The sequence below is a fragment of the Caretta caretta genome, chromosome 10 (genome assembly GCF_965140235.1).
Source record: "Caretta caretta isolate rCarCar2 chromosome 10, rCarCar1.hap1, whole genome shotgun sequence".
Lineage (NCBI taxonomy): Eukaryota > Metazoa > Chordata > Testudines > Cheloniidae > Caretta > Caretta caretta.
In genome coordinates this window covers 54,983,447-56,008,058 of record NC_134215.1, presented here as the reverse complement: position 1 = coordinate 56,008,058, position 1,024,612 = coordinate 54,983,447, and the positions used below count along the sequence as shown (strand labels likewise).

Below are 1,024,612 nucleotides of genomic sequence, written 5' to 3'. Positions count from 1 at the left end.
GATGCAGTTGTAAAGTCTGCTTTAGTGGTTTCTCACCCCCATTATACCTCCAGGCCTCAATGTACTAGTGGTCTTTTAAAGTGTTAGCTTTCAAATGTACAAAGATCACCACCTTAGAGACACTGAAATGAAAGTGCACAAGTGCAGGAGAACGATACTAAACTGTCAATGAAGGACCTACATACTGGAAATTACAGAAGGGGCATCTCGATGAGTAAACACCAAGAAAGCCAGGCTAATGCGTAAGGAGAACTGTTTCTTTTGAGTTCTTTCCATTGAGTTGATGTATCTGTAAGTGTTCTTTAGTGTGTTTTGTAAAAATGATGGTCCTCTGTGCTATTAGAACTTTGCTAAGAGGCAGGGAGAAGCACAATGTACAAATCATAGCAAGATAACTATGTAAATGTTGCATTGCTGACCCACTCCCTTTGGATCAGTAGTGTCTTCTGCTAGAGGGAGTGGTTCAGCTGCCTTTCTATGTCCATCAGTGGTGTGTCACTGCGGGAACTCTCCTAAGATTAAATCCTTCTCAGCATTAATTAAAATGGAAAGTTTTCTTTTCCTGACTTTCTTCTTCTCAATTCATATTAAGGAGCTGGTAGGAGGGATGCAGAATCTAATTCTCAGTAGTACCATCAGGGTTTCCTTGCTTTACTACTGTTTAATTTAAAAAGTGGGAAACAGTTTGAACAGAATGAGCTGCTGCATCCAATCATTTTGGGACCCAGAAAATAAAAATGATCTTTTGTATATTGTGCATTTAGGTACTTGCTGGCTTTGAGAAGATTAAACAAACTAATAGATAAATCCCATTAAATCCTGAAGACTGTTCTAGTCCAATAGACTGTGGTACGGTTTAGTTTCATCCATGCAAAGTAGTGTCTCTCTAATGATGACTTGTTTAAAGGGAACTGAAATATCTAAGGGACTTTTCTTTGGAAGAAGAATCATAGTGCAAGAGAGAAGAATATGAAATATCAGCCACTTTGTTTACAAATGTGAAAAAAAGAATCTCAAGTTATGGGAGAAAAGTTGAAGCAGGAGCAAATCTGGTCTACTCTGTCACCCTCTAGAGGAAGAAAGACTGTCGACTGAATAGAAGAATGCAGCAGCTGCAAGGATCTTGGAAAAGAAAATTACCCAAACTAGTAGACACAAATTGTATCTATCTAGCATGTATCTATGTTACAGTGGGAGTGAAAATTAAACAGATATAGAGTGAAATTTAATGATGTAGAATTTCACTATGCAGCACTGGAATCAGGGAGCTGCATAATGCTGATGCAAGGATGGTATAACTGGATGTTGAAGATCAGTTTGAAACTCAGAATACAAGAACAGGGACTAAACCTGATTCTTAAAGCATTCTTAATGGGTAGTTTATTAATTATTTAAAGGTGATTTGCTCTTCATGGATAAGAGGATCATTATTGGAGGAGAAGGGTTAAAACATAGGTTCTATCTTGCAGTTCTTCTCCAAGGTATCTTAATGGAAAATTTAATTTTACATTGGCCATTTTTAGGAATTAAATTTATTGGCAGACAGGAGAATAGAAGGCTTTCACTCACTTTTGGCAAATTGCATTAATATGTATTCAGTCTCTGTTCCACTGTTTCTTCTTGTGCCTTTTCCCACACCCATGCCTAATCCCTTACATGATGGATTACCTGTAAGTAAGGCCATGTTTCTGTCATTGCTGACGAGAGTGTCATGGGTTTCATGTTTTAAAATAACATCCATGACTTGACATTTGGGGATTGGTATGTTTAGTTATCTGTGTGTGAGAGCAGTTGCTGAACCAGTTTCACCAAGAACAGTGATGGTTGCAAGTTTAAAACTTTGCTGGTGGTGGAGGGAGGGAGAGAAAATGAACAGGATCTCTCATATAGGCTCGTGGTTTGTCATAGATTCCATAAATGCTACAGTTGCTGCAGTTTTGTCTTATTAAAAAAAAGTCGTGTAGGTTTCATGGCTGGTTTGAGAAGCTTCTGTGCAGTGTGGCTGTTCTTGTTGCCTCTACAGAGGCTGAGAAAGAAAAGCAACATTGCAGAAAAGGCAACAGGGGTTCTCCAATCTCCTGTTGCCACTGGGAGGCTGAACCAGCAAGCACTGAGATACTGGCTTGAAAAGTTTAAGTGATCTTATTTAAATATTATTGAATAGTTCTAAACAGGTTTTGTACAAACTGAAGTGCTATTCTGACATAGCCAATTACTTTTGAAATTTACTGTAAACTCATAACTTGCATTTCCCACCTCCTAAGACGAGGTTGTGACTTTTCATACAAGTTACTTGACAAACCAGTATGTTTGTCCATAAGCAATGGCATTTATTTGACTAATGAATAGCAAGTGGGTGTAACTTTGAGGGAAACATGCCAGGCAAGTGGGAACATACTAATAGAGTTTTTGGCATTTGAGATGGTCAGATATCATTAACAATTTATGTGTGAGGATCTCAAAGCATTAAGCGTCCCATCACTCTTATGTATGTAAGGGTTAAATTGAACAAACCAAGCCAAAAAACCCCCAAAACTTTCCATATATTTTTTAAACTGAGGAGCTATCTAGAAAAGGGCAATAAAAGATGTGATGCAGCTGAATAAATAAAGCAAATTGAGATCTTTGTAGGGAGGAATATAATATTTTTTTCAGATGGTTAATATAGGCACAGAGTTGCTCAGATATTACAGCAAGGAAGGACAGAATATCCCTAGACTGAGCACACCTAATGAAGAACCATGTAAATGCCGTAGGAAAGTAGTATCACACAAGTCAATGGCAGAAACAAACAGGAGTTCTGGCTTCTACTCCTATGCAATATCCAATCCCCCCAGCCCATCATCTCATGAGAGGAGCAAATGCTGTTTAAACATAATGAAAGAAGATGTTGAAATCTCTTACTGGAAAGTTGTCAGCAGACAATTGTAAAACCCCTCAAGAAGCAAGAGAAAATTACTCTAAATATTAGTGTGGGTGAGACTTAAATTGGATTAATACACATGTCCCTCTCCCTTCTGATTTTAAGTATAGCAAACTATGATACACACTGGAGATTATATAGATATAAATATACAAAAACAGGCTTGACTCTCTTCTCACATGCACCACTCTAAAATCAGAACTCCATTGAAGTCAGTGGAGTCAAACTGGTATAAAAAAGCCTAGTAGTTCATCTTCCACACTGTGTATTAATAGAGTGTGAGATAAATATGAATGCCTAACAGCTTCATAAGGGTGTGTTTACAGTGTATGTATTTTTTTTGTTATAGGTATTCTTTAATATATAATAAAAACAAATTAAAAGGAGAGGCTGGCTAGTCTTAGAGCTTGTAATGGATTTCCATTACACTTAGGAATAGCTTTAACAGATGGACAGCAACTGATGATAATGTGTTTCTAATTGGACTGTCATTTGCAAACAAAAAAAATGAAGGCAATCAACTTGCCCCAAGACAACTAGTACATTCTATACATGTTTCTAATTAACCAACCAATAAGAAGTCTCCCCCTTTTGTTATCACCAATGAATGAGAAAAGAAACAGTCAGCTATTTCAAGTAAAAATTTTAGTAATGATTTAGTACACTATAATTCAGACACATTTTAAAATGTATATTTGGGCTTCATCCTGTAAACCAAGGACCGTTCCCATGCAATAAATTTGCACAACTCCAGCAGATTCCTCTATGTAGTGCATAGGGGATGGTAAGGAGTCAGATAATACAATGATTATGTTCAGCTTTAGCCAGTAATACTTAGCCTCCAGCGAACCTTGAAAGTGTCGGTTCGGAAGAGACTCCTTTCAATGGTGAGTGATTAGTCTATTTACAGAATCCTCCAGTAATTATGTAGCCCAGCACTCTTAGTTTTCTGTCTTTTGGAGTCTTAGTTTGAATAACCATATAGCCATTAGGGGTGAGTATGATCTTAAAATAATCAACCATGCCACACTGGTCCAGGGAAGACCTTGTGAAAAGCTATGAATGCATAATAATAATTTCCTAAGGAGCTTAGCTTATTTTCATGCTCTTTCCTTCCAGTTGTTTCAGTGGGGTTGAGAAAATAGAAGCTTCTTGTGTGTTTTTCCTCCCATCTCTAATATGATTTTCATGTAAAAGTTTCTAGGAGAGTTTAATGAACTTCTTTCTATTTTTGGCAGTATATAGTGTGCGGCCTGCCTGATCTTTTCAAACGTAAATGTTGAATGTCAGGTCACTGTATCCGTGCTCCATAAATTGCAGAGAAGGCAAGTAAACTCCAAGGATGAAGAAAAATAGCAGGAAATATACCAAAATATTGGACAAGGGCTTGAATTTAATGTCAACATTCAAACACCCATGAACTTTGATATTTTAAAAATCCAGATTGGGATCTGAATTCTTCTTTGCATTGCAATTGTGCATAGAGGCCCTAATCTGGGGTCATGACCCCATTGTAGTAGGCACCATGCACGTGCGCACACACTGTCTCTGCCTAAAGATTTTATAAACCAAATTATTCTGTGGCTTGCATCCATCTTTACAACTTAGAGGTGTGGGGTTTTTTGTTTTGTTTTTTTAAAGATAGATAGAAATGGCAGAAGACTACAGCTCACCAACCACAGCTTGAAATCTAAACAGCCACTTTTCATGTTGCAAAAATGTAATGCCATAAATAGAACTTCAGGTGAATGACTGTGGCTCTATTGAGAACTGACGTCACGATTGCCAAAAAGATGACACACCTTTGTAAATAATTACTACAAGCATTTTTCTTCTGACCCATTAATAGCTACAGTCTTTAAAAAAAAAAAAAGCTTTCACTTAAATTATAAGATAGCATTAATTATGTCAATCACTTGAACAGCTGAGGTACAGGTTACCCATACCCACTTTCATTTTCAACTGAAATCAGGAGCAAAGAGAAACTTTATTACATTCTTCCCTACAAAGATGTCAATTTTCTTTACCAAGACATCACATCTTTTATTGCCCTTTTCTAGGCAGATATTTAATTAAAAATATATGGGAAGGTTCTTTATTGTGCTTGGTTTGTTCAATTTAACAGGAATATCGTGGTTTGAGTGAAACAAGATTGCTATTTGACACATCAGAGTAGTAAACAACATAAAATCTGTTGAAAGCTCCTGCTGCCACTAGAAAGATCTTTTAGTTCAGCTACAAAGCCTTGGGGAGAGGATGAAATAGGAAGCAAGAGTTCCTTTATACAGGGTAGTGCATTGTGCTGTCTCTCAAACTGTTCCATCTCAATGTAATTCTCTCTTCCTTTGGAATTTGTTTTGGGCTACTACTGGTTCGTTAGGTGCACAGGACTGATTAACTGATCTGTGAACTATCCGACTTGTGCTCTGACACAACAAAATCTACCCAAAAGGAGATTGAGCTATTGCAACTTTTGTAATCTGCACCTAATTTGTTTTCATGTTGGATTTGTAGGAACTGTTAACTCCTCTGAAGAAAACTGGATACAAAGTCTTATAAAGGGATTCAATGTGGCACAAGAAGAATGATTTCCTGAAGTGTATGCTACACTGACTGTATTTTAAATATTTGCTTCAAAATTTGAAACCGCTAAGGCCTGTTAAAAGAATATAAAATCCGCATTTTCTACTTGTGTGTAGGGAAGTTTAATTTATATAAACTGCTATGTGGTCTGTTGTGCAAAAATTGATTTTCTTAAATTTTATTTATTATTTAATACTGTAGTCTGGTTGTCTCAAATTCTAAAATAGGCATGGGGGGGCAGAACAATGTATTTTCTACAGATCTGACCAAAACTGAACACAGAAGATTGACCTTTTAAAAGCTGGGATCCCGTAACAAAATATATAAACTTCATTTTTCTGACTTGCAAAATCAGGACTGCTGCTAAAGTGAAAGATATTTGCTCTTTGACTAGGTTCAGGTTAAAGCATTTTTAGATATTTAGCAGTTTGGATCTTTATAGACAAGTAATCTCAAAACAGCCACCTAAAACATCAGTTAATGACTCTTATTCAATCTAGACTAGACAATGGTATATTATTATGGAGATATAAAAATTAATATAAGGGTTTTGCATTCCCCTCACCTCCACTCCCAATTAACTTTAAGGTTAATTAAATAGATACATTTTGATCTTCTTTTCATTTTTATTGTCTTTGAACTATAAATGATAATATTGCCATCAGCAACAGAAGTTTAGTCTCAGATGTTTTATAAATATCCTCATCTGGGATGTGTATTGTGTTAACACGAAGGAACGGCATCAATTGCACATCTACCACCATCCCTTTGCTGCTTCTCCCCCACACTGCAATATGAGGACAGACTGAATGAATTTAAATTAAAGTAAGGCACCAAAAATTTAATTACAATAAATAACAAGTCTGTTCTGTTAAACTATTTTTTGCACTCTGAACAACATGACACACTAAACTGAAGCCAACCCTCTTAAAAATATAAGGTTTGATTCTGCAAATCCCATGAATAGTCCCACTGAAGTCAGAGTACCTGCCTAAGTAAGGTTTACAGATCCAAATTCATATACCATACTTGTTCAAGGTAACAATCCTCTTCATAACAAAATTCTGCACTTACCAGAATTCTACCACTAAATAAAAAGACTATAGCACTTACCCTAAGATTATGAATTATATATTACCCTTTTCCCTTCTGAAGAAAGTATGTGTGTTAATCAGAAATGCTGGTAAGATTTTTGAAATAGTTTAATTTGTTAATCTTTAATTATAGTGGATTTTATACAGAATTGTGTATTAGTCACATAAGTCAGTAAGAGAATGGATCACAATAATATTATTACAATGTATAATATAATGGTTTTCCACTACCTCCCACTTCTGTAGAAATGCTGCATCATCAGGTTACTAAAAACCATCCTACAAGCTATACCTTTAACTAGAAGAATTACTCAGTTTATCATTTTTCTTTCTTTATTATAGATGGTAACATATTACTTTAAGTGACAGACCATCATTCTCTTGAGTTTCATTTGTAAAATCACTGATTGTTAAGAAGGTGCCATTCATGTGGATGCCATATATATTGTAGACAGTCACCAACTGTAGTGCAATCATTGGGGTTTTTTTGTTTTTTTAAGAACCAAAATTAAACTCCAATAGTTCTGTGAAAACATTTCCATGATGGGGTAAATAATTTTTAAAAACACTTTTTATGCATGAATGTTTCATTGTTTAAAAAGCCCACTATAATACAAGCAAGTCTAAGTCTTTAGAAGGCTAATTCAAAATGCTAAGAAAGCAATGCTACAAATGCACTGTATATTAGCAGTGCTTAGGTGTCCCTTTTACTAATTATTAACTAATGCCAGACACCTGAGAAATGCATGTAATTTGGATTTTATTTAAGCTACTGTGAAACAATATCTGAGAAGTATGAATCCCATACTCAGTAAAACTAGACTATGGAACACAACAGTAAGTCTATTGGCTCCTGGAACAAGCTGATTTCTCAAGAAGAAATCAGAGTGATGGAATACAATTAATAGAGCCCAGGTGAATTTTGCAATGGACATAAATACAATGCCAACTGGCTATAGTTAGAACCAAAGCAAAAAATAAACCTCATGGCAATTGGAGGAAAAGCCTTCTTCACTCAAAACAGTCCAAATCTCATTAGCCAAGTCAAGTATGGATTGGAGTCTTCTCCATAGGGCCAACCCCCTTTATATTTAGTCCAGAGTGAGGCTTTTCATTTTTTCAGAAAGGCATAGAGAACCTCTCCTACTCATCAAGCTGCTGCCAGGCAGAGGGGGAAAAGCCTGCCTGTAGTTCAGCCTGAGCTTTGCCTTTACATCAGAGAAACTGAGCCAGTCTTTCACACTCATCCAACGTTTGCCTGTTGACACAGCCTCTTCTGTCTCACTGCAGTCCTTAGGCTTCGTAAAACCAGCTACTTTTAAGTTTGGAATAGATGCATCTTCTAAGCCAAATTCATCTAATGTATGACCCTAATGGAGTTACGTCAGAGAAGAATTTTGGTCCTTTCTCCATACCTTTATTCCCTATTGTCTCTGGATCATCCACTGTATCTTGAGGGCCATCTCTCCAGACTTAATACTTCAAATAAAGGTTATGGGGGCAGTGCTGATGTCCGTCTCCATCTGCAAAGCAAACCATTAACTCCTTTTCCTGTGTGGATTTGTACGCTCCATCAGAGGGAATCTACTGCAATCTCCACCTTACAGCAAAAGGTACTGATCCCCACCACACACCTATTGTGCATTAGATCAGTTGCGGACCCAGCTCGTATAACTGTTTGGGTTTTGTTTTTCTTACAGCTTCTTAAACAGGCTCTGGGATTTAGACCACGGTTACTGATTACATAAGATATTACAGTCAGAGATCACTACATTTGATAGGAAGGTTATTTTAGATGTACTCTTGTTTTGAACAGCAAAACAGAACAAAACACATAAAAATTTCAGCTAAGCACATTGAGAAATAATCCCAATTACTGTTTTGTAAACAAAAAATTCAATACTCAGTGTAGATAGTCTAAAGTCTTTAATATTCTCAGCAACTTCGTCAAAACAAAAAATGGAACAAGATTTTTGTCTACATGAAATGAAATAATGGAATGTTGCATTATTCATGATCACTGGGCCTAATGTGACCAGAATGTAGAAAAACTGAATCCAATTAAATGCACTTTAGAATGCTAGCAGATTAAGTTGACCAAAGATTTTTAAGAAACATTTACCTTTTAAAAAAGAAGTACTTCTGGCACCTTAGAGACTAACAAATTTATTTGAGCATAAGCTTTCGTGAGCTACAGCTTACTTCATCGGATGCATTCATTGATGTGAGCTGTAGCTCACGAAAGCTTATGCTCAAATAAATCTATTAGTCTCTAAGGTGCCACAAGTACTCCTTTTCTTTTTGTGGATACAGACTAACACAGCTGCTACTCTGAAACCTGTCATTTTCTAACGGATGTGCTGCCATTTACATTGCCAATTCCTATTTCTCGGGAGGCCATAAATGAAGTATTGACAAGAGAAAAACATTTACACCTTACAACGAGGGATTCATGTATTCTGAGACCCAATGGGACTGGATTTCCCAGCAATGGTCATTTAATATCTCCATGAAATCCCTTTTATTTCCATAACTCTCTACCTCCCACTTCTGAAGAAAAGCCCAACAAACTCTACTACTTGTAGTGGGGGGAAAACAGCCATCATCAAAACAGGCATCGACGAATCTTCAACTATGTTTTCCATGGGACTGAACTGCCGTCTTTTGTCCAGGTGGCCTGTCTCTGAACCTCTTCCCCTATACATGTCAGGAAGGGAGAGGCCTTTCAGCCAGTTTCAGCAGCTCATGTCCCTGGTTCCCCACATCTTGGCTGCTCTGCTGTTCTTCAAGCAACCCGGCTCACCACATTTATATATTTTTGGCTCCCTCTTGATCCCTGGTGGCAAGCTGCATTACAGCTCTGGCTCCGTGGAAGAGTGCAGAGTGAACACACTATAATGAAATTAACTCACAATTATGAAAGAATGCTGGAAAACGAGACAGCTTCAGATAGGTCCTAGCAGGGCAGAGAGACAAAACAAAATAGTATGCCTGGCTGCGGCAAAGTTCCAGTTCCTACCATTGAGCAAGCTATACTTAGTTCCCCAAAAATCTAAGGGTAACTGCCAGCCCATTTAACTGTGCCAGAGGTTACAGGCCTACTATACTTAATCATATTTATGTTAACTTGCTTAAGCTAATGTTTTAAAAGATACAGGCCTATAGGATCCTTGCATTTCAGAGGAATATAATAACGGCATGCAGGCAAGCCATCCCTATGGGCTAAAGTGAGAAGAAGAATTCTTGGACTTCCCAGCCTTTACACTAAATACAGTCCATAAATTCACAGGACTAGCTAATATAAGAACCAATCACTCCCCATATCCTCACTCACAAAGCAAACAAAACTGTAAGATGTAGCTGAACTCGGGTAGTAGCATCCATGAATGAGCACAAAATTGAATCAGACAGCCTTCACCTGCTTTGCTACTCCATTTTAACTGCCGTATGTTGGTGGGGAGCAGGCTGAAATACACTGGTTCCCCCTCATTAGATTGTGTCTCACTGTAAGCTGTTCCAACATTTCTGAATTGTTGATGGCAACTCAGTTGAGTCTGCAGTGCATATTAGTAAGATTTTTAGATGTCTACTATGTTTTGTAAGAAAATATATTTAATTCAGTGTTAACTCAGTTCTGGTGACTTTTTCTCTAGTTAGATCAAGTAACCTAGATTGCAAGCTCTTTGGGGGGGCATGGGCAAGGACCGTCTCTGTTATATGTCTGAACAGTCATATGTGGCACAATGGGGCACTGGCTTGTATTTCATAATGCATAAATAAAAAAAATTGCTTCGGAGAGTTTCTACTTTTTTTTTTTTAAAAGCCACATGCAAGTTACTGCATCCAGTGCAAGCTGCTGTTTGAATTTTTCAAACAGATATGACAAGGGCAGATATGGCAGACCCCACTAGAAAACATAAAACAGGGTTAAAAAAAATTCTGTATGCACAACAAATCCCAGTTATTCTACCTGAGTGGTACTAATTAGCCCATTCTGTGTTGCTGTTACTGAAATTTCAGCCATATGGTTTCCTCAATACAAATTACAATATACTGCAAAGAAGTTGATAAGTATGTCGTAGTAGATCAGAGAGAGAGAGAATGTGAGCATACATTTTCCTCTCTATGCTCACAGGAAAGACTTTTCCCTGTACAGTAAGGCTTTTGTACTTTGGCAACTTCAAATAATGCCATTGTAACATATCCATATGCATATCTGATTATCAGGGCTAGAAGCAGAAATGGGGCTCACTGGCAAACTTTATTATAATTGAGTCCACATTTTGAGAGAACATTTGGAAATATTAATCTGCTCAATTCCGCCTCATTTTGACTGACTTTAATATATAGGTGATTGTCTGCCTCACAACAGTGGAAACAAAGAAGCCACGCTACCACATAAGGTGCATTGTGACTGACCGTCCTGCACCTTTAAGCAGGGGGGTGTTTGGCTGGCCTGGCCGAGTGAAGGGAACAGTGCTTTATGGCAGGGGGTGGAGAGGATGAAAGCTGCTGCAAAAGGGGCAGAGTGGTTGCCGACTCATCCCCTGGGAATGCAGGGTTTGAGGGCAGCGCCATACCTGGCGCCTTTCTTTTCACCCGGACCAAGGCTGAATCATAGCAGCTGTGTGGTGCATAGAGGTTTAGGGAACAGGGTTTCTGGTTTTTCCTGCTGTGGGCAGGAGACAGCAGAGGGGTTGAATTTTGCTTCTCCCTCCCAGTTAGTGTTGCTGTGACAGGGAACTGGGGAAGAATCAAACCCTGCATAGGGCAGACGGAGTGCAGTTATTTGGGCCAGGGGTGAGCCAAGGGCAGGATCCTTACAACAGGGGCGAGGGGCTGGGAGAGCTTGGGATAGTGCCTTTGATTACCCAGGGCAGCCTATCAGGCTTGGGCAAGGGTGGGCTCAAGGTGAAGCAAGTGAGCTGGCTGCATCTGATGGTGGGACAATCAGCCAGGATTTGATACAAGTAATCAGGGTTATTGCGTCTGAGGTTGTTTCTACAGCTTTACAGGCCGTACAGGTTTGCCCAGATCTAGGACATTCCACTCAGATGATTGCAGCCACTGAGGGCAGGAGTGAGTTAAATCAACAATCTAACTGTTCCTAATTGCAGGGGTGTTTGGATCTGCTTTGGGGAGAGGTACAGGAGGTGGTCCAGGGTTCCATACAAAATGATGTACAAAAGTGGGGATTGCAGGCAGTAGTGGTTCCTCTGAGGTTTTATGGGGTATCACATGGGCCAGCCAGAAACTGTCTCAGCTTGTCTGCGGGGGGCCCACCCCAGTAAGCAGATGCAGGGTATTGCACGGCTGATACAGGCTAACTTTAAGTTCTTCCAATGTCTGGGGACAGCCACGGGAGAGGTGTCTGGCTAAGGCTGCATTCCTTAGCGATGCTTGTGTTACAGCTGAAGCTTACTCAGAAAGAAGCCTGGCCTTCTTATATATATAATCGGGCAGGCGTGCAATACATTCAAGGGCATACATTTAATTATAGCAGGGGTTTTGCAGCATTTGTACGTTCAGGCATGCATGCAAGACATATTTTGGGTGTCTCAGCACTTTCCTGCCACAATGGTACAGGACACAGGGTAGAACAAATGCCACCTGCAGGTAGGCTCTGTTTGAACGAGGCATGGGTGACAGAATGAAGGCCGGTGCAAGGGGCCAGCTTCAAGCTGTGGAATGAGCTAAGGCCTCCTGTGGGACTACCCCAGCAAAGCCAATGGGTCAAATTTGTGGTCTAGGATTTTAATGGGGTTTCTTATCCCCTTTATGTAAAATAATAATAATTCAAGTCACGGGTGGGGTTTGGCCATGTTGTTAAGACAATAATTCCACAAGAATGAATTCGGGGTACAGTGGCAGGGCCATCCAACCAAGTGCCTGTGCACAACTTGTGTGTTTCACCTCGAGGCTTGGCCCCCGGAAAGTGAAGGGAATTACATTGCTTCATAACCTCTCTAGGGTTGACAATGGCTAAGCACACACCTTGTCTCATTTCCAGGTCCACAGATTTCTGGAGTTGGCACCAGGAACCAGCTGGGAACACAGTCAGATGCCACTAGCGCTAGGGAACCTTGGAGTAGAATGGTTGTCAGTGTGGTGTGGAGATCAGTTGCTCCGCACATGTGGCAGAGCTATGAGAGAAGTTTCAATGATTTCATGTGATTTCAGGATCAGGAAGGCCGGTCAACAATATGGCCCATTACAAAGGAACAGGTGCTGTGGTACATGCTGTTGTTGACAACCTGTCAACTGGCGTCCTCCACAGTCTCGAATAGCTTTTCTGCCATTACATTCATCAATGGTTATCCTGATCCTTGCTGTGGTTTTTTAGTTTGAAGGTTTTTGGGTGGGTGTTCATGTACCGGTGGCCCCAGGGTGGATTCCCGTTGTCCCATCACGGTTTACATACTCAGGGATCTCGTGCAGATCCTTGGTGACATATGTCATAGTGGACAGGAGGTGGCCTTGTTCAGGGCTGTATTCTTGACAGCATCTTTTGGTGCTTTCAGGATCAGTGAGCTAGTACCTGGGTCCAGTAGGGATTCAACAGGAAGGGCTTTGCAACTGTGGGATATACAATGGCTTGATCATTTAGTGATATTACACTTGAGAGGGTCAAAGACAGAGCAGGTCGGCTGGGGTGAATCTGTGATCCTCCGGTAGAGTGGTGAGCCTGGGGTCTGCCCAGTTCAGGCTTTGAAGGCCTATAGGGTTATATGGCCAAAGGGGAAAGGGCCCCCCTTTATGCATGGTGACAGGAGTCCCCTCACAGCATATCAATTTGTTACATGTTGAGACGGGAGCAGATGAGGTCGGGGCTGCCAGCCCATGAATTTGGTTCCTACTCGTTCAGAATCGGGGTGGCAACAGCAGCAGCACAGGTAGGTATGGGATCAGAGGCAATCCTGGCAATCGGGCATTGGCATTTGGATGCATACTGAAGGTATGTAAGACCTCAGGTAATAATTTAGCTTTAATTTGTTGTAATCTCATTACAGATGTTGGACGACCAGCCATGCAGACGGTGGTGTGGATCTGCAGGCACAGTATTGTCTTTTGGGCCCATAGGCATGCATCCAGGTTGCTTGAGGGTTCGCAGCTGGGTTTCGGTGATGAAGTGATACTCAGTTGGCATGCAAAGAGGGGCATGTTATGGGATCAGCTAATACAGATGCTATATGCTGTGTGGGCCTGTCAGCGGCCCCCAGATATAATTGTGATGCATCTTGGGGGAAATAATTTGGGAATGCTTAAAGGGGTGGAACTAATGCTCAGGGCAAGGAAGAACTTTGGGCTGATCCTGGAACTTTTCCCAGGAGTTAACATTATTTGGTCAGACATGCTTCAGCGCAGGGTCTGGTGGGAAGCTGTGAGCAAGGCAAGGAGGTATGTGAACAGGGAGGTGGCCAAATTCTTTGGGACCATAGGAAGGACCGTAATTTCACATCCTGGCATAGTATATGGGGTAGCAGGGTTGTTTCAGGAGGATGCGGTTCACCTGTCTGACTTAGGCGCTGTCATGTTTTTAACTGATATAAAAGATGGCATTAGGAGATGTCTGGGAACCCAACTGGGTGTGGGGAGGAGGCAGTCAAGATAATTGCTAGCACCTCCTTGTGGCAAATGTCCAGTGCAGGTACTCCATAGGAAAGGTATACAGTGACTGGATAAATGGTTTGGAAAAGGATTTAAAAAGAGGTGTTCATTAAAGGAACGAATGGGGGGGCGGTTGGGGACTCCTATGATTGGTACAGCAGGGAGCCAACCCCCCATTCTTAAAGCCCACCTTAACCGTCCTACAAGAAGGGTGGACAGCAAGGTCCCAGCAATGGATTTGTTGGAGGGACCAGTAGGGAAAAAGAGGGGGAACTGATGAAAGCCCCTCACCTCAGGTATGGTAAGGTCCTGACAATGGATTTGCTGGAGGGATCTGGATGGAAAAAAGAGGGGAGCTTTTAAAAGCTGCCTGGGTAATTATGGAATACATTTATAAAATTATGAGGCTACCTGCACTGTACACTTATCTGCTGGGTAGTCAGAGACATTTAATAATAATGTTTTGGCCTGATTAAACCCATGTCAAATGTCTCCTGTCCTTCTTTCACCATAGCCAGACAATCTTGTAGTGCTGAGCAGCCCTTAAGGATGCCTTTGCATTGTTACATTCCCTGTAGCCTGATGTGATATAAGAAAAACCCTCTTGCTATCCCGTACGTTATAATGAAGATACCTGCTGCAGGCTTCGGCAGGGAGCAGCATTGATCCCTATGGTCAAACAGCTTGAACGTTATGCTAGCCTCAGTAAAGATGTTGCCTTGTTTGCAGAACCTGCATGAGTTTCTTACTGTGTGGAACCCTGGAGTCCAACAACACAGGGGATATTAGATTTTATTCTGTCCAAGACAGAACAGCAACAAAAACGTACTACTTCACAGGGGCTCTTTGCTTTGAAAAATCACCAAGGAGAGTTTAAAAATCAGCTAATAAAATAGCTGTTGCCATCATTCCAGCCTACCCTATTGCAAGCTTTAGTTTCTGCTTTCAGAGCTTCTTGTTTGGAAATAGTGTTTTGAGGGAGACTAGTTTAAAAAAAATTCTAGCTCAATCTCTGGATTATTTGGACTGTAAATTGATAGCAGCATTTGGGTTGCTTTTGAGATTAGTTAGGCAATCAGTATTAGCCTGTAATCCCCAACTGCTGCCCTACCTGCACCTTAATCCAGCTGTGCTAAGGCTTTCTGTATTTAACTGATTTGCAGGGATGTTGCTGGTGGCCCCTTCAGGAAAATCTTTTTTCATAATGCTCAGGAAATTTCCACTCTGCTGCACGCTAGATTAGTGTAGTAAAGTTTTTTTGTTTTTTGTTTTTTTACTACTTAGCCTGTTTTAATGACTCATGTCTTCCTTTCTTTCCAGGTAAGCCGCCAACATTTCAGCCCTCCAGGTTTCTTCTGTGCCCAATCTCAAAGGTGTTAAATAAAATATGACACTTGAAGTGCTCTGATATTTGTAGCAGCAGTAATACTTGGCACTGAAGTCTATTAGGCTTCTTCACTTGAATAGTGCTGAAACTACAATAGCATTTTTTCCCCAAATCACTTTGCTTAGTGTCTGCAAGCAGGAAGAGAGCTTTGACAGATTCATGCTTTCATTGGGCAGAAACAAATGACACACTGTGGATCATGCATGTCTTCAGCTGTTCTAGTCTATGTAAATTCAAGGTCAAGGTAATGGTTACGTTTTCAGTGTGTGTGTTACCGTCTCTCTCCACACTTGAACACTTTCTTACAGGCACTGAACTTTCCTTTGCATTACTTTTCACCTCTGACAATAAAAGTTGCTATTCTCATCGCCACACTATGAATTTTAGGGCACTTTTAGAAGTGGAAACTGGCATTGTTTTTCACTAGGTCAGTTACTGAGGGAGGAAAAAAATCCATTTTCCTACTCTTGCTAGAATCTCAAACTAAACTTATGTCTCAAAAAAAGCTTAGTCAGTATTTGTCTCTAGAGAGTACAACAAAAACAGAGCAGTGAATTAAAATAGAATGAAAAACTTCTAAGCAATAAAAATGGATCATGACACAAATACTGGCCTTTTGGGCTGCCAAAAGATTGCCTCTACTAGGCTACATTTCATGAATATTGCATTGCATTCAAATCCCACTGTGCAGCATCTGCAGTCTACAAATTTGATAAAACTGGACATCTACCAGAATCACCTAACAAATAACAGTTCTATCCACTTGAATGTATATGACAGCATTTTTATAAATCTGTCTAGTACAGAACAGTAGTTGAGATACTAGATTAATACCAACTCCATATTTTCTCACTTGTGTGTGACTAATTATACCACCTTAACGTTGAGTCGACATAATTTTGAAAGAAATACTTGATTTCAAGTGACAATTTATAGTAAACTTTATTGACAGACCTTTAAGGAATATATTTAATCTAGAAAATGTCATCCTGAATCAGTTAAACAATCTATCTCCATTTTAACGGTGCTTTTCAAGCATAAGACAGTAACTATCTACCTTTCTACAGTTAATAAGCTATGGCCACTTGTGTACAGCCATCACAGAATAATTTGTTTACTTAAATAGCAAATCTTTCTCAATTTGTAATAGGTTACACTTCATTTTACTGTTCAGACATTAATTTGGGGTGTTACTCAGACAGAGCAAATGCACACCTAGCGATTTGTGTGCACACACTACACACTTACTGTTTGCTGCCCCACAGTAAGTCTCTCTGATCCTGATTCTCCCCTTACTTACAATGGTTTTAATAAAAGTTTAAAAGACAAGTTATGCCTGTTGTGTATTGTTCTAAGGCAGTGGTTCTCAACCAGGGGTACACAGAGATCTTCCGGGGATACATGAACTCATCTAGGATATTTGCCTAGTTTTATAACAGGCTACATAAAAAGCACTAGCAAAGTCAGTACAAACTAAAATTTCATACAGACAATGACGTGTTTATACTGCTCTATATACTATACACTGACATGTAAGTACAATATTTATATTCCAATGGATTTATTTTATAATTACATGGTAAAAATGAGAGAGTAAGCAATTTTTCAATAATAATGTGCTGTGACACTTTTGTATTTTTATGTCTGATTATGTAAGCAAGCAGTTTTTAACGGCTGTGAAATCTGAGGTATGCAAGACAAATCAGACTCCTGAAAGGGGTACAGTAGACTAGAAAGGTTGAGAGCCACTGCTCTAAAGTAAGGTTGCTAACTTTCTAATCACACAAAACCAAACACCCCCAAAGCCCCACCCTACCCCTTACTGTCCTGTTCTGCCCCCTCCCCTGAGTGCGCTGCGCCCTCCCTCTCCCCAGTGCCTCCTGCACACCGCAAAACAGCTGATCACGGGAGGCATGGGGAGGGAGGAGAAGGTGCTGTTCAGTGGGGCCTGCCCGCTGGCAGGAGGCACTAGGGATTAGAGAGGAAGCTGAGAGGGAGGCTGCCGATGGGTGCTAAGTACCCACCATTTTTTCCCTGTGACTTCTCCAGCCCTGGAGCACCCATGGGCTAATTAATACAGCAAGCCACAGCTGAGGGCAATCAGGTGGCTTGTTGCTTCCTAATGGAGTGAGGGAGCCCAATTAAGGAGGAACGATCTGAGCTGAGATGATAAAGATAGGAAATTGGCAGCAGAAGGGACTGCTGGGCAATAGGCTGCAGTCATTGCCTGGGAGAAGTGTTTGGAGGCTGAAGAGACATATCGCCTGCAATTACTCCCTGGGAGGAGGTAGTGGTGAAGCTGGCAAACCCAGAGAAAGGGGAAGTGCTAGATAGTGAGGAAAGGGCTCAAGGAGGGTACAGAGCTTGACTGTTGGCTAGAGGGTCCCTGAGCTAAAACCCAGAGAAGGGGTGGACCTGGGTTCCTCTTCCAGCCACTAGGGGAATGGTACTATGCAGTAGTGAATAGGAAGACTACCCAGGATTGCTGAAGGAAGGCTTTGATATCTCAGAAGGGGAAAACATGTAGGGTGCCCTGGCTGTATGGCTGAGTCATGAAGAGGAGGCTGCAGCTCATGAGTGACAGATGGGTTGTAGACCCAGACAGAGAGGTGGTATGCAACTGGATGAAAAGGGTGTTGACCGCGCAAAGCTAATTGTCAGAGTAAGCAGGTGCACCCCGTCATGCTTCACAAAACAAAAAGACATTGATACCCCCAATCCTACCCTACCATCTCCACAGACTATAACCAAATGCTTACCTTCCCCAAAGCTCTTGCCCTCACATGCAGAGATAATGTTTACGTAGCAGTTCCCATAGAATTAAGGCAATTAGTAGGCAACACCTGTAAATTATTATTCCCTACCCCTTGAGAGCTCTTGCCCCTACAGGAAAGAGAAGTTGTAACTTATCTTAAAAAACCAACAACAAAAACTAAACCCCCTCCACCACCAAAAAAACCCCTCCCCTCCATCAGTTCTAAGGCTATTTTAGCTCATCATAGTCACATCCTCAATAACAAGCCTCACACACAAACACATGGGCCCACCTTCCTTTCCCCCTCAGCTTTATCCCACCCTTTCAACAACAAAACAGCTTTCCCACTGCCCAGGAAAGAATATATTACCACCCTAACGGCTGAGTCCGAATTTATGAAGAACCATAGATCAGGTTTTTGTTAGTTGGCTGGGCCAGGAAGAAGTGGAATGGGAGCTTCCAGCCCCAGGAATGCAAATCAGCTGGCACAGGCCAGCTGTGGGTTTTGAACTGCAGTATAGATGTACTCCTACAGGCTCCTAGGTCCCCTAGTAGGTTCTGGCTAAGGGAGTGGGAGGCTTTTAGGATATAAGGCCCCAGTCATGTAAAATATTTGCCCCTGGGCATAGTGCTTACTGCTGTGAATATTCATATTAAAATCAATGGGATCAGGCCCTATAAGCTATATTTTGTTGGGTCACAAACCTTTATTTTATCAGGTGAGTGGAAGGACTTAAAGCCTGCATTCTATGTCTAACCTTTTCTCGCTAACATAATTTCTCTCCATGTCTCAAATCTTACTATTAAAAGGGACTTAATTAAGCAAAATGCTAGGTGATTTATTGAAATGCCCTATAATAGCTCAGTCTTCCTGTAGCTTCCTACTGAAATTCCAAAAACACATTGTACTAATGTAACTAATGGAAAGCCCATCATTATGTTGCCTGTGTGTTTGTAGTCTGCAAGGCCTATTAAACCTATTTATCATTCAGCTTCTAAAGAACAGAGAAGGAGGAATGAGATTACAGCAATTTTCAGAGAAGAAAATAGTGTTACATCCCCTATTTCATAGCGAATTACTCAAAAGCTACTAGTGATTTTTTTCTTTTTCTATTAAAAAAAAGCCATTTAATTTGATGCACAGATCTTTAATAATATTTACTTGTGGTTGAGACAAAAGTGTATTGATTTAGCATCTCTAACATTTAATTACTTTTAATTGACATAAGACTACCATTGTATGATTTTTTCAAAATATTTAATGCAGAAGGAACGGATTCCATATTTCATAGAAAAGATAAATATGAGACATCTCTGGGTCAATCAAAAGAGATGGTATCTGTAAAAGCCAATATTTTTTTAAATGGCAGCATGTTTGCAGATTTGTCAAAATATCCCCCATCTTTTGTAAGTCCCACAAAAAACAACCACCACCACCCAGATGGGGGATGGGAAGAAAACTGTAGAATGAAGCAGTTAAAGCCATGAGAACACTTTTTAAAAATCCATGCAATTCAGATATGGGAAATGCAGGGACAATTTGATAATTTCAGTTATTCAATCTGTAAATCAAGGGAAGGCCAAAGATGAAAAGTTCAGACCTCAAATTACCCAAACTTTTTCACTGTTTGGAGTCAGGATTTCAATTGGTGTCCATCTCTAGATTAAACAAAAGGGACTAGAATTGCTCAACATTTGGTACATAAAGAAGCTTAAAGATGATCAAACAATGCAGTTATTATATAAGACTGTGGAAAAAGATGCAAAGATACAATGCTGCAGTACACTGTCAGTAGCAAAGATATAAAGTTGGTGTCTTTTGAAATTCCAAGAAAATTAATTTAATTAAGCCAGAGTTAAGGTTGTAAATAACTGTCAGTAATTGGAGGGGGAAATGACTAATCATTAATAGAATATTGTAGTTTGAATTTCCTGACTTTCTGATATTTGGGATCATTCAGAGTTATACTTAAACAGATAGTGCAAAAATATGGAAATTCAAAATTAAGCTACCCCCAAATGATCTAAACTTATTTTCCTGCCCTCATGTGGACTCTCCATATTTGTTAGATACACACAAATGGCAAGAATCACTGCTAGTTCACATATTAAATGCTGTATACTTTAATAGCACAGTACAGATACTAATAAAATCTTATACCACCCTCCCTCCATCAAATAGGCAAGTATTAATATTTTCTAGATGGGGAAATAGTAAATCACTTGCCTGGAGGCTCTGTAGTCTAATGCCTTAGGAATGGAATTGGTAGTCAAGTTTGAATCTGGGCTCTGACATGGACTTGTTCTACCACATTCCACTTAGCTTCCCAATTGTTAAATGTTGGCAGTATTTAGTCATTTACTCATACAAACTCTGTATGAGAGAGAAATAAGCATCACAAAACTATTATTCTGGCCTATTGGTAGAGGCAGTTAGAATTTAGGATTTTTGACTCTTAGCCCAATGTTCATTCCTCTAGTCTAGAATACCACAACCGCTCATGGACTTTAGGAAGTCCACACGAATTAGCTGCATGGCTAAGTGGCTTTGATGAAAGTTTCCTAAGGCATGTACTGAATGCACAGCTTGGGAACCTTATGAGCAGCTAGTATAGACTTTCGAAGACTGGTAAAAGCCAGCATGACAATTTAACACTAAAAAATTAACCTCCAATCCCATCCCAATCAAAGGCACCAATCCTCACAAAGGCTAACAGATTAACACAAATATGGAGTTTCTAGGCCCAAAGGCAGGCCCGCCGATGGGGGGGGGCGGCAAAGGGGACAACTGCCCAGGGGCACAGGGGATTTAAAAGGGCCCGGCTGTTGCCGCAGTAGCGGTGGCAGTGACCGGGAGCCCCGGGCCTTTTTAAATTGCCCAGGCAGGCTGCAGGGCTCCTAGGCATGTGAAACCACTCCAGGCCCTGCCATTTGGGGGACCCCAAAGGCCAGTGCTATTGGCTAGTGCAGGCAGTCCCGGAAGTGACGGATTCATCACTTCCATCCTGGGCCCCTTCCCCTCTAGGGACGGCCCTGGCCCTGGGGTCTGGAATTTCTGACGGTGGGCCTGCCCAAATGTTTCAGATACGTGATGGACCCAAAAAAGTTAACTGCAATACATGAAGCCACTTTATTTTTGAACCCCTTCCACAGATCTCCAAAGTTCCTTGTCTGATTTGCCTCAATTGGGAGAGGGTAAGAGAACTGCCCTGGCATAATTTAATGCTTTTGAAAATAAAGACAGATTACTTTCATCTTGGTAGAAGAAGATGGGGTAAAATCAAGCTTTGAAAGGAAAGTTTGCTTCAACTGTCCTTGACTATGCCATAGGGAACAGGAAAACTAATACTTTCTTACAATCCTTTGCATATTTAGAAAATAATAATTCAAGGGGAATATGAAACTAATGTAGGGGGAAGGAAGGTGCGTGGTGGGGAGTTAAGAAACAAGAGAAAGTTGTTAGAGAAAAACTGATTTTTTCAAAGCTGAGTCTGTTTTAACTAGAATTTCAGGAATGTACATGGGAGAGAACAAAGACTAAAAAACTACTTAAAGAAAAGTTGACAATATTTAAAGATAAGAGAAAGTAAATAGTGAGATGCTTGCAAGAGACAGCAGCAAGACATTAGACCTAGGGTCTTAAAAAAAACAACACAAAAACCCCACTAAATTTGGCAATATTCCCAGTCTTATTTCCTAGTGCCTTACTTGGCAAATAGTCCCATTGACCTAAATGGACCTTCACTTGGGGCTTATCTACACAAATGCTCCGAGTACATTTGAGCTGAGAAGTGTGATTCCCAGCTCACATAAATGTACCCCTGCTAGCTCTGCTTAAGTTAGTGTGCTAAAAATAGCAGCATAACTGGGGTAGCATAGGTGACAGCTCAGGCTAGCCACCTGAGTATGTACCTGCACAGACCCTCTGAGTACCTACTTGGGCAGCTAGTCCAAGCTGCCATCCATGCTGCCCAGCTACACTGCTATTTTTAGTGTGCTAACTTAAGTGAAGCTAGAGCCAGTATGTCTATGTAAGATGAGAATCGCACCTCCCTGCTCAAATGCAGATATACCTTTAGTTTGCAGCAAGCTGGGCTGTAAATCTAGCCCATGCTAGCCTGCCCCACACACACTGTCCGGGGAACCCAGCTGCCAAGTAATAAAAGCTCCTAGTGCACGTTTGTCTACTTCATTTAGAAACAGGAGTAGTTCAAAGCACACTGGGAAACTTTTAGTGCATGCCAGCAGTGCTCACTTGGACACTTAGCATGTAGCAGGCTAGACTGACACTCCAGCTTGCCTCAAACCAATGTTTGTGTACAAGCCCATGGAGTAAAGTACTACACAATGTTAGTAAGGATTTCATAACTGGCTCAAAAACGAGTGAAACTAACTCTGTTTGAGTAGCTCAGGGTGCAAGAGGATTTAAAATATATCTTCTGAAGGATGGAATTATGCACAGTGTATTTGATGATCATAAAAAAATTAGGTGTCTATCATTCCTGGTTCTTTTGCTATTCTTGTGAATAGTCTGCTTTCCCCTGGCTTAGAGCCCCAGCAGTGAAATGCTGTTGCAGAGAACACTGTTCAGTCTAATTTAAATCTGTCCATTGGTAAACAAATGGCAGGGTTGATTTTTTTTTTAACTCTTTTTATTAAGAGTACTGTTCATTTCTTTTGCTGAGTGGAGGAGTTGTGTACCATTAATAGTGGGGGATAACATTCTAGTTTTGGAAGAAAAACCAATATAATTCTTTCAGTCCTTAAACTATGCCCTCCAAAACAATCACAACAGCAAAGAACGGGAGGGTAGTAAAGGAATTAGCATATGGAGAAAAATAACCTTCTAGTCAAACAATCCAATTGCTGATAGAAACAAAAATAGTCAATCTCATAACTTATATGGAGCATTGAACTTTATAGACTTGATTATCCTCACTTGTACCAGAGTAAATCAGAGGTAACTCCCCAAAAGTCAGAGGTGTTCTCGTCCATCCTCCCTGTGGAAGGAAAAGGCCTGGGTAGAGACCGTCGAATTGTGGAAGTCAACTAATGGCTATGCAGGTGGTGTCGGAGAGAAGGCTTTGGATTCTTTGACCATGGGATGGTGTTCCAAGAAGGAGGAGTGCTAGGCAGAGACAGACTCCACCTAATGAAGAGAGGGAAGAGCATCTTCACAAGCAGGCTGGCTAACCTAGTGAGGAGGGCTTTAAACTAGGTTCACCGGGGGAAGGAGACCAAAGCCCTCAGGTAAGTGGGGACGTGGGATACCGGGAGGAAGCACTAGTAGGAGAGCGCAAGAGGGGAAGGCTCCTGCCTCATACTGAGAAAGAGGGACAATCAGCGAGTTATCTCAAGTGCCTCTACAAAAATGCAAGAAGCCTGGGAAACAAACAGGGAGAACTGGAAGTCCTGGCACAGTCAAGGAATTATGATGTGATTGGAATAACAGAGACTTGGTGGGATAACTCACATGACTGGAGTACTGTCATGAATGGATGTTCAGGAAGGACAGGCTGGGCAGAAAAGGTGGGGGAGTTACATTGTATGTAAGAGAGCAGCATGACTACTCAGAGCTCCAGTATGAAACTGCAGAAAAACCTGAGAGTCTCTGGATTAAGTTTAGAAGTGTGAGCAACAAGGGTGATGTTGTGGTGGGAGTCTGCTATAGACCCCAGACCAGGGGGATGAGGTGGACAAGGCTTTCTTCCGGCAACTAACGGAAGTTACTAGATCGCAGGCCCTGGTTCTCATGGGAGACTTCAATCACCCTGATATCTGCTGGGAGAGCAATACAGCGGTGAACAGACAATTCAGGAAGTTTTTGGAAAGTGTAGGGGACAATTTCCTGGTGCAAGTGCTGGAGGAACCAACTAGGGGCAGAGCTCTTCTTGATCTGCTGCTCACAAACTGGGAAGAATTAGTAGGGGAAGCAAAAGTGGATGGGAACCTCGGAGGCAGTGACCATGAGATGGTAGAGTTCAGGATCCTGACACAAGGAAGAAAGGAGAGCAGCAGAATACGGACCCTGGACTTCAGAAAAGCAGACTTTGACTCCCTCAGGGAACTGATGGGCAGGATCCCCTGAGAGAATAACGTGAGGGGGAAAGGAGTCCAGGAGAGCTGGCTGTATTTTAAAGAATCCTTATTGAGGTTACAGGGACAAATCATCACGATGTGTAGAAAGAATAGTAAATATGGCAGGTGACCAGCTTGGCTTAACAGTGAAATCCTTGCTGATCTAAAACACAAAAAAGAAGCTTACAAGAAGTGGAAGATTGGACAAATGACCAGGGAGGAGTATAAAAATATTGCTCAGGCATGCAGGAGTGAAATCAGGAAGGCCAAATCACACTTGGAGTTGCAGCTAGCAAGAGATGTTAAGAGTAACAAGAAGGGTTTCTTCAGGTATTTTAGCAACAAGAAGAAAGTCAAGGAAAGTGTGGGCCCCTTACTGAATGAGGGAGGCAACCTAGTGACAGAGGATGTGGAAAAAGCTAATGTACTCAATGCTTTTTTTGCCTCTGTCTTCACAAACAAGGTCAGCTCCCAGACTACTGCACTGGGCAGCACAGCATGGGGAGGTGATCAGCCCTGTGGAGAAAGAAGTGATTTGGGACTAATTTAGAAAAGCTGGACGAGCACAAGTCCATGGGGCCGGATGCGCTGCACCCGAGAGTGCTAAAGGAGTTGGCAGATGTGATTACAGAGCCATTGGCCATTATTTTTGAAAACTCATGGCAGTCAGGGGAGGTCCCGGATGACTGGAAAAAGGCTAATGTAGTGCCCATCTTTTAAAAAGGGAAGGAGGAGGATCCGGGAAACTACAGGCCAGTCAGCCTCACCTCAGTCCCTGGAAAAATCATGGAGCAGGTCCTCAAGGAATCAGTTCTGAAACACTTAGAGGAGAGGAAAGTGATCAGGAACAGTCGGCATGGATTCACCAAGGGCAAGTCCTACCTGACTAATCTAATTGCCTTCTATGACAAGATAACTGGCTCTGTGGATGAGGGGAAAGCAGTGGACATGTTATTCCTTGACTTTAGCAAAGCTTTTGACACGGTCTCCCACAGTATTCTTGCCAGCAAGTTAAAGAAGTATGGGCTGGATGAATGGACTATAAGGTGGATAGAAAGCTGGCTAGATTGTCAGGCTCAACGGGTAGTGATCAATGGCTCCATGTCTAGTTGGCAGCCGGTATCAAGTGGAGTGCCCCAAGGGTCAGTCCTGGGGCTGGTTTTGTTCAATATCTTCATTAATGATCTGGAGGATGGTGTGGATTGCACCCTCAGCAAGTTTGCAGATGATACTAAACTGGGAGGAGAGGTAGATATGCTGGAGGGTAGGGATAGGATACAGAGGGACCTAGACAAATTAGAGGATTGGGCCAAAATGTGGCAGTTCAATGATGAGACAGAACACAGCTTTATTCAAGAAAGCAGGCTGGTCAGCTGAGATGGGCGTTCTGCCCCCCGCCTTCCACCTTCTCCTTTTATTATATTTCTCCCCCCTAAGCATTACACACGGCTACTGCAAAAAGATACACAAAGGAATGTATGACGTTGATTAATATACTTAGTTGCATCTTTTAGCTACTACAATCCTGGTTCTCAGGCCTTGAGCCCAGGCTAAGAAAGCCTCCCGCAGTTACTGTCCCAACAATCAAGTTTTCATGGTTCATATCTAGCCCTTGTCCTTGGATAGAGCAATGTGTGCATTGCTTCTACAGAACAGTCAAGGTGTGCCCTGCCTGCTTCCAGGTGGAATAGCTAAACATGAACCCTTCATCCCCCCGTTTTTTATTTAATGATAATTGGCCATCTCATTGTAGCCGTCAATTTGTTTTGTCATGCTATTTAACTCCCAGACAGACAAGGACATAACTTGGGGAGCTTTCCAGGGCAAAATTTCACAAAATCTTAACAAGGAAGGAATACATTGTACACAGCAGCAGCAAAAAATAAGCCCAATGATTACAAACACAAAATAACCAAAAAGCTGTCGCAGCCATTCTAGAGAGGGCAGCCAACCTGTAAGCCAATTCCAAAAACCCTCAAACCCCAGATCTTGGCGTATGTGTGTTGTAAGATTGGCCAATACAGCCAGTCTAGTTTCTATGGAGCGACTATTATCAGTTAAATTAAAGCAACACATGTGCTGAAATGTGGAGCAGCCTAGATGGTGTTTTAGGAGCAGAAAATCAATGGCTGCTCTGTTATCCAAAATTGCATCTCTTAATTCGTGTTGTTCTGTGTTAAGTAAGGCAATAGCCTGGGATGTTGTATTAATTGCCTTTGCTGCAAAGCATGCCAGGTTATTTAAAGTTCTGGCTGAATACGTGGCAAGCGCGGGGACCCCAACAATAGAGGCCGCTAAAGCAGTATACTCAGCACGACTAAAAAGCTCAACATCTGCAATACAATCATCTGAAAGGGGTACACTTCTTTTACTACGATTTTGTCCAGCAAAAGGCAATATAAGGGTCATTCTACTAAGACAGCAAAGGGTGCCATCACTTAAATTTGCAGGAATATAATTAAAGGTGCGTGAACCGCAAGTAAAAAACCATCCTGATGGTAGGATGATATGGCCATAATTGTATGAAACATTGACAGCATGGGAACAATTTAAAAGGGGTTGAGAAATTTTTCGACAGCCCAAGGGCACCTTTGTACTAGTGCAGTTAACTATACGCGCACAAGTAACATTGTGAGCCCCGGCCGGGTACGGTGTGTGGAGGGATATAGCCGTGCGAGGCAGAGTATAGTTGGCTGGGCCCCAATTAGCCATGCTAGAGTACTGGGAGGAAAGATTCGCATAAGCAGAGAACAGTGTCTTATTCTCCATCTCCTCAGGGTGATGACATACTGGAATAAGGCATGTGCCTAACAAATCTCCGGCTGCTACAGAATTAGATAGACAAAAGTGGGTAACATTTGCTATTGAAGCCAATCTTTCCCATATGTTATATGTCATTCGGGCTCGTAGCGGGGGAAGCGCGTCCGAGCCAACCCCTACAGGAAATAGCAGGCACAAAAGGCACACAATCATCACAGAATTAGCAGTGATTTGGGCGAGAATCGCCACAAACAAAGTCTCAGGAGTCTCTGGCTGTTGATCTGCTGCCAGCCTTCGTTGGGCCGCGGCGACCAATGCTTTTACTGCTCCCCATGTCACGGGCCGGTTTGGGACACTACGCCTCCTCCGTTTCCGTCCCGTCGTTGTCGACTCGGGGGGCAACGCGGTCTCCTCCAAGGTCAGCTGAAACTCTGGTATGGGATTCGACAGCCCCTGGTGCCATGCCATGTTGTTTAAGTGCCGGTCGCACACACCGAGCTGGAACCCACAACGGTCCTGCAGGGAGAGACACAGCAGCATATCCCCGACCCCAAGTGATTAGAGGTACTGGGCCCAGCCACTGTGGATCGGGCAGCTGACGATAAAAGACACGCGGTCTTTCCAGTACCTCAGATTTGTGAAAATGCCGATCCGCAGGGGTCTGCTGATCTGCATTCAATGTTAAATTATTTAAAGTAAACAAGAGGATATGCATTTGTTGTTGAATGTCTCCTAAGGTTCGGAGACGCAGCTCCCCTTGTTTTAATTGTTTGTCCAGCAAGGTTTTGAGTGTGCGATTGGCACGTTCAACAATGGCTTGGCCCGTGGAATTATAAGGGATGCCGTGTTTAAGACGGACGTCCCAGCGGGCACAAAAGGTGGAGAGGGCTGCAGAGCAGTAGGCTGGGGCATTATCTGTTTTAATTTGGCAGGGGCGACCCATAACAGAAAAGCAGGCCAGCAAATGGTGAATAACTTTGTTAGTGGCTTCCCCACGTTGTGGGGTTGCCCAAAGGAAGCCCGAATAAGTATCAACGGAAACATGTAAAAACGAATAGGGGCGGAATTGTGGCACATGAGTAACATCCATTTGCCACAGCTGATTTGCTGCGGTACCTCGGGGGTTAACGGCATAAGAAAAGGTAGGAGCAGCAGCAGCACAGTGGGGGCAGGAACGAACAATGGAACGTGCATGATCAGCAGGAATGTGAAACTGCCGGGCCAAAACAGAGGCAGACTGATGAAAAAAGGCATGGCTTTCAATGGGGTCAGAAAAAAGGGAATTTACCTGACCACGCAACGCACGATCGGCGCGTGCATTGCCCTCAGTGAGTGGCCCAGGCAGAGGGGTATGACTGCGAATATGAGCAACAAAGTAAGGGAAATGACGAGTGGCAAGAAGATGCTGCAAAGACAAAAACAGGCGAAGGAGGTCTGCATCCACCTGAGGGGTAATGAGGGCAAGGGGTAAATGATCAATTACCTGATAAACATAATGGGTATCCACAATTAAATTAAAGGGACAATCAGCAAAAAGTTGAAAGGCCAAAATAACAGCAGCCAATTCTGAACGCTGTGCAGAACGCTGAGGCAGGGTAAAACGAGAATGCCAACGAGGGGGGTCACCCAACTGATAAGTGACTACACCTCGGTGGGGAGAGCCATCAGTAAAAAGAGTGACAGCGGAAACAATGGGTTGAGAGCGGCTAAGACGATGAACAACTAGGGGCACCTTTTGGGTAATGACCAACCGAGGATCTTTTGGAGGATTGTAAGAAATCTCTCCCACATAATCACAAAGAGCAACCTGCCAGGCCAAGGAGGTGTGGCAAAAGACAAAGACAAAGAGTCAAATTCAGTACGGGACAAGGGGAGCACAATGGCAACTAAATCAGTGCCAGTGAGTTGCACTGCACGGTGGCGGGCTTTACGAACAAGATCAGATAGGGCATCTAAATACGGATAAATATTTCGAGGAGGGGTGGATGAAAGGTATAGCCATTCTATAATAGAGACGGCTGTGTCTGTACGGGGTACAAACAGAGCCGCAGTTGGCGTATGAGGGGTGGCAAGAAGAACCAATCGTAAGGGACGGACCTCTGGGAGTCTGTCCACAAACTGCTGACTCAATGCTGCATTGATTTGTCGAATGCAGGCAGTATGCTTTTCAGTGATGGCAATAACTGCACCCGGTGCCCGGGCTCCACGGAGGAGCTCAAACAACGGCTGCAGCATTGAAGTGGGGAGACGAAAGTAGGGCCGAATCCAATTTAAATGACCCAAGATCTGTTGCAATTTAACAAGGGTTAGGGGTTGAGGTAGAATTAATTCCGGACGAACCGGAGCAGCATAGGTTTGTAAAACCTTATATCCGAGGTAGTGGTAGGGATAAGAGCGTTGGATTTTTTCTGGTGCCACTAACAGGCCATTTTGGCCGAGAATCTGAGATAAAGATTCAAGCTGTTGTGCCGTGACCCGGGGACCACTTAGCAAAATGTCATCCATGTAATGGTAGACCTTTAGCGAAGGGTACCGGGCACGGAAAGGGGCAAGGGCCCGATCCACAAAAAGCTGACACAAGGTTGGACTATTTTGCATTCCCTGGGGCAAGACCTTCCACTGATACCTTTGAGAGGGTTGCTGATTATTATATTGTGGCACCGTAAATGCAAATTTTTCACGATCTTGAGGGCAAAGGGGGATGGTAAAAAAACAATCTTTTAAATCTAACACACAAAGTTGATCGGTTTGAGGAATTAAATTTGGATTTGGTAAGCCAAATTGCAAGGGTCCCATAGGTTGGATGCGTTTATTTATTTCCCTTAAGTCATGTAACAGCCGCCAAGCACCCGATTTTTTCTTAATAACGAACACCGGGGTGTTCCAGGGACTAGTGGAGCTCTCCAGCCGCTGTGCTTGCAAATGCTGTTGCACAAGCAAATGAAGTGCTTTTAGCTTTTCTAGAGGGAGGGGCCACTGGTCAATCCATACGGGCTCTAAGGATTGCCATACCAAGGGTAATGCGGAGGGCACGGTGGGTGAGGGAGGGTTTTGGGCCATCAGATGTTAATATCGAGGGTGGTGTCTAACTTTGTAAGTAAGTCACGGCCCCAAATATTGAGGTGGACAGGGAGCACAAAAGGGCGGATAGTAGCAAGGGTACGGCCTCCCGGTTTAGAGACCGTGACCCAAGACAAACTTTGGCGCCCGGGTTTACTACCCCCGATCCCCCACAATTCTTTAGAAGGAACCGTAGGCCAACTAACCGGCCACTCCAGATCACGAATCACCGTAACGTCAGCTCCAGTGTCCACCAGCCCTGTAAAAGGAACATCATTTAAGAGAAGTGTTAACTGAGGTTTCGAGGGGCGGACTGACATTGTCAGAGCAACAAGTGGAGAAGACGCGCTGTGAGACGGCGAGTGAGACAACGTCGATCCAAAGCCGCCTCCGCCCCGAGTTCGATCCTCGGCAGCTGGCACCTGATAGGGGACTAAAATCAATTGTGCAATTGACCGTCCACGCGGGAGCGACTGTGGAAGATGAGTCCACACCTGAACCCTTACAATGCCAGTGTAATCAGCATCAATGACCCCTGGAATGACAAAAAAGCCCTGTTTTCCAGCATGTGAGCGAGGGAGAACAAGACCTACAAAGCCGGCAGGGAGAGGTCCCATCACCTGTGTAGGTATGGCACAGACCTCCCCTGGCAGCCGAAAGTCAGTGTCCTCCTGCATGATCAAATCAAGCCCTGCACTTCCAGCAGTCGCCGCCCTCATAGAGTCTACGGATTTTAAGGCAGAGGAGCGGTTGTCTGAGTGGGAAACACCCCCGTTTGGCCCTGGGTTCGGGGGGGACCCGTCGCGCGGTTTCCCGACCCGCTACGACACTGATTAGCCCAGTGATAACCTTTCCCACACTTGGGGCACTTCTTTGAGGGTCGGGCTGGTGCCTTAGATGAGCGGCACTCCCGCTGAAAATGACCCTCCTTACCACAGCGGTAACAACGCTTCCCCTCCTTCCCAGTTTTTCTGAGGGCGGCAGCCAGAACTCCAGCCTTGTGGGCTTGTGTGCCAATGTTCTGGCACGCCCGCAGCATGTCTGAGAGCTCTAAAATACCAGAGGCTTGTGCTGCCTGGAGAGCACGGCGGCAATCCTCGTTTGCATTTTCAACTGCCAATTTTAACAGGAGCTCGTGAGCTGCCTCAGTGTTATCCACCTGCCGGAGGATAGCCTCATGCAATCTGTTGGTAAAATCCAAAAAGGACTCTGAGGCACCCTGACGGATACTGACAAAGCTTTTGGTAGGCTTGCCTGAATCTGGGACCTTCTTGAAAGCATGCTGGGCACAGGTGGAAATAATGGGGAAGATGGCCTGAGGGAGTTGAGACTGCATCTGAATAGTAGCAAACGGGCCCTCCCCTGCCAATTGCTCATAAATGATACCGTGCGCTGCATGTACCTGAGCTTGGCGTTCTGCCATCTGCCGATACTCACTAAGCCAAATAACATACTGACTAGGTGATAACATCATGCGCAGCAGCGTTTTCCAATCCTCAGGGACTAGGGAGTACCCAGTACCTATCCCTTCAACGAGACCACGCACAAAGGTGCTAGTCAGGCCAAACTCACGAATTGCTTTCCTCACCTCTCTAACCACCGAGTATGACAAAGTGGTCCAGGTGCCCACGGGGTTACCCTGGTCATCATTCTGCCAGGTCACCGGGCAAACTGAGACCAGATCAGCCAGCTCCTCCGCTGTAAGATCTGATCGAGCTTTCGCCGCGTGAACCATTTGTTGCACCAGCGAAAGCTTCTGAGCAGATGCAGATGACCCTCCGGGGGGCCCCGGAGCATGGGGCCCCACGGAGGGAGGGTGATCACGCACTGGCTCCGGTGGGGAAGGCAAGGGAGGCGGTGGTAATGAAGACACTGGGGGCAAACAGGGAGAGGGGGGCTGTGGGTATGGGAGAGGGTCTTTCCGAAGCGACACGCTGGGTTGTATCAGTAGAAGGGGGGATAGCTGCAACGGGGATGGCTACAGGAGCCGACGGGCGTGGCGAGAGCACCAGCCTCGTGAAAGAGGGCCTATCCGAGGTGACACACAGTATTGCGTCGCGACAGAGGTGCCAGGCATGTAAAGCCTGCACGGGCGCCCGAGGCTCTTCGTGCAATGTCTGGCCCAATCGCTCCCAGTCTGCTAGCTTAAGGCTTCCGGCTTCAGGATACCACGGGCACTGGGCACGCACCTCCTGTAGCAGGAGAGTAAGTGCTCGAGCCGGGCAGTCATGCTGAGCCTTACGCAGCAAATACTGCAGCTCATTGCGGTGTTGCACTTGCAAAGCAGAGAGGGAGCTTCCCATACTTACCACAATGAAAAATACTCACCGGGATCCACGAAGCGGATGAGTGACGCGTCTGAAACCCTTGCCGGGCGAGGTGAGTGCTGAGGGCCCCACGTTTGGGCGCCAGTTGTGGCAGTTCAATGATGAGACAGAACACAGCTTTATGCAAGAAAGCAGGCTGGTCAGCTGAGATGGGCGTTCTGCCCCCCGCCTTCCACCTTCTCCTTTTATTATATTTCTCCCCCCTAAGCATTACACACTGCTACCGCAAAAAGATACACAAAGGAATGTATGACGTTGATTAATATACTTAGTTGCATCTTTTAGCTACTACAATCCTGGTTCTCAGGCCTTGAGCCCAGGCTAAGAAAGCCTCCCGCAGTTACTGTCCCAACAATCAAGTTTTCATGGTTCATATCTAGCCCTTGTCCTTGGATAGAGCAATGTGTGCATTGCTTCTACAGAACAGTCAAGGTGTGCCCTGCCTGCTTCCAGGTGGAATAGCTAAACATGAACCCTTCACCAAAAGAAATCTGATGAGGTTCAACAAGGACAAGTGCAGAGTCCTGCACTTAGGACGGAAGAATCCCATGCACCGCTACAGACTAGGGACCGAAAGGCTAGGCAGCAGTTCTGCAGAAAAGGACCTAGGTGTTACAGTGGATGAGAAGCTGGATACGAGTCAACAGTGTGCCCTTGTTGCCAAGAAGGGTAATGGCATTTTGGGCTGTATAAGTAAGTGCACTGCCAGCAGACCGAGGGATGTGATCGTTCCCCTCTAGTCGACATTGGTGAGGCCTCATCTGGAGTACTGTGTCCAGTTTTGGGCCCCACACTACAAGAAGAATGTGAAAAAATTGGAAAATATCCAGCAGAGGGCAACAAAAATGATTGGGGGACTGGAACACATGACTTATGAGGAGAGGCTGAGGGAACTGGGATTGTTTAGTCTGCGGAAGAGAAGAATGATGGGGGATTTGATAGCGGCTTTCAACTACCTGAAAGGAGGTTCCAAAGAGGAAGGATCTAGACTGTTCTCAGTGGTACCAGATGACAGAACAAGGAGTAATGGTCTCAAGTTGCAGTGGGGTGGTTCAGGTTGGATATTAGGAAAAACTTTTTCACTAGGAGGACGGTGAAGCACTGGAATGCATTACCTAGGGAGGTGGTGGAATCTCCTTCCTTTGAAGTTTTTAAGGTCAGGCTTGACAAAGCCCTGGTTGGGATGATTTAGTTGGGGATTGGTCCTGCTTTGAGCAGGGAGTTGGACTAGATGACCTCCTGAGGTCCCTTCCAACCCTAATATTCTATGATTCTATGAAAAATCTATGGATTTACACAAGTGTAGAACAAGTCCCATATGGATATTGTTTTGGAATTTCCACAACATAAAATCTTGGAAATAAGGAGTTGTATTCTAAGCATTGGCAGAATTTGTATTGTAAGAGTTAAGAGACCAACTAGAATATAAAGTGCATATTATGTTTTCTTGTCTTCTGTTATACGACGTTACTACCAACTGCATATTTGGCTGAACTACCTTGATCTGAACATTGGATGGGACGGATAAGCTACCTGCGTTTCAGTCTGATATACCAAGAACAAAAGGTATTGATAAGCCTCAGCTATCAAGTTTTCATTTGGATTATTTGTTTTGTCAGTGTGTGTCCCCCTGCTATACCGAAAGCAGAGCTGGCAGAAAAAAAAAATATTTTTGGGAGAGAGGGATGGAGTACGGAAAAACAAAAGCAGGTTTGTAACCAAAATGAAAACTTTTATGGAAAACATTTTGTTTTGGTCAATATTTTTAAATGAAAAACGTAAACCAAAAACTTCAGTAAAAACGTTTGTTGTTTGAAAAGAACTTGTGGAAAATTAAAAAATATTTCCCACCATTGTGCCCAACAAAAAAAAATTTAATTTTTTACTAGCTCGAATTGAAAGTGGTGCGTGTGAGGACGTCATTGCAAGAGTTCCCTTGAGAGATTTTTCCCATCATGTACCATTAACAAGGGGGAATGGGTGTAGCTTGCATTTCCATGATATAGACCAGGGGTCAGCAACCTTTCAGAAGTGGTGTGTCAAGTCTTCACTTATTCACTCTAATTTAAGGTTTTGCGTGCCAGTAATACATTTTAATGTTTTTAGAAGGTCTCTTTCTATAAGTCTATAGTATATAACTAAACTATTGTTGTATGTAAAGCTTCCAGGCAATGCAGCTTCAACAGAGACTCTAATTTTTTATTTTTATTTACCAGGATATCACCCATGGTTCTGTGTGCATTACTGTTTGATGAGGGTGTACACCCTAATTTCAGAGTTATTCATAACCTTGACTGACAATAAGAGACCATTATAAAAACATAAAATAGAACACTTAGTTGGTAATATCATTAAGATAAGCAAAGCAAACAAATTAAATAATAAAATCTCATAAAAAGGATGATGCATTGTTCCAATAGCCTTATCTGTGGGGGTAGGAATTTAAGTCTCCTTTAAATAGTTACATAAATCATGCTGGAAGGGTATATAATATTATTTGATAACTGAGCTCAAAAGAACATCTATTTCAATCTTCTGGGACTCAAACAAAATGTTAATCTGCCAGTTTTTCTTTATTCTAATGAGAGAATATCTAAACTGTGATAATGACCTCAAACTATATGTCAGAAAAGACTGAAAGAGAACCTCTGCATCAAAAGGAAAAACTCTTTTCTTGAACCTTATAGATTACTGACTTTTTTGTCACATGTGGTACCTAGGAGTTTGGTTGAACCTGATTACGAATTTTCTTTTTCATCTAGACATGGTAAATCATTTTTATAATGCCCTTATGTCAGAATATTTAAGTATGTGGTTAGTCCTAATGAGAGCACTTGTGTGCCTATGTTTACACACATGCTTCAGTGCTGCTCTGCATCTAGGCCAGTATGCTTAGCACCTTGCAAGACCACGCCAATAGTAATGACTAATTGCAAAACAGGGCAAAGTTATGATTATACTGTACACAGCTTCTCTAAATATAGACCTGATGCAGTCACGTCCCTCTATATACCTCTACTCCAAACTTGGCAGTGACATTTGTGGCAACTGTTTTTTTGTCTTGGAATCATATATTTGGTCCTGTACAAGCCTTCCAGTTTAAGATCTGTGTGTGATGCTGTGTGATTCACATTTATTGTAAGCTAAAGCTGATCCCAACCAAACTCCTAGGTACCACATGTGACACACAAAATCAACTTGTGCTAGTTCTTAATTTTAACAACGTCGCTTCAAGGATGATTGAAGGTATTAGGCTCAGGGAGTTTAAGAGATGGTTCATTTACTAGTCTTCCCTAGTCCCTATATAAGCAGCCAATCAATTTGTTATAAAGATGGGCAGAGTGTGGAAAGAAGCTGATAAGAAGTAATGGCTCTGGAAGCACTGTAAGGTCAATTGGCAGTGGCAACATTTGAAAAATATGTAAGTGGCACAAAACTATTGTGCACACAATATAAATGTATAGTTTCAAAGAGGCAGCATGAATTTATAAAAGAAAGGTCATGCCTACCCATTCCAACTGAACACTGAGAAGAGTCAAGAAGAGGGAGCAGTGGATGAATTTTACTTAGCTTTAGACAGCTTTTGATATAGGGTATGCAGAAGACTGATGTACAAATGCCATAGCAGGTGAGATGCTTAAAACAATACAGAATGGTCTTTCAGTGCATGTGAGCATGCACTTTTGGATGAAGAGAGGGGACATGTGAAATGCCTTTAGGAGCACTAATCTGGAACAATGTGAAGTAGAAATAGGATCACAGATGGGAAAGAGGAGATGTCTACAGAGCACTTATTGTTAAAGATGATTCCCTCCTCCCTCAAACACACACCTCTGCACCTGATCTCCGAAAGGGTGGAAGCTTATAACCTTGGTGGCTGGATCTCCTTCCAGAAACAAAGGCTTAATCCTAGAAGTTGCTAAGAACTTTGGCACTGATACTGCAAAAAGTGCTTAGAAGTTAAGCAAGAGCTTACATTTTTTGCAGCAATATGGTCAGAGTGCTCAGCAGTCCGTAGAATCATACCCTAACAGTGCAAATGTCATTCAGAAACCCAGCAATATGATCAGTATACAAGTTGGCTCACTAGGTATTTTACAAAAAGAAGAGGAGTACTTGTGGCACCTTAGAGACTAACCAATTTATTTGAGCATGAGCTTTCGTGAGCTACAGCTCACTTCATCAGATGTATACCGTGGAAACTGCAGCAGACTTTATATACACACAGAGAATATGAAACAATACCTCCTCCCACCCCACTGTCCTGCTGGTAATAGCTTATCTAAAGTGATCAACAGGTGGGCCATTTCCAGCACAAATCCAGGTTTTCTCACCCTCCACCCCCCCACACAAATTCACTCTCCTGGAGGTATTGTTTCATATTCTCTGTGTGTATATAAAGTCTGCTGCAGTTTCCACGGTATACATCTGATGAAGTGAGCTGTAGCTCACGAAAGCTCATGCTCAAATAAATTGGTTAGTCTCTAAGGTGCCACAAGTACTCCTCTTCTTTTTGCGAATACAGACTAACACGGCTGTTCCTCTGAAACCTGTCATTAGGTATTTTACATAAATAGTCTTTTCACAAGTATCCTAAATGTTATAAAAGATGCACTGGGAGCCTTTTAAATAAATTTGAGAGTCTGGTGAACTGCAAGGACACCCAGAAAATTTGTATTTGGTACACAACTTTTCTGAGAAATTATTCCTTAAACACTGACATGTACTGGAGGAGCCTTAAGAAAGTTACCAGAGTATTTCAGTTTTGTCAGCTTTGAGGGACACTACCAGTGCTATTGCTTAAGCATTAGATCAACATTGAAAGCAGCCTTGACATAGTGCTGTCTGATAGTTGAAGTGGAGAAGTATTTGCTGTGCATAAGTATAGGGCTACGTAGGAGCACTATGGAAAACATTTATGATTGAAATGCCTATGAACAACTTTCAAAAAGCCTTGCTGGCTTCCCTGCAAGCTTTCATCAGCCCCTTTATACAATTTATTAGTCAACATCACACTCAGCCGGTTAAGGTGGTGAGATAAAAGGACTTGCTTGTAGTCCTTAATTGCAGCAAATTTTAAAAATGGGCCACTTAGAACATGTTGTCCTAAAAGATTTATTTATTTAGGTCAGGCACTATGCATTGAGCATCCACAGTAAGGCCAGGGAGAGGAGTACTAGTTTTCTTTTGAATGTGTCTTCTTTCTAATCTGCTATACAGTATTTCATTCCAAAATAAAGAGCAAAAAATTTGTTCAATATCAAAACCACCAACTTCTAGGCACTATGTGTATTAAAGCTTAAACTGCATGTTGCCATTCTGAAAATACAATTGTAAATTAGATATATGATTCTATTTGCAGAGTTGTATGGAATTTTTGCACTTCATGTGAGGAATCAACACAGTCTGGAGTTATGGGCTAGGAGTAAGAGATAACTCTTTTGTTCTACGTTGTACTAAATCCTGACTTGGTATGTAGCCTGGGTAAATTACTCAACCCCTCCATCTTATTTTCTTCATCTCTAACAAGGGGAGAGTATCTGCCCAAGCTTGGGAAAGCATTTTGAGATGCGTTGATAAAATGGTAAAATGAGAAACTTTTATTTAACTGAACTTATGTTCAACAATGCATACATTTAAAGGGGCTCCTGTACTTACCAGCGAGGTCAGAATAAGAGTCCTAATTATGTTAAAAGGTCTGATTCAATTAAAAACTATTTATGAAATACTGATCTTAAATAATAGAAAAATAATCACGAGAATTTATTACAATTTTGATACAATGACTAAGTTGCTAGTTATTAACAATTAAAAATTCCTCAGTATGGCTTTGGTTTAGTCTAATGAAGTGGTTCTTAACCAAGGATCTGGGGCCCCATGGGGGACCATGAGCAGGTTTCAGGGGGTCCACCAAGCAGGGCTGGCATTAGACTTGCTGGGGTCCATGGCAGAAAACCGAAGCCCCACTACCTGGGGCTCAATCTCGGTGCTCCAAGTTCTGCCACCTGGAGCTAAAGCCAAAGCCTGAGCAACTTAGCTTTGCAGGGCCCCCTGTGGTGTGGGGGCCCGAGCAATTGCCCTGCTTGCTGCCCCCTAACCATGGCCCTGACTTTTATGTGCAGAAAAACAGTTGTTGTGGCACAGGTGAGCCGTGGAGTTTTTATAGCATGCTGGGGTGGGGGTTGGGGGGGCTCAAAAAGAAAAAGGTTGAGAACCCCTGGTCTAATGCATTGTCTCAAGAGATCCAACTATGTGTAAATGACAAAGACCTTTTTATGGAAGACAGTGGTTGCAAGCTTTGTTCCAATTAAACACAAAACCAGTCATTTCAATTGCTTAGATAAACTGCAGTCATATACCATTATGGGCTGTGATATTATGCAAAGCAGAGTTAGAGGGGGACTTTCAGGGAAAATTCTAGGTGCAGCAGGAAGTGATGATGATGGTGGCTCTTTTCCCACTGAGGTTCAAATTCAGAAAAGTATTTAAGCATATGCTTAACTCCAGCCCTAATCAGCAAATCACTTAAGGACATACTTAAGCCTCATTAAGTCACACCTTCCTAAGTACTATCGTGAACAGGAGTCTGAGCCAGTAGTGCTAAAGAGCATGATGATTCTAGAAGAGTCACCTTTCTGAGGCAATGCAAAGCCAAGGTTCTAACCATTCATGATCAAAACCTGGATTTGTGCTGGAAATGGCCCAACTTGATTATCATACACATTGTAAGGAGAGTGATCACTTTAGATAAGCTATTACCAGCAGGAGAGTGGGGTGGGAGGAGGTATTTTTTCATGCTTTGTGTGTATATAAAAAGATCTTCTACACTTTCCACGGTATGCATCCGATGAAGTGAGCTGTAGCTCACGAAAGCTTATGCTCAAATAAATTGGTTAGTCTTTAAGGTGCCACAAGTACTCCTTTTCTTTTTGCGAATACAGACTAACACGGCTGTTACTCTGGAAAAAAAAAACTTATGCAAGACTACTGGACAAACGTTTCTGGACAAATGAAATACACAAATGCATTCCGCTTACTATAGTTCTCTTGAAATTTCCAATTACCTGAGTATTTTTCTTTACAGAATGGCCATAAAGCAGTCGTATAGCATTTCTGGTACCATAAATAAAAGTTGCTGAGTTCCACAGTATATTTCCATAGTACAGGATCTCTGTAGTTTGTAGTGCTATATACTTGTGAAAGTTCCTATGTAAATTAATATTAAATAATCTCTGATATTAACAAATTAATGATTTATGGTTAGTGTTGTTTAGAGCATGCGGAGGGTGGAAAGCACTAAGTATTAACAACAGAACAGACTGATTGATTGATTTTTGGCTAGTGATTTACCTATGGTTCCAAAATTTCTTTCCTTTAAAATTCCACCCACATAATGGTGAAATGCATTTTTGGTACTACTAGCACAGCAGCATCCCCATTTAATAGTGCTCTGTGTCTAGCATCTAAGCAACATGCACTGCTCTATGTTTCCTCAGACTTGTACAATTTGCATACAGTAACATTTCCATCACACTCTGAAAATGATCCTCAGAATGTCCTTGACTCCACAATACAGTCAAAGAATATCAGGGTTGGAAGGGACCTCAGGAGGTCATCTAGTCCAACCCCCTGCTCAAAGCAGGACCAATCCCCCATTTTTTGCCCCAGATCCCTAAATGGCCCCCTCAATCCCCCCTCACAACCCTGAGTTTAGCAGGCCAATGCTCAAACCACTGAGCTATCCCTCCCAGGACAATTTTTTTTTAAAAGTACCTTTTCCAGTCAAACCCATTTCCAGCATTATATATCCAACTATGGTATTCTCATTCACAAAGCACATTTATATACAACAGCATTTTCTTGGGCTATATAAATATCTAGAAAAATGAACACCATTCATTTCACTATTTTTACAAGGCCTAAATAAAGGCTCACTGGCTCTAACAAGACCAAGGGACTATATTCTCTTTCTCTGTCCAATTTTATATTGCAGTAGAGTTTTCATACTACAGTAGGAGTCAAGAAGGGTGCAGATGTCCCCCAAAGGTCAGCTGTTGTTACCATCAGTAGACACAGAAGTAAAACCGATCTTTTGTGCTGTCTTTGGAAAATTACCTCACTAAATCGGAGGCTGATAAAGATCCCAATCTGTCTTTCAGGAATGTGATGATTAATTTTCTGAAACACAGGAGGATATTTGATCAGATTTGTATTTTGGCTAGATCCCAAATACTTGGCCACGATGCAGGATGTGAAATTTGTGGCATTAAAATAATGTGTATATTTATACAGTTGAAGTGTGCCCTGCTTGCAACAGACTTCCATTGTAGCAGCATATGGTGATTTTCACAAGACTAGCATTAGTCTAATATTATCAGTGCTGTTTTATGCTTTTATTTTCTTCATGCACTTTTATAAGCCAGTTCTATATTGTCTGTATCAGATAGAGTTGGTAATACTGTGGTTGGTTCACAAGTGAGCTCCTATGCAGAGAATTCACAGCAACTGTCTTATACTGCGGTAGCCTGGATTAAGAAAATAGGTAGAGTATTAAACTAGAAGATGTTTTCTGACAACTTTTTTTGTGTGTGTGTGGTGGAGGTGCATTATTGTGGCATCAAGGACATTATCAGGACATTTGTTAATGCAGTGGAAATGTTACTGTATGCATATTGTATAGTTCTGCGTTATGTATAGAGTTTGTACTATGCAACATACCTGAAGGCACATGTCACGTGTCGGATATTATACTTGGAAAATTATGCATGACTGAAATTTTTTTTCAAAATTAAGAAAATGGCAACAGCTACGTAGAAGCCACCTCCAGAGATAAATCTCTTCCGACACTTCTCATTGATATTGTTTAAACACTGACAGTTTGCCTACTGCTTACACAAAACCCGGTGAAGACGGGTCATTACCCTAAAACTAAAAGTCTAAAGCTCATTCTCCTATAGCAGGGGTGGGCAAACTTTTTGGCCCGAGGGCCACATCTGGGTATAGAAATTGTATAGCTGGCCATGAATGCTCACAAAATTTGGTGTTCGGGTGTGGGAGGGGGTGAGGGCTTTGGTGTGCGGCTGGGGATGAGGGGTTGGGGGTGCAGGAGGGTGCTCCAGGCTGGGACCGAGGGGTACAGGAGGGCAGGAGGGGGATCAGGGCTGGGGCAGGAGGTTGGGGAGCGGAAGGGGGTCAGGGGTGCAGGCTCCGGGCGGCACTTACTTCAAGCAGTTCCTGGAAGCAGCAGCATGTCTCCTCTCCAGCTAGCACGCGGAGGCGCGGCCAGGCAGCTCTGCGCCCTGTCTCTTCTGCAGGCGCTGTCCCTGTAGCTCCCATGGTTCCTGGCCAATGGGAGCTGTGGGGCAGCACTTGGGGGGGGTGGGCACTATGCAGAGCCCCTTGGCTGCCCCTATGCGTAGGAGCTGGAGCGGGGACATGCCACTGCTTCCAGGAGCCAAGCAGAGCCATGGCTCGTGCGGAGTAGGGCAAGCCCCCAACCCTGCGCCCCGGCTGGAGTGCGGGAGCAGGGCAAGCCCTGGACCCCACTCCCTGGTGAGAGCTCGAGGGCCAGATTAAAACATCTGAAGGGCTGGATGAGGCCCCCAGGCCATAATTTGCCCACCCCTGTCCTATAGGATCTGCATAAAAGAATTCTTATGTAGCACTATTGACTTTAGCAGGACTCCTTGGAGGCATCTGCCTGCATGGATCCAGTCCCAGGATCAAGGCCTAAGTAAAAAAGTATTACATGTGCTGACTTACAATAGAGAGTCAAGGCAAGGAGTAGTCTCTCCACTGTGTTTGAATCAGTGGTGGTTAGTACGTTCAGGGAACACTGTGTCTGGTACTAACAACCTCAATCCCATGGACAAGTTCACATGCAAGTCTAAATCACTGACTCAAATCTGACTCGGTTATTGATAGTTGTTACACTTCAATTGTAGTGACCCAAGTTTGGTAGTCTCTTCAGCCATAGAAGACTAAGGTCAACATCAAACAAACAAACAAAAAAATCTCACTTGAGCCATACTCACCTGTTTGCAAGCACTAACCTCACTTTAAAAAGAGAAAACATAGTAGACTACAATAATTCTAAAATTAATGGTTAGAGATTCCCCCCCGCCCACACACACACTCCACTATTCTCTCTCTGAAAATCCACCTCCAAAATTGCTTACAGTGATGGAGTGGGTTGCTACATTTGTTAGGACCTAATCATATATTAAACACACATTTTGCATAAAAGCTTTTTCTAACTATTATCTTAGTCAGTAATTTAGTTGAATTGGATAGTGAGAACACTTTGACATTGTTAAGGTTAATGATCCAGTCATTAACAATGCACATTTGTAGTCAAATGGATTAGAATAATTGTTTCACTGGATAATGTGAACAATTTATACATTGGCCCATAATAACCATTATTACTGGAGTGGTGTCTGTCCTTAAATACTAATGACTTTGATATCTATGCTCCTAAAGTCACTGACACTTTGAAAATTTTTTATTGGTTTCATCATATTAAACACAGCTGAATTTAACACACTATATTCTCCTTACTTGGATATGAAAGCTGGATTTCTACCAAATCTTTAAAGTGTGATCTCATAACAAAGACACTTCTACAACAAGATAACTTTGTACTGCATTATTGGTGCTTTTGTTTTGAAATGACACATTTTATCCTGTTGGTGTACATAGTAATTTTTATTGTTTCTCGTTTGGAACTAATTAATTCTCAACCAAAAAAGCAAGATGCAATTTGCATATTGTTCCATCTTGCAATAATATATAGTTTACAAATAAGATAAACCAATAGTCAAAGCCAGAGGAGGTTTTGCTTTTGTAGCACTCTCTCTGAAGTTCTAATGAACCTATCTGTGGGATTTCCAGTGCCCCAAACTTACTGATAGGTTTTGGTTTTGCAAAAATTCACCCCTCTCCACTTTTGCGCTGTGTACCATTCCATCACTGTTCTCCACTCTAGGGAAGGGTGCATTGCAGTAATCCTGTGTTTACTTCAGTTGTATAATGTGGTGAACAAACTTCACACGGGGCCTGAAGAGGTTAAAGGACAATTCTGGGACCAGGTAGTCAAGCGCCAGCAGAGCCTTCTCCCACTAGAGAGGAAGCATAAAAGGGAACAACTCAGCTCAGAAGGGGGAGGAAAACAGACCTACCCTGAGGTCTCCTGAACAAGCCTCCCCATTAGGAAGAAGACTACCTGCTGAACCCAGTTGGGGCTGAAGGTTTAGTTGTATCATCTTTTCTTTTGCTATCCTCTATTGGATTTTGGAGACGGGGGGTGTGGGGGGGTGGAGATGGATGGTAGGAAGTGACCCAGGGAGGAAGTTCTGAGGGAATTTCAGAGTGCTAGACAAAGCTGGCTCTCATAGGGCCTGGGTCTGAACCTCGTACAATGGGAGGGCCCAGGCTCCCCTACCAACGTTCCCTTGTTGCAAGAGGGGCATAATTCTCATCTCTTCCACCACCCCCACTCCCACCCCGCTGTAGTGAGGAGATGGTAAGGATGTTGAAAACCCTGATGCGAAGATCAGCCACATACAAAAGAGTTTAGAAATGGATGGAAAGCCCTTCCTACTGAGGGGGGCATGAGACAGGAGACTGGGTGTGCTACCACTAGTCCACCTGGCCCTCTGAGGACTATTACAAGTTGAGAACAACTCCAAGTTAATTTTTCTTTTATTATAGCTATAACAACAGGATTTGTGATTATATTCCAACTCTGGACAAATCCGGAGCAGCCCATAGATCTGCTTTTAGATAATTTGTATATGCAACACCTTTTTTCCCCAATGTAATTTGATCCCAATACTGTTAATCTAACTCATTTTGTAAATGTTTCACTAAATTATATTACTTGCGACCAATTTATACAACGCAAGGAGAGAGACTGATGGCCCTTTATGCGTTGTAACTGAGGCTCACAGGAAAATCTCACTGACTTCTCTCTAGATTTAGCTTTCCACATTAACAAACTTGTGCTAGATTTTTTTTGCCAGTGCCCCAAGTATATCCATATAGACCAGAAGTCAACCCAAAAAGTTAACAGGTTAAAAGGCAACTCAGAAGGACACCTGGCACTGCTAGTTTTGCAAACGATCAATGTGTATACAAAAATGCACAGTAGTTGAGGCATTTTACCACTCTCTTTTTTAAGTCACACAGCTAGGAGACTCAAGATCAACAGGACTGAAATTATGCCATTGGAGCTTTCATCTAGTACTTGTTCATAAGATCCAATTCAACATAATAAGGTGGGTAGTAAACTCTGCAAAATAGAGAACTGTTGTACTTTATTGCCATAAAGAGGGCACACTAGAGATGATGGGTACAGGCAAAATACTGCTTTTCTGTAATATCTGTAATTATGATATTATAATTCTGCTTGTAATTAAACATCTCTGAACCAAGAACAGTACTGCAATTTACCAACTAGCAAAACATTGACAATGCATGAAGAATGGTTTGGTTTGCATTACAAATCTCCTTTGCTCTTTCATGGCCTTCTCCTGTTATCTTGCAGATATCGAACACTTTTACTCAGGTTCTTAGTTTTTTCCAGGTTGAAGTGGGTCCAAACCAGACGTCTACTTGGTTGGCAATAGAAAACACTTGGCTGTTATCAACTTGGTATTTGGGGACCTACACTCTGCTTTCTAAGGAGGTAAAATAATAGTACAGATTCTGGCTAATGATGTCCGCAGAAACAACTGCCACAGTGATAGCCCAAATATCTCATTTCAATATAGTACTAGGTCAGAGGGCCTTTCCCCTCTCCTCACATGATGTAAAATGCAAAACCTAATGGCTCCATTGGCCACAGATTACTTCAATATGCATTAGGCCAACAGCAAGAATTCTCCTGTTTGTTTAGTGGCAGTAGTGATTTTTTAAGAAGTTGATATAACTGAAAATGTCCCAGTTCTGAAACTCACATGCAAATGGATCAGTCCACTCATAGTAGAGCAAAGCTATAAAAATATTTAATTATTATAAGCATACGTATACCTATATATGAATGAATAAAGGTGAAATTAATATCTGGGTCAGAGTGAGGAAAGACAGTACTGAAGCAGCTGTACCTTCTCTCTGAAGCTTAGACTATTGAGCAAAGGTTTTACTTGATGCATAAATTGTGATTTTTTTTTTTTGTTAAAAGTTTCACATCATGCAACAGTTTGAAAGAAAAGCACTGAATTAGTGAATCCATATGATGAAGCTTAACACAAAATGGTGCTGACAAGATCAAATGTTGAGAATGAAACATTAGTGTGAACTATGCAGGGAGCATCAGCGATACTTTAGAAGTGCTCAGGATAGGGCAAACTTTTTTTTTTTAAATCTAAGTTGAATACTATCAAGATGCTCAGTCCTTATCTGATTAAAACTCACAATTTCTGTTCAGCCATACAGCACTGTCTCAACCATGTGTGTAGGAAAAGGGTGAGAGCTAAAGCCTCAGTACAAAGCTTGAAATGACTGAATGCAGGTACAGTTTTTAACTAGAATGTAGAAGGATATAAGGAAGCAGATGCAACACCAATCTGCTTAGACAAGAGGACAATATTTCTAAAACAGAAAAACCAAGCATCAGATAATCATACAGTGCACAAAGAAAGGCACCTGCATATGCCAATGTACAGGAATGAGTCATCCTGACATGGAATTCTCTGAATACGGTGTGAAAATTGTCAGTAGCAGACACTGTCTATGTGTCCCTCAGAAAGCTTCCGCCCCCCGCCTGCCCCCGCAACAAACTAAGTAGTGACTTTCAGAATGATGCTTCAAGAGGTTAGGAGATGACCATAAATGTCATGCTGCATTGCTTTTCAGTAATTTTCTGAGTAATAAGTCTCTGAATTGTTTTGTCTTTTCTCAAGATGAACATATTCAGTTGCATAACTGCTACAACGTGCTAGCACGGTTTTAAAGTGATTCAGATTTCCTTATTTGTGTTGTGACTGAACTCGTTATTGAGAAAATCATACTGTCTGCCAGCAGTAGCACTGCAATTTATCAAATTAATCCTGGTGTAGTTAGGGTGGGAAGCTTCGGTATCAAAATCTACATGCTTCTAGTAAATAAATATTTGGATTTTTTCAAACATTGTGGGATAGTTTTACTAAAATATACCGAAGACTTTGGCCATATTCTGTCCTTTAACAAAACACTTACAGTGTTTTTCACCTAAGGATATTAAAGTGCTTTATTATTACTACTTGTTGAGCAGCTTGTTGAGTGTGCTTTATGAAGGCTGGGCAAGAATCGTTAACTACACTTTCAGATCAGAAATTGAGGTACAAGCAAAGTGACTTGTTCAATGTTATACAGTGAAGCCCAGATTCAGCAGAGCACGTGGATTTAACTTTGTCAGCAACAGATTAGCACAGGGATCAGCCGCTTTCCACAGCCCCCATTGGCCTGGAGCGGCAGTGGGAGCCGCAATTGGCTGAACCTGCGGACCCAGCAGATAAACAAACTGGCCCGGCCTGCCAAAGGTTTCGATCTCTGGATTAGCATATAGAGGTATCCCGATTCCCAGTGCCCTATTTAACTACTGGTTCACGTGCTCTGTAGGGACATAATCGCCATAGTGGGTCAGATCGGTGGTCCATCTAGGCCAGGAAGTTCTAGGGGTGATGCCTATCACGTAGGGAATAGTGCACAGGATTTATGGAAAGTGGTGCTTGACTTTTTTTAGTGTGTTGGATTTACTTGAGGCTGCTGGATTCAATGCCTGCTCAGAAGGTAGCAGGCCGCTGATGATTTGATTGTGACCAACTAAACGATATTTGCCATGGAAAAAGCACACAGGAATTGTTCTGGGCCATGAGGTCTGAGTTGAAGACAGCTCTGGGTGACTGCTGAAGCCCCAAGGAGAACAAGAATGGAAGCTGAGTTTCTGCAACTGTGGATATAGTTAGAGAAGCCATAAGAGTTTCTATCGTGATCTTGCCCTTTTCAAGAGCATCTTTTCTTGATAAGGCCTATTTGATAGTACACATCCTCATACAGCCTATGTCATTATATCTGTAGTTGAAAAAGGTTCACAGCAGACCTTCTGCTCAAAAGGACAGTAGCTTAGGAAGAATAGTTTTATTTTTTCCAATTAAAATCCCTTGTTTAGTGTTGGAAGAAAGCAATTGTGACCTTTTACCACTGTCACATGACAGACTGGTTGCCACAAGTTTGAACTTATTAGAATTCTAATATAAATCTTGAACTTAATCTCTGGCAGCTCAGCAGAGCAAAGTCTTAGTAATTTTCACTTTGCTGCCTTCACATAGGCTAGCAAACAAGAGGGTAAATGTAAGAACAGTGTAATGGAGCAGAGGAACCTGAAGAAAAATGAAGCCAGGGTGTTGCTGGCACAGCTTACCCAAATCCTCTTCAAATGCCCGTGTGCTAGTTTTTCATAATGCACAGGATTTTTCAAAGATTTCAGTTACAAGAGTAAACTTCCAAACAACAGTCTGAGTTGGTACAAAATATACTTGAGAATGTTCATTCTCAAAATGTTCATGAAGGGGTTCCTGTTTGTGTCTATCAATTTAAAAGTAGTGTTTTTTGACTGTCTGCAGTAATTAGTGTGGTGATTTGATATAGTTTATTCCAGTCAGAGTGTAAGAGATCAAGTTACACCTCACTTGACAAAGCCCTGGCTGGGATGATTTAATTGGGGATTGGTCCTGCTTTGAGCAGGGGGTTGGACTAGATGACCTCCTGAGGTCCCTTCCAACCCTGATATTCTATGATTCTATGAATCGTACAATAATTTTTTTTTAATCTCTGGAGAACTGGATGCAAAGGAGATTCTAACAACATTCACTTATGAAGAGACATGGAACAGTGTTATCTAGTGCAGTGGTTCTTAACCAGGGGTACGTGTATCCCTGGGGGTATGCAGAGGTCTTCCAGGGGGTACATCAACTCATCTAGATGATTACCTAGTTTTACAACAGGATACATAAAAAGTACTAGTGAAGTCAGTACAAACTAAAATTTCATACAGACAATGACCTGTTTATACTTCTCTGTATACTATACACTGAAATGTAAGTACAATATTTATATTCCAATTGATTTATAATTATATGGTAAAAATGAGAAGGTAAGCAATTTTTCAGTAATAGTGAGCCGAGACACTTTTGTATTTTTATGTCTGATTTTGTAAGCAAGTAGTTTTTAAGACAATAAGAACAGCCATACCGGGTCAGACCACTGGTTGATCTAGCCCAGTATCCTGTCTTCTGACCATGGCCAATGCCAGGTGTTTCAGAGGGAATAAACAGAACAGGTAATCATAAAGTGATCCAGCCCCTGTCGCCCATTCCCAGCATCTGGCAAACAGTGAAGTGAGGTGTAACTTGGGGGTACACAAGGCAAATCAGACTCCTGAAAGGAGTACAGTAGTCTAGAAAGGTTGAGAGCCACTGGTCTAGTCTAATGGATAGAGTACTGAAATGAAAGTGAGACGGTGGGCAAGTCAGTGTAATTTCTCTCAGAGGAACAGCCGTGTTAGTCTGTATTCGCAAAAAGAAAAGGAGTACTTGTGGCACCTTAGAGACTAACCAATTTATTTGAGCATGAGCTTTCGTGAGCTACAGCTCAGTGATGAACATCAGTGATGAAGTGAGCTGTAGCTCATGAAAGCTCATGCTCAAATAAATTGGTTAGTCTCTAAGGTGCCACAAGTACTCCTTTTCTTTTTGTAATTTCTCTGTCTCTCTTCTCTCCCTCTCCCCCTCCCCCACATTCTTTGCCTTGACTATTTAGACTGGGGACAGGGATCATCTCATTATGTATTTGTACCAGTACTTACCACACTGGGTCTCCAATGTAGATTGGGATCTAAATGCTAACGTAATACAAATAAAAAGAAAGCAGAAGCAAAACTCAGAACAGAACACAAGCTGTATCTCCGGGGAGACTACAGTGTTGCATTTCTTCCACCCTGTGGTGCTATATGATGCTGTAAGTGAGCAGAACTTCCACTTACGTGATTCCAAAATGGTTTAATAAGTAATAAATAGTAGTAATAACTAGTAATAAGCAGGTAACTGTTGGCTTTGCCTGTAAATCTGGACTGGAGGAGATTCTCACATTAAGGGGAAGAACTTTCCCTACTCCATTTCTTTGGGGAGTGAGCGGAGTTCTGTAGAAAAGGCATTTATTTTGACATGCATGTGATGTCTGTAACAGTACAGGCTGCACCAAAATAATGAGGTGAATCTCAAAAGGTTAAATGAATATAAGAAGTGTTCGGAATACATCTGATGATACATACACATCTGTACTTTGTTAATTATTTCCCCCCCTTCTGACAAGGCACCATGGTTTATTTAGTGGTGCTTTTGGTCTTTTCCCTGGAAGTGCAGATAAAAATCATGAATGCTATACAGAGATTAGTTGGTTGATTTTTCAGAACAGGAAACTAAAGCTTTTTCTTTCCCCTCACGCATGCTGTTTTTCCACCACTGTTCCCCTAAAGAATCTCTTCTGAAGTATTCATTTCTGTGATGAAACATCTAATCCTGCTTTCCAGGGTAGAACATTTTGAACAAGTTAACATAAGAATCCAGCCTAGCCTTCTGTTTTCTATAATAGGAACTCTGCCTCCATCTTGGGCCAAACTCTCAGTTACAACAGTACAACTCCAAACATGTGCAGGTGCACCAGTGTAACCAAGAGGCAAAATTGGCCACTTTTCTCTTTACTGGTGCCAACAGACAAAGTGCTTATTGCTGCAGGGTCAGACAGAGGCCATTGCATAATGTGGCAAACTGTAAAAAGGGTTTAAGGAAGAAGTATTTTGTTTTTAAATCTATATTTAAGAAATCTGATGTTCAGAATTACACAGCAATGCTAAATGGAAAGAAGTAATCCTAGTTATACCCAAGATGACCTTGTTAATTTTACTCTTTCTTGGGGAAAGAAATATAGTGCCTTATAGGAATTTCTCACTAATTCCTCTATTTCTCTAAATGGGGCAGCAAAACAATCTGCATAACAATTACTGTTGGCATGTAAGACAAACCTATTTTAACAAAATTGCAACAGTAATGAATTCTCTGTTAGAGGAATTGCTTTGTTGACACTCCTCTGTATGTAAATTTTTTGTTACTATTGCTTCTACTACAAACTCTGTTAAGAGTTTTTCCTAGCTCTGCCATTAAATTTTAAGCCCTTGCCTTGCATTTTGTTTATATACATCTTGATAGATTTTCTTGTACCAATTGTTTTAAAGTGCGGTGGCTAACACAAAACTATGCTTAAAAGAAAAAAAGCATAAAGGCACTTACCAAATATCTCAATTTTGACACTGCTGTCTTTTAAAAAGAAGTTAGTGAGTTATTTGTCCAGAGTTTTAGGCTCTCTTAGTAATATATAGCTCTGCACTGCCATGTAGAATAGGAGTTTGACTCCACCTGTCATCTTTTTTCACTCCCCAGGGCTGCTATGGCTGCATGTGTTGCAGGACCAATGTCCTTGGGGTAGGTATCTCATAATTCCACAGCAATTTCTCTAGCCCAACAATGAGATTCTTTTAGGAAGATTCAGATAGCATTCCATTATTGGAAGAGCAGCACCCTATGCCAGCCAACAGAGTCTAGTGTATAAAGCAGGGAAATGTTGAAGGGGGATCTCAGGACCCTGACTGAGGAGTAAAGATCGGTTATATAGAACAGCTCATACAAGATTTTCTTTGAAAACTAGCTCCTGAAAAAACTAGTCATTAGAATTTTTACTAAGCACATTCATTCATGCTTCTGTAACATTTCTGTATAAAGGACAGTTGTGACGTTATGAGTGTAATATCTCATTGAAAGATGACAGGGCCAGAAAGAGTTAATTAACTCACCGACTGATCTGACCCATGGCCGAACTTTAAAGACTGGTTAGGAAAGTATGTAAATGAATAGAGCTTTGAAATGCAGCCTGCATTGTTAGAGATAAAAGGGTAGATGTTTGCTTACATCATAAGACCTGAACAAACAAGTCTTGTCTATTACTATAGCTTTGATTCAAAGATCAAAAAAGAAATATTAACATTTAGGAAGACACTTGAGTGAAATAGTATTATTGTCTATATGTCTCTTTGAAGGTTGTGGTAACCTGTAGCTGAACTGTTTAATGGATAAATTACTCTGTACTAATTGCCATGACATTTAGGAGAAGGAAAATTAAGCCTATTGTTTTTCAGGCCAAAAGGCTGCTGGAAATGTATAAAAACCTTGGGACACGATCCTTCTCCATCTCAGATCTGCTTTGGGTTTCAAGAGGGGGAAACCTTAAGCCATAAGGATTGAGATCCCCAGTCACTGACTGGAGTCACCCTGAATATGAACATTGGACTATAACCTATGGACTATTTCTAAAAGGACTTTTGGCAACTACAAGTTCATCTCTGCTACGTATCTGAACCTCAAGAACTGAATTCAAGTCTGTATGTATATTGATCTTTTAACCAACACACTCTCTCTCCTTTTTTAAATAAATTTTAGTTTAGTTAATAAGAATTGACTATAAGCGTGTATTTGGGGTAAGATCTAAGTTATTATTTGACCTGGGATTGGTCCTTTGGGGTCAGTAGAACCTTTTCTTTTATATGATGAAATAAGATTTTCAGAATTTATCATCATATGTTTGACATGTATGTCTGGATGGAGGCCTGAGGCTGGGTACTTTAAGGGAATTGCATTATTTGGACTTCTGAGTAACCAGTGAGGTACTATCGAAGTTGTTTTGTGCTGGCTTGGTAAATCTAAGTACTAGAATATCCACCAGCATTTGGGGTTTGTTTGCCCTGTTCTGTTTGCAGTTCACCCTGATTTTGAGTGACCTCAGCTGGCTCCCACAGGCAGCAACGTCACAACAGTCCATTAAAAAAAATCCATACTTTGCTCTGAAACTTTGCTACCTACCATTATAAGCATCCTTTAACTCAGCGGGATTACAGGAAAGACACATACCTTTATTATCCCCACCCCCACCTACTCCCAATTTCTACACTGTGAACGACTGACCACTTTTTCTGTTTTACTGTTTCCAGTGTATATAGTCAGTCACTTTGCCCAGTTGGTGTGGGCCTTGACACACAGCATCAGAGGAGAGAAACGTTAAAAAAAAAAAAAAAAGTTGGCATGGGGACATAGACAGGTGCAGTATCTGAAACTTTCTACACTGCTTCCCCCTCCCTCCACAGTATCCATACATAGCAGCAGCCTGCTGTGGCCTTGGAGCTGTGATGGCCAGAACTAGTAAAGAAGCATGGGAACCTCTGTATGGATTGTCCTGGCTTCTTGAGTTTTGCTGTCAGGATCCATGCTGATCCCTGGGATGCTTCAGATTGGGGGCAGAGTCTGTGGCCCTATTCTGTGAGATGGGAAGCAGAGTCCTCTCTCACTCTAGTGAATGGCTGTGGGAGGTCTCCATTATGAGCTCCATTCCCCACCACCACCTCCTGCTGGTTTTTAAATCCAGAAAAGGGATAATCTAGAGAGATACTGCTAACCATTTTTTAAAAAATTGGACTTGATTTAAAGATTTAAGTATTAAAATTATACACTGATTTCATATAATCAGGCTGTGTCTTTTGTGCTAAAATTCCAAACACACTTAGGTTTTTCAAATTTTCTGTTATCTCACATTTGCCACTTTAGGAGAAGTATGTTTGACGTTCCTTGTGCATCTATTGTCCTATCTCTACATTCAGGGATAAAAAACAAACAGCTTTGATGCAACAGGTGAGATAGAAATGCTGAATCTTTGCACTAGAATTTTCTAGTAAAGCTATAACATTTATATCAAACTAGATCTTCAGTGGAAGGGAAGAGATGGGGAGGACAACAGGAATAAAACTGAGCGCTTTTAATTCTGGAGCCAGAAGAAATTTCATCTTTTTCAGGGCAGTATGGGAAAGTTATGGAGACAGATTGACTGGCCTTCATCTTCATTAGCACAACTCAGAGTCTCTGTCCTGATATTCAAAGCCCTGCATGAGACTGACTTCAGTTTCCTGAGAAACTGACTCCTCTGCAGCTGTGATCTCCCATGACAGTGTGTTCCCTGAATTATGAAACTCTGGATCAAGAAGCATAGAACTTTCTCAGAGTTGGTCCTAGACTATGGTACTCACAACTGAATCAGATGAGAATGTTCACAGGTCTGACCAAGTTCAGAACTACCTGTAAGGCTCCTCTTCCTGACCTAACTTTCCTCAAAATACTTGTCTCATATTCATGGGCACACTTACTGGCAGGGAAAGAAGGTCATAAGATTTTGTTCCTAGCTTTTCAGAGGTGCTCAAACTATATCAATAAGGGCCATATAATACACAGGCAACAATATTCACTTAACATGGCCACTTTCATGCCACCATGGGCTATGATGTGGCAGCAATGTCTCACCATGCCATGTTGTTGCTCTCTAGGGTGTGTGTGTGTGTGTGACATCTTTCCAGAGTCGGGACACTTTTGTTTGTGAAAGCTTTCATTCCACCCTCCCCTTCCTCCAAGCCTCCAAGAGTTAAAAGCATTACCACAGTCAAACTTGGACAATTACATTCTGTCCAACACACAACTTATTCTGAGATGTACCAAGCATCTGTAACTTTCATTGAAGGATCTGGCCCACAGTTTGTAATTCATTTTGTAAAGGACTTTGAGATCCCTCAAGATGAAAGGAAGTATAAAAATATAAAATAGTACAATTAAAAACATTGCCAGAAATATTACTGTACAGGAAAGGTAGGTGGCCTCACTTAGTACCTCTTTATGTTTAGGGGATGCCTGTACGTAAGTTGTATAGGAAACTATTGAGTCCAGAGAACTTTTTGTCTTAGTCCATAATAATTCTGTAAATGTATAACTGAGTCTACTGAAATGCATAACTGAGACTACAGAAGCTTTTGCCGTCTCCCTGGAGAAAACCTGCACTTTTGGAAAAAGCAGCGTAAGCCTTCCTGCACCCTGCAGTGAGATTTCCAGTCCAAATCTTTGTTTGTTAAATGTGACAATTTTAAAAGGAAGTCCCAGCTTCAAACTGAGAAACCACAGAGTTATGTTCTAAAATTACCAGAAAACCAAGACTCGCCTGAAAAGTAGTTTGATCTTACCCAAACAAATGGACTTTAAAATCCCAAAATCAATGCTTTTATTGTTCAAGATATTTTGTTGCTAGGCAGTGTACGGGTAATCCTTGAGTAGATTATCTCTAACTGCAGACATAACAGGAAAACATGCATGGGGGCATGCGGCATGTGCTTCATCCTCCTGCCCTCTATGTAGACCATGTATGAGAGAATAACCATTCAAGATTCCTATAAGTCAACTGTCCTGGATCGAGTGTGTACAGACAATATTGGCATTCTGAAAGTACTTAAACAAATGTAGGGTATAATGCTGCCCCTTCTTGCTCACTTCTATAGTGAGAGGCAGAATTTGGCTCTCAACGAGCATTTCTGTATAATACCAAGGGAGCTTGGTCATATTGGGGCTGCCTTTAACTCAAAACTGTATCTTCTTTTGCTAGGCTGTTTAAGATGTCTATACAATCCACTAGACTCCTGTTTATCTCAAAGAAACAGAATTTATTTAAATTGAGTCAAGTAAGAGGTTTTCATAAGGGTAATGCATTTCAGGAGAAGTAACTTCTATTCAGACATGTTTGCTTTTGAACAACAGGATTCTGTTGTACTTAGGAGATCCCTTTCGTTATAGTCAATATGGGAGAAGTGCCCCAGTTATTTAGTTTTATATATACACCAATGTGCAGACACAAAGTGTGAAAAGATTAGTCTATTTGTCCCTTGTTTCCAAAATGAAAGTCCTGAGGGGAGAATATACAGCTAACGTGATGCTAGAAATATCTAACATTCGGGGAAGGTACATTATGAAACCACAGTAATGCTTCCGTTAAATAATAAACAGATTTCTAATCTTAAGCACAACTGGGACCCCTTCACATGTATCCTTGTGATAAATTTTAATCAGAAAAACTTTCTGGAAAAAGTGCAAACATTCAGACCACACAGGATAATTAAAGTTGGCTGTGGAACCTTAGCTACAAGTGTCATGTGTTTCAAATATTTTTTATTATTATAATCAGTTCACTACTTCACCTTTGTCTGAAGATTTATTGCTGAGAATTTGTAATTCTCACACACTCTCATATCATTACAATACATAGCCCTAGACCCAACTGTAGCTCTGCTTTGCAACAATAAGTTGTTATACAGGTTATTGATCTGCGGAAAGAATGGAAATACCGTGTGGCAAGATGATCCACAGGGACTTCTTTACACTTAAACACCAGTACTACTTTGATTGCAACAACTCATTTTCAGTACCAAAAGGTGGAACGCTGAGGACTGGCTCTTTAATGTTTGTTAAAATAACACACACAACTCTAAAAAGTAATTGCAATTAAGATATTCTTACATTGTAGTCATTTATTTATTCTTCTTGAATTAGTTTGCGTGTGTGACAAATTTTGTGTTTATAACTGGTTGCTGATATCACAGCAATAACATTTCATGAGCAGTACACAGCTAGTTATGACTAACAAGTGAGTGGTACTTAGGTCTTATGAGCGGCAATCCAGCTGGAGAAATGTCACTCTAGAAAACTGTCTGGTGATCATATCAAAAACATTTTGACAGCCAAAAAGATTGTAGTTGCAGCACTTGCATACCATCTATGTCACTTTAAGGAAACCCATTTTTTAGATGTATAGGTCACAGTCACACCTGTTAGACTGTACTTTAATTTATGCATGCGGTTATTAGAGCTACAATCTAGTTCCTGACAGTAGCAATGACAAATAGGCAAGAGCTCTTATCCTCAGATGGGCAATTACAGATAAATATAAACTTCTTAATAAACATGCTCATAGTCAGCTAGTATAGTTCTACTCACTCCAGTAGCTGTACATGAGTGTTCCCCAACTAACAATCGGTCCCTTAATTTTAAAGTAGTTCAAGATTTTGTTTTGTCCCCTGCTTAAATTGGCCCATGAGTAGATGTACATGTCTGTTTCCTATTCCATTTACTATTCCATTTTAAATGTAACCTGCAAAGAGGACAAATAAAAGGGCCTATAAGATAATTTTTGAAAAAATTCTCCCCCAATTCACATATCTTCACAAATTCATCTTAGATATTAAACACTTGTCCACCCTGTTTTCCTGGAAAATTTTGGATGGCTGGAGAACAGATAGGATGATAGCACAGGTGCCAAATGTGAAATGAAGGGTGGGTTTTTTTGTTGTTGTTGTTGTTTTTTAAAGAGGCATGGGAAGAGAGATTTTAATTGAGACCGTGTCTAAGACATAATACAGTTGAATCATGGTAACTCCACCACTATACAACTATAGAAGGCAGTAACTGCTCCTCTTCTGTAGGAGACTAGTGGGCTTTCCTAATTTGCCCCATCCTTGTCTTTCACTTAATGCGCATTTGTGGGATTATGGAGAGCAGAGGGACCAGAGACAGACCAAGAGAGGATGAGCCATTCCAGACAAGTCAACAGTTTCAGTAGGGAGACTGTGCCACCATGTGACAGCAGAACAGACTGTCAAGAACAGTCTGTTCTGTGTCCTGCAAGGACATTATGCTCACTGCAGAATATATTTTGGCCTCCCAAGCTTAACTTTCTCCCAATCCCTTTTATTCATAGTATCCTGAATATAAAATTATTTACATAGGGAACCCCTATTGTAAACTCAGTGCATTAGACTCATTAAAAGCCAAAATATATTAAAACCAAACTGAAAATGTATGTAAAAAATTAAGTAAAAGGGGCTACAGCATTCCCTAGTTCATCAAGAATGTCATGCAAATCAGCTAACAGAGATGGTCCCAAGAAGAAAATCTGAATTTAAGGAAAAGCTCATATGCCTTTTGATTCTCAGCCCTCCCCATCTTGAATTTTGGAGTGGTTTGACTTTAATATACTGATATTATGCAAGGTATAGGTCGAATTCATAGAATCATAGAACTGGAAGGGACCTCGAGAGGTCATCTAGTCCAGTCCCCCAAACTCGTATGAAGTTAAGATCCAGATTTCAAAGAAGCATACACCAAAATTTGTTGATTTGTCGTTCCAGTTCAGGTCCATGTCTACTTAATTTACTGATTTTTCTTCATATGGTAAGCTAGAGCCTTAGCTTTTGTTTGTGCTATATTTCTCTGTGAATAGATTACCAACTCTTCATGCGTGCTATTAGTGGTTATTCTTTCTGTGCTTTTGCATATGACTAAAACTTTTGTGCTTGTACTTTAACAGCGACACGCCCAGATTCCCCAGCATCTTCAATCCCATAGAGACAGTAGCAATGGAAACAAATGCTGTTCTTCTAACTTGGCTAGGAGTTACTATGTAGCAACAGTTGTTGTTCATGAGACATACCGGTAGTTATTTTTCATTGTGTAGTATGACTATGTGAATGCCCCACTTATCTGATGGGATTTAGAATCAAAGCAAAGCCAGTACAAACCTATAATTATTACAGTATCAGGACAATGTTAGAATTATGCCAAAGCAACTCTTAGCCTTTCAGAGGCAATTCAGTACAATGTAGTGTCACAAAAGACTAGCAGGTAGAGATTTCTCCAACAGTGACTGGACCTAAAAATTGAGTGACTATCTAGACCAAAGCCCAATAATCTGACAAAATAAAGCAGTTCCAGGTCTGCAGTGAGCTGGTGTCTGATCACATGGTACTAGCTTTACTCCTTGTATCCAGCTGTTAAATTGCTTTACAAGATTATTAAAAAACACTTTCTTTCTGTTAAACGGTAAGCCATTGCTTTAGGTGCCACAGGGATGTGCGGAGATGAAGGAAGAAGAAGACATGCATCAGGGCCCTAATTGTGCCCTGGGTGATCGCTACTTCCCACCACCCAACACAGATGTAATGAGGTTGAGTAGTGCCCGTATAAGAGAAATTAAAACTACTAATTATTCCTCAAAAAAGATTTTTAATGACTTCTGGCTATAAAGGCAATACAGATAAAATAAGAAAAGAAAGATTAAAGACCAGTACTGAATGAGGATTAATCTAAACGGCAAGTTATACTGAAGACAAGTACATGTATTAACTACTTACTACTATTCTTAACACTATAGTATCGATACAAACTTGAGATCAATTCAGCTCGAGCAACCAGACTTCTTTACTCTTACTCTATATCTTTACTCTTACTCTATATCTTACCCTGCATTCGTCCGAAAATACGCTACCCTTCAGTCGGCTGTTTTCCACACTGGCCAGGTACGGACAGTCGAGAAGTGCACGTCCCTTCGGTTCAGGGGGTGTGGGTCAGGTTTCCCAATCAAAGAGGGGTCCCCTTATGACCAAAACACACACCTTTAGTCCTGTGCCTTCGTACTTTTTATCCTTATCTGTCAGCCGTATTTTAAAACGGACCAACCAATCAGGGTGGGCCAAATTCTTAGAGTGGTTGCTTTGATTTTATAAATTATGCACGGGTGCATAACTTATCTCCATGTAACCAATTATCTCAAATGTGGTCAATGTGTGTCGACAATCCATGTACGAGCACATAGATTATCTCAATACATCTGCAGCCCAAAGTGTTATCTGGCTCCAGCTCATCCCGACCACAAGTTTCAGTTTAATTCTGCAAAGTTTGCTTTCTGAAGCTACTGGAAGTTTGAGGCCTAACATTGACAATACCTTTGTCCATTTTTATCTTGACAATACTTTTGTTCATATTAATCACAGGATGTTGTAGATTGCAAATGGGAGGAGAGACGGGCTAGGCAATCACAAGTGGGTTGGCGGTATGTCTATGATACACTAAGCCTATTAAAATGTAGATGATATCATGAAAAAAGTTTGAGAAGTTCTGGAATAAAAATCAGGAAACACTTCTCTCAGGCATGCGAACATCCTAATTGCACAGAGATTTGTGATCAGCGCAGAATTTCTATTGAGGACTGAACTTCTCAGCATAAGACCCTTATTCCTAGTGAGTATCTCCATCTTCTCAACTATGGTAGTGAAAAATGCTGCCCTACATCTGATCTTTCGTGAAGGATTTTACACAGTTTTAAAACTAAAATGATTGCTATCTTTGTACCATATAGTCATCACAATATATATTGCTATACAGTAGGTAATTAATTAGATAGGCAACATGGGCCAGGTTCTGTTTCTCTACTAAACAAGTGCAGAAACAACATAGATTACAAGTGACAAAAACCATGGTAGGACCCAAATGGAGGGAGCTGTGCAGTTGTAGTGACAAGTGGATTGGGAGTCTGCTCTGAAACCTATGACCATGCTCCCTGATCCCCAAGTCCAGCCACATCCCTCTGCATCTTAATGAGCCAGAAGAGTTATAGCTCTCATAGTTTTGAAGGAGCCAGGAACAAGACCGATAATTGCATGTGATATTTTCCCTTTCAGCCCATGTCCTTTTAGATACGTGTACCCCAAAGCCAGAACTTGGTCCCATAAGTATGAGAAAGTTTCTAGAAGATTTCTCCCCAGGAACTTATATTCATCTACATGCAGTACTGATGGAAATTAAATGATCGGTCAAGCTGATTTATTGAAAACAATCCACCGGGGACAGACAGACTAGCTACCCAGCAGAACAAGATTTGAGATTTAATGTTCCCTAGCTAATGTATAACTGCCAAAAATAAATTACAATAGTAAACAAGAAAGTGTTACAAGTGGACCAAAGAAAGGAGCAAAATTTCAATTTACTGTTAACACTGAAACTGTTTTTGTATTACTCTAATACAGGGGTGGGCACACTTTTTGGCCCGAGAGCCACATCTGGGTATGGAAATTGTATGGTGGGCCATGAACGCTCACAAAATTAGGGGTTGGGGTGCGGGAGGTGGTGAGAGCTCCGGCTGGGGGTGCAGGAGGGTGCTCCAGGCTGGGACCATGGGGTTCAGAGGGTGGGAGGGGGATAAGGGCTAGGGCAGAGGGTTGGGGTGCGGAAGGGAGTCAGGGGTGCAGGCTCCAGGCAGCACTTACTTCAAGCAGCTCCTGGAAGCAGCAGCATGTACCCCCTCCAGCTTCTATGCAGTTGGGCGGCTCTGTGCCCTGCACCGTCTGCAGGAACTGCCCCTGCAGCTCCTATTGGCCATGGTTCCCGGCCAATGGGAGCTGCGGGGGCAGCGCTTGGGGCAGGAACACTGTGCGGACGCCCCAACGCTTCGGAGACAGAGGGGGGACATGCCGCTGCTTCTGGGAGCCAAGCCAGAGCCATGGCACGCGTGGAGCGGGGAAAGGCCCCAAGCCCATTCCCAGGCTGGAGTGTGGGAGTAGGGCAAGCTCCAAACCCCACTCCCCGGGGAGAGTTTGAGGGCTGTATTAAAATGTCTGAAGGGCCGGATGCAGCCCCTGGGCCATAGTTTTCCCACCCCTGCTCTAATATAACAAGTAGTTACTAGTCCCCACATAAAAATAATAAACATTATGTAATGAAAGTCACTTTTAATGCTAAACAAAAAATGGCTGTATCAAAGCCAGAAATTGCAACGGTGCTTAAATATATATTTCAACTCTAGGGAACAATTCAAAACATGCACAGTTATCAATATGGTTCTGTGCTCTTCAGAATAGTGGTTATCACAATGAAGTATATATATTTTTCATTGGCCTGGTTCAGTCATCAGGGCTACAAGGAAAGTGAGTCCTACCTAAAATTCCATACAGTGACATGAGAACCTGGAGTGACAATATTTAAATTGATTCTGTTAAGGTTTTTCAGTTCTTCCCTCCCTTAAATGTAATGCAGCAGCTAGTTCTGAGCCTTGTCTGACAGGGCAGGCTGAAATGAGCCCTGAATATTATACTACATTCCACAGAATACAAAATTGTACTGTGAGATGGGAACAGCAGTAACTGCAGGTCTCTTCAGAATATTTTTAAAAGACTCTTTGTTTGAGCATCCTAAGAAATTTTAATAAAAGAGAACTGACCATGCATGTTTTCTCTGTTGTGATTTTCTTCCTTCTTGGGTGACCCTGTTTAGTTCCTTTCTGAAAAGACAACAAAAGGCAAAGTCACTAAGTCCAGTTTAGTTCAAATACTGCTGTAAATACTCCCATTTCAAAAGGGACACTGTTAGCAGGGTACAAGTAACCAAGTTGATCATTTGTTAGAAGGGCAATAAAACATCATTCAGGAAATCTGAGACCATAACTCTTTACTTACTCTGATAAAAAGTCTATTAATAGCCTACAGTGCCTTGTCCTAAACTCAGAGGATAAGAGCTGAGATTTTTAAAGAAAGGCCCCACTTTTACTGACATTACAATAGGCATCAGTTACAATAATCAGTTTATTTTAAAATACATTTACTACAACCTATCAATACTTTCAAATACAATGGGTGAAATGTGGTCCTGTGAGCACAAATCTGTGTTGTGTACGTGGAACAGGGTCCACATTACAGGTAAATTCCAGCATAGTCACTATTCCATAGTATGGGCTCCTGTATGTGCATACCCTATACAGGGATATTTTAGGCCACTCACGTGACTGCATGGGATTTAGAATCAAAGCAAAAGCAGTACAAGCCTATAATGATTATCAAGAGAATGCTACAGTTATACCCAGTCTGACAGGGCAGGCTGAAATGAGCCCTGAAAACAATATTACACGGCTGTGAGGTGGGAACAGAAGTAATTGTGGATTAACTAGGATTTTTTTGAGCATCCTAATGACTGTTGATAACTGACAGGAAAACTGCCAGTAGCTCTAATATACATCAACAACATTCAGAAAACCTGCTGCATGTCCATTCTGGTCTCCTGCTAGGAAGTGTTACCACATATCTCATTTTGATTCATGTGTCTTTCTTTAAAAACTATGTTAGAATTCAGCCATAAGCTATTGCCTATGATGCAACAATTACAGGACCATCTATGGCCTAAATTACTCTGGAGGTCAGACTAAATGATCATAATGGTCTCTTCTGGCCTTAAAAATCTTGTACTCTATAGTACTTCACTGTGGGTTGCATGGGTCCTATGCACACATCATATTCCTTGTGCATATAGGGATGCTCTGAGTGCTCATTGAAACAGATGTTACATAAAACCCAAGAAAAGGCTATAGCCACTGGCTTGCCAATTTCCATTTTCCCTATGATTTAGAAAGGAATCCCTTTAACACTAAATAAATATCATAATCAGAGTTTTAATCAAGGTTACAATAATATAAATATAATCACAATCCCAAAACAGTAGAGCCACAGTCACTGAGGAACTATAATTTAAAAAAGAATTTTTTGAAAAATAGACATTGACTATTGAGAGCCTTTCAGTGTACGAAGAGGAGAGTCTTCCCAAGCATACTGTAGGAAAATAAAGCTTTATTAGGAATTGACTTGCCAAAAATCTTTGGTATAACTGTACTGCTAACCAAGTTAAACTCTTACAAAAGTAAGATTTTTCACAGGACAGAAGACCAGATCCCAAAAGTTAGCATGTTCTCAAACAAAGGGCTTGGTACTTTTGTTTTATCTGGACTGAAATGAGCTTGGCAATAATAAATTTTCATGAAATCTGGGGCTTTGAGAAGAAGTTGCATTAATGTGCAGAAAATATTAATAGCTAATAGTTTACACAGCAGCAAGTTCTACTCTTGAGGAAACATTCTTTAGGATGGATCCTCCAGAAAGAGAGCTTGAATATTAAACATAAAAACAGTAAACACTACTACTTTACAGATCCAAGTAAAGTCTATTCTTGATCTACTCTTTTTTGTATTGCCAACAACGGTTTTGTTTCTCTGAATTCAGCATTTCTTAGTCACACTAAAAGGCACAAATATGGATGGTTCTCCTTGATGATCTGTTAGGAGGTAGGCAGAAGAATTGGAGTCTGTTGGAGACCTCAAATTATTTTCTAGCTCTTCCTCACGTTAAAGCCCTTTGAAAAGCAGAACTGTTATCTGAGCCTCTGAGAATGGATCTACTAACTGCTATTGAAAGCAAAGGGCAATAATGAGTTTCCCTGGTATCTTTTTGCTAGTGCTTAGTTCTGTTGTCTTCTGGTTTCTCTCTTCTTCAAAAACAACAAAACAAAACTATTTTTTGCTACCCTGGTATTAACTGCAAATGAGAAACATAAAGTTCTGATACAAAGAAACTAAACACAATACCAGAAGACATTTAAAAAGGACTTGATGCATATAAACTTAAGTGATCACAAAGCATATAAAGACCTGCTCATATTACTCATTTAGTATTTCCAGAGTTTGTTATGGCTCTTAGTCATGTTGAAAACATTCTATTCTATATTATAAAGAATATAAAGTAAAGAATACACTACATGGGGTACAGAGTCAAGCACATTAGAGCTCAATTCTCTAAGACGTTAATCCCATTCATAGGTACTTAAACATTACCATTGACTTTAGTAGATCAATCTTGCAAGTACTTACTTATTCAGCATTTGAGCACAGTCATGCCTCAGTTTTTCTCTGCTGATACAGCACCGAACTAAGAATTCTCCCTTTACAATAAGCAGTCATTTTCCTTTTGGTTCAGAGTTCACCAGTCCTGTTCTGTAGTCTTCTGGGCCACAGAAACAGCTCCTCTCTAACTAGAGGCCAGGTCACAAGAAATTCCCCTTACCTGCAAAAGCCTCTATCAAAGTCCACAACATATTTCCTTAATGAGATCCAGCTGTCTACTCTTCCCTCCATGAATGATAATTTGCATATAGCCCTCAGGGTGTGCTGAATTTTTTCTCCCTAGCTTTGCAGGGAGCTGGCTAACCCTTTTTCTTCTCCTGTGTCATTGTACCCCTCCCTCTTTCTGACAAGAGCACACACGTTCTCAGAAACATATTCAGTAAAAGCCTTGTTCTCCTCACATTATCAAGACATAAAGAGGCTCCAAAGGAACCTCTCACTGTTCTCCTTGGCTAGACTGAAAATGACTAGAAGGTGGAGTCTCAGGGGAAAGATGGAGGAGAAGTGTAAAATAGATACAAATGAGGGCATGACAAGGATTCTGATATGGATGTAGCGAGCCCATGGAAAGAAAGATAATGCATTATTCAAGAAATGAAGCACGTTGTGAATACATGATTGTGAAACTCCACAGGTAGAGGACTGTTCTTTCCTTGATACACATGACTAATGCTTGCATGCACAGATCAAGGGGAGAACAGAAATCGAATAGACCATTTAAATTTATTAGATACTAGTGACAGTTTTGTACTTCTGTTTTTCCCAAATTTATTCTTGCTTCAGAACACCAGACAGCCTTCCTGAGAGAAGTAGCTAGTTCTCCTATATCTACTCAAAGGAAGATTAATATACCTCATCCATAGACACTGCCCATCGGATGCAGCAGTGTTTGAAGTGTCTATTAGCAGCACAAAGTCATGGCCTGTGATATCAATAAATACAGCATAACAATGATGTGGAGTCATCGTCAGTGGTAGATTCTCAAATCACAATATGATACAGGATTACATTAAAATGTATCATGCATAGTGTAGTACTTACTGACCCAACATGGAAGAATTGCTATTAGCTTAATAAGAAATGCAATGCACCAGGCAATTCCTTTCTATTCACTCTGAATAAGTTCGTTTACAGTATCCTTAAGTCTGGTGCTATTGGAATTTCTGGCACGTGATAGAATTTCTGCACTTTTGACCCAGATTGATGCTGCCAGCTTCATCTTAACAGGTGTTTCTAAATAAGAATGCCCTTATTTCAACATAACTTAAAGGACTTAAGAAAATAATAAACTATTTAAGAATTAAGAAACAGGGCACTCTTACTCCACAGAGAGACACGCACCAAAATAACAAAGTACAAATTACAACCTATTTAGCTATTTTAGTTCCAAATTTTGTGCAGATAAACCCCAAGAGAAATGTCTAGGGCCAGAAGAACCATATTGTTTCCACACAAACAAGGCCGGGACATTTTCATGCCATTACCAGCTACCTAGGAGGTAAAAGCAAGCAGGCGAAGGAGGAACGCCGAGCCACTTTCTCTTCATTGTTATTAGTTACTACAGGAGTGTCACCCACCCAGCGGCACTCAGGGCTAGGCTATGTACTAACACCCAAGGAGAGACCATCCCTGCTGTGAAGAACTTACCGGCAAAGGGGAGGGGGCAGGGATGATAATTATTAGCTCCATTTTAGGGACTGAGGCAGCCAAGCCAAGTGACCTACCCCATGTCACACAGGGAGGCTGCGGCACAGTGTGAGCATATACCCCGAGACTCAGTTCAGTGCTGTCACAAGCCCATCCTGACAAGCCCTGCCAGAGCAGCAGGGGACTCTCTAGGCCCCAGCAGAGCCCTTCAGCCTCTCCTTTCACCCTGGGGACTACCATTTTGCAATTTCTCTCACATCTCCCAGGGGGCACTGGAGTCCCCCAGGGAGACTTACGGCAGGAAGTAGAAACAAGACCTTCTACCCACAAAAACTACTGGTCCCTATTGCTCCAGCTCTATGGTCACTGGCATGAGCAACCTTGCTGTGACCAGGGAAACTAGAAGCGTGTGAGTAGAATGTCTCCCTGCCACTTCCTGTTAGACCTTGGCTTGGAGAGAGCATGCTGAGGCACCCTCCCTTCTTTGTATTTGGGAGGGAGGGGGCTTTCAAAAGGGCAGTTTAGAGTGTAGGGAGAGGGGTAGTGCTGGAGGGACATGGCCAGCCAGCCTCCATGACCCCCGTAGGTGTTGGGGAGCTGGGGCTGAAACAGGCCTTCCTCTCCCAAGAAACAGGTGGTGGAGGTTTGCCAAATTAAAGAAACTTTAACAGAGTGCTTCCAGGATAAGGAGTTTCCCCACACTGAGTCCTGAAGGTCCTCTATATTCCATCACTGTCTACAATAAATATTATTTATTGTTTGTATTATACTAGTGCCTAGAGACCAAATGAAAACAGGTCCCTGCTGCCCTAGTCACTGTACAAATACAGACCAGTAGCCTGTTTCTGCCCTTAAGAGCTTACAATCTAGATAGATAAAGGATGCGGGGGAGGTTATAATATCTAAGAAGTGTGAACAATATGATGGTTTACAAACATTATATTCATTCCATAATTTTTTGTTTAGTATTTTGTAGTGTGGGTTTTTAGGGTGGTGGTGGTATGTGGTAGAGAGTGATTTGGGTAAGCAAAAAGGAAGAGTTGATATTAAAATTGGAGATGAGGCCGGTGGGCTGAGACTGATGTGAAATGACTGTGCAAGCATAAACAGCCAATCAGCAAAGGGGAGAGACTGCTGAGAGTAAAAAGTGAAAAATTAGTCTGATGACACCATCATTGTCTGAATGTCCTTGTTGTAGAGTCTGCTTCTGCTGAGTCTGGCTGGCTGGCTCCTCCCCTTTCCTAAACTGACATGGCTACTGGAGTATGGGGTAGAATTGTTTGGGCCAAAAGGAGGCCACTTTTGGCTTTTAAGAGAGATGGACAAGGATTGACCCTGTCCGGGTTTCATTCCCCCTTCTCTTGGGCAAGTGTACCTGCTGCAGGTGAGACGCTGATATTATGGTAAGAGTTGAGCTGGTTTTGGGGTGGAATCCAATGTCCTATATGTGTAAGGAAAGCCTGTTTATGCCTTATAGGTTAGAGAAATTATTCAGGAGAAAGTATGTGTAAAAATGGGACTCCTGTAATACTGCCAAGGTCAGTGACTGATCTGCTGTATAATTGCTGGCTGTGGAAGTTTAAAGTTGCTCAAGGGCTGTTTTGACTTACAAATGGAAGTTTTCCAAAAATGTGGTGAATCTGTGTAACTTGGTCTTTGCGTTATTTCTTTTTAACTTTTCTTTCTCAGCCCTGTTTGTTTTGGCATATGTGCTTGTTAACCCTTACACAACTGGCAATATTTCCAAAATGTGTGTCATATCACAGTGAAAATATTTCCATCATGTAACTTCAATAAGCGTGTTAAGAGCCACATTCAGGTCCGGATGCATAGAAGTGGCTCCCACTGACATCACTAGTGGCATACAAAGCAGAATTGTGCCTAGTACTCACTTTTGCTCTATACTTATTTATATCTTGTAAATAAAAATCCATGAGAAGACAAGCTCCTGATTCAGATCCATTTGTCTTCTAAGTTAAGGTTACCAGGTCCAACTCTATAGTCAGACATTTAAAAGAATGATTCTGTAAGTAAAATTCAAATATTTCTCTGTTAGTGAACTAAAGTTGCCCTAAAAACCTAAATTTTACTATTCAAACCAAGAGAATCTCTTTCAGGAATAGGGTAGAAAAGGGAGAATGAAAATCCATCATTGGTATGTGTGTGTATGTATATGTGATTTAATTATTTAATTATAGTTGTCTTCACTTGCAATTCAAAAAAAAAATCCAGAAATAGTTTAGTAAATCAGATTATAAAGCAGATGTATTTTCATTATGGATCAGTATGAGTAGTACAGAGAGGTGTGTGTATGTGTATATATGGCTTTCAAACTGACAAGACAGAAATAATCAAAATAAACCTTGCCTTATTCTCACTTCCCATGTTAGTTTCCCATATAAAGAGAGAGCATATTAGTAGACACACTGGTAAAAAAAGAAAAAGAAGAAGTAATTATTGTTACAGAAAAATAGTCAGTCTGCTGTTCATGTCCAAGTCAGGTATTCAATGAGAGAGGCATTTTTTGCAATCAGGTGGAATCAGAAATTTCATTTTGTATTTTCAGTGACATGCCATACAGTGAGATAATTTACCTATTCATTAGGATATTAAGGAACAGAATTTTTTTGTTTCTAATTATAGGCCTAGTTCTGCTCTCACTTATGTTGATGTAAATCAGGAATAACTCAACTAAAGCCAATAAAATTGATGTCAGATGAGCACTAGGCCCATTAGTGCAAAAACATAGAAAGAATAGACAAAAAAGTCATTCTTTTAATACTTCAATAGTCTTCAAGCCACTGACTTAAAATCTACCTCAAGTAACATGCATACCGCAGAAGAGAAGAGACAGATCCCCACTGAGATCCCCACTGACAGATTCAGTTCTGATCACATGCTCTTTATCAGAAAATCCATGATCTCTGCAGGTTACTTAGCGAGTGACTTTTGATTTGCTCTACAAACTCATATGAGGGAGTTTCTAAGAAATTTTATTGTTTGAACCAAAGAGATAAAGTTCCTCTAAGAAGACTGAGACATTAATTATGGTCCATTTGGCAGACAGAAAATTAATAAATGTCTCACATTCTGTTACATCAGAAGCATGATTCTAGCTTCCATTTTTCCTACAGTAAGGGAAAAAATCCTTTCTAATGTTTATAGCAGATTCTTCAATTAAGCCATTAAAATCCAGACATGCTTCTTTATGAAATGTTGACTATAGTGCACCACTACTAATCTAAGATTGGGCATGCTAATTTTTATCCTGGATTTTTGGCTGTTCATCATCCTGTCCTAAGAAAAAGTATCCCAAGTTTATAGTGAAGGCTAATCAGTATAAACCCTGGTTATGTAAGAATCCAAGTATTTTAAAGCAGACAGTGCAAGATATATCTAATTCTTTATTAATGTAACATTTTGGATTTTCAGTATTTTGGGATAGTTAAGAATTTGATCAATTAAGAAAACAGCAGTCCAATTGGTTAGTATACAAAGTAGTACTGTACTTTTAAAATCTTCTAAGGGAGAGGCAGCATAGTCTAGTGCACCAAAGTCAGGAGAGAAGGGTTCTATGCTGGAGCCTGCCACAAATTTCCTGTATGACATTGGAACAATACTTCACCTCTCTGTGCTTCTGTTTTCTCGTCTGTAAAATGGGGATAATGATATTTAACCTTCATTGCAAAATACTTTGAGATCTATGGATGAAAAGTGTTCTATATTTCCCCACCACACACACACACACACACTTTCATCCCAAAGCATCTTTGCAAACATGGGGAGCAGTATAGTGTCACCATTTGTTCTTCTTCATGGCTTGTTCCTCCATTAAGCCCCGCCTGGTCCCTAATTAATATTCTGTCTGTACTATTCAGAGCAGTTGAAGACAGAGCAGGAAGTATCCATAGTCTGAATTAGCAAATTCAGATCTAGAAAGACCTTTTTTTTTTTTTTTTTTTTTTTTGCACTATGGCGAACTGATCTTAAACAACATGTTCCTGAGAAACATTAACATCCATGAACAGACTAATGTTGCAGTCAAGGACCATTAGATATAATTTCCTGTATCTGTCTCTACTACAGTCTCAATACTTTTGTTAGCCCAGATAGGTAGTCAATACTTACAACAGATAAAGAATCTACAGATTAATTTGTTTGAATAGGCAATACCATATGGCATCACAGAGTTATATTAAGTTTTCTTTTCTTTCTCCCACTTGCTGTACAGTGTATACATTTTTTCTCCATCTGGAATGGGAGAAAATTCTGATTTGGAGTGGCTGTTAGTTAAGAGTTCTAGCTCTGCTTCCATAAAATCGCAGCTCAGCCTGCCTTTCAAATACATAATATGTATCCAATTTGATTTTAAAGAGGCCCAAAATGTAGGGTAATTATGTTGATTTCAGCAGTGTCTTTAGCACTCCAGGATGTCCCTCAGGACAGCCATTCACATGGAGGAAGTAATTCCAGTATAGATATTTCTGAAGAAGAGACCCAGACCATGGAAACTGAAGTCTTTGACTTTTACCTGCCACGTTTTCCTTTTAAATACCTCTTGATTTATATATAGAAGTCATTTAAGTGTTTTTACCTGATTTTTAAAAAAAAAGAACACTATTACAAGACAGTATTTTTATATAACCCTGAACTCCCTCTGATTGCCTCTTGTAAAAACAAAAACAAAACAAACAAACAAAAAACCCATGCAACATTGTCAGATGAAATGTACAGCCATTTGGCTGCATTCTTGTGTTCACAATCAGGTCAGGGCAGCATGTCCACTGGCAAGCACAAGATGGGACTATGGGGAAAAAAGTGCAGAGTCAGAGACCCAAATAAGTCCCAACCTTGGACAATTCCCCAAACATACCTATATTGAGAATCTTTGTTCTGTACACTAAGTCCCCTTCAACAATGGCAGCACAACTTAAGATGCATCATTGCTAATGGCTACAAGGCTGGTTCTACACCCTATGACCACAACGCTTATCTAATGGGACTCACAGACCTAAGGGACTAGTTAACCTTGCTTTTCTCTGTTTTCTTCCCTTCTGCACTGTATAGTGAAGGGAAGAACATGAGCCTTAGAAACTTAAAATGTCATTCTTCTAAAAAGTATTCCTTCTGCTGTGAACACACTGGTTTGTTATCACAGGATTGTGAATTAACGATTTATTTATTAAAAGCATTAAAACACTTTAAAAAGTGCAGTGACTTATGCATCATTTTCAAGCATGCAACACAATTTAAATGTCAAACTTTGGATCTACTAATCTCAATATTGTCTTTTTTAAAGTGAACAGTTGAAATTTGTATTTATATAACTCCTTTCAAGCATGCAGAATCACAAAGTGCTTGCAAATTCACTTTACGGACAACAAAGTGTAGCCTTTTAGAGGTGGAACACATCACCGCTTTAAATGCAATGGTGATTATTTTTCTTAGCTAATTTAACTACAGATAGACAGACTAACTCTCCATTCTACTCCTCACACATTTTAAAAGCTAAACTCAAACCAAACATTTCTGGAAGTAATGTTGGAATAACCTTTATTTTTTTTCCACTTTTAATTTCTAGCCAAAGTGAAACCACCAAAGTGCTGTGAAAGAGGCGGTTATTGTGGCATTTCGGGGTGTCCCCAGATTGGCTTGGAAGAAGGTGCAGCAGTAGGCCCACAAAGCTTTCGTCTGAAGATACCAGAAAGGGAAAAAGAGGTCCACCAAGCTGCCATGGAAGACGCTGTAGGGAATTAGCAGTCTGCTATAGCTACCTGCTGCAGAAGACATCATCAGGTAGTGGGATGCTGGAGCAGGGAGGGAGAGTTACGAGAACCTTTCAAAAGGTTCAGATACATCTCAAAAATGTTTAGTAGCTATCTGTATTTGAACTCTTTACCTTTAGAGGTCTGCCTACCATTAATTTATGGGAGGATTTAGCCAGGATAAAATGCATGGTTAAGACTCAGACCTGGGGGTCTATACTAAAAGTTAGGTCAACCCAACTACATCACTCAGAGGTGTGAAAAATCCACAGCCCCTGAGCAATGTAGTTTAAGTTAACTTAACTACCGGTAGACAGTAGAGCTCTTGATTAATCGCTATTAACTCACACGATTAATGCAAAAAAAGTAATTGTGATTAATTGCTGTTTTAATTGCACTGTTAATAGAATACCAATTGAAATTTATTAAATATTTTGGATATTTTTCTACATTTTCATATATATTGTATTCTGTGTTGTAATTGAAATCAACGTGTATATTACTTTTATTACGAACATATGCACTGCAAAAATGATTAAAGAAATAGTATTTTTCATTTCACTTCATACAAGTATCCTAGTGCAATCTCTTTGTCGTGAAAATACAACTTACAAATGTAGATTTTGTTTGTTTGTTACATAACTGCACTCAAAAATAAAACAATGCAAAACTTCAGAGCCTACAAGGCCACTCAGTCCTACTTCTTGTTCAGCCAATCGCTAAGATAAACAAGTGTGTTTACATTTACAGACGATAGTGCTGCCCGCTTCTTATTTACAATGTCACCTCAAAGTAAGAACAGACGTTCACATGGCACTTTTGTAGCTGGCATTACAAGGTATTTATGTGCCAGATATGCTACACATTCATATGCCCCTTCATGCTTTGGCCACCATTCCGGAGGACAGGCTTCCGTGCTGATGATGCTTGTTAAAAAAATAATGCATTAACTAAATTTGTGACTGAACTCCTTGGGGGGGAGGGAGGGAACTGTATGTCCCCTGCTGTTTTACCTGCATTCTGCCATATATTTCATGTTATAGCAGTCTCAGATGATAACCCAGCACATGTTGTTCATTTTAAGAACACTTTCACTGCAGATGTGACAAAATGCAAAGAAGATACCACTGTGAGATTTCTAAAGATAGCTGTAGCATTCGACCCAAAGTTTAAGAATCTAAAGCGTCTTCCAAAATCTGAGAGGGATGAGGTATGGACTTTGCTTTCAGAAGTCTTAAAAGAGCAACACTCCGATGCGGAAGCTACACAACCCGAACCACCAAAAAAGAAAATCAACCTTCTCCTGGTGACATCTGACTCAGATAATGAAAGTGATCATGCGTCAGTCCACACTGCTTTGGATTGTTATCGAGCAGAACCCATTGTCAGCATGTTCCCAGGAATGGTGGTTGAAGCACGAAGGGACATATGAATCTTCAGCGCATCTGCACGTAAATATCTTGCGACGCCGGCTACAACAGTGCCATGAGAACGCCTGTTCTCACTTTCAGGTAACATTGTAAACAAGAAGCAGGCAGCATTAACTCCTGCAAATGTAAACAAACTTGTATGTCTGAGTGATTGGCTGAAAAAGAAGGAGGACTGAGTGGACTTACAGGCTCTAAAATTTTACATTGTTTTATTTTTGAATGCAGGTTTTTTTGTACATAATTCTACATTTGCAAGTTCAACTTTCACGATAAAGAAATTGCACTACAGTATTTGTATTAGGTGAATTGAAAAATACTTTTTCTTTTGTTTTTTTACAGTGCAAATACTTGTAATAAAAATAAATATAAAGTGAACATTGTACACTTTGTATTCTGAGTTGTAACTGAAATCAATCTATTTGAAAATGTAAAAAACATCCAAAAATATTTAAATAAATGGTATTCTATTATTCTATTATTATTCTATTATTGTATAACAGTGCGACTAATCACGATTAATTTTTTTAATCACTTGACAGGCCTGGTAGACAGCTCAAGGTAAATGGAAGAATTCTTTTGTTGACCTAGCTACCACGTGACAAGGAAGTGGATTACCTAGGGGAACTCCTCCTGTTAGTGCCAAAGAGCTACAGCGGTGCAACAGCAGCATTGCAGATGTGCTGCTGTAGCATTTGAAGTGTAGACAAGCCCTTAGATACTAACATCTTCACTCTTTCAAAAGGCACAGTGGGATCTTTAATGTCCACAGAGCAGGAAAGGCCTCGCTTCAACATAGGATGTGTCACAGTGGATCAAGTATTACAGTATCCTGTCTTTGTCTTTGTCAGGGTTGTACCAGATGCTTTGTGAAGGTATAAGAAACTCTGAGGTCAGTGGGTTCTGTGTGGGTACAGGTCTACCTGTCTGGAGCTCAGTTCAGGGTCAAAGCCTCAGTGGAATTACCTATGGAAATAAGTGTTAATCAGGGTGGGTAAGGGTGACAGAATCTAGCACGCTATTATTCTAATATGTTAAAAAATATTAAGGGAATGATTAAAGATCTGTTGTTGTAACTTTGAAAGATTGGTTCAATGATTCTCCACCAACAAACTATTACCTTACATCTTGATATGTACTTTATTCTCAAATTGGTCATCTGCTAACACAAATCAAAATCTAATTCCTCTGATGTCAATGGTTTGCAATGTGTAAAACCAAACAGTTATTTATTATTATAATAAGTAGGTGAAAGACTGCACATTTACAGCTGACCTGTTTTTCTATAGTGTCTTATTGCTCCGATACGAATCTTTTGAAGGCAGGATACCTGTCTTATTTTCAAAAATTGTATTGAATCATTAGGAAGCACAGTGTTCATAAAAGCAATGTCACCTTGTGTTGGACATAAACTATATGGTCTAAGGGGCTTAACTCATCTCGGTGAGCAGTTACCCATGCAGGTAGTCATTTTGGTTTTACTAAAGTCACTTCAGTTCGTTTACTGCAAAGATCATTGTGTTTTGAAAGTCAGAAAAACCTGAAATTCTAAATATGATAAAGCAAGGCATTTTTATGTAAAATTATAGTGATGGTAGTTTCTCTATAGTTTAGACTGCAACTAAATTTCACTATAAGCCCTTTTTCCTCAGAGCAGCTGTGTGGGGGCAGAGTGAAGATAGTTTGGGTGCCTTGTCTTAGAGGTACAATCTTAAGTCTACATTTCCTGGGTTTCCAGTGTTCTTGAACGACAACATGCACTCAAATCTTAAAGTTTATTATGTGGGAATATATTGCAGCTCATTTCTATTACTGATGTAAACTTTTTTGGTTAGGTGATATGTAGGGCTCTACCAAATGCACAGTCCATTTTGGTCAATTTCATGGTCAGAGGATTTTAAAAATTGTACATTTCATGACTTTAGAAATTTAAATCTGAAATTACGTTTTTGTAATTGCAGGGGTCCTGACTCAAAAAGGAGTTGTGGGTGTCACAAGATTATGATAGGGGTGGGGGTGGGTGGGGAGGGGGTTGCGGTACTGGTACCTCTTCTTCTGCACTGCTGCTGGCAGCGGTGCTGCCTTCAGAGCTGAGTAGGTAAAGAGCGGCAGCTGCTGTCCAGGAGTCCAGCTCTGAAGGCAGAGCCACCGCCAGCGGCAGTGCAGAAGTAGGGATGAAAAGTATGGTGTTGCCACCCTTACTTCTGCGCAACGGCCTGCAGAGCAGGACCCTCAGTCAGCAGCTGCCACTCTCTGGCCGCCCAGCACTGAAGGCAGCAGTGCAGAAGTAAGGATGTATGGTATGGTATTGCCAGCCTTACTTCTGAGCTGCTGCTGGTGGGGCGCTGTCCGGCCTACAGCCTCTGAAGGCAGTGCAGAAGCAAGGATGGCAATACCAGTACCCCCCTAAAATAACCTAGTGACATCCCTCCCCCCCCGCAACTCCCTTTTGGATCAGGACCCCCAATTTGAGAAATGCCGGTCTCCCCTGTGAAATCTGTGAAATAGGGTAAAAGCACACAAGACCAGATTTCACTGAGGAAGTCCCGCTTTAATGGTCTGCGATGCGTTTTTCATGGCCATGAATTTGGTAGGGCTCTCACGATAAGGGTCTATAAAGCCAACTTTATAATTTTTTTTAACATAGTGTTAAAAAAGGCTTGCTTATAGTCTGAGAGAGAGTAAGTAGTGGTGCAATACGAGGTATGCTGATAATTCATCAAATGTAGATATGCAAAAGTAATATAGATTTTGAAGATACATATCAACAAATGATATAGCTCATATTAGAACTCGTCCTAACTACTTATTTCTTGATATTTAAAGCTCTTGGATATTATACTTGTGGCACAGACACCAGAAATAGTACCACTACTCTCACTATAAGGTTCTGTATTGTGAATGGCTTTATACTTACCTGGGAAGTTCTAGCTAATAAGGGTGTTTGCAAGAAACAAAAGGTTTTTTCTTTTTGGAAAGAAAATAGGTTTAATTTACTTCTTGTCAACAGTAATACCTCATTTTTGACCAGTTTCTATCGTATCTTTAGGATGCACATCCTCTTTGGTATAACAGATCTCCAATGCTTTTTTCCCCTGAATGCAGAATATGTCTTTTAAGATATATGAAAAGCTGCTTGATATAATTAAATCATGTAAAGTATGCAGTTTTGAAGACACGCTATTGCTCTGCATAAGTGACAGCAGAATAGGGCCCTCAGGCTGATTTCCAATGCCCAAGCCCTACAGGGTGCTTTTTTACTAGCTTCCTTATTAGCCACGATGAAATTAGGTATGAGGTTCAGCTCAGCAATGAATTTATTTCCTTTTTTTAATTAATATCACAATTCCATCACTCTTGCAAAGTTATTTTTGGTTATTGGATTTCAAAGAATTGTTCTGAAACAGAATGTGTAGTATTCAGAAAGAAAAGCTTCCATTTTTCAGTATAGTTATTAGTAAACTACTCATGAAGTTGCTTCTTGAACTGGTTGGGAGCCAGCAAAGAGTGACAGTAATGAGACAATTTCCATAGAAGAGGGATCATTACCATGCTGGAGTCGAAGTTTTGATATTTTCTAACAAGGTCCTATCGGCAGTGCCCTTCTGACTGCCTTCAGAAAATAATCTGGTTGTGAGGGGGGCGGGAATGAGGTTTAGTTTTGTTGCTATATTTAAATTTGGCTACAGCAAACTTTTTTTCAAAACTGTAGTAACCATATTTCCCCCCTTTTGATTATAACCAACTTAGTGGTCATGAAAACTATCATCTGAAACATGCAAAAATAAATAGTTCTTGAATTTCACACCACCTCATAAATATACAGAACTATTGATCATTTTAAAATTGTTGGACAATCCATCAAAGCAAAAACCAGCAATTAAGAATTTTTCACAGGAAAAAGTATAGGGAAAAAAGAAAATATTGAATTCACAGCTAATGCAATGTCAAAGGTTGCTCAAGTCCAGGTCTTGAATAGTCTATAGAAGCTATGGTCTTCAAACCTGTGCTGTCTTGGCTAGCTTGGTAGATGAGAGGCACAATCTCACAGGAAACATGCATTTGATTTTTCCTAGTTTCTCACTCTGGAGATTTACAGGAGTTGGAAATAGGCCTTGAATTATAAATATTCAGCAATGCAAACTCCCTCCTCAGATTCTATCCTCTCCCTATATATTCTGAAATAATGGCCCAATTCTGAGTAGCAAACAAGCTGAATTCAGCACATCCCAGGGAATAAGTTAACTTTTCCACCTCCTTGACTTTGGTGTTGGCCAGAGGCCAGAGCAGCATTCAGCATAAACTAGACCAGCCTCAGAAGTCACCCTAGGTTCTGCTGTGCAGTTACAGCTTGCTATGGATCCATCCAGCAGGCTAGAATATCTAGTGTACAGCATGATCTGGCTACCTTCCACTCTCCCCTCCCTGTTTGTCTCTGCCTCCTGTCCCTGGCACATCAATACACCGAGGTCTTTGAGGGAGAGGGAATATACATCTGGCAGAACAGCTCTGTGCTACCTTTGGTTTAAGCCAGTCTTGTGGCCTCTGTCAATGCCTAGAGAACCATAATACAGGGATATCAGCAAAGGTTAGAATTTGGGCGATACATTTCTTTGAACAAGCATACCTTCAGTTCAAGACCTGATTGGGAGTGCTGAAGAGTCTAATGTTGCTGTAAACCAACTTCTTATTGGGATCACTTTAAAAATTGAATATTTTAACTTAGGGCCAGTTTGTTCTAGAATAAAAAGATCTAATTACAATACAGATAAACGCTGTTCTATCATAGAGTATAGATGGTCCCTAATGTTGCTGGAAGCGTGCTACAGTCTTGTGTAGGGCAGTTCTTCAGCTCAGTTTGAGGATCTGATTAAAACACTGTTGCAGTATAGATGCAATGTACTGCAGAGCTGAATTTTAACTATGTCAAAGGGACAAATGAATTTAACTGGTTCCTCTGACCTAATTGCTTTGTGACATAGATAGGCATTGAGACAAACAGGACTAAAGCCCTTTTCTGTTCTGCATCAATACTGCCTGCAACAAGTATATAAGCAGATTTGTATTTGGCCTTGAAAGGTCACACTGAGACATGGACTTGAAGAACATGCTGACACAAATACGTAAATGATGTGTATAAGAGGCATGAACCCCATTATGAGAAGCTCATTTCCTTGAGCAAGAAAAGCTACATTCTGTAGGACACAGAATTGGGGAAGAAGAGAACAGTAGAGGATAAAAGATATAACCCTCTACACCCATATTTTGTATCAGTACAAGTGTCAGGGCTATGAAGTTGTATCAATAAAGTGCTACAATCCCCTTAACGTGGATGCATGTATACTAGTATAAATGTGCTTATACCATTATACTTATATTTGTATAGAAAGGGGTATAACTGCATCCACACTATGGGTGTTGTACCTCTAAACTATAAGCAGCACAACCCTTGTAGTATAACTGCATCCATACTAGTATAAACTATACCGATATAGTTGAAGTGGTACAACTTTTGTGTGTAGGTATGGTCACAGATGTATGTGCTCTGGTGTTAATGAGGCACTGATTATTGCTACTGCTTTAGACTGAGTGTCACCTACCTCAGCTGAAAACAGGTACAACGGTTATCATCCTCATAGTGCAAAGAACTGTAGTCACATCTCAATGAACAATAAATGCAACACACAGGAGTCATTGGCCAGTAACCTTCTTCCACATCTTGTGGTCTTCATGCAGCTTTGTACAGTGCACCATACTGAATCCCTTCTAGTTAGCCACATTGTCAAACCACACTTGCCACCAGTGCCCCCTGGAACCTGGCACCGGTTCCTGCAAAACTTGCTTCAGCAGTCTTCCTCCACTCATCCAACCCCCATGTCCTGCAAACTCAAATTTTCTTCATCTGATTGTCTTGCTGATATCAGCTATCACTCAAGTTATGATGTAAACTGGGGCAATAACCTGCTCATTAGTGGTATACAAGGTATAGCTAATGTGCAGCAATTGCCTATAGTATTTCAATTCAAAGGCAGAAAGCCTCTTAATGTCTTGTTTCTCCAGTGTCTGTCACACATGCCTATAGCAAAATGCTGAAGAAAAGAGATGGCAGCAATTTCATTTTGCATTTCATGGTAATTCCTTTGCTTCTCCAAATGAGGTTGAGTGTTGCTAGAGCAGCAGTCACACGTCCACTTCTGTGTTGGGTTTCTAAGTGATGTTTAGCATCCCTTATAAACATACTACTCAGGTATTTGAAGTGTTCAATGCACTCCAGTACCTCCTCTGATTTCAGTAGGAATATCTTCACCTTTTCAGTAGACTTGTCACCATTGTCTTTGTCTTTTCGTATGATATCTTTAAACCTAACTTTCCTAGTTCTACCACTTTTTCTAGCAGTTTTTTCATCTCTTCTTGAAAGCTACAATCAAGTCAATATCATCAGCAAAGCAAAGAGGACTATTTTTTTGTCCACGGAGGGGAACACCCTTCTGAAGATTTCTGTAAGATAACTGTTGAAGAGAGTCGCTGATAGCATATAGTTCTGTCTATCCTCACTTATCCTCAAATCAAACCAAATACTTGCTTGCTCCCCACAAACACTGAAGCCATTTGACTTCCATAAAGCTCATTATATTTGCAACAACTCTGACCAACTACAAGATTGCCTAAAGAGGATTGTGCTATGTGCTGTCAAATGTTTTAACAAAATCCACAAAGACATTCTCCAGCACTTTCTTGCATAGCACATGCAGATTGAATATTTGCTCCACTATACCCCTTTTTGGTCTAAAATGAGCTTGTTCTTTAGCCAGAAAGTTCTCTATCTTGGGTACAATCTTCTTCAGGATAATGCACAATGGTGTTTTGGTTGTGTGTGTGTCAATAAGGAGGTTGTGTGGTAATTTCCACATATAGCTCTGCTCCGCTTTTTATGCATAGGAACCATCAGGGATTGTGTTCAAGTCTTGGGCTATCTTTCAGACTTCCAAATCACAGTGACAAGCTTATGTTATATGTCAGCAAGTACTGCTCCACCACCTTTAATCGGTTCTGCTTGGTGATTCTCCACTCCAGGGGCTTTCCTGCTTTTCAGTGTCTGCACCATATCCTCAACTTCTCAGCAGAAAGCAGGTCTAATAGATACTTCAGATGAGATTGGCAGACAGTCTACACTGGGCTCCTAGTGTTGTTAACAACAGTTCGTCTAACTGATCTCATCAACGATGGGAACATTTTCACATATATGCATAAGTGTTGTGGGTGCTGTTGCACTCCCTGTCTTGAAGTGGTTTCCCTAATATACAAGGTTTACAGTTTGGTTCAATGGCTCTGACCCACCCCACTGTACAAATTTTTGCCACACCCCTACAAATATGCCTAGCAGATAGGGTTCATGGAGGTGGCAGCTTTGATAACAATTCATACACCACTATTGCTTTTAGCCACTGCAACCTGAAGCTTAGCGCCATCAATTTAAATCGTAGACAGTTAAGACAATGAGTCCCAATTAGTTTCAGGCACTCTGCCTGCTAGTTTTGTAGGGTTTTGTGTAACTTTTTTTTAAAGTGTTCTCCTCTGTTGCTGTAGGAAAAACCACCGCAGACAACCGCTTAAACAGGCTGGACATAGCGCTGCCAAATGCACAAAGTAAACAAACTGGAGAGAGATTGTCCTCCAATCCGTTTTACTGTAGTTAAAAGAATTTTTGGTGTTACATCTAACAACTGCAGAGAGTGGAGATATATATTTTTTTTAAACTGAGAATTTTTTTTAAGAGGACAGTCTATTTAAAGATACTGCTTGGCAGCTGTCCTAGGTCCCCCCCTGAATCTGAGACTTTTCCCACCTCGTCCCTGGCCTGCTAAGGGAAACCCCAACGAGGGCTTCCATTACGCTCCCCACTTCCAGTAGAGTTTTTTTCCTCTGCACCCGGCCGTTTCCCCGGGGGCGCTCTGTCCTCCCGCAAGGTGGATGGGTGTCATTCCCCCACCCTCCCTCCAGGCCTGTGTCGGTGATGCCTGCAGCAGCTCCATCCCATGTGGCTCCTCTGCCGCACTGTCGCTTTCCCCCGCCTCCTCCGCCCGTGGTGCTGCTGCCTCCCGTTTGTTCGCCTCGCACAATCCGCTCTCCCTCCGGAGCCGGCGGCTGCCGCCGTTCCTCCTGCCGCTGCCTCCACCCGCCATTGGCCGTAAACAACCCCCCCTGTCCCCCATCTTCTCCCCCCGTCGCTGTCAAGCGGGGAGGAGGCAGGGCTCTGCTGCCCCTGTGCGTGCGCCCCTGAGCAACTTGCAGCCGCGGGGCTCCGAACCGGAATCAGCGCGGGTCCTGCATGCACCTGAGCCGGCCGCAGGCGCAGCCGGGGGGCGCGTGTGTGGCAGGATCCGAAGAGAAGGCGGCGGCGGCAGCAGACTGAGCTTGCGGGCGGCTGGGGAGCGCTGCCTGCCTAGCCCGACTCGCATGCGCTGGCTACGCCGGCTGGCTGTGCAGCCTGGCCGGGGCGGGGAGCGCTGATCGCCTCGGCTGCGCCCTGACTCGGCAGCGGCGGAAGAGAGGGAGCCGTGGCCTTTTGCGAGGTATGGGCTGCTGCCCTGCGGCTGGGGGCTCGCGTCTCCTGCGGGCCGCACAGCCCTTGCGCGGAGTCGGCGCCGGCTGCGCCGCGGGGCATGAGCAGGGGCTTGCCTGAGCGTGCAACTTAGCCCGGACTCGGTACTGAGTTGCCTAGCAAAGTGCATCCTCTCCTGGGAGCGCTGCAGAGAGACCGGCCTGGCCGCTGCCTCCGGCCCCTGCTGGGGATGAGTCCTGCGGAGAGCACCGCTGGCCAACGGGCAGCCCCCGAGCACCTGGAGTCGGAGACCCTGTGAACGGGGCCGCTGCCCTCTCGTTGCCTCCGCCTTTGCTGCCTCCTGCTTTCCCCAGCGGCGGCCTCTGGTGCCCTGTGCAGGATGCCGCTTGCCGGGGGCAGCGCGCTGCAGCCCGCTGGAGGGGCTCGCAACCTCAGCCCCGCCGCCCTGTCCCGCAGTTTGTCCCGCCTGCGCGAGTATCGGACCCGCTCCCGGATCATGCTGTCCTTGGGCGTCACCCAGATGGTGCTTGGATGCCTCATCGTGGCCGTCAGCTTCGCTGCCCTGGCTCTCACCACCTCGGCCAGGGTCCGGCACTCTTGTCCCTTCTGGGCCGGCTTCTCGGTAAGTGCCGCCGGCAGAATGTGCTGGGGCAGCCGCTTGGCCTCCCTAGTGTGTCTTTCGAAAAGTTACTTCCCCATCTGCAGCGGAAGAGAGGGATGTGCCCCCCTCCAGGGACAGGGTAGGGGCAAGAGGTGTTATTTTCCTTTCCCTTCCGACATTAGTAATTGAGAGAAATGTACAAAGTTTCTTGTATACCAGTGAGGTATAAACGCCCTGCAAATTAAATGGGAGTGTGTGTTTGTGTTGGTGGGGTGGTGTAGCTGTGTTTTTGTCTCCTTTGGGGATTAATATGGTGCAGGTCTGTGAGTGGGCACCCCACCATTTCCCGCCCTGTGGTACTGCAGCTTGCTCATGATTACCCTCAGACCTGCTTCAGGAGATTCTATTGCCGAGAAGCTAATTTGCCTCTGGGATGCACCAGATTGAACCAAATGGCAAGTACTTGCAGAAAATGTCATGAGGGAAGATACCCCTGTCCATCCACCCATTGGTAAATTAAGTGATTGTGATGCTGAAGACCTGTTTTATATTTTGCACTTATAAAATGCATTATTTGGCCTGAAATTAATTTTATAAAGTATTTGGGGATTGTTTATTTTTTATTTTAAAATATTGGGGGGGTTTTGAAAAAAGTGCTTGGAAAAGAATGGATCTTGCCACTTTAATGGTAAAGTGGATGGATTGACTTTATAATACTCAGTGTCAAAAAGAGATAAAAAAGATAAAATATTCAAACGATAAAAGTGTTACTTTTTACATAAAATCTCAATCCAACTATCTACACCTTTGTGTTTGAGGAGTTGCTGTAAGGGACATGGGATCAGACAAGAACTTAGTCAAGGAAAAGCAGCCTCTTATGGAGCCAGCACTTACTTTATAAGCTAGGTTTTCTGTTCTGATTTGCTGTGATAATTACATTTCCTCTTCTCCCCTTTACTTCCCCTTCCCACTTGTCTTATACTGAACTCATTGGGTTAGATGTGGCATGATGTGGCAGTACTTATCAATGAGACCATTAAAAAAGTCTGATCTTGCTTCTCTTGAAGTCAGTAGTAAAAGAAAAGGATGGGAGCTCTATTAACATTCTGTGTGAAAAATTGATAAATTGTTCTGAACCTTCCTGTAAACACAGGGTTTTTTTTTTGTTGTTGTTTTCGGTATCTCACAGATTCCTAGTTATCACTGTGTTGTTGTTATTGGGTTCAGTTTTTATGTAACTACTCTGGAATAATTTTGACTTCTAACCTGAAGAATTCTGTTTATAGAGCACACTGGACCCACAGTTATGAGCTGATGTCTCTCAAGTTCTTGGCACAGATTTATGCATGAATGAAAATGTAACTACCAGAAACAGGTTGTGTTGGAGGTAATAAAATGAAATTAGAACAGCAGGAACAGATTTTAATGTACACATGTAATACACAAACCCTCACAGTTGCAGAAAGCAACTGCACTGCTCCACTGGGGAATGTAATATATGCCATTGTGTTGCTTTAGCTTGGCTGAATGTGGAGGTTTCACAGAAGTTCACTACAACACATTACTGACTAGCTAGAAGGCTACATAGCTCTCTAGGTAAGGTCAGATCTGGCAAAGTAGTTCATTCACCCTACATATTTAGAATATTTTGTTTAAGTAGGGGTTTAACTGATTCTACTGACTAAGTTTCCTTTTCCCTATTGTTGGTTTTGTCTCCATCATGTTATGTTAGGATGTTTAAAAATTAAAATTGCTGGACATTTTTGATCTGGGCAGCTGGCCTAAATCTGTACTTTGTGTCTGCACTTCTAGTATTTAAAAGTTGGACCATGAAAATTCCTTTCATTAGGAGCAAAACAAGAAACTCAAGTCAGTGGTGTTACCAGGACATTAATATCACTGAGCAGACAGACTCTCAATCTTGCTTCATTTAATTTAATAGGTTGTTGATTCCAAGATGTTTTTAACACTTTTAAATAATGTTTAATAAACCAGAGTATTTGCAGCTTTAAAGTATTTGTCCAGAAAACAAACTGATATTTGGTTCAAACCCAAGTCAACTTCTCTAAATATCTGGCAGAAGTGGCACATTTTCAAAATGGTCATGCTCAAACCAAATTATTTACTTAAAGTGGTTTCTGATTCAGTCTATCTCCTTGCAGGAGAGAAAAAAGCTCTGGATTCTACAGCTTTGTAGAACCTTTTCTTGGATTTTTTCCCCTGCATTATTTGGTAGCTAAGTCTGTAGTTTTGAAAAGAAATGTCATTTTGCAATGGTCACTTGGATTTTATAGTCCTCACACTGCTGTCTTTGAGACTGAGCTTAGGCAAACAGAAGTATTGCAGTCAATGGAGATGTCACAATTCATAATGATGAGGTGTTAATTTCATGTCTTCTGACCACTTAAATAGTAATGTGCTCTTGAGACAAGTCAGCTGTGTCAGGTTTAGAGGGTATGCGACTTGTCTGTGTATTCCAGTACGTAATTGGTGCATCTAACCTTTTATCTAGGTTTAATGAGTTGATTAATGTGATGTTTAGTCAGTCAGTACAAAACAAATAACTTTTTAAAATAAACAGAATTTATTTTATTTTTACAATTTTTTTTTCAGATCTCTTCCTCTTATTTTACAGGACACAAAAGATATGTCTTACTGTTACAATAGTTATGGCCAAGTGTTGGATGACAATCTAGTGTTGTTATATGTATTGACGTATTTGAAATTTCAAGTACATGCGTGTGGTTCTTAAGTCGACCTGTTAATGTATGCGTCTACACTACCCGGTCCTTTACGCCGACCTAAATCGCCTCTAATGTTGACTTCTGTAATCCATCTCTCCGAGAGGTGTAGCACTTAATTTGATTTTCATGAGTCGACTGAGGTAGTGGAGACTTGTGTAATTCGACTTATTTGGCCTCCAGGTGGTGTCCCACAGTTCTCAACTGTGACCACTTTGGAGATCATTCTCATCTCTGCTGCACTGCAGCAGCTACACAGGAAACGGCCCCTCCCCTGCTAAAGCCCCGGAAATTTTTGATTTCCCATTTCCTGTTTGATCAGCGTTGGGAACGTGCCAGCTTGAGCAGAGCTGATCATGGAGATTACACACCCCAAACGCACTCCAGCCTGGTCTGCAGAGGACATGGTGGATCTCATCACTGTGTGGGGAAGAGTCTGTGCAGGCAGAGCTCTGATCCAGCAAAAGTAATGCTGATGTTTGTGCAAAGATTGCTCATGGAATGGGGGAGAAGGGCTAGATGAGGGACACGCAGCAGTGCCATTTGAAAATAAAAGGCAAGGGAGGTGAACAGACGTTCTGGTGCTGCACCGGACACATGCCAGTTCTACAACGAGCTGCATGCGATTCTTGGGGGACCCTACCAGTACCCGCACAAGCAACATGGACACCTCACACGTGTGTGAGTCTAGGGACAACAGGGAGGATGATATGGTGGATGAGGAGGAGGAGAATGGGAGACAGGCGAGTGGTGGATCCATTCTCCCTGAGAACCAGGAAATATTTTTAACCCTGGAACCCTGTGGGTTGCAGGACATCACGGTGGCCAACCATGATGCTGGGGCAGGCACTTCTGGTAAGTATACAGTTACAATCAAAGTCCAGTTAAACTTGAGCAGGCGCACACATTCGGTTGTATTGCATGTTTACTGTGAAGAAAAAGTGAGGTGCTGTGGCTCTCTGCTTACAAGAGGCTGCTCCAGCTACGCAGACGGTGGCCCCTGGAAAAGACTGTTTATGCAATCCTTTGTAGAAGGTTTCTGGGCAGGGCAGTCTTTTTTCTTTCACCAGGGTAGGACACTTTCCCACGCAACTCCTGAATTAATTCTGCTGTCGTCATTGTGGTACACAGCATAGCAGCATAGGGACCAGGTCTATATCCAGATGCTTACAGCATGTCCTTCCTTTCCACTTCTGTTACCCTTAGGATACTGATATCACATAGGGTTGCCTGGGGAAATGGGGGAAGTTCTCATTAAAAGTGCTCTTACAAGAAAAGAAGGAAAAAAAAAAAAAAGCATGTCGATTCCCCCCCCCCCACACATATTCTGGATTGCCAAACCACGTGGGCGCTAATGTGCCTTTACTGTGCTCAACATGAGTCAGCAAGTAGTTTGAGTGGCTGATAGGGGATTGGGGGCCCACGTGTGAGATTTCCCAATTTGGGAATGAAAATGTCCCCCCACCCCACTCATAAACAGCTTCCTGTGGTGCTATGGGGAGGGGCGATTGTTCAACTAGCTAGCTCTGCTCCCAATATGAGTCTGCTGTAAACTTCATTAAAAATGTGATCACCCATGACTCGGGCGGGGGGGGGGTGCGGGGGGGGGTTCCATGGCTGGAACAGCAAAATGGCACAGTGAATGGTTATGGATTCTGATTGTTATGGCTTACACCTAGTGTAATAAGGGTTTTTGTTTGTTTTTGTTTTTTTATGAAAACAGCCTTGCTATGGAAACATTTAATGCATGTACAGTGGTCTCTTTCTTTTTTCCCATGACTAACAGCTGGAAATGTGTCCTTCGGCATGTCATCAAAACCTGAATGCAGACTTTCATTTCTTAGAAGGAGGACATGTTCACAGAGATAATGAACGCCTCTGGGATAGCTGACACAGCTGAGAGCATGGAGGATTTCACTGTCTGAGAAGTTAAACATGGACATGGAGAGCAGACAAGCTTCCCATGAGCATGAGTGTGCGGTGCATGATGAGGTGCTTCGGATTATGACATGTTGAGGCATCTGGTTGAACTGCAGGAACAGAAGCAGGAGGGTCCCACTGCAGACCCTGGTGGACAGCCAGCCAGCATCGCCTGGCTCAGAATCACCCTCCCTGAAGCATTCCATGAGGCTTGGAAGAAAAGTCCATTAACCCTTTCACTTAACTCAGGGGGAATGTACAAGGAACAGAAGGTGCCCATTCACAGACCTTTGATGGTCTAGAATGTGGTGTTATGTTACACAGCTGAAAATGTTTCTCCCGTTCCAACTTTACAACCCCCTTTCCCCCAGGCTAACTTTTTTTTTCTGTTCTCCCTCTTTACATATGTTTGTTAAATAAAGTAAATGCGTTTGACAGATAAATGTTCTTTATTGAGTAGAAGCAGTGGGCTTGGGTGGGGGGTTGGCTTTACAGGGACAGTGATACAAGCCAGGTGAAGCTTTGGGAAAGCACAATGCGGACAAGCAGCTCACATTACTGTGACTCATTATTGAAACGGCTTTTCAAAGCCTCGTGGATAGGCAGCGCCCCTTGCTGTGCTCTTCTTATTTCCCTGGTGTCTGGTTGCTCAAAAATGGCAGCCATGCGGTCTGCCTCAACTGCCCACCCCTGCGGAAAATTTTCCCACTTTTTTTCACAGATGTTATGGAGCACACAGCAGGCAGCTATAACCATGGGGATGTTCTCTTCACTAAGGTCCAACCTTGTTAGTCGACTTCTCCAGCACCTCTCTCCCTTATGAGGAGAGATTAAAGAGGCTAGGACTTTTCAGTTTGGAAAAGAGGAGACATGATAGAGGTATATAAAATCATGAGTGGTGTGGAGAAAGTGAATATGGGAACAAGTAAAAAACTTTTCCTTAATATAAGAACTAGGGGCCACCAAATGAAATTAATGGGCAGCAGGTTTAAAACAAATAGAAAGAAGTTCTTCTTCACTCAGCGCACAGTCAACCTGTGGAACTCCTTGCCCGAGGAGGTTGTGAAGGCTAGGACTATAACAGGGTTTAAAAGAGAACTGGATAAATTCATGGAGGTTAAGTCCATTAATGGCTATTAACGAAGAAAGGAATGGTGTCCCTAGCCTCTGTTTGTCAGAATGTGGAGATGGATGGCAGGAGAGAGATCACTTGACCATTACCTGTTAGGTTCACTCCCTCTGGGGCACTTGGCATTGGCTACTGTCAGTAGGCAGGATACTGGGCTGGATGGACCTTTGGTATGGCCGTTCTTATGTTATGTTCTTGCAAATGACCAAAGGCACATTCAACCACCATTCTGCACTTGCTGAAACTATAGTTGAACCGTTCCTTACTGCTGTCCAGACGACCAGTGTATGGCTTCATGAGCCATGGGAGCAAGAGGTAGGCTGGTTCCCCCTAGATAACTATAGTCATCTCAACGTCATCAATGTTCATTTTGTTGTCTGGAAAGAAAGTCCCAGATTGCAGCTTTTTGAGCAGATCTGAATTCCTAAAGATGCGCATATCATGAACCTTTCCCGACCATCCTACACTGATGTTGGTAAAATGCTCCCTGTGATCCACCAGCACTTGCAACACCATTGAACAGTATACCTTTCAGTTTATGTACTCTTTGGCAAGGTGGTCTGGTGCCAAGATGAGGATATGTGTGCCATCTATCGCCCCACTGCAATTAGGGAGCCCCATCGCAGCAAAACTATTCCTATGTCCTGCACGTTTCCCAGGCTCACTACCCTTCATAGCAGAAGTCGATCAATGGCCCTGCACACTTGGAACACAGCAGCTCCCACGGTTGATTTACCTACTTCAAATTGATTCCCCACTGACCGGTAACTCTCTGGTGTTGCAAGCTTCCAAATAGCGATCAGCACTCGCTTCTCCACTGTCAGAGCAGTTTTGTTTTTATGGTGCTGAACTGCACGGCAGGGGAAAGCTCTGCACAAAGTTCCTGGAAGGTGGTCTTCTGCATTCAAAAGTTCTGCAGCCACTGCTCGATATCCAGCACCTGCAAAATGATGTGGTCCCACCAGTCAGTGCTTGTTTCACGGGACCAGAAACGGCGCTCAACAGAGTGCAGCTGCTCTGTGACTGCCAGCAGCAACTGTGAATTTTTTTTTTCTACAGCTTGCAGCAGGGCTGCTTGCAGGACATCACTATGTTCTGCGTGGTGGACCCTACTTTGGCTCTGGAAATACTGCAGCAGAAGGCATGAGGTGTTTGAGATGCTCACAGCAAGAGTGCATAACTGAGCAGGCTCCCTGCTTCTGGGATTATGGCGTATGTGTGGTGGTTTTAAGGCGCGAAAACCACTGGGTTGTTTGCCGTTGATATGAGGGAGGGAGGACAGTGCATCATTGGATGCCAATGCAATGTTCCCATTCTCCCCTGTGACAATGTTTTGGGCCCATGAGGTATTGCACAAACTTTCCAAAACACACTGCAACAAGCTGTACTTTGGGATAGTTACCCACGATTCACTGCTTTGTGCTTCTAGTGAGGACACACTCCATCGAGACAATGAGCCTGGTGTGGCCACGCACAATTGACTTAATTAATTCGGAGGCTTGAGGTCAAATTAGGTAAAGTTGACTTAATTTTGTATTGTCATAGAATCATAGACTTTAAGGTCAGAAGGGACCATTATGATAGTCTAGTCTGACCTCCTGCACAATGCAGGCCACAGAATCTCACCCACCCCCTCCTGTAACAAACCCCTAACCTATGTCTGAGCTATTGAAGGTCCTCAAATCTTGGTTTAAAGACTTTAAGGTGCAGCGAATCCTCCAGCAAGTTACCCGTGCCCCACGCTGCAGAGGAAGGCAAAACCCCCCCAGGGCCTCTGCCAATCTGCCCTGGAGGAAAATTCCTTCCTGACCCCAAATATGGCGATCAGCTAAACCCTGAGCATGTGGGCAAGACTCACCAGCCAGACACCCAGCAAAGAATTCTCTGTAGTAACTCAGATCCCACCCCCATCTAACATCCCATCACAGGCCATTGGGCATATCTACCGCTAATAGTCAAAGATCATTACCAAGAAAGGTTATCAAATACTAGCAGGGGAGTTAATACTACTTGGAAAGCATCAGACTTGGAGAACTTCTTATGTAGAGTGTCTGTGGAGTTTGTGCAGAGGTGCTTTTGTGGGGTCCTGTGGAACAGGAGCATGCTACAAAGCCACCTCCTCCCACCTCGGTTTTGGGGCCTATTTACCCTTTTTCCTTTACTTTGTTACCCTCCATGCCATGTACCACATGGAAGAAACATGTCTGCTGCTAGTCTGGTTAAACCATACTGTGTATGGGGCCAGCATGATTAATGCTTGCTCACTATATATAATGTACAAGGGAGCATTGATTTTTATGAACCAGTAGAAGACACAAAACATGAGGTAATGTACTGCACAGCTATGATAGTGTTAGGAAAACATTGGCTGTCATAGATATTACAGATGGGTAACATGGGTATTGAATTTAAATTCATCTGCTCCTACAGAATGGGATAAGTATGTTTTGTTTCTTCAATAAAGCTTTTATTTTTTATTTATTGCACTTCTGCTTTACTGAGCAAGTCTCTGGAAGGGATTGAAAATAAACTCAATCATCCTTTTGAAAAAGCTTATCCCTGGATGTTAAATAGTTAACTGTTAATCAAGCAGTTTTCTTATGTGGTTAATTTCAAAGAGTCCCGGGCACTTAAAAATAGCCACATGTACAGCCTCATCCAATATTCTTCCAAGATATTTATAGTATTTTCAGCAGAAGTCAGACATAGCATTGCAACTGTAAAACTACCCTGCCAAAGAGTGAAATTTTTCTGCTTGCCTCTTGAAAATATGAGTAGAGAAGCAGCTGGGTAAAGATGTGTGAGAGAAATAACTTAAATATTCTTTAAAACTTCATTTTCAACCAAAATCAGTCACAAATATAAACTACCAGCAAACAAAAGTTCTCTGCACTAAAACCAAGGTAGTTATTTCTCTAGCCCTTAATAATCCTTCCTTGATTCATAGATTCATAGATATTAAGGCCAGAAGGGACCATTATGATCATCTAGTCTGACCTCCTGCACAATGCAGGCCACAGAATTTCACCCACCACTCCTAAAAAAGACCTCACACCTATATCTGTGCTATTGAAGTCCTCAAATTGTAGTTTGAAGACCTCAAGGAGCAGAGAATCCTCCAGCAAGTGACCTGTGCCCCATGCTACAGAGGAAGGCGAAAAACCTCCAGGGCCTTCCAATCTGCCCTGGAGGAAAATTCCTTCCCGACCCCAAATATGGCGATCAGCTAAACCCTGAGCATATGGGCAAGATTCATCAGCCAGATACTACAGAAAATTCTTTTCCAGGTAACTTGGATCTTACCCCATCTAAAAACCCATCACAGGCCATTGGGCCTATTTACCATGAATATTTAATTACCAAAACCATGTTATCCCATCATACCATCTCCTCCATAAACTTATCGAGTTTAATCTTAAAGCAAGATAGATCTTTTGCCCCCACTACTTCCCTCGGAAGGCTATTCCAAAACTTCACTCCTCTGATGGTTAGAAACCTTCGTCTAATTTCTAATCTAAATTTCCTAGTGGCCAGTTTATATCCATTTGTTCTTGTGTCCACATTGGTACTGAGTTTAAATAATTCCTCTCCCTCTCTGGTATTTATCCCTCTGATATATTTATAGAGAGCAATCATATCTCCCCTCAACCTTCTTTTAGTTAGGCTAAACAAGCCAAGCTCCCTGAGTCTCCTTTCATAAGACAAGTTTTCCATTCCTCGGATCATCCCAGTAGCCCTTCTCTGTACCTGTTCCAGTTTGAATTCATCCTTCTTAAACATGGGAGACCAGAACTGCACACAGTATTCCAGGTGAGGTCTCACCAGTGCCTTATATAACGGTACTAAAACCTCCTTATCCCTACTGGAAATACCTCTCCTGATGCATCCCAAGATGACATTAGCTTTTTTCACAGCCATATCACATTGGCAGCTCATAGTCATCCTATGATCAACCAATACTCCAAGGTCCTTCTCCTCCTCCGTTACTTCTAGTTGATGCGTCCCTAGCTTATAACTAAAATTCTTGTTATTAATCCCTAAATGCATGACCTTACACTTCTCACTATTAAATTTCATCCTATTCCTATTACTCCAGTTTACAAGGTCATCCAGATCCTCCTGTAGGGTATCCCTGTCCTTCTCTAAATTAGCAATACCTCCCAGCTTTGTATCATCTGCAAACTTTATTAGCACACTCCCACTTTTTGTGCCCAGGTCAGTAATAAAAAGATTAAATAAGATTGGTCCCAAAACTGATCCTTGAGGAACTCCACTGGTAACCTCCCTCCAACTTGACAGTTCACCTTTCAGTAAGACCCGTTGTAGTCTCCCCTTTAACCAATTCCCTATCCACCTTTCAATTTTCCTATTGATGCCCATCTTATCCAATTTAACTAATAATTCCCCATGTGGCACAGTATCAAACGCTTTACTAAAATCTAAGTAAATTAGATCCACTGCGTTTCCTTTATCTAAAAAATCTGTTACTCTCTCAAAGAAGGAGATCAGGTTGGTTTGGCACGATCTACCTTTTGTAAAACCATGTTGTATTTTGTCCCATGGCTTGATGGTCAAGCTCCTGTTTTAGAATTCTTATTGGACTACTCTGAATTTACTTGCTCTTTTGGAAGGAAAATACATCAGATATGGGTGTTGATGGAAAGTATCAACAAAAAGTACTCCCTAGAATTCAGTCTCCCTGAATCTTGGGGAATAGTACACTGAGTCTCCTCTGATTGATGTACTCAATCAGAGGAGACTCAGTGTAGGAGCCGATACTCAGATAGGAGCAGTCTAGTATTTTGTACACAAAGATACAGAGTCGTCAGTTTTAAAATAGCTACAGGGCAAGCGGAAGTAGCTTCCATATTTCTTTTTTCCTTAGAAAAACAAGACAATTCATTTTCTCTTTGCTGGATTTGGAGGAACTCTCTGGGAGAGCAAAACTTCAAATGAAATGAGTAGTTGAATACCAAGTTGTATACTAAATCCCTGAGGAATGCAAAATAATACATTTTAAAGGGTTTTTTTTCACTAACTTTTCCTGTTCAAAGATTTAGCGGCACTGTCGATTTGTCATAGGGAAATCACAGACACAAGGTGAGTGAGGTAATATTGGATCAACATTTTTTGGTAGAAGAGACAAACTTTTGAGGTATACATAGCTCTTTTTCAGGTCTGGAAAAGGTATTCAGACTGTCTCAGTTAACTGGCCACTTCACCTTGAATAGTGTCTTACAGTTTGTGTTAGCTACTTATGCTAAACAAACTGTTCCACGTTGTATTTAGCTGGGAATATCTTTCTCAGACCTGAGGAAGAGCACTGAGTATCTCAAAAGCTTTTCTCTTTCCTAGCAGAAGTTGGTCCAATAGAAAATATTACCTCACCCACCTTGTCTCTTTAATATTCTGGGACCAACTCGGCTATAACAACACTACAAAGAATAATAGGGAAATCATGTTAGTTTTAGCCACAAGAAGTGCAGAAGATGACTACCATAGTCCTGTGCTTTGTGATATTGGTTAATGAAGTCCAGAGCTACAAGTAGGATGCAAGAACTTGCTAAGTGTCTTCTGATTGCTTTAGAAAAGCATGCCTTTAATTAATTGGGGCTGTCAAGGTTCCTTCCCCACTCTGAACTCTAGGGTACAGATGTGGGGACCTGCATGAAAGACCCCCTAAGCTTATTCTTACCAGCTTAGGTTAAAAACTTCCTCAAGGTACAAACTTTGCCTTGTCCTTGAACCCTGTGCTGTCACCACCAAGCGTATTAAACAAAGAACAGGGAAACAGCCCACTTGGAGACATCTTCCCCCCAAAATATTCCCCCAAGCCCTACATCCCCTTTCCTGGGGAAGGCTTGATAAAAATCCTCACCAATTTGTACAGGTGATGCATCCAAACTCTTGCATCTTAAGAACAATGAAAAAGCAATCAGATTCTTAAAAGAAGACTTTTAATTAAAGAAAAAAGTAAAAGAATCCCCTCTGTAAAATCAGGATGGTAAATACCTTACAGGATAATCAGATTCAAAACATAGAGAATCCCTCTAGGCAAAACCTTAAGTTACAAAAAGACACAAAACAGGAATATACATTCCATTCAGCACAGCTATTTTACCAGCCATTAAACAAAAGAAATCTAACGCATTTCTAGCTAGATTACTTACTATTTACAGGAGTTCTGAGCTGCATTCCTGATCTGTTCCTGGCAAAAGCATCACACAGACAGATAGAGCCTTTGTTTCCTCCCATCTCCCCCCAGCTTTGAAAGTAACTTGTCTCCTCATTGGTCATTTTGGTCAGGTGCCAGTGAGGTTATCTTAGCTTAACCCATTACAGGTGAAAGGGTTTTGCCTCTGGCCAGGTGGGATTTTATAGTTCTGTATACAGAAAGGTGGTTACCCTTCCCTTTATATTTATGACAGGGGCAAATCACTTCCCGACATTTGGAATGTTTTGTTTGAGAATGAGTAAGAGGCTATAATATATACTTTCTTTTTTGATTCCTGTTCATCAGCTCAGCAGCGAGAAGTGGGTCCGAATGAAGTCTTTCCATCAATTTCTGATGTGTATGAGCTTCAGGGCTTCATTCATCTTTAAACCCTTTTTATTCTTTGTCATTCTTCACTATGTCTATCCAACACATCCTCAGTCTTTCCCTGTTTCCTTGCACTCTGGAATGTATTGCCATGTGTGGTATCCTTTTCAGGTCCATTCTTGCCATGTGTCCCAACGATCGCAGCCATCTTTCTTGAATCCACTGCAACAGCATTATTTTTTGTCTTAGCCATTTTCTTATCACTTCATTTTTCGTTTTTTTCCTTCTTGAAACTCTCAGTATTCCCTTCAGCTAGTTAATTTCTGCAGTCAATATCTTTTGTTCGTTGGCTTTCCTCATACTCCAGTATTCTGACTCGCATAACAGTATTGGCATGACAGTTGTTTTATATACACTGATTTACATTTTTATCAAAATGTCTTTAGCCTTCCAGATCTTGCAGAGTTTTCTGAATGCTGTAGCGGCTAGTCTGGTTCTTCTTTTTATGTCATTTTCACAAATCCCGTTCTTCAGCACTAGTCTTCCACTTTACCTTTTCATTTTCCTCCACAATGGCTCAGTGAATGCTTTTCCTCTGTAGTTCTGACACTCACTCTTATCTCCTTTTTTTATAGATTGGCACTATTATTGCTTTCCCCCATTTGTTCACCACTTGCTTTTTGTTTGTAATCCTTGTTGAATAGCTTGTGAATCAGCTTTACCATGTGTTCCTCACCTGCTTGCAACAGCTCTGCAGTTGTGTTGTCACTTCCTAGTGCCTTTTTTCTTTTTCAAACTTTCTATCAAGTTTTCTTGAGGAATTTAAACCTTATTTCAAGATTATGCCAAATAGTTAAGACGAGGCAGTATAAGTTTAGAAATAGAGTGAGAGGGAGGGGAGGGCACAAGTGTACCTGGACTATATGGGCAAGTAATGACAAAATTTTTATTTAGAAGAAAATTCTTGACGGATCTTCACAAGCTGCAAGTAATGAAAATTCAAGCGGTTTGTTTGAACTGCAGTCTGTTTCATTAACTTCATCTTCATATTTTTGATCTGATAGTGAGATGACTGTTAACAACAGTAAATTGTTTTAGCATTATAGCACAACTAGCAGTAACTTCTATCACTGTTCCAGGGCTCTCAAAACATCTCTGGGTCCACAGCATTGCAAAAATATACATCACAAGTGACTGTATGTGTTTCCACATTTATTAATTGTGTCAGAAAGGCACTATAAGACTGAGCCTCATTAATTCTCTCAGCAGGGAAAAGTGAACACTTTTTTTTAAAAATACAAAGTATATGAACATAAGGTCCTTATTTGTATTTCTGATAACAGGAAGAACCTATCACTGGTTGGATGATGCTCAAGGGGGCTGGTAAGTGAATGTCAAAATTAGGCTACCCCAGTAAACCACTGAAATACTGAAATGTGTCAGAAAATGTCAACATTGAAGTTCTACAAGAGACTCTAGAAGCTTTGGGGTAGCTGATGTTTGAGAAAATATTTATTCTTCACTCTCTGTCCTTCAAAATCCAAAATATTTTGGATGACTGGTTATATATATGATGCAATAAATACAAATGGTGCTTTGTAACTCATAGAATATGTCCAACAAAAAACAGATTGGCTATTAAGCTCTGGATTTCTGGTGATGTACAGTAACTGTAAACGCTGCCTAATTAGATGGTTAAACTAGGCTTATGGCCACTTTGTGTCAATAGAATGTATTTGACCATATTTAGTATATTATTTAATTCCTAATTCCTGAGTATGGTGATAATGACATTTATGGAACTATAGGAGTGGTATCTGCTCTCACAATTGTTTCTTGAAATCATTTAGAAGTGGGCAGTTACAGATATATTCCCTTCCTCTCAGATCCCAGCATCCCCAGAAAATCCCCAGTCTCAAAGATGGGGCTTCTCTATTACTGACAGGGCATGAATGAAACTGCCAAGTAATTAATCAGATTATTGAGATGTGGTCTTTATTTTTTTCCTATTCAGGATGCTCAAGTTATATTTGTAGTTTCAGTATTTCTGGTTAGAAAAGTAAGCAAATTACAAGCTGTAGTTTCTTTCACTTCAGTATACTTATTTGAGTATAACGTTATTGAGAGCCAGCATAGCTCCAGAATTTCTCCTAAAATGTGGTCTCTTCTTTCTGTTTGAATCCTTCCTTAACTCTATTTTTTGCCTTATCCCATTTTGAAAGTAGATATAATATACTCGCTTAAATGCAACCTTGATGTCATGAGAACTTTGAAGATACTATATGTTCAGAGAGTTAAAAGCTGTTTTTATACTGTTCAGAAATAGGTAAAAGGTGTAATAAATTTGTAAGGGAGGTTGTCAAGGTGACTCATGCAAACAGTCCTCCAATGGAAGGTCAGGCAGGATGTACAACACACAGAAAATGTTCTTGTATTGAGGAGACAAGTATATATTGATAAAAACTTGTTGGGTAGATTTCTGGAGCACTCTATATTCTATAATGGCATTATTATAAAATAGATTTGATTCCAACAGCTGATGCATTATTGGAGAGGAGGAATCTCTATGTATGTAGTTTAACTTAAAAAAGCAGAGTCTACTCCATGCTATTCCCAGTCAGTAAACCTTTTTGTCCCTCACATTCAGTAAATTGCTTTAGCACATCTTCATATGTAATCATGGTAGAGTGAATGAAGGATTAAAAGAAATATAAATATAAAAAGAAAATGATAATTATAAGTTGTACTTATTTTCTCTCCATTATTGCAGCAGAATTTTTCCTTCCTTCAGTGACCCTTTTCCTTTCCTTTGGGCCTTTCACTTATTGGTTGGGTAGTCAGTTGAAGTGAAGGAGTTGCTAGGGTGATGGTATTAATAGTTTAGGGGATGGGGTTCTTCTGTTTTGAGCTGGAGAAAAGCTTGCCTGTAACAGGGAGCTGGTTCTTATGTAGGTGAAGGTTGCAGTAATGAAGAGAAATTCAACTAACTGCTACTGTTGAGCAATTTTTTATTTTACTTTGATCTACTGGACTTAGCATGGAATTTTTGCCAAATCTGTGAACAGTCACTTAAGTGTTATTTCTCCTGCGCCTGGTTATCTCATATCTTGAATTTAAATGTTAACTTTGTTACAGGTGAATGTTCTTCTGTGAGTATGTATCATTGTGGAGCCTGTAGTGGGTAACATGCACCTTGTGTTCAAAACTGGATTTTTTATTTATTTATTTTTTTTACTGGAAGTGTCTACCACGGCATGCACCCTGTGACACCTCGATCTCCACACAAGAGCATAAAGACAGTTTTCTCTTATCCCCCATGGCAGCGAGACTGAACATGGCAAATGTCTGACTCACTGAAGATTAGCCTGAGCTAAGAATTAGAGTCTTCTACAACCATATCTGATTGTCTCTTTTAACTTCCATGAACCATCTGGACCAAACTTTTCTGATCAGACCTCTGAGTTTTCTCTAACAGCAGATTCAAAACCTGCGGGCTTCAAGTCCTGTCCATTCCTCATTGGACTAAATATCCCTGAGAGATGGACACCGTAAGTGGCTCTTCTGTCTGGGGGAACCACATATTCCAAGTAGATGCTCAATATGCTTATCCTTCTCTGCAGGGACCCTCCAATCACAAGATACAAGGTTGAAACTCAGTCTTCTGGAACAGTACATGAATGTCTCATTAGACAAGCTCCAGAATCCTATTAAAGGACAATCCAGCATCATCTAGTACCCCACCAAATAGACAGGTGATGCCTAAAACTATTGCAAAGAAGACACTGACATCAGCACCACCATCAGAACACTGATCCTGGCATTGAAGCTGACCTCTGCTTCGACATGAAATCCAGCAACATCACCTCAAGTGTCAAAGTCAAGCCAAAAGAAGCTGCTCTGAGCAATGAGATAAAAGCTTAAGAAGGAGCTCAATATCCTGACACCACTCCAGGCACCCTAACTTTATCAGATGTAGAGGAAGAATGGAAAATGAATAAAAGCACACCAGAGGACAAAGATGCCAAATGTCTTAACTTGTTTGGAATAAAGCCATACTCCTCACTTTGCTGCAAGTGTGTATGGCTAACTACCAGGTCCTGCTGGCCAAGTATGACTTTCTAATGGGCGATGGGGTGAAGCCCTTGTAGGAAAAGCTTCCTTATGATGGCAGAGAGGAGGTTAAGGATATAATTAAGGAAGGCCTCTGAACACCAAGGCACATTCTACCAGGTTCAACAATGCTGTCTGCCTGTTTCAGGAATGTACCAGTCTCTGAGATCTGAAAGGCAGTTATGTGGAGCAACCCACTAACTTTAATTAATCATTATGCACTTGACAGGGCAGCCAGATCAATTGCCAAGTTCCGGACAGTAGTACTTCAGTCTCTGTTTGACTGACTGATACAGCTGAAACTCCTCACTCCTATCGTCCACGGACTGTGGTGCTTGCCAGTCACTATGGTGGGATCCACACTGACAGATACTCAAAGAAGAAAGAACAGATAACTGTGGCATTTTTTAAAGATGGTGTAGTCAGTGAGGATCCCACAAACACATTCTCCGTTCCCACTTTTCAGAGCCCTCAGCAACTTGAGCTTTGAATTGTGAGGGATCTGAGGGAAGGTCATGGCATGAGAAGGCACAGGGTGCATGTGTGGCAGACACTGCTGTCAGACACTGTTGTCAGACACTGCTAGTTAAAAAATAAATCCAGTCTAATGTACATGCTCACCAAGGGAGGGATCCACACAGACTTCAAATCTCAATAAAAAAACAGTTACTTTAGGATGGATAACTGTTCTTCATGTGTCTTGGCATCTTTGGATTTGTGCACCATGACATTACTGTATTACATCTTTTTAAAAAAGAGAGAAAGAAAGACAAGAATCAGCAAACTGGCTTAATGATTTGACTTTTTGCTCTCCATTTATGAAATTTTACTTTGATAATGATCTCAGGAGAGTCTCTGTCTAGATGACAGCCAGGAACTGGAACATCTCACTATCTACATAGGAAAGTTGCACCAGTTTGACTTAAGTCAGTGCAAATCCTTGTGGACACTATTTCAGTTTGAGTGGCTCACTTTAGTTAAGCTTAAACCTGTTCACAGTTAATTTAAGATAACAGGGAATAAAAAAAACAAAACCACTTTTAAACTGAAATAATAATGTTCCTATGGGTTTGCTTTGGTTTAACTAAATCAGATTCAGGATTAATATAGTGCAGTCTTCTCATGTAGACAAGCTATTAACTTGACTGAAAAAAAAATCCTATCTTAATCAGGTTCGATTAGTATGATTAAAGAGCCCCATTTGAGATGCAGATCTGCTCACGTCTTCACATGTATTAGTCTGCATTTTAATGGAACTTGTAAATCACATAAAGCTAACTCAATTTTGCTAATGTGATGGGGGGGGGGAAACATGTTTTTTGTCTGTCAAGACAAGGCCTTAGGTGCATGTGCAGAATATAATTCTGTGTGGCACCCTTAATAGATGTCTTTAAAAAAACAACAACCCAACACACCATCTTCTCTGTTATCTGGTCTCCTGTATGTAGAGTTTATACATTGTATGTAGATTGAAGGGAAGAGAGCCCATGACCTTAAGAAAAGATGAGTTCTGGAATGAAGGGAATGGGTCAATAGTTAGTCAGTCAGTGGAGCAAAGAGAAGCTCACCTATTTTGGTGACCAGAGCAGAATCCTTGGTTTCATGTCCATGGGAAATCAAGAATATTCTGTCCACTTCCTCATAGTCCTAGGTAGTAGGGGGTGCTGGAGGAAAGGATCCCTTGGTAAGTGCTGTGCAAATATGCAGAGAAGGAAGTGGATTTCCATGTTCAAGACTCCCAGTGGGGAATAAGAGAACTATAAAGCTGCTTCTCCTTTCTCTCTAAACTGACTGTCTGGACGGGTGTATAAGGCACATGCAGCATGGAAGCAATAGTGCACTCAGAAGCAGAGGCAAATTAAGATTTATTGGAACCCTGGGTACAAAGTAGTCTCCCCACACCCTGGGGCCCATCCAAATGGGCCAGGCTCCTGGGCACAGGTGTGTTAATCTGTCACTGCTCAGAAGACAGAGCAGAAGGAGAGCAGGGATAACTGTAGCCTCCAAATTATGCAATTTTCCAGATTGAGAGATGTCACTTTCATACTTCTAAAGCACTGTTGCAAATGTAACATCTGCAAAAGATAATTGACAGTGTCTCTTTTAAATTCAATTAACTATAGGCAATAGCAGTGCTCTGTGTATCTGCATGGGGAAGCATGGTGCAAGTGTAACCTTGAGATTTCCTTTCTTCAGGCCACAGAAGACGAAGATTCATGGAAGTCAGTGTAATTTGTTGCAGGTGAGGGAGCTGCTTTTACTGCTCCGGAGTACCTCCTGCAGGCTGATTGTCATGAGGCTCAGAAACACAGGGTCATGCAGGTTGATTTGAAAACCTGCAATAAGGAATGAGAAGAAAAATACTGCACATTGTGGTGCTTGGGGAGTGTGTCTGGAAAGCCCAGTCATAGGAAAAGAGAGCATAAAAATTGCTTGTTTTAGCATCTCAGCAGTATAATAAATGATCTAGTTTTCAAGTTTTGTTGTTTTTCTAGGCAGCCAGACTTGAAATAGTATTACAACTATGTCATGCCATATGAAGCTGTTTGTTTTATTTTTTTTACTTTGATGGCCAATGGAACGTTGGGTGAATGACTCAGACATTTTGACTAAGAATGAAACAGCCTGCCTGAATTTCAATTCCCTTTGCCTTATTGCGTGCTGGAAATGTGTGTGAGCATATTTATCTCAGAAATGCACTGGGCCTCACACCCACAACTAGCTACCTGTAACGTGGTATATTGAAAAACTTGAGAATGGACAAGTTCAAACCAGCATTTTCAAGTTCATTTACTGAGTCATTAGCAGCTCTCTAACTAGTTATATCTTTTTGTTATGAGATATACCAGGCCCTCTGAGGCCCCCTGCTGGAGGTCTTGAGGTCCTACCACACCCCAACTGGGAAAGGAGCAGTGAAGTTGGGTCCTCCAGGCCTGTCTGGAAAGGCTGCAGGGAAGCAGCCAATCAGAGTGCAGCAGGCTTAGATAAAAGGAGCTGCAGGGCCCTGAGTAGGTCAGTCCTTGCTTGGATGAGAAGGTTGAGGAGGGGCTGGAAGACTGTGAAACTCTCCAGCTGAGGAGGAGAGGGAGGGATAGGACAAAGAAACTTTCCAGGCAGGGATGTTTTGGAGAGACCCTGCTCAAGCAGGAAACACATGGAGAGAGCCCAGGGACTATAACCCTAAGGTAAGGGGTGAAGGAGTTGGACCAACTGGGAAGCAGCACAGGGAATTCAGCAGAAACTATTAAGGAAGCAGTACATGGCTGATGTTTACAGGGTCCCTGGGATGAGACCCAGATTAGTGGGTGTGCCTGGATCCCTCCCCAGTGGGGAAGTGGCCTAAGTCTCAAATAGGGGACAAGACTCTGCTAAAAGGCCAAGAAAAGTGGCTAGATTTAAAGGGTCCAAAGAGGGGCTGAAGAGAGAAGGCACCCTGAGGAAGGTAGGACTGAGTCCAGTTTGAGCCAGGGAATTGGAAGACTTGTGTTTGTTTCTGTTTTGGACTTGAGTACCCTGGAAGGGGTTTGTCCATTTTAGACTGTGTGACTTGGCAAGAGGGCTGAGCCCCTGAAGACCTGCCCAGCAAGATCAACAGCCGGTAGGGGGTGCTTGAAGCAGAGAAAGAGTGCAGAATCACACACAACTGACAGGAGGCTCTCAGAAGAGGTGTGTCATCCCCCACCCCCTGCCAATCCCACTTTTATTTTAGTTGTATACTACAGTCTTTTGAAGGAATGAGTTATGAATTACTGTGATAAATTGTCCAATCTTTCACAACTTGTTTTTCTCTCCCTATTCCCTGTCTACTGTATTCAGGAGTTAAGGCAGAAATGGGGTTGCAATCTCCCAATCTGTAACTAGTTCATATATAAATATTTCGGTTAAACCAAAATAGTTATAGTGGTACAACCCTAGTGTGAATGTGGTTTTTCTGGTATAAAAGTGCTTTACACTGGTATAGCTTATAATTATAGCTTCGTGCATGTGAGTGAACACATTTATGCTGGTATAACTGCACCCACATGAGGGGGTTTGTACAGCTTGAACTATACTTGTATAGTTAAAGCAGTACAACATTTGTATGTCGACAAGACCAAAGTTTAAAAAAAAAATTCCACCTCCCATAACAAGGGGTCAAAGTGTAGGTCTGTAACACAACTGCAGTGGTGACCATTATTCGTTGTTGTGTTTAGGGCTTCTGGAGTGCTGGAATCGGATTCTGTTTCTTCCCCTGGCCAAACCCATTGCTATCCTCTAAGATAGTGTGTGGAGCAGTATTGAGGAAATACATTAGGCTTCCCCTAACTGACTGTACTCTGTGGTATATAATGGGGAGACTTTAACTGAAACGTTATTTGTAAGCTTGTTTAGGGTGTTGGTCAGTACTAATACACACAGTTGTTCCTGTGACAGTTGCACTGAAAAGTGTGACATTATCATCTTAAAAAGCATTTAACTTAAGTAGATTTGTTCAGCTGTTACACTGCCAACTTGCCCTTATGAGCTTTGCTCTCCTCTCGAGCTCCGCTAATGAACTTGTGTACTCACATAATTGGAATTTGTTTCCTTTGTAATCAATGAAAAATGTAGTAAATATAACATGTCTGGAAAAACTTCTGTCTTTTCTAAACTGTAATTATTATTTATTGCCTTTTATTTCATTCTTTGAATAGTGGATCTGTGTATATAGACTGATTCTGCAAAAGTAAAGTCCTTGTGAAATGAATAGTATGCACATGTAACGTGTAGTGATCAGCTTTCTAATTCAGGGTGGATTTGATTTAAATCAAATTGATTTTTAAATCACTAGTCAGGAAGACTTGATTTAATCATGGATTTTTACATAAAAGTGCATTCTTGTTGGTTTTTGTAACCTTAATACATATTCTTCACAACTCAGAGATAGATTTAGGTTTCATTTTTAGGAGGTACACACTACACATTTTTTAAGTGATTTATTCTGAAAAGTTTTCAGAGTAGTTTTACAGCTATATCAGAAAAATGAATGAATGTTTGGTTATTTCATTTGCCAGAGGTAACTGAAGTAGATATTTATGAAGTCATTGGGAGGTGAACTATCTCCAATTCAACAGGTTAATCATTAATATTTGGAGGATTTTCTTGTCATGCTGCATTAGGAAGAGAACATCACCAGACATTTAAATTGTTTTATTTAAGTAAAACAATGTTATGTATTCTGGAGTTTTTTCTTCAACAGCAAACATATAATGTTTTAACAAAACAAGCATATGGATTTTTGAATTTAGTTAAACGTTCAAGTTCTGATGTAAAAAGTGATAAGAAAAATGGCATTGTAAGTTTTTACTAATTCTAACTAATATAACATTTGTTAATTTAATAATTTTAAAAAGCCTTTCACACTCATCCTGGGCTCTGAGGGAGAAGATGTGTTCTTTCCTGTTTTTTAAGGCATCATTACCAGTAATGTTCTACAGAACAAACTCTGCTCTCATTTATACCTATGCAATTCCATGGTCTTCAAACCAGGTACTCAGATAAAACACTGGTGTAACTATTTAGTATCCAGTAAAGTTGCATTGGTGGGAGGGCATAATTTGCCCAGGAAATTGTTATTGCTGTGGAAGTGCGGGGAGAGAAAAGAACCTGGCTGTCTTTCAGATCCTAGGTGAGCCTGCAGAACGGGTGGTTATAAAAATATCGCTTTTTAAACTGACAGTATTTGATCTGGAGCCATTGGAGGTTATAAACATGTAACCTGCACAATGTCACTTTTATAATAACTTTTCAGAGAAGAACCTCACTTTAATGTTTTCTTCCAGATGAAAATTATAAATAAAGCTATTCTTTTATGAAGATTAATTTTGGATTTTTTGCCTGCTGCAAAAAGCTGATGAGATACTGTTTCAGTGTTTAGTAAAATAAAGCCAGGGAAAAAGCAAATGGGAATTTAATAATAATTTCCAAATTATTATCTAACTGTAATGCAGTACTGTAATTGTGATTACTGTGAAGTTAAACTGATTAGGTTTATTTCATTATAATTTTTAATAGTGAAAAAGTTTGACCAATTGTATGAAAATAAAGTATCAGAACAGAATTTTTTTTAGTTAATTTTTTGTAATGAGGAAGCTAAATCACGCCTTCTACTTTGCTGGAGTGCAACTGCTAGGAGGGCACAAAGTCTATTTCTCTGTGTATGGAGCAGGCAAGATCTTTCTGTAGCACTCCTGAAAGCACTAGAAGAAATGTCTGACGAATGCACTGGCCCTTTCACCAGGCCTCAGGAGTGTATGATCTGCAGGTAAAGGGCACTAGTTGGTGAGCACATACTGCTACTTCTAAAAGGCCACAATACCTACTGCATGTTATGTTGACTTTCTGCAAAACATCAGGTACAGTGTCTTGGATGGCCTCTGACCTGCTGCTGGTCCCCTCCCCCTCTACAGTTGTTTTCTGAAAGGCAAGGGTTTAGCCCTGGGTAAATTACTGTTTTGGGGAGGGAAGGAAAATAGTGACAAATGCAAGAAAATTGTGTACCAACTAAAATAAGTTGTATATACTCGTTCATAAGCCGAATATTTTTGGTAAAAAAGTGAAATATCAAAGCCGGGGTTGGCTAATCAACGGATCTAGACCAAAATTTGATGATTTTAAGCTCTATGGAATTATTGAATTGAATATCTAATACATCGTTGTTTTTGTTTACCTGGAGCGTCTGTAGGGATGGAGTCCCTCAGCTCCCAATGGCCATGGTTCGCCATTCCCAGCCAATGGGAGCCGCGGGCAGTGGCGGCCTGCATGTCCCTCGGCCTGTGCCACTCCCCACAGCTCCCATTGGCTGGGAACGGCAAACCGGGGCCATTGGGAGCTAAGGGACTCCATGCCTGTGGATGTTCCCAGTAAACAACTGACGGGCCGGGAGCAAAAGTTTGCTGACCCATTTATTGATGTCAATACTGCAGCCTTTTAAAGTTGCAAAGGCTTTGTTTAGTGGGCTAGATTGGCTTGAAATGAATGCTAAAAGAGCAGTGCTGCAGATCTGCATGACATTTGACCCATGCATTTCACAAAATGCTACACAGTACAAGCCAATCAGAAAAATACAATGAACAATAGTACTACAGCACTGGTGTCAGTTTGCTACTGTGTAATTTGATCTCTTTATTCATTTCTACCAATGGATCTCGTAAGTCTTGAGCCAATAGGAAAATATAACTCGCAGAATTGATGGAATCTCTAATAAAATTTAAATAGCCTGTTATGGCAACAGACATGCCAATCTACAGGGCTGCTTTGAAATAAACAAAGGACAATAATAATTAGACAGTGATAAAGTAGGTGACATTCCTATATAAAATCCTACAAAATCTATAACTAGATTATTATATTTTCATACTACTATTTAAAATGAACAGTGAAACCAAAAGAAAACAGTCTGCTTATCACACAGTGTTCAAACTTCAAGTTGCTGAATATGCAGAAGCAAACAATAATTGCGCAACTGCTCGTGAATTCTGTATCAATGAGAAGTAAGTAAGTAAGAATGGTGAAAAAATAAAAGACATGCCAAGAAGCAAGAAAAAATGTCCAACAAGGTGTGCTTCATTTCCTGAGCTGGAGAAAGATCTCAATAATTGGGTTGTTGAATGTCGACAAAATGGGTATGTTGTCACTAGAACTGGAATTCGTCTGCGTGCGCTGCAAATGTCAAAAGATGACAAATACAAGTCGGTAAAGCTATCAATTTTTGACGCATTAGCGGGTTGGTGTACTTGCTTCATGAACTGTCATGGTCTCTGTCAGCGAACAAAGATAGCACAAAAGCTGCCCAGAGATCTGGAAGAAAAATCAAATCTTTGCAAAGGTTTATTGTAAAATATCGAAAGGAATATGCATTTGAGCTGTCACAAATAGGAAATATGGACGAAACACCAATGACATTCGAATTCCCGAGCAACTGAATGGTAACCAGTGTTGATGAAAAAACAATTTTAATTAAAACCACTGGCCATGAAAAAATCCATTTTACTGTGGTTTTATCGTGTTTGGCAAATGAATCAAAGCTCCCTCCTGTTGTTTTTAAAAGGAAAAACCTTGCCTAAAAACATATAATTTCCTGCTGGTGTCATCGTACGTGCACACGAAAAGGGATGGATGGATGGATGAAAGTGGGACTATTGAATGGCTGGAAAAACTGTGGAGTAAGAGACCAGGAGCACTTTTCAAGAAACCTATTATACTCATTTGGGAGGTGTTCAGGGCACACAAGACAGATGAAGTGAAAAATGTAGCCAAAAAAATTAAAACTACTTTGGCTGTAATACCTGGAGGCTTAACTTCAGTTCTACAACTGCTTGATGTCTGCCTGAACAAACCCTTTAAAGACAGGCTACGCAAAATGTGGTCTGAATGGATGTGCTCAGGCATGGCGAAGTTGACAAAAGGCGGGAATCTTATGAAGCTTGAAATCAATCTGGTTGACCAGTGGGTCAAGGACACGTGCGTGTCCATTCCCTCGGAAATGATAGAAAAGTCATTTCAGAAATGCTGTATCAGCAATGCATTCTACGGGTCAGAAGATGATGCCATATTTGATGATGACACAACAGAGGCTGATGATGAGAAGGAATCTGAGTCTGAAGACAACACTACTGACATCTACGATGACAATGTAGGGGCAACTGTGACTGAAGCAGAGTTTCATGAACTGTTTGAATCAGAGACTGATTCGGACTTTGAAGGATTTTAAGACTTTTTAAAATAAGTACGTTAGAACAGTATGAGATTTTAAAATCACTAAATGGATATTAAAACATTGACTGTAATTTTGAAGGTGAATACATATTTGTTCAGTTATAACAGGTTTTTCGTTAGATTACATTAAAATAATGCTAGCAAAACTTTTGAGTGATTCTTGTGATGCCAATTTTTAAAATATAGCTGGGGTCAGAAAACTTTGGCTCCCAGCCCATCAGGTTAAGCCACTTGCGGGTTGGGACGTTTTGTTTACTTGCAGTGTCTGCAGGCACGGAGCCCCTCAGCTCCCAGTCGCTGCGGTTTGCTATTCCCAGCCAATGGGAGCTGCGGGAAGTGGCGCCACTTCCCACAGTTCCCATTGGCTGGGAATGGCAAACCGCAGCCACTGGGAACTGAGGGGCTCCATGCCTGCGAACACTCCAGGTAAACAAAACATCCAGGCCCGCTAGTGGCTTACCCTGATGGGCCAGGAGCCAAAGGTTGCCAACCCCTGTAATATAGAGTCGGGTTATGAAAGGGTCATACAGTTTTTTTGCTATTTTTACCTATCCATGTTGGAGGGTCAGCTTATAAATGAATGGGCTAATGAACTAGTATATATGGTACTCTACTTTCTTACTGTGTAGTTGCCTCAAATGAAAGATAAAATGGCATCAAACATAGACGATCGAGAGACAGGAACGATATGGAAATTTCTGAAAGGAAAATATTAAAGCAGTACTTGTATAGTCACTTTTTAAAATGGATTCTAATAGGAAGAGTCACATTTAGAATAAAATACTAATTCTAATTATACATTTTTATGAGCAAAAGAAAAAGATCAGCAATTTACTAAGAAACTGCTGCTGCAAGAGTATGGTGATAGACATTTTAGATTTTTTGGGAGTAAGGGCTGGGAGAGGGGATGTAATTAAAATTTGACTGATCTGAGTTGATTTAGCTATTTTTAAACGGTCAGTTTTCTTAAAGCAAACAACCACACACACACACACATAGTGGGCCTGATCATACCCTTTAGATCCACATGCAGAAGGGATCTTTTGTATATGCAGTTATCCCCTACATCTGCATGAGGATTGAGATCCAGCCATATTGATGTCACTGTTCCATATCACTCCTGCATAGTCTAGAATCCATGTTGGGAGAGGTGTCAAAGACTGGGTACATGGAGGGGACAGATGGAAGGGAAGTTGTGTTTTCTCTGCCCTTCAGTCCCACATAAATTAGACAAAATGATTCATACAATTGCAGGCCATATTAACTTTTTTGGATTGCCTCTTTGGGGTATGGGTGAGGGTGAATTTGTCCCATGGGTAGCTGCGTTCCAAGAAAGGCCCTGGTACTGCAGTTCCAATGGCATATGCTGCTCTGATGATGTGTGGGGCAGATTTGATGTAGAGGCATAGGGCTTTCATCCATTCCCTATGGGCAAGCCCTGCTGCCTTTCCAGCAGGAAAGCAAGCCCTGATCCTCAATGGGACAACACTGTGAAGGGAATAATTTCCCTAAGGAGTTCTGCAGGGAGATTTCTTCCTTTTTAAACCCCATCTTGAGTTTTTCGCAATAGGGAATAGTCTGGGCCAGTAGAATTTCTTACAGCAGCTGTTAAGTTTCTCATGCCAGTCAAATGCTGAATTGAATTTTCCATCTCTCAGACTGGACTTGAGTTCCTATTGAGATATCAGCACTGTTTATAGCAACTAGCGACAATCCTCAAGCATTTTAAATGTATATATTTATTTAGTAAATATTTTCTTAGCTGTTTAAGGGTATGCCTCTGTAGCTGTAGTGTAGACAAAACAGTGACAGATGGGAATTATCCGTCACTATAGTAAATGCACCCCCCTGAGAGATGGAATAATTAATTCTTCCATCAACCTGGCTGCATCTACACTGGGGGTTAGGTCAACCTAATGACATCACGCAGGGCATTAAATTTTTCAGAACCCTGAGCAATGTAGCTAGGTCAATGTAAGTTTTAAGTGTCGTCCAAGCCTAAAGTAATATAAATAATCACTGCAGTTTTTCCTTTATGATACAAAACAAAACCGAGAACAACACCTCTGATGAGACTGTCCCGTAATCCCTGTTGCAGCAAGTACATTAGGCATTCTAGTATTTGTTCTTTGAGTGAAGAGTTTTCATTGTGAAAGAAATGTTGGCAGTTCAAACAATGAAGAGATCTATAAATGAATTACTAAATCCATCATAAAAATTTTTTCGTTGTCCATTACAGACCTTGTGGTCATCTCTCATAACCTAATTTACTGTGAATGAAGCAACTGAAAACATAAATATCTGAACAGCCATCAGGAAAAAAATTCCCAGTGGATAATGTTTGGTGTGGCAGAATAAGATTGCCTAAGGCATTCAGTCATAATTGTCGTTGGCACCATGGGATGGATAGATAAATGTTAAGTAATTGGAACAAAGATAAAAGGAAACAATAACAGTTACCATTCTGACATTGAAATTGAAACTAAAGTAGAAGTATTATGTACATGCTTGTGAAAGTAGAATTCTGCACTGGAAAACTGAAGGTATCAATCAAGACGTATTCTAGTTAATTTCTTAGTGTTTTTAACATGAGAGTTTGAATTAATTTCTGACTTTTATGATTCATCTTTGCTGTTGCATACATCACTCAAGATGGAAAAATTCAATCTAAAATGAGCAAAAATACTCACATTTTAAAATGTCTGAGTAAATTTAGGGCTTATTTATTTAGAAGGTGAGAAGGAACTCAGGGGTTTGGGTATACTCAGGCATATGATATATTACGAACTGTGTGATATTCTCCAGGCACGGTTTTTAGTAATCAACCTTACTTTGCACCTCTCCTTCCAGAATGAAAATCTAATTGGGCTGTTGCAAACCACATTGTGTTGCCATGTACAAAAATAGATGATACTCTGAGGTCACATAACCAATTTTCCTTAGAGACTTGAGCAAAAACTTGAGCTCGGTTCCCCAGAGATTATAGTTTTGTTCCTTAGTTCATTCAGACCCTGATATATGTACTGATTTTATGCATGGTAGCTTCATATATAATATAGTAACCGCCAGCATACAGAGAGTCTGTGAAACAATGTGAAAGAAAATAGGTGACGCTTCCCCCCTGCTTTTTAAATTATAAATGACAAATGTGTCAAACCAAAACCATCCAAGCTGTCATTAATAACTGTCAAGGTTCCTCCCCCACTCTGAACTCTAGGGTACAGATGTGGGGACCTGCATGAAAAACCTCCTAAGCTTATCTTTACCAGCTTAGGTCAAAACTTCCCCAAGGTACAAAATATTCCACCCTTTGTCCTTGAATTGGCCGCTACCACCACCAAACAAACACTGGTTACTGGGGAAGAGCTGTTTGGAAACGTCTTTCCCCCCAAAATACTTCCCAAAACCTTGCACCCCACTTCCTGGACAAGGTTTGGTAAAAAGCCTCACCAATTTGCCTAGGTGACTACACGCCCAGACCCTTGGATCTTAAGAACAATGAACAATCCTCCCAACACTTGCACCCCCCCCCTTTCCTGGGAAATGTTGGATAAAAAGCCTCACCAATTTGCATAGGTGACTACAGATCCTAACCCTTGGATCTGAGAACAATGAAAAAGCATTCAGTTTTCTTACAAGAAGACTTTTAATAGAAATAGAAGTAAAGAAATCACCTCTGTAAAATCAGGATGGTAGATACCTTACAGGGTAATTAGATTCAAAACATAGAGAACCCCTCTAGGCAAAACCTTAAGTTACAAAAAAGATACACAGACAGAAATAGTTATGATTTCTTTAAATGGCTGAGAAAAGAATTGTGCTGAATAGAATAATCTAACGCATACCTAGCTAGATTACTTACTAAAAGTTCTAAGACTCCATTCCTGTTCTATCCCCGGCAGAAACAGCATATAGACAGACAGAGAGCCTTTATTTCTCTCCCTCCTCCCAGCTTTTGAAAGTATCTTGTCTCCTCATTGGTCATTTTGGTCAGGTACCAGCGAGGTTACCTTTAGCTTCTTAACCCTTTACAGGTGAGAGGAGCTTTCCCCTGGCCAGGAGGGATTTCAAAGGGGTTTACCCTTCCTTTTATATTTATGACAATCACCCTCTTAAAAGAGCAGCCAGAGGTCTGGTTTTGGTCTCATTGATTTCAGTGAGTTTTGCCATTAACTTCAATGGGAACAAGATTCAACACGGAAGCAACACATCTCGAAGAACATCAGTTACGAAAAAAGGTAACTGTCTTATTTATGGCCTTGGAGGTCTTAAGAATTGGATTGGCTGCATTACTCAGAGAGAGTTTCTCCAGAACAAGGCTGTAGTACAGTATTGTGATGGGCCCTAAATGGATAAATAGTCATCAGGATGACCATACATTTCATAAGCTTTACATTCTTTAAATATTTTTTAAAGTGCCATGCATAAAATTCTAAGGACATTACAGATGAATAAGTTAGGCAAACAAGTAAGACCGAGATCTACCTTTCAGTCAGGAGGACTGCACAGGAGATGCATATGATCCATCTTAATCAATAGCCCACCGAATTCAATCTGTCAAAAACAAACAAAGCCTGCTGAGGTAAGAGATCTGGAGTACCTGTAATTTCCATGGAAGTCAAAGGGACTTTCAGATCTTCAGCATCTCTCAGAATCAAGTCCAAAGTCCAGAATCCGCTTAAAAAAAAGAAGTCTCAGAAGTATTGGCAGCTATTAAGGTAGTTGTTCAACCACATATCCAAGCACAACAGGAGACTGATTCTGAATTTTAGAACTTGCGCTGACTTCTTTATGTAGTTTTACAGCAAGAAGCAAAGTTGAAATTGATGCAAATTCTGACTAGCATAGCACATAGTAAACCCCAAAGGTAAAGAGGATATAAAATAATATGGTGCTTGGTGAAGTGTTCTGCTCTCTTAAAGTATAACAATCACTATAATTTTATTTCTATCAGATGCCCAACAAACAAGGAGTAGAATAACGATAATGCACAATAATTATATTAATCAGCAAGTTCTTTTGGATGTAAGTGGTTCTCTGGTGTAAAATATAATAAAGCTTTGGAGAAGTAGGAAGAATAGAATATTTTTTGTAGAAATCAGTTGAAGATGATTTGAGAAAAAATTTCTTGTAACAAGGATTTTAAAATGAACTCATTATCCATATTTTTCTCCCAATTGAACTTTTATGAAATATGTCATCTGGGGACTCTCTTTTCTCATATCTGAAGCACTCACAAAAATGCGATATTCAAGAAAGTAAAATTGTAACTATTGTATGAAATCCTCTTAGTTGGCTTCTCACACAGATACTTACTTTTTGGTAACATTGTTAGTGGAATGCAGTGTTCTGTTGCTAAACTTTACATTTTTAATGTTTCCAAGATGCTCCATTTCTGTTAAAACACATACCGTATCACCTAAGTGGAAGAAATATTGACTCTCCTCATTGGCCTTTTGAAATACCTCAATTGCAGGGAGATGAAAATAAGCAGCTATTAAATTTCCAGATAAATGCTTAAAAGGTAACACTTCACATCTTCCTGTCCCTGCTTTCTTTGGGAGATACAGTGATTATCCCCTCTTTATTTCAAGACCTGAGAAGTAATAGATATTTTTAGAAAATCATAAAATGAAATAATATCAAACATTATACAAATAGGTGAGAACCAGAGTAAATGTATTAGTGACTAATTTTTGTCTTTTACTGTCCCAAGGTTCATGAGCCAGTTCTACCAAAATTATTTTCTTAAATAGCTGTAAAACATAACTACAAAATACCATATCTGCAATGAGTTTGATTATTTCAGTTTAGCTCCTAGTGACCCATAGCAAAGCTCTGGGGATTGTGTGGTAGTTCAGAATTAGTTAGTAATAGCGTTAGAATCGGTCTGTGGTTTTGCAGTTTATAATGCCTGTGGAATTTAAAAAACAAAATATAAACCTTACATTATAAACATAGACATTTATCAGACAGTCCTTAAGTCAAGCTGGCATTTAACAGTGGCAAATGCCAATACTCTTTTTATTAGCCACTATCATTTTCACTTACCCACTTAGGAATTGTCCCATTAGTGATTCAGTCCAAGTAACATGAAACAACAAACAGAAAACATCACCGTGTTAAAGGAAATAAGAAACCCTTCCAAATAATGCTTCTTACAATTTGCCACAGATGTGCTTATGGATATTATGTGATTGTTCAGAGGTCAAAATCATTTTTCTTGTCTCCTGTTGCATCAACTGTCAAAATTAATAGGCTGATTTGCAAGAGGCATTGAATAAGCTCTTGTCAGAATATAACAGAGCAGGAAATACAATCAGATTGTAGGTGTGAAAATACTACCAGTAAATGCTACTGCAGTCTTTGCATGGTAGCAGAGTGGATATTTTAATAATAGAATATTAACATATAACATTGTGTATGTATTGCAACTTAATGTATCTTACACTTTAGGAATATTTTTCAAGTATTACTATGAGTTATTGTAGATACAGTTCATATTATTTAAAGGTGATCTGCAAAAGATTTTTTAATTGTTTGAATTTTTTGCTGCTTTTATGTTGTAGACAGAAGCCAAAAAGGTTGCTTTGTGTTTCTTTTCTTTTTAAAACACCTGTTAACAAACAGTATTTTTTCTTTTCTTTTCCCTCCACTTGTTGCAGTGTGCATTTTTTTTTAAATCACCTCAATATTAGGTTGTTAAAATCTTGGTCTTTTCTGAATTTACTGACATAAGGCATGGAAGTTAGGGGATTTGACCAAGGTCTCTTAGCAAGTCATTGTGGACAAGAGCCCAGAAGTTCGGATACCCAGTACTTTGCTCCAGACAGAAGATGATCCTGTGACTCCTGTGTTTCACAGTAGTTGAAGTCCCATCTTGTGACAGTATGTGATCAATAAAATCATACCAGTTAATACTAGAAATCATTAATAGGGTGACATAGGGCTTGAACCTGAAAGGTGCTAAACTCCTCCTACAGAAGGGTTTCAGCACTTGGCAGGACCAGGCCCTCAACCTTTAATAGGTTTTGTTTTGCAGTTTGCGTATTCTGGCCTTACCAGTTTATAAATAGTGGCCAGTACATTAAGGTGGGTGGCAGCAAAGAAACTGCCTGGCTTTCCTAGTGTGAGAAAAATGCAAAAATAGTAGACCATTAGTAGTGGTAGAAAGAAATAAGAAAATGATGCAATAAATCAGTTGAGGAGAACAAGAAATGTGAATAAAAGCCCACACTCCGGTGTTTGGGGATCTTGCTACCGTCAGTACAGAACACAGAGAAATAATATTCCTGAATCATTGAAACTTAGTGCACGAAAATAATGTGAGAAATTCACATGAGTTGTAGAGTTTACATGTAGTCTGAAGAGTAAACAGACTTATGTAAATAACTTGAGTTTTGGGGGGACAGAAAAGGATCACTCATAGCTAAGGCCATGTTTTAGTTCCAGGTATTTTTAGTAAAAGTCATGGACAGGTCCCGGACAGTAAACAAAAATTCACAGCACATGACCTGTCCATGGCTTGTACTATACTCCTGACTAAATCTTGGGAGTGCCATGGATGCTCATGGGAAGGGGGGGAAGAGAAGCCATGGGTGCTTGGGGAGGGGGTGGCCTGGGGAGTGCCACAGGTGCTTGGGGGTTGGCGGGGCTGACAGGCTCCCTCCCTGGCTTTTTGGAAGTGGTGACATGTCCCTCCTTAAGCTCATAGCTCTGCGCCCTGCCAGCTCTGCAGCTCCCAGTGGCCAGGAACCGTGGCCAATGTGAGCTGCGGCAGTGGTGCCTGTGGAGGCAGCACATGGTGGTAGGAACTGAGGGAGGGACGTGTTGCCACTTCTGGAGAGCACCCGCAATGTAAGCACCCTCCAGAGCCCTCACCCCTCCCATGCCCCAAATGCCTGCTGCTGAGGGTGGAGGCAGTGGCATGAGACTGCCCCAGCAGCAGCCGGTGCGACTGGCCCAGGGGCTGCCTGAGCTTCTCAGGCAGCTCCGGAGCCAGCTGCACAGGCCACTGTAGAAGTCAGAGGTCACGGAAAGTCACAGAATCCGTGACTTCCACGACAAACTCGCAACCTTACTCATAGCCCTAATATCCCCTTAGCAGCACACACTTCAGTGGGAATTGTTTGTGTTCAATTGACAGGATGACCAGAGCCCTGATTTTTGATATAACTTTAATAAAATGTTGGAATGGGAAAATCTTGCAAGAGTCATCAGCCTTGGTGCAGTGATCTGCTGTTTGTTTTGTTTTAGGTTGCGGGTGCAGTGGATTAAAGGTAGGTGAGTGTCATAGACATCTTAATTGGGGGGCGGGAAATGTTTTTCTTGAGTTTACTAACTCAAGTAACTAAAATAGGCTAACATCTTTGTGGTAAGAAGACAATTTGCAGTTTTCACATGAGATGGCAGGTCTGGTCAGAGAGAGAGAGAGCACTGTAAAGAAAATCTAATAGTGAAAAGGATCAGGACCTATTAATAATCAAGAGGTCGTCTCCTCTCTAAACTTAAGATGCACTTTCTTCATTAAAGCCTTATACCAGGACTAGATTATACTACAGAACCAAACTGCAGGCTCAGAGTTTCAGAAAGAGGTCTTTGCTACAGGCAGCTACAAAGTAGGCGTATATAGTGATGAAAGGAATAGGAAATGACTGGTAATATAATCCCATAGAAACAGCCAAAAAACCCTGATGACAATGTATACCAGAAAAAATATCCCATCCCCTATGATCCATTCTCTTTACAAATTTGCAGACATCATGAGAATTCTCCAGCCTCTATCTTTGATAAAAGAATTCAAAACTGGCTTATGACTCCTGTTGAGGCATGTATTTGACAAAGGAGCCTGTACGGTAAGTGTAAAAAATTAAAACAAAAGGACCAGACTGAATTAAAATGGAATCTACATAGTTACATTCATAGCAAAAAAACCAAGCAACCCTAAATTACTACAAAAAGTAAAACTAACATGGAGCCTAAACTAAAATAACAAAGCTCAGTTAGTTTTTCCCATTTTTGACATAATTTGGTCAGCAGGAAGCAGAGTAATAGTACTTTAAATGGGTTTATATTAGTAGGTTTGAGATATATTGGTTAAAAATGCATTTTTAACCAATATAACTCTATGTTCTTTGGACACCACTGGCCTGCATGAATTACCTGATGGTGTATGATTGGGCAACAGCAGGAACTTAGCAACACCAGCTCATATAGCTGCCAGAGAACAGAGTTGGCTTTTGTCATTTTTAAATGCCAACTGGATCCTTTAAACAATTTGTCTATATTTAGAAATTCCTCTAATTTTTTTTAAACTTCCAGAGCCAGGGCTGAATTTTAATGCCAAGTCCATGGCAAAAGAATTATGGAAGTCCAAAGGTATTAATTATAGCCATCTGTCAAGGTATTGGACAGGCATGACCATGTGAATTAGGTTTGAGCTGCATCCTGAAGATAAATGGAGGCCATCGTTGACCATATCTGTCTTGAGCTGTTTGATGTTTCACATTTGGGGCTAGATGTGTCAAGTAGACACTTCTTTGGAAAGCAGGTAATGCAGAGCTGCACTGCCGCAGTGGGAACTCAGATACAACAATCCATCCGTAAATTCCTCTACATGCAGGAGTTTGCAAGGTGTCCCTGCCTCTTCCTTACTCCTTATTCACTCTTATTACACTGAAGATTCAGGGCTGCAAAGCCATACTCAAGAAAGGTAACTGCACACTCCTGTAGGAATGGGAAGGCTCCTGGCTCCCTCTTCCCCTGTGGTCCGGGGTTAATTTGGCTCTTATTAAATATAACATCTCCTTAATAAGTATGTGAATAATATGTCTGATATAAATACACATTTCATAAATTATATTAATGTTAAAGAAATAATATTACAAACATACTTATTTTCATCTGGATTAAACTCGGCATATCAAGAGCACACACATGTATGCAAAATAACATGTAAAAATTCAAGCTCAAACAACAGAGTGCAATAAAACTGATAGCTAAGTACATTAGTGTGTTCAAAATTTTTGTCACTGATTGTTGAACATAACCTCCGTAAATCTACCTAGTTTTAAAAGAATTATGGTAAAAGAGAAACAAATGTTTACCTCCACACACAAACCAAAATGATGGCACCATACACAGAAGACTAGCCATAGTATATTGGAAATTATTAGGGTAATTGATTAATCGCAGTTAACTCACATGATTCATTCAAAAAAATTAATCGTGGTAAAATAAATTAATTGCAGTTTTAATTGCACTGTTAAACAATAGAATACCAATTGAAATGTATGAAATATTTTGGATGTTTTTCTACATTTTCATATATATTCTGCGTTGTAATTGAAATCAAAGTGTATATTTTTTATTACAAATATTTGCACTGTAAAAGTGATAAAAGAAATAGTATTTTTCAATTTGCCTCATACAAGTACTGTAGTACAATTTCTTTGTTGTGAAAAAGCAAGGATGCATGTCCCCTGGATTGGTGATTGAAGCATGAAGGGACATATGAATCTTTAGCACATCAGACACATAAATGCTTTGCAATGCCGGCTACAAAATGCCATGGAAATGCCTGTTCTCATTTTCAGGTAACATTGTAAACAAGAAGCGGGCAGCGTTCTCTCCTGAAAATGTAAACAAGCTTGTTTGTCTGAGCGATTGACTGAACAAGAAGTAGGACTGAATGGATTTGCAGGCTCTAAAATTTTGCATTTTTATTTTTTAATGCAGGTTTTATTGTACATAATTCTACATTTGTAAGTTCAACTTTCATGATAAAGAGGTTGCATTACAGTACTTTTATTAGGTGAATTGGAAAATACTATTTCTTGTTTTTACAGTGTAAATACTTGTAATAAAAAATTAATATAAAATGAACACTGTACACTTTGTATTCTGCGTTGTAATTGAAATCCAATATATCTGAAAATGTAGAAAACATCCGAAATGTTTAAATGGTATTTGATTATTGTTTAACAGTGTGATTAATCACGATTATTTTTTTAATTGGGCAATTAATCGAGATTAATTTTTTTAATCTCTTGACAGCCCTAGAAATTATACATATTTTTAACTCTACGTGAATAAATATTTTGCATTTACTTAGCTGATCTGTTTAACTCGAGCTAGTCTGTGATCATAGCAGAAATTGGACTTAGATCCACAGCTGGTTCAAGTTAACTTCAATGGAGCAATGCTACTTTACATCAACTGGGAATGTGATTTACACACAAAAGGTTATGTTAAAAGAATGTTAAGATTACAAAGTCAAGCACTCAAAATTTAAGAGAATTAATGTAGCTTTTTTACAAAGGGGTTTGGTAATTAACCCGCTTGTGCATTATGATACAGTATTTAATTACATGATCACATACTGGGTTTTTTCAAAAGGATACCTGCCCGGGGCATCTAGTGATGTCAATAGTAGTTTTTATGGGAAAGAAATTACTACCTTAAAATGAGAGTAGCAAAATAAGAGCATGGAAAATGAATATGAGTGGCCCTTTCCCACTTTAGGATTGTTGATGTTCTTAATCAGTTGAATCCTGTCTCACATACTTGTTAAGTGTCTTTTAAAGTACCTGGCACTTGAAGAACACAGCCAAACTTGGATGCCACTCTTGTATTCAGTGGTGAAGATTTAATATTGATGCTCTGTGTGTGAGGAGGTGTTGGGATTGGAGATGAAATTCACTTTATACGCATACAAAGCTCGACTAATTGGGCAAATTGGGGGAAGTGAAGTGATGTTGAGAATTCACCCCATATTTGGGACTTGGGCAGGAGGCTGCAACACAATTCTCTGCAGATGCCAGCTCTATTCTATGAGCTTGGATAGCCCTTTATGCATTTTGTGTGAAAGGTAATATAATAGTGGAGCCTGTGGCTTATTCCTTATCTCCTCCTTTCATGCTAGTCTATATGGAACTGGCACAGACCTCCACAAGAGCATGCAGCCTCTTGCTGGCATACTTGGTCTCCTTGTGAGTAGGCTTATGTGATCCAAATGAGCTCAGAGATCTTTCCTGTCATGCAACTGAAGGAAGACACAAGGCAGAAGATTCTGGAAGTGAACTTCTGGTTAGATAAGTAGTGGAGGGTTTTGGTTTTGTGGAACTTTGGCACAACTTTAATGAGGAGAGGGGCTGTGTACTTAGGCTCCCCTACTGAGATGGAGGTCATCTTATCACCTAGGGGACAGGCTAGCTAGAGTAGTCAGGAAGGCTTTAAACAAATAACAAGGGGAAGTTAAAAAGAGGGAAGATATAAGCTCTCATTTAGCACAAAATTGAAATGTTGAGAACAAAATTAATCAAGAATTAAAGAATATGAAGGGAAGAAACTCTTTAATTGCATATATACTAATACTAGGAGCCTGGGTAACAAACAATCTAGTTGGTATTACTGAAACCTGGTAGGATGATTTGCATGACTGAAATGTTAAAATAAATGGTTTAAACCTATTTAGGAAGGATTGAATGGACAAAAGGTGAGGAGGAGTGGCGTGCTATGTCCATGGCATTTCCTGTTTTGGAGTCATTGACAGTTCAGAAGGAAATTATCTTGAATGCTTTTGCATCAATGGCCTTAACAGATGAAGCTCAAGATGGGGGTGTTAAGCAGTAACTTCTCTAGAGTCAAGAGTTGTTTTGATGTGTGTCTGAGGTGGGGTGAAGATGGACCTCTCTTGATTGAGGAAGTCCTGGACTCTTGAGGAGACGACAGATTATGTGCAAAGAAGCATAGAAATCAGGTCTTCATGAGCCAGTTGCTCAAATAAGGATTGAAAGTGAACATTTTGATGTCCTAAATGAGCAACCTCCATTTTCAGGCATTTGGTAAAACTTGGAGAGAACAATAACCACACCAAACAGGAGCACTGCATTCTAGTAATGGTCAGAAACTGAGATTTCTTGACTAAATGGTAGAAATACCCGTCTCAAAGGTTTAGAGCCCTGAGTCAGTCTTGTCAATACAGGGAAGGTTTGACGGCTGCCAGTGTCATCCTTTGAAACCTGAAGCTTCAATGAACTTGTTCAACCTCCTCAAATATAATATGATAAAGAGGCTGTAATTATTTCTCTGTATAAGCAAATACTGTGATGAGTTAGTTACTTTGTTTAAAAAATGATCAGTGTAGCAACCTCAAGTTTTAGCAGTATCTTGTCAGAGGCATCCCTAAAAGGAATAGGGAATGAGATTTGGGAGGCAGTAAGAAGTGGGATTGAATCATGTAGTCATTTCTTCCATCTCCATAATAATCTGATTTAATGCCATTCCACTCTGCAAAGCAGAACAGAATCATCCTTAACTAGGGAAAGCATAAAAAATCTGAAGGCTGATCTGTGGCAAGACTGAGCTCCTGCCTGCATTGCTGTCTGCTTCCAAATCCTGCTTGAAGGCACTGAGGGAGAGGTTCTTTGTTGTTTCTGGTGAATCCTGTAGTGTTTTCCATCTTGGCAATGCCTGAGAAGACATCTTCGGTACCTTTTGATATTGAAGCTGCTCTGCTAGTGGACACTGCATCTGGTATCTAAAGAGGGAGTTTTCTTCTTGAAAGAAGGCTTGGAAAAATCCAAAAAACTAGCTGTCACTTCGAATCTTAACAGATTCTTTCCCATCTTTCTGCTGAAGAGACCTAATTGTTTAAAAGGTAGGAATGAAACTTTAGTTTGAAATTCCAGGGAGAGGTCAGAAGTCTAAAGACAAGGAGGGCCTCAGTCATTACTGGTGATCTAGCTGCAGTGTCCAAGTAACAACATACAACTCTCAGAGAATGCCTGGATACATTCTGGCTCTCCTGATGGTGGCTTTTACATTAGTTATCTGATTGATGATGCTTCAGAAATGTTCAGTGTCATTTTTAGTTTTAATTTTAAATCTGTTTCCTCATTACAGTATGACAAAGTAGGTGAAGTAATATCTTTTATTGGATCAACTTCTGTTGGTGAGAGAGACAAGTTGTCTCTCTCATCAACTGAAGCTGGTCCAGTAAAAAAAAAAATTACCTCACACACCTTGTCTCTCTAATATCCTGGGATCAACATGGTCACAACAACAATCCTCATTACTGTGTCATTTGCTTATGATACCATGTATTGCAGTTTTATCTACTTTGTTGGCTCTGAAAAATTTGACTAGCGAGACACACCAGCTACAAACAATACTCTATCGTTTTGATGGATGGCTTTCTCTATTAGCAATAATCTTTCTAGATGCAGTATATTATGAATATCTAGCCTTTATTGAAACTCTCCTCTGTCCAGCATAACTATGAAATATTTATTGATTCTTAAATCTTTACTTTTAGTGACTTTCCCTTAAATTGTTGATACCTCTATTGCAAAGAATTAGTTAGTATGTTGAAACTCAGTTAATTTTTCAAATGGCATTTACTGTATTTTGTTAGCTATAATGGTTTATTTTGGAAATGACTTGAGATACAAATAAGAATTTCTCACAGATAAACTTTTCCATGATCGTGAGAACACTTGATTTATTTTCTTGTTAAGGTCACTTGGAGGCAGAGCAGGGCATGGCTTTTAGGGTCACCTGTCTCATCAATCTCTAAGTGTTCTAGGTTTTCTCTCAGTTTCTTAGAATCAGAAGCTGTGCTTTTTCTGTCAAATTCACCCGATTCATTCCAATAAAAGGACACCAGAGAGAAGAACAAGAACACTGCTTCTGCTGATTAGCCTATGTCTAGGCTGCAGCCATTCACATGAATGATCGTTGTGAATTAATTTTCATAGCCTAATAAATCAGATGTTATGTTCTCCATGAATAGATGTATATTTTTAAGTTTGAATAACATGTGGTTTCTTCTACAATGTAAAAATACTGGGCTTCTTAAAAGCTTTTTTCACTTGAGCTTCAATGGGAGACTTTCAATTAAATACATTTATACAGGTTTGTGATCTAGGGGTTGAAGATTTAAATTTCTGGGCACAATTCTCAAATGTATTGACCGATGTGATCCTTCATATTGAAATGTGGGCATTATTTTGCACTGCCTGCAACCAGAAGGCTCTTCTTTCAGAAAATATCACACTATCCTTTTAAATCCCTCTTTATTTGGCATCTATGCCCGGTTGAAACTGGCATATCTCCTGTGAGTGGGCACAGTGCAGTTTTGACAGATGGGGCTGAGTATAGCTGTGTCAGAGAGTGTGGAAATCCAGTTTGGGTATTAGAGCCCTGATTCTATCCAAGAGCACTGAAATTTAAGCCTCTCCAAAGCTTCATTTCTTTGGGTTGTGGAGCAATGTTATCAAAATGACTGGAGTAATAATATATTAACATATCCTGAAGTATTTCAAAATGCTTTGCGGATTGTGTATATTTATATATGAATCCCTTCACTCTCCACTGGAGTACAGCCACCTCTGAACGAACATAGTAGCTCACAGGAATACTACTAAGTGGTTTAGGTCAGGAAGTGCAGGAGAACAATATATTCATTTGTAAACTACAGGGTGGGATTTGTACCATTACCCAAACAAGAATTTGGGAAGGAATCTGAGGCTAACATCCAAACTTCTCATATGTGCTATGGAATCTTTCACAGTTGCAAGTCATTCTGCTTTGATTTTATGTTTAAACTAGGGCTGTCAAGCAATGAAAAAAATTAATCTAAAAATAACTTAGAGGCTTTAAAAGGCAACATTTGGCCTTGAAGGCAATGTCTGTCTTTACCTCCTGTCCAAATCATTTTAGCCATGTGTTGGCATGTGATTTTTTATTCCGATTATTACGTGTAAAATTATGGAGAGGAACATGAAATCAAGATCTCCTTTTAACATGCTTTAATTTCATGAGAATAATTCCCAAAATAAAAGTTTTTAAAAACAGTGTTCATACTGTGTATATTGTGACGTGTTTGGTCACAGAGACCCTATTGGGACTGTCACCTGATGTGCTGAAATTACCTCTGTGCCCATTTTCCCTGCTGGCTTGGTACCCCAGAATCCTGCCTTGTTGAGCCAGACACACTAGTCTGCTGCAACACAGACCCAAGTCTGAACCATGCTCCCAAAGCTGCAGGCTTTAACTGAAAACCACTCAGCAGGTTATCTATCTCCAGCACCCAGACGCCCAGTTCCCAATGGGATCCAAACCCCAGATAAATCCGTTTTACTCTGTATAAAGCTTATACAGGGTAAACTCATGAATTGTCCGCACTCTATAACACTGATAAAGAGAGATGCACAGCTGTTTGCTCCCCCCAGGTATTAATCATTCACTGTGGGTTTGTTAATAAACAAAAGTGTTTTTATTAAGTATAAAAAGTAGGATTCAAATGGTTTCAAATAATAACAGATGGAACAAGGTAAGTTATCAAGCACAATCAACAAAACACGCAAGTCTAAGCATAATACATTAAACTGAATACAGGTAACTCTCACCCTCAAAGATGTTCCAATAAGCTTCTTTCACAGATTAGACTCCTTCCTAGTCTAGGCCCAATCCTTTCCCCTGATACAGACCTTGTTAGTTCCCGCTCAGGTGGTAACTAGGGGATTTCTCATGACTGGCAGCCCCTTTTGTTCTGTTCCGCTCCTTTTTTATAGCTTTGGCACAAGGCGGGAATCTTTTGTCTCTGAGTCCCCACTACTCCTTCTAAATGGAAAAGCACCAGGTTTAAGATGGATTTCAGTAACAGGTAACATGGTCACATGCCCTGTGAGACCAAGCCTCCATTCTTTCTGGCCTGACTCACAGGAACACAGGAAGACTTACAAGTAAACAGAGCCATTTACAACCAATTGTTTTAGTTAATGGGAACTATCAAGATCCTAAGCCACCATTAATGGTCCACTCTTTGCATAATTACAGTAGGACCTCAGAGTAATACTTCATATTTCTAGTTTTAGATACAAGAATGAGATATTCATACAAATAGGATGAACACAATCAGTAGATTATAAGCTTTGTAATGTTACCTTGCAAGAGAACTTTTGCATGAAGCATATTCCAGTTACATCATATTCACATAAAATATATTTTTATTTTGTTCACATATTTCCATAAAACATATGGAGTGTAATGTCCCATATATATTGATGGAGCTAAAGTTGCACCAAAACATCTACAAAACCAAAAATCATAGACAAAATATTATCAAGCATATTGATTGGTATGGGTAATGTGAGCCCAGTTTTTGACTCTAGTGAAACAGGATTTGTATTTCCTGAAGAAGTGATACTGTAATTAAGTCTCTACTTTTTGAGAGGATTTTGACATGTGGTATTTAGCTAAAATGATCCTATTACCTGGTCAACATTCCTATTGAACAACTCAGCTGGATATGTTTCAGAGTAACAGCTGTGTTAGTCTGTATTCGCAAAAAGAAAAGGAGTACTTGTGGCACCCTAGAGACTAACCAATTTATTTGAGTATAAGCTTTTGTGAGCTACAGCTCACTTCATCGGATGCATACTGTGGAAAGTGTAGAAGATTTTATACACACAAAGCATGAAAAAATACCTCCCCCCACCCCACTCTCCTGCTGGTAATAGCTTATCTAAAGTGATCACTCTCCTTACAATGTGTATGATAATCAAGGTGGGCCATTTCCAGCACAAATCCAGGGTTTAACAAGAATGTCTGAGGAGGAAATGGCCCAACTTGATTATCATTCACATTGTAAGGAGTGTGATCACTTTAGATAAGCTATTGCCAGCAGGAGAGTGGGGTGGGGTGAGGTATTTTTTCATGCTTTGTGTGTATAAAAGATCTTCTACACTTTCCACAGTATGCATCCGATGAAGTGAGCTGTAGCTCATGAAAGCTTATGCTCAAATAAATTGGTTAGTCTCTAAGGTGCCACAAGTACTCCTTTTCTTTCAACTGGATATGGAATTCAGAACCATGCTTTCTGGAATGCATCAGACTACATGGAAAAATGTTGTTAAAAGATTGTACTGCATCACACTGAAAATACACTTAGCTATATCCTGGGTCTGCAATGGATAGGGAGCCTGTAATCAGAACATGGCCTTTATTCTTTATTAAAGAATCTTATTTTAAAACTTTGAAGTATGCTAAAAGAATGTCTTAATGTTACCTTTTTTCACATTTTGCTGCAAAGTATTAATGGATATATACCTCTTACAGCATGTGTGTAATATACATTTGTGTGTATATTATCTATAAAACAGATTTCGGCGATAATTCTGCCCTGATCTACACCATCTTCAAGCCCCCTACTCTCAGTGGGATTGCATAGAGTAAATCAGTGCAGAATTAGGCCCACTATTTATATACAAAAACAGGTATTCTGAACATTGTACTTCAACAGATAATCTGAATCCCAGAGGATACAAATCTGTGACAAGAAATAAACAATCCAAATAGTAACTGATGTAGTACATTATAATGCAGTCCATCTCAAGGAGGGTTCTTTAAATCAATACGTCTGTTATTCACCATTTCCATGGATGGTCTTTTTATTTTTTTTTTTCAGTTGGAGAAGAAAAATATTTGTACGTGAATGTTTGTTTTTAACTATTGAAAAGTTATAGTTAAACTAATCTGTGGGTTAACTGGCTTTACATATTTTAGAGTAGCAGCCGTGTTAGTCTGTATCCTCAGAAGTGAGCTGTAGCTTACAAAAGCTTATGCTCAAATAAATTTGTTGGTCTCTAAGGTGAAGGTATCAGGGGAAAGGTTATGATCTGCTGAAAGCTATTTCTCTATCCATATATGTGCATCATTACTGCATATGAAGTTATGAGAATTGTGTTGTATGATGGTCACTAAAGCATGCTGTAAGTTGGGGAACCAGCCAGATACTAGCTTCCCAGAGGCAACAGCAAGGAAAGTAACCAACGTCAGGTCAGGGTGTCAAATAGCCCATCAACAGCCATTGTCTAGCAAGGGAGCTACAATGCAGTGGCTTGCCTGCATGAGGCCCTACCAGGGGAGTTGCTCAACCTTGCTTGAAGAGACTCAGCAATGCCACACAGACGTATTTGGACATGTGTTCTACAAGCACATGGACTGAGAGTATAAAGCAGGCAGAGTGGATACGTACTGGGCCCTTTTCCTGCCCCCACCTATGCGGCAAGCAACCAAGACACTGAGAAGAAGACAAGACTCGAGCACAGGAGATTGGCCCAGGTTTAAGGAACAAACCTGTATACTAAGGACTGCAGTATCCAGTGGGGTGAGGAAAAACTGCTTAATCTAGTTGCTGCCCAGTCTAATAGGGTTGAGAGTTTAGACTGCGTGCTTATATTTTCTTTTCTTTTGGTAACCACTCTGACTTGTTATGCTTAGACTTGTAATCACTTAAAATCTGTTTGTTTATTCTACCTGAAGCAGTGCGTTTGGTTTGAAGTGTGTCAGAGGCTCCCTTTGGGATAACAAGCCTGGTACATATCAATTTCTTTGTTAAATTGATGAACTTATATAAGGTCGCAGCATCCAGCGGGCATAACTGGACGCTGCAAGATGGAGGTTCCTAGGGTTGTGTCTGGGACTGGAGATATTGGCTAGTGTTATTCGCTTGCAGGTAGTTGGGAGCAGCTTACATGCCAGAGGCTGTGTGTGAACAGCCCAGGAGTGGGGGTTCTCACAGCAGTGCAGGGTAAGGCTGGCTCACAGAGTCAAGGATTGGAGTGGCCTAATAGATCACTAGTCCAGATAACACCAGAGGGGAACGTCACAGTATTCAATTCATGGACTCACTGAAAATCCTATGACGGCATATATGAATACTTGGGTAGTTAGAAAAGTTTGAGTAGAAGAATTAACTTGCTGAATTTAGTTTTTTTTCCCCTCTGAACTTTTGTCCAACTCTAGTAATATAAGAAAGAGGAAGAAGGCAACCATTCTGGCATTTTCTGATTTTTGGCAACTTCAACATTCTTTTAACGTAGGGAGGGTTTTGTTTAAAGTGAAAAAATAAAAAGAAAAGAATCATCTCTGTAAAATCAGGATGGTGAATACCTTACAGGGTAATTAGATTCAAAACGTAGAGAATCCCTCTAGGCAAAACCTTAAGTTACAAAAAAGACACACAGACAGAAATAGTCATTCTATTCAGCACAGCTATTTTCTCAGCCATTTAAAGGAATCCTAATCTAACACATACCTAGCTAGATTACTTACTAAATTCTAAGACTCCATTCCTGTTCTGTCCCCGGCAAAAGCATCATACAGACAGACACAGACCCTTTGTTTTTCTCCCTCCTCCCAGCTTTTGAAAGTATCTTGTCTCCTCGTTGGTCATTTTGGTCAGGTGCCAGCGAGGTTACCTTTTAGCTTCTTAACCCTTTACAGGTGAGAGGATTTTTCCTCTGGCCAAGAGGGATTTTTAAGGGGTTTACCCTTCCCTTTATATTTATGACAGTTCCTTAGAGCACTGCTGAGATATCAGTACTCATGCAATTACTACAACTAACAGTTCCTGTAAGAACGTGTGTTCTGTAATTTATGGTTTTATAAATATATTTTTATCCTGATAAATGTAGTATTTAATTTAATTTGTTTTGGGTCTTCAGTAAACAAATGAGGTGAACAACAATAAAATATGCCTAAATTCCAGTTATACATGTCTCTATATACTGTTTGGGGCACTTATTAAAATAATTGGTATTATTAGGTCAGTTCACAAGATTTCTAATCCATTTCTGTTCTGAATACATGGAAATGCTAGTGTGCGTGTTTTTGTAAACGTGGCTCTGGTTGCTGCCCTCTCAATACATCATTTAACAGCATCTTTAATTAGGGTAAACAGATTGCATCGAGCTGCTATAAGTATGTCTTACTGATGGATGCTAGGATTTAAGAACTCGTCTGCCTACATATGCCTCAGTCTTATGATTAAACATTCACAAGGAGTCTGTTGTTAGTTTGATTACTGACTGACTGTGGGCTAATTATAGAATTCATTATCAATGGAATATAAGGTTAAGCCAATAACTCTTTTCTGACACACTGAATCAGCATTTCTCAGTAGTGTGCTGAGAGTGTCTACAAAGGGAAATGTGTTCAAACATACTCTAGTTACCTTACAAGTTAATGGCTTATATCCGAGTTGCATGTGTTGGCCTGGAGTTGCTCTTAGCATAGACATATTATTTAGCTGACTTTTTTTTTTAAACAAGAAGTAACCCAGAATACAATAAAAATCTTCAGATAATAGGGAAAAGGGACAAATACATGCAGAATACATATACTTAAAGATTCTGGATAACAACTAAATCTCCTTCAGTCATTTTACATATAATAGAAACACTTACATTTTAAATACTGGTAGTGCACCTTTATTATGGCCTGATCTTGCACGGTGCTGAGCATCTTCTCCAATTGGCTGTTGAGGGAGCTCCGCACCTCTGAGAGAAACCTAACATGTTGTAGCATCAGCTGCTATCTAAAGATAAGTTTCAGAGTAACAGCCGTGTTAGTCTGTATTCGCAAAAAGAAAAGGAGTACTTGTAGCACCTTAGAGACTAACCAATTTATTTGAGCATGAGCTTTCGTGAGCTACAGCTCACTTCATCAGATGCATACCGTGGAAACTGCAGCAGACTTTATATATACACAGAGAATATGAAACAATACCTCCTCCCACCCCACTGTCCTGCTGGTAATAGCTTATCTAAAGTGATCATCAGGTGGGCCATTTCCAGCACAAATCCAGGTTTTCTCACCCTCCACCCCCCACACACAAATTCACTCTCCTGCTGGTGCTAGCCCATCCAAAGTGACAACTCTTTACATAATCAAGTCGGGCTATTTCCTGCATAAATCCAGGTTTTCTCACATCCCCCCCACCCCCATACACACACAAACTCACTCTCCTGCTGGTAATAGCTCATCTAAACTGACCACTCTCCAAGTTTAAATCCAAGTTAAACCAGAACATCTGGGGTGGGGGGGTTAGGAAAAAACAAGAGGAAACAGGCTACCTTGCATAATGACTTAGCCACTCCCAGTCTCTATTTAAGCCTAAATTAATAGTATCCAATTTGCAAATGAATTCCAATTCAGCAGTTTCTCGCTGGAGTCTGGATTTGAAGTTTTTTTGTTTTAAGATAGCGACCTTCATGTCTGTGATTGCGTGACCAGAGAGATTGAAGTGTTCTCCGACTGATTTATGAATGTTATAATTCTTGACATCTGATTTGTGTCCATTTATTCTTTTACGTAGAGACTGTCCAGTTTGACCAATGTACATGGCAGAGGGGCATTGCTGGCACATGATGGCATATATCACATTGGTGGATGTGCAGGTGAACGAGCCTCTGATAGTGTGGCTGATGTTATTAGGCCCTGTGATGGTGTCCCCTGAATAGATATGTGAGCACAATTGGCAACGGGCTTTGTTGCAAGGATAAGTTCCTGGGTTAGTGGTTCTGTTGTGTGGTATGTGGTTGTTGGTGAGTAAGCAAATACTAGCAAATACTCCCCCTTCTGGGGAGCAGGCACAGCTCCCCATGGCTCCAGCTCTGGCTCGGCTTCCGCCTGCACGGTCCATTGAAAAATGTCTGGTGGTCTCGATTTGACCTGTGGTCCCCCTATTGACCATATTGACCATTCTTGCCTTAAAGGATTCACTCCCCCATCCCTTCGATAATATGCCCAGAGCACTTCTGGTTATGGTTCATGCATTACATTCATACAGAGGAGTATATTAGTACAAAACTCTTTTAGGTTCCTTTCAAGGCAAGAGAATGCTATTTAATTATATAGCCTTAGCAGTAAATCACTTGAATAAATTTCATAAACTGCATTTTATCATCATTCAGCACCAACTCAGGAGTTGCAAACATTGTAAAACCTCACACCCTGGTGGTTGTTTCCAGCTTCCAGAGGAAGCTTTGTATCAGACAAATCTCTGCAGCTTCAATTCAGCAGTGAGCAGGACTCCGTGCTCACAAAGCTTAATCCTCTGTCACCTAAACTTCTAAATAGGAACAGGAATAAACACTACAATCGAGGTATAAGATGTAAGATGATTGGTGCTTTTTTTAAAAAAAAAATTGGGGTTTCAGGATGTCCTGTCAAAACAGACATTCATCTGATCAGATTCCAAAGAGCCACTGTTTTTATGCCTTCATTTGGTAATTGGAGAATGAGATGTACGTAACATTAAAAAATCAGTAAAGGTTATTGTGCAATTCTGGTTTCAGTGAATTTGCAGACTCCAGGTTCAGTTCTGCTCAGTTACCCTGGTGTAAATCTGTGAATGATTCCAGATTTACATGGGGTGTAACTCATTTAGAGCGAAGTTCGAACCTCTTTGTTCTGAGGATGCTGTATGTATAATTTGTCAATGAAATACTGGTTTAGATGACACTTTAAAAGGGAAGTTTTTTAATTCTCTCCTCTTGCGTTGGTGGAGAGTTTTCCCCATCTTGACTCTTAAGGACCAAATACAATACTAACTTCATCTTGTTTCATGGCTCTGAAATGCTTGAGTCTGCACAGGTTTTGCCAATTGAGGGCTATGTCATGCAGAGCTGGCAGCATCTCATTTTTATTGAATCAGTATGCAGGTAATCAATTGACTTCTTATGAAAAAGTGTAATAATCAAACGCATAATTTATTCACAATTGAAAGCAGAAAAACAGATCATCTTGCAATATTTACAAGGATCAATTAAGCTGAATGGGAAGCACTCTTGATGGATGCATAAATGATTCATGGCAATGGTGCAAGATTAAGAAAAAACAAATCCCACCCGAGACTTGTATATCTTTACTATGGTATAAAATTGTCAGCCCCACAACATTTAAAACATCATTATGACTAAACCTAAGGTATCAAATTCTGTTCTCATTTACATCCATATAAACCTGGAATAACTCAGTTGAAGGCAATGGAGGTACTTCAGATACACGCCACTGTAAAATGAGAGAGTAAAATTCGGTCAAAGGGTTTTCAATTATAGGTTTATAATCCAGAGTGTATAGGAAGTGAAACATTTAGGCTTCTGAAGTAAAATTAGGATTTATAGCTCATTGTCACCAAAGATGAAATAAAAGACGCTTTTTACCTTGCTCATTAGATATAGCTCAATATTAATCGTTCAGTGTTCCAGTGTATGCATCTCATTGATGACTTCATTAGCTCTGGCTCTTTTGTAAGACTAGTGTTGTGTTACATAGCCACTGTAGAAATGAGCTAATCTGAATGAAAATTATAAATACTTCAAGAAGTTTCACAGTTCATATGCTTGTAAAGCTTGCAAATTATTTCCTGTAAATGAAAACTTGTATTGATGAATAAAATAGGTGCTAAAGCCTAATTTTCAGTTTAGAAACTATTGCGTTTTTCATTCCGGAGTTTCCATTTGCGCATCTGCTTCATCTGTATTATATTTACTCAATTTAGTATTTATTTATAATTAATTATAAATGTTTAGTCTGTTCACGAGTTTCCTTGGTTCCTTGAAGAAAGCCATTTTAAGATGCTTACAGCAGTTTTGTGCATAAATAGCACTGAGTTCCTGCTACTTATTTGAGGAAAATCAGTGATTTCAGCTTTTAATTTTGATTGTTCATGTATGTTGGTCTTTAAAAGGGGAAGGAATAAATTCTTTAGAAGCAGTGGAAAAAATCAGGCTGTTCTCAATTGAGGATAGTGGCTTATGTTTGGGAAAATATTCATTCTTTAAAAACCTATAAGTGAAAACCTCTACAGATAGATGGAATTAAGGGAATATATTAATTTGCATATATTATGGGGGCCAATCCAGCACCGCTAAAGTCCAATAGGAGTTTTGCCATTTACATCAGTATGAATAGGTGCAGGAGTAGGTTCTGAGGTTTCAATTTGTTTGTTACCTTAACCAATTCGGTAATTCCATTTTTTTGTATCCTCTGATCTCATAGAGCCATTGAGGTTACTAGAAGTAATGGTGATAGTCTGTGGAAGGAAGAGGTTGTACTGTAATGGGAAGAACTCCAGCTGCTGCAGATTTGTGCAGTGTGAGCCTAGGTACTGTATGGCTGAAAAGTTTTGAAGCAGCTGGCTTCAAAGCTGAAGAACCTCTCACATTCAAACTAACTTTACACACTTTTGGTTGGGTTGAGGTGATTAACACAGACCCATAGATCCCTGTAATCCACTCTGCAAGAAAAATATTACATTTAAAAAATGAAGATGCGTGGGTAACTTCTTTTGCTTATCAAGAGGATAATGTTATGGTCTTAATGGAGCTTAATGAAACTTTTTAAAATGTGGACACTTAAGTGAACTTCAGTTGAACTAGACATCTAAATGTGCCATGAATATTGGTGTCTTTGTTGCAGTGTAATTTTTGGCCAGTAGCTCAGGTGAGGGGTAGGTGTATGTGGCACAGACATCTAAGTTGTCAGGCATTGGAGAAAGATGTTAAGGAGTCTCCAGCTTGATGAAAAAGTTATCACAGTTTCTGATATATAGGGACTGCTGGGGATCCCTGTCTTTTGGAATTTGCTCTTCTTGGCAGTTTATTGGATCCTAAGGAGCTTCTAGGGATAATACAAGAATTATCTATGGGACTGATCCAACCATTGCAGTCGATGGGAGTTGGATTAGGCCCTATTTGATTTTAACTTTTGTATGAATTTGTTTTTTGTAATGATTTTATTGAGTACATCTTTTTAATTTACAGCACAAATGAGCATCTGGTAGTTATGGTGACAGGTACTCTATAAATCAGTAAATATCTATTCGTATGTATTGAATATTTTGGAAAGATCATCTTGTTAATGTTCAGTGCCAAAGAGCAATTATTTGGTATATAGCAATGGAGTCTACATAGTAGTTGGGTTCTTTGGAGAAAGAAATAGTTTCCTTATCTTGCCATGTACAGATCTGATGCATTAGCATTAGCAATTGAGAATGTGACAGCATTAGGAGTATCAGAATAAGCAGAATGCTTGCTGGGGTTCCTCTGCAATGTACTATGAGGTCTGCTTGTAGCCAGCCCTCATTTTTGGAGGTGACGGTAGGTTGCTGGACAACTATGTTAAGACACAGAGTCATACATAATTAGCAAATGTGTTTGAATAAAAGAAAGTACTACTTTTAATGTAAAGAATTGTACTCAAGTGTGTGATTCTCCTTCACTCATGTACTTATGCACAGCCTTATGTAGTAGATTCTATGTAGTGAATATTGTGAAGCTTTCAGAACCTCTTGAATGGAAGACAAGTTGAATGGATTAATAGATTAATTGAATGGAAGACAAGTTGAACCCCTGAAATTAAATCTTGTGTATGTGTTATGGCAGTGTTTTATATTTATATTTAGGGGTAGCAGGAAGAAGTTCCAGAATACAGTAAGGTATTAGATTACATTTTCCATTGAATTTATGCTTTAAAATGTATTAGTGATATCTTATCTACATTATTTTTTTCAAATGATTTTTATGCATTTTTTTACTGTGGGTAAATTAATATTCAGCATGGTTTGGTATTGTCATAAATATAAAGGGAAGGGTAACAATCTTTCTGTATACAATGCTATAAAATCCCTCCTGGCCAGAGGCAAAATCCTCTTACCTGTAAAGGGTTAAGAAGCTCAAGTAATCTGACCAATAAGGGGACAAGATACTTTCAAATCTGGGGGGAAGGCTTTGTCGGTCTGTGTGATGCCTCTGCCGGGGACAGATCAAGAAAGCAAGCAATTCAACTCCTATAAAGTTAGTAAGTAATCTAGCTAGAAAATGCGTTAGATTTTCTTTTGTTTTTTGGCTTGTGAAATTCACTGTGCTAGAGGGAATGTGTATTACTGTTTTTGTGTCTTTTTGTAATTTAAGGTTTTGCCTAGAGGGATTCTCTGTTTTGAATTGACTGCCTGTGAGATTATCTTCCATTCTAATTACACAAAGGTGCTTCTTTTACCTTTTTTCTTTCTAATAAAGTTCTGTTTCTTTTAAGAGCCTGACTGATTTCTCTTTGATCCTAAGACCCAGAGGTTTGGGTCTGTGATCACTTTGTAACCAATTGGTTAGGATATTATTCTCAAGCCTCCCCAGGAAAGGGGGTGTAAGGCTTGGGTGGATATTTTGGGGGAATAGGAACTCTAAGTGTTCCTTTCCCCAATTCTTTGCTAATCACTTGGTGGTGGCAGCATACTGAATCCCAGATACAGGGAATTTTGTGTCTTGGGAAAGTTTTAACCTAAGCTGGTAGAAATAAACTTCGGGGGCCTTTCATGCGGGTCCCCACATCTGTACCTCAGAGTTCAGAGTGGGGAAGGAACCTTGACAGGTATATGAAGAAAATTAACTGAAATTTAAAATGTAGTTAAATTTTGAGCTTAGAGAGAGTAATGTATATCCTGAAGGTATGATTGCTTTAATGTATTTTGAACACATGTATTCCTGTTAGGAAGGAAAAATGCCAGGAATGGTGTTTTTTGTCTATCTTGGTTGCTTATCACTTATGATAAAATTAGTGAAAGCCAACAGTTGTATTAGTAGACCACACAGCTTTGTGTGTGGTGCTTATAGATCAATAAAGCATTCCTATGGGACTATGGGCAACAGAGAAACCAGTAGTGAAAAATTGTATTGTGTCAAAAGCTGGATGACATTTATATTCTACACTGAAGCTTAAAAGGATGACATCTTCCCAATTAGTAGGATATCCAGGATTCAAGAGTGCATTTTTCTTTGTCTCTGCATTTCTTGTTTAAAAAAAAAACAAACAAAAAACCCCATACCACTATGTGGAGCCAGTTTTCTGTTTTCAAGTAGAAGATGTCAACATTTTCAGCTGTAGCATAAATTTTTTAAAAGGGACAATATTAAGTATGGGTAGGACACTTGATCTGCTCTTTTGCACTGTACCCTGCCCCACCACATTCCAGATGTGTTTGCAATCTCTCATATTTATGAATTTAAAAAATTGTTTGGGGGGGGGAAAGGCTGTTTGTTGTTGTTTTTTTTTTTTTTTAAAAGGCCAACAACCAGACACTTATGAGCAGCATTGTTATAATAATCTAGTGCCCAGAGAAAAAACCTGAAAGTAAACACGTTTCAATTTAAAAATCTCCTCTGCAGTTATGTAAACACATTTTTACAAATTAAAAACTATGACAAAATCTTAATATAATTTATGACAAAATAGAAAATTGTCATTCTTTATACAGCAAGCATTAAACTTTTATTATAAAAACACAGCTACAGCTCTTAAGATCTACGCACAGAAGAAATAATTAGTTGTGTTTAAACATTTAGGGCCTTGTCCTACATTCTTTGGGCTAGTCGGAGTGCTATTGAAAGAATGCATGACTGGGCTAGTAACATTGGTCTGGAGAAGCTTATATCACTAAATTAAACGTTCTCCTATAATCTTCTACATATGTTTTAGAAGGAACTCAGCAAATTAGTTTTGCATACGCCTGTTCTGAATGAAAGCTGAAGGGCAAGGAGAAAATCATAACACTCTTTCTCAATGTTTGATCAAAATTTTCTTAGTTACTCAATTTTTGTTGATATTGTCTTTATCCTGTTGCTGTTGTATGCAGCTCTGCTAATACAAAATGAAGGGTGAGATTTCATTCCCCAAGAGGCCAAAAATTCAAAATTTCAGTTTCAAATAACTTTCTTCTCCTCACTCTGGTCACTTGTCCATGAACATTACATTAAGACTTTATTCTCAGAACCACATTAAGGACATGGAGTGGAACGAAATACTGCATATGTATTTCCAGGAGAAAAAGTAATCGTGTTCTGTGATCTGACTACTACATCACATTCAACAATATTAGAAGAATTTTTTTTTTAAAAAAAGGCAGCACTGCAGATGAAGATGGCTCTTGCATCATTGTCAAAATATTTAGCAGACCTGCTGCACAGCCCAAAAGTCCAAGACATTAGAAAGGAGAAGAGAGCAAAAGCATTGTTAAAATAGAGCTTCAGGTCTTCTGCTAGTTTGTCAGCCTAACTCTACTTATGTCAATGGAAGCAGGCTGATTTGCTCCAGCTAAGGATCTTGCTCAAAAAGAGAGAAGTTGCCCTTTTTCTTTTCAGTTACAAGTTCTTTTCTTCACACTTACAGATGTTAGTCTCAATCGTCTATATCCAACTCCTCTTTCTTTTTTCAGTTTATCTATAACTTTTTCTACACATCAAATCACACTTTGTTGTAAATCATACTGTAATTAATTGATTCCATTTCTGCAGACCTTTGTGCATATGAGTAACTTTTACTTGAGTTCCTCTGTTGATCTCAATGAGAACCATGTGATTTAAATTGTTTATGCTCATTTTTGCAGGATCAGGCCCTAAGATGTTACAGATTCAAATGTACCTTATGTATTAATGGAAGAAATCTATCCCAAATATGGTAGTGGAAATCACTGAGTTATCAGTGTAACTCCTTCATATACTGAGACACATATGTTATACATTTTTACTTGAGAGTTGGGCAGTCATGCACATATACAAATAATTGACGACTGTAAATTGAAACCCACCTTTAGAAATTAAATGGTACATAAGAACTTAAGAATGGCCATACTGGATCAGACCAAAGGTTCATCTAGTCCAGTATCCTGTCTTCCAACAGTGACCAATGCTCAGGTGCCCCAGAGGGAAGGAACAGAACAGGAAATCAAGTGATCCATCCCCCATCACCCATTCCCAGCTTCTGGCAAACATAGGCTAGGGACACCATCTCCGCCCATCCTGGCTAATAACCATTAATGGACCTATCTTCCATGAATTTATCTAGTTCTTTTTGAACCCTATTATAGTCTTGGCCTTCACAACTTCCTCTGGCAAAGAGCTCCACAGGTTGACAGTGCGTTATGTGAAGAAATACTTCCTTGTTTGTTTTAAATCTACTGCTTATTCATTTAATTTGGTGACCCCTAAAATTAAATATTGAAATTGTTTCTAAAGAAACTAGTAGGAATGTAGTAGGAATACATTGAAATAAAACTATACAGATTGTTCCAAACATAAAGTTAAATCCAAACTATAATAAAACCTTTGTATTGGGGAAGGGAGGAATTTACTGTGTGAGCAATTAGCTACACATCTGGTAGTGATGGACATCTATATAATATTGGTACCCAAACCTTCTACCTCCAGCAACAAGAATTGTTAGACTGCAGCATCCTGTACCTATATTATTTGGTCATAATGATTGTGTAGACTCTTCTGTTTTTCTTGCTTTGAAAGGAAGTCTGAGTGCCAGATAAACAACTATATTTAAGACCAGCTTTTGATCTCTCGTGTGTAAATGTGGAGCCTGCAAATTATTTGTGCATCAGTTGGTTAGCTGAACTGCAGATTACTGCATTTGTACATGTCATTAACACTTGCTATTTAATTTGTAAAATTTGGCTGTAAAATTTGAGACCATGGCTGAAAAATGATGCAGCTAATTTAAACCATTTTCTTCTCCTAAAACATGTCTAAGCATTTATACCCTGCTCATCATCCTACTATCTGAGCATCTTGTAAGCGTAAAACTATACAGGTTAGGAATATCTGTATCTCTTTCTCTAGTCCATAAAGAGCATGTAACTATATTTTCGTGCAAAAGAGTAATTGAATTCCAAAAGATCACCAAATTGTATTATTTTGCAATATTTTTGCATTTGATTTACTTTAAAACATGCTGATTATTTACAAAGATCCATTATGAACATTTTTCAGAAAAAGTAAAAATTCAGTAATCCTTTGCCTAAAATTCCAAAGTAACTCTAAATCAAACTGAGTATCAGAAAAGGGTAGGTAACATACTTTTGTAATTTTGGATGAGAGAAGAATAAAAGTTCAGACCTATTGACCACATCATGAGCTGCTGCTGAGGAACACCTAACAGAGCTCAGGAGATGGAGGTGGAAAAGGTGGCTTTAAACCACCTTGCCAATTCACTGATCCTGGAGCCATTCTGCTTCTCTGTGCAAGTCAGGAACCCAAGCAGCAGTTAGGAATTTCCAGGATTTAAAGGAGCCTTGGGCCCAATCTATGCAGTTGTGGCAGGGTGGGAGTGTTGGTGTACATCTCCACTGCAAATGGGAGTGAGCCACCTCAGGTGGGTAGACAGACTTGTGCTAGCGGGGCTCAAGTTAGCATGCTAAAATAGTCATGTGGATGTTGCAACTCAGGCTGGAGCTTGGACTCTCAAGCCCACCCATCCTCCTGAAGTTGACAGAGCAAGATGCAGCCCTCACCACAATGTTCACACTAACTCACATCTTGTATATTTGCAAATTGAAATTCTTTGTCTAAACAAACATCTCCCACTCCTTCCAGAGAAGTAAATGTCTTCAACATCCTGAGACTGCCTGATATAAATATTTTCATAAGTTGTTTTATAAAAATATTTTATACTTCTACAGTGCCATTTATCCAAGTATTGCAAATGAATTCACACACAATTAATTTTCCACCATGTGAGACAAACAAATCTTACATACTTTTTATTAGAGGGTGAAGGACCGAGTGGAAGGTGTCCTGGTAACCCCACCTACAGCACCTGTGCTCAGATAGCCCTCTCTAGCACTGGAGCACTCCTGCTCCAGATTGACTGCCGTGTGAGTTGTTGTATTAAATATCCTACTTTGCTCATTTCACAGGCTAGATGAAGTTTAAAACCGATCTGTCTATATATTTTTATTCTCCTTTTGAGGATAGCATAGATAAAGCACATATTTAAGTGTGTGTTAAAAATGTAAGTAATATTGGAATAACAGTATGAGAGAGCCAAAGAAAAGTGTGAAGAGGCAACAATTTTGTTACAGTCTGCAGGGACTTTTTGCACTCTCAAGCTATACTTGATTGGGACAGTTTTAAAGATTGCTGTTCAAGGAAGCACAGATGATGTGTTAATATGTTATGGTTTATCCAGTGTATGGTTTTTAAGAAGAGGAATGCTTTGAAAATAACATAAAGGGGTGGGGGGGGGGGGAATTAAACAATGGAAACATAAATATCCCAACAGTGTATTATACTGTTGTTAAGGTAAACTATAATGTATACAATGTATAGCAGTTAGAATTAGTTTCTTTTCATACCAAACAGTTTCTGCTGTCCTTATTGCAAGTGTTCCAAGATAATTTACTATGGAAATATTTACTTGCAAGGTATACATCTTATAAAAAATATGTTTCTGCACTTTTAAATAGGATTTAGAAAAACACAGAATATTGGGAATGTGACACAATGATCACTCCAACACACACACGCACTCGGCAAAGGAAACATAATATATACCTTTATTCTGGCAGTCCCCCACTCAGTTTAGTGCTGCTCAGAAGTCTCTTTAGAGGCCTGTACATAGGACCCATTGCTATGTCAAAGTTGTGTCCACATTGCAAGTGGCCCACATTCCCTGACCATGAGACTCTACCTGGGAGCTCAGTGATTTCTGTGTAAGACACCCTGCAGAACAATCCTACTATGGGTTGTTTGGGGGTGCAGGGGTGGGAAATAAAAACTGATGAGTTTCACCTGGACTCCAAACAGCTAGATGTGGGTTTTCTAGTAGGCATCTATGATCTGCATCTGCAAGAACTTGGTTATTTGTACTTCCTATGCTAATCATAGTTTTTTCATATAGTTAAACAGTAATAACTAAAGACAGGATAAATTTGGTGTTATGTTGTACATTGAAGGGTTTGACTAGCACATGTGTATCTGTCCTGACAAACAAGAAACAGCAGTATATTTGTTTCTTCAGTTCAAGTAGTAAAATATTTTGCATCTTTTTAATGATCAAAATCCAGCTTCTCTCATTGTTTCATGAATTTTGCTCTTAAAGTGAACTGAAAAAGTAAAAAGAAAAGGAGTACTTGTGGCACCTTAGAGACTAACAAATTTATTTGAGCATAAGCTTTCGTGAGCTACAGCTCACTTCATCGGATGCATGCAGTGGAAAATACAGTGGGGAGATTTGTATACACAGAGAGCATGAAACAATGGGTGTAACCATACACACTGTAAAGAGAGTGATCAGGTAAGGTGAGCTATTACCAGTGGGGGGGGGGAGTAAACTTTTCTTGGGACATATTTTTAATAGGATACTGGTAGCGCTGTGTGGAAAATGGAATTGCTTTTCCATGGAGGATTTCACATTTCTGAAATGTTTTTCATTCTGAAATAGAAAGAAAAGTCAGAAATGCAAAATTCTAACATGGAGTTTTTCAGAAATTTCCGGCCATCCCCAGGGAACTAGGCAATCTGCTGACCTGCCAAATATGGAGCCTTGGGAGCCAGCTGTGCTGGTAACCTGACCTCCCAGGAAATGTGGGAGCTGGGCAGTCTGCTTGCCAGGTGGGCAGCCCAAGGAGCTTCCTGCCTGGTGGTCTTCAAAAGTTTTGACAGAATTGACACATGCCTATGAATTGTTCATTGGCATTTTATCCAACAGAAAACTATTCTGTCAGAATATTTTTGATCACCTCTAGCTATACACTGTCCAACACAGTAGCCATTAGGCACAATGCATATTTCTGGAGATGAACTAAATTGCTTCTGCTGCCCAGTAAATTCTGCTATAATGCCCAGACTGCTGTGTGCATCTAAATGTCCTGGATATCAATGAGTAATTCTTCTCTCAGTTCATATCTCTTCATTTGTGTACAGGGAAGAGTACACCCTCTGAGTTAAGTCAGAGGAAAATACTTTAAACTAGGGCTGTCAATTAATCGCACTTAACTCACGCGATTAACTTAAAAAAATTAATCGTGATTAATCGCAGTTTAGTTGCACTGTTAAACAATAGAATACCAATTGAAATGCATTAAATATTTTGGATGCTTTTCTACGTTTGTAAATATATTGATTTCAATTACAACACAGTATACAAAGTTGGCAGTCCTCACTTTATATTATTTTTGATTATAATATATTATAATATTTGCACTGTAAAAATGATAAAAGAAACAGTATTTTTCAGTTCAACTCATACATTACTGAAGTGCATTCTTTTTACTGTGAAAGTGCAACTTACAAATGTAGATTTTGAGTGCAACATAACTGAACTCAAAAACAAAATTTAGAATCCACTCAGTCCTACTTGTTCAGCCACACTAAGAGACACAAGTTTGTTTACATTTACAGGAGATAATGCTGCCCACTTCTTATTTACAATGTCACCAGAAAGTGAGAACAGGCATCTGCATGGCACTTTTGTAGCCCGCATTGCAAGGTATTTACGTGCCAGATATGCTAAACATTCATGTGCCCCCTTCATGCTTTGGCCACCATTCCAGAAGACATGCTTCTATGCTGCTGATGCTTGTTAAAAAAAAATGTGTTAATTAAATTAGTGACTGAACTCCTTGGGGGGGAATTGTATGTCTCCTGCTCTGTTTTAACCACATTCTGCCATATATTTAGTGTTATAGGTGTCTCAGATGATGATCCAGCACATGTTGCTCGTTTTAAGAACACTTTTTCACTTCAGATTTGACAAAACGCAAAGAGAGTACCAATGTGAGATTTCTAAAGATAGCTACAGCACTCAAACCGAGGTTTAAGAATCTGAAGTGCCTTCCAAAATCTGAGAGGGATGAGGTATGGAGCATGCTTTCAGAAGTCTTAAAAGACCAACACAGTGATGCAGAAACTACAGAACCTGAACCACCAAAAACGAAAATCAACCTTGGTGGCATCTGACTGAGATGATGAAAATGAACATGCATCAGTCCGAACTGATTTGGATTGTTATTAAGTAGAACCCATCATCAGCATGGATGCATGTCCTCTGGAATGGTGGTTGAAGCATGAAGGGACATATGAATCTTTAGCGCATCTGGCACTAAATATCTTGCAACACCGGCTATAACAGTGCCATGAGAATGTCTGTTCTCACTTTCAGGTGACATTGTAAACAAGAAGCAGGCAGCATTATCTCATGCAAATGTAAACAAACTTGTTTGTCTGAGCAATTGGCTGAACAAGAAGTACTACTGAGTGGACTTGTAGGCTCTAAAGTTTTACATTGATTTGTTTTTGAATGCAGTTATTTTTTTGTACATCCTACGTTTGTAAGTTCAACTTTCATGATAAAGAGATTGCACTACAGTACTTGTATTAGGTGAATGGAAAATACTATTTCTTTTGTTTATTACAGTACAAATATTTGTAAGAAAAATAAATGTAATGTACACTGTGTATTCTGTGTTGTAATTGAAATCAGTATATTTGGAAATGTAGAAAACATCCAAAATAGTTAAATAAATGGTACTCTATTATTGTTTAACTGTACGATTAATCACAATTAATTTTTTTAATCGCTTGACAGCCCTACTTTAAACATATTAATGTCATAAAAACTAATTTGAAAACTCAAGGTAACTTTAGCAGAACTTAATAAGAGCTGGGGTGTAACTGAGCCCTGCTCAGCCCCACTGGCTAGTAAGGGGGTATAAGCCCCCTCTTCTCTCCCACCCACCTCCCCCCAAAAAATTAATCTAGTTAAGTGGCTGCATAGAGTTTACAAGTCTGGGTCTGGAGTGCAGGGCTGAGTCAGCACAAGGGGAAAAGTAGGCTACAGCCTCGTAAAGAGTGCAGTAAATTACAAGTTGAAGAAGGGTAAGGGAAGCAAGGTCTTTGAGTCAGGATTCCTTCCCAGGACTGCTCCTGGGCAGCTTAGCTATGCACTACCTCATATGTAGCGGGTATATCTAACGTTCAGCCTACTGCTAAGTTAGGGTTTTTTAAAATACACAATTAACATTTGTCACAGAAAGCAAGAGATGTAGATGTTATATAATGGTTTGATGGGAAATGCCTCTGGTCAGGGCTGGCCTTACTACAAGGCGAACTGAGGCAGCCGCCTCAGGTGCCAGACTGTGGGGGGGCACCACTGGGAACCACAGTGTAGAAAATCGTGTCTGCTGCTGGTGCATATGTATTCTCTCTGCTTTAGATGCACAGAGATGGTGCAGTGCTGTGCTGGAGGAAGGAGGGCACAAGAGACACAACAGGCAGGCAGGAGAAAAGGTGAGAGGGAATAACAGAAAGCAGTTGGAGCTGCAGGGAGAGAGAGGAGGAGGAGCCTCTTATGTCCCTCTCTAGCACCCCCAGGAGCCTGGACTGATTAACACCAACTTCTCAGGGAGCTTCCTCCTGCTTCCCTGAACCCACTTGAGGAGAACAGGCAGTCAACTGAAGTAGTAGGAGCCAGTTAGGCCCTTAAGACGCTGATATCTTTCCTCATGCAGGCCCTGCTACTAGCCTGCTTATTTGTCCCCTTCAACTGAGTGTTGAGAACCACTATAGCTGGCACAGAACAGCAGTCATGAGTGAAAGAACAAAACGCCCCTCTGAGGCAGCATTCAGAAAAAGAAAGAAAGCAAAGGAAGCTTTTCTATCTAAGCAGGAAGGAGCTCTCCTGAGATACATAGACACAAATGTTCATGGTGAGCCTTCCGGCCCCAGTGAGAATGTGAGTGGTGAGGAGAGGTCTGATCTTCCAGTTAGTCAGAGTGCAGGTGACCTAGCAGCTACTGCAGCATCCATATCTCCATCTCAAATGGACGTAACCATGCACATTCCTGAAGAAAAGTGTAGATCAGACAAGAGTGTGGTGGAGGCGCAAAAAACAGCTGCTGCGGAGTTTAGTTCCTTAAGTCTAGATGATCCAGGACTGTGGACCCACTTGAGCAGTAGCCTGAGGGTCTTCCTTGTACTGCATGGGCCACAGCAAGTGAAAAACTTCATGTTCCCCAAAGAAAATGAAAATAGAAGTTTCCATCCAACACATTACTGGCCTGAAATCCCCAATAGTGACAAAGTGGAGAGGCCATGGCTTCTGTACGCAAAACCCCAGAATGCTGCATACTGTTTTTGTTGCAAACTCTTCAAGTCTAATGTTCCAGCCACATTGGGTTCTACAGGAACAAAGGACTGGAAAAATCTGGCTAGAAATCTGGCATCCCATGAGAAGGCAGCAAATCACCAGAGAGCATTCCATAGGTGGAAAGAGCTTGAGATCAGACTAAGGTTAAAGGCCACCACAGGTGATCAGCATCAAGAGAAGATTGCATCAGAGTCTCTTTACTGGCAAAATGTTCTGAAAAGCCTCATTGTCATTGTGAGAATGCTTGCTACCTAAAACCTAGCACTGCGTGGCACTTCAGATCAGCTGTATGTGCCAAACAATGGAAACATCCTTAAAATTGTGGAGCTGATGGCTGAGTTTGATGCTGTACTCCAGGAGCATCTAAGAAGAGTCACCACCCAATAAATGTACACACACCACTACCTTGGAAAAACCATTAAAAATGAGATCATATAGTTACTGGCAACAAAAGTCAAACAGAAGATTGTGGCAGATCTGAAGTCAGCAAGATATTATTCTGTTATTCTGGACTGCACACCTGACATCAGCCATATGGAACAAATTACTTTAATGGTGCATTTTGTAACAACAAGAGAACCTAGTGAAAATGTCCCTGCAATGGTGACTGTCAGAGAGCATTTTCTAGAATTTATTGACATTGATGTTACTACAGGAGCTGGTATGACAAATGTGTTTCTTAAAAATCTGGAAGATACGGGAATTGAGATAGCTGACATGAGAGGTCAGGGTTACGATAATGGTGCCAACATGAGAGGAAAGAATAGAAGTGTGCAGCCCTGGATCCGAGAGTTTAAACTTCAAGCTTTTTTTGTCCCGTGCAGTTCTCATTCATTGAACTTGGTAGTCAGTGACGCAGCATCAGCTTCTAGTGAGGCTGCTGAATTTTTTAATGTAATTCAAAGCATCTATGTATTTTTCTCTGCATCAACTAATCAATGGCAAATTTTGAAGCAACATCTGGGAACATCCTCTCTGACACTGAAACCACTGAGTGCCACATGATGGGAAAGTCGAGTGGAAGCAATAAAGCTTATCAAACATCAAATTGAGAAGACAGATGATGCCATAGTTGCCATTATGGAGGATAATGCTATGACAGGAACTGTTCATGGGGGAACAGTGGAAATGGAATCACCAGAAACATACATAACTTCAAATCTCTGTGGGGCTTAGTGTTGTTGCATGACATACTGTTTGAAATAAATGTTGTAAGCAAGAGACTCCAGGGTGTTGACTTTGATATATCTGGAGCAATGGAACAACTGGACAAAGCAAAGTCATACCTACAGTCTTACCGGTCAGATGAGGGATTTCAAAACGTTCTGAAGAGTGCACAGCAATTGGCAGAGGAACTTCACACTGAAGCTATTTTCCCACCCATTCAAGAATACAAGAGTCACCGAAGAAGAAGACATTTTGATTAGGAGGCACGGGATAATCCCATAAGAGACCCCAAACAACAATTCAAAGTTGAATTCTTTAACAGGGTGCTAGATTGTGCAATACAATCAGTTGAAGAACGTTTCATGCAGCTCAAGGAACGCAGCAGTATATTTGGGATGTTGTATGATATTCCAAAACTCCTCACTATACCTGAAGAAGACCTACACCAGCAATGTAGGGCACTAGAGACAGTGTTGACACAGCACGATATTGATGCGAGTGATTTAGGTGATGAACTGAAAGCCCTTTCAAGATACATGTTAGCAGGATCAACTGCAAAGGCTGTTCTGGAATACATGTGCACAAATAAGATGACCACCCTCTTTCCAAATGCTTTTGTTGCTCTGCGCATACTTCGAACGCTTCTTGTAATGGTTGCCAGTGGAGTATGCATCTTCTCCAAACTGAACTTAATAAAAACACATTTATGCTCCACAATGACACAGGAGAGGCTGGTCGGCCTTGCAACCATCTCAATAGAGCATGAGCTGGCCCAAAATGTGGACCTTCATCAGGAAGCAGTTCAAATCTTCGCAACCAAAAAAGCACGGAAAGCACAACTTTGATTATTCAAACAGATAAAAATGCCAGTGTTTACTATGCAGACAAGAAAAGTTACATTTGCTGTTCAGACATTTTGAAAGTTAAGTGTTACTTAAAATTTTTGAACAAGGCATTTTAAGTTGTTTGTTCTCCTTTATTGGGGTAGGTAGCAGAGCAGTACCATGAGAGGAATAGAACAAGAAGAAGGCAGAATTGAGACCTCTCAAAGTTTTGGGCCAAACAAGAGGGTATGAGGGTGTCATTTGAGCTCCCGCCTCAGGTGCCAAAATGTTGTGGACTGGCCCTGCCTCTGGTACTATAGTGCTATAAGGCAAAATGTTTTTAAAAGCACGTCACTCAGTAATGCCTGGCACTAACTGTTTTTATTAACATTTCATAAAAATAGTCTGATTTCTGATTAAACCATTTGGCTTCAAACCATTAACTTGAAGTAACTTTTAAATTCCTCCTTAAAAGAGACTTCTTCCAAAGGGTCTAGTTCTCCCTGCTGAGAATGCCTATTCAGACGCCTGGAAATCATAAACTCAAAACATAAGAAAATAATAACCTCCCCCCAAGCATTCAAATAAAGAATTGTGGAACAAACAAGAAATGTTCTTATCTACCCTCCTCATTTTCACTACTTTGTTGTTGCATCACATCCCCTATTTTTCACTTGCTCACTGTACATGCTTTGCAGGACAAGGAAAATTATAGGGTTGCCAACTTTCTAATCCCTGAAAACAGAACTACCCTTCCCCAATGCCCTGCCCTATTCTGCACCTCTTCTCCCAGTCCCAATTGCTCGCTCGCTCCCCGTCCCTCTGTGATTGCAGAGATAGGGCAGGATTTGTCCCATAAACTTTAAGTGACTGGAGTTCACCTCTTTAATAGAAACACTTCTTGTGGTCTTCAGAGGTTGGCAATATCTCCTCAAACATTTGCATCATCAGCATTTGCCTTTTGGCTTCACATTAGAAGATGTATGTGGCCTCTGAAAAGACCTGCTTATACAAATATTCTTTGTAGATTTGAACTTCTAAGAATTACTAGTCAGAGCTCTTGGAGGGCTGATCTAATTATGCTATGGCTTCCTCAGCATAAGCAGAGTAAAAGAGGTTGACACTGGGTCATATGACATTTTGGGTTCTCTAGGTCTTATACCAGCAAATGACTCTCTTATTCAGTCTTCTATCCCTTTAAGTGTTGTGTTTCCTAAGCCTCAACTTGCCGAGTTAGCAAGGTCTACACCATCATTCAGGAAGGGAATTACAAGAGTCTTCTGTCCAGGCCTTAATCCCCTGCTGCCCTTGGCCCTCTATGGAGAGATGCTGTTCAACTTTTTTTTCCAGTGTGTGCTAGTTTTACATAAGAAATGGTTTCCACCAACTTAATACAATTTTAGACTTTTCCAGTAGACTACCAACTGCCTCGTCTTTAGTCTCTTTGATAAGAAAACTGACATTATTATATTAATGCCCAGTGACACTCTATAGATTAATTAGCTTTGGACAAAGCAAGCATAACTGGGTATATGATCAAAATTAAGATAGTTGCTTGAGAAACTTATGATACACCATTTCATCTGATTTATACAAAAGACAACATGAAATTAGATGACCTTTCACTTCACATGATAAAGACTTTTCCAGTCTCAAGTCAAGGTTCTGTAAGTGAAACAATGAGAAATACCGATTAAAAATGTGAATTGATATTCTAGGACGTTAATTAAACAAAAAGTAAGTGTGGGTGGTTTGCACGGTTTGTGGGTAAAGTACCTTCCTCCATCAAGCTGTTATAAGAAATATTTGCCTGTATTATGTTTGCCCGTATTAAAAAACAAACACATTATTCTTTCTTTTCAGTTGTTGTTTTTGCTGTCTGTCTCTAGAGCTAATACTAGCTCATATACAGCTTTTACATTCGCAGATATAAGTTTTATTCTCCAGAAACTTTCCTTCTAGATCTGACAAGGGACAAGCTTAATCACTAAACACTTCCAAAGGAAATTACAGTTGCAGTTCAGGGGAGCAGGAAAGGGAATAAATATTTGATTAATATTTGTATGTCTGTGGTGGAGAAGGAAACTTCGTAGTCATTAAGCTGGTATTAAATGGCACATCACATCCAGGTTTTTTTTCTTTTTTTTCCAGAGGCACGAGAAAATTCCCCTTACATAAATTATTGAGATTTGTGAGCAGCTGTTTCTTGTTCAGTAGGAGATGTTGAAACTTATTAAAATAAACAGAGCAATGTACCTAAATAACTTTCCATTGATAACTGTAGGTTGGAACTGTATGCTCCCCCTCTCCCACCCAAATATATAGTATGGTCTTAAAAGACCATGCAATAAAGCTACAGTGCATTCCAAAGCTGTTTTCAGGACTCTAATGAAGAAAGATCAGTATGTGTTAATACAGTAAAGTACTTTGTTTTGCATCCCCCACTGTTCAGTGTCTTCTACAGCATAAAATTATTAAAATGTTTCTCACTATATAAATCTGTGGGGTTCTTTTCTTTGCTGCCCTTCTTTCCTCCCTGGAGTTGGAACTCCTTTACTGTAAACTTGTCCAAACAGACATAAAATACTGGCATGTGTCTCTGACAAGTGACATGGCCTTTCAAGTTCCTGACCAAGAAAAGGAATCCAACCCCCCTTCTCTAAGTAGAATCAGTATCAAGACACTTAAAGAAGAATCCATCAAAGCATTCAAAATTAGAAGGTATGAATTGGCTTCTGAAATATTTTAAGTGACTTTAATGAATGCTCTTTATATATGCTCAGTTGATGGTGCTGCAAGACTAAGTCTCCTAGCTGCAAACAAGTGCAGTGCAGACAGCAGCAGCACAAGCTTCCCCATACTGCCTCCTCAAGTACATGTTTGTTCCAGGGGCACTCCTGTACTGATGACCACTCAAAACATATCTAAACCAGATAAGGTGGGTATTGTTCTGCCTATGCCATTATCCACTTGTGAGTGGTGACACTACTTGTACAAAATCTCAGATGCAACATAAGAACACTCTGAATCCCAAATGGTGAACTGTCATAACTTTGAGCAATCTAGATGTTGGGTAAAATACTCAAAAGAATCTATGTGCATGGCAAAATGACATGCTTGTGTAGACCAAAATGGATCATACAGCCATCAATCAAAAGCTCACCTTAGATCAGGGGTTCTCAAACGTCATTGCACCGTGACCCCCTTCTGACAACAAAAATTACTTTATGACCCCCCAAGGGGGAACTGAAGCCTGAGCCCACCTGAGCCCCACTGTCCTGGGTGGGGGAGCCAAATTCTGAGCTCCACCGTTCCAGGCAGGGGGAACAAAGCTGAAGCTCAAGGGCTTCAGTCCCAGGCAGGGAGCCTGCAACCTGGGCCCTGCCACCCAGGGCTGAAGACCTCAGGCTTTGGCTTCGGTCCTGGGCAGGGGGCTTGGGCTTCAGCCCCAGGCCCCAGCAAGTCTAAGCCAGCCCCAGCGACCCCATTCAAAGGGGGTCGTGACCCACAGTTTGAGAACCGCTGCCTTAGATAACAGAAAGGAGGATGACTTCTTCTCTGTGGGATGATGGGGAAATCTTTGCCTGGAATAGTAAAAGAAAGTGTTAACTGGAGAGGCATCAGTGTAAATCATACTGCATGAGTCACAGAACAGTAATGAGGGCCTTGCAGTCTATGTAGGTTGCTTTGGATATAGCTAGATATGGGAATACAAGCAAACAACAAAATAATATTGTTCAGCATGGTAGGCAATGGTCTCTGCACTCCTGGAGCCTAACAGTTGTGAAGTTTTTTGTAAGAATCATGGCAATTCCTACCCTATCTATTATCTCTTATTCACTACTGAACTTTTCATGTTCAGCTGTGATCAGCCCTCCACCATCCGCTTGTTGAATTTTCAAACAAATACCTTTGTGCCTTTTCCCATGCTGCCCCATGAGGTAGCATTATGGATGTTTACAGGGAACAACTCCTAAGCGTGTGGGGCAGCATGGGAAAAAGCACAAAGGTATTTGTATGAAAATTCAACAGGTAGATGGTGGAGGGCTGATCATAGGTGAACATGAAAAGTTCAGTAGTGAATGAGAGATGATAGGTAGGGTAGGAATTGACTATGAAGGGCCTTGAAAGTGTATGCAAGCAGCTTTTTGTTTGATGTGATAGATATGGGAGTGCCTTCCTATCATTGCTGGAAGTTTGACTATTTAAACCAAATAACTATAGTGTGGCTAATTCATTCAAATGTTGTGGGTTTATGTAGTAAACAGTTTAGTCACATTTAGAGTGAAATGATATTGGTCGATAGCAAAGATTTCACAGATTATCACTGAAGATTGTCAGTTGATGTCTATGTTAAAAGCAAAAGATGGTGTCAAACTAATATACAGGGCTGTGTTAAAATTTATCATAAACAACTGGAAAGACATCATCTCCTCTGAGTTGTTAAATCTGTTATCAGAAATATCTAAATATATAAAGGTGTTAAAACACCATCAGGAATGGCCAACTGGCATTGTTCATAGCAATTTTTTAAGAGCATAATGATTGCATTTTTACTTAATGTACTCCTTAAATGTGTTTTTGTTAGGGACTATACATGTGTTAAAAGTATTCTAAAGATATATCTATATTATAAGAATGATTTAAATGTTGGGGATTTTTTCAGTTAGTGTTTCATGCGGGAAGGGAGAGAACAGAACATGGTTCTTCAAAAGCTAGGAAATTTGAGCTTAAAAGTAATATTATTTAAAGGAAAATATTCAAACTAGTAAATTTATACTTAAGTTTCAATAAATGCTAATCACATTTCCCTGCCCATGTCAATTCCTTTCTAGTAACTAGTATCTTATAGTGCCCTTTGCATTCCCTATCAGTAACTGAAATGTAGTGTCTTATTTTTTTAAAAAACTTTTTATTTAAAAAATGATGATATCCTACACCCCGCTCCATGTAGCCAGATCCATCTGTGTCCCCATTGACTTCACAGTGGCTTCTCTTAGTTGCCTGGGTCTGCCTGTGTGGATCCATTTGTAGGATCTGGTGAGTACTGGTGCAGTAAAAAGTCAGTTACAGACAAATCAAATTCACTCCTAATATACTAAAAGGATTAATACAGGGGTGGGCAAACTACGGCCTACAGGCCAGATCCAGCCCACCAGTTGTTTTAAGCCGGCCCTCAAGCTACCGCTGAGGAGTGGGGTCTGGGGCTTGCCCTGCTTTGGCACTCCAGCCATGGAGCAGGGTCGGGGGCTGCTCCACGCAGCTCCCAGTAGCCGCGGCATGGCCCCCTCCGGCTCCTATGTGCTCCAATGGCCCCCTCTGATGCTCTAATGGGAGCTGTAGGGGCGGAGCCTGCGGATGGGGCAGCATGCAGAGCTGTCCGGCCACACCTCCACGTTGGAGCGGGAGAAGGGTCATGCCGCTGCTTCCAGGAGTTACTTGAGGTAAGTGCTGCCCGGGGCCTGCACCCCTGAGCCTCTCCCCACTCCCCAACCCCCTTCCCCAGCCCTGATCCTCTTCCTGCCCTCCAAACCCCTCAATTCCAGCCTGGAGCACCCTTCTGCACACCAAACCCCTCATCCCCATCCCGGAGCCTGCACCCCCAGCAGGAACCTGCACCCCTTCCCACACCCCTGTCCCAGCCCTGATCCCCCTCCCACCCTCCGAACTCCTTGGTTCCAGCCCAGAGCACCCTCCTGCACCCCAGACTCCTCATTCCCACCCCCAGCTGGAGCCCCCTCCCGCCCTTCCCCCCCAGCCTGGAGCCCCCTCCCGCACCCTGAACTTCTCATTTGTGGGCCCACCCCAGATCCCACACCCCCAACCAGAGCCCTCACCCACTCCTGCACCCCAATCCCAATTTTGTGAGCATTCATGGCCTGCCATACAATTTGTATTCCCAGATGTGGCCCTCGGGCCAAAAAGTTTGCCCACCCCTGGATTAAAATGTTGTGTAATCACAAGCAAACTGATATTATTACAGGCGATAATATGAGTCAGCAGAAGATGCAAATATATAGTAATTATATAGTGCTTTAGTATGTGAGGAGTAGTAAAAGGAGAGCATTTGAGAAATAGTTGGATTTTCCAATAACTGTGTAGCTGGGAAGGTGGTTGATGTTATTAGGTTGTCCAGCTCCTAGTAGAATTGTGGATGGGATATTGTGTTCTCTCTGTTGGTGTTCATGGAATGTTCAGGTGAAAATAAGAGACAGGAACTCGTATTTCTCACAATCCAGGGGGCTGTTGAATTGGGTGGAGGGGGTTTTCTTGGCTTAAGTTACGATAAGGTTGTTTTCAGACTCTTAATTCTGAATTTCCTGACCTTAAGAACTGTTACATTCTAATTTGTTTATTTTAAGTAATTATCTTTAACTCATTTTTATTTAGGGATATCCTTTATTTTTTCAGTTTATTTTTACTATCTTTGAATTACAGTGATACATTTTCAATGTGTATATCACCCATTCTTCCTCTTTGCTTCCTGTAGAGATCCTCTGCACTTGCCTGTCTGCTGCTGCTGTTAATTTCCGTGACTCCCAGGTTACTGAAGTGAGGTTGAGAAAAGTGGGGAGGGTTGAGGAAGACTTTCTGTACTCTGTTTTTCACATCTTCAGGGACGTGGAGAGCAGCAGAAGCAGACCTGCTTTGCATGCAGGAGCTGATCTTAGAGATTCATAAAGTCAAAACAAAAAGTCCTTGAATCTGGCTATTTAGGTTCCAGAGTTTAAGCAGTGTGCTGGCTGTGCCTGCAGAGTTAGGCCTAGGAATAGATTATTAGGCTTTGTTAAGACTCCAAAGTTAAACCCATAATTTATCAAAAATACTCACAGGAACTATTATTCCTTGTAAAATAATCTTGGAATTTCTAGAACAAGCTGGTTTTGAGCTATTCCATTAGAAAAGAAAGTGAGAAGACTGTTCAAAAAAGTGAGTTTGTTTTTCAAACCCTCCTCTGCACTGTCCCAAGTGTATTGTTCAGTTAACTTCAAACTTTGCAAGAAAAAAACCCGCTTCTGGCAGGATACCACATAGACAAAATATTGAGTATAAAAGAATTATAAAGTAGAAGGTCAAAATGGATTTATAATGGAAAGAGTTACAACCTTTACTATAGACTCGCTATCATGGCTCTGTAATATAACTGTTTGCTGTGGTGAATACGAATTGGATGTTTGCTGCCAGTTTTTTTTCATTTTATATTCATATGTCATATGTACTTTTATTTGGTTATACTAATAAAAATTTTAAAACAGACACATCAGAATTCTGTTTGCTTAGAATTATACCAAGTAATCTAAAATAAGTGAGCTTGTCAATAAACTATATTGAGAATTTCTTCTTTGCTTCATTCTCATTCAGTACAGTGTGTCTAGCCAAATACATAACAGATGTCAAAACCAGAATATATTTCAAAATGAACCATAATGCAGTATAATTTACAGAAGACACACACTATAGCATGCATTAAAGAAAAGAGTATTACTAATGACAATGACATATAATTAGCTGCAAAACATGATCAGTCCAGTGGCTACTATGCCAGGTCAATGGATTGAGCATGCTGGAAACTCATGTTCAATGACTAGGTCTAGAGAGCAGGAGGAACAGAGATAATTCGGAGGCTGTGTGATCAGCCCCTGACATAAGTGCTGGAACTAGCGGTGTTGCTGTACCCCCTGGCTTGAAGTGGTTTCCATTATATACAGGGTTTACAGTTTGGTTCAATGACTCTCAGCACCCTAGGTTGACCAGACAGCAAGTGTGAAAAATTGGGACAGAGGGTGGGGGTAATAGGAGTCTATATAAGAAAAAGCCTCAAATATCAGGACTGTCCCTATCAAATCAGGACATCTGGTCACCCTATAGCACCCCCACTATAAAAATTGTTCCAGCAACCCTGGCCCCTGAGTGGAAGGGAATGCCTCGCTCAACAGCAGCAAAGGACTATGAGCTAAGGAACAGAACTTTTGAGTTCCAAAGGGAATCTTGTCCAGAGTTGGCCCTCTGAAGGTGAATGTTTAAAGTCAGGGAGGGGGGATGAATCCTTACAGTTCTACCAGAAATATGCATAAGGAGAGTATAAGTACAGTGTTTTGAATAATGGAGATAGTGGGCCTGATTCACTGGCACGAACAGGGAGCTTTGCTTCACCACAAGAGCCAGATATAGCCATAACACCACCTTACTACCTCTGCATTGAGGTGTCCTGTAGTGGTATAATGGCACTTCTTGGCCAATAGTAGAGGGCAAAGAGGGCATGATCAGTATCCCATTGCACCTGCCTGCTCTCAGACAGCTGGAATGGCTCTTTGGGGCTATAGCACAGAGAGTCTCGTCCAAAGTTTCTCATATATATTTTTTTAAAATAATGTTTTGCTTATTGAATTTACTAAAGTTAATTTTAGTTAAAGTAGAATGACTTTAAGTGATGTTGTTTTTTCATCAAATTTATGGGTTTTACTGGCTGATTTTAATGCTGCTGTACTTGTTATTCTTTGCTATAAACTGCAGCTTTGTAGGCTGAGATGGGCAAAGATATAGGAGATAATGAGATTTCTTTTTTCCTTTAGGCTAGCATGGATGCTGAACACCATCTTCTGTGGCATCTTCAGATAACAGAACATGGCAATCCCAGATTGTGGGGAGCCACTTTGGCTCTTGCTGTAAACCCTCCCTGCAAAACTGACAAACTGCAACCATCGGTATTGTCTGTGTCAGAGAAGCATAAAAGCAGCGCCAACCACGCTGAACTATGCCGACAAGTAGATATAAGCATTGGAATATATATTGTTTGATGTAGGGGTTTCCAGAGTTGGAGAACGGTGTTCCTGCTAGATCCATCTCTAAGTGCATTAGATGTCTACTCAAATATATTTTATTTTACTGTGTAGCTGACAGGATTGTTTGAATATTCCCTTATACTGTGTTTCTAACATGTACATGGTTAAGAACACCAGTGCAGACCTGACAACTATTTGCAGATACAGTGGACTTGTTATATAAATCATTCGTAGCCAAAGTGAGTAGCATTTTTGTAAACCTGAATATCCAAACCAGGAGATATTGTATTGTGATTTTTTTCCCCCATTTACTTTATTCTTTCTGCTGGGGTTTAATACAATTGGTTTTATACTTGTGCTTTTTGTAAGTATCTATTAATACTTTGTAACAGTATGCTACTGTAAGATGTTGTGTTTGATTACACTGGTATACCAGTTTTGCTAGTGTCATGGAGAAATCAGTATACTGGTTATAATAGAAATAATATTTTTTATTATAACCATTAAATGCAGTATACAAATTTCCAAATAAAAATAATAGACATAGCTTCCAGAACAATTAGTAATATTTATTTAACAGTGTAACCACTAAAGCCAGTATACAAGTTTCCAAGTATATTCAGTGAAAAATTTACACACATGCACATTAGTTCATTGAATAATTTGGATATTTGCAAAGAAGTTGTTTATGACCAGACACTTCACCTTATGGTCAACATATCCTACCACAACCAGTGGTTGGGGGAGGACAACAAGCTGCACAAAACTGTGTGGCAGGTGGGTGGAGCACATGATTTATGAGGAGAGGCTGAGGGAACTGGGATTATTTAGTCCGCAGAAGAGAAGAATGAGGGGGGATTTGATAGATGCTTTCAAGTACCTGAAAGGGGGTTCCAAAAAGGATGGATCTAGACTGTTCTCAGTGGTAGCAGATGACAGAACAAGGAGTAATGGTCTCAAGTTGCAGTGGGGGAGGTTTAGGTTGGATATTAGGAAAAGCTTTTTCATTAGGAGGGTGGTGAAGCACTGGAATGCGTTACCTAGGGAGGTGGTGGAATCTCCTTCCTTAGAGGTTTTTAAGGTCAGGCTTGACAAAGCCCTGGCTGGGATGGTTTAGTTGGGGATTGGTCCTGCTTTGAGCAGGGGGTTGGACTAGATGACCTCCTGAGGTCCCTTCCAACCCTGATATTCTATTCTAGGTTGGGTAGGTGCTGAAGGGTGTCTGGAGAGTAGTTGGATGCTGGGTGGAAGCTGTCAGGAGTGGAAATCTAGGATTGTGGGGATGTCCAGGGAGGTAGCTGGGTGATAGGGAGCTACCTCTGGGGGGTAAATGTGTGTTTGGGGCAGTGTCAAAGTTGAGAAAGATGGGAAGCAAGCATAGTGATGGAAAGTGGGGGCAACTGGGTTTGCAGGTGTGTCCATAAAAACAGCTGGATGACTGAGGATAGCGGTAGTCCAGATACCCCACCCTGACAGTTTGGGGGAACAGCTGTGGATGAGGGGTTTTTTAGGGGATGTCCAGGGGACACTGGTGGGGGTAGGCTCTGTGAGAACTGAGAGAGTATGGGTGATTGTGATGGGGAGGGCTCCCCATACTGGCCTTAAGAGGATTGAATTAGGCCAGTAAGCCCAATCAACCAATGACATGACAAATGGGGAGAGATTTAGGCTAGGAGGAGGTCACTAAAGGAAGTAAGCTCACTTGTGAGGGGACAGGTGAAGCTAATAGGCTGGCAACAGAAAAAGGCTGCAGGGTGAACAGTGGCAGTCACTAAGAAGGGATAGGAATCCCTGAGACCTAGTAGACCCTAGGAGAGTGGGTTATGACTAGGAAGAGTGGAAGCAAGCTATGAAGTAGTCCAGGGATAATAGCAGTAATGTTAGGGAAGCTGGCGTCCTTGACGGCTTGGTAAAGGACCCTGGACAAGAACCCAGAGTAGAGGGCACCCTCTCTGTGGCCCCGCCCTAGCTCTTACTCTTCCTCCCCCCCTGGTGGCCCCACGCCCTGGCCAGGCCGGAAGCCGGGGCCAGGTTATGGTAAGAGCCACTCAGAATCCCAGGTCACTGTGGGGAGCCCTGGACACTCCATCTGCCATGGGTGGTAGCGAGACAGGTGAGAAGCTGCTCTTAGGCACCCTGGTTCCCTGCCCAGGGCATGTGGAGGGTCCGGGGCTCCCCACAGCAGCTTGGGCTACCTGGGTGGCTCTTACCATGGTCCAACTCTGGCTTCTGGCCTGGCCAAGGGGGACGAGGGCTTCGGGGGTGGGGAGAGGAGGAGCTGGGGGTGAGGTCTCATGGCGAGGAGGGGCCTAAGGCCCACCTCAGTCCCCCCACGTGAAGAGGCTGGCGCCGCAGGAAGGGGTTGCGCTTCACAGCTGGGTGCTGATCACCTCCCTGCCACGAAGGGCAGCTCATGATGGCACTCTGTGCCTGCCTGAGGCTTGCAGTTTCGGGGGCAACATGCCCACTGCCTCCCAAACTATGCCTGTGTTAAAAAATGGGCTAGTATAGCTCTCCCACTTTTAGAAGTGGGCGGGGGGGCATGGCCACATGGATTCTGGCGCCTCTGGCCTGAGTTCCCTACTAACCACTGCCAAGTGGTATTGCCGCGGGCGGTTAACTAGCAGGCTCCCTGAGTCATGTGAGTTTCATGCAAGTGCATGACACTTGTCATGTCTGTATAATAGCAAAACCACTAAAGTTTTCCATAACTCGCTTTGCTCAGAATTATGCGGATGTCTCACATTGGAGCCAGTTACAGGGAATTTGCTGTATTTTGGATTTCCAAGTGTTAGAAAGGAGGGGCTTTTAAAATACGGTGGGAAATATTGCCTTTTCAATATATGGAACATCACTGCTTCCTGAAACGTTTCCTACAGCTTATGGCTCACATTGCAATTTCACCTGGTTTTGGTGGATGGATAAGATGTAACTTGTTTTCTCGCTTTCTGGAATAGTTTGGGAGTGTGTATTTCAATGTTTGTGTTTTGGCATAAAAGGGGGCAGTGGGTGTTATAAATCTTGGCTGTGGAACTCTGCAGCATAAAATAAAAAGGTGAGAACATCGTAATCATTCTTTCTGTCTCTCTGAATTGCTTATGAAAAGAAACAAATATGTTTTAATGCTCAAAACTTTTGGCTTCTTTTTTTAACTCTGCATGATCAGATGTATATGGAAGAGTGCTGCATAAATCAAATAGGCGTCTATACCTCATGACATGCCTGCATTGAATGTATCTGGACTGCACTTTCAATGAACCACAGATGTTTTTATTGGTTAACATACCTGATCATTTGAACCTCCTTTGAGGAGCTCAAAGAAATTTCCAAACAACTTATTTGTACTGTTTATATTTCTTCTGTATTTGTGTTTCATTTCTCACTTTAAGGGCCAAATATTCACAGGTCAGTAGAACCAGAAAATGCACATACACCCATTGTGCACACAGAACCTCAGAGTTGTGAGTGCTTGTGATTGTTGGTGTATATAAGTGGAGTTTATTTGACCTATGTAAAGGATGGTGGTTTGGAGAATGAGCAATTGCCTTGCCATGTGTGCTTGTAAAGGGGATGTTTGTGGTTGGTATGGTCCATGGCCATTTTTGTATGGACCACATGTTGTGCAGGCCTTTGACATGTTGGTTTGGCCTGTAGCCCTCAATATTTGAAGTGTTTAAGCTAGTTGGGCTGATGGCCTTGCAGATAACTATAGCTTGTGTTGTTCAAGGGGAGCTTCTTCAAGGGTATGTCTTCACTGCTGAGTTAACTTGGGTGATTGGCCCTAGGATCTGAGCATCTGGGTTAATCTAATCTGGTTCTACTGGTTCTCAATGAGCAGCCACACAGCAAAGCCCTACCTGAGTTACTGTGTCTTCACTGGGTGTTGCACTCACCCATGTGTGTCTCTAGGACACATATCCCATGGTTCTTTCTGCAGAGTAAGCTGAGCTATTTTATGATTCTTTCCCAGTGAATTTCAGGAGAACTTACATGTCCTCCTGGGCACATGGGGAATTGTGGGAAAATGCTAGAGGACTAACACCATTGAGCAATTTTATCTGTACCCTCACTGCAAAGTGGGTAGATTACCAGCCTGAGTGAAAGCCTCACCTGGGCTCTAGCCTATACCACTGTATTGCTGATGTGCTGCCTATCATGCTGATTAATTTTGTCTTGTACTCTCCTGTACATCTGACTCCAACCCTTAGATTGTAAGCTCTTAACACAGGGGACTGTCTTTTTGTACTGTTTAGGTACAGTGCCTAGTACAATGGGATCCTGGTCCATGACTGGGGCTTTTAGGCACTACAGTAATACAAATAATACTACATAGTGCCCCGGCCAGGCCAGTTAGCCTGGGTTGAAAGCAATCTGAAACTTGGGCGAAAGGATTGTGTGTGGGATGGGATAGGGGCTCAGGGGAACACCTAAGTAGGAGCCTGAATTAAAATGAAGAGATACTCTCACTCTGAAAAGGTGCTCCTTCTTTTAAAAATTACTTTCAGACAAAGTTTGTAAAATGTTTATTGCTAAATGACATGTAGAGCAGTGGATTTCAACCTGTGATCCATGGACCTCTGGGGGTCCAAAGACTATGTCTAAGACTTCCAAAGGGGTCCGCACCTCCATTTGAATGTTTTAGGGGTCCACAAATGAAAATAGGTTTAAACCCACTGATGTAGAGAACTTGGTGTTTGGTAAACTTGAATATGGACAATGGATGATGATACTGACATATTTTTCTCTGACCATTACGTTGTGTAATGATAGATGCACTTTGAACACTTACTTTGTCAGGGTCTTGTATGCCCTCAATCTGTAATGTAATCTATAATACTTTTACACATGGTTCCTTCCATTCCACGATCTCAAAGCACTTTACAAATAGCTTATTAAACTTCACAACACCACTTAGAAGTAGACCCATTTAGCAGTAGGGAAACTGAGGCATTTGAAGGTTATATAACTTCCCCTAGGTAACACAAGAAATCCATGACAGAATCAGGAGTAAAAGAGACCTTCCGATCATTTGTTTCAGCCACAAGACCATAACTTCCTGCTTTTCCTTCTAGTATTTTCTTCCTTCTGTTTGTTTTTTCCATCTGCATTCCGTTAGATGGGGTTTGAATAATCTTTCCAGTCATAAATCAGTGCACTGCTACTATAACCCTATTAGAAAGAATGTATAGCATTATGGTATTAGACGTTTTTGTAAGTGAAGGGCACTGCAAGGTTTCTTCCTTTGTGTCCTTATGCAGAATCTCTGCTGTTCAGAAGTACCTTTAAAATCAGTGAAAAGCAAGTTTTGAAGAAATTATGCACTCTGGAATAAGACGAGGCAGATGAAAGACCCCTTACCTATATGCTGAAATGCAAAAATGGCAGAAAATTTAATTTTAATTTTTTTTTACCCCAGGTGACAAAAATAGTTTCATTTGAAAGTATTCAGAGTAGCAGCCGTGTTAGTCTGTATTCGCAAAAAGAAGAGGAGTACTTGTGGCACCTTAGAGACTAACAAATTTATTTGAGCATAAGCTTTCATGAGCTACAGCTTACGTCATCGGATGCATTCAGTGGAAAATACAGTGGGGAGATTTATATACATAGAGAACATGAAACAATGGGTGTTACCATACACACTGTAACAAGAGAGTGATCGCTTAAGGTGAGTCTCTATGTAAAAGAATAAATGGACACAAATCAGATGTCAAGAATTATAGCTTTCAAAAACCAGTTGGAGAACACTTCAATCTCTTTGGTCACTCGATTACAGACCTAAAAGTAGCAATTCTTCAATAAAAAAACTTCAAAAACAGACTCCAATGAGAGACTGCTGAATTGGAATTAATTTGCAAACTGGACACAATTAACTTAGGCTTGAATAGAGACTGGGAGTGGATGGGTCATTACACAAAGTAAAACTATTTCCCCATGTTTATTCCCCCCCTCCACCCCCCACTGTTCCTCAGACATTCTTGTCAACTGCTGGAAATGGCCCACCTTGAGGAATATCACTACAAAAGGTCCCTCCCCCCCCACTCTCCTGCTGGTAATAGCTCACCTTAAGTGATCACTCTCTTGTTACAGTGTGTATGGTAACACCCATTGTTTCATGTTCTCTGTTTATATAAATCTCCCCACTGTATTTTCCACTGAATGCATCCGATGAAGTAAGCTGTAGCTCACGAAAGCTTATGCTCAGATAAATTTGTTAGTCTCTAAGGTGCCACGAGTACTCCTTTTCTTTCATTTGAAAGTAATAATTGAAATTCTGTACAGGAGTGATTTGTTGAGGTACTATCTAAAACTGAAAAGATTGCCAGTGGGATTTTTTTTTTTTTGCTGAACAACAGTAATAAAGGCTGAATATTGTATATTATTATTTATTGTGCTCAGCGCTCACACCGTTCTTTACTCTTCTGCTTCTCCCTTGCTGCCTGTCTAGGGCACTGTCATTCATTTTCTGAGCCAGAAGCTGTAATTAATTGGTGCTACTTTTATCATTTTAGTTAGGGACCAAATTGTACTTCCATTATAAACCCAGTTTTTCATTTGTTTTTACCATAACATTTCTAATAATCACTGATTTAAAACTTGGTATGCAAGCTTTGTATTAGCAGCATTTTTGCAAATGTATATAAAAAGTTTTGTTTGTTCTTTGTCAGTAAGCCTGCTGTTAGATGATGCAGAAAACCTAATTTTGTATAAAACACAGGCAAAATTATCTAGTTGATTAAGAAATGGCAGATGTGAGGAGAAGAAATGAAAGCTTTGACTAAAAGTGGTATGAACCATCTACCATATAGATTCTTTGTTTTATCATGAAGATAAATAGTACCGCGTCCACGTACGTGAATTATTTGTCAGTTCTACAAAATGCACTTTAGCAAAGTTGAAACACAGGGAGATCAACTTATAAATTTAGAACAATGCATCACATTGATTTAATGAGGATCTTTTGAGTTTCCTGATGTAGGGTATACACATCAAACTTCTAAAGATAAGAAAAAGCTGGAGGTTCCACTAAAAATTGAGAGTTGTCACTGTTCATTCACTCTGCATCAAGATTATTTTCTCTGGGGTTTAAACAATGTACTGCATAAATAGACATAGGTGATGAGAGAAAAAAATCCCATAGCCTGATGATTTTGCAGATATTCAGGTTCTGAGTTGTTACCAACTCCAGTTGTGATGGAATTCATAATGTGTTTTTTAATTGATTCAAGACTTCCATGGTTTCCTTTTGGAAGCAGAAGGGATTATAGGAATGGTGAGAAACAATGTGGCATAACTAGAATGAAAATAGTTTTAGGAGAGATGGCTAGAACTTGATTTTGTAGCTACGGCTGGATGAAACTTCATGGATTATGTTCACAGCTGTTCTGTGTGAACTTGTGTTCATGTTGACTCTTTCATGGGTTTGTATATCATGAATTTTACTTTGTTTCAAGTTCAAACTAAAAATCTCAAAACAAAATTTGAGAGAAACTCACAAGTTTTTCTTGTTTTTGTGTGAAACCTTTGGAAGAAGATTTTTGCCTAGTTTCCACTCAAACTCATAAAATCCGTATTTGTCACTCTGAAACTCCATCGGTCAGTCTAGTTTGGCTGAATTTTTGCAGATGCTAGAAAGCATTTTGGTGATCCAGTCAAAGGTTCTTGAGTGCCATCTGTTTAGGGGTTTTGCACAGCTGGAAATGTAGCACAAGAAGCATTATTCAGGTCATTGCATGCCTTAAAAATGGCCTCTTTTTGTTTAAAAAGAAATAGTGCACGTAGATAAGAATTTATGTTACCGACTGCTGGAGCTGGTGGTGCTTAGGGGAAGAGACTTATGAAAGCTCCTGTCTTTGTCTGCTCAGAATACCAAGTTTCAGAGTAACAGCCGTGTTAGTCTGTATTCGCAAAAAGAAAAGGAGTACTTGTAGCACCTTAGAGACTAACCAATTTATTTGAGCATGAGCTTTCGTGAGCCACAGCTCACTTCATCAGATGTATACCGTGGAAACTGCAGCAGACTTTATATATACACAGAGAATATGAAACAACACCTCCTCCCACGGTGGGAGGAGGTATTGTTTCATATTCTCTGTGTATATATAAAGTCTGCTGCAGTTTCCACGGTATACATCTGATGAAGTGAGCTGTGGCTCACGAAAGCTCATGCTCAAATAAATTGGTTAGTCTCTAAGGTGCTACAAGTACTCCTTTTCTTTTTTCAGAATACCAAATTGCCCTAGAATCCTGTTTAGAGAGAGATTCCTCGTCCACCTCTAAGCCTTGTATAACAGCAAATGAAGCCACCTCCTTCTTTGTAGAACAGCTGAAGTAGTCTCTTTCAGAAGTGACCATAAATTTCTAGACAGAAGGTGTGTGAGGTGATATATTTTATTGGACCACTTTCTGTTGGTGAGAGAGACAAGCTTTGAATCTTACACAGCGTCATCGTCTCTCTCACCAACAGAAGGTCGTGCAATAACAGATATTACGTCACCCACATTGTCTCTCTAATGTCCTGGAACCAAACAATGACTGCACCGCACTTAAAGCGGGGCAAACGTTGGCTGGGCTTGCTGAGGGAAGGCAGCTGTGCTTTATGGCCGGGTGTGTGTGTGTGTGGAGGAGTGAGGTCAGAGACTGCTGCAAAAGGTGAACGGTGGTCAGCTTTGTGGCGTTGACTCACCTCCCCACCCCAGGAATGTGAGGTCTGAAGGCCATAAAGGTGCAACATGCCCCCAAATATATTGTGTGTCCGCCTGATTATGTCCATATACTTAAACAAAGGAGGGCTTCTCTCTGAGTAAGTCTGTAGATAAGGAAAGCAGTCTCCCCACCCTCAGTCCCCTAGTGGAGGCAAATATCAGGTTGGGTTAGGACTACCTGTAGGCATTGTGCTGGTCGCTCTTTTTTAAGGGGGTCTGGGAAGGAATTTTTTCCGTACTACCAGATTGGCTTCAGTGGAGTGAGGTTTTTTTGCCTTCCCTACAGCGGATGTCAGGGATGACCTTTTCTGGTAAGAAGAAAAGGGGGTAGGCTATATGTCGCAACTTATTTTGTAAGTGTGGGGCGGATGTCCAGTGCAGGCACTCCATAGGAAAGGCATCCAGTAACCAGATAAATGGCCTGGTAAAGGACTTTAAAGGAAGTGTTGGATAAAGGAACAGAACGGAAGAGGAGGGTTGGGGACTCCTATGATTGGTACAGCAGGGAACCAACCCCCCGTTCTCATAGCCACCTTACCCCTCCTACGAGGGGCATAGATGGTAAGGTCAAAGCCCTGGGTTGGCTGGGGGGACCTGGTTGAAAAATGAAGGGGTGGAAGCCCTGGGTATGATCTGAATAAACATGGATTTGCCTGCACTGTACACTTTATCTGCAGGGTTGTCCCAGACATCTGTATAATAAAGTTGTGACCTGATTAAAATCCATATCAAGTGTCTCCTGCCATTCTTTCCATATACCCAGACAATGCATATATAAATTTCTATGCAGCTGTGACACACAGCTTAGAATGTCAATGTATTGACATTTTGCAAGAAAATGTAATTTGTAATCGGAAAATGTAAATTTTGGGTTAATTTAAAAAGAAATTTTAGAAAAAAATAAGTAGATGGCAAAGTAGCCAGTTTGGAAAGTATTGTTTCTGAATATTATGTTATACATGAAGAATTTCTAAACCAAAATAAAGTGGCGATTGATAGGTTTTGATCACTTGAAAATCAGAATTGGAGGTTTGGGACTTGTCAGTGTACTGAAGTCAGGTGAAGATGTTAACTGTAGTGTGCAGTGTTGTAGCCATGTTGGAAATCGGTCCAATAAAATATATTACTTCACCCACCTTGCCTCTCTTAAATGTAGTATGTGGTTTTTGGAGATTCTTGGACTTCACCTGAATGATTAACATATTCAATTTCAATTCTGCAAAAATGATCCCTGTTTTTTTCAGAGTGTTACTTCTCTAAATCCTGGAACAGATATTCATGTCTAAAACACTGTCTATGCAATATGATATATTGAATGCCTTGAGATAAAGGATGAAGTTTAATGGACAATGTAGCAGTGCTTTTTTGAATTATATTTACAAACCAAAACAAGAAGAGGGAACAACTTTATGGCTTCACCCATATTCCATAGTTCCTCCTCCAATCTGAGGAGAACATTCATGATCTTTTGAGTTGTACGTCATCACTTAGTTTTCAGGCAATTGTTGGCATTGTCTGTTGATAAATCTGTGAATCACTATTACGGAGGTTTGGTTTAGGGATTTGTTATTCTTCATCCCTTATTTGAAGGGTTTTTTTTGCAACTTCAGATGAAGTATATTGTATTTAGTTTAAAGGAGGCATTATTCCATTGTTTCTTACCTTTCTTTGAAATGTCTCCTAAGAAGTGATTGAAGAAGGAAGAACATAAAGGAGTTGATAAATATTTTATCAGCACTTTCTGGAAATACTGCAGGGGAGAGTAGCAGGAGAAGTTCTCCTGTTTTATTCAGTTCCTCCAGGAACTGTAGGAGAGGCCATCCAAGGTGCAGATCACTTGGCATCTCCACCTGAAGTGTCTTTTAAAAACATAGTATCTCTGTTGTGCTGAGTTTCTGCTTAGACTGAGAGTCTGTATATGTTGCCCCGCAGGTACGCAAAGTGCTGCACTGTAACTACCCTATGTGGATGCTGAGGGTGTGAACTAAGAGGTTCCTAGTTCATGTTAATGTAGTGATGTTAGAAGAGAATTATATTTACGTGAACTAGCAACCTTTTAGTTTGCATCCACATGGAGGGGTTACGGCACATCACTGTGGGTGCTGCTATTCGCACCCTGAAGGTCAAACTGCAGGATAGTGTAGACATAGCCTAATTTGAACAAAACAGGCAGAGATGAATAGGGATAAAATATTTTTTTAAAAGTCTATGAAAGATGTGTAGATGATGTAGAAACCACTCAAATTGACACTTTTTTGGACTCATTTGCCTTTTTAATAGTTTTCTGTGTATCTTTGTTCATGATTTTGTAATAAACAATATTTTGCTTATGGAGGACCCAAATAAGGGACCTGTTTGCCCTCAGATGAAAAGAAAATGCAGCATATATGGCTCCACAGGGGCCCTAGGACATGATTCTCAGGGCGACACTCTACTTCTTCCATGGACAGACTATCTAAACTATGGTTTCCCGATGTTACCACTCCTGCCTGGGGTCTTATGGAAGATTTGACAGGACAAGGTGGGAATCATTCTCATGTCCTCCAACTAGCCCAGACAGTTTTGGTCTCCGAGCCTCCTACACACGTTATTGTCTTAACCACCAATCAACATTCAGCCCTTTTCTGATCTTCTGACCCAGAAGAAGGCCAGAGTCAAACATAGGAACCCCAGTTACTCCATTGCAGGGCATGGTTTTTGGATGGTTGTTGACCTTAGAACAGCCATGTTCTGAAGCTATGCAAAGTGTTCTTACCAATAGCTAAATAACATTTTCCAGGTGAATCCTTTCAACTAAGTGGGGACATTTCTCAAACTCGGCACCGCCAAAGATTTATATCCCCGGAAGCTGTGAGTATTCCTCTTATTTTGGATAATCTTATTTCTCTAAAAACTGCAGGTCTTTCCATCAATTCTTTATGGGTCCACTTCACAGCTATTAGTGTATACTATCCACCTTTACAGGGTTGCTCAATGTTTGCTCATCTACTGACTAACAGATTCTTGAAAGGTCTTGTCAAGGTTCCTCCCCCACTCTGAACTCTAGGGTACAGATGTGGGGACCTGCATGAAAAAACCTCCTAAGCTTATCTTTACCAGCTTAGGTCAAAACTTCCCCAAGGTACAAAATATTCCCCCCGTTGTCCTTGGACTGGCCGCTACCACCACCAAACTAATACTGGTTACTGGGGAAGAGCTGTTTGGACGCGTCTTTCCCCCCAAAATACTTCCCAAAACCCTGCACCCCACTTCCTGGACAAGGTTTGGTAAAAAGCCTCACCAATTTGCCTAGGTGACTACAGACCCAGACCCTTGGATCTTAAGAACAATGAACAATCCTCCCAACACTTGCACCCCCCCTTTCCTGGGAAATGTTGGATAAAAAGCCTCACCAATTTGCATAGGTGACCACAGACCCAAACCCTTGGATCTGAGAACAATGAAAAAGCATTCAGTTTTTTACAAGAAGACTTTTAATAAAAAATAGAAGTAAATAGAAATAAAGAAATCCCCCCTGTAAAATCAGGATGGTAGATATCTTACAGGGTAATTAGATTCAAAAACATAGAGAACCCCTCTAGGCAAAACCTTAAGTTACAAAAAAGATACACAGACAGAAATAGTTATTCTATTCAGCACAATTCTTTTCTCAGCCATTTAAAGAAATCATAATCTAACACATACCTAGCTAGATTACTTACTAAAAGTTCTAAGACTCCATTCCTGGTCTATCCCCGGCCAAGACGACTACAGACAGACACAGACCCTTTGTTTCTCTCCCTCCTCCCAGCTTTTGAAAGTATCTTGTCTCCTCATTGGTCATTTTGGTCAGGTGCCAGCGAGGTTACCTTTAGCTTCTTAACCCTTTACAGGTGAGAGGAGCTTTCCCCTGGCCAGGAGGGATTTCAAAGGGGTTTACCCTTCCCTTTATATTTATGACAGGTCTAATCGGAACTTTTTCTTCCAGTAAAAAAAAAAAAGCGTACTCTTCAACGGGACCTGAACCTTGTTCTTTCTGTGCTCACAAGGCCTCTCATCAAACTGCATTCCTGGTAGCCATCACCTCAGCCAGGAATGTGGGTGAGCTTGGAGCACTGATGGCAGATCCTCCTTCATAGAGACAAGGTTTCATTGTGTTTACATCCTAAGTTCACCCCAGAATAGCTTTGAATTTCACCTGAGCCAGTCTATTTACTTACCTGTGTGCTTGCCAAAACCACACGCATCCTTAGAACAAAGGCGGCTTCGTTTCCTTGACGTATGATGAGCTTTAGTTTTTTATCTACTAAACCAAAAATAAACAGAAACATCTCCCTGTGCTGTTGCCAGAGCAGAAAGAGTTTGGGGTCAAACTGTATTGTCTCAAAGAATCTCAGCATGGGTCTTTGGCTCTCTTTTGTTCTGCTATCTGCTTTCTAATCTTCTTTCCTCTCATGGGGGGAAGAGCACAAGCGACACTACTTTCAAAGTTCTCCGGTTCAGGACACATGGAGCGCATCCACACCCACATCTCAAAGAGCTTCCAGTTATGAAGGTAAGTGACCATGCTCATGTGAAGTCCATGAAGAAGATATTAAGGTGTTAATCTTCTTTATTCCATTTCACATTTTCTTCTAAAAAATGGAAAGGGGTGGGAGGGAGAGGTAAATCTTCAATAATATGCATTTTAAAAATTGTAACAAACCAAGAAACACGAAAGTTAAGGTTTCATTAGTAATGCTGATTCACCCATTTTATACACATACACACACAGTATTTGATATGCTGTTAAACATATATCCTCATATAAAATGAGCTTTAATGTAACTTTTATGGTAGCATTGGGAGCTGAAGAGCATCTATGTAGCATTTTAAGTCCCAGAGGCAATCTGTCTGACTAAATAACCTAATGAATCGCTTATAGCTCTCATTTCTATGTTGTTTCTAAACCTACACTGAAGTGCAGTCAGTGTACTTTTATGGGAACATTCTGTACAATTTAATATAAAATGATAACCATTGTATAGGTGTTTTTAAACCACCCTATAGAAATAAATTATATCCTTGTTTTAAAATTCTGTAGAGTGGTTGTGAGCACTCATTGAAAGTATCAATCTCTATTAAATTTAATTGTTTTTGAAAGTATATTCTATAGAATCCTATCACATTTCTAAAATATTCTGTTTGTTACATACTTAAGTTCTATTGTACTCTTTAGTAAAGGTTGTGGAGAGCCTTTATATATATATAATTTATATTTATTTATTTACCATTATGGGAAGTGAAATTGTTTTATAGTATGTCCTGCTAGGCACTGCAAAGTTCAATGCAATCTATTCACTCTGTATTTGAATTCATTAGTTTTAAAAATGAAAAGTAATGTGTATACTTGAAATAACTGTCATAACTGTAGGAGAGAGAGCTCTGCAACAATACAGTATGGCATCTGCTGTTTGAGGAACTCCTGGACTTAATCTTTACTTTTAAATTTTGGCATTTTTAATTGAAGTGTGTGTTTTTAAACAAACACAACAAAACGAACCCTGTAGAAGGCGTTTCACCACATTTAATGGGTTAACAGAAACATCAATACTTATAAAGTATCCAGAAGTGCTAAAAAGGATTACCGTTCAGGATACTCTGGTCTAACGCTCTTTCCCAGTGCTAAACTTTAAGCAGAGCTATCATTAATTCTTCAGATATTGAATGAAATATCTCAACAAATCTTAATATATGTTTGCTGCTTTTAAACATATACCACTATTGCCTCTGGATGGAAGTCTGTTCAGAGTCTCAACACAGGGTTTATCCCACCCCATTGTTTTATTGATTTCTGCTGGCTCCGATCTTTCCCTACTTTCCTTTGTTTTGAATCTACTGTTAAATATCTCATATGCCTACTGTACAGCTGATCACCATTATTTCTTGTCCTAGTTCATTCAATAGGCATTGTTGAGGAGAGCTGTGGCCATCTGAGGCCAAGCTCATCACCATTGTATGCACCTAATTTCTGCTAGCTCCTCGAATAACAATGCCCATGTATTTCCAGACATTAGGTATCCGTTCTGTAACCACAGCAGGGCACCACCATGCAACCAGACTGGTTAGTATGGCCTTGACTCTTATATATGCTTGTAGAAAAAAGATAAGAGCTGCCCAGTTTTGGTTTAGAAAAAGTGGTTAAATATGGTTGCTGTAGTGTCAGTTCTTAAGTTTCTTGAGAAATGACATTTTGCCTTGAGCTCTGAGGAACAGTAACCATAAGTGAGTTTAAAGTTCAGAATGTGAAGACATTCAGGTTATAGCTCTGTGCCTTTTCCTGGGAATGCTTCTTGACCAGGAAATGTTAGGAAGCTTGAATCAGTTATGCAGAAATAAATATAAATGTTTACAGACTAAAACAGGTATATGAAAACTGTATTTTCTTTCTTTACAGTCTGGCTTTTCCTTCTCTAATAAACCAAAACAGATACGTAATAGACAGTTATAATGGCTGACACTTACAGTTTTTAATCAAAATATAAGCTTTTATTTATTTTAAATATAAAGTTTTGTAATGGTTGTAATGGGAACCTCCCAAATGTGAACTGATGGGAACTAACACTGTGTTGTTTGAAACCTTGATTCTGTAATAAGCTTTGCATGGGTGGACCTATGCGAGCTCCAGTGCTCCCAGGCTCGTGGCTTCACTTCAGCCCACCAGGTGGAATGAAGGGTAGCCCAGAAGCCTTGTGTGCGGACTTCCAGGCTTCTGTCACCTTGACGGACAAGATTCCCAGTGACTATGACCTCCAGGGCAGCCTACCAGATGGACTGCCCATGAACTGGGGCTTCATTCCCCTTTTGTGGAGAATTTCAAAATATTTGGGGTTGGTTCCAATTTGGAATGAAACAAAATTTCAAAATATTGAAATCCTCCATGAACCAGAATTACCTTTCTTGGCACAGCTCTAAATATGACACATTCTTTAATTACATGATCACATACCATTTTTTAATCAGAGGACTCTGCCTCATTCCAGGCATAGGATATATGGTCCTCACTTAATGAGCAGCTATTCAATTGCGTGGAAAATTGCGGCTGATGTGATTAAAGTTTGGCAAAATTATAAGCTACTGAAAACAGGGATGTGTTGGGCAACCTTAATTATAGGTGGCACGACCAGCCTCGCCTATACGTTATGGAATATGTGTATCTACATGTGTGTGTATGTATGTATATATATATATGTGTTGTCTTGTCACAGTTACAGGGAAAGTTGCACCTTCAACCACTCTCTAGTCTCTCCTGCGTGCACCCTTTTCAGACATCAGGCCTGTTGTTTTCACCTCTCCTGGGGTGGAATCTCACAATTTCTCCTACTCTTAGGGTACGTCGACATTGCAGTTCAAACCCTGTGGCTGGCCCATGCCCACTGACTCGGGCTCATGGGGCGGGGGCTAAGGGGCAGTTTAATTGCAATGTGGACAGACATTTGGGCTTGGGCTGGAGCCCAGAGTCTAGGACCCTGCGAGGGGGGAGGGTCCCAGAGCTCTGGCTGCAGTCTGAGCCTGAAAGTCTAATCTGAAGTTAAACAGCCCCTTAGCCCATGTCCTGAAAGCCCAAATCAGCTGGCACAGGCCAGCCCCCGGTGTCTAATTGCAGTGTAGACATGCGGGCCTGTCTTTGTTAGTTTGCTGTCCGTGAACACTTGACAATTCCTTCTTCCTGTTCTTCAAGGTCATCTTATCCATTTCTAAGATCTTTGCTACACTTTCCTGCCTGGAGCTTCCCACTGTTGCCTTGTGCCAAGCCAGAAAGCTGATCCCAGCAGGGAAGGGGTAAATCTTCAAAGGTCTTGACACCTGTACTTTTTGAGTTTTGGTGTTGAGGTTATATAAAGCCATTATCTGATTTCCTGCTGATGTGTAAAACCACACAGCATTGAATTAACCCATTGTAACTCCATAGCAACCATGTAGTATTATAAAATAATACAGGCATCCTTCACACATACATTATCTAGATAGATATAAAGTGAGAGTGTAAGAGAGAGTGAGTGTGTACATCTCCATAGGTATTGGAGACTGGCCAACACCCCAGAGCCTCTTTGAGTTTTGTAGAAGTTCAGATCCAAACTTTGTTGTTTTGGTCTATCCCTAATATATTTTAAATATAAAATAATACCTCAAGCTGGGGTCACTGTGTAGCGGCCAGCATTTGAAAGTGTTTTCAAGGTACAGCTGTGGAAGCTGGTAGAGAAACAAATGTCATGTGTTCATTTTAAAAATTGTTTTTCCCACATGTATGGTGACAGAGTGAGTACTGTACTCTTCATCCATCTTATTAATTTTGTCCATCTTTGTGTATTGTCTCTGCCTCTCTCCTGCTTGTTTTCTTCAATATTCTTACTACTTTTCTTTCTTTGAGAAATAGCACCAACTTTCCTCTAATTTGTTGTCTTTCATATAGAGCCACAGTTCTCCATTCCTTTTGTTCTCTGCCAGGTTATGTTTGTTTTACTACTAATGTAGCTAAAATGTGTATTACAGCTGTTTCCAAATCTTTTGCTAGCAGGGTACCATCTTCTGATATCCACCTAACTAGCAAAGAAAGCTACTGAAATATCTCTCTGTTCATGAACTTAAATTAATCAGCTATATGAGCTGGGAGAATCTTCCCGGATGAAAGTGAAGTGATGAGGGTGATTGTCTTGATTTTAGCTGCCAATTAGTTGTTAAAGTTTAGTTGAGGGCAAAAAGTTCACTCATCGGTGAAACAATGGGATCATTTTAAAGTTTGGTCGTATAAGAATCTGTTTGATATTGCTGAAGAAGCCAGTCATTCTGTATTTAGTGCTTTTGGCATTTAAGGTTGTGTGTCAGGCCAGTCATTGCTGTCAGTCATCTTCATCAACTTGGTGAAAGTGTAGTACACAAAAGAAAGCAGTCGGCTGTATCACAGACATTGGCATTGAGGAAGGGCTGTCTTCCTCATCATCCTGTAGCTAAAATATAATTTGCTTGGTGAAATAGCAGTTCTGGACAGCGAACTAGACTTCTTGTCTAATGGAAGATGCTCACTTCTAAGGAGTGATAAATGTGTTATACGTAAACCCGCTCCAGCATTCCATCACAAAGATTTAACTGCACTAAAACTAGGTATGGAGAGCACCACAGAAATGCAACCATTCCTCTCCCTGACTCCCCATCCCACATATATGCAAAACAGTCATTGTAAAATAAAGGTTGGGGAATATTTTCAAAAGTACCTAAGTGGCTAAGCCACTTTGGACTATGATAGTTAGGCTCATAGTGAACTCTTAAGTGCCTAAAGTCAATGTTTGAAAATTGAATTAGGCTTCTAAATAGCTTGTGCACTTTTGAAAATTTTACTCTTTTGTTCTTCTGAATGTATTCTGCAGTAGAGAACAAATGTTTCTGCACTTGTGAGCTGGGGACATAGCATCTGTTATGAAAATGTATGCATTTCTCTCTTGTTGAGTCTGTGGCCAGTCAGGCTGCAACAATATAAGCAATAGAACTGTGAGAATCTCATTGGGATGGTAACTTCAAAGCTGTCTTCTGAGTTTTTAACAGCAATCAATCATAAGCAAGTAGAACAGGCCAAAAAAGGCTCAGATGATCTCTGAAATTTAATTGTTTGATACACTGCATGTTCACTTACATTCTTTCCAAATAAGTCTGCAAAGTTAGTTAAGATGAGAACACTTTGAAAGTATGCAATGAAGTTACAGAAATGGTCACATTTGAGTTAAAACTGTAATTGACATCTTTTAAAATTATTGGAATCTCTCTGGAAATATCCTCCAGACTCTAGAGAGGTATTTAAAAAATGCATTGCTTAATTGCCAAGATTGCTGGCAGCTCAAAGCATTCATGTGTGACTCTGTTAGCTTCTGCTCCTGTCTTGTTCCAGTCCCATTCCTGCCTTGTTCCAGTCCTGTCCTTCCCTCACTACTGTCTCAGACCCAGCCTTGCTCCTGCTTTCCCAGACTCCAGATAACCTGGTTCTGACCTTCCGTGCAGATTCTTGGCTGTGACTCGGCTCTGGGATTTGACCCCTGATTCTATTCCTGACCTTTGGCTATGACTCTGGTTTGACGCTGGGCTCTGGCGTCCGGCTTTTAACTCTGGTTCTGTCCCTCAGTTCCACTTCTCTGCTCCTGACACCTCCTCTGACCACTAGACCTGACTCATGCTCCAACCACTAGACAAGACTGCCAATGTCCCAGTGTCGAAAGTATCTGAGTTCAGAGAGACAGTACTGGTATGCAAGTAAGAAATTTAGGTTTGGATTCAGTTTTGTGGCCAAGCTAAAGGTACTGCTGGGGTCTGGATTCAATTGTATCAAATCTCTTAAACTGCTGTTGCAAGAGTTCAGCACAAAATGGCAGAAGTCTCCATGGGATCAGATAATTGTGACCTTGGGTCCCTTTGATGCCAACTGGCAGAGGGCACAGGGGGCTTAGGATTTTACAGTGATCCCCCAGTGTCAGATATATGCATAATAGTTCACTGAAAGGTGGCAAGTGAAGTCTCTACTGAGAGCCAGCAACTTACCAGTCATCATAATCATGTATGTATGGATAATATTTAAGGATTAATATTTAATTGTTGTATTTATACTAAAAAATATGTTCTGAAGGTCTTGGAGTTAAGGTATGTCACCAGGAAGTGACATACCTTGAAAATGTAATTGTTCCTTTCATGCAAGAGGTAACAGACACTGTTTTCCTGTCTGGTCATTTGTGTATTGTGTATCATATGCCTCACAATTAACACATGTTTGCCTACTGAAGCACACGCAAAAGAAGAGATTGTGAAATCCACAAGAGAAAATCTACAGAAATAAGCAAACAGCAGGAGGGGGTTATGAATAGGGTCAGAGGATAGTTTTCATATCTCTTGGAGTGCAAAGTGACATACTGGCTCCTTCACCTAGAGGAGACCATTAACATTGCACTTGTTGCATGAAAAGAGGGTCACAGCCAAGCTGGCTGTAAAGCGCTGCTAGGATTTTGGATGAGCAATGCTCTACAAGACATGAGGGTATCTTGTAAATTATGTCTAGGCTCTAGAATTCGTGTCATGGTTTTAATTTATAGGCTACCATTTCTTAACAATCATTTTGCTTGCTACTACTTAAATCTCTCTATGCTTGGTTAAATAAGTGTATGCTCGATTTCTTTATAAATTTATCTGAGTGCTGTGTGTTAAGCACAGCAGTGATCTAAGATGGAACTGGTAAGTTAAGGTGTACTGTTTCTTTGGAGGCAGCAAATCTGAATATTATGAGGTTCTTTCCATCTTGTAAATTACTAACAGCAATAAACCAAAGTGTAAGGGTGGGATAAAATCTAAGTATTTGGATTTAAATCTCCCTCCCAAATTCTGGATTGGAGAAGTTTGGATTTGAGGATCCAACTTGGGCTCATTGCTAGTTCCATATAAAACTGGTTTATACCTGTGCTGCGATGGTCCACCTTGGGGAAAAGCTTGCAAAACAGGCCTCTCTAAAATAAAGTAGACCTGTTGCTATTCTAAATGGGTTAAACAGTATCCCAAGCACCCTTATGCATCAGGAATTATGTGAATTTTTTTGTGATATGCGTGTATGTCTGTTATCTGAATTTCCCTGCCATGTCTTTTTCTAGGATTGCCTTCTTTTTCCACATTTGGGCCTGAACTGCTTCTTGTTTATGCCTTTGGGAGAAGCCCATTACTCTGTTTAGATACCTGTCTACACCCACGTTACAGTATAGCTATAGAATCTAAGCCATTAAGTCCATATGAGCAGGCCATTAAATAACTTGGTGCAAAGGCAACTACTCTGTCAGCTAGGTCATTCCAATAAAGCACAGTCTCTTGTGTGAGCTTGATGGCTTTCATTACAAAGACAAAATGCAAGTGGAAACTCATTTTCTTGTGGTAACATTGTCTGTAGATTTTAACGGATGATTAGACTGTGTTGTTGGAATGATATTGTGTTTCCTTCATTCTAAAGACCTTTCCTTTTGTTTCTTTTATTTTCCAAATAGATTGGAAATAGATTTTAATAGAAATTAGTGGCAGGGGTCAGTCACACAAAAGGGCATATTATTATGCTTTTATGCAGTCTGTTTAAAAGCATCGTGGTTCTGAAAGTTTTCATTACTAATTAATTGCAATTAGCTGCAACTGAAGCTAATTATGAAACTGGCCCTAAAAGTCATGTGAATTGTACTGAATTCTGTAATACAGTTCTTTTTGACTGTATGCAACCATGATTTTAAATTTACAGTTTAGTACAGACAAGATGCAGACCAACATGTTTCTGCATGGTTACCACTGAGAACATGTGTTGGGCCCAATATTATATCCATCTCGTTAACATGAACTGATATGAAATTAATTTCCATATTCCATGAAAATAAATCTTCTGGCTAACAGAGTATAAATCAAAATATCAGTATTGTATGTCATGTGGCACTAAAAAAACCCCAAACCACTTCTTCTGCGGTGTGTTGTTGCAAATATACCCGGATTATCCTGGCAAGTTTACCTCACCTATTTATTTTTCTGCCAATGCAGGGGCCTTCAGCACTGGGGCACCTAAGTCCCTCCTATACTCTGCCTGTGGCGCATAGTAGTGTAGTAACCTGTGGACTAGAATACGATGCTCTAATTTAAATTGTTGGGTTTCATGTTCAAGTGCTGGGTGATGGTGGCCTGTGAAATGCAGGAGGTCAGACTAAATCTGGTGGTCCCTTCTAGCCTTAACCTCTGTGACTCTAACTTGAGTCACTACTGTAATTATTTAGGTGAACCTAAAAAAGACACCACAAATCCATCAGTGTACTTTTTTGAGTTTGGGTCTGAGAGACAGAAAAATAAGGAAACTCACAGGTAAAGGAATATCTCTGTTAGGATAAAGATATTCAGGTCTGTCTGTAAAGGCCTATACTCTAAGAATTTAGGTGTATTCTTATCACTTGGCTAATTATAGAGGTATAAGATGTTAGGGGGCTTATTCCTTCACCCACTTACTTCCCTGGTCCTTCTCGCATGAACAGAGAGCAACAATACCCGAAGTCCAAAGGTGCAAACAATTCGATGTTTATTGGGGTGAACTTCCAGCTAGCATGATTCCAGTTTCCTTCCTTAGTATCCTCCTTCCCAATTCTGACACCACAGAGCCTTACACCTGTGTCCCTGTTCCCATTCCTGCCCTTAGCCAAACATGATTCCAATTTCCTTACTCCCATTCCCTGTTCCCATTTCCCCCTTTAGCAAAACATGATTCCAATTTTCTTACCCCCATTCCCTGCTCCCATTTCCCCCACACACCCACCCACACCCACCCACTTCCTCATTGACTACAGATTATATAGTAAAACTTGAGTTCTGCTTAGCTATACCTTAACCAATCATTTTCCTGAAATTTAACTAATTTTACAGACAGACCTGAATATCTTTATCCTAACAATCTCCAGTACCTCATCATTGGGAATTCAACAATAATTTTAAGGAGGCACCCAACTGTGCCACCTTCGAGATTTTCTTTGCTTTTTATGGATTTGTAACAGAAATGTAATTGAACGCAGGTTTTTGTTGGATTTTTTTAAGACTTAATATGTAGATTTCGGAAATAGTGTAACAAAATATTGGCCCACAGGAAATTTGAGGTGAGCCACTCTTGATATAGCAGCAGAATCTGTACTTCCAACAATTTGGAACTCATACATTCAGGTACAGGTTTTGTAGGATTGTACACAGGTACTGTGCAGATTACTGTTACTTAAATCTAGTTATTTTTTTCTAATATCAAATAGAGGAGTATGGATTACATTCTTGTGAATTTTTTGAACTATGGTATAAAACATGTTAAACTTCAAAACCTCAAATTTCAACAAAGCAGCAGAATTTGTGGGAGGTTTTTTTTGCAAACCCCTCCCCAGATTTCCAGTCATCTCTAGTTACGTGTTACTGTATACATGTTCAATTACTCAGCTGTATGTGATATGACAGTGTTTGTTTGGGTTTGTTAATACTTTCGGCTTCTTGTGAAAGATATGTCCTCTAACATAATGTGTCTCCTGTTGAAGCAGAGGAGAAGAGAAAAATATTATTCCATTTTTATTTGTTTTCAGGGTTTTTTTGGATGTGTGGACACTTGAAAAGTAGGAACTGCACTGAGGTCACAAATTATCTCCTCTTATTTTAATGTGGAATTTTTAGAATAGTAAACTGATGAATCCACATTTAGGCTACCTGTCTCATGTACTACTTCAACTGAATTTGTTATTCATGCAAAAAATGTCAATGTATAAGCATATAAAGGTCATAATTTACACATTTTAGTTATTTTTCAGTATATTTGGTTCTGAACCTTTTTATGCTCAATTCCAAATCGAATTCTGGCAACCTGAGATTTAATCCCTTTCTCCTTTACCTCCAAATACTTGGAGAGGCTTCTAAAAGAGCCACACCAGAATTTTCCTTTAGAAGTGCATTGTGCTATCCTGTTGTGGTATTTGTTAGTATGTAGGACATGATTTACAGAAACTTGTGCAAACTAGAGTTAAGTGGTTAAAGAGCTCAGAATTAGTGTATTTATTTTTTGTGTTGCAATAGTGCCCAAGGCTTAATTGTATTAGACACTATACAAGCACATGCCATACAGTCCCTGCCCTGAAGTTTATAATCCACGTAATTTCATAAACCATCTTTAATGTAGTGTAATGACCCAGTAGGTCAATGTACTAGCCTGCCACCTGTGCAGTGCTTATTTCAAATCTGCCATACTTCAAAAACTTTGGGTGATCTTAACCTATTTCCTGCTGTGACATTAGTTTGCAACACATAATCATCACAGAACTCAGCATGGTGGCCATTGTGTCCTCAGGAAAGGCCCTGAATTAGAATAGTGTTGCAAGGTCAGAACTAAGGTGAATGGGAGAGAGCTGTTTGTGGCAGCATGCAGATTGCCTGTCCATGCTATGTTCAACATAGCTATATTTATCTCTTTCATTATTGGGAACATTAAATTAATCAACTTAAAGAGAAACAAGCTAATTGGGTAAAGCAATTCTATATGGGAATTCACTTAGGATGCTATTTCCTAATTGGAAAAGTCTTTGTAAAGGGTGATTCTCTCACATAAAGAGAAAATTTAGCTCTTTATGAAGCCTTTTCCAGTTAGGAAATAGCATCCTAAGTAGATTTTTTTCAACATTTCATACTTTTCTATATAAATAAAATATGAAGTATGAAATGTTGAAAAATAAACTGAAAAACTCCTACTTTGAAAAATGAAATGAAATCACACAAGGTCAGAGTCAGTATGGATTTTAGAAGACATCTCTGTAAAATTGAAAAAGAAATTCTGCTAAATAGAGGGGGAAATGGGCAGCTTGCAACCTTCAGAATGTTGTGAGGGAGAATCAAATGAAAAAGTATTTAGGTTTTGACCGTGAGCCAATTAATTGGAGGCAAGTGTAAATTTACTACATTTCCTAAAACTAATGAAGAAACTAAAAAAAGACATATAAAACCCTTTAAATACACATTAATCTAGTTATACCCTCAAAAGGACAGAAAGCTTACCATAAACATATTACTTTCAAGTCAGTAGTTGCCTATAAAATAGGATAATGGAGCTTTCAAGTTTAAAATAGCTGGCTTGAATCTGGTCCTTCCTGTTAGTAACAAGAACTAGGTGGTAAACGGGATTTCAAACACTTTACTATTCCACATTGAGACAAAACTCGGATACCTTTTGCATTGTTTTGCAAAAGCCAGAGAGAGACTGACCCATCCCAGAGCTGGCAATAGCTTGGTAGTTAGGGTACTAACGTGGGATGTTGGAGACCCCCATTTAAGTCCCTATTGGCTATTTTCAAGTGGATCTCTTTCTCACCCAGGAGAAACCTTTCCCAATAAAAGTTTTTAGATGAAACTGATACATGTTTGTGAAAAGGTTTTCTTGGTTCATGGAAAAAACATTTTGTTTAAAAATTCTTGACCAGCTCCAGTAGTAACCAGAAGCTGTTAGTGGTGACTGCATTGGCTTATATGAAATGAATTAATGGACTTAGTGCAATTTCAGGAGGACAAATGTCCACATTACAACAGCCAACATCACAGTTGGGACAAATTGGCAACTCTTGTTAGCATTCTCTGCAGAGAATCCAAGGACTAGTTTGGCATAGTGATTTTAACTACCTTCTCCAGGTGAGAACCGAGGCATGTGATGAGGGTATTATAAAGAGGCATATAGAGACTGTGCTGTACCTTCTTTGTGGTTAGAGTGGACTTCGGTCTCCAGAGCTGTCAGTTGGGCAACTTACATAAACACTAAAGTTATTTTTTAAAATGTTGCTATTAGTTGCAAAAATGGTCATGAATTTTGATTGGATATCCCAAAGTATTCATCAGCTAGTATGGCTCCAGAGCGAAATAAAGTAAAATTGTTGCCATTGGCATTTGCTAAATGGCACAACGCTCTCCTGAAAGTGAGAATTTGCCAGTGTTTTGACCTAGCTGTTTGGCTTGTATCCTCCACCTACATGCAGACATATAAAAGACACAGAAGCGGATAGTATTCCAAAAAATAAAGATTTGACCTGGCTCTTGGAAAAGCATTAGCTTTGTGTCTCTAAAGCTTATTACATTGCAACTGATCCACCTGTTATCCTCACAATTTGGCAACACACACTAAAATCAGAGATGTTTTGTTCAGGAGTACCCGCTGAGTGATATGTGGGCCTTAAGTAGGGCTGCCCCAACTGTGCCTCAGTTCCTTCTCACCACCTGTGGCTTTGAGTTGGAGCTTCACTACTTAGCCTCTTAGCACACTGTGTGACCTTCTGTTTTTTGTAAATAATTTGTAATTACATAGGTTAGCAGTAAAATTGTTTACAAGGAGGACTCAGCAGAGACTTGGGCAAGAGATCTTCTAAAAGGGCTCTTGCTGCTACATTTTCTATGATTGTTGAGAAATGCCAGTAATTCTTCTGATTTGAGGAAACCCTTTGGAGACCCAAGTAGAAATTAACACAAGATTCAAAAGGAGAAAAAACATAGATCTCCTTTTCCAGGCCCATCTTTGAGACTTTACAAAATCTTGAGGTAAAGGTAGCTCAAGACTCAGAACAGATTCCCTGAGTGCCCGTTCCATTGTCGGTTTGACTGACTTGACTCTGGGCTCACACTTACCTCAGATATCCCTAGTACAGTGTGAGCAATCGTTGAAACTTGGTAATGAGGATACATGGACAGATCACACACCACTTACCGTGGTACAAATGGCATTGTTACCAAATATTCCAGAATCAACAATGACAGTACCAACATCGATTGCATCTGTGGCTCCAGTGCTGTTGGTGCCAATTTCTCTCCTGCCTTCAACTTCATTATCGATGTATTGTCCCCCTTTTCGGCACTTACAGTGCCTTGCTGCCAGGGATGTGACTAGTGAATCGGTTCTGGATCTCCACTACTACCCTCCATGAAGTTACTGCCATTGGCAGCCCCTTGAGAACTGACCCCTGTCTATCTCAGTGGCACTGGGAAGAGCTCACTTTCTTTAAGTTCCCAGTACTCCAGGAAGACTGATGAGAAGACCAGTGAGACTTTGCACACTCTCAAATACACAACTGCTACCTTTAGATCACTGGGGTATACACTCATAGAATCATAGAATATCAGGGTTGGAAGGGACCTCAGGAGGTCATCTAGTCCAACCCCCTGCTCAAAGCAGGACTGATCCCCAATTAAATCATCCCAGCCAGGCCTTTGTCAAGCCTGGCCTTAAAAACTTCTAAGGAAGGAGATTCCACCACATCCCTAGGTAACGCATTCCAGTGTTTCACCACCCTCCTAGTGAAAAAGTTTTTCCTAATATCCAACCTAAATCTCCGCCACTGCAACTTGAGACCATTACTCCTTGTTCTGTCATCTGTTACCACTGAGAACAGTCTAGATCCATCCTCTTTGGAACCCCCTTTCAGGAACTTGAAAGCAGCTATCAAATCCCCCATCATTCTTCTCTTCTGTAGACTAAACATCCCCAGTTACCTCAGCCTCTCCTCATAACTCATGTGTTCCAGTCCCCCAATCATTTTTGTTGCCCTCCGCTGGACTCTTTCCAATTTTTCCACATCCTCTTCGTAGTGTGGGCCCCAAAACTGGACACAGTACTACAGATGAGGCCTCACCAGTGTCGAAGAGAGGGGAATGATCATGTCCCTCGATCTGCTGGCAATGCCCCTACTTATACAGCCCAAAATGCCATTGGCCTTCTTGGCAACAAGGGCACACTGTTGACTCATATCCAGCTTCTCGTCCACTGTAACCCCTATGTCCTTTTCTGCAGAACTGCTGCCTAGCCATTCGGTCCCTAGTCTGTAGCGGTGCATTGGATTCTTCCGTCCTAAGTGCAGGACTCTGCACTTGTCCTTGTTGAACTTCATCAGATTTCTTTTGGCCCAGTCCTCCAATTTGTCTAGGTCCCTCCATATCCTATCGCTACCCTCCAGCATATCTACCTCTCCTCCCAGTTTAGTGTCATCTGAAAACTTGCTGAGGGTGCAATCCACACCATCCTCCAGATCATTAATGAAGATATTGAACAAAACTGGCCCCAGGACCGACCCTTGGGGCACTCCACTTGATACCGGCTGCCAACTAGACATGGAGCCACTGATCGCTACCCGTTGAGCCCGACAATCTAGCCAGCTTTCTATCCACCTTATAGTCCATTCATCCAGCCCATACTTCTTTAACTTGCTGGCAAGAATACTGTGGGAGACAGTGTCAAAAGCTTTGCTAAAGTCAAGGAACAACACATCCACTGCCTTCCCTTCATCCACAGTCCACACTCCTACTCCCAAACCACTTTGGAGGCCACACACTTACTGCAGACAGCCTGTTTACTTTCAAAACAAATCATCAGGTCTTTCAAGGAAATGGCAAACCTCATCATCAACAACTACTTCATCTCATCCACTTCCATCATTGTTGAGGGAGCAAATTTGACTGCTTGCTCAGAAGCCGCTTAACAGTTACTAAAGATCTCTCTACCCTGTCTCTTTCTTTTTGTTGACTGCCTGTCTTATTTCTACCATTTTTAGATTGCTATTACGACAGATAGGATGTTGTTGGAAATTGTAGAAATGAGGTATGTGATTCAATTTCGGTCCCTCCCGTGCTCTCAGCCACCTTCCCAGTCCCTGTGCGGGGATCCCTCTCATGAGAGCATGTTAGACCAAGAAGTCCAATCACTTCTAGTTTTTGGTGCAAGAGAAGTAGTTCTGGTGCATCTCAAAGGGAAGGAATCTTATTTGAGGAATTTATCCACGATAAGAAAGGAGGACTTCAGCCTGTCCTAGACCTCAGAGTGCTGAACCGTTACAGCAGGAAGATCAAGTTCAGAATGTTGATAACCATCAGACCATACCTAGATCCAAATGACTGGTACACTGCTCTCAACCTTCAGAACACATACTTTACAATCCACCCAGCCTGCAGATGGTGTCTGAGGTTTATTGTTGGGAACTGTCACTACCTATACCAAGTTTTATCATTTGGCCTATTAACAACAGCAAGGGTATTCACAGAGTGCCTAGTTGCTGCAGCAGCCTACCTCAGAAAAATTAGCATCCAGGTATTCTCATGCTGGGACAATTGGTTAGTTTTTAGGAGATTGAAAAAATATTTGGGAACAACATACAGCAGAACCTTCTGTTTTCTTGGCTGGTTCTGTTAATAACGAAAAGCCAGTGCTGACTCCTATGCTGAAAATAGAATTAATCAGAGCCAAATTGGAGCCATATTAAATTCCAGGACTTCTGTCAGAACATGCTTCATACAATTGGGCAAGATGACATCCCGTACCTTTGTGACCCAAAGTGGATATCTTCATCTGTGCTGCTTGCAGAGCTGGATGGGGGTTACTTAATCGACGAGGCAAGCATCACGTGGACATGCTAGTGCAGATCCTGATCAAGGCCTGCCACCAGGCATGGCAGATTACTTGCAATGACCCTGTGCTGGCACTGGCTCCACCATCCCATCATCCTACCAGCGTGGCTCTACTGGAATCGGGCTACCTGAGACTCCCCTGGTTGTGGCTGCTCGAGGGAGAATGCTGTAGTAAAAATAATACAGGTGCAGGCAGTAGAATGTTTTCTGGGGACTCTTCACCACAGCCGTGGAGTTAAAGGGTGCAGATTTGCATCCAGTCTCCAGTCCCTTCCTAAACATAGACCCTTAGCGTCATCCTTTCCCCATCTTCCTCTCATTTCCTGAGCCGTGAGGAGAATTCCTAAGTTAAATAATATACTCCCAGGTTTATAACTTTTCTCTGAGGGCCTCGGAGGAGTCCCTGGTAGTACAGCTCCAATGCAGCCATGGTGCTAGTTGGGTGGATTTATGGTTTATTACAACAATCTGTAACTCACTAACCCCCTCTTTTTGTTCTTTAATTTCAGAGGTGTTAATGCACCACTCTACCACTCACTTCCAACATATATTAACTGCTTACTCTAAACAATCTGTTCCACTTTGCATTTTGCTATAATGCTGGGAGTACCTTTCTCAGACCTGAAGAAGAGCTCTGTGTGGCTCAAAAGCTTGTCTCTCTCATCAACAGAAGTTGGTCCAATAAAAGATATTACCTCACTCACCTTATCTCTCTCCAAGATTTTTCTGGTTATTTTAGCTATTCTGAACACTAATTATTGCAAAGCTTCAAGAAATATTGAAATGAAATGTTTACTCTTTGCTAGGCATTGACCAAAGCAAACATTATCATTCTTGGTGCTTACATCACTTTACAATTCACTGCAGGTTTCTTTCTTTGAAAATTTTTGTCACTAATTGAAAGAGCCATCTCATTTCAGTTATCTAATGGAATCTCAATCCTCATTCTTATAATTATTGGAAGAGTCCAGCAGCAAAAATCTGATTAGAGATTTCCTAACGCTATTGGGAAACAGCATTCCTGGTGTAATTTGTGTACTGAGTCAATGATACAAGTCAAGATTGGTGTGAAAACAGATTAGGAAAATGTCTAAAGGTATTTATCACAGCAACATTTTTCTTTGACACAACAACATGATGAATGTCATAGTTCTTTCTGCCAACTGAAATGTAAAATGAAAATTAATATGAAAGTAAAATCCTCATAGAAGGGTAATGTCTTTGCAATGAAATGGAGATTGTGTATCTTCTACTTTTGTAATGTGGTTTGTTTTCCCTTTTTTATTGTTATTTAAGAACTTTGTTTATAATGTTACTAATGGACTCAATATCTGCCCTTTTGAAGACTCTTTTTCTAATATAAGAAGCTAATGTATTAAATACAAAAGTGATGGTGCAGTACATATTTACATTCATATTGTACTGCACCAAATGTTTCCATGGTCATTTATTTAATTGGAGTTACACCAGAGATGATCTTGATCCACCGTGTATAAAATGACACATGGGTCTGTAATAATACTTGAGTGATAAATTTCTGTTTTCGGGAAGGCTGATCAATTGTCTTAAAATGTATGTAATATTGAGAAGATAGTCTATTAATTAGTGATATCTTCCATTACTCTCCATTTTAACTTGTTTTGGGGATACTGGGTAACAATTTTTGGCAATGAACTAAGTTTTGTCAGTAATTTATTTTTAAAAAGCAACGTACTTTAACCTTCTCAAGGGACATTAATACATCACATCCACGAAGAAGTTTATTATCAGTGATACTAAAGTAACTGGTTACCAGTAAGCGGATTATTTTTTATCCTACTACAGCACAGGTGGGCAAACTATGGCGTGTGGCCTGGATCCACGAGCCATTTTAAGACGGCCTGCAAGCTCCCGCTGGGGAGCAGGGTCTGGGGCTTACACCACGCGGCTCAGCAACACTCCAGTGCTCCAGCTGGGGAGCCAGGTTGGGGACCAGAACCATGTGACTCCAGAAGCAGCTACATGGGCCCGCTCCGGTACTAGAAGGGTCAGGGGCCGCTTCATGTGTAGGAGCTGGAGAAGGGACATGCCACGCCACTGCTTCTGGGAGCCACTTGAGGTAAGTGCAGCTCAGAGCCCACACCCCTGAGCTTTTCCCCACGCCACAACCCCCTGCCCCAGTCCTGCTCTCCAAGCCCCTCAATCCCAGCCCAGAGCACCCTTCTGCACCCCAAACCTCTCATCCCGAGCCCAACCCCAGACCCCGCACTCCCAACCACAGCCCTCACCCCAACCCCACTTTTGTGAGTACTCATGGCCCACCATACGATTTCTATTCCCTGATGTGGGCCTCAGGCCAAAAAGTTTGCCCACCCCTGTACTACAGTGACTTGTAATCCAGTTCATTCAAACTTTTTACAGGATGAAGGGGATTGGACAAATTGGACCACTGAGGGCACTGACATCTTGGTTTTGGAAAAGAATTGTGAAATGCTGCCGAAATCCCCCAAAAGCCCTTCACATGATATTTGCCAGTATCCTGCTATACACCAACCTGTATTGAGTCTCCCAGTTTATAAAATGGTATATATTGAAATGGGTCCCCATTTTAATAATTTTAAACCCAGGCCTGTGGGTTGTATTGGTACTTTGGCTGTCTCAGAGTAAAAATTGGTTGGTAAATGGTAGGATACAAATGTGTAACAAAAACCGTGTCTTTCAATAACAGGTTATATTTTTACAGATTCACATTGAGTGCTGCTGTAGTTAGCATTTCTGATTTGAAGCTAATATTAGAAAGTGTCAATATCTTAAAATTATGAACAGATAGTAAAATGTTGCCTTCCTAAATAAATACTTTTAATGGAGTAACTGAAGTGTATTTGATTGTGAACTCTGCTGCATGTGAGAGACAGGGAGGGATGCTGGGGGCGGGGGGGGGGGGAAGGTCGCTTATTGTATTCTGTTGCGTGGGTAATTCAAAATAAAGAGTTGAAAAACACCAATCAGTTTATTATTTCCTGTTCTCCGCAAAAGAGCTAATAAAGTAAAATTGAAAACACAGGCAAATAGGTTCTGAACTGCTGAATTTTTGTTTTGTTTTAGATACTCTCATGCTCACAACCATGCTAATGACTTTCTGCTTTTGTTAATACTTGGGAGTTGCATACTAGCACTACTTAAATACTGTTGACTGTGTTTGCGTATTTGTTTAATCAAAATTAGATTAGGAATAAGATCGACCATATTATGAATCAGTGATGTATGATGCCATATTTGACATCCTATCTAAATCCCTGCACACTAGTTTTTAATATGATCTTCATATTGCAATAAAATTAACACTAACAGTGAGCCACTCTTTGAAGTATCGAAGTACAAAATCTTATACTGTTCTTCATATTCACAATGGAAAAATACAAATACTTTCAAATAAAATATTTTCATTTATTCATCTTCATTGTTTTCCTTAATATGAGGGCTATTAGTTGGAAAGGAATCTCAGGTTCTAAAATGAAAAGAAAAATATTTGCTCTTTCCTTTCCTCCATGCACTTGTTGCTCTGATGTCTTTTGTAATTTTAGATTTCAGGTAGTATGTTCTGGTGGCAGTAGATTAGTGACATTCGCTTTGTGTTCAGGTTTCCCTCAGTTGCTGTTTTCCTCAGTCTCATTCCCTTGTGGTTTCTTTCCTTTGTATCTTCAGTAGTTATGTTTCAAATAAATATTTTACCTTTTTATACATCAATGCAATTTTTCTTAAATGACAGTGACTTTTAGTTCTCTTGTTGGAAATACTGGGCCAGATTCCCCCTCCTGTGGGGAATTCCCTCATTCCTGATATCTCCCTCCTTCTTAAGCTGTAGCTCCTCAGAACTGTCTTTTTTTTTTGTTTGTTTTTTGAATGTCTGGAAAGTGTGTAGCATATTTTAATAGTAATAACAATTGTGAAGTAGGCCAGAGAGGCAGGAAAACTGCCAGGTTTAGTCCAATGAGTTCTCTGCAAATTGTCCCTCCAGAAAGGGTTTTGAGAAGACTCGTGGGCGCCAGTGCTATTTAGCCTGGCTGATTCCCTGATTTCATTCCTCCTACACCCCAAATTCTATAATGTTTAAGGCCCAGAGGCCTTCCTCAGTCAAAACTCATTTCAAGCTGGTGACTTGTTCTGTCTCAGTAGGATTCAGGCCCTTAATTTGTACTGGGTGATAAGTATTATTGCATGTACATTTTTTTTGTTTAGCCTACCAGTGAATGATCCAAGTTCAAGGCTCATGAGTAACATTTACTGAATGCATAATAAGACGAGGCTGACCCTGCATATTCATAAGAAACATATTATGTATTTTCCCACTTCTGGGAAACATGTTCCTCAAACAAGAAGCTGCATACTTGTTGCACAGCCACAAAACTGTGTGTCCGAGACACTTATCTTCCATAAACACATCATGTTACGGAAAATATTTAATGCTACACTCTAACTTTACAATAGTTGCTGGTCACTTCATAAATAAACTACAGATGTGAAACATGCATTTTCCTGAAGGGCACTGAGCATGTTACACAGAAAAAAGAAAATATAAAGATGGACTTAAAATGAGATCAAAACTGCATGCTGTTAATAAACTCTGGCAGCTGTGTGAATGCGCAGGTAATTGGAATGTCCTGTTCATGAGAGGCGCCAAGGGACTTCATTTCTCTGTTCCTGTTTCCATGGCAATTAGGATTAGATTAGTTGTAAATTCACAGTGGATGAATGAGGGAAACCAAGCAATGATGTGGTGTTTGTTCGGTTGGGACATATTGAGCCTGATGTCTAGAAAATAACTCAGAATTGATGGTTAAATTGTTGCTTCCTTGTTTGCCGTTGTTTGAATTGTTTTTGTCTTGCATTATGCATAGTTTACCCTAGTGGGTAGGCAAAGTTGCGTTGTCAGTGTCTTTTGGATTTCACAAGTCTGGTATGTGCTTTAAATGAGGGAATAGTGCCTGTACATAGGAGCTGGAACGAGAGGTGTTGCACCCACTGGCTTAAAGTAGTAGTAACAACCCAAGTACCTGGTTTTCGCCTTCAGCACCCGCACTATAAAAATTGTTCCAGCACAACTGTGCCTGTACTCTCCTGATTCTTGAGTATAGAAGCCCCATTTCTTGTACCTAAAATGTTAATAAAATTTGTTCTGGTAACTGGTAAATCTCCTAAGAAGAGTCCTAAAACACCGATTCTGTGTATCCTGAACACGTGGTAACATTGAGTGCTATAAGGGTTGTATAGCACACTGCATAGGCTTTCACTAGGAATAACCTACATAATGAAACAATCCCAAAGTCATGCTAAGACATTTGTACTTCAACATCATGTATATATTCTCTTTGTGCACATGCATGTATATATGTATGCTGCTTGGTAGCCATCCTGATAATAACAACTTTTGATTAATAACATTTTGCTGGGAACCAATTCAGTTCCATTGACTATTATGTTAAAGAGATTCTGATACTTGCAACAGGTAGTAGGCTACTTATTAACTTTTTTTTAAGAGACGCTCTGGGGGCAGGCAGGGTTGCAGCAAGGGAAGGCACATCCGAGCGCTTCATACCCTGCAGTCCCGCAAACCTGCCTTTTACTTATTGGCAACTTTTGGGTAATAGCAACTTTTTGCTGGGAACCAAGAGGTGGCTGATAAATGCACTCCACTGTGTGTGTGTATTTTCTCTTCTCTCTGTAAGAGAGGCTTTATTAAAGGATTCTTTCACCCTTGGAAACAAGGGATTCTTTATCATTTTCCCAGGAATTTTCACCCTGGAATGAAGTGTAGCACTTGTGACAGATTCCCTTACCATCAGAGGTTCTTGCTGACCTGACCCCATATTAGCAGTAGTCAGTGACTTCTCTCCTGCAGCCAGGGGCTTAGCTGCCTGTGTTTTGCTGCACAGTAGAAGAGCAGGGGGTTCCGCAAAACAATTTTAGAACCTGACACCAGCCTGCCTCCCCATATCTCTCTATCTTCAAACCTTCCAATGTGCAACACAAGCCATTGATACATATGACAAAAATGGGAAACACCTATTTAGTTGTTCTTTTTTGTCATAATTTACAGATTATTAGGGTTATTTTAACTTTTAAACCTCCTGAGGATGTTTTCTCCATGTATCAATTAAATGAAGCAGAGAATAGAAAAATGCCATCATGTGCAGTCTATTTTAGGACACACATATTTGTGGTTTACCCTAAGCTGAGCTGAAGTCAGTAAACTGGCAGTTAACTCTACTTAAAACCAGATGACAAATTGTAGTTTAGACATCCCCTTAGACTCACGGAAGTGTGTTTGCACTAGCATCTTTCCTCCTTCACTGAGCCTGCCTCCTTCCTGAAATAAAGAAGAGGATGAGTGTTGATGAAATCTTGACTTTCCCCATCTCATTCCTGAAATGATGAATAGGAGCGATTTATACTTGCTCAACTGTGTGTCAATTCATATTATTTGAGAATAATTACTAATGACTGACAGCCTTATTTCCTTTATTTCTAGTTTATAAAGATATTGCCTTTGTTTGACATACATTTAATTCTTGTTTTATCTTAGTTCTTCTGTATAACAGTATCACAAATATACAATTAGGAAATCTGTTAAAACAATCTTTCTCTTCCCAAAAAGCATGTAAAATACTATTTGTGCAGTGTTTATTGTTTTCAAGATAGATTGATATGAATAGTGGAGATTTGGTAATCTTGCATAATCTTTTGATTATTCAAAAGAAATAACTGTCATACAGATGTTACAGCATAAAAGTTCCAACCAAAAGCATATAAATGTTCTTCCTTTTGAGACCCTTTGTATGCATGTGTAGAAAAATTTTACTTATCAAGGACTTCTTTTAAAAGCAAGAGGACAGCTACAGACAAGCTAATTAGTCAAGAGATTTCATTGCTTTTGAGGAAAAGATTGGGGTGTGCAGTCTGTAAATCTTTATAAAACACAGTGAAACTGAGTATCTTGTCCCAGACATAGCTAAATTGATTATGATAGGATTTAAAATATAGTGTATAATAATACTTTGCTCCTGCATCTGATGATTGGTGCAGTAGAGATTTTTAAAAAGCATTTTGCCACTATTTGTATAAAATATATTTAAAACGTGGTTTTAGTCTGAATAGTGAATCTGTAGAGATTCAACAGATTTGTTTCTTTTATGTACTCAGTCATATCTGTTCACTTAATTGACAAAAATAAGGTTTTTTTTACTCCTTTTAACTATGCCAAGTAAACACATCTTAACCTTAGTGAGCGAGATTCTCTTCAGTCTTTAGCATCCTCATCAGAATTGTTTTAGAAATTCCAGTCAGTTTACTCCCTGTGCAAGCCGATTTGAAGACTGTGAGCTTGGAACAGTTTCACTTGGGGAGTAATTGTAAAACGAAGAGGCTGGACAAGTTTAACTAAAGTTCTAATTCTCAGAACTATTATTGCTGTTAGTGATGCACAAGATGGAAAGAACCTAATTTGACTCAGAGTCCTTGTGTTGCAGAGCAATCAGTCAGAAGAAAAAACATCTTGTAAACATAGGCACATTTGATGCAACAATCATTGAGCGATAACAACCATGGACTCCCACAGTGTCTTTTTTTTATGTACCTACTTTTCAAAGTTGAACCATACTTAAAAAAGAGAGAAGAAAAAAATGCTTTCCATGTACACTGGTGATCTTTTTTCCCTAATTTGCTACCAAGGATTTTGAGTGATAAGGTCAGATGATTCATACACGGGTCATACAATGGAAAAACTGATCCTGGAAGCCCTCCATGCTTGAATATCTGCTGACGTCAATGGCAATTGTGTGTGTGGAGGGCTTGCAGGATTTGGCTTGCAATATTGTCTGCATCCTTTTGGCTCCCATTAGTATTCACAGACTTTCTTGCATCTGATTTTTACACTAAAGAGTGCTTTGTTTGAGTTGGTCCAGAAGATTAAAAATGAGAAGCTGAATTGAAACATCTTTAAAAAAATTAAACTTTTTAAGCTGTCAATATTTAACTGATCATGTTTATTATAAAGTAAATTAAGGATATATACAGACAATAAGGAAGGAAATGCAAAATCACCACATGATTTATGTCTAATATACATGCTCTTGGAATGTACTAAAATTAATAGAATTTACAGTGTATTAATTCCATCTTGGGAGATTAGGCCACTATTATGTGTTGGTATTATGTTCGTTTCCATATTATAGTAAATGCTACTGGATAGTAATGTATATTAGAAAGGAATGCATTTTGAACATACATTTCTTGGCATGTACAATATAAATTTATATAACCATGAAATGTGCCCACACTATGTTCTCAAGAGATTTATGAATTTATGTACTCTTTTAGATAGACGCTGTTGACTTTCATGCTTCCTTGTGTTTCTTTTAGTTTTAACAGATTCAACTTTTGGGACTCATGCATTTCAGCTTAATCAAATTTGAGCCTACGTTTTTGAAGTACTTTGTCAGTAAAAGTGTACCCTTCATATGGCATGCTCAAGATAAAAGTGTTGAATCCCCATGGTATCTTGTATGGGAGGTAGCACTGTGCGGAGCTCTGTTGGATTGGGGGGGACAGGAGAGTTTCTTTAGAAGTACACGGGCACTTAGCATTCCTGAGCTGCATGAGTTGGCCACAAGGTTTAGCGGACACTTTGATTAGTACTTTCTAGTTTCAGAATGTTTTTCTCTCCCCATTTAAAGTGTTTGAATTGCTATCATTTTTAGAGAGGTGAGCATAGCAACGATTATACTACTTTGACTTTTTTTGTATAGGAAAACAGAATTATTGTTGCAGAAAATAAATTGAGTGATGATATAATCCAGGATAGAATGACAATATATGTTTGGTAACAAATATTGCAAAAGCAAGCTAGTGTAACTGAAATGCAGCCATATATTTTACCAGAGCTTTCTTGTATTTTTTAGGTTATAATCCTGGAGGATAAATCCAGAGAAGTGAATGAATAAAATGATTATTTGTAAATGCATAGTTTAAGGTATAATTTTTATGAACTATGGCTAATCCTGCAGACACTTGTTTAGTATGGTGCTTCCTACCAAGAGCAGTTTTGCGTAAGTTACCACTGTTAGTCACACTAGTAGTTGCTAGGATCAGTGATGTCTACAGGATCAAGACATACAGTTGGACTAAAATATGCTGATATTTACAAATGAGTAATAAAAGAAGTAATACCGTCTTCCTGCTAAAGATTATGTATAAATAGGTCTCCATAAACTGTTCCCACTCTAGATTGAGATCTTTGTAATAGAATGTTGCTAAGGAATGTTGCTAGGCATTAGGCTGCGCTTGCTTAGGGTTGATTAATCAACTGCATGTAATAGTAACATTTTAAATACATTTTAAAAAACCCTTTCTGTACAAAAAAAAAAAAAGGCAACAGGTGAAAAGCAATTACTTTTCTTTGTATTTGGCTGATAACTCATTTAAGATATTAGAAAAGCCTAAATCTTTCTGAAATGCAAGATATTTTCACCATTTTTAAAATGTTGTTTTTGTTTTGGGTGTTGCTCTCCTCTATTAAACATGAATGGACTGTACTTTTATGATAAAAATATTATTGGATAGTTGGTACTAACAGATATGTGGCTGCAAAAGTGAAAGCTAATTTTAAAGTGATATAATTTCTTGCAAATGTTGAGGGCAGGCTGTTAGATTCTAGATTAGATATTACAGTAAAATCATACAAGTAATGAACAACCACAGCTGCAGTTATTTTATATATGGACACGAACGCAAAGACTTGAATAACTTATACAGCTATAGAAGCCAAATTCTGCCGTCAGATCAGTCATGAATCCAGTTATCTTCTGTGAGAATCGTAGACACACATTTGTTCGTTGAATTTGCCCTTTGTTTTTCTGTGTGTGTGTGTGTGTGTGTGTAATGTCGTTTGCCAAAAAGCTTGTACTTTCACACTGATCATCTGTTACTTAAATACACTTTTTTCAAAATAGTTTGCTGTAGCCTTTTATAAAGAAGTTTTGATTAAATCCTCCTTTAGAGGATAATGTAATGAATATTTATACTGTGGTTAATATTATTGATTGGGCTTTCCTACTCTAGTTTTACAATATTAATGCTCTCATTTTTCCTTTTGATTTACTGAGTTGCTAGGAAGTATAAAAACAATTGGTTGAAAAAATAAAATAAACTGGAGGGAGTCAATCTATTTGGAAAAATATACTAAGCTAGCATCTTTATTTTGAGGGCTCTACAAATTGTTACAATTCTCCTTTTAAAAAGAATAAATAGTTGATTATTGAAAAATAGAGAAAATATTACTATAGTTGATGTTCATGTTATTGATAGTCTTCGTCCCCTAGTCATGATTTTGTGAATTTTATTCTGGTTCCTTGAATAAATATAAAAAGTTCAGTATGCTATTAATGGCATTTGCTTCTCTTCATTTTAACTCCGGGCTAATGTACCTTAACTTTCTTACAAACTGTGTTTTCATTACTGCAATAGTTTGTACTTCTAATTTGAATGTTTGATTTAGCTTTCATTTCAAAGTTGCTTGACTCCTGTAGTCAAGAGTCCACATTTATTTGAAAGTATCAGAATAGTTCAAGATGGACAAGACCTGCTAGGCCAATTAGACCGTTCTCTAGTGGAAAGTGAAGGATATTTCTCATAAGAATGTAGCATGCTATTGAACAAAACTCTAATTTCATTTTTCACAAGAGTTAGAAGGAGTTGTGGCAAGACTATAGCAAGTACATTTAAATGATGGTGATATATTGGATAATTTCTAGGATAGGGTTCATTGCATCATAGTACAGAGACCAACTTTTTTTGGGTTACTTTTGTATAACTGTGAACAAGGAGCTTTCCCCTGCTCCTGATGGAAGGCTAGTTGTCTGCTTTTTTCTTTAGATCATGGGATTGGGTTGATCTTACATGAACATCCTAAGCAATTTTGTAAAAAGAACGGATACCATTGTTATATTTCTGACACTATTTAAACTGTGAAGTCCTGTGGGACTTTATTCTTGGTGCTCTCCTGTTTCTCTGATTTAAGGCATATAATTCTGGTTCCACTCAAAACAATAAAGAGCACCAATGGAATTGTAGAATGTTTTGGCATGTATCAAGGCACTGCTGCATCTCTCTTGAGTGACCTATTTTTTGTTCTGCCTCATAGGGTGAAAACAACAGGAGTGCCTTCTCTCGCTTCTTGCCCTCTAGATTTTTTTTTGTACTTAGCAGGATAATTCTCAACCAGTTCATTTTGTTTGTCCAAAAGATCTTGATTATGGCCAAAAAATTAGATAAAGAGTACAATCTACTAATGTCATGTCTCTGCCTTTCACTGTGAAGGCTCAAAATCATTATCTATAGTAATAGGTTTATAGATCTCAAGCTGCTCAGTGGCTCAGGAGACTAGTGGCTGCCAGTAGCAATGGCCAGTCCAGACTAGTTGCTGTCAGTAGCAATGGTCAGTGCAACTGGTGTTCTCTTCCTTCTCTGTTAGAGATGTTTACTCCCATCTTTGTTACTCTTTGAGGTGTCTTCCATCATTGCCAGGACATATGTGGAGATCCTACTGCACTACAGAGAAACCAGGTCTCAGAGGGGTTAATGAGTTTCCCAAAATAACACAGGAAGTCTGTGGTAGAGCTGGTATCTCTGTTACCAGGATATGCTTTATAGCATCTAGAGTTGCTAGAAATGACATCTGAAAAAGGGAACATATACTCCATTACTTCCCCACAGAGCACTGAACTACCATAGATCAATTTAAGAGGAAGGGAACCAAACCACCAGAGGGCTAATGATATAGAAGTTCAAGAATTTGGATTTAGTGGAAGGCTTGGCAAAAAGATGCATTGTGCCAGGCTGGGTTCAGGTATATTTCTGGAGGGGAGTGAGTTGCAGAAGTGAAAGCCTATTACTACAAACACCATGTTCCCAACAAGTTTCAAATTTTGGACAGATAGGTGAGGCATTCCAGCCCAAAGTAGGTGGTGATATGGTGGGAGATAACTAAAGACAAGACCGTTTGCAGGTTTATTGATAGCAACCAACACTTACATTAGAACAACCAAACAACATAGTACTCTATACTATGATGTAGCCCCCTCTCCTGTTCACTGGCCCAGTATGAGGTTGTTCAAGATAGGGGAAGCCTGACTTATGACTTTTTACCCAACTTTGGGAAACTGGGCCTGAGGCTCCTTTGTGTGCTGTGCTCTGCATTGTGTATCAGTATGTGTTCACCTCAGACCAGACCCACTCAGCCAAGCCACCAGGAACAAGGCTTTATTCTGTATAGAACATAGAACAGGAGGATTACAGTCCAGCAGTCTCCTCTCTGCCTGCCTGCCTGCTATGTGCTCCCAGCTCAGTCAGTGCTGAGACCTCCTGCTGGGGGAGGGGCAGAGGGTACACACTGGCAGGAAACAGGAAGTTGTCCGAACATGCCACAGTTTGTAGTCCACAACTTGTAGTTCACAGGGCTGCTGTTGAAGCACACTGGACCTTGGGCTACACTGAGATAGGCGCATAGGTGTAAAATGTTCTTGGCCCACCCAACTCAAAAGGATGTGAAGACTTTGTGTTCTGGTTCTTAAAAACCATCTGCAAAATCGGACTATCCCTTGCCTCTTGGAAATAATAATTTTCTAGGGCAGCGTTTTGAACCTTTCTCTCAGAGCGGTTAAATTCTGTTTAAGCTGCCTTCAGTGTCCTTGGGTTCTCTTTCCCTTAAAATGCTAACCTGTCAGGAGGTTTCTCTTCAGTTACCATTGTTCCTCTAAGATGAACCAGTTAATGCTGATTCTGTTCTGTCAGCCTCTTAAACAATATTTCACAAAGATAAGAGAGTTTAGATCACAGTCCCTTGATTTGTTTCTAAATGTATTTACTGATTTCCATCTCATCCAAGAGATTGTTCTCCCCTGCTTTTGTTCCTTCCCCCCCAAAGATGTGCAGATAAAGCGTAATTGTTTAGATTTTACAAAGGGTGGCTATGTTGTTTTATCTCAAGAGAACCATGAGTTTTGTATTGGCAAACAGCTATTTACCCAGTTCAAGCCAGAAAAATATTTTGAAGGAATACTGCCAGGTCAAACTTGGCTTCTAATTAAGGTTTCAAGACCAATTTAAAAGAGAGCTTCCAATTATTTTCCAGAGTCCAATATTTTATCCAGAGACTCCTGTAGCATTTTGCAGTGCAAACCCTGTAGTATAGTGAAATTGACTAGACGCTGATTAATCTATTTTCATTGGTGGACAGTGAAAGAAATGCTCAAAGTGACAAACAACACAGTGACAAATAAATTAAACATTTATAATCCCTTCAGTTTTAAGCAACTAAAGTGGTCTTAGTGAGAAAAGAGAAGAAATTTGTTTTGTTTGTTGTTAAATAATATTTTTAACCTGACAGTGCCTCTAAAAAAACCACCTTGCTTTCTGAAGAAAACATACCAAAGAAAATGATATATTTTAAAGATTTATACCTGTATAATAAGACTCCAAAATTAAGACAGCAAAATTAAGACCTGTAATTCACAACTGATTGTAGTAAAGTGGAGATTATAATTTAGACAGTACTCTGGCATTTTTATCTGTATATATCCTGTAATCAAGCTATAAGCATTTACGGTGCTTTTCTTAATGTAAGCTTATAAAGGTTTAAATGCTCTCCCAGGCACCTGAGATAAAAATCATGGTGGTGTTTTTAATTTGAGGCTGTCTTGTCAGAAGTGCATTTTCAATCTTATTAAAAATTTTTATTGCCATTTTTAGTAATGTTTCTGGCATTCTGTTTTTAGTCAGGATGAGGAGACTTTGGTCCAAACTCGGGATTTCTGCTGGAGTTGGTAGTTGTAACTACTGCTCTTTAATAAGAGGTGTTCCTGTTTCAATAGTTGTTTACATATTTGATTAATCTTAGCAGCAGAAGTTATAATCTGGTCAAAATGGTTCATCATATCGCTTAAAGTCTGGCTAGACAGCGCTGATTGCTGGTTTGTCACTTTGGTAGATTTTACAATTTTTATAGACTTACTATAAGGCATAAAGCAAAGTACTGAACAGAAGTGATTTGCTGGTGCCAAATATTCTTGAGGAATCTTTATGCTCAATTTCAATGGAGACTACTGAAAAATTGTTCTGCTTTGACTTCCTGTTTTGTTGTTGGGCCTTGTACATTAGGCTTTTTGCCTGTTGCATTCTCTATCCATTAATGGATTTAAAGTGCAGAACCCCTTGTAGTTTTTGAATTTCAATTAAGATCCTATATATTTAGTTGTGCTTTCAGTTAGTTGGCTATGTTGCTACCTGTTGTTTTTTATTGCTTTGAAATAAATATTGAAATATTTATAAATATAAATATTTGAAATATTGCTCTGGGTGCATGCACTAATGACATAAGGGTACCTATTGTACTGTAAAATTAAATGATTGATTGTTGCTGCTTCATAAATTATACAGGCCGATGTTTGTCTACTTGGCCATACTTTAAATACCTAAAGTGAGAGGATAGCACAATAGTTTAAATATAATCTCTTTATTTAAAGCCATTTGGTTTTCTATTTTATTTATTGCTAATACTGAGCAAAAGTTTTCCCTATGATCATTGTGCATTTGGGCTTGATTCAACCCTGCATTACTTAGTTGGATTCTTGCAGCAAAAGAATTTGGCCCTCTGAGTATGAGTTCAGAAATTGACAGTCTCTCTCTCAAAACGATGTAGTTTGAAAATATGCATACTCTTATATATTTTGGTTGGAAATAAATGCAGTAATATACAATGTGTCATGCTAGTGATGGTGTTTATATCGCAGGATAAATAGTAATGCTAATTATAAATGTTTATGCTTTACTAAGTATGTTTAAAATCCTAGAATGGGGTGAGTTTCTGCAATTAACTATACTTTAAAACAGTGTATACTGATGATTCTAACGTTAACTGAATCTGTCACATATAGGTTTACTCTCAGGCTTTTAGAAGCTGAGAAATTAGGGAACTGTCAAATGTGCAGAAAAGAAGCAGATCATCTCAGTATATAACGTTGGAAACTAGGGATATGAGTAGGTAGCGGAATCTGTCAAGGGCTTTCTTGTGTATGGGGCTTCTTGTCACTAATATACTGTTTATAACAATCAGATACATGGAATTATCCACACTTGTATCGATATAAATGTTCAATTTGTATACCACACAAGTTCAGCTCATATTATAATTCCAGTAGTTTTAAGACCATACAGTTCTGTAAATTAGTTTGCATAATTATATTTTGATAGCTTTTTCATTGCATTTAATTGAATTAATGTTCTGTATCAACAAGTACATTATTTTTATTATTCAAAGAGGAAATTTACAAAAAAAAAAAGGATCAGAAAATGTGTTCTGTTTAGAATGCATTATGTAGAAAGTTTGGGGGGAAAAAGCTGTCTATTGTCAAATTTGAAACCCTAAATCACCTGATCTGCTCCATATCCTAAACGTAACATTTTGAATTTGTAGAGACCACTTAATTTGATTGACTGCAGAGAACTGCAAATCTTAAAAGGATACTGTCAATGGCCTTTTTAAAAAATAATTTCTCCTTGTGGTTGTTCCCCATTGTCTGCAGTTCCTTGACTTGAAAATAAATTTACCTTCTACTGATTTTGTCTTGCTTCAGTATGCAAGCATTAAAGTAAATTTCTCCTGTCCATGCATGAGCACAACTTGCACTAATGATGATGGGTATTTCATATGCACACTGAGAGGCATTTGTAGTCAGTGTACGTTGCTGTATTTCTAATGCAGAAGAAGCTAGTATGGATGTCGTCTGTTAGTTTTCTGTCTGTGAATCAGCACCATTACTGCAGACCATCATTTCAGTCTGCAGAATGTGCTGCTGGGGGAAGAGTGTTTTGTTAAAGGAAACTCTCAAACTCTGTGTTGATATTTTATATCAAAATAAGAGCTTGAAATTTTTTTGAATGATGGAATAATTGATTTTTTAAAATGTGGAAAATAGAGGGCATTTCCCTCACATTCTTATGGTTTGAAGGCAGGCCTAATGAGTTGCTGGTGTCCCTTTTTTAGTAAATATTCATGGTTTTACATGTTAAATACAACGAGAGAAACAAATATGGAAAATTACTGCAGCGTATATTAGGTGCATTTACAAATTGCTGATTCTTAATAGTTAATGTCTTTATAGTACATAGAGCTCCAGATCATGGTCCCATGTTGGAACCCTGTGGTGGGTGGGAGAGGGGTCGAGTGTGTGTGAGAGAGGGGTGGGGGAGGAATTATGTAAGAGTCAGGAAACAAATCCTCTCAACCCATTTTACAGAACATAGATGAAGCCGGTACTACAATTTATAGGCTCCCTATGTTCCCGTCTGCCAGGATTTTGGCCCACATATCCACATAATGGCATAATAAGCACTTTAGCTTATGGGTCCCACAGGTTTTATCCCTCACCTACTCTACTTTCTGCTGCTGCAGAGACCTGCTATGGAGCACCCTCCCTTTCCATGGTTTGCATGATCTAGACATGAGAACATCAGAGGTTTTCCTGCATTTACATCTTTTCATTCTTCTGGATGGGGAGACAAGACTTGGACAATAATGAGCAGAGCCTTTTCAAATATTCTATAACATGCAATATGAAATAGGGCCATATCTTTATGTAGGCCAAACTCCCATTGACATCAGGATTCAGTTTCCAACCTCTTGTTCAAAATGTATATGAATTTACAGGGAAGGTTTGTGAAGAGCCAAGGGATACTTTGTCTTCAGTATGCTGAGGACACATAACTGTGTCTGAATCTTAACTAGTCCCACTGATGGGGGGAGGGATAGCTCAGTGGTTTGAGCATTGGCCTGCTAAACCCAGGGTTGTGAGTTCAATCCTTGAGGGGGCCATTTAGGTATCTGGGGCAAAAATTGGGGATTGGTCCTGCTTTGAGCAGGGGGTTGGACTAGATGATCTCCTGAGGTCCCTTCCAACCCTGATATTCTATCATTCTGTGATGTGAGGAGTTGGATGACTAGGGGGTCTACTGGTAATTGGAGGCTGGGTGACAGCTATCTGGCTGAAGCTCAATCCAGATAAGACACAGCAGTAAAGTTACTAGTTTGATGAAAATATGCAGGAAGAATTAGCAATTCTGTTTGAAGTAGTATGGCTGCCATTTGTAAAAGAGGCTTGTAATTTGTGGTCTGGTTGGATTGAGGCTTGGTGTTAGGTGACAAAATAGCATCCATGGCTAGAAGCCCCTTTCCAAAGTTTGTTTGGTTAGGCAAACACACTCGTTCCTTATAGGTACAAGGATCTTACTATATTTGTCCATGCCTTTGTCACATGGAGATTAGACTATTGTAGTGGGCTCTAAGTGGGATTGAATATATGTTCCCTGATGTGGGTTTCCTTCCAGGAGGAATTCAAGGTGTTGGTTTTGAGCCCTAGTCTGGCCCCAAAGCACCTATATGAGGATCTGAGCCAACTCACATTGAAGTGAATGGGAACCTGATCTAGTTCTGGTTCTGAGAGACTGCATCTGTCCCTATGCCATACTACCACAGTTGCAATTCGTAGAAGTGATAACACCAGAGTTCTCTTAACTCTGGCATATTTCCTTGCTTTCTCTTGCACCGTTAGCCTTTGAGACATGCTGTAAAGCCTGTTTGTTCTCTAAGGCTTTTGAAGAAAATGGTTGACATTGAAGGGATGGTCATGTGATCATGGAATAATAGAAGTTTAGGACTGGAAGGGACCTTGAGAGTCCCCTGCACTCAAGGCAGCACTAAGTATTATCTAGAGCAGTGCCTCTCAACCTTTACAGACTATTGTACCCCTTTCAGGAGTCTGATTTGTCTCGCATACCCACAAGTTTCCCCTCACTTAAAAACAACCTGCTTACAAAATAAGACGTAAAAATAAAAAAGGGTCACAGGACACTAATACTGAAAAACTGCTTACTTTCTCATTTTTACCATAAAATTATAAAATAAATCAATTGGGATATAAATATTGTACTTACATTTCAGTGGATAGTATATAGAGTAGTATAAACAAGTCATTGTCTCTCTGACATTTTAGTTTGTACTGACTTCACTAGTGCTTTTTATGTAGCCTGTTGTAAAACTGGGCAGATATCTAGATGTCCCTCCTGGGAGACCTCTGCATACCCACAGGGGGACATGTGCTCCTGCTTGAGCATCACTGATAGACCATCCCTGACAGGTGTTTGTCTAACCTGCTCTTAAAAATCTCCAATGACAGAGATACCACCATCTCCCCAGGCAATTTATTCTAGCGTTTAGCTGCCCTGACAGGAAGTTTTTCCTAATGTCCAACCTAAACCTCCCTTGCTGCAATTTAAGCCCGTTGCTTCTTGTCCTATCCTCAGAGGTTGAGAAAAACACATTTTCTCCTTCCTCCTTGTAACAACCTTTTATGTACTTGAAAACTGTTATCGTGTCCCCCCTCAGTCTCCTCTTTTCCAGACTAAACAAACCTAATTTTTTCAATCTTCCCTCATAGGTCATGTTTTCTAAACCTTTCATCATTTTTGTCGCTCTTCTCTGGATTCTCTCCAATTTGTCCACATCCTTCCTGAAATGTGGCACCCAGAACTGAATACAATACTCCAGTTGAGGCCTAATCAGTGCGGAGTAGAGGGGAAGAATTAATTCTCATGTCTTGTTTACAACACTCCTGCTAATACATCCCAGAATCATGTTTGTTTTTTGCAACAGTATTACACTGTTGACTCATATTTAGCTTGTGGTCCACTATGATCCCCAGGTCCTTTTCTGCAGTACTTCTTCCTAGGCAGTCATTTCCCATTTTCTGTGTGTGCAACTGATTGTTCCTTCTTAAGTGGAGTACTTTGCATTTGTCCTTATTGAATATCATCCTATTTACTTCAGACCATTTTTCCAGTTTGTTCAGATCATTTTGAATTTTAATCCTACCCTCTAAAGCAGTGGTTCTCAAAGCTGGTCTGCCGTTTGTTCAGGGAAAGCCCCTGGCAGGCTGGACTGGTTTGTTTATCTGTGGCGCAGGCCAAGGGACGTGCTGGCTGCCCTTCCCGCAGCCCGCATTGGCCTGGAGCAGCGAACCATGGCCTGTGGGAGCTGCGATCGGCCGAACATGTGGACGCAGCAGGTAAACAAACCGGTCCAGCCCGCCAGGGGCTTTCCCTGAACAAGCGGCGGACCGGCTTTGAGAACCACTGCTCTAAAGCACGTGCAACCCCTCAAGCTTGGTATTATCCACAAACTTTATAAGTGTACTCTCTACGCCATTATCTAAATCATTGATAAAGATATTGAACAGAGATGGACCCAGAATTGATCCCTGTGGGACCCTTCCAGTTGGACTGTGAACAACTGATAACTATTGATAACTACTCTCTGGGAATGATTTTCCAGCCAGTTATGCACCAACCTTCTAGAAGCTCAATCTAGGTTGTATTTCCTTAGTTTATTTATGAGAAGGTCAAGCAAGACAGTATTATTAAATAAGACAGGTTTATTAAAGTCAAGATATATCACATCTACCACTTCCTCCCTATTCACAGGGCTTGTTATCCTGTCAAAGAAAGCTGTTGGTTTGACATGATTTGTTCTTGACAAAATAATTTCTTATTATTACTTATTTCCTTACTATGTTCTAAGTGTTTGCAAATTGATTGCTTAATTATTTGCTCAATTATGTTTTCAGGTATTGAAGTTACACTGACTGGTCTGGAATTCCCCAGATTGTCCGTATTCTCTTTTCTATAAATTGGCACTATATTTACCTTTTTCCAGTCCTTTGCACCCTTTGGGACATGCAAGTCTGTTTGTTCTCTAGGGCATTTGAAGAAAATGGGAGACTGCTATGTCTACACTGCGGTTGTGCTCCTGCAGCTACACCATTGTAAGCTGTGTAGCTGCTCTTTTTTCTCTCCCGGTGACAAAATAAAACCACCTCCAATGACGGGTGGTAGCTTCATCACCAGGAGCATGGCTCCCACCAACGAAGTGCTGTTCACACCAGCACTTTTCGTCGCTAAAACTTTTGTCGTTCAGGATGGTTTACACACCCATGAGCAACAAAGGTTTTAACCACAAAAGTGCCATTGTAGACATAGCGGTTGAAAGGATGGTCATGTGAGGTTATCCTCCCTCTTTTGGGGGGGGTGAATTTTAAAGTTTTTTATGGAAAGAGACGTCAATCTGAGATTTTGTAATAATGTTGACTGAATCATGGCATGGCACCCATAGCATAGGATGGTGGTCATTAGCTGTTGAATAAACTGAAATAAATCTTTTTTCAAAGGGAGTCAAGCAGGCCAGAGCAGGGTTAGCTATGGGCATTTTAAAGTGTGATTTGTTGAATTCCTGATCAGGAGTAAAGTGGCTTGTGACTAGCATTAGTTTCGCATTGCAGCATATCAGTACCTCCTGTCCAGCTGTGTGAGAGGAAGAGTTTTCCTGTCCATAAACTGTGTCCCCTGGTTTTAGCCACATCTCTCTTTAATATCTCTCGAAAGGAGGACTGCTAGTAACCCATATATTTAGTTGCCTAACACTTTGAAGAGAGAAAAATTTTGGCAGCTTGCTAATGTCACTGACTGTTCTAGTATCAGGGGGTAGCCGTGTTAGTCTGTATCCACAGAAACAGTGAGGAGTCCGGTGGCACCTTAAAATTAACAGATATTTGGGCATAAGCTTTCGTGGGTAAAAAACCCACTTTTTAAGGTACCTTTAAGGTACCATAGTCTTTAAGGTACCACTGGACTCCTCACTGACTGTTCTTAAAGCCCAGCCTGCACTACCATCAAGTATCAGTAATTTCAGGAGGCATTATGTTGGGAATGCCTGGGAGCTGCCAGAGTAGCTGTAGTGGGAAGAGGTCCCTTGACAACGTGCTTGCCCCCTCCTCAAATCCCAGTTTCTCATTTCTGCCTGGGGACATCAGCTCCCCCATCTCTTGAGAGGGCTGAGAAAGAACCAAGCCAGGCTCCCCCAAAACCCCTCTCCCCAACACACAGCCTTAGTGTCCAATCCTTGTTGGCATAACATGGGCCAGGAGGCCCCCCAACTTCTGGAAGATGACGGTAATCAGGGAGAGAGCCCAGTTAAGGCTTCCACTAAAACCTAATGCACTCAGCTCAAGGTACTGGAACTTCCCACCTCTCATGGTAGGGAAGAGAATGAGCTGGATTGGGCTCCCCCATGACCACCCTTTGTATGCAACAGATGCCACTGCAGTCCTTCTCCCAACTCTGGGATCCATTTTCTCCTGTGCTAGTTAATATAGTTAGTTCTGTAGCTCATGTGTTAGAAATCTGTGCTGTGGTGCTTGAGGTTCAGAGTTCAAACCCTGTTGATGCTGTATGATGAGGGAATTTGTTACAATTGTACAAAATGGAAATTGTTTTGTCCCTTTAAAAATAGCTAGGAAATAACACGCGCAAACTATAAAATTGAACGTTATTTAGGTTATAAAGTCAAGCACTAGAAAATAACAAAATGCTGGAATTATGTTTGTCCACACAACTTTAATTCTCCCCCTTTCTGCAGACGTATGACCTTAATTACATGAGCGCAAACTATTTTTTCCACTTGATCCTTGTCTCATTCAGGGCTCAGGCTAAACTCACATGAAGGATGAATTAAGGTTGCATGAGCAATTGAAAATCACATATTTCCTCACTTTCAAATGCTAGAGTTTTTGTATATATAATATTTAACCTGTTTATTTCTATTTACTTTGTCCAAAATGGATTTGGTATTCATATAACATGAAAATGAAAGAAAATACTAAAGACAGAAGATGCTGAACAGCAGTATTTTACAATGCTTGCTCCTGAAAAACTGGGTGTAAGGAAGAGAGGGGGAAAAATTACTTTCTATTTGAAGTCTGTTACTTCCTTAATGAAATCCAGTGAGTTATCCATAATATGCTCTCTGGAGTCTACTTTTATAACTAAATGGTTATGATCACTATGGCTTAAAGTGCTGATGGCTCTTGCCATTGGAGGTAACTTTTCACATAGTCTCTGTTTACATAGTAAAGAATGCACATAAGTAATGACCCAAATTTACCCTTGATGTTACTTCAGTGAAGTCAGTGATTAAATAGATTTAGAGTTTTGTGGAGTAAAAAAAATGAGAAATAATCTGTAATTATCAGAATTACAGTTGCTGCTTGTGAACTGTACAATGGTAACATTAAAGACTTAGCTCACGAAAGCTCATGCTCAAATAAATTGGTTACCAGCAGGACAGTGGGGTGGGAGGGGGTATTGTTTCATGGTCTCTGTGTGTATATAATGTCTACTGCAGTTTCCACGGTATGCATCCGATGAAGTGAGCTGTAGCTCATGAAAGCTCATGCTCAAATAAATTGGTTAGTCTCTAAGGTGCCACAAGTACTCCTTTTCTTTTTGCAAAGACAGACTAACACAGCTGTTACTCTGAAACCTGTCATTAAAGACATTGTTGTAGCATAAAGTATCGGTGGAGGGGACTTTTTATAACAGGCTAGATTGTGCTTGGCCCTTACGTCGTGCACAAACAGGGAGGGTGGAAGGAAATTCCCATTCAGACATACCTTGCAGGCCTATGTAAAGGCCAGGCACAACTGCAGTTCAGAAAACCAGAAGAACTGCTCCCTTCCTCTTTCTGCAATGCCCTAAATGTGGCAGGTAGGTGCTGACTTGCAGAGTGGGAAGTATATGGTAAATAGAAATAAAGCAGAGAATTGTTGAAGACAATTAAACATTGTACAAATGAATTTCTACTCATAGGAATTACAATATAACAAATCACCTTTTGAAATTACTCACTTGTATTAGGTTTGAGAAATAGTGGTTTTGTGTGTGTGTTTTATACCAATACTTACCTTGTTATTTTTCCTAAGGTTTTTTTTAATTACCTTACTGTTTCAGTCAGCCCATTTGTTTTATTGAGAGCGTGTTGCTGTCTAACCTGAAATTGAATTTGCTAATCCTGTCATTTTACCTTCCTGAGTGCAGTTCTGCATTACAGGATTATCAATCCAGGGACACTTATCATAATAGTAATAATAGGCTATCCTAGCTATGTGAACAAATTTAATTAACTGCAAAAAAAAATTCCTTTTCTCTGCCTTTGCCAACTTTCAGAAAAATGTAGTACTATAGTAAAATTCCAGTAATAAGAGACGTCTAGCATATATGACATGGGAAACATTGTAGAATCCAAGCTACACACAACAATGCTTGATATTATCTGCATATTGGCTTTAGTGTCAGAATCCATAAGCTGATTTCAATTTACTTTTTAGTATGCTTTCATGGGTTTTCCCCTGTGTATGTATTTTCCTCTGATGCTAACACTGAAGTCTCACAATGAAAAATATCTTAAAATTTATGCATTTACAGGTTCTAATGGAAATTCAAAAAAGATGTCTTTTCCAGTGTGCACTTTTCTTGAATACAATTTTCAGCAAACTTAAATGCCATCAAATCTAGTTATTGCTAAAATGTATTGCTCCAGACTATGAAATTAATGTTTTGTATTGTAAAAAACACACTAAAACACCTGACTTCAGTGAGCTCATAGAGCAGATACAAATATTTTTCATGTCATAATTCTGCAGCATTATTTGTTAAGTAGCAAGTCCATCAGCCATACATTTATAGTAGGAGCTTATCTGGTGCTTGTTGATATAAAAATTGGGTTTCAATCACAGATAGGATGAGCAAGTTGTATTATATTTTAATGTATTTATTATAAGTTTTAAACCTAAATTTCTGGACCAAATTTTGTTTTCATATATAAGCATTCAGTTCCCACTGACTAAGTGTTGCTGTATTTGCATGTCTGAGGGTTGAATTTGGACTAAAATAAACTTTAATTTATTTAGATTTCTTGATATGCCTATCTTTATCTCTATATGCTTTATGATAATTGAAAAATGCAATACAAAATTACCATCCACTAATACATATTGAATTGCCTATGTAGTATAACAAAATTAACCAATGTTAATAACTCTGTGTATGGCTACTTATATCTCTCAAACCACTTCTTCCTCAAATGCCTGACAGGGAGAATACTGTATCCTTAGGACACCACTGGAATTAGTCAATTCAGTCCAGATCTCAAGGATTTTATCCCCAAAGTTCTATGTGGAGTAACAGGGAGGAGGCTTATGTGTTGGGAGAAGTGGATATAAATGAGGAGATGTAATGCGGAGAGGAAGAAATCACGGTTTTATGTTGCAAGGGTTGGATGAAACTTTAACTTAGAGTTGTTGTTTTGCTTCTTTGTTTTAGTTTTTATTTCAGGGGTGTGTGTGTAGGGGGGTGTGGGTCGCCTGGTTGTGTGTGTTCAGTTGAGCAATCTTAACTGTTTTTAGTTAGTTGGGTTGGTTTTTTGTTTGTTTGGAGAAATGAATAGAATGAAATCCTAACCCTGTTGAAGTCAATGGAAGTTTTGCCGTTGACTTCAGTGAGGTCAGAATTTCACCCATTATTATATATAATTACATTTTTAAAAAAGTTTAAAAGGACACTTAGTTCACAAGGTCAACCTGTCAAAAGTTAGGAAATGCCAAATGTAGGTTACCCAGGCTGCCTCCTAGTGTGTATGCATTCTGATAGTCTTTAATTATATCGTTTTCTAGCTCTTAATCTTAAACAGTTGAATTCATGAAAAGAACAGGAGTACTAGTGGCACCTTAGAGACTAACAAATTTATTTGAGCATAAGCTTTCGTGGGCTAAAACCCACTTCATTGGATGCATTCAGTGGAAAATACGGTGGCGAGATTTATATACATAGAGAACATGAAACAATGGGTGTTACCATACACACTGTAACGAGAGTGATCACTTAAAGTGAGCTATTACCAGCAGGAGAGCGGGGGAGAGGGGGAATCTTTTGTAGTGATAATCAAGGTGGGCCATTTCCAGCAGTTGACAAGAACGTCTGAGGAACAGCGGGGATGGGGTGGGAAAATAAACATGGGGAAACAGTTTTACTTTGTGTAATGACCCATCCACTCCCAGTCTCTATTCAAGCCTAAGTTAATTGTGTCCAGTTCGCAAATTAATTCCAATTTAGCAGTCTCTCGTTGGAGTCTGTTTTTGAAGTTTTTTTGTTGAAGATGTGTGGATGGGTCATTGCACAAAGTAAAACTATTTCCCCATGTTCTCCCCCCCCCCCCCCACGGTTCCTCAGACGTTCTTGTCAAATGCTGGAAATGGCGCACCTTGATTATCACTACAAAAGGTTCCGCTCCCTCCCCCGCCCCCTGCTCTCCTGCTGGTAATAGCTCACCTTAAGTGATCACTCTGGTTACAGTGGGCATGGTAACACCCATTGTTTCATGTTCTCTATGTATATAAATCTCCCCACTGTATTTTCCACTGAATGCATCCGATGAAGTGAGCTGTAGCTCATGAAAGCTTATATGCTCAAATAAATTTGTTAGTCTCTAAGCTGCCACAAGTACTCCTTTTCTTTTTGCAATTACAGACTAACACGGCTGCTACTCTGAAACCAGTTGAATTCATTGTAATTCTCACCTGTGTCTGAAGCCTGAGGGATATGGAGAGCTAGACCCAATAAAATACTTTAAAACTATTTTAAACAAGTTTTTGGGTTTTATTTTTTTGTTTTTGTAATATGTAGTATTTACATATGCATGATGGTGAGGTGTGACTAATGCAGCTGTCTCAAACTCATGTGAAATCATCATCCTTATACCACATATTCTTTCTCTATCAGCATGCATTACTTTTTGATTACTCCCTTGTCTTTTTCTACCTGTTCCTGTTTGGTTTTTAACTGGTTTTTAATTTGAACCAAATATCTCTCTCTCATTTACACATACATACACACACTCTCTTCTTTCATCTCTCCCTCTCCCCTTGGCCAATTTTTTTATTTAGTCCTCAGCTTCCTTTTACATGGCAGAAGTTATAAAGCATAGCGCAAGTAATCCTAAAGAGTCCAAAGCATATTAATTCTGGTAGTGTCAGTGAACTACTGAATATTACATGATGTCATTGCTCTATATCAGCAGGGTGCTCCAGCTATGTAAGATGTCCCCTTTTGAGGCTCCTGGGGGATTTGCCATCCATGGGAGAATGGTCCTGAGGCAGCTGCCATAAGGGTACTGTGGAGGAGCTAGAAGTCACTGGGCCTTTGTGCACTGTATCAGCCCTCCTGGCTAGATGGTCTTTGGGCATGTCTACACTTACCTCCGGAGCAATTGATCCAGCGAGGGTCAATTTATTGTGTCTAGTGAAGATGCGATAAATCAACTGCCAAGCGCGCTCCCGTTGACTCTGGTACTTCACTGGAGCGAGAAGGGTAGGCGGAGTCGCCAGGGGAGCGTCAGCAGTCGACCTACTGCAATGAAGACACCGCAGTAAGTAGCTCTAAGTATGTCGACTTCAGCTACGCTATTTTCGTAGTTGAAGTTGCGTAACTTAGACCGACTTAGCTTGCCCCCACCCCCTAGTGTAGACCAGGCCTAAGGAGAGGTGAGAGGGCAGAGCATAGAGCATTCAGTGCCTGCTCTCGCCGTGTCTGCTGCTGCTATGCTGTTCCTACCGGGATAGTGACTTCTTTCTGTGTCCCGTTTTTCCCTGCTATAAAAGGATTACAACATTGTAAATGAGAGTATAATTGAGCCTTCACCATTTTTATTACTATAGATTTTGTGTGAGAAGGAAAGCACATGCTTAACTCTCAGAGCCCAGTTTGGTTTGCATGGATGAATCTTGGTGTGGGTACCACACTTCTACTTGGAAACTAAGCAGTCCATATTTGAGTAAAACTCTCAATGATTCAGTTTTGCTGGAGCAAGAGCTGTAAAATTTGGCCCATCTGAGTATTTCCAAATTCTGATGATATGCTCTATAAAACATGTCGCTCAGTTATGTGATGAAGGCTCCCTGCATAACCCTTAGATGGTCACTCATCTGTCATATCACTGCCTAAGATCTGTCAATCGCCTGAATAATTTAGAAGATATCCTGTAGAACACATTTTTTCCTGTTGCAACAAAAGTCTTTCATAATTACAAATAAGTAATGGCATAATATTGCACATTAAGACAAGGGTGTGTGTGTGTGTGTGTGTATTTGAAGTGGTATGGCTGGCTACACATTATGAGCTATTAGACATTTTAGATTGCAGAGATAGAGGTTTTTGACGGGCACTAATGCACATAGCAAATAAATGGTAGGAAAAGTTAGGTTTTATTTTTACAATATGTTTGTGCGAATTTTCACCAACTGTTTATCTATTAAATTGCAATGGAGGACCATGCATAACCATTCTGGTAGTGCAAAAAATCTCTCTGAAAGTTTTCTTTCAGTTAATGTTGTTACAGAAAATATTAACTAAAATAAACCATACAGCACATCAGGTCGTGTGACTTACTAGTGAATGGTGAAAATGGGTCTGAGACTTATTCTGAACTTTTAGAACCATTTTGATCTGGAAATCAGATTGAAATCTCTATAGAAACCTGGGTGGGGTAGGGGGAGAGAGGCTGAGAGATTTACAGTACCATGTGTTTTCATCCATGTTGAAAATAGAATGAGATTTCATAGATTCCAAGGCCAAAAGGGACTATTATGATCATCTAGTCTGACCTCCTGTACAACACAGGCCATAGAACTTCAACCAAAATAATTCTTAGAGCGTATCTTTTAGAAAACATTAAATATTGATTTCAAAATTGTCAGTGATGGCAAATCCACCATTACCCTTGACAAATTGTTCCAAAGGTTAATTACTCTCACTGGTTTAAAAAAATAAAAAAAATTACCTCTTATTTCCAGTCTGAATTTGTCTAGCTTTAACTTCCAGCCACTGCATTGTGTTAAACCGTTTGCTGCTAAGTTGAAGAGCTCATTATTAAATATCTGTTCCCATATAGCTACTTAGAGACTGTAATCAAATAAACCCTTAACCTTCTCTTTGCTAAGCTAAATAGATTGAACTTTTTGAGACTATCACTGTAAGAAATGTTTTCTAATCCTTTAATCATTCTCATGGCTCTTCTCTGAACCCTCTCCAATTTATCAACATCATTCCTGAATTGTTAGCCCCAAAACTGGATACAGTATTCCAGCAGCAGTCACGCCAGTGCCAAATACAGAGATAAAATAACCTCCTACTCGAGATTCCCTTGTCTATGCATCCTAAGATCACATTAGTTCCTTTGGCCATAGCATCCGCCTGGGAGCTCACCTTCAGCTGATTATTCACTATGACCCCCAAATATTTTTCAGAGTCACTGCTTCCCAGTGTAGAGTCCCCATCCTGTAAGTATGGCCTACATTATTTGTTTCAATGGCCTATCTTGTACTATTTACTTTCTAGTCCCAGCACTTTTGGAAACCAATCACTTGTCTTACAGTTTGTTTGTGTATTGTTCTTTTTCTTAAAAGATACTGTTACTTTTTTTAGGTGTTAGTATAAAATCTGTGTCTCTTTGCTGACCCTTTTCACGTGATTTCAGGTGCTGTTGTCAGGATTGATTGGCGTTGTCTCATGGAAAAGGCCTCTCTCACTTGTGGTAAGTGATATTGCTTTCTTAGTCATGTCAGGCAGTTCCTTGACCTGCAATGGATGTTAAACATTTGAAACTAACATACTTAAGAACTGTGTACATCTCATTGCTTTTCTCCTTAGGCATTTGTGTAACTAGTTTCAGTAGCTTTGTGTTGTGGGTTTGAACCCATTGAATTTTCACTTTGAGTTTGGGGTCCAGTTTTGCTCAAATCTCAAAGTAAAACTGAGTCAAAACCTCCACCAGGTTTTTTTACATCAGGCAAGTTGCACATTTCACATTCAATGCAAACCAAAAACCCAATTTAGATTTGCTCAAAATTTTAGTGAAATTTAATTTGCAACTTATCTTGAGCCCAGTAGGCGTCAACTACTTTACAATTTTGTTTTGAACATTCACACAGGTCTCGTGTGGTATCCTCAGAAATTGTTATTTCTGTGTAGAATAATAAATGTTTGGGGCACACAGAGAAATTTTTACATCAGAACATTAATGAACTTGTAACTTTCAAGCTATATCCCCACCAATATCCCCAGAATATTACAAATTCTCGTAGAAGAAGACTTAAAAGGCACACTAAAAAGATACCTTTCAGCTATTTTATTGGTTTGTCTGGTCTAGTTAATGTCCCCAATAAGTAAAATAATGTCTTGCTAGTATTATTTTAAAAGAGGCTTTGTTATACCACATGCTAATTATGAATTGAATGGTTCTCATTACATATATTCATTAAAGAACCAATAAAGAGATGTGGGACTGTTTTCATCTTTAACACATTTACTATAGAATCATGGACTTTAGTAAAAAGGACCATGTTGCATACCTCTCCTTGGTTATGACCTAAAATTACATTAATCATAAAAGTTGCTGTTATTAACTAAAGAAAATAAGTGTTTTGAACATATTCTTTTTGGAAATTTATTTCCATTTAACTGATAAACATTATGTATTATTTGTCATCGTGTTAAAGCATGGTACAGGGAACCAATGAAGCTTTCTCATGTTCAAACAGGATATATCCAACCAATATTGAATAGTATTCATTTTTTATCCTTTAGATAATAATTCAGCAAGCCGAGTTTGCTGATGAGTTTAAAAAACATTTAGTAGTCCTCACTTTAATCCAAAATGGATAGTAGCCTCGGCTGAATAATTTATCATATTTCAACTTGTCAAGCAGACGATTGAGTATGAATGAATATCTAGAATATAGATATTCTCTCAACAAAAAGAGCTACCAAAATGTTTTATGGAGCCTATCCATTAATTGGATATACTTAGGGACATTCACTTAGGAAAAAAGGATTTATTTGCCAAGAGCAAATTAAAGCAAAACCTTGAACACTTTTGACTTTAGGCTACAACACTTTAGACAGAAACCAAATGTGCTTCTAGTCCTGTGTTGTACATTAAAATTTCCTAACATAACATATATAATGTGAATATTGTATTGAAATCCGAGCACTTGAAACAAAGGAGCTGTGTTGGGGGTTCTGTTTGTTTGTGACAGCAAAGGGAAAAAACACGTTTTATTGACAGTAATATAGCCATTAACAAACCTGTGATTTGTTGATAAGTCAGATTATTTTATTACTTTTTCCTTATGCTTGCAAAGGATTGAGATGGTGTTGATATTACTGAATTGAATGATTTTGCTGTTTGTGTTAACTCTTTCTAAATTTGAGCAGCAGTAGAAACCAGACATCTGTGTTGCACCAAAATAACTCTCTATTATTTTGGCTACTTTGTTGCTCTTTCAATATATAGTTAAATTCTTTAAACGTTTCAAAATCAGATTTTCCAAATTGTGCATACATTATTTGTGTGTAATTACCATGGTTATTAATGCAATTGTGTATGCCAAGTTATTGAGTATGCATTTGGCATACAGGGGTTGTACAAACACAATTCTGCAACTGTGAGCTTCTGTTTTCTGTTATCATTTGATGCTCTGGAAGCTTGTAAGAGTATTATTCCTCTCCAAAATATTTATTTAATGCTAAGGGTTAACACTGTATTTTTCTTTGTGTTTTGGTCTAACTCATGGGCTTTTTAAAAAAAGTTTACTCTTGAACAAGCATTTATGTAAGTAGGCTCCACTGCAATAGTTTTTATTGTACTGGGTATTTATTATCTTATTATTATGTAATTAGCACTGCTAGTAGATGTAGAACATGTTTTAAATCTTAATTTAATATTTTTGTGTGCATAATCAGTGCAGATATATACTTTGTTAACTTAGCTTCTTCTTTGAGTAGTGCCCCATGCGTGCTCCACTGTAGGTGTGTCTGCCCTGCGCCTAGGATTGAAGTTCTTTGGTAGCAGTGTGTGTTCGGCTCACACATATGCTCTCCCTCTCTCTTTTTCTGCCTTGAGGCTAATTAACATTGCATGCATGAACCACCCTCAGTTCCTTCTCAGCTGCCCTTGGCCAGATACAGCTAATAGCAATCTGCTTTCTCTTACCTTAACATTCAGTTTTGTTAGCTGCTCTTACAGTTTCCATTCAATGTTCAATGTTTTTCAGTTTTATAAGGTTTCCATTAGTTTCCCCCCTGTTTAAAACAAATAGAAACAAACACACATCTTTCTCACACACACACACACACACACACACACACACACACACACACACACACACACACACACACACACACACCCGCCGAATCCCCCAGGCATGTCTGGCTCTCCTTGGTACCAGCGAGTCAACACCGACAGACCCTGAAGGTACCGATCACCACAGTACCTCAGAAGTTCTGATTTTCCAGCAATCTTATGGTCACCAGGACTCCAGAATCCCTGTTGTGTGGTACCAGGGCCTCAGTACCCAACATGTCTTGATCCCTGGAATCACAGAGGGGCATTCACCTCCAGTCTCCTTATCAGCTCCACCACATTCCAGCCAGGACTCAGATAGTTAGGAACCTTGCGCGGATATCTATGGATATAAATCAGTATCTGCAGAACCGCAGTGGTAAAAGGAACAGAATATGGGGCCTCCACTCCTGGGAGCTAGCGCCTCGCGCCAGCAGCTACTCTGCTGTGGCTGTACCACCCGCAGCTCCGCTCCCAACGCTGCCCCTGTCCCTTCCACACAGCTGTCTGCATCTCCTGTCCGGGGGCATGTGCGCTGCTTGAACGACCAGAGACAGCTGCTGGTGAGCCTGGTGCCCACCCCAGTGAGGGAGGGAAGGGCTGGGGACAGTACAGTCACACCGGAGGAACTGCCAGCTTGGGGCGCTGACTCTTGGGGGGTGGCAGCCCCAAGTTCTGTTCATTTCAGCGCTGTGGTTCCCAGGACAGCCCTGAGGTTCTGTGGATACCAGTTTATGTACGGGTAGTGACCAAGATGATGTCCTTTCACAACCTTTACACGATGGCCCAGCTTTGCACCAATGAAGGCCTTCCCAATCTCACCATCAGTCTGAGCCTTAGCCCTGTGGGTATGACCACCTGTGGATACTGCCACCTGTGCCCTTCCTCCCACCCCAGTGGCCATACTGGGATCTATGGGTGGCATACAGGCACTTAACTTTGCAGGCATCTATTGCCTCCTACCGTGAGTGTCTCCTACAGCCTCTATGTCCAAGCCCCAGAACCTTGAGAGGAAACATTTGAGGAGCAAGAGGCCAGCCTAGGAGAGGAGGCTACCCCATCAACCAGCATCTCCTACTCTTCCTCAGATTAGGCGGAGATGCCTCCACCACCGTCCATAGGGGACAACAATTAGAGGCCCAGGGACACATATATACCTACAGCACCCATAGGAGGAGACATCTCGAAGAACCATCATTGCTGTACAAGGTGGATAACTTCCTCTTTTAAGTTGTTCCAGGATCTCACAAAAAGGGTGGCAGGCACACTACAAATTCACCTTGAGGAGATTAAGATCCACAAGTTGCTGGATATATTGTGCACATCCTATTGATAATAGACCTCCCAGTTAACGAGGTGCTCCTGGATCCTGCTAAGGTCATTTGGCAAACTCCAGCCTCTATCACACCAACATGCAAAAGGGACAATAAAAAGTATTTATGTGCCCTCCAAGGATTCAGAATTCCTCTTCTCACATCCCCCACAGAACTCTATTGTTGTGGATGTGGTGAACTCACGTGGCCAACAACATCATGCTAAGGTCATCCCTTGTGATAGGGATCAGAAAAGGTTAGATCTATTTGGCCAAAAGTCATATTCCTCGGCAACTTCACAATTCCAAATTGTAAATTACCAGGCCTTAATGACAAAATAAGATCACATGAACTATGGCAAACTCCATATATTTATTGACCTTCTGTCAGAAACTCAATGGGAACAGTTTCAGACTAACATACATTAGGGACAGCTAGTGGTGAGAACGGCGCTCCAGACCTCACTGGATGCTTTGGATACTGCAGGCCATTCGGTGTCAGTGATGTTAGTGATTTGTCAGGTATCATGGCTACACCTCTTGGGATTGCCAAAGGAGGTGCAGATGACGGTCAAGGACCCTCCCTTTCAAGAGCTCCAAACTGTTTGCAGATAAGACCAGTGCATCACTCCATACCCTCAAAGCCTCTAGGGCCACACTACGCTCGCTCTGGATCTACACATTGGGACAGAAAAGGAAATCCAGTCCTCCATCATCCCATAGATTCTGACTAGCTTAGTACCCACCACTGCAACACTACTATGAACCGAAGTGAAAGATGCCTAAGATTCAGAGGCATAAACCATCAGCCTCTGAATCCCAACCCTCTATTTCGAAAGATCAGTTTTGATGCTTTGGTCAAGGGCCCAAGACACCTGTCACATCATCAGCTGCAACCTACAGACCTTTCACATTCCTTTGGATGTTGCCTTGCTCTTTTCCTCCAGAATTTGAAGAAAGTGGTTTCTGACAGAGAGGTCTTGGAGATTATCTCCAATGGGTATTCTATCCACTTCACCTCCCTTCTCTCCCACCCTTCTCCCTGTCCCTCTTCAGGGACGAAACTACTAAGACAGGAAACAGATCACCTCCTGTGCCTGGGAGCCTTAGAACCCGTTCCTGTACACCTCAGAGGCAAGGCTTCTATTCTCGATATTTCCTGATTCCCAAGAAAAAAGGAGGGTGGAGACCCATACTAGATGTAAGAGCGCTGAACAAATGTGTGAAGGCACAAATGTTCAAGATGGTCACACTAGCAGCTATTATCCCATCTCTAGAACAGGGAGATTGGTTCTCGGCCCTTGACCTTCCAGATGCCTTCTTTCATATATCGATCCAGCCATCCCACAGGTGATTCCTCAGGTTTACCTTCGGTCAGGACCATTATCAGTACAGAGTACTTCCCTTTGGCCTCTCCACCACACGCAGAGTATTCTCCAAGGTCCTCTCTGTAGTAGCAGCTTACCTATATACCTGGGAATCATGATTTACCTTAATTGGATGACTGGCTTCTCAGAGCCCTCTTGAGACACGCAAAGGACTATATATGTCTTCATGCATTAGGGTGCACAAATCAGTGCCTGAAATCAACCTGACTCCAGTGCAGTGCTTGGAGTTCATAGGTGCCTATATCGACTCATTACAAGTGAGGGCACTGCTTCCACAATACAGGTTTCACACTCTATCCAGTCTCATAGAGACCGTTCAGGCCAGCCTATATACACCATCCAGACATTGCCCCAGTTTCTCTGGCACATGGCAGCATACATGTTTGTGATATGTCATGCCAGACTACACATGCGGTGCCTGCAGGCATGGCTCAGGTCTGTCTATGTACCAAACAGAGACAGACTAGACAAACTTCTGTCAATGCCCTTCAGGGTCAAAGACTACCTGGATTGGTGGAAAGGCCCTATGAATGTATGCATGGGGGGTCCCATTCACACAATCCCACAAATATTGCTTCTAGCCTGGGTGCATCCCTAATAGGCTCGGGAGCCTATCTGAACAACCACAAGGTTCAGGGCAAATGGTCCCCCATGTAGTCGTCCCTTCATATCAAACAGTCTTGATGTACTTCTATACAAATTACCTCAGTATCCTCCTCCCACCCTGTCATGCTAGACTACATACTGGGCCTCAAGAGGGCAGGGCTATCCCTCAGCTCACTCAAAATACATCTTGTGACCATAACAGCCTTCCACCAGCACATTGAGGGTTATTCAGTCTTTACTCACTCAGCAACAAAGATTCCTCAAGGGCATAGGGTACCTCTTCCCTCAATCCAGACACTCCACGCTGACGTGGGACCTGAATCTAGTTCTAAGGAGTCTAGCTAGACCATCTTTTGAACTATGGCCACGTGTTCTCTTGCACATATATTAGTGAAGATAGGAATCTTAGTAGCTATCACCTTGGCTAGGAGGATAGGAGAAATAGCGGCATTAATGGTGCACACGCACCCTTTCACGATTTTCTTTAAAGACAAGATAACTCTCAAACCACACCCAAAATTCGTTCCCTAGGTGACTTCATCTTTTCACATGAACCAACTCATTCATCTTCCCACATTTTACCCAAAGCCTCACTGTGATAACAGGGAAACTATAATACATATGCTTGATGTTAGGAGAGCCTTGGCCTTCTATTTGGATAGGAAGAAGGCCTTTAGGAAATCTCCCAAGCGCTTCCTGTCAATTGTGGAAAGATCAAAAGGCACAGTAATATCTGCTCAGAGACTCTCTAAATGTGTCTTGAATCGTATTAAGCACTTGTGGTGGGGTGGCTGCCCTACCCTATGAGAAAAAGGGCTGGAACAGGCCAGAGAAGCTGCACAGACCAGCAGCCAATCGACAAAGGCCTGTAGAGAGCCAGTCAGGGCTGGGCTGGGTCCTATATAAAGACTGCCTAGCAGAGGAGAGGACAGTCTCTCTCTGGCTAGCAAGGGAGGAGGACTGGCTCCTGAAGTGAGGGAGGTAGCACCTTAGACAGAGCAGTGCTGGGCAGGCTTGGGGAAGCAGAGGAGAGCTCCGGCCCAGTTACCTGCCAGGCTATGGTCTCTGCTAGAAAGGGTCGAGAAGGTGCACTGGGCCAAAGGGGAAGTAGCCCAGGGAAGATAGGCGGTCAAGAGGGGAAAGTAGGAGGGTAGAGAGAGGCTGCTGCTAGAGGGTCCCAGGGTCGGGACCCAGAGTAGCGGGTGGGTCCCCCCTTACACTGCACCTGGCCACAGAGGAGTGTGGCCAAGACAGACTGCAACTTGCCCCTGAGACGAGAGGCTAGACATTGGGATTGTGGTTGGCCACAGAGGCAGGTGCAAGCCGAAGGACAGTCGTTACTACCCCTCCCCCCCCCAGAACGGGGTGAGACTGGAGTAGTGGGCACTGCCGGAGGGCAGTGTCCTGAAGCGGACACCACCGAGCAGGGAGCAAGGCGGTTCCCAAGCAGATGACGGGTGAGTCACCATGCGCAGAGGGTGCTCCACAGCTGACAAGAGCTAATTTCCGGAGCAGCCAGTAGGAGGCGTCAGTGGTGGTGAGTGGAGACCCCATCAGACTGCTGCTATTGTGCTCGTAATTTGGTACCTCCACCTGGAATCCATACACGTTCCACAAAGTCAGTTTCCATCTCGGTCACCTTCATTAAAGATGTTCCCAGTCCAGAAATCTTCAAGGCAGCAACCTGGGCATCTGCTCATACTTTTGCAGAACACTATGCAGAACAAGAGACTCCTCTTCTGATGCCATTGTTGTCTCCACTGTATTGTCGTCCTTAACAGACTCGACTCTGAAGCCCCAACCCTCCATTGGAGATACTGCTCCGGAGTGACCATAGAGGAGAATCCATAGGGACATTACTTGAAGAAGAAGTTACTCACCTTGTGCAGTAATGATGATTCTTCAAGATGTGTGTCTGTATTGGTGCTCCACAACCCACACTCCTCCCCTCTACTTCGGAGTTCTTGTTAGTGACTCTGCGATAGAGAAGGAACTGAGGGTGGTTCACCCATGCAGTGTTAATTTGCCTGGAGCAGAAAGAATGCATGTGTGGGCCAAATGGACACTGCTACCAAAGATCTCTGATCAGAGGCACCGGGCGCAGATACACCTAAAGTGGCGCACCCATAGGGAGACACATCTCGAAGAACCATCATTACTGCACAAGGTGAGTAAGTTCTTTTATATTTGTCACTACATACTACATATCAGTATGTGTTTCATGTATCTTACAGTTACTGAAATGGATTTCCATTCAACAGAATGAAAAGTTAGATTAGCTGGTTTTGGTTTTGGGTTTTTTTTCCTTTTTGTTTTCCTTAGACTGAGCACTGAGTCCATTATTTTTCACTCTGCTCCTCTGTTGAGTACAAATATTCTGGGCATAGTGCAGTCAAAGAAGAATATCAAGGACCTTTTCATAGTTTCATCTGCATTTTCCTGTTTTGTTCTCATTGGTGTCATGTTGATCAGAGTATAATCTAAGAAGCTAATTTAAAAACCATATTTTCTCTACATTAATTTATTTTCATTAGAACAGCTGAGGAAACTATCTAAGCCACTGAGAAATGTCTACAATAATCATCTAACTATGAATTGTTTCAGATATGTTCTGTTCTATTTTATTCTTGTTACTCCCTTCCCCATGGAATAGTACTGTAGATGCCAGTCCCATCTATGTAGCAGCTGTTTTCATAGTTCATCTGTAAGAGCTTTTAACTTCATGTACAATAGTACATTCTCTCTACAGGCAGTAGTTGCAAACTATATGAATTATAATAACCTTTGACATGAATTCTAAAACATCTGTAGGGTTTTCTCTCCAAATCTCAGAAATAGAATCAAATGTAACTTTATGATGTTATCAAAAATCTGTGCAAGTAAAAGGTTAATACAATTTAATGTAAGTGTATTAGTGCTTAAAATTTATTCAGAAAATTCATTATAGATCCACTTTGGGGCTCATTATACTCAAGATCATGACCTTCATCTAAATGAACATACATCTCTTAGCTGATCATATTAAAACTAGGTTCTTCGTTCTTTAAAAACTGACACGGTATGAAATATGTAAAATACTCAAGGTAGGATTCCCTTGTACTAGTAAAATAGTTTGAGTATTTTAAAAAGTGAAAACTAAAACCCTGTTTATTAACTCAGTGTACTATTTCTACTCTAAGTCACCAGTCAGTAAGAAAAAGAGTGTAAATGGAAAACTGACATAAAAGAGCACTTATTAAAATATGCAGCTAGAAACTCAAAGATAAAAAAGAAAATGTCAGGACCCAGTCAAAACCAGAAGCAAATAAGAATGTTGATTTGTAGAATTGTCTTGTCCCTCACAGTGTGAATGTAAGTGTTCCTTGTATGTAACCATTGTGAATGTAAGTGTTCCTAAAAGCACCCCCAGCTTCTAATAGTTTGTACTCCTTTAATTTTGGATATAATCGGTTGTACCAAATTTTTGGCAACAGCAGAGTAGACCTGCTTTTTGGCCCTTAATGTCAACACCACAATCATGGCACAGTAGATTAATTCATTTTACAGATTGTATTCAATAGTTTGGCATTTTATGATGCATCCAAAAGTGAGTCCCAACATTTATACTAGAATAAGGTGCATTTAATAATGGAGTTCAATTAATCAATGCAATTACTGATGTATTTGCATCAATTCTACAACATTCTAAAAAGCCTTTGGAGACAGCCTATCTTGTAGCATTATGTTTATAAATATTACTAAACACTGAGTACAAAAGCTTTTGGGACTTCAAGATCACATTTCATAAGCTGTCTTTGATAATAACATGTCCCTTCTTTATACTTGTAAGACACTACAGCCTTCTTTGTGGGTAAAACAATGTAGTTGTAGACATTGATACTGGCTGTCTGTCTACCATTGCCATCATTGTATCTTCTTTCTTATAAAGTGTATGGATTGATATTTTTACTATAAAATTAATGCAGCATGAAAATATTTTGGCAGATGTGTATTTTTAAAGATAAATACCATATTCACAACAAATAATGTGGATAACTTTTGCATGGCTGGGAATGGTTGGAAATATTCATTTAAAGTATAGCAGATTTTAATCTTGTCAAGTGTGAGTATACTGAATTTATAACTCCATTATTGTCTATTGGATACACATATCTACTGCAGGATTCAGATCAATAGGTACTCTTTAATTACATAAATTGTGTAATGTTAAAAAGAATTGTTGTTAATCAACATTACTACCAGAGTGGTATAATTCTTGTACCGTACTAAGTTACTTCTCTTCATTTTTTTCTATGATTCTAGATAAGCCAAAGACCTTGGTTCAAATTCAGCCCTGTTTTAACATCAGCATCTTAAATAGAGTTACACCAGGGATGAATCTGACATGTTATATGGAAGATTTTTTTAAACTGTATTGCAATGAAGAAGTTTATTTTCCTTACCTGCAAAATATTTTTCTTTCTTTACTAACTTCCTTGTTCTTTCCTCAGGTCTATGTAGTGTGTTAGTTAGGAAAAATCATTAATACATACATGCATATATGTTAGTAAGGAAAAATCATTCATACATATGTTCCTTACTAACACACTATATAGATCTGAGGACAGAATAAGGAAGTTAGTGTGTGTATGTGTATATAAAAATACATGATAGCTGGAATCTAAACAAAGTTTAACCCAAAGATTCATTAAATTCAGAAGCTATTAGATTAAAAAAAGGGGGGCAATTACTATAATAAAGACACAGCTCTAGAAAAAATTACTGCTGAAAAAGTATACGATATATGTGTAACTGTCCGTAGCACAATTAATATTAAATATATTACCAGCAATACAAATTAATAGTATACACAACATGCTGAGTTATATTAATTGAGAATAAACCTCCTAAACAATTTTTGAGCACGTCTTTTACTGTTACCAACAAAAATATTTGGATGGGAGGCTTTGGGATTGTGCTTCTCCTTTTCATAACTCAGATTTCTTTTTTTAAAGGTATAGATGACACATTGTATCTTTGACTAATTTAGGATCATAGATCAATGACTTATAATGCAGAACGGTTTAAAGTGCTTAGGGCCAAGTGCAGGACAGTGTCTTATAACATAGACCATGACTTCCCTCTCACACGAACTGCAAAGTGAGGAAAAAATTGATCAGCTATGTTTTTTCTGGGTATTGTACTCTAATAAGCAATATCTGCTCATCTAGCAAGGAAAATCTACATCCACATATATGACTGTAATTTATTTTTGTAATATTGTTTGTAAGATAATTTAGGAGTGGCTCTCCGCATCCTAGTAAACTGCCAGAACAACCCTGGGTTTCTGAAAATATGGGCATCCCCACTTTAATGAATGCCAGCTATAATTTACTGTTAACCAAATCCTGACCCTTGTGTATCTACAAACTATATTCCCCACCTTTCCCTTGACATGCACCAAAAAAATCTATTCGGTGGCATGGACAGTGGAGCCCACAGTTCTGCTGCCTTTCAGTCCTACAATGGATCTTCTGGAGGAAAATATTGGCTAAAGTAAAAAATGCATCTTTATCATTTGTATAATTTTCTACGCATACGTAGATTATGGGCCAGTACTTGTACAGCAGTGTGTATTGGAGCAACTCCATTGATTTTAATGGAGGTGCTTCCAATTTAGGCTGGTGAACGAATGATAGCCATTGCTGAGGTGCTAGTAGCATCCCTTACAAAGTCTTGATACATCAGAATAGCACAAGAAAGTAAAACAGACTGTAGATGGTCCTGTACATGTAAACAAATGGAGACAGACAAATGGGTTTGGAGCTGGCAGCAATGAACCACAAAAGCTGACACATATCAAAGGGGAATGACAGTAAACAAATGAGGCCAAAATAAGGCCAAACTGAAGCAAATTAGTGAAGCTAATGAATATCTATGAGGCAGTCAATATACCAAAAAAAAAGGGGGCGGGGGAGCTGACAAATGAGTGGATGGAGTACAGGAAAAGACAAATATGGCTAACAAATTATAAACAAACAGTGCTGGCACATCAGAATACCTAGAAAAGTCTGACAAATGATAACTGAACAATTGGTGAATGAAAATAATGGAAAAAGCTGACAAATGCGAAATTAAAAAGAATGCAGCTGATAAATGATGAACGAAAATGAGAAACAGTAAAGGAATGGAAGTGGGTGGTCAGCATATAGGATATATCATGTATCTATTTTTTACTGCAATTTTTGTAGTAATTTTTGCTCCTTTTTCACAGTCTCCTAAGAAAGTTCTGAACCCTTTGATGCTTGACTTGAACAGATCATACCTGTCCTCCATTTTCTATACTGGCTTTTTGTAGAATATAGAGTGAAATTCAAGGTCTTGATCTTTATCTTCACTTGGGCCACAAGATATTAGAAAGGTCACTTAAAGCTCGGAGATGAGCACTGGGACCATGGTCGACAGCTCTGCTAAGTGGGCATGATGTAGCAGCCGACTTCACAGTTATAGCTTATTTGTGCAAGAAACAAAGCATAGTACAGGGATGATGCAAGACTGGAATGAAGTAAGTTCTCCCAAAACTAAGAACCATCTCAAACGTAACCATCTTCTGCTTCAAGGGCAAGATACTTCTTTGGCTTTACTTTAACTAATTATAAGCACATAGGATTTTTTAAAATTATATGTAGATATTGCTATCCAAACAAAACACTACATTGTGCACACAATTTTTCCCCAGGGGAAAGAATGAACCATACATGGTAGAAGTTAGTCACATTGTTTAATGTGCTTAAAGACACTCATACTGTGGTGATGAGGATAGTATAAGAGCCTATGTAGGATAAAATGGATTCAAAACGAGAGTAAAAAAGTTTGCCTACCCCTTTGTTTGCTCAGAAAGAGGGCTCTGAGGAATTACACAGCTCTGAGCAATAATGTTATAGATACATGAACGTGTTCTGATGATAATGTTAACCATAAGAGTGAAGCTGAAGTGTTTCATAAGGTCTTCAGAACCCTGGCATGCATATAGCTTTATTCAGAGACTTTCTGACATGCTATGTGTTTTTGAAACAGAGCACAATACTCTGCGTGAGGACAAAATGTAGTTTTATTATAGTTGCATCTTAAAGGCCATCTTTGAGGTCTGTTGTCAGTAGAATATGCTGCTGTGCAGAAATATGTGTAGTTTTGTTCCCATGAGGGAAGGGAATGCTGCATGTCACTTTTGGAACAACTTCCTCAGGCTGATGTTCAGGACAACATTGACATGTCTTGGGGTATGCCTTCACTGCTGTGTTATCTTGAGTTATTTCTCTGGAGTCAGAGTAGCCACATTGTGAGATAACATTCACTGTATATGCTATACACTGGTGCTGCACTCACTCAAGACTTTTCTGAGAGTTTGTCTTCACTACAGGCTAAATCGGCGCTGCTGCAATTGATGCAGCAGCACTGATTTAGTCGGTCTGGTGAAGACACAGTAAGTCAGCGGGAGAGCGCTCTCGTGTCAACCTGAGTACTCCACCTCAACAAGAGGAGGAAGCTATGTTGGCAGGAGAGCGTCTCCCACTAACCTAGTGTGGTGTAGACACCATATTAAGTCGATTTAAACTACGTCGACTTAAGTTACGTAAGTTATGTAATTTAACTAGCATAACTTACATTGACTTAACCCTCTAATGTAGACAAGGCCAGAGTTTATCCCATGGTTCTTTTCAATTCACTAAGCTGAGCTGAGCTGCTCTATGAATTCTGTGCAAGTTAATTTTGGGGTGAATTAGTCTGTCCTTTCTGGGCATATGAGGGAATTGTGGGAAGAAATTGGAGAACTAGTGGCACTCAAATAGAGCTAGCCTGCTCCAGGCTGCAGAGTGGTCATGTTAACAGCTGATGAGTTGTGCTAACTTAAGTGTTAGTCTGTATCCTAGCCTTTAACTCAAGTAACAGCATTGCCTCTCTCAAGTTAAGCGTGTTTATTATGTGGAAGGGACTTGAGTTAGAGTGAACTCTTGAGTTACAACTCGAGTTAAGTTTGCAGTGAAGACAAGACCTTGGAGGCAACGTTTCCATTTCTGAAATGTTGTTTACTTCAATGTGAGTTTCTTCATACGGGAAATGTGTAAAACAGGGACAAACAGGAAAAGAATCCTAAAATACCACCAAACTTTTTTATATATATATATATATGAAGTCCTTCCTCTATGTGCATTTATTTATGAACTACTTTGATAGAAAAATGTGCTGAAAATGAAATAAAGTGATCTATCTCTCTATCTATAGATATATAGATAGATAGGTATAGATATAAAAATAATAGTTTACTTAGTTTGATTTCAGAATAACGATCTCGTATTGTGATAAGACTGTGACATCAGTAATTTAACATTCATAGTGCAGATGAGAATAATATATGTCACTGATTTTCTGTGTTCCCTGGGGTAAATTGCTTAGCCTTTGTGTTGCAGGTTCACCATCTCTAAAACAGGATTATGCTCACCTACATCACAGAAATTTTGTAAAGATTTGTTAATATTTGTACTGTTCTTTGAAGACAAAAATGTGAATTTCTTCTTGTGTTTGTACAACACATGGTCCACATAAGTGGACCCTGACTCTGATCATAACCCTTGGGCACTACTGTCATATAAAGGTTAAACATGTAATACATATTATTTTGCATACTCCAGGCCCCATTGGATATAATGCTGTGAGAGATGTCCTTGGCTTGTCTCAAATTTTTGAATGAAAGTACAGAACTCAATGCTCATGAAAGTATGTGATGATCAGTACAACTTATTATATCTGGTTGATATTGTGAAACTGTTCTGAAAATTGTTGTAATTGGTCAGTACATACACCAGGGAGGTTGGGTGGAACTGGGAGAAGTCACTTTCCCTAGCTTGTCTGTAGGGGACCAGGGGTTTAGAGCATGCAAAATTACCGGCAGCAAGAAAAAGAACCAAGTGTTGGTAGTGGGACATATAAACTTGAGGGGCTCAGAAAGAGATATAGGAAGCTTTGGGCAGTAAGGGAAGAGCCGGGTATGCTGTCATAGCAGGTGGGGGTAGAGGAGCTAGCTGTGGGACCAACCAAGATCAAAGAACACAATCTACCTTAAATTGGGGAGAGAGGTTCCGTCGTTCAGAAAACTGAAGCAGGGACAGATGTACTGGGTTTATTACATTTGGATTAATCTATTCATTTCTCAAGCTATTAAAGAAAGAAAAATGGTGTTTTAGAATCCTGTGCAAAGGGTGTCTGTCTGTTTGTTGTGTTACACCTATCAAATGCCTTGAGGAGTTAGCCTGTGGATCCACAATACCCACACAGAAGGAGTTCTGGGAGAGGATGTATTTAAGCTATGTCGGGAATCTGAGCTGTCAATATTGGCCCAGAGGTAGGCAGTTGCACTGTGAGATTACAGCTGTTGAAAGATGCTGCTGCGTAGAGAATCTGCACCCTGGGATTGTGTCTGTGGTCCTTCAGCTAGCGGGCAGTGCCTGGACTCAGTTCAGACTCTAGCAGCTTAAAGCACACAGGGTCCAGTGAGTTGGGTCCTCTTACAGCAGTCTGGTGAGTGCCCAAGAAGGGGACGTTTGGGTAGATTTGTGACAGAGTTTCACATTTGTAAGTTCTTACCATTTCTCTCACTATATGGGAATATAATTTTTATGATGACTTTTTATGATGTACTGATGATGAATTTTTATGATGTACTGTGTATGCAAGTGGGACCTCAGTGAAACTTGCTCCAGAAACTACAAACTTCAAATCCAAATGGAAAGTAGGTTTTCAAGCGGAGCATTAGATTCTACTCCTGTACTAGGCCAATGCAGGTTATGTCATGTTGCCACAGGTCAATGGAGGAGGATTCTCTCTCTCTCTCTCTCTCTTCCCAGCATTCAGTGAAGCCCTGAGTCATGGTTAGAGCCTTATGGTGCCTCTTCTGTTCTTAGAGGCTTTTCCCTTTTTCTACTTCAGTAAGCAGGCCACTGTTCCCCTGCAACTCTGTTTCCCATTGTGGGAGTGAAGAGCAACCAATGAAATAAGGTGGCTTCTAGCTGCATCTCCCACACTCTTCCTTTGGAAGGATACAGGGAACGGGAGGGGGACACAGCTGAGGACCAGCCTATTCCCCACACAAAAGGGAAGAGATGTCCATCCTTACTCTACTCCTGTAGCAGTTGCTGGGAGCACTGCAGAAGCAATTGAAGGACAAGAGCACAAAGGAAGATAAAGGCTTCCTTTCTCTGGTGAGGATGTGGCTGTTTCCTCTTCACACCTGTGACATTGGCAGCAGCAAACCTATCTTTGCCCCCTAGAAGTATCAGCATCAGCAAGAAAATCATAGTTCTTGCCAAGTGTTGGGACGTGTGGCAATGGGATGAAGTTTTGCTTCGCCATTGGCCCAAGGATCATAGGCACCAACTCCATGGGTGCTCCGGAGCTGGAGCACCCAGGGGGAAAAATTAGTGGGTGCTCTGCATCCACCAGCCGCCAAGCTCCCCCAAACCGCGCCCCACCTCTTCCTCCTCCACCTCCTCCCCTGAGTGTGCCGCTTCCCCACTCCTCCACCAACCTCCCAGCAGTTGCTGCCACCAAACAGCTGTTTGGTGGCGTAGCGAGCTCTGGGAGGAAGGCGGGAGGAGCGGGAACATGGCGCACTCAGGGGAGGAAGCGGGGAGGGGGCAGGGGGGGATTTGGAGAAGGAGTTGGAATGGGAGCAGGGACGGGTCAGAGTTGGGGCGTGATCTTCGGGGAAAGGGTGGGAGGGGGGCAGGGCAGGGGTGGAATCGGGGCGGGGCCCGGGGCAGAGAGGGGTCGAGCACCCACTGAGCAGAAGTCGGCACCTGTGCCAGGGATAGTGTACAGTTGTTCACACTGGCCCTATTCTGAGCAAGTGGTAATCCAGTAATTTTACCAGTTTGCACTGTGGCTCCTCATCATTAGTGTGGGTTAGTGAGGTGGTAAGTAGAGCTGGTTGGGAATTTTTCAGCAAAAAGCTTTTTAGTTGAAAAATACATATTGGTCAAAATGGAAACTATTTATGAAAAAGGTTTGACTCACCAAAATTGGAAAAAATATTGGAGGGGAAATACAAAATACTCAGAACAGTTAGCTTTGACATTTTCAAAATGAAAAGTTCTGGTTTTACAATTCAAAATAACTTTTCATTTTAAATATTAAGCTAATTAAACTACAAAAGTTTTAAAAGATCTCAACCAAAATGAAATATTTAAAAATTACGGAAATGAATGTTTTGACCCAAACTATTTTTTTTATTTTTCAGTTTTGAATATTTTAAATGTTTTGACTTTTCATCACTCCTTGAGGCTGGAAAAAATGTTGTTCTCTCAAATATTCCAGTGATGGGAAAACATCTCTTGCCTAGCTTGAGTTCTAACAAGTGAAAATGAAGCACTAGAGCTACAGTATATGGATATTGGACTTATGATTTGTTCAGTATTAACACAAAGCAAGTAGAAAATTACCCACCATCATAACATCCTACCTTCTGTGTTTTGCTGAATATTATATAGAATGGAGAATCCATTGAACCTTAGACTAAGGTCATTGCATGTAAATATATCCTAGATAGAATTGGAATAGTCTTACCTACTCACAGCTACTTTGAAAGAAAAAGAAACCTCTCCAAGCAGTGTTACATTCAGTAAGGAAATACAGCAGCATGTGACTGGTACCTAGATCACACCATACTATAAAGCAGTGTAAAGTTTACTCCTTATGTGTTTATCACAGATATTAACAAGTCATAAAAAACAAAATAACTCTGAGTAGACTATTTGTATGTATAACCAACTTAGCCTGAGACCAGTATAATAGTCCAAAGCAGTCAGCTTCTAAGCTGCTGTAAGTTATCCTTTTCACTGAGCTTAAGAGCAGTGGTGTTCACAGTTTGCTAGGTACATCAGTCAATTTTTATGAGACATGGCTTGTTCATTCCCCAGATAGTGGGATGACCCAAAAATTAGTCTTCAGAATGTCCAGGAAAACCATTCCAGTGAAATCTGATTTGGCAGTTGCAGAGGTGACACACGGCGCGGGGCGGAGTGGGGTCACTTGCTCCCCTAGATTTGCTGCTTGGCTTGTACAGCGTATGTTCACATGGCCTGAGCATGCTCAGTAACACTGCTGAAGCCGGCTGCCCTCACTCAGCCTTCCCTCCCTCTTCACTATCGGCTGGCACAGGTTGTCTCTGGGCCATTGTTCAGTATTGCCTATGAAATTAAAGATCTTGCAAAAGGAAGGAAATATTTAAGAAGTAGAATCACTAGTTTTTTTTAAACAGCTCATCTTTTTAAAATAAATTCTAGGTGGAAAGGTTTGTTTTCAAGATGCAAGGTTGATGCTCCTGTATCAAACTGGTTCTGTTCCTTATTTCTGTGTTTGCACTTACTGTATAATAATCAGTTACTGAAAAAAATGTTGCCACTGAATGATTATGCTGTGAAATAGCCAATGCTTATTGATGATTTTCCAAGGCATAGTGTATCTGCTTCGTTATTATTTTTTTCATTGCTGACATTAATGCCTGATAACTCTACTGCCTCATAGTACAAACTTCAGAGTAACAGCCATGTTAGTCTGTATTCGCAAAAAGAAAAGGAGTACTTGTGGCACCTTAGAGACTAACCAATTTATTTGAGCATAAGCTTTCGTGAGCTAAGCTTATGCTCAAATAAATTGGTTAGTCTCTAAGGTGCCACAAGTACTCCTTTTCATAGTACATAGTGCAACTGACATGCTAATGAATTATATTGCCTGGGAATTGCTTGTATGCAAATATTTAAGTATATTGGCAGTAATTTTGTGTCATTTCCTTTCTGCCTTACTTGTGATATCAACATCAACTAGGTTCATTGGTACCAAGCTAGCAAATGTACATTTGTTGTTTATTGTGATGTATTAAAAGATCTGGCATTGAAAGGAAGATACTACACAGAAACATGACTTCAGTCATTTTGTTAATCAGTTTCTTATTCTTTTTTCCTACATTTGGCACATATTTTGTTTTATTATAGATTTGTTCATCCGAGGACAAGAACCAAGTTTATAAGATCAAATATTAAATGGTGCACCTAAGTAATTGTTCTTATTGGAACAAACAGGTTGGTCTGGCCTCTGATTGATACATGGCTAGATTTACCTCGCTGCACCTTCTCTGTGAGTGACTGCAGTGTGACCTAGAGGAATGAGTCCCCTAGACACGGGGGGTGGGGAAGCAAATGAGTACAAAACAAATCTGGTCTATTTCTGGTTTTGATCCACTCCATCTATCTTTTACATCTTTGGCTGGCAGCAGACGGTGCAGAAGGACTGCAAGCCATCCACATCTCATGGCTGCTCGGCAGAAGATGGTACAATAGGCCTGCTAGCCATCCTCATCTCTTGCCTGCCCAGCAGAAGATGGTACAATAGGACTGCTAGCAATCCGTATCGCCTGTCTGCTCACCAAAAGATGGTTCAATAGGACTGACTGCAGGACTAAAGAGAATGACTTGGTTAAGTCACTTCTAATGTAGTCCCTGCACCCATGTCTGCCCAGGCGCTCCTGGCTGATGTGGCCAGGAGCACCTCGGACATGACGATGACGGCTACCAGTCCTATTGTACCGTCTGCTGCCACAAAGCAAGGGGTTGCTACAGCTGTGTAGCAATGCAGTACCACGTCTGCCAGCACCCAGGAGACATACGGTGATGGTTACCTGAGCGGGCTCCATGCTTGCCGTGGTATGGCGTCTGCACAGGTAACTCAAGGAAAAAGGCACGAAACGATTGTCTGCTGCTGCTTTCACGGAGGCAGGGAGGGAGGGAACGGGGCCCTGACGATATGTACCCAGAACCACCCACGACAATGTTTTAGCCCCATCAGGCATTGGGATCTCAACCCAGAATTCCAATGGGCAGCGGAGACTGCGGGAACTGTGGGATAGCTACCCACAGTGCAACACTCCGGAAGTCGACGCTTGCCTCAGTACTGTGGAAGCACTCCGCCGAGTTACTGCACTTAATGCACTTAGAGCATTTTCTGTGGGGACACACACACTTGAATATATAAAAACGATTTCTAAAAAAACGACTTCTATAAATTCGACCTAATTTTGTAGTGTAGACATACCCTAAGACTGAAAATGCTTCATGTGAATCTCTGTTGCTGGAGCTGGGTGAACAATTCATCACAACCAAGTTACAGTGCAAATTTAGCCTTATTTCTTGTTCACAGAATAGGCTGGATTTTTTTATACAAATTTGCCATAGTTCAAATGTTTAGTCTGAACAAATTTTCTGCCTCACTAATAATAGTATTCACAAACTTCTCTGCAGATGTTTATGAATTTGATAGTTACCATTCTATATTCCTATGGTGATAGGTCACTTAAAATCACATCATGGTTGTGACAGAGTCCTTGGTGGTTCCTCCCTCAGGGGAACCTGCCCACACCCAGTTAGCTATATTGGGTGGTCACAACCTGGGCCCCACTTTCCCACTATTGGCATGCAGGTGTTCTGCCCTTGAGCTTCAAGTTTCTCCAGCTGGGGGGTCAAAAATGAAAGCCACAACCTCCCAAGCATTCAGAGATATTCCTTCCCTGCAGTCCCAGCAAAGCGGGGTGGGGTGAATGGCAAGTCTGTAGTGCTGCCAACAACCCAGCCCCAGACACTGGATTTGTGGAAATTGTTCTGGCTGAGTCTCTGAGACCAGCTCAGCTTGTCTTTTACGCGGGGAACCTGTTGCACTCTCTTCAGGGTTGGGGTGAAGGCTTCCTGCCTAAGAGTTCCCTCCACAGCTTCAGGAGTTGCTCCTGCCGTATGCTGCTTAGGGCAGTTCTACACCTTCCCCACCTGCTGGCTGCAGCTTCTCTCCTTTTAAAGGCCTCCCTATCATGCATGATTGACAGGGCTGGACGGTTGGGGCTAGCTCTGGTGCCAGGGCTTCTCTGACCCATTCTTCGTCCATGTGGGACCTACATGCTATCACAATGGTATTTCTGTTCCCTGATAAATTAATATTGTAAAGAGGTTTCTAAGGCTTTACTTCTTCATGAAATAAATTTAATTTCTAATTAAATAAATCTCTGCTGAAACCCCAGAATTCATGTGAATGTTCATATGAGCAAAAGTTCATTTGCACAAATATTTATGCAAATTGAGTAAAAAGAGGTGGTGAACATAGTTGAAAGGCATTTTTAGACACAAGCTAATTAAGTGAATTTTTCTCATTATTTGCAATAATCTAGTCATACTGGTATAGTTTCTCTTTTATTAGCCAGGAGAGCACTGGTCCGCATGCCTTAAGAGAAGGATGGAGGTGCAAGGAGCTGTGAGACAGAAGTAGAGATAAGAAAGTGAGAGGTGTAAGCTATGAGGGGAAGGAAAGGATGTGTAAGCAGGGAGAGGAAAGAGAATTGTTTTAAAAAATGGAGGAAAAGAAATGTAGAAAGAGGACCGTTAAATTGTACAGGAATTGTAGATGTAGAACAAGTGTGTCAGTGAAAGTTTTATTCTGAGTTTGTCAATCTTATTTCTCAATCTCATTTGATCCGCTAATTTGGATTGATAGGTGGTGGTTTACAGCAGCTGAGCTGTATATATAGAAGACCAGATCCTCACATAGTGTAGATTGGCATAGCCCATTGACTTCAATGTCAGTTTATACCAACTGAAGATTTGGGCCAGGATTCCTTGCTCCCACACTGAAAGGGGAGCTGTCGTTGGTTTTTCAGAGACTATTCCACAATCAATTCTGCACTAAATAATAAATTGTGAAATCAATTTGAAAGCCATTGAGGGTAGATTTTACCGGTTGCCTGTGATTGTATTCCCACAAAATTTGGTGGATACTTGTTTTCGATGCATAGTGGGAAGTCTGAGCACTGATCCACGTGTCTGATTTGCACATAAAAATGCATGTCCTTGTGCAATATTTTTGGTGCTAACATTTGTGTGTGCATCTTTACACTGATAGCCTCCAGTTTTAGTCTGCAAGTAACTTTAGGCCAGCTGAAATTATATTCCCCTGGTGGGATCATTAACAGTTTTCATAACTTTAACAATGGTTCTCTGCAAGATAGCTTACAAATGTTCAGGAATTAATTATTTTGCTTTCTAAGCTGGTGGAAGGAACAGAAGAAATACCTTAGTGGTTAGTGGCCTTCACAATACAAGGAGGTTGGGGTGAAAACTGGAGGTAAAAAGCATTATTCCTATCAATTTTCTTTTCAATAAGCTTTTGTTTGGTTATTTTGAACTTTACAACTGCAAGAGGGGAGAGAACAGTGTGAATGACAGTTGAAAAGAAAGCTTGAACTCTTGGTATAGCTTGAGTTTTAACAATTTTAGAAGGGGGATAGGTTATATTAAATGAGTGTAGCTAGGTAATAAGCCTGAACATATTTTCAAATCAACAGATGTCTATCATTGGGCTAGCACATTTCATTTGTCAACACTATATACACTGTATCAGTTAGAAATTTTGTTACATTTGTTAACATTTTTGGAGTTTGCTTTTTCCCAGTGTAAAATCCATTGCTGGCAGTAATAAGTCATCGCACACAAAAAGAAAGAAAGAAAAAGAAATATAACTTGTTCTTATCGTGTATGAAATAATGCAAATGCGGCACATTTTATCACTGCCTGTTTCTAGGTAGTGTCATAAAATGTTCCAGCCAGCCCTAGAAATATTGCTGAAAAAATGTCTATATCACTATACCAGAGTAAAATAGAAGTACATCTCCTTTGTGTTTTGCTCTTTAGTAGTTAAAGTTGTCAGGATAGTTTCACTTCAAGACTTCAATTTAAAGTGTAATGTACGCTTGATGGTAATCAAAATGGATATACAGTTGCAGAACACATCTGTGGACACACAAGATGATGTCACTGCAGTGTGAGATTCCGTTGCTGAAACCAAACTTCTGTTTCAAAAGTGAAAGTCAATTAAAAAATGTTAAAGTAATTGGCTTGTTAAAATAGTGCCAGCCTGAAAAGCAAAGAAACTCTTTGAATTGTGGTACTTCGGTATCGGTATCATGGCTCTTCTTTGTCTAGACATTTTAGCATCTCTGGTCATCTATAAGAGGCAAGGGTGTGCATGTGGGAAGGATATTTGCTCCCCCAGGAGAGTCACTGGCAAAGATTTAAGTGCAACTGAGCCAAGTTATAGGTGTGTCTGCCCATCTCTTTATCATTGAATGAATACTAGCCTATGTATATTTCTCTACATATTTTAATGCAGATCTATTCTTTATTTTTTCTTTTGTCTTTAATTTTCTTTGCATTACTTATGTGTCTGTCATAAGAATTATAATGCCAGTTTAATTTAATATACACGAGTGACATTTTGTAAGCAGTTGATATAAGTGCAATTTGATCACAGTCATGATATGGTGAGGAAATGCATATTAATACACCTCTTTCTGTAGTCATTATGTGTAATATGTCCATCTACAATTATAGCCATGATGATGTTATGATATGAAGAAATGCTAAATGATGTCACTACAAGTTTATACATGCCATTGTACAACATGAGAAAAGGCAAATTGGAGTCATTTCAAGTCTATGAACATAAGGTTCAGATATGAAAAAAGACAAAGAAAGTCCGTTCCAGTTCATGGCTGATGCTTTCACATGAGGAAATGTTAGGGCATATAATTGCAAAGTCAGAGTCTATACATTATATGAGTAAAATCAAAACAATGTCATAAGCCTATGTAGATTATAAAAATGATGTTAAACTGATGGGATATAAGGACAAAGTGATGGCGATACAAGTTTCTGCGGGTATCTGTATTGCAAAGCCTTGGAAGTGTCAATATAAAGTATCATGTTCTGATATGTAGGAAAGCAAAACAGAGTTATTGTAAGTCTGTGGCAATGGCAGCCTTAATCAGACTTTTTCTGTCTACATAGCCGCGTATTATACTGAAAATCACCACCAGCCTAGCTGCGTTGGTTCATATGAAAAAAAAAACGCATCCTGATCAAGGTAGCTATGCTAACATAACCACCAGTGTAGATGCAGCTACGTTCATTGAAGGGTGCTTCCTTCGACAGAGCTAACGTCGTTTGGGACCAGCAAACACCTCAGGTTTATGCTGCCATAGCTATGCCGGTAGTCTCTGAAGTATAGACATAACCTCAGACATTTGGCTCTGCTAAGCAGTAACCCACTCGAGCTTGTGTTTCCAAAAGCGATAAGGAGGTTTTAGTACCGTTATACAAGGCACTGGAATACTGTGTGAAGTTCTGGTCTCCCGTGTTTAAGAAGGATGAATTCAAACTGGAACAGGTACAGAGAAGGGCTACTAGGATGATCTGAGGAATGGAAAACCTGTCTTATGAAAGGAGACTCAAGGAGCTTGGCTTGTTTAGCCTAACCAAAAGAAGGTTGAGGGGAGATATGATTGCTCTCTATAAATATATCAGAGGGATAAATACCGGAGAGGGAGAGGAATTATTTAAGCTCAGTACCAATGTGGACACAAGAACAAATGGATATAAACTGGTCACCAGGAAGTTTAGACTTGAAATTAGACGAAGGTTTCTAACCATCAGAGGAGTGAAGTTTTGGAATAGCCTTCTAGGGAAGCAGTGGGGGCAAAAGACCTATCTGGCTTTAAGATTAAACTCGATAAGTTTATGGAGGAGATGGTATGATGGGATAACATGATTTTGGCAATTAATTGGTCTTTAAATATTCATGGTAAATAGGCCCAATGGCCTGTGATGAGATGTTAGATGGGGTGCGATCTGAGTTACTACAGAGAATTCTTTCCTGGGTATCTGGCTGGTGAATCTTGCCCATATGCTCAGGGTTCAGCTGATCGCCATATTTGGGGTCGGGAAGGAATTTTCCTGCAGGGCAGATTGGAAGAGGCCCTGAGGCTTTTTGTCTTCCTCTGTAGCATGGGGCACAGGTCACTTGCTGGAGGATTCTCTGCACCTTGAAGTCTTTAAACCACGATTTGAGGACTTTTCAATAGCTCAGACATAGGTGAGATGTTTATCGCAGGAGTGGGTGGATGAGATTCTGTGGCCTGCATTGTGCAGGAGGTCAAACTAGATGATCATAATGGTCCCTTCTGACCTTAATATCTATGAATCTGTGAATCTCAGCAGAACTAGTATATTTTGACTTCCTTGAAGCAGAAATCATTTGCCTGCAGGTACCACACAGTTTCCACTGTTATTTTATAGTCTAAATATAGGGAGAAGTGGTGGTATTTTAGATTCTATTGTGTGGTAACTCTTGTTGAGTTCCAACTTTTTAATTGTGATGACTACTACTCTTTTGAAAACTGATCCAACACATTGCAGATACAGAGTATCTCTACACTGCAATTAGATACCTGTGGCTGGCCTGTGCCACCTGACTCAGGCTTGCAGTGCTCAGACTAAAGGGCCGTTTAACTGCGGTGTAAACATTTGGGCTTGGGCTGAGGAGCCTGAGCTCTCGGACCTTCCCACTTGCAGAGTCGTAGAGCCCAGGCTACAGCCCAAGTCCCAACATCTACACTGCAGTTAAACAGCTCTTTAGCCCGAGCTCCACGAGCCAAGTTAGCTGGCACAGGCCAGCCACAGGTGCCTAATTGCAGTATAGGTGTAACCACAGAGGTTGCACATATAATTGTAAACTGAATAGCAAGGAAAATCTGATCTCACTGCAATGAGAATGCTAGTATGCATACTTCTGACTTTTAAAAACCTGCCAATGTATCATACAAGCAATCAAGCTGTGTGATAAATAACTAATATGTTCTTCAGTTATGTTTTGTTCCACATTGTATCATAATCAACACTCATAGATTTGGCATATTCATACAGACTCTGTGTGCCTGAATGGGTACTCCTGATTCTGCTGTGTGAGAGACCTGGGTTCTGTTCTTATCTCTGTCTAAACTGACCTTGTGCAATCTCTCGCTTAACTTATTAGTAAAATAAGAAAGGGGTTTTGTGTATGTATTAGGGTAGGATATGAGACCTTGTTCAATAGTAAGGACTGTGAAGTGCACAGAAATGTGAACAGCAGAGGTAAAAGTGGAACTCCTGGCTCCCAGTTCAGTGTACTATACCCATGCTTCATGATATTGGAAATGGAAAATAAAACTTTTTCTCATATTCAAGGAACGTTGCCTGACGTGGCAGTTGAGTGGAACAGGCCTGAAATGTGGAACGTTTTCTAAATCTAGTACATATGAGAGATCTACTGCTATGAAGATGCCAAATTTTCCTGCCTGGTAGCAGAAGTAAAATGTAGAAGAGAAAGGGTAGTCAAGTTCCTCGTTAGTACAATGGTATTCACGTTTAAACCCATGTCCCCACCTACTTAATTATTTTTTTTAACCTACAGACATATGAATAAGGGAATGAATATACATTAGTCTTTTATCCTACACCAGGATTTGCAGGGTTATGGCATTAGTGTTTTTCCACTCACTCTAACTTACATTCCTGCATAAACAAATAGATCATGGTCTGTTATGTGCATGGGTGCAAGAAATTTGGGGGAATGTAAGATACTCACCTATTCCCTTGCACTTTTGTGACGAACCACCACTTCCTTCTCTTGAGGGGAAGCAAGCTTCTCAGAGCTACTGTATTGCCCTCTCTATAGGTGGGTGGAAGAGTGCCTTGACTCTGCTCTCCCAACTTTCCCAGCACTGTAGCTATGCTTGCACACTGGGGATTGTACACTGACAGGTATAGACCTATCACTGTTTGTCTTCCTATAGAGCAGTGAAAAGACCAGGAGGAAGACTCACTCCCCAAAGTCATAATCTCCTTCCTGGGCTGCAGTTATGGCAGAGCAACAATGCTGTCGGATGCTATGATTAGATTGCATACTTATGATGTAGCCCAAATCACCATCCAAACAGGGTCAAATTCTGAGTCCCTTATTCAGTTTTTACCCAATCCTTATGCCAGCATAGAACTGATTTTAAAAAAAGTAAAAATAATGAAAAATGCAAAAAATCTGTTTTACAGGAATGAAAATGAACCTGTTTTTGTTTTTCTAAAATAAATGAAAATTTGCACAATTTTTATGAAATCTTTTTTGGAAAAATTAGACCTGCTCCAGTCAGTAAAACTTCCATTAACATTGTTGAACACTTTCCCAGAATAAATGATGAGTATACACTTCAGGATTTGGCCTACACAGAAAGCTGAATCTATAAATAGAAGCATGTCTTCATATTAATAATTTAGAATATTATTTTTTATTAATGAGATTTAGTTCAAGTCCACACAAGTCTAAAAGTCTCTTTAATGCTTGAGGAAGAAACAGCACAGGACCAAGCAGTCTATGCTGGAGACAAATTGGCTTCATTACACTGAGAGAGAAAGGGAGGGGTGCAGAATCTATTTGGGAATATATTGGGAGACAGTAATAACTTGGAAGAGTTCTGAAGGGAGAAATAGCTATGCTGGAATCAGAGTGAGAATTTGGAGTGAAAGATGAGTTTCTCAGCAGAGATATGGCCTTAGTGGAAACTGGAGTCAGCAGAGGAGAGAGAACTTTAGCTCAAATGGCTCAGGAGTCTGAAAAGGAAGCCACTAGAGTGGGTGAGCAGTGAGTGGGCAGTAGAGCCCCTGGTGGCATAAATTCCCTGATATGCCATTTTTTGATTTGAATCATTCTGTGGTTTTGAGATTTTATGAAGCATATTACTCTGCTTAACACAACCCCTCTTCACTCTCTGGGGGATAATCTTAACAAATGTAATTTTGTAAATTCATTGATGTGGACATTATCAGGAAATGTTGTCGTTAGGGTAAATAGTCTTTCTGGAGTCTGAAACAATTACTTCATGTTTTTGTTAAGTTGAAAAAGGAGCGAATGTATTTCATATCCTCCTATAATTAAAAAGGCAAAATGTTAAAAAACAACCTCAAGAACAGTTGTACAGTAAATCTATATGTGACTAAACATTAACTTCTGCTTGCTGTCCACATATGTCACTACTACTTTTTTTTTAATTTCCTCTCTGCTTCTTAATTACTCTCTGCTTGAAATTTACCCAGATGGAGGAAAATTAGTCCTTGGGTTCTTATATTTGCTCATTAGAAATCCCCTTCATTTTAATTAATTTTCTTTTGTGTCTTTGGTGAACTGCTGACAAAGCTCTGTAAGAATGACACAAAAAATTGGCTCTCAAAATCTTTTTAGAAGCTTCTTCCTGTGAAGGTCGTGTGTAGAAAATAATCTTTTCTCTTGGATGCTTTGGCAGATTTAAGAGCACTGAGATTTTTGATCCTTGTTGCAATTAGTACTTGTTGAATATCATTTGATACACATTGCAATTCATGCCTACAGAAAACTAATGTATGGATAAGATAAAATTCATGCCTCTGGAACAGCTTGACCAGGTTTTAAAAGAAAATATGCTGTAATTACTTGTAGTTCCATGAAATGCATCTGAAAAGATAAGAGTTCTACTGGTGAGTATCATCAGAAGCAAAATATCTTAGAGGCAGTTCTCAGCAAAACTTGCCCCCAGTTAATGTGTACAACAATGATATACTATCCTTAGTTTCCTAGATAAATGTGCATGCTCAGTTATAAATTTTATGAGCTGCTATTTCAACGTCTACTCACTGGTCAAGGATCATGTTTTTGGAAATTAGATAAATGTGTCATTTCCATTAAATTGCTATGATAGAGTTTTTGTTTTATTGAGATTTCACATTAAGGCAAGTACATACACTATGGATCTGATCAAAAGCCCATTTAAGTAATAATTTCCTAACTATTTTCAGGAGTTATACAGACCATAGTACCAAAACATTAAGAAACCATGCATCCTAAGTCATCCTTATCTGCAAAATTACAAATGCAGTGACCAAAAGGGCAGTGAGCTGTAGCTCACGAAAGTTTATGCTTAAATAAATTGGTTAGTCTCTAAGGTGCCACAAGTACTCTTTTTCTTTTTTTAATAAAAAAGAAGGGAAGGATTCATTTCTGAATCCTGATAACATTCGGTCTAAGTCTGCAGAAAACAAGCAAGAAGGCTGCTGCTGCTACTTGCAAAATAAATCCAACCATGGTTCCCAAAGTAGGATAGTACTTTAAACCATGAGTTATTACCTCATACTTGGACCCATAATGGTTACTATTAAAAAGTTAACATTTGCCAACAATTACAATACAGAGGTTTCTGAAATTATACTTCGAGTAGGAGATAAACCTAAATCAACTATGTGGTAACCACTGGCAAATGTTGATTTTTTTTCTATATAGTATACAAAACTCTCTTTTCATAAATATATTTATTATTAATCAATTTTAAAATTAGTTAAAAATAGTTTAGAGATGCTGACCTTGTTCAGTCTCTCTGACAGCAGGACAAATTCTTGATGCTCTCAAGTCACATCCGTCTCTTTTCCCAAGCTCTGCGTAGCTCAAAATCTTCTCTCTTTCACAAACAGAAGTTAGTCCAATAAGATATTACCTCACTCACCTTGTCTCTTTAGTCTGTTTCTAGGTGTTTCACTGATGTGTGTGTTCTCTGATGAAAGAGACTGGAACTAAGTGGGTAATCTGTAGATTGGCAGGCAAAGCAGCAGAACAAAGCAGAAATCATGAGTGGACAGCAGGAAATTATTTCAACGTTAGAAAGCAGCAATCTAGTATGAAATGATTTTAAGAAGGAACTGTCCCTCAGGACTCAAAGAAGAGTTTTATTGGAAAACACTTAGTGCAAGGGGGAAAAAAAAGAAATGGTTACACTGTAAGTATGGAAAGCTTCAAACCGAAGAACATTTCTCATTCAGAAAACGTATTTGTGTCTCCTGAATAATGTAAGGCTTTATTGCATTCATTTAATTGATGCTTTGACCTCATCAATTTATTTGTTTGAAACTATTTTCATGGGGAAAACATGATTATTATCATCTGAAATTGTTGGTCTGGAATAATATATTGTTTTGTGTTAGAATATTGACAGTCATGCTGTTTTATTAGCTTTTAATTAAAGAATGGCAAACTGACAGAAAATCCCTTCATATAGGGTTGCAAGTGTTTGTATATGTAAAAGAGGGGAATACATCCAACTGGTGTGCATGCAAGCAGTCATTTTGACTTGCATGCCAGGCAAATGGCCCACTCATGGTGATTTATATGCAAAGAATGAATGGGTCAGTGTACACTTTTTTGGTTACATTTAGTTGAACTGTCAAAAGTGGGCCTGCAGAAAAGGAGGCGTGTTTGAATACTGCTGAAAATTTGGTCCATAACGTGCAAATATAATTTAATATAAATTTAGTAGGAACTTTGAGTTGAAGCTCCAAACTTTAGAAGGCTCGGTTTGCATAATTCCTTATAATTTTAAATACCTGTCTGAAGTTAACTGACAACCAAACTGGCAGTTTACTCTCTGAGAATTTGGCTCAAATTTTTTTTAAGGTCTTTGTCCTCACTTGCTTCAGTATGGCCCAGTACTTGGCTTATTTCCTTTCTATTCATAATTGTAACAGATTCTTTTCCATTCCATATTATCATTCTTCTTTAATCACATGATTAGATCCTGATCCTGAAACAACATAAAATACTTAGAAGGAAATCCCGGAAGGAAGTTTACCACCTTTAATGTGGATTTTAAATTACTTTTCCCTAAACAAATAACTGTCCATATATTTACTCCACTCAGTTTATGTGATACTAATAAGTATTTCATCTAGTACTGCAGTTATTATCATTTATGATTTATTTAACCCATACTAGAAAGGTATATGCATTTCTAACTGAAGAGTATTTTTCAAGGTTTTTGGTTTTTATATATAATTCAAGTTGACATTGTAATTGCGGGGAATAGAAAATAACAAATCTGGAATACAGATTTTTTTTTAATGTATATGGAGAATGGGTTAACAATGTTTCATTATAAGGATTAATTTTGATTGTTTTCCAAACTGGGACTGAATAAGATTCTGGAATTCATGGTGCTGGTGATGGGGAGAATTTCAAGACAGTTGTTGACATACCTAATATGGGATTTACTGCATATAAGTATGTATGCATGCATATATTGAGTAGCTACCTGCAGAATTCAGATGGGCAGAATATAGTTTCACCTGTACGTGGTATTTTTCACTCCCAAACCTCAACATCTGTGTCATGTTGGTGTGTGCTGTTAGATTTTTCACCAAAGAGGCGTTTCAGTGGTAGATGAAGTGATTCCAGCATTAAGTTGATAAAGCGCTTTGGGATCCTTGAGACTATTAGGTTACGTGCAGATGCAAGTTGTTATTGTTATAAATAATGTGCTAGTACAGATTCCTTTGGAAAGAACTGCTAAATCTTTTTGTTGTGTGGGAGTTATATAATGTCCCTATTATAGAATTATGTACATCCCATTGCAATTGTCTCAGTGCTGTCAGAATCACTTTGCATGAAATTTAACTGTGAACATGTGCTCTGGTGACTTGATTTTGGATCTAGGAGCTAAATTAATACACAGTGCAATTTCATCCAAATCACATCAAGGACTTTATTCTGATGCGACATACCAGTTGAGGTTTATAGGGTCCAGAACAAAACTTGAAAAGTGGCTCCCCATTCTGAATATTCATCCACTCTTACTTACTGCTGTTTCCTCTGCATCTTCTCACCCACTCCCATCCCACCTCATTTTTACTAGCTTGTTTTTGTTCTAGTTCTCAGACATTCTTCTGGAACCAGTATTTTGTATGTTTTTTTATTTAATGGGGGTGAGGGGCAATGTTCCCTCTAATTTTTGACAGGCTGTGTGCGCAAAAAATTTCTTCTGTGCAAATTTTTGAAGCAGAGTTCAGATTTGTGCGCCATGAGGCAAATGCGCCCAAGCGAATAAAATGCTTATACATTTTAAAAGTTTTAATTTGCAATTTGTGATAATAGTTTTACACCGTGTTATTTTATAAATGTCATTTTTAAATACTTAGAAAAAGGAAATTTAACCTCTTTTCCCTTTCCCCCCCTTGCCAGCTAGTAGAATCTGGCTGTGTTGATAGATGGCAGGTGAACAATATCAAAAGTCGCCCGTAAATGATATTTCGGCCTGGTTCCGATGTCATATTTCATTTTTTGTGCTTGTGGTGTTTCGCCATGTGCGCGGGGTTTAGGATCTGTGTGCGCACGCACACGTGCACAGCTTAGAGGAAACAGTGGTGAGGGGGCTAGCAGCACTGCCTATTTTTATGTTTTTCTGACACTTCACATTATAAGACCATGTTTTCATTTGATTTTGATTTGCCAAACGTTAATCATTTGAGCTTAAATTTTCCATGCTGGATGTCTGCCTCAGGCTGAATTTTATCGGAGAATTTCAGCCAAAATGCTTCCACCATCTCTAAGAATGAAATTAGGAAAAATATGTTGTTTGCCCAAACAAAAATGTCTGTTGACCTTTTTTTGAAATGCTTTGGCACCACCATTCTTTGAACCTGGTGTATAAAATTTTGCAAAGGGGTGGTCTCTATTATCAGGGTTGTGCCTTTTGCTATCAGCCTGAAAATCTCCCCAAATTTTGGCCCAAAATTTCAGTTTGCATATGCTCAATAGAGACTTGCTGGAGCTTAACAGCTAAAATCTGTGAAGATTTTGTCCTAGCTGAGCATGATCCTTGTGCTGACCAGAGTGTACATGCGCTCAGAGTAATTGAGCATGCTTCATCTCCTCATAGTTCCTGTGAGTGACTGGACTGTGTATGCACCATCCCTACAGAGCAACTGAGCATGCTACCTCCAGCCTAGAGATTGAGGCTCAGAAGGACTTTCCCTGTTGTTGTTACTCCTGGCCAGGGTTGGGCTGGGCTGAGCAGTGGAAACCTTTCTCTCTGGACAAAATCTGGACATGGGAGGAGGGAAAGGAGTAGATTGGGACAAGGAGTCTGGTGAGACTGGGATTGGAGGGAGGTGAAATTGGAGATTGAGGGGGGAGACGGACTGGATTAGTAAGGGACTGGGAGGCTGGGGGGAGAGGTGGCCGGGTCTGGTTGGGCAATGAGACTGGGACTGAGAAACCCATGAGAGAAATGTGGGGGACTTTGAATCATTTGGCTGCATATTGGGGAGCATTCAGATTGGACAAGTAGGTTGGTGGAGGGAGAGAGACTGGGACATACTGGAGACTTGGACAGGAAACCATTGGAAGGGATAAGGGAAGAGGGGAGGAGAGACATATCTGCAAAGGTGCTGCAGGGAGAACTAGGTCTGGCTGGGTAAAGAGACTGAAACAAGGAGCCAGGGAGGAGGTGTGTCGGGGGGAAACTTGGTACGGATCTAGGGAGGAAAATTGTGACTGAGAGCCAGTTGGGGCAGGGAGAAAACAGATTGGATGAGGAACTGAGAGGACTAACTGGGAATGGCTGGGCAAAGAGACTGAGAGTTGTGGGGAGACTGGAATTCAGACAGTGATCCCAGAGGGGGAGACTAGGACTGCTTGGGCAAGGTGAGTGGACTAGAATGAGAAGCCTGAGGAATGAAGAATGGGACTGGAACAAGAAGCCCAGGGTGGGGAAGAGACAGGATTGGGATAGGGACAGGTTGGAGGAGAAGAGGGAGAAGGGGTTCAGACTTGGGGAAAACAGGCAGAAGAGCCTGTGCTCAATAGAGCACATTCCGCTCCAGGGCCTAGAATGGAATCCAAGGGTATGGCTACACTGCAGCTGGGAGTGAGTCTCCCAGCCTGCATAGACAGACTCTCATTCATGGGGCTTGAGCTAGCTCTCTAAGACGGACAATGCAGACATTCAGCTCAGGCTCTCAAGTCCATCCAAGCCCCTAAGCTTCAGAGTCAGAGCTGGAATGTCCGTACTATTTCAGCATGCCAGCTCAAGCCCTGGTAGCACAAGTTTGTCTCCTTGAGTTGGGAGGCTTGCTCTCAGCTGCATTGTAGACCTACCCCAAGAGTCACGAGTCTTGCCATTCCTTTACTGTCAGCAAAATGTCCGTGAAACCCACTGGTAAAGTGTGTGTCTCTTCCTGCTGTAGTGCTAGTCTACATAGAGGCACACAACCTGCTATTGCTATTGGTTACTTAGTTCCACAACTTCCCTTGGAAGGGTGTTCAGAGCTTAACGACCCTTAAAGTTAGAAAGTTTTTTCTGATATGTGACCTAAATCTCCCTAACTGCAGATTAAGCCCATTATTTCTTGTCCTACCTTCAGTGAATATGGAGAACACTTGATCCCCATACTCTTTATAACAGCTGTTAACATACTGCAAGACTGTTTTCAGATCCCCTCCCCTGGTCATCTTTTCTTAAGACTAAACTGTGTCCTATTTTTATTTAACCTTTTCTCAGAAGTAACATCCTTCCTAAATTGTGGCACCCAAAATTGGACACAGCACTCCAGCTGAGATCTCATGAGTGCTGACTGGAGTGGGACAATCAACTTCTGTTTTACACCTTCTGTCTTACTCCTGTAAATACACTCCAAAATTTTTGATCCACTATAGCTCCTAGGTCTTTCTCAGCAGTACTACTGCCTAACCAGTTATTCCCCATTTTGTATATATGCATTTAATTTTTTCCTTCCTAAGTTAACTCATCTGTGTTGAATTTCATCTTGTTGATTTCAGACTAGTTCTTCAATTTGTCAGGGTCTTGTTGAATTCTAATCCCATCCTCCAAAGTGCTTGCAATCCTTCCCACTTCAGTGTCATCTGCAGATTTTGTAAGCATATTCTCCAGTTGTATCCAAGTCATTAACAAAAATATTGAATAGTACCAGATCCCAGTACCCCAACCGTCCCAGTTGGACAGCAAACCATTGAAAAACTAGTTTTTGTATACGTTCTTTCAACCACTTGTGCACCCATCTTACAGTAATTTCATCTAGACCCTATTTCCCTGGTTTGCTGCTCGGAGAATGGGATTCTATCCCTGCCTCTGCAACAGAGTTTGTGTGTGATGCTAAGTGAGATACTTAAATCAAACTTTTCACAGGTGGTTACTAATTTGTGGTTCTCATTTTCTAGGGAATTTGACACCTGGGCCTGATTTGCAGAGATTTTGAGTACTCCCAATTGCAACTGATGTCAATGGGAACTGTGCATGAATATATAAATACTATATAATGCAAAGTACTCTTAAAAATCAGGTCCTAGATACCCAGAATTAATGGATTGAGCACCCAGAATTAGGGGATTTTTTTTCTTTACCTTCTTTCTGCCTCAGCTCCCCATCTGTAAAAAAGGGGATAATGCTACCTCCTCACCTCGCAAAGGTTTGTGAAGATAAAGTAATATTTGTGAAGCACTCAAATGCTATAGTGATAAGTACCATATGGAAGCCCATAAGGAAACTAATAATTCTGTCTTTAGAGCAGGGTTTGAATGATCTGGCCTAGGACCACACATTGAACAGTGAGGAGAAAACAAAATATTGAACAGCTGCTCATTAATTGTGCACCATCCGTCATGTGCACTGAATGAAGCAGAGGTTCTATTGAAAAAATAGCATGTGAATATTGTGATACTTCTCGGGCACACCCAGGGTTCTGAGGCATCTCACTTCCATCTGCCCTTAGCATGAGGAAGCAACACAGGCACTGCCTTGCAGGCCTCTGCAGACCCCACGGTCTCTTTACGGGTTAATGATAGGAATACTCCAACCCTAAAGTCCTCCGAACATCCCAGGAGGCTCAACCCCCTGGTCCATTGGACATGCATAAAATTCCAAAATCCTCTGCTCCAAAAAGAACAGTACAGCCCAGCTTACCAGATACACCTTAGATCACAGCTTAGATATGTTTATGGTAAAAACAAGAAGTAATTTATTTAACAAAGAACGGAGATTCAAGTGATGGAATATTGAAATATTGTAAACAAAGACTTACATATAATATAAAATTGTAACATGCATTGTGGAATCTAGATGTACTTAGACACCCTATTGTGCCAAAAAAATTTAGCTCACTCCAAAGTATTTCCAGCATTTTTCAGCCACGCCTGGCTGTGATCCTTTTTTGATGAACCAAAGACAGTCAGCTTACTACTTAGGTGAAGAATTTAGAGTGAGTCCCTGTACCTACAGTTATAGTGCAAAAATCCATTGTCTTCACTTGTAAGATGGACTCCCTCCTGATTTATTTCTTCCTGTAAATTCCTTCTCTTGAAGATTTTACAATCCTCTCGTTAACAATCGGCTGAGACTGTAAATTGTAAACTGCATAATACTCAATTTACATACAGTTACATTCTAACTGCTTACTATGATTCTTTCTGTATTCACAATAAATGTGGTATTTTGCCTTTTCCCCTTTAATAAGATCCTGCTGGTTTTTATTTTATTGGTATAACATAATGACACATCCACTCCCAGTCTTTATTCAAACCTAAGTTAATTCTATCCAGTTTGCAAATTAATTCCAATTCAGCAGTCTCTCCTTGGAGTCTGTTTTTGAAGTTTTTTTTGTTGAAGAATTGCCACTTTTAGGTCTGTAATCGAGTGTCCAAAGAGATTGAAGTGTTCTCCAACTGGTTTTTGAATGTTAAAATTCTTGATGTCTGATTTGTGTCCATTTATTCTTTTACGTAGAGACTGTGCCATTTGGCCAATGTACATGGCAGAGGGGCATTGCTGGCACATGATGGCATCTATGACATTGGTAGATGTGCAGGTGAACGAGCCTCTGATAGTGTGGCTGATGTGATTAGGCCCTATGATGGTGTCCCCTGAATAGATATGTGGACACAGTTGGCAACGGGCTTTGTTGCAAGGATAGGTTCCTGGGTTAGTGTTTTTGTTGTATGGTGTGTGGTTGCTGGTGAGTATTTGCTTCAGGTTGGGGGGCTGTCTGTAAGCAAGGACTGGCCTGTCTCCCAAGATCTGTGAGAGTGATGAGTCGTCCTTCAGGATAGGTTGTAGATCCTTGATGATGCGTTGGAGAGGTTTTAGTTGGGGGCTGAAGGTGATGGCTAGTGGCGTTCTGTTATTTTCTTTGTTGGGCCTGTCCTGTAGTAGGTAACTTCTGGGTACTCTTCTGGCTCTGTCAATCTGTTTCTTCACTTCAGCAGGTGGGTATTGTAGTTGTAAGAACACTTGATAGAGATCTTGTAGGTGTTTGTCTCTGTCTGAGGGGTTGGAGCAAATGTAGTTGTATCGTAGAGCTTGTCTGTAGACAATGGATTGTGTGGTGTGGTCTGGATGAAAGCTGGAGGCATGAACCCCCACTGAGGGTTACCAAAAGAAACTACACCGTCTGCTCAAGAAACTCCCTGAAAAAGCACAAGAACAAATCCGCACAGACACACCCCTAGAACCCCGACCAGGGGTATTCTATCTGCTACCCAAGATCCATAAAACTGGAAATCCTGGATGCCCCATCATCTCAGGCATTGGCACCCTGACAGCAGGATTGTCTGGCTATGTAGACTCCCTCCTCAGGCCCTATGCTACCAGCACTCCCAGCTATCTTCAAGATACCACTGACTTCCTGAGGAAACTACAATCCATTGGTGATCTTCCAGAATACACCATCCTAGCCACTATGGATGTAGAAGCCCTCTACACCAACATTCTACACAAAGATGGACTACAAGCCATCAGGAACAGTATCCCCGATAATGTCATGGCAAACCTGGTGGCTGAACTTTGTGACTTTGTCCTCACCCATAACTATTTCACATTTGGGGACAACATATACCTTCAAATCAGTGGCACTGCTGTGGGTACCCGCGTGGCCCCACAGTATGCCAACATTTTTATGGCTGACTTAGAACAACGCTTCATCAGCTCTCGTCCCTTAATGCCCCTACTCTACTTGTGCTACATTGATGACATCTTCATCATCTGGATGCATGGAAAAGAAGCCCTTGAGGAATTCCACCATGATTTCAACAATTTCCATTCCACCATCAACCTCAGCCTGGACCAGTCCACACAAGAGATCCACTTCCTGGACACTACGGTGCTAATAAGGAATGGTCACATAAACACCACCCTATACCGGAAACCTACTGACCACTATACTTACCTACATGGCTCCAGCTTTCATCCAGACCACACCACACAATCCATTGTCTACAGCCAAGCTCTATGATACAACCACATTTGCTTCAACCCCTCAGACAGAGACAAACACCAACAAGATCTCTATCAAGCATTCTTACAACTACAATACCCACCTGCTGAAGAGAAGAAACAGATTGACAGAGCCAGAAGAGTACCCAGAAGTTACCTACTACAGGACAGGCCCAACAAAGAAAATAACAGAACGCCACTAGCCATCACCTTCAGCCCCCAACTAAAACCTCTCCAACGCATCATCAAGGATCTACAACCTATCCTGAAGGACGACTCATCACTCTCACAGATCTTGGGAGACAGGCCAGTCCTTGCTTACAGACAGCCCCCCAACCTGAAGCAAATACTCACCAGCAACCACATACCACACAACAGAACCACTAACCCAGGAACCTATCCTTGCAACAAAGCCCGTTGCCAACTGTGTCCACATATCTGTTCAGGGGATACTATCATAGGGCCTAATCACATCAGCGACACTGTCAGAGGCTCGTTCACCTGCACATCTACCAATGTGATATATGCCATCATGTGCCAGCAATGCCCCTCTGCCATGTACATTGGCCAAACGGGAAAGTCTCTACATAAAAGAATAAATGGACACAAATCAGACATCAAGAATTTTAACATTCAAAAACCAGTTGGAGAACACTTCAATCTCTTTGGACACTCGATTACAGACCTAAAAGTGGCAATTCTTCAACAAAAAAACTTCAAAAACAGACTCCAAGGAGAGACTGCTGAATTGGAATTAATTTGCAAACTGAATACAATTAACTTAGGCTTGAATAAAGACTAGGAGTGGATGTGTCATTACACAAAGTAAAACTATTTCCCCTTGTTTATTTCCACCCCCCTCACCCCCCGTTCTTGTCAACTGCTGGAAGTGGTCCACCTTGTTTATCACTAGAAACGGTTCCCTCCCCTCCCCCCACTCTCCTGCTGGTAATAGCTCATCTTTCCTGATCCCTCTTGTTAGTCTGTATGGTAACACCCATTGTCTCATGTTCTCTGTGTATATAAAATCTCCCCACTATATTTCCACTGTATGCATCCGATGAAGTGAGCTGTAGCTCACGAAACCTTATGCTCTAATAAATTTGTTAGTCTCTAAGGTGCCACAAGTACTCCTTTTCTTTTTCCTCCCTGTTCCTGTTTCTCTTCTCCAGTTCACTGTATTTTATTGTTCTGTTCTCTGTTTTTCTATTTCCTTCTTAAGGATTTTTGTCTCCTGCTAGCTCTCTCTCTCTCTTTTGTCTCACCCTTTCTTCCAAGGCTATCTGCTCCTCAGCCCAACTGCCACCAATTGTCACCCCATCAGAATCCAGACACCGCAGTGGAGCATCCACATGCTAATTAACTATCTCAGATGGCATGACTTCAAAAGACCAAAACAGCTTTTTCCTGAAGAGCAGACAGAACCTGCTGGGGCATTTTATTGTCCACTTTCTAAACAAGTACACCTTAGTTATCCTTAAACTGACTGTGATACTTCCCCTTTGCTCTCATTGCAACATGTTGCCATGGCAACACTAATACTGGTGCAGCACCACACAACATGGAAATCTATTACAGTTCCAATATCTTTGCTGCTGTTTAAATTAAAGGTCTGATATGGTGTTACATTTGCCTCTCTCCAGTACTTCAGTAATTCTCTTGTTCTCACATACTTTCTAAATATATCTGTAAATGATTCTTCCATCTCATTTACTCCTCCTTTTAGAAATTGGGACTGCATCCCATCTGGTCCTACAGTTTTGGCAGCCTTTACACTTTCTAATTTCCTGAACACTTTCCTGGCATGAGTCTGGTTTCCTTCAGTATTTCTTCTTCCTCCCTGGGAAATTAATGTCTGTTTCTGACATCTGTCTTCCATCCTTTGTGAACAGTAAAGGAAATAAATTTTGTTGAGCGGCATCTCTCTTTCCCCCTTTCAGTAAAATACCTTTTTCCTCGCTCAGAGGCCTACAGCCTCATTCACTGTTCACTTTTTTTCTTTATATGCTAGAAGCATTTCATAATATTTACCTCTTGTGCAGTCTTCCTGTTGTTTTAAGATTATTTATTACATTTGGATTTTTTATTATTTTCCTCCTGTACTTATGATTGTGGGCCTGGGTACAACAAAGTGTACATCTACTAAGTAAAAAGTTTAATAATTTAAAATCCTAATTGAAGTATTGGGACTAGGTCTTTCAGGCAAACATATGATTATTTGAGTGTGTGGATAGGATTAACCATACCAGCACGAGTGGAAAACAGGGTCTTTCAAAAATGGACTCAGAAATAAAAGGTGCATAATGGCGGGGAGCAGTGTCTAATGACTTAGAAAACAGGAAAGAGAAAGTGTGTTAATCAACTGAGAAATTTCCAAATGCTGTATAAAATCACGAAAGGAAGGGACACTTGAAAGACATTACAAATTCTGAGCAGGAGGGAGAGAGAGCAGGCTGTTCGGTGTATTTTTGTAGATTGCTATTGTTTGAAAGTATGGCACATATGCTAGATGTCAAGTGGAGAAAGCTGTCTGGAAAGGGCACTACAGAACCAGATCCCCAGATTGGACTGAATTAGTACACTCTTGTCACCCAAAGCATGCAAAGGCTACTTCAGTGACTGAAACTGTGACAGCCGGCAAAGTATAAGCAATGAACCAGACTCATACTCTTCTATTTTATGAGAGCAATTCAGTCCTGGTGACCAGTGTTCATCAAAGAACCAACAAAAAAAATCAATATGGGACAGCTAGCATATGTGTCCAGGTCTGACCTCACTCCCAGTTGGGGAGCCCGAGTTTTCCTGCACAGCAAGGAAGGGAAATGCAGAATCAGAAATAAAGCGTTTTTCACAAAAATTCCTCTTGTATAGATCTCACACTTTTCCTCTATAGATGCCACATTTAAGTTTTAGAACTTACTGGGTCACCCGTTCCCCAAGCTGCTAAACTGAAATGGAGGGCTCCAACTCACTGCGCTTACTGCTTCTCTTCTCATCAATTTTACACACATTTTTACTCAGTTGACTTCAATATAGTTACTCCTGTTAAAGTTACAGATAAACTTTAAGTGAGAGGAGAATCCTCAAGATAAACATCAAAAGATAGGGCATCAACACCACACACTGGGAGACAGTAGCCCAGGATAGAGATAACTGGCAAAGACTTGTCAGAGAGGGCATGTCCACTTTTGAGGAAAATCACCTTGCCCTGGTTGCAGGAAAAGGCCAGAAAAGAAAGGAAAGACAACTGTCACACAGCAATTGCAGCCCAACTCTGACTTCCAACACCACCTGCAATATCTCGCCAATGAGCCTGTGGCTCAAGGATTGACTCCTCAGTCACCAAAGGACCCATAAAAAAATAAAACCTTGGAAAGAGATCATCATTGACCTTGAGGGATCGCCGATGACTGGAAGGCACTCATACAACAAGGGGGGGAGGGGCATATAAGAACCTATATAGACTAGGAGAAAGGGAAAATTTATTTTGGTGTCCTCCTCAACAGGAATTTAGGGGTATTCCTGAACATCAAATGGTCTCCGAGCCTGTTTCAGGAAGTCCTGCTCTCTAGCTCATACCCTAATGAGAATGGGCACCTTCAGCATTTGGGTGGATATTGGTGGGTGTTCTAAATTTGTATCTGACAAAGTACTCAGAATTTTGGCCATTTTTATTTGTTTTATGGGAGACTGCCAAAAAGGAGGCTAAAACTTTTAAAGTCACCTTTTCAAAGTAGGTTTCAGAGTAGCAGCTGTGTTAGTCTGTATTCGCAAAAAGAAAAGGAGTACTTGTGGCACCTTAGAGACTAACCAATTTATTTGAGCATAAGCTTTCGTGAGCTATAGCTCACTTCATCGGATGCATCCTTTTCTTATTTCAGAGTACATTGTATTTTGGGATGTTTCCCTACGGGGCTGTGGCTTCTTGTAGGAGTGAAATCAGGAAGGCTAAATCACACCTGGAGTTGCAGCTAGCGAGAGATGTTAAGAGTAACAAGAAGGGTTTCTTCAGGTATGCTGGCAACAAGAAGAAAGCCAAGGAAAGTGTGGGCCCCTTACTGAATGAGGGAGGCAACCTAGTGACAGAGGATGTGGAAAAAGCTAATGTACTCAATGCTTTTTTTTTGCCTCTGTCTTCACAAACAAGGTCAGCTCCCAGACTACTGCACTGGGCAGCACAGCATGGGGAGGAGGTGGCCAGCCCTCTGTGAAGAAAGAAATGGTTCGGGACTATTTAGAAAAGTTGGACGTGCACAAGTCCATGGGGCCGGATGCGTTGCATCCGAGAGTGCTAAAGGAATTGGCGGATGTGATTGCAGAGCCATTGGCCATTATCTTTGAAAACTCATGGCGATCAGGGGAAGTCCCAGAAGACTGGAAAAAGGCTAATGTAGTGCCAATCTTTAAAAAAGGGAAGAAGGAGGATCCTGGGAACTACAGGCCAGTCAGCCTCACCTCAGTCCCCGGAAAAATCATGGAGCAGGTCCTCAAGGAATCAATTCTGAAGCACTTAGAGGAGAGGAAAGTGATCAGGAACAGTCAGCATGTATTCACCAAGGGAAAGTCATGCCTGACTAATCTAATTGCCTTCTATGATGAGATAACTGGTTCTGTGGATGAAGGGAAAGCAGTGGACATGTTATTCCTTGACTTTAGCAAAGCTTTTGACACGGTCTCCCACAGTATTCTTGTCAGCAAGTTAAAGTAGTATGGGCTGGATGAATGCACTATAAGGTGAGTAGAAAGTTGGCTAGATTGTCGGGCTCAACGGGTAGTGATCAATGGCTCCATGTCTAGTTGGCAGCCGGTATCAAGTGGAGTGCCCCAGGGGTCGGTCCTGGGGCCGGTTTTGTTCAATATCTTCATTTAATGATCTGGAGGATGGTGTGGATTGCACCCTCAGCAAGTTTGCGGATGACACTAAACTGGGAGGAGTGGTAGATACGCTGGAGGGCAGGGATAGGATACAGAGGGACCTAGACAAATTGGAGGATTGGGCCAAAAGAAATCTGATGAGGTTCAGCAAGGACAAGTGCAGAGTCCTGCACTTAGGACAGAAGAATCCAATGCACCGCTACAGACTAGGGACCGAATGGCTAGGCAGCAGTTCTGCAGAGAAGAACATAGGGGTTACAGTGGACGATAAGCTGGATATGAGTCAATAGTGTGCCCTTGTTGCCAAGAAGGCCAATGGCATTTTGGGATGTATAAGTAGGGGCATTGCCAGCAGATCGAGGAACGTGATCGTTCCCCTCTATTCGACATTGGTGAGGCCTCATCTGGAGTACTGTGTCCAGTTTTGGGTCCCACACTACAAGAAGGATGTGGAAAAATTGGAGAGAGTCCAGCGAAGGGCAACAAAAATGATTAGGGGTCTGGAACACATGAGTTATGAGGAGAGGCTGAGGGAACTGGGATTGTTTAGTCTATGGAAGAGAAGAATGAGGGGGGATTTGATAGCTGCTTTTAACTACCTGAAAGGGGGTTCCAAAGAGGATGGATCTAGACTATTCTCAGTGATAGCAGATGACAGGACAAGGAGTAATGGTGGGGGAGATTTAGGTTGGATATTAGGAAAAACTTTTTCACTAGGAGGGTGGTGAAACACTGGAATGCGTTACCTAGGGAGGTGGTGGAATCCCCTTCCTTAGAAGTTTTTAAGGTCAGGCTTGACAAAGCCCTGGCTGGGATGATTTAGTTGGGGATTGGTCCTGTTCTGGGTAGGGGGTTGGACTAGATGACCTCCAGAGGTCCCTTCTAACTCTGATATTTTATGATTCTATGATTCTTGGCTGGAAAGAGAATTTGTGGATGAAATCAGTAAGGCAGTTGATTGTGTATTATATGGATACAGTTTGGACATTTTGCCTCTGGGGATGTTTGAACACTGTTGGCCAAATACATCAAATCTTTGATGGGTGATACCTACAGCAGCTTGTAGTAGCAGTTTAAGTAAAATGAACTATATGTGCATCCTCCATTTCATTGTCTTAAAGAGATAAGGAAATAAAATTAATATTTTCAAATACTGGGGGAGTTGTGAGAGCCTCAGTTAAGTTAAGTTACCAGTTAAGGTAATATGATATAAAAGATCCAATTTGAATAATGAGCTCGCAAAGTGTCCATCCTGCAGAGGAGGATGAGAACAAACTTTTAAAAAGGATTATCGTTTTATTTTTCATAATTAAAGCTTTGTGCTAGATCTTGTCTGCACATTCCTCTTTGTTACTCTTACTTTGGTTGCAACGTCTAATAACAGAAGTTGCATGCTCGAGTTCTTGCTCATCCCCCCATCAGATCCAGCCAGGGCAACATTTGACATGTGTTGTGACTTAGAAAGCAGCAACAGTTTTGAAAAGTTCCCATTTTGTGGGACTTTTCAGTGTTTTCTTGCTCTTATTTTCCCCATGTACAGGCCCATATCTGCATATGGTATATCTTTCTTTTTGGAGTAAATCTTATTTGTTTTTGTTTAATCACAAAATAGTCCATGGGGGTGAGAATTCAAAATGTTATAACTTTATTTACAATTTGTGAGTGAGTCGATGAAGCTCAGGCCTGGGAGCCAGAGACTTCTGGAACCTTCTGCTGGCTGTACCTCAACTTGCTGTGCACGTTTGGGAGAGTCTCTTCATCTTTGTATTCCTTAATTTTCCCATATGTAAAATTGGAAGGAGAGTTCTTGCCTAACTTCTAGGGATATTATTAATTAGCTAATGTATGTATAACAAACTGAAAAGAGATATGATGCTACTTGTGCTAAGTATAATTCTTTTTTTGGTCTTTGATTTCTTATATGTGAGATCCTTTCTTGGTCTTGCGTATAGATTTGGGGATGCCCTAGCTTAAAACAGTATTTGAAGTCAAGTTTGCACATATGTGATAAATAGATAGTAACAAATTGTACACCAGAATTGCATCTTTAATATAATGAGGCTCTTCATAACATGTTGATGCCTGATTCCACTAATTTTCCAGTTTTGATCTTTTGGTATTAAGTAATAACAGCCATTAAGGCAGTAACACAGTACTGTATTTTCCTTTGGATACCGGAAGAAATAGCAGTTAAACTGTCTTTTCTTTCATAAAATGTGCATTAAGAATTAGGAAAGATTATTTAATATTTGTTGGCATGTGTCTGGAGATCTTAATGCTAGTGTATAGTTTATTGTTACCGTAACTGGTGACATTTTACAATCTTTCTTCACCTTCAATGTTTTAAAGCAATTTCTGCATGAAGATAAAGAAAAAAGTTCTTAAACAATTCATGCATTATATGTAGAATTTCTTCTCTAGATAGATTTTCAAATATGTCACTTAGGGCTTGTCTACACTGGCAAGTTTCTGCGCAGTAAAGCAGCTTTTTGCATTAAGCGGCAGACGTGTACACACCGCCAAGCCACTTTGTGCGGAGAAACTCCTCAGTTGCAGCACTGCAAAAAACCCACCTTGACGAGAGTTGTAAGGCTGTTCGCACAGAGGCACCAATGCTCTATTGCCAGTGTGAACACTTGATTGCTTTCTAGGCTGTAATTGGCCTCCGGAGCTGTCCCATAATGCCTCAAGTGACCGTCTGCTCATTGTTTTGAACTTGGCTGCCCTGGAGACATGCGCCCCTCCCCTTTCAAAGCACCGTTTCTGACAGCCATTGCGTGCTGTGCTGATCTGCCCCGAGACACAAAGCAAACCATTAATGTCGAATGCTCGTGCTGTTGAACACAGAGGCAGGCATGTGTGTGAGAGAGAGTGTGTGCTGTGGATCGCCCAGGGAGGCAGGGGCTGATGTTGAGGTTCCCCCCTCCCCATCCCGCCTCAGGACTGGTTGCTTCCTGCCTCTGTCTGAACGTACAAGACAGCATGCTGACACTCTCTGTCCCCCAAAACACAGTCTCTCTCCCCCCTCCATAAACACACACACTCCCTGTCACACACTCCCCACCACTTCAGCTGAAAAGCAGCTGGCAATGTAGTAGGATGCGCATGGAACAATGGGATTGAGAAACCTGCATCATGTGATGCTGTGCCTTCCCCATAAGGCATTGCAAACCCTTCCCAAAGCACCCTATGGACAGTTGCACAGTGGAATAGCTACCACAATGCACTGCTCTCTTTGCCATTGCAAGAGCTGCTAATGTGGATGCACTCCAGCATCACAAGGAGCACAGTGTGGACACGCAACAGCGGTTTAATTCCAGTGTTTTAATAAAAATGGAATAACTTGTGGCGCAGAAACTTGCCAGTGTAGACATACTCTTAGTTTTCAAAAGTTGAACCTCCAAATCTCATTCAATTCAGATGCATGTGATAAAATTAGTGCATTTGTTTAATATTTATAATTTGGAGTATTTAAAATTCATACTGATGACTTCAAGCGATGCTTCTGAATCTTATTGTAGGTGACGGACTGTTAGGTGTTAGGTTTATGACAGGGCATTAGCTTTTAGTTTTATCCATAACTGTTAAGTGAAGCTTTGACTTTAAAATCTCTTAATTTCCTAAAGAAAAAAAAAAAAGCATCTAGGCATGACTTTTCCTGTTACTACAACTGTAATAGCCTTTGGGGAAGACTTGATTCACTGCAACTTGAATATTTACAGTACATGGAAGTGGCCTATGAACTTGTTTCTTGAAATACAATGAGTAATGGTATATATTACCAGCATCATTGTTTAAAACAAGCACTTGCAAACTCATTAGGAAGACAGATTTGTTTTTATTTGGCCTTTTTAAATGAGACTACAATCAGTCACGTTGATTTAGTGGTATTATTGTTTTAAAGAGACCTGAATCTTTGTGTCTTGTAACAAGGTAATCATTAGTGCTTACATGTTGTCAAGTATATCAAGCCAACATTCCTTAGACTCCAGTATTCCGTAATGGAGTATCCATCAATTTTGTAATATCTGTGTTGTCCAACTCAGAAAGATGTGATAAAATTCAAGTCAATGATAATGAAAAGCAGGAGAAACTAATTCAAACTGTAATGTAACAAAACTTTACCAAAGATAAGAAGATATCCTCTATTTCGTCAGACATCTCACCCAAAGTAGAACTAAAAAACAAAATTGAATATTCAGTTTTACTTCAAGAATGGCACCTGCATTTTACTGCATTGTGGTGCAAATTAAACTATGAAGAACAAGCATGGCAATAAAGGGAGCAAATTCTACACTAATTTCACTGAGATTGCATGGGGTATAAGTCAATACAGGATTTTCCTCCTTTATTATACTCTATATAGCATTAATGTACTTTATTTAGCATGCTAGAATATAAGGGTTTAGAGACATGGGTACAAAACTCACTCACTGGGATTTCACCCATGCACATGAAGACAAAATTTGGGGCCTAAAAGGGTTTCATTACCTTTATTTAAGCAATCTTAAATTAGATATCTTTGCTACCTATCTGAGAGAAATGCTTAGAGGAAAAAAGTTTCAAAAAACATACATGTGGTTACTTTGATGATGTTTTTAAACATCTGTTGGCACACCAAACTGAGCACAGCACTTGCGTTTAATTGGTCATATATTTGCTATTTGCTATTCTCATTTACTATTCATTCTTTGAAATGTTGGGGGATACACAAAACATCACTGAAGGACCCTGTATCTAATTGTTTATGTTGATGGAAGTAGAGAAGCAAATGCCACAATAGAAATTAAGAAGGGAACCTAAAACACATATTAAACGTAAGTCACAACAGCAAGGCATGCATGTATGTGAATAATTTTGTATCTGAAATGCCCAGGAGAATAGCATATAATAATAATACCTAGCTCTTATGTACCACTTGTGTATAGCTGTGTGTATTAGGGAAGTCAAGTGATTTAAAAAAATCACATGATTAATCGTGCTGTTAAAAATAAAGTATCATTTATTTAAATATTTTTGGATGTTTTTTGCATTTTCAAATATATTGATTTCAATTACAACACAGAATGCAAAGTGTACAGTGCCCCTGCATGCTTCAACCACTATTCAAGAGGACATGCGTCCATGCTGATGAAGGGTTCTGCTCGATAATCATCCAAAGCAGAGTGGATCGATGCATGTTCCTTTTCATCATCTGAGTCAGATGCCACCAGCAGAAGGTTGATTTTCTCTTTTGGTGGTTCGGGTTCTGTAGTTTTCGTATCAGAGTGTTGCTCTTTTAAAACTTCTGAAAGCATGCTCCACTCATCCCTCTCAGATTTTGGATGGCACTTCAGATTCTAAAACCTTGGGTCGAGTACTGTAGCTGTTTTTAGAAATCTCACGTTGGTACCTTCTTTGCCTTTTGTCAAATCCGCAGTGAAAGTGTGCTTAAAATGAACATGTGTTGGGTCATCATCTGAGACTGCTATAACGAAATATATGGCAGAATATGGGTAAAACAGAATGGGAAACATACAGTTCTCCCCCAAGGAGTTCAGTCACTAATTTAATTAAAAAGAAAAGAAGTACTTGTGGCACCTTAGAGACTAACCAATTTATTTGAGCATGAGCTGCTCAAGAAAGCTCATGCTCAAATAAATTGGTTAGTCTCTAAGGTGCCACAAGTACTCCTTTTCTTTTTGCGAATACAGACTAACACGGCTGTTATTCTGAAACCTAATTTAATTAATGTATTCTTTTTTAATGAGCATTATCAGCATGGAAGCATGTGCTCTGGAAGGGTGGCCGAAGCATGAAGGGGCATACGAATGTTTAGCATATCTAGCATGTAAATACCTTGCATCACCGGCTACAAAAATGCCATGCAAACAGCTGTTCTCACTTTCAGGTGACATTGTAAATAAGTAGAAAGCAGGGCCTTTGTGGAGGAGGGTATTGCAGCGGCTCAGTGCTCCCTCCAAATGGTCTGGGATGCTGCCAATTCAGTGGCCAGCGTGGTCATCTCGGCAGTGGTCATGAGGCACAGCTCCTGGCTTCAGACTGCCGGCCTATCCCAGGAAATGCAGTCCTCCATATAAGATCTCCCATTAGATGGAGTCAGGCTGTTTTGAGAACAGATGGACGTGAGGCTGCACAGTCTGAAGGACACTTGGGCCACCCTCCACTCCCTGGGGTTGTATACGCCTCAGTCAGTGAGGAAGCAGTTCTGTCTGCCCCCACCACCAAGGCCTTGGCAGCCTTGGCAAGGATCTATGAGGAGAAGGGAGACTGGGTTCACTCACCGCCTACCGTTCACCTGCGCAACCTGGCCCGGCGAAACATCACAGGGGCCAGAAGCGCATTTTGAGGGTGCGTTAGGGAGCTCCAAAACTTTTAAGCTAGTGTTGTGATAAGTGGTGAGATGAAACTGTCATGAATGGATAATAATTTTTCAGGGCATCGCTATTGGTGTATATTCAGTGTTTGGGTTTCTTTTACATTTAGTTTTAACTCGAAATTTCCTGGGGTTTTGTTGCTTGGTATTTCTGATAACTACAACATTCTTATAAGTTGTTTTCCTCATTAAGTTTCCAATATTACTTTCAACTCCATTTTAATTAATTTTTGCCTGTGAATCCTCTTAGTTTAAAAAAAAAGTTGGAAAAGCTTTTGCTCACTGGATCCTGTGCATGAGGAACCATGTTAAGGGTTCACTTCTCTTTCACTTCCCCCTCCCTGGCCCCACCCCAACCCAACTCCCCGGGATTCTCTCCCTAGAGTCAATGTAATATCTGAATGTAGTGAGAGGAGCAGTTCTTCACTCGCCATTAGCCACCCTCCTCCTTCCATCCCAGTTAGCCCTTTTGGGCTCTTCAGCTGAGCAGTAATCCTACTGCAATCCATCAGGAAGTTGTCAGGGGACTGAAGAGCATACTAATGCAGGAGTGGGGTGGGGGGGGGAGTAGAGGAGAGAGTCTTGTGTTTTTATGACTCCCTGCATGAGACCCAGGTAGCAGCAGCGGGGAGAGCAGGGAAGGAAATCTTCTCTCCTTGGAGCTCCTTCCACAGGGGTCTCATGGAGTAAAAGGGGAATGTGGAGGGTTCCTCTCTGTGATTCCTTGCCTTTTCTTCTCTGTCTCTGAATTCTCCCCTGTTGCTGGAATCAGAAGATCAAATGAGACTCTCAGCTTTCTTCTTCTTCTTTTTTTTTTAGACCTTCAGTGTACAGAGTGAGACAAGTGTATTACAAGAAAACAAGAGTGCTTTCTTTGATCATCATTTTTTGTGCATTTATGTTGGTTCTATACATATTCATTATTGAGAGAATGCTGAATTTAAAATTGGGTCCATGGCTTAAGTTGATCTCAAAAGCAGATTTCTTTATTAAGTTTTTAAAAAAAAAAAAATCAAAAACAGATTTTTCATGGTTTACATGTCTGAGAGAGATGCATAGGATGCTTTTACAGCAGAGACCAAATATAGCAAAATTCTTCAGGGGTCTGTAGGCATGCTGCTACTGAGAAATGTTTGCCGTTACTGAGGAAAGTCAGCATAATGTGATGCATAGGCAATAGAGCAAACAGTAGTTTGCTCATTTCTTTTAAATATATAACTGAATTCTGAAATTAAGCATAATAGGTAGGAAGATCCTGCATTGAATTTCAGGATATCTCACATCACTGATCTCCTAGCTAAAGGATGATCATAGAAACATAAGGCTGGAAGGCAGGGGTGAAAGTAACTTGAAGGACGTACCGGTACGCAGGGCAGCTGGGCTCCTGGGCAAGGTGCGGGGGGGGGTGGCTCTGGGCCCCCCGGAAGGAGCGGGACCTTGGGCGGAAGGGGTGGGGCTGGGGCTGGGGCCAGATTCCCACAGCCAGCACTGCCCAGTCTGTGCCGCCTGGGGCTCTGGCAGCGATTTAAAGGGCCCGGGGCTCTGGCTGCTGCCGGGAGCCCTGGGCCCTTTTAAATTGCTGGGCCCCAGGGCAGCTGCCCCTTCACACTCTTCCCCCCCCCCCCCCCCCCCCCCCCCCACACACACACACACACACACACTTCAGCGGCCCTGCCAGTGCGGTGCTTCAGGCTCTGCCATGGCACCACTTTAATGTCGGCTGTGTACTGGCACCGGCGGCCGCTTTCTTACTGGTATGTTGTACTGGCTTACTTTCACCTCTGCTGGAAGGGACCTCGAGAGGTCATGAAGTCCAGTCCCCTGTGCTGAGATGATTTCTTATTCTTTAATTTACAGCATTTAGATAGGAAGTAGGTTTGAATAACCTTCAGAAGTGTGGATGCTTGGCTGAACTGTAACTGAGCCTTGTATGCAGGATACACAATTCCCTATTGCTCCCTGCAGCATTCCTGTTCCAAATCACCACCTCTCTTCACTTCAGTTGTTTTGCCATCCTCCTTCCAAAGGTACATTAAGGGTCTAGTTGATGTATGCTTCAAGCTCTCGTGAACTAATGAAGTATAAAGTTTCAACTGTGCACGTGTGTTAGGGACAGCTGGGATGTTGAAATCAGGCTATAGAGTTGATTTGTGTATGAGTATTGTTCAGAGCTGAGAAACAAAGTCTAGGTTAACTCAAGATTGGTCCAAATCAAAGATAAAGGATAATGATTGGTTTGAGAAGAGAGAGAGCAGCTGTATGGGAAACTGTTTTAGGATCATTAGATCAATTGATAAACAAAATACCATTGTTTGTTTCAGTTTCCAAGGGATTCAAACCAATGATTTTTTTTTCATCTTGTCAGTTCCTTATTCTTAGTATAGATCTTGATGTTTGTGTGTGTCTGAGCAGGTTTTTCCAACTTTAGCAATGATCATTAAGGGCTTGAGGAATTCAATATCCGAGGGAAAAAATAGTTCAGTGCAAGGTGAAGGTAGTGAAATACCTGGAAAGCAGTAAGGATATGTCTACATTGCCACTGGGAGTGTACTTCCGAGCACAGGTAGACAGAGATGTTCTAGCATGCTAAAAATAGCAGTGTGGCCATGGCAGCACAGACAGTGGCTTGGGCCAACCACCCAAGTACGTACTCAGGGCAGGGGCCAGGTGTGATTGTACTTGGATGGCTAGCCCGAACTGCTTTCCATTAGACATACTCTAAGAAAGGATTCATGCACATTTCAGGTCTTGTATGCAAAAAAGATTACATCCTGTATCTGCACCTATTTTTAAATGAAACTAGAATAAATACTTCAAATATTTTACTAGCCTCATGGGTGCTGTCTCAGTGAGCTTGCAGATGAATTACAAAAATGGATCAGACAGACATAGCAGGGAAAGTGTTCCAGGAGTGTACTGCATGACTGCTGGAGATGATGGAGAAAACACTGTATGATTTCCTTAAACTGAAAAAGTGAATTTTATCAGTGATTAGCGGTGGTTTGATTTTATTGTGATTTCTCTCTGGAATGCTGCTTTAGGGGAGCCTTAAGAAGTCTTCTGTATGTATTCATCACCCTTTGTGTATGCCACCAATTTGAGGTTGTGAAAATAGTTTGCATGTGTAGATCAGATAGCTTGACTTGAAACTGCCTAATTTCTATGCACAAATGATTACATGTCCACTTTTCCAGGCATGCTGCAGTTGCATGTATAAAAGTTGGCATACAAACTCAGAGGCCTTGTCTGAAAATGTGGCCCATGACTTGTGATGTGCTTTGGGATACTTAGGTGGTGCAAAATGTTATAGATATATAAAATACTTTTATTAATAAAACAATACATTTTAAAATAGCTGAATAAAAATAGGTTTGTAGATCCTATATGCTGACTCTTGCTTCTTGATCAGTCAAATGTGCTATTTTAATTTGACAGTATTTAAAAAATTGACTGGTGTCCAGGTAATGCCATGAATAGTCTGCAAATATCCATATCCCTTAGTTAAATTCTTTTTTTTCCTTGCTGATGCTGGAAAATTTTGTTTCTGTCTCTTGGGGCTTGACAGAATTGAATCAGTTGATCATTCATCTAAGAGACTGCATTTATGAAGGAGGAATTGGGGCGGCTTATTTTGTAACAAGTGGAAATTTCTACAAAAAGTTTTATAAGTTTAAACTGCAGAAAGATTTTTTACCCATTCTTTCTCTTCTTTGTGTTTAGTCGTGTGTAGTTGCTGTAATCCTTCTCTATAGTATCACTTTGCCTGTATTTGCTAGGCTCACTCACATACCTACAGTCACTTTTTTTACCCGTTAAAATGTCATTAAGGTTTTGGTAAATGGAGTGGGAAACTTACTTACTTATTTGCAAAACAGTAACATGTTATCTTATTTTTTTTTAAAAAAATCCTCATTTCACTCTCAAGGAGGATTGGAGTCAGAAATTGTGGTTTGTCCAAGGTTTGTGTTTTTGGGTTTTTTTTTGTTAAATAATTTTTTCTCTCTTAGGAGTAGAGATGTAAATTTCTTATTTCACTGTCATTTGCAGCTTGAGCTGGATGATGCCTAATGCTCTGGAAGTTGGCAGATGATTGCTTTTGAGTTTTAATAGGGAAGTACAGCATACACAGTAGTGTATACAATGGAGAGTAAAAGGAGAATAAGGAACAATCATATCAGGAAATAAGGCACTTTAAGTCTGTGTACAGGAAGGCTTATATAAAACAGAATTTTACATGAATCTGAAGCCATTGGTGATCCTGTAGGATGGATGGTTTTGTTTATAAGAAATCTCTACTTGACTACAGAAAATTTCATATGTAGATATTTTTTACTGATGGCTATAGAGACAATTATTAAAATACGTTATGAAACTGGGATCTCCTTTCAAAATAAAATAGCTTAGTGCTTGTGACTTTGATTTCCTTCAGTGCTTGTCTCCAATGGTTATAAAAGCCTACTGCCTTCAAACAGATAAAGAAATTCTACTTTACCTTCCTGGCTAGAGAACTATGTTTTTAATGTGGAAGGGCCCAGGTTTGATCCCCACTGGTGACTGTAAATGTCTCTATGCATTTGGCCATGTGGTATCTGGAACGTAGCCAACAGTTGCAGGTTCATTACTCTTAGGTGCCAAATGTTACAGGCAAGCAAAAAGGGAGGTGTAGCCTATCACTTCTTTCCAATTGTAGCAATCTTGAGTTAGCCTCTTAATCAGGCTGATGCTGCCCCTTCTCAGGGAACTGTAACATGTGTTTTACCTCATGTTCAGTGTACTTTGACCAAATCAGAAACCAGAGGGATACAGAGAATTTTGCAGAAAGAAACATTATTTAAGGAGTTTATAGAGGCAACAGAGACTGGAAAGAAAATTAAGATCTACGGGGAAGGGGTGCATTTCTGAAAAAGTTTGCTATTTAAAATGATCTAGGATAAATACTACTTCAGAGAGAGTTATTAATAATGGCTGTAATATAATGAGCACTAGACAAAAGATAGGGCAATGTAATCTGAGCTGGAAGTGGCTCAAGGGAAGGATGATTTATTCACAGGCAGAACAATGTTAGTCAGATTATGAATAGGAATTAAACAAGGTAGCAGGAGGAAAGTGAAAGGAGAGGAGAGATGTGAGCTGAATTTGTAGTGGTTGTACTATTGCACATGTTAAACAATTTTCTTACCAAAGAAAGTTGAAAATTCATCTCATATATAGTGACCAAGAATAGAATAATAGAGGTGAATTTAAATGTCTGAAGGAAGAAATGGAGTGTGCATGAAGAGAGAATTTTACTGGTGCAGCAAATTTTGCATGCCATATTGAGTCTTTATGAAAGGCCAGGTGAGGTTTCATGATCTTATAGTTAGTATTCAGGTCACAGACTTGGCATAGAACTTTAAGAAGTGGGAAGGACCCAAGCAGGCCCTCTGCACTGGGGTAAAATTCACCTTGGATGAGCACTGAGATTAAACCAATTCTTGAGGTGAAAATACAGGTTTTTATTAAATCTGATAACCTTTAAGGGAACATTAGCTGTGAAGATCTAATTCCCCCTATCCTTATTGTACCAATTACGTAGATTAATGGACTTTAATTTCCTGTGGTTATAGTTCAGAAGTTTTTTTTAGGAGCAATTAAATATAAAATTCTGTATTTTAAAAAAATGTGTAGGGGAATTATTATTTTGGAGAAGCATGAAAGAATCCATAAGAGGGAACAAATAAAAGTAGGAAGATTTCAGATTTGTCAGTATAGAAACTAAAATAAATGATAGAGCTGGATCTGTAACAAAATCCTGGATACACACAATCCCAAATTTATAAATTCAAAATCCAGATTGAAATCTCATAGATATATAGACTTTAAGATCAGAAGGAACCATCATGATCATCTAGTCTGACATCCACAGGCCACAGAACCTCACCCACCCACTCCTGTAATAGACTCCTAAGCTCTGGCTGAGTTACTGAAGTCCTCAAATCATGGTTTATAGACTTCAAGTTGCAGAGAATTTAATTCTGCAAGTGACCTGTGCCCCATGTTGCAGAGGAAGGCAAAAAAACTCCAGGTCTCTGCTAATGTGACCCAGGAGAAAATTCCTTTCCAACCCCTAAAATGGTGATCATTTAGACCCTGAGCATATGAGCAAGACCCACTGGCCAGACACCTAGGAAAGAATTCTCTATAGTAACTCAGAGCCCTCTCCATCTAGTTGTCCCATCACCGGCTGTTGGAGATATTTGCTGATAGCCCTCACAGATCAATTCCACGCCATTGTAGGCACTCTCATCATACCATCCTCTTCATAAATTTCTCAAGCTTAGTCTTGAACCCAGCTAGATTTTTTGCTTCTACTGTTCCCTTTGGAAGGCTGTTGCAGAGCTTCACTTCTCTGATGGTTAGAAACCGTCATCTAATTTCAGGGCCTAAACTTGTTGATGGCCAGTTTAAATCCATTTGTTCTTGTGTGCACGTTGGTGCTTAACTTAAATAACTCTTCTCCCTCCCTGATATTTATCCCTCTGATGTGCAGTATTTAAAGAGAGCAATCATATCTCTCCTCAGCCTTCTTTTGGTTAGACTAAACAAGCCAAGCTCTTTGAGTCTCCTCTCATAAGGTAGGTTTTCCATTCCTCAGATCATCCTGGTAGTCCTCCTCTAGACATGTTCCAGTTTGCATTCATCTTTTTTAAACATGGGAGACCAGAATTGAACACAGTATTCCAGATGAGTTCTCTCCAGTGCCTCGTGTAATGGTACTCACACTTCCCTGTCTCTACTGGAAATACCTCGCCTGATGCATCCTAGGACTACAATAACCTTTTTCATGACCTCATCACATTGGCAGCTCATAGTCATCCTGTGATCAGCCAACACACCGTGGTCTTTCTCCTCCTCTGTCACTTCCAACTGATACGTCCCCAGTTTTGTGAATATTCAGATTCATGCCACAACTGTGGAGCCAGTTCTGGAGCCTTGATTGAGGCCAGTCTCTAATAAGAATAGTGTTACAAGAAGAAAGCTCCATCGCAGAAAGAAAACTGCATAAAAAAGGAAAAGATGGATATAGGTGATAGAGATGTTTAAAAGACCGCTAGTTATAAGGGGAGAGAAGAGAGAGGTACTGAGCAAAATAAAAGATTAAGAAGAAAGGGGAGAACTTTACAGTAATTATTGCCTGATACAACAATGGATTTCAGAAAAAAACACATTAATGGAATTAGAAGATTAAAAGTCTACAATAAAAACACGTCTTAATGGTGAACTGCAAAACTTTCAGTGAAAATTCAAGATCCCAAACCTGGAACAAAATATATATGTAGACTTACAGGGTCCCGATAACAGCCTTTTGGCTTTCTTACTTCTACAGTCTCAGCCATTAACAAGCATTCAATAAGGTTTGGAAAGCCTTAGCCATGGAAAAATGTATGCATTAAAAAAACATATAAAAAGAGACATTTTCAAAATATATACAGACATGGGAATTGCACCTTTGTACTATAAAACCTAGTCTGGTTATATCCCTAATAGCCTAAACTTCATCCTGCTTAAAAACAAAACAAATGATATTTTAAGTAGAGTATATGTGGAATGCAGAAATACGCTTAACTTTCCAAACAGATCTGCATAGTTGTCAAAATTTATATAGACCAAATTCAAAAACCCTTAGTTAGGCAAAACTCCTGTGGGTGTTCATGGGAGATCTTTCTGATTAAAGATTTCAGGATTAGTCCCTGTATAGATGTAGATCCTTTTCTAAGTAGGGGGAGAAATGTGGTATGTCTTGCAAACATAAAAATTAAATAAATATAAAGAATTATATTTTAAAACAAAATAATGAAAAGAAGGATAAATATAAAAATGTCAAAGGTAAATCAGGTTTCAGAGTAGCAGCCATGTTAGTCTGTATCCGCAAAAAGAGAAGGAGGACTTGTGGCACCTTAGAGACTAACAAATTTATTTGAGCATAAGCTATCGTGAGCTAAAGCATTTGTCTGATCTACTCCTCAGCTTTCCAGTTTTCAAGTTCCTCAGTTGTGTCACATTTATTTAGTGAATCCAAACCATACAGAGGTTGTCATAAATATAAAGGGAAGGGTAAACCCCTTTAAAATCCCCCCTGGCCAGAGGAAAAATCCTCTCACCTGTAAAGGGTTAAGAAGCTAAAGGTAACCTCGCTGGCACCTGACCAAAATGACCAATGAGGAGACAAGATACTTTCAAAAGCTGGGAGGAGGGAGAAAAACAAAGGGTCTGTGTCTGTCTGTATGCTACTTTTGCCGGGGTCAGAACAAGAATGGAGTCTTAGAACTTTTAGTAAGTAATCTAGCTAGGTATGTGTTAGATTATGATTTCTTTAAAAGGCTGAGAAAAGAGCTGTGCTGAATAGAATGACTATTCTTGTCTGTGTGTCTTTTTTGTAACTTAAGGTTTTGCCTAGAGGGATTCTCTACGTTTTGAATCTAATTACCCTGTAAGGTATCTACCATCCTGATTTTATAGAGGTGATTCCTTTACTTCTATTAAAGTCTTCTTGTAAAAAAACTGAATGTTTTTTTCATTGTTCTAAGATTCAAGGGTTTGGGTCTGTGGTCACCTATGCAAATTGGTGAGGATTTTTACCAAACCTTTCCCAGGAAGTGGGGTGCAAGGTTTGGGAGGATTTTGGGGGGAAAGAAGTGTCCAAACTACGTTTCCCAGTAAACCCAGTTAAAGTTTGGTGGTGGCAGTGGAAATTCCAAGGGCAAAGGGTAAAATTAATTTGTACCTTGGGGAAGTTTTAACCTAAGCTGGTAAAAGTAAGCTTAGGAGGTTTTCATGCAGGTCCCCACATCTGTACCCTAGAGTTCAGCGTGGGGGAGGAACCTTGACAGAGGTCAAAAAGCTCATGTCTGAAAACAGAGACCTATGTACATACGGAAATGAGATTTACTCTCCAGAATAAATATAGGATTTACCACTAGTTTACTTTTGAATAGCTAGCAATTATAACACTTACTGAGCCGGGCATCTTGCTGAAAGCATATACCAGTGATCTGGGATCTTCATTCACTACCTGTTTGTCTCTGGGTTGAGTTCAAGGTGTAGGTTATGACCTATAAAGCCCCATGTCATAAATATAAAGGGAAGGGTAAACCCCTTTGAAATCCCTCCTGGCCAGGGGAAAGCTCCTCTCACCTGTAAAGGGTTAAGAAGCTAAAGGTAACCTCGCTGGCACCTGACCAAAATGACCAATGAGGAGACAAGATACTTTCAAAAGCTGGGAGGAGGGAGAGAAACAAAGGGTCTGTGTGGCTGTCTATAGTCTGTCTATATGCTGGTCTTTGCCGGGGATAGACCAGGAATGGAGTCTTAGAACTTTTAGTAAGTAATCTAGCTAGGTATGTGTTAGATTATGATTTCTTTAAATGGCTGAGAAAAGAATTGTGCTGAATAGAACAACTATTTCTGTCTGTGTATCTTTTTTGTAACTTAAGGTTTTGCCTAGAGGGGTTCTCTATGTTTTTGAATCTAATTACCCTGTAAGATATCTACGATCCTGATTTTACAGGGGGGATTTCTTCATTTCTATTTACTTCTATTTTTATTAAAAGTCTTCTTGTAAGAAACTGAATGCTTTTTCATTGTTCTCAGATCCAAGGGTTTGGGTCTGTGGTCACCTATGCAAATTGGTGAGGCTTTTTATCCAACATTTCCCAGGAAAGGGGGGGTGCAAGTGTTGGGAGGATTGTTCATTGTTCTTAAGATCCAAGGGTCTGGGTCTGTAGTCACCTAGGCAAATTGGTGAGGCTTTTTACCAAACCTTGTCCAGGAAGTGGGGTGCAAGGTTTTGGGAAGTATTTTTGGGGGGAAGGACGCGTCCAAACAGCTCTTCCCCAGTAACCAGTATTAGTTTGGTGGTGGTAGCGGCCAGTCCAAGGACAACGGGTGGAATATTTTGTACCTTGGGGAAGTTTTGACCTAAGCTGGTAAAGATAAGCTTAGGAGGTTTTTCATGCAGGTCCCCACATCTGTACCCTAGAGTTCAGAGTGGGGGAGGAACCTTGACACCCCACATGACCTGGAATCAGCTTACCTGAGGATCTGCCTCTCCCCCCATGTCATACTGCAACAGCTGTGGTCAGCAGGGTAACCAAGCTGGAACGCCCTCACTAGAAATGGGGAGGGGGCCTCTGGTGGAAAATTCTCTCTGTGAGAGCAGACACTCTGGAACTTGCTCCCATCATGGTCAAAAATAGCCTGATGTCCTTCGGGAATTTGATATCCTTTTGATATCCTTTACTGAAAAAAAAACTGTTTTGAGAGGGTTGTTGGAGAGGACTAAATGGTATGCATTTTAAGATGATAAAGGGATTAAAATAAATTTCTGTAGTTATCTGACTGTCTGAGTTCCTGATGGAATTATTATTTCAATGCTCTATAATTATGGAAGGTGTTATGCTTTTGTAGTTTTAAATCTAAATAAATAAAAGTTTAATTTACCAATTTAACCAACAAAAGAGAGATTACAGTCCATGTTTTGTTTAATTTTACACATAATACAAAGAATCATGTAAACATCACCTATAGACGTTCAAATATCTATTCTTTATATGGTCATGAAATAAGAACTCTGAATGTCCATATTTGAAATTCTTAGTATGTACATGCATTTAGAAATTCTTGCCACATATATTCTTCAGTTTTCCCTTGCTCAAACGTCTCTGTGCCTTGGAGCATACATACGCACTGGGTCACATAAAACAGCAGCATAGGAGAAACTGAACATGTATTATTGTCCACAAACCTGTTCTTTAAAATATATCACATCTATCTCCTTCCTTCTGGAACACCAAAAGAATTTTCAAAACAAGATCTTGTCTTCCCCCATAAAAGATGTATTTGTTTAACTGTAGATCTATAAATTATATGATTAGAAATTTTTGTCCCAATTAAGTAAAACCAAATGAGATTTATTCAGGGTAGATTTTCTAGAAAAAGCTTCCAAAAGCTAAAAAAAAATTAAGCACAGGTACAGGGTAAATCATTAGAGGTTTTTGAAGATGCCTCCACTGAAAAGTATAATCCTCTAAAACGAGTATGTATATAAGAGGTGCAAGTTCAGACTGAGTCATTGGCTTATTAAATACTTTCAAATGTCTCTAAAGCATTAAGTATCAGAGGGGTAGCCGTGTTAGTCTGGATCTGTAAAAGTGGCAGGTGCCACAGGACTCTTTGCCGCTTCTAAAGAATTAGTTCTTTTTATCATACACGCATATATACTGTGTGTGTCAGCGTGTACAAGGACACCTTCTTCTTTGAGTGCTGGCCCTGTGGGTGCTCCACTCTAGCACCATTACCTAGAGTGGGGGTGCTCCATGCTAGGTGATGGTGCTAGAGTGGAGCACCCACAGGGACACACATCTCAAAGAACTTCAGTTACTGCAAGGTGACTGAGTAACTTTCTCATTTGTGTCATGCCTTTTTATCTTTTTTGATTCTGGAACACCTATCTGTAAGAATTTACACTCTATTTCCTGTTGAGGTTATTACTGGGGACAAAGGACATAAGCGATGTCTATGGCAAGTGACATGCTGTGTTTCAACAGGAATCCAGATAGGTTTCTATCCAAATGTATCTCCACTTTTATAAAATTGTGATGATTTTAAAATCCTGTGTAACTTTTACCAGATCTGCAATCCTATAAAGGTTCTCTTTTTTCCCCTGTGTTTGCACCTAATTTTCAATTTAAGTAGACCATTTTTCATATTATATGACTAATATTTCTACAGTGTCTTTGAAGAACTACACGCTAGTGTCAGATTTCCAGAATAAAACTCTCTTCCACTCATGAACAAGATGACTCATTAAAATGAAGAGTGTACTCTATATCCTGCCTTTTTTCATTTCTAACTCAAAAGAAATGCTAGTAGCAGAAATGAAAACACTCTCTCTCTCAATATAATTTCATGTATATATGAAAGCTAGAGTCCATCTGTAAAGTTGCAACTGCATAAAAGAAAAGAAAATTTAATTTCCTACACATTTATGTAATTGCAAGATGAATTACATAATTGAATTAGGTAATTTGCTTGCTGGCAAATTTAAACTGAAAAGACAAAGTTGAAGACAAGCTGTAAAGCAGCTTGAGTGATCATACATATTTAAATTGAGCTGTCCACTGAAGTTTGAGAAGTATATCATTTAATATGTGCTTCGGGCCTGGGAAACAATTAATCAACAGGTGTGGGTTCATATGATATTTCCTGAATTTTTTGTCCTAATTCAGTATTTTCTTTAAAAATCAGAAATTCTTTTAATTTACTAAAAGAAGATGAAATGATTGGGGAGTGCATATAATGCCCAAATTTCAGCTGCTTTTTTTGCCCAAAAGTGGAAAATTTTATGTCATAAAATTACAGTAAAATGATTTTAAAAATTACTCTTTGAAATATGAAAATCACACACTATGAAATCATACAAAAATTCAGAAGCACATTTAGATGATGATCCAATTCCCACTGAAGTCAATAGCCCTTTTGTTGACTTTACTGGGAGTTGGCTAAAGCCCAGGAGAGAATCTAGCCCATTTTATAAAATTACATTTGACTGTTCTTAAATACCAATAATTATTTTTGGGGCTAAATGGAATCATATAAATGTAGGTCATCTAGTCCACCACCCTGCACTGAGACAGACCATCGCTGACAGGTGTTTGTCTAACTTGTTCTTTAAAATCTCCAATGCTGAGGATTCCACAACCTCCTTTAGAAACCTATTTCTCATAGTTAAAAGATTTTCCTAACATCTAACCTAAATCTCTCTAGCTACAGACTAAGTCCATTACTTCTTGTCCTGCCTTCAGTGGATATGTAGAACAGTTGATCACCGGTAACTTTATAACATGCCGTAACATATTTGAAGACTGTTAGCTGGTCCCATCCTCAGTCTTCTTTTCTCAAGACTAAACATGCACAGTTTTTTAAACTTTTCCTTATAGACTTTCTGAACCTTTTATTATTGTTGTTTCAATTTCTCTCAGTTTGTCCGTGTCTTAAAGTGTGGTTCACAAAACTGGACACAGTACTCCAACTGAGTCCTCACCAGTGCCAAGTAGAGCAAGGCAATTGCCTCTTTTGTCTTACATTTGACACTCCTGTTAATGCACCCCAGAATATTAACATTTTTTGCAACTGCATTGCATTGTTGCCTCTTATTCAATTTGTGATCCCCTATGACCCCAGATCCTTTTCAGCCGTACTACTGCCTACCCACTTATTCCCCATTTTGTAGTGTGCACTTGTTTTTTTACCTAAGTGTAGTACTTTGCACTTATCTTTACTGAATTTTATCATGTTGATTTTAGACCAATTTTCCAGTTTTTTAAGGTTGTATTAAATTCTAATTCTGTCCTCCAGAGTGCTTGCAACCCCTCCCAGCTTGGTGTCATCTGCAGCTTTTATAAGTATATTCTCCACTCCATTATCCAAACCATTAATGAAAATGTTGAATAGTACTGGACCCAGGACTGACCCCTGCAGGACCACACGAGATATATCCTCTGAGTAGCTGGTGGCAACAGCTAATTTCCTTTGTTTTCTCTCTCAGCTCTTCCCCAGAGGGGGGCGTGAAAGGGCTTGAGGGTACCCCACAGGGAGGAATTCCCAAGTGCTCCTTCCTGAGTCCAAGGGGTTTTTTGCATTTGGGTAGTGGCAGCGTTTACCAAGCCAAGGTCAGAGAAAAGCTGTAACCTTGGGAGTTTAATACAAGCCTGGAGTGGCAAGTATTAATTTTTAGAATCCTTGCAGGCCCCCACCTTCTGCACTCGAAGTGACAGAGTGGGGATTCAGCCTTGATGCCCCCCATTCCACTAGGCGAGTAACCCTGTCAAAGAAGGCAAGTAGGTTGGTTTGGCATTATTTGTTCTTGACAAATTCATGTTGGCTATTACTTATCACCCTGTTATGCTCTGGGTGTTTACAAACTTATTGTTTAATAAGCTGTTCAATATGTTTCCAGGATACAAGTTAGGCTAACTAGTCACTGGTCTATAACTGGGTCCTTTTTTGTTCCTTCTTTTAAAGATAGGTGTACTACTTTTGCCCTTTTCTGTTTGTCTGATACCTCATTACTTCTATGGCTTTTCTAAGATAATTGCTAATGTTTCCAAGATTACTTCAGCTAGTTACTTAAGTATGCTATGTTTAATTTAATCAAGCCCTACTGAGTTGAATATATTTAATTTACCTAAATATTGTTTAAACTATTCTTTCCCTATTCTGGCTTGTGTTCCTTCCCACTTATTGTTAATGTTAATTGTATTAAGCATTTGATCACAATTAACCTTCTCAATTAAGTAGTGCACTTATACTTTCCTTTGTTTTTCTCTTGCTCCTAATGTATTTATAGAACCCCTTCTTATTGTCTCTTATGTCCCATGCTAAATCTATCTTAGACTTTTTTGTACTTTAGACTTTCTGATTTTGTCCCTATATGCTCATGCTATAATTAGCAGTTTATCACTTTACACTTTTGGTAGGATTTCTTTTTGATGTTCAAGTCATTAAAGAGCTTATGATGGAGCCATATTGACCTCTTACTATTATTTGTCCTATCTTTCCTTCACATTGGGATAGTTTGCTGTTGCATCTTTAATATTGTCACTTTGAGAGACTGCCAGCACTCCTGAAGCCCCTTTTCCCTTAGATTTTCTTCCCATGGGACCTTACCAGTTATCTGAATTCAAGGTCTCCTTTTTTAAAGTCCATTGTCTTTATTCTGCTGCTCTCATGGCTTTCTTTCTTTAGAATCATAAAATCTGTCATTTCATGATAACTTTTATCCAGCCTTCAAATTCACAACCAATTCCTCCCTGTTAATCAGAAAAATGGCTTTTTCCCTGCTTATTTCCTCCACCTTCTGAAACAAGAAGTTATCCTCAATACATTCCAAGAATTTATTGGAGATTTTATTTTTTGCCATATTATTTTGTCAACAGATGTCTGGGTAGTTAAAGGTTTCAGAGTAACAGCCGTGTTAGTCTGTATTCGCAAAAAGAAAAGGAGTACTTGTGGCACCTTAGAGACTAACCAATTTATTTGAGCATAAGCTTTCGTGAGCTACAGCTCACTTCATCAGATGCATACTGTGGAAAATACAGAAGATGTTTGTTTTTATATACACAAATCATGAAAAAATGGGTGTTTATCACTACAAAAGGTTTTCTCTCCCCCCACCCCACTCTCCTGTTGGTAATAGCTTATCTAAAGTGATCACTCTCCTTACAATGTGTGTGATAATCAAGGTGGGCCATTTCCAGCACAAATCCAGGTTTTCTCCCCTTCCCCCCCCCCCCCCCCCCCCCCCCGCCATACAAACCCACTCTCCTGTTGGTAATAGCTTATCTAAAGTGATCACTCTCCTTACAATGTGTATGATAATCAAGGTGGGCCATTTCCAGCACAAATCCAGGGTTTAACAAGAACGTCTGAGGAAGGGGGGTGGGGGGAAGGTGAGGAAAACAAGGGGAAATAGGTTACCTTGCATAATGACTTAGCCACTCCCAGTCTCTATTCAAGCCTAAGTTAATTGTATCCAATTTGCAAATGAATTCCAATTCAGCAGTCTCTCGCTGGAGTCTGGTTTTGAAGTTTTTCTGTTGTAATACCGCAACTTTCATGTCTGTAATTGCGTGACCAGAGAGATTGAAGTGTTCTCCGACTGGTTTATGAATGTTATAATTCTTGGCATCTGATTTGTGTCCATTTATTCTTTTATGTAGAGACTGTCCAGTTTGACCAATGTACATGGCAGAGGGGCATTGCTGGCACATGATGGCATATATCACATTGGTAGATGTGCAGGTGAACGAGCCTCTGATAGTGTGGCTGATGTTATTAGGCCCTGTGATGGTGTCCCCTGAATAGATATGTGGGCACAGTTGGCAACGGGCTTTGTTGCAAGTATAGGTTCCTGGGTTAGTGGTTCTGATGTGTGGTATGTGGTTGCTGGTGAGTATTTGCTTCAGGTTGGGGGGCTGTCTGTAGGCAAGGACTGGCCTGTCTCCCAAGATTTGTGAGAGTGTTGGGTCATCCTTCAGGATAGGTTGTAGATCCTTGATAATGCGTTGGAGGGGTTTTAGTTGGAAGGCTGAAGGTGACGGCTAGTGGTGTTCTGTTATTTTCTTTGTTGGTCCTGTCCTGTAGTAGGTGACTTCTGGGAACTCTTCTGGCTCTATCAATCTGTTTCTTCACTTCCGCAGGTGGGTATTGTAGTTGTAAGAATGCTTGATAGAGATCTTGTAGGTGTTTGTCTCTGTCTGAGGGGTTGGAGCAAATGCGGTTGTATCGCAGAGCTTGGCTGTAGACAATGGATCGTGTGGTGTGGTCAGGGTGAAAGCTGGAGGCATGTAGGTAGGAATAGCGGTCAGTAGGTTTCCGGTATTTCTTCTGTATTTTCCACAGTATGCATCCGATGAAGTGAGCTGTAGCTCACGGAAGCTTATGCTCAAATAAATTGGTTAGTCTCTAAGGTGCCACAAGTACTCCTTTTCTTTTTGGGTAGTTAAAGTTGCTCGTTAGTACCAGGTATTGTGTTTGAATGTTTCTGTTGTTTGTTCTAGAAATGACTTCTCCTGATTTGGTGGTCTATAATAGACCCTACCATGACATCAACTCTGTCCACCTCCCCCCCATTTTATATTCAACCAGAGACTTTCAACTGGTGTACCTCTCACCTCCTGCTGGACTTCAGAACAAGTGTGTATATTCCTGATATATAATGCAATACCACTTCCCCTTTTTCCCTGCCTGTCCACCTTGAACAAATTATACCACTCTGTACAAATATTGCAGTTATGGGATTTATGCCACTAAGTCTCAGGGATGCCAGTTAGGTCATTCTTTAGCTTAGGTACTAATACTTTCACTTCCTCATGTTTACTCCCCATCCTCCTAGTATTTAAGGCATTGAACACATTGCTCCACTGTTTCCTCTCTCGTTGCTCCTATGACCCTATTTTAATTTTCCATCATCACCACCCCTCAAATTCTATTCCTCTGTTCAGGTCACTTTTTAAATATTTACCTGTGGGCTTTTGTCACCAGGTCCCTTTGAACCTTGTTTAAAGCTTTCCTCACTAAATTGTGTGTCAGTGTCAAAAGATGCTTTCCCCCTTCTTGGTAATGTGGACCCCATCTTTTCCTAACAGTCCTCCTTCTCAGAATAACATTTTATATAATACGTGATGCAGTAATCTTAGTCATCATTCTCTTGCAAATGCCTGTTGATGTCAGGATTTGACCCTGAATGGGTGTAGCAGGGGGAGGGTTAAAATTTTTAATCACAAAAGATTTATAGTATAGAAATGTATCCTACTAAAATTCACTATGGACAAACCTGAAAGTTAAGATAAACTCCCATTGACTTCAGTGAGCCAGGATTTCTCCTGCAGTGTTTATTAAAAATGCATGTGAAAATATCCAGTTCTCATTTGTCTTCATAGTAAGTATTCCTCATCTCCAAAGCAACTGGAAACACAACAGATCTTTACTCAGACTGGGCTTAGGACCACCCCACAGAAAGAACTCTCCAGAATTCTGTCTGTGAGTGGCACACATGGCAGACTCCTCCTCACCCTTTGTAGCAAAGGTAGGCTTTGAAAAAGATTTTAACTGAATTGCTGTTCCTAGTCAGCACATAAGCTAGGTCTGTGCTGAAATGGTTTAGAAGACTGCAAAATATCTCATTTTCCACTTTTACCTGCGAGGCCTCAGCTGCCATGAAAGGTGCCAGCTCCATTTCTGACTCCAGCTCACTCCTCACTCTGCGCAATCAGTCCCTGCTCAGCCTGGACTTACAGCAGGGAGCATGGAGTAAAGTCATTCAGAACCCTTCCATGGGAGTTGAAGCTATCTCCTGTCCCTTTCCAGCCTCCAAGTGTTCCTCAGAAAGTTATAAAGTGGCTATTCTTTTCCTAAGGAAACATTCAAGGTACATGCCTGTGAACTGTCCTTTCAATCTTCCTGGTAACAGGCTCCCCTGTTTCTCTGAGGCCCAGGGACTGGTAAAAGTTATTGCCCACAACAGCTCTCAAAGGGACAGCAGAAAGTCTCAAAACCACTCATGAGAGTGTGTTTCTTCTGAAGGGTAGGAGAAATCTCTAAAGCTGGGGCTTTGAATGAGATACCTCAGACTGTCAACTAAACTTTCCAGCATTAAGCTTGAGTGAGGGTCTAACTTCATAAGCAGTGTTGCCATAAGTACTGATTAAAAAAAAAGGACTTAAGAATAAGTGCCAAATACATCATTACAAAAGCACTTATAAATGCAAGTATGCTGTGGAAATAGTACTTATGTATTTACTCCCATTTTCCCTGACATTGTCTGGTCAATATATGGACAACTACATAAATAATATGAGCACACAGTGGAAGACAGAGAAAAAAAAGCAACAATGAAATTTTATTCATATGTACAAATAAGCATGAAATAACCATGAAAAAATCTTATAAAAGTATAAATTTCTTTTCCATTATATATATATATACACACACACACACATATGTATATAAACAAGATTATGTAGATAGTGTATGATTTGCCAAACATTAGCACACTTTTCTTAAGATAAAATCTCTAACTCAGCTCCTGCATTAATCATGGATAACTGTGTTAGTCCTGGGTCTCATGTGGGTATCCAGCACAAATCTTGCTTTGCTTCCAGTCAGCAATTGCAAAAATCAGTATATAAAGATCTTGGTCCAGATACAGTACTAGCATCTGTTGGTGAAATCATTTTTAATATTATTTAACCTGCCTGAGGTCAGGTCCATGAGAGAAGCTGGTTATCAGTACCTTGTAGGGGAGACATGTCTGAACTTTCATATCACTGAGGGTTGTGGCCCAAGGAGGAGACATGAAGTATAATCTGTCTCAAGCTATGAACTATTAGGCTCAGTCCTTCATTTCCAACAGATTATTGTTCAGAAACATGGTGTGTCTATAACTGCTAAGAAGGCAGAAAACCTTCAGCACTGCTTTGAGAAATAACCTCGTTCATGTCCTAGGCAGAATCTCTCTATTCCTGAGAGTCCTACATCAAGAAAGTAATCCAGTTGGAAAACCAAAAGGGAACTAAATGAGCATGAGAAACTTGAAAGAAGAGGATGTGGTCTTCTTATCTCAGAAGTGGGCTCCTCCTTATGGCTTTTTTCCAATCAGCCCCTGAGGGTAAAGATGATAAAGAAGATTGTGAAGACTTAGGCCACAGTGATTGTAATCACCTTCTCATTAACCTTCAGAGGTCTGTTCTCAGATCTGGTTTAGATATAATGGAACCTCCTCTCAATCTGCCAACGCATGGACACGCATACACAAAACATAGTGTAACAGAGGCGTATCCTGAACCAATATACAGTGCTGCTTAATCTGCCATCTGGGAAGCTGAGAGGAAGGAACACTACACTCATGTATTTTAAGAAGGTGATAAACATCCTGTCAGTATCTCAGAGAAAATTCACAAATGCTATCTATATATTTCTTGAGTAATGGATGCTGGTGTTTCAAGAAATACATCGAGGCAGTCATCTGATGCAAAGGACACTTGAGATGTTTTATTTTTTAACAAGATTTCCTTCTATATTGTCGAAGGCTAACACTTTTTGGAATGACAAGATAACTTCAGGCCTGTTGTACTATAAGAAACCCATGAGAATCTCTCATTATGGACAAATCATAGATTCTTGAGGATTATTACTCTTATCAGTTTTTTGGCAAAATGTAGATTCCTGTCATGATCTTGGTCTGTGGGTTACAAGTCTTAATAAAAACCACCTTTCAGCTTCACAGATGGTAGATTTCTCTCTGAAGGTAACTTGCCTACTTGCCACCTCTCCATCCAAAGGTGTTTCAGAGCTTGGCGCGTTCTCAGTGAAACCTCAGTTATGTTCTGTGAAACACTGTAGTTCTGTTAACCAGCCATACCTCTATCCCCAAGGTCACCACAATTTTCCTGATACAACAGGAAGTGATATTGTTGCCTTTCTCGTCAAATCCAGACATCCTAAGGACGTAAAAATGCATAGGTTAGATGTAAACATAGCTTACAGAGGAATAAAGCTGTATATAGCTGACATTCAGAGCCTTCAGATATAACTCTTCTCATTACTATGCTGTGATGGGGTATATCAGGCCCTTCCGTGCCACCTGCTGGAGGCCCCTGGACCTACCACACCCAACCCCAGTAAGGAGCAGCAGAGGTGGGTCCTCCAGGCCTGCCTAGAGAGGTTGCATAGAAGCAGTCAATCAGAGCATAGCAGGCTCAGATAAAAGGAGCTGTAGAGAGATCAGTTCTTGGCAAAGAAGAACAACGAGCAAAGAATGGTGCCCTGCTCTAGCTAGAGGAGCTGTACAGGCCCTGGGAATGAGAGGACTAAGAATTGTAATCCTAAAGTAACAAGAAAGCAAATGGACTATGTGGGAAAATGCCCAGGGAATAGCAGCAGTAAACTGGAGGCACCGGTATATGGCTGCTGTGTGTAAAGTCCATGGGTTGGGACACAGAATAGTGGTAGGCCTGGGTCTCCCCAGTACTGCAGTGGCCTAAGCCCTGGAAAGGGGAAATGGCTAGTTTAAAAAGTCCAAGAAAAGGGGCTAGATTTAAAGAGTCAACAGACAAGGCTTAATTCCACTGTGGGAATGGACTGACAGTCCCAGCTGGACTTTACTAAAAGCCTGAGAAAGGAGCTAGACTCAAAGGACCCGGACACCAGGCTGAAGCCCTAGTGATTGACCTTCTTCAGTTGGACCTGTGATACTATAAGCACAGCATTCCCAGCCGCAAAGAAATAAAGAAATTGCCATATCAGCTCAGACCAGAGAGCCATCTAGTCTAGTATCTTGTCTCTGTGGCCATGTTTATGTCGTGCGATAATGTGCTTTAGAGTGGTGTGATTTCGTAGGTTCACTAACATGTTGCACATTGTTTGGTCCATGTAGACCCTGCTGCTGTGCACTAAAAGTTCTCTAGTGTGCTTTAACATAGTACTATTTCAAAAAAAGCACCGAAAATATGTGTGTGCAGGTGAGTGGGCTTCATTACTACAATACATATAAAAGCTGTCATATAACTTTATGGGTCCAATTCTGCTCTCAAATACATGCGCGTAAGTTTCATTAATTTTAATGGGTGTTGCATCTGTGTGTATCTCAACAGAAACTATCCCTGTGAGTCCTTTTTACTACAGCTTTTTCCTCAGTACAGTTGTCTGTGTGAAACAAAAGTTCCACAGAAATATGATTATTTTGGAACTTGCCATATTACAGCCTACGAGACATGTATTTCCCACACAAATCTTCTTGTCTTGAAATGGCTTATGTAATGTAGATTTACTTTTAGAAATAATAGTGCTACTTGCCTAAGAGATGTTTTCTTTCACAGTGACAAAGGTTTCAGTATTTTGATGTTATAGTCTTCTGAGAAATCAAGTAATTACTCATTAATAGGAAGTAATATGCTGGGAAAGACTGATGCAAAATGTCTGCTTATCTGACCTTTCCAGCCTGCCTCTCTCTGCTTAGGCTCCTCTCAGGAGAGTGTGGTGGTGCTGGTCTATTTATATCTTTTGATTCCTTTCTTTGTCAGACGCTACATTAAAGGGGAACTGAGACTGTGTGAACAACAGTGTGCACCTTTATTTTCTCAAGTTATTCTGCTACAGCTGTTGTTGAAGCTTCCTTGAGGCCTCTATTTGTGCTAGAGGAGAATCATTACTGCAATGTGATATTTCAAAAAATTGTGTGTGTGTGACTGGAACAAAAGGGTATAAATTGGCCATTAAGAAGTTTAGGCTTGAAATTAGACAAAGGTTTCTAACCATCAAAGAAGTGAAGTTCTGGGACAGCCTTCCAAGGGGTGCAGCAGGGTCAAAAAACCTAACTGACTTCAAGACTCAGCTTAATAAGTTTATTGAAGGGATGGTATTATGAGACTGCCTCCAATGGCATGTAGCTGATCTGCAACTGCTAGCAGCAAATATCTCCAACAGCCACTCATCTATTAGTGAGAGTGAGAGAAAAAAATGAATCTGTTAACCAGCTACCATGGAAATATGTGTGTGTTCTGCTGTGATTAAGCCTTCTAAAATGATAAACAAGATGTTTCTTTTAATTTGTTTGTTTCTGGTTGCCTGCATTTAGCCTGTTGTTTTCTCTGAAATGTGTATTGTTTCCCTATGTACAAAGCCAATATAAAAACATGTTTTTCAATTGTCATGGAGCCTTGTTGAGACAGTCTTTTCAGTTGGTAATTAAAAAAGTTGTAATAATTTTATTCCTGGGGGAATTCTGCACCACTGCACATGCACAGAATTTGTTCCCCGCAGATGTCTTTGCTTCCTCGCAGAAAAATGACTTTCTGATGGGGAAGCAAAGGGAAGCCACAAGAGCAGTCATGCAACCCTCCCCAGCTGTATGTTTCAGGTGCCCAGGGCAGCCGGTAGAGAGGTAAATCACTATGGGGCAGGACGCGGGACTGGAGAACACCTGGGCTCAGTTGCTAGGCTGAGCTGGGGAGGATGGGACTTCCTCTTCCCCTGCACGACATCCAGGGTCAGGTTAGACCCACCCCCAGATTTCTCCCCCAGCTGCAGGAAGCTCTGCAAACTCCCCCCCTCTCCGCTTCCTGCACCCATCGCTCCTCAGCTGCAGGGGGAGGGATCACTGTACAGGGAGCTGCTCCCCCATATGCCCAATCCCTGTGCATCTAGACCCCCCACACCCACACCCCCCTGCCAAGCTCTGTACCCCCACACCCAGACCCTCCCTCCCGCTGAGCTCCCACCACCTTCACCTGGACTCCCCCTGAAGAGTCCCATTACCATTGCACCCAGACACCCCCCCAAGTCCCTGTACATCCAGATCCCCTCTGCACCCAGATCCCCCACTGAGCTGCCTCCACCCAGGTTGCCCCACACAGAACCCCCTCAACCCATACCTGGATCCCCCCACACTAAGCCCCTCTGCACTTGGATCCTGCCTTACTGAGCCTGCCTGCTCACACCTGGTGCACCTGGCATGGGGGGGCAGGGCCCTTGGGTGTTTCTGGGTCCTTGCATTGTCAGGGTTGGGTGCAGCCTCACCGCTGAGTCCATGTCCTGGGGATGGGGTGGGAGCTGCACAGTGATCTCCCACCTCTGTGCAGCCAGTGGTCTGTCCTCCCCAATGCCATGCTGGAGTCTCCACATTTAATTGTCAAATAAAATTTGCAGAATTTTAAAATGTTGTGCACATAATTTCTATTTTTTTGGCACAGAATTTTTAATTTTTTGGTGCAGAATGCCCTCAGGAGTCTAATTCTTGTGCTTCAGAAAATATATTAAAGGAGAGATTGAGCCATTGTATACTTGCGGCATACTTGCAACTTTTTAGTCTGGATGAAGTTGTCAAAATTCCATTCAGAAAGCAATTCTATTGAAGTGTTTACAGTCACAGAAGATATACATGCTGCTTTTTCCACCAGAATGTAGTACAGTGGTAGAAAGTTCTCAAGGATTTCCCTTCAACCTTGATATAGTTTGCATGGCATTAAAGTAGTTGGTTACTGCTTGCTGTCCATTGTTTTCTATGAAAATTAACTACTCTGCTTTCCATGCTATATATTTTTCCATTTGGGGAAGCTTTGGTGTATAAATTCAAATAAGAATGATGAAGGTAACATGCATAAGGTACTATACCAAACAGAATTCCTTTTTCATCAAAATGGTGACAGTGATTACCCATATGGGTAATCACTATTATCTGATTAATTTGTCCATATAACTAACTGTGTTTTTACTGATACAGACTAACACGGCTACCACTCTGAAACCTGCTAAAAAGAATAAATTGCCTATTCAGTGCTTCCGTGATTTCACAGAAATAGCTGTGCCTCAGGTACTCTCATGTACCTAGCTGTTACATTCTTTTCATAGATATATTTTTATTTGGTAGTATTTTGATTTATTCCCTGTTTTCAAAATACTGTGACGGGGCAAAGCCAGATGGCTATAGAAAAGTAGTGGGAGATAGATATATTAGCTCCAGGCTAAACAAATCCCTGGTACCAGGATAAGTGAAATGGCAGCTGCTCCAGGTCAATTAAGACACCTGGGGCCAATTAAGAACTTTCCAGAAGGCAGGGAGAAGGCTAGGTTGATTGGGACACCTGAAGCCAATCAGGGGCTGGCTGAAACTAGTTAAAAGCCTCCCAGTTAGTCAGGTGGGGGTGCATGTCAGGAGCTGTGGGAGGAAGTTGCGCTGTTGGAGAGGCTGATTAGTACACACCATATCAGGCACAAGGAAGGAGGCCCTGAGTAAGGGTGAAGTGGAGCTTGAGGAAGTGAGGGCTGCTGTGGGGGAAGTAGCCCAGGGAGTTGTACATGTCATGTTTCTAAAAGGTCAGCTACCGTAGCTGATACTATTAGGGTCCCTGGGCTGGAGCCTGAAGTAGAGGGTGTGCCCGGGCTCCCCCCACCACCTTTGCCTCCCTGATTAATCACTGAGACTGGGAGATGACAGAGACTGTGCAAGGAAGGATAACTTCTCCTCACTTCCCTCGCTGGCTTATGATGAAAATGGCTCAGTAGACTGTGACCCTTGTCTCTAGAGAGAGAAGGGTTATGTGCAGGGTCATAGTGATCCTCTGAGGCTAGCGAAATCCACCAGGAAATGTGGGACCCATGGAGGCAAGAACAGAGCTTTGTCACAATACATAGCAGCAAACTTTGTTTTGTTAAAAAATTGCTGTCTGAAATGGCATGTTCTGAATATGATGGATTACTTACATACTTTTACAATGTAGTTTCATCTTCCTGGATTTCATCTTCCTGTAAATTTTCTGTCAAAGGCTGTGAACCTCTTCTGTTTTACACAGTACGTAGAATCTGCTTATGTTGTTTAAAGATCAGTGTAAAATATCCTGTTCACATTAGCAAATCTGAAAGAAAGATGTTAAGTAAGGCACGTTTTTCTATTTTTGAAGGTTTGGGCAATCTAAGCCAAACTCGTCCCAAGGGTAACTCCACTGACTTCGATAGCACCCATTTACTGTTTATTGATTTTGGAGCTCCAGGATCAAAAGCTCATATTTAATTACAATACTCGGCATGTGGATAGCACTTTTCATCTGTAGTTCTTAAACTTAGTGCAAAAGAAGGCCTTTCCCTTCTGATTCCCTTTATAAATTTCATCTAGACTTTGTACACACCTTGCCAAATTTAGGTGGAATCTCATACTCTAATCCCCCTTTCATTGCTATATATATTTTGAATATCTATTCAGCTGTATTATTTCATACTCATTTTTGATGATTTTTAGTAATGGTCAACATATTTTGAAATGCAAGATCTTAAGTATAATTTCTGGTCCTCCATTTTGTAGATGCAGAAGTGGGACATGGGGAAAGAGCAAAGGAACATCTGTGTAAGGTGTAGCCATAATTCCATTGCATGTGCTGTTTGGATGAGATATAAAGTCTATTGAGAATCCTTCTGCTGACTTCAGTGGGGTTTGGAACAGGCTCTGTGTGCAAACGGCAAGAGTTTTAGTGCTACAAGAGACCCTAGGGGGTGAAGGCTGTTGCCCAATTTCCATTCTGCACCATATAGCAAGTTATACACTTCACCATTCTAAAGGGTATCATGTGCTTCCCCGCACTCTTGGAGGAAATCTGTTTCCTGCTCAGGCAGAATTCCTTCAGTCACTGTTGCAGGTGCTAGATGTCCATTATGGCAATGGTAGGGACACAGTACAACTTAAAGAATTTAAAAAAATCTAAAAATGCCTTATTATAAAATTAACTTTTGAATTCTTAGATATAGCTAAACCTATAACTGCTGCTTAGCACACTGCAGGCTGATCTGCCATTTTTTTTGTTTACCCACATTGGAAAAATGCTTAGGGAACTGAACATCCCTGAATTACTGTTAATTCCTTTTGACACATACTTCTGAGAGGTATGTATATAAGGATGCAAGTTAGAATCAACACAACAGAATAGGAGTTTCCAGCCAGCATAAGGGCACATTCTGTGCCATCCTTATAAGGTGCCCATACGTACAAGGGGGATGAAGGAATGTGGGTAGTGTGTTCTTTGGCCAGCTGTTCATGAATGTCAGAAAGACCCATAAGGTTTTGGTGCAGACAGGGCAGAAATTAAGGTACAGGGGTTTGGATGATAGAAATGTACAACTTGAAGGGACCTCCGGCAGTCATCTACTCCAGCCCCCTGCACTGAAGCAGGACCAAGTTTACCTGGAGCATCACTGACAGGTGTTTGTCTACCTGTTTGTTTCTTGACTTTAGCAAAACTTTTGACACGGTCTCCCACAGTATTCTTGTCAGCAAGTTAAGGAAGTATGGGCTGGATGAATGCACTACAAGGTGGGTAGAAAGCTGGCTAGATTGTCGGGCTCAACGGGTAGTGATCAATGGCTCCATATCTAGTTGGCAGCCGGTATCAAGTGGAGTACCCCAAGGGTCGGTCCTGGGGCCGGTTTTGTTCAATATCTTCATAAATGATCTGGAGGATGGTGTGGATTGCACTCTCAGCAAATTTGCGGATGATACTAAACTGGGAGGAGTGGTAGATACGCTGGAGGGGAGGGATAGGATACAGAAAGACCTAGACAAATTGGAGGATTGGGCCAAAAGAAATCTGATGAAGTTCAATAAGGATAAGTGCAGGGTCCTGCACTTAGGACGGAAGAACCCAATGCACAGCTACAGACTAGGGACCGAATGGCTAGGCAGCAGTTCTGCGGAAAAGGACCTAGGGGTGACAGTGGACGAGAAGCTGGATATGAGTCAGCAGTGTGCCCTTGTTGCCAAGAAGGCCAATGGCATTTTGGGATGTATAAGTAGGGGCATAGCGAGCAGATCGAGGGACGTGATCGTTCCCCTCTATTCGACATTGGTGAGGCCTCATCTGGAGTACTGTGTCCAGTTTTGGGCCCCACACTTCAAGAAGGATGTGGATAAATTGGAGAGAGTCCAGCGAAGGGCAACAAAAATGATTAGGGGACTGGAACACATGAGTTATGAGGAGAGGCTGAGGGAGCTGGGATTGTTTAGCCTGCAGAAGAGAAGAATGAGGGGGAATTTGATAGCTGCTTTCAACTACCTGAAAGGGGGTTCCAAAGAGGATGGCTCTAGACTGTTCTCAATGGTAGCAGATGACAGAACGAGGAGTAATGGTCTCAAGTTGCAGTGGGGGAGGTTTAGATTGGATATTAGGAAAAACTTTTTCACTAAGAGGGTGGTGAAACACTGGAATGCGTTACCTAGGGAGGTGGTAGAATCTCCTTCCTTCGAGGTTTTTAAGGTCAGGCTTGACAAAGCCCTGGCTGGGATGATTTAACTGGGAATTGGTCCTGCTTTGAGCAGGGGGTTGGACTAGATGACCTTCTGGGGTCCCTTCCAACCCTGATATTCTATGATTCTATGATTCTATACCCTCGCTGTTTTCAAACTTTTTGAGCTCAGGCCCTCCTTTGAGTTACAATTTTTGGTCATGCCCTCCTCATCCTGACAAAAATAAACACAGTACCTGCCTCTCCGCCATTGGATTTTCAGGGTGAGGGAAGGCACATGCGGTGGTCTCGGGGCAGAGCCAGTGCTGGGCACAGAGGCTGCTGGGAGCGGAAATTGGTTTGGCTGCAGCAGCAGTTGACACTGACCCACAGGCTGGGTGGCCCGCTGAGGTGAGCCGGGGTGGAGCTGGCACTACCCCCCTGAGCCCCCCCGGGGGGCAAGCCCCACAGTTTGGAAACCTCTGATCTAATCTGTTCTTTAGGTAACCCATGCCTGCTTGGTGTGGCACTCTGTCCCCTTCTAGTGGCATATACCCCAAGTAGAGATTGATGAGTCTGCTACAGCCTTAGCAAAAAGTCATGCTTTTAGCTCATGCAATAGAGGCTCGTGCATTTAGCTCTAGAGATCCCAGGTTTGCTCCTGCCCACTGATGACCGGGGTCTGTTAGTGTTCCATTTAAAATCTCCAATAGTGGGGATTCCATAACTCCCTTAGAAACCTGTCGCAGTACTTAACTCCTGTTATGGATAGAAAGATATTCATAACAACTATCCTAAATCTCTCTAGCTGCTGATTAAGCCCGTTAATTCTTCTCCTGTCTTCAGTGGACATGGAAAACAATCACCGTACTCTTTATAACAGTCCCTTTGAATTTTCTCTTTTGTGAAGGCAGCATTTCATTTTAACTGAACGCATATTATTTTGCTAGGAAAGGGTGTTTTATATTCTTCAATGTAAAAAGTTAATGTCTTAACAAGCACTTTCCTAACTCTCTGGCTCTTAAAGACAGTTCTGGCAACTAATTGGCCTCCCAAAAATGCTTAAAACTGATTAGGTGCATGTCACAACCTACTTAAAAGGTTTAGCAATCAAATTTCTAGAAAGTTGATGTACTCATCAACTAGGTTTGTTTAGATAACTTCAGATCACATACACAGGGAAACCCAGAGGCATGGAGGAGTTAAACCACAAAAAAATAAATTAAAAAATAAAATAAAATGATATGTTCATTTTTGTAGGTGTTTTGGAAGAAGTGTAAAAACAACAAGGAGTCCTTGTGTCACCTTAAAGACTAACAAATTTATTTGGGCATAAGCTTTCGTGGGCTAAAACCCTCTTCATCAGATGCATGGAGTAGAAAATACTGTAGAGAGGTATAAATACACAACATATGAAAAGATGGAAATTGCCTTACCAAGTGGGGAGTCTGAAACCTGGAAGAAGTGTGTTTTTTAAGGAAGACATGAGGTGGAGGTTTGGTGAATTGGGATGGAGCATTCCTGGCATCAGTCTGTTGTTGGCACTTATATGGCCCCCATCAGGCCCCCATCACCATAGATTCTGAGCACCTCACCATCTTTAATGTATTTATCTTCACAACATCTCTGAAATAGGAAATGCTATTATCCCCATTTTATCCATGGGGATCGAAGGCACAGAGAGGCTATATGACTTGAAGGTCACAGAGAAAGCTTGTGAGAGAGCAGGAAATTCCAAGTCTCAGGCTAGAGTCTGAACCCCTGGACTAGAGGCATTGTGGTATGATGCAGACAGGGACAGAGTTGGAAAAGGGCTTTAAGCAAAAACTGTAAGTTTAAACTTACTGTGTTCAAGGTGGACATAGTGCAGGGATTTAAAGAGAAGCATGATGTGATTAGATTGCTCACAGAAGATCATTTTGGTGGCTGTCGTTTTGGACAGGCTGCAAGGGAGTGATGTAGGTGTCAATGAGGGAGGAGAAGAGGCTGTGTTGAACAAGTCGAGATTATCCTCTTGGTGGATATTACTTTGTGAGGGATGATGAGAGAGATGTTTCTTGGGCCTTGTAGTATCAGTTTAATATCTGACATGTCATCTGTTAGATGGCATGTCAGATATTAAACTGATCGTGCATTGGCAGGGCTAGCAATTCTGTGCTCTAAAATGACAGGTCTTTTCCATCTCAGTTTTCCATTTCAAAATTTAGAGAAGATTTTGAGCACATTTATTCTTGTCTCTTTCAATTGAGCTAATGAGTTAGAGATATGGAAAACTATTAGATCAGAGGTTTAATAGCACAGAAGCGTCAAATCCAACCTCAATGATTTATATAACAAAAGTAGGAACAACATTGTGATTATATTTGATACTCCTTGGGGTAATGAGAAGTGACCTAATTAATTTACTGAAGGCTTCTCCAAATTGCTACAAATGAATTCTGATAGACCCTTTTCATTTCACTCAGAATGTTTATTGTGACTTGATATGACCCAGGTCCTGAAACCTCAAGCCATTTATCTTAATCACTGAAATTATCACACATCCATTTATTAATTATACAGTAGCTGGTCTCACTGGTCTGTGACACATCCTGCTCACACGCCTGTAATTCCAGCTCTGGTTGTGTCCACCTGACTCCCTACCATGATTAATCTGTTGTCAAAACCATTAATTCTGTTAAGGTTTTTAGCTTCCACACCACAAAAGTGATTAAAAACATAAACAACATTGGGTTTTTCTATGTGTAGGCTACCAAATCCCTCAGCTCTGTGGGCAAGATGACTTACTGCTAGCTAACTATGAGACCAAACTGCATAGAGTGAAAGTTTCTTGCCCCTTGATGTTGGTTATACTGCAGCTTCCCTATAATACCTTAACCAACAGAACAAAACAACATACAGTAACACAAATGTAGAGAATTGGACCTGTGACCAAAACACAGTGCATTAGAGTGTGGATTAATGTGTCCACATACATTACATCCAGGCTTCTTGGTGAATTTATGAGGCTTATGGAATTGTAGGAATGGCCTTCACTGTTGCTTTTCATGTTGATAGTCTTAGTTTGTATGAATTTCCACTATTTAATAGTTACAGCAGGGAGCAAAAGCTTGTTTTGCAGTATTCAGACATATGGTTGCCTCTGATCCAATTTATTCATCAGTTTTGAAGGTTCCTAATTACTTACCATATGGAGGCCTTTATCTTTTTATTGTAATAAATTGCCCTCCCTAGCTCCGGAATGTAGGTGATACTTGGTCTTCCTTATCTCTATGCTCCTTGTATTTGCTCTGTAAGGCCTGCTCTTTGTCTTTTATACTTCCTCTTGCAGTCTTATATACAAGCTGCATAAAGAGCCGTGAACCCCAAAAAGAAATAAAATTAAAGTTTGTGTTGATGGCAGGAGCTGCAAATGTAGAAATGTCACATAGTGGGTATCATTACTTTAGGCTATAATTCATAATTAGTCAGTTTTTAGGCAGTTGCATTAGATATGAATTAATGTCATGTTTTATTGAGTCAACTTCTGTTGATGAGAGAGAGAGAGAGAGAAGCTTTTCAGGTCAGACCTGAAGAAGAATTTTGTTACTCCTGGGGGAAGTTTGCACCTCTGTGCACATACAGAATTCATGTCCTGCACAGATTTCTTTGCTTCCCCACAGAAAAATGACTTTCTGATGAGGAAGCAAAGGGAAGCCACAAGGGCAGTCACATGCTCCTCCTCAGCAGTGCAGGCACGTCATTTCAGGCTCCTGGAGCAGCTTGTGGAGAGGTACATCACCATGGAGGGGCTGGGGACACCCTGGCCATTGCTGAGTCAGACCCATATCCCTTCCAACAATCCCCCATGCATCTGGACCCTCCCTCCCCCACTGAGCCTCACCACCCACACCCAGAAGCTCCCAAACGAGCCTCCTGCACTCGAACCTCTACTCTGCTGAGCCTCACTCCCTGCATCTGGAGCCTCCTTGCCAAGCCTCCCCCAACCCCTCCACAGCCCCATCCCAGCTGGTGGCCCTGGGGCTGGGGGTGGGGGAGGAGCACACTTCCCCTGCAAGTAGCAGCAACGGCCAGGTCAGACCCACCCACAGAAACCTCCCCTGGTTTTGCACCCCCCCCACGTACTTCTTGCCCCCATCACTCCTCAGCCATGGGAGGAGGGGTCACTGTACAATGAGCTGCTTCCCCATTCTCCCAACCCCCGTGCTTCTGAACCTCCCATACCTAGACTCCCCCTCCAAGCCATCTCCTACCCCTGCAACCACCCTCAGACCCGGACTCTTGCCTGAGCTCCCGTCCCCTGCATCTGGACCCCCACGCCTGCACTCAGACCACCCCCACATTTGAACCCCCAACCTAATGAGCCCCATGGGTCCCCGGCACCTGGACCCCCTACCCCACGATCCCCCAGACCTGGACCCCCACCCCACTGAGCCCCAACCAGCTGTAACCAGACCCCGACCCCCTCCGAGCACTATCCCCCCATACCCAGACCCCTTCTTGCTAAGCCTCAACCATCTTCACCTGGACCTCCTGTAGGCAACCAGAATCATCCCCCCCCCATGAATCCTTGTTCCCCCACCCACACCCAGATTGCCCTACACAGAATGCTCTCACCTCACACCTGGATCTCTCCACACTAAGCCCCTCCACACTTGGATCCTGCTAGGCTAAGCATGCCTGCCCACACCTGATGCGGGGCTGCTAACCCTGGTGAGTTGCTGCACCTGCTACTCTTGAAGGAATTCTGTACCAAAAATAAAAATTCTGCACCAGTAAATAAATGAGGAGGCTCCAGCATGGCAGTGGGGAGCACAGGCCACTGGCTGCATGGAGGTGGGAGATCACCATGTAGCCCTCCTCAGACACACGGACTTCTGGGGCAGGCCCACCCCTTGTGTTGTGTCAGGGTCAGGTGCAGCCACACCACCGAGTCCATGTCCTGTGGGGTGGAGAGGTTTCAGAGTGATCTCCCACATCTGTACCAGTTGCCTGTGTTCTCCACTGCCATGTTGGAGCTTCCGTATTTATTTATTGACCAATAAAATTTGCAGAATTTTTTTGTTTGTTTTTTTACGCAGAATTCCCTCAGGAGTACTCTTTTATAAGCTTAAAAGCTTCTCTCTCACCATCAAAAATTGATCCAATAAAAGATATCTTCTCACCCACCTTGCCCCTCTAATATCCTGGGACCAACACAGCTGCAACAACACTGCATATCATACAATAATGCCATATTTTGACATTCCACTCAAAATTAAAATGTAAACTATTCCTCCTGGGAGGATGGCTCATCCTACAAACAGCTTCTTGCTTGAAATCTTTACCTCGTCTACTTTAAGTGGCTTTCTTTACACCAACAGAATGCATTTTAACGGAGTAAACAGACACTTCCCTAGCATTAGATGTGCAAGAATCAGTATGGTGTTATTTGGTGCATTGTTCATGCTAGAAACCTCAAGTGTTACCAAGCTCACAACTTTGGACCCGCAGAAAGTTGGATGAAGAAGAAACTTATATTGGTTTGGGGATTTTTAAAAGTTATATTTTTTTAATTGAAGTCTAATCATAAATAAAGTAAATATTAAGGGCTAAATACCCACTGACTGTTGTGCAGATGCTTCTCACCCTTTGCACACCATGTGGCAGTTCAGCACCAATGTGCACTTTGTGTTCCAGAAGAAGGGTCTGTAAATGTTTCAGACCCAAGGGCTAAATGGGGGAATGGCCAGAGCCCCACAGTTCCTGCACACCTGTTAGAGGGCAGTGGTAGAATATGTAATATACATGCTTTACAAGATGTATCCAAATTTGCTCAAACCCTTAACACTTATTCAGTTTTACAAATAATAGTCTGTCAGACTTGGCAGATTTTAAAACACATTCATTTAAAGAAAAAAGAAAAGGAGGACTTGTGGCACCTTAGAGACTAACCAATTTATTTGAGCATGAGCTTTCGTGAGCTACAGCTCACTTCATCATGAAGTGATGATCAATCAAGTGATGAAAGCTCATGCTCAAATAAATTGGTTAGTCTCTAAGGTGCCACAAGTACTCCTTTTCTTTTTGCGAATACAGACTAACACGGCTGTTACTCTGAAACCATTCATTTAAAGAAAGCCATTTAATCTTAGTCAATTCTTGATGATGAATGATTAGTATGGTGTTATCTGGCACGTAAATATTTATTATTCTAATTTCTTTCCCTGATAAGGTTGATTTTTACGTCTCTCATCACCAGACTCCTTATGTTTAACTTAAATTTTACAAGATACACTTTCAGTCTCACAAATTTTCTTATTCACATGGAAACCCTCGTGTGTGTGATATATTGGTTTTTTTTTATAAAATGTGAACTAAATGAATACCCAATCCATCCTGCACTTGAATCTAACTTCTTTTTTAGGAAGATTATATTTCTTACATAGTAAATCAATATCACACTGTCTGGCTGTTAACAGAGACACTAAGATGCTATTACTTTACATGTAAATATCTAAACAGTTTGCCTAAATAATATCTTGTGGCATAGAGTTCTATAGATTAATTGCATTTAACTTTTATTGTTTTGCTGCTGTTTCTGTATAACCAATAATGGAGAAACATAAGTTATGAATATTAATTTATGAAGTTTGAGGGTTTGCAAGCTTTCTAGTATGCTAGTCATTTGCAATTAGAAGTTTGCTCAGCAGGAACACAATTCAAATATGTAAAGTTTTGATATACTAATAAATGGTAATTCAATTGTGTATATTTTCAAAGGTTGCTAAGCACATAAACATGTAGTAACAACTATTCTTCTTCAGCCCTTATAGAGAAAAATATTTTTTCATTAAATGCATGTCTGCTCAATCAAAATGGAAAATTTTTAGAATGTGCAACATTTCTTTAACTAATTATGGGTTTCATAGAGCAGGTGAGTGTGGATACTGTGAGAAGCAGAGCTTTGAATTTCATGAGTCCTGTGCATATGTAATTTTAACCATAAAGTGCATTAAAGTAGTTTTTTATTTGAATAATTCGTTTTAGTGTGTTGATAACACTGCAAGTCATTAGTATAATGAGGGTGTGAAACACTCTTGATTATCAGGGTTTGTTTGGTGGTAGTAGTGATGTGGTGTTTTTTGTTTTTCTGTCTGCTGAACAAGTCACTAGAGCCATATCAAGTCACACTGAGTTATTGTAGATTTTCACTTACATAATGTCTCTTCCATCTTGGTTTTGCTCTGATGTGCAATTTCAGTGGATTGCTTTTTTTTTTTTAAATCTTTTTTGTAGAATGCTGTATTGGGGCTAAATAAGATGTTAATGTCTGTTACTGGAGGTCAGAAACTGTTACCCATATGTTAGAGCTGATTGGTATCTTCCCATTTTGTATATACTCAGAGAGCAAATAGTGAAAGATGTATGGGGTAAGGATAAAAAGATAGGCTGAGCCAAGTGTTTCATGGATTACGGCTTTCAGTTTTGCAGATAATATATCTTGAATTAAGCTTATGGGAAATGGGATGAAAGGAAAACCAAAGAAGAGGGCAGAAACAAATGAGAATTTGCTAGTGGGAAACTGCAGGAAAAAAGCAATATTAAGAGACCAAGAAGGAAAGAAATGAAAAAATGGATGGAAAAGGTATACCAAGTTTTGTAAATCCTTTTGTTAATTTGGAATCATCAATGAAAATAATGGGCTCTACTTAGGGAAGATCAAAAGACTGATTTGTGGTTCTGTCTACAATTAAAGAATGAAATGTACAAAATAAGGAAAACTTAATTTGTATGCTCCACAAAAATGCTCCTGTTCAGAATACTAGTAATTTTCCCAAAGACACTAAAATCAGCAGATATAATAAATGATTTGATTAAATGTGAGCACTGGACTGGCAAAGTTTTCAGAGAAGATTGGGATATCTATGTGAGTGAGTGCGCACAGTGTGAGTATGTAAAGTTAAGAAAGAGAACTGCATGCTAAAAGCTGATTATTCTCCATGCATCCAGCGAAAACAAGTAATGGATAATTATTCCAAGCAGTTGTAGAAGTAATTCCTAGATGAAAGATGGACTGATAGTTAAGAGTACACCTGACTAATTCTGGGATAAAACACATTATAAGTATCTTGTAATTTCCCCCAAATCAAGCATTATGAACCCAGAAAATTAATAGTTACATTAAAACTTCAGAGAAATGTAGGCATAGTAAGGTATGGAAATAAATACCAAGGACATTTAGACGTCCTGAACTCTGCCTTATCCCAGACTCTGAAAATTTCCCAGATAGTTAGACTTCACTGAAATATGATGCATAGGCTATGTGTGAATATTTTTATTTTTAGGACCAGTGGTCATATTGCCTGTTCTTCATAATTAAGGTTTCTGCTGAAGGAGAAACTTTAACTCTGCACTGTGCAATAGCCACATGATTAAGGCATTTTAGTGTTGCAGAACCCAGATTAGATTAAGGTGATTTTTTAAAATCTATTAGCTTTAAAAAAAAATTCTGCTTATATTTTCACTAAATGGCAGAATTAAGGTTGTTTGGGTGCTCTAACACTGTGTTTCCATATCTTAGGGTGTTTTGCTATCTTTTAAATTTAATCTTAACTATCAATTTTTTGGGTTCATAATGCTGAGTTTAGGGATAATTACATAATCCTTGTAATTTTGCCCTAAAATACTGATATGTACTGTCAACCATAACTCCATCTGAATGTAGTTTTTGTTTGGGATTTTCATATCTGTTATTTGTATTATAGTAGTATCTAGACCTGCCCCCTTGTGCTCTGCATTGTACAAACACACAGCGAGAGGCAGTCCCTAGTCCCTATTTAGGACATTTGTACCAGCAGTAAATGTGGCCCCAAGGTTGTTCAATGTTATTAAATGTGTGTGTATATAGAGAGAAAGATTCCAAGATTCTGCGTGAAATCCTGGCCCCACTGTAGTGAATGGAAGTTTTGATTTCAGTGAGGCCAAGGTTTCATCCTTTAATTACAATAGGTATTATAGCTAGAATTTTCATAAGCCTGTTTGATTGAATTTGATGGCGTATCTTGGGCCCTCAAATATTGAGACCCCTAACATTAATGGGTGCTTTTGAAAAGGTTGACTTGGAACTGAGCAAACTTTGTAGATATTTCCTCAGCAAAGAACTAGGTATTTAATTTGTAGCATAAGGCCCCAACCCTGCAAATATTTACACATGTGTTTAAATTTAAGCATATCAGTAGTCCAAAGTGCTTGCAAGATTGGGCCTTAAATTACAACCACTTATATAATTTTCATGAAGATATATTTTTTGTAATAGGCTTTTTAGTCTTGCTTTCTTCGCCACTCTTGGTTGTTCTTTGGGCATAGGTCAGAGTCCTCTAAGGGAGTGGTTCTCAACCAGGGGTACACGTACTCTTTTGGGTATACAGAGGTCTGCCGGGGATACGTCAACTCATCTAGATATTTGCCTAGTTTTACAACAGGCTACATAACAAACACTAGCAAAATCAGTACAAACTAAAATTTCATAGAGACAATGACTGGTTTATAATGCTCTATATACTATACACTGAAATGTCAGTACAATATTTACCGGTATATTCCAATTTATTTATTTTATAATTATATGGTAAAACTGAGAGAGTAAGCAATTTGTCAGTAATAGTGTGCTGTGACACTTTTGTATTTTTATGTCTGATTTTATAAGCAAATAGTTTTTAGTTGAGGTGAAACTTGGGGATACACAAGACAAATCAGACTCCTGAAAGGGGTACAGTAGTCTGGAAAGGTTGAGAGACACTTCGCTGAGGCAGAGGTTTTCAAACGGTGGGCACTGTCCCTCTAGGAGGGCACAGAGGAATGTTTGCGGGGGAGGGATGAGCAGCGACACTAAGTGCCTCGGGCTGGGAATCACCACATAAAAACAGCTGTCCAAATCTCTGATGGAACAGCAGTTCTCCTTCAGACTCAGTTATGACCATTGCAACCTGTATGCAGGTCCTGAGATGTCTTTCTATCACACTAGTGCCAGTCTTCTTTAGAGATCAAAAGCAACATGACTCCCTCCCCATTTGGTTCTGCACTTCCTTGCAGCAGCTCCCTTCATCTTTCAGGCACTAATCTATGCCCAGTTCCACTATTACTGCCATATATAACCCTATTGGCATTGGGCTGGCACTGCAGGCTCTCTGTCACTGATCATAGTCACACTCCTCTCTTGACGTTGGCCTGTCACTGGATCCTATCTGTTACTCTTTGTGTTTGAACCCCTGTCATTCGTGCATGCACTTGACAAGATGTCACTCCTTACTACTCTTCTCTACTTCTCTGCTGTCTAGAATGTGGAATGGAACAGGGTCTGGTTCCTCACTACTGCTCTCCACTTCACTGTTTTCTAGAATATGATCAAGTATGAGATCCTGCCCCTTGCTATTGGTAGACTTCTCCCTGCCATCTAGGATCTGGTGTGAAATACAATTCAGCTCCTCATTACTGTTCTGCACATCACTGCTGTCTAGAATCTGACCAAACATGAGATCCTCTTCTGACTATTGGCAACCTCCAAAGAGTTCTTTCTGTAGCTTTTTCTAACCCTCCCTATAACCTGGTGCAGGTCAATGACTATTACAATTGTGGAAGAAGTTCCCCAATTGAATTGCTCATTGGTTTTCCAGTGAAGATACTGATGGGGATTCCAAAGGCTGCCTCCACTTGGTTGGTGCTGAACACACTTCCCCCTACTCTTTCTCAGTAAAATTAATCTCTCAGACAGTTCTTGATTGTTTACTCTTTTACATTGTACTCTGTGTGGGCAGTAAGGCCAGTTCCTGTGCACTAGCACACTGCTGTTCTGGGCTTGCAGTTCTGCAGAGGAATAATTAATCTAGAGAAAATGCCAGTAAAAATTCAGGAAAAGCTTCTGTACATATTGGGTCTTAACTGTTCTTTTTATTTCTCAGGATTGCTGTAACTTACACAGGGCTGCCATCATGGCAGTAGGACATATCTAGAGCACAGCAGCATTATGGCCACTCTGCTTCTCTCTACCTATGCCCTCTATCCTGGGGATGAGTGCAGTATAATTTCAGATAATTGTATCAGTTGAAATGGTTAGAAGATGCATGGTTTTTAAATGTCAAGAGTGTACAGGATAACCTGCATTCATAAGGCTGTTACTGAAACTCGATTCCCTGAGTCAAAGGCCAAATGCTATCCACCTGTATCAACAGGTGAGGGAACTTAATGGGTCCAGCGGTGAAAGGGGGACAGTCCCAGCACCAAGGGAGGGAGACACTCATCAAGGGACAATAGGTATTTCCTCCCCCCGGACTCTTTGACACCAATTGGCCACCTGGGAGGGAAGGGGTGCTGATTGGCCAGCATTCCCCAGCTCCCAGGAATTTAACCCAGCACAGGAGCCATGTGGAGTGTTTTTCAGTTGTGTTTCAGCTGGGAGTTCAGTGATGCAGAATGGGGATATCCATTACAATTGGACGGAAGTCTTCAGGGATGAAGGCATACATTTGTCAGATGGGGGTGTTAACGTATGGCTAGAGAACATGATGGCATGGATTGGGCAGGTGTTTTGTCATACCAGGTAGTGTGGCTGGGTGGGGGAGAGACCAATCACTGTGGCCAGTTTCCAGTGCAGTTAAGAATAAAATGACTGGTTCCCAGAAGTAAAAGACCTGGGATTTTGTGATGGGTCTTGGGCTCATGTGATAGGGTGAGACCTTGTGGCTTTCATGGGGTGAGGTCAAACCTTGCAGCCCTCACAGGCCAAGATCCTCACCCTGCTGCAACTTCTATCCTCCTCAGAGAGAGCTGAGTTCTGGGGAGTAGGCTAAGGAGAGCCTAGCTCACGTTATGATTTGTATGTTAAGGAGCCCTGTTGCCTTGGTGCTCGTTACGAGTTATATGGTAAGGAGGCCTGTAACCGCCACACTGGAACCAATTAAATGCCTAGTATGGAAGAGTATGGCTGATGGGTGGGTAGTGCCCTTCTCTTTGTTATAGTTTAATAAAAGTGATGGCCTGCTGCTAATTCCATGCTAGTGTCTGTCCTCATTTTGCTTCATTGTGTCCATATCGATCCTTGCTGTATTTGATTGTACTGAAAGAGAAACAAAAGGAATTTAGGAAGCAGACGAGACAACCTCTGTTTCATGTATGCAAGCATTCCTCAGAACAGTTGTCAATTTGTTTATTTTAAATTAAAAAGCATGGTAGAACTTACTTCTCTCCAATCTTTATAATGTGGAAATTGTGCATAGGGAGGGGTTGCATCCTTTCCCCAGCTAGAACAAGACATCCTCTTCAACAAGACTGCAGAGAAAGTGTAATCCTCCATTTGCCACCAATAAAAAATGTTGTGGCAGATTGTCTTTAAAATTATTTCTACTGCTAAAAGTTACTTGCACTTCCTATCCTAAAGTTATGTTGCTCTCTACATAGAGAAAGGATGCTATTAGACATTAGCATATAAATGGTTCCAGGCATATGTTTGCTACCCTCTCTGCTTCTGTGTTCCTAATCATGGCGGAAAATTGAGATTTACAGATATAGCAAATGTTCTTCTAAGTTACTTGCTACTGTCAATAGTGGCTCCACTCTCTCTGTAGATGCTGCCTCACCGATTTCTTTCCAAGTTAGGGCAATTATATTTTAGTTAATCAAATTCAAGCTCAGGGAAGTTGAAATGTATCAATTTAAAAAGCCAGTTCATTTGTAGATATGAGAACTTACCCATCTCTTTCTGAAAAGAGGGAAATCTGTATTTTTGGACATTTTATTGGACTCCTTAATACACTACTTCTTTCTTGGAAGTGCAACTTAAGCTTTTATTTTTATTTTTTTAAGTTGTGTTTAAAAAACATTTGGTAGAAAATATTTTCTTTAAAAAAAATTACCTCCAAGACTATTATGTTGTTTGTGCAGTTCATACTCAAATGCACTACAGATATTTTCAGGTCTGGTGCTGTCTTTTCTGAATACAAAACTCATTCAGTTTTAATACTTTAATCACATTTATAGATCATCTGTAATGTGTGAGACCTGAAAAAGGAAATGAATAATTCGCTTTTATCATAGTCTTTGATGTGGAACAGTTCACCTCTCTCTCCCTATCTCTCTAGGACCCATTTGTTAATAAAACAGATTATATTAATCAGAGATAAATAGTGCAGAGTGACTTCACAATGAATAGACCTCTGTACAGTGGAAAACGTGCCTATATATAAATGGGGGAGGGGAGAGGAAAGACTGCAGTATGCAATTTTCAACTATTATTCTTAAGGGACAATTGACTTCTTGACTATTAAAATAAAGTCTTGAAAACAGTTCACAGTTCAGTGCTTTAACTTATTGATTTCTATTTTCATATCATTTGAAACAAATTGCTTAAACTCCTTAGACTTTTTTTTAAGCAAGATGCACTTAGAAATAGAGGCATATATTTTTGCATGACACCATACATTCTCACAAATCTAGTACAATATGCAATTTCATATTTTGACATCAGTATTTTCATTCATAGATTGTAACTATGTTAGAATGTATACTAACCTCTGCCATTAAAGGCCTGACTATACGATGCTCTGATCACCTATAACTTCCATTGACATCTCTTTGGTCCCTTAGATGCAGGTCTGGGCCTTTAGAATTGATCTAATACATGAACAGAACTGCTCTGTTTCTCATGTGAAATCCATGGAAACAGAAAAGGTCACTTTTTCCACAAGAAACTCCTGGAGAGATGAGAATATCAAATACTTTAAAGTACGTTCTATATGGAGAGAGTCTCAATGCTTTTTCTTGTAGAATATAATTTGAGTGATAGCCACTTTGACATTGATTTATTCTGAATATTAACATCAAACAAATTTGTTAGTCTTCTTATGATGTAACTCTCCTTCAGTGAACCGCTGGAGACCACCCTAAAATTAATTCTTTCTGCTGTATTCTTCAAGAAAGAATGATTGAAACATGAATTGCAAAACCCTGACAATGATGGGAAAGGTGCCACCGTAATGCATATGAAATGTGAACATTTTATTTTTCTCCAAAATACAGAGTTTTAAAAAAAACTTGGATATGTTCATGAGAATTCTATTTTTACATGCTTAAAAATAGGCATTGGTGAATTTGTTTTTCCTAATTTTGAGCCTACTCCAAAAATCATTGATTTAAAAATTATGCTTGATCTCTTTATCAAGTGTGAGTTCCACTATTAAAAAATCCTGAGAAGTGCAGCACAGAAGGAAAGAATAAAAAAGAGAAACTATTTAAAAAAAGAACAGAGGGAAAATACAATGGTAACAGTATGATATGTTTCATGTTCAATCAGTGGGACATCCTTCCTTAATTCCACGGATTGAAACTCATTTAAATCAAATCTACTCATCACTGGTACACTCTAGGGATGGTACTTCTTAATGAGAAGAGCTAATTCCACTTCAAATTTCTATCTTTAGTTAGAGCCTGTCAAACTACTCAATTTATTCTTTCTTGAGAGAAGCCCCCTTTTTTTGTTGTTGCAGTCCTCTCAAAAATAGCTCAATCATTTTTGTTCAAACTTTAAACAAAACAAAACAAAAAACCCCTCAACAATTCACTCTCCAGCAGAAAATAAACCTGGCAAATTTCAGCCCCAAAGGTGGAAGTTTCAGAAAGTTATGAAAATGGGGTTACATGTTTAATTCTAACTGAAGTCAGTAGGACTAAGCACATGCTTATGTGCTTTCTTGAATGAGGGCAATAATTTGGCATAAGCCACCCACCTTAACTTTTTTGGGGGTGAGGATAAAGAAGTCTTCTATCTCTAATATATAGTAATCTTTGCAGCGAGGTGAGAGAAAGTAACATGTTTAAATGACAGGAAAAAGGTTAGTACACTCAATGTCTAGTTTCTAAGGATTACAAAACCTGGTACCCTAGGACATTTGCATATCCCTACTTAAATGAGATGAGTTGTTACCTTATTAGTTTTGAATAATTCTCTGTGTCTGATTGGTAGTGCTACCATATTAAAGGGTGCATCAACTATAATGTAAAGCTTTATGTTGTTGGATTCATGGTTACTTTCATATGGTTTCTTGTCAAAGAGATTTTGTCCCCCTGGTTATGAATTACTTGACAAAAGAAATTACATACATTTATTCAGCTGTTTGGGCTACTTTTGTTATTGTTTAGAAATTATCAGGTTTTCATTGATATTTTTGCCAGCTTGAAGCATAGAAGCAGCTAATTTTGAAAAATTAGTATTCTGTGCAGTTAGCTTCTAAAATAGGCTAATTCCAAGGGATATTTCAGAAAAAAAAAAGTTTTTTTTCGGTAAAGCTTGAAAATCTTTCCAGACAAATACCAGCCAGAGACTGCTATCTAAAATGGATGAATCTCCTATAATAACTCCAGCCTTCCCCCTTCACAGTTCAGGCTGTTGGGGAAAGGACACTTCTGTTCCCAGCTTTGAGAGTTCCATCTTTTGCAGTGGCATTGACTGGTAAATCTGGATTTGAACCATTTACATGGAGCTAAAAACCTGTTTCCTTCCCTAAGGATCATACTTTTTATTCTATTTTCATCTATTTCTTATTTATTTTCTATCGTAGTGACAACCTCTGAAACGAAATTCGATTCTGACTAATGTTGATTTTATAGAACCTGTAGTAGACTTCCCCATACCTAATGATTTCTGTAAACTTGTAGTCTACATGTATCTTTGTACTTGCAAGTTCTCTATAACAGTGCTTTATATGTATCAGGCAAGTGATTTTTTTTTTGCTTGCTTCACTTCATCAGTCTAATTAATTCTTCATAATGTTAAAAAGTACACACATTTTGCACTAGCAAACTTTTATTGGATTTAAAATTGTTTGGAACAGACTGAATTGCTTTGAGTTTATTTGCTCCATAAGAGTACAGTTATGGTTTATCCCTTTAAACAATATCTTCTTCTTCCATGTTACTGCAGAAATATTACATAAAATAGATTATGAAACACTTTTAAAAAAAAATCCGCAATTTACAAAATAGACGTATAGAAACTTTAATGTTATCCTTTCAGAAACAAGTGGTTTGTGAAGGAAAGGCAAGTGAATGTGAAAGGATGTGGTTGTTGAAGGATTCTCTTTCCATTCTTAGCCATTCCCAACGCTGCTATATTAGTAATATAGCAACTTAAGCAAATGTTTTTGCAATTCCCTAATCAATGGTGCCCAAAATTAAACTGCGTTCTCCTGGGGAGGCAGGATTAAGCCTACTCTATTTAGCATTCTCAGCCTTTTCCTTCGAATGTTCTTGGAAGGTATTTGATACAATACTAAAGCAATACAAATGTTTTAAAAGTGTGTATGCTGCTTTAATCTGATTACCTCCTGTCTCTGAAACTGTATCACTTCATTTTATTATCAGCACAGCAATAGTAACAGAAAAATGTGATGTATTGAGGAAGAATAGATTAAATCCTTCGTATAATAAAATTCCATCAAACTGATAGTGCACATTCAGGTACAGTAAAGATCCATCTGTACTCTTATTTGAGAGAGGGTGGGAACTGTGAGTGAAGACTTGACTTCACTGCTAAAAAGGGTAACTAACACTTGTGAACTATCCCAAGGTAAAACATAGTGGAGACAAGGCACTTTAGTTTTACTGTCAGGTAAAGTGAGTGAGGTCAGCACAATGCCAGTCTCTGATAGACCACACCTAGTTAGCCTCATGGTAGAACTAAAGTGCCTTTTTTCCATTGTGTTTTTACCTTGGGATAGCTCATGCATGTTAGGTAGCCTGAGGTAAAAACATACCTTTTCTTAGCACTGGAGATGTGACCTAAGAGATGAGTTGCTGGTTCTACACATTAAATGTGTGTGGTATAGAGAAGTTTATATTGCATTAAAAAAGAAAATGAATTACCTATGTTCAATAGAAACATGTAATTTCTCCCCCTTCATTAAGTCAACTAACCCTGTACATGTCCTGGAAAACCTGGAGGAAGAACTAAAGGTCTAAATCACTACTGGGACTAAGAATCATTTTCTAGTAAATTTTCCAAGGTTTCTTCTGCCTCATCACATTTCAAACCCCTCTCCACCACACACTCTCAACAGAATAAAAGAATGTAATATTTCCTTTCATAGAAGTTACCTATGGTAGAGGTCCTTTCCTGGTAACCTCTTCTTCAGAGCACTCTTGAAGCTGTACAGGCCCGTCAGGAAACGATTCCCTTTTTCCAGGAACATGGAGTTTCTCAGTCAACAGTAAGTTTCTCGGCCAAAATCCTCCTTATTCTTGCTTCAACAGTAAGTCCCTTCTCAAGTGGTCCCACAGTATTAATTTCAGTATTCATGATCAGTGTTGCTGTCACTCTTTCATTGGCTCCATGCCTTCAGGATTGACTTAACTGACCCCTTCAGCTCCTGAATTCGCAGCCTGCTAATGAATATACAGCATTTCTAATGGTCTTTGTTGTAGTGGTATTGGGAAGATCCCAGATAACTTTTTAAAGGTACAGTTTAACTTTTTCTTTTTATTTAGTTCATTTTCTGAGAAAGTCCTTCAGTTTAATAGAGTTCAACAGGAAATGAAATTCTATTTTCAAAAAGTCCGAACACTCCTATTTTTATGTAAAGTTTTTTGTTCTCAAAACAGTCGTCTTAAATTAAATAACCCTCAAAGTCTTTAGCTGAAATAATTGAAAAATTATTGATTCTTATAACAATTTTTGGAGAGATGATTCTTGTCTTCCTGAGTTGGGCAAGGGATTTGCTTGAGCACTGCCACTATTAATTAATTCTCCATTAATATAAACTATATTTAAATTATTTCTTAAATTAGTAATTATTTGAGTAAGGTCATTAGATTCTGGCACATGCTGGTACATACCATATTTTATCATTTATCTAGCAATGATATTAGGAGTCTTGCACTTAGCTAACATATTTGCAGGCATGCATTTCACAAAGGTGTTTGTCATTTAAGAAATAAACAAAAGCTTTAAAACATTTTCAACTACACATGATTTTCCTAGTAGCTTTCTGACATTTTTGGCCCCTTCAGCCTTCTCCACCACTTTAGTGCACCCCCTCAGGGTATCTGGCACTTCCTTTTGGCCCTTTCTTGACCCCTTGCCCTTCTTCTGGATTGTCTCTTTTTTGTCGTCCCCAATCAGGACTCCGTCCTTCCTTGGGCTACTGTCCTGTCTGTGAGGGCTCTATATCCTTATGTGTCCTGGTTCCCCACAGGTAAAACAAGTGCTCCCCGTTACCTGTTTTCTTCACAGGTTGGACACCTTGGGGCTTTCCTGCTTTCTTTCCCTTGGGGCTAGACTTCTCCTCCCAATAGGGACACTCTCTCCTAAGGTGTCCCCTCTGCCCACAGGTGTAACCTTGCTTTGCTCGGGCTTCTGATCCTTTGGCCTCTTTTCTTGCCCCAGCCTCTCTGGCCTCTGTTCATCTCCTGAAGGATCTTGAGCAAATATCATTGTTCTTCAACTAACTGCATCACATAGTTCTGCAAGTATCTCTGCACCTCCCATAGTTGCTGCTGGTTCTCTAGAATCTGTCTCATTTGGGTCTGTATCCCCATTTGTTGCTCGTCAGCCCCATTCATTGGGAGCAGAAACTCTGTGGTCCAGCCTGGGAGGGTACACCTGCCTTGTGCAAAGAGGGCCTCTGCACACGGCAGTTCCATTGTCTCTTTGCCTCAAGTGTCTCTTCTACAGCCTTTCCTACTCCACTTGTTTTGGGGGAGCGCTCTTACACAGTCTCTCACCCTGCTCCTTGTATCAGGGACAATCACCTGCACCATCTTTCAGACTCCCTTTGTGTCAGCAGCATGCCCGCATTCTCCACCACTTTGTGACAGTGTGCTCCATTCACCGCTAGGATGGCACTTCCTCCTGGTACTCTCTGTGGTATAGCTTGCGAGGTCAACACCTCCTTCTGTGGTTGCACACCATCTCTTTGCCTCTCTCTTCGGGTCTGCAGCCCCTCTCTCACTCCATGAGCTGCAGCCTCTTTGTGACGCAGCCCTTTGGCCAGGTCACTAAATGTGTTTTCCCCTTCCATGGTGTCAAAGTCTTTCTTTAGTAATCTTGGACAGTCTTCCCAGTGACTGCCTTATTGCCACTTCCTCAATCTTCACACTCATTGCTCCATGGTGCCGTGTCCTCAGTAGCTGGTAGGGGAACCACTGCAGGTTTTACAATGTTTTACATTACTATAGAGAAGAAGTGTGTGTAGCCAGGAGTGCATTATATGTTGTGATATTTTTCAAAAAGACATGAATAGAATTCTGATAAACTTTTTAGGCTTCACTATAATCTTTTTCACTTCACATCTTTTTTATAAGTTAATCAAGATATTGGAGCAGAGTAAACAACTTCATTTAATAAAGCTGAAGTGTGCTGTGGGCAGAGTGAACAGCAAATATGTGTGTGATCTGGCAGCTCTCCAGCTTCCTTTATTGCTGCTGCTGAAAACCAGTGTGGTTTTCTTTCATTGAATTGAAAGTGGATCTGCATAAATTTCAGTGTCTGACTATCTGGTCAGTGTCTGAAGGCACATTACTATATGCCTGTGTTTCATATCAACATACAAATTCCCACTTTGCAGTTCTCCACAAACATACTTGTACACATTATACTTGATATTTCCCCTTATTGTAGTGCACCCAGAACCATGCTGTCCGGCTCATTTGAAAAAAAAAAAGGGGTAACAAACAAAGCCCAATACAGTAGTTAGTATTTTGCTCACATTTCTTGTTGTTGTTGTATAACATGTTGTTTCATTAAAGGAGGAAGGAAATGGCTTCTAATTCACGTTTAAAAAGACAAAGATGAGGTCAAGACCCTTCATTAGTAAATAAAACTAAGCACATACAAAGTTACAAGTATAAAGTAGATGTAAGTTTCACAAGCTGTAAATCTGGAAAGTCTTACAGAAGAGAGAAATCACAAGGCACATGAACTTGAAAGTAGATACTACCAATGATAGAAAAAATAGATGCATGCAGTTAACCTAGAACTATAAATTCTATACAGGTAATGGAACAATTATGTTAAATGATTATGAAATACAAGTATTTAGTAAAAATAGATCTGAACAGCCTGACATTTTGGGGAAGTTTAGATCCAGAGCTAAAGTCCAGGCCACTGTCTCTCCAATAGGTTGAACAAAAACTCTGGATCTGAACACTGCCATATTTTGTGAAAGTTGAGAATTGAATTGAAACTCAAGTCCATCTCTATTAAGAACTGAGCTGTGATAGTGTAGCTGAAGCCAGGCCATTGGTTAGTCATCTTGTGTTTTTGTTTACAGATGAAAATGAAGAAGGGTCTAAGGGAGTATGCGGTGTCTGTTTTGCCCTTCTTTTCCATGAGCAGCTGTGAAGAAATGAAAGCATTCACTAGAAATGCACTAAGAAGCACAGGTGCTGGAACTAGGGGTACAGGGGGTGAGACAGCACCCCCAAGTTAATGTGATTTCCATCATATACAGGGTTTACAATTTGGTTCAAAGGCTTTCAGCTCCCCCACTATACAAATTGTTCCAGCACCACTGCAAAGTCATCATCATCATCATCATCACTCCCATAAAAGCATTGGTCCATGGGGCACCATCACTGATGAGCAATCAACCAATTGTCTCCACCCGGAAGATTGTGTGTCAGTACTTGAGTCTCCGAAAAGTCCATTCCTGTCCACTCTTTTATATTGTCAGTCCATCTCTTCTTCTATTGGCCTCTTCTTCTTTTCCCCATACTGTCCCTTGGAGGATGATCTTGGATAGGCCAGATGATCTTGTTACATGGCTGTACCACCTCAGCTTGCGCTTCTTCATGGTCGTCAGGAGGTCTTCATATGACCCAGAGCATTGGGTGATGATGTTGTGGACCACTTCATTAGTGATGTGGTCCAAGTAGGAGATGCTTAGGATTTTACAGAAGTATCCCATCTCTGCTAACTGCATTTTCTGTTCAAGTTCTGCCATAAGGGTCCATGTCTCGCACACATACACAAAAATGTAGATGACCACTGCATGCGGCAGTTTCAATCTGGATTCCAGGGAGATGTTCTTGTTCCTCCAAATTGGCTTTAGCTTTACCCCTGTTGCTGTTGTTTGTGCAGTTCTTGCCAGAATTTCTGCCTTTAATCCTTCATCAGTGATGATTGCCCCCAAATACTTGAACTGTTTCACTGTCTCCAGCTGTTGTCCACTGACAGTGATATGTGAGCTGATCCCATCACATTTGTTTGTCATCAGCTTGGTTTTCTCTACACTGATTTCCATGCCGTATTTTGTGGAGGTTTCATCCAATTGTTTCACAGGGTTGGCGAGTTCATCTTTGCTACCTGCCAGGCCATCAGTGTCATCAGCAAACCAAAGATTTGTTGCTGTGCATATGTGATCATCAGCAAACCAATGATGACTGTGCATATGTGATCTTCTAGGGCATCAGTCATTATGTGCTCCAAGTAGATGTTGAGCGAAAAGAGTATGAGCAAAAGAAGGTAGCCTAGCTGGACTCCAATAGTGGTGTGAAACCACTCTCCTGTTGTGCCGTTGACGAGAACTGCACTGCTGGCCTTGGCATAGAGTTTTTTAATGATAATAATAAGCTTACGACCAGCATTGTACTTCTTCATGGTTGCTCCAAGAGCTTCATGCCATACTCTGTCAAACGCCTTCTTGAAATCAACAAAGGCATGTAGATGTCTTGCTGATGTTGTAAGTACTTCTTGCATATAACATGAAGATTGAAAATCTGTTCTGTTGTTGTTCTTCTAGCAAGAAAGCCTGCCTGTGCTCCGCTTATGGCTTCAATCTGTTCCTCATGACTGTCAACATCATTTTGCTGGGATGGCTAATTAAGCTTATGGTCTGATAATTTTGACACAATTGCAGGTTGCCTTTCTTTGGCAGAGTGATGATTAGTGACTGTGTCCAAGTGGAGGGCCACTCACATGTCTGCCAGATCTGGTTGCAGATCTTTGTGCGTACATATATTACCATTTCTCCTCTGAATTTCATCAGTTCAGCTGGGATGTTGTCAATACCTGTAGCCTTTCCGTTCTTGAGTGATATCACAGCTGTCTCCACTTCTTCATGCAGTATTGGAAAGTCAGCCTCCTCTGTTGAATCTGGGCTGTCTAGGACATTAGGATCTCCATTTGTCTGGTGGTTATATAGATCAGAGCAGTAGTTTGTCCACATATTGATGATGTCCCTTTCTTCTGTAAGACTGTTCCCTTCCTTGTCTTGAATTGCATTAGATTTGGTCCATCTTTCTTTTGTCAAATCTTTTACAATCTAGAAGGCTTGTTTGCTATTTTTATTATTGATACATTCTTCAATTTTAGAGCATTATTGGTTGATCCATATCTCCTTGGCCACCTTCATTGATCTTTCTTGATCTTTCTGCCAGTCACTCTGTATTTATCAAAAAGAAAAGGAGTACTTGTGGCACCTTAGAGACTAACCAATTTATTTGAGCATGAGCTTTCGTGAGCTACAGCTCACTTCATCGGATGCATACCGTGGAAACTGCAGCAGATATTATATACACACAGAGATCATGAAACAATACCTCCTCCCACCCCACTGTCCTGCTGGTAATAGCTTATCTAAAGTGATCATCAAGTTGGGCCATTTCCAGCACAAATCCAGGTTTTCTCACCCTCCACCCCGCTACACACAAACTCACTCTCCTGCTGGTAATAGCCCATCCAAAGTGACAACTCTCTTCACAATGTGCATGATAATCAAGGTGGGCCATTTCCTGCACAAATCCAGGTTCTCTCACCCCCTCACCCCCCTCCAAAAACCACACACACAAACTCACTCTCCTGCTGGTAAAAGCTCATCCAAAGTGACCACTCTCCCTACAATGTGCATGATAATCAAGGTGGGCCATTTCCAGCACAAATCCAGGTTTTCTCACCCCCCCCATCCCCATACACACACAAACTCACTCTCCTGCTGGTAATAGCTCATCCAAAGTGACCACTCTCCCTACAATATGCATGGTAATCAAGGTGGGCCATGTCCAGCACAAATCCAGGCTCTCTCACACCCCCCTTTTTCCACCCCCCCCCCCCCCGGGGGACGGACACACATAAACTCACTCTCCTGCTGGTGGAAAAAGGGGGGGTGAGAGAGCCTGGATTTGTGCTGGACATGGTCCACCTTGATTACCATGCACATTGTAGGGAGAGTGGTCACTTTGGATGAGCTTTTACCAGCAGGAGAGTGAGTTTGTGTGTGTGGTTTTTGGAGGGGGGTGAGGGGGTGAGAGAACCTGGATTTGTGCAGGAAATGGCCCACCTTGATTATCATGCACATTGTGAAGAGAGTTGTCACTTTGGATGGGCTATTACCAGCAGGAGAGTGAGTTTGTGTGTAGCGGGGTGGAGGGTGAGAAAACCTGGATTTGTGCTGGAAATGGCCCAACTTGATGATCACTTTAGATAAGCTATTACCAGCAGGACAGTGGGGTGGGAGGAGGTATTGTTTCATGATCTCTGTGTGTATATAATATCTGCTGCAGTTTCCACGGTATGCATCCGATGAAGTGAGCTGTAGCTCACGAAAGCTCATGCTCAAATAAATTGGTTAGTCTCTAAGGTGCCACAAGTACTCCTTTTCTTTTTGCGAATACAGACTAACACGGCTGTTACTCTGAAATCTGTATTTATCAGCTCCCTCAATGTTGTTCTTGTCTCTCTTGAATTCTCTTCTAATGTCACAAATTTCTGGTATTTCATTTGTGACCAAAGGTTTTGTCATCTTATGGTGTTTCCCAAGAATGTTCATTGCTGCCTTATTCATTACAGCAGTGAACTAGTTGGTCATTGTTTCTATGTCTTCCCCTAGAGCAAGCAGCAGGGCAGACTTTCTGCCAATCATTGTTTGGAATGACTCTGCAATGCTTCGGTCTCTAAGTCTTTCCAAGTCAAACTTGATTCTGGTGAACTTTGGCCTGACAATTTTCCTTAGCTGCAGCCAAGAGTTTAGCATCAGAAGGTCGTGATCACTTTCAGTATCAGCAGCAGGGAGGCTCCTTGTTTTAGCTCTGTTGATCCCAGAATTAAATCGGTTTTGCACCATGATGTAGTTGATCTGACTGATATAGACCATCAGGGGGCATGCCGCATTGATCGTCTGGATGATTTATGTGCTCCTAATGTTTTTTCAAGAACCAGATTGTTATAGCTAGCAAACTCCAAAAGTCTCAGTCCTCTCTAATTGGTTACCACATTACAAAAAGGACCACAATAATCCTGCCAATATGCCTGTGTGTCAGTACCCACTTTAGCATTCCAATCTCCCTGTACAATCAGGATGTCTTTCTTGTGACCTTATCACTGATGTCTTGGAGCTGATCGTAAAAATCTTCAATTTGCTCATTGTCATAGTCTGTTGTAGGGGCGTAGACTTGTACCACTGTTATATTGAATGGTCCTGCTTTTAGACGGATGGAAATAAGCCTACTGGATATTGGGCGGCATCCTAATACTGAATTCTTGATATCTTTATGCACAAGAAATCCTGTGCCATTGACATGTTTGTCCTCTCCACTGTAATAGAGTACATGGCCTTCTTCCATTAGTGCCTCTCCAAAGTTCTTCCATCTGACCTCAGAGATGCCTAGGAGGTGCCAGGTGTATTGTTCCATTTCGTACGTGAGTTCTTTCAACCACCCTATTTGTTTCAGTGTTCTTACATTCCATGTGCCTATGGTGATGTTATCTCTTCCACAGATCCTCTTTGTTGGGGTTACACCAGTAGTATACTTGTTGCGTCCGCCCTGGGAGACGAATAGTGTGGTCATTATTAACCTGCACTGCGACCAATCCAGTATGGACATGGTTGACTTACTCATCGTATGGTGTGTCTTGGGCACATTTCTAACCTGGCGGAGCCCATCCCTCTCCATGCAGCCCCATTTTAGTTGCCTCTTATGACATGCAGGAGGAGTAGTGGGCCTATTGTGTCCCTGGACCTACAGGGGAATTACTTCAAAGTAGTTTTCCTTAAATAGAGGTGATGTCTTTTGCATGATGACTCAAAGGGATAACACCAGACTCTACAATCCTAGCTTTCCAGAGACATGGTGGTTCCCATTCTAAGGTAACTGCCTTGGTGGATGGAGATGTCAAGGAAAATGCAGAAGACCTGGTACCTTTTTCTGATCATGCCAGAGTAAAGGCAAAGGTTACTGTCTATCAGATTTTCATTTTGCCTTTTTTTCCCTTTTAGTAAGCAGTAATTATTTGAAAAAATTTACATCTTTAGTCAGATGTCTGTTACTAAACCTGGGCACCAGGCCAAGTCGTCACAGAGTCTTATACAGTTTGGGGATCTGATTCTTCATTAAATGTTTTTTAATAATTTGCTTATGTTTTATTCACATACAGTGGAAATCATTATGTTTGGGCATTCAAAATTAGATTGGACAGAGCACTGGAAATGTACTGAAGGAAACCATCTGCACTTGCAAGAAGTTAGAACAGCTGATACACTGTAGCCTTTTTCCATCTCTAAGTCTTGACAACTCTTGCAGTTTTTTTTGCCAGTCATAGGAGTTTCTCCAGGGCTGGAGTCAGTATCATGATGACATGAAATTCCACCCCTCTTTTGAATTTCAGCTGTGCCTTGGGGGAAAAACCTCTAATTGGCTGTCTTTCCCATGGCCCCAGCTCCTGCAGAAGAGCAGCCAATCAGAGCTGCCTCAGGAAGCAGGCAGAGCTCTCTCTCCCCCTCCTCAGAAGCAGACACCATTCTCACAAGAGGTGAGGGGAGAGCAGAGAGCTGAAAGAGCCCTGCTGTTCAGGTTGGCTCAGCTGCCTCCTCCCCTCTCTCCTCCTAAGAGCAGTTGGACAGGCCTTCTCTGCTCCTCTCCATCCATGCACCCCTAGGGGAATTAATAGATGGTGTGGGGCTAGAGAGGAGTTAAGAACCCCTGGAGCTGCAGAAGGAGCAGATATGAGGTTGGAGAAGAGGGGGGCTGAATTGATTGGAGGCACAGTTTAGAGTGTGGGGTGTCAGAACAGACATGGAGGCTTGGGACAGAATTGAGGGGGATGCAAGCACAGAACTGATTGTTGGGCAGTAGGATGGGCAGTTGTGGGGTTGCCAAAGAGGCTGAGGTATTGTATAACAATTTTAAAAGGAAATAGTGGCTCTAAAACACCTCCAAAATACAGATCAATTAAATATAAATAGAATCAGAAGTAACTATTAGGCAATTAATTGCCATATCTTTTACAAATGTGAAAATGATGCTCTCTTTGACCTGTGTATCCTCAAGCAGCATTTCAAATGGATGTACTAATACAGTGTGAGACGCATTTCTCTCCTTCATTAATGCCATCTCTTTTGAAACAAGGCTATGTACACATTGCAGCTTAAATCAGTATAAGTTATGTTGCTCAAGGGTGTGAATAACCAACACGCCCATGAGCAATGTAAGTTACACTGACTTAATAGTCGGTGTGTACAGTGTTATGTCGGCGGGAGAGCTTTTCTAGACGACATAGCTACTGCTGTTCTTGGGGGCTGGAGTAATTAAGTCGACTACAGAGGCGCAGTTACATCAGTGCAGCTCCATCATGTAGCCATAGCCTGAGATAGGCAACAGGAAGTAAACTAAAAGACAGAATAAACAGGATGATGATAATACTTTAATAATGTTTATTTCTCATTATAAGTAAGATGACTCTCCCATGTCTCCATATAAACAGGATGAATATGAAGTATAAATTTTTCCAGAATGTCTTTATGTAGCCTTTCATTTTAGTGAAACTCTCCTGATTCTGAATTACTTTAAGGTTTAAAAGAAAGTTACTTGAGTTCTCATGTGCCACATATGTCCATTTATGTCCAGATCTGCAGATCTAGGAAGATAATTAATTATATCAAATGTGCATGTACGTTATTATGTGCCTCTTATAGCACCACCTTTGGTTTTATGACAGACAATTTGAAATAAAGTATTTGCTCAGTTTCCTTAAAATAATGTTTTCCGTTTCACATCATTTATCGTGTGTTAGAAATAATTTGAAAGACTTTGAAAGCAGGCTTTCATCCCAGATAAATACTCCTTTTTGTTGTGTGACATATACAAGACTTAGGAATTTAATGAAGCTGTTCTGGCAAATTAGGAACTTAAACAGCTTCCTGAAACAAAACACTATCATTAAAGTGCTAATGCAGTTACTGCTCCCTTTTTAAAAGTGTTCCAGTAATTTACAAAAAAAAGTTTTTGATCTACGAAGAAAATTGATACACCTGTTTTTCCCCTTCACTTTTTTGTTAGGATTTGTGAGAATAAAATATAAACTCATAAAATATAGAATTTATTATGGCCTCACAGTTAAGTTTGCATAAAAATTTTCTGTTTTACAGGATTTTTATTTCAGTTTCTCACTCTTTTTGGGAACCCTTTTATATAAACATGCCGTGGGGACTTTAAATGAAATTTCAACTACTAATTAATGTCTGTAGAATGCTCTCCAACGTATATATAATGTGTGTGGAATGATCTCCTATGTGTATTTTGTGTTTGTATGCTGCTGGCTGAGCAGTGACATCAGAGACAATCAGCCACTCACCACTCAATCCCTCCAGTTCATTTGTAAACTTGGGGAGAGTCACTATTGCTATGGTTATCATGGCAATAGCTGCCTTTGGTAACTAATTTATCTCAAATGACCATTATGTTATTACAGAGAAAGGTCCTAGGAGGACCTTGTAATGAAAGCAGAGTGGGTTTGGATAAACTCCTGTTCTGCTTGTTTGGGTTTGTACTATAGTAAGTTACACTGTTTCTTTTCAAAGAGTAATTGTTACTTTCCTCAAAAAGAGCCTGTCAAGCTGTCCTAAGGTGATTCAAGAGCATGAGTATCAACCTAAGGGCAGATTGTTACAAACCCCAGATTGCTTGTGAGCTCTATACTTAGATTTCATCAACCAAGTATTAAGTGTAAACTCCTCAGACACTGTAACATGGAGTCCCAGAGCGTCCCCTTGGGTACTCCAGTCTATCTTGTCACCTAGGCAAGCTTACCTTTGTGATAGATGAAACACAGTAATATTCAGGTTACTCCAACTCCAAAGGACCAGTCAGTTACCGCAGGCCAGTTGTACCTTCAATTTCATGCTAAAGACAATGCTGTAGCCAATCTTATTTTACATCTTTAGATAGTTTATTAGAAAGGAAATGAGTTATTTGCAAAGTTAAAGCACATAAATATACATATACACAAATGATTTCCAATCTTAAGTTTTAAAAAGTAATAGAAGCTTCTGTAATAAGCTTCTGTTTAACCCAAGCTAAACACTGGGGAATCTCTTGGTTATGCCTAGAAAAGAGTCAAAAATCCAAGCAGCAAAGAAATATAGTTTCCTCCTTGTTAGGGGTTTATCCCTTCCTCCCTTCTGCTTCAAATTGCACACTTAGCTGGTGGGAGGAATGCATTTGCATGTTTCCTCTTCATTAAGGGGAGAGCAGCAAACAATAAACAGTGTTTTGTCCTCTTTAATGTTCTAAAATAGCTCATCTGGTGTGGGGGCCTTCCTTGTGGGGCAGAACATAACGCTTGCTGTTGGAGGCCAGCATTTCACAGAGGCTTACAATGCAAATGCTCAAATATTATTTTACAATATGGGATACCAGTGTTTACAAGTGAGATTAATATATGCAGCAACTTACAAGCATTCAATAAAGTCTAAACATGTTTTTTAACAATATTAACATACAGGTGAACCTGTCCATTTCCAGCTATGTGTTTGTCAGTATTCATAGGAGGCATGGGGACCTTGACATAAACTGGCACCTAGTTTGCCATCGTCACAGGGTTAAAGTAAAATAAGATACAAAATTACAGATCTCCTTTCCATGTATATTGTTTATCTTCTCTTTACAAATTGGGAGCTATGGCTTTTGAAAATTTATGTTTTTAAAAGGCAGGAAACTACAGTATATACCCTATTCGGTATTCTGTTGTAAACTTTTAAAAAGTCATTTAGAAGTTCCTCTAAAGCTGAAGTTTCATTAATAAAAACCATATTTTGTATGAATACAATTTAATTTAATTAGTTTCGATATATTGGTCAACATGACACTGAGAAGTGAAATATGGAGCTCTACAGAGATAACAAAGGCAACAAAATGTACATTGAAGACAATAAATGTGTAAGTGCTTCATTATTTAAAAAGAACATATATAAAAGATTTTTTTAACTTAAAAAACCTAAGGAAATTTCCAAACAAAAAGCTTTGTATAACAAAAAAGTATCTTTCATCAGTAAACTAACCCATAAAAACTAGGAAATGCAAAGTTAAGAATTAAAAAGTATCAAATGGTTGCATAGTAAGACACTCTCAAGTTAGAAAATGCCAGAATCAGTGCTGTGCACTGTGACCCTAACAGCATCGCAATGCAAGAGAGACCAAGGGGCTCACTGGTATCTGGTAGCGACCAGTGGGAGTTTCATCTGGCCCGACTTGTTCAGTGTAACCCAACTCACTAATGTCATAACCTGTGTCTAAAAGGTGTCAAGTGAGATATCAATAGAAGGCAGATCACATACTGATCATTTATATCATTGTGTGGTGTATGTATGGAGCACAAATCAAGATTACCAACATATTGGTAATTATGTTCTTAAAGTATGTCTGCCAGGCAAGGCTGAAGTTATCCTACCTTACACACAAAGGAATGTGATTCCACCACCTTGAAGGTACTACCAACATACATTGAGACAGTGGGAGTGTATTTACATAAAAGGTAGACAAAACCATAACGCTAACAAGGGGAGGAGATAACCACTCAGAATAGTGGCAGGGGGGAGAGATTGCAGGAACAAATCAATTTGCATGTTAACAAACATTATATGGGAAAGAAACCAACATGGAACCTCCTTCATCACCAGACTCATGTCTTCTTCCTCACATCTTGAATTAACTTTATTTTGTAGGGGGCAGGAGCAACCTGCGGAAGAATCCATTTGAAAGGTTAACTAAACTATGAGAGAGGTAAAGACCCACAAGTTATCTTTCACCTAGGAAGAAAAGGGCTACCCTGTACTTCCATGAAAGATCCTGACTGAGATACAGTCAGCCATGCTGGAGAAAGAGTAATTGGTGAGAGAAACCATATTAAACAAAGTCTGTACCTTGCTAGATTAAGTTTTAGGCTTTTAGATAAGTGTCTTTCACTGTTATTTGCTTGTAACCCTTCTTTCTTTTATTTGGAATCACTTAACGCATGCCCTGTTGTTAATAAACTTGTTTTATTTTAATCTAAATCAATCTAGTGCTGTATTTGAACTGAAGTGATTGTTAACTCCAGTTAATGTGGCAAGCTGCTGGGTATTGGCTTGGAGCAAACAATCCTCTTATTCCTCTGAATGGTCCGGGAGAGGGCTAGACTTTGCAGAGCACACAGTTTTGGAAAAATATGGGAGTTGAGGGTGTTTTGACATCACATAGATGTTAATAACCAAGGCAGGTAGATACCAGTGTGCGGCTGGGGTGTAAAAAGCAGGCTGCTGGAATCAGAGTGCTGAGTCAGAGCTGCTTAACAGACAGACACTACATGCTTGTCTGCTGGCTCTGTGTGTCCAGGGTTACAGGGCACGTGGTAGCACAGCTCCTCACTGGTCTGAATTGCCCCCCAGAATGTGACACCCAAAGTAAAGCTGCATGGTCCATTCAGTGCACAGGACAGATCTGCTCTTGGGATGAATCAGAGTTGTGTAATGAAGGAGTCTGTTGTCTGTATGACCCCTGCCTCGTTAGTTTCGAAGTTGAAATGTGAGTAATGAATGAGGTGGGACTGCAAGAAGAGAAGGGATGGTCTTGTGGTTAGGGATCTGAATGTCAGCCCGGACACTTGGATTCTGTCTCTGCCTATGAGTTGCTATGTGATGTTAGGGAAGTCACTTACACCAAACTTTTCATAGATGGCCACTCCTTCAAGAACAAGGAGACCAAATTAAAGGTTGCATAGGCAATATTCATTCTGACTTTACCTTTCTTGAGAGTGGTTGACTTTGCAACCTTTTAATCCTTTCTAATCCTTAACTTTGCATTTCCTAATTTCTATAGCATCCTTAGCTAACATTAAGTTAAGGCTTTTTGTTCATTAATTTAGATAAATATCAAACTTAGAGCCAGACCTGCAAATCCAACTTAGAGCAAATCGTTGCCTTATATTAACATTAGGGAGGTGGTGGAATATCCTTCTTTAGAGGTTTTTAAGGTCAGGCTTGATAAAGCCCTGGCTGGGATGATTTAGTTGGGGACTGGTCCTGCTTTGAGCAGGGTGTTGGACTAGATGACCTCCTGAGGTCCCTTCCAAACCTGATATTCTATGATTCTATGAACACTATCTGGATTTAATAAACTGGAGTTAAATCACTTTTTTGTTTCTCTATTTGGAAAAGTGCAGGATGTATTTTTGCTGAACTCTCATTTATATAGCCAGTTTGAAGAACTTAAATAATTCTTAGTAGAAGATGAATATGACTTCAGGGAAGTTGACACAATTCTAGTTTACTTCCATATGTAGGGTTTTCAGGAACCATTAGCCATTTGTATACACAATACTTACATGTGCATCCAGAAGAATATACATTGTACAAGAATTTATTGCATTGTCTTTTAATTCAAGGTAATTTGTAGACATGGTTCCTAACTGATTCCTATCAAGAGGTGCTGCTGTTTAACTGGAAGAAATTAGCAATCTTCTCTTAGGGGAAAAAATCAGCCAGCCAAAAATTTGAAAAGAAATACACAAGAGTTATTTATAGCTTTAATAAAAAAGGAATAAAACTCAGAATATATGGTGGAATAATTAAATTGTTACTAGACAGAATGTCTTGCAAAAATTTAATGAAGTGTACAAATGGCTCTTTACATTACTCAGAATTATGACCAGAGAGCTCTGATACTTATTAAGAGACACAAGATCACCATTTATTGGCACAGCATCATACATCAGATCAGTCCCTCCATTCTGTAATTGTTCAGTGTATCTCAGAACTGAACTATGTTTTTCATAAATAGTGCTCTACAGAGTCATAGAAATGTTGGTCTAAAAGAGATCTTGAGAGGTCATCTAGTTCATCTCCCTGCACTGATCCATTCTGGCTCTTTGTCAGAACTGCACACACTTCTTTATTTAATTCAACATGTTAGCAAATTATAGATAGCACAGGGTTTGTGACTTTTACACATATTTGCAATACATTGGATCAACTGTTCAGTTATTTTTGGAGGCCTGAAATGATCCAGCTACTTTGCTCTAATTAGGACACACGTCTGACCCTGTTTTATTGCTTATAGGTAAAGTAATGCTCTAAAGGACTACTGCAGATTTGATTGTCATAATTTATTTCTTCTTACCATTGCTTTTCTCGTTATAGATAAGTTATTCTATAGACTCAAAATTTACCTAATGTAAGTCAGGTTTATTTTTCAGTTTATAAATCTCTGAGAGATGTGAGTTTGGTGAAATTGCATGCAGAGTTACTTAAGTGAGCAGTCTTAGTACAAAACTCTGATTATTCCCTAGGTTTGAGTCTTCAACATATTTATGGTTAATAAATCTTCTGCTAACAATCCACAAAAACTAATGCTGTCAGAGAAGGGGAGCTGCGAGGGAAAATAGTAAAGATGACTTGCCATAAAGCAGTGTGTAATGCCTCTCTCTAATGTCAGCCATCTTGATGGAGCTATGAATGTGTATTATTGGTGTGAAACCTGACATCAGCCATAATGTACCGATAATACAAGATAACCTCCTGGAACAGGCTTATTATAGGACTCTTGCATCCAGTAGCAGATATTTTTCTATGACAACATTTTAACTTGCAGTATAATAATTTATTACTTTTACAAGTTTTGAGGAAGCATTTTTATTGTTCTGTGGTTGAATAGTATCTGCATTTAGTATCCAAACTGAAGAATATTTGTGAACCACAACATGTCAGTACTGTGTATACGCTTATGTAGAATTCCAGAATGCAACATTTTATTAGGAGAGGAACATCCTTTATATTTCGGTTCTTTAGTCATCCGCTTTGCTGTGAATATTTTAAAAGCTGCTATTTGGGTTAGGGCTCTAAGTGTTGTTTCATAGTATAGATGCAGATTAAAGGGAGAGACGGGACTGCTGCCTACCTTTCCACTACAACCATTAGGGTTTGGTGGGAAATTACAGGGGCAACCCTACGTGTTCAAAAATCATAACTCAGCTCCTCAAAAGGCATGAGATTGTCTAAAGACCATGATTTTTTTAAAAAATAAAATAAATTTGGGGTTTTTTTTCTTTTTTGATGGGGGGTGCACTTAGATCATGCTTTCAAGCTTTTTTCCTGTAACCATGAAGCTTAGTAACTGTCTAATTTTAAATGGAATTCTCACATAATCACATGATTCCAGGAGCTGCATCTTTCAGAAAAACACCAAATATCACAAGGCTTGCAATAAATAGCAAAATGTGGCAACATGGCTGCAAATTGCAGCTGCTTCCCTGAAATAGCGGTCCTACTTGCAAAGTGACAGTTTGCTGCATGCAGTGCTGTTTAAGTGGATTCAGTTGGCGCAGCGGGTGAAGGATTCTCTGCTCCCCTTTTACATAATAGAAGGGCAGGACGGAAATACTTCCTCAGTTCCCCCATCTCTAAGAGAAGAGAGAAGAAAACAACTCAACCTTTCCAGCACCCTCTTTACATAGACTGAGTGGAAGGGAAATGGAATGAGAAAAGAGTGTGGGAAACTGGTTGGGATGGAATGGAGACATTAGGGTTAGGATAGAGGATGGGAAAGAGCTTGATATTGTGGCTAGTACAGAGGAACAAGATATAGGGAAATGGAGAGCCAAGAATGAAGACAAAGTAGGGAAAAATGTAGGAAGGTCTTGGATGAGGTGAAGTCATCTGCTAAAAAAGGGTGTCTAAAGGTGTTAAAGAGTTTTGGAGGCTCATACATTTTACTGGACCCTGCTTCTGGTTAGCCTTTATCCATCCCTGCTCTTAAATTACTTCTCTTTTTCTCCTTTAGTGTAGAAATTACACTGTAAACAGCATTTTTACAACTTGCTGTGGTGTGATCTCTTTATTTGCCTATATTATTGATAGGTTCTTGGTTTCACAATTTGAGTGTGGAGAGTTGGAAGGTATGTGTGTGACTGTAGATTAGTACAATAAAGAACATCATGTTTGATTGCTCACAACTGTTCCTGCAAAGATTCGCTAAAATAAGATAAATCTGAATAATAATGAGTATTTTTGGTTTCTGCACCTTTTCACTGAAGTGCCTCCCCTGTGTTGCTCTCTATCAGGATTCAGTTTCTGTCAGTTTCTACTGAATATTTATTATTCTCCAGCTGTACAAAACCACCTTCTTTCCTGATCTCTGCACAGACATAGTTTAGAAACCGTGTCAGACTTTGTTTCTTTCCAGGCTTGTAAATGTTTTTATTACAGTACTTTTTTCCAAGTTATCTGCTTGCCTGAATCCAGAAATTCAGTCGTCCAGTAGAGGATTACAGTAACTTGATTCTTTTGTCCCTCTCCTCTTGTTAACCTTCCTACATTCTGCTTTGTATAGAGGAGTACTTGTAAGATGGAGTCCAGTCTATCAGCTTATGCCATATGCTATCAATAACATTATTGCTAATCAGTGTGCTATATTTCTATAGCCTGCCCAATACATTGCAAGGACTATCAAACTATGCAGTTTCAGATGAAGCTTTTATTATTTTTTTCCTAATTTATACATGCATCCAGTATGCATACTCTTACAAAACTTTTTGAAAGAGGTTTGAGTGATTCACAGACAATAAAGCATTTGATACAATTCCACATCGGAAATTTTTAGTTAAATTGGAGAAGATGGGGATTAGTATGAGAATTGAAAGATGGATAAGGAATTGATTAAAGGGACAACTAAAATGGGTCATACTGAAAGGTGAACTGTCAGACTGGAGGGAGGTTACTTGTGGAGTTCCTCACAGATCGGTCTTGAAACCAATCTTATTTAACATTTTTATTACTATCCTTGGCACAAAAAATGAGTGTGTGCTAATAAAATTTGTGGATGACGCAAAGTTGGGAGGAATAGCCAATTTGGAGGAGGACCGGAATAGCATACAAGATCTGGATGACCTTGTGAACTGGAGTAATGGAAATGGGATGAAATTTAATAGTGCAAAGTGCAAGGTCATGCATTTAGGGGTTAACAACAAGAATTTTTGCTATAAGATGGGGACTTAACAGTTGAGAGTGACAGAGGAGAAGAAAGACCTGGATGTATTGGTTGATCACAGGATGACTATGAGCCATCAATGTGATATGCCTGTGAAAAAGGCTAATGCAATACTAGGATGCATCAGGCTAGATATTTCCAATAGAGACAGCAAACTATTAGTACTATTATACAAGGCACTGTTGTGACATTATCTGGGATATCGTGTGCAATTCCAGTCTCCCATGTTTAAGAAAGGAAGCAGAGAAGGGCTACTAGGATGATCCAAGGAATGGAAAACCTACCTTATTAAGGGAGACTCAATGAGCTTGGCTTGTTTAGCCTAGCCAAAGTAAGGATGAGGGGAAATATCATTGCTCTCTATAAATACATCAGAGGGATAAATACAAGGGAGCGAGAGGAGTTATTTAAGTTAAGCACCAATGTGGACACAAGAATAAATGGCTATAAAGTGCCCATCAACAAGTTTAGACTTGATATTAGGCAAAGGTTTCTAATAATCAGAGGAGTGAAGTTCTGGAACAGCCTTCCTAGGGGAGCATTGGGGGCAAAAAATCTAACTGGCTTCAAGACTGAGCTTGATAACTTTGTGGAGGGGATGGTATGACAGGACTGCCTATAATGGCATGTGGCCCATCGGCAACTGCCTCTAGCAAAAATCCCCAATGTCTGTAGATAGGACATTAGATGGGGAGGGTTCTGATCTACTACAGAGAATTCTTTCCCAGGTATCTGCTTAGCGGGTCTTGCCCACATGCTCAGGGTCTCACTGATCGCCATATTTGGGGTCAAGAAGGAATTTTCCCCCGCATCAGATTGGCAGAGACCCTGTGGTTTTTTTTGTGTTCCCTATAGCATGGGATATGGGTCACTCGCAGGTTTAAACTAGTGTAAATTCTGAATTCTCTGTAACTTGAAGTCTTTAAACCATGATTTCAGGACTTCAGTAACTGAGTCAGAAGTTAGGGGTCTATTTCAGGAGTGGATGAAGTTCTGTGGCCTGCAATGTGCAGGAGGTCAGACTAGATCAGCGATTCTCAATCTGTGGGCCGCATGACGTCCAATTAACACACAGCTGCAACCCAACTTTGTGCTAAAGGATGCCAGGCCATGCAGCAGGATCTGGGTTCCCGGCTGCCCAGCCCAGCGCAGCGGAGGTTTGGGGCTGCCAGCTGGTCCCGCGGGGTTGGGCGTACGCGTGGCCAGGTCAAGGGTCAGATCTGCCACACGGCAGGGTCCAGGGTCGGATCTGCCACACAGTCCAGGGTTCCTGCCACTGGCCCCCCTACCCAGGGCTCCACTCTGTGGAGGGGTCTCTGGGCAGGACTTGCTGGGCATAGGGGAGAGGGGAGGGGAGTGCACTGTGGTTCTCAACCTGCGGCCCACAATGATAAATAGGTTGAGAACCACTGGACTAGATGATCATGATAGCCTCTTCTGACCTTAAAGTCTACGTGTATATGAGAAACAACTCTATATGGCAGTGAAATTCTGGATAGCTTTCCCTTTGCCCTTTGATTTCATGCTGTTACTGTTGTTTTGAAGATTTCTAGGGATACATTAATTAAGAACCAAAATATAAATGCGTACATGTTTTCCAGTATTGTTGCAGGTACCAAAGTCTTTTAATTTTGTTATCCTTTCAAGTCAGAAGTTATGTAAATTGTGAATGACCCTACCCCTTTCTGAATAACAGTCAGAGTAATTGCATAATAAAATAAAGTTATCTATCTATCTAAATGCAAAGGCTTTGTTGTCAATATTACCCCGGAGGAAATCACAGGTTAAAATAATGTTTTTCAGTTAAGCAATTAAAGGCAGTAAAAGCAATTTGTCACATCAGACTGACTGTTGGAAAGGAGCTTGTTTTGCGAGCTCTAGTGAGCGTTTCTACAGGTGCAAGAGTAGTTCAGGTGAGACACAAGGGGGAACTTTATATACCCAATAACAGCTAGAGGGAGAGTGCCAGTAGAGTGTGGATTGACTTCTGCCACTGCAAGGTGGTGAGAAAAGATACTTGGCTCTTTAGTTAGAATGGTTTAAGGAAACTAACTTGCAGACCTACTCTACAAATACTCAGATACAGTGTACATTTTTATGAGCTCATGTCTTTGCTTTGTATCATATCGGGGGACAGTCATTAAAGGAAGGCCTTTAGTTTGGTTTGTCCTTTGTCACTGGAAGGTTTATGCTTCAGTGGTCTTGATGATGGCAGTGTAGCAGATGGAGTGGTTATCTGAGGACAAGAAGTTGACAACAATACAGAACATCAAACTGGTATGAGGAGACATGGTAAACTGGAAGATGTGTTCAACATGACCCCAACCGCAAAATCATGTAACCCTTTGAATACAAGAGGCAGAATCCTGGTACAGGATAACATCTTGAACTGTGACATGTTAATATAATTGTTAAATATAGGCTTCTCATCAAAGTTAATTAGCTTTAGTGGAACCATTTTGGAGCTGTAGTAACTTTTGAGTAGGGTATGCAAATCCCACACTGGGTAAAACTGGGTTACTGAGCTAATGTGGGCTGAGTTGGTCCTGCTCCAGCACACCTGTGAGAGATATCAGACCCTGGTGGGGAGTGTTCTTTGACAACTCCAAAAGGAGTGTATTGCCTGGGTTCGGCCAGAGGGCTGAGCCTCTTAAGCCTGTACTGGTGTGGTCGAACACCTGGATGTTGCAGAACAAAAAAGCCGTGTCAGTGTAAAGGCCCAGCCCAGGGCTCAGGGGACACAATGGGGAAGGAACACAGTGGCAGTACCGGAGTAGCATTCTGTCTACACAGAAAATGGGCATCATTTTGGTCTATTGCTATTAAACCAGCTAAGTGGGAATAGCCATAAATTGGTTGTACTTCCCACTAACTCCTGATTGGTTTTAAGGCTTTTGGAACTGGTAATATCAAAACATTATAGTTACTTCATTAAGTTCTGTAGTATGTTGTAGTAGTATTGTATCCCATGCTGAGCAGTTGGAAAGGTTACTGACTCAGGTGAAAGGGGTAATATTACAGCTATTACTCAGTATTAAGCCGTCGTAGCCCTCTAGTGTAATGCACTAAACCTACCTTTTATTATTTCTTTTTAACTACTGTACAGAGAACTCCACTGCCTGGGCCCAGATGATTCTGATTTCTCTTTATTCACTCTCCTAATAGCCCTTGTGTTGTACCACATTTGCTTATACTTACTTGAACAACCTCCAGGGACTCATTTTCTGGGGTAAATTTTAATGTGGTCCATGGGAAATTAGACACACTCCTATTCACAAAGATGCTGTATAACTAACTCCCTCTGCACTGCACCACTATGAAATTACCTTTCTATGTCTGCATATATCTACACATATAAGTTGAACTTAACCTTAGAAACTCTTGGGCCATTTTTCTATAGACCTATAGGAGTTACCTGAATAAAACTATATTTAGGCGTCAAACATATGAAAATGTTTAGCCTTAAAGCATCTTTGTCTGTTTCCTCATATCTAAAGACTGGACAATGATAGTTGCCTACTTCATGGCATTGTGGGGAAGCTTCCTTCACTGTTTGTTGAACACTTTTGTGGTCATCTGTTAGAAGTACAAAATGATGTGATGGTGATGGTTCCTATTGCTTGTTGAGATATTGTCCTTAACGTCCTTTTTAAATTTCTCTATCCTTAGTTTTCATATCTCTTCAGTAAATAATGGGATGGATGCATTACACACTATGCACATCGCTTTTGATCTTGGGACATCAGCTGTTCTTCTTTGAGTAGATGTAGCCATACATTCCACTGAAGTATATGTGTGCCTAGCACACCAGAGCTGGAAAAATTTGCCTAGCAGTACCTGCAGAGGGGTGGTGCTCAGACCGTGTGGCCATAGCCCCTCCCTGGCTATGTGAAGCAGTGCTGGCCCCACTCTCCCTCCCTTCTTACCACCCAGGGCTGGAATCGGAGCTCTGAGATCTCAACTTCACAACCTGTCAACTAGTTTAGGTTTTTTCTCTTGTTGTATATAGTTAATGGTACACTTTGTGTTAGGGTAGTGTTAGTTGTTGTTTCCCTCAGTGATGCCCTCATTGGAGTTTAAATGTTGTTTGTGTGGGAGAGCGATCCCCAACAGAGATCCTCACACATAGTTCTTGCTCTGTCTCAGCAAGGCCCACGTCAGCGTGCATTGCACGATCTGTAGATGGTTTAAGAAACAGACTCAAGTGGCTTGAGACTGTCGCCTGAAGCAGCACCTGATCGAACAGGCTATGTGGCCTGCTTCAGTACCGAGGCCCTCATCGGGTCAGAGATCATCCTCAGACTCTGAGAGCACTGCCACTTTACGTTCCAGAGCAGGCACCTCTCCAAAGAAACAGGAGCTATTTCCCGTCAACTGCGCCGAGCAAAAGGTTGCATAAGACCAATTGAGACTGCTCCACATATTGGGGTGATTGTTCCTGAGAGAGGTGGAAGTGTGGACTGACATGGAGCTGATGCGTGCTCGTGGGATGGCGCAGGTACTTCTAACCCTTCCCTGGTATCTAGTAGGGAGGTTGGAAACTGTATACTGTTGACTCTGGTTCCGGCCTCTGGGCATATGTTGAGTCCAGCGATGACGAGGAAGATACTGGTACCGTCTGTTTCCATGTGGCAGCATAACAGGCAGCTACAGACCTCTTCTGCCTTTTGGTCCCGACCTCTTCTTTGGTTCACGACTTTGCCTGTGCTGTGTCAACTATAGCCCCTTTGTTTGAATGAGCTGCTGAACCCTTGGGTCTGTCATGTCAGCATCGCACCCCAATGTTGGGGTGGAAGATGGCAGCCTTCACAGGGTCCACTCTGTTCAGTGAGGATTCACAATGAATGCCGTCAACTCGGCGACCGAACATCGCTCAGTGATCTTCCAATCATGAGAGCAGCAACTCAACAACCCCAATGTTCCTGGCACCAGGATTGGTATGGGGGGCCTCAAGGAATCTGCTCAGCACCACTACAGTCAGCACGCAGATGCTTCTGTGGCAACATTCACTGCTCTCAACCTCGGTGCAGTAAGACACCCAGATACCACTGTTCACTTCGGGACCGATACTGCTTCTGGCACCAGCATGTTTAGTCCTAATGGTATTACTTCCATTGGTAGCGCCACTTTCTGCCTCATTCTGGGCGATGGATGAGTCAGACCACCCACTCGCTCTCTTTGGTCTTGCTCCGCTGTTATCTCTGCAATCCTGAGGCTCCTCTGAGTTGGGGTCATCATCCTCCCACTCACCGTCACCTGATCAGCATTGAGGGCTGCTGATGGACTGTTAGGGGTACCAGGATTGGCACATGTCTCATAGTCAGGATGGAGGTCCCTGGCTCGGCACCTAATGGCCACCAATGCTTTATCTATGTCAGTGGCCTCCATGGAATCTGTGGGATGCTCCTCGATAGTGTAGGTCCTGCTCTTTGTCTCACTCAAAGGCAAGATCACTGGCCCGGTCTGCATTGGTGACTGTCAATCTATCGCAGACCCAGGCACTGGCAGTCCTCCTTCCGATGGAGCCTCCAGAGTTGTCCTGTCCAGGTCTGTCGGCCCTGGAACAGGATCTGGCTTTGGCTCAGTTGAGGGCCTCGTCTTCATTTCTGGACAATGTTGTGCTGCCTGGCTCATCCTCCCCTTCAGTACTGGAGGATGCTAAGGCATACAGAGACCTTTTGCGGCATGTAGCTGCTTCCCTTGGTATCTAAGCAGAGTTCTTGAAAGAGAACACCCACAAATTGGTGGACATTCCTCAGTGACATTTCCATATTGGACATTTGCAAGGCTGCTGCATGATCATCAACATATATGTTCATGAACCATTACACCATAACCACATCTTCCAGGGCAGATGCAGGCTTTGGTAGAGGAGTCCTGTAGTCTCTGTTTACATAGACTCTGAGCCTCACCTCCTGGGCTGGGGGATATTGCTTGTGAGTCACATAAGTGAAAAACATGGCTGCATCCACTCAAAGAAGAAGAAACGGATACTTACCGTAACTGTGGTTCTTTGAAATGTGATGCAGGTGTGTCTTCTGCAACCCGCCCTCCATCCCCTCCGTATCAGAGTCTCATGTCCAGGCATTCAGTGTGAAGGAACTGAGGGAGGATCGGGGCGGCACCGCCTCATTAGCCAGGGGAGGGGCTATGGCCAAGAGGCACGAGCGTTGCCCCTCTACAGGTACTGCTAAGCAAATATCTCCAGCTCCAGTGCACTGGGCACACCCCCCCCTAAGTGGAGTACATGTCTGCATAACATCTTGAAGAACCACAGTTACAATCAGTAACCATTTCTTGCATTTGTGCATGATGCAAAGCAGCAGATTATATGAGATGAATGTCAATGGTTGCTGCGTATTAGGGGAACAAGCCCTTAATGGTTTTTTTTAAAAGTTAGATGAGTGAAAACATACCATCCAGCTGAAAAGTGACAGCAGCATCTCTGGGTAAGATCATAAAAATGAAACAAAGAATGAAAACATGGCACCAGTTTGCTTGTAACTTTAAAGACAGCACTTTCTAAAAGTCTACTGACAGATAATTTCAGTGAGGGTCTTCAGTGAAAAATCACATTTCAGTGTCAATTAACAAAAGAGATTTTTCTCACCAGTGTCACTTAGTGTTTCAAATTCTTCTGTCGGTATATATTACTTTTATTTTTATACACACTATAATATTTTAATTTGGTGATTATTGTTTATCTTGCTTATAACGAGCCAGGGATTACATAAAAGGTAGAATGGTATCTAATGTTATACATTAATATGTAACATAAAATCACATATTAACAAATACGCTTCTTTATGTTAGAAATAGCAACTTAGATTACTAACACTAAAATGGATTTGCTTTTCACTATTATTGCTGTTTGTTTATCATCAGTTTAATTTTCAGGGTCTCCATTCTTAATATTTGGGTTGCAAATGGAATTTTGGGGTGAGCTATTAATGGAAGATCAAGTGGAAGGACTTAAAGAATTTAAAGGAAAATAAATGGCAGTCAAGACTAGTGTCGGCATTGCCTTTCTTATGGTATGAAGCCCAGGACCTTGTAAGACTGAAAAATGTTTCATGTTGGTCTTTAAAACATATAAAATGTTGCCATCCATGTGATTATTTGACAAGATGGAAGCACTTCAAAGGCTAAATTAATTTTTCCCCTTTGCCTTTTGCAGTGAATAATCAATGGACTGTTTGGTTGGTTTTTTTTCCAGATAACCTTTTTCATGCTACTGTCTGCAGTGTGTGTAATGTTGAACTTGGCTGGTTCTATTCTCTCATGTCAGAATGCTCAGCTGGTAAACTCCCTGGAAGGCTGTCAGTTGGTGAGTAATGAAAAACAAATATTTTAATAAGGGCAAAGGCTTTTCTTTTTCGGTAATCATAAAATTATCAGTTTAATTCCTGTCATTGCATGTGTCTGTTATTTGATGCTGCCTTTAAGTCTAAAAACATAGAATCATAGAATATCAGGGTTGGAAGGGACCTCAGGAGGTCATCTAGTCCAACCCCATGCTCAAAGCAGGACCAGATTATTATTAAACCATGATTATTTTGTTGGAAGAAACTTTAGAGTAAAAGTGCTATAGTCTTTATAAGATATTGTTTCCTCAAAACATAAGTTGTTACATTAGAAATGTGTGCTTATACTGCAGTAATATAAGGGAGACACCATACACAATGGGTGAAATCTTGGTCTCAGTATAGTCAAAACTGTTGACTTCAGCAGGACCAAACTTGCATCCAATCTCTCCTTCTCTAGCCAATGGTGTTTCATGGGAATGCTGTTAATTATGTTTCAGTATCTGTGCAATAATATTTTAATTACCAACTTTACTACTGCAATCTGATTTTAAAAAAGCTTCCAATGTAAATACATTACCCATGGATCTAGTCTGATAACATAGAGAATCATAAAAATATTAACATATCAAGGCTGTATACTGTGACTTAATAAACTCATATGGTGTGCATGTATACATTAGATTACTGTATGCTAACCCTTCAATGGGGAAAAAAGTATAGATCAACTGTAAGAATATTTGTGACAACACTAATAAGGTATTAAAAAATATATGGAGCTAAATTAATCCCAGAAGTAAACCCACTGATTTAAAGAATTTTAAGAATTTAAAGAAGATGGGGGGAAATAACACAACTTTTGTCATGAATGTGATGGTTCTTGGTGTATCCAGGACTATGTCAGATTATTACCCCGGTCTCTAGAGAGAAGGGGTCTTCCTTGTCGTAGCTGTGTGTCAGCTCCCTAATTCCACCAGCATTTTAGTCACTCAAACACTCTCCTCTGGGCTGTGCCACCACTAACTTCACCTTGCAGGTTAACAATAGGTACACCCCAATCCCCGAGTCCCTGTGGATTGTTCCCCCGTTATGTTTGCCCTGACACTGGCTACTCACAGAAGTTCTAGATCCTTTGCATCCAAAAGTGAAGTGTACCTCAATTTACCAGTTTTACCATAAAACACTGCTCCTCACAGGTCATGTTTTCTAGACTTAATCCTTTTTGTTGCTCTTCTCTTGACTTTCTCCAATTTGTCCACATCTTTCCTGAAATGTGGTGCCCAGAACTGGACACAATACTCCAGTTGAGGCCTAATCAGCACAGAGTAGAACGGGAGAATTACTTCTCGTGTCTTGCTTACAACACTCCTGCTATTACATCCCAGAATGATGTTTGCTTTTTTTGCAACATTGTTGCACTGTTCACTCATATTTAGCTTGTGATCCACTGTGACCACCAGATCCATTTCTGCAGTACTCCTTCCTAGGCAGTCATTTCCCATTTTGTATGTGCGCAACTGATTGTTCCTTCCTAAGTGGAGTACTTTGCATTTGTCCTTGTTGAATTCCATCCTATTTACTTCAGACTATTTCTCGAATTTGTCCAGATCATTTTTAATTTTAAACCTATCCTGCAAAGCACTTGCAACTCCTCCCAGCTTGGTATCATCCACAAACCTTATAAGTGTACTCTCTATGCCATTATTAGAGCCCTGTGTGGATACAAATGTATACCCGCGGATGCAGGTGTCTGCAGATATAAATTGGTGTCTGTGGAACCGCTGGGCTCTCCCGGGAACCACAGCTACAAAAGGAACAGAATGTGGGGCCGCCACTCCCAGGAGCCAGCACCCCGCATTGGCAGCTCCTCCGGCATGGCTATACCGTCCTAGCACCGCCCCCAGTCCTGCCCCACTCCTTTCCATGCGGCTATCTGCGTCTCCTGTCTGGGGGCTTGAACACTAGAGCACGACCAGGGATAGCTGTCGGTGAGCCTGTAGCAAAATCCTTTTAAAGACAATCATGTTGATGACTCCTGTGTTAGTCACCTCAGGGAGGTGTCAAGCATTCCAATAAGCTGCCTTGGTGTGTCCTTGACATCTCTAAGTAGTTACAGTTACATACCCAAAATGTAAGTCACATTATTCAAAATGGTGGTTACAATGTCAGGTGAAGGTCATAATTTGATACGGACTTGTACGCACATATACTATTTTTGGAAGCAAGGGTGAAGTGCAAGGTGGAGGAAAATATTGGAGAGGAGCAACATGGACTTAGGAAAGGAAGGAGTACTATGGATGCAGTATTTGCAATGAGACAGAAGTCTGAAAGATTGATACACGGAAAGAGTAATTGCTTTGTGGATTTATTGATCCTGAGAAAGCATATGACTTGGTTCAACAGGTGTTGGTGTTTGGAGTATTCAGATGAATGAGAGGGTTAAGCATGTAAGTCTTCAGGATCAGGGACTAAAGTGTTGTCTAAGGTAATTGGCAAGGTTTTAAACTACTGTAATGGTGACCTGTAGGTCATTATTTTGGAAATGACAGTTCACTGTAAAGAGTATCTTCTGTCTAGAGAGACTTCTATGTAGACAGCTATGTATTAACCAGTATGTGGTAGTCCATATTTTCAAGTAACAGAATCTTGGCACATCGCTAGAGTAGGACAGTATTTAAGAAAAGGACAGAATGTGGACAACGAAAGGAAAAATAAATAATTTATACCTCTTTTGGTCAGATAAGCTACTCTTCATCTGTTGCCGGTTAACCACCTCTTGAGGTTGCAGTGAAACTTTCTTAAGGGCCCCTGGAGTAGTTAGAAATGTTGTACTGTTTACTATATATAAAATACTGCACAATATAAAATTGTGTTTAAAACTGCTAAATTATTGATGTTTTTCAATTGACCACAGTAATAAATTCATGAACACACACAATAACTGAGGGGTTTGGTAATGCTTCCACCTGAATGACTTGTATGACTTCAAACTTTGTCAGTAGTAACAAACTGTTCTTATAATTTGACAGCTGTTCAGTGACCTATATGAACAGAATTAATGGTATAAGTCCATTCTCTGGTGGAGAGTCTTACTATGAAAACAATGCAGTTGGCACAAAATGTTCACAGTCTTTGCCAAGAGGATTGAATGGGAATGGAAACTGAACAGCTGTCTTACCAAAAAAGGTGGATTCTTGTATGCAATGCTATGTTAAATGTTAATACTTAGCGGGAACGAGTATGGTAGGTTGAAAAAATGAAAAATTAATCATTAACTTTTTTCCCCTTATGGTAAAGTTTAGACAGGTAATGGGTTATCATCATCACTGTGAGCAGATGTTGCACGTAAAAAAAAGTTCTTTGATACGGAGCTAACATTCTGCATATGCCATGAAGAATGTGTGTACCAAAACTTTGAAGTCCTGTTTTCAAAAGTGGCTTAAGCACTTGAAAATTTTACTATCTGGGGGAGGTGGAAAAAAAGATAAACATAGCTATTTTCAGTATTTACTTAAAAAAATTATCTGTGGAAAAAAATAACTGTGTGTTGCTTTTACCCGCTTAACCCTAAACCTGGAAGCCCTTGACATAAGGAATTGCATTTTAGGTCTCTAGCTGACATTTTAGGAATATTATTCCCCTGAAAAAATTATTTCTCTTGTGCTGTAAGGTCTGTTTGAGTTTAGCTTTTCAGTTTTTCTGTATTAATCATTTTAATCTAAAGCTGTTTCTATTTCTGCATTTTCTATTTTCCGTGTATCTGTTTTCCTTTTATTAACTAATGAATTCATTTCCCATTACTTTTACCCCCAAATCCCCAAACTAAGTAAAAGAGTTAGTTTTAAATGAATAGTGTTCACTAGTGCCTTAACTACAATCAGAGGTGCATTTCTTCAACACCTTCCAAAAGGCTGAGTGAATCTTTTTATGTTCTAGCTGTTTAAACCAGACGACAAAACCTTAAATTATTTGCCTCTTTTTGCATTTTAATAAAATGTTCCGTTTTCAGCTGTGGACTTGCAAATATTTTTTAAATGAATTATCAATAAAAAAGACGACTGTCAGAAAATATTAATAGTTTTACAGCTCTAGGGTTGCTTCACCTGAAATATCAACTAAAGTTCAGAGGCACAAAAATATGATACAAATGAAAGCTTGAGAGAAAAACATTATTAGTATCCTTGTAAAGAGTTGGTTTGACCCCATCTGCAGAAGAAAAATCTACCACAGGGGTTTAGGGGAGGAAATCCCCATGAGACTTCCCCCTTGCACTTAATCCCTTTGGAGCACAAACTCTGGGCCCTGCAGATGCGTCACTATCGATAGCTCCATTGGATTCTCTCTGTGCCTAGCGGCCTGTAGAACCATAGGAGATACGTCTCTCCTTAAGTATCTCCTAGGGAGATATTATTTTCCTGGGAATCTGCTTAGCCCTAGCCTGCTACCCATGCTTACAGCATGACCCAAGCACCCACAAAGCACTTCCAAGGTGACTGAATGAGGCTGTGCAGCTGTCAAAATACCCTCTTCCCCACCCCTCTCCCCCAGTTGATTCAGCATATAGGTATACAGGTATATGTTTGTTTACATTTATATATACACATATATATATTGTGTATAAAAATTTCCACAGAAAACAAATTAACTTAGAGTTCACATTGCTTACATATATATATTTCTTCACAACAGCACCAATACTCGCAATCAAGCGAATGATCAATTAAGGTATCTTGCCTGGAAGTTGGCCATTGTTTTGGATATGCGTTAGCTTTCTCAACTGCACAGAGACACTGTTGCCCTTCCTAATACACACACACATTCAATAATATGATCATCAATTTATGAATCACAGAAATGAAAATCACACTACAAGATACAATATTAATTCTGACCTTCCTGTTACATTATTGAATCATTTAATGAGAATTATAATCTTAAAATTACAGAGTCTTATCTCCTCTCCCTACTCCAGTGTAAACTGCATGCATAGATGAGGGTTATCAGGGAGACAGTCTTAACATCTCTGTGTACCGTATACCAGATTGAATACAAAGTTGATTGCACTTAGATATTTCTTACCTTTTACAAGCTTCTACTATATATTTACTTTATGACTTTAAAAAGATTAGATTAGCTATTCAATTACTCCTTCAGTTGCACTGACAGGTCATAAGGTAGTAAGAAGTTAAGGGAGGGGGAACACATCCTCCTAGTTTCCCAGTTGCATTTATAATCCCCATTCGTTCAACAGACTCACTCCAGTTCCGTTTGGCGCCTCCCACCATACTATGTGATTGAGCAATTTTTCTCCCTTAACCATAATATTCAGAATAATAACACAGAAGACAATGCTAATTATTTAACCACCAATTTAAAACACAACTTAGTGCTGATTCTTGATAACTAGATGTGGTTGAAAATTTTCATATTTGGACATTTTTTGACAAAAAGGGGAAAACGGGAAAAAATCCATTTTTTTATCAGTTGTAATTGTCAGGTCTTAGCATCAAGCCATGCCTCATTTAAAGGAAGAAAATCTAATTGGCAGAGACTCTCCTTTCCCCTAAGTACTCTGAGGATTGTTTGATGGCCTTTAATAAAACAGAGCTCAGCTGTTGTTCTGGTGATCCATTCTGGTGCTGTACCTGCCTATAGCTATCTTTCTTTCTGCAGTGACCTCATTTCCTTGCCTGCAAATTACATGACGGTATCATCATACACCTTCAGTGCATACTGAGTCTTGGATGTTATTTGGCATTACGGCTCACACTTCATACACGTTCTTTCACTTTCAACTTAGAAATGCAGTGCTGTCTTTCAGTAGTTGTTGCAGGTGATGAATAGCCATACTCATGATACAGTTGCCAAAGAATGTATAATTCCATATCAGTCGTGTATTTTTCTTGCTATGACTTTGGTATCATTTGCCACTCGTCTCTCTCTCTTTAGCACCAAGTGCATTTGGAGAATGTTATGTATGTACTTTATACACTCAAAACAAAACACAATCCTCTTCACATAGCTTTAATCTAATTCTGTGGCTGACTCGTGATTTTATAACTATATGTAGGTTCTGTACTCTGAGTCAGAATAAAAACGAAGACACAGAATGTGACAAATATGTGAACTGCATTTATTTTAACAAATAATTTGCAGCTAAGCATCATTAGAACCAATCCTCCATACCTTGCATATCTGTTTCTCTGGTTTAACTTTGCTTGGTAAGTATCAGGAATTTGATATCCCAGGCATAGGGACTCATTTTGAAACAACATTGTTTATGCTTTTTAGGAGGGCATATTGTAAATTAGGGTGCTTTGTGCCATGATTGGCATTCTGTATTATGATTCAGGGAGCAAAATTAAATTGAAGCACAGCTGAGTGTTGAGCTCTGAGAGCCTCCAACAGCAAACTAGACAGTCAGCGATCAATTAGATCATATGTACCATTAAAAAGAAATTAAAGCAAATTTGTTTTAAACAAACAGTGATTATTATTAAAATGGGGTAGGCTTGGTGGTAGTGAACTTTGTTAATAATAAATTTAGAACTAAGTTTATGTTTTTTAATTGTAAATATAATCTCAAAGAGAGAGGCAGTTCTCAACCAGCAGTCCGGGGCCCCCTGCAGGTTTCAGGAGATACGCCAAAATAAACCACAGAGGAGGACCAGTGTTAGACTTTCTGGGACCCAGGGCGGAAAGCCCAAGCCCTGCTGCCTAGGGCTGAAAGCCAAAGCCCAAGCAAGTTAGCTTTGCACGACCCCTGTGGTGTGGGGCCCTGGGCAGTTGACCTGCTTGCTACCCTCTTATGCTGGCCCTGGCTTTTAATTTACTGGATATGCAGAGAAACAGTTGTTATGGCACAGGTGGGCTGGGGAATTTTTACAGCATATTGTGGGGGCATCAGAAAGAAAAAGATTGAGAATCCCTGATTTATCCTTCATTGAGGGGAGATGTTCCTTCTTGCCAATGTGACTGTTGTTGGAGATATAACTTATGATACTAAGAGTTTTAATTTGTGTTGCCAGGGCCACTTTTGAAACCTGATTATACCTTTATGACTTGCTCTGCACCTCCTGTGAGGGCCTGTGTGCATTCTCCACTCCCATAGAATTTGGTGGGACTTGAGAGCATTGAGTCCCTTCCATGATCGCCCCTAAGATTTCTGTTTACATTATCACTTAAGGTCACTAGCACACAATGTGTGAAGTTGCATAACTATATAACTTAGACTTTTGTGAAGGCAAGGATCACATCACCCTATACAATGGCTTTTGGATCCGGAGGGCATATAGAGGTGAGCAAAATATCCAACAGGATGTAGCTTCATAACTTGGAAATACACACATTCAGAATTAGTGAGGCTGATGACTTACTAGATAAGTTTATCTAGTAAAGTAAATTGACATCAGCCCCATTTTCTAGTTCTATAAAAAAGAAACTTAGGTTTTATTCACATTTAGAGATGAAATGCTATTTTTTATTTTAATCTAAAATGAGTTTTTATTAAAGATTAATAAGTAGCATCTAGAGTCAGTGTTCCTCTTATGTTTAACTTTTTCAAGAGCAATAAAATTAAGAATCTCTTATCTGTTACCTTCATCAACAGTGATTTCCTTTGTCCATGTTACCTATATTTTAAATAGTAAGTGGCTTATGCAAGCGGTATCATTTTGTTTTGAAAGTGAAATACAAAAATATCAGTCATTCAGTAACTAATGCTTGTGAAATGGTTCAAATTATACCTCTCATTTCCGACTGAACCTGGCAGAAATGAGAAATACAAGTTTTCAGCCTAATGAGTATTTTAAAGGGAGGAAATGGAGGTAGCTCCAAAGTAGAAGCTTGCTTTCCCATCCCAGATTTTTACTTTTAACTTCTAGCATCTTTTCTTTGAATAGCTCTATCTATTAAAATAATTACATTTTAATGTTGCTAACAGTTATTCCTGGTTTTTAGAAACTGGTGCTTTTTGTACTTTTGCAGAATTAGGGCTAAAAAATTAATAGCATTATTTGAGTAAACAATTAAAAGTGTTACAGCATTAGAAAGATTGTGCCTGAATATATCAATAAGAATTCAGTATGATAGAGTGGCAGCAAAATCCAGCAGTACTGACATACTTTATCGATTTTGAGGCTCTCTCTTGGGACTTCATGCCCAGCAGGCAGGTGCTTAAGAGCCTGGAAGGAAAGACATGCTATGTATTATTCTGGCTAGGTCAATAGTACTATTAGCAGGTTCCAAAGGAAGGTATTTCTACCATTCCTTAGCTGGCAGGATTGTTAGTATGACACAAGATCTTTGATGGGGGAAAGAATATAAAGCGCAATAAAGGAATCTTTTGAGATACTATAAGAACTTCCTAAAATCCACTAATGTGGAGGGAAAATCTAAATGATTTGAGAGAACAGAAATTGATGGAAAAGGCATTTCTTTAAATGCTAGTCTTTCTGCAACTACTTGGAATGGCTATTAAAATTCAGAGCCTTTTTGAAGCTCACAGTCTTTAATATGAAACTTAGCTTGGGCTAAACGCTCTGTGACTGAGGACTAAGGAAAATGAGTTACACATAGATCATGAGGGCCAAGAAGTTTTTTTAAAAAAAATTCATGTTGTGTATAACAAAATATTTTGTTAAAAATAATTATTTTCAAATTCTGAGATTAAATTTATTTTAAAATGCCCTTACTTGGCTGCATATTCTCTCCATGGTTTCATCCCAAGTAAAAACAAATGGAAGTGAATGTATCTTGTTTCAGGTTCAGCTGAACTGGGAAGAAAACAGTCTTTTCAATTTTTAAAATACAAGCTGCTAAGCACCCTTGAAAGTTTAAAACTCCTCAGCTAGAGCAGGGAAATAATACAGCTCCTTTCTAATGTCTGCCCCGAGGGCTATGAGCTAACCCTGCACAATACCTAAGGGGGGTGAGGGAGGGAGGGAAGGAGGGTTGTGTTGTGTTGTGTTGTGGCGGAGAGTTGGGGGATGTTTTGTTTTTTGGGTCAAACTAAAATAGGTAGACTGGGAGAAGGATAATATAATAAAATTAGTTATGATGGTGTATGTAATTTAAAACCATTATAATTTCAATTTCCTGTTAAAAATCTGTAATCCAGAAAAAAATACAGCCAAAAAACTATTATTTCCAAATGAGAAAAATACACACAGTAGACTGGATAACTCTGGGCATGTCTACATGGGGATTCTGAAAAAAGTTAAAAAGATGAATTGATTAAAGCTGTGAAGTTAATGTGCATAAATTAAACTGCATTAAATTGTGTGTGGATACTCTCATTCAGAAGTAAAGTGGCTTCAGTTCACTGAAGTTTAATCCTTCTTTGAGTTTAACTTTTCTGGGTGTCCCTGTGTAGACAGACCCTCACTGGATTGAAAATGGGATTCAGAGTCTTGGCCACAGGTTCAAATTCAGATAAGGTGACCAGACAGCAAATGTGAAAAATCGGGACGGGGGTGGAGGGTAATAGGAGCCTATATAAGAAAAAGACCCAAAAATTGGGACTGTCCCTATAAAATCGGGTCATCTGGTCACCCTAAATCCAGACTATGTTAGCAGTGAATGAGTGTTATTGTCAACTGGCAGCCATTGGGTGACCTATTTGAAATGAATAAATCCCAGTGAATCCACAGCACAAAAAAGCACCATCACGATTGTAATTAATTGGCATGTTAGCAGAATCTCTGCAGAGGCCCAAGATTGAAAGTGTACGCCAGGGGTCGGCAGCCTTTCAGAAGTGGTGTGCCAAGTCTTCATTTATTCACAGTAATTTAATGTTTTGTGTGCCAGTAATACATTTTAATGCTTTTAGAAGGTCTCTCTCTATAAGTCTATATTATATAACTAAACTATTATTGTATATAAGTAAATATGGTTTTTAAAATGTTTAAGCTTCATTTAAAATTAAATTAAAATGCAGATTTTATCAGTTTAGTGTGATCCTTGCCCTCGTTTTTCCTTGCTGAGTTTTCCAAGGTCCCTAGGCCAGCAGTGGGCTGAGCGGGGCCAGCGGCCGGGACCCTGGCTGGCAGGGGGCTGGCGGACGGAATCCCAGGCTGGCAGCAGAGTGCCACTGGAAATCAGCTTGCGTGCTGCAGGTTGCCTACCCCTGGTGTACACAGACTTAAATAATTTCTCTACCCTCCAAGTCAAAGTTGAAGCACACTGATAGAGTACCATGGGGCAATTTGCACTGCTCCTGACTGTGTTGTACCTGTTCTGTGGATAAACAGAGGACCTCAGAGTCCAAAGTTGTGAATTTGACACCTTCACAAGCACTAAATTGACTAAGCTCTCTACCTCCTGCCCACCTAAAGGGGAAAAATAATAGGTGAGAAAGGCGGGCATTAAGTGAAAGATTTCAATTTACACTGCAGATTTCTCTTTATGATCGGCTGAATCCAAATACTTCAAATATTCCGATATTCAGGAATGTTTGGATCCAGGGTCTTTGTTAGCCACATTACAGAGCAATGATGTTTAGATCCTGGGGTTCATCTCCACTATGAATGGAGTCTCTGTCATTGTGATTAGGTCATGTCTGGTCTGCAGGGGCCTGTTGAAACATAAAATCTCAATTCCATGGACTAGCTGTGTTTTGCAGTTACATGACATTTCATTTGGAAGTTTCATTGTAAGTTTGGACATTTCTAATTCCTTGATTGTTAGTGTTGCCTGAATATGGACTGAAGGATCAGGCCCTAAGTGAAAAGCTTTTTTCGCTTGATGTCACACTGCCTTGACTGTTCGGGGGCAAAAGATGGTAAATAATAGTCCTGTATTCAGATCTCTGTGCAATATCCAGTGCTTGTAATTTTTTTTCTTTAATGGGAAACATTTATTACAGTGCGACAGGGGACAGATCACTTGATGGTTACCTGTTCTGTTCAAGAGAATGTGGATAAAAATAACAAACAAGTCCATAAGCACATAGACTCTATAAATATTGAAGAAATGTAAATGTAAATAAAGAAAGCTGATGTTGCTCAATCTCAAGAGTAAGTCTGTAAATCTGAATTCTCCTTTGTACAATGCCGTTCCTGCCTGGATGTGATCAGAGCCAGATCTGTATAGTAGGCTATAACCCAATGCACTCCTAAAAAGCGTAACCTCTCCTGCAGGAGAGGCTTCTATAAATAGAGTGCCCTCAATTGGCTGTTCTTCCCACACCGAGAACTGCTCCTGATGAAGAGGTTGTCCAGAAACTGGAAGATTGTAAATCAATAGCAAGAAAAAGGGAATGGGGACTTAAAGACCAAATAGATCCATGAGATAGCAAAGCTACAGCTAGTGTACATCTTATTTTGATACAGATTAACATTGTTTTTCTCATTCATATAGATTCATATCAATTGTGTGTGTGTGTATATATATATATATATATATAAAAAATGAGAGTTGGTCCCTAGTTAGAAAAATATATGTATCCCAAAAATCCACACAGCTGGGAGAAGAAAGGGAGAAATATTTAGTATTTCCAAGTCCCTTTTCCCCATCTATTGCGTGTATATACACTCCAGACCTGGAGATTAAACATGTATCCTATATTTCCTGGACAGCCATATAAGACAGAATGTTTAATACCATATATCCTGATCCTTTAAAAAAGGGTCTGTACCCTACAAAATATGTGAACTGTCCATTGCTAAGCATTAACCCTCAGGTTTAATGCTTGTCAGCACACAAATTAATGTTTTTAACCCCTGGAATTTCAGAATCTTTCTGTTCTAACACGAGAGAAAAAAATTATTCTCCCTTTTTATTATATGATGTAAAATATATAATAAAACAGAAAATATGGACTATTCATAAGAACAGCCCTACTGGGTCAGACCAAAGGTCCATCTAGCCCAGTATCCTGTCTTCTGATAGTGGCCAGTGCCAGGTGCCCCAGAGGGAATGAACAGAACAGGTAACCGTCAAGTGATCTGTCCCCTGTCACTCATTCCTAGCTTCTGGCAAACAGAGGCTAGGGACACCATTCGTGCCCATCCTGGCTAATAGCCATTGATGGACCTATCCTCCATGAATTTGTCTAGTTCTTTTTGAACGCTGTTATGGTCTTGGCCTTCACAACATCCTCTGGCAAGGAGTTCCCCAGATTGACTGTGCATTGTGTGAAGAAGTACAGTACTTCCTTTTATTTGTTTTAAACCTGCTGCCTATTAATTTCATTTGGTGACCGCTAGTTCGTGTGTTATGAGAAGTAGTAAACAACACTTCCTTATCTACTTTCTCTATGCCAGTCATGATTTTATAGACCTCAATGATATCTTCCTTTAGCCATCTCTTTTTCAAGTTGAAAAGTCCCAGTCTTATTAATCTCTCCTCATACAGAAACCGTTCCATAACCCTAATCATTTTTGTTGCCTTTTTCTGAACCTTTTCCAAGTCCAATATATCTTTTTTGAGATGGGATGACCACATCTGCACACAGTATTCAAGATGTGGGCGTACCATGGATTTATACAGAGGAAACATGATATTTTCTGTCCTATTATCTATCCCTTTCTTAATTATTCCCAGCATTCTGTTCACTTTTTGACTGCCGCTGCACATTGATTGGATGTTTTCAGAGAACTATCCACAATGACTCCAAGATCTCTTTCTTGAGTGGTAACAGCTAATTTAGACCCCATCATTTTATATGTATTGTTGGGATTATGCTTTCCAATGTGCATTACTTTGCATTTATCAACGTTAAGTTTCATCTGCCATTTTTTTGCCTCGTCACCCCGTTTTGAGAGATCCTTTTGTAGCTCTTTGCAGTCTCCCTGGGTCTTAACTATCTTTAGTAATTTTGTGTCATCTGCAAATTTTGCCACCTCACTGTTTACCCCTTCCACATCATTTATGAATATATTAAATAGGACTGGTCCCAGAACAGACCCCTGGGGGACACCACTATTTACCTCTCTCTATTCTGAAAACTGACCATTTATACCTACCCTTTGTTTCCTATCTTTTAACCAGTTACCAATCCACGAGAGCACCTTCCCTCTTATCCCATGGCAGCTTACTTTGTGTAAGAGCCTTTGGTGAGGGACCTTGTCAAAGGCTCTCTCAAAATCTAAGTACAATATATCCACTGGATCTCCTTGGTCCACGTGCTTGTTGACTCCCTCAAAGAATCCTAGTAGACTGGTGAGGCATGATTTCCCTTTACTAAAACCATGTTGACTCTTCCTCAACAAACTATGTTCATCTATATGTCTGACAATATTGTTCTTTATTATAATTTCAACCAGTTTGCCCGGTACTAAAGTCAGGCTTACAGGTCTGTAACTGCCAGGATCACTTCTGGAGCCTTTTTTAAAAGTTGGCATCACATTAGCTATCTTTCAGTCATCTGGTACAGAAGCTAGTTCCTTCAGAACTCTTGGGTGAATACCATCTGGTCCTGGGGACTTATTGCTGTTCAATTTATCAATTTGTTCTAAAACCTCCTTGTAGCAGAGTGAAGCCTCACCGGCATGGCACCTCCTGCTGGTTGTCTGGGAATTAGCTCTTTTCCAGCAATTGAAGTACCCTCTGCTGGCCAGTGATTCACCTGCCTCAGGCCCTCATGTCCCTCCTGGACCCCAGTGCCCTTATTTTAGGGTGCTGCCCCACAGCAGTGCCCCCACGCTCTGGGTCTCCCCTCCCAGGGGAACCCCCAACCCTCTATACCCACCTTGCCTCAGTGGCTATGGCCAGTCATCACCTATCCCTCTCTCACTGGGGCAAACTGCAGTCTGTAATGGCCACTCATCATTGGCAGGGGGGTCGGACCAGCTGCCCCTGCCTAGCCCCAGGCTGCACCTCTGCAACCCCAGTACCTTCTTCGGCCTTTAGCAAGGCCCGCAGCCTGGGGATTTGTAGGCTGTAGCTCTCCAGTTCCCTTTGCCCTTCCCCAGAACTGCTCCACTTCAGGTACTTTGCTCCCAGACAGCTAGGCCTTCCCACTCCAGGGCTAGAGTCAGACTCCTCCAGCTCCTGGCCCCCCAGCCCTCTTGTCAGGGCGAGCTGAGCCCTGATTGAGCTTGCCACAACTGTAGTCAGTTACCCCCTCCGCTGCTCTCACTCCTCATCCCAGCCACAGCCCTCTCCAGGGCTGCTTTTAACCCCTGCCTACTGCAGTGGGGGCAGTTTCTCCGCAGTGGCCTTATTGTCCTTGAGTGCTCCTTTAGCACCTCGATCTCCAGTGCCCCACTGGTTGTTTAGCAGGCTTCCTGCTTCTCATATACTTAAAAAAATTGCTATTACTTTTTGAGTCTTTGGCTAACCTCAAATTCTTTTTTGCCCTTCCTAATTGTATTTTTACACTTCATTTGCCAGTGTTTATGCTCCTTTCTATTTTCCTCACTAGGATTTAACTCCCACTTTTTAAAGGATGCCTTTTTGCCTCTCACTGCTTCTTTTCAAATGCTCAAGCTACAATTTTCAAAAAGTTAAAGAAGGATAGTACAAGAGACTAATGTTCCTGTGAATCTGTTAGCAAAAAATATGCACTAAAAATGATCACACAAACAAGTCATTTCTATTTTTTCCTTTCATAGGGCTTGGCCATATTTTTAGTCAGAAAATTAGCATAGATAAAGGCCCTTTTAATTAAAATGTATAGAGTGGGAATTGAGATTGTTCTCTTCAGGTTGGCTATTTATGTATCAGGTCACTACACAAATATGAATGCGAACTCCATGTACATTTTCCAGAGTAACAGCTGTGTTAGTCTGTATTCGCAAAAAGAAAAGGAGTACTTGTGGCATTGAAAACAAAAGCAGAACATTGGGAGGTACGTATGGTGCTCGGAGATAAGGATAAGCTATCACCATTTGCTATCTAAATTATCCTTGAATCATACGCTCATTAAAATTTTCAAGAGCAGATTACTCTTATGGGAGGTGAAGAGAAAAGGTTGTGTGATAGACCCAGGCCAGTTGGGTACAGCAGAGTAGCCTTATTGGGACCCAGGAAGTGCCCACTGCTAAAGGATCCCCCCCCAGCTTAAGGGGGGGATCCACAGGACCTGGGAAACCAAATAATTATGGGGGACAACTAATGAACAACAGGGACGGGAGTGCGGTCAAAGGGTCAAACGACGGGAACCGGACGGGGACACCGAGCAGAGGACCCTGGACAGCAAGCAGAGTAGCAGAAGGCAGATATACTGGCCACTGGATTAACAGTTTTCTGTTCCCTGACTAACCAGAGCAGGGGCTGCTCCAGGCTAATGAGAACACCTGACTCCAATTAACCTGCAACGAGTCAGGGGTGGCCATTAAGCTAATGTGACCACCTGACTCTAATTAAGGCCCCTCTGATACTATAAAAGGGCTCACTCCGTCAGGCAGAAGTCAGCTAGAGAAGAGGAAGTGTGGATGAAGGGCTGGTTAATGAAGACACCCTCAAGTTACTGGTAAGGGAGCCCTAAGGTAAGGGAGAAGCAGGAGAGCTGAGGGGAAGTGGCCCTGGGAAATGTAGCAACTCTGGCAGTGAAAGGTTGGCTGCCAATAGCTGCTACCATTAGGGTCCCTGGGCTGGAACCCAGAGTAGAGGGTGGGCCCGGGTTCCCCCCAACTCACCACTACAGAAACACCACCTGGGAGGGGAAAACAGGCCCCTGTCAGGATGGGAGGCTAAACTGTTTTGGTATGAGGGCATAGGAGCAACAGAGACTGTGAGAGTTCTCTCACCAACCTCCTTGCTGGCTTATGTTGAAAAGGGCTCAGTAGACTGTATCCCTAGCCCTAGAGAGAGAAGGGCTATGTGGAGGGTTGCAGTGAGCCTCTGAAGCTAGCATAAACTGCCTGGAAGCGTGGGACCCACAGGGACAAGGTTGGAGCTCTGCCACAGTTGTGATAGTCAATTGAGTTTCCTTATTATGTAAAAAACAAAAAAACACTAGTCTGTGTCTATGTTGAATGACTATTATTCATCTTTTCTTTATAGCTCATATTTGGAAACCAGGATTTTCACTTCACCTCCACTATCCTTTTTAAGCCGATCTGAGTGACAGGATTGTTTGCTGTGACAGCACTTGGGAGGATTAGAATTCACTAACTTTATTACAGTGATAATTTTCACAAATGTGAAAATGTATTGTGTGTAAAGAGGCTAGATGGAATATTGTATATTCCTGCTTTGAAGGGAAAGGTTGTTCCGCAGTTAGGCTGCGTGATGTGAGTAAGACCAGAATACATAGAGTATTTATAGAAATGAATTGAATGATATTGGGAATGTTTTAATACAGGATACAGTAGAGGAGATTCAGGATTATAGCGTGTGAAGAAAGATTTCACTCTTAAATTTTTACAGCTGCTGATACCTTAGAGAAAATTTAATAATAATTCTGGTGTATGTTGTATGATTTTTATCTGTCATTATTTTGTGCAATGAATAATTGCATGAACATGAGAAGTTTATTTCTCAGTAATTCATTTACCTGTTGCCTAGAGCAGACCTATAAATAAATAAATCATGTTTTATCAGTAAATCAAACATTCTAAATGATGATTTCACAAAAAACCTTTTCGTTATGATGATAGCCTTTATCACTTGTGAAAAATTGATTTTCTTATTCCTTTGTATAAAAATGGCAATAATTGGTACTTTTCACATGAGGATCTCCAAGGTCTTTGTACACCCTAATTAGTATCACCTCACAGTTCCCTTATAAAGTAGACATTATTATCCCCATTTTATAGCTGGAGGTAGGTACAGTCACAGCAAAAACATCTAATTTGCCTAAGGTCACACAGTGGACTGGTGTCAAAGTTAGGACTAGAAACCCATAGGTTTTGATTCCCAGGCCTTTTCCCTAATCACTAGGGCAGGCTGATTTCTGGGTGCACAGACTGCACTAAGCCTGGGACTAAACCTTCTTGAAAAAAACAGTTTTCCATTGGAATTTGGTGATTTGTCAAAATCAAAATGTTCTGCAAAGACAGTTTGATTTTTATGAAATTTTGATGGTTCAGCCGAAACCAGGCAACAGGGGCGGCTCTACCACTTTTGCCGACCCAGCAGTCACTGCTGAATTGCCGCCGCCGCAACAGCAGCAGAGCTGCTGCCAAAAGCCACCGTGGCGGGAGGAAGAGTGGCTGAGCTGCTGCCGAATTGCTGCCATGGGACACAGACTGCTGCCCCATTCTAAATGCTGCCCCAAGCACCTGCTTGCAAAGCTGGTGCCTGGAGCCGGCTCTGCCAGACAAAATGCTGATGGAAATGTGCCTGGCTTCCCTTCAGCCCTCCTGGCAGGCTGCTGAGGATCTGCAGCTCTGGGGCAGCCTGCCAAGTGGACTGGCCTGGGGCTGCGACCCAAAGGCTTCCAGGATTCTGTGGCTGCAGGGCAGCCTACCTCTGGGTTAGAGAGTTCAGGACTACCAGGATGTCTTGCTCTTGGCACACACTGCTCCAGAGCCAGTGTCCCATCCCATTCCATTTTGCAGAGAATCTTGAAATTTTTGTGTTTTTGTTTCAAATCAGAATTAAACCAGATATCAAAACAGCTAACTCCTCTGTGAAATGGAATACCTTTCTCTGATCAGCTGTCATGCTGTCTGGAGTGGCTTCAAGGAGACACCCCAAACTGGTGGTGTGATCTATATTTAGATTTCACCAAACCAGTGACAAATGTGAACTCCTGGATCACTGTAACAATCTTAACATCGAGCCACAGACAATCCCCTTAGATTCTCCAGTCTATCTTAGTGATAAATGGTCACTTACACCAAAAATCACAAGATTCAGGTTGCTTCCAGTCCCAAGAGACCAGTCACTTACCCCAGATCAGTGGGTACCCTAGATCTGACACCAATCCTGTAATAAACTATCTAAAGGTTTATTAACTAGGAAAAAGAATAGTGAGTTTTTTACAGGTTACAGCGAGCAAACGGAAGCACAAATGAGTTGCAGTCTAAATCCTAAGAGTGACAGAACTGTAGTGATCTGTCAAGTCAAAGTGTCTTTCAGGGTGGACCCAGGAAGTAACCCCTGGGGATCTCTGGCTTCAGACTGGTGGCTCTGGCCCTGAGTGAGTTCAAACAGCAAAGAGATGGAAAATTTTCCTGTGACTTCTTTTCTTTCATTCAACTTCCAAGTCCACAGAACAAGCTTCCTTGCATGTGACATTTCCAAGGGCATGATAGGACCATTAATTAATCCTCTGTATTGCAGTGTTCCTTGATGGCCCATCTGATTTTGATGGCCCTTCTGGATGGGTGGCAGGGCAGGGAGTACTGGTGCCTGGATTCATAAGTGCAGAGCAAACATTTTCAAAGATATAAAGCAAAACTTAAATATTTTCTTATAGCATGGAACACCAACATTACAAGTGAGATTAATGCATGCAGCAATTTGCAAACATTTCATAAGGTCTAATCACTAAATACATTCTTATAAGAGCAAAACTGTTATACAGGTGAATGGGTCTGGTCTCCAGCTATGAGTTTGCCAGTTCTTAGCTAATGCCTGCAGCCTGGGTAAGAGTTGGCATCTGGTCTGCCAGCATCACAAACTCTGTCTGGGTCTTAGTAGGGTTCTCAGGCCATGCCTGAAGAAAACCTGAAAAGAATAATCTTGAAAAGTATTGAGTCTTACTGTTCTGGAGGGTCACAGATTGGTGGGGGCTTAATAGTTCTCCCAAGTATCCTTTTGGGTTAATAGCGTACCAAGAATGGAGTTGTATCGTTTCTTCAATACCAAAAGATGTAAACAAACATGCATGTTGTCGTAAATATAAAGGGAAGGGTAACCACCTTTCTATATACAGTGCTATAAAATCCCTTGTGGCCAGAGGCAAAATCCTTTCACCTGTAAATGGTTAAGAAGCTAAGGTAACCTTGCTGGCACCTGACCCAAAATGACCAATGAGGGGACAAGATTCTTTCAAATCTGGACGGCGGGGTGAGGAAATGCTTTTGTTGGTCTGTGTGATACCTTTGCTGGGAACAGATCAAGGATGCAAGCCCTTCAACTCCTGTAAAGCTAGTAAATAATCTAGTTAGAAAATGCATTAGGTTTTCTTTATTTTGGCTTGTAAATTTGCTGTGCTGGAGGGAATGTGTATTCCTGTTTTTGTGTCTTTTTGTAACTTAAGGTTTTGCCTAGGGGGATTCTCTGTTTTGAATCTGACTACCCTGTAAAGTATTTATCATCCTGATTTTACAGAGGTGATTCTTTTACCTTTTCTTTAAATAAAATTCTTCCTTTAAGAACCTGATTGATTTTCATTGTTCTTAAGATCCAAGGGTTTGGGTCTGTGTTCACCTGTACCAATTGGTGAGGATATTATTATCAAGCCTTCCCAGGAAAGGGGGTGTAGGGCTTGGGGGAATAGGACTCCAAATGATCCTTTCCCTGTTCTTTGTCTAAATCACTTGGTGGTGGCAGCATACTGTTCAAGGACAAGCCAAAGTTTGTACCTTGGGGAAGTTTTTAATCTAAGCTGGTAAAAATAAACTTAGGGGGTCTTTCCTTGTGGGTCCCCACATCTGTACCCTAGAGTTCAGTGTGGGGAGGGAACCCTGACACATGTGTAACCCATACACCTTCTGGATGTGATGTTGTGTCCCATCAAGTGGCACTGAGACCACTTAGAGAGAGAAAATGAGTCTGCTCTACAGTCTTAGCTAACAGCCAGTTGACTTTTAGCTCATGTGGTAGAGGCTCATGCACTAAGCTCCAGAGATCTGCAGTTCAATCCTGCCCGCTGATGACTGGGGGTCTGTCGACATTACACATGCACATGTGTGTGATATGTTAGTTTCTGCTTATTAGCAATCCCTCAGTGGGACGTGCAAAGCCTGGGCCCTTAGTGCCAGAGCAGGATACAACACAGTATGCGTATGGAGAGGTACCATGCAGCCCAAGAATATCCTTCCCTGGCTGTAGCCTCACAAACCTGTCTGCAGCTATAGCTTAGCATGTCCCAGAACTTCCTTCTGATGCTGCAGTTCCACAAACCTGCCTTCTGGGGTTGCAGCAAGAGAAGGAGATACTGGGATATGCCAAGCTCTGGCTGTAGGCAGGTTTGCAAGGCTGCAGGGAAGGAAGCACTGAGGCTGCATGGTACCCCTCTCTGCATTCTCCAGGCTGCGTCCTGTCCTGGCACCAGTGGCCTGGGTTAGGCACATCCCAGGATTCCCAGCGCTTGCTTTCCTGGCTGCAGCCCCATAAACCTGCTTGCATCTGGGGCTTTCCATGGGGAGCAAGGACCCAAAGATGTGCCAAACCCTGGTACCAGGATGGGACCCAGTATGGAGAGTGCACAGAGAGGTACTGTACCTGCTTCTTGCGGAAAGTTGTGTCATCCGGTTAGCAGCTAGCCTGCCCATAGCATCCCTGGAGCCCAGGCTTCATACATCCCAGAGCTTCCATTCCTGACTGCAGCCTTGCAAACCTGCCTGCGGCCAGGACTTTCCCCAAAAATATTGTCAAGAGCCAGCATGCCTGTTGACATCTAGACCAATTAACACATCTATTGGACAGTATCTGTTCCTGGCAGAATGTTTCCATTAATAAAAAGGTGTAATTAATGGGGTTGCTATTCAGCAGAATCTAGTGTGTGTGTGTGTGTGTGTGTACACCTATAAACAAAAATTACATTAGAAGACTCTTATTACACTTGTGAAGTGAACCACTAAGAAGTTAGGAGATGCCTGAATTAAGGTTGACAGTGTAATCTTAATTTGACCTCCTTGTGTTTATGCATTATGGTACACCCTTTAATTACATGCTCACATACTGTTGTTTTTAACAGGACCCCTGCCTCATTGAGTGCACAAGATGGACCCTCTATGAGGATGAATAAAGGAGACTATTGTCTGCCTCATTTGTTGCAGAAGTTGGAAACTGTGTAGCAAATTATGAGGGGATTGAGGCATAGGCACTGACTCTGTGGGTGCTCCAGGGCTGGAGCACCCACGAGGAAAAATTAGCAGGTGTTCCACAACCACCGGCAGCCAAGCTTCCCTCCCCCCACTCACCCCTTTCTGCCCCCCCCCCAGCGTGCCGCATCCCCACTCCTCCCTCTCCCTCCCAGTGCACTTAAGTGCCTTTGGAGGCACTAAAGACTTTCCAGGAGGGAGGGGAAGGGGTGGGAACGAGTGGGGACATGGCACGCTCAGGGGAGGAGGCAGAGAAGGGGTAGGGACTTTGGGGAAGGAGTGAAATGGAGACGGGGCCAGGGTGGTGCAGAGGCGGGATGGGGTGGGTCAAGTGCTCACCGGGCAGAGGGGAACTCAGACTAAAACTTGGATTGAGGCAGGAAGAAAAAGGAGAGTCTCATAGTTAAGGCAATTGAATGCTGCCGTGGAGAATTGGATTCTGTTCCTGCCTTTGCCACAGATTTTTTGTGTGATGCTAAGCAAGTCACATAAACCAAACTTTTCACAGGTGGTCCCTAATTGCATGTTCCGTATTTCCTCAGTGCCCACCTTGGGGCTCTGCAGCCTGAATTCTACAGGTGTTGAGTACTCATAACTGCAACTGCAGTCAGTGGGAACTGTGCTTTGAGCATATGAACTCTATATAATGCTAAGTACTCTGAAAAATCAGGCCTTAGGTGTCTCTCATTGGGCTCCCAACATTTGTGGATACTTTTGACTTTAATCTCTCTCTGCTTCAGCTTCCTATTGGTAAAATGGGGATAACACCACCCTCTCAGCTCACAGAGGTTTTGCAAGATACATTAATGTTTGTGAAGTACTCAGACACCGTAGTGATAAGTGCTATAGATGAGCCCATTAAGAAATTAATAATTCTGTCTTTAGAGCAGCATTTGCAGTAATTAATGAAGAAGGCCACACTGAACAATGAGGACAAAAAAATAGACCATTGAATATCTGCTCATTAAGTGAGCACCATTCATCTTACATCCTGAATGAGACAGGGAAAAAATAGTATTTGATCAAGTAATTAAAAACTGTCATAATGCATATGTACAAGGGGGCTGAATTAAGGTGGCACAGGCAACCTTAATTTTAGCATTTCCTAACCTCTGAGTGCTTGATTTTTCAACCTTAATCGTGTTCTTTTATGTAGGTGGGGGTGTACAGATTCCAATTTTCAAATGTAGGTGTCCTTATAGGAAGTTCAAATCCCATATTCTGTACAGAAATCAGTAATAAAGAGGATAAAGGTGCCTAAACAGTTGGGCAACCAAATCTGGAATTTGAATGTCCTAATAAGGTGTCCGTGTTTGAGAATTAGGCTCCCAATGTAAAGTCTATATCATCAGAGGCCATGCATCTGTTTACATGGTGTGATGGCACTCTAACCCAACATACAAAACCAAGACTGCTGGCAAATGCAGAAAGGAGTAGTTATAGCATTGAACCTTCTCTTGTGTATTTTAGGAATAATCTCAGATGGAAACTATCAGCAGTCCTCTGTTCTGTACGCTTCCACTTTGTTTTATGAGACACACAGTGAGGAAAAAGTTATTCCAACTTCATTTTAAATGAGTTCTAGTTTACTTTATGACTTAGGCTGTTTAATCTTCTACTGATCTTTTCCTTTATTCCATATAAAGATGTGTATTCTAGGCAAATTAATACACTAGAACCTCAATGTTACACAAACCTCAGGAATGGAGGTTGTTCATAACTCTGAACAAAATGTTATGGTTTTTCTTTCAAAAGTTAACAACTGAACATTGACTTAATACAGCTTTGGAACTTCATTATGCAGAAGAAAATTGCTACTTTTAACCACCTTAATGTAAATGAAACAAGCACAGAAACAGTTTCCTTATCATGTCAAATCTTTTTTTAAACTTTCCCTTTATTTTTTTAGTAGTTTACGTTTAAAACAGTACTGTACTGTATTTGCTTTTTTCTTTTCTTTTTTTGTTTTTTGGTCTCTGCTGCTGCCTGATTGCAAAACTCCAGTTCTAAATAAGGTGTGTGGTTGACAGGTTATTTTGTAACTCTGGTATTCATAACTCGGAGGTTCTACTGTATTCATATTATCATTCACCTTTCTTGCTTCTTTTGATACAGTAAATTTACAGCTTTTCTTAGGACAAAATGTTTTACCTTAAATTTCCAGAATATCATTGCAATAATAACGAATAAACTTCCCTCTGTTGCCATATATTGATTGCCTTATATTTAATCTTATTTTAGGAAAAATGAGATATTTCACAGCACTTTTTTAATTTAGTCTGAGCCCCGAAATGTTTTAATAATCTTCTATTATGGCTCCATCTCTTTTATTTGACTTTTTATATATTTGTACATTCTGCTGAGTTGAATGTCATGCTGTCATCAAAGAATTGCAGCATGAAAGAGCTTTTTCTAATATTTTTAGGAGAGGTCTGTTTTGTGCAACTGCAATCTTTTAAATTAAATTGAAATATAAAGAAAGAATAACCAAAGGACACTACAGTGCCATGTAAAATATCTCAGTCTGGGGATCGCCATCTCTTGGTCATTATGCCAGTAGAGATATAAGGATGTTACTGCATCTAGAGCAGTGCAAAATGTGGGCCAAAAACCTTAAAGCACACAGTTCACCAGGTTTGGGCTTTTGTTACGGAGCGCAAAACAAAATTTTACCTTTCTAGCAAACCGAGGTGGCTTTATAATTTTGTTTTAAAACTATCTGAATTTTATTTTTAAGTTTCATTGGGAAGCTTGGATTTCCATCTGAGTTTACTTTGACTTTTTGGGTTCTAACCTGAAACTTGAAGCTAAATTTTAGGGGACCCATATTGATGCCATGCACTGCAATTGAAAACTTGCGTAGCCAGAGCTTGAGTTCTAGGAAGATGAAAACTACAGTTAGTGTTTACCTACACTTGAATGCAGATGGGAGTGATAATTGTATGCAGCCAACCTGAGGATGTTAATTTGAGAAGTATAGGGAAAACTTGATGGTGTTCAGATACACCGACTCTGCAACGGAAGGTACTCTTTTCTGTGTTAACAGCTTTAACTTTTAGACATCAAAAAGTGACTGCTGGGAGTTAGGCACGTAGGCACTTTTGCAAATCCCACTAGGCACCTATCTGCATCTTCAGGCATCTAAATAATTTTTAAAATTTGGCCCTAGAATGCAAACTCCAAGCTGTGAGATAAAACAAGGGTATCATTGGACTATTTAAATCTTGCTTAGACCTGATTGTTGGAACTCAAAAGAAAAATTTACAAAGATATTTTCATTGTCCTTTTAGGTTTCAGAGGAACAGCCGTGTTAGTCTGTATTCGCAAAAAGAAAAGGAGTACTTGTGGCACCTTAGAGACTAACCAATTTATTTGAGCATGAGCTTTCGTGAGCTACAGCTCACTTCATCAGATGTTTACCGTGGAAACTGCAGCAGACTTTATATACACACAGAAATCATGAAACAATACCTCCTCCCACCCCACTGTCCTGCTGGTAATAGCTTATCTAAAGTGATCAACAGGTGGGCCATTTCCAGCACAAATCCAGGTTTTCTCACCCTCCACCCCCCCCACACAAATTCCAGCAGGAGAGTGAATTTGTGTGGGGGGGGTGGAGGGTGAGAAAACCTGGATTTGTGCTGGAAATGGCCCACCTGTTGATCACTTTAGATAAGCTATTACCAGCAGGACAGTGGGGTGGGAGGAGGTATTGTTTCATGATTTCTGTGTGTATATAAAGTCTGCTGCAGTTTCCACGGTAAACATCTGATGAAGTGAGCTGTAGCTCACGAAAGCTCATGCTCAAATAAATTGGTTAGTCTCTAAGGTGCCACAAGTACTCCTTTTCTCATTGTCCTTTTAGTAACACAATCCCAGACAAATGAAACCACCCCAATACAATTACTTAATGGCAGTATCAACGAATAGACTGTTTTGTGTTGTGCCTTAGACATCATTTTAAATGTAACCTCTTAGCATGGATTTCCCAGATTCTCTACTCCGCTGCTGCAGAATCTAACAAAACTGGGAAGTGCCATTTCACTAGAGTGTTCCCCATTTTCCAAGTAGAAGCACTTCCCTTGGGTTTCTGTGTGTGTTCTGGCTGTATAGGTTGGGGGAAAGCTGGGTTCTGTCAGATGTCCCCCTACTGCTCTGGAGAAAAAAAATGAAGGAAAAACTAGCATAAGTTACTGCATGCAGATAGGGTTGTCAACTTTCTAATAGTACAAAACTGAACACCCTACCCCACCCTTTCCCTAAGGTCCCGTCCCCTGCTCACTACATTCCCCCTCCCTTGGTGGCTCGCTCTCCCCAACCCTCATTTACTTTCACTGGGCTGGGGGAGGGGCTTGGGGTGCGGGAGGGGGTGAAGGCTCTAACTAGGGATGCGGGCTCCAGGGTGGGGCCAGAAATTAGGGGTTATGGGTGTGAGCTCTGGACTGGGACTGGGAGTTGGGGTGCAGAAGGGGGTGAGGGCTCCGGCTGGGGGGGCGGGCTCTGGGGTGGGGCTGGGGATGAGGGGTTTTGGGTGCAAGAGGGGGCTCCAGGCTCAGGGATGGGACCAGGGGATTCTGAATGTGGGAGGGGCAGTGGGTTGAGGCAGGGGCTTGGGCTATGGGAGGGGCTGGGGGGTGGGGCTGAGGGATTTGGAGTGCAGGATGGGGCTGCAGGTTGAGGCAGGGGGTTGGAGTGCAGGAGGGGGTATGGGTTCTGGGTTGGGGGTTCAGGCTCTGGGGTGAGGCCAGGGATGAGGGGTTCAGGGTATAGGAGGGGGCTCTGGACTAGGGCAGGGGGTTGGGGTGTGGGGGGGTGAGTCTCCAGCTGGGGGTGCAGGCTCTGGGGTGGGGCTAGGGATGAGGTGTTTGGGGTGCAGGAGGGGCCTCCAGGTTTGGGGGAGCTCAGGGCAGGGGCTTGGGATTGGGGCACAGGCTTACCTTGGATGGCTGCTGGTCAGCGGCGCAGCGGGGCTAAGGCAGACTCCCTGGCACAGCACTGCACCCGAGAAGCGGCCAGCAGGTCTGGCTCCTAGGCAGGGGGGCCAGGAGACTTCGCACGCTGCTCTTACCCACAGACACCGCCCCCCCAGCTCCCATTGGCTGTGGTTCCTGGCCAATGGAAGTGCAGAGCCGGTGCTTGGGGTGGGGGCAGCACGGAGAGCCCCGTGCCCCCCCCCCCCGCCTAGGAGACAGATCTGTTGGCAGCGCAGTGCTAGGACAGGTAGGGACTATCCTACCTTAGACCTGCAGCACCACCAACTGGACTTTTAACGGCCCGGTCAGCGGTACTGACTGGAGCTGCCGGAGTCCCTTTTCGACCGGGCTTTCCAGTTGAAAACTGGACACCTGGCAACCCTACATGCAGAGTTTGAGTAGCTTCCTGCTCCCCATTGTGGAGTTACTCTTCAAAGACACCCTAGGGGCAACCAGCAGTCAGGGATTCCCTGACAGCATGGCTGCTAAAGAAGCTGTGGTTCTAAAGGGGCTGCAGAGAGCAGGAAGAGGAATAGAGGCAAGTGTCCTACACATGAATGCTCCATGCCTCTAATAGATCCCCAGAGATTATCTGGTTTAGTAGGTGCAGCTCATGTGACCTCTTCCTAGGAGGAAGGTTAGAGCCCTCTGCCCATATGGAAGAATTTGAAGGGAAGTTTGGTTCCTATAGCAAATCAGTGACAGAGCCAGGAATATAATCTGGGGATCCTAACACCTTTTCTCACTCTTTAACCAATAAACCTTTAAATTGCCAAGAGGATGCACTTAGCTACTAACACCAAAGTATGCAAGAAGGAGAAATTTATCTAAAAAGCCAACCGACTTTTCACTCCTACATCTCCTGTTCAGGCTTCCCTCCAGCATGAGGAACTGTGAAGATGATGGAAGAGGCTGAAATAAAGTTGCTGGTTATCAGTAGCCAGTCTTCATGTCTGAGATGAAGTTCTAATCAGTAGCTTTTCATAGAAGTTGCCCCATTTGTGCTTTATAGAAGTAGGACAAATCATCTTTGCTGTTACTTTCTATTTGCCATATTATAATTATGATGATAATAATAGTTCATGTAACAGACCCTACTTATTTAGTTTTACTTTAATCAGCAAAGTCATATTTCAATTAGGGTATGTGTATACAAACCTTACTTATCGGAGCAGTTCCACTGAAATCAATAGGATTGTTTATGTAATTAAGAGCTGCAGGATTTCATTCCAAATTGGTGAAGTGCAACTCTGTGTAATAGTTTAATAGTGTAGATATAATGCAAACCTGCATCTCCTCACTTTGAGTGCTCATATTAATTAACATAGTGCTTTAGGTCCTTTAACTCTGTCACTTTGGAGGATGACAGCACTTGTAAGCTCTAGACTTACTGTAATAGTGGTATCGGCTAGTTGTGAGGAGCAAAGATCAGTCTTTAAATTGTACTTTTTGTAGGTTTGATTAACAAACATTAATTCCTTTTAAATGATACTCTAACTACAAGATTAAAACACGGTAGTGAACTTTCAAGTGGTAGTCTAGTGCAAATGTCAGGTTCAGAATCACTTATGTATGCAGTTTCTTAAAATAGAATCAATGAGGGAAATAATAAGCTAATGCTCTGAATCACACTCTGGTGTTCACAGGGTGCTGGCAAGTACAGTAGCCTCAATGCACAAGGCAAATAAATGCTCATCTTGACTTGACATATTTCTGTCAGGCTTATTCATTTTTATAGCAAAAGGAGTTCTCGCAGAACAGCTGAGGTGTTGCTGAATTTTTCCACAGGGATCATTGCTGCAAAGCCTTGAATACATATGGGTGGTTTAAAAATAATATAGTAAAGTTTCTTTATGGTGGATTTTAACTATAAAAGAGCTTCTCAGAGAAGGGAATTGTTTTTAAAACAACAACAACTTTCATTTAACTGAGAAATGACAAATGAGGGACTTCCTCAGTGTTTAAGGCAATGCAGTAAGAATTGTAATCTACGTAATATATTTTCACATAAATATGAGAAATTTTACTGTACAACACATGTTAGCATTTTGTATGCATTTTGAGATCATTAGCATCTATGGCTACTTTTTATGTTGTTTGTACTACATGTCAGTAACACAACGCGCTAACAAAACTACCATCATAGATTTTAATGTTGATTACAAAAACTTAATTGGGAGAAAAGTTTCCTGCAGCTGCACTGTTTTTAGAACCTCACTTGAAGTCAGTGGGAGCTCCATGTGCACATAGCAGCTGTATGCTCTATCCCTTCATTAACATGTGTTTGAGAAACGTAATTCCAGTGCTTTTAGAAACTTTCTTTCACACGCACAATGTTAGCTCTGGTAGTAATTTTAAATCAATAGTTGCTGTGGCCCAAGAGTTGATTATTTTAATCCACTTTCCACCACTGCTACATGCTGTATAGCTTTTTGTTGTTGTTGGGCATAACTAACTTACTGATTGGTTTTTTTAACATACTGCCCTAGGTCCTCAATCAAACTTATAGCCGTTCACTATCATCCAGAATCTGGTATTCTCTCGGTGTTGTCAATCTCCCATTGTGGGTTGCCTAATATTTGTATTCTAGTAGTGCCCAGAGACCCCAGCTGAGACTGGCATCCTATCATGCTAGAACAGGGGTTCTCAAACTTCATTGCACTGTGACCCCCTTCTGACAACAAAAATTACTACATGACCTCAGGAGGGGTGACCAAAGCCTGAGCCTACCTGAGCCCCACAACCCCAGGTGGGGGGACCAAAGACAAAGGGCTTCAGCCCCAGGTGGCAGGGCCTGTAGCCTGAGCCCTGCCACCCAGCAAGTCTAATGCCAGCCTAATTAAAATAGGATCGCAACCCACTTTGGGGTCCCGACCCACAGTTTGAGAACCACTGTGCTAGAAGAATATTTAGGTAGGTCAGTTGTATTCAAGTTGGCAGGTTAGGTTGAAATTCATCCTAGGGTACTTAAGGAACTAGCTGAACAATCTCGGAACCATTAGCAATTATCTTTGAGGACTCTGAAAGGACAGATGAGGTCCTATATGACTAGAGAAAGGCAAACATAGAACCTGTCTTTAAAAAGAGGAGCAAAGAGGACCCAGGGAATTATAGACCAGTCAGACTCACGTTAATACCTGGAAAGATACTGGAACAAATTATTAAACAATCAGTTTGTAAGCATCTGGAGGAGAATAGGATTATAAGGAATAACCAGCATGGATTTGTCAAGAACAAATCATGCCAAACAAATGTGATTTCCTTCTTATTGGCCTAATGAATCAAGGGAAGAAGATGATGTGATATATCTTGATTTTCATAAGGCTTTTGACAGTCTTACACAACATTCTCATAAGCAAACTAGGGAAATGTGGTCAGCATGAAATTACTACCAGTGGGTGCACAACTGGTTGAAAGACCACATTGAAAGAGTAGTTATCAACAGTTCAATGTCAACCTGGAAAGGTGTATCTAATGGAATCCCGCAGGGGTCAAATGTGAGTCTGTTACTATTCAATATTTTAATTAATAACTTGGATAATGGAGTGGAGCGTATGCTTATAAAATTTGCAGATGACACCAAGCAGGGAGGGGTTGCAAGCACTTTGGAGGACATGATTAGAATTCAAAACGATCTGGACAAATTGGAGAATTGATCTGAATTCAACAAGATGAAATTCAATAAAGACAAGTTTAAAGTACTTCACTTAGGAAGGAAAAATCAAATACACAACTAAAAAATGTGAAATAATTGGCTAGCCAGTAGTATTGCTGAGAAGGATCTGGCTGGTACTGTGGATCACAAATTGAATATAAGTCAACAATATGATGCAGATGAGAGAAAGTCTCATATTCTGGTGTATTAACAGGGGTGTTACATGTAAGAGATGGGAGGTAATTGTCCCACTCTACTTGGCACTGGTGAGGCATCACCTGGAGTACTGTGGTGCCACGTTTTAATAAGGAGGTGGACACATTGGAGAGTCCAGAGGACAGGAACAAAAATGATAAAAGATTTAGAAAACCTGACCTATGTGGAAAGGTTGGAAAAAACTGGGCAGTCAGAGACTTAAGGTTGCCCTGAAGATGGGATTTCATCCCTGAACCATCTTGATAGTTATTGATGGACCTATCCTCTGTGAACTTATCTAGTTCATTTTTTAACCCAGTTATACTTTTGGCCATCACAACATCCCATGGTAATGAGTTCTATAGGTTAACTGTGTGTTGTGTGAAAAAGTACTTCCTCTTGTTTGTATTAAATCTGCTGCCCAGGCCTGCCTTCTTTATGTGTTATACTACAGTACACATCTGAAGCAGGGCTCCCACTGCGTTTATCTGTGTGTTGTCAACTTTTGAACTTTTGTATTTCATCTTTCAATTTGGTCCTGGAGTTTTTTTATGCTCCCTATTTAAGCATCTGAAGGACAATATAAATATTGACAGCTGTCGCCACAGTGGGTGAGTATTGCAGGAACCCACATCCAGCAGTTCTATAGGAAACAGACTGCTTATGGGATGGGAAAATATCATAAATTGTTGGTGGGATATCACACTCATGAGTTTCAGGATTTGGGGACCGTGCTCAACACTGGCAGCCTCAGTGTATTATTGATTTATAAGAAAATCTATAAAGCATTATCATTAAGATTTGTGACATGGAGAGAAAAACAGTGGAGCAGGGGTTGTTACTTTGTCCCCAACGCACCCTGTTGTGGAAAGGTGTTGGAGTACACATGCTACATACAGTAACAGCAAACTCTTTTCTGAAACTCTTGTAGAGGCTATACTAAAATTTAGTAAATTAGGACAGACAAAAAAATTTGAATGTCCTTGCCTTTGTCAGTTTGTCATAACGTAATTGTACCGTAGATTTTTCTTTTTTTTTGTACATTTAATATGCTTGAAGTTCCCAATGTCCTTTCCTTTCAGAGAAGCCTTTCATCTTTTTCATCCTCTTCTAGCTAAAAGTTACCTGCTGGTTTAAGCGGTCTTGATCAGTTCTGACAGTAACGCCAACCAAGTTTCCTTAAAGATTCAATATATTTAAGGAGCTATAACTACAGCTAAAGCCTATCTAATGCACACTACAGAGTTGCCCCTCAAGGTGAGGTTGCACAGTTGAGCCCAAAGCGTATATATTCTGGGAGTAATTAGAAAAAATCAGTTGTGCTCTGTGAGAGGGGAGGAATAAAATGAGGGTTAGGGGCTGAAATGGGAAATGAACAATGCAGATCACAAAGCCAAAGATGTAGTGCAAGAGCACTGAAGACAAAACGTTCTCAGCCAAAGGGATTTGTCTGTGAAACAAACTTCCAGAGGAGAGTAGATGAATCCAGAATCTAACCATCTTTAGGAAAACGTTCAAAACCTTCCTCTTTGAAAGGCTATTCAGCCTAAGACAGACACACCCTTCTATCCACCCCAAAAAACTCATCCAAGCCCTCACCCTCTCCCAAGCAGAGTTTTGACCCCAAAAAGGTTAGAAGTGCCAGAGACTCCATGAAGTCCACTTGGGAATTCACTACTGCTATCAATTTTATGAGGAAGGTGCTCAGATACTATGATGATTGGCAGTAGTATAAAATCCTAAAATACATAGAAGTTAGCAATGCTGTTTTGGCCTTAAGAAGGTCACTTCATGACAAGGGTGTTGGAGCCTTCCCAAAAGTTGGGGGAGGGCAATGGCCCCCACCCTTCCTCTTCTCCCCCTCCTCCCCCAAAGCCTGCCCATGTTCCTCCTCTTCTCTGGAGGCCCCACCCCCAGCCAAGCCAGAGTGGAGCCTGGGAGCCTGCCCTTCCTGCCCAGGGTGGGGCCAAAAGCAATCCCCTGCCTGTGTCCCCGCCCCCCACATAGAGCCACATGGGCAGCTATGAGGAGCTGGCGCGAAGTCACGCACTCTGCACCTGCCCTGGGCTGGGTGGGGACAGGGGCTGGGGGCTGCTCTCGGCACCCAGGGTCGGTGCAAGGATATTTTGCGCCCTAGGCGAAACTTCCACCTTGCACCCCAGAGAGCTGCAGTAGCAAAGGGAGTGCTCAGAACCACGCAGCGCAGCCTCTCTGCAGAACTTTGCTCCACCAGGGAGCCGGGAGGTGAAGGGGGAGAGGGATTGTGAGGAGAGGCAGTGGTGGTTAGTACTTGTGCTGTTGATTACACATAAATCACCAAATTCAGGTGTCATCGTGGTGAGGAGCCCAGGCAGGCAATCACACACACACACACACATACGCCCCTCCCAGGAAGAATGCAGCCACAACAGCAGCGAGGCTGGGCTGGACACGAAGCGGGATGGAGTGCAGCACCCTGGCAGAGAGAGGGGAAGCCTGCGGTGAGGCACAGGGACCTCAGCAGCTTGCTCACTTTGGAGAGGCTCTTCACCGCATGTTGGGGAGCTCCAGGCAGAAGTGGGGGTGGGACAGAAGCACTGCTGGAATGGAGAGAAGCAGCGTACCAGGGGGAGGAAAGGGCGGGGGACAGAGGCGCACCCTGGAGGGTCAGCCTTGCTTGCTCCACCTCTCCCCTTCTGACCCCACGTTCCCTGTCCCCTGCGTCCTCTCCCCCCTTCCTTCCATCGCTGTGTCGACTTCTCTTCTCCTCCTCTCCAGCGTTTTCCTCCCTTGATCCCTCCCCAGGGACAAGGGAAGTGCCTGGGAAATGCAACGGAGGCAGGTCACCGGAGAGCCAGCCCCGCTTGCCTGTGAGAAGATGCGACCTGCCTTGGGTCCAGGGCACGGGCTTGTGATAAAGTGCGAGCAGCCATGCCTTGCCGTGGCCCTCTCCCCGGCAGAGAGAGGCTGGAAGTTTCCCATGGGGGTGATTCCCAAGCCCTCTGATTCCGGCTCCTTGACTTATTTGCCCCAGGCAGAGGTTTTCCCTGGCAGGAGAACGGAACAAAGATGAACCCTCCTTGTGTGCACGGCTGGGTTGCCATGAGGCAACCTCCGCACAGAATGGGACAGAGCTGCCCAATGCAGTGTGTGGAAGAGACACAGAGTGAGGAAGACCCAGGTACGGGGGAAGGCAGCTTGGGGAAAAGACCGAACTGCGCCCCTTCCCATTTTGGATGAAGCAAAAAACAATTTGGGGCACCGCTTTTTGGCGCCCCCAAATCTTGGCGCCCTAGGCGGCCGCCTAGTTTGCCTAGTGGTTACACCGGCCCTGTCGGCACCCCTGCACCACGGGCAGGTGGAGGGTCCGCACGGCTCCCTCAGCTGCCGGGGCTCCACCAGCTGCTGGCCTGGCCAGGGGGTGGGGCCTCACGGGGAAGAGGGTGGGGTCTGCTGTGATGACAAGTGGATGGGCCAGGCCCGTCCATTTTCAAAAAGTGGGAGTGCGGTGGCCCCAGTTCTGGCATCACTGCTTCATGAACGCTTTTTAAAGGAAAAGGTAAATAGCTGTGCACAATGGGCCAGATTATCAAAGGCTCTCTAGAAATGTGCCTCTGATATTTGTGCCTTTTTTGTACAAGCAAAGCCACCAATTGCACTCTGTTTGCTGCACAAATATTTATATATATATTTGCACATGTAAAAATTACAGATGTATTTTTGGGGGCATCCCTATATGTTGGTGATAACTTAATTTCAACAGTTTTCATTGTGCATTTAAGAAACCTTTTAAAAAATATTTTTAGCAAGATACAAGGACAGGTACTGTGCAATACAAAACAGTTGTAAGATGCATTTTAGAGTGAATAGAGAAGCAGTCACAGGTGGGACTCTTGTTAGGAAGCTTTAGATATTGTTTTTCAGCCTTTGTTTATGTGATATCTGTTCATTACATGGGATAAAAGTAGACCTAGGATCTATTTTTCACATTAGAAGTGTTAAATACATACCATGATGTGTGGGTGACTACCTTTCATTGAACAGACGCAGCATGTATCAGAGAATAAATGATCTTGGTGTGGACAGCTTTGTGTAAAGTGCATTTTCCTTGTTATAGAAACTTTTTACCAGCTGAAGAGCATATTGATTTTGCTGGATGCTCTTTGATAATATAGCAGGTGTGCTGTAGCTTTGTGACTGCTGAATTTGACACAACTCTAAATTCAAAGTGTGAATTTCAAACCTGTTCTGTAGTAGTTATCTAACAGCTAGCACCATTTCCAACATTCCCAGAGGAGTTCAAAGGCAAGACCTCAGATTTAACAACATTTTGTATTTATCATGGGATTGAAGAGTTGAAGGTTGTCTGATCATATACCACAAAGCCACGCACAGATCAGATCTCATTCATTTGTTTAAAAAAAAAAGTATTAGAAACTCACAGGAATTGAAATACCTATCTTAACATGTTTAAAATGTTATGAGGAAAAGCTACACACATAAAATTCTAATCTGATTATAAAAAAAAAAGTTACATAGAAATCAAGGGATCGGTACAAAAGACGCTCACCATTTTAGTTGGCTATTTCTTTGTTTCATTTACAGTATTTATGACTCAGGGCATGACCAGGCTACATAGGGTGCAGCAGAAAGCTGCATCCACTTCTGCTCATGAGTGGCTAGAAAATGGTATAATTTATGTTTTCTGCATTTTTAAAAGCATTCTGACTAATTACACTGGTTAGAGGGCATTCTAGAGGTTCAAGAGTTCAAACCCACTGAGACAGCAATTTGTCTGGAGTATGCCTTTATTCTGATATATGGCATGATGTTAACTTATCAGCCTGTTTACTGAACATTATTTTTTTCAAAATAATAGTCTTGTATTGCTCTCCCAACTACTTATCTGTTCCGCATCACTGAAGCAGAGACACCAAATTACTCTGAGAGATCACACATTTTCTCTTCTCTTTTTTCTGTCTCTGTATCTTTCTTGAACTTGGATGTAAAATATAAATTTTAAAACATCTAGCTACTAAGAAGAGATGAATGATTCAAGCCTTGTATGAAGGCAGAAAAAATAAAGCTAACTAGTAAGAAAGAAATCTGTTTAAATATGCTGCTATACTGCCGACCTCAGATGGGACACTTCAATTTCCTATAAGTGCCAGAGCCCATCTCAGTTTGTTCAGCCAGTCATTCAAGCAGCAGAAGACAATTTGGGAAGAGGCAAAATATTAACCATGATACAAATACAATATGCAATTTAGGTGGCAGTAAAGATCATAGTGCTGTCTCCATGGTACATGGTACACAGCACAGATGGTCACTATACGGTCTCTTCCACACTATTCCAGCTATTGTGCCTCATCCTGACTAATTCAGTCTACATGGCCCATTAAATCCCTGACCTCTGCTCAGACTCCCATTAAAGCTTCTAATTACTGCCAGTTTTGGCACAGTTTTTTCCACTATGAAAATCTGGGAATTGAGACCACTAAGCTCATTTCACATAGGCCATTGAACTGCCATCTGATGGTAATAACTCTTACTCAATAGTGACCCAGGCTGGGTTTGAGCCAGTGACCTAGGGAGATGGCAATATATCGTGCTACCAATCCTTAGAATCTTCTGCACCAGCACAAAATGGCTTCAAATGGGAAAGGAGAAAGCATTTAAATGTTTAAGTGTAATTAAGAAAAATACAAGTGGCTACAGGCTTATATTAGTAAGCGGAGGAAAAATTCATATAGAGTTAAATCTTGGCTGAAAATCATGATAGCAAAGCAATAGAAAAACACAGTCCTGTTTTTATTTTTTTGAACAAAGACATCAAAATGAGGATAATTAATCCAATTCTGCACTTTTTATATGGATAAACCTCCCATTGAGCTGAATGGAAATATTGTAGTTTTAAGCTCACATAAATCATATTTTAAAGAAAGTCATAGTAAAATTAAAATGTTGACTGGGGTTCAGTACATTCAATAAAACACATTTTAATAAAAATCTTAAAAGAACAGATACCAGAAATGCTTAGTGCCTTCTAAAGCCTCAAGATAAAGGGGAGACATAATTAAAGAAAGACAAAAAGAACTTTGTGAAAATTAAAATTTGAGGATGCTGAACGTTTACTGTATTTTTTTAAAAAAAGGGGTTTTCAAAACAAACAGAACTTGAAACAAAAAAGAGAAAGTAAAACTTTTTCAGAGTAAAAATAAATTAAAAGTGAGGTCAGTGTGCACACACTCTCCCTCACACACATATATATCAAATATTGTATGCCTTTCACCTTCCCTTCATGTTCCATTCTCTCCTGTCTCTATTTTCATAATGGTACCTCTCTCTATTCCAGTCATCTTCCTGGTTATTTAAATGTGATTTTATTTCTGATCAAGATTTCTCACAATATTTCCGGCACCTGTTTTATCCCCCATGTTTTTCACACTTACTTACTTAAATCATTTCTCCTGGTTTGATCCGGCTCTGAAGAGTACAGAAACAATTTTCTGCCTCCTAAAAACAACCTTTCTCAACAGCCCACAGAAGGCCTTAAAGATACAGCTACTTTTATCTACCTTACTTGTCTACAATATTTTTCTCTCACCTACTTTCATTTTTGTAGCTTCTGCTGGTCAACAGAAGTCATTCTGCTTCAAGCTGTGTCACTGATTATATGATGAATTGTATATTTCAAATAGAAGAACATTGTTGTCACTCCTTGGTGTCATCTTGTGTTGAAGATAAATGTTGTAACGATGGTTGGAACAAAGGTTTGGCTTTCTCTGATTTCTCTGATTTTTTACTTTTTTTCAGATTAAATTTGACAGTGATGGTGTCTGTGTTTGCTGTGAAATGCAGCATCAAACATCAGGCTGCAGCAACCTTGGAGAAACGCTGAAACTGAACCCGCTGCAGGAGTGTAATGTTGTGAGGCTGACTCTAAAGGTGGGGAGTAAAAAGGATTATCACTTTATTAGAATATAACACAGCAAGTGGATTTTGATAAAGGCATGTAGTGAAAGTTGTTTGTGCACTGTCAACTGCTTACTTATTCATAACAAAGAGACTTAGCAGAAAATGAGAACCTGATCCTGCAAACATGAAATCAATAAAGCTACTCATGTGAGTAAAGTTACATGCTCACTTGTTTGTAGGATTGTTGCCTATATTTGTACAGCATAACCATTTTGTTAAAGGTTGAATATGCCCCAGGGTACACCTACAAAAATCTTATTGTAGGTTGAGGGCTTATAATTGTAATCTTGATGGTGCCATTTTGATTAAATGTTTTTTTAAAATAATCCATATAAGAGAATAATTTAGAAAAAACAGATTATCCAAAACGTTTCTGTAAAAATCCTTCCGGTGTGAATTCCATATTTATTATTTCTGCTGTGTGGCTTTGAGAGCTCTGTATTCCCTGACTGTTCATATTAGAGAAAAATGTCTCACTAGGCACATGAAGAAATTACAGCTAATCAGGCAAACAACTGACAGTGATAACACACACCTTCTATAATTATGATTAGTAATGACTGTGGATTGCTGCAACAAAAAACAGCTGTGGTATGTACTCAGGGCTTTATTCTGCCTTTTGTTTGAAAATAAGCACCCCACTTGAAATAGTACATCTGTAACGGCATGTAGGCTCTCTCTACGCTGCCTTTTTTAAAAAAAAAAAATTATCTTTCCACTATCACCACTTCAGCCCCATTGGTGGTAGCAAAGGTGGGAGCCCTAAAGTGGAAATTTTACCAAAGCTGACTAATCTTGTTCACAACAAGTCTAGAGAGCATAGTAGGAAAAATGTCAGTGACTGCCAAAAACATTTTCCACATTAAAATGTGTGTGTGAGAGTATGTACGCATGCTCATACATGTGTGAATTTGGTTTTGAGTCAGTCTTTGTTTATGGTGCCTTTGATAAATATGGCCAGTGTTTAGTTATTATATATGTTGATTACTTTGGGCCTCTTTTATGTGTTTTTTCCAAACCATATGCCTCATTCTTATTGTCAATCCAGAATAAACTACCCAGCCATTTCAGCTGTGGATATAACACAAAGCAGTAACATATCTACAATTATATGTATTTGAGGAATAAACAGTTCTTCTTCGAGTGCTTGCTCATGTCCATTCCATATTAGGTGTACGTGCTCGCCACACACACCAGTGCTGGAAGTTTTCCCCTCGGTGGTATCCGTAGGGGACCAGCTCTTGCGCCCCCTGGAGCAGCGTGCATATGCTGCAGTATAAGGGGCACCACCAGCTCCCCACACCTTCCGTGTCTTATTGCCACCAGGGACGGTGCTGGAACATCTGCTGCTTTGGCTAGCATTGCGCTTCATTCAGTGTTTCTTTTGAACATTTCCCTGTAAAATAGTTGTACATAGTTAATAGATCCCTTAGAATTAGTTCTAGTATAATTGGTCCCAGAACAGGATGGGGCATGCTCCAGTCCCCAGGCTTTAAGCCCTGCGATCGTTGTAAGCGACCTATGCTGATCAGCGACCCGCATGGTAGTTGTTTAAGGTGTCTAGGAGAAGGACACACAAGCAACAAGCATCACATCTGTGAATCCTTTAAACCCCAAACAAAAAAGGAGAGACATGTCCGTCTCAGGGCACTGCTGATGGAGTCGGCGCTGACCCCAGCACCAGAGCAGAGGTCTGACTTGGCCCCAAGCACCTCAGCATCGGTGCGGAGCGCCCCGCCGGTGCTGTCTACAAGCTGGCACCAATCCCCCTCCCCAGCTCTGGCCAAGAAGTTGAAGAGAACCATGAGGGGAAGATCTCCCACTTTCCGTAAGGGAAAGAAAAGGGCTGGAGAGAGCCAAGACCTGTGCTTGACAGCTCAACACCTCCGTCAGGGACTAAGGCCCCAGCTCAGGCCGAGCAGTCTCGCCCATCCTGTACCATGCCTGCCACACTGGACAGTGAAGAGGGACGACTTCATCTAGAGGTCTCATCAATACCCGAGGCACTGTAGGGAGTGCAGGAGATCCTGACACTACTAGTGCCACCCACACCGGCTCCGGTGGTACCCGGGTCCTGGGGTAAACCCACCTTGGGACCTTCCTGTATGTCCCCACCTCAGCAGCAGCACTCCCCTTCGTGGGGGAGGTCCCGCCAGCACTCACCTGCATGAAGCCGTCATGTCTCAGAAGCAAGGAGGCAGGCTTAGCAAAGTCCTTGTCAGTCTCTGGACCCTGTGCACCGACAGCGGGATTTGAGGCGTGGCTCGGCAGTAACCTGGCGCAGACCTACGGAGGCACGCGCCCCTTGGCAAGAGCATCAAGACCTGCCCTTTCTATCTCCAATGCCTCGGCACCGGTCACGCGACCAATCGTATGAATGGAGCCACTGGTCACCGAACCGCCAGCACCTCTCTCCAAGACACGATTGGAGAGATCCTCCTGCTGACTGGATCGCTCCAGCTCCCGGTCCTGCTTCACGTCCCGGTACTGGTCGAGTAGCATGAGGTGTAGATCTCCAGATTACTGACACTGATCCGCCGAATGCTGATGGTCCCCGAAGTCCCATGCAAGGGACTCATCTCAATCTGACAGGTCGAGGCGCAGCAGTTGGTGCCACAGAGAGAAGGGCTGCTGGTCCACCCGATTATGGTTGCCTGACAGCGACCACTCTACTTCAGGCTGGGGCACTGAGCAGGAGTCCTTGGCAGTGGGACAAGCCCTGGCACCGGCAATATTGTCTACATCATCAGCACCACAACCAATCCAATGGCCCAAGGCCAGTGGCCAACAGCCTGGTACCCCGGAATCCATGGGAGTTTACCCAGCCTTCGCAGACAGTCTGGTCAGTGGCAGGGGCCTTGGATAGACCTTCGGCCTCTCATCGCACCCTCCACCAGAGGTGGAGACCCCAGAAGGGCAGACCCCCCAGGCCCATGAGGACCCAGGAGACCAGCCGGCTGGACCTCCAGGGGACATGGCAGATCCCACGGCACCAGCTTCATCCTCACCATCGCTGGATGAAGTGATTATGGGTCCCGCTTACCCAGTTCCACAAGATGACATGAAGCTGATCAGGAACTATTGAAGGGGGTTGCCTCCAACCTGGGGCTCCAGGCAGAGGAGCTAGAGCAGGGATCTCAAACTCAAATTACCATGAGGGGTCACATGAGTACTAGTACATTGGCCCGAGGGCTGCATCACTGACACCCCCCTGCCTCTGCCCCCCGCCCCCACTCCACCCCTTCCATAAGCCCCCCCGCCTCACTTCTTCCAACTCCTTCCCTAAAGTCCCCAACCCAACTCCGCCCCCTCCCTGCCCCTATTCCAACTCCTTCCTCAAATTCCCGCCCCTGCCCCGCCTCTTCTCTGCCTCGTCCCCAAGTGTGTGGCTCCCCGCTCCTCCCCCCTCCGACCTGGAAAGCGCCTGAAGGTAGGCAGAGGAGCCAGGACACTACGAGCTGGCGGGGGGGCGGGCGGCGGGTGAGGGGAGTTTGGCGGCTGCAGGAATAACTCGGAGGGGATGCGGGGAGCTTGGTGGGCCGCAGCAAAGAACTTGGTGGGGGTGGAGGGTGCACGGGGAGCTTGGTGGGCCGCACCAAATAACTCCGCGGTCTGCGTGTTTGAGACCCCTGAGCTAGAGGAGCCATCGGACTCCCTGTTCGACGTCCTTTGGTCCACAGCATCTGTTAGGGTGGCTTCACCCCTACATGAAGGGATATTGTAAATTACTAATGCCTTATAAAACCCCCTCTTCCTTGCACCCCATTTCGAAAAGGGCTGAACACAAATACTTTGTGCTAGCTAAAGACCATGAGTACCTCTACGCTCACCCGGCGCCAAATTCCTTCGTAGCTGAGGCTGTTAATCAAAGGGAGAGGCATGGGCAACCCAGGGCTATGCCCAAGAATAAAGACTCAAAGAGAGTGGATTTGTTTGGGCAAAAAATGTATTCGTCTTCCAGCCTTCAGTTGAAAGTGGCCAATCACCAAGCCCTCCTCGGCCACTACAACTATAACTATAACGTGGCAGGGCATGGTCAAGTTCGAGGTTTTGCTTCCTGAAGGGTCTAGGAAGGAATTCCTGGTGATCCTCGAGGAGAGTACAGCTGCAGCCAGGCAGCTTCAGACAAGGCGGACTCCACAGCTCCCACCATGGCCTTGGCCATCTCTATGCAGCAGGCATCCTGGCTTCTCCTCTCTGGCTTGTCGACAGAGGCTCAGCAGTCAATGCAAGATCTGCCTTTCAACAACCAGGTCATTTGCAGAACAGACGACAGTCGGCTTCATGGACTAAAAGACTCCTGTACTACCCTGAAAACTCTAAGGCTGTACGTCCCTGGTCCAGCCCGTAAGCAGTTCAAACCACAGCCAGCTCAGGGCCAAGGGAGCCAACCCTAGCAGGAGCCACCCCACAAAAAGGGTAGGGGCTACAAGCGCCACCCGAGCCACGCACCTTCACCCTCTGCCCAATTGGGCTCAACCCGCATTAAGCAGGGGGCCAAGCGAGCGTTTTGAGGATGCACCGAAGGGCGACCTACTGGACTATACCCCGGATCCATCTCCCACTTTTCTCCAACTGCCTTTCTTTTTTCCTCCCGGCATGGACCACTATAACTTCAGACCGTTGGGTCCTCAATACAGTGGCTCCAGGTTATACACTCCAGTTTCTTCCCCGCCCCCATCCCTCTTCAGGGACCCCCCTCACAAGAGTCTCCTCATGTAGGAGGTGGAAGGGTTGCTGCAGTTGGGTGTGGTAGAAGAGGTTCCACACGAGTACAGGAACAAGGGTTTCTATTCCCAGTACTTTTTAATCCCAAGGGCCAAGGGCAGTCCTCAGCCCATCCTGGACCTGCAAGACCTCAACAAATACCTAAAGAAATTGAAGTTCCGCATGGTCTCCCTGGCCTCCATCATCCCCTCCCTGGATCCGGGAGACTGGTATGTTGTCTTCAACTTGAAGTATGCTGTCTTCAACTTGAAGGATTTATACATAGTGAACTTTCAAGGTCACAGACACTTCCTGTGATTCACGGTGGGAACCGACCACTATCGGTTTGCGTTCCTTCCATTCGGCCTTGCAACAGCACCAAGGGTGTTTACCAACCTCAGGTGTTGCAGTATCCAGATTCTTCCGTACCTCAATGACTGGCTCGTCAAAGGCTGCTCTAGGTCCCAAGTCAAAAGGGATGTCATGGTGCCGCAGGCCGTGCGCCAATCCCTGGCCTGCTGGTAAACCACAAAAAGTCAATGTTAGTTCCAGTGCACAGGACAGAGTTCATCGTGGTGGTGCTTGACTCCACCTACGCCAGAGTGTTTCTGCCGCAGGAGAGGTTCCAGGCATTGGTGGACCTCATCATGGGAGTCTCCGTGTTCTCTGTGACCACGTCCAGGGTTTGCCTGCACCTGCTGGGCCACATGGCAGCATGTACGTATGTTGTCCGCCATGCCAGGCTCAGGATGCGGGCCTTACAGAAGTTGCTGGCGACAGTCTATTCCCAGTCCAGAGATCACCTGAAAAAGGTTGTTACCATCCCACCAATGATTCTTACCTTGTTGCAATGGTGGACTGACCCCACAGCTGTCCTGGAATGAGTTCCATTTGACAGCCCTTGTCACTCAATCGAGTTGATATTGGACACCATGGACCTGGGCTGGGAAGTGTGCCACGGCAGCCTCCAGACCCAGGGCACGTGGTCCCTGGAGAAGATGACGTTGCACATAAACATCAAAGAGCTCAGAGCAGTACGTTTGGCCTGCAGGGTCTTTCTGCCGCTCCTGGAGGGCAGGGGGGTGAGCATGTTTACGGACAATATGGCCTCGATGTTCTACATCAACAGATGGGGGGAGCATGCTCATTGGCCCTCTGTTAAGAGCCTCTCCAGTTGTGGGATTTCTGCATCAACCACACAATCCACCTGAAGGTCTGTCACCACCCCGATGTCAGGAATACGCTGGCAGATTGCTTCAGCAGGTCCTTTTTCTAGCACCATGAGTGCTTGCTCCATCTGGAGGTAGCCCGGATGCTCTTCCAGAGGTGGGGAACTCCCCAAGTGGACCTGTTCGCCATCAGACAGAACAGGAAATGTCATCACTTCTGTTCCCTACAGGGTCTGGGTAAAGACTCCGTGTCTGATGCCTTCCTCCTGTCATGGTCGTGGGGACTGATGTACATGTTCCTGCCAATCCCACTCATCAGCAGAGTCCTCTCAAAGGTCAAGAAAGACAAGGCCCAAGTCATCATGGTCGCCGCAGTGTGGCCGCGCCAACATTGTTTCAGTATGCTGATGGACCTGGCAGTGGCCACTCCCTGGCCCCTTCCAGACCAACCGGATCTGCTTTCACAGGATCGTGGGTGTCTCCTACACCCCAACCTCTCCCCTCTCCACCTGGATGCTGTGTGGTTGCACTTGGAGGAGCAAGCCTGCTCTAACGAGGTCCAGCAAATCCTCCTGAAAAGCAGGAAGCCTTCCACTGAGCAACCTACCTGGCCAAATGGACGAGGTTCTCCCACTGGGAGTCTCAGCATAGCATCTCTCCAGCGTGGTGCTCTTTACAATTTACTTAGATTACCTGCTCCATCTTAAGAAGCAAGGGCTGGCCCTCTCTTCCATCAGAGTGCACCTTGCAGCTATCTCTGCTTTTCACCTGCTGATCCAAGGTCAATTCTGTGTGTAACTTGCATGACATGTCGGTCCGATTCCTGAGAGGCCTCGAGAGACTCTTCCTGCTGGCCTGGGCTCCTGTCCCACAGTGGGACCTTAACTTGGTTCTCTCCAGGCTCATGGGTCCACCTTTGAGCCTATGGACTCCTGCTCCCTCTCCCACTTGTCATGGAAAGTCGCGTTCCTTGTGGCGATAACATCTGCGAGACGAGCGTTGGAGCTTAAAGCCCTGACATCTAAGCCGCCGTATACGGTGTTCTACAAGGATAAAGTTCAACTGTGACCCCCATCGGCCTTTCTGCCAATGGTGGTGTCTTCCTTCCATGTTAACCAGGATGTCTTCCTCCCAGTGTTTTGTCCCAAGCTGCACACCACTGAGGAGGAAAGGTTAAATGGTAGGAAAAATTTTGTCACAACATTTTTTACAATAGCCTTAGTACATTTTTAAAAATCATTAATTTTCATCAAGAATTTTAAGAAAGTGGCTAAATTTGCCTTTCATTTTTTTAATGTTTAATGGTTTTTAAAATAGGCATATTTTCATGGGAAATAGTTTTAGAAGTATTTTGCCCACCTCTACTCAGATTTAATATATACCAACTTTATTTTATAGGGTCAAGAAGCATGTGGACCAAGGGTATCCAGTGAATATAGTGTACTTAAATTTTCAGAATGCCTTTGACAAGGTCCCTCACCAAAGGCCCTTACTCAAAGTAAGCTGTCACGGGATAAGAGGGAAGGTGCTATCATGGATTGGTAACTGGTTAAAAGATAGGAAACAAAGGGTAGGTATAAATGGTCAGTTTTCAGAATAGAGAGAGGTAAATAGTGGTGTCCCCCAGGCGTCTGTTCTGGGACCAGTCCTATTCAACGTACTCATAAATGATCTGGGAAAAGGGGTAAACAGCCAGGTGGCAAAATTTGCAGATGATACAAAATTACTAAAGATAGTTAAGATGCGGGAAGACTGCGAAGAGCTACAAAAGGATCTCTCAAAACTGGGTGACTGGGCAACAAAATGGCAGATGAAATTTAATGTTGATAAATGCAAAGTGATGCACATTGGAAAGTATAATCCCAACAATACATATAAAATGATGGGGTCTAAATTAGCTGTTACCACTCAAGAAATAGATCTTGGAGCCGTTGTGGATAGTTCTCTGAAATCATCCACTCAATGTGCAGTGGCAGTCAAAAAAAGCGAACAGAATGCTGGGAATAATTAAGAAAGGGATAGCTAATAGGACAGAAAATATCATGTTGCTGCTATATAAATCCATGGTACGCCCACATCTTGAATACTGTGTGCAGATGTGGTCGCCCCATCTCAAAAAAGATATATTGGACTTGGAAAAGGTTCAGAAAAAGGCAACAAAAATGATTAGGGTTATGGAACGGTTTCTGTATGAGGAGAGATTAATAAGACTGGGACTTTTCAGCTTGGAAAAGAGATGGCTAAAAGATATGATTTGAGGTCTATAAAATCATGACTGGAGTAGAGAAAGTAGATAAGGAAGTGTTGTTTACTACTTCTCATAACACAAGAACTAGGGGTCACCAAATGAAATTAATAGGCAGCATGTTTAAAACAAATAAAAGAAAGTATTTCTTCACACAGCGCACAGTCAACCTGTGGAACTCCTTGCCAGAGGATGTTGTGAAGGCCAAGACCATAACAGGGTTCAAAAAAGAACTAGATAAATTCATGGAGGATAGGTCCATCCATGGCTATTAGCCAGGATGAGCAGAGATGGTGTCCCTAGTCTCTGTTTGCCAGAAGCTGGGAATGAGCGACAGGGGATGGATCACTTGAGGATTACCTGTTCTGTTCATTCCCTCTGGGGCACCTGGCACTGGCCACTGTCAGAATACAGGATACTGGGCTAGATGGACCTTTGGTCTGACCCAGTAGGGCCATTCTCATGTTGAGAGAGAGAGAAAAGGATGGAGCCTACACAAAACATATGATAAAAAATGTGCAAGAGGAGTCTATGAGCTAAAGCATTAAAATATTGCAGAATACATTTTATTTATTTTATTGATTTATGGAGCATCACGTCTTACAATTAATTGACTCTTCTGGAGCTTGACATTAGAAAAATTGAAAGGAACCAACACAAGAAGTCCCTTAGGTACAACATAAAAAGGGCCATTACTTAAATGTCTGAAATACAGTGTTTTTGAAGTAAATAACTCTCCAAATGCTAGAAGAATTAAAGCACGAACTTGTTTTTGTTTAAAAAAGAATTATCACACCAGTGAGATGATCCACATTAGCTCCCTCTTTCTCTTTCCCTCTCCTCCTAACTTTTTTCATCCCTCCTCTCTTCTCCTGCTTTCTCATTTCTCCTCCCTTTCTTCTTTTGTTCTTCTTACTCCTTTTCTCCTTTTCACTTCTCCATCTCGTTCTATATATCCTCTATAGTCGGCAGGACACCAAGCTCACTGTCACAGTTCAGGGCAACTACATTTGTATTTCCTCCTCCATCATCCACCAAGGGCCCTTACTCTAATCTCCTGGTTCCTCAGCTGTCACCTCTCTTGAGTAGAGACCTGCATCTATCTCCCTTCTGACCAGGGGTTTGTTTGTTTGTTTTTAGGCTGCACAATCTCCTGCCTACACTGTGATATTCCCAGCAAGCCAGACTGCCTAAATAAGCCACTGTCTATGCTTTGCTTTCTCTTCAAAGGCTATGAACAACATATTTGCAAGCAGTTATGAGTTACCACACAGTTCTTTCTAAGCAAGCATAGTTATTTTTAAGCTGAAAGCATTAAAGAGAAAACATTTTTAAAAACCATAGAAGAACCTACACACATGCTAATAAGCTTATCAGAGATCACCCCAATCCCAACAAGGGATCTGGTGAGAGTCAGTCCTTCAAACTCCACCAAGCGGTTTTTTCTGTGGTTGCAAGTTCATCACAGCCTCAGCTTAGAACTAGCACCCCCATGAAAAGTTCGGTCTCTCCTGTATACAGCTTGGGCCTTTGATCTTCAGATTCCAGGAACAGGTAATCAGTAGACAATGGTCCCCTTCTCAGGATGTAGCTATAAAACTCTGGGGTTTTGCATAAGTGGAGGTGGGAAACTTGCATTCACCTCCCCCTAAAGATCCCCAAGAAAACCACTTGACCCAAAAGTCCTTCTTGTCTGGACCATTGTTCAGTATAATCCTTTGAGGTTCATAACACTTCCAAGGGTTTACAACCCATCTCCCTCCTAGAAAAGTTACATATGACCTCAGTCCACAATAAAACCTTTGGATTTAACACAGTGAACTCCAAAGACAGTTACACTTAATTTTAAAAGTTTTTTTAAGGTTATTGCAAGAAATTGCACACTCTCTCATATCTGTCACTTTCACACGTTGGGCAAGTCCAACAATGACAATCCAACCAGTAGAAGACAGTGTTTGAGTGGACTGACAAATTTAGCGTAGTAGTAATTGTAATAATAATAAAAATAATTTAGTGGGGCTCAGTAACAACTCCATAGTTAAAGCAACTCTGTCAAACTAACAGTCATACTTTTGCCTGAATATTGTTATCTATGATTGTTACAAGTGACACCTTAGATTACTTTAGCTGAGAGAGATTGGAGAAATAATATTTTATTCTTTTCCCACTCAGTTTTCTTTCTTAGTGTATTTTACAGCCTCTCTTTCCCCAGTGTATCCAGTTAGTTTCCCCTGGGGTTGCATGAGGAATTGTCATTATAAAACCACAAAAATGTTGAAAGTGGACTCGGAGTAAGCTCTAGTACCTGAAACAACATTATAATCACTTCTGTAATTAACTAGACTTCAAGCTAACCATGTCCCTGTAAGGGTGCAAACAGTGGTGTGTTATCTTAAATCCCATCTTCTATTAAGCTTCTGACAGAAATACAAATCATTTGTATGAAAATAGTGCTATAGATGGAACCCAGTAATCATGGAGAGTCTTGAGTCAAGTGAATAGGGTAAATACCGACATGCGGGAAGAACAGGCTTGCTTCAAGAAGTAATAGAATGCAGTTTGTTCTCAGTATATCTTGAGATGACATGGAGCCACAAAACAAAGTTGGAACAGTAAGCTGGATTGAGTCTAATGATACCACCACATATCATGACTAACCCAATAAAACAAGCATTCTTTCATGCTGAGCCTGAGCAACAATATTGAGGGCAATATTAAAGGAAAGTAAATTGCAGAATCATTACAAATTGCACTAACAATTTTCTTCATATTAACTACCATTACAAGAGCAGGTCTAGCAACACAATTATTAAAACATCAGCAGCATTTTATTGATGCTAGTGCTGCCACCGTTATTATCATTGTCAGAGTTGCATCAGCGGTAGTGCAATGCTAGAAAAATTCTAGTGTCAAGAACACCAGAGAGTTTTGTGACTACCAAGGTACAATCCAGCCTAATGAGTAGCTGTGTCATCCTTGCCCTCTAACCTAGGGTGCCCTTTGCTACTGTAGCCTCCAGCCTGGACTGCTCACAAATAGGCTCCAGAATGCAAGTCACTCCCAGCTGTGTCTGTGTGTGTGTTGCAGCCAGCCAGCCACACCTTGGCTCTTACCAGCCTTGGTTATTCTTCAGGGTGACCACAATACACACCCAGTCTTAGATTTCCCCCGAGAAATGAATGTCTTATACTGCCAAGCCCTCTCTGGAACAATACAAGTTTATGTAAAGTCTGTTGTTTCTTTAATAGAAATAATATGCACACAACTTGCCACCCCAAATGGAGTTTCCCCAAACACTTCAATTTAAACACACTGAATTAGAAAATACAATAAAACAAGTTTATTAACTGCAAAGAGAGAGATTTTAAGTGAGTGCAAGTAATGAGGAATAAAGGTCAAAAGTGGTTACAAGAAAAGTCAAGATAAAACGCAATTTTATCTAACTTACAAACCATGTTAAATTCAAAGCAAAGATTTCTCTACTACGTGCTTTCAGCAGTCTTACTGACCAAACTTCGGAGGTCAGGACTCCTTCTCCCAGAATCCAATTAATGGTTCTTTTGTTGCTTTGGGATCCATGAATGCAATGGGCAGGTAAAGAAGAGGTGGGGGTGCCTTGGGGTGTTTGTCCCTCCTTTTATAGTTTCAGTCCCCCTCTTGAAATACATTTCCAGTTGGATTCCAGGAAACAAAAACTCTATGGGGAACGATGTTCCCTGCTGCTTTTTCTTCATCTGTTTGAGCTTCCTTTGTTTTCTTTCCTGCTTGATGACTGTGTTTACTGCTTAAATACAAATTAAGCAGAGCACACATTCCTTTCTCTGCGATGGACCTGTTTGCCAACCTCAGTTTGGAACATGTGTTAATAACACCCTACAGTGGAATTTTATAACTTCACATTATGTTCACAATGTTGCCACACATATTTTATCAGGACAATACTGACCAGCAAATTATGAGTTTTCAAATGATACCTCACAAGGCATACTTTGTACAAAGATTATTACAATAGTGGGTATGGTGTGGACATGGGTACAGTCTGTCACAAGTATAGTTTGTATAGTTGGCCCATCTTTTATTGTAAGTATCAGATAGCCAGCCACTAAGAATAGCAAGATGGCAGAGGAGATCCTTTCCCTCTTATAATGTTATTGCAGAACTAAATCCATTTAGCTCTAGTTAAACAAAAAGCTCTGTGGACTCTTCAGACGGGTCTGGAACAAAAGGTCACATGACTAAGAGTTGTTGATTGAATTTAAGTGTTTTCTATCAAGATTATGCTGCTGCCATTTTTTTGATCTGAGAAAGATTCAGAAAAGGGAAAAGACCATTCCGTTTTGAAGGTAAATCTTCCAAGCCTTGGAAAATAAAGTCCCACATTATTCTGAGGATCATCACATGCTTACTGGAGAAGGAGAAAGGTTGGCTTGTAGTTGTAAAGGTAACTGTTAGCTTTGAGGCTGATAACCCTTAGTTAGGGCAATATCCTTAAAAATGGCTACTTTAACAGAGAGGAATTTAGAACTCAGGCCAGTGCCAGACTGCTGACAAGATCCAACACGTCCAGGGCATTGGACAAACTGTATAATCTACCTCTCTGACCTAGCTTGATTCAAGATATCTATGGCTTAGTGACTGCTCAAAACCACCACCTGTCTACAAACCAGAGTAGGTTCAACAAAACCACAGTGACTCAGGCTGATTCTGATGAGTACAAGATTTGTGATAAAAAACAGAAAAGAGTGCACAACTGCATCACTGGTGAGACCCCCCTGTATTATCAAGACCTTGCTGGATGGTACTGTGAGCTCTGTATTCTTTCAAATTATCCTGCCCAGGCAACTCGGCTCATCACAAGTCTGCAAGCGGCACTGAACTTGCCTTCTCCTCTAACTTCAAATCAAAAAAGTACTTTACATAAGACAATATGAATTCACTTATCTAACAAGAGAAAGTTGTGGTCACAAATAGACCTCCAAAGACTAAAAGATTCAGACCCTGATATATTAGGCAGTAAAATACCCTGCACCAGTTGTCCTAGGTAACTGCAACATTACCTTTGACAAGGCCTCAGATACAACAACTCCCAAACTCATGTACTCGCTTGACTCCATAGGACTTTCACAGGTCATTTCCAGACCAACCAATACACCTGGTAACACATTGCACCTGGTCTAGTCAAGATGTAGAGGACTACAAGCAGTGGTCAGAGCTCTTCTACATCTTAAGCAGCTCAAGAGGTCTTTGATCCTGCTCCTTCTGTGAAGGCTCATAGATCCAACCAAATTCTATTAAATCATCCAAGGTGTCTCCTTGAGAAGAGCTTTATGCAGCGTGAAAGTTTTCACCAATAGAAGTGGGTCCAATAAAAGGTATTACCTCACCCACCTTACCTCTGTAAGGTCTCTCCAAGGCAATAATGTCCTGGACCTAAAATAGGTGGGTTGTTCAGAACACTGCAATGTCTCAGGAACTAATCCAGGACTATGGAACAAACTCCTGTAGGATCTGAGAACCACTGTGAATCTCACTGTATTTTGTGCTGAGTGAATGGCATACATGGGACCTTGCCTTCGCTCATGAAAATACACAAATAAATAAATATATATTTTGATCCACATGCAGTTTTTTTTTCTCCTTGGGAGAGAGAAAGGGATACAACAAAGGGATAGAAAGACACAAATCACATCACTTAATGTACTACTCAAAGTACTCAAATACCATTGTGAAGGGCAGTATAAGAACCTAAAAGGAATAGGATAAAGGAAAATATTGTATGAAAGGACCATGAGGAGACAAATTGCAGTAAAAAGAAGATGAAAACCAAACAATATTGAATTCCAGCAACTGGAAAGAATATGCTGCAGCCTAATTTTGACCTTTTGTGTTACTAGCTTTGTGATAATCAGGCTTGTATTGTACCATGCTACAGAAAAAGCAATGCAGGCATTCTGGATAAAAACATTTATGCATAAAACCTGATCTTGTCACAGAGAAACAACAAGATTAATCAACATAACAAAGCAGGCTTTGCTACTGTTAGAAAATCATATTAAGAAAATTAAATTTATGCTCTCTCTACCATTGCAGCAGCCTATTAAGTTATATTTGACAGAATCATGCTATGCCTAAGAATGTTGGGTCAAATTCTGGGTGGTGTTGTGTGCCTGTAACTTTTCACCTTGGGACAAATTGGATGTTTGTGTAAATCACAGAATCATTGCATAATTCAGCACTATTGATTGCCTCTGCTTAAGGAATTTCCTGGGTTGGAAGAGGCAGATGTATATTAGGAGTAAGGTGCACTGCGAAAGCCATTGATGGACGTTTACTGCTCCTCTCTGTACTATCCGTGATTCTGTCGATTGTTGTTAGACCAAAACTTTGATAAGCAACCACACACACAAGTCAAACAATTATTTTTTCCTTACAAAGATCCTGTCAGTGTACATGGCCATAACATACAAAAACAAATACCGGTATGATTAATGTAAAACATTTGTGTAATAAGTTATTTATCATCTCCTGTGAGAATGAGGGAATGAACTTGCATTTCTGTATTTTATAAACATGGACATAGTAAGGAGGTATGGAATAGAGTGTGTTCAGTGTGCAGATGATGCTTAGCATTAGATCTGTCTCTCTCACTCTCATATCTAGCTCCATGAGTGATGTTGAGCATTTTCCCAGAGCCTGGGTAAGACTGGGGCTTGGATTGGGAAACTGTCTGAAACTCATTCTGGACAAGAAGAGGGTGATTATGATGGATTAGGGGAAGCAACCAGTGGATTTGGCTGAAGTTATATCAGCCATTCAAGTGTGTTACATTCTCAGCTGTTTCTTAAGAATCAAATAGCAGCAGTGACCAAGTTGGCTTTTCCTAATCTGTGTCTGGAAAAGAAGCAGGAAGCGAAATCATTTCTTCTTACATGCCTTTGTCACCTCTGGATTAATATGTGCAAGAATGATTTTCATGTGATATGAACAGGTTCATTCAAAGCTGAGACCATATCAGTGTAAAAGGTTTACAAGCTCAGTTGTAAGTATATAACGTGGTGTTGGGCTTTAATATAAATGTTTCACATGACTCCAGCTATTATGTTTATTTCTGGGCATTTCCTGATGTCCCACAAATTACTTTTTTTTAGAATAGCACACTCCTGAACAATGGATCAAGGAGTTCCTTCTCGGGAGTACATTTGCAAAATAGTGTGGAGTGATTTTGCTTCATGGCTCCCAGTGATTCTAAAGAGAGGAGCAGGGATAAATATCTATATATCACTCTGAAAATATTTCCCATCCCAGACCTTGTAGAGAAGCCCATAGCCAAGTAGTGGTTAGCTGGTGAGGTAAGAGCAAAAGCAGAAAGTTGCTGAATGCTAATAGTTGCTTTCTAGTATAGACGAGGTTGTCTCAAAGATAGGTATATGGAATGAGACTGCATTACTTGTCTGCGCTTTGTGAAAGGGATTTGAGAACAAAAAGTTCTGTGGAGTTTAATAGAAAATGACAGCTTTATATAGGTTCTTTTGAATGATCATACTAAATTACATCCCTGCTATAGAATTCTACAGAATTGTTTGAAAATCCTTTATACAGGATTTCATTCTCTATTAATTTCTATAGCAGCCTACTGGTTTCATGCCTATTCTGTAAGGATAGAAGTGAATCCCTGCAATAGAGATGTGGGGAGCTGAAATAAGAGTGGCAGCTGGATTTCCATGGTATTGATCAATCCAAATATGTTTGTACAAAGAAAGAAGGAAAAGAAAACAGCCAATGCTGACTTTTAAGGAAAATATGACTATACACAAGATGATTTTGGATAATCTTTGCAAGAAGAGGCCAAACTTACGCAAAAGTTTCAACAATAATGGTGGCTATAGTTGTCCCCAGTTAAGGTCTTGACTGCATACTATTACATGTTAGATCTGTTTAATGGCTGTTCAAGTTATGTTGCCTTTCTTTTCCAAAATATCCTTCATTTTTATTCATGAATCCTCATTATTTGCTTGATAATGTCACATCTATTCCTTCTCTGATTTCTTCCCACTATCACCATATGGCTTCAGTCGTATACTGGACAAATTTTCATTTCACACCATGCAGCCATGGATTTTGAAGACTGCTATTTACTTTATATATGAGTGATGACCAATGTGTTTTTTCCTCTGTGACTTCAATGCATATTTTGTAATTAAGACTGTAACTCATTGATGAATAGGACCTATATAGGGTGACCAGATGTCCCCGATATTTAGTATGTATGATCGGGACACCATTTGTCCGGATATTTTGCTTCGGCAGCACTCCAGCTTCCCCCCCCCCTTTCTTTCTTGGGGAGGCAAAAAACCTAGAGCCAGCCCTGGTGGGGGGGGAGGGGGAACCTGTGGCTGCCCCCCCATGTGTCCTGATATTTTGTTCTTGTCATCTGGTCACCCTAGACCTATATTTTCTTTTTCGTCCTGCATGCAAGAATCTTAGCTGTGCTATGAAATGTGCATTAGAATTTGTTTTATTTTTCTGCTAAAGATACACAGACCATGTCTATAATGTGACACTCCATTGGATTACTTTACAAACTAAATTACCAGATCTGCAATGCTAGATAATTGTAGTGTCTTCTAAAAGGCATTTTTAACGCCTTTGCTGTGATAGAGTACTATCTGTGCATAAAGTAAGTGCTTAAGCCTTCATTTTAATAGGCAGGTGAAAGTCATATCTTGTGAATTTAGTTCCCATTTTTGTGCATGCCTCTACAGTGGAATACGACACAGCAAAGCCTAAGGTAGTGCTCTGATATACAAGGCAAGAAGCAGTGCCTACGGATATTTTTTTGTCACATAAAATGCAGACTTAATTTTGTGGTATTTGAGATATAACTTTTAACTTTACAAAATTAGTTTGTAATGATTCGTTCAACCATTCCACTTTCTGTCTTCACTGTTTCTTTGCAGACAAGGTCACAATGATTCTTTGGGGTGCAGGTGTTACTTCATCTTCCTCAATATCTGACCAACATATGTTGTCTTCCTTCAGAATTAACTTGCCATATTAGAGCATATCAAAGATAAAAGCAAATCAATAGAGTCTTATAGAATGGATATTCAAACTGCCATGTTTATTTATGTGTGTTTGAAGCTTCCGAAAATGAATTGTATGAAAATCTTTAAATATATTCTCTAGTTTGGATAGAGTTTTTTTTTAAATTTAGATTGTCCAGAGAAATCATGAAGTGCAGGTATAATAATTTATTCTGTGGGTTGGTATGCTATAAAACAAGTGGATGTCTTCCATGGAGTAGGAACTGTTTGCATATATGTTATATCCTATAACATTAAACACTGAAATAAAATACTTTTCTCCATTCTAAAAGCTTGATTAAAGAAACACAATTTCTTCATCCCTGGCGTAACTAAAAAACAAACATTAAATCAAAATAATTTCCTAAATTGGTTCCAAAACTCCAGATGTTAAACAAATTATTTTATTTAGTCTTACAACATGTCTGTAATGTTAAACGCTTGGAAATTGTCCGAGTCTGAACTAATTCCATACACTAACATTTTGTAAATTACAAATGCACCTCTTGTCCCAAGAAAATCAATGTGCCCTTCCATGTTAATCTGGAAAAAAATTAATTGTTGCAATTTTGGGGTTTCAACTTTTTTAGGAAGTTGGAGTTTTTTAGCCCTGTCCCCTTGTCTTCCATAATCTTTTCCTCAGCCTTTAGTGCTGTTGTTCACTACCTCTTTTTTTATCACTCTGTCCTTACTTGCCTTTCATGGCCCATTATACCTTGCTCTCCTCCTACCTCTCTACTTGCTTTTTCATCATTTCGTTTGGTGGTTATTTGTCATGCTCTGTACTTCTTCATCTTGAACATCCACAGAGAATAGTTCTTGGTCCTCTCCCTCCCCCCCACCCCATCTTATACCTCAGAGACATTATCCATTCACCTTCCTCTGGGTTTCCTTGTCCATCTTTTCTCACCTCTGTTTGTGTTTTTAGACTGCAAAGTTCTCTAAGGAAGGATGGACTTTACTTGTGTTTTTGTAGCTCACAGATAATAAGTCCTTTACAAATAATAATTAATCATTCAAAAATAGTACTCTTGCAAAATGCTGTAGTCTGATTTCACATTTTTATACTTACTTTCCAGTCATTTGTATTGTGTCACAATCAGTTTAATGAAAAACATTAAATTAAGTATATCTCTGATTTACACTAATAAATTACTCCAGAACAGATATCCTAATGTACTCCATCAAGAATCTGTGCAGCTAAACTAACAGCCTTTCTCTTCTTACTCTTCAACCACTCTGTTGTTATCACTTTTGCTTTGGCTATTGTTTTACTTACACGTCAAATACCCACTGAATTATAGTAATTAACTCAAAAGACAAGGTGATAATTTACCATGTCATTGACTTTGCTTCCATTTACATAGCTCTAAAATGCCATTGATGTCAGTTGCGTTATTCCAGATTTACAGTGGCATAAACAGAGAAAAGTTGGCCCATTGTGTTAATGACACAATGGGCCAGATAGTCACCTGGTCTGTTGTGTTAAGCAAAAAATAAAACATATTATGCAAACATTTATCCTTCCTATGTGTGAGCAATTTTTGTATGCAACTGAATTTGTTACTAAACTCTGCTTATATCCCTCTCCCCTTTAATGGCATTTGAACAAAGGGTCAGTTGTCCTATTGCATTTTTGGGAGAAGGCAGCACTTCTAGCTCCACAGACTCCTATATTCCTCCTTCTGGAGTTAGGTGTGAGTCATAAACTGGGTCTCAGTTCAGCATTGATCTTTCGTATGTATAGACAGTATTCCAGGATTTATGGGAACCAATTTCTCTAATTCCTCTGACTCTTCCAGTTGGAGCAACTGAGTTTATAATCTAAGTTAAAAACACTGCTGCCCTTGAATTCATGAGTAAAAGAGGTACATAGAGAGTAATTTCATGGGTGAAAAAGCTTTACTGCTCCTTATCTCTTTTCAGGTTATTCTGATATAAGAAATGAAACACTGTAATTGAAGTCAATCAAGGGTAAAATAAATCATCTTTACAGCACTGCAAAAATGGGGTTTAGACCGTGATCAGTATTGATGTTTATCCCATTGTGTTCAGGTTATTGATTACAGCCATCAGTTTACATGTCTACAAACTTATTTTACTCCCTTTCATTTGTTGATTGTACTTCCAAAAGTTCATGGGAATTAAGAGCCTTCTAGAAAGCGATTAATCTTTTATTTCTCCACAGGAATCCAATCTGTTGTGAAAGCAAATTAGAAGCCTATTGTAGGGTTCAGTAAAGAGTTATCAATTTGGTAATAGTGTGTTTAGGCTAAGACCCTTGAGCTGGACCTTTTTTTCCCCCTTCAACTTTTTTTTAACTAACTTTAACAACATAAATAAAGCACTTTTCCCCCTAAAAATTATTAAAATGAAAAAGAGTATAGAATTGAGAAAGTAAAATTATTAAAATCAAAAGAGTATAGAATTGAGAAAGTAAAATCTGAGGCTCAACATTGGCCTCTGTTATTTCTGGAGTAAAATAATCCTGGGTAGATTGAGATATAATTTCTCAATTCTGTGCATTCAGTGTGGTTGGGCAGCTTTCCATACAATGTTTGACAGAAAGAATAAGTATTTTAGAATAAAAGTGATTCATTTGTAGTGGCATGTTTGTGTTTTGAATGTTAAATTCACTGATTTGCTATTCAGGCATATAGTTTAATTGATGGTACAATTTATGAGGAGGTTAAGGAGTGATTAGGTAGATACAGTAAAGTCTACATTTGTTTGAGTGTTGTAGAGATGTTACGAAAAATCTGTTTTTTGTGTTGTCCCTTTCCCGCATTTTCCTTACCTTTTTGGCACTGTACTCCCATGTGGCATACAAGGGATCGTGGAGCACTAAGAATTGTTTTGGTAATAAGACACACAATTAAGAAAGCCAATCTATACTTTTCCCAAATAAAAGTTACATTGAAATGTGTTCTTTTGTAGGGTTGGTTCCAAAGCCCTTTTGAGTCTTGCATCTTTCTCACACTCACATAGGTGCACAGAGAGGAAAGGCTCAAAGAATGTCTTTCTGTAGTAAGACCCCACACATTCACAGGCTCTGCACTTGTTGAACGGGATGTTTGAAGAGATGGTGACATGCTGTACCATGCTAAATGATGGTGCATCTTACACTTTATGCCTGGGAACTCAGGAGGGATTGAACCTGCTGGGGCACAATCACTCAGGATCCCACCTCTGGTATAGGTTGTTTGTAAATTACATAATCTTTCCCATTTTGATCCTAAAATTGTATTGTTTTTCTGTCAGTGTTGAATGTTCATATTATACCCTTAACTCCAGATGTGATTAGCTAATAAGATGTCCCTACAGCTGTTTCTTGCAGGCACTCAGTATTTAGCAGAGATAAACTTTATTATAATTTTCTATTTACTCTAAGATGAAAGAAAGATTTTGGGTATGAGACAATATTTTACAGCAAATTACCATTCTATTAATAGTGTCTAGATATGATTAGAGGTACCAATTACATTTTGAGGAGTGAATCTTTGAAAAGGTGAATTTACTTAACTTTCTGTATTCTTTGATTACATAGGACCAGATTCTGCTATTATTTCTAATGCTGAACTGGGTCTTATGCCATTTATTTTCTTTGGATTCATTATTACATCATAATTTTTCTTTTGTCCCCACCATGTAATCATATATGTTAGCAGCTGCTGTAAATTACTTTGGCAAATTATTTTTTCTGCAGTTGAATTCTCTGAGTAATAAATTGATCACTCAGGTTTTTTCCCAGTCCAGTTTAATAGTGAAATCATTTTTTTATTAAAGAGGGTGTTGTTCATCAGCTTAATAAAAACAGGCACAATGGGTTTTTTGTGACAAAATTATTTTTAATGTATTGTACTGCATATTTTTATCATATAACATAGTCTCCAGAATATAGCTATTAAATGACTGTTATAGGTATTTTCAGGAACACAATGCCCTGCAAAAGAATGGTTAATTAAATGACACAGGCTTAATAGCTGCCCTCAGCCATGGGGTGGACAGCCATATAGTGTGGTATGGAAGGAAAGTGAGGATGTGGGGAGGGGGCTTCAGGGGATGAAGAAATGTGTTTGCAGGGGTCATTTTGGGAGGGAGCAGGACTGTGCAAGGTTCCTGTGCTGGAGCATGAACTCAGCTCCCCAAGACATTGGTGCTTCATGGGTTCTTCACACTGATGTCTTGCCATCTCTGTACACTGAGCCCAGAGCACCTGGGGGAGCCAGGAGATGTGCAGTAGGGTAAATGGAGATGTGAAGAAGGGTGTGCACAGTTTTTGGGGTCAGAATGGGGGAGATGTGAGGATTGAATTGTGGGAAAGGAGCGCCTCTCAGACAAACCTTCTGTGGTTTGTCAAACTGGTGCACCTTTGTCAAAGCTTGTCAAAGAGGAGATTTTCTCCACTCTACAACTCCCCCAGACTCCTCCTAACTCAAGCCCCACTTGTCCCCATCACCTCACATGTGGGTTAGAATTGGAGATCAGATCTGCCTATAGGTAGGGATGAGGCAAGCAGGTTCATTTGGAATGAGGAACTAGGGGCATTATATTGAGGGGGGACATGGGGAGACTAGAGATGCTGCCATGGGGCACTGGGCTATAGTGTATGTAGCCTGTGATAGGGTGTACCAAGCCCTTTGAGGCCCCCCTGCTGTAGGCCTCAGGTTCCTACCACTTGCAGCTCACCCCATCCCAGAAAGGAGCAGTGGAAGAAAGTCCTCCAAGTGGCCTAGAGAGGCTGCGAGGGATGCAGCCAATCAGAGATGGGCTGTGCTGGCTGTTGGGATTCAACCAGGACAAGACCCTGAGTAAGAATGTGCTGGTGCCGTGGGCTAGTGGCCCAGGGAAATGTAGCAGCGACACAGTTTAGTTAACGGGATGCTGTGGACAGCTGTTATCTATAGGGTCCCGGGGCTGGAACCTAGAGTAGTGGGCAGGCCTGGGTCCCCACCATTAGCCACTGGCGAAGTGGCCCGGACTTTGATGCCCCCTGGAAAGGGAACTGAACTGTTTAGTGGCCTAGCTGGCTTTGTGCTTTTTGGGGAATCCTTCATCATTGAAGCTTTAATTTTATAGAAACCAAAATTAAGAAATGAAAAGTTAATAGGCATCTCTTTGTTTCATATTAGTCATGAGTTTTTCAGAGTGAGTCTGTTCAGTGGTGCAAAGATGCCTTTATTTTACAAGAGCATTTTACTTCCTTTCTTCAGTTTCTTGATATACAGTGTGTAAGTTCTGACAGTGCAGTAGTGTTTAGTTCAGAATAATTGGGTTTTTGGGTTGGTATTTGACTGGTGATATATTTCTATGTGCATTGCATCTTTATTTCTTAACGATGCACAAAAAATTGAATAGTTCTACTACCGTAAATGCCACTATGGATTGTACTTTCAAGTTAGCTGCTAATAAAAAAAGCAGCACATTTGACATTTGAGTTGTCGTAGCTCTCAGGAGCCTTGAAAAGATGTAAAATATACTATTGATACCTGTTTCTCTAATTGTGCAATTTTGTGCCTGTGCTAATCATTTGAATCTAAGAAATATGATAATACAATAAAAATTTGTTCTGATATATGATTAATTGCAAAATTGTTTTAAGTATGTTAAATGGAACAGCTTTTGCTCTCCATGGACTGAAATACCACTAACTGTCTCATCCTAACGTATTTGCAGAGTTAGAGGCAAAAAACGTACAAAGGAAATAAAATGACTCTCATATTAGGTCAAATCAAGTACTTTGTGCTGGGGTTGTGTTTGGGCCATGGTTTGATAAAATCTTCCTCTGGCCATAGGTACTATCTGCAGACTTTGGGCTACAGTTTTGTCTTCAGCCCCAGCCCATTTCCCCTCCATAAGCAAGTGAGTAATTTGGCTACTGAATCTATGTAATCACGGATCTAGTTTCCCAGGCCACTCCCCAAATCCCTTGCACGCATACACATGATGGAGCATTGCTACCAAGTGCGTAAAAAGGGGAAGATTATCCTGTTTGGGTTCTCAATGGCTGTGCATGCTGTGCAACTGAACTATGTTGATTCTGATCTGAAGATGTTTTGAGGCTTTTCACATTTGGCTCAATGGAAGAGATTAATGAACTCTTCTCTTTTTTTTTTCTTTAAATATTGTAGTACTTTCCTTGGATTCTATTTCTCTCCTTTGTTATCTTCTCTACTTTTCTCCCGATTCTTTTTGCTCTGCAATACTCTACTCTGAATGTTAGTGGCAGAGAGATGACAGCACTGTCTTCCACTACAATAACATTTAACATAGTTGTTGACACTCTACAGAAACAGTTCTGTCCATCTGCTGTATACTGAAGGGCAAGGAGGTCTCTACCTACTTCACTATTTACCACAGACATTTGCATAGAAAAGGATAATTTGTTTGTTAGAAATTCAGTAACTTTGCTTTAGGAGACATAAAAATGCCATTAATCATTTAAGAAGTAATGCTATATATTCCAGATAACCTTTATATTCCCTCTTCCATCTTACTCCTTTGTTTTTTCTCCATGATCTTTCTTTCTCCTAAATTTCTTTTTGGGATTCTTGAGTGCGATTTCAGATGGTCTGAGGCCCATCTTCCTAGATTGTGCCCTCAAACTTTACACTTGCATTTTTGCTCCTTGTGATGGGGTGTTCACCCCCACACTAGCCTAGAAGGAGTTAATGAGGCTGAGAAAGAGCCAATTTACCGGATAGGCACTGTTGAATGAAATTAGATGGCCTAAGTAATCCCTGAATGGCAATGGCGCCCCGCTGAGAAGGAATAGACGGGGCTAATATAAAGCCAGGAAGCTGGCAGCAGAAAAGGCTGCAGTGGGAAGCCTGCTTTACTGTCTCGGTGTTAGAGAAGGAAATGAGGAAACTCAAGGGGGAGACTAGAAACCCTGGAGATACAGGCTCTAAAGGAAGGGTTTACCTAGAAGGGTGGTGGAGCAAAAGCCTGAGAGAGGCAGAGTAGAAAAAGGCTCCAGGAAACAGCAGTAAGGTGGGATGCTGGAGACCTTGGCCACTGATTAGCGGGACCTTGAACTGGAACCTGGAGTAGAGGGTGGGCCTGGGTTCCCCTACCAGCTGTTGGGGAAGTGGCACATCGGCGCAGTGGATTTGAAGACTGCCTGGGGAGTTGGGGAGCTTGATACCCTGGAAGGGGAAAAACACATAGTCACCAGGCTGGAGGTCCCAGCCACCAAGAGGGAGTAGACATGTCACAAAGATGGAGCTCCCTGAGATGCACAGAGAGAGAGGTTGTGGGGCACTTGAATGAGTGATAGAAGGGAGCATTGGACCCGGAAGGAGCTAATTCAAAGAGCTGCCAGGAGGAGTGCTCCGTAACACTGAGTGTACCTCTAACTCTCCTGCAAAACGAATTATGGCTAGAAATCTGAGTATTTGGTCCTCGAACTCCCTGTTTGCATTGTTAAACGAAACCTGCCTTTGAAAATGTGCCCTCAAAGTATGAACTTTATATAAACGGTATGTAATTTAGAAAAGATAGATTTCAACTAAGTATTTTGGTTTATGTATTTTTGTCAATTTTGATTGTTCGTTACCTTAAACGTGAGTGCGTGTGTCTACTAATTCCATAGAGAGACAGACTGACTAACTGACCCTAGGCCACATTTCCAGCCTCTAATTTTGTGCCCCCAGTTTTTCCAGCATAATTTATGAAACTTAAATGTCTAAGTACCCTATGGTGTCTGAAAATAGTTATTTAAATATCTCATGTATAAGTAATTGTGGGCATAAACCACTGCTGGTACTATTTTGAGCCCACCCTTGTAGGCACAAAAATGAAAGTCAGGGGCTCTTCCTGATTCTTTTGCTATAGTCAGTGATTATAATAAAAAAACCAAAACCTATATGTCACCATCAGGCAACAGTAACAGTATCAGCTCCAGAGTGGCCACAGCAAGCATGATGTTGGTGAGGCCTCATGACATTGGTGAGGCCTCATCTGGACATTGGTGAGGCCTCATCTGGAGTACTGTGTCCAGTTTTGGGCCCCACACTACAAGAAGGATGTGGATAAATTGGAAAGAGTCCAGCGAAGGGCAACAAAAATAATTAGTGGTCTGGAACACATGACTTATGAGGAGAGGCTGAGGGAACTGGGATTGTTTAGTCTGCAGAAGAGAAGAATGAGGGGGGATTTGATAGCTGCTTTCAACTACCTGAGAGGTGGTTCCAGAGAGGATGGTTCTAGACTATTCTCAGTGGTAGAAGAGGACAGGACAAGGAGTAATGGTCTCAAGTTGCAGTGGGGGAGGTTTAGGTTGGATATTAGGAAAAACTTTTTCACTAGGAGGGTGGTGAAACACTGGAATGCGTTGCCTAGGAGGTGGTGGAATCTCCTTCCTTAGAAGTTTTTAAGGTCAGGCTTGACAAAGCCTTGGCTGGGATGATTTAATTGGGGATTGGTCCTGCTTTTGAGCAGGGGGTTGGACTAGATGACCTCCTGAGGTCCCTTCCAACTCTGATATTCTATGATTCTATGTTCAAGTTTAGTACACTTGCCATTCAAATAGTTTACAGATTGCACCTGAGTCAGAACATGATACTCCAGAGATTCTGCTAAGCAATTTATATCCTCAGCATTGCATAAGATTTTTTAAAATTGGTCCATATTATGTCTGTCAGTCCTTACTTGAGATAAAGGAACTGCCAGTCCTTCAGAGAATAGGGGTCAGTGTTTATTTAGGAGGTGTGACAATTCACAAGATCCACCTGTAGACATGTATAAGTCTGCTGAAGATGATTAGGGCACAGAAAAGGAGAAAACCTATCTTTAAAGGATGAGTTTTGGTGTATTTTATATAAACTTAGCAGAGTTTTTTGAAAATTTGTGAGATAGCATAAGTTTTATTTTTCCATGACTTCTTAGAGAAATGTAGTTAGAGGAATAAAGTGGTGGCAAATTACAGTTATTTTCAAAAATTATAGTTTACGCCATTTACATAAATCAACTAAAGTCTAAAAGCAGTTGCTTCAAAGAAGTAGTAAACATGTTTTGAATGATCAGCCAGCATGTAGAATGTCCAAAAGAGGCATTTAGGTCTCTTTACAGGGCCATGGTTTAGAATTCTGAAAGACTGGCAGTGCAAAACATTAAGCTGTTAGTTTACTGGAGAGAAATTGTTGTTGTGTGATTGGATTTGGAATAACTGATGGCAGCACTTGAGAGAACACAGCAACATAAAATGTGACTTCTGTCTGTTTAAATTGTCAGGGATCCCACAAAGGACTTGAGGATTTTCAAATCATAGCTTGCAGAGCCTCTTCTATGAATCATTTAACCTTTCCAAGTAGCAGCCTAATTTTAGCTTCTTTTGTAGGTATATGCTTGTATGTCATCCGTGCAGAATTCTGTGTGCAAGAACTGCTTCCAGCAGAGGCCGACTTCATAGCTTGGGGTCTCTGCCAGGCTGTGTTTCCATAACTCTGGAAAATGTGTGGAAAAATGAAAGACATAGTAGTACATTTTTAGATGTGTTTGTTCTGCTTGCATAGCCAGCAGTACTTGTTTATATACTGCAGATCAGCTTCAAAACCCTGATCTATGACTGATTTTTATATTTGTAAGCTAAAGCCTCCTCCTGTAAGTGAGCTGTAGGGAGACTAAGGCTCCGTGTGTGACCATCCATGCAACAATGAACAAACAAAATCTATGTTTAGTGACAGTTAAGGTTGTGGATGAACCCATCCAATCCACCTAAAACCATAAAAGCAAGGAAATAAGAAGTCAAGAGAGAAAGCTTGTGAATTCTATCAATAAAATACTCCATACGGCATTCACTTATTGATATCTATTGGAAATGGAAGTAATACATACTACAACTTAATCTGACTTGTACTATAACTTTAAAATTTACATTTGGGAGGGTGAGTAAATGAGATGGAGAAGAAAAAGAGTGACACTTCCACTCCTGTTTTTCACCTACCTCATCATTAATAGTTCTATCGCATAATTACTACAATTTAGACCTGGTGAAAAAAAATCGCACACAAATTCTGCAAAATATTTCAAACAATTTTCACAGCAAATTTTATTTTTCGTGGAATAAATGCCAAATAAAATGAACATTTTGTTTAACTTCAAACTGAATTTTTTGTTTCATTTTGAATTTTTAAAAATTTTAATCAATATTTGTGAAACTTTTTTATTTCAACAAATCTGCATTTATTGACAAAAATTGTTTAAAAAACGTCTACCAACTCTAGACTGTAAACATATGAACATCTATAGCTGATTTTTTTCAGACACTGAAATCTTTCTATTGGCATTTTCTTGGGGTATATGATGCAGCTCCCCCAGAGCAGTCTATTCTATACACAAACAAGGATGATAATATTCACCAACAATAAGGGTCTTACTAGGTAGTGGGTTTCAGGGAGAGACACACACTTTTTGCTGTCTGTGTAAAAATAGCCACCAGATTAGTTGACAACCCCTAGTTTAGCCCCATGGAAAGTTTGTGCAAACTTTTTCTTAGGTTTTGAAGGTCACACAGTGATTTTTTTTCTTTTTCAGTGTTTTGTATTTTATTAGAAACACTTCATACACTCAACAGCTAACCCATATTCGTACCGTGGCAGCATTACTGAACAAGATTTTTGCCATCTGTTTGATACAGCAAATGACTAGTTTTTTATATTTCCCCTCGAGACCTATATCCTGAATTTGATCCCCATCATTGAATGATTCAGCTTGTTTGCTGGCTTTACAACACACTTCATAGAAAACCTACTAGTAGGGACAACAGAGAGCCACTGGGGACACAATGGCACAGACTTACAATAATGCACCATTTAGTTAGCCAAAAATCACACTGTCATCTCAGGGTCACAATCTCCACACATCAATTTGCCGCACCTTCTTATGTGCAATATCCCTTTCTTTTTTGTAAGATCAAGGCAATACTTAACAAGGCGGGTGTATCTCCCCCAACATGGTCTGGCAGAATCAGATCAATAAAAATGGTTATTCTCCTTAGAATTTGGTATTTGCTCCAGATGCTGTCACTTCTTATTGATGAGAGATTAGGATCTTTGAGAGGTTGCCTATATATGGAAACTGTGCTATATAATTCAGGTCATTTTAATAAACTTATCTTTTTTATATCTGAATTTCAAATGAAACAAGGACCTAAGGAATATTTGGCTATTTTGAAACTCTGGGGTAAATCTTGAAGAATATAAAACAATGGGTTAAACTCCAGCTTTTTCCCCCTCCCCCAACTCACCCCTTTTTCCACATAGAAAATATTTTCATCTAGCTCATCTAATATAACTTTCAAAATTAGGTGGATTATGGGAATTGGTTGCCCTGTGAATGTCTTTGCCTGAGGGTCTCTGTTCCTTTGAAGAATTATATTTAACTTTTGATCTTCTCCTATGCAGCCTCTCTGCATATCTCCAACTGTGACATTTTATAGGACCACAAATCAGTGAGACTGACATTTCTTACTCTTTTGAAGCAGTTCTGAACTCTCAAGGATATAGCAGCAGCTTTATTTCAACAATTTACAAACTCCTAATTGTGCCTGGGACTGTAATGGAGGAGAGAGCACAGGAAGGCTTCTGTGAGAAAGAAATCCCTTGGCATTAGCTGTTAATGGTATAAAGGAACTATAGGAAGCAGTCTAAATTTGGGAAACCAATTAAAGGATTATTCATAAAAATAAATATTCTGCTCCTTTCTCTGTAGATCTATTTAGCTCTCAGGCAAGAGGGTGAGTATGTAAGGAGGTGGTAGGATTTGGGAGGACTGCACAAGGTGTGCACATCACTTGTGTTCTGTGAGATTCAGTTCTATGGGCTCCACGTGTGACCACATCAAAGGGGGCCAGTGATGCACACAGAGGGGGCATACCAAAGGCCTTGGGGGCTACTCCTGCCGGATAAACAAAAGCACAGCATAAGGTCTTATCAGCCAGTTTGAGAGTGGTAAACTTGTACCAGTATCAGGCTGTTTACAGCATTGCTTTAGCTGCCTCTTTCTGATCATAAGCCTTATTCCCAACCATTTGCAGAGATCCTCCACACACAGCCAAGATACCTGGACTCTAGGCACTCTAGGGACTGGGCATGCCCCAAAGCATATCTGGCCGCAGCCTCTGTTCTAGGAATCTTACCTCCTGAATGCAAGAAACACTAGGCAGTTTGGACTCCCTGCTCCTGGTATTGTCTACTGCCTTTTCAGAGGTCATTAATTCAAACTGCCTGATTGCAAACCCTTACTGACAATGAGAGATCTCACCACAGTTATGTGTTTAGTAATAATCAGTAAAGTTAAGATTTTATCATGGTTATTTTTAAGACAGGGAAATAAACAAAAATTCACAGAAGCCCACAATCTGTCCCTGACTTTTACTAAAAATAACTGAGACCAAATGGGGGCTATAATGTGGCTATAATAAGATTGCATAGCATGCAGTGGCCATAAGTTTATAGATTTAGGCATTCTCAGGCCAGAAGAGGATCATTGTGATTATCAGGGCTGACATCCAGTAAAGTACTGGCTGTAGGATTTCCTGGAATTAGTTTCTGTTTTATATAGAGCACATCTTTTAGAAAAATTTCCACTGGTGAAGAATCTACCGTAACCCTTAGTAAGCTGTTCCAATGGTTAATTATCTTCACTGTTAAAAATTTTCACCTTGTTTCTAGTCTAAATTTATCTAGCTTCAACTTCTAATAACTGAATCTTGTTTATACCTTTCTTTGCTAAGTGAGGAGCCCTCTACTATCAAATTTCTGTTCCCCCTGTAGGTACTTATAGATTGTGATCAAATCACTCCTTAACCTTCTTTTTGATAAACTAAATAGATTGAGCTCCTTGCGTTTGTGACTATAAGGAATTTTTTTCCAATCCTTTTAATCATTCTTTGGGCTCGTTTCTGAATCCTGTCCAAGTTATTGAATTGGGGACACCAGAACTAGATGCAGTATTCCAGTAGCAGTCACACAATGCCAAATACAAAGATAATATAACCTATTTACTCAATATTCCCGTTTATTCATTCAAGTATCACATTAGTCTTTTTGGCCACTTTGTAGCACGCGGAGCTCATATGGATTAGCCACCATAACCCTCCACTCCTTTTCACAGACACCACTTCCCAGGATAGTCTGCCATCCTGTAGTACGGCCTATGTTGTTTGTTCATAGATGTATGACCACATTTTTAAATCTAATCCTGTGTCCCAACTGGGAACAAAACTGCAGCAATAGCAATTCTCAAAAAGGCCTTCACCTTAGTTATGGGCCTTTTGCATCTGAAAAAGGAATTCTTGGCAAGACGGGCATGCTTGCTCTGTGCCATAATTTCTGCCCCAAACATCTAATTTAACCTTGAAAAGCAATCTGAGCCACATTAAACGAATGCAAAAAAGAGGCAAACCAGAGAGATCATGGGAGTGGAGAAACTGAGAGGGATGTGATTCCTTGTAGAAGCACTTGGCTACTTGGAATCAGCTACTCCTCCAGTGATCAGCATCTGGAGAGCCACCAAAAATTAATGAGGCTATTGTTCTAAAGGAGTTAGATATGAATAAAAATGAAGCACTGGTTTCTGTGAGGTCCAAGAATAATTCCCAAAGAAGACTCAGAAAACTGACAGATCCAGAGTAGACAGCAACTCTTGGGTTATGTGCTGTTCCTGGAGTTTGCAGAGTGGGAGGGAGGAAGAAAGGGAATAATTTTAACCTTTTTCTTCCCTCTCTACATGTGGTAAGGGGTGGGTCATGGTTGAAGCTGACTTATAGAATACTATAAATCAGATGCTTATGATTCATGTAAGATTTGTTCTACTGGTGCTTGACCTTTCTGTATTACCTGTACTTTTAGTGGCACCAGTGCCACTGTTGTTCCATATTTTATACGCATCTCTTTATTCTATAGCCGGAGCTTCTGCTATCTAGCTTTGAAAGTATAAACTATGACAAAATAATGCTTTGTACTGAAAATAGATTTATAGTATTTATAGTGATCATTCTCTCTTTGGAGTGGAGAGAATACAATATTTTACGACTCTGCACTTTGTTATGGGCTTTAGCCATCCATATATTACCCTTTTCTATAGAAAGAATTCCTAAAATCCAGATATAACTGAGCTAATATCCAGTAGATATTTCAATCCATGCTCTATAAGATGCCAGTAGCAGGCAGTTGAATCGTCTAGAACTCTAGATTATTACATAACTCAACAACTATAACAATAAAAAACTATTGTTGAATAAAACATTGAAGTAAAACATTCTAGCGGCCGGAATCCCTAGTGCTTCTGAACTTGCATGCTTTTATAATTTTTGTCATTTGGCACCTTTCTATTTAACACAATCTGTGTTTTTCTTTAGAAGTAGTAATTATACAGGTTCTGTTATGTTTTCTGTGTTTCATTTCTTTTCATACCTGGAATGAACTTTGCTTAACATGAGTTAACCTGAAGTTTGCCGAAAAGTTAACACGTCCATCAATAATCTTCATAAACACAGTGAAGTATTTGTGAGAACAAGATTTATTTGGGGGCTTTCTTTTCCCCTGTTAATAGGAATTTGGGATTTATAGTATGTCTTTCTCTTTATCTGTTAGCAGATAAATAAAACACAGTGTGTGAGCTGCTGTCTGCTTTCGTAATTACTCCTGAGAGCATTCTGTGCAAAAAAAATTAAAAATTCCACACACAGTATTTTAAAATTCTGCAAATTTTATTTGTCAGATAAATGTGGAGGCTGCAGCATGGCTTTGGGAAGCACAGACCACTGGCTGCACAGAGGTGGGAGATCACTGTGCAGCTTTCCCCCAACCCCCTGGGACATGGACTCAGCAGTGAGGCTGTACCCAACCCTGACACAGTGCAAACAGGTGGCCACAGGTTCGAAAGAAGGCCTGGTCAGTCCTTTTACTACCAGGTTTAAATCCCATGTGGGAGTGGAAAGCCAAGTTTGTGGCAAGAGTTTTACTATATCCTTAAGGAACCTTCTGGTAGTTGGATGTCACAGATGGCGGACTGTCTACTGGATGGTGGAAGGCTGTTATAGCCTCTAGGTGGACTCTAAAAGATGTTATAAACAGTCGTGATCTTTTTAGGGTCAGTGTACAGTCTAAGTTGTGTGTAAGAGTCACAGACATCCCAAAAATCTCCCCGACATACACTAAATCCGAAATCTGGACCATTTTTGCAGTTAGGTACATCATGCTGAGGATTTTCTGCTGTGTAATAATACCTCTTTGCTTACTTACCTCTCAGTGAAAACGGCCTTCCTGATAGTGATTACTTTGGCCAGGAGAATAGGAGAAATAGTGTCTCTGAGGGCACATCCCCACTATATGGTATTCTTTCAGGACAAGGTTATGCTAAGACCATATCCAAAATTTGTTCCTAAAGTAACCTTCCCATTTCATATGAACCAGTTGATTCATCTTCCAACTTTCTGTCCTAAGCCTCACCGAGACAACAGAGAGGTTATATCACATACCCTAGATATCAGAAGGGCCATAACCTTCTACCTGGACAGAACAAAGTCCATAAGGAAGTCCCCCACTTTTCATCTCCATTGGGGAAATATCCAAGGGCTCAGCAATATCGGCGCAAAGGCTTTTCAAGTGGGTCTCAAATTGTATCAGACAATGTCACCAAATTAGCAATATGACCCCCTCTGAATACTATTTGTACACACTCCACAGGGTCGATCTCCTCATCCATCGCCTTCTTCAAGAATGTCCCAATCTCAGAGATTTATAGAGCAGTGCATAGGGACACTCCTCAAAGAAGAAAAAGTTACTCACCTTGTGCAGTAATGATGGTTCTTCAAGTTGTGTGTCCGTATGGATGCTCCCTTCTACTTTGGAGTTCTTATCAATGACTCTGCAGTACAGAAGAAACTGAGGGGGGTTAGACCATGCATGCTCATGGTAGGGCACGAGGAGAGACAGCGCATGTGCTGGCCTAATGACACCACTACCAAAATTCTCCGATCAGCAGCACAGGGACACAAGCACACCTACTGTGGAGCACCCATATGGACACTCATCTCAAAGAACCATCGTTACTGCACCAGGTGAGTAACTTCTTTATCTGTTTAGACTTGAAATTAGATGAAGGTTTGTGACCATCAGAGGAGTGAACTTTTGGAATAGCCTTCCAAGGGAAGTAGTGGGGGCAAAAGACCTGTCTGGCTTTAAGATTAAACTCGATAAATTTATGGAGGAGATGGTATGATGGGATAACATGAATTTGGTAATTAATTAATCTTTAAATATTCATGGTAAATAGGCCCAATGGCCTGTGATGGGATGTTAGATGGGGTGGGATCTGAGTTACTACAGAGAATTCTTTCCTGGGTATCTGGCTGGTGAATCTTGCCCATATGCTCAGGGTTTGGCTGATCGCCATATTTGGGGTCGGGAAGGAATTTTCCTCCAGGGCAGATTGGAAGAGGCCTGGAGGTTTTTCGCCTTCCTCTGTAGCATGGGGCACGGGTCACTTGCTGGTGGAGTCTCTGCTCCTTGAAGTCTTTAAGCCACGATTTGAGGACTTCAATAGCTCAGACATAGGTGAGAGGTTTTTCGCAGGAGTGGGTGGGTGAGATTCTGTGGCCTGCGTTGTGCAGGAGGTCAGACTAGATGATCATAATGGTCCCTTCTGACCTTAGTATCTATGACTCTATGAATCTGGTGACCTTTTCAGAGAAGAGGACAGTTTCTTGCAGTCATAGACCCCAGTTGAGCAAAGTACTTAAGCAGGTGCTGAGCTCAGTGGGTGAAATCCTTACCCCACTTCAGTCCCTTTATGCTGTGTTAAGGGCTGGAATGGCCTGATAGGGGCACAGCACTATGGAGATTCTGAGCAGTATTGTGGCCCCTAGAGCAGCCCAAGGAATCTGCTGTAAGTCATACAGGGCTGTCTAAGTTTTGCCGGAGGCTTTTCCAGCCCCTGAAACACCCCAAGATCAGGATGGTGCAAAGATGTCTTAAAATTAAAGCCACCTTACCCTGCCCCTACCCCCTGTCCTGGGCTGCAAGTTCTGTGCTACACCTCAGTTAGAAGAGAGAGCACAGATTTCACCCAGTAAGTTCTTAACACATACTTAGTTATGCATGTGTTTTAAGTGATTTACTGAATCAGGGCCTTGAGGAGTCAGCAAGAGAATTGTCCTGTACGGGATTTATTGTGGCTGCTTCTTCTGCTGCTTTGGTATTCCTGCTTCACCAAATCCTTTAATACAAAGCTCAGGTTTGATTTGGGGGTTTATGGGTGAGCTGTTCAAATCTTGTTTGGTGATTTCTTTCTTTACAGGTGCCTGTATTCTATAGTAGGAACTTTGTGAGGATCCAGGTCATACTGTGTGCTCTGCAAATCTTATTTGTGTTTTTCTATATTTGACTTGACCTGTCATTCATATCTTTACATTGATCTTTTAGACTTGGAACTACTTCAGATTGAGAAGTCATTATTTAACATTCTTCATAGATGCTCCTTGTGCCTCCTTTTTTTCTGAAATGTTGCTTTTGGGAGTGGGACAGACAGGGATTGAAATTTTCCCTCCCTATGCATGTTATATTTTTTGCTCTCTGTTGCAAATTTGTATAGTGTTAAAGGATCAGAATAAGCAAGCAGTTTTGAAACAGCAGACTTTTCCATTTTTACCTGCAGTTGGACAAAGAACAATGTTGTTGTTAGACCTGGTTGGAACTCTTTCAAAGAGATTTCATTTTATCAAAGCTGAAATGTTTCACAAAGATATATCAATTTCAACTAAGTTTTGGGAGGGGTAGGGAGTAGTTAGGATCTTAGCCACTGGTGTGAAATGTGGGAGAGACACAGGTTCAAGTCCCTTCTCTGCCTGATTTAGAGTGATCTGGGATGAAGAACTCTGCTCTCAATAAGGCAGAGTAGGGACTTGACTATGGATCTCCCACATCCCAGGCCAGTGCCTTAGTGACCAAGCTACTCACCCACAGATCCGTTCTTTCTGAATCAAAAAGCTCAGTTAGAGTTTCAGTTGGAAAATTGATATTTTCACATCGTTCCATTTTAGCAAAAACATTCTAAAGGTTTTGGTTTTCTTTCAGTGTGGAATGAAATCAAATTTTGAAATCTCAAAAGTTTCAATGAAACAGAATTGTCCTAGAACACCTCTAATTAATATTAGCTTTGTGACTTTGTGACTTGAGCATAGGAGATATTAATCTGCACATGTGAATTAATAAGACTTTTGGGTTCCACCTGGACTACGGAACACAATAACCATGGAGGCTATCTTGATTCTATCACATCAGTTTTTATTATTACATGTAGAGACTTACAAACCCATATTTTCAAAGTCTGGAGCTACTTTTGGCTCCAGTATGGGCAGTTTTGCACTTGCAATCTTTTATATGTGCAAATGATGGCATTTACTAAGTACTTTGATTTATGGTGTCACTTGGTTGCGAGGAGGTCGACAAGACATCAGTTGCACCTGCAAATTACTGCAGGTACATTATGAAAGTCTGTTGCACACAGATGGTCAAGTTTTGCTCTCATTTTCACCTGTGTAAATCTGAAGTCATTCCATTGGTTGATGGTGGGTCTCTTCTTTGTTGGAGAGCAGATTGCTGTGCGGGTAATGAAAGAGATAGAAATTATTAAACTGAAAGTCAGCAATAGTAAGTTTTTAGAGATGATGATGTCAAATGTAGTATTCCATGAATATCTGTGTATTCTTTGGAGTCTGCTGCGTGTTCTTCCTCACATTCTGAGTTTTTAGTGAGGGATGTGTGGATTTCTGAATCCATGAACTGTACAGTTTATATTTCTGCCTGAGGATACAAACAGCATATTATAATTATTGTAATGTATACTACTTTGGTGAACCTGCTCTAGAATGTTGTTGTTTAGGGGATTTTCACTTGAATATGTTCCTCTGATGGCACCAAGTTTCTTGTTCCTGGTCATTGGCACTCCTCTCCCTTTCAGTCATGTGTCTGTCTCTCTCCTGCTCATCACCTGGGCTCACCTCTGGAGCCCAGAACTTTCACAATCTTTCCTTCTCCTCTTTTTGTGCCACCTGCTTACCAGCTGAATATCTGCAGCGCCTCCCCAGTTTACCCCATTAAAGTATCCTGACACTCTTGATGTTTGTCAGTGCATGCTTTTGCTTGAACTAGTCCTCCTTCACTTCCATATTGTGGGGAGGGGGAGGGAGACTGGCTCTCTTCCTGCCTTTCTGCTGTGGACCCAACTGATCCATTATTCCCATGTGCCAGCCAGCTGCCTGAGAAGCCAGCAAACAGCTGAGCAGAGCAGCAAGAACAGATCCGGCTCAGTGTATCCTGTTAAGTGACTGGAACTTACTGACCTATTTGCTGGATTTCCTGTGCTTCCCAGGGGTTGGCAGATTTCCATTTTCAAATGCTGGTCACTTGGGGAGTATGTAATTAAGATGGCAACGATAAATTTGCATCTGTTGGTACTTTTGTTTCAGACTTGCTTCAGCCAACAAGATAACAGTACATTGGTTTACAGCATGTAAGTTATTTAGCTATTGGAAGGGACAGAAATGTCATAGTTTTTAAGATTAAGACTTAGATTCTCCAGAATGTTCTTTATCCATTGAGTTCTATTGTCCCCTGTTTAATAGGGTTTTTTTCCAAATATCTGCCATGAACCACTTTCACCTCCTGGCCATTCAGTTCTTTACAAGCATCAATGTGCTTGCAGCAATATAACCCAATAGGTATATCAGCTGTGCCGCAGCTGCACAATTTCTAAATATGGAGAAAGTATATTAGCTTATTAAGTTTGTGTTGATATTGTAAATCACAGTTATCTTCCTCCAGTGTTAGACACACTACATGCAAATCAGGTGGCTCTAAGAACTGGATACATTTTAAAAATTACAAATGTATTGAGGAAAATGCTGCTATTTTAATTTCAAGTATTTTTAAATCTGGGCAATATATTATTTAGTTCTGTTTTTTTCTTTTAAGTGCCTGTTGTTATTGTTCTTCAAAAGATATCATGTGCAGTTACTAACTCGACACAACGTAACAGACCTAGATGGATTCCTTTTGTCCTTTGCCGTCTTTCTGGGTTTCCATCATGCTATTCCAGAGGTGCAGACTATCTGGAATAAGAGTGTACCACTCTTTATTTCTCACCATTTTTTCTATTGACATTTTTAAAAGCAAATAAAATTCTAACTTGTATGTTTAAAATACTGAAAGCAATTAAATTGGCCATTGTATTTCTAAAAATTAGAAGTCAGACTCATATTCTCTTTCTGGCAACAGTGTGTTGGATTTTGTACCCAAGAAAAGCTGTAGTAGTTTGTGTAACATCAGTGGAGTGTGGATCCAAAAACATTTTAAAAAACATTTTTAGTGCTCAGCTACTTCTCTGGATAATAGTTTTCTTTTTTGTTTTTAGTGTGTGTGTTTGGGATAAGAGAAAGTTTACATGCTGAGCGAATTGTGCAAAGCTAATTAAGATTATATCAAATAGATAACAATTGACAGCATTTATTTTCAAAACTGCTAAAAATATTTGCAATCCTGTCATGTGTATCACCAAGATAAAGAAGTGACATTGTGCTGTTTGTCTTTTCACAGGATCTATTGTTCAGCGTGTGTGCTCTCAATATCATCTCCACAATTGTCTGTGCTTTGGCAACTGCAATGTGCTGCATGCAGATGGTTTCTTCTGATGTTTTGCAAATGGTGAGTGCATTTTAATGATAGTTATATTCTCTCTGTGAATATATCTGTATGTTATATGCAGATATATTTACATGTATGTATAAATCTCCCCACTGTATTTTCCACTGAATGCATCCGATGAAGTGAGCTGTAGCTCACGAAAGCTTATGCTCAAATAAATTTGTTAGTCTCTAAGGTGCCACAAGTACTCCTTTTCTTTTTGCGAATACAGACTAACACGGCTGCTACTCTGAAACCTGTCATGTATGTATTTGTAATTTATACAAATGTAAAGTCAATGATGGTTGATGGTGGTATAAAAGTTTTGTCTTGAAGAGAGATTTTGAAACTAAGAGGTGACCATTAGCTTTGCAAGTAACAAGGTTCAATTTTCAGCTATCACACTGTCTGTATAAGTAAATTCTGGCAAATCTAGGCAGCTGTCCATTAGTGTCTCAGCTGTAGTAGAGGTCATACACACAAAGCAGCAACAGCTATATGTGCAGTTGTCAAGGTTCCTCCTCCACTCTGAACTCTAGGGTACAGATGTGGGGAGCTGCATGAAAACCTCCTAAACTTACTTTTACCAGCTTAGGTTAAAACTTCCCCAAGGTACAAATTAATTTTATCCTTTGTCCTTGGAATATCCACTGCCACCACCAAACTCTAACTGGGTTTACTGGGAAACATAGTTTGGACACATCTTTCCCCCCAAAATCCTCCCAACCCTTGCACCCCACTTTCTGGGAAAGCTTTGGTAAAAATCCTCACCAATTTGCATAGGTGACCACAGACCCAAACCCTTGGATCTGAGAACAATGAAAAAGCATTCAGTTTTCTTACAAGAAGACTTTTAATAGAAATAGAAGTAAATAGGAGTAAAGGAATCACCCCTGTAAAATCAGGATGGTAGATACCTTACAGGGTAATTAGATTCAAAACATAGAGAATCCCTCTAGGCAAAACCTTAAGTTACAAAAAAGACACACAGACAGAAATAGTCATTCTATTCAGCACAGTTCTTTTCTCAGCCATTTAAAGAAATCATAATCTAACGCATACCAAGCTAGATTACTTACTAAAAGTTCTAAGACTCCATTCCTGTTCTATCCCTGGCAAAAGCAGCGTACGGACAGACACAGACCCTTTGTTTCTCTCCCTCCTCCCAGCTTTTGAAAGTATCTTGTCTCCTCATTGGTCATTTTGGTCAGGTGCCAGTGAGGTTACCTTTAGCTTCTTAACCCTTTACAGGTGAGAGGATTTTTCCTCTGGCCAGGAGGGATTTTAAAGGGGTTTATCCTTCCCTTTATATTTATGACATGTCCCCAAATCTCAGCTAGGGTGAAACACTGGCTGGGATATCTTCCTGGAGCTCTAGGAAAAACAGAGTTAATAAGACACATGCATCTCTAAATATACTACCAAGTACATAAAGACTAACAATATTTTCCACATCTCAAGGATGATTTTAACCAGTTGATTCTGGGAAACTTTCACGGGAGAGTGCATCAGCCACTTTGTTAGAAGCTCCTGAGATGTGTTGGAAGTCGAAATCAAAATCTTGGAGAGCTAAACTCCACCAAAGAAGTTTTTTGTTATTTTCTTTGACGGTGTGAAGCCACTTCAGTGCAGCATGGTCGGTTTGCAAGTGGAAACGCCATCCCCAAACATATGGGCGTAGCTTTTCCAGAGCGTAGACAATGGTGTAACATTCTTTTTCGCTGATTGACGAGTTGCTTTCCCTCTCAGACAGTTTTTTGCTGAGAAACACTACAGGGTGGAATTCTTGATCAGGTCCTTTCTGCATTAAAACTGCTCCCACACCACGCTCGGACGCATCTGTGGTTACTAGGAACAGTTTGTCAAAGTCTGGGGCCCTTAGTACAGGGTCAGACATGAGTGTCGCTTTAAGCTTGTTAAAGGCCTTCTGATACTTTTCGGTCCACTGAACGGCATTTGGCTGTTTCTTTTTGGTTAGGTCTGTCAGTGGGGCAGCGATTTGGCTGTATTGTGGTACAAATCGTCTGTAATAACCAGCCAAGCCTAAGAAGGATTGAACCTGTTTCTTTGACTTTCCACTTTTGGATAACATCCACTTTGGCCTGTAGGGGGCTGATAGTTCCTTGACCCACCTGGTGTCCAAGGTAAGTCACTCTGTTTAGGCTATTTGACACTTCTTAGCCTTAACAGTTAGTCCTGCCTCCCTTATGCACTCAAGGACTTTTTATAGATGTTCCAGGTGGTCTGCCCAGGAATCCGAAAATATGGCCACATCATCAAGGTAGGCGACTGCATATTCTCCTAATCCCGCTAGGAGACCATCTACAAGTCTTTGGAAGGTGGCGGGTGCATTTCGCAGCCCGAAAGGGAGTACATTAAATTCATACAGCCCGAGATGTGTGGTGAAGGCTGACCTTTCCTTGGCAGATTCATCTAGCGGTACCTGCCAGTACCCCTTGGTTAAGTCCAAGGTAGAGATGAACTGGGCCCGTCCCAGTTTCTCTACTAGTTCATCTGTGCGTGGCATTGGATAGTTGCCCGGGCGAGTTACAGCATCTAGCTTACGGTAGTCCATGCAAAAACGTATTTCCCCATCTAGTTTGGGAACTAGAACCACTGGAGATGCCCATGCACTTCCAGAGGGGCGGATTACACCCATCTGTAACATATCCTGGATCTCCCGTTCTATAGCAGTTTTAGCTTGAGGAGACACCCGGTAAGGTTGGACTTTAATTGGGCGAGCATTACCTGTGTCAATGGAGTGGTATGCCCGTTCAGTCAGTCCTGGGGTGGCTGAGAACGTTGGCGCGTAGCTAGTGCACAGCTCCTGGATCTGCTGTCGCTGCATACGCCCAAGGGTCATGGAGAGGTTTACCTCTTCCACACCACCAGCACATTTCCCTTCGTAGTAGACACCTTCAGGCCACTCAGCGTCGTCTCCTCCCTGGGCTGTAAACTGACAAACCTTTAATTCTCTGGAATAAAAGGGCTTTAGAGAATTAATATGGTACACCTTAGGCTTTCGGTTGGAGGTGGGGAATGCTATGGGATAATTAACAGCTCCCAGGTGCTCCTGGACCGTGAATGGCCCTTCCCACAATGCTTCCATTTTATGGGCCTGGAGCGCCTTTAAGACCATGACCTGGTCTCCTACTTTGAAGGAACGCTCTCTGGCATGTTTATCATACCAAGCCTTTTGCTCTTTTTGAGCATCCTGTAAGTTTTCTTTAGCAAGGGCTAAAGAGGTTCAGGGGACGTTTTGTAGGTTGGTTACAAAGTCCAGAATGTTAGTTCCTGGAGAAGGTGTAAATCCCTCCCATTGCTGATTCACCAACTGTAATGGCCCCTTAACCTCACGGCCATATACAAGTTCAAATGGGGAAAACCCTAAACTGGGGTGTGGTACAGCTCTGTAGGCAAAGAGCAACTGCTGCAACACTAGGTCCCAATCATTGGAGTGCTCATTTACGAATTTACGTATCATGGCCCCCAAAGTTCCATTAAACTTCTCCACCATGCCATTTGTTTGATGGTGGTAAGGAGTGGCAACCAAGTGATTTACCCCATGAGCTTCCCAAAGGTTTTCCATAGTTCCTGCCAGGAAATTAGTCCTTGCATCTGTGAGGATGTTGGAGGGCCAACCTACCCTGGCAAAAATGTCTGCTAGTGCCTGGCACACACTTTTAGCCCTGGTGTTGCTTAGGGCTACTGCTTCCAGCCGTCGGGTGGCAAAATCCATGAAAGTCAGAATGTACTGCTTTCCTCTGGGTGTCTTTTTCGGAAAAGGACCCAGAATATCCACAGCTACTCGCTGAAATGGAACTTCAATGATGGGGAGTGGCTGGAGAGGGGCTTTGACCTGGTCTTGGGGTTTTCCCACTCTTTGGCATACTTCACAAGACCGGACATAGGTAGAAACATCCTTGCCCATTCCCTCCCAGTGGAATGACCCCCCCCAAACGGTCTTTGGTCCTGTTCGCCCCAGCATGGCCACTAGGGTGATCATGGACTAAGCTCAAGAGCTTGGCCCGGTATTTAGTTAGAACTACCAACTGTCTCTGAGGATGCCAGTCTTCCTGGTGTCCACCAGAAAGAGTTTCCTTGTATAAAAGTCCTTTTTCTACAACAAACCTGGATCGATTAGAAGAGCTGAGAGGCGGTGGGTTGCTCCGTGCCACCGTCCAAGCTCTCTGGAGGCTTTGATCTGCTTCCTGTTCGGACTGGAACTGTTCCCTTGATGCTGAAGACATCAGTTCCTCATTGGATTGTGGACCTATGCTTGGTCCCTCTGGAAGCGATGGAGGGGATGGGGTTGTTTCCGTTGACTGGAAACTGGGTTTGCTCTCCGCTGGTGCACTATGTTGGGATTCAGGCTCCGGCTAAGCCTCTTGTGTAGGGATATCGGCTGCTGCCGGTTCAGGTTCGGTGGGGCCCTCTGGTGTTGAGGTTGCAAGTACTGGATTCAGTGCTGGCAATGGGTCTGGTGTTGGTTGTTCTGCTGGTTCCGGTTCTGGGACTGGTTCCGTCTGGGTCTCTGAGACTGGATCCGCTACTGCTGTTGCAGACATTGGCCTGGGGTCCGGGTCCATCACCTCTGACTGGGTCCTGATAGAAGTTTTCGGAACAGAGCTAGGCCTCACGGCTTGTTTAGCCTGGCTACGGGTGACCATTCTCACCCTCTTGGCCCGCTTCACATGATTGGCCAAGTCTTCCCCCAACAGCATGGGGATGGGATAATCATCATAGACTGCAAAAGTCCACGTTCCTGACCAGCCTTGGTACTGGACAGGCAACTTGGCTGTAGGCAAATCGAAACAGTTGGACTTGAAGGGTTGAATCGTCACTTGGATCTCTGGGTTGATTAAATTGGGGTCCACTAAGGAAGCATGGATAGCTGACACTTGTGCTCCGGTGTCCCTCCATGCGGTGACCTTCTTCCCGCCCACACTCACAGTTTCCCTCCGCTCCAAGGGTATTTGGGAGGTATCTGGGCCTGCGGACCTCTGGTGTGATTCCGGTGCAATGAACTGTAATCTGTTGGGGTTCTTGGGGCAGTTGGCCTTTACATGCCCCAGCTCGTTACATTTAAAACATCGTCCAGCTGACGGGTCACTGGGGCGAGGTGGGTTGCTGGAGAACGGGGTGGTGGGATGATAAGGTGTCTGGAGGGTTCTTTGGGAGGTAGGTGGGGCTTTGGACAGCCCCCGGTAATAGGGTGTGGTCTGGGGTGGTCCCTTCTGGTCTCCGCTCCAACTGCGACCAGTTTTCTTCTTCTCTGCCACCTCCACCCATCTGGCTCCAATCTCTCCTGCCTCGATTACAGTTTTGGGCTTCCCATCTAGGATGTATCTTTCTATTTCCTCAGGAACCCCCTCTAAGAATTGTTCCATTTGTACTAGGAAGGGCAAATTTACTGGAGATTCAATACTTGCTCCTGATATCCAGGCATCCCAATGTTTCACAATGTGGTAGGCATGTGGGTTAAATGACATGTCTGGTTTCCACCTTAGGGCTCTGAACCTCCGACGAGACTGCTCGGGTGTTATCCCCATTCTGACTCTCGCCTTGGATTTAAACAGTTCATACTTGTTCGTGTGTTCTTTAGGCATTTCAGCTGCCACCTCAGCTAAGGGTCCACTGAGCTGCGGCCTCAGCTCTACCATGTATTGGTCAGTAGAGATGTTGTACCCAAGGCAGGCCCTTTCGAAGTTTTCTAAGAAGGCCTCAGTATCATAGCCTGCCTTGTAGGTGGGGAACTTCCTGGGATAGGGAGTGGTACCTGGAGAAGGATTGCTAGGGTTTGTTGGTATATTCTGCTGAGCATTTACCTTCTCCATCTCCAGTGCGTGCTTCCTCTCTTTTTCCCTCTCCTCCTCCACATGCTCCCTCTCTTTTTCCTTCTCCTCCTTCAGCCACAGGAGTTCTATCTGTCTTTCATGTTTCCTTTGTTTTTCCTCAGCCTGAAATCTGGCTAATTCCAGTTTTTGTTGAGCCGTGGATTTTGTCATCCTAACCTCTCTGTTTTTAACTAACTTTACACCCGAGGTTTAGAAATAAACAAAACTTGGCTGTAAAATTTTGCTGTGCTCGAATAGAATACCTATTCTCTGATAGTGATTGTCAGCCTACAGAAAAAGACAATTCCCTTTGTCTCTGCTCTGGCCCCAAATCAAAGCAAAAAAACTCCAACTACTTGGAAACCTGCTTACCAGCAGCCTAAAGGAAAAAAACTTCCTTTTCAAACCGGTGCTCCTTGTAAAAAAAATCAAAATCCTAAAAAAAAGCCCCTGCCACTTTTGTCTCCAGGCAAATGGGTAGAACACCCCCTCCCTATTTACTTTTAGGGGAAAAAAAACTTCTGGTTTACCAAGACTGTGAATTTCCCTGTAGGAGGTTAAGTACCCTGTCTCCAGGCAAAGAAAACCTGCAATTCACAAAGATAATCCCCTTTTGTCTCTGCTCTGGCCCCAAAGCAGAGAAAAAACAAGCTGCTTTCCAGCAGCTCCAAAGAAAAAAAAAATTCCTTTTTAAAATTGTATTTCTAGTTCAAAAAATCTCAAATTGATCTCAAAATGATTTCAGGTTAATCCCACCACTCTGCCACCATGTCAAGGTTCCTCACCCACTCTGAACTCTAGGATACAGATGTGGGGACCTGCATGAAAACCTCCTAAACTTACTTTTACCAGCTTAGGTTAAAACTTCCCCAAGGTACAAATTAATTTTATCTTTTGTCCTTGGAATATCCACTTGCCACCACCAAACTCTAACTGGGTTTACTGGGAAACGTAGTTTGGACACATCTTTCCCCCCAAAATCCTCCCAACCCTTGCACCCCACTTTCTGGGAAAGGTTTGGTAAAAATCCTCACCAATTTGCATAGGTGACCACAGACCCAAACCCTTGGATCTGAGAACAATGAAAAAGCATTCAGTTTTCTTACAAGAAGACTTTTAATAGAAATAGAAGTAAATAGAAGTAAAGGAATCACCTCTGTAAAATCAGGATGGTAGATACCTTACAGGGTAATTAGATTCAAAACATAGAGAATCCCTCTAGGCAAAACCTTAAGTTACAAAAAAGACACACAGACAGAAATAGTCATTCTATTCAGCACAGTTCTTTTCTCAGCCATTTAAAGAAATCATAATCTAACGCATACCGAGCTAGATTACTTACTAAAAGTTCTAAGACTCCATTCCTGTTCTATCCCTGGCAAAAGCAGCGTACGGACAGACACAGACCCTTTGTTTCTCTCCCTCCTCCTGTTATACCAATAAAATAAAAACCAGCAGGATCTTATTAAAGGGAAAAAGGCAAAATACCACATTTATTGTGAATACAGAAAGAATCATAGTAAGCAGTTAGTTCTAGTTATAACATTCCATTCAATCTCATATTTATTCACACATTCATTCATACAAACACACACACACACACAGGTTCTGCAAGGTTGTTATCATAGTTACCAGCCTTAGAGTTGCTCATGCGAAGCCACTGGCCAGGTGGCCTGGACATGAGGAGGGAGCAGGGCCTTGTCAGATGCTCATCTGATGCTCCTGGAAGTTGGTTTGCAGAATCAGACCCCCCCAAAGTTCTCACTTTTTAGAGTCTATTTTTATAGGAATTTCTTCCTATGCCAGTCTATGGGAATTGCTTCATCATGCTGTTGCTGAATCAATCAGCAGATAGCACATTCCTGACGGCTCCAAGATGTTATCTTGTTCTTTGGTTCTCCCATTCTTGAGGCTGTTGGGTGGATTCCAGTCTGCCCTCCGGGGGGTCCTCTGGTTATTTCCACTTGACGCCTTCTTCAGCCGGTGGACACTGGATTCTTAGGCTGGCACCTCCCTGATCATTCAGTTATTATCCACACCAAGCATCCATCCACATACATCCTCTATCTCTATTTTAATCACAATTGTTAATACAACAAAAGGGTGGGGAGTCTCTGGGTGTTGTTTCTGTTGTTAGAGTATTGCTTTGAGTCTCTCTCTCTGTGAATTGCTTTGAGAACAGACTCTGTCTTAGAAAGTACTAACACAATTAGCAGCTTGCAAGTTTCACACATAGAGGGAGAGAAACAGTACCAAAAACCAAGAGACTTCTTAATTAGTAATACCCTGGAATTTAAACTATGGGGAATCAAACTCATTTGTGATTTTAATACAGAACTTCTTTAATATGATCCAACACTCCCAGCTTTTGAAAGTATCTTGTCTCCTCACTGGTCATTTTGGTCAGGTGCCAGTGAGGTTACCTTTAGCTACTTAACCCTTTACAGGTGAGAGGATTTTTCCTCTGGCCAGGAGGGATTTTAAAGGGGTTTACCCTTCCCTTTATATATATGACAGCAGTCATACACTGTGGTATGCTGCACAGAGTTAGAAGGAAGGACTGGCACAGCTAGTTACACAGGCATAGTTTAAAAGTCCCGTATAAGCTGGAAAAAATAACTGAGTTTGAACTGGTTACAGAAAGACAACCATGTGCCAGTGTAGGCCACTGGCTGGTGCAAAATACTGTTAGCTGCCATTTTTACTGCATTTTAATCATGTGATATATGGATACAAAACACCTTTACAGTCAAATGTGCCAGCAACTGGTTACAAACTTGATCAAAAGTTTTTGTGTGTGTGGAGCCATAGGTAAATGGTGGGGGAGAGTGAAGTGGTGGTGGTGGGATATATTTATTAGTAGGTGCAGTGCAGTCATGGCTCCAAACGTGCACAATAAATGCAGTTTTTCATTGGTGCATAACATAAGTTGTGCATATATGTATGTGTGTGTTTATAAATGGACATGCAGTGCTTGTTCCATAATCCTTCTTTCATGTCATAAACAGCATTGAGAAAGAGTTCTCTCATTTCAGCACATGAGACAATGTGTGTAAAATATTAATCATGAGAAGACTTTTATTATATGGTGTATTTTGTACAGAACCATCGGTCTGTTTTTTTCCTTCACTGATCTCAGCTGCAAGATGCCTGATAACTAAAGGTCCTGATCACAAAGGAGTTTTCTCACCTTTCAATAATGAACGGGAGAATAACTGATGCTCAGACCTGATAAGATCAGTCTGTCTAGCATAACAATAATGTCATGCACCCAGGAATGTAGTCATGAATATTCAGAGAAGTTTAACTCATGATTGTTTTATGTCATTTAGCAGCACATTTCTCTGGAACAAACACATACAGATGACAATGTTCCCACTGGAATATTAAAGTGCTTGATTGCTCTTCTTTTCCCGATGGCCATGATGAGCCTGAAGATTATTCATTTCCCTAGTCTCTGAACCACAATCAATACTTTTTCTTTCTGATCCCCTTTTCTGAAACGCATGTACAAAAAAGATAGGAACCTGAGTAGGAAATAAAATGAGTTAGCCTTGGAAATGTATATATTTTTCTCTCCCTTTTCCCACTTTCCTTTTCTCTTTTTCTTTGTTCTCTCTCTGATTCTCCATTTTGAGTCTCTTTTACTCATCTTCTGTTCTGCACCTTTTTTCTGTTTTGTCTCTTCCCTTATATTTATCTTCCAATTCTACATGCTTTCTAGCTGTCCCATATTTCTTCCTTCTCGTGGCCTTAGATATCCTTCTTCTATTTTTCTTGCTTTCAGAGACAAGAGGTCCTGAAGAGCCTATCTTTCCTCTCCTCAAGGTATCCATATTTTTTCCTATTTAATCCTGATATTTTTCCCTCTCTTCCTTTCCTTCAGCTTTCTGGGGCCAGATCCTCAGCTAATGTAAACCAGCCTAGTTACGCTGAAGTTACACTTTCTTACATTAGCTGCACATCTGGCCCAGAGGTTTTCTTTGCTTTTCACTGTCCTAACCCCACAAAAACTGGGTCTTATTCACACAAAAACTTTTAACCAAGTTTGTTTCTCTTCTTTCCTCGGTAGGCTCCCCAGTCTGATTCACTTCCTTGCTTACAAGTTAATGTTCCCTGTTTCTGCTGCTTCTTCCTCCTCACTAAAGCACAACACATCTCTGTTGCCATCTTGTGACAGGAGGGTTTCACCTTGGCAGTGTTAAGATAGTAACATGGGGAAATGCTTGCAGTTGTAGATTAAAATGATTTAAATATTATAACATATTTCACTCAGTGCTCTGTTATTACTCAGTAGAATAGATAGATCCTCCTCCTGTGCCAATAAAATATACTACTTCATTACCATCCATAATCAGGCTGCAGGGAACAATCCTGCACTGATATAAACTATACATAATAAACTATGGGTTTCAGAGGAACAGCCGTTTTAGTCTGTATTCGCAAAAAGAAAAGGAGTACTTGTGGCACCTTAGTTAGTCTCTAAGGTGCCACAAGTACTCCTTTTCTTTTTATAATAAACTATATGGTCCAATCTGTCTCTTCTGTGATTTTCTATTCTGCATTAGTGTGTTCCTTGCCCCAAAAGTTAGCCAGATGGAAAGAACTTATTATTTGTTATCAGGATTCCATAGTGGGCTTTGGATAATAGCTGTTGATAATGATGGTAGCTTTTTAAATCACATTATATAATTCTGTTGTAGTATCCAATTTTCCCTGTGGATGATGTAATTCCCATATGCTATAGGTGTTCTCTTGCTTAGCAACACAGAGCTTAACAAATCTGCAGCTATGCTTCATTAATCTTCTTCTTTCTTTATGGCTTGTGCATACAATAGTTATCCAGATGAACATGTTGAAACTCACTGTATTTTATTGCATTTAGACATTTATATTATGTACATTTGATGAACTGATCTTGGATGAGTTGTCCAGAAATGCTACATATTTGTACCAACTTTTAGGGTAAATTTGCCTGTGAATTTGAAGATCCTTAGTTGTTAAAAAAACCAAACCTGTACTTTCAAGCCTTAAGGAAAACCTATTAGTTCTAGTTTTCTGCTAACAGCTCCCTCCTTGGAATCACAAGTTTAAAACCCATAGATTTTTGAATCACAATAAACAATTCTGCCATCTATACCTAAAGGTATAAAACTGAACTGGCAGCTCCACAGGAGTTCATCAATATGAGCATAAATAAATGTTTCCAGTTGTCCTCACAGAGACTTCTTCTTTTTTTTTTAACTGTCTAGGCAAGGAAACTGATCACAAATAATCCTAAACTCAATTAACTTCTTTGACCATAAAGTTTAAGCTTTTCATTTGTTCCCATATGTATAGCAAGAATAAGCATGTGAAGTCAAAGACCTTGACGAAATGCATGGTGATTACACTTGCCTCTGTTATTCATTGCTTGGAGTCTAACAGTACCACCTTCTTGATATTTTTTTTCTAATCTGGTATTGCTTATCGCAAACTAGGGTCTCCTTGCTTTTTATATGTGCTCTTTTCAAATGTCACTTTTTTCATTTAATTTTACATTTGCTTATGATAGTCTCATAATTGATTTTGGGTGATGTTCAAACACCACCTGTCTGTTCAGTGCTGTTACTTACTTGTAAGCAATGTTTAAACTGTATATTTTAAATTACATTTAGAGCTCTGTTTTTTGCATTATCCCCCAACTATTTTAAAATAATCCTCTCTCCAAATTCAAATTTCTTAGGGACAGATTTTGATTCTCTTTGTCATCTAAAGTAGTACCTTGCTCTGCAGGAAGCTGCATATAAACCTTTAGGGCAGAGATCATCCTTCCATTACTTGTGATACAGAGGCTAACAGCATGAGGCCCAGTTCTTGATTGGGGCCTCTTGATGCTAGCAAAATTCATATAGTAAATAATAATAATCAAGGAATAAATGTACCAGAACCTTGGCCTTTGATTAGGATTAACCCCTTTTTTAAAACAATTCTAAAATTCTGCACATGGCTACCTTCAGCATGACCTTGTCTGTTTGATGCTGTATCACTGACTCAGTTTTCAATGCTATGTGTTGGATTCCAAACAAAAAGGCTTTCAACTGCATCAATAGGCCCAGTATTTTTAACCCAAGAAATCCTGTATATTTCTGTTATTTCACTTGATTTTTTGAACCTAATAAAACCTAAAAATAAGTTTGCCTAATTATAGTATATTGTGTTGCTTGATTTATTATCAGCTTAATTAAAATAAATGCACTAGAACAATACCTAACCCTTACATTTTCAAAGCAGTTTACAAGGATTTACCTCCACAGCTCCTGTTAAAGTCCGTAGACACATGTAGTTAACATCCTCCACAACAGTATGTATGTATGTACAGCATATGTTCTGTAATGCTTTATATCTCAAATATACACATGGAGCGGGGGGGTGTCTCACGCTTCACAGTTTCTGTAGGCCAGGTTTGTTACACCAGTGGCTCCTTGCATTCATTCATCATCCCCACTAGCTCCCATTCCTGTCTTGTTAGTCTGTATTCGCAAAAAGAAAAGGAGTACTTGTGGCACCTTAGAGACTAAACAGTTTATTTGAGAATAAGCTTTCGTGAGCTACAGCTCACTTCATCGGATGCATACTGTCTGTTTCAACAACTCCCTGCAACTCCCCCTGCCAGGTATTCTGAGAGTCTCCCAGTCCAGAGTCCCCTTTCTCCCCCACCATGGCAGAGTTTGTGTGTCCCCATTCCCCGATTTTCATCTACGCCGCCATTCCCCTAGTCTGCCCACATGACAGGGCTTTGTGTACCCTCTTGCCCTTTTCCCCCACACCAGGGTCCTCAATCTCCTGCCACTAGGGGTTCTGTATGCCTCCCATTACTCATGTTCCCCATTCTACCCTCATTGCTAGGGGCTCCGTCTGCCCCCATTCCCCACTTTCCCACCTTCCCCCCCTCCATGGGAGGGGCTCTCTGTTCACGCCCATTCCTCCCAACCCAGGGTTCCCCAATTTCGCCCCAATAGGGATTCTTTGTGTGTCCCCCTCTTCCCCTCATACTAGAGTCCCCCATTCTCCCTTAAGCCAGAGGCTATCTGTTCCCCCATTCCCTTCTCCCCCGTGACAGTTCTCAGGGGACCCGGGACAGTGAGTTGCCTTGTTACTGCCTGCTTTCAGAGTGAGGGATTCTTGCATTTGCCTGGCAGATTATCAACTCCCTGACACCACCAGCCTTTCAGCCGCTCAAGGCTATGCCAACCCTAACTTCTCCTTGCAGGTTAACAATAGAGGCACCCCAATCCCTGAGTCCCTTTGAATCATTCCCCTGTGATATCCAGCCCCAGAAACTGGCTACTCACAGAAATCCCAGATCCTCTGCTCCCGAAGGGGCAGTGTACCCCAGTTTACTACCTTTACCTTAAACCACACAGCACTTGTGTGCACTTCAAAATACATTTATTTAAGAAAAAATAAAGATTTAACTAGAAACGAGAGAGAATGGTGGGAACAAATGTCTGTAATACAAAACAAAATCACAAAATGTGAACCTGGGTCAACTGTTTTTAATAGTTATCATACTTATTAAATGGAGTAGGGTTTCCTCACAAAGTTCGGCCTGTTGCAGAGTTGGCTGGTTTCCCAAGAATGAGGTCCAAACATTCATGAAAACATCCTTGCTCCACAAAGGTTTTCCCCAGTGAATGGATCCAGAATACATCTCTCTCCTCTGTCTTATACTGAAAACAGCGTTTTGTTTCCTTTTTTAAACCTCCTTGTGGTTTTGATTGTTTGCAGTTGCTTTTGGTGGTTTCCCATTCAAAGTCTTGGTATTGCACGAGGCTAAACAATTGGACCTTCCATCACCTGCTAAACAAGGCAGGGTGACAACTCCCCATTATCTGAGTATGCCACATCTTATTATCATGTTATCCAGGTGTGCTTGGTGTCACATCTTCACAGCAGGGCCACCCATGCTACCTATTAGGCCAGGATTCTGTTTCTCCCCATTCCTGTTCGCCATATCCTCCCCACCAGACCAGGGGCTCTGTTCTCCTGATTGCATTCTCCTCCCCCATGCCAAGGGTTCTATGTCTCCTTTCCCCAAATGTACCTTTCTTCCCCCTGGATTGGATGGGAGGAATGAACAGCTGGTTTCCTCTCTCTCCCACCATGGAACAGGCTTTGAGGAGGCAGGACATTAGGAGGGAGAAAGGAAGCCTGCTTTTCTCCCCTTCTGGATGAGCATCCACCCCATGGCTCCCAGAGGGAGTGCAATTATTTCTACTCTGTGTGTTGGAGAGATAAGGCATTTAGGGGGTCAACATATTAAACTCTATTAGGAGGATGAGCAGGGTTATCGTTCTTCTGATAGCCGAAAATGGGTGCTATCGACAAATGAAAATGACTTTGTTTGTCCCTCATTTCCCTACTTGCAATGCCCTGATTTTCCCCCAAAATCAATAGTCCATTCATTTCTAGAACATTCCCTTAAATTTTGAAATTGATCAGATGTGACATTCCGTCATTATTGCATTACATAAATACAGACAAATAGATTAATACCATTGAGTTCTGTGTAAGGCCTCACAAGCTCAGCCAATTGGATGTAATAGGTTATGATTTTATGCTTATTTAAATGTAAATTTTATGTTTAATTAAGGCATTTCAGGATACAGTTTACAGGGTATTTATTCACTTGTTACTTGGCTAAATTCTAACACACTTCTGAAAAATTACCCCTTAAAATGTTGCCATATATTCTTGTATGAGTGTCTTCAAAGATTCACTAACGTATCTTTCTGTTGGGATAATATTAAAGAACAACTTTGATTAATCAAATCTCATGATGGACATTTGGTAATCTAGGGAATTTTCAATATAATAAATAGACATCAGAGGACATGACCCTATTGTACACCAGAGAACTCAAGATAAATGAAGTTTAAATATTCAAGATTGAATTGTATACATTATTTGCTGTTGTCATGATTGTCACACTCCACATTAATAAGTTAACATTGTAGAAGTTTTTTAAAACCTCCCAAATCTCTCTCAGCGTCATTGCCTGGCAGGTGTTCCACTCAGAACTTGCACCCATCAGTCTCTTATCACTTATTAGCTATGATTTTGTAAAAATAATTGATGTTTGTGTAACTAATAAAGGAATAATAGCACTATTAAGAACCAGCAATAGAACAAACAGACCTTTGGTGAGAGTGCCACACACAACTCTGCTAATGGTATTAATTTCTCACCCGCAGATTTGTTGGGAAGATTGGCTAGTATTTTTAGTATGTTGTAATTTTATATTCCGCTTTTCTTTACTTTTGTACTGGCATAACAGTAATCTTGGGTTTTGGATTTTGTTGCCAAGGACCAGGTTTTGCTTACTGTATACCATCAAACAAACAAAAAAAAGCATTTCCTAATTGCAAACTAAATTAAAAGAAAATATGTTAACTTTCTCTGTAGCTGTGACGCTCTGTTTCCCAGACCTGAAGAAAAGCTCTGTGTAAGCTTGAAAGCTTGGTTCTCTCACCAACAGTCGTTGGTCCAATAAGGATATTACCTTACCCACCTTGTCTCTCTAACTTTTTGTTTAATAATTGCCCTGATTTTCTGTTCTCTAGTATATTTATATAGAGTCTTTTAAAGGGATAAGGCCTTGTGGAGAGTCTCTCAACAGGCACTTCTGGAGGGAAAAAATAGTGAGCCAATTTTAGGTGGTGGTTCTTGGATTGTGCTGTTAAAATTCAATTCTGTTTAACAAGAGAAATGCTCGCAAAAGGAGAGAGACAAGAATAGCAAAAAATAAGAAAGTGCAGCTTTTGTTTCTGATGTTTGCAGTTCAGGAACAGGCACAGCATATGGCACAAGATCAAATTAGCCACTCTGGAACTCCAGTTTTACTCTCTGGGCTTGGAAGAATATTTTTCTAGGTTGCTCCTGTTTCAGTGTAGTCAGTTTGGATACTGGCACATTCCCCCCTCTCTCCTCTTTCTATTCCTGGGGGAATTCTGCACCAAAACATTAAACATTCTGTGCACAATATTTTAAAATGTTTCATATTTTATTTCTCAAAATAACAAAATATAATCCAGTTTCAATTATTTTGGTAATTTATTTCAAAATACCTGTCAGTAAATATGTTTGTAATAATACAGACAACAAAAAAGATTCAGGAAATAGATTGCTTACTAGGCATATGAATGCAAAACTTTGAGTAATAACTCATTTAAACTACAATACAGAGACATATTTCCCACACCCTTCAGAAGCAGTGCAAAGGCTTGTGGGAGTGAGAGGTAATGGAGGAGTTGAGGGAGAGGGAAGTAATTGCTGGGAAGAAGCCCGGGAGTGAACCTGGAGGGTTGTTGGGTGTGGGTGGAAGAAGTATGGAATAGGGTTTTTTGTGGGAGGAGGGATTGTTAGGGAGTTGGGGAACCTCCTTCATGCAGACTCCAACTGACCGCTTGCCTCTCTCATTTAGTCAGGCATATCTGCCCTGTCCCCATGTGTCTGTGCACTCCCCACAGTGGGATTTTTACACATGAAAGCTTATGCCCAAATAAACTTGTTAGTCTTTAAGGTGCCACAGGACTCCTCATTGTTTTTGACTTGAAAACGTTTGAGTCTGTTGTTAAAACACTTGTCACCTCACTAGAAATTGTAAAAAAAACCCTACTCAACAGTTCTTTGGGTTCAAGACAAACTCATTTGAAAGTATTCCTTAGATTCTGTGTGTCCTTTCAACAGCAATTTTACGTAACATGGTTATAGGTTAAAATTACATTTTTCCACCACTTTCACCACTGTGGCCAATTTAAGACTGTATCCTGGGCTAGGGGTCATCACAGAAGCTAATGCTTTCCTATGTAAAAGCACCTTTTGCACAGAAATGCTAATCAAGTCAAATGATGTGAAAATTCTGTAATTTGAAGATATGTCCATTAATGACCAGGCTGTCAGTACGAAAGAGATTTTATTTGTATCTTAAGGCAGCTTTAAATTTACATCTTGATTAATGAATGGCTACTGCATTATAGGCAAAATAACATTGGAAATTGATTGTAACCATGCTAAAGTGTTAATTGCATCTACTCCAGACTTTCTTCAACTCCTAGAACATTGATATATTATCACTCATAAAACCAATGTTATCATCATTGTGTATTCACCCTTTATCACCATCACCGTTATTAACAGTTCATCGTGTAACTTATATGGTATCTGAAACAATCCCTTATTGTGTAAGGGAAATAAGTTAATGATGATTCACAAACTGTAGCATTTAATTACTGTTGTCATCAGCCATTATAATTCAGTGTGTGTGTCTTGTGAGGTTAACTGAACAAACTCTTTGCATTACCTAATTGAATATAGCAAATTGCATAACAAATTTTTATCATGCACTTGCATTCAACTTTTATGTAGTACAGTCATACCACTCTAGGCTGTGATCTTGAACATGCTGCTGCAGTCAATAGCATAGAACACTTTAATTTCAGTTGGTGCAAGATACAGTGCTTGGTTAGTGCATAAATAAATAGTCTTGTGAGTCAGTTAAGGTTGTTGAAATGAAAACATGCATTTTCTTCTCTCCCTTGTTGGGAAACTTCATGAACAATTAGGGTCACAGAATATATAAATTACCTCAGTTCAAAATGTCATAGTTTTAACTGTTTTTTTAATTGTAATGTACTTGTCTGTTTTATATGAGGGTTCTATTGTTTAATATGAGCTTTACAGTAAACTAATTTTGTGTGTGTGTGTGTGTTTGAGAAATATATAGGGCCACTTTCTGATTTCAATTACAGTGGTGAAAAATCCAGATTAGTTCCTTCAGTGGGCTTCTTTAGATTTACACCACTGTAAAAGAAAGCAGAATTTTCCTCCCTAAGGAGAAACTAGAACTGAAATTGGTTTGGAATAGACAATTTAAAGTACCAAACAAAGAAAGCTTTCTATTCTGAGACCTCTTTACTAATTTGTATTTTCAATGGCATGTGTTTCCTATTCGTGTTCATGGAAAATTTTATTAATTGGATGTATAAAGTTTTCTATGGTGCAAGATTTCTAGGCATATGGTGCATAGAAAGCTGTAAGTGTTGGCTGTTAAAAGTGGGATAACTAGTGACCTCTTCTGAAGAGATCTAACACCGAGAAATCAGTCCACATAGAAATAAAGTTCATTGATAGTGTGGTGGGATGAAAGTCACGTTCCTTTTGTCCACACGTTCCTTTTGTCCACACCAAATCTGTCGTCTTGATTATTAGAAACTGTACAGTATGCCCTTAATGCTGTTAGTCAGTTCAATGCCTAGGCTTTTAACCCCACTGTCCTGGCCAAATTCTAATTTCAGTAACTACATTATACTTACCTAAATTTCCAGTCTCCTTTTATTGAATGAAGTGTTCTTTCTCACTGGACTGCTGTGTAGTGTTGCTAGAGGTTGTTAAACGTTACTGTATTTTGCCTCATAGGTGGCAGTGCTGAGGCAGTGGGCAAAGTAATTCCTCTATACAGCACATATAGGTTGCATAATTATTTAGAGACTTTTGTAAAGTAGTTTGGCATCTGTTGGATGAATGATCCCTGTTGTTTACTCTTAGAAACACAAGGAAAATCAGAGTTCTCTTTTGGGAAGAACAAAAACAGGTCAGAAAGAAATTAGAATTTTCTTTTTGTAGTCTTTTACTTTTAAAGCCCAAAATAAACTCAATTTTCATTTCACTATATAAAAAGAATAATTTTGCCACTGTAAAAATACTATTCTATTTTAGTGTCATCTCTTTCTTTAGCTAGTGCTGCTATTATTTCATTTAAGCACCTGCTGTGGTCCTATAGTGTATTTTAGTGCCACATTACATTATATTACATTACGAAGATTAAGAAAATATTCCACTTTAATTGTATGTACTGCACAAACCTTCTCTCGTAGTATAAATCCACTAAAGCTGTCACGGCAGTTACTAACCTTTTGTAGAGGTTACAGCTTTCAGAAAGGTATCTAATTAAACATTTATGGAACAGCAATGAACTTGTGACTTTGTGCATTGAGGCCTAATGCTAGTCAATTTCTTAAGCGTGTATGATAAAGGAAAGGTTAACTACTGTATGGACAAGTATTTACAATGCTGGGTTTCCACACTGTAACCATAAATTGTAAATACTAAGCCAATAGAGTTTTTAAATGTCAAAATTTTGCATTCTGATATAGGAAGAAAGAGGTGTCTAAGCAAAGAGGGCATTGTTACTTTGTGCATCAGAAGGCTATACTATAGTATTTTTTGTAGTTCTTTGGTCTGTTGTATTGCGTGAAAGTATCTTCAACGTGATAGTCTTGTAATTATGCAAGTCTTTAAATATTTCTGAGTCCTACTCCACAATAACTATTATTATATCTTTAAAGCACCACAGGAAAGCAATGTTTCATTATGACTGAACCAGTGTGTTGTTTTGACTGATTAGCAGTTTTCCATTATTGTTATGGAAAGACAGTCATCTGTTCATTAAGGTGTCTTAATGTCACCAGTCAGGGTTGGTTATAAGATCAATTTCAAACCCTTCCCTCAATTAGGGCAGAGTAAAATTGCCAGCTGAAAACTGAAGCCGTTACCTTTAGGATTAGAGTGTCCTCCATCGATGTCAGGTAATTCCATTAAATAGTTATGAATTTGAAGTTAGTTAAAAATTAGTCCCTTTGCAGATTTGAAAATAGTTTTGGTTACTTCAAAATAGAAAGGTTTATACATTTAAGCCCAGATCTTGCAAACACCTATTTCATGCATAACTATACTCACTTGAGCAGCCCCATTAACTTCACTTAAATAATTTACTTGTACATGCATAAGTGTTTGCAGGAACAAGGCCCTTAATATTTGTAAAAATTTGTAAATATGTAAACTGCACAGAAATACCTGTGCATAATGGGGCTTGCGGGTTTTTTTTTTTGTTTGTTTTTATTATGAGTATCTCTTGTTCTCTTCTGTGGAGTTTCTTTAGCAGGGATTGAGTCTGTCCCTTGTATATAGACTCTTGTACCGAAAGTAGTATTTGACTCCTGTAATATGCCTTGGGAAGAAATGCTTATTTGTAATTTTTTTCGAAGACTTAATACAAATAAATATTAAATCTTATTCAGTATAACTAACATCTCATATATCCCCATCACAGCTGCTGTCGCAATTATCCTGGCTCAGTGGTTCTCAACCTGCAGGCCACTTGGGGCCCAATTAGCACACAGCTGCCTCCCAGCTGTGTGCTACAAAAAGTTTGCCGCATCTCATTCCTGGTCCCAGCAGGAACAAGGCCAGCTGAGGAGAAGTGTCATGGAGCCCTGCTGGAGCGCCCCTTGCCAGCAGGGCAGGGGAGGAGCTCAGCTAGCCGTTAGCTGCTTCCTCCCTCTCCGTGCTGCACGGACACATAGAGTTGCCAGATGTCTGGTTTTCGACTGGAAAGCCTGGTCGAAAAGGCAACCTGACAGCGTCCATCAGATCTACTGACTGGATGCCAAAAGTTTGGTTGCCACAGGCAGGGGGATGCGCAGGGTCATCAACCACACAAGGCATGGGCATACTGTGGGGGACATTGCGTCCCCCACGCCATCCCTCTCCTGGTTTTTGCGAGCTCCGAGGCTGCCCTGTAAGTCCCATCTCTGCGGGGAGAGCTGGTGCAGGGTGGAAACTTATCCTATAGGTGGCTTCCCAACTACTGTCCCCCACCCCAGGGATCAACCTGGCCCCTGACTGTCTGGGAGCAGGCATGGAGGGACATGTGCCCAACTGGGCAGCTACAGCAGGCAGGGTGGGGGGGAGCCCTCACACACACACCCCATGCAATCTCTGCTGCAGGGCCCTAATGCCATCCTCAGCAGTGACCCTCTCTGGCCGGGACAGTGCCCCAGTGTTGAGCCCCACGTAGGGCTGAGTGCATGCTCCTGGTACCCCCTGCACTGAGTGGGGCCCTGAGCAGCCCCCTCGAGCCCAGCTGCATCACCTCTATAGTCACTTTCACCAGACAGAGGTCAGTGTCCACTCACTCACGCACAGAGACAGCAACTGGGCAGCCTCCAGTTTCTAGTCTAGTACCCTATCCATTACAGGGCTCTGTCCTCGCCTCAGACGAGGTGAGAGGCACCCAGGGCACAGAGCTGCTGTGTGCCACACGCCATGTACGCTGCCCCCTGCATTACAGAACAGCAGCTCAGATGAAGACACACTGCTGACGCTGCAGCTGTTTGTGGGCCCAGCTCAGGCAAGGCTTAAAGTGTGCAGAGTCACAAGGGGTCACAGTCCTGGCAAAAAAGAATTAAAAATGGAGTCGGGTCACTGAGGGGTGCCCTGAGAGTGCTGCCCTCCAAGTGCATGAACATTTATTTCATCTGGGATTATCATAGACCCCTCCCCCAACATACACACATGCTTTTTCCAGTCTACTTTAAGCACTGAGCTCAGGGATTCACAATTATCTTGCAGGGTTCAACAGCCCAGGACAATCCCAGCTATTGTACAGAAACCGGTTTATTCAACCCCCTCCCCCCCCAAGTATTATATATCATGGGTACTGTCTGTCTCCCATAACTCTCACACACTGGTGCGCTCTCGCTCTCTCTCTCTCTCACTCACACACACACACTTCCTGTCCATTTCACACAACTTTCACCTATATACACTCGCTCATTCTCATACACATGCACACCCACTCAGCCACATCTGTATAGTCCAATGTGTTAACAGAAAAAACCCTTTATTTCAATAAATGGCTTGGGCTAGTTTTTAAATGACTTTCAGTGATGTTAAGTGTTGTACAGGTATTATATACAGTATGGATACAGCCCATACAACACATAGAGAGCTGTATATGCTGGCCATAATGGTAAATAGGTTGAGAACCACTGTAGCCTGGCGCATGTGTAATTGATCAAAGTCCTGCTTTTCAAAAATAAGTGCTGAAAATTAGGGTCCTAAATCCATATCCATAAATTAAATCCATTGGGAGGCACTGTGGTGTAATGGATAGGGTACTAGACTAGAAACCAGGGATGAGGGGTTTGGGGTGCAGGAGGGGACTCTGGGCTGAGGCAGGGAGTTAGGGTGTGGGAGTGGGTCAGGGGAGGGGGTGCAGGTTCCGGGGTGGGGTCAGGAATGAGGGGGTCAGAGTGCAGGAGGGGGCTATGGGCTGGGGTGCAGGGGGTGTGAGGGCTCTGGCTTAGGGTGCAGATTCTGGGGTGGGGCTGGGGCTGAGGGGTTTCGGTGAAGGAGGGTGCTCTGTGGCTGAGGGGTTCGGATGGCAGGAGGGGGATCAGAGCTGGGGTGGGGGTTGGGTCACAGTGGGAGATGAGGCCTCTGGCTGGGGGTTTGGGCTCTTGGCTGGCGATGGGGGGCTTGGGTTGCAGGAGGGTGCTTCTGGCTGGGACCAAGGGGTTTGGAGGGCGGAAGGGAGATCAGGGCTGGGTTTGGGGTGCGGGAGGAGGTTCAGGCTCCAGGTGACGCTTACCTCAGGCAGCTCGCAGAAGCAGAGACATGTCTCTCCAGACATGTCTCCCTCTCCCACATGGAAGCTTGTCCAGGCAGCTCTGCGTACCACCCCATCTGCAGTCGCCGCCTCTGCAGCTCCTGTTGTCTGTAGTTCCCGGCCAATGGGAGCTGCAGAGCCAGCGCTTGGGGAGGGGGCAGCATGCAGAGCCCCCTGGCTGCCCCTACACGTAGAAGCCGAAGGTGGGACATGCCGCTGCTTCCAGGAGCCACGGCAGGCAGGGAGCCTGCCTTAACCCTGCTGCGCTACCAACCAGACTTTTAATGGCCCAGTCAGCAGTGCTGACTGGAGCCACCAGGGTCCCTTTGCAAGCAGGCGTTCTGGTCAAAAACCGGACACCTGCAACCCTAACCCTTTGCCTTGTCTGTTTAGATTGCAAGTTTTTTGGGCCAGGGACTATGACCGAATTTTTCAAGATCATATTTAGTCACTTAAGTGTGGGTTTTCAAGAGTGCAAAAATGAATTGGGAGCTTTTGAAAATACCACCTTTGGGTATTTAAACATGGATTTAAGAGTGTAACATTAGAGTCCCATTCTTGAAAATTTTGGTCTGTCTCTTACTGTGTGTTTTGTGTATAGCGCAATGGACCCTGATCCCACTTGTGACCTCCGTGCTACAATAATATAAATAGTAATAATCTTTATGTACCTTCTGACTTCAGAAAATGCTGAGCACTCAGCAGTACCTATTGACCAGTGGGAGTGGTGCCTGAATATGGATTTAGGGTCCAGGATTTAGGATTTGATGGTCCTATTTTAGGAAATCTGGGGCCAGATGTCAGATTACACATCTGGCAATTCACATTCATTGACTATTTTGCACACACATAGTTACTTAGTTTATAAACTCCTTATAGTATGGGCCGTCCTTGAGGGTTTGGAAAGTGCCTAACACATAGTGAGCACTCCCATAAATTAACAAGAAATAATAATAATTTCACGTGCTAGTTAGTAATGCACATTTTTGTGCCACAGTATTGTGCAGCCCTAATTTTGAAAGTGAGGGCCTATAATTTTGGTAGATTCAGCTTTACTTCTGATGTGGATGATCACTTTTCTTATTATTGGCTTGTCAGTATTCCACTCAAGAGGAAAGAATTAAGTATGACAGTATGCTGCTTCTGCCCAAAATGCAGAAACATCTGTTGTAGTTATGAGTGCACGGCTCGTGGCCAAAATGAGGACAGAAATTCATTGTGATTAGCTATGGCATCATTAGCAGATGTCACCAGTTGGGGAATTAGATAAACTAACATTGTAAGTGCTCCCTTTCACCAGCAGGACAGAAGATGTTAAGATTTTCTAAAAGTGCAGATGTGTTCAAAGTCTGTTTGCCATGAAGGATGAGAAATCTACGCTGCCAATGTCCAAGCATTAGAAACCAGCGAAGACCTTTGCAAATTTACAACCCGCGGCAATAGGCATTATGTTGTCATTTTCCAGTGCAGAGCATGACTCTTTGTGGAATTAATGGATACTTTTTACTTTTAATATTCAGTCCTCTAGGACTACAGGGACAATGTTCAGAGAATAACAATGAGGCTGCAAAACTCATTTTCCTTTCAAGTTTATTTCTTATTGTCAATCCTAATCTCTTTATTCTTCCATCAGTTTCTTTCCAAAATTGGTCATTGCAGTGGTAGTGTGGGGGAAGGTGGTACTTACATTTGGCGGACTTTGAGTGGATTCAAAGAAAAAAAGTTCTGCTTCAAATTACATTACAACAATGACAATTTTTGGAGTAAAAGCTGACACAGGAGCAGAAGTTTCATATTCATCAATTCAATAAATTACCAGAACAGAGGCTAAAGCTGTGAATGTTTTACTGTTAAAACAAACATTTCTCTGTTCCTCAGGTGTTTTGATTTCTTTTGTTTTATCTTTTACATAGAATCATAGAATATTAGGGTTGGAAGAGACCTCAGGAGGTCATCTAGTCTAATCCCCTGCGCAAAGCAGGACCAGCACCAACTAAATCATCCCAGCCAAGACTTTGTCAAGCCAGGCCTTAAAAATCTCTAAGGATGGAAATTCCACCATCTCTCTAGGTAACCCATTCCAGTGCTTCACCTCCTAGTGAAATAGTGTTTCCTAATATCCAACCTAAACCTCCCCCACTGCAACTTGAGACCATTACTCCTTGTTCTGTCATATGCCACCACTTAGAACAGCCTAGCTCGATCCTCTTTGGAACCCCCCTTCAGGTAGTTGAAGGCTGCTATCAAATCCCCCCTCACTCTTCTCTTCTGCAGACTAAACAAGCCCAGTTCCCTCAAAGTCATGTGCCCCAGCCCCCTAATCATTTTTGTTGCCCTCCACTGAACTCTCTCCAATTTGTCCACACCCCTTCTGTAGTGGGGGGGACCAAAACTGGACACAATACTCTAGGCTTGGCCTCACCAGTGTCGAATAGAGGGGAATAATCACTTCCCTAGATCTGCTGGCAATGCTTCTACTAATGCAGCCCAATATGCCACGAAGGCACACTGCTGACTCATATCCAGCTTCTCGTCCACTGTAATCCCCAGGTCCTTTTCTGCAGAACTGCTGCTTAGCCAGTTGGTCCCCAGCCTGTAGCAGTGCATGGGATTCCTCCTTCCAAAATGCAGGACTCTGCACTTGTCCTTATTGAACCTCATCAGATTTCTTTTGGCCCAATCCTCCAATTTGTCTAGGTCACTCTAGACCTACCCTCTATCGTATCACCTCTCCCCCCAGTTTAGTGTCATCTGAGAACTTGCTGAGGGTGAAATTAATCCCATCATCCAGATCACTGATAAAGATGTTGAACAAAACTGGCCAAAGGACCGACCACTGGGGGACTCCGCTTGATACCGGCTGCCAACTAGATATCGAGCCGTTGATCATTACCCGTTGAGCCTGACAATCTCGCCAGCTTTCTATCCACCTTGTAGTCCATTCATCCAATCCATACTTTTTTAATTTGCTGGCAAGAATACTGTGGGAGACCATATCAAAAGCTTTGCTAAAGTCAAGATATATCACATCCACATATTCTATGTCTATACCATGTCTACATTGTCTAGAAATGGTAGCTAGGCATGAAAGAAACAACTATGCCTTTGTCTCACATCATCTGTAAACATTTCCATTATCAGACTATACTGTACCCAGCCAGTTTATTAGGATATGCTGTCTCACTCCTCTTCCAAAATTCTGTATTAGTACACCATGCTGTTAGATGGTGTGAGCACAATTATGTGATAGGACACGTCTTTTTTTCTGTGAACTCTGAGATCCATTATGAGGTTGCAAATACTTGACAAATATTCCTGTGCTTTGAGACATTCCATCAAATATTCATAAAGGTACCTTTCATTCCGCACACACTCCTACTGTTTAGATTCTCTTTAAATGAGAGGGTGTGAGATACCATTGAATTAGCAAAATATACTGATTTTCTTTTACTGTTAGATAGCTGGAAAAGGGAGCTATTTTACCCCAAATAAAGGACCAATGATCTCAGAGAATTTCTTTATCTAGAACCTTTTCCCATTTCTTCCTGTAATTACATTGGCCATCCATTTCAAGTATAATAAGTTCACTATGTAGTTTTGAAATTGATTTTGGATCTGCTAGAGTTCATTGTCATTTCTAGAACCTGCCATTTCTTGGGAGGTTTGACATATATCTTAACTGTATTTAATTAAGTATTGGTATCTTAGTTATAATAAAAGTTCCTTGTAATGTCTCTGGGTCTATCATTTTTCCCCTTTAATTAGCTACCCTACTCTTTGCAGGCTCACTTTTCCCCATTTTTTAAGAAGTGGAATCAATGTCTCCTGGAGGAAAGTTCAGATTGTATCTATTTTGTTGTTAGAGGGGAAGAGGCTGGGCTGTTTTTCACTTCTGCTTTGCCCCGAAGTTTTCAGGGAAATCACTAAATGGGAGGTTTTGGGTGTTTTGGAAATGAAAATGTTGACCCAAATGTGATAGCAAGTATTTTCTGCTCTGTGTTCTCCAATATTTATTGCTATACCCATCATACCAAGCTATCAAGGCCCAGCGTTCTGGTGCCCAATAATACCTCCTTAGGTTTGTATCACTAGCCCTCTTTGAAATACTGACCTATATATTTTTTAAATGAGTGCTCTTGTTACTCCAAATAAAATGTAAAATGGGGAAGATTCTCTTCTAATAATTTTGTAGGGATTTCTATTCCAAGTGTTTAAAAAAAGAAGATAATCTTGGAGAGAAGGATTATCCAATTTTATGTATCTTTTTCAAATCTTTTCAACAGAGATGCATAATGTGTATTATATATTTTTCCCGGATGAGAGGTAATATTGGCCTCAAGCTGTCTTGGGGAGTTTTCTGTCCAATGAAATCTAATACTTTGGATTAGGCATAAATTGGGTGAGATTTTCAAAAACATCTAATTGAGTTAGAAGCACAATTCCTGTGGACATTGAAACTTCTGTGAGTTTCATGTCTTTCATAATATGAAGCACAGGGGTAAAGGGGATAAACAAACATCACCAAGGGATTGCCCACATGCGAAACATCTTGGTTCTCTGGGCTGCCTGCATTTATTAGTAAGGTATTGTATTTTCTTCTCTTTTATTGTGTAAAAGTTTTGATCACTATTACAAATAAGAGCAGTGACAGAAGCAGCCATGTCATGTTTCTCTCGAGGCCAATAAATTCAGAGTATGTGCCATTAACATTGACTTCAGCAATAAGATTGTGTAAGATTTTAACCATGCTTGCTGAAAATGGAGCTGATTGCAGTTTGTCTTTGTCTACAACTGTTCATCTTTATCCATTGCTGATACCTGCTCTCAGCATTGGTTCAAACCTCAAAAGGGTTTCTTAGGAAGCTGCTTCAGGGTTTCTGAAATGGTACTGAATGCAGCTTGCCCTGTCTGCACTTGCCACTAAACTGCTGAGTACTGGTTCAGCCACTGTCTGTCACAATAACCAGGCAATCTGTGCTTTGGACCCCTGTTAGTCCCTCTCGAGTGCACCTCTCAGAGGCCTGGCTTCCTGTACCTCTTTCTGGGTGGAACCATGCAGTCCAAACATTCATAGACGGGATCTCTGGAGTGTAGCCCCCATTGTTACCAGCTGTGTTAACTGCATTTGATGCCAGTGAGCTCTTTTACTCTGGGAGCATGTGATGTTGGCTGATTAAAGTGACTCAAACAAGGCTTCTTGAAAACAAAGTATTATTTATTCATTCACCCAAAAGCCTTATGCACTCAGAGTCATGAAGAGAGGCAGCTAGCAGGAGAATTTTGGAGGGAATTTAGAGAGGAAGTGTGAGAGGCTTTCCTTCCAGGTTCAGCTCTATGTTTGATTCCAGATGGACAGCAATGGAACAGTGGTTCTGACCCCCCCACCCCGCCTGAAGCCAGAAGGGACTTCTTATGTATGAAGTACAAGTTGGTAGCTGTGCTGGAAGAAAAGATTATTGGATTGGAAGAGGAAGTAGAGATGCTATTGAGAATTAGAGAACCTGAGGCATACCTAGACAGCCAGGTTCAGGAAACATTCGTACCTTAGGTTTATGGAAGAATGAAACTGGCCACCAAGGAACTGGAGAGAGAGGAACACAGAGAGAAGAGGCTTTCTGCATGGCTGGAGAGAGACTACAATAGGTAGGCTGTGGCCAACAGAGAGAAGAAGACCAGGAGGAATTCCAAATAATTATTTATTATTTATAATTATTTTAATAATATATTCCAATATTTATTTATATGTTATTTGGAATAATTTTTATTTATAATTACATATAATTAAAAATATATTATAAGTAATAGAAGAAGGGGAATAGTGATGAATTGTACAAAATTGATAAGAGAAGCAAAGGGACACACTTTTGCTGACCATAAAGCAGAGGTGGGCAAACTATGGCCTGCGGGACCCTCCTGCACGGCCCCTGAGCTCCTGGCCCGGGAGGCTAGCCCCCAGCCCCTCCCCTACTGTTCCCCCTTCCCGTTAGCCTCAGCTTAATGCTCTGGGTGGCAGGGCTGTGATCTCTTGCCGGGCAGCGCAGCTGCAGAGCCATGGCCTGACCCAATGCTCTGTGCTGTGTGGTGGCGTGGGTGGCTCCAGCCAGGTGGCGCGGCTGCCTGTCCTGGTGCTCTGGACGGCATGGCTGTAGCGCTCCAGGCAGTGCGGTAAGAGGGCAGGGAGCAGGGGAGGGCAGTTGGATAGAGGGCAGGGGAGGTTGGGGTGGTGGTCAGGGGGCGGAGGTGTGGATAGGGGTCGGGGCAGTCAGAGGGCAGGGAACAGGGGGGTTGAATGGGGGCAGGGGTTCCGGGGAGGAAGTCAGGAAGGAGAGGGGGGGGTTGGATGCGGCAGCGGGGGGCTGAGGTTCCAAGGGCAGTCAGGGAGAAGGTGGGGTTGGATGGGGCAGTGGTCCTGGGGGGGGGCTATCAGGGGGTAGGGAACGGGGGGATTCAATGGGGCAGGAGTCCTGGGGGCTGTCAGGGGGTGAGAAGTGGCGGGGGGGGTCAGATGGGGGCAGGGGCCGGGCCATGCCTGGCTGTTTGGAGAGGCACACCCTCCCCTAACCGGCCGTCCATACAATTTCGGAAACCCTCAGGCCAAAAAGTTTGCCCGTCCCTGCCATAAAGAGTTTCCTTAAGGACAACAAGAAGGCAGCTTTTAAAATTGCATAAAAAACAAAGATAATCCTAACAATTGTTTTGGTCCATTACTAGATGGAAATGGTAGAATTATCAATAATAATGCAGACAAGACAGATGTTTTTCAGTAAATATTTTTTTGTTCCCTATTTGGAAAAAAGCCATCTCATGTAGTCATTTCAGATTATGATAATGATGACATGCTTTCCATTCCATTAGTAACTCATGAGGATGTTAAACAGCAGCTACTACGGTTAGACATAGTAAAATCAGCAGTTCCAGAGAACTTGTATCCAAGAGTTTTAAAAGAGCTAACTTAAGAGCTCGCTAGACCATTAATGTTTGTCTTCAATAAGTCTGGAATGCTGGGAAAGTTCCAGAAGACTGGAAGAAAGCTAAGGTTGTGCCAATGTTTAAAAAGGGTAGATAGGATGACCCAGCTAATTTATAGGCCTGTCAGGCTGACATCAATCCAGGGCAAGATAAATGAGCAGCTGATACGGACATGATTAATAAAGAATTAATGACAATCATTAAATAATAAATATAAATAATAATACATTAAATAATAATATGACAATAAAATGGGTTTATGGAAAATAGATTCATAGATCCGGTCAAACTAACTTGATATCTTCTTTTGATGAGATTGATTGCTAAAGGAAATAAGGTTGATGTAATATGCTTAAATTTCTGTAAGGCGTTTGTAATTAAAGAAGGATGTTGATAAATTGTAGCTGTTTCATAGAAGAGCCATGAGAATGATTGAAGAATTGGAAATTATGCCTTATAGTGGTAAACTCAAGGAGCTCAATCTATTTAGTTTAACAAAGAGAAGGTTAAGGGGTGACTTGATCAGTCTATAAGTATCTAAATGAGAAACAAATATTTGATAATGGGATAATAAGATTTGATACACAAATATTTGATAACTAGCAGAAAAAAGTAAGAACAAGATCCAATGGCTGCAGGTTGAAACTAGACAAATTCAGACTGGAAATAAGGAGTAAGTTTTCAAGTCTGGGTAATTAACCATTGGAACAACTTACCAAGGGTTATGGTGGATTTTCAGTCACTGGCAGTTTTAAAATCAAGATTGGATTTTGGTTTAAAGATATTCTCTAGTTGAAAGGGAATTATTTTGGTGGAGTTCTGTGGTCTGTGTTATACAGGAGGTCAGACTAGATGATCACAATGGTCCTTTTGGCCTTGGAATTTATAAATCTATGAATAAGAGCAAACATATAAAACAACAGGGCTAGACGTATATTTCCCCTTACCTACATCTTAATCTTTTCTTGCAAGCTCCTCTCAGCCCAGTTCACCGCATGTCTGTATGAGAGAGACAGATTGTCCTGCTGCAATGTGCTCCCTGTGACACAGTCTCCCTGTACATCTGTCAGAGACTCCACCTAGGTGACTACTGACACGCCACTCAACCCCCCACTTCCTGCCTAGGCTAGCATCTTTAAGATTTTAATATAGCTTTTGTTCCTAGGTTCAACCTGGGAAGAGCTTTGCCAGCCTAGTGTGCGTCAGGCCAGAGGTAGTACGTAGCTATGAGTTTGCTCCTACTGTTCTAGTAGCATCAGTAGAACACACTGACTGAAAGAAGTAGATTGACTGCTGGTAGCAGAATCTGGAGCATGGGAGGCTAATTACTTCGTAGATATCCTGGAAAGTATAACTTGACAGCTAATTAGTAAGCATCTAATTGTTAATTTCCCACAAACAAAGGGAACCTGGCTCCCTGACCCTCCACTGTATTACATCATTGAGACTGTGACCTTTAAGTCATCTTATACATAGAGTGTTTCATGGAACAATGATTACTTTAAGCTTCTAAACACAAGGAGCCAGATTAATTGCTGGTGTAATGTAAAATCAGATTTACGTCTGAGATGAGTTCTTCCCAGAAAGGTACAACCCCTGCCAAGCTAAAAATGAAACCCATTTGCTAGGTCTTCTAAACATAAACATTTTTGTTTTCCTGTTATATGACTGCTTCTTTTATCTGTGTCAGTGGAACTTTTGTAAAAATCATAACAATGCAATGAGACAACAGTACAAATAGATATATTCACTTGTTTCAGTAAAAAAGCAGAAGTGTGCCTTCAGAAAATTTTCTTAGCTCAGTTGTTTCAAAAGGTGAGCTAAAGACCCAATCATCTACCAGTCCTACAAAAATAATATGACAGCAGAGACTCAACAGAAGGTGAAAGAATGCCTCTCTGTGTTGTGATTGGCTATTGATGTGCTTCTCCCCATGCAGAGCATATAAAACAGGGTCACAAAGGCCAAGTTTCATTTGATCTTCAGAACAGTCATTTAAACCTGCTAACAGGCTCATTAGGCTATTGTTTTTCTATATCACTGAGTGTGCTTTTTGATCCTATTGCTGTGTTAGAGCCTGATCAGCTTCAGGCCCTTGATTTGTACTTCTCAGTCATTGTTACTGTTTAGAGTTTGGTACAGTTGTATTTTTTGTTTTTAGTAGGGCTGTCGATTAATCGCAGTTAATTCATGTGATTAATTAAAAAAATTAATTGCGATTTAAAAAAATTAATTGCGATTAATCACAGTTTTAATCGCACTGTTAAAATAGAATGCTAGTTAAAATTTATTAAATATTTTCGATGTTTTTCTACATTTTCATATATATTGTATTCTGTGTTGTAATTGAAATCAGTGTATATTATTTTTATTACAAATATTTGCACTGTAAAAATGATAAAAGAAATAGTATTTTTCAATTAATCTCATACAAGTACTGTAGTGCAATCTTTTTGTCGTGAAAGTGCAACTTACAAATGTCGATTTTTTTTGTTAAATAACTGCTCTCAAAAACAAAACCACTTAAAACCTCATAGCCTACAGGTCCATTCAGTCCTATTTTTTGTTCAGCCAATTGCGTAGACAAACAAGTTTTGTTTACATTTACAGGAGATAATGCTGCCCTCTTCTTATTTACAATGTCACCAGAAAGTGAGAACAGGTATTTTCATAAACAACGAGGAGTCCTTGTGGCACTTAGAGACTGACACATTTTTGGGGGCATAAGTTTTCGTGGGCTAAAACCCACTTCATCGGATGCATGGAGTGAAACATACAGTAAACTGTATATATATCACAGCACATGAAAATATGGGAGTCCCCTTACCAAGTGGGGGGGTCAGTGCTAACGAGGCCCTCCCACTTGATAAGGCAACTCCTATCTGGGAGGAGGGATAGATCAGTGGTTTGAGCATTGGCCTGCTAAACCCAGGGTTGTGAGTTCAATCCTTGAGGGGGCCATTTAGGGATCTGGGGCAAAAATTGGGGATTGGTCCTGCTTTGAGCAGGGGGTTGGACTAGATGATCTCCTGAGGTCCCTTCCAACTCTATGATTCTATGACTTGTATTAGGTGAATTGAAAAATACTATTTCTTTTATTTTTTACAGTGCAAATACTTGTAATAAAAATAAATATAAAGTGAGCACTGTACACTTTGTATTCTGTGTTGTAATTGAAATCAATATATTGGAAAATGTAGAACGCATCCAAAAATATTTCAATAAATGGTATTCTATTATTACCAGTGTGATTAATCATGATTAATATTTTTAATTGCTTGACAGCCCTAGTTTTTAGGTGTGGGAATGTGTGGGCATAGGGGAGCGTCCTTTTTCTTTTCTTTTTATTCACAGGATTACAGTATTTTAAAACTGTATACCATATTAAAACATAACAATTTCTATACCACACCAACTATAAAAATATATTAATATTGAGATCATTTATTTTATAAAATCAAATACAAATTAGGTTGAATTCTCATGTAATGAAACATGGGTTTGTGGGATACTTGTCATTTCTTATTTCTTTTTTAAAAATACATATTTAGCATGTAGCACCTGACTTTTAATATGATGCATTCCAAATTGGCAGTGAGAATGTGCAAATAGTTATTTTAATAGGTATAACCAAGTGTTCATTATTTCTTAACAGGTTATACCATTTAATGCTTTAACAAATTACTTTATAAGATAAACTCCTGTTTTCTGCCACACTGTTCAATCTGAAATGTCTGTGTTCTCCATCCTGGTGGTAGAATATTGTATTTCCCCCAAACTTTATGAAGATTTTTGGTGTCCTCTAAGAGTTTAATGAAATCTTGTTTTACTTCTACCAATTTCCTCATCCTCCTTTTGGGCCAGGTTCTACCGCCCTCACTCATACTGCGTAGTACTCTAGTAGTACTCTATTCCCTGAAGCAGACCAATTGATTGCAGTAATGCTACTTGTGGAATAAGGTACAACCCAATGAGAATAAGGATGGCAGAATCTGTCTTCTTATTTTTGTTATTTCCACCATTACCATCTGAAGAAACCTTACCTTTTTTATTTATTTTCAGTTTCTGCCACAGAGGTCACATTCCACCAACCCGGACTGTATGACTCCCCATGGAACTATTCTGCATCAGACCCTGGACTTCGATGAGTTCATACCTCCAATACCACCACCACCCTACTACCCACCTGAATATACCTGCGCACCTGTAATGGAAGCACAGAGGTAATTCTTTGTCCCTGAACATTAATGTCATTCCTTCATAGCTTTGGGCCACAAATTGACACTACTTCAGGGAAAAATGAATTATACAATACAGACAGCCCCATAGTGTCAATCCTTTATAGTGGATGTCTTTTCCAAAAATATGAACTGTAGTTTCATGCATGTTTCACAAAGTCTCTTAGAACAACATTTTAAAACTAGTGCTGTCAATTAATCGCAGTTAACTCATGTGATTAACTCAAAAAAATTAATTGCAATTAAAAAAATTAATTGCACTGTTAAACAACAGAATACCAATTGAAATTTATTAAATATTCACCCAGCAATATCGTCAATCTGTCCAGCTACATACTCAGCCTGGCAGAAGAGTCTGTCCTATCTCAGGGACTCTCTTTCTGCCCCGCCACTCCCACAAACATGATACAGTTCTGCGGTGATCTGGAAGCCTACTTTTGCCGTCTCCGACCCCAAGAATACTTTTAAGATAACACTGAACAGCACACTGATACACAGATACCCTCTCACCAACAGCACAAGAAGAAGACCTCCACATGGACTCCTCTTGAGGGTCGAAATGACAGTCTGGACCTATACATAGGAGGCTTCCGCTGATGTGCACAGGCAGAAATTGTGGAAGAACAACATTGCTTGCTTCATAACCTAAGTCGTGCAGAATGCAATGCCATCCCCAGCCTCAGAAACAACCCTGACATTATAATCAAAGAGGCTGATAAAGGAGGTGCTGTTGTCATCATGAACAGGTCTGACTACCAAAAGGAGACTGCCAGACAACTCTCCAATACCAAATTCTACAGGCCACTTTCCTCAGATACCACTGAGGAATACACTAAGAAACTGCATCATCTACTCAGGAGACTCCCTGTACTAACACAGGAACAAATCAACATACCCTTAGAGCTATTCTATCTACTACCCAAGATCCACAAACCCAGAAATCCTGGACGCCCCATCATCTTGGGCATTGGCACTGTCTCTGAAGGACTGACCGATATGTGGACTCTCTACTCAGACCCTACACCACCAGCACTCCCAGCTATCTCTGTGACACCACTCATTTTCTGAGAAAACTGCAATGCATTCATGATCTTCCAGAAAACACCATCCTAGCCACCATGGATGTAGAGGCTCTCTACACAAACATCCCACACACAAATGGAATACAAGCTGTCAGGAACAGTATCCCTGATGATGCCACAGCACAACTGGTTGCTGAACTCTGTGACTTTATCCTCACGCACAGTTATTTCAAATTTGGTGACAATATATATCTCCAGACCAGTGGCACCACTGTGGGCACCCGCATGGCCCCACAATATGCCAACATTTTTATGGCTGACCTGGAACAACGCTTCCTCAGCTCTCGTCCACTCACGCCCCTTCTCTACCTACGCTACATTGATGACATCTTCATCATCTGGGACCCATGGGAAGGAAACCCTGGAAGAATTCCACCACAATTTCAGTAGCTTCCACCCCAGCGTCAACCTCAGCCTGGACCAATCTACATGGGAGGTCCACTTCCTAGACAAGTGATGGTCATGTTAACACCACCCTATACCGAAAACCCACTGACCACTATGCCTACTTTCATGTCTCCAGCTTCCATCCTGTACACACCACACGATCCATTGTCTACAGCCAAGCGCTGAGGTACAACCACATTTGTTCCAACCCCTCAGACAGAGACCAACACCTACAAGATCTTCACCAAGCATTCTCAAAACTACGATACCCACACGAGGAAATAAGGAAACAGAGCAGCACAGCCAGATGTGTATCCAGAAGCCTCCTGCTGCAAGACAAGCCTCAGAAGGAAACCAACAGAACTCTACTGGCCATCACATACAGTCTTCAGCTAAAACCTCTCCAACGCATCATCACTGATCTACAACCCATCCTAGACAATGATCCCTCACTTTCACAGGACTTGGGAGGCAGGCCAGTCCTCGCCCACAGACAATCCGCCAATCAGAAGCATATTCTCACCAGCAACTACACACCCCACCATAGTAACTCTAACTCAGGAACCAATCCATGCAACAAACCTCGATGCCAACTCTGCCCACATATCTACACCAGCAACACCATCACAAGACCTAACCAGATCAGCCACACCATCACCAGTTCATTCACTTGCACGTCCACCAATGTAATACGCCATCATGTGCCGGCAATGCCCCTCTCCTATGTCCATCGGCCAAACTGGACAGTCCCTACGTAAAAGGATAAATGGACACAAATCAGATATTAGGAATGGCAATATACAAAAACCTGTAGGGAACACTTCAACCTCCCTGGACACAAAAAAGCAGATTTAAAGGTAGCCATCCTGCAGCAAAAAAACTTCAGGACCAGACTTCAAAGAGAAACTGCGGCGCTTCAGTTCATTTGCAAATTTGACACCATCAGCTCAGGATTAAACAAAGACTGTGAATGGCTCGCCAGCTACAAAAGCAGTTTCTCCTCCCTTGGTGTTCACACCTCAGCTGCTAGGAGAGGGCCTCATCCTCCCTGATTGAACTAACCTCGTTATCCCTAGCCTGATTCTTGCTTGCATATTTATACCTGCCTCTGGAAATTTCCACTACATGCGTCCGACGAAGTGGGTATTCACCCACAAAAGCTTATGCTCCAATATTTCTGTTAGTCTATGAGGTGCCACAGGACTCTTTGCCACTTTTAAAAGAAATAGTATTTTTCAGTTCACCTCACACAAGTACTGTAGTGCAATCTCTTTATTGTGAAAGTGTAACTTACAAACGTAGATTTTTTTGTTACATAACTGCACTCAGAGCAAAACAGTGTAAAACTTTAGACCCTACAAGTGCACTCAGTCCTACTTCTTGTTCAGCCAATTGCTAAGACAAACAAGTTTATTTACATTTATAGAAGATGCTGTTGCCTGCTTCTTATTTAAAATGTCACCTGAAAGTGAGAACAGGCATTCGCATGGCACTTTTGTAGTCAGCGTTGCAAGGTATTTATGTGCCAGAGATGCTAATCGTTCGTATGCCCCTTTATGCTTTGGCCACCATTCCAGATGACATGCTTTCCTGCTAATGATGTTTGTGAAAAAAATAATGCGTTAATTAAATCTGTGACTTACCTGCTTGCAGGAGAATTGTATGTCTCCTGTTCTGTTTTACCTGCATTTCATGTTATAGCAATCTCGGATGATGACCCAGCACATGTTTGTTTTAAGAACACTTTCACAGCAGATTTAACAAAACGCAAAGAAGGTACCAATGTGAGATTTCTAAAAATAGCTACAGCACTCGACCTAAGGTTTAAGAATCTGCGAGGGATGAGGTGTTTAGCATGCTTTCAGCAGTCTTAAAAGAGCAACACTCCTATGTGGAAACTACAGAACCCAAACCAAAAAAGAAAAATCAACCTTCTGCTCGTGGCATCTGACTCAGATGATGAAAATGAACATGAATCGGTCCACTTTGCTTTGGATCATTATTAACCAGAAACCGTCATCAGCATGGACGCCTGTCTCTGGAATGGTGGTGGAAGCATGAAGGGACATATGAATCTTTAGCGCATCTGACATGTAAATATCTTGCGATATTGTGATAAATTTTTTAATCGCTTGACAGCCCTGTTTAAAACACTGATTTGTTTATAATAGTGCTAGTGTATAAAAAAAGACCATGATGGAGAAGTGGATGAATTCAGACAAGACAGGGATAACAATATTTGAACATAAAACAAGGATTCAGATTTACTATTAATTTTACCATAATTGTTAGCATTATACACAGAAGTTAAAAGTGAAAGTTAATCTTTTGAGGAAATTGCCTTTAAGTTAATGTACATTGCTATAGAGTACTGTATGTGCAAGACATTAATGCCTATAGAATACATTGGTAAAAATGGCCAGTATCCAAAAATGAAATACAATTTTTAAACTATCCTTTGAATTTAGGCTTCATTTCACTTGTCTGATGAATCTCTTCAATGGACTGCTTTGTGATGGGTTCAGTCACAAATTCAGAAACATGCATCTGCTAACTACATCAGTGTGGAAGATGACAGTTTTCCAGGTAAATCCAGTTCAGTGAAATGATAAGTCAACATTTATTTTCTTTAACAGAGGTCTCCATTTGGACTTTCCTCGTTCCTCCTTCAGTGCTTTATATGAAGTCACCATTAACAGCCCAGGAATGCTATATCCAACGGAGCTACCCCCTCCTTATGAAGCAGTGATTGGACAGACCCCTGCTAGTCAGGTAAGGAAAGATCAAAGGAAATAGGGATGAATTTTCTTTGGCCATTCTCTTACTTACTAAAGAATTTAGGAGGTAAAAGTACCTGAAGGACACAGTGATAAACGTGTTTGAATTGTGAGCACTTTTGCATTCTTTAAACTGATAATTTCTGGTCCAGTGTCTTTAAATTAAATGGGTGTTTTCCTTTCCCAGTCATAGCTTGTGACCTTCACCTATAAGTCTGCTTCCTCCTAAATTCTGGGTGCATGCTTGGATAAATGTTTATATAAGACATGGCATTTCAGTTGAGGTCATTCATTTTAAAATATCACAAAAATAACCACAGAACATTGGAACATCACTGAAGAAATCCTAGGAGAGATTTGAGCCATTGAAGCAAGGAACCTTTTTTTTAGGTGTCGATGGAGAATGACATTCTGAAGTGAGACTGGGCTGCTTTGGCCCTTTTGGTAAGAAGAATCCTCAAGTAGGAAGCAGTTTTCATTTATTCAAAGTAGTCTACTGCCTACAACAGGGAGATTGCCTTACTTTTCTTTAATGTACTGTGCATAGGTAGGAGATTAGATTTGCTAACCAAGAAGGTAATTTTGTTTGGTACAAAATGTGATGATTCCATCTGTGTGTGTCTTAGAAATACAGCTCATGTGACATATAATTTTAACATGTCCTGTGGTCTGAGCTTAGATTAATACAAATTTCTATATAAAATTCCATTAAGTACCATATTTGAGTTAGGAGAAATTCCTGCAAAAGACTATATATTAACTTAGATCAATTTAAAAAAAGTGCTTTGCAGTTGGAATTGGATCTCAAATTATCTTCTGGAAATGAGCTGGCATAGATTTTCTTATAATGACTTGCCCAAGTCTTGACAGAAAGGCTTACACCCAGTGTCAAAATTTACTCTCTGCCAGTTCTAACATATAGCCTTCCAGGAACAGAAACCAAGCTGGCCCCAAAATACTAGGAACTGACCTGTATCTAGTGATTACATTAAGTGATGAGGAACTACACACAGCTATATAGTGAACTATAAGAAATAGGGACATGTTTCTGTAATAAAGCAATGAGCAGAATCTACGTTTGTTTGTAATTTTGCTGTTGCTCATACTTTTTGATGCTGTTACTTGCAGTAATGGCTGATATATTGTATCAATAACAATGTTCTGTAAGCCCCTTAACTCCATTATGAGCTTCAACAAAAGGTCCAGTATATCTCATTTATATTTTTCAGTTGTATTTTCTGCCTTTATTCCATACCATACGACTCAAAATCCATTTAGACAATCAGTTACAGAATTATGGTGCACATGGGGGACACAGTTAATGCCAAATTAAGCAGTGATATGTGAGGGGTGCTTGGTGATCACGCTGATTAACTGCCACCCTATATAACAGTCTCAATTTCTTTGATTTTCTTCAAATTTCAGTAGAAACTCAAGGAAGTCTGAGGAATTTAACATCCAACTGCTGCTTGTCAGGGTTGAGGTGAACATTTGCAGAGTTATGTGCATATAGCTGGTTAACATTGCATCTATCTATACTATGTGTTACTAGAGTGCTGCACATTCACTCAGACTATACAAGAAATAACTTGTGGTTGCTCTGCCCCAGGGAAAGCAACATATTAAGAAACATTAGATTAAAATATAAATACATGACTCACCTCCACAGAGGGAAAATTGCTGACAATTTAAAAAGTGTCCAAAGAAAGCAGCAATGGTGGATGCTCAAGGGATGTGCAGCTAGGCTTAAATGAGACACATCAGACATTTCAACCTTCTTAACTCACAAAGCAGCTTCTGCTAAGTCTTTGTTTTTCTCGCTTAGTCTACTTATACCTGGTAGAAGGTAGCAACAGGCCAAATATTGTTTGCCTCTGATCTGTGTAAACTCGAAACTTGTCTCTCTAGCCAACAGAAGTTGGTCCAATCAAAGGTATTACTTACCCCCTTGTCTCTTTGATTTATTCTTCAGTCATAGAAATGAGTCAATGAAAATTGCTTCTGAACAGCAAAATTTGAGAATCCCAGTTAGCTCGTTTCTCAAATGTTATTTACTGAAATTCTGCCCTGTTTTCTTTACAGCATTAATTGTAAAGGAATCTGAAAGCCTTAGGGTTTTTTGCAATGTTTTTATATTTGTCTTATCTCTACCTTTAAAAAAAAGGCAAAAGCAATTAAAATCATATCTGGTTTAAAAAAAATTTCAAATGAGAATTTGTATGCGAGAAGGTTATATAAATGGCTATTTATTTATTTATATTTAAATACAAAAATATGCCTGTCCACCGTTCTGCATGCTCTGACTATTAGTCAGGATCACAATTTACACAGAAACAGCCACCCCAGCAGCACGTGGCACTCACAGACAACAAAAATAATTAACTTAACAAGCTAGTAACTTAGAGCAGCAAAATCATCCTCTACCCTATTATGTCAGGCCTCCCCAAAAGAATCCCCTAAGCAGATGCATTGTCCATAAATCTCTGACAGTTGAGTCAGTGTCAATGCACCACCCATTTATCTCTGGGCTCCTGGGTACCAGTGTTGGTTCCGATCTCAAGTGAAAATGGGTGGTGGATTTTTAATTATTATGTGATAATGATTATAAAGCTCTTATTGGGTGTTAATCCACATCACCCCACTGTATGTCTGGCAGGAAAGCTCTAAGAGTAGATTGGCAAGAGGCGTGGAAGGTGAGGAGTGAAGTGCATTGGCAGTGGTAGAGTTTGCAGAACAACTTGTGTTCTTGACACTTTCATTAACATCAAAGGCCCAAACCTACATTCACTGTGGACCAGAAGTCCCAAGGAATTTAAAAACTGAAGAACACAGCCTTAAAATCAGTGACAAATTTAGATCTGCAAGGAATATAGAATGGAGCCTCAAATTCTTACATACATGCTACACACTCTCATATAATATGCACCAGGTTGCAGCACGGTCTGAATTGAATTGACTGGATTTATAAACTCCTCAAAGGCAGACTTTCCAATGGAAATAATGGCAGAGCTTTAGCTACAGAAGTGCTGCTGGGAGCCATTAAGCAATAATAGTTCTTAAGCCTCTTACTGAGCTTCAGGCATATTGTTTTTTGTTTGTTTTTATGGGGCTTAAGGTCTTCAGCATGTTATCAAATTAGACGCGGCTATTTCCTGGATAGGTACAGAAAACGTCAGTGCTAGTAGCAGTGGTTGCTTCTAAATACAATTTGCAGCTGTCATCCATTCTGCAACTTGTTGCTTTTCACGATGCTTTTCCAGGGGTGATATCTGCTAGGGTTTGGCGAAAGACAAGAATAGAAAGACCCAGTCTCTGGATGAATTATTCCAGTGAATGTCTTATAAGCTTTACTAATTTGTAGGCTGTGCAGGGTTGCAGAAAGCATGGTTTAGCTCAGGGCTTAAATTCTCATATAGTATTTCCAAGTAAAATGGAGTCTGAATGTTGAAAAAAATGCTCAATGAGAGAGAGAAAATCTGAGAACTGTAAGTGATTTTTAACTCTCTCTCTCTATAGCTAGGCTTCCTCAAGTGATTAAAAACTTTCCATGCATCTTCCACTTCTTTGGATGCCACTGAGCAGCTGAAGCCTCAGGCAGTCGATATTTTTATGTAGAGATTAAAGATATTGCCATCCTTTCTCTATACAAAGAAGATGCTCATGGTACTCTGGTGGTATTAAGAGAAGGGATGTTGTAAAGTGGAAAAATGCCCTATCTATTCCTCAATATGATTTCCAGTCTGCCAGCAAAGTACCACCACTAGGAAGGCCAAATATTACATTTAAAGAAAGCTATATGCCAATGTAAAGAGTCTGCACATTACAGCCAGAAGCCCAGAGGTTAAGCTGAGAGGTCTTGTCTTTTCATTTATAACAGGAAACTTTTCTTACCAATTTTCAGTGGAAGAGCCCTACGTTTCCAAGCATACTATCTTATTCACTCAGCCCCATTTCTCAGGAATGTGCTAAAGGAGCTCTTGGACCATGTGGTGCTTCTAAGGCTGAGAAAGCAAGTGACTCACTTTGAAGTTGATCTTGTACACCAGAATAAACTCTAAAGGGTTGAGAAAGAATGATGTAATCTTCACCCTTACCCTGGAGAAAGAGTGTTACCTCCAAATTCTCCCTGCATAATCCACTCCCTGGAGGAGGCAGTAGTGTCTCGGTGTTAGCAACTGAGCCATTGCACAGGTGAAAACATTTCACCTTCTTGCCATTACTGAAAAATTCAAGTGTTCTCGGTATGTTCCATACAGACTAAATGCCACAATGTCCAAGATTCGCCTGGCATTACTGGAGGTGAGCATTGGTAGGAAATATCTTACGTCTGATTCAGCAGGCAAGAAGTTAGTTAGCCTGATCTACACTGGAAAATTAAGTTGGCTTAACTACATCACTCAGGGGTGTGAAAAGTCTACACCCCTGAGTGGTGTAGATAAGCAAACCTAACCTCTGATGTAGACAGTGCTAGGTTACTTGAAGAATTCTTCCGTTGAGCTAGATACCACCTCTTGGCAAGGTGGATTAACTACGCTGATGAACCCTCCTGTCAGCAGAGATGGTGTCTACACTGAAGAGCTACAGTGGCACAGGTGTGCAGCTAACATTGCAAAGTTAAATGTGGCCGTACAGGAGCAGATGTGATGTGTTCTGCTAAAGATGACATAACATCTCATGCTATACTGACCTTGTCTTAGGGTATAGTTTGGTACTCTTGTTTTATTTATAATTACCATTTATTCTTTTCCAATAGCAGGTTCCCAAAGAACTGCTAAAAATCTGATGGAGGGGTTAAAAACAAGGTTAGGGACCTGGTCTAAAGCCCATTTGCTTCAGTAGTGTTTGAATCAAGTTCTTAAAGATTTTAAAAATTCTTCCCCTTTAGCATGCTCTCTTTGAGCACTGCTCCCTCTTAGTGATTTTGCGGAGAAATCTCCAACAGGAATTCACATGAATACGGAGTTATGAATGTTGTATCTAATTTTAATCAAGTTGATAGCTTTTTAATGCTAACTGTTTTCCCTTAATGAGTAATAAATCAGGCATTTATCTGTATTTTGTTTTGCAAACTCTCCTCGCTCATACACCCATCTCTGTTTTTTTCAGAAAAAACTATTTTATCATTCCTTATGAGACTTTGTGATTTACAGAAACCCATCAGCTGACTTTTATCATCTATATTTAAAGTGAAATTTGTAACTGCATTTCAATGAGAAAAATACATTAAGATTTTTTAAAATGATGGGGAAAAGGCTTTGAAGAACTTTTCAAAACCACAAACTGTGCTGCATCAGTGAATAATTGGGGGTCGGGGTGGGGGGTAAATCATCCTTGAATTTCCTTTTGGCAGAAGGAACCATTTGCTAATAATAATCCACCCTTGCAAATTGTTGGCAACTGTAATAAGTCCACTTCTATAAATAATAATAATGCCCTACTCTTATAGAGCACCATCCATCTAGAAGAACCCTGTAGCATTTTAGAGATTACTACATTCAATACTTAAATGTAGGTACTTCTGCAAAGTAAACCCAAAAGCTGTTCTGCTCTAGTTTTTCAAGGACCAAAAGTAAAGAATATTATTAATGTTTATTATGGTAGAGCCTAGGGACCAACCAAGAATGGGGCCCCATTGTGCTAGGTTCTGTACAAACTCGGAGTATCAGGCAGTGACTGCCTCAAAGAGCTCACAGTCTAAAAAGACAGATAGAGGTTGGGGAAAAGCAGCATGAACAATGTGAGGACAGCAGATAGCATGATAGTTCCATGATTAGTTAGGCGGGGATAAGGTACATGGAAAGAAAAGTGAAAGGAGTGCATGCTGAAGGGAAGAAGGGTGAGGATGACAGGGCAGGGGAAAAGAGAATATGTGAAGAGGGTGTGACGGGAAGCTGAGGTGAAGAGACTGTGAGGGTGTTGTAGAAGAGGGTTGGAGCAAGCAGCCAATCAGCAGAGGGCAGAGAAAGTCCAGTCAAAACTGCGGAAAGTTCTCTGTGTGCACGTTGGCTGTTTCTGAACCTGCTTCTACTAGCTGTAGTCTCTGCTGGTTCCCCCTGCACTTTTCCCCACTGCAGAAAGACTGTAGGTAATAGGAGCATTGTGGGGCATGGATCAGTTCACATTGCACTCCCCGTCAGTACTGGCCAGGGAAGCTAATGATCCAACCAGCGGATCAAATTCAGTGATGAATCCTGGTCATGTGCCATCTGAGGCATGTTGCACATATGCTAAGAAGATAGGAGCATTAATTTTAAGCACCACAGTCATTATGCTTTGTAATGTTAGCCTGAAGCCCTAAATGCCTCTGAACCCAAGATAATTTATTTTATAGATTCTGGAAAATCTAGCAATTGCTTTAGGCATATTCATTTACTCTGCATCTGCTGCTGATCCAAAAACATAGTAAATTGCTATGTCTGTGAATACCTTTTGATTTGAATAGCAACTTGTAGGATAGCTTTTTCACATTACCAGTCATATCCTTTAGATCCATGACAGTATGTTTCAGCCCTGTATTTGTGGGTAATGCTATCTGTAGGCTAACACACTCTTTATTATATGCTTTCTGTACAGATCACCGGTACAGCTCAGGAAGTGACTGAATCCAGTTTGGGTGAGAGAAACACGACAGCTGGCTTAAGTACACAAGGTGATTTTACTGTCTGTCTATTTTGGGAGCATGCAGTTGTCACTAAGGCCATGTCTGTCCTATGGGTGCTACAGTGGCACAGCGACATTGCTGCAGCTATTCTGCTGTAGTGCCATAGACTGCAGCCTAGACGTAGGGCTTAGAGCGAGAGAAGGAGTTTATCCATCCATGTGTGTAATCCATCTCCCTGAGCAGCGGTAGCTAGGTCGACGGAATTCTTCCCTCAGTCTAGCCGTGTCTACACTGTGGGTTAAGTTGGCTTAACTATGTCATTCAGGAGTCTGAGTTTTTCACACCCTTGAGCACGTAGCTATGTCAACCTAACTTTTAAGTGTAGACCAGGTGTTATAGTGGGCTGTTTCCTCTTGAAGAGGAGGGATTTGGTCCCATCTTGGTCATAATAACTTTTGTCCCAGTCATTCACTACTTTTCTTCTTCACAAACTGATGTTGCTAGAATGGCTAAGTAGGCATAGAAAAAAGCCAGTTTTCTTCTCCAAAGGTGTCTCCAAAGCTCTGTGGAAAGCTTACTTTGGAAGCTTTCTTGAGGCTTTTAGTTGTCTTTAAAGCACCATGCATTCCTGTGGCACTCTATAAATAATATTAATAAGCAACTGTGGCTGCCTTTGGAGTGGTACACTCACATCACTCTTCCCTACTGCTGCTCTGCAGTATGTTAGCTGTGAATTCTCCAGAAGACCAGGAATGAACCTGAGCTCTTTTTTCGAAGGCAGATCTCTTGAATAGGGATGCTGATCATCAGCAGCACAGGGCCAGCTCATTCTTTTAACCACATTTGTCAGGACAGCCTTTCTGCAACAAGTCTGATTGACATTGAGAGGTATTCACCTCTAGGTCACTGTTTTAAATTCAGCTCAATGACCAGAATGTGTTACTACCTGATGGCTGTTCAGTGGTATGTATGAAATGCGGTGATGGTCTCAGTCCAATCCCCAGCAGATAGGTGTCCACATTATAGCCAACATGAACATCCGGTAGGTATTACCTCTTGGCGCCCTTGCTGACAATCTCAGAAGAGAAGTTAAAGTTTTAACAGGTCTGAGGACTGAACTATCCTCTAATATCTTCCAAAACAGTGTCAGAGTATGCTGACAAATCAGTGTTGGAAATCGGATACTTCCCATGATGTGTCTGTTTTGTGGATAACTAGAAGTCTTCGGTCTTCAAAGTCGTCAATCCCTCACTTTTCACGAGCACTAAATATTCTTTAAAAAAAAAATTTGACATCTTTGTGCAGTGAAGTGTGATGTTGACGATTCAAGGTGACCAGTTTTTATTATTAAGGAGGTGCTGTTTTCAAAGAGTTTTCTTATATACTCCTAGCAGATATTTAATTTGTTTTATCAAAACTGAATTTATTGGGTCACTATGGTGAGCAGAATGTCTCCCCTTTCTGCTTTGTATTGAAATAATATGTGATGCTGTAGTTGAGTTAAGAATCAGTGATTCAGTCAAACATTTTGTAACTCTGTGCAAATGTATTTATTATGTAGACATTTTTAAAATGCATACTCTTTCTTTGACACATAATGGGGGGTGTAAAAGTATATGTGCATCTTTTAAAAATGTAACTCTTCATTACATTTTTATTAAATGTTGGTATTACTAACATGATAGAATACATACAGTGAATATAAATCCAACATTTTCATGTATATTCTCATTTCTAAAGAGGTTCTGCCTCCAACCACAAGAATGTATTCCTTTACATACTGAGAAAGAGACAAGGTGGGTGAGGTAATATCTTTTATTGGACCAGCTTCTGTTGGTGAGAAAGACAAGCTTTTGAGCTACACAGGCTTTTCTTTAGGAACTCTGTGTCAGGTTGAAAGCTTTTCTCTCTCACCAAGATAAGTTGGTCCAATAAAAGATATTACCTTAGCCACCTTGTCTCTCTAATATCCTGGGACCAACATGGCCACAACAAAACTGCAAACATTTTGCTTAAGTATATTATACATTAACATGCTATGTCTGTGTCTACGCTAGGTTCCCCCAACGCCCACCCTCACAAAAATACCCCAAAATAACCTTGTCACTGTTGTGAGTGCCACAGTAAAGCAGTCATTGTGCAGCTAGACCTTACCTTACCAACATTGCTATCAACAGCTATTACATGAAAAGGAACAGGAGTACTTGTGGCACCTTAGAGACTAACAAATTTATTTGAGCATAAGCTTTCATTGGCATCTGAGATTGCTGAGCTGAATGGAACAATTTATTTTAAGTGATGTATATTCTGTATATACTAGGGGATGACACCTGGTAACTCCTCATCAATTCTAGTCCACTATAGAAAAGTAATTGGTTGTATTCTGAAGTTAGGCAAAAAAGAACGTATAGGCCAGGATGTAGGTATGGTTCTTTGTTCTCTTTGAAAACCATTTCTGACAAAAAGAGGAGAAAAATACAACTTTACGTAACACACAGACGTTTTCGTTTATAATATAAATGTGTGAGCATCTTGGAAGAAGAGATAAAAATCTCAGCTTCTAATACAAAAGGCTTCCACGGTGATGTATATCTGCAGAGAATGTTGAGCTTTTATCTACCACGGAGAGAAAGAAATCTCTGATACGCTGTACATTTTGTATGCTAGAGAGATGGTACAAGGGTGGACTCTTTTTCGAAAAGGTCCTTGAAGTGTATTTGAGACACATGTGATGCCTAGTTACAAGGTGTTAGACACAAAACTAGCATTGATAATACTGGTAGGTATAAAACTTTGATCAATGAATGAATACTAATAATGATGATATACACGACTGCAATATGCTAATACTCCAAATGCCTTGTTTTGCAGTGTCTGTTGACAGTACCTCTCTTATGGTCTCTGAGGTTGCTGACATCCCAGATCATAGCTACTCTTCAGAGGATCTTTATTCTCTGGAAGTTCAGGGGTCTCTTCATTCCACACACTTTTCTCCATACAGTACAACCCACAAAGGGGCCACAAACAGAAGCTGCACCAGTTTGGATCACAGCATTCGCTCTGGGTTTCACAGGACTAACTCCCAATGTTCCCCTGATGAGGATGGGAGTTCCCACAGCAGAGCTTCTATGGACAGATCTCAAGGCCAGGAATATGAGAACTATGTTCATGGCAGAGCCTCAGACTGCTCTTCAGAGAATTTCAGCCCATCAGAAAGAGAATCCCAGAGCTCTGTTAGAGAAAACAAAGCCACGCCACCCTTGAAACAAATGAAAATCTGTTGTGGGGTCTTTAACCAGCCTGCTGCTGTACACTCTCAGCCCTCTCCCTGTTCTGTGCCTGCAAGTACTTCATCACACTATGGCTGCCCCGAGAGAACTGCCCAGCAGCACTACATTAGAAAATACGGCATTCCAAACATAGTCCGGTCCACTAGTGACCCTGTATCATGTTCATCCAGCACAGAAGGTAAGTGTGGGCCACTAAGGCAATGTAGTATGGAACAAATCAAGCACAGGTGATTTATCTTGCAGCTAGTATTGTTGGAAGTTATATCAAGTTTTGCAGCGTGATTTACATATGTAGAATTTAGCTCCTTGTACATTTCCCATGTTTAAAAGTTATAGGCAGAACGAATGTGGGGAAAAGTGTACACGTGTGAAATTAATAATTGCTGTTCTTAACCTGATGATCACTTTAGATAAGCTATTACCAGCAGGACAGTGGGGTGGGAGGAGGTATTGTTTCATATTCTCTGTGTGTATATAAAGTCTGCTGCAGTTTCCACGGTATGCATCCGATGAAGTGAGCTGTAGCTCACGAAAGCTCATGCTCAAATAAATTGGTTAGTCTCTAAGGTGCCACAAGTACTCCTTTTCTTTTTGTTCTTAATTGTATTGACCTTTCTGCACTGAGTCAAAAAACTACACCTTGGGCAACGTATAAAGAACAGGTGCTTCTCCTAGTATGCCACTGTCACACTGAACACCAAGACTAAAGAGTTGAGTGGAAGCTGGGGTACCACTCAGGAAAGGGGAGTGGCCAAGCAGATATACTTGTAGTGCAGCAGGCCTGGCTTCTGGTTTGCCTCCCTGAAGTGGCACTGTCTGATAGGATCAGCAAGCGATACACTCACAGCATTGTCTCTAGAGGCAGCAGCTGCAGTATGACTGTGTAGTGACAAGACAGCGGGTCAGTTTCAGAAGGATGGTGATGAGAACAAGAAGGTGGTAGTGTCTGGCTCTCCTGCAGCAGTCTCTTCTGCTATAAAACCCCCTCAGCCACAGAGGGAGAGAAAGGGAGAGGTCTTGCTTAGCAGCTGCCAACTCTTCATGAAAAATCAGTTTATTACTGTGAAAGAGAAAGTATTTGTTACAGTAGAATAATTTGGCCAAATGATAGCAGAGATGATACAACAGTCTATAACTATTGAAAAGGGATCGACATCACAAAAAGAAGTAAATTGTTCAGGGATTTTCAAAGGAGTAAAGTGGAGAAATAGATTGAAAGTAAAAGGAAGAAAAGTTCCCCTACCAGTGATAGCAGTTGGCCTGTTGAATAGTTTTCCAAGGGAACTGGTGGAAGAGTCATTGCTTGGCTAATTTAAAGCAGAAGCAGACAAAACATGAAAAGAAAATAGTATGTAGAATAACCCAGCACCAGCAGGATGATGGGCTAGACGATCTACTAGGATTTTTGGATCTTTAATTTCTGTGATTCTGTGAATTTCAGAGACGTTAACACGTAGTTCTGTGAGCTCCCTGGGACAGTGAGTTAATGCACTGGCATTTTAAATCTGGAAACCTGGCTTCAAATTGCCACCCAATAAAAGTGTGTCCTTAATCTAAAAATAGTATATGTTGGATTTCTTATGTGTGAATGTTATTATAATGCTGCATATCTGGTAAGAAGAAGCTGTGTGGGTTAAAACTAGGGATATGGGAACTCATTTTGTTTAATTTACCACCCACTTCATGCATTGAAAAGTTGGACTCAAACATTAGGTTGTTTGTTCTGTTTAAGAGAGACTGTAAATATAGTGGCAGAGAACGATCTAAAGACAACACCAGTATGCCCCTGTGTGTATGTAACATATAGGAAGCTTACTTGTGCTGATCTAGCTTGTGGGAGATTCTTTCATCACCAGATTGTTTGTTCTTTAAAATTAAATCCCTTTGAAGAAATGGATGAGTTTAAGTGAAGGGAAAGAGAACTTTGCAAATTCAAACCATTTTGTAATCTTCAGCAACAGTTTGACAGATTCATAAAATCTCCAACTCCATGAAGTTCCTCAACCCTAGTCATAACAAATGCCTGCTTTCCTCCCTGCTCGGGTGAAGAGTTTGTTGAACATTATTTGGAAATTACATAAATATTACAAGAAGCATATTTCCAAAGACATGTAGCAGCTATTTGTATCAGCCCCTTCAGCTTCATCTTTCCTAAGGTCCTTTCTCTTGTGACACACAGCTGGAGTTGCTTATCTTTGGCTTTCTCTGCCTAAGCATTTGATCTGGATACTTCAGGGGTGGGCTATGAAGCTGTAGAGTGTAACATGGAATGTTTAGATGCTGCAAATTGCAATCTGGTAATTGCTTTAGGCTGTACATTGTTCATTCAGTGGAAAAACTTCTATGCAGCAGTGAAGGCCTGAGGCACAGTGGAATTGGGGTAGTTTCAGCGGAGGAGAGGCAGAAGATCTGCAGCCCATTCAAGGGGGTCCACATTCTTTGGCACACCACCATGCTGGGGTGTGGGAACAAAGTGAGAGTGGCCAGGTAAGGAGTGGGGATGTTCCTTGCAGAATGGGGGAACAGCATTCAGCATAGTTGCTGCAGTATCTGGCACAGAACTCTACTGATGTTCCATGCCTGGGAAGGAGGATTCTGTTTCCCTTCTACCCATGCAACTCCTTTGTGCCAAGTCCACCTAGGTGGGCGTGTTGCAGTGAGGTGGATTCAGCCCAGTACGAAGGGCCCCAATGGCTCTGTATTTGTGTTAGAATTTGTTGGCAGAAGTAGGAAGAAAGCTTTTTGATGTTAAAGCACACACAGGTCCCTGCTTTCCATAGAGGAGAAAAGCAAGGTAAGGGGAAGGAAACATCAGCATCCTGATCACGAGCCAGACCAAACAAATGTTCTCCAGAGGAATACAAACCTACAGAAAATTGACACACCCACTCTCCTTTGTGCTTGTTTCTACTTCCTCGCAGGGAGGGAGTTGTGCCTGAGGGCTTGCACTGGGGGGAGGTGTGACCTTGCAGAAATGGAACTGGGGATCAACAGAGTTGAGGACAAGAGGTGGGATGCTGGGAACTAGCTGGGCTCCACCCAAAACGCAGAGGAAAAGCTAGTCGTTGCCAGTAATTTACAGTTTAGCTTTCTGTCCTTTTATTATCATTTGTGTTACAGTAGCATCTAGAGGCCCCAAATGAGACTAATCCTGCTAGTGCTGTACAAATATATAGTGAAAAGAGAGTCCCTACCCCAAAAAGATTAGTCTAAAAAGACAAAAGAGAAAGTGTGGGGGAGAAATTATTTGCTATCCCCATTGTATAGATGGGGAATTTACGCACAGAAAATAAAGTGCTTACATTGGTAGATTTGTGTGGGGGCGATCTTTCATGGGGGAAGACCAGGTATGTGTCTCATGATGGAGAAGTTGTAGGAAAATGTTAATTTAGAACTCAGTTTCCGCTCCCAGGCGCCACCAATTATCTTCTCTCAGGTGCCTGCCATATTTCCACTATATAAGTACTGATTTTCAGGCATTTATAAATGTAATGCTACATATTGATGTGGAGGGTCTCTGCCAGATTGGATCATGCATGCTACAGCCATTGCACAACTAGCTTCCAGCATAAAATATTTGAGCATAATTATTGCACTTGCGCATTACCTACAGTAACACAACAGCCATTACGCTTAATGTATTAATAATCCAGGAGTTAAAGTGTTTGTTTCCAAGCAGGTTTAAGACTTTATGGAGTTTTGTGTCAATAATTCTCAGATTAATGTGCCCCCATATAAGACTTGACATGATAGACCCATTCTGGTCTCTTTGGTCAATAGTCCATCCACTTACCTCTTGATGTTGGGAGTCAGATTTCTTGTTTGTTTGTTTAAAGCAGGATATCTGCTGTTTCAGATACAAGAACATCAAAAATACCTTTGATGTAATAGACTCTTACGGTCAGTAATCCCTGCACATTGTGACTGTGGTAAATTCACATACAATCTCAGTAAGAAATGGGTTCTCAATTTTAAAATTATTTATAAATGAATTGTTTATAGTTTTTTCATTAAGCTATTACCATAACAAAGGAGGACTAAAACAATTAGTGATACTAGTATAAACTGCATCTATGCTGGGAGGGTTTACCAATATAGCTGTGCACTCTAGTCCAAAGTAAACCCATCCATTGTTGGCATTCTCTATAGTGACTAGTGTGGCAGATAACAATGTCTAGTATTTCATTTTGCTCTATGCCCAGTGTCATGAGTGTGGTAAAGGCTGCCAAGACAAACTCCACTTAAACCCATTGAAATGTTACCTCTTAACTGGAGAGCCATACACCATCATGTATTGCAGTACCTAGGTACATCAAGGCAAATTAAGGACAGAAGCAGCCAGCCTTCTTAATTTCATTATGACTTTGAGTTTGTGAGACTCAGTGTTCTTTTAATATTGTTTTTCCCTGGTTTAATTATACACTTTGCCAGGAAGGATTAGACCAGTTTTTCATTATATGCTTTGCCCTGAAGATGCAGAAGAAAAACATTCTGTAATGTACCTAGAAGTTCAAAATAGTTTTCACTGTTGGAAAGAGTAATAAACAGGCTTACCAAAAATAGGTGGATGTAATCCTTTCTGACTGTCAGAAGCCTGCGGACAAAAAGACTGTGGTGGTAATTACTATGTGGCATCATCACATGATCATTGTGCTGGCCTCACAGGTACCCTTTCAGCAGAGAGCAAAATACCTCTGGAGCTGTTTGCAGATGCTTTGATAGCCCCTCTGCAGTTCATTGATGCTTTGGCAACTGAATGATAGGATGGAGCTCAGGAAAAGTTGGCACAATATTATCCAGAATGCGTATATTAACTAAAATTAGTGGTGCATGACACTTGCTCTGCAACAGAATGAATCTGTAATGGGGCATGGTATTATTAAACAGAACTCCTGCTCCTTTAGACATAGAGGCAAGAGGAATTCATCCTGCTTGTTTCTAGTACATCCTAGATACCTCTATGATTAATTGGGTCTCTTAAGGAATTACAATAGGGCCTGCTCGCAAAAGGAGCTGAGTCCGCACTGCGCATCATTGATGTCAACTGGTTGTCAAGATTAGGCTTATAATATTAAATATGTGCACCTTTGATAAAGATACAACAAAGAGGAAAATGCATCATAACCCTGGAAACATTTCTTAACAAGTGATCATTTGCCTGAGCTCCTACATGTAGCCAACATTAGGAAATAGGAGAGGAGTTGATTTCCTAAAATTGGATTATAGGGGTTTTTTTCCCTATCAATAATTATACCAAGCTACAGACTGAAAAATAAAATCAAGTAATTGGGAATCTTTTCCCCCAAACTCTGTTAATAATAATAGTAATAATAAATTATGCTCCGTATCGGATAATGCCATTTTCCATGCACATGATGCCTAGATCCAGATGTTATCTCTCTTTTCTTTTATTCTAGTGCTTCATTACAGTTTCCCAGTTAAAAGAGATGGTTCCCAAACCATCTCATTTGGGTCACGGGGACTTAGGCACATACACATTTCTCCTGGCTTGGTGCAGAGGGGCAGGGGTGGGTGGAGAGTGAGTCCACCCTATGATCACCCTGCAGCAGTGGCTCCTGTCCTGCACCTGGGGTTGCACCACCACTTAAGTTTGACCCTGCTGCCCCTCCATCACCTATCCACCAAGCCAGTTAGGGTTGCAATGCCAGGGCACAGGATACATATATTTAATGGTGGTTCGCAAAAAAAAGACTCAGTGCAGTTGGTAGGTTGCCTTAGTAAAACGTATTGGAACCACTGAGGTAGGTGTGGGGGCAAAGATTTGTGACAAATTATAATGCAGCACATCCACATATTTTGGGAAGCAGCCTTCAGGAGAAAATCAGGGGAGACCTGGATCTCTTATTTCATCATGGACTTTTGCTCTATTTTTCACAATGTTTTGATGCATTATTCACTTTGGAATAAAATGACTGAAGCCACCGGACCATCTTAAACTTTTCTTAGTCTGACTAGTTCTCCTGGGAACTTTAGTCTACAGCTGTGTTTATAGCATAGGGGGGCAGGGGCTTGTATATAAAGAATGTTTGTCTCAGCCCAGCCTGTAGTGGAAAAATTTCCCCTAACTCAAATAGTATCACTGGCATTCATGATAGCAGTATTAGCAGAAGGGTCAATGAACATGACTATTTTTACCTATCCACTCTTCCATGTGGTCCCTCCTGGTCCTGGGGAGGAATGTTGCCCTGCCACTCTCAGTGCTGTAAATGGAGAACTTTTCCAGGAATGCCAGTGTGAAGAGTTTCACCAGCTTTCAATTCCCTTATTAGAAGTCTTTAAAATCGATATTTTTAAATGACAGGTTTCAGAGTAGCAGCCGTGTTAGTCTGTATTCGCAAAAAGAAAAGGAGTACTTGTGGCACCTTAGAGACTAACAAATTTATTTGAGCATAAGCTTTTGCGAGCTACAGCTCACTTCATCGGATGCATTCAGTGGAAAATACAGTGGGGAGATATATATACACAGAGAACATGAAACAATGAGTGTTACCATACACACTGTAAGGAGTGTGATCACTTAAGGTGAGCTATTACCAGGAGGAGAGCTGGGCAGGAGGGAGATAATAGTTATAATCAAGGTGGGCCATTTCCAGCAGTTGACAAGAACATCTGAGGAACGGTGGGGGAGGGGGAATAAACATGGGGAAATAGTTTTACTTTGTGTAATGACCCATCCACTCCCAGTCTCTATTCAAGCGTAAGTTAATTGTATCCAGTTTGTAAATTAATTCCAATTCAGCAGTCTCTTGGTGGAGTCTGTTTTTGAAGTTTTTTTGTTGAAGAATTGCAACTTTTAGGTCTGTAATCGAGTGACCAAAGAGATTGAAGTGTTCTCCAACGGTTTTTGAATGTTATCCCCACTGTATTTTCCACTGAGTGCATCTGATGAAGTGAGCTGTAGCTCACGAAAGCTTATGCTCAAATAAATTTGTTAGTCTCTAAGGTGCCACAAGTACTCCTTTTTTTTTTTTAATGTTTCCTTTGTTTTATACTGGTGTTGCACTGTGAACCTACTAGGAGTTATAGGCTGTAGGCTGAATGTTATAATACTCCCCTGTGAGGATGTTTGATTTGACACCTTTCTTATTCTAGACTTTTTTAAAAAAATTCATTTTCCCCCCTTTATTTTTAGTTCCCGTTTCTAGTTCTCATGTAGCTGCCTCTGCTTGCCAGGACTCTGTAAGCCGTTTCCCATCCACTGGAAAACAAAGAGACGCAAGGAAACTTGACCTACAGTTAAAGCCAAAGGCCTTCAACACAATCTCCAAAGAGCGACCGCACTCTTTAGTAGACCTTAAGGCCTATAAAGACACAAAAATTTTGGTGGCTAAATTTTTGGAACATTCGAACTGTAATCTCCCTCCAGAAGTGCGTCACGTTGTGAACAGCATAAGATCTGTAATCAAATCTGATGAAAGACACATGGAAGAAGCCATCTTCAGTGCCAACATTATAGACCAGGTAGGATCACTATGGTATTTATAATAAGCAGGAACCTGGTGCTAACATGCTTGTGTCCTGGGTTGGCTTTTGAGTATTAATTTTGTCAAGCAATGACATATTTTGAACTGAACATGACATGATTTTAAAGATGGCCTTTAAACTCCACAGAGCAGGAATTTATACTGATGCTGTCCTTGAAGATTTATAGGGAACTCTCACCTTATTTTTAAGCTTACTCTCTTCTCCCCAACTGTAAGGCGGGGTGGAAAATGTATTTGAGGATATAGGATACAGAGGTTTGGAAACTGACTTGTAGCTTTTGCTTCTTGAACTAGTGAAGCTCAGATGCATTTTGGAGCAGATACATTTGGGTAGATAGACAAGTGGTATTGGCATCTGTTCTGGAGGAGGACAGTGCTCACTCATGCTTCTGGCTAGAAGATGAATGCTGGGTTTGGTTATTTTTTAGGAAGTTGGCAAATTCCAATTCTCTGAATTAAGGAACAGAGGATCCCCCACACCTTTGACTGAGGAGTAAGTTGGGTTCAAGTGCTTGGAAGAGACCATGAAAACACAAAGCATTGAACAATGCATGAAGCTTAAGATGTTTTGTACTCTAAAGCATGATTCAAAATAAACCCTTTTTGGCCATCTAATTTGCTAATGCCTGTTGGCCAAATTTTGAAGTCCTTGATTTCAGTGGGAGTTTTACTTGAATACGACTGCAGGATTGATCTCTTATTCATTTTGTAATGAAAATATCAGCTGTAGAAATGGAGTTCCCTTCTCCCAGTGGTTCGGGAGGCTGTCTGAGAAACACACTTGCCCAAGTTACCTGTAAGCTGTGCAGGCGCTCAGGGAACCTGCTGCGGCTGGGGGAGAGGCGCCGCCCCCCCAACCTAGCCCAGCGCCCAATCAGTCATGGCTGGGGGAGGGGCGGCCTGTGCCCAGGATCTACTGCAGTCGGGGTTGGGGAGCCTATCCCACAATCCCAGTGCTGCCGCGCCTCTCCCTCCAGCCCATTCCGCACATATGTGGGGGAAATTAGAGGGAACACTGATGCTAGCCCACTACCATAAGATTCTGGGTGGAAAATTGAGGATATATAAATGGGAGCAACCCCATAACCTGGAAATCATTGTCTGTATTGCATTTGCCTGCTTGTCCACTCTTTTCCTTAGCAGTATGAAAACTTCCTCTGTCTTTAAATAGCATTGTCAGAGAAACCTAAGTGCTGTACAAAGTGTCCACTATTGACCAAGGCCTGATCCTAAGATAATTTGCATGAGCCTTTTGCTAGCTGGCAAGTAGAACAAAGTGAAATACTAACCTTACTATATCTAGTTACAGCAGTGGAAAAGCAGTAATATCCTGAGATACTTAAGAATTCCACAGTGACTGTATGTCGTTAACATTTTTATTGCTTTGCAGTCATTAAGCTCCCAACGGTTAGAAATCTGAAAACAGTATATTAGGGCTATAATGGAAAGCCATAACGTCTCAAAAAGAAAAAGACCATAGACTGAGTGTTTTAGACAGATAGTAAAAATGGAAACCACTAGTGCAATTTTTATCAGGTGTAGGCTTTTAAGAGCCAAGAAGACACATGGCTGCCTCAGACAAAGGGAGTAATCCTAGCAAAGTTATTTTTCCAGTCAGCAAACATTAACAGTCACTCAAAGTCCAAGCAGCTCCATCAATCTGCTCTTGAAGCTCAGAGCCTTTTCAATAACCATTATGTAATTCAGAGTTAGAGGTGTAAATGGAAGTGACAAGCTACTTCACAAAAGAGTTGCTCTTTAAGTGATGGTAAGAAAGAACACAAATTTTAGTTAATGGACGAGAAAAATCAATCTCTCTTCCCCTCCCCAAAACACTCATGACCATCTCCCCTCAAAGCAAATGGATGGAGTTTCATCGTCCCAAACTTACACCTGAGGACTAAAAGGTAAAGCTGTGTTCTAAGAAAACATCTTCCTCTCTATCTAATTCCCCTCCTTCATGCCTCAGCAGGGGTCACAATTCCATCACTTACTCTCTGATCAGCAGAGGCCAACCACAGCAGTACTCTATCTCCCCTTTATCTCTAAAAAGCGGTCTGAAGCAGCATAAAGATCAAGAGCCTGAGGTCACTCCAGCTTAACTCAGGCTTCCTGTCTAGCTGCACCCAGGTCAGACCATTTGGAAGGCCCCCAGTTACCAGTTTGTTCCCATGTGAGAAGGGGGAACATATTTTCTTTAATTTAAACCAAGATTTTTTTTTGAAAGATAGTGGGTTCTGCTTTCTTTGTCCTGGCAGCAGTTACATGATGCTGCTGCTTCATGGGTTGTCAGTGAGGAATGAAGCTGAGATTTCCAGCAGCAAAAGCACAGCCCCTCCCACTTGAAATAAAGGCCATTGGCCATATTAGGATTTTACCTTCTGTGGGCTACCCAGTATTAAGTAAAATTCAATAAAACAGAGTGAGCAGAAAACTGTTACTGTAACAGAAGTGACTGAACCTTTGCAGTAAAACAAACAGTTCTTATCCTGTCTCCTTTCTTCATCCTCCCTCCATGTTCCCCCTTTATCAGGTAATTACAAGTTCCCAGCAGAATGTGGATACCTCTAGAAAACGACTTCAAGAAGATCTTCACCTTCAGAGCTGTGGTGCTCTAAGTTCTCCAGTTGCCTTCTTACGCAGGTCCCACATAACTCGCAGTTTAGAGCGGGACAGGCCACACAGTTTGATTGGAGTTTGCCGGGAGACCATCCTTTGATAACAGCTTACAGGTATGCAGAAAAGCTGATTCCAGCAACGAGAAGAGTCCAGCACACAGAGAAATGCAAATAATGGATGGCTTAGAAAGGAAAAAAAGTGTCTTCCTTTTGGAATTCCACTTTCTATTTAACAGTAGAAGAACACCACTCTTTTTCTGAATGTAAATTTTTGAGCCCTGCAGTTTGCAAAATGTAAAGGGTTATTATTAAACTGGTAACAAATGTTTTCCCAAACAGACACGCATTGATTTGAAAGTATTGATAGAGATGCTGCTGCCCTGCAGCATTTGTTGAAAACCATCACCAAGAGACCTTTTGTACAACTTACGAGTTGCATTTATTTAATGTACTCAACGGGTTTTAACTAGCATCAGTGTTTTAATAAAAAGTATTTCTGGACTTTCTTCTGCACAAACTGATTTGGTTAGAAATACAAAGAGTCGCTCTTATTATAGGAGCATAGCTGCTTTCGCTGGTCCCTTTCTTTCCATATCTAAGTGTACATAGATTTCATGATGGTAAGCTCATTGTTATCTTCTGCTAGAGCTGTTTTGTTTCTCAAATGCCCCTGGCCCTTTTAATTCTAGTAAAGGCTGCACAGTGATTTATTTTTTGCTTTCTTCTGAATGCTCATGACTTTGATTGTTTGGGAGATGCCGTTATAAATTGAGGTCTAAATTTGCTGCAAATTATGTCCAGCAGGTGCACTATGGATGAAGCCATTGCACTGTTGGAATTGCCTAAAAGCTGACTTCCATAACCTTTCGTGGAGAACCACTGAGCTGAATCCAGACAGAGCTACATGGGGGCAGGGATGGGGGGGGGGGGGCTGCTGAGCCAAGTTTGAGTGAGTGGCATTGCATCATGGGAAGTGACTCCCCCATCCTGGCCAGGCTCAGACCCTATCATTGCCACCCTGTCATCATCATCTGGTGGGTCTGAAGCCACCCAGAGCTAGGAGTAGGGTTGTGGATACCATTCCCACCAGTAGAGGGGCCAGAGCTCCCCTTTCCCTGTGAGGAGGGCAGCCACCCCACTGGCCTGGACCCTTGCTGACCCCCATCCCCATTCCCTCCCATCTTAAACTCTTTCGTCTTCATGGTAATTTTGGAAGGGAGGGGGGCTCAGTTTCAGATTTTGCCCTGGGACCTGAAAAACCTCTTTAAAACCCTTAATCTAGATATATCGTTGTCATCCCATTGGGCCCTCATCTTGCTCTGATTTGGTTTAGTCCATTTGTTAGCATGAAACATTTTATTACTACAATTTTCTTCTAGTAGTTGTTCTACATTAAAAATTGGTGTAAAAATCTCAGCTAATGCCAAATGGTGCCTGCCAAGTCTTTAAGAACAAAGCAATGCAAGCTACAACTCAGCAAAGGGCATGAACAGTGTTCTCATAAGGAATCCAATCTAATGTGCAAAATTATAAACATATCTCTGGGGTTTAATTGCTTGGCTGTTTTCATCTGTGTCACTCTGAACTTGGCAGACAATCTGTGGAAAGGTCACAAGGGTGTGTAACTGGAGATGGGTAGCTTTAGTTCAGAATGTGTATTTGTCAATCATCAATACTGCTGTATTTTAAGTTGATGCTGCTTCAACTACATTCATATGAAGCTACAGTGACATCCAGTGGCAAAAAGGTAGGGTAATTGCAAGCATCCATTCACTATACATTCTGCAGAAATACCACCTACTATTGTTCTGACTTCAAGGCAGCAGATGGATTCCAACTACCTGATTCTTTGCAACTGCACTTAGATGAAGAATTAAATTTCCAGTAAGATTTTTGAATTCTGTAAACTTACTAACAGAATAAACAAGATAAGCAGGTTGTCTTTATTACTCCAGATTTATTAGTGAGACTAGGGTTAATTCTTTCCTAAGGTCAGTTGCATGCAACATCTATGTTACTCCTTGAAATACAGTAATTCTAAAGCTTCAGTTACTGCAGGGTAAGGCTTCTAAAGTCACAGTGTATTTTCTTCAAGGCCTTGTCATCCTGTCTCTCCCTCCCCCCGACCCTAAAATCAAGACAAAGTTACCTTAATGAACAATTTCTCATAATGAATACAACTTTACGACTACTTATTTTATCTATACACAGTCTAATAGTGCGGATGGTGCTAGTTCCTCCTCATTCACCGGAAACAAACATTCAGAACAATGCCTCAGAAATAAGAATGTTTTTATAAAAGACTAAGGACGGCTCTCCCATTTTGAGCAAATGTAAATAAAAGGGTAATAAAAATAGTACACAAACCATGGAACACATTTAAGTATCAGAAAAGTAGTTCTGTTAAACCATGAAAATTAAAAATAAATGTAAATAAATATTTTAATTTTGTGGCATTTATTCTTTATTTAGCATCAGAAACACTTTCCTGTTCTTTTGTTACATTCACACCTTGCCATACTTACCATTATGACAAATGTAACTACACCAAATACTACCACGGTTTTACTTTACATTAGAATCTAATAGCACACATTCCTAATCACTGAAATTTTAAAATGCCATCTGCCCTGGATCAGCTTTCAAATTACGCAGTACGCTGTGGAGGGACCATTACATGGGACTTGGATTTTTTTTTTTCTTGAGGCTGCTGTTCAGTTGCTTATCTTTGCAGTAAATGTTCTGCCGACTCATTATCAAACATGACAGACAGATGTACACCATGCCACATGAAGATTACAAATAAATATGGTTAAAGAGTTTAGAAGATGTTGCAAAATACTATGTCTTACAAAGATTTTGTGTCAGTGATTACTGTCCGTGATAAAGATGGTTATCACTGTTTGGCAAGGGAGAGACGCTTGGCCATTCAGTTTGTGGAATCTTCAGGTCCTGTTTCAAAGCCTTTCATTCACACAAAATACAAAATTCTTGCTGCTTCTGTGTAGACTTCAACTTTGATGGAATCATTTAGTTCTTTTGTTGAGAGAGACAGCCTCATGTGCTAGATGTACAGGGGTGTCTCTTGGCCAGTCAGAAGCCTGAACATTGCAGCGGGCATAGTCTTCATATGAATCTGTCAATTGATTTACATAAAATATAGTAACAGAATTATCAGTTGAGAATCACTAGGGGCCTGATGCATATATCACTAACTGCATTCATTGACTTCAGGGGAGGTATTCCTGGTTTCTGTCTAGAGCTGGGGGTGGGGGGAGGGTCTGTTTTTAAATGACATGATATCAAAATAGCAAAAGCAATTGAAAACCAGCTGCCATTACAGATTTCATCCAACCACCACTGTCCAAGCTAAGGAAATTAGCCAGGAAGAAAATCTCATGTACATGAAAATTCACCCTTCCTACTCAAATATTGACTGGCACTGGATTTTCCTCTGTCTACCCATCCCTTTACACAAACAGTATCTCTAACATGGAATGTGAACCTTTGAACATGCAGTTTAAACTTCACCACCCACTATGTTCTACTGCATTCAAATTTAGGTAAAGCAAGTTCCCTCACCCCCATTCCCACTAAATCAGCAATTTACAAGAAGTATCATTTTCAATCCTGTTAGCAAGGGTGATTGGGCTCTGATAGGAGTAAATAATCAAAGGAAGCATCTGGCAATTACACTGGTAAATACTCAGTAGGAAGAGTGGGAGGTAAGCAGAGATTTCATTAAACATTGTTAAAAGACATGGCATTGCATGAACAAATTATAACAAACTTTTTTGCAGGTATAAGAAACAACAAACCTATCAACTGTAGCAAAATAAGCACAGATGGACCTGCCACTTTGGATTTTACACCAGGAGGCGTATTGCTACAATACAAGCTGCAAGGAACCAAGCGTGATTTTAGACAGCAGTGAACATTTTAAAATAATGATAATCTGCACTTGTCAGACTATTTTAAAAAAATCAGATACTGCACAGTCAGGCCATAGCCTTTTATAAATGTACAATTACTTAGGACAGCTTAAACTCTAGCTGCAGTAGTCCGAAAATCATAAATTACCTGGGCTATGTTTTTAACTGCTATAGCCTTCCATTTAACGATTTTTATATACACAGATTTTTTTCGCATTAAAACTACACAATGAAAAATAAGAAAATAAACAATAAAGGCCCACTACTCTGAGTTAGTGATAATCATTTCACCACTAGAAGTAGGAGCTATGCCAATTCACAAGGGGTGAACTTCTGCCACATACAGCCCTCACCATCCAGTGCTTAAACACTCCTTTAGGGGGTGGGCCTTGGTGGGGAGTAGAGGGAGTTCTCTGTAGTAGCTCACCCTAACCAGAGCGTGGAAGGAGCACTGGCGACTGGCTCTGTAGTAATGTGGATGCAGCAGCCACTATGGCAGTCCACGGGGCTGTGTGGTGTATGAATTCCATCTCACCATCCTTGTGGTGTTCCCTGCACAAATCCAGTTAACTACGGCTTTGTGAAGGGAGAGTTGGGCTAACTTGCTGGTCAGTATTTCCATGGCATAAGCATAGTGATGCTACCTGAAATTCAAAAGGGACTAGAAGGCATGTCACCAACACACATCTCATTTATCAGTCACTAGTTTTGCTAAACATGGTGAGGAACAGAGACATGTTTTACTCTCCTACCCCATTCCCTAATCAGAGTCAGAGAATCTCAGCTAAAATGAAAGGATTAAAATATTAGTCAGTCTTAATCTCTCGCCTCTCTGGCAATCAATTCATTTTATGACTGGAAAATCTAAAACAGAGATTTTTTCATAGCTCTTGGCTATAAAATGCTTGACTGATATTTCTTCACCTACCTGAATGGTTGATGACTGACAGCAGCTTCAAATGTCAGAACCAGTCAGGAAAATCTTTCTTGAAAACTAATGGTAAAATCCAGATAATGTAGCCACAACTGCTTTACTGTTATGGTTTCATTGTGGGGAGGAGGGGTGTTAATACAGTGTTAGCACCAGATTGTTTTCAACAGCAGGAGCCGAAGTATGTAGAGAGAGATTCTCACTCACGTGTTTCAATACTTTGATAAAATATTTTAAATTCAGACAATTCTTACCTCTCCCACTGAGTTAGACAAGGCTTGTACTATCTTCTCGTGAGCAGTGGCCACAACACTTTGCCCGTTGATCTCAATAATGCGATGTCCTACTCGGACCCCTCCCCGTTCAGCTATTCCACCTCGCATCAAGCTGCAAATCTGGCAGGCAAAGTCAGAGTTGAATTAAGTTAACAGTTGTGAAGCTGTAGCAGGTCACTCGCAACCGGGTAGGCGGACAGGTTCGTTCTGCCTAAGCTGGTGCACTAAAGAGAGCCGGGTGGCTGTGGTGGATCTGGCTAGCCTTCTAAGTACGTACCTAAGGGGTTGGGCAGGATTGTGTCCCGGTGCCACTATAGCCACACTATTTTCAACATGTTAGCTCATGTTCATCTACCTGGGCTTAAAATAGCTGCACTATCACCATGGAAATGAAGTTTCAGGCCTGTGCAAAAAATAAATAAATACATAAATAAATAAAAAAGGCAGGGGAGGAATGGAACCTTATGAACAATAGTTCAATAGCTGGTATCTCAAAGCAGACCAAACAGGGAGGGGGGAAAAACAAAATAATATGTTCCTTTCGTCCACACATATGTGCACTCCAAATTAAACCTTAACCCAGATTTTTGTTTATACCACAAATTAATCCTTCCAAAAGTACATGGTATTTAAATGTGTCTATAGAAGCAACTAAGTAATGAATGAGAAACTGCTAACTGCTACAACATCCAAGCAGTATGATAAGCTGAAATGACATTTTGTTGAGTGTGTTTCCTGTGAGAGCCGCAACTATTGCTGAGGTGCCAGTTGTAGCATATAATTAATTCAAGGGTTGCCGTGGGAATTTCTTTAAAACTACCACATGGATATAAAAATAATCCTTGCACCGCATCAGCTCCATCTCCAGTAGGAAGACTCCCTCAATCAACAGTATGTGACTTTATCACAAATCAGACTGCATTATATTTAAAATGTGTTTTTCTCCATGTAGTCCAAGATCATGGAGAGTGATTCAACTTGAATAGAAGGCTCCAGGGAGGCCACCTGGCATCTTTCACAACAGAACAGGTACAGCCAGGGCATAGTCCAGAAAACATACTTTAGGACTGTGCTTTCTACCTTAGTGGTACTGACCCGGGGGGTACGCAGAGGTCTTCCAGGAGGTACAGCAACTCATCTAGATATTTCCCTAGTTTTACAACAGGCTACCTGAAAAGCACTAGTGAAGTCAGAAAAAACTAACATTTTATACAGACAATGACTTGTTTGATTTATTTTAGAATTATATGGTAAAAATGAGAAATGTAAGCAATTTTTCAGTACTAGTGTGCTGGGACACTTTTGTATTTTTATGTCTGATTTTGTAAGCAAGTACTTTTTAAGTGAGGTGAAACTTGGGGGTACACAAGACAAATCAGACTCCTGAAAGGGGTACAGTAGTCTGGAAAGGTTGAGAACCCATGTCCTAGATCACCACTAATGGCAAGAGGATAGCTTGGCATCCTGACAGATTCCATCATTGGACTCCCAAAGGTTGGCAAGTACAGCAGGAATTTTTTGGGTGATGTATATACCTTGCCATAAGAATTGACTTGGGACTATGTTCTCATTTACACAGGCCTCTGATGGAAAAAGAAATGCTGACTATTTTATGGAGTTGGTCAAAGCTTTTCAAGTTTCAAAATTTGAAAAAAGGTAGATTTAAAAAAATACCAAAAAATCTCTCTTCTCAAACTTTACTATTTTTAGATTGAGCTACAACATGGCTGTATTCAGTTATCTTTCTTCCTGCTTCAGAACAAAGAGAGGCAACTTTTAAAAAATCTGTCCTAAGTAACCTGCAAGAAACCTTCATTGGAAATTACTTTGTTAGAAGTACAAGAGCTAGTGACCAAGTGTTATTTCTGTCCACTGCATCTCTTATTTTGGTGACCATTTGATATACTTTTTGATTGCAGTTGTCTACAGCCTTTCCTTGCAGAAGGTTGTAGTGTTTTTTTTTTTTTTTTAATAATGGTGCCATTACTACCTGCAGGACCTTGGCACAGTGCTCTCCTCTTAAAGGGACACTTTGTTCACATTAGATCCAAAATTTAGGATTAGGTAAAAAGCTTTTATAGCAATAGCAACAGAAAAATTACAGTGACTGTTTTTCCCCAACTGGAAACTAACATTACCCCACATTTACAAGACTTTTACTCAATTCTCCTCTGAATTTTACTCTTTTATTCCGTTACCTTCAACAGAGTTACTGTCAATTTATACCAGTATGAGAACAGGATAAAAAGCTATGGTTAGCATGCAAGAACCACCATGTGAATTAGAAGAACCCAAAAGATAAATGAATTAGAAACTTTCTGTAAACAAAGATGAAACTGACCAATCTATGTCCTGTTCCAAAAAAATCAGAGAAATGCAAAAAAGTAATCAGCTAATAGATATTACAATTTAAATGCTGTTTCAAAAATCAATGTGTTATTAGCAATGTATGTGAAGAAGTTTTTGCTTTTAATATGTATTTAACCTGCCAGTATCCCTTTAAGTCTAAAATGAAATCTTTAACCGAAAAACACAGAACAGGTTTAAAAGGTCACAAAAAAGAAATAAACAGAGCACAAGGGTATAATAATTTAAATGCTGCAGTCCTTAATCAGACAACATTTCCATTGCCACAAAAAGATAGAAAGTCACTCAGTGCTGAATGCAGTGAATCTGCTAAAAAGCACCCATAGCAACCATTTGAATGGAGGAGATTTTTGCCAGTATGAGATTCTGGAGGCCCATTGTTTTAGTGGTGAAATGGTGATTGTGGCAGAGTGGGCTGTTCAGGTCTGGGTCCAACTGTGACTCTATTTGTATTGTATCTTCCATTTTGGATTAGCACATCCATTTTGTGTTATGTGCTAAAATCCTGTCTGACCTTGCCCAAAGCAAGGTTACTATGATATATTGCAGTCAGCTACTATGACCAGGAAAGGTGCTCGATGCCTTGGTGAAAGACAATCTCTAAGAGGCCATCAAAGCAATACACTAGGGCCATTTGAGTCAGATTCTCTCTCAACTGCCAGACCATCCCCATGGAACAATGGACTCTACACAGGAGCCTGGAGTGGTACAGGATACAAGCATGCCTATGGAGCAACTGGCAAAAAGGGACAGAGACTGAATTTAAGGAGGGGTGCTTCTCTGAGGGGGGACCATCCATTGCCACAATGAAGACCAAGCTGGAGAGGGAGAAGGCAGGAGGGACTCTGCTTAGCCTGAAATGTTTGCAAGACCTGATTCACAGAAGGGGTAAGATTAAAGGTGGTGGGAGGCTGCGTTTTGGGACTTCTATTATTGTACAAAGGTCTGTAAATCTGTAGTGTTTTGGTTTTTTTTAAACAATGATGTGACTGCGGTTAAGAAATTACTTTGCTAAGGCTGTGTCCCTTGCTTTCCTGTCATGGGTTTAAACTGGTGAAATTCTGGAGAAGCATGTATAAACAACTGAAGTGTTCAGGAGGTTTGAGGCAGTAGTTCCAGGATCTGAGTGAGACAGACTGGAGTTCCATGTCTCAATTTAGGAATGGCTCACACAAGAGATCTGAGCTAGGGCGTGTACCTAGGAGACACAGAGCTATGATTAGTGAGTAGACTCATTCTGACGCACTTGACTTAGAAGCCTGTGGGACCCAGCCTTTGGGTCCAGTTACAACAAGAAGAGGACTGAACCAGGCTATAAAATGGATCATTAATTCAGAGTAGAGATCCCTTATGAAGTATTTTGTGATTGTAAACATACGTAACAAAATCCCTTTCACAGTTTGTTCCGGACTGGGAGTGGGAAGGGGGTATGATACAATAGGGATTAGTAAAAGAGATTGGAAATTGTATGATAGGTGCAGTCCTTCAACAGATTTACATTCAGAGGAACTTTGTTTAACTTTGCTTTTTTTTCCAGCTGTTTGTCTTTGTTAACAATCTTGTGAAAAATACAATACAAAACATGAGAGAGAGAAAAACGGCACATCTGTCAGCTGTCAGAAAATATTTGTTCTGAAATATACTTAAAAGAACAGCTTCCTACTTCATCTCTCTCCCATTTTTATTTTTAGTTTAGATTAGAATGATCACTCATCAAGACGCCCCTGCAGCAAAGGAATTTAAAAGCAACCCTGTACGGACGTTACACCAGCACTGAAGTTTCAAGTTTCATTAAAGTCAAGAAGAAAAGGCATTTTAACATCCCTTATGTGTCTGTTTCAAAAGGAGCAGCTGGCAGTCTGGCAGGGAGGAAAAGGTCACTGGGGAGGTCAGACAAGATAGTCACAGGTTTGTAGTTTACCCTGGACTCAGCTTAGTTCTCAATATAGTTTCCTGAAAAGGACTCAGCATAGGGGAAACTACAGTCATCTGTATCGTGGAATAGACTTTTGTGGAGTGCCTAGATTGACACTGAAGGAGGCACTGGAGGCACTCAGCACAGGATTAGGAACCCTAGTCTAGACTAGGCCTATCCTCCGAAGTCCAGGTGCTCCAATTATCTCTGCTGCATCCTGCAAAGCTTAGACCTCCAGTACTCTCATTTGTGCAACCCATTAATGTTTGCCTGATTTGCTCTAAAATGAATAAAAATCTGATTATATAACACACACTAACAGGTCATTTGTCCTTTATAGCACATCGTATTTTTCCAGGAAGAATTTTGATTTGCACATATTACTTCAGGGGGAAAAAAATCTTAAAAGATGTTGGGGATGGGAAAGGGAAATTGGTTTTTAAATGGCTTTAGCTACACCTTAGAGTCATGAACATGAAACTAACTGACATCAGCCCACTTTTCAGGGAGATGGAGAGAACTGCACGTATGCCACTAGCGTGCTCTTATTCACGCACACACAATAACTGAGCTAAATTACAATTAATAGAACATGGAAGGGATTATGTCATGCACATGCCCCCCAAAAGAGAATACTGACAGTTTTCCAGAATGGGCTATGGTCTAAATATAGAATTCCCCTATTTAAAAACAAATCTGCTTTGAGCACAAAATCAATCAATCTTGTTCTTGGCTTTTGTGCATATGGACCTGCCCCAGCCCTAATTGCCTGTGCACCTCCAGGAAGGACACCTCTCTACCCCAATCATTGCCTTTCACCTGTAAAATAAGTATCCCTTGTGTTTTGTGTCCTGTTCCGTGTGAGTCACATCAGCCCCCTACCAAACCTTAAGAAAAGGAGTACTTGTGGCACCTTAGAGACTAACCAATTTATTTGAGCATGAGCTTTCGTGAGCTACAGCTCACTTCATCGGATGCATATCGTGGAAACTGCAGCATCCGATGAAGTGAGCTGTAGCTCACGAAAGCTCATGCTCAAATAAATTGGTTAGTCTCTAAGGTGCCACAAGTACTCCTTTTCTTTTTGCGAATACAGACTAACACGGCTGTTACTCTGAAACCTACCAAACCTTCACTCCCACATGCTCCACACCACAAATCCAGCTGGCAGTTCTACTTCACAGATCACGCAGGGAATAAGAACAGAGTGGAGGCTGCCCTTCAAAGCAGTAACTCTGCTTCTGTACCAACAGTTCTCTAGTAATAGCTACTATACTTACACTACCCTGGAGCTATTAATTAATTACCCCACGTGTGTTCCATCCGCCCCACACCACTGGAGACTCAGTTAGCTAACACTTTGCTCTCAAGGCAGGCCTGCCCAGAGCTGGAGAATTGTGATCCTAACCCCAAAGTCTAGCTGCATACCAAGAATATTCAGTTCACTCAGATAAAACGAGATTAATCTTGCTTCTAATATGCCCTTTTTCAGATTCATAAATTCCAAAGACATGCAAAATCCGTATGCCCTGCTTGAAATGGAGTGCAATTTTCTATACTGCATAACTATTTTATTTAATCAGGTATACTTACGTTGCATGCATGTGAAGGAAGGCTAAAAATTTGGCCCTTCAGAGTCAAAGAAAAAAATACAATGCATATTTGGAACAGGAACAAAGACGCAGATTTTACATTAAGACAGAAATTCTTAGAGATGGACAGAAAAATATACACATGACAATGGCACCAAGTCAATAGTTTTCCTTTCATGTGTCTGACATATCTCCTTACTCCACTGCTCTAAACAAAGCAGTGCAGAGCAAAGACAGTATCCGTGATCACCACTACAAAAAGGTTTACCAGCAGTTCCCAAACAGGAGTATCTGAGATACCACACTCACCCCCCTCTATTTCTAACAGACAAGTAACAGCAGTATATCAGCTACGGTCGAGTAGGGAGTGTAGTAAATTTTGTCTTTTTTCATAGTCAACACTATGCAGAAGACAGTGCTGGGGTCTATTCTGTCTCCTGGTAAGAGGCAGGAAGGCCACAGCTTGATTTTGTAGATCGGAGGTGCAGTTAGCAGAGCTGAGATTTTAAAAACTGAACGGTTTACCTTTTGCAAACTGAGAACAATAGTAAAATTGTCTTTTGATTTGTAAATTGAGAAAAAAGGTGATCTTAGCTGAGAAAGAATCATAGAATATCTGGGTCGGAAGGGACGTCAGGAGGTCATCTAGTCCAACCCTCTGCTCAAAGCAGGACCAATCCCCAATTTTTGCCCCAGATTCCTAAATGGCCCCCTCAAGGACTGAACTCACAACCCTGGGTTTAGCAGGCCAATGCTCAAACCACTGAGCTATCCCTCCCCCCCAATACTGTATGGAACCCCATGCTGACAATTTTTGCAGTCACTATCCTTATTATAACCACATGGCAAGCATTATTATTATTTATTTGTTGAGCTCTGGGCATTTTGTTCAGTGCTAAATAGAAGCATCATAAAACATGGCATGTGTCCCAAGGACTTTACAGTCTAATTCAGATACAGACACAATACACTGGCAATGGGGCAAGCTGGAAGCAGTGGAAGTGCCTGAGTTGAAAGGCTTTGTGTGGATGAAAAATATCCTCACAATATTGGCAATTTCCTTAGAACCCTCTCTCTTTAAATACAATGCCACAAACAATGGAATCCTTTCCTATTCTGTCAAAGCTCACACAATGTAAGGGAGAGAAAATGCCTCTGTAGTCATTGCTCCTTGTTTGTGAAAACAGCCTCCTTCAGCCTTTGAAAGATATTTTCGTCTGTACTGTAAATAACAGTATGAGCTGTGCCATCGAACGCATAGGCTGTAATTAGATTTCAGGGTTCTGCTGTGGTTCATAAACCACTTCAGCAACCCTTTCATGGTTAAAGGAGCCAGCAGAGCCATCCACAGAATTGCAACCTTGATTTCACTCCCATGGAACATATAATTTTCAGACAGTTTTTACCTTCTCATCACACAGATGACAAAATCTTCCAGACTGCAGTACATCCATTTAGTACAGCTCTCTATCAAAACAATATTTTTCCATAAAATTAGAAGTTTATTACCTGCCACAGGGAATTTGTACATAATAATCACACAGGAAAAAGCCATCATGTGCCCCAAAGAACCCTGTAAATACATTTTCCTCACTATAAAAAACTGCAGACAACAGGTCCACTTCCAGTACATGCTTTGAGAAGCAAACGGAAAGGTGAACTGTCAGCACTGTAGCACAAAGGCAGTGGTATTTCTGTGGCATATTCCATCTGATGCTCTGATAGCGCTTTACAAACATCAGACAATTAAAAACCTTCACAATAGGAAAGCAGTGAGGGAAAACAGTAATATTTTACCCTCATTTTAGAGTCTCATCTAACCAGGGCAAGGATCTAACCAGGATCTTGCACTTGGTGGGTGTCAACAGAACCATAACAATAGGCACAGATCTTTCTATCTCTAGTTCTGTGCTTTAAGCATTGACCTATGCTGCTGCTCCTATATTTGCAAGTGACTGTGATGCAAGGCAGCCTTTTGGACTTCTCAGTCGCTGGCCATCGGAGGCAGGGCCCATTGCAGAGAAGAAGCACTGAGTCTTGGTGGGGGAAAATGCTAAATGCACCACTGTAATGAACACTCTCTGGTAACTAGGAAGTTAAGTGACATTAGTTCCTCAAAGGAGGCCATACAGTGACAATGGGGTGAGCCTGATTGTAGAACTTCAGGAAAATACGGAGAGTGTGAACCTGTGTCTCATGCATTAAAGACAGTGGCAGCATTAGGCATGTGTGTAATAGGGCCCCCACACCACGCAGACAGCTGCTGGTCAGAGGATCACTTAAATTCTTCATTGCATCTAAATCCAGCACCAGTGGGGAGAGAATGAATGGCCTAACTGCCTTACACCGCACACTGCTTAGAAAGTTGTGCTTTGGCCCTACCTCCTGGCTTCCTGATCCAGGCCAGGCTTTGGTCTAGCTGAGGCCGTGCAGCCTCACAAACAGGTGAGTGGGTGAGGGTTTTGGGCAAGTGGCGCGCCATGGGCACATGGAGGTGAGGGGTGACCTATCTATATGTAGGAAGGGAGAAGGGTGGAGAATGACATGCTTCTTCCCAGACAGCCCAGGAAAATCCAGCACTGACTATCACAATGGACTTTGACAGCAACAGGTGCAATTCACCCCTGTGCATAAGGCCAGCACAAAGCCTATGTACCATTTAGGGCCTACACGCACACCAGACAGAACTGAAATCTAAAATTAACCTTCTACTTTAAACAGCTAGTCTTCATTAAGCATCCTGGGCTAAAATATGCTACCCCAAAATCACCCCTCCCTTCCCCAAAAATAGATTCAGATCAATATGACTTTATTAGCTATCTCCAGAATGAATACAACCTAAACCAGAAAATTTATCATTTTTAGCTTGTTAAGCTTCCATCAGAACTCAAGATACATGGCAGCATACCCCTTGTAGTCCATGTGGCCACACTACCAGATTCAATTGGCAAGTTCAGAAAGGGGATACTACCATTAACGAAGTTCAGGCAAAGGTGTACTGAGCCAGGATGTCTATAGTTTGCTGTATTGTTGAACATGGTGACAGCCCTGGAGATGATTAAATAAAGCATGATTCATCTGGATCTAATTCTCGTGAGCAAGAGCCTATATCCTATTTTCGGGGGGTGGGGGGTGGGGTAGCAGAACAAAGATAGAACTAAATCTGTATGGTTTTTTCATCTGTTACAGATTTTCCACTAGTGTTAAGTGACAAGCTGTAATAGGGAAAACCTTAGCACTTACATAAATAACGAGTTTTATTCCAGTTTGCCCACTGTGTAATGAACAGACTGTAATATATTAAGAGTAAAACTCTTCCAGTTAAATTCTTTGCTCTTCAACCATTTATTCAGAGCAAATGGCTAAACCCTGATACATAGTTTATTTTTTCACTGAAATCATTTTGAATGTTAGGTACTGCATGTATTTAAATCCTGTAGCACACATTTTGTTAAGTATATATCTTAAATATAAATGAAAGGGGGGAATTCCCTATATATAAGCGTAAGATGAAGGAAAAAATAAAATATTAATCACTTGCTAAGATACAGCCATTTTACTGCACTTTTAAAACAGAACCCCTCTTTTGAAAAGATCTTTGAGATTACAGATGAAAAGTGATAAATATCAATAGTAAAGATAGGATTGGACACAAACCAACCTGATATAACCCATGAACCACAAACATAATGAAATTAGAGGGGAATTATTACATTTAAATGCCACCATCATTTCTAAGCAAGTGGCTCCGAAGCTTTTGCACAAAAGGTTAACCACATCTTGAGAGACTGTCTCATGTTCACCTCCCTCCCCATTCATGATGGCGCAACATCCCTGTGGCAACTACAGCCACTGCTTCCATCATGTATGCATTTTTAGCTGACTTTGGAGCAAGAACGGTTTGCTTTTGTTCTACACTTTCTACTTCTGCTCCTTTCATCTCCTTCCGTTTGCTCTGGTTCTCTCAGCTGGAAACCAGGGAAGCTAGCACAATCTGACCAGCCAACTGTTCGCAGAGCGCCAGAAAGTGTCTCGCAGAGCACATCTCTGCATTGAGCAAGGAAATGAAATCCTACAGAGATAGGGAAGTGTTGCAGTTGCCTATTTTTCATCTTTCCCACCTGTACATGTCTGCCTAATGTGCTATGGGAACAAAATCCAGCCTAAAAAGCCTTTTTGCCTTAATACATTCAGGTTGTTTACAGACCATTCAGGAATTTAATGGCTTTACATCCTGCACAAAGGAGATATGCAGAATGAAGGCAAATACAGCAAGCCTGTGTTCTGATGAGGCATGTAAATAACTAGCAGATGCATGCATAACAAGATAATGGCACAGAAGTGGAGGATATTTAATTGATAGCCATTCAAGCAAGTTATCCCTTCTCTAAGCTAATGCTGAATCAAGAGGAAAAAGTGCCTGAGTATTTTTTTTTCAGCCCAGTGATCCGTTATAATTACATATCTGGTAATTAGAAAATTCTGCTTTCTAAAATGTGAAGAGTAAATGATAAGAGAGTTGCATTATTACAGTAATATATTTTAAAATATAAATCAAACAGAGTACATGTGTGCCAGTTATTGGCCTGCAAATCCAAACTGTGACTTCTCATAACTGAATTGTGTTGCAGGGCCTTCTTATTCTTCACCGCTTACTATAAATTCTGAGACTTGTTTGGTGAATTTGGTATACTTCATTTTGAGCACTAACGTAAATGTTGAGATGAACTCAAACTGAATTGTGACCATATACTAAACGGTGAACATGGTAAATGTCCACTAGGTGGAGCCAAACCACCATGAACTGAAACAGCTGTGACACTAAAAGTTCACTTAAGGTGGTAAGTGTGTGGAGGTGAAGAAGGTGAGGAAGTGGCAAGGGGAAGAGAAATACAGACTGTGCCTCAGGCTGTATTATCTTTTCTCACTTGAGTTGGGAGAAATAATTCACATGCTCCCACCTGTGCCCATTCCTCCCCACTTCTGCCCAAGCTCACTCCAGAACTGCTTCGGAGGGATTCAGAGGGGAACTATGAAAGCCGACAGGTGTGGAGGAGCAAACAGTTCAGACAGACACATCCCTTAAGGGAAGATTTATTAAACAGGATTCTCTATATCCTAGTAAAGAGGAGAGGATACAAGTTGCTGAAGTACAGGTAGCAATTGAAGAGAAACAGTCCAACGAAAGAGATTCTCATTCAATTACATCACATGAAAGCAGACGACTAAATATTGACAAGTGTTTGTATACAGTTCTAGAAGGCTAAATACTAAGATGGGTGAACTTGAGTTCCTGGTATTAAATGAGGACATTGATATAATAGGCATTACAGAAACTTGGTAGCACAATGATTATCAATGGGACACAGTAATAACAGGGTACAAAACATACAAGAGGTCACACTGGTGTGGGAGTGGCCCTATATGTGAAAAAAGCATAGAGTCAAATTTAATAAAAAAATCTTAAATGAATCGAACAGTAACAAAGAATCTTTATAGACAGAAATCCCATGCTTGACTAGTCAGAGCATAGCAACAGGAATATACTACTGACCACCTGGCCAGGATGGTGACAGTGACTGTGAAATACTCAGAGAGATTAGAAAGGCTACAAAAACAAACAAAAAACAATAATAATGGGGGATTTCAACTATTTCCAGATAGACTGGGTACATTAATGTGTGCTTCTTGAAGCAGCTAATCCTGGACCCACAAGGGGAGAGGTATTTCCTGACTTGATCTTAAATAGATCATATGATCTGCTCCAAGAGGTGAAGACAGCTGAACCACCTAGTACTAGTGACCATAATGTAATTTAAATGTAACATCCCTGTAGGGGAGAAAATACCAAAGAAGCCTACCACAAGTAGCATTTAACTTCAAAAGGGGGAACTACACAAAAATGAGGAGGCTAGTTAAACAGAAATTAAAAAGAACAGTCACAAGAGTCAAATGCCTGCAAGCTGCATGGAAAAACTATTTAAAAACACCATAACAGAGGCTCAAATTAAATGTACACCTTAAATAAAACAAGCCGTTAAGAGGATCAAAAAACCCATCACCATGGCTAAACCACAGAGTAAAAGTGGCAGTTGTAGGCAAAAAGCTATCATACTGGCAGGGTGGATGGAAGATGAGAAGCAGGCATATTCCCAGCTCCCTCTTTTAAATAATGGATGCTCTATTTATTGTGAAACTCCTCTGAAAATTAACCCTTTTCTCCAAAGGCTCCAATGTAAGCAAGTTCCACTGCATGTGCATTGGGCACAATCTCTAAAACTTGCCATTCAATGCTTCTCCTTTTATTTACAATGTGATGAGAATATTCTTTATTCCTAGAATGCGGAAGCACCCCAGACGTTGCAAACAACATTTAAAGTTATATTGCTAATGAAAAGGTTTTACCGGGCATAGCACCACATCGTACATAGAGCTAAGTGAAGGATATGGCATATAGTACATGAGAGGAAGCACAAAGGGGTGGTAGATTTAAGGATGTCGATGAACAGTAGATTTAATAAGAAGATTTGGTAAATCAAGGGATCAAAATGCAAAAATAGAGGCCCTGTGTTTGTGAAATATGGGTACAGATCAGACAAACTGAATTTTCTCAGAAAACAGAGATCCTGATGGCATGATGGTCTTAGTTATTGAGTGATTATGACTCAAGCACACCTACAGGCTCTACACAAATTTTCACTGGCTATGAACAGCCCCTTCTCTTCAAGCCCATCAGCAGCAATGAATACTTCAGGGATGGGACTTATGCTTGTGAATTCAGGTCTCACTGACCTCAACAACTGGCACAGCCTAACTGCACTGCATGCCCCACATCAACAGCCTGTCACGTCCTTGACTGCTGCTTTACTTCTCTCACCCTCCCATCTGTTCCTTCTGCTAGACAGATGCTAGGACATCCAATCTCCTAAAAATCAAACATTTACTTGCATTTGAGTACGTCCTACAACGAACAACATTACATACACACACACACTTATCTCCACAACATACAGATGTAACATTCTGCCTCTGCATATACTGCTTTGCAAGGCTACTTTATAAACCAGAAAGAAAAGGAGTACTTGTGGCACCTTAGAGACTAACCAATTTATTTGAGCATGAGCTTTCGTGAGCTACAGCTCACTTCATCGGATGCATATCGTGGAAACTGCAGCAGACTTTATATATACACAGAGAATATGATACAATACCTCTTCCCACCCCACTGTCCTGCTGGTAATAGCTTATCTAAAGTGATCATCAGGTGGGCCATTTCCAGCACAAATCCAGGTTTTCTCACCCTCCACCCCCCCACACAAATTCACTCTCCTGCTGGTGCTAGCCCATCCAAAGTGACAACTCTTTACATAATCAAGTCGGGCTATTTCCTGCACAAATCCAGGTTTTCTCACATCCCCCCCACCCCCATACACACACAAACTCACTCTCCTGCTGGTAATAGCTCATCCAAACTGACCACTCTCCAAGTTTAAATCCAAGTTAAACCAGAACATCTGGGGGGGGGGGTAGGAAAAAACAAGAGGAAACAGGCTACCTTGCATAATGACTTAGCCACTCCCAGTCTCTATTTAAGCCTAAATTAATATTAGCACTGTAGTGTCCAATAAACAATGGTCACATAAACACCACCCTATACCGGAAACCTACTGACCGCTATTCCTACCTGCATGCCTCCAGCTTTCACCCTGACCACACCACACGATCCATCGTCTACAGCCAAGCTCTGCGATACAACCGCATTTGCTCCAACCCCTCAGACAGAGACAAACACCTACAAGATCTCTGTCAAGCTTTCTTACAACTACAATACCCACCTGCAGAAGTAAAGAAACAGATTGATAGAGCCAGAAGAGTTCCCAGAAGTTACCTACTACAGGACAGGCCTAACAAAGAAAATAACAGAACGCCACTAGCGGTCACCTTCAGCCCCCAACTAAAACCCCTCCAACGCATTATTAAGGATCTACAACCTATCCTAAAGGATGACCCAACACTCTCACAAGTCTTGGGAGACAGGCCAGTCCTTGCCTACAGACAGCCCCGCAACCTGAAGCAAATACTCACCAACAACCACATACCACACAACAGAACCACTAACCCAGGAACTTATCCTTGCAACAAAGCCCGTTGCCAATTGTGCCCACATATCTATTCAGGGGACACCATCACAGGGCCTAATAACATCAGCCACACTATCAGAGGCTCGTTCACCTGCACATCCACCAATGTGATATATGCCATCATGTGCCAGCAATGCCCCTCTGCCATGTACATTGGTCAAACTGGACAGTCTCTACGTAAAAGAATAAATGGACACAAATCAGATGTCAAGAATTACAACATTCATAAACCAGTTGGAGAACACTTCAATCTCTCTGGTCACGCAATCACAGACATGAAGGTCGCTATCTTAAAACAAAAAAACTTCAAATCCAGACTCCAGCGAGAAACTGCTGAATTGGAATTCATTTGCAAATTGGATACTATTAATTTAGGCTTAAATAGAGACTGGGAGTGGCTAAGTCATTATGCAAGGTAGCCTGTTTCCTCTTGTTTTTTTCCTACCCCCCCCCCCCCAGATGTTCTGGTTTAACTTGGATTTAAACTTGGAGAGTGGTCAGTTTAGATGAGCTATTACCAGCAGGAGAGTGAGTTTGTGTGTGTATGGGGGTGGGGGGGATGTGAGAAAACCTGGATCTATGCAGGAAATAGCCCGACTTGATTATGTAAAGAGTTGTCACTTTGGATGGGCTAGCACCAGCAGGAGAGTGAATTTGGGGGGGGGGGGGGTGGAGGGTGAGAAAACCTGGATTTGTGCTGGAAATGGCCCACCTGTTGATCACTTTAGATAAGCTATTACCAGCAGGACAGTGGGGTGGGAGGAGATATTGTTTCATATTCTCTGTGTGTATATAAAGTCTGCTGCAGTTTCCACGGTACACATCTGATGAAGTGAGCTGTAGCTCACGAAAGCTCATGCTCAAATAAATTGGTTAGTCTCTAAGGTGCCACAAGTACTCCTTTTCTTCATGTGCCAGCAATGCCCCTCTGCCATGTACATTGGTCAAACTGGACAGTCACAAGTACTCCTTTCCTTTTTGCGAATACAGACTAACACGGCTGTTACTCTGAAACCTGTCTTTATAAACCAGGAAGCTCAAAAGGTTCAAAGTGCACACAAAGCACACAATTTGTTTTTTTTTTTTAAATACTCCAGTTATTTAGCTTTTTAACATGTTTCCACATAAAAGCCATAACAATTAAAGTACAAACTTACAATTCCATTCTGTACACTGAAGCCCAGCTGGTATTTCAGGTCTGGTCGTTTTATGAGGACGGTTGTAACAGGAGGACAGCTGACAATGTTCAGTTTCACCTGCGTCTGGTTCTTAAGACCCTGAAAAAATCCCAAATGTTAGCATTTTCTGAAGTGGTTCTAAAGTGGTGCTCACTGGAAGTATGTGAAGTAGCTGAGCTTGAAACCCTGTACCCCTCCCCGCTTGCAGCTGCAACTAACATAGGACTGCCCATATGAAGGAACATTCTGCCACTCTAAATTAAAATTATCCTATTGATCCTGAGGAAAGAAGTCAGGGACTCTTTCTGAACTCTTAGTCCAGCTGACCATCCTAAAACCTTACCAACAATAACAATGCACTCTCATATAGATAGCACCTTCAATCCAATGATCTCACAGCCCTTCATAATCGTTAAAGGATGCAGCTTCAATGTGTCTAAGATACTGTAATCTCCATTTTACAAATGGGGTAGTGAGGCCAAGGCCTTCTCTGCTCTAATGAATTATCGCAAATTTTCCAACCATCATTAACGCCAAACCACATCCAACAGCATTAGCAATACTGTGGGCTGTAGTTCTGATTGGCTCCCAATAAAGATGAGTGGAAGCTACAGGATGTTATGGAGAGGGTACCTAAAAGATGTTTCATTTTCATGACATGCCGACTGGTAGGGCCGATGGAAGAGAAGATCCGAAGTTTGGAGACTTCTGGGATGGAGGTTGACTGATTAAAAGAACTTTAAACTAGGAATTCGGGGGAGATCGTTGGGAGATGCTCATGTAATCTTTACACCTGATTTTAACATTAACCGGGAGGAAAATCAAATAAAAGAGAATACAGCAGTGGATAAAGGAACAACAGAGTGTAGGAGAAAGGACAACAAGAGGAAAGGCAGTGCCAACATCACTGACAGTAAGTTAGGTAGGCTTAACTGGCAGTAAAACGACTATACCTAATCAGGCGAAGAATCTGGGTGAAGCTAAGCAAAAACAACTAAGATGTCTGTACAGCAATGCAAGGAGCCTGGGTAACAAAATGAAGGAACTAGAACTACTGGTGCAGGATATAGGGATAACAAAAATACGGTAGAATAGTAGTCATGGCCGGAACACAGGTATTGAAGGTATGTCCTATTCAGGAAAGACAGAAGTAAAGAAAAAGGTGGTGGAACAGCACTGTGCATTAATGACAAGGTAGACTGTAAAGAAATTAGAAGTGATGGAATGGATAAAATGGCATACGTGTGGGTCAAAATCACTTTAGGGAAGAAACATAACAGAGGTTGCACTGGGATAGTGCTTAGAATCTGCTACAAATCCCCTGGATCTGATGTGGATATGGATAGAGATCTTTTCAGTATTTTTAATTAAATACCACTACTGGGAATTTTGTGATCATGGCAGACTAATTACCAACATCATCATGTAATACCAGGCACTCAACTTCACCCATCTCAGTACTTAAGAATTCTAACATTTGTAAACAAGCACTTATACAATTTGTCAATATTTAGTTGTTTACCTTCATGTGATGTAATTGAATGGGACTCTCTTTTGTTGGACTTTTTCTATTAATTTCCTACCTGTACTTTATTAACTTCTCTCTTCTCCTCTTTACTAGGACATAGAGTATCCCCTTTAATAAATCCTCCCCCTAAGAGACGTGTCTGTGCGAACCACGGATTCTCCTACCCCTGTTGGCTTTTCCCCAGCCCTTAATTTAAAAACTCCTCTATGAGCTTTTAAGTATACATGCCAGTAACTGGTTCCATTTTGGTTTAGGTGGAGCCCATCCTCCCTCTATAGGCACCTCCTTTCCCAAAAGGTACCCCAGTTCCTAACAAACCTAAATCCCTCCCCCGAACATCTCATCCACACATTGAGACCCTGCAGTTCTACCCGTCTAACTGGCCCTGCGCATAGCTGGAAGCATTTCAGAGAATGCTACCGTGGAGCTCCTAGACTTTAATCTCTTATGTAGCAGCCTAAATTTGGCTTCCAGGATCTTTCTCTCCTACATTTCCCTATGTCATGCATACCTATGTGTACCATGACCACTGGCTCCTGCCAAGCACTGCACATAAATCTGTCTTGATACCTTGAGAGGACCACAACCTTTGCGCCCGGCAGGCAATTCACCATGCTGTTCTCCCAGTCATTTACTAACCAACTATGTTTCTAATAATTAATTCCCCCATTTGTATTACCTCTCTCTTCATAGTAACAGGGGTCCCCTCCCCCAAAGAGGTATACTCAGTGTGAGAGGGTAGGTACCATGGCATCATCCGGAAGGAGGGTCCCAACTATGGGATTGTTTCCCTCCACTTCAGCTTGATGTTCTTTTTCCCAGACTTTCATCCTCCTCAACAGCACAGAGGCTGTCAGATGGGGGATGGGACCGCTCTATTGTATCCCAGAAAGTCTCTTCTATGTATCTCTCTGTCTCCCTTCGCTCCTCCAGTTCAGCCACTCTGTTCTCAAGAGCCCGTACTCAATCTCTGGGGGCCATGAGCTGCTTGCACCAAATGCACACATACGCCACCTGACCATAAAGCAGGTAATTATACATGCTGCATTCAGTGCAACAAACTGGCTAGCTCCCACTCTGGGGCTGGACTTCTGCCGGCATGATTTTTACTCTTGCAGGGTTGTGTGTGTGTTTTCTTTTCCTTTTTGTGGGGGAGGGGGCCAGGGAAGGGGGTGTTGGCCTAAATTTAGAGAATGTTTATTAGGTGTAACTGGCTGTCATGCTCAGTCTCTAAAGCCCCTCTGAAAACTCCTGTTTCCTGCTCTTGTTCGCTAGCTCCTCTGGTTGCTTATGACAAAGGGATCCGAAAAGGATCAGGGATCAAAGAATGGCAGGCTAGAACCTCATGTGGAAGCTCTCAGCCTTGCAGGCTACTAGGCTCAGCACACATCCCCCCAAATAGACCACACTATAAACTTCAATAAAGCAGGCACACAGCAAGCAAGGAAGCACACAACAACAAAACCACTGGTTTTTTTACAAAAGTCTCCAGAGGTGATCCTGACAATTACAGGCCAGTAAGCCTAACTTAGGTACCGGGCAAATTGGTTGAAATTATAAGTAAAGAACAGAATTATCAGACACACAGATTAACAATATGTTGGGGAAGACTTAACATGGCTTTTGTAAAGGGAAATCATGCCTCACCAATCTATTAGAATTCTCTGAGGGCGTCAACAAGCATGTGGACAAGGGTGATCCGGTGGGTACAGTGTACTGGGACTTTCAAAATGCCTCTGACAAGGTCCCAACCCAAAGGCTCCTAGGCAAAGTAAGCAGTCATGGGATAAGAGGGAAGGTCCTCTCATGGATCAGTAACTGGTTAAAAGATAGGAAAGAAAGGGTAGGAATAAACTGTCAGTTTTCACAGTGAAGAGAGATGAAGAACGGTGTCCCCCAGGGATCTGTACCGAGACTAGTGCTGTTCAACATATTCATAAAAGATCTGGAAAAAGGGGTAAACAGTGAGGTGGCAAAGTTTGCAGACAATAAAAAATGACTTAAGATAGTTAAGTCCAAAGCTGACTGTGAAGAGTTACAAAGGGATCTCACAAAACTGGGTGACTGGGAACAAAATGGCAGATGAAATACAGTGCTGATAAATGCAAAATAAAGCACATCGGAAAACATAATCCCAACTATATATACAAAATGATGGGGTCTAAATTAGCTGTTACCACTCAAGAAAGAGATCTTGGAGTCATTGTGGATAGTTCTCTGAAAACATCTGCTCAATGTGCAGCAGCAGTCAAAAAAGCTAGGACAGTGATAGACAATAAGACAGTAAATATCATACTGCTATGATATAAATCCCTGGTATGCCCATACCTTGAATACTACATGCAGTTCTGGTAGCCCCATTTCAAAATAGATATATTAGAATTGGAAAAAGTACAGAGAAGGGCAACAAAAATTATAAGGGTACAGAACAGCTTTCATATGAGGAGAGATTTAAAAAACTGGGACTGTTCATCTTAGAAAAGAGATGACTAAGGGTCGATTTGATATAGGTCTCTCAAATCATGAATGGTGTGGAGAAAGTGAACAGGAAGTGTTATTTATCCTTTCACTTAACACAAGAACCAGGGGTCACCCAATAACAAACATAAAGAAGTACTTCTTCACACAGTGCACAGCCAACCTGTGGAATTCGTTGCTGGGAATGCTGTGAAGGCCAAAAGTATAACTGGATATAACTGAATTAGATAAGTTCATGGAGGATAAGTCTATCAATGTCAAGTAGCCAAGTGTACAGGGATTCAACCCCATGCTCTGGGTGTCCTTAAACCTTTAACTGCCAGAATCTGGGACTGGATGACAGGTAGTAGATCACTTGATAAATTTCCCTATTCTGTTCAAAACATCTGGCACTGGCCCTTGTCGGAAGACAGGACACTAGGCTATATGGACAACTGATCTGACTGGGCATTCTTATGTTAAATTTCCCGGTTATACATTGGAGGAGAAGTGCTACTAATAATGGTAGGGCCCAGATATTCCTGGATGTGACATCGGACAGATTTCTTCACTAAACAGTCACCGAACCAACAAGAAGTGATGCCATTTTAGATTTAGTGTTGATAAGTAGAAAGGACCTCATAGAAGAACTGGCTGTAGAGGACAGCCTTGGTTTGAGTGATCAGGAGTTAATTCAGTTTAAACTAAATGCAAGGATAAACAAAATTAGGTCTGCAACTAGGGCCCCCGATTTCAAAAGGGCAAACTTGAAAAAAATTGAGAAAATCAGTTAGGGAAGTCAACTGAAGAACTCAAGGATCTGAATGTGGAGGAGGCTTGGAATTACTTTAAGTCAAAGTTGCATAAACTATCTGAAGCCTGCATCCCGAGCAAGAAGAAAAATTCATATGGAAGGTTGCAGACCAAACTGGATGAACAAGCACCTCAAATAGGTTATTAAGAGAAAGCAGAAAGTCTACAAGGAATGGAAGATGGGAGGGGTCAGTGAGGAAAACTAACTCACATAGATCAGAAAGTATAGAAGAAAAGTTAGAACTGCTAAAAGCCAGGCAGAGTTGGACCTTGCAAAGGAAATTAAAGCCAATGTTAAAAAGTTCTTTAGCCATATAAATAAAAAGAAAACAAGGAAAGAAGTGGGACCTCTAAGAACTGATGATGGGGATTAAATGAATATATAAATAAATACTTTGCCTCAGTTTTTAATAAGAGTAATGAGGAGCCTGGGGACTCTACGATGAGATTGCCTACTCCATAAATTTAGCAAGCTCAGTTTTGAAACTATGGAACATAGCCCATCCATAACTGCTATTAGCAAATATCTCCAATGGCCAATGATGGGACACTAGATGGGGAAGGCTCTGAGTTACTACAGAGTATTCTTTCCCAGGTGTCTGGCTGGTGGGTCTCGCCACTTGCTCAGGGTCTAACCCCTGCCCTATTTGGGATCAAGAAGGAATTTTTCCCCAGGTCACACTGGCAGAGGCCCTGCAGTTTTTTTTGCCTTCCTCTTCAGCATTGGGACATGGGTCACTTGCTGATCTGAAGTAGAATAAATGGTGGATTATTAAAATCAAGATTTGAGGATTTCAGTAATTCAGCCAGATTATGGGCAAATTACAGGAGTGGGCGGGTGAAGTTCTGTGGTGAAGGAGGTCAGACTAGATGGTCATGGTGGCCCCTTCTGACCTTAAAGTCTATGAGAGCTTTAAGCACCAGGTCAATTCGACTTGCTCTGATCAGAATTACATGGCACAATGCAAGCTGTCATCAATAGCTGGCAGCTGCTACGAACCCTGGTGGATATGAATCTGTACTAGCAACAGTGGCCAAAAATAATACGACCTTGGATTGCATCTTCTCTGGGGAACCTTCCTGCGGTTACGGGGAAGACAGAGTGCATCCACTTGATTCATCTCACGACCTGCCAACTCCTCCCTCCAGTCCACCACTCCTTCCACTTGCATGGACACTGGACTCCAAATGAAAGTCTTCTGCATAGTTTGTAGGATGGATAGTGTTATGGATACAGCGGAGTTTCCCTCACATTGGTAAGTGTAGAGGTCCACATGTGGTCCTCTCTAGGAGATATGTGCAGCATGGTCTGGCTCTGTTTAGTCTTTGTGAAATAGTCTTGCAGCTCTTCTTCCTTACATAATCTTAACTCACTTGTCCCTACTAAAATCTGCTCAAAGGAAAGGCCTGGAATGTCTGCGTCTATCTTGCACCAGTACAACATGAATGATTGTTATTACACATATAAGTGTCAGACATTTGCAGGGCACTTTACAAAGACACAATCTCAGCTCTGCAGGCTCATACTCTACAAACATGCATGTATACAGATATAAGTGTTGGGTACCTTTATAATTCCTTGGCATGTTGCAAGAGGAAGACCAACTAAACTGGTTCCATTAATAGACATAATCTGGTCTCCAATGCTTAGTTTCCCTGAACGAGCTGCAGGGCCTCCATTCATCATGTTAGCCAGGATAACTGTGGGTAGGATGGATCCCCATCCTGATTCCACAATCACAACCCCGAGAATTTCTCCCTTCTGCTTTTCTAGCTGCAACTGCAATGAAAATATATACAAATCACTGTTTTTGTGTTAATTACATTTCCTCTGAATTTCAAACACTACTATTTCAGTGGTTAATTAATTAAAATTAACCATTTACAAAGAAAACTAAATCAATCACTTTCCTATTAACCACGAGAAGTTACTTCAAAAGAGAGAGTCAATTTAATTTTTTTTTCAAGTGAGTACCTGTCACATATTCCAGTTTCTAGCACCAGTTAAATAGGATGCTCTGATTCTTTTCTAATTCCTTTAAAATAATTTTTATAGAGGATCTTCTGCTCACCTGTTGTAATTCAGACAGGCCTTTATAACAAGGGAGAAACTAAAAACCTACTGACTCTACAGGGGAAACAGTGGAACTGACTAAACATAATGTGCTTCATTAAATAAACAGAAATAATTTTCCTCACTGGAATACAGCTTTCAGGGGAGATCTTAAGAATTGCTGCTAAGGCACTGGAATTTAAGAGTTCTAGGTTCAATTTCCAGCTCTGTCACAGACTTCACGTGTGACCTTCTCCAATTCACTTAATTTCTCTGTGCATCTTACCTGTTTGTACAGCACCTAGCACAATGGGCCCTAATCTCTGTTAGCCCCTCAAGGTTCTACTGTAATACAAATGTCATTATTTTTTCTCAGATATAGTAATCTTGGGGGTTACCTGTGATTACAGGATGTATAATGTTTCTAACCAGAAGTGTGATTTTTAAGTTGAAAGTCTTCTTTAATAAAATACTGGATAAGAACATTTCCCCAAACAAATAATGCGGTGACTGCGCTACATGTACTATGCAAAGCCTATTTAGCACTGAAGGCTCAGTTACATCACTACAGTCAGGTCAGTCTTCTAAATTAAGAAGAGACACAGAAGGGGATTTCTTGTGTGTAAAAACCAGGAAGGCTCACTGGGTACTGCAGAGGTTATCCCTGGATTGATTGAAATCCAGCCAGAGTGCAACAGCTTCAGCATGATCAGACAATCCATCATTACTCGTAAACATGCTCAGTTAGGAGAACTGGGAACCAAGGAGCAATGGGCAGCAGGAAGGGAGGCCACTATTCATTACTCTGAAGCAAGCTTAAGCTCAGAGAAGTGATTATAAAACTGGCATCTTGGAGTTACACATATTTTTTATCTAATCAGTTACGATTACAAGTAAAAACAAGATTTTCTAATTAAGTTTGTTTTCCCTTGTGTGACCAATTTGAAATATTTTCCAGATGTTACATGTACATAAACAATACCTTGTCAAGTCCAACAACTGTACCCATATAAACCACACATCCATTTCTTTACCGTTTCTATTTGTAATGCTATAAATTACAATTTACGTATACCGGGACTGGTTTTCAGTTGAATATGGATTTTCACCTTCACTTCCAGTCACCATGATTCACCCAGAAATGACTGCATTTCCTATGTATAGGTCCAAAATCTGCATCCCTTATTTAGGCAAAACCCCCAGTGAAATCATGTGACCTGTCTCTTGGAAATAACATTTAGCATGTAGCGCTTTCCATCTTCAAAGTGCTTTCTAAACCTCAATTAATGAATCCTCCCAATACCCCTGTGAGGCAGGGAAGTGCTACTACACCTATTATTTCACAGATGAGGAAACTGTGACAGAAAGATTAAGTGATTTGCCCAGGGTCACAAAATGAGACCATTTTACAATGCAGAAGTTGTGCTTTTTGCACTCAGACCATTAGAACACAGGCCAAATATTCATCACACTGAAACCAAGGAGAGTTTTGTCATTACTTCAGTGGGCACAGGATTTGGCCCCATGTGCCTCATTCTGTTTTTGAGGTGCTTAGAGACCTTCCTGGATGAAAGGTCATATTTCAAAGGTAAAATATGAAATGTACACCATTATTATCAGTGTAAGTCATGCTGACATGCCATGCTAAACCTGGTATTGACTTAAGGGAAGTTGTCTCCACTTCATATATTACCAACAATGAAGATTCTGCAATGAGGTTTCAGATGTTAATTTTGCTGCTGTTATTTGTGTAGGGTGGGGAGGAGGCGGGGGGAAAGAAACCAGGCTGATCAATGCCAGCTCTACTGGACCCACTTCATTGGTAGTAGTACAACTTGTCAGACAGAGAGGGAGAAGATGCATCTTTAAAAGTGCTATTTTTATTTTACGTAGTCACCTTTCCGAGCAGAAGTCCCCTTTACCTTTGATAGTCAGTAAAAGCAGCAAAGAGTCCTGTGGCACCTTATAGACTAACAGATGTATTAGAGCATGAACTTTCGTGGGTGAATACCCACTTCGTCGGACGCATGTAGTGGAAATTTCCAGAGGCAGATATAAATATGCAAGCAAGAATCAGGCTAGGGATAACGAGATTAGTTCAATCAGGGAGGATGAGGCCCGCTTCTAGCAGTTGAGATGTGAACACCAAGGGAGGAGAAACTGCTTTTGTAGCTGGCGAGCCAGTCACAGTCTTTGTTTAATCCTGAGCTGATGGTGTCACATTTGCAAATGAACTGAAGCGCCGCAGTTTCTCTTTGAAGTCTGGTCCTGAAGTTTTTTTGCTGCAGGATGGCTACCTTTAAATCTGCTTTTTTGTGTCCAGGGAGGTTGAAGTGTTCCCTACAGGTTTTTGTATATTGCCATTCCTAATATCTGATTTGTGTCCATTTATCCTTTTACGTAGGGACTGTCCAGTTTGACCAATGTACATAGCAGAGGGGCATTGCTGGCACATGATGGCGTATATTACATTGGTGGACGTGCAGGTGAATGAACCAGTGATGGTGTGGCTGATCTGGTTAGGTCCTGTGATGGTGTCACTGGTGTAGATATGTGGGCAGAGTTGGCATCGAGGTTTGTTGCATGGATTGGTTCCTGAGTTAGAGTTACTATGGTGGGGTGTGTAGTTGCTGGTGAGAATATGCTTCCGGTTGGCGGGTTGTCTGTGGGCGAGGACTGGCCTGCCTCCCAAGTCCTGTGAAAGTGAGGGATCGTTGTCCAGGATGGGTTGTAGATCAGTGATGATGCATTGGAGAGGTTTTAGCTGAGGACTGTATGTGATGGCCAGTGGAGTTCTGCTGGTTTCTTTCTTGGGCTTGTCTTGCAGCAGGAGGCTTCTGGGTACACATCTGGCTCTGGTGATCTGTTTCCTTATTTCCTCATGTGGGTATCATAGTTTTGAGAATGCTTGGTGAAGATCTTGTAGGTGCTGGTCTCTGTCTGAGGGATTGGAGCAAATGCGGTTGTACCTCAGCGTTTGGCTGTAGACAATGGATCATGTGGTGTGTCCAGGGTGGCTAGAAGAGGGCCTCATCCTCCCTGATTGAACTAACCTCGTTATCCCTAGCCTGATTCTTGCTTGCATATTTATACCTGCCTCTGAAAATTTCCACTACATGCATCCGATGAAGTGGGTATTCACCCACGAAAGCTCATGCTCCAATACGTCTGTTAGTCTATAAGGTGCCACAGGAATCTTCGCTGCTTTTACAGATCCAGACTAACACGGCTACCCCTCTGAAGTCTGATAGTCAGGAGTGTGTTGAGTATAAGATGAATGGGATTTGAAAGAGCTATGATAATAACAGAAGCATAAGAGCCAGCCATGCTTGTCCCATGCAGAGCCAGAACTCCATAGAACCCTTCTTTCATGGACTAAAATCAATGCTATATTAGGGACAGTCTATGGTATTCAACCACCAAGCAGTACTGGTGATGGACAGAAGCCTCCTAAGCCCTGGAAGAGTTTTGCAATCTCTTCAGGAGACAAAATCCCTTCTCTCCCCTAGCAACTTCCCCATGTGCAGTGGGAGTGCACACATTGCACCTACCCTTTGCCATGATCCCACTTGCTCCTCAGGGAGATAGTATCGTGGGGGTGCCAAAGAGCAGTACCTATTATCCCCAAGCACACAGACTGTAATGGTCCCTATCCCTGCATGGGGAGCAGTGAGATGGCAGACAGCTCACTGTTCCACCCATTGCCCTCAAACACCCACAAAACCTAAGAACAATCTGGCCTTTAAGGTCATATTATCTACGTTTGGATCCTGTCCCGTGATTTTTATCTAACTTGATTAAAAACCATTATTTCTATGTCAGATGAATGCTCCTCCACCCATGGCTTTGCAGGTAATATTTTGGAAGCAGGCCTCTCTTCTATATGCACCTCCAACATTTAAATTAACCAGATATGATTTTATTCTAGAATGGGAATTAAAACACACAGTCTTAATACAGAAAATACACCAAAGATATCTTACTGAGATCAGAAATGTCAGCTCATTTACAGAGACGCTTAGTGCCAAACCGCAGATATAAAATCTATTAAAATGTGAATTTTCAAGGTCATTAAAACCTGACTACCAACTCCCCTATTATATCAACACCTCATTATAACACGCAAGTAACTGACACCTGAAGCATGGTGTAAAGGTATTACTGTTTCCCATTTATATGAAATGTAAATGTAATTATTATTATTATGATGGAAGCAGAAGGGCCTTGAAAGTAAAATGGGTAGGAAAAATATAAAGCTACTAAGGTTGAATACTAATAAAATCATTTATTTCCCATGCAAATGTACTCTTAAAATGCCAATTGAGTGCTCAGAGTGTACATCAATATTAAAAATAAGAAAACAGGATTAACAACATGAAATAAAAATTAAAAAAAAGAATTTACCTCCTTGCAGTTCTCTGAATTGGAGAAGTGTATAAGATCATCATTATACATTTCCTGGGTATTGATTATGTCACTATATTCTTTCTGACTGAGATCCTCTGGATTAATTCCATTGGCTCTCAGAAACTCCTGGTAGGCCACGCTGAAAGCCTGACCAATTGACTGAGCTATCAGCTGTGCCTGTAGAATAAAATAAGATACAGCTGAAAAGGAGGAACACCACTCAGTAGCAATGAATAGAGCTAGCTCGCTTATAAGATTCACCCAAAATAATACAGAATGCAACGATAACATAAATCTCTCTTTGGGAAACTCAATCGGGCAAACTCTTCACCTCTTGATACTTCTGGTCACCCCATCTAAAAAAAGGCATCTTAGAACTGGAAAAGGTACAGAGAAGGGCAACAAAAACGATTAAGGGTATGGAAGAGCTTCCGTATGACGACAGATTAAGAAAACTGGGACTTTTCAGCTTGGAAAAGAGATGACTAAGGGAATATGATGGAGGTAAAAAATCATGACTCGTGTGGAGAAAATGAATAAGCAAGTGCTTTTTACTCCTTCAGATAACACAAGAACTAGGGCTCACCCAATGAAATTAATAGGCAGCAGGTTTAAAACAAACAAAAGAAAGTACTTCTTCACACAAGGTACAGTCAACCTGTAGAATTCATTGCCAGTGGATGCTGTGAATGCCAAAAATATAACAAAGTTCAAAAAAGAATTAAATTAATGGAGAATAGATCCATCAATAGCTATTACCTAAGATGGTCAGGGATGCAACTCCCGGTTCTGGCTGTTCCTAGCCTCTGACTGCCAGAAGCTGGGAGTGGATGACGGATTGGATCACATGATGATTGCCTCCTCTGTTCATTACCTCTGAAGTATCTGGCATTGGCCACTGTCAGAAGACAGGATACTGGCCTAGATGGACCATTGGTCTGACTCACTATGGCCATTCTTATGACCTCCTTTCACCAAGAAGCTGCAGTGGCTAGTAATATGCTGCTTATGCATCTGTTTCTATAAGCACTGAAGAAATATATTCTAGATCAGGAGTTCTCAGACTTTTTCACAGCGTGGACTATACCTTAGGAGAGAGATTGTCACCTGGTCTGGACACTCAGTACTTTCTGACCACAAGTGCAGTCCTCTGTGCAGCAGAGAGGAGGGTCTGTGCTTGCATGTGTGACCAGAATAGAGTTTCCCTGTTTGTGATTATTAAGCCCACCCTCACAAATGGATGCATGATTAGTTTGGCCTGCTCCATCATCAGAATCTTCAATACTCCTGGATATTATACCACTGCATGTGCCACTTCTGCAAATCCATCAGCTCTCACTTTGCGGCCATTGTACCTGTCCCATAGCTTCAGCAAATCCTGTCTCCTCGTCCCCTACCCACTTGCTGATTGCCTTATTTAACCCAGAGCAGTGCCTGAACTGCCTGCCCGCATCAGCAATGTTTAATAATGTGTCTGTGCTTTCTTGCATTGTATGGTTTTGTGACAGTGAATCCTTTTATGATCATGGTGCACACTGGCCAAACACTGCTGGGCATATCCTAGCCACATGATTGTTAAGTCATTCTCCAAGTCTCTGGTGTGTTTCTGGAGACCTCCTCTGACTATGGAGTCTCTGCAATATGAGATGACTACCCATCAAAGTTAACTGTAAGAGAGTTGAATTGCACTGACTAATGTCTGGAAGCCTAGGGCAATAGACACATTAGAAACGAAAAGACAGATAATAATTAATAATACTTAGCACTTTACACATTCAAGGCACTGTACAAATGTTAAATAATTAACTGAGACAGAATCATAGACCTTTGTAGCAGACTTTGCTTTTTAGTTCCACTAGATGTCACTGCAGCAGTGAGAGACAGAGGTAGGAAAAAGCAGGAGGTATTTATGTGCAACATTAGTTTTCTTAACTGAAATTTTTATTTCTCCCATATTGATCCACTGCAGATCACAAGAGAATGATAGGTTAGATTTGGTAGGTCAACATGGTTTCCAGGAGCCCTATTCTTCTTCCACCACAGGATATGAACAACTCCTACTGACTTAAATAGGAGTTGCTTGTATCCTGCAGTGTAGAGTCCCTCAAAATACTAGCAATCAGCTACAAATCACATATCATATATGAGGAAACAGTGTATTCAGTCCAACCACCTGAGTTTTGAAGGTGTTTTTGTTCTGAAAATGCAGTGGTCTTTGTCAGAGAACTGGCACAACCTAAATACAGTAAGGGATACCCACACTATCTCTACACATGGTAGGCAATGTTATAACATCTATAACTCTTTATTCCCAAAATAGGATGTTAAATGGTTTATTTCAAGTATTCAACAGAGGTAACATTCTTGTTTAATTTGTGCTTTACAATAACATGTTGCAATAAACTCCATTGTTTAAAGACAGACAGAGGTCAATATTCTACCATTTGAAAACAGATTTAGAAAATTCTGAGAAATGATTGGCTAAACTAGTCATGTGACATTACTGTATATTCTGGAATTTCTTTTCAACGAGGTGACCCGTCACACTATGAACAACAATACAAATAAATATGCCCAAGACATGTGAATGTCAACCATTGAGAAGTAATCAATAAAGATTTTTATAACCCATCTTATCATGGTTTGTCATCTGTGTCCCCTTCCCGCTACTTAATCTGTCTCCATTGGTATCAGTTTTTGGTGTTCAGTCCATTTCTCTCCCCTCTGCTTTTCAAGTTCACCAACAGATCGGAAAGAGATGCAAGCCAGATGCAGGCTTAGAATCAATTATTGTTTTTAATGATACCTTGTTCTCATTTAGTGCTTTACATCAGTACATCTCAAAGAGCTTTACAAAGGAGGTAAGTATCATTATTCCTATTTTACAGATGGGGAAATGGAGGCACAAGAAGGCAAAGCGACTTTGCCAAGGTCACCCAGCAGGCAGCGGCAGAGCTGGGAACAGAATACAGATCTCATGAGGCCCAGTCAGCTATTCTATCTACCAGGCAACACTGCCTCCCAATTCAAATATTAAACTGAAAGATTTTCTGCCTCGCAAAATATGTGATCTGGAGCTAAAATTGTATCAGACAATGGGCTAGTTTTATTTTGAAAACAACATGTTAAGAAACAGATTTTAAAACTGCCCATTAAACTGGTGGATTTAAATGAACACTTCCCTAGTGGCATTAGTACTTCAAAATATCTTTATAAGTTAGAAACAAAAATTAATACTTTTCCTGCTTTTAATTTTTACTAACTTGACACTTTTTCCTTTAACTTTTCTTTAAAAAAAAACAAAAAAACAAAAATCCACACTTCCCCAGAGGTGAGAGTGTCTCCCCAAGTCCATTCATTCTTTAGCCTTTCTACGATGAGTGCAAATGGCCAGAATTGTGATGTGGTCACTTCCTTTCCTTTTAAATAGTAAAATGCAGAGCTGGAAAGGATCTCGAAAAGCCATCAAGTCCATCCCCCTACACTGTGACAGGATCAATTAAACCAAAACCATCCCTGATAGTGTTTGACCAACTTGTTCTTACAAACCTCCAATGATGAGGATTCCACACACCCCTTGGAAGCCTATTCCAGAGCTTAACTACCCTTATAGTTAGTTTTCTTAATATCTAATCTAAATCTCCTTTGCTGCAAATTAAGCCACTTAATTCTTGTCCTACCTTCAGTGGACATGGAGATCTATTGATTCCTGTCCTCTTTATAACAGCACTTAATATATTTGAAGACTTAACAGGTTTCCCCTTGGTCTCCTTTTCTCAAGACTAAACATGCCCAGTTTTTTTTAAACCTTTCCTAATAGGTCAAATTTTCTAAACCTTTTATGATTTTTGTTGCTCTCCTCTGGACTCTCTCCAGTTGTGACCAGAATTGGACACACTACTCCAACAGAAGCCTCACCAGGGCCAAGCAGAGTGGGACAATTACCTCCTGTGACTTACTCCTATTAATATACTCTGGAATATTAGCCTTTTTCACAGCTGCATCACATTGTTGACTCATTCAATTTGTGATCCACTATAACCCACAGATCCTTTTAGCAGTACTACCACCTAGACAGTTATTCCTCATTTTGTAGTTGTGCATTTGATTTTTCTTTCCCAAATGAAGTGTGTTGCCCTTATCTTTACTGAATTTCATTTTGCTGATTTCAGACCAATTCCCCAATTTGTCACAGTTGTTTTAAATTCTAATTCTGTACTCCAAAGTTCTTGCAACCCCTCCCAGCTTGGTGTCATCTGCAAATTTTATATGCATACTCTCCATTATCCAAATCATTAATGAAAATATTGAATACTATTGGATCCAGGGCTGACCTATGGGACCCCACTAGATACACACTCCCAGTTTGACAGTGAACCATTGATAACTACTCTGAGTATAGTCTTTCAATTAATTGTGCATCCACCAAGACCAATTTCCCTAGTATGCTTATGAGAATAGCATGTGGGACTGTATCAAAAGTCTTACTAAATCAAGATATATAACATCTACTGCTTCCCCCCATTCACTAGGCCAGTAACCCTGTCAAAGAAGGCAATTAAATTGGTTTAACATGATTTTTGTTTGACAAATCCATGCTGGCTATTCCTTATAACCCTATCATCCTCCAGATGCTTACAAAATTTCCTTTGAATCATGAAATCTATCATTTCATGATCACTTTCACCCAAATTGTCTTCCACCTTCAGATTCACTACCAATTCCTCCCTGTTGACCAGAATCAACTCTAAAATGGCTGCCATCTTGGCTACTTTCTGCACAAAAAGTTGTCCCAAATACATTCCAAGAACTTACTGGAAATTTTGTGTTTTTCTGTATTACTTTTCCAACAGATGTCTGGGTAGTAAAAGTCCCCCGTTGTACTGGTCTTGCGTTTTGGGTATTTTTGTTGTTCTAGAAATGCCTCATTCGCCTCCTCTTCCTGATTTGTTGATCTACAGTAGACTACTACCAGGATACCCCTTTTATCATTAACCAGTGACTCCCACCTCCTTCTGGACTTCAGAGCAAGGGTATATATTCTTGATCATTTCTTTTGCCCTGCCTGTCCTTCCTGAACAAAGCTGTAGTCTATACCAATATTGCAATTTGGAACAGAACAGTAATAACTATTATAAAAGTTAGCCTGTAAACCTTTGAAAGGATCAGCCAATCAGAAAAGAAATTCCTGGCAACAAAAATGCATTCATGCGATAGATACCATTAGATTTCTGAGGTCCCCTAAATGACATACTGTATTAAAAAAATAATTTAAGTTTACTTACATCCTCAGATTCAAAGACATGACATATCATTTTGTACTGTTTCTTTCCTTCTTGGGCACCAGGTGTCGTCTCTATACAGTCTTGAGAAGCAGACCTTGGCATCCGGCGTCTTGCCATTAAAACAACAATGTTACCAATATCAGCAATGTATGAGATTGTGCGCAGTGCATGATCCATCATAGTTTCCTTCACAAAGCAAAAGATAAACAAAAATGTTCCACATGCACAGTATTACTCCAGAAATATAACTTTTTCCCTCTCCCATATTGTCTAATTTCTTGAGTGTGACAACAGGCAGCTAAGCTTGCATCTCTTTGTGCAGTCAATATGGGGCCAGATCCTGCAGCCTTTATTCAGCCAATTTCTCAAACAAAACTGTTACTGAAGTCATAGCCAGAGTTACTGAAAACCCCTGGGCTTCAATGGAAATTTTGTCTGAATAACAACTGCAGATATTTGGCACACAGGCCTATTACAAAAACTTTAAAAGCATCAGGCCTCAAGTAAAAGGAAAATATGTTCCAATATTTTAGAAACCATTTCATCATGTTTGAAAATACATGGCTTTTGCAAACAATTAAACTCCAAAATAAAGCAGTGACAGAAGCTGTTTATAACAAGATCATGAACATTACTGCTATGCCAGGACAAGATAAAGAAGGATTCAATAAACCATCATGTAACATTTTCCAAAATACGAAGTTATCATTTTCTTTCCTCACAATGGATTGTAAATGTTGTGTTGCCTTCTCCTCATTATGAGGGGCAAATTTTAACATAGATATTCTTACTCCTTCCTCCTCACCATGTAAGTCACACCAGCGAGGACATAGATATCTGAAAGGGAGGCCAGCCTAGAGTCTGGATTCAGAAAGGTACTCAATGCACCTGTAGTCCACTGAAGTCAATGGCACTATTTGCGTGCTTAAAGTGAGGCACATGCTTTAGTACCTTTGGTAAATTGGGTCCTAGTCTGAGCTCATATCACGTCTTAATTTGACCCATTATGGATGTCTGTTGACAAATGTTGGTTTCCATTTGCAGTATCTATACAGGAGTACTGAAGTTCAGCCACCTGTAAGATGTTGGGGGTAGGCAGGTGGATAACTGGTACACAGTATGTTGCAAAATAGGGGAGACGGGAAAGCTCTGGGCAAATTCTCCTCTCAGCAACACCAGCATAATCAAAGCTAATAAGCCTTCACCAGCATAACTAGTCAAAATCTTCCTCAGCCAAGTCAAATTAGGGTTGTCAGGCTGCCAACTCAGTTACACTAGACAAGTTTTGACCCCTGGATTTAGCTGAGAAAAGCCTTTTGCTCCTTGATTTTAGGAAACAATGGAAACCTGCCCAAATGATGGCCTGAGAAAGGTATCTTATGTAAGAGCGTGCTATTGCTCCAAAACGTGAAAAAATAACTTTGGAGCAGTTTTTAAACACTTTTCAAAAATGTCTACCTCTATCTCACATCTTTCAGTACTGCATCCTCTTGATGGATTACTTCTGCCTTTTAATTTATTTCTCTTTTCAAACTTTGTGGACAAGGAAATCTCAGCTTACCATCTCCAGATGCTTTCTCCCAGGAATGTATCATTATGGAACTAATAAGTTATCCTTGGGCAAACGTGAAGTCAGCGAATGTTTGCAGTCAGGGAAGAATTCTTTTTGTCACCGAGCTTGCTTTATCCCGGATATTACTATGTATTTGTCTTTTGCAATGATCTAAAACTTTGTATTATTGATTTCTAGTTCATACTTCTGTCATTTGTTTGTTCAATCAAAAAGCATTGATCTCGTAGAGGAAGAGCCTTCAAGGTCATTTTTAATCATGGCTCCTTTGCTCCACTGGGTATAAACTTGAAGTTTTATTATTCGTGAACTTGCACTGAATAAGAATAAATGAATGTGGCCCACCAGCTACCTTGTAAGACTCCTCATTTATGAGGTGTGCTGCAGCTAAACAATGCTATTACAGTTCTGAAAGAACTTTAAACATTTAGAATTGTAAAGCCAAATAGTTTTTTGTGCTGATATTCTAGGTAATTGTAAATTTATACAGGTTTTAAGCAGCACTCTTGAAATATTTGATTGTTATTTGGCTTGAAGAGGTAAAAAATCCATCAAATCTTCTGCTTGAACTGGAATACAAACACTTGTTCTTGAATCAGTGCTTTCTGGATCTTCCCCGTGCTGCATGTATTTAGTCTGAAATCAATATATTGTTTTATTGTTTCCCTTTTAAACATTTTGGGCCCTTGTCCAGGAGAGAGGGGGCCTCTGCAGCTTGTGGCCCATGTAAGGTCTACAGCTATCATTCCTGGCTCTGCAGCTGTGGGGTGCTGCTTCCTGTTCCCAAGAGGGTACTTTTCCACTGGCTGTGGTCATGCAGTGTGACATTACATATGTGATGTCAGATTTCATCCAGCCCAATTGAGATATGTAGCAATTGGGCTAATGAGAGCGAAGTGATGGAACAGAGCAGATTGTTGTGAACGGAAACAGCCAAATAACTTTTTCCACCCTACTGCAGTCTGACTTGTCATGTAAAAACATTAACAAACAAATACCCAATGGGTCAGTGCTGACTGAGTGAGGCTATGGAGTCGACCATCTTGAGGGGGCTCCTGTGATTTAGCTTTCCTTCCTGGCCCCTCCTCAGCAACCTAATGCACACAACACATTGGGGCCCTGCCTTGGCCTTGTTCAGCAGGTTGACCTGCATCCTGACCTTCTGCAGAGCCACTACATATGGCTTTCTGGGACCTGTGTGACTCAGAAGCGCATGGAAAACTGTTATAATCAAAAGAGATATTTCAGAGTGGACCCAGACATCAGGAACTCCAGTGCAAAATGTAAAGCCTGCTTTTGTCCTTGCTTTCCCCAAACAGCACCACAATAATAGCACCAGTCCCTTCTGGCTGCAGGAAGCAGAAAGAGATGTTCTTGCATACACTTCAGAATTCTGCAAGGTTTTTACCACCCAGCATGTCAGGGGCCATATTAGAACTTAGATTGATGGATGTTGGATTCACCTAAATCAGAGCTGGGAGCAACAACTGGCCCAGTCAACAATGTTGATGCCCATAGTAAGACACTGCAAAAATCTCAGTTTCTGTTAAAAATATGTTTCCAGTCTTCATGGTTATGGAGAGAATTCTGAGACGTGAAACTCAGTATTCTCTTTTTGAGTCTGCAGGTAGCTTGTCCCTGTGAGGTGTGAACACACCTAGTCTCCATGACTCTCAGTGGGATGTAAACTCAAGGCCAATTATGATACTTTGTATGTCATCTATTATACCATTGCTGACCATTTTTTCAAATGGGGTGGGAGTGAAGTCCAGGGGGTCAAATTGGGAGATACTGCAGGGAAGGAAATGCAGAGGGAAAAAAGGAAGAGACATACAAAAACAGGTGAAACAGAGAAACAGAGAAAGGTGGATAAGTGGGGAAGAAATGAAAGGGTGGAAATAGCAGTGGTCCTACAAGTGAGATTGTTTTCCACTACGTGATGCTGAATGTGACAAATAACTAAAAAAGTTTAGTGACTACATAAAAGCCATATTCTGCCCCTGACCTTTGTGTAATTGTCCCAGTGACAGCAGTGGGAACTCTGCTGTGGATTGAAGGTCATATATAGTGGGAAATGTATGTCCTGGACCACAGCCCATAACTTAAGAAATGCAATTTGATCCACTTCAGAGAATGATTTGACCCTTCCACCCCTTCTCTAACTATTCATTAGCTAATTCTTCTCCTCACAGAGGTAAGGAGCCACATATCTGGGTATTCATCTATCAAATTACAATGCTTCTCTCCCAGGCCAGAGAATAGAAGAGTTTTTCAGGTCAGGAAGAATAATTGTTTTAAGAACCATAATACAATATAACTTGACAGAGCTAAAAAAATACCAACACTGACAGCTTATTGGAACAACTTGGTCTATTGATTAGAAAAATCTCTTTTTTCCACACACTATTCTTAAAATGCTTTTAACAATTCTTTTCAGTCTGAAATAAAACATTGTGTGTTTATCCCTAAATTGTGATAGATGAAATGTGATGATGGCCACAGAAGGGCTTGGGGATTTCTGTGAGAATTTGCAGGGTCCTGCAGCATCTATAAGTGGAGGGGAAAATGTATTATAATGGACATCTCCCAGCAGACGACGGGAACTCTGTAGGGAGAGTTGTTTTTCAGGAGATTGTTCCAAGTATCCGAATAATAAACACAAGGTTCACAAGAAAGAACTGAGGTGGAGAAATAAATACATCTATGCATTTAGAGTTTCTGTCCCCCATGTCCACCACTCACGAGCAGCTCAAAGATTTTTGCCCTGCCAATCCTAAAAGTAGATTCTCTCCTGCTTCCCCCCACACCTTTCCATTGTTTAATACAATTAAATGTGGGACTAAGAATATGCCAAATAAAATGTATTAACCGCACTTGTCCACCTTTCTTTCTCTTCCTCCACATTCTCTCTCTTTTTTTCTCTCTACATCATTGCTCTTTTCTCTGCTCTCAGTATCCTCCCCCTTTGCATTACTTTTCCCCTTCTCTCGTTTTTCTCCCCACCTCCCTATCCTTAAATCCCCCATTTGTCTTCTCTCCCCTAATCCCTCCATCTCTTCCTATCTGGCTCTTTAATCTTTCCCTCTTCCCTATCCAAGGTCTCCCTATCCCAAACCTCTCACCCATATCTCTGTCCTTGGAAAACCAAATATTTCCCCCCCTCCCCAGACTTGTTTCTCCTTCTCCAAAATAGCCATCCAGGTTCCCCTTCATCCAAATCTCCTTGCCTCTATATGTATTGCTCTCCTAGAAGTCCCTGTTGTTACCCCTCATGGTTTTGTTTCCCATATCCTGGTTCCCTGATTTCTTCATTTTCCCTTTCATATGTTCCCTTTTTCCTTCTCCTTTGGTGGCTCCCTCCTCTCCCCTTTTTACCAGGGAAAAAGGGCTGTGGCTACTCTGAGGGTCAGTTGATGAAATCTGAAGAAGATCTCAAAGAAGGGGTGGGGGCGGAGGCGGGGGCAGGGGCAGATGGGCTGCATGTTCTCCCACAGCTCTCCTGGTGGCTGATGGCTGCCTTTACCCGTTCAGCTCCTGTGGCTGCACTGTGGGAGCATGAGTCAGACAACTCAGAGGCCCTCATAGGACCAGTCCCTAGGGTGGTCACTGATTCAGAATACCAGACACTTCGGTACTTCTGGAACTGCGTGGACCAGCCCCCGTCTGCGTGACCCCATGCGCATGGTGTGTGTGAGGTCACGTCAGTGGGGGCAGAGCAGAGCACTCTGCAAAATGGTAACCCATTGAACATCAGCTTTACCAGTGACTGGGTTGTGGAGTCAGGGCATGTAGACTTGTCAGCCTTGCCTCTCCTACACTGTGGAAAAGCTTCACTATCCCAGCTTTTCCACAGTGTGAGTGTGAGAAGCAGGAGACAGTTGCTGTGGCACTTGTGCCAATTTCACTCCCTGATTGCAAGCCCAGCGCACAGAGCAGAGCAGCTAGGGGAAGCTCTGCTCAGATCGGAAGTATGGCATGCTGTCAAAAGCAGGGTTATTTCTAACATGTGAACTGAACAGGTGGTCACACAGGGCTGAAAATATCACGTGAGTGACTCCAGCCTGGTAGTGGCAACCATTTGCTAGTTTGGCCTACGGCAACAAACCCACTAGAGCTATGGGTCCAAGGTGATAATATGCCTTACTGCCACTACTGACCCAGTTCAAACCCCAACATAAATCAAGTTAGATATCTACTTTTTTTAGTGAAATCAGAATTCTTTTAAACCAGTTAGTACCACCAGATGCTTCCATGCATGACATACAATAAAGTTACATAAGGGTTAGAACACTGAATTAATGATAGCAGAAGTGGTTTTATATAATTGACAGATATAAAACTGCAGACTGCCTGTGCCAGCTGCTACACCAGTAGATATAGAGCCACAGTAATGAAGTTAGTCAATAAATCTCTCTAGCACTGGTAAAAACACAGTCAAGCTAAAAATGCAAACACTCATCAACAGTGAGTACTAAAAGACAGGGGAAGCAAAGCCTCCAGCTACTCTGAGACCTGCTGTACACAGAAAAATCAGCCACATTCAAAATAAGCTTTAGTAAAACCCTTTAACATAATCAATTCCAATATCAGATTTTTATTTCTGTTCAATATACAGGGCCAGACTCTGGTACCCTCACTCACAGTGAATAGCTCTTGTGGAATAAGGTAATACTCACCTTGAGTAAGGGTATCAGACTCTGCCTCAGGGTGCTTTTGCTTTTCCTTGTGTGAAAAGCCCCTTCAGCGTAACTGCTCATATTGAAATATTTAAGGAAAGGAGGGAGCAAAGTGCATTGAGGGCAGCCCTCATTAAACCAACTGGAATAACAAACCAATCCATGTATCACCTTCATCCCATACATCTAGCTACTCAATGTGGCTGCTCATTCCCAATAATTGGTTCTTTTCACCCTTGACCTGACTTGATTATCTGCATACAGTAGACATGTTAAATGTATGTCCTAACAATGAAGACAGATTTTGCTATCCAGAATAAGCACTGATAACATGCTCTGCACTGTACAAGACAAAGCATTTTTACCTCCAGGTGGGAAAAAAATATAGGACTGAATCAGTATGGCTACTGCTGGTCAGTGCTGAAGTGCATTGGCAGAGCTGGATAGATTGCAGTATGGCTGCCACGTTACATGGTATATTCTATTCTTCAGTTGTGCAAATATGGAAAGTTTATAGTATGTCCACATTAAAAGAAAAGTGCACTGGCTTCAGCCAGTAGTGTTCATTCCTTACTTTAACAAATACTAGAACTACCCAAAATGTAAGAGATGAAAAATCCTCTCTCAGATTGTACATATAGAATAAGAACAAATCAATACAATTAGGGGGAAAAAATACTTCCAAACCACCTGGTAAATCTACAGCCTCTAAGAGCTCTAGCTATTCATCTACTCCAGATATGTTCTCAAGTATGAGGAAGTTATTCTCAGGATGTATGATTACAGTCAGTCAAGATAAGACAGCCACTCTATATATTCATTAGAGAATAATGGAAGGCATTAAGTCTGTCATCACTGAAAACCTTACGAGGTGGCCTGTAACATAGCTCTAGCTGTTAATTCAGCAGTCGCCACTTCTGCAGTAGTCTTGCTAATGTATCAGGTACAGAACATTCCAGTGCAGGTGGCTTCAAAACCAGGTTTTATAATAATCGTAACGCTGGCTGTAAAAATAAGCACAATAAGCCAACAATTGGGTACGAAAGTTTGTTCTGAGCCCTCTGAATGAAACTATTATAGTACATTCCTTGCTGCTATATGTGCCTTCTAATTTTTGTTGGCAGGGATCTTCCACCCTTTTTCCTGATCTCCCCACAGTGTAAGAGAGTTTTATCCTAATTAAATTTCATTAGATTGTAAGTTCTTCAGGACAAGGACAATCTTTTACTATGTGCAGGTACAACACACATCTAGCACAACAAGGCCCCAATCTCAGTCATAGCCTCTAGATACTACCGTAATATTGTAATAAATAGACCTTGGGGAGGAAGGATGACAGTTCAGATACAGTTTCTTTAAAATCAAGAAGTTATATGGAGAGAAATGAAGGGCTTGGTCAAAGTGGCAAATGACCTTTTTTAGAAAAAAGAGAGTGGAACAAAGAACCAGACCTGAAACTCAGGATAGCTCTTAAGACATAACAAAGCTGAAATGGAGTAGGTGGACAACCACACATGAATCTTGAAAGGCTTCAGGATTTTAACTGCTTTTACACCTTGATAATATGCAGACTTCTTCCTAACACAGAAAATACAGCAAAATAAAATAACAGTAATAATAATAATAATAACGAAAAATCCCCAAGGCCTCAGCATAAAAATAAAATACTGACAAACGGCAACTTTGACAAATATTGACAAATGCCAATATGGTGTATCTTTTCCAGATGCTGGTATCCATTTCAGTGGTGTGTTTAACCACATATTCAGTAAAGACACATTTTTTTCTAAACATGTGAGAAAATGTTATTCTAAAGTGAGAGCCAGTGTGTAAAATCAGCAGTATGTTTTTAAGCATTATGATTAAACACTTACCTGTGTATCTGCATTCAGAACTTTAATCCTCTGTGTGGAGATGAACAGATCCACTTCAGTCAAAGCCTGGGAATCTCCCTCAGAAGTCTAAAAGATAGTTGCATTGTAGCAAAGGGAATTTTAATTTTCCATTTAAAGGGACATCTCCACTGATCACTTCAAGCAAAATGTAATGTTGAATAATTACATTGCTGAGCTACTACAAAGGCATCTATTCAAAGGTGTTTCCATACACATGCAAATTTAGTATTAGAGGACATTTACCACAGAGGAAGAGATATTTATATTTTGTGGGTGAATATGAACTTTCAGAGCTCATGGATGGTGCTGGATTGACAGCCTGGGGACCAAAGTCCTCTATTTATTGACATAACTGGAGAAATGGCATGGGTGCTTTCCCACGCTGTCTCACCTGCATTTCTCATCCCTGTTCTTGAGGCACCACCAACAGACATCAGAGAGTAGTCTATTCTCCATACCTATTCAATCCTTGCAATTGGTACTGGAATTACTAAAAAGGATGCAAACCAGAGCTAATTGTTGTGGTGACTTAGTTTTTTGTGGACACCATTAGTTGAGAACTGAACTGAGACCCAAATTATTTCACATAAGGCCAAATGGCTTTCAGATGATAATGGGAAGTTTCTTACTGTGTACAGTAACTGGAGTTCTTCAAGATATGTTCTCCATATGCACATTCTACTGGTGATGTACAGAAAACTGGATGGAGTCGCCATGTGTTATTGTGTCCAGGGCCCATTGGTCAGTGGTGATGAAGGATCAAGCATGCCTGAAGCAAGCTAGTGGATTTCTAGAATCATTGGAAGTAGAGCACATCTCTCAACCATACCACCAAAATGAGTGTTTCTGGGATTGGGAAGGTTAGTTGATTTGTGACAGAGCAGTGGGTTGTGCCCTCCTCTAGAAAAGCCGTCATTCCCTAGGTAGTTCTGATGATCTTTGTGGTAGAGGGGCTGGGGGATTGGTCTCTGTGAAGAATATGATTGTTTTATGTGTTTCCTCTGGAGAACTGGCATGTAGACTACAAGGGAACACAGGGTGGCTTATGAGTCCTTCAGCAAGTGGAGGGCTTGTTTGTCTAAGAGATGAACAATTCAGCTCCCTCAAAAGGCAGATCTTCCACTGTTGTTTGGACTTCTCTAGGGAACCCCAATCTCACAAGTCACATTGTCCATCACATAACGACCACCATTGCCACTTATCTTGCTGTTGTATCCACCATGTTGAGCGCTGCTTGGAGACTTGTCCTGGCTACAAGTTGGCCATCTTTAACTAGCAGCATGCAGTCCATGCAGACCTCATTGGGCAGGCTATCCACAAAGACAAGCAGTCTCTTGTGTATACAAGTCATACCTGGCCATTATGGCCTGATAATTGTCCAGGCAAAACTGTAAGCTTGTTGAGGAATAGGCTTTCTGGTCAAATAAATCTAGTCTCTTTGGCTCCCGATCCTTTGGTGTGAACCTGAATTGTTTTGCTTTTTTATTTGTCATAGTGACCACAAGGGAGAATGCAGTCGGGGGGTGGTGTAAAGGAATTCCACACCTTTTAGAGGCGCCTGATATTTTTAACTGCCTTGTGAGAGGTGGAAATGGCAGAAGTGCTAAATGACTTTTTTTTTTTCAGTTTTCACCAAAAGGTGTAATAGAGATTGGACATCTAACATAGTGAATGCCAGTGAAAATGAGATAGGATCAGAGGCTAAAATAGGGAAAGAACGATTACAGGAGAGGGTGGGTCAGAAGCAGATCTAATTATTAGGGAAACCTGAAGGTGGGCCTCTGTCCTTCTCTCAGGAGCTGAAAGACTTGCAAATCATACATTTACAGTGATGTGTGATTCTCCCACAATAGCACACAATAGCAGCACTTTGAGCTTCCATCTGAAGCTGGGATAGCTCCCTCACATGAAGGCCTGCATTTGAATACAGGAGAACTGGACAACGCCATACCAGTGACAAAAAGCAATTCTAACAACTAACAGTTGCAACAAGCAACCAAATGATTATAATTAAAAACCATAAAAGCCAACATTATAAACTAAACTGTAAAAACTACTGCTAAGAAGTCTAAGGGAAAGGTTGGCAGTCTCTTGGACAATTAGGTTCCCACCCTAAGCTGTGAGACGTTGAGAGGAACTGAATGGCAGTCTTTGTGCCTCACCCTTATATGCCCTCACAGCGGAGCATGAGGATTGAAGACAGTATGTACACTCTATGGGTACTGCTGGCCACAAAGATTTTGATCTCTAGCACGCACATGAGGTGCATGCACACCATCAGTGCAATGTGCATATCGATAAGCAGTTGAAGGAGAACGTCTGGTCACTTCTGAGTTCTGTTGAATTAGGATCAAAGACCTAGAGGTGAAAGACTCTACATCCCATTACTAATCTAGTTCTCAGTGCAGAAGGGCCCACATCACAATGTCTACCATCACAATGGACACAGAGTAGCACCCTTGTTGGCAGTCTCAGCAGAAACCAAACACTGAATGGAGCCTGAACTACACATCCATCAGAAGAGGTGTTCCCTTCCAGGTGAGGCTTGGCTCACTGATGAAGCAACACATGGAAGCATGCTCTATTGCTGCCTGCACTCTGCCTATATTTGTGGATAAAGAGAGGACTTTGTTCTCCAAAGGGTATCAATCCAGGAACACTCACCAGCGCTGAATTCAGTCAAAAAAATTACAAAACAAAAAAATGCATTATTTTAAAATTATATTCCAGGTGGGTCAGACAACATGCAAAGAGTGAAAGCCACATTACACTTTGACAAAGAACTAACTGCATCACTTACAGTCAAGACTATCACAAATAGTGAGATTCACTCTTATGACAGTTTTGACAATTACATTTAGTCTGACCCTACTGATGTATATTTTGTGTAATTGGGTGAAATATTTCATCAGCAAATTGTGGTAGTTACCATCTTGAGTTGGAAAATTAAACTGTGCGTGTGCTTAAATATCCAGAATAATTTAATTAATACAAACACAATAAGTCACAGTCATATCAAATAGCATCATCAGCGTTAATTGCTTCTCCTGTTAAAACAAGCATAAGCATTAGATTTTTAAAAATTCTCTCTCATCAAATTGGCTGTTTACTGGGACTGAACAAACCACAGGACATTGTGATATTAAACAGAAGAAGAGCAGCAACAGACAGGCACTCCAGCAAGTGGAAGATGAAAGAAATAAACAAGTGTTTCCTGTTCCATCCAGTGGCCGACTATTAAACAAGTAAAACCAAAATTACAACTTTATGAGGATTTGTAATGAAAAACACAACACTCCACAGGGAGCAAGGACAACAAAAGTGTAAACAAACATTAGCATTCAAGAAAAACAGTTTACACACCGCTTTTTTCTTGATTTTAGCCGCCTTTTGCATCCTCTGAGGAGCAGCATAAAAAGAAAGCAGACAGTTGCACACAAAGAAAGAGAAAAGACAGTGCGTGAAGTCAGGGAAACCTTTTGATTATGATTCCAACCTCTTAAAACTCTTATTTGCAACAAACAAACAAACAAACAAACAAACAAAAAAAGGAGGAGTGATTGGTTTACAAGCTATACAGGTTTGAAGCATATTGGCTCTAATGGAATAATGTACATTGTCAAATGGAGTTATGCATACTGTCAACTGATTACAGAAATACTGTAGAGTGTTGTCTGTTAACAATTGCTCATTACATTTTTTCCTGCTGGACACACCACTACCTAAAATTGCATTCCAGGCACTTACATGTGCACTGACAGGATGTCCAAAGCCCATATTTATTCATTCAAAGAGATACAGTTGTACATACAAAAGTCGTATTAGTCCCAGAAGAACTATTAAGGCACTAACACTTCAACATCAGGCTATGTCTATCATATGGTAGCTCCTACAAACTATTTTAAATGAAGAGTTTCATGCACCAAAATAGGAAAGGCGGGGAATTCCCCTTAAATTTAAGGATACAGTTTCCTGAACAAAAGGATTTAAGGAACACTTTGTCTCTCATACCTTTTAGATCAGGACAGTGCTTAATTTGTAATGAAAGAGGTGCTGGGGCTCAAACAATTTTTGTAACTTTCATAAATGATGCGGCAAACCCAGAGACACCAGGACTATGAATTGCCAAGCTTAGAGGTGCCAGGGCTCAGCCCTGGCACAAAATAAGCACTGGATCAGGATCAAGTTTCATTGGAAGCTTTTGAAATGGACATGTGCAGAGATCAGATACAGAACAGAACAATCTGTGGATAGAGCCTGGACAACTCTTCAGAAGAGAGATTGAGAAATGTGTTGAAGGAGAGTCAAACTCCAAAAGACTACTTATTTTACCTGTGTGGTCGTTGCCCTAACAAGCTGCAAAATACCACTCAGTTATGTTCACTGTATAGACGTGCATGTGAATGAAAGGTCCAACTAATTTCTGTATGAGTGTGTTAATATTTGTGGGGAATCAAACATATGAAAGAAATATATGCAGTTTTAATCTGTTTGCAGAGCATGGATGTCCATGGTAACTTAGCATTCCCTTATGAGAGTTAGGGAAGAAGTAGGATCTACAGTGTGATAGTTAACACAAAGGGCAGGAGTGTATGTGACTCAACAATGCACATTACACTTAGGTATGACACTGTGTGTATTCTCTTCTAGACCCTACAAAGAATCCATGCACTTACTCTGTCCATTTGGTAAAAGCCAATGGATTCCAATTCAGTAACCTAGTACACAGCTTTTGCCACCAGTGATATCACACCTCTCTAATGCTGCACACTTTTTAGGGGGGGGGCAATCAAACTCCAAGTGAAGTTAATGGAAAGATGCCCATCAACTTTAATGGGAGTTGGACCTGGCCTCTAATGAGAATATTTGATACAGCCTTGGCAGTTATCCAAGTCCATCTCTAATAGCTTTAACATTATCTGTGTTCAAATTCGCTCTCAGTTAATGACACCTATAGGAATACTCATTTATTGTGGCCCCCAGTCTTCTTAAAGAATGAGCCTTATCATTGCCCTGTGAAGAATGGTGAGGGAACTGTCATCTGTGTACAGAGATTTCCCTGGCCCGTATGGAAGGGTGTGAGAAACCATACAAACTATTCAGGGAATCCACGCAGAAGATGTATTAGCTTTGGCACAGGGAACCTCCATGCTGAGGAATTCCCCTCCCTTAAAAAGCTGAACTGAAGCAGTGTTATTTGAAAGTTGGGGAGGAATCAGGGTCCCGGGAGACTTGAGGATGCACAGGTCCTCCCCACACACAGCTGTGTGGACTGGCAAATATTGACACTGCAGTCACAACTGAGTCCAGACCCCTTTCTTTCTCTGTGGGAATGCAAACCAAAAAAGGCAGAATTTAGAGGAAACACCAGAACAGGAACTCAAAATTATCCTCCCACCAGGGATCCCTTTTACAGATTTTTCCTCTCCCCACCAACCTCCCCACCATATTTTTGGATTTCTCTATTTACATGATGATGAAGCAACTGCAGCTACTTAGCATATCACTATTTAGTGAGCTAAAAGCACCCATTAAAGAGGAATTTCCAGTAAATTAATTCTGAACCAGTACTGCTCTGCCAGAGAGAGCCACCACTTCCATGTCCCATGAGACAAAGTGAGCTTGGAAAAGCAATGCTGAAAAGCGCTATGTGTCTAGTTTTTTGCTCATTGTACAAGAAGTCTATTCCAAAATGACTCTCCTGGTGAAAGGCAGATTTTGAAGTGAGATTATTTCAAAAAGTTTGCAGTGCCTAATTAGCCCTGCCCTCCAAAAGTAAAACAATGATCTGAGAAACATCTTTGAGACCTGCTTGCAGTACAGTAGTTGCACTATCTACAAGTACCAAACATTCAAATAAAACTGATTAGTTTATAAGCTTCGTATGTACTGCCAAAGATTTGACTCAAGCCATTAAAAATGTGCTACAGAGAAATTATAGATAAGAATTCACTGCTGCAGATCTTTAAACCTTTATTAACACTGAAAACCACTTTTTTCTTATAACTGTAGTGTTACTTTCAGCTCTGCCTCAAACTTCAGATACCGCAGGGACATCATTTTTCAAGTACATCTATCAAATACATTAGGCTGAAGTACCTCCAAGTTCATCCACACTGGACTTCTATGCATCCTTTTTGTAACATGCCAAGTTACTTATGCCTCCTATTTCTAGCATGTGGAGACAATACATGATAATGACATCTCTTACTTCAGCTACATTGGGGCTGCTTTGCACTTCACTTCAAGTGCACTTCAAATGTCACTAATGTTTTTACAAAGTATATTTACAAAAGGCACAAAAAGGTTACAATTTTATGAATAATAAAGCCAGCCACTCTTGTAAGTTAGGCCAGGTCTACACTCAAAAATTAAACCAACCTATGCTCAGGGGTGTGAAAAACCCACATCCCTCCACAATGTAGTTAAGCAGACCTAACCTCTGGTATAGACAGTGCTAGGTCGACAGAAAAAACATTTCTGTTGACTTAGCTACTGCCTCTTGGTGAGGTGGATTAACAAGGCTGATGGGAGAATCCCTCCCGTTTCTGTAGTGAGTGGCTACACTGATGGGCTGCTGCAGTTGTGCTGCTGTAGCGCTTCATATGTCACCAAGTCCTCACTTCTCTTTTCTTCTCTGGGTTTTCTATGAAAATTATAGCCACATCAATCATGTGCATACATCAGACTGCTATACAAAATATGAAGCTGAAAGCTTCTACCAGGACTGCCTTACACCTGACAGTTTAGCAGCAGAATTAATTATGTTCCTTGGTGTTAAATCACAGTCAATGCTCATGTGGTGCTTGTGACTTCTCAAGAATCTCATGAGCAGGAATTCCAAGGTTTGGAATGCTCAAGAATCTGTAGCAGCAGAATAACCACCTTCAACGCCTTCCAAGTCTTTCTAAAGTCCAAATCAAGAATCAGTAAAGAGGTGTGTCTTGCTGAGCAGATTATTAGACCCAAACTGGGTATCTCCAAACATATGCCGCTTCTACTGATTAAATTATTTTAAATGAAATATGTATTTTTTTCTGATTAACACTTTAATCTACACATTTCATATCATGTCCTTAACTACATGTAGATTGGATATAATGGTAGAAATCTAAATAAAACAATTCTACAAAGCATAGCTAAAAAAATTCTCCTGCCTGGATTATATATTCAAATAAAATGCATTTATTTTATTGACCACAGAAAGCATAAAATATTTCCATGCAAGTCCATGGTTTTAAGTGACACAAACACAGATCTGGTAATGAACCTTCTTGCCTTAAGAAAATAATATTTTGATGTTTTTGAAATGCTTTCAACTGCTTACATAACCAATTATAGGATCTAACATGGCAACAGGAAGAAATCAGTCATAAACCAGTCTTCTATGCTTTACACTTGGAATTGTTTCTTATTATAGTCTGGATTTTACCTTTAGTACTTATACTGTGCAATTTGGAATAGCTTCTGTAATAATTTATATTTTGTTCTTCAGAGGATTTGTATGTTCTACAAAGCTAGATACTGGAAACAGCGAGGATTTTCACATCAGCAGATATGTATTCACTTGAGTGCACCTCTAAGTAGGTTTGAAGCTTCAGACATTTCAGACTATTCAGAGTTCAGTTATCAAGGGAGTCTATTCTACAGACCATAAAAATCACCTACCTTGACACGGCTCACTGCCTCTTGAGCTTGCATCATTCTTATATTTTTGGAAGGGTTACGTTCTGAGAGCAGCTGTGTAGAACCCAAGTAATTGGCTGCAAAGATGATTCCATCAATGAGATCTTCAGGTTCACAGGGTCCTGGAACTACAGACAGGTATACAATTATTACCTTCCAAAAGGGAGTAAGGCGACAAAAAACTTAATCAAGGGTATTGATACTTGCATGACCTTTCCTAATACATTTCTATACTTACAACAGCCTAATTAAGAGAAGCATTGCAGAGTCCAGCACACATTAAACAGTACACTTATTTCCCATAATTATGACTCAAACACCTAAAAAGCAAAAGTGTAGTATTTAAGAATCTGCATAATGTTTTGATCTTGGAATTGGAGAGTAGTTCATTGTAGCATGCTGCTGTGGGAAAAATACAACAGAGTTCTTCACTATACTAGGCCAAATACTGCTCTCAAATGCATGCACAAGCTTTCTTCCAATTGATATTAATGTAACATTCATAATATGTTACACGTATTGAGATGTTCTTATCTGTGGGCCAAATTCTGTTCTTCTATTTGGGTTTCTTGGTACCCATATTTGTCAATGGGAATGAAAAAAGTGCACAGATCGCCAAAATCTTTGCCAAAATACAGAACCTTGTTAGCTCACACTAATGACTGAGACACCATGGGCAACAACTGCATGTTGTGAATCAGCAAGTAAGGAAACACAAGAACACTTCATGTATCAAATTCTAGGGTTGATACAGGTAGGTGTGATGTAGGGGGTCAAATGTTAGAGCATCACATCCAATGTACAACAACCGGTAGATCTGAGACAGAGTTATTTCTTTGCTGTGGTGGATGATGTTAATGCAAAAATGCACAATCAAAACAGCACTTCATTTCCTACACCCAAGAACTTTAAAAAGGAACAAAAGCTGCGAGGAGACTCTTTGTGTCTGTGCCACTGATTTTTCCATTTTAAAATAATACATTTCTTATGCACGCCATCACTCTCTAAAGTTACAGAAGTAATTCTGTATGCAAAAATACACAAAGAAATTGGGAGGATGGTGATACAAATGAGCATTTAACATCTATTTTACCAATCATCATCTATGTTAACACCCCTCCGAAAGCTCTTACGCTCTTCTTATTGAATTTAGTAAACTGCCTAACATATGGAAAGAAAAACATTTAAACACTAAGTAACACTGCGGCACACCAACAAGCATGTCCTGCTACAGGCATTTGGCAGAGGTAGGAACGACTCAACAGATAGTCTAAGCACACATTTAGCAGAAAAGATCGTGTTTCACAGAGAAGGCTGTCTTCATTGGGCAAAGAAACAGTAAAGAGATCAACAACCCTTTGTAGGGCTGTCAGTCAGGCAAAAACATTGGTCAGAAACAGAAGATTTGGAGGACATTTGTGTACTTTGCTTCAAGAGAGGACCACCACTGAACTTCAAGGCCTGAGGACAATGCTACCCACAACAGAAAAGAAGCTGTCTTTGTGCTCTCTGGCCACATGATGTACCTGAGTTCAGGAACAGATTGAGACAGACACCTTCCAGACTTGTACAGATGGTATAAACTAATAACTGGGGAATAAAGAAGTCCAAATAGCCTGCCAAGGATTAACACTAAGGGTAGAGCTGCACAGCACATCAATCACCCCATCAATCTGAAAGAAGGGAAGATGCCAGATGGCAGCTGAAGAAGAGGAAAAAGTGGACAGATTAAAAAAAAAAACCTGTAGTCAAAAATGAAGAGAAAATAAGGATATGTGGAACTTATTTTTTATGAATATTACTCAAATTTAAGCTCCAATCCAGAAAAGCACATATACACATGTTTAGCGTAACAGATAGACTCACTGACTTCAGTGAGATTTTCAAATTAATTACCATTTTACAAACTGCTTTAGCAACTGCCAGGATAATTTTCCAGGGATGGAAAAAGGAGAGGTGGCGGGACGGAGAGAGAAATAAAGGATGGTATTTATACTGTACTTGTGTTATGCTCATCTCCTTTATTTAATGGTTAAGCCTTATTTTCAGCTTGATTACATCAACACTAAAGAGGCAGTCACTCCACAATTTTGGCACCAATCCCTTGACTGTAAATACTCTGTGTTCCCCAACAGCTCTACAACGGGAACTTGCTATGAGCCATATCAACATGCCAAGCTGCTAAACCATCTCTCCCAAGTAAACAAATTAATTGTGTGAGGGGGAAAAGGGGACATTGAATGGAGATGCTAATTTAATTTAAAAAAAAAACCCAAACCCAACAACAATTTTCTGGTAAAGTGAACTTTCTTACGTATATAACCAACTGAACTTGTCTGGTGCATGCATGGGTAAGCCCTTGAACAGGAAAAATAAATACCATGCTTCAATGTTTAGAGGTAGCTACTCACATCTACTTTAATTCGTGGATACTTCTAATTCCTCGTTGTCCTAAATTCTAATTTTAAAAAAATCATCAAACACAAATTAAGTGTGATTAAACCCTTAAATTTCTTCATCAGAAAATGCTGCTGCCTCTTACACTTCCATACAGACCAAACGTCTGACTGCTATAATGTCAGCCTGCTGCAGAAACAAAACAGTCTTGGTAATTCGGTAATCACAGTACATTTTAAAAAAATCAATACTAACAGCCCCACGGTCTCCAGAGGCCTAACATTAACTAACCAACATTAACACAAAGTGGAGCAATTTGTTCAGTTAGGGAACACTGCAGTTTCAAACTTCCGAAGGATAATTATTTACAACAATAGGCCAGATTTTGCTATAATCTAAACTAATGTAAATCTATTGCTAATCCACTAACCTCAATTGAGTTACTCTGGATCTTGATCAATGTGACTCAAAGCAGAATTTAGCCCAGTGTGCTGGGGAGAGAATTTTTGTTTTAAATAATTGAACATACTTTCACAGTACCCTCTAAAAAATTAGAAGGAACCTCAACCAACTCTGTAGGAGTCTACTCATCAAAGAAACTGCATGACCAGTTCCACAGTGGGTCAAGTCATTTGCCTAGTATCTCAAGAATCAATTACAGTGGGTGCAGTTCTAAACTACTGAATGAGTAAGAACAATCAGAGCAAAAATTCCACAAAGACACCAGATTTTAGATTTGTGATCCCATCTAATGAGCTAATTTCAGCACAGTTTCTCTTTAAGGTATTCTGCTCCCCTCTACCATGCTTCACCAAAAAGGATATATACTTTACAAAGAACTGATGCATCTCTTTGCTGAAATGTATATAATGCCTTTTCAGGCCTAGCTTTTCATCTCATGTATCTTTTTCTCTTCTACAGCACACAACTAAACATATGGGCATAATACTTACAAATCCTTTGCTATACAATCATTGGCAAGTCAAGCAATGACCAGAAGTCTGATCCATAACACTGCAGGATTTGCAACAAAATACTTCAGAAAAGGAAGTGACACTTATCTACAAATATAGGCCCCCTACCCTGTTTTCTTCACACACGCCATCTACTGAATTCAAAGGTGTATAAGGTGCTCATGAAATGCAGGGTTTGGTTTATCCTTGGCAATATCCCATCTTTTGTAAGTCTCTATAGAAATAGATTTTTGTCTCCATTTCTGTTCCAAAGTACTGGGAGACTACTTGAAAGGCACTTTACCTTCACAGACATCAGCATTCAGTTCTGTGTTTCCTCTGCTATATTTAACGACATCACTAACACCTCGAGTGGAGCATGGAGCTATAATCCCTGCCCTACTTTAGGTGTCTATGTATTACTGACTGTTGCAAAAGAAAAAAGGGCCATGAATTCATGTCAAGTGTTCCCAACAGTTTAGGGACAGTGAACATGACTTTCAGCTTGTTTGTTTTAAAAACAGATTTACTATAGAAGTAAATTATTACCTAAAAAAGTCTCAAATAATTTTATTAATGCTTCAGTTGGGGCAGAAAAGCATGTCTTAAAATAGCTTTATTTATAAGGTTTTATTTCAAGGATTTTGATTCACCTTAATGTATCTCCTTCATCTTTTCAAAGAGAAACTTTAGTGGATGATATTGGCAAGATCATTATGCTATCAACAGATGGCGGTTGACTATATTGTTATCACAACCTCAGCAACATTTTTTACATCTTATATACCAAGAGCTTATACAAAGAGGCAGTGGGTAAGGGGAAGCATGCTATGTGGATAAATCTTCCAACAGTTTTCCATCAAGAAGGAAATGGAGATATCCTTCAGATGAGAGAACACATCTGTGCAATTGATGTAGAGAGCATTACTGCAATTTGCAAGGGGTCAAACTGGTTAACCTGAGTGGTCCTTTCTAGATCAATTATAGCTTTGGAAAATGTAACAGTTCACATACATACTTGGCTACAGTCCCAGTTCAGCAAGGCACTTAAGCGTGTCCTTGACACTAAGCAAGTATGTAAGTCTTAGGCCTTCTCTACACCGATAGATAGACTGTGAAGTAACTCCCAAGGTGTACACACTGCCAAGCCACTTAGTACGTAGAAATTCTTCAGTTGCAGCGTTGCAAAACAACCACCTTGACGAGGGTTGTAAGCCTTACAGCACAGAGGGTCCAGCGCTGTATTGGCAGTGTAAACACATTACAGAGCAGAAAACAATTAATTGGCCTCATAATCCCTCAAGTGGTCGCTCTGCTCATTGTTTTGAGCTCGGCTGTCCTGGAGACGTGCCCCTCCCCTTTCAAAGCTCCATTTCTTACAGCCCTTGCATGCTGTGCTGATCTGCTCCGGGACACAAAGCAAACCATTAATGTGGAATGCTCATGCTGTTGAAGACAGAGGCTGGTGTGTGTGTGTGTGTAATGTGGAATGCTCGTGCTGTTGAAGACAGAGGCTGGTGTGTGTGTGTGTGTGTGTGTAGGCAGGGGCTGATGTTGGGGTTTCCCCCTCCCCCAGGACTGGTTGCTTCCTGCTGCTGTCTGAACTTACAAGACAGGGTGCTGACACACGCACTGTCCCGCAAAACACACTGTCTCTCCTCCCCCAATCCATACACACACATACTCCCTGTCACACACTCTGCCCCCGCCCTCCCTTCAGCTGAAAAGCAGCTGGCAATGTAGTAGGATGCCCATGGAACAATGGGATTGGGAAACCTGCATCATGTGATGCTGTGCCTTCCCCATAAGGCATTGCAAACCCTTCCCAAAGCATCCTGCGGCGAGTTGCACAGTGGGATAGCTACCACAATGCACTGCTCTCTCTGCTGTTGCAAGAGCTGCTAATGTGGATGCGCTCCAGCATCACAAGGAGCACAGTGTGGACATGCAACAGCGGTTTAATTCCAGCGCTTTAATAAAAGTGGTATAACTTGTTGCGCAGAAACTTGCCAGTCATAGACATACCCCTACTGACAGCGAAGGCAAGGAATGGGAAAAAAATACACTGCAAAGCTGGAGAAAGACAAATTTAGTTTGAAAATAGGCTTGAATTTTATGCTGCCTCTTGATGTTACTGATAAAACAATTATTTCTTTAAAAATATATATGATTTTAAGTTTAGACAGTATCTCTTTAAAAAGGCATTTGATGTCCTGGGTTTTTATTTTGGTAGTATAACATTTAGCAATACCATTTCTTTGCTGTAGGATGTAAGTGTCCTATAGAATGAGGCTCTTCTAGCAGTAAGCATAAACATATAAAAAAAACAAACCTCAAAACACAACAATACTGCACTTGGGGGCATGAGATATTCCAAGAAAAATCAACTGAATTCAAGAGAAGGAATCTGTTACCAATGCAAATCTAATAACAGCAGGCCAAATATTCAACAGGGTCCCTTAATTGTGCTTGCAAAAAAGTCTGTTTGCACCCGCAGGACAGGTAACTGCATGTGCAGACACTTTGCATATGCAAATGCATACAACTACAAATACTGCTACCCTGGTTAAGGAGTGCTGCTGAAAATGTGTCCTTAAATAGTTAATTGGATGCAGGCTAGTGCACTAATGTGGTACCTCTGTCAGAGTTCACTGCAGAAATAGGAAAATGTTCAGTGGTTAATGGCAGGGACTTTTTCATTATGTGTGGGTACTATGCCCAGCACAATGGGGTCCTGTGCGATGTCTGGGGGCCCCAGTGCAATACAAATGAATAGCAGTAATAAAACACAGGGCATTTTGGCTTTGGATTCAGGGAGAAATCTGATTAGCCAACATGAACTCCTTCTGTACCATGTACTTTTGTGATTGTACCATACCTACATGACAGTGAAAAGCCAATAGACAGTTCATCCTCTCTTGCTATGCTATTGAAGAAAAGAATCAGAGGAAACAAATTTTACTAAAACTTAAAATAGGTGTTTCATGCTATCCTAAAAGCTATATGGATCCTATTTTCAACATGAGAGCAGTGAACTTTTAAAACAGAAAGAAAAAACAAAACATTCACAATACCAAAAAAAAAAATGTTTTTAATTACTTATGGAAGTACTGTAAAGTGTTTAGTTTTCTAGCATCTAATTTCTACAGTCTCTCTGCCCTCCCCTCCTTTACCCTGGTCCACTGCACAATTCTGTTCGTAAAAAGAAAAGGAGTACTTGTGGCACCTTAGAGGCTAAGAAATTTATTTGAGCATAAGCTTTCGTGAGCTTTCATGCATCCGATGAAGTGAGCTGTAGCTCACGAAAGCTTATGCTCAAATAAATTTGTTAGTCTCTAAGGTGCCACAAGTATTCCTTTTCTTTTTGCGGATACAGACTAACACGGCTGCTACTCTGAATTCTGTTAGTGTTTATTTCCAAGTGCCAGCATTCCTTCTTGATTCTTCTGCCTGCAGGGAATGTGTTTAATTTACTTCAATTTAGGGCTTGTTAGCCAGTAAATGCCAAGAGTTTAAATGTAAGTTCCTTCAGCAGTCAATCTGTGTAAAGAGGCATTAGCATGACTCAGGAACCTCTTGATGCCAACTGGCAGAGGGCACAAGGGATGCACAGAGTTTTACTGAGAACCCCTATATCACAATAATATGCACAATATGTTATATGCACAATAATTCACTAACGGGTGGCATGTGAGGGGGTCTCCTGAGAGCCAGTAACATCATCAAAACCATTATGAAATGCATGTAAGGCTCATATTTAAAGGAGTTATGTACCTTTACTGGAAATTATGTTTTTAAGGTCTGTAAGTTGAAGCAGGTCACCAGAAGGTGACAAACATGTTCCTTTCATATTGGCAAGAGAAGGTGATATGTCTGTTGGGTTATATGCAAATTTAGTATTGTTTACTTCACAATGGAAGCTTCGGCTCTAGTAAGATTTTATTTTACAGGTAACACTTTGTTTCCGATATTTCTGCTTGCTATCATTTTTGAATTTGTTCTTTGTTAAATAAATGCATAGGTGCATTCTCTATCAACAAATCTAAGTGCTGCGTGTTAAGTGGCACAGTGGTCCAAGGTGTAACTGGTAAGCTGCAACATACTGTTCCTTTGCAACAGTGGGTCTAATACTTCTGTGAGTGTCCAGAGGATCCGGGGCTGGACATTACAGAAGGACGCTCGGGAGTTACAGTGTGCCTATCACTGACTTGCAGAGGAACAGCAGAGCTTGCATGGGCTGAAGGGATCACTTGTGCTGCCTATTGCTGGGGGTGTCAGGGAGCTGACCTCTAGCAGGCACAGACAAGGCTTCCTCATAGGAACAGCAGGTGCTAGAGAGGTGCCTCACAGCCCTGGATAATCCTGGGAACCATCACAGGTAGCCTTTAAACTTACCATTTGCACTGTCTCTCAAGGAAGCTACTGAAAACAGAAGCTGCTGCTCAAGCCAGTGAGATCAGGAAGCTGGGAAAAGTCTGCCCAAGAAGTATATATTTCTAAATGAAAATACATTGATCTTGAGGAAGGACTGGTCTTAAAAATTGAATTCTTTAAGATCTATGGGGGAGAGAACTGTATGTGTCAGCATAATAGAATTAACAAGTAAAATCCTCACAAATCATGTCTGAGACGATATTTCAGCTATCTGCAGGGAAATTCATCAAACCAACATACAAACCTGAAGAGCTCATCTTTCAGCATTTAAACTGGATACCCAACCTTTTAGGATCAGGCCTTAATATGCATGTTTGTTCTGACAAGTGGGTGTTTTTTCAGTTGAAAACTGTAATTCCCTTTTGTCTTCTGCAAAGGTGAGTATCATATATTTATTACTTCTGTAACTCAAAACTCACGAGAGGATGAGCGTTAGTTGTTGTTTTTTTTCTTTCCAGTAAAAGATAATCTTTTAATAAAGAAATCAAGGTTGCTGGTCTGGAAAAGGTCAGGATAAACAGAAAGGATGCAACTAAGTGAACCTTGTATCCACTGTGATCAAAATATGATTGTTATGCAAGAAAGTGATTGTGTAGATGACATTCATTCTAAGGGAGATTTCTAGCTCAACCAGACGTCATGGGTTGGATGCAGGAATCATCTGACCTTCTGTGTTACACATGAGGTCAGACTAGACTATCATTAGGTCCCTTTTGATTTTAAAGTCTATTAATGTAATTTGCCAGTGTTTAAGCTAGTTATTAAAGTGATACCCAAAAGCCTTCATTCAGCAAAGTGGTTAAGCCTAATATGCCTAACTTTAGGCCTAACTTTGAGTAGTCACACTGAAGTTATGTGCTTAAAGTTAGGCGTATATACAAATATTTTACTGAATCAGGCTAGACATTTTCACTAATTTAATAGGAACAATGTGAATAACGAAGCTAAATTGACCAGCATATTTAAAGATGGCCGCCTAAGAGCCTGCACAGGGATGCAGGGCTCCTCTGTTGAGCCTTCCTCTATCAGCTGTCTGAACGTGCATGGAAGCAGTGTCATTACTTCCAATTCAAACTCTCACATGGATTCAATTAGCTCCAACCAAGCTATGACAGCGGATAGACTCTTTGTTAGGAGCAGAGTGAATTACAGTCTGGGACTGACTTGTTCTGCAGAGAAAATTCAAGGACCAGCCAAGTTTGGGAACAAAGTTTAGGCTGAAATTTACATTATGTTTTTTTACTGATAACTCCGTTAAGCTGAACCTAAAGAAGGGATAGGTTTGAACATTATTCACTGTATATATGCTCTGTTGAGAGCAGGGTGAGAAGCTTTCCAGCTTATACATAAGGTATATGTTGTGCATAAATATATTATGCCTGTTTCTTACTCAAACTTTACAATTGCAAAATCTTGGATTTTTGGTGGGGTTTTTTAGTATATTGTTTTATACTGCTGTAACCTTAGAATACAGTCAAATTTACTTACCATCAACAAAACTTGGAAATGAAGACACTTTCTTTGTCTGTTGGGAAGTAAAAATAATGCACTGTATAACTATCAAAACAGCAAAATCAAGTTCAGATTACAAAGGATAACTTCTATTATATTTAATATAATGAAAGATCCATTTTTACACTGAATTCTTTAAAATTATTTAATTTTCTCTTATAGTTTTACATGGCGGCTATTTAAACAGTATAATGTTTTTAAATACCATTAATTTCATGGGTCTGTAATTAAAAAAATAAAATACTAAAAATACCCTGCAAAACTAGAGTCTTGGTCTATAGTGGAACCCCCTCTGTGTTGGTACAGTGCCTAGCATAATCCCTTATCTTAGTTGGGGGCCCTAGGTGCTACTTTAATACTAATCAATGGAAGTTCAGTTCATAGACTCCCTTACTAACAATGTTATGCCAGTTTGAGCATTAATGTCTCCAATACAGGAGTTAATTTCCCCAATAATGGAAGAGGGCTTTTTGTGTGTGCAAGTCTTCATTTACATTACAGGCTACTACTACCATAACTCCCTTGTGCGCTTTTTAGATAACAGACCCCTCAGATTTTAAGCATCATGTCTGGCCCCAAGCACATCCTCACTCTGCATTCTTAGACTCCTTCTTTGCTCCATTATTCAGTGCCACTAGCCCATCTCTGGTGTCTATCACAACATCTTTTTCACATCTGACTGAGCAGGTGCACAGCTCACCATAGAGGCCACTTGTAAGGCTGTGAATCAGTTGGGCCTTCAGCTGTGAACGATGTGATGTGTGGATCAGTTGGTAGGGATTATTCACAGAGATATTATTCAGGAATTTTAGCAATCCTTTGACTCCAAATGCAGCAATTTCACATAAGAAAGAGGTGGAGAGGAAACCAGGCACATTCTGATGTTGCCTTACTTTCCAGTGGCCCCAGAAACAAGAATTTCTGAAGTCTCCTTATATCACCTGAACAACAAGTAATCTGAAGACGGGGTTTTTTTTACCCATGAAAGCTTATGCCCAAATAAATCTGTTAGTCTTTAAGGTGCCACTGGACTCCTTGTTGTTTTTGTGGATACAGACTAACACGGCTACCCGCTGATACTTATATCACCTGAACATTTTAGGGCTGTGTTTATAAAATGGGCAGTTATAAAAAGTGACTGCTGCTGCTACTGGTTCATGGAAGCTTTGTGAGCTGCAAGAAACATGCAGTCATGGAAGCTGCTGTTGCGAGCGAGCGAGAGATTAGGTCATCCTCCCCATTTAATGAAATATTTGCTGCTCATGATGGGGAGAAATTTTGGGGGAGAAAGGAGAATAGGAGCCTAAGGTGCTTACCTCTGGTGCATTATTGTTGTCAATTGGTCCATTTAGGTCAGAACGTTGTTGTTTCCTTGGCTGTTCTAAACCATTGCACACCTGTAAGGAATCAGAGAAACACTTTCATTCCTTTTTCAACCCACTCCAAAATAAATCACAAAGAAAATAATCATCACGCTAGATGTTTCCTTGAATGTTATTGATTGAAGATATGGTAAGAGAATGACAGCAAAAAAGTGCCCCAAAATGTCATCTGCATTCAAGGAAGACACCCAATCCGTAGTGCCGCCACCATGTGTTTGAAACAAAAGTAGTTCAGATAAACCAAGTCTATATTGTTCTTCTCAAGTCTTCAAAATAGGTCTTAAGGGGACTTAAGGGATGCATAGGCCTCATTATTAGAGCCCTGCGCGGATACAAAAATGTGGATCCACATCTGATCCGCATCCGCCAGGATCAATCCATGATCCAACCAGTGATCCGCTAGCCGTCTTTTACCTGTATCCACATCTGCACCTGCAGAAGCAAGGCGTCTCACAAGCGCTAACGACAGGGGAGGGAGGGGAAGAAAGTGGAGGGTGGGGTCTTGCAGGGAAGAGGCAGCGCGAGGGTGGAGACAGGAGGTAAGGGGCAGCACAGGGGTGGGGTCTTGAGGAGAAGGAGCAGTGCGGAGCGGGAGGACTGGGGGGAAAGGGCATCGCATCATGTGCTGTTCCTGGGGGCTCGTGAGCGATGCCACATGGAAGCAGCAGTGCATGTTGCATCACAGTGGGGTGGAGGGGTGGGGCGCCGGGGCCCCGCCCTCCCCAATACCCATGGCCAGGAGTGGGCCCTGCTGCCCAGGAACCAGCGGCCCGGGGCCGGGACTAGGAGTGCAGCTAGTGCTGCTGAGCCAGGCAAGGGTGGGGACGCTGGTGCTGCCCAAGGGGCCCAAGCTGCTGGACAGGAAGCGGGGCAGCGAGTGGGTGAGTAGAGCCCTGCGTGGTTGTATCTGCATCCAATCCACTATCCACAAAAATGGTCGGTCGATAGCCGCATCAGCTATGAAGCGGATACCTGCAGATTTGCAGGGCTCTACTCATGATGGCCCTATGCACAGTGGTGAATTTCACACAATATGCATAAACGAAAGCTAAAATCCCAGCGCCAGGTCACAAAAGCAGTTTAATTTGAGTGTTATAGTAATAAGAAAGAGGGCTTGATTCTATTTTTCCTATCACCTTATTCTGATTTTGTAGGGCCCTCATCAGCCTGACCCTTGAACATGAAGGTTGTCTCCTACAAGTTGCTGAGTGGCCTCAACACCCTTTGACCACAGTGGGAGTGGGGGGCACTCAATGGCATGCAAAAATCAAGAGAGAGGTGAGGGGCCTCACCGAAATGGATGTTTCAGATCTGAGAAAGGGAACCATAACTCTGACAGATTCCCACCCCTCATCATATCTACAACCTTTTAGGCCACACAAGTCCTAAGGAGAATGCTGGCATAGTGGCAGCAGGGCTTCCAGCCTGCCATGGCAACTCAAAAAGAAAATCTTCAAGCTCCACACCAGGGAAGTGCAAAGCATTTCAGATCATTCCCTTGGTAATCCTATTTTTCTCAGGAGCAGAACCCTTTCCCCACTTCTGATAGAGGCTGTGGAGCCCTGACAGTCTGCTGGTACAAGGGACAACCCTCTTCCTCAGTTGCCAGGAAAGGATTGTTGTAGGGCTACGCAACACGACTCAGATTCAAGTTCAATTCTTAGACACCTAGAAAACTGAGTATTTCTAACTTTGCCACAGATCCTCTGTATAATTTTTGGCAAGTCACTTAACTTCGGTGTCTCGATTTCCCCTACGTATACTTGCATGCCTCAGAGTGGTGTTGTGCGGCTTTATATTAAGGTTTGTAAACTTTTTTGAGATCTTTGGATTTAGAGTGCTATATGTTAATGCAAAATATTGCCAGTTTGTTATTATTTCCAGGTGGCAGTGTGAAAGGTGATTTCTGATCTGCTTAGCCCCTCTCGCTTTCTGACCGCCTCCATGCCAAAATGTAGCTGTAGGCTAGAAGGAATTTGTATATTTGAATCAGAGACAAATTTTTCACTAAAGGGATAACAGTCAGTCAGCAGGGCAAAAACTTGACTCTGTAGTACTACTGTAGGGGACATAAATTCCTCTAAACTCACTCTCATTAGCTTGATTTTCAGATATGGCAACTTGGTAGGGCATAGTCCAAGGCTCCTTCCAAGAAAACACGATAGTCTCAGGAAACAAATGTCTACTGCCCACACTATCAAGAGTTCTGGGGGGAGCTTTATAAAGCTCTATAGCAACTTTGAACTAGATACTGTACATAGCTATGATAGTCAAGAAGCTGACTACATTCTCTTAATGTCTACAACAGCTCTTCTGTTTGAGACAAATCTTATGATGTTGGATGGTTAAACAAATACGGTACAATAGGTGCTGATGTGCAGTGAAATACGTTAATATGGGTGAACAAATATCCACAGTCTCAGAACACCACAATTATCATAGCCAAATCATTTTTAAAATACTGGGATTAGATCAGAAATGCTTTAAGCAGGGGTAATGATATGACCGTACTAAAAATAGATCAATTTGTAAAAAAAAAAAAAAAAATGACAGTAAATATGTTGGCTCAAATATGTGTAAGAGCATTTAAAATTTTTAATTTATTTATTTTAAAAAGACTGTCAGTTCTGATTACTGCATACCTGGCTGAACTGAAAAATGCATCAGCATGTAACAAATGAACTGGGTTAGAACAACACTGAATTGGTTTGGTGAGCATATACTCAGTGTAGTAAATTAGATTTGAGATGGCTATATACTCCAAGAAATAAAGCCTAATATAAAAAGATACAGCTGGACATTAGTCAGTCAGATGCAGTTCTGATACAAAAATCCCCTTTGATGGTAGTTATGCTCAATTTCATATGCAATTCCATACTATCCTAATGTTAGATCTAACTATTTCATCATTTAGATGAGACTCTTTAATTTTTAAATTATTTATAGTAGACATTTCCTGAAATTGCTGTTTTCAGAAAGGACCTTGGGTTCACTTCATTCCTTTAATGTTTGCGGTCACATATTTACTATGTATGTTATATGTTAGTTTGTAGAAGCTATGACTGAGATCAGAATCCCATTATGCAGAATCCATAACCTGTAGAGATCCTTTAACCACCTCTCTATTCAATATATTACCTGCACTCATAAATGTGTCTTTATTTACTTCTTACTTTACTTTAGTTAGCCTCACGAAGTGTAGGAACTCTCTATGGTGACTCTAGGCCCACAGAGCCTTGGCAGCAAGGATGGGGACTTGGGCATGACTGAGTAATGGGATTAATGGTTCCTGCTCCCTTTGCACTGCCTGCTCAGCAAAAAGGAAGGGTAACAGGGCAGACTGTCTGGACCCTTGACCTTTCTCAAATAACATGTTTGGCCCCAGGCGAGAGGGTTGAACAGCACAGCTCTAACATGTCTTGCAGCCCAGCACTGGCTGTGTGATTCACTCAGGAGATGGGGAACACACCTGAGTGGATCCGTTCAGGAAGGTGAGAGAAGAGCAACAGCATCCCAGAGAGGAAACCTGAGGTTCTCAGAGGTGATTTCATTGTGAGTCATTGACACAAACAGGGAAGCAAAGCCCAAAGCCCTTGACACAGCGAAAGGAGGAAACTTGCCAAATTGTCGCAAAAGAGGCAATGTTAACTCCTTCTCTGCCAGTTCTCCCCAACACCTGTTTTGTTGTCTTCACCCATTAATCCTTTCTCTACCTGTCCTCTCCTGCATTCGCTATACTTTCCTTCCCCATTAACCCTTTCGCCACGACCCCATGGCCCATATCTCCCATTCTGCTCTCCCATTAACGTTTTCTCTGCTTTTCCTCCTGCACCGCCACTGAACTCTGCTTGCCTATTATTTTTCCCCCATGCTCATTTGGATGCAAGCCCACTGTGTTACCTTTGCCCATTCGCACGTCCCTTAGTGGTCCCAGTCCTCAAAGATTTCACTGCAAATCACGGACCCTCATGTGGGTAAAAAGGGGTGCCAAGTAATTTTATTTTAAAATTACTAAAACTATTAGGCCAGCTCTAATAATTGTTTCTCTTAAGATTCAGGGGTGCGGATCCCATTACTTTACTTAGCCTCAATGCATGAAGACTACAGTTTATCCAGTGACTCCTTTAAATAATTATGAGTCCCACTCCACAGTTTTATTTACACAGGATGTTGGGTGCAAATGATTCTTCTACCTGCATTGTTTGTTTATCAGTTTGATTAACTGCTGTGTTCCATATCTGATCAATCTTCAGAGTTTGGTCTTACATACAGGTGCAAGGGGGACAGTGAGAACAGGGGGAAGCAATCCAGCTAAAAAACAGAAGACCACTCTATCCTCTCCTTACCTCTTGGCCTAGGGGAGCAGTGCTCTCCCATGCCTCTTCATTGATGAAATGAGGACTCACCAGGCAGAGGAATCTGAAGTGAAAAGAGGAGGAGGAGTTTGAGGAGTTTCTAGGCCTCACGCTCTTCCTGCAAGTAGGGTGAGAGGCAGCAACTAGAGCATTAACACTAAGGGGTGATCTCTATTCTAAAGGTACTCCTCTCCAGGAGGAGTGGGGAAGAAGAGCTGCCACAACTCCAGGACCACCTCCTCCTCAAAGAGGAAAAACACTTAGCCTTTGATTTAGATGTCACAGGACAAGACTGTGTAGAAAGTGCAAACTAGGCTCAGTTGCCCACATATTTCATACACAGCTAGAGCTAGGAAGCAAGTAGTCTTATTTATATGGAAGAAGATAAGGCAGTTGACCAATGCAAAGCAGGTTGAGACTTTGAGCCAACGCAAGCCAGATGTTAAAATAATATTAGAATTTAGATTTTCCAGGAGGACTCCATAGAAGAGTCTAAAAGGCCTTCAATTCCACTACTAACACAGACATTACTGGATACACCTGTTTTCTTAATGTTAATTTACAGAATTTCCAGTTTGCATTGATACTGGAAGTAAGTGACAGACAGCTAAAGCTATAATACTTAGAAAATGAAATTTGAGGAAACTATCTACAACTGAAGATTATTATAAAGCATTATCCACCATTAATGCAACATGACAGGACCAACAGCCAAACTGGAAATCTGGGATCTACAATGATCATAACTCATTTAATAACTGGATTACAATGCTACAGACTTGTCAGAGATAGTCTGATTTAAAGAGAACAAGTTCTACCAAGTAAAGATTGGGGACTTACTCTTCTTGCATAGGTGTCTTAAGATATCTCAATCCCCCATCCAGACACTCAAATCAGGATTTAGGCATGTAAGATGCCCATTCTTGTACCAAAGTGGCAATATGTACAGGCAAAAGCAGGATTTGGATAGCCAGTTCAGATATCCTCATTTAAGAATTGGTCAACATACAACAATCCAGAAGAAGGTTATATGACTATAAATATTTATATTTAAAAGTGATTTAAAGTATAAATGAATTATGAGCTTGTTTATATAGACCTGTCTTAAGCTTTTTTCCCCCCTTCCTGTTCCCCAACCTCAAAGGCATACCTGAAAAGCACTTACCAGAAAGACAGCAAGAATACCCTTTTTCTCCTCCTCAAAACAGAAGACACCAATATACTCTCTTACCACCAGACTGACTATTTTTAGCCCTCCTCTGCTGAACTTGCTACATCTGAAAGTCTATTCAAAACGTTTTTAAAATGACAGCATCATAATAGCGTAGTGCTATGCTGTGCAACATGATTGGTGTGATTAAATAAAAGGTATAAAATACAGGGTTTGTATAGTCATGATGAGCAAGTCTCCTCTATCAGGTAAACTGAGTTTCTCCCACTCTTTAATGAACCTCAGACAGACCAAATATCAAAACACTAACTGCAAGTAGTTAAATGATGGAAGCAGGGTTTTACCTGTAGGTAAATGGGATAATACCAAAGGGGCCACATAGCTAGATCCCCTGCAGGCTGCACTGTCAACCAAAGAGTAGAAGGGAGTTCATTAGAATTAAGATTCCTCACGCCAAAAAAAAAACAAAATAAAACCAGCAGTCGGTTAGGGTTTGCAGAACTGAAGAAACTCCCAACTTCAAGGAAGGCAGTTCTGATAGCTTAAATATTCTTCTTCCTCCCCCCATGATGAGGCGACAGAGCTGTGTCCATCTTTAGGGTAATAATTCATGAAAGGTGTGGTAGACCTACTGAGAATAGGGAATTTATCACATTAACTATCTTCCAACCCTAGCAGTTCAGCAATACCCCTTCTTCACAACAAACCTGCAAACTTTACAGAGCAGCTGACCAGTCTCCAGCACTACCAATCATGCTGTGAAGCCAACATTTGGAACATTTGCAGCCTGATGTAGCCTGGAAAGTGACAGATATTTTCCACTGGATAGAGTCCTTAATATTTAATCAATGTCTTTTGCTACAAACTGATGCTGTTTGTACACACAGGCTAAAAAAAAGCTTTTTTACCCCTTAATCAACTCTTTCTTATTCAGCAGCTGACATAGGCAGAGCATTATTTTTAGAGAATTTCCTATTAACCATACTGTCACATTAATTTGGGAGGATTTTTAAGTAACCAATCATCATTTCTTGTGATCCAAATACTTTTGTGATGAAGGGCTGGGCAATTTCATGCTCTCCACTTCCTCTCCATTAACATATTATGTGGAAAGGGAAAATACTGTATTGTAAAAATGCACACAATTTACAAGCTGGACAGTAGGGCCTTCTCCAGTAGAAGATTTGTTTCCAAGCATCTTCTCTGAGATGGACCACGTGGCCCTCTCATTTTACCACCTAGATAGTTTGTATAAGAACCCCAGATTTGTGCACCAACACGTGCACATGAGGTATGCAATTTCTGCTGAAAGCTGGGCCTGTTTTCAGGTCATCTTTTTAGTCATGGACGCCAGAATTGCAAGCACTGCCACCTGCATTTGTGTATATAAATGAATATTTTGCATGCACAATTGCGTAGCAGGGCAAATAGTGCAAAAAACCTCTGTGGGAAATGTCATTGGCCAGGTTGAAGGGCTCTGAAAATTTTGTCTTAAGTATTCCAATTCCTACCTGCAATTTTTCTCTCCTCTCCCTGCCTCTAGTTCCTCTGCATGTGGAAATGCCTATAGTTATCTTTATCCTAAACATTCAAAATATGCCATGATACTTGTCAGTTAAGTGAGATCTGGCTAATCTTGTTCATGATGGCCTGCAGCCATACCCGAGTAGGCCTTACTCTTTTCCAGCTCTCCCGGTCTATGCAGGATTGTGCCTAACTTCACAGGAGGCATCTGAGGAATTTCCAGAGTACCAAAGGAGGTGGTGTTCGTGGTTACGCCTCTGAGCTAGTAACGAACCAGTGTCCAGCACCGTGTTAGAACACACGCTAGACAGCTGAAGTGCTGTTTTGGGGATAAGAAGTAAAATCAAAGTCCTACCCACTTGTGGTCACTAACGTTCCCATGGCACTTCTTGCAAGAGAGCGTTATCTTAGCCCATATAGAAGTTTGTTCATACAGCTTTCCCTATGGTTACCTAACACAGTATAAAGTTGTTAGCATGGACCATTCACAAAGCTCAACTTTACCATACAACCCTCCCACAGGATCTCAGTTGCAACTTCACTATCCTGAATACCATCCTTGCCCTGCTGAACTCTGTGATGCTCCTCCTATTGAAGAATTAGTTCTAGTGAAACCAGCAGGTCTGGCTGCCTTTCAGAATTTATTTGGGAGAGGAATTTGTTTTGATAGGCAAGTAAAATATGATTAGCCTTCCATTATCACTAATTGTGGTAACAGCCTGACACGGATTGTGCACAAACATACAGATCATACACACCAGGTTCAAAAGCCATAGTCAGGTTTTAAGACACACATCTAAACAATTTGGTTTATAATACACAACTGACAATCTCTTCATGCAGTGCTGTTTAAATATTAGATCAAAGAATTTTTAAAAAATTATATACTTAAAATTTTGAAACCTAAGTTTAGAAAATACCCAGCCTCTTATCTAAACGACACAATAGGACAGAAATAGGCTCTAGTTGGTTCCAGCTAGCACCCTTGCTGGAAGCCCCAGCAAACACAGTAAGACATGAGTGAGCTCATGGATCTAATTAACCTTTCACCCACATGTGTGGTCTGGTGTGAAACTGATAGGCAAGGAAAGTGTAGGCACTATGGCATCTGCCTCACAGACATAGGATTTCAGCTTGCAGTTCTGTCAATCTGGCACCTTCCATAAGCCCTAAAAATGACTTAAGAAAACAATGTTATCCTAGGACTATGGCCTCTTGCTGCTGCCACCATTTAAATGTTAATGCATTTATAGACAAAGAAATGTCAAGGTGCAACTAAAATATTTTATTGCCACTGCGAGCGACATTGATAGTGTAACATTTCATGCCAGCGATATTATTTCTATTAAACCAAGTGACTGATGTAAATGAAATCATTTCCTCTAATGGATGCTGGCGATGTTGAATGAGAACGGCTCAATACACCATTACTGAGATGCTGCATTTAGACTACACTAAGTGACCATTTCAGCCATGTTATGCAACTCAGTCAATCAGACAAATGTAATCTGATCTACCAAGATGCATTTAAACACAGACTTTTGAAGAAGACTGTTTCTGACTGCTGAAGTTTTTTTTATCATGCAATAATGGCCAGCCATCAAGCAACTTCAACTGCTGTCACTGTTTCCATTAGTGATATAGCATTAGTGATATAGCAATTTCTAACAAGTAGCAGCACATTTCAGAAGTGACAGAAAAGAGTGGAAAGAAATATTTCTGTAGTTCCAAAGAGCAGCAACTAAAAGGATGAATTATGGTTTGGAGTAATGGTATTACCTGATGTTACATGCACTTAAGAGTGGAGCTGGTCAGAAAAATTTACATTTAGCATTTTTTCCACCAGATATACCAAAATAGAAACATTCCAAAGGACCATGTCAATTTCAACACAATGCTGCCAAAACACTAGGCAAGGTTCTCCTGATTTCCTGTGAGCTTGCTGGACTCCCAAGGACCCAGGGCTTCCAGCTCCTCAGTAGCCTGATTGCTGGGCCAACCGGGAGCCAGGAAGTTAAAGCTCCCAGGCTTGCAGTTCCTTGGCAGTATGCCGGAACTCAGGTTCTCGAGCTCTCCGACTGGTGCCCTGCTTGGCTTTGTGCAGTTGTTTCACAGAGAATTTCAAAATGTTTTGTTTTCATTCTGAATCAGAATGAAAGCAAATTTCAAAAATCTTGAAATCCTCTGCAGAAAACAGATTTACCATTCTTCACCCAGCTCTGCTTAATAGGAAAGCAGTAACCACCTGAGAAATCCAATTATCCTAAAGACTGAATTTTTGTCCTCCTGTACTCAAATCTGAAACGACTGGTCCTGGTAGAAGTTAAATGAGCTTTTTTGGAGCTGTCAAAGTAACTGTCAGGCTGGATACAAATAGGCATTATGGGTAGCAACTCTGTGCTAAAAAAAAACATGTCAAATGCAGACACACTGCAGTGCATTTACTGCCTCCTACTTTAGACTTCTTGGAAGAGATCCTTTGAATGAATGATCAGGCATAGCTCACTTCAGTCAGTCGTGCATGTTTTTATTAGAACTTGCTTGAATAAACGAGCTACCAGAACAAAGCTTGAGATTATTCCAAAGTATACTCACTGATGGTTTCCTTTATGAAATACAAATACCCAGAGCTGGTTTAGTTTCTGAAATGCTATGGGAGTGCAATGATAGTATTAATCAATTCTAATTATACTGTGCATGTCTACAACAGAGGGGAAACAAACACAAATGATTATACAAAAGCAGCTTATTCTGTTTGATGCCAGTACTGAATGTGCACTCTTCAGCAAACCACAAAATTAAATTTATTCATGAGGCAAATGACAGAGTTGTTTCCCTGCATTCTGGAAACATAGGTTCAAATTTTGATATGGTCAGATGTGGAAGCAAGTCTGTAGTCTTTTCATCTTCCCTTGTGCATATTTGTTGATACCACAAAGCCTCCACAAAACTAGATGGTCTTGGGCAGCAGAGATCCAGGACATGAAAGCAGGAGTGTGACACAGTGTGGAACTGTAATATACTGGCAGAACACTGTGGGGAAGTGGCACGACTGTTCATACGCTATACCTCATTCTAGTAACTGCCTTTTGAAAATGCCGGCCATTCATTTAAAAATTTTAATTTGAAGACAGTGCCCACAACAGTCTAACTCCGGTGCTGTCATAAATGTAAAGGGAAAGGTAAACCCCTTTAAAATCCCTCCTGGCCAGAGGAAAAATCCTCTCACCTGTAAAGGGTTAAGAAGCTAAAGGTAACCTCGCTGGCACCTGACCAAAATGACCAATGAGGAGACAAGATACTTTCAAAAGCTGGGAGGAGGGAGAGAAACAAAGGGTCTGTGTCTGTTGGTATGCTGCTTTGCCGGGGACAGAACAGGAATGGAGTCTTAGAACTTTTAGTAAGTAATCTAGCTAGGTATGCGTTAGATTATGATTTCTTTAAATGGCTGAGAAAAGAATTGTGCTGAATAGAATGACTATTTCTGTCTGTGTGTCTTTTTTGTAACTTAAGGTTTTGCCTAGAGGGATTCTCTATGTTTTGAATCTAATTACCCTGTAAGGTACCTACCATCCTGATTTTACAGGGGTGATTCCTTTACTCCTATTTACTTCTATTTCTATTAAAAGTCTTCTTGTAAGAAAACTGAATGCTTTTTCATTGTTCTCAGATCCAAGGGTTTGGGTCTGTGGTCACCTATGCAAATTGGTGAGGATTTTTACCAAACCTTTCCCAGGAAGTGGGGTGCAAGGGTTGGGAGGATTTTGGGGGGAAATACGTGTCCAAACTACGTTTCCCAGTAAACCCAGTTAGAGTTTGGTGGTGGCAGTGGTTATTCCAAGGACAAAAGATAAAATTAATTTGTACTTTGGGGAAGTTTTAACCTAAGCTGGTAAAAGTAAGCTTAGGAGGTTTTCAAGCAGGTCCCCACATCTGTACCCTAGAGTTCAGAGTGGGGGAGGAACCTTGACAGGTGCCTAAACTGAATATCCCATGAATGGAGTCTCTACCTTGTCCTCAACATAACACACGGACTAGTCAGTCCAAATCCCCTCCATTTCTGGGCTTTGGCTATAGAAACACCACCACAATGTAAACTTCAGCCTTCACTTTCTGACAGAACTGGGCTGATCCTAGCTTTTCCCTCCAGAATACCTTGTCTCAACTCCCTAAATCACCCTAGCCCAAGAGAAGCTCTCCAGTCAGCTTAGGTAGTGTCTTCACTAAGCGCTACAGCAGCACAGCTACATTGGTTCAGCTGCGCTACTGCATGTGTAGACAACCCCAAGAGTGGTCCAATTTTCATCTGTGCCTCCCATTGCAAGATAGGGACCGACATCTCTAAAAATCAAACCTTTTTATCTAGATCCCACAATATAACATTAGACGCCCTAATTGGAAAATGTTGGCCTGTCTTGATATATTCCTTCTCAATTCTTCCTCTTCAGTACAGTGGGGTCTCCCATTTCATTGGACTTGGCCAGCAAGAGGTAGGGGGGCTGGGCAGGGTGAGAGAAGTGTGGGGATGGGGGGAAGAGAACTGGGGTGCCCCTGCCCCCTACAAGTACCAAGCATCCCCCCACACCTCTCACACAAACCCCCTTGCAGACACTCACTGTCCCCAAACCTCCTGCACCCTCCCAGCTACCCACTGCCATTGCTCTCCCCAACATCTCTAAATTTAGCTAGCTGGGCTATCCCTCTCCTATGTTGGGGGTGGGCGTGTGTATGGACTGTGCGTGCACGAGTATGTTTGAGAGAGACCGAGAGGTCCCCTCCCTTTCACAGTCTCTGGACCTCAGTGGCTCAGGGGAGCCCCCACAAGCCCAGGGGCAACCTCTGCCACAAAACAGACAGCAGCTCCACTGTGACACGGTAGACCAGATGCCAGCTCTTGCCAGGGCTATGGCGTCAGCAAAGCACTGACAAATTCATAGCTGGAAACCAAACCAGCTCACCCGTATGTTAGTATTGTTCACAATAGGTGTTAAAATTGTAAATATGAATTTAGACTCTATAACATGCTTGTAAGTTGCTGCATGCATTAGTCTTATTTGTAATGTCTGTATCCCATGCTATAACATAATGTGTAAGTTCTGCTTCATAACTGTAAAAATGCCCGCTCTGAACTTGTGACCCCAGGCAGGAGTGTTCCCCAGCCCATCACAAAGGATTATCAAAACTAAGTGGGCCATTGTGAAACATCATGATGCAAAGACTGGGTTAAATAGCCCCCTCATATCCGTGAAGGTGCTACATGCAAGGAAGCTCATCCCATCAGCATGAATTCTGGAAGAAGGAAATACAGGTAGCTGACATGAAAATTATTCATTTCTTTGGGCTATCTCAGGGCTGGAGCTAGGAAAGAGAAGCAGAGATCCACAGGGTCAACCTGGGTTAGCCCTAAAAGACATTCAATGCTGACCGATTACTACAACTCTGTCACCTTTTGGAATAACAGACTAAGTCATTTGTGTGTATATATTGCCTGCTTTAACCTGTAAATAGCTCATTTAATAAGTCCTTAGTTTACTATAGAATTGGCTACAAGCATTGTCTTTAGTGTGAAATCTGAGGTAGAAACTCACCTGATATAAGTGTCTGGTCTCTTGGGACTAGAAGCTTCTCTGATCTTTGGTATATGTGGCAACCAGCTACAACTCAGTCCAGGTTGCCTGGGTGGCAAAATAGACTGGAGTGCACAAGGGGACTGTCTGTAACTCCATGGTAAGACTATTATAGTGCTTCAGGAGTTCCCATTTGTTACTGGGTTGGTGAAATCTAATTACAGAACATACAACCAACTGGCACTCACGGTCATGAACCACTCCAGACAGCGTGAAACCCACCTCACCCTACAATCTCCTCTTCCTCAACTCCATCCCCCCTCTGCAGGAGGACCCCAAGTCCCCCACTGCCCCGACTCCTGAACCAGAGCCCCCTTCCCACAGCCCCTTGCCAGCATCTCCCACCACAAGTCCCAGGAGAAGGGGATCCTCCAGCTCTGCTGGTCAGTGCTACATCTGCCACCCCTCCACTCCACAATACAGGTTCTGTGGCCTGGGGGGTGGCATGTACGGAAATTTTACCTCAGGTGGTCTTGAAACCCATGCATAACAAAGCTTGTTAACCGAGAATTCATGTAGTTTCACAAAAGATGTCAGGGACTGTTCTCATTTAGGTCAAGTCAGGATTTAAAAATGTGGTAAATCTCTTTGTTAAAGAGACACACAATTCCCTCCTGATATCTAGTAAAACTGAAAGATTTTCTCCCCCAGCAATGCATCTAAGCAGCTGTTTTAGATTGGATCTGAAAACTAAAACCTTGAAAAATCTGCCCACACCAAATAATCTTCTACAGTATATTGCTGCTGACTGTTTAAAGAAAAAAATCCATTCCCAAAGAACACTTGGTTTGAAGCCTCCATCTCTGCAAGTCAGGGAATCTTCACAGATTAAAGAGCCTCCTTTTTCCTGAGAAGAAAAGGATTGTCAGTCAAACAAGGCTCATTAGCACTCCAATGTGCTTCACTGAAGACTGTATATCTGGCTCCTCTCTTGGAAGGCAGAAAGCTTGTGGCCTTCTGATAACTCTGTGGTTCCAACATCTGGACCGGGCAGTTGTTTAAAAATAATTTAACCAATTTTAACGTTGGTTAAATCAAGCCCCATTCCACAGATGATCCAAGAAGTTTCACAGTAGGGTAACTATATGGTTAGAGTGAGATAATCAAGCACATCTTTGCTCCACACTTTATGGAAAGAAGAAACATTGCAAGCCAGATCCAGCTGTCTTTATATTTATTCCTTACTGGCGTCTTTTGGAATTTGGCCGTAAAGATTTAATCCTCTCTCTTCAAACTTATTCCCATTTCCTAATTAAGGATGTGAATGCAAGACATTTGTATATTGTATTGCTTTCTTCCATGTGTGTTTCAAACTTGTTGAGGCACAAGGTGCAGTTTGGAGTATACCTTCAAATCCTAAAATTAGTGAGAATGTGCTATGTGTTTATAAACATTTTAGGTTAATTACAACAAAGTACCAGCTTTATAAATTTTCAATATGCCAAAGATAGGCCAAATAAGAGCCCATACTGAAAGTGAAAAAAAATCTCAAGGATTTCTGTTAGATTACAAGGGTAAAATAGAATTATTTCTCCTGAGATCCCTGGGTACAAAAATGGTTACCAAGTGAGACTATGTTCAGATATCTATGATTAAGCACACCAAGAGACAAAAAACCTGCATGCTTTTCAGATCTAAATTATGCCCTACCCTATGAAAGACTGAAAAATTTGAGGATGGTCTCCCTGTTGAACTTTTCTTTTAAGGAAACATGAAAAATCACTGTGGGGGACAAGCTTCTCAAAACCTGCACGGGTATGGGGTGGCTCTTCTAGTTCTTCAGTGAAGAACAGAAGAGTCTCTGAAGAAATTGGATTTTATACATTTGAGTCAATTAATCTATGGTTATTACAGGCTCATCAATCTCTACTCAGTGGTCACCTACTGGTTGATCACGATCATCTTGTTGATCCTGGAGGATCTCCCAGTTGATCACAATCTCTTGTTGTGGTGCGGGGCTGCCGCTAAGGCAGGCTCCCTGCCTGCCCCGGCCCCACACCGCTCCCGGAAGCGGCCAGTGCAGCCCCATGGGCGGGGGGGGTAGGGGTCTCCCTCCGCATGCTGCTCCTGCCTGTAAGCACCACCCCCGCAGCTCCCATTAGCTGGGAATGGGGAGCTGCGGGGGCACTGCTTGCAGAGAGGGGCAGCGTGTGGAGCCATGTGCCGCCTATCCCCCAGGGGCGCATTGGCGGTTTCCAGAAGTGGCGTGAGGCTGAGGTAGGCAGGGAGCCTGCCTTAGTGGCAGCCACGCTGCACTGCCGACTGGGAGCTCCTGAAGGTTAGTGCTGCCCAGCGGGAGGCCGCACCCCAACCCCCTCCCAGAGCCAGCACCCCAAACTAGCTCTGAGCCCCCTCCTGGAGCCAGCACCCCTTACCCCCTCCTGCACCCCAAACCCCCTCCTACACCCCAAGCCCCAGCCCTGACCCCACTTCCAGAGCCAGCACCCCATACCCCCTCCTGCACCATAACCCCCTTCCCCAGTCCAGAGCTCCCTCCTGAACCCAAACTCCCTCCCAGAGCTTGCACCCCTCACTCCCTCCTGCACCCCAAACCCCTGCCCCAGGCTTAGCCCAGAGTCCCCTCCCACACTGCAAACCCCTCAGCCCCAGCCCAGAGCCTGCACCCCCTCCCAAACCACTTTCCCAGCCCAGTGAAAGAGAGGGTGGGAGAGAGTGAGTGACGGAGAGAGTGGGGTGGGGCTTTGGGGAAGGGGCAGGGCCTCAGGGAAGGGAAGTGGTAGATCCTGGATTGCCCTTAAATTCAAAAAGTGATCTTGGGTGTAAAAGGGGTTGGAGACCACTGCTTTAGCTGGTCTAGCTGCCACTAGAGGGGGACAGAGTGCCACAGCAAGCCGGCATAGGTTACATCCATCTCCAGTGGGGCACAGTGTATGTAAAGGAGGAGAGGGAAAATCCACTCTTGAAAAGGACCCTTTTAAAAATCCACTCATTCGGGAGGAAAGGTAAATGAGAAATCAAAGCTCACAGAGACAAAAAGTACAATGGGATGACTAAATATTTTACATGGCAGGTAGATCTTCCTCTAAGACCTAATGTGTTTGGTTTGTTTTAGAAGAAATTAAAAATTGCTGACTGTCTTTAAAGTCCAAAGGGCTAAAGCTGATAGGAATTTCACTTGTCAGAATGATTTTTAAATGAGAAGGTCAAATCTACCTTTAAAAGTTATCACCCTAGAGTTATGCCAAAATATAAACCTGGATGGAAAGAAAGAATACTTTGACTAAGGAGAATTTGAAAACAATAGCATCATCCCAGGAAATAATCTAAATAAACTTCTGAGAGACACTAAAGATTATCCTGACAATATGTCTGGCAGTCATAAATGGCATAATAAATATCAAACAAAGCCATAGGGCTGATTTAGCATTTAAGATTACATTATAAGATCAATACCTAATCAAAACGATATATTTACGCCTTCTAAACTTTGTCTAGCCCTCACTGTACATTTTTATTTTTGTTTTAACTGGTATGAGCTAAAATCCAGGAGACAGAGTTACGATCTAGATGGGGGTGCGGAGGAAGGATTCATCAAGCTACGGTAACCACTACTACACCGATGAGGAAATCAAAGTGTTAATATGGGGTACTGTAGCCTCTTGTAGAAGGTACTGTTTATCTCTTTATGTGTTCAACTCTGGATGACTCATCAAAAGGCACTTCCACAATAAAAACAGTGGGATGGATGAATTTTGAGCACTGAACATTTCTTCTTTAGTAGAGTATTAAAGGGTCACACTAAGTTTCCTAATGTTTTATGATTTGTTACTCCATTTTGACTTTGACAGACGAGACCTGCCAGCTGAGATCCTCACCTCCCCATTCTGGGCCCTTAATGCCACCCAGAAGGGCTGGAGTGACATAAATGGCCTTAGAAGCTCTGTATCTGTAAAGATAATGATTCCCCCCATGCATAAACGGGGGAAGACAGCTATTATAATCCCTGCTCCATAGACGACTCGTGCCTCTTCATGGGGGGTGGGCGGGGGGCACAATCTAAACTAGAGAACATGTGACCACCCTACATTCCTCCTCTGCCCAGGAATCTCCCTGCCCTGCGCTCAGCCAGGGGCTGCCGCACTCTCCCTGCCCCACCAGAGTTACGTGGGGGGAGGGGCCCTGTCCTTCTCCTGCTGCGCCTCCCCTCTGGCACATTTCTGGCTTGCTCAGCCCCTGACCCCCAGCAGACAGGCCTGGGCAGGGAGTAGAGGGGGTGGCCTGCCGCCCCAGCCAGGCTCTCTCTCAGGCAGCTACTGCGCTGCACAGAACAGTGACCAAAACAGCTGGCATGAAAAGTGGCTGGTCCCACCCCTTCCACTCCCTCCCTGGGCCTGGATGCCAGGGACAGAGGCTGAACATGCCAGGGGTAGGCACAGCAGAAGAAAGAAGCCCCTCCCCTCCCCCACCGGCATGACCCCACAGACCGCCCAACCCCCACATCATCTATGCCCTGCTCTGTCAGAGACCGCACCACAGTACACAGTGCTGTGGAGATTTCAGGCAGCCCTCATGGCCATCTAAGTTCCACCAGGGGATTCTCCTGCCTCCAGAGCAGCCCAAGATTGGGATGGTGCAAAGATCCCACCTTAGCCCCCACTACTCCTGACTATGAGTTCTGTATTACACAGCATAGAATCTCACCTTAGTGTTGCCAATTTTTGTTGGATGTATTCCTGGAGGTTTCATCACAGACATAATTTTTAATTAAAGACTTTAATTCCCATAGACTCCAGGACAACCCTGGAGGGTTGGCAACCCTACCTTTCACGTTTGAAAGAGAAGGGTCGGTGATAACAGGGTCATGCTCAGGACTTACTGTATCATCACTCAGACACCTGTCAAGTATAATTTTCAAGCTCTCAAGCAGAAGAGAGTTACCAAATGGGAAAAATCTGAGAATATAAAGTTAAGGGAAACTAGAATTAAAGTAACAAAAGGCTTCTGGGTTTTAGGAAAAAATATGGACTTTTCTACTCCACTGACTAATGGTTAATTAAGCAACTGTTATGTGTATGCAAATAGTCTCTATTTTAAAATTTAGATGTTAGAAACACTATTTCTAATATTTATGAAAGTTACTGGGATTGGCAAAGTCCTCTTTATTTGCAAGAGAAATATGACACAGGTAGCAGCAGTACAAACCTCTCCCGTCATTCCACCCATGTGGACCATGGAAATTTTTGTACAATTTGAGTAGCTACCATTCTTATTAGCCCTCAGTTAGAGACAGGTACATACACACTCCCTGAAGTATAATTTGTTTACATTTCTGTTAATCTAGTGATGAACGTGATTGCAAAAACCCATCTTTAAGAGTACTGATTTCACTGAAATAGCTCTTTCCTTTCTCTCTCTTTTTCTCTCTCTTTTTGCTTCCTCATTAATTTTGAGTAGTTCCACACCTCTGTCAAATAGTCCTTCTCTAAGCAAATGTCATCTTACTTAAAAAAGAAAACTAACTACCACCATTAATAGTGTGGATTAAATAGGCAGGTTTTGATGTTGTGTCAACAGCTATTTATGACCTCAGTTTTCATAGGTATTTTATTAAGCTGGATAAGACATTGATTTTTCTATTTGCTGTTGTCAGGCAACTCTTACTGAAAAGCCATGACTCAGGCAACATACCCAGAAGTGCTGTTTATAGGCTAGAGTAGGATGAAAATGATGGAAATGTCAAAGAATAGGTATTATTTCATAGAAGTAAACTATTACCTTGGAAATGGGAATACCCAGTCATTCATGATCTTCACAAGAATTGAAAGAATGCTCCCTTTTTTTTTTTTTTAATTTTACCCTACATGTCTGGCCAAAGTAAATTGTAGAATTTACCCAATCCGGACAGAAATCAGAACCTGGACAAGCATTTTGGTTCATTTTTTAAAATATCCTCCGTTTACTCTTGCCCCAGTGTGTTTTTGATTGTGTTCTCATCTAATGGTTCTGTGTTGAGACTCTGAATTGATGGCAAATCAGATTATTGGCATGGTTGGCTTCTAAAATATCCAACTAACATCTGATGGGAGGTAAGCAGAGGTGAAAAATAATGACTTGCACACCCAGGAAGGCTGGAGAGAGTTCACAATTGAAAAAGAAACTTTCAGACTTCCAATTCTGGGTGACACCACTGGCCATATTGTCTGCTGTAGGGAAGCAGTGTGGAATTTACTAAAGCCAAGCAAAGTGAATAAGCAACAGCAAATATTTTATACAGACTAATAAAGACTTCCGATAATATGTGCAGCACAGCAGCGTACTCCTGGTATAAGCACAAAGCTGTGAGAAGATTTGCTGAGATGGAAATGAGAAGGAATTTCACCCCACTGAGGGTTGGTTTTGACAACGGAAGCCTGGGCATAGCATTGTTTTTACAAAAGAACATGGGGTGAGGGATGGGGATATAGTATACTAGAAGAAGTTTTGCCTTTTAATCATGAGGGCTACTGAACCAATGACTGGAGTGAATAGAGCAGTTATATTTTCATTTCTAGATATCGGGAGAGAGAGTAAATTTAATCTGCAGTTTACAAATAACAATGGAAAGAGGTGCGGCAGAGAGAATTACAGAACATACAGCCCTGTCTGGCACTCCAACTGTTACCTTCAGGCCCTCGGCTTTCCAGGCACAACAGTGGGGATGAGAAGTCCAAGATCTGTAACTTACCAGATGCACTTCTGACCCCTTTCAGTCCCTCCCAAGTGCACCCCTCAGGTGACAGGCCTGACTTCCTGCACCTTACTCTGGGTGGAACCAAGTGATCCCACAACTCTTCAGTTGGATCTCTGGGCTGTAGAGTGGGCCTTAGCTCCACAGTGCCTCTGATAGATAACAGGTTTCAGAGTGGATAGATGAGGGATCCTATACCTTGGGAGAAGAGAATCTCCCCATCTTCCCCAAAGCCAAGTTCCCTTCTTCCTACCTGCTGCGAGTAGGCAAGTAGCATTTCCTCCCTTAGCCCTCTCAGAGTCATGTACATTTTGACAGTAGTCTGAGAGTTCCCCTACCCTCTCAGACACTGCTTTCCCTACATCCCTACAAACAGTTGCTTTACACTTATCTGGAGCTTTTCCAACCTTTGAGCAGGTACCATAATTTGGCAGTATTCTTTACTCGATGCCCCTTCTCCCAGGGAGGTTTTGGCTTACAGAGCTTTTCAGCTGTGCCTCAATTTCCCCACTTCCAGACAGAGTTGTGGCCACAACCATGCTCAGCTCTGCCTCTTCCCTAGAGAGGCAGGCAGTGAGCCCCCTTGGTCATGGGATCTGGATTGAATGGGTTTGCTTCTGAGCTTGTTTGGCTCAAACCCATTATATTATTTGCCAACACCACATCAAAAGGAATATCCTCCAAAAACCCCACTGTCAAGATGCCAGGACCTTCTTTGGTGTGCATCAGAACTCAGGCCACTAGCATGCCAGTAGGGTTCACCATAGGGAATCCCACCTTTCACCCACACATTTGTCAGCACTTGCTGAGTCTGAATGGAGTTTGAATAAACTGTTAAATGTGCTAGTGTCCTGTCAGCTCAATGTCTCCCCATTTATTCTCACCTCCCAATTCTATTCGGGATCTGACTGTATGGTGCTCTCCAGGCTACAAGACACATGTACTGTACATTCCCTCTGTATCTGCACTCACGGTTAGCCTGATGCACTGACGGGATAGTGTCATAGCCTCCTTCTGGCTGAGCTTCCAGAAAGTTAATCTGCCATGGTGAAGTGCCAGGTCCTTGATTTATGGTCACTTGACAGCTTATCCACTTGTGCCCCATCCCCTGACAGGTATAACATCTCAGTTGCTTGAGACCTTTCCTTGAGGGTCAGCTTGGAGCTCTAACTCCCCATGGCTTGATTTTGCTCACTTCTCACCCCTGGTGAGCACCCTCATGTCTCTCCATCTGTTCTAACCTGACAAGGTCATACATTGCATCTGTGGCAGTGACTGCCATGCACACTGCCCTATTTGCAGAGGTAATCAGTCGTTCATCTGGTTTGCTGCCTCCATATAAGTTACACCTTTGTGCTTTGGCACCCCAAAAAAAACCTTTCCTATCGGCCTCAGGTCCAATTTAAGGAGCAGAACTGGCTCAAATCACAAGCCTTCTCAAAGGAAGTGAGATCAGGATCACTATAGCCCCTCTCTCTTGAAATCAGGGCAACAATTTAGCATCTATGCCCCTTGTGGAATTGGCATTCCATGTTCCTTTCCTGCTTAATGGGAAATTAAAGTACAAGATGTCCAATTAACAAAGAAGAGGAATAAAAAATATTACTAAAGATAAAGCAAGAGGGAAAGTGGTTTATAACTTTTTTGGGTGGGGGAGCCGGGGGAGAAGAAAAGTACAGGTAAGGAAAATGAGTCACAAACAGCTCCCTAAAAAGCAGTTAGTGGACAAGTGTGGAAAAACAGGATTTTACCCTAAACAGCTTTAAAAAGTCTGAAGGAATTGAGCTGTTGTGATAGGTGCAGGGAGCTAGGTCTTTCCCACAGAGGTGAATGATGCAGTTCAACCACTCTGGGACTGGATCTCTAGGCAACAGGTCCCATTTCCCAATTGTGTTAACACAACAGCTGTGTTTGGCACCCTTTTCCTCCGAGAACCTGTGACATTGGCTGATTAAAGTGACACAAAAACAGCTTCTTCAAAATAAAACATTATTCATTCACCCAATGGTACAAAGGTAAGATGCCTTTTTTGTACACTTCCCCTAACCTACAACCTATCTTTGCAAGCATTTGTAATTTGTAAGTGTTTTATGGTTAATTATTTAACTGAAAATAAATTAACATAAATGATTCCATTAAACACTGTGAACCTGTGGTTCTTCTGGGGAAAAAAAGAGAGAATCTTTAGGTTTAAATATATGCCAATGAAGCAGAACGGCTTTTAATAAAAAACACATTGTTTTCTCATGAGCAAAAGGAGCTTTTAAAAGGGGAGATGTATAATGGTTTGAGATGTCTACAACAGTTTTAAAACCCTTCTTTATGGCTGATATTTTTTCAAAAAGATAGCAGGGTCCAATTGTGCAGCCATATTCATGTTCAGAATATGGCTGCACATAAGTGCTGCTAACCAATATGACTAAGAGTTGCACAATCTGGCCATTTATGAGGGGGAGAATAATTACTGGACAAGATTAAAAATGTCTGATTAGATTATTTTGCAATCAAATGACACAAAATTCATTTCACAGGGCCCACTTCTTACTTAGGCAATTCTTCCATTGCTGGTATTGAGAATTTTGCCTGAGTAAGGACTGCATGATTGGGCCCTATAGTGTTTCAAAGCATGTTGTCAAGAAGAGCTCATGAATAAGAAAACTGTACTGAATTCCTGGTTTGAATATGAGATTGTGAGCCCCATTGTACACCCATTAATCATGTCAGATTATTAACAAGTGGGAGCTTTGGAATGCCAAAAAATTGATATGATAACTGCTTCTGCTGTGAAAATACATAGAGACGGGCTGCCTGTCTGAGCTTTAATTTAGTGCTATTTCTATTCACGATTGGGATCTATGCACTGAAACCTTCCCGTGTAGTAATGGAGATTGCACTGCGGTTATTGATGCCATGTGTCATGTAGCAGTAATACATTGTGGAGTGCTTTTCCAAGTCACTTCTCAGACCAAAGTCGCGTCAAGAGAATGATTTCAGACAGGCACAGGGCACTAACACTCACAGTATTTAATTGATGCTGTACCTTTCTGTTCAAGTATTAGGCTATGTCTACACTACTCAGCTTTTAGCGACAGGACTGTGTCACCACGGCCGTGCCGCTAAAAATCGTGCAGTGTAGCTGCTGTTTGTTGGATCTCCTGCAGACTAAAAACTTAGAGGGAACTAGCTACAGACCACCTGAATGGATCTCTCTGAGGACCACAGTTTGAGAACCTCTGATCTACATGATTAATAGTTTTCTTATTAAAAAATAGAGCCTCATACCTGTTCTTGTGGCCATTTCTGTCTGTCTTCTGGAGTTCTTGACTTTGTTTTAAAACCTCTAGGCATATCTCCAACATGCTTTGAAGAAGGTGGAATATTCAATGATTTTGGCCTCCCTTCATGTCTGTTGGTACTATGACCAGCATCACCTTTTGGACAAGTCTCTTTATAGTCATTTTGCACATTTTCAGTCCCGCCATGATCAGGGCTCATTTCTGTTGTACTGTTAATGCTGCTCATACTCATGCTCATTTTAATCTCAGCTACAATCTGGTCAATGTCTTCTTCCTGCTCCTCCAACTCAGCATCTTCTTTCCTTGAATGGTAGGGCGACATCCCATGAGTGTTTCCATTAGCTTCTGGTGGATAATAATCCTGATAGCTTTCTTCATTTTGACAGTATTGTATGTTTTCTTCTTGGTCTTGAATTTCCAGAGAAGATACTTCATCCTCCAAAATCTGAACACAGTTATCTTGGTAGTCTTGCCCTTCTGTCACTTCACTTTCATCATGGTGTTGGATGTTAGCTTCTGTCCATTCTTCTTCCACAGCTTCTTGACATTCATCAGTTTCAATTTGGTGTTCTTCATGAGGTACATACTCTTCCCCATTGCAGTCCATTCCTTCCAGATAACTGTCATCCTCTGGACAGTACCTAATATAGTATGTGATCCCTTCCTCTTCCTCTGGCAGGCCTTCATCATAGTCCTCCTCTTCAGAGGTATTATTCACATAATCAGAGCTGGAATCGCCATCTCCACTATTATCATTGCACTCGTGTTCCACAGGGGTAGGGCTACCTTCTCTGATAGCTGTTAGCTCTGCCTCCTTTGCTATGTAATCTTCACTAGGCAGGTCATTTTCCTCACTTTCAGGCTCCCTATGGTGAGATAAAGTAGGGCAAGGTATCACCCTGTGATCCAGCATGTTGGTTGTAGTGCTTTGACGTTTCCTGTTTGCCATAGCCGACTTCTTAGGTGACAATCATTTCTGAGCAATTACTGTAAGGAAGAGGGAAAAAAACACATTCAGAAAAAGGTCATCAGCAGGGATCAGAGTGATGCTAATGGGAAAAAATGAAACTGGTACTTTTAATTTGGTATAAAACAACTACTTACAAAAAACACTCTCATAAACTATACCATCAAAACTACACTCAATGTAGTCAAAAGGAAAGTTAATGGAGTTGTGTTGGATGAACCCAGGTGTAACAGTGATCAGAATCTGGCCCATTAGTATATGCATAAACAGTAACAACATAAAATAAGAGAAAACCAGTGATGAAAATAGTTATAGAAGTCACAAAACTCAAAAGGAGGTAACACCTTCACCTAGACAGGTAATTCTGCAACTCTCTATTAGACTTTTCCTGTACAGAATCTTTTCTATGTGGAAGATAATGAGTAATTTCAACACCATTTTTTTCTGGGTGGGGGAGAGTTCTGTGAGAGTATTTATATGTGGTACTCTTGGGGGAATTCTGTAGCACTGCACACGTACAGAATTCATGTCTCCCGCAGAACGTACATTCTGCTGGAGAGATGCTGCAATTATACCTTTCGTCAACTGGGGGCTGCTGTGGCACCAGAAGAGAGAGCAGTTGGCTCACAAGCAGGAGCAGGGAGGGGTCAGAGGCTGCCTTCCTCAAAGGGCTAGGTGTGGAGGCACAGAATATGGGGGGGGATACAGGGCTGCTGGGGCGGTTACACAAACTGGGTTTCAGAAGGGTTAGTGGGAGGAACAGAGTGGGGCATGGACACAGGAGCTAGTGGGTTGACATTGAGCCAAGGGCTGAATGAGAGTGGGGCTGCCGGGCCACGTGGGGACAGGAGGAAGAGGGCTGCAGGGAAACATAGGGACAGACGTGCCTGACTAAGTGAGAGAGGCTAGGGGGCCAGTCAGGGTCTGCATGGGGGAGGCTCCCCAACTCTCTAACAATCCCTCCTCCTGCAAAAAACTCCCACCCACATCCAACAATCCTCCAGGTTCACTCCCAGGCTCCTTCCCTCTCCCTCAGCTCCTCCTTTACCCCTAACTGCCACAAGCCTTTGCACTGCTTCTGAGGGATACAGGAAATAAGTTTCTGTATTGTAGTTTAAATGATTACTCCAAGGTCTGTATTAATATGCCTACTAAGGAATCTATTTGTCAAAAAACATTTCCTGAATCTTTTGTTGTCTGTATTGTTACATGCTGACAGGTATTTTGAAATAAATTACCAAAATAATTCAAACTAGCATGATTATATTGTGTTATTTTGACAAATAAAATATGCAGAGTTTTGCAGAATTTTAAAATATTGTGCACAGAATTTTTAATTTTTTGGCAAGGAATTCCCGCAGGAGTAATGTAGGAAACTGACTTGTATATTTATTGAATTCTATTGTATTTGCAAGAGGAACACACAGGTTTATAGGGTTTTTAAGCTATATTCATATACACATTTGTATTTTTAAAATATTGTTAATATTAGGCAACCAACATTTTAAAAATAATCTCTTGGATACTGAAAGGAAGAGACAAACAGAAAGCCCTACAATTATGTGTTAAATATATTTCAATACTGATGAATATGCTACAGGAATGCTTAAATCAATCTTAAAAATTAATCCCAAGCTTCAAACATGGGGGTTCCCCCCTCAAATCCTTTTCCCAGCAATGAGTCATAGAATGACCCTCAGCAATAAAGCAATTAACATTACCTTCTCAACAGACAAATCAGGCATTCCTTCAATGCATTCCGTATTTACTTAAGATCAGACCGAGCTCCCATTGAAGCTGGGTGGGAAGACTCCATTAATTTGGGAGTGGGATTAGGCATTAATTAAACATTACTCACTGCTTCTTTTTTTCCACAGAAAAAACTAAAGCATCTTCATAAAACCAGAGCAATATCAATAATTTGGTGTTTACTGAGACCCACCACCTGAATTTGTATCAAACAGGATCCAAGTAGTGTTGAAAGACAATTTGTTTTCAAACAATTAAACCTATACACATGGGAAAAAATCACAGACACATTAATTACTTCCACTAGTGCCTATTCACATTTAACTGAATATTTTACTTGTCTAAATACTGATTTCAACAACATACTATAGAATTTGTTTATATAAGCTGCATATCATTTTGATATATCTGGTAAGGGCAAGAGGAAAGTGGATAACACTAGAGGTGTGTGGCACCAGTGTTAAACTATTAGACTTGAAGTTTCTGGCTACGTTACATCATTCTCATCTCTGACTTCTTTCAGCATAAGCATTTCTCTGTTGTTGCCTACCTCACTCCTACTACACACGTCATTGTTGTCTCAAGCTGATGCAGTTGATTAAAACAGGTGAAGTGAACCTTGCTGATCTTCACCTGTTTAGAGTTAATTTAATTTAGATCATCACACCTACTTCTGAAATTATGCCTTTTACCACAGAGATATTTCAGCCACCAACATGATCATGATCATGTCTAGTTAAGTAATCGTATAATCACCTATGTGCATGCACATAGCAACAAGACAACTGCACAGAAACAGCAGCTGCATAAATGGAAAATTCTTACAAAACATAAGAAGTGTCAGAGAAAAAAAATACTGAAGCCAGCTGGCACTATATATCTAAAAACTGATTGTTTAGGTCATGTATAGCATTTACATCTGCAAGCGAGCAGGCAGGATAACTCATTCCTGGCTATTCCTCAACTGAGTTATCAAACGGGTCATAAAAATTCCCAAATCATAGCATATTTTATATTATAGGTACCAAATCCAGAGCCCTGGCACATCCACAGGTTGGAGGCCAGTGGTACTATATAGCCAGCCAAATTCTCCTTGGGGCAAGGATGGTCCAGCTCTAGGACTGGGGAAGATTAGAGACACCAGTGATGGGAAAAGATTTTAAGAAGCCCCAGACATGTGCCGTATTTCCCAAAGTGCTTGCTGCCTGACACCCAAGGAGATTAAATAAGCAATATTAGCCCAAACAGCAATATCATCACTGATAGTTTTAAAAGACAGCTGAGAATCAGGAGTGAACATCCTTAGGCAATTTATTCCAGTGCTTAACTATCCTGATAGTTTTTCCTAATGTCCAACCTAAACTGCCCTTGTTGCAATTTAAGCCCAACGCTTCTTGTCCTAATCTCAGAGATTAAGGAGAACAACTTTTCTCCCTCCTCCTTATAACAACCTTTTATGTACTTGAAAACTGCTATCATGTCCCCCCTCAGTCTTCTCTTCTCCAAACTAAACAAACCCAATTTTTAAATCTTCCCTCAGAGATCATGTTTAATCACCTTTAATCATTTTTGTTGCTCTTCTCTGGACTTTCTCCAATTTGTCCACATCTTTCCTGAAATGTTTTTCCCAGAACAGGATACAATACTCCAGTTGAGGCCTGGGTACAGTGGAAGAATTCTTGTGTCTTGCTTACAACACTCCTGCTAATGCAGGGGTCTCAAACACAAATTACCTTAGGGCCAGTGCCAGTCCTCAAATCCTCCCAGCAGGCCAATAATGTTACTGAAAATGGTGTTCAGAAAAGAAAATGTTTATACTGTATATTTTATTTCTAATTTCTTAGAAATAATAAAACTGTCATACAACTTTATACAATTCTTCACTTGCCAGAGAGTTTTTAGTGTTTGCCAGACACCTGGCAACGCTTCAGTTCTGTCAGTTTGTTTATGCTGGCCTCAGTGACTGAGCAGTTGAAACCTTCAGGATTGCAGCAAGGTGGGCATCAGATAGTTGTGTTCGGTATTCTGACTTGTTTATATTCATTGTGGAAAAAGTGATGCTGCCTCCATGGCTGACTCTGCCCGGCGACTAGTGATGGTATCTCTGTCCCTCTCCCCCAGCCAATGGGAACTGCGGGCGGGGGGAGGGGGCGGGGCAGCACCTGCAGCAGACAGAGCCTACAGCGTGGCTGCATATATCTCTCCTCCGTGGGCCGCAGTGGGGAGGTTCTCAGGCTGATGATGGCCCGCAGGCCAGGACTTTGAGACCCCTGTGCTAATGCATCCCAGAATGATGTTTGCTTTTTTTTTTTTTGTAACAGTGTTACTCTGTTGACTCATATTTAGCTTGTGATCCACATTATAGTAGCTCCATCTAGGTCGTATTTCCCTAGTTTGTTCATGAGAAGGCTATTTGAGACAGTATCAAAAAAGGCCCCATCTACACTGGCAAGTTTTTGCGCAGTAAAGCAGCTTTCTATGCTGTAATTCCCGAGGTGTGCATGCTGTCAAGCCCCTTAGTGCACAGAAACTGCACAGTTGTAGTGCTCCAAACAAACCACCCCAACGAGAGGTGTACAGCTTTCTGTGCTGGGGCTACAGGGCTGTGGTGCCAGTAGACACCGTGGCGATGACAGGGCTGCGATTGGCCTCCGGGAGGTGTCCCACTATGCCTGTTCTCACCTCTCTGGTCATCGGTTTGAACTCTACTGCCCTGCCCTCAGGTGACCAACCGTCAGCCCCACCCCGTACATTCCTTTGCAAATTTGAAAGTCCCCTTCCTGTTTGCGCAGTGATGCGTGCAGTGGTCTCAGCGCATCTTTCCAGGTCGCCATGCCTGCTCCACGCACCAGGTGATCCCCAGCTTGGAGCACTGCCAAGCTGCTGGACCTCATCAGCATTTGGGAAGAGGAGGCTGTGCAGTCCCAGCTGCGCTCCAGCCATAGGAATTATGATACCTATGGATAGATTTCACGACGCATGATAGAAAGGGGACATGACCAGAAGACATTGCAGTGTAGGGTAAAAGTGAAGGAACTGCGGAATGCCTACAAGGCGCAGGAGGCAAACCGCTGCTCCGGTGCTGTGCCCATGCGCTGCCGGTTCTACAAAGAGCTGAACGCGATAGTTGGCGGCAACCCCACTTCCACTGCAAAGGCCCCTGTGGATACTTCATTGGCTCACGTGCCAGCCAAGAATGGACTGAGCCTGGAGGAGGAAATCTTAGACAAAGACGGGGCGGGGGAGGGACCCAGAGGCAGAGAATGGCTCAGAGATCAGAGATGCAGGCAAACAGGAGCTCTTTTCTACCCCAGAGGAGCCTAGCCAGTCACAACGGTCGTATCTTGGTAAAGCGCAAACAGGAGAGGAGGCCCCTGGTAAGTGGATCTGATTTTGGGAATTGATGAAGCAATTTGTTGGGGGCAGGAGGGGTGCAGAAAGCAGGCTTGTCTCCCACTGCATGCCTATTCTGAGCAGCGGAACAGGCTGTTGATTGACTCCCTCACTTCACAGGAATCTCCCTCAGAGATCTCCAGGAAACTCTCATGGAGATACTGGGCAATCCGCTGCTGCAGGTTCCTTGGCAGAGCTGCTTTGTTTCTTGCCCCATTAATGGTAACATTCCCATACCATTGTGCCGTCATGGGCAGTGGGAGACACGACACACCATTCCTGCACACAAGCGAGCTGCAAAGGAGCCAGAGAGGAAGCCGCAGGCTTGGAGAAGACACTCCCTTGATTCCTTCTTCTCCCTCAGCAGCGAGATATATTCCATAATGATCACATCCTGTGGAAAGTGTGGGGACAGGAAAGATTATCAAGCCCCCCTAAAGTGCTGGCTCTCCCCAAGAGCCACATGCCCAGTGTACATCAGGGTTCGGGAAGACTGATTTACCCTGCCCCTGTGGCTACTCACCATTTTGAGGGTCTTGTGGCTCATGTGTGCTTGCCTGGGGTCAGCCAGTTAGTGACAGGTACGTGAGTAAAACACAGCCAGCAAAGCACTGAATCAGTGCTGTCTGTGTTGCAAACAATACTGCTTCTGTAAAATGTTGTTTTTAAACTTCACAGAGATGACCTTGGGAACCCAGCCTCCCTTATCGGTGGCAGAATGGCTGCACAGAATTAGAAAGCGGCAACGAAGATTTAAGGAGGACTTTCTCCATGAGGTTATGATGCACCCTGCTGCTGAGAAACAGAAACTGAAGGAGTGGCGGGATAGAGAGAATGTGGCACACGAGAAAGAAGCCACAAAGCGGCTCTTAAACATTATGGAGCGTCAAGTGAACACACCCTAGGAGATACTAGCTCTTCAAACCGAGCAGCTCCTTGCCCACCCGCCCCTGCAGCCGCTGTCACAAAACTTTATCCCATGTGCCCCCCCCTCCACACACACACACACACCGCCCACACACTGTTCTCAACCTCCTGGCTCAACTCTCTACCCACAGCATTCCACTCCTCCCTCTTCACGGTCCAGCAGCGTGGCCTCCCACTACCCACTGCACTCAACACCCATCCCTCTGCAGTTTGGCCCTGCTGAAGTACAGCACCCGCTGAATTGTACGCCAGAGGAGAAGGTTGGGTATGATCCCTGGACATACACAATTCTGTAGCCGTCCCCAGACCCCTCCTCCTCCTTCCCTTCCCCCATCCCCCTCCCTGCTGATGTATTTTTGTTGTTTGACTCTCTCCTCCAGTTGTTAGCTTTTAATAAAAGAATTGTGTTGGTTAGAAAGCAATCTTTATTATATTAAGTGAAAGCAAAAAGAGCACTGCAAAGCAACATGTAATTATGTTAAACACCCTTATTGCATCATATACACCTGTAACCTCCTAGCATTACAAGCACTGCAATCCCGAGCATAGCAGCAAACATTAGTGGCTTTCGGGTTCAAATTGCTGCCTCAAGGCATCCCTGATCCTTATGGCCCTGTGCTATGCCCTTCTAATAGCCCTGGTCTCTGGCTGTTCAAACTCAGGCTCCAGGTGCTGAGCCTCTGCAGTCCAGCCCTGAGTGAAGCTTTCACCCTTCCTTTCGCAAATATTATGGAGTGTACAGCACGCGACTATAAGCATAGGAGTATTGTAATCGGCTATGTCCAGCTTCCCATACAGGCATCGCTAGCAGGCTTTTAAACAGCCAAATGCACACTCAACAGGCATTCTGCACTTGCTCAGCCTGTTGTTGAACCGCTCCTTGCTGCTGTCAAGTTGCCCCATATATGGCTTCATAAGCCATGGCATTAAGGGGTAGGCAGGGTCTCCCAGGATCACAATGGGCATTTCGACTTCTCCTACAGTGATCTTCTGCTCCAGGAAGAAAGTCCCTGCTTGCAGCTTCTTTAACAGGCCAGTGTTCCGAAAGATGCGTGTGTCATGCACCTTTCCGGACCAGCCTGTGTTAATGTCCATGAAATGCCCACGGTCCACAAGCGCCTGGAGAACCATTGAGAAATACCCCTTGAGATTAATATACTCAGTGGCTAGGTGGTCTGGTGCCAGAATTGGAATGTGCGTGCCATCTATCACCCGTCTGCAGTTAAGGAAGCCCATTTGTGCAAAGCCATCCACAATGTCATGCATGTTGCCCAGAGTCATGGTCTTTCAGAGCAGGATGCGATTAATGGCCCTGCACACTTCCATCAACACAACTCCAACAGTTAACTTTCCCACTTCAAACTGGTTAGCGACCGATCGGTAGCAGTCTGGAGTAGCCAGCTTCCACAGTGCAATTGCCACGCACTTCTCCAGTGACGGGGCAGCTCTCATTCTCGTGTCCTTGCGCCTCAGGGCTGGAGCGAGCTCATCACACAGTCCCATGAATGTGGCTTTCCTTATACAAAAGTTCTGCAGCCACTACTTGTCATCCCAGACGTGCATTGTGATGTGATCCCACCAATCAGTGCTTGTTTCCTGCGCCCAAAAGCAGCGTTCCACTGTGGTCAGCACCTCCATGAATGCCACAAGTGATCTCGTGTTGTAGCTACTTTGCATGGTAAGATCAATGCTGCAATCCTGTTGCCTTTGTAGTTAAAGGAATAACTCCACTGCCACTCGTGATGTGTTGGTCAGAGCGAGAAGCATACTGGTCAGCAGTTCGGGATCCGTTCCTGCAGTCTGAAAGAGGCAGGGTGCGCAGTACACAAACTGTTGAAAGATGGAGCCAAATGCAGACAGAAGCACAGGGATTGGTGAATGCAAAGCAATGCATCATGGGGTATTGGGACTAGACCCAAGATGCCCCATGACCCCCTCCGCCTTCCCACAAGTCTTAGCGGCAAAAGAGAAAGATATTTTGTGGGATAGCTGCTCAGAGTGCACCACTCCAAATAGCGCTGCAAGTGTGAACACTCTATTGCGCAGGCAGCTGTCAGTGTGAACACACAATAACGGTTTCCCTTCAGCACTTTCTGAGTGGTGCTGTAACTGCTGGTGCTGTAACTTTGCCAGTGTAGACGCGCCCTTTCTAAACTGAAGATAAAACACATCTACTGCTCCCCCACCCCCAACTCACAAGGCTTGTTAACGTGTCAAAGAAAGCTATTAGGTTGGTTCGACACAATTTATTCTTGACAAATCCATGGTGTTACTTATCACCTTATTATCTTCTAGGTGTTTGCAAATTAATTGCTTAATTATTTGCCCTATTATCTTTCCAGGTACTCAAGTTAAGCTGACTGGTCTTTAATTCCCCAGGTTGTCCTTATTTCCCTTTTAATAGATGGGCAGGATATTTGTCCCTTTTCAGTCCTCTGGAATCTCTCCCGTCTTCCTTGAGTTTTTGAAGATAATCACTAATGACTCAGATATCTCCTTAGTTAGTTCCTTGAATTTTCTAGGATGTACTTCATCAGTCCCTGCTGACTTGAAGACATCTAACTTATTTAAGTAATTTTTAACTTGTTCTGCCCCATTAAGCCTCAAATCCTACCTCATTTTCACTGGCATTCGCTATATTAGTCATCCAATCGCTGCTAAACTTTTTGATGAAAACTGAAACAAAAAAGTCATTTTGCACTCATGCCATTCCCACATTTTCTATTATTGTTTTTCTCCTCCATCATCGAGTAATGGGCCTACCCTGTCCTTGATCTTCCTCTTCTAATGTATTTGTAGAATGTTTTCTTGTTACCCTTTATGTCTCTAGCTAGTTTAATCTCATTATCATCTGATTTAATTGGCATCATAATTCTATCTAGTCCTCTACAAGGAATGACTCAAATGCTTCTGAGGAAGACTTTCTCTAGTCAATCTGCCACTACTTCTGTCTAGCCATTCACATCATGCCTCCCACTGTTTATTTGTACTCCATGCTATTATTAACTAGGCGTTGCCATCAAATCCTTGTATTAATGTACAGATTTCCTCAGAATTTTTTTAATATTATGCTGCTTGTGATTTGTATTTTTTATTTATATCGCTTGTTTAGGGAAGGAGATATAACTTCCATGCTGTGGCTCATTTCTGTTTACAACCTTCTCAGTTCAGTGGGATCAAATGAATTTTTAGAGCTAAAACAAGGAGCCTTGATTTAATATTATTTCACTCATTAGGAGACAGCAGAGACTCTAAGATGCCCTGGGTACAAGTTACTATTATCAATTGTGGCAAGTTCTATGGCCAACAATGGTTTTTCCATTACCTTTTAGATTACAGCTGATCATGCCCACATTTTAGCTCGGATTTTCTTGTCTATTTCCTTCTCAGTCTGGGAGCATTAAGTTATTTTGTTTGGGATGGACAGCTAGATCAACTGGATGTGGCTCATCTCGTTTCAAAGCAAATCCTGCAGATCAAACAAGTGCCATGGAATACCATGAATGCAGCTGAACTGGTACATGGGCCAAGCAGGAAGGGACAGAATTAGGGGAGCCTATGCAAAAGGTTCACCCTCTGCATGGCAGAACATTCCTTGCATCCTAACGTGCAGTATATTTTAGAGATGGGACACATGTGGAAAGCCCATTAACAAACAGATCTTCAGGCCAAACCCACCTGCCACTAGAATGGATGAAGTATCTCTAAGGCTGCAGCAAAAGCCACAGAGAGTCAGTGGCCTGGGGACAAGAACCTGCATTCCCACTCCCCATTTTTGACTAAATCCTAAGTCACTGACCTAGAAAATAGTAAGTAGCACTTATTGTGGTAATGCCAAACAGCCCCGTTGTGCTACGCACTGTATAAAAGTATAGAAAAACAGCATACACTGCCCTAAAGAACTTACCATGTTAAAGGGAAGCTGTAACAGAGAGATAACACAAAAAAGCAGGTTGGGGTTTTGGAAACAGCATAACAAAAAACAGGATGTGCAAAAGTCTTAGCCGATCAGTAGCAGTGATTGCAGCTCTCCAACTGCCTAGCCATTACCAAATTGAGGTTTACTGTATAAATTATGAGTTTTGAGGAGGGACTTTAAGGAGGATAAGCGACAGCTTTATGGATCCCCAAACACAGAAGATGGCAGGGGAAAAAGCACACAGGTGCTCCACAGAGAAGGCAACGAGACCACAATCAAGGGCACCATCATTGGCAGAGCAAAGGAATGAGTCAACATCTCAGTGAGCTGGTAAATCTGATAGATAAGGCAAGGCTAAATGGCGAAGGGTCTCAAAGGCAAGAGGCCATTTTTTCAAAGGCATTTAGGGACGTAAAGACACAGAAAGGAGCCTCGTGGGGTTTTCAAAAGTACCTAAGCAGGTTAAGCACCTAACTTCCATTGACTTCAGTTGGACTAGGCATCTAACCTGCTTAGGCCCTTTCAAAAATTGCACCAGATACTTAGCTGTAGCTTTTGGCAAATAAATACCGTTGTGTCTGATGTGGAATGGACAGGGAGTGAACCAGTCAGAGCAATGAGCCAGGAAGATAAACCTGGTAGCAGCATTTTGAATGGACTTAAGGAAGCAATGCAGCTGGCAACTAATTATTTGATTTCTAGATTGTCAGATATCTTTCTACCCATCTTGTGTGTATTTTTGTAATTATTTTTGAGAGGATTGGAAGTTAATACCACTCAAACAAGCAGATTCCAATTACAAATGATACCAGTGTGGCTCGTCCTACTGCATATATTTCAGTGCAGGATATACGTCTCAATGGCTATACTATATTCTTCTAGCTAGAATTAGTGGCACACGTAGTGTTAGTACAACAGCCATCTTATGCCACCTTTTAGCTTATGCCAAGCTAAATTAAAAATGCATGAAGTGCAATTAAAATCAGCTTCAGTTTCCTGAACTCTGATTTTAAGAGTTTTTAAAATTGTATAGAACAATTAATAATCCCAAGCCAACTCCAAACTTGAGAAAAAAAAACAGTTCTGAGATGATTAATAGCCACACAGCCACCTCCTTCCCATTAGACTTTCACCTCAATGATTTTTTTTAAAATGCTGAACTTTATATTACAGCAAGGGACACACAAAGAGTTATTTAAGCAATTACATATTATAAAAACAAGTCCTTGAAAATCCATTCAATTTACTACTTCTGTTCTATTTTCTTAAGATTTAAAAACAGTCTGACCCATGTATTTTATTTTTCAGGGAGGTGATTTTTTTTAAATTGAGAGAGACTAAAAAGAGACAGGAACTGCCATAAGTAGGTCAGATTTCTGATCCACAGACTGTCTTGCTTTCAGTAGTGGTCTCTGGCTTTTACTAGAGGTTCAAATCCTGAACCACTCAAATTAGTGGCAAAATTTCTTTGGTTTCTTTGGGAGCAAATGCTTCAGAGGAAAAGATGCCACTCAATTGATTAATTGACTTAATCAATCTAGTCATTTCTGAAATAGTAGGTCAGGTAGGATAGAGGAGGGGCAACAGCAGTGAACAGCAAGATCATCATACATACTGAAGGTAATATCAGTATGTCCTTTATTTTAGGAAACCACAGGGCAGATAAAGTTAGGTATCCCAACCATGTTCCTTCTACTGCTTCAATGGAAAGAGAGTGATTAGGGTGGTAGAAAAGGGAAATACAAGAGGTCTTACACTGGAGACAGAGACAAATCAAGTTACAGTTCAATTCTACTATTTGAATCTTTGGTAAGTGTAGGTACAGTAGGTAAAAGTATCGTATCTGTCTAGAATTGTTCCCTGCATGTATGAGATTCATACATTGCCTTCACTGACGAACAAGTTTTATTGCTGTTAGAACTGCAGAACCAAAACAGCTCAAGCAGAGAGGTCTAGAGTCTAATCTGCTACACATAAGCCAAGTTTTCAGCTAAGCACTGTATGCAGGATCTTAAGTACAGGTGATGATGTAGCAGCAGAATATACACAACTTGACTTTAGAGTTCCAGGCTGAATTTGGAGTGGCAGCAGTTAGGAAAAAAAAATCACATCAGCTCACTTTGATCTGCATGTCTGAGAGAGAATAAATACAAAACCTCACAATGTCATTTCTACAATTATTTGAAAGTATCCACTTCCAAAAAAAGTTAGACTAGTCCTTTGCCATATCAAACCACTACTGTGCTCAGCAACAGAGATATTTGGGTTCAAGAGACACACCGATGTATGATTTTCAAGAAAGAGTATATGTATATGAGTAAGTGTGAATGTGTACAAGACTATATGTGAACTCCTATTAGAATAATTACACCTATTTAAGCTAATGGCACACCTGTACTATTGCAGCCCTGTGATTAGAACATAAAGAATAGTCTGGTTTCCTCCCATTATTCCTTCAAAATATCTTGAAGGTTTCTCATAGATGCATTTAGGTCTAACAGTAGGCATCAATGTAGAAATCTAAAATCTCTAAGCCTATTTTCTCCCAGGTTTTTCTACATTATAGTCTCATTACCTGCTTTCATTAAATCACACAGCAAGGGGCTAGTCCCTGCTGGGATGCTAACAGTAGCATAATGTAATAACCAGTTCGCCAAACCTTCCACTGCTGGATTCTGCAGTCATTTGATTCCCCAAACACCAAGCAGCATTACCTTCGTGCACATTATCCAGTGGGCCTGATTCTATAGGTCATGAGAGATCTTCATGCAGAGTACCTACAGAACTAGGATTAACTGAGAATTGAGCACAGAGGTTATTCTGCTTAGTCTGCTAGGATCAGAAGGTAATGGGCTCATTTTTCCCACAAGAACCCTCTCAACCACATGCCAAGTTTACAAAAGAATAAGTGTGTTGACACTGGCCTAAAAAGGGGATACAGTCAGCAGATAGAGGAATAGAGGGAAAATATAGTAACTGACAAGATAGCTACCTGTCCCAAACAGATGTAGTATGTCTGTTTAACTCTAATCCTCCAAGCAAGCAGCATATTAAAATTTTTTTTTAAAAAGTGACCTGGAAATTAAAGGGAATCCCCAAGATTTAAATTGTTACATTAGGGTCAGACTGTGCAACTCTTCATTTTGACTGGTACCCTACTCCGTCATATTGAAACCCATGGGACTATTTGAGAAGTAATGTACTAAACTTGAGTAAGAGTAGAACAATCTGCCTTATAGTGATATTCTATTCTGTAAATAACAACCTCATTTAATCTGTGCCTTGTTTTATACAGGAATATCAGAAGTGTTTCTGGTCTGCCATTCTTGCCCCATAGTTTAAAATCTGAGTATTACAATATCCATCATCTTCATTGCTTTAATTTTAATGGGAAAATTGTGCCTTTCCCCCTTGCAGTAAAGAACAGTGATGACTGCACTCACATACAGGGGCTTCTATTGAAATCTTTACATTTTCTGCCCCCACAGTTCATACAAGCCAATATCCAGATCCTAGAGCCCATTGGAAGTAACAGGCTGAGTGCTAGGCCCAACTGGACATGCCACATATGAGGAGTAATCCATTGAGGTCACTTTTGTTCACTGGCTGAAGTAGCCAATGCATTTAAGTGGCTCTCTGCAGGATGAGGGAGAATGAGAGAATTCAGAGCAGTGGATCCCCTGCTTCCTATATGCAAGAGGTTCTGAACCATGCAGAAGGTGCTCACACCCTGCACAACTACTGATGTCCAGCCTTCCCCTCGCACAGTGAAACTACATCAGTTCTGCTGGACAGCAGATCTCTGCAGCAAAGAAACTCCACAAATATTGCAAAATGCAGATGGATACTGGCCTGGGAGGCAGGTGACCTAGGTTCTATTACACTGAGCTGTTGGCCAAGTCACTCCACATCTTTGTGACTCAGTTTGCCCTTCCACCCTTTCTCTCTGCCCTAAAGAGCTCTTCTATCTAAGTATGCAAGAAAGACAGTCCTATGATGTGCTTGTACAGTACAGTGCCTAGCACAATGGGGCCCAGATCTTTGTTAGAGCCTCTAGATCAGGGTAGTCAACAGGCAGACTGTGGGCCAAATCGGACTGCCAGACGCTTTTGAATGGACCCCAAAATCTTTTTATTTACTTAATAAAATAGTAATAAATAATAATAATATTATTATTATTTTCTCTAGAGACTGAACCTTGACTATACCTTGAGCAAAAAATCTGGACCTTGACAAAACACACAATTGACAACCCCTGCTCTAGGCAATAAAGAAATATAAATAATAAACTACATTAATTTCTTGTAAATATTTTCATGACAACCATTATATTTGTAAGATTTCAACTATTTGAGAGGATATTTTGGTTTTTACCTGTATCAAATGAAGTTCAAATTTTTTGAACAGCAAATCCAATTGCAATATACATATTTACTAGGTTTCCTTTATCTTTTATTCAGTTTTCTGATAATTTTTCCCCATCGAGTTTTTATTGTTTAACAAATGCTAGAAGCTAAAAATATATATATCTTAAAGCCAAAAAATGATCTCATGTGTAGAGCCCTGCATACATACAAAATTTATATCCATGGATGCAGATGTCCACGGATATAAAGTGGATATCCACAGAGCAGCAAGGCTCTACCAGGAACCGCAGCGGCAAAAGGAGACGCAGACCACTGCATGGAAGGGACTCCTGTCTGGGAGCGTGCGAGCCACTTGCACACACTAGTACAACCAGGGACAGCTGCTGGTAAGCCTAGTGCCCGCCACAGTGGGCAGGGATAGGGGCGGCACAGCCATACCTGAAGAGCTGTCTGCGCAAGTGGCAGACCAACATGCTGCTGCTTTCACCACTGCGGTTCCTGGTAAAGCCCTGCAGCTCCACGGATATCTGCTTTATATCCGTGGATACAAATTTTGTATTCACGCAGGGCTCTAAAAACACAGACTTTTTTAAATCAGGGGGATGGACTTCCAATAAATTCCATCTTGTTCTGTAGCTGTATTCTCTAGAAGTTCTGTTGTCAAGAAAAACTTTTTAGTGAAACCCTCATTTGCTTGGCTCATAACCCTTTGAAAGCCAACTTAAACCAAGCTTATAGTGAATTTGGGATTAATTTTGAGGGAACCCTTTCCTTGACAAATAGTTTTAGGTAGAGTTATTTTCATTTGAAATACTTCATCACCCAGGTCAATTCACCAACTTTTGTCTGGATTTCGGTTAAAGTCACTATGAGTCACCTAGTTTTGGGGTTCATTATGCCCTCCCAAAACTTGGGTGGTGAAAATTCATATGAATTGTAACATGCACAAAGTTACCAACTCTCCTGTGAAATGAAAGTGGCAAACTGAAATATAGTCCCAGCCTGAAAGAGTTTACAGGTCTAGACAGACAAATGGAGAGAGGGGAAACACAGCAAGGCAAGGTCAGTCGCAGACCTGGGAAGAGAACTGATGTTTGACTTCCAGCTTAGTCTCCTGTCCACTAACTGCCTCCCCATGCTGCCTACACTATGCGTGTCTTTACTAGAAGATGTAAGTGGAAGCATCTTTATAAATGTAATGTTAATTACTAAAATGAAAGAATGAAATCCTATGAATGAATGAAAGACTGAAATACAGATGCTACTAGCACAAGAAGTGAACTTGCTCATCTTGGTAAAAAGAACATAGAAGGTAACAACAGCTTCAAAACACTATTGATCAGAAAAGCAATCAGACACCAATCTTGGTAATACTTAAATTATTACTGAACATTACAATTAAATTAAGTAACTACAGCATCAGTTTATGCTGTAATATTGATTTATTACAATAAACATAATTAAAATGGAAAAGATGGTAACTGCTTCTAATGGGTAATACTCGAATTAAAATTATGCTGCTAGTCACTATCATAGATAATGCCCCCCTAAAGCTCTTTTAAATTATCTTTTCTCAGCTGACACATGTAATTTTTGTCCTCCTTTTATTACTATAGGGTCCTTCTATATTTTGCTGGCAATCTGAGGATTCCTCTGTTTCCTCCTCCAATGTTTTTCCCACATCAAGGGTATAATCCATCTGGTCATGAAGTGTATGAGGTTTTCATCAAAAAACCCACAAACGCTGTTTTTAATTGGTCAAAAGGGGCTGATGAAACAAGGCACTTATCTCTCCTCCTGCTTCCAAAGAGAGTGAACTTGTTAAGAAACATTTCATGTTTCCATAGTGATTTTTGTTTCTATGAAGTGTTGAATCTCCACCAAGTCTAGATTCCAAGCATGCAATTTATTAGGGCACTCAGAGATCTCTAAAACTCAAAGGGATTAGAGTCAATTTTGACATAAAAGTCTCATAGTATTCAATTCAAAGCACTTTCTCACATTATTTCTGTATTCTTAAACAGTGTGATGGCACTGTATATCAAATGAGTAGTTTTTCTTACTTTGGAATTTATGTTTTCTTATCAGTGTTGGAAGTAGAGTTTTTCAACTTCACCCAGTCAGAATAAACTTTACTTTGTATTCATTATTACCAGATTTTGATCTAAATTTGGAGAAGAATTTAAAACAAAATATAGACAAGGCTAAAAAAGTTTCACTTTCAACTATGTTTCATTCTAATGTTCAAGGTTTAGGGGTAGGTACCCTCTGTCAAATATAGAGCCAAATTCTCTTGTTCAATCTGGCCCCTTTGCACTTCTCTAATGGCACAGGGCTGCCGTTTCTCCCCAGCTCCCCTGGGGAAAGCCCCAGCTGATACAACCAGCTCATATACCACCATCCCGGGCAGCCCCAGCAGAACAGCAGGCAGGAGTACTACTGCACTGCAGATATATTCTGCTGGCAAGCAGCCCTTAGGCTGCTCTAAAGCATGCTAGAAAAGCCACAAGCTGTTCCCCTGTCCCACTCCATTGCACCCAGCGGATACTGGATACTACAAAGAATATAGCTGGCAAGCTATTTCACAAAGCTGAGTTAGTGGGAACAATTGCAGGTTTTCTGCATTCCTTATAACTGTGTTAATACAAAGTGTAAGAAAATTTTCCAAGAAAGTGGGCATGCTATGCGTTATAAACTGCAGAAGTAGCATTAACATTTAACAGATAATGGACATAACTAGATTGTCAGTAACTGCTTAGTGTTCCGCACAGAGTCTAACATTAGTTGTAGGTCCAATATTCAAAGCTGATTTTTTCAGCTGAAAAATACATGGGTAGGGAAAAAACCTCTAAAAATTGACAGAAGTTCTTTCCTGTTGTTTTGAGATAAAAACAGACTAGATCAAATGTCTTGTGCTTATCAATTGTGTAACTTGCAATGAACAATGAGATACAATCTCAAAAACAGCATGGTTCTAAATCTCTTTGTTTATAAGAAAAGAACTAGAAACAGGCCTGGAATTGGATCAGATGCCAAAGGAGAGCCTGGGAGAAGGAGGGTGATCAACACTTATTCCCACCTACAGTAGAAGGCAAACCACTTTCTACTGAACATACTATAGCTTGAATATTGCTAATTCATGGTTATGACAAGTCTCACAATATTTGGTGTCCTTTTCTTAAAGCAATATCTTCTGGAATCCTGTATTTGGCAAGAATCTTACTTTAAAAAAAAAATTAAGGAAAGCTGTTTCTAGTCCCAGTGGTGGCAGAAAATATGCCTTGAGTGTACCCTAAAGCCTCAAAATACCAAAAGGCAAAGAAAAAAACCACTCACGTGATTTTTGCAGATTTTGGGTTGGCAACACTGGCTCACCCTCAAGAGTGTAGTATATAAGGGAAGATATGGGCACAGCATCAGTAAAAAAATCATACAAAAAATCAGCCAGAGAAAGAAAACTACACCAACTCTCTGAATTTCTGTGGAACATAATTTCATTCCCACAGTTATCATGCAAGTGGGAAGGATAGTTCAGTGGTTTAAGCATTGGCCTGCTAAACCCAGGGTTGTGAGTTCAATCCTTGAGGGGGCCATTTAGGGATCTGGGGCAACTATGGGGGATTGGTCCTGCTTTGAGCAGGGGGTTGGACTAGATGACCTCCTGAGGTCCCTTCCAACCCTGAGATTCTATGATAAGTGCAACCAAAGAATCCACCACATCAACATCTAAACAGAAGAGCCTTCTGCCCCTCTCAGGCAGTGCTGAAGCTCTTTATTCCTATTCCTGAGCATTGCAGAGCTCTTCTTAGTGCCTGACACTCAGCATAGACTCCCAGGACTTTTTCACTGGAGGCCCTTCTTCCTAGAAGACTTCCCCACAAGCTCCTCGCCCCAGGGACTCTGGAAGCCTCTCCCAGGAACTCCTGGCTTCTTACAGCCCTATCTCAGACCCTTCCACGGTAGCGTAATCTGCTCCCCATGGTTCTCTCCAGCCTGCCTACACAGAAAGGGGGGTCTCCCCCTTCACTGAGTTCTCTTCCCTCTCTGTGTCCTTCTTCCAGACCCTTCCACAGCTGGGATCACAAATTGTAATTGAACCCACATCAGGATCAACCGAAAGGGCAGGCTAGCCTCTGACAATTACTAGAACAATAAAGTACCAAAGGTCAATATTTGCAGAGGGAAGAGGAGCAAATTAAATTAAAATAAAACAATAGAAGGGGAGAAAATGAACAAGAGCTAAAGTGACCAGCAAAGTAAACAGGCAAGATTAAAAGAACTATGCACAAAAATATAGTTTAGGAAAACAATGGAGTCAGGAAGTGATCATATGAAGTTATACAGAAAAAAACTCCTAAAATGACACGTGCTGTCATCACCCACCACTGTACTTATTTGCTATATTCATTCCCCCACTCTATTTTTGTCTGTTTCACTAAAAGGTCTTTGAGGCAGGGCTTGTGTTTTTGTATATGCTAGGAACACATTGTGCTAGGCACTGAATAGATTCTGGCCAGAGCTATAGAACTACCACCACAAGTTGTTTGAGATTTCTAAAGCACCAGCCACTCTACCCATGTGGTATGCTTTTTATTTGCCTGAAGGTTAAAAGCACTGCTCACAATGCATATACTTTGTTCACTGAACTTTTGGCTATAACAAAATGAAGCTCTTCAGGAAAGAGTGTATTCACCTCCGTGTCTGCACAAGATCCTGATCCTGACTGCACATACAACAGCAACAACATTTTCCAAAAAATGTCTCTCTCATCTTGGACTTCTATGTTGGCTATGAACAGCACCTTTTATCTAGGGTCTGGAAGTGCTTCCAACTCTTAAATAAGCCTAACACCACCTCTGAGAGCTACATGAGCGACTGCATTATAATTATCCATTTTACAGACCAGCTACATGAGGCACAGAGAATTTAAATAACCTGCCCAAAGACATGCCCTGGCTAAGTAACAGAAACAGGAAACCTGACTCCTAGTGTCTTGCTGCAATCAGTAGACAGCACTGCCTAACAGTCCTCTAACAAAGAAGGAAGTTTAATTAAAGAAAAGGTTGATTAAAGTAAGGGATATTCCTTTTAAGCTAAATATGATTAAAAATAAAACTACCAGGAAAGGGGAAGCCCACTTGACTAGCGTGAGTACTTTACACTATCATAAAGGAGACACAATTTTGATGCCAGACCTTGGTGGCCTGTTTTCCAACCTTGTGATAGGGGAGGGCCTACGCAGCAAATTAAAAAAATGACTAACTCATATTGACTAGTCACATACCTAATACAGGTCCCCAAATACACAAAAGAAAGTAATAGGTAATTTGCAGGGGAATTCCTCACGTTCCTATTAAGCCACATTTAAAAAGAAATATAATGAATGTTTTGCATGACCCCAGCAGAAAATACCTCATCTTTAGCATTATAAAACCACATTTGCTTGAGGGAGACACTAGGGCAGGGGTTCCGGAACGGCGAATCCACAGCCACTGAGAGCTGCGAGCGGCCATACCTGCGGATTCTCAGCTAAACAAAGCGTCTCGTCAGGGGCTTACCCTGAACAAGCCGTGAACCAAGCTGGGAACCCCTGCACTAGGGTGATCAGGTTTGCAACCAGAACACCGGGTTGAAAAGGGACCCTAGCAACGCTGGTCAGCACAGTTGACCAGGCCCTTAAAAATCCGGTCGGCGGTGCTGCCAGGCTAAGGCAGGCTAGTCCCTACCTGTTCTGGCTCCGTGCTGCGGCCCAGAAACGGCCAGCAGGTCTGGCTCCTGGGGACCGGGGGAAGCATGGGGCACCAAGCACTGTTCCCGCCGCGAGCACCAGCTCTATACTCCCACTGGCCGAGAACAAGCCAATGGGAGCTGGGGGAGGTGGTGTCTGCAGGTAAGAACAGCACGCAGAGCTTCCTGACCTCCCAGCCTATGAGCTGGACCTGCTTTCAGGGCACAGCACAGTGCCTGGACAGGCAGGGAGCCTGCCTTAGCCCCCCCATTGCGCCACTCACCGGGAGCCGCCCAAGGTAAGCCCGCACCCCAATCCCGAGTCCCAACCTCCTGCCCCAGCCCCCTCCTGCATCCCCAAACCCCTCATCCCCAGCCCCCCCAGAGCCTGTACCCCCAGCCCAGAGCCCTCACCCCCCTGCACTCCAACCCCCTGCACCAGCCCAGAGCCCCCTCCCACACTCTGAACCCCTCATTTCTGGCCCCACCCCGGAGCCCGCACCCCCAGTTAGAGCCCTCACCCCCTCCCGCACCCCAACCTCCTCCCCCAGCCCAGTGAAAGTGAGTGAGGGTGGGGGACAGCGAGCCACCGAGGGAGGGGAAATGTAGTGAGTGGGGGGTGGAGCCTCAGGGAAGGGGCGGGACTAGGGCATTCGGTTTTGTGTGGTTAGAAAGTTGGCAACCCTAGAAGACACTCCAGCAAAACAGAGATTTGTTCTTTTTTACCATTTACTCAAAGGTATAAGTGAAAGCCTACAAAGACTTAAAGTCCTCCCACAATAAAACCCAAGAAATGTAAGTTTCTTTTTCATATTACAAGATGCAGGTGCATTCTGAACCGCATGTTTTTGGTTGAACGACAATCAATATTTGTCATCTTTGGTTTAATCTAATGAGCATTTAAAATTAGATAATTACCTTTTAAATAATGTTCTAAAAATGCCCTGTAATTGGAATCTGCCAACAGAAATTAAAAAAAAGAAAAAGAACAGGCACAAAACTAAAGCTAGATACCATAAATTCTTTAGGGTCTAATCCTGCAATTCATAGAATCATAGAATATCAGGGTTGGAAGGGACCCCAGAAGGTCATCTAGTCCAACCCCCTGCTCGAAGCAGGACCAATTCCCAGTTAAATCATCCCAGCCAGGGCTTTGTCAAGCCTGACCTTGAAAACCTCTAAGGAAGGAGATTCTACCACCTCCCTAGGTAACGCATTCCAGTGTTTCACCACCCTCTTAGTGAAAAAGTTTTTCCTAATATCCAATCTAAACCTCCCCCACTGCAACTTGAGACCATTACTCCTCGTTCTGTCATCTGCTACCATTGAGAACAGTCTAGAGCCATCCTCTTTGGAACCCCCTTTCAGGTAGTTGAAAGCAGCTATCAAATCCCCCCTCATTCTTCTCTTCTGCAGGCTAAACAATCCCAGCTCCCTCAGCCTCTCCTCATAACTCATGTGTTCCAGACCCCTAATCATTTTTGTTGCCCTTCGCTGGACTCTCTCCAATTTATCCACATCCTTCTTGAAGTGTGGGGCCCAAAACTGGACACAGTACTCCAGATGAGGCCTCACCAATGTCGAATAGAGGGGAACGATCACGTCCCTCGATCTGCTCGCTATGCCCCTACTTATACATCCCAAAATGCCATTGGCCTTCTTGGCAACAAGGGCACACTGCTGACTCATATCCAGCTTCTCGTCCACTGTCACCACTAGGTCCTTTTCCGCAGAACTGCTGCCTAGCCATTCGGTCCCTAGTCTGTAGCTGTGCATTGGGTTCTTCCGTCCTAAGTGCGGGACCCTGCACTTATCCTTATTGAACCTCATCAGATTTCTTTTGGCCCAATCCTCCAATTTGTCTAGGTCCTTCTGTATCCTATCCCTCCCCTCCAGCGTATCTACCACTCCTCCCAAAAAGGAATAATAAATCTACAGGGCCCAATCCTACAATTGCTCAAGTAAACATTGTGGGACCCAGACTAAAATGTTTGGGTACAGTAGTGGACAAAACGTATGCCTGTTTCACAGCACCATGGACAGGCCAAAGGGAAGAGTCTAACTGCTTGGAAGAACCCCAAAACAATACACTGGAACAGGTCAGCCACCTTTCCAGAGCCAGATGAGGAGGAAACAGAAGAAGGTTTTGCCACTAAGGTCTCAATTCTGCAACTTGGACTGTGCAGGGGGCTCTTTCACCTATATGGAAGTCTACTGACTTTAGTGGGGCTCTGCACCAATGACGGGCTACCATGCACTGTTCTAATTGCAGGACTGATGCCTAAAACAGTAACTTCAATCTTGCAGTTAAGGAAAGAATGGAGGGGAAGAAATTCACCAACTGGAAACAAATAAAATCATCCTAGACAGCCAGAAAAGCTGCCACTACCTGCCAAGTACAGGAAAACAACTGAGCAGGGTCAGTCAGCTTGCATCTTTGAGTGCCTCCCCACCAATAGAAAGACAACCCTCTGTCTGAACACATGTTGGAGAACAGCCCAAGGGAATACATCCCCAAAATTAAGGCAAAGAGATCCTATGGACTGGCTTCGGAGCTGAGATAGTTAGATCTAACCTAAGAGAATTCACTTCCAAATAGTCCAGCAGAATTCCTCACATTCTGCCCTCACCCTCACCCAAAAGTACCCTCATTTTTTAAAAAAACATAATAAGAAGAATTGCACAAAGGAGAGTTAACTATTTTAATTTATTTCATATTAAAGATTTTGTTTCTTTTAAGTCACTCAAAGGGAGACTTTCAGAAATACCTTTGGTTCACTGGCTATTAGGGAAAACGGTGTACTCTCCCTTTTACATTGTTACTCGATGATAGTAAAACACATGTTCCAAGTTCCAACCTAAACCAAAATCATTTAAGATAGCCAATGCACTACAAAATTGCATGTTGCAATCATTCAAAGCTCTGATAGAATTTTAAGACTTTTTAGAACTGATTGTTCAATTGTGTCCAATACTTCACAGTGCCTCTCCCTATCGGTTATAGAGATTTCCCAGACTTTTCTGGGTTACCCTCCACCTCCTGCTAATTATCATGCTTTCCATGTTTATCTTTTCCAATTTCCTGAGCAATATTTTATCTCAATAGCAAGGTCACCTTCTGCACTGACTCAGCACAAAATTATCCTTGTGTTTCTCAACTGTGCACATACCTCCTCAAAATTAATTTTCTGTTATGTACACCACAGGGAGTTGTTCTTTTTAAATTAGAAACTTTTATGATGGAGCACTGAATCTTAAGGGACAGACTGTCTGTCCTAAGTGAGTTCATAACGAGAGATGGGAGGTTGGGGGGAAGAATAGGAGCCTCACTCAATATTTTGCTTGAGGGTTCTCAAGATTACCCAAATTCAGTGCTGCCAATATCAACACTAGTCTTCTGAGAGAAAGCAGGAAAAGCCAGGTCACAACCTTGGCACTGTCCCCATCCACACTAACCAGAAGAGCTAGCCCCATGGGTGTAAACTGCACCCATTAAATTGGCAGAGAGGCTGCCAAGCAACCCGGTGCATCTTGAGGCATTATGTCTGATTTAGGCACAATGTCTCTGAAGCTCCCACCAGAGGCGTATACCTCCACACCCCACAATCCAGTGATAACATTTAGAGCTATAGAAAGCCACACTGGTTGAAAAATGGTTGAAATTTAAGCAAGACACGATTACTGTAGAATTTAATTGGGAAAGATATTATCCAAATCCTGACTGACATAGTTGCCCAAGGAGACATACTGAGGTTAGTGGGAAAGTGTGTACAGTGTCAACAGGAATTAGCCTTATGCCATCAAGACAAGACAAAAGATTGCATATCCATTGAGAATATTCTCTTTATTTTAAAATATTCTGATAGTATTTGCCAATTCTTTAAAATGGGAAATAAGAACCAAATACACACTCAAAAGCATGAAATTTCCTTCTCCCAATGGTTTAAAACTTCACTTTCTGATGAATTTTTATATTTTATTATTCCCTGGTAACACAACTCAAAGATTGAATGGCAGCAGTTTGATAATACAGGAGGTATCCTCTTCATTAGTCTTGCCCCCATAAAGGAAGCAATGAATGAAACAAGAACCAGCTTTGTGAAAATGGTACCTTCTTACACAAAAGATCTATCTCCCTTTGGCTTATCCTGAAATACCTTTTTATTCCTTACTCGGGAAAATCCCCAAATGGCATATATGGGTCTTGAGTAAAGGCTGAATTAAAACTTAAGTAAGGATCTCTGGATTTGGTCCCATATATATTCAGATTCTTAGCTTTTTATTTTAGAAACAAAATAATATTTACTTTTTCTTCCGCTAAACCAGGGGTGGGCAATTTTTTTGGCCTGAGGGCCACATCTGGGTATGGAAATTGTATGGCGGGCCACGAATGCCTGGTGGGGGAGGGGGACTCTATGGGGTGTAGCATGGGGGGGCTCTATAAGGGATGTTACCAAGGTGGGGAGAGGGGGAACTCAGGGGTGTGGCACAGGGGTGGGGCTCTTCAAGAGCGGTACTGGGGATCCTCGGGGCCTTGCCAGCAGTGACACCAAGGCGGCCATTCGAGGCACTGCCATGGGCAGAGGCACCCTAACTGGGATGGGTGCAGCCCCTGGGCAGTTTCGAGGCTCTTAAGGGTGGGGACGTAGGAGACCGGGAGGGGATTGGGTGCACTGACATGTGGGGGGGTGCTGCCGCATAGGGATGGGGTTCCAATCCCGGAAACAGCATGGTGAAGTCACACCTGTGCAATGTGGCTCTGCATGCTGGAAGATGGTGCTCATTAAGGGAATTGTGAGTCAGGGGCTGGGGAGCGCCGCCTGAAGCTGGGCAAGCCACCTGACCCCACTCCCCATTGGGAATGCCAGGCGGGTGGAGTGGGCCAAGCCCAGACCCTCCTCCCTGGCGGGAGCTCGGGGGCAGGATAAAAACGTCTGACCAGCCAGAAGCAGCCCGTGGGCCGTAGTTTGCCCACCTCTGCTCTAAACTGATTGTTTATGGGGTTTCATGTGTATTATTTACACATCGGGGGGTGGGAGGTGTAGAGCCAAAAGTACACAACAATGAGATGAAGCTTATTCTGGCTAGAATATAAAAGACAATTATTATTCTGACCAAATGCCATCAGAGCTAAACAGGCACTATTGACCTGAAGACATACAGGAAGGTGAAACATGACTCAGGAAACGCTTCAAGATTGAAGGACTTATGGCCTTGACTATAAACCAAGTTGCAGGACCCCCAGCACTGATGGGAACTAATTAACAGGAAAAATGAAGCATTTGGGGCACACAAAACAGGGTCTCATGTGAAAGACACAAGGAGCTTGCACTCTATTCTCTTTCTGCTGGTAGAGGATAGCACAGTGTCACACCCCAGGGCCCCCCCCAGGGGGTCCCCTGGGGGAGGCAGATCAGCATTGTATATGCATTGTATATTGCGAACGCCGTTGCAAGCATTGCAGGGCAATTTGGGAATGGTCAAAGGTGTGCATGGAAGATTCTTTTGCAGGCTGCAAAAGGCCAAAGGGGGAAGGAGAAAGAGAGCAGAGAATGGGTTAACTCAACACTGCAGCTAGCAAGCTCAGTCTGACGATAAGACGCTGGCCCCAGTCCAAGGTCACGATGCTAGACGAAAAATTATCTCATCCAGCCACAGCCAGCCATGAGAAAAGAAAACGGACACTGAACCAGGGCTGCAGAGATGGAAAACACCGATGAGATGATGATGCGGGGGAGCAGAGTTTCGCATCCCTGGAGCCGTTGTGTTTTGGGAAAGCGGAGAAGACCACAGAAAGCCAGTTTGGACTGGCACAAAGAGCACCAGGAACAGAGGTCGCGGAATGGAACACCCCCAAAGAAGCCCAGGACATAAAACCCTCCTGAGACCTGGAGCAATTCGGAGATTGACAGCGGACCCTGGACAACCTGTGTGCACAGGACAGAACTCCTGTCCACCACTCCCACTCTTCTTCTTATATTACACCCAGGCCTGGCCAGCCTCAGGTAGTGAGTGTGTGAGTATGAAAGTGGGTTAGGGCTTGGGGCACTAACGCTTTCTTCCTTCCTCTGAGTGATGTGGAGAGCACGCATCACTCTCCGCTGTTTATTATTTTATCAAGAAAGCTTTAAAACTCAGTTACGTGGTGTGCTCCGTCATCTCCTCCCTAAAGATCCTGCGGCCTCAGCTTTATCACCTGATGCCCCAGGTAGATTGGTAACATAAATCTGTCACAACAGAACAGACAGTAAGGCTGCTCCTAGCATCACTAATTTTCAGTAGAAATTCCTTTGGTTTAGAAAGAATGCATGCCATGTAGCATAACTAACTACTCTCCAAAACCTGGCCAGCCTGACATGGATCTCCCACAATGAGTCCAGGAGCCCTGACCACATGGAACTGGCTCTGAGGGGCCTCTGAATTCCCAAGTAGGAGGCAACATGTAGCATATGCTCCAGTCAGCCTTCCATCTATTTTTACCTGTATTTGCGCCACTCTGTGCCCTACAGGTAAGAGGAACTTTGTTCCCCATTCCTTTTGTTTCTAGACTAGAGAAAATCCTAGGAACAACAAAAACTCAGAAGACTGAGTAACAGAGGGAACCTATGATACATTAATCGATTCAGTGTGGTCACAGTAGCTGATCACTCTGAACTGAGTCAGACATCTAACTAGGGATGCTAGCCTCTGGTGAAAGTCAGAAAAGGATAAGTGGTGGCATGGAAAAAAGTCAAGAGCTATAAAGATAAAGGAAATGAATGAAGCAAGTACAGGTAAAATGAAGAAAGGGGAAAAGGCTACTGAAGAGTTAGTGTGTGCATACACATCATCTATATAACACCCACAATTATGGTGACGCTTCAAGCCAAGAGAGATTTTGCTTTTGGGGATACTTGGCTGAGAAAAGGTTAAGAAGCACTAATGTAAGGATCTTTCCGGATAACACATAGTCCAAGTGGCATTCAAGAGCTGATGCCATATGTTACAAAAAAAAATTAACATTTTCCAGATCTGAACAAGCTCCCTCTGCTGGTCACTCGCCAGACTGCTCTGAGGAGGATCCAAACACGGACTCCCAAGCACCCCTGGCTTTCTGGGGTGAACAGAATTTAGGCCCTGGTCCTGGTTTTGGGCTTCTGAGCACACACTCCACATGTACCGCTCATGTCTGACAGCTCTCTTGGCAGTGGGAACCTCCCCACCCTTGATCCAATTGCCTAGGCCCTAAAACATGTGCCAGTTCACCCAACCCTCCCCAGCTACTCTTGTACTTTCCCCAAAATCCCACCAAAGAGGAAAGATTTCTGGTTTATACAGTTTAACACTTCAAAGGCACATGACCGTGAAAGCGCACACTTGTACACACACAATTCTAAAACACTATAACTCTTTACTTAGTGGCCTGAGAAATAACACCTATACGCGTTTCCCTGCCTCACTCAGTCCCTCACCACTCTGGAGAGTTCTTTGGGCTATGACACAGCCTTCTGCAGCGTCTCTTCCTTCCCCTACCACTCATGTTTTTTCTTCAGAATTATGGAGCCTTTCTAGGTCAGCTAACTTCCTCTGACTGTGGCATGTCCTGCAGTTAAACTGGACTGCCATCCCTAGTGAAAGCATGCTCGTCTCTCTTCTTCTCTCCTAACCAAACCTTCATATCCCTACCTCAGGTTTCAGAGTAGCAGTCGTGTTAGTCTGTATCCGCAAAAAGCAAAGGAGTACTTGTGGCACCTTAGAGACTAACAAATTTATTTGAGCATAAGCTTTCATGAGCTACAGCTCACTTCATCGGATGCCTAAGTCTCTAAGGTGCCACAAGTACTCCTTTTCTTTTTATCCCTACCTCACTAAGCCCCTCAAGTTTACATGTCCCCATCAACAACACCTGGTTCCTTTGTTCTGCTGCTGGGAATTTTCCACTCTCCCCTTTTTCACTGCAGAGAAACTTGGTTGAACTGGGTTCCTTAGGCTTCAGCCAACCCATTGTCTCAAGGCATTTCCACCTGAATAAGAGATATAACAATCCACCATTTAATCTGGGAAAGACTTGCTTCAGACTTGTCAGAAAATGCTGGATCAGGGGCCCATCACTTTTTACCTGCCATAAGGGCAGGTGAGGGGGGAAGAGGGCGGAGAGGAACAAGTGGGGTCTTGGGGGGAAGAGGCGGTGCGAGAGCTGGGCCTCAGGAGAAGGGCAGGCGTGGGGGACAGGGACATAGTTCAGGCACCAGTGGCCCCCCCATTCTTCGAGAGCTTCCGTCGCTGCTGTGGTAGATTCCACATCCACATAGAGGCATTCCATGACACAACAATTTTTGGTGTTTGTGATATTATCAGCAATTGCAGTGGAAACAGGTTCCACTAGGAAGCAAGGAAAGAAAGTCAGTATTTTAAAGCTATCAGACAAAACTCGAAACTTTGTTGTTCCAGTGTAAATCTAGAGGAACTCCACTGGTTTCAGTGAGTAACACCAGATTTATTTTGATGCAAACAGCAGAATTTGGCCCATCGTGACTTAAAATTATTGGTTATGTTGGGACCTGATTTTCCAACATGCTGAGTGCTACCCCATGGTTCCCAATGACTTCAGGTGGCTGCTCTGCACCTGAGAAGCCCACCCCTTTAAGTCTACCCGTATATTCAGTGGGTATCTAGTGTACATCACAGTGGCTCATAAAAAATTTGCCATCTACCTAAACTAAAATGTGTCTAATAGATATTTTCATATCTTTGCATCATCATCTCACCTTCCCCTCCTCATGTTAAGACACATACTGTAGGTCTACAGAAAGAGGTTGTATTAGAAGGTCTAACTTCACAGGATATTGGGAAGATTACAACATGATGTAAATTCTCATGCTTTTATATTTTTTGCTCAGTACGTTTTTCTTGGAAAAAATATTTCTTTTTAAACTATTAAGTCCCAAAGGCTGCAAACCCCTTACACTACACAATCTGTTTTCTTTCCAAAATGACAGATAAATGACAGATCATAACAATAGAACATTAGCTAATTAACCTCATTTCTTTAAAGAAATATGGAACATATAAATTTCTGTATCTGCAGCACTTTAATATGCATCCAGTTCCAAATGAAACACAAAGACAATGTTTATTTCTGAGGTCTCTCTAACGAGAATATTAAAACAGCTGCTTTTCTAACCACTTTCAGAAAAATATATACATTTTTAAAATTACTTTTTCAGAGACAATGGAAAGCTTGTAAATATAAAATACTGCTACAGTATATTTACAATAAACACTTGGCTTTTAAAAGCCATTAGCAACCAGACATTTATTTTTGTGTAGACAGAATGCGACATCAAAGATTTCACGCATATAACCGAAGGTCTGACATTTTCAAATTAATAAAATATAGCACACTTTCAAATACAATCACAGTTTCATTCCTCCTAATCTTTGGGAAAATGGCTGTGGTTTCATTAGACAATTACTTCTAATTCTCTTCCTGGCTAGATTTTATTTTCAGGGAGGCTCATCAGTTCCTATTTTACTGTTATAAAATTATTTTTCAAGTAATGACCTTTGTTTTCCTCTATCAATTTTCTTCCTTGTGTCACAAAAGTGGTTACCAGTTTCCATGTTTTAGTGCAAATCATACCTCAGTCTATATAGAAAAGTACAGTAGCTTATTATAGCTAAATAAATGAGGATAGGAAGACAAATTAGCCCAGGGCATTATTAACATGTTATATAATTTGATATCAGTGTGTATTTTGCAAAGAAAAAAGAAAACTGAATTCCTAAAGTAAGGTAATTATCAGGAACCTGGTATAGTATCACAGTTCATTTTCCCTCACATACTTGCTTAGTATTTTGTGCAGCAGTTTACAGTTCACTAAAAGAAGAGTCCTTGAATTTTGTCTGTATGATGCATCTATTTCACATTTAACAGAATCGAGGCTAGATAAAACACTGAAATGGTTACAAAAACAATCAATTAATCATTTTAATAAAATTTAGAATCCAGGTTTTCCCCAACTTCATGTACAAAAAAAAGGAATGTTTCTTCAAAAATCTTCAATTCATATCCCAAGGTTGGTAAAAGGCATCTTTGAAATGTTGTATAAATAAAATAGATTTGAATCATAATGTATAATGGGACAGGATGATATGAGAAAACAAAAAAAGAAAAGCATTTAAATGTTTCTGAAGAATAGAGGGCTGCCAAAACATCTCAGACTGTGCTTATTTACCAGCAATGCTATACAAGAGCATTCTGCATCTCACAGCACCAGTACGCATTTAAGGAACATGTATATTGTATTAAAAGTGACAAATTTATCATAGCTATGGTCATAGGTCATTTCATAATTATGATTAGCACAAATCAAGAGGAAGTTACCTTTTTTGTAATCTGCAGTTTAACCAGAATGGAGTTTGCATCTGACCATTCACACACAAAATTGCACACACAGAATTCCAAAGTTATGAGATAACATCACAAATACTGTATTTTAATCAGCATTGACCTTGAAACCCTGCACAGTTGCATGGGCATTCACTTAACCTTATTATAGAGAAAGCAAACTTTTGCCTACCATAGTTAAGGCAAAAGGATTGATTACACCAGTCAAATGCTTTACGCTGAAGAAATTAGATTGCTAAGGATTTATGATCAAAATAAATTCCCTACAAGCAGTGTATACCAAACAGTAACAATTATGTATTGCTCAATCTACAGTAAGGTACCACAAGTAACTCTTTAAAAATTATATAAAAAATTAGTTGGAATAGTTACACCATTTTCTGCTACCAAAAGAATTTGTTGTAGTCAAAACTTTATTGTTGCCTTGATCTTAAGAGAGTAAAATGTTTAATATGAAAACTAATTATTCAGTACATATGGCGTACAGGGGTTAGTATGCATGGGGAAATAGCCCAGAACAGTTACTCCCTTCCACTTCCGAAGTGCATTAAGCTAAGCCACATTCATTTAATGCAGAATAAAAGTGTCCACATGGAGAGTTATTGTGGAATACCCATTACACTTTAAATTCACATCCTAGCATATTTTGCAATAGCTTCCCCACGTAGCCAAACCCTAAGAACATGCTGTCCTATCTGGAAAATGAAACGGAGGTACTGGAATTATTTTAAAAAGTGATTTTACTCAAGCAAGTATCAGTTCCCTCACAACATTTTCCTGTTTTAAAACCCTGACTAAAATACAATTGAGAATATATACACTTCTACTATCATTTGCAATGTAAATTTAGAAGAGTGATCAACAGGCCTGGAACTTACATGAAGTTCTTTTAAGTGCCAGACCTTCCAAAATCTTACAGAAAATACTGGAGCCCATCAAAAATCCATCTGATTAGCATAAAAGGATTATAAAATATTTTTCTGCTGTTAGCACATTGTCTTCCCTAAACAAACAAAAACTCTTAAGCTGCTGGTGGATTATTATACATCAGTCTTAAATAAAAGGTTCAGTTAAAACTAGGCTAGAAAAATATATTAATTCTTTTTGAGCCATAGTTTTCCTTGTGTTTTTTTTATTTGCTTTGTTAAGCAGGATCAGCAAATGGCAAAATTACGTATTAGATATTTCATAAAGTACAGATTGACTAAGACTAGTAAATAACGAAGATAATCAGAGGTTTAGTTAGCAATGAGTTTTATCTTGCTATTTTGAATTTAGGAGCTTCAGTAAAAAAAATTTGTTGCGTTCAGTTGGTTGTCTATTTGGTGCATCATTCCTTGGTGCATAATTTTTTCCACACAAAAAACAAACCTAAACAGATTTTTCCCACTGTCTCTCTGTAAAACCCATATTACGCACCAATAGAATTCTCTCTAATTTATAGCTGGTTAGAAGATAAATGTTACTGTCATTTTAGCAGATATTCAAGATGGCTTGAACACCTCCACCTCAATGTTCCCATCAAATGTCAGCAGCAAATTTTTATACAAATGCTATAGAAATAAGACCCCCCTCCTCCTAAATATGAGTTTTCAATAATACAACAATGAAACATTAATTGATCAGTCTACATTTTATCTAACACTGTTAAAACACAGTAGATTTACAAATACCTGAAATTAGGAGGAACCACCAAAGCGTTCATTACAATGATGTACTCTAAACTATTAGCTGTTTTTTTGTATTACAAATGTACAAAAAAGAGGGCCTGATGCAAGATTGGGGTCCCCCATTTTGCTGGTGTTTATATAAACACATAAGAAACAGCCCCTACCCTAAAGAGTTCACAATCTAAATAGATATTACAGGCAGATTAAGTATTTTTATCCCCACTTATTCTGCAGACGAAGGAATCTGGGCAGAGCAATTTAGGCCTCAATTCAGCAGTGTATTTAAGCATACCTCTAACTTTAAGGATGTGAAGTGATTATGGGTCATGTAACAAGTACACCTCTACCCCAACATAACACGACCCGATATAACACGAATTTGGATATAACGCGGTAAAACAGCGCTTTGGGGGGTGGGGCTGCGCATTCCGGAGGGTCAGCACATCAGCGTGTCTGGCTCCGACACACCGCTCTGAGCGGCGTGTTAAGGGTGCCGGGCCGGGGCTGAGGGGTTGGATAAGGGGAAGAGGGTCTCAGGGGGGCAGTCAGGGGACAGGGAGCAGGGGGGGTTGGAAGGTTCAGAGGTTCTGGGGGTGGGGCGGTCAGGGGACGGGGGCGTTGGATAGGGTGTGGGAGTCCCAGGGGGCTTATCAGGGGCTGGGGGTGTGGATAGGGGTCAGGGCAGTCAGGAGACAAGGGGGTTGGGTAGAGGGTGGGGTCCTGGCAGTGATTAGGGACCAGGGGGCAGTGTCTCTGGAGGGGGCAGTCAGGGGACAAGGAGCAGGAGGGCTTAGATAGGAGGTGGGGTCTCGGGAGGGGGTAGTCAGGGGACAAGGAGCGGGGGGGCTTGGATGGGTCAGGGGTTCTGAGGGGTCAGTCAGGGAGCGGGAAGTGACTGTCAATAACAGAAATTCTTGAGGCCAAAGCAAGTTCGATATCACGCGCTTCACCTATAAAACTCAGTAAGATTTTTTTGGCTCCCGAGGACCGCATTATATCAGGGTAAAGGTGTATATGAAACTGATCCAACGTCTTCTGTTTCTCAATCCCATCCCTTCCTTCTTTTAGTCAACCAGAATGAAAATATACAACTAAATAAAACTAAAAAGCCACTTCGCCAGAATCCTTCTAGTTTCGAAAAAATTTTAAAAAACAAGAGTCAAAAATGGATCTGTCTCGGTTCAATATGACCACACTGAGCTAACTTGTGCCTTTAGGCACGGTCTTGAGCAGAGGGTGGTAAACAAACTGAACCCCAGAAGTAGCTCTGGGAAACAGACTGAGAATCCCCATTTATGTTTTCTTGCCTCTCCCCTTAATCTAGGAGGAGGACTCAGAGTAAAGCCACTCAGCTAGAGAGAAGAGGTGGAGCCAAGGTTTCTCTCTCTCTCCACCGCTCCGTGTCCCCTCCTCCCTGCCCACCTGCACTCAATAGGGGAAAAGAGGAAACAGCAGTAGAGCCTCGCTACCTCTAACCCTCCTGAGCATCTGAGTAAGGACTCAAACAAGCCAGACCGTTTTTACCTGCTACCTAATTTCTTAGCACTCTCAGTTGCAGATGTGAAAAGGCAAAAAGCAATTTCTCTGCAGATGACTAAACACAGACACAACAGTACCACATTGTACAGCTGCTCCACTGCATGCTGAGCTTTATATGCCTCAACATGGCTCATGCAGATTTTATTATTTAAGAAACATAGCAACACCAACATAGGTCAAATAATGTTTGCTAAATGGCATAGGTAAGGTAAGCAGAATTTGGTCCTTTTGGTTCTAGACGTTTTTTTAAAAAGCATTTAATTAAAAATAGATATGCTTCAGCCAATAAAACATTAATTACATGGAGAGAATGATGCAAAGAGTACATGAAATATAAGGCAACACAGGTTGTGTAAAACTTATGGGATAAAGAAAGGCACAGTATTGCATCTAAAGTCAATTTACTGCTTTCTCCAAGTACTCCAGTGTTATTGGACATAGTCACATAATTGCCAGTTAAAATAAACTGATTCCACTAACAATATGATCGATTCACCTCCGCAAGTGCAAATGAACAATAAGCTATCTAAATGGCCATTTGCATAGCACTGCTATGATTGCACACCTAAATGGGATATTTCCATGTGCAAATGAGGCACATCAACAATGTGCCGATACATACACTCCAGTTATTATTTACCATTCTTAATAAATCTGCACTTTATGTAAGGATTAACACTTTAACCTTGCCACTTGCTGACAGTGAATCAGTAATGTTTAATGCATTTAATTCCTACCTTAACTAAAAAACGCCAGCCAACACCTTCTGTGGGGTGAGGTGGGGTAGGAGAGCGAGCAACTAGATCAGTGGTTCTCCAACTTTTGCACTGGTGACCCCTTTCACATAGCAAGCCTTTGAGTGTGACCACCCTTATAAATTAAAAACACTTTTTTATATATTTAACACTATTATAAATGGTGGAAGCAAAGCAGGGTTTGGGGTGTAGGCTGACAGCTCCCGACCCCCCATGTAATAACTTCACTACCGCCTAAGGGATCCCAACCCCCAGTTTGGGAATCCCTAAACTAGATAAACAGAGCTTTGCTCTACTTAACTTAAGTAAGACTAGGTCATGTTGGTGGCAGGAGTAGAGGGAAGAACAGAACAGAATTCCTGACCATTTCCTCTGTTAAAGATACTGCCCATTGATTGTCAGGGAGGTACACAGCCTAGAGCAGTGTTTTTCAAAGTTCAGGTCACGACCTGGTACTGGGTCATGGCATGTAAGGCACTGGGTCGCCTTGCTCAGCACCCAAGGACCCTAGCGGCTCTGGTCAGCACTGCTCTCAGGATGTTAAAGTCCCATCAACGGTGCTGCCCTGCTAAGGCGGGCTAGTGCCTACCTGTTCCAACACCACGCTGCGCCCCGAAACAGCCAGCAGCGGGCCCAGCTTCTAGGCAGGGGGCCACAGGACTCCATGTGCTGTGCCCGCCCCGAGCACCAGCTCCGCACTCCCATTGCCCAGTTCCCGGCCAATGGGAGCTGGGAGGGAGGAGGCAGTGCTGGCATGCCTCCGCCTAGGAGCCGGACCGCGCTGCTGGCTGCTTCTGGGGCACAGCGCAGTCTGTGGTGCCAGGACACGCAGGAAGCCCTCCTCTGCACGCCAGTTGCACCACTGACCAGGAGCCGCCAGAGGTAAGTCCGCGCCACAATCCCCCTGCCCCCTCAATCCAGAACTCCTTCCTGCACCCCAAACCCCTCACCCCCAGCCCCACCTCAGAGCATGCACCCCCAGCCCAGAGCCCTGACCCCCTGCCCCAGCCCTGAGCCCCCCCCAAAACCAGAGCTCCTCCTGTACCCCAAACCCCTCATCCACGGCCCCACCCCAGAGCCTGCACCCCACCTCAGAGTCCTGACTCCCCTCCCACACCTCAAACCCCTCATCCCCAGCTCCCTTGGGTCGTGGGCATCAACAATTTTCTTCCACTGGGTCCCCAGAAAAAAAGTTTGAAAACCATTGGCCTAGAGTGAAACTCAACTCTATCCAATATGTGACTGTCCTGGTTGCAGTAGTGGCTGGAAGCTTCTCTTCTGATCTCTAAGAGGGCTGCAATTGCTCCTCACAATTTAAGACATGGCCTCAGTGATCCATTCCCTTGTAATCTTTTGGCTTATCATAGCGGTGACCACCTGGAGCTGTCAATGGAAACCACACAAACACAGCTAGCTCAAAATACAAAGTCCACCTGCTAAGCAGAGAAAGTAGACAAGAACACATCACACTGCCACACCACATCATTGCACTGACTCCCCATTCGGTATCAGGTGAGCACCAAAGTCCTCAATGAGCAAAGATCTAAGGCTCTAAACCTTTCCATACTACTGTATCCCTTTCAAGAGTCTGATTTGTCTTTTGTACCCCCAAGTTTCACCTCACTTAAAATCTACTTGCTCACAAAAATCAGACATAAAAATACAGAAGTATCACAGCACACTATTACTGACAAATTGCTTATTTACCATATAATTATAAATCAATTGGAATAATAAATAAATAAATAAATAGTGTACTTACACTTCACTGTATAGTATATAGAACGGTATAAAAAAGTTATTGTCTGTATGAAATTTTAGTTTGTACTTGACTTCGCTAGTGCTTTTTATGTAGCTTGTTGTAAAACTAGGCAAATATCTAGATGAGTTGATGTACCCCCTGGAAGACCTACGAATACCCGCAGGGATATACATACCCCTGCCAGAGAACCACTGATCTGAAGAACTGCCTCTTCCTGTCTATCATCTCGGAACAAGTATGATGTAATCAGGATAAAACTTCCTGGAGACAAGACACTCTTCACTGAAGAGGCCCTGGATGTAGAAATATCTGCAGCACATCAGGATATACTCATGCCTTGTCTCCTTTAGAGCACAATACAGGGCTCATTTGTTTGTCCTAGACTTCCCTCAACAGAGGCAGAACACAGTGGACAGCAAACCCCAGAAAGAGAGAATACTGCTACCAAGTACTGCTCCACCAGTATTTTTTTTAAAGCTTCAGAATTAACTTGTACTGTGCTAAAGGTAAAAGTTTCTGTGCCTAGATAGCTTGAGCAGTGCAATATAGACAGATTACAATGATCAATTTCTAGAGCATCATATTAGCATTAAAGTAGTGCAACCTATTCATGCATTCTAAGCATAGAAGACAGAAAACAATGGAGGTTTTTCTTTTGTTTTACACTTCACAGGGTGGATTTGATTTAAATAATGATTTAAATCACTAGTCAGGAAGACTTCCACCAGTTCACTGGTGTGACTTTCTTTAAAACATCATCAGCAAACATATATTTCTTGAATTGGTTCACCCTTAGCTCTGAAGTTTATCATAGTTGGCATTCTTGGATGTCCATGTCATAGCCAACTCCTCTTCTTCAGCAGTTAAGGTTTGACCCTGGTACCAAGTATTGAGAATATCTGCAATAAAATGAGCTGGAGATGGTGCTTGTCCCATTCGTTTCTTAACGCTTGTAATTTAACTCGGTCATTGCATATTTCTCTTTTTAAGGTCTCACTCAGTTCCTTACAAATTTCAACAGCGTCATCAATAAAACAGCTGTTTCCCTGCATTTTGTTCAAGGCTACAGAAATAGGCATCAGGGTACTCAGCATGTGTTTGACATGTCTCTTACACTCAGTGTTGAGACCTTTGGCTGTGACAGTGCCATCTATTTTTTCATGATTTTGTTCACAAACTGTCATCAGATTAGGTCAGCTCTTGATACAGTGCTCAAAACAGTCCACTCCTGAGTTCTGTCACACATCATGTGGGAGAGTTAGCTTGGTTTCTCCCGCTTTTTTCAGAGCAGTTGCTGCAAAGTGGTTGTTACAGAACTATTTTGCAATTTCAACAACATTAGCCTTTATTTCTGGAACACTGAAGTCTTTGGCTAGGAGGTTCTATAGCACTGCAACTGTATGTTATTAGCTTAGGACTCTCTTCACTATCTTCTAAATAATTTCTTCTCATCAAGGATACATTTGCAGCATTGTCTGTGACCAAGCTGCGTACTAGACATTTGAAATTTTTTTCACAGTTTGTTATAGCTTTTACTGCTATTTCTTGTAAGCATTTGGCTGTGTGTGCCTCATGTATCAATTGTTCCTGTAAGGAAGACATTCCCTTCTTCTGTTGTCACACAAGCACATACAACAGGATCATTGTGGACATTGCTTCACCCATCAAGAGTCAAGTTAACCATTTCACCCTCTAGACCTTTTGCACACTGCTCAATTTCTCTTTCATACACTTTATCCAGTATTTTGCCTATGACATCTGTTCTGTTGGGTGGACTGTTTCCTGGTCTTAATGACTGCACCATGTTAATGAAGTGTGGGGTCTCAATCGTTCGGAAAGGAGAGTTTGTTGCATAAACAAACTGGGCAATCTTTCTCATCAATTACCTCTTTTTGTAATCTGCTGGTTCTTATCACAAAGATATCTATGGTTGTTTCTGGATGATATAGATTTTTTTTTCTTTTTGCTACAGGCAAAATACTGTGGCTATGTTACATACATGATGTGACTAAAACTCTTGGCAAATAACTCTGAAACTATAGAAAATGATGGTGATCTTGAAGGTGGATAGTCTTCAGAATCCTGTATGTTGAGGATGGATTCTCCTAAACAAAATAAGTCAATGCAGTTATTTAATTATTATTATTCTACTGCTCATTTAGTATTACTCATTGCATTCCTTGACACTCAGCACTACTTTAAAGGTAAAATTGTAAAAGGAAGATCTGCCTATTTCAGCTCTTTATTTTTTATCACAACATCTAAAATGATAGTACCATAGACTAACAACTATATTTTTTTGCTGAAACATGAGAATTCAAGAATAGTCCAGAAGGAAGACAGGCAGTCCTTAAGAAAGAAGTATGAAATAAAAAAGTTTACCAGCCTGAAGATCCTGCATGTTCACACACGTTCCTTTCATCATCTTCAACGCAGCTTCCTCCTGAGAAGGAACACTTCTCATGATGTTGTTTCATTCGGGAAACCAGGCCTTGCATTTCTTTGTTGCATTGTTTGCATTTTGCACGCATGCCTGTCTTAGCCACAGGTAGGGGAACTTCATTAAAATATTCCCAAACTGAGTCTCTTTTACAGCCTGCTGCTATTATAGGTTTTCCCTTCTAGTGAGAGAATGGTATGGTAGATTTCAAATCAATGAAGGCTACACTCAGAAAGACCTCAAGACATCTGGAATATGCTGCTCAAACAGTTTCACTTTTCTTTCTACGGCCTGTCCCTCCCATCTCACATTTATCACCTGACTTCTTCTCCTTGTCCAGATCTATTCCACCCCCAACAATCTTGTATTCATTGAACTTTTTGAAACTTTGCACTTTTAGAGAGAGGTAAGGGATTGACTCTGTGTACACAAATTTGCAGAAGGACAATAGGGTTGAGGTCTGTTATTTCCTACCTCTATATATTATTTATTTAAAAACATTTTCGCTGTTAACAAGCATGTTATCTCTGGAGACACAAATCCACAATTTGAGAACTGGAAAACTAAGTATCTCTGATGGTATCTTCTAGACTGAGCACTGAGTCCCATTGGGTAGACAGAAAGATTAAGATTGGGTCCCTAATCCATGAACTATTGGAACTCATTTAGAAAACTTTTCTTAAACATTACATGAATATATTGTCTCATACTATAGAATTAGAATTTATAATCCCTAATCCATGATGAGATATCTTTGAGCTATAATGTATCTTAATTAAAACTATCTTTAGATCAGTTTTTTCCTCAAAAAGCATTTTATTAAAAAAATCCGATTTAAATAAACGATTTAAAAAAAATCATTTATTTTTATCCACCCTGACACTTCAGAATAGCTTCCATATAGATTCAAGAAGTTATAATTGTTGCATGAGAGGTGCTAGATATTGCAGAATGTATTTAATACATACCACACACTTTCACTTCTTGACAGCCAGGGCCAGTCACAAAAGAGACCTCTGCATTATTCATGACTTTCACACTGTGACAGCTCCCTATATTTTAAGTACAGGCTACAGCTATAAGCATATTGACAGCTAATGGAGCTCAGAAACTAGAGAAGAATTTATGTATAAAAACAAAAAAAATGGCTGCCATTCCAGTAATTCAGGCAGACAGTGGGTTTCTTTTCATTTCTTACTGATGGCTTCCAACTTTAAAAATCCCACTGTGATTGGCACTTTCATTTATAAAAGCAAATATGCACAGAGAAAAAGATAGAAAGGTTGATCCTGCAAATTGCTGCTCATCTGTCTCAAAGTGCAGAGTACTCTCAACTCCAACTGTAGTCAATGTGGCTGATTCTGGCTTCACTTGCATCAGTCTTGCACTGGTTTAACTCCATTGAGCCCAGTGGAGTAACTGCTGATTTACATCAGTATATGTAGGATCAGGACTAGAGGGTCTGGTTTAACCCTTACCTTCCCCATGTAAAGTTGGGGTTGGGAGTTTAAATTAATATTTTAGTTATTTTTATAAAGACAGACAATGAAAAGTACAAAAAGGCAAATGACTTACAGCATGTATGTGTCTCCAAATATTGCACGCTTCACAGCATCTCCAATAGAATTATGCAATTATACAATTTTGCAACTGGACAAAGCTGCAAGACCAGATAATACAAAAAACAGACAATACCACATAGACATAACATGTCAGGATGCAGGGCTGGCCTTACCATGAGGCGAACTGAGGCGGCCACCTCAGGTGTCAGACTGGGGTGGGGGGCACCACTAGGACCAAGAGTGTAGAAAATTGTGTCTGCTGTTGTATTCTCTCTGCTCTAGATACACAGAGATGGTGGAGTGCTGTACTGGAGGACGGAGGGCACAAGAGACATAAACAGGCGGGCAGGAGAAAAGGTGAGAGGGAATAACAGAAAGCAGCAAGAGCTGCAGGGAGAGAGAGGAGGAGGAGCCTCTTATGTACCTCTCTAGCACCCCCGGGAGCCTGATTAACACCAGCTTCTCAGGGAGCTTCCTGTTTCCTGCTGCTTCTCTGAACCCACTTGAGGAGAACAGGCAGTCAACTGAAGTAGTAGGAGCCAGTTAGGCCCTTAAGACGCTGATATCTTCCCTCACTCAGGCCCTGCTACCAGCCTGTTTATTTGTCCCCTTCAATTAAGTCTTGAGAGCCACTATAGCTGGCACAGAACAGCAGTCATGAGTGAAAGAAGAAAATGCCCTTCTGGGGCAGCATTCAGAAAAAGAAAGCAAGCAAAGGAAGCTTTTCTATCTAAGCAGGAAGGAGCTCTCCTGAGATACATAGACACAAATGTTCACGGTGGGCCTTCCTGCCCCAGTGAGGATGTGAATGGTGAGGAGATGCCTGATCTTCCAGTTAGTCAGAGTGCAGGTGACCTGGCAGCTACTGCAGCATCCATATCACCATCTCAAATGGATGTAACCATGCACATTCCTGAAGAAAAGTGTAGATCAGACAAGAGTGTGGTGGAGGCGCAAGAAAAAGCTGCTGCTGAGTTTAGTTTCTTAAGTCTAGATGGTCCAGGACTGTGGACCCACTTGAGCAGTAGCCTGAGGGACTTCCTTGTACTACATGGGCCACAGCAAGTGAAAAACTTCATGTTCCCCAAAGAAAATTAAAATAGAAGTTTCCATCCAACACATTACTGGCCTGAAATCCTTAATGGTGACAAAGTGGAGAAGCCATGGCTTCCCAGAATGCTGCACACTGTTTTTGTTGCAAACTCTTCCAGTCACATTGTGTTCTACAGGAACAAAGGACTGGAAAAATCTGGCTAGAAATCTGGCATCCCATGAGAAGGCAGCAAATCACCAGAGAGCATTCCATAGGTGGAAAGAGCTTGAGATGAGACTCAGGTTACAGGCCACCATAGATGATCAGCATCAAGAGAAGATTGCGTCAGAGTCTCTTTACTGGCAAAATGTTCTGAAAAGGCTCATTGTCATTGTGAGAATGCTTGCTACCCAAAACCTAGCACTGCGTGGCACTTCAGATCAGCTGTATGGAATGGAAACACCTTAAAATTGTGGAGCTGATGGCTGAGTTTGATGCTGTACTCCAGGAGCATCTAAGAAGAGTCACCACCCAAGAAATGTCCACACACCACTACCTTGGAAAAACAATTCAAAATGAGATGACACAGTTACTGGCAACAAAAGTCAAACAGAAGATTGTGGCAGATCTGAAGTCAGCAAGATATTACTCTGTTATTCTGGACTGCACACCTGACATCAGCCATATGGGACAAATGACTTTAATGGTGTGTTTTGTAACAACAACAGAACCTAGTGAAAATGTCCCTGCAATGGTGACTGTCAGAGAGCATTTTCTAGAATTTATTGACATTGATGATACTACAGGAGCTGGTATGACAAATGTGCTTCTTAAAAAGCTGGAAGATACGGGAATTGAGATAGCTGACATGAGAGGTCAGGGCTACGATAATGGTGCCAACATGAGAGGAAAGAACAGAGGAGTGCAGACACGGATCTGAGAGTTAAACCCTCGAGCTTTTTTTGTCCCATGCAGTTCTCATTCATTGAACTTGGTAGTCAGTGACACAGCATCCGCTTCTGGTGAGGCTGCTGAATTTTTTAATGTAATTCAAAGCATCTATGTATTTTTCTCTGCATCAGCTCAACGATGGCAAATTTTGAAGCAACATCTGGGAACATCCTCTCTGACACTGAAACCACTGAGTGCCACACAATGGAAAAGTCGAGTGAAGGCGATAAAGCCTATCAAACACCAAATTGGGAAGATAGATGATGCCATAATTGCCATTATGGAGGATAATGCTAGGACAGGAACTGTTCGTGGGAGAACAGTGGCAGAGGGCAATGGAACCACCAGGAACATACATAACTTAAAATTTCTGTGTGGCTTAGTGTTGTGGCATGACATACCGTTTGAAATAAATGTTGTAAGCAAGAGACTCCAAGATGTTGACCTTGATATATCTGGAGCAATGGAACAACTGGACAAAACAAAGTCATACCTACAGTCTTACCGGTCAGATGAGGGATTTCAAAACGTTCTGAAGAGTGCACAGAAGTTGGCAGAGGAACTTCACACTGAAGCTATATTCCCACCCATTCAAGAATACAAGAGTCACCGAAGAAGACATTTTGATTACGAGGCACGGGATAATCCCATAAGAGACCCCAAACAACAATTCAAAGTTGAATTCTTTAACCAGGTGCTACATTGTGCAATACAGTCAGTTGAAGAACGTTTCATGCAGCTCAAGGAACACAGCAGTATATTTGGGATGTTGTATGATATTCCAAAACTCCTCACTATACCTGAAGAAGACCTACACCAGCAATGCAGGGCACTAGAGACAGTGTTGACACATGATGACATGCGCGATATTGATGCGAGTAATTTAGGTGATTAATTGAAAGCCTTTTCAAGATACATTTCAGCAGGATCAACTCCAAAAGTTGTTCTGGAATATATGACCACCCTCTTTACAAATGCTTTTGTTGCTCTGCGCATACTTCTGACACTTCCTGTAACAGTTGCCAATAGAGAATGCAGCTTCTCCAAGCTGAACTTAATAAAAACACATTTATGCTCCACAATGACACAGGAGCGGCTGGTCGGCCTTGCAACCGTCTCGGTAGAGCATGAGCTGGCCCAGACTGTGGACCTTCAGGAAGCAGTTCAAATCTTTGCAACCAAGAAGGCACAGAAAGCACCACTTTGATTATTCAAACAGAGAAAAATGCCAGTGTTTACTATGCAGACAAGAGAATACACATTTGCTGTTCAGGCGTTTGAAAGTTAAATGTTACTTAAAATTTTTGAATAAGGCATTTTAAGTTGTTTGTTCTCCTTTATTGGGGTAGGTAGCAGAGCAGTACCATGAGAGGAGGAGAACAGGAAGAAGGCAGAATTGAGACTTTTCAAAGTTTTGGCCCAAGCGAGGGGGCATGGGGGCGTCATTTGAGCTCTCCACCTCAGGTGCCAAAATATTGTAGGCTGGCCCTGTCAGGATGGGGGTTACAGTAATAAAATAGGATAAGGACATACATGAATAGGGAACGGAAGGAAGGAGGGGACTGTGGGGGGCGGAGGGGTTAGGCGGAATGGAGGTCTAGCATTCTTTGAGCCTTCTCCACACTTCTGTATCCAAATGCATCTAGGAACAGGGTCCAACTTCCTTCAAATTCATGTAATTGCTCTCTATGGCAATAAACCATTCTTTGGCTGCTAACTCAAACAGGTCCAAATACCACTGCTCTATTCTGGACACATGCCTACTCTTTCATTTTTGTAAAATCATGCTGTCAGGGTTCCCTCCCCACTCTGAACTCTGGGACACAGATGTGGGGACCCGCATGAAAGACCCTCTAAGCTTATTTCTACCAGCTTAGGTTAAAACTTTCCCAAGGCACAAATCCCTCCTTGTCTTTGGACGGTATTTGCTGCCACCACCAAGTGAGTTAGACAGAGATTCAAGGACAAGAACCATGTGGAGTTCCTGTTCCCCAAAATATTCCCCCCAAGCCCCTTCACCCCCTTTTCTGGGGAGGCTTGAGAATAATATCCTCACCAATTGGTACAGGTGAGCACAGACCAAATCCCTGGGTTTTTAGGACACTAAAACCAATCAGAAAAGGAGTACTTGTGGCACCTTAGAGACGAACAAATTTATTTGAGCATAAGCTTTCGTGAGCTACAGCTCACCCACTGAATTCATACGATGAAGTGAGCTGTAGCTCACGAAAGCTTATGCTCAAATAAATTTGTTCGTCTCTAAGGTGCCACAAGTACTCCGTTTCTTTTTGCGAATACAGACTAATACGGCTGCTACTCTAAAACCAATCAGATTCTTTAAAAAACCCAGAACTTTATTATAAAGAAAAAAAACTAAAAGCATCATCTCTGTAAAATCAGGGTGGAAGGAAATTATACAGGGTAATCAGATTCAAAACAGAGCATTCCCCTCTAGGCAAAACTTTAAAGTTACAAAAAACAGGCATAAACCTCCCTCTAAGAATAGGGAAAATTCCTAAGCTAAAACAAAAGATACTCTAACGCATTTCCTTGCTATTACTTACTATTCCTGTAATTTTAGATGTATCATTCAGTAGGAGCTGGATTACTTGCTTGGTCTCTTTGTCTCGGAGAGAACACACAAGCAGCACACATAAAAAAGCCTTCTACCTCCCGCCCCGATTTGAAAGTATCTTCTTTCCCCATTGGTCCTTCTGGTCAGGTGCCAATTAGGTTAACTGAACTGATTAACCCCTTACAGGTAAGGGGATTCTGTACCTCTGGCCAAGAGGGATTTTATATTACTGCATACATAAAGGTTGTTACCCTTCCCTTTATATTTATGCCACATGTACATGGTGATCATTGTAGCCCTCAAACACCAACATATTGGTGGTAGAGTTAAGCCCATTTTAGCAGGTAAATAACATAGGATATAATTTTCAGCAGATGTTAGGCTGAAGCTGAGTATTTAAATTCTTGTGTCCACCTCTTTCCACAGCTGTCTTGACTCAAGAGCAGTCCCACAGCATAGATGTCAGAGTTCCTTTTCCTTTGTTACAGCTCCAACAAACACCAGAGAATAAGGACTTGATCTTGTGCAACTGCTGTGGTGTCCAATATATTTTAAATAAAATCTTTTGTTGTATCAAGCATAGCCTGAGATCCACAGTGGCATTTTTAACATTATGTTTACCAATATGCTCTGCCCCCTGTTTTTTTTTTCAGACCGGTAATAAATCCCCTTCCCACGCTTTCACACAGAACTCCCCACTAACGGAGTTCCTCTTCATTAACAGAGTATACATAATGGACATGGGGCATTTATGAAGCACTTCTAAGACTTCTAGTAGTTCTGTGGCTTCTGGGAGTTCCAGGGCATCTGGACCAAATGGATAAGTTAACAAGTGTCTTCGTGCAAGTACTGCCGTACCGCTGAAAAGTGGCAGATCATAACATTGATTTAGTGTTAAAGGACAAAGCCCTCATCGTAGACTAACTGGGAAATCCATAAAGTGCCCCTGCTTAGCCAGTTATTCCAGATTATAGATTTGTTCCCAATTTGCACAATGGTGAGGATATAATTATCATCTCTTAGCTAGGCTCGCCTGGACCCTTCATATAGCCACCACTGCAGGCATGAGACAAAAAGAGGAATTGAGAAGACCTGCAGCAGGGGGAACTGGATGCATTAATATACGTTCAATTTCCACCCACATGAGTATAAGGGTATACAAGCACGCTGGGGCCACTTTGAAATCTGTAATATGATAAAAGCATAATAGTAATTTTGTGGTTCTGGGAGCCCAAATACCTCCCCTGCTTAGAGGGAGTTGGAATTTTTTTAAATCAGGGGTTCTCAATTTTTATTTTTTTTTTAAATATTTGGAAAAAAACTGTTACAAAATGGGACTTTATAATTCCTTGCCATGTAAATATGGAAACTTGTTAAAACTTCCTAAACAAACAAAATGGGGCTTTCCAATGTAATCTATTCTACATGGAACTGGTGGCATTAATACACTGATTCCAATAAAGGGGATCCTACTTTAAATAAATCAGTCCCCCTTGATTCTACTAACTGCATATGGTCTAGGAAACCTTTCATAACCACTTACCTTTATATCCACAAAGTTTTCAGTGCAGTATTTCTCAGTTCCAGCATGGAAGAGTACTAGTAGAGTTGCAACCTCCCATGCCAGCTTGCAATGCCACTCACTCAAATTTGGCCCAGCTACATCTTCGGCATGACGTAGCAGCAGCCGGGCCAAATTTGAGTGAGTGGCATTGAGACCTTGTGAGTAAGTGGGGAAGGCTCGCTGCATCCCACCCAGTTGAGAAACCATTTTAAATGATAGTGGACACTGATCAGGGTCCCACAGGAAGGCTCTAATAATGCTGTTAATTTTTCTAAAATAAGATGCAGGGACATATACAGGTAGGAAAGAGGCATATACACAGGCAGGCCATTTAGAACATAGAGGAGCCTTGGTAGAACACTCATTTTTATTGTGTTAACCCTTTCCCACAGGCTCAGGGAGGGAGGATGTCATGTCTGTATCACTATTTGCAAGAGTACAGGATCTAAATGTATCTTTACTGGTTTAATATTTCTTGGTACTTTTATATGTAGGTACTTAAAATGTATTCGTTTGCCTATGGAAATTCCACTGAGAAAATTCCACTACATGACAACAGGGAGATTTCCAATAGCTCTGATTTTTCCCCATTTATTTTGTAACTATATATTAATCCAAATTTTTTAATTAATTATAAGAGGGCTGGAACTGTGGTTTCAGGCTTGGATATATACAAACATGCATCCTGTGCATGTAACATCAATTTATACTCCATGAAACTGAATTGTGTGCCTCAGATATCTGTATGAGCCCACACAGCTACTGCCAAGGGCTCAAGAGCCAAATCAAATATTAATGGAGACAATGGGCACCTTTGAAGAGGCTGAAGGTATTCAGAAGTCAGCAAACAATGTAAGGTTCTATTTGTAAAGTGTTGCTCAATTTAATTCCATTCAGAATAGCAGGTAATGGAGGAAGCAATTGTTTCTACCTATAGATTTCTGAGTTTGTGCGTTACTTTTGGATTCGTTTCCTGAAAAATGTCAAGTCATATCTGAAGGCTTATTGTGATGACAGAAGCAATTAGCAGGTCTCAATCTCTACACATTTTTTTTCCTATTTGCAAAAGCAGCCCCATTACCACAACCACCGAATGTAGTCAAATCTGAAATGCAACTTCCATTCTAACAGTTCTCCACTTTTCAGTTGTTTATAACACAGATACATTGCTTTGGTGGCAGAGCTTCCCTTGCTTGGTGTGTCATTCAAAAGGGGAATGTTTTTTTACAGAGAGCATGAAATAATTTCACCCATTTGAGTTATTCTGCTGTTTTCACACATACTTCCACAATTATATACTCAGATAACTCAAACAGCTGAGGCTAGGAACTTCAAATCTGGTTTGTTTTATAGATATTAGTGAGACAACCTTATCGAACTTTGATTACCACCTCCTCCAGGAATTTACATATACTACTGGTTAAGCCAGAAAAGCCTATAAACTTCAGAGGTTCAAAAGTTCCAAAGCAAGGAATTTACAAGGAAGACTTAATTAAAGGAGAAACAACACAAAATGTATTGCATAGAGCAGGGGTTCTCAAACTGGGGGTCGTGACCCCTCAGGGGGTTGCAAGGTTATTACATGGGGGGTCACAAGCTGTCAGCCTCCACCCCAAACCCCACTTCACCTCCAGCATTCATAATGGTGTTAAATATATAAAAACGTGTTTTTAAATTTATAAGGGGGGGGGTCGCACTCAGAGGCTTTCTGTGTGAAAGGGGTCACCAGCACAAAAGTTTGAGAACCCCTGGGAAGGAGCATTATGGGAGGGGGTGCAAGTAGTGATGCCTATAGTTAAGGTTGCCTAACAATTTCCATTATAAAGACCCTGTGTTTTCAATCGATTATAACTTTGCCAAACTAACTGTTTGAGCTGAATTTTTTCATGAGGTGTGTCTGTCTCACAACTCTGTGTGGTGTTTTGTGTGTGTGTGTGTGTTTTAAATAATTTCAGCAAAATATAATCTCAGAAAGAGGTTAGAAGGATATTTGTTTGGCGGCTGTTAAAAAATTCATAAACTTTTCATTAAAATGCTCTAGAGCCTCTATGTTTTGGAGCAGACACTTGAAATTTGGCAGGAGAGGTCCCCCTGGGGTCAAGATGTGCCTTTTGCTGTCTATGTAAAAATCTGACCAAATCTGGCCAAATTCTGAGCCTCTAATAATCTCAGTTCACACAGTTTGGCAGGTAAATTCTCCCAAGATTTCATTTGTACTAGGCATGCTCCATGCCAGGTTTGCAGGGGATGCCTGGGCAGGACTTTCCCTGCAGTAGTTTCTCTTGGCAGGCTTGGACCACTGTGGTGCCAGGTCCCAGAACTCTGAGCAAAGAGATTGACTCTCTCATTGGCTGCTGGTTCCCAGAGAGTGAGGAGAACAAAGAAACAGCGTTATTGCAATGCAGAGGGGTGAAAGGTCCTGGAGGCGGTAGACTTGGACAATGACAGGCTGGAAGGGCTAAGGGCAGAAGAAGTCAGGATGGAAGTAGGGCAGACAACAATGACCTGACAGAGGCAGAAGTATTTAACCACTGAGAACACCTCCCTACACCCCTGGATTCCTGAGTCTCAATTCTCCCTTGTCAGCAAATAGCTGTGAAATCCACAGGCAAGATGTGTGCCTCATCTCACTCTCCTGGCTGGCCCACAAAAAGAATGACAATTTACTAGTGCTATCATTAATTAACTCAAATGACAGATGTCTGTGCTGTGTATCTAAACGAGTGGTCCCCAAACTGTTGGGAGGGAGCACCATGCAGCCCCACTCTGGCCCCGCCCCATCCCCAGCTGCAGGTCTGGGCCATTGTCCCAACCACAGCCCTGGCCCCACTCCCAACCACAGCCCTGCTCCCAACCCCCGACCAAGGCTCCCAAGGCAGGGGACGGGCATGGAACAGGTGGAGGGGCACTGACAAAAACGTTTAGGGACCACTGATCTAAACAAGCCCTGCTGCACCACTATGTGGCAGTCAATATGGTTAGAACATAAGAATGGCCATACTGGGTCAGAGCAATGTTCCACCTAGCCCAGCACTCTGTCTTCCGATAGTGGCCAATGCCAGATGCTTCAAATGCAATGAACAGAACAGAGCAATTAGCAGTGATCCATCCCCTGTCGTGCAGTCTTAGTCAGAAACTACATGGTTCTATGTGATAGATTTCTATTTTGTCAATTTGCCTTTTTAAAAACCCAGGCAATTTGTTTTTGAAAAAGTAGTATGTAGTCATACAACTAAAGACTGTATCATAATGCATAGGCACAAGGGGACTCAATTGAGGTTGCATAAGAAATCAATTCTGGCATTTCCTAACTGTTAAGGTTGTGATGTCAGGCAATGGAAAATGTTCTTTTAATGTGGGTGGGAGTTTTTAGAAGTAATATTTGACATAGTTCAATATCAGTCCTTGGAACATGTTGATAGCTGATTCCCTGTGTCAAGGTAATTTTATTTTGCACAGCTGCAGAAGGGAACAAAACTGTGTAAGTTCAGGTATTGTTCCAGAGACCATTCAAAAGGAAACTGCACGAAGGTCATTACAAAACAAAATTTAAGAGTGGGGTCTCTTGCCCACTACTCCTGGGGGAATTCTGCACCACTACAGCACAGCAGAAAAATTGCCGCCCGGCAGATTCCCTTCACTTTCCACAGAAAATGGTTTCTGTGGGGAAGCAAAGAGAAGCTGCACCAGTGCTCACTCACCCTCCCTGGTGGCTCAGATGTGTCTGTTCAGGCAGCTGGGGGAGAGGCAAATCACTGGAGTGAGGAGGGTCTGGGGGCCTTACATTAATGCCAATCAACATGGATTCACGGAAAACCGATCCTAACTTGATACACATTTCTCATCAGGTCTTACCAGAAGTTTGGACTACAAATATGGCTGACATGCAGGGGATCATAACTTGCTTTGTTTTCCTTATTCTCCTTGAGAGACTGGCTAGAGTCAGCAAGGTCTCCCTGATCCCTAACCATAAAGGGAAAGAGGGAAATTCTAGCCCCCACTACCATCACCACTCTTTGAATTCTCGCTCCATGCCCCAAAGCTAGAGTCAGCAGAATTAAATTTGTTTATAAACCCAAGAATGCTTCCTCAAGACTATTTCTTCAGCCTCAGTGAAAGCATCCCCAGACCATGGGATAAACCATAGGCAAACCTGGAAAGGGGTGTTACTGACCCAAGGACTGCTCCCTCCACAAGTCTCAAAGTACCTGTAGGCTCCACTACTATCTGGATTAAGAAACCAGAAACTACCCCCAAACTAATTACCTTCTGATTTTATTTTTAAAATACTTTTCTTCCCCTGGTTTCTTTTTTAAAAAATTATATGCTTCCTCAAAATATGAATAAAATGTAACTAAGTGGTGCCCAAAATTAACTCACCCATGTTGTACATGTGGTATGCAGCACATTCTATTCCTCTTTTCCTCATTAAGCGTGAGCTTTAATGTATTCTTGTTAAATTAGCTATGTATACTATTTAAGAAGTTGAGATGTCATCATGGCCCACAACACACTGCAAGTGCAATCATAACTTCTGGAATTTCCTGGACTTCAGTGAGCTAGTTTAAATAGCTAGACCCAAGCAGCCTTTGGCCTACCTCTCCAAGATGATCCCTTTCTTTTTAATTTTCAGCAGTTCCATACCTTAGTCCACTGCTAATAGACTAGAAATGGCAAGAGGAAACCTAGATTTAAAACCTTTTGAAAAGATGAAATACAATAAATAGACAGCATGAAGAGATTATACAAAGAGGATGCAACACCATTTAGCGATTGGCAGAAGAAAGCAGAAACCCTTTTCTGGAAACATAACAGGCAGAGAAATAGTGGGGTATAAAAGATGCTGAGATGCTGTACAAAGAACAATGATTAAATTCTCTGAGTCGAATTCTGTCCTTGGATAAGTCTCACTGACTTTCACGAGAGTTGTGTGGATGTATCTGAGCACATAATTTAGTCTATGTGTCCATTTCTTTTTACACAAATTCAGCAACCTCTACTAGAACTGTTAATAAAGATATGTTAGTCATATAGATTTGAATTATGCTGAAGATCAAATTAAAGTTCTTATGTAGACACGTGTCAGTTTTTTAATATTTAGGTCCAAATCTCTCCCCTCATCTGCACTGCACAGAATCTGATCTTTTATCTGTAGAGATGCATAACTTAGATTAGAGAGGATTTTGCCCACAGAGCTTTAATAATTATCACTAGAAATATTCATTAACATTCAATAAATGAAACGCCAAATATGAACACCATCTCTATAATCATTAGTACATCAGACAAAGTCATTCTACCTCTGGCACCTGATAATCCAGGAGGTCAAATTGTTTGGGAAGAAATTGGAAATTAGAGAGAGAACTAGTAACCCAAAGCTCTTCTGAAATGAAGAGCATGCATGCATTCTGCAAAATGATTTTTCTAAAAGAGGTGAGCAATATTTGCTTCCAGATTCAACCTTCTGAAAGGAAATGCGCTGACATTCAAATTTCCTTACTTTCAGAGCAACTGTGGACTGTCATTTCTCCTATTACAGTGACACCTAACAACAAACAGTTATTTTATGCATCATTACACTTCAGTGGAAGAACAGTGTGGAAGGTATGAAGTTGGTCACCAAGTATTAGCTGACAGCTATAGCTGTTCTCCAGTATTGTTCAGCAGAGCTGAAGACAAGAAAAAATATGGCTGGCCTCACAGTTTAGGATTATGTAAGACTCCCTTAGTAAAAAGAGTGTTCCTTTAGCATGCCTTCGCTCCAAGAAGCATTTAATTCAATCACAGTAAAATGACACTCCTTTAGCTGTACTTCCATAGTTCGGGGCACATTGTCATCTCTTTCTTGACTACGTTTTTCTTAAGAAAAGCAAATTCCCGTTTCTGATTGACTGCATACTACTAAGAAGTTATGTAGGCAGGTGTCATAAATATAAAGGGAAGGGTAAACCCCTTTGAAATCCCTCCTGGCCAGGGGAAAGCTCCTCTCACCTGTAAAGGGTTAAGAAGCTAAAGGTAACCTCGCTGGCACCTGACCAAAATGACCAATGAGGAGACAAGATACTTTCAAAAGCTGGGAGGAGGGAGAGAAACAAAGGGTCTGTGTCTGTCTGTATACTGCTCTTGCCAGGGACAGAACAGGAATGGAGTCTTAGAACTTTTAGTAAATAATCTAGCTAGGTATGTGTTAGATTATGATTTCTTTAAATGGCTGAGAAAAGCATTGTGCTGAGTAGAATAACTATTTCTGTCTGTGTATCTTTTTTGTAACTTAAGGTTTTGCCTAGAGGGGTTCTCTATGTTTTTGAATCTAATTACCCTGTAAGATATCTACCATCCTGATTTTACAGGGGGGATTTCTTTATTTCTATTTACTTCTATTTTTTATTAAAAGTCTTCTTGTAAAAAACTGAATGCTTTTTCATTGTTCTCAGATCCAAGGGTTTGGGTCTGTGGTCACCTATGCAAATTGGTGAGGCTTTTTATCCAACATTTCCCAGGAAAAGGGGGGTGCAAGTGTTGGGAGGATTGTTCATTGTTCTTAAGATCCAAGGGTCTGGGTCTGTAGTCACCTAGGCAAATTGGTGAGGCTTTTTACCAAACCTTGTCCAGGAAGTGGGGTGCAAGGTTTTGGGAAGTATTTTGGGGGGAAGGACGCGTCCAAACAGCTCTTCCCCAGTAACCAGTATTAGTTTGGTGGTGGTAGCGGCCTGTCCAAGGATAACGGGTGTAATATTTTGTACCTTGGGGAAGTTTTGACCTAAGCTGGTAAAGATAAGCTTAGGAGGTTTTTCATGCAGGTCCCCACATCTGTACCCTAGAGTTCAGAGTGGGGGAGGAACCTTGACAGCAGGCTTAATATATTTTTTAAAAGATCCTTCTCAAGATTTATCATCTGAGGACTATTTGGTGGCCTAACTGAAGTCAACTTTGTGGTGTCTGTCAATCTCCCCAGCATGGAAATATCCAGCATCACAGAAGCCATCACGACAGATGGCACTAGTAACCAGGGCCAGCCCTAGACCAAATGGCGCCACAAGGGAGGAGTGTCTTCGGCAACCCCCTCCGTTATTTAAACTTTTGAATACCTTACGAAATTCTACAACATTCCAGAACATTCTAAGAGGTTAGTGAAAAATGAATCCACATATGGAATACCTGAAACATGTTTCTTCAAAACACTATTTTCCTTTTTGTCACTCCCAAGCCTGGCACCCCAGGCAGTCACCTGGGTCAACCTGCCCCTAAATCCGGCTATTCTAGTCAACTGATCTTTGTCAGTCTGTGCAGAAATGCCAAAGACTGAATGTCCATAGCCACCTAAAGGTGAATTCTTAGAATCAATTTTAAGGTACACTGGCAAGGAAAAGTTTGGATTTCAGGTGCCTGTACTATAACTATTTTGTGAATAGTTAGAGGACCTCAGTATTCAGAGGAGCCAATCCAGCACCATTCACAATCACTAAATACTGTAATTCTGTTTTAGGTTAATCTAACATGTCTATTGTTGTGTTATCCCAGCACTAGTTCTCTCACATACCAGTTTCCTTTTTTAAACGCCTTTGATTTTGAGAGAGGAGGAGGGAGCACATGTTCTTTCCCAAAATGGGAAGATAAAATAACAGCGTAGAATGTTTTGTTACATCTATTTTATTCTTTCAATTCCCATCTTTTTAAATGTCCACCTCCCCTTTCATTTACCTTAGCTTTCAAGCCATCAAAAGGCTGTGAACAGATTCACAGTGCATGTATATTAATAACAGTGGTGAAAGTAAGCCGGCATGCCCCGGTACAGTGTACCAGCAAGAGCCGGTGCTCCATACCAGGGTGGATCGGCTTCCCCAGGCGCAATTTAAAGGGCCTGTGGCTCCCAGCAGCAGCTGGAGCCCCTGGCCCTTTAAATTGCTGCCTGAGCCCCACTGCTGGAGCCCTGGGGTAGCGGCCCCGGGGCTGGGGCAGCGATTTAAAGGGCCCGGGGCGATAGCGGCGGCCAAGCCCTGAGCCCTTTAAATCCTCCCCGAAGCCCCGCCACCACTTCCCCAGGACTCCGGCAGGCTCTAGGGATGATTTAAAGGGCCCGGAGTGGTAGTGGCGGCCGGAGCCCCATCCCCGGAGCCCTGCTGGCGGAGCCCTGGGGAAGCGTCGGCGGGGCTCCAGGATGACTTAAAAGACCCAGGGCTCCAGCCGCCGCTACTGCCCAGGGCCCTTTAAACCGCTGCCAGAGGCCCTGGCTGCCGCTGTTACCCCGGGGAAGGGGAAGGAGGCATTTGCCGGTACAGGGTGGGCCGGGTCTGTCTCTGACCTCACCCAGCCCCGCCCCTTCCATCTGAGGCCCCACCCCTTCCGGGGGCCAGAGCTGACCTCAGCCCAGCCCCGTAACAGTAAGTCCCTAGACTTACTTTCACCCCTGATTAATAACCTCATTCAACAGAAAATCAATATGTAGGTATGTGAGCTATAGAGAAACTAGACAACAATTTTTCTTCCTTGAAAATCCTAAACTGCTAACCTGAGTTATGGATCCTTGTCTGCTATGTTTCCCTTTAGATGCCAGACTTTGGTATCTTACTCCACCAAATACCAGCTCTCTCTATTCTTACTGCACTTGCTTCAGCTTCCTTTTCTGCACTGAAAAGTTGCTCCAAGCCTCTGAAGTCATCTTGGTGCCTCAGAATTCAGGAACATTTCAGTGTTTTTAGTATGGCTGATCTCTACATCCTGTTCAATATAGGCATCAAGCAGAGAAGAGCCGGCACTTGGAAAAACAAGGAGGAAGATGAAATTCACATGCTTGGAAAATAAATCTTTGCTGCTACATATGTGAAGTATTTTAGTGCCCCTTTACAATAGTTAGGCAGTGCCCAACATCAACAACTGCTGAAGAAACGGAGGGGAGATTAAAAAGTAGCTGGTATCTATCTCAAATGAGTTTTCCGTATCTATGCTAGATGTAGGACAACCACCCAAGTCTCCCTATCAGCCATAGAAAAGGTTGTGTCCTCCCAAGTCACGTGTCTAAGTACTGAATGGTTTTAGTAGCAACTCCAGGCATAGTATTGTCTCATATTAGTATGTCATTAGTATGGATAAAAAAATTAAAAATGAATAAAAAAGGAAGAGTGCACCTCTGCATGTGGAAAAACAAATATTTATTCACCCCATGCTTAGTTTCCAAGCTGTTGCCGGCACCCAGTGCCGAGAGGCAAAACAACAGCAGAGGGGAGGAGTCCGTTACCCGGTATGCGTTACCTAATAATTATAACGGGGTGGAGAAGCAGAAAAGTTTATTTGCAGCTGCAAAAAGGTACAGGGAGAATAGAATCTCAAATCCTGCACACAGAGCAGGAAGTTACACAGGCTTTTATATATATATATTTTTAGTATACCTATTTAATAGCAAGCTGCCTTAAGTATCCATATAGCCAGCCAATCCAGTTACCAGCTAGTTCCCTTGTTTTTTATATTATTTATTAAACTATATATAAAGCTGCTTTATTTAGCATTGTTCTTTCATATTTGCCCTGTTTGGCCTTGTTTAGTTTTAGGCAGTCTGACTCTGCAACATATTGTTGCAGATCCTCAGCATAACTGCTGTGAGTGCCTCCAGGCGGGTGGGCCAAGGACACTCGGGCCTAGTACGCATAGCTGCTGCGAGTGCCTCCAGGCGGGGGGGCCAAGGACACTTGGGCCTAGTACGCATAGCTGCTGTGAGTGCCTCCAGGTGGGGGGGGGGGGGGGGCAAGGACACCTGGGCCTAGTGCAAGGGGGCTTCATCGACACTCCTGGTCTTTCATCCCCTCGAGTTACCTAGTGGTCATGCCCAGTGTCCCCAACAAAACTAATATCTCAGAAAGACACAGAAGCCAAATCTCCATCCTCCTCCTCTGTCCCGCAACCGCACCCCTCTCTGGGTTGTCCTTAAAAAAGGACTTGTGCTAGAAATACATTACCAACTTCATTTGCTATTTTCGGTTTGTACGTAGGAAAACCCATTTGTTCCATTTTGCTAACTATGGTCCCATCCAGTTGTTCAACTGACTATTCAGCAGGTACACCTAACTTCTGTGGCCCCCCAGCTCTGTGGAGGATACGTGTGTGGCAGGTGAAAAAAGGTAGGAGGAGAAGCTCATAGGTGGAGGTATGGAGAAGAGCTGGTGGATCCATCACAACAGGGGCTCTCAACCTTTCCAGACTTCTGCACCTTTTTCAGGAGTCTGATTTGTCTTGTGAACCCCCAAGTTTCACCTCACTTAAAACTACATGCTTACAAAATCAGACATAAAAATACAAAAGTGTCACAGCATACTATTACTGACCAATTGCTTACTTCCTCATTTTTACCATATAATTATAAAATAAATCAAATTAATATAAATATTGTACATTTCGGCGTGTAGTATATAGAGCAGTATAAATAAGTCACATGAAATTTTAGTTTGTACTGACTTTGCTAGTGCTTTTTATGTAGCCTGTTGTAAAACTAGGCAAATATCTAGATGAGTTGATGTACCCCCTTGTCAGGGTTCCTTCCCTACTCTGAACTCTAGAGTACAAATGTGGGGACCTGCATGAAAGACCCCCTAAGCTTATTCTGACCAGCTTAGGTTAAAAACTTCCCCAAGGTACAAACTTTGCCTTGTCCTTGAACAGTATGCTGCCACCACCAAGCGTTTTAAACAAAGAACAGGGAAAGAGACCACTTTGAGACGTCTTCCCCCAAAATATCCCCCAAGCCCTACACACCCCCTTTCCTGGGGAGGCTTGAGAATAATATCCTAATCAATTGGTTACAAAACCAAAGACCCAAACCCCTGGATCTTGGAACAATGGAAAAATCAGTCAGGTTCTTAAAAGAAGGATTTTATTTTAAAAAAAGAAAGGTAAAAATCATCTGTGTAAAATCAGGATGGAAAATACTTTACAGGGAATTCAGGTTCAAAACACAGAGGATCCTCCTCTGGGCAAAACCTTAAAGTTACAGAAAACAGGAATAAACCTCTCTCTTAACAAAATTCACATAAAACAAAAGATAAACTAAATCCACCTTGCCTGGCTTACCTATACTTGTTGCAATATTGGAGACTTGGATTAGGATGGGTTATAGAAGATGGATTTCTGTCTGGCCTCTCAGTTCCAAGAGAGAGCACAAAACAAAAGCCTTCCTTCCCCCAGATTTGAAAGTATCTTGTCCCCTTATTGGTCCTTTGGGTCAGGTGCCAGCCAGGTTAGCTGAACTTCTTAACCCTTCACAGGTAACAGGATGTTGCCTCTGGCCAGGAGGGATTTTATAGCACAGTATACAGAAAGGTGGTTACCCTTCCCTTTATATTTCTGACACCCCTGGAAGACCTCCAAGTACCCCCAGGAATCCAATATCTTGAGTGATGTTCTACATCTCTGCATTAGTTCAGTTTTAATGTCCTTAATAATTCAATTTACTGATGTGAACATGCAAATAGAAGTGCTTTTAATTTGAATGCTATCTACAAATAAATGAAATTGAATTTTCCCTCAGCCCTAATAGATTAAAAAAAAAAAGCTTTCATAACTTTTTCATCTAATTATTTCACAGATATCAAGAGTAGACGCATTAGCCATTTCTTCAAGTTTATGCAGAACATATGCATAATAAACTATTTAAAAAGCTTCATTACTGATAACTGGTAAGGAATTTAATTGAGTCTTGTTGCTATAAAATCAGGCAAGAGACAGAACACCCTCTGACATTTAGTACGGTAGATTCTTTACTCAAAAGTATATACTGATAGAATTATTTGGACCTTATTTGGTTATAATGTACCTCCTGGATGCTAGCCCACTGACACTAGATTCTTGGCCTTGCATGGATCAAAAGTCTGCAGATACAGAACCAACACCCGCAACCCCTATTTGTGAGAATAGGCCTTCCTTGATTTCAATTACAAGTAGCTGCCCACATGAGGAAGAATTGCAGGATTATGCCCACCTTGGGCTACACTGGATGGAGGGTCAATCGGACCAACTAGGCCTCAATCCTGCAAGTGGCTGAAAACTCTGGCCCCAATCCAGCAAAGCATTTAAGCACATGCTTAACATTAAACATGTGAGTACACCTCAACTTAACGGATCTAAGTTATGACAAGCTTAGACGCTTTGCTGGTTTAGCAACAGAGCGATCACTACCTTTCAAAATCCTGCCCCTAAAATCCAGTACAGATGGGGTTTATTCTCTCATTCATAAGGTCATATATTAAACATATTTGCCTGTCTTTATTCAAGCCTAAGTTAATTGTATCCAGTTTGCAAATTAATTCTAATTCAGCAGTCTCTCCTTGGAGTCTGTTTTGAAGTTTTTGTTGTTGAAGAATTGCCACTTTTAGGTCTGTAATCGAGTGACCAAAGAGATTGAAGTGTTCTCCGACTGGTTTTTGAATGTTATAATTCTTGACGTCTGATTTGTATCCATTTATTCTTTTACGTAGAGACTGTCCGGTTTGCCCAATGTACATGGCAGAGGGGCATTACTGGCACATGATGGCATATATCACATTGGTAGATGTGCACATGAACGAGCCTCTGATAGCTTGGCTGATGTGATTAGGCCTTATGATGGTGTCCCCTGAATAGATATGTGGACACAGTTGGCAAAAGGCTTTGTTGCAAGAATAGGTTCCTGGGTTAGTGGTTTTGTTGTGTGGTGTGTGGTTGCTGGTGAGTATTTGCTTAAGGTGGGGGGGCTGTCTGTAAGCAAGGACTGGCCTGTCTCCCAAGATCTGTGAGAGTGATGGGTCGTCCTTCAGGATAGGTCCTATCCTTGCAACAAAGCCAGTTACCAATGTGATATATGCCATATTTATGGCTACAAAAGGTTTTCTCCCCCAGCTTGGTAATAGCTCACCTTAGAATCACAGAATATCAGGGTTGGAAGGGCCCTCAGGAGGTCATCTAGTCCAACCCCCCACTCAAAGCAGGACCAATCCCTAATTTTTTTCCCCAGATCCCTAAATGGCCCCCTCAAGGACTGAACTCACAACCCTGGGGTTAGCAAGCCAATGCTCAAACCACTGAGCTATCCCTCCCCCCACTCTGATCCCTTACCTGATCACTCTCCTTACAGTGTGTGTGAAAACACCCATTATTTCATGTTCTCTGTGTATATAAATCTCCCCACTGTATTTTCCACTGCATGCATCCAATGAAGTGAGCTGTAGCTCACGAAAGCTTATGCTCAGATAAATTTGTTAGTCTCTAAGGTGCCACAAGTCCTCCTTTTATTTTCTGAACAGGGGTTGAATTTTGAATCAAACAAAACCTGAAACTATGTGAGTTTTTGTGCAGCTTGGAATTTTGTTGCAAATACAAGCACAGCTTTAACAACAGGCCTTGTCCTTCTCCAATTTGTATGACAGCTTTGATATTTTTTTCACTCAGTTTATCTCAACATTTTGAAGCTTGTGTTTAAAACCTCTGCCTGTGCCTAAATTTCTGTAACAAGATAAAGATGGTGAGCCTTCAGATTAGTGGACACAAACTCTCAGAAAGAAACAAGACTTGCTGGTAAGAAATCATACTACTCCTCATGTTTCAATAATGCAGACATCTTCATACCATACACTAGTTAGCAGCAGGAAATGAGCCATGGGAAGCTATATGAGACTTTCTGAGTAGACTTGAAAACAATGGTTTTCGAACATTTTTTCTGGCGACCCAGTTAAAGAAAACTGTTTATGCCTGCGACCCAATGGAGCTGGGGATGAGGGGTTTGGGAGGGGCTCAGAACTGGGAAAGAGGGTTGGGGTGCGGGCGTGAGGGCTGTGGGGTGGGGCCGAGAATGAGGGGTTCAGGGTGTAAGAGGGGGCTCTGGGTTTGGGCAGGGACTTGGGGTGCAGGAGGGGGTCAGGGCTCTGTGCTGGGGGTGCAGGCTCTAGGGTTAGGCCGGAGATGAGGGATTTGGGGTGCAGGAAGGGGCTCTGGGTTTGGGCAGGGGGTTGGGGCACTGGCTTACCGCAGGCGGCTCCCGGTCAGCAGTGCAGCAGGGGTGCTAAGGCAGGCTTCCTGCCGGTCCTGGCACCCCGGAAGCAGCCAGCGGCAGGTCCGGCACCTAGGCAGAGGCGTGCGCAAGCGTTTTTGCATGGCTCTCACCCGCGGGCACCACCCCCTAAGTCCCATTGGCGAGGAATCAGCCAATGGGAGGGCGGAGCTAGTGCTGAGATGGGGGCAGTGCAAGGAGCCCAGTGCCCCGCCCCGCCTTGGAGCTGGACCTGCTGCTGACTACTTCCAGGGCGCACCACAGTGTCAGAACACATAGGCACTAGCCTGCCTTAGCCGGGCAGCACCGTCGAAGGGACTTTTAATGGCCCGGTCAATGGTGCTGACCAGAGCTGCCGCAATCCACTGCCTTATATTCCGCAGTTTGAAAACCACTGCTTTAAAATCAGTCACCCACTGCTATCACTCCCCAATGCATATTCACCTTTTAATTTCGTATAAAGTATGTAGCTACTCACCCGGTTTAATTCTCTGCTCTTAAATGCCTACTCTTTAAACTGCTTCATTTGCAAGTACCTTCAAGTCATTAGGCAGCTAATGGCTGCAATGCAAACACAAAACAATCATGCTTTCAATCTGGCAGCCGCGTGGGCACTACTGAAGGCTGTTTATTGAAAACATAGGCCTGACACTGCGTTCATTTCATTTTAGTTTTCCTGGGTTTTTATTTAGAAAATAGGGGGAGAAACATTGATGACAGTCTAATAAATTCACTTAGCGCCTAAACCAATGCACAATTAAGTTGATAAAAATCCTTCCATTGACTTCAGTGGGCATTTAACACATTTAGATGTTCTCAAGTGTATGAAAGATCACTTCAGATAAATATTCCAATGTGTTAATAATTCAGATAGAGGTATAATCACCTGTGTGTGTGTGTGTGACTATATTCAATGTATGCTTAAATCAGTGAGGAAATTAACGTATAATACTTTAACAAACTTTGTTCAACCATTGGAGAGTATATATTCATTATTAAGAGCTGCATATATGTCAAGTTTCAACTTTTAAAACATATTCATGATTGAGTTAAAAGAGCAACAATTGGACTGAGCAGTTTTTTTTAAAAAGGACTTTAAAACTTATTTTCATGCTCAGATAACCAAACAACAAAAATTAAAAATAGCTGAAAGGATTTTCTTCTACCTTGCCAAAGAAATTGGCCTTTTGGCTAAGAATAAGCACAAAAACTTTTAGCCAGAAGGCTAATTTTCCACACACAAAAAGTGTTAAGTGCCTGAAAAATAAAGGCTTAGAATAAAAGCTCATTCTCAACCCTAACTACAGTGTTGGTTCCACAATACTAAGAGGCTGACATGCCATTGTCTATAAAGCCAGGTTCTACTACTTTCACAATTGTGGGGTATTGAGTTTTATTTGTTTTTAAACAAAAATAAAGCAATGGGCTTAAATTGCAACAAAGGCAGTTTAGGTTGGACATTAGAAAAAACTTCCTGTCAGGATAGTTAAGCACTGGAAGAAATTGCATCTGGTGATTTTGGAATCTCTGTCATTGGAGATTTTTAAGAGCAAGTTAGACAAATACCTGTTAAGGATGGTCTATATAATATTTAGTCCTGCCATCAGTACAGGGAACTATACTAGATGATCTCTCAAGGTCCCTTCCAGTCCTACGATTCTATGATCTCAAAGATAAATTTTGTATTAGAAGAAAAAAAAAAGTTCAAATTCTTTTTCCTGAGAATTCAATGCCCTGAATTGTTTCTTTCTATTCTCATTCTTCAATTTCTTCTCTGAAAGATGAGTGGCCAAATGTGATTTGTGGTGTCATACAATATGGTACACATCCAACTCTTGTCTTTATCTAAGGTATTTACTAAGTGCTTATGAGCATAGTATCTAGAAACAGAGTAGCCTAATAGAGTACACTCCCAGCATACAATGTTCTTATTTGGAGCAAGTATTCTATAGACTTAAAGGATAAAATTCCAAACTAGCATAACTTCACTGATTTCAGTGGAAGTCCACTCACTTTACCTAGATGAATTTGGCCCCATTCATCTTGATATTAAACATAAGAGCTATTACAAAGCACTCTCTTTGTGGGCAAACTAAGCACACCCTCTGATACTCCTAGGAGGTTGTCATGAGGTAGCCTTCATTTAAGTAGAGTTTGAGTACCCCCTTCTGAAGCATGAGATATTGGCCATTGCCAGAGATCAGTTACAGGACCAGGTGGCCTATACGACTGATCTGATGTAACAACTCCTATTATACGTACTTAGACACCATTATTTATTGTTGGTATTATGGTAGGGCCTTGAGGCTCTGTTGTGCATGACGCTGTATAAACACATAGTAAGAGATTTATGATCTAAACAGACAAGAGAGAGGGGATTCAGAAGTGCCCAAAGTTTGTGTGAGTTTGGGCACGTCACTTCACACCTTTTTGTACCTCTATTTCTCCTCTCTTGCCTCAATGTTAAAGCCAAGAATAGAACCCAGCTCTCTATCTCAGTCCAGTGTCCTACCCAGTTTGACCACACTATCTCAAGCTACCAACGTACTTAAAGGAGTACTTCCATTATTAGGGCCTTGGTTCAGGAGTACACTTAAGAGTCTCTTTTACACACACACACACACACACACACTCCCAAGACTTTCTCCATTTATTTTTAAATTTTTTCCCTAAGATCTTGAAATTTAATATAAATATCCAAATTTCTACTCTAAATTTATCAATGAGACCCCAATACACATACAAGTGTTTGCAGGATCAGGGCCTAAAACTGTACATTTTAAATAAATATTGAAGCTTTTCCCCCATACACATCAGTAGTAAACAAAAATCTGATATTTTACCTAAAAGTATGTAAAATTATTCAAATGGAATATTCATAGTTTGTCCAAAAAGAGTAACCTGTTTTAAAATACAGTTTAACTACAACAAATCTATTAAAGATGAACAAAATAAAAATAATTTCCTTCCAAGTTATAGAAATATAACTAAAACAAAAGGCTTTAAAATCTGCATTTTATTTTTCTTTAAAAACATGTATTATAATAAAATGCAATCCTCTTCCACTGAAAAGCTGTTTATTATTGAAAACATGCATTATATCAAGAACTTCAATTTCAGTTGTGAGCAGCTTGCTCTCTGAATTGCGTAGGCAGCATGAGAACATTGCAGAAGCTTCAATGTAGAAGAAACATGAAAGTACTTTAATAATATATTTTTACTGATGTAACTGTGAAATATGTTCTGTTGGCATTTGTAATTAGGGGCAGACCAGATGGGTAAAAGCTTAATAATATGTTAATTAAAATAAATTCCACTGACAATTTCGTTAGTCTATAAAAATTGGGTTGATTATTTCAGTGGGGAGGGGTATTATTATTAGGCTCTGCTTTTAAGTAGTTGTTCCTGTACACATGCTGGAAGGCATTGTTTATTGCAACTGCAGCAAAAAAAATTAATAATAATAAAGAATGTGAAGGTTAGCCACAGTGCGAAGGCAACATTCTGTTGAAAACAAAAAATGTTTTAAGAAAAAAATTCTATTGTTTTTTGTTAAGTTGTCTTATTTTTTCTTAAACCCTGCCCTTCAATACGCTCAGCCAGACCACTGAAAGATCCGTAGTATATCTGATTTTTAAATTAACTTTCAATAGTTCCTTCAAAAGCTTCACATACATGAATGTATGAAAGTGGGTGTTTGTTCCTGTTTCCTTCTTTAAATGATTCACACTGGAAAAAATACGTCTCTTACATATGTGCCAACAAACATCTCGGAAATGTAGCATGTGGGGGTTTGTGTGCATGCATGCATTACTAAAATTTGTTTTATAGAAATGGCTGTTTTATAGTTCATTTTATCACAAGAAAACAAGACAATAAGGACATTTAATTATATTGTGCCCACCATAACCAAATACTCCTATAAATCACAAACACTTAGCTGGCTGAATAGATGGCAGTATCATATCATCTTATGTAGAACACTGAGATTTAAGTTTCACCTCAGGACACATTCAGAGGTCAAACATTTTCTTGGGATAAATATGCAAAGGATGGTCAAGTGGGTAGAGTGCTAGATTTAATTCTCTGCTCCACCACAGACTTCTTGTGTGACCTTGGAGAAATCACTTAATCTCTCCATGCCTTTGTTCCCCATCTGTATGAGGATAGTAGCATTTCTCTTAGTAGTGGCAATTATCTCAAAGGGTAATGCAGTATTAACAGTCAACTCAGGAGAAACTTCATGTCCAATCTAGGACAGAGATTACATTGCTATGAATATGATCTAAGAGTAGTGATGATGAAGAAGTAATCTAAAACCTGTGCTCAATACACGCTGACTGGAGTATAAGGTTGTGTTAGAAACACTGACTGTTTATAGGATATGATGGCCAGAATTGCTACCACTTAACCATTACTTTTCCCACCGAGAGAACTAGTTTTCTGGAAGAGACTATGCTATGCCAAAGTAACAGTTTGTGAAAGACCAGTTATGACATGCAAAAAGAAAAGGAGTACTTGTGGCACCTTAGAGACTAACCAATTTATTTGAGCATGAGCTTTCGTGAGCTACAGCTCACTTCATCGGATGCATACCGTGGAAACTGCAGCAGACTTTATATACACACAGAGAATATGAAACAATACCTCCTCCCACCCCACTGTCCTGCTCTGAAACCAGTTATGACATGGGAATCCACTCAAAGCTTCACAATAGCTTCCTCTCCCCACAATAGTCTTAACTTCCAAAGTATTCCATATGTTCAGCTAATCGTCACAACTAAGCCACATTGTTGAGAGTCTTGCAACCACAAGTCTGCTGCCCAGTAGGGTGACCAGGTGTCCAGTTTGGGACTGGAACACCCAGTCAAAAAGGAATCCTGACAGCTCTGATCAGCACCACTGATCGGGACGCTGAACATCCGGTTTGCAGCGTCTCTGGCAGGCTCTCGTGTTCGGAAGCAATCGGCATGTCTGGTTCCTAGCCTTAGGGGCTGCTGGGGGGGAGGGGGGTTCGCGTGCTGCCTCACCCACAAGCGCAGCTCCCATTGGGTGGGTCAGCTCAGGGCAGGAACTAGTGCCACTTGTGAGCACTCAGCAGGCAGCTGTTGAAGGGTTGCGTGGCACGTGCTACTCCCACTGCTGCCAGGCCCTCTTTTCCTTGCACTCCTCGTGTGGCTGGGCTCAAGCTGCGGCTCAACCTGCTGCAAACCGTGGTCTGTCGCCCCATCACCGGCATCCAGGAGTTGGAGGTACGTGTATCTCCATCTCCGAGTGCTGGGAATGGGGCTGCATCCCTCCCCATCCCAAACCCTCTGCACCCCCATCTCTGCATCCTTCCCCTGTCCCATCCCATTCTGCACCCCACACCTACCAATCCCAGCCCTGTACCCCAAACAGCACTCTCCCACCCATCTTAGGACAGAGAAATTAATAGGTAATAAACACAGCAGTGAAGACTGATACAGTTTGTTGCCTGACTCCAAGCAGCTAGGAAGCCATCTTAAATGTCTATATCCCAGGATTCTCCTGTGCAGTGGAATCTTCAGGTGGCTAGAGCGCTGTAGTGGCTCTTCCCTCCAGTCATCCATGTAGGAGGCATAGCTAGGGGAAAGAACTGTGGCAGAAGAACCACTGTGTGGGGCCCATCGCTGGCTACCATAAGAACCCCTTGGGGTGAGACCATGCGCAGCCAAGCATAATTAGGGCAGCCTGTAGGACTAGCTCCCTGGCAGGCCCTGGAATTGAGAGAGCACAAAGGGGGTGTAAAACCATCTTTGACCCTTCAACCCCTACTCACAGGCCCAAGCAAAGCATAGCAGTCAAATCAGAGAAGCGAGGCCACTGCTTCTACTTAGATTTGTACTATGTAACTTTAAAAAAAATTCAGAATTTTAGTTTTCTTTTAAATTAACTTTTTTAATCCGCTTCTTGTATAAGGAGTGTCTGAAATTGAGGGGTACCTTTTCAAAAAGACATAAATGGGAGTAAATGGACCTAGCTGTCATTTTTCCTTCGAAAATCTTCCTTGATTCATATTCTGTACCCCTTCTCCCACTGCCCTGAGAACTACTGCTCTCCTTGCTTACCAGATGCACTAAAGATTCATATGTCCTTTCCTTAATGCTTCAACCACCATCCCAGAGGACATGCATCCATGCTGATGACAGGTTCTACTCAATAACAATCCAAAGCAATGCGGACCGATGCATGTTCATTTTCATCATCTGAATCAGATGCCACCAGCAGAAGGTTGATTTTCTTTTTTGGTTGTTCGGGTTCTGTAGTTTGCGCATCAGAGTGTTGCTCTTTGAAGACTTCCGAAAGCATGCTCCACACCTCATCCCTCTCAGATTTTGGAAGGCATTTCAGATTCTTAAACCTTGGATCAAGTGCTGTAGCTATCTTTACCAATGTGAGATTTCTATCTTCTTTGCATTTTGTCAAATCTGTAGCGAAAATGTTCTTAAAATAAACATGTGCTGAGTCAACATCTGAGACAACTATAACATGAAATATATGGCAGAATGCAGGTAAAATAGAGCTGGAGACACACAGTTCTCCCCGAAGGAGTTCAGTCACAAATTTAATTAACGCTTTTTTTAAAAAAAAAACAAGCATCATCAGCATAGAAGCATGTCCTCTGGAATGGTGGCCGAAGCATGAAGGGGCATACGAATGTTTAGCATATCTGGCACGTAAATACCTTGCAATGCTGACTACAAAAGTCCCATGTGAACCCCTGTTCTCACTTTCTGGTGACACTGTAAATAAGAAGTGGGCAGCATGATCTCAAACAGCCTGGCCCCTGCCCTCTATCTGCCACCTCTCACTTCCCATCCCCTGACTGCCCCCCTCAGAATCCCCAAACTATCCAACCCCCCCCCGCTCCTTGTCCCCTCACCGCCCCCTCCTGGGACTCTCTGCCCCTAATCGGCCCCCCGGGACCCCACCCCCTATCCAACCCTCCCTGCTCCCTGTCCCCTGACTGCCCTGACCCCTGGGACTCCCACGCCTATCCAACCCTCCCCGTTCCCCATCCCCTGATCCCTCCTCCCCCAGAACCTCCGCCCCATCCAACCACCCCCTGCCCCCTGACCTCCTGCCCCTTATCCAACAACCCCCCACACACTCCTTTCCCCCCTTACTGTGCTACTCAGAGCAGCATGTCTGGCAGCCGCACCGCCTGGCCAGAGCCAGCCAAACCGCCGCACTGCCTGGCAGGAGCTCGCAGCCCCACTGCCCAGAGCGCTGGCAGCACGGAGAGCTGAGGCTGTGGGGGCGGAGGGACAGCAGGGGGAGGGCTGGGAGCTAGCCTTCCCGGCCAGGAGCTCAAGGGCCGGGCAGGACGGTCCCTGCTCTAAAGTTTTGCATTCTTTTGTTTTTGAGTGCAGTTATGTAACAAACAAAAATCTACATTTGTAAGTTTCACTCTCATGAAAAAGAGATGGTACTGCAATACTTGTATGAGGTGAATTGAAAAATACTGCTTCTTTCGTTTGTCATTTTTACTGTGCAAATATCAGTAATCAAAGATAATATAAAGTGAGCAGTGTACACTTTGTATTCCATGTTGTAATAGAAATATATTTTAAAATGTAGAAAAACATCCAAAAATATTTAATAAGTTTCAATTGGTATTCTATTAAACAATGCAATTAAAACTGCGATTAATCGTGATTAATTTTTTGAATTAATCGCGTGAGTTAACGGTGATTAGGGCTGTTGATTAATGTTTATATATTCGAGATATATGATAAAAATACAGAACAAAAGAGTGCTAAAACTAAAGTGATCTGAGAATGTAAAAATGTTAATTTAAAAATATATTATAATTACAACGTTATTTGGAATGACTAATCTTAGATTAAGTAGAAGGAGTTAGCTAAAGGCACACTGTGTATTAATGATTAGCATAACCATTCAAAATGGATTTAATCACTTCAAGAGAATGCAGTTTTAAAACCACAACCACTGAAAGAATTCTGGAAACCATGAAGTTTAATAGATTTTTTGTAATTAGCCTCCAAATATTTTCAGGAGGTATTTATTCCTTTCCACCATTTCTTAAAATAAAGTCACATAGCAGGTTAGCATCAGAGAATATTCTGGACTGATTCAATTTCTGAAATAATGTAATGTAATATTTTTCAAATATTTTGACACTTGTAGAGGAAAACATTGGGCAATTTAATAAGTATTATGTTTTTTTTAAAACTAGTTTTCCTCTGCCAGTAGTGCAAAGAGTAGATTTTTAGAGGTATTGCATAGTGAATTGCTCGAGACACTAGAATAAAAACCTGAAGTTACTCAGATATGTCTAGTAGTACCTACTTCTAACTGCCTGATGACTGAAAAATCTTGTAGTGCCTCCCCAAAGTAAGACTGCATTGTGAATGGCTTTTTGCCAGGAATAACCACAATACAAATAGTAAATTATTTGCAACAAACCACTTATTTGACAATGCAGTATTTCACATACTAAAAAGGGATCAGCTGCATGTTGAAAAAGGAATGGTCCAAAAACAAAACAAAAAAATCCCCCTGCAGAAAACCAACTGATTGCATGATTCTAGGTTTTATATTTGCAGCCGTCTAGTATGGCTCTATCCTCATGATCTACATTAGCCTATATTACATCTATATACATACCTATATGTCACACTGAAAATTAACCATTCAATTCCAATCAATTCAGGCTCGGAAAAGTCTATTGCCTAGCAGCCTGGAATAGCCAGAACTATAACTGGACAAATGAAATTTAATTACTTGCCGCTCTCTACATAAGTTGCTAACCTGCACTTGGGAATCCTGGCATCTCCAACCTGAATCCATGAACAAGAACTGTCCCCTCCCCTCCCCTCCCCTCCCTTTTATGACCATGAAAGAGGCAGAGCAATGGATAATGTGCCCTTATGTTCTGCTACTTTGCTTAGCCCTAATCAGCTAGAGATAGCACACATCTGTTCAGGTGCAGTTCCTAACATGAAGTACTATACTGGGCAAAACTGACATTTAATTAAGTTTACTAGGCAACTTAGACAAATAACCAATTTTCAGTTTCAGGTTGGGCATGTGGGTCAGTCACTGCACTTAGTATTTTTAAGTGAAAGTCAGATCAGCAGCTTTTCCTCAAAGGGAAGTCAGACAATGGCCCGGTCTACATTAGCCCAGTCCGACTACATTGTTGTAGCTGCACTAGCGCAAACCCCTAGTGTAGACACACTACACGGATATAAAGCACAGCTTACAGCAGCACAACTCAGGCACGGTCTAAACTTAAAAGAATTCTTCCGGCAATCTAGCTACTGCAGCTCAAGGAGGTAGACTACCTACAATTGACAGAAAACACCCTTCCTTAGATGTAGGAAGCATTTCTGGTACAGCAGCATAACTACTGCACTGCAGCTATGCTGCTGTGGCACCCATGGTACAGACATGCCCTTACTTACGAGGAACAAGGGCTTGTCTACATAGGGACATTCAGAAAAGTTAATCCAAAGTACTTTTTTAAGTGGGTTTAGTTAAACCATATTAAATCCCTGTGTGGACATTCTCAGTCAGAATTAGTGTCAACAGAGGGATTTAATGTGGTTTAACTAAATCACTTTAAATCTAATTAACGTTATGAATTTCATTTTCTGAGTGTCCCCATATAGACAAACGTCAAGTCACACAGTGAAAGCCTCTCTTATTATTGGTGCAAAATATTTACATCAGAGTTCACTCTGATTTAGCTAGATAGAACAACATAATGTAAGTCTTCAATTACCAACTTACACGTGTCAGAACATAGAATCATAGAATATTAGGGTTGGAAGAGACCTCAGGAGGTCATCTAGTCCAACCCCCTGCTCAAAGCAGGACCAATCCACAACTAAATCATGCCAAATCCTTGACTCCTTTGTGCTGCTTCAACAACAGAAAGGACCATAAAGCCAGTTTAACCAGCTTCCAGGAATTCTTCTCCCTGCAGAGCATAGAATCCTTTGAAAGTCTCACCTGGTTTCATTGATGGTATCATGTAGCAGAGGAACTCCCCAAAGAGGCACTGAGCAGATGAGAAAAGAAGGTCGATGGGAAAGGGAGGAGAAAACAGAGGAAGCAAAGGAGAGTACGGAGCAAAACAATGGAATAATGACAAACAGGGAGGGAGATATAAAAAGACAAACCAAGCGGGTGGGGGGGGGGGAGGAAAGGCAAATCCTCTAATATATGAGGAGAAAAGAGGTAAAGTAAGAAAGAAAGACGACCCACCCAGTGCAGAACATGAGACATGAATTTCACCATCTAGGGATAAGCTGTCGATGCTGTGCATGGGGAGCCAGGAACATTGATCCTTGTACACTTCCATGAAAATGTCAGTCCAACATTTCAGAAAGTTTTAGTAGCAACACCCCCCTACTCCCTGCATTCTCTTACTAACACTCATACCAGCAAAACTCACCATGGTCAGCATTTCGGCCCCCACATGTAAAATATTCTAAATTGTATTCTTTTTATATCTTTACAAAACCTGTTGGCTGCTCATTAAATTCAAGCAGTGACATACTGAAGATTTCCAAGGCTTAAAATACATACAGGTAACCAGTTCTTGACTAATCTCACTCTTGGATGCCAGCGCCATGTTTTGTGGCTGGCAGGCCCAAGGTGTTATAATTTTAAGAGCCACAAATGTACAGTATCTGCTACCAAGGCTTTGGAGCGGAGCCCAGCGCTGGAGCGCGGAGCAGTGGAGCTGCAGGTTTTTGCCTGGAGCTGGAGCAGGAGCAGAGCCGGAGCACAGCCGGAGCACAGAAAATCTTGACTGCTCCAGGTTTTTTTTTTCCATTTTCAATCCAATCCAATATGAATTATATTTAGCAAGAAAGTCCTAAAGGTGCCAAAAAGTTTCAGATTGTATAACAATTGATATTAACATCTACTTTACCACTTTATGTAATATGTCACAGTTATTCTCACTTTGGCTGAAAATCAAGATTTAATATACAAATACAAAATTACAAAGTTTTTTGGAGATATGTTTTATTAAAGAATCAGATAATTATCAGATGTCCGGCAACACTACAGACTGCTCCCACCCTTGTGCCAAGGTTAGGCGAGTACATACTCGCGTAGATTATTAGTTAGATTAGTATGTGTTGATAATTCTTTTGTAAGGGTTGATCAAAACAAGACATGCCGAGTGCTGTGATTACGGAAAAGTGTGACGCAAGACGCAACATTTAAGATATCATAAACAAGTATATTGAAACTGTTTTTGTTTATTGATATATTAAGATATCACAAGAGATATTAACCACTTAAACTCATTTCTCACACAGGCTTCCGTTACCGGTACATTTGTTCATTTGTACACGCTCCCGTATCACTCTGGCGGACTTATTTTATATGTTTTATATATGTTTGGGGGTGAATCCTTAGGTCATTTTAAGAAAAAATGTTTCTGTGAACACGTGTCCTAAAATTCTTCCTAAGGGAGCTACAGTCCCTTGAAGGAGGTGATGAAAAGTTAATTTCTGATTAATATCTCAAAAACACTTTAAAATAAAGTAATGAAATTATGTCTGTGTCTTAGCGTTAGTATGCGCTACCATATTACATTATCCAGAATTGTTTAAACCATAGGCATCCCAAACTAGCAGTTGGTCATTTTTATTTCATATTTCAAGAAAGGCTTGTCGTCAACTGCCCCTGGCTACGAGCGGTAATGTTATGTTCCATAATAAGTTAATAATTTTTGGTTATTTATTATTACGTTTAAAATTTATGGTTCTAAAGTTGAAAAATAAATAAGTAAAATTGTTTGTATCATTCTAAGCATCTAAGCAGATTAAAATTTTTTAAACAGTTTTTTCGGAAACGGTTAATTATACAAAATAAATTAATAGTACCATTTTAATGCATGTTTTAGCATTAAATCATATTCCAGGGTCGTATCTGTTAAATAGTCAAAGATTTAAAAAATATTAAATAAAATTGGCTCAGTCCCCCCAGTTCACGACACCTGTAGTTTAAATAATTGTATTTGAATGATAGAACATTGGAAATAAACTTTAACGGGAAAGCGGATTCAAATTGCAAGCACAATCCTTTTAGTAAAGAGCAAATTTTCAGAAATATGTTTTTCCTTCATCAGGCTGGAAACATTATACAAGATAGTACCTGTTGTTTGCTCTATCTTGTATAATGTTTCCAGCCTGATAAAGGAAAAACATATTTCTGAAAATTTGCTCTCTTTACTAAAAGGACTGTGCTTGCAATTTGAATCCGCTTTCCTGTTAAAGTTTATTTTCAACCTTGTAACGTGTAGCCTTGTTACTTCCCAACAATTAATGTTGTAGAACAGGTTTCAGAGTAACAGCCGTGTTAGTCTGTATTCGCAAAAAGAAAAGGAGTACTTGTGGCACCTTAGAGACTAACCAATTTATCTGAGCATAAGCTTTCGTGAGCTACAGCTCACTTCATCGGATGCATACTGTGGAAACTGCAGAAGACATTATATACACAGAGACCATGAAAAAATACCTCCTCCCACCCCACTCTCCTGCTGGTAATAGCTTATCTAAAGTAATTACTCTCCTTACAATGTGTATGATAATCAAGGTGGGCCATTTCCAGCACATATCCAGGTTTTCTCACCCCACCCCCCTTTTTTCCAAAAACACACACACACAAACTCACTCTCCTGCTGGTAATAGCTTATCCAAAGTGACAACTCTCCCTACAATGTGCATGATAATCAAGGTGGGCCATTTCCAGCACAAATCCAAGTTTAACCAGAACATCGCGGGGGGGGGGGGGGGGGGGGAAACAAGGGGAAATAGGCTACCTTGCATAATGACTTAGCCACTCCCAGTCTCTATTTAAGCCTAAATTAATAGTATCCAATTTGCAAATGAATTCCAATTCAGCAGTTTCTCGCTGGAGTCTGGATTTGAAGTTTTTTTGTTTTAAGATAGCAACCTTCATGTCTGTAATTGCGTGACCAGAGAGACTGAAGTGTTCTCCGACTGGTTTATGAATGTTATAATTCTTGACATCTGATTTGTGTCCATTTATTCTTTTACGTAGAGACTGTCCAGTTTGACCAATGTACATGGCAGAGGGGCATTGCTGGCACATGATGGCATATATCACATTGGTGAATGTGCAGGTGAACGAGCCTCTGATAGTGTGGCTGATGTTATTAGGCCCTGTGATGGTGTCCCCTGAATAGATATGTGGGCACAGTTGGCAACGGGCTTTGTTGCAAGGATAGGTTCCTGGGTTAGTGGTTCTGTTGTGTGGTATGTGGTTGTTGGTGAGTATTTGCTTCAGGTTGGGGGGGCTGTCTGTAGGCAAGGACTGGCCTGTCTCCCAAGATTTGTGAGAGTGTTGGGTCATCCTTCAGGATAGGTTGTAGATCCTTAATAATGCGTTGGAGGGGTTTTAGTTGGGGGCTGAAGGTGACGGCTAGTGGCGTTCTGTTATTTTCTTTGTTAGGCCTGTCCTGTAGTAGGTGACTTCTGGGAACTCTTCTGGCTCTATCAATCTGTATCTTCACTTCCGCAGGTGGGTATTGTAGTTGTAAGAATGCTTGATAGAGATCTTGTAGGTGTTTGTCTCTGTCTGAGGGGTTGGAGCAAATGCGGTTGTATCGCAGAGCTTGGCTGTAGACGATGGATCGTGTAGTGTGGTCAGGGTGAAAGCTGGAGGCATGTAGGTAGGAATAGCGGTCAGTAGGTTTCCGGTATAGGGTGGTGTTTATCTGACCATTGTTTATTAGCACTGTAGTGTCCAGGAAGTGGATCTCTTGTGTGGACTGGACCAGGCTGAGGTTGATGGTGGGATGGAAATTGTTGAAATCATGGTGGAATTCCTCAAGGGCTTCTTTTCCATGGGTCCAGATGATGAAGATGTCATCAATATAGCACAAGTAGAGTAGGGGCTTTAGGGGACGAGAGCTGAGGAAGCGTTGTTCTAATTCAGCCATAAAAATGTTCGCATACTTTGGGGCCATGCGGGTACCCATAGCAGTGCCGCTGATTTGAAGGTATACATTGTCCCCAAATGTAAAATAGTTATGGGTAAGGACAAAGTCACAAAGTTCAGCCACCAGGTTAGCCGTGACGTTATCGGGGATAGTGTTCTTGACGGCTTGTAGTCCATCTTTGTGTGGAATGTTGGTGTAGAGGGCTTCTACATCCATAGTGGCCAGGATGGTGTTATCAGGACGATCACGATGGATTGTAGTTTCTTCAGGAAGTCAGTGGTGTCTCGAAGGTAGCTGGGAGTCCTGGTAGCGTAGGGTCTGAGGAGGGAGTCTACATAGCCAGCCAATCCTGCTGTCAGGGTGCCGATGCCTGAGATGATGGGCGTCCAGGATTTCCAGGTTTATGGATCTTGGGTAGTAGATAGAATATCCCAGGTCGGGGTTCCAGGGGTGTGTCTGTGCGGATTTGATCTTGTGCTTTTTCAGGGAGTTTCTTGAGCAAATGCTGTAGTTGCTTTTGGTAACCCTCAGTGGGATCATAGGGTAATGGCTTGTAGAAAGTGGTGTTGGAGAGCTGCCGAGCAGCCTCTTGTTCATATTCTGACCTATTCATGATGACAACAGCACCTCCTTTGTCAGCCTTTTTGATTATGATGTCAGAGTTGTTTCTGAGGCTGTGGATGGCATTGTGTTCTGCACGGCTGAGGTTATGGGGCAAGTGATGCTGCTTGTCCACAATTTCAGCCCGTGCACGTCGGCGGAAGCACTCTATGTAGAAGTCCAGTCTGCTGTTTCGACCTTCAGGAGGAGTCCACCTAGAATCCTTCTTTTTGTAATGTTGGTTCATTTGCAAATTGGATACTATTAATTTAGGCTTAAATAGAGACTGGGAGTGGCTAAGTCATTATGCAAGGTAGCCTATTTCCCCTTGTTTTTTCCTACCCCCCCCCCCAGACGTTCTGGTTAAACTTGGATTTACGCTGGAAATGGCCCACCTTGATTATCATACACATTGTAAGGAGAGTGGTCACTTTGGATAAGCTATTACCAGCAGGAGAGTGAGTTGTGTGTGTGGTTTTTGGAAAAAAGGGGGGGGGGGTGAGAAAACCTGGATTTGTGCCTGAAATGGCCCACCTTGATTATTATACACATTGTAAAGAGAGTGGTCACTTTGGATGGGCTATTACCAGCAGGAGAGTGAGTTTGTGTGTGGGGAGGCGGAGGGTGAGAAAACCTGGATTTGTGCTGGAAATGGCCCACCTTGATTATCATACACATTGTAAGGAGAGTGATCACTTTAGATAAGCTATTACCAGCAGGAGAGTGGGGTGGGAGGAGGTATTGTTTCATGGTCTCTGTGTATATAATGTCTTCTGCAGTTTCCACAGTATGCATCCGATGAAGTGAGCTGTAGCTCACGAAAGCTTATGCTCAAATAAATTGGTTAGTCTCTAAGGTGCCACAAGTACTCCTTTTCTTTTTGTTGTAGAACAGGGATAGCACATACGAACGCTATGGCACATACCAAATTTCACTGATATATCTATATTGAAGTGGTTTTGAGATATTAATTAAAAACTTGGAAAATATTTCAAATATTTTTACCACAAAATTTCATAAGAAAAACTAACTTGAAATTTATAAATACAAATTTATATTAAATTATGTATATTAAAATACTTCTTACTTCATTAAAACTGCAAGAAACATGTTAAAATAGTAAAATATGCTTTAATAATAATTTTGTGTAAAAAGAAAATGTGATCATTTTTGTCCAGAAAATCCAAAATAAATTCGAAGTACCTTAACTGGTTAAGATATCACAAGCAGGTACATTATAAAAAAAATGTAATCCTTTTGTTCATTGCTTTTCAAAGATCATAACAAGAAACATTTGAATGTAGTAGCAGCACAAGAAGATTTGGCCATGACTTCAACAAAAAAAAATCAAATCTGCCCCCCATGATTGATAGCTGAGTTACGGAAAAGGATCTCAATGACGTCTTTACTTTTGAATTTGAAAAGCCCAAATTTGGGCTTTTGGGAAAAGCAGAGAAATTGGCAACGTGCAAGGTGGAAAAGGAAGTGAATGGCGAGCTCAAACCATGTAGCTTCAAGACAAGTGAAGCAAGTGCCATGAAAAGTTTCAACCTTTGGCGGCATGTAAAATGTAACCATCCTGAAAACTATGCGGCTCTGGTTACAAAAAAGGACCAGGAAGATAAGGCAAAACAGAAAGCTGACGCGCCTAAACGACGTTAATCTGGCTCTTTGAAACCTCCTGGAGAAAAGATTTTTTGTGAAGCTTCATCTGAAAAGAAACCCAAAATTCAGCAAACAAAACTTGACTCATATTTAAGTCCTCAAAGGTTATAGTCACCATGGATGCCAATATTTTCTGTGAAACCTTGGACATAATTGATGCTGAAGGGCGTCACAATTCTTCATATGTGAAAAGTCAAGTAAAAGCTATTTTAGAAAAATTTAGTGAAATGCAAGTGCTGAGCATCTGCGTTGACAATGCAGCAAACATGACGGGTGCCGTCAAAAATGTGAGCAAGGACAATGAAACCATTTCTACCTCTGAGAACAGGGATGTGGACAGAACTGAAGCTATTTTGCCTGATGAAGGAACTAAAGGAATGGATGAAATTGAACTCAACATGGAGGCTGCTGCGCAATGGGTTAATGACCCTAGCCTCATACTTCCAACATGGCTTCATGAGGATGACTCAAAAGTCCAACTGATGAGGTGTGGTATTCACACTCTTCAGTTGGCAATCTGGGATGGACTGAACAAAGAACATGCGAAGAAATTTCTGGCAAAAATTTGACAAGTCGTTGTCAAACTACGAACCCCAAGTATTCAAAAAGTGTTCTGCTTGATCTACATGGGTTAACAATCATTGGATACTGTGACTTGCTGGGGTTCAACAGTTGTGATGATTGATCAGCTTCTCATTTTTCAATCTTACTGTGAACAAGTGGCTGCTGCTGGAACAAGAGAACTCAAGTTAACAAAAGCTGAATGGGACGAAGTGAAGAACCTGCGAGACCTCTTGGCAAAGCCAAACCAAACAACCGTGAATCTTCAAGCTGTCGATGTATCCCCGGGAGTTTTAATGAAGGAATGGCGAAAACTGTCAAAATTCTGGCAAGAAAATGGTGGACAAATTGCAGAAGAAATTCTGTCCTACTTGCAGAAACGCGAAGGGAAGCTTTTTGACAATATTCATTTCCTTGCTGGAGTTTATGTTGACCCACGGTATCGGATTCTTCTTACCTCAAGGGAAATACCAAAGGCAAAGGAACGGCTCCTTGATATTGCTCAAAGACTCGAAAAACAAAATCTATTGCTGCATTTGAACTCAGCCAAAGAGGTTGAAGAAAACGAAACACAACAAAAGGAGTCATCAACAATCGAATCTGCCGTTGCGGAAAGTTCACATCCTTCAGAAATAGCAGGCTGTTCTCAAACTTCTGTCTCCACTCTGAACTTGTTCAAGCATCCATCCCTGAGACGTCTTCAACCATCACAGGGAAATGGAGATAATTCAAGCATCAATTCTTCAGAAGATGACGCCTTTGAAAGGGAACTGGATAAACAAGAAAGACACCGGCAAGTTTCTGCGATTCATAATTGTAATGAAGTATTATTCAAGAGAAACTTTCTGGAAGATTGTGGGGCGATGGAGTCTATTGGTAGGCTAAAAGTTAAGTCTATTTTTGAGGCTATTCACAGCTACCCACACCGCATTGTTTCGAGCATGCCAACAACTCAAGCTAGTGTAGAGTGACTGTTTTCGGCTTTGAAGTTAATTGTAAATGATTTGCTGCAGGCTATGAAAGACGCCTTGATTGCTGCAATAATTTTTTACAGAATGAATTATGAATGATTCTAGTTTGTATCATTTTGATGACATTTAAATTGTTTTAAAGGTCTGAATAAAAATAATGTTTTTTTTTCAAAATTACAGTATGCACTTTTTTATTTAGTTAAAAATTAATTTGAGTCGAAAAGCGAAGCGGAATCGGAGCGGAACTGGAGCAGTCACTATTGGTGCCAGAGAGGAGCTGGAGCGGAGCAATTCAAAAATCTGATTGCTCCAAATCCCTGTCCGCTACTACTCTGATATGCAAAATTACTGCAAAAGACCCACAGACATAAATTAAAGCAACATAGAACTGGAATGAATGACATTCAGTCCAGTCCACCATGCACAAATGACATTGACCCCTAGAGATAAGCTAGAATATTCCATGCTCCCATCTCTGACTCAGAAGCTTTGGGGTCTAATACCAGCAACTGAGTTCATGCTTTATGATGACACCACACTCCAGTATTTAGGATGTACTGCATTGATTTGATGGCAATACTGTGTAGAAGGGGCATGTTTTCTCATCTCTGGATCAGTGATTCTTAACGGATATCTCCCAGATTAATTGGCAGCAAAGCACAGTGTGCAAACAGGAAGATTACACAAGTCCCATGAACAAACACGTCTAATGACATAAGAAAAATTAGGATTCCAGCACAGAGTATTTTTATCCCACACAACTTAAGACTGCAATATTACTAATTTGCATTATAAGCTCTTCTGGAATCTATTACCATTAAGCATAATAAAAGAGAGCTCTCCGTCTACTGCTCACTCACTACATAAGCCTTGTTTTCACTCACAGTAGGTTACTTTGCTATCTGCCCCAGCTTGATTAAAAAACTGTTTTCTATTAAGCTGGGAGAATTACAAAGCTCTCTTTCACATCCACATTCAAAGCAGCTTGACAGTATCGTTCCAGGTGTGGCCATTGTTCCTGCTGTATGAGGGAGATTCAGGATATGTCTACACTGCAATAAAACACCTACAGCTGTCCCCAGTCAACTGACTTGGACTTGCAGGGCTTGGGCTGTGGGACTATAAAACTGCAATGCAGACTTTCAGAGCCAAGCTGGAGCTTGGGTTCTGGGACCCTCCTTCCCATGGGGTCCTGGAGCCTGGGCTCCAGTCCAAGTCTTAAGGTCTACACTGCAATTTTATAGCTCCATGAGCCCAAGTCAGCTGACACAGGACATCCAAGGATGCTTTACTGCAGTGTAGACATAGCCAGTGGCTGCCACTCTATATCTGCGTATTACTTGGGAACAGTCAAGAAAGGGGGAAATTTGTGCTTAATTTTGTTTTGATAGCCAAATCCTGCAGTCCAAACTCAAGTAAAACTCCCAGTTCATAGGAGTTCTGATTAAGGCAGATCTGCAGGATTTGACACCAAGACTGGACCAAAGATGGTCGTGGGTTCCCTATTCCACACTAGTCCTGAAGAAACTGTACACTGATGACTCACTGAAAGAGAGACTGCTCTCCCCTTGATGCAAAGACACAAGTCCCATTGTTCACTACATCAAAGTATGTTAATTTGTTAATCTTCGTAACAGGAAAAGTAGGGATGTATAATTTTTATTTTGCATTTGGAGAAACTGAGTCAGAGAAGCCTATATCTTCAGAAGCTGTCAGTGATTTTGGATGCCTGTTTTTTTGCTTCTCAACTTCAGCCTGATTTTCAGCGATGTTGAGTACCTACATCTCCACTACTGCTTTCAATCAAAATTGTGGCTATTCAGCCCCAAGGTATGTCAGACTGGACACTCAAAAATTGAGGCATCTATTATTAGTGGGTACCAGCCCTACACTCACCCCTACAGACTACCCTAAAAACATATAGTCTATTTTAAAACATTTTAAAAACACAATAAAAAATGAATGAGAAACACCTAGAAAGATCAAACATTTATTTACTGTCATTTTCAAAAATCCCCCCCCAAATCTGAAAGAGTCCACCTTTTCCATCAAAAGTAAACCTAAATCACTGAAACCTGTAATGATATGTGATATGTTTAAGAACCTGAGCCCATCTAAGCTGATTAAACTACATAGGTCTTGAAGTAAGAACCAATAATAAAAAATATAAAATGGATATCCACCCACACTAACAGCACTACCAACTTGTCAAGGGAACATCAGTGATCATGTACCATACTAATCACATATCAGAATTCTATAAGCCATCAAAACAACTCATAATACTGATCAGGCCTCAACTTTTCCTGGATGACAATCATTTGGGTTAGAAACAAAAAAGTATAAACTTTTCCTAAATTGTGAAAATGTCACGCCAGCCCAATCCTCCAAATGCTTCCTCCTGCCAAACATCTCTTCCTTTTTTGCCATGGTTGAGGCAGACAGGTCACTTACATACAGGTTTGTACTTCATCTAGAAACAGGTGAAGTTGTAAAACTTTTTGAAGCTCTGGATTTGATAAAAAGGAAACTTACAGTAGCAGATAAGTTTCCTTTTCAGTTTCTGTATCAGCAGCACACCTATGTTACTGTAGCTCAAAACATATCACCCCTACCATAGCACTAACACTAATACATCGATGAGATCCAGTTGAAAAGACCTTCCCAAGAGGACTAGAAACTGCCCAATTTGACTATTCAGTGGGCCTGAATTTTCAGAGAAATGCCAGGCTGCACACTGCTGCAAGCAAGTAAGCAGTACTCCATGGTCAACAGTTTCCTAGTATCAAAGACTAAAGAAATCAGCATGACCCTCTTTATTTTTGTCTGCTGCCAGTAACAGAATCTCCATCGAGATCCCAGAATTTCACTTACACACTGAAAAGATCTGAAAAGAAGAGAGTTCCAAAAAAGTCTGTTTGCAGCATCACTTTCTTGGTAATGTTCTGTTAAAGAGAGAATGGCAACTGGAACTAAAATTTCAAGCTGTCAATAAAAATATATACTACATGAATGTTGAAAGATAGCAGAGCTAATTAATGATTAATAAAGACCATCTGGCATTTTGCTCTCTACAAGAAAAGTGTTAACAGATAGAAATAATAATCAACAGAGCGCCCAGAGTCTCCCACTGGCCTTACATCAACCACAAAGGACAAGGGTCCCCCTCCCAAGTAGCTAGTTGAAGGATCAAGGGTACATTTTTCATCTCTCAGGGTTCTACTGTTTTCACAGTCTCAAACAGACCACTTCTGATCTGATTGATCCTATCCCCGAAATAAGGCAACAGCTCCTCACAAGTAATAAACATACATTACTCCTATGGTGCCAAGGGCAATGCAAATCTGCTAGGGAGCCAACATGCAATGGTTATGGAGCCAAGGCAAGATTACCCACAACTCAGGAGAGTTCCATCAGTAAAGATTTTGCAGATGCTGTGGATGAGGTGGGAAAAAAAATTCTTCAACTCAACCAGTGCCATTTAAAATACATGATGACTGTGACGCTAAGGAACAAGAGATGGTCTCCTAAAGAGGCAAATAGTGGAAATGGCACTCATATACACTGCCAAACTAAGGATGAAATTCTGTTCATTAAAAGAAACAAGTGGAAAGCTTACCGAATTTCTTTTGGCTACAAGGTTTGTGGAATGCGTGCACTATGATTTTGTGGATCTGTGTTTGTAGATTTGACTGAGGGCTGGTCTGCCAATTCATGCTTGTCAAACATCGTTAGTACTAAATCTATATCTATGCTCATATGTGATCTATAAAGATTTTTTAATCTACCATGATCATTCTTTAATATTGATCTCTCATAAAGAAGTGAAAAACAATCCATCTTTGGTTGAAACTGAAGGTCCAAATAGCTGGGCACAATACATATGCACAAAAAGAAACAACATACAATTTTATCCAAAAGTCTCCTATCTTTTTCATAAATGTTACAATCACAGAAAAATAAATCAAATATAATTTACTTGAAGCAACATGCAAGGAATTTTTGTACAAGCAATTTCCATTGCATTGTTTCCTCTCAAACATGTTTTCATTTTAATATATGCTAGTAATGTTTACTGAATCGTGCTTGGATTTTTTTATTACATTAGATTGATCCCCCATAGTATTACTGTCACCGATGAAAGAACTGCATATAACTTCATTTGTTTAGGGGCCCAAAGTCCTCCCAGTAGCATCAGGAACAGGGTGTTCCCAAGAGCAAGCTTTTGGATCACTGGTTGAGCTGAACAATATTAAAAGCTCAGGTAGCTATAGTAAGATATTAGAATAATTTATGCATTGCTCAGAAGCGTAGCTAAGGTTGGTAGTAATTTAGTCTCATAAAATGAGATCTTGAACAGTTGGTGTGATAAGATAGGATACAAGAGTCTGAGGATTTGGTGTTAAAGCATCTATCTACTTTGGAGCAAGCCACGTTCTTTCTTGGGGACCTACCATTACAGATACTCAAACCATGTGGATCTGGAGGTCTACCCCTTCTGAAGAGCAGCAAGTGAAGCATATGCCATGTTTTAAGTGAGGAGGCTGCTGTCAGGCCCTCAAAAGATGTAACCTGTTCCAGTCTTCAATGTGATCCCGGGGGGGAGAGCGGCGGGAACCAGCTGAGCAGCGGGGAACAGCAGAGCAGCACACAGCAGGAGTTTGCCTGGGATTGGTGAGTATCCGAGTGCGTGTTTGCTGAGTAAGTATCTGAGTGTTTGTTTGCTGGGAGGGCAGTGTGAGAGCCTGAGCGAGTGCCTGATTGGCTGGTAGCCTGCAGGGAGTGAGCATTGGGGCTGTCTGTTTGTTTCAGGGAAGCATGGCTGTTTAAAAATAGCCAGAGCTTCACGAACCAGCTGAGCGGCGGGGAACAGCAGAGCAGCACACAGCAGGAGTTTGCCTGGGAGTTCGCCTGGAGTGAGCCCAGTGAGGCTTACATCTTGCCAACTTCTCTGAGGAAGCTCATAGTAGGAAGGTGATATGGAAGGGGGGGGGGGGGTTCAGCTGTTGTGACCTGCACTGGATGTGCCATGTTTGTCTTTCTTCCACAGGACAGAAGCAACTTTGTCTGTACAAAGTACAAGCTGGTCTCCATATTGGAAGAAAAGATTGAAGGTCTGGAGCAACAGATAACGACCCTGCGTTGCATACGAGAAACTGAGGATTTTCTGGACAAAAGTCAGGATATGCTTCTACGGGCACAAAGCTCTAAAGATTTAGAGCAGGTTGCACAGCGGAGCCAAGAGGCTAGTGAAGAAGCTTGGCAACATGTGACCTCCAGAAGAAGAAGGGGGAATGTCTGGGTTCCAGCAACACAGACACAGGTAACTAACCGCTTTCATGTTCTCTCCACAGGTACCATTGCGGAGAGTGGACCAGATGATATGTCTGGGGGGAGAAAGCAGAAGGAGACTCTGCTGGTTGGAAGGCATGAGATGCACTGTCCTGAGATTGGGGGTTCCACGACCACCACACCCAAGAGAAGGAGGTGGGTGGTGGTGGTCGGGGACTCTCTCCTCCGGGGGACTGAGTCATCTATCTGCCGCCCTGACCGGGAAAACCGAGAAGTCTGCTGCTTGCCAGGGGCTAAGATTCGCGATGTGACGGAGACACTGCCGAGACTCATCAAGCCCTCGGATCGCTATCCCTTCCTGCTTCTCCACGTGGGCACCACTGCCAAGAATGACCTTGAGCGGATCACTGCGGACTATGTGGCTCTGGGAAGAAGGATAAAGGAGTTTGAGGCGCAAGTGGTGTTCTCGTCCATCCTCCCCGTGGAAGGAAAAGGCCTGAGTAGGGACCGTCGAATCGTAGAAGTCAACGAATGGCTACGCAGGTGGTGTTGGAGAGAAGGCTTTGGATTCTTTGACCATGGGATGGTGTTCCATGAGGAAGGAGTGCTGACCAGAGACGGGCTGCATCTTATGAAGAGAGAGAAGAGCATCTGCGAGCAGGCTGGCTAACCTAGTGAGGAGGGCTTTAAACTAGGTTCACCGGGGGAAGGAGACCAAAGCCCTGAGGTAAGTGGGAAAGCAGGATACCGGGAGGAAGCACAGGCAGGAACGTCTGTGAGGGAAGGGCTCCTGCCTCATACTGAGAATGAGGGGCGATCAGCAGTTTATCTCAAGTGCTTATATACGAATGCACAAAGCCTTGGAAACAAGCAGGGAGAACTGGAGGTCCTGGTGATGTCAAGGAATTATGACGTGATTGGAATAACAGAGACTTGGTGGGATAACTCACATGACTGGAGTACTGTCATGGATGGTTATAAACTGTTCAGGAAGGACAGGCAGGGCAGAAAAGGTGGGGGAGTAGCACTGTATGTAAGAGAGCAGTATGACTGCTCAGAGCTCCGATACGAAACTGCAGAAAAACCTGAGTGTCTCTGGATTAAGTTTAGAAGTGTGAGCAACATGAGTGATGTAGTGGTGGGAATCTGCTATAGACCACCAGACCAGGAGGATGAGGTGGATGAGGCTTTCTTCCGGCAACTCGCAGAAGCTACTAGATCGCACGCCCTGGTTCTCATGGGTGACTTTAATTTTCCTGATATCTGCTGGGATAGCAATACAGCGGTGCATAGACAATCCAGGAAGTTTTTGGAAAGCGTAGGGGACAATTTCCTGGTGCAAGTGCTAGAGGAGCCAACTGGGGGGGGGAGCTTTTCTTGACCTGCTGCTCACAAACCGGGAAGAATTAGTGGGGGAAGCAAAAGTGGATGGGAATCTGGGAGGCAGTGACCATGAGTTGGTTGAGTTCAGGACCCTGACACAGGGAAGAAAGGTAAGCAGCAGGATACGGACCCTGGACTTCAGGAAAGCAGACTTCGACTCCCTCAGGGAACGGATGGGTAGGATCCCCTGGGGGACTAACATCAAGGGGAAAGGAGTTCTGGAGAGCTGGCTGTATTTCAAGGAATCCCTGTTGAGGTTACAGGGACAAACCATCCCGATGAGTCGAAAGAATAGTAAATATGGCAGGCGACCAGCTTGGCTTAATGGTGAAATCCTAGCGGATCTAAAACATAAAAAAGAAGCTTACAAGAAGTGGAAAGTTGGACATATGACCAGGGAAGAGTATAAAAATATTGCTCGGGAATGTAGGAATGAAATCAGGAGGGCCAAGTCGCACCTGGAGCTGCAGCTAGCAAGAGATGTCAAGAGTAACAAGAAGGGTTTCTTCAGGTATATTGGCAATAAGAAGAAAGCCAAGGAAAGTGTGGGCCCCTTACTGAATGAGGGAGGCAACCTAGTGACAGAGGATGTGGAAAAAGCTAATGTACTCAATGCTTTTTTTGCCTCTGTTTTCACTAACAAGGTCAGCTCCCAGACTGCTGCGCTGGGCATCACAACATGGGGAGTAGATGGCCAGCCCTCTGTGGAGAAAGAGGTGGTTAGGGACTATTTAGAAAAGCTGGACGTGCACAAGTCCATGGGGCCGGACGAGTTGCATCCGAGAGTGCTAAAGGAACTGGCGGCTGTGATTGCAGAGCCATTGGCTATTATCTTTGAAAACTCGTGGCGAACGGGGGAAGTCCCAGATGACTGGAAAAAGGCTAATGTAGTGCCAATCTTTAAAAAAGGGAAGAAGGAGGATCCTGGGAACTACAGGCCAGTCAGCCTCGCCTCACCTCAGTCCCTGGAAAAATCATGGAGCAGGTCCTCAAAGAATCAATCCTGAAGCACTTACATGAGAGGAAAGTGATCAGGAACAGTCAGCATGGATTCACCAAGGGAAGGTCATGCCTGACTAATCTAATCGCCTTCTATGATGAGATTACTGGCTCTGTGGATGAAGGGAAAGCAGTAAATGTATTGTTTCTTGACTTTAGCAAAGCTTTTGACACGGTCTCCCACAGTATTCTTATCAGCAAGTTAAAGAAGTATGGGCTGGATGAATGCACTATAAGGTGGGTAGAAAGTTGGCTAGATTGTCGGGATCAACGGGTAGTGATCAATGGCTCCATGTCTAGTTGGCAGCCGGTGTCAAGTGGAGTGCCCCAGGGGTCGGTCCTGGGGCCGGTTTTGTTCAATATCTTCATAAATGATATGGAGGATGGTGTGGATTGCACTCTCAGCAGATTTGCGGATGATACTAAACTGGGAGGAGTGGTAGATACGCTGGAGGGCAGGGATAGGATACAGAGGGACCTAGACAAATTGGAGGATTAGGCCAAAAGAAATCTGATGAGGTTCAATAAGGATAAGTGCAGGGTCCTGCACTTAGGACGGAAGAACCCAATGCACAGCTACAGACTAGGGACCGAATGGCTAGGCAGCAGTTCTGCGGAAAAGGACCTAGGGGTGACAGTGGACGAGAAGCTGGATATGAGTCAGCAGTGTGCCCTTGTTGCCAAGAAGGCCAATGGCATTTTGGGATGTATAAGTAGGGGCATAGCGAGCAGATCGAGGGACGTGATCGTCCCCCTCTATTCGACATTGGTGAGGCCTCATCTGGAGTACTGTGTCCAGTTTTGGGCCCGACACTACAAGAAGGATGTGGATAAATTGGAGAGAGTCCAGCGAAGGGCAACAAAAATGATTAGGGGTCTGGAACACATGACTTATGAGGAGAGGCTGAGGGAACTGGGATTGTTTAATCTGCAGAAGAGAAGAATGAGGGGGAATTTGATAGCTGCTTTCAACTACCTGAGAGGTGGTTCCACAGAGGATGGTTCTAGACTATTCTCAGTGGTAGAAGAGGACAGGACAAGGAGTAATGGTCTCAAGTTGCAGTGGGGGAGGTTTAGGTTGGATATTAGGAAAAACTTTTTCACTAAGAGGGTGGTGAAACACTGGAATGCGTTACCTAGGGAGGTGGTAGAATCTCCTTCCTTAGAAGTTTTTAAGGTCAGGCTTGATAAAGCCCTGGCTGGGATGATTTAATTGGGGATTGGTCCTGCTTTGAGCAGGGAGTTGGACTAGATGACCTCCTGAGGTCCCTTCCAACCCTGATATTCTATGATTCTATGATCCCACAATGTGAATGAAAAACAATGTGGAAGGGAAGAACCTTACTCTAGGCACCTCTAACTATCTCATCTGTACTCCTGAAGGACTGATGTTAAGACGGGGAATATGCAACATGCCTCTCACACGGAGCATTGTGGATTCTCTCACGACTTGACTTTTCTAGAGAGTTCATTTCCATCCTTCTAATAAACTGTCAAAAGTAAAAGTAGGATATACTACACATACCAGTGGAGGGTTCTTCACACTAGCTGGAATATACTACTCCTGGGGGAATTCTGCACCATTGCGCAATGCAGAATTTTGCAGAAATTAATGTTGTGAGCACAGAATTTTCTTTCCCCTACAGAAATGGGCTGCAGTGCTGCTGATCACCACTAGGGGCCACTGGACCTGGCAGAGCCCAGCTCATATATAGAAGACCCTGCCAGGGGGAAGGGGAGGGAGCTAGAGGGTTCCCGGCAGCATCACTTCCCCACACGCCCTGAGGGAAGGAAACAGTGGTGCACAGGAAACTCCACGCAAGCCCAGTACCCAACATCAGGCTGTTTCTCCTTCTAGATCCCTGGGCTCGGGGTGGGGGAGAGGTCACATTTGGACTCTGGAGGGCAGAAGGGGGGGTATCTGGGCTCTGAGGGGAGGGGGTGCAGGTATCTGGGCAAGGGGGTGCAGGTATTTGTACCGGAGGAGTGGGGGGATCATGACTGGGCTCTGGGAGGAAGGAGGTTTGGGTGTATTAGGTAGGTAGGCACTCCTGTGGGAATTTTTGTGGGTGTCTGTATTGTTACAGACATACTTGCTGACAGGTATTTTGAAATAAATTACCAAAATAATGGAAACTGGCGTGATTATGTAGTGTTATTTTGACAAATAAAATTTGCAGAATTTTAAAATATTGTGTGCAGAATTTTTAATTTTTTGACGCAGAGTGCCCCCAGGAGTAATACACTCAGGCTACTAAAAATAAGTTAGCCAATAAGGAGAATTCAGGGATGAAATTAGGTTCTCTTACTTGGCACTAAAATAAAGTTTGTGCCTTTGAACTCTCCATACACAACTCCATATTCAGTTAATGTTTATTTGTTTCATTTTTAGACTTGGATTAAGTGCTAGGGTTTGGATGAACTTTGTTTTCCTGGAGTAGAGAGAGATTTTAACTCTTAACTCCAATTTTAGGTTAAATTCCATTTTTAATAAATTTTGTTTGAACAGCATTTTCTACATTAACAGACAGCCAGCACACAACACTTTGGCATTCAATTTCTGTAGAAAAACAGAAGACAAAACCGCTGAGATGGTATCTGGAATTTCTGCAGAAGAAGTTAAACAAGAATATTAAGTAAGGAGCTTCAGAGCAGCAACCGTGTTAGTTTGTATCCGCAAAAAGAAAAGGAGTACTTGTGGCACCTTAGAGACTAACCAATTTATTTGAGCATGAGCTCAATAATAATAAATTGGTTAGTCTCTAAGGTGCCACAAGTACTCCTTTTCTTTTTAAGTAAGGGGCATCACCCCTATAAATGATACTAGGATAATTTTGCAAGATACTTAAGCACACCCTACGGACGTCAATGGGATTCAAACAGATGCTTATGCGCTTAGTTAAGGATGGGACTATTCACATGCTTAAGGCTAAGCATATTAAGTGGTTTGCTGAATCAGTCTTAGATCACAGCTGTGTGTTAGTTGTTAGGCAGAACAGGATTAAGCACTGAGGTGAACCGGCTGCAGTTAGTACCATCTGATCTATAAGACTTGACCTGCAAAGCAAGAGTCCCAAGATAATTTGGCTGTGATGAAAATTCTTTCCAAGGGCAATGAGCTCTACAACAATTTTGTTGCTCTTCTTGACTTCAATTCTGTATTCAAAGTAGCAATATTTTAGCTCAACCTCCAAATGGACAGAAGAACCACCATTCTATAAACTAAATGAATAGGACTGGAGAAGCATGTAGTTAATGGTAAATCCAGAGTGTCTATATACACAAAAAGATGTTCAACAGCTTCACCTTGTATTAAGAATACTACCAATTTGGGAAAATAAAGTTATACCTGTCTGAAAATTCTTTACCATCTATAGTTACATCATCTACGGTTACCATAAATCCAAGAAGTCAGCAAAAAGACATTTTCCATCATGTTTCAATTTGTTTAATTTGTGCATTTGCCAACACTTTTTACAGTCCATTTCTTTCTCACAGATGGGACTTTAATAAACAAGCCGGATAACAGAAGGGGTTTTGTCCATTTCTTTTTTAGATTCAGGACATTCTAAAGAGTGCCCTGTCCAAAACTAGAATTTTTTTAGGTTAACATTCTAATTCACTGTTTTCCTTTAAGATGTCCATCTTTTCATAATAAATGCACCAGAATTATTTGCCCACTTATTGAAAAGGCTGTGAAAAGACATGGAATGAATATGGTACAGCTCTGATGGACAATATCCTGTATACTGATGCTTTCTATTGAAGTGATTTGACAGATCCCTAAGGTCAGACTTAATTGAGCTTGCTTTGATAATCTGGTTCCACGGAATACTAAAACACATTCTCTTCACTTATCAAGATGCATTTGTTGTACAATAGGATTCCAAACTAGGTGATTAATACTATACTATATTGTATAACAACATTACATTATTTTATTGCAATCTGCTTGAAGAAATTAACTCATCTTTAATTATACTGACATCACAGGTCCTTTACACAGTGGGACTGAGGAGTACTAACAAACCTAGTTGCAGTGAGAAACAATCCTGGGGCTCAGTGTCAAAGGGGGCACAGTTAGCTGATGTACCACTGCACCATACTGCAGCAATTTCTGAAGTCTAAGTCACAGAACTATGTATGCACTCTGAATGAATAAACAGCACTCCTAGGTAAGCATATGCTCAAGTGCTGGCAGGTTCCCTGGCAAAACTGACCTGATGGATAACTTTACAGATCCCAGCCAAACCAACCTCAAGAAAGTGTGGTTGTTAAGGTCAAGGAGGAAGCAATACTCCCTTAACTTTTTGGGCACAAAATTAAAAGGGTTGATAGAATCATAGTACTGGAAGGAACCTCAAGAGGTCATCTAGTCCAATCCCCTGCACTCATGGCAGGACTAAGTATTATCTAGACCATTCTTGACAGGTGTTTATCTAACCTGCTCTTAAAAATCTCCAATGATGCTAAAGTGTGCTTTCTCTCCAAAGAAAGCTGCTCATCTTATAGATTCTTAGGCAGAAGGGACCAATACGATCACCTAGTCTGACCTCCTGTACAGCACAGGCCTTAGAACATCCCCAAAATAAACATTCTTGGGGCTCTTCTCTGAACCTTCTCCAATTTATCAACATCCTTCTTGAACTGTGGATGTCCTATTCCAGCAACTTTCACACCAATGTCAAATACAGAGGTAAAATAACCTCTCTACTCCTACTCAAGATACTCCTGTTTATGCAACCCAGGATCACATTAGTTCTTTTGGCCACAGCATCACACTGAGCTCATGTTCAGCCGATTATCCACCTTGACCGCCAAATCTTTGTCAGAGTCATTGCTTCCTGGGCTAGAGTCCCCAATCCTGTAAGTATGGCCTATATTCTTTGTTCCTAGATGGATACATTTAGGCATATTAAAACGCACGTTGTTTGCTTGCGCCCAGTTTATAAAGCAAGCCAAATCGCTCTGAATCAGTGACACAGGGGTGGAGTAGGAGGGAAGAACCTAAATAATGGACTAAAGGTATGGTTACATAGAAAGAAAAGAAAGCAACTATGTCAAAAACTGGACCAGAGGGTTATAACTCTACAAAGAAACTCAGAAACACAAAGCCTAGAGTATATTCTGCAAAATGGCAATGTTAAGAAATGTTTGTTCATAAACCACTCTTTCAATCATGGTTCTAGAGCCAGACAATACGTAGATAAATAGCTAGACTCTACTGTGAATACTGATTTTTTTACAGTTCTTCTTTCTGTTTTTAGGACTGACTAATGAGTTACAGAATGGAAGAGATCTGGTGGGGAGGGGCGGGGGAAGGGAAAATCTACCAACTGCTTTGTTAAAGCTAGAGGAGTCAGAAACAAAACCTTGTTCTAAACTCCTCTGAATTCCAGGAGGCTCTGAGTTTGGAGACATTTCTGGGGCAGACCAATTTTTTCCCCACCCCTCCAATTTTCTTCCAGGTCAGGAAAAGACTCCTTTCTAGATTCAGCTTAAATCTCACAAAAACCAACAGCAGCAACATTTCTCATGAGATTTTGGCCATTCTAAGGCAGCATATGAATTTTATTCAAAAGAATTACCAGCTGAGAATTAACAACATTTCTCAAAGTAGCTCTGCTTGGTGGCACACAAGTTCCGCTGGCCATGCAATGCTAAGTGCCTTCAGTACCCTCATCTCTCATTATCCTGAGGGGAAGATGCTCAGCACCTTGCCAAATAAATTCGCTTTTATGCATAACAACATGCATTAAATTTTGTAAACAGAAGCGTAAGGTAAGCATGATGAAGTGCCGTGTGCAGGCACCCCTTTTTTCCCCCCCAGTTATTCAACATCATGAGATGCTTCATCTTCACTGTGGGTGACCAGATGTCCCGACTTTATAGGGACAGTTCCAATATTTGGGGCTTTGTCTTGTATAGGTGCCTATTACCCCCATCCCGATTTTTCACACTTGCTATCTGGTCAGCCTATCTTCATTCCAAAACTGGATTTCAGCTGTACACCAAAAATGTTTTCCATGTGGAATACACAACATTTTTGGCACTCACTTCCTCCTACTCTAGAAATTTTGCATGAACCATTAAGATATGTTACTTCATCCTCTGTGTAATAACTGGCATGTATGTGAAAAGACCTGCATTAAATCTTCACTAAAACTACAGCTATAAAAAGGATGACAATTAGTTTAATAGCACCAACTTGTATGAGTTTTACCGGACAAAGGGGGAAATATTTTATGGCAGCTTAAATCCAAAGCAATTTTTTCTTAAGGAAAGAGCTCAAGATTTGTAATTACGATCTTAAAACTTTGTGCTATTCAGTCCCTGTACGTAAAACCTCTTGTTCAGTTACTTGTATTCAGGACATGAACAGCTTTCTTCCTGCTTGTGCAAGCAATTCAACATCAATTCATTCCTTTGCTTTCTGAAAGAAGGGTTTGGAGGAACTCAGGATAACAGAGTTGCTTAATCTGTATGCTAATATATGATGATTTCATTTAAAGTACTGTGCCTGGAGATCCCAGGTGCTAAATAAAACAAAGCATCAAAACTTTCATTGTTCAAAATTAGCATGTATTCTTCATTTTCTTCAAAACAACAAAAACACGTCAGTTAAATGCAACATGTTAGATATGTGAAAAGAAGGGCATTGGTTTCCCATTTCGCAACTGTGCTGGAATGATTAATTCACTAATGTCTGTATAGTGTTATGAAGAACCTCTATTACTACTTTATCATCATCACTTATCAAGGGTCAGATGCTTCCATCCATAATGCAGCAAAGGGGGAAGAAACCTATAGTAAGTAAATGCTCAATGGCACAGTATATTTACACAAAACATTTGCAACTTATCAAAAATAGACGCACTTACCCAGAAGCACCATGGGAAGAGTAAACCCCCAAAAGTTATGATCTCTACTCTCCCCCTCGTCCGTCCCTCACAAAAAACTGACAGCAATAAGTAAAGGAGAGAATTAATCACTACTTCTGTTGCAAAAGGCAACAGTGAGTTACTGCATGCAAACCTCTTTGAGGAGTTCTGTTCACACAGCTGATGGTGGAAAGCCAATGACAAGTTGGTAAGACAGATACTGAGGGGGAGGAAGGGTTGGTATGTGCTCCTGAGCAGAAGCACATTAGGCCTATTATACATGGAATTCCCTATCACTTTAGGTCTTCAACAGAGGAGCCTTTCTGTGATTTTTCAGACCATACCCATCATTTTTTCAGACCATATCCATCATTTGGCAGCAACTGGCCTAGCCCAATGACAACACAGAATGGGGCAACTCAGCTTCTGAGCTTCTCCTAGTACGCACTTTTACCACATAAGCACTTGCTTCACATGTGGTTATCCCTGGCAAAGCAGCATACGGTCCTAAAGCGTAGTGTGTGGTTTGCAAAACAGAGAGAGAGACAAGGTGGGTGAGGTAATGTCTTGTATTGGACCAACTTCAGTTGGTGAAAAAGACAAGCTATTGAGCCACTAGAGCTCTTCCTCAGGAAAACAAACATTCTGATCTAAAGAGATGCAAAGTGACATGATTGTAATTAATTTTAACTGCCAAATTATATTTATAAATATAAGCAAATTCAGACAAATAATCTGCTTCATTCCTTTGCTCTTAAAGGAATAAAGCCAGACTCTTATTTTAGTTACACCAAAGTAAGTCCAGAGTAACTAGTGAAATTAATAGTTACTTTAGATTTACACTAATGTGAAATCAGAAACGGGCTCACCAGTAGTCAAAAAGGTGCATGATTTCATTAAGGTCTCAACATAGTTGTTTCCTTTATCCCTTTATATTTCTATAAGGGGCATTTTAAACAGTTATGGTAATATATACTATATGTAATAATCTAAGAAAGGCATGCAGTGCATAGGAAAGTCGAGTTTTCAATATAGTGATACGCAATAATAATGAACAGGAGAAACAAAAAGCAATTTAAAATATTCTGATACTTATTTTGTCCATTACGTTGCATGCTGGCAATGTGGTAAGTTATATGTAATCCACAGTTAAGATACCTACTATACCATTTGACTTGATATTCATTCCGAATTGTAAATTAGCGTAACTTTAACAGTAGTGAAACGCTGATCAAATGCTTAAGTTAAATTCAGATTATGACACTTGGCTATTTAAAATTACAACACAGGTGGGCATGCTAATCAGAATGCTCAGCTCCCTTCCAGCCCCCTCGCTCCCTGAAAAACAAGCTATTTTGATAATGTCCTGTGAGTTATCAGACTGTCATGACTTCATCATAGCACCTTACACCTTTACTTTCTCCCAACCACAAAAATTGTGTTTTTTCGGGTTTTTTTCCCCTTACAAAATACATGAAGGTTCTAAAGATACTGGTGACATAAGAGCAGCAATATGCACCTAAGATATTGCAATAATCCAATTTTCCCCACTTGCATGTGGTCTCAGCTTTCTGGAAATAGACAGAAATTCAAAGCAGCCCAATTCTACTGTTAATCTATAAAAGTTAAGGTTTTTTTTAAACTCTTAGGCATTCACATTACACTTACTTTGGTGTAGAGTGTGGCCTTCAGCTAAAGTTTACAGCAAGAGCTGCCTCAATGCTGGCCCTCAAAAAACCATCACTCCCCCAAGCTCCTTAGTACACAGGGCCCTTGAGACAAAGCAGCTTACTCCCTGGTGCACCCACCAGGCTGGTAGAGAAAAAGGTTGGCCTACCTCTTCCCTGCCTCTTTTGGGGAAATTTGTGTCACCCTCTCTCCCCTGCCACACCAGCTGCATGGTAGGCTGAATATTCAGGGTACAGCTCCCCAGTGGCCTCTGAAATACAAACAGTAATGTACTAAAAATGGCCCTTCATACGAATACGTAGTTGAACTGAAAATGTAATTTTAAAAAATTGACAAAGACTGCTTAGCACTTCTCAGCACCCAGCTACTGTATGGATGATGCTATAGAACTCAAATTGGATATAATAATTGGGGGTGAAAGAGTGGGTGAGAAATGACAGATAATAGCTGTCAAGTGAGCTAAAAAAATAAAAACTAAACAAGAAACACCCACACACATTACCAAACAGTAAGTAAGCATATCCAGACTCTGCATGTTGTGTGAGAGAAATTAAATTGTAAAAATTCAAATGCATGTAATTCTCTATCAGTTTTAAGTAGATCTGAATGCATAATCAATTGTTTTATAGCTTGTTAGGATTACCATGAGATGTCTCTTGAAATCCCTTCAAAAAATATTCCAATTTGTTTCTAATCCAAATTACTTTAGGTCACTGCAGATTTTAAGCAGCTAACCACAGATATTTCAGTTTCATCATTTCGACTTGGAACCATAACGACAGAAGCTATCTATTCTTGTTTTTTTCTCCCCTCTCTATTCTCTTCCAACCACAGCCTAAAAGCATCACTAACCTCTGGAGAAGGAACTCCATTTCCAGTCTAGGGACCAAACATTTTACAGATCAGCACAGGAAGGTTAAAGCATGAGTAGCCTATAAAAATAAAATGTTCTCACTTCATTAATGAAGGGCCTAATCCTAAAAATCCTTCCTTACTCTCATCGGTAGTTCCACTTTACCCATATGAACAATCCATTTGAAGGCAACAGAACTGCTCAAAGGAATATGGACTAGCCACTGAGCCAGTATCAGGCCCAAAGATTTTTAATCCTAAAACGTTTGTTCACATCTTGAGAAAGATTTCCCCTCCATCCAGACACAGGTTTTACAGGTTTTTGCAAGGAAATAGAACAGCTACTGCTTTGCCCACAGAATGACTGACTATCAATAGCAATAGACCTGCAAATAAAACTCTGGCAACAATTTACTAAATTATACCCCCTAGTAAATCCTGTGCAGTGCTGAAATAGGCTTGGCTGTCTTATCACTATTGTGCAGGTCTGCAAATCTGCATCAGATTTGATTGTATTGCATGACAAATGAGAAAGCTATCTCAGGCTGCCCGGCAGCCTGAAAGAATATAGCAATGTGCATACAGCATAACCTGTACCTGTATCCTTCCAAAACTGTAATTTCCTAGAAGTTATCTGGTTTGTTCAGGACAAACATAGTAAAACACAAAAGTTATTTTTCTTCTTTCATTCAAATTTAGCTAAACTTAGGTCTTTTCTCGAAATTCAGTGTCCTGGAATCCTGCCATCATCCAGGGCAATGGGTTAAATGACCCAAAAAGATACTATCCAGCACCAATAATTTTACAATTCTGAGAAATGCAACACAAGCCAGAAACTAAGACAATAAGCATAAGGCAACCATTAAAAAGTGGCAGGAATTAAATAAATTGAAAGTCTACCCACAGGAACAGAGAATCAGCGTTAGCTATGACAGTGAAGATATCTGCAACACATCAACCCAAGAAAGGCAATTTCAGGTATTAGAACAAAATAATGAGTGTTTTAGAAAAAGCAACAAGGGTATGACAAAGGATATGCAAAAATCTTAACAGTCTCATGTGAATACATGGGGGGTAAATGTAAGCAAAACTAAACTTGTAAGTAATATTTTTAAAAGCAGAAAGGTAATCCAAAGTATCAATCTATAGAATTAGTGTTCTGTAAAATAAACAGTCAAAAGAGAAGAAACACAAACACCAACAAGTTTCAGAGTAGCAGCCATGTTAGTCTGTATTCACAAAAAGAAAAGGAGTACTTGTGGTACCTTAGCGACTAACCAATTTATTTGAGCATAAGCTTTCGTGAGCTACAGCTCACTTCATCGGATGCATAAAGTGGAAAATACAGTGAGGATGTTTTATACACACAGACCATGAAAAAATGGGTGTTTATCACTTCAAAAGGTTTTCTCTCCCCCCACCCCACTCTCCTGCTGGTAATAGTTTTTCTAAAGTGATCACTCTCCTTACAATGTGTATGATAATCAAGGTGAGCCATTTCTAGCACAAATCCAGGGTTTAACAAGAAAGTCTGAGAAACAGTGGGGGGGGGGAAGGGGGAGAGGTAGGAAAAAACAAGGGGAAATAGGTTACCTTGCATAATGACTTAGCCAGTCCCAGTCTCTATTCAAGCCTAAGTTAATTGTATCCAATTTGCAAATGAATTGCAATTCAGCAGTCTCTCGCTGGAGTCTGGTTTTGAAGTTTTTCTGTTGTAATACCACAACTTTCATGTCTGTAATCGCGTGACCAGAGAGATTGAAGTGTTCTCCGACTGGTTTATGAATGTTATAATTCTTGACATCGGATTTGTGTCCATTTATTCTTTTACGTAGTGGTGTACAAGTGGTGTAGGCACCTAAATAACTCCTACACTAACAGAGAATATGGACACACATCAAGGCAAAAAAGTAATAATATTTTCAGTACTTTATTGAGACTAGATTATCATAATGGTCCCTTCTTGCCTTAGAATCTATGATTCTATGAAAGGCAGTTCAGTAAAAAAAGGAAGTCTTTCCTTAACCAAATCCTCTTTACACAAACCACTCAGAAGAACAGAAGGCAACAGATTTTAAAAAGCCTGTAGCTCTATCCATTTTCCACATGAAAGATATTTAAGATGTTTCTATTCAGAAGCAATAAAAACAAGTCTCATGGTCTTAGGATAAAAGCGAGAAGGGGGGGACTAACATGGCAGGTTTCCGTAAACCTGCTTTTATTTTGCATGGCTTGTTCCATTTAGAAGTGAGGAGATGACTCGGTATTAACAATACTGGTCCCAATTCAGATTTCACTCTTACACTGGTGAAGCCCAATTGACTTCAGTGATTATGAATCCCAATTTACATAGGTAAGAGAGAGAAGAATCATGCAGCATTATCAAGTAATCTGCTCTTCAAATCAGTACTCGGGGCTAAATCTTGTCCTTTCGGAGGGTATGCTGATGGCTGCCAGGGAGCCTCTGCCCTTCCCTATACACCCATGCAGCATCTGGGGTGGATATCCTGCAAACAAATTATGCAGGCAAGAGACTACGAATGTGTTTGATAGCATGTCTCCACTGGATGAGGGGGCACGTTAGCCTAGATGCATAAAAGTAGTTAGACATTTTGACACTTAGCATCACACACCTAGAAAAATCACTTTCCCCCCACGCTGGATCAGAGAACCCAGACTCCAGGCCAAGCGTCTACACTGCTGTTTTTAGCCCCATAGCCCCCTGCGAATGCCAATCAGTTGATCCAGTCTCATTCACTGCTGCATTGTTGATTTTTGCTGCGTAGACGTACCCTTTGAGCAAGACTCACAAAAGTTCAGCATGATAGACTGGGAGCTTCCTAAGCTAGCCAGCAGGAAAAGCTGATGTTGTGCGCTAAGCACTGCCCCTTGCTCAGAAACAGGCTCCTAAATCCAAGCTGCAAGGAGGTGCCTCAATCTGCTAGTGATTCACAGCTGGGAACTCTTTGGAGTCAGGCCCTACACCATTTTGGCAAGAGAGATAGAAGGAAGACCACCACCCTCATAACTTTTAGCACATGCTTAAAGTATTCACCTTGGGGAGATCCGTATGTCAAGTCCACGCCACAGGAGGAGGATTTGAACTAGCATCTGCCACCTCTCAGGTGAGTACCTTAACCACTGGGCTATGGGATATGCTGATGTGGGGGACCCTCAGTCTCTCTTGGATTACATACTTGAAGAGTCATTTGTACAGGAGGGGGGAGAAAGAGAGCACACGCAAACATGAGAATGACTCTGTGGTCCAGTGATTAGGATATGAGACCCCCCCAGGATCCAGGCCCCCTGCTCCAATGATTTTTTTTAAAATTATTTATGCAGAGTGCATCAGCGTCAACAGGAGAGACTGAGGGAGCCCAAATTCAGCAAAGCCCAGTGGTTGGAGCACTCACCTGAGAGGTGGCAGGTCCCAGTTCAAATCCCTTCTCACACTCAGGCAGAGCAGGCACTTGAGCCAAGATCTTGGGCAACTCCAGACGAGTCCCTAACCATTAGGCTAAGAGTTATGAGGGAGGTCCTCCTCCTCCTCCTCCTCCCCTTCCCCCGCAAGGCTGTTCTGTGTGAACTTGCTTGAAGGACCCGCGGTAGCAGGTGTGCTCTGAGGGTGTCTACAAGATCAGACCCACATGTGACGGAGGTGGCCGAATGCCTATCTTGCCCTGGTTTGTGAATCACTATTCTCTCTGGAGCTTGGGCAGGAGATAGGTGTCCAGATACCTGGAAGGAGGCAGTACTGCACATGCCCAGAGACAGGAACAAGTACTAGGAGAGATACCTGCAAAAACTCAGGAACTGAGTGAGTTTAGGCACATGCAGGGCTCAGCAGGATTTTGTGCCTTGCAGTAGTTCTGGAACTGGCACATGAGCACCTCACTCCTTTGTGCACCCAGGCCTCTGAGGGCTAGTTTTGAATAAGGAAGCTGGTGGTGGAACTATGGAGCACAGGACTCGGTGAGAAGCAGTCAGGTTTTTCCATAGCAGTCTCTATTACCGCAGCCATGTCTGACAGGTAGGTATTTTTTACTAATTAGTTTCCCCCACGTCACCACACACCTCTCCACCACGCTCAAAGCCAGCCTCATCCAGCCACGTCCTTAACACAACTGTTTTGCAACAATGGTAGCACTTATTTTACGAAAGGGACTCCTCTCTATCCTGTGCCAGAGAATTAGGACATGTTTTGAGTCAGGCTGCACCGGGCCTTGTGCTGGTGTGTAGGAGTACACTGGAGAGAACAAGGAGTCTGACAGCTAAGAGGAACACTCTCCGCCCTTTTCTTCAGGGAATACAAGGATGGCTTGAGGGTGGGGCTGAAAGTGGTATCAGATGAGTAAGTGGGTCAGGGAAGAACCACGTTCCTTGCCTCATGCCGCACAATGTCAAAGCTCGTAGCAACAGCTGCTCTGACCTGTGATCCAAGAGAACCACAGGAACTGTCTCCCTCAAGAATTACACCACTGTCCCTGAGAATTAAATTTGAGCCAATAAGATAGCATCAGGCAAAAAGAGGGCAAACAGGCAATGTGGGTAGAAACTGGGTGTAGCCAACAGCAGGCTTCCCTAAGCAGTTTTGGCAAGTCTTGTGATATTATCAAAAAGTCTAGTTGGTGGGTTGGTTTTTAAATCTACAGCTCCTGGAGTGACATGATTACATGAGAATCTCACCTTTCATTAAAAAGGGAACTTGTTAGCTCTCACGGTGCAGAGAAAAGCTTTAAAACAGAGGAACCCTAACGGGTCATAAACTAGAAAACAAATGGAGGGAACCCAAAATTATTTTTAGAAATCTCATCATTTTTTAATGTTTTAGATCGGCAACACTGAAGCCCGTCCTTTGGTGCACAGCAGCTATTCTGTTGGAAAGTATTTAATTCCAGTCCAATTATAGGAGTACCTGGAGAGACGTACCTGAAGCAGCTGGTGGTGAGCAGCATGAGGAGCAGAGTAGCCATTTGCTTAGGTGAGCTCTTTGCCGTGCACACGCACATGCATGCACGCACACACACCCCCTCCTATATTTTTGACTAGTGCATGGCCCGGCCTTAGGAAGCCACACTCTTGTGTTTATTTCTATTTCATCTGATATCAGGATGGTTATTAAAATTTCTGAGCATTTCCCCCAGTATTGTCCTGAAGGCTTTTCCCAAGAGGCAGGAACTAATTATTGGTAGAGATACTTATTTGATACAGTTTCTACATAACCCAGAGAACAGAGTTTAGTTCAATTATAGTATTTACTCATTGGCTGTGGTTACTGTACACTCTTTCCTGTCCTTTATTTAGAAAAACAAAGGAAAGTTTGGCTTGTGTTGTTTTAAATCAGTAGGAATTGGAAATACGGTATTCTAAAATATGACAGATTGCAGCAAAACCAACCCTTGAGAGTTTTTATTTCCCTTTGCCAAACTTTGAAAGGTACATAAAGTAAATATTATCTGTGGCACCCATAAAAGTTTAATTAACTAAATTAAAGTATTGCTACTGTTCAGTGGTGTTAATTTTTTTGCCTATACATGAGTGAATTTTACCAGCACCAAAACACCTTCCAGGTGAAACAGCAAAATGTGGTCAGCAGTGCATTAATGCTGCCACTTCATTATATCTATGAACATGATGTAAGCTTGATTATAATCAAATCAGTCATCTAGCCTCTTGCTTCTCACTGCAAAATGAGATAAATTAACTACCAGCTACAACCATGGATGGAATATTAATGTATACAGTGCCCTGAGGATACCCCTCTATGTAGTACATGACGCCTTATGAAAAAGTTCTAGTTCCAAGCTTTGAGATTGTGAACCAAAACTGAGCAATTCCAGAAAGGGTGAATTCAGTGAGACACCCTACACTAAATCTGAACATATTTCCAGATACCACATTTGGTAGACACCATTAAGATGTACGTAATCTTTACCCCAGACTGCTCTACACCCACACACAAACAAACAGAGATTAGTGACCGGAACCATGTAATTTGCTGGCCCTGCCTCCAGACCTCCCTGCCTCCTTTCATACTGGGAACTTGTGGAGAGCAAAAGGATAGCTCCTTAACATTCCAGGAGTGAAGATCACCTGCACACCTGCTCTCCTCTTCCTGGAACGCCCATGCGTTGTGGCACTCTTCTGGTTCCTCTATGTTCATGGCCTTCCAGATCATGCAAGATAGAGACAGCGTGGCAATGGGACATAGGGGGCAGTACCATAAAATATTTATATTCTAGGGGCATTGCAAATATATAATATCTACATGCTTTGAAACTGCAATATGTTGCAAGTTATAACATACTCTACAGTCCTGGTTTAATAGCAAAGGAAGTGACATTAAGCTTGAAAATGGAAACTGCAGCTTTCATTAGCTCTTCCCAACCTGAAGAAAACTGAGCACAGCATGTGCCCTGACTAAAACCACAGGGCACTGCGGTCTTATAAAAATCAGGATTGTGTGACATTCCTGGGTTGCTTTTTGGTAGACCACAGCATCTGAGCACAGAGTGAGCAACCGAAGACATTTGGTCATTTGATTACAAACTAACTGAATTCTGAGCCTCACAGCAATCTAGAGTAGCTCATGCAGCACTTGAAACACAGCATACTACAGTACTTGCCAAACAGAATAGGACAAAAACACAAGGGAAAAAATGATATTTTCAAATTTCTAAGAAGATATCACTATTAACAAGATCTCTGTCTTAGGCATTTCTATATTTCCCATCACCCTGGAATCTGAGCACTGCAATGGAGTGTAAATAAAATAAATGTAAAGCTTTAACTACAAAGGAATTGGTGGTGTCCTTTTAAAAACAGCATAAAAATTTACATTTCACACAAGAGACTCAAGTTTTGATTTCACCTTCTACTCTTGCATTAATGATTTAAGCATCCTGTATTACAAGGTTCTCACTTACCGCATGGGAAGTCTTGGAGAGCTCCTCTCTGGAACCAGCAATTCCAGCTCCAGTATAATCTGATAGGAAGCAGCTGAGCAGACGAGACCCCTGGCAAAGAAAAAAGGTGTAAACGCCAGCTCTTGCATCTATGACACTGAGAAATATTCTCCTAAGAGAAGTGAAAGAAGTCTCATCATTTGACAGTTAAAACTAGATTACAATGAATAAACCACCAATATATCAGAGTACCCTATAAGGCCTTACACCTACAAACATACTAGCTAAGTATGTTGCATCCTCCTCTAGCAGCTTGTTTGTACAGAGAATAAGACCCCATTACTGCTTCTAACTGCATATTTCAAATAGCTGAGGGCTTTTATGATGAAGGTCCTAAGTCCTATCATTGCTGACAACATGTTAGGGTTTGAGGGCTCATTATACAAAAAGACTAACTAGAAAATATAACAGTACTTTTTTCATTTTTAACTGTTAGAATTCTATGAAGACCAAGCATTTGTCTCTCATTCACCCTTAATTCTACACTCACTACTACAGTACCTAAACTCCAGGCACACTGAAAATCCAAATCCACAAACTGGTCAACAAGGGGAATGAAAGAAGACAGCACTCTTCAATAACTACATCCAAACTCAGGGAGAGGCCCAAGGTCACTCCTTGCCAAGCCACTGGGGTAACTTTAGCTATTCTATTTAAATAGAAAATTGAAAAAAAATTGGGCCTATAATATATAAAATGCATATAATGTTGGTTATACAAACACTGTCACAGTCCATCTGAGATAAAATTCATGGCATTAAGAATATGATAATTGCAGGATGTTTCAAACATTCAGCTCTCTGTGAAAAGCTGAGTGTCTGAAGATGAGGATTTATAAATTGCAAATAAAAGAACCCGTCCCTAGTTATATCAAGCAAATGAGCAGCATGTTGACAGATATTAAATCCTACTGCATACATAATCCCCTTAAACCTGTACCAGTGAAGCCGAACAGTGAATTTACAAATTTATCCATCCCTCATGTTCAATACAAAATCATTTAACTAAAAAAAAAAAACAACAAAGGGTGCGGAACAGGGTGGCCAATAGGTTTCCATCCTAGGGGTCTGCAGACCACAGGTTAAAAACCACAGTTCTGTGTAGATCAAAAAGCAAAATTAAAAGAAATAGTGGATATTGCGTCTCTCAGAAAAAAATTAGGGGCAAATTGTAATGCCACATCTGCTATGACAATGGTAGATTATATTAAAATTGGACAATCTGTGACAATCATTTACAGACAAACATATTACGATAGACAAGACAGACAAATGCTCGGGGAAAGAGGCATACTTAGATTGTAAGTAGGACTCTCGATTAATCGCAGTTAACTCAAAAAAATTAATTGTGATTAAAAAAATTAATCATAATTAATTGCACTTTTAATTGCACTGCTAAATAATAGACTACCAATTGAAATGTATTAAATATTTTTGGATTTTTTCTACATTTTCAAATATATTTATTTCAATTACAATGCAGAACACAAAGTGTACAGTGCTCACCCTTTATATTATAATTTTATTACAAATATTTGCACTGTAAAAATGACAAAGAAAGAGTATTTTTCAGTTCACCTCATACAAGTACTCTAGTGCAATCTCTTTATCGTGAAAGTGCAAATTACAAATGTGGATTTTTTTTGTTACATAACTGTACTCAAAAACAAAACAACTTAAAATTTCAGAGCCTACAAGTCCACTCAGTCCTACTTCTTGTTCAGCCAATCGCTAAGAGAAATAAGTTTGTTTACATTTACAGGAGGTAATGCTGTCCACTTTTTATTTACAATGTCACCTGAAAGCGAGAACAGGTATTCGCATGGCACTTTTGTAGCTGGCATTGCAAGGTATTCACATGCCAGATATGCTATACATTTGTATGCCTCTTCATGCTTCCATCATCATTCCAGAGGACATGCTTCCATGCTGATGCTTGTTAAAAAAATAATGCATTAATTAAATTTATGACTGAACTCCTTTGAGGAGAATTGTATGTTTCCTGCTGTTTTACCTGCATTCTGCCATATATTTCATGTTATAACAGTCTCAGATGATGATCCAGCACATGTTGTTCATTTTAAGAACACTTTCAGTGAAGATCTGACAAAATGCAAAGAAGGTACCAATGTGAAATTTCTAAAGATAGCTACAGCATTCGACCCAAGGTTTAAGAATCTGAAGTGCCTTCCAAAATCTGAGAGGGAGAAAGCTTTCATAAAATTTTCATAAAAGCACAACTCTCTGATGTAGAAACTACAGAACCCGAACAACCAAAAAAGGAAAATTAACATTCTGCTGGTGGCATCTGAGTCAGATGATGAAAATGAACATGTGTCGGTCCACACTGCTTTGGACTGTTATCTAGCAAAACCCACCATCAGCATGGACACATCCTCTGGAATGTTGGTTGAAGCATGAAGGGACATATGAATCTTTAGAATATCTGGGAGGTAAATATCTTCCGACACCAGCTAGAACAGTGATATGTGAATGCCTGTTCTCACTTTAAGATGACATTATAAACAAGAAGCGGGCAGCATTGTCTCCTGAAAATGTAAACAAACTTCTTTCTCTGAGCGATTGGCTGTACAAGAAATAGGACTACGTGGACTTTCTAGGCTCTAAAGTTTTACATTGTTTTATTTTTGAATGCAGTTTTTTGTACATAATTCTACATTTGTAAGTTCAACTTTCACGATAAAGAGATTCAGTACTTTTATTAGGTGAACTGAAAAATACTATTTCTTTGTTTTTTACAATGCAAATATTTGTAATCAAAAATAAATATAAAGTTAACACTGTACACTTTTGTGTTCTGTGTTGTTTTCTAAATTTTCAAATATTGATTTCAATTACATCAAAAAATATTAAAATAAATGGTAGGTTTCAGAGTAGCAGCCGTGTTAGTCTGTATTCGCAAAAAGAAAAGGAGTACTTGTGGCACCTTAGAGACTAACCAATTTATTTGAGCATGAGCTTTCGTGAGCTACAGCTCACTTCATCGGATGCATTCAGTGGAAAATACAGTGGGGAGATTTATATACATAGAGAACATGAAACAATGCGTGTTACCATACACACTGTAAGGAGAGTGATCACTTAAGGTGAGCTATTACCAGCAGGAGAGCGGGGGGGGGGGGGGGGGGGAGGGAACCTTTTGTAGTGATAATCAAGGTGGGCCATTTCCAGCGAACGTCTGAGGAACAGTGTGGGGGGGGGGGAGGTGAAGGGCTGCACCAAGCAATGGAGTCCCAGAATAGCAAAAGAGCTCCAGCATGGACCGAACGGGAGGTACGGGATCTGATCGCTGTATGGGGAGAGGAATCCATGCTATCAGAACTCCGTTCCAGTTTTCGAACTGCCAAAACATTTGTAAAAATCTCTCAGGGCATGAAGGACAGAGGCCATAACAAGGACCCGAAGCAGTGCCGCGTGAAACTTAAGGAGCTAAGGCAAGCCTACCAGAAAACCAGAGAGGCAAATGGCCGCTCCGGGTCAGAGCCCCAAACATGCCGCTTCTGTGATGAGCTGCATGCCATTTTAGGGGGTTCAATCACCACTACCCCAGCCCTGTGCTTTGACTCCGTCAATGGAGTGGGAGGCAACATGGAAGCAGGTTTTGGGGACGAGGAAGATGATGAGAAGGAGGTTGAAGATAGCTCACAGCAAGCAAATAGAGAAACCGGTTTTCCCGACAGCCAGGAACTGTTTCTCACCCTTGACCTGGAGCCAGTACCCCCCAAACCCACCCAAGGCTGCCTCCCGGATCCGCCAGGCAGAGAAGGGATCTCTGGTGAGCGTACCTTTTTAAATTATCTAGCACATGGATCTCAAACTTGCATCACCACGAGGGCCACATGAGGACTAGTACATTGACCCAAGGGCTGCATCACTGACACCTTCTCATATAAAAGGTACAAAAGCCAGCCCCCCCACCGCCCCTCGCCCCAACCCACTCCGCCCCTTCCATGAGGCCCCACCCTACCCAGCCTCTTCCCACCCTTTCCCCCACCCCCATTCCAACCCCTTTCCCAAAGTCCCCACCCCAACTCCACCCCATCCCTGCCCCTATTCCAACCCCTTCCCCAAATCCCCGCCCCTGCCCTGCCTCTTCTCCACCTCCTCTCCTGAGAGCGTGGCTCCCCGCTCCTCCCCCCTCCCACCTGGAAAGCGCTAAGTGCCACCAAACAGCTGTTTGGCTGCGGGAAGCGCCTCAAGGTAGGCAGAGGAGCGGGGACGCAGCGTGCTGGGGGGGAGTGGAGCTTGGCGACTGCAGGAAATAACTCCCAGGGGGCGGGGGGTGCAGGGAGCTCGTGGGCCGCAGAAAATAACCCTGTGGGTCGCATGCAGCCCGCGTGTTTGAGATCCCTGCTCTGGCACATCAGTAAAAAAGAGTTAATGCACCAACATATATATTTCATGCTGAAGTAAAACTGATGCTAAGCTATTCTTCGTCAGAGTAAAATAATCTTAATAGCTTTTTTGGTTCAAATCATTATTTGTAATTAGATCAGCTGTTAGTTGATGGCTCCAATTATGATGTGCAGCATAATAAAACGGGGAACAAATCAATCAAAATACATGCTTTAGAGATCATATCTATTTACAGTAACAGAATTGGTTTAAAAAAAAAAGAGCCAAAAAAAAACCCCACACAACCTATAAACAAAACACACACCCTAAGGTGCGCCTCTTTACACAGATAATGGGAAGAGAACATCACAACACCCACACATTGTTCTTGCTATCTCAGAGGAGATTAGAGTAAGATTTTCTCCTATCACCTCAAGTATAAAAGAATACCTCTTCATTATAAAACAATTGATTTAGATGTATATTGTAGATAGGTGACATATTTTCCTGTATGTTCAGGGCAAGTTTTCTGTGAAGGAACCAAGTAATCAATAGTATCAAGGAACTGAAAGATTCCTGACAACCCTCATGGCATTTGAGTCAGACAAGAGACCAAATGCACTTTTGTGAGGTCACAACTACAACTGGGTTCAATAAAGAATTAGGTAAGTTCATGGAGGATAGGTCCATCAATGGCTACTAGCCAAGATGGTCAAGGGTGGAACCCCATGCTCTGGGTGTCCCTAGCCTCTGACTGCCAGAAGCTGGGAGTGGATGACAGGTGATGGATCACTAGATAATTGCTCTAGTCTGTTCATTCCCTCTGAAGCACATGGCCATTGTCAGAAGACAGGACACTGAACTAGATGGACCATTGGTCTGACCCAATATGGCCATTCTCATGTTCTTCTTTACAATATGTACTAAAAAACGTCCCCCATCTCTATTGTTTGGGCCACTGCAGTAGAATGGGCTGTAAAATCTCCAGTCATCAACAGAATTCTTTCCCTATTTATCATCCAGTATGCCAAAACTCTGATCTCTCAGGCCATAATACGACAAGTAGTTGTGCATAATTAAATCTACACTGATAGACTAACTGTCACAGAGTATCACAGAGATAAGGCAGGTTTAAAAATAATTTTATCTGTAATCCAGAGTTATCTACAGTACAGTTAACAGTGTTTTGAACCAAGAGAATACATTTTCTTTTTAAAAGGCAGAACCACCAGAGCTTCTCCTCCCTTCCACAACCTAGGTTTTACAAGAAGAAAAACACTGTTGTGCTCTGAATCTCCTTTGTAATGCTGTATCAAAATGTATTCACTGACTCTGAAGGATAAGGAGAGGACCATGTACATAGTAAGAAAGCTATGCATTTTCCATCAACGATAGAAGCTGTAATTTGTATTCCTCTCCTATGGTCCTTTTAATACACATGTTTAACTACATGGGCAAATAGAAGCTAGGTTTCCATATTTCCCTTGTTTTATTCACTCCATATTTAAAAGAAGAAACAAATGAATCTGCTGAATCACAGAGGACAACACCACATGAATAGAATAATGGCAAAATTTATAGTTTGTCAGGTATTCTTACAACAATTACATTTTAGAAAGCCTGCAAATATCTTAAGGGTAAATTTAAATATGTAGGCAAGCACTTCTGGTGGAATAGCAACAAACGCATCAAGCTGCATAGTAAAAGTCTGGAAACAAATAACGCTTTTAGTTCTTCCCCATCATGGATCAGTTTATAATGGAAATAATTGTACCCTTGGCTGAACTGTCCTTTAGAACCTACCATACATTAGTACTTGTAACAGCATTTGAAACAGTTTGCACCGAAATAGATGGAAGACGGTTTTGCATCCCCACTCAAGGCAGCAATTAGAAACTGTGCTTGACCCCTGTTAGAGGGTAATAGCAACCCCAGTTTCAGCTAATATGATTGTAACTACTATAGAACAATAAAGTGTTCCAGTGTAGACAGAATTCTTTACAAATAATCATATTTGACTATGATCATAATCATGGATTTTCTTTTCTGTGCATGGGAAATACTTCAAGGAAAGTGCTAGAGTAGCCCACACTTTAAATGTGTACTTCATCTGATTCAAGTGAGCCTTTTCCAAGAAGAGTGCACCTCTGACCATCATCATAGCATGGTAAACATTAATTGTTTTCTTCCCAAGGAAATTACAATATTAACTAGCAGTTTGGAAAAACACCCTTAGAAAGGCAGGTAGGCCAAAAGGTGAAGGAGCATACTAGTAACATTGTCTGCTGCATGTGAAGCAGAGATCTATCCTCTGGGAGGTGCATTTAATAATATGTAGACAAGTGTTCTTTACATCTACTGATAGAAAAAAAGTCCTTTGTAAATTACTGCTATGGAGGAATTTAGGGTCTCCATCCCTGAACTATGGCTTCTGAAGGAATCTGTTCAAGAGCTTGTGGTTGAGTGCACTTCTGTCTTTGGAACGCTTCGGCACTAGGATGGAGTAGAGAGCTAAGCCTTCTTGTTCCCTGGGAGATTGATTGGCATTCTGCAGTCTTCATATTCTGATATTTCAAATCAGTTGGACGAAGAGGAAGAGGTCAATAAAATTGGTTTTGGAATTGCATTTACTTCTAAGGTGTAAGCCAGGCTATATGTCTCTGCCTAAGAGTCACTCTCTTGCTGTAGTACTACGTACTTTCAAAGAAACAACACTTTGAAATTTCCTGCTAATTGCCCTCTGTTTGGGGGATCACCTCACACAGAGTTAGGCTGTAGTCATGCTTCTTTGAAAGAAGGAAATACCCAGATGCCTCTCATGCTACTTGGTGTATTTAATCAGAAAGCTGGACATACCTCCGCTAATTTTAGGCTGGATCAAAGGATTGTCAATACCCATAAATTCTAAAATTTCTTTTTGAGCTGCAAGGCCTCAGATTTTTATTTTTTTTAAATGAGATTCCCATGACACATCTATTTATAGTCACCACAACACCTACCCACTGGGACACTTAAGTTACCAGCTGCCTGGGGTTTGGCTTTCCATGGCATCAGGCAGAGCTGGTATTGTTGTTGAGAGATCGTTACAGCTCTTTGCTCTTACTGTAAATCTCAGGTAGGAGAACAGGAGGTGGGGACGCAATTTCACAACAGAAATCGGACCATGCAGGCCTGGCTCTAGCACAAAACATGGAGACAGCAGAGGTAGGAAGCGCTGCTGAAGTGACCTTGTTTCTATTACTACATTATTCTTTTGACTAACGACTTAGCATGTCTTTAACCAGACATTAGATTGATACTCCCAACAGTTAATGCCAATCAGAACAGGTTTCTTGCAAATGGATTAATTCCCCTTCTCTCTGATGCTTCCTTTTACAGAAGGCCTAGATGAAGGAATACAGAGTCCACATAATACTCCTGAGAATACTTTCAAATTATTCTTCCTCAAAACACTGATTCTGAGATTCTTCTTGGTGAGTTCTAACCCCAGGTCTGTGCTACAGAAATAAGTGGAACACTAGAAATGTTCACCCTTGAGATGATCTCTAGGTGGGCTCCTTAAGTTTTATAGGTGATCCCTAAGTGTGTTTGAGGGAGGGGTGCAGGGAAGTCTTCACATGTGGCAGCTATTTCGACTCACTGAATCCCACCATGAGTCAAGCAGGGTTACATAAAGGTTGATTCACACCTTTTTTAAAGGGTCTGGGGAAATAGTCAGAAATAAACGGTGAGCCAAGAGGCTCCTTATCATCTGCTCATTCCTCCATGTCTGGGACATTTTCCTCTCATCCCTCCAGAGCTAGCTGTATGGAAGGGGTAGAGAAAATGGCGTGACAATGGCCAACCTGCAGCATAAGCAGGGTCCCTTTAGTCCAGCAGGTGTGGCAACAGCCAACCCGTGATGTTTAGCAGAATCCAATTAGCCCAGGCATTTCTGCCAAATTTTCTATCCCTCTGGTTGTCCATGAAGTGCTCCTGCCAGAGAGGCCTGCCCAAACATGTTGTGCTGGAACCTGCTGTCTCAAGAAGGAGGTGTTTGCTGCAGAGCCCAAAGGCTAAGTAGCAACCCAGTAATGCTTAGAATTTAATAAACAAACTAAAGAGGATCCATTCTGGTTGTTTTGTTCTCTTATTGCTCTGAGAACAGCATCTGGTAAAGCCTTCCTGCAGTAACTGGGGTCAATTTACACTAGCTGGATTTCAGAGATGTGATCACTCCCAGCCTGCCTTGACTGGCGGCAGATACCAGACCTGTTAAAGAGCTGCAAGGAATAAGAACCATTGTAATGGATCTGCAGAATTTCCCTATGGTATCATATGTCCACAAGATGTTGCTATTACAACTGCTCCTTAAAATGTAACAAGGAGATCCAAAGTTTGCTACCTCATTATATACTGCTTACAGTTCCTAAGCATTTGCGTCTAGATTTAGAGGGTTGTATTTTTTTAAAAACCATACACACTTAAACTTGCAGGCCAAAAATAGCTTTAATCTTGACATATTACATTAGGATGAAAGACGGACTTTAGAGGGGCTAGTGCAGTGTCTCAGAAATGCATACAGAAGGCTACTGCAGTGTACGGGTAGCCATGTTGGTCCCAGGATATTAGAGAGACAAGGTGGGTGAGGTAATATCTTGTATTGGACCAACTTCTGTTGGAGAGAAAGAGATCAGGTCTGTATGGCTCGAAAGCTTCTCTCTCTCTCAAAGAAGTTGGTCCAATATAAGGTATTACCTCACACACCTTGCTTCTCTCCAAAGGCTAAGTTTATTATGGTATATGCACTGACACGTCTGTAGCTGAGTACCAATCAATGTACAGCACATTTATGCAGGACAAGAAACCTTGTACTCTTTACGGACATAGCAGACTTAGAATCTGGGACAACTGTTAGCTTTATGCAGGGATGAAAAACAGTTTTAGGAGTTTTTGAGACCAAGGCTGAAGAGTCAGATTAGAACTGAATGGCAGGAATTTGGCCTGATTGTGAGATCCTTGGGCAAAAAGACATTATACAGGTTGTCAAATTATGTTCAACTATATATATTGTGACAGGGTCAGGCCAGATGGCTATAGGAGAGTAATAGAAGGCAGATATATTAGCCCCAGGCTAAGTAGGTCCCTTTTCCTGGGGTAAGGTAACAGGGAAGGTTCCAGAACAATCAGGAACCTTCTGGAGACAATTAAGACAGGCTGATTAGAACACCTGCAGCCAATCAAGAAGCTGCTAGAATCAATTAAGGAAGGCTAATCTGGGCACCTGGGTTTTAAAAAGGAGCTCACTTCAGTTTGTGGTGTGCATGTGAGGAGCTGGGAACAAGAGGCACTAGGAGCCAAGAGTGAGAATGCGGACTGTTGGAGGACTGAGGTGTACAAGCATTGTCGGACACCAAGAGGAAGGTCCTATAGTGAGGATAAAGAAGGTGTTGGGAGGAAGCCATGGGGAAGTAGCCCAGGGAGTTGTAGCTGTCGCACAGCTATTCCAGGAAACACTCTAGACAACTCCACAGGGCCCTGGGCTGTAACCCGGAGTAGAGGGCGGGCCCAGGTTCCCCCCAAATCCTCCCAACTCCTGGTCAGACACAGGAGGAGTCAACCTGGACTGTGAATTCAGAAAAACAGCCAAGCTGAGGGCTGCCATGAAGCTCCAAGGCGAGCAAATCCGCCAATAAGCGCAAGACCCACCAAGGTAGAGGAGGAACTTTATATATATATGAATTATGTTCAACTATATTTTTTATTTTTATATATATATATATATATATATATACACACACGACACTCCACGTTGTTGGGCACTGTGTTGGGCACAACCTTGAGCTGGAGTTTGGATTTCAAATAAGAAAGGATTAAACAAAATGTATTTTGAAAGACATTTCTGAATGTTACTATTCAGGTCTCCCAAAGGCAACTTTGAGTTCTTGATGACACCTTTGAGGCAAGAGGTTTATTTGCAGGGTATCTACCGTGTACACTGAAAGGCAAGTCAGGCCAGTGCTCCAAAGTCAGTGATCAAGATCATCACTTAGCTGTCACCTACAACAAACCAAAGCAGAAGCAGCAGAGAGCACAGAAATGCTTTTTATACAATCACAGCAGCAACAATATCTCATTTTAATTTACTTGAGAGAATGGGACCAAACCACCTCTGCCACCCACCCTAAAAAAATGTGTTTTCTTTTCAGACAACCTAATTTGAAGTCTTAAACGCCACTGAGCAAGGGATCAGCATTTCTCTCCCTCCCTGCCTGAACCAATTCCATTTTAGCCAATAACTCTCTGCTTCCCTAAATACCCGTTTGCCATTTCAACTGGACAGTGTTATTATTCTTCCCCACTTCATGCCCTAAAACCTGTTCTAGAAGGCTGCTGTGAGCAGCAGCTGCTTTGTTTCACAGCAGAGGTGACTGCATTTCAGTGTTAGTCAGTGAGCACTACATTTCCTTTGGCCACCTTACAAGTGTGCTGCGGGACACACTTAGTGGGGCCAACCCAACCTCTGTAACAGTCATCCCCAAACTTTTTACCTCATGCCCTCTCCTTACCCATGTCCATGCCTCCCCACCCCAAACCGGGGCTGGGACCAGGGGAGATGTGGACAGGAGTAAGAGGGCTAAAGCTGGGGGTGTGGAGCCAGGAGCGGAGCTAGGGGGCATTCCCTCCCCACCCCCTGTGGGGGATGGCCCAGGCCCTAGCCGTACCTAACCCTCTAGGATTGTCCTGGAGTCTCCAGAAATTAAAAAGATTAATCTTTAATTAAATATTATGTCATGTGATGAAACCTCCAGGAATCCGTCCAACCAAAATTGGCAACCCTAGCTGCACCCCTCCCCGAATGTTCCTCTGTGCCCCCCCCCAAGGGGTGCACCCCACGGTTTGGGGACCTCTGCTCTATAATGAGGCAAGACTCTTGCCTCATTACTGAAAAAATACCATAGGACTGGATCTGGCAAGGCCCGTCTTCCTGTGTGTGGTATTCCATGAGAGAAAGGTTTACAGGGTCAGACTCCTAGTCTGTAGTGACTGCAAGATCCTTGGGCAAAAAGGCGTTTTAAGAGAACAAAGTAGCATTTTATTAGACACAATTGCTCAGGTAGAAAAAGTCTCAATCAAAACTTTAATACACAACATCCAAAATCGATTATGGGAAACTGTAAAGATGAGGGGGAGATTTTCAAAGGCATGATGTGCAGTTAGGCACCTAACTCTCACTGAAAGTCAGTGGCAGATGCACAATGAATGCCCTGTGCCTTTGAGCATGTCCCACAGTACAATATCAGACACCAGAGAGAGCCCATTAAGTTAAATAAATACAATGGGAAAAAAACACACCAATGAGCAATGACTTTTGCTAGATTTGAGACAAGCTGTTAAATGTACAGGTGATAAAACCTTATCTAGGTACCTGTATGGCTCACAATCACTTAACTATCCAAGTTTTTAGTAATAACCTTCTAGACACAAATTACCCTCAAATAGTTGCCAACAGCTCGAAGATGAGTACCTGAGGGACAATTCTCCAGATAAAATGACAGGCTGGGGTGCATTCTGGTGGATGTCAGAGTATTTTCAGAAGTGTTGGTGTTTGGCTAACCATCCAGAAATTTAACTAGATAAACATTCAGAAGAAGTTTATCTGGATATACTGAGACACACAGACAAGGCTACCTGAACCCTATTTTCAAACTCCCCTCTCCATCTTCACATTTGTCCTTAGGGAAAAGTCCTCAGGGGCTGTGAGAAGAAGCTGAATACTAGAGGGTACGCTGTCCCCAAGGCATGAAGAATTTGTAAGATTGCCGCATACGTTCTATTTTGGTTCTTCAACCAAAAGAAAAGCATTTTTGGTCAACAAATATTTTTGAATAATAAAGATAATTGTTGCAACTTGACAGAGAGAGTAGAGTAATATGATTTTTTTAAATGAAAACATAACCTAAACAGGATTTGAACACTGTACCTGAAATATAAGTCCAATTGTATCTACAATAAGATTTTTGCTGAAGTATCGCTGAGAAGCACAAGAATATTATTAATGCAAGAGCTACACATTTCAAACAAAAGTCTCAATCCTACAATCTGGTGAAGGTGAAGTCCAACATAGATCAGATATCATGATGAGGACCAGAGTGTCCCCCCAGTTAATGCATTTATATGTTAATTATATATTTCAGTTGTCTTCAGCTAAAGATGGAAGAGGAAGAAGGAAAACTTTCCTACTTTGAGCTATAAATGCCTCCAAAAGTCAGGCAATTTATCTGTCTACTATGTCATTTGTCTCTCTTGATCCCAGAATAATTTTTTAATGTATCTTAAGCAAGTCCCCATATATATGAAAGGATTATGGGGAAAAATAAGTGTTGCAAAAATTAAGAAACTTTGTGATGTTGGTGTCTCTTGCATAGTAGCATAAACTGCTGGTAGCTGAAAGTTAGGTGCGTGAAGCGTATTAGAACTAACTTTTGATCAACCACAGCTTGGGCATGAACTTTGAGACCTTCCCACTAGGTTTCTTTAGGGAGAGAAGCAAAGCTTAATGTTGCATGTTTCTCCACATAAGCGAATACATATCATGCAGGACCAATCTATCCTTTCATTAGGTTGGCGAAGTTGCCTTTGCTGATGGGAAGATGGGTGGGGAAATCAGCGGCAGTGAGAAACATTCTAGGATATGCTATTTGGGGAGGTTTAACCAAAGCTCTATTCCCTGCAATGAAAAGTTAAAGGCCCGGCCCCTCATCCAGCACAGGGGGTGAAAGTCTATGATATCTGAGCTCCACCTCAGAGGCAGAATGACACAGGAAGACAAATCCTGGCATATTTTTATTCTGTTTTCCAGCTCAAAAAAGTTTGTTGCCTCAAAATTGAGCTCAATTTTGAAGAGTTCCCATCACAGATCTCATTTAACTCCTCTCATCTAGAGCACCGATCCTATACCAGTGCTGCTTCTGGAGGGACCAATTTGAAATGTCAATGGACATATGACCAGAAGACTCAGGTGGCACTGGTGTTTTCTAAACACTTTTAAACGACTTTAAAAGGTATGGGAAAACAAGTGGGGAAGGGGAAAAGGTTATGATTAATTTGGTTTGCCTCTTTTTGACATGAATGAGGTTGCTTCTAGTCAGCAACATTAGTTTAAAAGCAGAAAGAAGAGGGGCTGATATACTAGAAAATGCAAGTTAAAGAAGTCTCAGGAGCCAGAGACTATGAAGAGCAGGTCTGCAAAAGAGAAAGATATCCATAGAGACCAGCAGATGTACTAACACAAAGCATGTCAAGGCAGCTGTTTTTCCCACTTATCCATAGTAATAAGATGAAGTTAAACATAGAAGAAGGAATAGGAGAACATATGTAATTCTCTGCACCTTCCTAAGAAAGGTCTGTGCAACTCAGACATATCGAGACGTGTCAGTTTTCCACGTTAACCCCAGCAAATAAGACAACTCATTTCCAAAATATAGTTTCTCAGTACAGTTGAGTAATATCAGAAAAATCAAGATGTTGAGGAGTATCTGCACATATCATAGCCATAACTCCTGGATGGCTTACAGTCTCACATGGGAAACTAAAAGAATACCAAAATATTTGCAAAAATCCTTTACTACTTTATCACTATATGCCATAATATACTGCACACTACAGATATCCAAGTTAAATTAAGATACTTTTTAGCTGTTATCTTTTTTTATCTATAGTTCCACTGGCTTGCAGAGCTAATAAGATTTGTTCAGCAACAGAGTCAGTAAATGCCTAAAATACCCCTCCTGCAAAAACACCACCATTTCCTGTGATATGCTGTGGCTCTCTTGACAGGCTAGGATGATTGAAAATCATCTAATTACTTAAATTACTACGGCCTGTTTGCAAAGCTAAGATGGTTGGTCTTTTTAAACCATCTCAAGGCAGAGTAAAAAGCAACTATAAAGAATACCTATATAAAGAATATATTACATAGAATTCAGTAAGGTTTCCTTTTTCTTAGTCTCCTTTTATATCCTTGCTCATATATAACCACCAGCACAAGAAAACTAACTTTGTAAATCAAAAAGTACAGACTGCCAGTTGTTAAGGCAAAGCATGTCAATTCTTCCCTACTGAACATTCAGCCTCATACACACTGGACCCCCTCTGGTATACCCCTCCGGCAATACCAAAACCCCCATCATCTGGTCATCGTAAAGCTGGCAAAAGGGGGAGGGCGGAGAAATCATGTTATAATTTGTCACACTGTTTACTCTAAGAAAAATGAAGTGGAGAATTTTTAAATGAGTAGCTTTTCCCTCCAGACCTCATTATGAAGGCGGGGGGGGGGGAGGAAAGTCGATCAAAAGCTCTAATTCAGTTGCTACACTGGAGGCATGATAAACCAGAAACAAATATAAATGCTAAGATGTGTGCATGACATGAAGCCTTCTCTTCTGTGTTTTTCAATCTTAAAACAAATTAACTCTGAATTCTCCAGCACTGTAGATGAGCAATGTGTGGAGATACATACACACACACACTTCAGAGCTGGTACTGACAATGAAATATACATACACACACTATATAAACATCCACACATACAAATACACACATTCCAGACAAGATATTAGATAATGAGGTAATATCAAAATCTGTAAAAGTTACACTCTAAAATATTGCATATATAAATTATCAGGAGAGGGACAGAAGCACAAAATAAAAGAACAGAATACAGCATAGACTGCAGTCAGAGAAAAAGGTGATCCCAGCAGCAGCAACAACTTTCTGGACAGAAATACTTCCCATTTCCAGTTCTCATCTGACTGAAATGAGGCAGCTGCATTAAAGCTTCCCTGCCACCACTATGTTACCACAATAGAAAGAAAGAAAAGCTCTTCTGTACCAGGCAGAGAACATCTTCTGAATCCATCCCTGCACCAGACACTAATATATAAATACCATCATTACCATCACCTTTCCAGACCACAGCAACAGATCGACCAAGCAATGCCCTCTCTCATCAGCTGCTACACATTAAATAAACTATCATATTAGTAAAATTACACTCTTCCTGCTGGAGTCTCTTTCCAATCTGGCTTCCCTTTGCACTGCTGGCAGGGTTGGTTTCCTCCCCCGCAATAGCGAGAGAATGGGGATGAGATTTGGTGGCAGCAAAATTCTCGCTCTGCAAGGGTTGCACTGCAGACAGTTCTCCACCCCACAGACCCCTTTCAAGGAGCTTAATTTCCCCCCACTAGCTAGAGCTAAAATGTGGTTGGTCGATTGGTTTAGGGGGGAAGGAGAGAATACATGCAATATCCTGTTAGGAGCATCCCACCAGGACAAGGAGCTTGGGGTAGAAGACTTGCATGCGGCATCTCCCCCTCCCCCCCAAACACACTGCCAGGAGCAGCATCTACCCCCTCCCCCGACACACACCCCTACAAGGAGCTCAGGGTAGGGGAATGGGACTTCAATGACATATCTGCCCCCCCTCCCCCCGCAAGGAGCTTAGGGTAGGGGAGTGTGAGTTCCATCCAGCATCTGGCCCCTTCCCACATACACTCTGCAAGGAGCTCAGTCAGGGTAGAGGAGGGGGACTTGAATGCAGTATCTGCCACACAAACAGAATGGGACTTGCATGCAGCGTCTGGTCCCCTCCCCCCACACAAACATGCACACTGCACGGAGCTTGGGGTCGGGGAGCGGGACTTGAATGCAGCATCTAACCCCCTCCCCCCACACAAACACACTGCAAGGCACTCGAGGGGCTTCCACACACTATTCCCCCGCCAGCACTGCAGCATCCTACTCCCCGCTCCTGAGGGAGCTCTCAGCGGCGGTGGTGTCTACAGCGGTTCCCTCCTCCCCCCCCTGCCTGGGGCACAAAGGCTCCGACTCGGCCCCTTCCTCTGCTGACCCCGCTCTGGGAGCAAAGCCCTAGCAAGCGCCGGTGCCGGGCTGGCTGCCGGGGCTTTACCTCCTCCCCCCTTACCTGGGCTGGGACTCTGCCGCCCCCTCGCCTCCACTCCTGCTCCTCACAGACCGAGCGGGACCAGCCGCACCAGCTCTATTGTGTGACTGCTTCAGAGCAGAGCCACACACGGAGACTACTAATGAACCCGGGAAGCTGAGTAGCAGCAGATACAGCCTCCTCCCCAGCAGCCCCGGGCTCTGCATGACGCATAACCAAAGGCCTGGAAGCTTTGAGGAAGGGAAGCCCAGTCCGCCTTTGGGGTCTGAGAGGCCTCAGCAAGCTGCCCCCCCCGTCCCCACTCATTAACATTTTACCCTATTCCCTGGCCCTCCCACAGTCAGCAGCAGAGAAAGAATCAGAGCAAACAGGACTTTCCTAATATAACCTTCCCCAGGTTCTCTATGATATTAACTGGAGACGGCCCCAAGCCCCAAAAATCAGAGTTCAGATTATTACCTTTCTGTCCCCTTTCCTCATAAAGTTTGGGAGCGTTTGATCCTGCGGTTTTGGTACAGATGCACCTCTACTATAAAGATATCCCATATCTAGCTGGGAAAAACAAACTACCTTTTTTTTAATAAGAACATAAGAATGGCCATACTGGGTCAGACCAAAAGTCCATCCAGCCCAGTATCCTGTCTACAGACAGTGGCCAATGGCAGGTGCCCCAGAGGGAGTGAACCTAACAGGTAATGATCAAGTGATCTCTCTCCTGCCATCCACCTCCACCTTCTGACAAACAGAGGCTAGGGACACCATTCCTTACCCATCCTGACTAATAGCCATTAATGGACTTAACCTCCATGAATTTAACCAGTTCTCTTTTAAACCCTGTTATAGTCTTAGCCTTCACAACCTGCTCGGGCAAGGAGTTCCACAGGTTGACTGTGCACTGTGTGAAGAAGAACTTCCTTTTATTTGTTTTAAACCTGCTGTCCATTAATTTCCATTGGTGACCCCTAGTTCTTATATTATGGGAACAAATAAATAAATTTTCCTTATTCACTTTCTCCACACCACTCATGATTTTATATACCTCTATCATATCCCCCCTCAGTCTCCTCTTTTCCAAGCTGAGAAGTCTTAGCCTCTTTAATCTCTCCTCATATGGGACCCATTCTAAACCCCTAATCATTTTAGTTGCCCTTTTCTGAACTTTTTCTAATGCCAGTATATCTTTTTTGAGATGAGGGGACCACATCTGTCCGCTGTATTCAAGATGTGGGTGTACCATGGATTTATATAAGGGCAATAAGATATTCTTTGTCTTATTCTCTATCCCTTTTTTAATGATTCCTGACATCCTGTTTGCTTTTTTGACTGCCGCTGCACACTGCATGGACGTCTTCAGAGAACTATCCACGATGACTCCAAGATCTTTCTCCCAATTAGTTGTAGCTACATTAGCCCCCATCATATTGTATGTATAGTTGGGGTTATTTTTTCCAGTGTGCATTACTTCACATTTATCCACATTAAATTTTATTTGCCATTTTGTTGCCCAATCACTTAGTTTTATCAGATCTTTTTGAAGTTCTTCACAGTCTGCTTTGGTCTTAAGCAATTTAGTATCATCTGCAAACTTTGCCACCTCACTGTTTACCCCTTTCTCCAGATCATTTATGAATAAATTAAATAGGATGGCTCCTATTCATATTAATATTTAATATTATGTACAGGTACGCTCCATTGCCAATGGATATGGATATGGATGAAGTATTTGCTCTGTATGGTGGACAAATAGCTAGAAAATGGGTGAAAAGAATCAATTGGATAATTTGCTTTAAAATATTGGGAAGTTAGTCAGATACATTATTCAACAAATTTTGGAATAGCTCTAATCACACACTCCCCTCCTCAGGTTAGGAGGTTCATACCTGCCTACAAATGGTAAAGTCTGAGAGCTTCACCTCAGCTGCCAATAAGTTTTCTCTGCACTGTTTCAAAACAAATCAGACATACAATACATTTTTATATTAAAAAAATTCAGAAGACCACCAACTGGCAACGGAAGGGGTACTCTAAGGCTGGGAGTCAAGTGCTGTCCTTTGGGCCATGTTTGGCTTTTTGAGTCCAGTTCTAGTTTCTGCTGTAGCTCCTTTACAATGGTACGACTTTAGGATTGCAAGGTGTCTGGTTTTCAACGATCAAGTCCGGTCAAAAAGGGGACCTGGCAGTATCTGGTCGGCACTGCTGACTGGACACTAAAAGTCCGGTTACCAGAGTAACCACCATCAGCCTCCCCGCCGAGACAGGAAGATAACAGAGAGCCTCAGCAGCATCTACAGGGGGCCTTTCATAGCCCGAGGAGATGGCTCTGGTTGAGGAGGGGGTTAGCCCAGGGTTGGGGAAGGGAGTGCCTGCAGGTTCACAGTGACAGGCGAGGGGAGGGCAAGCTTCCTGAGCATGGTGGAGAGGCCACGGGAAGGAAGGAGGCAGCCCACTATCTGTGAGGTGCAGATGTCGGGAGAGGAGCCATTTGGAAAGCAGCCCCTGGCCCTGCTCTGCTCACCCCGTCCGGATAGCAGAGGGGCCTGGGCTTGGCGCACCGCACATGCCCACTTCCCCTGAAGGGCCAGCCTGGGCTGCCAGTCCCAGCTCCATGCATGACATGATCACCATCCAGGTAGGAGCCCGGCCACTCCCCTGGCAGTGCTCCCTGGCAACTCGGGCGTCTGCTCACTCCGGGTAGCAGAAGCTGGCAGGCTCTGGTGCTTTGCAAACAGCCCACCCCAGGTGTAGCCAAGGTAGCCAGGATCCAGGGCCCCCAGAGCCTCTCACTGTCATGTGCAGAGGAACGAGGAGTGGAGGCTCATTAAACCCCTCAGAAGAAGTAGGGAGACCCCAGAAATAATATTTCCATGTAAGTTTTCTGGAGCCAGCCAGGGTAAGCAGGTTGTGGCTGCCGAGGAAGCAGGTTGTGGCTGCCATTACAAACAATGGGGCAAGTTCCCCAGATGGTCCAGTTTTCAGTCCCTGCCCCCAGTTCCACAGACCTGGATGGGCAGGGAATGCCTGGGTGTGTTTGGGACCATCCCTTGCCTCAGTGTTGGAGGCCCGGGGGAGCTGGAGTCAGGACTCCTAGGTTCTCTCTCCAGCTCTGGGAGGGGAGTGGAGACTAGTGCTTTGAGCAAGGGGGGCTGGGACTCATGGCTCCTGAGCTCTATCAGCTCAGAGAGGAGAATGGTGTTTTCTGGTTAGAGCAGGGGGGACTGGGAGTCAGGACTCCTGGGTTCCAGTGGCAGATTCACCCCTGGGCCAATGTGGCCCATGCCCAGGGGCTCTGGACAAATGGGGCACCCCCACACCCTGACCCACTCTGTCCACCCAGCGCTCCAGCCAGGGAGCAGGGGAAGCCCCTGTGCCGAACCCTGCTCCCTGGCAGGAGCACCAGGCGCGCGGGACATAGCTCCGCACAAAGGTGGATTTACAGTAAAACACAGGGTGCCCTGGCATGCGGGCTCCAGGGCCAGGCAGCTGTGGAGGTAGAAGCTTGGTCTTGCTGGCTCCTGCTGCAGGATCTGCACCCACCAGCAATCAAGCTCCCCCTCCTCTGACTCTTTGCTGCCTCCTCCTCTGAGTGTGCTGTGTTCCCACCCTTCCCAGTCCCTCCCAGTGCTTCCCCCGCCGCCAAACAGCTGTTTGCCGGTGCTCAGGTCGCTCCAGGAGGGGCGCTCAGGTCGCTCCAGGAGGGGAAGGACAGGGGCCGCAGCATGCTCAGGGAATGAGGCAGAGAAAAGGTAAGGGTTGGGCCTTTGGGAAGGAGGTGGAAGCGGGGTAGGGCGGAGCAAAGGCGGGGCCCCCACACTCCCCCTACACATACCCCACCCCCCACAACCCCTGCAGTGAGCCGCTCAGGGCAGGGGGCTGGGAGCACCCCCACAACCCCAGCCCACACCCCCAGACCCCAGTCCCGACTCCTGCACCTCCCTCACACAGTCCCTGCCCCCTGCACCCCCACACACACATCCTCCCCCCACCCTGAGCACCAAATGGGAACTCCTGCACACATACACCCCACATTCCCACCTGCACCCCTCGCACCAAATGGAAGCTGCCCAAGGTAAGCACCTCACACCCCAACCTCCTGCCCCAACCCTGAGCCCCCTCCTGCATCCTAACTCCTGGCTAGACCCTGCACTCCAACCCACTCCTGCACCCTAACTCCCTCCCAGACCCTGCACCCCCAGCCCTGACTCCTGCACCCCTCTCACACACACCCTGCCCTTCCTGACTCCTGCCCCCCCCCCCAGTCCCCTGCCTACCCTGACTCCTGCACCACCCCACCACATCCCCACCTGGACCCCTCACACCAAATGGGAGCTGCCCCAGGTAAGTGCTCCACACCCCAACCCCCTGACCCAGCCCTGAGCCCCCTCCCGCACCCTAACTCTTGGCCAGACCCTGCACCCCAACCCCCCGCCTGCTCCTGCACCCTAACTCCCTCCCAGACCCTGCACCCCCAGCCCTGAGCCCCCTCCTGCACCATAAGTCCTGGCCAGACCCCGCACCCAAATGCTTTTTTACATTTTTTTTATAAAGCGCTCTTATCCCAAGCACTTCACAATAGTTAGCTAATGGTACAAAAATGAAGCTGAGCACAGGGCCCCACTAACTCTAAATCCACAACTGCTGCACACAGGCAAGCCACATAAGGGCCAGGGCAGAAGCTGCAGTCTTGGAGAAGACCCTCCCTTGATTCTCTACTGACCCTCAGCAGCAAGATATCTTCTATAATGATCACATTCTGTGGAAAATGTGGGGACGGGAATGATTATCAAGCTCCTCCCACAGCGCTGGCTCTCCCCAAGAGCCATGTGCCCAGTGTATAGCAGGGCCCAGGAAAAGCAATTTACCCTGCCCCTGTGGCTACTCGCCATTTTGGGGGTCTTGTGGCTCATATGTGCTTGCCTGGGGTCAGCTAGTTAGTGACATGCGTGGGAGTACTCGCTGTGTTTTAAATCACTGAATCAGTGTTCTGTGTGTTGCAAACAATTCTGCTTCTGTAAAATGGGGTAGGTGGGGTCTCCCAGGATCACAATGGACATTACTACTTCCCCTACAGTGATCTGGTCTGGGAAGAAAGTCCCTGCTTGCAGTTTCCTGAACAGGCCAGTGTTCCGAAAGATGTGTGCATCATGCACCTTTTCAGACCAGCCTGCATTAATGCTGTGAAACGCCCATGGTGATCCACAAGTGCCTAGAGAACCACTGAGAAATACCCCTTGCAATTAATATACTCAGTGGCTAAGTGGTCTGGTGCCAGAATTGGAATATGCATGCCATCTATCGTCTCTCTGCAGTTAGGGAAGCCCATTTGTGCAAAGCCATCCACCATGTCACACACACTGCCCAGAGTCATGGTCTTTTGGAGCAGGACGCGATTAATGGCCCTGCACACTTCCATCAACACGAATCCAACGGTCGACTTTCCCACTCTGAACTGGTTAGCGACCGATCGGTAGCAGTCTGGAGTAGCCAGCTTCCACAGTGCAATCGCCACACACTTCTCCAATGGCAGGGCAGCTCTCATTCTCGTGTCCTTGTGCCGCAGGGCTGGGGTGAGCTCATCACACAGTCCCATGAATTTGGCTTTCCTCATCCGAAAGTTCTGCAGCCACTGCTTGTCATCCCAGATGTGCATCATGATGTGATCCCACCACTCAGTGCTTGTTTCCCGAGCCCAAAAGTGGCATTACACTGTGGTCAGCACCTCCGTGATGCCACAAGCAAGCTCATGTCATAGCTACTATGCATGGCGAGATCAATGTCGTACTCCTCTTGCCTTTGTAGTTTAAGGAATAACTCCACTGCCACTCGTGGTCAGAGCATGCAGCATACTGGTCAACAGTTTGGGATCCACTCCTGCAGCCCAAAGAGGCAGGGAGTGCAATACACAAACCATTGAAGGATGGCACCAAATGTAGACGGAAGTACATGGATTGCTGGGATGTGAAGCAATGCATCACGGGGCACTGGGACAGGACCCAGAATGCCCCATGACCCCCTCCGCCTTCCCACAACTCTTAGCGGCAAAAGAGAAAGAGGTGCTTTGTGGGATAGCTGCCCAGAATGCACCACTCCGAATACCGCTGCAAGTGTGAACATGCTATTGCGCAGGCAGCTGACGGTGTGAACACACAACAGCGATTTCCCTTCTCTGAGCGGTGCTGTAACTCCCGGCGCTGTAACTCTGCCAGTGTAGACATGCCCTAAGACTAGCCCTAAGAAAAAGGGAGTAAAAGAGATTGAACATTAGAGCTGGAGACATGGACACAGCTAAGCATAATCTACAGTAGGGTCATAGACTGATAGTATTAGTACAAGATGGAAGAAACATCTCCCTGGGAGGACTGGATATAGACCCCCATACAAGATATAGGAATCATAAGATGATTCATTTAATATTTGAAGGCTCATCATGGTGTACAGTGCCCTGGGAACATAATTTTTTTTTATGGTGAATGATAAACATACATGATCGCTCAGGCCTTTTCTTAGAAACGATTAGATAATCATTAAACACAGTGGGTGCCTTTAGAAGTATTTTGAATATAAAGGCACATCTGGGAGGCAATTGTGACAGAAGGTAAGCTAGCGTACATACAAATTGCAGATTTCTAGCAACTCCTCAGATTTGAGTGTAAGGGTGAGCATAAATATCTCATGACACCAAGAGTGAAAAGGAATTTTAATTTAGTTGACTTGCATTCCCATCAGCTAGATGTTATGCAGTGTAGTCATTATGTATCCAACCCAGTTAGGCATGTGGTTTATACTTGTGCATTGTGGTCTACTTGTATCTGATCTGCCAAACATCTTTATGCTGTTACTTCATTATATTTTGGTTCTTTCTTTCATATATAACATTTTATGTATAAAATTGTCCACACTGGTGTACACATACATAACTTAAAATTTATTTGCAGCTCTGTGGTTTATGGGGGAATAACGTGTTGTGTGTCATAAACTGAATGAACCGAGTCTTGAAAACTGATTAATTCTATAGAAATAACCCCATTTACATGGAAAGGGCAAACTTCGCTAAAGCAGTTCACCAAAAGTAGAAATCAGGGCTTGATGGGGAGGGAGCACGAGTGGTCTCTCCTTCAAGTGACTTCTCCCTTTAGGACTGTGTTGCTCCAAAAGTGGTGCCCTATTGAAGTTCCCATTAAGTGTTCTTCCTCAGCCTCATATTGCAATTAGTGACTTATCCAGATACTTATTATAGTTTCTCATTAAAATTACATACAAAAGTGAAAGGAAAAAAGGGTGCATATTAACTTGTATATTCATATCCTAATAAGCTAGTTCCATGCTCTTCTGCAAACTCTGCAGAACCCTTTCCACGTAAGTCCCCTGTGGAGACAAAAGCAGCATTCCCCCTTTGGTGCAGGTGAGGAAAGATACACACAAAAACAGCTCTCCTCTCACACAAAAACAGCTCTCCTCTCCCCACTTATGGATCCCGTCAGACAATCTGGATCCTGGTTACTGAAAAATTATTTTATGGTAAGCAAACAATTAAGGCTGTTTATGCATTTTTGTAATTTATTGCAAATCTGAAGTAGATACAAATCAAAACGCACAACTCATTATGAAAGACATAAGATATCATATTGCCTCTATATAAATCCATGGTATGCCCACATCTTGAATAGTGCGTGCAGATGTGGTCGCCCCATCTCAAAAGAGACATATGGGAATTGGAAAAGGTTCAGAAAAGAGCAACAAAAATGATTAGAGGTCTGGAGCGTCTGCCATAATGAGGAGAGATTAATAAGACTGGGACTTTTCGGCTTGGTAAAAAGATGACTAAGAGGGGATATGATAGAGTTCTATAAAATCATAACTGGTGTGGAGAATAAATAAGAAAAAGTGTTATTTACTCCTTCTCATAACACAAGAACTAGGGGTCACCAAATGAAATTAATAGGCAGCAGGTTTAAAACAAACAAAAGAAAGCATTTTTTCACACAACGCACAGTTAACCTGTGGAACTCCTTGCCAGAAGATGTTGTGAAGGCCAAGACTATAATAGGGTTCAAAAAAGAACTAGGTAAATTCATGGAGGATAGGTCCATCCATGGCTATTAGCCTGGATGGGCAGGGATGGTGTCCCTAGCCTCTGTTTGCCAGAAGCTGAGAATGGGCGAGAGGGGATGGATCACCTGATGATTGCCTGTTCTGTTCATTCCCTCTGGGGCACCTGGCATTGGCCACTGTTGGAAGACAGGATACTGGGCTAGATGGACCTTTGATCTGACCCAGTAGGGTGGTTCTTATGTTCTTAACCCATTCTGTGCAAATGGAGTTTAGCTATTCCTTAAATATTATTTACAAAGCATAACAGTTAAAAGGTTACTTTAAAAAGTAGTGTTACAGCTAGAAATCCAATAAGTAATTTTATCCCCTAAAAATATACATAAACAAGTGTGTACATTCTAATGCATACGAAATTACTCCCACTCAACCACGCACAAACTGCCCTACATTCTTTCCAATATTTGGGTTAAAGTGTCTGCAATGCTTTGCATATTAATAATTCTAGACTACAGGTACCAGCATCATTCTGCAGCTATTACAGGAGCATTTCATCCCAGGAGGCAATATCTTTCCCCTCCAGAGTAGGATAAATTCTAGTCTCATAAATATTTAAGCCTGTTGCAAATCACCTCTTAAAGGTATTTTCAAATCCTAGAAGGCTGAAGACCTTTGGTTTAAAATAAAATATGAATGTTAGGTCAATTCATATAGATATATGTCATCTTTATATGAAAATGAACAGGAACTAACAGAATCTTATCACCCACATGACTCTGTTTGAAACCTTAAACAAAGGTTAGTTAGAGCCTACTATATATCATGCTTAGCAGTGTCTACATTACCATTTTAGGATATTTCATCTGTGCAGTAAACAGTTTTTATCACTTGGTTAACATGAATATCATATTAGCAAAACTATCAAATGTGTGCAGAGTGAGTGTTGGTTAATTTTAAATTAATTCTTTCTATTTTACTGTTCATTGAATGAGTGATGTTCTTCTCTCTGGCAAATCAAGGGCCAGATCACTACAGGAGGAAGTTTCAGCAAGGATCCCCTCAAAGAGTTCCTCACCATTGTTCTTTGTGGGGCAAAATTCAACTCCCTTCCCCCCTAAAGAATAACTGAGGGTTTGGCTACACTTGCAAGTTATAGTGCATTAAAAGAGCCCTGGGCTCAGTACCCATCCACACTGGCAAGGCACGTACAGTGCACAGACTCCGCGGCTGGTCCACTCCTGCTACTCCATCTCGGCAAGTGAAATCATGTTTTGTGTGCCCCCGCTGGAGTGCCGCAGCACCAGTGTGGACGCCCTGGTCTGTCAGTGTGCTCTGATCGGCCTCCAGAAGTGTCCCACAATGCCTGTTGTAGCCACTCTGATTATCACTTTGAGCTCTACTGCCCTGCCCTCAGGTGACCAACCGTCAGAACCGCGCTCAAATTCTCTGGGAATTTTGAAAATCCCCTCCTGTTTGCTCAGCCAGGCATGGAGTGCTCTCAGTGAATCTTTCCAGGTGACCATGCCTCCACCCGCCAGGCGATCCACTATGGAACAATGGCGAGGCGCTGGACCTCATCAGTGTTTGCGGGGAGGAAGCTGTCCAATCCCAGCTGCACTCCAGATGTAGGAATTACGATACCTTCGAGCAGATATCAAGGGACATGATGGAAAGGGGCCATGACCAGGACGCATTGCAGTGCAGGATTAAAGTAAAGGAGCTGCGGAATGCCTACCACAAAGCCTGTGAGGCAAACAGCCGCTCTGCTGCTGCCCCTGAGACCTGCCGTTTCTACAAAGAGCTGGACGTGATAGTTGGGGCCAACCCCACCTCCACTCCGAGTACCACCATGGACATTTCAGAGCCCCTTTCAACAAGATGGGAGGAGGAGGAGCAAAGCAGGAGCGAGGGTGCTGAGGCGGAGGAAGACACCCTGGAATCCCTAGATGTATGCAGCCAGCAGCTGTTCTCAAGCCAGGAGGAAGGTAGCCAGTCACGGCAGGCGGTGCTTGGGGAAGGACAAACACCAGAGGAGGTTCCCGGTAAGCGGTTTTATTTTGGGAAGGAAGTTATTCGGTGCAGGCTCTTGGGGTGAGGAGGGTTAGGGCTGCATGCCTCCTAGATGCAGAATAGGGCGTTGATGCGCTCTCTCACATCGTGGTAATTGGCCTCTGTGATCTCTTCAAAGGTCTCATCCAGAACTTGGGCAATGCACTTGCACAGGTTTCTTGGGAAAGCCACTATGTTCCTTGTCCCAGTAAGGATAACTTGTCCGCACCACTGCCGTGAAGGGTGGGGGAACCATTGCTGCACACAGACAAGCTGCATATGGGCCAGGGCAGAAGCCACATTGCAGTAGAAGACCCTCCCTTGCTTCCCAGCAGTGAGATATCTTCCAGGATGAACTCCTGTGGAAAATGTGGGGACAGTGTTCAGTATAGGGGCCCCCTGCCGCTGTTGGCTCTCCCCCAGGCACAGAAACCCAGAGGACAGTACAGCCATGAAAATCAGTCACGCTTGACCCTGTGCTTACTCACCATTTTGGGGCTCCCATGGGTTGTGCACGCTCACTTTGGGATGGGCAAATTATGCTATTATGTAGGCTGTGCTTGCCCTTGAGTATGGGGGAATCATTGCTCTGTCTGGTGTGAACAATGCTGCCTCTGTTAAGTGTTGCGTTTTGCCTTTACAGATGCAACTTTGAGATCTCAGCCGTCCGTGTTATCACTGGCCGAAAGACTCCAAAGAATCAGAAAGGGGCCATGTAGAAGCAAGGAAGACATGTTGCATGAAGTAATGCAGCATTCAAATAATGAAAATGGAAAAGTGCAGAAGTAGCAGGACAGTGAAAGGAGGATCCGCCAGCAGAATGAGGAGCGCCGACACAAAAGCGCATTGCTCCAGCAGCAAAGCATGGATCGGCTGATAAGCATAATGGAGTGCCAGGCGGACTTGATCCAGGAGCTCATAGCCATGCAGGCGGAGCCCAACCTCCCCCTGCCGCCCTTGTCCCAAAACTCTTACCCTTGTGCCCCCATGTCACCTCCAACCCACTCTCCCCAACATCCAGGTTCTTACCGCCACCGGCTGCCTCCAACACCTGTAGCTTCACCACCCAGCCCTGAAAACTACGACCCTTACCCACTGCACTCAACCCCCATCACCATGCAGTATAGCCATCCTGAAGTGCAGCACTCATTGCACAGCACTCCAGACAGGAAGGCTGAGTATGATAACAGGACATATGCAAATCTATGATTGTACCGTTCCCCACCCCACCCCTTTGCCCTGTTTCCCAAGCAGTTGGGTTTCTTTTCAATAAATGGATTTTTTGGCTTTGAAAACATTTTTTATTATTGCATAAAGAAAAAGATACCTTAGCCCAGGAAAGAAACAGGCTCTGCAAGTCAGTGTAGCAAACAGAGATTCCTACTACCATTGGTACCACTGCACTTCACTCCGGTGCAGGGCACCAGACATTACTGGTGGCTTTCAGCCTCAAATTGCTCCCTCAAGGCATCCCTAATCCTTGCAGCCCCATGCTGGGCCCCTCTAATAGCCCTGCTCTCTCACTGTTCAAATTCAGCCTCCAGGTCTTGAACCTCCAAGTTTTATGCCTGAGTGAATTGTTCACCCTTCCCTTCACAAATGTTAGGGGGGGGTACAGCATGCGGATATAACCACGGGGATGCGGTCATCGGCCAGGTCCAGCTTCCCATACAGAGAGCGCCAGCGGCCCTTTAAACAGCCAAAAGCACGCTCCACAATCATTCTGCACTGGCTCAGCCTGTTGTTGAACCGCTCCTTGCTGCTGTCAGCCTACTGCCCTGCCCTGTTCAGGGTTTCATGAGCCACGGCATTAAAGGGTAAGTGGGGTCTCCAAGGATCACAATGGGCATTTTGACCTCCCCTATGGAGATCTTCCGGTCTGGGAAAAAAAGTCCTGGCTTGCAGCTTCCTGAACAGGCCAGTGTTCCGAAAGATACGTGCGTCATGCACATCTCCAGGCCAGCCTGTGTTAATGTCAATGAAACGCCCATGGTGATCCACAAGCGCCTGGAGAACCATAGAGAAATACCCCTTCCAATTAATGTACTCAGAGGCTAGGTGGGCTGGTGCCAGAATTGGAATATGTGTGCCATCTATCGCTTCTCCGCAGTTAGGGAAACCCATTTATGCAAAAGTCATCCACGTCACCTGGAGTCATGGTTCTTCTGACCAGGATGAGATTAATGGCCCTGCAAACTTGCATCAACACGATTCCAGCGGTCGACTTCCCCACTTCAAACTGGTTAGTGACTGATCGGTAGCTGTCTGGAGTTGCCAGCTTCCAGATTGCAATAGCCACCCACTTCTCCACTGTCAGGGCAGCTCTCAATCTCGTGTCCTTGTGCTGCAGGGTGGGGGTGAGCTCCTCACACAGTTCCATGAATGTGGCTTTTCTCATCTGAAAGTTTTGCAGCCACTGCTCGTCATCCCAGACTTGCATGACGATGTGATCCCACCACTCAGTGCTTGTTTCCCGAGCCCAAAAGCATGCCCCTGGTAGTAAGCATGTCCGTGAATGTCACAAGCAAAATCATGTCATATGCGTTACTCGAGTCGATATCACTGTCACTTTGGATCATAAGGAATAACTTGACTGCCAAACGTGACGTGCTGGCTAGACTCGTCAGCATACGCCTCAGCAGTTCAGGCTCCATTCCCGCAGACCAAAAGGGAAGACAGAGCGTGCAGTACAAAAAACGTTGAAAGATGGCACCAAATGTGGATGGAAGTACAGTGATTGCTGGGATGTGAACCAACGCATCACAGGGCTTTGGGACAGGACCCAGAATGCCCCGCACCCCCTGCCCCCTTCCCACAAGCCACAGTACCAGAATGGGAAGAGGTGCTCTGTGGGATAGCTGCCCATAATGCACTACTCCCAATGCCACTGCAAGTGCCGCAAATATGGCTACGCCAGTGCGCTTGTTCCTGTCAGTGTGGACAGACTGCAGCGCTTTCCCTACTGTGCTCTCTGAAGGCAGGTTTAACTCAAAGCCCTCTACATCTGCAAGTGTAGCCATGCCCTGAGAGTCTACTCCCAAACCTACAGAAACCCTGTGAGGACAGGGCCATCTGTGTAGTGGCTCTGACAATATACCCCTGAGTTCACACCCTACACACCATTGTAATAATTTTTGTACAAGGCGTGTCTTGTGAGGTGGCATTTTACAAACTCAATTGACTGATCAATATCATGGCAAAAGGCACATAGCAGCATTATATGTGAAGTTATAAGCTGAAATCACAACTAGAAGTATGTTTTCCAGATAAGTCTTGGGAGCTGCCAAACCAGTTCCTGAGCAACAAAAGGCAAGCTCATGCCTCAGCCAGGTATAAACAAAGCTGATGGACCATTGCCTGCTAAGTGGACATTCTTTGGCAAGAAAGGGGGAAGGGGCTAAAATCTACACTCCAGCAGAGAAACAGCATGGAGTTCCCTTCCACACACACTGCCTGTCACCTGGCTCCCAGCTGGAAATGAGAGACAGGACCATAAAAAGAAGGGAAAGACACCCCCCTCTTTCTTCCTGCCCATCACATTCACTGCATCTGAAGAGTCAAAAGCAGCTGTTGGACTCTGGGGGAGGGGCCCTGACCTAAAGAGTTTGGTCAGTAAGACTGCTGAAAACATGTGGTGAGAAAACTTTGCTTTGAATCTAATATAGTTTGTTAAGTTAGGCACCAGTAAGTGTTTTATCTTTCTTTTCCTTGTAACCATTTCTGACGTTTATGCCTCATTACTGGTAGTCACTTAAAATCTCTCTGTATTTGTTTTACTGTTTTATTTAATCCAGTGTGTTCAAGTTGAAGTGTCTGGGTAACTCCATTTAGAGCAACAAAAGGTGTGCATATTATTCCCTTAAAACAATAAGACTCAGTACACTTGTACTGTCCAGGAGAGCGCTGGGCAGTACAGGACATATGTTGCTGGGGAAAAATCTGAGACTGGGGGTATGTTGGAGTCACCTGTGGTAAATGTTAAGGCTGGTAAGAGCCAAGGTGTGGCTGTCTGGCTACAGCACATCTCTACGTAGTTGGGAGTGTCCCACATGCTGGAGGTTGTTTGAGAACAGTCCATGTTGGAGACTACCGCAGCAAGGCATTGTAAAGGGCATCCTAGGTTGCAGGGCAGGAGTGACACAGCTACTCATTGGTTTGGATTGTACCCTGGTATGTCAGAGTGGCCTAGTCCCTCTGCACCAGCTTTAGGCCTTGTAGCTTCCCCAGACTCCCTGTCAAGGGGGTTTTGTTGAAGACAATGCATAGCTCCAAAGCCATATTCTCTGCTTCAGGGGGGCAGAGGAAGTATGGGATGTGTTCCCTGGCCCACCTACAAGGGCCCCAGGCCACTCATTCACCTTCTTCCATGGAATCCACACATATGGAACACCCTCTATGTTCCAGAGAATGAACCTTCTGTACACAGATCAGGAGAGGACACTCCAGGCCTCATTCAGCACTAATGCTTCTCTGTGTATCCGCCCAAGAATGGGTGCCGAACAAGCAAGAGGAATTCCTCCAAAGCACTGTAACTATACCCTAGTTTGTAGTTTTCCAAGCCTGCTCTTGCACTACTAGGAAATATATAGTTAGCACTGGATCTGAAGGTAGCATTACAGAATAATTTCTACTTAAATAACCTACCAACACATATGATGAAGCATTATATATAATTCACTAATAAAAGCAATTGAATTCAGAGAGTGAAATCTTGAGCAGGGAGCACTTCTCCTCAGGACTGGAATGACTTCATCTGAACTTGGGAGTGGAGTACAAACACGGAAGGACATTCCCTATACAGTGTTTTAGCATATCTGCAAAACTGTAAGGTTGAGTTTTAACAGCAAATGTATAAGAAGTTTTAATGTTTTCCTTTAGTTTAGGACTAGGTATAATTAGAGAAAGATAAAGTTTTCAATAGCAAATTTTATAACATCTTATTCCCTGCCCCCAATAGCATGAGTCTAATCCTACAATTTCTGTGCTGTCTGCTGAAGAGGTGCAGTGATTCCAGAGCTTTACAACTCTCTCTCTTTAAAAATAAGTGCAGCAAGAAATTATTTTTGATTAAATAACCACCTATGGAACTGGATTCAGTTATGTGGCCTTCTATCTGATGATTCTCCAGGTGGACAGGGACTGGAGTTGTGCAGAAGAAAACAGGGAGAAGATCTTTTGCATCAATTGACATTGAACCCTTTGGTTGATAGGGTAACACTGATGGGATGCGAAGGAATTTGTGTCAGCTTCCTTAGCCAGCGTAAAATGGGAACATCCCTAGGCTCTGAGAAGGGAAAAAGAACATCCTGGAAAACTGGAAGTGGGGGAAGAAGAGAACTTGATTTTACTTGCCAAATAACCCAACACACCCAAAATCTCTTGTTCCAGAAACTATTTACGAATGTTGGAACAAATATAACTAAATTTTATACTTATGTGCATACAGTGCTTTGGCTGCATTTTCTTTTTCAAAGATGATCTGCAAAGGTGAAATAAAAATTAAGCTAAGATCACAAAGTTGCTGAATGCCTCAGCTAACCGGACTGTTGCAGGGGAGGGAACATCAGCAGAGAGAAAAGTTTTAATGTACCCGTTTGAAAAGGATACACACACACGCAGTATTATGCATGTATAAAATGCACTTCCATGTTAACTACAAATAAACCATAATGCAACATTCCAGAATGCCATCATTGATAGCGGAAGTCTCATACTCCTCTGGTGTGAACAACATCCCACAATTATGAGATCATCTAGACACATGGGGGAGCATCAGAAAAGAGTACCAAAAGCAAAACACTGAAGGCTGCAAATGAGAAGAGGATGACCTGATTCTTCTCTCTCTCACCTATTTTACACCACTGTCATTCCATTTATTCCATTAACATTACTCCTCATTTACATTATGGTAAGTGAGAACAGAATCAGGCCCAATAAGAACAAAAAAAAGGTCCCAGATACAATTAGAAGGTCCTATGACCTTTGTGACAGCCATTTAATTTAAGGGGACTAGAACGGTTACCATAAGACTAGAGCTCTGCTCCTGCTCCCAATGAAGTCGACAAGAGTTTTGTCACGGGAACAGGTTCACACTCTGTATTCTGCTTGAAAATGAATGAACACAGCAACAGAAGATTAAAATCTTCATCTCTTACAATAATACACAGCATCACTATTTTTTCTTATTTGTTTTATAATAATTGTCACTTTCCATTGTTTTGTAGATATCAGAGTACTATCAAATTATGCTCTGCTGTGCTTTCTAATGAAAGAAAAGGGACCTTTGAAAGAGTCACAGTGCAGCTATAGCCTTTCACCTCAAAAACAAAGTCAATATTCTAAACGTCATTTGCACATTGGAATATTTGCCACCTTTGTTCAAATTTTAATACAAATTGTAAAATACCAAAAGGTGTTTCTAGAATTTTTTTTATTAACTCTGATACAGTACTAAATCTCGCAATGTTTTACCTTTGTTATGAAGCTTTTTTTATTTCATAAATATAAAAAAGATATTGTACTTCAATGAAAAGTAGAACTGTTACTGCAAGTTAGCAGTTCAGAAAATCAGACTTAAATTATGCATCCTACAGCATGTAATATTCCCATGTTTCACACACATTATATTAGATGTATGATAAATTATTCCATTTTGACTAAAGCTAATTTTATAACTGAAATCAAAAGTTACCACAGCCTGACAATGCACTCAGCCAAGTCAGGTAACAGCACTAAAGTAGGTTTGACCAGTTATCAAAACATCACATCCAGCCAAAAAGCATCACAAGGAAAGCTAGTCAATTCTGAGTCTACCAGAAGTACACTGGGTGATTGCAATTCTTCAAACACAAGGTGATTTTTATATTTAAAAAAGTTTACAGGCATTTGTGTACATCTGTTCCATCCTGCTTATTAGATTAGAGGGTGGGGGGAAATCAAACATCAGGACAGAACAGATTTTCCATTAGGTGACCCAAGTGTTCAGAGGCGAGCGCAACAGTATTTTGTGTGTACACATGATGGAAAGTCAGTCCTGCAAGGTGGAAGCCACCTGTGACTCCCACTGACTTTGAAAGAGGAATTTAGAAAGACGAGTGTTTTAAGATTATATAGAAATTTATTCTGTCACCCATGGTAAAGTTTAGAGACAGGGAAGCTTTGGTCAATAGAGCATGCTTCAAACTCCTCCAGGTGAGGGCTGCTGTAGAAAAATATTTGCCATTAGAAAGCATTTGAAATTCATCACAAAGAGGATTCTTTCACCAGTTACTTAATAAATTGCAATAGGTTGGGTGGTCTTTAATATATTCTACTTTTGTATGCACCACAATCTCTTACCTTGTCATTGAGTAAGACAGCAGGCAACTTTCCTCCTCAGTTCTTTCTTCATCCAGAGGAAGAGATAGTCTTTATATTTGTGTTACATTTATTGCTACAGCTAGCTTCTCCTCAGGCTAACAAAAGCCCAAATTGAATTCTTCACCCTGTTCCCCCCTCCTGCTCTGTTTCTGTGCCACAGGCTCTTCACCAAGAGTCTGCACAAGCGGGTGTCCTTTGATGAAATGCAGTGAGGAGTGACTATCTACCAGCACCAGGAACTTCAGCCTTAAGGCCACCCCAAAAAGAAGCATTTAGCCAGACCTCATGCCCTCTATGCTTCACTGCCCTAGGCCACTTCCTGTTCTACTTCCTAGGACTCTTCATCCTTTCCAAGATTATACTCTCACCCCAAAATAAACAAACTTCCCCCTCCCTAGGATAGTTTCTCCAGCCATCCAGTTCTCATTGAGTTTCCTTCCAAGGTAATCCAATTTGTATGGTTATCCCCATCTTATCACTAATCTGAAGAAAGGGAACTCCCTAAACACAATCTGCCCCCTTCCCAGCATGCTTTGCCTCAGAGCCTGCAACTCTTATCAGCCTTTGGAACTACAAATCCCAGTATTCCTCTGAACTGGCACCAGGAACAGGTTAGAAGTTGATCCAAAACCTGATTTAAAGGAGCTAGCATATCCTGTTGTATTTGGGAGTAGTATCCCTTTGGGGAGAAATGAAGGAAGGATCTGGTTTTCTTTTGGTATTTATAGGTAGAGATAGGTGTGAGCCAAATGTCGCATCTGAATATCCGCAAACTTTGGATTTGTACTTCAGGCCCCTTCTTTAGTTAAGGTCTGGCTATTTAAGAAGTTATATATTGCCGTAAAGACCAAAGGTCAGATTTAAAGAACAATATTTCTAGTTTGGCTTTTGGCTGTGGGGACCTTTGAAAGTCTCACTGAAAGAAAGAAAAAGTTACTGTGGAGCATGACTAGGCAAGAGCACAAACAAGCTGATACTGTAAGGTGCTGAGCAGCCCTTGAGAAGTGCTGAAAGTGAGAGCAGGCCTGTCCAATTAGCTCCAATCTAGTAGCAAAAGAGGGCTTGGAGCGTCTCTCCTGAAGGTCATGAGAGTGTCTAAAGTTGGGGAGGGAGTTTAAGCTTATTTTTGAATGTCTGGTTACTCTAAAGAGAGAATAAGTTTTGATGTATATAGTGTGTGCTCTCTTCAGAGTAAGGTGAGAGCCCTATTTTCTACCAAGTGTTTAGTGATTTAAGTTTTTACTCTCAACCCAAAATGAGATAGTAACAGTGAGCAAAGGCAGCAGTTGCCTACACCCCATGGAACCCTCTCTGAAGTCAATTAGTTGAGAACTCGCTGGTAATTGTTGCTGCAAATACTGTGTGACAGAATTTTCTAGTGAGTACCTAGGAAACTGATAAAGAGCCGTATGGGTGCTGTAGGAGACACTGTCTGAAGAAAAACATCTCAGATATAAAAAAAAAGTCCTGTTCACTCAAGACCCTCATCCACTCTTGGTCAGCCTTACCTATTACAGTAATTCCTCACTTAATGGTGTAGTTATGTTCCTGAAAAATGCGACTTTAAGTGAAACGATGTTAAGCGAATTCAGTTTGCCAAAAAGAATGAAGGTAAATGGGGGGCGGGGGGGTTAGGTTCCAGGGAAATTTTTTTTTGCCGTACAGTACAGTACTGTAGTTGGGAGGTACCCGCGCCCTATCCCACACAGGCACAGCCCACCGGCACTGGAGACAATGAGGCAGCAAGGAGGCTGAAGGTGCTGTAGGCTAGGAGAAGCACATTGTGCAGCAGCACCAGCAGCAGCTTCCCCTACTCTGCAAGCATGAGGGGTGGGGGCTCAACCCTCAGCCTGCCCACTCCACCCCTTTCTCCAAGCCCCCACCCTTAACCCACCTCTTCTTTCCCCCCCTCCCTCTCCTGCCCATGGCAATCAGCTGGTTTGCAGCGTTCAGGAGAGAGGGGGAGCCTGCGTGCCAAGCCTCACCCCTCCCGCTCCTTCCTGAACGCCTCAAGCCAGCTGATTGCCACGTGCAGGAGGAGGAGGGGGAAGGCGCTGATCTGCAGGCAAGAGGTGCTGGGTGGGGAGCATAGGGGAGCTGATAGGGAGCCAAATGACATTACAGTGAAGTATTGCACAACTTTAAATGGAGCATGTTCTGTAATTGAGCAGGGATGTAAGAGCGAAACAACGTTAAGCGAGAGGACGTTAAGTGGGGAGTTCCTGGACCAAGTCATGCTAGTCCTCAATCAACATAGGGCATATAACTTTAGATAGGACAAAGGGGGAAGAAAGGAATTTTAACCTGGTAGTCCTTCTACTCCAGTTATTGTGATAGTAGCCCAACCCAACAGTCTCAGGTTCAAAGACAAGTAACCAATAATTTTAGCCAACAAAAAAACCCCTGTAATCTTGACATTTTAATTCTTGATCCATTCTGAAAGGGGGAAAAAAAAGCCTCTTGTTCCTCAAATGCCATCATTGATAGCGGAAGTCTCATACTTCTCTGGTATGAACAACATCCCACAATTATGAGATCATCTAGACACATGGGGGAGCATCAGAAAAGAGTACCAAAAGCAAAACACTGAAGGCTGCAAATGAGAAGAGGATGACCTGATTCTTCTCTCTCTCACCTATTTTACACCACTGTCATTCCATTTATTCCATTAACATTACTCCTCATTTACATTATGGTAAGTGAGAACAGAATCAGGCCCAATAAGTCAGAAGACCACCACACAAGCTTTCAGGATCTTCAAAGTCGTGATTAAATCTGACTTAGGTGACCATCATATATCTGTTTTTATTGTAGCAAACAGGAAATAAAGCACAAATTATTTAACTTCTACACTAGTGCCCAATTATTATGGATTAAAACTGGATAAAAAAAGTAACCTGTTCCTAAAAGGAGGAAACACGTCCTCTAATTGTATCCAAAACTCTAAGAGTGAAATTCAGAAATATGCTTTATCCTATAAAATATAGAATAATCTAATTATTTATAAATCCTTTAAAGAGCTTATTATTTATTTAACATTTAAGGATGTGGCCTTCAAATATGCAATTTCTATTTCTGCTGTAGATGCCCCCCCCCCCCCAAAATGTAAAAAAAGAGATTGGGCCAAATGGTGTTCACGTTACTCATGTGATTAGCTTTATTAAAGTGATGAAGAGCCTTCTCATGAATAAAGTGAACAGGATTTGGCCCCTTATAAACTATGGTCCCAATCTAGCAAACACTCAAACATGAGTAGTCTCACTGACTTCAGCAGAACTACTCCGAGATGTAAAGTTAGTATTTGCAGCACCAGGACCTAGATGGCTTTATTTATCTCTTGGTAAAATAAAAATTCATACACATTTTAATAAGATATCACCTGAAAATGTTTTTGTAAAGGAAAACAAAATATAAATTAAAATATTAGTCATTAGCCTTTTTTTGGTATGTCCCAGATATTTTCCTAATAGTCAGGTTTCAGTTCAGCCACTCAAGATCAATCAGGAAGAAAACAGAATAAATCAGTATGAGCTAAAATTTAAAAATCAAAGATATATCTGCTGACAAAACTAAAACAAAATAAGCATTTGGTAATCACAGTATATTTAAAATAAACCAATTATGCCCCTATAAATCTTGATTTTTTTTTCATATATATGTAATACATAAAGCTACAAAATGGTGATTTAGACACAACAGTTTTCTTGGCAGCAATTGTTATGGTAGAGAACAGTTGCTTAGCAATTGCAGACAACCAAACAATAACACAAGGATCCTATAACTGAATGAACCAATCAATATGGAGCTCAGATAATGCTTATAATGATGGAGACAGAAAATACAATGTTCTCTTGTAGACTTCTTTCTTACAGCAATATCTGAGCCATCTTCTTGTTATCTAGAAGTGGGTAATACAGAGCAAAATGATATAGGGTAACCTAGAAATCTATATATTAAAATTATGCCACAAACTGTATAACAAAAAAAAAAGACTTTATATTGTATATGTACCTCAGCTCATGTTACTATTTAAATTCAAAGTCTAATGGAATCCAAATACATTTAAATGTATTATTTTTGAAGGTCTGAACAAAACAAAAAAGTCATAGCCCCAGATGACTAGGAGGGTTAACAGTGCTTTAGCTTCCTCCTGTATGTAGTGTTATTTCTCCACATTTCACAACTTAAGAGCTGTAATGCGTTTAATCAACAAGAAAGAATTAAGTACAATGACTTTTACACAGTGCAAGGCATAATACAAATTCCAACACCGTCTCATTGGGTTTGCAATTAGTTCATAATTTCATTTTTTAGGATTACAGCTCAGGCTTGCTCAAGTTCTACAAGGACTCCATCACAATCTTTAGGGTGGAGAAAAATCACTGGTTTGCCGTGCGCCCCTATTTTGGGCTCTTCGCTCAATATTCGGATCTTCTTTTCCTTCAGTTCTGCCATAGCCGCTTTTATATCATCAACCTTATAAAAACAAACATGTATACAATGTGGAACATTAAAGTGTATGATTCACAGATTTTACATTAGGAACAATAGTGTAGTGCCATAATAAAAATAAAGCACTACATAATTCTAAAAACCAAAAATGCTACAGAAACATGCAGTTACCTGGAGATTTTAATCAAGAAATGTCAAGAAGATTGTACTATATTTAATAGCTCTGTTTGTTAAGAGATTCTGTAATACATCAACCTTTTAGTTACTTTATAATGCAAAATTAATAAATAATCAAAATCAATAGCTGTAAGCTCCACATTGTTCCTAAATAGTAGATTGTATAGCTTTACAAGATCATTAACCAAGGAATGCTTTCCCATCTAACTGAAGACAGAATCCTGACTCATTAAATGCTGGGGTTATGTACCATTCACTTAGGTTCATCTTGATCTTACCAGTTAGGTTTGGTATAAATGGATCTCCTCAGAGACACCTCGAACTACCAAGAATACTAGAGGATAATACACACCGGACTGTGATCCATTTTCCTCTTGGGCAACTGTACTTCATAGTAAAAGTATCATCACATATATAATTTCAGGGCAACCTAAAAAGAGTATTTAACATGGACTTGTCCTTAAGTTGTGCCAAATGGTTGTTACTTTGGATGTGCTGATATAAAGTGAGACTTTGATTCACCCAGATCTCGAATGCAAGCTTGTTGGAAGAACAAAATTAACATTCAGTTTAGCACAACTACCAGTTAATAAAGTCCCGGCACTAGAACAACAGGAGTGCTGTTTTTCAAGACAGGTGCCTGGACATAGCTAAATGGATAAGCTTAAAAGATGTAATTGTGAAAACATAAACTTTACATAATGCAAATGCAGAGGAAGTAGAATTCAATTAAGTCCTAATCCTTTTCAACTGAGATTTTTTAAAAATCCTGAAGTTGCTGCAGTCATACCCCCATACTGTTACCAGTTTGCTTTTTAGAAAATGCTAATATTAGAGAACCCTTAATTACAAGTGTAATACATTCTGTGATGGGTAGTAACCCCTTGAGGTTCATCCCCTGAGTAGAGAAATCAGCACAGCTGCCTGCACTTCCTGCAGAGATAGCTAGCAAAACCAGCCGGAAGGAGAAACATGGCTGGGCTCAGCTGGAGTGAATTACTGCATCCCAAGGGACAATAATGAGAGTGAGCTGTGAGAGTCTCTGGGTGCATCTCCATTAGGAAAATATCTGCTTGGTGACTGTGTGTATCAAGAACCGGTTCCTCTCCCCTTCCACCAGGTGTCCAATATGCTTTCTGTAACAGGTGTTAAAGTGTTCCGACTATTCTTTGCCAGTAGCAAATTATTTTCAGCCACACTACAATGGGTCATTTTTCTAGGATAGACTAGGGCTCCTCATTGTAATTTGGCCTTACATAGGAATATCAGGCCATCCTAATGGAAGCCCTAGAGCTATAGGAAGCCTTTATTGATGCTTTTATCTGAACTCTTTTGAATTTGTTTAGAGAAATTTTAGCACTAAATCTCTTGCAAAATTCTAGCTGCCACAAGCCCGCACTCATCCATTTAATTTAAACTCTGACTGTTGGATTTTGTGGATCTTGGCTCACTTGACCTGTTACATTTGAAAATATATATCTTTTCAACATAGTATTTTTACATTTCACAGCAAGGAATGACTGAGTGCCACATTTCTTATAATTTTTCAGACTTAACAGTATGCCATCCTTTGACAGTCATCTTTGGTAACTTCTGCACCATGAAAGGTCACAGATCTCTTGCTGAACAGAGCTCTACATGGAACAACATCATGCTTCTTGAAAGGTTTCAGAGTAACAGCCGTGTTAGTCTGTATTCGCAAAAAGAAAAGGAGTACTTGTGGCACCTTAGAGACTAACCAATTTATCTGAGCATAAGCTTTCATGAGCTACAGCTCACTTCATCGGATGCATACTGTGGAAAGTGTAGAAGATCTTTTTATACACACAAAGCATGAAAAAATACCTCCCCCCACCCCACTCTCCTGCTGGTAATAGCTTATCTAAAGTGATCACTCTCCTTATAATGTGTATGATAATCAAGTTGGGCCACAGAGACCTCCCTACCAACACTACAAAAAGAAGGATTCTAGGTGGACTCCTCCTGAAGGTCGAAACAGCAGACGGACTTCCATATAGAGTGCTTCCGCCGATGTTCACGGGCTGAAATTGTGGAAAAGCAGCATCGCTTGCCCCATAACCTCAGCCATGCGGAACACAATGCCATCCACAGCCTCAGAAACAAATCTGACATCATAATCAAAAAGGCTGACAAAGGAGGTGCTGTTGTCATCATGAATAGGACGGAATATGAAGAAGAGGCTGTCGGCAGCTCTCCAACACCACTTTCTACAAGCCATTGCCCTCTGATCCCACTGAGGGTTACCAAAAGAAACTACAGCATTTGCTCAAGAAACTCCCTGAAAAAGCACAAGATCAAATCCGCACAGACACACCCCTGGAACCCTGACCTGGGATATTCTATCTACTATCCAAGATCCATAAATCTGGAAATCCTGGGTGCCCCATCATCTCAGGCATTGGCACCCTGACAGCAGGATTGTCTGGCTATGTAGACTCCCTCCTCAGGCCCTACGCTACCAGCACTCCCAGCTACCTTCGAGACACCACTGACTTCCTGAGGAAACTACAATCCATCGTGATCGTCCTGATAACACCATCCTGGCCACTATGGATGTAGAAGCCCTCTACACCAGCATTCCACACAAAGATGGACTACAAGCCGTCAAGAACACTCTCCCCGGTAATGTCACGGCTAATCTGGTGGCTGAACTTTGTGACTTTGTCCTTACCCATAACTATTTTACATTTGGGGACAATGTATACCTTCAAATCAGCGGCACTGCTATGGGTACCCGCATGGCCCCACAGTATGCCAACATTTTTATGGCTGAATTAGAACAACGCTTCCTCAGCTCTCGTCCCTTAACGCCCCAACTCTACTTGCGCTATATTGATGACATCTTCATCATCTGGACCCATGGAAAAGAAGCCCTTGAGGAATTCCACCATGATTTCAACAATTTCCATCCCACCATCAACCTCAGCCTGGTCCAGTCCGCACAAGAGATCCACTTCCTGGACACTACAGTGCTAATAAACAATGGTCAGATAAACACCACCCTATACCGGAAACCTACTGACCGCTATTCCTACCTACGTGCCTCCAGCTTTCACCCTGACCACACTACACGATCCATTGTCTACAGCCAAGTTCTGCGATACAACTGCATTTGCTCCAACCCCTCAGACAGAGACAAACACTGACAAGATCTCTATCAAGCATTCTTACAACTACAATACCCACCTGCGGAAGTGAAGAAACAGATTGATAGAGCCAGAAGAGTTCCCAGAAGTCACCTACTACAGGACAGGCCTAACAAAGAAAATAACAGAACGCCACTAGCCGTCACCTTCAGCCCCCAACTAAAACCCCTCCAACATATTATTAAGGATCTACAACCTATCCTGAAGGATGACCCAACACTCTCACAAATCTTGGGAGACAGGCCAGTCCTTGCCTACAGACAGCCCCCCCAACCTGAAGCAAATACTCACCAACAACCACATACCACACAACAGAACCACTAACCCAGGAACCTATCCTTGCAACAAAGCCCGTTGCCAACTGTGCCCACATATCTATTCAGGGGACACCATCACAGGGCCTAATAACATCAGCCACACTATCAGAGGCTCGTTCACCTGCACATCCACCAATGTGATATATGCCATCATGTGCCAGCAATGCCCCTCTGCCATGTACATTGGAGAGTCTCTACGTAAAAGAATAAATGGACACAAATCAGATGTCAAGAATTATAACATTCATAAACCAGTCGGAGGACACTTCAATCTCTCTGGTCACGCGATTACAGACATGAAAGTTGCGATATTACAACAAAAAAACCTTCAAATCCAGACTCCAGCGAGAGACTGCTGAATTGGAATTCATTTGGAAATTGGATACAATTAACTTAGGCTTGACTAGAGACTGGGAGTGGCTAAGTCATTATGCAAGGTAACCTATTTCCCCTTGTTTTTTCCTACCCCCCCCCCCCCGACGTTCTTGTTAAACCCTGGATTTGTGCTGGAAATGGCCCACCTTGATTATCATACACATTGTAAGGAGTGGTGTCATTTTAGATAAGCTATTACCATCAGGAGAGTGGGGTGGGGGGGAGGTATTTTTTCATGCTTTGTGTGTATAAAAAGATCTTCTACACTTTCCACAGTATGCATCCGATGAAGTGCGCTGTAGCTCATGAAGTAGCTCATAAAGTACTCCTTTTCTTTATGCTTCTTGAAGAATCTTTGAAACAAACAAACAAACACACACACACTCCAGCTCCTAAAAGATTTAAGTAGATATAGTCATTTTAAATATTCCTAGTGTGTTCCTCTCTTTGTAGCTGTAATTAAGTAGTGTTGCTATTTCTACTACTTAGCAGTTTGGAGTTTTTTTTAAAAACAGCCCTTACCACTTATTATTCCTGTCTTCCCCATCCCCACTTCTTGAGTTCTGCTGTAGTCTTTTACATTCTCCTAACAGCACTGCAAAACAATTCTGCTTAACAGCAATTTGAGCAGATTGAATTAGTCTTTTATTTTAATTTCTTGAACAACTGCAAATAGATACTATACTTACAAGAAATATAAAACATTCTGATCTACTGAATTTGAATGCAATTGCTGAGTCACTAAAACAGAATTTATAAAGTGAACAGTAGCCATCTCCGATTTATTATCCACTATATAGGTGTACTTAAATTTAATTTCAAGGGGACTAGTCACAGTAGTAAACTTAGGCACACTTAAGGGCTTGCCTACATGTAAAACATTGCAGCAACACAGTTGTGCCACTGTAGCGCTACTGTGAAGACACTACTCATGTCCATGGGAGACTTCTCCTGTCAGCATAGGAGCCAGTTCGACAGGAGAATTCACACCCTTGAGTGATGTAGTTATACTGACCAAATTTTCTAGTGTAAGTCAAGCCTTAGGGTTTACAGGATAAGGGCTTAACTGTTCCCCTCCCTCCTCCTCATTGTTTGGGAAATGGAAACAGGGAATAGTCATCCCTCCCCGACATACAGCCATAGGCAGAAATTTACTCCTGTGGGGGAAGTCTACACTTCTTGAAAAGGAATTGCATTTTTGCTGCATTAAATTATGATCTACCATTTCCTGAAAAATACATCTTATTCAAAAGGACGCTCAAAGAAAGAACTGGAAAAGAGAACTAATAAAAGCATGCTTTTTGTCCCATTCTCCCCCCCCCCCCCCATGAATGATACACTATATCATCGCTTGTATTAAAATTCAATATGCTTAAACAGCATTCTGCATAATCATACACTGCCATACATGGGCAAATCACCCTCCTCCCCCCACCTCCACTTTTTGTCTTGTTGGTTCTATTTTTTTTCCTGTGGAAGTCATTAATTAAAAAGATTTATTTAAAGTCATTTATTACTGCAGAAGTAGACTAATATGATTTAATACTTTACCAAGCTCTAAACTATTGAGCCATGCGAATAGAACAAATGCAGTCCAGGAACTCTGTGCTAGCATGAATCACAAAACAGAATCTATAATTGCCAATATAAAACATCCAGCCTCGGAAGAAGTTAAAGCAGGGGACTGGTAGCCAAGACTCTTGTGTTCCATTCCCTCCTTTACCATTGACTTACTATCTAGCCTAGAACAACTAATTCACTATGGTTCATTTAATCTCTTTATAAATGGGAATACCTCAGGATTTTTTATGTTTGTGAAATGTTTTGAGTTCCCTCTGTGAAAGACAGATAGAAGTGCAACTATTAATGAGCAAGATTTTCCTCTAGCCTGTCAACTCAATGCTGACCTACAGTCCTTCTACTATTCCAACAGAGAGTCAAATGTGGGAGTTTGTTTTCCCTGTCTCATAAACAGCCAATTGTAGCCTTTTTTCTATATATGACAAGCTTCTAATTCATATGTAAGAATATCTGAATTAATTAAGGCCTTTTGTTTTAATCTTCCCTTACATCTGTTCCACAGTCAATGACAAATTTCCATAGCAACTGAAATTGGGGAGTTTCCATCTAAGCACTCAATACTATTTTTGAATGTTACTTGTTAATACCAATCCACTACCTTCAAGATTATTTTCTTGTTCAGTGGAGAATATATCCTAAAGTTTTAATATTAAATAATAAATATTCAGGGCAGTTATAATATTTCAGTTGTGATAAAGAAAATAGAAAATTAATACACAAAGTATCAATTTACAGACTTTAACACAGACAAAAGGCTCGAAAAGCATAAAGCATAAATCAAACAGCTTGAGAGTTGTCCTATCCAATTTTTATAATTTTGTATTACACGTCTGAATTTTTATACATTTTCTTTAAGAATAATGCGAGCAGCTCGATTTATGATATCAACTGCTCTGCATGTCATCTGAGCAGTGTTATACGGTGATTGGCCGGTCTATACTGACAGGCTCTATTTTGAAAATATGGAGGCTTAATAATTTAGGGGGAAAACTTGGATATGTTATACATGTGAAGAATTTTCTATTTTTCTTGTAAGTATGTAATTTACGATACTTATAGTTTATGGACACAATCTGGCAATCAATTTAACTTTATTCATGTGAGTAGTCCTACTAAGTTCAACAGGACTACTCACATGATTAAAGATACGCATGTCCCTATATTGTATATGAGGACCATATACAATATGCAAAACAATTAAGTGTATATTGTGATAACTTTTAAATTTTGATTCTATTCTGAAAAGTGATTGTAAAAAAACAAACACACTCCACCTTGCTCAGTAGTTCTACTCCCTGTGAATATGCAGATTCATCTCTGATTACCTAATTTTACTACTCTCATCTCTGAGAACCAACACAGCAGTGAGCGTTTTCCCAGGATTCTTTTCTGACTTGCATATTGAATTTTCAACAAAATATCAAACGCAGGAACTCTGGTAAAACCCCACTGTCTTCAAATTATGCTCTAATTTACACTTGTGCACCCCATTATAAGTGATATATAAAAACTGACACACACAGGTTTTTCCAGTGCATATATTTTGAACATCCCGAAATTGCCACCTTTGCTGGACATTGCTACATTCCATGAGTTTGTCCCCATTTCTTTCAGGCAGGACATTACAATTATTGAATTCAGTTTGGGCAGATTAAAAAGAAAATAAAACTGCTTGTATAATGACAATATGAAATTGGCCTGAATTTCATCACTGCAACTTCACTTTTTATTTGCTGGTCTTTAGTAGAATTACCCAAATGATAATGACTCGGCATAACCAATGTGGGTTTTTATTCAGGTTGAATCTATTAGAAAGTATGAAGCTGTTTAACAAGATAAAGATTTTTTTTTAATATAATAGAAAGTATGTATGTATAATACCTCAATGCAGATATGATGCATTCCACCAGCCTTGTTTTTTTGCAGAAAGCCTGAAATTGGACTTTTTTCTCCCAGAGGGTGCAGCAGTTCCAGCTTTGTGTTTCCCAGCTCCACAAAAACAGTGTAGACGCCATGTTCAGGAAGAGGAACTGTCTCACTCACCTGGGCTCCTAAAACACTCTTGTAAAAAGACTGGGCCTTTTCCAAATCAGGTACCGCAATTGCTACATGATTGAGTCGCCCCAATTTCCACAAAGAGCATGGAACTTTTTGAGTTAAGGAGCGTGACACTGATAAAGTCCGTACCGTGTGTGCTGTAGTTTGCAATCTGGTAAGAAGCCCTGTAAAATTGAATGACATCGTCATAATCCTTTTGAAAAAAAATTAATGCACGTCCTTTCCCCTTTTAATGAAGCCCAAATAACTCCTATGTCCTTACATTTATGGTATGCTAAAGACAGAGATAAGAAGATAGCAGGGAAGCATTTCCTCTTCTTCTGCTATCAGTTCAATGGCTTTTTTTGTTCTGAAACAAATTAATTCAGAGGAGGTAAATGAAGAATTTATAGCATGAATGCTCAGATGTGTCCATTACAAACAACAATAGGGATTTTTTTAAAAAGTTAATTTTAAGCTTCAGTTGAGTTTGGTATGAAAATAAAGATTTTCATAATTATATGCACAAGTTTATAGAATTTAAGGGCCAGTTACACACCACTAACCTGTACATTGTTTTTGTATTATTCAGAGCTTCACATTTAATAAAATAGAAATAAGGATGTAAAAAAAACCTGTCTAAACATAATGAAGAACTAATATATTTATTCCTAAAGCCCAAATACCTATAGAAAGGTGAACAATCTTAGTTGCTTCCCAGTGGAGGGAGATGTGATCAAATGTTAAGTCACAAGAGTGGTAGCCAATAACTCCCAAGTTTTATTCCATCTCTGCTATTCCATCCCTCTGTGATGTTGGGTAGATCATTTTGCCTCTCTTCCTTTCTTAGTTTTCACATTTGTATAATGGACTAATACTTCCTATATCACAGGACTGTTTGAGGATAAAAAGTTAGTGAAATGCTCTACAGCTGGAAAGAATTCTAAGGATTATTCTGTTTAACATACAGCATCCTTCTACAGTTACCAACTTTGTAATATTTACATACCAGATACTCCAGCAGAATTGCCGGAACCTCCCCTGCCCCAGCTCTCCCCGAGGCCCCATCATGCCCTGCCTCTTTCCCGAAGGCCTCACCCCTCCATTTGCTCCTCTTCCTCCTCTCTCCCCTGTTGCTCATTGCTTTTCCCCTCTCCCGCCTCTACTCCCCTCTGCCTGGGTCAGTAGGGTCTTGCCTGCGGAGGCCAGGGCTTGGAGCTGCAGCCGCCCGATGCAGGTAGGAGGCGGCCGTGGCTGAGTACAAGCTGGTGTGGGTGATGACCTGGTGCCTCCCTCACCCACAGTAACCAGACTTTGGGTGTCTGGTCAGTAGCTCTGACTGGACGTTCTGGTCGAAAACCTGACACCTGGCCACCCTATCCCCTTCTTAGCCATTTTAAGGGTATTCCATCTCAAAGCATTTGCTAGGGCCAAATGTTGTTTGCTCTATTAATGCAAACAGTTTCTCTGACTTCAATGTGACTACTTGCATGAGAAACGGAGCAGAGTTTGGTTCAGAATGTACGCATAAGGTCATTAACAATATGGTCACCTGATGGCATAAAGGCAGGGGTCTACATCCAGGCAGAAATGGGTGAATAAGATCTGAGACAATTTAGTCATGGAAAGGCTCACTGGCATGAGAAACAACATGGACCAACAATTATGGCAGCTGAGCTCTTTGTGGATTTCTCTGAGGAGGCCCTTGTTGAACTTTAACCTGCCTCTGTGGACTCCTGTCTACTCATATTGGACTATTGTCAGGGCTGTATATTTGTCAGTAGAATAAGTGATTTTCATTTTATACACACACACACACGTCAGTCCAATACTTAGCATTATGATTTTTTCTTGTGACTGGCTATGAACCAATTCCACTGAGAAATTTGAGAGCTTGGAGTTAAAACCTGGGATGCACGACAGGCTTAGAGAAGGAAGGATCTCATAATTAGGAATAGTGGTTTGCTATAGTGGTTCATGGATTTTGCCATTTCTCTTGGTTGTGGGGTTTTTTTGGGAGTGGGGATAGAGAAGTGCCATGAGTTTGCACAGCTTGTTTAAGAGGCATCTGTACAGCAATGCTGCTCCTGCTGCCTTTGCAGAGGAGGAAGTCTGTAGCAAAGAATAAGAGATATTAAGTATATTTAGAATATAGAGGTGAACTATAAGTATTAATTAATGTTGTAACATAGGTCCTCAGATCTGTGAGATATTCAGCTTAGCCACACAAGGCCTTAGGCCTGAAACTGATGTGCATGACTAGTTGACTGAAAGATAATCCTGTACCAGTGAAGTGTAAAATTGCAGTAAAATACATGTTACTGCATAGTTTCCAGAACATCAGCATTTAATAGACTGGAAACTATGGCACAATGTACCAGTTAATGCCACAAGATGCCCAATAACAACATTTTGGGGAATTCTATAATAACCTCAAGTTGCTATAGTACATAGATATTAATGAGAATAAGGGGTAGTAAGGAGACACCCAGTAAGAGATGGGGCATCCCTAAATTAATGGCATATGGAAGTATGGATAAGGAAAAAGAGATTGGAACCCTTATGCATATCTATGAGCAGCAGTAGGCATAAGCATACCTCAGAATAAAAAGTTGTTGTCCAGCCTGAGTGCTGGGGTGGGTGTGGGAAAACACAGGGGGAAGACACCAGGATGACAAATGGTTGATGAGGACAATGAAGATAATGACTGACACTCCAAGGTCCCCTAGCAGGAGATGTGAGTGATGTCAGTCCTAGGGCTTAACACTGTCTCTCTATCTGCTCTTGTATTTCAGCGTTGGTGGGATTGTTTATCTGCTTAGTGGATTTATCAATAAAGGGACTTGTGATAAATTGCAATTCTTTCTCATGTGCTTCTAAGGTCTCTAATTCTAATGATCCTGATCAATATTCCTGATACTGTAGCCCTCAGGAGACAGAATATTTATTGACCACTGCAGTCTAAGAGATTGAATGATTATTTATTGATTGAAATTGATTAATCTCCAATCCATACTAAGGCTCCAGGTTAGAGAAGAACACTGAAGAACTGTGCAGAGGAAGTGATTCAGTACTGATCTAGGTCTCGATTCTACACTATTGAAGTCTATAGGAGCTTTGACATTGACTTCAGTAGATACAAATTCAGATCTTTGAGGACGAGTACCACCTACTGAGTCACCTATAACAATTAGGTTAGTTTTCTCTTCCAAATACTGGCCATTCCCATTTCTGCTTAGCTTGCTAAAAATGCTTGATTTTTAAGAATATTGCAGTAGAATTGAACTGGCAGGCCCTGGGAGAGGGGTTGTAAATGGTTGAAGCCATTACTTAAATAATTTTGAACAGTTTTCATTGTAAAATAAATATTTTAATTAAAACAGAAACAGGCCATAAGACTTATGAACAGGAAACAACACAAACATATGGTCTGTCTATGTGAATGTCTAGGGCCTCCTCAGCTGACTGCAGAGATAATCAGAGGAAACTACAGCATGAGAAAGAGGGTTTAAATTAGGATTACAAACTCCAGCAAGGGCACCCACCTTCAGGCTTCCGGCTCATCAGCCTTTACCACTCTTGGGCAGAGCCCTGTGTCTCTTTCCCTCCTGACGGGTTTTCCAGGCTGCACAGTTCCCTGACTAAACTATGAAGTCCCCAGCAAGGCAGAGTGCCTAGGCAGGCCTGCTTTGATTTTATCCTCAGAGGCTAACAACAGGGCAATTGCCCACGGTTATGCTTGCTCAGAAAGAGCAGTATGGTATTTATTCTTACAAATAAGACATTAAAAACAGTAAAAACATACACATATGCTAATAAGCTTACCAGAGATCACCCCAACTCCAACAAAAGCTCTGGCAGGTGAACACTCCTTCAAACCCCTCCAAGGGTTTTTCTGTGGTCACAAGTTCGTAACTGCCTTGACTCAAAACAGGCACCCCCATTAATCTGTGAGTCGCTCTTTTATCCAGTTTGGGTCTTTCTGATCTGTCCTCATATAACAAGCACTCAACAGACAAAAGGTCCTCTCCTTCTTACATTTGCATACATAACCCCCTAGAGATTTCCTGAGAAACACACAACTTTCAAGGCAAGTCTACTCTAGAAGCACTACATTGGCACAGCTGCACTGCTGTAGCACGTCTGGTGAAGACGCTCTGTGCCGAAGGGAGAGCGCTCTCTCGTTGGCATAATTACTCCACCTCTGCAAGAGGCAAAAGTTATGTCAGCGGGAGATCGTCTCCCATCAACATAGCGCCAGTATGAACAGTGCTTAGGTCACTGTAACTTGTGTCACTCAGAGGGGGGTGGGGGCATCTTTTCCACAACCCTGAGCAACATAAGTTAGATCAACTTAAGCAGTAATGTAGACCTGCCCTAAAAGTTCATTCCTATCTGCCCCATTGTTTAGAAGAATCTTCTAAAGTTCACAACACTTCCCAGGGTTTCCATAGTCATGTTTCCTAAAGAAGTCCCATACAATCCCACAATAATGTATAAACATTTGCCTTTTAATTACAATTAACTCCTAAAATACTTAAACTTAATTCAGTAAATTTGGTCCATGGTATTGCAGGAAATTGCATATTCTGATATATAAAATGGCTTGCTAAAAAGTTAATCTGTTGACAGTGGGTGCTGGAATTTTCTGGGGGTGGGGAGGGGGAGGAAGGTACGGTGAAGACAGGGGAAGGAGGGCAGGGCAGGGCAGATCTCCCATCACTAGACTACTGCTGCCAGAATGAGATACAAGTATGTATACATGAAACCAGTGGTTACATTTTATGCCAGTTTTTGCTTTAGACCATGTCAAAGCTCCCAATGCCTCAAGGCCAAGCTTGAGTATCAGAAGCCTTTTATGTATTCTCAACTTCTTTACAACCTCAAATGCACAATTCTGCTATGAAATTGTGCCAAGGATGCATTGAGGCTTTGGATGTTTTGTAGAACATACAGAATAGGTTGGTTTACGTATTTTCCAGTTTCTGTATTCTTTGGCTTGGTCTACACTTAAACAACTCAGGTTGACATACTTACGATGCTCAAGGGCGTGAAAAATTCATGCCCTGACCACCATAGCTTGGCCAACCTAAACCCCGGTTTTGATACAGCTATGACGGAAGAATGCTTCTGCCAACCTAGCTACTGTCTCACAGGGAGGTGAAGTTCCCACAGCAACAGAAAAACCTCTTCCATTGCTGTAGCCTGCGTCTACACTACTGGGTTACAGTGGCATAGCTATGGTGCAATAGCTATGCTGCTGTAACACCCACCGCATAAACATGGCCTCTGTAGTGTAAAGCAAGTAAGTTTGCTTTCTTCTGGTGACTGGTTTTGTTGTCTCTGGCATAGATTTTTTAGTCAGACAAATGTCTCTCCATTGACTTTAACTGAATTATTCATGATTTACTCCACTGTATATAAGAGAAGAACCAGGCTCTCTGCTCATTGTGTAGCCCAGACTACTTTGACTGAAGCATTTTTCCTGGTTGAAATTTGCAGATGCTGACCATGTGTAGATAAATTCTTACGTGCAATTTCTTTTTTCTTTCTTCTTCTAATGCAGTCAACATCAATGTCCACGGGGTATTTTGAAGACCTACTTTTTAAATGTACCCATCTCATGTTTCTAGGGATGGTTCAGAGACATTGCCCTTTAAAGAAATATATGAAAACAGGATCCACATAAATTTCTTAGTCATCTTCCCCATTTCACTGAGATTATAGAATGCATGTTATGTCACTTTCTTCAACTATAGTACTTTTAAAAAATCATTCTTAATGATTCTAAGCAGTATCTATTTGGACTACCTATTCAATTCATTATATTGGTGTTCACTGATCACCAGCAGAGTGTTCAGCAGAATTCAGACACACACAAAATAGCTCCCGTCCCAAGGAGCTTGCACTCTAATACAGACAAAACAATTTTAAAAGCTGGGGGGCTGATGCAGCATCCATTATAAAATTAAGTCAGCACATACTTAATTACAACACATTTCAATGGTGCAGCATCAGATATTTTATTTTTTAATCAATGGGAGCTGCACAACCAATGTAATGGTTACATCAAACACATGCGGAGTCCCATTGAACTCAATAATAATACATGTGAGAGAGGTTATACATGAGAGTCACCATTACAGGATAATGCCCTTCGGAACAATTCTCAAGTATGCTGAAGGAAAGCTACCCTAAAATTCCAGAGCAGGAAGGGTCCTCATGTGGCATAGAGCCACTAGTATATCCAACACCACCTCCCAGTCCCTGAGGACAGTGAACATAGGGCATGGGTTAGTTATTCCTAAACACCAGCAATCTCCAAGTGCCATTAACAAGCCAGCACAATTTACACAGCCTTTGGGCTTCTGTAATTTATATTGGGGATTGCTCCAGATGACCCCAGAATCCAGGGAATCAGAAAGTTTGTACTATCCCATAAAATGGACTGAGTATTCTTAGGTATTTTAGCTGCCTGTCTCATACTAATGACCAGACAGCACTCTGCTTCTTCTTTGATAGTCCCCGTTTGAGATCGAGTCCATGGCTAAATTGCACAATAATTTAGTTTTGGTACTGTAATTGAGATCAAACAATCTTTAACTCTTTAGAGAGAAAAGAATCATGTCTCCACATAAGGGAAGGAAGAGAAGTTTGCATGTAACATCCAAGATAAGTATTAAAAAAGTAGGCATTATGCTTCAGGTTTGCCCCATAAGGCTTAACACCCTTTATTTTTCACAAGAAAACAGAAGATTCTAACCAAGACAAAATCCAATTTTAAGAGTTATTCTAACAATCATCTGTACATTCCAAAAAATTCTATTCATAGAGTAAATACATCCACATTTTCTTTCTTATTGTGCTTAGTATTAAAAACAACCAAACTGGTCTAACACTCTTGCACTGAAAACTTGGGTGAGTTCTTTATTTTATTTACAAACAGAAAGTCATCTACATTTAACAATATATCTAACAAAAAACACTGCAAACGTTTAGCAATGTTGAAACTATGTATGAAAATAAGAAAAAATGTGGGTATGTAGCACATTTCGTCTGTGGGAAATCGGGAAGTTTGCTTATAAGATGCATTAATTCTACATATCTAAGAAAAATGACGTCCTGAAGTAATCCTTCAAGAAGCTCCATGTGGATAGCATCCTGCACCTATTAAAGACAAGAGACCTCTATGCAGAGATCTGACCATACAGAGCAACTTAAGGATCAGAATCTAAAACTGCAATACTCCACAACCCAGCAGTCTGAATTATTAGGATCACAAATAAATAAATAAATAATAGAGCATTTAAACTGTACAGAAATACTCCTCACGCACAATTTCATGACTTCTCACAATTAATTAAAATAATAAATTCTCATCTGTCGATATCAATAGCTTTCACAAGGCAAAAACTATTTTACAGAAAGGGAAACTGAGTCACAGAAGCTAAGTGACTTACCAAAGGTCAGACAAGTCTATGGCAGAGTCAAAAAAATACAAGCCAGGATTCTTGACTAAGTCCCATGTCCCATCCACTGAGTCACTACCCAGGAGCCACTCCTCAGCGTGAACAACCACCCATTTGCACTCACCTACTCAGCGTGGGTGATCTGCACCTTCCCCCTAAATATCTTTACCAGGTGCAATTCTCCTTCCATGACCTCCACCGTTGTCTGTACACACTGTTCCTCTAACAGGGGTACTTTGTATATCCTGTTTTTACCCCTATACTTAGCATGTGCAATTCCCCTGTCATGAACTCCCCCACCCCACGACCTATTTAACACGTGTCTCTGGCCGTCCTCGCTTCCCCACCTGCCCCCCTTATTCAGCGCGTTCAGGCTCCCGCTGCACCGCTCAGTATCTACCTGCTGCTACTTTCCCCATGCAGGCTGCCATCTTGTCTCCTGGCTCTTCAAATCTAACTTTATCGAGAGCCTCTTCCCGCGAGCACAGCGGCAAAGGCAGGAGGGGCCGGGCTGGCCGGCCGGCGCAGAGCCAGGCTGTGCTCTCAGCGGGGCAGCCCCTGCTTTTGCCACTGCAGGGAGCTGCCCTCCAAGGCGGGGGGCACAGAGCTGCGGCAAAGCCCAGTTCTGCAAAAGGAAATCATCAGCCTCTGGCTGTGAGCAGCACCACCAGCGACTGGGTGAAGAAGCGATTCCGTTATTTGCTCCAAAATAAAATGTTTAATAGCTTGAAACATGCTGATTTTTCATTTTGTGCAGAAACTTTCTCCTGGCAACAGCGTTGGCGCTAATGAAAATTAATGTTACCAACTCTTGTGATTTTATTGTGAGTTTTGCATTAATGGTTTTTCCTTAAAGGCCCAGCCCCTGGAGTCAGGAATTATGTGTCTCTATGTGAGAGAAGCAGCTGAGACAAAGAAAGAAAGATTAAAGAAGCCCAGAGAAGCAAGAGAAGCCCCAGTAGTATGACCCTCAGAAAAAAATGAGAGAGAGCTTTTGGGTAAAGTGCTGTCAGAAAGAGCCTGGGAACTGTGACCAAATAACCTTCTGTTGTTTGAGTCCTATTGTGTTCATGGAAACCAGATTTTATAATTTATTTTAGATAAACAAGATTGTATCAAAAAGATACCATACCTGACTCCACCACCCATTTCTTCTCCTCGCTGAAACAACCTTCAAGACTCCCAAAACTGGGTAACTGCTTTAATCAAATAGGGATCTGTCTCCCCTCTCCCTCTATGAGAGTGTGGAAGGCTCTGAGTGGAGTTGAAGGAGTGTATGTGGAAAGTACACACCATATACGAACATTCAGTGCACTGTAAAGCTCAGCCTCACGATTGAGGGGGAGTGGGAGCTCCCTTCATCCCAACGCCCAGGGGAGGTTTTAAGAGGTGGACTGTGACAATAGCTGGGATGAGACCAATAAGATCCATTACTATGTGGATCTATCAAAACTCTGCAGAATGGGAAGAACCACACAGGAGACAAGGTTACTGTAACCCCAGAGAATAACAGTTGAGTGGCTTTGCAAATTGCAGCCTGGGAGGTAGGTGGATTCCTCCCTTCCCACAACACTTCCCCAACTGCTGCAGAAGCTCCTGGCCTAGTGCATAGTTTGACCTTCAGTAATAATCTTGAAGGAAATTATCATGTAATGTGTTAGCATGGATTAATGTTTTTCTTTCTAATACATCAGTTCTGTGAATATGTGCCTGGGTGAATTTTGAGTTTAGTGATGCAAAATACCATCAGGCATTTTGTTCTCAATGTCTGCTGAAAATGTATGTTAAAAAAATAGTTGAATCTAGGTCACAGAGACAAAACTGCATAGTAAAATAACTGTACAGTTACTATATTTAGCAAATGTGTTCAGTGCTAATAACCATCCAAATCTAGGGTAGTATTAAAGTCACGCAAGGGGAGAAAACAACAATTATACAACATACCGTTTTAGGGTCTGCTGTTGTAAATCTTTATTCTCACAAGTACTCCCACTTAAATTAATGGGATTATTCATTCGAGCAAACAATTGAGGATCAGAATATATTTTTATATAGTGTCTTCCAAACAAGGTGTATCCCTAAAGCACTTTGCAAAATCCTGCAATTTGTCTCAATCCTGCAATTCCCTTTTTATGGCAAACCCTTGGGTCTGTGCAAATGCTCACTGGATCTACCTATGTGCAGGCAGTATACAGTGTAAAATCCAGGGAATGTTGGTAGAAAGATATTATATGGTAAATAAAAATATTCCATTCAAGAAGTGTAGACTGAGAGGGGGGAAATATTTTGTTTAAAAGAAGGTTTAAAAAGAGGTAAAGATTCAATGACAGAGAGGTATACTTGGACAACTGCTCCAGAAGGTAGGAGCTGCAGAGGAGAAGGCTCTTACACAACTAGTGGTGAGACTATGGGAAAGGACAGAGAGGAGGCGAGTTTTACTTTAGTGCAGGGAGCAGGCAAGGAAATAAACAAGGTATAGTATTAAAATTGTTATAATAGTAACAATGTCCCATACTTTATTTACTATATATTACATAAATATATACAAGTACATTAGTGCCATTACTCTAAAATCCACACTCAAGATTTCTGTCCCCACCGTGTACACTCAGCTTATTAAATGAAACTAGTAAAAAAATAAAAGGTCTGTCTGAATAGAATTAATAAAATTGTCAAAATAATTGGATAAAACCATATGGTTTTCTAGACTGCAAGCAAGTTATAATGCCTCTTCCAAAAGTAACTATAGCTGGCATATTGCTTACTGAGAATTTGTTAATTGCTAACAGACCTTGTGATTTGTCCTTTGGGAATATCTGAGATTGTCTTGCAGGTTCCTAGGGTGTGGGAGGAAAAGAGATCATTGTAGTCTTAGGAAGAACAATTATTTTCTACCTCCAAGTGAAGCAAAAAGGATTTCTGAATCTGTATATAGTGAGTGGGGGGTCAGGGGCTTGTGGAGGAATGGGGAGAGAATTCTATGCAAAGGTGGGTTTTGGGTGAAGAATTCTGGATAAGCATACTTGTATGTGGAAGTGGAGGAGTAGGATTCCTGGGGAGAAGAGTTTGGGGAGGGAGTTGGGGAATTTAAAGAGGGGGTAATTGAAAATACCAAAAGGGAGTGTCTGGGGGTAATTGTAAGCAGGGGGTTGCAATAATGGGAATGGGTATCTAATGGGTATCTATCGAAAGGAGGAAGATCAGAGATGAGTGACAGTGCAAGACATAGGGGAAGGGAGCTTGAAGGATTAGGGGATATAGTGGATGTATAAGAGACTGAGTTAATGCATGGGAGATAGAGGATGTGATTGAGAGAGCTGTCAAAACACTGCCAATCTTTCATCAAATCCTCCCACTCTAACTCTCTCTGCTGGGTGTCCAGTTTCACTCTCAAAAGCAAGTCATAGAATATCAGGGTTGGTAGGGACCACAGGAGGTCATCAAGTCCAACCCCCTGCTCAAAGCAGGAGGGATCCCCAATTTTTGGGCCAGATCCCTAAATGGGCCCCTCAAGGATTTAACTCTCAACGCTGGGTTTAGCAGGTCAATGCTCAAACCACCAAGCTATCCTTCCTCAAAGGGATAGTTATGAAGGGAGAGAGAGTAGACCAGAGAGGAAAGGAGGTGGCACAAAATGGTGGGTCTTGCTCACCTACAGACACAGGACTTATTTGGGCGCACAAGCTATCTTTGCCTATAGAGAAGAACCCGCTACCATTTTCAAAATTAAATGAGAAAAACCTTGTAGCCTCCATGCTAGGTTTTTAATAAAACCAATAGAGACTGCCCAATAACACCATGTCTCGAAGTCTGAACAGCCTCCTTTGGGGGCCTTTCTCGAACTCTCCCCTTCCATAGCATGGCCTCTACCGCTCCGACAGCATCACGCATGCCGGGAGCTTGGAGGTAGCCCCTGGGGGCGGGAGCTGGGCAGGCGTGACACTGGCAGCGCAGTGAAGGGCCTACGCAGCGCGGGGGGCAGAGCAGCCTCCTGGGGCGCGAGAAGGGCGTGTGGGCAGGAGCCGGGCCCGGCCGCGTAACCCATGTGGTGCAGGGGGCAGTGCGATTTCCGTAGCACCCAGAGCCTCTCCTCTGTGATACATTTGAAAGCTGTTTTGGAAGCTACTCCCGTGGGGGCAGGAATTTGCTGGCGTGAACGAGTCCCCGGCCTTGCAATCCCTTCCCCTTCCGGGAGGGTGTCCCTCCCTGCGGCACACGCGGCCGCCCGGCCGGGGACGAAGGAGAATCCCGAGGCGGAACCCTTGCGAGGCGGAACCTTTCTGCCAGTGCCCGCGTTGGGGTCCGGAGCGGGTCGGCGGACTTGTTCGCCGGAGCTCCGGTGTGCCTGAGGCCCCGCCTCCCGACCTCTTCCCATGTGGGTCTGAGACTCCGAGTAGAGGCTGAAGATGGCGGCGCCCAGGCAGCGGCTGGAGACGTGTCTGAAGCTGCTAGGTGCTGCCGCGGCGCAGCCGGAGCGCTTCCTCAGGTGAAGCTCCCTACGGCGCTCCCCCTTCAGGAAGCCCCAGCTCGGGGGCAGGCCGCCGCCGCGACTCCCCTGGCTCGCTCATCCCCTGGCCTGGCCTGGGCTGGGCTGCGCTGTGGGCGCTCCTTCTGATAACCCGTCCTGCTCCCTCCCCTCATCCCAGCGGAGAGCTTCAGACCCCGGGCACACCCCCTGCTTTGCCCCCTCTGTGCCTTCCCTGGGTAACGACGTACTGCAGCCCCATTGCCAGCCCCACTCGTGGGGAGGGTGGGGGATGGTCCTAGCTCCCTGGGGTTTTTGCCAGGCGAGCACCAGGCCTCCTGTTCTGCTATTTGGAGTGACCCAGTTATTTTCTTGATGATTATAATTTTATTGTATTTCTAAAGCACTTTGGGGCCATAGTCATGGATCAGGACCCTATTGTGCTCGGTGCTGTACAAATACCTTCATTAAAAAAAATAAAAGCAAGTCTCTACCACTCATGGTTGAAGGGGAAATCTTGCAAATATGATCTAAATATAATGTAAAAGTTTGGAAACAAGAAAGACTTTTTAAAATCTCATTATTAAGACAATTTCATGATTTTGAGGACTTGATTTGTAATTTTTGAAGACTCAGGACTGGCAGTTCTTTGTTAATTAGCCCACCCAACCTTGTTTTCTGTGTTAGAGAGAACGTGTCTATAAGTTTCACTTGCATGATTAAAACGAACAGTTTTATTTCTATAATTAAACAAACTTTAAATGGGCCTAAATCTGTTTTTTGTCATTTAAGGAAAGATTTAATTTAGGTATATGTTAAAGCTCAGATAATTCTGTGGTCTTCTGTTGATGTGATGATTGAATTAAGCTTAAAAAAGGGACTTTAAATCTCAGTGAAACACAGAGAAAAATCCTTTTTAGCAACAGGGAGATATTTTAAAAACTACTTATACAAGGATTTCCTCATTTACATGTGAGTAAGACTTGGGGCATGTCTGAATTCTACACAGCAACTGCAACTTAGGCCCTGATTCCACAATTGGATGGCACTCTGCATGGATCTGGTTGCAGGATTGGGGACCTTAGGTTTTATCCTGTGAGAATTTCCATTATGATCCCTTTGGGTTTTTTATGTGCTATTTTGAATAGATTACCAAGAATATATTTAGAATTTGAAGAAAATTTACAAACAAATATATTTGGAGAAAAAGATGACAAACTAGTTAATCCCTAAGCAAATTTTTGGTAGGGGAAACTATAGTATAGTTAAGGCAATATCCCCCTTGCTCAGATGCTAGGTGGAGGTGTGAAGGCACCGCCCGCGCAGCTCCCATTGGCCACAGTTCCTGACCAATGGGAGTTACAAAGCCAGTGCGCTGGGTGGAGGCAGTGTGAAGAACTGCCTGGCCATGCCTCTGCCTAGCACAGAGGGGGAAACTTTTTGGCTCAAGGGCCACATTGGGGTTGCGAAACTGTATGGAGGGCTGGGTAGGGAAGGCTGTGCCTCCCCAAACAGTCTGGCCCCCGCCCTGTATCCGCCCCCTGACTGCCCCCTTCAGAACCACTGACCCACCCAACCCTCCACCTCCTTGTTCCCTAACCGCCCCCTCCCAGGACCCCCCCTCACCCCTCAGGACCCCACTCTCTATCCAGTGCTCCCTGTCCCCTGACGGCCCCAACCCCTGTCCACACTCCCTGTCCCCTGACAGGCCTCCTCCTCCCCCCCCCCCCCCCCCCAGGACTGCCAAGCCTATCCAACCCCCCTGTCCCTGACCACCCCCCGAACCTCCGCCCCATCCAACCGCTCCCTGTCCCCTGATCACCCCCTGGGACCCCCTGCTCCTTATCCAACCCCCTCCTCCCCACCCCCTTACCATGCTGCTCAGAGCAGCAGGACTAGTAGATGCGACGCTGTGCTGCATGGCAGGAGCCATCCATGTTGCCAAGAGTGCTGGCGGTGCGGCAAGCTGAGGCTGTGGGGGAAGGGGGACAGCAGGGGAGGAGCCGGGGGCTAGCCTCCCTGGCTGGGAGCTCAGGGGCAGGGTGGTCCCACGAGCCTTAGTTTGCCCACCTCTGGCCTAGCAGCTGAGCGAGGGGGATGTTGCCACTTCTGGGGAGCCCCCCAGATAAGTGTTGCCCAGTGCCTGCCTCGCCCGTCCCATGCCCTAAACCCCTCCCACACTCAAACCGATACTGCTGAGGGCGAGGGGCGGTGGCCCAAGATTGCCCCAGCAGCGGCCGGTGCAACTGGCGCAGTGGCTGCTTTAGCTGCCTCTGAGCCAGGTGCACTAGTCAATGCAGAAGTCACGGAAAGTCACCGAATCCATGACAAACCTGCAGCCTTAACTATGGTCCGTTTTATTTCAGTATCTCTAGGTATGTGTTACATGTTTTAAAGCTTGACCTTAACTATATACTTTAATTTCAAGGAATTTTACTAATAGGACTGCAAATGCCCTGTAATAAACAAAGTAAAGCCTGCAATTGTTGAAGGGCAACCAGGCGTTTGCTGCAAAAACACTGAACAGATGTAAAGGGAGCATCAGAGGAACCATTTGGTAAACCCAATAACTAAACTCCACAAGTATCTGAAAAAGAAACAATCTTAAGACTATACAAGGTTTCCTTTGTAAAAATGCATTTGTCATAACTCAGATCGCTTTCTAATTGACTTTTGAATTTTAACATTTTTTCAGTTTGCTATCGTTATGTGCAGTGATGTTTTTAATTTTGTTTTTATCAGTGTACAAGATGGACTGGCTGCAGACTTCAGTTCATTGACAAAGACTCTTTATGATTTGCATAAAGCACTAGGGACAAAACTAGTGCGTGGGAGTCCTTTAAAAGAACTGGTAATAGAAAACTTTGATGAAGAACAGATCTGGCAACAAATAGAGCTACAGAATAATGCAGTTCTAGACTACTTCAAGAAAGCTGTTGTTAGAGATGTTAAAGACAAAGATCTCTACCTTTTCCCAGCCCAAGAAGAGGATGACTTTGAGGCAGACACTAGCAGTGATAAGCAAATGGAACAAGAAGATAGCACGGAAGCAGAACCTGCCCGTATTGAAGATGAAAGTGTGGGTAAAGAAAAGCAAAGTAAATCCAAAGTAAGGAAAAGGCAGATATGTAGTGATGAGGATTCAGATGTTGACGAGCTAGAGCAACAGGTTCAAAAGTTGAAGAAGAGTACCTGGAAAAAATCAAGAGAAAAGTCCGTGGTGGATGATAAATTTTTCAGCTTGGCTGAGATGGAAGCCTTTTTGGAAGATGTAGAGAAAGAAGAAAGCATGAAGAAGGATGATGAGGAGGATGAGGAGGAGATTGATTATTTTGAAGATATTGTTTCTGATGAGGATGAAGAAGAATCTGAAAAAGATAAAATCAAGGTAAGGATATATGCATCCAGAATTAGAAACACTTTTGTCACAAGCCATTAGAATTTAAATTAGCTTAAAAAACTGACAGGAAATGGAAATTGTAGTTCAAATTGGAAACAAAATGCAGACTTTTAAAAAAAGTGTAATTAACCATTGGAACAATTTAACAAGGTTTTGGTGGGTTCTCATTACTTGAAATCTTAAGATCAAGATCAGATGCCAAAAGAGATACTGTAGTTCAATCACAAATTAATGGGCTGAAAGCAGGAATTACTAGATGAAATTCTATAGCCTGTATTATGCAGGAGATTGGACTAGATGACCATAATGGTCCCTTCTGGACTTAAAAATCTGTGGATCTATTAACATATATTATCATAAATATCTGGGATCAAATAAACAAGTCCCTACCCTGAAGTGTTTACAACCTACATTTGGATGGCTCTTCATGCCTGTGCAGCATCTTTCTGAAGTCACTGGGACTCTTCATGAGCATAGGAGTCTGCCCATGTGGATCAAATAGCAGAAGTAGGGCTCAACTTAAGACAAAACAGGTGAAGCTGATAAACTCTGATAGGTAGAGAGAGGAAAGGACAGGGTCCCATGGTAACTTGGGTGAGTAGTATGCATGTCATAAGGGTAAGGCTGTGAATAAACTTGAGCTGCTGTATTCTGGCTTGAAAATTACTTTCAGACTTTCTTAACTAACGTTGCTTGTGACAATTCTGTTCTTCAGTATCTTATTTGTGATGTAATAAGAGAGAAAAACAAGGTGCTTCTGGAATTAATAAACCAATGCATGTTGGAGCCATGTGTTATGCTGTCAGGGACTTATGAGTTATCCCACACAGCTCAACAAATATGTCAGTTGTTAAAATCCACTGCTTTTCCACTCCTTGGTCTCTGAGCAAATTAAAATAGAATTGACTATTAGTTGATGACATTTAAAATGTCTCACTTGGACTAAGGCCCCTGTCTACCAGACCAATGGTTAATGCTGAAATCCATTGAATTCCCATTGTAGATCTTACACTGTAGGTATATATAACATGGTCCTCGTGGTAACGGGAGATTCTTATTCACTTAGACTTGTCACTTTCACTGGGTAACCTCTTATTTTCTCTTCTCCCCAGCCCATTAAAAGTTCTAGAAATTTGAAATATAAAGATTTCTTTGACCCTATTGATGACAATGGTGACCTAGCTAATGATAGTGAAAATGATCAGAATGATGAAGGTGACACTGAAGAGGAGGAGGATGAAGAAGGCATTTTTGATGAGTATGTACACTTGAACGATTTGTAACTGTTCTATGGGATCTGCCAGTTATTTGAATTGTCACTGACGATGTGACACCATCTCTTAAACAGAAAATAAAATGGAAATTTAGGAATTTATTTGGCAGAGATAATACTATTATATTAAGGAAGGAGTAGCCTTTTAAAAGTTGTAGCAAGTATTTCATTATCTGTTAATGTACTTGTTTTTGTCTTTCTGTAATGTCAGTGTAACGTGTTCACTAATTAACTACTTTTTGACTGAGAAAAGAAGAGTCATTAGACTGTTCTATTGTTGCCCTGTGGGATTTGAGTAAATGACTTTAAATGAATTATGTATTGCTTCAACTGGGGAGGCATATCTCCACTAGACATGAAGCAGGTCACGCAAAAGCCTACTTTTAGGGTTATATTAGGTCTTAAGGAAAGTGCAGTAAAAGTTTTTGGGAATCTCTGAAAATGTATTATATTAGTTGCAATAGTAGGTGGGAAACATCATTATTAAAAAGGGGGAGTTTTTTTACCTGTGGCTTCTATAATATATTAAACAATAAATGTCACAAGCATGTACTATTTCCATTTATATAATGGCATTTTAATGTTTATAGGATTGAGGAAAATAATGAAATGGATGTAATGGAACAGAATGTGAAAACTAAAGAAGTCTCTAAAAAAGTTACTTTTAACTTACCAGAGGACAGTGAAAAAGAAGACGATACAGATATACCAGATGAGAAGAGAACTGATCCCATTGGAATAAAATCTTCTTTTGAGAAAAGGCAGGAAAAGGTAATTAAAATGTTCTAGTACCCCTTCATGAGCAATTGATTTGAAGTTTTCCACTAAAACTTGAGCCAAAGCCATGTATGTTAATAAGTTGATTGTATTTGTAAATATCGTTAAGTTGTCTGAAAGCGTCAGAAAATTTTTAGATGAAATGATCAAATAGTGGCGTATTTACAGAAAGATAAGGCAAAAGGTGTGTAAAGAATCTAGAAATACTGGAGTAATTATTCATATTCTTTACTCTAACTTGATTTCCCTTTGGTTGTTGCTAAACACGTGCATTTAACTTTTTAAAAAAATTTTTAACTTTCAGGAAATTTTATCTTTCAGATGCATGAAAAAATTAAATCTCTCGAAAAGCAGTTGTTGGAGGAAAAACCTTGGCAGCTTACAGGAGAAGTGACTGGACAAAAACGACCTGAAAACAGCCTTTTGGAGGAATCTTTGCTCTTTGACCATGCGGTCAGAATGGGTAAATACAGTTATGCTAAATTTCAGACATTATGCTAGGTTATTTGTTTGTTTTACTGATTAGAGTGGTGCACAACTGCTGTCTGTTTCCCCCCCCCGCATCCTCCCTCCACCATCCTTTTAAACTTGCCAAACATTGCCCAAACAATGACTAAACTTGAATATATATAAGGCCATATTTTCCCCCATAGAAATGTTATTGCCTCACCTGTTTGTTGAACTTTCAGATGTAAACTAAACTTTATCATATGAGAATGACCCATTGTTTGTGTCCACTTATTTATAGGGCAAACACAACTTGGTTATCCTTCTCAAACTTTCATACTATGCAATTTTTCCTGAGGAAATAAACCTACTAGCTTACCTAGTCAATGTTCATTCCAGGCCAACATGCCTCTCTAAAGTACTGTATATATTTTCTAGCATTTTTGTCAGTCTTTTTTGTTTTTATTTATAGAACAAGAGGTACCAGTTAAAATCAATGCAAAAATAATATCTCCAGAACTGTTAATCTCCTTTTCATTTAATGAATGATTTAGTTTCTAAATACTTTAAACTTGCTGGTTTTTTTGCCCTCTTAGCTCCTGTGATCACAGAGGAAACCACCTTTCAGCTTGAGGATATTATCAAACAGAGGATAAAAGATCAGGTTAATAAGATTTGACTTCCTCTTTGTTTTATTTGGAAACTTAAATATTTCAACAAAAACAAACCCTAAACACTGTCTGATACATTCAAATGTACTTGTATTGACTTGGAGTTTTGGGGGCACAGGAATGAATTCCAAGCATGAGTTTAAGGTCCTTAGTTTTTTAGATATCAGTTTGTCTCCTGAGCATTTCCAGAAGAAACGAAATATCTGAATATTGCTTTTGCTTAATGCTGATAGTGTATTCTTAATGATTCCATTCTGTATCCTTTTGGGTGCTATAACTAAGGCTGCATGTCTGTCATAGATTCCGTGACTTCTGCAGCGGCCAGAGCAGATCAGGCAGCTCTGGAGACAGCTGCACTGGCTGCTGCTGGAGCAGTCTCGGGCCACCGTGTGTGTGTGCAGCACCCCACCCCCACCCTGCAGCAGTTTGGATGGGGGCTCAGGGCAGGGGGTTGGGGTGCAGGGCGGTGCTTATCTTGGGGGGGGACTCCCAGGAAGCGGCCAGCACATTCCTGCACCTCCTAGCACCCCCCCCACACACACACCCCCCAGCACCAGCGGCGCCCTGGGGCCACCACTCGCAGAACACCCCCAGCTCAAGTTTTAATTTAATTAATTATATAGTAAAAGTCATGGACAGCTCATGGGCTATGAATTTTTGTTTACTACCTGTGACTTGTCCATGACTTTTTTTTTACTAAAAAATACTCGTGACTAAAACATAGTCATAGCTATAACGTATGTCAATTAGATAGATAATTAAAATTACCCTCACAGTTTACAGATTCAACTATAAAAGGACTACTTTGGAGTTGTGTACACGGAATTTATATAATGGATATGCAATTCTCTATTTAATAATCTCTACTCAGAATATTGACCAAGAATAATATTTTTCAGAATATATTAAACGTATCCTGTAGGTAAATAAATATAGTATAATAGAATTTTTTAATTTTAATTGCACAGAAATCATATTGCTATTTATAATTCATATAAAAGTACTTTCAAAATTTTATCCTTGGTTGTTAATTAGTGTACCATCTTCAGTTGTATCAATACAAAACAAGACTGGCAAGTAGGTGACGGTGTCTATGCTTCAATCTTGTTTGACAGGGTGTGAGCTTTTTTGGACTAAATACAATTCCTTTAAAAGATACTATCTTAATTATAGTGTGGTGTTAACACATTTAGTAATTGCCAAAGTTGTGGCAAAATAAAAGGTAGCTTCCATTGTATAAGAAAAATTGCCCTTTGCTGTTAGGTTCAATGCGATGTTGGAAAATCAAGTTAATGTGCTAGCTGAAACAACAAATGAGATGTCTGATAGAACATGATGTATAAAAATGATCTATTAAAGCTTATTTGATGCAATTGCATCTTAACTATTTTATGGTTTTGTCTTAGGCTTGGGATGATGTAATACGTAAAGAAAAACCAAAAGAAGATGCCTTTGAATACAAGAAGCGTATAACTCTGGATCATGAAAAGAGCAAATTGAGTCTTGCTGAAATCTATGAGCAGGAGTATTTGACACTCAACCAAGTAAGTTATGATAATGGACACAGACACAGTGTCTGTCTGTCTGTCTCTCTCTCTCTCTCTCTCTGAATCTATGAGCAGGAGTATTTGACACTCTACCAAGTAAGTTATGATAATGGAGACACACACACACTGCCATTGCTGTTGGTTGGAAAAATCCAATAGTGACTGCTTGAAAGTTATATTTTTTATTTTTAAACACTGAACTGCCATGAGTATTGGGAAATCCTGATATGTTCAATCAGTACAATCAGGGCAGCTGAACTGATACCAAAAATTCAACATATACTGTTAAATTTGCACAAATATTGACGAGACTGACTCATTGTCTTAAAATGTGGCATAAAAATTATAGAAAGAAGTAACATTCTGGAACAGTGATTGCTTTAAAAAATGTCCATCGGGAGATTAATGTTGGACCATCTTTTGCGTAAATCATATTTGATACAATTGTTCTCCTATTTTGCTTAAGCCACTCCAGTTTGTACCATCAGAATAATTATTTTGCTGAACCCTTTGAGTTCACAGATAATGCAAATCCTTTAAATCAAAAATATTAAGAGTTCGTTAAATCTTAGACTTGATCTTATAAGGCCTTTGTTTTAATCTTCTTTACTACATCTAATGGGAGTGTGAAGCAACACAGAAATTCACATGTGAATTTGGTTTAAATTGAATGAATAGGAGCCTAAGCTTCCCTAGTGTCCCCTTCTCTAGCCAACTTCACATGATATTTGAGCTGCACAACCACTTACCAATGTAAAACATCATCCCAGAATTTAATCCACTGAGACTGTGGGCTCCTCAGAGACTCAGAACGCTCCTCAGAGGTGTTTTTTCCAAACGCACAAGTAAGAGTTAGGTACCTACCTCCCCTTGATTTTCAGTGAAAGTTGGGTGCCTGACTCTCACTTCTCTTTGGAAATCTTCCCCTCAGCTGTTCACATATTGAAGATCATTTGAAGCCTCTGTGGCTCAGTGTACCCATCTATAGTACAAATCTGTGGATATCCACTTTATATCCATGGCCCATGTTTGGGGATCAGATGCAGATACAAATTTTGTATCCGTGCAGGGCTTTACCCATCTGTAAAATGGATATAAACTGTGTATTGCAGCTTTAATGTAAAGTGCTCCAATATCTTTATATGCAAGTTTCTCTATAACTGATTTTGCTATTAACATATTATTTTTATTAACAGCAAAAAACTGAAGAGGAAGAAAATCCTGAACACATAGAAATTCAGAAAATGATGGACTCGCTCTTCCTAAAATTGGATGCTCTTTCCAACTTCCACTTCACACCTAAACCAGTGAGTCCATTAGTTTTCACACTTCATACAATAAAATATGTTTGGGAAATAGGCAGTAAAGTGAGGGATACTTTCAATGCAATTGCTTGTTGAGTATTTCAGAAACATATTATAATCAGCCTTAATATAAATGGAAATGTATTTAATGTGACTTAATTCAGTTAGTAATATATTGCTGTGACATGATATTCATGTACATAAATGACATTTCCTTCTTTCTAGCCTGTGCCAGAGGTTAAAATCATCTCAAATCTTCCAGCTATAATTATGGAGGAAGTAGCACCAGTTAGTGTTAGTGATGCAGCTCTCCTGGCTCCAGAGGAGGTTAAGGTAAGAAATTTAATCAAGAGCTACAGACAGGGTTCCTTTTGTGTCTGCACACTGAGGGTATCCTGCACCCTCAGAACAGAGAACTCATTTTCTGTGACATTCTTCTCTTGGAACCCCCTTCATAGAGATTTAAGGATTTCCAGCACAGTGAAGTCAAAGGAGCTAGCTTGGCTTAACTAGATTTGACTGCTTTCCTCACCACCTGCTGAGCTTCCTTTTCTGCACAGGTTATTCTGTTTTTGAAAACTATCCTACTATGTAGACTGTTTGACTGCCTAATACTCTTTTTATAGTTAAGAAATGTATTGTTTAATCTGTATTACTCTGTCTTTAGCTTTAGACAGTTACTCATCTGTCTTTGTTTTCCCATATGTGTGTGTATGTGTGTGTGTATATATATATATATATATATATATATATATATATATATATAACAACTCAGGCACATTCTCAGCCGCAGGAAGCTGGGTACAGGAGAGAGGAAATAAACACACAGACTGCTTTGCGTGGGAGATGAATAGTGCTACTTCTGCTGGCTAGTCAATGAGATGTATAGCAATGGTAGCCATTCTGTTTGTACTCGTCACTAGCCTAGGTGGCATAATTTTGGATCCAAAAGTGCTGTTATGTCTCTCTAGGAAAAGAGTAAAGCTGGAGATGTGAAAACAGATGCAGAAAAGACTGCCACAGACAAAAAACGAGAACGAAGAAAGAAGAAGCTTCACAGACGTATGAAGCTAAGGGAGAAGAAGCAGCGTCAAAAACTCCTGGAAAAAACAAAACTAGAACAAGGTGCACAACTCAGCAAACAAGCTGTGGCGGCAAAATTAAAAAAGCTCACCAAAGAAGGCAAAACAACTTTGCTCAAGGTAAGACTGTCTTACATAGTCTAGTAGTAAATTTCAAATGTCTATGTAGTAATTTAATTGGAAAGTGCAATTGACAAATGTTTTAGATGTGTTTTTTTTATTTTTTTTGGAAATGTAACTCTCAGTGCTGGGCTGCACACCAGCTGCTTTGTCCCATCCTGTTCCCTGCCCCCACCTCTGGTATAAAGCAACCCTGCATCCAAATAGCATGCACTGTCACAGGAGCTCCTATGCCATCATCTTTCCTCTGCAACCAGCTCCTGGGTTGTGGTTGGGGTCATTCCTGCACCCTGGTAAACTCCAGCTTCTGTATTGATTCCTTAGGATGTTAAGGCTATTTTAACCTGTGCCAGGGACTAGCCCTGTCCAAATCAACTACTAGTATTGGTAGAAGGCAATGGATGCCTTTTTATTCATACCTGGGCTGAGCACTTCTTTGACAGAGAATGTGGCCCAACGTATCAATATTTAATTTCAAAACCAAGAGAAGTCTGACCAGTTATGTTTGTTGATATTTGCAGTGTTTGTGTTATATTTGTGTTATCTGTTCTATAGATTTTTTTGTTTTTTACCTTAAATATGGTGATTTTTAAATGATAGCATCTGTGTAAATATTCCTTTCTTCTGCAATTACTATATTCACATGAGGATATCATAATAATTAAAGGCATCTTGCCCATTCCTTTAGTATGTGCAAATAACTTAATCTGTGGATCCAGCAAAGAAAATATGAACCGTAAAACAGTTATTTTGGAATTAATCTTTAAAGTATACGTGACCCGCATTCTTTATATTCTGTGCTGCTTTATTTCAAAGTTCACAACCTGAGCTGCAGTCTTGGAAAAAAATTGCACAAGTGCTTATTTTTATGCATATGAGTAGTCCCATCAAACTCAATGGAATTACTTGCATGCTTAAGTATTTGGATGATCAGGACCCTAGCTAGTTCCTCCTGAGCTTTAGAGAGATAATTCAGAATACTACTTTTATGTTGTTTTTTGTTTGAATTTAAATGTTACAAGAACAAATACTTGTATGGGACTTCTGTAATACCAAATATTGATCTTGTAACTTGAATGGAGCAAAATATTAAATCTATATAGTTCCTGAGGGGTTTACCATGTAAAAGAGACCATTAATTCCTAATCTTAGAGGTTTTTAAAACAGTGAAAAGAATATGGAAAGTAGTTATCCTTAATACATCTAAAACATTTGTACTTTTGCACTTTATTTTTGTAAAAGCAATATATCTGTATTTCTCTAGAGGGGACTGATAATATCCAAGGATTCACTCCTGGATTTGCATATATACCTCTCAACATTAATAGGTGTTAAGCATGTGCATGAAGAGGGAACACATCCCTTAACTTTTGAAATTACGGTATGACAAAAACCCAGGATGGCATAACAGCTGTCTGCAAATCAGTTATCAATTAGATTATAAGTATGGTATATTTAAAATAAAAAAGGTTGTTTAACTTGTAATTGTGTAGTTACATCAGTCCAGTCTGTTGGAACATTTGCTAGCTTGTTCTGTATTATAATAAACACTTTGTCTATTGACAGGATGAAGGTAAAGACAGGGCTTTGAAATCATCTCGAGCATTCTTTTCTCAATTACAAGATCAAGTAAAAATGCAAATCAAAGGTGCAAAGAAAATACAGAAGACACAGCAAGAAATTTCTGCTCAAAAACTTAAATTATAATACATTTTATACATGCTATACCTTGTATATATTAAAGTAAATGTTTCTAATTTGTTAACATCGCACTTCGAATAATAGATTTTTATTTTATATAATGCTAGAAAATCTTCCGTAAGTTGAAGTTCAGTTGAGTGTCCTGCTGCAAGTGATGAAAATGTGCTAGACCTTTTATGCTCTTTCTTTCAGCCTTCTACTTACTTTTTTTCTGCTGGGAATTCAGTCTCCTTCGTCTTCCTCTAAAAGAAAAGCCTCAAATAATAGGCAGTTAATTAATCACAACGTATCTGTGAAAATTCAGTATTTTTATATACAGTAGAACCTCAGAGTTACAAACGCTTCAGGAATGGAGGTTGTTTGTAACTATGAACAAAAGGTTATGGTTCTTTCAAAAGTTTACAACTGAATATTGACTTAATACAGCTTTGAAACTTTACTATGCAGAAGAAAATTGCTGCTTTTAATCGCCTTAAATGAAACAAGCACAGAAACAGTTTCTTTACCTTGTCAAATTTTTTTTTTTAACTTTCCTTTTTTTAGTAGTTTACATTAACACAGTACTATACTGTGTTTACTTTTTTTGGGCAGGGGGGAGGATCTGTGCTGCTACCTAATTGCATACTTATGGTTCCAAATGAGGTGTGGGGTTGACTGGCCAGTTTGTAACTCTGGTGTTCGTTACTCTGAGGTTCTAGTGTATTTGTCTCCAAATTATTCCCTTCTTACCTCTCCCCATGTACGCAGAAAAGAGTGGGGAAAGGGAGATTTAATAATTGCCTAAATCCAATGTTTTAGTGTATCTGAGAACCTTAGTAGTGGATGGATTTTACTATTCAGCACTTGTCTGTTGTAGCCCCGTCTAAAGATGCTCTTCAGGAAATAAAGGATGAATAGTAACTTACTGAACCATTTAAAAAAGGAGGCCTTGTGGCACCTTCGAGACTAACCAATTTATTTGAGCATAAGCTTTCGTGAGCTACAGCTCACTTCATTGGATCATGCGATGAAGTGAGCTGTAGCTCACGAAAGCTTATGCTCAAATAAATTGGTTAGTCTCGAAGGTGCCACAAGGCCTCCTTTTCTTTGTGTGGATACAGACTATCACGAGTGCTACTCTGAAAAACGAACCATTTAAGTGTCCCTATACTTGATGTCTTAGGTTATTTCTGCCCCATCAAATTTAACCTTTTAGCTGCAGTCACAGTTCTTATAACCTTAGCTTCTGAAGTGTTACAGTATTTAATTTGCTGGTATTCAGAAGAAAGATGATCAAAACTTAGTTCTAGATCAGTGTATGTGTATGTGTGACTCAAAATCATATCACTTGATCTTAAAGCATGAATTCATGAGGCACTCTCAAAGGAAAGGCCCAAAAGTACCTCTTGCTGCCTTGTACTTATTACATAAAATCAGATGTAGGGCTGGAAGGGACCTTGAGAGGGGCCTCCCTGTGCTGAGGGAGGCCCAAGTAAACCTAGACCAGAGGTTCTCAAACTGTGGACCAGAGCTCCATTCAGGTGGTCTGCGGATAGTTCCTTCAAAGGTGCGCGCCTGGGTGGGCGCATGAGAGAATGAAGGGCCACCCACCTAATTAGTGGAGCTGCACAGGCATGGCTCCACTAATTAGGTTCCTGGACCCTGGAGAAGACGCACATGTAAGCTGAGGTGGCTTTGGGGGAATGAGGGGGTAGGTGGGAGGAGGCAGTGGGGTGAGAAGAGGGGGTGGGGCAAATTTGGGATGTGCGGGGCTGCAGTGGCCAGAGAATGAGGCAACTTTCCCCAGCACCAAGGCTGTGGCTGCCAGGGAGAGACCCTCTTCCTTCCCAGCCTCAGCTCTGTGGCTGCTGTGGTGGGGGAGAGACCCCCTTCCTTCCCAGCCCCAGCTCGGGGGCTGCTGCGGCGGGGGAGAGAGGGCAATCCATCGCATTAGAAAAGTAAAACTGCTGATATTAAAATATGACTTGCGTGCTTTTATTTGTAGAACCAAAAAACATTGTTACTTTTTTTTTATATATAGCGCTTTTATCCAAATTGCTTTACAATAGTTAGCTAACGGTACAAACAACATTTGGAAAGATCATTAAGTGGTCCACGAGACCCTCATCAATTTTCAAGTGGTCTGCGAAAAAATAAGTTTGAGAACCACTGACCTAGACTATCCTTGACAGATGTTTGTCTAACTTGCTCTTAACAACCTCCAATGCGGGGGATTCCACACTCTTGGAAGCCTATTCCAGTGCTTAACTATCCTCAGAAATCTTTTCCTAATACATCTAACCTAAGTCTTCTTTACTCCATGAATATGAAATTTTCATTTTTGTTCTTTAGAGTCTAGTAGGTAGCCAGAGTATCCCTTTTAGAATTGAACAATATTGTCCTGTTCTGCTGATCAGCAGAAATCTAAAGGTAGCTTAATATAGACTCCTACTGTTGGGGGAAAAAAGATGGTTCTAAGATTGTGCTCCTTAACAACCTCTGCCCATTGTTAGGATTTCTGACAGTTCAACAGTTTAAATAATCTTGTTGGTACTCAGAGCAAGATTACCCAGGTAATAGAATCTGAACAAAACAAATGAAAGTGTTCTGATGACCGGGAATGTTGGGGCAGAGGCTTTCAATTTTTGTCTTGTATGGCAATGAGCATACACTTCCATATCATCTGACTGCTAGCAAATGGACTAACTACATCCTTTTGGGGAAATATCTTGAAAGCATACAAAGGACCTCCAACCCTGCATCAGATTCAGTGCCTGCCTGTCCCATTTTAATGTCTTCTTTTTGATGTTTGCTAAATTGAGTGGCTTTTCAACACTAGAAGGTTCACCAGTTTAAATTGATTTAGAAATCAATCTGGTTAAACTGGTGTAAACCCCTAATATAAATGCACTGAAACTGGTTTAACCCTTGCTTAATTGATTTAGCTTGTAAAATTGATAAGCCAGGGTTAAACCAGTTTGAGTTCATCAATGTTGATTTCTAAACTGACTTAAATTTAAACGTGCAATTTTCAAGTATATACAAGCCCTAAAGCAGGTTAAATGCTAGGCAATGACAATCCTGAACTTTCATTCTCCTGTTGCATAATGCCCTAATTATCCTTTGACTTCCTAAAGAAATTCTGACTTAGCCTGAATACGTTTCATCAGCTTGAGACACATGTTAACAAATTGATTTTACCAATCACAATATACCATTTTTAAGTACCTGAAGTAAAAAGATTAATTGGTTGTTGGGGATTAAATATTTTTTTCAGTGACTTGTTACGAATTACACCTAGTAGGACACGCATACAACTGCTGCGAATTATACCTTGTAGGACACGCACACAAATGCTACGAATTACACCTGGTAGGACACGCACACCAATGCTGCCAATTATACCTGATAGGTCACACACAGTTCGAATCTAGGCTGAGGCACAGAAACAAAGTCCACAACTGCAGAGTTCCCAAAAGACACTAAGTTTATTACACTCGAGCGTGGTTCCCCCTGCTAGCCGGGGGGGACCCTGAATACAGATTATACAAAGGTTATATACTTTTTAGCAAAGCATGTTGCCCTCGTGCATCGGAAACCTTAGCCAATAAACAAACCCTTATCTACCACCTATCCCTGCTTGGTGCATTCCTCGTGCTATACCAGTATGTTAATTACACAGTATGGTCCTAAAGCCATGCATCAGTAACTTTTATTATCAGAATGGAAGGCCTCACATCAAGGCCAAGAGACAGGGAGTTAGAGACTGACAAAAACCAGATACTGGGAGTCAAGGCAGGCTGGAGACGAGGAGGATTTTCACAGGGATTCACAAAAAGAAAAGGAGTACTTGTGGCACCTTAGAGACTAACCAATTTATTTGAGCATGAGCTTTCGTGAGCTACAGCTCACTTCCGATGAAGTGAGCTGTAGCTCACGAAAGCTCATGCTCAAATAAATTGGTTAGTCTCTAAGGTGCCATAAGTACTCCTTTTCTTTTTGCGAATACAGACTAACACGGCTGTTACTCTGAAACACAGGGATTCAGTATCTAAGGATCACTCCTCCTGGTGTATGATGTGCTGGCATTTAAACAATGGTGGGCCCCAGACCAAAATGGAGTCACATGTGCTAACTTTTCCTTAACAGACTTCAGATAAATCATGTGTATCTGCAAAGGGACGTTTGGAAAATTTGTCACAATTCAAGTCATAGAAGCTGGCATTGCATTAATTCCAAGTCAGGCAAAACCAAGATAGTGCTATTATTGTTAGTAGGCTAGATAAAGGACTTATGTCTGCATCTTAAAAAAAAATTAAAAGAACACACTATATAACAGAGTGATAGGTAGTTCTGGGTAAAAGCCATTACAGCTATGTATCATTTGTGCTTATATGGTTTACCCTGAAACATCCCACTATTTCAGTATTGGCACTTGATCAAGTCGAGTATTTGTTGCATATTAGATATTAGACCTGTAAATGGAACATGCTCTAAAGATAATAGTTCATAATGCAGTAAACTCTGTAGGAAATTGTTGCTGGGACAGTGTGAAGAAGTCTCCTGAGAGAATCAAAATTAAAATTGTAGCTAGCATTCACATTCCCTTTCAGAACTTTCTTCATTTGTTGAAGAGTTTTTAATTTCTGGTTTATTTACAATTGTACCCTGCATATCTTTCAGCAGCTTCAGGAATAGTTCTACTTGTGGCACCTTAGAGACTAACCAATTTATTTGAGCATGAGCTTTCGTGAGCTACAGCTCACTTCATCAGATGTATACCGTGGAAACATACATCTGATGAAGTGAGCTGTAGCTCACGAAAGCTCATGCTCAAATAAATTGGTTAGTCTCTAAGGTGCCACAAGTACTCCTTTTCTTTTTGCGAATACAGACTAACACGGCTGTTCCTCTGAAACCAGGAATAGTTCTGTATCTCGTAATGTAAATCTATGTGGCTTCTTACATTAAGACATTTCTGCAGATTCTTCATTCCATAGCCATGAATCTTCCACTGCTTTGAAGTTGGAAAGGTTTTCTGGTCAAGATATTTTTCCTTATCAGTTTTGTTGATTTGCTTTACTTTAAATTGGTCAGTACTTCAAGGGCCACGCTCCTCTTAAACATCTCTTTAGAGAGAGGGTGCCTGTGCTACAAGCCAATTAGTTCACATGTGGTCTATTTTTTAAAAAAAAATTACCTTTCTTGTTATAACAATGCCTTTTATGAAGTCATAGTGCACTTGAAATCCCTTTCAAATTAATGAACAGCTCTTCCTTTCCCTTATAATGTATGTGATTTAGGAAACCAGTATTGTGAAACAGCTGAAGTGAAGGAACTTATAAGCTTCTAGTTATTAAGGATAAACATTTTTCTGGCTTCAAAGACTTTCTCAATAGAGAGATTTTAAAACTGGGAGTTCTGGAGATCTCTTGGCTTCTCTTTTTGGTTGAATGATAAAGCATCCAACTTGGTATTTATCTTACACTTGCCAGATTCAGCCTCCCCCTGGAGCTTCAAGACCAGCTGTTCATCTTTTAGCATTTGGAGCCTTTTTTCAGTCTCTTTGGAGATACTGTTGTAAGCATTTTTTATCCTTTCAACTCACAAAAGCATTTTCTAAGGGATGCAGCTTTAGGTTTTATTTTTTTTCTTTTCTTTTCTATTACTTTTCTTCCTTTTATCCATATTCCATCCCATACCTAATACCTATTAGAATAGTTTGTGATCTCAGCTTGGCCTTTGTATTATGACTCTGGTTTAATGTTGAATATCTTTACTGAATTTCTCAATGCTAATCATATGCTATATTTGTTTGTTACAAGAGGTAAATAAGATTTTCTGAAATCCAAATATGTAATGATTAGAGAATTACACCTGCATATGATTAAGCATTTTGTAGCTTTTAAAAATGTATTCTCTTTAATCCCTAAAGATATCAAGATATTTTACAAACTGATTTAGGCCCTGATCCTGCAATGAGTGCATGGACAGAGGGACTCAATACAGGCCCAGACAAACCAGGACCCTGACTGCAACTGGATATTAATGGGCAGAACCTCACTGACTTTGCATAGTCTCTGCATAGGCAAGAGAATATGGTATCCATTATTATATCCGTATGTATTGCCTATCTTTAACTTTAGACTGCTCCCATTAAGTAAAAAACATTCTTTCATGTGACATTTTAAATCTCTAATATACTTCTCAGACAATTAACAATAAGGCTGGCCTCTGTATAAAAATAGTTAATCCAACACCTACATGCCTACCTAACACACAACTGCTTAAGACAGGAGTAGAAGAATGCTTTAGTAATTTGAAGTCACACGGGAGACTTTAAGGTAAGCAGAATGTAATTTGGCCAGAACACTAACATTTGCCCTTAAACCACTTTTCAAAAATTGCAGTGTTTTAAACCAGATTTCAGCCTGGCCAGGAGCGCTCCTCTACAGCTGCTAGGCTGCATCATGCATTGCAGATTATGTGCGGAACGATCTACAAAATGGCAGTGGTACCATCTTTGGAAAAAGCAGCTTTCCCCCATTGCTTTATCAAGGAGCTGACAGGCGATGCCCCCCCCCCCCGGCCGTCACCCGCCCTTGCATGTACAAGGCACAATGTACAGCACTGGGTCCACGTTGGTACGGCAACAATAACCCCGTGTCTCGATGCTCGGCCTGCGGCATGTCCGCTCCCGGCCGGGTACGTGGCCTGCCCGAACGGGGGGCTCATTTTCGCTGCTGTTTCCCTCCTCGGGGCTGGAGCTCAGGCAGCGGGGAAGCCAGGTGCGTTGCTCTGGGCAGTCGCTCTCACGCATGGTCCATCTCCCGCGTGCTCCGCTCGCTAGCGCGCTCAGGCTGACCCCGGCAGCCCTCACCGCCCTCGGCACCCGCGGCCAGCAGAGCCGGGCGAATCGATCGCTCCGCGCTCGGCTCATCGTGCCTGTGGCGGAGGGCTGGCTGGCTGGCTGGAGAGCGGTGATGGATGGAGAGTGCCTGGCCCTGAGCGGAGGTGAGTGAGGGAGCGGGAGGCCGCAACGGGGCGCCGCTCCGGCTCCGGCTCCGGCTCCGGCTCCCCTGGGTCGGTTCCTGCCAGCGTTGTGCTTGTGCCCCCCCAGCTGCGCTGGGCAGCGGGGTTGGCACAGGGTCTCCGGCCTGCCAACGCCGCACCCAGAGCGCTGCGCGGTGACGTCACGGCACGAGGGCCTTGTGTCACTCGCGGGCAGACGCCGTTCCTGGGGGCGGGGCAGACGCCGTTCCTGGGGGCGGGGCGGGGCGGGCTTTCGCAGGGGCTGATGCGGCCTCGCTGACTCGTTCGCTGCCCGGGGGTTTCACTGCCCCTTCTGCGCTCGCCCCTAGGGGGCACCGGCGAGTCGCCTCCGCGGCCCTGCCCGGGCTCAGGGGCCAGGAGGGAGCAAAGATTTTCCGGAAACCCGCCGTGGCCTGGCCCCGGGAATGGGACGGAGGCGCTGAGGCCTGGAGGGTCTCGCCGCCCTGCTGGTCTAGTGAGGCCCGGGGCTCGAGTCTGTCCCGCCCTCTCGCTGTGAGAGCGTGGTTAGCGCTTTGGGCACCGTTTAATCCCCACCCCCCGTCAGCCCTTTGCCCCCGTTGTTGTGGGCTTTGCGGTACCAGCAAGGGCCGGGGAGCGGGACGGAAAACGGCCCGGGGTAGCCTCGGAATCTGTTTTAACCCGTTTTTTAAAAAGGGGTTTGGTTTTTAAATGGAAGGCGCTGCCTTTAGGTGATGATTGTACCAAAAAGCGAGCAAGAACCACCAGAAAAGATCAGCTGCGCGTTCTTGCACGAAAGGAAGAGGCGTGCTTGGGGCTGAGAGCAGGCTCAGGAAGGGGGTAGCGTGTAGGACAGTGGAGCCTTGTGGTGCTCACTGCAGGCTGTATTTGAGACTCTGCCAGAGCAGCCGTGTGTATATGTGTAGCTAGGGCTTGCATGTTGTGTAGATTTAGGAAACCTTATTTGGGCCCCACTGTAATTCCTTCATAGTATGTTTGTGTAAAGAGCAAAAGACACAACAGAAGGAATCAGGAGGCCTGGGTTGAACCCTTTGCCCCTGACTCTGTGTGAGTAGGCATGTTATTTAAATGAATGCTGAAATTAAATGTCCCATATTTTCTTTGTATAAAGAAGCTGATGTACAGCTAATAGTCTACATCATTAACACTGCTTCCATAATTAAAACAGTCAAATGCAAACGTTTTTTAACAAGCACTCCCCTACAATGTTTGACTATAAATAAAGTGAAACTAATTGTATTGATATTTGTTGCACAAGCTGATGTGCACACAAGAATCAAGGTCCTGATTCTGCAAACACACATGCATTGAAATCAGTGGAGCTACACAGGGTAATAAAGTTAAGCGTGTGGATAAGTCCTTTCAGGATTGGTGCCTAAGCCTGAATAATGGGTTTTTAAAGTTCTTTCATTTGTAATAACCTGTAGTGCTGTTAATAACAGGTAAAGAATCTTGTTTGCTTACAACATAGGATTTTTTTTAATGTTGACAGTGGCCCTTCCACTGCTTTATGCCTCATTTTCTTCATTTGTCGAGCAGAGATGACACCCATCTTACAAAAGCATTGTGTAATGCCTTACTGATGCTAAAGTTATATTTAGAATGTCGGTCACAACTGCACACAGCTTAGGGGTGAAGGAACTGAAATGTTCAGATTTGGGTGCAGGTCTTCAGAATTTAGAGCCAGGCTGGTTCTACATGAGAGGATGGGAGGGAGCCAGCTTCTCTATGTCAGCCTTATTTTTCACTCCCCTGTTGTTTGTCTCTTCTCAGCTGTGTGAAGATTTCTCAAACACATTGATGCAACTTTGTGGCTTCCCAAAATGGAAAAGTTTGGTGTAGTTGTGCTTGGAAGCCAGGTTGACAAGGTGCACTCCAAGAGCAAAATATAGCTGTTGGTGGAGTCCGTAGGGTGCAGCTATACTCATCCTCTGACAGTTTTTTAGGATATTGGTGAGCACTAATCCCCAAATATATATGTAAATTAAGGGCCAAATCCTCAGAGTTGCTGAGCATTTGCAGCTGAAGTGAGTGGGAGTTAAAGATGCTCATCAGGTGCTTATTGCCTCATGATTTGGGCATACTTGCAGCCTAAAGCTCTTGATGTGTCTGGGTCAGAGTTCAGACACTCCTGTTCAAAGCAGATCTTGAAATGTTAATTGAGGGAAGAGTTCTGTCTAACTACTTGACTGCTCCTGAGTATTATAAAAATGTTTAGTTAGACAGAACTGCATTGCTCAACATGCTAGGTTATGTCCACTGATGGTGCACAGTGAAACATTAATGGGACAGGATTTAGTAATAGCACAGCAGGCTGAGGAGTAAATTGTTCCAGACCTGTACAGTCTTTTTCTTATCTGCACTATTCACATTGGTGATGTTTGGCGGTTAATAGATTTTCTGTTCAGTAGACTCAGAATTGTTCTTAAGCTTCATATATTTTCTTGCAGGTAGGGCAGAAGAGACAGGTAAATAACACGAAGCCAAGAAAACTCCTCTTTTTAATGATTTCAGAATAAGAAAATATCACTGAAATGAAGCAGCCCGTGCAGTGGATGTGCTTTTTAATCCCATGATGTCAGAAGCCACATCTCCAGAAAATAAAAGACCCCGGAGAAGCCTGTCCCTCAGTAAAAACAAGGAAAAGAATGAAAACAAAAAAAAGAATGAAGCAGAAGTTAAAGGAGCACCACCCATACCTTCAACTTCTTCCTCTATCCTTTCATTTTTTAACAACACTCCCCCAGCCAAAGTCACCTGCCCTATGTGCGGGCAGATGGTGCCAAGGTATGGGATCAACAAGCACATAGATGAAATGTGTCAGAAGAACCATGGGGATGGTGAAATGATTCTGGCTGATAGAGGACTTGACTGTTTTTTGAATCGGGGCCCATCAGGTATACCTTTGAACACTAGTTCCAGCCCATACTTTGCAAAGGAAGCTTCGACTCCAGAGAAAAATGAGAGCATCTTTGAAAGCAACTTGTTGAAAATGAGAGGAGGTGCAGGACAGCAGATTAGTCCTTACTTTAAGAAGAATAATGCTCCTGTGTACGATGTTCAGAATGAGCCAAGGGTGCAAATGATTAAAAGTATCTCTTTGGGAAACTTGTCATCTAAACTGTCCAGAAGGCACCGTATCCAGAGTAGACAACTAATAGAAGAAAACAAGAGGAATTCTTCATCTCCAGCTGTTCACAGTGTATGTGACAATGCTGCAGAATGGGGTGATGGAGAGACTTGTGCTGGGGATGGCTCTCAGAAAGAGAATCACTTTGTTCTGGTAGGATTACAAAAGCAACATGTCCCAAAAGACAGTTTAACAAAAGAACTTGAAAGTCAGGGAGAAACACGAGAAAGTGATAAAGAGACTCTTGTGGGTTCTGTTCATGGGTTTGTATCCTCCGTTAGCATTGTTGCCAGGGATCTAGTGTCTGCTGCAGGGAACACTGAGAAACACAGTTGTTCTGAAGGCATGGTGCCTAATCTTGGCAAACATACAACACATCCAGCAAGTTATAATAAAGTAGAGAGATCCGATGGTTCAGAAGCCAAAACTCAGTTCTGTGTTAAGGATATTCCTCCTTCAAGGACACAAGTGATGTGTGAGAGCCATACAGAAAACTGTCTAGTGACAGATAATACAGGAACACTTCCTGTGGAAGTTCATGAAGACTTAAGGAATGAGATGATTTATCATACTTTCTCAGAACCTATGCAAGAGGTGGATTTTCAGAGTCCTGCCAGTGACATTTTAGACAAAATAAGTGGTGCACTTGGTTCTGCGACTGACTCTTTTGGTCACCCATATTATCTCCAGAATTTCCTGATGGTCCTGCAAATGGTCTTGGAGAATCATGATGATCGGAGACTCTTTGATGAGCAAGACACCAGCACTATTGCAAAGTTCTACCAATTGTCAGGTATATTTTACTTTCGTTGATTTATTGTTGTGTTGAGTGTCCACGAGGGACTTTGCTATTGCTACTGATTTTACATGGAAGACGCTCCGTTGCCATGGTGATAGGCAACAGTATAAAACCCTAAGGTAGATAGTGTGAGGGGGAATCCTCTCCTTCCCCCCCTCCCAAAAATCCAAACAAAAAAGAGAAATAGCAATAACAGTGATTAAACCTTGATTAATAATCCTTATATGGGAGAGACAAGGTGGGTGAGGTAAAAGGTCTTATTGAACCAACTTCTTTGTGGTTTCTGTATGGGTGAAACTGGACAGTCAGTATGCTCTCAAATGAGCTCTCGCAGAAAAATGATAAAAGACAAAAACACCACATCATCTGTGGGCAGATACTTCTCATAAAGCAATTACTGCATATCTGACCTATCAGCCTTTGTCCCCAAGGGAAACCTGTACAACACCTTCAAAAGATGAGCCTGGGAACTTAAATTCATAACTCTGCTAGATACTAAAAATCATGAGATGCTGATTTTGTGGCTCATTACAACAATTTGTAACCTACTAACTCTCCTTTGTCCTATGACTGCAGAGATGTTAATTGCCCACTTCATTTTAAGTGGTTTCTTGCAACTTCTGTTAACTTCTTATGCTTAACCATCTGTACGACCTTTTATTTAGTTGTAACACTCTGGTTACCTTTCCCAGACATGAGGAAGAACTGTGTGAAGCTCAAAAGTTTGTCTCTTCCAACAACAGAAGTTGGTCCAATAAAAGATATTACCTCACCCACTTTGCCTTTTTCATATCATAGGACCAGCATGGCTATAACAACATTACAAACAATTTATATGGGAAAGTAATTTTCATTTTGACCCAGTGAAATTTGTATGAAATAAAGATAGATTTAATAATGTATTCTTTCAGAATTCCGTAGCATCGTGTTTAAAACATTGTTTTGAAGTGAAAAGCAATCTTACTCTGGTTTCTGTAAAATATATAAAAGTTTTGCTAGTAACTGATAAGAACATGTTGTTATGATATTTTGTAAACCCTGTAGAAATATTTTGAATTCTGGAGTGTAAAACCCTCCACATTTTGGAAGTTTGGATATGACCTATACTGCAGCATAGTCTCCTCTCTAATCAGCATATGGGGTTGGTGAATATCACAAGCACTGGGATAAAAGGAGAGCATCACCCAGATCAAGGCTATCAACCTTCAATCCTGCACTCCTGAATTATACTGTATATGTAGAACTTTCTTTAGTCTGAGTGGCTGGACAGTATGAGGGCAGCTGAGGTCTACATGGAATTCTCTGGTCTTATGGGATGCTCCATTTTCTGTCCACCTGCAGTGGTCATAATCTCAGTGTCCTCCCACTCTTAGTTGCACTTGTGTTTAGGTCCAAGAAATCTATCAGAATGGTGGCAGTCTGCAGTGAGGGCAATCTACAACAGTTCCATATAATTCGTAAACTACTGGCTTACAGACTGGAGGAAGACATCCTAGCAACTCTTAACCTCCTTGCAAGTAGAGGTAATTAGCATTCTGGTGCCTGTTTAGATGAGAGTAACAACTAACAGTAACAAAGATGTGAGTAGTGGTGATTATTGACATCAGTAGCACCCCTTTTCCTCCAGAAACTTCAGACTGGAATTTATGGTGTTCCCATTGCTCCCCATCTGTTTTTTACTGTTGCAGTTCTCTTCTGAGGACACTGCTAAAAGTGAAGCTGGCACCTGGTCATGTCTACGGATAACTATTGAGGAATACCAAATTTCCAAAGTGCTTAAGTTTTGTTGTATTTTTGCGAGATCCCAGTGTAATGTTTGGCTCCCTCACCATGCACATTAGGTTTGTGTGCATAATAGGTATGTGCTCATGCAACATAGTGTGTGCTTGAGCTGAGTGCACACAAGTGCCAGGCACTTAGTTACATATAGACTTTGTTGAAAATCTGGGCCTGAAAGCATTGAACTGGCTGCACTAATTAATTAATTTTGTTAACTCATTTTGGATTAACTAATGGGCAAAATGCTTCATTATAATTCAGAAGGGGAATATTTCCCCTAATGGAACCTTTGTATGTTCAGTTCTTTTGCATTGAGATCTACAGGTAATTATTCACATTCATTTTCTTTTTGTGCTAGTTTAAAAATCTCTCGTGATTTTTTTTGTTTCACTTTTCAAATTAAAATGGAAGAAAGCTGGCTGAATAAATGTTGTTAATGGACCATGACTCCAAAGCTGTGACTTCTTTGTCCATTTTAATATTTTTCTAAAAGTCCCAAATGATTTTAAACTCTGGTGCATGACACAATAGTAATAAAAAGAAATCTATGCAGATCCAGAATTTTTGGATAGGTATCCTCTGACGTGTCATCACAGAAAGTAGGAAGCTTTCATTGAATAATTTATTAATGCTCATATCTTGGACTGAAGGTTAATATTACACAGTTTTTGTTTCACTTGTTTGACATCACGAAGTGCTTAATACCAAACTGGAGTTGGATGACAGAATATGACAATGTTGGTTCGTGCTTGTTAGGATGAGTAGTCTTGTGGCTGCAGTTCATATACATACCTAGTTTATAAGGTTTGTTTGTTACTTAAAGATCTGAATCTATACATACTGCTATAGACAATGCAGTAATTCAATACAGTTCTTTTTGCCATGAGAGGAAGAGGGCAACATTTTTATAATTAATATGTAAAATTTTAAAGAATCCATAAATGAATGGAGAAGACACATAATGGGAATGTAAGAAGTGAACAACAGATATGGAGATACTTTAGACCACGGATCGGCAACCTTTGGTACGTGGTCACCAGGGAAAGCCCCTGGCGGGCCGGGCTGGTTTGTTTACCTGCCGCATCCACAATTTTGGCTGATCGCAGCTCCCACTGGCACGTCCCTTGGCCCGTGCCGCTTCTCGCAGCCCCCATTGGCCTGGGATGGCGAACCGTGGCCAGTGGGAACCGTGATCAGCCGAACCTATAGACGCGGCAGGTAAACAAACAGGCCTAGCCTTCCAGGGGCTTTCCCTGGCGGGCTGCGTGCCAAAGGTTGCTGATCCCTGCTTTAGACAATTTGCTGTTTGAGAACTCTCTCCTGTCTCATTTAAACGTGTATGTGGTGACAGCTTGAAGATATGGTAAATAAGTACAATATAAACACACACACAAAAAATGGGATTGATGTTCCTATCTGATGTTACAAGTTGTATAAATAAAGTTGTAGGGTGAAAATCAAATTAGTTACTGTAGAAACTCTGGAATCAACCCCCAGAATAGGTCATAGCAGTTCCACTTGATCTTTTATGTAGAGGTAACCTTCTTGTCTTTTGCAGTGTGTGATCTAAACAGTTTTTCCCCAATAGCTCAGGGAACATAGAATAAGTGTTACCGCAAAGCAATGCTGATAAATTATCTGTTGTGCCTCAGCATCATAGTAAAATGTGATCTCCTTTTCTCTAGGAGATGGAGTATGATGACTCACTGAGAAGTGTTGCTGTGAGGAAGTGACTGGATAGCATTAAAACGACAGATTGTACAGAAGCTATTATAAAATTAGCGAGTCTTCAGTTTAATATATTTTGTCCCATATTTGTTAAAAGTTCAGACAAACTCATTGCCTGTTCCCTATTATTAGATCTTGCTGCAAAAGCCTGTGTTATCATTCAAACAAATACAGGGTGGATAAAAATCAATGCTTTTTTTTTAATTGGATTTTTTTAGTTTATATTAAATATATTTTTCTTAAAAAATAAACCTATGTTTCAGCCTTACTATAATCTATTAAAATAATTTAAATTAAATAAAAAAAGTAAGTAGTACCCTTTACTGGTGAAGTTTTAAAGAAAGTTAAACCACTGAACTGCTGGAAGTCACTGGTTATGCATCCAAAACCAGTTTGTTGAAGTGCTAAACCAGCAGTAATCTTTTTGTAGGTGCAGAGAGAATATTTTCTTCATTTCAGTTTATCCAATTAGTTCTGTTCAATGTTAATTCAAAATTGAGAAACTGATTGTGAGTTGAAAATACAGGAAAGCTTGCTTTTCTCTTCCAATCCAACTAGGTATGAGAGGATAAGACTTACTAGTTCTAAACCTTGAAGGACATGGCAGCCAGAAACAATACATTCAATTCGCTAACTAGGGATAATACTACTTTTGTGTATTAAATCAGTTAGTTTTAAATTCAAAACATGTTTTTATAACTTTTTTTTTTCTGGTATATCCAGCACATTTAAGGTATTTTTATTTAAATAATAATAATTTTTTAAAAGCTGGTTTTGTGCCTTTTTAATTGCATTTTGCCACAAATCACAATTTAAAAAAATAATAATCTAGTAAATAAGAAATGCCTCATTCACCATTTTCTGATGTAATAAAAATTTAAAAATTAGGAATCTGAATAAATGTATGTTAATATTATATAATTGCTTATATTATTTATATAATAAATAAAGGTGTATAGATATACATATCCTCTTAGCAAAAAGTACTACTAAATTTAGTGTAAAGACTATATTTTGTAGCAAATCACCATGGTTTTTAGGAAAATAACTTAAAAGTACAAATGGAAAACAAGACTGAATTTATTATTTAGATGAAAGTTTCCTGCTTGCTGATTTTAAATGATAATTAAAATTGGTAATTTACATTGCTTTCATTTAAATCAGTCCACTCTGGTATAAAATCATGCTGCTTCAGTAGAACTTTATATCGGAAAAGACAGTTTTTTTGTTGATATATACACATGTAATGCATTAGTTAAGCTATTTGCATAGTATGTATACTTCACTAATTCATTAGTTTTTGCTAAAATGCATATCTGATTTCTTCAGCTGATGGTTTTTGATATATGGAAGTTTATTAGTACAAGTTGATAGAACGAGTTAGGACAGTATTGCTCCATCTCAGTAATAATTTATTTTTACAGGGTATGGTTGCTATCTGTTCTGCAGTGAGCTTTTTTAGCTGCAGTGATTATTATGCAGGAGAATTAATATATTTTTAAAGGTAAAATTGCTTTTAAAGCAACTTTTCATTCCCCCCTCTTCTGTCCCAGCCTTTACAAAAAAGAAGTGTTTTATGTTGGAAATAGGTTGTTAACTATCCATTTGTTTATGCAAAGGATGCAAAAACTCAAATGTTCTAAAGAAAAGCTCATATATTGGTTAGGTACTTCCTGGTTCTAAATGCTCATCATTAAGCAGTTTTCTGTAGCGTTGTTAGCTTTGCTAAATGTTGAGCAGCTGTGAGTTGTTCTTGAGTTCTAAAATAATGTAGTAGCAGTTAATGTAAAGGTGCGTAAAGTTTAGTTTAAGCCTAAACTCTGTAGGCTTAAAACATGTCTTACTTTGTTTGGAGAATCTTGGCAAGGAATGTTTTCTATATTTTACATAACATTTTTAAAAAATCTGTATCTCTATTGGAAAAATTAAATACCATTTTGGTAACACTCCTTAATGCACTATATGAGCTCCTCATTCTAGTCTGCAGCCAAATGACATGTGCCAGTCCTGGAGTAACACTTGTTCCTACAGACGTCACTGGGTACTAATGCACAGTCAGAGAACTAAACAAAGCAAATATGATTGCCATTTTTGCTTCATTAAAAATGCAGTGGAAATAATCACCATGTAATCACTTTCCTCAGGCTTTTTGCATCTTTTCCCAATCATATTTTCACTTAAAGCAAGGTTGTTAGTTTCAGCTGAAATCTGAAACTGCTTTTCATGTGAGTGAAGCCATTGTATTAACGATATCAATAACAACAGAAAAAACCTACCCCCAAGGTTATGTGCTACAGAATATGAGGCTTGAGTAGAAGTATTAGCACAGGACCTTTGAGATAAAGCCATATTTCCACTACAGTTACTGAATTTCAGGTTTAGTTTTGTCATTTTCCATGGGGGGTAAGAGTGGGTAGGATATTGGTGTGTGAGTCCTCATTCTCTCTCTCTCTGTCTCTGATTTGCAAAGAATCAAAGACACTTCAAAGAAACTGTAATACCACTGGGGAAGTTACAACTTGGGCCTTTGAATATAATTCTCCCAGTGGAATGATCCATCTAATTTATTGAAAGACACATCAGACAAAAAAAAGTCTGGAGGAGAGAAGTAAGTTTACAGCCAAAAGAAAAGTTTAATAAGCATGAATAAGTCAGCTGCCATTTTCTAATTACATCAGAACTGATGGTGTTTAAATTAATATGTCTGCTTTTATTATTGATCGGTTATAGTTGAGCAGGAACAGACAGTGGTAAACAAGTTAGAAGCTCATCAGGAGTCAGAGCACTATGTGCATGCAGAAAGATGCTGAAAGTAAACGCATTTTAAATCCACCAACCAGACAACCTTCTATTAATGAGTTTTTTTTAATATCCACATTAAATTATGAGCAATGTTTTTGTTTAATTTTTGCATATCTTTCATCTTAGTGAAAAATAAATTAATTTCCTGTTTTGGTGTGCCTATATAATCACACTGCTGCACTGTTAGATTCTGCCAACACATATGAGTAACTTTACAGTGTGAAAGCGGCAGAGAGTCCTGTGGCACCTTATAGACTAGCAGACATATTGGAGCATAAGCTTTTGTGGGTGAATACCCACTTCGTCTGATGCTTTTACAGATCCAGATTAACACAGCTACCTCTCTGATACTTTACATGTGTGAGTAGTTCGAAAGTGGGACTGTTTGTATGTAGAGTTACTTCCCTTTTAGTAAGTGTGTGTTAGCATCAAGTTGTTAAAATATAAGATCCTTGCAGCAGGGACCTGGTCTTATATTTGCAAAACACCTTGTACACCTATGGCATATAAATGGATAGTCATTGATCGTATTTCCTTTTGTTTGTTTGGGTCTTTCACACAGCAACAGAGGAAAGAACTTTTGTTAAATAGGAAAATTTGAAATGCTGTGACATTTTTTCTGGCTTTACAATAAAATTTTCAGGCAGCAGGTACTATACCTGAAGCGACTTCTGTTTTTTTTTAATGTGTAGATTTCAAATTGACTATATCTTTCAAGGGCAGGTTAATGCCAGCATTATGTGGTTTAACTTGCATTCTTCAATATCTGTAGAGTCAGGAGCTATTTGGATAAATATGTGATTTTTCCTATTTTTCAGGAAAACCAAAGATCCAAATGCAAAATGTCATAGTTAAAGATGTCAGATGGATTTTTGACACTTCTTGGAAGGCTTTTGTTCTGTGCTAGAGTAAATGGATTCAAATAAGATGTATTTTTACTGGTGACAGATCTAGCTCTGATATTTTTCATGCTGAAAGAAAAGCAAACCCTATTTTATTTGACCAGCCATCTGAAAATTTGAAACATAAGAATTATTTCTCAGTAGGAATAAATGTAAAACCTACTTGAAGATACATTACAAAATTTTTCACGTGTGAATGGAACTTGCACATTAAGCCAAAAATAGGATATTCCTTCTGTAAAGTCTGATCCAAAAAACCTATTGAAGTCAATAGGGATGTTTCCATTAACTTCCGTGGGTTTTGGATAAGGCTACAGTACTAATCCTATACACTAGCCTCATCTTGGTTAAGAAAGTGATTAGAAAACTAGATCAGGCTTGGACAGCCAGAATGAGGCACAATGTAGCCAGAAGTGTGGTTCTACTCTGAAGTGTCTGTAAAAATGGCACATTCTTACTCAAAAGACCTAGTCCCTGGGTATATTTGGAGTCATCTCTGTTTAAATTAGTGGCGGTGGTGCAGATGATGCCCTGAATTAACTCTGAGGGAAAAACTTGGCTCTAAAACAATACTCTATTCTTGCTAGTTGCCCCAGGATCTGAGTATGTGCAAGGTTTGGTTAATTTCCAGCATCAATGTAATTCTGTTTATCCTTGTGCCACACAGTCAAAGAGAGTCTCATCTGTATAATCCTGTTGAAACCATGGGATTTCATGAGTCTAACTGAGGGCATAATTCGCTGTCAGAAGAGCTGCACAGGTGTAATTGGCATAATTTGGCCTCTAAAATGCTAGTGTTGATACATGAGAAGGAAAGAAACAAGTTGGACTTTCTGATTCCAGGTAGAATTTAGCAGAGTTAGCAGTTAAAAATATCTTTTTCCTGATCAGATCAGATTAGCTTTGACCTAGAGTCATTGAGTTGCTAACAGAAAAGGAGTACTTGTGGCACCTTAGAGACTAACCAATTTATTTGAGCAGAAGCTTTCGTGAGCTACAGCTCACTTCATCGGATGCATCCGATGAAGTGAGCTGTAGCTCACGAAAGTTTATGCTCAAATAAATTGGTTAGTCTCTAAGGTGCCACAAGTACTCCTTTTCTTTTTGCGAATACAGACTAACACGGCTGTTACTCTGAAACCTGAGTTGCTATCGTATGACCTTAAAATGGCCTCTTTTCAGACCAGAATTGCAATTTAAGTTGAGACCTCTTAAATATGTATGGCTTAATCAGTGTCTGTGTTTAGCAAAAATAAGGATCTGAAGACCCCATTCAGTGCTGTGACTGTGGTATAAATACATAGATCTGCAACTAGTGATCAGCAAAAAATCAAAAATATACATATTGTTGCCAAAGCACAAAGGTCCATTGAAAATCCTCTGTGTACTCCTTTTCTTCAGAACAAGAGACTATCTTCAGTCTAACATTACTTAATCAGTTTTGAAGAGAAAGAATGTAAGCATCTGGGCTATTTAAGTTTGAATAGCGAAGTTGCCATTTAATTTTTGCCAGAATCATTGTGAGGTTAGCACTACATGTGCACAATATATTTTTAACAACCATTCCATCAGTTTTGCAAGCCCATATACAAAGCTCTCTGCTTGGCATGTTATTTCAAAGGCTAAAATCTGATACTGTTCTTTACTGAATCGACTTGTAAAATATCTTAAAGCTGCCTGTCTTCTTTTAATAGACAAGATGCATCAGAGTGTTAGTTTTGTAGGTATATGTATATAATGCAATTTTTTATGCTTTAATGATTTTTTTTCTCTTTCCCCATTTAAATACAAACTACAGCTCGTGGACAGAAGTTATATGTGAGACTTTTTCAACGCAAGCTGAATTGGATAAAAATTAACAAAATAGAATATGCGGAGATTAGTGCAGATTTGTTGCCAGTAATTGGAGAATTGGTTGAAGCAGGCTTTCTGCAAACAGGTATGGGAAATGACTGCATATTATTAGAATTAAATTCTCTTCTCTTGCTGCTGTCGCCAGTCTGTGGGTTTGTCTACACTAAGAAATTAGGTTGATTTTATAGAAGTTGATTTTTAGAAATTGATTTTATAAAGTCGATTGTGTATGTCCCCACTAAGTGCATTAAGTTGGCGGAGTGTGTCCTCAATACCGTGGCCAGCATCGACTTAAGGAGCAGTGTACTGTGGGTAGCTATCCCACAGTTCCTGCAGTTTCCACTGCCCATTGGAATTCTGGGTTAAGCTCGCAATGCCCGATGGGGCAAAAACATTGTCGAGGGTGGTTTTGAGTACATGTTGGCAGTCGTGTGCTCCCTCGCCCCCCCCCCCCCCCCGAAAGCAACAGCAGACAATCGTTTCGCACCAAGATGAGAGCTGTCCTGCCAGTTGAGAAGCTAGTGGCGATAGCCCTGTGGAAGCTTGCAACGCCAGACAGCTACCGGTCAGTTGGGAATGAATTTGGAGTGGGCAAGTCTACTGTGGGGACTGCTGTGATCCAAGTATCTGATGCAATCATTGACTTTCTGCTATCAAGGGTAGTGACTCTGGGAAATGTGCAGGTTATACTGGATGGTTTTGCCGTAGTGGGGTTCCCTAACTGTAGTGGAGCGATAGACGGAACACATATCCATATCTTGGCACCGGACCACCTTACCAACCAGTACATAAACCGCAAGGAGTACTTCTCAATGGTGCTGCAAGCACTGGTGGATCACAAGGGACATTTCACCGACATCAACATGGGATGGCCGGGAAAGGTTCATAACGCTCGCATCTTTAGGAACTCCGGGCTGTTCGAGCAGTTGCAAGAAGGGACTTACTTCCCAGACCAGAAAATTACCGTTGGGGATGTTGAAATGCCAGTAGTTATCCTTGGGGACTCAACCTACCCCTTGCTCTCATGGCTCATGAAGCCATACACGGGCAGCCTGGACAGTAGTAAGAAGCAGTTCAACTATAGGCTGAGCAAGTGCAGAATGGTGGTAGAATGTGCCTTTGGACATTTAAAAGCTCGCTGGTGCTGTTTGCTGACTAGGTTAGACCGCAGCTCAACCAACATTCCCATTGTTATTGCTGCTTGCTGTGTGCTCCATAATATCTGAGAGAGTAAGGGGGAGACGTTTATGGCGGGGTGGGAGGTTGAGGCAAATCGCCTGGCGTCCAATTTTGAGCAGCCAGGCAGCAGGGCGATTAGAAGAGCACAGCTAGGCATGGTGTGCATCAGAGAGGCTTTGAAAACCAGTTTCATGACTGGCCAGGCTACAGTGCAACAGTTGTGTGTGTTTCTCCTTGCTCCAAACCCGCCCCCTTTGTTGATTTTAATTCCTTGTAAGCCAGCCACCCTCCCCCCTTCAATCACAGCTGGCAAAGAAAATAAAGTAACTATTGTTTTGAAACCATGCATTCTTTCTTTCTTAAAAAAAAAAGTGAGATAACTGACAAGGTAGCCTGGGTGGGGTAGGGTGTGGGAGGAGGGAAGGACAAGGCCACATTGCTTATTGTAGCCACACTACAAATCAAAACTGTTTGGCAGCCTTCTGTTGCTTGGGCCATCCGCTGGAGTGGAGAGGCTGGGTTACCGGAGCCTTCCCCCCCCACCCCCCCATGTTCTTGGGCGTCTGGGTGAGGAGGATATGGAACTTGGGGAGGAGGGCAGGTCGTTATACAATGGATGCAGCAGGGGTCTGTGCTTTTGTTGGCTTTCCTGCAGCTCCAACAGACGTTTCATCATGTCCGTTTGCTCCCCCATTAGCCTCAGCATCGCCTTCTGCCCCTGCTCTTCGCGCTAACTTGATGCTTTCCTGGCCTCTGCCACTGAATGCCTCCATGCATTAAGCTGTGCCCTATCAGTGTGGGAGGACTGCATGAGCTTGGAAAACATGTCATTGCAAGTGCAGTCTTTTTCGCCTTCTAATCTGCGATAACCTCAGGGACGGAGATGATAGGGGGAGCATAGAAACATTTGCACCTGGGGGGAGATAAAAAGGGAGAGTAAAATTAAGATACGTTTCTGAGAACAAAAGGAAGACTCTTTCATAGTGAATCAAGCAATTCACAGCAGGCAGCTCATGTGCTTTAGGTACAGGGTTACATTTTGCCTTTTATATTGGCTGGGCAGAAGAACTCGGTTTCTAGGCAGCCATGGTAAGCCTTTTGGTACACGGGGTTGGCTTCTTACGCCTTCATAATGTGGGAATAGTTTCAAACTGCAGCGCCATCCTTTCCCATAGCAAGCAATGCCGGATGGGTTTCACATTTAAAAGGAGGGGCTGCGGTTTTCGGGTGGATGTGCAGGATACACCTCCCCCCACCCCATCGCGTGGCTATTCTCTGGGATGATCCCTTCAACCCTCCCCCCACTGCTTGGCTGTTCTCTGGGATGATCCTTTTTAGCCAAGCGCAAACGACCCAACATGAACGGAGTCCGTTTACTGTTCCCTTACAAAAATTCCCCTATTTGAACCAGGTGGCCATGAATGATATCACTCTTCTGAGGCTAACACAGAAAGATAAAGACCAAATGTTGCTTGAATGCGACCAAAACCCAGGACCATTCGCTGCCATGCTTTGTGCTGCAATGATTCCAGACTACTTGCTACTGGCTTGGTGTGGTAAAGTGTCCTACCGTGGAGGACAAAATAAGACAACCCTCCCCAGAAACCTTCTGCAAAGGCTTTCAGAGTACCTCCAGGAGAGCTTCATGGAGATGTCCGTGGAGGATTCCCGCTCCAGCCCCAGACATGTTAACAGACTATTCCAGTAGCTGTACTGGCTGTGAATGCATCCCAATTCTTCAGAGCAAATCAAACATTAAACACTATGGCTTTTAAACTCTGTACTGTAGTTAAAAATGTGCACTTACCAGAGCTGCCTTCTCCGGCTTCAGGGTCAGGGATCCCACCTTGGGAGGGTATTGGCTCCAGGGTGATGAAAAGGTCCTGGCTGCCGGGGGGAATGGATTCACTGCTTGCCTGCTGCACGTTCTCCTCCTCCTCCACAAAATCTTTCTCCCTGTTGCGTGAGACTCCCCACTTTCAGGTGTCCACGGACAGTGGTGGGGTAGTGGTAGGGTCCCCCCAGAATGCCATGCAGCTGATCATAGAAGCGGCATGTAAGGGGCTCTGACCTGGAGTGACCTTTTGCCTCCTTTGTCTTTTGGCAGGCTTGCCAGAGCTCCTTAACTTTCATGCGGCACTGCTGTTTGGCTCTGTTGTAGCGTCTCTCGACCATGCCCTGTGCGATTTTTGGCATAATATATTAGCATTTCTTCTTTTTGATTGGAGTTTGGCCTGCACAGATTCTTCTCCCCATACAACAGTCAGATCCAGTGTCTCCCTTTCTGTCCATGCCCGAGCTCGTTTGCGATTCTGGGGGGACTGCCTGGTAACCTATGCTGCTGAGCTCGCCACACTGACCAAACAGGAAATGAAATTCATAATTTCCCAGGGCTTTTCCTGTGTACCTAGTGCATCAGAGTTCAAAGTGCTGCCCAGAGCACATTGGAGCACTCTGAGATAGCTCCTGGAGGCGAATACCGTCAAATTACATCTGCGCTACTCCAAATTCGATCCAGCAAGGTCGATTTTAGCGCTACTCCCCTTGTCGGGGAGGAGTACAGAAATAGATTTTAAGAGCCCTTTAGGTCGACGGAATGGGGTTGGTTGTGTAGACATATTCATTTTAAAATCGACCTAACGCGGCTAAATTCGACCTAACCCTGTAGTGTAGACCAGGGCTGTGTCTTGGGGTGGCCAATTAAGGGAGTCAGGTTGAGGACTATTGGTTGAGCAATTCAGGCAGATTGGCAGCCTGCTCCATTAAGTTAATAATAGAAGTTAGTAGTGCAAATCAGTTGAAGAGGGTGAGGGTTTTTTTGGACGGAGCAGGCTAGATTTCAGTTGTTAGGACAAGAAGATAAAAAGTAATTTATTTGCCTGTACCGTCAGTTTGATTCAGATTTAACTGAACCAGATTTCTGTACACTCATGTTTTGTTTTGAAATTGCTATGGAATTTTCCTGATCATTACACTTTTGTTAATTATTAATTATTAATCTTCATAATAAATTAAAGAAATTTCAAACTATATTTGGAAAGTTAGTTTAAATTACTAGTCCATAGCTATTTCATATGTAGGTAGGACTTTCTACTATCCAGAAACTCTCTGTACTTTAAAGTATCATATGCATTCAAAATATTAAATAAGTATTTTTCTGTGTATCTGCAGAATCTGAATTACAAGACCTTTCTGAGGGGCTGGACTTGCTTTCTGCTCCTGAGCTAAAAACATTAGCAAAGACGTTTCACCTGAAAAACCCAAATGGTCAGAAACAGCAACTGGTGGAGGACTTTCTCAGACTGGCAAAACAACGTTCGATCTTCAGCAAGAATCAGGCTGGTATTGGGGCAGTGATTTTGAAAAGGTACCATTTGGGCTTTTTATGTAAAATCCAATAGTTAATTCTGCAGATGAATATAAATTATTATTGAGAAGACCATGAGTTTTAGATGCATTTTGGAAATGAAAAACATTGTATATGCATTGTGAATTAAAGCATAAAGAAGTGTAGTAGGTAACATCTGAAAAGCATTAAGGTTTTAGTCATAATTTTAGTAACAGTGCTATAACATGGGTCAAATACAAAATTAAAAGGGCAAACAGAGAAGGGTCTTTAGTGCGTCAGCCTTTTTCTTCTCTTTAGACTTGGGCTTGGATGGCTGTGCTTTAGTTTTGGCAAAACCTCAGTCGCTTGATTTTTGCATTTCAAAGGACAAAACCATAGTCTATAGTAGTATGGAGTATTTCCAAGTTTCCCCAGGTCACTTATGACATTATTTTAGCTGAATTTGTTTTCCCTTTGTAAATAATTCTTGCTATGTTGTGGGACTACTTGAGAGTAATAAAATAAAGCTTCTGCAAACTATGGTTCAGCAGCATAAATCTGAGCTATTGCCAGCAGGAGAGTGAGTTTGTGTGTGGCGGGGGGGGGGGGTGAGAAGGCCCACCTTGATTATCATGCACATTGTAGAGAGAGTGGTCGCTTTGGATGAGCTATTACCAGCAGGAGAGTGAGTTTGTGTGTGTGGTTTTTGGAGGGGGGGGGTGAGAAAACCTGGATTTGTGCTGGAAATGGCCCACCTTGATTATCATACACATTTTAAAGAGAGTGGTCACTTTGGATGGGCTATTACCAGCAGGAGAGTGAGTTTGGGGGGGGCGGGGGGTGAGAAAACCTGGATTTGTGCTGGAAATGGCCCAACTTGATGATCACTTTAGATAAGCTATTACCAGCAGGAGAGTGGGGTGGGTGGAGGTATTGTTTCATGGTCTCTGTATATATAATGTCTTCTGCAGTTTCCACAGTATGCATCCGATGAAGTGAGCTGTAGCTCACGAAAGCTCATGCTCAAATAAATTGGTTAGTCTCTAAGGTGCCACAAGTACTCCTTTTCTTTTTACAAATCTGAATGTGTTTACTGGGCCTAATCCTTCTCCTCTTACTGCTGGAACTGCATCTGTGAGATTCCTTGTGTAAGGCAAATACAGTTTGGTCGGTTATAAGAGTATGTTGTTAGCCATCTGCTAGCATTGCCCCAAATATGTATTGGAGCAAGCAGCAAAAGAGCCCCTCAAGTTGTCTAAAATAAGGTTAGACTCATGAAGCAAAACATATTGCAGAATACAGGTAGATGCACAAAATCAACAAGTCCTGAGTCTGCGGGAGCGGCTTTTCCTGGTTCCTGCCTATAAATGATCAGACCAGAGTCACCTGTTTTCGTTTGCTGGCCTGGCTAGAGTGGGGGTGGGTGGGTGGCGAGTAGTAACCACTTTCCTTAAGATGACGGGCCTTGTGGCTTGGGGCAGTAGTACCTTTTTTCGCAGTCTTAAGAAAGAAGATGACGGAAGACCGTCTGCTTACTCCCGCCGATTGTTACTCAGTCCACCTACTCTAAAACTCTGTTCTCCTCTGTCACTAGTCATCCATCATCGTGTCCCTTTCTTTTGTTGTCTTCCCCCTTGTCCCCACCTCCATGTCTCTCCTTTCCCTGAGTTTGGATCATTTTTGGGAGCAAAATCTTCGGGATAGGAGTAGCAGCTCTGATTTGGCTCCCTTTATCCAACCTTTCAGGGGTTAGGTTCAGTTTTAAGGTTTTGGTCTGGTCCTATTTCTACCTTTGCTACTACACAAGGTGCAGATGGTCAGTAGAGATATGGAGGAGAGTATACTGTGGAATGTCACTGTGTAAGATTTCCCATGCTAATGACATTCTTCAGTCCTGTTCCCAGAAATCCTTGCTCTTCTGGCAGAGGCAGAAGTCTGTTTCAAATTTTGTGTAGTTTTGTGCTTTGGACAGATGTTCACATCAAAATAGAGCAATTTTGTCCATCCCACCAATAAAGTTTCTTTCACGTTACCTAAACAGCCCATGGTATTTGTGATGGTTCTTGGGGTGCCCAGGACTGTGAGTCACCTTGGTACGCCCTGCCTTCAGTGAGAGGGTGTGTCAAGGTTCCTCCCCCACTCTGAACTCTAGGGTACAGATGTGGGGACCTGCATGAAAAACCTCCTAAACTTATCTTTACCAGCTTAGGTCAAAACTTCCCCAAGGTACAAAATATTACACCCGTTATCCTTGGACTGGCCGCTACCACCACCAAACTAATACTGGTTACTGGGGAAGAGCTGTTTGGACGCGTCTTTCCCCCCAAAATACTTCCCAAAACCTTGCACCCCACTTCCTGGACAAGGTTTGGTAAAAAGCCTCACCAATTTGCCTAGGTGACTACAGACCCAGACCCTTGGATCTTAAGAACAATGAACAATCCTCCCAACACTTGCACCCCCCCTTTCCTGGGAAATGTTGGATAAAAAGCCTCACCAATTTGCATAGGTGACCACAGACCCAAACCCTTGGATCTGAGAACAATGAAAAAAACATTCAGTTTTTTACAAGAAGACTTTTAATAAAAAATAGAAGTAAATAGAAATAAAGAAATCCCCCCTGTAAAATCAGGATGGTAGATATCTTACAGGGTAATTAGATTCAAAAACATAGAGAACCCCTCTAGGCAAAACCTTAAGTTACAAAAAAGATACACAGACAGAAATAGTTATTCTATTCAGCACAATTCTTTTCTCAGCCATTTAAAGAAATCATAATCTAACACATACCTAGCTAGATTACTTACTAAAAGTTCTAAGACTCCATTCCTGTTCTGTCCCTGGCAAGAGCAGCATACAGACAGACACAGACCCTTTGTTTCTCTCCCTCCTCCCAGCTTTTGAAAGTATCTTGTCTCCTCATTGGTCATTTTGGTCAGGTGCCAGCGAGGTTACCTTTAGCTTCTTAACCCTTTACAGGTGAGAGGAGCTTTCCCCTGGCCAGGAGGGATTTCAAAGGGGTTTACCCTTCCCTTTATATTTATGACAGGGTGACTTCCTGCTGTTTAACTAGGTTTCAGCTCCCTGATGCCATCAGCCTGTTAATCTCCTCTGGGCTATGCCAGGCCTTACTTTTCCTTGCAGGTTAACAATAGGTGCACCCAAGTCCTCAAACCTCTTTGAAGAGTTCTCCTGTAGTATCCTGCCCTTAACCACAGAACATTCACAGAAATGCAAAGTCTGCTGTCCCCAGAGAAACAATATACACACCAGGTTGAATGATTCAACTCAGGATCAGCTTGATTAATACCAGAGCACTGGAATATATTTATAGTGAAAATAATGATAAGCTTCTCAAAGATTTGAGATTCAAAAGAAAGTGAGTACAGATAATGGAAACAAAAGGGTTACATATAAAAGAAAATCATAGCACAATTTCTAGAGACTAAACAGGATAATCTTCTGTCTAAAGAAGTTATCTTACTTATCTTTTGTAGTGTTTCAGCCAAGCCTAGTTGAGATCCCGTTTTCATGAATGTAAACATGCTGTTCATTTACTTCCTAAGTGCAGGATTTTGAGGTGTCTCATTGCCTTCTACTTATATCCCCCAAATTCACTGTCTGTTTTCAGGCACAGTAACCCCCACCCTACCCCCTGTCAGTTGTTTTTTCCTGGGTCCCGCTTCTTCCCTGTGAATTTCACAGCTCCCTGTTGACTTTGTATGTAAATGAAGCTTCCATTGTGCTGGTTTACAATCCTTAATTTACATGCCAACTGAGAGATAGGTGAATCAACATCTCTTGTCTGACAGAAACCTGTTTGTCAACTGTGCCTTGATACAGACTTTGGAACATGTTTTCAGTGTTTATGTATATAAGTCCTTACATAGTATCTGTACAAATATTTCACAGCAATATTAATGACCAGCGTGACCCTGACTTTCATTTAAGACCTCACATTATAATCTTTGGTGAATCAGAAGGTACATGGAGGGATAAGAATATTCTTGTAATTCCCTTACCAGTTGGCACTGAGAGTCAGTCACAGTGCTGAAGAGGAGATTTGGAATTGCCTAGTTATGGAAAGAGGATTATTATCTGAAGCAAAATGTTTTCTTGCCCCCTCTTTGGAGTGGGGAGGAGAAGAAACACAAAGCTGACTCAAGTTAGCTAATATCATACAAAGTTTCACAACCAGGAAGGTTTTGTGGTGGTGTTGTGGTACTTGGGGGAGGGGGGAGCAGGTGCGCACGTGTTAGCTATTTAGAAGCAGATTCAATCATAGTTAGCACTTTACAATATGACATTTTCTGTCCCCACTCCTGTTAAATATATTTTAATGGTAGCAAACAATAGCTAGCTTTTGACTCAGGCAACATTCCACTTCATTTAGCCTGGAGAATAGATGAAAGTGCTACAACCCGAGGTATGGCATTTCATGTCAGTTAAAACATTGGCAACTGCGACTGATTTTGCTAATAAAATAGCTTTGTCTTCAGGAGATGTAGTTGTTTGTCAAGTGTAACCCAGTTTTAAAATACTGCCGTTTGAAAATATTTCCCTCCCATGAGATTTCAGTTTCAGTCTTTGATATTAGATACTTGAACTACATTATCATTTTGAGGAGAGAACTTTTATCTTGGTTGACATTTGCATGCTTACTTGATTTAGGAATATGAAATCCAATAAATACAAAGAGAGGCTAAAAAAATTATTTGTTTTATCAAATGAACTTTTCTCAGTGGTTTGGGTATGCTGGTCCTATTTTATTTTAAAGAAATGTCTTTACACCTTATATTAAGTTCCAATATAATGGAATGTAATAAAGAATTACATTGCCCTCAATACACAGTTTGCCATTCTCCTGCTGTGTCTGGTTAGGCTGTATCTTGCAATGTTTCTAACCTAACTAATGCGGATATCAGTTATAGAATAATATTTTTTAAAGCTTTACAGTAATTTAAGATCAACACTTTGTCTTAAAATTTGCCAAATATTATTTGAATTTTTCACTATATCCCGATTACCTGTCATTTTCATCTTTTTAAATTAACCACTGTTGATGAGAACTTAAAAAAACACCACTCAAAATAGACAGTACTTTGTTCTATCCCAGTAATTTTACTGTGATTCTCCAGAGCTAACAGAGTACATCAACCTGTCTTCTGCTCTCTACACTGAACACTGATTGACTGGCCAAGTGATGTTGCATTGAGTTCAAGATCCGAGTCCTTCTCTTCAAAGTGCTTAATTATGTGGGCTCAGGATACCACAAAGATTGCCTCAAGCTCTGGTATAAGGACTTGGGTCAACGACCCCACTATTCTGGTACAGTGAAATTATCTGCCTCAAGGGCATCGTTTGTCTCTGGAGGAGGCACAGTTTTCTTGGGGCCTGGTCCAAAACTGTGGAGTGAACACCTGCAGGATGTGAGAACCACCTCAAATGTCTTCACATTCCACTTTTTTGGACTACCTTCACTAATAAAAACACACAGCTTTATTAAAAGTGTATTAGAACATGCAGTCTTCCCCTAGGAGAGGAGGAAGAGAGAAGGAAGGACAGAATATCATGTAATAGATGCTAGTCATGTTGCTTAATGCATTACTGCAGGCGGTTTGGTTATAATAGTGGATGATATCAGAAACAGAACAGAATTAATTGAGACGCACAAATTAAGCAACAGTTATTAACAAATGTATTAATTGACTCTAACGAGGTCTAGCGATTAAAAGCAGGGGACTAGTGATTGGGAGACCTTGAATCTGTTCTCAGCTCTGCCATTAAATTAATATCGGAGATGAGGAAAATTGTTTTACTTCAGAGCCCTGATTTCTCATCTGACAAGACATATGGTGATGGTACCTAAGAAAATCAATGAAGCAGAACTGTAAGAATGTGAATCCTCGGCAATGTAGTTAGAAGACACAAAGATGAAGCTAGCAATGCCAGGTTGGTAAACTTGACTTTGCCAAATGTAATGGGTTAACCTGGGGAAGAAAAAAAATCCTGTAAGGCAACCTTGCCTAAGGTAGAATTACTTAGGGCTTGTCTACACTTACATTTTATAGTGCTCTAACTTGCTAGCTCAGGGGTGTGAAAAATCACCCCCCTGAGCGCAGCAAGTCTGAGCACTTTCAAGCGCTAGTGTAGACAGGCTCCAAGTGCTGGGAGCCAATCCCCTCGTGAAGGTGGATTACCAGGAGCACTGGGAGAACTCTCTCCCAGCGCTCGCATGTGACTACACTTGCACTTCAAAACACTGCTGCGGGAGCGCTCTGAAGTTTCCAGTGTAGCCATGCCCTTAGTGACGAGGAAGGCACCCTGGGAAGGGGTTACTTCTTTGTAGTGGGTATTACCACTATATCACAAGATTCAGTGTTAGCTTGGTCTCAAAAAACATGAGGTGGGGTGGGAGGAATCTACACTGTCCAAACAAAAAAGGGCAAAGATAGGCCCTGATAGTGCAAACATTTATGTATGTGAGCAGTGCCATTGAACTTCATAGAACTGCTTCTGTGATTGGCAGGACTGAGCCTGTGTTCAGAAATGTTATTTTGAAGCTTGCAAGAGTAATTACGAATAAGGCGGGGGAGAGTAAAAATATAACAATAAAATTACTAAAATCAGAACTTGAAAGACTCTTTTGAGAGTTGCACTGCATTACATTTTTGGAAACCCTCAGGAGTAAGGAATTGTGGAAACCCGTGTAACTGTGTAATTGTGGCTGATAGCAAAAGAAATTCAATTACAGTAACACTTGTGAGCTGGGTAGGATCTGTTAGCATCTGCTTTAAAAGAATCAGTGTATACATTTATTTTCAATGAGTTTATTTGTGCCTTCTGGACTTGCTCTCATTACTGGGAAAATCTGTAGAATCTTTTTCTGGAAGTCTTGAATCCTGAGAGACAGACTCCTTTAAATAAATACAGGAAATGCCCTAGATTTTTGTCATCTTCTTGCTGTTTCCATTATAGGTTCCACTATTATTTACATGTGTCTTTGCCTTCCTTTTTCTTGATTTTCATATTATTAAGAGAGAAGGCTAAAGCTTCTATATTGCTGGGGGATGGTTGTTCCCATTGAGTTTCCTTACTTCTAAAATAGCCCTTGTAATTCCCTCCTTCTCTTCCCATCTCTCTCTCTCTCCCTATGCCCCCTTTAACATGTTAAGTGATATAATGTGTCTTTGTCCTTTGTATGCTTTTCTTGTCTAAACATTTTTTGGGTGCTGGATATAAAACTATTGAAGTAAGTGGCGGTTTATGAGATAGGTTTGATCCTGTAGGTGAGTAGTCCTGTTAAATTCACATGTCTCATGTAAAGGCTTCAGGATTTTGCCTGTGGCACAGATGTGTACTAGAATGTTGCTTACTACAAAAGACTCCTAACGTTACTTTAGTTGTACATGAAACTGCTACCTTAAAGTTCCACTGATCTGTCTTAAAGCACTTTTTCTTGCATGTACATTTCTGTACAAATTTACTCACCCAACATTGGACTGTCACCACCCATTTATTCAGTATGAGATTTTTACTTCTCCACAGGACCAGGATGTGGATTTAAAATAATAGCATCTTTAGGATTATGGAGTAATTACCATTTCCATAATTGTTTAGATTCTCACATACAGGGAAGTCTGTGATGGTCTAGCAGATAGATATATATTTAGACAATTATTTAAATTCTTTTTATTTGGATTTTTCATCTGTAAACTGTATTAAAAGAAATGTAGCTGTAGACACTCTTGAAGTACCATTGTACTGAAAAGAAATATCAGTGAAATTCACAATAATGGCCAGACTTCTATCCTTGACTGCCCTTTGTATATGTGGAATATACAAGATTGTATACTGTTCAAGGTCCTATGATAGAAGAATTATCCACTACAGCAGGGATAGGGAACCTTTTTTCTATCAGGGACCATTGACCCACAGGGCTGGGGAGGGAGGTTGGGATGCAGGAGGGGTGAGGGCTCTGGGGTGGGGCTGAAGATGAGGAGTTTGGGGTGTGAGAGGGGGCTCTGGGCTGGGGCCAAGGGGCTTGGAGTGCAGGAAGGGGCTCAGGGTTGGGGGTTGGGGTGTGGGAGGAGGTTCGGGTGCGGGCTCTGGGAGGGAGTTTGGGTGTGGGAGGGGGTTCCAACCTGGGAGAAGAGGTTTGGGATGCGGGCTCCGGCTGGGCGGCGCTTACCCTCAGGTTGCTCCTGGTTGGTGGCGCAGCTGGGCTAAGGCAGACTCCTTGCCTGCCCTGGCTCCACACTGCTCCCGGAAGCAGCTGGTGTGTCTGACCCCTAGGCGGAGGGTCCGGGGGGTTCTGTGCACTGCCCGCAGGTGCTGCCCCTGTTCCTGGCCAATGGGAGCTGCAGAGCTGGTGCTGGGGCAGGGGCAGCACATGGAGCTTCCCTGATCGCCCCTGGTCCTAGGAGCCGCAGGGACATGCTGGTCGCTTTCGGCCGGATGAAATGAAGCAGCAGGCTGGATTTGGTCGGCGGGCCATAAGTTCCCCACTACAGTATTTCAGCAAAAATTGCACATTATTGTGGGGACTGCATTTTAAATTTGAGGCTGAATGTCCAGATTTCTGTCAGCTTCACTGAAAACCTGTAATAAGGGTTTAAATATAAATTTGAATGTAGGTTCAATAATGATAATTAATAATGCTTTGCGCTTCTGCTGAATCTTCCATATGAAAATCTCAAAGCATTTGGTTAACATTAAGTCTTGCAAATTCTCAGAGAAATGAAAGGATGTATTTTCAAAAATGGCCTCTGATTTTCAGTGCCTTCAATTTTGAGTGTTCCACTTTAGGACCTGATTTTTATTGACTTGTCCAAAGTTACACAGCAAGTCATTATCAGATAGAGAATCTTACTTTTTGTAGAGCATATATATTGTCAGGTTATTCCACTTCACTTACTGAAATGTTATATTTCCTATGTATTAAGTCCATATATCTGGCTTTTCATGAGAGACCACGTATGCTATGTAGTTTCTCAAGCTCCTTCATACTGTAGGGAAAATCAAGCTGTATAACAATTGGTTTGGAAGTAAATTACATCTGGATAAACATTTTGCTTGGCTTCTAGGGCTAAGGACCTTTCTGGGAAGTCTGTCAGAGTCTGTAAAGGCCCCCGAGCAGTATTTTCTCGAGTTTTACTGCTGTTCTCACTGACTGATTCAATGGAGGATGAGGAAGCAGCTAGTGGTGGCCAAGGCCAGCTTTCCACCGTGCTTATGGTAAACATGGGTCGTACGGTGTTTCCCAGTTACACAGTAAATAGGAAAACAGCAATCTTCCAGGACAGAGAAGATCTCATCAGGTAGGAGGAACTTTGGCTATCTGGAAACTGATTCATGGAGACAACATGTGAAATGCGGCAATGACACCCGTGTGTTTATTTCTAGATAAGCACTATTATTGGCTATACCTTGTCAACTTATCGGTGCTATTGCCATAAATTATAGGGCATATAGAAGACCAGAGGAAAACACACAACAGTATATTTGTGGTTGGTTAATATAGAGTCTGCTAAGAAGCCTCCCAAAATTTGTAATTTTGGTGGCCTTACATTCTGAATCAAAGTAGCTTACCTCATTGCTTCATGGTCATCTGCTGATGAAAGCTGTTCATTAAATTGCAATGCCTGCTGTTAGAATAAATTCATAGAACAATGAGAAGATGATATAAATGTTTTATACTGGAGAAACATTTTAAACTTAATGCACCCTGATGTATAGTCCATTCACTTCAGAAGATTACTCCAGGAATAAAGTTGGCCTTGTGGGTTGGTTTTGTTGTTGTTTTTTTTTTTAATGCCTTGGGAGATGAGGGTGGGAGGGAAATCAGATAACATTGTATAAAGGAAATGAGTTATTTTTAACTATAAACTGTCTCTGTACCTGATATTTATTTTTGTATTTGTGGTTTGGGTTTTTTTGTTTGTTAGATATGCTACAGCTGCTCATTTGTCAAATGATGTAGCCATTGCAATGGCTAATGGGAACTGGACAGAAGCTAAATATCTCTATATGTGTGCAAAAGAAACCTGGCATGAATTGAAAAATCATCCTTCTTTGAGGTACTAAAGCACAAATGCACGCTGAAATTCACATGCAATTAGCAGATACATGATCTCATTTTTGATGCAGCTCCTACTGAAGTAGGCTTGGATTCTTCTAACCCAAGCCTGTAGAATTCAGCAGTTTCACTATTCTTAAATGCTTTGAACTTCCTGGTTTATTTGTTTAGCTTTTAAATGGTTTAAATTGGAGAGACTTTTTTGTAAAAGTGCAGAGTGAATTGGTAGACAAAGATAAAGCACTGAAACAGCTCCATATTCTACATGCCAAAATGAAGGAGAATAAGAATCTATTTTTCACTTGTCTTAGTTTCTCTTTATGGCTGCTAGGCAAACAGCAATCAGTAGATTTTTAAAATTCACAAAGAACAAAGTAATGTTCCAAAGGTTATGGGAAAACATACTCGGTATTCATCTGCTGAAACTTCCAAATGGGTGTTATTCAGGAAGCATTACTAAAGATCTGAGAACTGAACATACATGTATTGTTGTTCAAGTGTCCTTCATTAGTTTCCATTTTAATTATTTGTCTGGTAGCTTGATGATACGTTGAAAATCATAGCCCTGTGGTTGCCATCATATTCACTCTCATGGCAACTGACTTAACCTCATATTCATGGAGGGTCATTTGGGGGCTTGATCTTTCTCCTGTTGAAGACAGTGGCAAAATTTCCCTTCAGTGAGATCATGCCCTTGAATAGTATATGCCATCAAAAAAAGATGGCTAATATCTGTAAGTTAAATACATTTGTTAGGACAGGAAAAGCTATTTCAGCCAGTGACCTTTTGTCCAGCTGTTTGTCTGCTAGCTGACCTTCTGTCTTGGTAGAGAACACCTGTAAGTAAAAAACAAAAAAAGAAAACAAACAAAAAAGATGATGGAACTAAATTTTCTTTTAACTGACCCTATGATCTGTGAATCTTTAGTTTCACTGGTTGTTGAACCAAAGGACGTGGCTGCCAAAATATTAATATTAAACCATTGCACCAGCCACCTTAATTCTGTCACGTGCTAACTTTGGAGTGGTAGACTTTGCAACCTTAATATTCTTTTTACTGCATTTTTAAATATATTTCATGTGTTTTGTTTTTATAAGCACTTGACTATTTGTGTGCTTTGTAAGAAAGAGTCTGAATGATTTGGATAGTCATTCCTATTTTAATGATCTCTGATGTGTTCTTTTTTTTAAGATGCCATAGAGACTTACCTGAGTATCTGCGACATTTTACGGTTGGGTGGATGTATACAAGGATCCTGTCTCGAGGGGTTGAAATACTGCAGAGACTTCATATGTATGAGGTAAAGCAGTGGTGCAAGACTGTGGTTCATTTTTAATTGCTAATCTTTCTGTAATGAAATTACTATAGCTGGCTCTCAGGTATAAAATCCCTACATTTTCCGTGGGTGGCAGTCTTAATACATTATAACTGCACAGTGTCAGACCTCATTAATGATACAGTTCACAGGAATATTGTAGAAGGATTTGACATTGAATAGTCAATGATGTTTTTATCTGTTGTGTAGCTTTAGAGATGATAGGATCTTGTGCAGCTTTGCTTAAAGGTAACCTATGAAGAAAAAAACAGTGTACCATTTTTCTTCCTGCATTAGGAGCTATAAGGCCTGTAAGAGGTTTTTCAACATTTTTTTTCCACTTTTTTTTTTTCTTGCATAGCATTAGGTTTTGACTTCGCTGTTATAGCTGGAAGACTCTGTGGAAGGCTGCAGATCCAATTGGGGATTATTACATGGCAAGAGTCTAACACTGAGGGGTTGTTATTTAGACTGTTTAAAGATACCTCCTTTTCACTGGATTTTGTTAACCCCTTGTAAAGACATACTCTTGAGGGTGAGAGGGAAAGCTGACTCTGAAATGCTCTGCCTCTTCAGTTGAGGACTAAGAATCTCTAGCTTAAGAGTTCCCTACCATGGAACATAAATTTATAATAGAAAGAAAAACACCAGGAAAACCTCTTTAAACAAAAAACAAGCAAGCAATTTTCAGACCTTCTTTGTATATCGTAAAGAAGTAAAATAGGGAAAAAGCATTTTCCTCTTTGCAGTTGACCTGTAAGTCTAAATGACTCTCTCTATGTTCATAGGAGCTGTTATAGAAAGGGATGTTAAGGGTAAAAAGGACTCGAGCTGAGAATTGCTGAGAGTTAAATTAGCCAGTGAGGAGGAGGCAAAACACGTGGAAGGATAATAGTACTGTGTTACTACAGCGCTATGGGCAATGTAACTGGCTTAATTGTATAATGATGCTTCAGCTTGCTTTCCTGTGTCATCTAATAGAAGAGTTTTGCATTGCTGTAGGAGGCCGTGGAAGAGCTGCAGAATCTTTTGTCTCAGGAAGTGTATTGTATAGACAGCAGAGGACGATGGTGGGATCGACTGGCTCTGAATTTACACCAGCACTTGAAACGCACTGAGCAGGTATCCCCTAACTGCATGCTCTACCACTGGAGAACAGTACTAGCTAGGTGTTAAAAAACACTGTGATTGTATTTCATATGAGCAGGAGTGCTGGGAAGGCACTGTAAGAGGCTAAGGCTTGGTCTACACTGCATACTTCTGTATAACTACATTCCTCAGTGTGAAAAATCTAAATCCCTGAGCAGCGTAGTTATACCTTAACCTCCCATGTAGACCATGCCACGTTGGCAGGAGAGCAGAGGTGAAGTTATTAAGGTGTTGGGAGAGCTTTCTCCCATCGGTTTAGATGTCTTCACCAGATTCATTACAGTGGCACAGCTGCATTGGTGGAGCTGAGCTGATGTAAAATTTGTAGTCTACACCTGCCATCAGTGCTTTGTATGGATCTGTTCCCAAGGGTAGTTGATAGGCTTCTCTTGTGCAGTAGGACTTGTTTTTGGGTATGTTTACACTACAGCATAAGCCCGGGCTCAAGTTTAATCCCCCTGGCATCTACACTGCAATTGTGCTAACCCATGGTTTCAGAACCTTGCAGGGTTGGTGGGTCTGAGCTTGAGTTAAGCTGTGACCCAGGGCCCGAATCCTGTTGCTTTGCACTGTAGATGCAGCCCCGCTTGACTCCGGTCCTGGGAGTCAGCCAGAAGTATCCCACAATTTCAGGGGACAGCTTTCTTAATCCTCGCTATCGCAACAATCCGCAATCCACTCAATTGAAGAAGGAAGCACCCCTCTCTCCCCTTGGCAAACTATAGCAGCTCAGGTCAGTGTTAACTCATTCTCTTCTGATCACTGGGCTAGATTGGCGACATTGGGGGGTGGAGGAGCACTAGGTTGGTAGGCTGCTCCACAGAGAGGCAGGGAAAGCCTTTGCAGAGGAGGGGGGTATTCCTGTTAAAATCTCTGCCCCCATGTTGAGGAGAGGCAGCTGGAAAGGAGGCCTCTTTAGCTCCTCCTCAGGCAAGGAGCTATTTTAGCATATATAGTGGGAACTGTTAGATAGACTGTTCCTGATGGGGAGCAGGGGTAACTTTTACCTCAGGGCAGGCTTGGATGCCTTATTTTCTTTCCCTGTAAGTCTGCCAGGCCGCTTATCCATGTGCTTTCACTCGCTAGAGGATTTCTGGTTTTTTGGAGAGGTTGTGGGAGATAAGTGCCGTCATACCAGAGTGACGTGTAGACGGAGCCTGGGCTGTGAAGAAGCATGGCAGAGTCCTGAGGTGCCAAAAGAAGCAATCTCACAAACTGAATTAACACTATTTGGCCTGGTATGTTGCCTAGTCTGCTGCACCACAATAGGGCCTGCACTAGACAACCCAGAGAATAGTGGGCTCAGTGCTCTGAACGTCTAGTAGAAATGGTATAAGAAGAGTGTTACCAATAGATAGTAAACTTACTATTACCTGAAAAATGGCACACCAAAGGGTTAAATTTAGTAAAGCCCAGAGAGAACTGGCCTTGTTACTTGCTGCTCCGTGAGGGGCAGAACTTTTGGCAAGTGGAAGCCGGGGTAACCCAGTGTGGCTCTTTAGCTATATCTACACTATACAGCAGCTGGGTATGTGTCTCCCAACCCAGGGAGACAGACTCCTGCTAGCTTGGCTTGAGCTAGAGCACTAAAAATATCAGTGTAGCTGTTGTGGCACTGGCTGAGGTTCAGGCTAGCTCCCTGAGCTTGGACCGACCTGATCCCTTGGGCCTGAGCACGGTTGGCCTACGAGCCTCTGCTGATGCCACAACCTCCACACAGCTATTTTTAGTGTACTTACTAAAGCTGAGCTTGTGCCAGTCTGTCTACCCAAGGGTGGAAGGCACACTCCCAGCTGCAGGGTAGACATACGCTCTGTGCCCTCTTAGTGGCTAGACTACGAACAGAGGTTTGACTTTGCTACCACTTTTGAGCTAATTGACCTGGTCCATTAGCTCAAGTAGTAGAGATTCCTGCTTTTAGATCTAGGGGTCCCAGAATCACTCCCCACAAACAGCTCGTCCAGGGGCAACATTGCCCGTGCCTTAGCCCTAGAGTTCCCATGCCACGACTCTGAACTACGCCCAAAATCCACGCAGAGAAAAAACAGCCCATCAGTCTCAGATTGAGTGAGAAGTTAGGATCCAGAATAAGGCATTGTAAAGGACATGTGGTGGGCCATATTTATCCCTACTGTGTGGAACTCTGGAGCCTGTATTGGAAGTACATTGGGGAGGGATTTGGTCCACTTTTGCCTGACATCCTTGCCCCTCCATGGGGTGAGTTTCTAAAAGCAAATTAATTGTGCAGTGGGTAAACTTGCCAGTTTCTAGCTGCCTGATACAATTCAGGCTTTCAGAGACACCGTGTCCATGGAGACTAGTGCTTGGGTTTCTAAGTGATTAGTTGGCAGGTGGCCAAGGGAGAGAAATGTAACAGCTTGGGAATGGCATAGCATGTTTGGATGTAATGATTATATAAGACCTTACAGAACTCTCCAGCACTTTTAGGCAGACATTTGCAGCAGACTGTGTTGGAACCAGTGGCACCAATTTGCAGGTCTGGGTCTTCCTTTGACTTCCACCTACTTTCAGTAAGCAGGTGCTGCTATTGGTGCATGAGACATCACTGTGGTAAAGCAGCCAGCAGCAGAAGTCTGTGTGCTCCAAATTTTGTGGCTCAGCACCCTAAGGCTACGTCTACATTTACGGTGGGGTGAAGAATACATGCACGGCACCCTCCCACCCCCAGCAATGATATACATAGCAGTGTAGCTGGTGAGGCACTGCTTTGGCGAGTGAAGACACACCATAACCTTGAGGTATATACACTACATGGCTCTCTGTGTGCAGCAGCAGCGCCGCCTCGCCTATACTGTTTTTAGCAGTTTAGTGTCCTGCTGCCTCCCCACTGATAGGCGTGGGAAAGGCTCTGACAAGGGGAGGCAGTGGAGAAAAGATTTGCAGCTCCCTGCTGTGAGAGCCTTTCCCTGCTGCCCTCCTCCCCCCCCCCGAGATTTTTGCTGATGTGTATAGCTACACATTGCAGCGTGGATGCAGCCTGCTGTTCACTGCAGCTTGGAGCTACACATATCCTCCATGCTGCCACCAGTGTAGACAAAGTCTGAGTGTGACCCAGTTGCCCTTCTCCTACCTCATCTGCATCAGCCCACTCAGAGCTGGTGCAAAATCTCTCTCCCTGGTTTGCAGATGGAGCTGAGACTGGCTGTAGCTGCCTGGCAGCTGATCTGTTGTTGTTTGTGTTATAGTTGCTCCTACAAATCCTGACTTTCATCAGTGTCCAATTTTGCTAGGCACTATATATACACATAGTAAGAGAGAGTCTCTGCCCTGAATAGTTTACAGTTTAAATAATATAATACAAATAGAAGGTGTGAGAAAGGAAGCATTAGTGTTCCCATTTTACATGAGAACTGAGTGAGGCTTGGGGGCTTGCCTACGCTTGCAAGTTAGAGCGCATTAAAGCAGCCCCGGGCACCCTAGTTCGCTACCCGTCCACACTGGCAAGGCACGTAAAGTGCTCTGACTCCACGGCTAGCACGCTCCTGGTGCTCCACCTCGGCAAGAAGATTAACACTTGGTACGCCTTGGCTGAAACACCTGGGCGTCAGTGTGAACGAGGTGTTGCATTACTGCACTCTGATCAGCTTCTGGAAACATCCCATAATCCCCTTAAGTCAAGTGGACACTCTTGTCATTGTTTTGGAATCGCTGCAGGAATGCGGATGTGCTCTTTGAAAGCTCTGTTTGTGACAGCCGGCTGCTTATCTGCTCCGAGACAAAGCAATCATTAGTGTGGAATGCTGTGTGTGAGGGAAGGAGGCAGTGAGCGGGGTCTGCTGCTATCTGAACTTACAAGACAGCATGCTGACATGCTCTCAGCCCCCCAAAAACCCACTCTCTCTCCCCCCCATACACACAACACACTCCCTGTCACACTCCACCCCCACCCCGCATTTGAAAAGCACGTTGCAGCCACTTGCATGCTGGGATATCGACCACAATGCACTGCTCTCTGTGGCTGTTGCAAGAGCTGCTAATGTGGTCATGCCAGTGTGCTTGTAGCTGTCATTGTGGACAGATTGCAGCGCTTTCCCTACTGCACTCTGCGAAGGCTGGTTTAACTCAAAGCGCTCTACATCTGCAAGTGTAGCCATGCCCTTAGAAGTATGAAGTACCTTGCCCACAGTCACACAGAAAGTCTGTGGCAGAGCCAAGTTCTCCTAAAAAGAAAAGGAGTACTTGTAGCACCTTAGAGACTAACCAGTTTATTTGAGCATAAGCTTTCGTGAGCTACAGCTCACTTCATCGGATGCATCAGTTCTCCTAAGTCTCAATTTAGTGCCTTAACCCTCAGACCATCTTTCCATTCGTAAGACTGAAGTAGTGCAGAGGGCCTATGCTGGGCTCAGTTTTACCCTCCATATATTTGCACCATGAGCTAGCATACCTGTTCTTGAATTAAACTGCTGTTAAAATAGCTGGGTCACCTTGTTGAAAAATTGGCCCAGATTAACTGGCTGCTACTACCAGATAGCAATGCTGGGAATCAAGACTTATATGCATTAAATCCTGCGTGTTCAGTGGCACCCTCCTCTTCGTTCCTGCCCGCCACTTACTCTGAATGGATTACTCTGATCCTCTCCAGGTCGTTGTTTGCTTAGCTGGTACATTTAAGTGCATTGCAGTGGTTTAGGGTGGTGGGGGAAAAGCCTGGCCACATTTTTTCTTGGTCAAAAGTATATGGCATGAGCATTTTTAGTTTAGTTTTTGAATTAAGTATTAGACACTTAAAATATTTCATTCTAATTGCATCCATTTACAGAATAGAAGTTATCATTTCCAAGTACCCTTTGGGAAAATTTTAGTTTCGTGTTTCACTTGTGTAAATGGGGAGTAACTCTAGTAACTCTGAAACTGTCTTCTGCTATTTTGCCGGTGCAAAATATCACTTAAAAGGAGTTTCTTCAGTATAATAAGAGTAAGAAAGGAAATAGATTCCCCTTTAACACCATTCTTTATTCTCTGTTGCTTTTCTTCTTTGTGCTCTTTGAATCAGATGTTCCCTAAGGCTCAGTAGAAATAGACTCATATATTCTTCCCAGGTCATTACCTGAAATCATCTTCGTTCCTAGGCTATTGAGTGCATTAGAAAAGGGCTGTCAGATCCATTTGTGCGCACAGGCCATCGACTTTCTCTCTACCAACGTGCACTGCGATTGAGAGACTCACCAAGCTGCAAGAAGTTCAGGAGCCTCTTTCAGGAGCTGCCTGTCATAACTGTGGAAGATGTTACACATGTGAGTAAAACTGGTTCCTGAGAACCTACCAATTCCAGCAGTCTTTTCCTTCTGACTGGGATGGTAATGCTGGAAACTCTGTGTGTGTGTGTGTGTACTTCACTGCATTTGTATTACATACTCTGTAACACAATGGGCCCAGCCCTCAACTGGTATAAATCAGCAGAGCTCCACTGATTTCAGAGAAGCTGTGCTGATTTATACTAACTGTAGATCTGACCCAGCTTACCAGTAAAGCTATAAAACTTTATAGTGTCCAGAAGTTTCCTGGGCTCCCTTCCAGACTGTGCTTCTGACTTACTGAATGACTTTTAATCTCACTGGGCCTCAGTTTTCCATATGTAACATGCGGGTAGATATTACCAACTTCATTGGGGGTTTATTCGCCCTCTTGGAAGGGCTTGTGAGAATGCAGGACTGGTAGAATCAGGTTTGTGGTCCACTGGAGGCAGGAACTTCCACATTAGAATGGATATTATTATGCTTCATTCTCCCCTGCCCTGTGTAGTCATTTACACCTGTTCACAGTGCGTGTAAAGCACACCAAACCATAGTGGTAGGACATCACACCTATTGTACACAGGTGTACATCAGTATTCAGTGGGCAAGGATCAGTCCCCTGGTGTGTTAATATTTGATTTTGGGAAATTTTGCCAAGAAGATGAGCAGGAATTTACTTCTTGATTAACTTCATAGTTAAATGCTTTTTGTGTGTGCAACCTGCTAGATATTATGGGTGAAATCCTGGCCCTGGTGAAATTAGTGGAAGGTTTGTCATTGACTTCACTTGGGACAGGAGTCTACCCTGTATCCTGACTCCTGACATTCCCTTCAACTCAGAAGCTGTGCTAGTGTGGTTCCTTTATGAACATTTGCCATTTCAGTCTGATTTTGTCATCCAAAAATTGACTCCATTAGCAAATGGCTGTCCAGAAAATGGCAGCTTAAACTATGAATTCTTTATTTTTAGCTGACCAATATTTCACTTGTTTTTTGGAAGTTTGTGTCTCTTTGTAAAAGCAGTGCTAGGGAGCTGTGTATCCCTTAGTAGAGGTAAAGATACTTAAATAAGGCTGTTCACCTTTAATATTGGACATTAACTAGCTGTTTTGATGTATTCAGGTTACAATCAAAGGAAAAATGTGTCCCCAGACAGGGGTGGGAAAATCTGTGTTTCTAGTAGAGGACGATGATGATCAAGAGGAAGGAGAAGACTTCACTCTGTCCACAATCATGTGTTCAGTTGAGGAGCTGGCATTAACGCATTACAGACAGAATGGCTTTGATCAGGGTAATAGTAACAATTCTCTTATGCCAATGCAATAATGTTAAGGAATGGAGTATCAGCAACAAAGAGTCTTTTAACCCAGTTTTAGCAGTTAATGCTCCCATTGTTTGAAAGTCAGTGAAACGGTGCTGATTTTTTTTTCCTTCCTAAAAGTAGCTGGAAATTGGACTTTAGAGCCTTTCTCCTGGACTTTGATTCCTTTTCTCCTCCACATCCCAGTTGCCGTTTTGAAATGGAAAAAAAATATTCCTTTATCTTTCTAGATCTCCCAGTGCATTGGAAGTTTCTCATCTTGTCTTTCAGATCAGTAGGCTTTTACTTAAAATAGTGTAATTCACGCATGTGTAGGAGTTTGGGATTCCAAAAGCTGTAACTGTAAGTGACTGAGTGCCAACAGGAGCAAGAGTGCCACTGAGGAAATTGTATAGAAAAGGATTTTATAGACATCCCATTATGATTATCTAGACTAGATGATCATCTCTTCCTAGTCTTCTGGCATTTCAGGGTCACTGCAATTAACAGTAGACATACATACTTCTGTTATAGCAAGAGCATCAGCAACTGCTTTAGTTAATGTCACATAACAGATTCCTTTATTTTGTTTTCAGTTGCTCATAACTTTGTGAAATTTACCATAATCCCCACAGTTTCAGAAGGATTAGGGGACTAGTAATCTTTTTGTTGTTTTATCTGTATCTTGGCACTAAAAATCTGAGTGTAGTACAACAGAGTAGGCAGCCATTAAAAATATTGTGTCTTAGTGGAGAACCAAGAAGTCAGGCTTTGTAACAACTCTCATCATAGCCAGAGATCCAAACAGTGGAGTGGGGAACCAAGTGAAGCATTTGTTGGACCAGTGAATCAGTGAGGAAGTTATAGAGAATGGTGGAGCAGCAAGTGACATCATGCATGCTACATGGTGTATTAGTGGGTGTTGCCAGATTCCCTACTCCTGTCTACACGAAGATAGTGTGTGCTGACAGCCATGAAACTAAACTTTCTTGAAATCCCCTTTAAAATGGAGTGGAGCAGCCAACCTTCGGTGTAGCTTGTTTTGGGTAATAGACAAGATTCTTAAGGCTTTGAAATGTCCAAAATGTAGTTATTTGGTAACCTTCAAAAGGGTCTTGCCTTGATTAAATTTTTTTAGTCCATTATATTGGCATTAAACAAAGACCCTTAGGAAATTGTGAAAGTGATATCAATGCCATTAAAATGCATTTTACTACATTTTGTTTAGTGTTAGTATCTGTTGATGGCGTGTATGTGTAATCCTGAACATGATACTTTGCTCTTGCTGAACATTTTAATCTGTATTTCAGATGAGGTTGCTTTAACGACTCAGAGATTGAAATGTGCATATCTTTGTTTCCATGACTGAAAATCTGAATGTGATTTTTGTCCTTCAGGGATTCATGGAGAAGGGTCCACGTTTAGTACACTCTATAGCCTTCTAATGTGGGACATTATTTTCATGGATGGCATACCAGATGTTTTCAGAAATTCTTATCAGGTATTTGTGAAAGGTATTTTTCTCTATCCAAAGGTTTGTTTAAAAAGAGATAATTATGATAAACATCTATTAAAGTCTGTTCTAGATTCACAGTGTTTTATCTGATGGCAGGTTGTATCCTGTTACTGAAATGTTCTTCATTGCTAGTTGATAGTAGTTTGCCCTGGCAGGCACAGTTAGTGTGCAGCATTCACTTACCGTTGGTAATTGTTCTTGACTAAAATCTGACTAGTACTGAAGACCTTTGATGTTCATCATTTTTCCAGAGTGGAGGCCTCATGCCCTCTAATACATATGTAAGGCCATAGAATGCTTGAAACCTTAGAAATTAATCTTTTGGTGACCTCTGACGGGAAGTCAGCTTTTCTTTGAGTTCAGAGGCACATATGTGAACATACCAAATTTCACGATTCTAACTTAGTGCAAACATACATAGAGTGAGTGAGTGGTCTGTGTGAGTTTCAATCATTTCTGCCAGTGTTCCTTTCCTCTATACTTAGACTCTACTGAAGCTCATCCCTTCATAAATCCATTCCCTTTTATAAACTTAATCTTATTATACACACATCATTCCCAATTAAAAAAAAACAAACTCTCAGAACCTGCTTATAGCCAGGATGTCTCAGGATTTAACCAAACACAGCGCTGTCCGTTTAGCTTTTTTGTACCTGGCCCTTTGTGTAGCGAGTTTCATTTGTTATTGCAGCTTAAAGGTGGCAGGAGACTCATGCCTCAGCAGAGAAGAGGTTGAAAGCTCACCTCTCCCCCTGTCTTTTATTCTTCCTTCCCTGCTTCTGGTTCCTACACTGTGCTCTGAGCTCACATGCAGCGCCAAAGTGAGTAAGATTGAAATCCAGATCTCTGAAGTGCTCTGAAAGTGTGAATCAGAAATCCAAACTTCAGTCATCATCACTATGCAGCGAGCACATGGATGAGAGACTAGATGGGCAACTGATAGGGGGAGGGAACTCTGAGAATATGGGAGTTTTCTGCTTGAAAAACCATCTATTCTGTAGAGCCTTTGTTCTCTCTGCAGACAGAAAAATAGAACCATTGCTCTCTCCCCATCTTATGGACTGGCACGGTGCCATGCAGACTGTAGTGATGTTTGACATTTCAATACACTTTCTGGAAACGCATGTTCCCCAGACTGTCATTTTCTTTGTCACTCATTTCAAGGGGGAATATTTTCTTCTGTGTCTACATTCTTGGTGCAGACTATTACCCTGAACGGTTTAGTAGTACCAACAGGGGCCCCAGGTTCTTAGCTACTCTTGTGGACCTTGAGGTATGTCTGGATAAAAGGGGAGCCTCTTAGGTTAAACATTGCTAAATTAGCAAGATCCTAGAAATACCTCTTCTTTATTAATTAAATGCTGTGGTTCATTAGGCCAGTATGTTAGGCTCTTGAATGTGGCTAGTGTTTGGTGCAGTAATCTTAAATGTGTAAGTGCAAGTGTAATCTATTCCATTAAATCAAGATTTCGATGACTGCTGTGTTTTTTAATTACTTCTCTTAAACCTGCAAGTTAAATTGTAGCCCAACATTCAAAACAGAGCATTGACAATTTCAGAATCTCCATTTCTCCAAGTGCCCTTGAATTGTCAGACTCCAGCTACTGAGGAGTGTGTTTCCATTTTCATACAGGCCTTCCCCCTGGATTTGTATACTGACAGCTTCTATGAGAAGAGGAGGGATGCCATTGAATCTAGACTCCAGCTACTGTACGCAGCTTCCTCAGAGACCCTGAAAGAGATGATTGCCAATGTCTGGAATGCTCAAGAGGGAAAAGCAGCAGCACTAGTTAGTTGGGACCGGTTTACTTCCCTCCAGCAGGCTCAGGTAAAATAGCAAACATCTTATCACACTTAGGCCTAGATTCATTAAGGAACCAGGCCTGGTGACCCCGAGTATGCCCATGCCTAACTTTTAGATACCTAGGTTTCAGAGTAACAGCCGTGTTAGTCTGTATTTGCAAAAAGAAAAGGAGTACTTGTGGCACCTTCGAGACTAACCAATTTATTTGAGCATAAGCTTTCGTGAGCTACAGCTCACTTCATCGGATGCATACTGTGGAAAACACCATCACTGGGATTCACAAAGCCTGAGTTCAGTGCCTAGGCTCTTATACAATGAGTGGGGGCGGAGGAAGGCATCTCAGAATAGGATTCGCAAAAGTCAGCATACTGGGTGGCTTCTCGCATAAGCCAGCCAATGAGGGATGTCAAGGGGAGAGAAGTGTGCTAAGCCCCACTCCTCTTGGAGATAGGTGCCTAAATTTGAGCTGCAGGGAGGCACCTTCCTCTGCTTGGGATTCTCACGGGGGAACCTTCTCAGGGCGTTTAGACCCTGTGCTGTTTTGGCAAAAAGCGGGGCAGTGGGGAGATCCACCTCCCCCATAGCTTTGGTTAGGGTACTCACCTGGGTCAAGTCTCCCTCCCACCTGAGGGCAAGAAGGGATTTCAGTAAGTATCTGTCACCCCTCCAAGTGATGTCACCCCTCCATGCATCCGATGAAGTGAGCTGTAGCTCATGAAAGCTTATGCTCAAATAAATTTGTTAGTCTCTAAGGTGCCACAAGTACTCCTTTTCTTTTTGCGAATATAGACTAACACGGCTGCTACTCAGAAACCCTCCAAGTGAGTGCTCTAACCACTGAACTATGGGATATTCTGATGAGGGGCTCCCTCAGTCTCTCCTGTTGAAACTGTTCCCCTTTGCAATAATAATTTTAAAAAGTCTTGGAGAAGGGCACTGGATCCTGGGTCTCCCACCTCCCAGCTGAGTGTGCTAACCATCAGCCTGTAGTGTCATCCTCATGCTTGCTCTCTCTCAATCTGATCCAATGATTCTTTCATTATTTATCCACAGTGAAACAGCTTCAACACTGGGCCAGAGAGAGATTCCATTTGTGAATCCAGCCCTTAGTGTTAAGTCACAATTCTGTCTAGCCATCTAGGGACTTGGATGGCTCCCATTGCAATAGTATCTGAGCACCTCAATACTTAGTGTTCACCCCAGTAAGTTAGGGAAGTGCTGTTATTTCCATCTGACAAATGGGGATCCGAGGCACTAAGCAACTTGCTCAAAGTCACACTGGAATTCTGTGGCAATCTAGGTCCCCCAAGTCTTAAGCTAGTGCTTAGACCAGTGTTCTGTTTTGGTCCTTAGGGCATGTCTACATGTATGAGATTCGGCTCTGTTGAAATTGATGTAGCGAATGTTGATTTAGCGAGTCTGGTGAAGACACACTAAATCGATGGGAGAGCACTTTCGCATTGATTTGTGTACTCCATCGATGGGGAGGTGCTTTCCTGTCGACACAGTGCAATGTAGCCACTGCAGTAAGTGGATCTAACTATGTCGACTTCAGTTGAGTAACTTAGATTGATTTACCGCAGTAGTGTAACCCTGCCCATAGAAGTACTCTTTGACCCTGTTGCCAGTTTTCCTGTACCAAAGCTGGGAATGTTGGAGGAGGCTAGTTGCAGGGAGTATGTGAGGTGTGTTAAGCAAATGGCAAAGAAGAAATCAGAGAAATGGCATAAAGTTGGCTTACTTTTGCAAGACTGGAAATGGCAAGATAAAGACACTTCTTTATTAATGTACTTGCAGAGTCTAGTGTCTTGCTTTGGGGGACCTTTTCTAAGTGGTGTATGTAGGAGGCTCTCCAAAGATCTGCGCCATTGCAGAGGGGGTCTTCCTGACCTAGTCGTGTGGAGTACGCAAGAGCACTGCTTCAAGGTATGTTCCTGTCTTTGGCATGAAAGCAGCATACTAGGGATATTCCCCTGAACTTAAACTGAAATACTCAGTTGATCCTAAATGGCATGGAAGTAAAAGAAAAGCTTCCATCTGTCATAGCAGGGGTCTTCAAACCTTTTGTGTATTGTGGCCCACAGGCTATTCATAGACCTGTGCACTAGCTTGGCATAACACTGTAGCAATTGCTTATATGGAAAATATTGATGTCGTCTTAGCGTGCCTTTTAATGAAGTTTATTCGTTGGAAGAGAGCCAGCACTAAATGACCAAGTAGGTCTCTGTGGATGAATGCCAAATGGTTCAGAGGCCACACATGATTGCTTTGCAGTAATTTCAATGTAGTAATGTTGAGAGGTCAGGTTGTGCTACACATACTGCTGACTATAGCTCTACTCAGACTGTGGTATGTAATCAAACGCTACTTTACTCCCATCCCACACGCAGGTCTTCAGTGAACACCCAGGCGGACAGAGGAATAAAAACCCGAGAGTGGGTAGAATGTTCATTGCTAGAGTTCTTCCCAGAGACACTGGGTAGCTGAACTTGCCCTGTTTGGCAGGGCATGTATTAAAGGAATGTACTTTACAGTGCAGGACTGTGGTGCTGTTGCTCTGGTTTGTGCACATGCAGGAGAAGTAGGCATTAGTCCTGTTGTGTGGAAATTCATACTACCTCATTATCAAGCATACTGCTCCATGCTGTGGGTACCTAATTGTTTTCTGTCAACACTGCTAATCTAGAATTTTTACTTGTAAAGATATCTGCATACACCAGTCTGGAATTATTGGGTCACCTTTGTATTGAATTTCTGTAGCCCTGAGCTTAAAAAAAAAAAAAGCTATAAAGACAGATGGATTAGTATGGATTTATGAGTTAATTTTAACGATAGCTGAAAAGGTACTGTGGGTAATAAACTCTCCCCCCAAATAATCTGCACTGCAGGTGTATGTATACTAAAGGAAAACCACTCCATCAGCGCTCCAGACTGGTGGCATATGAACAATTATATATATGTAAGTGCTGTAGCTCTGCTACACCACCTGGATTGAGTAAAGGTGACCAGCAGGGAAGTGAACACTTCTCAGTACCCTGTGTCCTCTGAAGCACATTAGCCTGGTAGTAGCTGTCTTGAAATACTTCCAATGAATCTTTCTGTGCAGATGAGTACAGGGCCCCTCTGCCTAACAAGAACTTCTGACCATAAGCTTTATTGCCAGAGTGGCAGAAGCCTTTACTCTTCCTGCTGGGATCCTCCACCAGAACTGTGTACTGAAAAGCCTTAGTTTTGTCCAGATATAACGTTAGAGCCATTTTGACTAGAGAGAGAGAGAGAAAGAGAGACAAGGTAAATGTAATTTTGTCTTGTAAGGAACCTGGTGGCTGGCTAACAGTTGTGAAAAGTAAATTGAGAGGGGGGGAGAGCTTACTGGAGTGGATTGTAAACTTTCCTTTTGCACCAAACTGGTCTTCCCAGAAGTGGTAAGGAAAGCTTTACTTGAACTAGAAGTTACTTGGTATAGTTTTAGGTTCTGTTCAGTTTACTGAGGATAGCATTTACCCACCAGTAGTAGAGCATTGCTATAGAAGATAAACCTAAAAATGCAACTAGGAGAAGCACCCCTGAGGTAGGGTAGGCAGAGGTTGGAGTAGCATAGCTGTAGCAGAAAATGATGTGTTGGGCTGCTAGGGGATAAGTTGCATGGTAACTTTAAACACGCAGATTCACCAGGAAGATTTCTTTTCTTGTAAAGGGCAAGAGAAGAGGTACTAAAAGTGGACACGGGCCAGAACCTGGCTGTGGGAGTCTTTTTTAAGTGTGGAATCACTCCAAAAACCAGCTGTCTGGGACTTTGCATGAACATACGTCTATTTTAAGTTGGTCTTCAGCTAGACGGGCCTTGTTTGTTCTGCTGGAAGCGGTTCCCTAGGAATTGTGGATTATATAAAATACTTTAACTTGGTTGTTCCGGGGACACAGGTCCCAGAGTCTGTTTCTTTGACCAGTAGGATTTTCTAGTGTAACACTTTTACCTTTAGCTATCCAGTTACTAACTGTCCTTTAACAGACAACTTATGTACAGAGGTTGATGATTAAACACTGGAAGTTAATTTTTGTAATTAATGGCCTTCCTTTAACACACATTCAAATTTTGTTTAAAAACTGCAACAGCTTCCTCTTAACAGCCATTCTTACAGTGAAAGGTACAAATGCTCTTATCCAAACAGCTGGTACTATGTGCCTAGTTGATGCTTTCAGTTACTAAACCTAAGCATAAGATTAATGTTTTTTTTTAACATTAACATTTCAGCTGGTGGAAGTTAAGGGTCCCAATGATCGCCTCTCCTACAAACAGATGATTTGGCTGGGTGAACTGAAGAAGCTGGGAGCTGCTGTAGAAGTTTGTCATGTGGCTGCAGTTGGAGCTAAAAGTAAACGCCTCAGTTGAATAGAACTGTCTAGAACATGTTGGAAGAGGAGGGGTGGTTATTTTAAAAAAATAAATAAATAGTATGAATATGTGCTAATGGTTGCCTCCTATTTTAAGCACCTGCCACTAAGGACATTAGATAAGTGTTTTTAATTAGGTCCTGACCAATGGAAATAATAGAGTTCTTAAGATGTGCTTGTTTTGGTAAAGAATGAACAGATTTTATTTACTGTAAATCAGGTCTCCAAAGTGGAAGAAGAATTCATGGTTTTCTTCTAAGTAGAACAGAGGTGACTTCGGGGATCTTAACTAAAAAAGGTAATCTGGCAGCTGTGCCTATATTTCAGCTGTCTGAGTTTCATCAAATGTGCCCCAAACTGCTATAACTCAAAAGCATGTTTTATAGGAAAAACAGGAGGAGAAGCCTTCCATCCCTCACCTCCCGGCAGTCCAACCTGTGCCCCCCCCTTCTTATTTCTGTCTGGCTCGACATACATCTACAATGCTACGTGGATGTGCAATTTCCATCTTGGGCAGATGTGCATGAGCAAATCAGCTCAAGGTCACACCTACATTACTCAGACAGCCACCTTACACCTCCATGGCTGTACTGATATTTTTAGTTTACTAAATCAAAGCTAGCTAGTAATTACACACCCCTAGATGATGTACCATGTGAGATAAATCTTTGAGTAGTAGATTAGTGGGACAATGAGCAGAGCTGAGTTAGGGTTATGATGATGATGCTTCAAGGTAGTAATGGCTCACATTAACCAGTTTTGATTTATAGACAATTACAGACTTGCTTAAAGCTGATGAGCCTGGTCACCAGGTGATAGGAGCATACAGTGAGCCCCTATCTGAGATCTAGAACAATCCCTGATATTTTTGGAAGTGATTAGAGGCACTGTTCACTGCTTATCACCTTACAGCCAGATTAAATTGACTGTAGGGTCTCACTTTGCTCAGCCAATTGAACCATTATAAGTACCAAAGTCTGCTCTTTTGGAGTTAAGTGCCATGAAGTATTCTTGCCCATGAGACCGACACCAACTGTCCTACTTCCATGCATGGAACAGTTTGAGAGTCACTAGCTAATGGGGAGAAGGGCAAGGGAGTGCAAATGTTCAGTTTACTAAGAATTAACTCCCTGAAAGGTGATTATTTCCCCCTAAAGTACCTAATGCTGTAAATAAGGGATAGGTTAAGTGGAGGCTCAGAACAGACATACAATAAGAGAATAAAATTAAGCTTTTAACAGAAGATACACTATTAATATAGAAAGTTTATACAGGGGGCTGTATAGGAGTAAACAAATGGAGATGTAATGAGTGTTGGCTATTTTATGATTGAGGATAGTATTTCTACTTATGCTATATTATTATTCCCTTAAAGAGATAAATGCTGTGGTGCCTGCATACCCAATATTGAACCAAATTTGCAGCTCGTTAGATACCTGCTGTGTGTACTGATATAATATGTAGCTATTTTCTTTAGGAAGCACAGGGAATCCACAACTCCAGAGATTATAGGGGCAAAATGGTAACAGCAAAGAAAGATCTTCCTAACGCCTCAATATTGATGGCAACAAAACAAAGTTACTTCAGACACTGTCTCTTCATCTAACCAAAGTAGGTTATTTGTGTGACCTTTTCAAACTCAAATAATGACACAACAGTCTCAAATGAAGGAAAAAAACACCAAGTGGCAACATGGGTGTGTTTGACAAGCAAAAAAAAAAGTAAGACGCAGTCACTGAGAAAATATCAAATGGGCCACACAGAACAAATGCTGCTTTGTAATCTTTCTGCAGACTCTTCCTCGTCTACTCCTGCACCATTTTTATTAAACCAGTAAAATAAACTGAGAGACAGTGGAAAGGTATGACCTTTTATTAACAGTCTAATTTACTTCACATTCACAACCTCAGTGCCAGGGTTTTGTATTCCTCCTGGCAACTACACTTTTATTCAGTAAGTCATCATTAGGCACATAGGTTTTAGTTTCAATTAAAATGTCAACTCTGTAACCTGCTGCAGCAACACCATTAGCAATCTATCACTCAATGGGATTTAGGAAACCAGTTGTTCAGTCTCTTGTTAGATGCAGATTGACGTTTTAGCCTTTTTCTTAAATAAAAAGATTAGAAATGTTTTGGTTTTAATCTATCCCTCTGAGATTAACAGCCAAAACCTTTGATCCTACTACACACACATCATTAAAAGCACAAAGGTGGTTTAATAGTCGAGTGGTATTTTACCTGCATGTTTAAAAAAATACACACACTCACTTCAGTAGGTTAATAAATTTGTAGGCATTTCTTTGGTAGATGGCAGTAATTCACTTAATGACATTGCACTACCGAGACTTCTGACCTCACCATGACCTGCAATAGCGAAAGGCATTAGAGTTGTTCTTTGACCACATCAACCAGCATATCATATCTCACTAGGTTATGTTCTTAATATTGTTTACAATCTAGCAAAACAATCATGATACAACAGCCTACTATCAACCAAAGCACTGCATGTGGTTAGAAAACAAATGATATAAAAATAAGCTCGTTTATAGTTTTTCTACTCTTACGAAACACTAATGGTATTAATAGTACCTAATTTTAAAATTGCCAACAAGACTTTAAAGAGATGTGAGCTTGTGTGTAGGGAAGATAGCTGTAGATATGTACTCAGTCCGCAGAGCTACTTGCAAGACGTAAGGGCCCTTAGGTAAGTTCAGAGCAGTCGGTATTGTCAGTAAGGCAGCTTTTTACCACGGGAAATGAATCAGTTTACATAGCTGGGCAGGTCCTGAACTATACATTATTAGGAACTGCCTTTCAACAGTACATTAAACTATTAAATATACAGGGTAAAACAAATACATAGGAATGATTAAGTACTCAGAATCAGGCCCTAAGGATGCAACAAAACAGATTTTTAGAGTAACCTGGATACCAGTAACACACCACTTGTGCTTGCTTAGCCCCCAAATTCTGAAAACTGTTCTGTTTGGTAAATAGATATTTAGGCAGTTTTTTTAAAGGCATAATATTTACCAACAAGAATATCTGTAGCATGTAAAATACAGATTATTGTATGAACTGAAAATACAAGCTAGAAATCCTTACACAGGTAGTTCTTGTACTCTTTTTTCAAAGATTAACATCCCATGTATTAACAAACACTGTGTACTTATTAAAGTAATTTACTCCCCAAACTTTGGTAATTCTAAAATGGACTCTTATGAGCATTAACTGTTTTAGGAAATCTATTTTACTGCTCATACCATAAAAACTGTCCAAGTGGTTTATTTATTTTACTTTTTGGTACCAAAAATCAGCACACAGGTTGAGGTCTTGTATACCAAGTATCAGGCCCAGGAAAGCTTTGCCCAAGATAACAGAAAAGCCAACCTGTTGTTCCAACAGACTTCTGAGTAATTTTTCCTTATTCTAGTACCTCTCAGCTATTTTGAGGAAGACTTTGCAGGAACCAGATCTTCTTGGGGGAAAAAAAAAATTTAATACTGTGGCACATTGATTGATCTGCTCAGCTTCAAGTAATGTTTCTTCAACCAAAGAAATGGGAAAATTCCTAACCGGCCCTTTCCTGCTGCAAAACAAGGGTATTTTGAAAAATCTCTTTGATTTCTCATTATCTTTAAAACTGAAAAAACCTTCACAGCAATAATTTAAAAAAAAGAAGGGGGGGGGGGGGTTGTGTGAGGAAGCCAAAAGAATCCATCCCCTAACTCTTTGGTAGTTAGGTCAGTTGTGTCAAGGGAAAAAAACTGGACTTTCCCAGCACAACTTCCACTCCTGTAAATGGACACATAAGAAACAAAGTAGTTCTAGGAGTGGTAGAATAAGATTCTTTATTTTCTGGGACTGACAGGAAATCAGTCTTGTTTTAGGCTAGAGAGAACTTCCCTGCTAATTTGCATATTGTCATTCCACTGTTCAGAAGGCTAAATGAAAATGGCTTTTTGGTGATTTCCAGAGTTTGTTTTATGAATCAGAATATGGAAATTATGTTTACATTAGTGGGCAGGTCATTAACATATTGAAAAAAAATGTTTCATGGTGCATGAGACACATCTTACTAATATTTCATTCCAATTAAAGGCACTTCTAAGGCTACAATAACATTCTCTACAGTGAACATGTTAAGGTTAACAGTGCATATTGTCCTGAAGTCAGTTCCTGTGAACTAAAGGCAAGCTCATGACATTGAACAACAATTTGAATAGTCTCTCTAATGGGTAACTGAAAACAAAAATCAGTACACACTGCACCAGTGCAACATTCACTCAGTAAATCAAGTCACAGCAAGATAGTATGGAAGCATATAAATGTGTCCTTACTAAACCTATTCTGTGACAAAGTAGTTTGTTCCCAGACTTCTACAATGGCCAGTCAATATGTCTACATTAATGCTAAATGTCTTTGATGTTTGTTTTCACCAATCTGATTTGCTAATCTGTGTTGACATAAGATTAGCTTCAGTCAACCGTTGGGAAAACAGACATAGCAAACAAAAAGAAAACCTGATTAGTGACCACACCGAACCTTTGCATTAGTGAGTGAAATCGCTGCATCTTACATAATGAGCCAGACCTAGAAAACACAGAAGAAATTGTCAGAAACCAGACAAGAAGTTTACATGACACCTACTGAAAATAAAATTGTGCGATTTGAAGCATGATTTGCTTTGCTTTTAAATATTTGTGCAAAACTTATGTAATATTTGTAAATAAAATTATTACAGCTTCAGATACCGCAGTTAGCAGTGTTAACTTAAAAGAAGACACAGTGGTCTGCCATTTCCGCCCAAATGTTTAAGCATCACAATATCTTAGTCCTCATTTGCAAGTGTCTCAGTGGACAGCCAGATTTTGGCACCACTTAAAAATTTACTTAATGGTGTTCCCAGAATGCTCCGTCTGCATAGGTTCCCTACTGGAGAAAATGGGAATGAGGAGGAGAGAAAATCTGGGGTCCCAGCAGTGTCATTTAAACCATTTGCTCTGAAGTACATCCTGCTTTGATCCAGTTCTGAACAGTTCACTTGCAAAGAAGAGCTGCTTTTGTACTGCCGAAGACTCTGGTTTAGCATGTTTACCTGGTCTGTCAGCACAGAGATTTTATGGAAGGCAGTAATAAAGCCACCATTATTAATTTGGGCCTCAGGAACCCAGCGGAAGAAGCAAAGTTTCCACAGTTTTATGTGTGTTCCAGAGAGATGGGGTAGAATTACACCATGTAAATCAACAGGCTTTGAGAACCATTCTCTGAAATACTGCTCCATGCTATTGGTCTGGCTATCCATCTGCTGAAGAAAGTCTGGTTTCAGCTTTAGTATCAGTGAATTTCTTCTTGGAAGAAACTCTTGCTCGTTGATGATCCCATTCTTTAACGATGGGGGGATTCCTCTCAGCGTTGAGCTGTAGTTTTTCTGCAGAAAAAGATATGAAATAAACATGGTTAATTTTCCTCAGATTTAATCTGCTACAGCTGGCAGTGTTCATGGATGCCTACAGTTCTCCACTGGGGGACTGAGACTAAGTGAAGCATCCTTTCACAACCGTAGTAAAGTTGCGAGTCTAATCACTGGGGTGGCTTGTATGGCATATAATTCGACAGTTCGTGACCTAATAAAATAGTTGTAAATAAATTTCGACTGAATTTTACAATATTAAACAATGGAAAAAAATCAGTAGTCTATGAAAAAACTCTGAGGATCTATGAAACAATATGGACAATGGTGTTAATCCAAAGCACCTTTATATCACACAATAGCTGCAGTCATGCCATAAGTCTCCCTTGTGTCGGCAGTAAGCCCAAGCATACCAGAGACTGCATTGGAAGCCATATGGCCCAACACTCGAGAGAAATTCATTTTTAATGCCTTATCTATAGGCTGGGACATCAAGCAATAATGGCATTGTAACTAAGCTGCTAAAAGGAGAAGTCCACTGGCAGATGTTTGATTTCAATGTATTTCTGTTATTACCTTTGTTCGTTTAAAACTTTTCACAGACCCATTTTGTACACATGGTGCACTCTTTCCAATATACCAGGGGTTGTGAAAGAGCATGCGATCTCTTGTTGTAAACTGAAGAGACCAGTCCCAAACAGAAGGAAATTTTAGGCCTTTTTCATCACCCAACTGGATGTTTTTGCTTATAGCGAATTCCTGCAAGAAGGAATATTCAGACATATTAAAAACAAACTAATTTAATTACTTACAAATCTAATTATTGAATGCAGCTCAGAGAGCAGGGGGCATGGCTTACAGTGTGCGTGGCTGTAGACCAAATGTCAAAGTATATAGGACACCAAGGTGACCACTGTGGAGGACAGAAACAAATCCTGGTTTTTAAGTGGATGGTAATGCTCGGGCAGAGCTAATATTTAGTTGATGATAACCACATTTCCATAATTTTTAACGTTTACTTGCTTTTAAAAAATGAAACTTCTAATCTTTATTTCTATGAATGTATGTGTTTGAGAAAACAACAGGGGAGGTGGGGGAAATCACCGAGAGAACACTGGTTTAGTATTTACAGTCCTAATTCTAGGTTAAAAGAATTTCGGTTTTGTGTTGGTGTATATTAGAATTTACTTGCACTGTTCTAAGAGTCATTGATTCTTTTAAGCAGAGTCATAATTGTAGAAGAAAAGGAGTACTTGTGGCACCTTAGAGACTAACCAATTTATTTGAGCATAAGCTTTCGTGAGCTAAAGCTCACTTCATCGGATGCATTCAGTGGAAAACACAGTGTGGAGATTTATATACATAGAGAACATGAAACAATGGGTGTGAGCTGTAGCTCACGAAAGCTTATGCTCAAATAAATTGGTTAGTCTCTAAGGTGCCACAAGTACTCCTTTTCTTTTTGCGAATACAGACTAACACAGCTGCTACTCTGAAATTGTAGAAGAGTTGTCCGAGGATATGTCTATACTACCCGGATCGGCAGGCAGCGATCAATCCAGCGGGGGATCGATTTATCGCATCTAGTCTAGACGTGATATATCGACCCCCGAGAGGTCTCCCGTCGACTCTGGTACTCCACCACCACGAGAGGCGCAGGCAGAGTCGACGGGGGAGCATCAGCAGTCGACTCACTGCAGTGAAGACACCGCAGTGAGTAGAGCTAAGTATGTTGACTTCAGCTACGTTACTCATGTAGCTGAAGTTGCATAACTTAGATCGATCCCCCCGCAAATGTAGACCAAGCCTGAGAAACATTTAGGTCTCCTGGTTTTTGTCCTACCCTTGGAGAGGCATGTGACAAACTGTTCTTTACCCTGCATGCAGTGTATACAAGTCACCCATTTCTGTGTGTGCTTCCTCTGAAGGTTGGAATTTTTTTAGATATCCATCATAGGCCCTTTTTAGGTTGAAGCACCGCTGTTCTCTCTTTCTGAATGAATAGTTCTTGATCACTATTACTCAGACTTTTAGCATTCTTTTTGTAAAGCTGTCATTGGGTATTTTTAAATAATTATGTGGCCCTGTCACAAGAGATTTTAAAGTTTGTCTGTAGCTTTAAATACCATCCAAGTCACTGTCTATCATACAGATGAAAGGAAGCTGCACACAAATCCCATTGCAAGTATGCAGCACTCTTATGGGAGTACGAATGAAGGAAATGATGGAGCACTTAATAACAATGCTCTTACAGAAATAAGGTGGGTTTTCCCCCCCACAGACCATTTCCATTTTCAGTATACGCAAAGAGCATTGCAGGGACAATCTGATGAGCGCTCATCTTGCGTTAAATATTTTTGCTCAATGTTTTTCTTAAAAGCTCATGTTGCAATTGTCACATCATTTTGCAAAAATGAATGAATGCCATTTAGTTTAGATTGTGGTTCCCCCTCCCCCAAGACAGACTCAGGCCTAAGATCAATTATTTTAAACGTAAGGGTAACACTTCTGCATACTCACAGTGCTCTGCTTTACTCGCTGGTGAGGACAGTTGAAAAGGAAGGTGCCAAACAATGAGATCCGTGTACTATCATACAATATGGTCAAATATGTTTCAGAAAACTCAAAGGCTGATGGATATTGTTCTAGCAGTTGCCAAATCGAGTCCAAAAACATCAAGAACAAGGGAGACTTAAGAAGAAATGGACAGTAATTAGAAGTAACATAATCTTTGCCAAAACCTTACCAACTTGTTACCCCCAACATCCTCATCAGAGTAGCTAATTTAGTATGCTCCTCATAGGGAAGAGACGGTTGTATCTAAAAAAAATCACAGAATCTATAATACAAATACCCAATACCCACGTTTAGCATTTTCACCCTCATAATAAGAGAATAGATGATTACATAAATCGAATAACTCAGGAAACCGTAGTAATGTAAAATGACAGGACAGGTTGATTTCATGTGCTGCCCAACTAGGTGGTACAAAGGAATTATAGTGTCAACATCATCTCCAGACTTAAATAAATACCAAATTTTGTGAGTGGGGGGGGGGGGGGGAATATTTTGAAGATTACATTTTCTCTGTCTGTGTTCTCATTTAGACGCAGATTTAAACTGTTACTTGTACAATCGGAAACTCTCTCTGTAACAAAACCACAGGAAGACTGTGACCTGTAAATTATAGTACTTGGAAAGGGGAGGCCTCTTTCCAGCCACATTTAGAATCGTGTCTATTTTCATATTTCAGTTGAAATGTAGCTTACAAAACAAATGACCCTTCTTTGCTGAACTATGAAGGAAGAAAAGATGGTTGGTTTCTTTTTAATTTTAGAATGTGCTCTGTAGCCATAAATTAACACTCAGAGCAGCCACTCCAAATCTTTGTAATAATTGTATGGGTTGTGGGGTTGCAGATAAATTAAGATGAGCTTAATGATATCTGGAGTAGCTTAAACTATCTAAAAATCTAACTGAATATTTGGGTTTTTTGCTACTCTACCTTGGTTATGGGCTCAATGCAGGAACCATCTGTAAAATTGCATGGCCTGTGCTATTCAGGAAGTGAATTAAATGATCATAAATGGCCCCTTCTGGCATTAAAATCATTGATTCTGTGAGTCATAAAAAATGTTAGTTTCCATTAAAAACTTTAATGAGGTCAAAATATACTACAGAAAGAAAAAAACTCACAGGCGGAGAGGAAATTCCAATAGGCATTTATATATATTTTTTCAGCTCTAGCAATATTTTTATTAACTTTTTCCTTTCAGATATTTCCTAACTTTTTTTTGCAGAGTGAACCAAGAATCATCTCAAAAGAACATCTCAGTGGATCATAATTACAAAACACGCTTGCTCCAAATACAGCAATCCTATGCATGACAAAGTATTAGGAAAGTAATGAATGTTTTCTGTCTATAGTGCAATGAGTGTCTGGAAAGAAGTTAACTGGGCTGTCTCTTTCTGCTCTTTGTTTTTTCAACCTCTCGCAATCTCATCTGCTCTTCTCTCCCATTTCCCACATTTTCTTGAGGCTGGGTTGTCTTTTTTCCTATTCTTTTGCCTAGCTGCATTATTTCCTTTGCTCCTAGACATGTTCTTTGCTGCTGCTGCATGGCAGCTCTAGTCCTGCTGGTGGCTCCAATCCCTGAGGGTGTTTTATTTTTATTCTCCTTAAGTGCCACCCCAAGAGACACTGTTAGATTGGCTACTCTTTGTTTCCAGCTGCTTTTACAGGCCTCCAGTCTCTTCCTTGCAGTGTAGAGCCTGGAATACTGTTGAAGTGTCTGAAAACCACCAAAGCCAGGTACCATGTCGCCATCCACCAATTCTTGAACCACCACCCAGTGAGCCATAGATTGCAATTTGAAAATTGCGGAACAGACTATGTACTTTGCTTCACATTCTTCTTTATCAGAAGGGTATTGTGATAATTTCAGCAATAACCACACACTGGTCTGGCTTTGTATGTAAAAAAGGGCGTGAGGAAATTAACAGGTGCTCTTGAAAAGAGGCTCCTGAGATCCTTGCTGGGTCAAAGTCTTGGAACCCAATGGTTTAATTATTGTAAAGCATGGGATAAAATAGACTTGAAAAGGCTTACTCTAACATGATTATAATATCAATATCAACAGTGGCATTTGATTTCACCCAGTGTGTTAATGATTTTTACACAACAGTTGAGGATAAAAAGGACATTCATCTAATTAATGATTATTCTTTTTTTATACATTAGTTTCCTGTCTTTAGAAAGTACTGAAAAAATTCACATTAAGATTTTGGACATTAGCTTATGGGGTCAAGTCATTTCATTGCATGCATGTGATCTTGCTATCAATACAACATAGTTACCTCTTTGTCAGCTCTTTTTAAGTGGTTACACCTATCTAGAAACTGATATCCTGCCATGACCCATTCCTTCTGTATCAGGCTCTGAAATCCAACAATTGTCCGAAAATAGGGATCCAGCATTACTTGAATGAGGGAGGCTACGAAACAGCTCAGGTCCCGCCCTTCGTCCTCTGTGGAAAACATTAAGAGCATTTGAATATATATGTATGTATAATTAAAGAAATCAGAGTGCAGAAATTGGTAATTCAGTTTAGTGTTCTCCTTCTAGTGAATTTCAAAATACACTATCTCGAGACTGTTGTGTTTCAATATAGTCAAACTTTATCTCAGTGAGCCTCACACTATAGTTAAGATTCCCAACTATATACACCACTGATATGTGAATAACCCTTACTCAAGAATAACCTGCTAAGTGTTTGTCCAAAAAACCAGATGCCTACCATTTAAGATGGGCTGAAATGGCGGGAGCCCAAATTAATAGAGAGCTTCCAAACTCTCTTTTTGACCTAGAGGTACTCTGAATTGGTATGGAGTACTATTTTAAATACCATTTCTGGCACTACTACCTCCAGGAGGAATTTCAGAGTCAACGAATCAACACTGCCCAACACTGAAATAATTCTTAGAAGTAGCATATGATCTGAGGAATGACCAAGACAACATCACATGCCAAGATAATGTAGCTAGAGTTGATAAACATTCTGATCTACAAACTCACTGGTCTACAGTTTTGATTTGATCACATCAGAGGCGCTTTATCAGAGAAAAAAGAGGGGGGGGGAATATTACCAGGTACTATTGGCTATGTTCCAGTCGAGGTACAGTCAACTACAGAGAGGGAATTTTATTAAATTAAAATATTTTAAATCTGTGCCTTTCAACATATCAGTAAAGTATACAGATCACAAATGTAGTTTACCAAACCATGCTTTAACATTCCAACCTACCAATTATGACAATTACAACATGCTATACAATTATATTACCTTGCAGAACTACTGAGACATGCTTACTGTCCAGCATATATACAAGTTCAGCGGAATGCTTAAGGAATGATCTAGGCAAAAAGAAAAAGTAGTTAAATTTAACAATTAAGACTACAGATATTGCACATTTTCTAAGAAATTAGGACAGGCGTTTCAAAAATACTTAAGGGATTTAGGAGCACAGATGTCATTGACTTTCATTGAGATTTATGCTCCTAAATCACGTTGGCACTTTTGAAAATCTCAACCCAAATCTAATATATACTCAAGTAATATAAAAACCTCAACTGTTTCCGATAAGATTGCAGTACCACAGAAATACCTCTCTGAATTGTACATTTGTCATGGTGCCCATTATCGTCCTAATCCTGCGAAGATTTGTGTGTGCGCTTAGTTTTTAGGATACAAGTTCCACTGAAGTATTTAAAGTTAAGCATTCACTTATGTCTTTGCAGGATTCAGCTGCACACACAGACACAGAATGTTTAAGTGTGTAAACCTTTAGAATCCCTGTGTATTTATCTCATTAACTGTACAATATACAAATTCCATCTGTATTTGTTTTATTGCATATTTACACTGGTGAAAAATTAAGGACACATTATTAATGATTACTGTCTAGTCATAATATTTGTACGTACCTGACATACTCTAGCCAATGAGTATTTTCCAGCGAGGATAACCATTTCTCTTCCGTTTCTTCAAAAGGTTCTGCAGCAAGAAGAGTAGGAATGTCTGGGTACATTTTTAAATAGCCATTTACTTTAGCTAGTTTTGTTAGCAAGTTAAATCAATAGGCTATGCTGCCCATAATTTTCCATTAAATCTGCAGTTGAAGGCACTTGGTACACCATCCCTCAGAAAAGCACACAATTTGATGTGCTTACCTCATGCTTGATTATACCCCACGTCTCAAAGAGGAGTAAGAGAATGTAGATCTACAGAAGCTATATTATAATATACACACATGAACACACTTTGTATAGATTTTCAATTCCAGGTAAGTTAGTTGCTTCCTAACAAAGTTTGACACACTGCTTTCTTGAAACCATATCCGCCAGTGCCTCAAAAAAACCACACCACCAGAAGAATGATGATATTGTGACTTACCATTAACGCATAACTGTTTAAGTTTGATAAACGCAGCCTGGATTTCCTGGATATTGGGCAGGCACTTGTCCAAATCTGATTTGTGAACATCACTTCTCTGTGGATGACTTCGAGTTATTGCATTACAAATCCTAACAAAAAAAAACCCCGAACTGTATTATTGGACATGGCAGAAAGCTTTTCAAATTAAGTTCTTTAGAATATAGATAAGCGTAAGCAACTGAAAGCACTTAAAAATAGGTGCACAGTTTCTTCTTTTTAAAGAAAAGGTTTTCCTTGTAGTTACAAAGGCAACTAGCTTACATAGCAAAGCTATTTGCTCAAACAGCAAAATGGAAGAGCACAAACATCTGATTAGCATTCAGCTATAATGCACGTCATGCATTTTTGGTCATTTGGAATGCTATGTGGAGGCAGAATTGTTAACACACATTTCAGAAACATTCAGTTCCCATTATTGTTGAGACATGAGCTAAATTAATTTGAAAAATTGAAAACAATATCTTGTTAAAGATCTATAAGAAACAGCTATCATAGACAGCAGTACAGAAGTGGTAAGCAACAAAGCCTTTAGGCCAGGGGTCTCAAACACGTGGCCTGTGGAGTTATTTCCTGCAGCCCGCCATAGCTCCCTTCACCCCCGTGCCTCCACCCCCCCAAGCGCACTGCGTCCCCACTCCTCCGCCTAGTTCCCAGCGCTTCCCGCTGCCAAACAGCTGTTTGGTGGCGCTTAGGACTTTCCAGGAGGGAGGGGGGAGGAGCGGGGACATGGTGTGCTCAGGGGAGGAGGCGGAGAAGAAGCAGGGCTGTGGCGGGGATTTGGGGAAGGGGTTGGAATTGGGGCAGGGAGGGGGTGGAGACTTTGGGGAAGGGGTTGGAATGGGGCAGGGAAGGGGTGGGAAGAGGTGGGGCAGGAGCGGGGCCTCATGGAAGGGGTGAAGTGGGGACAGGGCCGGGGGCAGAGGGGGTGGCTTTTGTATCTTTGTATGAAAAGGTGTCAGTGATGCAGCTCGGGCTAATGTACCAGTCCTCATGCAGCCCTCGTGGTAATTTGAGTTTGAGATCCCTGCTTTAGGTGGTATTCAACTAGGTGGTAATTTCTTGTAATATAGTCCAATGTATGTGAGGTGAGACCTGGCCTAGTGATATGTGAATAGGACTGGAAGCCTAAACTCCTCAGTTTAATCCTGGTTCTGACACCAGCTTTCTCTATAGCAGGAGTGGGCAAACTTTTTGGCCCGAGAGCCACACCTGGGTGGGGAAATTGCATGCAGGGCCATGAATGTAGGTCTGGGGCAGGGGATTGGGGTGCAGGGGGGAGTGCGGTGTGCAGGAAGGGGCTCAGGGCAAGGGGTTGAGCAGAGGAGGGGTGCAGGGTGTGACGGGGCTCTGGGCAGGGGGTTGGGGTGTAGAAGGAGTGCAGGGTGCAGCAGGGGGGCAGGGTGCAGGCAGGGGGCTCAGGGCAAGGGGTTGGTGTGTGGGGTGCAGGACGGGTTTGGGGTGCAGGCTCCGGCCCGGTGCAGCTTATCTAGAGTGGCTCCTGGGTGGCAGCAGCGCGCACCAGGGTCAGGGGGCTTTGCGCGCTGCCCTTGCCTTCAGGCACCACCTCCCGCAGCTCCCATTGGCCAGGAACAGGGAACCACCCCCAGTGGGAGCTTGGAGGGAGGTACCCGCAGGGTGAGGGCAGTGCGTGGAGCCTTCTGCCCACCCCTCCCCCAAGGGCCGCAGGGACATGGTGCCGGCCGCTTCCGGGAGCGGCGTAGGGCCCGCAGCGCCTCAGGGGTGGCAATCCCGCGGGCCGAATCCAAAGCCCTGATGGGCCAGATCCGGCCCGCGGGCTGTAGTTTGCCCACCCCTGCTCTATAGCCTTGAGAAAGGTACATAATATAGAACCCTCATTTTACAGTCAGGGAAACTGAAGCAAATAACATAAACATTAGGTAATGTTGCAGATGAAAAGCTATGATTCAAGTATTATGACTATCACTTGACCACCAAAACCCAAACAGTTGAAGTAAAAGTTTGAGGGACATTGTATCTCAGTTACAAAAGCTAAATAACTGATGATCTATATTCAATTTTCAGTGTTCTATAGCTCTCAAAATAGCTATGATACAAAAGCAGCATATAAAAGTGTATGCCAATAGAGATGCTGACTAGAAGCCCAACCTGCTTTTTATTTAAATGTATGGCTTTGTTTTTTCATATATATATTGAGAACAATTTTATAATCAAGTGAAATAAAAATATGCTAACAGTTGCAACAGAAGGTCTACAAAGTCTTCCAACAAATTAAAACACAGAATAAAAAAGATACCAAACAAATGACCTTGCAAGCTGGTGTGAATGTCTCCAAGGTACTAAGGTACGCAGAAAGACTTAGGTGCCTGAATATCACTTCAGGCACCTAAATCCCAGAGTCAGGTCCCACTAGGATTCAAAAAACCCTGCTCAGCTGACTACACTCGCTTGGCCACTAAATTTTTACAGTCAAAGCTATCTTAGCACTTATGTTTCTGCTTCCGAGTGTGGCAATGTAGCCCCATGCCTGATATCTGGACATCTAAGGCCCAGCACGATGCAAAAACTAGGGAAATACAGGCATTCCTCCACCTAACTCCTCTCTGTGGCCTGATCTGGCAAGGGTGCTCACAGCAAACCTACCACACTGGGTGCCTATAGATGAGCTTACTCAAAATGGTGTGGGGGAGAGGAGGAGGAGCTCCCTCAACTTTTAGCTCAATGGTTGGGGTACTCACACGGGATGTGGGAGACCTTCGGTTCAAGTACCCCCTACACCTGAGAGGGAGGACTGGAATCTGCAACTCTTATGTGAATGGGCTACAGGATATTCTGATTTGGGGCTCCCTCATTGCAAGTATGAAGTATAGTATCCCATACAGGCACTTTTTGCCTCATATTATACAGTCTGGTTAAGAAATTATGCTAGGGTATTGTTTACCTTTGATCTATTTTTCTTTGTTGTAATACATCTTTAATGTTGGCCATTCTCACAAGAGCACTCCCATTAGGGTGATTCCAGCACCAAAGCTAACAGAAAGAGATAATTTGTTAGTATTGCCTGACAGCATGAGAATTTCTACAGAGAGTACACAAAACATATTCATTCCTACACATATCACTGTCATGAAGATTGACAGTGATCAGCAACAGAATAAAGTTGACACTTACGGGCATTCGTCTTCCAATAAACGAGTAAGAATAGAGCTTTAGATCTTGATCTGCTAAGGAAGATGGGACTACAAAGTATTCTGGAAGGCTGGGGGAGAAAAATACAACACAGATAAGTCATTTTTCTTTCAGGTGTTTTATCTACTTTTCTGGAAATAAAAAGGATACAATCTAGAAGCTATAACAAGGAGTGTCAGTGCCTAATAACCCATGTCACAGAATGACAATCCAAGTTATACAGGATACATTTTATCACAGTATAGCGATAACAATGCTGACTGCATGTGCCTAGTGAGTCACTCATGATACTAGCACTTCTGGTATTATCGTGGATGGGCCACTCACTCTTAGGTCCCACCACTGCAACTGCTTGGATACTAGGAGGAAAAATAAAACCTACAACCTTTGCACTCTGTCCTTGGCTGCAGCAGTGTATGTGCTGGGGGAAAGGGCAAAGAGGGACATAAATCTCCCCACCTCTAGCCAAAACATCTAAAAGCATGCCAAAAAAATATGGCCTGAACAAGAAGTCAAATCCACAGTACAACTTGCTGCACAGGTAGTTTACCAGTCTTAGTGCTGCAGTGCACCAGCCCCGGATGGAGACCAAAAGCAGGCCACTGAGATAAATGGGTGTACAGAAGCACTTTAGCAGCAACAGTCAGTGCTAGTCAGACTGATCTCATTATTTTACTTGTTTCCTGTTATAAAACTTCAAATCTTGCTAATATTTCTTCTACAGGCATGCACATTTGTGTTAATTTAAACAATAATAATAGTTTGTACCAGAAGGATAAAAACTATAAATACAATAAAAACAAACCTTGGATTTTTTTTCCCTGTCACTTAATTTGATATCAATACATTAGTTAGCCTTGGGATCCACAAGATAGTCAAGTTGCTTTAACTCTGGTGGCATCTCTTCCAGGAGATTGTCTTACAGACACCTTTACAGAAAATTTTGAACCTTTACGAACACTCATCTCTCATCAGAATACAGCTGTTTTTTTCCTAAAAGTATCTGATCTCTCCGAGGGCTACCAGAACACCAAAGTGATGCCAGAGTCAAATTAGCTTGTTTTTCTCATTCTTTGTTCAAACTTACCAAGTAGATATCATGTAACCTTCATTGACTGAACAAACTCTCCATTCTGATGCGCCTGTTCTTTTGATTTCTCTATCCCAATCAGAGTAAGTTTCAAATAAAGGAGTCTGTTGACTGCTGCCCCTGCCCCTGCCTCCTGGGTCTATTCCATTTACTGTTGCTAGGAAAAGGAAAATAATCAATGCAAGATTTTTAAAAACATCCCTTTCAACTCTTCGTCATGCAAATTGCTATAGTGCTATCTCTTCCCACACAAAGGTAGGTGAGTCTCTCTATTAGAAGGGATGTTGCCACTTGCAAGATTAACCAGTAGTGGTGCTGTTTGGTAATATGCAAGAGTGACAAGTATATCTTTACTCCTGTTTCAACAGAGCAAGCAGTGAAAACCTGTACTGTGTCAGTTTCTGCAAAACAGAGGCTAAGGGATAATGGAAATTGGAAACAAAAGTGTCACATTAACTCCTGGGGTCTCCCCTTAAATATGTTAAAACTACACCCATATTACAATATTTAACTGCTACAATATACTACTCTTTTTTTAAAAGAGGGAATTCTATGTTAAAAGTTAGAAGTTAGTTATTCTTGTAGCTCAGTTACCATCCGCCACTAAAAGTAAAGATTCTGAACACAGATTGGCTATTATTGAGTCCTAACCCTTCCAAGTCAGGGCTGCCTTATCGTCCTTTCCACAGTTTCAACAGTTTTTCTTCAGGGGTTGCTTTCTAGGCCAGCTATTTCGTTCAGACAGGAAAGATGTGGAAGAGGCTGTTAATTATTTTTTGGTGTTAACACAAAGACTATGGTAAAAACTGTTTAAGTCTTACTAACCTATCACAATAAATTACTCATCCTGATGGGATATTATGTAGAACAGCCTTAGTTCTACGGCTAGAATGTTTTGGCATGATACTTAGTCAAACTCAGCTGTTCTCTCCTTATATGACAAGAAGGTGGTCAACCATGCTCAGTGGAATTACATTTTGTTTCTTGAAACTGAGAGTTAATTTGATTTTAGTTGTAAATGAATGACACAAATTTAGCCCCAGTTATATAATCTGATCTATATGTGCAGCCTCTTTTGCCTATAATGGGAGTCTGAAGGGCATAAGGATCTGCCCAAGCAGATGGCCATATCATTGCAATGGCCATATCATTGCCCCTGTAAGTCTTTGCCTGCTGTTTATACACCAACAATTTAATCTTTTCAGTGGTACTGAAGCACTCTCTCCTTTTACGCTTTCCAGAAGAAGCCTACGCCAAAAATCAAGATAGAAGTGGTATTAATGCTCCTAACGGGTATTCAATTAGCACCCAGTATACAGTTATTTAAACAGGCCAAAGCTTTAATCCTCTACCAATTCTCTTATTATCTACGTATACACAAATTTCTAGTATGGCAGTCACCATGGTATCTTTTATGTAAAGTAAATAGGTTGGCGGAGGAGGAAATTGGGATTTAACCCCTGAACATATGGCACCTCAAAAGCTAATCTGATGGTTTCTTTTTTGTTGGTTTCCAGATGGCTTAAAGATATTTAAATTAGAATTTAACATGAAAAAAGTTATGTTCAAGAATTCATACTAAAGCAGTCCTTTTAAATTTCTCTCATTGCCATAAAAATAATGCTGATGCCCAGATAATTTGTTTATGCTTTCTCTTTTTATTTCCTAAATGTTTTATAAAATAAATAGGACATGAACAAGTTCTTGTAGATCTGGTCAAAGTTTGAGATTAGGTCATAAATTAAGATTATTTGATAACCTCATCCTATCATCATCTATCACAAAAATCATCACACAGCTTGATACCAGTAGTGACAGTCTCTATCGAGTAGGCCCAAAAGTGGAACAGCAGGAGATGCTACAGGCTGGGCACTGATGTGCACTGACAAAACCCTGCAAGGAAGCTTACCAAAATGTCAGGCCAGTTCTATTAGTCCCATTTTTTAAAAAGCTCCATATTCACCCACACACTAAAGACAAAACATAAAACATTAAGAATCCTGCAAAAGATTTGGAACCAGATTTTCAAAGATAATTAGGTGCCTAGAGATGCAGACAGGCAGTTAGTGGGATTTTCAAAAGCGTCTGAGCAGGTTAGGTACCCAACTCTCAATACATTTAGGAATCTGGCCCTTTGCTCCCAGTATTTTTTTTTGGGAGGGGTGTAAAAGGATTGGGAGGGAATTGGGGCACTTCAACTTTTACTTGAATTCGGAACAGGGAAATATATATACATGCAATAATTCCCACCCACCCGCCCCTTTCATGATTAAAACTCCAGTAGTTTCGGGGAAGGCGAGAAAAAACACTCAACTGTGTGATTTTCGTACTGTCTTTTCATAGTTGGAAATACTAATATTTTTAATACATGTGGTAAAAATGCACTGAGGAGAAAACATAATGCAATATGACCCATATGTTCTTCTGTGCAAAAGCAAAGAGAAGGGAAAGAAATAATGAACAAAGACTGCAGCTTCCATTGTCCCTGGGAACTGGTAGGGGAGCAGAGTGGGTAGAGTGCAGTGCTGGAAAAGGGACAAGAGGACTAGGGAATCCCAGGCATGACCACCACAGAGCATGCCTCACTATATAGTGGGGTTTCCCCCTCTGAAATACTCTTCAGTCCCCCTACTCCAAGCCACTGCCATGCAGCAAAACCACTACCTCTGCTGTCACTGGTTCACTGAAATGCTACAGGGGCAACATTAGCACACTGCTTATTTCACCCACTTTGTGCAGCTCTTCCACTGGCCTTTTCCTTTCCCATGTGGCACATGGATATTTCCTGGAGGAGGTAAAGGTGGCTCTAAGGAGATTGTGGTGGACTCAGCATTTTGTTTATCTGCCTCCCCCTGTCCAGTTCCCAGCTGTGATTTTCTCTAAAAATTTGCTAATTACGGCACTATGCAGCTGGAGGAACGATGTGGACCTTAATTAAGTCCCTTTTTATATAACTGCCCCTTTTCAAGTATCTCCAACTTGCACCCGTAACATATGAAACTCTCCTGGTGTACGCACACTGGGCTTATGCGGGCACATACAGAAATGAGCAAACTCTTCTTTTAAGCATGTTTGAAAATTTGGATCCGTAATTTCATGACATTCATTCAGTTTCTGTAGTAGGTAGATCATTTATTTCTAATGCAAATGGCAGAGTAAATAAAATGTTCAGTGCTACTGAACCACATCTACAGCACTTTCCATATTTGCAGGCTTACTGTGATGGAATTTGTAGCTTTTAGCTGTGTACTGGCTGGGGAACACTAAGCAGTGACCTTGCAGTGTTACACTAAAAAATCAAGTTCCAAAGGCATCTTTTCCAAGCTTACCTAACTGACAAGGTTCAGTTGGAGACTGGCCTTGAGCAGAGAGGGTGTGCTCCAACTCAGCAGGGGTGGTGGAAGATTTGAGTGGGAGGTTATACCTAGTAAGCCTCTAGGAAAGGAGGTATGGAGTCCCAAGTTGCACAAATCCTCCTGCAATACCACCAGAAGAGACACTTATTCCCAAGAGAAGGGCAGGTAAACAAACCTGCCTGAAGGGGGATTATCTAGGTGTCCAGAGTATCAATACAGACACACACTAGAAGGATTTAAGGATGGAATGAGCAATAATGGTACTCATGCTGGTATGGATAGTTTTGTTTTGGATAAAGATAAGATTGTTTTGTTTTTGATAATGAATTACCATCACACTGATTAATTTAAACACAGAAAGTAGGGGGCTCTGGTGCAGTGTTAACTAATTTAAGTGACATTCCAGAGCAAACTTCAAAACACTCTTGCCATTGCTTTTGGCTAAAAGTAGCCAGACCTTCTAATATTAGAACACGTGCACATATTACAGAATAGAAAAAAATATTTAAATGGTTACCTGGATTATGATATTTTTTCCCAACATATTCAAATGCAAAGAGGAGCTGGAGATCTGTCGGCTGGGAATAATGCGCTACTGCAAGGCACACCTAGGAAATCATTTGGTTTTTAGTGTTCAGCATTATTGAATATAAAAGTACTTTAGTGTAAGAATCAAAACTGTATATAAAAAAAGGAGTTATTACCAGGAATTATGGCACTGTAAGAGTATAACAAAAGACTGTATTAAAAAATGGTCTGATGTAATATTGCCAGATTTGACTTGAGAGAAGGACTTATGATATATTTTGATATTTGGTTAAATTGGCTAATATTTGCTGGAGAAGAGTCATAGCAGTCAAGATAGGTGAACTTTTGACCTTACATAAAGAGTGACTTGAAGTTATAGACTGATTTTACTAATATAATTTCTTAGTGCTTTAATAGGACTTCATTTTTAGCAGAAAGGTCAGCCAGCTACAGGAGTCCCTGCCAAAATTCTCAGTATATAGACAGCAACATACAGGCAGGGGATGTGAACTACTAAGCTGACGTGTAGGTATCTATGTACAAACAGGAGGGGAGCAGACAGAGGAAAGAGCACAATGGGGCTCCATTCTTGGTTGGTCCTTAGGCACTACTATAACAATCAAATCAAATCAAGAAGTCTTGCATTTTAGAGCCCAACCCTCACATTATTTCTTGAAACAGCTGCCTCCCATTTCTACCTCTAAGGCCTGCAGGAGTTATGTCAATCCTGCAGCAAAATACATCCCATTCACTGATGCAGGGGACGACAGATGGCTTCAAGACTTTTGGAGTAGAAGTAAAGGGATTATCTAGGAATAAGGAATGGCCAAATTTCCATTATAATACGGGTGCTCTCCTCCCTCTACAGTTACTTCTGCCTTATTTTTCAAAGGGTCTAGCACCCCTAGCTTCCCATCAATTTACAATTTCAACCCCTCTGAAAAAACAAAATATTGTGTTGTTTTGACCAGGCATGAGGATTTACAATTAGTTAGATATATCAGTAAGTCGTGTCTTCTCCATTCCCTGAATGGTCTTGAAAATGCAATGTGAGCCAGACATCAGCCTGATAACTTTGGGTCTTGTCCTTAGAAATGCCGCATCTGACTGGTATTTAGTCAGACAAGGAAACACCTGCTTACCATATAAGAATGCCTGTGAACTCAGCAAGTCCCAACATCTCTGCTAAGAACGATACCGTGATCAGAGTATACCAGGCTGCGCCACTTGCCCTATCCTAAGATGGGCACTGCTTCAGAGCATCAAAACCATAGAACAATTATGTCCCCATCACTGCAGCATAAAAAGTTGTTTCTACAGGATCAGAAATTAATGCAATAGAAGACAGAAGCTCACTCAGTAAAGCTGCACACTATGCAAAAGACAAGGTCAGAATTAGGGCTTGATCCTGCAAACACAAGTATTTGTGTTTGCACATGAATAGCACCAATGAACCCAAGAGGAATTCTCACATGAGTGAAGTTAACAGTGTCCTAAGTATTCCAGGAGCAGGCCCTAAATTTCAATTATAATTAAGCTCTGTCATTCTTTATCTGCAAAATTGGGTACTCACCATAGAAAAACAAATTGTTTCCCTTCTGACCAGAATGGACAGAAGGAAACAGTAAGGGCCAAATCTCAGAAATGGAGCAAAGCCCCCATAAAATTCCAAGCAAGGCTCTTTTCATATCCCAATGCTCCAAGCGGGGGCTCATTTTAAAGGCTTTATGTTTGCCTTCTTCCTCCCCTCCAAATAAATGCTCAAAATTTGCTGTTTTACTAAAATATGCCTCCTTCACCTCCAAAGGAAGTATCTGAGGAAAGTGAAGGTCATTTTACTATATTAAATCTACTCCAAAAGTCTAGGTACAGGAAATTCCACCTGTCAAAGTTATTAAAATCTTACTAGAGATTTATTTATTAAAAACTACTTTGCTCTGCAAGGAGCTGTTGAGACCTGTTACAGAGAGCTTCTTGACATTCAAAGCATTGAAGAATCTTCCTGCCTGGGATCTCTGCTACTGCTGGCCACAGGATAATGAACTGAACATCTTAAAGATGCCTTTGATTTTGCATGTGTATGCAGGATGCCCAGCACTTGTACTGAATGTACACTGAGAAATTTTATCTTATTTGTCTTTTCTTAAGCACATTTATTAATAAGTAAATAGCACTGCATCCAAATGCAATGGGACTAACTAAACCAGGAGTGGGGAACCTATGGCCCCCGGGCCACATCCGGCCTGCTGCTTCATTTCATCCAGCCCGTGGGAAGCCTCCATGCCACGGGCTGGAAGCCCCGAGCCTATACCTGCGGCCCCGAGGTGCAATCAGAAAATCTCCATGCATGGCCACTGCCTCCCCTGGCACCAGCTCCGCAGCTCCCATTGGCTGGGAACCACGGCCAATGGGAGCTGTGGGGGCAGCACCGGCAGGCATGGGCAGCACCCCACAAGCATGGGCGGCATGCACTGCACAGAGCTGCCTGGCCCTTTCGCCTAGGGCTGGACATGCAGCCACTTCTGGGAGCAGCGCAGAGGCACAGCAGGCAGGGAGCCTGCCTTAGCCCCACTGTGCTGCCGACCAGAAGCCGCGTGAGGTAAGCGCCGCCCGGCTAGAGCCCACACTCTGAACCTTCTGCCCCAGGTCGGAACCACCTCCCACACCCCAACTTCCTCCCAGACCCCACACCTCCACCCTCACCCCAACCACCTGCCCCAGCCCTGAGCCCCTTCCCACACCCCCTCCCAGAGCCTGCACCCCAACCCCCTGCCCTGAGCCCCCTCCCGTGCTCCAAACCCCTTGGCCCCATCCCAGAGCCCCCTCCTTCACCTCAAACTCCTCATCCCCTGTCCCACCCCAGAGCCCGCACCCCCAGCTGGAGCCCTCACCCGCTCCCACACCCCAACCCCTGCCCGAGCCTAAATCCCCCTCCCGCACCATGAACCCCTCATTTCTGGCCCCACCCCAGAGCCTAGGGGAAACCCCGAGTCTCTGCGCCGCCCCCCGCCCCCGGCTCTGTGTGGCGTGAGACTGATTTTTCCTGTGGGTTAATGGTTCCTGATAGAAAAAAGGTTCCCCATCCCTGATCTAAACATTAAGATAGTGAGCTAGATTTTGAGAGGCAAAAGTACTTTTTATAAAGAGATACCTTTTTAATTATTTGTGTATTCAAAGTTGTATCAAATTACATATGAAAAGTAATACAATGGGCCAGATTTTCACAGGTACTGGGTGCACTCATATTACTGAATATTGTACTGATATTACTACACTGAAGTTGTAGGTGCTCACCATTTCTGATTTTCAGCCTTGAAGATTGTAAGCAAAAGCTCACGTATGAGAAATGGAACCTAGCTATATACAGTGTGCCTCTTTATATGCCAAACATGCCATAAAATACAGTATCGCCACTTGGACTTGTCAAAAATTATTTTGTTAAAGGCTTTATAATGAGTAAAGTCTTAAACCTATATTAAGACTTACACTAAGCAGTCCTATTCAGTAGCAAAGAGACATCAACAAGTTAATGTAATTTTAAGGGTGAAGATCATAAGTCTGACTATTAGTTCATGTTGCTCAGTTTGGGTTACATTACAGGATGGTGACCCAAATACACAGAATTACAACTGCAGGGATCACACCAGAAAAATCACACCCCACCCTATTGGGTACTCTTTTGTACTTCATTAAATGTTGCCTATTCCTCTTTATTTTGCTACATTTTAACCCCCATACAGCATAGATAGGTACATTTAGGGCACTATTTAAAAACAAACAAACAAACATTCTTTGCTTCCAAGGCATTGAGAAAGTTCTCTCATGTTTTGTTTCACTTGTTATGGGGAAAATTTTCTTATAGTTATACACATGAAAACAAGATTGCTGTGACAGGCCATTAAGGGATTAATACAACTGATGGCACGATGCCTCAGAAAAGTCAGAGAGTACATTCAGGCTTAACTCCGTATGGGGATTACTACAGTATTTCTAGTCCTAAGTATAAAAGGAACTTAAGAGTGGCTATATTTTCATTTTGATTTGACTTTTGATGAGAACATTCTCTATTTGTAGAACCAACTTTTAATGGCTGCATACTAACTGCAAACTATTTTTTGCACACTATAAATGTCACAAAAATCCAAATACAGTCTTAAAGGAACAGTTCCCTATACCTCTTCTCCTATACTACTGTTTTCAGTTCAACAATGAAACTACAGCACAAAACAGGTTGGGTCTGATGTCATTCCAGTTTAAGTAGTCACTGGAAAATTACTTAGCATGGGGCTTTGAAACTGTTTACTTAATTAAGCAGATTCTTGTTTGGGTTTTTTGTTTGTTTCTTTGTTTTTTTACAGGTGGAGGAGGAGGGTTGGTCCATTTCTTTAAAAGTGCTTAAACTCTAGGTGAAACACTGGGTTCATTACAATACTGATTGTATACTCCATTTAGAAAATACTGATTGTATACTCCATTTAGTACAGTTTCCACGGTATGCATCCGATGAAGTGAGCTGTAGCTCACGAAAGCTTATGCTCAAATAAATTGGTTAGTCTCTAAGGTGCCACAAATTTTCTTTTTGCGAATACAGACTAACACGGCTGTTACTCTGAAACCATTTAGAAAACTATTTCAGCTATTTCACAGGGTTCCAAGGGTAGGAAAGGGCCATTAGCCCTCACAAAAAATGGATAACTCCATTTGAATTGCTAGAAGTCATGCATGTGAAATCTCGATATACTTTATGTTTTATCATACAAATCTTAGCTGAAAATCAACATGACTGGCAAAGTAAGTATTCATTTTACTATCAGACTTCTATACTTCAGAAAAAGCTTCTTATACTGTTGCTATTTCCAGCTATGTAATTTCTGTAACATAATGAGCACCTTCTTTTGTCTATTAAAAGGATCACTTTAATCAATCTATTGCACTAAAACAAGAACAGAGGTCTGCAAATGTACAGATGCTGGGCTTAATTCTCTAATTTATTAATCAGTTTTACACTTGTGTAACTCCACTGAACTCAGTGGAGTTACTCCTAATACACATTTCTGGGAGGAGAGTCAAAGCCCCCTAGGTGTAGTAGTTTGATCAAGATTGGAGAGTTGAATTGCAAGCAAAGAAAAGGATATAATTTCAAATCAGAAAATTGAAAAGAGCTAATTTTAAAATCAAATATTTGAAACCTGGCTCCTTCTCCATTTGCCTGACAAGTCTTGAGTTCAGGATTTTGTGATATCATCACAACTACCTGAAACAGCGCCTTCCAGCATTATTTTAGGTGGCAGTGACCTTCACTGCGACAGGGAAATACTAGACTTTGAACCTGAGAAATAAGTGGAAGAGGGGCACCTTTTCAAAATCTTCATTTCAACACAGAATCACAGAAAGAGTAGGAAATGATTTAGGTCACATACATGGTGCAGCTCTCTGTAAGGCTATGTACTGCATTTTTTCTAGTGCTTTGTCTTGTTCGGTTTTAACATATGAACAAATGTTCTTGTAATTTTTGAGTTGAAAACAAAAGCAATTATTTAAGATCCCAAATCACTATGAACACATATGTAAACAATCTTTAAAAATCACTTTTAATTTCCCTCTGGAACACACGCAAAACCTAAGAAAACTGAAATATTTATTAAAATTGGATAAGATTTAATTAGGTTTTCATATACCATGAAGCAAACAACTGGAACACATAAGATAGTAACTGCCAATTCAGGCCCTGATTCTGCATTGTGATCTGAACAGGCCGACTGTTGCATCAATAGAGTCCCTCCAATGAAGTGAATAAAGTATCTCCCAGACGCAGTAGTCCACCTGTGCTGATCATAGTGTAGAGTCATGGCCTCTCTTTCTTCCAGATAAATGCTAACATTTTGTTCTGCTACAATCTTCACTTGGAATTTTAGACCAGTGAAATTAACACAGCCTATCAAACAACAATTTATTTGCTAACAAGAACTAAAGCCCTATTTGTGTTCTATCCATATAGTAGCTTTATTGCCTGGGACTTTAAAGACAAGCAAATTCCATAGTCCTCAGCAGAATGCAGTCAGAAGCTGAAAGCTCAAACTGAAGACAAACATGTTTTACAGGAAGTGTTCTTGTACCAAACTGATAAACGTTCAGCATTTTTCCCAACTGCAATTGTGCAAAACCAAAGATATTCAGAACCATCATTTAAAAAACAGGAGAACAGTTTTCACTTACAGGAGATATTGTTAATTAAAAAGTAAAAATAATGGACTTAATTACCCCTATCAGTGGTCACTGTTGCAAATTACATCTCCCTGTACCAGCAGTGCCCCAAGAGCAATTCCACGTCTTGGAAACGCAGGTGATGTTTGCACTGCAACCCTCCCTCCAATTCCACATCTTGGAAACACAGGTGATGTTTGCACTGCAATCACAGGTGAAAGTAAGCCGGTCCGGTCCAGTCCGGCGTACTGGCAAGAGCCAGTACACAGTGCTGGACCAGACCGGCTTCCCCAGGCTGGTGCTTAAAAGGCCCCAGGGCTCCCAGCCGCAGCCCTGGGGCCTTTAAATCTTGATTTAAAGGGCCTGGCCCCGCCTCTTCCAGTTGAGGCCACGCCCCCTGCTCAGGACTCCGGAGTATGGTAAGTCCTTTTAAGTTACTTTCACCCCTGACTGCAACCCTCCTCACCACATGTAACAAGGACTGAATCAAGTTCCATAATATAGTTTATTCATACTCCATATTTGCAAATCCTCTTTTGGCACAATGAAAAAATAACCCTCTAGACCCCCACCCAACACACAGGCTACATCTACACTAACAGCTAGGGGTGTGATTCCAGCTCACGTAGATGTACTCGTGTTAGCTCTCATGTGAGCTAGCACGGTAACAATAACAAGGTAGCCGAGGTAGCACTGACAATGACAGCAAGTTCTAGAAGCAATGAGCTCATCCAGGGGTTGGGACGGATTTGAACTCAGGATGGCTAGCACAGTGTTGTCACTGCCCATGCTACTGCAGCTGTGCTACTATTTTTAGTGTGCTAGTTCAGATGAGAGCTAACACATGTGTGTCTACGTGACTGGGAATCACACCCCTAGCTCTTAGTGTTGTAGCCTCAGGCAACTGTCCACAGCTCTTATGCCATGCTCAGTCCAATTTCAAATGCTAAGAAAGTTTTCTACCACTTTGTAGTAATTCATAGGATATGTCTACACTGCAATAAGACACCCACATGGGTTCCTGGGGCTCAGGGCTATAAAACTGCAGTGCAAATAGTGGGCTTGGGCTGGAACGTGGGCTCTTGGACCCTACGAGGAGATGTCTACACTGCAATTTTATAGCCCTGCAGCTTGAGCCCCAGTCAGCAGACACAGTTACATCTGTTTTATTGCACTGTAGATATACCCATAAAAGCCAATTAAATGCAGCAGCTATTTGATTTGTGTGTAACAATACAGATAGTGTAGATAATAGGTAAGAGTATAACTATTTCTCCACACTGAAGATTAAGTTGCGATTTTTTCTCATTTCAGAATCTTTGTTTATGCAAGCATGTTACATTATTGAATTGCACAGTATTTTCTACTAGGCCCTAAGAGAAACACTAAAATAGAGATTTTATTTTTTTTTAATTTACTTAACTGAGTTTCATTTTGAGAAATCACTCCAGGAGCCCATGTCTCCAAAGACTCTAAAGACATACATGCCTTGGAGATCCCAACAAAGATCATACCTTTTGTATTCCTGAACCTGACAGATAACTAATTTCGTGATTTGTGCAACAAACAATTAGAGTGTGCTCAGTCACCTTTTGTGTGAGCCAGTGATACAGGCCCACTGACTAGGATTGTCTGATGTACATCAGGTACTCCTAGGGGAATTCTGCACCACCACGCAATGCAAAATTTTGCAGAAATGAATGTTGTGCACGCAGAATTTCCTTTCCCCCACAGAAATGGCCTGCGGTGCTGCTGACCACCACTAGTGGTTGCTGGACCCGGCGGAGCCCAACTCACACATAGAAGACACTGCTGGGGGGAGTGGGAGGGAGCTAGATAGTTTCTGACAGCTGCCGTTCCCAGCATGCCCTGAGGGAAGGAGAGGGCGGTGCACAGGAAACTCTGTGCAAGCCTGGGACTGAGCATCAGGCTGTTTCTCCTTCTGGATCCCTGGGGCTGTAGGGCGTGAGTGTCTGGGCGGGCGGGGGCCCCATGGCTGGGCTCTGGCAGGGGAGGGGGTGTGGGAATCTGGGCCAGGGAGGCCTAGAGCTGGGCTTTGGGTGGGAGGGGTTGTGAGTGCCTGGCTTCCGGCTGCAGTCCGGTAGGGGAAGGGGGCAGAGAAACAGGAAGTTGGTTGTCATAGGGGTTTCTTTAACTCTACTCCTGGGGGAATTTTTGAGAGTGTCTGTATTGTTACAGACATACTTGCTGACAGGTATTTTGAAATAAACTACCAAAATAATTGAAACTGGCGTGATTATGTAGTGTTATTTTGACAAATAAAATTTGCAGAATTTTAGTATATTATGTGTAGAATTTTTATTTTGTCACAGAATTTTTATTTTTTGGCACAGAATGCCCCCAGGAATAATCAGGAGAAGCTATAACAAGCAGCAGAGGATAAAACTGAGGCAGTAAAAAAAAAAGCTGTTTAAAGGCATTTCAAATGAAAAATAAAGAACTGAAAGACAGGATAATGCTGGGGCCTGAGAGGTTAAGAAATGTTGGGTCTCTGCAATACTGTCACTGTGTACAAAAGGTGACAACTAAAAACAAAAAAGAAGTGTCTCATCTCCCCTCCCCTGCTACCCCTAAAAATATTTATGACTTGTGGGGGAAGAGCTGGTTTTGATTGGACAGGAATAAGGATTTGGCCTGGATTACTTTTTCTCCTTTTCCCTGTATAATTATGTGTCTGTGTATATAATGAAAGAAAAGGAGTACGTAGCTCACGAAAGCTTATGCTCAAATAAACTGGTTAGTCTCTAAGGTGCCACAAGTACTCCTTTTCTTTCTGCGAATACAGACTAACACGGTTGCTACTCTGAAACCTGTGTATATAATACAGATCTCATACACCTCACACATTTTAAAAAAGCTTCTCAGAGGAATGGAGATGTGGGTGTTGGAGACTGGAAAGACCAAGAAATTGCAGATATATTTAGGCAGTAGGACACTGCAGGGCATGCGCCACGCTTTTGTACTGCCAAGTCCCACATGCACTGTCAGGCAACATACCAAAGGCAAAATCTTGCAGCCACCAAAGTGATAATATCCCAGAATGACGCATCCCTGGTCAGTCTTATTTGACAGTTCTGAAACTGGTCCATAGTATCATTTAATAACCGTTCAATATTGTTGCACCAAATACTTACGAATTAAAATTAAGTGATATATTATAGTTAAACCTGTGCAATCGGTACAATATCAAACATTTTAAATTGTAGTTTATATAGCCAGCTGCTATAATGGCGAGATAGCAGTCCTTTTTAATTATTACCACATTTAATCGTAACTGAAATTAAATTAAAATTCTTGCTTTTCATTAAATTGTGAAACTAGCCATTACTTCTCTTTTCAAGTTTCCTGGCTTAAGCCTTCCCCCAACCCTCTTACTCCTACTTCCCCTTCCTCCCACACCCATCTGGTTTCTCTTCTTTTGGAGGCTTCTCAGCTTTAATTTGAGGGCAAAACAGCTGAATCAAATTGTAAAATAATGATGGGTCTGGAGATTTCCCCCAGGATTCACTAGCCCAACCTTGTATCTATATTCTTCTGGATATCATGCCCCTTCAAATGGACATGTAACTTAAGAGTGCAAGGGAGCATTTAAGAAGTACATTGGCTGCTGTTTCATAGTTAAGACTGAAGCTAGCTTCTTATTATAATCCTGATTTTCAAACCCCTTCCTAATAGTGTCCTCCAAAATAAATTAATCCTCCTGAAATTTCAAACATTCTGGCATCCTCAGGTAAAAGTTTTCTGAGCAGTTTAGGTATGGGGTGTTTGTGGGGAAAATCAGAAAAAATGAGCTTTTAAAGTTGTATCATTATCATTAACACAGCATATTTGTTTATGGACACAGTCAAATAATCAACTATATGTTCCCTATATTGGCTACAAACTTATTATTTTTCCATTGTAGACACAGATCAGTACTATTAGTTCCTGAATGTCTCATACCTGCTGGAATATTAACAAATCGCTTTGCTACTAGAGCCTATTCTTCCTCCTCCTCCCCCGCAAATATCCCCTAAGCTCACTCTCCTTAGGGACAGACCACATTCTTTGGGCCCAAGCCTTCAAACACTGACACACACAATCTGACTCAGAGAAACAGTCCAATTAATTTCAAGGGACCACTCACATGACTCAAATTACTCTTTTTTACAGGTTTTTACAGTATCAGGCCTCCAGACATCAAATATGTGAAAAGGTTAAGAGGAATTCAAAGCTAGTTTTTAAAATAATTTTATTCAAGTTTTTCTAAATACCTGCTTTTAAAAGTAAGTCACAGTCTCAGTTTGCAGAGTACAACACTTAAGTTGGCCTAGTTTCCAGCAGTGAATACGTTCTTTGATGTTTACTGTGTTTAGATATCTCAAAGTCTTCTACAGACAAAGTGAAAAGGTAAGTGTCTTTGTTTTGCTTCAACAGTGACTTCATTCATAACACAGAGGAACACTGTCCTAAGGGGATCATGCTCAGATCATGCTCACTCTGGGAGCCCAAGGGGAATTCCTCTGCTCTGACTTGCACAGCCAAGTTCAGTTATGCAAATTTTCCAAATTAAATGTCATGTTGGGGATCTGATTTATAAATCATTAAAGTTCAGTCATTACAACTGCTTCATTGGTAGGCTTCTGATTTTAAATGGAGGCTGCCTCAGACAATGAAACAGAATCTGTAACAATGGGTCAGGGTCAGTTCTACTATTTGACTTTTTTTCCCAATTATTTTAAACTGTCAAGAGAGGGAAAAAAATGTTATCTGGGACGACCTTTTTCTGTTATAAATCTCTCACATTTGTCTTCAGTTGAATTAGTCTGGCCAATTCACAGTTCATGACACAACTGCTGAGCTTTACGGTCTCATTACCCAATATTGGAAACAGGCATCCTTTAAATTAAGCTGTCCAATCAACAAGCCCTTGGAAGAATTTATAAATACACAATTCCATGCAGCTCATAGTTTTCATGAATAGTTCATAACCTAGCACAAGAAGCGGCACACAAATTAATTAGGCAAAAAATGATATAGCAGACACATACATATTTTGATTTTTCCCAGGGGAAAAATTGGGATTTCTCTAGAACTTTATGTAGTGTAAAATACACTATGCCACCTTTGAGCCAAAGAAAATTCTATTCTTTTTCCCAATAGAATTCAACAAGGCCCTGATTTTTAAAGATGTGGCCCTCTTTGCACCCACAAATTGTAGGCAGAATTGTAGACATAATTTTGTATCCACAATTAACGTTGCATGGACAGTGCACAAGTAATATTAAAGGAGTACTCAAAATCGTAGGTGTAAAAAGGCTGGCTAGGCCACCCTCACAAAGATTCACCAATAGACAAAATAATGTCTTACACTGCTGAAAAAAAGAAGCAGAGGCCAGACAAAAAAGCATGCCACAACACAGATCTGAAAGATGTAAGCTAAACACCTGGAGACAGAAGCATTTGATCCAAGATATCATAGGTTCCTTCTTCTCTGATTATGCTACATCCTAAAATAATCTAATTAAACAAAATCCTGACTGGACCAAAACTTCAGTTACATATGTAAAGTGTTCTCATCATTCTGCATTAGCCAGAAAGTTGATTTTTTTGTCATTTTGCCGTCCAGTGAGGCAAAGGTGCTTCTAAATGTATTTTGGTCTTCAAAATTATGTAGGAGCTCAGCATTCACATAATTAAAAAGTTAAGATTTTCAGTAACTGTTTATTTTGTTAGTGCCAACTAACTAGGCATATAAAAGTGGTGATGCCAGATAGAATATCCTGCTTGTACAAGTTACATTTAATTTTCCTGGTTAAAAAAGAAAGGTGCAGAGAGCCAGAAAAGAATTCAATGGGAGAGGAAGGAAAGTCTACATCATCAGTATTGGAAGGAAATGTCAACAGTCTAGGTTGCTTGTTTGATGAGTACAAACCAGTTTGCAGGTCAGGAAATTCCCTTTTATTTAAACACTGAAAATAGGAATGCAGCTAATAAACTATCTAATCTGTTTTGGATCTAGGATTTTATAGTTTTTACATTCCCCCCCGAAGGAATCAGACTCCTTTTCTACATCAGTCTTCCCAGAATTTAAAAAGCCCAGCACCAATATATCAGGAAGTGCCAATGAATGGTCTTGTTGTTCAGGCTTTACTGAACTCCAAACATTCACTTGGAATTTTTGACAAATTTGGAACACCAAGCATTTGCCAGAAAATACTTGTCCAGATTCCAGGAGGTATATTTAAATTTCAGCATTCTAACCTTTCGGTAACTTTAGGTTTCAAATTTCCAGTACATACTTGGAAGTACCTAACATTTTCCATTTTCAGCTGTAAAACAATCTCTACAGCGGGATATGTAGCTCAAATATATCATTTGACTGCAGCCTTGGAAGTTTTAAACCAACCTTTAAAATACTGGCTCCCTAAGTCTGCAGTCAGTTTTTAAAGTAGAACAGATTTGATTTCACTAATGCACTGAAAGAGTATTACAAGGGGGGTAGAAATTACACAACAGTAAGCACACAATGCAAGTGCACACTAGAAAACATTTGCACAAATTTCCAGTTTGCGCATGCACATGACTAACAACATACACATTTAGCTATGTGCACGCACAATAGGAGATTTTTGAGTTCACATCTGGAAAGGAACATATAAAGCAGATGTATAAATACACATCTAGGTGAGGCCTAAAAACTAGGCTTTAAGTTTTGATGATGCAGGAGACTGGTAATTGGCCTTTCACCTTTGGGTCACGGGTCTGAATCTGACCTCTCACAATGGCAAAAACAATTAATATCCAAAAGTTGTTTGCATATTTAAAGGAGTTCCATTTTCTAGGGAACAGGTATCCACATCAAAGCACATCACTATTATAATTAGCACACTTGATGACAGCTTCAGTAGAAAGAATGAATGGGAATGGAGACTAAACTACTCACCCTCCACTGAGGGTTTTCCAGAACAAAGTTGGTGTATACTGGGAAAATAAAGTACTTCCTGTACTGCACCTCAAGTGAACATACTTCAGACATGTGACGGGGCAAGGCCAGATGGCTATGGAAAAGTAGTGGGAGATAGATATATTAGCTCCAGGCTAAACAAATCCCTGGTATCAGGATAAGTGAAATGGCAGCTGCACCAGGTCAATTAAGACACCTGGGGCCAATTAAGAACTTTCCAGAAGGCAGGGAGAAGGCTAGGTTGATTGGGACACCTGAAGCCAATCAGGGGCTGGCTGAAACTAGTTAAAAGCCTCCCAGTCAGTCAGGTAGGGGTGCATGTCAGGAGCTGTAGAAGGAAGTTGTGCTGGTGGAGAGACTGAGTAGTACACACCATATCAGGCACAAGGAAGGAGGCCCTGAGGTAAGGGTGAAGTGGAGCTTGAGGAAGTGAGGGCTACTGTGGGGGAAGTAGCCCAGGGAATTGCACATGTCATATTTCTAAAAGATCAGCTAACATAGCTGATACTATTAGGGTCCCTGGGCTGGAGCCTGAAGTAGAGGGTGGGCCTGGGCTCCCCCCGCCCTTTGCCTCCTGATTAATCACTGAGACTGGAAGACAATAGAGATGGTGTAAGGAAGGATAACTTCTCACGTCCCTCGCTGGCTTATGATGAAAATGGCTCAGACTGTAGCCCTTGTCTCTAGAGAGAGAAGGGTTATGTGGAGGGTCACAGTGAGCCTCTGAGGCTAGCGAAATCCGCCAGGAAACGTGGGACTCATGGAGGCAAGGACAGAGCTCTGTCACAAGACACTAGCTCCTTTAATCTAGAACCATTCAAATATCTACATATGTATTTTCTTGATGTATTAGTGAAAATACACTATATAACATCTTCTGTTACATCAATGTTTAGGCATATTTACCTCATCTGTACTAGAAAAGATTCACATTTCATCCTGAGATGATTTTCTGTAACCAAATTATCTTAAAAACACTATTATAGATATAAACCTGCATTTTAGAAAGACTAAATGGTAGTTTTTAATTGGTGAGACTGAATTAGTCTTCTTTAATCTCTATCAAGAGCTTAAAAAAACATGAGAAATTGCATAATACCAGAGATGGCACTGCAGGAACTCCAACACAATAAGGAATTTTAAGGAAAAACTGCATGTTTTTAATACCTTTTTTGCACTTTCAGGACCCGCTTCATCAAAGCGAAATCTGACAATACGGAAATCTTTGCAATAAATAATTAATTCTGTTGGATTAAATTTAAGTTTCTGGTTGGGACCAAGGACCTTCTGTTTCCTCTTTGTGTCATTAACTAAAACAAAAAAACAAACATTGTTAAAGATCAAGTATAGAGTATACACTTAAAGAAAAATACTGTTACATTCAGATGACACCAGTAAGACTGTAAAAACTAATATTGTTTGAGTAGAACAGATGCAGCTCCTTGTGAGTCACATTATGATCAAATGTCTAGCTCTCCAAACAAAACTGACTTATAGCTGTTGTCCTCATTTCCCCTATCACCAAATGACCATTGGTGATGGATAATTATATTCCACGAACAAGGGATTTCACATACAGCACCTCTTAGCAACCCATCTTGCCTCCCATGTTGTTCAGCATGAGTTCTCTCCTAACAAGGTCATTTCTTAATGATTGACTAATGAAGCATCATTACTAGGATGATATACAATTTGATCTCTGCCTATTAAAACCTGCTTGCTCAGTATGTCACTTTTTAAGGCATTTCACTAATAAAACCCTGACTTCTGTGTAAACACACTGATACTAATCTGTCCAAAATTTTGGAAGGGAAATACTGCACCCCTTCTAAACCCACCACAACTTAATTCAGTTAAAAAGGAAAGTGGACAACACAACTCTGCGGATGCCCCTCGGGATAGAAATAGGGTCAAGTAGCTCACCTCTTCACTCCATCCTAATACTATCCACTGTTAGGCTATGGAGGATTAGGAATCTATGCCAACCCTTGCAAATTTCTCCCAGAGATGACCTCTGTTAATGGAATCAAAAGCCAACTTCAAATTGACCGAGACCACCTATTATTTTACTTCCTTGGGACAAATGAGTAACAGCAAAACAATCAATCATGGAGCAGCCATTCCTGAAAGTGGCTTGCTCCCATGCAAACAGATTACAACTCTCCATGCAATCCACTAATCTCCAATATCTGGGATAGATTTTTAAAACCATCGGAGAGATTAATTGCTCAGTAATTCCCAGGATAATTTCTGTCACCTTTTCTATATAGTGAAAAAATAACACCAGTGAACCAACCTGCAAGAAAATATCCTCTATTATTTATATGAATAATACCAATTAATATTATAAATATAATATTTATATTAATTGCTAATACCAAGGCCCACCAAACGATACAGTCTTTATAAACGTCTGCAGAGAGAATATCCTCATCAGGAGCTTTGTTATGGAGGTGTTGGTTTATCAAAATTCTATCTTACCCAGTGGAGAGAGGGGACCATTACAGAAAGAGACATCAGGCAAGGTCCAATGAGATAGGAGTATCAGTATAATGCTCCTCATCCTGTAATTTTGACAATCTTAATAAATACTATGGGAGCTTATGCAGGTCCAAAAGCTGGTCCTCCAAAACTGGATAAAAGTTTCTCTCTAATTTTAAACTTAACTAATAGATTCCACTTAATCTGCTTTAAAAATTTATATCTTCAAAATAAGAAATAAAACACACTTGGGCCATAGTTTCTGGCAGAAGACAGAAATTCACCTGCAGGATGCTGATTAATGTCCTGTTTAAAAGCCACTATAAAGTTAGAGAAACAAGATCACCTTAAAATCAGAACTGCAATATAATGTATTTTGTTGTGTATGGCCCAATTGGCTTGGTGGTGGGAGTACCATCTATAAATAATTGTAATTCTGATAATCATTGGTTATCTTTTTTCAATTTAAAATCTTAAGGTAGAAGAGATGTTCAATTATATGCAAAACAGTTATAAATTAAATGGAAAACCAACAGTTATTAAAAAGGCACTGTTTCTTGAACAATTATGAATTCAGAATTGTAATCTCACATACTTTAAAAAGCACATGGAAACCAAATTTAATGCAAGTCTTGCAAAATTTCTCATTTGAATTTTATCCAGTCTTTAGATTGCTTTTCTGACTTGTACCTAAATTTAAATTAATTTGTAACTTCATAGAAAGACTAATGAAATTCAACCTTACCTGTGCACGATTGTGCCTTAATATAGAAAGCAGCTAATAATTTTAACTGTAACATACAACTCATCTTTTAAGCTTTTCACCATACTTAAATGACTTTTCCATACCTGTGACAACTTGTTCAATGCATGTTAGCGGCACATCATGTTCACCAAGGAGGAGGTTTTTATAATGGAATTTCTGGAACAGAGACAAACTCATGATAAATAACAGGAGCTTTACAGCAGTATTGTTTTTACAACACAATTTAGAGAAAACACTGACAGATATTTCTCAAATAAAAACAATGTGGATTCTATATAAAAAAAGTTAAACAGACAATATTTACTTGGAGTTTTCTAGCCTAGTCATGAATCATTTCAGCATCAAACTGACTGCAATTTAAGATGAAAAACCATTACTGCAACTATGAAAAGAAAAATGCATGTCACCTTCCATGAGCAAAGTCAAAGCTTCCTTTTTATAACACCAGATGTAACAAAATAGATTAAGTGTGGAGGATTGCTCCTCAGAGCAGCTACAGACCCCAGGTTGAAAACTTCAGAAACAGTACACTGAGCCCAAAACATAATTATATATGCTGCAATTAGCCATCTGCTACTATTGTCACATACTATTTTACAATGGTAGGAGCGACAAAGAGTATAAGCATGCAAAGGAGTGTAATTTTTATAGTTTACAAATTTAGTTTAAACTCAGACCACTTGAAGAGAGCAGAGAAATATTATCAGATCACTTCAATCTAAAATACTGTATTGTGCCTTTTTGTAGGAAAGAATGAGAAAAATGACCGCAGAAGAAGAGAGAGGCAAAAAATGCATTTGATAAGGAAACATAATGCTAATTTAACAAATTAATTTAAAAGTAATATGCCTTTGGAGCCTTATATATTACTGGTCTCCAAAACTAAGACACTGAATATCATGGAATAGAATTATATTAAACTTTAAGGCTGTTACAGCTATGATTTCCATGCCACAAAATATGAATACAATAAATTTGCTTTGTCATAAAAGCCATGGCCTTTGTCACCCCACTAGTCACTACTGAGCAAGACTCCTTCATGTATTTTCACTAATGTAGTTAAATACACGTCCAGTCAGGCAACTGAGTACTTTAAAAAAAGTTGTAAATGATTACGAAATTTTTATTGAAAAAAAAGTATAAATGATAACTCAGTTTCAACAACCTTTATTGTATTAAAAATATTCTTTGCCAAGATATTTACAAATTAAACTAAGGTTATGACTTTTGCATGTTTTGCCATGCCCTTTCCCTTTTCTGTTGTTATGAACAACCAGCCTTAATTGTTATATATTGCTGCCTCTATACTAAATATGATCATTTCACTAGTATCTTGTCCTCTCCCTTACTGACTTCAATAGGAGTTGGGCACATATTAAAGACTTTGCTGAATTGGTGCTTATATCTACATAAAGGAATCTTGGAATTCTCAGAATTCAGTAAGGTGTTCCATTATATTTTCCAACGAATAGTAAAGTGTTTGGCTTTTTAACAGCACTTCCCAAAACACCCTCCTGCAAACAGTAGCTCGCTGTACTTCCATCATTAACTGCTTTGATACCATAGTTCAAATGACATGGAAAATAATACTCTGATGTCAAAAACTTACGATCTGTAGATACAATAGGACAAATTAAGGATTGGCATACCAATAATTCAGGATGGATATTTGAACTTCCTTTGTTTTATAAAATGAGGCTAGACCTCTCAATTACTTGAGGAATTTATTGTGGTTTAACCAAATCTATTTTATTAATCCTATTCATCATGAATCATGATGTATCAATTGAGAGAAACAAACCTGAAGTGGCATGGGATCATCCGTAATAAATGAAATCTTGAAGTTACTGCAAACCAATTTCCCCCAGAGATCATACTGACTTGTATCTGTTGCAATACATTTTCTCACAAAATTGACTTCATTTACCACAATTTCACCTAAAACAAAACCAAAAAAAAAAAAAGAGTAAGCTATTTAAATCTCTTTAAAGATAGAAACATTGCAAGTTGGTGATTTCAAGTAAGGTGTTCCCCATAAACTTTATTTTCAAATGGTAGGTCAGAAAGCATACTAACTTGGATTTTAACATGAAAGCTGATCAGTGGAAAACAGAACTGTGACCTTTTCATTGAACCACCACTTATAATAGTACAGAAAGAAAGAGAATTAGGAAATAATTAAAAAAACAAAACAAAACCACACTCCTGAGTCATGAGTCTACAGGTCCATGAAAATTGTGATATGCCACCACTGAAGTGTTTTTGTTTTAAAGCAATGACAGCTTAAAATGGAAAATGATTAAGAATAATTAATTTGTTTAAAAAGCCTCAGCTAAAATGTATGGTATGTATTATATGTCAGTATGTTTCTAAAACCTGTACTGTTTAAATTATATTACAGTTCTTTTGTGAACCTGCAGGATCCCAAATTTCAGAATCAATCATCAGAAAGCCAACTTGATTATCAACCAAATCCTCATTTGCACATCTAATTATCTCTGATTAGTACTTGGATATTTAGACTAATATTCAGAGTAAATCCATGAAAGATGACACACGAGTTGTAAAAAATACACTCAAAAATATCACTCTCCTTTTCAGAGCTTCTACTGACCGGCTGATTCATGAGACTAAAATGTTCCTTTGGTAAAAGAGGCTACTTAAAATGCATATATTTAAATTCATTCAGGATTCTTCCCAGATAGAAGTCTCTCAAGTACAAAGAATAGTCTAGGAGAAACTATGCTTTAAACAAGAGGAACACACAGATGCCAATCATATTGAAAGCTATATTCAAAAAGCCTTCATAGCTCCCCTCCGATAAATCTACCTATTAGTATCTGGAATTGAAGTTCCTGGAAGCTAAATTACAGCCTACATACATCCGATGAAGTGAGCTGTAGCTCACGAAAGCTTATGCTCAAATAAATTTGTTAGTCTCTAAGGTGCCACAAGTACTCCTTTTCTTTTAGCCTACGTACAGCTTCCCCCATTTTCCTTCAGGATGTGCAATCTGTTATTTTCTGAATCTCCACATATAAACAAAGTTCTCTTCCATATCAAAGGAGCCACTTGTATTGTTATAACACTTCTGTTGTTGGCTGCCACAGGTAACAAGAGCATGCATATGGAAATTTAAGTTTATAACAGTTTAAATATTTTGTTATTAAAATATTAAATAGTGCATACGACTGATTGACTAGTGATGAAGACTAACTTGCTCATCTAGGGCTTAATTCTGCAAGGTCATCTCCAATTGCCAGACCTGACGGGGACCTGATGGTGCTCAGCACCTTGGGCTCTGGGTGCCCAGAAGACTTTACCATAATATAATCTGTAATCTGTAATAGATTACAGATAAATGGCAGCAGAAATCATTTACAGAGTCAGACATGCCAAGAGACCTTATTGGGTCACCCACAGTCCAGCTCCCTGGTCAGCACATTTTCCAATATTCTTCCCAATGTACTTATCACTTGGGAACATTATAACATTTCAGTGCTTCCAAGAAACTATTCCACAAGCTAATACATCTTACTGTCAAGATGTTTTTCCTGATATACCATCAACATAATCCCCAAATTGTATACTTTATATTTTCTTGTAAAGTACCACCAAATACCACATTAAAATTCCTTTCCACCGTTGATGCTAACAACCTTTGTATACTTTACGCGATGTTCCCTGCTAAACCCCCTGCCTGTATTAGTCTCTTAACCAAACATTTGTGGGTCTTTCCTCATAAGTGAAACCTTCCAGGGCCTTTATAATTTAGTTGCTCTTCTCTGAAGCTATCCAATGTACCAGTATTTCCCGAACAATGTGGTGCCCAGAACCAAATACACTATTTCCCTTAATACTCAAAGAAACATATCATTCAGAATGGCTGATTAATACATGCTAAAAATTTTCATGTATGGTATTCCTTTACTGTTCTGTCAACTGGATTTTATTTTTTTAAACACAGTGTTCATTCCTTACAGTTGTTCAGGCTTCAGTTTTATAATTTTCTTGTTATACGACTTTGTAAATGTGTCTTTTTATGAAGCAGTTCAATAAGCTGAGAGTCAGCTTATTGTTTCGCTCTTTTATTAATGGACCTTTTTATCGTCATTAGTGCCCCCATGCATTTGTAAAACACCTCTCATTTTACTAATGAGAACCAACCAACATTTGGGATATGCCCACTAGGTAATCTTCATCATATCTAGTCCTCGTTGCTTCCTCCCTCCTCACATTTGTGCAGAGACATTTTAATATTCATCTATTTCAGAAAATTCTTTCTTCTGCCTTACTTTTTATGATGGAAGTACGTCAGACCTTTTGACAGCAGTGAAAGCTCCCCAAACCCTCAAATACCCCCTCCCGCAATTTAAAACCCACTTCGAGTCAAATGAGTTTTGACCTAGGAGTTTGGTTATCTAGCTATTCAAAATACTCAGTATGCAAATGGTCAGGGCTCAGTATGCTGTCAACCATTTTTTAAAAAGTATTTTTAAGTTGTGCGTTTTTTTTTTTAAATCAATGTGAAAGCTTGCAGTGCAGTTAACCTTTAACAGATGGAGTTTTCAAGGGCCTTAGTGCAAGTCTATATTTTTTAATAGTGGGATCCTAAACCTTTACCCTGGCGTTTCATATTAAGACACTTAACCTTTAACACTTGTTATTCAGTGGCTATATTAAATAATATGAAGAAGGGTGCAAAGCATCGAAAGCTCCATAAAATAGAGGAAACTAGCTAAATACAGGGAAAAAATTTATCGGTCTAATACCAGGAAACATTTTGCTTTAGCCAAATCCACATCTTAAGAGATGCTTTTTCTATGTCAGTGTATACGATTAAGCTATTCAGAGCTATTATGCTGCACATTTTTACAATGTAGCTGCTTCTTTTTCCAGTAAACAGTCACAAGCTGTTCCAGACACGGAAAAGCAGTCAACACTTTCATGTGACTTGAACAGTCAAAAAGTTATCCCAGGAAACAAGAGAGCAGTCTGTATAAACCCTGACAGGAAACTAGAACAAATTACAGGGTTACCACCCATTATATATGAAGTGTATTCAAGTAATAAAAATCTACCCAAATTAAATGCATGATTCACAAAGATACTACAAGAGCCCAAAGCTTATTAGTTATTAATCTCTACATTTGAACACATACAATTTTAGAGAATTACAGATTTCTAAGATTCTGGTAAACATTCAAAAAGAAGCGCATATGTTATTGAACTTGACTTCACAGCATCTTGGATGCAACATAAAGCTACTGCTTAAGGGGACCCATGAGAACTTATTTAAGTGACCCATTGTGTTATTACATCACCATCTCCTACATCCCACAACAGTCAAAATCAGAGACTAATAATCAACAAATAAAATCTTATTCAAGCGATACATTTCATGCCGATAATATTTAATTTTTTAGGTAAAGCCAAAGATTGTTCTCTTAACTGTATAGCTGGCAGACATGGACATGCTATGTCTTCCTATCATAAAACTGTTAGATATCTTGATTAGAGCTAAATAAACAAAATGTAATTTGTTAGATAAATGAAAAAGCAATACTGTACTCAACGAAACAAGTCACAAATATTCTATTCCATTTTTCCCTCCTCATACAAAAAAAAAATATTAAGCAGTGCATAGATAGGATTTATGGCATGTACCTTGCCTTCATATTTTTTCTTGTAAGGTGATCACTTATCGGCGAGACCATAGTTGATTATAGGTAAGGGTAAGATTTTGTCACAGTTATTTTTAGTAAAAGTTATGGACATGTCGCGGGCACTAAACAAAAATTCATGGAAGCCTGCATCCAGTCTGGGGAGGAGGCGTGGGGGCGCGAGAGGGGCTGACTGCCGCCACTGGAGATGACAGCTGCATGGCTGAAGCCGAAGAAGTCAGGGAGGGCTGTTAAAATCACAGAATCCGTGACCTAATCACATCCTCACTTATCGGTAATGCTGAAATCAGCTTTGCCTCTCAAGGGGAAATCGATGAGCCTCCTAAGCGTAGCGGTTGGATGGGGAGATGATCTCTGACATGGAAAACAGAGGAAGATTGCAGTTATTCATAATAGCTGCCATCCCAGCCATCTCCTGGGAACCTAGAATCCACCATGACACTACTCGGCCTTCACCGTCCTGATCATGAGAAATATATTGACCAGGCCAGGCCAGAGAGATGGACCCAGATAATACTGCCACAGGCTCTAGCTAAATCCCAAATACCACCTGGGATATTAGACTGTCAGTGACCCTGTCCCACCCTCTTCATGTGTTCTCCTTCCTCACATTATTTCTTCTTTCCTATCTCTCTCCTTTTGCCTTTTACTGAAGGAGCGTCTGGTCAGGCTGGCCAAAAATGCATATTTTGCAACACTGCTGTGAGCCTGTGACCAAAGAGACAGATTATAGCAATGCCCTGAAAAGCCCAATGTTGGTACAAGTTTGCCTGGTCCCAATGTGGCTAATAAAACTGTGTGTCATGTCTGAATTTTTCCGGCAGTTTAAGATGGCACGTGAGAGTTAACACCAGACAGAAGCCACATTTTATATCTTGTTTTCCCTCGCCTTTTTTTTTGTCTTATTTTGTTTTTTAGGAAACAGAACTGGACTTTAAAACAATAGCAATAACCGCTCAAATTTCAACTACTCCCCCCCCCCCCCCAAAAAGAACAATTATTACCATCTAAGCAACTGTCACACAGGGATTTTTCCTTCTAGAAACTCTCCAGCAAAAGGAAAAGGGAACAAGGGACGTTAAAATGAAAGCCTTACTTAATACTTTATATTTCAAATGCCTGAACTATTTTTCCTTGTCTGTATCTTTATTAAAAGGTTACAAAGATTTTTAATGGTGTGTTCGCCATGGTTAAGGTTCACCGAGGCCAGCAGCAGGCTGAGTGGGGCCTGCAAGTGGCCGGCAGCCAGAACCCAAGACCGGCAGCGGGCTGAGCGGGGCTGGCGGCCGGGACCCCAGACCAGCAGTGGGCTGAGCGGCTCAGCCTGCTGCCAGTCTGGGATCCTGGTCCTGCCCACACAGAGTGGGTACCTACCTTCTCCCTGGTTCTAGCCCATTCTCTTCCTCTCTCTCTGCACTGAGCACAGGGTGAAGGATCAGGCTGGGGGTTGGGGTGTAGGGTCTGGCCAGGAGCTAGAATGAGGGAGGGGGCTCAGGATTGAGGCAGGAGGTTTGGGTGTGGAGTGCTTACCAGGGCAGCTCCCATTTGGTGCGAGGGGTGCAGGTGGGAATGTGGAGGGGTGGGGTGCAGGAGCTCCCGTTTGGTGCTCAGGGTGGTGGTGGAAATGTGGGGGGTGCAAGAGTCAGGGCATGGGGTGGGGGGGCTGGGTATGTGTGGGGGGTTCTGGAGCCAGGGCTGGGGTCATGGGGGAGTGCAGGGGTCAGGGCAAGAGGCTGGGGTGTGTGAGGGTGCATGGGTCAGGGCAGAGGTCTGAGAGTGTGTGAGGGGGCTCCAGGGGTCAGGGCAGAGGGCTGGGGTCATGGGGGGTGCAGGGGTCAGGGCAGAGGGCTAGGAGTGTGTGAGGGGGGTGCAGGGGTCAGGGCAGGGGGCTGGGGTGTGTGGGAGGGGCTGCAGGGGTCAGGGCAGGGAGCTAGGGTCATGGGGTGCTCCCAGGCCCCTGTGCAGAGCGGCTCACGGCAGGGGGCTGGAGGGGATATGCCAATTCCACCCCCCTTCCCCAAGACCCTATCCCCACTTCTTCTCCGCCTCCTCCCCAGAGTAGCAAGTGCGCTGCAGTTCCACTTCTCTCCCTCCCCAGCCAGGGCCATCAGCTGACGGGAGGCAGGGAGGGAAAGGAGGCGGGTCAGGAACCCCGCACGCTAGGGGAAGAGGCGGCGGAGGGGGGAGCTCGCCTGCCCTGCAGCAGCAGCCGGCAGGACCAAGCTTCTTCACCCTGCCCCCGCGGGGGGAGGCGGAGAAGAGCGGGTCGGGGCAGGCAGGATTTTTAATGGCACACTGCTGCCTACCGGGGTCCCGGCCTGGGTTCAACAGCGGGCTGAGCGGGGCCAGCGGCTGGGACCTGGCAGGCAGCAGCATGCTATTAAAAATCGGCTCGCGTGCCGTCTTTGGCACACGTGCCATAGGTTGCCGACCCCTGGTCTACTACCTAGCTGAGAAGGAGAACTAATAATGGAGGACATCAAGAAAACTGAGATGTTTAATGCCCGTTTTCCTTCAGTCTTCAATAAAAAGGTTAACTGTGGCCAGAGGCTTAACAACGAGGGGGGAAAGAAACACAAGCCAGAACAGGGAAAGGACAGGTTTAAAGACTATTTAGATAAGTTAGATTAATTCAAGTTGACAGGGCCTGAAAATGTTCAGGTCATGTCAAACCAACCTAATTTCCTTCTTTGAAAGTGTTACTGGCCTAGTGGAGAGGGGAGAAGGGGGGAAGTAGTAGACAGAATCGATCTTTATTCTAGTAAGGCTTTTGACACAATCCCTCATGACATTCTCATAAGCAAAATAGTCAAATGTGGTCTAGAGCAGGGATTCTTGACCTTTTTCTTTCTGAGTCTCCCCTCCCCCCCACTAGAAAAACTCCAGGGTCAAGTGGAGGGCAGCCTCGGGGCTCCGAGCTTCAGACACCGGGGTGGGGGGTGTCCCTCAGGGTTTTAGACTTGCAGGTTGCTGGGGCTCAGGGCTTCTGCCCTGTGGGGCACTGGGCAGGGCCTCCATAGGCATAGTTTGACTTCTATTTCATGGAGTCAGCTATGCACAGTAGGGAGGGAGGGTCGGTCACCTCACCCCCGACTCACCTCAGCAGACCACCCAGTGTGTTGCAGGGGGAGGGAGGGGTGGCTCAGCTCATAAAGTTCAAAAACCGCTCAGGGTTCAGGCAGGAAGTAGCTAGGGATGGTGTGCAAGCCGGGATATAACTCAGGGTGCAGGGAGAGGGGTAGTAGGGGCTGTCTACATGAGCTAGAGGGTGTGTGAGATCAGGGGGCGTAGCTCAGGGCGCAGGGAGTTGCTGCTCCCCAAGGGTTCTACCAGCCAGATCTAGGTCCCCCACCCAGGCAGCTCTTACCAGCGGCACAAACGGTGAAACGGGGCTGGGAGCTGGCTGCAGTCCCAAGCACCAGCAGCAGACAAGACCACTCCCTGGCACCAGCTGCCCCACACTGGCTTCTAGCCTGGGGATGCGACCTGTTCAGGGGGGGCAGGGGAGAGGCAGAAGTGGGAGGGTGGAACTGCCCCTGGGACTGTCCCACTCTGGTTAAGGCAGTGCAGTTGGGGGGGGGGCACATCCTCCGTGCTCCTTCCAACTCTGCCCATGGGCTCAGGACTTCAGCTCTGTAGGGCTCCAGGGCTCGTGGACCCCCTGAAACCATCTCATAGACCCCCCAGGAGGCCGTGAACTCCCAGTTGAGAAGGCTGGCTTAGATGAAATTACTATAAGGGGCGTATACACAACTCTTTGAAAGAATATATTCAAAGAATAGTTATCACTGGTTTGCTGTCAAAGGGTTGGGGGGGGAGGGAGGAGAATATATCCAGTGGGATCACACAGGGGTCTGTGCTGGGTCTGGTACTTTTCAATATTCTCATTAATGACTTGGATAACGGAGGGGAGAGTAATCTTGTAACTTTTGATAAATAGGAGAATGGATCTGAAGTTAACAAGATGAAATTCAATTGAGACAAGTGCAAAGTATTTGGAAAAATCAAATGCACAAAACAGAGAATTACTGGCTAGGCAGTAGTACTGCAGAAAAGGATCTGAGGGTTATAGTAAATCACAAACTGAATACGAGCCAATAATGTGATACAGTTGTGAAAATGGCTAATATAACTCCAGAGTTTAACAGCAGTATCAGATATAAAACAAGGGAGGTATATGTCCAACTTTACTTGGTAGTGGTGAGGCCTCAGCGTGAGTACTGTCTCCAGTTCTGGGTGCCATGCTTTAAGAAAGAGGTAGTTAAATTAGAGAAAGTCTAGAGGAGAGCAACAAAAATGATAAAATGTCAAGAAAACCTGGCCTATGAGGAAACTATGGGGCATGTTTAGACTTGAAAAAAGAAGCCTAAGGGAGGATTTGATAACAGTCTTCCAATAGGTTAAGGGCTGTTATAAAGAAGACAGTGATCAATTGTTCTCCATGTCTACTGAAGATAGAACAAGATGTAATCAGCTTAATCTGCACCGAGGGAGGTTTAGGGTAGATATTACGGAAATCTTTGAAATGCTAAGCAGGGCAGGATTAACTCTCCTGTGGGCCCAGGGCTATTAGATTTTGTGGGGCCCCTGGCGGTTTGCACTGGGAGACTGGGCTCAGGGCTGGGGATTGGAGTGCGGGAGGGGGATGTGGGGTGCAGGCTCCAGCCAGGCGGCACTTACTTCGGGCGGCGGTGCAGCAGGGCTAAGGCAGGATTTCTGCCTGCCACGGCTCTGCGCTGTGCTGCTCTGCTCCCCGAGGTGGCTGGCATGTCTGCATGCCGTCCGCTGTGCATGCCCGCAGGCACCACCACCGCAGCTCCGAATGGCTGCGGTACCTGGCCAATGGGGACAGCACGCAGAGATTCCCTGAACGCCCCTAACCTAGGGGCCGCAAGGGCACATCAGCGAGCCAGCCCTTGCAGCTCCAGGTCCAGGGAGGGGTGTCATGCGACAAGGCTTGGGGACCGGTCTCCGGCCTGCAGCGGGCTGCATGAAAAGAAGCCGCAGGCCGCATCTGGCCCACAAGCCTGCAAGGCCCCCTTTAGCCCCTGCATTAATCTAACCCTGACGCTAAGGATAGTTAAACACTGAAATAAGCTTCCAATGGAGGCTGTGGAATCCTTGTCACTAGACATTTTTAAGAACAGATTAGACGAACACCTGTCAAGGATAGTCTAGGTCAGTGGTGGGCAACCTGCGGCCCATCACGGTAATCCGCTGGCGGGCCGCAAGACAGTTTGTTTACATTTGCATGGCCACCCGCAGGTTTACTGTTCCGCAGCCACTGGGAGCTGCAGGCAGCCGTGAAAATGTAAACAAACTGTCTGGTGGCCTGCCGCAGATTACCCTGATGGGCCGCAGACTGCCCACCAGTGGTCTGGGTATACTTGGTCCTGCCAAAATGCAGGAGGCTAGATTAGATGACCTCTCAAGCCCTACATTTCTATTAAAATGCCAAAATAACTTCTATGGAAGCAAGGAAAGGACTTGAAAAATTCATATTGCAAAATAAATCAAAGACTAATTGGCGTTACTATTTAGCAATTAAAGTATATACGCATCTGTATGCTGGTAGTTCAATAGCATATTTAGAGAGGCATGTTTAACAAGATTTTTAACTAGCATAACAGTTTATATTTGTTCCAAACATAATGGGCAAAATATACATGGATCTGAACACAAACAATTAACTTGAATAATTTCTTAACTAAAAAAAGTGAAGTTAAATTGAAGTCTTCAGGCATCTTCAATCATTTAACTGGCTTTTGCTAGTTGTCCTTGTTGGAGAGTAGAATACTAAAATAGTGTGGGTTTATTAGCATGCGCTAAGCATTTAAATGTAAATTTTCTCTCATCCACTTCTAAATGAATCTTCTGTTCAGCATGCTCAGTAGAGACTTTGAAGTTCAAAAGGAAAAAAATTCTGATGAGATTCTACTTATAAGCTCATGAAATACTTTTTAAAGCTCTTTTTAGAGAATTTTTGTGAGCTCTTACAATGTATTAGCAGTACCACAAAAGCTCAAGAAATAATGGTATGCCTGTTAGATGATACCATCTGTTCTTAAGATTTTATATAGTATCATTTCCCAATGAATTTGTTTATACGTATTCTATGTTCAGCATATTACAGTGATCAGTTTGAAAATACTAATACTCTATTATATGCGTATTACATTTAAGAGTTGATTTTAAAATGTGAAAATGAGACCAGTACCCATATTTTCCAATAGGATAGCCTGATACTGTGGCTACTAGTAATTGGAAAATGAGTTGATTATGTGTTAGTATAGGATGTCATTTAAAAAGATAAAACAGACTCTCTCATTTTCATATGGTAGTCTGTATATCAGTTTTAATAATTTTATATAAAAGTATAGTGCCTGAAGAGTGCTCAGTTTTTAAACAGAAGAGATGAAATTGTTTACAGGTAAATTTTAGAAATATGCTGAGTGAGAACGAACAAAACAAACAAACAAAGTACTGGTGTGGATGGTCTGACCCAACCTTAACTTCCAAAACCAAATTAAACATCTCATTACATTTGACTGATTATATTGGAGGTGTTGCACAGTACATCAATCTGCTTACTTATATTACACAATGAAGATTCCCAAAGTATGATTCTGCATAAACTGAATAATCATCAGAAACTATTGGAGGAGATGGTTATGTTTTTCAGCAGGTTATTTTAAATTATAAAATAATTTAATCTTTTGTAACTTAAGTCATGGATACAAAACAGACATGTTTGATAACAGCAGCAATGGACATATTGAATTATAGTAGTGCAAGTTTTGTCAACTTTTACATCAAACACAAAACTAGATGTTCTCAAGAACTAAGCATATTTTAAAGGACTTCTCTGTAAGGCTGTTTAGTTGCCAGGAGGGGGGAACAAAAGAAGTGGTATAGTAGTTTGTTTAGTAGGCAGTTAAAACTCATATGACATTTTGTTCTCTTTCTAGGCTCTCTAGTGACTTATGGTATGAACAGCATTTGCCACTGGTCAGAAGTCAGTGGGAGGGAAAAATTAACTGGCAGCATAGTGCCCACGTTTTTTGCAGAATATACAAGGAAAAACTAACAGATTTAATTTTAAAGTAGACTCAAGCAAAACCATTTTTATGTCTGGTTTCTATACAGCCATAACTAAACTACATGAAACCGTTCCTAGCTAGAAAAATAATTCAGACAGATGTTCATAAAATACTTAACATATCTGTACAAGTCAGAAACTTAAGATAAAAACAGATCTCAGTATTCTTGACTGTAAATTAAGAACATCAATATGAAATGGTCCACAAATGTAAGTTTGCATCCAGAATCTAAATTCCAGATAATTCATAGAAGTGGACAGAACTCATAAATCAGTCCTTTATAATTCCCAAAACAAATAAATAAGTCAATGCACAGAAACATACCACAAAGTTTACACTGGATCTTAAGATACGATGTGTATGCAGATCTATAATAGCAGCTAGTGTTTATAAACTGTTGCTCTGCTTATGTTTGGAACTAATAAGTGTTTGGTTCATTTTTAAACTTTTTTGTGGTATGAAAGATCAGTTTGCAGAAGTAATACACCAAAAAAATCTGGAAATTAATCAAAAAGAAGTCTCCAATTTATGGAACTAAAGATTGGTAATATTTGCATAAGCTCAAAATATAGTGCAAAAAGAAAAACTTCAGAGAACTTATTCACACACATTTTTTCCAAATAAAATTCCAGTAATTTCTGCAATGGTGAACAGAGCACCACACACATGATGGCACTGACTTCAAAAATGAAGTTAAAACAGTTTCAGGTGCTACATCAATGCCTAACGCCTCCTGCTAGCTTTGGTAGTTTTACAATCTCAAGTTATTTTCCCTTTTTTTTTTAAAAAAAAGGGGGGTGAGTGGAAGGACTAAGATTCTAATCCTGCAGTGTGATCTAATATCTAACTAAAAAGTTAATGAGATGCCAGTTGGCCACAGGGCTTTGTGCTAGTCAATTGCATTGTGAAACATAAACCTATTTAATAGACTATGTCTGTGAAACAGTGAAATTGACTATACACAAAGCAAATCTAAAGCCATTTTTCTTTCAGTTATAGTAATGTTAGCTGTTACTTAAACATGACAAATATATTCAGACAGTGTTACTTTTAAGATCAAATAGCCCCTATTCTGAAGTGCTGAAATCTAACAGACAAAAATACAATACAAAATATGAAAGAAGTGGTTGCGATGTGGTAGAAGAGAACTAAGGAGATCATACTATTTTATTAAACAAGAGTCATGGGTTTTACAGGAGAAATTGAAGGAGAGGGAGGACATTTAACACAGAGAAAGGAGTTTTAGTTTTGGGGTGGCTATTTTTAAGGCTGTATCATGGCAAAATTCAGCCTCTACCACAGTACCCACAACCAAAGTTCAACATCGAACTACCTCTTTTACTTGTTTGAATTCAGGCTGCTAACACAGTCAGAATAAAATTAGGGGGGAAAATTGTAACTGGCCCTTTTAAGAGGAATGGGATCTAGTGCACCTGTGACTCCTCGCTGACTCCTGAGTTTTAAGAGAGGAGACCCTGTCCATACAAATGGGAGAGCCCAACAGACTGAGTAAGAACTATGAATTGCATGTGGTGCATTTCTAATGACACTACTGTGTGTAATAATCCAGGTAGTTACTGGACAAATGTCTGTCAATTTAAGAATGAAAGTGTTAGATCTGACAGTCTGGTCTGAAGTCAAGGGAAATAGCGAAGATAAGAATACTGGAAAAATATACAAGGAATGTTGGGAATTAGATGGACAAAATGCAGCCTGACTCAATATACTTCCTCATGCTCATAGGGTTTAAATGCACGTAAGAGTTAAGTGAAAGAGGACTAGAAAAGAGAAAGTTGTCCCATATGACAGATAAAAGTTTAGGAGTTTATATATGATAAATAGTCATTACCGCTGAATATATACTGACGGATCTAAAGATGAAAAAACAGGAAGATGGGAGCAGCCTTTTGCATCCCTGAGACTGGAGTTGAGAAATCAAAAGAATACTTCATTTTGTAGCCACTATGACAGCTGAATTGGTAGGAATAATGTTAGCATTAAACTGATAAGTTTCAGAGTAACAGCCGTGTTAGTCTGTATTCGCAAAAAGAAAAGGAGTACTTGTGGCACCTTAGACTAACCAATTTATTTGAGCATGAGCTTTCGTGAGCTACAGCTCACTTCATCAGATGCATACCGTGGAAACTGCAGCAGACTTTATATATACACAGAGAATATGAAACAATACCTCCTCCCACCCCACTGTCCTGCTGGTAATAGCTTATCTAAAGTGATCATCAGGTGGGCCATTTCCAGCACAAATCCAGGTTTTCTCACCCTCCACCCCCCCACACAAATTCACTCTCCTGCTGGTGCTAGCCCATCCAAAGTGACAACTCTTTACATAATCAAGTCGGGCTATTTCCTGCACAAATCCAGGTTTTCTCACATCCCCCCCACCCCCATACACACACAAACTCACTCTCCTGCTGGTAATAGCTCATCCAAACTGACCACTCTCCAAGTTTAAATCCAAGTTAAACCAGAACATCGGGGGGGGGGGGGGAGGGTGGTAGGAAAAAACAAGAGGAAACAGGCTACCTTGCATAATGACTTAGCCACTCCCAGTCTCTATTTAAGCCTAAATTAATAGTATCCAATTTGCAAATGAATTCCAATTCAGCAGTTTCTCGCTGGAGTCTGGATTTGAAGTTTTTTTGTTTTAAGATAGCGACCTTCATGTCTGTGATTGCGTGACCAGAGAGATTAAAGTGTTCTCCGACTGGTTTATGAATGTTATAATTCTTGACATCTGATTTGTGTCCATTTATTCTTTTACGTAGAGACTGTCCAGTTTGACCAATGTACATGGCAGAGGGGCATTGCTGGCACATGATGGCATATATCACATTGGTGGATGTGCAGGTGAACGAGCCTCTGATAGTGTGGCTGATGTTATTAGGCCCTGTGATGGTGTCCCCTGAATAGATATGTGGGCACAATTGGCAACGGGCTTTGTTGCAAGGATAAGTTCCTGGGTTAGTGGTTCTGTTGTGTGGTATGTGGTTGTTGGTGAGTATTTGCTTCAGGTTGCGGGGCTGTCTGTAGGCAAGGACTGGCCTGTCTCCCAAGACTTGTGAGAGTGTTGGGTCATCCTTTAGGATAGGTTGTAGATCCTTAATAATGCGTTGGAGGGGTTTTAGTTGGGGGCTGAAGGTGACCGCTAGTGGCGTTCTGTTATTTTCTTTGTTAGGCCTGTCCTGTAGTAGGTAACTTCTGGGAACTCTTCTGGCTCTATCAATCTGTTTCTTTACTTCTGCAGGTGGGTATTGTAGTTGTAAGAAAGCTTGACAGAGATCTTGTAGGTGTTTGTCTCTGTCTGAGGGGTTGGAGCAAATGCGGTTGTATTGCAGAGCTTGGCTGTAGACGATGGATCGTGTGGTGTGGTCAGGGTGAAAGCTGGAGGCATGCAGGTAGGAATAGCGGTCAGTAGGTTTCCAGTATAGGGTGGTGTTTATGTGGCCATTGTTTATTAGCACTGTAGTGTCCAGGAAGTGGATCTCTTGTGTGGACTGGACCAGGCTGAGGTTGGTGGTGGGATGGAAATTGTTGAAATCATGGTGGAATTCCTCAAGGGCTTCTTTTCCATGGGTCCAGATGATGAAGATGTCATCAATATAGCGCAAGTAGAGTAGGGGCTTTAGGGGACGAGAGCTGAGGAAGCGTTGTTCTAAATCAGCCATAAAAATGTTGGCATACTGTATTAAACTGATAAGGCTCACTGCAGATCTGTTACATTTTCAGATTCATTATCAGGTATTCTGGGAATTAAAAAGGGTACCTCACAAAGCAGGAGTGATCTAATAAATGAAATATTGTGTTTGACTGAGTTAATATGCTCAGGCATGACCACAGTACCAGGCTGGATTGCAGCACATGCTGGGACACATGGCAATGAAATAGTTGATAAGGAACTGAAAAATGCTTTTAAAAAAATGGAGAAATTGATATAAAAAAATCCTGAGTAAGCAGGAGTTTAAAAGTTTAGTTTAAAAAGTCAAGAATATTGGACCAAGGAGAAAAGATGAATAAGATTCTATGAAGTATGACCCAAAATAGAGGATAATGCACGACTCCAAAGTTATCAAAGGATTAGTGAAGGACTCTCATTTAGACTGTTAACTGGTCATTGTGGTTTAAAGAATAATTTATATTTATTGAATAGACACAAGGACATGTAACACGTGAAAGATTGAACAAACAGCTGATCACTTGATATGGGAAAGCAATGAGTGTTCCCAGAAAAGAAAGGCTCCTTATGAAGAATTCAGACGCTTTAGGGTGACAGAATATACTATGAGGGATTTAGTGAGAGTATCAGGAAAGTGAGGTGATACTAAAGTTCTATTACCTTTTTTAAGGATATAGAGCAGGGTAGGAGTGCAGTGGCATGAATGTAAGAGGAATATAGTAGGTGGTGGTTATAGATTGAGTCTGCTTTGCCATAAAGCATAAGATGAAGAACACTCAGTCAATCAGTCACAGATCGTTGGAAGATGACTGCTGCCAGAGATCGGGAGACTGGAGGTCTTCGGGGAAAGCTGCAGAGCACAGAAAGCTCTCCACAGGTCCTCCCTGGAAAGGGGGAAGAATTATCAGGAAGCTAGTTGAAAGGCTAGCCTGCGGACCTTCCTGAGGCTCAGAGCCCTGGCTAGAGAAGGCTAGAGGCTCAGAGCTGCAGAGGCTCTCTGAACTGAAGCTGTAGGGCCAGAGAAGGCGAGGCATGGTGAGAGACAACAGAGCTGCACCAGAGTTGAGAATGGTAAAACTCATGGGAGTCACACCAGAGACCTTGCACAAGATGAGAGGTGCCATGGCTGTACTTCATGTGTGATAAACTGCTGGGTCTTGAAGACTGAATGTACAGTTTAGACCAGTGATACTCAGATTGAGGCTCGAGAGCCGCAAGTGGCTCTTTAATATATCTCCTTATGCTCTTTGCAGCTGTCATAAATATAAAGGGAAGGGTAAACCCCTTTGAAATCCCTCCTGGCCAGGGGAAAGCTCCTCTCACCTGTAAAGGGTTAAGAAGCTAAAGGTAACCTCGCTGGCACCTGACCAAAATGAACAATGAGGAGACAAGATACTTTCAAATGCTGGGAGGAGGGGGAGAAACAAAGGGTCTGTGTGTCTGTCTATATGCTGGTTTCTGCCGGGGATAGACCAGGAATGGAGTCTTAGAACTTTTAATAAGTAATCTAGCTAGGTATGTGTTAGATTATGATTTCTTTAAATGGCTGAGAAAAGAACTGTGCTGAATAGAATAACTATTTCTGTCTGTGTATCTTTTTTGTAACTTAAGGTTTTGCCTAGAGGGGTTCTCTATGTTTTGAATCTAATTATCCTGTAAGGTATCTACCATCCTGATTTTACAGGGGGGATTTCTTCATTTCTATTTACTTCTATTTCTATTAAAAGTCTTCTTGTAAGAAAACTGAATGCTTTTTCATTGTTCTCAGATCCAAGGGTTTGGGTCTGTGGTCACCTATGCAAATTGGTGAGGCTTTTTATCCAACATTTCCCAGGAAAGGGGGGGTGCAAGTGTTGGGAGGATTGTTCATTGTTCTTAAGATCCAAGGGTCTGGGTCTGTAGTCACCTAGGCAAATTGGTGAGGCTTTTTACCAAACCTTGTCCAGAAAGTGGGGTGCAAGGTTTTGGGAAGTATTTTGGGGGGAAAGACGTGTCCAAACAGCTCTTCCCCAGTAACCAGTATTTGTTTGGTGGTGGTAGCAGCCAATCCGAGGACAAAGGGTGGAATATTTTGTATCTTGGGGAAGTTTTGACCTAAGCTGGTAAAGAGAAGCTTAGGAGGTTTTTCATGCAGGTCCCCACATCTGTACCCTAGCGTTCAGAGTGGGGGAGGAACCTTGACAGCAGCATACATTAAAACACTGATTTAATTATTAACCAGTCTAAGCTATTTACAAATCAGGACATTGACTGTTATTAACCAATTGTAGTTGATAAAATAGTAATACTTTTTCAGTCATTTTGCTGTGACAGAGGGGAGAGAGACAGAGAGAATATATATGAATGTGTGAATATGTGAATTCATTGTTTCATTTATGATAATACTATATATTCATATTTAAACATTCTGATAGGGGAAATATTTAGGTTTGTGTGTGTAATATTTCCCATCAGACTGTTTAAATATGAATATATAGTATTATCATAAATGAGACAATGAATTCACACAACTGTGGCTCTTTTGGGTACTGCTGATCAGTAATTTGGTTCCTGAACCACTGAGGTCTGACTGGTCTGACTATCACTGGTTTAGACTATGCTGGTGAACTCTGGGTTATGGCTGTGGGACTTCTGTTACTGTTTATGTGCATGGGGGTTTCTTTTGTAACAAGTTAGCTCAGCAAGGGCTATATTCACACGTTTGGAAAGCCTTTGTTGGACTACTTCTGAGAATCACTGAAGGGGAAACTGATGCAGGTGCACCTGTCATGCTGTGACTTGATGCTGAAGACTGCCCCAGGAGGGGCCAACTTGTCACAGCCTGATACTACTGAGAATCTGGGTATAAGAAGCTGCCCCTTTTCATACATTTTCAAGTAATAATCCATTATTTTGAATTTATGGGTGTCCTTCACCTTTATAATAAAAATTGTTTGAAGAGAATTTAAATATACTAACTCAAAGCAAAAAGCCATCCACACATACTTTTAAATATTCATGTTGCATGTCTTCTTTTTGATGTTGTCATTAAATCTCCACAGCTGTCAAATGAGTACTACATTTAAAGAAGTCACCTATCACACACTGCACAAGCCATACTATGTAAATCTGCTCTCTTTCAAGTGACAAAAGGGCAGCCCCTAGTTGAAGATGTACTGTACATTTCAACCAGTGCAATCATAATGTACAAAAGAGGGAGTATGGAAAGACTGTATGAACAAAAGGGTGGGGTATAAAAGGCACTAGCTGAAAGGTTTGAGTGTGCATGTGTATATCTACTTTTCCACAGAGTGCTTTCCAATTGAGAACTGAGAAAAGCTATCAAATAGTTGAGTGATAACATATCTAGGTACAAAGTTAAGCTTACACTAAAACTTCTCTACTTTGCTAAGAAGAGTTATCTGTAGTCTTAGGAGCTGCTTCTGCTGTCACCAGCTTTACACTACCTGAACAATGAAGTGAGTGCAGAAGCAGGCCCTCAGTCTTACAAAATTTTTATTTGCTCTTCATTTACAATAAGAAAACCACATAAGGCCATATCTGAAGGATCTACAGCATACAAGGTTCTCTCTAGACAAAGAATAAAACTATATTATGTGTAACAATGCTCTGGCATGCTCAGCTGACATGGTTATATAGCCAGCATAGTTTAAGCTCATCCACAAAATAGCACATTTCCCAAAATTGTGGGAAACATGATTCAGAACCATTACCTTGCACTACTCTCTGTATGTGTGCAGTGTACTCACAAGTGCATTCAAGAAAATATGGACAAATAACTCTGTGTGTCTTTCACATGTTACTAAACTTTAGGATATCCTCCCATATAAGTGATATAGGAAGTAGGACTGGTTAGCTCACTTAGGGCTGGTCTACACTTACTGGGGGATCGACGAGCGGCGATTGATGCATCGGCAGTCAATTTAGTGGGTCTAGTGAAGACCTGCTAAAATCGACCACAGATTTCTCGATCTGGTGGAGTACAGGAGTCGATGGGAGAGTGGAGTAGGGGGAGCAGGATGGATAAAAATCAATGATTTAATAAATAAATAAATAGGATTTTTTATTTAATCAGTTTTTTTTTATAAAATGCTTTTTGAGGAAAAAGCCTATCTAAAGACAGTTTTAATTAAGATACATTATAGCTCCAAGATATCTCATCATGGAATAGGGATTATAAATTCTAAATCTATAGCAGGGGTAGCCAACCTGAGCCTGAGAAGGAGCTAGAATTTACAAATGTACATTGCCAAAGAGACACAGTAATACATCAGCAGCCCCATCAGCTTCCCCCTGCCACCTCCCAAAGCCTCCCACCTACCGGTAGCCCCACCGATCAGCACCTCTCCCTCCCTCCCCGCACCTCTCAATCAATGGTTTCGTGGCGTACAGGAGGCTCTGGGAGGGAAAGTGAAGGAGCGAGGGCACGGCAGGCTCAGAAGAGGGGGTGGGAAGGGGTGGAGTGGAGACAGGACCTGTGGCAGAGCTAGGGGATTGAGCAGTGAGCACCCTGCGGCACATTGGAAAGTTGACACCTGTAGCTCCAGCCCCAGAGTCGGTGCCTATACGAGGAGCCGCATATTAACTTCTGAAGAGTTGCATGGGGCTCTGAAGCCACAGGTTGGCCACCCCTGTTCTATAGTATGAGACAATATATTCATGTAAAGTTTAAGAAAAGTTTTCTAAATGAGTTTCAATAGTTCATGGATTATGGACCCAATCTTATAGGGATCTAGGGGCTTCTGTATAGATTATTTAGGTTAATCTTTCTATCTACCCAATGAGACTCAGTGCTCAGTCTGGAAGATACCATCAGAGATGCTTAGTTTTGTAGTTCTCGGACTGTGGATTTGTGTCTCCAAAGATAATATGCTTGTTAACAGCAAAAATGTTTTTAAATAAATAAATATATAGAGGTAAGAAATAACAGACCTCAACCCTATTGTCCCTCTGCAAATTTGTGTACACAGAGTCAATCCCTTACCTCTCTCTAAAAGTGCAAAGTTTCAAAAAGTTCAATGAATACAAGATTGCTGGGGCAGAGTAGATCTGGAGAAGGAGAAGAAATCTGGAGACAGATGTGAGAAGGGAGGGACAGGGAGCAGAAAGAAAAGTGAAACTGTTTGAGCGGCATATTCCAGAAGTCTTGAGGTCTTTCTGAGTGTAGCCTTCATTGATTTGAGATCTACCATACCATTCTCTCACTAGAAGGGAAAACTTATAATGGCAGCAGGCTGTAAGAGAGACCCAGTTTGGGAATATTTTAATGAAGTTCCCTTACCTGTGGGTAAGACAGGCATGCATGCAAAATGCAAACAATGCAACAAAGAAATGCAAGGCCTGGTTTCCCGAATGAAACAACATCATGAGAAGTGTTCCTTCTCAGGAGGAAGCTGCGTTGAAGATGATGAAAGGAACATGTCTGAACATGTAGGATCTTCAGGTTGGTAAACATTTTTATTTCATGCTTCTTTCTTAAGGACTGCCTGTTTTCCTTCTGGTCTACTCTTGAATTCTCATGTTTCAGCAAAAAATATAGTTGTTAGTCTATGGTACTATCATTTTAGATACAGTAGTGATAAAAAAATAAATACTTGAAAGAGACAGATCTTCCTTTTACAATTTCACCTTTAAAGTAGTGCTGAGTGTCAGTGAATGCAATGAGTATTACTAAATGAGCAGTAGAGTAATAGTAATAAATAACTGCACTGATTTATTTTGTTTAGAAGAATCCATCCTCAACATACAGGATTCTGAAGACTATCCACCTTCAAGATCACAATCATTTTCCTATAGTTTCAGAGTTATCTGCCAATGATAGTGTTTCAGTCATATCATGTATGTCACATAGCCACAGTATATCACCTGTAGCAAAAAGAAAAAAATAATCTCCATCTAGAAACAACCATAGATAAGTTTGTGATGAGAACCAGCAGATTACAAAAAGGTAATTGATGAAAAAATTGCACCATTTCTTTATGCAACAATCTTTCCTTTCCGAATGATTGAGAACCCACACTTCATTAACATGGCTCAGTCATTAAGACCAGGATACAGTCCACCCAACAGAGCAGATGTTGCAGGCAAATTGCTAGATAAAGTGGATGAAAGAGAAATTGAGCCGTATGCAAAAGGTATAGAGGGTAAAATTGTTAACCTGAGTCTTGATGGGTGGAGCAATGTGCACAATGATCCTGTTGTATGTGCTTATGTGACAACAGAAGAAGGGAATGTCTTCCTTACAGAAACAATTGATACATCAGGAAATGCACACACAGCCTAATACTTACAAGAAGTAGCAGTAAAAGCTATAACAAACTGTGGAAAAAAAAATTCAAATGTCTTGTACGCAGCTAGTATGCAGACAATGCTGCAAATGTATCCAAGATGAGAAGAAATTATTTAGGAGAGAGTCCCAAGCTAATAATATACGGTTGCAGTGCTCATTTGATGCACCTCCTGGCCAAAGAGTGTTCCAGAAATAAAGGCTAATGTTGTTGAAATTGTTGAAATTGAAAAATGCTTCTGTAAAAACCACTTTGCAGCAGCTGCTCTGAAAAAAGTGGGAGGAACCAAGCTAACTCTCCCACAAGACATGCGACGGAACTCAGTAGTGGACTATTTTGAGCACTATATCAAGAACTGGTCTAATCTGATGACAGTTCATGAACAAAATCTCGAAAAAATAGATGGCACTGTCACAGCCAAAGGTCTCAACATTGGTCTTAAGAGAAATGTTGAACACATGCTGAGTACACTGACGCCTATTTCTGTAGCCTTAAACAAAATGCAGAGAAATAGCTATTTTATTGTGGACGCTGTTGAAATTTGGAAGGAACTGAGTGAGATCTTAAAAAGAGAAATATGCAATGACAGTGTTAAATTACAAGCATTAAAAAAAAAACGACAAGCACTATCTCCATCTCATTTTCTTGCAGATATTCTCAATACTCGGTACCAGGGTCAAACCTTAACTGCTGAAGAAGAGGAGCTGGCTATAACATGGACATGCAGCAATCATCCCTCCATAATAACAATTAGAATAAACTTCAGAGCTAACAGTGAACCATTCAAGAAATATATGTTTGCTGATGATGTTTTAAAGAAAGTCAGACCAGTGAACTGGTGGAAATCACTTAAGTACTTGGATTCAGAGACTGTTGAAGTGATAATCTCTCTTTTAACAGCAGTAGCGTCTTCTGCCGGTGTAGAAAGAATATTTTCTTCCTTTGGACTACTCCATTCCAAATTGAGAAATCGTTTGGGACCAGAAAAAGCAGGAAAGCTTGTTTTTCTTTTCCAAATTATGAACAAACAGGAAAATGAAGGTGAAGATGATTCAGCTGGCTGCAGAAGCCAATATTTTAAGTTTCTCATGCTGACCAGGCTGACAGTCTATTTAATTTTTTTAAAAAAAACATTTAACTATTTTAGTTAAACAATTTTAACAAAAACAAACCTGATTTTAAAAAACTTGACTGTTTAACTAAATTCAAAAATTCATATGCTTGTTTTGTTAAAATATTCTATGTTTGCTGTTGAAGAAAAAAATCCAGAATACATAACGTTGTTGTTTTAGTTAAATAAAACAATTTAAATGTCTGTCTGGTAATGTTCTCCTCCTAATATAGCATGGCAAGAAAATCCTCCAAATGTTTATGATTAACCTGTTGAATTGGAGATAGTTCACCTCCAAATGACTTCATGAATATCTATTTCAATTACCTTTGGTAAATGAAATAACCAAACAATCATTCATTTTCTGATATAGCTGTAAACCTAATCTGAAAAATTTGCAAAATAAATCACTTTAAAAATGTATAGTGTGTACCTTCTAAAAATGAAACCTACATCTATATCTTGAGTTGTGAAGAATATGTATTAAGGTTATAACAACCAACAAGAATGCACTTTTATGTAGAAACCCATGATTAAATCAAGTCTTCCTGAATCAAATCCACCCTGATAAATATATCAGAGGGATAAATACCGGAGAGGGAGTGGAATTATTTAAGCTCAGTACCAATGTGGACACAAGAACAAATGGATATAAACTGGTCATTGGGAAGTTTAGACTTGAAATTAGACAAAAGTTTCTAACCATCAGAGGAGTGAAGATTTGGAATAGCCTTCCAAGGGAAGTAGTGGGGGTAAAAGACCTATCTGGCTTTAAGATTAAACTCGATAAGTTTATGGAGGAGATGGTATGATGGGATAATATGATTTTGGCAATTAATTGATCTTTAAATATTTATGGTAAATAGGCCCGATGGCCTGTGATGGGATGTTAAATGGGGTGGGATCTGAGTTACTACAGAGAATTCTTTCCTGGGTATCTGGCTGGTGAATCTTGCCCATATGTTCAGGGTTCAGCTGATCGCCATATTTGGGGTCGGGAAGGAATTTTCCTCCAGGGCAGATTGGAAGAGGCCCTGGAGGTTTTTTGCCTTCCTCTGTAGCATGGGGCACGGGTCACTTGCTGGAGGATTCTCTGCTCCTTGAAGTCTTTAAACCACTATTTGAGGACTTTAACAGCTCAGACGTAGGTGAGAGGTTTCTCGCAGGAGTGGGTGGGTGAGAGATTCTGTGGCCTGCGTTGTGCAGGAGATCAGACTAGATGATCATAATGGTCCCTTCTGACCTTAATATCTGTGAATCTGAGGGGGAGTTGATGAGAGAGTGTCTCCCGTCAAAATCGCCTAGTGTGGACCCTGTGGTAAGTAGATCTAAGCCCTGGTCTACACTATGAGGTTAGGTCGAATTTAGCTGCGTTAGGTTGATTTTATAAGCGATGCGTCTACACACCAACCCCGTTCCGTCAACCTAAAGGGCTCTTAAAATCGACTGCTGTACTCCTACCTGGCAAGGGGAGTAGTGCTAAAATCAACCTTGCTGGGTTGAATTTGGGGTAGTGCAGATGCAATTCGACGATATTGGCCTCCAGGAGTTCTCTAAGAGTGCTCCAATCTGACCACTCTGGACACCACTTTCAACTCCGATGCACTAGCCAGGTTCACAGGAAAAGCCTTGGGGAAATGTTGAATTTCATTTCCTGTTTGGTTAGCGTAGCGAGCTCAGCAGCACAGGTGCCCATGCAGTCCCAGAACCACAAATGAGCTCCAGCATGGACTGAACGGGAGACACTGGATCTGATCGCTGTGTGGGGAGAAGAATCTGTGCAGGCTGAACTCTGATCAAAAAGAAGAAATGCTAATATGCCAAAATCTCACAGGGCATGGTGGAGAGAGGCTACAACAGGGACACACAGCAGTGCCGCGTAAAAGTTAAGGAGCTCAGGCAAGCCTACCAAAAGACAAAGGAGGCAAACGGTCACTCCAGGTCAGAGCCCCAGACATGCTGCTTCTATGATCAGCTGCATGGCATTCTGGGGGGGACCCTACCACTACCCCACCACTGTCCATGGACACCTGCAAGGGGGGAGTCTCACGCAACAGGGAGGAGGATTTTGTGGATGAGGAAGAGGAGGACGACGACGAGAAGAAGAATGCGCAGCAGGCAAGCGAAGAATCCATTCTCCCTGGCAGCCAGGACCTTTTCATCCTGGAGCCAATACCCTCCCAAGGCAGATTCCCAGACTCTGAAGCCAGAGAAGGCACCTCTGATGAGTGCACATTTGTAACTACACTACAGGGTTTAAAAGCAATTGTGTTTAATGTTTGATTTGCCCTGAAGAATCGGGGTGCATTCGCGGCCAGTACAGCTACTGGAAAAGTCTGTTAAGGTGTCTGGGGGTGGAGTGGGAATCCTCCAGTGACATGTCCATGAAGCTCTCCTGGAGGTACTCTGACCAGCCTGACCAGTGGAGCTACTGAAAGTGGTGCCAAGCTAATGTGAATTAACTTCCTGCTGCCCTATACAGTCCCTTACTTGTCCTGCCTTATGCTCACTCCCATTGAAGTTACTATGCTTCTGAGACTTTTCTAAGCTCTGCAAAGCAGATGTGGGTGGGGACAGGAAAACACAAGTCAGAAAATGGTTGCTTGTGGATGGGAATCTTAGAGTAATCCTTGGAGGACTGTATGTTTGCTCACAACCCCTACACCTGCACTGTCCTGGGTGGTGGAGATCTTTAGCCCTGAGCGGCCTGCCTTCCCCCATACAGCAATTTAATTTCAAAATGTCAGCTAGTTCTGGGAGCTGTGGACTTCTTCAATTTCATCAGTTTTCACTTAGATGGTGGAATCCCACCCTAGCTCTGAAGTCAGAAGGCTTTGGTTCACATGACTCCCCAGTGTTCCAGCACTGCCATGATCCTTGATTCAGCATCCAGTAGAGGAATAGAGATCAGAAGCTGTATAGACACAAATAGCAACTGCTGGGCAGAACACTTGTAATCTGCTCTCCTTTTCACAGCAAGAGAGCTTGGTTGAATCAGAAAGGTATTCAGGGTTCCACGCCAAGGAGTAGGATTGGGCTTCAGAAATGTTCCTTAATTTATTGAAACTACAAAGACAAGTCATTCCCTTGAAATGGGAGATTTAAGACTTCCACTGGACAGAGGCATGAAAAAAGCCACACATGTTTTGTGAACTCTCAGATTCCTGTTTCTCCCATTGACGTGCTGTGCGTCTTTGTGCAAGTCACTACTTCTTATCCAGACTTCAATTTTCTCATCTGAAAAGTTGGGAAAACTAATCTTACCCCCTTTTTATAAAGCATTATGAGATGTGCAGATAACAGAGCTATGTAAGCGGTAAGTACATATGTTCACCATTTGGATAGACCATAGTGTTGGGTTTAAGATGTCACTTTACCACTTGTAAAAACAAAAAAGGACCTTGGTTTTCATTAAGTACTCCTCCAGGAAGCACAAATTGGATACTATAATTTCAAAAGTTATTAGGAATGATACGGTCTACAAAAGCTGGATTTTAAATCTTCATCTATACAGTATTTTTAATTTTATTGCTAGGAAGTGGAGTCACAAATGGAAGGTGAACAAATAGCACAGTGATATATATCAGTTTTCCTACATCCTGGCTAAACACTATACCGCGATTTAGACTTTAAACAAAATTCAGAACAGAGTACGTGCGAGCAGAACAAAAGGTCCTGGGTATGAACAACATGAAACAAAACTGTTTTTAAAAACTCCACTGAGGTCTATTGTCAAGTTGCATGTTCTGTTGCACAGCGTGGTTAGCAATTCATCTAAATACAAGACAGCTGGAATATAATTAAGGACACATTCTGTATACTATACAATTTTGAAAATGCTTAGGACAATGTCACAAATGCTATAGAACTTTTTAGTGGAACAGCGACTAGTGTAATCAATTCCCTGAAGACTGTTTGTAAGCAGAAAACTTACACACAAGATTTACTCTAATATACAATTTGTAGAATCTTTAATCATAACTACAACTCCACAGAAGTAAACCAGCTAGTATTCTATTAACTAGGTATGTCACACTGGGGTGGGGTGGGGGTGTATGCCAGACTACTTTGCTTATTAGAAATATGTTTAAAATGTAACCTGTTCAGATCATTAAACTACTATAATAAAACAGAGGAGAAACTATTGCTGAGGCCAGTGTTCCAAACAACTGTGGCAAGCATTCTTGATCAGGAAACAGGACTGGAAGAACATAGAAGAAGGTAAAAGAAAACAGATTTTAATTCTGAATATAATTACATATAAAGAAACTTTCAAACTTAATTTGAGAATGAAAATACTCTGAGGCCATAAAATGATTAGTTTTTCACGGTCTACTATTACAGTCCCAGTACTGACAGCAATTCTGATTTTAAATGCAAGACTTGTGATATTTGCTCTTCTTTTCTTAGCTCCCCACCTCCCTGGAGTCATGCGATTACACTAGATTCTGAGTTTTCATTTAAAAAAACAAAAAAGGTAAGCCTCCTGGTGGCAGAGAAAAAGATTGAAAACATGAACCCTAAAGACTCAATTTATTCTTAATAACATCCCGGGATTTTTGAATGCTTGGGGTTGGCAATACTGTAGTCCAGTCTCAGCACTCCACCTACAGCCTCCACCCCCTTTCAAACACAAAACAAAACTAAGACGACAGCATGATGAGTATTTCACCAAACTTCTAGCTTTGGATTCTAGTTTCTACGAACTCAATTGCTTTCTCAAAAGTACTATATTTTAGGAATTAACAGTTTGAGACACCAGCTATTTGCAGTTGTCAGAATTACTAAAATTAATAATTACCCTAATTTACAGAGTTTCATCTCAAAGGATTATAAAACTATTTAGTAACTATATATCAGCCCCTAAAGTTTAGCTCCACTGGGGTAATATATGGTGGCTTTTTTAACAGCATAGGCAACATTATACAACAATTATTGTCAGGGAATCAAGAATACCATATTCAGTTAATTGCAAGGGGAAGACACGTAAAGCAGAATGTAATTAAATAAATTGGAATTTGGACAGAAACTTGGCTTTATGTCTCATTGAGAAGTCAACACCTATGGCACCACAGTGTGTATGTTTATAGACTTTTCTATGGCATGAACTATCTTCAGACATGCACTTAAGCACATGCTTAGCCTTAACGGAGGTAGTCCCATAGAAGTCATTTAATTTATCCTGTGAAATTCTGAATTACTATCCACCCCACTTTATGGACTGGAACCAGACATACAAAATGAAGCAGTTTGCCCAAGGTTACACAGGAAAATTGTGGAAGAATGGAACTCAGATCTCCCAAGTTCCAGCTTAGTGTCTTAACCACAACACTGCACTTCTGCCCTCATCATGCTGGAGCACTAATTTGAATTAACTCACCTCTCAGACCAATTACAGAACAGCTCTAACTGGTATAAGTGATTTCCTGAACAAATGCTCCTAATGCAGAAGAATGGAGACCTCAGGAACGAATGGCGGTAATGGGAATGAGCGGGCAAAATACTCAACAATTCAGAGTATGCAAAGACCTATCCCCTCTTGGGGAAAAAGAACAACCTGAATTTGTCCTTAAAAAACAAACCAACCCTACATTTTGCTGCTGTAATGTAGCATGTAAAATATTGAACAGCATAAAGACTGTTTAACTGTTTTCTACAGATAAACAACAGTCTTCGCTGTTTGCAAAGTACCTAAGTTTTATAAGCCACAGAACAATATCCCATCCTTTTTTTTTTTAATAAGATGATGCAGTCAATCAATAATTACTCATTCAGGTGAAAATAAAATACTGAACTCTAACCAAAAAGATTCCCCCCCCCACACACTTTCTGCGCACTAAACTTTATCTCAATACGTAACAGGATTGCTGTATTTAATACTGCTTGATGATTAACAACAGTCAAATGCCAGGTAGTAAGTAGTTGAAATAATTAACGTAAACACAGTTACTTATTAATTCTCTTGTTCACTTTGAGGGTTGTAATGTCTAAGTCAACTTAAACAGCTGATTACATAGAACCACAGAAATGAAGGGCTGGAAGAAACCTTGAGAAGTCATCTAATCCAACCCCCTGTGCTATGGCAGGACCAAGTAAATCTAGAACATCCCTGACAGGTGTTTCTCCAACTTGTTTTTAAAAGCTTCCAATGATGAGGACTCCACGACCTACCTTGGAAGCCTATTCCAGAGTTTAACTAGTCTTATAGTTAGAAAGTTTTTTGTAATAATCTAACCTAAATCTCCCTCACTGCAGCTTAAGCCCATCATTTCTTGTCCTACCTTCCCTGGACACAGAGAACAATTGACCACCATCCTCTTTATAACAGCCCTTAACATATTGGAAGACTTATCAGGTCGCCCCTCAATCTTCTTTTCTCAAGACTACATATGGCAACTTTTTGTAACTTTTTCTCATAGGTCAGGTTTTCTAAACCTTTTATAATTTTTGTTGCTCTCCTCTGTATTCCTTCCAATTTATCCACATCCTTCCTAAAATGTGGTGCCCAGAATTGGACACAGTCCTCCAGCTGAGGCCTGATCAGTCCCGAGTTGGGTGGGACAATTACTGCCTGTGTCTTACATACAACACTCCTGTTAATACACCCCAGCTGTCTTTGCAGCTGCATCATGCTGATGACTCATCTTCAGTCATCCTTTTCAGAAGTACTATCACCTAGACAATTATCCCTCATTTTGTAGTTGTGCATTTGATTTTTCCTTCTTAAGTGAAGTACTTTGCACTTCTCTGTTTTGAATTTCATCTTGTTAAATTCAGACCAATTCTCCAATTTGTCAAAGTTATTTTAAATTTTAAAACTGGCTGCCAAAATGCTTGCAAACCCTCCCAGCCCATCTGAAGATTTTATAAGAATACTCTCTACTCCATTATCCAACTCACTAATGGAAATATTGACTAATACTGATCCCAGCACTGACCCCTGCGGGACCCCACTAGATATGCCCTCCCAGCAAACCATGCCTAACTACTCCGAGTATGGTCTTTCAACCAGTTGTGCACCCACCTTATAATAATTTCATCTAGGCCACATTTCCCTAGTTTACTTATGAGACTGTCATGCAGAACTGTATCAAAAGCCTTATTAAAATCAAGATATATCATGACTACTGCTTCCGCACTATCCACTAGGTTGGTAATCCTATCAAAGAAAGAAATTAAATTGGTGTGGCATGATTTTTTCTTTACAAATCCATGTTAACTATTCCTTATAATCCCATTATCCTCCAAGTCCTTACAAACTGACTGTTTAATAATTTGCTCCAGTATCCAGTATTGAAGTCAGGCTGATAGGTCTATAATTCTCTGGGTCCTTCTCCCTCCCCTTTTTAAAGATAGGTACTATGTTTGCCCTTCTGCCATCTTTAGGGAACTCTACTGTCCTCCAGGAGTTCAAAGATAATTACTAATGGCTCCAAGATTGCTTCAGCTAGTTCCTTAAGTACTCTAGGATGAATTTCATCAGGCCCTGCTGACTTGAATACATCTAATTTATCTAATTATTCTTTAACCATGATAACAATGTCCCACTAAAATAAGTGATACTTTAGGTCATCTATTTTTCTTATCTGTATTTAAATATATATGCTTAGATCTGTTCTAGCAAAAATACTTCCACAAAATCCAAGCAACGTTTTCAATCGACCACCATACTTATTGCTCTAATTAGTAAGGAACAGTTTGTGATTCAAATAACATCTCTAGTATATGGAATTTTTAATGTCAGAGCAAAATTTTATACTTTCATGTTTCTCTGAGATAATATAGCTAAATCAGAGGTTTTATTTTCTTAATAAAGAGGTGGTACAAACAGTGGGACATCTTGGATTCTGATATGAACTACTGATTATAAAGAATGATAAAAAGCTACTCCTTCCTTCCATCACACTCTCTTGAAACAGTATTATGCATTAGTATTTCCAACTATTTTACAGATTCAAAAAGCTTAGAACCAGATACTGGATATTCAGTAAGAGAAAAAGAATGAAGGCTTTAACACAGAGCTCCAACCCAGGTCACACAGGCAGGGCTAACCAGAGGCACAAAGGTCTGCCCATGTGGATCCAACTGCAAAATCAGAGCCTAAATCTGGTGATCCAAAGAGAAAAACCCCTAAACACTGTGTCACAAAGGCTATCAAATTACAGTGCTTACCTGTTGCAGATAAGCAATAACAAGGCATGAAATTTACAAAACTGTAACAAAATGAACACCTACCTATGTTTAGTTTCAAGAGTTATCGAAACAAAATTAGAAAATCTCGCACAGACAAGAGTCAGTAGATTTTCTTTGAGTTACAAGCTGCACTCCCTTAATTACTACTTTAAGGGTAAATTAAAAGTTATTAATTACCGGTCAAACAGTAGAGAAAAATAGAGTTACGTGCACGCTATTAATCCTACAAATACTACCAGAGTGAATAGAAGGCACTTAAAAAAACAGCCCGATGTAGACCTCTGACAAATCCTTGATTAATATTTACCTGGCAAAAGTACTGGTTCCAGTTTTTTAATCTTGGGCTCTGGGGTTATTTTGTCTTCAACCTGAAACACAATAGCAACACCACAAAAAAGTAAAATACTTATAAAATTAAAGATGTACATAGATTTTCTGATCTTCTTGGAACCACTTTTTTAGTTTAAAAGTTTTTGAGTCCTAAGGTTCAGGTCCCAATTCTGCAGAGATTTACACACATGTTTATGCTACACACTCCATAGACTTTAATGGAACTACTCATCGTGTGTAAACTTAAGCACATGACTAAATCTAGTCTTTGGGGTTCCAGTAAGAGCCTGTCTGGAGAGGCCCTAAATTGCTGGTCCTGCAAAAAGATCTATGCATGTGCCTGCACAGACTCCCAGTGATTTAAATGAGGTTCTACGCAAGTGTAAGCATCTATCTATAAGATCAAAGCCTAAATTTGATTATTTTTTAAAGGCATCTTATAAACAATTTTATGTTTAAATTCTAGACCTTAAAAAAAAAATACCCAACCCTTATCATTAGTTTAAGCAGGTACAGAAAACCTCAGTTGACACAATGTAACTGTTTACATTTGCCATAGAGATAAGGATGCCCTTCCCAGAAAAAAACAAAACAAAACAAAACCAAAACATTTTTCATTGTCATTTCTACTTTACTGAAAAAATGTGAAAAAATATCCAGTTTTCTATATTTGGCCATGCGTATTAATATGACAGCGCATCCAACTTTTTAACTAGCAAGCCACACCCCATAAATCTAGATTTAAAAGTCACTCCTTGTTTAATGCACTCCAGAAACTCACACTGAAGTTTAGAACCTTTTCATACTAGTTTTACTGAAACATAGCATTTTCTTGTTTTATTGTCAGTTTTTGATTTCAAGTTAGTGACAATAAGTTTAATGAGTACTGCAGCAGCTTAAATATTTGCATATAAGGAACAAGCACTTATGTTCCAACATTTGACTAGTGCCAAAACAAGGTTCTAGCACGTAATCACTGTAGAAAGGAAAGGAAAGTCGTTCACATACAGCTAAAGTTAGTACAAACCATCCAAACTTTTCTTAGGTTGACAAACTTTAATTAGATCATGATTGTGTTTTCGTTAAAAAGTTGTTGCTTGCCTGTAGTCGCAACATAAATGAATCTACATAGAGTTTGTGCCTGATTGGGACGACAGACCTAGACAAAAACCGGCCAATTCCAGGGTTGCTGCTACCTTCGCTCGCGGGGCGCTACCCAAGGAAAGTTTTCCCCGCACAGCCGAAGAGGGGTCCGGCTCAGGCGCAGGTGCTTTTTAAACACCCCTGAGAGCCATTACCGGGCTGATCAGTGTTGCTGAAGAGGAGGGAAGCCCTGTGCGAAGCTCGGGGGAAGGCACCCCGAGGAGACCCGTCCTCTGCCCGCAGCTCTAGCGCCCTACGCCGTGGGGGGAAATGGACAGAAAGGCCAGTTACCTGCGGCAGAAGGTAGGACTTGAAGGTGGGTTTGGCTGGCTTGAGCGAAAACATTGCGCCTGCCCCCGGCAGCCCCCGCAGGAGGCTGCTCCCCGCGTGAGGCAAACAGCGGGGTGAGCCCCCAGTCCTGCCCGAGCCAGGCGGGGTCCGAGCCCTCGAGCCCCCCCCGGCCCAGAGCTGCAGGTTCCCGGCGCTCTGGAGTTACGAGGCGGCAGAAGGCAGCACCACTGCGCCCCCGTTCCCAAGGGAGGAGTCAGCCGGCTGGGCAGGTCCGGCCTGCGGCGGCCCCGGCCCCTCATGGAGCCCGCGTCAACCCCGCTGCTCCCGCCCCTGCGGGCCGGCGTGGGGGCGGGGGCGTGTGAGGGTAGCCTCCCAGCCCTAGCAGCTCCCTGCCCCCGGCAGCAGGAGGCGGCGGCTGCTGCGGCCTTGCTGGGCCCCGGAGGCTGGGGCCTGGGCGGCCATGTTGGAGGCGAGGCTGAGTCTGTACGGCAGCGCGGAGGGGCCAAGCGGCCGCCCCCAGAGGCGTTCCCCTCCCCCAGCCGCTTTCCCAAGCCCCTTCCCCTGCTACGTGTGTGTCCCCAGCCCCGCTCCGCAGGACAGGCGGGGCCGTTCCGGGGCCATCTGCCAAGCAGCAGCCCCGAGCGGGATCTCGGTGATCTCCCCGCTTTCCCCGGGGCTTGGCTCTGCACAGCCTCAGCCTTGCCAGCCCCAGGGAGGGGGGAGCAGCCTCCCTCCCTCGGCTGGCCCCTACGGCTGTGGCTGCTGCTGTGGCTTTCAACTTACAAGCCTGATTTTGCCCCACCTCCCTGGACAAGGTCCTTTCTGCTTCAGCAACCACATAGAGTGGGGGTTTTGTTCATGCACGCACGTTTTGAGGTTAACTAGACAAGCTGCTTTTGAGATATCCGGCCCATGAGTCCCCAGAGCTGGCTTCTGGCCTGAGACGACAGGGTTCTGGAGGGTTTCAGGCCTGCTTTCAAAATCTCAGGCCATTGGGTGTGGCTATGGACCTCATGGCAGCAGCACCGCAGCTGTGATAGTGGCATCCAATAGGCTACAGCAAAGGCAGCTTTTGGCACCTGGAATCCCACTGTTGTCAAAAGTTACTTTGTCAGGAATAGCTTACGTTCAAGATTTCAAACAAACAATAAAATATATATGTAACACCATATGTAATATTTGTTTGACTGGGTAAAACCTGTGTGTGGTACGTGCGTTCGTTCCAGAAGAAAACCTCAGGCTTTTCCATTCCCTGTCATAGGCAGCTATGGGTGTACTTACATCACTTTTGGAAAAACTTTAATGCCCCTCCCCTCCCCCGTCCCCCATCCCCTTCTCATGCAATCTTACTTACCAGGATCAAAGAGAAATCTGAAACAAGAATGTAATAGCTAGCTAGTCTATCCCTTAGTGGGAGAAGAATCAGACTCTATGGCCATATTCTAATTCTGTTCCCATTAGGCATGTTGAATTAAATCCATAGATTCCGTAGCCCTGATTCAAGAAATATACTTAGGCAGGAAGGGTGCTTAAAAAAGTGAAGCCAAGTACATGGGTTTTAGGCATGTACTTAATTTTAAAAAGATATGCATACACTTAAGTGCTTTTTTGAATCGGAACCACTGAATGGTAGTGACAGGTTTCAGAGGAACAGCCGTGTTAGTCTGTATTCGCAAAAAGAAAAGGAGTTCTTGTGGCACCTTAGAGACTAACCAATTTATTTGAGCATGAGCTTTCGTGAGCTACAGCGTAGTGTTATCCCTCAATGAACCCTGACAGCTTATACTTTCCACAAGAGGTTTGATGATGGAAAATTAAGCAAACACTTATGCACATTTTAAAAAAAAACCAAAAAACACCACTTTACTCCTGTGAGAAATTTCATTGAAATTGGCCTGTGAAGTGTGATAGGATTTAGTTGTCATGGGTAATTTTTTAGTTAGTTGTAATCCAAAGGGGATTGAGATCACTAAATCCGCAAGCAGCATTCTGTCTTTAGCTAAAATCATAGGCCAAAAGGAAAAAAAAATGGGCTGCCTGTGATTTTCTGAGGTAGATTTTATGCAATAGTTGAGCTGTATTTCTAATATACAGGACCTTCCTCCACAATGCTGTGGAGTATTTAAATAGTTTTGCAGTAGTACTGTATAACATATAGAATTTGGGCACAGAGGGAGATGAATATAGAACTCATGTATTAACATGTGAGAGCACAAAATATATTTTGCTCAAACAGCTCTGTACTGCAATGTACTGCACATGCTGGCCCTGATCCAGCAAGCATGTGCTTAAACATTAAAATTATGGGCCTGTTCACAGGCTTTAAGCTAAGCATGTGCTTTGTAGGCTCAGGGTTAGAGTGCTGAGAAACTTATAGGCTCAAGTACATTAAGGACTTGTCTATACAGGGAAATTTACTGATATAATTCTATTGGTATAACTTCCCATATGGACACGCTTTTTCCAGTTTAGCTTATGCTACTGCCAAAGCAACACACTAAAGCAGAAAGACATTCTTATTCCAGAGTCAGTGTGTCTACATGGGGATTTATACTGGTATAGTATAAATACACTTGTATAATTATGCCAGTAACTTTCCATGTAGACAAACCGTAAAAATGATTGTGGACTGGGTTGGAATGGCAATTGGGTGTTACGCAGTAAAATGTAACTGGTTGTCATTTGGCTGTAGTCCCCACAGTCACAAAGGGGAAACACAAAGCCCACATTGTGGGGGGAGGAGGGGAGTGAGATCCTGCCTTCTTTACTGTACAGTTAACCCGTTGCTCTTTGTTTTCATGGAGGAATTTACCTTCCTTAGTGCTTAAAGCTAAGGACTAGGAGTTCCTGCTCCTGACTGGACTTGGCCCTTATCCAAAGTCCATTGAAGTCAACTGAATTGATCTTAATGGGGTTAGAATCAGGATCTTTGACCCCAGCCTCAACCTGGCTTTACTTTTTGTGCTTGCAGTTATCTGTGGGAACAATTTACGTTACTGAGCCGTCTTTGTACTTTGTGTACCCACAAATCCAAAAGGTCAAGTGACGTGGAAAAGCGAGGTTAACTTTTTATTTTTAAATTGTCTCGTAATCTCTGTATACCTATACAATAAGAATATATTATTGCCTTTTTTTTTGACCCAACTGCCTAGTCAAAGTTTTGGGCCCTGAAAATGTTTCAGTTGGAAGCAGAAATTGATGACAGCGTCTGTTATTTTCTTTGATGCAGTCTTGTTTATTTACAAGGAATACAGGACAAAGAAAAACGAACAGAGGGCTAGCTTATTTGCTTACAGTCTCAAGACTCTTGGGTAGCACCAGACTCAGAACCTTCCTCAAAGCTTCGCCACGGTCACACTGTGCTTGGCTCTCTTCCTTCCTCTGAGTCTCATTTTTGTCTGCTCTGCCTTCCCCTTTTCCCCCAAAGACCCCCAACCCAGACAGTACAATACTCAGCAAAACCCTGCTGCCCTCTCAATGCAAAACTCCTGGGTAGGTTCACAACCCCTTTTGTCTTAGCTGGTGGGTTTTTGATTAACTTGTCCTGATAGTCATGTTAAATGATGCTAAAGAGGCTTAATGATCCATGCACTCACCACTACCTCTCAGCATAAACATATATGTGCCTTCAGAACTTGGGTGCTGAATGTAGTAATAAAATCTTACAAAGAAGAAACCTAAAATTACAGCTCTGGAAAATATTTTTATTTAATGGACAATTGTATATTTCTGTACATTGTAAAAAGCTACAAACTGCAGATCGTGGTTTTGTGTCTGTTTCTGGTTTGGAGTTTGATTTAATTTGTTCTCATACAGCTCCTATTATGCATGAGTCTTTTGGGAAAATGCATCTTTTCCTGCTTTTTAGCAAGCACTGGCAGACTCCCCTTTTGGTGAAGTCTGTCTCCTCCTTTTTTGCTTTGAACCTTTTGCTGAGATTCATATCTGGGGATGGTGCAAATTGTAAGATATGCAAAGAATAACTTCCAAGGCAGCACAACTTCAGTGAGTTTGGCCATGAGGACTACATTTTGTCTCACCCAGTACAAGCTGTCATGAAGATCCTTGTTCTAGGTTAGGCTGCAGTAACCTACATAATGCAAATAGCTTGAGTCTAACCACCAGATGAAGAACTCTACTGATAAGTTGTGTCAGCCAGATGTTAGAGCAGACTTAGCCAAATGGACAAATAAGGAGCAATGGAAAAAAATGAGAAACAGTTTCTACTCATGTTTTGTCTTTCATCCTTTAAGTGAAAATGCAAAGTATTTAAAGGTTTCACGGTTTGTCACACTCGATTTTGGAAGTGTGGTTTTTTTGTTTTTGTTTTTTACACAAACAAAAACCCACTTCTGATAGTGCCTGTGGTGGTTATCAGGAAAGCCAGAAGCTGAATATTCAGATTGTTTAGCTGGCAAACATGTGGATGTTATGGAAATAATCATGTGATCATCCAGTATATGAACTTGGCATCTGCAGTGGAAAGTCATCCTTTAAAAACTGGAAAGGCTGTGTCTCAGTTGGGGGTTTCTGATGATAGTAAGAGCCAGTCAACCATCAGAAAAGACACAGCAGATAGAGATGAAACTTCCAGGTATTCAGGATGCAGACCTATGACTTATCTGCATAACTCAGCCAATGATAAATGGTGTGTATTCAGTCATTCTGATTGACTGGTTTTTATGGATTTGGATGTATTAGTAAAGGGTCATTATTAACTATTTAAAATAAAACTAATTTCATCACACTATTACATTTATTTTTAATTGTTTGTGCTGTTTGTTTACTCACCCTCCCTCCCCCCCCCGCCCCAATCAAGCTGGAACAGAGATAACATACCAGTCGCTTTCATGTTTTCATTCTTATGCATTATAGTGTAATGTTTGGGTTGCAAACTACACATTCAATTACAAAAATTCATTTAATTTATTATCATAGTTCTAATTTTAGTTTTACTTCTAAGAAAACCTAAATTGGGTGCCTAAAAGTATTCAGATCCACAGGTAATTAGCTGCCAAGCTAATCACTAATATTTGGCAACTGTTTACTTACTTTATGTAAAGTAGGTTAACAATTTTGGCCTGTATACTGCCATTGTTCTGTATCAGAGCTCACGTTTGAATCAGTAACAGGAAAAGCTCTTAAAAAATCATGGTAGTCTTGTGTCATCACAATTACATAAGTATTTTGTTGACTTGTTGGGAAAAGCCCAGATTAAGACACATGATGCACATAGCATCCAGCATTAGTACCATGAGCAAATTATGTTCTTGTTAAACTTAATAGGGCTGCATGGGAATATCTGGGTGTAAAATATGGTCCTAGAAGTTTTTGTGAGTATTAAATAAAGGGTTGAGATTTCAGGGCTTGCCTGATCCAGACAAAACACCCAACTGACATCAATGGAGAACTTTACTTGATCATCATGTTCTGGTGGTGGAGTTGGAAAAAGAAAAAATCCTGTATTTTTAAAATCATATGGTGCGGCTTGTAAAGGGCACTGCAGATTAAATCTTGGCATGCAATTCCCCACATTTCATTCTGTACTTGCTCATTTAAGTTTTTTTTTTATTTGACATTTTAAAGACAATGCTAAGTCATCTCTTGCAGTATTTCTACCCTGCATCTTTTCTGGAATCAACCACTTTCTATTCTAAGAGTACAGTTCTCTGCAAAAACTCTTGCTGTTGTGATACTCTTTTCATGGCAGTTCCAGATAACACCTCTACAAATCTTCTTCTGCTTTTCTACTGGAGACAGGTCCTGTTTTATAAGCTAAAATCCCTTGTGGGTTTGTTACGTGAGAAATGGTGCAGCTTGTCTCATCTTCTGTATTCTGCGCTGAAAGCACCCTATTAACATTCAAAAAGGTCACTGAAGGTAAAGTCAAAGACGAGACAGATTTTTGAGAGTTGCTCTCATGAATGAGTTGACCCAAAAGGACAAAATACTTCAACAATTTGTTGCTACCATCTTTTCTTCATCCTTCAAGATGTTCACAATTTGTTTTCATTTTTTATTTATTTAAAGCAAGAGATCCCCAACACAAACTCTTGGCTTGATTCCCAGTTCGATTAGGGTACTGGTTATGATGAAGTCACATAACATGAACAGAACTTGACAGAGTACATAATTACAAATGTTTGTCTTCTACAGGTGATAAAATATGCTTTTGTAATCTAACATGACAGTTTTGCCCTTATATATGCGAGTCCTGTTTGCGTCCTGTCACTGTGTATCTATATCATGGTGTGTCTGCAATGACTATTGTTTGTCTTGTTTAATTTGAAGCTGTCTCTTAAGGAAAGATACATTGTCATAGCCTTCTCTTTCTAACAGACACCATTAAAGTATTTTTCCTTAAGAGTACAGGGAGAATATTTTGTTGATTATCTACACTGAGCAGACTCATTGAAATCAATTGGATTATTTGAGAAGTTAAGGTATAACTCTGCCTAAGTAAATGTATCATGTTCTAGCCCTTGGAAGCTTGCACTTGAATTTGGTTTCTTTATAAAGATTTTTTTTTCTCCATTGCATGTAAACTGTACATAATGTGTTACTGCATGAGTCCATTAGGTGAGCTAGGCTACTAGCATCTTTTAAAAGTATAAAACGAGGGGAAAAATACAAAACTTTAGCATAAAGCCCTTTCTTCCAACAGCATTGCAGACTTTGCCAAAAAAACAAAACAACAAAAGAACACACACTCAGAAACCAAGCCTGAAATTGCATTTATCAACTTTACCAGTACCTCCATATCTTTAAAAATTACACCTGATTTATAGCACACCAGATCTGCAACAGCATTTTGTTTCAGCATTAGCCCTCTACAGACAAAATTACAAATGTGCAATCTCATTTCTTATGTATAATGGTTCTATGATGTGAACAAACATCCATTAAGGAATAGATTGAAACCAATTTTATAGTGCAGTTCTACTCTTTAAAAAATGACCTGTTCAGCTGAGGATCATGAGGTTTAAAGGCAATGGAAAATGTTTGCACTGGAGAAGTTCTCCACTGGAAAATGCTGATTTGATGGAATCAACATGTTCACTGTGTCAATTCCATCAATATTTTTGACAAAACCAGGCCAGTTTCCAGACAGCCCACCTATCTCTCCATTTGCTTCTGGATCCTCTGCTCCACAGCAGGTTGGCTGGCAAGCTCCCCAACTTTCAAGCTGCCTGCTGGCCTTGCCAGCCCCCCTGCATTTTTCAAAAATAATCCATTTTAATTGTTCTGAAACAGGAGGGGTTTTTTAGATTTCCTTTTGGTGGAAACATTGTTTTGGATTCAAATGAAAACCAAAATTTCCACATTTAGTGAAAAGGAATTCCCATTTTCCAACCAGCTGTAGCCCTTGAGTTTCACTGATTCATGATCAGATTTGATCTATTTAGATCTTAAGTGCCAGTCAAGCTAGATTCCTTATTGCCTGTTCACCATCTCAAGATACAGCCTGACTGAACCAGCATTGCCAACTATCTTGATTTAATTATGAATCTCATAATATTTGGTGTTTCTCTTAAAGCTCCTGGAGTCACAAAACCTGAAATTTTCAGTCACATTTTTAAAAAAGTTTCTAGCCCTCATGGTTGTGGAGGAAAAAAGCTCGAAAACATGAACCAGAAGGCAAATAAAAAGAAGCCAACATTTATTTATATATTCACTAGAATTGCAGGATCAAGGCCTTATAAAGGTATCACTCCACAGAATCCCATCTAAATCAAAATTACTGGCAACCATTAACTGAATTTTTGCTTTAGAAAAGATTTACTTCATGTATTCTGTAAAAAAGAACAGACAGGCTGCAGTGTTTTCAGTATCCTTACAGTGACAAATTTGTTACATTGTATTTATTATTTCATATCTTTTTGGATTGTTCCTAGAGAAGCTAATATAACTGGTTATTTGTACACAAAGAAAATCAATAAGTACAAAGTTTAAAAAGTCATTTAAGAGTTCCATGTTAGTCTAATTCAATGGTTAATTTGAGATAAATTAATGATTTAACATTAGAAAGTGACTCTGGGCAAATAAAGCATGGTTTAACACAATTTATAAAGATGTTCCAACAAGATGCATGCAACACACTGAAATGGATACTGCTCATTTAGCAAAAATGCTGAAAACCTTTGTATCACTTGAGTTTGCTGATGAATCAGTTTCTGGCAAGAGTTTACAGGCAAACAATAAAAGGCATCTGCAAATCAGAACAAATATTTTATCTAATATATAAAATGACCATGAAATTGCATCAAACTGTCATACAGCAGTGTAGAGGTGCAACGATATCAAATGCCATTCCATTTTACAACAGCAAATCTCAAATTCTGAGAAACTGAATAAAAAAGCCCTTATGAAAAAAAAATCCTGTGTTCAGGTACCCATAACCGTGACAAGCATGTGCAGAAACAACAGCAGGGAGAAGGGCCGTACCTAGTGAAGAATGAACTTCTATAACTGTCCGTTTCGTTTAAGTTTGGCGGCACTGTATAGAATAGGAACACATTTTATATGGAGATATTTGAGCCTAATGACAAAAACATGAGTCAGCTGACATCTTACTAGAATCTTGACACACACACCCCACCTTCCTTTCTTTTGCCAATATTGTAGTAGAAGTTTAATTGTAAACACCAGGCCCCATGCTACAGTGGATCTGATGATAGAAGAAAATACATATTAAATTCTACCATTTCAAAATAGTGCATGCAAAAATCCTGGTTACTAACAGCAGGACTTGAATGTAAACCTTTGAACAGCAGTCTGTAAGGAAAATAACTTCGAAAGTCAGTTAGCTTGTTTTCTTTCTTATCTTGTTAAATGGTGCATTTACCCTACAATATGGGGGCTGCCGTGAATATTTTAGAAGAGTAGTTCTGGAAAGTAACAAATAAGAACTATGTAATTAAAATATAACATCAACAAAATTGCCAGAAACAAGTACATTTTAGTACTGCACTTTACAATACCTTTGAATGATGACTCACATTTGAAAGATGTGAGTTGGGAAAATAGTGACTAGAAATTGTGAAATTTAGGCCCCCTTCATGGAAGATGAAAGGGAGGAGCAGAGCTTATTTTATGGAGTTTATTTTGTTTTCCCTATGTACATTGTTTTGTAAATTCAAAGAAAACTATTCAATTTCTACTCTCATTTGGGGAGAGAGAAATTTATATAGATTTTGAGGGAAAACAACCTGATCTTCCTATACAATAAATCTTCACATAAAGACACGGGTGGGATTCACAGTAATAAAACCGAAGTGGCTGTTCAGGTTGTATTTTCACAAGAGAAGGAAAACATAGAAAATATGACCAACAAAAAATTGATCATGGTTTTGAAGCACCTAAAAACAAGCTTCAGGTGTTTTATTGCCTGCCACTTGTGCCCCTATTGTCCATCAAAATGAAATTCCTGAAGGAAGAAAGGTTTGTTGCGTTCGATTTGTCTGGAATAAAGGTGTGTATGTACTTTATCAGTACCTGTCACTCATTTTACAGTTGTACTTATTTATTTAAATAAAGCAAATTCCAATTACTATGAGGCTCCACTGCAACCTCTGGTGATGCAAGCCACTGATGCGGGTCTTGGACTCTTATTTTCCCACTTCAATCCCCACTAAGTGTTTTGAAACAATGATCACTGCCAGTTAAAAATATATGTAGTTCCCAAAACCGAGCCTCCAGAAAGCAGTATTTCCAGTATGATGCTCATCTTAAGGCAATTAGTTTTGACAGACTAATGGAGGGGAGGGGGGTGTTTGCATGAGCGCATGCAGAGAGTTGGCATGCTAAGGAGGATACTCCTCAGAGTAACAGAAAACAAGATGCCATCACCCATGTTCAAAGACAGGTGAAATATTTTGGTACCAGACCAAACTGATGGCTTCCAAGTCCTGTTATCGGAGAAACCTGCATTTTGTGTGTGTTTTAACTCAGTTTGTGTCTATTTTATTAACTGAAAGTCACTTCTGATGTGCATTCCTTGGTAATTTAATGAAGAGCTATTCGTGAAATCAAGGAGATTGCAAAACTTTCCTTTGCATTCAGTACTTTTTTCTTTAAAGACTACATCCATAAGGAAATCAGGTGCACATCTGAAGATAAAGCTAGTCCAAAAAGTTTGAATTTAGCAGTTTTCCAATGAAAAAGGGAGATCATTTTCTCAATTTTTTATGAAAATATTTTCCAGTTTTCAACCAGCTCTAATAAAGACTCAGTCAATAAATGAATGTGGAAACCAACGGACCCCAGAAAGATCTGGCCCACTTGGCATTTTCTTATCATGCCTAGCCTTACATCCACCCCTAAAGTGCATGTCTTCCTTTCACCCAAATCCCAAAGTGTTTGTTTGAGAACAGGGGATTAACATTTCTACAGAATAAAAAATACAGAAAATCAGTAAATGCAAGATTTTTTAGGAATTAAATTTTCAAACATTTCTGTTCAGTGTGGTATATTTGTTAAACTAATCCAAACAAAGTCTTGACCATCACTGCCACATGGAGTGTGAGCCATTTTAGCACTCAGTTTCCGTGGAAATGATTTCTTGCTTAGCTTTTTTCTCTTCTGTTGCACTGCCACAGGCCACCACTAGATTAGTTACACTGCTGGCGTGTCCTGGTCTATTTAATTTGTCCTTAATGGACTTGGCTTTCCGAGAATGGCCGTGTAAACTCTTTGATCGTACAGATGGGAATCTACCAGTCCTGTCTGGCTTCACTGACAGTAAGTTTTCTATCTCAGTCCTGTCAGTGACAGGTGTCGAAATATGAGAGGCACTGACACCTGCTTCGCCAACATCGCCGTCATCTTCTGTATCTGTCAGTAACTGTTTCTGCTCTGCTTGCCTTTCTGCTTCAGACCCACCAGGATATTCTGGACTAGGTTCATTAGAAAGTTTCTGTTCAACCTGGTATTTCCACTCACTAGTCCACTGTTTAACTGTGGAAGGGCACACTTGATCCATTATAGTGTTATAGTCTGTGGTCCAGTTGTTGACCCCTCCAACCAGCTTCCCTCCATGTGCAAATATAAAGCTCCTTGACTTTAGCATGGTTGTTTGACAAGCATTGAACGCTTCAGCAGGGTAATAGCGCATTGCCTTAGACTTGTCCAAGGGATAAGAGATGGTAGCTTCTAACTTGGTCCTTTCTACTGTTAAATGAGTGTTCTGAAAATCGGGTCTTGTGACTGACTGTCTATTCATAACAATATCTGTTTGGTTTATGCTTTGGGGAATTGTTTCATCACTCTTGGAAATCCCTTGCTTGTCATCAGATGAAACACAAATATCTGAATCAGATCGGGGTCTAGTGACATTCTGTGCAATTTCTAATGTAGATTTCTTGTAATCTGTAGTGGCAACTGTATCCGCACTGGAGATATAGCGGAGACTACCCTGACGTTCTGGAACCAGCTGCATCTTTGAGTCTGCACAATCTTTCTCTTCTTTCATTCCAAAATAATAGGCTTTTTTGCGCAATCCCATGGCTGGTGACGTCGGGGTGATGCTATCATCAAATGTTAACTCATCGCCACTGACGTGATATCTGTACATGCTGTAGCCATCAGAGCTGTTGACACTGCTTTGCCTCAGGAGGTAAGCGGCATCACATTCAGAAGAAGCTCGTGAGCGTGTATGCGTCAACTCAGATTTGTCAATACCCACCAGCTTTTCGAGCGCATTCACCATCCGACCAGATAGCTCTTCCAGTTGAGAAAGTCGAAGGTCAACTGTCTGAAGAGAAGCTTTCATAAAATGTTCTCTTTCATTCACTTCTTCTAACCTCATAGACATGTTTTCTACTCTGTGGAGTATAAAAATAAGATTCATTAAATATACCATAGAATGTTTTCAAGTAACACACAATATGCCACTAATTTCTGCTGAGTTGTTAGAGTTGAATTTTGCACCATACATGTTCCTTACTAATAACTATGTCAAAGGTCATAAGTGCTGAATGTGCAGTTTTCACATATGGGGTGAAACTTGCTCCTAAGCAGAGATCCGAAACAAGATTTCTGCAGCCCCTAAGTCCTACTTAACCTTTCAAAACAGAACTTAATCGTGCATAAGTCTTGTGTTGGCCCTCTGAATAATGGAGAATTTTACAATATATACACTATCCATTTATTTTAAGGAACAGTTCACTCTTCTAACGCACAAACTGCTCCCCATTTTGTACAAAAGTTTGTGTAACACACACTACTATATTGTGATTTTCCAACAGTGGAAGTATTGAATATAAATGTAAACTGTTAAAAACCTTGCTTATAGCTACACTACAATGTCACAATATTTGGTATCTTACTGTCTAGTCACTTCTGTTTTCTACCTCATACCCTTTTTGTTTAAGAAAAGATGTGCCATATTTGATTTTTAGGATGAATCATCTTGTTAAACTATTCTGCCATTTAATTATTGTGGAAAGACTTTCAGAACTTCTTGAAAAGAAAGCTGAAAATTTCTCAGTTTACAGCTGGAGGTTGATATCTTTTATTTTAAAAAGGGAAATTATATGAAATTACACAGCATTTAATATTGCAAGTGTGGAACATTAACACCTTTCTTCTAAAATTACATTGTACCAAATTATTTGGTCCCCAAACCTTCAAAAAAAAAAAAATCAAGGATGCAAGATGCTGCAGCTCTTGATAAATCTAATCATAATCATTTACTTTTTGGCATCTTTATTCGCACCAAAGTCAGTAGGGTTTTCTGGGGTGCAAAGAATGCAGAATCCTGCCATAAATGAATGCCAAAATCCTGAAGATAGTTTTGGATAGTCTCTTAATTTGAGCAAGGAGTTTAACATCAGATTCCTTTGCTGTGAACCCCTGTTTCATTTCTTATTGCCTTACCTCAGATCCATCCCACTCCAATAATTTACTGTTCATGAGTATTTGGATGGCCATGGGACATTCATGAAAATATCTGAGAACCCTAGAAGTTTCACAGATTCTAACACCAATTGTTGTTCATCCAAAAATTCATAATGGAAACATATTATATACTATTGCCATTCTTTAGTCTTCTGTTTAAAAACTCTCAGACAGCCAGTCATGAAGCAGAAACAGTACCCACTGTGACCTAGTTGACCAATCACACACCACAATTAACAACGAAAGTGAATAGTATACAAAACTATCCATAGGTTGAAGTCTATTTGCATATGTTATTCAGTGAATACTTATGAATACATTTGCAGAAATTGGATCTAGTTCCCAAAACAATATGAACAAAGAACTTTCCAAAATAATTTTATCAGCTCCATTTGTACACTAAAACAGTTCATTGATCTGATTCTTGTAAACGTTATTGAAAGATTTTGCACTTTCTGTTGAGATATGCTCATTACATTATATAAAATGGAAATTTAAGCTCTCTCTCCTCTTAGTTATTAAGTGTCCAGGCAAGTACAAGTCATGTCAGCCTTGAGGTAAGCATGTTTTTACATTTCTTTCCACACATGCCAACCTCTTCACGTATAATAGTCATTCTTCTCTGTAAGGAACTCCATTAATTATATGGGAAGTATTTTCTAATGACAGATTCAAATGTTGACTTGATATAAGATCGAGGTAATGGTGAGAAACACATTCAGTTGCTGCATGAAAGAATGTACTCTGGAGTTTATGGAGTTGTGCACTACTTTAGCCTTTTATTTCTATTTAGCGTTTGGATGGCTGACCTTGGTTTTGAGTGCCCCTGACATAGAAGTTTTATTGTTGTTATGACTAGAAATGCTTTGCTGATAAGGGATAATGAGCAATTTTGCTGAAGCTAGGAGAATTGGTGACTCACTAAGAGTTATTTGCTTTATTTAAGTTACCTATAAAAGATTAAGTAAAAGAATACACTTTGGAGCAGTTCAAGGAGCTTTTCTTCGAGCAGAGACTGACATCTTTTCCTCCGCAGCTGGACGGAAGAAGGACCCCCGGAAGCCTGGCTGTTGATCATTTGAAACCATCTCAGACTTCGGGTAACTATGTTTGGGGTGCTCTAAAACTATTGCCATGGCATGCGCGCATCTGCTTGAGACTCAATAAAGAAGGAGCTTTGGGTGAAAACATCTTGTTTGTACCAATCATTCATCAGACAGAGGAGTTGTGTCCCCATTGAGTTATTCCTGACACCGCCTGCAGAAAACAGGTTAAGTTACCACAGTTTTGGGTTCTGAAAACTCTGGGTAACAAGGGCACTGATTTGTGAGGATTTCTTAAAAGAAACATATGGATAGAGTGGTCACCATTAAGGTGTTGACATCTACTGTTCTGAGTTAATTAGCATTACTGTGACATAGCAGGTATTCCCTTTACTATCACAGTCACACTGACTATTTGCACATGGTAAATGTTATGACTTGGCTAAATGATGACTGAGAGGATTATTATATTTGGCTATTATTATTCTAAAGGTGTAAAAAACAGCAGGAATAAACCAAGGATGGTCCTTAGCATGAGGCTATAACTAGGGATTAGTGAGTATGCAACAGGGTAAGGAAATATATAGACTGAATATCAGGTATCATTTTCTTAATAGCGAGATTTCTTATTTTGTGGAATAGTCATCCCAAGGGAATGATAGAAGGCCCATCATTTGAGTTATTTTAAAACTGCCACTGGAATAGGTAGAGTATGTGAAAATATTCTGTAGGGAAAAACCCTGCCAGAGCAGGGTTGTTGATTAGACGACCTAGTAATAGGGACATATACTACTACTGGTGAGGTCTTCATATTTACAAATATTACCTAAGCCTCACAACACCCCAGTGAGGTACACATAGGTATGATTGCTATTTACAAATGGGGATAGAGAGGTTAAATGATTTGCCCAAGACCTCAGAGGGAATCCTCATCAAACCTGAGATTAGAATTCAAGAGTTCTGGGTGTCCAGACCCGACGTGCAGACCTCTAGAACATACTTCTCCCTTCCTATCTCACTGCTCTTGTCATTTGATTCCGCTCTAATACAATAGGACAATCTGTTGGAAATCAAGCAAGTCATCATTTGTTAAACTAGGTAGAGAAAATGTCTCTGAACTTTACACAGCTGAGTGGGAGGGAAAGAGGAAGTGTAGAAGTAAAATGTGGGCAAGGCTTTTGCAGTATACCCAGACCACACAGAAGCAAACAGTGCTAGAGATCTCATGAGAAAACCTGCTCTTGTGAGAGATTCAGTTTGAGACAGATTGTTAGGTATGGTTAAAATAAGAATACAAACTTTTGGTGCATGTTTTTGAGGCTACAAACATCACGTAGCTTGACCAATACTAGGTGTTAATGAACAGAAAAAAAAAGTTCTCATGACGAGTAAAATTAGGGTGGTTTCTGTTTTCACTAGTCACCTTTCAGATGTGACTCTGATACGTTCATCATTAGATGATTGTTGTTCATCCTCCTTTTCCTGAAAATATTCCTCAACACATTGCTCTTCAAATTCATACAATTTCTTCAGCTCTTCATCATTCAGAAACAATTCTGCATAAAATTGTAAAATGTATTAGTTGAATTGCCCAAGATTCAGATAATTTTAAATCCAATATAACAGGTGGGTTTTTCTTTTGTAGGGCTTTTCGGATTTTGGGGAGGCGGGGGTGGGGGAGGCGGGGGTGGGGGAGGCAGGGGAAGGGATTGAAGGTTTTGTTCCTGCAATCCTTGCTTGGGCACTTAATAAACAGGCTAGTCTGTAAACAGGCAACCACCACTTAGCCAAAGTCCTGAGTGCAATGTTCTCTTACTCAGTCAGTCAATCTGATTGCTAGTTTAGATGAAAGAAAAGGAGTACTTGTGGCACCTTAGAGACTAACCAATTTATTTGAGCATGAGCTTTCGTGAGCTACAGCTCACTTCATCGGATGCATACTGTGGAAACTGCAGCAGACTTTATATACATACAGAGATCATAAAACAATACCTCCTCCCACCCCACTGTCCTGCTGGGAATAGCTTATCTAAAGTGATCATCAAGTTGGGCCATTTCCAGCACAAATCCAGGTTTTCTCACCCTCCATCCCCCCACACACAAACTCACTCTCCTGCTGGTAATAGCCCATCCAAAGTGACAACTCTCTACACAATAAGAAAAGGAGTACTTGTGGCACACGGCTGTTTCTCTACACAATGTGCATGATAATCAAGGTGGGCCATTTCCTGCACAAATCCAGGTTCTCTCACCCCCTCACCCCCCTCCAAAAAACACACACACAAACTCACTATCCTGCTGGTAATAGCTCATCCAAAGTGACCACTCTCCAAATTTAAATCCAAGTTTAACCAGAACGTCTGGGGGCGGGGGGGGGGGGGGGTAGGAAAAAACAAGGGGAAAGAGGCTACCTTGCATAATGACTTAGCCACTCCCAGTCTCTATTTAAGCCTAAATTAATAGTATCCAATTTGCAAATGAATTCTAATTCAGCAGTTTCTCGCTGGAGTCTGGATTTGAAGTTTTTTTGTTTTAAGATAGCGACCTTCATGTCTGTGATTGCGTGACCAGAGAGATTGAAGTGTTCTCCGACTGGTTTATGAATGTTATAATTCTTGACATCTGATTTGTGTCCATTTATTCTTTTACGTAGAGACTGTCCAGTTTGACCAATGTACATGGCAGAGGGGCATTGCTGGCACATAATGGCATATATCACATTGGTGGATGTGCAGGTGAACGAGCCTCCGATAGTGTGGCTGATGTTATTGGGCCCTGTGATGGTGTCCCCTGAATAGATATGTGGGCACAGTTGGCAACGGGCTTTGTTGCAAGGATAAGTTCCTGGGTTAGTGGTTCTGTTGTGTGGTATGTGGTTGTTGGTGAGTATTTGCTTCAGGTTGCGGGGCTGTCTGTAGGCAAGGACTGGCCTGTCTCCCAAGATTTGTGAGAGTGTTGGGTCATCCTTTAGGATAGGTTGTAGATCCTTAATAATACGTTGGAGGGGTTTTAGTTGGGGGCTGAAGGTGACAGCTAGTGGCGTTCTGTTATTTTCTTTGTTAGGCCTGTCCTGTAGTAGGTAACTTCTGGGAACTCTTCTGGCTCTATCAATCTGTTTCTTCACTTCCGCAGGTGGGTATTGTAGTTGTAAGAAAGCTTGACAGAGATCTTGTAGGTGTTTGTCTCTGTCTGAGGGGTTGGAGCAAATGCGGTTGTATCGCAAAGCTTGGCTGTAGACGATGGATCGTGTGGTGTGGTCAGGGTGAAAGCTGGAGGCATGTAGGTAGGAATAGCGGTCAGTAGGTTTCCGGTATAGTGTGGTGTTTATGTGACCATTGTTTATTAGCACTGTAGTGTCCAGGAAGTGGATCTCTTGTGTGGACTGGACCAGGCTGAGGTTGATGGTGGGATGGAAGTTGTTGAAATCATGGTGGAATTCCTCAAGGGCTTCTTTTCCATGGGTCCAGATGATGAAGATGTCATCAATATAGCGCAAGTAATCTTCATCATCTGGACCCATGGAAAAGAAGCCCTTGAGGAATTCCACCATGATTTCAACAACTTCCATCCCACCATCAACCTCAGAACCACACAACAGAACCTCAGAACCACACAACAGAACCACTAACCCAGGAACTTATCCTTATCCAGGAACAAAGCCCGTTGCCAACTGTGCCCACATATCTATTCAGGGGACACCATCACAGGGCCTAATAACATCAGCCACACTATCGGAGGCTCGTTCACCTGCACATCCACCAATGTGATATATGCCATCATGTGCCAGCAATGCCCCTCTGCCATTTACATTGGTCAAACTGGACAGTCTCTACGTAAAAGAATAAATGGACACAAATCAGATGTCAAGAATTATAACATTCATAAACCAGTCGGAGAACACTTCAATCTCTCTGGTCACGCAATCACAGACATGAAGGTCGCTATCTTAAAACAAAAAAACTTCAAATCCAGACTCCAGCGAGAAACTGCTGAATTGGAATTCATTTGCAAATTGGATACTATTAATTTAGGCTTAAATAGAGACTGGGAGTGGCTAAGTCATTATGCAAGGTAGCCTCTTTCCCCTTGTTTTTTCCTACCTCCGCCCCCAGACGTTCTGGTTAAACTTGGATTTAAATTTGGAGAGTGGTCACTTTGGATGAGCTATTACCAGCAGGATAGTGAGTTTGTGTGTGGGGGGGTGGAGGGTGAGAAAACCTGGATTTGTGCTGGAAATGGCCCAACTTGATGATCACTTTAGATAAGCTATTCCCAGCAGGACAGTGGGGTGGGAGGAGGTATTGTTTTATGATCTCTGTATGTATATAAAGTCTGCTGCAGTTTCCACGGTATGCATCCGATGAAGTGAGCTGTAGCTCACGAAAGCTCATGCTCAAATAAATTGGTTAGTCTCTAAGGTGCCACAAGTACTCCTTTTCTTTTTGCGAATACAGACTAACACGGCTGTTACTCTGAAACTAGTTCAGATGAGTCTTCGTTTTTACCCTATCTCTAAAAAGGATGTTGTCACATTCAGTAGATTACATCTAATGGGTCAGTTTGTTCCACTGACAGACTTTGGGTAAGGACTTTTCAAAAAATTCCTATTTTTTAAAAAAAGGAAAAACAAATGAGAGGAAAAAACCCCTTGGGAATGCTCCATATTATTTTCAGAGGTGCCATATATGCAACTTTTTTGTAGCTGGGCATCTGTAATGAAAATATAATTACCTACAAAATATGTTTCTCATGAAAAACAGAAACAAGGATCGGTAAAAATACTACACGAATGCTAACATCTGTTTGATTAAATCAGTTTTTTTTCTTAATCATCATTATTATCATGTTAAAAGTAACAATTTCAGGGCACTTCCATCTTCAAAGCATTATACAGATAATAATTAATCCTCACAGTGCTCCTGTGAGATAGGTAGGTATTGTTACATGAGGGGAAACTGAGGCACAATATTGTTCTACATGAACTATTAAATGCAAGAGAGAAGTCAATGTGACAGATGAGACTAAAACCCATAATCGCTGTATTCCCTCAATTTCTTTGTGAATGACCTCCATTACCTATTCTTTCCCTCCCACTGCGTGGCCTTCGTTATAATTTGGTAAATCTGGACTAAACAGATGCCAAGACTACAGGGTCAGCCAATTTAAAAAAAAATGCTAAGGAAGATCGGCAGCAGCAGTGCAGCATCATATTCTGTGGGCCCAGGACCCTGGAGACCTCTATGAATTTATTAGTTTGGTGCAAGTGTTGTCACGTACTGACTTTTACTAATACTGCCAATGGCCAAGGTGAAGAAAACGAATGGCAATTAGCACTGGATAAATGGCTGCTTTGTGTTTGAAATGGTATAAAGAGCTCTATTTAAAACACAGAATCCTTCACATACTCAGTCCCCGGTCACGCTCATCCTGGTCCCCTTCTTGTTTCTTCCTACAGCGACAGCAGAGGCGGATGATGATTATGTAGAGGTGGCTGAAGATGATCATAGGTGGAGGTAGGACAGGTCTGTCGTGGAATGTCATGATCAGCTGATATCGCTGGAATTTCCAAACTTGGTTGGATATGGACTTCACTTCAAAGAAGGTATTGCTGCAAGAGAGGTTATTGTATTGTTTTCCATTAGGTTCCGATGATCCTTTGCCATAAACAAGCATAAAATTAAAAATACAAAGGATATTAAATAGCAGTCTGAGTTCAGATACAATAATTTGACATGAATTGCTGAGTTGTGTAGCCAATTATTTCAGCAGTTATTATAAAGCCTAGAGACTCTAGCTGGAAGAGACTGTTAAGACTGCTGATTAAGTTGAACGGATAATTTAGCTATCCTTTTGACTGTGGTAGAACAGCAGCACACTCCTCCCCAGAAGGGTATCCTTTTAGAACAGTGATTCTCAAAAACATATTTGACTGGGCCCCCCTTCTTTGTGTCTGTAGTCGTTTATGTGCTCCCCGTCCCGACACAAATACATATACCACCACCCAGCTCTGAAGGCAGAGCAGAAAGCAGCGGCTGCTGGGTGGACACTCAGCTCTGAATGCAGTGCCATGCCAGCAGCAGCTCAGAAGTAAGGATGGCAATATGAAAGTTGATATTCATCAATATCACTTTTTACAGCAGACTTAGTGCCCCATTGCCACTCTTACTTCTGTCCTGCTGCTGCGCCCCTGGGGCTAAGGGCTGGAGACCCACCTCCTGGTGAGGGATTGGGGCGGGGAGGAAGGCAAGGAGAGCCTGAGCCTGGGGTGCCTGGGGGAGGGGGAAGAGGGACGGGGAGAAGAACTGTCCCCTTTATCCCCGTCTCCCGTGTGTGCATTGTCCTTCCACACAAGACCCAGCTACCCGGGACTGACAGCCAGAGCTCTTTAAAAAAGCACAGAGCTCGCACCTTCCAGGACACATTCCTGCACTTCCATTGGGAAGTCCACCCCATAGTTTGAGAACTGCTATTTTAGAGTATTTTCCCCAGTATATAAAACCTCTCAGCAGTCATGGAGAAAAATAAGCTCTGAAAAAATATATGCATCACAGAACTCCTATTTCGGAGCATAGTTATAAACAAAGTGCTGTTAATAACACATCCCAGTGTTTGATGTTACACAGAGTATTAAACACATGAAAGATATTTTGTATAATAAAACTCAGAAGCTTCACATGGCCTATCCTGATCAGCTTGACCTAAATAGCAGACTTTTTCCTAAAGCAATCACAAAATGTCCTCAGTTCAAACTTCAATTCATACAAACTTCTCCACTTCAGAACACAACACAGATACTTGCAAAGAGCTGTTCTTAGAAGTCAAAGATTTTCATTTTTGCCATCAAAGCCAGCTGTGTTGGTAAAAGAATTTATTTTGGAGTTCAGTAGATTTGGAGGGGTAGAAAAGGGACAGTGCTAGACCCAAAGACTAACAGACTCTCTTTTATCAACTGAAAGCAAGTCATGCAGTTCTGAATGTGATGTGAAACTTTTCAAGCTAGTTTAGTGTCCCCAAATACTAAACCATCAAAGGTTATCTAAACTCCTCCTTTTAAAAAAAAATATTCTATTTCTTTTCTGACTTGCTGTGTCTTAAAATTCTTACATACTGTTTCATGAAAATAATTAAAACATGACTGCAATAAAACATGAATGTCTTTGTTTCTTAAGGCTCGGAATAGGTCCATTTATATTACCATTGATACTGGCCAATTTGGCTTTATTTTACTGTCTTCTCCATTGCAAGAGTTCTCGAGCTGAATATTATCATCTTCCATTATGCTGCTGACAGGAGTTAACAGCATGACCTACTTCCTAAACTGCTGATTCTTTAGTCTTTTCAGTCAATAATAAGTGCCATTGTATGTAAGGGTTTTTTTCCAGCTACGTGACTGGCATTTTAGTTCTTTAAATTTCATGACCTTTTAAGCTACCCAACCTCCTAACTACATACACTTTGTGAAGTACATTTCTGGGCATGACATGTAAACTAGGTATCAGGGCCAGCAAAATGCTATCAACCTATGCCTGCAAGCACTGCAAAGCTGTATATACATGGGGAACACTACTTCATTTGCATCTCCACTTAGGTGGCGCTTTTGAGCGTGACTTATTAGCAACAGTCATTTCTAGTGTTCCCTCCCATATGTCATGATGGGGAAAACATCCAGGGTACCTGTGACTGGGCCAGCCATCTCCCGTGCATCCCCTGCCCATGGCCTAGGGTCACACTACAAGCAGCCTGCCTCAGTTTCCCTTCTTGGACTGTTCAAGAAACTAATAAAACACTTTTGCCCATTCTCATTCCTTCTTAGGTTGTGTCCTATTAAATTAACAAACATTCAAAATAAAAGTTTTCAAGTCCATCCAAAGTCTACCCAAAACAAAGGCTTCTCTTTCTCCTTCCTGCTTTGGCAGCCCACTCCCAGACGCTACCTGGCTGGAATCTCAGTCCTTACTCCCAGGACTCACTACTAGAGCCTGCTCACTCCCAGCAGCCTCTAATCCCTAGGCATTCCCCACCTTCCTTTCAGCATTTTTGCTGCTGAGCTCTCCAGTGTGGCTCACTCTGTAATCAAGGTTGTCTAGCCCCACCCTTCCAGGGTGAGCCACTCTGTTACAGTACCCAACATAAAGAGAAAGTGGTAGAAGTGGATAAAAATTCCCTGGTTTTGCTTTGTGACTATCAATGACAGGAATATAAATGATCAGTTTGATCATTGTGATTATCAGTTTTGCACTCTGGACACCTCTCAGACTAGCCGTAAAACTACACAAGGCTTAGGTAGTTTGTAAGCATCTTTTATCTGGTTTCAACAGGGAAGAGCCCTTTTCTGGGATACATTCTGCTTGTACCAGGTCTCACCTTTTTCTTCTAGTGATCCCTGAATTCCATCCAGGGGACTACTAGTATATTTTGCAAAGTCAGTAGAGCAATTGATATACCTGGGATAGAGCTGTCTTACTTCTGAATAACCTCTGTTTTACATCTGAGTGACAATAACCACTGCAACCTCAGTGCAATTCACTTGTTGAAACATAGTTGGTAGAGGCTGAAGTGGCTGCTAGGAACTAGTGTCACTCAGTATTAGGCATCATGGCACCGTGATTCCTAGCAGTCACTTCAGTTGCTTCAAAACACCATTAGCTCACCAGAGAGTGAAGGTCCTTTAGGTCTACATAGAAGTTGGCAGAGGAGGTGAGACCATAAGTCCCCAAATCCCCAGACAAGATTTTATTTTCATATTTTCTTCTTTCTCTGTGGCTCAGTTAATGTTCTTCATTCTAGTCTGGTAGATAGAGGAGTAGCTAGACTCAGACTGAACTTGTGGGGCTTCGGCCATCCCAATAGTTGGCAGAGGAGCGGGTAGCTAAATGTATTCCAATATTTGGAGCTTCCCACATTTTGGAAACAAGTTCCACCTCTTGCTTTGTATTAAGCTGTATTCATTGTATTGTATGACATGATGTATTCCCCGGCTTCAGAGAGCCAAAGTCTGGTTCCTACACAAGCCCAATTAAATGGGTGGTGCACAAGGACATTATGCACGGTTTTGACCCGAACTCTCCTCCTTAACTCAGAGACAAAACATGGAGCTACAGAGCCCGAGTGCAGAGGATCAGGCCGGTGTATCTGGGAATAGTGGATGTACACCATACTCCCGACCTTCTGATCCTTGTGATGTTGTGATAATTGGGCTGACAAATTTACCTAATTGTGAGCTCAAAGGTAAAAGGGAGTGAAAGTTCATAAAATGTCACAATAGCCTACAACAAATGGTAATAGGAAAAGGTATAAAAAAAGAGAGGCAGACTGCATTAGTCCAAACAAAAAGATCTTGCTGTAACTTAAGGACTGTGTTAAGATCGTGCCTGGTAAACAAGAACAGTCTGCCTCTCTTTTTTTATACCTTTTCCTATTACCATTTGTTGTAGGCTACTGTGACATTTTATGAACTTTCACTCCCTTTTACATTTGAGCTCACAATTAGGTAAATTTGTTGGCCCAATTATCACAACATCCCTGAATCGTTAACTGATTTTCAATTAAAATTCAAATATTTGTCAATCCCATTAACAGAACAATTGGACTTTAGGTGTAGTGCAAATTCACAAACTGCTATCTATTTGAAAAACCATAGTATAATTTGATCCTGCTGATAGACTCTCACCGGCATTTCATCTTAGTATTAAGAAAATAAGAAAGATAAGTTAAGAGTCATACAGTTAAGCACTTACTTGAAGACAGCAATCAGCAGATTTACCAGTAGAATGTTTGCTACCAGAAGGTAACAAGCCATGATAGCAGGAGTGAGCCAGGCCCCAGGTATGCATGGAGGGAGACGTTTACCATCCTCATCATAAAGATTATCCCCACAAGGAGCTGAAGAGACAATTGAAGGTTTACTTTTCAGTGCTTGCCTGATATTGAAAACACTGGTCATATTTATGTAAAGATTAGATCTGCATAAAATTTGCTTGCACAAATATCCATGTTAAGAGTTTATTTCCAATAGAACCAAATGGAGTTTTTGGGCCACATTCAGCTGCCAGTTACACCATGTAAATGCAAAATAACCTCCCCTCATAGTGAATAGTTATTCCAGATTTGTGGTGATGTAACCGAGATTAGAATTTAGTCCACAGGACATTTGGATTTTTTTCCCCCAGTAGCAAAACTGGATCTAGGAAGAGATCTCATCAGTCTAAGCACATGTAAACCTTTTAATACCAGGATAAAAAAAGAACCATTTAAAAGTGGAGAATGAAGCCCATCTGGGGAAATCTGAAGTTGCTGCAAGGTAGGGAAACTAGGGCTATCTACATACTACAACTTAAGTTGGTAGAAGTTACGCCACTCAGGGGTGTGAAAAAATCATTCCCCTGAGCGACGTAAGTTACAGTGGTGCAGACAGTGCTAGGTTAGCAGGAGAGCTTCTCCAACCAACCTGCCGTCCACAGGGGCTGGAGAAATTAAGTCGATGGGGAGAGCTCTCTTCTGTCGGCTTAGAGCATCTACACTAGCAGCGCCACCGTGGTGCAACTGTGTTGGTGCAAGCTCCGTAGTGTAGCCACAGCCTAGATTGTTGAGCTTCCTCCCTCCCAAAACTCCCAGTGAGACTGTAAGTTCTTTGTCAATGGCAAAACTCCTACTGCGTTCAATGGTACAGGATCAGAAGCATTCATCAGTGAGATTTAAAACTGGACAGAGACAAAAAACCTAATATGAGAGGCAAACAAGTGGTAAGACACCTAAAAGGGGCCAGTAGATGGGCACTAAGTTCTGAAAACCAGGGCTGTTTAAGATGTCTCCGGTCAGGCACCCAAAGTCACTAGATACTTTTGAAGATATTGGCCTATGAATCATGTTTGAAAAGTAAGGGCTTGTGTATATGGTAGGGAAAGTGCTATACAGGGGTGTGATTTCTAAAGCACAGTAACATGCTGTGCATTAATTGGTCTGTATAGACCCAGCTAGTGTGCATTAAAGATTTCCCCTAGTGCACTTTTAAGTGCTTGAAACAGTACTAGATTAAAGAGCACCAGCAGGATCTACATGCACCAAAGTGCAATAAGTTAGTGTGCTTTCGAAATCACACCCCGGTAGAGTGCATTACACCCACCATTTAGACAAGCCTTAAGTTTGTTCTTACTTTAAATATAGTTCCAGTTCATTTGGTTTCAAACCCTTCGGGCTGGATCTACAAACACTTACCATTAGGTGAAAAACTAACATTCACAACCTCCTTTTAAGTGATTTGAAATCAGCTTGATCCTGTCTACACTCGCCTGAAAACACATATTTACGTCTGGTTTAGCCAGAACTATATTTAAGGAAAGTTCAAAGTTGGTTTCCAAACATGGCACCAAGTTATACACTAATCCTATCGTTCTGGTTATCATGTGGAAACTGGACATAGAAAGTCAAGTACATCTCAAAAACACGATTGCCCAACTAGCTTTTTAAAATATTAATGTAGACTTTGGATAATCAAAAGAAATTAAATTCTCTGTGTGCAACAGCTCACATAATATAATTAAAAAAGGATAATTGTGGTGGTAACTCAATAGAATGAACAAAAATGTTGGCACTTAATTGCAAATCAATAAAGTAGTACCCAATCAGTTCTTTTTGTAATTAAAAAACTTCCCTGCTTCTTTGAAATCAATACAGTAGAAAAACAAAAATCTGACATCTGAATTTTGTCAGAACACTATAATTAAAATACCAGTATCCAGGGAAGAAAAAGACTAATGAACGCATTTAACTAAATGAGATAATCAGCTCCCCACATAGACTTACGATTGATTTCCATGGCATAGACTACACAGCAATTTGAAAGCAAAAAAGGGAAAGAAAACAACAGAATAATAGAGGGAAAAAGAAAACAAATGACTGACAATACAGTAGTTGTTTTGCTGCCAAGAAAAGATAAGCAACTTAATATTAGTACAGTAGAGACATATGCTTAGAAACAAAGGCTTTGTTAGAGTTACTGTAAATTCTGCAATTTCCTTTTCACTTTGTCTTCCCCAAATGCTACATATGGCAGCAAATTCATAACTGTAAAAATAAATCACAAATGGTGCTGGCAGATGATCATTTAAATATAAAAGATATTATCAGTAAAACACAATTGACAGTCACCACAAACATAAAACAACACAAAGTTACCACACAAACTTAATCTTTCAGCTATTACAGAAACAAACTTCCTCCTGTTTCCAGGAAGCAGAGTCCTGGCATTGACTTTGCTGGCTGCTTCCTTTCCTATTATCATTCTATATTAAAATGATCAATAGCTATGATACAAATATATTGTTATAGTGTCTAATATCATTAAAATCTAATTTGATTATCATTATGGGTACTGGTGTGCCCGTCCTTAGAAAGTCTTAAGCAGGAGCACCACTTCTGCTTATGAATTTGATCCTGCTAAGTACTAAATGCTTCGGATTTCATGCTCATGCGGCTCTTTTACATTGTCGCACTGGAGTAAATTTCATCCTTAGGGCAAAATCCTGGCTTCATTGAAGTCAATGGCAAAACTCCCTTTGACTGCAATGGTGCCAGGGTTTTATCTTTGATGTACAGTTGTGACAAAGGAAAGTAACAAAGCAATGCATTTTACTGAACTACTGAGAGGAGAACATGATATGGTACTTTCCCATAAATCATTTATGTGTGGCAAAAAGACCTCACCATATCTGACATATTGGTTGGATTGCCTACTGTAGTCACATCCAGGTAAATTGTTAAGGGGAGCTAACTTACACTCATAGAAAGATTAGATTGAAACCTATTGTCTTTGAAAGCAGAATGGTCTTTAGAAAGTAGGTGCTTATGGGCCTGTCTACATGGGAAAGTTATAACTGTTTAAGGTAACTGTGAACTTTAAACCAATATAATTTAACAGATATAACTTCCCATGTGGACATTCTTATTTCAGTGTAAGAGTACCTTTTTCCAGTTTTGATTGTGTCACTCTGGAAGCAGTTTAAGCTAAGCTGAATAAAACCACTCTTATTCTGAAATAAGAGTGTTCACATAGAGAGTTATATAAGAATAACTACATTGGTTTAACTATACCAATATAACTATATTAGTATAACTGGAAAAATCTCTTGTGTAGATAAGCCCTGTGTAATCTACCTTTTGTTAGACCCCAAGTGGTCTTTCACCTTGCTGAGGTAGGATTTTCTGAGTCCTTGGCTAATCACATTTTCCCACAATCGGACTTTATGGTGTATAGTCGGGGTACGATTGAAACAAAGATCAGAGCTGGGACAGTGCATGTAAAGCAAGATACAGAGACAGGGAGAGCTATAGGTGCTGAGAACAGTGTATGTTTTAGCTGACTTATGAGAAAAACAGACCTGTCTACATGAGACTTTGCTGTTGCTTTTACCATCTGTGTTCAAGGTGAACAGGAATTTGTGTACATACTGTGAACCACGTGGACTGCAGCAATAGACTCAATCTCTGCCTTAGTCATTTCTCCCAACATGGAATCAACCCATCAGAGACTTATCCAGACCACTTAGAAGCTGGGGCAGCATGTATTACGTAACTGGGTTGATCCAATTATTTCCAAGAATAATTTTATATATTGTAAGTTACAGTAATATTTATGAGAGAAAGGAAGAAGAAAAGATTGTTTCGGTGTCCTATCTAAACAAAACATCACTACAACAGTGTAACTGCAGGACCAGATTAATGGCACAGCCCATATAGCCATTTCCTCCCTCCTATGCGGAAGGGAGTTCTGACCACTAATGATTAGACCATATAACCCTTAGTATAAGGGGGAAAAATGGAAGGTAAACAATTACAAAATACTGTAAAATGTAAGTATCTGATTAAAACACATAATCAAAGGAATCTGGAGTTAAGGCAGAAACTCTATTGCAAATTAAGTTAACTCTGTTGTTATGTTGAGGGTTAGCTAATACCTCCAAAGAGTGGCTGATGTTACTAAAGGCCATGTTTTGTCCTCAGATAGAGGTGCTAGGGGCTCCCAGTGAGTTCAAGGTGGCCAAAGCAAGGCTATGGTTCTATAAAGGTTGAGGATGGAGCTATGATATATTTGGGAATAATTTTCTCTTTTCTCCTTGATTTTATTCCCCACTCCTACTTAACACTCTTCATCATGATTAAAACTAACTGGAATTACTGCTCTAGATTGCACCATTCTTAACTTCAGTGTGTTGCTGAGTCACAAAATCAGAGCAAAGGGCCACTTTGGTAATATTACATTTTGTAAACAGTCCAAATAGGATTTTAAAGCATTACCAATTTTTATTATTAGCCCTGTTTCTTGCCCCTCCATTTCATTTCTTTGTTAACAACAAGCATCTGCATTCCCAGCTGAGGATATCACAGCTTGTCCTCCAGCTGGCAGGGCTCATGTTTTGATAGATACTGGCCTTCCCCCCAGAAATGAAGGGAGCCAGGACCTTTGTGATATATATCCAGACTGTCTGGCAAAAGGATCATATCAAAAGTTACTGATCACCTAAAATACCCTAGGAACATATGTTCTAAACCAGAAATCAGGGGGTTGTGACCACCCTGACCTTCACATATTGCTAAGGGAGGGGGCTCTGTACTGAAAAGGCTGAGAACCCTTGCTCTAAAGCATGTGTGGAGACCTATGGCTCCACAATTAATTCTTATAGGCCTCATTTCAGGAAAGCACATGTTTAAGTCCCACTGAAGTCAATAGGGTTTAAGCATGAATTTAGAAGTTAAGCTTGTACTTAAGTGCTTTCCTGAATCAGAGTCCGGTGATGAACCAGGTTCAACAGTAACGCAAGGATTCTCTCTTCTTGACCCTCTTGACCCACTTCTTGAGGAAGTGGAGCACCTCAGAGGTAATATTCTTAACATCCAAGATTGGCAAGTGTTTCAGACTGCACCACTGTCAAAAGTAATTGAATTAGAACATATGCTGACAGGTAGAGGATTCCCAATGGTACTGTGGTGGGGAGGAGAAAGTGGTGTTTGGAAGTCTGGAATCTGCCACGAAAGCAAACAAAGACAAACACCAATTCCAAATTAAAAACAGTCATTTTCATTAATTTGGATCTGATCATCTGCCTCAGAAACAGGAAACAGAATCTTACTATGAATTCTACTCTTACGGTCTATCTGGTCTGCAAACACCTCTCCATAGATCATCCAGTAGGGCATATAGAAGATGTTGCGGGCTAGTCTCCAAGAGGGCTCCTCATCTGGGTGCAGGATAGCTTGGCGGGCTACTCCGAAACTCATCAGAACCACAAGCATGATGACCACAAAGTACAGCATGTCAATCATCTGGACAGAGGGACCACACAAATATTTTTGTCATAATCAGAAGTTACGTACACGAAAGAACGTGTGTAGGAGAGTGTGTGCAGGAAAACCACCAAGAAAGATTCACGAGAATAAAAAAAATTTCCCCAAACTAGTTGTTTCCCAGATATTATTATGCTGTTACAAATACTGCTCATGAGCCGAAAACATATAAAGTGTAAAAAAATTGCCAAGATCCATTTAAACAGGTAATATGCTTTTCAACTAAAAGGACTATCAGACTATATGGCTTTACAGACCAGATTCCCCCTGCATTAGGGACACTTTACCCTGTCCTGCCAAGCCAAGAGACCTCTCAAATCAGCATAATTTGCCACAGTGTTAACTGCTAGATTAGAAGGCATACTTGTGTCCTGGTAATCTCTTGCTGCTGTAATGGCCCTTGGGCTGAAGTCAGTCAGTTCAAATCAGAGCAGCCTTCAGGGTCCCAGGATCTGGGTTGCACAAAGGTGGCTTAAAGCCACCTTTGCAGCACCTCTCCTGAGTAAGATCGTGTGCTCCTCAGGTGCAGTGGAGGTTCTGGGCCTATGAACTTTCCTATGCCTGGCATGGTATGGTGTACATTTATGGTGCCATGAAACTGTATAACAGCAGCAATGACAATAGCAACAAATAAATAACGTACTTATTTTCGGAAAGAGAAAGCAGAGTGAGCATCTTCATATAAGTGCTTGGGCCAGTGACAAGAGTATATATTTGAACTCTTTCTAGCCATACTTTCCCTGAACACACAGAGGCAGCGACATGTTGGACAGTGGCTCTTGTTAAAATTCTGCCACTGACTTGAAGGGAAGTATACAATGACTTCTCTGCTGCTGGTGGTGCTTTCCCTCTCTGTTTGCTGCTAAGTTACCCCTGCGCGAGAGGCTTACATACGAACACTGCTGTTGTGCAACGTTTTGACTTTGGAATGCACCAAGTGAAAGGTATTTTCATCTCTAAGTGCTAAAAGAACTTCATCTCTTCATCTCTCTCAAGTTGAATACTCCCTCGTATCATAAATATATACTCAATATATATTTTAGGAACAGAGGGCAAAATTTTCAAAGTCACCAAAGTGATCTAGGAGCCTGAAACCCCAAATACATATGTTCCAGAAAAGTTCATCTTAACAGAAGTCTGTGTTGTTTCACCTCCTTTCTTAGTTACAGTTATATTCAATTAAATGGAAAATCAAGCGGACTCCCTAGAGCTGCTCCCCTCCTCCTTATGAGTATGTGTATCCTTGGTATACTGGGTTTATTATACGCTAAGGAGGATAATTTTATGGGAGCCTATTTTTACAATATTGGCAGCACAAAGCTCCAAATATATTAGTTCCATTAACTGGAAGCGGGTTTAATACTATGCTTTGATGGAGGAAAGCCAGTTTGGCTTAGATATTAAGAACCACAAGCTCTGGGCAACCACAACTCTAACTGAAGTCAATGGGAGTCGAAGATCCTAAAAGGGCCTCTGAGAATCAGACTCTAAACTTATACATTTTAAATCCTACTTTTATGAAGGGAAATACCCTAAAATGGTTCACTGAGACTTATACTGAGATTAACTAGACTATTCTGAAGAGACTGCAATAGGACAGAAAAGCAGGGTGTTAAGGATAAAAGGTATTGAAACAATTTGAGAAAAATTATCTCTTGAATTAAGGTTATTATTGGTGTACCCAAAATCTCTGTGGGAGTATGCAATTCATGAGTCAAGATTAAGAGCCCTATTCTGCAGCCCTTATTCACAGATCAAATAGGTGAGCAACAGTTGCAGGATTGGTATCTAGAAGAGGAAATTATCTTACTTTCCCAAATCTGCTTTCTTACATAGTTTAAGATGCATCCTTAAAAGCAAGCCTCTAGCTACAGAGGTACTAACCATTTTTCCAATCATCATGACATAGGGTCCCAAATACTTGTTCACACCAAAGATATCCAGTACTCGAATGTACCAGAAAATGATATCCACACAGTAGATTACTCTTCCATAACCCATGTAAGGCTGGTTCTGTAGGCGAAGAATTGCTCCAATTATAAATACTGAAATAGCCACCATATCAGTGATATTCCAGTATTCCTGCAGCCAGACTTTTACTTTCTGGCTCAGCTTGCCTGGCTCCGACATCAGAATCTAAAAGCAAAGGGAAAAAATCCTGAAGAAAATCTGTGGAGTGCATTTTTAAAATAATGGTGGTGAGACAGAGGGCAGTCTGACTGGGTGTAATGGGTTTCATCAGGACTACTTACGTGGTGAGCAGGATTTGTCTCTGCAGCAGAGCACATCACTGCTTACAGACTCCATTTAATTTTTCTATTTTGACCCAACTTTCATTTAACCGTAGGATTTCATCACAGTCGCTTAATTCACAGGCTGTGGTCCATTAACTTTTTGTCCATATTTATATCCAAATCAAAATTATATGAGATGTTTATTTTAGGAACATGGTGGGTCAAAGGGGATACAGACTGGGAGGGAACTACAGTGGGGTGAATTGATTTGGCAGTGGGTTTTTGTGCTGTGCTACCAATCTGTAAGATCCGAGATTATAATGAATTAAATACTACTACGAATTTACATACAAAACACTTTCCTCCCTCCTCTCTTCATCATACACCATAACTGATCAATGCAACATACATTAATTGTGCATAACAGGAGGCTATTTAGAGATTATATCCTCAGCCCCCCCCCCCCCCCCCCAGGGAAATATACGTAAGAAAGGGGCAGTGAATTCAGGAAACTGCAAAAATTACCTAATGGAATTTTTGACTGATCTTTTGCTCAGGCAGGACAGTTCTGAGAGCCCTGGAGTGGGTAGTAGTTGAAGTCCCCTGCCACTGGTATAGATTTGGAGGAGGTGCAGGGAAGGGAATCTCCTGCCTCATGCAAGGCTTGCCTGTCTACACTACTCCTCCAGCCACCATTCACCATTTATTTATAAATGGCAAGTTCTTCCCCATTATTATGTAAAATAGCAGTTATTGGTGTGATTCACATTACCTCTCTTACTTTCTCTAAAGCCAGAGTCACAATATAGGATATGACAATCCATTCCTGGAGTGAGGGCCAGCGGTCCATCCGCACCAAGATTATATAATTGAACAGCATTAAGTAACCCAGGTATGATATCTGGAAAAAAGAATCCTTTATGTCCATGGACTCTAGGCATTAGTGTGCAGGGCTGTTACACAGTAACTGCTTTGTCCATGGCTGCATAGACAGCATTTAGTTACTTGAGATCCTTCCAAAATTTGTACACAGAGTCATTTGCAGCAAGTTTAAGTGTATAAAGTACAGAACATAAGTGTAAATCAGCAGAAACATACCTAATATTCAGGAACATATTCATAATTGTCCACTAATTTTGGATGTTCAAGTTTCATAGATACCAAGGCCAGAAGGAACCATTGGGAGCATCTAGACTGACCTCCTGTATAACACGGGCCATAGAACTTCCCAAAATAATTCCTAGAACAGATCTTTTAGAAAAGCATCCAATCTTGATTTAAAAACGGCCAGTGATGGAGAGTCCACCACAATCCTTGGTAAATTGTTCCAATGGTTAATTACTCACTGTTAAAAAATTACCTTATTTCCAGTCCAAATTTGTCTAGCTTCAACTTCCAGTCATTGGATCATGTTATACCTTTGTCTGCTAGACTGAAGAGACCATTATTAAATATTTGTTCCCCATGTAGGTACTTATAGACTGCAATCAAATCATCCCTTGGCTTTTTCTTGATGCTAGGGGCTGATTTTCAAACTATACCGAATGCTTACAAACTTAATAAAAGTCAAATGGGGAAATAATGGCCACAGTTGTCACAAGCTGGAAATCCAGAATGAGTGGAGACTTTTGAACTTTTTGGTATTTAAAAAAATTAGATACAATAAAGCAACACAGAAGATGGAAAAACAATTTAAAAGATTTTAACTGTGTCTTCTTACGTTTTAATGGGAGTTAGACCATGTGCGATGTGAATTTTGTTATGTGTTCATGTACGACGATGCTAGAAGCGGTATAAATTCATAAGAGAAACAGATGCCAAGGCCCAAGTGCATTTTGTTTGTACCTGTTCTTTAAACTATATATCAAGATGTTTTCCCATTATTTTGTTTTAAATTAATATAAAGTAACAAATTGTTAATAATCAAAAGTCAAGATGACTTACTCACCGTATAAAACCAGAACTTTACAATAGGTGCATTATAGAATTCATAGATTTTTTTTCCAATAGGAAGGCTCCGTTGCTTTTTGTTTCCATTCTCTTCATCTCCTTTTCGGGAGCCTGTATCAGCATTTGCATCCTGGAAGACAGAAACTGGCAGCTTGTCACCAATACAATATCACCTATGAGAGGTTCTTTCAGTCATGATGCTCAATCATCTGTCAGCTACAGAAAGCTTCCTTCTGAACAATAGGACTCTATTCTCTAATCATCCATTTCCATTGCACTTTGAAAAATACAAGGCGAGGTTCTTAGCTGTTGTAAATTGGCATACCTCCACTGATCTCAATACAGCTACATCAAATTCACACTGGCTGATAATGTGGCCTATATAGTCTCAATACTCTAATATACAAGGATTTTTGTTTCTACACAGACAGGTGACATGGAAAATTTGCAGATTTCAATCTGAAGTGGCCAATGGCATAACTGTAGGCAATTCTGAATATTAAGTATGCTGGCTAAGTTAAGAACATTCTGATAAGGTTTAGTACCAACCACATTTTCCTCCTCTTTTTCTTTGCCATCTTCATTTTCTCTTGATGTCTGATAGGAAAAATCATCAGAAGTGCGAAACTCTAGGAACAGGATGGTTGGCGGGAAGAGAATCCCCATTATAACCTGGGCAAGAAAAGAGGTATCACTTCAATGCATCATTAGATTTTTTTAAAAACAACATTATTTCTTTTGTCGCCATCATTTCTCTGAATCACATTCAACATACAGGAAGCTACTGAAATAATTAGTATTTACAAAGCACAAGTATAACACATAGCACTGTAAAGAGTTTTAAGATAGAACATGGAGCTTGCTCTGGAAGACTTATATCTGTAGATACATTGCAATGAAACACATCAGAAGGTAAAAGTGTTGCAGGACAGAGTTCATCAGCTAAATTCAGAGGAACAAAACACAGCAGGATGGTGAAGGGAGCAGGTTCTTACCAAAGCTTATAAATTAGTCTGATGTGAAACAGGGGGTTCTCAGAAGAGTTTTGAAAGAATAAAAGGGGGAAGCTTAGCAAACAACAACTGGGAAAGCTTTTTAAGCATGAGAGATAGCATGCAAGAAGGCACTTAAAAAGAGTTGGAGGATGAGATAAAAGGAGTAGTTAGGGGAGGGAATGAGAATAGAAGGTTTGGGGGAAATACAGGTGAGGAGGATAGAACTGGAAGGTTAGGGAAGGCTGAATTTTGCATGGAAGAGGAAGGGAGTCAGTGAATAGATTTAACAAGGGAGAGATGTGATCTGAAAGAAGGGAGAGGATCGTGAGATTTGACGCAAGACTTGGAGAGAAGTGCGAAAGTGGAAAGTGAGAGACTTGAAGATGAGACAGGTCAAGGAGAGAGAAAAGCAGAGAATGGATCAGGATGTTGGCAGGAGAAGAAGAAACATAAAGATGGATATTGTAGATGTTATGGTGTGAAAAATCAACTGGATCTGGTGATGACCTGGAAGTGAGAAAATGAGAGATGGGTTGGAGATGACATCAAGGTGACAGGCCTACATGTGGAAGGCAGTTTTAACAATATAGGATAAGAGAAGGATTTCACCTGATTATAGCCCAGAAAATCATATATTATCCTCCTCACAAGCAACACCAAAACATTCTTCACACTGTGTGTATCATGTGTCTCCCCTTTGCCAAACTTAACATTATTCATGTTTAGCAGTTATTCATTCTTTGAACCCACTCTTGAACAATCACCTGAGTCTCATCAATGGAAAGACAGAGAAATCAGCAGAACAAGTGTTCAAGCCCACAAAATAAAGAAAAGATTCTTCCTAAAAAATGTGTTTTTTCCCATCGTTCTACTCTTTGCTATTCTACATTGGTTCTTATACCACCCTTTTCACTGTACTATCTGAGCTCCTTCCAGTATTGCATTAAGAGATGTGACTAGCATTTGTCACATGTGGTTTGTTCTCTCTCTCTCTCATGCTTTATTATGTGGCCTTCACCACAGTAGTAGCTGAGCATGATGAATGTCTTTTGGCTTCTCATGTAATATAACTAATTTTCATGGCTGGGGTATAAACTTAAATGAACAGCTTTTGTCATATATCTGGCTTTGCTTCCAGATTTAAAGCATACTAAGCCTTTTATTGCCTACTACCCCCCTCTGCCATGGGGATGTTGTCACTTAAATATTCTGAGGTAAGGAGCCAGAAAAATTAGCTTCACAAAAGAAATACTTTTAAAGCACCCCTATAATTAGGGGGCTGAATGGTTATATGAATAAATATACTAAATATGATACAATACTATATGCCATAGCTGTATCTTCAACATCAGTGCCAAGGAAATTACTGCAATTGTGTAGAAGAAATACCTTAAGGCCTGGGTTTTTCCGCATGCGTAGCCGCCCCATCCACATGTCTGTTAATAACATCTGGCTGCAGGTGTGAGCTATGAAGTCCCTGTGTTTAGCTGCCACAGCAAGTTTTAGGCAGGTGGAGTTACTCCAGTTTTTCAGTTCATAGGTCAGCAATTTCATGGCAACCTGTTCATCATGTTTATAGGATTGATCTAACAACTCAACAGCCAGCTGGCCAAAATCTCTGAAGAAAAGGAGACATGAATCTGATGAACTTTGCTTAAAAATTTTAGTGTTCCCTTAAATTTGATTGTAAACTCTTTTGGGCTGGTACAGTGTTTTCCCATGTGTTTGTACAGCATCAAGCACAACTGGGCCTCAATCATGATTTGTGCTAGCATGCAAAAGCTCCACACAAAAAAATATAAATGATAATTAACTTTGGTGCTTAAGAAGCTATTGACTAGAAATGTCATTATTGCTTGTGAAATATTTTTGATCCTTTGATTACAGGCACTATAGAAGTTGTAATTGTCATATTGTAAACTTGTAACATTCTAAGGACAATTATAATAAAGCCAATTACATTTGAAAGTTTTGAAGAAATTTGTTTAAAACTAAAAAAGCAATAAGGCACAGAGACTAACAAAACCAAGTAGAGTGCATAGAGTAACACCAGTGCATAGAGTAACACATAATTTTCATTCCCTTTAAACTTATTTTTATTTTTAATCACCTTCAAACATGACAACTTCTGTCACAGCTCTTGTGAGACTGTTTGTGATAAAACTTAGTAGATGAAATTTACCGCTTCAGAGAATTCATGTACACCAGTTAATCCTGACCTAGTGAGGTAAACTAATTTTATTTTATAAAGGAGGAAACAGGCAGAGAGGTTAAGCAATTTTCCTAAGGCCACAGAGGGACTCCAAGATATGATAACTCAAAAGTTCTTGCATCCCAGTCTTGTACTTATATCCTCAAACTTCATAGATGAAAAAGGTTGGTCAGAAAAATGGGCCAAACAATCATCCCTCGTGACCCACCATCTTAAAAATTAATTACAATTGCTCAAAAATAACTTTGAGCAGTCCATATGGCCCCATATATACAAATGAATTATGCACTATGTGCCAATTAACTAACTTTGAGTTGTTGTCCAAATCCTGAGAGATGTCATCCACCAGTTCACTCTCTGAAGACTCATGGGCCATGGATTTGTACAGTTTACATGCCACAAGTGCTTTGGCCATGGTCTCCTCCCCTCGCTGCCAAAGAAAGAGTGCCATCTTCTGCCGTTTCATCAGCACTGCCCATACCATGAGTTCATGAAATGGGTACTGAAAGCGGCTGACTTCTGGGTCATCCACATCAATATCTATCTCTTCCTCCTTTTTCTTTTTCTTCTTCTTCTTCCCTTTGGTTGGAGGCTCATCATCCTAAAGGAAAGCAAAACAAAATTCTTGCCACTGAATTCTGAAAGCTATTTTGACCCCTATTCCATGCATAAAGAACATGTTGAGATGACTACTGGCATTTCCAAAAGAAAATGTGAACTTCCCATTAACAAGAAGCCTATGTTCCTTGAATTACATCATGTTCTGTAATTTAATTTCTGATTTGTTTCTATAAAGAATGCCAAAAACAAAATAATGAAATAATACCTTATCAACAGATCATGCATTGGGATAGCACTCCTGGGTTAACATTTTGGCCACAGAACCATTACTTGCATGCTTCATTATGAGTCACTAATATTCTATGAATATAGTAGAACCCTATTATATTAAAGTTACACAAGCCAGCTAGAGTATAAGTGGAATTGTACTGCATGTGTAATTGCCCTGGTTGCTTTGCGGTAAACTGAAACAACTTAGGACTTTTATTCTATTGAATTGTCAATGGAGCTTCACTATAAGTAGATTACGCTGTAGTCTCTGATTTGATATGGTCTCTCTCTATTCCTGCAGAATAATGCTTCATATCAGGCATCAAAGCAATTTTTAAACCAACATGCAGATGAAGAGAAGGGAAAACAGGCAAAGGGAAAAGGCAGATAGACAGAATCCTTAGGAACAGAGTTAAGATACTAAAGGGAATGTTCACCTTTGAATAAGGAATCTCCTCGTATGTATGCAGTACAAACTGAAGGTATAACTATCCCATTTCCTAAAAGGATAAGGAGGATAGGCCATTACTACAGGAACCAACATGGAAGTAACTGAAGGGAGATACAGACAATGGAGCAGGATCCTAAAGGGAGAAAAGCCATGTTGGGAAAATTAAGGTTTAAACAATGTAGGAAGAATACTACATATATCACTATAGATAGAGCTATTGATAATTTTTAGGGCTCGATTCCGCTATCAGAGATGAAGTGCAAGTAGTGGTGATAAACACTTTATAACATCAATCCTTGTGCATACAAAGTGCACTAGATTCTTATAAGGAAGTATGCAGCAGCATGAGCTATATATCCAAGTTCAGAATTAAGTTTTAGAGCAGGGGTTCTCAAACTGGGGGGTCGGGACCCCTCAGGGGGTCATGAGGTTATTACATGGGGGGTCGTGAGCTGTCATCCTCCATCCCAAACCCCGCTTTGCCTCCAGCATTTATAATGGTATTAAATATATTTAAAAGTGTTTTTAATTGATAAGGGGGGTCGTACTCAGAGGCTTGGTACGTGAAAGGGGTCACCAGTACAAAAGTTGGAGAACCACTCTTTTAGAGCCTGAGATTCCAAGCAGAAGTCTTCACTTTTTCCTTAAATTCATCTCACTTCTTCCTACTTTCCAACAATTTCAGGAAGGGAGAAGTGGTCCTTATAGAAATTGCAGTGGTCATTATTCACATGCATTTAGAAAAAACGTTATCTGTCTTTCAAGGAAAAGGCTGTGCACACACAGCCAAGTGCCATTTCAAATCCGAAGACGAGAACTGCATTTTTTTGGTAGAAAAGAACAAGCGATGATTGCAAAATGCCAAATAATTTATAGTTAATAGTAAAGAAAATAAAAAACTGGAAATGAAGAAAGTTAATATTCCCTCTTCTTTCCACATGATCACAAAAGATTTCTTTGGAATATTTTTTAAAAGTTAATTTTATTTTTCACCATTTCTTTTCTTTTAGATAGACAGAACTGCACCCACTGCACAATGAAGAAAACAGAATTAAACTTCAAAACACTTCAATTTGTTCTGTGTAAAGCATTTGCCACTGAAGAAAAGCATAAAAACATCAAAATATGTTCTTGGAAAATACTGAGTAACCTGCATGTGAATAAGGCCACATATCTCAGAGCTCGACTCTGTGGTATATAAATGAGACCACATCTCTTCAGGTCTTGTTTCCTGCTGTCTGTAACCTGAGCACTTTGCCCTAAAGCTGTTAGAAAATATGAAGTCGATCTGAGAGGAAAATTAAGTTTATTTACACTTTCTTCATACAAGGAAACGCTGCTTATCTGCTTTGGAAAACATAGGCCTTTGTGCATATATATTTTACAACTGACTTTAGCTTCAACATAAAACTCTATTCACTAGGGTTACGAATTTTGGTTGAATGTATTCCTGGAGATTTCATCACATGACATAATCTTTAATAAAAGATTAATCTTTAAATCCTGGAGACTCCAGGGAAATCCTGGAGGGTTGGCAACCTTACTATTCACACAGTGATAATACAAGTTTACTTATATGCTTCATATACAAAAGTCCTTAATCTTTTCAGATACCAAGTATCTAACTGCTATGTTCTAAGGTATCTATTAGAAATGTTTAGCTCTGCCTTCAGATCAGATACTGAGCTTTCCCAAAGTTTGTTGGAATCTGAACCAGGGTTCTGGTTTGGGCCCATGGGAGAGACAGGCCCCAGGTACAACATTTGGATCGAAATCTAAACTTCCCTGAAGTTCTGGGGTGGTTGGGGCAGGGCTCAGACCTGTGGCTGGGATGCAGGTTCGGGTCCCCCTCATCTTTGGGCTGTTTACATCAGAGCGGTGCTGATATGCTCTGAAATAATCAGCTATGTTTTACAATGGAAGAAAATAACGAACATAACACTTAGTTAACTTGACTGAAAAAGCAATTTCCCTCTCTGACCTATCGAAGGCTATGTCTACGCTACATCTACATGTAAGGATGTAAGTACAGATGCAGCCAGTCCAGCTAGCACAGTTATAAATAGTAGTGTAGATGGGAGACATAGCTTAGGTGAGACAAGCAGAGTGCCCTACATGCCTTAACCCCCAGGGTACATCCCTACATGGCTCTCTACATGCCCAAACCATGCCCTCGCACATCTATGCTGCTATCTTTAACACTGTAGCGTTTCGCTGCCTCTCCCCTGTGAGAGCCTTTCCTTCCCACTGCCAGAGCCTTTCGCTGCCGTGCGTAGCTACACACCAAAGTGACAAGTATGGACACAGCCTGCCTTTCACAGCGGTGTGTAACACAAACGTAGTGCCTGTACTCTACGTGCTGCTATAGACAGCCTAAATCTTCCATGCATAAACTGCACTTTAAATATAAAGAGGATTTGACCATAAATTACTCAGCTGCTGTATTCTCTCTCATCACTATGTTCTCTGTGTTCACATCTAAAATTGTTTTATCTACAATATTTTCCAACATGGGAGTCTGTTATTACGTAATACTACTAAAAAAACTGCTTGAGGATTATGTGAGCAAAGCTCTACGCAGAACTCAAGACCTTAAATATAAAGCAGGTTGCTGGTATTTCAAAAGTAATCTGTAAAATAGAAGATCCCAGCCAGAAACAATTTATATTAAATCAGCATAAAACTGAGAAAGCCCAGAATGATGCAGAAAGGTGTTTTTCCTAGTTATATGAAAAAAAAAATCCAACTTACCTCCATTCCTAAAAGTTTAAGAGCTTTTGGCTGCATATTTAAAAGAAAAAAGAAAAAGAAAAGAAATCTAGTTAGATGGAGGGGAAAATGCAAAGGTGTAAGAGTGCCAAAGAAAGTAATTTTTTCATTTGCATAGATAGGAACATTATCTGGCTAGTAGCTGTAACTCTATTTTGGAAGGGAAACCCCCCCACAAGCTTCTTATCTTGCCTCCCCCCAAAATCATCCTTCGACTCTGATACAAAAAGACCACTTCCGAATTAAAAACAAAAAAACAAACCCATTTAATCAGAGGCATCTATGAGAAACAAGCCCGTGGTGAAACCTGTTTGCCTATTTTTTTCCCCTTAGAAATGAGAATCTTTGTTCTATTACATTTTCTTAAAATGACTCCTCTTTATATTCCATTAGCTTCATGGTCAATACAAAATTCTGGCAAGAGAACAGTTTATTTTGGGTAATAAGCCCTAACTCTTGGAAGCAATCTTTTACAAGATATTTGCAAAATTGTTCCTCTTCTGAGGCAGCTCCTTTGGCTTACTTGGATTGGGCCCATGGATTATTACAATTACTTGCTCACTGAGTTGTAGTTTATCCCTGTGTTTATTTTATATCACTATTTTATGCAGTTACAATAACTTTAGAAGGTCATGCTCACAAATTAAAACTAGGAATGGCTAAACATGCATAACACCACAGTTAGAAATATTTGTTAATTACCAAGAAGCGTGGAAAGTGCATACTTGCACATCATATTTAGCACCTATTGGGACCCTGAGTCTTTGTTCTTCAGCTCAGATATTTTGTATTATCCTCATATTAACTCCACAGGCTGTTAAATGAAGATCAAATGGACACACAGTGGTTCACATAAGATTGAAGAAGTGGAGAATTAGTTATTTTGATTATCAGCACTATGGGGAAATATAACATTAACACATTCTTACCCTCTTTGGTCCAAATAAATTATTGTAAAGGGTCCGAAAACTTTTTCGAGTATAGTTGCAGCGATAAGCTCCACCCATGAGGTATTCAAGTACAAGACCAATATCTATCAGGCTGATATGATAATCAGGTGGAAGATTTCCCTACAAAATACAAAGTGTATTTTTAGGATATAAAACAACAATAAAGCATATACAGAGAGTTGCCTTGGCTATATACAACATGACACATTTATATTCATACTTGGGAGACTTTAATATTTTATTCATTATTAACATATCCATCCAGGAAAATTTTTTTACTTGGGGCCAAATTCTCCCATGTCTGTCTATCTAAGGGTAGAATTTCAGCAGTGGCTGTTGGTAACATATATATCAGTACAGAGTTATTTGCAGCAGTTAAATATAATATGTAATGGAACAATAAATGTATGAGGCAAGGGAAGAAGACAAGAGCTTTATAGTTTTTAATATATTTCTGTTAAAATGGATACAATCACATTATTTTTAATAAATAAATGCAGCTGAAGATTTATAAACATTCTGTTGGTTATGTGCTCCATGGACATTTGATGTAATTTCATACGTTTTCATTTTATAGATAACTTGCTTAATTTTAGTGTGGCTATCTCATGGCTGAAAGATTAAAGTGATGACCAATCTTACTAGAGGTACACAGTGCTGAGAATTTAATTTGAAACCATTTTTAATTCAAAAATAAAAATGAAGTGTTTAATAGCCATGAGGCTTGGTTCTGCAGAACCTGACTGATGAAAGTACTCTTCACATGCACGAGTAGTTGCTCTGAAGTCAATGGGACTGCTCATGGGAGACAGGGCTTGCAGGATGGCCCCCAGTGGCTTTGAGTTCTTTGAACTGAATTAATAACATTCCATTCTATATTTGAATGGGATTTCGCTCTGCAAACTAATCTGAACAGCTTTGTCTATTTTAAGGTTTTATTCATGCAAGAATTAATTTTGCTTTTGAGATGGTTTAAAGATGGCTTTTTGTATAATGGAGTGGGTGGGTTTTTTTCCTGTACCCCTTAATAAAAGTCAAAACAAGCATTTTATTACTATAACATTTCTACTAATACGCTACTTGAATACTTATGATCTGTGCAATAATTTAATGAGATATCATTATAGTGCTCATACTCCAAATGTATACATATTATCACGAATAATTTGATACAGTACAAGATTATAAACAATATTAATACATTTGATAAACTATAAATATACTATGCTACTAAGTATATTCAGTTATGGAGAACATTATAGTACTTGCAAACTCTACAGTATACTAGATGCTCAGATACCATAGTGATGAGCATGGTATAAAAACCTGAATATAAACAGAAAACGTCTATATTTAATTTACTCATCCTCAAAATGTGAGTCTCTTGTGTTTTAAAATAAAAGGTGACAATTATAAATTAAAAGGGGATTGCAAATTGTGAGATTCGTCACGGAAATCAAAGAGAAAATTATCCATATTGGACAGTATAATGTGTCCTTAAGATAAATATAATAGTTCAATGGACTTTAGATAAGTCCCCAAACGAAGTCAATGGAAAGACTCCTATTGACTTCAGTAGACTTTGGATCAAGTCTATGATGAGAAATCGAACTACTAAATTATTATTTGTTTTAATTATTCTATTTATTTCAGGATAAGTCAGATTTGTTTATATACCTTGCTTTTAAAAAAGATAGCAATTACCTGTAGGATGCTGATACAAGAGTTTCCTCCTGCTTCTGAAATGTGTCAGTATACACTGTAGCTTTTACTGTATCAATAACATTTTTCCCCACTTCATTATTATCTACAATTCCCAGCCCATCATGTACAGGGAAATTTGGGTTAATCTGCCGTCTAAACTAGGTAAACAAGCAGGTTGTATAACCTGTATTGTCATATTGTTAAAGATTGGACAGTTACATTAAATCTCCCAGAACTGTGACAGAACACTATCTTTCACTGTTCTAACTGTATCCTTTTTTGCACACCACAGCAAGGTTTAGTCTAGAACACCACTTAGCAATAAACTACGATGAAAGCGCTACATTCTAGGGAAACAAATCACCTCAAGGTTAACCCAACCAAATCCCCGAGCTTGTCGCTGAATGAGAGTGAGCCATGGAAATGTGATGACCAGAAGGAGAAAGATGGACAGATAGAAAAAAAAAATACACAGAAGAGAGTTAGTACCATTGGAAAATGTGAATAATGAAAAATTAGATAAGAATTAAACCCTGAGGTGGATCATTATGGATTATACATTGACCCAATCCTGCAAAACTTTCATGAGGAACTCTCACTGAAATCAGTTGAGGTGTTCCCTGCAGCTCACGAAAGCTCATGCTCAAATAAATTGGTTAGTCTCTAAGGTGCCACAAGTACTCCTTTTCTTTTTGAGGATATACTCTGTGTAGCAAAACAGAAGCAAAACCCATCAAATATAGTGAATTTAAGACTAAGCCTTACAGTACATTTATATGCAGTGGATGGTAATGAATAACAGATTTATGACTTCTAACTCTGAAGAGTGGAAGTGACTTTCTCCCAATGAAAGTGATGGAAGTAACATTGCTTGGGAGTCTGAAAAACACACTAGTAAATACACAAAAAGGAACAATCCTGCATTGGCAGGTGGATGGACTGGATAATGGAGTAGATATTTTCTCTCTCTAACTTCTGATTCTGTAATTTTGCAGGGAAATATTTTTCCGCTGTAATGTTGTATGTAAGCTTCTTTTGATATAAAAAGAAATTAAGTATATTTAAATCTGGTCTGAATATCTTACACTACTAGTGATTTAACTTCCCTCTCCTTAAAAACTATAATTTCATTTCAAAGTTTTATTTTCCATCTACATTATGTTCACTTCCCCCATTGATTTGTACCATTAAAATAATCATGAAAATAAATCCCAATATCTGGAAATAATATAAAAACTTACCTTTTTCACATCCCTGACTAGCAAATGCAGTGTATTTGGTGGACCCAATCTCTGAAAGAGAGACCATTCATATTTTGTTAGGTCTTTAATTCTTCCCTTTAATTAAAAAAAAAAGCACAGTTTCTGCAAAGCATTAGAAATTTGGATGTGAATTCCCTGAACTATTATTTGTTCATTATTAGAACAGAACATCAGTATGTACTGTTTTCTTCATGGATAAAAAGATCGGCGGCATAACTGGCCAAAAGTAACAAGTCACTAACAGAGTTTACAGCCACTTTGTGCTGCTAGGAACCCTGTGCAATGGTCCAGTCCTCAGATATACATCATAGGAGCCTTCGGGTTGCCTTAACTTGCACAGGCTGCCAACAGCTACAAGGGGCTGTAATCCCCACCTGGGAATCGCAAGGTGCCAGGATGCCTTGGCACTGACCCTTTACCTTTGGCCACACCTCCCACACTAACATCAGGGAGAGCTGATGTAGGAGTAGTTGATGGCAGCTCTGTGCCTCTGCAGGATCTACTCCGGGGGAATGCCGCATCAAAAATGACATATTCTGTACCCAATATTTTACGATTCTGCAAAATTCTGCACATTTTATTTGTAAAAATAACACAATATAATCATGCTAGTTTCAATTATTTTGTAATTTATTTCAAATACCTGTCAGCAACTATGTCTACAATAATACAGACAACAAAAAAGAGTCAAGAAATGTTTTTTGACAAGTAGATTCCTTAGTAGGTTCCTTAATACAGAACTCTGAGTAATAATTCATTTAAACTACAATATGGAAACGTATTTCCTGCACCCCTCAGAAGCAGTGCAATGGCTTGGGGAAGCCAGGGATAGTGGAGGAGCTGAGGGAGAGGGAAATAACTGCTGAGAAGGAGCCTGGGTGTGAACTCGGAGGGTTGTTGGGTGTGGGTGGGAGAACAATGTAACAGGTTTTTGGGAGGGGGAAGGGTTTGTTAGGGAGCCACCACCATGCAGACTCTGGCTGACCCATAGTCTCTCTCATTTAGTCAGGCACATCTGCCCTGTCCCCATGTGTCCCAGAACCCCCCCTCAGCCCCTTCCCCATCGCCATGTGTCCCTGCACCCCCACTTAGCTACCTCCTATCCCCATGTGTCTCTGCACCCCCACTCCCATTCAGCCCCTGCCCCAGTCTGTCACCCCCACTAGCCCTTCTGAACCCCACTCTGACCCCCCAGGTGCCCCATGCTGTCTGTGTCCCCATATCCCGTGCCTTCTGATCTGCCCCCATGAGCAGGGTGCTATGAGGAAGGCAACTTCTTTCTCTTTCCTAACTGGAGCTGGGGCTGGTCCTGCCCAGGAGCCCCTCCTCTGAGTTCTGGTGCCACAGTGGCTCCTTGTGGGTGAAAGGAGAAACTGCAGCACCTTTCCAGCAGAATGTATTTTTTGTGGAAGAAAATTCTGTGCAGCACATGAATTCTGCACATGCACAGCGGTGCAGAATTCCCCCAGGAGTAAGGACCTACTAGGGTGTTCTGTCTGGGTTTGTGCAAAGGAGACTCTAGTCCCAAGCAGCCTATGTGTTATAAAAGAGGCAGCATGACCTAGTGGATAATGCACTGGACTGGGATTCAGGAGAACTGGGTTTTATTCCTGGTTCTGCCACTGCCCTGCTGGGTGACCTTGGACAAGTCACTTTGCCCCTGTGCCTTGGTTTCCCCATCTGTAAATGGGAATAATGATACTCAGTGCCAGGTGTAAAGTGCTTTGGGATTTATGGATGAGAGTTTCTATATAACATTATTACAACAATAAAGAATAAAGAAATGACAACTAACTGAGGGTCAACAAGATTGTGTCACACATCAGTGAGGAAGTTAAGAATATGCCAGTAAAAAGCCACAGTTATTGGCTGATATTATTGTTTTAATGGCAATACTAGTTATTGAAAATTTCTTAATATGCATTTTAAAAATACTTCACTATATTTACATGATAAACCATAAGACCATCTAAAAGCTGCTCTAGGCTTAGTCAAGATACTCTGTGTATCTTAAAAGTATTATGAAGCCAGGAGTTATTACAGTGACTCCCTCTAGTGATATGCACCTTTCGTAGACTGTCAGTGCACCGAGTTTTTTCCCCCTGCAATTGTTGAAGTATAAAATGAAACCACCAGTTGGACAGTTTCTGTGCCAGTTATTGGGGGGGAAAAGGGAGAAAGGAAAAGGTGTCAACCGTGAGAGATACTGCAGTTTATATCAGCATCACAGCTCACTCACAGTATTATAAAGCTCTTCTAGTCGAGGAATAGTGAGGAAGCGTTGCATGTTCACTCCATTTTCAATCAAGAGTTTCACAAAATCAACTCGATCCAGTACCAGGGCGTCCAGCATAGCCTGCTCCAGGGAATTCACCTGAGAGTTGAGGAGAGAGAACACAATGCAAACCCTGGGCAAGTAACTCAGAGATGTTGTGCTAGCAACTGCAAACTGAAGTTTTTTGGTTGTTTAATAAAAGAATTCACATGTGAATTTCAAGCCATGTTCAGTCATCTACACATCAAACGTAATTTTGAAAAATGAAAATGTCCCTGATAGGTGTTCCATGTATAGTTTAGATGTTGTGGTTTTGTTTTTTGGGGGTTTTTTTGGATGTGTCCTTAATGTTGAAGTAATGAGAGCAGTAAATGAAACCTTTAGGAGAATGATTGTAACTTTCAGTACTTTTTGTTTGGTATCTTACAGCTAAACCAAGTGAAATGACACATTATACGAAGAGGTGGGCTTGCTTGCTATGTGTGATGGGAGCAGGTTAAATTTAAAAAGAATGAACTGCACAAACATAAAGAGTGTTTTGTACCATAACAACCCACATAGGCTGCTTCCATTCAATTGACAAGCTGTTGCCTCAAATAGAGTGAAGTGGCAATATGCACTCTCTCCGATCTTCTGAAAAGAAATCCCCAAGTTGTTGCTGGAAATATTGGTCAGCTTCTCTTAATATGGCCAAACATGGGAACAACCCAACAGAATATTCAACTTAAAAAAAATTAAAATAAACTGGTAGGAAATTCAAAACACAAGAACTGTCTTCCTATAAAATGTAAAGTCTCCCCCACCAATCACTGATGAGCTAGAAACATTCAGAGGAATACTTTTTTGTAATGGAAAAAGTATATATTTTTGCACTCTTTCTGTTCCCAAATATGGTTTATTCACTTTGGTTGAAACCTTCCAAAACAATTCACTCCTGAACTGAAAACAAGCCAGCCAAATTTCAGTCAGGAAGGAAAAAGATTGGAAAACGCGGAAGTATTAATAGCAACAGAAAATTACCACTTAAAATGGAAATGCTTGTGTGACCTTAATTATACATATTTCTATGCAATCTACCTATAATTATGAAGACACTTATAAAATACATAAAAGTAGGGCTGTCGATTAATCAAAGTTAACTCACGTGATTAATTTTTTTGAGTTAATCATGATTTAAAAAATTAATCATGATTAATTGCACTGTTAAACAATAGAATACCAATTGAAATTTATTAAATATTTTTGGATTTTTTCTATGTTTTTCAAATATTTTTATTTCAATTACAACACAGAATACAAAGTGTACAGTGCTCACTTTATATTATTTTTGATTACAAACATTTGCACTATAAAAATGATAAACAAAATAAATAGTATTTTTCAATTCACCTCATACAAGTATTGTAGTGCACTCTCTTTATTGTGAAAGCATAACTTACAAATGTAAATTTTTTGTTACATAACTGCGCTCAAAAACAAAACAATGTAAAACTTTAGAGCCTACAAGTCCACTCAGTCCTACTTCTTGATCAGCCAATTGCTAAGACACAAAAGTTTGTTTACATTTACGGGAAATACTGCTGCCTGATTCTTATTTACAATGTCAACTGAAAGTGAGAACAGATGTTTGCATGGTACTTTTATAGCCAGCATTGGAAGGTATTTATGTGCCAGATATGCTAAACATTCGTATGCCCCTTCATGCTTCGGCCACCATTCCAGAGGACATGCTTCCATGCTGATGATGCTTGCTAAAAAAATAATGTGTTAATTCAATTTGTGACGGAACTCCTTGGGGGAGAATTGTATGTCTCTGTTGGGATATGTAAGGGTTAAATAAAGACATTGAAAACCACTTGTGTGCTGGCATGGTATCAGGCAGTAGGCACAGGCATGCACTATTCCTTTCCTTCATAAATAAAGTCCTGCCCTTTCCCCTCCGTTCTCCTTGTTAAGAATTGATAAGTATTGCAGCTGCATAAAGAATGTGGGGATCTAAAGGATACCTTTTGGGTAAAGAAGTGTTATCTCCTCCTCCCCTCCTTTCCCAGCTCCATAAGCGAGCCCTGGGTCATGGCCCCTTCCTCCTTCCCCTGAAAACTGCAAATTGAGGGAGATTTATGGCAACAGATTGTTGCAAAGAAATGTATTTTCAAGGTAAAAATGCTTGTATGACATATGTAATGCTGCACACAATGGAGAGGGGTGGGCATACTAACCGAATGGGTGTTTCTATTACCTAATAAGGGTTCTTGGGGTGTTGTAATGGATGCAGGCATTTACATATTAACTTAAATAAAAAGGGTGTGATGTAATTAATCCAGTGCTTACTTGACAATTGGGTCAAGGGGAACAAGTATCGCAAAAAAGAAGCCTATACTCATATCCGCCTCTGAGTCAACTGCTCCATTTTTTTTCCTAACATCCTCCGGCTTTGTTTTACCCGCATTCTGCCATATAGTTCATGTTCTAGCAGTCTCAGATGATGACCCAAACTCATGTTCAATTTAAGAACACTTTCACGGCAGATTTGACAAAACACAAAGAAGGTACCACTGTGAGATTTCTAAAGATAGCTACAGGTTTCAGAGTAACAGCCATGTTAGTCTGTATTCGCAAAAAGAAAAGGAGTACTTGTGGCACCTTAGAGACTAACCAATTTATTTGAGCATAAGCTTTCGTGAGCTACAGCTCATTTCATTGGATGCATACTGTGGAAAGTGTAGAAGATCTTTTTATACACACAAAGCATGAAAAAATACCTCCCCCCACCCCACTCTCCTGCTGGTAATAGCTTATCACACTTGATCTGCTACACTTTCCACAGTATGCATCCGATGAAGTGAGCTGTAGCTCACGAAAGCTTATGCTCAAATAAATTGGTTAGTCTCTAAGGTGCCACAAGTACTCCTTTTCTTTTTTAAAGATAGCTACAGCACTCGATCCAAGGTTTAAGAATCTGAAGCGCCATTCAAAATCTGAGAGAGACGAAGTGTGGACCATGCTTTCAGAAGTCTTAATAAAGCACCACTCAGATGCGGAAACAACAGAACCCGAACCACCAAAAAAGAAAATCAACCTTCTGCTGGTGGCATCTGATTCAGATGATGAAAATTAACATGAGTCAGTCCGCTTTGCTTTGGATCGTTATTGAGCAGAACCGGTCATCAGCATGGAAGCATGTCCTCTGGAATGGTGATTGAAGCATAAAGGGACATATGAAGCTTTAGCGCATCTGGCATGTAAATGTCTTGTGATGCCGGCTACAACAGCGCCATGCAAATGCCTGTTCTCATTTCAGATGACATTGTAAACAAGAAGCGAGCAGCATTATCTCCTGCAAATTGTAAACAAACTTGTTTGTCTGAGCAACTGGCTGAAGTAGGACCAAGTGGACTTGTCCTACTAGGCTCTAAAGTTTTACATTGTTTTATTTTTGAATGCAGGGGTTTTTTTGTACATAATTTTACATTTGTAAGTTCATCTTTCATGATAAAGAGATTGCACTACAGTACTTGTATTAGGTGAATTGAAAAATACTTTTTCCTTTTTTTTTATAGTGCAAATATTTGTAATAAAAAATAAATATAAAGTGAGCACTGAACACTTTGTATTCTGTGTCGTAATTTAAATCAATATATTTGAAAATGTGGAAAACATCCAAAAATATTTAAATAAATGGTATTCTATTCTTGTTTAACAGCGCGATTAATTGCACAATTAATCACAGTAAATTTCTTTAATCGTGCGATTAATCACGATTAATTTTTTAATCGCTTGACAGCCCTATATAAAAGGTCTCCCATTCCTCAAAATATTCCAGGCATCAATATGTCCCTCACAAGAAGTGTATTCCTTTCATTTCATGTTGGGTTAATGTGTCTATTTGCATCACTTCTAGGGCCTTGTAGAAGGTAACTCATTCTTTGATTTATCTTTGGGGTAGGCTGGGTGTGTGCACATGTAAACTGAGAAGAACAGATTAGAGGGAGGAGTCAAATGAGATAAAGAACATAGCAGCAACTGGAAGAAAGATGCCACTTTCATCTTACCCAGTTTAGTAGTTCAAGCTTCCGTGGATCTGTTTCTTCTTCTGGCTCTTCTTTCATTTTCCCTCCCTTTTTTTTCCCTTTTCCTTTCCCTCTGGCTGCTTTAATTTGAGCTGCTGGGGATTTCTTTTCCTTCTCAGGTGCTGTGCCATCAGTCACTGTAAGGCTTCCTAAAGGCTACATTTAATAATGCACAAATATTAAGATAATACAGTCAATTGTTTTGGCAATTGGAGGATTGTACATCAATAGAATGTTCTATTGAATCTTAATACTACCAGGTTTCAGAGTAGCAGCCGTGTTAGTCTGTATCTGCAAAAAGGAAAGGAGTACTTGTGTCACCTTAGAGACTAACCAATTTATTTGAGCATAAACTTTTGTGAGCTACAGCTCACTTCATCGGATGCAAGCTCACGAAAACTTATGCTCAAAGAATTTGTTAGTCTCTAAGGTGCCATAAGTACTCCTTTTCTTAATATTACCACTCTCTTTTACAGTGGTGCAGTGGTGCTGTGTGTAACCTACCCTCACTCAGTGTGGCATGCTGTCCCCCTCTAGCAGTGGCTGGGCCACATATAGAGATTGATAAGCCTCATACAGCCTTAGCTAACAGAGCTGGGTCTTTCACCTTAGGCAGCGTAAAGGCTCATGCTTTAAGATCTAAACATCCCAGATTTGATCCCAGCTGATTATGACTTACTCAGGAGCAGAAAGTAACATATAAAGAAGAAAACAGAATAGGCAGAGAATTCCCAGTTGAAAAGGCAACGCCTATTACACAATCTTTATCTGTAGTGGCAAATCTCTCAAAACACCAAGGCCCAAATTGGTACATAATGTGTGAGAAAGATCCAAAATGAGGGACACCACACTCAACAAATTCATGCAGGGATTCATTCCCTGAGTGCAAATAACCTATTCCATAACCATTTGAATGATTCTTTATTCCTGATATGAGCAACAACATTTCAAAGTGGGACAACACCATATATTTGTAGTAAGTAGTTAAGTCTGGGACTCAAGTGGATGTCTCAAAGTAAGGTAAGACTGAGAGGTATGGTAAGATGCTGAGTATGCGCCTTGCACTTTACCTTCTTTTCACCTTTTAAACATATGTAGGGAAATAGTGGAATGTCAAAGGAAAAGCAACAAGCAGATAAGGTACAGAAGGAACCAGTGTTAATAAGAATGCCACATGGCTATCAGCTGACCTCTATATAGTCGTATGGACTAAGGCCAGAGAGGGAAGATTGCACCTAAGTGGTGCATTCACATGCTAAGATCGTGCTTATGTTCATGTCTCCTCAAATGTACCTATTCTCCACTACACCCTTCTCCATCTTAACCTGTGCTCTTGGGAGAAGGGAGGAAGGCACGCTTGAGGCTAGAATTGGGCAAATAGCGAATTTTCAGTGAATCAGCAATTTCAAAACATTGAAAAAAATTCATACCAGATGGAGCAAAACATGTCATTTAGGCTTCGATCATTTAACGTTTTTAAATTTTTAAAAATATTAAAGAAAATTTTGAAACAAAGATAATTTCAAACTCAAAAAATACATTTTTTCAAATTGTTCATTTTTTTTTCTTAAACCAACAATTTGGTGAAACCAACTTGAAATCACAAAATGCTTCAATGTCACCAAATGTGCATTTTTCAATTAAAAAAAAGTTTTGGCTCACAGTTTTTGAGACTACTTCCCCTCAGTTTGGACTGCTGCACCTAGCACTTAACTTGTCCTCATACATAAGTTACACAACATTTATGCTAGACCACAACAAATTGGTTCATTGTGCAGAGAACTGCAGGATCAAGGCCATAAACGTTTGCTTAACAAAGCTTTCTTTTTTGCACAAAGTCCTCTCACACTATCCTGCTATGAAAGCATTTACAAGTCAGGACAGAAATGGATCTGTAAACTCACAGCAAACACTACATCAAGGGCAATCTTCATGAATTTGAAATGACAATGAATTGTAACTGGCTCATGTAATTTCCATAAAGAGTTGAAGAGTACAAAGATGAAACTGAACAAAACAGAGGTAGGTTTTGTTTGCCAGTTGGTATTTTTTAATCTGAACACAATAATGTGGAGATTGGAACATTTCCTCCAAATAAACTGATTTCTAGTAATACTTATATTGTTTAGGATCCCTACATCCTCTTTATAAAAATGTTTTTAATGGACCGTGAATATTGGAAACATCACATTGCTCTCAGGGAAGGAATAAAATACCGTGTACAGGGAGGATTGTTGGTTAAATTTTTAATGACTGAGGTTTCTAAATTAAATAAACCTCAATGAAATACATAGTGTGGATGTAAAGTATTTTACTGACCATTTTATTGTACGCCATTTCAAGGATGACATCTAATTAAAAAAAAAAAAGAACCTTACTTAATTCTTATGGCCTATTTTATTCTGGTTCCTCAGAACACTTTGTAATAATTTGATACCAGATGGTTCATGTAGTAAAGCAAAATGCACCAGCATATTGAGTCACCAAACTGGCTTAAAACAAGGTTTATTTAGTTACATGAATGACTCTAAGGGTGAAATTTTCAAAAGCACTGAAGTGTCTGATCTTCCCCATTGAAATCAATGGGAGCTTTACCATTAACTTCAGTGGGCCCAGTATCACACTTTAAAAATGATTTAGGAGCACAAGACTCATTCCAATGCCTTAGGCACTTCTGAAAATCTCACCCCTAGATTCATTTGGCATCATCTCACACACTAAGGGCCTGATATTCGGCATTGGTCTCTTTGTGGTAATGATTTTGTCCCATTAATTCAAACTGGGATTTTCAAAGGAGTTTCCTGGGTGCCTTTGTAATTTCCAGCCCTACTGTGTAATTTATTAGAGCTAGACATCTAACCACCTGCTTACACTCACCAATTAGGCAGCCTGAGGTCTAAGTAGTATTACTAGAACATTCACTATGGGTGTGATGACTGATTCTGCCGAGGCCTGGTGCTTGGTGTACACTACAGCATTAGGTTGATGGAAGGCAGCTTATGTTGATCTAATTATGTCAGTGTACACAATACAGCCTTGCTCCCGCTGATGGGGGAGGGGGAAGGGGGAAGGAAAACGCTCTAAGTTACACAACTTCAGCTACGTGAATAACGTACCTGAAGTCGACGTACTTAGATCTACTTAACGCGGTGTCTTCACTGTAGTGAGTCGACGGCTGACGCTCCCCCATCGACTCTGCTTCCACTTCTCGCTCGGGTGGAGTACGGGAGTCGATGGGAGAATGCTCGGTGGTCGATTTATCTAGACTAGACGCGATAAATCGACCCCCACTGGATCGATCGCTGCCCGTCAATCCACCGGGTAATGTAGACAAGCCCTGACGTAATAACTCCACCTCCATGAGAGGCATAGGGCTTACACTGGTGTAATGATGTAGTATCTGTGTAGACCCTGAGTTACTTCCATTGGCTGCTGGCTGTCATCTTGTCAATTTCACAACTCCATGCCGAAAGCTGAGCTGTCACCGCTGGGTGGGTGAGGGGCTCCAGCTAGAGTCTCTGGCTTCCCCTCTGGGCTCTTTGCTCCGAGCTAGGCTGCGCTCACCCCGCTTGGAGCCTGGCTGCTGCCTGGAGGCTCCCAGCTCCCAATGGGGAGCCCAGTTGCCATCTGGAGGCTCCTGGCTGCCTGTGCAGAGCCCAGTTGCACTAAGATTCCTGGCTTCCTGCTGAGAGGCCAGGAGCAACCCGGCCTCAGACGCAGAGCTCCCTGCTGGGAGCTGGGGCACTGGGCTCCTGGTGGCAGGGAGCAGGGAGCCGAGAGCTGGGGCGGGGGGGGCAGTGGGGGAGGGGCAGCCGGGCTCCCTGCAGGGAGCTGCACATGGAGCTGAGTGCCCACGTTCTCAGACCCCCACAGTGCCCCTCTTAAGTCGATGGAAGCACTCCTAGTGTGGACACACAGCACCAACAGAAGGATGGCAGTGTGTACATGAACCACGAGAGGTTTAGGACTTATATCAGTGTAGTTAGAGTGATGCCCTAACATAGGTCGATTTAAATTTCCAGTGTAGATATGCACTCAGCATAAATCAGGCCCCATTATTTGAATTTCTTGCCTCAAGAGGAAACATGAATACATTCATTTGCTAATTTTATGCTGCCACTTTTCATTTCCAAAGCGCACGAGTTTTGTCGTTATTAGCTTTTTGGAAAAGGTAGACTAGTGATATTTTATAATTAATTGTCCATATGGAATATCCCAGATCAGGCCATCATGCATACCAAAAGAATTCAACATTACTTGTCATTGCCAAGAAAATCAAAGGCAGGGAAGGGATATTTGCCACTTAATTTAAAATTATTTGCCAAATAATCGGTCTAGGAAAAGCAGCTTTACCGGCCAGTGATGTCCAAAGACAAAGATTTGGCTGCGTGCAATGTCCACACGGTTCCAGGCCAATGCCAAACTCAGCTGATCTGGTGCAGATGCGTTGGTTCCTAAGCAAACAAAAGTATTTGGCATTTCACACTTCATGTAAATGAGTGGACACCCCTGTAATTTAATTCTCTGGGGATTAGATCAGATCTTCAGCTGGTGTAAAGGTGAGCAGTTATGTTGAAATGAATGGCGCTATGATTTTTTTACACCAGTTGAGGATTCAGCCCAATAATCTTTTCAAAATTGGGAGTAGTAACGTTCTCTCTTGTTCCTTGCAGTTCACAGAAATGGACTTTAGTCCCTTAATTATTTTAGCAAGGGTATTGGTCTTGTCTCATTTATCCACATTAGTGACACAATATCATTCTCTGTAAATGTTGTTTAAACAACCTTATGTAATTTGAATGTTAAAGAATAATTGTCAGAATGATAGAATAATCTCAAAAGTTTCAGATTAGCTCACAAACAAAAATCTTCATGATAAGAGCATTATGGCTGAGAGTGTGCTTTGGAATCCAGCTAACAGTCCAAACCAACATTACTTTCTTTACAAAGATTTATTTTAAAAACCACAACAAAAACCAAACTCAAGTGTTAGAATGTCTGGAAATGACTCGGCAGAGGGGAATTGGCTGGATCCCTTAATCCAGCCAGTTGAGTGATCCAGCTCATTCCGCATTGCCATATCATCCTCCGTCCTCATTATCACCCATCTGATTTACACCCCACACCCTAAACCAAACACTTTTGTTAGGATTTATGTAAAGGTACAGATAATTTACTGGGAGATGATGGGAAATGGATCGCTTGAATAGGAAATGGGATTTTATTCATTTGCTATGTTGAATTTTGGGTATATTTTTACAAGTTTTGTGGGGCTAAACTAAGTGTGGGTGGCTAAGCTAAATTTCAGGGGCTACTGCCACTCCATAACAAATCCCCACTCCTTGCTAACAGTTTAGACGTTTATCAGAGCTTAAGCAGCTCCTCTGAAAGGCTTCTTCCTTCTCTAAACCCTGCTGACTTTATCCCTAATACTGCTCCCCTCCCTTCCATAGAGTATAATCAGCAGTTTGGCAGATGCTCTAAACACAGGTCTGGTGATTCCTTAACCCCATGCTTCTCTTTTCCCTATATCTTTCACCTAAAGTCTCTTTTGTAATCAACTTCCAAAGTGCATAAAATTTGATAATAACAGTTGTTCCAACAAAGACAGACTCAGCCACAAAGGTAAGGGGGTTTAGATTGGGGGATGGGGGCGGGGGGTAGAGAGCTTATTGGACAGACAAACCAATTGCATTTAGAAGTGACTACAAAGCCTTACCCCAATCCTTGAACTAAATTTTTTTTTGAGGTTTAAAAAATCTGGTTAACTTCTTCCCTCTCCCCATGGTATTTATCATTTTGCATACACTGGCCAGGACTGGAACCGGATGTATTGAAACACCGTGAGACAGCTCAGAGAGACAGGTTGGAGAGGTAATATCTTTTATTGGATCAACGTCTGTTGGTGAAAGAGACAAGCTTTTGAGGCTACGTCTGCACTGCGCCGCTGCGGCTGTGCCGTTGTAAGGTCAGCAGTGTAGCCGCTCTTTGTCGCCCAGCTCTCTCCCAGCGACAAAATAAAACCGCCTCCAAGAGGAGTGGTAACTTCGTCGATGGGAGGGCAGCTCCCGCCAACCAATCACTCTGCACACTGGCGCTTTTCGTCATTAAAACTTTTGTCGTTTGGGGGACGGGTGTGTTTTTTCACACCCGTGAGCGACAAAAGTTTAATGATGAAAATGCCAGTGTAGATAAAGCCTAAGGCTGCCAGCGGGCCCCGCCGGGTCAGGTGAAAGACAAAAAAGACAAGTGAAAGACAAAGCTTTTGTCATTCAGAAGTGTTAAAAACACACACACACACCCCCAAGAGACAAAAGTTTTGTCAGCGACAAGCGCTGGTGTGAGCAGCACCAGCTCGTTGGGGGTGGAAGTTTTCTGTCAGCAGGAGAGCTCTCTCCTGCCAGCAAACAGCAGCTACACTGTGTGCCTTCAAGCGGCACGGCCGTGTCGCTAAAAGCCGCATAGTGTAGATATAGCCTAAGAGCAGGGCTGGCTCCACAGGTTCTGCCGCCCCAAGCAGTGACAAAAAACTGCCACCGTGGATGGCAAAAGGGAGAAGCTGCCGCCGATTTGCCGCCACGGGCGGAGGAACTGCCGCCCCTTTCTAACTGCTGCCCCAAGCACCTGCTTGGAACGCTGGGGCCTGGAGCCGGCCCTGCCTGAGGGTGCGTCTTCACTACCAACGTTAAAGCGCTGCCCCGGCTCTCCCTAAAGCTCTCCCAGCGCTGTAAAAAACTCACCCCCATGAGAGGGGTAGCTACCAGTGCTGGTGCACTGTGTACACTGCCACTTTACAGCGCTTTTGAAACTTGCTTCAGAGTAACAGCCGTGTTAGTCTGTATTCGCAAAAAGAAAAGGAGTACTTGTGGCACCTTAGAGACTAACCAATTTATCTGAGCATAAGCTTTCGTGAGCTACAGCTCACTTCATCGGATGCATACCGTGGAAACTGCAGCAGATATTATATACACACAGAGATCATGAAACAATACCTCCTCCCACCCCACTGTCCTGCTGGTAATAGCTTATCTAAAGTGATCATCAGGTTGGGCCATTTCCAGCACAAATCCAGGTTTTCTCACCCTCCACCACCCCACACAAATTCACTCTCCTGCTGGTGATAGCCCATCCAAAGTGACAACTCTTTACACAATGTGCATGATAATCAAGTTGGGCCATTTCCTGCACAAATCCAGGTTCTCTCACCCCCTCACCCCCCTCCCAAAAACCACACACACAAACTCACTCTCCTGCTGGTAATAGCTCATCCAAACTGACCACTCTCCAAGTTTAAATCCAAGTTAAACCAGAACATCTGGGGGAGGGGGGGGAGGAAAAAACAAGAGGAAATAGGCTACCTTGCATAATGACTTAGCCACTCCCAGTCTCTATTTAAGCCTAAATTAATAGTATCCAATTTGCAAATGAATTCCAATTCAGCAGTTTCTTGCTGGAGTCTGGATTTGAAGTTTTTTTTGTTTTAAGATAGCGACCTTCATGTCTGTGATTGCGTGACCAGAGAGATTGAAGTGTTCTCCGACTGGTTTATGAATGTTATAATTCTTGACATCTGATTTGTGTCCATTTATTCTTTTACGTAGAGACTGTCCAGTTTGACCAATGTACATGGCAGAGGGGCATTGCTGGCACATGATGGCATATATCACATTGGTGGATGTGCAGGTGAACGAGCCTCTGATAGTGTGGCTGATGTTATTGGGCCCTGTGATGGTGTCCCCTGAATAGATATGTGGGCATAATTGGCAACGGGCTTTGTTGCAAGGATAAGTTCCTTGGTTAGTGGTTCTGTTGTGTGGTATGTGGTTGTTGGTGAGTATTTGCTTCAGGTTGCGGGGCTGTCTGTAGGCAAGGACTGGCCTGTCTCCCAAGATTTGTGAGAGTGTTGGGTCATCCTTTAGGATAGGTTGTAGATCCTTAATAATGCGTTGGAGGGGTTTTAGTTGGGGGCTGAAGGTGACGGCTAGTGGCGTTCTGTTATTTTCTTTGTTAGGCCTGTCCTGTAGTAGGTAACTTCTGGGAACTCTTCTGGCTCTATCAATCTGTTTCTTTACTTCTGCAGGTGGGTACTGTAGTTGTAAGAAAGCTTGACAGAGATCTTGTAGGTGTTTGTCTCTGTCTGAGGGGTTGGAGCAAATGCGGTTGTATCGCAGAGCTTGGCTGTAGACGATGGATCGTGTGGTGTGGTCAGGGTGAAAGCTGGAGGCATGCAGGTAGGAATAGCGGTCAGTAGGTTTCCTCAGCTCTCGTCCCCTAAAGCCCCTACTCTACTTGCGCTATATTGATGACATCTTCATCATCTGGACCCATGGAAAAGAAGCCCCTGAGGAATTCCACCATGATTTCAACAATTTCCATCCCACCACCAACCTCAGCCTGGTCCAGTCCACACAAGAGATCCACTTCCTGGACACTACAGTGCTAATAAACAATGGTTACATAAACACCACCCTATACCGGAAACCTACTGACCGCTATTCCTACCTACATGCCTCCAGCTTTCACCCTGATGTTCTGGTTTAACTTGGATTTAAACTTGGAGAGTGGTCAGTTTGGATGAGCTATTACCAGCAGGAGAGTGAGTCTGTGTGTGTATGGGGGTGGAGGGTGTGTGAGAAAACCTGGATTTGTGCTGGAAATGGCCCATCTTGATTATCATGCACATTGTAGGGAGAGTGGTCACTTTGGATGAGCTATTACCAGCAGGATAGTGAGTTTGTGTGTGTGGTTTTTGGGAGGGGGATGAGGGGGTGAGAGAACCTGGATTTGTGCAGGAAATGGCCCAACTTGATTATCATGCACATTGTGTAAAGAGTTGTCACTTTGGATGGGCTATCACCAGCAGGAGAGTGAATTTGTGTGGGGTGGTGGAGGGTGAGAAAACCTGGATTTGTCCTGGAAATGGCCCAACCTGATGATCACTTTAGATAAGCTATTACCAGCAGGACAGTGGGGTGGGAGGAGGTATTGTTTCATGATCTCTGTGTGTATATAATATCTGCTGCAGTTTCCACGGTATGCATCCGATGAACTGAGCTGTAGCTCACGAAAGCTCATGCTCAAATAAATTGGTTAGTCTCTAAGGTGCCACAAGTACTCCTTTTCTTTTTTGAAACTTGCATTACTCAGGGGGGGTGTTTTTTCACACCCCCAGCACTGGTAGCTACTCCCCTCATGGGGGTGGGTTTTTTTACAGCGCTGGGGAGCTCTCTCCCAGTGCTGGTGCCACGGCAGCTCTTTAACCTTGGTAGTGAAGACATACCCAACAACAGATGCGAAACCTGCAGACATATCTCCACAGCTACAATGATCAACATACCCCACAACACACCTTTCGAGATCCATAAGTCCTACACATGTCTGTCGCAACAGGTGATGTACCTTATTCAGTGCACTAAATGCCCCCAATAACAACTATGTGGATTAAACAGGACAATCACTATGCTCTTGAATGAACTCACACAAAGAAATGATAACACCATACCACCTGCAGGCTTGGATGAACACTTTTCACAAAGCGATCACTGTATCTGGCCTCTCAATCCTCATCCGCAAAGGAAACCTGCACAACACTTTCAAAAGACGAGCCTGGGAGCTTAAATTCATAACTTTGCTAGACACTAAACATCGTGGTCTTAATAAAGACACCAGATTTATGGTTTATGGCTCACGAAAGCTCATGCTCAAATAAATTGGTTAGTCTCTAAGGTGCCACAAGTACTCCTTTTCTTTTTGCGAATACAGACTAACACGGCTGTTCCTCTGAAACCTACAACAATCTGTAACCCACTAACCCCCTTTTTTGTCCTCTGATTGCAGTGGTGTTAATGGGCCACTTCACCTTGAATGGTCCCTTAGAATATGTGTTAACTACTTATGCTAAACAATCTGTTCCACCTTTTATTTAGCTGTGACGCTCAGAGTACCTTTGCAAGACTTGAAGAAGAGCTCTGTGTAGCTTGAAAGCTTGTCTTTTTTCACCAGCAAAAGTTGGTTCAATAAAAGATATTACCTCACCCACCTTGTCTTTCTCATATACTGGGACCATCACGGCTACAACAACACTGCAAACAAAAACGAGAAAGGTTGTTCTTCTGGTATTTCCTGCCCAAGTGGAAGAAGGAAACTGTGGAAACTTCAGGGTAATGCTATGGAAAAGTTCAGACCTAGACCTTATATATTGGGCTCATATCTTATCAGACCTGAACCCAAAACACCAAACGCTTTGAGGTTACTGATCTGAACTGATAGGAACAGAACAGTCAAAAGTTTTGGTATTTAGAATGACCCACACAGAGCAATTGTTTATTTTGGGGTTTTTTTCTTCAAGTGGGTTTGTTCATCCTTATTTGTTGCCTGTGTAAAAACTCACCTTTAAGTAGAGCAGTTAAAATGGACATCTCAATGTCCTGTTGCCCCTCAGAACCCATACGGAACACAGTTATCTATAGGAGAGAGTAAAACCAAACACACAATTAACTCAGGAACGTTACTTAGAACAAATGAAAGAGAGAATAAGGCTATGTCTGCACTACACAGCTTTTAGTGACAAGGCTGTGTCGGTACAGCAGTGCTGCTCAATGTCGGGCAGTATAGCCACTGTTTGTCAGCTCTCCTGCAGAGAAAAAGCTTCCACCCCCAACGAGCAGTGTTTGCATTGTTGGCAGGACAGCACTCCTGCTGACAATGCACTGTTCACACTGGCACTTGTTGCGGCAAAACTTTTGTCTTTCAGGGGTGGAAGGGTTGTTTAACACCTCTGAAAGACAAAAGTTTTGTCGTTCAATTGCCAGTGTAGACATAGCTTAAGTGAAAGAGAGAGAGAAAAGAAGAGAGATAAATTGCATATGTTTCTATATTGTTTGAATTTTTTCAAAATTTGCTATTTCAATTACATTCTTCATTGAAATTTCTAATTTTGACAAATAAAAAGGGGTGAAAACTTTCATATCTTTGTCCTGTTCTTTGACTGACTATACAACTAGTAAAAACAAAAATCAAAATTTTAAATGATGATGAAATTATTTTGGTAACAGATTTTGACATAAAACACGGGACAAAATTGCTGTGCCAATTTTATATAGTTTTCCAACCATCTCTGGGGTGGGAGGAGGTATTGTTTCATATTCTCTGTGTGTATATAAAGTCTGCTGCAGTTTCCACGGTAAACATCTGATGAAGTGAGCTGTAGCTCACGAAAGCTCATGCTCAAATAAATTGGTTAGTCTCTAAGGTGCCACAAGTACTCCTTTTCTTTTTGCGAATACAGACTAACACGGCTGTTCCTCTGAAACCTGTCACTAATACCTGAAATTACCATTATGGAATTTCTTTGACTGAATTTAACATTCACGCAGTTTGAGATGAAAGTTAAGTAATGCATTGGCAAAAAGTACAATCCTAGATAAACCTTGGAGGCAACTCTCTTGTGCACAAAACTGAATATTTATATTGATATTTGGTTCAGTTGCTTATTAGTGCCTAGAAAACTACAAAAATAGTCTGCTTTTAATAAACGATAATTGAAGTAAAGTTCTTCATTAAAAAAAAAGGCAGGAAGAAAAATAATGTAATATGGGATTCAAACACAGGATAATCTGATAATCTAACGGCATCCGACATGTTTAAATTATGGTAATTCCAAATATAACAGACCAAGTGTTGCCAAGCACATCTCCACCCAAAAGCATCCTTTTACTGTATAAACTTGTGTCCACTTTTTGGCATGGCAATTTTTTTCAACTTTCAATAACTTGTATCAATTTTGTACCTATGAAAAAATGTGTTTGGTACAGTGACATTGATTTAGCAGGGGGAAGAGGCATAGGAAAAGTTACATCCATTACAGGAAAATAAGCAAAGTCACCAAAGAATCATTTGAGGTAGAAGCCTTGCTCAGTCAAGCAAATCACCACGCTGCTCTGGACAGTCTTATCTGAAGCCTTGAGACACACTCTGCTTAATGAGTTTACTGTCTGAGTTTTTACTCAGCAGGTAAAGCCTCCTGTGATTTGGCATTTTTTAATTCCAAAAACTTGATTAAGGCAAGGCCCTGTTAAACTCTCTCTACTGAATCAAATCTACTGAGTTGAAAGTGAAAAATAATGCCTTAACAAAGCAAGTTCCTTCAGACATTTTTCTGCAAACCTGCTTTTCCTGTGCCTTGCCCCCCCTCTTTCACCAAGCTGGTAGGTATGGGTGTGACTTGCACATACAGTCAGTGACCTATGTTGGCGGTGGTGGAAAGCTGCAGGAAGCATTTGCCTCTGGCAGCACAATTCCTGCCCAAAGCGTACGAGTGGAGAGTACACCCTTTGGATGGTACCGTTTGCTACCCCACTTCACACCAAGCACACTCTGCTCCCCGGGCCCTCCTCACCTTCTTTGGTGTGCACTGTGCCCTTGCACGCTCACAAAGAGAACACGCGCTGTGTTCCCACAAGCACTGCCAAGGCAGTTGTTCGCAGCCCTTTTTCAAAGGGACAGGTCGCTAAAACAAGAACCAATCTGAACCTTAAACCAGAACCTCATTGAAAAAGTTTGGGGAAAAAAGCCTATTTAATTTTTTGCCGCATTATTTTTCATATTTGCATATTTGTCCTTCTGAGTTCTGATTGGCATTAGAAAAGAAGTGCCAAAGCACTATAAAAAAGGTAAGATTTCTTTTGACTCCATCAGCTTAGTGTCATTAGAAACAGAGGGCTCAAACCTGCCAGATACTGAGCATTCTGGCCTTGATCCAGCCAGGCACTTACGTCCAAGAGTAGTCCACTAAAGTCAGTGGGACTATTTAGATGCTTGAAGTTAAACATGTGCTTAAGTGCTCTGTTGGATCAGGGCCAGAGTGCACAGCATCTTGCAGGGCTGAACCTAGAAAGCACAATGGGATTTACAATATATTTTATTAAACACAGTTACAGTAAAAAAATAAAATAAAAAAGATCGGATACTTACATTCTATGCAAACTTGATCTGGATTTGAAAAAAAAAAGTGTGACAAAGGAACATAGGAACACTGACTTCCTGTATAGTCAGTGCTTCAAGTATTAATAAATGTCCTGCTCAGTTAGAAAATACAACTTCTGTGGCAGAGAACTTGAGAGTAAAATGGACATAAATATCTAGCTTTCAATTAAGGTATCCTACAGTATGTCACTGATTCTGAGACTAGAGTATCTTACACCTGTAAATGTCCTTTACTCTGTATCATTTTTACGTTAACCCAGAATATCTAAAGATGTTTCGCTTTTGAGTACTTGAGTGAGTTTTAATATATGCATATTGGCCTTCTGAAAAGTACTTCTATATGCTGTGAGGAGGATAGGCTATTTATGTTTCTTTATGATTGCCCAATAAAAATAACTAGATTAGAAGAATAATCTGGTAAATAACTTTGGGCATTAGTGATTGTTATGCATTATTAGAATTAGTATTATAATAATTATTAGAATAAGTATTAGAATAGCACCTAGAGGACTCAAACAAGATCGGGGTCCCACTGTTCTAGGTGCTGTACACAAATGTAATAAGAAAAAGTCCCTGTCCCAAGGAGATTGCATCTAAATAGACAAGGCAGACAGCAGGGTGGGAGGAAAGGAAATACTATTGTTCCCATTTTACAGATGGGGATTGAAGCACAGAGAAAGTAAGCAATTCGCCTAACTCAAACAGAGCATCTACTAGACTGTAAGCTCCCTGGGGCAGGGGCCATCTTTCTTCTTATGTGTATGTACAAAGCACAATAGGGTTCTGGTCCTGTAGACTAGGGATGGTTACTACAGGTTAATTAGAGCACCTGTAGCCAATTAAGGCCCTGCCAGGAGCCTAATAAAAAACCCCTGCTCCAGGCAGACAAGGTGGAGTGAGGAAGGAGAGAGGACTGGAATTTGGAGGTGTGTTGCTGAGAATTGAAAGACCAGAGAACCGGAGGAATGGAGATCCTGCCCCAGCAGAGCAGGGAGACTCCCTCCCCCAGTGTCAAGGATTGAGGGTAACCCTACCCAAGGAAGAAGAGGGTAAGAAATCTGCAGGGGTTGAGTGGGGCTGGGGCTCAGAGTGAGGAGCAAACCCCGACCCCTTCTCTGCGTCCCTCCTCTACCACCTTCCTGGGTCACTAGCGGGTCCCTTGGTGCCCCAAGAGCAGGGGTAAGGGGTGGCATCCTAGCCTCCCTGCCAAGAAAAGTGTGGGATCCACCATACCAACATTGGCCATTATGTCACAATCCTTGGAACCTTACTTCAGTTTCTGTTCAGTCCTTTGAGTAAGATTGAGTAAAAATTGCATAAGAATCACGGGACTGGGCCTTTATTTAGGAAACTACGGTCTGAGAACTAAGAAACATAAAAATCTAAGGAATGGAGGTAAATTTGAAATGGCATAATTTTTCCTTGGTGCAAATGCTGAACTCCCCAGAGTACCAATGGGAGTTCAGCACTAGGAATGATGTCACCTTATGATGTACCTCCAAAAGGAAATTATTGGAAGTCAAGGAAAAGAACATTCAGGAAAAACAGGAGGCTACTATGACACTAAACAGGCAGGGAATTACAGACTGGCATTGAAGGACTTAATTCTTATTTTGAAATTTGTGGGAATTGATGTTAGTGCCTCCTGGCCAACAGAGGTAACTATTAGAATGAAGAGCCTGCACCTTGTGCCAAAACCATGGATGTTTAATAACAAATGGCCAAATTCCACAAGAGGTCAGCAGATAAGCACCTCTCCAAAAGCCCCCCCCACACAACATGGTGAATGTGGGTCAGAGGTGTCCATCCTAATACTGTCTCCCCTCCAAACCCACAGCCAGCCTGCCCTGCCTCAGCTGGAGCTAAGAGTGGCTTTGGAGATCAGGGGTGTGGACTGGTTGTTTTTTTGTGCACACCTTGGCTTTTTGACCCAGCCAGGACCCCATCAATTCAGCCCATTGAAGAGATTGTTTGTGCTCTGGGATGCCAGAAGATGGGTTCACATTAACACTGCTGTTACTGAGTGTATACAATATTCAATGGTGTTGTGAACATCATACATTAGCCAAAATTTTTACCTAAAGTTTGGATCTGGAGAAAAATATCAGATATTTAAATACTAATACCCAGCTTATCACAGGACTAGAAAAATAGCTACAGTCTCTAAAATTCATTCTATCTCTATTTTATGATTCCTAGCTCTTTATCAGCTTCTTTTTTATACATTTACAGAGAAGACTATGACAGAAGAAGGGGAAAGAGTTGGGGGCTGCTGAGACTCAGAGTTGATTTGATGGAGAAATTTTGATTAACTGGATTTCTGAATGTTCTGTTTGCTGCTCTTTATCCTCAAAGTGGGACATCAGGATTAATATTTAAGCTGATAAAATTGGTCTCATAACTCCCATTATTTACCCTAATTGCTGAATACTTATTCTGTTACTTACTAAATTTTGTTTTGGCAGCAAAAGGCTGTGAAAAGTCATCCTCTGATTGATGCTTTGACTGCCGGAGTCAGATTTTATAATAAAAGATGATGCCTTCCAGACTAGCATAATATGTGACTTGGGGATTTTGAGAACATTTCCTGATGGAGTCTTCGGATGCTGGTTCATATTAATGGTGTTGGGTGGGGTTCCGTACATTTTACCTGCAATCAGGCCTGAAATTGTGGCCTTATCATGCTAACCATATAACATAGTACAGACTTCAGTTTGAGATGGACAGAAATACATGGCTCATTTACACAGGTGCGGCTCCTGTTGATTACAATGAGGCCAGCATTAGCAGAATTGAGGGAAGAACTGATCCAATGGAATCTTTTACTGGCTTCACACATTCATTGGACCAAATTCAGAAGTCCTTAACTTGGATCTTATTCAGTCAAAACTGTCTTTGAAGTCAGTGGAGTATGCATGAGTAAGGAGCAGGAGCTGGAATCTGCTGCTCTTACACACAAGGAGTAGCACCTCACTCCATGAGTACTCCCTTTATTGCAGTGTAAATGTGGCTGAACTCAGCCTTAAGCGTAAGCTTTAGTATTTAGACTTGGGTTAAACATTTGTTCATTTAATCTGCAAGAATCAGATCCCATTCTGGAAATGCAAACTGCTGCAGATATCACATAACTACCTGGGGAAAAAAACAAACATGAATATCCTTTTCCCCCCCTGACACTTCTCAGTGGACAGTGCCATGTTATGAGGGGGAACTATGGTCCCACTTCTCAAAGGTATTTAAGTGCCTAATTCCCATGGATTTAAATTATTTCGATGGGAGTTAGGCAGAGTTCAGAGGATCCTGGAATAGGGAATCAGGTCCAACATTCCCTTGGCAGACAGGGATTGGCAGACTTAGTCCTAAGAAGCAGGAAGCATTTTGGAAGAAGAAATAGAGGAGAGAAATATAGACACTCTAATCATAAAGGGATAAGGAGTACTTGTGGCACCTTAGAGACTAACCAATTTATTTGAGCATAAGCTTTCGTGAGCTACAGCTCACTTCATCAGATGCATCCGATGAAGTGAGCTGAAGCTCACGAAAGCTTATGCTCACATAAATTGGTTAGTCTCTAAGGTGCCACAAGTACTCCTTTTCTTTTTGCGAATACAGACTAACACGGCTGCTACTCTGAAACCTGTCATAAAGGGATAGGAGATGTTCTCTTCCCTCAAGAGTAGAGCTGCACCTCTTTCCAACTAATGCTCTGCCTAGTTACCTCCTCTCAGTCTACTTCATGGAGATGTGGCATTGCTTCACTAGGGACAAAATCAGGTATAGCAGAGATAAGGCAATTGTCCTAAATTTCATACTAGAAGCGTGGCACACCTGGTTACTGCAGGTAGTTAGGAGAGAGGGGTTTGGTATTTCAGCCCCACTCCCACCTCTAAAAATAACCAGCATTTAGAAAAGAAAAAACAACACTGAAAATGGAAAAAGCTAGACTTAGCCAGTTGAAACTGCTATTAAAAACAAAGCTGTTAAAATGTCATTGTTTGAAAGTTGCTGCTTCAGCTTTGCAATCAAAAAGAATTAACTGGAAATCTACCCCTTGACACAAGGGAGGATATATTCATACGATGAAAATATGAAAAAAATTCCACAGCTGCAATTAACCAAGTGGAAACATTCATTGGTTCATTTTGCATGCTAAAAACAACAGGCTCTAACCCCATGAGTACAAGCACTATTGACGGATGATGGATAAATACAATAATGAATCCAAGACAATTTTCTTTTCCTTACTAGTGAGTTTCTCCCCTGGTGGGACTTGAAGGAGTGTGACTCAATGATGTGGATAATACTGTCATGGCAAGCATGGATCAGGAATTACATTGATGCTTAAGAACACTTAAAACAATTTTTTCCCCCAGGACTTAAAAAAGACAAGTCTATTGTAAAAGACTGCAAGACAAAAGATTAAAATCACTACTTCTGGGAATCCTTCCTCCAATTATCTTTTCACTATCTTCTGCACCTGATCCTCCCATCATGTCTATTTTAGGGCCCAAATCTGCCATTAAGCTGTAACTTGTTTGACATGGGAATTTGGGCATGATCTTGCCTTAGTTTATATTTGTGAATCACTGTATACATTTCTGGCACTCTGTGAATGAAAGATAAATAGTAATAATATGTAAATGGCATTTGAAAGGAAGGGTAGGGTTGTACTGAGGTTAAGGCATTCATGAATGAATGTTATGGCACTTACAAGTTCCTTCTTTTTCATACACTCCATGAGAATGACAAACAGCTGATGGGCTTGGTTCCGGTTGTAGTTGAAGGTTTTTTGAATGGTTACTAGAAGCTGGTCCCTGAGGGATTCACTTATAATCCTAATAGAAAAATAAAAGAAAAAATACCTAAAAATAATATAAATTATACTCCATCATTAAAACAAACAACAAAACTTTTTACATCAGTCCAGTTTCTTTGTTTTGAGAACATATAATTTATCCAGGATCTTCCTATTTTATGATATAAGATTATGGGACTAATGAAAAGAGTTAGCAATAGTCTCATGAGATCCATACCAAAATTGGCTCCCGTATGTCTGAAAATCTTAACACAGGAACCAAAAACTGAATGGCAAGGAGCCTGAACCATCTTTTCATCCACAGAGGTGATAGCCAATGATGCTACATGTTCTGTACCTCCATGTGGGGATCAGCCAAGGAGTTCAGTATCCAGAAATCTCCAGAGGACATTTTACATTAAAATGCTGCAAATGTTTTTCTGTAAAGCTGAAGGAATGAGATTTTGGGGAGAGTGGGATGGGTGTATTGCGTTATGCTACTGAGTGGTACTGTATTTGTAAGTGAGTTCTTGTCAAGGGGAGCCTGGAAGCTCATACAGACTATTTAAAAATATGAAGTCTAAAGAAAAATATATATAAAAAAGTTGAAAATGTTTCAGCAATGTTTAAATGATTTGATTTGGTCTGTGAAAGTAACACGAGATGTAAGCCCTCCAATCTTAACTGGTTTCTTCATAAAACATTTATTTCAAGAAGATGGCAAATATTACCAGCAGGCATTCAGAGCGGCAAAACTGCTGAAGCTACAAAATGTAGATAAATTCAGAGCTCATCAGAAAATTATTTTCTCTAATATGAAAGCAGGGACTCCAAAGATTCTTCTTATCAAGCAACTTCTATAGCCTGAATGCAGTTATCTCATCATCATCTGATAGGAAAATTGGACATAGCATCATGCATACTGCAAGAGACAGCCATGCAGCAGAGAGCGATCAAACAGACTGATTTCTGATAAGTTCTTTCAATTAAATTTGAATACACTCGAGGAGACTAGAAAGATGCTGAAGGAGGGAAAACCGAGAAATGTGTTGGTAAATTAAAAATATTATTATTATTATTATTTATTATTAACCATGTAAAAAACACCCCAACTTAAGTGTGTGAACTTAGGTGCCCAGCAAGATATTTATGCAAATCCTTAACTTTAAGGGACGTCAGCAGGACTACTCATGTGCTTAAAGTTAAGCGCATGCATAAGCATTAAGTATCTAGTTGAATCTTCACTGCAAAATAATTTTAAAAAATGCATCTTTTACATTGAGATCGCTATCTTGATGTAAAATCTTAGTGAAGACACGAGGCTAGTTTTTATCTCAGTTTAACAAGTCAGGCTCAACCTCAGGTTGAGCAGGGTGTACAGGTTTTACTTCAACAAGTTGCATCAAGGTAAAAATAACAGTGACTTGTCTCCACCCGGATTTAATTTCAAGATAGCTATCTCAGACAGATTTTTCTTCAGTGAAGGCGTTCGTGTTGTTTGACACCCCTGGAGAATGAAATTCTCTGTTTATCCATCAAACAGGTGTGACATTCTACAATAGCACAAGCTTCTTATAAAGGCCCTCTGCCAATTTACCTCAGTCCTGATATGGAAGGTCATTCTTTGGCCCCATTTATGGCAGGTCTACACTTTAAATGCTGCATTGGCACAGCTGCATCGATGCAGCTGTGCTACTGTAGTGTTTTAATGAAGATGCTCTAAGCTGACGGAAGAGAGCTTCTCCCATCAGCTGAGTTAATCCACCTCCATGAGAAGCAGTAGCAATGTCAGCAGGAGAAGCTATCCTCCCGACATAGTGTTGTCTACACTGGCACTTAGGTTGGTATAACTCCGTCACTCAGGAATGTGGATTATTGACACTGAAGTAATTCTGTCGTGTAGACCAATGCTTAGTTCATAGCCTCATTGCCAAGGCACCCAATAAATTGTAAATTATAGTGTCATTTGTGGTGAGGGATTGTGTGACAGTGACATTTACGATAGGGATGAGACAGCCAAACTTAGGTCAGTAGGTCCCAAAACAGCCATCAGGTGGTAACAACTTTTAGTCATTGCCACCTGGGCTGGGATCAAACTGGCACCGAGAGCTGGTTGAAAAACAGGACATTTTTGTGAGCATTTTATCCTTTTGTTTTTAAAATTTAATTTTGTAACTTGAATGAAAGCTTGTGTCAAAATTTCAAAATTTTCAACCACCTCTACTGGCAACATAGAAGCAAACTGGGTAGTATCACCCCACCAACGCTCTGCGCCATCCACAGCCTTTGTAATGGTCCCAAAAATCTTACCCCCCTTCTTCAGAATATTTGTGTGCAAAAGACAGAATGTCAGATGCTCGTCCACTGCCATCACAGATCACAACAGGGAGAGGTGGCTCTTCTCGCAGACATTCTAGGACTATAGAGATCACATTGGGACCCCCTTCAACTATGAGCCCAACCACAGGAACACCTTGTCCCAGTCCTGTAAAAGAAACAGGTGTGTCATTAAACACCAGTAACAGTGCTGGGTTTGTTTCAAAGAGGTGGAACGCTGTGAATGTGTATGAATTCTATGTTATGGCTTCCCAGTGAACCAGAGCAACGAGAAAGCGTCAGGAAAAGAAATGGAGGGTGTGCATGATTGGGTGATGGTGTGAAAGATATTGCCTACATTTCTCCACAGCCCCAAAAGAAAGAAAGCAAAATGTCTCCCAGCTGACTTTCTTCGGTCCTGCTACTTACTGTCTATTTATTCACACATGCAGTAGGTGATCTGTTTTGCAGTCTCAGTCGTGTGGGAATCTTGTTAGAATCCATCTGCAGCTAGATCAGCTATACTAACTCTAATACCTTATTACCCCAATTAATATTCTGATGGCTCCAGGCTATTGTCTCCTTGCTACTTTTGACTCGTTTGGTCATCCTCAACATGATATCCACCTATGCTTTCTCTTCAGATAAAAGCATTACTTTGCTCTTTTTATCATTAGGTTGAAATGGCTGGCCGATGTAAGAGATGACAGCTGAGCATCCCTTTGCTGTCCCTGCCTCACTATGATCTCCAGGCATAGGATGACAAAGGGAAGCCCACAGGTCACATGATCACTGGAATCTTGGTCACATGGTCACTTACACCTCAGGAAAATGCAAGGCAAAAAGCATTAGGTGCAAGCTGACTGATTTCACTACCCATGAGCATTTGGATCAAGTGCTTAATTCTGTAAAATGATCAACTTTTCATAAAGAGGTTGTCTGTTTTTTTTTAAAAAGTTAACTGAGAGACTGTGGAAGGTACCACAACAGCAACCCTGTAGATTTAATTCCTCTCTCTGCAGAACAGGCGCAGCATGGACAGCGGTAGGACACTGTCCCACCAATGCGTCCTATATCTGATCTGGAGGGATCCCAGAGATTGGGTTCAGTCTTTATGCCCATTAAATCCTTTCACATCTCTGCTCAGACATCCAACAAGGGTGCCAAATAGTGCCACTTGGGATGCCTTATTTTTTAAATTATGTGGCCACTAGTAACTGGACTGAGGCTTCCCACAGAGCATGTTTTTATCTTCTGTACTTTGTCAGATTCCCAACTTCAGTTTTATAGATGGTGAAATGACCAAACACCAATTAAACAAGAAAGGAAGCAAACCAAACTCCAGAAGTGCACACAACACATGTGCTTTAGCCTTTACCTGACACTCTATTATGTTCTTTGGCTTTTTAAAGACTGTTTAAAAACCCCAATTAGTAGCTGCTATCAGTCCCTATGCCACTGCTATTTTGAATTGATTTCCTCTTATTTAATAAATAACAGCCACTGAAAGCTCCCTAGGATAATCAGCATTACCTGAGGCACTAAAGTATTCAGATTTATTTCAACTATTGGAAAGATTTTATTTTTAATGATTTTTTTTTAAATCATCACTTTTTTTTCAATCTTGAAATTAAAAAGCCCCCTTTACATATACTACTTATTGTTGATTTGAAAAGTAATGGGCCAAATTCTCTTCTCAGTTACACCACTGTAAAAGCACTGCATTGGAACTGAGAGAACAGATTGGCCCACTGGCTGACGCATCCGATGAAGTGAGCTGTAGCTCACGAAAGCTTATGCTCAAATAAATTGGTTAGTCTCTAAGGTGCCACAAGTACTCCTTTTCTTTTTGCGAATACAGACTAACATGGCTGTTACTCTGAAACCTGGCTGAAGTTGAGATTCCTAACAGGTTCAAAAATAAAAATCACATTACTTATGTAAAACCAGATTTTCTGACCCCAAATCTCCATGTTCTCTGAAATTCACATCAAAGCCAAAGTTTATTTTTACAAAACCCTGGTTTTACAAAGATTTCAAATATTTCATAAGACCTTCATGAAATTGGGGGTGTCAGAAAGAGAAAATAATTAGAGTCCTGCAAATCTGTGAATATCCGCTTTATACTCATGGATTGGATGCAGATAAAAATTTTGTATCCGTGCATTGTTCTAAAAAATAATATTATTTCATATTAACTTCTTTCTCTCACCTCCCTCATATCCCCACCCCACACACCAAGCAAGATCACAGACTTTAAAAAGTAGAGTCAATTATTAATGATAGTGTTTTTCCTCCCATTGATTTTTGGGTGAGGGAAAAAAAATCATTGACTATTAATATTTATTAGATAACATGGAGTATTTCCAAGTCTCGTTATTCCTGCCAGAGTTTAGGAATCCATACCTGGTGAATGCCAAATTCTCAAACTCAGGAGATCTAATTAACGTTTTTAAATTGTTATTTTAAAAGTGTGCCCATTTCCAGTTCTCTGATAATAAGCTCAAGAGACTCAAACTTCAATGATATGTCTGAAGAGGCAGCAGAAAATTTTTAAAGCTGACATGTCGATGAATGCAGTTTTCGTTTTGCCCTTGTCTCAGTTGCAGATTCCCAAATTGGCCTCCTGTTTTGAGACATTATTCAATAACTATGCATTATTTAGAATAAAAATAATTACTGCTGGGCAACCACAAGAAAATCAGCCCAGCCATCTCTCTCATTTACCTATCTACTTTTTTATACATTTTTTCGAGATCAGGATGTTACAGAAGGTTCAGTGGAGAAAGAAATCACTAATCAAGCCTTGAGAGAAATCACATAAAATGCATCTGATAAATGATTTAGAAATGGATAATGGGGAAGTAAGCAAGCAGCAGATCTGTATGAAACTTTACATGTGAAACCCTTAAACTAGGTGAGATTGCCTAGGTTAGAGATTCATTAAAAATCCAAATCTCTGGTTACATTCATTAGAAGAGTTGCAGAATTTTGATTGTGAAATTCAAAACGAAACTCAAGGGATACAAACCCAAATAGAGAGAAATAAAAAATGTTAGCACACACTCTTGGAGACAGGAACCACAGAGATTCACAGAATGCTGATTAAAAGGAATTAGATGAAGCATTATTCTCTGGTGTGTATTCAGTGAGGCCTCCGAACATTGGCTAGAAGTACACAAAATATCTATCTTTCTTTTCCTTCATGACTCTCTTTCACTTAAAGTCTTGTGTCATTGAATTCCCTTCTCCCTACTGTTCCTCACCTTCCCCTTCCTCCTTTTCTGACCCTTACTCTTCTTTGTTTCCCTCCTGTTAGATTCAAGCCTTCTGTGTTAGTAATCAGGCAGCACATGTTTTTGTCCCAGTTACACTGATCTGATCAAATTTCAGTCTCTGGTCAACAGCTGGCACAAAAAAACCTAAAGTTCAGTCCAACAAAAATATTTTTTTTTAAAAATCCACTTATTCAAGATATTAATGTTCGCAGTTTGTCTAAAATCTCCCACTGCACTTACGTGTGTTAATTTTCTGAAGGGAGATGTGTTTTTCCAGTTGACGTCGCAACTTAACTTCAGCTCCGTATTTACCAAGTGTGCCGTTGTCCGCTAAGATGAAGTGTGTATGAGAACTGTTGAGCACACAGAGCTTACTTAAAGGGTTTGACATTGTTTGGTAAACTCTTGACACCTGTCAAAAGGATACGTGCATAAAGATTAAAAAAAGGCTTTACTTGCTACTATATACACATGTAACAAACCCACAGCCACAATTTTCAACATAACGACATGCAGCACCAGGAAGAGAATCTAGTAATAGAGGCCTTTATAATCTGAAATAAAGACGAGCCTGTCTTTAGATGTCCAGCCAGTAACTAAAGGGTCTCTCCCTTGCTTCTTTACAAAGGCTAAAAACCTTCTCCATAACAATTGTATTGTGTAATTCCCTCACCCAATTTTACAACATTTTCTTCTGAATAACCTGGAGCCCCGAGTAATTCATATTCAACAACTGAGTGCCAATCTATAATGAATCCCATGTGTTGCACCTGTATGAGCACCCTGGCTGTCTACAAAACTCTCAGCATATGGCATTGGGTTAGAACCCAACACTTTCCAGTATGCAAAAAACAGGCCCCTGCTACTTGCACTAAAGTAGTACTTTTTTAGCAACACACACTCTACTTATTTTGTATTGATATGGCAGCAAGTGAAATGTATACATCGTAAGTATATCTTTGTTGAAAAAGCGTTCTCAAGAGTAATCAGCTTCCTAGAAGGACACAGGCATTGTCTATCTATGATATTATATCTGTAGCTGGGCTGAAAACAGAACACGCTTCATAGCTTGCATGAATTGTCCTTTGTGTCATCAACAGTAGCTGCTGGAGATCAGAGAGCCACGTGCAATATGCTGGAATTCAAGACTAAAATCAATCAACATCTATTAACCCTTAGGACACTGATGACAAATATACCCTCTCTCATGTTTCCATTGAGAGACTAAAGGAAAGTTATCACCTTCAGCTTCTTCCTTTCCTCTTTGTACATGGAGCAGATGCAACATACCTGCCCAGCTACTGTTACCTTCTTCCTCCTTTCCTCAGCAAAACATTTTGAGCATAATCAGATGGAGAATTTGTTACAATAATGTACACTAATTTTAGCTCTAGAAATATTTTGGAAAGAGGGAAAAACACAAATACACAAGAACTGCAAACAGACGAAACATGCATTTTGTTACACAGTTGATATCCCACTACATGAGAGTTTTCTTATAGAAGAGACTTACATCTTTCCCAATCAGATCCTCCTTATTTTCCACAATGCCCCATGGTGCAATTCCTATGGCACAGATTCGTCCTCTGGACTTGGAAGAATGATCTTTCAAGGCATCTCCCACGTGGCGAATTACTCCTATAGGTACAATTCATTTAAATTTATTCTTGACGCTTCAGAGGCTTATGCTGAAGTGCTGATACGTACTTAGCTACTATTTTCAAACTTTACAGCGTAATATACTTGAAAGGCACACACATTTTTTAAAACTGTTTTCAGAAAACTCTAGTTTCTGATAAAGCATCCTTTAAATAATATGCTTTGGAATTTAAAAAAAATCCTTAATTTTTTTATATTAAACAGTTTTCTGCTCCCTTGCTCTGTGTACAAGTGTCTTCACATCAATGGGGAGGAAGCACTATAAAATACTCAAAGGAAACAAACAAAAATAGCAAAAAGTAGTTTTTGGTAAATTTTTTCAATTCTAGCAATCTTAAATGCTACTTGTAACTAAAAGAGAGAGAATTTTTGTTGCAGAGAAATGTGAGTTTCAAGTTGATAGGGTCCATTTAAGTATAAAAAATATAAGATATGAGTGAAAAACGTTGTTATAACACTGCCCCTCATTCTATATTGTCTCTTCATTTTGTTGACACACTTACATTTCTCCTCCCTTGGTGTTCATACCTCAACTACTAGAAGAGGGCCTCATCCTCCCTGATTGAACTAACCTCGTTATCCCTAGCCTGATTCTTGCTTGCGTATTTATACCTGCCTCTGGAAATTTCCACTACATGCATCCGATGAAGTAGGTATTCACCCATGAAAGCTTATGCTCCAACATGTCTGTTAGTCTATAAGTTGCCAGAGGACTCTTTGCCACACTTACAATAGAATAGCCTTCCAAGGGTATTGATGAAAGAACCATTCATTGAATAATTTATAACTGAGGTGGACAAAGTACTGAATAATATAAATGGAAAATAATCCTGCACTGAAAAGGAGATGCGTCTAAATGACCAAATAAGTCTTTACCATTTCTAATAGCTATGATTTATTATACACCAAGAAAACTCAGTCAACTTTACTTTAGCTTGAGGAAATGCAATAATTCAGATATTGCTCGGAAGTCCAGGAAACTAGAAATGGAGTGAAACAGTCAAAACTGAAGCTGAGGCAGGTAACTGCTCCTATGAGTATCTGCACTTAGATTACACTTTGAAGTCGTAGAGCCCAAAGAGAGAAACCATTCTCATTCCAGTTGCCTTCTTAGGCACTGATCTTATATTGTAATGTGTGTGGGTGAACCCTGCATCCTCATGAAGCCCCACTGAAGTCACTTCAACCCCAGTCCTGCAGAGACTCACATTTGGAGCTTAAACTGACACACTGTGTTTAGTACCATTGGCTTCAGTGAGACTATTCATAGTGTGTCAGCTTAAGCACATGCATAAGTCTTGGCAAGACTGGGGTCTTATTGTGTGTGAGATACAGCAGCAAGCTAAATGATAGATATCTAATAAATCAAACATTTCTTTATTTAAAAATTGTTCTCATCAAGAGCAATCACCATCTTATATTTGTGAGGGTCTTAAGAGGACATGTAATATATACCTATGAAACATCTGTCAAAGAGGATCCCATGCAGGCACAGAGATCTGCCTGCATGCTTCATAATGCAGGATCAGGCCCTTTGTTTGCATACATTTTCTATGAAATAACCAATTACAAAGAGATAGTGTAATTAAAAAACCCCACCATATACTAGAAATATGGTCAAAAGAAATTACATCTGAATATGTTGAAGCTCAGTCAGTATCAACACAGCACACATCAAATAGATTAAAAACTGACTGACAGTGATGATTCCCCATTTACCATTACATTTTACAATCTGAGTGTATGCGACTGGTTCCTGGCCCTCTGCTATCTAACATTTTTATCAGTGACCCAGAAGAAACCAAAATCTTGCAGCTGACACACAGATTGGGGAAGTAATGAAGAGTGGGGCAAAAAATCAGTGGGTTCAATGGACGAACATAAGAACGACCATACTGGGTCAGAGCAATGGTCCATCTAGCCCACTATCCTGTCTTCCGACCGTGGCCAATGCCAGGTGCTTTAGAGGGAATGAACAGAGCAAGGCAATCATCAAGTGATCCATTCCCTATTGTCCACTCCCAGTTTCTGGCAAACAGAGGCAAGGGACACTCGGAGCATGGTGTTGCATCCCTGCTCATCCTGGCTAATAGCCATTGATGTACCTATCCTCAATGAACTAATCTAGTTCTTTTTTGAATCCTGTTATAGTTTTGGCCTTCACAACATCCCCTGGCAAAGAGTTCCATAGGTTGTGTGAAGAAGTACTTCCTTTTGTTTATTTTAAACCTGTTGCCTATTAATTTCATTGGGTGACCCCTACTTCGTGTGTTATCTGAAGGAGTAAAGAACATTTCCTTATTCATTTTCTCCACACCAGTCAAGATTTCATAGACCTCTATCATATCCTCCTTCGTCATCTCTTTTCCAAGCTGGAAACTCCCAATCTTTTAAATCTCTCCTCATACAGAAGCTGTTAATTAAAAATGTTAATCATTTTTATTGCCCTTCTCTGTACCTTTTCCAACTCCAATATATCTTTTTTGAGAGGGGGCGACCAGAGCTGTACGCAGATGTACGCAGATTCAAATTGGGGGGCGGGCATACCAGGAATTTATATGCAGGCATTATGATATTTTCGGTCATTCAATAAATTGCCCTGTTCTGTTCACTCCCTCTGAAGCATCTGGCACCAGTTCCTGTCAGAAGACAGAATACTGGGCTAGATGGACCATGGGCCTGACCCACTATGGCCATTCTTATGTCCTTAAGAGGACAGGTGACCGATACAGAGCAAACTGGATCACTTGGTAAACGGAGTGCAAGTCATTTGTGTTTCAATACAGCCAAATATAAGCTCATAACATCCAGGAACAAAGAGTACAGGCCATGTTTACAGGATGGGGAAGCAATGACTTTGAAAAAGACCTGGGGATCATGGTGGATAATCAGCTGAACATGAGCTCCCAATCCAGCGCTATGGCCAAAAAATGTTCATGTGATCTTTGGATATATAAATAGGGGAATCTTAAGAAGAAATAGGACCGGTTAGATGATCTCTGGTTTTGGCACTTGCACGACTACTACTAGTTCTAGTGTTCACAATTCAAGAAGGATGTTGAAAAATTGGAGAGGGTTCAGAGAAGAGCCAGGAGAATGATTCAAGAATTGAAAATCATGCCTTATAGTGAAAGACTCAAAAACCTCAATCTGTTTACTTTGACAAAGAGAATGTTAAAGGGTGATTTGATCATAGTCTGTAAGTACCAACATGGGGAACAGAAAGTTGATAATAGAGGGCTCTACAACCTAGCAGATAAAGACATAACTAGATCCAATGGCTAGGAGTTGAAGCTAGATAAATTCAGACTCGAAATAAGGTGCACATTTTTAACAGGGAGGGTAATAAACCTGTAGGACAAAATTACTAAACATTGTGGATTCGCCATCAGTGGAAAAATTTAAATCAAGATTAGATGTTTTTCTAAAAGATATGCTCTAGTTCAAACAGGAATTAGTTCAGGGAAGACCTATGGCTTGTGTTATGCAAGAGGTCAGATGAGATGGTTGCAGCAATCCCTTCTGGCCTTATGACCTATGAATCTCTTATGCACTTTCATATCATCTACCACTGAGAAAGACCATATGTAGAAACATTTACTCCATAAGTCAAATTCAGAAGATGGTAATTTCTTACCAGTACTAACTCCTCCAGTGAAAATCCAGGCTCCTGTTGTCATGGCAGCCTTGATCAGGCCTTTCCCAAATACTTGTTTCAATTTAGGTTGCAATTCAAAATTCTGGAGGCCCCCATGGACAGAGATTAAAAGCTTGGGAAGTTCCAGTTGCCAGTCTTTCACCATGAGATGAAGCAGAGAATCTGGTTTGGTGTCATACGACACACGTATGTACTGCAAAATAGTTTGTAACAGTGCCTTAATATTATGGTGCTATTTTCTTTGTTATACCTTCCATTGACTGAGAATTGAGGAACCAACAAGTCTAACATGAGCAAGGAAGGATTTTAATGCTTTTTAAATATTATACCACAAAGTTTCTATATTGCTTGTAATGAGAAAAATTAGTAAGCCTGAGTCGCATTGCTCCACTGTTGAGGAGCGGAGAATGTGCTATTCATTACACAGGGAACAAATATTTGATAGTAGTCAATCTAGCAGAGAAAGATCTAATGCATGATCCAATGGCTGGAAGCTGAAGCTAGAAAAATTCAGACTGGAAATAAGGCATACATTTTTAACAGTGAGAGTAATTAACCACTGGAACAATTTACGAAGGATTGTGGTGGTTTCTCCATCACTGGCAATCTTTAAATCATGATTGGATGCTTTGCTAAAAGATATGCTCTTGGAAATTTTTTTTGGGGGGGGAGATCGGGGGTTTCTTTGGCCAATATTATATGGGAGGTCACACTACATGATCACAGTGGTCCCTTCCGGCCTTGGAGTCTAGGACTCTATGAAATCTATGAGTAAAAGAGGTTGCCATTTAAAAAAAAACAGCTTGGGTTGGAAAGGGGAAGTACTAAGTTTTCATTAGGAATTTGAACTAGGGGAAATTACCTCCTTGAAAAAGATCAAGATGTTTTCTTTGGTTCATTGAATCCTGTTTTGACTACCAAATTAGAGTCCTTATCTACATAGCAGAAGTTGGCTTATGCAACATTTTATCCTATTTCATTATTTTGTTAGTTTTTCTACCTCTTGAGCATTGGCTTTTTATATTATATTTACTTCTAAAATCATGACTTTATGGCAATTTTCTTTTTAAACTACTGACATTCTATTAAATGGGAATGGGACAACCATATGTGTTTGTTTTCTGTAACTTTTATTGGTTTTGCAGTATGTTGTTCCCCTTTGCACCCCAGCGTATTTCATTTGGGAGTCTTACAGGGAGGCCAGGGGACAAATTCCAGGAGTGGCTCCTTCTAGAACAGCGATCAGGCACAGAGGAATGCTTGAGTGGAGAAGCTTGGATTGCGGCTATGTATACTATACCTGCTCTGCTGAAAGACACAGGACTCTACTTTCCAACATTGTCAAGCTTGGATCAGGCCCTCAGTGAGCTGGGGATCTAGATGACTGATGTTTGTATAGCATGTGTTCTGTTCCTTACCATGGCCTTATTTGAATGTCCACCTCCCTGGAACTCAAGATTTCCATAGGCATCTGTTGGACATGTTTGGGTGTGTTTACTGATGGACCATTTTTCTGGCTGAGGTTCCAATTGCTTTGTTTCCTCTCCATTTTTGTTAGCTGCTGTACTTGGTGGAATTGGAATATGTTGACTAATAAGCTGGCCACAGCAGCACCTGAAACCAAAGTCAGATTTTGCACCAACGATGAACATATTGTCTCCAATATCTGATAGTGTCACCTTTAAAAAATAAAACAAACTCCCCCAGAAACAAAAAATTAGATTTCAGACACAAAAGATTCTGGCTGACCTACCTATTTTATACCTGGCATATAGGACTTTCTGAGAGTCACTGAAACACCTCCTATGAGCCATACCGAACCCACTTTTCAGAGGTGCCAGCTCACATGTGTTGCTTAGTGCTTAAGGACTAAATAGTTCACTTCTGTAAGAGGATTGGACCCTGAGGGTCTGGTTCCTGTGCCGGGGAAAATAGCAGCTGTGTGGAGCCTGTCTCCCTTTTTCTGCTGCTATCCACTATGTGGGTAATCTGTGCAACAGCAGAAGGGGGCACCTTGAACCCCCTTCCACGTCTGGACGGCCACTCAAGCAGGGCACAATTTAGCCAATTGATAATACAGTAGCAGTAATACTAAGTATTACAGTACAACTACATCCAGAACAATGAGGCCATGCTACTATCTTGCTTCGTGAACCAGGATTATACCATTCCCTTGGCTTCTCATCTATCTCAGAATCCAATGTAAAGTTGGGTTCTGATTTTATGAAATCTCCAAGGATTTGCTACATTCTGCTTCTCCGGCCTTATTGCCATCTTCTTCCCCTAACACTCATTCCACTCCTCCAGCCTGGGTCTCCTCTCTGCTTCTTTTCTTCTGTTCTATGCAGAATGTGCAAGTGTATGAGCTTGTCAACACAGTGGAGTAATGCTTAGGATGTGTGATTTCTAAAGTGCATTAATGTGTTGCACTGTGCAGACCCTGCTGGTCTCAAACAGTACTATATTAAAGCACACTATGGTACTTTTAGTGCACTCCAGCAGTTTCTACATGGACTGTTTGTTTTAGAAATCCCTCCTCCCCCAGCCCAGCGTACACTGCTGCTCTGTGAAGAGAAGCCCTTTGCCCCACTTTCACTTTTGCTCCCTTGGCTTCTTTCCCTCAAGCACAATGAATAAAAATCAGCTCCCAGCTACATCATGTAAATTCAGAACAATTCCATTGACTTCAGTGATAAGAATTGTTTTATTTACTAATGTAAATGCTTAAAAATGGTCACCTGTTAACATCTTTGTTGTTGGCAATTATGCAGATGCATTCTCTTTTTGAAAAGGTCTTCTCTATCCAAGCCTTTTGACCCTGAAATAGGAAAAGGGAAATCAAATATTGATGTATTTGCTGAGTGGCCAATAAAGTAAAATGTCTACCTCTTAGTTTCCTTCCTGAAATATAACTTTGATTGTCAAATGAGATATTTACAATGCACGTTTCAGGAGGATAGACTCCTTAAATTCTAGCATGGTACTCTCACCTACTGAGGAAAGCATGAACTCCTCCACCAAGGCATAGTGAGAGCAGGGAAGGAAGACACTAATTATGAAGATAAATGGGAATTGTGTGGGACCATTTCCCCTGCAAATGCAAACCAGAATTTATCATACCAAGCTCACAATGTTTTTGAAACTGGAATTGTAGATGAGCTAAAACAATGCCACAGGTCTGTGCAGTACAATTAGAAAGTCCATTGCAACAACATAGTTCAATTAGATTTGAAAACAATGAATGGAGAATACAGCTCAGAAACCAAGGTTTCCCAAACTCTGGGCTTGCAATCCCCATTCTCAAAACCTGTAATCTTGACCCTGAGCAGGCCAAAATTTGCCACCATTGTAACACCAAAATGAACAACTAAGTATGAAGATTTGAAAAGGATACTTTTATTTTAAAGAGGTACAAAATGTTAACCACAGTCACAATTCAAGGATATGGATAAGCCTGTCTTCTGGATGAAATTCATATTCTGTCCCTGGAGAGAAGAGTTCACGTCACTAGAGTCCCCAAAGAAGCAAAAGCATGCTACCAAAGAATAATTACTTAAATAACCAGCAAGGAAAGAGAGTTGGTCATTTAGGAAAGCCTGCACTCTTGCTCTTATTTCAAACAGTCAGGTTATCAGTGTACCAGGTAAGAGTTACCTCCCTTCATTTTGATAGGAGTTGCTGGTGAATGGAACCCATGCCATCACAGAGCATTGCAAAAGTCAAGAATTCATTAGACAGCACTTAAGGAAATTCACTACGGCTGCATGAACCACACGGAACAGGTTTTCAGGCATTTTCTTAGCATCAGGAATTTGATGACATCTGAAACAGTGCAGCCTTCAGGGATTAGATACAGTGCTGAGGATCAGTATGGCCTGGACTTATTTCTTTCCAGACATTGCTTTGGCACCATCCGTGTAAATTGCTTTTCGCTGCTCGCACTGAAAATGGAACATTATAAATGAACATTCTCCTTGTATGTGTTTGACACAGCTTTAGAAGACAGCAAGTATTTTGCAGTAGTGCCAGCAGAAATATAGCTCAAATATGCTGGAAGGTTTGTAGCATCAAAGACATTGGATATTCATGAAGCTGAATTGCTGAATAATCACTTTTCCTGAGTTTTGAAATCCGTTCACTCCCTGATTTCTTGAGCCACATGGCTAATACGGCATAGAACAGTGCTATCTGAGAAAATACAGCTGCTTCAGCCTCTGTAACTTTTGAAACCATGTATAACGTGAAGGAAAGCCTAAGATTTCCTGTAATGTTAGATGGCTTTTGCAGTTGCATGATCGCACAGATATCAAATAAGATGATACCTACTGACAATGCCAGTCTGAGTAATCCAGTCTTGTTACATTTTCCAGGCTTCCTTTTCCCCAAATCCACAATCCAATTCAGTGTTCCCTTTTTAAATATTGCAGTAACTTTGAAGACATCGTGCTCTTGGCAGCAGCCAGCATTTTAGAGCACGTTATAACCGGTGGTTTCGAATCAACTGACGTAAAACCCATGTGTCATTGTATGCTGCATTTCCTTTTACTTTTCTGAGCTATCACTGAAACCTGTTGCTGCTTCCTTCATTTTGAAACCGTCAATCTTTCAGAATCAACCCTTGGCCAGAAGTGAGCTCCACAGACAGATAGATGCAATGTGGTTGTGTAAGGCTCAGCAGTGCTGTCATCCAGTTTTCCAGTTCGGGAGCACATTTTGCCATTGTCCATGTGCATGGGTAGTTGTGCTTTGTGGTACACATTAAATAAATTGGACTTGTACCATTTTGCATAAGGTAAATCCAGGCACACCTACAACACCATCCTCCCATAAGAGATTAATCATGTTTCACTCGTCGAGTCTCTAGCAGCATGCTGTGCTAGTCTACACCAAACCCCTAACTGGGGTACTTATATCAATGTAGTGGTTTTAAAGGGGTATGGCATTCCAGGCTTGTGTTTATCCAATTTTTTTGCCATTTTAAATATACTGAATTTTGTGTGTGTGGCCTTTCATAACTCCCCTCTCTGAGTGCTCAGCTACTATAGAAATGGGGACCCTGTAAGTGCCCGGATAGATAGATACATCCTCCCCAGGAACCCCTCAAGGGATCTGTAACCCCCAGTTTTGGAAACCCTAGTGTAAGCATTTCAGGGGAGATAAGTTCAGGATGTGGTTGATAAGCGATGCTGTGCACGTGACTTCTCCACACAGAATACTGAAAAGACAACCTGACAATCATCAAAATAACTGGATTGTACACCGCCAATGCAGGTTGTTATTTCACCCTATTCTTTTTACTCTGCAAAGACAGCCAATTTTTCATTGCTACTTGATCTTCTTCATGGAGAAGTATTAAAGTTAGTTACAATTTGGAGCAACAACCTGAAGTCTAAGGCTCTCTGTTCTGCATTTATGTTTGGAAGGAAAGCTTTTGCAGTTAAGTTTCTCAAGTGAGCTCTAGAGTATATTTGAATTCCCAGCTGTGCATTCATTGTATTATAGGTTTCAGAGTGGTAGCCGTGTTAGTCTGTATGCATTGTATTATCATTATTTTTAATAAAGTCTGTTATCTGCCACTGCACTTAAAAAAGCATTGCACACCCACACCTCAAATGCACCACATACAACTAATACATGACACACTTATTTTTCAGTGCTAATGAGAGGAATGGGAAAGCAGGCATTATAGATCAGTGGAATAAAAACTCACAAAGCACGTTCAGTCAGCCTTTGAAGTTTCACTGCCCTTGTCTGTTTAATCTTCTTACTCAGAGCTTGATTATCCAGTGCAAATACTTAAGCAGACACATCCACTGTCAGAAAATAGGCACCTTATCCACTTACTTGATATGGATTTTGCACAATTCTGAAAAGCTGCTACGATCACTCTGGATGGGAATTTATTTGGTTTCTTGAGAAAAATATAAGCATGCATACTGTCCCTAGTGAGTTTGGAAAAACTAAGTACTTTTTAACAGCCTCTGAACAGAAGAATTTTGAAAGGATTATGACAGATTAACTACAGTTTTCAGGCCAAGTGCCAGTAGGTGTATTTATGCTGAGAGACAAATAGGTATTGCCAGCAAGATCATGCCACTAAAGCTCTCTGCAGGTTTTCTATTGATCTGTAGGAAACACAAAAGTGCTAGACCTAAACTCATTGAGTGTACTGAAGTTCAAAACTGCTTATTATTACAAACACAAAATGCTCTAATCAAAACCGAATCTTGGAAAGACGCATTTCAAATGCTAGTGGCATATTTATTCTCCTTTGTGAAAACTGACAAAGGTCTCTTCAATTAAGGTAAAACAAAACAAAACAAAACAAAACCTTTGCTAATTCTTGGCTTCCAGCCTTGAATCTACTGCTCTGTCTGGAAAGAACTTTAATTAATATTCGGCTTTACTCTCCCACCACAGGGTTTTGAGTAGTTCCCACTGCCACCAATGAGAGGTGCTTGTATCCTGCAGTGAGAATGGAGACCACTGTTGCTTAGTATGTTGACCATGCAGGTTATAAGACTTAGGCTTTCAAAATATGCTCCATAGTTAAAAATCCGAGCAATAATTAATGTTAGAAAAGACAACTGTCCTTTTTGCTGTGCACTGAGAGCCCACAAAGCAGCCTGCTGCTCATACTCAGAGAAAGGCATGTACAGGACCAGAGATGTGCAGCACTACTGAATGAGTAAACAAGTATTTTTCATGTTTGATACGTGGTCTGAGGGGGAAATCCCATTTCACTCCAGCTGGCTGGTAAAATGAAATAAAAATTATTTGGACTGTTTTGGAAAGTCTGATTAAACAATTACAGGGCTTGATCCTCAGTCCTTACTTGGGCAAAGCTTTCACTGAAGTTTGGTGTAAAGACAGCAAGCAGCTGTGGTACCAGAGTTGTGTATGCATTAGCGGAACCTGCAGAGAAAGAGATGTAAGAATCAAGCTACCCATCTGGAAATTTCATACTGCACCTCTTCCCCCCTACTCTCTATTTCGTCGTCAGGTGCTGTGAATTTTCAGTTACTGTATATTTGCATTGAGCAATGGTGACATTTAGTGACCAGCTGTATTAATCATAGTTGAATGGTCATTATAGATAGTGTGAGTTTCCTTGGGCCATGCCTCTCTTGGTTTCAGTGCAGATCCTCAGCTAATGTAAACTGTTACAGCTCCATAAAGGAGCTATGACAAGTGAGGATGGAATCTTCAGAGATTTTAGCTGCTATAATCTAAGTCTCAGCTAAGTATGTGGAAATTGTGGTGTGGCAGATTTTCATGGGGACAGCAAAAGGCACATCCCTGACACACAGACCACCCTCTATCAAATTTAAGTCCCCATTGCAAAGCATGGGGGCACTAGTGTGTTTCAAAGACAAGGTTGCCAGAATTTTTTTGAAATGGGGTAAACGATATTTTCCCTTAGCCTTGTTCTCAGAAAGACTGAACAGGATTGGCTGAAATAAAAAATAAAATAATAATAAAAAATATCAGCCCGAGGCAGACAGCATGGAAAAATTTAGCCTGACTGGTTCAAGTTTGGCAAAATTAAATAACCTAAAAACAGAGTCTTATAATGGGAAGTGTTGAGCAACCTTCATAACAGGCAGAGCAACCAGCCCCACCTATAATAGTGTTGTCACAAAGTGTCCAGTTCTGCAAGGTGGAATCAATGGGAATATAGGGAGTGTGGCCCTTGCAGGATGCGACTCCATAGGGTACAGCAGTAATTTATATTCTGCTGTAAAATCATTAAGTCTCAATTGGGACTAGAAGATGACCACATTAGCTGAAGCTGGAGAGGCTTAGCAAAGGGTTCTATATCATATTAATTAGCAGCCTTTCCTCTAGTAACACACAGTGTCTTTGCTACACACACATTCTGTAACAGGAGGTAAAACTGTCCCAAATGTATATATGATTATTTTCAAAAATGTGTGTTTAATACAGGCTCATATTGAATGGAATATTTAGAGGCTAGATTAGCTGGATAGCAGGTATTAAATGGAAAAATCTATCTTATGCCCCTCCCCAAAATATTGTCCCTTAAATGACAATAAATTATTGATATGTATGAGGTCTCAACTCAGCAAGATATTTAAGTATGTGTGTAACTTTAATAGGATTTCATATACTTAACATTTTGCATATGCTTACATTTCTTGCTGAATTAGGGCCTGAAAACTAAATCAATGGCAGTTATTTACACACACAGTCATAAAAACCAAAGTGACCTCAACTACACAGACACAAAACTGATTTGCAGTGGAGTTTTACCTCCAGTATCAAGGCAGAATTGGGCCCTGCAAAATCAACATCAGAAATATTTGGAATAATCTCCATTAAAAGTCACATTCTAAAAAGGAGATGAAGTTACAGGTCCCAGAAAAAACAGCTACTTGACTTCTGATGAGACAATCAGGAAATACAGATTTGCATTCGGGATCTGATAGTTAATATTCTTTGAGACCTTATTATTATTAATTATTAAGAAGATAGCTGGTATAGCTACTTCCAGCTTTTCATGTTCTCTGTATGTATATATCTATCTATCTATCTTCTTACTATATGTTCCATTCTATGTATCCAATGAAGTGAGCTGTAGCCCACGAAAACTTATGCTCAAATAAATTTGTTAGTCTCTAAGGCGCCACAAGTACCCCTGTTCTTTTTATTATTTCAGATTTCCTTTTTTAAAGGGCATTTTAATCTGTCTTTCTGTGCTACAAAGAAGTGGCTACATTTCCTGAAAGGATGACCTTTCTGGCAGTTTATTATTTTATGCTGACCCACTACATTATAAATTACTTTAAACATGCAACTTTATAAGTCAGGTCTTCAGCTTGTGTAAACTGGCATAGCTCCACTGACAACAATGAAGCTACTCAATTTTCCACTGACGCTTATGGAGCTACGCCAGTTTATACCAGTGAGGATTTGGCCCTATATCTTTTTATATATATATATAATTTTTTTACAGTTGGTCAAGAATTCATACAAAAGATACACCGCTGGTATCAACAAACTGAAATTATTCTGATAGGAATAATATATGCTCCTACGATAGCCTTGTTGAAGTGAATGAATTAATCACATTCTTTCATTTATGTGAAAAGGTATTTTAAAAGAGGACACTATGAACAACGGTGTGTTAGAAAGTAAATCTACCACAGCAAGGGTTTGATGAATTGGAAAAGGTGCTGCTATATCCTAAATCTGAAGTATTATCTTAGCTTGTAACAACTAAAAAAAATGGCAAGAGGTAAATGCAGGACATACTCGTGCATGTACTTCAGAACTAGAAGATACTCATTCTATTTTAATTACCTTTTAATTTTCATACTTTAACACTAAAACACTGGTGCAAGATTTCATGATACATGTTGCTGTACCTCTGTGATTAGAATAGGATGCTTTATTCAACAGGGAACAACAGGCCCAATCCTACACATCCTTATGAACATGGAAGTAGCCTCATTAACTTCAATTGACTATTTGTGAGAGTAAGGATTATTCATATAAGTGTTTGCAAGACTGGGCCCTAAATCACAGATCTAATTAGTACTAGTGGGAGTTGCATAGTGCCTTGAACATGCATTCCTCCTAAGCTATCCTCACTTTGCTATGATCGCAGGATGCACAAACACCAACAATACATGGATGATGACGAGTGGCGAAATTCAATATTTGAATTATTCATTCTTTCAAAGGATTTATAATTACATTTTAAAATGGGGTGGGCTGGAAGAGGAAGGAATACTGGTATATGAATTAATGCTAGGCAGGCTGTAAAATACGAACCCATTTAATAACTGCATAGTAAAATTCCTATTTATAATTAAAATGTATAAAATGTTTAAAAAAACACTTTTTGAGAAGGAGGACTCTTAAAATACAATAACCTTTAATCTCAAGTGACTGTATGACACACAAATTGATGTTTCTTCTGGAAACAAGTTGCACAAACATACATTTCAACCCGCACCTCCTAGTATGTTTACATTCAGGCTATATACTATTTACCCAATTTGGTCCCTTAAGAAATTAACTTTAATTTGCAGCCCATGCTGTACTTTTTTCCTGGGAGCAAGAATCTGCAGGCAAAAGTCTGCTAAATAGTTCTGGTAGTAAAGAATTTGCTACTTGCTGTGGCTAATTTTACACTCAGTAAAGCAATTACTTTACACACACTGGTTGGTACGTAAGCTATAATTGAATATGTCATGGCAGAGTTGGCCGCACTTTGTGCCCTGCTGCCTTCTGTTATTTTGAAAACACAAAGAATTTCCAAATAGTTTAACCCTTAGGCTGCTGTGGTAGCACAGCAACACTCCCCGCATTATTTTAGTAGCCATAATGGAAACACTGGAACTCAATGGTTAAAACTCCATTCTGGAGAGACTAAAAATAAATAACTAAAATAAAAACACTATTATATAAGAAACAATTTTTTGGAAATGCCAACACTATTTGAGAACTTTCTAAAAATTTGAATATTCCAGGATCGAAATCGTCCCAGAAAGTGAAAGCAATAGACAATTTCAAAATTGGTTTTTAAAAAATGTTTGAATAAAGGCAATTTTCAGCATATGCGCTCGACCCTCTATCAGTCCTTACAGAAGTAAAAATTCCACAGCAGTCAATGGAGGTTGATGTCAATAGGAGTTTTGCTTGAGTAAGGAATGACTATGCACAGCAGGCTGGGCCCATTGTGACTAGAATATAGCATGTTCTGGTATGTTAAGGCACACTTTTGTATAGCGTCCAATGAGATGGATATTTTCTGAAGGCAGGAAAAAATATAGCCCTTAACTTCAACAAAAGATAATACAAACTGGTTATAAATAAATGAAACACTTTACTAGTAATGATGCTGACATGTTGTAAGCATTTACTACTGCATCTGTCTAAAAATGACAACTTACCAACATATTCTGCACTAAAAAATTAATTGAAGACACGTATAAATTAAAATAATTACCAGGCAAACTTGATACACAGTGGGGTACATTAATCTTCACTGTCCTCTCAGGAAAGCCCCTTTGATAAAGTCAGGTGTGCTGATACGCATGGCTCTGCCTATGGCCCCGTGGGAGAATACAAGAAAAAGATAATTGCACTGATGGTTGATATTACCTTTTCTGTGGAGCTCCTCCTTGGGCACCTGGGACCCACCATGGTAGGTTTCAGTAGCATGGCTGCATTGGAGTCATGCTGCCAGAGAGCTGACAGATAACAAAAGCTGAACCTGGCCTACCATGGATCCACCAGTTTTGCAAGTTTTGCGGTTGAGCTCCATGGCCATTTCTGGATGTTGTGAGGGAGGATCTCAGTGAGTTGATCCTCATTGAGACTTCTGACCCTCAGAGCCTCCTCCTATGTATTTTATCATGAGAAGGCACCACCTGCTCCATGAGATACAGAAACACCATAACTAGAAAGGATACTGGTGACGTAAATGTTCTTCATCTTTTTGTCAGGGAGAACAGATAGCAATGCAGGCCTGAATCAGAATCATGTTTTGTACTCTTATCAGACTTCCATAATACTCAAGTATCATCAGAATCTGATAAATCCCAGTTAAAGAGAAGAAAGTCTGGTTATCAGAGGGTGAGTATTGAAACAAACACTGAGTTCCAAAACTGAAAGACTACTAATTGATTTTCACTCAGTTTGGGAAAAAAAGAAAACCACCAGCCAAACTAGCATTCCTTTTGTATTTGTCGCAAATATAATGCCAGCTTAGCATTCACACACTTAGGTGGGGAAAAATTTGTTTTATATACTTGTCTATCAGCTACAGAATTTCTCCTTATTATTGTCCAACAGACATTACTTGCTTATTCTGAAACATAGTTTAAAGACAGATTTCCAACTATTTACAAAATTAATTTTGAAAGTTGCCCTGTTCTCCCTTTTCCTTCTTGCAATTCCTATTTCAAGTTACACTTCCTTCACAATAAACAATGAAAAGCTTAGGAAGTAGCCTAATTGTATCACTGTAATTGCACCTTAATTGTAGCATCCAACTTAGCATAATTATTTATGGATCTTTTTAACCTTAATCACAATTATATTTGATCACATTAAAAAAGAACGCAAAATAGAAGATGGTCAAAAATACACAGAAAAGTAGTTTTAAAACAAGTCAAACGTCCTACCTGCTTGTTGCTGGAAAGTTTTGTTTCCGATTTTGGAAATATGATTTACGTGTAATAGAAATAAGTTAAATTTAACTGAGTTTCTGTTCCACCTTTCCTTTTATTGTTAGATTTCTCTCATCTTTCTGCTAGGACTTCCAGCCTCTCTGAAGTCCCTTAGTATCCCCAATGAGATGGGTTTCCACCACTTTAAGAAGAGAATCTCATATGATAACCATGTGAGCAACTTCTTTGTTCAAACCAATCTCATGACTCCTTTGAAGGTAATCCTTTAGAAGTCTCATGACCCATCTCTCTGCCCACAGGGTATTTTCATCTCTTGGTGGAACAAGGCACAACAAATCTACTTTGATAGTGCCCAAATCTCCAATTTGTTAAACCTTCTTTTCTCTCTCAAACAGTGGCTTTACTCACTATAAGAATGCCGGCACTGCAGAAAGGCTAAATGCAGAGCTGAAACTTTTAATTTGAAGTGTCCCCTCCCTTCTGCTAAAATTTCAACTTTATTTGCATAATTGAGACAATTGGACATAATAGCCCTTTCAGGGGTCCTCATTAGACGTACAGCTCTACATTCTTTGAAAATGGGGGGAAAAAGAGGTCATACAGCATTAATTATATCTAATCCTTTTTAGAACAATTTGAAGTTAGGCAAGATGTCTGTATTGAAATAGCCAAAGTAGTAAATAAGCCATCCATTATGGAACTTTATACTTTACATATCACACACATTTTCATCCCCCGTTGCTGCTGCCACTTGAATTAATTCATTTACAATGAAAGTTTCTTCTGTATCTTCCATTACTTGTACATTATTAATGGCAGATGACACAATCTGTGGTTAGCATTTCTTTTTGCTGCTCTAACTTCCTGTGAAATGATAGATCTTACTTGTTCTTTAAGCTACCAACATAGTGAATGACAATAAATACAGGCCACATCTCTGACACACTTAAATATGATCTAATTCACCTCCTTTCTTGCACTGTATCGTAAAAACAGGCAGCCTGTTAGACTCTAGCTTTATTTCAAGGTTCCTTTATCCAGGCACTCAATCCCATCCTCAACATTCTAAGACCACATCAGTTTTGGATTGGCAAAGAAACGTTTTCACAGACAAACTTTCAATGCATCCCCTTCCCTGAAGGCCAGTAAATCCACTTAGGGCTAGACCATGCACTTCTTACTCAGGCAAAACTTCCACTGATTTCACAGTGATAGACTTCAATGTCAGTTTTAGCTGAATGAGAAGGAAGGATTAGACCACCATCTGAGAAATGAGGATGCCAAAGCAATTTTGGACTCAATTTTTGTCTGTCACTTTCTACTAAATCTACCCCCATTTCAAAACAGTTACAAACTGAGAGCACATGTTATAAATACCCATGTAGGTTCAGAGAGAACCCTCCCTTTGCCCACTTACTCAGGGGCATTTCTCATTAAGGGCCTGATCCCAAGTCAATTAAAGTTAATTGTAGACTTTTCATAGATTGAAATTCAGTAGACATTGGATCAGATTCTTAGAGCATATATTGCAACTGTACTCAAAAGCAGTATCAGCTTCTACTTTGTTTCTGGGTGCAGTTCAAGTCACTGGTTCTGAGTTTTGAAGTCACATATTGTTTAAGTCCTGGTTGTATTAGAAACCACCTTGCTCCTTGTATCCAAACAAGAAAGACAAATTGCTGAAGAGCTCTTGATGATGGCTCTTAAAAGGTATGCGTCTGGAAGTTGGAGCTATATGGTGAAATCCTGGTCCCATTGAAGTCAGTGGGAGTTTTGCCATTGACTTCAGTGAGGACACAATTTCACCCATGGTGCCCTTGATGCAGAGTGCTTAGCTCTGGAACTCATTTTTTTTCGGAGAAGTTGACCTTTTGGGCCAACTATGGGTAAATTTTCAAAACTGGCTAGTTATTTAGCCAGGTTTTTGACTGACAGAGTAGGGTAAGTGGGATTATGTTCCTTTTCTGGGGGTTTGTTGAATTCTATTTAGCTGACACTTGTCTATTTTATTGGTGGCTTTACCAGTTATGTCCATGTATCCCTCCTTCCCATGGCACATTTCCTAAATCAACGAACAACAAGAGAAACCTGGACTTACAGCTGCCCCATGTGAAGCCACTGGAAGTTCTGTGCACAGAGTAGAAGCAAAACCAGGCTCAGAGGAAAGAAAATATTTTCCTAAATTAAGTTGTGATTTTTACTGATACCTTTTTTAATGTGAATTTTACAGTGACTTTTTTAATCGACAGAGTTGACAGCCCTGCCAGGGGACCTTGCCCTAGACAGCATAAGAGCACTTACGCTCCATTTTAAGTAACTAGACTGATGAAAGGCAAACAAGCAGTTTCAATCTTCAATGAAAGGACAAGCACAAGGAAAACTGTCCCTGTTTAATCATATTTAATTAAATGCAGTGCTGATTTCAGACAGCTTCTGCACACAGTAATGAGAATGTCTCTACCATTTGCTGCCTCAGATTATCTAGAATAAAAGCTAATCTTATGAAAAATGTCCATGGATTTTAAAAGAAACATAAATGTTATCAATATCTAGAAGAATCATAATTTGGGTATTATGAATTATGAGAAAGCCTTTAAGGTTTCAGATAAACACCACCACCCCCTCATGAGCACCTTCCTATGGGGGTTCAGAAAATACAGTATCGGATTATATCTCTCAAGTAGAATTTTACTAAAATGGGGGAGGGAGAGGTTAATTCATAGGATATGCCATACTGGACCAAGCTACTGGTCCATCTACTCTAGAGTCTTGTGTACTTGATACTTCACAGGAATGAAAAAAACCCATAATGCATTAAACAAATTGTGCAGTGTAGAATTGTATTTGGTGGCAAAAATCCTGCCTGGCCCCTGCATGTTATCTGTTTACACTCTGAAGCATGAGATATACTAGATGTACACATACACATGCAGAGTAAAGGGAAGACATATTTGATTTAAGATATCTAGAATCACTGTAGACATAACAGAGACTAGAAATAAACATCTACTGGGCCTCCTGATGGAAACAGTCAGTCTAGCTATTAATCTATTGACCCAATCTAAGGTGATAACAGAAACCCATTAGTCTAGATTATGCAAATTAGAACGGAATCAGTGACATCAGAAATCAAATATAAAATAGTCTAGGCTGAATTATCAATGAAGACTATTTCACCAAAGGGGGAAAATCATTTTCTACATCCTTGTCATAACAACTGTTAAAAGTTAATTGATTTATCTTAAGTCATACATGACTAGCTATTCAATTTAAAACAAAACAAAACAAAAAAATCCAATCTCCAATTACTCACGGTCTGTGGATAAAATGGCAATGCACAGTATTGTAGCTCAGTGGCAGATACCTGATGGTTGATAAACGAGTAGTTCTAAACACCAGTGTTGTCACATGCATTGTTGTTGCAGCCATGTTAGTCCCAAATATTAGAAAAACAAGTTTGTTTCTCTCACAGAAGTTGGTCCAATAAAAGATATTACCTCACCTACCTGGTCCCTCTAATGTTGGGACTTCACAATTCCCCATGTAAAATTACAGGAGATGCCTTGGGAATATTTTGGTGGATAAGATGGTGGTCCCTTTCAATTATGTATGTATGAAAAAACAAAATAAACCATGGAATGTACCATGCATGTTACTATAATAGTTAGAACAAATTGACAAAAAATATGTGCTTCCATAGTAAAGCCTAAACACCTTATTGTTTGATTTACCTGTCCCATAAGGTACTACATGGAAACAGGAAGAAGCCACTGGCGTTGACTTTCTAATGTATGATTCTGTCAACTTCATTCAAAGTGCACATTCAGACGTCAAATGGATAACACACATGCATGAAAAAAATGTCATTCTCAGAGAAAATGCAGCTATATGAAGTGAGCTGTAGCTCACGAAAGCTTATGCGCTAATAAATTGGTTAGTCTCTAAGGTGCCACTAGTACTCCTTTTCTTTTTGCGAATACAGACTAACACGGCTGCTACTCTGAAACCTGTCATAAAAGACAATGTTTATGGATGCCTGCACTCATACTATGGAAAGACTTGTGGATCTTGGAGTTTGTTTTGTGAAATAGCTTGCTATAAATGCATTGTGTACTAAAAGGATAAAGATATGCATCTCTCCACTATCACAGAGGGGCTCCCCAAATTCTCTCCCTTAGTCTGTGATACTTCTTGTGTACCAGGGATGGAGGTGCTTGTAGGGAACAGGAACGAGAGATTGTGGAAATCAATTAATTTGTTTTCCCATTTAAACAAAATGCTCTCGCGCAAAGAGGGAAGCAACAGCCCTCACCAAAGACAGTTATACTACTAACGCCCTTCACTGCCAACATGTTATTTATTCCGGACTTCACTGATAACATAACCTCTCCCTTTAGAATCTGTTATCTTAGAAGATAAGGACATACCTGATCTGCTATTTGTATTACAACTAATCCATGCTCTGGTTTAAATGGTTGTGAAAATTTTATATCAATTTTGAATTACAGAATCTGAAACTTTAAAAAAAAGACTTACAAATGTATACTAATAGGACATTGTGTATTTATAAAAGAACAATATAAAACCCAATAATTCAATCAACCAATTTTACCTAAGGCCAATGGCAGAATAGTTTCCATTTTTTGACTGGCATGCTTGAGGAGGCCTGAATCCTGCACAGAGCTTGGTTAAGAAGTTACCATTAAGGATAAAATATATTATATACTTCTAAGGATCTGACATATATAGTGTTACAGCACCCAATGTGCCCATATAATTGAAAGAAATATACTGATGTGAATATTCAGCAGACTATGCACAATCAATTACATTCCTTCCAGAGACTCAGGGAAATACTTTCCCAGCAGAAGTAGTTTGATGTATCTATGAAGAGAACAAACTTTTCTCTGTTTACTCCTCTGGTATTCCCTTGACCTAGAAAGTGGAACAGCAGATCCTTTCAGTATTATATAATGGACCCAGACATTATGGGGCTACTTCACATCTTAATGGTGGCTTGCTTAGACATACCTCAAAAATAAAATGCATGAGTAAATGTGGGAAATTCTCAATTATATATAGATCTGAACTCCTTCCCATGCAAATTAGGGGGCAAGAGGAGGCTGAGATCTAGATCTGGATCTGAATTTTGCAACTATTTTTCTCTGTAGGTTCTATATGGTATCCATCAGCATGCCAGAGCCCCTGGTGCCTCTCTTGTCTTCAAAGGGCTGAACAGAAAACCCCAGAACTTTGCAGCATTTGAAATATGAACCCAGAACCAAAAATTACGCAAGTATGCACATGTTAATGAAGATGGAATAACAGAATCATAGAAATGTAGGGCTGGACCTCAAGAGGTCATCTAATCCAGCCTCCTGCACTGAGGCAGAGGGGATGGACATTATAGAATGCAACTTTATAGCAGAACTAGTTATTATAAGAGGTGATATTAGACAACAGAAAAAAATTATAAGGAACCACAATTAATATTATGTGAGAACAAATTTACTCTGAAAAAGCATATGTACAACTGCACAGCAGAAGGAACTGAACAAGACAAAAATGTAAGCTGGCTAGGGAATAGACAGTAACCTCTCTTAAAAAGAGACCATTCATTAGCAGATCAAATACCTGTTCTTTAAAAAAAAAGAGCTTTGCAGAAGTGTGATATTAATATTAAAGAAACAATGAGCAGAAATTAAGAACTCTGTAGGGATTGTGACCTAGTTAATTAAGAAGAAAAATTTTAAAATAGTACAGATAAAAGCCACACAAACCAGGAGCCTGAGCTTCTGTGTACGGATGGAACCAGGCATTAGTTAAAAGTGAGGACATGTTATTTTGGACAAACTGTAAACCAAGGGAGTTCTGTAGTTTTTGATAGCCAAACTAAATTCTGAACCAAGAACTAGAATTTCACAGAACGTAATAATATTAAAGTAGTGAAACTTGTGATGAGCATTCATGCAGATATCATGTAGAGGGACATCAGAACAGATGACAAATGACACATGATAGTTAGCAATCTGCCTGTGAGGGAAAACAAACTAGCTCAGATATGGATGGAGATGAAAGCTAAATTGCTTATGGCAGACTTGTTCACATGAAATAGGAATGGAGTATTTATTCAGGCTATCCTATTAATCAGTTATATTTTGCAACAATAGAATTCCTGAACACCCACAGCAATGCTTTGATAGGCCACACAGAATCCATCATAGGAAGCAACAGTATATCTGAAAAGATAAAACTAAGCTCTGGGCTACAGTTTTATAAAATGGAATTCTAAAAATGTGCACATCCCAGCAAATTCAGGTGTAGCGTGGAAATCACCATGACATCATCCAGAAATCCACAACATGGACTGGCTAGAAAGACAGGAAAGATTGTTAAAAATATCACGATGGATGGAAGAAGCTGAGAGAGGATCCATTTCACAGTACTTTGGAACTGTAAACTACTAACCAGTATGAATGCCAGTGAATGGGTGATTTAAATCCAAACTCTCTCAGGGGATGGGTAAATTCCATTTCTCTACAGAGTCAGTGGTTTGTTCTTGTACCAAGTAACTTGTTATTATCCGAGAGCTACTGAGTTATCTATGTGCAATGAGTTGGTAGTCTTAGTTCAGAACCTAGGGTGACATCTTGGCCCCATTGAAGTCAATGGCAAAACTCCCATTGACTTCAGTGGGGCCACGCTTTTACCCTTAGTAAACCTCATAAAAACTTACTATAGAAAGTGGCCCTAATTGTGTGGTCCTAAGCAGAAAGGCCAAGGACTAGGCATGGAGCTGGATTCACCGCAGAGGAACTCCTCATACTGCAGGGCTGAGGTATATTGGCAAATTTGGTTTAGGAAAGGTGGAACCACTATGTAGCCTGGTATGTTGTGTGGAAAGGTTCAGGACTGCAGACCTGCAGTCTCCATGGCTGTCAATCTAGCACACTTCACAAATCCTGAACTCTCATAGAAAGAAAAAAGAAAAAATGTTTGAAAGCAAAGTAAACAGAAATTCCATTAATACTAAATAAAAGCTACTGAAGGGTCCTCCTTTCTGAATGGCTAGCTAACATTAGAACAAACTCAAGCCTTAAAGAATGACCAAGTAACAGTATAACCATGAACATGGGGGTTGGAGAATGGTTTAGTTCCTATTTTGATTCATATAAAGCAAACTGCAGTTTCTGAATAAAAATAAACAATCTCTATATAAAACTGGGTTTGCATCCACAATGGAATCCACCTAGCTCTAAGGACAAGGCTCTTATCCACAGCACATTTATTATGATCTTCAACAGCACCTGATGACAACTGTACAATGCATTAGCAATAAACCACATCCTGTCGTTTTAACATTCTTTGCTGCATAGGATTTTCTGCCCTGCAGGGTGTGTTCTATTGAACAACACTGAGTTCCTGTAAAAAAATAACACTCCTCCTTCCTGCAAGGAAAGAGAGCTTTTGAGTGGACAGGTCTGTAAAATAGATTTGATGGTTACTTTTGCCATTAGAACATTGTAACTGCAATGCTTGTCTGAAACTAGAGTAATGGCTCTGTTTATAGTCCACACCTACCTCTGGGTAGGATTATTACCCTGAACTAATTTACAATCTTCTTTGGGATGACACATGAAACCATCAGCTGTTTAAACTTTTGATGAATATTTCTAATGCAGAACGAAGAATGTGACACTGCTCCTTGGTCTACTTGGCTCTACCATAAGAAAGGCTGTCCCGTCCAATGAGAGCGGCAAGGTGAATGAAATAACTTGTTTTCAGAGAGATTTCTTCCACAGGTAAATGATTTTGCAGTTCAGTCAGATGCCTTACAGAGTTACTGCTCCCTCATGGAATTCTTTTTTTTTTTTTTTTTTGAAACCTTGACGAGCAACAATGAGGATTATGTATCATACGTTCTGTATCTCTCTCCCTCCCACCTTTTCCCTCTCTTCCCTATTTTTTTTCAGTTTTTTACTGAAGGCAATTGCATGAAAACAAACCTTTAGACTAATGGAAACAAACAGAAATTCAAGATGAGATGTAATAATTGGAAAAAAGCACTAGCCATCACGGGCAGCAAATTAGAATATTGTACCTCCCATTAGAATGCAAGTATATGAATCCTAATCAAACCTGGATTGCAAGCAGTTAGTTCAGCCTCTCTTTAATACAAATGAATATTTACCTAGTCCCTGGTCCTGTGAACACTTATTCAGATGCTTAACTTTACACGCGTGAATAGTCCCATTGACTTCCATGAGCTTATGCATGGACATAAAGTTGTTCCAATGGAGTCAATGGGACAATGAATGAGAGTAAAACTAAACATGTGCATAAGTGTTTGCAGGATCAGGGCCTTAATGAGTACTTCATCTCCCTTAAAATGTATCTTCTACACGTAAACCTAAGTAACAAAAATACTTCATACTTCTGTTGGGACTTTTATAGGAGTGTCTTGATGTATTTTCCAAATATGAATTAAGTTTCATAGTGCCTCTGTAAAGTAAATAATTCTTATACCCGTTTTACAAATGGACAAATTAACTATGTGAGGTTAACCTCATCCCAGGGCCAAACAGCGGAGTCAGGATGAGAACCAAAGAGCTCTCAACACCAGCCTCTAACTGGTGGAAAAAACTTGAATAGAAACTTGCTACCACAAATGCAGGTCTGCTGATGGGATAACACACTTGTGAGTTGTTAAAAGAAATAATTAGAATCAGCACAAATTGATAAAACAGTATGAGGTACTGCTGTTTTCAGCTTTGTTAAACTCATTATTTCCCCCCAATTAATACAGAAATGCAAACAAGCAGTAAATACTCTTGTTAGAAAGATTTGATCATTATTAATGGAAAAATCTCTAAATCGTATTTGGTTTCAGAAAGCTTTGTCTGCATAGTTGCAAGCTAGGAATTTTCTTCCCACTGTACTTAAGTTTTTAACTTTAATACAAATATGTTTTCCCCTCACAAATCAGTGTAGTAGTGTTTATGAACAACATACCAAACTCAGTTTTGGCACATGGCAAAACACTATACACTGAAGATATTTTAAATTTCCTATGTTCAGCTTAGCTTAACATTTTATAGAAGGAATGGTGGTTATGACTCCAACTAACATTTCATATTGAAAAAAATCCTCTAATCTCTACAGCTATCTGAATATCATTAAATAACAGTAATTTATACATATGCATAAGGGTTCTCCTGCCTGTCTCTTTCTGGTATTATTATAAAGTTTCCTCTGGCAGACTTGTGAATAGAACCCACCAATATCTCAAATATTGCAGACCTATGTCTTATCCACTCAATCATACTTCCTCTCAGAATGAAAGTGTTAAATTCAGGGGTTTCTCTATCCAGTACATAACAACTGATCTAACTACTACACCATACTTCCTTCCCAGATCCAGAAACAGACACAAGATTGCCAAAATTCTGCTACTGTCCAGCAAACAGTTGTGTAACCCTCTTGCAAAATGTTTTTCACACTTTCCTGGTCCACATATAGTCTAACAGTTATTCCTTTATATTGAGTACAAGAGGTCTGGGCTGGGGACCTGAAGGTCTAGAGTTCAAATATTGCTGACGACCCAGGAGAGGAGCACTTGTAGTGTCACATAAGGGAATTTGTTTTTCCAGAGTTTTTTTTTTTTAAATATAAGTTTATTTAATTTACACAGTGAAAAAATATCCTTAACAGGTTTTACAATTAAAAAAACCTTTATAATGAAAGCACAACACACACAAAAAAGTTGTCTATATTTCAGTCATGACGAGTTTGAAGGTGGAAAGGTCTTTGAGTATGCTTGCCAGCTTGCACTGAAGTGAAGCCAGTGATCTATGTGCACAGCAGACAGCACCCAGGAGTGTACTGCCCGTAGATAGGCACAGAACAAGAACCCGGGCTCTGTTTCACTAACCAGGATTCTGATGAATAAGATGATGGCAGCCTATTAAGTGGTCATGTGAGAAAAGATCTCCTCTAAGGCCACAATGTAGAGCTCTGTGAAGAGGAGCAGGCTGGCTTGCCAACAGATATAGAGCAGGAGCCTGTGCTCCAAGATCTCAACCCAGAGCACCCTGAAGAGGAACAGGCAGGCACAGAAGAGAAGCCCACACTTTGGGACCCCAACCCAGAGCACGGCAAAGAGGAATGCATCAGTTTGCACAGAGGTTGTTTTAAATTTAAATATATAAAAATAAAATATAAATGTATACAATAAAAACCTTCCCTCTCTGGAGTCCCATTGCACAAGAGGACATGGAATGTTCTGCTAACTGAGCCACTGGATAGGCACAAGCCTTTGGGGCCCTTTCTGTTTATCTAATATTATGACATCAGCACAGTGAGAAAACATCCCTAACAGGTTTTGTATTGAAATACTATCATAATATGTCTATTATGGCATAACACGCAACAAAACACAAGGGGCTCCACACAGGCAGTTGACACAAAGCATTTACTGCAGCAGAACTGAAACAGGCAGATAGCAGACAGCAATACGCTGACCATCTCACCTCTCCCAGCTCACGTATAGGATGAGGGGGTTGTGATTCTGAACACTTCTTTTTTGGTGAAGATTCCTAGTACCTGCTGAGTTTTACCTTATTTTATTTTTAAATAGCATTTGAGAACAACTGCAAGGTCTTGTATGTGACCCCTCTCGGTCTTTAGGAAATACAGTACAAAGCTCTAAATTCAGTACATTTATAGAGCATCAAGTCCTGCTGACTGAAAGGTTTATTTGAAGACACATCCTAAGCCACAGTAGTGTTCCAAAGTAGAAACTGTACAATTACTTTCACATTTCTGATTTGATAGCTGTGTGACATTGGAACACTCACAACTAGATTTACAGTCTGGCAAGGCACAGCACAGTGGTAATTCCCTTACCTGTTACAAATCTGAAAATTGAGACTGGCGCTTAGCTATTGCTGAGAATAATATAGAAACCGAGCTACTTTCCACACAGGGAATGGACATTATCTTGTAAAGCATCTCTATGTTTGTCAGAGATGATCTTTTAATACCAGAGTTGAAATAGCTAGGATAAAAAAATAAAATAAAACCTCCTGGTTGCAAAAACAGCAATTTGCAGATTTCTGACAGATTTTCACAGGCTGACTCACAATGCAGAGTTCTGAGGCTAGGAGAAATGGTGACAAGGAGCCACACAATGTCTTCAAATGGCAAAAACTATAGAATATTTTATCCCTCAGAAGTGGCATTTCATATAATAAAGAACAAGCATATGAAAGGGAGGATTGCCCTGGAAAGACAGTAAAAAGCAACCTTTATTCACTCACAAAAAGAGAAAACCACTGTTCTCTGCTTGTAAAGTGTCCACTGAACCGAAAAATTGGTTATTTGCACAGCTCTGTGTGTCTATGGCAGCACACCAAATGCAGTTATTTTCTTGTAGCACTCACTGTACAGTAATATTATGGATGACACCTCACATTCATCTGTACTTATCTTTTTTGGATGTCTCTGCTGTATTTGGTGCATTTGATCATCAATTACTCCTGTCCTGCCTCCAAGGAACCATGATATGAAGAGAAAAACTTAAATGACTCAATCCTTCCTATACTTCAAAGCCATCATCCCCCACCAAGGCTCAATCCTTTCCCCTCATATTATGAGACAACTTTGTAAAGGCATTGGGAGGGCTGGCGAAACAATGTGGGCTAAAGAGCCAGAAGCTCTATATCTCCTTTGTGTCAACTGTAAAGACCACCCATCCCTAGTTCTCTCCATGTCAAACCAAAATTAACGCCTGGATGAGGAGCAGCTGGCTAATGTAGAACCCAGGTGAGACTGAGGTGATTCTGACAGTAAGAGGAAGCACTGAGGAGAATTTGCCTCTTCTGCAACATCCCACACAATTTAGGGCATCTGACATCAGTTTAAGTTGGTCCTCTGTCTTGGGGTCCCTTTTGGACTCCTCAGTTCTACTGGCTGCCCAAACAGCCACGGTGGCAAACAATGCCCAATTCCTTCCACCACTAGCCAGAACACACTTGATCCAAGCATGTGTCATTTCTAGGCTTGATTACTGCAAATTTTGTGGTTTTCTTCCTAGATATAACACCTTGAATAAACACCAAATGCTACAAAATGTACCAGCCCATTTGCTTAGCTGGTGGACATATCTCATTACTGCTCCATTCAGTGCTCTGTCTCCCCATTGAATACAGACTCTAGCTCAAGGCCTCTGTCCTGATTTTCACAGCCATCCATAGAATTGGCCTTAGCCTCTCTTTCTGACCACAGGACCAGTAAAACTATTGACCAATGGGAGAAGACTTGTCAGTATAGGATACAGAACTTTCACAGGACATGAATCTAGGTTATGGAGTTCACCCCTTGATGAGATAAGAATGACCATGGATTTCACCATTTGTAGAACCAAATGCAAAATTTATTTCTTTGAACTAGGTCTTGTCTACGCACAGAAGCTGTAGAAACAGATTTAGTTAAATTGGTGCAACTTACATAGGCACTCTTAAAATCAAACGAAGAGTGCCTTTTACAGATTTAACTTAAGCCGATTCCTTACTGGATTAAGCTAAATTGATATACACGACCCAAACCAATTTAAGAGTGTTCACATAAGAGGGTTGCACATTCATTACACCAAAGTCTATATCAAATCAGTATGACTTTTGTGTAAACCAGGCCTCAGCTTCCCTTCAATAAGTTTTTTAGGTAGACACAAAGCATACCTGTTCATTCTCACACATAAATATACACAAAAAACCCCTAGAAACCAATCAAGATGTTTCTCCTAAGGCTGCTAAATAGCTAGAAAGAGATATTCTCATTTCTATGTTTAAGTACTTAGGGGCCACATAAGTATTCAGAGACAACAGATATTCAGCATGAAACAGATTAGTGTACTAATATAATTCTTATTTTGTAAGGATGAGAGACTTCTGTTTGCAGTGCATATTGGCAAATGGATAGCTTGCAATAAATTTAATTATTTTCAGCGGAGACCTCTTTGTAAATGATTAATTTAGATGTTTCTATTTAAAAAGATTTCAAAGAACAGACTTTCTAGTATATTCTGAGAGTGGTGATGTTGATGCACTTATTAGATGACCAAGTCTTTTAGGAGGAATACCGTAAAGAAATATCTAATATAAGCAAATTAAGCCAAAACCTCAAACAGCACTTACAGAGTTTTAGAAAAAGTTTTAAAGTTTAATATTAATTTGAAAGAAAATAAATTAATTTGAACTTTATCTGGATCATTTGGGATTAGAACTTTAAAAACAATGTAATGGCAAATTCATTTATTTGAGAAATACAGGCTGAGCTATCAGGATTGTTTGCCAGTCAAATCTAACAACAGCTAATTGCAGATCATAGGGAAACATTAGCAATGCCAATATATTAATTAGAAATAACCACACTCCCATCTACTAACCATAAAAGAGATTGTGGGCTTGGAACTGCAGTATGTTTTGCATTCAGTGTAGTTATTGATGTGGACACAGTGGCAAAATTAGAACAGACACATGCATGAAATTAAGCAGCAGGCCTCAACTTTTATTAAACTTTAACACAAAGTAGGGGCACTACTCACCCATCACCCATACTCTCCTATACCAGGCATTTAATGGTTCCAGTGAGGGGGTTACAGGGCTCCTTGCCATATAACCCATAACATGGGGTAAGGTCTCCTCAGCCTACACCCATGCCCCAGAATGCAGCTCTCTTGGAGCCCTAGCATCCTTCCCATTACAAGGGGGACAGAGTGCAGCAGAATGGGGACCTCAGCCCATGAAGGCCACAAGGCCCGACCTCGGCCCGTGAGCCCAAGGCCCATCACCAAACCCCAGGTCTTTTACCTCTGTGAACTGTTAATTTTTATTCTCTTAACTGCACTGGAAACTGGCCACAGTGGGCGCCAGTGACGAGCTTGGTTGCTACCTCCTCCCAACCACAGTGTCTGGTATCACAATTCCTGCCCAATCCATTCCATGACATCCTGCAGCCATGTGGCAGCGCCTCCATCTGAGGAACATATGTCATCATCTCCAAAAACTTCCAGCTGATTGTAACGGATGTCCCTCTGCTGTATCCCCGTGTCCAGGAATATCTGGGTGACCTCTCCATTCACTTTCTTCCTAGCCTTGTCAACACGTGCTAGGTCTGCAACTCCCCCCCAGACCTGCCTTGTGAGCATTTCCGACCAAACTAGTCTCATCTCATCCCATGATTGCCTGATTAAGCTAACTTCCCTCTGGATTCTGAGCCTTAAGTTAACTGCTGGAATGGAGCTGAAAGCAGCTCAACGAGGCCTCTGTGCTGGGCTAAATCCTGGGAGCTGGGGATTGCTGGCCACTAGCACTCCTCTCCCCCAGATAGCCAATGGGTGCCAGAGACTCCCAGAGGAGGAGTTATCTGTTGTTCTTTGGTGAGCATCTCCCTCCCTTGCTGTTGGGAGTGTTTCCCTTTTACTGCTGGCCCCATCAATTTCCCTCACCCATTGATGTGGCTCAGTAGCAATTTTCTGGGCACAGTCTGTATTCACATGACTATCTCAGTACTGAAGTGTACATGGAATCTCAAGTCACAAGGAGGTAATCACTGATCAGGCAATCTGGAAACAGAACTTCCTAACCCAAATGTACAGACATATTTGCACCAAAACAGTAGAGGTCAAAAAGTCATGCAAATAAAGAGCTATCTTTTCAAAGGCAGCCTGTCAAAATTGTTCTTATAATTTTTCATGGCCAAGTTTTGTACAAACAAATACTGGGATTTCCTCAGATCAACTACATTTGCACATACAAATCTGGCAACTGCATATGCAAATGATGATTTTTAGGAATGCAACGAATACTGAGTGCACAAAACCTGGCCAGAAATCACTGCAGGTACAGATTTAGAGGCTTGGTTAAAGGGTTCTTTGAAAACATGGCCCACAAGAAGAAAAATGAATATACTGAAGTATTCTCCGGCATGCACCATCATCCTGTGTGACAGTTCTGTGATTCAAAGGGAAAGGAACCTGGCCTGAACTCCCTTGCTGGGAAGGAGTCCTCAGCATGCGAAGAACCAGTATAGCTGACTCCTATTGCCTCCCTTCCTGCAGACATTTGTGCAAAGGATGTATCAGGGACATATTGGGAGCAGAAATAGGGTTGCCAGGTGTCTGGTTTTCGACTAGAACGTCCAGTCAAAAAGGGACCATGACGGCTCCATCAGCACCGCTGACCAGGCCATTAAAATTTTGGTTGGCAGGGCTGGCAGGCTCCCTACCTGGCTCTGCGTGGCTCCCAAAAACGGAGACTCGTCCCTCGGGTCATAGGTAGAGGTGGGGCCAGGGGGCTCCGTGTGCTGTCCCTGCCCTGTGTGATGGCTCCGCATTGGCCAGGAAACATAGCCAATCAGAGCTGTGGGGGCGGTGCCTGTGGGTGGAGGCAGCACGCACCATGCAGACCCACCTGGCTGCCCCTATGCCTAGGAGCCGAGGGACATGTTGCCGCTTCTGGGGAGTCCTCTGAAGTAAGTGCTGCCCAGAATCTGCTCCTCCAAGCCCCTCCCACACCCCAACCCCAACCCCCTACCCCAGCCCTGAGCCCCCTCCTGCACCCCAACTCCCTCCTGGAGCCTACACCCCCTCTCACACCTCAACCCCTTGCTCCAGTTTGGAACCCCTTCCCACACCCAAACTCCCTCCTGGAGCCCACACCCCATAACCCCTCCCGTACCCCAACCCCCTCTCGCATCCAAACTCCCTCCTGGATCCTGCATCCCCTCTCACATTCCAACCCCCTGCCGGAGCCCTGAGCCCTCTCTTGCACCCAAACTCCCTCCCAGAACCTGCATCCCGCACCCCAACCCCCTGCCCAGCCCAGTGAAAATGAGCAAGTGAGGGTAAGGAGAGCAAGCAACACAGGGAGGGGAGATGGAGTGAGTGGGGGTGGGGCCTCGGAGAAGGGATGGGGCAGAGGGCAGGACAAGTACGTTCAGTTTTCTGCGATTAGGAAGTTGGCAACCCTAAGCAGAGAAAGGCCAGAGCAGAGGTGTGCAGAGTGTAATGGCACGCTGGTGATACTCAGCTGAAGGTGTTCCCTTCGGGACCATTGCCAGTTACTGCAGTCTCCGGTCTGACCCAGTGTGTACTGGCCAAAGCTGGGGCTGAGATCAGAAAACCATAAGCAGAATCTGAGCACAGCAGAGTATCCGTCCCATTATTAAATCAGGTACTTCAATTAAAAAAGTAGAAGGAATTGAAAATAAGGCTTAGAATGTAAGTCTAGACTCTACCTTAACCATGGAGTTGCTACTGATGGCTCCATAGCATACATTACATGCACACAATAAAATGTAACCATCATCTCTGTGCCTTTTTCCATGTAGGCCCTTACAACCTCCCTGACATGGTTGATCCTCTGCCCTCTCTTCCTTCAAATTCCTCAGCGCCAAGGCCTATTAGCTTCCTGACGTCACTGTAAGAGAATGGAAAACACAAAAACCTGGAACACCAAGATACCTGCTGAACACCATTGCAAGCTGTTGATCCCAGCCTCTCATACTCCATTGCTCATCTGCCTGTTGGCTACTGATGAGACTGTAAGCTCCTTGGGGCAGAGACCTTGTATTTTTGTTTGTAAAGCTCTGAAGACACTTTAGATCATGTGTATACACACAGACACACAAATTAAAGCACGTGCACACGCACACACACAAAGCAATCCTTCCAATTATCCCCCTGCAACAACCAACTCTATGCTGCTTTCATGGGGTTTATTGAGTTCTATTGAATTACCTCCTTTCTTTAGAAGGCCTGCTCTGCAATACATACTGCACGTTCCAGTCAGTATATCAGGCATCCCAGTCTGTTGTTTTCGAATGATTACTTCTCATATTTTACCAAATCTATACACTACACACAGAATGCTCAAATCAGTCCCTAACCCACAATTATATTCACAGATCTATAATACTGATTACACTTTGGATCCTCCCCTAAATAAATTATTTGGACTACCTGCCTTCTCTCTTCTGATACCTCATCTCTTTTCAGGAACTGGTGAAAACCTCAGTCAAAGGCTTTCCTGTTTACTCTTGGCTTTCTTTTACAGCTCTTGGTTGCAATTTGTCTGGCCCTGGTGCTTGTCAGTTCTTAGTACTGTAGTTCTAATGAGCCTCAGATGTCGTGGTGGCCCCAGTGACTTCTTGCTTGTTAGTTGTTCTTTCATCTACTTTAAAATCCCTTAATGTTTCTCTGTTGCATTTGCAGCATCTTTTGCTTCCTCTGCCTTCTCAGTATGCTCCACCACTCACGTTCTTCCCTGGTGCAGCACAGGTTCTTTTTTCCTCGCTCATTTGCTCAATATCCAAATTAAATTACTGCATCAACTTTTTACTATTCTCCATATTTTCTAACAGACTAGAATGAAGACTCCTTTTGATGACAGGACTAGGACAGTAGCTCGCAGTGCTATTATCATCCCCCCCCCACATTCATTTTCCTTACCATCGCTTGACAACATCCCCCTACCCAACTTTGCTGCTGCTTCTAGCACTGAAAGAAACTGCTTGCATATGGGGGGAAATGCCCCTTTCTTCCCCAGAATCATAGAATATCAGGGTTGGAAGGGACCTCAGAGGTCATCTAGTCCAACCCCCTGCTCAAAGCAGGACCGATCCCAGACTAAATCATCCCAGCCAGGGCTTTGTCAAGCCTGACCTTAAAAACTTCTAAGGAAGGAGGCTCCACCACCTCCCTAGGTAACGCATTCCAGTGTTTCACCACCCTCCTAGTGAAAAAGCTTTTCCTAATAGCCAACCTAAATCTCCCCCACTGCAACTTGAGACCATTACTCCTTGTCCTGTCATCCGCTACCACTGAGAATAGTCTAGATCCATCCTCTTTGGAACCCCTTTCAGGTAGTTGAAAGCAGCTATCAAATCCCCCCTCATTCTTCTCTTCTGTAGACTGAACAATCCCTAAATGTGGCTGTGCACATTTTGAGAGCGGTGTGCCATGTGAGGACATGGGTGATGACATCCTCCCATTTCCTGAACTGGCACCTGTTCCCATATAACTGATGCTGTTAATTATTTTAAAGAATACAATACAATGACATACACCGCACTATGGGTTTACTTTTCCTCCCCAATCACTTCTCACCTGAATTGTACACACTCTGCCCTTGCACATTGCTTTCAGCCCTGCAGGTGCTGGCAACATGGCTATTCTAGCATCTTTTCTCATACAGATGAATATACCTTCTCCCACTTACACTGTATATGCTTCCCTGGTTGCTAATGCAGGTGTATTATTCAAATGTAGCATTGTATTCATATTTACTGCAGCAGCATCTGAAGAATATTCAAATCTTTCTGGAAGACAAAAAATGCCTGTTAAGAGAATGGTAGAAAGGAACAATGTATTTATTTTACTGGCAAGTGGGGTTTTTGCTTTTGAATTTCCCAGGAAAGATTAGATAAGCCTGATTTGCCTTTTAGTTGGACATGCTCAGGACACGTTCTTGACAATGTTTGATTTTGCTGAACATACAGTTCTATGAACCTCTGATTACTACAGTATTACAACTCTGGCACACAGCACTAACAAGAGAGTATAAACCTTTTTTTCTGGCAATTAGCTGTGAAAAGTGTGAGGGGAAAGCAGGTACCTTAAAACAAGATGGATGTGGGAAATATGGTACATATTATATTTAAAACCTTAGTGCTATTGATTACCAACATTTGATTTTAGCAAAGCACCACCTCCTCCCTATGTGTGAACACAACATCATGTTTGTTTTAACAAGGAAAAATAAGGAAAGTATTCAGGGCTCTGCATTATTTTTGAAGAATAACAAAAAAGAATACATTTGATTTCCATGTCACAGGCTGCAGGGGGAGTGAGCCCTTCAGAAAAAAATCAAAGTCTTCAAGAGCTGGAATGCTGAACTGAGACAACAGCTATGGAATGCGGAGTGACTATAAGGGGCAGATAAAAGGATATTTGAATTCAACATGCTCTACTGCATGGCTAAATTACATAGACTATATAAGTCTTATCTACTCTGACAAGGAAAAGCGAGATTTGTAACATTTCTATGCAGATCATCTTATTTCTGATGCCTTTGAATGTGTTTCTATGAGATTTTTTCCTTCAACTTCATTTTTTTGTTTGTTTTTTAAAAAGGCTATCAAAGCTGTAGTTTTTCCCCAGTGTGGATGTCAAGAAAAGTACAAGTTAATCAAAGAGAGGAGAATTAACTCAATGCTGTGAAAGAATCACAGCGGATTGTACATTTTTTAAGGGGAAAAGGACAGAACAAAACCACAGTATTGAAAGGAGTAACAGATTGCAATTAAATGATCTGCCTCTTGGTTGACATACTGATTGTATATTGAAATCTTACTAAGCCAACCCAGCAAGGCCCATGAGACCTACAACTATGGCTTAAACTCAGAGTCACACTTCCTTGTGAATTTCAAAACCTGACTAGACAATTGCATACCAGTGTTAAAAACAAGGGACTTGACCAGGTAATTTGAAGTTATGCCAAACTTACCTCCACATCACAATTTACTAGAAAGGTGGGACCTTTATAAGACAGCTCTTTCAAAATGTCAAACAGGAACAGAAAAGCAGGACTTGACCTTTAAGCAGTGGTGTGCCATGACATTTTTAGTCAGGCATGCAACTGTATACTTGCATGCACAATGGATCCTCCAGGTAGTGTGACTTTGCATGTACAGTGTGTTTGAGGTCACACTGTTCATAGGACACCATTTTGTTCTACAAAATGACAGCCTGCATGCAGCATGACCTTGCATGTACGGAACATGCAAAGTCACACTGTACAGAGGGTGCTATTTTGTTCAGAGGCCAAATGGAATCATCTCACGGTCACAGCTGGTCCTGCGGCATGCAATGCATGCTTTGCATACACCAATGGCACAACACTGCCTTTGAGTGAATAGAAGGATGAGGATTTGCACTGTAGTTTACCATACTTCATTTAAGACTTCCTGCTACAAAACTGAATACCTGTGCCACTGGAAGCACCATTTTTTCCCCATGTACAAACAGGAAGACCAAAATTTTAAAAATTACCCATATCTTAGTCTGCACATGATTATTTCCTGGTGTTACTGGTGGGGATGGCTGTGCTGCCATTTGGAACTTTGTTGTCACATGTCCGACGTGTTCAGTGTCCCCTATGCAATTAAAATGATAGTCGTTTACAAAGGGGAAAATGTGTTCTCCAAGATCTCTGGTGATAAATACACGTCTGGCTCCAAATATCAGGTTTACATGACGTGGCTTTTTGAAACAGGAACAGACAACCTTTCATAAAAGAAAAATAATCAGGTACTCAGGTATAAAATTGTGGGTTAGATCAGAAAGTTTAAAAAAAAAAAGACTAATAATTCAAACTCATTTTGTTCATGTTTCTTTAAAAAAAAGAAAATCCATTCAAAAAGGATGGTAAATACTGCTTTGTAAAAGTAAGTTAACAGAAAATATTGTGGAGTTTATCTAGATTCCTGCTACTAGTTGATGGCAAAATTCTATACAAAAGCTTTTAATTTTTAAATTAAGAAAAGCAGTCCATGCTGCAGTGATTTATTTTTTAAATAGAAATGAGCAAGCTGCTGGACTACTGGATTCTGAAAAAAGAAATATTAGACTGCATTTCTCCCGTTTGGAGCATTGATATCAGCACTCAGATCCCGCTTCAAAATTTTAGAAATACAGACTGACATTTGTATTGGCTTTCATGATATCACTGAGTAGCACAAGCCGTAAGTAAAGCCATCTGCTGCTACATGATTGAGTCCCTATGCGGTAGATGATGACAAATTAAATATGCAGGCGAGAATTAATGTGCCATAGCCTCTGGCTGAGTTTTATCTATTATCCTTATCATAAGTTCTAGATGCACGGCAGGAGATCACTTCAATTGCTTGATTACTGGATCCAGACTATTCATGGCTGGAAAAAGCCAGTAGGGAATACTTGAGTCTATTATTGATGGGATTGTCAGTAGCTCAAGTTGCCAACAGCCTTTAAACATATAATGATCCACCTCTTCCTCAAAACAGCCATCTCTTTACACTAATATCCTCACCAATCTGCCACTGGCTTTGCCTGGGAAAAATCAATGAGTTAGCTGATGCTCAATTCTTTGGACATTAACCAGTTGGACTCTAAACCAGGAAATAGTATCCATGGCTTTGTTACCTCTAGACTAGACCACTGAAATGTGCTCTACCTGAGGTTAATAGTGGAGGCTGCCAGGAAACTTTAGTGAAGGCTGAACAGCAGTTCAGCTTCTGAAAAGGTGGGCTGGTGGGTGTGAGCGTATTACACTCTCCTCAAGCTTTACAACAGCTGCCAGTCACCTTCTAGGTAAAAATGAAAGTGGTTTAATATCATTCACAAAGCCCTGAATGGCATAGGACCTAGATACATCAGAGTTCACCTAGCCCTTTCTGACCCATAATCTTAGCTGTGTTCTTGCAGAAGGCTCAATTTACTGCCCCAAGTATGAGATCTGAGGGACCCGGGCACAACAAGCTTAGGAGGACGAGCTCACCTCTAAAATTCTCTATCATCAGAGATGTGAACTTGATCACATTTGGGAAGTGCTGTAAGAAACATCTCTTTATCCAGGCTTTTCGTTAACAGCTGACATCACTAACTAGCACCTAGCCTACCAGCAAGGGTTTCTTGCTGTTGTTCTGTAAGGATGTGGTATAATGGGGAGGAAGCAGACATAGGAGTTTTGCTCCCCACACTAAGAACATGTCACTTGTAATCTAAACCATATAAAATGCAATTGATACTCTGGTGACAGGGAATAAATATAAATACAGACAAAAATAAAAGTAAATACAACAGAGAGTATGCACATCAGGAAGCCAATCAATCTAAAATACTCTTGTGAAATACAACGTACGACTCATTAGAATTTAAACAGAAAAACCTGATATATTTTATTTATTTATCATGGATCACTTTTTAGCACCAGGAGCATCTATAGGATATCAGAATCATAAATCCACTGGCTGAGACTTCAATTATAACCCTCCATTTGTGACATAGTTGGAAAAGAAAATGATGCCAGAAACAGATTAGGATTTCAAGTTAAGATCTCATTGGTCCAATGTACAAGTCTATTTATTATCAAGTGCATATAATAAATAAAATAATAATAAATAATAAAAGATAAATACCTATCGCTGGTGAAATAATCTCATGGATTTGGTAATTTTTATCAGTCTATGTTGTTTGAAAGGAAAAATAGGTTCTCAAGGTCTAGCATAATCTAAATATATATGTAAAGAAGTGGGTTGCCAGATTTCCATGTTCCTCAAGAACCATTTGACAGCCCCCCAAGAGGCAACCATCAAACTGGCAGCAACATGTGTCAAAAACTCTGACTAATGAACTACAAAGGAGCCTACAAGCCCTTACTCAAGAAAGTCCAAATGACAAGGATGGTACAGAGAGAGATAGCTCATTGTTATCTATCAGATGGCATCCAGAGACAAAGATGATGAGACTGACCAACAACAAAGAGCCAGATAGCACTGGAAATAGTAAAAATCACTCTTGGAAAACTGAACTTTTTAGAAGTAAAATTGATATTGTTTACATTATATATGAAGAATACTGAGGTCCCAATTCAAAGCACTTAAGCATCATGTTCCTAAATTTATCACACAAAGTCACTTAACATTTAATATAGAGCGTATCTTCCCTTATGCAAAACCAGGTATACTTTCCATAACTGACAGGTTTTAGTAATTGCACAAAAAAGGAGCTTTTGACTACTCTTCTAGTCTACTTTTTGCTTGAGCAATTTTTAAGTGGAAAAATAAACACTGAATACACTATGGCCACTTATTTTCTTCTTCCAGAGTAACAGTGAACAATGCTGGTGATGATTATTACTACAAGCATTGCTAACGTGCTCACTGCTGTGGCAGCGGTTGGTTTGACAAGGCTTAAATCAAGACATCGGTTATCTTGATAAGTGAAAAAGAAGATGTCCCATTTTCAATTATAAGGATGCTATACTAAAAATGACGTCAGGGTCCATTAGTGTCAATAACCGACATCAGAAGTGGCGAAGGAGCCTAGCAGCTGAGTCAGGCACTCTTATATCCCCAGCACTGGTTGAATGGAGCCTTTGGCCAAGGAAATTTAAAATTATTTGTTTACTTAGAGATGTAAATTATTCCCTTCCGTTTCTGATGTTTCCCTTAATAAGATTATTGTGGTTGTAATGCCTAAAAATAAATGGGAAGGAGACAAACATGGATTCTTTGTGCTACGCTCTGCAAGCCAGCAGAGTAAATTACTGGATTGATTATGCACCTCCCTCCGCTGAGTCCCCTCTGCCCCTTGCCTAGGGGCATGGACGTAGCTTTAAAAGATGAACTGTATTCTCTGCAGAATAAACTGGATAATCCTCATTTAAGAAGAAGCTTACATCATTGTCTGTAGTTGTGATGGTCTGGATATAAGGTGGCAGTACTGGGGGGGAAAAATTAACAGAGAAGACTGAAGTGAGAGTGAGACACTGCGGGTAAGATGTACTGAGAAATCAAAGCTTGCTCTAAATACGCTGATTCCAGGCAGGTGGCGGGTCAGCATTGAGGGAGCTGGGGACACTGCAGCCAAGACTGGGCAGGAGCCACTGGGATCCCAGGGCTGAGCCAGAGCCAGACAGTGTTGGGAGCTGAGCAGAGGAGCTGCCTGGACATCAGAGCCTGCTGCAGGGACCAGGAGTTGGGCACAGGTAAGGGGAGAAGAGAGGATGGGATAGGTGCTGAGGGGAGTCACCTTCTGTTCCCCTGGGCCTCTCTCAGCTCCTCCACTCTCCACACTCCCTGCAGTTCTCTCTGCTCCCTCCCGGGGCTTCCCACTGCCCTGTGTTTGGGCACTTTTTTTTTTTTTAGGACTCCAGAAGTGGAACTGCTGTCAGGGCAGAATGTAAATATTTAGAGATGAAGGACCTATTGTGACATTCCCCTGGTGTTATCCGGATCGGTGATCTGCAAGGTGACTCCAATCCTTGACTCTGGGAGCCAGCCTTCCCCTGCTTTGCTGTGAGAACCCTCACTTCTGGGCTGTTCATGCACAGCCTCTGGCATGTAAGCTGCTCCTTGGATTGTGCAACCAAATGACACTAGCCAATATCTCCGGTCTCAGATACAACCTTAGGAACCTCCATCTTGCAGTGTCCAGTTATGCCCACTGGACACTGCAAGCTTATATGAGTTTGTCAGTGTAACAAAGAAATTGATATGTACCAGGCCTTGTATCCCAAGGGGAGTGTCTGACGAATTTCAAACCAAATGGACTGCTTCAGGTAGAACAAACAAACAGATTTATTAACTACAAAGATAGATTTTGAGTGATTATAAGTCAAAACATTACAAATCAGATTTGGTCAAATGAAATAAAAGATCATTCTAAGCTGATCTTAACACTTTCAATGCCCTTACAAACTTAGATGCTTCTCACCACAGGCTGGGTGGTTGCCCTTCAGCCAGGCTCTCCCCTTTGATCAGTGCTTCAGTTGCTTGATGGTGATGTCGGTACATGGAGGTAGAAGAGAGAGAAAGAGCATGGCAAATGTCTCTCCCTTTCATCATGTTCTTTGTTCCCTCCTGGCTTTGACCACCCCTTCAGAGTCAGGTGAGCATTACCTCATTTCAGTCCCAAACTGACAAGGAAGGGGAGTGACTCACTCGAGAGTCCAACAGATCCTTTGTTGTTGCCTAGGCCAGTGTCCTTTGTTCCTGTGAGGCTGGGCTGGGTTGGTCTCATCCATGCCCTGATGAGGTGTGAACTGCCCCTTTGCTCTTGGGGAGTTTTTGCCTGGGCTTGCTTTAAGCCATGAGGACACATTTTCACCCCATAACTATATATATGAAATTCCAACCTACAACATTATTATAACAATGATTACTATAACATCACTATGACAACAATGCTCAGTACATCATGAGCCTTCCGAAGACACCTCACATGACAAACTTTGCATTGGATACCACACAATCATATTATAAGGATGAACATGGGGGTGCAGGGTGTTCCCTCGAGGTACAGAACGTCACACCTATTTCTCACAGTGAAGATGAAGAGGACTGGAACCTATCCTGACAGGACCAGTTACATACTTACAAGCAACACCACTGAAGCCAGTCAGGTTAACAATCCTGTAAGCAAAACCAAGGGTGACAGGAGCAAGTAACAACTATTGTGGCATTTCCCTTCTTAGCATTATGGGAAAAGCCTTTGTGCGAGTTGTCCTGAACAGAACATAAGAACAGCCATACTGGGTCAGACCAAAGGTCCATCAAGCCCAGTATGCTGTCCTCAGACAGTGGCCAATGGCAGGTGCCCCAAAGGGAATGAACAGACAGGTTATCATCAGGTGATCCATGCCTTGTCACCCAATCCCAGCTTCTCGCAAGCAGAGGTTAGGGACACCATTCCTGCCCATCCTGGCTAATAGCCATTGATGGACCTATCTTCCATGAATCTATCTAGCTCCCTTTTGAACCCCGTTATAGTATTGGCCTTCACAACATCCCCTGGCAAGGAGTTCCAGAGGTTGACCGTGTGTTGCATGAAAAAATACTTTCTTGTGTTTGTTTTGAACCTGCGACCTATTAATTTAATTTGGTGGCCCCTTGTTCTTGTATTATGAGAAGGAGTAAATAACACTTCCTTATTTACTTTCTCTATACCACTCCTGATTTTATAGACCTCTATCATATCCCCCCTTCATCGCCTCTTTTCCAAGCTGAAAAGTCCTAGTCTTATTAATCTCTCCTCATACGGAAGCCGTTCCATACTCCTGATAATTTTTGTTGCCCTTTTCTGAAACTTTTCCAATTCCAATATATCTTTTTTGAGATGGGGCAACCATATCTGCATGCAGTATTCAAGGTGTGGGCGTACCATGGATTTATATAGAGGCAATATGATATTTTCTGTCTTATTATCTATCCCTTTCTTGATGATTCCCAACATTTTGTTCACTTTTTTGACTGCGACTGCACATTGAGTGGATGATTTCAAAGAACTATCCACAATGACTCCAAGGTCTCTTTCTTGAGTGGTAACAGCTAATTTAGACCCCATCATTGTATATGTACAGTTAGGGTTATGTTTTCCAATGTGCATTACTTTGCATTTATCAACATTAAATTTCATCTGCCATTTTGTTGCCCAGTCACCCAGCTTTGTGAGAACCTTTTGTAGCTCTTCGCAGTCTGCCTGGGACTTAACTATCTTGAGTAGTTTTGTATCATCTGCAAATTTTGCCACCTCACTGTTTACCCCTTTTTCCAGATCACTTATGAATATGTTAAATAGGACTGGGCTCAGTACAGATCCCTGGGGGACACCACTATTTACCTCTCTCCATTCTGGAAACTGACCATTTATTCCTACCCTTTTTTTCCTATCTTTTGACCAGTTACCAATCCATGAGAGAACCTTCCCTCTTATCCCATGACTTCTTATTTTGCTTAAGAGCCTTTGGTGAGGGACCTTGTCAAAGGCTTTCTGAACATCTAAATCCACTATATCCACTGGATCTCCTTTGTCTGCATGCTTGTTGACCCCTTCAAAGAATTCTAGTAGAACAGATTTCAGACCCTTGCAGACAGAATCTACCCTGAATCACAGTGTGGCTTCAGAGCTGAAAAGCCTACTATTGACATTATCTTCTCGCTGAGGCAACTACAAGAGAAATGCGGAGAACAAAAAAAGCCCCTCTACATAGCCTTTGTCGATCTCACACAGGCTTTTGACCTTGTCAGTAGAAGCGTATTATTTGTGCTTCTAGAAAAGACTGGATGTCCCCGCAAGTTCTTAAGCATGATTCGATCCTTCCACGAAAACATGTACAGCACGGTCCAATGCAACGGCTCAGTCTCTGAAGCTTTCCAGATTCGTAGCAGAGTTAACCAAGGCTGAGTACTTGCCCCAGCTCTGTTTGGGATTTTTCTTCTCCCTGCTACTGAAACAAACTTTTGTTTCCTCAACTGAGGGAATCTACTTGCACACAAGATCTGATGGAAAGCTATTCAATCCTGCAAGACTCAGATATAAAACTAAGACTCGGGAGGCCCTTATCCAACACCTCCTTTTTGCTGATGACACAGCAATGACAACCCACACAGAAACTCATCTCCAAAACCTTATGGACAGTTTTTCCAAAGCCTTCCAAGACTTCAGGCTTACCATAAGCCTAAAAAAGACTAACATAATGTGCCAAGGAGTTGAGGAAGCACCCTCCATCACAATCAACAACTATGAACTTGAATGGAGAATGAGTTCATGTACCTGGGGTCCAATATTGCAGTCAACCTTTCACTTGAAACGGAACTCAACATCCACATTGGAAAAGCCGCCACGACAATGTCTAGACTGAGCAAGAGGGTATGGCAGAACAACAAACTGACAGAACACACAAAGATCTGTGTGTAGCGTGCATGTGTTATCAGCACACTTTTATATGGGAGCGAGACATGGACCTTATACTCTCATCAGGAAAAGAGGCTCAATAGCTTTCATATGCGTTGCCTTCGGCGAATCTTTGGCATCTCCTAGAGGGACAGAGTCAACAATACTGAGGTGCTCAAGCAGGCCAGTATACCCAGCATGTAAACCACTCCTCCGCTGGTCTAGGCATGTGTGCTGAATGAATGATGGGCTCAAAGCAAATTCTCTACAGCAAACTGGCATCTGGACAAAGACCCGAAGGATGCCCAAAATTGCATTTGAAGGATCTGTGGAAGTCAGACTTCAAAGAATGGACATGGATGTGGACAACTGGGAAGATCACACTCAAGACCTCAGCCTTTGGAAACAAGAGCTTAACTAAGGTCTCCAGACTTATGAGAGGAAGCTGTCCAGCTTAGCAAAGGAGAAAAGAGCTCACAGAAGGCAGAGCCCAAAGGGTCAAAACATTACCTTTAAATTTGACAGATGCGGCAGAGATTGTCTCTCTTGAGTGGGTCTCTTCAGCCACAGCCATGACTGCCATAAAACCAACTGAGTAAATTCTTTACCTCTCAGGGGCAGATACCCCTGGTCTCTCGAGACTGAAGGATGCCTACTACTGATAGAATATTATGTATATGCTCAGTATTATAATTAGCTGGTGTGAAAATTAAAGGAAGTATATGTATTACTTTTATACACATCATGTGCACCTCAGTTTACCTGTGTGAGATTATCCTGCCTGACTACGTCCTGTTAAATTGTAAGGGGAGCAAAACTAACAGGAAACGTAACAACGGCAAAAATAAGGTGCTATCCTCTTCCCAGGTCAAACCTAGTATCAACAGGTATACTGTAAAGAGGCTAGCCTAGGGGAGCAGTGGGAAGAGGGAGGGGGTATAAGTGGGATGACAACAGCAGCTGGAGAGGTCTCTCTGTCAGAGAGAGCAAGGTGCATGTGCACACATGCTGAAACAGCACTGTCTGCTTTGCCGATCCCAGAGTTGGAGGTATCTGGGCCGAATGGAGCTTACAAAAGCTTGCAAGGAAAGATTAAAGTGTAAGTAAGGAATATGCACACAGGCCCTTTTTGTTTTATACCTCAGCTCTGTGTGCTTTGTACCACAGGGGGAAAGAACAAATATTGCTTTGAAGAAGCTGTTTTTGAGTCACTTTAATCAGTTCACTGGTCACAGATCTCCAGAGGAAAAGGGCTTGTGCAATTACACAGTTGAGAAATGGGAAGTGGGGGTCGCTGCAGCCAAGAGTGATAGGACCAGATCGATCCACCTCAGAGAGGTGGTAACAGTGACACCTGCATAAAGCATGAGAGTGACATTGAGCTTTCTAATCAGAAAAATGTATTTAATGGTGGATGGACATAGAACAATATGACTTGAATTGGTCTAAAAGTACTTACATTTTATAAAAAAAACAGAGACAAAATGTATTCTTTCTAGTACACAATTTTTATCTTCCTTCCAGAGGAGAATAGAGAAGTGCTAAATATGTACGCTCTTGGTTTCTTGAAATACAAAATATATTAAAAGAGACCAGTGGTGTATATGATCTCCATGTAAGGAACAGTTACATTTATGATGAATATCTTTAAAAAAAACTTTTTAATGAACTATTTTACACCTCTGTTCTGAAGAGGTTTAAACCTGTTGTTAAATCAGAACCATTTTAGTTCTTGAATTTTCCTTTTGATACAAGAGTCACTTGACTGCTGGCCACATACACACAGTCTCATAACACACAATTAGTGAAAGATAAAATATAGTACACAACCCCCTCCCAGGGGAAAAAAAAGGGGGGAGGGAATAAAGGATTTATTCAGAAAAGGGCATTAAAATTAAATAAAATGTGCCAAAACCTCTTGGCATGTGGAACATACCAGCTGCAACTCACTAATCCATGGCTGATCCTTGGAGAGAATTACAAAACTACTCAACCAGCAGGCTGGCTGCCATGATATTGGCAGGAAGTGAGAACAGAGCTGAACTTTAAAAATGGAGTGATACATACACTTCATGTGCATTCAGAAATGTTTGTTCAGGTCTGAAATATTACAAAACCTTAGGAGTAATGCTGACTGTGGTTTAGACTAAGAAAAACTGAAAACAGATTTGTAGAACCAAAATTGAGACGTTCAAGTACAATTGCACAGTTCCTCTAAGAGGCTCCTGTGTCTGTAGTTAACTTTCAAATTTAAATTGACTCTCTGTTGACAATGTCAGGGGAGGTTAAGAACTCCGAGATGTAGTCCCTCCAGTTCAGGATTGAGGCATATTGGCAGGATAGTGTGGGCCCATCTTACACCATCACTCTCCATTTTATTCCTGTTTCTGTGGAAAACTACAGGACATCGTCATTTTCCTTTTGTTGTAACAAGGTCAATTCCCTCAGCACTACCATTTATCTCAAGCAGAAAGAAACAAAATGGTTTGTTTCTAGAATTGATCAGAGGGCGACAATTCCCTTTTGTGGCAACTTTTGAGGTTTCAAAATTTGGTTCTATTCTACATTGTAATTAACCCAGAACCTTTTGAACAATTCAATTTCTGTTTCAGGTCAAAATGTACATGTGTGAGAGGTTAGGGTACTGGCCTGGGATGTGGGTTTAGGATGCTGCTCTGCCAGATTCAGAGCAGAGTTTTTCATCCTAGATCACTCAGACAGAGCCGGGGTTTGAACCCGGGTTTCCCATATGCCAAGCCACTGCCCAAAACACCAGCCTAAGGACTGTGAAGCTCTCACCCTTTTCTCCCCCTCTGATGAAAACTTTGTCAAAACTGATATGTCTATGAAACATGTCTGCTTCACTGAAACAGCATACTTCGACTAAGTGAAATTTTGGAGAAAATGTTCCAACCAGCTCCATTGGTTACTCCCCTATATATTTTCAGAGTCTGAATTACATCATAATTACATCATATTCTGCAGCTCTGTGGATTTTATGTGGCTTTTACGTGGCTTTAGAGCAAAAAAATTCCTAGACACAATCAGAACACTAATCTCTTCATTAGTTCTTTCACTGGTGAACTATTATAATGGACACTTCTCTACCAATGCTCAGTTAAAAGTAAGTTTGCTAATATAAACTACATGAGTAGGACAAAGCACTGCAGACGGTCCTGCAGGGAACAATCCTGCATTGATAGAGGGCTTGTTAAATGGCATCATTATATTTTACTTCTCTAATGTTTATAATCTTTTGATCAACACATGAACATTTTTCAATATCACATAAAAAAGGCTAATAATTTTGCTTTAGAGAGCCAGGTCTATAACAATTCTAAATGACTCTACAGTAATTCCTGCTGTGATTTAAAGACATGGCTTGTTTAATAACTGCATGAAAGGGCATTAAAGTTAGCTTTCTATGTATTAAGTGTTCACATTTTGTTCTCTGTACAAAAGCAATTATTCTTATATTTACTATTTAAAAACAAACAATTAAAGCTAATAGTACCTAGAAGATAGGATTCTTCCTCCTCCTCATCTCAGCGTTGTGTGGTACTGATCACATTACCAGAGATATGGTAACAAGGAAAAAGAAGTTTTACTGTGATTTAAACTTTATAGTGCATGGAATGCAGTGCGTTTATATTTACCATACTGCTATCTAGTGGCTGAATATTCTAATTGCACTTTGTGGTGAGATGAGATAAATGAAGGGCATGATGGGAACAGCAGCAGTATTGTTGTTCAATATGTGAATGATACACAGGAAAAATAAGTTTTCTTTCAGCTGTCTCTATTGTCTTCTGGTCATGGTTCATTTGCCTGGCATGACCAGCATGCTGCATTAGTAAAGAATGAGGCGTTAGTTTTAGTTACTTTAATTAATGATAATGTTGCTAACTAAAGTCCTGAGTTTGGCAAATATTTACGTACACAACTTCAGTGGGACTACTCCCAGCAGAAACACTCCTCTCAACACAAATGTTTGCAGGAGCAGGCTCTCGAGGCTAAGGTTCTAATTCAGTAAAGTACCTGAACTTCAAGCATGCTTGAGTAGTCACACTGAACTCAATGGGGCAACTCACCGGCTTAAAACTACGTACACCCTTTTTCCTAAATTGGGGCTTAAATTCTGCTTTTCCCACAATGAGTGTGTTTGAGGAGTTGGGGTGCTGGGAGTCTCTTCCTTCCTGCTTACACACCACTTGTGTGACACCAGTGCAGCATATAGGCAGAAAACTGCCTCCTTGAGCATTGGCCGGCCAGGAGTGGGCCTTAAGCACTCTAAAGTTCCAAGAGGACATGACAAGTCAGCTTGGGGTGTGGCCAAAGCCTTGTCATTTACACCTAACACTGAACAAGAATTTTTTTTTCTAATAAAGAAAGCAGGTTTATAAGATATTTGCTTTTGTGCCTGGAATCTTCTCCAACCCCATTTTGGCTGCCTGCCAGCTAGAGGTTTTAGGAAACAGTGCACACCTTCACACCACTTTAAAAGTGTTTGTAGAGTTTTGGGAACAGAGACAATCACAAGGATAACAGTACAAGGATAGCAGTACATCATCATTGCTTTAATCGTCTTAAATTTAGTGTTGGTAAATAATTATTATAATGGTTTATATAAGTAAGATGCCAAAAAGCAAATGATTTCAGAATTCTGTTAAACATCTCAAGGTAATAAAACATAGCTACAGGGGAAAAGTAGCAGTGCAAATCCTGATTCAGATCATGTAATCTGTAGATGGCTAACACCAAAATACAACATAGTGACTTTGCACATTGCTCAGGGTTAAGTCTACAAAGTAGATCAACGAAATAGCTCTGATGTTTTTCTAGAAAGCAAGGCAGCCACATTTCCTTTCGTGCCGTTAAGACAGATGAATACTGCCCATCTCTATTCTTGACACTAGTGTTAGGTTACTCTGGCCAGTGAAAGCTCTAGCGGTAAACTGAATATCTTCTTGAGCCGCAAGATTGCATCTGTTTCTCTACACATTGTTCCAGAAAGCAACATGAATGTGAGCTTTACTAGTTCATATACATGTAAATAGGCTCCAGGAGGTTTATAGATCAGTTTCTATGTACTTCTCAATCAACATATCATCATTAAATATTTATATTATGGTAACACTCAAAGCCTATATTTAAACTGCATACTTAAAGTGATTTGCTTTGTCCCACTCCCTTACTGCATGTTGTATCTAACAGTAGAGCAGGTCAAGAATTTTTTTCAGTGGGACAGTTTTTCATTTGGAACATGCAGTTGTGTCAAAATCTAGATTTTTGCGGGAATGTTAATTTTGATTAAAGTTTTTAGTGGGAAAAAACTGAAATGTTTATTTTCAATGAGATAGAAATATTGCATTTTGACTTCATCATATTGATTCATTTGGACTTTTATACTATTTTAAAAATGTGAATTTGAACATATTTAATAAAACAGTGAATGAAATGTTTTTACGATATCAAAAAGAAAGTTTCAACATTTGAAATGAAATGTTTCAAAAGGTTCCAAATCATTTTTTAAAATATTAATTCAGCAGAAATTTCACCTTTTTATTCCAATTCAGATTCTCTCCCCTCCTTCCCCCCCCCCCCCCCAAATATCCCATAGAACAGAAATTCCAGTTTCTGACCAGGTCCATTTAACAATGACGGTTCTCAATGAATAAGTGTCTGGTTAAAGAACAATGCCTACATAAACATTCAAGGCTTGTAGATGATTGGTCAGGCCTGTTTCACATGGCATTTTCCACTGAGTTAATGTGATTTTTTTCCCATTGCTCTACCTGACCGGGATTTTTTCAGCTGGTACTTAAACAAAAGTTACTGTTTGTTCGATGAATTTGTTAATTGACCCTTTCCTAAAGAAATAAGAACTCAAGTGAAGATCTGACTTTGGGAAAAGTCAAATGATAAATAAGATTTAACTGAACAGCTGGTTTCTTGGTAAGGATAGATGTGAAACATTTGAACTAAATGGAAGAATATTCAAAGATTGCTATTGATTGATAGAGTCTCTGAGACTTCTGATATTCACCCATCTCTATTAGGACTTTAAAAAAAATGTATCTGAAATATTTTGCCAGTTGCTGTTTAACTCTGGATGAGGCCATGGGATTCTGTATGGGAGAGCGAGCTTCTGTTTGGACCATTATTTGACTAACATCTGTCTACGTCTCAACCGTGGGAAAACTCATAATGACTAATCAAATGGACTAGTCACTTGTGCAAGAGAGAAAAACCTTGTGTATTAGAATAAGTTAAGGACAATTGAAAAACTAATCCAAAACTCTTGGAAAACAAGCATAGAATCCCTGTGCTTCTGTCCCTATGCTGGCTCCCAGCCCTCTTCCCCTCCCAATTTAAGTAAGGGTTCTGATCTTCAAATCCAGCCTATGACCACCTTTAGGTCATGCTGAAAGACCTCCCTCCTTGCTAAAACTTTTCCAGCATTACCAGAATGATTTACAAAATGCCATATGAATTGTAGCTGATGCATCTCTATGAAAGTGCCAACATTCAAATAGAGAGACAAGGTGGGAGAGGTAATATCTTTTATTGGACCAACTTCTGTTGGTGAGTGAGACAAAGAGTTCAAATAGAATGAAGTGCAGGATCCTGGTGCCACCTTCCTTCCCAGAGATGGCTGTATTTCAGTGATTAATTGATTCATAGAGTTTGTAAAGCATTTTGGGATTCTTTGGGATGAAGGACACTACAAAACTATAGGCTACAAACAGGCTATATCCTGCCAGCCTTGTGATGGGTACGATCTTTACTAACGATTCTGCAATGCTGCCAATGTTTTCAGTACAGGGGCATGCATATTGGCCAAGTGCACTGGCCTTTTGCCTTTGGAGTCCTGAACTCAAATCCTGTTTTAAATCACAAGTGAACACAAAAACCTGGTGGGTTTTATCTGAAAAGATGCCCAGGATTAGAAAAGCTAGGATGATGTAAGGAAGGCTGAGCAAAATAGTTCAAGTAAGACAAGAACCAAATCTTAAACATAAACTGAGACAAAGTTCAACTGTAAGGTTCAAAGAAGTTTGGTTTCCTTTTTGTTGTATATGTCTGCACTAGAAAGGAGCTTTTCTTCCTGGAAAGAAAGTACTGGAACACATGAGAAAGACTGTTCTTGTAATAGTTTTTCTGGGCTCGCCAGAATCATGATAAAGAAAACTCACTAATACAATAAAAGCTGATGTAAGCAGAGTCAGGATGAGCTCTACCCTGACATCTGGTGAGGAGTTGTGGAAAAAGACTTCAGGGGATGATCTCATTTGCATGGGCACACCCACCCCGCTTAGCATGATGGGACTGCTTGCCCAACTGGTCACTTTGGCTGCTGTGGGATCCCCAGTCTCATTGTTATTGGGGCAGGACTAATAAAGTGTTGTTATCCTGGTTATGTGAATCAAGGACAGTAGAACTCTACTTGGCATTTTATGATGGAGGGACTTGCCCTCAACTAAGTAGCACTCACTAGGCAAGGGATATGGGTTCCAAAACCAAGTGAATTGAGAGAGGATGGGGACAGGTGTTTGTACCTGGTGGTATGAGCCCCAAATACCATTTTCACCCTTCTCTGTATAATATCAGAGCTAATTTTGATTCCATTAGGAATCTGGTTACAGGCTGTTGAGCTGATTTCACTTTGGTCCAATGGTACACCAGCACTGAGGCTCCCCCACTATGAGCTGAAATCACTAAAAGAACTAAAATTACTAAGAGCTGAAATCACTGAGTGCTGTTAAGGTGGTGGTGGGGTAAAGATATATTGGTGAGTGACTAGCTGGATGTCTGCTGGAGAGGAGTGGCTCGCAGCATGACTGGTGGAGCAGCTCTTGGGATGGCTGGCTGAGCGGAGCAGCTCACGGTGAAAGCTGCGGCGGACCCCCATGGAGAGGCAGGGTAGTCGGACATCGACATGAGCAGCGGAGCACATAAGGTGCCCCAAAACCTCCCCCTTTTCCACCAAGGCTGTGAGGTAAACTCTGCAGATGAACTTTTGAACTTTAGGGTTGCAGGCTTCTGGGACTTTGGGTAACTTTTGGTTTGCTGGATTCAAGAACCAAAAGGGAAGGACACGGCCCAATCTGCTTGGGGTGGGTCTTTTGGTTCATGGTTTGTGTTACAAATCATGTATGTGGTGTTTCCCCAACATAATGCAGCATTATTTTCTCTCTGTTATTAAAAGGCTTTTGCTACACTCAGACTCTGTGTTTGCGAGACGGGAAGTATTGCCTCTTAGAGGCGCCCTGGGGGGTGGTATATATTTGTCCCAGGTCACTGGGTGGGGGCTTGAGCCAGTTTTGCATTGTTATTGGAATGGAACCCCTAGACACTGAACCCGGCCCTGTTGCTGCCAACTCTGACAGGCAGAAGGGTTACACTTATTTTTATAAAGCTGATCATCTAAAGCCAGCTTCCAAGTCTTTGGAGGATCACCCATCTCACTTCAGAGCAGAACAGAGGTACACTAGTACATATAAATGTGGAAAGTTTGTCCAGTTATTAATTATGTTATGCCTGACTCTATCCATGGTTATTTCGCTTTTATGAGCACCAAATTCACAATTTAATAACCAAACATTATGGGGGAACTTCAGTAAAAACCCAGCTTGTTAGTTGTCAAAGCTAAATTATTAAGAGATTAAGATTATTAAGAGATTACAAAACAGCGCCCCCCCCCCTTCCACTTCTCCCCACTATGAGTCCAGGCACAGCTAATCACATGCTGATTAAACCTTTGAAAATGCTTTGGAATTTACCCTTTGACCTTCAACTCCACCCTCTGCTGAGACATAAAGGAAAAATGTTAGGCTGGTAAAAAATATTTACCTTGTCACATGATCAACAAAGACAAAATCCACCATTTTCCAAATCACCTGTGGCTCTTTGTGCATAGCTCTAATAAATAAGACAATGATTCTCTGATGAATTATATTAGGAATAGTCTCAGATATTCGACAAGCTCACAACCTGATCGAGCACAGGAGAAAGGGCCCATGCATGCAGATCTGCAAGCAACGCCCTGCGCTGCCTTTTAAGTTATTGGTATCTATATTTTTGGGTTTTAACTTATTTCTGCCCTTCTGAGGGTGAACATTTGTAACACATGACCTGGATTGATGAATACACTGAAAACAAAAAAGGAGATAAAAACTAAGATATCATTTGGTAGAAAGTCATTTGACTTTTAAATGTCCACTCTGTAAAACATTACAAATGGTGCATTTATGAGAGCACGGTAACCTCTGTGTGCTTTCTCTGGTAAAGGTTTTATCCATACAGCTATTAATCACATGAAAGCAGATATTAAAGGAATATTAATCCATACCAGCTGTTACATCTTTTACTATGCTATTATCAGAGATTAATCTTTATACAGCCAGGCTGCCTTTTCATGCCATTTCCAAGTGAACATCACACAAGCTGATATTGTTTTACAACATAGAGGCATTAAGAAACACAGAAAAGCAGCAGGATAATGGTTATATGGGTAAATTGTAATGTCTGTCAGCATCCTTAGAATCTGAGACCTTTATATTTTCTAGGGATACTGATAGTTCAGCCAGAAATTACAATTGCTCTTTTATTGCACAAATCTTGGAACTGCTATTTATTTCAAAAGAAAAAAAGGATACTCTTGTTAGTGACATTCTTTTGTGTATTCTTCCTTGGGGAGTGCAGTCATTTACAATCAACAGCAGGAGGGAACGCATTAAGTAAAAAAAGAAACATCTAATAACGTGCTATTTTATGACAGGAAGACAATGTAGGATATTTAGGATGGCAATAGAAGTTTAACAAGGAGGAATGATCATTTTCAGGTAGTACTTTCTAGTGAAGTGTAAAACCTCTTGCAGGTGGACCCAGTTTTTACTAGAACTCTTTACTGCTTTGGAGAATTTGATACTCTTAATTGGGCTGCAGATGTTGTTCTTTTAACCTTTAGAATTTTATCTGGTCAGATCTGCAGACCCTACGGAAACTGGTGTTGACTCAGTGGTTGATGGAATATGTTTCAAAATCACAAAGCTATCATACAGTATTCAGCGAATGTTAAATTTCTGTCAGAAGAGGACATCTTTCTCAATAAAGATGATCAGATTACCATTAAAAATAAGCTTCGAATCAGTTTCTTGACTTCTGGATGAGATACATATAGTGCTATGAGGAATACAAACTACACTAGAAAAAACAGTTGTCATAGTTACAGAAAATCTGCTACTTTCTTTATCCTCTATCTTTATCCTCTATTGCAGCAATGATTCTCCATTTTGTATGGTAATTGTTCATCTGGGTGTCTGTGATTTTTGTTAATTGGGATTTAGATCTTAAATTAATATATGTGTGACTTTTTAAGTAACTGCACAATATAAAATGTGAGAAATGGTTCTTTATTCCTGGAGTTCATGACTCTGCACTCTCTTGCCCTTCTTTGTTCCACCCCAACAGTTCCTTCAGTATCTCCTTGGTGGCTCCTCCTCCTTCTCTCTTCCAGAATCTGCAAATACCCCTCCATCTTTTTCCTCTGACCTATTGCCTTCTCCTTCTGCACACACACTATTTGGGCAACCTCTTCTGCTCCCATGGTTCCAGAGACCTTCTCTGCAGACTCCAAAATCTACCTCCCCCGCCAAAACCTCTTCTGTCCAGTCCTGGATCTACAGCTGCCATTCTCACATCTCCACTGCCATCCCTAACCCTTTCCACCACTATTGAACAGTTAACTGTCACCTGTATGTGTATCATCAGTATCATATTTGTCTCCTCTCTCTTTTTCCACAATATCCAGGGTTATATAATGTTTGGTTCTCTATTCTGGCCATTTTTTGTAGCACACTGGCTTTCCCAGGCCCCCACTCTCCACTGCTAGCATCTTAGGGGGTTGCCTTAGCTGTGTTCCAGGTTAGATATGGACACCCAGCTCCTTATTAAACATCATAATTCCTCAGCAACTTCTTCTGAGATCACTAAACGAATCTCTGACTGCTCTGACCGCTACATTTCTCTCTTTGAATATCTATCACCAGCTTCCTCTTGCCTTCCGCATCAAATTCTTGTCCGATTTTGTGACTGAGCTTCTGAAGCAAAATCAAACTGTTTAGCATTTGGATGGAGCATAACAATACGCAATATATTGTAATTGGAGGGAAGGGCCTATCAGGCAGTAGAAACAAAACGAGTCCTATCAAACTGAGAGTTAATATTTACTTCAGTATCTATGAGAAAGCTCAAAACAGATTTGCCTTTGTAGACAATATTTTAATTTTTCTATATGTATTTTCCTATTGTGTGACTGTGCTACTGTTCACTCATGCAAAGCACGTTTATTGGGGTCTGATCCCTAGCTTGTTATACAAAATAGATAATTCAAACTAATGCCTATTTTCTGGTGCCTTGCTTCTCTCCTTGTGCGTGTTAAATGTTTGCAGTCTTCTAGCTCATTGCCTTGTAGGCTAAAACTGGGCTCATCTTCCCTGCTTGCCTCTCAGGAGAGCATGTAAATCACTCCTCCAGTTTTCTGTATTCTATTCTGAGCCACTTTCATAGAGTGAATGAATGATCCTGAGAGATCATGAAAACAGGGCAACTCTCTGCTGTGTCAGTTTAATTTATTGGAGAAAAGGAATGACTGATTTTACAGCTTTACATTAAAATGTAACATTGTGAACTGCTCTTTCATTTATTTAATGTAGGTAAAATCCTGCCCTTGGAGGTACATGTACCACTCCCATTGACTCCAGGAGTTTTTGCACTGGGTGTAACTGAGAGCAGAATATGGCCCTGTGTACTTTTCTAAGAATTAGATGCAATTTTGTTTGTCGGTAGTGAACAACGGTATCAACAGATTACAAATAATATCATTCCAGCCAAAGTCTGTGGAGTTCTGCATTATGGCATTCATGATGACTTTGCAGGGTAAAGTTAAGAGAATTCTGTGGCCCCAGCATTGCTTATCCTAAATGCCTCATGTCTGAGAATATCAGCTCCCCTCATGCCACATGCTTACACACAAGCACAGACATACGTTCCGTCAGATATTGTGTGGTGAGCATTGGCAGTGCTGGGATACAGAAAGCTTTCCTTCCCCCCACACCTCTAAAGTCCAGCACTGATGTAGTGCTAGGTGGGACACCTGATTAATTCCTGCTGATGCTCCTTGTGTCTGTGGTGGGGCCAGATCGAAGATGCGTTTTGAACCAGCAGTAAGGAGGAAGCTGAATGCATTATTTCCAGAGGCCCCTGAACAGTCTGCCTTCTTATGCCTCTGAGACTGTCTGGCCGGTTCAGAAAGTAGCCCACATACTCCACAGCTGTGTGATGGCACACGATCACATTCCCCTACTGCAATGTCACTCTCATGGAATAGGACAAAAAAGAAAATGAAGAGCTGACTATTTTTCTCAGAGAAGATTCAGTCAGGGTACTGGCTGCAGTAGCACGCACCCACAGCTTAGATCAGAACTGTTTTAAAATGAAAAGCTAAAAACAAAATATCTGAAATCCAGCAAGCATGACCTTTCCAATTGTAATGTTTGTTCTGGCTGGGGCTTAGTTTTGAGAGCAAGCATCTACCCACACTCCCTGTCCTGGGCCTCCCTTCTCCTTTCCCATTTCTTTCTCCTTCCCTATTATTCTCCCTTTACCACTCCTTCTTCCAGCCCATTACCTCACTTCTTTTTTCTTGTCACCTTGCTGTCATTCACCACTTCTCCCGAGCTCTGGTTGCCAATCTTTGAGCTATTTTAATACAACAGTTACAATGCAGAACCTCATTAATGTTCTGTTAATCCGAAACTGTAAAATTTCCAAGCACAGTGCAAAAAAACCCAAGTATTCCTACTTGGGATGTCAGGGGAAAGCCTGACTGACAGCTACATCAGCCACCCTACAGATTTTGTTAGTGGTATAGCTGTTGTAAAATATAGAAGTACTTTATGGTCAACAACAATTGTATCACTCTGAAATAGGAATGACCTAGCTTTGTGATATATGTGGCAGTGACAACAATATACCTGTATAAATTTTTAGGACCATCTGCCAGTTATAGTCTCACAGACAAGGGAAGAAATGTTATCTACAACATGAACTATAACTTGGGCCTGAGCCTGTCTCTGTTGCAATCTTCTGGTTAATTGATGCTCAAGTTAATATTAATTTATTTACTGGGCAGTTATTTTTCCACAACTAGCTCAGAAGCCATAAAGGACAACACACCAGAAGTAGCAGCCATTTTTACTGTCATATAAGGCCTGGTCTACACCATGGGTTGGGGGGGGAGGAAATTGATCTAATCGCAACGTCAGCTATGAGAATAGTGTAGCTGAAGTCAGCGTCAGTGGCCGCCGCTCCCCCGTCGACTCCGCTTCCGCCTCTCGCCCTAGTGGAGTTCCGGAGTTGACAGCAGAGCGATCGGGGATCAATTTATCACGTCTACACTAGATGTGATCAATCGATCTCTGATAGAAAGATCACTACCCGCCAATCTGACGGGTAATGTAGACATGGCCTAGGAGAGTTAGCCATTTATCCATTTTCACAATAGATATGGATCTATTTTTGTAGAGTCCTTCCATTCAGTGTTTTGCATAGCCTCTATAATCTTATGAAATCCAGCTGTGAAGACTGCTGCAGAGCTCTAGGCAGCTGAACTGAATCTTCATTCTAGAATAATATGAATGTATTTACATTAGCCATTTTCATTTGCACTCAGTTGTCTCTTTATTCAATATACTTTAGCAAGTGGCTTTAGCTGTGGAAGAATTCATATATTCTTGGGTAATTGACTTCTCACCAATAATGTCTTAGACAATTAAGGAAATTAGTTATTCTATTTTCCTGACAAATTGGCAAACACCTCGAGGCAGGATTAAATGCGCCCTGGACCATGCAATATAGCTGACTTTAATATGGTTGCAATTGATGTAACTAAGAGCACCGATTAGTCCCCAAATTGCAACAACAAACCTTCTCTAGGTTCTAGGTCTCTAGGTTCCCCCTTTACTTAAGTTGTTGCTAGAGGAGGCCCAATAAACTACTATTCCCCTTCTTCTTTGGCATGGTTAGGAAATAGCTGAATGTCTGGTTTCTTCTACTGCTTGTTTGCTAGCAGACTGGTATGTAGGCCTTGTTCCACTCAAATCCTCTGGAGAGCAAGGTGATCAGCTTAGCTTCCATTTCTTCTATAAAGGGACAACAAAGTCTTCCCCATTCTTGCATCTCACTACAGCCCCCCCAATCCTAGAGCATACCACCATTTGGGAAACCCAGCTAGTGTGTGTGTGTAAGATCATTCCTGAATCTCAGTCTGGGTACATAGAGACCTGGAAGAATGACGTCTGATCAGAAGAATATTAAAACAATCTTCTGGAGAAATGGAGAGGTGTCACCTTTAATCAGATGACTTTTGGTAGGATAAGTAGCCAGCTCATTCCCCCAGCAGTGAGGAATTGGGGCCATGTCTGTACAGCTCAAAGTCTGGTTGATATTTTGAAGTTGTATTATGAAAAACTGCTCTCATGAATTCCTATAGGTATGTCGCTCCACCATCACTGACAGGTCCTGTCACAGCTACACACCAGCAGGCAGATACATGGGTGTGCTTAGGATTCAATGACTTGATTCAGTTGCAGACACCTGGGAAAAATGGGTGAGCTGTATCCTGAGAATACCCATTTAGCCGACTCCTCTGAAGGGAGCAGGGAAGGCAGGAGCAGTGGAAAGTTGCCCAAAACAGAATAAAAGTGACCAGGAGTTTAAATGAGGGAACACACAGGAAGGCGGGCTGTGATGTGGGGCAGACTGGAAGATAAAGTGTGGGACGGGAGAGCAAGGTCACAGAAGCTGCGTAAAGACTCCATGAGAGAGAGAGACCATCACTCTGCAGGTAACAGTCTGCATAAGGCATGGGACACCTTGCTTGTCTTTCTGGACACCCTGAGGACTGTGACATGTGTGGGGTGTTTGTTTTGTATGCTCTGTACTCTCCTGTGCTTTGTATGATTAAGTAAAAAGGATAAATTTGTTAGAAACTCTGAGCAAAGTGTCTCTCTGTGTGTTAACTGCTTCACAACTGCTGCATGACCCTGAGAGAGTTAAACTATAACCAGAAACGTCACATCTTTTGGGTATGTTTAAGTACCAGGGAGTCTGAAGGGTCATCATTGTGCCCAGGGCTAGGGAGCTGGAAAGTGGGTTCCTGCTCTCAGAATGAGGTGCTAGACAGCAGGTCTGCACCCTGAGTGTGTGCCAAGAGACCCGGAGCTTAGGACAGTGGCTGGACTCCATTCAGGCTGTCTCCAGGGGCCAAAACTCCCTGGGAGGTCCAGGGACGCAGAGGCTGGGACTCCCCTCACAGAAGTCCTAGTGATTGACACAAGGGGGCACTGGCTAGGATCTGTGACACAATGTAAATATGACTGTTCTAGACTGGGGGGTGAGATTAGACTACTGAGCCAGGACATTACATAAATAAGCGTGTGACTGTACAGAACCGTTATCAAGCTGCTGTACTGACTTTTCTGGATCATTAGTATTACAGTAGCACCTGTAGGCCCCAACCAAGACTGGGGCCCCATTTTGTTAGGTGCTGCACAAAAACAGTAAGAGACAATCCTTGCTTCAAAGAACTTCCAATCTAAATAGACAAGGCAGGCGAAGGGCATGAGGGGAAACGGAAGCTCAGAGAGGGAAGGTAACTTGCCTAAGGTCACATAGCAGGTCAATGGCAGAGTTGGGTATAAAACCATCAACTCCTGTCTTCCAATTTAGTGCCCTATTAGCCCACATGGCTTCTTTTAAGTGGACAGCTCTGTGTCAGTTTACTCTCACCATTCTATCACACCCCAAGCATCTGAAATTTTCACCGAGTCACTAAACCTGCCTAAATGACAGGAATCCTCATTGCCTGAGGCAAATCATGCCGGTGTGGAACTTGAAATTAGAAAGCATTTGAAGTAATCTATTCCTAATTACAATGGTGGTTAATTGCTATTTAGTCATAGTTTGAACAATGGAGAGCAGTAAGTCCCCCAGTCAATACTTAATTGCAAGATCATCAGCTAAGCTTGTATTAGGATATGAGACATTAACCATTTCTGAGCAAAATACTGCTATCAAGCAAACATTTGAACTATTTTTTAAAAACTTGGAGAGGTATGGGAGGGTCTCTTCTGAAAACATGTCACAGACTTGTGCTGTAAGTCTCCTCCAGTCCCATAAGCATTTTCTAAGACAACAACAGATGAAAATTTGTTAACATTTATATTGCAAAATATTTTTTTGCTGTATTCATGGCCATTGTTTGTCATCTAGCTACTCCACATGTCAAATTCTGGGACGACCCTTCTATAAAACCACATGCATCAAAGGGAGAGTGCACTCAAAGTGTTCTGCCCCGATTTTGTCTCCACCCAGAATCACGAGAGTCAAGTTGGTTTGCACACCCTGAATGATAGGAGCCATGAGGAGGGATTTGTAGGCCAGAGACATCAGAGTTGGAAGCATGGTTTGTGAACCATGCATCAATGGCAAGGTTGTTCCAAATCAGAGAAGGAATTTCTGTGGAGCTGTGCTGGGGCCACAGTTAGCAAGACTATAAATGCACATTTATGCTACACTGGCTCTGAGCGCATGTATGCAGCAGGCCAGAATTTGGCCAAATAGTTGAAAACAAGCAACATTATTTCACACTTTACAAACAGATTCTGTCACTTAAAGTTGAAAGCTTTTTATGTATATATTCTACTCAACGGTACAGCCAACGTTTGTATTATTTGAAGAGGATATTATTTAATAATTATATTAAAGTAACATCCAGTGGCCTCTGAGCCAGGTTTGGGAAGTCACTGTTTTAAGAGCTGCACAAACACACAGGAAGACTTGCTCTCAAGGATAACTCAAACCCATGGTATCTTCACTGCAAAATCCTGGGAGACCTAGCTGTCAACTTGACAGGAGGTAGGAATGTAAGCACACCAAAGGATGGTTTAGAAATGAAATATTTTCCACCACTGAGAATGGCATATGGGCTTTAACTATCAATTCAGATATATTTCTAATGAAAGCAATAGCTCTGTCATGAGTTCTAAGGAAGTAATTTTTCCTCTTAAATGTCTGAGTGGTAACTGCTTGTACATAGGCGCTTTAGTAATCTCATTGTCTGCAAAGCCACTAGTGCTTTCATCATCATGAGCCACCATGCTGGTTGGCTGAACAGTTTTTAGGTTCAGTTTAAGGATTAATATTCCTGAATGGTGAAGATCCCAATCACTTTTGGTCATTAAAGAGGATGGTTTTCTGAACAAACAGTATTATGATCATTGCTTGCTTGCACCACTGCACACCCTTACAGCATGGCTACAATGTTTCTGTTACCAAAACCACAAGTTTACCTGTTTCAAAAAACAGTTCACCTTTCAATGACATTGGTAAAATAAGGAGGAGTGTCAACTCTGTAATTCTACTTACCAAAATTCTGCCCACCTAAACTGGCCCTGAAATTGCAACTGGAAAAAATATTCTCTACTTCCTGTCCTAAACTCCTGCCTATGAATGCTGTGAAGTATTAAGATTACTGCATTTCAGTGTTGTATGAAGTAATCCCTCTGTATGCATCATTTGTGTATCAGTTTAATTTTTAAAAGAGAAATAGGACCCCTTGGGATGCAAGGTGCTAGATAAATGTATGAATTAAGTTCCACACAGATGGCTAAATGTACAGGAAAACTTGCAGCTTATTGTACTGCTATTTGTACTGCTGAACAGCCTGCATTCACTGTAAATTGCTGACCTCCTATAGTATTATTCCCAGATGTATCGATTCGCCCAAATGTTCCTTATTCCAAGCCCATGGCAACTCTACATTTGCCAAACCTGGGGCTCTGACATACTGAAGAATGTTAATTTTTACAGCTTTCAGCAACACCCAAAATGTCTCATTCATAGAAAGTCCTGGTACCACATGTTATATGTGAACAATAATCTATGGGGAAGGTTGAGGTTAGAGAAAAGTGAAGGGGTTACAGCTATAAAATTTACAAAATATTGACTCAGATCCCATTCTGACACATCATATCTTCAGCCATAAACTGTTTGTCCCTTTCTGGTAACCTGTCATCTTCATGCTGGGTATATATTACTTGCAGTATGTCCACACAATGTACTATAGAATTTCCACAATCTGCTGACTTTTAGATCATGGGACTGAAGCAATCTGGTAGGCCCAGGGGAACCTGGTCATAGCCCAGAAAAAACACTATTCCAATCTCTCTCTCAAACAGTCTTTAAGCACACAGGGTAACACTCGAAGTGGTATCTTAAATTATTTCCATTTCAGAGGGCATTTATTGTACACACAATGCATCAAGGAGTGTCATATTAGGGACATTAGATTTGACACTCCAGACTGGATTAATAGTCCATCAAATTTGGCATTCCGTCTCTGGCAGCAGCCTGTGCTTCAGAGGAAAGCAGTCTTGCAGCATAATTCACCTGGCCAACTGCGCAATGCTACCTTAAAACATTCTTTTTCAGTTCCTACTGTGATCAGCTGGTACCTTGCAGCATGAACTGATATTTACTGGACTTCTAAAACACTTGTCTAATTTCTTTGAACATACAAAATTGAAGGACATTAAATACTAAATTTAACTGTTAAATTGATCCAATGCCTAGACAAACAAGCACCCAATTAAATGATTCGGTATAATCCTCTCTGCAAATTATTAGAACTTCAAATGATGTTCTTGGCCAAAACATCAATTAGTCCCTTTTAAAATCCAGCTACAGTATGTGACTTTGCTGGTGAGATTAATTGATCAACTTCCTACATAGGCAAATCTTCCCAGAGATGCAGGAGAATGGGAGCAAAGGGGTGCGAGCCATACTTTTTACTTCCTGGTGGCTTAGAGCTGGGGCCACATGATGGTAGGCAGAGTTTACTGTTCCTTTGAAAAGGAGCAGCCTGTTACCCTGGGTAGTTTATTCTCCAGACAGGATCTCACAAACTAGTTGTAGTCTGGGGTTCTGACCACACCCTTTTGGGACCATGGAAGGCCAGCTGGTGTGGAAGCTCAACGAGCCCCCTAATATTTCCTGAACACTACGTAATATATAGATCCTACCTTGCTGTACTTGTGTGCGGGGGAGAAAGGAAGATTATCCCCAGGTCATCTTCCCATTCTCGCCACTGAAAACCTGTGCAGCACAAGACAGTGGATGAGCCTTCAAGTTATTGAGGTAATTGACCCAAATATTTGTGAGAAGAGAATTTCAAAGTCAGAACCAGGAGTTTTTATAGAAACTGAATTTTAAGTGTACAAGTGTGAGTATCTGTGACAAAATGCTTATACAGTGACTTATCTGATGACTTATCTGATCCATCATAACTAAGTAACACAACTCTAATACCAGGCAGTCAACGAGAACTGCTCCCAATAAACCTACAGAGTTAATCTTTTAAAATAATCAAATAATGATTACATTTGAGGAAATCACAATCCACTCACAGATAGTTCATCAGCAAAAACAGAGGCTGAATTCACTGGATATATTATTTTTTCCCAATCTCTTTCTGTGCCATTTTTAATAGAACTAAAAGCAAGCACTAAAAACTTACGTAATTGAAAATTACCAAGTGCAATTAAGCTCCTTTAATTGATCTTTCAGTAGGCAATTTTAAAACGTTAATAAATGTACCACAGATTCATAGATATTTAAATCAAAAGGGACCATTATGATCATCTAGTCCGACCCCTGCACAACGCAGGCCACAGAATTTCACCCACCACTCCTGCAATAAACCTCTCACCTATGTCTGTGCTATTGAAGTCCTCAAATCGTGGTTTAAACACTTCAAGGAACAGAGAATCCTCCAGCAAGTGACCCGTGCCCCAGGCTACAGAGGAAGGCGAAAAACCTCCAGGGCCTCTTCCAATCTGCCCTGGAGGAAAATTCCTTCCCGACCCCAAATATGGCGATCAGCTAAACCCTGAGCATATGGGCAAGATTCATCAGCCAGAGAGCTAGGCCAAACCAGTGATTTATTTGCAAGGGGACCCAAAGACATTTCCTTATCTAAACTCTCGTTTCCCTGGTTTAAACCTGTAATTTGTTCCCAGCGAGAGGAAGTACTGATCCCCTCCTATTTTATTTTGACTTGTATAATTATTTGCAAAATATTTATGATAAAATATTCATGTTGGTCTGCAGCTTCAAGAAATCTTTGTATCTTTTTACTCTCTGGGAATTACCTATATAAATCACTGTTTTGGCTTATGCTGTTAAAATAAAAATTAGATGTGTTACCTCCAATAGAAGTTTGAGTTTTGATTTTCAAAGCAGTCTAGGGGATTTAGACAGATATCTTAAGACTATATCTCAACCACGGTTTTATTGTACACATTTTTTGTAAATGATCTGATGGCCTTCACAATTTGATACCTAGTAACAGGGCAGAGACGTGAGGTATGAGCCACTAAAGCATTGCTAGCAACCCTACTCAGTGGAAATCCAATTTCCCAAAGCTTGTGTTGGATACATCCCTATTTAGAAGTATTGACCATGTTCACAGACATGGAGATAATGAGGTTTCAAAATTAGAGGTGAATAGAAAAGAATATGCGGAGAGAAGGAAAGAAGCAGAGTTTCAGTAATATAATTATATCCCAAGAGCAGGGGAACTGGATCATGTTCAGTACATTTGAAATATTTTTAGAACAAGTCAGTGGGAATGGGATGTATAGATAAGTGCACTGTATAGTGTCAACACATGGCACTGGAATTTACTAGCATAATTGCGTTAATGGGGGTTACATGCAAACTGCTGTATATCCAGACAAGATGTTTCCTCATAGGATAATTTTGGAAATTTTAACATTTAAGTACAGTAAATTCATCCAACACAACAAAACAAGTATTCCTTTGCTGAGGCACTGCCATTCTTAAGCCACACCCAGGATATTTACTTTTGGGGTAGATTATGGTGCCCTTATTCACATTGAGTAGTATCTTCAGGGGAACCACTTGTGGAGTAAGACAGTGCTTTTCATGAATAAGGGTATCAAAATCTGGCCCTTTGACTGAATATAAGAAGTTGGGACAAGTTCTGCCACAGTGGTAAAAGTAAAGAGTTATTGTATGGATATTATTCCACAGAAGTCCTCTTCACTTTGTCCTAACTTGTTGAGCAGAGCTGCTGGGCATTTTCCTATTACTATTTTTATTTACGTGTATTGCGGTAACACTGAAGATCCCAGGCGTGGACCAGGACTCCATTGTGCTAGCCACTGTACAAACACTGAAAAAAAAAGACAGTCCCTGCCCCTAAGAGCTCACAGTGGCAGGTGAAATATTCCTTATAAATCTATATATCCTTCAACCACTTCACAAAAGTTATGTCATTTCATAGCTGTGATTTCCAACCTCAGGCTGAAACAACTAAATCCCAATTTAAAAAAATCCCTACCTAGGACCAAAATCTGAGATTAGTTTTAAATCCACACCAGAGTTAAATTTAACCCCTTCCTGGTTTCAGCTTTTCCCCAGCTGTAGCCTCACCTAGAGTTCCTACCTCAGGACATTTCATCCCATATCTCAGATCTCTTGTCTCTAAGCCACTTCCACCTCCCTTGTATGCTATTGGAATAATGTTTCATCTGCCTCAATTAATCAGCTGAACCCATTTGAGCCTCTCTTGGCAGGTTCAACACCATCTGCATAAGTCATGCTTTCATATAGATCAAGGAAAATTTTAGCAACACTGATAAGTGATTCTCTCTCTTGAAAGATAAGTCATAACTTGCCTACAATAAATATTAAAAGAGAGTACAAAGAAATTCAATGAAAAATCTGAAATCCTAAAATTCACAGTGCTTCTTAGAGTATTATAACTGTAGCATTGCAATTGCAAGTTCAACTTTGTTACGAAAAAAATCACAATGTATTTTCCCCTCTATCCTTGATTGGCTTAACCTAACGCCTATGATAAACATGGTCAGCAGAAGCTATTTTCATCTAGGTATTTCAGTTTGAGCTTTTAGTAATGGGAAATTAAATTATATGTTTTGTAATTGTGAGATGAGCTCAAGGACTTTTAAAAAAAATGTTGAATGCACCTGTGGTAAAAGACATTTGCTAAACAGTGGATGTTTATTGTGGATTTCCCTTACCAATTTTACAAGGTTAAAGAGCATCAGCATAGAAAATGAAATTGCAAAGGGGAAAAATTTACTTTTTTTATTCACTTTTTTCCTTTCCCACTATGATACCATATTAGTCAGCAAATACCCTCAACTTTATCAGTCTACCAAAAATTCTCCTCACCATTAACTCTGTTTATCCACAGTGCATAGCATAATGAGGCTCTGATCCCAACTGATGCACTATTATACACAAATAATAGGCAATTATAATGGCAAGGCCTGGCATGTAGATTTTTATGCTTGGGATGGTAAATGTCCATGATAGTTCTGCTAGGTTTCAATAGATACAATAACATGTTGTTCTGCTTCTATTACAGTTTTGTACATATCACCAGATGTGAAGGCTTCATTCCTCTCAGTTTTCTCTCAGTGTGACATGTTTGGGAGGCATCACACTTGAGTACCAACTGCCCTGAAGGGCCCAATCCTATCCTATCCTCACTGGTAATCAGGACTGTAATCGTTTTTCACCTCAGCCCTCTCTTTCTCGATCCACACAGATCATGTCTAAAATTTCCTGTTTTTTTCTCTGTACAAGATCTCTCAGATCTATTCTACTTACAGCCACTCAAAATGCTGCTGCAAAGACTCCCCTCTGCTCTGATGCCTCCAAAAAAATCTTGACAACGATTAGGTAGCTGGCATGCTGTGGCCACTGCAGTATGATCACGATCACACTGATCAGGATCATCTTGTTCTTGTACCAACTTGTTATCTCATCTTACACTAAGAGCTCTTTCCCTGTTGCATGTTTCTATAGTGCCTAACAAAATGGGGCTGGGGCCCCTAAGTCCTACCACAATACAGATAATATTAAATGGTCCTTAATGGTTCTCAAAATTCCATAAACCAAGGTCCTTGATTTCAAGTGCAAGAAGAAGTCAGTCTGCTGTTGTGGGGCTCCCCTAGGCCAAGTATCCTGTCTAGCATCCACAACTGACTACAAGATACACTACCCAATACACAGAAAGACTGCTCTGAACAAGGACACTTTTCATACCTACTTAGCTGCCTCCATCTGTATTGCTTGCAGTGTAGTTGTAGCCATGTTGATGTGACTAGAGTGACAAGGTGGATGAGGCAATATCTTTTATTGGACCAACTTCTTTTGGTGAAAGAGACAAACTTTCACGCTTACACAGAGCTTGATCCAATAAATGATTGTGACAGGTTTCAATCAGTCCACCGAGCCCCTAGGGGCGATGGAGAGCTATCGTCTCACGGGCAGGCCTTCGTCACACCTTTCGGGCCCCGGGGAGCCCCAGCCTGAGTCTGCAGCACGCCCCTCTGGCAGGGGAGCCCCGGCCCGAGTCTGCGGCGCGCAATTCTGCTACCCAAGGCGGGTTGGCCGGGGTAGGGGAACGCAGGCCCGCCCAACTCCACTGCGTTCCAGCCCAGGGCCCTGACAGTGGCGGGAGGCGAAGGTCCCGCCGCTGGGTCAGCAGGGAGCCATCTGCGCCCCACTGACCAAATACACCCATCACACGGTGCAGTTCTGCCCCTGGGCTACTTCCTACCCGGTCTCTCAAGCGGGCCTCTCTGGTCCCTCCAGCTCATCTGGGTATTCAGCTGCTGGCAGCTCCAGCTTTCCCTCTGTGTCGGGCTCATGCTGGCCTGGGTTACAGCCTGGCCCCTCCAGGTCCTCCGGGTACTCAGCGGCTGGCAGTCCTGGTCGCCACAGGCCTTCCTCCCGGTCAGGTTCCTCCTGGCCCAGGGCCTCCTCTGGGTCGGGAGCAGGGTCTGGAGGGAGCAGCCAGTAGCCTGTGTCTGTCTCCCTCCCTGGCGCTCCTCTCACTGGGCAAAGGGCCCCGCTCTTTGTACTTCCTGTCCCACCCCTCCCCTTCCGGGGATTGGCATAAACTTGGTCTGGCCCCACCCACTCAGGCCGAGAGAGTGGCTCTTTACCCTCTGGTTTGGAGGGAAGCCACCCTGGCTCCCTACAATGATATTACCTCACCCACCTTGTCACTATTTGTATTGATGATCTCCTTCCTCCAAGAAGTCTCCAAACCCACTTTCTCCCACTTCTGCCCACTACTTTACTTACTTTCACTCCTTTACCAAATTCTATGCATTTAAAATTCACCGGGCAGCAGCAGTTGGTTTAAAAGGAAAAGCTGCTGGGTTACAGGAAAGGAGAAAGACATTTTTCAAGACTTAAACTGATTCAACCATTGAGAAAAGTTCCAGCTGAGTTCAGAAACCCTGGGAAATCATGGTTTGAGTCGCTTCAAATTTGCTCCAAACTAGCTCGCCAATCCAGTCAAAAAGTGAATTAAAAAATACTACAAGCATAAAAAAAAAAAAACACATCATCCCTCACCACTGACTCTAACAGCTCATTCTGTAGTTGCAAGTTAATCACACTGAGAAGCTGAACTTAGAGATATCACCAGGACATTTCATCCAGCTCTTGTTTTTTCTTCAGTTCACATACTACACTGTACACCGTAAATAATCTAAGTATTGATTGTATTTCTTATAGTATCTGCATGCTTTTGACCCCATGAATCATATAAAAATCACTTTAATATATCAGTCTCCCCATCAATTGCATATTGATTTAGCATCAACACAAAATAATCAATATTCATTAAGACATTATTTCACACTTTTGATAGCATCAGAGTCAAACCCTTTTACATGAAAAACTTCCCTCATCTTAGCTGCCTAAAACACAGTGTGTGCGTGAGAGAGATTGGGGGTGGGGTGGAGGGAGCTTGGGAGGGGGAGAGAAAAATAACTTTCACAGGAAGAAAAATAGTCATTGGCGCAATCAATGCAATTAACATGATTGCTGCCTTCGTAAGTGACAACAATACAGTGGGACGGAGAGAACTGATCTCCTTTATGCGGTGAAGGCTCTGAAATAAATCTGAGCAGGGAGCAGAACATCTCTCCAGCCATTTGCCTCCTACTCCATCCCTCAGATAACTGCAGACTTACCTTTTGAGATCCAGATGCCGAGCCCTTTAGTGAAGTGCGTTTGAAGGAGCCACTCATCCTCCTTAAGGAACCTGTGAGCTTCCCTCCTCTTCCTTTTTTAGTTCCCTGCTCCTTACCCTCCATGTGTGACCTACCACCCTGCCACCAAGGGAAACTCTAAATGTATTCATATAGTCTGAGCTGTCTTCACTGAAACCAATGATCAGCAAATTATAGCTAAAACTCAGAAAAGACACAGCTGTGTACAACCAAAATCAAAGCACAAGAACATGAGAGTCCTGCTCTGATCTGCACCCTGTTACAAGTGTTACAAGCCAGGCTAGAGAAGCAGAAAAACAAGGCAATGCACTGGTACAAACTGCTGTCCCCCTCCCTCCTTCTCTACAGACTCTATAATCAGGCTTAATGCACACAGCTCCTGCAAGCTATGGTTTTTAATGGATGGAGATTTAATAAATGGTGATTGAAGGTAAATCTACTTTAGAAGCAGCAGCCCGAAAGGTTTTTTATTCATGCAAAGCATGGAGCGGTCAGATGGAAATGATTTTGGTATCAGCAGAAAGGCACATGAAAAGAGCAGATGGTCCTCAGCAGTCTATGGGTTAGAAGCCTGGTGGAATGTTCAGGATGGCTGTTGATGGGAAAATTGCCTACAGCAGATCTAGGGGTGGAAAGCCATGAGACAGACAAGCTTTCAAAACCCTCAAGGTCACAAGCAAGTGTAATGTTAGTCAAGTAGCAGGTTGTGGAGAATGTGGGATTAGTACATGTAACTCAGTTTACCTCTTTGATATTATTCTGTCCAACTGCATAGACCTAAATCAAAGAAGGCTGTTTTGTGGGGCTGGGGTGGGCACAGCAGAGGAGGGGAATGGATGACAAAATGCGGGTTGGGGGGAAAAAAATCAAACAATGACCAAAATATGTTCTCTTGTTCCCTTAAGGGACCTTAAGAACTGCCATTCTGGATCAGACTAATGGTCCATCAAGCCCAATATCCAGTCTCTGACAGTGGTCATACGAGAGCTTTGGAGTGAGTGTACAGACCAGGGCCATTGGAGTGATCTAGCCATCTTTCCCACCCAGGTTCTGGCAGTCAGAGGTTTAGGGTCATGACACCTTGGCTAATAGTCATTGATAGACCTATCCTCCATGAATTTATCTAATTCTTTTTTGAACTCAGTTATGCTTTTGGCCTTCACAACCACCACTGGTGTAGCAACAATTTCCACAGGATGACTGTGCATTATGTGAAGTAGTACTTTCTTATGTTTGTTTTAATCCTGCTGCCTATTAATTTCATTGAGTGATTCCTGGTTTGTGTGTTATGTGATGAGGTAAATAGCACTTCCTTACTTGTTTTCTCCACACCATTCATACATTTATAGAACTCTACCATATCCCCTCTTAGTCATCTCTTTGCTAAGCTGAAAAGCCCTAATCTTTTTAGTCTCTCCACACATGGAAGTTGTTCCATACCCTTGATCACCTTTGTGTCCCCTTTTCCAGTTCTATTATATCCTTTTTGAGATGGGCAACCAGAACTGGACACAGTACTCAAGGTGGGCAAACCATGAATTTATAATAGAGTCATTACAATAATTTCTGTCTTATTTTCTATCCCTTCCTCATAGTGCCTACCACACTCAGCCTTTATGAGTGCTGCTGCACATTCAGCTGAAGTTTTCAGAAAACTCTGTGCTGTGACTCCAAGATCTCTTTCTTGAGAGGAACTATTGATTGGGGAATGCCCACCTGCCTGGCTTCAGCCTAGAGACATAGTCTAAAAGTGGTTGAACCACAAGGTTCTGGCCAGAGAGGAGTGAAACCTATCACCAGCAAGGTGCACTTGAGAAGGACTAAGGGGTCTAAAGCGCAGCTCGCCCTGCAACTGTGACACAGGTGAATGAGAGAATGTGATAGAAGACTACAAAATTAGAATCAGCCCTCTAGACTTTATACTTGTAAAGTGAAATCTCATAACATAAGCTAGTCTTTCTTTATATTTTTGTTAATTGATCTTTAGAGCATTTTATGTGTCACTGTAGGGAGGTCTTGAGATGCACGGAGATTAGAATCCATCTCCCCACTGAAAATTATTTTCTGATCTGCTGAAAGGGGCAAAGTTACACAGTCCACTCTACAACTTCTAATTCTTAAAATGTATATTCTTCCCTCACAGAGCATGTGCAGCACCCATTAATACTTTCTTCACAGGGACAAAGGGACCATTCAGAATTCCCTAAATCCACCTTTAGGTGATGTGCCCTTTGTAAAGACGACTGGAATGCAAAAATCATGAAAATGAGATGTGAGCTTAGCTTCATCCTTTGATCACACTGCTTTTTGATGCTTCCCTTTCCCCTGCACTTGTTTCTTGTCTGGCTAGATTGTAAGAGCAATGGGGCAGGGACATTGTCTTCATATCTGCCCAGGAAGTGCCTAGGAGATTACTGTTGATGCTACATGAACAAACAGACAATAATGAAATACAACAAAAAATCATTGTCCTAGAGAATTTTTCTTGCCTTAATTATTTAAATCAAAACACCTAACATGATGCAAACATGTAAGGTATTTTTTTTCGTTCATTGGCTTCGTTTTTACTGCCCTTTTACATCACAAACTGGATTGAAAGTAGACAGTGTGGCATGTTTAAAACACAAAACAGGAAAGCATTCATCTGGGAGTTTGACTATTAAGCTGGAGTGCCTGTATTTCTCCCAGGTACTATAAGATGGATCAATTTGCCAGTATGGTGAAAATCCAAATTGCGGAGGGTAGCCCAGAAGGTCATCTTCTTAAACATTAAGTACATCTATGTTTCATCGTCATCCACATTTCAACAGAAGATGTGAAAAACACTGTGCCATGAAAATGTGAAATTAAAACTTCATGCCTTTTTTCCCCCCTCTCTCTTACTGGCTCTGTTTAAAGCCAAGCCCGAGAGCTGTGGATTCCACTGTAGAGAGTATGAAGCACAAAGCAGGTGCAGAGAGGACATTGTTTGAAGCCACATGGCCTGCTCTTTGGTTCCTTCAAGCTGTGCCTGCAGAAGAGACCATTGAGAACAGCCGGGGTAGGAAGGGAAAACAAACCACAATGTTTAGGGGAAAGGGATCCAGTTCTTCCAATAAAACCAACGCTGTGCACCTACTGCAAGGCCACGTCCTCCTAGTCTCCTAACTCTGTGTGCTTTTTGGTTCCTCCTCCTCCCTCTGCTGTCCTCATTGGTTTAGTCTGCAGAGTGGCTCCTTGTTTCAGCTGGCTGAGAGGGACTGAACCTTTCTGCAATTCAAGGACTAAACAGCAATATTAACAAAGTAAAACACCTACAAGCCAAAAAGCAAGTGGAAACTCTCCATTTTGTTTTTCAGGTATGTCCTGGAGGGAAAAAGTCGATCTCTTCAAGGGCACTGTTTGGTTAATGGTTACCATTAAAATGTAATGCAATGCCCATGCACTGTCAGCTGCAGGACTCAGTCTCAGCCCTTAATCACAGCCCTTTCCTGAAGTCTAATATACTGACCGAGGCTGGAGGAGCCAGCTGTCGGGTGCACACTACAGAGCTGCCACCCAATACACTTCACAAGCAAAGGCCCAGGAATTCTTTTACCTTAGGTGAGCATTCCCCAGAGTATTCCCATTTCCTGGCTCTCCGCTGGACTCAGCTATGAGGTGCCACTTTGGAGCCTTGGGAATAATCCTGGGCGTGCAGATCATTTACAGCTTCACACTGCACACCATATCGGCAGACCTGAGGGACTGCAGCATCACATTGAGATGAATGGAAAACTGACATTTTCAGCTTGTTTGTTTTACCTTCTCTTTTTTCCCTGCTGGTCTCTCTCTGAGTGGATGGTGCGGGTATCTATCCCATTACTTGCAGCTGGCTATAGGAGGCTAAGGAGTCAGATTGGTTTAGGATTACAAAAAAGAAATGCAGTGAAAAAAAGTGTGGAGAGGTGGAGGGGGCTGATGGACTGAGGCCAAAGAGAAGCGGAGAGTGTGGCTCATAGAAGGGCTCCATCACCTAGACAGGTCAGTTCAGCACTATCCTGCAATCCTCCAGAGAGACTGCTCATTTGAGTAAGAGCTGCAGACTGGGTTTGAGTGCCTAAGCAAGCCCATCTGCCTCCCCCATCTTATTTGTCTGTTCAGTTGCCTGTTGAGACAGTCACCATTGGGGATCACTCTCACAGGCTCCAGAAACTGATTCACTAGTCACAGCTCAGGTGAAATAACATAGTATCAGCCCAGCTCTGGCTTCTCCTGTTCCTCTCTGTCACAACTTCGTGAGGAATAACATAATAATAATGCTGACTGACAGCTTGTATAAAATTGAACAAATGTACACAAGTCTCACACAGAAGTCTATGAGCTACTATTTACCCATCCACAGCCGGGCCAATCAGAGAGGGGGCCAGGAAGGCCATTTGGCCTCAAGCTCAAAGGGGGCCTCAAGTTTAGACATTTGTTAATTTTTTGGCATTTGATAAGTTTCGCAACTTGTTTTTATGTACATCACTATTGGATCAGAAAAGCATTTGTTAAATAAAAAATTATTCAAATTATGTCTCACTCTTTTTTTGGTGCCTTATTTTGTTTTCATGTGTCGTCATTTTTTATTTTTATTATGGCTAGGGGCCTCAAAAGGTGGAAGTGGCCCAGGCCTCTCTGGACCTCTGAGAGGGCCTGATCCCCAGTAGGCTAGTTTCTCACATGAGAGAGAGTGAGCGCGCACACGTGTACCAAGTGTTGTTTATATATCTTATTGCTTTATTGTTGAATTATGTAAGATGATATTCAGTGCCATCTTATACTGGCCCTCTGCATACGGATGAGTTTTACAGATCGATACTACAGTGATGAGTGATGAATATTTTATGTTTTGGTTTGGCTTTTTTCCCCCCGCAGTGCAGGAAACAGTTAAATTGCACAAGAAAGCTGGAAGAATGGGGTATGTGTATTTTATATTATTTTTATATATATACACACACACACACACACAGGGCAGATGATTACTAAACATCTAGGAAAAGTCCAACAATTTTCCTTAGATAAGAAAAGGTTGAATGGTATGGAGCAAACAGATGGGATGGCAGAATGGCTGGCTCATATAGAACAAATAATATGTCTCTACTTTTTAGCTCAATAACAAACGAAAATGAGGCTGCAATGTTGCCTCTCTGAGGCGGCATAGGCTGGCAAGGATAGGTAGATGGTTATTTTGTTTTAATTAAGAGACTTGAAAATGGGGGTTCTTAACTGAATTGGGGAAACTGTGAGAGGGAAAGGGGTATGTTTTACAAGGAAGTCCTTTCCACTGTTTTGGAACTGTGTAAAATTAAATGTGGATCAAGTTAAGATCTAAGGGGTGGATAGCAGGGAATGTGGGACTTTGATGGAATAACAAAAAGCCTTCATTTTTAATAGTTCTAATAGGCAACTGGGAGGAATACGGTTAAAACTATCATAGGCATAATCTTTGGCAGGAGATGTTACAGGTGATTTGGTGGTGTTTTTAAAAATATTTATTGAGGCTGAGAGAAAAAGGATGAGGTAGAAGCTGGCTGATGGAAATGGAAAAGCGATAATCTGGCAGAAGAGACCTCAGCTGGTGGCTGAAAGGAGAGGATCATATAAAGAGTGGTAGTGATCAGACAAGCCCGTTATAATATAGAACCTTGTAAATTCCATGTATAGCTGTTCTCCAAAATGTTCCATCTTCCCTGTCATATCTGCCCAGTTAGCAGAAAAATACACTACATTTATTTGCACTACCCTCCACAGGCACACAGCTAAAACAGCTACAAAAGAGAGAAACTTCTTAGGCCAAGTTCTGCCCTGGTGTAAGCCAGCATAACACCACTAAAGCCATGAGTTACTTCTGCTTATGCTAGGGCTGAATTTGGCCTATCCTGCTTGTTTCATCCACAAACTTGCAAGCTACAAACTCAATCAGATCTTCTGCTGGTGTAAATTGTCATAGCTCCGTTAACTTCGGTTGAGTTGTGACCATTTTTACTAGCTGAGAATCTGCCCCATGAGTCTCACACTTTTGTTATCGATAATTATGAAAGAAGCTGAAAGATATTCAGATAACAGTTCAAGCTTAAAGTGCTGGTAGTGAGAACATTCTCATTTTGAATCATAACGTAAACAAATTCAACATGTATGTTGTTAATGAAAAGTAAATATAGATCTGAGGGATCGTTTTGTAGTTACTTTTCTGTAACTACTGTCTAAGAACCCAAAATAAACTTTTGAGGTATATCCTCAGCACTGCATGTAACATGGTATTGAAATGTGTCTTGCCATAGCAATGCAATTTCGCGAAGCAACATCAAGTTGCATTAGTCAGAAGAGGTATCACGTGGTACTTCTGGAAAGGAGGAAAAATAAGCTCGTTAAAGTGTGGGTGTGGCTTACTGAGCACAGGAAACATTGATGGTAAGGGTGTTCCGTTCTTTTTAAACCCTAGTACTCTGACTAGATTCTCAGGCAAATTAAAGACAAAGGTCAGTCTGCAAATGTTTGCATATGAGGGACAGAAAAAATATTGTTAAAAATACAGGATCAAATGTGATTACCCATGGGCAATTTACCATGAGATGAAGATCTCTCATGGTCACCATGAAAAGGGCAGCATTTACCATGATCCCATCACACTTGAGGGTGACCACAATGCTGTATATAATGGAGACATCTTTTCATCTTCACTTAATTTGGAAAACTGGATGTGAAGCAACAGAAGCAATTCACTTTAGCCTTAATCCTGCAAGGTCCTGGGCACTCTGCCTGATCCAGTAAAGCACATAACCACGTGCTAAACTTCAAGCATGTTGTTAGTTCTTCTGGAGCCCTCAGCAAACAAACAATATAGCTGGATTCTAGGCATAAGATAAGATCACTAGCTGCAGATGCCAAAATTGGAGCCAAATGGACAAAATAATTAAAAAATTAGGATTAATTTCTCTAATCTACTCCATTTTCATTCCTCTGCCTCCTCTCATTCTGCCTTTATTTTCATACACTTTGCATAATCTCTCTCCAGTTTAGTAATTCTCCAAAATTGTTGGAAGTTTTCTGAATTGTGATTAAATTCACATCACGATTATTTTGCTGCAAGATAACATTGGTACCTTTATACTTTTCTTAACTGTTGTGTTTAGTTGCTTGATATTACCCTCAGAAGGTAAAAACTCAGAGTATGAATTATTTTCTAAGGAATAATTTAGAACTTCAGTGGGAATTCATTTTATTCTAGGCATGTTGATCTGGTGATCCTGAGAGTTTTAATTCTTCCCTTTGGGAATATTTTGTTACATACAAGAGACAATATGGATCAGATTCCAGAAGATCTCAGCACCCAATGGCTGTGAAAGTCACAAAGGGAGCTGCTTGGTCCTGAGTGCATATGAAAAGCTGGCCACTTGTTTAGGTGGCTAAATGGGAACTGAGCTCTTAGGAAAATTTGGCCTCAATTGCAGTTGTTGAGAACTTGAAGATCAGGTCCCACACTCTTTGGAAAAATCTAGCCCCACACTTTTCTATATGCAAAGAATGAAATGTGTACAAAGGTGGGATTTTTCAAAAGCACCTAAGTTACTTAGGAGCACAAGTGCCATTGGATTTTGGACCTTGTGCTTATGTTAATTAGACGATTTCAAAATTCTACCATTAGTTAAGATAGGTTCATTTAGATTAAGAAAAACCACACATAGAAAGGTTTCAGAGTAACAGCCGTGTTAGTCTGTATTCGCAAAAAGAAAAGGAGTACTTGTGGCACCTTAGAGACTAACCAATTTATTTGAGCATAAGCTTTCATGAGCTACAGCTCACTTCATTGGATGCATACTGTGGAAACTGCAGCAGACTTTATATACACACAGAGAATATGAAACAATACCTCCTCCCACCCCACTGTCCTGCTGGTAATAGCTTATCTAAAGTGATCATCAAGTTGGGCCATTTCCAGCACAAATCCAGGTTTTCTCACCCTCCACCCCCCACACACAAATTCACTCTCCTGCTGGTGATAGCCCATCCAAAGTGACAACTCTCTACACAATGTGCATTGTCACTTTGGATGGGCTATCACCAGCAGGAGAGTGAAAGGTGGGCCATTATATACTATTTCAAACCCCTTCAGCTCTTTAGAAGCTCATCTGTTTTGTAACCCTCCAGGATAAATCTGCTCCTCTCCCAAAATGAGAACAAAGAGAAATGTTGAAATTGCTTTGCAAGATGACTTCATCCTGTTAATCCATTTATATGCTCTTTTCAGGTTGGCTGGCTTTGCAATACAAGTTTACGAGTTCAAAATATTTTTAACCCTCTTAAAAAACCTCCAACTCCTCAGATCATCCAATTTTTCTGTTATTGTTGCAATCCATACATTCAGAAACGGCAAACAATAAGAATAAGCCTTTATGACTTTGCACAAGTAAGCCCAGAAGGAAATAATGGGAGGGCCCAATTCTGTTCCCACTGAAGTCAGTTGGAGCAGAATGAGATCAGGGAGTTGTAACATTTTAGGTGCTAGTTAAGGTGAAGGAATGAGAAAGCCTGCTGTGCTGACTCCTGACTAATTTGGTATTCTTGCCAAATAAGATACTTTTGGAGTGGCAGATTCAGCTTTCAAAGAATGGTCTAAACACCCCCACACACCCATTCCCTCCCTCTGACTTCAAAAGGAGAGGTTTACAGACATTGAACTGTGGATGCAGTTTTAACATTTGAATAATTACAGATATCTGGTTACACTGACTTCTTACTGGTTTCCTGAATCTTCAGGGTTGCACTTTCCTTTTCTCCTTTCCTCACATGTAACCCTGAAAAGGGCTTAAATTGCTTGGAAGTCACTTATATCTGAACTCCACTGGAACAGTCCATGCACCCTGAATTTCAGATATGTTCAGAAGGAATGCAGTAGATGAGGAGAATAAGCAGCACATGAGTTACAGATGTGTTTCATAAACATAAGCGAAACACAACCACTAGACCTCAGTATCTGCCAGCAGACAAGCTCCACAGTCCTTATTATAAAAGCTTTTGCTTTTAGTCAAAGCAGCACTTTCTTCCCCTAGAAATATTTAAGTCCCCCTCCTTCCCCCGTATGTTTTAATAAGAGCTGAAGGGTTTTGTTCTAAACCACTGTTCTTTCAAGTGATTTTCTTACACCACTATTTGACCTTGAAGATATTCTGGATTAAGAGAAGCTAAAATATCAAATATCATTTTTTAATACAAAGAGAGAATCTAATGTTCGCATCCAAGGTACCGGCCTGATGGGAAGGAAGACTGAAGTCCTCTATTTATCAACAAAACAAATACAGCCCCAGCATTGGTAGTGAAGGTTTCTCTCAGTTCTAATCCAGACATGCCACCTGCTGCTGAGAGAGGGGGGAATTAAGTCCCAAACTATCAAAAGTCTCCACTCATTTTGAGTGCCCAGCTTGGTACCCTCCCTACTTGTCTCAAGGTGGGGAACCAATGACTGGGGGACCTAAAATTAACATGTGAAAAATTGGACCTGTCTCCAACCACATTCCAGATTTCTTCCTCAGTAACAAGCATGCCAGTTAGGGCTTGGCTACACGTGTGAGTTACAGCTCATTAAAGGAGCCCAGGGCGCACTAGCTCACTACCCGTCCACAGTGGCAAGGCACGTAGAGCACTCTGGCTAGAGCGCTCCTGGTACTCCACCTTGGCAAATGGAATAACGTTTGGTGCGCCCCCACTGGAGCGCCGCGGTGCCAGTGTGGATGCCCTGGTCTGTCAGTGTGCTCTGATCGGCCTTCAGAAGCGTCCCACAATGCCTGTTCTAGCCACTCTGGTTATCACTTTGAACTCTACTGCCCTGCCCTCAGGAGACCAACCGTCAGACCCGCCCTTTAAATTCTCTGGGAATTTTGAAAATCCCCTTCCTGTTTGCTCAGCCAGGCGTGGAGTGCTCTCAGCAAATCTTTCCAGGTGACCATGCCTCCACCCGCCAGGTGAACCCCAGTATGGAGCAATGGCGAGGCGCTGGACCTCATCAGTGTTTGGGAGGAGGAAGCTGTCTAGTCCCAGCTGTGCTCCAGCCATAGGAATTACGATACCTTTGGGCAGGTATCAAGGGACATGAAGGAAAGGGGTCATGACGCACTGCAGTGCAGGATTAAAGTGAAGGCGCTGCGGAATGCCTACTGCAAAACCCACAAAGCAAACAGCCGCTCCGGTGCTGCCCCTACGACCTGCCGTTTCTACAAAGAGCTGGACGCGATACTTGGGGGTGAGCCCACCTCCATTCCAAGGACCACCGTGGACACTTCAGAGCCCAGTGCAACAAGGCGGAGGAGGAGGAGGCGGAGGAAAGTGGGAGGAAGGGTGCTGAGGTGGAGGAAACACCCCGGAATCCCTAGATGCATGCAGCCAGGAGCTGTTCTCAAACCAGGAGGAAGGTAGCCAGTTGCGGCGGCCAGTGCTTGGGGAAGGACAAACACCAGAGGAGGTTCCCGGTAAGCGGCTTTTATTTTGGGAAGGAAGTTATTCAGTGCGGGCTCTTGGGATGAGGAGGGTTAGGGCTGAATGCATGCCTAGATGTGGAATAGGGCGTTGATGTGCTCTCTCACATCGTGGTAATCAGCCACTGTGATCTCTTCAAAGGTCTCATCCATAACAAGGGCAATGCACTTGCACAGCTTTCTCGGAAGAGCCACTGTATTCCTTGTCCCAGTAAGGCTAACTTGTCCACGCCACTGTGCCGTGAGGGGTGGGGGGGACCATTGCTGCACACAGGCAAGCTGCATATAGGCCAGGCAGAAGCCACATTGCAGTAGAAGACCCTCCCTTGCTTCCCAGCAGCGAGATATCTTCCAGGACGAACTCCTGTGGAAAATGTGGGGACAGTGTTCCTTATTGGGGCCCCCTGCCACCGTTGACTCTCCCCAAGGCACAGAAACCCAGAAGACAGTACAGCCGTGAAACAATCAGTCACGCTTGACCCTGTGCTTACTCACCATTTTGGGGCTCCCATAGGTTAAGTGTGCTCGCTTTGGGATGGCTAAATTATCTATTGTGTAGACTGTGCTTGCCCTTAAGTACAGGGGAATCATTGCTCTGTCTGGTGTGAACAATGCTGCCTCTGTTAAGTGTTGCATTTTGCCTTTACAGACGCAACCTTGAGATCTCAGCCATCCGTGTTATCACTGGCCGAAAGACTTCAAAGAATCAGAAAGAGGCCATGTAGAAGCAAGGAAGACATGTTGCATGAAGTAATGCAAGCATTCAAGTAATGAAAATCAAAAAGTGCAGGAGTGGCGGGATAGTGAAAGGAGGATTCGCCAGCAGAATGAGGAGTGCCAGCACAAAAGTGCGGTGCTCCGGTAGCAAAGCAAGGATTGGCTGATAAGCATAATGGAGCGCCAAGCGGACTCTATCCAGCAGCTTGTAGCCATGCAAGCAGAGCAATACCATACCCCCTCCCCCCTGCAGCCCTTGTCCCAAAACTCTTTCCATTGTGTCCCCATGTCACCTCCAATCCACTTTCCCCAACATCTGGGTTCTTACCACCACCAGCTGCCTCCAACACCTGTAGCTTCACCCAGCCCTGAAAACTACAACCCTAACCCACTGCACTCAACCCCCATCACTATGCAGTATAGTGCAGCACTCATTGCACAGCACTCCAGACAGGAAAGCTGAGTATAACAGGACATACGCAAATCTGTGATTGTACCATTTCCCACCCCACCCCTTTGCCTTTTCTGTTTCCCATGCAGTTGGGTTTCTTTTCAATAAATGAATTTTCTTTTCAATAAATACTCGGAGGCTAGGTGGGCTGGTGCCAGAATTGGAATATGTGTGCCATCTATCGTCCCTCCGCAGTTAGGGAAACCCATTTGTGCAAAGCCATCCACAATGTCATGCACGTTACCCAGAGTCACGTTTTTTCTGAGCAGGATGCGATTAATGGCCCTGCAAACTTGCATCAACACGATTCCAACGGTCGACTTTCCCACTCCAAACTGGTTAGTGACTGATCGGTAGCTGTCTGGAATTGCCAGCGTCCAGATTGCAATAGCCACCTGCTTCTCCACCATCAGGGCAGCTCTCAATCTTGTGGTCTTGCGCCGCAGGGTGGGGGCAGGCTCATCACACAGTCCCATGAAAGTGGCTTTTCTCATCCAAAAGTTCTGCAGCCAGTGCTCGTCATCCCAGACTTGCATGACGATGTGATCCCACCACTCAGTGCTTGTTTCCTGAGCCCAAAAGCGGCGCTCCACAGTGGTGAACATGTCCGTGAATGCCACAAGCAAACTTGTGTCATATGCATTACTCGAGTGGATATCGTCAGAGCCCTCACTGTCACTTTGGAACATAAGGAATAACTCGACTGCCAAACGTGATGTGCTGGCGAGACTCGTCAGCATACTCCTCAGCAGTTCGGGCATCATTCCTGCAGACCAAAAGGGAAGACAGAGCGCGCAGTACAAAAAACGTTGAAAGATGGCGCCAAATGTGGATGGAGGCACAGGGATTGCTGGGATGCGAACCGATGCATCACGGGGCGTTGGGACAGGACCCAGAATGCCCCGCACCCCCTGCCCCCTTCCCACAAGCCACAGCGCCAGAATGGGAAGAGGTGCTCTGTGGGATAGCTGCCCGTAATGCACCGCTCCCAATGCCACTGCAAGTGCTGCAAATGTGGCCACGCCAGTGTGCTTGCAGCTGTCAGTGTGGACAGACTGCAGCACTTTCCCTACTGTGCTCTCCGAAGGTGGATTTAACTCAAAACGCTCTACATCTGCAAGTGTAGCCATGTTCTTAGTTTCAAATTCAATAGTGCGTTTTATTCCTCCTCCTCCATGGGACTAAAGCTCACACTAGGTACTGAACCAAGAACTTTCAATAGAAATAAGTCACCACCACTACAGTCATGGTGATGATTTTGGGCACTAGTAACCTATCCAAGAGTTAAACCAAGGACACAAAGGTGCCATGCAGTCCCTTAACTTTATTAGCAGAGATGTGCGACAAAGATGAAGGCCTTAAAAATAGAGGCCTTTGCATGTTATTTGAAAATGGGCCATGTCTTGACCCTCTCTCCCAAGTGAAATGACATGTTTTTTCCTTGAAAATACAGCCATTATCAAGCAAAACAAGTACATTTTAGTTTTTCTCTTTTGCAAGAAAATTAGTTCAGATCAAAGACATATTTGATGCAATGGTCATTTCATCAACATTTTACAAAATCCTCACGCTATGGCCCTAATCACAGGGCTCCATGCAGGCACAGAGGTCTGCTTGAGACAGGACCTTGATGAACTGCCAAATGGCTGGGACTGAAACAGTTAAATTTGTTGTGAAGACTGGACCCCATTTTTGCAGAGCTCTGATTAGGTTTGATTAAAATGCCATGAAAACATGCCGGGAGATCAGTTGTGTGACGGCAGCAGGATGGCGAGGGCTTCTGAAGTACGTATTTCTTCGGAGATCGGAAGTTAGTTACAGTAGTCTCTTAGCTCAGGCAGAGGTTTTACCGATTACATTCCTTGTTACTCATCAGTGACTTTGCAGAGCAGCAGTTACTGCTACTTCTGTTTCTCTTCTTGTCCAGAACATTGTTTATTACACACCATACAAGGTGTACGCACAGTCTGTTGGGGTTGGAGCCACTGGTAAACAAACTCCCAGGTGGTTATTTAGCCCAGTGAGGCTTGAAGACAGGTTACGGATAAGTCCCTATATAGCCTCAAAGCGGTGATGTGTCAACCTAAGAATGGCAGGAAAGTGCAGCTTTTATTTAAAATGTGGAAAATTACAAGAGAGAGAAAAATTTTGCTGTTTCCTTTCTTAAAGCAAGCTCCCTTTATCTGATTTAAGATTTGGATTTGATGATTAAGAGGCTTGGTGGAAGGCTCATTGCTGCTTCAAGTACTTCATTCACTCCAGTTATTGATTATTAAAACATGCAATTTTTAATTCAGCTATTTTTTGCTCAGCTATTCCAGATTTATTTTTTCTCACTCTGTTAAAATGTGGAAATAGCTTTAATGTGAGGTTAAGCAGATCATGGGAAATGAGCTCTGCTTCTTCCAAAGTGCTTGTAAACTGGTGACATTCATACTATTGCCAACAAATTAGAAACCCTCAAGATACTGTCAATTTGAACAACAAAACAAGCTTCAGCTAACCTCTGTCTCAAAGTTAGATTTCTCCCATGGCCTTTCCACCTTACAGGAAGTAGATGTCCATATAAAAAGAACAGGAGTACTTGTGGCACCTTAGAGACTAACAAAATTTAATTTATTTTTATAGTTAGATGTCTATATGTTCTCTTCGTTCCCTTAGCCTCAGAGAGAGGCTCAAATCTTTTATATTGCTAGCTTGTAGAGTGGGCACATCTGATCTAATCTCAAATCAGTTTTGTATTTTTGTGCTGGGTTCAAGCACCTCACATCAGGATAACTAAGTAGAAGAAACCCTACATCCTCATGCAGAGTCTTAGAAGCTGTCACCCTCCTGGTATAGTGTCTTCATAGATAGTATGATTATCTTGTATTTATATGGCATCTTTCTTCCCAAAGCACATCAGAGACTTTACAAACAGGCTTCACAACTGAAGTGCAACCACCTCTGGAGTTGGAATGTAACCATTGTTTAACAGTGCAGTGTGACACCACATGGCAATCCAGGTCATACAGCAAAGGTGCACATAGCAGATAGAAAGAAGATTGACATTTCCGAACTCCAAGTCCTGTGCTTTTTAACTACTATTATTGTAGGCTGATCTAAAGATTAACAACATAACCAGTTTTTTGCACTAGCATGGTGTCCACAGTCCATGTATCTCAAGATGTTTACAAACATTTGATTAATAAAACTCACAATACTCCAGTAAGGAAGGCATTATTTTTTTCATTGCACAGATGAGGAAAGAAGCACAGAGTAGTTAATGGTCACATTTTTTAAATGGCTTACTATTTTTGGGTGCCTGACATGAGACACCCAATACCTGATTTTTAAAGGTGCTTAACAGCTACAACTCGAGCTAATATAAATGGCGGCTGTAGGGACTCAGCACCTCTTCAAATCAGACCCTAGGCACCTCAGGTTTGGCTCTCAAATCCTGAGGCACACAAAGGCCTTGATGCAGCAAACACTTGTGCATGCAAATCAAATAGGACTACATAAAGTTAAGCATGTATGTGCAGGATCAGGGCCAAAAATAGTCTGAGATTTTTTTGCTTTATACTCAAGAACATCCTCCCTCTGACACTTTTCCTAGGGCTATTAATACCAACAACAGCTAGTAACATCTTATTTTTATTATAGTAGCACCTAGGAGCCACAGTATTGGTTGCACCTTTATCTTTTTCCTTCCTGCCCCAAAATGAAAGGAATACAGGACCTGTCAGCCCATTAGCTCCTTTTATTGATATAAATGTTTGATTTGTAATTATGCTGAGTATTGAGTGAGCACATGCGGAGCTTCCACAAATGCCATGGAACCGCTCCGATAAATCAGTCCTGTGTCTCACCACAGGAATCTGAAAACAGCTCAGTTTCCCCTATTAATAAAAGGAAAAGAGGAGAGATTTGTTGGCTTTTGTGTGCTCAAATCACAGGCAGGTGGGCTGGAACATGAATTGTGACAAAGTGGCTGTAAAGATCATTGAAAAAATAGTGCATGTAAATTAAAAAGGCTTTACAGGCACTTTGATAACATCACTGTCTTTGTGGGGAGTAATCAAAGAATCTGAAAATAATGCAGCTGGTCAGTAGTGATGTGGGCACTTCAGGCTCACCTAGCATTAAACATCATGTTTTTGTTTCAGGAAAAACCTAAATTGATTTCCATGCTGAATTCTTGTGGTTTTGCTTATGTAGGCTCTAATGTTTCTTTGTTCTGTGTTTTTATGAACCAAAAATTAATGAAAACTTCAGCTGTTACTTCATTGAACCAAGGATAGAATTTAGGGTGAGATTTGCAAAACTGCACAAAGTACCTTTAACTCTGCTCCCACTGAATACAAAATGCTTCTGAAAATCCCCTCCTCTCTCGCCCATAGAAATTCCTGTTGGGAATTTGGTCTGATTGATAAGGGAAGGAAAGTAATGGATACAGGAGCACGGTTTGGTTGTTAGAGAGTAGGCCTGGATCCAGAAGTTCTGAACTCTCTTATCAACTCTGTCATTGACTCTCAGTACAGACATCATTGACTGCTTTTGCAAGTCAGTTAACCTCTGTGCTTCATTTTACCCATGGCTGAAATGAGGATAATAATGTTGGCTGTACATTCCTGAATAAGGTTTCATAAATATTCTAAAGTGCTCAGAGATCCTAAAAGCCTGAAGTGCCCACATCATCCGCTGGAAGGTTCTGTGTAAAGGCAAACTATTATTAGGAAATTTAAAAAATATGATAAAATGCTATGTGTGATCTGTAACTGATAGCTGTTAGGTCTTATTTATCTATGGAACAGGAACAATCAGGACAGGGACAGTATTATCTTCCCCTAATTGTCCCATTAATGGGCTTCAACCTTGACCTGGAAAGATGAGCTCCATGTCCATTCTGTGGCCTCTCTGCAGATACTCTCAAACAAGTGTGCCAATTAGAGCTATCTGTGAAGAAGATAGTTTTATAGGGACACTTATTAACCGGGAACTTGAATAAGAGTTCTAAGATCACGTCACATAGCCTACTGCATATTCATTATATGGTTGTCAGTTACAGCCAGCCTGATTCATACCAGAGAACCTAGATGTGAAGGCTACTGCATCCCGTTGCCATTTTCTGAGTTATCCAGAAACACCCCTTCCAAACAAACTTATGTTGTGTCTTCAGAGTCAAAATGTCAAATGAGGAGCAAGGCAAACATACAAAGAGGAAAAATATTTAAAAAATATTTTAACCTCAGATCTAAATTAATTTTCAGTTACTCTGGGGATCCATTAGTCTTCATGGTATAGAAAACAGGGTCTTCATGTTGAAAGTTAACTTGCTGGACCAGTGTTGCTTTCCGCTTCCTGTTTGACAAAGGATCTAAATTGTTCTGTGTAGAGTTAATAGTCAGAAGAGTCGGGGGAAGGGTCAGCTAAATTTCTCTTTCTGTCTTTTTACTGCTGCAGTTTCTTAGGGAGCAGGTACAGGAGTAGCCAACAGAATGGAAAGAAAACAAACCCTTCCCCAACAAAACCCTCACAACTGTTGGTTTCATTTGCTTCTGCACTCAGTTACAAAACTGATACCAAGGCAACAAATAGTTGGCAGGAGGCACGTATCTGCTGCTTTTGTTAAATTGACCATTGCAACCTCAGAACAGGAAGCTGCTAGGGCAATCCTAGTAAATTCTTATCTCAGCAAGGCAGCTGTGCCATTACAATTATACAGGTAGCTCTGTCTCCCTTCTTTTGTAAAACTTATGACTAAGGAACTAATGTAAAAAAGATTTAGACAGGATAAGCCACTAACAAAAAAATCTATAAAGAACTTTCTAGTGGTACATTTTTATTTACTAAATATTTTTATATCCTTTTAGTAGGCAGCCTGCCTGGTGTATGTTAAACCGAATACAAGTATAATACTCTATCACTCACATTCATTATGTTGAAACTGAATTTATTTCTGTAGAGAATAATTTCTGTGTTATACAGATCACCAAAGGCAAGAAAAATTGACCTTTTTTAGAGGGTAAATAGTCTTGCATTTCTACACAGATTAAGTGTTCAGGAATGAGGAGTTGGAAAGAGACCACCCTGCTGTTTTTATTTTACATCTTTCTCTGGCATCCCACCAAATTTGTGGAGGGTAAGGTAGTCTTGAGGTATTTACATTCTATTCCATGTAACTAGATGTTAGAAATAAACCCAGGTATCAACTAGTTTCTTTAAGGAGAGAGGAATGGCATGATTCTGAGAAGGTAGTGCTGTATGCTAGAGCTGGTCAAAAAATTTCCATCAAAACCATTTTTTCATGAGAAAATGGCTTTTTGACTGTATGGAAATCTGTCAAAAATTCAGTTTTCATCAAACATATCTGGGTTTTCATCCAAAAACAAACGAACAAACAAAAAAACAGATTTCTTGAAAACCAAAAATTGCCACTGAGCATTTCAATCAAAATTTTGGTCTTTTTTTTTTAAAAGAAAACAAGAAAAAAAATTCTATGACAATTTTCACGGTAAAAAAAATCATCCCCCAACTAGATCTTCTGTATGCCCATTTGTTATGTTAAAACTCCAACTAGCTCACAAGTTCCTGATCGTTATAGAAAATGAAGCAATTTGGCATTTCTCCTATTTTGCTCAGGGCTCAGTCCTGCAAGGAACAAAGTTCCCCTGAACTCCAACTGATATCAGTGCAAGCTGAGAGTGAGCATCCAAGAACCTGGCAGTTTGGTGTCCTCAAGAGGGACCATTATGATCATCTAGTTTGACCTCCTGTATAACACAGGCCATAGAACCTTCCCAAAATAATTCCTAGAGCATCTCTCTTAGAAAAGTTTCAGAGTAACAGCTGTGTTAGTCTGTATTCGCAAAATAGCTCACGAAAGCTTATGCTCAAATAAATTGGTTAGTCTCTTAGGTGCCACAAGTACTCCTTTTCTCTTAGAAAAACATCCATCTTTGGCAAATTGTTACAATGGTTAATTACTCTTAATGTTAAACATTTAAGCCATACTTCCAGTCTGACTTTGTCTAGCTTCAACTTCCAGCCATTGGATTGTTACAATCTAGCAGAGAAATGAAGAATCCATTATTAAATATTTGTTCCTCATGTAGATATTTATAGATTGCAATGAAATCTCCTCTTGACCTTCTCATTGTTAAGCTAAATAGTCAGAGTTCCTTGTGTCTATCACTATAAGGCACATTTTCTAATCCTTTAATTATTCTCATGGCTCTTCTCTGAACCCTCTCCAATTTATCAGCACCCTTCTTGAATTATGGGCACCAGAACTGGACACAGTATTCCAGCAGCTGTCTCACCAATGCCAAATACCTTGTATTAATGCATCCCAGGATCTTTTGACCACAGCATCACACTGGAAGCTCATGTTTAGTGGATTATGCACAACACCCACATCTTTTTCACCATCACTCCTTCCCAGGACAGAGTCCCTCATCCTGTAAATATGGCCTGTGTTCTTTGTTCCTACATGTATACATTTACGACAAAGCATCTTCCTGAAAAAGAAGGAGTCTGGTGGCAACTTAAAAATTAACAGATTTATTTGGGCATAAACTTTCGTGGGTAAAAAAACCCACTTCTTCAGTGCATTCCATTCCATTGACCACTTTGCTGACCACCAAACTGTATATCACTCAAAGCATTATGATGCAGATAAATACGGTCTAGCTTTGGAAGGCCAAATAAATATTTCACATTACCACTTTGCTCTGTTACTTTTAAAGGTGAACATTTTCTATCCTTAACATTTTCCAGCTTGCTTCTCTCACTCACAAACAGCACTTTTTAATATCAGCAGCACCATCTGCTGGGTATTTTGTAGAATTATGTCTTCTGGAAGGAAAACAATGGAGCATTTTAGAGCTTAGTTTGTGTATGCGTTGCACCACCACTATGGCGCGGCCTTAGTTCTGAAATGTAGATATATTACAGCTTATTCAAATGTGTTACACTTATTTTATATTACACTATATTTGTTTGAAATAATCACAAATCTGATTAACTTGAAAATACAAAAACAAAGTTATCTGTACAACAGTGCATTCAACAGAACACCAAGGCCTGTGACTTTGAACATCTGTCTTTAATGGGGGGTGCAGAGGAGGAAAGCAATTCACACAATTATGCAATAATGAAAAACTAACACACAGATAACCCAGGAACTCTGGAAAATGTGCACACATTCAAATCAGCAGGTTCAGGTTTAATGCATTTTAGGATATTAAGGCCCAAGTTGCAACCCTTACTCATATGCTAAGTCCACTCCTGGAGAAGTCAAACATCTGGCTCTTACCTCTTTTCCTCTTTGGCAATGCTGGAACACCGCTGAGAGTCTTATCTTGTTATTTAGTAAAGCCAGTGGGACTACTACTTTGAATATGGCTTGCAGGATCAGGCCTTAACAGAATTAGCTAACTAACGGTCATCCCATATACTATGCAACATGTTGGAAACATTTTATGCGGCAGGACCCTTCATATTTAATGGAATCTGCTGAGGGATGGGCTGCTGTTCACTTTCCCCTACTCCTTTTTCCTTCACTGGGTGTTCACTGTCCTTCACAATGAAAAAGTTCTATAGAAGTTAATAGAAAATTAACTAGCATGAATCTGTTCTGTAGAAGTTAATAGAACTTTTTGAAGCCTCCTCTAGAATTTAAAAGAGAATTTTATCTGCGCTATAGAGCTGTATGGCTTGGTGTAAAAAAAAAAAATCGACATCGGGGGGGATCATTTTCTGTTAAATGTTATGGGTCTTCAGAACAAGTGCTATTGAACCCTATAACATTCTGTAGGACTTTCCCTATGTGACACTTACAGGATCCGCTGACCCTCACCCTCCATCTCCTGTTGTCTGCCAGTCCATCTCAAGGAGGGGAAGCCATCTACAGGCTTGGCCCTTGGGCGTGTGTTGCCTTGTATACTCAGGCTGCAAAAGGTACTGCTGCAGCAAACCTGTCCTCTGCCCCTGAGAGCCAGCTAAAATGGATTTCTCCCTGTACCCTATTCATTCATACTGGAACAAACATAGCTTAGCTTTTTAATGGGTTTTTCCGAGTTAGGCTTTCCATTAATCCAGACTTTAAAGTGTTTCTTTCTAAGAAATTAGACGTATACTTAGAATCTTTCTTGGACTTTGCTATATTGAACTCAGTGCTTTAGAGCATTAAATCAGACCTCAACTGAAACCCTCAATAAAGTTCCTTTTTTAGATAGCCTATTGTTTTATCATAGTACAGCTGCACAAATTCCAGTGAAGGTCATTAGGGCATTTCCATGTTTATATAAACTCAATCAGGATTGCTGCATCCTGTTAAATGGTACTAGCTAATGGCAACTAGTGGGGAGGGACACAAAGGGGGCACCAGCCAAAGGGGGGCACATGGCCTCACCATGTGACACCCCTACATGACACCCTCATGTGACTCATCCCTGCCCCACCCTCAGCCCGGGGCCCCCATGCTCTCCCCATCCTGTCCCTTCCCCATCCCACATTACCTGCGGGGTGGGGCTCTGTCCTGCTGCTCTGCACCACTCCAGGCAGCGTCCCCTCCCAGGCTGCGTGGCCAGAGGCTGCCTGGACTCGGGAGAGTGCTGCTGCCCCATCCTAGCATGTTACCTGGGGCGGGGAGGGCTGAATTAATTAAGGAATGCAAGGGATATTTTGCTCTTTCAGTAACACTGCTTAGCATTCACATAGCACTTTACAAATATTTACTAATTAATCTCACAACACATCAGAGAGTTAGCTAACCATTACTGTTTTCATCATCCACATGGGGAAACCGAGGCAGATTTGTTAAGGCCAGATTTTCAAGAAACCTCAGTTCCCATATAGACACCTTAATAAAGTGGCCGGATCTACTTGGGTGAGTAAATGAGAGCTGAGGTCTTGTGAAAATCTGGCCATAAGTGACTGTCCTAAGACCGTCAAGGGAAATGGTAAAAGTCTGGAACTAAAACCCAGCAGCAGAGCTGTTGAAAACTCAGGATTTCCGTCCTTCAGGAAATTCCAACATCTGTTTTTATCGCAAATCAGGAAAAAGTTGAAATTTTAAAATTTTACACAGAACATAAATTTTAAAAAATGTTATTAGAAAATGGTCAAATGTTTTGTGTTGACATTTTTGATCAAAACCAAAACATTTCCATATTCCCCAAATCTAAATGTTCTGTTTCTGTTGGTTGAACTGACTCAAAATGAAGCATTTTGAGTCAGTTCAACATTAAATTGTATTTTCCTATTGTGCCACAGTGACACCTGGGAGTCTCTTGTGGGAGCCTGATGCCCTTGTTCTCCCCCAGGGGTAGTGGAACTAGTGGGGCAGGGGAGAGGTGAATGCTTCTGCAATGGAAATATTGTTGTGGGTTTGCCCCCATGTAAATTTGCACAGGGGATGAGGCAAAGGTGAGAGAGGGACCCAGAGGGGCTGGAGAGGTTGCTGCAGCACTTGAGATTGAGCTGGAGAGCAGGGAGCAGGACCCAGAGGTGCTGGAATGGGCGCATTAGGAGGTAGCAACACCAGGATCATCCTTCCCAGCCTGGAGATGTCTGCCTTCCTCCCTTCTCCAAAATCTCAGTACCTTCACTTGCTCCCCCTCCTATCCATCTGTCCTCCCATTCACAGGGAGCTTCTGGCCCCAACCCCCACTCTCCTCTATGTTATTTTGGGAGTTCTAGTTCAGGCCCCCATTCTCTCCTACAGGCAGAGATCCCTGGTTGGACTACATCTCCCATAGTGCATGATGCACTTGAGTCAGAGAGGAAACTGTATTGTATTCTGCATTTTGCAGAAACTGCATTTTCTGTTCGAAAAACTGCTCCCAAGGCCAGTGATTAAAGCACTAGACAAGACCTTTTCCTCAGAGAGCTGTGCAACACTGCAAAGAATTTCTTTTAGACATTTTCAAAATAAAATTTGCTTGACCTGTGTTTATGTCCAATGTTTTTCCATGAATATTCTAAATTTATCTACACATGAAAGTTAATCCAGAATAAAAACTAATTTGGAATAAAATAAACTACTCTTACTCTGGAATAAGAACTTCCATACATAGAGATAAATCAGCAATAGTTAATCCAGAATAATTATTTCAGGATAACTCCCTGTGTTGATAAACTGTAAGGAATGAATTTACTGACAGGAATATTCATGGAAACAACACAAACAAATACTTGAGATTTTTTATGGGAATCTGTGTTTTTAATACAGAAGCATGAGTATTTATACCAGAAATTCAATTTTAAGAGCTATGGTGATCCAGCCAGGAAACAGAAATATACAATTTGACATATGACTTCAAATCAATACCAAGCAACAAACTGAATTTAGAATATAAATCCATGCAACAAACTGTTTCATAAACATTCCAAAATTATTCAGAGAAATTATTCAGTTGACAATTTTGATCTGCTCATAGACAATTCATAAACAGAAAAAGCGGTGAAGTTAATAGAATGATTCATCATGAATTATTCACACAGATTTTCCACTCTTTGGGATGAAATATCCAGAGACAAGACTGCTGTTCAGTTAATAGAAACACACTTTTCTGTTTGAAAGACTAATGGATTTCACAAGATTCAGTCTGGAATCACTTTAATTTAGTCTAAATGAAGAAAACAGATTTCCCTGGGAATCTTTCAAGACGAAAGCACGCATTCTCATATAAACTCATATGTCATTAACGGTATGACTACACAGGGATAAAAAAAAATCAAGTCAGCTGACCCTGGCCAGCCATTGGGCTTGAGGGGTTCGGCTGCAGGGCTAAAAACTGCCTGAGCTCTGGGACCCTGTGAGGGTGAAGGGTCCCAGAGCTCAGACTCAAGCCCAACCCCAAACATCTACACAGCGATTTTTAGCCCTACAGGCTGTGCCCGAGTCTGCTGACCCAGGCCAACTGCAGTCACACCGTGGGTCTTTTATCCCTGTCTAGATGTACTCCAAGAGAGAAAGTGACTAATTACTAGCCTAAGAGTTGCCAGAATAATTTCAAACTATTTAAAAAGTCTACCATGAAGCATAATTTCTGTTTATGATATTGTATAAACAGTCACTCAGCAAACATAATTCTCTACAACGTATGGCTTGCATCACAGATATTCTAAAACAGGCCACAGTAAAGTCTAAGTAAATGGTAATAGCAGGAAAAGGAAGAAGAATAAACTACATTTTTGGGTAAAATGGAATGTTATTATTTTTACTTCTGTCAAATTTATTTTTTTTATTTATTCGAACATAAATAAACTAATGATTAACTTGGAAGCAGACATGCATAACAATGTTTCAAAAATCACAACATATAGGTGATCCTGTGTATCTGTCGAAGCAACCAGCTATTGAGTGAACAAGTCATGGCATATTTTAGATGGCAATTCAGTTGAAAATGTGACTCATGAGAGCTAGATGAGATCAAATTAGGATGTTTTTAGTGTGTCGGTTATTGAAACCCTTGGACTGGCTGAAAAAAATGATAAAAGCTATGCTCCACCCTAAATTTACTTTTATCAGCCAGTCAAGTGGTCTGGGTTCTATTCCTGGCTCTGTCAATGCCTCTCTATTGTGACAAAGCTCTGTCCTTGCCTCCGTGGGTCCCATGTTTCCTGGCGGATTTCGCTAGCCTCAGAGGCTCACTGTGATCCTCCACATAACCCTTCTCTCTCTAGAGACAAGGGTTACAGTCTACTGTGCCATTTTCATCATAAGCCAGCGAGGGAGGTGAGGAGAAGTTATCCTTCCTTGCACGGTTTCTGTTGTTTCCCAGTCTCAGTGATTAATCAGGGGGCAAAGGTGTGTGGGGGGGGGGGGAGCCCGGGCCCACCCTCTACTCCAGGCTCCAGCCCAGGGACCCTAATAGTATCAGCTATGGTAGCTGATCTTTTAGAAACATAACACATACAATTCCCTGGGCTACTTCCCCCACAGCAGCCCTCACTTCCTCAAGCTCCACTTTACCCTTACCTCAGGGCCTCCTTCCTTGTGCCTGATATGGTGTGTACTACTCAGTCTCTCCAACAGTGCAACTTCCTCCCACAGCTCCTGACATGCACCCCTACCTGACTAACTGGGAGGCTTTTAACTAGTTTCAGCCAGCCCCTGATTGGCTTCAGGTGTCCCAATCAACCTAGCCTTCTCCCTGCCTTCTGGAAAGTTCTTAATTGGCCCCAGGTGTCTTAATTGACCTGGAGCAGCTGCCATTTCACTTATCCTGGTGCCAGGGATTTGTTTAGCCTGGAGCTAATATATCTATCTCCCACTACTTTTCCATAGCCATCTGGCCTTGCCCTGTCACACTATGTAATCCTGAGCAAGTCCTTTGACCCATCTCTGCTTTCATTTCCTCATTTGTACAACAGGGATAATATTTACTCACCTGGGACTCTAAGTTCATTAATGTTTGAAAAGTGCTCTGGGATCCTTGGATGGAAATAATTACTATTATTAATTATTATTATTATTACTATTATTATTTTCAGTATCAAAACATGCTGACACTGTTTCTCACCATCCTCCCCTCCCCCCGATTGTTATGGTCTCAGTGATATTGACAGTTTACAATCCCAGCACAACTGTCAACAGAGAGGGGGGTCAAAAACTGTCAAAGTAAGAAATCTCAACATTTATCAAGCATTTTATATTTTCAAAGTGCTTTGCAAACTTTATTTAGAGTTGAGGGAATGAGCAAATCAGAGGAATGGCTAAGCAAGTGGTCAGCAGAAAGGAAGGTTATTTGAACCAAACCTCCCAATTTTAGGGGTTTATTCATCGCTAGCAGGAAGTGCAATGCACAAACTTATGGTGTCAATAACACTGATCACATCTTCTGTATTGTTCTTGTAGTGCTAGAATTCATCAGAACTACAGGCACCTAACCTCAAACATTCAGAACCATAGTGCAACTTTTTAGAGTCCATCTCTTTACCTAATGAATGACTGAAGATTGCTTTACATAAGCCACAAAAAGCTATGGTACTTTTTATCGCCATTTATGTTCAATAGCCAGATGAAAGAATAAGAGAAAAAATGAAGGTGTTTGTTTGTTTTTTTGCCTGATTTCATAGGTGATGTTCAGTAAGGGTTACTTAAATACTCATGCCTGAGAAAGACAATGCCATGCATTCTCACTAACGGACAGTTTGGAACACATGATCCCTTTTATCTGATGAATAAGAAATCAGATCCTGTGTGTTATCAGTGGTGAAAGGTGTCATATTAGTCACTGGAAGCACAAATCCTCTGTTCAGCTACAGAACAGGTAAAATATGGCTTGTGAAAATATAGTCTTTCCCACACTGCCTTGTAATTTTTATTCAATCCTGGAAGGTATACCACATGTGTCCCCACCAATTAAGCCTTGCTTTTTCTCCTGATATAGTGCAGATTAATACTGGTTGTGATGGCTATTTTTATGACATGGACACTTATCCACCAGATACTGGATTGGGAATTCACAGTCACCAGCTTCTACATCAGTTACAGCTTTTCCAACTATTTGTGCTAAGAACACTTCGGCAATAATATACTCCAGTTGGCCAATCTATTTCACATTAATCTCCAAATTGCTGACAAATTGTAACGACTTTCATTTGCTACTCTCTGGATTTCAGTGAGAGATATGACCCCTTCTAGTCATAGCCACTCTCCCAATTACCATCTACAAACGTTTTGTTTGACTACTCGCAATCTCTTTGGTAACTGAGAAGTCTCAGAGGGGCACAGGTAAAGACATGAAATGCTTAACAATACACAAAATGGAAAAAGTCAAAAGAACAAACTGAGGCAATCAAAAACTAGTACAATCCCACCTGACCTTGCTGTAATAGGATCCCATTTGGATTAGTCCATGACATAAATTGGTCCTAGCTTTATTGTAAGTCCACTGAAGTAAACTAATCTTCCCCTAGCCTTCAGCTAGGACTACAGTTACCCACTTGCTTGTGGAAGAACTGAGAGCATAAAACTCAGCTCTGTTGAAATGGCCCGTCCCTCCCCACATTGCAGATGTGTTGGTGTTCTCCTGTTCCAGTGAATGGAAATTAAAGTGGGGTCAGAATGAAACTAGTCTTTAAATAAATCCTTAAATTGTACTGTATATGTTCATGAAACCCAGTAAATCAGTGTAGTGATATTACAGCTCACAGCCTTTTGTGCTGTCTAGGAATTAGCATTTGGGCTCTGAAAAATTTGCCTAAGTGCATGAGTGAAGAACACTGGCTCAATGACTTTCACTGACTTTCCATTTAGAGCCAAATTCTATACTTCAGCACAAAGGTTAAGTACTGGGCAGCACAATGGGTTTTCTTCTAGTGGGAAGATGAAGGAATCTTCCCTCCTGACAGCAAGATGCAGAGAAAATTTTGATGGAAGGAGGAAAAAGAAAGTAATGTTGTTTCCCCCTGTTTTTCCACCAGTGACTGAGATGCAGCAGGTCACATTACCCCAGTTCCACTTGTGTAAGCCCCTTGTCTGCAAATAACAATGCCTTCAGTTACACCTTTAAACCCCCATTATCCTTCAGAGATTGAGCTGGTCATAAATTACAATTTTTTTAAACCCCAAACTATTTCTGAAGTGCATATAAATGATAACTGCCAATGTGCAAATGTCTGAAGAGCCACTACTGTAAAGGGGGATGGGAGCAGTGCTAGACTAGTAGGGTCTTTGCATAGGGGAGTAACTGTCTCTTCATGTAACCATCAGACTCTCTCTGCTTGTGCAAGTTTCAAAACTATTCTGCATCAGGGCTTAAATTTTTAAAGAGGAATAACTTCATGTTTCTAGCTCACTGGCTCAGTAATGGCATACACAGAAGCTGCACCAGTAAAAAGGCATGTGCCCAGCTGGTGTACATTGATAGGGAATTCTTCCCAATAAATACTTTCTAATCAATTGACTGAGGGCTATTTTCCTCTAAAGAAATCCCTCTAAAGAAACAAAAATGCAATGGGAAAAAAATCTTTGGTAAATATTTGATTAGAGAAAACATGGCTTTCAAAGTAAATTTGTGCATAATGAATGATTTCTAAGATTTCTCCAGCTATTGTCTCTCATTCACTCAGCATAAGAGGAAGAAAATATCTTGAACACCAGAAGAGATTTTAATGTACACAAATGCAGTTCCTCCACTTTTGGTTTTTGCTACCAGAAGTTTTGTAGCAATCTCTCACAGGGGAAATTTCTAGTACTGCTTACTGGGTATGGTCCTGCAGCCCTTATGTAGGTAAAACTCCCTGTGTGAAATTTGTCCCACTTCAGAAAGCCAGCACAAGGCATATCTGAGAGGACTGACGTGTGCAATAGACCTCGGTGCTGGCCCTCTGCCCTGGGTTGAATTTCACTCTCAATGAAGTCAATGTGGGTTTTGCTTGCCTAGAATCTGCAGGATTCCTCTGAAGTACAATGCTGTTCCTGTGCTGTTTCACAAAAGAAAGAAAATTCCTGACAAATACATCATAATGGGAGTTTTGCTGTTGACTTTAAAGGGAGCAGATGTACTCCTCATAAAGTACAGGAGCCTAAAGGAAGTACAAAATAAGACTATTTTATAAAGGTGACAAAATTAAGTAAAATTATGAATCTGGATTTAATTTACAGATGAGCAGTGATGGGTGCAGGAAGTAGCAGGGAGAGTTTGCAGAGCTTTCTGCAGCCGAGGGAGAAATCTGGGGGTGGGTCTAGCCCGGTCCCAGATGTGGTGTACAGGAAGAGGAAGTCCCATCCTCCCCAACCCAGCTGGGACTAGGAGCTGAGCCCACCACAGGGTAGGAGCCACCAGCTGGGTCTTCCCCAGTCCCGCCCCCTGCCCCACAGTGATTTACCTCTCTGCCAGCTGCCCTGGGCACCTGAAACATCAGCCACCTATTTCTTTCTTTGTCCTAATTTCAATATATTATTTTCTCTCCCATTTTAATTCTCTCCTCTTCTTTCTTCAACAAGCAGCCTCAGCTCAGCTCAGGCTAGCTGCCAAGTCCAAGCCCTCTCAATGCCCTGGGTTCAAGCTAAGGACACTGGTCTGAGATATCTAGTACTGCAATATCCATGGTGCTATTTTTAGAATACTAGCTTGAGCTGAGCAAGCGTAAATCTGTCTACCTGTGCTGGGAACCACCACTCCTAGCCGCAGCATGGACATCCCCAGGTGAAAGTGTCTTTTTAGTCTCTCAAGTATATCAACAAAGTGCATGTGTGTTTTACTACATTGGCAGGTAGATGCCGATAGCTTGTGGACAGTTATACTCCTCACTACAACATTCTCTCTCTCTCTCTGTTTTAAATAGGACTCAGATTTGTGGTATCACAATGGATCATAAGGAAGCACGTGCAGATTTTGTATCCTCTGCCGGGGTCCCAAACTGTAGTACATGTATCACTGGTGTTGCATGACCTTGCTGTTCCATCCATTCACTTCGTAACAAATTTGTTAGAAGTGGTACATAAACCAATAAAGGTTGGGAGCCGTGGACTGTCAGATAAATACTATGGGCCATATTTCTCCACTGGTGTCAAAGGGGAGTGCTGCTTAAAAAAAATCTGTGGTATGATACATCTCCCTGTAAATAGGCAGAAATGTGGAAGAAATATTGACTCAAGTCTTCATTTGATCTGAGCAGTATTAGTCTGTTGTGTGCACAATGCCACTGTAACGGGTCTTAGATTTTTCTCTACATTCTCACTGCAGTTCTGGAGCCAGATTGAAAGCAAGATCAGTCCCAATGTGGACACAAAACTGCAGAGTTCCTTATTTGCATCTTCTATTCTGTAATTCTAGGGGAAATGGCTTTATTTCACGCTATGAAAGCCTCCCTTTGGTTTTAAATGTTGCAGATATGATTAATTTTAGAACCTCCTCTTCCAGTAACAGAACTGCAGACAGAACTTTCAAAAGGAAAACCATCTTTATCATTAATATTTTTAAAAATCCTACTGACAACATTCAGTGCATTTTAATTAAAACCAAAATGTAATACAGCATCACTCTGTGGGAAATGAAACTGCCTGGTGAAACAATCAGGTGTAGAAAGCATGGAAGACACTTAAGGAACCTGAACTTTGATGGGTCAACTACACAGCAAAAGTAATTTGTGTGAGCTGATGCGTCTCCTAAAACATTCTTCATCAAACTAATAGCTTAGATCTAATAATTCATGAGTATTGGATGGATGATTACTAGTAAAGATACTCAATTGACAGATATACCTGGATATGATCTCTCTTGATTTAGGTAAAATGTACTACAAATATCAATTTGAAGTTATGCATTCAGAGAACAGCTAAAGTCCTTCTTGAACAAGTTAAACCTTAATTCCAACATTCAGAATGGTGACAACGTGCCAGAAATCTAACACCAAGAGGTTGTGATCAACACTGCACACTTTGCACATAAACAATTAGGGAAGGGATAATGAGAATTACCGCTTTCCTCAAACTGGCAGAGCAACGGGCAAGGCGAACCCTTACAGCATGCCGGTTTGCCAAAGCTCCATATCACAAGTTTTTGGGGGGGTTTTGGACAGATAATGCCACAGATTCCCCATTCCAACAGCCTCCAGTTCATTTAGCTTTAAACTCTCATCAAGTTTTAAAAAAGAAAAAGAAAACCTACCTTGTCAGACATAGGGAAAGCAACATAGCCTTGGGATATGTTAGTTCTACATGTATGCAGATAGTGTTTGGTGTAAAAAAATCAAACTATTCCCATCTCTCAACTCCTGAAGGGTTTTTTTTTTAGCTCTGCTACACTGCACGAATAGGTACAAATGTCTGCTCTTGGTATTAGAATAAGGCTAATTCCTAATTCCCTTGACTAAGCCTCCCTGCTGCTAATGGCTACTACAGGTTTTACTCCTATTAAAGAGACTTGCTGGTTGCCCAAGGTGACAGTGCTGTGTCACGGGTAATCATGAAAGCGATATGGCAAAGGGCCCCTAAAACCTTAGCTTTGATTAAAAAGATCAAATGATTTAGTCTTCAGCCTTTTAAGTCTAAAATAATGAGCATGCAGTTGTGCTGTACTTTTCTCTATTAGCCGATGTACAGTAGAATCATGCAAAATGTTACTCACTTTCCATTCACCAGCTAGCCTTTTGTATGAAGAGTTAGTGACAGTAGCCTTGGTCAGGCTGATAGCACTCCCCAATTGGCAGCAGTCATCTAAAGAGGAGAATGTTAAACCATGTCAGTGTGCTACAGGAATGGGCCAATGAATATTTGTGTTAACTTGAAGATCAATGCAAGTCAATCCATCTTGTTAGCTGTGTCATTTAGAACCAAGTTAAATTACAAGAGAACAAGGGGACGGACAAATCCTGACAGGTTCTGCTGACAGTGGGAGCAAGAATAATGAGAGTTGTGGGTGCCCAGAACACATCAGGGATCTGGTTCACTGTTTTTTACCAGTGAAAAGAAGTGAGAACCTAGCAACCTAGTAAAGCACAGTAAAATTCAGCAGAGCTGAAAACCTTGTCATTGAATAGGCAGTTTTCAAAGGCAAATGAAAGGGTAAAATGTAGAGCTTGTCAAGGTCTTTCCAGATAATTAATTTCCCTTCCTATACAGGAAAAAGTATACTGGTATAAATGTGCCTTATACTGATATAACTTAATCCAGACCGGAAAAGGTTGTACCGCTGTACCTAGTTAAAGTGGTACAACTTTTATTTTTAGGCAAGGCCTCAACTTGCTCAGCCCTTTAAGCATTTTCTAGGCACAACTGGAGTGAAGCTATGGCTATAGATATGTGGAGTGTGATGCTGCACCCCATAGTCTTTGTAAAAGTATTATGATATGAGTATGGCATAACAGATATGCTTTATGCAAGATGGGTCATGTGAGATATCATTGGAAAGGTTATGATTTACTGAATGTGATTATCCAATTTGTATCCATGTATCATTGTTGTATCTGAAGTTAGGAATATAAACTCCATATCAATTGCAAAAGTGTTTGCACTAAAAATCGACTTCTATAAAATTGACCTAATTTTGTAGTGTATACAAGGCCTGGGAAACACCCACTGGACCATAGGCAATCAGCCTGAATGGGCCATTAGGAAGAACAATAAGACTTTGAAGATACTAGTCCCCCGCCTTCCTGAGAAGCTTCCTGGGTTGCTGCTTTGACACTACAGGGCCAGGTGATCGTATCACCTGGTACTAGACCCCCATCTTGGGCTTTCAGTGTTCTCCATTTAGGGCATGTCTTCACTGGCAGTGCTTTAATGTGGCTTGTGTGGTCATGGCACAGCGCTAGGAGAGAGCTCTCCCAGTGCTATAAAAAACCCCACCTCCACGAGGGGAATAGCTCCCAGCGCTGGTGGACTGTCTACACTGGCACTTTACAGTGCTGAAACTTGCAGCACTAAGGGGTGTGTTTTTTCACACCCCGAGCGAGAAAGTTGCAGCACTGTAAAGTACCAGTGTAGACAAGCCCTAAGAGGGGGTGAGGGGTCAGACTGGGAAACAAAAGATTCCCGCTGTATGTAAATTCTATTTAAGGCTGGAAAGTGAGGTAATCTGGTTCTTCATTGAATCCCCGCCCAGGATGTCTGCTGTAAACACCTAAGACTGATGTAGGGAGAAGGACTGGGACCCAAGCTGAGAAAAGTCAGCCTGAGAAGGGTATACCAGGAGATTTAAGCTGCAAGCAGTGCAGTTTACCTTCAAGAAACTCTGCAACCAGCATAAAAAACATTTAGGGTGAGATATTACTATTTGTAGCCAATTTCTTTAATGTATTATACCTAGCATGTTTTGTTTTATTTGCTCAGTAATCTGCTTTGATCTGTTTGCTATCCCTTATAATCACTTACAATCTGTCCTTTGTAGTTAATAAACTTGTCTTTGTTTTCTATAAACTAGTTTGTGCAATTCATATCGCGGGGGTGGGAGTGGGGGCGCAAAAAGCTGTGCATATCTCCCTCCACACTGAGGGAGGGAGCAATTTTTATGAGCTTGTGCTGTACAGATCTCTCTATACAGCGCAAGACAATATAATTTTGGGTTTACACCCCAAAGGAGGTGTGCATGTGAGTGCCGGTAAATCCCTGAGCTGAATCTTCCCACACAGAACTGATATCAGTCTGTGTCTGCAGCTGGGTGTGGCCTTACCTGTGTGTGCGCTAGAGAAGGCTTAAGGTCCTGGCACAGCAAGAACAGGGTGAGGAAGTCCAGGCTGGTGGAACTGGTGGGCTCAGTGGGACCCCAGAACATGAGGTGGCACCCTGGAAGGGGGGTCCAACCCATCAATGGAGGATATTTGGAGTTAAAGTATGTGAATGTGTGGCTAATATGTGATCTGGTCAACCATGCTTTAAATGAGGCAGGACTTTGCATGAGCCACTATTAGATTGGACAGCACTGCTTACACCTTTAAAATAATGTAGTGACATGTCTTCATTTAGCTGGACAAAACAAAAAAATAAAGATTTCTCACAAACTGAATAAGGTTGCCAAATGACAACAATATACCTGCCTATCACAGTTCCTAAAGTCAAATGCTTAAAAGCACACATCATATGTTATTAATTTGAACATATTAATCCAGATTCTCAGTTTGTGTAAGCGGGCACAGCTGCACTGAAGTGAGTGCATGCGTCTACATCAGCTGAGGATCTGGGCCATGTAATGCATATTTATTTTTTAAAAAAGGGTTTGAGGTTTCTGGTGAAAGAAGAGTATTAATCTGGGGGTCAGAGTTAAGATAAAACCTGATGACCTGAAGTTTTCATTTCTTTGACTTGAAGGGGTTGGATTTTATAAATGATTGATTGGATAGGTAAGAACATTATTTTCATTTAGCATATCACTGGAGAGTTATGGCAGGGGTGGTGAAAATGAAGGAATTGTGAACAGAACAGCCGTGTAATACAGAAACTATGTGTTCCTTACATAATAGTCTAACCATAAAATTTTTGTAATTTTGTGCCTTTAAAAAGTCAACATGTACTGCTTAATAGTATAAATATCTCCTCAACCTAGTTCATTCTAAGTAAAGAAAATACCACACTAAGGCCAGATCTATACTGTAAACGTACGTAGGTATGACTGTGTTGCTCAGGGGTCTAAAAAATCCACATGCCTCAGCGATGCAGTTATACTGACCTAACCACTGGTGTAGACAGCAGTATGTCAATGGGAGGGCTTCTCCTGAACACATAGCTACTGCCTCTCGTGGTGGTGGATTAACTATGCAGCCAGGAGAAGCTCTCCCATTGGCATAGTAGCATCTTCACTGAAGAGTTACTTTGGCTCACGTGCACTGGTGCAGCTATGCTGCTGCAGTGTTTTAAATGTAGACCTACCCTAAGATCTGCAGCATGATAAACTGACTTTTCACTAGTCCTTCCAGAGACACTTACCTGGTCATTATCACTTCATTTTGTTTTTCACAGGGCTAATAACCTCCTTTTTTCCCTCTATTGTCAAATTTGCAGAAAAAAGAACAAACAGGCAGTAAAAAACTACTCTAATCCAGGAGAAAAATTAAGCAGCCAGTGTCTATTCTCAATTATTCTATGAGCTACGTTAGACAACAGTTTTAGCAGGTTGAGAATAAGGCTGTTTCAGAATACTGGGGACCCTTTAATGTTGCCTACTTGGCCAGTGAGGAGGTGATGATATATGTCCTGATCCAGATCCCACAGAAGTTAACTTTTCACTGACTTCACTTGGGTTGGATCTGGCCCACATAGCACCATTAGTCAGCTCATACTAAATCAAAAATGACACTTAACAACTAATGGCCCATTCCTTTCCTTCTATTCACTACCCAGACTTCAAAAATATTAATCAATTCACAATGCATAGCTCTGCTGTCCTTCTGTTCTACACATCTGAGGCATTCTTGTGAGTGGCAGGGTACTGAAATATACAAGAATCCTGCCCTCTCAGGGATTCAGGCAGTCAGATTCTTCCATGCCTGCTCACAAGCATGGAGCAAAAAGGACTACACAACATTTATGTATGTGCACACACAGTCCTGGCCTTTGATTTTTTAATCATTTTACCGTAGGGATGTTCTGCACTGGAGACATACTTCTAACCTTTTTGCTGCTTTCATTCTGGGGACCCAATGAATCTTATCTATTATTCTGCTATCATGATAGTACAGAAAATTTTTTTGGGATATTTAGAGTTATATATGTTGGCCTCAACAGTTTCCCCTAAATATTAACATACTCACACAAAACGTGTTTCCATAATTTTTCCTAAACATAATTCCAATGTTCTTTTAATATTAATTAATTCACATAAAGCAGTTTTTTTTAAAAGGTTTTCGCTGCTATATACACTGTTATTTCTTCTGTGCTGTACGTGTGCACTATTCTTTTGGCTTGACTCCATTTTAACATAAGTGTAAATCAGCAGCAAATCCATTGAGGTCAATGGAGTTACACCAGTATCAACTGAATATATGCATCAGTGTAGAATCAAACTCAAAAACCCTGATTTTAAGCTATTCTCTGTATTAAACTTCACTCTTCTTTATACACTCCCCAAGTATTTGGCAGCTTTACTGTTCCATTAAACAGCACATTAGAATCCAATATCTTTGGTATTTTTCCCATTGCAGAGCAAGGGATACTATAAAGAAATTCTTTAGATCAGTGTTTTTCAATTCGTGGGTCACGATCCAGT

General features: G+C 41.1%; 8 protein-coding genes and 1 long non-coding RNA gene across 39 annotated transcripts; 4 read left to right on the top strand and 5 right to left on the bottom strand.

Annotated features, from left to right (window-relative positions):
- Positions 1 to 25,845: 25,845 nt before the first annotated feature.
- Positions 25,846 to 33,049, bottom strand: LOC142073379 (uncharacterized). 4 transcript variants are annotated; one of them, XM_075133031.1, is made up of 3 exons: positions 32,577 to 33,049; positions 31,651 to 31,775; positions 25,846 to 27,704 (listed from the first exon to the last, which is right to left on the bottom strand). In XM_075133031.1, the coding sequence occupies exons 2-3, from the start codon at positions 31,720 to 31,722 to the stop codon at positions 26,154 to 26,156; spliced, it is 1,623 nt and encodes a 540-aa protein (XP_074989132.1). In that variant the 5' UTR covers positions 31,723 to 31,775; positions 32,577 to 33,049; the 3' UTR covers positions 25,846 to 26,153. The 4 variants fall into 4 exon arrangements, with proteins under 4 accessions (XP_074989132.1, XP_074989130.1, XP_074989129.1 ...); XM_075133029.1 differs by lacking the exon at positions 31,651 to 31,775; XM_075133028.1 differs by lacking the exon at positions 32,577 to 33,049 and having other exon boundaries at positions 31,651 to 32,118.
- Positions 33,050 to 80,866: 47,817 nt separating this feature from the next.
- ENTREP2 (endosomal transmembrane epsin interactor 2) lies at positions 80,867 to 466,140 on the top strand. Of its 5 annotated transcripts, XM_048868175.2 has the most exons (11): positions 80,874 to 82,096; positions 211,954 to 212,010; positions 330,940 to 331,050; positions 367,531 to 367,662; positions 405,497 to 405,604; positions 438,944 to 439,104; positions 443,225 to 443,360; positions 449,939 to 450,014; positions 452,838 to 453,434; positions 460,410 to 460,738; positions 463,295 to 466,140. In XM_048868175.2, exons 1-11 carry the CDS (start codon positions 81,854 to 81,856, stop codon positions 463,478 to 463,480), a joined length of 2,136 nt encoding a protein of 711 aa, XP_048724132.1. In that variant the 5' UTR covers positions 80,874 to 81,853; the 3' UTR covers positions 463,481 to 466,140. The 5 variants fall into 5 exon arrangements, with proteins under 5 accessions (XP_048724133.1, XP_048724134.1, XP_074989128.1 ...); XM_048868176.2 differs by lacking the exon at positions 330,940 to 331,050 and having other exon boundaries at positions 80,867 to 82,096; XM_075133027.1 differs by lacking the exon at positions 211,954 to 212,010 and having other exon boundaries at positions 80,873 to 82,096.
- On the bottom strand, positions 465,820 to 706,402 carry APBA2 (amyloid beta precursor protein binding family A member 2). 8 transcript variants are annotated; one of them, XM_048868170.2, is made up of 15 exons: positions 668,871 to 669,022; positions 652,512 to 652,601; positions 644,882 to 644,983; positions 549,406 to 550,406; positions 526,693 to 526,773; positions 525,353 to 525,389; positions 516,063 to 516,208; positions 511,758 to 511,793; positions 508,374 to 508,460; positions 500,254 to 500,439; positions 494,966 to 495,145; positions 490,076 to 490,288; positions 483,690 to 483,809; positions 468,497 to 468,637; positions 465,820 to 466,515 (listed from the first exon to the last, which is right to left on the bottom strand). In XM_048868170.2, the coding sequence occupies exons 4-15, from the start codon at positions 550,366 to 550,368 to the stop codon at positions 466,444 to 466,446; spliced, it is 2,262 nt and encodes a 753-aa protein (XP_048724127.2). In that variant the 5' UTR covers positions 550,369 to 550,406; positions 644,882 to 644,983; positions 652,512 to 652,601; positions 668,871 to 669,022; the 3' UTR covers positions 465,820 to 466,443. The 8 variants fall into 8 exon arrangements, with proteins under 8 accessions (XP_048724127.2, XP_048724126.2, XP_048724123.2 ...); XM_048868169.2 differs by lacking the exons at positions 644,882 to 644,983; positions 668,871 to 669,022 and adding an exon at positions 706,279 to 706,402; XM_048868166.2 differs by lacking the exon at positions 644,882 to 644,983.
- Positions 688,705 to 706,412, bottom strand: MCEE (methylmalonyl-CoA epimerase). Of its 2 annotated transcripts, XM_048868180.2 has the most exons (4): positions 706,279 to 706,328; positions 703,941 to 704,063; positions 698,254 to 698,594; positions 688,705 to 690,779 (listed from the first exon to the last, which is right to left on the bottom strand). In XM_048868180.2, exons 2-4 carry the CDS (start codon positions 704,032 to 704,034, stop codon positions 690,627 to 690,629), a joined length of 588 nt encoding a protein of 195 aa, XP_048724137.1. In that variant the 5' UTR covers positions 704,035 to 704,063; positions 706,279 to 706,328; the 3' UTR covers positions 688,705 to 690,626. The 2 variants fall into 2 exon arrangements, with proteins under 2 accessions (XP_048724137.1, XP_048724140.1); XM_048868183.2 differs by lacking the exon at positions 703,941 to 704,063 and having other exon boundaries at positions 706,279 to 706,412.
- A 3,752-nt stretch (positions 706,413 to 710,164) lies between these two features.
- Positions 710,165 to 722,736, top strand: MPHOSPH10 (M-phase phosphoprotein 10). The gene is made up of 11 exons (XM_048868179.2): positions 710,165 to 710,364; positions 713,086 to 713,731; positions 714,856 to 715,001; positions 715,607 to 715,787; positions 716,115 to 716,256; positions 716,837 to 716,904; positions 718,318 to 718,455; positions 719,655 to 719,765; positions 719,988 to 720,095; positions 720,734 to 720,964; positions 722,531 to 722,736. The coding sequence occupies exons 1-11, from the start codon at positions 710,285 to 710,287 to the stop codon at positions 722,669 to 722,671; spliced, it is 1,992 nt and encodes a 663-aa protein (XP_048724136.2). The 5' UTR covers positions 710,165 to 710,284; the 3' UTR covers positions 722,672 to 722,736.
- Positions 722,737 to 729,225: 6,489 nt separating this feature from the next.
- Positions 729,226 to 774,070, top strand: FAN1 (FANCD2 and FANCI associated nuclease 1). Of its 12 annotated transcripts, none has more exons than XM_048868230.2 (15): positions 729,920 to 730,151; positions 731,450 to 731,629; positions 732,127 to 733,599; positions 742,615 to 742,755; positions 747,021 to 747,216; positions 756,264 to 756,497; positions 757,125 to 757,256; positions 758,448 to 758,556; positions 759,574 to 759,693; positions 764,814 to 764,978; positions 766,101 to 766,269; positions 767,676 to 767,779; positions 769,428 to 769,622; positions 771,396 to 771,524; positions 773,854 to 774,070. In XM_048868230.2, exons 3-15 carry the CDS (start codon positions 732,249 to 732,251, stop codon positions 773,989 to 773,991), a joined length of 3,183 nt encoding a protein of 1,060 aa, XP_048724187.2. In that variant the 5' UTR covers positions 729,920 to 730,151; positions 731,450 to 731,629; positions 732,127 to 732,248; the 3' UTR covers positions 773,992 to 774,070. The 12 variants fall into 12 exon arrangements, with proteins under 12 accessions (XP_048724189.2, XP_048724190.2, XP_048724184.2 ...); XM_048868231.2 differs by having other exon boundaries at positions 729,920 to 730,189; XM_075133022.1 differs by having other exon boundaries at positions 729,920 to 730,200.
- A 1,780-nt stretch (positions 774,071 to 775,850) lies between these two features.
- On the bottom strand, positions 775,851 to 845,304 carry MTMR10 (myotubularin related protein 10). Of its 2 annotated transcripts, none has more exons than XM_048868237.2 (16): positions 844,794 to 845,304; positions 843,337 to 843,397; positions 812,765 to 812,901; positions 811,047 to 811,119; positions 808,884 to 809,026; positions 794,535 to 794,625; positions 790,659 to 790,818; positions 789,554 to 789,641; positions 789,324 to 789,412; positions 786,362 to 786,492; positions 785,893 to 785,962; positions 785,252 to 785,322; positions 784,266 to 784,435; positions 781,929 to 782,099; positions 779,985 to 780,167; positions 775,851 to 779,426 (listed from the first exon to the last, which is right to left on the bottom strand). In XM_048868237.2, the coding sequence occupies exons 1-16, from the start codon at positions 844,845 to 844,847 to the stop codon at positions 778,827 to 778,829; spliced, it is 2,292 nt and encodes a 763-aa protein (XP_048724194.1). In that variant the 5' UTR covers positions 844,848 to 845,304; the 3' UTR covers positions 775,851 to 778,826. The 2 variants fall into 2 exon arrangements, with proteins under 2 accessions (XP_048724194.1, XP_048724195.1); XM_048868238.2 differs by lacking the exon at positions 844,794 to 845,304 and adding an exon at positions 844,519 to 844,537.
- On the top strand, positions 839,002 to 953,828 carry LOC142073378 (uncharacterized). Of its 4 annotated transcripts, XR_012670226.1 has the most exons (6): positions 844,636 to 844,805; positions 858,727 to 858,790; positions 864,189 to 864,335; positions 941,801 to 941,925; positions 944,312 to 944,431; positions 953,019 to 953,828. It is a non-coding gene; the product is annotated as an uncharacterized LOC142073378 (long non-coding RNA). The 4 variants fall into 4 exon arrangements; XR_012670224.1 differs by lacking the exons at positions 844,636 to 844,805; positions 941,801 to 941,925; positions 944,312 to 944,431; positions 953,019 to 953,828 and adding exons at positions 839,002 to 839,057; positions 883,756 to 886,450; XR_012670225.1 differs by lacking the exons at positions 844,636 to 844,805; positions 941,801 to 941,925; positions 944,312 to 944,431; positions 953,019 to 953,828 and adding exons at positions 839,245 to 839,313; positions 883,756 to 886,450.
- Positions 851,511 to 1,019,716, bottom strand: TRPM1 (transient receptor potential cation channel subfamily M member 1). Its single transcript, XM_075133020.1, has 26 exons — positions 1,019,582 to 1,019,716; positions 927,204 to 927,283; positions 925,884 to 926,079; positions 924,445 to 924,658; positions 920,662 to 920,786; positions 919,389 to 919,560; positions 915,865 to 916,039; positions 913,471 to 913,594; positions 906,166 to 906,238; positions 900,129 to 900,229; positions 895,758 to 895,931; positions 891,670 to 891,804; positions 889,410 to 889,460; positions 886,444 to 886,584; positions 885,497 to 885,526; positions 881,772 to 882,064; positions 880,641 to 880,869; positions 878,806 to 878,928; positions 878,255 to 878,386; positions 877,079 to 877,207; positions 875,957 to 876,208; positions 873,877 to 874,051; positions 868,471 to 868,615; positions 864,139 to 864,341; positions 860,157 to 860,289; positions 851,511 to 856,615 (listed from the first exon to the last, which is right to left on the bottom strand). Exons 1-26 carry the CDS (start codon positions 1,019,591 to 1,019,593, stop codon positions 855,325 to 855,327), a joined length of 4,908 nt encoding a protein of 1,635 aa, XP_074989121.1. The 5' UTR covers positions 1,019,594 to 1,019,716; the 3' UTR covers positions 851,511 to 855,324.
- Between the last annotated feature and the right edge of the window lie 4,896 nt (positions 1,019,717 to 1,024,612).

Coding starts and splice junctions, on each gene's coding strand:
- MCEE (XM_048868180.2), bottom strand. CDS start 704,034: ATGAGATGGGTACATTTAAAAAGTAGGTCTTCAAAATACCCCGTGGAC. Junction 698,595..703,940: donor AAAGAAAAAAGAAATTGCAC/GTAAGAATTTAT, acceptor TCAATTTTACAG/GGCTTCTTACCAGATTGCAA. Junction 690,780..698,253: donor TGCATCATATCTGCATTGAG/GTATTATACATA, acceptor TGTTTTTATAAG/GTTGATGATATAAAAGCGGC.
- MPHOSPH10 (XM_048868179.2), top strand. CDS start 710,285: ATGGCGGCGCCCAGGCAGCGGCTGGAGACGTGTCTGAAGCTGCTAGGT. Junction 716,257..716,836: donor TGACCATGCGGTCAGAATGG/GTAAATACAGTT, acceptor TTGCCCTCTTAG/CTCCTGTGATCACAGAGGAA. Junction 720,965..722,530: donor GCAAAACAACTTTGCTCAAG/GTAAGACTGTCT, acceptor GTCTATTGACAG/GATGAAGGTAAAGACAGGGC.
- LOC142073379 (XM_075133028.1), bottom strand. CDS start 31,983: ATGGTTCACGCGGCGAAAGCTCGATCAGATCTTACAGCGGAGGAGCTG. Junction 27,705..31,650: donor TGGCAGAACGCCAAGCTCAG/GTACATGCAGCG, acceptor CTCTCCCTGCAG/GACCGTTGTGGGTTCCAGCT.
- MTMR10 (XM_048868237.2), bottom strand. CDS start 844,847: ATGTTTTCGCTCAAGCCAGCCAAACCCACCTTCAAGTCCTACCTTCTG. Junction 785,323..785,892: donor CATTGGCTAGAGTATGTCAG/GTACGTACAAAT, acceptor CTTTTTGCCTAG/ATCATTCCTTAAGCATTCCG. Junction 779,427..779,984: donor AAAGTTTTAAACGAACAAAG/GTAATAACAGAA, acceptor CTTTTTCTGCAG/AAAAACTACAGCTCAACGCT.
- ENTREP2 (XM_048868175.2), top strand. CDS start 81,854: ATGCCGCTTGCCGGGGGCAGCGCGCTGCAGCCCGCTGGAGGGGCTCGC. Junction 331,051..367,530: donor CCCTGGAAGGCTGTCAGTTG/GTGAGTAATGAA, acceptor ACTTTTTTTCAG/ATTAAATTTGACAGTGATGG. Junction 460,739..463,294: donor GTGCCAACATTATAGACCAG/GTAGGATCACTA, acceptor CCCCTTTATCAG/GTAATTACAAGTTCCCAGCA.
- TRPM1 (XM_075133020.1), bottom strand. Junction 916,040..919,388: donor CCTTCAGAAAATTAACACAC/GTAAGTGCAGTG, acceptor TTTCTTTTACAG/GACTGGGACAAGGTGTTCCT. Junction 886,585..889,409: donor TAGTCAGGGATGTGAAAAAG/GTAAGTTTTTAT, acceptor TGTATTTTGTAG/GGAAATCTTCCACCTGATTA.
- FAN1 (XM_048868232.2), top strand. CDS start 732,249: ATGATGTCAGAAGCCACATCTCCAGAAAATAAAAGACCCCGGAGAAGC. Junction 742,756..747,020: donor AGCAGGCTTTCTGCAAACAG/GTATGGGAAATG, acceptor GTGTATCTGCAG/AATCTGAATTACAAGACCTT. Junction 771,525..773,853: donor CGCAAGAGCACTGCTTCAAG/GTATGTTCCTGT, acceptor TTAACATTTCAG/CTGGTGGAAGTTAAGGGTCC.
- APBA2 (XM_048868169.2), bottom strand. CDS start 550,368: ATGGCAAACAGGAAACGTCAAAGCACTACAACCAACATGCTGGATCAC. Junction 500,440..508,373: donor TTCTGAATGCAGATACACAG/GTAAGTGTTTAA, acceptor TGCTTTGTGAAG/GAAACTATGATGGATCATGC. Junction 483,810..490,075: donor CATGCCAAGGAATTATAAAG/GTACCCAACACT, acceptor GGATTTTTTCAG/GGTCTTAAGAACCAGACGCA.